This window comes from Diabrotica virgifera, chromosome 6 (assembly GCF_917563875.1).
Source record: "Diabrotica virgifera virgifera chromosome 6, PGI_DIABVI_V3a".
In the NCBI taxonomy this organism is placed as follows: Eukaryota; Metazoa; Arthropoda; class Insecta; order Coleoptera; family Chrysomelidae; genus Diabrotica; species Diabrotica virgifera.
Genome location: NC_065448.1, coordinates 15,479,605 through 16,633,037, shown reverse-complemented (window position 1 = coordinate 16,633,037; position 1,153,433 = coordinate 15,479,605). Strand labels below are relative to the sequence as shown.

General features: G+C 33.2%; 10 protein-coding genes and 1 long non-coding RNA gene across 13 annotated transcripts; 4 read left to right on the top strand and 7 right to left on the bottom strand.

The window, feature by feature from the left end:
* Window positions 1-356,101: 356,101 nt before the first annotated feature.
* On the bottom strand, window positions 356,102-356,908 carry LOC114330745 (uncharacterized). The gene has a single exon (XM_028280157.2). It carries the CDS (start codon window positions 356,906-356,908, stop codon window positions 356,102-356,104), a length of 807 nt encoding a protein of 268 aa, XP_028135958.2.
* Window positions 356,909-516,864: 159,956 nt separating this feature from the next.
* LOC114325370 (potassium/sodium hyperpolarization-activated cyclic nucleotide-gated channel 2) lies at window positions 516,865-1,088,393 on the top strand. Of its 2 annotated transcripts, XM_050653525.1 has the most exons (11): window positions 516,865-517,120; window positions 538,504-538,742; window positions 836,701-836,864; window positions 839,050-839,186; window positions 857,978-858,115; window positions 917,819-917,917; window positions 944,602-944,751; window positions 946,873-947,091; window positions 977,409-977,673; window positions 1,038,939-1,039,215; window positions 1,079,397-1,088,393. In XM_050653525.1, exons 1-11 carry the CDS (start codon window positions 517,097-517,099, stop codon window positions 1,079,725-1,079,727), a joined length of 2,043 nt encoding a protein of 680 aa, XP_050509482.1. In that variant the 5' UTR covers window positions 516,865-517,096; the 3' UTR covers window positions 1,079,728-1,088,393. The 2 variants fall into 2 exon arrangements, with proteins under 2 accessions (XP_050509482.1, XP_050509483.1); XM_050653526.1 differs by lacking the exon at window positions 917,819-917,917.
* Window positions 615,527-620,098, top strand: LOC114325366 (uncharacterized). 2 transcript variants are annotated; one of them, XM_028273422.2, is made up of 4 exons: window positions 615,533-615,773; window positions 618,004-618,249; window positions 618,601-618,738; window positions 619,724-620,098. In XM_028273422.2, exons 1-4 carry the CDS (start codon window positions 615,713-615,715, stop codon window positions 620,068-620,070), a joined length of 792 nt encoding a protein of 263 aa, XP_028129223.1. In that variant the 5' UTR covers window positions 615,533-615,712; the 3' UTR covers window positions 620,071-620,098. The 2 variants fall into 2 exon arrangements, with proteins under 2 accessions (XP_028129224.1, XP_028129223.1); XM_028273423.1 differs by lacking the exon at window positions 618,601-618,738 and having other exon boundaries at window positions 615,527-615,773.
* Window positions 684,243-700,151, bottom strand: LOC114325367 (uncharacterized). The gene is made up of 6 exons (XM_050653528.1): window positions 699,967-700,151; window positions 694,607-694,823; window positions 694,431-694,557; window positions 692,764-692,870; window positions 686,305-686,573; window positions 684,243-684,461 (listed from the first exon to the last, which is right to left on the bottom strand). Exons 1-6 carry the CDS (start codon window positions 700,020-700,022, stop codon window positions 684,380-684,382), a joined length of 858 nt encoding a protein of 285 aa, XP_050509485.1. The 5' UTR covers window positions 700,023-700,151; the 3' UTR covers window positions 684,243-684,379.
* On the bottom strand, window positions 704,295-723,123 carry LOC114325363 (lens epithelium-derived growth factor). Its single transcript, XM_028273419.2, has 7 exons — window positions 722,959-723,123; window positions 720,224-720,374; window positions 715,070-715,196; window positions 714,648-714,754; window positions 713,217-713,548; window positions 710,147-711,456; window positions 704,295-704,885 (listed from the first exon to the last, which is right to left on the bottom strand). The coding sequence occupies exons 1-7, from the start codon at window positions 723,051-723,053 to the stop codon at window positions 704,398-704,400; spliced, it is 2,610 nt and encodes an 869-aa protein (XP_028129220.2). The 5' UTR covers window positions 723,054-723,123; the 3' UTR covers window positions 704,295-704,397.
* On the bottom strand, window positions 724,208-760,616 carry LOC114325368 (15-hydroxyprostaglandin dehydrogenase [NAD(+)]-like). Its single transcript, XM_028273425.2, has 6 exons — window positions 760,485-760,616; window positions 741,917-742,030; window positions 735,837-735,963; window positions 730,771-730,877; window positions 728,451-728,785; window positions 724,208-724,459 (listed from the first exon to the last, which is right to left on the bottom strand). The coding sequence occupies exons 2-6, from the start codon at window positions 742,013-742,015 to the stop codon at window positions 724,330-724,332; spliced, it is 798 nt and encodes a 265-aa protein (XP_028129226.2). The 5' UTR covers window positions 742,016-742,030; window positions 760,485-760,616; the 3' UTR covers window positions 724,208-724,329.
* On the bottom strand, window positions 770,189-807,856 carry LOC126886577 (15-hydroxyprostaglandin dehydrogenase [NAD(+)]-like). The gene is made up of 6 exons (XM_050653530.1): window positions 807,684-807,856; window positions 791,332-791,458; window positions 790,637-790,743; window positions 788,683-788,881; window positions 781,780-781,915; window positions 770,189-770,410 (listed from the first exon to the last, which is right to left on the bottom strand). The coding sequence occupies exons 1-6, from the start codon at window positions 807,780-807,782 to the stop codon at window positions 770,278-770,280; spliced, it is 801 nt and encodes a 266-aa protein (XP_050509487.1). The 5' UTR covers window positions 807,783-807,856; the 3' UTR covers window positions 770,189-770,277.
* On the top strand, window positions 992,376-1,010,271 carry LOC126886576 (zinc finger protein 227-like). The gene is made up of 2 exons (XM_050653527.1): window positions 992,376-992,706; window positions 1,006,465-1,010,271. Exons 1-2 carry the CDS (start codon window positions 992,532-992,534, stop codon window positions 1,008,156-1,008,158), a joined length of 1,869 nt encoding a protein of 622 aa, XP_050509484.1. The 5' UTR covers window positions 992,376-992,531; the 3' UTR covers window positions 1,008,159-1,010,271.
* Window positions 1,088,394-1,126,122: 37,729 nt separating the features above from the next.
* LOC114325372 (uncharacterized) lies at window positions 1,126,123-1,134,597 on the bottom strand. Its single transcript, XR_003651665.2, has 2 exons — window positions 1,134,314-1,134,597; window positions 1,126,123-1,134,218 (listed from the first exon to the last, which is right to left on the bottom strand). It is a non-coding gene; the product is annotated as an uncharacterized LOC114325372 (long non-coding RNA).
* A 373-nt stretch (window positions 1,134,598-1,134,970) lies between these two features.
* Window positions 1,134,971-1,153,022, top strand: LOC114325374 (probable nuclear transport factor 2). The gene is made up of 4 exons (XM_028273436.2): window positions 1,134,971-1,135,244; window positions 1,135,503-1,135,574; window positions 1,145,924-1,146,022; window positions 1,152,780-1,153,022. The coding sequence occupies exons 1-4, from the start codon at window positions 1,135,137-1,135,139 to the stop codon at window positions 1,152,891-1,152,893; spliced, it is 393 nt and encodes a 130-aa protein (XP_028129237.1). The 5' UTR covers window positions 1,134,971-1,135,136; the 3' UTR covers window positions 1,152,894-1,153,022.
* On the bottom strand, window positions 1,141,210-1,142,244 carry LOC126886573 (uncharacterized). The gene is made up of 2 exons (XM_050653524.1): window positions 1,141,676-1,142,244; window positions 1,141,210-1,141,611 (listed from the first exon to the last, which is right to left on the bottom strand). The coding sequence occupies exons 1-2, from the start codon at window positions 1,141,934-1,141,936 to the stop codon at window positions 1,141,435-1,141,437; spliced, it is 438 nt and encodes a 145-aa protein (XP_050509481.1). The 5' UTR covers window positions 1,141,937-1,142,244; the 3' UTR covers window positions 1,141,210-1,141,434.
* Window positions 1,153,023-1,153,433: the final 411 nt, after the last annotated feature.

Genomic DNA, 1,153,433 nt, shown 5'->3' with positions numbered 1-1,153,433 from the left:
AATAAATTGATATCTACAAATTGATGGTGGGTCAGTGGCATTAGACTGCAGATCGAGAGTTCCCTAGTTCGAACACGGCTGTTGCGTATCTTTTTTTAATTTTTTTAATAAATAATTAAAAGTTGATATACTTAAAATTCATATTTTATAAGCTAATTATTATACAGGGTGTCTGCGTAACTTGGAACCATATGGGAAACTTTTTTAATATCAATTTTACGAAAAAAAGTAATTCTTTATAAAGTGCTCTGCATAGTCTAAAACCTAAGATGCAATCATCAGATATCAAATTTTGTCAACAGTATACGAGGTATGTCAAAAAATATGAATTTCGCTCAAGAGCAAACTACCTTTATATTTCAAAATATCAAAAAATTTTATAAAGAAAATTTATTTGTAATTAAAAATCATATTCAAATATTCAATAACAGCCTTCTACTTGAAAAAAAAAATTCTGAAATTTTCCTAAATTACCGATTCCGAAGATCATTTTTATTTATTAGACATGTAATAACTCTTTTATTAATAATTTTAGGAAAAAAAGTTATTCTTCATAAAAATCTATGCATGGTCTAAACCTTAAGATGCAACCATCAGTTGTCCAAGTTTGTTAATTTTATACGAGGTGTGTCAAATAATATGAATTTAGACAGACTTTCTAAATTCTTTCTAAATTCATATTATTCGACACACCTCGTATAAAATTAACAAACTTGGATAACTGATGGTTGCATCTTGAGGTTTAGACCATGCACAGATTTTTATGAAGAATAACTTTTTTTCCTAAAATTATTAATAAAAGAGTTATTACATGTCTAATAAATAAAAATGATGTTCGGAATCGGTAATTTAGGAAAATTTCCGAAATTTGTTTTTTCAAGTAGAAGACTGTTATTGCATATTTGGATATGGTTTTTAATTACAAATAACTTTTCATAATAAATTTTTTTGATATTTTGAAATATAAAGGTAGTTTGCTCTTGAGCGAAATTCATATTGTTTGACATACCTCGTATACTGTTGACAAAATTTGATATCTGATGATTGCATCTTAGGTTTTAGACTATGCAGAACACTTTATAAGGAATGACTTTTTTTCGTAAAATTGATATTAAAAAAGTTTCCCATATGGTTCCAAGTTACGCAGACACCCTGTACATATATAAATATTATATATACCATTTTAAACAACTGTGATATTATCAAAAGTACTTTTTTATTTCCGTGATATTATTTTTCATCGAAAAAGCTCTAGAATGGATCAAAGAGAATAATATTGAAAAAGCTGTGATAATAACAGACTCCAGATCTGCAATGTATGCAATTGAAAACACTGATTTTAGTTCATACAAATCAAAAATTTTATGTAATATAAAAAATAATTTGTCTAAAGTGGAAGTAGTATTTATATGGGCAAAAGGGCATGCTGGTATACTGGGTAATGAGAAAGTGGATGAGTTGGCCAAAGATGCAATAAAAATTAAGAGATCCTAACTCAGATCTTATCGACAGATGCAATAAATGACGTCAAAGCTAGAATAAATAAAACATGGAAAAAACAATGGAAAAATATTTCAAGCATATCAAAAAATTTATATTTTCCTTTACATCAAGAACTTCCTCCGCCACCTGAATACATATTTAAGTATAACCTGCCAAAGCAAGGTATTTCTACTATCGTCAGATTAAAAACTCGACACGGAAAATATGAGGCACATCGGCACAAATTAGGAATAGTTAATTCATCAGTCTGTTTTTGTGATCATGTTTCGATTAGAGATTTGAACCATATTTTCTTTGAATGCAAAATTAACGAGAGATATATAAATCAATTATATTACAATTTACGACAAACACAAGTTCATTTTCCAATTAGTATAGAATATCTACCAAGTTGTAATAAAATGGAAATATTTAAATTACTCATAAACTACTTGAAAGAAACAAATATAGTTATTTAAGTGAAATAGGTATAAATATAACAAAACTAATAAATTGAGGTAAAAACAAAATAAAATTCTGTAGCTAACGGACTCGCATCTAAGCCATTTTTTTTCACACACACACATACTTTTTTATAATGGTGTAATTTTTGGAATTATAATCATTTTATATCGTCAAATTATTTTATATTCTCTCCTATAAAGATAATAAAAAACGTTTTATTATAAAAAAGTTATTTTTTATAAAAGTGTAATTATTATAGTTAATATGATACTTTCCAAAAAAATAACGGATAAAATAGGTTTCTTTAGAGTTTAAGTCATCCGTTATATTCACAAATCCATATTTATTATTTTAATCCCCATTGAGCCCATTCAGTTTGCTTAGCTCTTCCAGAAATGGCTTTCATAAGTGGGAGTAAACGATTCCTGTAGAACTTCCCGTAGGATTGTGTAGGTAAGAAGTAGATCGCCCACATTTCAACCCTTAATTACTCCTCATCATTTATCCAAGTGTCTAGAACGCCGTTAAGGGCGGAATCCTCCCTCAGGCTCGTATTTGTATCCGACACTAAGTTTATTAAACCTTAATTACCTCCTTCTTGTAATATACATAAATAGTCTGTAGGGGCACCCTTTTTTAATTTAGAAATAAATCGGAAGGATTTCATTTAGAAGAGAGCTGTATTTATTTACAGGCTTTTGGAAACGAATTTGTTTAAATTAATATAAAAATAAACAAAAATTACATTATTTCTTCTCCTTCTTTTTGTATATACATGACTCTGTTTTTTAAGTTGTCGACGCTACTTCGCAAGAAGAGAACAAATATATACTTCCGGTTTCATGACTGTCTGTTCATCTATCTTTCCGTCCGCGAATACAACTCCTCCATTATTAATACAGATATAATGACAAATGAGGTGTCGAATGAAAGCATATAACCCAAGGATGGTATTAAAGATGAGACATTTGACATCGGACTTCCGGTTTTAGAATTGCCACCGTATGAACTGTTCTAAAGTCACCAAAATAGTATAAGCGATATATTATTCGACGTGCCTTAGCAAGATGAGAAAAAATTTTGGTTTTTGTTTTTATATCATTTCTGCTTAAAAAGTTCTAACCAGAAGTGCCGTCATAGTCGCAGAAATAGTACATGTAACACATCAATCGAATCGTTGAAAAGTTGACTTTTAATCTTTAGTTCCTGTTTTGAAGTCATTTCTGTTTAAACAATGATGACCCAAAGTTTAGTTAAAATAACTCAGAATTAGTAAAATCGTATATCGATCGACGCAAAGTTACACGAAGCGTTCAAATATCGACTTCCAATTCTACTTTCGATTACTTTGGGTGAAAACCTAGGACTTACGAAGTCAAATTACTTGTTTGTTTTCCTTTTTTTTCATTCCATTCTACTCTTCTGTTTATTAGCCAGTTATTAACGTTCTTCACCTTGCATCTCCGTCGTATATCTGTACTTCTAGCTCTGTCCCATAGTTCCTACCATTTATTTTCGAAGGATTTTCATCTCCACTGTTTCGAGCAAGCTTTTTTCCTTTTTTGTGTCAGGTCGTGTTTCTGTCGCGTATGTCATTATTGGTCAGATGACCCTTTTCCTGTCATTTATTTTCCGATATTTTTATATCTCCATATTTTGTCATTCAGGCAATCTGCGGCTATGTTTGCTCTATTCACTTGATGTTCCACTTCTGTTTCTAGCTTTCCGTGGTTAGGTAGTGTGATACACCTAATAGATATTTAAACTCCATAACTTGTTCTATTATCTGACCCTCCAAGTCCAATTTACATCTTATTGGATTCGCTGTTATAACCATGCAATTTTTTCTGTTTAAGGAAGATTATGTTAAATTTCTGGCGGTTATAACATTGCATCGTCTGCATAGCAGATTATTTTAAATTGGTTTTCTCTCATTTGGTATCCTTTTTTAGTTCTTACTTTTTCTGTTATTTTATTCATGATCAGGTTGAACAATAAAGAACTCGGGGAATTCCCTGTCTTATTCCACTGCCAGCTTCAATTGGGTCAGTTAGTTCATCTTCTATTTTTCTTTTATTGTGTTGTTCTTTTTAGATGTTTCCGAAAGTTTTAATTATTCACTAAAAAGGGGGTAGTTCCCTGGATTGGCTGTATACCTTATAGTTAAACAAACTGGAACATGAAGTAAAAACCACTTCTATGTAAAAGGTATATTTACTAAAAATTTTTAGAATCCCAATGGATTCAATAAAATGAGTTCATCAGAACGTTTTCAAACCTATCGGTCCATCATTAGTGATTTGAATACTTGCAAAATAGCCCCAGAACCAAACAATGGTTGTGATTATAAATAAATCTACATTATGTTGAAATAAATTTAAAATGGCTAAACGCCGATGTTCAAGGATTAAACCTCTGGGAACATGGTGAAACTCTACCCGAGGAGTAGTCACTTAGTAGTCATCGTTGACCGAAGATGGTTGATTGGGTCCTCGGGTAGAGTTTCACCATGTTCCCAGAGGTTTAATCCTTGAACATCGGCGTTTAGCCATTTTAAATTTATTTCAACATAATGTAGATTTATTTATAATCACAACCATTGTTTGGTTCTGGGGCTATTTTGCAAGTATTCAAATCACTGATGATGGACCGATAGGTTTGAAAACGTTCTGATGAACTCATTTTATTGAATCCATTGGGATTCTAAAAATTTTTAGTAAATATACCTTTTACATAGAAGTGGTTTTTACTTCATGTTCCAGTTTGTTTTAATTATTCCTGGAGGTGCCTGTCTTGAGTATAACAAATGGATAACGTCCGTTAATTTGACCTTGTCTTAATGCTTTCTTAAGGTCCACGAAACATAAACAAGCCGGTTTGTTGAAACTGAAAATTAATGAAATCATTAAAAAAATTTTTAAAGGAAACATTAGGATTTTTAAGAACTTAGATGAGTGGCGTTATAATTAAAAAATAAGAAAAAATCGGAGAAAGCCAGAAAAACTTGGAGAATGTCAGAAAAAGTTAGAGGAGGATACGATAAAAGAAAAGGAAGTCCTATTTGAGTATATGGGGGTCCATTTTTCGTTGGAATTTTTCCGCGCTGGACAAGTGAGATGTGAATTGCAAATTTTAAAATTCCCTCATTTTCTTTTGCTCCAGCATCCGTTTGAAGGATGCTAGAAGCCACGGAGGTGTAAGCAGAAAATGGTCTCCATAAGAGTTTTAATTTAATGTTATTTGATATTTTATTAGATTGAAAACTTTGACTTTTTTGTAGCAGATGTCGCTAAGACACTCATGCCATTTCGTTAGTTACAATTCGAGGCTGGTGTTCTGAATTATTTTAGTTTGTTTAGAGATAGCTATATATGCATTCTCTGATAATAAACTAACCTCTTTTGATTCAATGAACCTCTTTTTCATTAGCTAGAACTTTGTTTTTACTGGGTCTAGAAATTTCACGCTTACACCGTTTTTTTCAATTTTTAATTTGCTATTATTTGTTAAAACTCTTTTTTTTTTCAATAAAATACTTACTTTTTGAGTTATTTGTCAAAAACCGCCTAAAAACGTGTCTTTTTTGTTGTTGAAAAATGAAGGTATTTACTCGAAAATAACTCAAAAGGTATTAACTTGGTGAAAAAATGCTATAGAACAAAAAGTGCTTATTTTTTTCACCCCTTTTAAGGGGTGAAATTCACCCCTAGGACAAAAGCACACAGAGGCCCAATATCATTTTTATTCTTTAACATATTATCTATGTGTTTGCCAAATTTCATGTCAATCCAAGCGGTGCTTTAAAATTTAAAGCGAAAATCGTGATTCAATGTATTATAAGTTGCTAGCCGACACAATAAATCACAGTCGAAACGAAAAATAAATCTCCACTACATTTTAAAAATTATTTTTAATAATTAAATGGAACTTTCGGACAAAATAATTTTTATTTTAAGATAATATCAGTCGTTCTTTAGTCAATAACTGTGAAATAATTTCTTAATTGTTATAAATAAAGTCACTACGAATTAAGAAAACAAAAACAATTATCTCGGCTTCAGTTGGTCGTAGAATATTTTTATTTAGTTTGAATCTTTATTTTGCTTTAGCAACAATAATCTGCAAGTTAGAAACTCATAGGATGTACAGGGGCGGCTTCAGTTCTACATGTTTATAACGAAATTTGCCCCCTTATTTTCAAACCCGAAATAAGAGGTTGAAAAATGTTATACGCATTTATTTACATCACAATATGAAAATATAAGTCTTTAGAAGGAGAGTGGATCTTGGATTAACTCTGTACGATTTTTTTTCAAAAAGTTATAACCTTGGACATTTGACCCCTTGGGATAAACAAATTATAATATCTAAACAACAAGTTCACAAATCGGGCACTACAAATTTTTTTTATGTTTAGTATTGAAAGATCTTCATTTTAAAGCCTTAAAAAATATATAAAAAATATTTTTACAATAAATAACGCAATTGAAAAAACGGCCATTTTGGACATTTCGCAGGCTGTTTTGCAATAACTTATTAACGAAATTACACTTGCCATAGCTCAGATTGTAGGTTTTTTAATTTACTACAATTTTCTCTTTAAAACTTTCTCTCTAAAATGAATATCCTAAGCTGCAAAATTAAAAATCTTTAAAAATTGCACAATTAAAAAATGAAAATCGTCATAAATAAAAAACCGCACAAAATTTTTAGTTATATTTTAGTATAAGTTATTCCTGGCATCGTCCTTTACAACACCTGATAGGTTTCAAAAATTCCTGAATTATATCCTGAAATCGACCTATTTTTCACCCACAGCTTGGACTACAATTAAAGACATTAATACGAAGAACCAAACCAGAATAAAATTCGAGAATGAACTAACATCGGAAGTAGAAATCAACTTTGGAATCAGACAAGAGGATAGCTTGAGCCAATTAAAAGATTAAAGGTAATGGAAAAGGATACTGTCATCGCCAGTTAACTTGGCGAGACGCACAAACCCAAAATTGCAGAGTTGCTTAGGGGATGGTCATCAGTCTCTGTGACGTTGTGCGTATTCTGTCGCCCAGTTAACTGACGATTGCAGTATAAGATGGCAGAAAAACAAATAAAAAACCTCTGTTATGCTGACGACGCAATCTTAATCTCCGATAACGAGGATAATCTACAGCGAATGGCACAAACTTTCAATACAGTGGCGAAGAACTACAGCATGAAAATATCAACAGCTAAGACCAAATCTCTGGTAGTGTCAAGGGAACCCATAAGATGCAAATTAGTAATTAACAACGAACTAATTGAACAACTCTCGAGATTTCAATATCTGGGAGTCGAAATATGTAGTTATGGAGATGTTAAAGAGAGCGTCCGAAAGCAAGCAAACAAAGCCAATTACGTGTCGGGATGTTTGAGGGATGTCATCTGGAGAAACAAAGATATGAGGCTGGAAAGGAAAGTACGCATATGCAAATCATGTGTAAGACCAATCATGACGTACGCGATAGAAACAAGATGTGACACAGCAGAAACCAAGAGGATACGGAGAATATCGGAAATGAAAACGTTGAGTTCAATAACTGGGAAAACACTGAGAGACAGAATACCGAACGACAGAATAAGAGATTTCTGTAAGATACAATATATAGTACGGTGGGGAAGACGAGAGTGGAATCAGTATGTGATGACAATGGATAGCGAGAGAATAGCCGTATAGCTAGGGATTCGAAGCCAACAGGCAAGAGACCAATAGGAAGACCCTTTAAAAAGTGGCGAGATAGCTGGCAATCAACATCACAGCTACGAATACAACCTCAAAATCGGTTAAGAATAGGCCAAGAGGCCTAATATAAGAAGAAGAAGAAGAAGAAGAAGAAGACTAAATTTATCGATTTCAATATTTCGAACTGTTCTTTTCCAATTCTGATAATACATGAAAAACTTTTGATTTGCATAATTTTGTAACCGAAGATTTATGTATTTTTGAAAACATCGGCTTTAGAAAGCCCCCTATCCAATGTTTATTTGATTTAAAGCGGGTACAGCAACAATATTATTATGTATAAGTTATATTCACTTGATTCGAAATTCTAATCGCAATGTACACGACAAAATGACCTGATTTTCTACACGCGTACATTCAGCGTTCTTGAATGCCACAAAGTTAAACAAGGATGATGCTCCTTGTGTTGTAACTCACATTCTAACAATGATTAAATTATCTAAAGTTCGCTTGACATCAACAGAGAATCTCCTCTTCATTCAGGAATGCCTCAAAATGTGTGTAACTAACCTAACCTAGCTGGAACCGTAACATCGTTAGGGCAGCTCTAGCTGTAGTCTGCCTCGACATGGCAATGGCATTGTGTCATCATTAAATTAATTTCTGTTCGTTCGTCTTAAGTATGTAACGTGGAAATGTGATATTGTTTAAAGACAAGATGTTCAAAAGCGTTTCTATTATACAAGTTGTATTTGCTGGTATAATTGGATTTTTTTTGTATTTTATTAAGCTTTTGTCCAAAATACAAGATAGTTTAATCTTTTAAATGAAAATTGTTAGAACGAACACAAATATCGATATTAATTGTACCTGAGAAAGTGCATTTGACATTAAGTGTACAAGAACAACAATCTAAGCTAAATAAAATCGATGATTAGCAGGCCCGGGTTTACCCCTACTAGCGCCCTAGGCCCAACTGTTTTTACCGCCCTGCCTCCCTCATCCACTCCTCTCCCTGTAGCTGGCCCCCTGCCCAGTGATGAAACACTCATTTAAAAAAAATAAAGGAAGGGATGACTCAAGTTAAAGAGGAATCGTCGAAAGCTTTTATTTTCAATCTTACAAAATTAAGGCCATTTCCGGCATAATTTGAGTATTAATATAATATCAAGGAAACAAAAATAGAATAAAACACCATTATTTCACCAATCACCAAGGTTACATTGCTTTACGCCTAGCTTTTTGACGGGCAAAATCATCAATGAGGTCTCCATATGCAATTCTTTTGGTGATGCGCTGCTCAATCTTTCATTTCCCATTGTTGACCGAAGGTAATTCTTGACGCGTCACAAGGTCGAAAATGAGCGTTCTCCGGAACAGTTTGAGACAGGTGCGGAGAGAATCATACGGAGTGCTATGTCAATGTTCGGGCACATTTCTAGAGCACCATTTTCATAAAGGAATTTATAGAGTCCGGAAATACTTGAGGTTTTTTTTACTTTTTGGTCACCTGTTATCTCCCAAAGTGATGACTCACATTGGCCCAAATAAGCTTGCAGATAAAAACATTCATCAGTTAATGATATTTCGAGATCATTTGGGTATAAGGTCACTAGGTGATTAGCCTTTTCTGTAATGACATCGGAGCTTGTAAGTTAATGTCCTCAAAAAACCCAAAAATGGAATGAATGTCACTATATTTATCAGCGCGTTTACGTAGCTCAGTGCTTAACTTGTCCAAAATTACATTGAACGTATTGATTTTGAAGTCATCCCGTCCATTAAATGATATTTCACCATCTCGAGACTCATCAAATGCTAATTTTCGTTTCTTATCTCTCCTTTCATCATATTTGTAAGCAATCTTGCTAGATTTTTCCTTCGCTAAATTTTCTAATCGGTCAATCGGTTTTCTAATCGCTTTCTGAATCTGCGTACTTCCCGAACAACATACAGGGAGCGCAGTAAACGCAGCCTTTAACTTTGGAATAAACCAACCAAGATCTATTTTGAGTTTCGCCATTGAGCATTTTTCTCACGAACATACTTTTAGAGGCATAACGCACTTTATCTGAGTACTGTCTTTTTGATGTACTGAAGTCCGCGTCACAGTTTCGTAAAACACCGTGAACAGCGACATGATCACGCAGTTCATCATTTATTTTCCACAATGATGGATCAGAAGAAAAAACGACTCCACCAGTGCAATCAAAAGAGGAAATCTCAGAATTTTCCACACTCTTAACAGTCTCACCTTTTTCCACTTTGATTGCCATCTGAAATGGAAACACTAGAACTAGTAGACGGCAACGGCAACAAGATAGCATCACTATCATCATCATCGGTTGATACCTCCGTTATGGTCTTACTTTTATCGATACTAACAAAGGATGAAATTTTGGGAATTTTTCGTAATAAATCAGTCTCTTTTTCTTCCTTAGCCGCCCTCTTTAGTTTAAATTGATAGCCAGTAGGTTTTCCAGGTTTACGAGGATCACTATTCGTACACATTTCACTAAACTATACAAAACCGAGAAGGAAATATCGAATCGACGGTCAAACATCAAAAGTAACGCGGCGATCACTACTCCTATACATTTGACCTTCATACCCCACCAAACGCGATTGCTTCAATTCCATGCAACGCAAGGCGACTCCTACCGATGGGTAGCGTGCGTAAGTGTAACAGTGTAAGTACAGGAATCATCGTGGTATTGACGTATTGTTTATGTTTTCTCGCGTCTCGGCATTCCTTCCTTCCCCCGCGTTTTCATTAGTCAACCTCAAATTTCTGTCCCATTGAATTGAAAACATCTGAAATTTTGCGCCCCTCAAAATCTTGCGCTCTAGGCCCGGGCCTAGTGGGCCTTATGGGAAACCTGGCCCTGATGATCAGGCAGGATTTCCTGCAGGAAGGTCCTGCATAGTTGAAAGTAAAGGAAAATGGACATGAAGATAAAGAAATAGAATCCAGAATTACAAAAGGCAACCAGAAATACGGAATGCTGAGATCCTTAATGAAGCCGAAGTTTGTTTCAAGAAAAACAAAAGAAAGAATTTACAAGACAGTGATTAGAGCTACGGTTGTATATGGAGCTGAATTATGGGTTTTAAGAAAGGCAGATGAAGAAAGATTAGAAAGATGGGAGAGGAAAATTCTCCGATCAATTTACGGCGGCATAAATACACAAATGGGATGGAGAAGAAGGACAAATAAAGAGTTGGAAGAGCTGTATACGGAACCAAAAATCACCGCAATAATAAAGGCGCATAGAATAAGATGGCTGGGACATGTGCAAAGATTGGAAAACCATAGAATGACCAGGATGATATTGAACAGGAAACCAGTAGGGAAAAAAATGAAAGGAAGACCCCGTAAAAGATGGTTTGACAGCGTCCAAGCAAATTTACGAGAATTAAAAATAGATAACTGGAGAGACAAGGTATTAGACCGAAAAGAATGGAGAGGAGTGGTAAGAAGAGCGCAAGAGAAGTTGTAACAGAAGAATGTGCCATGAATTGTAAAATGAGAGCTATATATATGTATATATTTATATGATGTATTTTTTAAATAGACAATTTAATATTGTATATTTTAGATACCTATGTATAGTAAAAAAAAAATGTAATTGTGTTTTTCACGCCCAGGGCCTACATGGCCTGTTGAGCAAAATAAATAAATAAGGTCCTGCATAGATCACACATATACAATCCAATAAATAAACCAGGGAACATGGAATTCATCGATTTAAAAAAGGCATATGACAAAGTTCTCAGAAAACAATAATGGAAAACGATGAAAGAATTTGGGATAAAACAGTGGTTAATAGAAGCCGCAACAAACTTATACAACGTACAACAATAACAGGGTAAGAGTTAAGACCATCAATGAATAGTCAAACGAAATGACCTCAAAAGGCTTACTGCAGGGATGATATAAATCTACCACATTGTTTAAGATATCTTAGATCAAATATTGACGCCTTGGAAAAGGAAATGTGAAGGTATAAAAATTCCAATCCAAGACGAACATTATTTGAAGTCGCAAGATGGAAAGCATACAAGATATGTAGAAAGAAAAAGAGAGCCTATGAAAATAGACAAATAGAAAAAATGGAAGAAAATTTCAAAAACAACGAAATTAAAGGGCCGTACGAATACCTAAAAAAGATAAGAAGTGGGTATAAACCTCAAACAAGTCTATGTAAAGATGAAAGTGGGCAAATAATCAGTGACCAACAGAAAGTCACAGAAACCTGGAAGCATTATTTTCAGACACTACTTGGAACACAAGTAGACATGGAAGATGAAATGGGTATGAACTACGTAGAAGAGAATGAAGCTCCAACTATAGAGGAAGTTCTCGAAGCTATTAAGGCCCAGAAAAACAAATAAAGCTCCGGGAGTTGACGAAATACCAGCAGAAATGTGTAAAGTAGGTGGCGACCACCTAGCAAGTCACATCCACGCGCTCATCAAAGACATATGACAAGAAGAGAAAATACCCGACGACTGGAAGAAAAGTATAGTATGCCGGATCTATAAAAAAGGAGACAAACTCCAGTGCAAAAACTACCGTGGAATCTCTCTACTATGTACAGCATATTATAAAGTCCTCACGTATATTATAAACCAACTACTAGCAAACAATATTATTGGAAAGCATCAGACGTGCTTCCGACGGGGAAGATCGACACTGGATCAAATATTTAGAGTCAAACAGATCTTGAGCAAATCATGGGAACACGATATTGATGTTCACAACGTGTTTGTAGACTTCAAACAGGCATACGACTCAATCAAAAGGAACAAACTATACTATATATTGACTGCATTGGCAATAACACATAAGCTAATAAGACTCATTAAAACCACAATGAATGAAACTCAGGCATGTGTACGAATACAAAACCACCGGACAGACTTTTTCAAATTTCGCAGGGACTAAAGCAGGGAGATGGGCTGTCCCCAACATTGTTTAACCTGGCACTGGAGTATGCGGTTAGGCAAATGCAAACTGGACTAGTAAACCTACTGACCAACCGAACGGTTCAACTGGGCGCTTATGCCGATGATATTAATATTACGAGTAGAACATCAACAGGAGCACAGGAAACATACGCAGAGTTAAAAACACAAATAAAAATGCTGGGTCTGGAAATTAACAAATAAAAAACAAAAATAATGACTCAGACGAGAAGAAATATAGTCCCACAAAACATTATACATGAAGGTGACATTGAAACGGTTAGAAAGTTTACTTACCTGGGAGTAGAAATATATTCCGACGGATCAGAAGATGGAGAAATACGGAAGAGAACAACGCAAGCAAACAGAGCTTATTTTGCCCTCTCCCATATATTTCGGTATAAAAGTGAGGACCTGTGAGGGAAAACGGAATCTTCAGAAGTCGATACAACAACGAACTTTGTCAACTTTTTAGGAAGCACACCTGTCAGATTTCATTAGAATACAAAGATTGCAATGGGCCGGACATGTGATAAGAATGGGGGAGGATAGACTACCAAAAAGAGCACTGCATGCTAGAATGCAGGGAAAGAGACCGGTTGGAAAGCCAAGAAAGCTTTGGGAAGACAGTAAACAGCGACGCACAAGCCCTTTTATGAGTCCGTGTATGGAGAAGAGCAGCCACAGACAAGGAAGGGTGGAGGCAAAAAATAAAGGAGGCCAAGGCTTAATTTGGCTGTAGTGCCGTAGAAGAAGAAGAAGAAGAAGAAGAAGAAGAAGCAGAAGAAGAAGAAGAAGAAGAAGAAGAATCCAAGACGACTTCTTGTACACACTAAGTTTTCCAAATCTAATCAATCGTATCCAGTTTTCGGCTAAAACTAAAACCAAGGTAGGTCATATCGAGAGATTAGCTCCATACCATGAAACTGAACCACCCTGTTAGCTTCTCTCGAACCCTGATATGATAGACTTCGATAGTTATTCGAGGCAAAAAGGAGCAGTGTTACTGAAGTTCCTTAAGGTGTATTCCATAAAGAAAAATTCTCTCGACGAAAAGGAAGTATTAATAATGAAGAAGAAAGGAGTTGATTTCTTTATCTTCGTTGCAATGCCTATATTATAACACTTGATTTTCAACATTTGTGAGTCATTTAACATTTAGTAGTCTATTTGGTAGGTTAAGATATTGACGTCTCGACGTTGAACATGGCCAAACCATCTTAACCTATGTTCCCTCATTTTGGAATCAATTGGTGTCACTCCTAAACTTCCCCTAATATTCTCATTTTTAATTTTATCCTTTTTTGTCACTCCACTCGTCCATCTAATCATTCTGATTTTCGCCACATGAATTCGTTGTTCTTCTTTTTTTTTAGCTGAATGTATTCTTTTTCTCATAGGTATCTTTCAATGCGTCAGTTTTTCGATTCCTTTCTAACGCATTAAATTGTATGTGACAGAAAAAAGGCACGTCGGTGATTACAGACATTTATAACATTTATTCTAGTTGTCGATAGATGGCGCTATAATCGAAAAAAATTATTTACGAATTATATAATATATCTACGAATATAATCTGTACAATTTATAAGACTATACAAATCGAAGAAAATACCATTTTATAAATGCAATAAACACAATTGATTTGTTTTTATGCCAAATTGCAAATAAAATGTGACAACTATCAGAATTTAACTAAAATGTCATGTTAGAATAAATGTTATAAATGTGTATTATCACGGACTTACCTTTTTTTCTATCATTTGTGAGGTACTGAAAAATGCCTATGAAAAGGACCATAGGCATTGTTATGCCACTAATTCTTGATATATTTCCACATTCTGTTGTTCTTAACTCCAAGACATTTTCAATTTTGCTTTTGTTGAATTTTTTTTAACGATGGTCACGTTTTTTACTGCTATGATATGGTTAACAAATATACTTCATACACTTTAAACAGTCCTAATATTCTAGATTTCTTACAGTGGGTAGCCAAATCATTAGGGACACTACACATATTTTTGTATTTTTATGTATTAAACCGGATTTATAGCATTCTACGCATTTCCGTTCCCAATAGCCACTCCTTTCTATTGTGACAGTTTTCTTCTCTTAAATTTCTTTCTGACATTTAGTCCAGGGCGCATCTGTTTTGAGATGGACGTTGAGAGGTGACTCAAATTTTTTTGCAGAAATTGCTTGAAAACAACCTAAATAATAATATTTGAGTTATACTCCCACTCAAAATGGTCCGGAACATTGTTTAAATTATCAAAATATCAAAATATGAAGGAAAAATTCGATTTTTTATTGGTTTTTTGATCATAACTTTAAAACTATCTATTCATTTTTGAAACAAGTTGTGCTAACATGAAAGTTGTGTAATTAAATTTCCTACAATACAAAATTGGTTAAAAATTTAAAAAATAGTCACCCTTGTTGCAAGATAGCAATAATTAGCGAAAAAATCCATACAAAAAGAAGTATTCGCACTTTACGTTTTTCAACCATTTATCCTACACTTAGGACCTTAATATTTTACTCAAAAAAACTTTATGATCTAGTAAAGCAACACTGTAAATTTCATTAAGATCGGTTTAACAGATTTTGCAGAATAAATTTTAAAATCCAGCTTTCGCAAAAAAAATTAATTTTTTTTAATATTGCAGGACTGAAAATAAAGCAGATAGCACGTTGAATTTTTTTTGCTTATAGAAATGTACAGTACCTTTCATTTGCAATTTGCAAAATTAAAATCGATTAGATAAAGGCATTATTTTTATTTTCAATTGAGAGATCATTACCCTCTTTCTATGGCCATTTCGAACCCCTTAGTTCTCATCAGGAAAGCTACCGTAATGATGCTCTGAAAAGAAAATAAAAATATTTGCCATTTCTGTCAATTATAAAATATAATTAACATTCAGACGCTATAGCGACATCTATTAACAACTTGTCGAAACCAAAAGACTCCATTTTCAAACAAATAAATGTTTAAAAATAATAAAATCTTTGGATTTCTTAGTTCGGAAACAGATTCTTTCTTATACCTATTCCCCATCCTTCTAAAATTTGCAAGGAATAAAGGGTGATGAATGCAGAGACGTGGGGGTCTATATAGTTGCACTCCACAACACATCTTTTCATCGAGGCAAAAATCAACGAAACTGTCTCCTTGTACTCAATACGTGAGTAAGAACGTAGGTAGATAAAGGCATTATTTTTATTTTCAATTCAGAGATCATTACCCTCTTTCTATGGCCATTTCGAACCCTCCATTTTCAAACAAATAAATGTTTAAAAATAATAAAATCTTTGGATTTCTTAGTTCGGAAACAGATTCTCTCTTATACCTATTCCCCATCCTTCTAAAATTTGCAAGGAATAAAGGGTGATGAATGCAGAGACGTGGGGGTCTATATAGTTGCACTCCACAACACATCTTTTGATCGAGGCAAAGATCAAAGAAACTGTCTCCTTGTACTCAATACGTGAGTAAGAACGTAGGTGGATAAAGGCATTATTTTTATTTTCAATTCAGAGATCATTACCCTCTTTCTATGGCCATTTCGAACCCCTTAGTTCTCATCAGGAAAGCTACCGTAATGATGCTCTGAAAAGAAAATAAAAATATTTGCCATTTCTGTCAATTATAAAATATAATTAACATTCAGACGCTATAGCGACATCTATTAACAACTTGTCGAAACCAAAAGACTCCAGCTTTTCTGATGAGAACTAAGGGGTTCGAAATGGCCATAGAAAGAGGGTAATGATCTCTGAATTGAAAATAAAAATAATGCCTTTATCTACCTACGTTCTTACTCACGTATTGAGTACAAGGAGACAGTTTCGTTGATCTTTGCCTCGATGAAAAGATGTGTTGTGGAGTGCAACTATATAGACCCCCACGTCTCTGCATTCATCACCCTTTATTCCTTGAAAATTTTAGAAGGATGGGGAATAGGTATAAGAGAGAATCTGTTTCCGAACTAAGAAATCCAAAGATTTTATTATTTTTAAACATTTATTTGTTTGAAAATGGAGTCTTTTGGTTTCGACAAGTTGTTAAAATTGATTAATTACCACGTCGTCAGGAAATTTTTTAAATAAACATTAATTTTTGGTGCTACGCGCAGGACAGCGGTGTTCGATTCGCACAAGTTGATTTCCACCAAAATTTCTTCCAATATTTATCTAATATATTATTTTCTTACTCTATATTTTGTTGTATTTTAATATTTTAATTCCACAAAAATCAAACTAAACTCATTATTGTTTGTGAAATATTGTTTAAACAATTGAATATGTTTAAAAATAATTGAATATGTTTTATTCTCTAAGTTAAAGTATATGAACAAAGAAAGTTTTTGCTAAAAAAAGTCTTATTTCAAAGGATAGAGTATGTGTTTTTATTTGGCAATAATCAAGTTTATTTATTTATATCGAAATGTAATAAAAATTAAAATGTATCAATCATTATCAAAGGTCATTGGAATGCCCAATCAGAGCAAACTATCCGCTGTCCTGCACGTAGCACCAATAATTAATGTTTATTTAAAAAAATTCCTGACGCCGTGGTAGTTAATCGATTTTAGTTTTGCAAATTGCAGATGAAAGATAAAATACAGTTCTATAAGCAAGAAAAAATTCAACTTGCTATCTGCTTTATTTTAAGTCCTGTAACATTTTTAAAAAATGAATTTTTTTGCGAAAGCTGGATTTCAAAATTTATTTTGCAAAATCTGTTAAACCGATCTTAATGAAATTTATGGTATTGTTTTATGTATCATAAAGTTTTCCTGGGTGAAATATGAAGGTCTTAAGTGTAGCATAAATGGTTGAAAAACGTAAAATGCCAATACTTGTTTTTGTATGTTTTTTTCGCAAATATTGCTATTTTGCAACAAGGGTGATTATTTTTAAAAAATTTTACAAAATCTATATTGTAGGAAAGTTAATTACGCAACTTTTAATTAGTACAACTTTTCGGGGAAATAAATACTTTTAAAGTTATAATCAAAAAACGAAGAAAAAAATCGAATTTTTCCTTCATTTTTTGACATTTTGATTATTTAAGCAATGTTCCGGACCTTTTTGAGAGGGAGGATAACTCAAATATTATTATCTGAGTTATTTTCAAGCAATTTCTGCAAAAAAATTTGAGTCACCTCTCAACGTCCAAATATACTAATATTTTTACAGATGCGCCCTGGTCTAATTGCCTTGGAGATGCCGTTTATCCATGTAATTGCTTGTGCTCCTCATTTTTGTTTATCTTTCGGGGGTTCAAACAGATGTTATCCCCAGTTGATTATCACCTCATTAAAGAATGGCGTCATAACCCAAACTTAAAAATAACGCAGAAGTTTGTAATCAGAACGTGCCATGACGCATAGAAGTTATAATTGCAGCAAAGGCTGGCATCACTAAATATTAAAATTAGTAATTAGTTGTTAAACATTTTTTTTGCAAAGAATAAATGGTTTTATTAAGAAAACTCATTGTAGTCTGGGCTGATTATCGGAGAACAGGCCATTTTTGGGAAAAGTTACTTACCAGCAATTTTATTGCTGGAATCGAGTCTTATGATTGTATATATTAATAATATAGGTATGCAAAGGCCGCAGATAGTGTGCTACTTTTTTTATAAACAAAATGGCGCCCGAAAATCGTGTTTTTTTTCAATTTTTGCTCTACAACTCCAAAGATTTTAACTTTACACCAAAAACAGTCAAATAAAAATTCACCGCAATTAAATTCTGCATAGAGACCTGTCATTTCCGATTTACTTCGACGAATACTTTCCCCGAAAAAAGCGGGTTTTCCAACAAAACCTTTAATTTTCAACTAAACTTTTAGATAAGTAATTGTTAATCAATAATTAAATAACTTGGTAATGTAAAAGCCCTTTTTGTATAGATTATAATTCCAGAAGCTGATGGAAATTGATTAAAGAGTTTAGCAACAATTGAATTGTTAATTAAAAATTTACGGTCGCTATAATAAGAACAATAATTATGATGCATAAGAATAACTATGATTTTCTTTATAAAAACACAATATACCTATCTAATGTACTTTACAGAATTGAAATTGGACTATTTAAGCGGCCTCAGGAATATTTTAAAATTATAAAGAATTTTTTGGCTTATAAACAAATATCTCGGGAAATATTAAACTAAATTAAATCATAAAAACGGTATTGGAAAACAGCAGCAGGACGCTTCTTTTAAAAGAAAAAATATTTAATTATGATGAGCAGTTCCTGAGATAGAACCGGTCAAAGTTGAGCGGAATTTGCGGCAAAGATATAAACAATAGGATCATCATTTTCAAACCATCACCTTTTTATTTTTGTCCTCTTTCTCCACACCAATTTTCATATCCTTAAAATACTCATAACATATATTATTATAATAAAAAATATCGATATATCGTTAATACGTGTGAAAATTGCCAAAAATAGCAAAATTCCAATCAAAAATTAGGTTGGAGAAAATGTAACCCTCAAAGTTCAAAATCGGTATACGTTAAAACAATGCATTTTCTCGGCTTCCATGGAGCAATTTCCTTCATTCTTTGTTTGTTCTTAAGTAACTCGAGTAGAGCCATCGAACTAACGCATTATTAAATGTCAGACTTGCTTTTGTTTTGTTATAATACATTTAATTATTTATTTATTATAACACAAAATTTTAATTTGTTTAAATAAAAATTGTTTAAATAATTATACAGCTTTCAAGTGAGAATATTTATGTTTTTAACTTTAAAAGGTACACTTGTAGTAAGTTTATCTAAAAAAAAGCCTACAACTGGAAAAAATATGTAGTTTTGTTCTTATAAATAAATTAATCTATTATAACAAAACAAAAGCAAGTTTGAGATTTAATAAAGCGTTAGTTCGATGGCTCTACTAGAGTTATTAGGGAACAAAAAAAGAATGAAGGAAATTGCTCCATGGGAAGCCGAGCAAATGCATTTTTTTAACGTATACCGATTTTGAACTTTGAGGGTTACATTTTCTCCAACCTAATTTTTGATTGGAATTTTGCTATTTTTGGCAATTTTCACACGTATTATCGATAGTTTTTATTATAATAATATATGTTATGAGTATTTTAAAGATATGAAAATTGGTGTGCAGAAACAGGACAAAAATAAAAAGGTGATGGTTTGAAAATTATGATCCCATTGTTTATTTCTTTGCCATATATTCCGGCCAACTTTCACCGGTTGTATCTCTGGAACCACCCATCGTAGTTAAACGTTTTTCTTTTAGAAGAAGCGTCCTGCCGCTGTTTTTCGAATACCGTTTTCACAATTTAATTTAGTTTAATATTTCCTGAGATATTCTATTTGTTTATAAGCCAAAAAATTGTTTATAATTTTAAAATATTCCTGATGCCGCTTAAATAGTCCAATGTTAATTCTGTAAAGTACATTAGATAGGTATAGTGTCTTTTTATGAAAAAATGATAGTTATTCTTATGCATCAGAATTATTGTCGTTATTATAGCGACCGTAAATTTGTATTAACAATTTAATTGTTGCTAAACTGTTCATTCATTTTCCATCGGCTTCTGGAATTATAATCTATACGAAAAGGGCTTTTACATTGCCAAGTTATTTAATTATTGCGGATTTATTTGCGGTGAATTTTTATTTGGGTGTTTTTGGTGTAAAGTTAAAATCTTTGGAGTTATAGAGCAAAAATTGAAAAAAACACAATTTTCGGGCGCCATTTTGTTTATAAAAAAAGTAGCACACTATCTGCGGAATTTGCATACCTATACTTATTATTAATACACACAATAATAAGATTTGATTCCAGCAATAAAATTGCTGGTAAATAACTTTTCCTTGTATTTTGCTAATTAGCCCAGAGTATTGGTTTTGTGACCTGAATACCTCACAAGTCAATTACTTGCCAGAAGAAATTCAAAAAATTAAAAATTATTTTACTGTCTCTAATAATTTGGCCACCCACTGTATACTTTATTTATGCACTTAATGAAGATATCTTAGAGTCCGAGCTTGGATGGCACTCTCCGGTATTAAACTCCGATAATATTCTTGCAAATTCAACAAATCCCCTTTAAAGTTAAACAACCGTTCACTCCAGTGAGCTATGTATATCCGACCATGTAGGTCGTGTTTAATTAAGAAGCCATTCCATCAATTAATCATTTCGCTGTCGTGTAACGGTTTGCAGAACAAAAATAAATGCCAAAAGCACGCCATGTCTTCGCTATTCATCATTGAAATCCTCAAAGATTCCATTCAAGTTAAGTAACTCCCCCAAGAAAGTTGTGTAAGGGTCACGTCAACATTTTTTACCGCAAGCGAAAAGCGAAAGTTTGTTTTTAAACGGAAGATTATTAGCTTAAAATTCATTATTTTCAGCGTCAAATTTGCAAACATGCAGGGCAACCGGAAGCAGGTTTACAACTTGATTTGTGTTTTGATTATGTGTAAAAAGCTGTGAGCATAAATTAGCTGGCAAATTACTAAAAATACGCTAAAAATAAGCAATAATTCAATAAGTGTTTAAAATGCTTACCATCCACGTCAATACACTTTAAATAACGTTTTTCGATCTAAATGAAATAAAAAACAGACCTACTCGCAATCATTTATTGTTTAATTTCCGACGACCGGTTTCGCTCTCTACAATTTGCAGAGCATTATCAGGTCAACGGTTACAAGTAAACTCAGGCCCGGCCCCAGGGGTGGGCGAACTGGGCGGCTACCCAGGACGGCAAATTTTGGGGCGGCAAATTTTGGAGGACTTTTTGAAATCAGCAAAGTATTATATATAGCGTAATTTTAGATTGTAGACCTGATATTTCTGGGGTGGAACAAATGACTATTGTTGTACGTTTTGTCGATTTAGGTTCCTGTTCACAAAGTGTTAAAATTGCAGAAAATTTTCTTGTATTTGTGCCTGTACTGGAACCACTGGCTTGGGACTTACAGCAGATATTTTAAAAAAACTGAATGAACTGGGAATACGTTTGGAAGATATGAGAGGACAAGGGTATTATAATGGGGAAACATGAAATGGAAGAACTTGGGAGTTAAAAACAGAATTTTGAAAATGAATCCTAGATCAGTTTTTGTCCCATGTTCTAGCCATTCACTCAACTTAGTCGTGAACGATGCTGCTAAAGCCTCACAATTTTATGACTTTACCTCAAAATTTACGACTTTTTCTCAGCATCTATTCGTCGTTGGGCTATAGTGAAAAATAAAATTTCTAGCCTAACATTGAAACCTTTGCCCGAAACTAGATGGGAAAGTAGAATTGGTGCAATTACTCCCATCAGATACCAAATTGAAGAAATCTACGATGCTCTTGTAGAAATTACTGTCAATAAAAACAACGATAAAATGGTTGCTCATGGTCATGAGGCAAGCTGTTTGGCAAATCAAAGTCGTGATTTTACTTTTTTTTGCTTTGTGGTAATATTGCATGACATTTTACTTCACATCAATGTAGTCAACAAATCACTGCAAAATATTGATATGGTGTTGTATCAAGCTGAGAGTTTATTAGAAAAAACCGAGATCCATTTTAAGTCTCTCAGAAGTGATTTAAAATTCTAGGGCTATTGAACAGACGTAAAAGAATCCATCAAGAAAACCATCAAAGTTAGAAATTGAGAACCCGAAAATCGGGGGCACAGTAACAGCAATAAAGAGGAAAGTGAAAAGACAATTTTGCTATGAGGCTGAAGATAAAAATATTGACGCATTAATTATTATATTAACGTTATATTTAAAAATTATAGACATAACCGTTAATACGTTAAGTGATAGATTTCAGCAAATTAAGAGCCAGAGTAAAATGTTTGAGCTTTTGTACGACATAAACCAAATTAAGGATATGGCTGCTAGTGATTTATCAGATAGATGTTTTAGGCTATGCGATGCTTTAACTTTTGATGAGTCAAAAGATTTAAATTATGCTGATCTAAAACATGAACTTAAAGTAATTTCCATGATTGTGAAGCCCAACAGTACACCTGTAGAGACCCTGAAAATGATTAAAGAGTTTGATTTTGATTTCGCACTCAATCTTAGTGTTGCTTTGAGGATTTTATTAACCCTACCAGTGACAGTGGTTTCTGAAGCAAGAAGCTTTTCAAAGCTAAATCTAATAAAAAATTACTAGGATCAACTCAGGAACTTTTGAGTGCTCTAGCGACAATCTCTATTGAACACAAAATAGCTGAGTCACTGAATCTTGGAGAATTATTATTAAAATACTTTTCCCGTGCCAAGGCAAGACGAGTGCTACTTACTTAGCATTTAGTTTAGCACAAAGCACATATGAATAAAAATACAATATTGATTTAAGTTGGCGATTGTTGAAACAAGGTGGTAAATCAAGGGGGGCGGCGATAGCCGAGCTTGCTCAGGGCGGCAAAATCCCTAGGGCCGGGCCTGAGTAAACTGAATGCTACAAATAAAAACCAAAGTTAGAACATTGTCTCGGGTTTCACTCGGGGTTTTGACTATGCTAATATTTTTATTTATCACAATAACTTGTACTTAGCGTTACCATTTGTATTTATTTCAGATATGTCCATCTCGCAAACAAAAACAAATAAAAATAAACATCTGGCAGTGAGTCACGCATCCCACGACCCAAGAAAACTGTACGCCGATGACGAACGTTCCCAAGCTTGACCTGCGAACGAATGAACTGATAATAGGATGCACAGAACTGTCTACGCAGTTCGCCGGCGCAGGTTGTGTCTGGCTTAGGTTCAATTTGCGGCGGGCCTAAGCGGAGAACGAACTAACCGAGGCCGAACTTACGGGAGTCTACTGTATCGGCATGTAAAGAATAACCATATATGTGAAACCGGTCTTCTTAGGTAGAATTAATTGATTGTGTCCTTTAGATTATTTCATTGACCTAAAAAGAAAAATTTTTAGTTCTTGTTAATTATTAAAATTATTGTTCTGTTGTACCGCTAATTATTGTTCTTTGTTTCAGAAACGGAGAAAAAACTTTGCTTATCACAAAGGCTAGGTCAGCAGAGCAGTCGGTCATATGGAGGTAAGAGTTTACATTTTTATATTTATTATTGAAAAATTACTTCTATCGGTTTTCTTCATTATTTAATATACTTAACTACGTTGGTTCTATATAACTAAATGGTTCATAAAAAATTCACAAGGAAAAAGATTTCCTGTGGTTGGCTGTATACCATGTAATACAAAAAACAGTAAAATCCTGTACAAAAGGTATATTTAAAAACCCTCAAAAGGGCCACATCAAAATCACATAACTAGTTTTCGACTGGTTTACCAGTCATCATCAGTGCTTACCTAAAATGAATATAACCTGGTAAAATAATGCAAAGATATTTAAATTTTGACTAGGGTTAAGAAAAGTTATAAGTTATACTCACGTGCAATGTACATGCTAACCACCAAGATATTATTTAACAAAAATATATGGGTCAAAGCCCAGTAAAAGTAGTCCGTCAAGGAAACATTGGTTTAAAATACTAGTAAGCAAGCAATTTGATTCAACCCGACCTGTGGGAGATGTCCACCCTATCGAAAAAGTACATTCGGGTGTAACAATTCATTGGGGCGAGGTGTTTTGATCCGAGTAAAAACAGGGATCACCCCACCTCGCTCCAATGCCCCAGGCCATCCCTTTCCCCACATAGCACGCTGTTACGCGATGGGGGCGCAACTATCAGCCAAATGCTCTTTACAATGGAATCCTGGGTAATAAGATTCCAATGTGGCGCCCTAATCGAATTCAAAACTAGGCCAGCGTGAAACGCTCTATGCCTTTATCTTCTAATTACTTATCCGCGGAACTAAAATTGCTTGCTTGGGCCCCAAGTCATTGTACCAAGCCCCACTGAGCTCAGTCCAATGGCTTGGTGCTCAAGTATTTTTTTGTTTTTTATGCTTTTTGTGTTTTTTTTGCTACATTAAACGTGGATGTTTAAAATAATTTGCTAATCTGCCCCAGGTAACATCTGAGCTGTGGATTTGACCTGTTTACATGTTGAAAATATGACGGCAAGTGACAATGAGATGGATAGGACCTTCGAACGATGACAAGACAGAAATGACAGTTCCACAGGAAGTTAAAAATTAACCTGTCATATTTAAAGACTAAGGTGTACAGCTTGCTAAAATTAGAAATGATGTAACAACACACTCCATTGTGAAAATTGTCATTTAAAATTTATTAAGCTAGTTGTTATAGTTAAAAATGTATTCACGTATACTGTAAGTGCAGTTAGGCATACCACCTCACACAAAAGCTTTGTATTCGATAACTAAATTCAGTAAACAAATATTATTATCAAGAGATCTAAGATTTAAAAAAGCAATTTTGTGTTGATTTAAAGTTATCGAATTTATTTAACTTATTGGTAGCTGTTGGAATTTGTGTGGGTAAGTGTGTAAGAAATCACAATGGGGGTGACTGAGGTGTAAAAATGTCTTAAATAATCTGGGGGATGTATCATTAAGAAAGCACAAGCTCAAACTTAGGCGACTAATTCTTAAAGACCTCGCAGGATGCCCGGATCCCTAAGGGTCCAAAAACCAAAACCGTAAAAGGATGATGACAGTAGGGGCTGGGGGGTCATACCCCACATATTTTTGTTAAATAAGATCTTGGTGGTTAGCATGTACATTGCACGTGAGTATAACTGATAAATTTTTAACCGTAGTCAAAATTTCAATATCTTTGCATTATTTTATCAGGTTATATTCATTTTAGGTAAGCAGTGATGGTGACTGGTAAACCAGTCGAAAACTAGTTATGTGATTTTGATGTGGCCCTTTTGAGGGTTTTTAAATATACCTTTTATACAGGATTTTACTGTTTTTTAAATGGTTCATATTTATGATAGATGCAGTATGATGGATTCGACCGTTACTTGATTAACAATGAAATGCTGAAAAGTTTTGTATTCTACACTGCTACAAAAAATTCAGCATATTGATATTTTTTATATCCTTGCTTTTCAGATTTTCAAAATTATCATGTCTGTGGATGCCAGCAACAAATTATTTTTCCCGTAGGTCTTTAATAACTGTATCTAATATTATCAAATTATCAAAACAAGTTTTCAAATATCAAACAAACACTTAATTTCTAATTATTCAAATCATTTGCAAAGGCGGCAAATCGACCAAAAACCCTCTCCCTTAAAAACGAGAAACCTCACATCAAACACTTTTTTGTACCAATCGAATAAATGTGATAACCCGGCGTGTGAGCAAATAGATGAACTCTCGTAGACATGATTACCAAGATACTTCCACGGCTTTTTATGACCTGAGGTGGGCCGCCATTGCCTTTATTTTATTATTTGTACATTCCGTCATGCCTGCTCTTTTATAGAGCCATCATCCGATATAATGAGAACGAAGGGCGGAAGTCAGAGAGGCATAAAATAAATCATCAAAATGAAATTAATATTATACGCTTCAATAGGATGCATGCTTTTTATTTATAGGTTGATTAGAAAAGTTTTAATATTTGTTTATATTATTATAAGTTTTATGTATTTATATTAAACATTATCCCAATAGACCAGGGTGGATGTGTTTTGAGGTGGATTTGAGAGGTGACATTCGGATTTTTGCAGATAAAGTTAGGTGACAACTTTAATAATTATAATTGACTTATGCTCCTTTTCAAATATGCCCGGAACATTAGTAAAAACATTTAAATATTTAAAAATTTCGAATAGTATCGATTTTTTTCTGCTTTCATTGCTTAATAATTTTAAAACGTCCTCAAAACGTTTAAGTCAATTATTATTGTTGAAGTTATCACCTAACTTTATCTGCAAAAATCCGAATGCCACCTCGCACATCCAAAAATAGACATTTTTTCACAGATCCGCCCTGGTCTATAATAATGTATGATGATGATGATATAATTTAAAATTTTGTAGTAAGAAAACCAAATTGTGCACTAGCTTGGAAAACACACAATAACTAATAAGTAAATTAATATATTAATGACTGATTGCACCAACAGATCTTAAGCTCCAGCTTAGCCCAGTTCAGCTTATAGATTATGACTATGACTGTCTAGATTCTGTAAACTTATACAGCAACTTAAGCTGAGAATAACGGTAACTTCAAATTAATATTAGCTCAAGCTGAAAATTGATCTAAAACTCAAGCAATACCTTTTTTTATTAAATAGACTAACTAGGTATTATAAAATCTCTAGTGACAACAAAAAAATCCAAATTAAACTTTATTAAAAAATAAGATTATAAAATAGGAAACTCTAGTGGCACTCGAAAAGTGCCCCTAGAGAAAGTCATATATTTCTGCAACACTGACTCAACACAAAATGTGCCACTCTTGATGACAATAAAGTGCCCTTATCCTATCGAGCGTTGGACACAGACTGAGTAGTGTCTGTAATGCAGCCAATATTTGGGACTAATCACATAATACAATAGCCACACTTCTGCCATCTTACGGCGTAATATTGAAATATGAGTTGTACAGGTAGTGATACTAAAAAGAAGGTGTAGTTTAACATTTAGGTACACCTATTTCTACCCAAAAAAATTTTCGATAGGAAGTGACCACAGATTAATCCGAGCAAGGATAAAATTAAATGTCAACTTGGAAAGAACAAAGATGATCTTCAAAACACGAAAGAAGAAATGGATTCCCCCAGAAACCAACGACAACAACGATCTCTATGAAGATATACTAACCAGACCTATACATGACTTAGAAAACGAAATAGAAGACATCGAACTAGCAAATAATCTCATAACGAAGGCACTAAAAGAGACCGAAAGGGAGTGCTGCCCGACGGTCGTGACCCATAACGAAAAATTAACCCAAAATCCCAAAGAGTTAATAAGTAAAAGAAGACAACTGACTGAAAAATACGACTCCAACTACACAACATTGAAGATATTAAATAAAGATATCTACCGATCAATCCGAAAAGATATAAGAGAAACAATACAAGAGAAAAACTCAAATAATTCAAGAAAACAAAGGTTTAAAAGTTTTACGGCGAAATACGAATAACATTGGCAACAAAAAAACATGTACAGAATAAGAAAAAAAGACAAAAACATTGCTACGGATAGAGCCGAAATCCTTAACGTTGTCGAATCGTTTTATCGCGAACTGCATGAGAGCACCAACTCAAGGCAAGATCAGCCCCTACCCAAAATCACAAACCAGGGATCAGAATTATTGCCAGAAGTAACACCATACGAAGTTAAAAAGACACTTTCAGAAATGAAAAATAATAAATCCCTGGTAATGACGGAGTAGTGATCGAGGCAATCAAACAAGGTGGAAATAAAATTATCCAGGTTTCGGCAAAACTTTTCACCGAATGCATTTACCAAGGAAAACCCCTTCTCAATGGAACAATGCAGTCATTGTTTTATTGCACAAGAAAGGTGACGTAACAGATCTAAAAAACTACCGTTCTATCAGTCTGCTATCACGCATATATAAACTTTTCACAAAATTATGAAAAAAAGACTGGAGGCTAAGTTAGACTTCTATCAGCCTAGAGAACAAGCTGGGTTTAGATCCGGATATAGCACTAACGACCACTTACTGGTAATAAAAAACTTGATAGAGAAGTCGGAGGAATACAACAAACCATTGGCACTGATATTCGTGGACTACGAGAAAGCGTTCGATACCATAAACTAGCAGAAAATGCTAAAAGCATTGAGAGAATGCCGAATAGACTATCGCTACACTAACATGATAAAATATATCTACCACAATGCAACGGCTAGCGTAAGACTCTCCGATCAACAAACTAATAAATTCTGTATGCAGCAAGGAGTACAATCTCACCAAAGCTGTTCACAACCCTTTTAGAGCACACTTTTAAGAAGGCAGATCTGAACGAATATTGTATCAATATAAATGGAGAGAAGCTGTCATTTGAGATTCGCAGATGACATCGTCCTTATAGCCGATCGTATGGATGATGCAATAATAATGTTGAACAAGTTATATCACGCTTCCTTGGAGGTCGGACTAAAGATTAACATCAACAAGATGCAAATAATGACTAATCTGGTGCTAAATCGTAATATTGTTGTTGATGGAATGGATATTGAGCAGACTGCATCTTATAAGTACTTGGGATATGAAATTCGGTTGGAAAGAGATAACCAGACGTGCGAGCTCCCAAATCGTATAGGATTAGCCTGGGCAACGTTTGGTAAACTGAGCTATGTATTTACATCGGACTTAAGTACCCATATGCCTGAAAAGGAAAATCTTTGACCAGTGTGTATTGCCTCTACTCACTTATAGAGCGAAAACATTAACACTCACAAAAAAAAACAAAAAAGGTAGTGAACAAGATTCGCATAACTCAGAGGGCTATGGAGCGCCAGATGTTGGGTGTCTCCCTGAGGGACCGAATCCCAAACGAAGAAATACGTCGTAGAACAAAAACAACGGACGCCGTCGAAAGAATCGAGTCGCTCAAGTTGAATTGGGCAGGACACGTCGCCAGATTGTCAGACAACCGATGGACGAAATGTCAGATGGGCTGACGATTTGAAGCGTATTGTCAGCAACTGGATGCAAGCCGCACAAAACAGAGAAAGATGGAAAGAGCTAAGGGAGACCTATGTCCAGCAGTGGACGAGTACGGGTTGATAATGATGATTTCTAGCTCAAAACACGTGGTTTTTGAGTATTGTCATTATTGGCACAACTCAAAAAATCATTCTAAGGCATTTGAACGTTCGGCTGTATTTTAGAAAAGCTAATCGTTTCGTGTAGTTTATAAAATAGAACACTTTTTAAAGCAAATTGAAATGTCACACATACATTTATTTCTGGTTTATATTTAATAAGCCCTATTATGCCCAAAGCTCTCCCAACTGAGAACGCCAATTCCCCAACTAATTACTTTTAGTAGTGAAAACACCGATGTCAGCAGTAAAGAGAATCTTGAAGTGGTTGTTTTTTTCATTATTTCTAGTAGAGCAGTCGCTTTTTATGACTGGCTCCGAAACGAGCATCCTTGCCATTCACTTTCCGGAGAACATGTAGTGCTTATTTAGTAAAGATGAATGAGGGTTTTGAATAAAGTATGCGAAAGAGTATAGAAAAGAACGCACCGGCGCGAATAACTGGAAAAATGGCACTATAGCAATAAGAAAATAAAAGAACTTGGAATGCTACTGCAGGTAAATAGCTGTTTACACTTAAGGGCTTTCTAGGATCCTAATGTTACTGTTTTCTAAATATTTCATAAATGTTTCATCAAAGCAAAAATTATGAAGTTATTAAAAATGGATATTGTTAAAATTTCGATAAAAAAAAGGTCTCTGCTTAAACGCACAAAATAAAAGAGTAGAATGTCTTTCGGCAGAAGATTGGATAGTTTTCTAGCTTTTTAGATAAAAGAAATACCCAATAAATAGTTATAACGACTCAATAGACTCCTGCAATCATGAAACTAAAAAACCGACATGTATAATGTTAACACTAAGCGACTAGGCTCCTACAACTAGAAAATCGCGATTAGACATGGTTAAATTAACCAAAAAAGGTATCTGCAAAAAGATATCCATAAATAAAACAAGCATAAAAACAATGAAGATTAATGACGATCCCGCTAGAAGGACCAATATGTTACTTTCTCCATATACGATGACCTCTATAGTATAACATATGAGACCATAAGAAAGGGAGTCTAGATATGTGTGTCTCGGTGATGATCACGGTGATGGCAAGGCTGACGAAACGAGCATCCTTGCCATTCAATTTCCGGAGAACATGTAGTGCTTATTTAGTAAAGATAAATGAGACAAATGCGAAAGAGTATAGAAAGGCACTGGCTTGTAAAAAGGCACTATGACAATAGGAAAATAAAACAACTTGGAATGATACTACAGGCCCTTTACTGAAATAGCGCTTGACATTTAAGGCCTTTCTATAATCCTAATATTACTTACTATTATTTATTAAAAATGGATATTATTAAAATTTCGATAAAAAAAGATCTCTGCATAAACGCACAAAACAAAAAAGTAGAATGTCTTTCGGCAGACGATTGGGTAGCTTTTCAGATAAAAGAAATACCCAATAAATAGTTATAACGACTCAATAGACTCCTGCAATCATGAAACTAAAAAACCGACATGTAGAATGGTTACACTAAGCGACTAGGTTCCTACAACTAGAAAATCGCGATTAAACATGGTTAAATTAACCAAAAAATGTATCTGCAAGAAGATATCCATAAACACGCATAAAAACAGTGAAGATTGAGGATGATTCGGCTCGAAGGACCAATATATTACTTTCTGCATATACGATGACCTCTATATAACAAATGAGATTATCAGAAAAGGAGTCTAGATATTGTGTCGGTGATGATCACTTGGTAATGGCAAGGCTGACGAAACGAGCATCCTTGCCATTCAATTTCCGGAGAACATGTAGTGCTTATTTAGTAAAGACAAATGAGGGTTGAAACGAAATAAACAATAGACTACCCCAGCTAATTGAAACAACATCCGAAAATAATATTTCAACCAACCAAGATAGCTATCGTTCACCTCAGTCTCTCAAGGTGCGTGTTCGTCTTGTCCTAATTTTAGATATGAACTATGAAAATTCAGAATGGAAGCAAACAAAACAGTATTTTTAACTAATCATGTTTATTGTTCAGTAAAGCAGTGGCGGCTCGTACCACTTTAAGAAGGTAGTGCCACAACTCGGGCAGCCGCCAAAATTTTTAGTGACGGATTCACGATATTGTCAAAAAAAGGTACACTGACAACAAAAACTAAAAAAAAATATGCGCGGATACTTTTATCTTATGTACATATCTTAAGTTTATTGATCTGAGGTGCCAAGCAATTGTCCAACATTGATCAAAACATTTCCGTAAATTAATTAATAATAAAAACCTCTTAACCTACCACCAGCATTTACTGCTGATAGTGCTTGAAAATTGTTATTACGATTTAGTCTTTATTTACCAATTTATAAAAATAATACTATTTCATTATTCACACACATGCACAAATTTTTGTAATGTCACTTTTAAAGTTTACGATATATGAAGTTCATTCTTCTATCTTTTGGTTGCAAAGTTTTCAATGACTTTATAATTAAAATTATCAATACAATTTACAAAATGCTTTTCTGCATAAAGCATACCTAAAGCACTAGGTTTCGATGTAAACATCGAAAAACAGCGTTCTGCTTCAGATGTTGATATAGGAATGGTAACTAAAATACTTAAAAGTTTAATAGTTTCTTCAAATGTGCCTTTTAAACCTTCCCTCTACAATAAAACCGATAGCGAAACAGCCCCAGAGGTAGTACTTAATTCGTCTCGCTAATACAGTACCTACTTCTAATTCAGTTTAAACCGAGTTTTTCTTAAAAATTAAAATTGTCTCCATGTTTCATTAAGAAATGATTCGGAGAACTGATGCTTATAAGCAGAAAACTTCTCCGACATAAATAAATTAGAAGCAACTAAATGTCCGGAGAAGGTAGACCTTTGAAAGATCTGGTACTTTGAATAATATGAACCTTTAAGTCGTTGTCTAATTCGGCGCTAAAATTGACCAGCTCCTTAAATATGCCTCTATTTTCTGAATTTTTTTTTTCGTCGTGACCTCTTGAAGCTAACTCGAAAGCTCCACAACACCTTATAACATTTGTAGTTTTTTTTTCTAGGGAAAAACCACCAAAATAATTTTTAAAATACTAATCTTTATTGTCAATTAATAAATTAAACTTAAGAAATAATCAAAATATTATCAAAATACCCACGATCATGATGCACTAAAAGTTTAATTATAAATACAAAAACTTTTTAACAGAAAATATACATAATAAAAGCGACAAACCAGCACCTAAAGAAACTCAAAATAAATAGACCTGGCTTCATACCCTCGTGCCTGGCACAGAGATTCTAATGTTAAGGTATACTAATAGTCCAATATAGCTCTTTCTCTGTCACTTACATAGAATGCTCGTAAAATCTTTCTCTCTTTAGTCGTGCCAATACTGACTTCGGCGCGAAGGAGATTCTCCTGTCGAATACTCTCTGCTGTCGGCAGGGATTGTATTGCGCCCATAGTTGCCATATTTTATATAAAATTTATGAAGATCAAAAGAAATACACACACAAAAAATTAACAGGAATTAAAAAGTTTTGAAGATAAAAAATATGTTTATGGATAGTTAGCAAGGTAGTGCCATGGCGCTATGGCACTACCTCACGGGCCGCCACTGCAGTAAAGATATAATAAAAATATGACCTATTAAATGCATTAACAATTATATTCAAATTCTTGCCAGAACTAACAATTCTGGGTTATACTTATGTATGGCTTGTGGAACTGGTTCGATGGTAACTTCTTGATGTCGAATGATACTTCTGTTGGTTCTGCAACTGGCTCTGGTGTTGTAGGTGTTCAGGGCCACCAGGCCTACATGTGTTGGTCGTTGCAGTCTGGATGATTTGGTTGCAGTCTAGATTTCATGTTCCTCGTTCTTTTATCGCCGGCCATTGAGGATTCTTGAAGCTCCCAAAGGGAGGACGGTGATCTTTATCCCAAAAACTAGAAGAATAATGCGTATAAGTGACAATAAAGAAGTTAAAAAACCAAATTGCACCTTTGCCAAATATTATTCAAAAACTAGTAGATGGCAAGGGTAAATCAAATGGAATTAAGATTGATACTAGTCAAAATTTGATTTACACGTGCATATACATAAATTAGAAAGAAATAGGTATTTAAAACTGACCATGTGCTCGTAGACATGGAAGGTTAGATTTAAAAAATATTAGAAATACTGTTAGATGTAGAAATGTAATTAAAATATGATATGTAATATTCTTACCCCAAGAGGGATGATTGTTGAAATAGAAATGTTTTAATTTTGAAGCTTCTTTGGCTTTTATACCGAAATTAACTATTCACCACCATATTGAGGATTGAGAGACAAAGTGTCACTGCCATGACAGTGGGACGTAAGAAGTGGCAGGCATGTTCCGTATTAAAAGACAGATATCTAGAGTGTAAGGATATACAGGGTACGTTCAGTATGTTCAGTTGATGATTTAAATGAAAAGAGATATATTAAATAGAAGATAATAAAAGAGGGCGCCAACGAGATTTTAACGAAGAAAACTGGTAAAACAAATACAGAAGATAATTATTTATGAAATATTAAAGAAAATAAAGTAAAATAATTATTTAAAAATAAAATATCAAAGATGTGACGTTTGCAACGTTACAGGGTTTTGAATAAAGTATGCGAAAGAGTATAGAAAGAAGGTACCGCCTTGTAAAAATGGCACTACGGCAATAAGAAAATAAAACAACTTGGAATGATACTGCAGGCTCTTTAGCTCTTTATATTTAAGGGCTTTCTATAATCCTAATATTACCTACTATTATTTATTAAAAATGAATATTGTTAAAATTTCGATAAAAAAGGTCTCTGCATAAAAGCACAAAGTAAAAAAGTAGAAGGTCTTTCGGCAGACGACTGGGCAGCTTCTAAGATAAAAAATACCCAAATAAATGGATATCACGACTCAATAGATTCTTGTAATCATGAAACTATAAGCAGCGACATGTAGAATGGTTACACTAACCGATTAGGCTCCCACAACTAGAAAACCGCAATTATACACAATTAAATTAACCGAAAAAAGGTATTTGCAAGAAGATATCCCTAAACACATAAAAATCAGGGAAGAAAAAATACGATCCGGCTCGAAGGACCATTACTTTCTGCACATACGATGATCTGTACATAACATATGAGGCGATGAGAAAGGGAGCCTAGATATGTGTGTTTTAGTAATGATCACTTAAGAAAGATAAAATTTGAAATTGAAATTGAAAATTGTTATTCATTTTTCATAAAATTTTTTGTTGTTGCTCCTGTTGGTCTTCCTTTTTCGTCAACTTCTAGTGCTATTTCTCCTGCTTTTCTTTTTCTTATCGGTCAAAGTTAAGAACTCTAAATTTGTCTGTTTGAACTCCATTTCTATTTATTTCTCTTTAGCTACTGTATAATGTTTTAACTGAAGTAAAACTTTACAAATTTTCAAACTATTTGTAAATTTTTTTCTTTTGCTTATACAAATAGTAAATATACACTGTAAAAACCACTCTTGTCTCCATAACACTTTTTCATATTTATTTACGGCAACCAGAATATAATATCTACGTTATTTTTAGTATCATCTTACCAAAAAATTCATGTTTTATACAGAAAATTAGTTAAATGGCCTTCAGAATTTGCATTTTTCTATGATGAAAATCCCGTAATATTAACACAATACCTCCACATAAGAGCTGTATTCACATATAAAATGTGAATTATATCTCCACAAGCTAGCCCTATCTTTCTCCTTTGTATCTACGAAAGATAAAAATTTTGTTGTGGAGGCTTTTCGTCGATGCTATCTAGCGTTGAGCGTGTTCTGTTTGATTTATGCAAGTTTTTAGGCCAAGGTTAATTAATGCCTCTACACGCTCGACTTTAAAGCAATCTAGTTCACAACAACAGCGCCAATCTAAATGAGTGGTCACGAAAAATAAATGCCGAGTTGCCGAGTGCAAGACATAGAGTCGATAGAGCAGAGGGAAAAAAATAAATGAACCTAAAAACCGATGTGTCTAGCGCAAAAATAAAAACATCTGGCGTTGGGGGATCTAATGAATGAGAATGTGGAAGCATTTTAAATAAAAACAATAGATGTTACCAATTCAATTGAGTTTCTCAGGTTTAGAAAAACAACTGCTACCCGAATTAAATATACAAGATGAGGCACTAGGCATGGACATTTTGACATTTCACTCGCTTAAAATTGAAGGGGTCGGGGCAATAAGGGACCTAAGCCTCATTTGAAAATTTTTGAGTAAATCACATTTAAAATTTTTGACGAAATCCTGAAATCATATTTTTACATTTTATAATGTTTACCTAAATTCCTTACATGCATAATAAATTATTAAATACATGTTTTCAAAGAAAGATACAAAATAAAACTGCATTTTTTAAGAAAAAATTTATTAAACAAATAAATGTGGCTTATGACCTTTTTGAAAATAACAAAATTCTAAATTCTAAAATCAAGAATATACCTACAATATTATTTTTTTATTAAAAAAAAGGTTTCATCATCCCTGTCTACTTCCTCTGCCTCATCAACTTGGGTATATTCTTGTCAATGTTACTTGTACTTATTCCAATAATACTGAGATAAAACTGCTGGTTTATGAGAGGAAAATATTGTAAAAGCTCCTTTATATCCCGAATTTTTTTGATGTCCAGTACCATTGGTCTTCCATCTTATATATTTTAAGCTCTTTGTTGTCACCAAACTTTACAACCCTCTTACCAACATTTACTTCATCAAACGCTCCATTTAGGATGTGTTTAATGAATATGGAGTTTGGGTGCTCGCTATCGAACCAAGAAGGGACTAAGCCACCTACTAAATAAAATACTTTTTTGGTCTTAAAACGTGTTATTGACAAAAGAATTTAAATATGATATTAGTATTAATGGCTCTTTATCAATAAAAAAATTTAAAATAGGTTATTTATGGCTTCTTTTTACTAAAAAAGTAAATTTAATGTTGTTATAACTTATTAAGACACAAGCCACATATCCTACAGCAAGAAGGTCTCAAGCCACTAAAATGTTTACTTACCTTTTTCGGAGAAGATTCATCACTTTCACTGGAACTCGTGTGCGGAGAATATTCTCGATCCTTTACAGAATCGTCAGAGTCAAAATCCGAACCAGAATTACTGTATTTTTCCTTATAAAATAATTGTTTTTCTTTCAACACTCTTCGATCATGTGTCGCCATGTTGATTTTACTGTGGCTTATGACGTTCTTGCTTAAAAATTTTCCATGATTCTGCAAGTCGGCAACAAGGTCGTTATAGCCTGGTGGCCACATATATTGCCCAATAGCCGTAAAACTTCGCTGGTGGCTTGAGACCATTGTTACAGAGCCCGTTTTACTAAAATCATCAAATTTCAAAAAATGTGGCTTAGGTCCCTTATTCCCCCGAACCCTTCAATTTTAGTATAATTAGTATAATTATATTCAATTAGTATAAAACATTAAATATTCAATTAGTATAATTACCCTTAATGTAATTGATATCTTTATAACCTGATCCAAAGCCACGAAGCATAAGTAAACGTGACATATACTTAGAAAAATTTTCTAAGTATTTTTCGTTCTAAACATCTGAACTTTTCTTCGGTTGCTTTGGTCATGGTCCACGTTTCGCATCGATATGTTACTACAGATCTGACGATGGATTTATAGATTTTGATCTTTGAACTTCTTTTAAGATTTCTTGATTTTATAATATTATCCAGTGCGAATAGACAGCGATTTGCCGATTAGATTCTAGCTTTTATTTCTTTAGTAACATCATTGTTACCTGTGATTACGGCCCCCAGATACTTAAAACGTTGTGCTCTTTCAAAATTAAAGATGTTGACCGTCACATTTTGTCATATCCTGTCTCTTCGTGTAGTTCTATTTATACACATATATTTCGTCTTCTCTTCATTAATCTTCAGTCCTACTTCACTTGTGGCTCCTTCCACCTTGTTGAAAATACCTTTTATAGATAGGATGGAGTCTCCAATGAGATAAATGTGATCTGCATAATGCTAGTAATAGCTTGAGGCCTTGAACCGATAACAATTCTGTTTTTATTTCGGCCGACCTCATGGCTATCTCTAATACAAAGTTAAAAAGTAGTGAAGATAACGCATCACCCTGTTTGAGTCTACTGGTGATTTTAAAGCTGCTAGGGAGTTTATTATGTACACATACTTTAGATATTCCACCCTCCATACGGACTTTGGTCATCCGAATGAGTTTCTTTGGTGTTGAGAACTATCATATGCCTGTCATATGCCTGTAATACGCTATCATATGCCTGTCGAAAGTCTATGAAGAGATTGTGTATGGGTCTGCTATACTCATATCCCTTTTCTAGTCCTTATCAATCATCATCATGATTATCAGTCAGTCCTATCCATTGCCAACCGTTGCCAGTTTACTGCGCCTATTTTTCTCCCATCCTCATCCACACCATTCTTCCATCTGAGTTTTGGAAATTTTCTAGTCCTTGTCACCAAAAATAAAATTCGCGATAAGAGCCTTGTCATTGATTATTCTCAGACAATTAATCGATTCACTCAACTTAATGCTTACCCACTACCAAATATCGTGGAACTATCCTCGATGTTCAAACTATTACATTTCACTCTCTCTAGTGCAATAGATTTCCAAAGTTCATATCACCAGGTTCCTATACCTCCAAATGAAAAGCTGTACCCAGCCTTTCAAGTACCAGAAAACTGTACCAATTTTGTCGTATCCCGTTTCGTGTTACCAATGGTGTAGCCAGTTTCCAAAGAAAAATCGACTGGCTCATACGCACAGAATACCTCGAAGTACCATACGCCTAACTTGATGACATATCTGTTTGTGGTAAGACAAAGGTCATCCGTCAGTCAACTCTGATTTATGATGAGGATGATCGATTGTTGAACATAGACCTCCATATATTACCTTCTTCTTATATTCAGGGTTTCTGCTATCCAATTGGTCACAATTTTTTTGAGGTCTTCGGTCCATATCTTTGGAAATCTTCTCCAGCTTCATTTTTCTATCCGTGGTCTCGACTCAAATTAACTCCTTATCCTGTTGACGTCTTTTATTCTTGCCTCTTTAAAAAATTGTATGTTCGTTTTATCACGTAGTTATTAATAACCCTGTAGAACTAGACATACTTTCCAAGACTGGACATTTTTTCTAAATTACTTTTAGGACATTCTGTATAGTCAAATTTATCGACATAGGTCGCATTGAAAATTATAAATTAAATTATTTTTTTGAGATTGTATTTGTTTTTTTATTTTCTAGATAAAATGTTTTTTGGTAACACAAAATATTGATTGTCGTAGATATGACATCCGACTAGATATTTTTATCTATCATAGAAAATGTTTTTTGGTACCGAAATATTGAATTTAGTAGATAGAATATCCTTCCTGTACAGTGACCTCAATCGATAATCAGTATTGTCCGGGAAGTGTTATCTTTATTATTCAACCTATTTAATACAAAAACGGCGCCATAGATAATAGTAAAAGATTTACAGCAAAATTTTGCATGTTTTAACGACGAACATAAAAATTTATAACCGATAGTTTGATACAGCATGAAGAAAAAAGAGAAAGAATAAAAGGAACCTAGTTATTTGTGTAGGCATATTTTAAAATTAGCATTGTTTTTGGGTTTCGGACCATAGTCTTCAGATACTGTTAAATAGGGTTACTGAGAGTTGTGAAAAAATGGGGATGAAGATCAATACTGCGAAAACCAAAGTGATGAAAATATCAAGAATCAAAAATTTACCCCTTCCAATATATTATGTCAACCATCAACAGCTTAAATACGTAAACCAATACAAATATCTTGGTTGCTGGTTCAACAATCAATTTGGTTATAAACAAGAAGTAAGAGCGAGAATAAAGGTAGCCCGACAAGGGTTTATCAAAATGAAAAGTTTATTCTGTAACAGTAGCATTAATATCAGCCTTTAGTATGTGCTTTAAAGGTAAAATATTGCAAAACCCCTAAATTTTAAAGAACGGCTTGGATTGACATGAAATTTGGCATACACAAGACTAACAAGTCAAAGAAAAAAAGTGATATTGTGTCGATGTGTGCTTTTGCCCTAGGGGTCACTTTCACCCCCTTCTGGGGGTAAAAAATATATGTTCGAAATAAGTCCGGAAATGGATAAAACGACTAATTCTAAGAAACTTTTGTTCTATAAAGTTTTTTCACCAAGTTAATACTTTTCGAGTTATGTGCGAGTGAATATGTTAATTTTTCTACAAAATTACCACGTTTTCAGACGGTTTTTCGCAAATAACTCAAAAGGTAAGTATTTTGTCGAAAAAGAATTCCTATCAAAAATATAGCACGTAAGAAGTGAAAAACATGGTGTCTATATCGGGTCACTATACCTAGTAGAAGCAGAGTTATAGCTAATGAAAAATAGGTTCATATTCGTCAAATTCCAAATCGAATATTTTAACGTGCCATAACCAAAGAACGAAGCACTTTTTTGGGAAAAACTCATTTTAACTTTTTAAAGTGTTTAAAAAATGCTTATTTTTGTTAAAAAAAAATTTTGGCGTCAAAAAAACAAGTTACGCTCAAAATAAAGTTGGTTCCTTTTTTTTGGTAAGAAATCGGGAAAATCACCCCCTAATTAGCATTTCAACTGAACTTAATTGTTACCACTTCACAAGTTTTTTACTCGCGTATGTATTGATCATAATATGATCTGTAAGTTTCATTGGTTTAAAGTCCTTATTTTTGAACGAGCTGTAGTTAAAAGGGCTTGAACGAGTCACTTATCACGAGTGTATGCAAATTTAGAAACACCGAATCTTAACCAATTTTTGTCTTACAGAAAAACAAAAAATACAAAATATTCAGAAAAGTAAAGGCGGCTTTTTTTATTGTATAAAATTTTTAGTATTTGTAACAATGTTTAAGTTATTTTGAAAAAAAATTTTATTCAAAATTAAATTTTTTAAACATTTTACTTTAAAACCAAATTTTTTCAAAAATAAGCACTTTGAATCGATGAAACTTACAGATCATATAAACACAACATAAGTAAAGTAACTTGTGAAGCGGTAACGATTAATTTCATTTAAGGTGCTAATTGAGGGGTGATCTTCCTGATTTTTTTTTTACCAAAACAAAAGGGACCAACTTTATTTTGAGCGTAACTTGCGTACATTTGATGTTAAAAATTTTTTTTATAAAAACAGAAATAAAGCTTTTTTTAAACACTTTAAATAAGTTGGAACGTGTTTTTCCCAAGAATGCTTCATTATTTGGATATTTCACATTGAATTATTCTATTTGGAATTTTTCGAATATGAACCTATTTTTCATTAGCTATAACTCTACTTTTGCTAGGTTTAGAGACCTAATAGTCGGAGAGATAGAAGCGGATTTTGTGCGTGATAAGTAATATGGAAAAACTATACGGGGATATGTTGAATTAGTTGTGTACATGACTTTCACCAACGACCGGAAACCAGAGTTGGGGCCGAGGGTAGTTATAAGGGGTCAAAGTCGCGGATTTTATTATTTTTTTATGACGCTCATGATCGAGATAGTGCACCAAAATTTGGGAATAAGTAGATCATGACATTACTAAGTTATATCCCCAGAGCCGGAAACCAGAGTTGGGAATGAGGGTAGTTATAAGGGGTCAAAGTCGACGTTTTTATTATTTTTTTTTGTGACGCTCATGATCGAGAGAGTGCACCAAAATTTGGGAATAAGTAGGTCATGACGTAACTAATAAAATCTCCAGGGGTGGCACGCTGCGTGGCCGACAAAGGGGTGGGGCAGGGGTGAATACAAAAAATATAAGGGGTTTTTTTTGCGACGTTCGTGATTGAGAGAGTGCACCAAAATTTGGGAATAAGTAGACCATGACATAACTAAGTAAAATCCTCAGAGCCGGAAACCAGAGTTGGGCATGAGGGTAGTTATAAGGGGTCAAAATCGCCGATTTTATTATTTTTTTTGTCACGCTCATGATCGAGATAGTGCACCAAAATTTGAGAATAAGTAGGTCATGAGGTAACTAAGTAGAATCTCCAGGGGTGGAACGCTGCGTGGCCGAAAAAGGGTTGCGGGTAGGTGTGAATATAAAAAATATAAGGGGTTTTCTGCGACGTGCTAGATTGAGGTAGTACACCAAAATTTGGGAATAAGTAGACCATGACTTAGCTAAGTAAAATCCCCAGAGCCGGAAACCAGAGTTGGGGATGAGGGTAGTTTTAAGGGGTCAAAGTCGCAGTGTGTATTATTTTTTTTGTGACCCGGCACAACATTTGTCCCCCACGCGACGTTCCGCCCCTGGAGATTTTACTTAGTAATGTCATGATCTACTTATTCCCAAATTTTGGTGCACTATCTCGATCATGGACGGCAAAAAAAAACCCATATATTTTTATACTCACCCCTGCCTACCACCCCTTTGTACCCCAAGCAGAGTTCCGCCCCTGAAGATTTTACTTAGTTACGTCATAACCTACTTACTCCCAAATTTTGGTGCACTATCTTCATCATGAGCGCCACAAAAAAAAATAATAAAAACCGCGACTTTTACCCCTTATAACTACCCTCGTCCGCCACTCTGGTTTCCGCCTCTGGGGATATTACTTAGTTATGTCATGACCTACTTATTCCCAAATTTTGGCGCGCTATCTCGATCATGATCGTCACAAAAAAAAATAATAAAAAACGGAACTTTGACCCCTTATAACTACCTTCCTTCCCCACTCTGGTTTCCGGCTCTGCGGATTTTAATTATTTCTGTCATGGTCTACTTATACACAAATTTTGGTGCACTATCTCAGTCACGAACGTCGCAAAAGACCCCTAATATTTATATATTCACCCCTACCCCCACCCCTTTGTCGTCCAAGCAGCGTTGAGTCCCTAGAGATTTTACTTAGGTACATCATGACCTACTTATTCCCAAATTTTGGTGAACTATCTCGATCATGAGCGTCATAAAAAAAATAATAAAATCCGCGATTTTGACCCCTTATAACTACCCTCGGCCCCAACTCTGGTTTCCGGCCATTGGTGAAAGTCGTGTCCACAACTAATTCAACATATCCCCGTATAGTTTTTCCATATTACTTATCACGCACAAAATCCGCTCCCAGCTCTTAGACTATAATATATACTCCGATTTTTTTACTTTTTTATAGGCTATAGTTTTGCTAATAATATTTTTTTCGACAAAATGCTTACGTTTTGAGTTATTTGCGAAAAACCGTCTAAAAACGTGGTTATTTTGTTGAAAAATGAACATATTCACTTGCAAATAACTTGAAAAGTATTGATTTGGCGAAAAAACTCTATAGAACAAAAGTTGCTTAAAATTAGTCAGTTTATCCATTTCGGGACTTATCTTGGACATATATTTTTTCACCCGCGAGATGGGGTGAAAGTCACCCCCAGGGCAAAAGCACAAATCAGCACCATATCACTTTTTTTCATTGACATGTTAGCTATGCGTCCAAATTTCATGTCAATCCAAGCGGTTCTTTAACATTTACAGCAAAAACCGTAAAAGAATGTACTACTTAGCTGTCGTTTTCAGCTTTGCTATGCATGATCAATACTTTTGTTTGGAACGGAGGCCTGGCCACTCAATATAACACTGATGAACAAGTTAGAAGCCTTTGAACTCTGGCTTTATAGAAGAATCTTCAAAATACCTTGGACAACCCAAACCACTAACGAAAAGAATTCTGCGAGTTCTGAGAAGAATAGGTACAGATACGGAACTGCTAAAAATCATTAAAATCAGAAAAGTTGGCTACCTGGGCCACATAATGAGAAACGAAAAGTAACGCCTCGCGCAACTGATGATCCAGGGTAAGATTGAAGGAGAACGAGGTACCGGTAGGCACCAGATTTCATGGCTTAAAAATATCTAAAACTGGACCGGCCTTGATTCAACATCTCTGTTTAGAGCCGCATTTGACAGAGACATATTTGACAGTATAGTCGCTAACCTCCCTAAAGGAGAAAGCACCACAAGAAGAGGAAGCATTGTTTTTGGAGCTTCTAGGCTATATATTTAAACAAAGTTAGTTGTTCTCGAGAGTTAATGATCAAGTTCCTTTAAGAATTCTTCCTCTTCTTCTTCTTCTTCTTCTTTTTGTATAGACATGACTCTGTCTGTTTTTTCAATGTGCCTCTAGTAAGTTGTCTTTCCATCGTTTTCGTGGTCTTCCCACTGATCGTCTTCCTATTGGGGAACCGTCTCTCGCTGTCCTGACTACCCTATTTGTTGTCATTCGGCTTATGTGGTCATTCCATTCTATTCTTCTGTTTCTTACCCAGTTATTAATGTTATACACCTTGCATCTCCGTTGTATCCTTTAAGAATTCGATGTTGTTTTTTATTATTAACCATAGGTTGCAAAACAATAATAGTGAATACAAAACTCCATGGTATGACGAAAGGGTGAAAGCACTAGCAAATCAAAAGAAACAAGATTTCCTAACATAAAAAAGAGTGAAGACACCGGAGGCACGAGACGACTACGTGACAATCAGAAATAGAGTAAACCAAGAAATAGATAATAACAAAAAAGAACACTGGGAGAAATTTACCAAGTATATGGAATACGACCTCTATGCATCCCAGAAAAAGGTGTGGAAGATGATAAGGAGACAAAAAACAGAAATGAATGCATTTGTACGGATAGATAACATTACGGAGACACAATGGACTGAGCATTTCACGAGATTATATGGAGAAGGAGAAGAAGAGAACAGAGAAATAAACATTAATGAAACCCACGAAAGAGTACTAATATCAGAAGAAGAGCTACAAGAACGAATACAAAAATTAAAAAATAGAAAAGCACCTGGTCCTGATAAGATAAATAATGAACTGCTAAAATATGGAGGAGGAACACTTTTCAAATGGCTTATTTGTCGATATAATAAATATCGGAGTAGTACCAGCGGAATGGAAGGAAGGTCTCCTGCTACCGATACTCAAAAAGGGAGACTCGAAAAATCCTGAAAATTATAAAGGCATTAGTCTGATGAACAGTACATTAAAATTGTTGACGGCACTCATAAGAGATAAAATCGAGGAAAAAGCGAACATGGCAGATGAACAACAAGGCTTCCAGAAGAACCGCAGCACAATAGATGCAATTTTTATTATCAGGCAAATAGTAGAAAATTCTATTGAATATGGAAAACCAGCATACATGTGTTTTGTAGATTTAAAAAGTGCTTTTGACAGGGTGAGGCAAAATGATATCTTAAATTTATTACAAGCTGAACAAATAGACCTCCAGATAATAAGTCTAATTAATGAAATTAACAAGAACAACACGACCAGAGTTATAATGTCAACAGGAGAAACAGAACGCATAGATCTAAAAGGAGGAATCCGCCAAGGAGACTCGCTCAGCCCATTGTTATTCAATATGGTGTTGAATTAAATAATTCACGAAGTAAGAAAACGACATGGATAACACATGGGAGCGCATAAAATCACGATACTATGCTATGCCGATGATGCAGTACTAATTGCTGATAACGAGGATGACCTACAAAGGCAGCTCCACACTTTCCATATCACAGCAAATAAACTTAATATGAGAATATCAGTAGAAAAAACTAAATGTATAGTGATAAGTAAAGAGCCGAGTAGATGCAAGTTAGAAATAGACGGCAAAATTGTAGAACAAGTAATGAAATTCAATAACCTAGGAGTAGAGATCACTAGTGTCAGGAATATAAGAACAGAGACCACAACACAAGCAACAAAAGCGGCAACAATAAGTGGTTGCCTCCGAGAAACCATATGGAGAAATAAATATCTGACCACGGAAAACACAATAAAAGTATACAAGACAACAGTAAGACCTATCCTAACATACGCAGTGGAGACAAGGACCGATACAAGAAAGACGAAATAACAAATCAACAATATCGAAATGAAAGTATTAAGATCAATAGCGGGCATCTCATTAAGAGACACACAAAGCAACAGAAGTAGGTATTCGAGAACGAAGCAAAATTCAAAATATTAACAGGTGGATAAAAACAAGAAAAAAAAACTGGAACGAACATGTAAACCGAATGGGACCAGATAGATTAGCGAACATCTGTAAAAAAATCAAGCCGTATAGCAGAAGACCCGTTGGAAGGCCGCCGAAAACGTGGAAAGACAATGTACAGTCAACAACAACTGAAATAGAATAAGAGGCAGACAAACAGGAGTAATCCTAGTCGCGCGAAGAAGAAGAAGAATAAGGTTGCAAAACATGCCATTTTTAGAATTTTTAGTTATTATTAAAAAGGTAAGAACTTGAAATCCACACAGGTTTGGAGGGGAACGAGCCACTCTGCCGGTGGGATCCGAACCTGTGATTGGGGTGCCCTTCAGTATCGGTCGGGGAAATCTCAAGGTGATTCTTCTGTGGAGGTTCCATGACTCCTGAGCCAGTTGTGGTGGTATGAGACTCCACATAGTAAGACCTCCCAAAATCTTACAGCCCAACTTCTTCTAGACCGTAGAAGATGCTCCCTGGTGGTCAGTATGACTGTAGACTCTGGATGTGCCGTCTGTCTGATGAGGAGGAGTAAACCTCCTCGCATGTCCTCTGCAAGTGTCAAGCATTGTTGCACTTGAAGAGGCTTGGAGCTTTCTGCGAGATCATATAGTTACTGAACGATTAGAGGTTCAGGGCGGCAGGAGGAGGTCTGATTTTCAGCCCCTGCTGATTCCGACACACATGGGAGCCCGATGCAGCCTGGTCCCCGAAAACGCCGAAGGCCAGGTTCTTATGGACCTAGTTCGTAAATAGGAGTGATACAATGGCCGCCGTAGGAGGTCTAAGTATCTTAAAATCTCATAAGTGGGACCTGCCCTGATATACCACTAGACCAGGGCGCACCTGCAAAAATATTAGTACATTTGGATGTTGACAGGTGACTCATATTTTTTTGCAGAAATTGCTTGAAAATAATTCATTTAATAATATTTGAGATGACTTCCCACTCAATAGGCCCGGAACATTGTTTAAATAATCAAAATATCAAAAAATTAAGGAAAAATTCGATTTTTTTCTTCGTTTTTTGATTATAACTTTAAAAGTATTCATTTGCCAGAAAAGTTGTACTGACATAAAAGTTGTGTAATTAAATTTTCTACAATTTAAGATTGGTTAAAAATTTTAAAAAATAGCACCCTTAAAAAAAGCACCAATAAAAAAAACAAGCATTCCCATTTTACATTTTTCAACCATTTATGCTACACTTAGAAACTTCATATTTTACCCAGAAAAACTTTATAATATAATAAAACAATAGTGTAAATTTTATTAAGATCGGTTCCACAGATTTTGCAAAATAAATTTTGCAATCCAGTTTTGGCAAAAAAAATTCATTTTTTCAAAATATTCCAGAACTGAAAGTAAAGCAGATAGCAAGTTGATTTTTTTTACATATAAAAGAATACTGTACTTTTCATTTGTAATCTGCAAAAGTATTCGCATTTTACATTTTTCAACCATTTATGCTACACTTAGAAACTTCATATTTTACCCAGAAAAACATTATAATATAATAAAACAATACTGTAAATTTTATTAAGATCGGTTCAACAGATTTTGCAAAATAAATTTTGCAATCCAGCTTTCACAAAAAAAAAATTCATTTTTTCAAAATGTTCCAGAACTGAAAGTAAAACAGATAGCAAGTTGATTTTTTTTACATATAAAATAATACTGTACCTTTCATTTGTAATCTGCAAAATTAAAATCGGTTAACCACCACGGCTTCCGGATTTTTTTTAAATAAACATTAATTTTTGGTGCTACGCGCAGGACAGCGGATACGTTTGCTCTGGTTGGGCATTTCAATGGCCTTTGATAATGATTGATAAATTTTAATTTTTAGTAAATTTCGATATAGATAAATAAATATCTTTATTGCAAAATAAAAACACATACTCTGTCCTTTGAAATAACACTTTTTTAGCAAAAACTTTCTTTGTTGATATATTTTAACTTAGAGAACAAAAATTTATTATTTTTAAACATACGCAATTGTTTAAACAATACTTAACAAACAATAATCAAATTAGTTTGATTTTTGTGGAATTAAAATATTAAAATACAACAAAATATAGAGCAAGAAAATAATATATAATTAGATAAATATTGGAAGAAATTTTGGTGGAAATCAACTTTTGTGAGTCGAATACCGCTGTCCTGCGCTTAGCACCAAAAATGATTGTTTATTAAAAAAATTCCTGAAGCTGTGATAGTTACTCGATTTTAATTTTGCAAATTGCAAATGAAAGGCACAGTACTCCACTATATGTAAAAAAATTTTCAATTTGCTATCTGCTTTATTTTCAGTCCTGCAATATTTTGAAAAAATGAATTTTTTTGGGAAAGCTGGATGGCAAAATTTATGTTGTTTGTAAAATCTATTGAACCGATCTTAATGAAATTTACAGTATTGTTTTATTATAAAGTTTTTTTGGGTGAAATATGAAGGTCCTAAGTGTAGCATAAATTGTTGAAAAACGTAAAATGCGAATACTTGTTTTTTTATGTTTTTTCTTCGCAATTATTGCTATTTTGCAACAAGGGTGACAATTTTTAAAGTTTTTAACCAATCCTATGTTGTAGGAAATTTAGTTAAGCAACTTTTATGTTAGCGCAACTTTTCTCGGAAGTGAATAAAACTAAGAAAAAATCGAAATTTTCCTTCATTTTTTGACATTTTGATTATTTAAACAATGTTCTGGACCCTTTTCAGTGGGAGCATAACACAATTATTACTATATGAGTTAATTCCAAGCAATTTCTGCAAAACTATGAGTCACCTCTCAGCGTCCATCTCAAAACAGATGCGCCCTGGACTACATACCATACCAAATATTCAACATAGGTATAGTAAAATAAAAAAGATATAGTGAAAATTTTAGACTTTTCAATTTTTTTCCATTTACCTATGTTTAGTGTGTGTGTGTGGAAAGATAATGGCATGGAATCAAGTCCATTTGCCACAGAAAGTTGTAAAAGGAATTTTCTTATAGTATAACTACAGAGATGTGGGTTATGCCGTTTTAAATTTGTATTTTATTTTCTTTAATAAAATTTACTAAAAGTTCCAAGGTGTTTTTATTGGCAGCTAACAAAATGTGTGTGAGATTTAATGGAAGAAAATATTTCATTTCAATAAGTGTACGAATTAAATCATTGGATTTTTTTAAATGTTTTTTGCAACCGAAAAATATATGATTTAGATCTCCGTAAGAGTTCTGATCACAACTACAGGCCGAGGACTGTATAATGCCCAGCTTAGCAAGGTGTGATGGAAATCGCCCATGATTTGTTTTAAGTCGAAAAACACTTGCCGAAAAGAATTTTGAAGTAGGGTAGTTGAAAATATATAGAGGTGGGGATGGTAGGGTAGGATGTATTTTAAAGTAGGTATTTTGTGAGTTTTCTACAGTATTTTCCCACTGTCGTTCCCATTTTAATCTTATTTTATTTTTTATCAAATGAAAGACGTCTGGTAATGTATAAATATTACAAAGAACTCCGTTAAGTACTGCTTCCTTAGCCAAACTATCAGCTTTTTCATTACCTAGTATACCTGTATGACCTTTGACCCATACAAATGTTATATTTAAATCTGCTATCAAATTTTTTAAATTGCATAATATAGGACATTTCATTCTTTCAAATTTTATGCTTTTTATTGACTCCAATGCAGACTTAGAATCAGTTAGTATTACTCCATCTCGTAAATTATTTGATGTTAACCAAGTAATGCCCTTCCAAATTGCTATAAGTTCAGCAGTATATATGCTACATATTGATGGTAATTTAAACATAAATGATTGTTTTGTATTTTGGAAAAAAACTCCACAACCAACTCCGTGTTTTGTTTTTGATCCATCTGTATATATAAATGGCTTATTGACTAATCCACCTAATATGGATTTTAGAAGGGTGTGATTTATATGATGGTATTCTGTATAATTGGGTATTATGACTCTGTGTGGTTTTATTAGTGATCTATAGGGTATGGTATACATAAACAATGTTTTATTTTTACCAAAAGAAATGTGATCAGCATTGGTCTCAACGAAAGCTTTTGCCAGTGGAGGAGAATTCTTTATTTTCCAAAAGCGGTTTGTTAAATCTTCTTTTGCAATATCACTTAATTTGTTGATCATGTTTGACTCTAAGGATTTTAGTTTTAAGAGATATTTTTGTGATAATAGCTGCCGACGCAAATCCAAAGGCAATTCATTACATTCTGCCAGTATTGCTTTCACCGGTGATGATATCATTCCACCTATGCAAGTTCTAAGACATTTATATTGAACTCTGTTTATTTTGTTTAGATTGGTGTTACAAGCAGATCCGTATAGACAACATCTGTTTAGTAATTCAGAAAAATACTTCTTTAGAACAAAAATTTTAATTCCTCTGTTTCTTTTTAATGATTTAGAAAAACTTTTGTTTTTGTTGGTAATTTTTTTTAGTTGTTTTGAAATAATTTCATTACCATTTCTAATAATATCTCTAGCAACTGCAGATAATCACAAGCCACGCCAGTGACCAACTTTTTTCCTAGCAATATACTTAATATATTTTCATGGAAAACTACAAGGAGAAAATTTCTTTCAAGTTTAAATTAAAATAAAACGTCCTTTGTTATTTTTCTCGGAAAATTAGAACCACTAAATTAATCCTTAGCTGGTGAGTTAAAAACAATGTAGGAATTTTTAGACAAAGGTTTGACTTCCATTGTGGCTTTCTGTGAAAACTGGGAATTCGTGCTTTTCCACTTTATTAAGATAACTCGTCCAGATGAAAGGAAGTCGTAGAAACTCATAGAAAATGGTAACATTTATCTCACTGCACTTAGGGCAAAGCGTATGAAAATAATTGGATCTGAGTTTTTCTATTTTCAGTTGTGCCGTTATATACACTGGGAGATGATGTGTTTACGAGTTAAGATTCTATTAAGAGGAATGAAGTGTGTATAGTCTATGATGTATAAAGACATAAAACAAATGGTTAATGCGCTAAGGCGTTAAGTGTTTCTTGGTCCGATTAACATCATTTTAGTTTAGCTGTATATAGAGCTATTATAATTTCTTTAAATTGATTTTTAATGAAAGACAACCAACTTATTATTTTATTATTTAATAAGGGGTAGCTCCAATAGACATCAGACTCAGTAAAACACAAGTTTAATTTAAATAAAAATACAATTAAATAAATAACAACAAAATACATGTTAGAGGGTTTCAGATGGGTAGGCCGAAAGACGATCTTTAGTCAATAGCCAAGGACCGTGGTAGTAGTCGATCAATAGTCGACCCAGGCGAGTTGTAGCCGTCGAATTATGCTCGATGGCAACTGAAAGGACAATTAGTATTCAAAGACCGAAGTATAAGCTCATGTCACATAAATCGAACTAAGTTCTCATTGTTTTTCGAGGCATTTTATATTTTGGCTGGTATTCCATCGCCAGTGCGCATTGATGGTAGTGGTATCTTGTGGTGGCAAATTCTTTTCGCAATTCGTAAATGACACACTGGTATAACACCTGCGGTATTATCGTTGCAAGTTTGCTAAATGAAAAGATTCAGGCGCGTGCAGTATTTATACGAGTTAGAAAGTTCAATTTGTGCATGTGTTACATATAATATTTTTTCTACAGCTTTATACAAACATCTAATAAAATAAAAATCAATATTTGTTGATGGTTTTTAGCTATTTTTAGCATTTATTATGTTTAAGATATTTTGAGTAAAATCTGTATATGTTTCAGAATCGTCGCCATTACATAGTCTTAAGTAAGTGAAGTAGTGGTACCGAAGATTTTTTACCTTTTCTTCTTAGGTATCTTTCTACTACTCTATACTTAACTTTTACTTACTTTAATTACACTCAGTATCACAGAAACGTCGATTATAGTGTAATATTCAAAATATACGAGTATAAGTAGCCAAGCTAATATATAATGGCAAGTTCTTCTTAATATGTACGCTTAAACAAAGTAAAGCTTTCTAGTAATATGGGAAAACAAAACATGTAGACAAGGTGTAAATGTTAACGTAGTACACCAATGCAGACGGACTCCAAATGTAGAGCTTTTCTGGAAGTCCAAAACCATGAAATATAACAAAAGCAGCAATTTAAACGGATTGTGTCCTGAAGCCTACATGGTATTAGGTCTGGTGAGTAAAGTACCTTGTGATAATAAGCGACTCGAGGTTTACTTGGAATCATAACATGGAACGAATAACCAAGAATATGCTGAATACGTTAATGGAAACTAGACATACTCAATTTGCAATTCAAAACGAGACATAACATATTAGATTTAAGGTGGTAATAAAATCAACAATTACATATGCATCAGTGGTATGGTGGCTAAAGTTTCAGCAAAAAAGTTTCATCTTCAAATTAAGCAAGATACAAAATTTTGCTTGTCTTTGAATCACAGGGTTCCTGAGAAGCACACCAAAAGCAGCTATAGAGTCGGCTCTATTGGGCGAAAATGGGGTGGATACTATGGACTATGGCAACCTAAGTAACGCAGTGATTATTTTTAACCATATATTACCCAGATAGAGGTTTAAACTATCTTTAGAAGTAAATATTCCGACAAGCGATTGGCATATTATAACAGTGTCACATGTATTTTCAGTTACTGAGGAATACATGGAAATGAAAGAGCTGATAAGCCGAAGAAAAGGATTTTGTGCAAAATATCTTCGTCCAGAGCCAGTCATAGGAGTACAAAAAAGCACTCAGAGGAGGAGCCAGTCAATCAGAAAAAATCTGAATTCGAACACAAGCAGGAATTAGCTCAGAATCACAACATGCTTCCTTCCTGAACGCATGCATATAATGGGGCTGCTTTATGAAGATTTAAACTGCTAATAGTCCGTTCTTTAATGGTAAAATATTGCAAAATCTCTAAATTTTAAAGAACCGCTTGGATTGACATGAAATTTGGCATACACATAGCTAACATGTCAAAGAAAAAAAGTGATATTGTGCCGATATGTGCTTTTGCCCTGGGGGTGATTTTCACCCCCTCTCGGGGGTGAAAAAATATTCGTCCAAATAAAGTCAGGAAATGGGTAAACTGGCTAATTTTAAGTAACTTTTGTTCTATAGAGTTTTTTCACTAAGTCAATACTTTTCGAGTTATTTGGCAGTGAATATGTTCATTTTTTCAACAAAATAACAACGCTCTTAGACGGTTTTTCGCAAATAACTCAAATAGTAAGTATTTTGTCGAAAAAACATTCTTAGCAAAAATAAAGCCTGTAAAAATTTTAAAAAAATGGTGTATATATCACGTCTCTACACCTAGCAGAAGCAGAGTTATAGCTAATGAAAAATAGGTTCATATTCGTCAAATTCCAAATGGAATATTTTACCGTGAAATAAACAAAAATGAAGCACATTTCGGGGAAAACTCATTACAACTTATCTAAAGTGTTTAAAAAAAGCTTCATTTTTGTTCTATAAAAAAAATTTCTAGCATCAACATTAAACAAGTTACGCTCAAAATAAAGTTAGTCCCTTTTGGTTTTGGTAAAAAAATCGAGAAAATCACCCCCTAATTAGTATCTTAAATGAACTTAATCGTTACGACTTCACAAGTTTCTTGACTCGTGTATATATTGTTTATATGATCTGTAAGTTTCATTAGTTCAAAGTCCTTATTATTGCAAGAGCTGTAGTTAAAAGGAGTTGAACGAGTCACTGATCACAAATGTATGCAAATTTAGAAACACCAAATCTTAATCAATTTTTGTCTAACAGAAAAACAAAAAAATATATGATATTTAGAAAAACAAATCTCACTTTTTTTTGTTTTTCGAGATTTTTGGTATCTCTAAAAATTTTTAAGTTATTTTGAAAAAGAGCATATTTTTCAAAATTTTAATTTTTAAAAATTTTACTTTGAAACCAAATTTTTTCAAAAATAAACACTTTGGATCGATGAAACTTACAGATCATATAAACACAACATAAGTAAAATAAATTGTGGAGCGGTAACGAGTAATTTCATTTAAGTTGCTAATTAGGGGTTGGTCTTCCCGATTTTTTTATTTTGCAAAAACAAAAGGGATCAACTTTATTTTGAGCGTATCTTGCTTAAATTTAATGCTAGGAACTTTTTGTAAAACCAGAAATAAAGCTTTTTTGAAATGCTTTAAAAAAGTTTAAATGAGTTTTCCCCAAAAAGTGCTTAATTTTTTGGATATTTTAGGTCGAAATATTCTATTTGAAATTTGGTGAATATGAATCTATTTTTCATTGGCTATAACTCTGGTTCTACGAGATCCAGAGACTAAACGCGTAGACCATTTTTTTACTTTTTTATAAGCTATATTTTTGCTAAGAACGTTTTTTTCGACAAAATACTTACTTTTTGAGTTATTTGCGAAAAACCGTCTAAAAATGTGATTATTTTGTTGAAAAATGAACATATTCACTCGCAAATAACTCGAAAAGTGTTGACTTGGCGAAAAAGCTCTATAGAACAAAAGTTACTTAAAATTAGTTAGTTTACCCATTTCCGGATTTATTTTGGACATATATTTTTTCACCCCCAAGAGGGGTTGAAAGTCATCCCCAGGGCAAAAGCACACATATTCACAATATCACTTTTTCTTTGACATGTAAGCTATACGCATGCCAAATTTCATGTCAATCCAAGCGGTTCTTTAAAATTTAGAGCAAAAACCGTGAAAGAATGGACTATAACTTTATGAAGACTTAAGTGTCAGAGAACCATAGCCTAAAACAGTCAACCATATTTTAGTCCAGAGTAATAAGGATTTTCTCGGGACACTCAAAGATCCAGGTAGCTGACTACTTTTTTAGTTATTGTAGACCTATAGGAAGAAAACCTACCTGTTTCCTGCCTAGAGTTCGCGTCCGTTTTTTAATTATTAACAATTTAGTGCAAAAATCGCGATTTTTTAGATTTTTTGCACTCCATTCAAAAGCTAAATAGTTGACATAAAATTACAAAATTCAGTTTTTTATAACTTTGAACAACCTTCAAAATGCCGATTTTTGAAAATTAATTTTTTGCTACGCAAACTGCAAAATAAATGAATATCGTTATTTGTTAATAACTTTTACTAAAACTATCTTAGAACTTTAGTATTTTACCCAAAGTTGGATATTGGCGTACTTAACAAACCTTTAAAATTTGAGACCGATCCATTAATTAGTTTGAGAGTTATTATATTTGTTTATCTCAGAGACCTTTATTTTGCAATAAGATAAGACAGAAAATAATGAAGATAGGGCAATTCTGAGTATGCCAAATGAAAGTAGAAGAGTGATAGTATCAAAATGTATTAAAAAAAGATAAAAAAAATAATTAATATAGTCAAAAATCCTAATGCCAAATTTTTGAAATTTTGTAGTTTATAAACATTTAGAATAACTTTAAAAATGTTGTCCGTAGAAACAATCTTTTTATATATTCGAAAAGATATGATTTTAACACGACTTTTCAAATAAAAAAAATTAGCCTGGGTTCATTGGGGATAAAGTTAGCCATATTATGTTTTTTTTTTAATTCACTGCTAATTTGTTTATAATAATTAAGGAATCTCATTATTGCCATTTTAAAGAATGGGATTTTAAAAAATTTGCACAAACATTTTACCTTCAGAGCACCCTCTACGATTTTTCAAAAATGTAGTTCAAACGATTACTAGGGGAAACCTGCAAGTCCACCAAGTTAAAATATCACGAGTCTAATTTGTTTAAACAATTCCTGAAAAAATATTTTTTTTACAAAAATATATTTTTTTAATCATAGTATCATTAATGATCATAGAAAAAGTTAAAGTACACTTTGATAAATAAATGATTTTTATTAGATAATTATTTATTGAAGATAATTTATTTATATACCTTTATCTGTATACCTTAACTTTTTCTATGATTAATAACGATAGTATCATTAAAATCATTGATTTTTGGGAAAAAATATTTTTTCAAAAATTGTTTAAACAAATTAGACTGTTTATTAATTAATAAATGTTTAGACAAGTTGCATATTTGTCATGTACAGAAAAATTACATACGCATTAAAAAAAGAACCATCAAAATATATTCAGTAGATCCCGAGACATAGAAAATGATAGTAGTTTTAAGTTGCCTTTTTTAGTTTTTGAACTCGTGCATTTGTCGGCTCCCAGGTCCCTCTTCACTTACCACGACTTGTCACCAATTGAACTACATTTTTTGCAATTCGTGTAAAATACCAGCTTTTCTAATATGTAAAATAATTTTTTCTACGGACAATATTTTTAAAGTTATTCTAAATGTTTATAAACTACAAAATTTCACAAATTTGGCATTAGGATTTTTGACTATATTAGAAAATTTTTTTTCTTTGTTTAGTACATTTTGATAGTATTAGTTTTCTACTTTCATTTGGCATACGTAGAATTGCCCGATCTTCATTATTTTCTGTCTTATGTTATTGCAAAATAGAGGTCTCTAGGAAAAACAATTAGATTACCTCCTAAACTAATTAATGGATTGGTCTCAAATTTTGAGAGTATATTAAGTACCCCAATACCCAACTTTGGGTAAAACAGTAAAGTTCTAAGCTAGTTTTAGTAAAAGTTGTTAACAAATAATAATTTTAATTTATTTTGAAGTTTGCGTAGCAACAAATTAACTTTTTTACTATCAATAATCGGCATTTTGAAAGTTTTTTAATGTTCTAAAAAATTAAATTTATAATTTTATTCTATTTAGCTTTTGAATGGGGTGCAAAAAATAGAAAAAATCGCGATTTTTGCACTAAATAGTTAATACTTAAAAAACGGACGCGAAGTCTAGGCAGGAAACAGGTAGGTTTTCTTCCTATAGGTCTACAATAACTAAAAAGTAGTTATCTACCTGGATCTTTGAGTGACCCTAACATGGTCTATTTTTAGCTTATTACCCTGGAGTATTTTCCATGGCTGCTACATGGAGCATTAGATCGCAGCTAGCAAATATTTTTTGGAGACCAAGTGACTCCAAAAATATATGATATTCCGAAATTCTGGAAGAATGGATGTCGGTATATCACAAAAGGCTTCCGACAAAAACCTCAGTACAAAGAAAAATTGTAGATATATATTATAAACCAGGTACATAAGTTTTGTAGGTCTATAAGTAAAAATTTGAAATGTGGACATATAGAAGAATTATGAGGGTTTTCTGGGTACATAGAGTTACGAACAACGAAGTAATAAGAATAATAGGTAAAGAGAAGGAGGTTGAAATTACAATTAAAGAAAGAAAACTACAGTATCTCGGACATCTGATGCGGGGCGAGAAGTATGGCATCCTGCGACTCATAATGCAAGGAAAGATAGATGGCAGAAGAAGCATCGAAAGAAGACGAATTTTATGGCTGAAGAACCTGCGAGAATAGTTTGGATGCAGCTCAAAACAACTATTTAGAGCTACTGCCTCAAAAATTAAAATAGCTATGATGATTACCAACCTCTGTAGCAGAGATGGCACCTGAAGAAGAAGAAGAATAAAAATTCTCAAGAAGGTACCGAGATATTATAGAAGAATATAATATAAGACTGTATTTTGACTTGCTAAAATGTAGCATAATTTTTATTTAATTAATTTTGATCTGTTTGTCCTTTGTCCAGTGTGTGTTTTATGTCTTCTTCTTCTTCAGCCTGTGTTCGTCCACTGCTGGACATAGGCCTCTTCCATTTGCTTCCATCGATTTCTACTCTTGGCAATTCTCATCCACTGCTTGCCCGCGACTTGTTTGATATCATCTGCCCATCTCTTCTGCGGTCTGCCTACTCATCGCCTGTTCTCTCTTGGTCTCCAGTTTGTTTGTCTCTGTGTCCATTTTTCGGGATTATCTCGGGCAACATGTCCGACCCATTGCCACTTGAGCCTTGCTATACGTTCTGCGACATCAGTAATCTTTGTTATTTCACGAATGTCGATATTTCGAATTTTGTCTCTCAAAATAATCCCTAGCATGGCCCTCTCCATCGCTCTTTGAGTTGTACTGAGCTGTTCCAAGGTTTTCTTTGTAAAGGCCATGGTCTCCAGTCCATATGTAGTTACAGGCAAGATACATTTGTCATAAACTCTACGTTTTAGACACATTGGTATATCTCTATTCTTCAAGATAAAGCTTAACTTGCCGAAATGTATGTGTTTGTGTTTGCTTGTGTTTTATGTATTTATTATTAAGTATTTTCTATGGGAAATAAGCCACAATTTTACTAAAAAATGAATTTATTAACGTTTCGAAGCCCAAATCGGGTTTCGTTGTCAAAATACAAAATACTATTAAAATAAACAAAAATGTTGCTGCTAAGTAAAAAAATTCTTCTAATAATTTATTTAATCTGACTCATTTATATTGGCAATTCAGACGTATATTATACATTTTAAAGTAGAAGACTTTAAAATGATATCGCCAATATTTATGAGTTATATTTATTAATAAATTCATTTTTTAATAAAATTGTGGCTTATTTCCCATAGAAAATACTTAATTATAAAAATTCCACATGGAAATAGCTTCAGAACAACAATGTATTTATTAGTTTAAAAATTTTTAAAATTTCTTGCCAATGTTGCACTTTGCTGGGATATCTTCCTAATTTGACGAAATGCCCCTGATGATGCCAAGTTAGCGAAAGTATACTGGGCCAGATTTAATAAACTAGATGCTCGAAACCTGCCTTTTATTCCTATAGATTAATAATAAGACTGGTAAAACTCATAAATAAAATTATTATTTCTAATTACTACACATTTATTATCAACTTTTTATTAGACGTTCTGTTCATGTGATACTGAGGTTAAATGACTAAAATTTATTAAGCATGAGGATTGTTTATTTAGAGACTTTCTTAGACTATCTAGAATCTAGACCGTTCATGGCTCCAAACCACGCTAATGTTATAGCTGGAGTGCACTTTCCTTTTTTTTTCCTAACAATTTTTCAAACAAATTTTTTTATTGAAAAATTTAAGAGCCTGAGAACTAGCTACAACTTTTTTAAAATTTATGTCATAAGCGTATATTCGTAGAGTTACATATAGTGATTAAGTTATGTCTTATTTTTTGATCGAATTTGTATACATTTCAAGTTAAATATTTGTAAAATTAAGAAACGCAGCAAGATGCTAAAATAGAAATAATATCAGGGAAGAGCAAATTAACATATCACAACACATGCATCTACACGTATTATGTATAGATATCTAACGATTTAGCTACATAAGAAAAATGAAAGCGAAAATAACAAAATAAGATATAAAACAATATTAGTAAATGGAAGAGAATGGTGGTTTAATGAAGGGAAGGGAATTGTGCGAAATTAAATCGAAGAAAGGTTTTAAAGATGATATAATATCTAAAATATCCAGATACTTGGAAACACACATGGCTGTTGAGCAAGCATATAAAGCATTATAAGTGGCAGAACGGGATATGGGACAAGTGATAACACTATAAAATCAAGTATATGCGGACGATGCAACCAATGCACAGTAGAGTGCTCCAATTACAACAAGCACAAATATAGTTCGTCAATGATTTCGTTTACCTGGAATCACTCATCAACAATCAAAACGATATGGAATAAAACGCCACATATTCCTTGCCCATAGATGGTATTATGGTCTGCTCTCTCAAGAGAGGGAGAGAGAAACCTGTCTAGCAAGCAAAATGTAAATTAAAATAAGAAAATATACGGTTTCGTTTTGATTTAAATCTGTCTCCCTCCATCCTTCGATAGTACTATTTCTAGGTCTACCTGTTGTCAAGGAGGCTCTAAGGAAGACAAATTTACACCAAAACGATCGTAGTTTCTCGATATAAATTAAAACTATTTATATCGCAGTATGGTTAGAACGCCCTCTAACGGGAAAGACGTGAAATGAATTTTGACTCGATTCAAGCTCTCTGTTTAACCAGGTATGACAATACCAAAAGACACCGTTAGGAAAATATTCCAATTTACAGTTCAGACAACCTGTATGAAACGAGTCTGTGTACTCTAATACAGAGTATGGTATTAGTAAAATAAGAAAATCTACGGTTTCGTTTTAATTTAAATCTGTCTCTCTCCATCCTCCGATAGTACTATTTCTAGGTATACCTGTTGTCAAGGAGGATCTGGAGGATCGGAGGATGGATGGAGACAGATTTAAATCAAAACGAAACCGTAGATTTTCTTATTTTACTAATTCCATACTCTGTATTAGAGTACACAGACTCGTTTCATACAGGTTCTCTGAACTGTAAATTGAAATATTTTCCTAACGGTGCTTTTTTGTATTGTCATACCTGGGTTAAACGGAGAACTTGAATCGAGTCCAAACTCATTTCACTTATTCCCCGTTAGAGGACGTTCTAACCGTATTGCGATATAAAGAGTTTTAATTTATATCGAGAAACTACGGTCGTGTTGGTGTAAATTTGTCTTCCTTAGAGCCTACTTGACAACAGATAGTCCTAGAAATAGTACTATCGGAGGATGGAGGGAGACAGATTTAAATCAAAACGAAACCGTAGTTTGTCTTTTTTTTTACTAATGCCATACTCTGTAATTAGAGTACACAGACTCGTTTCATACAGGTTCTCTGAACTGTAAATTGGAATATTTTCCTAACGGTGCCTTTTGGTATGGCCACACCTGGGTTAAACAGAGAACTTGAATCGAGTCGAAATTCATTTCACAAATTGTAAATTGTAAAAAATCTGCTACCCCGGTGTTCACATAATAGCTCCGAAATCTGTACACAAAGTATAGTGAGGAATTACTAGGATGGTTCAAGTGTAAAGTACTACGCAAAATATACGGTGAGATAGTAGACCTGGATCCTGCGTACCAAAAAAAGTTGATTAATAACAAGCTGAAAATTTGTTAATAGCTTAACGGTTGTACAAACGTTGATGTATGGGAACACCGGAATAGGGAAAGTTTTAATTGTGGAACAGGTTAAAAATTTGGAACGTCAGACTACGAAAACGTCCAATGTATTTTGTCGGACAGAACTTCCAATTGATTTGTTACTCTTTCATTAAACTCTCATGCAAAAATCAGACTGATATTTATCACCAACTGGGCATTTTAATAAGTCCGAAACGTAGAACATGTCAAATGACAGGAATTATGACAGGTGATAAATAACAGTCTGATTTTTGCATGACAGTTTAATGAAAGGGTAACAAATCAATTGAAAGTTCTGTCCGACAAAATACATGTGACGCTTTCATAGTCTGACGTTCAAAATTTTTAACCCGTTCCACAATTAAAACTTTCCCTGTTCCAGTATTCCTGTACATCAAAGTTTGTCCGACTAGACACCATTAAGCTATTAACAAATTTTCGGCTTTGACAAATCTTTTTGATTTGACAAATCATTGCCACATTTTTAGTCTTCGTCATGTTAGCATTTTCTTATTCCTGGACGTCTTCACTCTTTTACTTCGAGGATCTCTACATATATTTTTTATATACATATCTTCCCTGTCATGCATAGGTTAAAGGTATTCTACATACCTATAAGTTTTTTACGCTTTTTGATTTGAATTTTCCACTTCTGTATGGCTCCTCCTCGCGGAGATTTTTAGTTCTGCTTAGATTTTTCTTCACCATCAAAGACCTGCGCAGAGCAGGAGCGATCGTATTGTTTGTCCTCGTCGTGATTGCTTGTTCTAGAAAGTAATAGTGTAATGGTTTCTTCATGCGCCGCTTGTTGTCCGCTTAATCACCATTTTGATCCATTTGATCTCTGTTTGTTTTGGGTAATGGAACTAGATGCTAGATGTTTGGTACACCCTGAGTATTCCATTTCCTTGCTACCACTTATACGTTAGGATTCATTACTTTGCTGCTAATGTTTAAATTTAGCGGTCTATATGTGTATATCATAAAGATCGGGATCGGTATTACAGCGTAATGGAGAAATAGGTGGAGATGCATGCAGTAGAATTAGGGCTGGATGGATAAAGTGGAAAGAAGCGAGTGGTGTGTTGTGTGACAGAAAAATTCCAATGAAGCTGAAGGGAAAATTCTATAAAACAGCCATAAGACCGGCTATGATGTACGGAACTGAATCTTGGGCAGTGAAAAAGAAAGAGGAACAACGAATGCATGTGGCGGAAATGAGGATGCTTAGATGGATGAGTGGGGTGACAAAGAAGGATAAAATTAGAAATGAGTATATTAGGGGAAGTCTAGGTGTGGCACCAATTGATGCCAAAATGAGGGAGCATAGGTTAAGATGGTTTGGTCATGTTCAACGTCGAGACCCCAATACGAAGAATAGCTGAAGTGCAAATTCCTGGAAGGAGTAGGAGAGGAAGACCAAAGAAGACCTGGGGGAGACGATAAGGCAGGACATGTTGGTAAAGGGGATTAACATTGATATAACCCAAGATAGAATTGTGAGGAGAAATGCAATTAGGGAAGCCAACTTCGCATAGGGATAAGGCAAAGAGAATGATGATGATGTTTATATCATAAAAAATATTATTCTACAAATCCTTTAGATAATTTTTAATTTTCAATATTGACTTGATGAATATTTATTTTTGTAATTCGTTTTTTGCCACGCCATACATTTATTTTATTAAATAATATGTCGTTATAGCTTTGTACAAGATATTCTATTGAGTTTTCAATTATTAAAAATTACAACAGATACATCCCGGATGGAAAGGAGATGTAATATCTTCCGTAGTCTCTATCCGCAATCAACTAATTTCTAATTTATGAAAACCCAGCAGAATGCCAATCAATCTCGATGACATAGATATTATGAAGGTCGGTTCCCAAACTTCGGGTTTTCATTAATTTGATCTTGAAAAAACCGTCCACTCATTCTTTGAAATAATAGTCCAGGGCTTTGGAGAAAAAGTAAAACCTCAAGAAATTAATTTGAAAATTTTGATCCACATGTATCTTTTAAGTTACATTTATTTATCTGTCATATTACTTTTATATTACTTGAAAGTATTTTACTATCAACTAGAATTAGTACTTCTATATTTAATTACAGCGCAGTGGTAAGTGCATTAACTTCTGAGAGTAAAAACTCCTTGGGTCATATATTTATGTAAAGTAATCTCTTCTTTGTTACGAAAATTAAATTAACTTTACTTAGTACCGAGACATATGCTAATTTGCTACAGAATTATAAAAAACATATGAGCGGCTCATTCATTTCTTATTTTGCATATCAAAAGCAATGGAAATGAAACGGATGTTTTGTGAAAAATATCCTCAGAAGGATCTTTGGACCATATCATACGAATACTTACCAATGCCAAAGGAAAATAAATGCCGAGGTCAAACAGATGTATAGGTATAGGGCTAGATACGTAGTCCAAGAGATTAAATCCTAACATCTAAGATGGGCTGGCCATGTCCATAGGCTCCCTAATCATCGCCCTTATCTTGGTCCTGGGGTTGTTACCCCCGATGATGGGGTTGATTTTTTAAAACACTATTTACCAGAATATATTTATTTAGAACACTAAATACGACAGTAACTAGTTGGTGGACAACGTCTCTGATCTAACCACGTCGATGTCTGAATAATGAATAATCTCTTCTTTACTTTCTCCGTATCTATAAATAGATCGTAATTGTTTTGTTATGATTGACTACACCTGAATGTGACCGTGAAAATACTAATAGTAACATAATTGCTGACTTCGTTGTTTTCAAAACGAGTGGCCTACACTGCAAAACCAACGTCACCCATTTACGTCATGTAAACATGACATGTAAATAATATTTGTTTAAGACTTTAAAAATTAAATCGATATGGATTACTCTTATTTTTTGGATGGTAATGTAAATCTTGTACACCCTGTCAAGTTAATATGGTAATGTAAATCTTGTACACCCTGTCAAGTTAATATGGGAGGAATACCTGACAGAACGAACGCTCTTAAGACGTCCACAAATGCTTTGGACAGGTAACGTGTGGTTAGATTTCAGAACAATGGCTCTCCCGACCAAACGACCGTTCTTGATAGAAGCAGATTGTGCCACCAGCCAACATTTACCCCGGGTTATAGTGCTACGAAAAGAAGAGGAAGAAGCACTAAAGTATCTTGCTGTTTTTATTTTTGTTTCCAAGCTTGACTTAATTTTGTACGCTGTACAGGTGCATTAGTGATATGGCCAGTTTTACAATTGATTGCAGTTTTTGCTTCAAAGAAAGGTCTTCTCGATATTTCTTTCTTTCTTTCTCTCCATTGCCTTCCCTCCTTATGGAGTATTGGACAATCTTGCGTTTCCTAGCCAAGAATGAAAGTAGGCTGATTGTCTAGATCAGCGCATCCTTTCTGTTTTATCAACAGGTCAATAAAAAGTACCTGAGGTGTTGGATCGACAGCAGCCTAAATAGTCCATGTGGTGAGACCGCCGTTATCTGAAAAAATTTCTGATTCGGTTTCTTTGTGGATTTCTATTCAAAAATGTCCCCTTTAAACAAATCTGCAGGGTGCCGGGCGGAATTTTTGGGCAGAAATTGTTTAAACAATTTTTTTGAACAAATAAAAAAGATCACGTTTTTTTGCTCTGGAACATACACTTTTAGGGTTTTTCGATCATTCTAAACAAGAAAGATATCTTGTAATTTTTGTCTTGCAATAGTTGTCGAGTTATAGGCGATTTAAAACCTGAAAAATGCGAAAATACGCATTTTCGAGGATTAAAAACTCATATTTAAATTAGTATTTTTAAAGTTTCCACAAACTTCAATTCAAGATTAAACATTCAGCTTCAAGATTCCGAAGAGCAATCCGTTCTAACCTTAATTTATACCGTGCGTTGTTTTTTAATTGTTAAATATGCGTGTTTATCCGATTTTTTTGCCGGTGCGGCGCGCTCTATTTCAAAAGTCTATTTTCTTCGGAAAAATATTTTTTCTATATTCTTTGGGATATTCTAAATAAAATAAATTTCTTGACATTTTTCTCAAAAGTTAATAGTCTTAAAGTTATAAGCGATTTAAAATCCTAAAAATGACAAAAAACGCATTTTTGGATTTTAAATCGCTTATAACTTTAAAACTGTTAATTTTTGAGAAAAATGCCAAAAAACTTATTTTATTTAGAATATCCCAAAGAATCTAGAAAAAAATATTTTTCCGAGGAAAATAGTAGATTTTTGATGTTGTTCTGAAGCTATTTCCTTGTGGCATTTTTATGATTAATTATTTATATGGGAAATAAGCCACAATTAAAATGAAAAAAATAATTTTATTAACGTTTCGACACCCAAATCGGGTGCCGTTGTCAAAATACAAAATATTACTAAATAAACAAAAATGTTGTTGCTAAGCAAAAAAAATTCTTCTAATAATTTATTTAATCTGACTCATTTATATTGGCAATTTAGAGTTTTTTTTTCTGGTTTTTTTTTTTTTTTTTTTTTTTTTTTTTTTTTTTTTTTTCAATTTCAGTTTTTTCCTGGTTTTCCCTTGTGATTTACTATGAAGTCTCTAACGCGAGAATTTTACTGTCGTTGCATTTGATTGTCTTTTTAAAGACAGATCACATGCTCTAATTTTTTTGTGACGGATATTCTTGAGTTGGGGTGGATTTCATGTAATCGAATGAACTATCTTTCAGTAAGTCGTCCCAGGAACGCAACTCATAAATATTGGCAATATCATTTTAGTCTTCTACTTTAAAATGTATAATATATGTCTAAATTGCCAATATAAATGAGTCAGATTAAATAAATTATTAGAAGAATTTTTTTTGCTTAGCAACAACATTTTTGTTTATTTAGTAATATTTTGTATTTTGACAACGGCACCCGATTTGGGCGTCGAAACGTTAATAAAATTATTTTTTTCATTTTAATTGTGGCTTATTTCCCATATAAATAATTAATCAGTAGATTTTTGAAATAGATCGCCCCGCACCGGCAAAAAAATCGGATAAACACGCATATTTAACAATTAAAAAACAACGGTACAAATTAAGGTTAGACGCGATTACTCTTCAGAATCTTTTTAGCTGAATGTTTAATCTTAAATTAAAGTATCTGGCCACCTCAAAAATACTAATTTAAATATGAGTTTTTAAGCCTCGAAAATGCGCATTTTCGCATTTTTCAGATTTTAAATCGCCTATAACTCGACTATCAATTTTTAAGAAAAATTACAAGATACTTTTCTTGTTTAGAATGATCAAAAAACCTAAAAATATATGTTCCAGAGCAAAAAAGGTGATCATTTGTATTTGTCTAAAAAATTCTTTAAACAATTTCTGCCAAAAATTCCGCCCGGCACCCTTCAGATTTGTTTAAAGGGGACATTTTTGAATAGGAATCCACAAAGAAAGCGAATCAGAAATTTTTCCAGACGGGAGCGGTCTCACCACATGGACTAAAATATTGATCTAGAAATAAGATCGAGAATAGAATAAATAATCCAGAAAATCGTTCGAAATCATCAAAAGACTTTATAATAAAAATATAATAATAAAAAAATGTGAATAAAACATTCAAACAATAATACAAGTCTATTCCATTCCTCTCTATTCCTCGCTCTCTGTTTGACCTCTCTCTCCATCTCAGGCCAATTTTTTCGTGATCTCTTGTTACATTTCTTTTCCAGTTATTATCGGGATTTCTTCATCTCCTTCTTTCGTTGGTTTGCTAAAAGTGCCTGTCTGGTTATATTTTTTGGTCTTTCCCTAGCCTAGAGTATGTCCAATCAATTTCCATTTCCTTCTTTTAATCGTGACTCTTATTTTTTCTTGTGTTGTTCTTTTTCATAGTTCTACGTTTGTTATTTTATCTAGCCAGTAGTATATTTTTAGATTTTTCTCAATGATTTACATATTCATAAAGGTTTGTTATTTTTTGGTAGTGGTTTTCTGTACGATTCTGCGCCATAAAATAATAAACCCTTAATGCAACTGTTAAATATTTTGATTTTGGTTAATTCTGATATATCGCGTGTGTTCCAGATTTTCTTTAAGAAGTGATCTTTACTATTATTTTTCCCACATCTGATCTATTACCGCCTTTTTTACAAACTTGATCTCAAATAATATATAAAGTTATCTACTTCCTCTATTTGTCTTTTGTTTATTTCAATTTTAGTTTCATGGTTGCTGTTTTTGAAGAGTTTCGTTTTTCCTGTATTCATTACGTTGGAGTATTATGTTGGAGTATTTTAAAAGCTTGTCGATCTTCTTTTGTATGTGGTTGTTATGTTCGATTAGGACATTAGGAGACAAATGTCATCTGTGAACTCCAAGTCCTCCATACTTGTTTATTTATCACTTACTTTCTTCATGACCAATCCATTATTATTAGAAATAATTTCGGGGATAGTACGCATCCTTTTTTAACTCCGCTTTGTGTAGCTATTCTTTTACCATTTCTCCCACAAGTTCCATACTCTATACTATATATCTCTTGTAGAATAGTCTGATCAGGTTAATGTATTGTATTTCATCGGTAGTCCATATAATTTTAGAATCTTCCTTTTTTGTTATCTGTTTAGAATATCGAATGCCTTTTTATAGTCAATAAACATTACTTTTATATTTTTTTGCCATTCACTAGCTTGTGCCTAGATAAAAATAATTCTTAAAGTAAAAATGTCGATTAAAATCGACGATTACGTCAAGTAAAAAGATAAAAATCGTCGATTACGTCATTACGCATACACGGATAAAAGTGTATCCAACACATAATTAGCAATTTTTTGGCCATTCAAAAATTAAACTTGACGTGTTTTAATATTTTTGAAAAGTCGTCTGTTTCTAAAAATAATGAATGTATTCCATACTTTTGCATCATACTGTATATAAATTCTTATTAATGTATGTAACCACAATGACCTTTAGCGTTCTTATATTTTTACATTAGCTTGAGTTAAAATAGAACTCCAGGTCTATAGGAAAACACCATCTGGAGATCCGATCAACAACAAAAGAAGTGTGTCGCGACGACGATTCGATCAATACCCCAGGAAAAGCCCTTCTCTTTCCCTCAAAGTAGAATCGCTCTCTCGCGGTACATACACATACTCAATATTCCAAACTTTGTTCTAGACCAAGGTCTTCCCGATATGTCGTAATATTCGAGAATTCCTCGCTAGCTGGCACTAGTTACTTTCTAACTAGACTTGGAAGCATGTGTTGTTGTCTTATCGGACTTTTCTATTATATTTTTTTGTTAAAAAAATTTTGGGAAACGTGTTAATATAACAAAAAGTTTAATATGATATTTTAATGAGAAATTTTGATTGTATATCGATATTTATTTAATTAAGACAATAGACCTTTGATACTGTTTAAATTACCACCCTAAATCATCCACATACTAAACACATAAGTAATTATTTTAGAAAGTCAATATACTTTATAGTTTACAAAGGATCCCGCAGAAACCTTATGGGAAATGGCTCTCTGTCGAATGCTCTGAAACTTTGGGTTCTGGTAGTCCTTGATGTGTAGAACAAAAGACTCAATGGGCGCATAGCTCCAAAAAATCATGGTTTTAAGATATAAGCCTCTGAAGTTATAGGTACAGTGATTACGTTTGAGTTGGAATAAATTAATTTTCTCGAGAATGGGCAACTCTGGAGGTAAATTACAAATCACGCCAATTTTTATTTTTAAATTATAATTTTTTAGCATATATATCATACTAGTGACGTCATCCATCTAGGCGTGATGGCGCAATCGATGATTTTTTTAAATAAGAATAGGGGTCGTGTGATCGCTCATTTGAAAGGTTATTCAATTTTATATTCAATAATATAAACATTAACATAATTAATTATACAGGGTGCCCAAATTTTTTTTAATTAAATTAATTGAGGCAAAAAGAAGAATTTATATAATTTATTTAATTCGAAATACATTTTACTGTTGTCCGAAAGCAGGAAAAATGTTTGCAAATATTGTTTTTCGCTTAAATTCAATATTAAACCTGCCACCCACCTGTCTCTTAGCAGTTTGAACATTTAACTTAAGCGAAAAGCAATGTTTATTTTTCAAATTAACATTTTTTCTTACAAACAATATTTACTTATAAACATTTTTTCTGTTTTCTGACAGCAGTAAAATGTATTTCGAATTAAATAAATTATATACATTCTTATTTTTGTCTCAATTAATTTAAAAAAGGTCAAACCGGCAAACAGGTGTATGTTCTCAAAGAAATTGAAAGTGTGTAAAAAACTTTTAATAATCAGCTAAGTACTTTCAGCACATAACGTGCCATCATCAGAGCTTCGTCCTCTTATAAATCCTTCATAGAAGAGTAATTGTTAAAACTCACATGATAAATCATGTATACCGGGCAATAGCCACAGACACCGGGTATAAAACCCCCAAAACCAAAAGCTATCACATCTAAATTCCTTTTTTAATCCTAAAACTACAACAGAGCTGTTCACGTGAGCTCACAACGGTTTGACGCAGCCATGTTGTAGTTTTAGGATTAAAAAAAAAAAAAAAAAAAAAAAAAAAAAAAAAGGAATTTAGATGTGATAGCTTTTGGTTTTGGGGGTTTTATACCCGGTGTCTGTGGCTATTGCCCGGTATACATGATTTATCATGTTTGTTTTAACAATTACTCTTCTATGAAGGATTTATAAGAGGACGAAGCTCTGATGATGGCACGTTATGTGCTGAAAGTACTTAGCTGATTATTAAAAGTTTTTTACACACTTTCAATTTCTTTGAGAACATACACCTGTTTGCCGGTTTGACCTTTTTTAGAAGTGTGTACAAGTCATACAGTCTGTTTCAATTCAATTAATTTAATTCAAAAAAAATTTTTGGGTACCCTGTATAAATAAATATGTTAATAATAAATTAACAGTTTTGCTTGTTTTCGATTCAGTGGGTTGCACACCCGCTAGACAGGCTGTTTCTACCACTTCGGGCGTCATCAGTAGCTTTTGTAAGCGTGCACACCTCTGAATCGAAAAATCTCCACCATCATTTTAAAGGGAATCTGAAAAATAATTCAAATTTCCCATTAGACGCGATACAGCGACATCTCATAACAAATTGAAGAGTCTCAGATGCAGAATCCACCAATTTAATAAAATTAAAATGGTAAATAGTCATTTAAACCTGAGACTTTTCGCGTTGAAAGTTTTTACTGGTACATCCTTTTTCTGCGACTTTTTCAATTAATAAGACAGAAGACGACGAATATAGAAAACGAAAGGGAAACGATCACATTCCGCCTTCATTCGTCTAGGAAAAAGAGAGCAGAGGAACTTTCAGTACTCAAACCGAGTAAAGGAAATAAAATAATAAATGATGGTTTTGCTTGTTTTCGATTCAGAGGGTTGCACACCCGCTAGACAGGCTGTTTCTACCATTTCAGGCGTCATCATTAGCTTTTGTAAGCGTGCACACTGCTGTCTTATTAAATGAAAAAGTTGCAGAAAAAGGATGTACCAGTAAGAACTTTCAACGCGAAAAGTCTCAGGTTTAAATGACTATTTACCATTTTAATTTTATTAAATTGGTGGATTCTACATCTGAGACTCTTCAATTTGTTATGAGATTTTTCAGATTCCCTTTAAAATGATGGTGGAGCTATTTTTCGATTCAGAGGTGTGCACGCTTACAAAAGCTACTGATGACGCCTGAAATGGTAGAAACAGCCTGTCTAGCGGGTGTGCAACCCTCTAAATCGAAAACAAACCATCATTTATTATTTTATTTCCTATACTCGGTTTGAGTACTGAAAATTCCTCTGCTGTCTTTTTCCTAGACGAATGAAGGCGGAATGTGATCGTTTCCCTTTCGTTTTCTATATTCGTCGTCTGTTGTCTTATTAATTGAAAAAGTCGCAGAAAAAGGATGTACCAGTAAGAACTTTCAACGCGAAAAGTCTCAGGTTTAAATGACTATTTACCATTTTAATTTTATTAAATTGTTGGATTCTGCATCTGAGACTCTTCAATTTGTTATGAGATGTCGCTGTATCGCGTCTAATGGGAAATTTAAATTATTTTTCAGATTCCCTTTAAAATGATGGTGGAGCTATTTTTCGATTCAGAGGTGTGCACGCTTACAAAAGCTACTGATGACGCCTGAAATGATAGAAACAGCCTGTCTAGCGGGTGTGCAACCCTCTGAATCGAAAACAAGCAAAACCATCATTTATTATTTTATTTCCTTTACTCGGTTTGAGTACTGAAAGTTCCTCTGCTATCTTTTTCCTAGACGAATGAAGGCGGAATGTGATCGTTTCCCTTTAGTTTTCTATATTCGTCGTCTGCTGTCTTATTAATTGAAAAAGTCGCAGAAAGAGGATGTACTAGTAAGAACTTTCAACGCGAAAAGTCTCAGGTTTAAATGACTGTTTACCATTTTAATTTTATTAAATTATGAGAGACTCTTCAACTTAAATATGTTAATGTTTATATTAGTGAATAGAGAATTTAATAACCTTACAAATGAGCTATCACACGACCCCATTCGCTTAAATTAAATGTTCAACTGCTAAGAGGCAGGTGGGTGGCAGCTTTAATATTGAATTCAAGCGAAAAACAATATTTATTTATCAAATAAACATTTTTTCCTGGTTTCGTACAACAGTAAAATGTATTTCGAATTAAATAAATTATATAATTTTTTCTCAATTAATTTAATTCAAAAAATTTTTTTGGGCACCCTGTATAAATAATATTGTTAATGTTCATATTATTGAATAGAGAATTTAATAACCTTTCAAATTGAGCTATCACACGACCCCTATTCTTATTTAAAAAAATCATCGATTGCGTCATCACGCCCAGATGGATGACGTCACTAGTATGATATATACGCCAAAAAATTATAATTTAAAAATAAAAATCGACCTGATTTGTAATTTATCTTCAGAGTCACCCATTCTCGAGGAAATGAATTTATTCCAACTCAAACTTCCTCATTGTACCTATAACTTCAGAGGCTTATATCTTAAAACCATGATTTTTTGGAGCTACGCGCCCATTGAGTCTTTTGTTCTACACACCAAGGACTACCAGAACCCAAATTTTCAGAGCATTTGACGGAGAGCGATTTCCCGTAAGGTTTCTGCGGGGTCCTTTATAAAAATTATTTTTCTACTTAAGCTAACTCTTCTTCGTCGATAACATGATGAAGTTATTAGCTAATTTTTCCAACGCACCGCATTTCTCTCCATCTTTCTTGACTTTCTTGTCTTTTACCTTTCCCTGGATGGTAAGTTCTTAAAGACCATTTCTTCGAAGGACGTGTCCAAAATAGCCTATTATTTGTTCTGATATTTGTGTAATTTTCTTTTCTTTAGCAGATTCAGTATAAATTCATTTGTTCTTTGGGTCACCCATGGTATTCTCGGCATTCGTCTCCAGCGGTACATTTAAAATAAATCTATAATCTTTTTGTCGTTCTCCATAAAGATCCAGTATCCCAATGTATAAGTGAAAACTGAAAAAACTAGACTTCTTACCAGTCTTATTATTTGTGTATCAATAGTTATTTCATGGCTTTTTCAAATTTTTGTTAATTTTGCCATATAGTTTTTTGTCACTGCTGGTTGGCGCTTTATTCCTTCAGTACAGCACTTCTTGTTAGTTATTAAATATACCACGTACACCGATTTATCTGCAACAGCGATGTTGTTTATCATCGTTAGATGAATTTGATTGTTGTTAGCTTCGTCAGTTATCATGATTCTCGTTTTGTCTCTGTTCATTTTAAGACCCATCGTTAGGATTACTTCTTCAATCAGTTGTAGCAGGTAAATCAGTTTAACCTCTGAACTAGCTAGGATGGTGTTATCATCTGCATACCTTAAGTTCCAAATTTTCTTCCCGTCGAACGTGACGCCACCATTCCAGTTCTCAGTACCTTTAGACATTATGTATTCACCATATATTTTGAATAGAATTGGGCTTAGTATGCATCTTTTTCTCACGACCTTAGTGACCCTGAATCTTTCAGTTAGTTCCCCATTTACTCTAACTCTGGCATAATTGTTTTTAGACTAGGAAGGATCTGTTTTTAGGTGGATGTGAGAGGTGGCATTCGGATTTTTGCGGACAAACTTAGGTGATAACTTCGTTAATAATAATTGACTTATGCTCCTTCTCAAATATGCCCGGAACATTAATAAAAAAAATAAAATATTTAAAAATTTCAAAAAATTTCGTTTTTTTTTTCTATTTTCTTTGCTTATAACTTTAAAACGATTAATTTTGGAACAAAGGCGTATAGGAATAAAACAAAGATAATTAAATTTTCTATCAGATACGATTGGTTAAAAATATCTTAATTTAACACCCTTGCTTCAAAATAGCAATAAATATAAAATAAGGGGACAAAACAAGCCTGTCTATATTTAATGTTTTTCCATCACTTAGGTTACACTTGGAACCTTCCTGATTCGCTTAGAAAATTTTTGTAATGTGCTAAAACCGTCCACCAAATTTCATTAAAATTGACTTACTAGATTTTGCATAATAATTTTGCAATCTAAATTTTTTTAAAAAATTAAATTTTTTTAAAATCTTGCACAACAAAAACTAGAACATACAAAGATTTGTAAATTTTTTACATATAAAGAAGCACTAATATATCTAATGCACTTTATAGAATTGAAATCGGATTGTTTAAGCAGCGTCAGCAATATTTTAAAGTTATAAACAATTTTTTGGCTTATAAACAAATTAGTGCTGTGTCCAGGAGGGGGTGCTACGGGCTCCTTTATTTAGATGGACTTACCCAAGTTTTTTATGTATTTTGACCCGTAGAACACGAATTTTTTGGCTAACAGTTGATCCGGATGTCGATAAGGTTGTTATAAACAAAGAACTTGAGGAATTACATAACATCGATTTTTCGAAAAATAAAACATTTTTTTTATATTTCTTGGGTAAGCAAAAAATGTTCTTACAAGTTTTTCGTAGGATGTATACTTTTCGAGATAAACGCGGTGTAACATTAAAAAAATCGAAAAATTGCAATTTTTGAACGAGAATAACTTTTGATTAAAAAATAAAATAGCATTTCTGCTGACAGCATTTGAAAGTTCACGTCAAATTATACCGGTTTTAATTATTTGCATTGCTAAAAATTAATTTTTTTATTATTAAACAAAGCTATTTTTTATAAGCCCAAAAATTGTGTGTAATTTTAAAACATTGCTGAGGCCCCTTAAATAATCCGGTTTTAATTCTGTAAAATGTATTAGATAGGTAGAGCACCTCTTTATATGTAAAAAGAATTAGCCGACTTCTAAATGGTCTACGTTTTGTTCAGAAAGATTTAAAAAAATTTGAACGTTTTTTAAAAACATTTATATTGCAAATTTATTATGCAAAATCTATTAAGTCGATTTTAATGAAATTTGGTAGACCATTTAAGTAAGTTATAAGAATTTTCTAAGCGAATTACTAAGGTTCTAAGTTCTACTAAAATGTTAAGAAACATTGAATAACAACAGGCTTATTTTGCCCCCTTATTTTGTATTTATCGCTATATTGCAGAAAAGGTAATACCTTAAGACATTTTTGACCAGTCGTATATCATACAAAATTCAATTATCTTTATTTTATTAAGTCAATGACTGAAGGTCAATTATTACTGAAGGTGTCACCTAACTTTATCTGCAAAAATCCGACTGCCACCTCTCGCATCCAAAAATACACGTTTTTTACAGATTAGTCCTGGTCTATATTGTATGGGCTTTTATTTATTAGCAGTATCGAATGGTTCAGGACTCCCATTTTAGATAAAACCTGCTACATGTTACATCAGTTGTCTAGGTCAAAAGCTTTACTATGTTCAACTCTCTGATTTTTTCTATAATCTATCTTACGTTTAAAATTTTTAACTCAATAAATAAATAGATAAATTAGCTTATAAGAAAAATTTCAACACCCCTTATATAGGAAAACGAAACATTGGCGGACATACGTGAGTAGAGCAAACTGTAATTATTATTTCATGCAGAATTACTCCCTGAAGTTTGTTGTAGCACTTGTAGCTATTCACTAACACTCTATACGCTATAATATTATACATATATTATGTATTATTTAGATAGACTAAAATCCGACAATGTAAACCTCTGCAACTTAGAGACAATTGACTTCTGAGTATTGTATTCTAAGTATCTACTCGATTAAACGAGTTCTTGTGCTTCTGAGGAAAGAGATTTTGCTGGCATAACCTAAAAAAATTCAAAAAATGTTTTCTTTTTGTCAATTATTTAACTTTTGCGGAATCTTAAACAAAAACCATTCCTTCCCCAAGGTTAATTTTGTATGTAAATTAATGGCAAAATAAAATACACTTGCCACAAAATTTCAAACTCCAATATAAGATTAGTTTTGAAAACAACTGTTTGTGTAATATATAAATAACTTCTAAATGCAAACAAGACAAAAAACAGCAAAAAAACCAACAAACTGACCGCCACAAGTAGACAAACCAGAAACGTCACAAATTGTTCTTAAAATGTGAAAACATCCCCAATCGTCTTTTTTTAGCTATCTCTCTTGCGCGGAAGGCAATGCTGCTAGATAAAAAGTATATGTTTTATCTCGCTAGATATTAATGACGCACGGGTAAAGAACCATGGACTCAACAACTGTATATTAAAACAGATAATGAACTACAACAATTTTGGAGACTACCTCAAATTTTGGTTATTTTGTTTTTCTAAATTAGAATTTTCGGAAAATGAAAAATAACAAACTGCAGTTCCATGAAAATTTTTTTCAGCTGATTAATTTACTCTCTAGTAAACTGTCATGTTCAAATGAAAACACTAAATTTAAACAGTGTTTCGCAAATTCCTGTATATAGTTAGTTTTCACGTGAAAATGACATGAAATGAAATTGGTCTGGATTAGTTGCTAGTTTTCTGTGTACTTTGAGATTAAAATTACACAAAACAATAGGATATGTTTATATAATGAATCTAATTTTGAAAGTAGGAATACCCTACATAAACAAGAATTAAAATCTGAAATGTACAAACAATAAATGGTGTTTAATAATGGTTTTTTGATGATGTACGATATAGTCTAGGCGCCAAATAGAGGTCACCGTGTCCTTTTCAATTCTGATGGACAAACTCGAGTGTTTCTTATCGATTTTTGGCTGCTGATTACGAATTTCGAGGGCGGAAAAAAATTGTTATAAACAATTTAATTGTTTGTAAGGCTCTGGCTTATAAACTAAAAGAGATAAATAAATGTTTCAAATAAAATTTGCTCCTTAATAAAAAACGAAGAAAAAACCGTTTACTAAACTTGAATCCAAAAAATTAGTGTACAATGCAAATTTCAAATTGTAAAATAAGTATTTTTCGAAGCTTTATCGACCTTAACTCGGCTTCTGCACATGCAAATGAGCCTTTGAAGACCTCATTTTAAAGTTTAATTAATAGGCTTCCAAACAAAGTTTGTTAAATTACTTTATCTTCATTTGTTTAAAAGTTATACCCGTTTAAAGTTATAATTTTCTTAAAGAAAATTACATTAATTTGTTTACTAGTGCTTCAAGCAAACTTAAGCTATAAACATTTATACTTTAATTAATAATAATGATAGAAGAACTCAAAGGGAACATTTTGAGCTTACGAAAATGTTCGTAAGTTTTACTACGATATTTTGACTACGAATTTCGTCACTTATTTGACTGTGAGCCGATCTTCCGCCTCATATCGTGCCATTAAAATGTCGATATCTTGGCCAAAAATAAACTTACGAACATTTTCGTAAGCTCAAATTGTTTATTTTGTGTTCTTCTATCATTATTATTAATTAAAGTATAAATGTTTATAACTCAAATTTGCTTGAACTCTTATAAATAAATGAATGTACAATTTTTTTGGAAAATTATAACTTCACACGGGTATAACTTTAAAATAAATATAGATAAATAACTAAACTTACGAACATTTTTGTAAGCTCAAAATGTTCCTTTTGAGTTCTCCTATCATTATTGTTAATTAAAGTATAAATGTTTATAGCTTAAATTTGCTTGAAACCCTAGTAAACAAATTAAACTAAATTTTTTTAAGAAAATTATAATTTTAAACGGGTATAACTTTAAAACAAATAAAGATAAAATAATTTAACAAGCTTTGTTTGGAAGCCTATTAATAAACCTTTAAAATGAATCCTTCTAAGGATCATTTGCATGCGTTGAAGCCGAGCTACGATCGATAAAGCTTCAAAAAATACTTATTTTGCAATTTTCAATTTGCATTGTGCACTAATTTTACAATATCTTGAGTTTTAATACGCATATATCTGCATGTATCATTTGCATTCTATTTCATCATGTATATTGTACAGTGTTTTTAAAGGTTTCCTTACATTATTTCACTCATCTCATCTATTATATTTATAATAGGAACTGGGTTTAAACTACCTTCTTGTCTAACTCCTTGCGTTGTTTTAAATTGCTGTCTCTGATATACTTTACTATTAACTTTAGATTTGTTTTCATTGTTTAGTAGTATCTTTCTTGTGACAATAAATATAAGTTTTTATTTAAAAAATTTACCAAAAACAGTTTTTACTTATGATAAGATTTAACATTGATAACTAATCGAAGCACGAAGTAATGGTAAATGCCGAAACCTTCATAAATTTCTCCACGCCTACGCATAAAAGCTGAAAACTTGAGTTGTAAAAACCTTAAAGACTTATTACCAAAACTCGAGCGCTAAAACCCCTTTTTGACCTTTTGGTGCTCTGAAGTCAATATATTGATAAAAAGATATCGCCTTATCACTCTATGTCAAAATCACTCGGCAGAGAGCTCAGATATAATGAAATATTTCTTAGAAAATGGCCATTGTCTAAAATCCAGGATTATTGCGAACCTACGCAGGGATGGGCTGGAGATTTCACTGGAAATACGGTTCTAGATACTTTAAGATCCAGTTTTTTCTAGTTTCATTATTGCTCTAATTTGGACTTTTTCTAGTAATTTTATACAGCGTGGAGCAATATCTGCGGAAGTGGAAATAAGACCATCAGAATTCTGATTTAGATCAAAAGTGGAATAAGAAAAATTGGAACATGGTTCAATAACTGAACAATGGCTCATAATACTTAAGAAGAATAATTAAGAATAAAGCCTTGTTTTAATGAGGAATTTAAGCAAATTATTAAAGCCAAAAGAAATAAAGTAAGCTGCAGACCAGAAGAACGACAATATTGAAAGAATTCTTAGTGAAACGAAAGGAAGGAACAAACTAGATTATACCGATCAAAAAAGAAAGAATATTTCGAAAGTTGGCTACAAGATAACAAAAAACTCAATAGGGAAATAATATGTAAACATTCTTTACTAAAGTCAATCTAACAAAAACAAAGTACTGTATAGTCTCACTTACCTCGGACCTAAATAAGATGGGATATCTCGACCGCATGTGACAAATAATTAAAAAGTGCAAAGGCAGGATTGAGTCTCTTACATATTGCTACTTAAGATCAATGCACGTTCAGTGAATACCTTCGTGGGGAGTTATTTCCCCCTCCCGAAGCCACTCACTATATTCCTGAGTAAGTTTCACATCTCACATCATTCGATCATTCCCCGTTTAGTACAAGTCAATATACAGGGTGAGGCAGATAAAGGGCCTATTAAAAATATCTCGAGAACTAAAGGTAAGAGAATAATGAAAATTGGAATACAGGGGTTTTGAAGTATGAACTATTTAATGAAAATATTTTGGTCTCTTTGTTACTTCCGGTTATACCGGAAGTTGATTGTAACTTCGTTTTTTCAAAAGGGACACCCTGTATATTTTTACATTTTTGGATTCTGCTCGATGTCTTCTTTCTTAAAATATGAGGTTTTGTAATATTATACAGGGTAGTTTAAAAGATAATTACGGTTTTTTATAAATTTTGTAGTAAACTTCACACCCTGTAGAATTGTACTGCTTTGATATCAAAAACTCCATTTATGTTCAAGTGATTTATAATATAGTCTATTATTTTTAAAAATTACTAACATAGCGAAATGTTTCATTTTAGTATACAGGGTTGGTTGAAACTCGGAATGAGTATTATCTGAGTTTTCTTAAATGGAACACCCTGTATTTTAGAATTGTAATGAAATGATATTTTATAGCACTTTTTTATTTCTTAAGCATTCCCTATACCTAACTGCTTTAATTTGTAAGTTATTCCTAGTTCTTTAAGCCTAACATTAATTGAAACAAAAATTACGTAAAATTTTATTAGGTTTGCCGTGAAAATATTCAATCAAAAATAATTTTTCGAAAATAAACACATAATAATCTCGACTGACCCATAATTTATTAATACTGGTTGGTATATCAAAATACCTACGTAGTTCAGATTTGTTGGTGTGTTTAATATTAATAAAAACATACACTATTCTATCTAGTTGGCTATTACACACTAAATATGCTTAAACATTTGCTTTGCTTAAACATTCTACCATTTTTTAAGTTCCAGTTGCTTTGCTACCATTGCTAATATGAATTTTTCTAATGAGGAACTGATTCAGATGTTTTTTTGTTCAAGGAGAGTATAAGAAATAAAAATGTGCTACTAGCAATAAGAGTTTATCATCAGTAATTTCATGATAGATGACAACCAAAAAAAAAGAGAAACTCTTCAAAATTTACTAGAGTGGTTTCAACGAACTGGAAATTTAGATTACGAGAAGTCTGATCGAAGAAAAATTATTTTAAATGATTAAAATGAATTAAATGTTAGTGTCACTGAGAATCTGCATATTAGTATGAATGTTCTCGTAATCTAAGTGTCTAGTACGTCGAAACTGTTCTAGTAAACTTTGAAAGTTTCTCTTCTAAACTTTGAAAAGTTTTTCTTCTTGGCTGTCGTCTATCATGGAGTTGCAGATGATAAATTCTTATTGCTAGTAGTACATTTTTGTTATACTAACTCTCCTAGAACAAAACTTTACTAATCAGTTCCCCATCACAAAAATTTTTATTAGTAATAGTAACACAGCAATTGGAACTATAAAAATAATATAATGTCTAATGTTTAATCAAGTTTAGTGTCAAAGCCATAGCCAACAGGGTAGAATATGGTTTGTTTTTATTAATATTTTATGCACCAACAATCCTAACAACCTAGACATTTTGGTATCTCATCCAATATTCATAAATTAAGGATCATTCTAGATTAACATGTACTTATTTTCAAAAAATTATTTATGATCGAATATTTTCAGGGCAAACCTTATAAAATTTTACGTAATTTTTGTTGAAATTAATGTTTGGCTTAAAGAACTACGAATACCATACAAATTAAAGCAGTTAGGTATAGGGAATGCTTAAGAAATAAAAAAGTACTATAAAATATCATTTCATTACAATACTAAAATACAGGGTATTCTATTTAAGAAAACTCAGATAATACTCATTCCGAGTTTCGACCAACCCTGTATACTAAAATTAAACCTTTCGCTATATTAATAATTTTAATAATAATAGACTATATTTATTAAAAATCACTTGAACATAAATGGAGTTTTGATATCATATCAGTACAATTCTACAGGGTGTGAAGTTTGCTATAAAATTTATAAAAAACCGTAATTATCTTTTAAACTACCCTGTATAATATTACAAAACCTCATATTTTAAGAAATAAGACATCGAGCAGAATTCAAAAATGTAAAAATATACAGGGTGTCCCATTTGAAAAAACGAAATTACAATCAACTTCCGGTATACCCGGAAGTAGCAAAGAGCCCAAAATATTTTCATTAAATAGTTCATACCTCAAAACCCCTGTATTCCAATTTTCATGATTCTCTTATCTTTAGTTCTCGAGATATTTCTAATAGGCCCTTTATCTGCCTCACCCTATACAGAGTGTTCCATTAATAATTGTCCATGTAGTAACTGAAGAAACCTTAGCTCAAAATACGAAGATTTAACCTAAAACACTTAAATAAAATGTGGTTCCTTACGGAGTTACAGAGTGTTTTATCTAAAAATTTAAAAACTATTTTTGCTCAGCATTTTTAATCTGTTCGACGTATCCTTTTCATACTTGGCAGGTAGTATAGGTACTGTACAAACTACTAAATTATGTTAAACAAACATTTCTGGCTATTACCAGAGGCGTACGACGGGGAAAGTGAATGGTTGACCCTTTCCAAATTCTACGCCACTGGCGAAATTTCTATTTTAGTTCAATTTTTGGATTCTCCAATACTTTATATGAAAATAATATTTTCTTCATTCGTAACGATAAAGTCATTAGTTTTCGAGATCTTTGAAGTTAAAAATGAAACGACACGGTTATTTTGATTGATGTATTGTGTCGCTTCATTTTTAATTTCAAATATCTCGAAAACTAATCATTTTATCGTTACGAATGAAGAGTGTATTATTTACATAAAAGTATTGCAAAATCAAAAAATTACACTAAAATAGCAAATTCGTCAGTGGCGTAGAATTTGGGAAGGGTCAACCAGCCACTATCCCCTGTTTTACGCCTCTGGTAGTAGCTAGAAACGTTTATTTTTCTTAATTTATTAGGGTGTACAGTACCTACACTTTCTACAAAGTATGATAAGGATACGCCAAATAATTTTGAAGTACTGGGTACAAACAATTTTTAAATTTTAATCATATGAATCATATCATAAATTAATCAAAATAACTGTGCCGTTTCATATTTAACTTCAAATACCTCCAAAAATAATGACTTTATCGTTACCAATAAAGAGTATATTATTTACGTAGAATGTATTGGAAAATCTAAAAATGGCACTAAAATAGTCATTCCTCCAGTGGCGTAGAATTTGAGAAGGGTCAACGATTCACCATTCCCTGTCGTACGCCTCTGGTAGTAACTAGAAACGTTTGTTTATCATAGTTTAGTAGGGTGTCAAGTAATCGCACTTTCTGTCAAGTCTGAAAAGGATATGTCTAGTAGTTTTAAAACGCTAAGCAAAAATAGTTTTTAAATTTTTAGATAAAACACCCTGTAACTCAGTAAGGAACCACATTTTATTTAAGTGTTTTAGGTTAAATCTTCGTATTTTGTGCTAAAGTTTCTCCAGTTACTAATATGGACAATTATTAATGAAACACCCTGTATACTACATGTCAGTGATCTTTTGCAGTGTATAATGTAGTCAGTGCTTATTACGACGTATACGTAAAAATCTACGAAAGAAAGTGAATGCAATGAAGTAAGTGGTAATTTCTTTCATCAGTCTAGTGAAAGAGGAATACTAATTTCAGACCCCATATTACAGAAGAAAGCATTACAGTTCTACAATCATCTTTAAAAAGAAAGATGAGTCAGATTTAGTAAAAAGTCTCAGTTGGCTTGACCGGTGGAGAAAAGGATATGGGGTCATAAAACTTACTATAGGTATGTAGTGAAAAACTTTTTAAGGATATGATTAGTCTTTTACCCTCTAAAGAAAAATGTCGATCAGGTTTACAGTTACGATGAAACCAGATTTTAAAAGCTTGAGAAAGCGTGGTGGAAGACAGGAATAGAGTATGCCACCGATGTTGTTTAATGCCTACACTCAACCAGGTTTTGGGATAGCGAGGGTGTTACAATCGGTAGTGAAATTATTAATAACATCAGGTACGTAGATTAGTGATGTAACGAATGTCATTTTTTGAACATTCGCGAATACGAATGCGAATGCGAATATCTGCTACCTACATTCGCGAGTGCGGATGCGAATGCGAATATTCAGTTTTTTTTTAATTTGTTTCTATTTTTGTAATGTTTTCTAAACTTATAATGAAAAGTTAATTGATATTTAGTGTAAATCAATCTGAATCTTAAGCTTTATTACATAATACCAAGTAATAAAAAAGTGACGGCTGATAATGTGATTATACAAGGTTAAGTTCTATCTATCCATTGCCCTTCATTTGTCCAAAGTTGAACGTAAGCCTCCTCCTCCCCCTTATTTTTCCACTCTACTCGGTTTAGTGCTAATGCTCTCCATCTGGTCTCTGTGGTCTGCCCCTTCCTCTTTTGTAGTCCCAAGGCCTCCAGTGAGTTATCGCTTCATTCCATCTTCCGTCTCTTTGTCTGCTGTTGTGTCCTGCATATTTCCATTTGAGAGTAGCTGCATGTTTGAGGTTAAGTTATCTTTTCTTCATAAAAAAAGATGAGAAGTGAATAGATTTTAATTTTATTAACCTAATATTATCTTAAAATTATTTTTTTTCTGTTTTCCATATTCGCAAAACGTTCGCACAAATTTCGCGAATGCGGATACGAATGCGAATATGCAAAAACATGCGAATATTCGCAAATGCGAATATTCGCGAATGCGAATGCGAAACGAATATTCGTTACATCACTAACGTAGATGATATTGCCATAATGACAGATTCTAGAAGGCCTTTAAATCCTGTTGATCGCTGTAAACAACGAATGCACTAAAAAGGGCTTAACAATCGACGCAGAGAAAAAAATGGATATGTGGTCGGAAAAATTAGTATCGATGTAGGTAGGTACTAAAATTGGATAACAAAATCCTGGAAAGGGTGAAATACTTTATATATCTGGATAGCTGGATTGATTACACGGTTGAAAGTGACAAGGAAATTTCGACCAGAATAGAACTTGCACGAAAAAGCTTTATTAATTGGTGTAACACTATTACAGAGCGCAAACTAGGATATCTTGGCCATGTTATGAGGAATGAACAGAGATATGGTTTGTTGCAACTTATTCTTCAGGGCAAGGTATTTTGAAAGAGAGGACTAGGTAGAAGAAGAATATCTTGGCTTTAAAACCTGAAAAGTGGTTCAATACATCGGCAACCTGACTATTACGAATAGCAGCAAGCAAAGTTAGGATAGCCATGCTGATCGTCAACATCCAGAATGGCTAGGCACCGCAAGAAGAAGAAGAAGAAGAAGAACTGGCGTTCTGTATTGTGTAGTAGAAGTCTGTCATTGAACACACGTCTAAAAGTATTAAAGTGTTATACTTGTTCCGCTGTGTTTTATGGATGTAAAACCTGGACAACAAAAATAAAAAATCTTAATAAATTAGAAGCTTTCGAGTTGTGGTGTTACTGTCGCATGCTCACAATCCCATGGACAGCACACAAACATCTAATACCCGCTTTACATCAACAATAAAGTAAGCAAAAATTGGAATAAATCCTTTGTAAAAGGTATAAAATTTATTAAAATCCCTAAAGGGCTACATCAGAACAAAACGTTTTCGATTTTATTACAAAATCATCATCAGTGTAAGACAGTCTGAATGCTAGCTGAGCCACCAAAGAAATATAGGGGTAATAACCCTTCAAATATAAAGTGTATGCTTTACAGATGCATATTTACTTAAAATGCCTTGTGATGGGCAAAAGGCAACAGGAATAATGCCCTAAGGTAAGGTATTTAAATTCCCAACATGTGGGATGCAAAAAATTGAGTTTACATTTCGATGACTTTATGGGAATTTAAATACCTTACCTTAGGGCATTATTCCTGTTGCCTTTTGCCCATCACAAGGCATTTTAAGTAAATATGCATCTGTAAAGCATACATTTTATATTTGAAGGGTTATTACCCCTATATTTCTTTGGTGGCTCAGCTAGCATCCAGACTGTCTTACACTGATGATGATTTTGTAATAAAATCGAAAACGTTTTGTTCTGATGTAGCCCTTTAGGGATTTTAATAAATTTTATACCTTTTACAAAGGATTTATTCCAATTTTTTTGATTGATGGTATACAGCCAACTACAGAAAAACTTTTCTTTCCTTGTGGATAAAGTAAACAAGAAATTGACAAAGTTATTCAAGGCCAAATTTGACGTGTACAAAATGTATGGTTTGTGGTACAAAACACAATTTGACATCCAATTTTACCCACAGATCACCTAAAGTGTTCTGTAACTTTAATGTGAATCAAAAGAAAATGAAGGAATTTGATGAAATACAACAATTGGACATGTTTTATTTTGTCAAATTTCTTTATTTTCTTTTTATTCACGGCAAAATTGGATCTAGAATTGTGTTTTGTATAAGTCAGATTCGGTCGCTGACCAGCGAATAGAACACACGTGTTTAGCTCGTATCTTAACTCGATTCTCGGGCAGATATAGCAATAAAACAATTGTGTTATACAAAAGTGCAGTGTAACTATAAACCAATATATGTAGGTACATAAATAAACAACCTAATTAGTAAACTAATTATACAGTGAAAAAATCGGAAAAAAGTAATTCCAACGATAAGGAATTAAATTCTTGTGTAAAGTGATAAAAACTTGTGTGATATCGAATATAAACAAAGCAGGTTTTTGCAGTAGGTGGAAACAAAACAATATTGTGAATGGTGTATTTCTACAGGAAAATAAAGCATATTAATAAACAGAATCAGCTGTAAGTAGAAAACTTTATTATAATATAATTAATTTTATTATAAACAGATAACCAGGGCCGGATTTTGATTTTGATTTTTACCTAGGAATAAAAGTGCTGGAAAATTAGTAACGGCTAGCGCGGGTGCGGGTGGGAATTTGAACTGTGAGTAGAGTTCTCCACGAAACTTCACCCGTGACGCATTGACTAATAACTCAAGCACGAAAAATAACTAGGAATTAAGAACAATGAGTTCAGATAGCGAATTAGATGATGAAATGAAAAGGAGAAGGGAAGAGGAGGAACATCCCAGCAAAAAATCAAAAATAACAGCTAGAACATCACAAAAAACAGATGAAGATAACATAAGTGGAATGGAACAAATGATGAAAATGATGAGGGAATTAGCAATGGATATAAAAGACATAAAAAAAGAACAATATAGATCTGGAGACGAAATCACACAACTAAAGAATGAAATTAAAGAACTGAAAGATCAACAAAGCGGCTACAAAGATGAAATAAAAAAGCTGCGAGAAACAAACGAAAAAGCTATAAAACAAATAGGTCAATTAGAAAAAGAAATTAGTATAGCAAATGAAAAAATAGAGAAATTGGAAAGAGAAAGAAAGAGAAAAAATGTAATAATACAAGGAATAAAAATTGATACAAATGATCAGAAAGTTTTACGAGGGGCTATGGAGAATTTTATGGAAAAAGAGCTACAAGTTTCAGTAGATGTAAATGGAGCAAGGAAAATAGGAGAAAATACTGTCATAGTGGAACTCAACAGCGTGAAAAACAAAATAGAAGTAATGAAAAATAAAAGTAAATTAAAAACCAAAAAGGACGAAAGAATCTATATTAATGATGATATGTCAAAAGAAGAAAGAATTATTCAGAAAGAAATTAGAAGCAAGGCTATGGTAGAGAGGCATAATGGAAAAAATGTAAAAATAGGATACCAGAAGCTAATCATTAATGGTGAAATATGGACATGGAATAACAACCAACAACAACTCATAAAAGAGAAAAATATACAACCAAAAAACTAGCAATACAACGAAAGCAGACTGAAATAACGGAGATGACATGGCAAAGTACAGGTACACGAAATAGACAAAATGTACAGATTATTAATGAAAAGCAGCCCATAAAAGAACATATATTAGTAGGAACATGGAATGTAAGAGGAACATACGAAGAAGGAAAACTGAAACACCTAGTAGATGAATGTAAAAAATATAAATTCGAAATAGTAGCACTACAAGAAACGAAACAACTAGGCCAAAACTCAATGGAAATAAATGACTATTTATTTTTCAATAGCGGAGGCGAAAATAGAATGTTAGGCACAGGATTTGTAGTAAACAAAAAGCTGAAAGATCTAATCGTTGACTTTAAACCAATTTCAGAGAGAATATGCATACTAAGAATAAGAGGAAAATACCAAAAAATAACATTTATAAACATACATGCACCGACTGAAGAGAAAAACATAGAGATAAAGGAAGACTTCTACAGTCAAATAGATACAGTATTCGAAAATATTCCCAAATACGATATAAAAATAGTACTAGGTGATGCTAATGCCAAAATAGGAAAAGAAGAAATATACACACCCACCATAGGAAAATATAGTCTGCATGAAACAACGAATGAAAATGGTCACCTCTTAATAGATTTTGCAAAAGAAAAAAACATGATCGTTATGAGCACGTACTTTCAACACAAAAGAATATATCAAGGAACATGGAGATCACCAGATGGAAAAACCATAAATCAAATAGATCATGTGCTCATCGAAAAAGACATGGAAAAATGTATAAAGAACATAAGAACATATAGAGGACCGGATGCAGACACAGATCACTTTATAGTCGGAATACAACTTAAACAGGTTATACCAGTTCTTAGAAATCAACAGAAAAAAAGGTACAAAGTAACTAAACCTATTAGACTACTGTCAGAAGAAGAACAAAGTAAATATGAAAGACTAGTCACTAGAGAACTGGAAAATATTGCAGAAAATGAAAACATCGAACAAAAATGGACGCAAATAAAAGTATGTATGACCAAAGCAGCGCAAGTCAGTAATAGAAATATAAAAGATGGATTCAAAGAATGGTTTGATGAAGAATGTAAAATAGAACTGGATGAAAGAAATAAGTTAAGACTCAAAATGATGCAAGTGAAAACACCAGAGATGGAGATACAATACAACGAACAAAGAAAACGAACTAAAAGAATCATAAGAGTAAAGAAAAGAAAGTACAACGAAGATAAATTGAAATGCATAGAAGAAAACTATAAAAATGGAGAAGTCAGGAACTTATATCAAGGAGTAAAAAATGAGAAAAAGGGGTTCCAAAGAAAACCTGTACACTACAAAAGCAAAAATGGAAGGAATTTAGTAAGCGACGAAGAAATACTGAGCAGATGGAGAGAATACTTCGAAGAGCTTCTAAATGAAATTCCCACAACAGAATATGCAGAAGAAGAAGAAGAAGGACCGAATGAAAATATTGATCAAGAAGAAATGCAGGAAAGACCGCCTAATGAAAAAGAAATAAAAGAAATAATAGAAAAACTAAAGAAAAACAAGAGCCCAGGTAAGGATGAAATAACAGCTGAAATGTTTAAATATGGAGGACCAGTACTAATTAAGCATTTGGAAAAGCTGATAAAAGAAATTTGGGAACAAGAACACATACCAAAAGAATGGACTGAAGCCACACTGTGTCCAATTCACAAAAAAGGCGACAAAAGTTTATGCCATAATTACAGGGGAGTAGCCCTACTAAACGTTGCATATAAAATACTTGCAGTACATATAAAAGACAAGATAACACAAAAGATAGATAATGACATAGGAGAATATCAATGTGGATTCAGAAGAGGACGCAGCACGGTGGATCAAATTTTCCTGCTGCGTGAGATACAAGCGGAAAGCTACGAATACGGAAAATCTACAATGGCCCTATTCATTGACTTTAAACAAGCTTTTGACAGAGTTAAGCGAAAAGAAATATACAAAGCACTATGTGAAATTGGAATTAGTAAAAAATTAATAAAGATGGTAAAAGTTACACTCAGAGAAACAGAGAACAGGGTTAAAATAAATGGAAAGGAAACAGATAAGTTTAGGGTCGGTGAAGGGGTACGACAAGGAGACCCACTGTCATCACTGTTGTTTAGTATCCTTCTTGAAATAGTCATCAGAGAAGCCGAAATTAACAGGACAGGACTTGTATACCAACGAAAACACCAATGCTTGGCATTCGCTGATGACATAGTAATGATAGCCAGAAGCAAACAAGAATTACAAGAAATACTAAAAAGACTAGAGGCGATAGGAAGAAAGAAAGGGATATACATAAACGAAGAAAAGACTAAATATATGGAATGGACAAAACGAGAATACACACAAGGACAATACCTGACAATAAACACAGAGGCAAAAATATATAAATTCGAGGAAGTAGAGAGATTCCAATATCTAGGAGCGACATTCACTAGGAGACCAAATATAAAAGAAGAAATCCAAGCGAGAATTATGGCTGGTAATCGTTGTATCTTTGCTCTAAACAACTTATTGAGAAATAAGAACATATCTAGAGGGGCTAAGATAAGAATATACAAGACAGTGATAAGACCTATAGTCTTGTATGCCAGTGAAACATGGACGATGAACAAATCCGAGCAAGTCATGCTTAAAGTATGGGAAAGAAAAGTCCTAAGAAAAATATTTGGCGGAAAGATATGGAATGGAATGTGGATAAGAAGACCAAATGTGGAATTGGAGAGGATGTATGGTGAACCAAACATAGTAGGGATCGTAAAATCACAAAGACTGAGATGGTTGGGACATATCCAAAGGATGCCAAACACGAGACTTCCCAAAAAAATACTAACGGGAGGAATAGGAGGAAAGAAGAAGAAAGGTAGACCGAAAACCAGATGGAAGAAAGATGTTGAAAAAGACATAGAAGAACTGAAAATCACAAATTGGAAAAATAAAGCAGCAAATAGGAGAGATTGGAAAGGAATAGTAAACCAAGCCATGGGCCTTCTAGGCCTGGAGAGCTAAACTATATATATATATAAGTCAAATTTGACCTTGAAGAAGTTGGTAAATTTCTTGTTCAATTTAGTGTTGATGTAAAGCGGGTATAACAAACGTGTGCTAGACCATGCACGAAGAGCGAGAGTTAATCAACACTCAACATCATCAAAATGAGAAAGGTCCAATACTTCGGTCATATTTTTATAATCTTCTTCTTTGAGTGCCTCTTCTATCGGAGATTGGATATCATTAGGGCGATTCTAATTTTATTTACTGCTGTTTTGAACAATTCATTAGTGGTACAGCCAAACCGCTCTCTCAAATTTCTCATCCAGGACATTCTTCTACGGCCTGGATTTCTTCGTCCTTGGATTTTTCCTTGCATTATGTTTTGTAGGAATGTGTACTTTTGTCCCCTCATCAGGTGGCCTAAGTATTCAAATTTTCTCTTATTTATATTTAGTACAACTTCTGGCTTGTTATTTATTCTGCGTATTACTTCTTCATTTGTAATTTTATCCACCCAACTTATTCTTAGTATACGGCGGTAGCACCACATCTCAAAGCTTTCAAGATTTTTAATATTCCTCTGTTTAAGAGTCCATGACTCAACACCGTAGAGCAAAGTACTGAATACATAGCATTTTAACATTCTAGTTCGTACATGAATACTAATATCACGATTACAAAATAATTTTTTCATTTTTATAAAAGTAGACCTGGCAATTTCAATACGTCTTTTTATCTCGTGATTTTGGTCACCTGTTTCATTGATAAGGGTTCCCAAGTATTTGTATTCGTTTACTTTTTCAAGTTGGGTACCGTTTATTGTGATACTGTGATATTGTGATATTGTGATTTTTATAATAAGAGGACCTAAATCAAGGGCGGATCCAGAAAGGGGGCCATGGCCATGGCGGATCCGAGAATTAAAAAAAATATAAATTTAAATATTTGCAGTTCAAAAGTTTTTAGTTTCAAACACATATTTATATATGAGGATAAATATGTCTTCTTGACTAAAACTGAACAAAATCAGTAATGGTAGCTTCAAGAATGACATAGGATGATTTTTAAATCAAAATGTTGATAATTTTACAGAGTGCGAATTGTAAGAACGATCTCGGCAGCCATTAAAATCGTGTAAATTTCCACATTCTGTACACACACAGAATTAAAAAGAAATGAAGCGTTGCTTGCGTCACCAGCGCTTAGAACAAAGGAGTTGGTTGGTACTTTCGCATATTCTAAGGATTTCGTTTTATTTTTCTAATGAAAAATATGGTCACAATAAAGGGATTATAGCCCAAAAGCTTGTCACTAAACCTTTATCATCTTTCGCCAAACTCATGAGCAAAGACGGAGGCATACAAACTCATGAAAAACATCATACCACAAGAAATTCGTTCAGGTTGGGATGAATTTTCTACAAAGTTATCGCAACCCGCAAAAGTCAGTCATTAACCAGATAGACTCTCTGAGATCTAAAGAGATACAAGAAAATTGAGAAAGACTACGACCAAAAGTAGAGTCTATAGGGTTTTTAGGTCGACAAAATATTCCTCTAAGTGGCAATCGTGATGATGGCCTTTTGCTTCTGGACGAAGATGCTGGACCTAGCAATGAGGAGAATTATTAAGGTTTAAAGTCGCATCAGGAGATAAGACTCTTAAACAACACCTATCCACAGCATCTTCCTGAGCAACATACATTAGTAGAATCATTCAAAATAAATTGATAACATGTTGTGGAGAAATAATTGAACAAATTATGAATCAGGTTCAGAGTGCAAATTATTACTCTGTCGTATTTGACGAAACTATCGACGACGTATCCCACGTGGAACAGCTTTCTCTAAATTTGAGATACATACACAATAACAACATTCGTGAAGGTTGTCAGGTTCATTGACGCTTATGAGAACATAAAAATAATTAGTGAAAATCAAGGAAGATGGGAAAAGAAGGCCTGCCAGGAGAAGCATTGGAAAAATAGTATTAAAGTTATTAAAAGAACTGCACTTGGATCTGAAGAAATGTGTAGGAATCCGTACTGACTTTAATAAAGATTACTTTTTCAATGTCTTTATGGCACTCAAAAGTGTATGAAAAGTGCCTTAAAACTCGCCATTGTAACCCTAATTTTTAAAAATTACTCCCAGACCCCCTGGCACTCCTCCCCAAAAAACGTTCATGGCCCCTCCCGAAAATCGGTGCTGGATCCGCCTTTGACCTAAATATCGCTTACTCCGGATTATTATTCAACTTATTGTGACAAGTGTACTTAATTCATGGTTGCGAAGGGCAGATGGCTAAAAATAATATCACTTTAACAAACATTAGGAAATAAAAGCTCCTTATTATATGTTTATAACGTATTTTGTATAAAATTAAGTATGATCCCTACTGAATATTCGCAAAGATTAAATCCATCCAGTATACGAGTATTACTTATTACGGCGAACCTACCATATTTCCATTTGAACTTTCAGTATCAGTGTTAAATCTGTTCCTATCATATAAACGACATAATACACTATAAACTGGATATAAACACCCCGTTCCTAGAAGACCCTGTCGTTTCGTGGTGTCTGTTTAAGATAGGTCCTATGTGGGGGCGTCTTCGTCGATTTTGTCGATTAGGAGAACATGATTCCGAGAAGTTTTGAGATGATGGGCGTCAGCAAGAAGTGTTTCTTGGTGGCTGGTCGGTGAAACCTATTGATCATTTTCAACAACGGACGTGAGTTGTTTAAAATCCTGTTTTTAGCGACTCCTGAATGGAATGTTTAATGGAACGACGCAGGATTGGATCGAGTCACATCGTTTTCTTATTACGTGTGTAATCATTTTGTATGTACTGTTGTGGAGTTGTTTTTTTAAGGAAATTCAAAAAAATTAAATTTATATCAACGACCATGAAATGATAGTTTTTCATCACCCTCTATATGGCCAAATTTGTTTAGAATTTAATTTCACTAGTAAACAAGTGTTTCGAAAAAATTAAAACGATTAGTGATAATTATTCAACGAAATGGACGGGACATTAACAAAACATTTCGGTGATTAGAAAGTGGAGAGAGCGTTGACGGGATAATAACGTTTTTCGGATCCTTCCGGGAAGGTATTTTAATGTGTTATACAATTTGTATTATTTTTAGTTGTAAAAGTAGAGAGTAGAAAATAACTAATTATGATTTTCCTTGAAATTTGACAAATTGGAAAAAGTTATGTGGAACAATATTGGGTTTCTTAAGAAATAAATGGTTTGAGAGAGGTTGTTGTTTAGTGGACGAAAAATATCGGGAGAAGGGATAATGGATGTGAGAGTATGGATTTGAGAGAAAAATAAAGTCAGTGTGTAATGAACATCGAGAGAAGGCAGTCGAGTTTTTCAAAAGTGTAGAATCAGTGTAGAGTTGGTGTGATCAGCCTTTGTGAGCAGAGTCAAGTTGAAACCAAATCGTCGACCGATTGAAGAGTTAATTCTCCTGGTCCGAGGGAGATTCCTTTGTTTTGTCTAGAACGAGTAGCTGATTATTATCCGTTTGTGCACAAGATATTCGAGCAAGTCGTGTGTGCTTTTCTTGGAAGCAGTTTTGACGAGGGGGATTTTTTCGCAACAACCAGAGAGTACGTGTTAAGATAATCAAGGACAGCGCAGTCCAGAAAACGAGGGAGTGAAGAATAAAAGGTTAGTCAAATCATTTGTCTGAATGGAGAAAAGTTATTTATATCAAGACCATATTTGTTTAATTGTTTATTGAACAATTTTTTTGTAACGCAGTTAGTCATTTCAAATTTGAGAAATCAATTCAAAAGAAGAAAAGTAAAATTCATTCAATTTATTATGAGTAAATAAGAAATTAATTAAATAAATAATTTTGTCAAACCAAGGAGATATCAGAGTTAGAGTTTTAATTTATTAAGTTAGAGATTGTTGCAACAAAGTTAAATTTTAATATTTTTGAATCATATGTACACGGCATTTGATAAAAACAATAGATTACATTTATATGAATTTGAGTGTTGTCAATTTCCCTATTTCTACCCTGGAAGAAGTAAGCAACTAGAAATACTAGAAGCCACAGATTACAGGTATTGTATCAAATACAAAATTAGCCCTGATAATAAAATTGATTGGAAAATTTAATTGGAATTTAGTGATGTCTTTACGGGCCGGTTGTTCGAACGCTAATCAAAAATGATCATTATCAAATATTTAATTACTGTCACAACTGTCAATGTCAACTTTGTTTGGGTTGCTGAAAACATAATTATTGATTACAATTATGAAATTAGTTAATCAATTATGTTAATAATTGTTATGTTAATTGATTAACTAATCTCATAATTATAATCAATTACGTTTTCAGCAACCCAACCAAAGTTGACATTGACAGTTGTGACAGTAATTAAATATTTGATAGTGATCATTTTTGATTAGCGTTCGAACAACCGGCCCTACATAGGCAATAAATAAAATAATTGGATAATCAATAAAATTAAGATTTTGCTAATTAATCTAAATAAATAGAAAAGGTAGAGCATGACAAATGGCGTCCCAACTGATGGTGCAGTAAGAAAGTATTTCTGGTTGCAACTTTGAAAGGGAAGACAGAGGAAAAGTAGGTTTTTGAAAATCTATATTGAGTGGTCAAAATTTATATATTTGAATTACGACATATAAAATCCCTTTAGGTACAATTTTAATGATTGATTTTATTTATTTGATATTTGCATTTGATGAATTTTGAAATATTCGTATTACATTGGGTAAGAGAAAATTTTCGTGGCTGCAACAGATAGGGTATTTTCGAATTTCGTATCAGGCGGGGATAAATCTTAACTACATGTCGATCACCAGAAGCAAAAGCAAAGAAAACAAAAAACAAGAAGATCATTTGGAACAAGAACATTCAGATCAAGAAGACAGTTTAGACACAACAATCATGGAAACAGGAAAAAAGGAACTGTCAGATATAGAAAAATTATTACAACTGATGCAAATAAAATCACAAAAAATGGATGAATCAAAAAGGACAATGGATAAAAATCAGGAAGAAAATGGATAAAAATCAGGAAGAAACATCAAAGAAAATGGATAAAATGGATAAAAATCAGGAAGAAGCAAAACGAGTCATGGAAGAAACACAACAAAAAATGGATGACAATCAACAGGAAACAAAACAAGCAATAGAGGAAAATAACAGAAACATAGAGACTATCAAGAAGGAAATGGTGAAAAAAATAATCAATCAAATTAAGATTTTGCTAATTAATCTAAATAAATAGAAAAGGTAGAGCATAACAATACATTTAAGACGAACATAGTGTCCACCAGAAGGTTGTAAATCTGTATAGTAATAAAGATTCACCAGACTCAATATCTAGTACATGAATTATAGGATGACATCGAATAATTTGGTATTTAGTACAATATATTTCAGCGTTCTTTATGTTATCATGTCAATTGAAATCAAGACCCATACACAAAGGGTATTCACGCAAAAATACAGTTGCCCGTCAACTGAAAAATAGACGATGGTGCCAGATTGCTTCATGATTTTCTGTTTGCGAATATTTCCCTTATTTCTCAGAAAAAAACGAAACCTGTAAACAATTGTAAAAAAAATGTTGAATGGGTTGCATGTGAGAGTTCATTTTGAATGAAGTAAAAGACAGACGTACTCTCAATCATTTATTGTAACTTCCGATGACCGGTTTCGCTCTCTACAGTATGCATAGCATCTTCAGGTCAACGGTTACAAGTCACTAAATTATTCCGCTACAAGGGGCTTTTCTTCGTGGACGACTTCCGGAGTGGAAATGGAAACTTCGGTAATTTTTAGATTCTTCTTCTTAACGTGCCCTATCAAGTCCCCTTGACGTTGGCGATTAACATGGCGAAACTGTCTCTGTCTCGAGCTATTCTAAATAGGTGTTCTGCTTTCTTTATTCCTGTCCACTCCCGGATATTCTTCAACCAAGAGGCCTGCTTTTTACCAATTGCTCTGCGTCCTTCGATTTTACCCATCATAATAAGTTGAAGAATATTATACAGGTCTCCCCTTACTACGTGTCCAAAATAGGTCATCTTTCTATATTTGATGTTATCAAGCAGCTCGCGAGTAGCATTTGCTCTCTTAAGGACTGCCATATTTGTCAGCATAGCCGTTCATGGTATTTTCAGAATACGTCTGTGCAGCCACATTTCAAAGGCCTCCAAACGGTTCAAGGTTGATATTTTTATTGTCCATGATTCGACACCATACAAGAGGACTGACCAAATGTAGCATTTAATCATGCGCTTTCGAAGTTGAAGTTGCAAGGTATCATTACAGAAGAATGACCTCATTTTTAAAAATGTCGTGCGGGCTATCTCGGTTCTACATTTTATCTCTTTATTTGGATCTAGTTGTTCAGTAATATGGCAACCAAGATATTTAAAACTGGGTACTCTTTGAATACTCTCTTCCCACTATGTCAATGGCATTTAAAAGGTGTTGTAATCCATTCATATCATCACTTAAAATAACTGTATCGTCTGCATATCTGATTGTATTTATCAGAATTCCATTAACTTTCACACCCCATTCCAAATTATGCAGCGCTTCCTTAAATATTATATCTGAATATAAATTGAATAACAGTGGGGACAGTATACAACCTCTTTGTATTTTACATATTTCTGTTGATTTTCCATTTATGCAAGCTGTCGCTGTTTGACGCCAGTATAATTGTTCTATGATTCTTACATTTTGACTATCAACTCCTTTTTCCTTTAACATTTTAATTAATTTGTGATGTTGTACTCGATCAAAGGCCTTCTCATAGTCAATAAATACAGCAAAGACGTCTAAAATTTTTAGATAATAAGGTAATTTTCATTATAATCAACCTGTGGCTAATCCCATATACACATAATCTTATTTTTCATGTGCCATATCAGAATTATCTGATCTTGGAGATCACCATTGCGAAGGCTTCTCGATCTTCTGCAATATGGAATAGTTATTGTCCTGCATCTCTACTGTCCTCTATTTTTCCTTTAAGGACCAGTTGTAATATTTTATATCGACTTCCCCTCACTATATGTCCCAGATAAAACATTTTCCTGTGTTTAACAGTTTTTAGAAGTTCTCTATCTTTGTTGACCCTCCTTAGTATTTCTTAATTAGTTTTTCTTACTGTCCAAGGTATCTTCAGTATCCGTTAAGAATCCACATTTCCAATGCTTCAGTTCTGTTCATGATCGATACTTTAAGCGTCCACATTTCTGCACTATACAAAAGTACGGACCAAACATAGCGCTTAACCATTATTTGTCTTAGTTCTAAACTGAGATGATTATTGCAAAGAAATTACTTTATTCTCATAAAAGTAGTTTTAGTCATTGCTATTCTACGTTATATTTCTATGTCTGGATCTAGCTGGTCCGTTCTCACAGTTCTCAAATATGTCATTTTGTGAACTCTCTCAACTTGGACTCCATTTACTTGAAGCTCGGCATCTGGATGTGAGTTACGACTAAAAACTAAAAATTTGGTTTTATTTGAGATTATTTTAATGCCCATTTCCTCTCCTACCTCGTGACTACGTTCATGCAGAATTTGGAGACCTTCAATATTATCTGACTGAATTTTTTCGTCTGTATCGTCTGCGTATTATCACATTAGTTCCCCGTTGGATTTTATTCCATATAGATGTCTCTCAAGTTCCTTTTTAAATAACTAGTCCGAATAAATATTCAACAATGTTGGCGACAAAATACAACCTCGTATGACTCCTCGTTGTGTGGACATTTCATCGGTGTAGTTATATTCAATTTCTACGATAGTACACACAACGCAAAAGTCTAAGGATATTTTAATAATTTGACAATACCAATGACAGAAATTTCATGCCCATATAAATTTGCTTGTACTATAATTGTTGATACAGACACTCACTTCTTATCAAAAAAAAATGTAAAACTGATAGCAATACGTGTTTCAGAATGTTTTTTATAATGGACAAAAAAAATCGACATTTTTATGTTTCGTTTATATTTAATTTTAGTCACTTTATACCATTCTTGCTTAATAGGTGAGTTAAAGATATTGTCATTTTACCATGCAACGATAACATTTAACGTTGGACGAGATGAATAGAGCCGTGGGCCTCCTTCAAGCTGGTATGCGACAAACTCAAGTTGCTGACCAGCTGGGTGTCTCCAAAAGCGTCGTAAGTCGTTTGTGGCGTCGGTTTAGAGACGCTGGGAGTCCAGCCGAGCAACATCGAGGACGTGGTCGCTATACAACCGTGGCTCAAGACCGATATTTAATTTTAAATGCCAGAAGGCAGCCAACAATCACAGCACCCGAGCTGGTTAATGAATTACAGCTTGCACATAATGTAACAATTAGCCGCAGTACTGTGAGGAATCGTCTCCATGAAGCCAATCTTCGTAGTCGGCGACCACTGAGATGTCCACCTCTATCTAGAGGCAATCGCGCTGCAAGATTAACCTGGTGTCAAATGTTTCAGAATTGGACTGACAATGACCGGACCACAGTTTTGTTTAGTGACGAGTCTAGATATGGATTTCATCCAGATTCTCGTCGGACAAGAGTTTGGAGAAGAACCGGAAATGGAGAACGATTACGACATCTTCAAGAAGTGTATGCATACAGAGGTGGTACATTAATGGTATGGGGCGGAATCATGATTGAGTGAAGAACTGACCGCATTTTCCCACGTGGTTTTCTCAGAAGTCAGCAATATTTGGACACTATTCTTGAACCTGTTGTGCGCCCGTTTGCTGCTGCTGTTGGAGAAAATTTTTACTTTATGCATGATAACGCTCGATCACATGTTGCGCATATTGTAACAAACTGGTTGGATAACGAGGGTATTGATGTATTGCCGTGGCCAGCACAATCACCGGACTTGAATCCTATTGAGCATGTATGGGACATGCTCCAACGAAGAATTACTCCACATGTGGGCAATATCTACAATGAGTTTCAATTAAAAGAGCTTCTGAGAGAACAATGGACACCACTACCTCAAGCAGACATTAACAATGTGATTCGGAGCATGAACAGTAGATGTAGAGCTGTGATAAACCAACGTGGTGGCCATACTTTATTGTAAGTTTATATTTCGTATTTTTGACATTTTATGGTGGTATGTGAAATATGGGTGATTTGCAATATATTTTTTTTTGCTCCAATTTTCTGTTTTTTTGCAATTTATGGTTTTTGACATATTAAACAACAATTTAAACTACAAATTTTGTATTACTTTTTTTAAGTTGATTACAGATAAACAAAATACGTCTATTTATAAAAATATCCCTAGACTTTTGCGTTGTGTGTAGTTTGATTCCAGCACAAATGTTTAATGATACGAATATCTTTGTCATATATTACTATATTTTCTAGTATCTGCATCAATTTTACATGATTTACTTTATCGAATGCCTCTTCGAAGTCCACGAAACATGCAAGTACATCTTTTCTTTGGTCACGACATTTTTGTAATAGGACATTTAGCGTAGAAAGTACCTCCCTGGTTCCCATAGCATTTCTAAAACCAAATTGGGTATCTTCGAGATCTTCTTCGCCTTTGCGTCTAATTCCGTGGTACAGTATACACATAATAATGAACCAAATAAAGCATTTTCCCAAATATAGGCATTTACCAATCTACAAATCCTGTCTTATCCGAAGATTATGATTATGAAGCTGTATTAGTATGGCATTTTAATTTATTTACTGTTTTTGTTGAATGTTAACCACAAATTAATTAAGTTTTAAATTAAATTTATTTGACACGATTTTTTTTGTTTCGATTTCATTTTCGGAAATCGTTATATCAAATCTAAATAGACGTCAAAATAATCGAAATTATGGTTAAATTCCAATAAAAAATAATAGAAAATGCGAAAATTCGTTAAGGTACCTATTTCTAGTGCGGCAGATTCGTGCAAATATTATAAGAATTGTGCATTTAATGATAGAAGCATATAATTTGGACCACATATACTACACATATAAAGGTTAAAAATTAGATATGAGACCACCTCAGATTTTGCCTTTTACAAAAATGGCGGGCATTCAAATTGGCGACGATACATATGTGACTAATAGCACGATAACTTTTGAACGAAAAGTCCAATTTAAACCAAATTTGGTAAATAGGTTCTTTTTTGACGTATAAGGTAGAGCTCTTGAACCGGAAGTATCGGTTGACCAGAAGTTGGGTTTTTCCTTAATTTTTTGTAAAAATATGTTGTTTATTTTTCAATTCTTTCACCCCGTATATATTAATTTTTCTTCTTCTTCTTTCTCATAATCCTTAGTGCCCTTCAAGGCGTCGGATATATTAATTTTTCAAAAAGTTAATACCGGCGTTGAAAAGAGCGTAAAAATATTTTTAGGAAATATTTTGAACTCTTCAGTTATATTCATTACCATTTAATAAATGCATAACGTATCTTCACATGTTGGTACCTATTTTCGACAGATTCGTGCAATTAATAATATAAGAATTATTGTGCATTTAATGGTAGAAGCATATAATTTGGACCACACATACTCATAATAAGATTCAAATTTAGATATGAGGCCATCTCAGATTTAGTCTTTTACAAAAATGGCGGGCATTCAAGATTATTAAGCTGCCGCCCATAGGTACATGTGAATATACGTTATGCATTTATTAAATGGTAGTTAACATAACTAAAATGTTCAAAATACTTCCTAAAAAATATTCTTATGCTCTTTTCAATGGCGGTAATCACTTTTGGTAAAAAAAAATACATACAGGGTGAAATAATTGAAAAAAAACAACATATTTTTACATAAAAACCAGGAAAAACGCAACTTATGGTAAACGGATTCTTCCGGTTCAAGACCCTAATATTATACATCAAAAAAATAACCTATATACCAAATTTGGTTGAAATCTGACATTTCGTTCAAAAGTTATCGTGCTATTAGTCCCATATGGATAGTCGCCATTTTGAATGTCCCCATTTTTGTAAAAGGCAAAGTCTGATATGGCCTCGTATCTAAATTTTAACTTATGTGTAGTATATGTGGTCCAAATTACATACTTCTATCATTAAATGCACAATTTTTTCCCATATCGGCTGCACTATTAGTTTATTTTTTAAATTTAAGATTTTCTCTAATTAATAGATACAATCTGGATTAATTTATTAATCCAATACAAATGGATATTGGCTGGATAATAAAGCTATTATTATTTTATATTCCTTTTGTACTTACTGAATTTATGACTCTTTGCCTTCTTTCTTCTCTTTTCTACTAGTTTTAGTCTCTGATTAGTCTTCCACTGCTTTGGTCTGTTTCCTACCATAGAGCGTCTCATGTTAAGAATAGAATATTACGGAGTTAGCCCCATGTATTTCTTATAAACGATAGAAGCGCGCCGATGCCATGCCGTACTCGATTTAATTAATCGTATATCGGCAGCCGAGTATCCTCCCGTGTGCGAGAGGTTTGGCAACACTGATCTCCAAAAGAGTATCGTTCTATTCTTAACGTGAAACAAAGTATAGATCAGTGTCTGTATGTATGTGTAAATATCCATATTCAATGTTTCTTTGTTATAAGTTTTATTTTACTAATTTTACCTTTTTTATAGTTATTCAGTCTCTGTGAAGTTTATGTGATTGTATATTATTATATACTTCCAAGACACGAAACAGAATCCACATTTCCAGGTTTTCGGCTAGGATATTCTGCTCAGTTTAAATAATAAAGCAAGCTGCACAAACAGGATCTCTTTTAATCAAAACAAACACCAACACTAAATATGTTCTGCTCTTTTCTCGTAGATGTGAAAACAAAAGAGAATAAAACCCCGAGCTGGCACCACATATTTTCATCTCTAAGTAATTGCCAACATTGAAAAAGCATTACGGCTTTCTCTTTACACCCCTCACCCCTTGGCTTCCTTAGTCCGAGAACAAAACAAAGCCATCTGTTGCAAAAGTGAATGAGTTCCCAGCGTAAAGGCAAAAACACCGATCATTTTCTGGCGTTTTCTAAGGAAACCCATGCATATTAGGAGACTTATTGACGTAAAAAATAGCAGGATTAAGGAACAAAGTTAGTTGTTCGGAATATACAGTAAAGTGCAAAATTATGTAATAAATTAATTTTTTTGAGGATGTGAGATTTTGGAGAGAAATCCCGACACAACTCGGTTTTTATTTTTCAATTAAGATTTTTTGGCATATATATAGGTATCATACTAGTAATGTTACCCATCTAGGCGTGATAATATAATCGATTATTTTTTAAAGGAGAATAAGGGTCATGCGCTAGCTCATTTGACAGGTTATTCAATTCTGTATTCAGTAATATTAGGTAACATTTACATTATTATTTTTACAGGGTGATCAATATAATCGATTATTCGCAAAAGCATTACAAAGTATGGCATGAAGGCCCGTTAATTGAAGTTAAAGGAAATATTTTCTATGCAACTCGTTGAAATATTGCAGTCATACATACCCCAGTGAACATTTAGAGTTAAATGTAAAACGAGTACTCTGAGTCAAAGCCAATAAACGCAGCTGTTCCACAATGTAGCGTTCTTAGACCAGTACTATACCTTTTGGATATATCTGACATTGCGGAGACAGAAAATATTCGATTAGTCATATTTGCTGATGATCCAACAGTCCTAACCATAAATCATAAGAGAAACTATAGAAGAATCTACGGTAAACCTACAAAATGCAATTAATGGCAGAACGCTGGTAAAGAAATGGCAATTCTGTTATGACAATACCACTACAGTTCAGCATTTAAAACACTCTTCTCATGGTACTGGCTCCTTTAGTGGAAGTTAACGATTTCACTGGCAAATCTGTCTCTGTCCAATGCGGCTCTAAACAAAGATGGTGAATCAAGACTGATTCAGTCTTGGATGATCAATGGATGATCAGTTGCGCGAGGCGGCACTTTTCGTTTATCTTAGTATGTCCTAAGGTATCTAAGTTTCCTAAATTTGATGATCTTAACAGCTCCCTACTGTTCCTACCTACATGAAGTTCACCCATTTTCGGCGTTTTGACTGCTTCCCTGTATAAAAACGTAGGTTGGGACTTAAAATAGCAAAAAAATCTAATATCATTTCAGTGAAAGACTAATATTTTCTTTGTACTGATATTGACGGTTGGATTCCCACGCTCATATTAAAACGGGAAATCGATATATCGACAATATTCATATTTAACGAATGTGCAGTCAGATAAAATAATACCGCAAGATTTTACTAAATATTAGTCTGCCTAATGTCTTAAGGTAATAAGAGAAGGTTCAAAATTTAAGAGAATCTAAAAAATTGTTCTTATTATAATATAATAATCAATATCTTTCTTCTTATGATTTTATTGATACGATTGTACGTTCGGTGTGATGTGGCCTTATTTGATGGTTTTGCTATCATAGCTATTTCCGCTACCGTCCGCGTCCGCTACCGTTCTTGGGAAGTATTTAAATCTAATCGACGCAATGAAGATATTTGATGGCTTAACTATTACTTTTCTGGGCAGCTTTTTCAAGATTTCTCATGGATACCTCAGTGACTTTTTAAGATAGATGATTTATCTCTCTAATATTTTCATCTATTGGTGGAAAGTTTTCAATTTCAAATTGAATATCATGCGGTTTTAAAGTATTTTCCAAATGATCAGCAAATATGTCCGAGTTAACTAAAAACTATAGTTATAAAAATAAAAAAACTTATTTTCTGATTATATCAGTAGGTATCTATACTTAATTCAACATTTTGAACTAAGCTGTTTCCATCTTAATAACGGAAAACCAATTGTGAAAATTTCTTGGGAAGTTGTAAATTAATTTTAAGAAGCCCATCCGTTTTGTAATAACCCCAGGAAAAAATTGGGGGAGCCAAATTGAAGTTAAAATTTACATAACATCGACATCAAGTTTCTTATTTAATAAGAATTTGAAGATCGTTTAGAGTTAGGGTTTTAGCAAGTATTATAATTAAAAGTATGAGGCGGAGTAATATCCTAATCGTTGGGATGTATACCGTAAAAAGCAAATTTAATAAATTAATTGCCCCTAAAGGATACGCAGGAGAAAATACAACAAAGGGTTGGATCTTTGTTTGGAAAAACAAACGGGAACGTCTAAAAAAGAAAATAAATTAATACAAAATTGGGAGAAGGTATAAAACCAATATTTATTATTAATTAAGTATTTTCTATGGGAAATAGGCCACAATTTTACTAAAAAATGAATTTATTAACGTTTCGAAGCCCAAATCGGGTTTCGTTGTCAAAATACAAAATACTATTAAAATAAACAAAAATGTTGTTGCTAAGTAAAAAAAATTCTTGTTTATGAGTTGCGTTCCTGGGACGACTTTAATAAAAGATAGTTCATTCGATTACATGAAATCAATCCCAACTCAAGAATATCCGTCGTAAAAAAATCATAGCATGTGATCTGTCTTTAAAAAGACAACCAAATGCAACGATGACAGTAAAATTCTCGCGTTAGAGATTCCATAGTAAATCACGAGGGAAAACCTGGAAAAAACTCAACTTGAGTTGGGATTGATTTCATGTAATCGAATGAACCATTTTTATTAAAGTCGTCCCAGGAACGCAACTCATAAATATTGGCGATATCATTTTAAAGTCTTCTACTTTAAAATTTATAATATACGTCTGAATTGCCAATATAAATGAGTCAGATTAAATAAATTATTAGAAGAATTTTTTTTACTTAGCAACAACATTTTTGTTTATTTTAATAGTATTTTGTATTTTGACGACGAAACCCGATTTGGGCTTCGAAACGTTAATAAATTCATTTTTTATTAAAACTGTGGCTTATTTCCCATAGAAAATACTTAATTATAAAAATGCCACAAGGAAATAGCTTCAGAACAACATTTATTATTAATAGTATATTTATCATCCTTTAGTAGAAAAAATTAAATGTAAGATTAAAAATATTTAGACATGTAAAAACTTGAAAAATCACAACAAATTTTATAGATTTTACAAATATAAATACATTTATACATACAGTCTCTTCCAACGAAAATTTGACACCCCCCCCCCCAAACTCACAAGAGCTTCTTCAAAATAAAAAAAAAGAATGTGTGTGTACTTTGTACGCACGTAAGAAGTTATATTTCTATTATATAATTTTAACTAAATAAATATACTTAACAGTTTATTTGTATTTTATTTAAATATTAAATTAACTTTCTTACCTACCACTTTCAAAAATTTTTTATTTAAACCATACCAAAAATAAAAAAAGAATATGGATCGTCTGGGATTTGAACCCGGGACCCTCGATCTCTGGTCCAATGCTCTACTAACCAAGCTATCAAGCCCCGTCTACGTGACGTCTCGGATATAATTACACATCACGGTGACAAATAGATTAAGTTAAGTATAAAAATGTTGTAATAGATATTTTATTATCTCACTCCAGAGGAAGACAAATCCAAAGACACAAAAACTATAATAAATAATACATTTATTAAAAACACTAATATATTCTTTAATGACTTATTTGCGCTGATACATACATAACTTGAAAGATTAGCAACGAACTACATACTGTCTGTGTGCGCATGCGCCCAGAATTATAAAATTTCACTCTTAACCCTTAAGCTCCTAGCGTTACATATATGTAACGCAGAAACCGCTAAAATCTTAAGCCTTAAATTCGGGAAGTGATTAAAATTTTAACTAGATCATGATGCAAGACTTTCAGGGGACACTTGTTTACTAGTTTTCAGCAGTTAGTTCGAGGATTTGATCTAACCTGTTTATTTAGTTGAGTGTTTTATGTGACGGTGTTTATTATTTATGATAAAATGGATCTCAAGTTTGAGTAAGTATATTTTTACTATTCTTTTGTTATTATATTTTGTTTAAAGTGTTTTCAATTGAGAATAAATTAATGTCTTCTCTTATTGATAATATAAATTTTTAGAAATTTTATCCTGGTTTTGTAAGAAATGCCTTTAATTTTTGGTGTTACATAATATGTAACGCTAGGAACATATGGGAGCAAAAATCGGAACTTTTGGAAGTGTAATATATTGTTTGTTCCAGTAAAGGGTTTTCTCTTTAAAAAGCGCTGGAGATGATTGATGCCGTTGAAACTTTAGAGGTTGATGCTATAATATATTGGTACTGACACTCCAGAATTGAATGTGCTTACAGACGAGGAGTTTGGTGTTAAGGAATATAATGATTTTAACAGCTGTCCGAGAGAATTCTAAGAGCACCTGTTGAACGTGTTTTACGAAATAGTGAAAGAGATTTCGAAAGATATGATGATATTGACAAGGCTTAGCCTTCCAGATCATTAGCAAAAGCTAAAAAACTAGTGAAAGGAAAGGTGAAGTTGATCTTATGGACCCGAATGTAGCTAGATACCAAGTAGGAATTTGCTCTAGGAAATGATGGTGGTGTCTATTTACATTGATTCTGGACATAACTATGGACATTATGGTCTATTTACATTGATGCTGGACATAACTGTACATAATAGATCCTATGATGCTATGCCACAACTAGAATTTCGAAGGTATCTAGTAACATCGTATCTTACGAAATATGGTACCAAACCAAAAGATCCAGGCAGGCCATCTTCGTCCAAGTAGTCGTAGATATAAGATATGATTGATTATCTCCTGACCTATATTCCTGATAAGAAAAGGAGACGTTTTGCAGATGAATGCTGTAGTTGATATGTGCTTACCATGGGTTGCAAGTGCAATGTGGGAGTGTGCATCAAGTGCAACATAGATTTTCATCTACAATAACTTGTTTATGATTTTTCATTTATCTAGTTTTGTATTTGTTTTTTATTTTGAAATTTATTATCGGAAATATTTTAAATGTGTTTGCTCCTATATCTTCCTAGCGTTACATATATTTAACGGCAATTTTCTAAAAAATCAAAAATAATTACCTTACCTTAATAAAACCTTCTCCCTAAATATATCAAAATTTAAAAAAAAATAAAATTTTCTAAATAAATTAATTGAGGATCTTAAGGGTTAATCGTAAAGAAGTATAACTTCAAAAAACACGTCAATTTATATGGGAAGGGGGACGAATTTTCATGCAAAATTCATGCCCCAAATGTAACCCCCTACCGCCCCGCATTAACCACCAGTCTGTTTTAAATAGCAAGTGTGATCGAGTGGCACATCATTTGAAAGATATTTTTTTCTCTGCACGACACTCTATTTTTTTTTAAATTTATGTAATAGGTTTGAAGATAATTTTGGACAAATTTATTATAAATTACTTGAATCCAAAATTATCTTTAAGGGTATTCCGCAAATTAAAAAAAATGAGAGGGTCATGTAGAGAAAAAATTTAACTTTTAAATGATGTGCCACTCGACTACACTTGCAATTAAAAAAACTGGCGGTTGATGTGGGGCAGCAGGGGGTTACATTTGAGGACATGGATTTTGCAAGTATATTCGTCCCCCTTTCAATAAAAGTTGACGGGTTTTTTTAACTAGTGAAGAAACTTTCGGTTTCTGAGTTTCTGGGGGCGGGGGTCAAAATTTCGTTGGAACACACTGTATACATGGACTCTATCTGCACTCCATCAAAAATCAATAATCGACTACATTATATTCAGACAGACTTCCCGGATACATATGTACCGTACCATATCAGAGTTTACAGACGGACACAATGTGGAACGGACCATCATCTTGTAAAGGCACAAATTTGTAAGAAAGGTTTAATACAGTTGAGTCCACGAGTCTTTACCCGTGCGTCATCCATACCTGGCGAGATAAAACACATATTTAATAACTCAAATTTTAACCCGTAATAGGAGCTGTAGCTACTTACTCTCACTAGTTGTTGCGTTTAGTAAATTTCAATTTCCGACTTATCATCGACTTATTTCGTATGCTTTAAATGATGACGCACGGGTAAAGACTCGTGGACTCAAATGTATAAATAGTTTAAAAGATAAGTTCCACGTTGGGCGCCAATTTGTAAGTTACTAATCGCGTGGGTTGTACCATTTTGTACCACAACTGACTTAATGAAGGTACTACTTGAAGAGTATAATTGTGGAGGTGTGACTAGGGGGAAATATGATTGCGATCTTTGTTTATTAAATGAAAATTTAATTTTTGTATATTTGTTAGATATCTCGTTAATATTGCAATACAATCATAAACTGTTTTCGAACATGTTTGTATACTTCTAATTCAATAATAGAAATCACAACTACAATCGTGATTTTTAGTCCCGTAAATAATGCTGCTGACAAATAGTTTCCTTTCAATGTAATAATTATTATGTAACGAACTTATTTAACCCTTGTAGGGCGGTACTTAGATTCTTACGTAAACAACGGTGCGGGGTGCATTTGCACCCCATCCGTATATCCATTTTTTTATAATGAACGTTGGTGAAATTGATTTGAAAGATAATTAGGACTTGTTTTTCATATTATGAAACATAATTCTACAAACAAAGTACTCATTTCTTCTTAAAAACAATATTATCGCTGCAAGACAAACACATGAAATTGTTCACAGTGTGATTAACACAAAGTTTTTACACACAATACAGTTATGCCGGGACTTTCGGTCTTTTTCTGTGACATAAATAACACCGACATTGTCCCATAGCTCTGTTAGTTCCAGCAGAAACGTTTAATTCAGGATGAAATTTTCATCATTTAATGCACCTTACAATTATTTTTCAAAAAAAAAACATGTAAACGCAAAGAGTTTTAAATGCTGTAATTTGTGGAATGCGTTTAGAATTGAATTTAATGCGAATAACAAAATTAACAAAAATCAAAAAAGATTATTAAAAAAGATAGATAAGAAAAACGAGGTCTGGGGTGCAGCTGCACCCCTCACCGCCTTACGAGGGTTAACATTGAAATTTTCTTACATTATATCTAGGTCACTTCATTTCAAAAGCTTTACGCTAATGCTGGCAGTTCTTCATATACCAACTCATTTTAGTTAAAGTATACATATTACAAGTATGAATGTTTTTTCGCCAGCAGTGTATTTCAACAAGTTAACAAATTCTTCATATCGTCCAGCTACGCAACTTCATATTTACATGAACTTACAAAATCCTTCCTGCATTTATTTTGGAATGCTTTTTCTACATACCCGCTATTTAATTAAAAAGAGAGGCAGGCGTGTGGGTGTACATCCCACGCCGAGCGCTATGTCAACATTAACGCGTCTTTAATGAGGTGGTTAATAATTATCACGACATTGGCCTACAACCGCATACCACTTTTTGGTGACAGAGACAGTCTAATGACAAGCACGCGTTTACTAGACAGCTTTACCCCTAGAGATCCTACAAGCTTTAACATGTTTTTAGGCGAAATAAAATAGGTGAATATGCATATACAGTGAAGACGTAAGGGTTGGAGTAAATTCATTTTTTCGCGAATGGGCGATTTTGGAAATAAATCCCGAAACAGGTCGATTTTTATTTTTAAATTATGACTTTTTTGCGTATATACCATACTATAACCTCATTCATCTGGGCGTGATGACGTAATCGATGATTTTCTTATGTAAAAATAGATAATGTGGTAGCTCATTTGAAAGGTTCTTCAATTTTCTATTCTCTCTTTTTTTCTTTCTTTCTTCCATTCCTTATACCCTTTTAGGTGTCGGATTTGGGTTTAGTTTAGCTACATATTTTATTGTTATTACTACTATTTATACTACCTATACTACCAATATTTCCACCACCCATCCTATTTCTATTATCACGTTTAACATTTGAATTTCTAAACCTAATCTTATCACTAATCAAGTCTATACTTTTATTTTAATTGTCCAGTGTATTCGTCATTTCATTGTTTTCTGATCCTTGTCTGGCATCTACTTCATCTCTTCTCTGTCACTCTGCTAGTTTTCATTTTTTTCTCTCTCTTTTTTTGTAATGTCCTCTGTTATCCATATTTTCTTGGTTTCAACATATTTTAGTTTGTTCCTATTTCGTAGAATGGCTGTTTTTTTCTTCTCCGTTTCCTAGTTTTATTAAGCATGTTCTAATTCCAATCTTACGTGCTCTTTTACTATTAATGTTTATTCTTAAATGCTTTCCAATCATATTTGTTGCTCTTTTTTTCAGTGCTGCTGAAACGTCAGTATCTATTTCGAATTCACTAATAATTAAATTATTTTTCCTTTTGTCTTTATCCATTATTTCTATTGTTCGTTGTAGTTCTTTTATATCTTCTGTTTTTTTTTATTTTCTTTTCTAATCAATTCATTTTCTTCTATCAATTCCTGTCTTTCCTTAGTCCATTCATTTTTAATTTTTTGGATTTCTAGTTTTATATTATTTATTTCTTCATTATTTTGTTTTATCTCTTTTTTTAGTTCTTTTATATCAAGTCTGGTCTTCTTATTTTCTTCCTTCATTTCTGTTTTTAAGTTATTTATTTCTGTTTTAATCTCCTGCTTCAGTTCTGCTAATATTTTTTCTATTTCATCCATTTCTTGTTTTTCTTTGTCGTCTTTTTGGGGTGGTGTTCCTATTGTTGACTTACTTTTCTTAAATGCTTCCTCTTCGTCAAACGAATTATCAGGCTCCGGTTTGCTCCTATTATTGCTCATTCGAGTGGGATTCGAGTTGAATTTTCTATTCAATAATATAAATATTAACCCTGACCCTTTGCCCTTTGAGCATTTATATAACAATTCAATCCATTAACATCGACTTGGATTCAATATATTCTGTTAATTAATACTATGTAAACCATATATTTTGAGGTTACCACTTTAAATAGTGTGCTAGTTTCAACTACTCAGCAGAATGTAAGTATCATCCACAAGTTTTTTCTTATTAACTGTCACAATTTTAAAATTTTGCTTTAGTCTAATGTGGAAATACTTCATTCTAGGCACTGAAGATGATCTAATTAGGTCGAAAACGTTTTGCAATCCATTTGGATCACTTTTTAAGAAGTTTTTTAATAAACTATTTGATACCAATATACAAATTGGAGTTTTTTACTTCTGCAAGAGTTTTTAAACTATGGTATAGAGCCAGCTACTGGGATTTTCCCATTGATTTTATAAATATTAATATCATTTTTTCATCCAAACACATCCAACTCAAAATAGATCCGCACAGATCTATCATCATCATCATCATTCAACCAATCGCGTCCACTGCTGGACATAGGCCTCCCCCATTTCTATCCAGTGTTCTCTACACTGGGCCGCTTGTAGCCAGTTTCCCGCTACTCTTTTTATGTCGTTGCTCCATCTAGTCGGTGGTCGTCCTCGGCTTCTTTTATAGTTCCGGCTCCTCCATTCCATGATTCATCTTGTACACATTTTGTGTTCTACCTAAGTGCCCTGCCCAGTTCCACTTAAGCGTCGTGATTCTTTCGATGACGTCTTGAACTACTGATCTTTGCCTGATTTGTTGGATTGTTTTGTGGTCTCAAAGGCTCACTTTCAGCATTGCACGTTCCATGGCTCGTTGTGTAACTCTGAGTTTATTCGCGGATTTTTGCGTCAATGTTCTCTGCTCTGCTCCATAAATTTGTAAGGGCAAAACAAATTGGTTATAAACCTTTCGCTTGAGGCACATGGAAATTGAACTTTTTAGAATATGGCTTAGCTTGCCATGTACCCATGTCCTAGATATTTGTAAATGTCTGTTTGTTGTATGGTGTTATTGTCAATAGTTATATTTCCACTTAATACGAGATTTGTCATAAATTTAGTCAGACAGAGTTTTAAGCGAATGTATCATAGAAACTGCATCTTGCAAGTTGTCTGCGATTAATACAACATCATAAGCAAACCTCAGACGATTTAATCTTTCTCCATCTATATTGATACCTATATCTTGCCACTGAGTCCCAGGCAACCAAGTGACGTCAATATCGTCGAGGAAACGTCAGCTTTTGGTTGAATATATACACGTGTTTCAACATTACGTCGTATAAACGTCTTTTGTAGGTGATTTTAAATACGTAAGATTAATGACGTTAAAAAACGTTTAAAAACACGTTTTCATTTCAGACAGCCCAAATCTGACGTCACAAAAATGGGAGGAGCTTAACGAGTTAATGCTTATAATGTTCAGGGTTACCAAGGCTACTCATTTTTCAGTAGACCTACTGATTTTAACTCCAATTACTAACCTACTGAAATCTATCAACATTATTGGCCGTTATTAACAGGTAAATTTTTATGGAACGTGCTTTAAAAATACGAGATTATTAATGGAAATTATTCTGCAAAGCATGTAATAGAATGGTGAGATTAAGATTGCTTACTTCCTCTTTTTTCTTTACTAAATGATATTTGGCTGATTCCTCAACATTTTAATTTTAAACAGTTTGAAAAAGTATGTGTTGTTGCCGTAGATACCACCTTAGTGAAAATTTTCGGTTACACAACACGTCGGGACAGAACTAAGTAAGTCAAAATGCAAGAAGATGAGCAAATCGAAAGTAGTTTTGATCAGTTACCCATTGACAGTAGACAATCGTTGATGACTTCATCCAATGAACAATATAAATTTAAGTCGGATTTAAAAAAAATGGAAAATCGAATGATTAAAGGTTTTTTGGAAATATATTGCAAGAAAAGGGTGCCCGATGAAAGTTCATTGAAAAAAATTAAGTACCAGAAATTTACAACGATACCATAAAAAAATCAGGAAGATAGTGGAAAATCGATACATTCATTTTATTGTAGTTAAATATTTGGTTTCTCAAAATGCGTATTTTTTTTTAATTTTCGTGCATATCTTGCGCATATGTCGTAATTTTTTACTGCAAATGTATGCGCATATTTATTAGTTTATAGGTTGTTTCAGTTTTGACACAGTAAGTATACCTATATCCTTTTCTATAATATTGCATTGAGGGTACCTATTGTATTTCTATGCATTTTATAGTCTCCCATTTGGTTTTACTTTTAGCCTATAAGCTAAATTTAAAACAGTTAAATGAAAAATTGCAAAACCATAAAATGAAAAATAATCTAAAAAAACGACATAAAAACTACGTTTTTTATATCACGTATTTAAAACGTGAAAAATGACGTCGGTTATAGTGGAACATATTCACGTGACTTTCGACGTCGAAAAAACGTGACAAACTGACGTGGTTTGGTGATAATTATGACGTCTTTTCAACGTTTTGTAAACGTTATTTGGTTGCCTGGGGTATTCTTAAATACTGACTCTAGAGCTGCTGTGAACACTTTTGATGAAATAATATCTCCTTGTCTTACTCCTCGACCTAAGGTGAATTTTTCTATGTCTTCGTGTAGCCGTATAGCTGATGTAGCGTTCTCATAATATATTATGTTTTTGAGTAGTGATGTGTACCTGTAATCTATTCGGCTTTGCTTCGGGGCTTCGAGTACCATTTCAAACTCTACAGAATCAAAAGCTTTCTCGTAATCGACAAATGCAAGAACCAGTGGTATGTTGTACTCTATGCATTTTTCAATTAATATCTTTATGGTATGCAAAGGGTCATTTGTGCCATATCCTGCCCTGAAACCTGCCTGTTCTTTGGGTTGATAGAAATCAAGTTTAGGTTTTAGTCTCTTCATTAACATAGTTGGTCTATGTTATCGAACTAATTGAAGACCTAAGTGGAAGAAGTGGGTATGTCACATTTTCTAAAATTTTGAGTTTCCTAGTGAATAAAGGTGGTATGTAACTTCACTATCATATGGCACTTACACTGTACCTCTAAAAAGCTTAATAAGAGATATTCTAGTGGATGAAGTTAGTATGTAACATGTAAAATACGATTCTTGAATGGAAGAAGGAGGTATGAAACATTTTTCGCTTTTTTCAGGTGTGCATTGTTTAGAACTTGAAAACGATTAACTTTAGAGAAATATTACCAAAAGCCTTTTTGTTTCCAACGATCAAAATAATCTAAAATAATGACTACCCGGGCCGAAAACATTGATTTTTATAATTTGTTTAATTTTTTTTTTAAATAAATGTAGCAATAACTCCGAAATTATGGCATTTAGGTATAGGGAATATAACACGAAAAATAATCAGCATTTCTTAAAGACTTCAAAACGCAAAAAAATATATAGGGAGTTTCCTATACCAAAATGCCATAATTTAGGGGTATTGCTACATTTATTTAAAAAAAAAAACATTTAAACCGACTATTAGAATTAATTTTTTCGGCCCGGGTAGACATTATTTTAGTTTCTTTTTTTCATTGGAAACAAAAAATGACTTTTGTAATTTTTGTCTAAAGTTATTCGTTTTGGAGTTATAAACAATTTAAACCTGAAAAAAATGAAAAATATTTCATACCTCCTTCCATTCAAGAATCGTATTTTACATGTTGCATACCACCTTCATCCACTAGAATATCTCTTGTTAAGCTTTTTAGAGGTACAGTATAAGTATCATAATATGATAGTAAGTTACATACCACCTTAATTCATTAGAAAACTCAAAATTTTAGAAAATGTGACATGCCCCCTTCTTTCACTTAAGTCTTCAATTAATTGGTCTATAACCTTTAAAAAAAATTCTTTCGGTTTATTTTCGCACTATTTCCATATTATAAAAATAAAAATCAATGTGATAAGCTAAATTTGGAGATTAAAGTAAAACTAAACTTTGCTACTAAACGATTTAATTTAAAAAAATTGACTTGCTAATTTAACTGCATCTAATAATTATTAAATTCAAATATTCTTTGTCATACTTTTAGTTTTGTACTTGTTGCCAACAACTATTACCATAATCAATATTCTGGGAGATTATAAAACTCAACATCTCCGTTGTTTTTCTACGGTCCTTAATTTCCAAATCTGCTTAAATTTCATTTTACAGTTTGATCTTTACACTCATTACCATAATTAAGACTCATCTTTCACTTTACACTGTGGTCTCATTATCTTTTAATGGAAGAGAAGGATTTAAGTATTTCACTTCCAGGATATTTCATCCTTATCCGTCCACTCGCCTTATACTCCAGGGGAATAAAGCAAAAAATACCATGTTCGGGACACTGTCCCAGCCAAGTTGCAAATGAGCTTTTTTGGGTACCATATGAGTACCTAATAAAGACAGAATTGTCGTTCGCAGTTCGTAGGCATATATAATAGTTTTTAACAAGTAAGGGTCAAAAATGGCAATTTTTGAAGTTACACTTCTTTACGATCGAGGGTGAAATTTTATACTTCCCTCGCGCATGCGCAGACAGACAGTATGTAGTTCGTTGCTTATCTTTCAAATTATGTATGTATCAGCGCAAATAAGTCATTAAAAGAATATATTAGTGTTTTTAGTAAATGTATTACATATTTATTATAATTTTTGTGTCATTGGATTTGTCTTCCTCGCGAATAAAATATTTTATAATAATAGTAAGTATATTTACTTTAAATTTTAAAGTATTTTTATACCTCACTTGGTCTATTAAATTTGTCAGTATGTATGAGAAATCTTGTAAGCTGTCAAAGCAAAGGGAGTTTAGCTTGGTGGTAGCGCGTTCGACCGGAGATCGAGAGGTCCCTGGTTCGAATCCGTGTGTTATCTAACTTTTTTTATTATTTTAGTATTATTTTAATAAAAAATTTTGGAAAGGAGTAAGTAAAAATTAGTTTAATCTTTAAATACAAATAACATGTTGAACGTATATTTATTTCGCTGAAATCATATAATAGAATTATAACTTCTTACGTGCGTACAAAGTACACACACATTTTTTTTTTCTTTAAATCGCTACAGGTAAAAATAGGGCAATTAAATATATTATTTAGAGTTTAGAGTATTCATCTTTTAGTAGATGGTAAAGGTTTAAAATAGCAGTATTTTAATTTTGGTCCGATCATTTGTTGCTTTAGAAATTTCATGATAGGGATAAAATTTTAAAAATCAAAAATTTACTAGGTATTAACTTTTGCATAAAATTAATTAAGAGCTTTTGTATTGCATGAAAAGTTGAGTCAGGTAGTTCTTATACTGCACAAAAAAATTTCAAGAATATTCGTCAATCAGTTTAAATTTTATTCAATTTGTTTTTCCCCGCAAAGCTTTTTTGTGCAATGTAAACTTATTAAGCAAATAATAACGGTACAGCGATTCTGCGGAATCTACATAAAAGAAGAAGACTTAAATTTTCAGTATATTTAAAAAAATCAATTAAAGTCGTTTTTACCACAGAAAAAACATTTTACTACAGCAGTTTAATTTTTAGCTTAAAAATAATTTGAATAACTTTGTTAATATTGATTGTAAATAGACTATATCCACTATGATATTTGAAAAGCCGGTATCTTACAGGAATTTTAACACAAAAAAATTCGCCTAGATTAATTATTAAGATCAAATTTAGCCACTTTTTTATTTAATTCACAGCTACTTTGTTTGTAATAATTAAACAACCTAACTAGAGCCATTTTGAAGTTTCAGGTTTCCAGTTTACGTGTAAAAGTTTAATTAACTTTTAACTTCAACAGAGTGGTCAGTAAAGCTTTAAAAATGAAGTCCTAACGAAATCGACTCGGGGCCGGTGGAGGGGTAATTATAAAATCAGTGCACTCAAAAAATGAAATTGATTCTTCAAAGACATGCTGCGTTTAATTTATCCGGAAATTGTTGATGGTTTGATCATTGTTTTTTAAATTTGTATGTACTTGTAGAGGTATATTATGTACATATTATGTCCTCTTACACTAAATTTATGTCCAGTTCTCTCACCTACCGAATATACATAATGTCATAAAAATCGGTCAAGCCGTCTCGGAGGAGTATGGCAACTAACACTGTGACGGCAGAATTTTATATAAACAAAGTAGCTATAAATTAAATAAAAAAAAGAAGAATGTGTGTACTTTGTACGCACGTAAGAAGCTATACTTCTATTATATGATTTCAACGAAATCAATATACTTTAAACAGTTTCTCTACTACTGTCCAAAAATTTTTATTAAAACAATACCAAAAATTAAAAAAATAAAAGAATAAAACACACACAAACACATTGAAAAATGCCACAAATGATTTCTGAAAAATAATTGTTGCCAAAAATTTTAATTAAATACCTACGTATTTTCTGAAAAAAATTATATAATAATATACTTACAATCATAAAATCTATAAAAAAATAAAAAGATGATATAACTTGCATTGGGCTTGAACCTACTTCCCGTGTATCCCGCCGTACGAGAGTCGAAGCGATTTCAAGCTGCACCACCTTCGCGTATACGTCATGTGGGAATATACACAAACTGAACCACTTTTTGACATTTTGTTTATATGAATTTTTATTAGTTTGATTTTTGTCGAATTAAAATACAACAATATATAGAGTAAGAAAACGATACATTAGATGAAAATTTGTAGAAAGTTTGTTCGTAATCAGATTATGTAAATTTAAGCATTGCCTACTAGGGGTATAGCATAGCAAGTACTAGGTAAGTACCGTAAAATGGGGTGTAGTTAACCGCTGGGGTGAATTTGACTGAAAAATTCGAAAATGATTCCAACATACTTATTTTTTTTTGTTATTAATATTAGTAAATTTTATGCTAATTCTGTTCGTTGTAAATGTATGTTGAACATATTTTATGTAAACATTAAGAGCTTTTTTCTTGTATATACCAAAAACGCGGCCTCGACATTATTAACTTAATTTGTAAGAAAATGAATATTCTTAAACTTTGTTATAAAAATCATTATACTAAAAATATTATTGGCAACTGTTGGTAATATTTCAACGAATCATTAACTGTAGATAAAAATACCAGTTACTAATTTTGAATGAATTTTTAAGTTTCGTTACAATCTTCAAAGGACATCGCACACATCTTATGGAAAATATAATGTCACTCAAATTCAATAAAATTTATATGAATATATTCGTTTCAATTTAACGATCAATTCTTATCATTGCGCCAACTCTTAATTTTCAATAATAAGAGCAGAAATTGATATAAATCAATCTGAAATCAAATGGGTAGGTACATAAGTTAGAGAGAGAAAAAATATTTTAAAATACCCAAATTATAGTTAGTTCATAAATCTTCTCGAGCTCTTAAGCATCTTATTATAATAGTTTCACTAATCCGCTTAGGCCCAGCGGGGTTTAAGCTGTTTTGAATAGCACCCAGAGCAATAGTGATTATAACTGACACGTTTATAGACTCCAAAAATGTGATTTCGATAAACTTTAATTGCAATTTGCGCCGTAATTAATCATAATTAAGAGTTGGCGCAATGATAAGAATTGACAGTAAATTTAAAACGAATCTATTCGTATAAATTTTATTGAATTTGAGTGACATTATATTTTCCATAAGATGTGTGCGATGTCCTTTGTCAACTTATGCACTTTTCGCTTAAATTTGGGGCGAAGTTGACTGCCGTAGTGAAGATGTCCATCAGGTCAAAACTTGCAGGACCTACATTGAATCGACGCTGCTTTATTGAATTCGTAGTTTGAAATGCGGACGGGAGCTGACGCGTAAAATATTTTTAAAAATAATTACCTACTTATCGACAATAAATTTGTAAAATGCCGAGGGTGTATAAGCATAAGGATAAGAAGATCATAAACTTGCAGACATTCAAAGTAATATTGCTGAGGAGACAGAATATTTTCTCATTAATAATATAGAATATAGAAACAAATTCATGGGTTGTAATAGAATATCAAACTAAGAAGAATATTAAACATTTTGTAGGACAAATTTCAGCGATTAAATATGATGAAGCTAATGTTAAGTTTCTAAAACCAGTCCCGGCGCTAGGGTATAAAGTACCCGCCTGCAAAACTTGCACAGGCGCCCTTCGGGTTTTTTAAATTAGTTATTTTGTGTAACACCAATAGACAAAAAGATCATTTTGGCGCCCCCCAAACAGGGACGCCCGCCTGTAGTGCATCCCTTGCAGGCCCGTTATCGCCGGCCCTGCCTAAAACTCTCAAAATTGGGAAAATTTATATGGCCTGATATTCTTGACGAAGAAAATGTTCCTCTAGGTAACATAAAAAGGTATTAAATGCGCCAAAAATTTGCCAAAGTGGCGAACTGTGTTTTGTTTTGGACTTGTCTGCATATAATTTTAAACAAGTAACTTTCTTTATGCAATAAAAAGTTGATTAAAATGTTTATTATAATTTAAAATCTTTTTAGTGTGTTTATCTTCACCCCAGTTAACTAAAAATTATTTTTATTAAGTAAAACCATCAGTGATGAAGTCAACTGGAGTCAACTCAGTGATGAAGTCGGGGTGAAGTCAACTTCACCCCGTTCGGGGTGAAGTTGACCAAAGAACCAATTTATTTTTTCCAAGTTTGGTTTTTTAAAATACCCGTTGTTTTTTCTACTAAAATTAAAGTTAAGACTTATACACATATTATGCAAAAATGTATGATACATTTTATTTTGTTATCTAGAAAATATCTTTAGTTGAAGTTGAAAACCGGTCAACTACACCCCATTTTACGGTACATTATTTTTTTACATTTTCCAAATAGGTATGAAGATAATTTTTTATTGGAATACAACTGAAACATTTAGAATTACGTACATGTGGCTTTTCAAAACTATTTAAAAAGTCACTATAATTATAAATTTGATTTTATTTCTGTCCTCACAACAATAAAAACTAATATATTATACAACATTTTTGTTTACCGATAACCTCCATATTGAACAATTATTGACAGATCATTTCAACACCCAATCAGAGCCCGTATAAAGACCAATACCAAATTGCGCCTAAAGAAGTATAACTTCAAAAAGTAGCTAAATTTGATCCTAATTAATTTAGGCGATTTTTTTAACATTCGCTAAAAATACTAGCTTTTCTATCTACATACTAGCTTAAAGTTATTCAAATTATTTATAAGTCAAAAAAGACTATATGAATAAAATGTTTTTGCAGTGGTGAATATGACCTCTATTATTTATATATTGAAAACCTAAGTCTTCTTCTTTCATGCGATTCCCGCAGAATTGCTGTATCATTATTGTCTTCTGAGCAATAACATTTCAAAAAAGCTCTGTGGCATCTTCTTCTTGATGTGAATATCCGTGACGAATGTTGGCGATCATCATGGCAGTCTTTATTTTATCAGCTGCAACCCAAAAAAGCTGCACAGATGTTGTGTTGAACGAGGTTCTAAGGTTATTTAACCAGGTTCTTTTTCTTCTTCTTGGACCTCGCTTTCCAAAGATTTTTCCTTGCAGGATGGCTTATATCCATGGCTTGGCCTTGGATGATCTGGATTCATTTCGCATTATATTATGTTCAAAGTGTTTAACTGTCGAGATTTTTATAGTGGTTAGAACCTCTCGGTTCTTCCCCATTCGTCCAGGGACCTCCTCATTTGTGACCCGGTGGCGTCAACAAATTGAATATTTAAACTAATTGACGAATCGTCTTGACATTGTTTGTGCATTGTAAGGACTATTTGACTTAGCTGTTCATGTAATATCAAGGCTATAGGTTCATTTTTGCAAAAGTTATAGTAAATTTTTTGGATTTTAGAAATGTTAGCCTTATTTTGCAATTTCCGAAGCTACAAATGATTTTGTGGCTTCTGATCTGCTGCTGGCATTTTCAACCTTTGCTCATTTACAAAAAGATGAACACTTAAAATAATATATGAGATTGGCGGAGTAACCTAGTTGAGTCCCAGAATTTATAATCCGTCTTTCCAATAGCCGAGTTGAGTCCCGAAGATGGGTAAATTGAGTCCCGTGTCTACCTGGGGCTTAGTCGGGTACGTAATGATTTCTAGGAATGAGAAAACAATAATTTATTTTATAACATATAATTTTATTACAAAAATGTATACCTAAAATATTTACAGTAAACAATATAACATACATTTACATGCTAAGTAAGGTATTTAAATGCCAATCTATGTACATGTATGTTTTTGTTTTCAAATAAATGTGTAATTTAATATTCAAAAGTTCCATCTAAGTATATAAATGGTGTCCAAACCTGCTAAAAATTGTAAATTGTTGTTGCAGGAAAACATAATAATTTGGTTTTCTATGTCGTTTAGGGGAGACTGTTGTACCTAGAGCCACTTTTTTTAAATTTTCGTCTAGAAAAAAAGTGGATATTTTTTTCAGGGATTTTACGTATTTGGTAAATTCTATACATATTTGTCCAATATAGGAAGAGATTAGATAAAAAAATACAAAAAAATAAAGTGCATATTTAAACAAAAATGACAGGCTTACATGGCGGCCCAAGGTGCACGAGGTCATGTACCTTGAGACAAGCCTCCTGTACCTTGGGCCGCCAGTAAAAAAAGAGAACAAAACTGAAAGTTGTAACGGTTTGAGTTGGCCCCATATTTTCCATTTCACGATCGGTTACATATAGGAGCCCAAAAATCTTGATCTGAAAATTTTTCGCTGTCTAAGGGATATATTCCAGAAGCTCTAAAGCCGCTAATAATATCGCTGGGGGTGAAAGCTCCAGGATAAGCTTTTCCAATGACTTCGGCCACTGAGTAGATATCAAAGGTTTTTCCACCATTACTAAACAACCAAGAATCACCTCCTTGGCTATAAAAGGTTTTGAGGGGCCCATATACTGTCAAATCAAGTGGTTGAAGTTTGTTCGAAGTGTAAGGAGGAAAGGTAATCATTAAAGTTCCCGCATTGGATGATTTTTCTACTGCTTCGATAGACAGGTGAGATTCGTGATTATCTAAAAATAATATCACCCGTTCGTCCTTTGAACACTTGACATGCTGGATGAAGTGGTCCAGAAATTTCAGAAACAGTTGATCATTTGACCACCCTGAGGCCGTTGCAACTCCGACGGTTCCTGGAGGAGCCCCAAAAATTATTCTATCTTTCAAAAACACCCTAGGAAAAATCAACATAGGTGGGATGTATTTTCCTGTAGCACTTATCGCTGCTACTCTCGGCCGATGTAGCACTACCAAGTTGTTTAATTCCTTTGAAAGCAACTATTTTTGACTGCGATTGAACAGTGCTTACACCGGTCTTATCTAAGTTCCAAATTCTGTTAGGAGGAATTACTATAAATAGACTGTGGACGGTTTTGATGTTGTCAAAAAATTTTTTGACATTGACCCTGTTGAAAATGGTTGACCTACTGAGACTTGTTGCTTCGGGTTTTCGAATTGACAATACGTCCTTATGCCTTTTCAAAAAGCCTCTCATCCACTCTTCACCGGCAATTTTTTTGGGTGCCAAGAATCTGGAAATTTCTTATTATTGGCGACAGCATATTTGTAAGCTAGCTGTCTTACGCCTTTCTTAGATAAACCGTACTGCATTAAAGCAATCTTTTTTATATATTCAACTAAGCAAGTTTCCTCTGTCAGTAAACACTTGGCGTACAGCATAATTTACAGAATAGTGATATTCTCCTCCTTCTGGTTCTTGAAATTGTCTGGCCTCTCTAGCAAGTGTAGCACGGCTAATCTTAAAAACTTTGGAAGCCTGTCTACAGCTAATACGTTTTGTTGGATCCTCATGGAATATAGACTCCAAAGCCCCCTTTAACAATTCAGGATTAATCGCTTCTCGCTTTTTTCCAGTCTTGCTACGTGGCATAATAAGAGGTTATATCCTGCAAGTAAAAAAAAACGAAATAAATACCTAGCTATAATTTAAATTTTAAAAAACATTAATGTCCGACTGGTGTATTATTTAATAAATAATGACATGATTTGACGTGAGTTAAAAACGCAAGTTTCACCAAACTATTTAATTATCTATACGAAAACCAAAGGCTCGTGTACCTTCGGCCATGGGTCGTGTACCTTGGGCCATGGCCCACGGTACAGGATGTGTTTCTGGCCCAAGGTACAAGAGGGTACACTTTTTTAGAAAAACAAATTTCTAACTTAGAGGTTATGTTTAAAACAAACAACAACAATAAATAAATACTTACCAGTAAACTGTTGATATAACTATACACTCAAATTATTAAAAACACAATCTTGTATTACAATACTGGCACTCAAATTTTTCAAAAATATTTACTTTTAAGTCTCAAAACTAACTTTTGTTGCGCAAAACCTCAGTTTGCCGCGGATTTACACCAGACTAAAATTTTGACGTAGCGGCAACCATAAGCAAATGATTTAGTTTGTTCTGGTGTTAGTACTTGGAGACACTGGTTTTAAATTTGAAGTGACCCAACGTACAACGGCCTAAAGGTACAACAGTCTCCCCTACCATTAGAAAATCCTCGTTTTTGTTGGTTTTCACTGGAAATGTTTTAATGTTCATGAGCTTCTTCCATACTTTTTGGTAATTTAAACAGAAGAGATCGTCGGGCGTTATACACATATTTTTCGGACCAATTTCAGATCTTTGGTAGTCAACGTACTAATATCGCGATTTCGTAATTCCTCATGCAAAATTTTCATATCACCCATTTTTATAGGTCGTTCACTGATATCTTTTACGGTCTTTCGCTTCAAGAAGTTACTTAACATTTGACAATTGAGTACATCTTCGTTTAATTCACTATGATTGTGGTCATTTATAATTTCCGTCACTAAGTTGTCCCCTTGGGTTTTAAAAATGCTTTACATTTTTCTTTAGTCTGCGCACAACAAATCCAACGCTTGTCGTCATTTTTTAAAGATTTGTGAAAACGATATTTGAAGCCAACCCATTCAACATAATCAATTGTTGTTTTCCTTTTTCACTAAGAACAATAATTATCACATAACTCATTTTGACAATCAACTTAACACCGTATCGTATATGTACAGATACATCGCACTCTAATAAATATTTTGTGGTGTACATATTACTTTTTGTATTTGATTACCATAAATGCAGAACCAATAAAATACTTACAAATTAAAAAGCTATTAAAAGGTAATTAGAACGATTACAATGGCCGGGACTCAATTCGACCATCTAAATATTTTGACCCTTCTTAATTCAGGTATACGGGACTCAATTTACCTATGCCCGAGATTGGGTATCCTATTTTTACCTGTGGGGATTTAATGGAAAAAATACCATTTGTTAATAATTATTATATACCTCCGAACTGTGACGGGCATTTTAGTATTATGTATCAAAAAACCCATTTGCAACCTTGCTGGGTCAGTGTTCTGATAAAACACTTGTTTTCCTGGACTATTAATATTTAGATTTAAAATCGAGATTTTTAATTTAATGCGCCTGTTATATGCAGAGTTTATGGCACTGTCCCGGTGATTGTTAAAAATTACAAGGAGGTTAATAGGGGCCGCTGTGCGCTATAATTAAAAAGTGTTTATAATTCATCCTGAACGTACTCAAGTGAGATTAATGAAATATGCAATTTTCATTCTTTAGCAAGAGATCGACGGGAATGAGTAAGTAGGTAAAGAGGTAGGTAGGTAGATACAGGAAGGGTTTTAGAACAGAATTTGCTCTTGGAAAAAAATACATGATTGAGTTTTTTAATATCATGGGCATGAGCTATGTTTAATATATAACAGTTAAAGTTTTGCAGAATGTATTTTAACAAATGTGTTGGTCAGATAGCCAATCGAGACCGGCGACAGACTCACTTCGCCTCACTGCGAGATATGTGAGTTCAAACCCCCGCCCGGTGAACAAAAAGGCTAACGCAGCAGTTTAAAATTTTACTTATATTTGCCATTCCTTAGGTAACCCAGTCTAGTACTTAATTCTTGAACTTCTTTTTTTGTCTGTTCACTTTCATTTCTAATAGCTTCATTTTTTTCTTTAGGGAAGGACATTCCTCATGGCTTCATTTTTTCCTTTAGCTTCTGATTTTCAGCTCTTAACTCTTTTAGCTCCTTTGTATAAACTATTTACTCACTTTTAATATACTTCACGTCCAGGAACAATTGTTTTTATGTCTCCATCATCTCGTGTTTTCTTTAGACTTCATTTCCCTTTCTTGGATCTACTTATCTATCGACTATCTACCTATCTGGTTTTCTTAAAGAACCTTTCTCTCCCTCTTCATCTTCTTCTTGTCTTCTCTTGCCCTTGTCTGTCAGTTCGTTGGAAGACATTTTTATTTTAGTTCCACCCTTCACCAGTAATAAGTCGTTTATCGAAGATTGCGTAAAAAGTGTTTTTCACTTCGTCCGCTCAGAGATATAACTCTTATCTAGTTCTTTCTAAATTGTGTCTTATACATACACAGCCAGCCACGTCCAGGTCAATCCTTCAGAGATCTGACCTTTGTCAGTGTTGTTGAGATTTATCGTATTTTAAAACTTTAAATTTTTTTAAATTTTTTAATTATTTTGGAACCTTAGGTCCCACCTCTTCCTCTAAAAAAAAATAATTTTTTAGATTTTAACCATTTAGATTATAGCATATTATGATATTTTAAGCATACCTACAGTAATACACATTTATATGCACTACGGTCAACTATTTTCACTAGAAATCACTGTATTTAGAAATTTTGCTCGTGATAGCCCAAAAATTGAGTGATATTTCAAAATACTTATACCTTTAGCACTGTTGATAGGGATAAAGAGCTTCTTATTTAGTCGTCGAAAAACTCTGAATCGTTTTTTCTGCTGTAAGTCGTTATTAATAGTAAGTTCCCAATTTGTAGCTAGCAGTGTTGAAATTCCAATGTCTTTATGGAATATAAACTTACTTATGTTGTAAGGACAGGCGTAGCTCAGGCGGCAGTATGCTTGACTCGCGTGCTGGTATGTCGGGGTTCAAGTCCCAGCGCCCGCAAGAACAACTAGACATTTTTAAAAATATCTATTTTATAGGCCCCAGGTCGACTCAGCCTGAATAAAATGAGTACTTTGGGTAAAACCAGGGGTAATAATAGGCGGTTGAAGTGTAGCACTGGCCCTGTTACTTTTCCTTGTATACCGTAGGCCCTAAATATAGCACACTACCCTGATATAATCCCATGTCAGCAATAGCTACATTATAAAGCAAAGTGCTCAATAAAATATACTAAACAAGTCATATTTTTGATATCAAAAAAGTAAATGTCAATATTATAGATAAATTGGTTAGTAAAAAAGAGTCAAACCATTTTAAACCCTGTATATCGTGAAACGTCCCTACGTCCCACTGGATTTTATTTAAATCCTTGCCATTATTTTCATTTCCCGTCATATATTATTGAATGCGTGATATTATTTCGAAACAAATATCCTTAATGAGGTTTATTTAATCCAAAACGCAAATGTTAACTGATGGAATTGCCGTGTTGTGAATTTAACTGGCTTTGAACACAAAATATCGATGACAAATGCACTCACTGTACAGGAACGTATTACATAAATTAGTAAAATTTCATTTTCGATATTTTCATGAATCAATACTAGGCCTGGATCCCGCGTACCAAAAAAAGTTTATTAATAGCAAGCTGAAAATTTGTTAATAGCGTAACGGTGTCTAGTCGGACAAACTTTGATGTACGGGAACTGAAACAGGGGAAGTTTTAATTGTAGAACCGGTTACAGGTTTCAAACGTCAGACTACGAAAACGACCGATGTATTTTGTCGGACAGAACTTCCTATTGATTTGTGTTACCCTTTCATTATAGACATGGATCATGCGTACCAAAAAAAAAGTTGATTAATAGCAAGCTGAAAATTTGTTAATAGCTTAACGGTGTCTAGTCAGACAAACTTTGATGTATGGGAACACTGGAACAGGGGAAGTTTTAATTGTGGAACAAGTTAAAAATTTGGAGTCAGACTACGAAAACGTTCCATATATTTTTTCGGACAGAAATTCCAATTGATTTGTTACCATTTCATTAAACTCTCATGCAAAAATCAGACTGGTGTTTATCACCAACTGGGCATTTTAATGAGTGGAACACAAAGAACATGTCAAATGACAGGAATCATGTTGGTTAGTAATAGCAGTCTGATTTTTGCATGAGAGTTTAATGAAAGGGTAACAAATCAATTGGATGTTCTGTCCGACAAAATACATAAGACGTTTTCGTAATCTGAAATTCCAAATTTTTAAACTGTTCCACAATTAAAACTTCCCCTGTTCCAGTGTTCCCGTACATCAAAGTTTGTCCGACTAGACACCGTTAATCTATGTACGAATTTTCAGATTGCTATTAAACAACTTTTTGGTACGCGGGATCCAGCTCTATTAAACTCTCATGCAAAAATCAGACAGCTATTTACTGCCAACATGATTCCTGTCATGATTTGTGTGGAACAAGTTAAAAATTTGGAACGTCAGACTACGAAAACGTTCCATGTATTTTGTCGGACAGAACTTCCAATTGATTTGTTACCATTTCATTAAACTCTCATGCAAAAAATCAGACTGGTGTTTATCACCAACTGGGCATTTTAATGAGTGGAACACGAAGAACATGTCAAATGACAGGAATCATGTTGGTTAGTAATAGTAGCCTGAATTTTGCATGAGAGTTTAATGAAAGGGTAACAAATCAATTAGATGTTCTGTTCGATAAAATACATAAGATGTTCTCGTAATCTGAAATTCCAAATTTTTAAACTGTTCCACAATTAAAACTTCCCCTGTTCCAGTATTCCTATACATCAAAGTTTGTCCCACTGGACACCGTTACGCTATTAACAAATTTTCAGCTTGCTATTAATCAACTTTTTTTGGTACGCGGGGTCCAGGCCTATACAGTCAGTATGTTTCTAATAAATTTCTAATATTAAACTAAAAATTATCTTCATCTAATTATCGGCACAAATTTTTTCCCACAATTTCTTTTCCTGTGATTTTTCATTTAGACAAGACTTGGGTAATGTAGGGACTCACTTCGTCCGGGAACGAAGTGAGATACTTTAGGATAATAATTGATCTGCCCTGATATACGGTTTTTGTAACTTCTTCAATTACATCTAGGACAAAATGTAATTTCTGATAGCTAGACTAGAATAAGAGTTTCCTTAACGAAATTACTTAATTTGCTATGAAAAAGACGAAATAATCTCTTTCATGGAAGAAAAGGGAAAGATAAGTGTGAACATTTGAACAACAACTATCGGTATTGTTTACTGCATAACTTCTGGTAACGTAAACATTTTATTTTCCAATTTTATTACTTAATTAATGGATTATTTTAAAGAATTTTTTTCATCTAGTTGTGAATAATTTTGACTCCGACATATGTAAATTTGATACTGTTTTTTATCTCAACATATTAAAATAATATTTTAACGTTGTGGCTGATATAATAATACAACTATGTTACATTGACAGTTCTGAACGTCATTCTGGGTTGCTCTTGAATCAGTTGTCAGTTGGCCATTGAAATTGAATATGTGAGGTTTTCTCCAAAAAAAAATCCAACCACGTGGGAAGAGTCCTGTGTTGCCCTGGGTAACATCCAGGCATATCTAGAACATCATTAACATTTTATATAACTATGTAACATAATATAATCTTTTACATTTAAAGGATTTTTACCCAACACATTTTGGTGGCTCAAGCATGCTATTTTTTGTAAGTATGACCTCTTGTTTTGTAAAACCTCTGTCAATTTTTTAACTTTTCTCGATTAATTAGGTTATACTTAATTTTAGGGCTTTTAGAACATTGATGATGGATTTATTAGTCCAAAAACGTTTTGTCTTGTGACCCTTTTTTAGGGTATTTTAAAATATACCTTTTACAACAAATGTAGTATTTTTATTTGACAGATAATGTATGGCTTTCCGACTTTACATTTTTAAACTGAACCTTAAAGCTTAAGGAAGAACTCGGATTAGTCGATTGATATAGATAGGGCCGATATTATTATTTTTATTACTGAGACGAGATTTAAGATGCAATCCATGTGGAAATCCATTTTGGCAAGCTGAAAATTGATCTAAGACTCGATGATGCAACGCGTATCTTTAGTAAGCTGAGCTTAAGGCACGTCTTAAGCTTAAGATATGTTCGTGCAAGCAGGCATTAATCACTCAAAAGAAGGAAATATCTCGATGAAGAATTTAAAAGAAAATGCCAAGCCTTCAAAGTAATCGAACAGGAGCTGGATGTTTCTAGCAAACCATTTAATTTGGATTGTGAATCAGTCGAACTAGAATTGTAAATTGAACTGATTGAATTACAATGTATTACTAAATTGATGCGACTATTTCTCAGCGTTTCAAAAATTGAGTTGTACCTATCAAAATTAAGATTCCAAAACCTGACATCTCGCTTAGAAAATAATCACAAGATTAACATAATTTTGGATCTGAAAAACAGCATTGGAAACTGATGAGGTCCTTAACTGACATCTCGCTTAGAAAATAATTACAAGATTAACATAATTTTGGATCTGAAAAACAGCATTGGAAATTGATGAGGTCCTTATCATATAAATTCTTTGCTGCGAATCAGCTCACCCTATTTGCTATTTTAGAATCTCAGTGACAGTTTCTAGATGATGCAAGCTGGTGACGAGTCTGGACTTAAAGCAGGTGCACCTGAAGGTTGATTCGGATTCTCGGTAACGATCCCAACCGCCCCGGAGGTCAACATAACAGAATTCACACTCGATCATAGAGTCCACCGTCTCCTTGCAAAGAAGGTGAGAGTCCCAAAAATTTTGACGAAGAAAGGGATGTCCTAGATACCTCCTTTTATCTGAGGGAAATGAGAGGCACGATTCACTTAATAAAAAATAATGAATCTGCTAGCCTGGACAAAATACGAACAGAGCAAATGCAGATCTTTAGACCAATAACCGTAGAGTTGCTTGTATGCAATTACTGCATTCATATATTACAAATATCCAAAACCTGGTAGAAAGTCAGAGGGGTAGCTCTCTTAAAACCAAGGTAAAAAGTTTTTGAGACTGTTTCTCTTTTGTGTCGCCTTTTCAAGGAGATTGAAAGAAAGATGCTAAACTGGGTCGCTAAATTTATAGAGACTAAAACTATTCCATCTTCTATCCTGATATATTTCGTTATGCTTAGCAAGATGGAAGATGGAATAAATAAATTGGTCGCTGGAGACCATATCGTCCCTGTCATTTCCAACTATCGAATGTGAAAAGTGGTACTTTTCAGGAGAGCAAAATAACTCTGTGTTAGAGACTCCTAAATCAGCGCATTGACAAATGAGAAGATGTTTATATTTTTTATATGTAATGTTTAATCCTTGTTAGATTGATAACAAATTTGAACTGCTTATCATTTTTTTCTTTCCAAAAAATCAGATATCAAAGATTTGTTTCGGTCCGATGATTCAAAGTAGCGAATGTATAATAGCGATTAACTGTATAATCAAATAATGAAAATCCGTTAAAATGAAATCATAAACTGCCTCACAAGAATTTCTTGGAAACGATACTGAAACAAAATTCGCACAAATTGTAAACACGTGCATTTTATTCTTCTTAGCAGTATAGCATTTTCGACAGTTTATATATATGTATCGGTTTTAAAACGGCTTTCGACGTTGTCCGATGCCTAACTTCCTCGTCCTTCTATCATCCCATTGGCCATCTCTAAGATCCCTTGCACTCATTGCTTTGGTTACCCCTTCTTTCCATGTCTTTTTGGGTCTTCCTCGTTTTTTGCGGTTTGGTGGTACCCACTGCATGATCTTTTTGGGCAATCTTGTGTCTTCCATTCTTTGAACATGACCATACCAAATCAACTGTTTCCTCTCAATGTCTGTTGTTAAGTAGCCTTCTATTCCAATTCGTCGTCTTACTTCCTCATTTCGAACTCTTTCCCTACGGGATATACCTAACGATCTTCTAAACACATCCATTTCTACAGCTTCTAATTTTTTCTGTTGTTCTCGGTTATTCTCCAAGTTTCTGCTCCGTAAAGTAGGCTGCTTTTAATAAGTGTTTCATAGATATTGTATTTTCGCTGTATTCCTATTTCGGAGCTCCAAAGTATTCCATTTAGGCAGCCAATTGTTCTTCTAGCTTGTGTTACCCTTTTCTTTATTTCCTCATCGTCTTTTCCCGTTCTATCGAATATTACTCCCAGGTACGTGTATTTACTACAGGATGTGATTTGTTCATTATCCTCTAGTTCGATATTGGATAACTCAGCTTCTATGGGTAGGTATTTAGTTTTTTCCACATTAATTTCCAAGCCCCACTGTTCATATCCCTCCTTTAGTTTTCTTGCCATATACTGTAGGTCGTCTTTATCATTAGCTATGATCACTTGGTCATCAGCAAATTGTAAGGTATATAAACAAACCTCTCCGAGGTCTATACCCGTACCATTTTCGACAGTTTACAGATTATAATTAAATAGCTGTTGAATAAATTATAACACAAATTAACGAATGCGACACATTCGACATTAAAAGTTGTACAAATATACCTTTAGTTATATTTATACAAAACAAAGTATCGAATATAGCCATTTTCGTCAGTTTGCAGTCAACCAAATGAAAAAATGTTCATATTCGATGGTTTAAACAGCATATTTCCCGCGCTCCTAATCAAGCTACAATAACGAGAATTTGCCACAAGATGTATCACGTATAATGCGAGGGCAAGGTATCGAATCTGAAAAACCCGATTTTTCACATTCGATAGTTAGAAATGGTAGGGACGATATACTGTAAAAAGGTCAAGAGGTCGACCGCAAATGAGATGGAAAGATGACATTGAGCAAAGCGCAGGTCCAATGTGTAAAAGGCAAACAGAAGACAGAGGCAAATGGAGACAAATGGGAGAGACCTATAATAAGCACATGAATAGATTTTGGGCTATAGATAGATAGATAGATATATCAAATTATTCCAGAACAACCAGGGTTCCGACCCGAAAAGTCCTGCTGCAGCTAAACCCTTAACGTCATTCAAGACATTGAAGATGGTTTTGAACGTAAAAAAATAACAGGGCATTCATAGACATAACTGTCCTATGACACAGTTAACCATCAACTTTACCAAATTACAAAAGATTTTCGACTCACAATGTTGGCGTAATACCTTCTCCAGATGGAGAATAATTTCCCAAAAGGAAGTGTCCTCGTGCCGATTATATACAACATATTTTTATTCACTGTATTTTCTCTCTACTATGAGATTGATCAGCATCTTATTAGTTCAATTAATTAATCAATTATTTTAATTTATGCTCATGAAAACAAAACCAAAATTTAATAAAAACTTTTCAATAAAAAATATTCTCAGTGCTAATTGATTTTAATGTATCACCTTTAGTTTGTAGCTTCTATGGAGAAAATAAATGTGTTCAAAATCATATAAATTTTATAAGTATTATTTATTCATATACTATATAGTCCATGTGGCGAGACCGCTCCCGTCTGAAAAAAAATTCTGATTCGGTTTCTTTGTGGATTCCTATTAAAAAATGTTCCCTTTAAACAAATCTGAAGGGTGCCGGGCGGAACTTTTGGGCAGAAATTGTTTAAACAATTTTTTTAAACAAATACAAAAGGTCATGTTTTTTGCTCTGGAACATATATTTTTAGATTTTTTGGGTCAATATAAACAAGATATCTTGTAAATTTTCTCAGAAATTGATAGTTTTCGAGTTATAAACGATTTAAAATCTGAAAAATGCGAAAATACGCATTTTTAAGGCTTAAAAACTCATATTCAAATTAGTATTTTTGACGTTGCCAGCCACTTAAATTGAAGACTAAATATTCAGCTTCAAGATTCTGAAGAGTGATCGCGTCTAACTTTAATGTATACCGTTGTTTTTTAATTGTTAAATATGCGTGTTTATCCGATTTTTTTGCCGGTGCGGCGTGCCCCATTCCAAAAATCTCCTATTTTCCTCCGAAAAATATTTTTTCTAGATTATTTGTGATATTCTAAATAAAATAAGTTTCTTGCCATTTTTCTCAAGAGTTAATAGTTTTTAAGTTATAAGCGATTTAAGTCAAGCGTCCACAGACCCGCATCGTACGCATCGTACGCAACGGATTTTAGTTTGACAATCGATAATGCGATCCGTACGATGCGGATCAGTGGACGCGGTTACATAAGTTTCTGTACAAGGCAAACTAAAATCCGTTGCGTACGATGCGTCCGATGCGTACGATGCGGGTCTGTGGACGCTTGCCTTTAACATCCGAAAAATGACAAAAAACGCATTTTCGGATTTTAAATCGCTTATAACTTTAAAACTATTAACTTTTGAGAAAAATGTCAAGAAACTTATTTTATTTAGAATATCACAAAGAATTTAGAAAAAATATTTTTCGGAGGAAAATAGGAGATTTTTGAAACGGAGCGCGCCGCACCGGCAGAAAAATCGGATAAACACGCATATTTAACAATTAAAAAACACGGTATACATTAAAGTTAGACACGATCACTCTTCAGAATCTTGAAGCTGAATATTTAGTCTTCAATTTAAGTATCTGACAACGTCAAAAATACTAATTTGAATATGAGTCTTTAAGCCTCGAAAATGCGTATTTTCGCATTTTTCAGATTTTAAATCGTTTATAACTCGAAAACTATCAATTTCTGCGAAAATTTACAAGATACCTTTCTTGTTCAGAATGAATTCAAAAATATATGTTCCGGAGCAAAAAAACGTGATCTTTTGTATTTGTTTAAAAAAATTGTTTAAACAATTTCTGCCCAAAAATTCTGCCCGGCACCCTTCAGATTTGTTTAAAGGGGACATTTTTGAATAGGAATCCACAAAGAAACCGAATCAGAAATTTTTCCAGACGGGAGCGGTCTCACCACATGGACTAATACTATAAATATAAGTTTCAAAATATATGCTAAAACTTTATTCTGTTGTAAAATTGTCTTATCTAGTAAATTAATCTTTAATTCTACTATCTCCTTTTTTATTAACAAAATTTCATTTAAATGATTCGTTAAACTGTTCTTATTATTGTAAAAAAAATCAATATTTAATTTTCCTTTTAAATTGACTATTTATCTCTTCTATGAATTTATGAATGAATAAATTATGCTGTAAAACTGTTAAATTGACAAAAAACAAATATGGTATGTAATATGCAACAACTCTCTCCTTTTCACAAATAAACTGACCAACCTTTTTATCTACTTTACTTCTTCTTATAGATTGTGTTGTCCTCGGTTCTCCCACACGTGCTCCTCGGATGCTGCTACGGCCTTTCTCTTCCAAACTGTTTCACAAACAAAAAACAGCACTCGCTCGAAATATCTCCTCTATTTAGTCTCCGACTCGATACAAACATCAATCTTTATAATTCCAAGATTTTTCCTCTCAGCTCGATATCTCGTTCAAAATTGATACACACCGGCTACTCGTTCTAGACAGAAAACTAGAATCTCTTCGGACACGAGGATATTGTAATTCTCGACTCGATCACGATTTCGTCTCAACAGGAATCTGCTTACACGGCCATCAAATTCACCACTTTACACCAGTTACTATTTTTCGAACTGGACTGCTCCCTTCCGATCTTAATTACACAGTCCATATTTTTCCTTCATCAATCTGAGACTCAAACACTCTGTTCTCCCTCCATCAAACTCTTCGCCAATCAAAAGCATTCTCTCTACACATTACATCCCTACTTTCATTTCTTAAGAACAAATAGTGTTGTATACAAATTTTCTGTCTTGTCAAATTTCCAGGAGATATTGAAATTAAATATTTTCTTATATCCTAGAAAAACCGTATATTCTAAAACTAAATAAAATTGTTTACCGTCGATTTCTTTCTAGCAAATCATTTATACACATTCTATTGTCTATTCCAAAGCGGCACATTAACTTTCTAAAACCGACCGTAATTTAGTTGATTGTTTGAATTGCATAAATCCGTATGTAGAATCTTTATCACTAACGTTTTTCTCTTTCCACGAAAACACTGCTTACGGCTAAATCATATTACAGTGGAACCTCGATAAGTCGGCCCCCGATAACCCGGAAGTCCGGCTAACCCGGACCGATTTTCATCAGACAAACATTTCAACAATAAAAATGTATGTATTATGTTAAAACATTTTATCAGTAGCCTCTTCTGGAATGTCTTAAAAATATCGAGTTTCATTGATAAAACTTCGCTTCGACCATAAAAGAGATAATGGGTATTTGTGTAATTTGAACTATACGATAGTAAAAATGACTCATGGCACACAGCGGCGGCGGCAGAGCGATGTTCATTATCTCGGGCTATCGTAAACAACAGGCACCTGTTATTCCTTTTAACAACAGGCACCTGTTATGTCTTTTAAAAAATTATTTTTTAAACAATGGTCTTTTAAACAATGAAAGAGCCACTGTTCTAAAATATCATAACATTGTTCCGATGGCAGACGAAATTGACACAACCGAAACTGACTGAATTTTTTTACCTAGAAATAAACAATACTCTATCTATAGTGTCTATACAGCGTTTCCCAACCGGTGGGTCGCGACTCACTAGTGGGTCGCGGGCAGATTTCAGATGGGTCGCGGTGTTGCTCTTACAGTAGCTGAGTAGCGTACAGCGACCGTATTCTTTATTTTATTCTATCATCATGGGTCAGGGATTGATCGCTAATATGAAAAAATATCAGAAGGTGGGTCGCCAGTCATAAAAGGTTGGGAACCACTGGTCTATACTATACTCTATACAACTATAGGTAAGTTAGATGTGTACTGTGCATATATATTTTATGTTATTTTAATTATAACGGACTTTATCTATAAGTATACCGTATTTTATTAATTTTTACCATGCTCTCCGGCTAACCCGGATTTTCGATAACCCGGATCGGCCGCGGTCCCGAATAATCCGAGTTATCGAGGTTCCACTGTATTTTCAAATTTTGGCTATATACAGGGCGATGAAATTTTATGATCTCGTGGTCCCTGACATAAAATTAATTTAAAAAAAAATACAGGATCCTTTGTAAAAGGTATATTAAAAAGACCCTAATAAGGGTTACATCACAAAACAAAATGTTTTCGGATTAACAAGTAATCCATCATCAGTGTTAAACCAATAGCATGCATGCGTGAGCCACCAAAAAGTTATGGGTAAAAACCCTTTAAAAGCTATAAGATCTTATATTATACTACATATTATGTTTGACATGGTTGGATGTTGCAAATATTCCTGGATATTACCCAGGGCAACACAGGACTCTAACCCACGTGGATGTGATGTGAGAGGGATGAACCTCACATATTGAAGATTGAGTGTCAACTGTTGGCTTAACACTGATGATGGATTACTTGTTAATCCGAAAACGTTTTGTTTTGTGATGTTACTTTTATTAGGGTCTTTTAAATATACCTTTTACAAAGGATCCTGTATTTTTGTGATTTATGGTATACAGCCAGCTACAGGAATTTTATTTTCCTCGTGGATTTTTATAAAATTAATTTTATATTTCCCCATAAAAATTATTTAACAGTATACACCAACGACCAAAAACAACAAAAAAAAAATTTATTTATGGTAATGATACAAATACGGCACCTCACGGAAGAATTGTTATTTTATAAACAGCTATGAACTACTCTTTTACTTGTTTGTAAGTGTTTTTATCTTACCTACATACATATGTTGAAAATATGCCGAAGTTTAAATCCAGTTCTGTCTCATATACCTAGAAACTATAAATAATAAAGTACTCTTTCGATTTCCAGTATATATCAATACTTATTTTTCTATCATAGTTATAGTTAACTTTCTTTTTAAACAATAACTGCACTAAGTTTTAAAAACATTGACAAGTTAAACATTTAATACATAATGTAAATAATTTCGAACTGTTAATAAAAGTCCGCAAGTAAGTAATAACTTGAGAAATAAATATTTCAACTAAAAATGGTAGCAGAAGTTGGAAGATTATAAATAAAACTCACTCATGATCACAATTTCCAGAGATTTTTCTACGAACTAAATAATTGACGACACAGGTGCATTGGCGGTTTTTGACAAAACACCGGTTTTCGGTTATACCGGTTTTTTTTGCTTACGGTTTAACCTGGCGGTTATAACCGGCCAAAAAAAACGGTTTTTGGAAAAACCGGTTTTCGGTTTTTTTTAATCCAATAGGTTACAAAGTTACATTTACAATACACTTTAGTTTGCGATGCTCCATTCGACTCGATATCAACATGACTAAAATTAGTACTTTTGAAAGAACATACATATATTGAATAGTTCATACATTTTAACTCATTTAATACTTCCTGTATGAGTGTATCGTTTTGAAAACGTAGCGACATTCTTGGAGATTCGTATTCGTAATCAGTAATTCGATATTCATATTCAGAGCATTATTTTTGGTAATCTGAAAAAGTCATTCACCCACTTTCAATGTCAAGAGTTAAGTGTGAAAAATAGATGATGTTTGCGTCTAATTCAACCAGATCACATCTTATGTAAATATTATGATTACAAATACCTTTTCAAGGAAATATTATAATAAAACTTAATAATTGTTTCTGGCTGATGTGAGATTGCACTTTCAGTTTGCTTCTATATTTTATAAAATAAAATAAAATTTGAATTATGGTTTTGTTTGGAATAATTACTTGAGAATAATAATTATGATTGGGATCCGAAATAATACCTAACCTAATCCTAATCACCGTAAAAACCTAATAACCGGCTTTTACTTTAAAAAGAAAAAACCGGTTATAACCTGGACAAAAAAACATCCGGTAAAACCGGTCATTGCGAAGTAAAAAAACCGATTTTAGGTTTAAACCGGTAGGTTTTTCCCATCCCTAGCATGAATGATATTGAAGTCTTGAAGTTTATTTACTTAATATATATATATAATTTAATACTTTTTAGTGCACTTACTTTTTCACGTAAAACTAAGTTATAAAAATATAAACGAAAACCAATTCCAAAACGGTTAAAATTCCAATAATGAGGATAAATCTTACTTAGAACTTTCTTTTTGGAACTCCCGAAAAATTCCAAAGAATACAAATTAGAGACAGAGACACAATATGTCTTCGCCTTGAAGCAACCTAATCTACAATTAATTTTATTTAAGGAACGAACGAAAAAATACGGAAAGAAATAAAGAAATTCTTTTTGTTCGACTGTACAGGCTCAAACAGCTAAGCCTGAATTTTTAAAAGCTCCGGAGTTATGAGAAACCGTTCGATACGAAGAAGGAAAAAGAGAATTAATGAAAATTGGGAATCGGATTAAAGACACAAGAACAAGAAATGTCTGAAGTTATTTTTCTTTAAAATTTCGACACGCCGAGATAAATAGCTTTTTAAAACCTGTCAGCGCTAACAAAGTAATTACAAAACATTTTTTTTTTGTAAAAATGATCCCAGTAAAAAGGTTAGTTTATTTTTTTATTAAATATTAGCGGCAAAATATAAGTATTATTATGCTCTGTAGTTTCTCCTTGTTATGAGATTGACAAGGATCTTAATCTCTAATTAGATTAATTAATTAATTATTTTTATTGCTACTCATGAAAAAAAAAACTAAAATTTAATAATTTTTTTTAATAAAAATATTCTCAGGCCTAATTTATTGAATGTATTACCTTTATTTTGTGGCTTCTAGTATTTCTCGTTGCTTTCTTTATCCAGGACAAAACACGGAAAATAAATGTAGGCACTCAAACTCATATAAATTTTATAACTACTATTTATTTATATACTATACCATAAATATAAAAAATTTTCAAATTTATGCTAAACTTTATTCTGTTGTAAACTCTCTTATAATCAAAAAAAAACTTTAATTCTATTATCTCTTTTTGTGAACCAAAATTCATTCAATCGAATCGGTAGACTGTTCTTATTATTATAAAAAAAAACCAAAATTTAATTTCCACTTTTTAAATAGATTAATTGAATCGTTTATTTCAGAAAGGGGTCAAGTGACAAAACTTGACAAAATGAGTGCAACAAAATTTTTTTTTTCTTAAACAAATTAACAAGATACATTTTTAAAAAATACAACACTTTTTGAAAAATACTCCAGGTTGTTAGGTAAAATTTTTATTTAATATAAAGTGATTGTTTGTTGAATGTAAACAGTGTGTAAACTTGATTTTCTCAAAAGTAGATACTTGTGACTTGACCCCTTTCTGAAATAAACGATTCAATTATATCTTCTATGAATTTGTGAATAAATAATTTATGCTGTAATACTATTAAGTTGACAAAAACAAATATGGTATGTAATTTAAAACAACTCTCTCTTTTCACAAATAATCTGACTAACCTTTTCTAACGTCCTTATTTCTTCTGCTGGATTGTATTGTTCCTAGTTCTCCCACAACGTGTTCCTCGGATTCTGCAAACTGTCCTTCTCCTTTAAACTGTTTCAAAAAAACGGCACTTGTTCGAATTCTCTCCTTAAATTAAAATCTCTGACTCGATAAAAACAATATCAATTTTTAGAATTCCAAGATTTTTTTTCTCAGCTCGGTATCTCGTGCAAAATTTATATAATACGGCTACTCGTTCCAGACAGAAACTGGAATATATTCGAACACAAGGAGTTTGTACTTCTCGATTTGATCACGATGTCGTCTCACACGAATCTGCTTCCACGGCCACCAAATTAACACATTTTACACAAAAATACTACTTTCAAACTGGACTGAGTGCTTTCGATGGTAATTACACAATGAATTCCTTTTTCTCTCATCAATTTGAAACTCACCACTCCATTCTCCTTCCATCGGTCTCCTAGCCAATCACTCTCCAAGCCAAGCATTCTCCACACACCATATCCCTACTTTTTTCTTAAGAACAAATAATATTGTATACAAAATTAATTTCTTTCTTGTCAATGTCCAGGAGATATTAAAATTAATTTTACTTACAATCTAGAAAAGCCCTCTATTCTAAACTAAACAAAATTGTTTACTATCCCTTTCTTTCTGGGAAACCATTTAGAATACACTGTCTATTGCTCAATTAAACTGCGGTATACATTAACTTTCTAAACAACCGTTTGTTTTCCGTTCTGTTGAAATGTATAAATTGTTCGTAGAAACTTTACCACTAAAAGTTTTCTCTTCCACGAAAACTTCTTACGGCTAAATTATTTTATTTACAAAATTTGACCATATACAGGGTCATGAAAATTTACGGTCTCGTGGTTTTTGACATAAAATTAATTTTTTAGATTCTCCCCATAAAAATTATTTAACAGTATGTATAATATTATCTAGTTTTCAAGACAATTTCTTCTTCTTAGCCTTCTATCGTCCATTTATGGACATTTGTCTCTCCTAACTCCTTCCATCGATCTTTATCCTGAGCAACATACTTCCAACTTATTCTGGCTACTCTTTTATTATCATCTACCTATCTCATCGGTGGTCTTCCTCTTTGTCTCCTACCTTCGTAAGGTCTCCAATGTTGTATTGTGACGTTCCAACGTTGGTTTTTATGTTAAGCAGTATGGCCTGCGAAGCTCCATTTGAGTTTTTGTGCAATTGCGCCTCCATTTGACAATTTTTCTTGTGATATCCTCGACTTCTCTTTTTGACCTTACCCAGTCGTGCCCCTTTTTATCTGGTAGTCGTATATCTAGCATTGCCCTTTCTATTGCCCTTTACGTTGTTGCTAGCCTATTCATATTGACCTTGGTTCGGGTTCATGTTTGACATCCATATGTCATGATACGAAGGATGCACTGATTGAACACTTGGCTCCGCGAGCATTAAGGTATTTTGCGGTTCTAAAGTATCCAACTAAGTTTACCAAATCCTGTCCATGCCATCTTGCTCTTCTGATTTCCGCACTTTGGTTTTCTTTGTGAAGGTTCAGAATTTTCCTAGGTAGATATGTTCCTGGGCTTGTTCTATCTCCCTGTTAAAATTTTGTATGTTCTACGCAGGAGATATAATCTTCCATAGCTGTTAGAGCCTGTTACTTCTCCTTTCTTAAGTCTTGGTATAATTCTACCTTCTGTCCAATCCACGAGCATTTTCTTATTTTTTTCTTCTTGTAGTATGGTCTTCATCACTACCAGCAATCTTAACTTTGTTGGCTGCAGTTCTGAACAACTGTATTGAACTGAACCCGTATCACTCCCTTAAATTTCGCAAGCAGGAAATCCTTCTACGTCCCACATTTCTCTTTCTCGAGATTTTTCCTTGGATTATAAGTCTTAGCAGGGAGTACTTTTCCTCTCATATTATGTAGCCTAGATATTTTCCACATTTTCCTGTAGCACCACATCTCGAATGCCTCCATGTTTTTTTTTTTTAATTCCCATATACTTACTATTAAGTTTTAGATGTTTTTTAATAATTTCCCCCCTTTTTATTCGTATTCATATATCGTATAAAAGATTTTCAAAGTGTGGCTCATAAGGCTTATGCCATATCCATAAGAATTAAATCCATCACTCGGATTTATTAATAATAATGTTACTCTAACATATTTTTAAGACATTTAAAGGGTTTTTACCCATGTATTTTTGGTGGTTTAGCATGTGATTAGCCTGAATCAGCACCGATGATGATCTATGTAGATCTAAAACGTTCTGTGATTTAGGTATAGTCCTTTGAGGTTTTTTAATAAATACAGTCGGAAAAATGAAAGAATACTCATGAACGAACATATAAAACACGCTGTATTTTCCTGTCACCGTGTCACAAAGAAAATTGTCCAGTGCAAGTAGATGTAACAATAATTATTACATGTACTTGCGCTGGCCAATTTTTTGGGTGACACGGTGACAGGAAAATACAGCGTGTTTTATATGTTCGTTCATGGGTATTCTTTCATTTTTCCTACTGTATATACCTTTTATAAAGAATTTTTAATAAATATTTTCCTTTTAAATATAATAATAATTTTGCTACTTTTTTTGCTTGAAAAATGGCTTTGGCAGAGCCAATTAGCCAGACTTGTTTTTGATTGATTGCAGATTAATAGTCATAACTTTCTTATTTCATTACGTAAGTACTACAATATTATTTTTTTGATACAACATACAGGGTGATTGATTAGTAGGGTAAAGCTCAATAGCTCCGCTATAGTAATAGATAGCAATAAAAGTTAATAACAAAAATTTTAGCCACCTTTGAGCTTCACATTACAAAATTAGTTAGAATGTTACAGGGTGTTCGATAACACAGTGGCAGACCAAACTTATGTTTTTTTTTAAATGGAACACCCTATATTTTATTTTAAATTCGAATTCCTGTTAACTACTCCATCACAAAAATATAAAGGTTTGTTATGTTATACAGGGTATTTACAAAGTTATAACCAATTTTATATGAAAATCGTAACAAGTTCAACTCCCTGTATAAATAAAAATAAGCAAAACAACAATGGTTTATTAATGCCATATTTTTTAACGTATTGTCAAAATTTTCAAGAATGGTCGATATTGCTAATTTTCTTTATACCAAAAACAGGGCGAATCAAAACGCAAGTACATTATTTTCTCAGTAATTTTAAATGGAACACCCTGTATTTTATATCACTATTGAAAAGTACCATTACCGTACTTTAATTTTTAGATAACATTCCCTATGTCTAAATTTATTAGTTTTCGAGATATTTTCATTTTTCAATGGACCAGTAGCGTGGCCACCCAAATCACCAGAATTTAATAAACTGGACTGATTTTTTTGGGGTTATGTTAATAATTAAGTTTATAAAATACCTCCAACAACAAGGGATGAGATGAAAAATAGAATACAAAGTGTATTTCGATGTGTTAATTTACAAATGCTCCGTAGAGTAAGTAGCTCATTCAATGATCGTTTTTAGGCGTACATAAATGTGTTAGGAGATAATTTTGAACACCTGTAATTAAATATTAAAAATATTTTACTAAAAGTAGCTTCTATTTTTTCAAACATGTTTTTTTACAAAATGTATTACTCATAAATTATGTTTCGTTTTTTATTTTTTACATTGTTACATTTACATACAAAAGTAGTGTTTAATTGTCTCCACAAAATATTGTATTTTGTGTTTGTGTGTGTTTTTTTTGTAAAATTTATTACTAATTTTCTTTATTTGTTGCATTTACATAAAAAGATAGTTTTTAATGGTTTCAAAAATGTTGCATGTAGTGGTTGTGTTTTTGTTTGTACAATGTATTACTAATAAATTATTTTTATTTCTTTATTTGCTACAGTGTTACATTGATTACCGGATTGATAATCGGTAATCTTCAATTGTCAATTCAGTCATGGCTTACTTAAAATTTAGATAAATTTAGACACCAAAAATAATTTGCTCTGAAAAATAAAAATATCTCGAAAACTAATAAATTTGGGCATAGGGAATGTTACATAAAAAATTAAAGTACGTTAATGTTACTTTTCAGTAATGATATAAAATACAGGGTGTTCCATTTAACATTACTGAGAAAATAATGTACTAGCGTTTTGATTAACCCTGTATTTGATATAAAGAAAATTAGCAATATCAATAATTCTTAAAAATTTTGACAATAAATAAAAAAATATGGCATTAATAAACCATTGCTGTTGTGCTTATTTTTATTTATACAGGGAGTTGAACTTGTTATGATTTTCATACAAAATTTGTTATAACTTTGTAAATACCCTGTATAACATTAAAAACCTTTATATTTTTGTGATGGAGAAGTTAACAGGATTTCGAATATAAAATAAATTATAGGGTGTTCCATTTAAAAAACATAAGTTAGCTCTGCCAATGTGTAATCGAACACCCTGTAACATTCTAACTAATTTTGTAATGTGAAGCTCAAAGGTGGCTAAAATTTTTGTTATTAACTTTTATTGCTATTACCATAGCGGAGCTATTGAGCTTTACCCTACTAATCAATCGCCCTGTATATTATTATATTATATTTTTTTATTATATATTTTAATTTGTGGTAATCACTTTTTTTACTTCTATTTTTTTTGTTTTATTTTGTTTTTTATTTTTCTTTTCATTTTTTTGTTTCTTTTATTTGTTTTTTTTGTTATTATTAATTTATTATGTGTTCTTTTTTATATATTTTTTTCTTTTTAATTTTTTTAAACCAAATTAACAAATTGTTCCTAGTTTACAACTTGTATTTACATAATTTAACATGTTTAATAAATGAGATGAAGAATTTCCATATCATTTGTAAATATTAAATACTTGTTTCAAATTACCGACTATAGACCAGGGCGCATCGGTAAAAATATTAGTACATTTGGACGTTGAGAGGTGACTCAAATTTTTTTGCAGAAATTGTTTAAAAATAACTCAAATAATAATATTTGAGTTATCCTCCCTCTCAAAAAGGTCCGGAACATTGTTTAAATAATCAAAATGTCAAAAAATGAAGGAAAATTTCGATTTTTTTCTTCGTTTTTTGATTATAACTTTGAAAGTATTCATTTCCGAGAAAACTTGTACTAACATAAAAGTTGCATAATTAAATTTCCAACAATATAGAATTGGTTAAAAATTGAAAATATAGTCACCCTTGTTGCAAAATAGCAATTATTGCGAAAAAAACATACAAAAACAAGTATTCGCATTTTACGTTTTTCAACCATTTATGCTACACTTAGGACGTTCATATTTTACCCAGAAAAACGTTATGATATAGTAAAACAGCACTGTAAATTTCATTAAGATCGGTTTAATAGATTTTGCAAAATAAATTTTGCAATACAGCTTTCGCAAAAAAAATTCATTTTTTTTAAATGTTGCAGGACTGAAAATAAAGCAGATAGCAAGTTGAAATTTTTTTTACTTATAGAAGTGTACTGTACCTTTCATTTGCAATTTGCAAAACTAAAATCGATTAACTACCACGGCGTCAGGAATTTTTTTAAATAAACATTAATTATTGGTGTTACGCGCAGGACAGCGGATAGTTTGCTCTGATTGGGCATTCCAATGACCTTTGATAATGATTGATACATTTTAATTTTTATTATATTTCGATATAAATAAATAAATTTGTTTATTGCAAAATAAAAACACATACTCTATCCTTTGAAATAACACTTTTTTAGCAAAAACTTTCTTTGTTGATATATTTTAACTTAGAGAATAAAAGTTTATTATTTTTAAACATATGCAATTGTTTAAACAATATTTCACAAACAATAATAAAATTAGTTTGATTTTTGTGGAATTAAAATATTAAAATGCAACAAAATATAGAGTAAGAAAATAATATATTAGATAAAGATTGGAAGAAATTTTGGTGGAAATCAACTTGTGTGAATTCTACACCGCTGTCCTGCGCGTAGCACCAAAAATTAATGTTTATTTAAAAAATTTCCTGACGCCGTGGTAATTAATCGATTTTAATTTTGCAAATTGCAAAGGAAAGGTACAGCACACTTCTATAAGCAAAAAAAAATTCAACTTGCTATCTGCTTTATTTTCAGTCCTGCAACATTTAAAAAAAATGAATTTTTTTTGCGAAAGCTGTATTGCAAAATTTATTTTGCAAAATCTATTAAACCGATCTTAATGAAATTTACAGTGCTGTTTTACTATATCATAACATTTTTCTGGGTAAAATATGAACGTCCTAAGTGTAGCATAAATGGTTGAAAAACGTAAAATGCGAATACTTGTTTTTGTATGTTTTTTTTTCGGAATTATTGCTATTTTGCAACAAGGGTGACTATTTTTTAAATTTTCAACCAATTGTATATTGTAGGAAATTTAATTACGCAACTTTTATGTCAGTACAACTTTTCTCAGAAATGAATAGTTTTAAAGTTATAATCAAAAAACCAATAAAAAAATCGAATTTTTCCTTTCATATTTTGACATTTTGATTATTTAAACAATGTTCCGGACCATTTTGAGTGGGAGGATAACTTAAATATTATTATTTGAGCTATTTTCAAGCAATTTCTACAAAAAAATTTGAGTCACCTCTCAAGGTCCATCTCAAAACAGATCCGCTCTGGACTACTATTCTTTTCATATAGTATATTATTGCTACGCAACGTTACAAACTCATTATCGTCTTTCCACTCCGTTATAAATGAATAATATAAACATTTCGGAGTTTATTAAATTAACGTCTGTACAAAGAATGGAGTATAGACGAATTTTTTATCGGATTTGCCGGCTTTCATATTATTATCTGGATATCCATTCATTTCCGCTTTGAGTCGGTTTTTGTACACAAGTTGTCGACATTAATTCGCAAAGCCGTTTAAATTTTCCCCTGCAGTCATTCGCTCAAGTTAAAATCCTGTTGATAAAATGTTTCACAAACTTTTACCAATGTCGCTTGTTCATTAATATACACACAACCAAATTTATATGGAATCCTCTGATATTTTTTATTATTTTAATCGAATTAAAGCTATATTAATTTTTTTTCTACGGCCGTGCTAAAATAGCCACTTTCACGCACGCATTTCGTTTCCGAAAGTTGCACTTTCCCGCACGGCGTGCGTGAAAGTAAATTTTTCCACACGGCGTGCGGGAAAGTAAAATACCTTGTAATATGGCATTATAATATATTATAATTAAAGACCGGATTATATGTTTTTTGCATATCGATAACCATCAAAGATACAATCAAACGCTTCAGGATGTGGACGAATTATGATAATTAAAAGCGTTTGACATTAATTTAATTTTACATATTTAGCATATTTTCGTTTTTTTAACATATTTGGATGGTTTAAACATATTTTCGACCGTTTGACATATTTTGGCATATTTTTAACAAATTTTAGCGAAATTTTTGTTGATGTCACAAGAATCGTCGCAGACGCAGGCAATTCGTATTATAGTTTCATTTATTTTACGACTATGATTTATCATAATTTATGTTATGACGGTTATTCAAGCGTCAAGAAATATTTCCCATTCAAAAATTTTGTCATTATTCAGAAACATACAACAAAAATGGGGTGCTAGTTGTATTATCGAGTGATTCTTAAAAATGCCTAAAGTGAAAAACTATTTGGTGGCCTCTTGGATCAAACCCGTTCCAGAATTAGTTTTGAACGAAGAAAAAGTGTTCTGAAAAGCATGTGCTAAAATAGTAAGTTGATAATGATAATTTTAGAATTTTATTTGATATTTATTTTGCGAATTCGATTAAACAAGCTATTTAAATTGCTATAGTTTATGGGGCACATATTATTTTTATTGTCAATGAATAAGATGCTGAATTTATATTAAGGTTAAAAACCTTATTTATCTACACTAAAAATCATATATTTTGTGGCGGATACAGTTTACCTTATATAGTTTTCTTGTGTAGATTTCATGTGAGAAAAAATCCCAATTAATATCTTTCAACTGACTTCATAAAGGAAGATGGCAAAAAATGAAACAGTCAAATTTGGTGCAAATATCTTTAGGTCAGGCACTAATGGCAACACCTTCATCTACAAAAAGGCAGAATGAACAACAAGTATTCAATTCCGATTTAACCAAAGCTTTGCTTGCTGCTAATATTCCACTTAATAAATTACAAAATCCGTGTTTTAAAACGTTTTTGCAAACATATTGCAAACATACTATACCTGACGAAAGTACTTTAAGAAAAAATTATGTTACTAATGTTAATGTGGACATAATTAAAAAAATTAGGCAAACTATAAATAACAATTATATATATTTTATAGTAGTGAAATAGTAGTGAATATAAAATAAAATACAAATATAGTAAAAATACAGATAAATACAAATACCTAGGAACCTGGATTTTAGAGAAAAATATCAAACAACAGAAATAAGGACCAGGATAGAAATAGCAAGAAATGCGTTTGTAAAAATGAAAACAGTTCTCTGCAACAAAGACCTTAGCTTAGAACTGAGAGCAAGAGCTTTGAGATGCTACGTGTTCTCGATACTACAATATGGACTTGAAAGCTGGACATTAAAGCAAGAACACATAAATAAGCTACAGTCATTTGAAATGTGGTGTTACAGAAGAATGCTTAGAATAGCATGGACACAGAGGAAAACGAACACGGAAGTACTGCGAGAAAAGGGTAAAGAATGCGAAATAATAAACACAATAAAAATAAGAAAGTTACAATATCTGGGACACGTAATTAGGGGACCGCGATATGAAATGCTAAGACTGATAATACAGAGAAAGATAAGAGGCGGAAGGAGTATAGGAAGAAGGAGAGTTAGATGCAGTTCTATAGAACTCTTTAGAGCAGCGGTGGATAGAGTAAAGATAGTGATGATGATATCCAACCTCCGATTAGGAGACGGCACTTGAAGAAGAAGAAGATAGAATAAAAATGTATTCACGTCAATTGCAATGGGGGGACTAATAAATGTCGAAAAGTTTTTCCTGGAGTAGAGATATCAGCCTATGCATTCTCTGAAGAGCCTCTAACAAGAGGTGAAATCGTCGATAAGAGTGCTGGTTGCGCTCCCTAAACTAAGTAAAAATTAAGGCAGTTTTAGCTTCGCATTGCAGCTGAATAAAAATGGTATACATTTTTATAACTGATTTTAAATTTTGAAGAAACAAATATTGGTGCGATTTCAAAATGCAAATAAATTTTAGAAAACAAGTCACTGCAAAATGAGCGTTGTTTTATTAAATCGAATTATGAATTTGCTTATAAAACCGTCCTCAATCTTGAAACTGAATCGCTTCCACTACAAGAGTCTCTTAATTTAATTCAGAAATTTAAGGAAAACGTTGGGAAAGTTTCTGGAAAAATTGGACAATCAATAAATAAAAAATGTATTAAAACTTTACAGAAAAATAGTAATTAAAAATAATTATAGGAAGCAAACTAATTTCTTTGTTGCGATTTTGATGTTAATACCAATTTAAATGCGGAGATTGTTAATGTTTTAAAATTTGCACCAATCACATCAGTTGATGTTGAACGAAGCTTTTCAACATACAACAAATTGCTACTAACGGATAGGCGACATATTTTTTCTATTGAAAATATTGAAAAACATTTGATTGTGAATTGTTTTTACAAGAAGAAATAAAATGTAGAAACGTAAGTAATAGTAATAGGTACTATGTAGATAGGTAATATATATTGGTATATTATGTATGTTAATTTTGTCAATATATGTACTTATCGTTATTTAATAAAACTTTTATATATTTTTTAATACATATTTTCTTGTTACTTTAAAATGTTTTTCACATATTCCACATATTTGGAACATATTTTAAAATTTTAGGGAATATTTTCAACACATTTTACTCATATTTCAGACATATATTATATGCACATATTTCAGTCAAAACAGGAACATATAATCCGGTATCTAATTATAATACATGCACTAAACTAATATTTACTTATTATTTACTAATTTATTTCAAATTTATCTTATTGTGTTCGTTTAAATGAAATTAGCGCGATTATTTCATTCATAGGAGATTCTGACCAATAGAAAGCTACAGAAATCTGAATTAAATTGATAATTTTTGATAATTGCCCGTCGTTAAGTATATTACGTTAGATGCCCTTCGTTGCTACGAAAAAATACATTCAGTGACACTAAGGTGAAACAGTAGCGATCAACAGGTAGCGAAAACGCGTTCCAAGATTGCGGCTGTAATTTTGAATATTTTTTCGAGATATTTGGCACACGTATTCGTAATATAATAAAGAATGGCGGTACAGAGCCCAATTTGAAAAATATATTAATATGTGGAAATTACTCTGTAATTAAATACAATATTAAAAAAACGAGCCTGTACCGCCATTAAGAAGAACAAAAAAATACACTTTCTTCAAAAAAACTTTTTTATCCGATGCCTAGATTTTGTGTCATTTTGGAACTACTAATGAAATAAAAAATTTTAGTAGTTCCAAAATGACACAAAATCTAGGCATCGGATAAAAAAGTTTATTTGAAGAAAGTGTATTTTCTCGTTTTTCTTAATGGGGGTACAGGCTCGTTTTTTAATATTGTATTTAATTACAGAGTAATTTCCACATATTAATATATTTTTAAAATTGGGCTCTGTACCGCCATTCTTTATTATATTACGAATACGTGTGCCAAATATCTCGAAAAAATATTCAAAATTACAGCCGCAATCTTGGAACACGTTTTTGCTACCTGTTGACCGCTACTGTTTCCTCTTAATGAAAATTAATGTTTTAAAAATGATAAAAGTGATGACTTTCAATCGTCAAATATTTATAAAAACTTTGTGTTTAATTGTACTAATTTGTACTTACATAAATAAATTACAATAAAATTTTGGTTTTGAACAGTTTTATTTTTACGGGCTTTGGCTCGTGAAATTAAAACTGTCAAAGTGTCACTCGGGAAAATTTCAATAATTTTAGAGCTCTTGTGCAATTACTACTGATAATTCGATGAAATAAAATTATTTTGACATAATATTTAAAAGTCAGATCAGTAGAAAATTACAATGGTTTTGAATCGTCGTCATGGAAACCAATATCGTCGTCGTGGTAACCCATTATATTGAAAGTTTGGTTTTGAAAACCTTGCTAAAGAATTAATTTGTATATTTTCACTTCTAATAAAAATTGATATAACTCTATTTTTTGTGACTTTTTTCTAAACGTTCGGCCCTAGAAAAAATATTATTCCTAACTCATGCGGAAAGTGTCTTCCCCGCACTCGACTGCTTCGGGTCAACTGCAGTCTCGTGCGTGAAAGTATCACTTTCCGCACTAGTTAGGAAAATAACTAATTCCATTGTACCTCTCCGGAGCCTAACTGCAGGTTATAGAACCAAATAATTTATACCTACCTTCAAGCTATTAAAGTTTGTTGATTGAAAATTAGAGAATTTTTTACTGATCATAATAATGCCTCCCCAGAACATGGCATACACCTGTAGCTTTCAAAATCTGCAGGTTTGAAATACATGGTGATTCCATTTGTTGTGTATATACTCTTGGACAAAAATATGGAATACAGTCGAACCCGCTTATTAGAATACCGGTTATAAGAATATCCCGGTTTATGGAATATAAATTTGAGGTTCCTAAACGTTTCCATAATAAATCCATTTATAGAAATCTCTGTTAATAAAATAATACCGCTTAATAGAATATTTTTCAGGTAAACGAATAAATTTTTATGTACAATATCCTAAAAATTTAAGTGATGGTTGGTTTATTAGGGTCTCGGTCTGTCAGATAATAAATACTTTATTACTTTTGTTATGAGTACCAAGTCGACCCGAGACATCCACAGGTCATAAAGTAGATATTGTTCATTTATTTAAAAATTTCTATTGCTACCCACTTCGTTGCCAGTTTATAATTTTTTAGAAACAGTTAGAACTGTTTACAAACAGTTCTTATTTATAATTCAGCTAGAAACTAATTCAGTATTTAGTTTGCAAGAAGTTAATTATGGTATTGTTAAATTTCAAGAAAAAAGGACTTGCTTTAAAATAAAAAGTTAACACAATAGACTACGCCCAACAAAGTGCAGTCAAATGAAAACTGTTGAGAAGAAAGAAATCCAGGAAAGAAATAAATGGATATCAATTAAATAAGGACATCATCGAAATGAATACAAAGAAAAAGTTAAAGTAGAAGACTAAAACCAAAAAAACTCTGTAGATGAAAGAGTTACTAGAGGACCTCCAATAGAATAGTGTCTAATAACAGCGCTAAACTATTTGGATACCTAAATGCTTAACAAATAAAATGCAGATCAGTGGTTAGAACTGAAATCTAATAATGATGATGGGAGACATGAGAGATAATGAAATAACGATCCGAACATATGAACATATAGATATCATTAAAAAAATTAAACAGAAAAATGGGGCGATTAAAATAAGAGGAGAAAATTTCAACAAGACTCCGAAACAAAATAGTAATAATATGGTAAGCAGAAAGAATGCCAAAAAAATTCCCAGCAAAATTCGTAACGAACTTATAGAGGCGACTTGGATGACCGCACTTTGAACCGAAGGTTAAAATCTATAAAAATTCGGCGACAACTTCAATCTCCACAAGGAAATTAAGGAAATTTCTGATATCTTCAAAAAAAACTTAAGTCACTGGTATACATAATGGCCAAGATGAACTTATTAATGGACTCTCGAGATGTATTTAATACTTGGAAAATCTGGACCTAGACATTATTGTGAAGCTCTTTAACGATGAGAAAGGAAAAAGAAAGAAAATAATCGTTTGGTTTTGATTCAATTCGTGTCTCTTGCCATCATCTGACACCTGATGTTTCGGAATCTATTCCTTGTCAAAGAGGCTTTGCAAGAAGACTAAACTGGACCATAACGAAACGAAGAAGATGCTGCAAATATTAAAATATTTGCTCCAGAGTATGGTTAGACTGTCCTCTAACGGGGAACGATGAAATGAGTGAAAAATAATTTCGACCACGAATCAAGTAATCTGTTAACCAAGGTACACAGTACCAAGCGGCGCCGCTAGGAGAACACTCCAATTATGTGTCGCAGATTACTAATATAAAACGTTTTCATTTTGTACTCTAATACAGAGTATGGTATGACAAGAAAAAAATAATCGTTTCGTTTTGATTCAATTCGAGTCTTTTGCCATCCTCTGACACATTCGTGGTCGAAATTATTTTTCACTCATTTCATCTTTAACGATGTCTAAGATACGGGCCAGTTTCCAAAAGATTAGCTTAGCTCTACATTTATTGCCCTAACCAAAAATCAAGTCCAAAATTCTGCAAGGACCACCAGCCAATCAGCCTAAACTAATGAGTTACTTTTTAAAAGTTTTCTAGAGAATACTAAACACAAGATTATTTAATAAATCTGAATAGATAAATGGCTAGAGTCAATTTGGTTTCAGACGTGAACTTGGCACGAGAGAGGAGAGAGGCAATCATCAGTATGCATACATTAAGAGAGAATTGTACAGATCAAAGTTCAAACGCAAAGATATTTACTTACTTACTTACTTACTTACTTACTTACTTACTTACTTACTTACTACTTACTAGCCAACGCCCACCCTTGGCATGTTAGCCATTTGGCGGCGCGCTGACCAGTATAGACGAGCCGTTTCTCGTAGGCGATCTTCATCCTCCTCAGGTGGGTCTGTTATCAGGGCTGGGCACTCTGGGAGGTGAGCAGCATCCATCTGGGGCTGATTACATAGTGGGCAGTTGTCATTTTCACGGACACCGATGCGGTGTAGATGGGAGGCCAGGTAGTCATGCCCCGTAGTTGTTCTGAACGCGGCTACACTCATGGGTCTCGGCAAGTTGTGAGGGATTGGTGACTCTATTAGGTGGGCCCAAGATTTTCCAGCACCGGCTTGTATTTGCTGGTCTTTTATCTTCGCTTTGATTCCTCTTTTAATGGGGACTTTGCTGATGTGTACGATTGGAAGCTAGGGGGCTGTGGAAAAGTAGTGCCTTCTTTTGCAAGTTCATCCTCCGCTTCATTCCCTTCAACACCGACATGACTAGGGATCCATTGTAAAGTAATCAGCCACCCTTTTTCCAGCAAGTTCGATAGTTGGACGCGGCAAGATATTGTTTGGGCACAGTCGGTATATCGATTTGTCGACAGGGCGAGGATTGCGACTTGGCAGTCGATGAAGAAGGCAACTTTTTGGGGGTGTTGGAGATTCTCGAGACTTTTAGCAAAGATATTTGTACCTAGAAAAGAATTCGAACAACTCAGGCAGTTTAAATACATGGGTTGTCTGCTAAACGAGAGTTGGGATTCTGAGACTGAAATAAAAGGCATAGTCAGAAAAGCTTTTTCGAACCTTTGTAAATATCTGACTGTTGGCAAGTCGGATTTCAACCTGAAATACAAGATCCTAAAGTTGTATGTTTGGCCTATTCTCTTATATGTAATGGAAGCATGGACGTTAAAGGCGAGAGCCATTAACAAACTTGAAGTTTTTGAAATGTGGCGCCTGCGCTGAATGGTTAGAATATCATAGAAGGACAGAGTCAGATATAGATAGTATTTTGTTTATGGGATTGAGCTACGTAACAATAATTGTTGGTGTAATGAAAATAACATTCCTTAAATGAAACTTTTTTTGGCGTTTCGATTTTTACACCGGAAATCGTCCTCAGAAAATTAAAAAAGAACATATAGGTGTGAAAAATTCTGAGAAAATTCTCACATCCTGATCTTTTTAGGTTATGTCTGTGTATCTTCCTATCCTTTTTGGTTTTTCTAATAAGCCATTTACATGGTATTGTTGTCATCTTTGGATCCGATCTTTTGGTTGTGTCTGGACTGCTTGTGGTGTTTGTAGGTGTGGTTGAAAAGAAACAACATTAAAAATGATTAACCATTTTCAATTTCGTTGCAACACGAAACTACAGCCGCATCATTATTCCAGCTCAATCAGAGAGTGCACCAAGCACCTCTACCGGTTTCGAAACTTATTAGTCTCCCATCAGGAGGCACATATGCTGCTCTCTCTGACCCAACTAGGAAAAACCCCGGCGTGCAGTCACGGATTGCAACGAACGAAATGGCAGGGATGCCCTAGCGGTAACGGCTAGCAAAAAACTAAGTTTTCAATCTAATAGCACATAAAACTACACCCAAAAATGTTAATCTGTTATGTTACCGCGCTGAGCAGATGGGATGTGAATTATAAATTGTAAAATTCCCTCATCTTCCTCAGTGACAGCATCCGTTATGGCATGCAAATTGTAGAAGTCTCGTAGGTGTTACCAGAGAAGGTTCCCATTGTTTTCAGTCAGTGGTAGAATGTAGAGTAACATTTTTGGGTGTTGTTTTATGTGCTATTAGATTGAAAACTTAGTTTTTTTTAGAAACAATATTCTTTTCGTCAATCTTGCGAAATTCCTTGTTTATAAATGACAATGGGTAGTCATTTTTTATCAAGACCTTTGTAGCAGATTTTTGTCTTCCTGGAATGCATTTTCATTGGAGCAAATGCTTATGGCTCTATCACATAGAGATTATTATTCCTTTCTTGATGTTTAAGTTGTTGAATTGGTAGTTTAAATATCTGTTGGTTTGTGTTGGTTTTCTCTGTAGATTTTGGTTGCATATCCTGTGTCTTCTTTTATGACTAACACATCCAGAAAGGGAAGGGTGCTCTTTTTTCCTGTTCCCACGGTGAATTTGATGGATTCTTCTTTGTTTGTGATGTCCATTGTTGATGTAACAGTTTTAGAACTTTGACAGGGTCAGAAATAAGGAAGTATGAAGAAGAGTAGGCTTCCAGGAGAGGGAACTTTCTGATTACCTATGTAAAAAGTAAGAATACTCCATACTTAGGACACATATTACGAGAAGAACGATACACTTTACTAGAAGGAAACATAAAAGGTAAGAGAGGTCTAAGGCAAGCCGCACACCAAAGAAACATGAAACGAAAAACATGAAACATGAAACGTGAAACATGTTTCATGAAAATAAAACACTGCTAAACAAATCTCAAAGTCCGCCTACCAATGAAACGAGTGTGATTCATGCTCATGACACATTTTTATTTTCGAAGAGTTTCATAAATGGCCGGACGTATATTTGTTTAGCAGTGTTTTATTTCCATGAAACGTAATTCTAGGGTGCTCGGTAAAAGAAGTATAAGTCAATTTAGTCAACTTTTCAGGAGAAGCAAAAAACGAAAAATAATTTTGTTCTGAAGCTAATTAATTGTCATATGTCCTAAATCGTAGTACACAGAATTGTTATATTTACCTATTTTACTTTGTAAACATTAATCTTGAAGATGGTATATCTTTTTTTTTAATAAATGGAAATTACAAAAAAAATGTGACTTCTATTATTTGGACCACAGGTACCAGATGACTTATACTATTTTGTTCAGCCTAAAAAAGCTGTTGTTTATTAAAAAATAAATAAAAAAAACATATTTATGCAATATTTATTAAAAAAAACAATACAAAAACATAGGAATAATGGTAACGGAGAAAAGTATTACTCTGCGTCAGATGAATCTTCATCATCTGGAATCACATCAGCAGCATAAGTTGTCTTTAAATTTTTATAAAAGTCGTGAAATACTGGACTTATCAGAGGAAAAAGATTCAATATCCTTTTTCTTCTGCACTGCTATAGCAAGAGTGCTTTTATACAAATTGCTGGGTACCAACCTAGCATTAGTTTGTCCTCTACGTAGTACACTTAGCGTCAGAAATTTCTCTTTTTCATCAAGTGATGTTTTATAAACAATAATTCCATTTTCTCTTGTATAACGAAATTATTTCACATCAAACCAGTTGAAAGGATTTCCTCTTGTATCTTTTTTACGCATGAGACAGCTACTTTTCAAAAGATCTGAAAAATTTAAGAAATCACCATGGTAAAGTTCTAAAACATTGAATTTCTTCTTTTTTCCTGTAGTTCTCACAAGCTGATACCAGTCGTGAGGATGGCTTATTGGAACACTTAACCGTTTTTTTTTTTGCTTTTCGATCAATCCATGATCAATATCACACTCCATATGACTGTGCCCACCCACCATGAATTTATGGTCAATAACTTCTAAGATATTTTGCATTGCTACTAAAAATATCATAGCAACATGTGAATTTTTGTTCTGACCACCGCATGTGTCCGAGTACAGGGTTACTTTGGAAACATGTGGTGTTAGTGATATTAATTCTTTATAAATACATGTAGCTATATTGTTACCTCCCCGGCCTCCTTCACCTTCGTGCAACATGTAACATGCCACACTTCCTTCTCCATTCTCATGAATATGTAGGTAGGTTGTATGTCCATAACTGTCTTTTGTAAGAGGCAACAGAGGAATTTACATATGGAGTTGGGAGACAAGTTTGCAAGTCAAAAGTGAGGCATCTAAAAGTACTACCACATTCTGCTTTTTCTGTATCGTTGCTCTTCATAACATATGCATTGTCTGCAGCAGTGTGATGAATACTTATCTCATCTTTTATTTTAGTTTTATCATCTTCGCTTTCAGTAACTTTGAGTTTATTACTCAGCACATCACATTTATGGCACGTATCTACTTCAGCTTTTTTAAATGAAATGTTCATTTTATGGAACTCTCTTTCATAGATAGGTCTACAGGCAGGTGATTCATTTTCTTCACAGTATAATTTGTACATTATCTTAAGATTAAGATGGCATGGCAAATACAATCTACTACTTTCTCGTCGAGTATAATGAGATTCATATAGGGGAAAAGAATTTATGTGGGACTTCACTGCATTAATTTTTTCTTCATTATGCTTGTAGCAGAAGGATCACGACCACGTTGGTCATCAGTTATTCTCCCTGAAATATTGGAATCCCTATTTGCAAGAGCCAGTGTAATAAACATATTTGTCTCGTCAAATGTGTTCATAAAACATTTTTTACAAACTTGAATTCTAGCGCCATTCACCTTTAAATGAAAACCAATAGCCACTTTGCGAACTTTTTCTTTAGTCGGATCCAAGGTCCTTTTTCTAGTAGTTTTAGGTGGTTCGGAGCCTATAAGGCTAACAATATATGCAACACGTTTGTTACGATCACCCATATTGCACAGTGGTCCAGAAAATAAACCACTTACTCATCTATTTTTATCAAATTAAACCTACGTAAGAAGTTAGTATTACTTATTCTCGCTGTCCCTATTAGGTGTAATCTTTAATTGGTAAAATTCCCACGGTTTAGTTATCAGCCAAACGCGAATAATTATCAGTTGTTTCTTGAAAATCTCGTACAGAAAAGAGTAATATTTTCTTAGTAAGCTTGACACACGTATCTGAAAGCGATCGTCTTAGTATAAGTCGACCGCCTTACGTGGATATTATTCAGTATCAATGGTCAAAACAGTACATATGTCGACATGTACTATTAGAGCCAAGAATAGTTCACAAACTCGAAGTGTATAAACAGTATAAGTTGACATAAACTGTTCAAATTAACTGTTGACAAATTAAAAGTTCATTTAAGTAGTTGTACTAAAAAGACCAATTAATTTTATTTAATTTATATTAGCATATTGACATGTTCTATTGATACCAAGGAAAATATATAGTCCTTTATAGTCTTATTCTGCAAAAATAATATTTTGACCATTTTTGACTTATACTCTTTTTACCGAGCACCCTATAATTTACGTTTCATGTTTCTTTGATGTGCGGCCTGCCTATGGCTTAAAAGGATGTGATGGCTGCGTAATATTCGCTAATGGATAGAAATTCACAGTTAAAATATAAAAAGAAATGCTTCACAGCTGCTAAATATAGAATAAATTGAGTCCGACTACCTAAAGTCTCACCTGACAAGACAATTTACAGTGGACGCCTACACAGAAATGCACGACAGCTTAAGAAGTAGACGACAGACACATCGCTAATATCGAACGCAAATTTATCTTTAAATAAAAAAGGACCATCAAAATGATACAAACTGACAAATTGATTGTTACTTTTTAATCAACACGAATACATTTATAGCACATAACGACTCATAAACGTTGATTAGGGTAGTTTTACGATTGACATTGTATTTTAAATCATAAAACTTTTCACCACCGGCACCGCCGTCATGTCATTCTTCCCGCGCTTTCACAGAACAACACCGGCATCCGCGAGACTGCGCTCCTCTCGCGATTTTTGACACAGCCTCGCCGGAGTTTCCTTCCGCCGTCACGACGGCAGTCAGTGCGTCGTCGGGAGCAGACGTCGAGCGTCCAAAACGGCGTCGTCAATTCGACACAGTGGCGCGTTACAACCTCGCCCGCCTGGTGGCGGCTCGCCACGCCATCTGGCGGCTCAGAAGATCAGGATCGCAACCTTGTCCCAACGACCCGCACACCGATACGGACTCGTATGTAGTTTCAAACAACCTCGTATATTGAGATGAAAATTTTGGAAATTATTGTTGTACTTAGTGTCTAGCTTCAGTTAATTGGGCTGTTTGATTGGTTTAATGTTTATCATGTGACATAATAGTAAAACAGTGCAAATTTTATATCTTTTATGATATATCTGTCATGTTATTATTTTGTAATTAGAAATATGTTGTTAAATAACTACTATCAGTTAAACCATACTACACTTAAGCTAGTTTAGACACAGGGTATTTGATGAATTTTAGCCGGTTAAAACCACGTACGTAAAACCACTCATTTCTTTTGTAAAAAAACGCTTGAGGTGTGAGTAAACATTATTTGTAGGGGAGTGCAATTAGAACGAAAATATTCATTGTTTCGGAAAAATTCAAACAAGCTTATATTGTTTTAAAACTTTTTTGTTAGTTTATATACATGTTAACGTAAAAAGTTCTACTTGCAGATTTGGCCGCTAATTGTTTATTAATTGTTTAAACAATAACAATTTTTTTGTATAAATAATTTTAAAAATATCGTTAAATTCATCATTTTGCTGTGATCAAATATGTTTCTATTTTGTTTTTGATTATGCTGAATCTGAATATGGCATTGCAATTTGAAAATTCTTATACAGAAGTTCTTAAAGTGTGTCTGCGTAGCTAGGAACCACATGGAAAACTTTTTTATTATCAATTTTACGAAAAAAATTTATACATCATAAAATGCTCTGGATCGTCAAAAATCTAGAATTCAACCATCGGATATCAAATTTTATCAATTTTATACAAGTTATGTCAAAAATATGAATTTCGTTTAAGAGTAAAGTACCTTTATATTCCAGAATATCAAAAAATGCTATTATGAAAAGTTGTTTGAAATTAAAAACTATGTTTAAATATACAACTACATCATTCTAATCGAAAAAATTTTTTCAATTTTTTCTCAAATTAGGGATACCCATCATCATTTTATTACAATTACGATAACTATTTTATTATCACTTCTACGAAAAAAAGTTATTCTTCATAAAATACTCTCCCTGGTCTAAAATCTAAGATACAACTATCAGATATCAAACTTTTTTAATTTTATGCGAGGTATGTAAAAAATATTAATTTTTCTTAAGAGTTAAGTGCCTTTATTATTCACAATATTTTAATTAGAAGGATTTAATTGAACACTAAAACAAATTTTTTAATTTCAAACAACTTTTCTTAATAACAATTTTCGATATTGTGAAATGTAACGGTACTTTACTCTTGAGTGAAATTCATATTTTTTTACATAACTCGTATAAAATTAATTAAATTTGATACTTGATTGTATCTTAGAATATATACGATGCAGAGTATTTTATAAAGAAAAACTTTTTTCCGTAAAACTGATAATAAAAAAAGTTATCATTAGGTTCCAAGTTGCGCAGACATACTGTATAAGAGCTAAAAAAATTTTTTTGCTGAACATTTATTATTGTTGAAGCTTATTATTAAATGTATTTTTGTTAAGTTTTACAAAAAAAGTTTTGATCACTTTGTATAAACATTTTTTTAGATGGTAATTTTCGGTTTTTGTATTACATTTTTGTTATCTTTCTTAATTTTCTCAAAAAGAAATAGTCTACTTCATTTCTAAAGAAAAATAATTTAGTGTATTTTAAAGATTACATCCTAAGCTTCAAAAGAACACTTATAAAACTGTAATAGATCTATTCAAACTTGAATAATACCGTCTTAAATTGGTGGTAATTCTGTAAAACTACGAAGATTTCAAAAATTACATTTTTTTGAGACGGGATATCATTTGAATTAAATTTTTTACATTTATTTTTGAATGAAACATCCTTAGTAAGATGCTTGAAAGGTTAGTTGTGCAAAATTGAGGGTCTTATAAGAAAAATTGTATTAGTTACACATTATTTTTAAATCATTTTTAAACACAATTCATGTAAGGCTCATTTTCCACCCCCACCGTACTTATGCCCATACATTTTATTTCTTTTTATTATAACAATAAGATAGCTTAATTATTTTTCTTTCATGTTTAATTTGTAAAATTTCATTTGATCCGTTAGTTAAAGAATTACATTAAAATAACTCAACCGTGCTCTTCGCCGTACGCTAGTTTACAGTGCGCCAATGTTTGTGAGAAGGGTGACTTTAGCGTTATAAATAAAAAGTTACAGCTACATATTTAATTTAAGAAAAATCTTTATATAAGGTATTTTTTTGTAAAATTGTCTGAATTTTTCAATGGCCAAGTCAGTTTTTTTCTATTTTTTTTTTTTATTTTCGGAGTTATTTAAAAATACATCTAATTTCGCAATTCATTTGTTTAATAAAAAATTAAGCACTCACTTCTCGAGTAGAACTTTTTGATATGTTGTTTACTAAACATTTCTTAATGAAATTACAAAAAGTTCTATCTTGTTTGATTTTTTCCGAAGTGGAAATCTATATGCACTCCCCTAAAGGTGGTTTTCAAAATTTGGCATTTTATATCGCACTTTAATCAATCGGGTAAGCTTCCTTTAGTAATGACAACTTTAGTGATGAAAATTAAAGTCATTCTACAAGGGGACTCATTCCAGTAAAGAGGACCTAATAATTAGTCTTCCAATCAGCTACATATCTTAAACCTTCTTAACATGTGGGTAATTGATGGTTGTAGTAAAGATTTTTAGAAGTGTATTGGTGAAGTTTCCATTTTTCCGTGGTATTTGGTGTCTTTATTAAATATTCACAAGGAAAAAGTTTCCCTGTAGTTGGCTGTATACCATATAATTCAAAAAATGTATACCTCTTATAAAGGATCTTAGTCGTTTTTTGTTCTTTATTAAATATCATCTTTCAAACTACGAAAATTTATTTTTGGACCTCGGAGGTAAACTACACTATGTCGACATGGAGTTATTTTGAGGAAGTTACTTTAATCCACTTATTTTATTAGTTAGATTATACAAATTGGTTATATATTATCATTAAAATATGGTAATATTGTCTTTCAAACACAGGCTCAAACACAGTTGCTCGAAATGACATAGTGTACTTTACCTCCGAGGTCCAGATTTGTAATCACTTGAAATGGTTTTGACAGGTTAATTTGACATTAATTATAGTGTTGTAAATTTATAATTTTGATTTTCATTTTAGTTTTTATCCAATTATTCTCTAAACGTAGTTTACCCGCTAGAGTGTTAGATTTGTTTTTGTGTTGATATCTATTCCTTTTTTCCATCCTTCTTCATTTCTCGATCATTTTCATTTTTGTGCAGCTCATCCCTCTGACTTTACCTGCTCCAATAAGTTCCTTTATCTAGGTTTTTCTTGGACGTCCTCTCATTGGTTTCTTTGCTCATTTAGTTTCTAATAGTCTATTTGCTAATCTTTCGTCTCTTATCCCCTGTATGGGCCCAAACTATTCCAATTATTTTTTGGATACTTTACTTATTATGGACTCTTGGTCCATTATAGATGTCTTTCTATTTAATAATTTCTGATTCTGTCTTTTCTGATGTTGTGTGTTATTTTTATCAACAGTTTCATTTCATTAGCATTTAAGTTACTTTTCTTATTCTTCCTTTCATATTCTCATGTTTTTTTGTAATTATTTATTTCCTTCTTTCTGTATATTGTTTTATTTAGCCAATAGTAGATTTTGTTGTCTTTCTTTTGTTTATCAGCTATCTCCAAATCGAATTCTCCATCAGTTGAAAATATTCTTCCTATTTTTTGTCCTTTGTGTGTTATTGTCTTTGCATTTGTTCCACTAAACTTTACTTATTGGCATCACTCAGATTTCATAACCTAAAGTTATAAAATCTTCCCAGAATTTTTCAGAATAAATTTCTTTTTCTATTTGGAAAATATTTATAGAGTGGAAATGGAAACGTCAAAACGTTAGTATGTAAACATAAAACTATTACTTTTATTTTATTTTGGTAGAGGTCCTCTATTTTGGTTGTAGTTTTCTTATATTTATCTTCCTATACTCTATGTTGTTTATTCTATAATTCTAAATCGGTTGTTTCTATTTTTCCTCTCCTAATCTATATTGTGTGGTCATTGTGCTTAATTGGTTATTTTTACTTCTTTTATTGTCGTTTATATCTCTTGTGAATATGTTTTCTCTGCATTCTCCTCTGTTTGCATTATTTCCTATCCTAGCGTTCCAATCTCCTCTTATTAATACTCCTTGATGTTTTCTCTAATTGTATCTGCGTATCCTTGAACAGAGAGTAGCTCTCTATTTGTCAGAATATAGTCGTTCATTAATCTTTGTCCTTTGATATTTTAAAAAGATATTCTTGTGTTGTTCTATGTTAAGGAAAAAAGTATTATACGTAATTATTTTGTGCAGAAATCCATCAGAAGATCATCGTTTTCATTTCTGACATCCTCGATTCTGACATCATGTTGCTGTTTTATTCTTGGTACATTTTCATCAACAACACGGCCGTTAGCCACCCGATAATTAACATATTATTACATTCATTATTAGTCCATTCTTTCACGGTTTTTGCTCTAAATTTTAAAGAACCGCTTGGATTGACATGAAATTTGGCATACGTATAGCTTACATGTCAAAAAAAAGTGATATTGTGCCGATGTGTGCTTTTGCCCTGGGGGTGACTTTCACCCCTCTTTAGGGTGAAAAAATATATGTCCAAAATAAGTCCGGAAATGGGTAAGCCGACTAATTTTAAGTAATTTTTGCTCTATAGAGCTTTTTCGCCAAGTCAACACTTTTCGAGTTATTTGCGAGTGAATATGTTCATTTTTCAACAAAATAACCACATTTTTAGACGGTTTTTCGCAAATAACTCAAAAAGTAAGTATTTTGTCGAAAAAAACGTTCTTAGCAAAAATATAGCCTATAAAAAAGTAAAAAATGGTGTACGGGTTAGGTCTCTGGATCTCGTAGAACCAGAGTTATAGCCAATGAAAAATATATTCATATTCACCAAATTTCAAATAGAATATTTCGACGAGAAATATCCAAAAAATTAAGCAGTTTTTGGGGAAAATCCATTATAACTTTTTTAAAGTGTTTAAAAAAAGCTTTATTTCTGTTTTTACAACAATTTTCTAACATTAAATATAAGCAAGTTACGCTCAAAAGAAAGTTGGTCCCTTTTGTTTCTGCAAAAAAAAATCGGGAAGACCACCCCCTAATTAGCAACTTAAATGAAATTAATCGCTACCGCTCCACAAATTATTTTACTTATGTTGTGTTTATATGATCTGTACGTTTCATCGACTTCAAGTGCTTATTTTTGAAAAAAATTGGTCTCAAAATAAAATTTTTAAAGATTTAAATTTTGAAAAATATGTTTTTTTTAATAACTTAAAAATTGTTAGAGATACCAAACATCTCGAAAAACAAAAATAGTCAGATTTCCTTATCTGAATATAAGATTTGGTGTTTCAAAATTTGCATACATTCGTGATCAGTGACTAGTTCAACCCATTTTAACTACAGCCCTTTCAATAATAATGACTTTGAACCGATGAAACTTACAGATCATATAAACAATATATACATGAGTCAAGAAACTTGTGAAGTCGTAACGATTAAGGTCATTTAAGATACTAATTAGGGGGTGATTTTCTCGATTTTTTTACCAAAACCAAAAGGGACTATCTTTATTTTGAGCGTAACTTGTTTAATTTTGATGCTAGAATTTTTTTTATAAAACAAAAATGAAGCTTTTTTTAAACACTTTAAATAAGTTGTATGTAATGAGTTTTCCCCGAAATGTGCTTCATTTTTGGTTATTTCACGTTAAAGTATTCCATTTGGAATTTGAAGAATATGAACCTATTTTTCATTAGCTATAACTCTGCTTCTGCTAGGTGTAGAGACGTGATATATACACCATTTTCTAAAAATTTTTACAGGCTATATTTTGGCTAAGAATGTTTTTTCGACAAAATACTTACTATTTAAGTTATTTTCGAAAAACCGTCTAATTATTTTGTTGAAAAAATGAACATATTCACTGCCGACTAACTCGAAAAGTATTGACTTAGTGAAAAAACTCTATAGAACAAAAATTACTTAAAATAACCAGTTTATCCATTTCCTAACTTTCTTTGGACGAATATTTTTTCATCCACAAGAGGGGGTGAAAACCACCCCCCAGGGCAAAAGCACATATCGGCACAATATCACTTTTTTTCTTTGACTTGTTAGCTATTTGTATGCCAAATTTTATGTCAATCCAAGCGGTTCTTTCAAATTTAGAGGTTTTGCAATATTTTACCGTTAAAGAACGGACTATATGTGGAATTTCGTCTACTATGCTCTGGAGCAGTTCGTAGAAACTGTGATCTTGTATTTAGATCTCTGTTATTCCAAGGTCCATAAATTGCTATAATTGAAGGCCTTGGCGTCTTTAGTCTTCATGCGAAATATTCTTTTTAAGAAATATTCACAGTCTTCTACTTGTATTACAAGTTTCTGCTGTACTAATGTGGCAAATCCTTCTTTAGCTTTGGATTCTTTTGCAGCACTACTGTAGAACATTAACTAGTTATCTAACATAACGTGACCCTTTTTTTGTCTGTTGAAGTGCATAGATATCAATATTGTTCTCTTTAAATTTTTTGGTTACTTCTTTTTCTCTTGTGATTAGTGATTTTACGTTCCAAGTAGCGATTCGAAGAATAGTTTTCCTTTTTCTCGCACAGGTCATCATCGTTTAATCCGTCGCTTCGTGGTCTGAGGCATAACCATGTGTCTAAGTGCAAAGTATTTGTAGTCCATCAGTAGGGTGCTAACATTGGTTAAGACTCCCTCCTCCTTTATCCCGGAACATTCTCGGTCCAATCAACAGCACTGCCGGCAGAATTTTATTTATTAAATATTTAGATATAATTAAAAGTATTCATACATACTCTGGGCTAATTAACAAAGTACAAGGAAAAGTTATTTTCCAGCAATTTTATTGCTGGAATCGAATCTTATGATTGTAGTATATATTAAGAATATAGGTATTCAAAGTCCGCAGATAGTGTGGTACTTTTTTTATAAACAAAATGGCGCCTTAAAATCGTGTTTTTTCAATTTTTGCTCTATAACTCCAAAGATTTTAACTTTACTCCAAAAACACCCAAATAAAAATTCACCGTAATTAACTTCTCTACTCAAGTTACTTGGGAACAAAAAAAGAATGAAGAAAATTGCTCCATGGGAAGGCGAGAAAATGCATTTTTTTAACGTACACCGATTTTGAACTTTGAGATTACATTTTCTCCAACCTAATTTTTGATTTGAATTTTACTATTTTGGCAATTTTCACTCGTAATATCGATAGTTTTTATTTTAATAATATATGTTATGAGTATTTTAAAGATATGAAAATTGGTGTGGAGAAATAGGACAAAAGTAAAAAGGTGATGATTTAAAAATTATGACATTATTTTTAATATCTTAGCCGTAAATTGAGGTCAAATTTGACCGATTGTATCTCCGGAACCACTCATCACAATTAAACGTTTTTTCTTTTAAAAGAAGCGTCCTGCCATTTTTCTCCAATACCGTTTTCATGATTTAATTTAATTTAATATTTCCTGAGATATTCTATTAGTTTATAAGCCAGAAAATTGTTTATAATTTTAAAATATTCCTGAGGCCGCTTAAATAGACCAATTTTAATTCTGTAAAGTACTTTAGATAGGTACAGTGTCTTTTTATACAAAAATCATAGTTATTCTCATGTATCATAATTATTGTGGTTATTATATTGACCTGAAATTTTGAATTAACAATTCAATTGTTGTTAAACTGTTTATTCAATTTCGATCGGCTTCTGGAACTATAATCTTTTCAAAAAGAGCTTTTATATAACCAAGTTATTTAATTATTGATAAACAATTACTTATCTAAAATTTTAGTTGAAAATTAAAGATTTTGTTGGAAAAACCGGCATCGTCCGGGGAAAATTTTCGTCGAAGTAAATCGGGAAAAACACGTCTCTGTGCAGAATTTAATTACGGTGAATTTTTATTTCGGTGTTTTTGGCGTTAAGTTAAAATCTTTGGGAGTTATAGAGCAAAAATTGAAAAAAAACACAACTTTAGGGCGCCATTTTGTTTATAAAAAAGTAGGACACTATCTGCGGACTTTGCGTACCTATATTATTAATATATAAAATCATAAGATTCGATTCCAGCAATAAAATTGGTGGTAAATAACTTTTCCCAAAAACGGCCTATTCTCGGATAATCTGCCCAGACTAACATAAATAGAAGTTCGTACAAACTTTTAGTATTTAATAATAAATTGATTTTCCAATTGATTTCTGCTTCCTCCTTTTATATAATACTTATTTCTTGAGTCTTTTGATATGTTGCCTTTTATCTTTTATTTTTCTCTTATATCATTCATTAATCTATTAATCCCTTGTAAGATCACTTTTTTAATTTCTTTTATTGTTCTCTCTCACTTTTGCAAGCATTAACATATTTTTTTGTATACAATTTACTTTTTAGGTCATAACTTATCAAGTTCAGTCATTTTCAGCGCACTCGAGCCTCATTTCCAGCTCCAAAATCGTTACCAACTTAGAGCCGTCGCTTTTGATTCAATATAATATTTCCACCCACGTGCATTTTTCGCGATGGCTATGGGTAAGCATATCGATTACAAAAGTTGCCTTGTAATACCCTTGACAATATCGCGGTGGTTCATCCGTCAAAACGAATCGAAATAGGGAGGGTTTTTACAAATTTGGGTCATTAAAAACTTTCAGGGAATCGAATTTAGCTAACAAAGTTCGTGGGTTTTGGTCGATCGGGACTAATCAGTTTATCTTTTTGGGTCTTGCCTTCACAGGGGTTAATTAAGTGTGTATTTCATTGATAAAATGAAGTGGTCATAATTTAATTCTGCGGTGATCCTCATATTTTCTGTAGTTTTATCCAGCAATGTTATCACTATAATAATTCTTAACAATACACACCATCTCATCCGGAATCCTCCTATTCCTTCCTGATCTATCTACTATCTGCTATCTTTAAGATATAGGGCTTTTCATTCACAGTCATTTGTTTCGAGCTTCTGTCATGTGTCACATAATATTAATATATCTACGTCATACGTTATTGATATATACCAATGATACAAACCAAAGACGTATGGCGTAGATATATTAATATTATGTGACACGACAGAAGCTCGAAACAAATGACAGTCGATGAAAAGCCCTATTCATTCCACCTTATACAGGGTGTAACAAAAATACAGGTCATAAATTTAATCACATATTTTGGGACCAAAAATAATTCGATTGAACCTACCTTACCTTAGTACAAATATGCACACAAAAAAAGTTACAGCCCTTTTAAGTTACAAAATTAAAATCGATTTTTTCGAATGTATCGAAAACTATTGGAGATTTTTTATTGAAAATGGACATGTGGCAGTCTTATAGAAGTGGCATTTTAAGAAAAAATTATAGTGAAATTTGGACACCCCATAAAAATTTGATGGGGGTTTTGTTCTTTTAAACCCCCCCAAACTTTTGTGTACGTTCCAATTAAATTATTATTGTAGTACCATTAGTTAAACACAATATTTTTAAAACTATTTTGCCTCTTAGTACTTTTTCGAAAAGTCAGTTTTTATCGAGATATTTCGAATATTTATCAAATCCACCACATATTTGTATATGTGTGTGTGTGTGTGAAAAAATGGCTTGGATGCGAGTCCGTTAGCCACAGATTTTTATTTTATTTTTACCTGAATTTATTAGTTTTGTTATATTTATACGTATTTCACTTAAATGATTATATTTGTTTCTTTCAAGTAGTTTATGAGTAATTTAAATATTTCCATTTTATGACAACTTAGTAGATATTCTATACTAATTGGAAAATGAACTTGTGTTTGTCGTAAATTGTAATATAATTGATTTATATATCTCTCGTTAATTTTGCATTCCAAGAAAATATGGTTTAAATCTCTAATCGAAACATTATCACAAAAACATACTGATGAATTAATTATTCCTAATTTGTGCAGATGTGCCTCATATTTCCCGTGTCGAGTTTTTAATCTGACGATAGTAGAAATATCTTGCCTTGGCAGGTTATATTTAAATATGTATTCAGGTGGCGGAGGAAGTTCTTGATGTAAAGAAAAATATAAATTTTTTGACATGCTTGTAATATTTTTCCATTCTTTTTTCCATATTTTATTTATTCTAACTTTGACGTCATTTATTGCATCTGTCGATAAGATGTGAGTTAGTATCTCACCTTTTTTTATTGCATCTTTGGCCAACTCATCCACTTTCTCATTACCCAGTATACCGGCATGCCCTTTTGCCCAATATATTTGTATATGGTTAACAACATACACAAACATTTGGGGGGTTTAAAAGAACAAAACCCCCATAAAATTTTTATGTAAACATATTGAAAAATAAGCCTCAACTCGATAAAAACTGCCTTATCAAAAAAATACTAAGAGGCAAAAAAGTTTTAATAATATTGAATTTAACTAATGGTACCACAATAATAATTTAATTGAGACGTACACAAAAGTTTGGGGGGGTTTAAGGGAACAAAATACCCATAAGATTTTTATGGGGTGCACAAATTTCACTATAATTTTTCTTTAAGATGTTCCTGCCACAAGAATGCCACATGTTCATTTTCAATAAAAAATCTCCAATAGTTTTCGATATATTCGAAAAAATCGATTTTCATTTTGTAACTTCAAAGGGCTGTAACTTTTTTTATGTGCATATTTGTACAAAAGTAAGTTAGGTTGATTCGAACTACACACACCGGCAAAATTAGCCGAACACGTTAAAAATGGGACATGTTTGATGTCTCGTATTTCATAAACCAGTGGTCCGACTTGAGTGATTCTTTTAGTATGTTATAGCCTTATTATTTAAGAATATCGTTGTAATAAAATTGTTGCTATACAGGTAAATACCATTTTATACCGGGTGTACCAATCATACTGTGTTTTTTTCTTAAAGTTTGGAACACCCTGTGGAATATTCTAGCATATGTAAAATACTAGAATTAATACTCGATTGTAGACTTCGGCTTGCTTAACATTTTCCTTTTCGATTCATTTACTTATGTGAGATAATAAAAAAGTTATGTGCGTTAACAACTATCCTTGTTTCTCATCAATAAATCCTCATAGTAGGGGAGGAAAGTATACTAAATTTACAGTTACTCGAGCGTTATGGGGACCTATTGGATTGTGAAGAGTATGTGCTAAAATCAGAAAAAGTTAGGTTAAGTTTTCCATAAAGTGGGGACTTTTCATTTTTTAATTTAATTTTCCATTTGAAATAATCATTTTTCTCCGATTATAGCGCTATCTATTCATAATTCGAAAAAATATGTCGAATAAAATTTGCTTATTTTTACGTAAAGCATCCAAATCTGCAATAAAAATTGGGGGCTCCTATTTAAGATTTTAAATTAAATCCCCAACCCCACCTCCGCGGGGGCTCGTGACACCCCAAGGAGAGGGGTGGGGGGTAAATTAAAAATTATAAATACGAACCCTGCGATATTTTGCGAAATGAACATCAGATCGTAAAACTGCAAAATACACCTATTCAATATTTTTCAAAAATCTACCGAATGGCACCAAACGCCACCCCCCACGGAGGTGGGGGTTACATTAAAATATTAAATAGGAGCCCCCAATTTTTATTGCAGATTTGGATTCTTGACGTAAAAATAAGCAACTTTTATTCGCAACATTTTTTCCTATTATGGAAAAATGGTGCTATAATCGGAAAAAACGATTGGTGGAAATGGAAAATTAAATTGAAAAATGGAGAGTCACACACTTTATGAAAAACTTAACTTAACTTTTTTTGGTTGTACCACCAATTCTTTACAATCCACTCCAGGTCCCAAGAACGCTCGAGTAATTCCAAATTTAGCATATTTTCTCCCCTACTATGAGGATTTATTGATAAAAAACATGGCTAGTTGTTAAAGCACATAACTTTTTTATTTTCCAACATAAGCAAATGAATCAAAAAGGAAAATGTTAAGAAAGCATAATTCTACAATCGAGTTTTAATTTTAATATTTTATATATGCCGGAATATTCCACAGGGTGTTCCGAACTTTAAGAAAAAAACACAGTATGCTTGTTACACCCGGTATAAAATGGCATTTACCTGTCTAGCAACAATATTATTACACCGATATTCTTAAATAATAAGGCTATAACATACTAAAAGAATCACTCAAATCGGATCAGTGGTTTAGAAAACTCGAGACATCAAACATGTCCCATTTTTAACGTGTTCGGTTAATTTTGCCGGTGTGTGTATTTTTGGTCCTAGAATATGTGATTTAATTTATGACCTGTATTTTTGTTACACCCTGTATACATGCAATACTTATTCTGTAACATTTCTATTCTCCGTTTGAAAGTTATTAATTACATTTTGTATTTTATGTTTCATTGTATTCGAAATTTATTCTTTATTCAGGTCGTATTTTTACCGCATATGTCATTATTGTAGCCCGATCAGGTAACACAAAATTTAATGAAAGCCTCCACAAAAATGAAGAAAGGATGAAAATTTGGAAATAGGTAGTTGAAATTGTCTATTACTATATAAGAAAAAGTTTACAATTCTACATCCGCTCCATTTTACAAAAATTGGGAAATACGGGGTGAAAAATATTTTCTCGTGAGTGAAAAAATATACGTTCAAAATAGGTCCGGAATTGGATAAAATGACTAATTCTAAGCAAATTTTGTTCCATAGAGTTTTTTCACTAAGTCAATACTTTTCGAGTTATTTGCGAGTGAATATGTTCAGTTTTAACAAAAAAAAAACATGTTTATGGACGGTTTTTCGCAGATAACTAAAAAAGTAAGTACTCTAGCGAAAAAAATATTCTTAGTAAAGAGATAGCTTATAAGAAACTGAAAAAATGGTGTAAGCGTGAGGTCTGCAAACCCAGTATAAGCAGAGTTGTAGCTAATGAAAAGTAGGTTCTTCTTCGTCAAATTCCAAATCGAATATTTCAATGTAAAATAACCAAAAAAACAGAGCACTTTTCGGGGAAAATTCATTACAACTTTTTTAAAGTGTTTTAAAAAAGGTTTATTATTGTTTTTTAAAAAAATTCTAACATTAATAATAAGTGAGTTACGCTCAAAATATTGTTGGTCCCTTTTATTTTTTGGTACAAAAATCGCGAAAATCACCTCCTAATTAGCTTCTCAAATAAAATTAATCGTAACCCCTTCACAAGTTACTTTACTTATGTATTATTTATATTATCTATAAGTTTCATTGGCTCAGTTTTGAAAAAATTGGGTTTTTTTTTTTCTTTGGAGTTGTATGACTACGGGCCCTTCAAGGCTCATTCGCCGATTCACCAATTTTGCTCATTTATTTTACAATAATATTTTCCTATACTTATCTACTCAACATTTTCTATCCTACTTATTCTACATACTTTATAAGAAATGACCACTGATCAGTGGGAATACCACATCAGCCAAAAACACAGTTTTACTTATATATTATAATAGATTTTAATTTCGGTCTTTACGTTAGTTAGTTTATAATTTGATTTTTATATTTTTAATATGTTCTATAAATAATTGCATTAATTCTGTATTATTAATTTGTGATAATATATATGTTAAATTTATTGGGTGTGTTATATTTTTACAACTGTATAATTTACTTATAAACATATTTATTTTTATTTGTATTAGAGGGCAATTTAAAATCATATGTTCAGCATCACCTATTTCTCCACATTGACAATATGGATTGTCTCTTAAATGAATTTTATGTAGATATGTTGGAATCAATGCATGGTTAAATCTTAACCGGCATATTTGTCTCACTGCGTATTGGGTTTAAAATAAAACATTTTTTTAATTTTGAAAAAAATGGAAATATTCATGGAATTAACTTAAAAATTATTAGTAATAACAACAATCTTAAAGAGTAATAAAATGTACGTTTTGCTTTTTTGAATATTTTTCCTTTTTTGTTTTCTTGTTATACTAAAATTGATTATGCTATAGCTGTTCAAAATTTGCCTAAACTCGTGATTAGTTACTCGTTCAAGCCATTTTAACTAAAGCTTTTTCAAAAATAAGCACTTTGAACCGATAAAACTTACAGATCATATAAATAATACATAAGCAAAGTAACTTGTGAAGTGGTAATGATAAAATTTATTTGTGATGCTAGTTAGAGGGTGATTTTAGAGTTTTTTTTACCAAAAAATTTAAGGGACCAACAATACTTTTAGCGTAACTCACTTACTTTTAATGTTACAAGTTTTTTTTAACAAAAATAATCATTTCTTTAAACACTTTAAAAAAATTGAAATGAATTTCCCCGAGAAATGCTCCGTTTTTGGTTATTTCACATTGAAATATTCAATTTGGAATTTTATGAAGAAGAACCTACGTTTCGTTAGCTACAACTCTGCTTATACTGGGTCTGTACACCTCACGCGTACACCAGTTTTTTATAAGCTATATTTTTGCTAGGAATATTTTTTCGCCGAAATACTTACTTTTTGAGTTATCTCCGAAAAACCGTCCAAAAACATGTTCTCTTCTGTTAAAAATGAACATATTCACTTGCAAATAACTCGAAAAGTATTGACTTATGGAAAAAAATCTAGAGAACCAAAGTTGCTTAGAATTAGTCATTTTATCCCATTCCGGACTTATTTTGAATGTATATTTTTCACCTTCGAGAGGGGGGTATTCCCCTGTATTTTTGAAAAATGGAAAGGATGTAGAATTGTAAACTTTTTCTTATATAATAGTAGACAATTTCAACTAACTATTCCCAAATTTTTATCCTTCCTTTATTTTTTTTCTGGTCAGATTGTCCTTTGATCGGGCTATGATATAATTACTGTTTTGTAAAGTCTGCCTTTCATTTATTTTCCGATATTTTTGCTCTATTTGCTCAGAACATATACTTGTAGCTGTAAATAAGACGCGGAAAATCAGAGCACATATGGACTTGCAGTCAGAAAAAACATGTAGAAAAAAATCGTAATTATTACTGTAATAGTCTAATCTACTGTAACGTTGCATTTTATTGAGCATCTGAGTGCTACTCAGACGATCGGCTCTTGTGTGACTTATTTTCTTGCATATATGACATTGAAAAGCAAAATTTAACTGTGAACCATTTTGTGGCCAATTTCCATGTTCTCATCTACTGTCTATACCCGTAAAAACAACATCAATGGCCCTTGAAGTTGTTGTCTCTTGGTTTCTGTTTTGGCTCGCCTCTTGTACCTACTGACAGTTCTCCTTCAACAAAATCCTGAATGATTTAATCTCGGTTTTGACAAAACATTACGTCAATTGTTGTATTTACCGACTGATATACTTCTGGCACTGGTGAGAGAAGTTACAGAATAACTTCTTGTTTCTCCTGCTGTTTTTAACTTACATAAAGTATAATCAAACTAATTAAGAAAAAGGGACATAGTATCAGCATTAAATTTTAAACCAACCCCCTCCGTGGCTCAGTGGTAAGGGCACCTACCTTTGGATCGAAAGGTCCGAATGGTCGTGAGTTCGAATCTCACCAGGGTCAGAAATTTTTCGTTTATTATAAATTATTAATAAATGAAGATAGTTTCTGTCCTTGTGAGATCGGTACTCACCGGAGGGACCGCAGACGTTTGACTTCGACGTGGATTTCGACAATGACGTCGACTTTGCAAAGTAACAAGACACTTACTCAACACACACACTACACATGACACTAGGTACCTAACTGTAAAAAATTGATGGATTCGACCGTTACTTGATGGAAGTTCATTTTATCTAACAATAAAACACTGAAAACGTTTGTTTTCTATACTTCCACAAAATTTATTATAACTAAGTGACTACAGCTGTTTCGGCAGAGTGCCTTTCTCAAGTGATATAGTTTACAATGTGTTTGCCTTTTTAAGTGGCCTACACAAGGGTCAGGTTTGTGCCTACACAAACCTGACCACCCAATAAGACCTGTAGTTTCTTTTTATACAGCTCCGTCATATAAACTTTCAAAAAAACTGTCAGACATTATTACAGAATACACTAAATTTTCACCTAAATTCACCGTAAAAAATACACTAGAACTAGTTAATAAAACACAACATTTTCAATTGCCCAACAACTCCAGACTAATTTCATTTGACGTAAAAAATCTTTTTCCTTGTGTTCCTCCTACACAAACTTTTGTTTTAGTTAAGAATCTTTTAGACCATAATAGTACAAATCCGATCATTGCATCTGAAATTTTACACCTTCTTGAAATTTGCATGAATCAAGACTATTTTGAATTCAATAATCAAATATACACAAACAACAGTGCAGGACTTATTATGGCTAATCCTCTAAGCCCATTTCTATCAGATATATTTATGAACCAACTTGAAACAACAATCTCTAAACATCCCGTATTTAAACAGTTCTTATATTGGTGGAGATACGTGGATGATATACTAGTATGCTTTACAGGAACTAACAGACAACTTGACCAATTTCTATCATATATTAATTCACTTCATAATAATATTGAGTTTACAATAGAAACAGAACAGAATAACTCCATAAACTTTCTAGATGTAACGATTTCCAGACTACACAACAAACATGAGTTCTCCGTATATCATAAACCTACCCATACTGACACAACTATACACAATTCATCATTCCATCCTACACAACACAAATTAGCAGCCTACCATAGCATGATACATAGACTGACAGAAATTCCCATGACAAGAAATAACTTCGAGATAGAACTAAACATCATTAAACAAATAGCAGTAAACAACGGCTATAACGAACAAACAGTTAACAAAATTTTAAACCAAAAACTCCATAAGAAAGCCCTGAAATTAGTGTATCCACTACCACAGAAAGAACCCAGTAACTTCTGCTCTCTCACATATACTGGCAAGATAACAACAAAAATAGCCAGATACATAAAACAGAAAGGAATAACACTAGCTTTCAGAACTAACAACAACTTAAGCAAATATATTAAGAACAATAAAAGCCGAAAGAGAAAGCAACTACAGAGTGGTGTGTACAAACTAAATTGTGGTGACTGTCCGAAAAAGTACATCGGTCAAACTGGCAGAACTTTTGACAAACGGATAGCAGAACACAAAAGGGCATTTAACAATAGAAAAACAGACACTTCTACATACGCACTTCACCTTCTAGATCATAATCATTCTTTCAATGAAGAGTTTCAAATTCTGCATATTCAAAATAAAGGCCTTCAGCTATCTTTTTTAGAATCTATGGAAATTAATAAACTTAAAAATACAGATATAATTCTGAATGACCAACTCGAGACAAACAGCTCGCCACTCCTCAACCTCTTCAGTTGAAGACTTAAAAAGGCAAACACATTGTAAACTATACCACTTGAGAAAGGCACTCTGCCGAAACAGCTGTAGTCACTTAGTTATAATAAATTTTGTGGAAGTATAGAAAACAAACGTTTTCAGTGTTTTATTGTTAGACTAACTGTAAAAATTTACCGTACCTACCATGCCAATGGCCATTATTTGTCAAGGCATTAGCTAAATAAAAAGAAAAAATTTTAAACCTCTGAATTCCCTTTGTAATATTACTTAAGTGGAAATACGTTTCTTTGAGTAGATAAAGCGTAGGGCTTAGCAGTGCCTTTTGATTTTATTGACTCCAGTATGTTGTCTGCTATACCCTGTATTATAATCTTATAAGCCTTTACATTACTTTCATTAAATCTCGCCAATTCTTCTTCGTAAGTAAGGAGTTTCTTTGTCAAACCATGATCAAGCAGTTGTAAATAGTAATATATTTAACCTTATTCTTCATTCCACTGAATTATGGTGTAACACGTTAAAAATACATTTTGTTTTGATTATAAACGGTAGAAAATATAAATTTGATAAACTATAAAAATGTAAGCGCGACACTGCATTATATTTTCCACTTTTCATCTCAATATGCGTTACGTTACAGTTTTACTGATTCGACTTAGCACCTAATTTTTGGAAAATGCTTCAGCACTAGCCTCAGGACGCTTGGAGACATTTTTTCTGGCGCGAAGAGAGCACGTTTCTTCTATCAACAGTGCACGTTCTTCTCAGCTATAGTTTCTCTCTTTAACGCCTCAGAGCCGGACATGCACGAATATTTTGGGCCTACATGAATGATACGTTAGTTTATTTTTACTATAATAATCTTTTGCTTGCTATATTTTACCTCTAGGGATTTATTTTAGGCCTGGATCCCGCGTGCCAAAAAAAGTTGATTAATAGCAGGCTGAAAATTTGTTAATAGCTTAACGGTGTCTAGTCGGACAAACTTTGACGTATGGGAACACTGAAACAGGGGAAGTTATAATTGTGGAACGTGATTTTAATTGTGGATCCTGCCAAGTTTATGATTTTGAAAACTAACAGGTTGTTTTTAAGTTTATTTAATAGCAAACTTTATATAAGGGTCATTCCATTTCAAATCGCTCAATTTTGGAGCAAAAAAAATTTTGGACCTCCGATTTGTCTGAAAATTGGTATATAGCTTCTGCGGGACGTAAAAATAAGATATTTAAGGTCAAAAAATCTTCTTCTTTTTTTTTCTCAAAATGTTATTTTATGCGATTTTACAGTGATTTGGTGTTAATTTATACAAATTTGCATTTTATATTGTAAAGTATCAATGGAAAACATAATATTTTAATAGAAGGGACTCGAAAATAGAAGTTTCGAAACCGGTAGAGGTGCTTGCGGCACTCTCTTATTGGACTAGAATACTAGAATATGGTTCGGCTGTATTTTCGTTTTGCAACGAAATTGCAAATGGTTATTAATTTTTGATTTACATTTACTCTGTGTGGAGTATGAAGGGAACCATTCTCGTTGGAACTTTACCGCGCTGAGCAGATGGGACGTGAATTGTAAATTGTAGAATTCCCTCATCTTCCTTAGTCTCAGCATCCGTATGGCTTGCAAATTGTAGAAGCCTCGGAGGTGTAACCAGAGAAGGTTCCCATTGTTTTCATTCTGGTGGGATGTTCTATATGCCATTAGAGTGAAAACTTAGTCTTTTTATATGGAATCCTCTGATATTTTTTATTATTTTAAGCTATAATCTAGCTATATTCATTTTTTTTTCTACGGCCGTGCTAAAATAGCCACTTTCACGCACGCATTTCTTTTCCGAAAGTTGCACTTTCCCGCACGGCGTGCGTGAAGGTAAATTTTTCCACACGGCGTGCGGGAAAGTAAAATACCTTGCAATATGGCATTATAACATATTATAATCGGTCATTCCATTTCAAATCACTCAATTTTGGAGCAAAGAAAATTTGGGACCTCCGATTTGTCTGAAAATTGGTTTATAGCTTTGCGGGACGTAAAAATAAGATATTTAAGGTCAAAAAATCTTCTTCTTCTTTTTTTTCTCAAGATGTTATTTTATGCGATTTTACAGTGATTTGGTGTTTATTTATATAAATTTGTATTTTCTATCATAAAGTATCAATGGAAAACATAATATTTTAATAGAAGGGACTCAAAAATGTCATTATATGGCATTATAACAAGTTACTTTGATTCAAAACAAGCTTTTGATTAAATTTTATAGTGTAGAAAACGTTAAAATACCGTTTTTTACATTTTTCTCCATTCCAAAAATACATCATAATCGATTTGGCTGAAAATTTGCCCACAGATAGACAAAACGTAGGACTTTAAGTGGTGAGAAGGATTTGAATTATATTGCAATACAAAAAAATTTACATGCAATATTATAGTCAAAAATATAGGCGTCTACTGTAAGTAAAATTAACTCGAAAATATCGACCTCACGACAAAAATTGTTAAAAAGAAATTGTAATAGTTGTAAATAGGATTTATTTGGAACAATTTCAGTTCCTACCATTTTTGTCGAAAAGTTAAAAATGGCGGAGATATTGAGCAAAACAGGTTCTGCTTTAAAATCAAGATGGCGGCTAACGTAACGGAGGAATTCATTCGTAATTTTAAATTTAGGCTACTACTGACTCCCCTAAAGATCAGAAAAATAAAATTTTGGGCAGCTCGGCATTCAAGGTCAAATGCTATCCCGACTGGACTAATATATACTTTTGAGTCTGATATTACTGCATGTAACTTTTTTGGTATTGTAATATAATTAAAATCCTTCTAACCACTTAAAGTCCTATCTTTTGGCTATCTGTGGGCGAATTTTAAGCCAAATCGATGATGATGTATTTTGGGAATGGAGGAAAATGTAAAAAACGGTATTTTAACGTTTTTTACACTATAAAATTTGATCAAAAACTTGTTTTGATTCAAAATAACTTGTTATAATGCCATATAATGACATTTTTGAGTCCTTTCTATTAAAATATTATGTTTTTCATTGATACTTTACGACAGAAAATGCAAATTTGTTTAAATAAACACCAAATTACTGTAAAATCGCATAAAATAACATTTTGAGAAAAAAAGAAGAAGAAGATTTTTTGGCCTTAAATATCTTATTTTTACGTCCCGTAGAAGCGGTATACCAATTTTCAGACAAATCGGAGATCCACAATTTTTTGCCTGAGTGATTTGACATGGAATGTACCATAATATATGAAAAAATGTTTGTCCGACAAATATGTTGAGTATTTTAATTATAAATATATAGTCAGGGTATAATTTGAAGTCCGACACGTAGAACATATCAAATGACAAAAATTATGTTGGTGGTAAATAGCAGTCTGATTTTGGCATGAGAATTAAATGAAATGGTAACAAATCAATTGGAAGTTCTGTCCGACAAAAACATGGGTCGTTTTCGTAGTCTGACGTTCGAAACTTGTAACCTGTTCCACAATTAAAACTTCCCCTGTTCCATTGTTCCCGTACATCAAAGTTTGTGCGGCTAGACACTAGACACCGTTAAGCTATTAACAAATTTCGGCTTGCTATTAATGAACTTTTTTTTGTACGCGGCATCCAGGCCTATTGGTGGATTGAATTGTGAATGACACCTGATTATCATTGCACTTGGTAATTTAGGTGAATTATAGATATATAACTGATTAATGTGGGTATTGCTGCTAAAGAAATTTATCATAAATGTAGTAATGAAACAAAGACTTACTCACAATCATTAATTATACTTTGACGACCGGTTTCGATCTCTACATTATTCAGATCATCTTCAGGTCGGCATTACAAGTAGTTAAATGATGCCGTTACAAGGGATGCGTTGCCACTTAGTTGTTAACATGTTAATACGTCCAACTTATGCTAATAGGTTAGCTGGGAGAGGAATAGGGCAAACAGACATGTTACGTAGGTCAAAACACAGTAAATTTTTTGAAATTTGAATGGAGCCTGAAGGAAGATGCGTGCTGTGAAACAAAGGATGTTGTGTTAGACAGGAGAAAGACAATGCTCGAGTGGATGTGTTTTAAATGTAGCTAAGTTTGAAATCACTTTATTGTAGACTCTTGTACTAATGTGATGGTCTTTGCTCGTTGATGTTTTGCGATATGGGCAGAGGTCAAAGTATGGGAAATGACAAACAGGAAAGTATTTAATTAAATTAAATTAACATGTCTTGTTCCCGGTCAAAGGACTAAGGGATGTCACAAATTTAATAAAATTGTAGGTGCCAAACACTTTGAAATCTATGAAATGTATAGAAATTATAAGAAGGCTAATTAGATGAAAAAATAGTAAAAAAACTGTCAATATTCCCTCTCAGTAACAGAAAAACCAGACTTTAATTAAAAAATAAAAATTAGTTATTTACTGAATTGGGGAAATGTAGTGCTACCTCCATTCTAAAAATTTTTTACCAATTATTGTTATATCTGTGTGTTTTTAAAATCCTATATGTTATGTGTTAATTTATTTATTTATTTTTTAAAACTATTCTCAAGTAGGTGCCTACACCCTACCATTAACTTTCTCTCTGAACATATTCCATCATACAATAACTCAAACAAAATAACCCTTGCCTTTTTCTGATCTTTTTACAATTTTTTACTTTTTACAGTTTCTTAACCACTCTCTTTTGACAACTTTTTTACTATTTTTTCATCTAATTAGCCTTTTTATAATTTCTATACATTTCATAGATTTCAAAGTGTTTGGCACCTACAATTTTATTAAATTTGTGACATTCCTTAGTCCTTTGACCGGGAACAAGACTTGTTAATTTAATTTAATTAAATACTTTCCTATTTGTCATTTCCCATACTTTGACCTCTGCCCATATCGCAAAACATCAACGAGCAAAAACCATCACAATTGTACATTAGTACAAGAGGCTACAATAAAGTGATTTCAAACTTAGCTACATTTAAAACACATCCACTCGAGCATTGTCTTTCTCCTGTCTAACACAACATCCTTTGTTTCACAGCACGCATCTTCCTTCAGGATCCATTCAAATTTCAAAAAATTTACTGTGTTTTGACCAACGTAACATGTCTGTTTGCCATATTCCTCTCCCAGCTAACCTATTAGCATAAGTTGGACGTATTAACATGTTAACAACTAAGTGGCAACGCATCCCTTGTAACGGCATCATTTAACTACTTGTAACGCCGACCTGAAGATGATCTGAATAATGTAGAGATCGAAACCGGTCGTCAAAGTATAATTAAATGATTGTGAGTAAGTCTTTGTTTCATTACTACATTTAATATGGACTCACATATGCAACCCATTCAATATTTAAATTTATCATAATTTATTTAATCTTTTTAAACCTTAATGATGACACACTTATTATGAGAGTGAATATGACCTTCAGAGATTTTTATATCAATTTCATATAACAGCAAGAGAGTTCAACATGATAATATCACCAAATAAAACAAAAAGTATGGTAATCTCTGAAGATCCAATATGGTGCAAGCTAGAAGTGAACAGCAAAATAATCCAGCAAAAAAGAAGTATCAGCTACCTGGGAGTACTAACGCTCAGTTATGGAGATAGAGAAGCGGAAGTTGCCCAATCAATAAACAAAGCCAACAGAATAGCAGGATGTCAGATGACAGAAACAAAGGCCAAGATTTATAGGGTAGTAGTTAAGCCAATTATGACTTACACTGCGGAAACAAGACCTGACACCCCAAGGACAAAAACACTGATGGAAACGTGTGAAATGAAAATAGTCCGAGATATCACAGGAAAATCATTATGTGACAGACAAGTAGCACAGGCCTCATAGGTCTGGATCCTGCGTATGAAAAAAAAGTTGATTAATAGCAAGCTGAAAATTTGTTAATAGCTTAAGGGTGTCTAGTCGGATAAACTTTGATATATGGGAACACTGGAACAGGGGCAGTTTTAATTGTGGAACAGGTTAAAAATTTGGAACGGTCAGACCACGAAAACGGCACATTTATTTTGTCCGACAGAACAGACTTAAACTTTCCGAACAGAGATTAATGTCTCATGCAAAAATCAGACTGCTATTTATCACCAAATGGGCGTTTTAATGAGTGGAACATGTAGAATATGTCAAATTACAGGAATTATGACAGGTGATAAATAGCAGTCTGATTTTTGCATGAGAGTTTAATCTGTTAGGAGAGTTTAAGTCTATTCTGTCGGACAAAATAAATGTGCCGTTTTCTTGGTGTGACAGTTCCAAATTTTTAACCTGTTCCACAATTAAAACTGCCCCTGTTTCAGTATTCCCATATATCAAAGTTTATCCGACTAGACACCCTTAAGCTATTAACAAATTTTCACCTTGCTATTAATCAACTTTGTTTTCATACGCGGGATCCAGACCTATCAGGCAAAGCTGTAATATAGAGAACATAAATTTAATGTAACAGCACAAGACAGATCACCAAACGGCCGAAGAAGGATAGGAAGGTCAAGGAAGAGATGGAGTGATAACCTGGATATCTGATGAAGAGGCATTCAAAGACGAAACAGGCGCGAACTATAGCAAGAAGAAGAAGAAGAAGAAGAAGAAGAAGAAACAATCTTACTTATTGATCTTATTGACAGGATTTTAATATTTCTTATAAACATATTGCCAATTAAACTTTTTAAAAAATCCACGAGGGAAAAGTTTTCCTGTAGTTGGCTCTATACTATATTTTACAAAAACGATAAAATCCTTTATAAAAAGGTATATTTGTTAAAATCCCTAAAAAGGGCTACATCACAGAACAGAACTAGTTTTCGATCGGATGACCGATCATCATCAGTGTTTACGTGAATCTAACATGCTAACAAACAAATATGTGGGTAAAAACCTTTTACAATTGATCCGTCATAGGAACATAGATGAAAAATGAGAAATTAAACATGGATGTTAAAAATATCCAATGTTTTACGCTCTAGGTACCATTTAACTCGAATTTGACTTGTCCACATCATGACTATATGGTAGCCAGTGGCAGCATTCCCACTTGCTAGTCATGATTGCATAGTCATGATGTGAACGAGTCAAATTCGAGCTCAATGGTACCTAGAGGATAAAATATTAGATATTTTAAACATCGTCGTCATTCTCTTTGCCTTATCCCTATGCGGGGTCGGCTTCCCTAATTGCATTTTTCCACACAATTCTATCTTGGGTCATATCAATGTTAATCCCCTTTACCAACATGTCCTGCCTTATCGTCTCCCCCCTGGTCTTCTTTGGTCTTCCTCTCCTACTCCTTCCAGGAATCTGCACTTCAGCTATTCTTCATATTGGGTGATTAACGTCTCGACGTTGAACATGACCAAACCATCTTAACCTATGCTCTCTCATTTTGGCATCAATTGTGCCACACCTAGACTTCCCCTAATATACTCATTTCTAATTTTATCCTTCTTTGTCACTCCACTCATCCATCTAAGCATTCTCATCTTCGCCACATGCATTCGTTGTTCCTCTTTCTTTTTCACTGCCCAACATTCAGTTCCGTACATCATAGCCGGTCTTATGGCTGTTTTATAGAATTTTCCATTCAGCTTCATTGGCATTTTTCTGTCACACAACACACCACTCGCTTCTTTCCACTTCATCCATCCAGCCCTAATTCTACTGCATGCATCTCCATCTGTTTCTCCATTACTCTGTAATACCGATCCTAGGTACTTAGAACTATTGCTTTTCACAATCATTTCACCATCCAAAGATACCATTTTATTTGTAGTAGCTCCATCTTTAAATGAACATTCCAAATACTCTGTTTTTGTCCTACTAAGTTTTAAACCTTTTTCCTTCGGAGCTTGTCTCCACTGTTCCAGTTCTTGTTCTAAGTCTCTTTCACTATTTCCTACTAACACGACATCATCAGCATACATTAAGCACCATGGAATGTTACCCTGTAGTTTCGCTGTTATCTGGTCCAAAACTAATGAGAATAAATACGGACTAAGCACAAAGCCTTGGTGCAATCCTACTTTCACATGAAATTTATCAGTCTCTCTGAAATTTATCTATTTTCAGTACCTGTCCTAGCACTAGTCGTTACTCCCTCATACATATCCCTCACAATCTTTACATATTCACCAGTGACTCCTTTCTTATTGAGTGCCCACCACAGAATCTCTCGAGGAACTCTATCATATGCTTTCTCAAGATCAATGAATACCATATGAGCGTTTGTTTCTTTACTCCTCTATTTTTCCATCAACTGCCTTATAATGAAAATTGCATCTGTTGTTGATCTACCCTGCATAGAGCCAAATTGATTCTCGGATATTTCGGTCTCTTCACGTATCCGTCTATCAATTACTCTTTCCCATATTTTTATGGTGTGGCTAAGCAGTTTTATAGTTCTGTAGTTTGTACATTGTTGTTTATCGCCCTTGTTTTTGTAAACAGGTACCAGTATACTGCTTCTCCATTCGTCTGGCATTTGTCCAACTTCCATAATTCTATTAAATAGACCTGCTAGCCACCTTGTTCCTGTCTCTCCCAATGCTATCCATACTTCCCCAGGAATATCATCTGGTCCTACCGCTTTTCCTTTCTTTATTTTTTGAAGCGCTTGAGCCACTTCCTCGTTGGTTATTTTGGTGACCATTGCTGCTACTGTCTCCGTTGACTCTACAGGCTGTCTGTCAAATTCTTCATTTAATAAGCAAACATTAGATATTTTAAACATCAATGTTTAATTTCACATTTTTCATCTATACTCCTATGATGGATCAATTGTAAAAGGTTTTTACCCATATATTTTTTTGGTTAGCATGTTAGATTCACGTAAACACTGATGATGATCGGTCATCCGATCGAAAACTAGTTCTGTTCTGGGATGTAGCTCTTTTTAGGGATTTTAACAAATATACCTTTTATAAAGGATTTTATCGTTTTTTTAAATGTTCAAATTGAATATGTATGTACATCATATATATTTCAAAATTCAATTAAGTATATTTATGGTGAAGACTCCGCCGTTCTTATTTATTTAATTCTCTTCAGTTGTTCTTTTTCGCGTTCGACTCAGAAACAGAGCAGAAATTTCACACCGTTTCCAACATTATCAACTCAAAGAAAACCGTGTTTAATATTTGATAGCTTTGGGTCGGATGCTGTATAACAGAACGGGAGTTTTTATCACTCCAATATCTACGAATGTGTTTGTTAACAACCCTGTTAGCTTATACAGTAGACATTTGGCGGGAGAACATATGAGGTAAATAAAATTTTGATTTAGTCTTTTTCCTTTGTAGTCTGACAGCGAAACAAATTGCTAATTCAATAGGTGTTGCGTTTGAAAACGAAGAGAGTCCTGATTTTATAATAAATTAGAATCACTCATAGTCCATTAAAATATTACATTTTTTAGGCCGTACCTTGCATTTCTTAGAGGAGTCAATTTTATTTCTTTAATGTGTAGGGGGCATCAGTAGAAGCTTAAGTTCAAGTTTTTGGGGTCGCCATCCTTGTCCCCCGGTCGCCATCTTGGAAACGGAGTGCAAAGGGGTTTCGCGCTATATTTCGTAAACTACCAACCTCACGGAAAATCTATTAAAACATAAAATGTAGCAAATTAAATTTTCCACAATTTTGCTTCTATTACTTTTTATCGTCAAGTGACCAACAAAAAAGATATAACCAAAAATATGTAAATTTGTTTTAATAAGTTTCCTTTTGGATGTTATAACTTTTTTTCAGTTCATTTTAAAATAAAATAACATAATAGCAATTTTGTAGAGGGTTTTTCAGCGAACAATTTCCACTATAAATTTGTTTAATTCTATTTATTTATATAGGTTTTATAGCGCTCCAAACTTGACTAGATTCTCGAATGCTCATAGGGATACAATAAAAACAAAATTTAGGCTTACTTTTCTATCTATATATATTTTTTATTCATACAATTTATTATGATTTTAACATTCCTATGCTATTATTAATCTGTTTTTAACCTTTCTTCCCACTATAAAACTTATAACTCTAAGCATATATAGAAAAGGTCCAAGAAGTTGTTTCGAGGACAAATTCGCCGCTTCAGAAGACGAATGACGCAACCGCAAAATGCAAAATTCTTAAGCAGAGCAAAAAAACGATTTTTAATATCAAAATCATAAAGTATGATAAAAATTAGCCATTCACCACACCGTGGTCAGGATCTCGAGATATAAGCGTTTTTTGGGGTGTGCCGCTTGTATATGAAGTATATAACTTTTTTCCTATTATATTTTTTGACTTAAAATTTTCCAAAAAACTTCTTCATGAACTATATTTTATTGTTGTGTTGGTTAAAATTATAAACTAAAAAGTTTGTCACTCAACTTTTTTAAGTAAACATGAAACTAACGAAATATGATGACAAAATGTTAATAAATTAACAACTCTTTTTTTAATGTGTTTAAACATTTTGGACAAATTTCATTGTTATCTACATACTTCAAAGATGACACAGTAAAATTTTTAAAAGGAAATATTTACAGCGACCAAAGATACAGCGACGTAAATTTGAAAAATCATCAAAATTGATTTTTGGCATTTTTGTATAAAATTAATTTTTTTAACATGTTCCACCAACTCTAGATAAAAATAAACTTAATATTCGGATTCAGAGACCTCGAAAACATAAAAATAGACCAAAATTGATCATTCACCTTAAATTTGATTTTCGTGGTTGGCATAACGGTTAATGCCGCTCGTTAATATATACATAGATAGAAAAGCATTATTTTTCTAGGAGAATTCGAGAATCTGTCCAAGTTTGGAGCGCTGTAAAACCTAGATAATAAATAAAGTTAAACAACTTTATAGTGAAAATTTTTTATTGAAAAATCCTCTACAAAATCGCTATGATGTTATTTTATTGTGAAATGAACGTAAAAAAAGTTATAACCTCCAATAGGAAATTTCTTACAAAATTTTCTCTTATTTTTGTTTATAACTTTTTTGTTGGTCCCTTTACGATAAAAAGCAATAAACATAAAATTGTAGAAAATTTAATTTGCTTAATTTTATGTAAAATTAAATTTTCTGTAGGGTAACTAGTTTACGAGATACAGCGCGAAAGCCCTTTGCACCTCTTTTTCCAAGATGGCGGCCGGGGGACAAGGGCCTCAACCCCAAAAACTTGAACTTAAGCTTCTACTGAACCCCCTACACATTAAAAAAATAAAATTGACTCCTCTAAGAAATGCACACTGAATGTAACATTTCAATGGACTATAACTGTAGTTTTCTTTTATATCGTGTACGTTGTATTATGTATTATAAGATTATAACGATTTGACAGATTTGATTTTAATTATTCGTTGTAATCGTGTCCCTCTGGAAGACCGATTTCCAAACGAAAAATATGTCGTAGAACAAAAACAACAGACTATCGAAAAAATTTGCTTCCCTACAGTGGAATGTAGTCCTAGTCGCTAGGTTCAAGATCCGGACTATACGGCGGCTGAGGAAACACATTCCACTTGAATTGAAGAGACAAGTTCATCAGACACAGTGCTTAGCCGTCCACTTCGTTCTTCATCGTGCACATTGGTTCGGTCATTTTTGAATTCAATGCATTATTGACGCACTCCACCTTTAGTGATCACATTGTTCCCATAAACAGCACAAATTTTGCGATAAATTTCAATTGATTTAAAAATCCACGAGGAAAATAAAATTCCTGTAGCTGGCTGTATACCATAAATCACAAAAAATACAGGGTAATGTAAGATACAGGATTTGTAAAAGGTATATTTAAAAGACTGCAATAGGGTTACATCACAAAACAAAACGTTTTCGGATTAACAGGTAATCCATCGTCAGTGTTAAGCCCTAAAATGGTAAGTATAAGCTAATTAATAAAAGACAATGTTGTAAAAGATAAATAAGGTTAAGAATTGACAGAGGCCATACTTACAATAGCATGCATGCGTGAGCCACCAAAAAGTTATGGGTAAAAACCCTTTAAAAGTTGCAAGATCTTAAATGATACTACATATTATTATTAAAATAGATGGAGTTGCAAATATTCCTGGATATTACCCAGGGCAACACAGGACTCTAACCCACGTGGATGTGATAAGAAAGGAATGAACCTCACATATTGAAAATTGAGTGTCAACTGAACTGAAAGGTGAAAGAGTATGTCAGTGACAGATTGTCAATGCGACGTTGTGATATATTTTGTTACTTCAGCCAACGAATTTAAAGTTTGTGTTGATGTTGAAAATAAAACATTATTAAATATCCATATATTGGAGTTAGAAATATTTGAACCTAAATAAAAAATTGTGAAATATGTGATGATTAAATATATGAACATGACAAATGAGAAATAGGTACTAGGAGTTATGCAGTCAGCAACACATTAGGATCTTACAGATGTGGTAATAGACTTAGAATTATTAAAACGGCCTTTTACGAAACACGTCTAGGATATCAGAATTTGTTTAATGTGTACATAAATGTACAATTCTAAGTTATTGATTAATGTGTGAGTGTTTTGATGACTGATAATTTGATCTAATTTGTTGAGTAGAGATAAACCTGACAAAATTGGAAAGTGATGGTATATTTCATTTGGCTGAAGAAATATTGTTGTTATGTGCGAATGAGAATGAGACTAAAAACACTTGATAAGACCGATAACCCAAGAGACTCAACCCCAAACCGCCCGAAAATGAATGGATGAATAAGGAAGAAGGGTGTAGGATCAGGGTGGAAGGATGTGGAGAAAATCAGTAATGTAGAAAATAAAACGGATAATGTAGAAGTATGTCTAAATTGCTGTAGAAATGAAATAATAACAATGTGGAGCAATGAAATGTGAATAAAATGTATTGTAGTATGATATAGTTGATCCAAATAATGGCATAACCCAGACATCCAAAGTGAAAGTTATCCTTCAACACCAAATTGTTCTATGTGGTCCACATAATGTTCAGAAAAAATTCACACCATTTAGAGCGTCGGGTTTGGATGGAGAGGGGGGAGAAATCGGTAAATTCGTAGTTTTTTAGGTTTTTCGTCAATATTTCTAAAACTATTCGGTTTAGCATGAACAATCTTTTATACAAAAATGTTCTACATTAAATTAGCAATAAAAAAGTACCTATGCATAATCCTTCTAAAATAAACGTTTCCAAAGTTACGGAGGTAGTATAGTATAATTAGTCCAAAAAAAGCCTAACCCAGACATCTAAAGAAAAGTTTTCCTCCAATACCAAAGTCCACATATTGTTCAGTAAAAAGTTACACCATTTTGATCGTCCGGTTTGGGGGGGAGATGGGGAGAAGTCGGTAAATTAGTAGTTTTTTTAAGTTTTTCGTCAATAGTTCTAAAACTATGCTTTAGCGTAAACAATGGTCTATACAAAAATGTTCTACATAAAATTTAGAACAAAAAAGGTCCTATACATATCTTTTATAAAATCAACGGTTCAAAAGTTACGGAGGGTGAAAATTGGAGGTTTTCGATACTTTTTATAGTTTTAGGAATATTGACGAAAAACTTAAAAAACTACTAATTTACCGACTTTTCCCCCATCTCCTCTCAAACTGGACGCTCATAATGGTGTAACTTTTTACTGAACAATATGTGGACCATATAGAACAATTTGGTGTTGAAGGAAAACTTTTACTTTGGATGTCTGGGTTAGGCCTTTTTTGGACCAATTATATTATACTACCTCCGTAACTTTTGAACCGTTGATTTTAGAAAGATTATGCATAGAATCTTTTTATTTCAAATTTAATGTAGAACATTTTTGTATAGAAGGTTGTTCATGCTAAACCACATAGTTTTAGAAATATTAACGAAAAACGTAAATAACTATGAATTTACCGATTTCTTCCCCCTCTCCCCCCCAAACCCGACGCTCAAAATGGTGTGGCTTTTTTATGAACATTATGTGGACCATATAGAACAATTTGGTGTTGGAGAATAACTTTCACTTTGGATGTCTGGGTTTGGGTCTAGTTAAACCATACTATTGAGAGTTTGACGTAGGATGTTGCTTATAGAAAATTTGTATAGACATGAAAACGTAGATGATAGTCAAAGTATGATTATACACATAAGATGAGAGGATATACATAGATGATATGTGTTATGAAAAAAATTGTCGGTGTAGGGGTTGAAAATCTCTATCAAAAGAAACATGGCGATTAACACAATTAGGACTTTTCTGCTTCTCTTTAACTATTTCTAAGTCCTCATACAGGTTCAATTTTAGGAAGTTTTTTGAGGGATGTTATGTAACAATGAGACGTCTTCTGGGATGTTGAGAGTATGTTTGTTTTTTATGAGATGTGAGAAAGTTGAAGTGTTCTCTCTTTTGATATGTTCTAAGGAACAAGAAGCTATTGATCTACAGGTTCTTCCTATATATGTAGCATCACAATTGGACCATTGTAATCTATAGACTCCACTACGATTCATATAGTTAATAGGGTCTTTAAAATTGGTAAGACACTGTCCTAGATTATTTGGTACGTTAAAAGAAATGTGAGGGTTATCAATTGCTCTTTTAAGAAGGTATCTGATATCACCGGAAAGACGTTCATGATGATACGGTAAGCAAGCATAGAGGGGTTTAATGGTCAAGTATCTGGGGAAATCAGTCTCTCTCAAGACTCTAAGGTGTCTCTTTTGGATGAGTTTGTTTATTAGATTAGGATCGTAACCGTTGTTAAATGTTATTTGACGGAGAATATTGAGTTCTTTATTATCAATTGCTTTGTTATTTTTAGACAACAAGAACCGTATTATCGCACCTCACAACTGGCACTATAAAACTACTCTCAAAGCTCGCACTCAAATAACGAGAAGAGACAGTGACTTCGCGCTAGCACTGCTGGATACCCAAGTAGCACGATAAAAACATTTTAGTTTTATTTAAGGTTTATAAAGGTTTTATTGTGGTAAATAAGAAGATAATGGTTTTAAAGTTACCTTGTAGATATACTGCCAGAACTTTAAAACTGTTTTGCATTTGTCACTAGTTTTAAAGTATCTAATAAGAGTATCAAATAAGACTAATTAATCTTAATAGAAAATTTTTCTTATTGTAGTTTTAAAATGGTATATTCTCAGTTCACTTTAAAACTAATCAGTTTTATGAAGAACTTCCGGACGGTTTGGTTTGATTAGATTCTTGTTTGTTAATTTTTAGTTTTATTGCAGTTTTAAAGATTCTCCTAATATAACTAATAAAACCTATTATTAAAACTACTTGATCTCAAGACTATTATGTCAGTAAAACATATGCCTTAAAACTATTTTTTAGTTGTCTTTAAAGTTGCTTTCTTAAAAGCAATTAGTAGGCTATATTAAAACCAAACGCTCTTAACTGAATCAATTTTATTATCGTTAAGACTAAACTATGCTTCTTGTTAGAAACAATAAAACTAATCTCATCCCCTCTTCTTTCATGTCCCAAATAGTCGGCCATTTATTTTAGAGCGAGACAGTGGTTGTAGTGTGTTGTAAAAAGTGGAAGTACAGTTAGTATGGAAGAAATAACCCGCAAGTACTTAAAATATAAACGAACTGGTCATTTAAAAAGAAAAATACAACACACGCAGCACTATGACGACTCGATTTTAGGTTAGATTCACATTAAAATCGAGTGGCATTATTGACAGCAGCATTAAAACTAAACGGTTTTAATTCCAAGGCAACCTTGCTTTTATGTAGAATATATGCTCTTGGAAAGGTATAAAATAAAACCATTTGATCTTAACAATTCTCTGTCGATAGACCAAATAGTTTTATTTGGATTTTGGCCATATTGCTTTCTAGATATGCTGAAAGCCATGATAGATTACAATATAAGGCTTACATAAAAATTATAAATAAGCGAATTAAAGACACAAATTCGATTTATTTTAACATTAAAACATTAAAATTGTAGATAAAATTACTTTTCTTTCAAATTAATATTTTTTGGATTTAAGTTTTTTTTATTAATTTTAGTTTTTAATCGCCAAAAGTCAGAAATTTTAGGGCGCGTGTGTTATTGAGATCTATTTTTGTTAACATTATCAATAAAGTTGGGTGCGCAAGTATTTTTCTACCTTGGCAGTCCGAAATAACCAAGTACTTTTTATTATTTTATGGTTACAAATACGTATCTACCTCTTATAACACGTAAAAATTTGTTAGCCTATATGGAGTATATGGGTTTAAAGAATAGTTTAATAGGGTAAATTGTCTTTAAAAGTCTCCATTTAAGAAACCTTTTTAAGTTTGCTATAAAACCGTCTGCACTTAAAGTGTCTTTTAACATGGTTTTAAAAGCACCTTCATAGCAGCTTTAAAACCAGTTCCTTAAGATAACAAAGTTTTAAGAAGGTTTTTATTTTTGGTTTTATTGACCTCTTTCAGTGTGGGTCCTTTTATGCTGAAAGCGATTTTATTGCAATCTTAAGGTTTACTTAAAAACCAAATGGTTTTAATTTTAGTTTTATTCTACAGTTTTAAAGCATACTTAAAAGACTTAATAAACCCGTTCGGTGCTACTTGGGTAGCTACTGAAGGAATTCCATGATACTAAATTGGCTGCGCTAGCCCCGCCCTTAGCGACTACAGATCAAAAATCAAAACATAACAAAGTTTCTGGATAGCCCTCGTATGTCGAATAATGAAGCAAATTTGAGAACTGAATTTGCCCGAATCAAAACTATTGTGCTACATCTGGCTCCCGTATTTACCAACCCTCTCGCCATACCAATTTTATCAACAGAATTGTAAAGTAAGTTGATATAGTTCACACACTGGATCGATAGCAGGGAAACAATAGGCAATTGACGGTAGGTCAGTATCTCTGACCCAGAGTGCATTGATACGAAATTCCTGGTATTGATGTAATAAGTACATTACCAGATGCACAATGAAATTTTTAACGGGAGTCAATCACACGATTCGTGAATTTTTCAAGGCGGAATTAATCGATTTTAAACGTACAATCGATGTAACCCGGATAAATGTAACTTTTTTATTACTACTAGGTTTATTAAAATCTGGTATATTAAACAGTAAGGCCAGAAGGGTAACGATCTACAAATAGTTCAGGGAAATAAGTCAAGAAGCCCATGCTTGGAATTTTGGAATGTTCCAGGAATCTATACTTCATCTAATTTACTAACCGTTGCACGTCATCCGCGTCATAGCCCGAGACGTCACATGATACCAACACGAAATGTTTAGGCGGTAGGTGTGTTCTTTTTTAGAATCACGTTGCCGAATACACTGGAATTACAGCCACTAGACATATTTTATTATATACGCGTAGAAATAATATTTGAAGATTTCTATTAATGTTAACCTAAAGAAATACATAATAATATGTTTCATTTAATTTGTATAAATGGATTATAAAGCGTTTTTATGAAGCACATTTACTCGAATCACACTGTAAATGTAATCGAACGAAGGTGACATTTTAGAATAAATTGGTAACATTTATTTGACAGTTGCCGTGATGACACTTCATATTGGTTTATATTCTTTACCATAAGTATCTGTTTTATTATATTTACTGTTTTTATTATTTACTTTACTATAAAAAGTTCCTTTACTATAAAAATATAAATTTCACCTAATTTTATCACGACTTGGAATAATCGAGGTATCTGACAACTTTTTTAGTTGTTATTGTAGACATATACACAAAGAAACCTATAGTATTTTTACTGCAAAAGCGATATTACGTAAACCAAAGTCAGAATGGGATGATCCCCCACAAAAAGGATCTTCAAGTGAAAACAGCTTCAGCTTCCTCGGGAGCGTACAGCTTGTATATATATATATATATATATATATATATATATATATATATATATATATATATATATATAGTGCTGTTTTTGTGACGGTACGCGCCGGTACGCCGTACCGGGACCTTTTGGGAAAAAGATAAAAAAACAACAAAATTATAGACAAATTAATTAATTTTTGCCGTGATTCCAAACAGCTTTAAAACGCCCCCTTATTGAGGCTAGACTTAAAAAGTTTTCCCGGGGGTGGACCCCCTATATGAACACTCCCCAGACCCCCCGGAACATTGCGTACCGGAACCTATATTGTTACAAAAACAGCACTGTATATATATATATATATATATATATATATATATATATATATATATATATATATATATATATATATATCATATTATAATATTATAATATTATATATAATTATTATATTATAATAATATAATAACCATGACAATAATGAAAAGTCACATTCTAATGTTTTGACAGTTCTCTTACGTCAAAAATTTTAACCTACGTAATATCGCTTTTGTAGTAAAAATACTATACCCGCTTCATGCCAAGAGTTCGGAGCCGTTTTTTAGTTATTAACAATGCAGTACAAAAACGCTTGCACTGCAAATCTTAAAAGATTATAACTTAATTCTTGTTCTCTATTTCTTAAGTTTTTACTTATTTACATTGAATATTAATTTGTTTTGTTGTATAATCCACGTTTACAATAATTATGTGATCTATTTGATTTAAAATGGATTCAGGATTTTTTTATACTTTGGCAACCATGTCAACTTAGATCACTGGCGTAGATAATGACGTGCAACGGTAAGTAAATTAGACGGACGTTATACAGGGTGAGACAAATAAAGGGCCTATTAGAAATATCTCGAGAACTAAAGGCAACAGAATCATGAAAATTGGAATAAAGAGGTTTTGAAGGATGATCTATTAAATGAAAATATTTTCATCTCTTTCCAACTTCCGGTTATACCGAAAGTTGCTTATAACTTCGTTTTTTTTAAATAGGACACCCTGTATATTTTCAGATTTTTGGGTTCTCTTCGATGTCTTCTTTCTTAAAATATGAGTTTTGTAATATTATACAGGGTATTTTAAGAGATAATTACGTTTTTTTATTAATTTCGTAGCAACATTCACACCTTGTAGAATTGTAGTAATTTGACATCTAAAACTCTACTTACGTTCAAATGATTTTTAATATACTGTACTATTGTTAAGAATCATTAGTATAGCTAAATTTTTAATTTTAGTATACAGGGTTGGTCGAAACTCGGAATGAGTATTTTCTGAGTTTTCTTAAATGGAACACCCTGTATTTTAGTATTGTAATGAAATGATATTTTACGGTACTTTTTTATTTCTTAAGCATTCCCTATACCTAACTGCTTTAATTTGTGCGTAATTGTTAATCGCACCAACAATCTTAACTACGTAGGTATTTTGGTAGCTAAACCGTAATTTTAAGGATCAGTCTGGATTAACATGTATTTATTTCTGAAAAATTATTTGGGATTGAGTATTTTCACGGCCAACCTAATAAAATTTTACGTATTTTTTGTTGCAATTAATGTTTAGCTTGAATCACCAATAACTCACAAATTAAAGCAGTTAGGTATAGGTAATAAGGAATAAAAAAGTACTATAAAATATCATTTCATTACAATACAAAAATACAGGGTGTTCCATTTAAGAAAACTCAGAAAATACTTATTCCGAGTTTCGACCAACCCTGTATACTAAAATTAAAAATTTAGCTATACTAATGATTGCTAACAATAGTAGAGTATATTAAAAATCATTTGAACGTAAGTAAAGTTTTAGATGTCAAACTACTACAATTCTACAGGGTGTGAATATTGCTACGAAATTAATAAAAAACGTAATTATCTTTTAAAATACTCTGTATAATATTACAAAACCTCATATTTTAAGAAAGAAGACATCGAAGAGAATCCAAAAATGTAAAAATATACTGGGTGTCCCATTAAAAAAAAACGAAGTTATAAGCAACTTCCGGTATAACCGGAAGTTGCAAAGAGATGAAAATATTTTCATTAAATAGATCAACCTTCAAAATCCCTTTATTTCAATTTTCTTGATTCTGTTGCCTTTAGTTCTCGAGATATTTCTAATAGGCCAGTTATCTGCCTCACCCTATATAGTAATTATTTTAGTTAATACGACGCCGACGTGGGTGAATAAATCGGTTTAAAATGTTTTATTTTTACATTGTACAGATGACCTCTGAGTACGTATCAAATGTGTCAAGTGTTCTTTTAATGGATATTTTGATTCGCTATGTATGCTTATGGTATTGTTCTTAATGCGCATTAAGTCCAATTTTACAAATTTTTATCTCACAATAAAACACTGAAAAACGTTTGTTTTCTATACTTCCACAAAATTTATTACAACTATGTTATTACTACAGCTGTTTCGGCAAAGTGCCTTTCTCAAGTGATATATTTTACAATGTGTTTGCCTTTTTAAGTCTTTAACTGAAGAGGTTGAGGAGTGGGGAGCTGTTTGTCTCGAGTTGGTCATTCAGAATTATATCTGTATTTTTCAATTTATTAATTTCCATTGATTCTAAAAGTGATAGCTTAAGGCCTTTATTTTGAATATGTAGAATTTGAAACTCTTCATTGAAAGAATGATTATGATCTAGAATCTAGAAGGTGAAGTGCGTATGTAGAAGTGTCTGTTTTTCTATTGTTGAAATCCCTTTTGTGTTCTGCTATCCGTTTGTCAAAAGTTCTGCCAGTTTGACCGATGTAAGTTTTCGGACAGTCACCACAAGTTAGTTTGTACACACCACTCTGTAGTTGCTTTCTCTTTCGGCTTTTATTGTTTTTAATATGCTTGCTTAAGTTGTTGTTAGTTCTGAAAGCTGGTGTTATTCCTTTCTTTTTTATGTATCTGGCTATTTTTGTTGTTATTTTGCCAGTATATGTGAGAGAGCAGAAGGTACTGGGTTCTTTCTGTGGTGGAGGATACACTAATTTCAAGGCTTTCTTATGGAGTTTTTGGTTTAAAATGTTGTTAACTGTTTATTCGTAAGAAAGCCTTGAAATTAGTGTATCCTCCACCACAGAAAGAACCCAGTACCTTCTGCTCTCTCACATATACTGGAAAAATAACAACAAAAATAGCCAGATACATAAAAAAGAAAGAAATAACACCAGTTTTCAGAACTAACAACAACTTAAGCAAACATATTAAAAACAATAAAAGCCGAAAGAGAAAGCAGCTACAGAGTGGTGTGTACAAACTAACTTGTGGTGACTGTCCGAAAACTTACATCGGTCAAACTGGCAGAACTTTTGACAAACGGATAGCAGAACACAAAAGGGCTTTCAACTTTCAACTTATAAATGTTTAAATTGAGAAAATTACTGTAAAAATGAATAAAACACCTTAAAAGTCATGACAATTCTCATATAAAACGAAGTCCCGCCAGAAGAATCCCATCTGAAGTATTTCGCAATCCTTTGTTGAATTTTATTAGAGATTTTCGTAGGTCCGATAAACAAAATTTAACGTTAACTGAATTAGTGAGTAGAGGAGCCCAAATTTGAAGACAGATGAGTGAAACAGACCTTTAATAATGACCTTTAATATAGACCTTTATGTAATACCTTTTTGTAAACTAAGATAAATTAATGTTGTTTTATAATCAAAATTTAACCCTCACGCACAAGTTGTAGTCCATGTGACTAACAACTTCAGTGAGAACTTGGGTTTATTATTATGTACTAATTGTTACAAATAAACTCTATTATTATTATTATTATATTATAACAATAGAAAAACAGACACTTCTACATACGCACTTCACCTTCTAGATCATAATCATTCTTTCAATGAAGAGTTTCAAATTCTACATATTCAAAATAAAGGCCTTAAGCTATCACTTTTAGAATCAATGGAAATTAATAAATTGAAAAATACAGATATAATTCTGAATCACCAACTCGAGACAAGCAGCTCCCCACTCCTCAACCTCTTCAGTTAAAGACTTAAAAAGGCAAACACATTGTAAAATATATCACTTGAGAAAGGCACTTTGCCGAAACAGCTGTAGTAATAACATAGTTGTAATAAATTTTGTGGAAGTATAGAAAACAAACGTTTTTCAGTGTTTTATTGTGAGATAAAATGAACTTCCATCAAGTAACGGTCGAATCCATCAATTACAAATTTTTGTTACATATTTTTGCGTCTCAGAGAGTTTTTATGCATCTAAGCACATACCCGAACTAATATACTCCATAAAACGACACTCTGTCCTAACTGCAATACGCAAGAGTCTCGCAGGGTTAGTCTTGTTCTTGCTCAAATCTTGCAGGGTCAGTTTTGGTCTTGGTCTTGGTCTTGCGAAAATGTAAGAACAAGACCAAGACTGCAAGACCAAGACCGATTTTGGGCAACACTAGTTTACCTACATAATTAGAAATTCAGTAGACCGTCCTAGAGATGAAATAATGATGTTGAAACTGATTTATCTAGAATTGAGGTACAACAATGTGCAATGGAAGCACAAGATCGTAGAATATGGAGGGCTATGGTGTATTGCGATCACCCCAAGTTGCAAAGCCAGTCAAGAAGAAGAAAATATCGTACATAAAGGAAACTTATATTTCCTGTAGATAAATTTGGTGGCTTTTTTTCCTATTATTTCTGGCTCTGAAAATCCTGGTTTACAATCAAGACACTAGCCATAAATGGAATTTGATGGAAACCCTTCGTGGAAACTCTATGTTCCTCTTAGGAATATCGGCACTATATATAGCGTGTCCCCTTAAAGGCAAACGCTCCCAAATATGCAGAAGAAATAGTGTTGTTTCTCCAAGATAATGCACCGACTCACGAGAGTAGTATGAGTATGGCAAAAATTCATGAGTTGGGATTCGAATTACTTTCTAACGCGGCTTTTTCTCCTGATTTGGTCCCCTCCGATTATTACGTGTTATCAAATCTGAAAAGATGGTACAGTTACGGTCACTGAATAGTTTACACCTTAATTTTTATATTGTAATACTGTAAAATTGCAGTGTCGTACGGATTTGATAAATGTCAAAGTCAAAAAATTTTAAACAGTCAGTGCTTGTCAGAAGTTTCGCGAGTGTTGAAAAATAAAATAAAACGATATCAAATTCCTCCAAAATAGTTAGAATGCATTTAAATGATGCGCAAAAAGCAACAGCAATTACCAAACACGAAGAAGTTTTGGTCTAGGGTTACCGATGAAAAAGATTTCAGTCATATAGCAATGGCCGAGTAAGAGTTTATAAGATGGGAAGCAATTGAGCAGGCATGTGAAGAGTTTGGTGACTATAATATGAGGGAATTGGTGTTATCTATCTATGAACAGAAGACTGCAAAGTTGTATTGCAATAATGGGGCTTCCACCAAAAATTAATTATTGTTTATTATTTATCATCGTTTGTCATTATTTAATGTAAAATAGATGTAGAATGAAATGGTTATTTTAAAACCAGACTTCCTTATTTTCGTTATTAACAGGTTCACTGTCCACAGACCACATATGGTCTGTGGACTAAAAGCACTACCAGTTCACAGACCATATGTGGTCTGTTCGTAGATACAATTTTCAGGTTGTTTATAAAAGTGGACGTGAGGAGAATGGCCTTTATTAGACGTGAACTTGGCAGAACATATCCCATATATTATAAATAGTGTTGGGACAAAGAGAAAAAATGTGTAATTTTATTGTAATTGCGATAAATGTAATATCGAAACTAAACACCCATATTTTATTGCGTTTTCACTTTTAGCGAACTAAAAATGGATATGTAAGATAAAATAATAATATACAATATAATGAAAAGTAAATATTTATTGAAAAAAAAAGTATTGAAAAAAGTTATATGTTCAATGTACTTTCTGGAAACATTGTAGACAATTCATGTTGCATATTTGTGAAACTTTTTGGCTTTATTAGTGGCAGCTGATGATGTTTCTCCTTTTTGACGAAATTCATTATAGCATCCAGCACACCTACGTCTAGTAATTTTTCCATCTTTTCTATCCAGCAGTTTAAGAAAATGCTGTACTTTTGACGAGGTATTGCAGGTGTCTGAACAACGTTTATACCCAAAAGATTTTTCGCAATAGTCATTTGGGCCTGCAATATTGTACATTTATTTTTCTGGTTCAATTTATTGAACAAATAAACTGTATTTATGATACCCACTCCAAACAGAACATCGAAAGAAACTTTTTTGTACCAGGTCAAGGTCTTGCGAATTGGTAGCTAATTTCACGTATTTTGTTGTCTTAGAACATAAATACGACCTAAGTTTATCGTAATTGATAAGTTTTCTATAGTGTAGGAAACAGAGGTTGAACCTTGCAAAATGGACACAAGTCCGGTTTTATTTTTTTTCTTGCATATCAAGGGGTGCTTATTATAAGACTAACTTTTTCTGAAAAAATTTCGCCCCGGAACCCCCCTTTCCACCCCTTTAAAGGGGGTAATTTATGGTTTTGCAGAACGTAGCCCTTCCTGTACCTTTTACAAAAAATTTCGTTTATAGAAATATGAAGAGGACTATATTTTCTACGATTTATTTTCGACAGCATCTCTCTATCATCCACCGTTTAGCATGGGTGGCGCCCCAAAGTTGACAAGTTTTTAAAAAAGATGTTTTTAAAAAAAATATATTTTTCCCCAACTGTAACGGAAATTAAAAAGAAATGCTGCGGAAATTATTCACAAATAGATGATCGATTTTTTGGTATAGGTTTCACTTAAGGGTAATTGCCCTTTTTTTAATTACAGGGTGTTACATTTTAAAAAACCCCTTTTTATACCACGTGAACCGTTTATGCTAGAGTAAAAAGACTTTTAGCGATTACCCATGTACTGGTGTTATTTACAAATTTGTATAATGCACCCCCATTTTTTCCCCGGGACCACCCAAAAAAAAAGAAGAATTAATAAATAAAGTGATTTTCTTGGAATCCTTCACACACAATGCCCTTCATTAATATGCTTCATATATCATTTTGTGTAAGTTATTATTACCCATGCATGGACACTAAAAGCGATTTCCTAGTGCAACCCCTGTAGCCAAAAACAATAAATAAAATGGGGGGTTGAAAATTTTTTTTTGTTTTTTGCTTTTTGATCCACATGGGCATATGCTTCATCAATAGTGCTTTTCAAAAATATATATGGTTATTACAACATCCCTGCGCAAACCACCCCTATCCTTGAAAATATACTGCAGAAACTACCCCTATACTTTATCCAGCATGTTTTTACGATTTTCTCATTACCTATTCATTTTTTTTTAAACAAATTTATTCAAGGTTAAAGACCACTATTTACTCTAAAAATTAGGTCGTATTCATTTTTTTCGTTTAAGCAACCGTTACGGCACAGTGGCGCCGTAAACCTCATATATGCTTTGACGGGCTCCAGTTTTTGTTTATTTTTTCGTCATCTGTTTGTTTTATTGATAAAGTACTTATGTAAAATAAAACAACACAGTGTAACCTACAAATTATGACCTATGCACATTTTACACTCTTTGCTCCCCAAAGCTACAGTGGTGGCCCAAAATAAATTTTTTCATATTTTCGTCACCTACACGCATTTTATTGCGTTAATGCTACCTTAATAGCACAATATTCACCCCTAAGTGGTCGCTAAGCAGTGGCGGATCCAGGGAGGGGTGATGGGGACGATCACCCCCACCCCTCTCAAACCAAGTGATATTATATTTGAAGATTATAAAAATATTCATTTATTTTTATAGAAATACTTATATTATATTGATATTATTTTTATAAGAATGACTTTTTATGCTTTAGCGACAGTGGCGGATCCAGCATCGTTAAGATGGGGGTGCCAATTGGTTAAATTTCTATAAAAATAAATGAATATTTTTATAATCTTTGAATATAATATCACTTGGTTTGGGAGGGGGGGGGGAGATGATCACCCCATCAACCCTCCCTGGATCCGCCACTGCGTAGCGACCACCTAAGGGTAAATATTGTGCTGTTAAGGTAGCATTAATGCAATAAAATGCATGTAGGTGGCGAAAATATGCAAAAATTTATTTTGGGCCACCACTGTGGCTTTGGGGAGCAAAGAATGTAAAATGTGCATAAGTCATAATTTGTAGATTACACTGTGTTGTTTTATTTTGCATACGTACTTTATCAATAAAACGAACAGATGACGAAAAAAAAAAACAAAAACTGGAGCCCGCCAAAGCATATATGAGGTTTACGGCGCCACTGTGCCGTAACGGTTGCTTATAGGAAAAAATGAATACGGCATAATTTTTAGAGTAAATAGTGGTCTTTAACCTTGTATAAGTTTTGTTTAAAAAGAATACATAGGTAATGAGAAAATCGTAAAAACATGCTCGCCAAGGGATAGGGGTAGTTTCTGCAGTATATTTTCAAGGATAGGGGTGGTTTTCGCAGAGATGTTGCAATAACCATATATATTTTTGAAAAGCACTATTGATGAAGCATATGCCCATATGGATCAAAAAGCAAAAAACAAAAAAAAATTTTCAACCCCCCATTTTATTTATTTTTTTTTGCTACAGGGGTTGCACTAGAAAATTGCTTTTGGTGTCCATGCATGGGTAAGAATAACGTGCAAAAATGATATATAAAGCATATTAATAAAGGGCATTGTGTGTGAAGGATTCCAAGAAAATCAATTTATTTATTAATTCTTCTTTTTTTTGGGTGGTTCCGGGGAAAAAATGGGGGTGCATTATACAAATTTGTAAATAGCACCAGTATATGGGTAATCGCTGAAAGTTTTTTTACTCTAGCATAAACGGTTCAGATGGTATAAAAAGAGGTTTTTTAAAATGTAACACCCTGTAATTAAAAAAAGGGCAATTACCCTTAAGTGAAACCTATACCAAAAAATCAGTCAATTATTTGTGAATAATTGCCGCAGGATTTTTTCTTAATTTCCGTTACAGTTAGGGAAAAATATATTTTTTTTAAAAACATCTTTTTTAAAAACTTGTCAATTTTAGGGCGCCACCCCCGCTAAACGGTGGATGATAGAGAGATGGTGTCGGAAATAAATCGTAGAAAATATAATCCTCTTCATATTTCTATAAAAGAAATTTTTCGTAAAAGTTACAGGAAGGGCTAGGTTCCGCAAAAACCACAAATTGCCCCCTTTAAAGGGTTGAAAAGGGAGGTTCCGGGGCGAAATTTTTTCAGAAAAAGTTAGTGTGATAATAAGCACCCCTTGATATACCAGAAAAAAAATAAAACCGGACTTGTGTCCATTTTGCAAGGTTCAACCTTTGTTTCCTACACTACTATGTCATTTCTTATTTGATACAGGGAAAAATGAATAAAATGAGGAAAGTACGCACATACCACATATGGTCTGTGGACTCACGAGACAACTTTTGGTCATTTTTGTTCTATAGAGTCCACAGTCCATATGTGGTATGCTGTAAAACAAATATTTTTTAATTATATATTTATATATTTTACAACATTATTTGTTTATTTAAAGCCAGAAGATATCAATTTTTACAAAAACATAACTGGACTTATGAGCAATTTCCACTCTAAAACCTGGACAGTGAACCTGTTAAGACCATAATCTATTTTAGTCAAAAAAACCTCTTTCTATACTTTCCATTTTGTTAAGTTTTGTAAAATATATTTACGAGTATAATATTTAGGTTTTTTAATTCTAATCAATCTATTCTAGGTACACCACTGGCAACGTCACTTTGACGTAAAAGGTGCGTTTAAACGAGGTAAAAATTTAAAAAAATCGGCTCCTATTTAGATACGTGAGCCTGTAAACTATTCAATGACCGTAACTGTACATAAATAAAAAATTCAGCTTGAACGAAGAGATAATTGAAGAAACAAACAGCTGTTTTGCAGAGCTTCCAGAATCGTATTATTCGCACGGCACAGAAAAGTGGATCGTTGGAATCGTATTGAGCTAAAAAGAGACTATATTGAATAAAATAAAAGAATTTTTAGGACAAACATATTTTTTATTTCAAGAGATTACTTTTTTTATGGCATCGACATTAGTCATTCAGCCAAAGATATTACTTATCTCAAGGGCGGATCCAGGACCGATCTTCGGGAGGGGCCATGAACTTTTTTGGAGAGGAGTCAGAGCCAGGGCGTCTGGGGGAAATTTTTAAAAATTAGGGTTACAATGACGAGTTTTAAGGCACTTTTGAGGGCCATAAAGACATTCAAAACTTAACGATATTAAAGCATTATTAAAGTCAGTACTGATTCCTACACATTTTTTCGGATCCAAGTGCAGATCTTTCAATAAGTTTAATACTATTTTTTTCAATGCTTCTCCTGTCAGGCTTCTTTTTCCCCTTCTTGATTTTCACTAATTATTTTTATGTTCTCATAAGCATCAATGAACTTGACAAATAGTCCAGGGCGGATCTGTTTTGAGATGGACGTTGAGAGGTGACTCAAATTTTTTTGCAGAAATTGCTTGAAAATAAATCAAATAATAATATTTGAGTTATCCTCCCTCTCAAAAAGGTCCGGAACATTGTTTAAATAGTCAAAATGTCAAAAATTGAAGGAAAAATTCGATTTTTTTCTTCGTTTTTTTGATTATAACTTGAAAAGTATTCATTTCCGAGAAAAGTTGTACTGACATAAAAGTTGCGTATTTAAATTTCCTACAATATAAAATTAGCTAAAATTTAAAAAATAGTCACCCTAGTTGCAAAATGGCAATAATTGCGAAAAAAACATACAAAAACAAGTATTCGCATTTTACGTATTTCAACCATTTATGCTACACTTAGGACCTTCATATCTCACCCAGAAAAACTTTATGATACAGTAAAACAATACTGTAAATTTCTTTAAGATCGGTTTAATAGATTTTGCAAAATAAATTTTGCAGTCCAGCTTTCGCAAAAAAAATTCATTTTTTCAAAATGTTACAGGACTGAAAATAAAGCAGATAGCAAGTTAAATTTTTTTTTGCTTATAGAAGTGTACTGTATCTTTCATATGCAATTTTTAAAATTAAAATCGATTAATTACCACGGCGTCAGAAAATTTTTGAAATAAACAATAATTTTTGGTGCTACGCGCAGGACAGCGGTGTTCGATTCACACAAGTTGATTTCCACCAAAATGTCTTCCAATCTTTATCTAATATATTATTTTCTTACTCTATATTTTGTTGTATTTTAATATTTTAATTCCACAAAAATCAAAATAATTTTATTATTGTTTGTGAAATATTGTTTAAACAATTGCATATGTTTAAAAATAATAAACTTTTATCATTTAAGCTAAAATATATGAACAAATAAAGTTTTTGCTAATAAAAGTGTTATTTCAAAGGATAGAGTATGTGTTTTTATTTTGCAATAAACAAATTTATTTATTTATGTCGAAATGTAATAAAAATTAAAATGTATCAATCATTATCAAAGGTCATTGCAATGCCCAATTAGAGCAAACTATCCGCTGTCCTGCGCGTAGCACCAATAATTAATGTTTATTTAAAAAAAATTCCTGACGCCGTGGTGTCAATCGATTTTAATTTTGCAAAATTGCGAATGAAAGGTACAGTACACTTCTATATGCAAAAAAATTTTCAACTTGCTATCTGCTTTATTTTCAGTCCTGTAACATTTTGAAAAAATGAATATTTTTTACGAAAGCTGGATTGCAAAATTTATTTTGCAAAATCTATTTAACCGATCTTAATAAAATTTACAGTGTTATTTTATTATGTCATAAGGTTTTTCTGGGTCAAATATGAAGGTCGAAAGTACAGCATAAATGGTTGAAAAACGTAAAATGCGAATACTTGTTTTTGTATGGTTTTTTTCGCAATTATTGCTATTTTGCAACAAGGGTAACTATTTTTTAAATTTTTAACCAATTCTAGATTATAGTAAATTTAATTACGCAACTTTTATGTCAGTAGAACTTTTCTCGGAAATGAATACTTTTAAAGTTATAATCAAAAAACCAAGAAAAAAATCGAATTTTTCCTTAATTTTTTGACATTTTGATTATTTAAACAATGTTCCGGACCTTTTTGAGAGGGAGTATAAATCAAATATTATTACTTGATTTATTTTCAAACAATTTCTGCAAAAAAATTTGAGTCACCTCTCAACGTGCAAATGTACAAATATTTTTACAGATGCGCCCTGGTCTAAAAGTCTTGACGAATGTTATTATTGTGTATTTACCTCAAATGTAGAGAAAGCTGTTCCATATGTGATAGGTACGTCGGTCGTTTCATCAAATATGGCAGAGTAATAATTTGCACTTTGAACCTGATTCATTATTTGTTTAATTATTTCTTCACAATTTGTTATCAATTGATTTTGAATGGTGCCACTAATGTATGTTACTCGGGAAGACGCTGTGGATAGGTGTTGTTTAAGAGTCTTATCTCCTGATGCTATTTTAAACTTTAACAATTTCCCTCATTGCTAGGTCCAGCATCTTCGTCCAGGAGCAGAAGGCCATTATCACGATGGCCTCTTAGAGAGAGCAATATTTTGTCGACCTAAGAACCCTATAGACTCTACTATTGGTCATAGTCTTTCTCAATTTTCTTGTATCTCTTTAGACCTCTGAGAGTCTATCTGGTTAATGACTGACTTTTGCGGGTTGCGATAACTTTGTACAAAATCCAGCCAAACCTGAACGAACTCCTTGTGGTATGATGTTTTTTCATGGGTTTGTATTCCTCCGTCTTTGCCCATGAGTTTGGCGAAAGATGATAAAGGTTTATTGACAAGGCTTTGGGCTGCCATCCTTTTATTGTGACCACATTTTTATCATTAGAAAAATAAAAAGCAGTACTTGCGAAAGTAACAACCAACTCATTTTTCGCTTCATTTCATTTTATTCTGTATGTGTACAGAATGTGGAAATTGATACGATTTTAATGGCTGCCAAGATCGTTCTAACAATCGGTGCTCTGTAAAATTATCAACATTTTGATTTACAAAACATCCTACGTCATTCTTCTGAAGCTTCCGTACTGCTTTTGTTCAATTCTAGTCTAGAAGACATATTTATCCTCTGTTTTATACATATACAAGTCGGAAAAATGAAAGAATACCCATGAACGAACATATAAAACACGCTGTATTTTCCTGTCACCATATCACAAAGAAAATTGTCCAGTGCAAGTACATGTAACAATAATTAATACATGTACTTGCGCTGGCCAATTTTTTGTGTGACACGGTGACAGGAAAATACAGCGTGTTTTATATGTTCGTTCATGGGTATTCTTTGATTTTTCCTACTGTATGTGTGTTTGAAACTAAAAACATTTGAACTGCAAATATTTAAATTTATATTTTTTTAATTTATCGGAGGGGGCCATGGCCCCCATGGCCTCCTCCCTGGATCCGCCCTTGACTTATCTATCAGCCCATCTAGTATACCATATAGAAAATATTGATTTCTTCCTTAAATTGGCTTATAGATGCTTTACGATATCCAAAAAATAATCCAATAACAATTTTCGTGAATATTTCATTATTTTTATTTGAAATTACCCTGGTTCGGATGGTTAAAGTTAACAATTCCTGTTTACTACGATGTTTGAAAAGTAAAGATAACCGTTATCGATTTTGTGATTAAGGAATATTTTTGTAAAGTGCTATCAACCATATTACTCGAGCTGTATACAATGATATACAATTTCAGAGATAGGATTTGCACCCACACAAATAAAATACAGTGTCAGAAGGTCGTTCATGTGGGCTTATGTTTTCAGGGAGCTTATCTGTTCGGTTTACGCGTTAATAATAAAAGTGGAGATTTTATTTTAACTTTTTGTGAATATATCGTAGCTATACTTTATACTTGAATTTATATGAATAGAATAGCCTTTCACAAACATTTTTCATCCAAGAGAAAATATAAATAAAAATTTTGTGACATTCAATGATTTCAATAAAATTATTTTACAGCCTCATATAAATCAGTTAGAAAAACGAAAAAGTATTCAAGTTTCCTACCTGGGGGTACATAATATATCATCTGCAACTAAGGCATGCATATAAAAGGCAGAGGACCTATTAGTATATGAAAAAAAAGAGCAGAAATACAACGTCTTATTAAAAAACAAGAACACAAACGTTTTTCATATCTAAGTATGTTTAATATATTTTTTAACCTTCTAGATTATATAATTTTTTTATTTTATAAAAATATTTTTTATTTAATATAAATACTAAATACTTAAAGGTCTTACAACTCATAATAATCTCTTCTTCTAAACTTAATTCAAATCTGCAACCATGGATTCAGTGCATAATTATTATTCGTAGTCCAAGTAATGAAGCTTAAAATAGGACAAAACCTCGCAAATTTACATAATGGATCGATTTGCTTGAAAATTTGAGAATAAGCAGTGGATAGTCCAAGAATCAAAATCTATATGAGGCCGAAAGGCGCTTTTACCGTGGGGGTGGTTGCCACCCCATGTCGAGGGTGGAAATTTTTTATTTAATTTTGACCGTAAAAGTTGGTAAAAACGTTCATTCTAAGCAAAAAACATTCTATAAATTTTTTATGATAAAATTAATAGTTTTAGATTTACATATTCGATATCGAATGTGTTAATTTTATATAGAGAAAAATAATGATTTTAATCAGTTTTCTGCTAATAACTCAAAAAGTTTTCGTTTTATCAAATCAACTTTACAACAAAAATGTACCTTTTTAAAAAATAAACAAAACTGTTTTTTTTAATTTCTTTAAGACCAATAGTAATCGAGATATACTTTATTATAATGTAAGCTCTTCTTCAAGTGCTAAATATTGTAGTTTCAAAGTCAAAAGACGGGAAAACTATGCATTTTTCGAGGATAACTTGTTCAAACTAATTTAAAGTAATTAAAAAGATCTATCTCCAGATATATAAAAATAGTCTCCAGCTTAAAAGTTAAGTGACTTATAATAAAAAGAATGTCAGTCACAATGTTTTCAGCGAAAAAGTGATCGGAAACTTACCCCTACTCACCACCCTGATTAATATTAGTCATTGATCTTGTTTGGTCTTCTTAATTTATGTATTATTAATATGTTCTAGATGTTTTACCGGCTTAGAAAGATAGTTTTTAGAAAAATGGAGTTAAATGCGAATAGCGAATTTTAAAAAAAGTTTAAATATAAAATTGTAGCTTATTTAATTCCCAAAAACGTGGTTTGCAAAATTTTTTCTACGGCACAAATTGAGTGAGCTATTGACAATTAAAACTTATAATAACATGCAAAAACCACCTTTAACAACCCTTTCAAAGTCACCTCTTTTTGCGACTGAGGATTTTAAAAGGATTTAATATTAAGAGCCTTATAGCGCTTGTAAAAACCTACAAAATTCTTTTTTACCAAACTTTCTACAATAAAAAATAAAAAAGTTACGGTTATAAAATCAATATCTTTTTTTGAAAAAAAAAGGAGAAATCCAATTGGAAGTTGTAATGTAAGTTACAATTGGAAGTAATGTAAGTTGTCGGTGTTTTTAGTCATTGGTCTTATTTATTCTTTTTTATTTATATATTGTTAATAGATTCCAGATTCCTTTCCTTTAATGTTCCAACATATTTTTTCTACTATTCTTCTCCTGAATAGACCTTCTTTCTCATCTTTCAGCAGCCACCACTTGATTTTTTGTGGTCCTCTCCGATATTTTTGTTTAGTTTCGCTTTTTACTTCGATGTCCAGAACAAGCAGCTTATGTTGTTGGCTTACTGTCTCACTAGCAAGGTAATAGTTAGTGAGACAGTAAGCCAGCAACATAAGCTGCTTGTTGAAGTAAAAAAGCGAAACTAAACAAAAATATCGGAGAGGACCACAAAAAATCAAGTGGTGGCTGCTGAAAGATGAGAAAGAAGGTCTATTCAGGAGAAGAATAGTAGAAAAAATATGTTGGAACATGAAAGGAAGCCCTAATACAATTTGGAGAAAAATGGCCAGTAGCAACCACCCCCATGGTAAAAGTGCATTATATAGATTTTGATCCTTGGACTATCCACTACTTATTTTCAAATTTTCAAGCAAATCGATCCATTATGTAAAAATTGCGAGGTGAAAAGCTTCGGTTCCTGTGCTACAGGCCTTACACATATATTTGTTTTGAGTCTTTATGGAAACGAAAATAACATGTAGCATATATAAGCTTAAAATGCCGATATATTGATTAGAGTATTGCAACAATTAAGCTGGTCTATTTCATTTATTATTTAGTAATAAAATTGGAAGTTAATACACTAAGTTTAGTAAAGAATAATACATGCATACATAGAAATTAGTATTTACTTGTTTCAATTTTAATACTGGAATATATACCTACTAGTTAAACAAGGAAGTCGATAAACTGTTTAGTATAACAATGATATTATGTAGGTGCAGCTGAATTTTATTTTTATATAGCCACTTTGCTACTTTAGCGCTAAACAATGTGAAATGTGCCATTTGTGTAAAAATAGGATAGCAAAGTTACAAAATAGAAGGGATCTACTTGACACAGGCGTTTAACAAGACATATTCGTCATTACAAATACATTTTTTCTTGGAGGTGAATAAATTTTAGCCCTTAAGATCCTGAATTAATTTATTTAGCAAATTTTATTTTTTGTTTATTTTGATGTATTCAGGAGAAGGTTTTAACATAAAATACATACATTTTTTTTTCTTAATTATTTTTGATTTTTTAGAAAATTGCCGTTACATATATAACGCTAGGAAGATATAGGAGCAAAAATATTTAAAATATTTCCGATTATAAATTTCAAAATAACAAACAAATTCAAAACTAGATAAATGAAAAATTATAATCAAGTTATTGTAGATGAAAATCTATGTTGCACTTGATGTACACTCCCACATTGCACTTGCAACCCATGGTACGCACATATGAACTACAGCATTCATTTGGAATGACCCCGTGTGGGATGCGGGCCGCCCAAGTAGAATTCACCCACAGTATCTCCTGGCTTGATCGTAGAAGGCGACTAATAGGAGCAGCATTCCGCTGTCCTCTTCCTTGAAATCCTGTCGACACCTAACCCTCAACGACCAAACCCCGATACCCACCTCCAACTCACCCCGCGTGAGATTGGATTCCTTTTGCCCGTGGGTGAATGGCAAGGGCCGTCTGGACGTGGGGGAAGCGGGGCATGTATATGTCGCGCAACCTATCAAACTGCGTTCAGAACGTCCAAACCAGACACGCACTCCTATAATAAACACGCACTCGCACGAAGGAAATGTCGTTGCCACCTCCAGGACCACTCCCCCCTGAGGCTTGTCTGGAAGCTACAGTCGGCAGCCCCGGCACCAGACTCGGGTGCGGAAGGCCAATAACCTACCCATCTTAAATTTTATATTATTACTGAAACTTTGGTAGAAACAAACCGGACGGATCAAATGTTGACGACTTTGGCATCACCGAAAACACGGACACGATTTGGTTGCTGGAATGTAAAAACACTGTATGAGATTTCTAAACTGGCTCAAGCAGTAAAAGAATTAAACAGATATAAATTAAGCTTTGTTGGTCTATCGGAAGTAAGATGGTTGGGCAATGGTGAACACCATACCCAAACAGGAGAACTTCTATTATATAGTGGTAAAGAAAATGGAAGTCACGAGAGCGGAGTGGGTCTTCTACTCAGCAAACAAGCCAAAAAAAGCCTCATTTCATGGAAACCCATTAATGACAGAATTATGACTGTCAGATTTTATACCAGATACCGTAAGATAACAGTTATTCAGTGATATGCTCCTACGAACACATCTCTCCTCGAAGATAAAGACATTTTCTACGAACAACTAGAACAAACAACCCAAGAAGTAAACAAAGGCGATATCCTAATAGTGATGGGCGATATGAACGCCAAAGTTGGAGAAGATAATATTAATTTAGAAACCGTAATGGGCAAACATGGCCTGGGAGTGATGAATGAAAATGGGGAGCTCTTTACAAATTTTTGCTCCAATCACCGTTTAGTTATTGGTGGAACCATCTTCCCACATAAAAATATTCACAAGGTAACATGGACTGCCCCTGGTCATACCAGAGAAAACCAAATAGATCACATCGCCATATCAAAAAGATGGAGATCATCTCTTCTTGATGTACGAAATAAAAGAGGAGCAGACATCGCAAGTGACCACCATCTGTTAATTGGTACCATTAAAATCAAGATGGCAAAAAACAAAAACAAAATCACAAGAAACACCAACAGACCCACATATAACTTGAACAAATTAAAAACTCTTCCAGGAAAACACATGTTTAGGGAGGAGCTTCAAGTAAAAACAAGAGAACGTGAAGTAAATAGCTGGGAAGATTTGGCAACTGTTCTGACAGAAATAGCTGAAGACAAACTGGGTAAAAAAGAGAAAGATAGAAAGGAATGGATATCAGATGAAACTTGGAATCTTATCGAGGAAAGAAAACAACGAAAAAAAGATATCTTGCAAGCAAGAACTGTAGAAGAAAGAACGAACCGACAACAAGAATACGAAACACTAAATAAAGCAGTTAAAAGGAATGCAAGAAGAGACAAAAGAAGGTGGGCTGAAGAACTGGCAAAACAAGCAGAAACAGCTGCACAACACAACAGGACTAGAGAGCTGTACCAAATTACCAGACGATTAACAAAAAATGGGCCCAACTGTTCGAACATTGTAAGATCCAAGACAGGTGAATTACTTACTACAACGGATGATCAAGTAGAGAGATGGAAAGAGCACTTTCAGGAGATGCTAGGCACGCCCAGGGATAACGCGGATGAAATTGTCGAAAACCCGCAGAATGTAGACTTGCATATATCTTGCGAGTCCCCTTCCAAAATGGAGATAATAACAGCTATCAAATCTCTGAGAAATAACAGGTCCCCGGGAATCGATAACATTGCTGCCGAACTACTTAAAACTGACCCGCATCTAACCGCTGAACTTTTGCTCCCCATAATCCGAGAGGTGTGGGAAACAAACCGCATTCCAGCGGGCTGGAAAAAAGGTAATATTATTAAGCTTCCAAAAAAGGGCAACCTCACACTGTGCAAAAATTGGAGAGGAATAACCTTGCTTACCGTCATAAATAAAATTTTTACGATCATCATACATAAAAGATTAACAAACAAGGTTGAATTTCGAGCGAATCAAGCAGGTTTTAGACCAGAATCTTCCTGCATAGATCACATTAATACAGTGAGGGTAATAATGGAACAATCGGTTGAATGGAACACACCTCTATACATGGTCTTTGTCGATTTCGAACGTGCCTTTGACAGCCTGTCTCATGCTGCTATATGGAAAATTTTAGAGCTAAGAAACATTCCTCATAAAATAATTTCCATTATAAAGTCACTGTACACTGAGGCGACGTGCAGCGTGACACACAATGGGGTCAACAGTGACGAATTTGACGTACTTACTGGAGTCAGACAGGGATGTGTGCTTTCTCCGTTTCTGTTTAACATAGCTCTGGACTATGTTCTCTCCAAACTAGACTTCGGCACAAAAGGGATACAATGGACGTTAACCACACGCCTAAGTGATCTGGAATACGCCGACGATATCTGCCTGTTAGGACAAAGGTTCCAGGATGTGGCCGACCAATTGGAAACACTATCCACTGAGGCCAATAAAATAGGTTTAAAAATCAATATCGGTAAAACCAAGTCGATGAGAATAAATGCAAGGAGCAACACGCTATTTAATATCGACAACAAGCAGATTGAAAATGTGGAGAACTTCACGTACCTTGGAAGTGTCATAACAGAAAGCGGAGGTACAGAAGACGATATTCGTATGAGGATACGAAAAGCTCAACAAGCTTTCAGCATGCTTAACCCTGTTTGGAGGTCTGGGGAATATACTACAAGGACAAAGATCCGAATATTCCAGTCAAATGTTATGTCTGTTCTACTCTACGGATGTGAAACCTGGAAAGTGACAAAATACCTTACAGACAAATTGCAGGTCTTTGTTAACAAATGTCTACGAAGAATTGTTCGTATTTTCTGGCCAAACACCATCAGAAACGAAGATCTGCTACACCTGACCCAACAAAAGAGGGTAGAAAATGAAATAAAATACAGAAAGTGGGGGTGGATAGGTCACACACTCCGAAAAGACAGTTCCAGTATTGCAAAAAATGCCCTAGAGTGGAATCCCCAAGGAAAGAGAAAAAGAGGTCGCCCAGCACAAACTTGGAGAAGATCCATCATGGACGAGATAAGAAGTCAACGAAAGTCTTGGAATGAGGTGAAGGCCCTAGCGCAAAATAGAACCCGATGGCGCGTTTTCACTGAAGCTCTATGCTCCACTTAGGAGTTCAAGAACATTATATATATAAAAGTTGGTAAAAACGTTCATTCTAAGCAAAAAACATTCTATAAATTTTTTATGATAAAATTAATAGTTTTAGATTTACATATTCGATATCGAATGTGTTATGATTAATTATTTATATGGGAAATAAGCCACAATTAAAATGAAAAAAATAATTTTATTAACGTTTATAATAATTAGTCCTGTCGCCAGGGGGGGTACAACGGCCTCCTTAATTCAGATGGACTTACCCAAGTTTTTTTTATAAATTTTGACCCGTAGAATACGAATTTTTTGGGTAACAGTTGATCCGGATGTCGATAAGATTGTTATAGACAAAGAACTTGAGGAATTACATAACAGTGATTTCTCGCAAAACAAAACATATTTTTGTATTTTTTGGGTCATTTTAAGCAAAAAATATTCCTACAAGTTTTTTCGTAGAATGCATAGTTTTCGAGATAATCGCGGTTGAACTTTCAAAAAATCGAAAAATTGCAATTTTTGAACCCGAATAACTTTTGATTAAAAAATAAAGTAGCAATTCTGCTTACCGCATTTGAAAGTTTAAGTCAAATTATATCGGTTTTGATTATTTGCATTGCTAAAAATTAATTTTTTTATTGTTAAACTAATCTATAAACACATAGGTTTCCCGTGCCTAATACATGCGTTTTACCGCATGCTACGTAGAAATTGCCTCGCTTGCACTTGTAGCTACTCTACGTACTCGTTCGATTTTAAATGAGAAATCATAGAAAACATCACTCACATACTAGGTGTTTACTACAGTTTACAGCTTTGTTTAACAATAAAATAATAAATTTTTAGCAATGCAAATAATCAAAACCGATATAATTTGACTTAAACTTTCAAATGCGGTAAGCAGAATTGCTACTTTATTTTTTAATCAAAAGTTATTCGGGTTTAAAATTTACAATTTTTCGATTTTTTGAAAGTTTAACCGCGGTTATCTCGAAAACTATGCATTCTACGAAAAAACTTGTAGGAATATTTTTTGCTTAAAATGACCCAAAAAATACAAAAAGATGTTTTGTTTTGCGAGAAATCGCTGTTATGTAATTCCTCAAGTTCTTTGTCTATAACAATCTTATCGACATCCGGATCAACTGTTACCCAAAAAATTCGTATTCTGCGGGTCAAAATATATAAAAAAAACTTGGGTAAGTCCATCTGAATTAAGGAGGCCGTTGTACCCCCCCTGGCGACAGGACTAAATTTTATAATCATAAAAATGCCACAAGGAAATAGCTTCGAATGTGTTAATTTTATATCGAGAAAAATAATGATTTTAATCAGTTTTCTGCTAATAACTCAAAAAGTTTTCGTTTTATCAAATCAACTTTACAACAAAAATGTACCTTTTTAAAAAATAAACAAAACTGTTTTTTTTAATTTCTTTAAGACCAATAGTAATCGAGATATACTTTATTATAATGTAAGCTCTTCTTCAAGTGCTAAATATTGTAGTTTCAAAGTCAAAAGACGGGAAAACTGTGCGTTTTTCGAGGATAACTTGTTCAAACTAATTTAAAGTAATTAAAAAGATCTATCTCCAGATATATAAAAATAGTCTCCAGCTTAAAAGTTAAGTGACTTATAATAAAAAGAATGTCAGTCACAATGTTTTCAGCGAAAAAGTGATCGGAAACTTACCCCTACTCACCACCCTGATTAATATTAGTCATTGATCTTGTTTGGTCTTCTTAATTTATGTATTATTAATATGTTCTAGATGTTTTACCGGCTTAGAAAGATAGTTTTTAGAAAAATGGAATTAAATGCGAATAGCGAATTTTAAAAAAATGTTTAAATATAAAATTGTAGCTTATTTAATTCCCAAAAACGTGGTTTGCAAAATTTTTTCTACGGCACAAATTGAGTGAGCTATTGACAATTAAAACTTATAATAACATGCAAAAACCACCTTTAACAACCCTTTCAAAGTCACCTCTTTTTGCGACTGAGGCTTTTAAAAGGATTTAATATTAAGAGCCTTATAGCGCTTGTAAAAACCTACAAAATTCTTTTTTAACAAACTTTCTACAATAAAAAATAAAAAAGTTACGGTTATAAAATCAATATCTTTTTTTGAAAAAAAAGGAGAAATCCAATTGGAAGCATAGTAATGTAAGTTGTCGGTGTTTTTAGTCATTGGTCTTATTTATTCTTTTTTATTTATATATTGTTAATAGATTCCAGATTCCTTTCCTTTAATGTTCCAACATATTTTTTCTACTATTCTTCTCCTGAATAGACCTTCTTTCTCATCTTTCAGCAGCCACCACTTGATTTTTTGTGGTCCTCTCCGATATTTTTGTTTAGTTTCGCTTTTTACTCCGATGTCCAGAACAAGCAGCTTATGTTGTTGGCTTACTGTCTCACTAGCAAGGTAATAGTTAGTAAGACAGTAAGCCAGCAACATAAGCTGCTTGTTGAAGTAAAAAAGCCAAACTAAACAAAAATATCGGAGAGGACCACAAAAAATCAAGTGGTGGCTGCTGAAAGATGAGAAAGAAGGTCTAATCAGGAGAAGAATAGTAGAAAAAATATGTTGGAACATGAAAGGAAGCCCTAATACAATTTGGAGAAAAATGGCCAGTAGCAACCACCCCCATGGTAAAAGTGCATTATATAGATTTTGATCCTTGGACTATCCACTACTTATTTTCAAATTTTCAAGCAAATCGATCCATTATGTAAAAATTGCGAGGTGAAAAGCTTCGGTTCCTGTGCTACAGGCCTTACCCATATTATGTGTTTTGAGTCTTTATGGAAACGAAAATAACATGTAGCATATATAAGCTTAAAATGCCGATATATTGATATATTGATTAGAGTATTGCAACAATTAAGCTGGTCTATTTCATTTATTATTTAGTAATAAAATTGGAAGTTAATACACTAAGTTTAGTAAAGAATAATACATGCATACATAGAAATTAGTATTTACTTGTTTCAATTTTAATAGTGGAATATATACCTACTAGTTAAACAAGGAAGTCGATAAACTGTTTAGTTTAACAATGATATTATGTAGGTGCAGCTGAATTTTATTTTTATATAGCCACTTTGCTACTTTAGTGCTAAACAATGTAAAATGTGCCATTTGTATAAAGATAGGATAGCAAAGTTACAAAATAGAAGGGATCTACTTGACACAGGCGTTTAACAAGACATATTCGTCATTATAAATACATTTTTTCTTGGAGGTGACTAAATTTTAACCCTTAAGATCCTGAATTAATTTATTTAGCAAATTTTATTTTTTGTTTATTTTGATGTATTCAGGAGAAGGTTTTAACATAAAATACATACATTTTTTTTTCTTAATTATTTTTGATTTTTTAGAAAATTGCCGTTACATATATGTAACGCTAGGAAGATATAGGAGCAAAAATATTTAAAATATTTCCGATTATAAATTTCAAAATAACAAACAAATTCAAAACTAGATAAATGAAAAATTATAATCAAGTTATTGTAGATGAAAATCTATGTTGCACTTGATGTACACTCCCACATTGCACTTGCAACCCATGGTACGCACATATGAACTAGAGAATTCATTTGGAATTGAGGTCAGGAGATGATAAATCTTATCATATCTTGTATCTACGACTACTTTGAACGAAGATGGCCTGCCTGCATCTTTTGATTTGGTACCATACTTCGTAAGATACGATGTTACTAGATACCTTCGAAATTCTAGTTGTGGCATAGGATCATAGCATCTATTATGTCTATAGTTATGTCTAGCATCAATGTAAATAGACACCACTACCATTTTTTAGAGCAAATTCCTACTTGGTATGTAGCTACATTCTGGTCCATAAGATCAACTTCAACTTTTATTTCACTAGTTTTTTAGCTTTTGTTGATGATCTGGAATGCTGAGCCTCGGTAATATCATCATATATTTCGGAAGCTCTTTCACTATTTCGTAAAACAAGTTCAACAGGTGCTCTAAGAATTTTTTCGGACAGCCTGTTAAAATCATTATGTTCCTCTTCACCAGACTTCTCGTCCGTAAGCATATTCAATTCTGGGGGTTCAGTACCTATATGTATGTATATAGGCATCAACGTCTAAAGTTTCAACGCCATCAAGCATCTCCAGCGCTTCTTGAAGAGAAACCCCTTTTCTGAAACAAAAAATACGTTACAATTCTAAAAGTTCCGATTTTTGCTCCCATATATTCCTAGCGTTACATATATGTAACACCAAAAATTAAAGCCATTTTTTACAAAACCAGGATCAAATTTCTAAAAATTTATATTATCAATAAGAAAAGACATTAATTGATTCTTAATTGAAAACACTTTAAACAAAATATAATAACAAAATAATAGTAAAAATATACTTACTGAAACTTGAGATCCATTTTTACCATAAATAATAAACACCGTCACATAAAACACTCAACTAAATAAACAGGTTATATCAAATCCTCGAACCAACTGCTGAAAACTAGTAAACAAGTGTCCCTTGAAAGTCTTGCATCACCATCTAGTTAAAATTAGAATCATTTCCCGAATTTAAGGCTTAAGATTTTAGCGGTATCTGCGTTACATATATGTAACACCAGGAGCTTAAGGGTTAACATCGGCTTAAACTAATTTTTATCGAAAGATAATGAATCCTAAAAACATTGGGCGAATCTAATTTCATAATGAATTGCGCGACAGGGTCCGATCTGCACCCTGATATTTTCAGTAATGTCGGATTCCATAGTTTCTTTCGTGATTGACTTCACCAAATCAGTCAGTCAGGTTCATGAGTATGTAGTTTCTATTCTTGAAAATGTCTTGAAAATGTTCTTTAGTATTCTACATTGAAAATGTCATGCTTACGACAAAACAATGAATCATTAGATTGTATACAATGCATGCAACTAATGAGAGAGAGAGTACAAAGGCAAGTTTCCAACACCTTTAAAATAACTGATGCTGAGAAGGTCTATGTTGCCAACTGGAAAATCCAAGCAATGGATATAGAAGATTGCCACAGAGAGCTGGAGAGGGTCTAGGCTCTTTAATTGCTGTAGCACCGTGATGATCATGATAAAGTAACTGGAATAGATCAGCTAACTTAAAATTCCTGCAGAATACAAGACAAAACGGAAGGCGGCATCGAGGTGACATCTTAACCATTCTATAAAATAGCTACAAATTGGTTATCTGTATTGGTGCGATTCTATTTACTCAGAAACGTCACAACAAAGGCAGAACCAGACAAGTTATACAAACGAGCTGGAATAACGGACATAATAAAGATAGCTGGGATAGGTAGGATATCATCCAGAAGTGCATATACCTGGGACTTCCACATGACAAGCATCTTGACGATTGAATCATTTATAGCGTATGAGCGTGCTATGGGGTTGGACAATGATCATTTGAGCGGGATGGAGTGGTTCCTGATTCACTCCATAGATCAAACCTCTTCGCCCCAATGAGTTGTATTCCCAAATGTCATTTTTAGGGAAAGTCTTATCCAACTGGTTTCATCCCTATTGCTTGCTTGGCGAAATGCGTACTTCACTGTATTCTTAAGCCAATGGCACGGACTGACCCTTCATGGCAGTGTGCCGTTTGTTAGTTTCGCAGATTGATTTGATTCGAGGACAATGCCAGATGGGTAGTTTAATTGAGGCTGTACATATACAAAATAGAAGTTCAGTAAGCCTGGAGACTACGAAAGTAGATCCAATCAATTTTTTAGATTGAATAATTTATTTGTTTTGTGTTATGATGTGAAATTTGGATGTTTTAATATGAAATACTTTCATTCACTCTATTTAAATGTCAAAAAATTTTGCTTGCGAAAAGTTATCGTTTCCAATTATTTTTTTACACAACAATATTTTCCCATTTAAAAAATTATATTTCCGCGATTCAGAGAGGAGTGTTATACTCTCTAAAGAGCAGCCATCCAATTAGCTAACTGATAAAACGATTTCTTGAAATTTTCAATATTCAAAATATTCACCCTAACGATATGGCTTACGGACTACGGCTTATGGCTACGAGCACATTTATGAATGAAGTGCAATTACCACAATTTTTCCCAATAGCCTGCTCCAAATTAATTGAAATTGTCATTTAGAATATCTCTAGCGAGAAATATTGAAACGAGAATAGGGCACAACAAGGCTTTTTAGAGTATTAAACGAATAATTTTCGTACTTTCATTGAAATTCATATAATAATAATCTTATTCATTATATTGGTCAAATTAAATAATAAAAAAAATAATGGATCATTTGTAAAAGGTATATTTAAAATACCCCAATAAGGGTTACATCACATAAACAAAACGTTTTCGGATTAACAAATAATCCATCATCAATGTTAAAAGCCAATAGCATGCATGCGTGAACCACCAAAAAGGTATGGGTTCTTCTTAGGGTGCCTGTCCGTTCCGAATGTTGGCGATCATTCTGGCTATGATGACTTTGTTACTTGCTATACAGAATAGTTTTGTTGAGGTCTTTCTATACCATGCTCTCAGGTTAGCAAGCCAGGATATTCTTCTTCGTCCTGGGGCCCTTTTTCCTTCAATTTTACCTTGCAAAATGCACTGGAGTAGCTCGTATCTGCCTTGATTTCTCATTATATGCCCCAAGTACTGCAGCTTACAGCCCTTCACGATGTTGACTAAATCTGCGGTTGTGTTCATCCTCCGTAGTACTCCTTCATTGGTGAATTTGTCTGTCCATGGTATCTTCAGGATCCTTCTGTACAACCATAGCTCAAAAGCTTGAAGTTTCGATAGAGTTTCCGCCTTCAATGTCCACGTTTCTACTCCGTATAGAAGCACTGAGTACACGTAACATTTGAAGAGCTTTATTTTTGTTTTTAGAGTGATGTCATGGCTCTTGAACACAGAGCTCATAGTCAAGAATGCACTCTTTGACTTTCCGATGCGACATTTAATCTCTTGAGTATTGTCCCACGACTCATTGATTATAGTTCCCAAATAGTATTATTGTGAGACACGTTGAATTCTCATTTGGTTCACACACAGATTTACTCCAGGTATGTTTTGCTTGCTGATGATCGTTAGCTTGGTTTTGATTGTGTTTATATCTAGTCCATATGTTCTACTGGTTTCAGTTATTTTATTCATTAAGTTCTATTCTATGCTATTGGAAAACACTATTGTATCATCTGCATATCAGAGGTTACTGAGCTTGACTCCATTTATTGAGATGCCTTCATCAATATCTTTTAGAGCCTTTTAAAAATGTGCTCTGAGTACAGATTGAATATCAGCGGTGAAATTATGCATCCCTGTCTCACTCCCCTTAAGATTTTGACCTTATCTGTATATTCTCCATCTATTCGGAGCATTGCTGATTGATTCCAATACAGGTTAGCTATTATTTTCAGGTCTCTTCCGTCAATCCCTGTCCTCTTCAACACTTCCATCATTTGTTCATGTCGGACTCTATCGAAAGTCCCTTTGTAGTCAATCAGGCATACAAAAACATCACAGCTGACATCTCTACATTTCTGAAACAACACCTGCACGCTAAATAAAGCCTCATTCGTACCAACGGCGTTCACAAATCCAAACTGATTGGGCGCAATTTGTTCTTCGCATTTTCGGTAAATTCTATTATGGATGACTTTTAAAAACAGCTTGAGAAGATGGCTCATTAGGCTTGTGGTCCTATAGTCTTCACAAACCTTTGCTCCTGGTTTTTTGGGCAACGGTACAAACTCAGATTTGAGCCATTTTGCTGGTATTTTTCCTGCCTTGTATATGTCGTTAAATATTTCAGCTATTATTTTTATTTGTGCTCCATCTAATAGCTTTAGCAGTTCTGCAGGTATTTCATCAAGTCCCGGTGCCTTTCCATCCTTCATTTATCTGATGGCTGTGGGTACTTCTTCTGGTAGGATTTCGGGACCTGAATTATCTCCAATGATGGGTTCTTTTTCTGTTCTAAGGTCGTGGAAAAAATTCCCCAAGTATTCTTCCCATACTTTCTTTTTAAGTTATGGGTAGAAACCCTTTAAATGTTACAAGATCTTAAAAGATACTACATATTGTAAATAAAATTAATGGATGTTGCAAATATTCCTGGATATTACCCAGGGCAACACAGGACTCTAACCCATCCATCCATCCATCCAATGGGACTACAGCCCAAATCGAGCCTTGGCCTCCTTCAACAAGCTTCTCCAATCATTTCGATTTACCGCTGTTCTTTTTCATGAACGCGTTCCCAGGACTCTAACCCACGTGGATGTAATGTGAAAGGGATCAACCTCACATAACTCTGTCGACTCTGTCTGTTGAATGTCAACTCTATGTCTCAATGTGGGTTACGTCTCACGTGGGTTAGTCCTGCGTTGCCCTGGGTAATATCTAGGGATATTTGCAACATCCATTAATTTTATTTGCAATAGGTAGTATCATTTAAGATCTTGTAATATTTAAAGGGTTTTTACTCATAACTTTTTGGTGGCTCACGCATGCATGTTATTGGCTTTTAACATTGATGATGGACTATTTGTTAATCCGAAAACGTTTTGTTAATGTGACGTACCCCCTTATTGGGGTCTTTTAAATATACCCTTTACAAAAGATCAAGTATTTTTGTGGTTTATGGTATACAGCCAGCTACAGGAATTTTAATTTCCTCTTGGATTTTTTTTAATAAAATAATAGTTCTGAATAAAATCTGTTCTATTTAACTATCATACCAATCACAAATAGCTTCATCCTCTTATGTGTTACAGAAAAGAGCTATAATGAGTAGTATAAGAATGGTTAATATTAAATCGTGTATAGTATGTAACAGTGAGAATTAATTTAGAAATGTAAGATTTTTCAAGTAGGTACTTAAAAATATTGCCTCAGTAAAGATCTAAGATTTAGATGACTCCAACAACCAGATCTTTTATAGTATTTGCCTAGAGAAATGAGAAGAAATAAAATATTTTTTGACAGTCACTGCATCATCAGGCCTTCAGCGTAATAGCTCTTCAAGTATAACGTAAACAGAGCTATTTTTGAATCTTTAGAGGGGCATATCTCAGGCCCAAGGTCATCAAGAGGGCTAAAAAATAGGCATAGGCTACTTTTTTATTGTACAATAATATAGCGATAACCTCAGTAAAATTTTCATCTCACTTACTTTGTGTGTGAGATATAAACAATCGTACTCCTCGCTATATATACATGCATCCTACAATTTTATTTAATTCGTTGGAATTTTCTGGACCCCCACCTCACAATTTACAATTAAAAGTAGGATCAGTTGTCATTATGTTGGGTAACATTAATCAACCCCGACTGTGCAATGAAACGAGACTGATTGTGGAAAGCCTAATGAATAATGTCAATGGGCAACAATCACCAAGGAAAAATACAAAGAAGAGAATTTCTTGATTAAACATATACCGATAATTTCAACGGAATTACCACCTGAATTAACACGTAGGCTGCTATGAGACACAAATAATATGTCTCATACTGTTTTAGATGACAGCCTCATTTTCGAGCCTCGTGGACATAAAGACTCATTTTTTTAAGATTAAGGCACTCAACGTGTTAAGCATCTACAGTTTGCCGTGCGCCTTTTGCAATGACGATAAACAAATCGCAAGAACAATCGTTGACGGTTTTCGGAATCATCTTGGAGTGTTCACGTTTTGCGTTTGAAGAATAATCAATCATATGTCGCGTTCTGCGCTTTGAAAATCGTCATCGTTATATTTCAGCACATAAAAAAGACCAAAAATTAGAAATCATTAAATTGGTTATTTTTTTTTTCGTACAGAAGGTTTTGACTATTTTTTTGGTTGTCTATTAATTTTTAGTTATTGAACTTTAACATATTATTTAGTTCTAAGACGATACGAAGTTATTTAGGAATATTTAGTATATTAATAAAGTTTAAGGTTAAAAATATTTAAAATGAAATAAATTTTTAATAATTTTTGCAAAATTGATTTTACAACTTTCAAATACGCGTCAAAAGAATGCACATAGCTTAAAAATACAGCAATTTTACAACTGACTATAATTAACATTGTTCAAAATCACACTTATAGTCTAAGATACGATATAAGGTCGATTTGCACCGATCTGTTTAATAGATAAAAAATATTTAATATGTAATTCAGCATGTTAACAATTACAAAAAAGAACAAGGGTTGCCCAATCTAGTCTTGCTCTAACTACAATTAATTAATATTTAAAAATTTTATTTTTTTTTATAAATTTAAAAATTTTTGCGGTCAGGCCATGGAATTTGGGTGTCTACATTGTAAAAATGGCGTGCACCCATACTCCATGCTATGGCATGCTGGACGAGCCATACAGTCTGTAGTCAACACCCCGATGTATGAGCGGGACCACAAAGTGTATCAATACTCATACCCTTATGGAACGCACCTGGCGGATCATAAGGGCCTTCACATTTTACTCTTCTTCAACTTGTCTTGAGTGAAATGTCTTTAATCTTTCCTATCAGCCTCTCTTGGCTAACTCTTGTTTTTTCCGACCCCGAATGGCTATTAGGTTTCCGAGGGCAGACGGGTCACTATATTTCTTTCTGTTACATACTCTTGACTAAGGGAGTAAACCCTAACAGAAAATCCTGGTCCTCCTGGTAGGGGGTTAGGGCGTAGGGCCTGCTCCTCTACACCTGTAAAAAACTAACTGCAAAAAATTCTAAAACTCAGCCTCGGAATACGGAAGGAAAAAAACGAAGACGACGTAGCAAACGAACAAGGACTCTGAATATAAACACATGGAATATCCAAGGGTGGAGAACTAAGTCAGACGAAGTCATGGCAGAAGTAAAGAAAATAAAATCAGATATCACAGTTCTCACCGAAACAAAGAAAAAAGGCCAAGGAAGTGAAGATATAGGAGGTTTTATCCATATTTATAGTGGAGTAGAAAAAGACAAGAGAGCACAAGCAGGGGTATTAATATTGATAAAAAAAGACTTAAAAGGAAACCTGAAAAGCTGGGAACAGATCAATAAGAGAATTATTAGAGTATCTATTACGTGGAAAGGGCACGACCTCGAAATCATTGGAATATATGCTCCGTCAGAAAATGCATCAAAAACAGATAAACAAATATTCTACGAGACCTTATCAGAACTTATAGAAAATATAAATAGCCGCAAAGAAATTGTGCTGTTGGGAGATTTTAATGCTTGGACAGGAAAAAAAATAAATGACAAAGTTGTGGGAAAATACGGTGACTCTAAAACAAATGAAAATGGGGAACATTAATTTAATCGAATTCTGCGAACAGCACTCTCTGAAAATTCTAAACGGATTCTACCAACATAAAAACATACATAAGTATACCTGGGTCCAACCAACGAGAAATACAAAGTCAATTATAGATTATGTTATCACCAAACAAGAAACACACATACAAGTTAAAGACGTAAGAGTATTAAGAGGACCGGAGTGTGGAACTGACCACTATATGGTAAGATCAAAATGTTTTCTACAGTATCGACCGCGACTACTACATCAAAATGACAACCAACCAGCTCAATCAAAATCACTCGAGACGGATCTACGTAAATACAATATTGATGCACTGCAAAACGGCTCAACATCATTTTTATATAAGCAGCGGCTTAGCCAAAAATTGTCGAACCTGACCTACTCCTCAGCCCAGAATACCTATAACGAGATATTAAATAAAATCAATGAAGCAGCTTATGAAGCGCTCGGCACAGTGAAAAGGAACAAAAAGAATACTCAATTGTGGTAGACAGATGACATTGCTAATGCAGTACATAACAAGAAACAAGCGTATCAAAAATGGCTGCAAACAAATGACCCAGATGATAGACGAACGTATGCAAGATCAAACAGAGAAGTAAAAAATCTAGTAACGAAAGCAAAAAATAATTCCTGGGAAAGTAAATGCGAAGAGCTCAACAAATTTATGGGGTCAACAAGATCAAGAGAAGCATGGAAAACGATAAAAAATCTGAGAACAAACAGAAAAGAGACTAGTAGAATAGATTTAATAGAAGAAAGATCTTGGATCGAACATTACTCGCAACTTTTGACTGAAACAAGACCGCAATTCACGAATATCAGTACAACAACATATGAAGTAGAATACGATGAAGACGATGAAATAACAGTACAGGAAGTCGAGAATGCAATACGAATTCTAAAAAATCGAAAGTCATGCGGACCACAAGGAATACCGAACGAATTACTAAAACACAGCCCACAAGTATTACGAGAATTACTTGCGTATGTTTTCACCTTAGTCTATAAAGGTCATGATTTACCACATGAGTGGACAAAAGCACATATTAACAATATATGCAAAAAAGATAATAGAAAAAATTGTTCAAACTACAGGGGGCTTAGTGTCATAAACTCACTCTCAAGACTCTATGGAAAAATAATAAAAAATAAAATTGAAAAAGAGATGACAGATGTAGAAGAACAAAATGGCTTTCGTGCAGGCAGATCCTGTATGGACAGCATATTTTCTCTAAAGCAAGTTATTGAGAAAAGATTAGCCCACAACCTTTCCACCCATATAGTTTTTATTGATCTGACAAAGGCATACGATAATGTACCACTTTCAATGCTCTGGATAGCAATGGAAAAACAAGGAATAAGCAAAAAATATATACAAGCAGTACAACAGCTTTACAAAAATATGACGGTAAACATTAAAACTGGAAACAAATTAACGTGAGAAATTCCTATTAGTAAGGGCCTAAAGCAAGCTGCTGCATAGCACCTACACTCTTTAAAATATATTTAAATGAGGCACTCTCACTGTGGAGAAGAAAGTGCTGCAATATGGGCATTAGGGTGGAACGAAAAAGATCAAAAAAATAAAAGAAAAGAAAAATTCTTGTGGCTATCGTTTAAAAGTTGTGTCAGGTGATGAAAACAATTGGTGCGAGAGAATTTTTAAATAAAAAAATATGTTGAGGTTCCATATTGGATTTGAAAAATTAAAAAACAAAAAAATTATATTTTTCGAAAAAATCAATATTGCTCTGATCAAATTTCAATGATCGTGTGTTACCAACTAAGTATGACATTCTAAAGTGCTTTCTCTTTATTCATAATGAACTTAAGTTAACAAATAATAATAAAAATTATTTATTTTGTATTTTGACAACGGCACCCGATTTGGGCGTCGAAACGTTAATAAAATAATAATAAATATCCATCTATCGCCGACGCGCAACGTCTTGAATGCCGTTGCAACGAAAGTAGAGCAAATATGAATAAAAGCTTATATTCCAACATTATCGCATAAGTGCATTCAAGATATGGTTAAAAATATTTATACAGAGTATCAAAATCTTAAGCGATAGGTACACAAAAACTCAGTAAGCATCTTATTCATAAATATAAAAGATTTGCCAGTTTCGAAAGGAGTGTAAAAAGTTATTGAATATCGCGGCTTGCAAGTGCAACATGACTGGAACTGTGTTTGTTTACTTGTGATAAAATCAAGAAAGTACCACAAAATGAGCGAATTTTTCTTCAAGATCAACGATCCTGTCGAAAAATGGCAATTGGACCAGTGGATATTGCAGCATCTGCAGCAATAAGGAAGAAAATGGAAAGAACCATGAAAGCAAAGTCAAGTTCTCAAAAATATAATACTGACGAAATTGTTTTTAAAGCATGTACCGTTGATTCCTCTAATCCTTCCATAAGTAGCAGCTTATCTGACTCAAATTCTCCTGATGCAGATGATCATGAAGAAGAATTCATTGCTCCTTTGTCAACAGTTGCAGTCCAACCATCTACGTCACAAATACTGCGGCACTTCACTTAAATGGCTCGTATGCTTATTTCATTGCAATGAGCTACCTCTACGTCATTTAATTCAACAGTTAGATGGACGTACCAGTGGACCACTTGGTTTTTCAGGGCCAATAGGGAAACTTCTGGAACGCTGTGAAAAGAAGGCTGTTGTCGAGTTTGTCGCAATAGAAAACAACCTAGCAGTATTATTAGAAACAACACACCTTATCCAAAGGAATGCTTATTTTGCTCATGAAAATGTATTACTCGGTATAATGAAAGATAAACGAAAACATATACGGGAGCTAGGACTACGCAGAGTGTCGAAAGCTAGAGAAAGTCAGAAAGAAAAAAAGATCCGGAGATCCAAAATACCAACATTAAATTTTAATGCTGCAGATTATAATGACTTAATTTTGATTTCTGGATTCAAAGTTATGGCTCCTCCTTTGCTAAAACATATTTCCAATTAAGATGTAAGGGATATGATTGATTCTTAAAATTACAACAACATAGAGGTCTTAAACTGCCCTTGTCATACAAAATCTGTGGAAAGAACTGTTAGTAACTGAAGCATCAGCTGCTGTTTGTGGACCAGAATCAAGGGATGGCTTTATTCGTTCAAGGTGGCAGTCTAGAAATATTATGCCGTTTTTTAACACAAAATCAGACTACCAATCTTAAAATGTATATTGTATCATAAAACAATTATTTAGATTCAAAGAACTGATAAAAACATTGATTTTTAAAATTTTATTTTTTTTTTTGTTATTCCCAAAAATTTAAATTTAATATGGAACCTGAAGATAGGATCTAATAAAAAAAAGATTTCTTACAGTTTTATTATACATCAAAACACAACTTTTTCGCACTAGCCCCATAAAAAATAATGACTTCGAATTTTTCGTTCCACCCTAATGGGCATCCCAATCGATGACGATAGATTGTACACAATACACTTCGCTGACGACCAAGCCATTCTAGCTGAAGACGAGAGTGATATAGACTATATGCTCAGAAAACTGGAAAAGGAGTACACTAAGTGGGGCCTTACAATTAATATACAAAAAACCGAGTACTTAGTTGTAGGAAAAACACCAGAACGCCTACAAATTGAAATGGGAACTTTTTATTTATTTATTTATTTATTTATTTATTTATTTATAGTACTATACAAATGACCTGGCCTCTTGTGACTAATCCAGGTCGTTTCCTGATGGGATTACAGTAGTTTATCTTTACATTATTATTATTTTAAGAATTTTCTATATTTGACCAATTAACAATAGCCCTAATCTACTACTAATTATGAAAACTACAAATTGTAAACAATTCTAATAAATAATTCTAATGAACAAATAATAACAAATAAACAAAAACCAATAAACAAAATATAAATTATTAATTTTTTTTTGAACATATAATTTTTATAAAAGTGCTCCCATTTCTCATTCTCAGATGAGAAATGCCAGCATTCTTCATCTAAAAATAGTCACGAATAATTTTAAGTGCAGGTCTAATCGACTTTATGATATTCTTAATGGTATTTCGGTGAGCCTCAGACCATTGAGTTTTAAAATTTCAGGCTTTTAGTTTATTTTTTTTTGTTTGATTAATAATTTTTTTATTTTTGATTTATTTTATTTTATATTTGATATTAATTTTTAATTTTTTATTATATAAATATTTATTTAATTATTCCAATATTTTATTTTATATTTTTATAGGTAATTTTAATTTTTTTTTGTATAATTTCTTATTTAAATTCAAAGAGGTTGGATATTATTTACTTGATTTCTTCTTCGTCTAATATTATATAATTCTAATTGTTTCTTTGATATTATGTCCGCTAAATTGTTTAATGTATTAAATAATTCTTCATTTTGTATTATATTTTCTATATTTATGCCAAGAAGGTCTCTTCTCATTCTTTGTAGTTCTTGTGTATTTGTTTGTCTTTCGCAATGTGTTCTGGTGTGCCTATTTCTCCACATTCACAATATTCATTGTCTTTTAAGTTAAATCTATGTAGGTATGTAGGGTACGGACCGTGCCCTGTAAGAAAATGTATTAATCCTTTTTTTGGGTTAAAATAATTTGGTATATTATTTAAATTTGGAATGAAATTATAGAGACGTCTTGCTTTAGGTGAATTATTCCATTCGTTTTGCCATTTTTTGAAATGGGAACTATAAATCCAACAGAAGTCTTCAAATACTTAGGAGTCCAAATATCTTCAAAAGCAGGGAGTAACGACGAAATACATTCCAGGATTGGCCAAGCAAGATCAGCCACCAGACTACACGGACTATTGTGGAATAATAAAATAACAAAAGAAAATAAAAGAAGAATGTATAAAACAATAATAGAAAGTATTGGGTTGTACTGCGCTGAACTATGGGAAATCAACCAAAGAAACAAGTCAAAAATCAAGGCGATGGAAATGAACTATTGGAGACGATGTTGCCGACTCACTAGACTTGATAGGGTGAGAAACGAAGATATTAGGAGACAAATGGAAATCGATCTAGATGTAATAGACACAATCGAAGCCAAAAGACTTAACTGGTATGGACACCTTCAGAGAATGCCTGAAAATAGATGGCCGAAAAAAATAGAAAAATGGACTCCACCCACAAGAAGAAAACGAGGTAGGCCAAGACGATCCTGGAGAGAAGATGTCGAAGATGCAATGACCGCTAGAGACTTAAAAACTGAAGATTGCTTCGACAGAAATCGCTGGAAATTAGGATGCGAGAAGCGGCGACAGCTGTAGAAGACTCGCTTATTATATAATATATATTATATATAAAAAAATTCGACCCGGGCAGATATTATATCACATTTTTTGGATCATACTAAACAAAAAAGGTCTTTTGTAATTTTTCTCTAAAGTTGATCGTTTTCTAGTTATAAACAATTTAAAACTGAAAAAAGAATGAAAGATGACGATTTTCAAGGCTCAAAAACATAAGTATAAAATATCATTTTTGAAATTACGAAGTACATAAATTCAAGTTCTAACCTTATTCTATTAGTTCTTGATAAGTCTTTTTGGACTTATTTCATTCTGAAACATCGTTTTTTAGTTGCTAATGCCCATCTCTCCATAAGAAAATTCCTCATTAACAATTAAAAAAATATGTTTTAGAATAAAACATGGCTAAAATTCTTATCGAGACCTGATAGATAAAAGTAATTTTACTTGGTTTTTAAGCCTTGAAAATTATCATCTTTCGTTCTTTTTCACTTTTAAATTGTTTATAACTCGAAAACGATTAACTTTGGAGAAAAATTACAATATACCTTTTTTGCCTAATATATCTGCCCGGGTCGAAATTTTGTTAATTCATAAAAAAATGTAATTTTTTAATTATTAATTAATTATAGTCAGAACAAGATTAGATCAGGCAACCCTTGTTTTTTGTAATTGTTAACATGCTAAATTACATGTCCAATAATTTTTATCCATTAAATTGATCGGTGCAAATCGATCTTATATCGGACCCTATACTATTATTTTTACGATACCATTTCATACAACAACTCATTGTTTAAAAACAAACCAATTGAATTGTTCAAAAAATATTCAACTCATCAATTTTTTAACATTATATTGTCAATCACAAAAGCCTATTTTTGACGTAAAATCGAATGCTGTAATCATTTTACAAAAGTTATCACCTATTTATTCCGTTTTAAAATTTTTACCACTTTTAATGTTTATTAAAAAACTCACTAAAAACTTTTATATAGGTTTTCATTGAATTTTTATAGTTTTCAATAAACTAGTCGACTGTTTTTTCAGTTTTTATGATGATTTTAATTTGAAAATGAAGTTTAGATACTTAAAAATCAGCCATATATTTTCCATAATTTTTTTATTCAACTCATATCGAGTCTAAACCGATTGTTGGACAGTAGTTACAGGAATTGTCGTGATGCATTCTTATTTATAATAATTTCAATTCCCCTTATGAGAAAGATTCAAGGAAAAAGAAGCATAGGGAGACGCAGAATATCGTGGCTGCGCAACCTGAGAGAATGGTACGGATGTACATCAAACGAACTTTTCAGAGCAGCCGTCTCGAAAGTCCGAATAGCTATGACGATTGCCGACATCCGTCGCGGAGATGGCACTTAAAGAAGAAGATTCTTATTTATCTGTTCCTTAGGTCTTCTTATTTCTCTGCCCAGTAATATCAAGGAAAGCCACCTTAAAAAATTTAAATTCAGGATAAGCTCAATCAATTAATTCAGCTCAATCGTTATCATTGTAAAAATAAAAAACCGCCTATAACCGGGACAAAAAACAACCTGAAAAGCCGATAATGTATTTCTAAATAAAAACCTAATTTAGGTTATAATCGGTAGTTTTTTCCCATCCCTAGTAAAAAATATATGAAATAATAGTATATTACTTTATGAGGCGGAGAAGCATGACTTTTCTTGACGCGCCCGATATTACGCGCCGAACGAAGTGAGGCGCGTAATAGAGGGCAAGTCAAGAAAAGTCGCTTCTTTGCCGAATAAAGTATACTATTTTTTCTTCAAACGTAGCAATTTTCAACCATAAATAGTACAATTCATACGCTATTTTTACTCGAAATTAACTGTGACAACTATCAAAGTCGTCTAGATGTTAGAAATTAAAATAATTAAGTCGTCGGTGGGATTTGCGTCTCCCTGGTTACAGTTGTTTGACAGTTGTTTGCAATTATTATTACGACGAACTTCAGCAACACTTTTAATTGATGGAGGCGGAAATCTAGAATGCCTCAAACGACATGGGGGCTGGAAATCAAGCACGGTTGCCGAAGGATATATAGAGGATTCAATAAGAAATAAGAACGATAATGCTCAAAAAATTTTAAACCCTCATGATTCGCCAACATCGGGAATGATTGCTGAAAGTTGTTCGACCATCAGTATCATCAACAATTACCAATGCGTATCAAGAATCGGGAACATTTTTGCACGGTTTCAATTTTGAAAATGCCTCATTAACTAATTGTACTTTTAATATTACTATAAATAAAAATGATGTTTAATTGTTGTTAATGGCATTTGTATTGTTGCTTTGTGACATGTTTCATATTGTTGCCATGACAACATTTTTCCCTCCGCCGTAAAGAAATGGAAAAAAAACTGCTGCCGGCGGAGACATCAAACTTTGACAGGATCAAGTTAGATAAGTAATGTCATCATTATTTGACGTTTGAAGAAAAAAAAAATATAAATAATTTTGTTAAAAAATATTCGAAAAGTTTACGGCCATTGATAATCTGCCAAAACAACAATACAAAACATTTCAACTACTTTCATAAGAGTAGTATAGAACTAAAGCACCATTTTCCCACAAATATTTCATCCCACTGCATTCCAAATTAATGTTTACATGACTAGCTTCCATTGTTGTCCTCTCGGCATACGAGTATATCCTCAGATTATTCCTAGTGAGTCCCTTTATTTCTGTGCAGTTGTTTTGACCGGGAAAACAGAATTAATCGTCGGGTGATTCTTCGACCTTGGCCCAATTTTCTAGTAAAAAACATTTCTGGGCTGTAAGAAGATCCACTCTTCAAAGCAATTGCGGATTCCTTTGAAATATGATATAGAGCGGTAAAACAAGGTAGAGAAACTTATTTGGTTTTGCGGGTGATCGTTTTAAATGAAACATTTTTATTTTCCTGGAAAATAGTCGATTTAAAGAAAATATTTAAAATATAGAATAGGTGTTATTTGTATGCTCTAAATAACAACTTCAATATATTAAAGGGAAATCGGGAAAATTAAAACTTGTTGAGCTATTTTATAAATTAACCTTATACAAGATACATGCTTAGGTAATTTACTTCTGAAATATTGAACAATACCAGAAACGTAAATAACAGGTGGTATCCTTGGCGCCCAACGAGATTATGAGCCGGTTGTTCGAACGCTAATCAAAAATTTAATCAACTGATCATTATCAAATATTTAATTACTGTCACCAACTGTCAATGTCAACTTTGACTGGGTTGCTGAAAACATAATTGATTACAATTATGAGATTAATTGATTACCTAGTTAATCAATTATGTTAATAATTGTTATGTTAATTAATAAATAATATTTAATAATTAAATAATCAACCAATTATGTTAATTATTATAATCATAATTAACATAATTGGTTACAATCAACTGATTGGCGTACGAACAACGGATTTTCTTATTTGATGGTTGTTAAGGGGACTTGATTATAATTAACTTCTTGATTAGCGTTCGAACAACCGGCCCTATGTATTATTGTTATACGCCAATATTGAATGGGCTGCATGTGTGAGTCCATACTAAATAAGTAATGAAATAACAAACGTTCTTACAATTATTTATTTATATGGGACGACCGGTTTCGCTGTCTACAATGAGCAGAGCATCTTCAGGTCCCCGGTGAAAGCAAATTACATTCTACTCTTCTTCTTCTTCTTCTTCTTCTTCTTCTTCTTCTTCTGCTTCTTCTTCTTCTTCTTTTTATGTAGACATGACTCTGCCTGTTTTTCAATGTGCCTCCAGTAAGTTGTCATTCCTTATTTTTCGTGGTCTTCCCCCATTGATTGTCTTCCTATTGGGAAACCGTCTCTCGCCGTCCTTACTACTCTATTTGTTGTCATTCGGCTTATGTGGTCGTTGCATTCTACTCTTCTGTTTTTCACCCAGTGAAAAACAGGAGAAATAAAATAATGTAAAACAACGACGTGAATAAAAATTTGAGTGTTAAAGAATCCATTGGAATAAGAGCCGAAGGGCGTGAACAGAAACCCTAAGAGATCAACTAGTCCAATCAACAGCCATTTTCTCGTGGAATTTTGAGAACCAAGGTCGATTTCCTTGAAAATGTGGATTTATGTATTAATTACAACCTTTGTCAAAATATACCCTATGCCGAACTGCAATTTTGCCCTAGGGGTAAAAACAACCCCATCTAGGAGATGAACATTTTTTAATCAAAATAACTATGGAAATCGATAAAGTGACCAATTCTAAGTATATTTTGCTCTATAATTTTTTTTTTTTAATTGACACTTTCCAAGATATTTGCGATTGAAACTATGCATTTTTCATTAAAAAAACTCACGTTTTATAACCGTTTTTCATGAATAACTTAAAAAAATTAATTTTATAGAAAAATCATTAAGAACAAAATTGTATCTAATAAAAAAACAAATAGATTTGCGTTTAAAAGACCTACGTAAATCCAATAACGACTGAGCTATTGCTCTTTAAAGGATGGTAGTTTTCGGAAAACATCGAAATGGAGAACTTTAGTCTCAAATAACTCGAATATAGTGCAATTTTTTCGGATAACTTAACAGACATCTTTTAAAAATCATTAAAATACCTTTCAAATAAGCTCTGACAAAGTTTTTTTACCTAAGAACTGACTGACGTATGACGAAAATAAAGTCGCTCTCTTTTTTTTTCCTTTTAAAATGTAAAAATTACACCCTCGTCGTTACAATCCTAATTGAAATGAATAGCTTCCCAGTTTAAATTAACTTTATTTAACGACGTTCTACAGCTTCGGCAAAGAATTAAGGATTTGCATGAAATTTTAGTATGTTATAGTTTAAGTCAGAAAACTAAGACTTAATTTTTTAAAAATTGTTTTACCGTGCCGTTTAATTACTATTAAGGGTCAAAATTAAGATTTAATATGGGCTCTTACGGGAATTCTTAAAAAGTTAATAACTTTTAACCCAAATTTACGATTTTTAATCATTTGTGCTTAAATTAAAGGTTTTTTGTAAGGAATAACATATTAAAAAATGAGGATTGTTTACCGTACCATTTATTTTTAATTTATTTATTATAATTAATTCCGTAATTCATTCCGTAATTTCCGTAATTTATTATAATTTATTTTTATAAAGTATTCAATACTGAAACATATGATTTGTGTATTCTGCTATAAATGCATTGTTACCAACTTTCGCTTGCATATAGGTTTCCCCCCCTTTCCTCTGAGAGGCGTACCCCGCAACGAAGGTGTAGAACGTCGTTAAGTATAATTGATCCACGTAATTTGGTCAGTTTGGAATGCTTGGTTTAGAAAAAATAGCTGATTAAATCGAAAACGACATTTTTAAAATTAAAAAAAAAAGTGTATTCTTCTTCAATAAATCTAAAAGTATTCATAATATGAAAACATGTTTCAAATATTAATTGTAGAATTTCTTTTACTGAAAATTTTGATATTTTTTGTTTTTGTATAATGAATACTTTTAGGTTTATTTAAGAAAAATTCACTTTTTTTTAATTATAATAATGTCATTTTCGAGTTAATCAACTATTTTTTCTAAACTAAGCATTCCAAACCGGTCGAATAACATGGATCGTATCAATTATACCTAAATAAAGTTAATTTCAAGTGTGAAACTATTCATTTCTATTTAGACCAGGGCGCATCTGTAAAAATATTAGTACATTTGGACGTTGAGAGGTGACTCAAATTTTTTTGCAGAAATTGCTTGAAAATAAATCAAATAATAATATTTGAGTTATCCTCCCTCTCAAAAAGGTCCGGAACATTGTTTAAATAATTAAAATGTCAAAAAATAAGGAAAAATTCGATTATTTTCTTGGTTTTTTGATTATAACTTTAAAAGTATTCATTTCCGAGAAAAGCTGTACTGACATAAAAGTTGCGTAATTAAATTTTCTACAATATAGAATTGGCTAAAAATTTAAAAAATAGTCACCCTTGTTGCAAAATAGCAATAATTGTGAAAAAAACTTACAAAAACAAGTATTTGCATTTTACGTTTTTCAACCATTTATGCTACACTAAGGACCTTCATATTTCACCCTGAAAAACTGTATGATACAGTTAAACAATACTTTAAATTTCATTAAGATCGGTTCAATAGATTTTGCAAAATAAATTTTGCAATCCAGCTTTCGTAAAAAAAATTCATTTTTTCAAAATGTTACAGGACTGAAAATAAAGCAGATAGCAAGTTGAAATTTTTTTGCGTATAGAAGTGTACTGTACCTTTCATTTGCAATTTTGCAAAATTAAAATCGATTAACACCACGGCGTCAGGAATTTTTTTAAATATACCTTAATTATTGGTGCTACGCGCAGGACAGCGGATAGTTTGCTCTGATTGGGCATTGCAATGACCTTTGACAATGATTGATACATTTTAATTTTTATTACATTTCAATATAAATAAATAAATTTGTTTATTGCAAAATAAAAACACATACTCTATCCCTTGAAATAACACTTTTATTAGCAAAAACTTTCTTTGTTCATATATTTTAACTTAAATAATAAAAGTTTATTATTTTTAAAGATATGCAATTGTTTAAACAATATTTCACAAACAATAATAAAATTAGTTTGATTTTTGTGGAATTAAAAGATTAAAATACAACAAAATATAGAGTAAGATAATAATATATTAGATAATGATTGGAAGAAATTTCGGTGGAAATCAACTTGTGTGAATCGAACACCGCTGTCCTGCGCGTAGCACCAAAAATTATTTTTTATTTAAAAAATTTTCTGACGCCGTGGTAATTAATCGATTTTAATTTTGAAAATTACAAATAAAAGGTACAGTACACTTCTATAAGCAAAAAAAAATTCAACTTGCTATCTGCTTTATTTTCAGTCCTGTAACATTTTGAAAAAATGAATTTTTTTTGCGAAAGCTGGATTGCAAAATTTATTTTGCAAAAATTGAACCGATCTTAGTGAAATTTACAGTATTGTTTTAATGTATCATGAAGTTTTTCTGGGTGAAATATGAAGGTCCTAAGTGTAGCACAAATGGTTGAAAAACGTAAAATGCGAATACTTGATTTTGTATGGTTTTTTCGCAATTATTGCTATTTTGCAACTAGGGTGACTATTTTTTAAATTTTTAACCAATTCTATGTTGTAGGAAACTTAATTACGCAACTTTTACGTCAGTACAACTTTTCTCGGAAATGAATACTTTTAAAGTTATAATCAAAAAACGAAGAAAAAAATCGAATTTTTCCTTAAATTTTTGACATTTTGATTATTTAAACAATGTTCTGGACCTTTTTGAGAGGGAGGATAACTCAAATATTATTATTTGCTTTATTTTCAAGCAATTTCTGCAAAAAAATTTGGGTCGCCTCTCAACGTCCATCTCAAAACAGATGCGCCCTGGACTAATTAGGATTGTAACGACGAAGGTTTAATTTTTACCTTTCAAAAAAAAGCAGAGAGCGACTTTATTTTCGTAATAAGTCAGTCAGTTCTTATGCAAAAAACTTTTGTCAGGACTTATTTGAAAGATTTTTAATGAGCTTTACAAGATGTCTCTTAAGTTTCCCCAGAAAATTGCACCACGTTCGAGTTATTTGAGATTGAAGGTTCTCCATTTTGAGGTTCTTCGAAAATAACCCTCCTAGAGCAATAACTCAGTCGTTATTTGGTTTACCTAGTTCTTTCTGACGCGAATATCTTTTTTTTATTAGCCACAATTTTCTTCTTAATGATTTTTTCTATTCAATTTTTTTAAGTTATTCTGAGAAACGGTTATAAAACATGAGTTCTTTTAATGAAAAATGCATAGTTTCAATCGTAAATATCCATGTTATTAGTGTCATATATGCATAAGTGTCAATTTTGCAAAAAAAATTTATAGGACAAAATTTACTCAGATTTGGTCACCCTATCGATTTCCATAGTTATTTTGATTAAAAAATTTTCATCCCCTAGATGGGGTTGTTTTGACCCCCAGGGTAAACAGTTTTACAGTTTTTTACCGCTGATGAGTGGTCTAAACCTTTATTTTTGCGTTTTAATAGAAAACTACAAATTCAAATAAGCTAAATTTCTCTGAATTTAAAAAGTTCTTATTGATTACTAATGAACCATGGCCATTTTCCTGTAATCGAAGAATCCATTAACAAACAGAAAAACTATTAAAATAATTATAGGTTGTCTTCAGCTTGTAAAAAATAAATATTTTCACGACCTAAAAAATAAGATTAATAGTCAGTTCGCATGCTTTAACTACAGTCTAAAGAAAATTGGAATATTTTGAACATAATCGATTAAAGTAAATACAGTATAGGTAGTGGATTTTGACAAGAGCTGTGACCTTGAAAATTTCACATAAAGTTGTGTGCTAAATCAGCATAATTCATAGCTCTTGTCAAAATCAAATACCTTAATAATATAAATATTTTCGTTCTAAAATACTTTTTTGCACGATTGATCATTTTTGAATGTTTACCGTGACAGATTTTACGTCAGTAGGTGACATTTACTAGCAACTCGACGGTAAGTAATCCAACTCGACGGTAAGTACTCCAACTCGACGGTAAGTAATTCACTTACCGTCGAGTTGAAAAATCTCTTAATTTTAATTTATTTTTTGAAAGAATAAAGAAAACTAACGAATTATTTATTAATATTGAAACTTATGGTACAATTTGTTAAATTATTTAATGAAATCCCACTTGTTTGGGCTGTGGTTTCACTTCTAACAGAAACTCCTGCAGAATCGCATACATTAGTAGTATTACTAGTATTGCACAATATTTTTTCGGCAAAATCTATTTTATTTTGAAGAGAATCTTCTACATAGCTTTCTGCCACTGTCGATGAACGCCAACCTCCATGACGCTTTAATCCGAGGATATCAACACCTTTATTAGCCAAAAGCGTTGATGATGTCCTCCTGAACGAATGGCCAGTATAGCTCTCGGGATTAGGCAAATTTAAGAATTTGGCAATTTGAGAAGGCGAGCCCCCGATTGTCCCTTTCCCTATTACTTGAGCACAACATTTTCCTTTGGCGTATCTTAAGAACAAATGATTTGATTTTAAAAGACTAAGTTTTCACTCTAATGGCATATAACATATCCCACCAGAATGAAAACAATGGGAACCTTCTCTGGTTACACCTCCGAGGCTTCTACAATTTGCAAGCCATACGGATGCTGAGACTAAGGAAGATGAGGGAATTCTACAATTTACAATTCACGTCACATCTGCTCAGCGCGGTAAAGTTCCAACGAGACTGGTTCCCTTCATACTCCACACAGAGTAAATGTAAATCAAAAATGAATAACCATTTTCAATTTCGTTGCAAAACGAAAATACAGCCGAACCATATTCCAGTCCAATCAGAGAGTGCTGCAAGCACCTCTACCGGTTTCGAAACTTATTAGTCTCTCATCAGGAGGCACATATGCTGCTCTCCCCGATCCAACCAAAACAAACCCCAGCGTGCAGTCCCGAATTGCAACGAACGAAATGGCATAGATGCCCTAGCGGCAACTGCTAGCAAAAGACTAAGTTTTCACTCTAATGGCATATAACATATCCCACCAGAATGAAAACAATGGGAACCTTCTCTGGTTACACCTCCGAGGCTTCTACAATTTGCAAGCCATACGGATGCTGAGACTAAGGAAGATGAGGGAATTCTACAATTTACAATTCACGTCACATCTGCTCAGCGCGGTAAAGTTCCAACGAGACTGGTTCCCTTCATACTCCACACAGAGTAAATGTAAATCAAAAATGAATAACCATTTTCAATTTCGTTGCAAAACGAAAATACAGCCGAACCATATTCCAGTCCAATCAGAGAGTGCTGCAAGCACCTCTACCGGTTTCGAAACTTATTAGTCTCTCATCAGGAGGCACATATGCTGCTCTCCCCGATCCAACCAAAACAAACCCCAGCGTGCAGTCCCGAATTGCAACGAACGAAATGGCATAGATGCCCTAGCGGCAACTGCTAGCAAAAGACTAAGTTTTCACTCTAATGGCATATAACATATCCCACCAGAATGAAAACAATGGGAACCTTCTCTGGTTACACCTCCGAGGCTTCTACAATTTGCAAGCCATACGGATGCTGAGACTAAGGAAGATGAGGGAATTCTACAATTTACAATTCACGTCACATCTGCTCAGCGCGGTAAAGTTCCAACGAGACTGGTTCCCTTCATACTCCACACAGAGTAAATGTAAATCAAAAATGAATAACCATTTTCAATTTCGTTGCAAAACGAAAATACAGCCGAACCATATTCCAGTCCAATCAGAGAGTGCTGCAAGCACCTCTACCGGTTTCGAAACTTATTAGTCTCTCATCAGGAGGCACATATGCTGCTCTCCCCGATCCAACCAAAACAAACCCCAGCGTGCAGTCCCGAATTGCAACGAACGAAATGGCATAGATGCCCTAGCGGCAACTGCTAGCAAAAGACTAAGTTTTCACTCTAATGGCATATAACATATCCCACCAGAATGAAAACAATGGGAACCTTCTCTGGTTACACCTCCGAGGCTTCTACAATTTGCAAGCCATACGGATGCTGAGACTAAGGAAGATGAGGGATCTCTCGTTGGAACTTTACCGCGCTGAGCAGATGTGACGTGAATTGTAAATTGTAGAATTCCCTCATCTTCCTTAGTCTCAGCATCCGTATGGCTTGCAAATTGTAGAAGCCTCGGAGGTGTAACCAGAGAAGGTTCCCATTGTTTTCATTCTGGTGGGATATGTTATATGCCATTAGAGTGAAAACTTAGTCTTTTGCTAGCAGTTGCCGCTAGGGCATCTATGCCATTTCGTTCGTTGCAATTCGGGACTGCACGCTGGGGTTTGTTTTGGTTGGATCGGGGAGAGCAGCATATGTGCCTCCTGATGAGAGACTAATAAGTTTCGAAACCGGTAGAGGTGCTTGCAGCACTCTCTGATTGGACTGGAATATGGTTCGGCTGTATTTTCGTTTTGCAACGAAATTGAAAATGGTTATTCATTTTTGATTTACATTTACTCTGTGTGGAGTATGAAGGGAACCAGTCTCGTTGGAACTTTACCGCGCTGAGCAGATGTGACGTGAATTGTAAATTGTAGAATTCCCTCATCTTCCTTAGTCTCAGCATCCGTATGGCTTGCAAATTGTAGAAGCCTCGGAGGTGTAACCAGAGAAGGTTCCCATTGTTTTCATTCTGGTGGGATATGTTATATGCCATTAGAGTGAAAACTTAGTCTTTTGCTAGCAGTTGCCGCTAGGGCATCTATGCCATTTCGTTCGTTGCAATTCGGGACTGCACGCTGGGGTTTGTTTTGGTTGGATCGGGGAGAGCAGCATATGTGCCTCCTGATGAGAGACTAATAAGTTTCGAAACCGGTAGAGGTGCTTGCAGCACTCTCTGATTGGACTGGAATATGGTTCGGCTGTATTTTCGTTTTGCAACGAAATTGAAAATGGTTATTCATTTTTGATTTACATTTACTCTGTGTGGAGTATGAAGGGAACCAGTCTCGTTGGAACTTTACCGCGCTGAGCAGATGTGACGTGAATTGTAAATTGTAGAATTCCCTCATCTTCCTTAGTCTCAGCATCCGTATGGCTTGCAAATTGTAGAAGCCTCGGAGGTGTAACCAGAGAAGGTTCCCATTGTTTTCATTCTGGTGGGATATGTTATATGCCATTAGAGTGAAAACTTAGTCTTTTGCTAGCAGTTGCCGCTAGGGCATCTATGCCATTTCGTTCGTTGCAATTCGGGACTGCACGCTGGGGTTTGTTTTGGTTGGATCGGGGAGAGCAGCATATGTGCCTCCTGATGAGAGACTAATAAGTTTCGAAACCGGTAGAGGTGCTTGCAGCACTCTCTGATTGGACTGGAATATGGTTCGGCTGTATTTTCGTTTTGCAACGAAATTGAAAATGGTTATTCATTTTTGATTTACATTTACTCTGTGTGGAGTATGAAGGGAACCAGTCTCGTTGGAACTTTACCGCGCTGAGCAGATGTGACGTGAATTGTAAATTGTAGAATTCCCTCATCTTCCTTAGTCTCAGCATCCGTATGGCTTGCAAATTGTAGAAGCCTCGGAGGTGTAACCAGAGAAGGTTCCCATTGTTTTCATTCTGGTGGGATATGTTATATGCCATTAGAGTGAAAACTTAGTCTTTTGCTAGCAGTTGCCGCTAGGGCATCTATGCCATTTCGTTCGTTGCAATTCGGGACTGCACGCTGGGGTTTGTTTTGGTTGGATCGGGGAGAGCAGCATATGTGCCTCCTGATGAGAGACTAATAAGTTTCGAAACCGGTAGAGGTGCTTGCAGCACTCTCTGATTGGACTGGAATATGGTTCGGCTGTATTTTCGTTTTGCAACGAAATTGAAAATGGTTATTCATTTTTGATTTACATTTACTCTGTGTGGAGTATGAAGGGAACCAGTCTCGTTGGAACTTTACCGCGCTGAGCAGATGTGACGTGAATTGTAAATTGTAGAATTCCCTCATCTTCCTTAGTCTCAGCATCCGTATGGCTTGCAAATTGTAGAAGCCTCGGAGGTGTAACCAGAGAAGGTTCCCATTGTTTTCATTCTGGTGGGATATGTTATATGCCATTAGAGTGAAAACTTAGTCTTTTGCTAGCAGTTGCCGCTAGGGCATCTATGCCATTTCGTTCGTTGCAATTCGGGACTGCACGCTGGGGTTTGTTTTGGTTGGATCGGGGAGAGCAGCATATGTGCCTCCTGATGAGAGACTAATAAGTTTCGAAACCGGTAGAGGTGCTTGCAGCACTCTCTGATTGGACTGGAATATGGTTCGGCTGTATTTTCGTTTTGCAACGAAATTGAAAATGGTTATTCATTTTTGATTTACATTTACTCTGTGTGGAGTATGAAGGGAACCAGTCTCGTTGGAACTTTACCGCGCTGAGCAGATGTGACGTGAATTGTAAATTGTAGAATTCCCTCATCTTCCTTAGTCTCAGCATCCGTATGGCTTGCAAATTGTAGAAGCCTCGGAGGTGTAACCAGAGAAGGTTCCCATTGTTTTCATTCTGGTGGGATATGTTATATGCCATTAGAGTGAAAACTTAGTCTTTTGCTAGCAGTTGCCGCTAGGGCATCTATGCCATTTCGTTCGTTGCAATTCGGGACTGCACGCTGGGGTTTGTTTTGGTTGGATCGGGGAGAGCAGCATATGTGCCTCCTGATGAGAGACTAATAAGTTTCGAAACCGGTAGAGGTGCTTGCAGCACTCTCTGATTGGACTGGAATATGGTTCGGCTGTATTTTCGTTTTGCAACGAAATTGAAAATGGTTATTCATTTTTGATTTACATTTACTCTGTGTGGAGTATGAAGGGAACCAGTCTCGTTGGAACTTTACCGCGCTGAGCAGATGTGACGTGAATTGTAAATTGTAGAATTCCCTCATCTTCCTTAGTCTCAGCATCCGTATGGCTTGCAAATTGTAGAAGCCTCGGAGGTGTAACCAGAGAAGGTTCCCATTGTTTTCATTCTGGTGGGATATGTTATATGCCATTAGAGTGAAAACTTAGTCTTTTGCTAGCAGTTGCCGCTAGGGCATCTATGCCATTTCGTTCGTTGCAATTCGGGACTGCACGCTGGGGTTTGTTTTGGTTGGATCGGGGAGAGCAGCATATGTGCCTCCTGATGAGAGACTAATAAGTTTCGAAACCGGTAGAGGTGCTTGCAGCACTCTCTGATTGGACTGGAATATGGTTCGGCTGTATTTTCGTTTTGCAACGAAATTGAAAATGGTTATTCATTTTTGATTTACATTTACTCTGTGTGGAGTATGAAGGGAACCAGTCTCGTTGGAACTTTACCGCGCTGAGCAGATGTGACGTGAATTGTAAATTGTAGAATTCCCTCATCTTCCTTAGTCTCAGCATCCGTATGGCTTGCAAATTGTAGAAGCCTCGGAGGTGTAACCAGAGAAGGTTCCCATTGTTTTCATTCTGGTGGGATATGTTATATGCCATTAGAGTGAAAACTTAGTCTTTTGCTAGCAGTTGCCGCTAGGGCATCTATGCCATTTCGTTCGTTGCAATTCGGGACTGCACGCTGGGGTTTGTTTTGGTTGGATCGGGGAGAGCAGCATATGTGCCTCCTGATGAGAGACTAATAAGTTTCGAAACCGGTAGAGGTGCTTGCAGCACTCTCTGATTGGACTGGAATATGGTTCGGCTGTATTTTCGTTTTGCAACGAAATTGAAAATGGTTATTCATTTTTGATTTGATTTTACTTGTAATGGACGAAGTTTTATATACTTTTGGTAGGTATTTTGATAACGGATTTTGGATTTTTCGGGAATAATTGCGGAACACCCTTCTTCCCAAGCCCGTTCAATTTCTTCAAATTCACTTTCGCTCATATTTTAATTTATATTAATCAAAATTGTACTTAAAATTATTGACAACTAAATAAAAACTCAATTCTCCATTGTTGTTATGCACCCTAGTTGCTACCTAACAACCAAAGTATCTATCTTGATAAAATGAATGAAACTAGTCAATATGACGAAAATGTTTAATTTTATAATTTATAATGGTATCAATCGTGCAAAAAACGTTATAAGCATGTCGCACGTTAAGGATAACCGATCTCAGACAATAATTGGAGTCGTCGCTCCGCTGCTCCTCCAAACAATTGTCTTCGATCGGTATAAAACTCTTACCGTTCTCCATACTTAATATACTATAAAGCCTCTGTGTAGGTCTGAGTAACAAAGAACAGTACTTAAAACCCTTGGATGTTTATAAATAAAAATTTCAACTTGTATCTCTCGATGTGATTTTCGTATAATTTTTAAAATTTCATTACCCTTCTATTTTTAAATTATTAGCTTTCTTTTTCGTTTTTATTATTGTTTTAATTTTATCAAAAACGTGTTTTTAATTGTTATCTTAGGTCTATTTTAAAATCTTTTTATATACTTGGCTTGGTTGGTGTCACGGACTCCGCAAATTTTGTAATCCATTTTAAAAATAGTTCTAGGCTACCTAGACACCTGAAATTTTCAGGATCGCTTAGAACTAGCTAACAATTCAATATTTAACTGCTATTATACAGGGTGATTAATTATTAGTGGGGTGAAGCTCCGTAGATCCGTTATAGTAATAGATAGCGATAATACTTAATAACAAAAATTGTAGCGAACTTTGAGCTTCACATTACAAAATTAGCTAGAATGTTACAGGGTGTTCGATAAAATAGTGGCAGACCAAACGTATGTTTTTTTTAAATAGAACACCCTGTATTTTATTTTATATTCGAAATCCTCATAACTTTTCGATTACAAAAATATAAAGGTTTGGTATGTTATACGGGGTATTTATAAAGTTATAACCAATTTTATATGAAAATCGTAACAAGTTTAACTACCTGTATAAATAAAAGCAAGCACAAGGTCAATGGTTTATTGACGTCATATTTTTTTATTTGTCAAAATTTTCGTAAATGTTTGTTTTGCTAATTTTGTTTATATTGAATACAGGGTGAGACAAAACGCAAGTACATTATTTTCTCAGTAATTTTAAATAGAATACCCTGTATTTTATATAATTATCGAAAAGTACTATTACCATACTATAATTTTTGTATAATATTCCCTATGTGTAAATTTATTAGTTTTCGAGATATTTTCAATTTTCAGAGCAAAATTATTAATAATTACGGGTCTAAATCTTTCCAAATTTTAAGTAAGCCATGACTGAATAATTGTCTAAAACTTACAATTTACGATTATTGATTATCAATATGTAATTAAAGTTGGCTACAATTTTTGTTATTAACTTTTATTACTATCTATTACTTATAATGGATCTACAAAGCTTTACTGACCAATCACGCTGTATGGATAAATCATTTTTTTTTTAATTTCAAACTATTTTAAAAATGTGACTACTGCAATGATATTTTAAAGTACGTTAATAAATCGATATCTACAAATTGATGGTGCCTAAGTGGCATTAGACTGCAGATCGGGAGGTCCCCAGTTGGAACCCGGCTGTTGCGTATCTTTTTTTACTTGTTTTAATAAATAATTAAAACTTTATATACTTAAAATTATACATACCGTTTTAAACAACAGTGGTATTTGGTATTTTAAAAAAATACTATTTTATACTAGTGTAATTTTTGGAATCATAATTATAAATAACAGTTCATACATCTACTAAAAATTTATATTTTATATGTTAATTATTCTTTTCAAATATGTTGTGCCCTACATAAATATGTACATGTACAATAACAAAACCGTGATATTATAAAAAGTACTTTTTCTATTCTATGTCGTATTATGTATAAGTTTTTAGTTTGTGAAAACTGTCATTATAGATAGCAGTGCGTGAAGGATTTAAAGTGTGCGTGAAGTAACAATGTATTTTAAATGGGATTTACTTTTTCGCACTGTTTTTAACTTTCGCGTTGTCATGGTCGCAATCCTTATCTTTCGCGTTGTCATGGTAATGACAGTATGACCAATGAATTACAACAAAAGTTTTGACAGTTTTGTGGTTTGAAAGTAGTTAGAATTTTTAAATGTCAAAGTTCTAAAAATTGTAGAATAGAAATGAATTCCAGTGACGAAGAGTTACAGTTTTTATACTTGTTTATGGTAGATAAAATATTGTATGAAACTGTACGTGAAGTACTTTTTGCGAACTTACGCGATTTATAGCACTCACTCCGTTGTCGCTCGTACTCTAAATATCGCGTGCGTTCGCAAAAAGCATACTTAACGAACTGTTTCATAAAATAACTATTTTTATTAGAGTATAATTTTTGGAATTTTAAGCATTTTATCGTTAAATCGTTTACCGTTAAATAATTTTATATTCTTTCCTGTAAATAATAAAAAGGTTTTATTATAAAAAAGTTCTTTTTTATAAAAGTGTAATTATTTTTGATAATTTTGTGCTGCTTTATATTCGATATTAAATTTGATTTATTAAATTAATAAAATGCCGCACAAGGTCCTGGGACAATCTGAAGCAGCGTTCTACGTTAAATATTCACTTGATTTCTTCCTAAAAACAAATCAAAACATAAACCTAACCTTACAATCCTTAACATAACAGAGTTATCTCATAACTTGAGGTTGAACGTCGCGTTATAAAGTGACAGTTGATATATCAGATAACTCAAAACTGTCAAGAAATATCGCAAGTAGTTAAGTTAAATATGACACATCACACCAATTCGAGGATTACAACTTAACTACAGGTTAACTTTACGTTAAAGATAACTTCGGTCATCCACCACAGGGCTGAATACTGAGAGCTTTGGAAGGCCAAATGTTGCAGTTATTCAAGAAAACATTCCAAACGTTTATTTTTTTTCTCTCTTGTAGTGGTATTTTTTAAAATTTGACCATAGTCCTGAAGATGGCTTTATAAGCCGAAAGCATTCAGGTAAAATTAAATATTTTACACACCTTTTCTTTTCAATTCATGAATTTGTTCAATATGTTGTTGAAAACATATCAGTGTTTTGCAATATGGCTAATTTACTATAAACAAAAAGAAGCTTTAATTAAACATTACGAACACAACAAACACAATCAATGTTTCCTTAAATTTTTTTTCACCATTATCCAGGAAATATTTTTATAAGCCACAAAAATTTATAATAAAAAGACAAAGACCTAATTTCTTAGCAACCAGTGTTTTTTTACTAAACAAACAATTGGGTCGTTGCGTTTAACTATAGCTAAAAAATAATCGACATAATAGCAGATTTTGAATTTCATGACCCTATTAGCTAGATAATAACCACGGCAGGTTATGTTATTAAGGCTGAGAGACAAAATAAATGTTTGTATTTGACATATAAATCATAGTATAAAGGCTTATACGGGGTTTATTTTGATAAGCAGCAATTTTTGAATACGATAGCATTATATAGCAATACTGACAACTTCTTTTCACGTTCTGTGTAATTTATACGTGAGTGATAAAAAACTTAAAATCTACATACTGCACAGACACATACTATACAGACTCTGTGAAGGCTGTAGCAAATTCAAGAACCTGGAACCTATCATTTCCCAAACATATTCAATTTTAGACAAATCAGGCGATCGTGGTGGCTAGGGTAATTATTATTATTGGTTAATCCAGATTTAGCCATACGGCTCATACTCCCTCTAAGGGGAAAATTGACTCATCCCAGATACCTACGGTATCAAAAGGATTGAGCTCTGGTGGGACTCTTTCCGTGTTATCGAGCCCTAGGTGACTTGGTATGCAGGTGTATCTCCCAAAAAAGTTCGTACACATCTGGTAGTTGCGAGTAGCACAGCTTTCTGCATGGTCTTGTAAAGATGTTCATTTAGACCCAGCTTTTTTATGCTTTCGAGGAGGGTCTTCAAAATGACTCCAGTAGTAGACATAATAATCGGTATTGTCTGGGTGCTTTACATTCTTCATTTTTCTCTGTATTTGAATTTCCAGATCTCTGTACTTGGCGATCTTTTCAGTGAACTACGCAGATTATTGTTGTTAGGTATCGCCACATCAATTAGTGTTGTTTGTTTTGTTAATTGATTAACTGGTACGAGATCTGGTCTATTATGTGCCACTGTTTGTTCTGTGAGCACAGTGCGGTCCCAGTATAGCTTGTAGTTGCCATCCTCAAGCATACTCTCAGGAACGTATTGATAATATGGGATATAATATGGGTCCCAGTATAGCTTGTAGTTGCCATCCTCAAGCATACTCTCAGGAACGTATTGATAATATGGGAGATGGTCCATTTGGAGAAGTCCCAGTTTGATAGCTATCTCTTGGTGAATGATCTTTCCAACTGAGTCATGCCGTTCCTTATATTCAGTTGCAGCAAGTGCCTGGCAGCCCCCTGTAATATGTTGGATGGTTTCTTGGGCTTGACATCCATATCGGCATCTATCTTTTGAACCTGAGCTTCTTTGACGATATATTTCAGGTAATTTCTGGTTGGAATAACCTGATCCTGAATGGCCAGTAATGAACCCTCCGTTTCAGGGAACACCTTTCCTGATGTCAACCAATAGTTCGATGCTGTATTGTCGACATAGTCTTGGCTGACCTCATTGGGATGTCGCCCGTGCAGAGGTTTACCCATCCAGGTGCGCATTTTTTCGTCTTTAGTGAGGTGGTTTATGCGCATTTCTGGTTCCCTCGGTTTAATCGGTGTTGTGTCATCTACTGCGCAGATAGCGCTATGTAGAGTAGATGTCTCAGCCTGCATCTGAAAATAAGTTCTTAAGTTAGCAATTTGTTTCTCTAATTGCTCTCCTATACCCATAAGTCGTCTTCCTCCTAAATTCCGTGGTAATTGGTTAATTATTATTATTTATGGCCAATTATTATTGGTTGATGTGACGTTGATCCATGAAAGATATTGATTCTCTGGCAACATGCGTTCTTGCATTATCTTGCTAAAAAATTGGGTTTTGGATGGTGTTTAGGCAGGCTCCACTACTTCCTGAATATAGCGTCGGGCTGCAAGCAAATTACCAAGTGGTAGAAGAAGTATCAATCGGACGCGCAAGGGATGGAGTAACAATCTTCCGTAGTAGAAGATTGGTCTATGATTGTTTTCTACTACACAATTTTAGTTTTTAAGTTTCAGGGTGGTATTTAGCAAATTGATACTTGTATAGTTTTTTGGTTGTTTCTTATCGGCCTTTCTGAATAATAAGATTAGCTCGCTTGTCCTCCATTTCTTCTGGTAATTTATTGTTTCTTCTTAATATTGTTAATTAATTAATGTTGTCAGTTGATTTGTCATTGCCGCTCCACCATATTTCAACAATTCATTTCGTATCTCATCTCTGCCTAAGTTTTTCTCCTAAGTTTTTCCGATGGTTTTTATTCTTCATGATTGTTTATGTGGACATCTTATTTTATGGTAATTTATGGTGTTTGCACAAGAGATCTAAAGCTAGAGCTAAGAATAAGGTTGGTTAGGTGCTACGTTTTCTCGACTAGGTGTTTTACGGAATGGAAGCTTGGACCTTGAATGCGGCATCAATGAAAAAACTGGAATCATTCGAGTTGTGGGTATATAGAAGGATTCTGAAAATATCATGGACAGAACACGTCACAAACAAAGAGGTTCTGAGAAAGATGAATAAAAAAATGGAAGTGTTAAATACAATCAAAACCAGAAAATTCGAATATCTCGGGCATACTACACGTGGAGAGAGATACAACTTGCTCCAATTGATTATCCAGGGAAAGATTCAAGGAAAGGGAAGCATAGGAAGACGCAGAATATCGTGGCAGCGCAACCTGAGAGAATGGTACGGATGTACATCAAATGAACTTTTCAGAGCAGCCGTCTCCAAAGTTCGAATAGCTATGACGATTGCCCACCTCCGTCGCGGAGATGGCACTTGAAGAAAAAGACGGTGTTTGTGGTTCCAACTGTTCATGTACATAAGAAACCGTATGAAGAGTGCATATTGCCGGTAATAACATACGGAGCAGAGACCTTAACATTAACGAAAACATCAGCAGAAAATCTAAGAGTGCCCCAGAGGGCCATAGAGAGAGCCATGCTAGAAATCACACGGAGAGACAGAATACCAAATAATATCAAAACATAGTAGAACATGTAGCAAAAAGAAATGGAGATGGCAGGTCATGTGGAAAGAACACCGAACAACAGGTGGGCTAGAAGAGATTATTGGAATCACGACCGTGGGCAGACAAACGAAGCAGAGGTCGACGACCAACGTGTTGGACTGACGATGTAAAGAAAACTGCCAGGAACTGGATGATGGTAGCTCAAGATAGGGAGACATGGAGAAACTTAGGATGCTTATGTTCAGCAGTGATTGTTTGAGTCTTTGATTATTAATTCTTTGAGAAGTCTTTGACCTCTTATCAAATCTGCTTGTCTTGTATTACTCTTAGGTATTTATCTTTAAATACTTAAGAATCCTTACGTATTTCTTTAATGTTTGGCCAACGTTTCATTTTATAAACCATAAAAATCATTAAGTTCTTTTGAGAAACGTTGAGCTAGAGTCAACAATATGTGAAACAATATGCCAAGAAGCGCTCCTAGAGCAAAACATTGATATGAACATTAACGGAAAGTTAATTAACAATATACGATACGCTGATGATACGCTAATAGTAACAAATAACCTAGAAAATTTACAGTATTTGCTGGAAAACATAAACACTCATACCAACAAATAATGTCTAAAATTGAGCATCAAAAAACTAAATTTATGATAGTAACGCAGAAGATATACACCGATGTAAATTTAATCATTCATAATAAGCAAGTGGAAAGAGTTACGTCCTACAAATATTTAGGGGTTTGGTTCACTGATACTAGTGACCAGACAAGAGAAATTAAGAGGCGAATAGAAAAAGCGAGACAATCGTTTATCAAAATGAAAAAGTTCCTATGCTGCCGGGACATGAATTTGAAATTAAGAACGAGAATGTTAAGGTGCTATGTTTTCTCCGTACTGTTGTACGGCATGGAAGTTTGGACTCTGAAAAAGATAAACATCAAAATCATTGAGGCATTCGAGATGTGGTGCTACAGAGAAATGTGGAAAATACCATGGACCGATAGAGTGGCAAATCAAGATGTTTTGCTGAAGATGGGGAAGGAATGTGAAGTCGTAAAAACAATACAAACGAGAAAACTGGAATATCTAGGCCACATAATGAGAGGCAGAAAGTACTCCCTGCTAAGGCTCAGCATCCAAGGAAAAATTTTGGGAAAAAGAAATGTGGGACGTATAGGGAAGAAGGATTTCCTGGCTGTGAAATTTAAGGGAATGGTACGGGTGCAGTTCAATACAATTGTTCAGAGCTGCAGCCAACAAAGTTAAAATTGCTGTGATGGTAGCCAACCTCCGATAGGAGACGGTACTGCAAGAAGAAGAAGAGCTATAGTCTTAAGGTAAATCAACAGAAAACAAAAATTCTGATAGTCGATTATCTCTTGGTTGAGAGAAAAATAGAGAGAGAGCCTTAATTTTTTTATATTCTCTTTTGGACGATATGAAGTTTTGGACGTATTATGGACGATAGCAAAAGAATTGGCGTCTTCGAGATATAGTGCTGGAAGAGAATATTTTGTATCTCACGGACAGAACACAGAACAAATCACTCAATCCTCCAAGAAAGGGCTTAAAATTCAGATTTGAGTCTCATCCATTTTTTCCGCTGCTATTCGGATATATTGCACAAATAAGTATGTAATGCTAATCGGTCACGACGCGACGGCTCAGTTGGCAGAGGCGCAGTCGATCGACAGGTTTAGTGGATTTGCGATCGACATTTCGAGCCTCAGCCAGGTCATGAAATTAATAAAAGGCCAACATCGGTAGTATAAAATTCAATAGAATCTACGACTTGGTCTAGAATAAGCTGGTGTCTGATCGGCCTATGGAGGAGCGGTACGGCAAGGGATAAGGGCTTGCGGCTTGGTAATACTTCTCCATAGATCCCTACCGAAGGGCGTTGACGCCTAATAATGATGTAAATATATAGTAATGCTAATTTTGAGAGACTAATCTTTCGTGAAACGTTGCATATCCAGTGACGAGAGATCTTCTGAGTCCATGAAAGCAGCTCAGGATAGAAATCCATTGAAAGAGAAGGTTGCTTGTAGTGTAGTAGCTCGGATATGATTGCTGGTAGGGTCGGAAACCACGACACTGAGTAGTGAGGAAACGACAAAAGATGTTTTTTGTGCATCATCTCATGCTTAAATAGGATGAGTCCTACTATTTGTTCACACATTGCTAGCAGCCGTTGATTTTTCGTTTTATTGGTAAACACTCTATTTTATCCCCTTTTCTCCTCTTTGAAATAGTAGAGTTAAATTTCTCCTCTAATTTAGAGATGTTTGAGATGTTTGAATAAAATGTTTAAGCATCTCTCAAACAAAACGATCGAATTGTAGTTGATTAAATAAACTTGTCTGTTTTCACCATTTAAAAAGTTTAACCAAAATTAAAAACACGCAAGCAATGAAGCTTTAGACTCGAAAGCAGCAGTAATTGTGTAGAGTTTGAATAAAACCGTGTAACCATTACAAAGCGTTTCCCTCCTGCTTTTATGTTTATCTCTAAAGGAAAATATTTGAACAATGCTCTTTGTGTTCCGTTCTATACCTACGTTTAATTGCTCGCAAGAAATGTCTGCCGAGTAGCGTTTTCCTCTTACACCTACATAGAAAACTTTAAGAAACCGTTCAATTTTTCGTCGTGCACCTTGCGAGAATTATGTCTTCACACGAAATTCTAACTCGTTTAAAGTTTTTATCACAAAGAAACTTTTTAAGAGTGCTTTCAAGTGCCCTCGCGTTTACAATAAACAAAACGCGTGGCCTACACGCACCTTAGTGAGTTTTTATTCAACTGTGTATAAAAATACTTTACTGATCAAGGACCGGAGTTAATTTTTACAACACACTTAGTTAAAACTTCTTTATAGTACGTTCTTTAAAGGAAAAATATTGCAAAACCTCTAAATTTTAAAGGACCGCTTGGATTGACATGAAATTTGGCATACAAATAGCTAACAAGTAAAAAAAAGATATATTGTGACGATGTGTGCTTTTGCCCTAGGGGTGAGTTTCACCCCCTTTTGGGGGTAAAAAATATATGTTCGAAATAAGTCCGTAAATGGATAAAATGACTAATTCTAAGCAACTTTTGTTCTATAAAGTTTTTCACCAAGTTAATACTTTTCGAGTTATTTGCGAGTGAATATGTTAATTTTTCTACAAAATAACCAAGTTTTCAGACGGTTTTTCGCAAATAACTCAAAACGTAAGTGTTTGGTCGAAAAACGTGCCATAACCAAAAAACGAAGCACTTTTTTGGGGAAAACTCATTTTAACTTTTTTAAACTGTTTAAAAGATGCTTATCTTTGTTTTTTAAAAAAAATTTTTTGGCATCAAAAGTAAACAAGTTACGCTCAGAATAAAGCTGGTCACTTTTTTTTGGTAATCAATCAGGAAAATCAGCCCCTAATTATCATTTCAAATAAACTTAATTGTTACCACTTCACAAGTTTTTTACTCGCGCATATATTGATCATATGATTTTTAAGTTTCATCGGTTCAAAGTGTTTATTTTTGAAAGAACTGTAGTTAAAATGGCTTGAACCAGTCACTTATCACGAGTGTATGCATATTTAGAAACACCGAATCTAAACCAATTTTTGTCTTACAGAAAAACAAAAAAATACAAAATATTCAGAAAAGTAAAGCCGACTATTTTATTTTTTAAGATTTTTGGTATCTCTAATAATTTTTAAGTTATTTTGAAAAAAATCATTTTTTTTCAAAATTAAAATTCTTAAAAATTTTACTTTAAAACCAAATTTTTTCAAAAAGAAACACTTTGAATCGATAAAACTTACAGATCATAAAAACATAATATAAGTAAAGCAACTTTTGAAGCGGTAACGATTAATTTAATTTATGTTGCTAATTGGGGGGTTATCTTCCTGATTTTTTTTGCCAAATCAAAAGGGACCAACTTTATTTTGAGCGTAACTTGCTTACATTTGAAGCTAGAAATTTTTTTATAAAAACAGAAATAAATATTTTTTTAAACACTTTAAAAAAGTTTTAATGTGTTTTCCCCAAGAATGCTTCATTATTTGGATATTTCACATTGAATTCTTCTATTTGGAATTTTTCGAATATGAAGCTATTTTTCATTAGGTATATCTCTGCTTTTGCTAGGTACAGAGACCTAATATATACACCGTTTTTTCAATTTCTATAGGCTATAGTTTGCTAAGAATATTTTTTTCGACAAAATACTTACGTTTTGAGTTATTTGCGAGAAACCGTCTAAAAACGTGGTTATTTTGTTGAAAAATGAACATAATATTCACTTTCAAATAACTCTAAAAGTATTGATTTGGTGAAAAAACTCTATGGAACAAAAGTTGCTTAAAATTAGTCATTTAATCCATTGCGGGGTTTATCTTGGTTATATATTTTTTCACTCCCGAGATGAGGTGAAACTCACCCCAGGGTAAAAGCCCACATCGGTACCATATCACTTTTTTTCTTTGACATGTTAGTTATGCGTATGACAAATTTCATGTCAATCTAAGCGGTTTTTTAAAATTTACAGCAAAAACCGTGAAAGAATGTAGGTACTATTTTATTACCATCCTTTTACAGTTGTGTTGCTTTCTAAATTTATTCACCGTTGACAATAATATTGGCATAACTCAAAATTTGAAAATTTATGTGTAGAATTTACTGATTTAAATCGTGTTTTAAGAACGCTTTTTGTTGTTTAAATCATTCGAATGTTGATATTACAATTGTTGATAATTTTATGTTAAATTATTAGAATAATATAAGAGGTTTTGAACTATTTTTTGTCGCATTCAGTATTTCATGTACCATTTGGTTATCTTTTTGCTGCAATTTCCCCACTAGTACCAAAACTGAATCTAATTAGATGTTGAAAGAGTCTATCAACAACTATCGGTACAATAAAACGAAGAATGCAAAATAAGAAACGAACTAACTAAGCTACCGAACAAGAAACAATCAAGAACTGTAAGGAATATGTATATTTGGGAACAACAATCAACAAGAGTGGGCGCAACGAAAAAGAGATAGAGCAAAGGATCTTAAAAGGAAAAAGGTTGATTGGATGCCTAAACCCGATGCTATGGTCAAAAGAACTATCTAATCAAAGAAAACATCTCATCTTTAACTCCATGGGAGTCAAGTCAACCATCATAGATGAAATTCAAAGGAGACAACTGATCTGGTATGGTCATGTAGAATGAATGGACGACGACAGACTGCCAAAACAAATTCTAAAATGGACGCTAAGGGAAAAAAGGAAGGGAGGAAGGCCGAAACAATCCTGGCTAGGCGGCATTCAAAAGGCAATGTCGGAAAGGAATCTTCACCCTGACGAATGGAACGACCGGCCAAGCTGAAAACTGGGAATCAGAAGGCGAAGAACGCTATAAATAACCAGGATAATAAAAAAATGCAAACTATTGTACAAGATCATCCAAGACCAAATATTGCAGGTTTACATACAGGGTAGCGAGAAAGTATGGAAACACGGTAATTTCTCGGAAACCGCTTGAACGATTGTTATAAATTTTGGTCGGTAAGGGTATTCTAATACGGCCGATATTATAGTAGTAATTACATTGTTGTCAAATCTTTCGTTTTTTTTTGGAAATCTAATGAACATTCTTATTTTAAATGAAAACGCTGTATATTTTCTGCGTTTTGTAGTCCTTAAGAAATACTGATTATTCCTGCCGTTTCGTCCCCAGCCGTTTCGCCCCCGAACCGTTTCGCCCCCGACCGTTTCGCCCCCGCCGTTTCTCCCCCGCCGTTTCGCCCCCGCCGTTTCGCCCCCAGCTGTTTCGCCCCCGAACCGTTTCGCCCCCGACCGTTTCGCCCCCGACCGTTTCGCCCCCGACCGTTTCGCCCCCGGGATTTTACCTAACATTTTTAACTAGTTGCATTGAATTACAAATACAATCAGGGCCGTCTCAACCCGGGGGTGCAAGGGGTGCGAGGAACCCGGACGAAAAAGTCCAAGAGACGCAAGCCGAACTTTTGCTAGGCTCAAACTTACGCTTTTTGTCCTTTTAAAATTTTCAAAATTCTTTAAAAAAAAACTACAATTAACAAAAATATACAAGTGCGTTTTCGGTATTTTTTACAAAGGCTATTAATGCTTACTATACCTACGATATGCAAATGAAATAAGAAAATCATTTGGATTATTCCAAAAATAATTTCAAAAAGGTGACTCGTAATTTTGACCAATATTGAATGTCGAATTTCACACAACAGGAACAACTTACTATAGGGCTTTTCATCGATTGTCATTTGTTTCGAGCTTCTGTCAAATGTCGTATAATCCGTGTATAACATGAATATACACGGATTATACGACATATGACAGAAGCTCGAAACAAATGACTGTGAATGAAAAGCCCTATTGTTGTTACGTTCGTTTATCTCAATTCGTCAACCTCAAGAACCTCAGCATGATCGTTCTTCTCCATTCATCTGGTATTCTGTTCGTGGTGATTATTTTATGAATAAGAAGTTGCAGTTGTTGTAGACCACCATATTTTAAGAGCTAATTTGGTATTTGATTATATTTGGCGTTTCTGGTAAAGATTTTTCGTTTTCTTTTATAAACATTTCTGTCAGGAAGGCCACCCATGTATCCTCTTTTATGTGTTCTATTTCAACTAGTTCTTTCATTTCGCTTCTTTGTTGTCTTATAAAGAGCCTTACTTGTTTCTGTTGTCCAGAGAAATCCATCCTCTAGTCTTTTTGTGAATCTTTCCCAGTAATCTGTTATTGTTTTTCTTACCAATTGATGAGTTTCAGTTCTTACCCTATAGTCTTCATATGATTCATTCGTTTTTTTCTGACCTATATTTTAGCAAAGTTTTCTTTTTTTTTTGGTGACATTTCTTTTAACCTCAAGTGTAAACCATGGTGTTTTCGTAGACCACTTTTGGTTCTTGTTTATTTTTTCGTTCCAGGGGCATCTCCGGTAGCGTCCAGAATATTTACAGAATTGACAGGACGGAATTTTGACAGAATTATTAAAAATAATTAGTAATAAAATATGTCGCCAAGATTGGCCCTGTACCCTTTTTCCTTGCCAAGATGTAGCTTTTACCGTAAAGCTAGCAGCACCCACTGTTTCTTGGAAACGGCTACAGCAATAATTTTTTTTCTTTCGGTAATAAATTAGCAATAAATTATAGTCTTAGTCGGAATTCGGTCTTTGAAATGGTGCTGCTAACTTTACCGACATGTAAAATGAAGTACAAATAAATATCGTATATAAATCGAACCGTTAGTTTTATTTAACTATAAGTTAAAGGTAGTTACAGTAAAACAAACAAAAAAAATGATCAATAGGTATATGTATTATTAACATTGTATCTATAACTCAATGCAACTAGTTAAAAATGTAAGGTAAAATCCCGGGGGCGAAACGGTTCGGGGGCGAAACGGCTGGGGACGAAACGGCGGGGGCGAAACGGTCGGGGGCGAAACGGTCGGGGGCAAAACGGTCGGGGGCGAAACGGCTGGGGACGAAACGGCGGGGGCGAAACGGTCGGGGGCGAAACGGTTCGGGGGCGAAACGGCTGGGGACGAAACGGCGGGGGCGAAACGGTCGGGGGCGAAACGGCGGGGGCGAAACGTCCGTATCCCATAATTTCGGAGTTATTGCTACATTTATTTAAAAAAAAATTAACAAATTTTACAAATTTATTTTTTTAAACCGGGTAGATATTATTTTAGGTTCTTTGAGTTATTGGGAACAAAAAAAGTCTTTTGTAATTTTCCTCAAAAGTTAATCCTTTCCGAGTTATAAACAATTTAAAACTGAAAAAAATCGAAAAATGACGATTTTCTGGGTTTAAAAACATAAGTAAAAAATATTATTTTTGAAATTATTAATTGCCTATATTCAAGTTCAAACCTTATTTTATCAGATGCCGATAAGTGATTTGGTCTTATTTCGTTCTAAAACATTATTTTTTAGTTGTTAATGATGCGCGATAGCCCGTCCTCTCATATGAGCTTTATTAACAATTAAAAAAAAACAATGTTTTGGAATAAAATATGCCAAAAATTCTTATAGGGATCTGATAGAAAAAGGTTTGAGCTTCAATTTAGGTTCTTCGTAATTTTAAAAATGATTTTTTACTTGTGTTTTTGAACCTTGAAAATCGTCATTTGTCGATTTTTTTCAGTTTCAAATTGTTTATAACTCGGAAACGATTAACTTTTGAGGAAAATTACAAAAAACGTTTTTGTTCCCAATGATCCAAAGAACCTAAAATAATGTCTACTTGGGCCGAAAAAATTGATTTTTATAAATTGTTAATTTTTTTTTAATAAATGTAGCAATAACTCCGAAATTATGGCATTTAAGTATAGGGAACATAGCACGAAAAATAATCAGTATTTCTTAAGGACTTCAAAACGTAAAAAACATACAGAGTGTTCTATTTAAAATAAGAAAGTTCATAAGATTTTCAGAAAAACGGAAGATTTGACAACAATGTAATTACAACTATAATATCGGCCGCATTAGGACACCACTACCCACCAAAATTTATAAAAATCGTTTGAGCGGTTTCCGAGAAATCACCGTATTTCCATACTTTCTCGCTACCCTGTATAGTGCGACACGTGTATACATATTTTCCCAAGTAAAATCTCCCCGAAAAAATTTTCCTCCCGAAAATTTTCCCAAATAAAAAAGTTGTCCGACTCGACATGAATAACTGAAGAAACAAAATCTCATGAGGGAGGTAATCTTATATTTTTTTTAAATGTGGGCCCAAGGTCTACAATGTAAAATTTATAGATTACAAATTAAATGGTATGTTTATTAAAAAAAAATATCAAATTTCGGTACATCCTGTTAACTAGATATAAAAAAAATTATCCTTCAAAACAAGCGCTTTATCGCTGGCATGTTTAGCACATTCTTGGTGAATAATTATCACGATTTTGATAGAAGCTTCCTGGGCAGTGTGAAAAACATCAGCAGCTCCATTTTACCTAATAGCTTAATTGGCGTAATCTCTTTAATATATTTAACTAACAATTTGGATTCATTCGGACGATTTCGCGCAAATGACTGAAATAATTAACTAATTTGAAGACCAACATCCGGCGGTCTTGATATTGAAAAGGTCAATGATATACGGCTGCATTTACATGATAAAAACATTCCCTAAATGCATTTAAGGAGACTTTTACTTTCTAAATTGAAAAAAAATTCTAAATACTTGAAAAAGCATTTATGGTTATAATTTGTTGTATACATTGTTAAGGTTTCGAGGTATACAAAATTTATTTTGGCACTTTTAGTTGTTTGTCGCCAAAGCAGAGGGTGTCTCCCAAATTTAAATGCATCTTCCAAACTTGGGCGTCTTCCAAAAGATGCATTTTAATTTGGGAGACACTTTTCTCTTAAACTGAAAATAAATCCATTTTATAAAGCTCAATTGTACTAGAAATGGATTAAGGAATAAAATATTCGGAATTTTTGAGTTTTTGGAATCATGCCTAGTAATAGGTATAAAAGAGCTTTTAGAAACATACTAGTGCACAAGAGCAATAAAGGAAGTTTTGAAAATATATCAAGGGGGAGAAAATTGCTCAAATAGTTTAAACAACCTAATCAATACTATTTAAACTGAGGTAATTCAGTTTTTCTCCACAAAAATTTATCGGTGTTAAAAATAATATGGCTAAATAGAAGTAGATAGTTATTAAGGAATAAAACAGTATTTTCATGTTTCTACTAAGGAAACATAATATTGTACAAATAGTAAACTTTTTGTAGATGTTCATATTCCAATAATTTTCTATTTTTTTTAGGTAAGTACCATCAATAAACTTATAAACCTACAAAAGTTTGGTAAGTTTTATGCATGCGATAAAATAGTACACGACTCAATTAAAATATGCTGATGGTGCTTTTTGGTAATTATAAAGCTGGTCTGAACCAAATTATTTTGTAGCTGATCGTCTTTTGGAAAATTTATTAGGTCTGTCAATGTCTTGTATTCCCCGATGCCAGTGTTTCCATAGGTGCGGTGGGCTACCATTAAGTTAATAATCATTCTCGTGATTACTCCTTCTATCTTCTTATTTCAAATAAGCCTCGAGCCTAGTATTATACCAAGATTTCTTAGTCTGGATATCAAACAATGTATGACTAGATTCCATAAGGGCGCAAATCCTGTTTCGTGATATACCACGGCTATTCAGGAGTTGCTCAAAGAAATAAAGGAAAAGAGATGTGCTACTTGGACACTTAGACACCTCACACTTAGGGCCTAGAAACGAAGAAGCACCGTAAAATGGGGTGAATAAGAACGGTTTTCAACTTTCAACTGAAAACAATGGCACTAACACATGTTGCAAACATAAAACTTATGCAATGTTATTTGGGTCTTACCTTCCTCTTTTGATATTTAGATGTTAAAATTTTTTAAAGTTAATACTACACCCCACCAAGCGGGGTGTAGCATACAAATATAAAGTTTGTATTGTTGGAAAAATATATTGTTGAAAAAAAAATATTTTTTAAACTCTGATTTGGCATTTTTCTCTGAAAGACTATTAACCAGTTTCTTTAATAGTCTAAGAAACTTGTTTTTAGCTATTGTGGATTCATTCCTGCCCGGTCGTGTTTTCCATTCCTCAACTATTTTGCGCCACATAATCTTCATGGGCCTTGTTGCGTCTTGACATACATTTAAAGTTTTTGGACAGCAGTTCTGATGATTGCAGAAAACCGTATCAATATTTATTTCAAATTTGCGGAATCCACATTTGGTTCTTCGAGCCGGAAGCTGATAATTAGTGTCCATAATAATTGTAAAAATTGTGTTCATTAATACCACGCGTGGTTGAGAACCCTGTTTGAAGCTTGTTTTGGATTGGAGAGGATAGCCGCTAGAAACACATTTTGCAAGGTATTGTTCTTTCTATTCTCTTTGTGTGGATCAATATAATATGTATAATTTGTCTTTAGATCAGATAATGTTTCATTTGGTCCTACTCTATGGAGATATTAGATAAAAAAAAATAACTTCTAATGTGTGAGGTGAATGGAAACACGGTAAATATTATGTTCCTATTCACCCCACATATCTCAAATTCATGACGTGAACAGTAATACTTATTGCTAACAAAAAAAGTTAGCAGATAAATCAAAATACAATAATGTTATATTGTTGTAAAGGTTAGAATAAACAAAAAAAGAGTACTCTTCAATCTATTTTGACAGATTTTGTACTTACTGAGAAAGTTTTATAGGATGAGAAATTTCCTTAAAATTAACGACTTTGTTTCCACGCTGAGAACATAGGAACCAGTGACGCCAACAATACAAACCTAAATTTCCTAAAGCCATATCACGTTAGCCAACTTGAAAAAAATTAAATAGCCCAACGAATTTAACATATATGTTTAGAAAGATTATTGTTATTGGTTAGTGAAGTTTTGTTCCTATTCACCCCACTGTTCCTATTCATCCCATTTTACGGCACTCTTTACTCGACAAGACGTGCTATTATGAGCTAGAGTGAGGGAGAGAGGGAAAGGGAGTGATAGAGTTATATAGAGTACGGGTAAGAGAGTCGGGAAAAAGAAAATAGAGTGGAATGAGAAAGAGGGGTTTAGAATCTTTCTATGTTCTTTAAAGTATCGACTGCTTATTTATATACCATTTCTATAAACTAGAATATAAGCACACATTTCTTCTTCTTTTTGTTCCGTCTTCTAACGAAGGTTAGAGGCAACATTGAGTTTTGTTCAATATCTGATATTCCTCAGCACAGATTTCTTCTTTCTTCTCAAGTCTTGCATGATAATGTGTAGCAGAGAGTATTTATCGTTTGGAAGTATATATGTGACCCAGATAGGATGTTTTTCTTATTTTAATGGTGCTCATAAGCTTTGCCACGTCTAATTCATCTTCTTCGGTTGAGACTATTGCACCCATTTACCTATAGATTTTCCAAGAAAACCACAACCTTTATTTGACGATTCCTTAGATATTTTATTTATATATAGGACTCGAAAATGTTTGTTAATAATTCTCTATCTGTATTCCGGTTTTTTAAACGCACACCCTCTTCCGGTAGAGATCAATAAAGTGAGTAACACGGAGCCGAAAGCTCCCATCTCTTGCCCTACTGCTACATATATAGTTCGATTTGATACACCAACGTGTTCGCGTCTAAGTAGCATATCCATTTATATTTTACACTACTACGTTGGTCTTTTTGTTTTCTGGCGGGCCATCGACGTGCTATTCGATAACCTGGTTCGTTTCTATATCTGACAATATTTTCCTAATTAAACAAGCAGCTGAACTTCGTAAGTCCTAGAGTTTCACCTAACGTGACCGGAAGTGGAACTGGAAGTCGATATTTGAACTCTTCGTGTAACTTTGCTTCAATTGATGTCCGATTTCACTAATTTTATGTCATTTTTACCAAACTTCCGGTCATTTTTACCAAACTTTTTAACCGGAAATGACATTAAAACTGGAACTAAATAATCGAGCTCCTCTTTTACTCTCGTCTTGCTAAGTCGCTTCGAATAATATATCGCCTTTACTATTTCGGAGATTTTAAAAGAATACTTCCGATTGCAACACTTAAACCGGAAGTTCGAGGGCAAATTTCTCACCTCTAATACCTATAAGCTCTCATTCGACACTTCATTTGTCTCGACAGCTTATTTGTCATTATATCTGTTTTAATAACGGAGGAGTTATATTTGCGGACAGACAGACGGACGAACAAGCAGGCATGAAACCGGAAATATATATTTGTTCTCGTATTGCTAAGGCTCGTCAAATAATATATCGCTTGGACTATTTCGGTGACTTTAAAGCAATACTTTCAGTTGCAACTCTAAACCAGAAATCCTAGGTAAAATTTCTCAATTATAATACCATCCTTGGGTTATAAGCTTTCATTCGATACCTCATTTTGTCATTCTATCTGGTCTATTGACGGAGGAGTTGTGTTAACAAAGGTCCCTGAGACAGAGAGATATGAATCATTCAAAGTTTTCCTATTTTTCAAAACGGATGAAAACAAAATTAAGATGCCTAAAGTAAATACCTTTGGAACAATATCGATTACGCTTAAACCAATAATTCATGTTCAGTATTTTCATCACTTACCAACAGACAGGTACATATTGAAACACTAGATTTTTAATTAATTTGTAATATGTTCCGAGCAATGGATGTAAAAAGGCCTCGAAGCTAAATTTTAAATGCAAGTGAAACGTGTTTTAAATCGCTGAAGCCTATGATCCTGTGATGGTTTGAGTGTAGTTGAAATAAATTAATATTTAACTTTCGAGTTAAAATAAACCGAAAAGTGCTTGTATAAGCTTTAAGCCGGAATTTTGACGAATTTTAACGAGGTACCAACTATTTTATGCAAATTTTTTTGCTGTATGTATATAGTCTTTTAAATCCTGATTAAAATGATGTTGAAACTATGTTCCTGTGAATACTTAGTGTTTTATTACTTCTTAGACAAGTGAAAATAACACACAATTAGAAAATTAGAACAACACTATACGAGGTTTCGATTTAGATCAACAAATGTTTTCAAAATACAATAATTATTTTATTCTGTAATTTTCTCTATTTTACACTCTCTATGAGTTTTCATTTCTGTATTGTGTCTTATTTTATATCTTGAACCATTTTTTTGTATTCTATCGTTTTCCCGTACCCCAATCATCCAAACTCTATCTAATATATCTAATGGTAGGGGTGTCCAAGCGAGGATTTTTGCAGTTACTCGAGCGCGTCAGAAAATCACATGGTGAGAAATCTTGTACCCTGTAAATGTACCCTTACAGGGGAGTTTGTGAAAGGAAGTCCGAAAAAAAAATCTTTAGAAAAACTCGAAATCGTCAGATTAAGATGAGGTAAGTACATGCAGAACAGTATGTATTTAAAAAATCTAACGATTTTAGCGGGGCGTAGGGAAATGAGCGAGTCACAAAATTTCACAAAAATAGCGAATATTTCACGAAACGAACGTCAGATCGAAATAATAAAAAATACGTGTTTAATGTTTTTCAAAAATATATCGAATGATACCAACCACGACCCCTTCCTCCCCGGAGAGGGGTGGGGGTAAATTAAAAATTTTAAATAGGAACCCCGCGATATTTCGCGAAATGAACATCAGATCGAAAAACTGAAAAATACACTTATACAATATTTTTGAAAAATCTATCGAATGGCACCAAACACGACCCCTCACGGAGGTGGGGTGAGGTTACTTTAAAAATCTTAAATAGGAGTCCCATTTTTATTGTAGATTTGGATTCCTTGCGTAAAAATATGTAACTTTTATTCGAGACACATTTTTTCGAAATTAAATTAAAAAATGGAAAATTCCCACTAAATCCTAAAAATATCCTCATTAATACCAAATCTTCACAACCCAATAGGTCCACATGACGCCTTAGTAACTGCAACTTTAGCATCCATGGCTCCCCTACTATAGTTATCCTTCATTACCGTTATCCTAACTTAAAAAAGTGTGCAACCGTAAGTTCATTGAGCTAATGGTAATTAGTGGTACGAATCTTTATGTTTTATGGTTCCAACAATCGTACTGTCAAAACACCACGCGCAGTGAATCGACTATTGGGACCGTGCAAGTTCGGAAGAGCAAGACCTGGTTTCATAGCTCAGCAACATTTTTAGCACTTTTAATAAATTATATTGGCCAATTACAGGGTGTAACAAAAATGCAGGTCATAAATTAAATCACATATTCTGAGACCTAAAATTGAATTGAACTTAACTTACCTTAGCACAAATAATGTGTACATAAAAAAAGTTACAGCCCTTTGAAGTTACAAAATGAAAATCGCTTTTTTCCAACATATCGAAGATTATTATAGATTTTTTATTGAAAATGCACCTGTGGCATTCTTATGGTAGGAAGATCTTAAAAAAATTATAGTGTTATTTGTGCAGCCCATAAAAATTTTAGGGGGTTTTGTTCCCTTAAACCCCCCAAAATTTTGTGTACGTTTCAATTAAATTATTTTTGTGGTACCATTAGTTAAAAAAAATGTTTTTAAATCTTTTTTGCCACCTACTACTTTTCCGATAAGCCAGTGTTTATCGAGATATTTTGAATATTTGTCGAATCCACCACATATTTGTATATGGATAAGTATGATTGTAGAGATCTCTTAATAATCTGAAAATTTATTTATAATTTACATTTTTAGGTATATTTTGAAAAAGAAGACGCATCTCGATAAAGGGTTGCTTATCGGAAAAATACTAAATTATTACCGAGGGCCGAAAGTCCCTTAGAAAAAATAAATTTTTTATTTTGAATGAGATATTTTAAATTAAAAATCACACTAAATTTCCTCTTAGTTTTTTACCCCTGTAACTTATTAAAATTAAACATTATATATAGAAATTCTTAGTAGTGTTGCCCAAATGCAAGACCAAGACGAGACTTAGACAGTCTTGGTCTTGGTCTTGCGCCAGTACACCTGGTCTTGGTCTTGGTATTGCGCTCCCGGTCTTGGTCTTGGTCTTGGTCTTGCAGCAAGAGTCTTGCAAGTCTCGCAGTTGCATATTAGCCTATTGCATATCTTTGAACAACGTGACAGAGATGTACATTTTAAGCTAGAATATCATAGCCATAGTAAAGACCAGCCAAATTAATAAATATCTAGACCAGCGGTTCTCAATTTGGGGTGCATGTACCACTGGTGGTACATATCATTATTTGCTGTGGTACACAAAACTCAAACATAGCTAAAATCAGCACCACAATTATTATTATACTTAATTAGATTACCTAGCTAGATACCTATTTCAGTTAGTTGGTAACAAAAATAATAAAAAGTATTTTGTGGTTCATGACTCAAAAAGACTGAGAATTACTGATCTAGACAACTGATACCGGGTGGAGTTTGAACCCATGATCTAAGTGATCCGTGCCTATGTTCTAACTAACTAAAGTTTATTAGAAACTTATATATTTTATTATATTAATACAGGGTATAAAAGCCATATTCATGATAAATGGCATTCTGTGGGACCAGACAATATCTAAAGCGAACAAACAGCTCATATACAATAGCATACTTAAAAGTATAATCACATATGGCAGTGAAGTTTGGCCACTGAAACAAAGAACGGAGAAAATGCTACTATTAACAGAAATGGACTTCTGGAGAAGAGCAGCAGGCAAATCAAGAAGAGATCGGATACCAAATGAGAGAATACGAGAAATGAGGGGAGTCACACATACAATAATTGATGACATAAAAACAAAGCAACTAGTATGGTACGGCCATGTACAGAGAATGCCAGATGACAAGATCCCTAAGCAGATTTTGGCATGGACACCACAAGGGAGAAGAAAAAGAGAAAGGCCGAGAAGAAGCTGGAGGGAGGGAATTGAAAAAGAACTAGAGGAGAGAGAAATCCCTCCAGGTCTATGGTTAAACAGAGAAGAATGGCGGTTAGGAGTCGGAAGGCGTCGAAGAACGCTGTAAGCCGATAGTAATAGTAGTAGTAGTGTATTTTATTATCCAATATAAGCGAATGTAATGTCTAATATAAGCGAAAATATGAGGTTATCGTTGTAATTTCAGTATTTCATAAATGCTAGATTATTCCACAGAGTGATGCTAGCTCTGTGGAAAAACATACTTTTATTGGTACACAGTGACAATAATAATTGACCTGTATAGCAACAATAATATTACAGCGATATTTATAAAAATAAAACAACATATTAAAAAATCACTTAAATCGAACAACAGGCTTAGGAAATTCAAGACATTAACAATGACCTGTTTTTAAGGTGGTGAGTAAATTTTTTGGAGAAGTGTATATCGTTAAATTTGGTATTTTATTTACACTGTTCATTTGTCTCCTTATCATACTTTTAAATAATAGCCGCGCTGTTTCGGCAAATTTTCTGTTAACCCAGTCATCTCATAGCATAGGTCATAGCACATTCAGCAAAAACAATACATAATAGTCTTACTATTCTATATACCGATAAGATTAAATTTGTGGTGTTTAAATTCGGAATTTGCGACGGCGTCACAAAGCAAGAATGTTATGTTATGATTAGAAGGCGACATAGTAGCAAGCTGAAAATTTGTTAAGAGCTTAAGGGTGTCTAGTCGGACAAACTTTGATATATGGGAACACTGGAACAGGGGAAGTTTTAATTGTGTAACAGGTTAAAAGTTTGGAACAGTCAGACCACGAAAACGTCACATGTATTTTGTCCGACAGAACTTCCAATTGATTTGTTACCCTTTCATTAAACTCTCATGCAAAAATTAGTCTGCTATTTATCACCTGTCATAATTTCTGTCATTTGACATGTTCTACATGTTCCACTCATTATAATGCCCATTTGGTGATAAATAGCAGCCTGATTTTTTCATGAGAGTTTAATGAAAGGGTAACAAATCAATTGGAAGTTCTGTCGGAAAAAATACATGTGACGTTTTCATGGTCTGACCGTTCCAAATTTTTAAACTGTTCCACAATTAAAACTTCCCCTGTTCCAGTGTTCCCATATATTAAAGTTTGTCTGACTAGACACCCTTAAGCTATTAACAAATTTTCAGCTTGCTATCAATCAATTTTTTTTTTTCATACGCGTGGTCTAGACCTATAACCCGGACAACTAATTTCAGAGAAGTCGTCTGATGGGAAGGAAAGTACAAAATATTTTATTTTTAAATTGTAATAATGACCTGAGTACGTGTCAAATGTGTCAAGTGTTCTTTAAATGGATATTTTGACTCGCTATGTATGTTTATGGTATTGTTCGTAGTGAACATAGGTCCAATTTTCAAAATTTTTGTTACAAATTTTTTTTTGTTTCTCATAAAGTAGGTATGTAAGAACATAGCCAAACTAATATACATACTCCCTAAAACCACCCTCAGTTCTAACTGCAAGACGCAAGAGTCTCGCAGGCTAAGTCTTGTTCTTGCTTAAGTCTTGCACAATAAGTCTTGGTCTTGGTCTTGCTAAAATTAGGCGGTCTTGGTCTTGGTCTTGGTCTTGCGAAAACGCAAGAACAAGACCAATACTTCAAGACCAAGACCGATTTTGAGCAACACTAATTCTTAGGGACTTTCGGCTCTCGCTAATAACGTAATTTTTCATTCTGCGTTTAAATTTTTCAAAAATATTTATTAATTTTCTCAGGATTCGAAAAAAATTAATCCCACTTGAATAGCATTGGAGCAGAAACTATGTACCTATGCCCTTAATGGTAGGGGAGCAAAGTATGCTAAATGTGCAATCAGTCGAGCGTTATGGGGACCTATTGGGTTGTGAAGACTAGGTCCTAAAACCAAAAAAAGTTAAGTAAAGTATTCCATTTTAATGGGGACTTTCCATTTTTAGTTTAATTTTTCCATTTCCAACAATCAATTTTTTAGGTTATAGCGCCATCTATCCATAATTCGAAAAAATATCTAGAATAAAAGTTACTTATTTTTACGTAAGGAATCCAAATCCGCAATCAAAAGTGAAGGCTCCCATTTAAGATTTTAAAGTACCCCCACCCCACCTCCGTGGGTGGTCGTGTTTGGTGCCATTCGATAGATTTTTCAAAATACTGAATAAGTGTATTTTCAGTTTTTCAATCTGATGTTTATTTCACGAAATATCGCGGGATTCGTATTTAAAATTTTAAATTTACCCCCCACCACTCTCCGTGTGTGTGTGTGTGTTCACAAAGAGGGGATGGCATTAGATAAACTTTTTGCCACAGATATTTGAAAGTTGAAGATTGAAGATGTCATATTAAATTTTTATTTTAGAATCTTTAAGAAATTATAAAAAAAAAAAAAAAAATAAACCACTCTCCGTGATTAGATAGATTTTTGAAAAATATTGAACACGTATTTTTTAATTTTCCGATCTGTCATTCATTTCGCGGAATATTCGTTTTTTTCTTGTGAAACTTTGGGACACCCATTTCCTTACGCCCCTCTCAAATCGTCAATTTTTGAAATATACACTGTTTTGCATGTACTTAACTTACCTTATCTTAATCTGACAATTTCGAGATTTTCTAAGGATAGATTTGTTTTTTCGGCCCCCCTTAAGGAACTCTCCTGCATTAAGAGCCCATATATGGTAAAGGTACATTTTCTGGGTACAAGGTTTCTCCCCATTATTAATTTGACGCGCTCGAGTAACTGCAAAAATCCACGCTTGGGCTTTCCTGCCATAAGTAATATGCTAAAAAAAGTAATAAAACTTCTCCGCTATTCGCGCACGATCGTTTCTCGTATCCCCTCCAAGTACTTACACATTAGGGTGGGCCGTTGAGTAATGTGTTTTTATTTTGTTTTTTTAATTAAGTTTCCTGACCCCAGAAAAGATGTATGATAAGGTAACTTACTTCACAGTGTTTTGTTTTATAATTAATTTTATTTTTTTCCACTGCCACAGAGCTGTATAAGAATGAGATTTTTTCGAAAAAAATCTAATCATCTAATAAATGTCAAATTCGTTTTTTTTTTAATTATTATGGTCGCCTGAGCCAAAATACGTGTTTGATAAGATAACTGCCATCGTAGTATGTTCTTTATCCGACAAATAATTTTTTCCACTACCACAAAGCTATATAAAACTAAGGATTTTTCAAAAAAAAACTATATTTTTTGTATGGTAGATTTTTTTGCATACAAAAAAAAATAAATTGAGCTAAAGCTGACTTTGGTTTGAACACAAAAAGTAAACGAAAATACGCCCTCTTAACCGCTTGTGTGTGACAATAGTATGCTGTTACATATGCCAAAAGACTGGTGTCGGGATTTTCAGCAACTTCCCTTAGTTGGTCTTTTGATAGCTTCATAGCTACACGAGGCTCTGTTCATAAAACTTTCTGACATTCGATAATCTCAAAGTATTCCTTAGCGCATAAAAAAATAATTCTGCTACTATGAAATATCGCTTATCTTTGTAATTTAATTATTTCCTCTTAAAAACTGTTTAAAATCCCAGTTGTCTTATGTTTTTACGTTCACCAAATAATAGCATAATCAAAATAATATTCTCTGGACTGTCAAAGTATCCCTTTCCTTAAATATTTTTTTAGGGATGGCGGTTTTTGACAAAACACCGGTTTTCGGTTATACCGGTTTTTTTGCTTACGGTTTAACCTGGCGGTTATAACCGGCCAAAAAAACCGGACTTTGGAAAAACCGGTTTTCGATTTTTTTAATCCAATAGGTTACAAAGTTACATTTACAATACACTTTAGTTTGCAATACTCTATTAGACTCGATATCAATATGATCATAATTAGTACTATCGAAAGTCGAAAGAACATGTAGAATTTTAACTCATTTAATACTTCCTGTATGAGTATATCGTTTTGAAAACGTAGCGAAATTCTTAGAGATTCATATTCGTAATCAGTAATTCGATATTCATAGTCAGAGCATTATTTTTGGTAATCAGAAAAAGTCATTCTTCCACTTTCAATGTCAAGAGTTAAGTGTGAAAAATAGATGATGTTTGCGTCTAATTCAACCAGATCACTTCTTATGTAAATATTATGATTACAAATACCTTTTCAAGGAAATATTATAATAAAACTTAATAATTGTTTCTGGCTGATGTGAGATTGCACTTTCAGTTTGCTTCTGTATTTTATAAAATAAAATTTAAATTATGGTTTTTTTGGAATAATTACTTGGGAATAATATTTATGATTGGGATCTAAAATAATACCTAACCTAATCCTAATCACCGTAAAAACCTAATAACCGGTTTTTACTTTAAAAAGAAAAAACCGGTTATAACTGGGACAAAAAAACAACTGGTAAAACCGGTTATTGCGAAGTAAAAAAACCGGTTTAAGGTTTAAACCGGTAGGTTTTTCCCATCCCTACTATATCTTTTAATTCTGGTATTAAGAAGAGGTCTGCTCGCAGAGTCATATTGTCTTCAATAGATGTCTTGCACCATAAAGTCATGATGGTTGAGTCTTTATGCAAAACCACATGGGCGCATACACTTTTATTCTAAAATGGCTTAGTATTTGTAAATTTTCCGAAGGGTTTCCGATTGCTACATATAACCGAAAGATGCGGGAAGCAGTGGTAAGCTAGCAAGAATGAACCATTTTCCCAGGCTGTCTCTGAGAAAGTTGTTCTGAACAAACACCACTTTCTGTTTTGTCAAATATCGTACAGAAATTCTTGATCTGTACTAAGATCGTCACTACGGAAATCGTCAGCTGATGATTATACTTTTGAAAATGAAGCTAAGATAGAGTTTCGCAAACAGACAGTCGTTCTCCAAGAGGCCCGAAAATGCAAGTGGTCCACTGGTACTGCTATCCAGTTGTTCAAATAGATGTATTATAGGCAACTTGTTGACAGACAAACGACTGCAGGGACCTTTCGATTTTATTCTCCAGTAGGTAACAATATAATGCCTCCTTTACGCCTATATTAAATTTATGACAGTACCGTTCAGTACAGAAGCGTTGACGTCCAAGGTTACGTTATTTTAGAAGTGAAATAACGATTGGTAATGTTAACTTTTTTACACTATCGTATATTTTATTTGAGTATATCATCACATTTTTTTAAGTAGATTTCTAAATTAATTTTTGTCTATTTATTATTTAGTGGCGACATAGCCAAATAAAGTATACGTTAGTATATAACGTATACACATGAACCAGCCACAAAAATACAGATTTTATTTAAACTTTTTTTGGGGTACAAAATAAATAACCCTGATGTTTCAAGAATTAGATAATAAAAAGATATGAAGATCTGTGTTTGAAAAAGTTTATTTTTTTTATTTTTTCCACTGCCACAATGACATTTTATATTAAAATAATATAGAGCCTTTGTGGCAGTGGAAAAAAATATTTTTAGCTACTCATTTTGGGCTTAAAATTTGTGTTTTAGTACAACGCAACTTTTTTGACTTCAGGTGTTGTTATTTTACAGAAAAAAATTTTTCGGCCCCCCCTATTACACATAGCGAATACCTAGCAACATCTTTGGGACTAGAGACAGAGCTCGTTAAACTTCAAATAAATTTTTTTCTGCAGAGCATAAATATTCGGACTTCGAGATGTAAATGTATTTCAACTTTCTTTTCACAGCCATTCTAGAAGCGAACAAGTCGAAAGGAACGTTTCTGAGACTCTCGCGAAACTTTTTAATTAGTTTGGTTTCCTAAGAAGTTTTCCGCGCCAGAACGGGTACAAAAGAATATGGGGAATTGTCACTTATTAATTTATTTTTTAATTGTACCGGTTTTTGTGAAATTCTCCTCGCTAAAGATGAAATAACATTTTTAAGTTGTTGTCAGTTACAACGCGGAGTTTTAAATTAAAAATTCAACTTTAATGTCACGGTTATTTAAGTTTCAAAAGTTATTTTGGTAGGCAATCGTCTAAAAGTATGAATAAATTAGTTAAATAAAGTATTCTAATATGGTTCTGAAACTACTTAGTGTCGGAAATGACACGTCTTCTCACGTGTGTACAAATGTTGACCATTGTTTCTTGTTACATATATGCTAATCTGATTGCTTCTGCTACTGTTTCCCTTCCTTTGAAGGATTTTCGCGACTGCTGTATCCCAATCTTCTCTAGCTTTTCCTCTATTTATTTTCTTTTGTATCCTGGTTTCCCATATATTCTTTACCGGTAGGTTTTCTGCCATTCTTTTCATGTGTCCACACCAACTTAGTTGTTTTCCTTCAATATACTCACGTACTGATTTCGTCTTAAGGTCTGTTCGTATTATCTGTGTTTCTTATTATGCCTCTCATTGACACTCCTCTAATTTCTCTTGAATATTTCATCTCTAGGGCTTGCATCTTACACTTTAGTTTTCGTGTTAATATCCATGATTCGCAGTCGTATGTAATTATTGGTCTATATATGCATTTAATTACAGTTAATTTGGTTTTCCTTGTAATTTATTTGGTATTTATTTGCTCTACCAAAACGGGTACAAAAGAATATGGGGAAGTGTCACTTATTAATTTATTTTTTAATTGTACCGGTTTTTGTGAAATTCTCCTCGCTAAAGATGAAATAACATTTTTAAGTTGTTGTCAGTTACAACGCGGAGTTTTAAATTAAAAATTTAACTTTAATGTCACGGTTATTTAAGTTTCAAAAGTTATTTTGGTAGGCAATCGTCTAAAAGTATGAATAAATTAGTTAAATAAAGTATTCTAATATGGTTCTGAAACTATTCAGTGTCGGAAATGACACGTCTTCTCACGTGTGTACAAATGTTGACCATTGTTTCTTGTTACATATATGCTAATCTGATTGCTTCTGCTACTGTTTCCCTTCCTTTGAATGATTTTCTCGACTGCTGTATCCCAATCTTCTCTAGGTCTTCCTCTATTTATTTTCTGTTGTATCCTGGCCTCCCATAAATTCTTTACCGGTATGTTTTCTTTCATCCTTTTCATGTATCCCCACCAACTTAGTTGTTTTTCGTCAATATACTCACGTACTGATTTCGTCTTAAGGTCTGTTCGTATTATCTGTGTTTCTTATTATGCCTCTCATTGACACTCCTCTAATTTCTCTTGAATATTTCATCTCTAGGGCTTGTATGTTACTCTTTAGTTTTCGTGTTAATATCCATGATTCGCAGTCGTCTGTAATTATTGGTCTATACAGTGATGAGCGCGCTAATAACCGGCAAAATAGCTCAGAAGATGGAGAAACAGAGATGAAACTAGTAGAGATGGAAATGATCGTTAAAACGTATAAATCAACATTACATTACATAGTTTCCCAGCTTTAGACGTCTGTGACAGGAGTATTTTATAAAATTCTACTGTCACAGTGACAGTTGTCATACTGCTCTGATACGTCTAAAGGTGGGAAGCTTGTAGGAAACTAAAAAAAAAGATAAAAACACATGCAACGGTGGAAAATAGTGTCGCGCACGCGTGATTAGAAATTAAAACAAAGAAGTTTTGAATATTATATTGCAAAAAACTCTTGGGGATTTCATCAATCGATGCTTAAAGGATATCTATCTACCTTGGCAACATTCAAATTTTCAGTTTTTCACATAGTTTTTGAGGATTAAAAATGGCCAATTTCGCAATTTTTCAATTTTTAATCGCTTATATGTCAAAAACTATCAACTTTAAAGAAATGTCACTAAAGATCTTTTCTGTTTGGAATGATCCAAAAAACCTAAAAAAAATTTGTTCCATGCAAAAAAACTAATTTTAGGAAAAAAACAAAAAAAAAACGTTTAAAAAATTTTTGACCACCTTTTGGTCCTGGCAACATGCAAATTTGTTAAAAAGAGTCCTTTTTGAGTAAGATTGTGCAAAAAATCCGAATCAGAATATTTTCCTAGCGCATGCGCAGTGGCTTTCTGGACTATATGCTGATTTTTAATTGAAAGCGCGTTGTTTAATATAAAATATGGAAAAATAAAATTTGGTTTGAGACATTCGAAAAAATTTAGCATTATCTTTTAACAAATGCGGGAAAAGATGATAAATCCGCCATATTTTCTTCTTTTTTTTTAATATTTCGTGCAACCAAAGCCGATGTATGCATCGTAATTTTGCATTTTCGTCTGTTTCAATCTCAGCACAAATTGCACTTACTATTAGTATAACCTTTTCTTCCGACGAGCTCTCCATGGCAAATGATCATTTTTCCGATGCCGTGCCGGCCGTTACAAATGGGTTTTTGGACGCGCGGGCCTATCCTGTGCCGTGCTGGGCTGTAATGGGTTTCCTGCTTAAGAAGAAGATTGTTCTATCAGTGAACATTATTGTAATGTTAGAGACCGTTCAAGTATTACGTAACGCAGGCTGTGGGTGGGTCAAAAATCTTCAAAAATTGCATTACGCAATAGTTAACCTCTCATAAGAGTACGTTACGTAGGGGGGGGGTGGCTTAAAAATCTTCAAAAATCGCGTTACGTAATACTTGAACGCTCCCTTACTCCGACAGGAACATTAAAAAATACAAATTAAACTCCTAGGATGTCTCAGAACCAAACGTAGAACTTATTGCAACTGTCTTTTATGTAATTTGGGTTTATCTTTTTTATGTCTTTTGGTTGGTGTTTCATTGAAAGTTCCTCCCTTCTCCCCATCCCAAAGAAAATTTCTAGATCCGCCACTGACTGAAAAACTATATATCATCACCTTCCAAATTTATTAATAAATCTGCTAAAAGACTAAATATATGAATAGCTAATATAATGGCATTTTTTAAATAATAATTTTAATGGTTAAAACAAAATAATTTTTAAAAACTGCTGACTTTATAGTAATATAGTATAACAAAACTTTATAGATAAGTATAACAGTTTTTGTGGGTAAATTTTAAACCGACTAAATATATTTCAGCAGCATTAACTTTTTTTAGCGGAACTTTCCAGTGTACAAACATGTCATCGATTCATCAAAATGTTATTTTAACACAATAGAACACAACATAACATAGAGTGAGGCCATTGCAAACATGCAACTTCGAGGGTTGCGACCTTGGACTTTCTTCGAGGCAAAAATTAAGCCCAGGCTATAGCCCAGTTTGCTATAAGAAATAAAATGATTAATGGACGATAAGATCAATTTTAGGTACTTAAGTGTAAAAATGGGTGAAATATTAGAAAATAAAATTGCAGGAGGTTCATTCCTGATTATCAAAATTCTAAAAAAAGCTAATTATGATACATGGCATATTTAAACGGTAGTTTCAAGGCAAGTTGATACACTGAAAAGAAGCTTACATGACAATACAATTGAGGGGGCCAGACGTAAAAGGGTTTAAGTGCAGTTTTGGTAGTTATGAGATAATCAGCTTCAAAGTTGTTTTGAGTTTTATAAATTCTAGGAGTCATTAAACTAAAATCTGTCTAGTGTACAATGTACAATAAAGTGATAAAAATATAAGGGTATATTATTACCCTTATTATATCCTTTCTTTTTTCAATTAATAAAAAAAGTACTTGAATCGGTACATGGCGTTGATAAATGTTACTGGTAAAACGGTTCAAGTGCAGATGTTAACTACATATTACTAATCATTTTTGTTCCAGCTGTTATCCACAGTGTAACTACAACGTGCACGTTGCAAAATACTTAATAAGTCTTCAAAATTGGTCACAAATCTAATATTTATTTACTTGAAATTAATACTGTATTAACATGTGTTTACACATTACAAAATACTAAAAATAGTTTTGTGGTAAAACGGTTTATAGGCTATTGATTATGTACTATAGAAAGGAACTACAACGTTAACGAGGTTTTATTATTTCATATGGTCAATGAATCTCTATATATGAAAAAACCGGGGAGTGCTACCATTTAAAGGGCTGCGTTTTTGAGAAATGGGTGAATTAGTCCCTGGGCACAGGTTACATTAGGGTGAATTCTATGCACTTTTGGTACAAACACGTCTACGTAAAAATTGTTCCTGGTTAAATTTCCTATCTAAATATAACTTTTTAATGTCAAAGTTACTTTTTTTACAAAAATATATTCAAAAGAAAAAGTACAAAGGAACCCAAAAGAAAGAAATTTTGTTTTTTGTCCCATAACTTTTGTCCACGGGGATATAGGTATAGACATTTCTTCACAGAAAAAAAAACTTACATATTTTCTTTTTAAAATGATGTTTGGTAGAGGTCATTAAGATTTGTAGTTTTCGAAATATAATTTTTCAAAGTTCGCCACTCACAGCAATTTTGGGCAATTTTCCTTGTTATTTCGCAAATATTGCTCTGTAATTTTTTCTACGTAACTTTAGGCATATGCAATGGTACATGAAAGAGGAATAGAAATCAATTATCTTTCAAATGTTCTACTGTATAATGTTGTAGGACTTCTTTTAAAGAAGATATCTTTTTCAAGATTTGATACTTTTAACGAGTTTTTATATTTTTTACGATTATTTTATAAATTTCCCATTATAACTTTTTTTCTATAATTAGGTATATGTTATATAATAAAAAAGAAAGCTTATTCTGTTTACTTTAAAATGATGTGTTCCAAAAAATTCTAGGATTATTTTTGAATAAGATATGCTTTTTCAAAATGTAATAAGTACTTGCAAGAATTTTTGATTTTAGGATTATTTTTTAAATTTCTCATTATAGCTTTTTTATGTGATTGTGTGTTATGATTGAATCTTATTTTTTATAGGTAATACTTTGGACCCACTTGACTCGGCCGGCCAAACTTCAATATATGGATTAATTCCAATATTTACTGGCAAAGCTCCTGCACCACAAAAATAGCTTTGCTTGAAAAAATAGCATGTAAATGTACCAAAGGATGTACAAAAAAACTGCGGTTATAGGAAGATAGGAATTAGTTGTTCAATATTTTGCAAAGGGTGCATGTGCATGGGTACTAATTGTAAAAACTCTAAGATAACTGAGGTATCAGAGGAAGATGTTGAAGCTAATGCTAACGAAGAGATGGGCTTTAATTTTGAAAAAATTTTAAATGTCAACGTTTAAATAATTTTAACTTAAGTGATGTTTTCTAAGCCTAATGTTTATATAATTTTTGTAAAAGAAATAATTTTAAGTAATACAGGTAAAAAAATATCAAAGAATCACTCGGTTTCCATTATTTAAAACTAGATAATACACCATTTTAAAGAACAGAAAGTAAGCCTTTTTTATTGAACAATATATAGTACATTCATGTACAAGAAAAAAAGTTATAATGGGAAATTTAAAAAATAATCCGAAAATCAAAAATCGTTGCAAGTACTTCTTACATTTTGAAAAATAGTATCTTATTCAAAAATAATCCTACAATTTTTTGTAATAGACCATTTTAAAGTAAACAGAATAAGCTTTTTTTATTATATAATATAATATATACCTAAATGTAGAAGAAAAAAAGTTATAATGAGAAATGTCAAAAATAATCGTAAAAAATTTTAAAAATAATATTTATATTACGTATTATATAATATATAATATAATATTATATTATATATACTATATATTATAAAATATAATATTATATAATAATATTATTTTATTTTTATAATATATTATAAAAAATCGAAAAGTATAAAATCTTGAAAAACCATAATCTCTTTTAAAAAAAAGTCGTACAACGTAGTGCAGTAGACCATTTTAAAGGTAATTGATTTTATTCCAATTAGATGTACCATTCCATATACCTAAAGTTACGTAGAAAAAATTACAGAACAATATTTGCGAAATAACAAGGAAAATTGCCCAAAATTGCTGTGAGTGGCGAATTTTGAAAAATCATATTTCGAAAACTGTAATTCCTAATTACCTCTAATAGACAACATTTTAAAGAAGAAATATGTAGGTTTTTTTTCCGTAAAGCAATATCTATACCTATATCCTCGTGGACAAAAGTTATGGGACAAAAAACAAAATTTCTTTCTTTTGGGTATTTGTGCTTTTTCTTTTGAATATATTTTTGTAAAAAAAAAGTATCATTTACTTAAAAAAGTGATATTTAGATAGGAAATTTAACCAGGAACAATTTTTATGTAGATATCTTTGTACCAAAAGTGCATAGAACTCACCCTAATGTAACCTGTGCCCAGGGACTAATTCACCCATTTCTCAAAAACGCACCCATTTAAATGGTAGCACTCCGCGGTTTTTTCATATATAGATGCCCATTGACCATATGAAATAATAAAACCCCGTTAACGTTGTAGTTCCTTTTAGCTATCTTATTTTGAATATAATCAAAAGCCTATTAAGAGCACGGATAAACCTGTTTACTACCAAAACAAACTGCAATTGTTTTCATTGAACAAAATGTAATGGCGATAGATGGCGCCTGTAGGGCGAAATATGCTTAGATTAATTTACCACCAAGTTATAATACCATTTAGGTATGCGAATCTGTACTTAAATCAGAACTTGAAAAAAGTGCACTTAAACCCTTTTAATTCCAAGCCCCTCAATTAATGAAAATCTTCTTTATTTGTTCAATTTTCTTTGTTTTTAATACGTTTTCTTGGAGTCTGCGAAGTAAACCACCATGACGGCGACGACTTCCTCATTATACTTAAATTTTTAGCTGGCAAGTGACTTTTTCAAGTTTGGAAACAGAAAGAAGTCGCACAGGGCCAAAACTGGAGAATACGGTGGATGTGGCAGCAGATCATAGCCCAATTTGGCCATGGCCACGTCGTAGGCATAAGTCGGTGTGTTGTCATGGTGAAAGATCACTGCTTTTCTGTAATTCGACGTCGAATTGGCCTAATAACTCGACACAGTAGAGCCTTGTGACCGTTTTGTTACCCCTCTTCAGGTAGTCGACGTAGATCATACATTGTGAATCCCAGAAAAAAGTGGTCATTACCTTTCTGGTCAATACGACAATCTTCGCCTTCTTCGGAGTAAGTTCGCCAGGTGAAATCTACTGTTTTGATTATTTCTTGGTGTATGGTGTACACTGAAGGCGATTTTACATATTTTGTCGATGTAAAACTAATAGTCATAGAATACATGGAACAACATCGATGGAAATAAACGAAATCATCTCCAATATGCCAATGACATTGTTCTCATAATAGAAGACTTGATAGAAGTCAGAGTTATGCTACAAAAAATATAGCAAATAACATAGAGAGTCGGTTTAAAAATGAACTATCGGAAAATAAGATGATGAGTAAGTTAATAGAAATCGCCGATAGAATTTGTAGAAAGATTATGTATATTTGGGTCACGAAATATGGTTAACGCGAGACAACTAAACATGCGAGCTACTCAGAATTGTAAGTTTAGATTGGGCTACCTTTGAAAGAATGAGAGAAATGTTTAAAACAAGTGTCCCAATCCATTTAAAAGGGAAAGCTTTTAACCAGTGCGTTCTACCAGTCCTCACATACAAAGCAAGTGACTTGCTGATACACTTCCACCATGTGAACAAGTCAAATCACAGCTCAGATGTTACCTGGGGCATATTAGTAAAAATATTTCAAACATCCACGCTTAAGTTAGCATTTTCAACCGATGTTTCCTTGACGGATTACTTATACAGGGCTTTGACTCTCATATTTTTTTTAAATTATATCTTGGTGGTTAGCATGTAAACTTCACGTACCTAAGCACTGATGATGACTGGTAAACCAGTCGAAAACTAGTTATGTGATTGTGATGTAGCCCTTTTTAGGGATTTTAAATATATAGCTTTTATAAAAGATATTACTGTTTTTTGTATTACATGGTATACAGCCAACTACACGAAAACTTTTCCTTGTGGATTTTTAATTTATTTTAAATAACTTTCAAACATAAATTGTGGCTTGCTTCGCAAATAAAATAATAATAAATTGCATAAGATAACACAAGGAAATACCTTTAGAGTATTATAGATAATGAAAAGAGCAAATTTATTATATATTTTTTTAATTTCTTATTTTTGGATTGTTAACGCGCTACAGAAAAGCTTAGTACACTCTGCTTGAAGTAAAATAGATAGGGATACCCACTATTTCCAAAACTGTTTACAAAAGTTTACAAAACTATAAGAAGGCAAAAAGGTGCTGTAAAATCACATTAAACTGATTAGACCGGGCAGTATCGTCGCCCACGCTAGCGAAATTATTCCGATTCGATTTTTTTGCACAAACTTACTCAAAAATAGGTCCTTATAATATATCCACAGGGTGCCGGGCGGTGCCGTGGTCGAAAAATTGTTTAAAATTTTTTTTAAACAAATTCACAAAAATAATTTTTTCATTTCCATCATCAATTTCTGAGCAAAAAAGGTCTCTTTTCATTTTTCTCTAAAATTGATCGTTGTCGAGTTATATGCGATTAAAAATTTGAAAAATGCGAAAATGGCCATTTTCAAGTCTTAATAACTCGATTTAAAATTATTATTATGAAATTCAAAAAGTGACCAAATAAGTTTCAGACCCCTTCTTCAAGGTCCTGAAGAGATTTTTGTCATTATTTTATTACAAACCTGCTATTTTTAATTATTAACAATTAGCGCTATAGTCCAACTGTATCGTCGCCCCCGTTAGCGAAAGTATTTCGATTAGATTTTTTTGCACAAACTTACTCAAAAAGAGGTCCTTATAACACATCTATAATGTGCCGGGCGGTGTCGTGGTCAAAAAATTGTTTAAACAATTTTTTTAAACAAATTCACAAAAATAATTTTTTTATTGCGAACGATTTTTTTTAGATAATTTGGATTATTCTGAGCAAAAAAGGTCTCTTGTGATTTTTGAAATGAAAAAATTATTTTGTGAATTTGTTTAAAAAAATTGTTTAAACAATTTTTCGACCACGGCACCGCCCGGCAGCCTGTGGATATGTTATAAGAACCTTTTTTTGAGTAAATTTGTGCAAAAAAATCGAATTGAAATAATTTCACTAACCGGGGGCGACTATAGCGCTATACATCCTCGACTATAGCGCTAATGGTTAATAATTAAAATTAGCAGCTTTGTAATAAAATAATGACAAAAATCTCTTCAGGACCTTAAGAAGGGGGTTGAAACTTGATTTGGTTACTTACTGAATTTTATAATAATAATTTTTAATTGAGCTATTAAGCCATGAACATGGCCATTTTCGCATTTTTCAAATTTTTAATCGCATATAACTCGACAACAATAAATTTTAGAGAAAAATGACAAGAGCTCTTTTTTGCTCAGAATGACCCAAATTATATAAAAAAAATTGTTCGAAATGAAAAAATGATTTTCGTTAAGTTTAAAAAAATTGTTTAAACAATTTTTCGACCACGGCACCGCCCGGCACCCTGTGGATATGTTATAAGGACCTCTTTTTGGGTAAGTTTGTGCAAAAAAATCGAATCGGAATAATTTCGCCAGCGGGGGCGACGATACTGCCCGGTCTATATACTATTTTTTCAAACATATTATTCATATTCATTATTAAGACAGATTTAAAAGTAAACACCAGTAGACGTAGTAAACGTCAAATACTTTTTGTTGTCTAACGTACCGGTCTATTTCTGCGGAGCCCGTAGTGTTCTGTATCGCCTATATTTAGCCGTGAGATGTCCAACAAACGGGGGTTTATCGATCAGAAGAAAGTTCGGCGACAATTAAGAGTCAAAGGGGTTGAACTAAAAGGAATGCGGTCTAATTCGGGCAGAGATCACGTAAGTTTTCAGGAGAGAGAATTTCGGTTCTTTTGTTTTTTCAGGCTTTCGCAAAGATCAGTTTGGTTTGATCGGTTTCGGTTTTAGGACGGGTGTGGATAAAATACGGTCACGCTGAAGTTCTATTTTGTATTTTTGCGTAGGCGGTAAGTCAGAGATAGCTAAAAGTCATTTTTTTCTTAATTTTCCTATATTTTTATTATTTATTTTAGCAATTTCACTTTGCATTTTTTTCTATGTAAAAGATAGTAAACATACAGTAATTTATACATAAAGCGGCATTTTTAAAGAATGGAAGACCTGAGGGGCGACAGAAACCATCTCCTTGTCATCATTTAATTTTTTTGCATAACAATTTATCTTTGGACTGAAAATATGTGCATTTTCTTAATAACCTCCTAGTCAATACCAATTTTTTCACCTGGAATATCCTTTTGTAGTCTACAAAAATATACACTAGTCACTAGGGGTCAGATCCGAAGCATATGGTGGGTGTAGAAGCAATTCTACGTTGAATTTATGTAATTTTTTAACGTTACAATATGTATACATGTGATACGTTGCATTGTCTTGGTCTAAAAAGAGTTTTCCGTTGTAATATGTTTTCTCGTTTACACTACAGCTAATTCAGCAATCTTATAATCCTGTCCTGCTAGATATATACATCATTCCTATAAAGAATATAATAGATCTATAAAGAGAAACATGAAATAAGGATAGTTTCCTTGTTACATTATTCAGTTATCATCATCATCAGTGTCATTCAGAACAATGCTCCAGTCAACCCTGTCTCTGGCAACTCTTCTTCTTGCTGTAACTCAAGTAGATTTTAAATAGATTTTAGATTTTTCATTGTTTGGCAATTAGGATTATATTTAAAGTGGAAAATTACTTTCCTATGAGAAGGTTTACTCAATTACGCGTATAGAGTGTTGTTGAGAGATGTTTGCTCGGTTCAGCTATCCTCTTCAATTGCTCTAAGAGGAGATTTATCTTTTGATGTAAACCTGGTGGTTTCTTCAAGTATTTGACTTTTATTCTCCTGCATCAACGTCAAACTTTCTTCAGGGTTATGATATTTGCATTGAAGGACCGATAGAAGATTGGGTTAAGCTGGAGCAACAAGTTATTAATGTAAGTTTGGTGGTTTCTGTTTCCTAACTATCTAAGTGGGTTTAGATTGTTCCAGTATTGTAAGGTTTTTGATTCTTGCGAAGTCTGGTTATCATTTAGATTACTAGCGTTTTTGTTCTTTTGGATGAAGTTTCTTGAAGAGTATGTAACAAAAATAAGAAAACTTCTGTTGGAGTGAAAGTAAAAAGGAAGATATACTCCAACAGAAGTAAGGAAAAAAAAGAATGATTAAATAACTAAATAGTTATATAGTTGGGGCTCTTATGAAAATAAAAATGAAGGAGCTTCAGTGTTGAAGCCGAAGTAAGAAAAAATAAAAAATACTACTTTGCAGTAGTACTGAAGAAAGGGGGATTAGAAGGGATAGAAGTAGAAGTGGGAAGAGACAGAGGCAAACTGAATAGAGTTGGCTAGCAAGAGATGCAAGAAAACCACTTGACACTCAAGGATGGATACGGCTCGTTTGCATGCCTGTCGAAGAACAGTAGCTCTAAGTAAATAGTAATGATGATTAAAGGTGAAATAATAAAATAAGAATCATATACTGAAACTGAATGAAGATGAATAATTTCTAAAGACGAACAAGATAAATAAATCTAACAAATCATGGGCGCCATGAAAATGATCTTCGATCATTTTCCCAGGTATCTTACACTGCTGTCGAATATTACATATATTAAACCTGTAATAATGAACATAAAGGAATAATAAAATTCATGATATACAAAATAAATAAACATTTATTAAAATAACTACTAGATTTTTGATAATCTCTGAGTTACACAAAGTGCATATCCTGTGACTCTAACATGACAAAAGTTATACAAAAGTTATATTTGTGCTAACTACAATAACTAATCTGTTACAAAACTTAAAGGTATAAGTACCTCTTACTAACATATAGGGTACAACTCACATGAGTCCTCTTTACCAAATGGTTATAGTAGGCTTGCTACGTACAACTAAATGAAACCGACAAAGATGAAAATAATACAAATAAATAGGCCCAAGCCTCACTAAGGGAAAATACAATAATAAAGTAAGTAAGTTAAGTATAAATAGAAATGAAGTTGAGATAAATACCGACGATGACCTAAATTAACCGAACAAATGGAATAAAGCGAATAACAATAAAATATTTGGGAAACAAGCAAGTAATATTACAAAATAAATTTACCCGAATTACATAAACCAATATCAAAGCAATAATAAAGTATTAAAACCTAATTTTCTCTAGGCTTATTCCTGTGCACAAGAAGTTACCGTAGGTACAAAGTTTGGGAACCAAATACAATAATATACAAATATGCCATATTAAAAAAAAACCAGAGGTAAACTAAATCTGGAAAAAAAATTAATTAATATAGTGCATAAACCGAGAGTCTGAAATGTAAAAAAAAAACAATAGTTACTAAAACACACTAATTGTTCCCAAACGAATCCCAATGATTCCTAAAAAGGTTGCGGTTGCATCCTAGAAAATGATGCACCAGGATGGTGCGACCCCATGCCTCCTGTAGGCCCAGGTGCCAAGACGAAAACTGAGCTGGAACGCTCCCATAGCTTGCTCCCCATTAGACATACTCCCATGATGACTTGGCTGTGGCTGTCTCAGGGCTTCTCAAGATGTTATAAGGGCTATGACTTAGTATATTTCTTCCAAATGGCGAGTGATTCTGATTCCATTTGTGTTTTCCACTTATCTCCGTTCTCCAAAGCAACAATTGGTAATAATTACTTTTCACTTGAAAATTGAACAGGAGATGTTAAATATAAATAATTTAGTAGAAAATATCAACCCGCCATTTCTTTCAGACAGCCAGCAACCAAGTGACGAACGAGAGACGTTTCTCCGCCAAGGTGAACGTCAAATTCTCTCAGAACACGAAATAATTCTCGATAGGTGGAGTACGTTCCATCACCGAGGTATGACGTCACCTCAGTAGTCCTATACGAGAAATTAGAGAAGTTAAATGAGAGACCCAGGGAAAATAATTATAATAATAATTAAAGAGCTAATTTTGTAACGTGACCGTTACAAGGACTGATTTTTTGGTCTGGATCAAGGATGTGGATTTCAAAAAACCTATATCCAGAGAAATCGAAACTAAAATCTCGGGAAACTAGATACTTTTGAAACCAGGGATGCGAATTTCAAAAAAACCTTTATTCAGAGACATCGAAACTAAAATCCCGGGGAACCTTTTTCAATATGCAGATTAATGCTTTGGAAAATAGAATGCAGATGAAGATGACTGTGTAAATAAAATGAATCACAATCGAATAAAGAAAAAAGTAAAGTAAAGTAAAAACAATTTTCTTGGCCTCTTTAAGACTGGAGCAAAGTCTGATATCAGAACATGTGTAAGAAATGCCTGGAACTCTGGTTTAAAGAGGAAGACAATATTTGGGGAATTTTTCTTGAGTTGTTTACTTTTCTTAAATTACTGCTTCTTGTTCTTTCTCATAATCGTTAGTGCCCTTCTGGGCGTCGGATCTGAAATTACTCAATAAGCTTCTATTGCTTTGATTGTACTTTTTCTTTTGTTTTTATTCATTCATTTCTTACTTTCATACCTATTTATAAGAAAGGCTCACCAACTGATTGTAATAACTACCGCACTATAGCCCTGATCTCCCACGCAAGTAAAGTCCTTCTAACTATAATTAACGAGAGACTAAAATCAATACTTTTACCACAGATCCCACAAGAAAAATGTGGATTTGTCCCTGAAAGAGGCACACGAGAACAAATTCTTAATCTCAGACAAATTATAGAAAAATCTAGAGAATTTCATCTAGAAACATATTTGTGCTTCGTCGACTACTCGAAAGCGTTCGATAATGTAAAGTGGCATAAAATGTGGGGAATATTGAGAGACATGGGTACCCCCGAACACCTAATATACCTGCTGAAACAACTGTATATCAACAACACAGCAAACGTAAGAGTCAACAACACATACTCCGATAATTTTAAACTAAAAGCCGGTGTTCGTCAAGGATGTATTATCTCTCCCACTTTATTCAATATATATAGCGAACACAGTATGCGCATTGTATTCGACGGATGGCTAGGAGGAATATCAGTCGGAGGCCGAAAAATCAGCAATCTCCGCTATGCTGACGACATTTTAGTACTAGCATCATTAACAAATGAACTTAAATACATCATGTACAGACTAGATACTATTAGTCGTGAATTTGGACTTAAAATTAATGTACAGATGACCAAGGTAATGATAATCAATCGAATTAGAAATAACCAGCCGGAAATACGAAATGTAGCGGGGTTTGAAATGGTAAGCCGTTTCAATTACTTAGGTTCTGTCATCACAAACAATGGTGGATGCGAAGAAGAAATACGCCGACGCCTTACAATGGCCAGATCAGCAACGGTCAAACTCACTAAAATATGGAAAGATACGGCCATAACCAGGAACACGAAACTGCGCCTGGTACGGACGCTTATCTTTCCTATCGCTACCTATGCTTCAGAAATTTGGACCATTAAAAAGTCCGACTCACGACGTATAATGGCCTTTGAAATGTGGGTATACCGTAGAATGATGCGCATACCCTGGACAGCACATCGCACAAATATCTCAATATTATCAGAACTCGACATCAACACTAGGCTTACCACCATCATCAACCAAAATATATTGAGGTACTTTGGACACATTACCAGACGAAGAGAAGGCATGGAGAGGTTGGTGGTTAAAGGCAAGGTAGAGGGTAAAAGAACTCGAGGAAGATCGCCACTCCGATGGTCAGACCAAATAAAATGCGCCACCGGTTACTCTCTGTCTGAGGCAGCACACCGCGCCCAGGAGAGAGAAGAATGGATAGCAACCATTCGTCGAATACCATAACGTCACCACATCTTTACGAAGGATAAAGGATAGAGGAGGAGGACCTCCATTTACATTTCCATTTTTTATGTGTTTAGTAAACATCGAAGTAAAGATAAAAAAAGCGATAGAGTCAACTTGGTCTTTTAAAAATCCAACACGCACGGTGGCTGTCCACTTCACACAGTCATTGACCAGAACAACTATCGAAGATTCGATTAATAATTGCGAACAATGTTGGCGGTGGAATGTTTTTTGTTATTCTATGTTTGTCATACTTAATTAAAAATTGCATAACTTCAAAATCTTCCTTATTTTAAAAATGAAAGTTACCTAACTCCTTTTTTAAAGTAGTAATATTTAAAAATAGATCTATCTTTATGAGAAGGCTGAAGTACTCTTTTCTAAGCAGCTATATCAAATAAGACTACGAGAATAGAGGAGTACGACAGGGATGCATTCGGTCACCACTGCTATTTAATTTATATAGTGAAAGCATCAGCCAGGAAGCCCTTTTGCAAGGAAACGAAGGAATCGTTACGCGGACGACACTGTACTAGTTGCAAGAACAGTAGAAGAATTACAACGATTACTTACAAACATAAATATTGCTTGCAACATAAATATCAATATCAAAAAAACCAAGTAGTCTTCAGTAAAAACATGTTACAACCAGCACATAATAGTATAAACGGCATTTAAATTGAAAAAGTATCAAATTACCAGTGCTTGGGAACTTAAATAAACGAAACTGGAGACCAAAACGATGAAATAAAAAGACGTATCGAAATTGCCAGGGCCGCCTTCATAAAGATGAGAAAATTCTTCTGCAACAGAGATATAAGAATCCCTCTACGGTTAAGATTGCTAAGAGGCTACGTATTTAACATCCTATTATACGGTGTAGAGACCTGGACTCTCAAACAGAACAACATAATAAATATTGAAAATTTCGAGATGTGGAGCTACCGTCGAATGCTGAAGATAAGTTGGGTTGAAAGAGTAACAAATTTTGAAGTAATACGACGAAAAGGAAAATAGCGAGATATTTACGATAAAACGAAGAAAAGTCGAATATTTGGGTCACCTAATGAGAGGACATAAATATGCATTATTTCAAAATATAATTCAAGGAAAATACAAGGAAAACGGAATCCAGACCGTAGAAGAATGTCATGGTTGCGAAATTTGAGAGACTGGTTTGGCTGCACCTATAATGAACTCTTTAGGTCAGCTGTAAACGAGATCAGGAGAGCGTTAATGATTTCCAATCTCCGAAGAGAGCACAAGAAGAAGAAGTATCAAATAAGACCCATCCTAAATCAAAATCATTTTTTTTTAATCCGTTTTTTTGTCTGCTGTAATATTTGTTAATTTAGACTTAGGCACTTTTCATATGATGCCGACGTTATGGAGTACACTGGAAATTCATTTTTTTATTAAGTGTCTCCGTTTACGTTTCCATTTTTTATGTGTTCAGTAAACATCGAAGTAAAGCGGTAGTAAAAAGTAAGCGATAAAGTAAAAAGGCGATAGAGTCAACTTGGTCTTTTAAAAATCCAACACGAACGCTGGCTGTCCACTGTCCACTTCACACAGTCATTGACCAGAACAACTATCGAAGATTCGATTAATAATTGCGAGCAATGTTGGCGGTGTCCCCGGAGTGCGATTTCAATTGTTTATTCATCATTTTGAGTATTTTCGCTGCCCCCGAGAATATATTAAATACGGCTCTTGGGTTACATAAAACCGTTTCTGAATTCCCCGGTTTCTTCGTTATTTCCCATTCTAAAAATGCTTTATTTGCCGTTTTCAGGCGGGTTATATCAAAATAGGGATCGAAAAAAATATCTAGATGTTCATTAAATATTTCTAAATAACGAACGAGTTACGGTTGCATGAAATATCAAGTAAGAATGAAACTGCTACTATAATATGGGGCGTAATACAGGATATACTGGGTGGTGATTCTTCAAAAACCACTTCCTTTACTCAGAAGGACTTACCCAAGTTTTTTTTTATGTATTTTGGCCCGTAGAACATGAATTTTTTGGGTAACAGTTGATCCCGATGTCGATAAGATTGTTATAAACAAAGAAGTTGAGGAATTATATAACAGCGGTTTTTCGCAAAACAAAATATTTTTTGTATTTCTTGGGTCATTCTAAGCAAAAAATTGTTCTACAAGTTTTATCGTAGGATGCATAGTTTTCGAAATAAACAAGGTTGAACTTTCAAAAAATCAAAAAATTGCAATTTTTGAACCCGACTAACTTTTGATTAAAAAAATCAAATAGCAATTCTGCTTACCGCATTTGAAAGTTCAAGTCAAATTATACCGGTTTTGATTATTTGCATTCCTAAAAATTAATTTTTTATTGAGAAACAAAGCTATAAACAAATGCGTTTTAATGCATGCTACGTAGAAATTGCCTGTTTGTAGTCGCGCCTACTCGTTCGATTTTAAATGAGAGATGCATTGAAAACGTCACTCAAGCACATTCGGTAAGCAGAATTGCTATTTTATTTTTTAATCAGAAGTTATTCGGGTTAAAAATTGCAATATTTTCTTTTTTTTTTAAGTTCCACCGCGTTTATTACGAAAACTATGCATCCTACGAAAAAACTTGTAAGAAGATTTTTTGCTTAGAATTACCTATAAAATACAAAAAAGTTTTGGTTTTCGAAAAATCGCTGTTATGTAATTCCTCAAGCTCTTTGTTTATAACAATAATATAGACGTCCGTATCAACTGTTATCCAAAAAATTCGTGTTCTACGTGTCAAAATACATAAAAAAAACTTGTGTAAGTCTATCTGAATTAAGGAGGCCCTTGTAGCCCCCTTCTGGCGACAGGACTAAATGGGCTATAGAAAATTTAATGGGAAATTTTAAACTGTTGAGATTCTGATTCTATAGTTATTATTTTGTATCAAAATTCATGAGAAACTGAAAGTGAGAGACATTTTATATTTCAATTCGTTAATAGAGATCGAAAAAATATGTGGATTTTCATTAAATCTTTCTAAATGACGAAGGAGTTATGGCTGCATGAAATATCAGGTAAGAACGAAACTGTTACTATATGCGGTATAATACAGAATATACTGAATTATATAGTGAATGGTCACATGGGCCATAGAAAATTGAATGGGAAATTTTAAGTTGCTGAGATTCTGATTCTATAAAATTATTATTTTTTATCAAAATTCATGAGAAACTGAAAATGAGAGACATCTTATATTTCAATTCGTTCAGAAAGGACCATAAACCCCTTACGTACATTTCATCCTCATTAGGAGGGGTATATATGGTTACCTCTGGTAAGGTAACTTACCCTAGAGAGAGTATTTCCTAGAGATGGTATTCCCTCTATGGTGGTACGGGGGTTGCAACCCTCGATGATGGGGTTGATTAAGTTGAAACACTAATTACTGGAATATATTTATTTAAGTCACCATGAACGAGAGTAAATAGTTGGTAAAAGGAATGGAAACGTCTATACTCTAACCACGTCGGTTTCTGAATAATGAATAATCTCTTTCTTTACTTTCTACGTATCTATAAATAAATCCCAATTGTTTTTCATCATTGACCATACTTGAATGTGACCGTGAATTACTAATAGCAATATAATTGCTGACTTCGGTGTTTTAAAAATGTGTGGCCTAGATTACAAAACCAATGTCACCCATTTACGAAATCCAAACAATGCATGTAAATAATATTTGTTTAAGACTTTTAAAAATTAAATCGATATTGATTAACTCTTATCTTTTAGATGCTAATATAAATCCTTTACCCCTCCAATGATCCTTAATGAGGGTGAAACGTACGTAAGGGGTTTATGGTCCTCTCTGAACGAACTGAAATATAAGACGCCTCTTATTTTCATTTTATATTAGTCTACTCCTATCTGAGTATAGTGATCAAGAATTCGGTGGAGTTTTTACTTTGATGGATAGACAGGTAGAGGATTGTTGTAAAAGGTAGGCAGTTATGTAAAAACACAGTACGTGTGGTATTGTGCTTGTTTGGCTTACTAACATCAATTTGGTTTTTGTGAAACCTCCATGTTGCTCGCTAGAATCACAGTGTCATCAGCATACCTTATGTTATTAGTTATTTCTCCATTTACTTTTATGCATTCTGTGCTTTCCTCCAGCGTTGTCTTACATACTTCTTCTGAGTATATATTAAAGAGAATAGGAGACAAGATGCAGCCCTGTCGTACTTCTTTCTTGATCTCAATTTTTTTGGTCAATGTAGATCCTACTTTTACTTCAGCTGTTTGATCCCAATAGAGACTCGCTATTTTTCGAATGTCTCTGTAGTCGACTCCGATTTTATGGAGTACTTCAATTATATTTTCGTGAGAGGTATTCTATACTAATTGGAAAATACACATTTGCACAATAGAAGCAACCATAGAAAAATCTACGGTAAATCTACAAAATGCAATTAATGGAATAGAACGCTGGTCAAAAAAATGGCGAATAAAGCTTAATGAACAGAAATCAGACCATATTAACGTTACTAAAGAGAAAATCAATGATCTTCCAATCATCTTAAACAACAGCATTGATCCTGGTAATAAAACAGCGAAATACCTAGGTTTAAATCTGGAGGTCAAACTCAAATGGAAGGAGCATGGTAAAAAGAAAACTGAACAGTTGAAGATAAAGTACAAAAATATGTATTGGCTGGTAGGTAGGTATCCTCAACTTTCCATCTAGATTAAAGTACTGATTTACAAACAGATATTGAAACGGGTGTGGATCTATGACCTACAATTATGGACTGTACCAAAAAAAAATTATAAAAATCTAGAAATGCTCCAGAAACGAATATTAACGAATATTTTAGATGCTCCTTGGTATGTTCGAAATGACGATTTACATAGAGACCTTAAAGTCAAGTCAAATCCATTCCAAATCAACTTAAGAAAGTCGCCAGGACACATGAAGAGAGGCTCCATAAGCATCCCAACCACGAAGTACTTCAGCTTTCTGTCAGAAAGCGAAAGGTCAAGAGAACTAAATCTTACAAGCTTGTGTAGTGTGTGAAGTTGTGCAAGGCTTAGTTATTGTTGTGCATTGTAGCAGTTACGTAACAAAGACGTGAGCAGTTAGTGAAAATCAGGGTAAGTGCTGTGCTGTGTAGCCACAACAAAGAAGTGGAGATTTCACGTTAAAAAAATCTATGATGGACCAGATGACATTTAGATTACAAACATTTTTAGGAAAATTAGGTTAAAGAAAAAATACTCATTAATCTGGTAGATTAGGTGTACTGTTATCGTTTAAAATAAAAAAACCGACAATTTAATAAAAAAAAATCAAAACAAACATTTAACGACATCTCAGATTTTTGGTAACATCGTTACATTCATTTTTCACCAGTAGTTTCCATAAAACATTTCGTCAAAGAGATGTTGTGTCGGTTTACTTTTATCCCATAAAAAATCATCTGAAATATTCAAAAGTTAATTTGAAAAGTTTGAGAGGCATTTTGCTCAAAGCAAATGTTACGGTGGAAAAGAACTCCATGATGCGAGAAATGGCTTAAAGCGTTTTAAGATATTTATATCGATATTCAGAGTTTTGTATGATGCGATTTTCTTTTAGGATTTTGGGTCTCAATGTATTTTCCGTTTAAAAACGTTTTTTCAAAGTTGACAAATATTTTTGTGGTATATTTTTTGTATACATGTACAGGTTGTATTTTCAGCAATATATATAGTATTTAGCTAGTTCAAGTGAGTAAGATACGAATAGTTCAGAGAAATAAGAAAAAAAATATCCTATTGGTAACACAACTCCCTCCAGGCCGAAACCAAATTTTTTGAGTAGAATGGACATCTTTATTAATAACCTATATATTTCCTGCAGCCGATTTTGATGAATTACATAGTTATAAACAAATGAATATCAAAAAACTTGAGAGTAAGAAACTCATAAATCGTATAAAAAACTTCAATATGGCGTCCGCGGAATATGTCTATCCTTATTGGCTGCTTAGAAAATTGCAAAATAAATGATAAATTTTGAGTTTTTATAAATATTCATAACATATGTAAAAATTAACTTAGAACCTTCTTATTAGACGGAATGCTGAGACTTCTGGTGCTTAAATCATACCCTAAATTTCAAAGCGATTGGTCAAATAGTTTAAAAGTTACTTAATTTGTCTATCCCAAATTAATTTTTTGCAACACTATAAGTCAGAAAATGGTTAAGTTACAGTAATGCTTTGGATAGTTTACGAAAGAAGAAGATTTACACTACCTATTTAATTAAAAAAATGACAAAAAATAATTCTAAATATTGCAAAATAATTTTGCAAGAACATGTGAATTAAAAAAAGGGGGGGAGCTAACTTCGTCCCTAATTGAATTGTTTTTCTTTCTAAATGTGTATAAAAATTCAGTCTTTCTAAATATGAAAAAATAATTTTTCTACGGGTAACGGTTCAAAAGTTATTCTAAGCGCTGTTTCACATTACAAGAATTTTGATCGTGCGATGGTTAAAATCTACATAGTGGCTCGAGCAATCATATGGAATCTTTCTCACTTCTCCGAACGTTTCAAGCGGTGAACGGAGAAAGATTCCATGTGATTGCTCAAGCCACTATGTAGATTTTAACCATCGCACGATCAAAATTCTTATAATGTGAATAAGCGCTAGTTGTTTCTAAGTAAGCAAAAAATCGACATGTTTTGGCAAAATTATTTTACAGTGTTTAAAATTACTTTTGTCATTTTTTTAATTACGTTAATAGTAAAAATGTTCTTCTTTCATAAACTGTCCGAATTATTACTGTATCCTCATAATTTTCTGACTCATAGTGTTGCAAAAAAAAATGAATTTGGGATAAACAAATTAAATAACTTTTAAACTATTTGACCAATTTCTTTCGAAATTCAAAATATAATTTAAGCACAAGAAGTCTCAGCATTCCGTGTAATAAGAAGGTTCTAACTTAATTTTTACATAAGTTATGAAAATTTATAAAATATCAAAATTTATGACTTATTTTGCAATTTTCTTAGCAAAAAATAAGGATAGACATATTCAGCGAACGCTAAATTGAAGTTTTTTTATATGATTTATGAATTTCTTATTCTCAAATTTGTTTAGAATGCTTCACTTTTTAGTAATAGACGAAAAAAGCGAAAATTTACCATTTTCTGATCTTCATTTGTTTATAACTATGTATATCATCAAAATCGGCTGCAGGAAACATATAGGTTATTAATATACAGGGTGTAACAAAAATACAGGTCATAAATTAAACCACATATTTTGGGTCCAAAAATAGTTCGATTGAACCTAACTTACCTTAGTACAAATAGGCCTACAAAAAAAAGTTATAGCCCTTTGAAGTTACAAAATGAAAATTGATTTTTTCCAATATATCGAAAACTATTATAGATTTTTTATCGAAAATGGCCATGCAGCATTTTTATGGCAGGAACATCTTAAAAAAAAATTATAGTAAAATTTGTGCACCCCATAAAAAATTTATGGGGGTTTTGTTCCATTAAACCCCCCAAACTTTTATGTACGCTCCAATTAAATTATTGCTGTGGTACGATTAGTTAAACACAATGTTTTTAAAACTTTTTTGCCTCTTAGTATTTTTTTGATAAACCAGTTTTAATCGAGTTGCGGCTTCTTTTTTAATATATTTACATAAAAATTTTAGTGGGGTTTTGTGCCTTAAGTCCCCCAAATGTTTGTGTACGTTCCAATTAAACTATTATTGCGGTACCCTTAGTTAAACACAATGTTTTTAAAACTTTTTTGCCTCTTAGTCTTTTTTCGATAAGACACCTCTTATCGAGATATGGCTTCTTTTCTAATATAGTTCAAAATATATCTCAAACTGTAATTTATAAATAAATTTTCATATTACTACCAGGTCTCTTTTGTCAGTATACAAAATGAGGTGATTTGAAAAATATTCAAAATATCTCGATAAAAACTAGCTTTTCGAAAAAGTACTAAGAGGAAAAAAGTTTTAAAAATATTGTGTTTAGCTAATGGTGCCACAATAATAATTTAATTGGAACGTACGCAAAAGTTTGGGGGGTTCAAGGGAACAAAACCCCCATAAAAATTTTATGGGGTTCACGAATTTCACTATAATTTCTTTTTAAGATGTTCCTGCCATAAGAATACCACATGTCTATTTTCAATAAAAAATCTGTAATAGTTTTCGATATATCGGAAAAAATCGATTTTAATTTTGTAAGTTCAAAGGGCTATAACTTTTTTTGTATGAATATTTGTACTAAAGTAAGTTAGGTTGAATCGAACTATTATTGGTCCCAGAATATGTGATTTAATTTATGACCTGTATTTTTGTTACACCCTGTAGATGTTCATACTACTCAAAAAATTTAGTTTCGGCCTGGAGGAGGATGTGTCACGAGAAAAATCTTATTTCTCTGGACTAGAAGCAGTCAGAAGCATTTACTGAACTAGCTTTATATTTTTTTTAACTTTTAATCGGACTTTAGGTGTGGGAAAAATAATACATTGTTTTAAAGATGGGTCTTCTTCAGGTAGAATATAATATCATTTCACCAAAGCTACGTTTTGGTTGATTAATTATGTGCTTGTACGTATTTGATACATTTGTTTTGTTCCATATCTCTGGGTCATTATAAATGTTTGTTCACATTGAGAAGGGTTTGTATTATTGCATTTTTGCAAAGATGTATTTGTTGTGCTAGATAACTATTTTCATTGCTTTGGTTAGGGGTTAATTGAGCTAGTGGTTCGAAGCACTGTAATGTTATGTGATCTGACTTCTTGTAGTTATATAACATACTAAACTCTCTTTAGAAATGAATATTTTATATAACATGTTACCGAAAAAAAGCGTAAATAACTCTGGTAGTGTTAGACTACGGAGACTGCTATGTATTTGTCTTCTAAAACTAAGAACGTGATTGTAATCCGGCATAGAAGTACTAATTATTGTTGGAATTGTCATGGAAAAAACAGATATTTTAGAAAACCTTAATCTTAAGCTTATTACAAAGTCATTTGTATTTGAATGGTGTGGTTAACTTTTCGGTCAAGGTAGAAATTAATAAATTTTATTACTTTCAATTATAATATCTGTTATTCAGTATTTTCACCTCTCGAAATGTAGCGATACTTCCTCTAGTTCCTTCTCCTATCAGATGTTGTCTATCATCACAGCTATCCGTACCTTATTGGCGGCTGCTCTAAAAATATTTACTGAGCTGCAACTATACCACTCCCTTAAGTTCCTCAGCCAGGAAATTCTTCTTCTACCTATGGATCTCTTAACCTTAATTTTACCTTGCATTATGAGCCTTAATGTTTCATATTTCGCACCTCTGGTAACATGGCCTAAATATTCCAGTTTTCTTGTTTCGGTTCATGGCCTAAATATTCCAGTTTTCTTGTTTCTTTTCTTTATCAACTTGAAATACTTTTGAAACCTTCTTAATACTTCTGCCTTTGTAGCTCGTTGGATCTATGGTATTTTCAAAATCCTTCTATAGTACCACATCTCAAATGCTTACTTACACTTACTTACACTTAAACTTAACGATGCTACTCAAATACAAATGATTTTGTAATATGATTAAGATACGGTTTTCTAAAATATCTTGATAGGTACTATCATAATACATTTCTAACAGACATACTGTCTCTAACTCTTTTGTATTTGCACCGATTACAAGTGATGAAATAAAAAATATAATATTCGGATTAAAAAATGGTAAAGCAGTCGGTATTGACAATATCAAAGCAGAAACAATTAAAAGTATTTCTGATTATATCACTGAACCTTTGACATACATACTGAATAAATGTGTGGACAGTTCTATTTATCCTTCAGCTTTTAAGCATGCTATTGTGACTCCAGTATATAAAAAAGGAAACTCGACTGATATGAATAACTATCGACCTATATCTCTCATTACCCACATTTCAAAAATATTTGAAAATGTAATCAAAACTAGATTAGTATCTTACCTAGGAAAGTACAAAATACTTTCAGAAAAACAATTTGGTTTTAGGGAAAATACATCCACACAAGACGCCATTCTTTCACTAACCTCAAAAATAAATAAATCTCTTAATGAAAGTAAGCCGTGTTTGTGCATATTTATAGATCTATCAAAAGCTTTTGACACAGTTAGTCATCATTTACTTTTGCAAGCTATGGAAGATATTGGTATACGAAATAAATCACTAAAACTGTTTGATAGTTATCTAACTAACAGACAACAAACTGTAAAAATAAGCGATGTAGAGAGTAGTCCACGTATTATTGATTATGGAGTTCCACAAGGTTCAATACTTGGACCTATCCTGTTTAATATATATATAAATGGTTTATTTTCATTGGAATCTACTGGAAGCATTATCGGCTTTGCAGATGACACCGTAATATTCTATAATGCTACCAATTGGGAAGAACTAAAACATACAGCTGAAATTGACTTTCTAAAAATTAAAAAATGGTTGGACTATAAATTATTAACAGTCAACCTGAGTAAAACCAATTATCTACCATTTAGTTGCTATTCTTCGGGTGCTCCTCAATTTAACCACTTATGTATTACACAATCAATGTCCATTGCACCTGAAAAGAAAATGAAATATTTGGGGATTATTATAGACCCCCACATGAAATGGGATCTACATATAAAGTATTTAATAAATAAATTAAGAGTAATACTGTACAAATTTAGAAAACTAAAACAACTGGTACCTACCAATCACTTGAAAACTTTATATTTTGCATTGGTTGAAACTCATCTGCGATATGGAATTTTAGTATGGGGTTCAACTTATAAAACACATATCACCTCCCTAGAAATTATGCAAAGAAAATTTCTTAAATTAATCTTGTCCAGAAGTACAGTGTATGCATCTGATAGTCTATATACTGAAATGAAAATTTTGGATGTAAGGCAGTTATACTATCTGTGTTCGGGCATCAGGTATTATTCAAATAAAAGTTTAGATGCACTACCAACACACCAATATAATACTCGTCAAAGAGACCATTTTATTGTTCCTCTTATGAATAAAACTAGTACACAAAAATCGTATACCTACATGGCTCCCAAACTATATAATACTATTCCGGACTATATTAGGTACATTGTTAATTTATATAGTTTTAAACACCAATTGAAAATATTTCTTTTGAATACAGACAGATCAATTATACACAACTACTTTGATATATTATAATGATCCATTGGTAGATTGAATTGTTAGATTTAAATGTTTTTGTTGCCTTTTATTATATTATTAGACATTAATATTTTTAACTTAAATTGATTTTTATAAATTTTATATTGTACATATTGTTGAATTTATATTTCCCTCGAATTAAATAATCTATATTATTTTAATTTCAAATTTTTATACATAGTTTTATAGATTATAAATTATACCTATTTATATTATTATGTAACCGAAACAAGTGTATAGACACTTATCGGTATATGTACTACTTTATTCAAATATTTTATTTATATATGTATACAAAGCTGTAATTTTTTTTTTAATAAAGTTCATTCAACTTCAACTATACACCGAGTTTTCTAACCCATTCATTAGCAAATCGTGCAGTATTGTAGGGCATACGTCGAAGAGAACAAGTTCTGCTTGTGTAACTAATTTTCTTGCTCTGACAATTTCACCTTTTACTTCTATTTGGCAATGAGTATTCATACAATCATCCACAATTTGTTTATTGGATCAGTACATATATGTTGGATTATTCGATTATCGAGAATAACAGATTATATTTTTCGGTTGAATTTTATATCACAGTGGAAGAAAGTAGTTTGGAGGGAAATTGCAGTTTCGACGCTGATGAAGAATATCTTTGTGAGGAGTTTATTTGACTTAGATGTTTTCGCGTTATAGAACTGTTTCTTAATTCCATGTTTGATTTCATTTCGATATATGTTATGTAAAAAGTAAATACCAACCTGCACACCTGCTAAAACAGTTATATGGGCCTTTGCTAAGTGGTGATTCTGCTAATAAAACTGGATTTGTTTATTGACATAAATAACACATAATTTCAATCTAGTTGACTTATCTAGTGAACTCTATCTAGCTATGATATCACCATGAACGGGGTGTTTTTAAAGATAACATTTTCAATCTTTGATTCTAATGTTTATTACAATGGCAAATCGAGAATATATATTCCAAAAGAAATTTAGAACTACAATTTATTTCTTTAAGTTTTTTTGTTTCAAGACAACTTTTTATAACCCATATATACATAATGCTCAGCTGTGATCCAATAGTGGGGCCGATATGTGAAACAATTGCACATTTAATGATACAAGCATATAATTTGCACCACATATACTACACATACAAAGGTTCAAATTTAGATATGAGGCCATCTCAGATTTTGTCTTTTACAAAAATGGCGGGCGTTCAAAATGGCAGCTGTACTTATGTGTTTAATAGTACCATAACTTTTGAACGAAAAGTCCGATTTCAACCAAATTTGGTATATAGGTTTTCTTTTTGATTTACAAGAGGGATATGGTGAACCGGAAGAATCGGTTTACCAGAAGTTGTGTTTTTACTGGTTGTTTATGTAAAAATATGTTTTGTTTTCCAATTTTTTCCCTCTGTATATATTAATTTTTCAAAAAGTTAATACCGCAATTGAAAAGAGCGTAAACATATTTTGTAGAAAATATTTTGAACTTTTTAGTTATGTTAATTTATCATTTAATAAATGCATAACGTATCATCACAAGTACCTATTTGTGGCAAATTCGTGCAAACATTATAAGAATTATTGTGCATTTAATGGTAGAGGCATATAATTTGGACCACATATACTACACACATCAAGGTTTAAATTTAGATATAAGGCCATCTCAGATTTTACCTTTTACAAAAATGGCGGGCATTCAAAATGGCGACTATACATATGTAAATTATAGCACGATAACTTTTGAACGAAAAGTCCGATTTCAACCAAATCTGTTATATAGATTCTTATTTTGATGTGTTGAACCGGAAGAATCGATTTAGCAGAAGTTGTGTTTTTCCTGATTTTTATGTAAAAACATGTTGTTTTTTTACCAATTCTTTCACCCTGTATATATTAATTTTTCAAAAAGTTAATACCGACGTTGAAAAGAGCGTAAAAATATTTTCTAGGAAATATTTTGAACTCTTTAGTTATATTAATTACCAATTAATAAATGCATAACTTATCTTAACATGTACCTATGAACCTATGTGTGGCGCATTCGTGCAAATAATATAAGAATTATTGTACATTTAATGGTAAAAGCATATAATTTGGACCACACACTACACATACAAAGATTCAAATTTAGATATGAGGCCATCTCAAATTTCGTCTTTTACAAAAATGGCAGGCATTCAAAATGAATCTACCGCACATAGGTACATGTGAAGATACGTTATGCATTTATTAAATGGTAATTAACATAACTAAAAAGTTCAAAATCTTTCCTAAAACATATTTTTTTTTATTTACATAAAGTACCTCGACAACTATGGCCATTGGTACAAGAACACTAACATTAAATACATAATTAAATAACGAAAACATATAACAATTATATAACTTTAACTAATGACTATGGTATTAAATCTTCTTGTATTGCTGAGTAGTTTTTAAAAACGATATAGTTTTCATGATCTCTGTAGGGCTGTTGAGCATTTCTTTAACAGTAGGTTTCATATCAAGTGATGTATACAGGTTGGTGAAAGAGTTACATTCGGTGAGGACGTGTTTTACAGTCAGGAAAACATTGCAATGGAGGCAAGTTGGACGAGTTTCTGAGGACATCAAGAAACCATGGGTAAGTTTGCTGTGGTTAATTCGGAGTCTTCTAATAATCGATGCTTCTCTTCTAGTTAGAAAGTCCAAGGAGAAATGACCAATATATGGTTGGAGTTCATGTAGAGTTGTTTTACTCTGTTGCCATAAGTTTTGCCAGGCATCATTTACTGACTTTTTGAAAACGAGTTTGAGATCGCTAGCTAGTTGAATTGTAGTGATTCCGGTATTGAGGTTGGTAGCTTCTTTGGCAAAATGATCTGCTGTTTCATTACCAGTAATTCCAGTATGAGAAGGTAGCCAGATGAGAGAGACTGTTACATCTTGAGCAGAGAGATTTTGGAAGATGTCATGAATGTTTTGAACCAATGGATGGTCAGTAAAAATTGTATTGATTGAATGGATAGATGAAAGGGAATCGGTACAAATGGCAACATGTCTGTTTTGATGGGAGATGCATTGAAATGCTAGCAGAATACTATATAGTTCACCTGTGTAAACGCTACATGTTGAAGGTAGCCGAGAAGCTCTTACAAGTTCATGTTTAGTGGTGACAGCACAGCCAACACCAGTGGTAGTTTTAGAAGCATCGGTAAACAGAATTAAATCATATGATTTTTTTTGTATGATTTCTAAAAATGCTTTCCTTACAAGACTGTTGGGTGATTCATATTTGTTAAAGATGGTGAGGGAGATGTCTATTGAAGGAAGATTTTTAGTCCAGGGGGGAAGAGAAGGAATAGGAAATGAACTAGTCAACCGGAGGTCAATATTTTTAAGTAGTGGAGTAATTAATTGAGGTATAGGTTTTATGGTAACATGTTGAACATTATTAGTAGAAGAAGAGGTATTGGATGTGGTAATTAGGGAATGGACGGGATTAAAGGGATTTGCGGATGTTGATGCAGTATATGAAAGAAGAAGAGATTGCCGTCTTAGGGTGAGAGGAGGTTCATTGGATTCACGGTATATACTGTCGATAGGACTGGAGCGAAATGCACCAAGGCATAGACGAAGTGCGCTATTATGAACAGAGTTTAATAAATCTATGTCAGATTTAGAGGCTGAGCAGTAGATAAAGCTTCCGTAGTCGAGCTTAGATCGGATGAGAGCTTTATAGACTCTTAATAAAGTAGTTTCATCGGCACCCCAATGAAGATGACTAATGCCCGGTTGCACCAACAGATCTTATTCTTAAGTCGAGAATATCATAAGAATTAATATAATATAATTATAATATATCACAATAAGAATATCATAATATAATAATAGATATAATTGATCATAAGGTAAGAATCTAAAATTATGGTGCAACGTAAGTGATACTCAAGGAGGCCCTATCTATAAGTAGAGCTTACCTAAGCTGGAGCTTAAGATCTGTTGGTGCAACCAGGCATTAGGGTTTTTAGAACGTTCAATCTTTTAAAACAATTAGTTTTAAGTTCTGTTATGGGCATTAAAGTCACCAACAAGAAGGTACGGATGGGGAAGTTGAAATATTAAGTCGACTAACTCTTCTTCGTTGAGGGGATGGTCAGGAGGAATGTAAATGCTGCAAATAGTAATTTTGTTTGGACACCAAGCAGTAACCGCCACTGCTTCTAAATTTGTAGTTAAAGGCAGGAGGGAGGACTTTAAATCACTAGATACAAATATTGAGGTACCACCGCTAGCTCTTTTACAGTTTGTGCGAATATGATGATATCCTTCAAAGTTTTTAAGTTTGCCTTGATGGTCGGTTTTAAAATTTGTTTCCTGGAGACAAAATATGTCGGGGTTATGAGAGGAAATAATCTTTTGAATTCTTTCTAGGCGAGGATAAAATCCATCGCAATTCCATTGTATCACACTGAATGTAACTAATTTTGAGAAGGAATGGAAGAGTCAGTTGTGTTACCATCGTCATTGAGCAGTTCAGTGAAATCAAGTTGATCGGAATAGAGTTGTTGCTTTATTTTCTTCACAAGGCGAGTTATACGATTTTTTAAAGATCTTTCTTTGACATTGTTATGGATTAGGACGAGGTCTTTCATTAAGGACGGTACATCAGTGGTAAATTTAATGGCTTCAGAAAGAGGGCCGTTGGTGCCAAAGGAGTTTTCAAGAAATGCACTAAGTTGGGTTACATTAAGTGAAAAGGATTCTGGGTTATCTTCATATAGTTTAATAATAATAGAGAGAGATTCTTGGTTAATTTTGTAACAGTCATGATCAGTTGATTTGGATTTTTTTGCTTTCTTTTTGGCAGGTTTTTGTATAGAAGTTAATGAGGTCTCAGGTGGAAGTATTGAGTTAGGAATTGGAGGTGAAGTAGAAGTGGGTGATAGGAGTTGAGGTGAAACAAAGTTACTGTCAGTAGAACGTAGTCTTTTTTCGCCAATTTTTTGATTACTTAGCTCAAGATAGGAGGAAGGTGAAGGTATTTGTTCGGAAGATAAGTTAGAAATATTCGGAAGGGTGTTACAAGTAGTTAAAATGGCATGTGATGGTTGTTCAATATCTGATGAGTTAATTGGTATCGGAGGGGGCTCAAGGGAAGCAGAACTGTCTTGAATATTGGGACATGACTCTGCATTGTGTCCAACTTGTTTGCAAAGAAAGCATTCTAGTTTATCGGTTGATATAAATATTCTGTGAATTAAGTTATCAAAAATAACGGTAGTCGATGTTTGCAGAGAAAAATCATCACTGCTAGGTAAGATATAAGTTATGCGTCGGAAACTTAAAACATGGGCGTATTCATCATCAGGTGATCCACATTTAACGTAAGAAATAGGAGAGGTAAGTGTTAACCCTAGATCCTGAAGCGCTTTTTCAATTAAGGCGTGAGGAATGGACGGACTTACATTAGAAATTAATAACCTTTTGGTAGGTGAAACCAGTCTGCGTATTGGAATAACTGTTGAATTAACTGAAATATTTTGATGAGTACTAAGAAGACTATCAACTTGCAATGAAGAAGACAGGTAAATACATATACGACCATGGGAGATTCTAGATGCGAAGTGTACGTTTTTGGGTTTAACAATAGTACCGACAGCTTTAATATAATCAAATAGTACAGTATTGGGCAGAGAAGGCATGAGGATCGCTTGGTCTCGAGAAGGCACAGACAATGGAGGCAAGGGAAGCGGTTTTGTAGAGGTAGCAGCTGCATAAGATTTGGGAACAGAAGTATTATTTGAATTATCGATATTGGATTGTATAATAGAAGTTGATGGGTCGGAAATTTGTGTGTGAGGTGAGTTTGAAGTTGGGTTTGACATGTTGCTGTGATCCTGGTTACCAAAACCACAAACAACTAGTTATATTTAAAAAAAAAAAGGTAAATTTAAGCTCAGATTACAGTCTGTAACTCAGTGATAGGCTTAATAATTTCTCAAATAATTGGTAAATCAAATAATATTCACCTAACTTCCAGTCAGCAGTCAAATCATGGTACTTTCCACTATAACATTTCAAATATGTTAAAAACTCGTGTTAATCCGCTATTATCTAACGATCTGCACTCTGTGAATACCAAAACGTTAATGGAAATACTTTATTTCCTATCGAAAATCGATAAAAAATAATAATTTTTCGGAGCAACTCTTAAAACTTGACTAGTAAGTTTGACGTTTATTTGACGTATGAAAACATATTTTTACACTATTTTCAATGGCGGTATTACCTTTTTGAAAAATTAATATATACAGGGTGAAAGAATTGAAAAAAAAACAACAACATATTTTTACATAAAAAACACTAAAAACACAACTTCTGGTAAACCGATTCTTCCGGTTCAAGACCTCGATCTTATTCATCAAAAAAAGAAACTTGATACCAAATTTGGCTAAAATCGGACTTTTCGTTCAAAAGTTATCGTGCTATTAGTCACATATGTATAGCCGCCATTTTGAATGCTCGCCATTTTTGTAAAAGGCAAAATCTGAGATGGCCTCATATCTAAATTTGAACTTTTGTATGTTTAGTATATGTTGTCCAAATTATATGACTCTATCATTAAACTTACAATAATTCTTATAATATTTGCACGAATCTGCCACATATAGGTACATGTGAAGATACGTTATGCATTTATTAAATGGTAATTATAATTAATATAACTACAAAGTTCAAAATATTTCCTAAAACATATTCTTACGCTCTTTTCAATAGTGGTAATTCCATTTCGAAAAATTAATATATACAGGGTGAAAAAATTGAAAATAAATTATTTACATAATATAAAATAGTTTTACATAAAAAACCAGGAAAAACAAAACTTCTGGTAAAACGATTCTTCCAGTTTATGGCATCGATCTTGTAAATCACAAAACGAACCTACGTACCAAATTTGGTTGAAATCGGACTTTTCATTAAAAAGATATCGTGCTACTAGTCATATATGTATAGTCGCCCATTTTGAATGACCGCCATTTTTGTAAAAGGCAAAATCTGAGGTGGCCTCATATCTAAATTTGAACCTTTATATGTGTAGTATATGTGGACCAAATTATACGCTTGTATCATTAAATGTGCAATTCTTATAATATATTGCACGAATCTGCCGCACCACAAGCAATATTAGATGTGGGACAAATGTGATGTATGATGATCCTTGCTAAATACATAAGGCTTTTACGGTCTAAATCAACCTGGACTGCCCTGTTCACAAATCCGGTATCTACTTGTCGTAATCTAGAGCCCCTGTTTGGGTCTGCTAGTTGTATTCTATAATACAAAATCAGCGAGAACAAATGGTTTTCGAGAAAATAGGGTTTGAGGATTATTCAGGTTGGAGTTGGGAACCATATATTTTACAAACTAAACAGCCGGTTATGTAATGTGTATTACAAAGAATTTCGACGTTAAAAGAGAATTTATTGAACAGAAAATTAAGTTCAGTATTAGTAATTTAAAGGAAATTACATTTTCAACTGGATTTGCTTCTATTATACATCTTTGGTGTTTTAAGGAATCTTATTTCAAGGGATTATTATTAGAGGACTTTGGATTCTCATACATATTTATTATAATTAACAAAATTTACTTTTACCATTGCTTTTTCTTGAAGTGTTATTTATTTTGTGCAATTCTAAATGATGAAAAAGTGTCTACACTTATTAGATTTCTTTTTCTTTCAACCATCGTTTCCATTATAAATTGTAGGGAACTTTATTTTTATAAATCTGCCCCTACTTACTTCGTCCAAGATATTCTCAGTGTTACTCAAAATATCTTCGTTACCATGTACGCCCTCCTTATTGGAAATTGGAGACCGTAAACTGGAATCCTTCTCCTTCTTGGGATAATATGCACAGATGGTTGCCAATACTAAAAGATGAAGTGAACAACAAGAATATACCAACAGTAGAGGATAGAAAAATGTAAAACACAAATCATACATTTACAATCTAGGTCTATTCCAATAGTTGATAACTTAGAAATATCCACAAATATAGAATCACATAACACATATACCTACAATTATTACACAAACACACAGAATAATCTGAATTTGATATCATATATGGCATAAAACATCCATCCTTACATATTTTCACCTAAAGTTGGCTGTTAACTATAACAACATAGGTAGTACTTAAACCTGAAAGTAGAATTTTATGTGACATAACCTCAAACAATATCTAGCTTTTTTCAACGCATGTTTTCATTAATCTTTTGAGAACGATTTCTGGAGTGGAAATTGAAACGTTAAGTATTTTTTAGATATTACAAGTAGGTAAGATAGTTTTTTTTTAAGTTATACTTCTTTAGGCAGGAGGGTAAATTTTTATTTTACTGGGCGGATGCGCACACCGACAGTATGGTATAAACGTTATACGGGATCTGATTTGGTGTTAAAAGCATCTGTCAATAATTGTTCAATATGGAGATTTTGGATAAACAAATTAATGTTGTGTATATTAGTTTTTATTGTTGTGATGGCAGAGAAAAAGTTTAATAGTTTTTAAAAGCGACAGTTAAATAGTTCTTAAAAGCGACAGGTACGTAATAATAATTGTAAATGTTTCAGTATCCTAATAAAAAATTTCATAGGTACTATTGAGAAAATTTAAAAAGAACCTACCAAAATAGTATGTACTGCTTTAATTTACATAATTTGATTACCATCAAAATTTCTATCAATATTCGCCTAATATATTGTTTTCTTACTCTATGTTTTGTAATATTTTAATGTTTCAATTCTAAATGATTTCAATTCAAAATCAAAATAATTTGATTAAATTAAGAACTGTCAAAAGTTTAATCCGTTTAGTTAGTTGATCTTCGCACATGATGACGCATGATTTCCGTGGGTAAAAGTTTAAGGTGAATGAATTTCAATATTAACTGCGCTGATAAGCGGGTTCGAACCCCAATAGAAACTTTTGTTTTTATATTTTTTTTATACATTTTATGATTGTAAGTATATTTATTATATAATTTTTTTTTTCAGAAAACACGTATTTAATTAAAATTGTTTCCTACAATTATTGTTCAAAAAAGATTTGTGGCATTTTTCAATGTGTTTGTGTGTGTTTTACTCTTTTATTATTTTAATTTTTGGCACTGTTTTAAAAAAATTTGAGAAGTAGTAAGTATAAATTATTTTAATATTTAAATAAAATGTAAATAAACTGTTTAAAGTATATTAATTTCGTTGAAATCATAATATAATAGAAGTATAATTTCTTACGTGCGTACAAAGTACACACACATTCTTTTTTTAATCTCATTTTTAAATCTTTTAAAAATATTTACCGAAACAGATATTTTTCATTAACTTTAATTAGTGCCCAACCAAATAATTAAAGACACTGCAGCCTTGTATCGACCCTTAAGACGGTCTTTAGTTGACCACCGGCTCTGTAATTGCTACACTATTGTTCATCTGTCACTTGTAAAGACCTTCAACGTTAATCGTCTCCACTCTGCTCTAAACGAATGGGAAGACACTGCACGATGAATAGGGAACAATATTGTTGTGAGGACTATAGAGGGCTTTGAGAGGTTAAAGGACAGGAAATATGGCTGGTGATAAGGATTAAAAGTTCTTGCTTTTTATACTTAATTAAAAAGATACGATCTTATACAGTGTGGCCCAATAAATAACAAATTATTGAAATAACTAGTTTGTTTCATTATCAGTAGATCAAAACCGCACATTTTTAACTATATAATGTATTTTGAAATGGGCTGAAGTATAAAAGGAAATCCTAATTCACATTTAACAATAATTCTTTGTTCAAATCATAAAAACCCCCAAAAAAATCTAACGGTCTAAGGTCCGGGAAACGAGAAGGCCACTTTATGAATCACCTGCGTCTAATACGTCCAATACGCTATTGTTCAGTTGTCTCTTGTAAATATCGTCCACGTTAATCGTCTCCACTCTGCTCTAAACGAATGGGAAGACGCTTCACGATGAATAGAGAACAATATTGTTGTGAGGACTATATAGAGTAGAGGGCTTTGAAAGGTTAAAACACAGAAAATATGGCTGTGGTGATAAGGATTAAAGTTCTCGTTTTTTATACTTATTAAAATCAAGCTAAAAATTCGAGTATTATTATAAGGAAAACTTTGTTTATTTCAGTATTTAAATTCATAATATTATGGAAAATTGCTATTATGAAAAGTTGTTTAGAATTAAAAACTATGTTTTAATGTGCAATTGTATCCTTCTAATTTAAATATTGTGAACAACTGTGTGTGGATATTGTGAACGCCCTTACTTGATGAAGAAATATGTGTAGCAGATCCATTAAAAGAATGTAGCATGCACTGGTTCCCAATAGTAAAAGAAGTCAGCAATAAGAATATGTACATCAATATTAATGGATTAACAGAAGGAAAGAGACATATAATCTACAATTAACTATATAAACACACAAAAATAGGAATTTGATAAAAATTCGAGGGTAAAAAACCACCCTAAAAACTTTAAGATGGCCGGCACCGGCACAAAATTCCTCCACTAAAAATTTTTGATTAAGTTTGAAAATTTATAACTTTATTATTATTGTACTTCGATTTTCAAGATTGTTGCATCAGTCTGTAGGTACCTACATGTAGGATTTTTTAGATCATTCTCAACAAAAAAGATCTTTTGTAATTTTTCGCTAAAGTTGATCGTTTTTGAGTTTAGTATGGTATAACTAGACCCAAACCCAGACACCCAGGATTATGAATAAGGCCCTTTTTATTTTAAATTTAATCTAGAACATTTTTGTGTAGAAGGTTGTTCATGCTAAACTGCATAGTTGTAGAAATATTGACGAAAAACGTAAAAAACTACAAATTTACCGATTTCTCCCCCCTCAAAATGGGGTGACTTTTTTTGAACATTATGTGGACCATATAGAACAATTTGATGTTGGAGGATAACTTTCACTTTGGATGTCTGGGTTATGCCATCTTTTGGATCAATTGTATCATACTAGTTATAAAAAATTTAAAACTGAAAAAATAACGAAGGATGACGATTTTCAAGGCCAAAAAACACAAGTAAAACATATCATTTTTTAATCATCAAGTACAAAAATTCAAGTTCAAATGTTTTTCTATCTGGTCTCGATAAGAATTTTAGCTATTAGTAGGTACGTTCTTCAAAGGTAAAATATTGCAAAACCTCTAAATTTTGAAGAACCGCTTGGATTGACATGAAATTTGGCATACACATAGCTAACAAGTCAAAGAAAAAAGTGATATTGTGCCGATGTGTGTTTTTGCCCTAGGGGTGAGTTTCACCCCCTTTTGAGGGTGAAAAATATATGTTCGAAATAAGTCCGGAAATGGATAAAATGACTAATTCTAAGCAACTTTTGTTCTATAAAGTTTTTTCACCAAGTTAATACTTTTCGAGTTATTTGCGAATGAATATGTTAATTTTTCTACAATATTACCACGTTTTCGGACGGTTTTTCGCAAATAACTCAAAAAGTAAGTATTTGGTCGAAAAATAATTCTTATCAAAAATATAGCACGTAAAAAAGTGAAAAGCATGGTTTATAGATTAGGTCACTATACCTAGTATAAGCAGAGTTATAGCTAATGAAAAATAGGTTCATATTCGTCAAATTCCAAATCGAATATTTTATCGTGCCATAACCAAAAAATAAAGCACTTTTTTGGGGAAAAATCATTTTAGCTTTTTAAAGGGTTTAAAAAATGCTTATCTTTGTTTTTTAAAAAAAATTTTTAGCATCAAAAGTAAACAAGTTACTCTCAAGATAAAGTTTGTCCCTTTGGTAAGAAATCGGGAAAATCACCCCCTAATTGCATTTCAAATGAACTTAATTGTTACCATTTTACAAGTTTTTTACTTGCGTATGTATTGATCATATGATCTGTAAGTTTCATCGGTTCAAAGTCCTTATTTTTGAAAGAGCTGTAGTTCAAAGGGCTTGAACGATTTACTTATCACGGGTGTATGCAAATTTTGAAACACCGAATCATAACCAATTTTTGTCTTACAGAAAAACATAAAATAAAAAATATTCAGAAAAGTAAAGCTGACTTTTTTTTGTTGTATAAGATTTTTGGTATCTCTAACAAATTTTAAGTTATTTTGAAATAAATGCATTTTTTTCAAAATTAAAATTTTTTAAAATTTTATTTAAAACCAATTTTTTTCAAAAATAAGCACTTTAAATCGATGAAACTTATAGATCATATAAACAAAACGTAAGTAAAGTAACTTGTCAAGCGGTAACGATTAATTTCATTTAAGTTGCTAATTGAGGGGTGATCTTACTGATTTTTTTTTTGCCAAAACAAAACGGACCAACTTTATTTTGAGCGTAACTTGCTTACATTTGATACTAGAATTTTTTTTATAAACACTTTAAAAAAGTTGTAATGTGTTTTCCCCAAGAATGCTTCATTATTTGAATATTTCACATTAAATTATTCTATTTGGAATTTTTCGAATATGAACCTATTTTTCATTAGCTATAACACTGCTCTTGATAGGTATATAGACCTAATATATACACCATTCTTTCACTTTTTTATAGGCTATAGTTTTGCTAAGAATACTTTTTTCGACAAAATGCTTATCTTTTGGGTTATTTGCGAAAAGCCGTCTAAAAACGTGGTTATTTTGTTGAAAAATGAACATATTCACTTGCAAATAACTCGAAAAGTATTGATTTGGTGAAAAAGCTCTATAAAACAAAAGTTGCTTAAAATTAGTCAGTTTATCCATTTCGGGACTTATCTTTAACATATATTCTTTCACCCCCGAGGTGGGCTGAAACTCACCCCCTGGGCAAAAGCACACATCGGCACCATATCAGTTTTTTTCTTTGATATGTTAGCTATGCTTATTCCAAATTTCATGTCAATCCAAGCGGTTCTTTAAAATTTACAGCAAAAGCCGTGAAAAAATGTACCAAAAATGATATTTTATACTCCTGTTTTTTAGCATTGAAAATTGTCATCTTTCGTTCTTTTTCAGTTTTAAATTGTTTATAACTAGAAAACGATCAACTTTGGAGAAAAATTACAAAAGACCTTTTTTGTTTAGAATGATCCAAAAAATCTGAAATAATATCTGCCCGGGTCGGATTTTTTTTAATTTATAAAAAAGGTATAAAAAAAGTAATTTTTTAATTATTATTAATTAATTATAGTTAGAACAAAATTAGATCGGGCAATCCGTGTCTTTTGTAATTGTTAACATGCTAAATTACATATCCAATAATTTTTATCCATTAAACAGATAGGTGCAGATCGATCTTATATCGTATCTTAGACTATTAAGTAGATAGGTTCGCACACAATCAGTGCCTCCCGTCATAAAGCAAATACAGCACACTTAAAAATAGGAAAGTGAAGAGTTCCTCTGACGGCGACGGGCGCTAGTTGTAGCAAGCATCCTGCCTTCGGAGGCGGCACCTAGGCGGCATGGCACTGAGAAATATCGATCTTCCAAAGGTCACCTTATGTACGTCAGTCCCATTCACTATTGCCTTCCAGTTTGGTTTACCTGCCCTAAAACTTCATCCGCTACCGACTCCGATTTTTATTGTGAAACTCTGAACAAGCCGCCGCACTCGTGGGGGCGGCAAAGGAGGTAGAAAACCTTGGAAACGCCGATTGTCTATTGTTATTGATATGGTTTACTGACCCTTTCGCAGTGGATTTAGGAATTAGGAGGATTGATGAGCGGAAATAGGAAAAGAGTCTCCTTTTATGCCGGTGTTTAATCTCTACCAAATCCTATAATTTTGAGAGCTAATTGACGATCAAGATGGAAGGCGTAAAAAAAATATAAGCAGGTCATTTATTTATGCCCGCTTAACAGTGTATCTACTGTGAGTATAGTTTAGCAAGGTTCTGAAATAGTCCAGGGTAATAAGTATTTTCTCGGGGCACTCAAAGATCCAGGTAGCTGATTACTTTTTTAGTTATTGTAGACCTATAGGAAGAAAACCTACCTGTTTCCTGCCTAAAGTTCGGGTCCGTTTTTTAATTATTAACAATTTAGTACAAAAATCGCGATTTTTTCGATTTTTTGCACCCCATTTAAAAGCTAAATAGTTGACATAAAATTACAAAATTCAATTTTTTAGAACATTGAAAACCTTCAAAATGCCGATTTTTGAAAGTTAAAAAGTTAATTTGTTGCCACGCAAATTGCAAAATAACTGCAAATTGTTATTTGTTAATAACTATTACTAAAACTACCTTAGAACTTTAGTGTTTCACCCAAAGTTAAGTATTGGGGTACTTAACAAACTTTTAAAATTTGAGACCGATCCATTAATTAGTTTAAGGGTTATTCTATTTGTTTATCCCAGAGACTTTTAATTTGCAATAACATAAGACAGAAAATAATGAAGATGGGGCAATTCTGATTATGCCAAATGAAAGTAGAAGAGTGATAGTATACCCTATTCCACGAACATAGGCCTGTTTTGGATTAGTTCGACAACGAATATTTTACTGTGCAAAATAAGAAGAACGAAAGTAAATTGCAAATTACATTGTTGTTTATTGAAATAATTATTAGCGCCATTTAGTTTCGTACTTCTTATGTTGCACAGTAAAATATTCGTTGTCGAAGTAATCCAAAACAGGCGTATGTTCGTGGAATGGCCCATATCAAAATTTATTAAAAAAAGATAAAAAAATTAAATCAATATAATCAAAAATCTTAATGTAAAATTTTTGAATTTTCCTAATGTCAAATTTTCGAAATTTTGTAGTTTATAAACATTTAGAATAACTTTACAAATATTGTCCGTAGAAAAAATCTTTTTATATATTAGAAAAGATAGTAATTTAAAACGAACTTTCAAATAAAAAAAATAGCCTAGGTTCATTAGGGATAAAGTTAGCCACGTGTTTTTTTTTAATTCACGGCTAATTTGTTTATAATAATTAAGGAATTTCATTGATGCCATTTTAAATAATGGGATTTGTATTTTTTGTTAAAAAATTTGCATAAACATTGTATCTTTACAGCACCCTCTACGATTGTTCAAAATTGTAGTTCAAACGGTTACTAGGGGGACCTACGAATCTATCGAGTTAAAATACCTAAAAAGCAATTTCAAACTAATACAATTTTCTGTATCCCCGGATCAACTCAATGGATTTTCATCTTTCTTTTTTAATTTGTATGTAATTTCTACGTACATTACAAATATGTAATTTTTTTATAAATTGAATAATTAATAATCAGTCTAATTTGTTTAAACAATTCTTGAAAAAATATTTTTTTACAAAACTCTATTTTTTATTCATAGTATCATTAATGATCATACAAAAAGTTAAAGTTCATTTTAATAAATAAATTATTTTTATTAGATAATTATTTATTGAAGATAATTTATTTACTAAAGTATACCTTAACTGTTTGTATGATTAATAATGATGATAGTCTGATTAAAAACATGGATTTTTAGGAAAAAATTATTTTTTCAAAAATTGTTTAAACAGATTAAACTTTTTATTAATTAATAAATGTCAAATTGCAAATAGACAAGTTATATATTTGTAATGTACAGAAAAATTACATACAAATTAAAAAAAGAAAGATCAAAATTAATTCAGTAGATCCCGAGATATAGAAAATGATAGTAGTTTTAAGTTGCCTTTTTTAGTTTTTGAGCTCGTTCATTTGTCGGCTCCCAGCTCCCCCTTCACTTATTACGACTAGTCATCAATTAAACTACATTTTTCCACGATTGATCATTTTTGACTGTTTATCGTGACAGATTTTAGGTCAGTAGGTGACATTTACTAGCAACTCGACGGTAAATAATCCAACTCGACGGTAAGTACTCCAACTCGACGGTAAGTAATTCACTTACCGTCGAGTTAAAAAATCACTTAATTTTAATTTATTTTTTGAAAGAATAAAGAAAACTAACGAATTATTTATTAATATTGAAACTTATGGTACAATTTGTTAAATTATTTAATGAAATCCCACTTGTTTGGGCTGTGGTTTCACTTCTAACAGAAACTCCTGCAGAATCGCATACATTAGTAGTATCCAACATTTTTTCTCTTCAAATACGCGATCAAAGTTGAAAACTTGGAAATATCAATGCCATCATAAAGAAAAACGGTGGATTTAATCATTGAATATTCTGCCCAGAGGCTTCCAGGAGCTTTCAACTGCATATGTCTTTGAACGAAATATGCCAATAGAGTCTTTTCTTCGATTCTTAAATTCTTGCCTTCGCACCATTTTTTTAAACTTTGGTAGGTATTTTGATAACGGATTTTGGATTTTTCGGGAATAATTGCGGAACACCCTTCTTCCCAAGCCCGTTCAATTTCTTCAAATTCACTTTCGCTCATATTTTAATTTATAATAACCAAATTGTTGTTATGCACCCTAGTTACTACCTAACAACCAAAGTATCTATCTTGATAAAATGAATGAAACTAGTCAATATGACGAAATTGTTTAATTGTATAATTTATAATGGTATCAATCGTGCAAAACACGTTATAAGCATGTCGAACGTTAAGGGTAACCGATCTCAGACAATAATTGTCAGACAAACCATTGTCTTCGATCGGTATAAAACCCTTACCGTTCTCCATACTTAATATACTATTTTTAAAATTCGTGTAAAATACCAACTTTTCGAATATGTAGAATGATTTTTTCTACGGGCAATATTTTTAAAGTTGTTCTAAATGTTTATAAACTATAAAATTTAAAAAATTTGGCTTTAGTATTTTTGACTATATTAGATAATTTTTATCTTTTTTTAGTACATTTTGAGAGTATCACTTTTCTACTTTCATTTGAGATACGCAGAATTGCCTTATCTTCATTATTTTGTATCTTATGTTATTGCAAAATAAAGATTGCTGGGATAAACAAATAGAATAACTCTTAAATTAATTAATGGATCGGTCTCAAATTTTGGAGGTTTGTTAAATACCCCAGTACACAACTTTGGGAAAAAAACTAAAGCTCTAAAGTAGTTTTATTAAAAGTTATTACCAAATAACGATTTTCAATTATTTTGCAGTTTGCGTAGCAACAAATTAACTTTTTAACTTTCAAAAACCGGAATTTTGAAGGTTTGTCAATGTTCTAAAAAATTTTATTTTGTAGTTTTATATCAATTGTTTAACTTTTGAGTGGGGTGCAAAAAATCGAAAAAATCGCGATTTTTGCACTAAATTGTTAATAATTAAAAATCGGACGCGAACTCTAGGCAGGAAACAGGTAGGTTTTCTTCCTATAGGTCTACAATAACTAAAAAAGTAGTCAGCTATCTGGATGTTTGAGTGTCCCGAACATGGTCTATTTTTAGCTTATTACCCTGGAGTAAAACTATTTTCTTGAGGCATGTCTAATTTAAGTATTATGTTTATTTGGGATTGAGCACATTTATTTTTGTAACGAAAATTACATTTTTAATTAATTAATGTTTGACGTTTCGATTTCCACTCTGGAAATCATTCTCAAAAAAAGGAAATTTTTCTAAAAAATTCTGGGAAGATTTTATAACCTGATTATTTAGATTATGTATTTCTTTTCAACTAATGGCAAACTTGGCCTAGAATTTGTGGACCACAACAATGTGTGGTTAACAGAATTGTTTGAAAGAGATATTATTGCCCTAAGGATATCAAATTCTGACTATTATTTTTGTGTTTTGTTTTGTGTTAATTTGTTTGTGTAATCTGTATCGTAGTTTTTTTTTTAATTTTTATCCATGTTTGTATATCCGTGTATTATGTGTTGCATATGTATTGTGTATGAGATTTTCAATTATTTGTTCTTCGGACAATAACTAAGTTTGTTATTGTTTGATTATTGCCATTAAAACCTGAAATTGACATAGAAGTAGAGGCAGAAATGTTGACCAAGATTATACAGGATGAGCCCTGGCTTGCTACCCTACACTATGAAACGCGTCAAGAAAAAAAATTGGCGCAAAAAGACACTTGAGGAAACAATGGCAACAAAAAAAAATTGAACAAAGCCACCAAAGAATTGAAAGACCTAATCATAGCAGAACAAAATCAGGGAATCCAGTGTTACCTGGAAAGCCTTACACCTACAGAGGCCACAGATTATTCGCTGTGGAATAGGGTGGTGCGAAAAAAGTCAAGTCGATAATTCCGTGTCGCTATAGTGCGGAAAAGTTGCGATTGGTAATTACAAGAAAAACAAAAAAAGAATTATTCAAATCGGACTTTATCTTCCGATCCCGCAACAGGCCTAAAGATTATGAAAAAAAAATGAAATTTTACCTTTTTTCCAAATTTTTTTATTTATTCTTCTTGTACGTTTTATTTATTGCTATAGTAAAATTTATTTACAGTTTGCATGGTAGAGTAGTAGAAAATAGTATATTACTTTATGAGGCGGAGAAGCATGACTTTTCTTGACGCGCCCGATATTACGCGCCGAACGAAGTGAAGCGCGTAATAGAGGGCAAGTCAAGAAAAGTCCTTCTTTGCCGAATAAAGTATACTATTTTTTCTTCAAACGTAGCAATTTTCAACCATAAATAGTACAATTCATACGCTATTTTTACTCGAAATTAACTGTGACAACTATCAAAGTCGTCTAGATGTTAGAAATTAAAATAATTATGTCGTCGGTGGGATTTGCGTCTCCCTGTTTACAGTTTTGAAAATGCCTCATTAACTAATTGTACTTTTAATATTACTATAAATAAAAATGATGTTTAATTGTTGTTAATGACATTTGTATTGTTGCTTTGTGACATGTTTCATATTGTTGCCATGACAACATTTTTCCCTCCGCCGTAAAGAAATGGGAAAAAAAACTGCTGCCGGCGGAGACATCAAACTTTGACAGGATCAAGTTAGATAAGTAATGTCATCATTATTTGACGTTTGAAGAAAAAATTGATTTACGCATTTAACGAATATTTTCCGACCCCGCAAGGTCAATCAAAATCTATAAAAATTTGAAATTTTTGATGATTTTGATAAAATAAAAACATTTAGTTATCTCATTTTTCTGTTACATTGTGAAGCTCTTCGCTTGTTTAGATATTGTATGACAATATTTAAACAACCCAGGACTCAAAACGAGCGGGTGGTTGCATTTCTAGCTCCACACGCACCCCTCTATCCAACCATAAGTACATTTCTTTTTTATCTGTTTGTGTCCAGTTCTTAAACATCAACTTTGTAGTGTGATTTCTTAGTAAAATCTGGCAGCATGGACCTTGATTTAAATGTTTTCCTGGTGAATCCATCTTTTGATTGGGGCCCACATACATTAGCATTAGACGATGCTTCCGTGGGCAACTTTAGACACCGCTCGTCAGCTTGCATGTGGCAGGGATAGTTTTGTACATTCCAGTCTGACATGTCTCCCGATGTAATGCAAGAAGTTATATCTTCATTTGAAACTCTTCGAAGAGCTGGTGGAGAAGATAGTTTTGTAACATTCCAGTCTATTATTTTAGTCCTGTGCTTGAAAATTTAAAGTAGGAGGGATGAATAAATTTCTAATACTTTTGCCCTTGGCTTTAGTCTGTCAGGCTTTTAACACTCTCTCTGGCCCTAGCACTCTGTGTTTCCTTTCTCCCTACTACTTGAAATTTTAAAGCACAGGACTAAACTAAAATAATATACTGAAATGTTGCAAAACTATCTTCTCCACCACTTCCTCGAAGAGTTTCAAATGAAGATCTAACTCATTGTATTACATCGGGCGACATGTCAGACTTTAATGTACAAAACTATCCCAGCCACAAGCCGGCTGATGAGCGGTGTCTAAAGTTGGCCACGGAAGCATCGTCTAATGCTAATGTATGTGGGCCTCAATCAAGAGAGATGCATCAGAAAAACACTTAAATCAAGGTCCATGCTGCCAGATTTTACCAAGAAATCACAATGCAAAGTTGGTGTTTGTGAGCAGGACACAAACAGATGAAAACGAAATGTACATTATGTAAATAATGTAAAAAGCACACACTCATTGGTTGGTTGGAGAGAAGGGAGCGTGTGGAGCGAGAAGTGCAACCACCCCCTCGTTTTGAGTTCTGGGTTGTTTAAATATTGTCATACAATATCTGAACAAGCGAAGAGCTTCACAATGTAACAGAAAAATGAGATAACTAAATGCTTTTTAATTTATCAAAATCATCAAAAATGTCAAATTTTTATAGATTTTGCTTGACCTTGCGGGATCGGAAGATATTCATTAAATACGTAAATCTATTTTTTTTTTATTACTCTACCATGCAAACTGTAAATAAATTTTACTATAGCGATAAATAAAACGTACACGAAGAATACATAAAAAATTTTTGAAAAAAGGTAAAATTTCATTTTTTTTTTCATAATTTTTAGGCCTGTTGCGGGATCGTAAGATAAAGTCTGATTTGAATAATTATTTTTTTGTTTTTCTTCTAATTACCAATCGCAACTTTTCCGCACTATAGCGATACGGAATTATCTACTTGACTTTTTTCGCACCACCCTACTGTGGAAAGCAACGAATAAATTAAAAAGGTCTTACTTGCCTAATCCGCCAATCAGAAATGATAACACCTTGGCCAGAAATGATAAAGAAAAATCTGAAGCTTTTGTCAAATATCTGAAAAAAGTCTTCATGCCCTTTCCTTCAGAATTATCTGCTGAAGAATAACACGAAATTACCGACTATCTAAATGAACCCCTCCAAATGGACCTGCCTCATAACAATTTCACTATTAGGGAAGTCAAACAAACAATTATGGAAGAAATTGACATAAAAAATCTCCTGGTTTCGATTTGGTATCTGAAAAAATCCTTCAAGAACTATTCGAACTAAATTATTTCACTAGCATCTGGAAAGTCGCCCAGATCGTTATGATAGCCAAGGCCGGGAAGAAAACAGAAGAATTGTCTTCCTACAGACCGATAAGTCTACTGCCAATTCTTTCCAAGGTTTTTGAGAAGCGATATGTTAAAAGGCTAAAAACTATAATAGATGAAAAGAAGATAATTCCAGATCACCAATTCGGATTCCGCAATAAACACGGGACAATAGAACAAGTTCATGGAGGGGTAAATCAAATCAATAAGGACCTGAATAGTAAAAGATATTGTTCAGCAGCTATCCTCGATATATCTCAGGCTTTCGACAAGGTGTGGCATAAGGGATTGCAAGTTAAACTAAAGAAGCTACTGCCCCATCCCCACTTGCAACTTCTAAAATCATACCTGACAGATAGGCACTTCCAAATAAAACATGGAAGTGAATATACAGAGCTGCATCCAATAAATTCAGGAGTTCCACAAGGTAGCGTACTTGGACCGATTCTGTATTTATTGTATACTGCAGACGTGTCATCAACACGACTTACCACTGTTGCGACATTTGCCGATGATACAGCCATTTTGGCGTCTCACACTGACCCAACATCAGCCTCTAGGAACCTGAAAACTAGTCTAAACAAGGTCCAATACTAGCTAAAAAGATGGTGTATTAAAGCAAATGGATTTAAATCAACACATGTGACGTTTCCCCTCCACAGAGAAACGTGCCCACCTGTTCAATTTATTGATTGTCAACTTCCACAATCTGATAGCGCCAAATACCTCGAAAATCTACCCTATACGATCTGGAGTCCCTCAAGGTAGTGTTCTGGGTCCTATATTATATTTAATATTTACACACGACATACCAACAAACGAAAATGTAACGACTACAAGTCAGAGATAAAAATCCCGCAACAGCTACCGAATCTCTTCAAAGGCATATTAGGAACATTGAAAAGTGGACAAAGAAATGGCGAATAAAGATCAATGAATCAAAATCACAACATATAATATTTACAAAATGTCGTAAAATATCGCCTAATATAGAAATAAATAACAAAGCAATTCCACAAGCCGAAAGCGTTAAATACCTTGGTATGCACCTGGACAAAACTTTGACATGGAGAACACATATATGGAAAAAGCGCCAACAGTTAAATTTAAAATTTCGTAAACATTATTGGATACTGGGCAGAACATCGAAGTTGTCTATACGTAACAAACTGTTGGTATACAATACAATACTCAAACCGGTCTGGACCTATGGGATCCAGCTATGGGGTACAGCAGCAAAATCCAACATATCCATAATGGAAAGATTGCAATCCAAAGTGTTACGCTCTATAACAGACGCCCCATGGTTCGTGTCAAACAAAGACATTTATTGTGATCTAGAAGTACCTACGATCAGTGAAGTGATAGTTCAGTGCAGTGTTCGGTACATAAAACGCCTAGAAAGCCATCCAAATGCCCTGGCAATAAACTTGCTTGATAATAGTCAACAAACTCACAGACTAAAACGTAAAAATCCACTGGACCTTATTTATAAATAAGTTTTATACCTCACCGTAATTGTGTTTATATTTTAGATATATGTATTGTTTGTAAATGTAAAATGTATGTTTGTATGTAGCATATTATCGGAATGTCATGTTTGTTCCATACTAGAGGTCCAGTCATTGGACTGACCTCTCTAACGTCAATTCTTTTTTATTTCAAACCCCAAAGACGCTTATTGTTAGAATTTTTATAACTAACAGATTGCTGAATAAACGTTTCAAAAAAAAAAAATACCTCGGAATGCACCTGGATCGGCGATTGACTTGGACAAAACACATATTCACTAAGCGCAAGCAACTTGGCCTCAAATTAAGAAACATGTATTGGCTCATCGGTCGCAGATCAAAACTCTCCATAGACAATAAAATATTATTATATAAGACAATCTTAAAACCTGTGTGGACCTACGGCATCCAGCTGTGGGGAACTGCTAGCAACTCCAACATATCCATCTTGCAGAGGTTCCAAAATAAAATACTACGAACTATTGTTGATGCTCCCTACTACGTCAGTAACGAAATCATTCAGCATGATATACCTTTAGAATCCATCAAAGATGCCATACATCGTTTTAGTGTCAACTATAGTGAAAAAGTGTCAGTGCACCCGAATCGGTTAGCGGCCCAACTAAACGTGCGCGATGCCAATGAAATCCGTATGCTAAAACGTCTACTGCCATCCGATCTATCTGTATCACACAGACTTTAGTTTAGTTTTTTTAAGACAAATTATTGTAAAATCATACCAACAATGTTTAACTTAGGTTTAGATATATTTAAAAGAGATTATTCAATGGAATAATACTCTACATGTCATCAGTCATGTTTGTCAGAAAAAACGCTTATTGCCTAATAGGCAGATTGCAGATATTCTCTTGATGAGTTATTAAAAAAAAATTGTTTGAAAAGCTGTGATAAGGAAGAGAGGGGATATGACCTACGGTGAAGTAGATGGGCTCGATTCCACTGATAAGAAGTACTTCACAATATGACCGAACGCCTCTTTGTTAGTAGATATATTCTGTTCCATATAAAATATATAATTGTAAAATTATATTAATATTATAAAAATATATAAATAATAAATAATTTTAATAATTAATTAATAACATATATTCCATGTATAGCATATAAAAACCTGCCCATCGCCATATTGTGTATGACGGTCTCTAATTAATAAGAATTTTGTTCTATCTATCTTCATCTTGTCTTATATTGTGTCCGGCAAATCTCCATTTCAATTTTGCAACTTCTTGTCTAACATTCCTAACTTTTGTTTTCTCTCTTATCTACTCGTTTCTCTTTTTATCTATTAGTTTTATGTGCAACATTTGTCTTTCCATTGCTCTTTGCGTTTTTATTATTTTGTCCATGTTTGCTTTTGTAAACGTCCACATTTGAGTTTATTAGTTATTTAGATTCTTAGTAATTTCATCTTTTATAAATGCGAGTAAAGCGTGGAGATTATACTATAAGAAACATGAAGAAAAATAACTGAAATGGATGGGCAATAAATAATACAATAAACAATCCGGTGGTAAAAGGTATACTGATTCACGCTAAGAAGAAGGTATTACTCGACAAGACTAGTATTGACTTTCGAAATTTTGTCCATGTGTACAGGCAGAGAGCAAACCGGGAAAGTATTCGGACAGAAAGAGATGGATGAACGCCGGGACTCAACTACGTGATTGTTAAACGTAATTTACAGCTCGAGTTTACTTCTTCTACTAACATAATTTTCAATAGTGTTGCTAGGATTTTCAATCAATTCTTTTTAATCTTTTTTCTCCTTATTTAATTCTTGTCACGTACCTTTAAGTTTTTCTTCATAGGTGCCTATTAAGACTCTGTCGTCAGTGTCTCTGAAAAATCTTTACAATGCTTAAAAAATGGACTGAACATATTCGATGACGAAGGCGAAACAACTGGTTTGCGAAATCTATAAACGCTGCCCTTCGGTCCCTTCAGTGACCTATTCACTTTAACGATAGCTCCCTTGACTGCACGTCTAAAGAACAATATATTATTTCGGGAAATCTTTTTTCATGTTCCATTTTAGAGCTATTGTGTGTGTTTCCCTTAAGCTATTGTTAACCTTCAAGATGAATGGAAGGGAAGCCGGTTCAGATATGTTTTTATCTGTAGCGATCGGTTAACGAAAATTTCCATCGCCTGTAACAATGCCAATGGAGTATTTAAGATGAAGATGAAAGCAAATTTGAATGAGTATGATAGACATGAGAAATGACATTATTTTAGTCATTACGGCTTTATACAAAAAAAGTACGTGAGTTATTAATTCTCAGAGACAATCAACAGCATCATTCACATACAGGGTGATCAACTTCTGTGACAAAGTCCAATATATCTGTTATTATACAATATATGAAAAAAAGTTATTAATAAAAGTTATAGACACCTTTAATGTACACATTTTAAAATTAGTGAGAAATATACAGGGTCCTCCATAACACGGTGCCAAACCAAAGTTATGTTTTTTTTTAAATGGGACACCCTGTATTTTATTCAAAATCTGGTTTCTCTACATTTTTCTGATTCTAGTGATATAACACTTGTCTAGGGTTATACTGAGTGTTTCAAAGTTACGAGCACTTTTATTATAAAATCATACTGATTTGATCGCCCTGTATGTTTCTAACAGTGTAATATAAACTTATTTTTTTAATGCTTTTGACTGTCAATATTAAAGTAGTTTTGCAACAATGTACAATTTTTTTATAACTACACAAATTGTATACAGGGTAAGTCAAAATGTAAATACAAGATTTTCTTCATAATTTTAAATGGAATACCCTGTATTTTATATTATTATCGAAAAGTTCTACCACTATACTTACATACCTTTTAAATATTACCTATACCTAAAGTTATTAGTTTTCGAGATATTTTAGTTTTATTGTTGATAACAACATGAATTACTTAGTTATTAATAACAATACTTTAATTTATTAAAATTTATTAAAAAAACTAAATTAAATAAAAAAATATTCAACGTACTTCATATGTTGTAAAAGGTGTTCAAAATGACCTTCCATAACGTCTACGCAAGCCTGGAGACGAGTTTCGAAACACATACTGATGTTTGTAAGCATTTGTTGTGTGACATTTTGAAAGGCGTTTTGAATCCTTATTTTCATATCGTTAACTATTGTTGGAGGTGTCCTATATGCTACGTCTTTAATATAACCCCAAAAAAAGAAGTCAACTTCGTTTAATTCTGGTGATCTGGGTGGCCAGTGAACTGGCCCATCTCTTCCTATCCATCTTTCAGGAAATAGTTCATCGAGTTCACCGTTGACAAGTGCGTTGTGGTGAGCAGGGGCTCCGTCGTGAAAGTACCACATATGTTGGCGGATGTTTAATGGTACATTTTCAAGTAGAATAGGTAAATGATTCACTAGAAAATTTAAATAAACCTCACCATTTACCGATTCCTCAAAGAAAAAAGGACCTATGACGTAATTACCTATGATTCCACCCCAAATATTTAAGGACCATCTCGTTTGACTATGTGTCTGAGCACAATATGGATTGGTTGTAAAATAATAAGGAAAATTGTGTCTGTTTACACTACCATTTGTGTGGAATGTTGCCTCGTCTCAAAAAAAAAGAACAAACTCAAAAAAATCTGTTTGTGTAACTATTTGTTGTTGTGACCATTGACAAAATTGTACTCTTCGTTCGAAATCATCCCCAACAAGTTCCTGACGTAATTGTATATGGCATGGGTGTAATATTCTGAATACTTGTAATATTCACTCTCTTGTAATATCTTGAATACTTGTATGAGTATTTTCTGTAAAAGGCAGTAAAACATTTAATTCATTTTCATCCGTAATAATGATTTTTGTTTTCTCCTTTGCTTCATAGACAGAACCAGTACGATTAAACCTGTCTAGTAAGTTGTCAAATGCTCTCTTATTTGGTTGTTGACGCTATGGACACCGTTCCTTATAAATTCTTGTGGCAACTAATGAGTTTTTGAAACACTCTCCTAAAATCCATATCATGTCTGTCATTTCTTCACGACTTAAATTCATTGTTACATAACAATTATAACAATATGGCAAACAATTATAATCAATAACAAAAATAAAAACGTACAGGTAATTAAAATCTTACATCTGACAGTTCTTGTGTCAATTATTTCAAAGCCACCTTAAACAAGAACTTGCAGAAATTTATAGTTGCCATTTCTTCGCGGAAAATTAATATCATTTAAAAAAAATGAATGGGTTGCATGTGTGAGTCCATACTATTGTAGTAAAGAAAAGAGAGACGTTCTCACAAACAATTTATTTTACAACTGACGACCGGTTTCGCTGTCTACAATATTCACAGCATCTTCAGGTCACGGTAAAAGTAAAATTAAATGCTACAAATAACAAAAAACCAGAGTTAGTTAAGTGGTCTGGTTGAAATCAAAGGGTAATGATCAAGCCAATATTAAAGTATATATATTTATGCATACATATAAATACTAACATGTACGTAAATATGGTTTACAACCCTCACACTCACATACATGCACGCATTCAAATGTAGTGGCAACAAAAGTATGTTAAGTATAAGTATAAAATATACACTTACTTTCCGGTATAAGGGAAGAATATAGTAGTATTCAATATCATATTTTTCTCTATATTATGCTAAAGGGAAAGATGGTAGAGGGACAGATTTGAGTGTAATGCATTAACAAAACAAAATAATTGGCAGGATCTTGAGGGGATTAGTAAGGAAACACGACATTAAACCGTGAAACCAAAAAAATTGTTAGTTATATATAAAGTGATGTTATTTTTATATTTTTAATTAATAGTGTATATTTTAATTTAGTTGGGATTATTAGATGTTGTTCTGAATGTTCAAGAACTAATAGATGTAAGATTGGTTGTGCAATTTTCTTAAACCAGAATATTGGTCAGTTGTGTATTAGTTGTGGTGTGATTGTGAAAATGTTTTAATTTGATTTGTTGGAGATATTGAAATTAAATTGAACAATAGTAATTAGGTAAAAATTTGCTAAAATTTTTTAATATTAAAAGTGTCAAACAATAAAATCATTAATAAATAATTCAGAATTAAAGTCAAGTGTAAAGGTAACTGTACATGAAATTAAATTTATAGTAATATAAAGTTATGATTATTTTTGTGCAGCAATGGGATTTTATGAGATATTACTAAAAAAGTTAGAAAAACGTAGAAAAGGGCAAATATGAAAAAATTATAATAATAGATGAAAAAATCATTCATTTATGTTAATATCTGTTGAATGTAATAAATAGTTGAGTAGATTGAAAATTAATCTCAAAAGATCTTTGAAAAAGTTACCTGGTTGAGCTGAATTATATGGTTTCTTTGTAAAGTTAAAAAAATTTTTGAAATATTTTTTTGCTTTAAAGTCGATAAATAACACATAACAGATTCTCGAACGCACACAAAGGAGATGGACATAACAGGAGTTTTTTTTTTGTGATGAGGAAAGCAATCTGTGTACTACTACATCTTATTTCTTTTTGATTTTTAAGAATTGTAAAAATTCCTCTACTTTGGGTTTATTTACAAAGAAAACTCAAATGTCACTGAGAGTGAGAGGTTAAGTCAAAGTCAAATTCTTCTTCTGTTTTGAATTTTGTGGGGGTTTTGTTCTTTTAAACCTCCCAAATCTTTGTGTACGTTCCAATTAAAATATTACTGCGGCGCATTAGTTAAACACAGTGTTTTTAAAACTTTTTTGGCTTTTTGGATTTTTTCGAGAAGGCACTTTTTATCGAGATGTGACCTCTTTTTTAATATGGTGCAAAATATACCTAAAAATTTAAATCATACATAAATTTTCATATTATTACAAAGTCTCCATAATTGTACTTTACCATATACAAATATGTGGTGGATTTGAAAAATATTCAAAATATCTTGATAAAAACTGATTTTTCGAAAAAGTACTAAGAGCCAAAAAAGTTTTAGAAACATTGTGTTTAACTAATGGTACTACAATAATAATTTAATTGGAACGTACACAAAAGTTTGGGGGGTTTAAAGGAACAAAACCCCCCTAAAATTTTTATGGGGTGTCCAAATTTCACTATAATTTTTTCTTAAGATGCTACTGCCATAAGAAAGCCACATGTCCATTTTCAATATAAAATCTCATAACAGTTTTCGATATATTGAAAAAAATCGATTTTCATTTTGTAACTTCAAAGCAGTGTAACTATTTTTATGTGCATATTTGTACTAAAGTAAGTTAGGTTTAATCGAACTATTTTTGGTCCCAGAATATGTGATTAAATTTATGACCTGTATTTTTATTACACCCCGTATATCAGTTCGGTTGCGTGTATAATGTGTATATTAATATACATATTTAGAGGGCATATTTACGCAGATATATTACGGTTGGTTGGATATGTAGAATACGCTCACTCTCTAACTAATCGGATCATGCGAATTGAGCACTATCTATCAATGCCAACGATCTTATCATGACGTCTAGACATGATATATCAAGTGTTCTTCCCAGGCGTATTGATCTTAGCATTAAATAACATACATATTTTGTAGAAATATTTTTGAATATTTTTGTTTTTTTAAATACGTACAATGTTATAATAAAGTATTTTCAAAAATAAAAAGAACTAAAAGTTGCTGAATTAGTTTCAGTGAGAAATACTTTTAGATAGTAGTTGAATTATAATATCTCATACATATCTGTATGAAAAATGAAAAAACTATCTCAGGCATGTGAACATTATGAATGGTATCTTCAGAATTAGTCCAGGGCGCATCTGTTTTGGGATGGACGTTGAGAGGTGACTCAAATTTTTTTGCAGAAGTTGCTTGAAAATAACTCAAATAATAATATTTGAGTTATCCTCCCACTCAAAATGGTCCGGAACATTGTTTAAATAATCAAAATGTCAAAATATGAAGGAAAAATTCTATTTTTCTATTGGTTTTTTGATTATAACTTTAAAACTATTCATTTATAAGAAAAGTTTTACTAACATAAAAGTTGAGTAATTAAATTTCCTACAATACAGAATTGGTTAAACATTTAAAAAATAGTCACCCTTGTTGCAAAATAGCAATAATTGCGAAAAAAACCATACAAAAACAAGTATTCGCATTTTACGTTTTTCAACCATTTATGCTAAACTTAGGACATTCATATTTTACCCAGAAAAACTTTATGATATAGTAAAACAACACTGTAAATTTCATTAAAATCGATTTAATAAATTTTGCAAAATAAATTTTGAAATCCAGCTTTCGCAAAAAAAATTCATTTTTTTTAAATGTTGCAGGGCTGAAAATAAAGCAGATACCAAGTTGAATTTTTTTTTGCTTTTAGAAGTGTACAGTACCTTTCATTTGCAATTCGCAAAATTAAAATCGATTAATTACCACGGCGCGGCGTCAGGAAATTTTTTAAATAAACATTAATTTTTGGTGCTACGCGCAGGACAGCGGTGTTCGATTCACACAAGTTGATTTCCACCAAAATTTCTTTCAAACTTTATCTAATATATTATTTTCTTACTCTATATTTTGTTGTATTTTAATATTTTAACTCCACAAAAATCAAACTAATTTTATCATTGCTTGTGAAATATTGTTTAAACAATTGCATATGTTTAAAAATAATAAACTTTTATTCTCTTAGTTAAAATATATGAACAAACAAAGTTTTTGCTAAAAAAAGTGTTATTTCTAAGGATAGAGTATGTGTTTATATTTTGCAATAAACAAATTTATTTATTGATATCGAAATGTAATAAAAATTAAAATGTATCAATCATTGCCAAAGGTCATTGGAATGCCCAATCAGAGCAAACTATCCGCTGCCTGCGCGTAGAACCAATAATTAATGTTTATTTAAAAAAATTCCTGGCGCCGTGGTACTTAATCAATTTTAGTTTTGTAAATTGCAAATGAAAGGTACAGTACACTTCTATAAGCAAAACAAAATTTAACTTGCTATCTGCTTTATTTTCAGTCCTGTAACATTTTGAAAAAATGAATTTGTTTTGCGAAAGCTGGATTGTAAAATTTATTTTGCAAAATCTATTAGACTGATCTTAATGAAATTTACAGTATTGTTTAACTGTATCATAAAGTTTTTCTGGGTGAAATATGAAGGTTGAAAAAATGGTTCAAAAACGTAAAATGCGAATACTTGTTTTTGTATGGTTTTTTCGCAATTATTGCTATATTGCAACAAGGGTGACTATTTTTTAAATTTTCAGCTAATTCTATATTATAGGAAATTTAATTTCGCAACTTTTATGTCAGTACAACTTTTCTCTAAAATAATTACTTTTAAAGTTATAATCAAAAAACGAAGAAAAACATCGAATTTTTCCTTCATTTTTTGACATTTTGATTATTTAAACAATGTTCCGGACCTTTTTGAGAGGAAGGATAACTCAAATATTATTGCATGAGTTATTTTCAAGCAATTTCTGCAAAAAAATTTGAGTCACCTCTCAACGTCCAAATGTACTAATATTTTTACAGATGCGCCCTGGTCTAAATACATATCATGTTTTTTTTTCTTTCAAATTCGTTTACTTTTCATATTTCTTCCATGTATTGTGTATCATGTTGTGGTATGTACAACTCCTCCTTCGTTGCTAAATTTAACAACGAAATAACTCCTTTAGGAGTATTAAGATAAAAATGGGATAAAGTCTCATAGTTTTTTCGAATTGTACGGATTTTCTTGAAAACTAATATACTAGCTTATTCGTCCTTACACTTTCAAAGTTATATTGTCTCGATATATGATTTTTGCCAATTGGCGATAAAAACTATTCTTTTATGAAACAAAAATTGAAAAGTCCAGATTTACGTAGTTATTTTAAGGAAAGACAGCTTTCGATTTAATTTGATTCAGGGGTCACCACCATCAGTTGACATAGGTTTCTTCTTTTTAGAGTCATCAAAACTAACATAGGCTATAGCACAGGCAGTTGTGATGACCCTAAAAAGAAGAAACATGCCAAGCTGTCTTTGCTTATTTAATTTTATTCATATTTGAGTACTAAGGAAGCAAAATGCTGTTTAATTTTTATCTAGATAAGCGGGCAGGTGATGAATGCAAATTGTAGATTCTACCATGTCCGCTATTTGTCGGTCTGTTTGCTTTATAAATTTTAATAAGCTCAGATTATAGATTGTCAGATTGTCTTATTTTACATATTTCAGTTGATGGTCAAATACGTTGGATAAAGTTCCTTTTTACAGTTTTTAACGTAAATCTATCAACTGGTGCTAGGACAGGTGTGGGAGAGACCGATAAACATGTGAACGTAGAATTGCAATAGGATCGGTGTGTATGGAGCGTTTTACATGTCTGTTCAAATGGGAACAGGGATAGAACCATTTATAAAAATACTTTGGGTTGTAATGGGGCTAGTAGAAGGAACAGACACATAAAGCTTCTTGCGAGACGGCAGCTCATTTGTTGTGCGGTGGCAGGTTGTGGAATCGTTAGGGGGGGGGGGTAAGAGGGTTTAAAGAAGACTAACTACCATAACCAAATAAGCAAAGTATACTTACACAGACTTGAGGACTTTCCTACTATTTAAATAAATTTGGACGCGGTTTGAAAAATCCTCAAATTCACATATCGAGTACTTACTAGACATATTCCGTACTTATGGGAACCAATTTAGGGACATTCACCTTAGATTCCTCGTTGGGTCAAACTGGGCTATTATTTACTATCCTATGGCTTCTATGCCATTTTTTTTTCTTTACTCTAAAACTTATTTCGTTTGTATTAGACATCTGGTTAATAACTTTCCAAAAAAAGGTTACAGAAATAAAAATAGGTACATTTTATAATGTTTATTTAAACCTTTAGACTTTACCATGGACAATAAAGATTTTACAATCTTTCCTATTTCCAAAAATACACAAAGTTTATTATTTATTTATTATTTTTACATACATAATAACTTTTTAGAGCAGTGTACTAAAACAAAGTTTGACTTATGCTGTCAAGTCAAACGTCACTGCCATTTTATCTAATTTACATAAAACTTTCCGAGAGTCCATGTTGAAAACAAACTATTAAAATATTTAAACCTTAACAAATTAATATCCACTTGTGAATTTAATTAAAACAAATATTATTTCATATCTTTTTTAAAACAAAATACATCGTTACACGTCACACTTGGAACTTAACCAAAATTTTCCATCCAAGATTGGGGAAGACATTCAATCCTAACCAAACAGGAAACAGGATAAGTTGATACCAAATAAAAAATCTCATCATGGAATCAGGAATTGAATACAGGAAAATTACCATAACATCATAAAAACAGCAAAAATTTCTCAATACCATAGAATTGCACACTACTTTACAGGTATTACTACGACACAATACTGTACTCGATTTTCACATAAATATATCCAACGTAATGCTGTGAAATTCAGTAGCAGTATTCCTTAATATTTATAGGACAAATTGCAAGTCCTTCAATTCGTTTACCATAACGAAAAAAGCCATTTCCAAGCCGGAAAGTGCGATTCTCTGCGAGTCTGTTGAGTTCTACCCAAAAAGATATTCAACCTTCAAACATACTTTTAGAACTAACTATTTTTCTTTCTAAACCTTCCTATCCATGTCGTACCAACTTCGGGTTTTCGTTCGTCATAGCCAATCATGACTAACGATTTTTACTTGACATTTGAATAGGCCAATGACTGCTTTCTGATTCTGTCACACTAGAATATTCTAATAACAAAAACGCAATCTTCGCTACAAGAAGAACGCATGGAAAATTACCTCTATTTCCAAAACACGCATTTCTTCTTAGAATGTAACGGCGTATTTAATAGTGTGAAACAGTTTAGGGACGGGTTAGAAATTTTAATGATATATAAATTCACAAAATAAATTAGAAAAATAGATATTTTTCTTGGGATAGGATATAAAATTAATGGATACTATTTACAAAACATTGTAGCGGATATCCATCTGCTACATGTAGTCCTTTTTTTCTCATTTGTTGTAGATCAAATAAAAGCAAAACTAGAAGGTAACATTTCTTGGTGCTTAATGATATAGTGTTAGTGAGAAATATTGAAGGCTACTTGGAATAAAACTGGAAGAGTGGAGAGAGACAAGCTCTTGAGGAAAAAGGTTTAAAACTTGGTAGAAAAAAACAGTGTACATATTTGAAATGCTCATTTAAAGATAGAGTTAGTATAAATAAAATAATAGCTTTCATTATCAATATTGCGATTGTCAAGTGTATTTCTGCTTCTTCCTGATGTTTTTGATGTCCTCAAATACGTTACTGCTCTTTTTATGATCGGTCCTATGCGCACACGATTACTCGTTTTCTTTTTTTGCCAATTTAACTTCTACGTATTTCTATAAAACTAGTTTCCATGCAATTGGGAGTGTTCTTTTTTCTTTTGATGGCACTTCGGTGTTCTTGTCATCTAACCTGTATTTTCCGATTGGTGTGTCTGATGTCGCAGTCCACACAAGAGACCTTTTATACTCCTTGATTTTCCAATGCAATTTTTGCTTTTTCAGATGCTGATATGGTTGGGATTTTCCTTCCTCTTCTTCCTTTACATCATCTATTGTCAATTCAATAATATGTATATTTCGTAGAGCTTCTCGCCATTACATTGAAACAAGCTGTTTGTGTATTAAAAATACCAGTAAGAAATTTATCTCAGAAAAGGGTACTAGGTTTTCTTAGGAGCTCTAGATTGGTTTACTGAATAGAGATGAAAAGTATTCTCAAAAGATATTTTACGTTGCAATCGGGAAAGACTAATTTCCTAGCCTCACCAACAATTAGCCCTTTTTTGTTTGGTAGTCTCCTTAACGATTTCGTCATTAAATCTGCAGATATTATGAGTACATAAATCAGTCTAAAATATATTCGCATTGTTGCATTGGTTACAAACTTCTTGGATACTAACAGATGTCCTTCAGCAATAATATAGGAGGAAAGTTTATAAAGGTACAAGTAAAACCATCATTTCAACTCCCATAAAATGAGCAAATTTAATCCCACAGCCCCTGGATTATATTGTTAAACTCAAATTACACACCTAACAATATTATTGGGAATATTATAGCATGTCGGGTTTCAAAATAACGCTACAATAATATTAAAGAGCCAATAAATCGGCAATGAAACAACCAGATGAAGAGAAATTAAAGCAGGCTGTGACGCCTGAATGGCATGTTCTTGATTAGTTGCTAATCAGAAACACAAATTTACCGACCCTGTGAATGCCTCCCTAATTGTACCCTAATAATTCATGTAGCGGACTACAAAGCTATTGTATAATGGCATGTTTCGAGTGTTTGCGATATATTCACAAGTGACAATTGGACGTGACATTCTGTTATAATATTTGAATGTATAAGTGAATATTGAAATGTCATAGACCGATAGAATAAGGTCGGATTGCTATTAGGGTTTTAGTTTATGTTCACCTTTATTCGTAAAGTTTTTAAATTTGTTTTAAGCATGTATGAGACGGCAATTCATTTTTTTTTCTTCTTCTTTTTCCTCTCTAATGTAATTGTGCTTATTCTGTAGCGGACTGATATCTCTAGAGAAGGTTCTCTACTCTTCTACCGTTGAAGAAGTAGAAGAGCTAGAAGGTACTCTTCTACCATTTGGTGATTAATCCAGCTATACCATTCCCGTAGATTCTTTAGCCAGGAGTTTCGTCTTCTTCCTATGGACCTTTTTCCTGCTATCTTCCCCTGCATAATTATTCGAAGCAGTTCATATCTTTCGCCTCTTGTAATGTGTCCCAAATATTGCAGTTTTCGTTTTTTGATCGTAAATATGACTTCCTTTTCTTTATTCATTCTTCTCAAGACCTCGACGTTTGTGACTCTTTAATATACAGCGTGTCCCAAAAGTAGCGGAACGGTCGAATATTTTCCGAACTAAACATCGGAGCGAAAAATTGAAAAAAACGTTTTCAATAATTTTTAAAAATCTATCCAATAACACCAAACGCAATCCCCCACTCCACCCCCTGGAAGTGGGGTGGGGGAGTAACTTTAAAATCTTAAATAGTAATTGCGAGTTTTTATTTCATATTTGGATTCCATAAGCAACTTTTATTTCAGACATTTTTTCAAATTCTGGATAGATGGCGCTATAATCGAAAGAAACAACTTATTGTAATACCACAGGTAAATTATAAAAACGCTCTAATATCTCGAGAAATACACTTTTAAATGAAAAACCAAAAACATGTGTTTATTTTTTTTCAAAAACCTATCGAATAACACCAAACATGACCCTCTACCCCACCCTCTACAGGTGGGGTGGGGGTTAACTTTAAAATGTTAAATAGCAACCTATATTTTTCATTGAAGATTTGGATTAATTATGAAAAATTGAGCAACATTTATTTAAAACATTTTTTAGAATTGTTGATAGAATAATTGGAAAAGGACTATTTATTAGCGCCATGTATCAACAATTCTAAAAATTGTTTCGAACAAATGTTGCTTAATTTTTCATAACGAATCCAAATCTGAAATAAAAAAAATGGGGGTTGCTATTTAAGATTTTAGAGTTACCCCCACCCCACCTCCAAGTTGTGGAGTGGGGGTCGTGTTTGGTACCATTCGATAGGTTTTTAAAAAATAGTAAACACGTTTTCTTTGTTTTTTCCTTTTGAAGTGTATTTCTTGAGATATTAGACCGTTTCTATTATTTACCTAGGACATCAGGATAAATGATTTTTTTTTCGATTATAGCGCCATCTATCCCTGGTTCAAAAAAATGTCTCGAATAAAAGTTACTTACTTTTACGTAAGGAATCAAAATCTTAAATAAAAACTTGGGGTCCCCATTTAAGATTTTAAAGTTACCCCCCGCCCCACCTCTAGGGGGTGGATTGGGGGGTCGTGTATTTTGTCATTCGATAGATGTTTCACGTATTTTTTAGTTTTTCGATAACATGTTTATTTCGAGAAATATTAGACCTTTCCGCTACTTTTGGGACACCCTATAGTATAACACAGACCCAAAAACGTATCAATCTTACCTAACTTGAAATCACGAGATACCCGACTTGATTCTTAGCATACTTTTACGTTTTTCCGAGTATATGAAACCTTTGAATATATAATTTTCTTTCTGCAGTCACTCAGAAGAGGGTTATTATTTTCAAGAAACTTCATCTCTCTTTAAAAAACGGACGTATTTCCCGAAACAGCCAAGATCTTCGGGGATTTAATGGAAATTTTTATTCACATCATTCCAAGTTTTCACGAAATATTCCTCACTCAATTCGCAAATCTACTCTAAAACTTGAGAATTAGCTTCTTTTGGAAATTTCCGTAAGGGAGTTGTATTCACGTCCATGAAATGTATATATTGATTTCCTCCAGGCAACTTTATGTGATTACTAGGATGCTGACGATTACAATACGGCATTTAGGGGAATTGGATTTAAATACCATTGTGGGGGAATATTTAGAAAGACTATATTCTCCAAATATATATTTTCTGAATGTATCTCAAAGTCCCTTTAACTTAAAACTCAAATGAAAAACAAAAATAATAATTACATAATCCGAAAACTGAATTACATCGAGATAGATAGACAGATAGACAAATTTATTAGTTATTGACCACTTAGACCGGGCAGTATCGTCGCCCCCGCTAGCGCAATTATTCCGATTCGATTTTTTTGCACAAACTTACTCAAAAAGAGGTCCTTATAACATATCCACAGGGTGCCGGGCGGTGCCGTGGTCGAAAATGTTTTTAACAACTTTTTTTAAACAAATTCACAAAAATAATTTTTTTATTTCCAAAAATTTTTTTTAGATAATTTGGGTCATTCTGAGCAAAAAAGGTCTCCAGTCATTTTTCTCTAAAATTGACTGTTGTCGAGTTATACGCGATTAAATATTTGAAAAATGCGAAAATGGCTATTTTCAAGGCTTCATAACTCGATAAAAAATGATTATTATGAAATTCAAAAAGAGACAAAATCAAGACACAAATACTTTCTTCAGCGTTCTTAAAAGATTTTTGTCATTAATTTATTACAAAGCTGTTATTTCTAGTTATTAACAATTAGTGCTATAGTCCAACTGTATCGTCGCCCCCGTTAACGGAACTATTTCGATTAGATTTTTTTGCAGAAACTTACTCAAAACGAGGTCCTTATAACATATCAATAGGGTGCCGGGCGGTGCCGTGGCCGAAAAATTGTTTAAACAATTTTTTTTAAACAAATTCACAAAAATATTTTTTTTATTTCCAACAATTTTTTTTAGATAATTTTGGTCATTCCGAGCAAAAAAGGTATCTCGTCATTTTTCTCCAAAATTGACTGTTGTCGAGTTATACGTGATTAAAAATTTGAAAAATGCGAAAATGGCCATTTTCAAGGCTTCATAACTCGATCAAAAATGATTATTATGAAATTCAAAAAATCAAAAAATCAAGATTCAAATACCTTCTTCAGCGTTATGAAGAGATTTTTGTTATTAATTTATTACAAAGCTGTTATTTTTAGTTATTAACAATTAGCGCTATAGTCTAACTGTATCGTCGCCCCCGTTAGCGGAACAATTTCGATCAGATTTTTTTGCACAAACTTACTCAAAAAGGGGTCCTCATAACATATCCACAGGGTGCCTTGCGGTGCCGTGGTGGAAAAATTTTTTAAAGAATTTTTTTGAAACAAATTCACAAAAATAATTTTTTCATTTCCAACAATTTTTTTTAGATAACTTGGGCAATTCTGAGCAAACAAGGTCTTTTCTCTAAAATTGATTGTTGTCGAGTTATATGCGATTAAAAATTTGAAAAATGCGAAAATGGCCATTTCAAGGCTTCATAACTCGATTAAAAATGATTATTATGAAATTCAAAAAGTGACAAAATCAAGATTGAAATACCTTCTTCAGCGTCCTCAAGAGATTTTTGTCATTATTTTATTACAAAGCTGTTATTTCTAGTTATTAACAATTAGTGCTATAGTCCAACTGTATCGTCGCCCCCGTTAACGGAACTATTTCGATTAGATTTTTTCGCACAAACTTACTCAAAAAGAGGTCCTTATAACATATCAATAGGGTGCCGGGCGGTGCCGTGGCCGAAAAATTGTTTAAACAATTTTTTTTAAACAAATTCACAAAAATATTTTTTTTATTTCCAACAATTTTTTTTAGATAATTTGGTAACAGCTTTGTAATAAAATAATGCCAAAAATCTCTTCAAGACGTTGAAGAAGATATTTGAATCTTGATTTTGTCACTTTTTGAATTTCATAATAATAATTTTTAATCAAGTTATGAAGACTTGAAAATGGCCATTTTCGCATTTTTCAAATTTTTAATCGCGTATAACTCGACAACAGTCAAGTTTAGAGAAAAATGACTAGAGACCTTTTTTACTCACAATGACCCAAATTATCTAAAAAAAATTGTGGGAAATTTTCGGAAATGAAAAAATTATTTTTTTGTTTAAAAATGTGAATTTGTTTAAAAAAAATTGTTTAAAATATTTTTCGACCACGGCACCGCCCGGCACCCTATGGATATATTATAAAGACCTCTTTTTGAGTAAGTTTGTGCAAAAAAATTTAATCGAAATAGTTCCGCTAACGGGGGCGACAATACAGTTGGACTATACCGCTAATTGTTAATAACTAAAAATAACAGCTTTGTAATAAAATAGTGACAAAAATCTCTTCAGGACGCTGAAGAAGGTATTTGAATCTTGATCTTGTCACTTTTTTAATTTCATAATAATAATTTTTAATCGAGTTATGAAGCCTTGAAAATGGCCATTTTCGCATTTTTCAAATTTTCAATCGCGTATAACTCGACAACAGTCAAGTTTAGAGAAAAATGACCAAAGACTTTTTTACTCTTTTTACTCACAATGATCCAAGTTATCTAAAAAAAATTGTGGGAAATGAAAAAATTATTTTTGTGAATTTGTTTAAAAATAATTGTTTAAAAAATTTTTCGAACACGGCACCGCCCGGCACCCTGTGGATATGTTATAAAGACCTCTTTTTGAGTAAGTTTGTGCAAAAAAATCGAATTGAAATAGTTCCGCTAACGGGGGCGACGATACAGTTGGACTATACCGCTAATTGTTAATAACTAAAAATAACAGCTTTGTAATAAAATAGTGACAAAAATCTCTTCAGGACGTTGAAAAAGGTATTTGAAGATTGATTTTGTCACTTTTTGAATTTCATAATAATAATTTTTAATCGAGTTATGAAGCCTTGAAAATGGCCATTTTCGCATTTTTCAAATTTTTAATCGCGTATAACTCGACAACAGTCAATTTTAGAGAAAAATGACAGGAGACCTTTTTTGCTCAGAATGACCCAAATTATCTAAAAAAAATTTTTGGAAATAAAAAAATTATTTTTGTCAATTTGTTTAAAAAAAATTGTTTAAAAAATTTTTCGACCACGGCACCGCCCGGCACCTTGTGGATATGTTATAAGGACCTCTTTTTGAGTAAGTTTGTGCAAAAAAAATCGAATCGGAATAATTGCGCTAGCGGGGGCGATGATACTGCCCGGTCTAACTAAAAAACATCGCATAAAAAATAATCCGCGTACAAAATACCATAAAAAATATGATTTAATCGAAAATATAAGTAAGTACCTTAACAAATATTGATAAAACAAGTAACTTATGGATATAATCTTCGTTATAATCCAGTATTTAGAGATTGGATCACTAAAAATAGCTAGTGGCGGGATACGGGCAACAATACATTGGCTTATAGGGCAGTCCTTACAGTAGGGATCCTGGCCTATACAGAAAAATGCAGGCGGGTGTGGGGTACTACTGCACTTTAGTTGCATTGGTGGTGTATTGGCTAAACGTGCAGGGCAGGGTATGGTGCTGATAGAAAAGGCATTCAGGCATCAAATATCCAAAAATCTTTTCAGGCCATAATAATGAAAAGACCTTCTCCAAACGCAATAAAAACTTATACTGAAGTGATGGCATCTCCTGAGGTAAAATGTTCTGGAAGTAAAATGAGCCTGCGTTCAGATCTCCGGGTGAGGACTATCTCAGGGGGAACACCACTACAGGTTAGAAAAATCAGGATAGGGTCTTGGAATCTTGGTAGTCTTACAGGTAAGACTCTGGAGTTAGTGGATGCGCTCAAACGAAGAAGAGTTCAAATTGCTTGTATTCAAGAAACTAGGTGGAAAGGAGAAAGGGCGAAAGAACTAGGTGATGGATATAAATTGTGGTATGTAGGGAGTAGTAACACTAGAAATGGAGTTGGTATAATTGCTGATAGTGAAATGAAAGATAACGTAGTAGAAGTTGTAAGAACGAGTGATAGAATGATGTCAGTGACATTTGTAATTGATAAAGAGGTATTGAATGTTGTGTGTGTGTATGCTCTTCAAACAGGTCTTGGTGAGAATGAAAGAAGACCTTTCTATGACCAATTAGGAGACGTACTGAGTGATATTCCAGAAGAGGAGAAAGTTATAATAGGAGGTGATTTCAATGCACATGTGGGCCAAGCCAAGACACGATATGAAACAATACATGGGGAATTAGGCTTTGAAACTAGAAATTAAGCTGGAGATGACATGCTTGAATTAGCAACAGCATTGGATATGGCGATTGTTAACACATTCTTTAAATAGAGAGGAACTCAACTTATTACCTACAAAAGTGGACAACATCAATCCCAAATAGACTACTTCATGGTAAGGAAAGAAGACATATACGTGAATGCAAGGACTGCAAGGTAATAGTTAGTGAGACAGTAAGCCAACAACATAAGCTGCTTGTTCTGGACATCGAAGTAAAAAGCGAAACTAAACAAAAATATCGGAGAGGACCACAAAAAATCAAGCGGTGGATGCTAAAAGATGAGAAGGAAGGTCTATTCAGGGAAAGAATGGTAGAAAAAATATGTTGGAACATGAAAGGAAGCCCTAACACAATTTGGAGAAAAATGGCCAATATTATTAGAAAGACAACTATTGAAATACTTGGGAAAACGTCAGGAAAGAAGTTTGAGGATAAAGTGACTTGGTGGTGATCAAATGAAGTACAAGAAAAAATAAAAGATAAGGGAAAATTATATAAAATGTTGCAAGAAACCAGATTGGACATAGATCTTCAAAACTATATGGTCGCCAAAAAGGAAGCGAAAGTAGCAGTAGCAAAAGCTAAAGCAGAAGCGTATTCAAACCTATACGATCAACTTGATACCAGGGAAAGCAAAGCAAAGATATATAAAATAACCAAACAGAGAGCAAAGAAAGCAAGAGATGAAAATAATAAAATACTAATTCACGAAAATGATGTCAAAAAGAGATGGAGAAAGTATTTTGACAGTTAATTAAATGAAGAATTTGACAGACAGCCTGTGGAGTTAACGGAGACTGTAACAGCAATGGTTACCAGAATAACAAACGAGGAAGTGGCTCAAGCGCTTCAAAAAATAAAGAAAGGAAAAGCAGTCGGACCAGATGATATTCCTGGGGAAGTATGGAGAGCATTGGGAGAGACAAGTATAAGTTGGCTAGCAGGTCTATTTAATAGAATTATGGAAGTTGGACAAATGCCAGACGAATGGAGAAGCAGTATATTAGTACCTGTCTACAAAAACAAGGGAGACATACAACAATGCACAAACGGCATGGCTATAAAACTACTTAACCACACCATGAAAATATGGGAGAGAATAATTGATAGACGGATACGTGAAGTAACCGAAATATCCGATAATCAATTTGGCTTTATGCAGGGCAGATCAACAAGAGATTCAATTTTCATTGTAAGGCAACTGATGTAAAAATACAGGAATAAAGAGACCAACGCTTATATGGTATTCATTGATCTTGAGAAAGCATATGATCGAGTTCCTCGACAGACTCTGTAGTGGGCACTCAATAAGAAAGAAGTCCCTGGCGAATATGTAAATATTGTGAGAGATATGTATGAGGGAGTAACGACTAGTGTTAGAACAGGTGTGGGAGAGACTGATAAATTTCAGGTGAAAGTAGGATTGCACCAAGGCTCGGTGCCTAGTCCTTATTTATTCTCATTAGTTTTTTACCAGACAACAGCGAAACTATAGGGTAGCATTCCATGGTGTCTAATGTATGCTGATGATGTAGTGTTAATAGGAAATAGTGAAAGAGACTTAGAACAAAAACTGGAACAGTATAGACAAGCTCTGGAAGAAGAAGGTTTAAAACTTAGTAGGACAAAAACAGAGTATTTGGAATGTTCATTTAAAGTTGGAGTTACTACAAATAAAATGGTATCTTTGGATGGTGAAATGATTGTGAAAAGCAATAGTTTTATGTATCTAGGATCGGTATTACAGAGTAATGGAGAAGTAGATGGAGATGCATGCAGTAGAATTAGGGCTGGATGGATGAAGTGGAAAGAAGCGAGTGGTGTGTTGTGTGACAGAAAAATTCCAATGAAGCTGAAGGGAAAATTCTATAAAACAACCATAAGACCGGCTATGATGTACGGAACTGAATGTTGGGCAGTGAAAAAGAAAGAGGAACAACGAATGCATGTGGCGGAAATGATAATGCTTAGATGGATGAGTGGAGTGACAAAGAAGGATAAAATTAGAAATGAGTATATTAGGGGAAGTCTAGGTGTGGCACCAATTGATGCCAAAATGAGAGAGCATAGGTTAAGATGGTTTGGTCATGTTCAACGTCGAGACGTTAATCACCCAATACGAAGAATAGCTGAAGTGCAGATTCCTGGAAGGAGTAGGAGAGGAAGACCAAAGAAGACCTGGGGGAGACGATAAGGCAGGACATGTTGGTAAATGGGATTAACATTGATATGACCCAAGATAAAATTGTGTGGAGAAATGCAATTAGGGAAGCCGACCCCGCATAGGGATAAGACAAAGAGAATGATGAGCGCTAAAAACAATATGAAGCTATTTTGCTATTTTGCGGTAGATGTTAATTTTGGAATCCCAAAAAAGATGTAAAAAAAGTGTGCCACCCAAAAGACTGTTTTATAAATGAGTAGTTTATTCTCAATTAATAGTCGAGATCTTCAACTTATAAAGCCAATCAATTTCTTTCACTTTCGGTTCAATTTGTTTCTTCTTTATTAAAATGTGTTGTTTCCAGTTTAATTTAGAATCAAGGGGTATGTTGACTTGATTGGATCTCCTCAATGTGAAAGTTATATGTGTTGACTTAGTTTCATTAGCTTTCATCTTCCATTTCTTTAACCATTGCCCGATTTGCTCTAGATATTCTTGAAGTTTTAATACTGCAACTATTGGATCATCTTCAGTTGCAAATACTGCCTGTGACTGCCTCGCTGTGTCATAAGTGAGAATTCTATGGTGAACTATTTTCAATGGAAAATAAGCCACAATTTTACCAAAAAAATGATTTTTTTAACGTTGCGACGCCCAAGTCGAAATTCATGTTCAGCGACCCCCAAAACTCCCCTAGTAATGGTTTAAAATGATTTGTAATAATTATAACATAAAACTCCAGACGACGAGTTCCACTTTGGGCACCAGGTACCTTGGAGACCATCCAACACATGAAATTATTGTTCAGCCACCCCCAAAATCCTCAGAGTAATGGTTATTGACTGATTTTGAATGATTATAACATAAAACTCCAGGCGACGAGTTCCACCCTGGGCACCAGGTACACAGGAGACCATCGCCGTCATGAAATTCGTGCTCAGCGACCCCCAAAACCTTCCGCGTAATGGTTTTAAATGATTTGAAATAATTATAACATAATACTTCAGACGACGAGCTCCACCCTGGGCACCAGGTATCTTGGAGACCATCGACCACATGAAACTCTTGTTCAGCGACCCCCAAGACCCTCAGAGTAATGGTTATTGACTGATTTTGAATGATTATAACATAAAACTACAGGCGACGAGTTCCACCGTGGGCACTAGGTATCTTGGAGACCATCGCCAATACTAAATTCGTGGCCGGCGACCCCAAAAACCCCCCAACTAATGGATATTGACTGATTTTTAATGATTATGACATAAAACTCTAGGCGACGAGTTCCACCGTGGGCACCAGGTACCTTGGAGACCATCGCAGATGAAATTCGTGCTCAGCGATCCTCAAAACCCCCGATTATAAGAATTCAACTCATTTCAACAACTGTCGTTGTCAAAATACAAAATAATAGTCATAATATTGCGTAAACGTTAATAAAATCATTTTTTTGGTAAAATTGTGGCTTATTGCCCATTGAAAATAGTTGATTATAAAAATGCCATAAGCAAATAGCTTCAGAACAACATTCTTTTGGTGGCTTGTGAAGAGGCTGGTAAATCTAATGTATACAGTATATAGAGTAATGGACCCAGTACACTACCTTGTAGGACTCCTGATTGAATTTGGTTACAGTTTAATAGTTCGACGTCCACTTTAGTTTTAAATTCTCTTTGATTTGGAATAATAAGCAAAAATTATTATTGTGCGGAGATTTGTTGATTCTATAGAGCAATTCTGGGTGCCATACCTTATCAAATTTCTGGCTAATATCCAGTGATACTTAGTTGATACTGTTATTAGTGCCCTGCGTGTAAAATAGACTGTATATTTTTTTACGTTAAGAATGAAATGATATCATTCTAGTAACTTTTAAATGTCCAACCATACAGCACTACCTAGGCATAGATTCTGATATAATTTAGTGACTTTTAATGAATTATCAGTTCGCAAAATACTGCAGTATTTCCAGTGCATTTCTCGCGGATTTTTGTTATTGTCTTTGTGTGAATTGGAGTTAGGTCGTGTTAGTTATCTACTTTGTCATTTAAATTTTTTCTGCAAATTAAACTAAAAAAGGTATTTTGAATACTAATAAACCTTTATAAATTTTCAAAAATGCCCACAGCTTTAGGAAGTTGTGCCCAGGAAAAGGAAATTGTTTTTAAAAGAAGAAAACGTTAGGTTATGTGTGTAAGAAGAATATGGGGAATGGGAAAATAGTTTGACAACGACGCACTTTACCACTGTGTGACGTCATTTCATTCTTATCGTAAAAAACTGTATTATATTACTCACTGAAAACATTCATAACTATTTAATTGCAATCCTATATCAAACCTGAAACTATCCTTCAAATGTAGCTGAAGCAGCGCCTCTAAGTAAATCACCCTTTTCATATAAATTCCTCGAGAGTGAAAATTAAAACAAAGTGCTTCTGCCTCTATAACCACTTTCCAAACTAATTATCTCCGAAAATCAAGCTTATCACGCATATCACAAATTACGGCAGAAGCTAAAAGAGCAAAAACCCTCTTCATAGTCACATGTTCTCACATGTTGACGACTGATTTTATTTAATATTGTTTCCTGGTGCGTGCGTCTGAATGGTCGTGTAATTGGTGCGGAAAATGGGGGTTGTGCGGAACGAATAAATTCGGCTATAAAAAATTTGTGTATCTATAATTTGAGTATATGTTTAGAAATAAAGGTCATAAATCAATAAGTGAAAAATAAAATACGTACAGGTCAGAAGAAAAACTTTACACCTTATTAGATTTGCTGTTATAACTATGCATTTAGTCTTTTTTTACGTTAAACACCAAAAAGAAAATTTTTCTCACTATATACTGAATACATATTATGAAAACTCTTAGCCAAGCCGCACACCAAAGAAACATGAAGCGAAAAACATGAAACATGAAACGAAAAACATGTTTCATGAAAAGAAGACACTGCTAAACAAATCTCAAAGTCCGCCTACCAATGAAACGAGTATGATTCATGCTCATGACACATTTTTATTTTCGGAGAGTATAATAAATGGCCGGACATATATTTGTTTAGCAGTGGTTTATTTCCATGAAACGTAATTTACGTTTCATGTTTCTTTGATGTGCGGCCTGCCTTAGGCTGCACATTAGGCCGCACATCAAAGAAACATGAAACGTAAATTACGTTTCATGGAAATAGAACAGTGCTAAACAAATCTACGTCCGGCCATTTATGAAACTCTCCGAAGATAAAAATGTGTCATGAGCATGAATCACACTCGTGTCATTGGTAGGCGGACTTTGAGATTTGTTTAGCAGTGTTTTAGTTTCATGAAACATGTTTTTCGTTTCATGTTTCATGTTTTTCGTTTCAAGTTTCTTTGGTGTGCGACTTGGCTTAGAGATTACTGATTGACTCAAAGTTATAAATGCAGGTTACGGTCGGTGTTCCTAAATATTCTACAACTACTGTCAATCTCGAATCCGAATTATTATGCTTATCTGGATAATGATAGAAGGATAAGTTAGATAAGAAAGATAAGTATTACGAATCATAAAACAGCAAAACGATAAGAGGAGAAAATTATATTTGTGCATGTAATTTGCACTACCAAAGCAAACGGTTTCATTTATTAGCAATTTAGCGAAACTTCGTTGGGTTTCACTGGATTTATGAAGTATGTGCCATTACGATCGGGCACGTCATAGGGGGCTGTCACATCAACAATTGGGAATATGGTCATTTTGCCGAATGGCCGGGACGTTTAATGTTATTTTGGTATACACAAGTGACACTTTCTATAAAGCCATTATTGCGGTGTTGTTTTACTCTCGTAGTCTATTGATTTTTTAATCGCTTAATTCGAACAAAGAGACGATAATTTTGTTTTGACAGCGGCCTTTGTATGTATTTTTGATGTTTCGACGTGGAGAAAATGATATTATTTTTGGGATGTTGCGTTTAAAGCTAATATTAATATGCCGAAAATGAATTAAAATCGTTAAGTGAAAAAAGAAGTAGGTATTTTACTTAACATACCGGCTTTTGTTCATAATTTTTGCTCTTATTAGTTTAAATATTGTGCTTATTTTTATTGTTAAAGGAACTTCTGTCAGTTTCTTTATCGAAGTAAGAAAAAATTTCTCTCATAAAAACTTTTCCCTTTATCATATATAGACGATAACTAAATAGTGCTAAATTTAAAACCATTGTAAGTAGTGTAGTGTAGATTAATTATCTCAAGGCATCTTCCCCCGATGTTCTATATTTTTTTCATATTTTTGAGAGCATGTTGAATTTCCTCCCGTGATATATTTGGTATATCTGTTATAGTCAAAGCCCGAATTTCAGGCACTCCTAGGTTTGACTAGGCAAGCCTCAGGTCTGACTGGCGGCATTAGTCAAAGCCCGAAATAAATTACTGTTTCGGCCTTTGACTAGTCAAACCTAGGAGAGACTACGTTGGTCGGGCAAAGGTCGAAATTTAATTTTATGAAATCGGGGTTTGACTAGTCAAACCCCGATCAGCTACTAAAATGTCGTAATTTGTTAGATTAGGTTTAATAAAACGTCATTTTTAATTTTAATGTTTATTATTTTTATATTGTCGTAATTAAAATAAAAAAATTTTGTTTATTCTCACATGTTGAGGCATTTAGAGTTTCACAATACGTTATACCTTTTACACTTACGTAATTTAAAAGAGCATTTCTTATTGCCGTAGCATTTTATAAATCCTTGTCCTCCAAATTTAGAATCTTTTGTGCTAATTTCTCTTAGAGACAGCTTAACGTCTGGAACATCTTCGAAATTAGGGAAATTCTCTTTGCATTCTCTTATTTGATTTATTGAAAAAAATGTGTTTATTGTTCCGTATGTCGTACCAACTCTATATAAACCGTCAATTGTTTTATCTTGTATGCTACTCAAAATATTTCGAGCATCCTCTTTGGCTCTATCAAAGTTGGGGATATGTATTGTTACAGTTTATTGTACTTTTTTTTCACTTAATTGGTTCATAGCATTAGCCTGGGCATGAAGACCTTCAATCGCATTTCCTTTATTTATTTTAATCTTTTCTGTATGTGCATAACGCATGCTCGAACGCGTACCAAGGAAATGCTCGAAATATTTTGGGTATCATACAAGATAAAACAGTAATTGACGGTTTATATAGAGGTGGTACTAAATACGGAACAATAAACACACTTTTTCAAGAAATGAAATAAGAGAATGCAAAGAGAATTTCCTTAATTTCGAAGATGTTCCAGACGTTAAGCTGTCTCTAAGAGGCGTTAAGCTGTCTCTAAGAGAAATTAGTACAAAAGATTCTAAATTTGGAGGACAAGGATTTATAAAATACCACTGCAATAAGAAGTGCACTTCAAAACCATGTAAGTGTAAAAGGTCTAACGTATTGTGCAACTCTAAATGCCATAATGCCTCAACATGCGAGAATAAACACTAATTTTTTTATTTTAATTACCACAATATAAAAATCATAAACATTACAATTAAAAATGACATTCTTAAACTTAATCTAACAAATTACGACATTTTAATAGCTGATCGGGGTTTGACTAGTCAAACCCCGTTTTCATAAAATTAAATTTCGACCTTTGCCCGACCAACGTAGTCTCTCCTAGGTTTGACTAGTCAAAGGCCGAAACAGAAATTTATTTCGGGCTTTGACTAAGGCCGTCAGTCAGACCTGAGGATTGCCTAGTCAAACCTAGGAGTGCCTAAAATTCGGGCTTTGACTATAACATATCGTCCGCTCCTATATTCTGTACCTTTCGTATTGTCTGTTGGATGAGCTATGGAATAACTTTCCTTTGATGTAATGTTTCATAGAAACTCTCCACGATATGTAATATGCATGGTCTGTCTGAGACTATATTTCCAAAAAATAATAAAATCCTTTATAAAAGGTATACATTTTAAATCCCTAAAAAGGGCTACATCACAGAACTAGTTTTCGATTGGTTGACCAATCATCATCAGTGCTTACGTGAAGTTTACATGCTAACCACCAAGACATAGTTTTACAAAAATATTTGGGTCAAAGCCCTTTACAAGTAATCCGTCAAGGAAACATCGGTTAAAAATGCTATCTTAAGCATGGACGTTAAAATATTTATTAATATGCCCCAGGTAACATCTGAGCTATGGTTTTAACATGGAGCCAGGTAACATCGAAAACTAGTTTTGTGATGTGGCTCTTTTTAGGGATTTTAAATATATACCTTTTATAAAGGATTTTATTGTTTTTTGTATTACATGGTATACAGCCAACTACAGGAAAACTTGTTCCTTGTGGATTATTACTATATAATGTTCTTGAACTCCTAGGTGGAGCATAGAGCTTCAGTGAAAACGCGCCATCGGGTTCTATTTTGCGCTAGGACCTTCACCTCATTCCAAGACTTTCCTTGACTTCTTATCTCGTCCATGATGGATCTTCTCCAAGTTTGTGCTGGGCGACCTCTTTTTCTTTTTCCTTAGGGATTCCACTCTAGGGTAGTTTTTGCAATACTGGAACTATCTTTTCTAAGTGTGTGACCTATCCATCCCCACTTTCTTCGTTCGAAATCAACAAAAACCATGTATAGAGGTGTGTTCCATTCAACCGATTGTTCCATTATTACTTTCATAGTATTAATGTGATCTATGCAGGAAGATTCTGGTCTAAAACCTGCTTGATTTGCTCGAAATTCAACCTTGTTTGTTAATCTTTTATGTATGATGGTCATAAAAATTTTATTTATGACGGTAAGCAAGGTTATTCCTCTCCAATTTTTGCATAATGTGAGGTTGCCCTTTTTTGGAAGCTTAATAATGTTACCTTTTTTCCATCCCGCTGGAATGCGGTTTGTTTCCCACACCTCTCGGATTATGGGGAGCAAAAGTTCAGCGGTTAGATGCGGGTCAGTTTTAAGTAGTTCGGCAGCAATGTTATCGATTCCCGGGGACCTGTTATTTCTCAGAAATTTGATAGCTGTTATTATCTCCGTTTTGGAAGGGGACTCGCAAGATATATGCAAGTCTATATTCTGCGGGTGTTCAACAATTTCATCTTCTGCGTTATCTCTGGGGGTGCCTAGCATCTCCTGAAAGTGCTCTTTCCATCTCTCTACTTGGTCATCCGTTGTAGTAAGTAATTCACCTGTCTTGGATCTTAAAAATGTTCGAACAGTTGGGCCCATTTTTTGGTAATCGTCTAGTAATTTGATACAGCTCTCTATTCATGTTGTGTTGTGCAGCTGTTTCTGCTTGCTTTGTCAGTTCTTCAGCCCACTTTCTTTTGTCTCTTCTTGCATTCCTTTTAACTGCTTTATTTAGTGTTTCATATTCTTGTTGTCGGTTCGTTCTTCCTTCTACAGTTCTTGCTTGCAAGATATCTTTTTTTCGTTGTTCTCTTTTCTTGATGATATTTCAAGTTTCATCTGATATCCATTCTTATCTATCTTTCTCTTTTTTACCCAGTTTGTCTTCAGCTATTTCTGTCAGAATATTTGCCAAATCTTCCCAGCTATTTACTTCACGTTCTCTTGTTTTTACTTGAAGCTCTTCCCTAAACATGTGTTTTCCTGGGAGCGTTTTTAATTTGTTTAGATTATATGTGGGTCTGTTGTGAATATTTTTATGTGGGAAGATGGTTCCAATTTGTAAAGCGCTCTCCATTCTCATTCATCACTCCCAGGCCATGTTTGCCCATTACGGTTTCTAAATTAATATTGTCTTCTCCAACTTTAGCGTTTATATCGCCCATCACTATTAGGATATCGCGTTTGTTTACTTGTTGGGTCGTTTGTTCGAGTTGTTCGTAGAAAATGTCTTTATCTTCGTGGAGAGATGTGTTCGTAGGAGCATAGCACTGAGTAACTGTTATCTTAAGGTATCTGGTATAAAATCTGGCAGTCATAATTCTGTTATTAATGGGTTTCCGTGAAATAAGGCTTTTTTGACTTGTTTACTGAGTAGAAGACCCGCTCCGCTCTCGTGACTTCCATTTTCTTTACCACTATATAATAGAAGTTCTCCTGTTTGGGTATGGTGTTTACCATTGCCCAACCATCTTACTTCTGATAGACCAACAAAGCTTATTTTATATCTGTTTAATTCTTTTACTGTTTGAGCCTGTATTTATTACTATATTTCCATTTTTGTCTCCATTTTTATGAAACTTGAAAGATTTCCTTTTTACCATAGTTTCCATAATCTTTTCGTTCTTTCATTCTTGTATTTCTTAATGTCTCGTCTGATAGCTTTAAACATTTTTCTATTGGTATTTTATAAGTAAGTAGATGGTATTTATTATTTCTTTTGTCTCAGCGAGGATTTAAATGCTTTACACTTTTCAGAGTACTTTCCTTTTTAATTAATTAATTTACTAATTTTGTGTTATCAAGAAATTTTGTGATATCATAATATGGACCTTCTTTGATTGTCTGCATTTTATTCCAAATTGAAGATATATGTGTCCATGTAGCAAGCATAAATCATAGGAAATTGAGGAGGAATATAATAAAATGGTAACCAAGAAATGACAACATTTAAAAAAAACTGAAGATATAGACCATTCTATTCTTTCTTTGAGTACTTTATTCATTCGGATATATTCAGCGAATATCGCCTTATAAGTTTAATGCGTCAAACCCTTAAAGTATTCTTGCGTATTATCCATTCCAGAATACGAGCAAAATTAGAACACAGCATAAGTAAAACACAGTTCGGTTTTAGATGCGGTTTTGGAACTCGAGAGCCCCTATTTGCAATACAAGTCTTGATTCAAAAATGCCTGGATCAACAGAAAGATGTTTACGCCTGTTTTATCGACTATGAGAAAGCATTTGATACTATCAAACATGACAAACTCATAGAACTATTACATCTTTCAGGACTTGACACTAAGGACATCCAGATTATAAAAAATCTATATTGGAATCAAACAGCCCACATAAAGCCCACATGGAATCAAACAGCCCACTGCTTTTCAACGTGTACACGGAACAAATATTTCTAGAGGCACTACAATAGAATAGAATAGAAATATGCTTTATTGTCATGAAAAATTTAACAATTTTATAGACAAAGCTTACAAGAATCATAAAAATAAGAACAATAACAAATAACAAATACAATTTACTAAAATGATATAAATCGTCTACATAAATAAAAATAATGAAGATAAACAAAAAAAACAGTAACAACCTATTGCAAAATTTAAAAAAAAAATTTGCAAATTGCATAATCTACCTTAAGAAATTTAATAAGTTAAGTTAAGCTGCTGCATATGACACTCAAATATAGATTAAGATTATACTTATAAATAAGAATACTGTACTTTCTTAGTTATTGGTTAAGAAACTCTGCTGTTGAATAATATGGTCTTTCAGATAAATAGGCTTTAGTCATTTTACGGAACTTGGAGAAAGATGTTGCAGATTTAAGTTGTAGAGGGAGATGGTTGTAAAGTTTTTTCGCAGAATATAATATAGATTTCTTTACTAACTCACTGGACGGGATCGGTAAATAGATGTCAAAGGTAGAATTTCTGGTGGAATAGTCATGTCTAGGTCTTGCTGGAAAGACATGTAGATGTTTACGAATTAAGCAAACAGTTTCTAAAATATATAAAGAAGGTAGTGTTAGAATCCTGTGATCTTTGAAGTAGCTTCTGCAATGTGTTGTTCTTCTGAGGCCAAACAGATATCTTATTGCTCTTTTTTGTAATTTAAAAATAACATCAGATTGGGCAGCCGTACCAGAACCCCAAAAAGGGAGACCATATCGAAGATGTGACTCGAACAAAGAAAAATATGTTATTTTGGAAGAGGCTAAATTCATTTCCTTTGAAACAGATCTTATTGCAAAGCAAGCTGAGGATAGTTTCTTGCTTAACACATCAATATGAAGGGACCATTTCAGATTGCTATCTAAAAAAATACCAAGAAACTTTACAGAATCAACGATACTGATCTGGCTGTTATGAAGAGGTAAGGGTTGAAGAGCTCCTTTATAGGACAATGCTACTGTTTTATCTACATTAAAAGAGAGTAAATTTGAATCGGACCAAGATTTTATTGTAAGTAGATCAGAAGTTATAGTAGCATGAAGAGTTGCGATATTTGAGTTGCTCCAAGTGATACTGGTATCATCAGCAAAAAGAAAAACTTTGCCATCGATTTTTAAGCTAGTGATGTCATTAATAAAGATAAGGAAAAGTAGAGGACCCAATACTGAACCTTGTGGTACCCCACATACAACATTTTTGAGACTAGAGTCTGTATCATTTGCTCTAACCAGTTGTTTCCTATTATCCAAGTAAGATTGAAACCAGTTCGAAGAAATACCTCGAATTCCGTAGAAATCTAGTTTTTTTTATCAAAATGTCGTGATTCACACAATCAAAAGCTTTGGCATAATCACAAAAACAGTGGCAGTGTGCAGATTATTGTTTAATGCTTGATAAACCTCATGTAGTACAGAAAACATGGCATCTGTGGTACATTTATTATTTAAAAAGCCGAACTGATTTTGTGATAAAATATTGTTATCAACGAGAAAGGACATAAGTCGGGCTTTTATGAGTCTCTCAATAATTTTGGAGAGTACCGGTAGTAATGCAATAGGTCTATAATTGCAGGCATTTGATTTTTCACCACCCTTATGAAGAGGAATAATGATGGCCGTCTTTAGGCACTCTGGAAATTTACCTTTCTCAAAAGAATCATTAATTAGAGAGATGAGGACTCCCAACACACTGTCTGGGAGATTTGAGAAAATTTTTATGGATAGTCCATCGGTACTACACGAAGATTTGCTTTTGATATTATTGATTGTCTGAATCAGTTCAGATTTATCAACCGGTCTTATAAAGAATGAATTCGAACTAGAAGAGTACAATGAGGGCATCAAGATTAATGGCGTACCAATAAGTAATTTTCGATATGCAGATGATACTGTTATACTAGCCGATAACATCGAAGATTTACAGATGATGCTAAATAGAGTAAATACAACTGGCAACCAATTTGGACTGAAGATCAATAGAAAGAAAACTAAATTTATGGTGATCAGTAAAAAGAACATTCAACATATCGACCTGAATATTGAAGCCGAACGTATTGAAAGAGTACACCGATTTAAATATCTGGGATATACAGTAAATGATAAGTGGGACCCAGACGTAGAGATTAGGATCCGAATTGAAATAGCAAGATCCAAATTCATAAAAATGAGAAAGCTCTTAAGCAACCGCAACCTAAGCGTTAACCTCCGATGGCGCGCCACAAAATGCTATGTACTCTCTACGCTACTTTACGGAGTAGAAGGGTGGACGTTAACAGCAGCAACTATAAAGAAGTTAGCGGCTCTAGAAATGTGGCTGTATCGACGCATACTGAGAATTCCTTGGACAGACAGAGTGACCAACACAGAGGTATTGAGACGAATGGGTAAAGAGTTGGAATTGTTAACAACTGTTAAAAGGAGGAAAGCGTCATACCTGGGCCATGTGTTCCGTAATGATAAGTACAGTCTGCTACAGCTTATCGTCGAAGGCAAGATTGAAGGTAGAAGAGGTTTGGGCAGGAAGAAGAAATCCTGGCTGAGAAACTTGAGAGAATGGTTTCAAATACCAGAAGCTGCGAACATAATACATGCGGCACAAAACAGAGAAACCTATCGTTTGATGGTCGCCAACCTTCGGTAGAAGACGGCACATAAAGAAGAAGATTCATTCGGAACTTTGGCAATAATGGCAATAATAGAATTTCATATATACGATACGAATTTCCTTCTGTATGGATACGGATTTTGTTTCTAATTACTTTCGCAGGAGATTCTGCTTTCTCCAAGATCTATCGTGCCGTCAATTCTCCGTAAGTAATAACCTTGAGTTATTCAAACTCATCGCTGATTCTCATTAATGTGGTACGACAACTTCACTTCAAACATGCCGTAAAACTTAACGGTTGGATAACAATTCTCGGAATTGTTAAATGAAACCTAAACCTAAATGAGAATAATTATTCCATTGGTACTAGTTACTAGCTAGTTCCATTTACGTTATAATAAATATTGTCAACACTATCCAGTTACACTGTTGATTATGTTAACGGGATAGTTTAAAACTTCAGAATATGGGTGAATAGGTAGAGTGATCCCTCTGAATGTAGATAAAACTTCAGATTTATCTATACTCGACGATTTTCTCGGAATTATCTTGTTTTAAGGAAAAGGAGTTGAAAAACTTGCAAAAGGTGACGCCCTTGTTCTTTCCCAGTCTCTTTATTAACCTACCGATGTAGAGTAGCGCATTCTAGCTTGAATGCTTGAAAGTACATTGATACAGGAGAGTTTAAATAAAAATTATCAGTAGTAATTGCACAAGAGCTCTAAAATTATCGAATTTTTCCCGAGTGACACTTTGACAGTTTTAAATTCATGACCCGAAGGGGTGTGAAATTATGTCAAAGTGTCACGAAGGCAAAAATTCGATAATAATTTTAGAGATCGAGTGCAATTTGTTGCGATTATTTCATGAATAAAACTGTTCAAAACCAAAATTTTTTGGTAATTTATTTATGTAAGTACAAATTAGTACAATTAAACAAACAGTTGATATAAATATTTGACGGTTGAAAGTCATCACTTTTATAATTTTTAAAACATTAATTGTTATTAATGTCACTGAATGTATTTTTTCGTAGCAACGAAGGGCATCTGACGTAATATACTTGACGACTGGATATTATCAAAAATTATCAGTTTAATTTTTATTCATGTAGCTTTCTGTTAGTCAGAATCTCCTATGAATGAAATAATCGTGATAATTGCCCAGAATATCTCCTTTTGATAGAACAAAGTTTAATACAAACTAAAACTTTGTCTTAACATAAAAAAACTTTGTCTTAACCCAAAACAGTCTATATTATCCTAAAGTTTTTTCTGTTGGTTTAAACCAGAAGACGGTGTAACTAAGATTATGTTAAGTTTCTAGTTACATCCGTTATAGAGAATTTCCCGTCTTGGCAAACTTTTAATTGGTATACGGAGAATAATATCGCACACAGAACGTTGAATAATAATTGTGGAAGAGACTCTGTTCGAAATTTTATGTTCGCTGAAGTTTACTTAATTAGTCTCTAAATTATAGCCCCAGTGCTAGAAGAGAGTTTCCACTAAATGTCTAAACATTTGTATAAATACAGAAGTTTAAGCTTTCAAATGTACAGGATTTACAGGTATCTAGTTTTTATATCGTGTTATTTTAAATATTGTACTTTTCTTTGGTTGTTGGTACCTTTATTCTTCTCGCATTTCTTTATCTTTAAGGCTATTCTTCCAAGAAATTGAAATAGGTTCAAATAATATCACTACCTGCTTATTGGATGCGATGAGAATCTTCTTCCGTGTGCCTCTTCTTCTATAATTGCCGAATTGACAGCATTTATTTTCCGTTTAGAAACAACAGCTACTTTTGCCTTCCTGCCTTCTGTTAATAACTGTACCACTTGAAAGGTCCCAACCAGGTGGGTTATACCATTTTGAAATTGAAGATTGACTTAGGATCGTGAGGAGGTCAACCTAGGTACTTTCCTCATACAGTTCACCAAAAATAGCTGAAAGTCTGAAATTCTAACTGCCTGCGCGAACAATGAAGTGAGAACGCACTCGGAAGGAAAAAGATAGCCTGTACGCGCGGGTGAACTTTAAAATATAGGTACAATCGGAGACACAAATATAGAAACGTAAAGTTTGAATAGTTTCTAATAGGTCCCGTACACAATTATTATTACTGTCATTACTTTTCTTCAGTATATTTGTAGTATTTTTTTACAAAGTGATATGTAATAAAATAGATCCAACAAAAACCGCTTGGGTTGCTATAAATTATGGCATTATAAACCAAAAATTATATTTTTATATTGACTATTTATACTTTATATTACCATTATATTGACCAAAAGGTTTCGGAGAAAAAGGGCGTAAGCAGTAGGGTAATAAAGTAGTAATAAAATCGTCTATTGCAATACTAAATAGAAATTAGATGTTCGGTCCCGGTGAAGCATAAATATGGTGTCTTTGTACCAGTACCTTTTGTTAAAAGAGATATTTATAACCTTTCTCGTATCGATTTCCATAGCATTTGTCGTCATCCTTTTATTCAGTCCACACAAACTTTTCACTAATTTAAAATCAAAACTGACATTTTTTTCAGCGACATATTGCTTCATAGAAGCCCATACTAACTCTATAGGATTCAAATCCGGATATCTTGGGTAACCGTAAAACTGAATGTCCTTTATCCTCGAGTATTTTGTCAATTTCATAGGCTTTAAACAGAGGTTTGTGTAATTTTATAATGTCGTATAATTCAAATTTCAACATGTCATCTGTAAAGGAAATATTTCGCGTTGTCAGCCACTGCTGCATTTCTGCTTTCCTGGAAGACATAGTTGGACATTTCTCAGTTTGTACGTTGTGATACGGTGCATTATCAATCACTAAAACGCTGTTCGGGGGCAAATTTGGTATCAGTTTTTCCTGAAGCCACTTTTTGTAAATGTCGTAGTTCATTGCATCATGATAATCTCCTGTTTTTATAGTAGGTTTGTAACGCAGATAAGCGTTTTTAACAAAACCACTTTCACCTCCAGCATGCACTATCACAAGCATCTGTCCTTTAGATACTGGTTTTTGTATGCCCTTGTTTGAACTATCAGACCAGCTCTTTTGGTAGGTATGAGATGAATGGACGTATGTTTCATCCATGTATATAATTGGGCGATTTGCGTTCCTGTAACGTTTCATACTACGTAAGAAATTCAGTCTAAGATGTTGAATACTGGGCTTTTCCATTAATAATTTTCTATTAGTTCTGGTTTTTCGCCAACGAAATCCCATCTTTCTAATTACTGTTCGTAGGCTTTCTATGGAACCTGAGTAGTTGTACTCCTCTGCAAATGTTCTGTGTATGCGTTTCACAGTTGGGACTTGTTTTTGTGTTATACAAAAATCCATTATATAACGTCGAAGACGCCCTATATCAAAATCGTCCAAGCACGTTTTTGAAGCGCTTTTTTTTTCTCTTTTTGTTTGGAGTTACAAATGAGGAATATTCGCCATCTTCAATTAATTGCATTTCCCGAGCAATTTTTTGAACGCTGCTTAAACTAACACCTGTTGCCAATACCATACGTTCCTGCACTTTTTTCAAATCTCTACACGGTTCATTGTTTTTCGCTTCATTTATCATAAAATGAATCACGTTTGCCATCACTTCCCGTGTCTGATTATTTAAAACTTTTCCCTTCAGATTCGATTTAAACAAAATTTGCAAATTTTAAATTGATTCTCCTTTGCGGTTCGTACTTACAAAAAATGTTTCGCAGACTGTACCGACTTGTTCACGTTACAAACGGTAGATTAAGTGAACGCTCAGTGCGAGATCCGTCGGATGACGAATGCGCATCATGGGCGTGGTTATTTTCAGACTTTCAGCTATTCTTGGTGAACTGTAGGTAAAAAGGTACCTAGGTACCTAGGTCAAACTAGGTACATCGTCTAATCCCTAAGACAAATAATGGTAACACGAACGATAACAAGTGAGATCAAAGCGAACCACAAAAATTTAAACAAACTGTTTATTCAATCAATAGGTATAGGTATACTTGTGTCTATGATACAGGAGCTCAGCAAGTCCTGTACAGGGTGGCCGAAGGCCTAAAATGACTGAAGATCTAAACAAATGTAAATGGCTGAAGATCCAAAGGAAAAAGGTAGCTGAAGGTTAGTGTCAGCCAATAGTAGAGAAATAGGATTAATATCTTATAATAATTGTGAGGTAGAGAAAAATGTGACGTGGTAAAGAAAAACCAATTACAGTTTTGAAACCAGCATGCCTAAATACCTATATAACACCTTACAAATCAATCTCAACAAAAAATTTGTTTAATTATTCCCCAGTGAATCAGTGAATCAATCAATGCATTATAAAATCTTTATCATATATAGAGTTACGTATTAAATAATTCCCAGTTTGTTCAGATTTTATGACAAAAGTGGCATACAGAACAAACAAACGGAATTAAATAGATATCAGAAATATATTTGATGATTAAAACTTTACCCTACTTATACTGTTATACCCATACTATTTCCATGTAATATTTAACCAATAATCTAATTTATTAAACTGTTACGAGTTAAATTATTGAAAGGTCATCAATTTCTGCAAAACTGTATGTCATAATATTCGTGCTCTAGCAAATGCTGTTCATTATTGAAATTGATTATTTGGTTTTTGTTCTAAAATTATTATATTATTATACGCACTGCGACAAGAAATTAAAAAAATATGTGTATTGCGTGGCTAACGTTTTTGTTTTTGTGTACGGCTAATACACCGTGTCTATAAATATCTCCATAGACTGAGTTTTAAGGATTAGTCGTTAAAATAATTGTACGTTTTAACAAGTCAATAAATGTACCTATACAGGGTGTTTCATTAATAATTGTCCATATAGTAACTGGAGAAACCTTAGTACAAAATACGAAGATTTATCCTAAAACACTTAAATAAAATGTGGTCCATTACTGAGTTACAGGGTGTTTTATCTAAAAATTTAAAATATTTCTGCTCAGCATTTTAAAACTATTTAACGTATCCTTTTCCTACTTGTCAGAAAGTGCGACTACTATACACCCTACTAAACTATGATCAAAAAACGTTTCTAACTGCTACCAGTGGCGTATGACAGGGGATAGTGAATGGTTGACCCTTCTCAAATTCTACGCCACTGGAAGAATTACTATTTTAGTGCCGTTTTTAGATTGTCCAATACTTTGTACGTAAATAATATACTCTTCATTGGTAACGATAAAGTCATTAGTTTTCGAGATATTTGAAGTTAAATATGAAACGGCACAGTTATTTTGATTAATTTATAAATATGATTCATATTATGATTAAAGTTAAAAAATTATTTGTACCCAGTACTTGAAAACTATTTGGCGTATCCTTATCATACTTGGCAGAAAGTGTAGGTATTGTACACCCTACTAAATTAAGATAAATAAATGTTTCTAGCTACTACCAGAGGCGTACGACAGAGGATAGTGGCTGGTTGACCCTTCCCAAATTCTACGCCACTGACGAAATTGCTATTTTAGTGTAATTTTTTGATTTTCCAGTACTTTTTATGTAAATAACATACTCTTCATTCGGAACGATAAATGATTAGTTTTCGAGATATTTGAAATTAAAAATGAAGCGACACAATACATTAATCAAAATAACCGTGTCGTTTCATTTTTAACTTCAAAGATCTCGAAAACTAATGACTTTATCGTTACGAATGAAGAGAATTATATTTTCATAGAATGTATTGAAGAATCCAATAATTGAACTAAAATAGCAATTCCGCCAGTGGCGTATAATTCGGAAAGGGTCAACCATTTACTTCCCCCTCGTACGCCTCTGGTAATAGCCAGAAACGTTGGTTTAAGATAAATTCATAGTTTGTACTGTACCTATACTTTCTGCGAAGTATGAAAATGATACGTCGAATAGTTTTAAAATGCTGAGCAAAAATAGTTTTTAAATTTTTAGATAAAACATCCTATTACTCAGTAAGGAGCCACATTTTATTTAAGAGTATTAGGTTAAATCTTTGTATTTTGTGCTAAGGTTTCTCCAGTAATTATATGGACAATTATTAATGAAACACCCTGTATACAAGGTGTCCCGAAAAGATTGGTCGTAAATTATACGACACATTCTGGAGTCAAAAACAGTTCGATTGAACCTAACTTACCTTAGTAAAAATGTGCGCATATAAAAAGTTAGAGCCCTTTGAAGTTACAGATTGAACCTAACTTACCTTAGTAAAAATGTGCGCATATAAAAAGTTAGAGCCCTTTGAAGTTACAAAATGAAAATCGATTTTTTTCAATATATCGAAAACTATTAAAGATTTTTTATTTAAAATGGACATGTATCATTCTTATGGCAGGATCATCTTAAAACAAAATTATAGTGAGATTTGTCCACTCCATAAAAATTTTGTGGGGGTTTTGATCCCTTAAACCCCCCAAACTTTTGTGTATGTTCCAAATAATTTATTATTGTGGCATCATTAGTTAAACACGTTTTCAAAACTTTTTTGCCTCTTAGTATTTTTTCAATAAGCGAGTTTTTATCGAGATGTTGCTTATTTTTTAATGATTAACTATTTAGTGGGAAATAAACCACAATTAAATTGAAAAAATAATTTTATTAACGTTTCGAAGCCCAAATCGGGTTTCGTTGTCAAAATACAAAATACTACTAAAATAAACAAAAATGTTGTTGATAAGTAAAAAAATTCTTCTAATAATTTATTTAATCTGACTCATTTATATTGGCAATTCAGACGTATATTATACATTTTAAAGTAGAAGACTTTAAAATGATATCGCCAATATTTATGAGTTGCGTTCCTGGGACGACTTTATTAAAAGATAGTTCATTCGATTACATGAAATCAATCCCAACTCAAGAATATCCATCACAAAAAAATCATAGCCTGTGAAATGTCTTTAAAAAGATAAACAAATGCAACGACGACAGTAAAATGCTCTATTGTATATATATGTATTATTAATATTATTTATAATTTAAACATATTAAAGTCAGAATTTGGTATCAGTTTTTTAACAGTAAATTAAATGTAAGACCAAATACTTACGATGTCGGGATAGTATCACGAGGTTTTTTCCTGGTTTTCCCTCGTGATTTACTATGGAATCTCTAACGCGAGAATTTTATTGTCGTCGTTGCATTTGTTTGTCTTTTTAAAGACAAATCACATGCTATGATTTTTTTGTGACGGATATTCTTGAGTTGGGATTGATTTTATGTAATCGAATGAACTCTCTTTTAGTAAAGTCGTCCCAGGAACGCAACTCATAAATATCGGCGATATTATTTTAATGCCTTCTACTTTAAAATGTATAATATACGTCTGAATTGCCAATATAAATGAGTCAGATTAAATAAATTATTAGAAGAATTTTTTTACTTAGCAACAACATTTTTGTTTATTTTAGTATTATTTTGTATTTTGACAACGAAACCCGATTTGAGCTTCGAAACGTTAATAAAATTATTTTTTCAATTTAATTGTGACTTATTTCCCACTAAATAGTTAATGATAAAAATGCCACAAGGAAATAGCTTCAGAACAACATTATTTTTTAATATATTCACATAAAGATTTTATGGGAATTTTGTTCCTTTGAACCTCCCAAATGCTTGTGTACGTTCCAATTAAACTATTATTGTGGTACCATTTTGTGGTACACCACAAAATGTAACAACTATAGAGGAGTAACACTGTTAAACAGCTGCTACAAAATATTGACATCATTAATCAGACAAAAACTCTCAAAACACATTGAAACTAAAATAGGAGACTACCAGCACGGATTTAGGGAGGGAAGGTCAAAAATAGACGCAGTTCACATAATAACACAGTCAATTGAGAAATGCTACGAACATGTTATCGACTTACACATCCTTTTCATATTCTTCAAGCAAGCCTTTAACAGCTTAACAAGACCCGACCTAATAGAAGACATGAAAAACCTAGATATACCAATGAAACTTATAAAGCTTACGAAAATGACAATGAAAGGATCGACTGCAGCAATAATTACAGATAACGGAATCACCAAAAATATAGAAATAGCAAGTGGAGTACGACAAGGAGAATCTGTATCAACGTCACTATTTAATGTCGCTATAGAAGGAAAAATAAGAGCTACAGAAATAAAAGGTACGATTATAACATCGACGTCGCAACTTGTGGTGTATGCTGACGACATAACATTAATTAGCAGAAACCTAAACAGTTTAAAGGAAGAATTTACGAAGTTATGCAAAGAAGCATCCAAAAGGGGTTTAGAAATAAATCAAAACAAAACAAAATACCTAATATGCTCAAGAAAAAACCCAGTTAATATAATATACTTAAATATCGGTGAATATGAATTTGAAAAGGTAGAACATTTTAAATATATTGGAGTCTCAGTTAATGGAACTAATGATAGAAGTATCGAAATTAATGAAAAAATCCAGCCAGGAAACAGAACCTACTGGAAATACAGTAACTTCCTCAAAGATAAGAAGCTTACTCAGAATACAAAACTGAAAATTTACAAAGCAGCAATTAGACCAGTAATCACATATGGTGCTGAAGTAATGTGTCTGACACAGAAAGAGGAAGAAAGATTGAGGATCCTAGAAAGGAAAATAATTCGGGGGATAGCAGGACCACTAAATTTAGGTAATAATGAATTTAGAAAACTCATGAACCACGAAGTAAGAGAACTTCTGAAAGGAGAAGACATCGTCAGATTTATCAAGGCACAGAGACTCAGATGGATGGGACATATAGAAAGGAGGAATACAGAAGCCGTTATCAAGAAAATTGCCAAATGGAGACCTGTATCAGGCAGACCACGAGGAAGACCCAAAACTAGATGGGAGGATCAGATAGTGGAGGACCTTAAGAAGCTGGGAGTCAGAGAATGGGTAAACAGAAGCAAAAACAGGAACGAATGGAGGAAAATTGTAGAAGATGCCAAGTCACACAACCAATTGTAAAACAAAAATGTTAATGCGGATTGATTCACCGCGACAAACGAATCGGAAGAGCCCAAAGAGGGCGGCAATCACTTCGCTAGGAGTGTAGATGCCATAATGATGATGATGATGTGGTACCATTAGTTAAACACAGTGTTTTTAAAACTTTTTTGCCCTTAGTCTTTTTTTGATAAGTCACCTTTTATCGAGATGTGGCTTATTTTTCAAAATATTCCTAAAAATGTAAATTATAAATACATTTTCAGATTAATAACAGGTACTATAATCATACTTAACCATATATAAATGGACAAACGATGGACAAAACGTATTGTCGAGTAGAGGCCACGACAAGAAGCACTACGGAGCAAAGGACGCCCACCAACCAGATGGACGATCTGCAGCATGACTGTGTCAATAAATGGATGCAAGCCTCACAGGAGAGAGACAGATATAAATAACTCGGCCAGATTCAGCAGTGGACGTGTACGTACAGGTTGATGATGACATCGTAACTACATCATCGTAGAAAATTTTATAACTCGCACATATAATATTCAGTTTTATAAACCTCTATTAGAATACCTCCAGGCCCGGACTGGCCCGCCGGCCCACCGGCCATCGGGCCGGTGCGCCTTTTGCCTTGGTTACTATCTATCCATTAAAAAAATTAAACGCTGAAAAAAAATTTTTTTTTGAACTGTTACACAAATATGATGCAGCTACCATTCCCCTAAAAAATGTTTCTACTTGCTTGTGATTTCGCCGTCTGGCACCAGAAACCTACATAATGAAGCCAGTGGGTACAACAAAATACCAGATATCAGATAATCAAATAACGTAGGCTATGCGGGCGCCTTTCGTGGATATCAATATCCGCTCCGAGAACGCGCAGCGCCCTCAAAGACCATTTTTACGATTCGGGCGCCTTTTGTAGGTATTAATGTCCGCTGTTTCTGTTATAATAAATTGCTTAGATGCGACGAACGGCGCCCTCGAAGACCATTTTTACGATTCGAACGCCTTTGTGTGTATCAACATCTGCTCTGAGGACGCGCGCGCCCTCGAAGACAATTTTTACGATTCGGGCGCCTTTCGTAGGTATCAACATCCACTGTTTCTATTATAATAAATTGCTTGTATGCAACGCACGGCGCCCTCGAAGACTATTTCTACGATTTGAGCGCCTTTCGTGGGTATCAATTTCCGCTGTTTCTATTATAATAAAAAGCTTATATGCAACGCGCGGCGCCCTCGAAGACCTTTTGTTGGTATCAATATCTGCTCCGAGGACGCGCGGCGCCCTCGAAGACCATTTTTAAGATTCGGGCGCCTTTCGTATCCACGGTTTCTGTTATAATAAATAGCTTAGATGAGTCGCGCGGCTATTTTACGATTCAGGAGCCTTTCGTAGGTATCAATGTCATCTGTTTATATTATATTACAATAGTGTTACATCCCACAATTGACCTAATGAGTGCAGTTTTCTGCGCGCCATAACTAAATCATACATACAGGATTTTTGCACCCTAGAATCATACATCATAATGAAGCCAGTGGGTACAACAAAATTCAACTCGTATCAGGTAATCAAAGGCCAACACACATAGCTCGAAAATGGCACCCAGGTTTTCTGACCTCTTTTGGTTCAGTTGTGCGGCGAGCCTTAGCTTCTCCGGTATGACTCCGTCTACGCCAGGTACCTTTCGGATCTTAATCTATCCAACGGGCTCGCCGAGTTCCAACTCAGTAAAGGGTACCGCCTCTATGAAACAAGTAACACTTAAACGTCTGTTCTCCACTTGAGGAAAGCGCTCCCGTATTAAACAGTCTCTTCTCCTCGGGCAGGGGATAGTGTGTCTTTTCCCCTTCTGTTAGATACACACCATCTTGAAACACTGTCCCCAGATACCTCTTTTGAGATCCTGAAGCAGGTTACTCCACTTTTCTCTCTTCAATCATGTAATCTCATTTCTGTACTGGTTCTGCATTCGCTTTAATTCATTGATTCTCTTTTTCCTGCTTGAAATTTTAATAACCTCTTCCACTCCATTCTTACTCTCATACAATTCGTTCTCTGATATTCAAGCCCCTCATTCTACCAGTACGGTTATTTTTTTTTCATACCACCCATTTGACCTAACACAAGCCAACTCCGGTGCCCCACTCAGATCCTCGATCAACTCACTCACATCCTCGCATCTCAGACTAATCAAGCTAAAAGCACCCTCAAAGACTTACTCATTTAAAAATCTCTAGATCGATATCTTCATCTTTCCGTTTCTTTCTTTTGCTCGCTAGTTCAAAACTCATATATTTATGTAAGCTGAGTGATTCTTCTTTTAAAACAGTCCAGCTTACGACCCTGTTTAGAAGTAACGTTGAAACCAGCGAGATGTCCGGAAAGTATTTACTATTACCTACGAACGTAGGTGCATGGATCCATTATCATAGGTATTTCCCTCTCCCATCTTGAACTCTTTGGTTCCATGGACGATCGTTCACATTCAGGTTACCGGCGCATCCCCTTGTCCATCCTTTATTTCAAAAGTTCTAGAATTATATTTCTCTATACTTACGCACTCTTTTAAGTCAGACATTGTCATTCTAGTTGGTCGGAGTTGGTCATTCTAGTTATTCTGGTGTAACAAACTCATGTATTGATTGGTATAGTACTGTTCTCTTAGCATTGTCGTACGCGGCTTTGAAGTCAACAAATACACGATGGGTTTTACCATCGGTAACCGGAGATCGGTACACTTTCCGTCCCAGCCTCTTGGATAATCGAGTCAATATACTCTTCATATACTCAAAGCGGGACATTTGGTGAAACATAGCAATTGCACACCATCAGCTATCAAACTTGTACTTCAACATACCGATTCTTAACAAAGTGTCTGGTGATGCCAACTCCTCGGTTCATCACGTATATGGTCACGTTAGAACTCTTATCTTTAATGATTCTTTGTTGAGAGACTAAATGTGATAACATTCCCTTCGTGTGAGTACCTCTGCAACGTCGTGAGCGGCCCTCGCCCTTCCCATATTTATTTAAAGGAACTTCGAATTAGATGGTTCTTATCTCTCTAACATACCTATAGGCTGTCTGAGTTCTGGTCCTAGGTGCTTTCATCCATCCTTTCCTCATCCTTGTGACCAGGTGTCTCTTAAGCCCCTGCTTTTCGAGGATGAGTTTTTTATACTGCGGGCACTGTAAGCTGTCGGCTCTGTGACCGGATTCTTTACAAGTGAGGCAAAAAGTCGCCTTACTACTACACTATCGTGCCTGGTGCCCCCTTTGCCACATCTGTAGTAGGAGTCGGTCATGTTTTCTCCCTTGCAGTCGGTTTTACTATGCCCGAACTGCAGGCATCTAAAGCAGCGCTGGGCATGCAGTCTCTCTCGAATCTTGCACGAGTTCCAGTCAATTGGTATATGTTTTCTTTCCAGGGGCTTCTTGGCTGTGATGCGTGTCAGTCCGACCATGACGTTTGTGTTCCCTTCTCTATTTTCCCTTCCTCCGTGCGGGCCACGATATTCTTCTTCAGGCACTTGGCCTGTTCTTTCCCTGCCACTTTGAGGGTGAAGTCCTCGTCCGTAGTATTCTTAGCGCTTGTTATGCTAATCGCCTCCTTCTTTGTGTCTAGGCTACCCTTGATTTGCTTGAGCAATTCGGCATGGGATTTTCTACCTTCCTTCATGATCACCTTCTGCGTCTACATCGTACTTTCCCCGCATTCATACTCCACCTGCGCGAGGTGAAAGTCCATACCCATAAATGTAACTTCCAGGAGCTTCCTGAAGTTCCTACCTTTGTAGCCCCCACTACTCTTAGGGACGCCTCTCTGGTCCCCAGTATCTCCATGTCTTTCCTCAATTTAGAAATAATTGCCAGTAGTCTCTTGTCCCCGTCGATTTCCGTCACCCCTTTCTCTACAGGGACCATGAAAATATTCTGACGGTTTTCCCGGTTCTCTTCCTTCTGACCCGTCCTTGTCATCGTGCTCATAGTACTAAGTTGGAAGTACTCCACCTTTCCTGGTCTGTATGTACCTCCTGCACATACTCCCAGTTCCTGTTTTTCCTTGTCAGGTCGTGGAACCTTTCCCCCTCACTGAATCCATGACCACTACTAAGTCGCATGTAGGTTTATCCTATCTTCCCGGTTTGGTGACCCTATAGTGAGCTTCTTCGCATCTTTATGCTGTCCTTTATTTTTTAAAGCCTCTTTCTCCTGAGTTCAGAATCGTTGCGATCATTTCTATCTCTTCTTCACTAAGTTTTTCGGGAAAGAACTCTTCGAAGCCGATCTGTGTGGACACCAATGAACTGTCAACACGAATGGAATGGCCCCATCCCATTCAAACAGTGAAGCGAGATTGCGGCCAACATACAAGTGAGAGGTCCTAGAGGGAGACAGAGCTTGTCAGGGAAAATTTGACTTCTTCATTGGTTGGATATTATCATAATGACCAGAGTTGCCAGATGTGATTTTATAAATCCCCCACTTAGAAACTGAAATTCCCTCAAATTGAAGCTCAAACCCCTTAAATTTAATTTTTTGCCGCATTTTAATAAATTAGTAGTCAAATGTAGAGAACAGTAAACCAAAATTATACTACTTATCAACAGAAGGCCCTGGAAATAATTCATAGGTCCTATCGTCTTCGATTATATGAGAGTATAATTATAGAGTTCTACGTATATACGCAAATTTATTTTACCATGACCCTTTAAAATATCTCATAATTGTCCCACCCCAACCATTTCTGCTTAGAAAAATTCCTCTAGACGCTTTCAAATTACTCCAAAATTATGGAAAGATACCCCAAGCTGGCAACGCTGACTAGCACTATAAATTTTTTGTTTACGAAAGATGGCCATTATCTTCCTTCCTTCCCTGACTAGCGGTATCTCATCCTGGCGTCACTAAATTCACTTCTTGCCCATTCCATGGGTGTTGACAGTTCATTGGTGGACACTCCTGCCGTTTCCTTAGTCGTTCCTTCCTCACCGGTTTGCTCTACTATTCTATTTCGTTTCTCAATGCTGCCGAGGGCGACTTGTCTGAGATTGCTCTTCATGTCTTTGGTGACTATCTTTAAGTTTTTTACCTCATTCTTGATCTCGACCTTCGTGTTTGTAAGGTCGGACATTAGTTTCACTAAATTATTTGAAACTCCGGTAAGTTTATCCATTGTTCTTACCATGACTGTTATGTCGGAGCTCTCCTCCTTCTCTCTAGGTCTTTTCTCCTTAAGTGAGGAGCTCCTTTGCAAGGTTGTCTCCCCTGGGAGATCCGTCTTGGTCAGGTCCCTACCACTGACCGGAGATCTTCGAACAGATCCCATTCTTCCGAAGATCATAGTCTCTTTCTTCCTCTTTTCCTCTTCGCTTAGAATTTTTCCTTTGTTCCCTTTACTAGAATGAACACCTTATCATCTCATTCATACCTTGTTAAAGCTGCACCACCACCGGTGACACGCTCCATTCTCACTTCGTTTTGTTTTATTTTTTCCTAAGTGATTAAATACTTATCCATATAGTTCCCGCGATTAGGAGAGAATTATACTGTCCGGCGAGGCAGTGAGCCCTTGCCCACGGTAAGGCTTGAATTACAAAGGACTTTCGCCAGTTCTCCGAGGGCTCCGTTTGCGAGCGACTGACATTAGGCCATTCACTGCTCATTTACGGATCACCTGAAACAGCGTGATTGCGGCTTTTTTATCGCGGTTTACTCTGCTATTTTAGAGCGCTCTAAGAATTCGAAATAATTTTAAAAGTACCTTCTGTTGAACACCAATGATCATGATTGTTGATCAATGTTTTTGAACCAGTAGATTCTTCTGTAGAAGCAGTTGAAAAATGGTAAATTACTTTATTGTTTTAAATTAATATTAAACTTAAAAAAATTCACAAGTAATATTAATTTACTTTACATGTAGGCCTGGATCTTGCGTACCAAAAAAGTTGTATAATAGCAAGCTGAAAATTTGTTAATAAGTTAACAGTGTCTAATTGGACAAACTTTGATGTACTTGTGTTTGGAAACACTGGAACAGGGGAAGTTTTAATTGTACAACAGGTTAAAAATTTGGAACGTCAGACTACGAAAACGTCCCATGTATTTTGTCGGACAGAACTTACAATTAATTTGTTTCCCTTTCATTCAACTCTTATGCAAAAATCAGACTGCTATTTATCACCAACATAATTTCTGTCATTTAACATGTTCTACGTGTCTGACTTATTAAAATGCTCAGTTGGTACCAGTCTGATTTTTCCATGAGAGTTTAATGAGTGAGTAAAAAATAAATTGGAAGTTCTGTCCGACAAAATACATGTGACAGTTTTCGTAGTCTGACGTTTCAAATTTTTAACTTGTTACCACAATTAAAACTTCACATATTCCAGTGTTCCCATATATCCAAGTTTATCCGACTAGACATCGTTAACCTATTAACAAATTTTCAGCTTGCTATTATACAACTTTTTTTGGTACGCGGGATCCAGGCCTAATGCACTAGGATTTCAAAAAAGTTTGATGCAAAAGCTTAGAAGGGGGTCTGGCGCCTTTGTTTAGAGATTGGGTTGGCGCCTTTTTTAGAATTTGGGTTGGCGCCTTTTTTAGGAGCCAGTCCGGCCCTGAATACCTCTAATTAGAATTAGAAAAATTTCTTATCTAAAAAAATCCCAATTTCTTAAACATTGGGATTTTTACATTGTTTTGCATAAACCCATACTAGAGCAGTCACTGGAGGTGGATATTAGTCCAGAAAGCCACTGCGCATCCGCTAGGAAAAATATTCTAATTCGGATTTTTTGCACAATCTTATTCAAAAAGGACCCCTTTTAACAAATTTGCATGTTGCCAGGACCAAAAGTTGGTCAAAAATTTTTTAAACGTTTTTTTTTGTTTTTTTCCTAAAATTATTTTTTTTGCATGGAACAAAATTTTTTTAAGTTTTTTGGATCATTCCAAACAGAAAAGGTCTGTAGTGACTTTTCTCTAAAGTTGATAGTTTTTGACATATAAGCGATTAAAAATTGAAAAATTGCGAAATCGGCCATTTTTAACACTCAAAAACTATGTGAAAAACTGAAAATTTTAATGTTGCCAAGGTAGGTAGATATTCTTTAAACATCGATTGATGAAATCCCGAAGAGTTTTTTGCAATACAGTATTCAAAACTCCTTTGTTTTTTAATTGCTAATCAAGCGTGCGCGACACTATTTTCCACCGACAGTATGGTGCAAATGAAAGGAATAAATTCGTTATTTCATAAACCGGCAACTTTAAGGAAAAATCCCAAAACAGGTCGGTTTTTATTTTTAAGTTATGATATTGTGGCATATATAGTATACTAGTGACGTCATCCATCTGGGCGTGATGACGTAATCGATGATTTTTTTAAATGAGAATACGGGTCGTGTGCTGGCTCATTTGAAAGGTTCTTCAATTTTCTATTCAGTAATATAAACATTTACATAATTATTTATACATGGTGTCCAAAAATTTTTTATTAATTTAAATCATTTGGCAAATTGAAAAAAAAATTAAATTATTGGACACCCTGTATAAATAATTAGGTAATTGTTTATATTACTGAATAGAGAATTGAAGAACCTTTCAAATGAGCTAGCACACGACCCCTATTCTCATTTAAAAAAATCATCGATTACGTCATCACGCCCAGATGGATGACGTCACTAGTATACCATATATGCCAGAATATCATAACTTAAAAATAAAAATCGACCTGTTTAGGGATTTTTCCTTAAAGTCGCTGGTTTACGAAATAACGAATTTATTCCTTTCATTTGCACCATACTGTCGGTGGAAAATAGTGTCGCGCACGCTTGATTAGCAATTAAAAAACAAAGGAATTTTGAATATTGTATTACAGAAAACTCTTCGGGATTTCATCAACCGATGTTTAAAGAATATCTACCTACCTTGGTAACATTCAACTTCTCAGTTTTTCACATAGTTTTCGAGGGTTAAAAATGGCCGATTTCGCAATTTTTCAATTTTTAATCGCTTATATGTCAAAAACTATCAACTTTAGAGAAAAGTCACTAAAGACCTTTTCTGTTTGGAATGATCCAAAAAACCTAAAAAAATTGTTTTATGCAAAAAAAATATTTTTAGGAAAGAAACAAAAAAAAACGTTTAAAAAATTTTTGACCAACTTTTGGTCCTGGCAACATGCAAATTTGTTAAAAGGGGTCCTTTTTGAGTAAGATTGTGGAAAAAATCCGAATTAGAATATTTTTCCTAGCGGATGCGCAGTGGCTTTCTGGACTAATATGAGCTATTACCTCCGATTTCGTTGAACCTCCATCGATTTCCATGAAAATTGGTAAGTGGTTAGAGGATATCTTAAGGAACAAAGGTGACATGGTGCCAACTTGCGCTTTTACCCTGGGGGTGGATGCCACCCCTCCTCGGGAGTAAAAATTACTTTATTAAAAATAACCCCACAATTCGATAGAGGGACAACTTATAAGCAAAATTTGTTATATAAAGTTATTAAAATAAATCAAAACTTTTACAGTTATTAAAGATCAACGATTTTAATTTTTCGTGAGAAAAATGCATATTTTTAACCGATTTTTCATAAATAACTCAAAAACTATAAGTTTTTACAAAAAAGTTAGAGTTATTAAAATTGAGGCTAATAAAAAATCAAATAAACTTCTTACTAGAAAAACCTTTTAATGTTAACGAAAAGTGAGTTATAGGTAATTTAATGTATATTTCTTTCGTCGAGTACGCAAATCTAATTATTCAAGCCTTAATACCGGGAAAATGATGCATTTTATAACATAAACTTATAAAATATTTGTCAAAGTTCATAGAAATATCTATCAAATAAGCCTTCGAACAACTTGATAGCATTAAAAATTATGCACCAAAAACGTTTCAAAACGTATCTTTTAAAAAAATTTCCAAAAAATATTAGGGTTTTTTTGTAAATAACTCCGGTAGTTTTTAAGATATTAGGTTCACCTAAAAACTAATTAAAAGATGATTCTAAGGGCTATTAAAAACGTCAAAATTAGTCTTTTAAACCTCTTACTTTTTTAAAAATAAAAGGTTAAATGGCCCTTGTTACATGGTTCTCGCAGTAAAATTTAAATTTTAAACGTTTCTATCTCGGTTATTTTTTATTCTACGGAAATATTAAAATAGGTAAAGTATTTGGAACTGAAAAAACTAAAATTTAGTTATATATCATTTTTTACGTATATTGAGTATTTTTGGAGTATTATCTAAAGAAAATGAAAAGTAGGTACGATAATTTTAAAAATTCCGATTTTTTTAAATTATATCTTCTTTTTCAAAAATATGCATTCTAAACCGGTCAAAATTGTTGAAATCATTAACTATGTTAATCTAAAAAAATTCTTGTAAGGATTACTACAAATTTTAATTTTTGTGGAAATGGCGTATGTTTTATTATTCACTTTGTCCTAAAAAAATCGAAAGCGTTCTCTTATTTTCATAGCAACTTGCTTAATTTTGATGCTATTAACTTATACTGGAGCTCATTTGATAGGTATTCCGAAGTACTTTGACAAGTACTTAACAAATATATTCTATAAAATGCATCGTGTTCCCGTTATGTAAGCTTGAATACTAAAAAAATATACATTCAATTACCCATAACTCACTTTGAAATAACATTAGTTTAGTTCTTTAAGTGGGGAGTGTATTAGATTTTTTATTATCTTTAATTTTGGTAATTATAGCTTTTTTACAAAAGCTTATAGTTTTTGATTAATACGTGAAAAACACCTTTAAAACATGCATTTTTTTAAGAAAAAATAAAATCTTAGATATTTAATAACTCAAAAAGTATTAATTTATGTTAATAACTTTATATAACAAATTTTGCTTAGAAGTTGCCCCTCTATCGATTTCTGGTATTATTTTAAATAAAAAAAATTTCACCCCCGAGAAGGGGTGGCATCCACCCCCAGAGTAAAAGCGCAAGTTGGCATCATGTCACCTTTGTTCCTTGAAGTATCTTCTAACTACTCACCAATTTTCATGAAAATCGATGAAGGTTCAACGAAATCGGAGGTGAAAACCTTCAGTGACTCCACTATACAACAAAGACTATAACGAGAATTCCAATGAATTAAATGTAAAGAAAACACAAACTATGAATATCTGTAATATTTATCATTGTAGTAATTGTGCAGATTTTGTAATTGGTAAATAATGTTCCCTTTTAAAATAATGTTTTTGTTTTATTGGTTGACAATATTTTAGTATTAGTCCTGTCGCCAGTGGGGGTACAACGGCATCCTTAATTCAGATGGACTTACCCAAGGTTTTTATGTATTTTAACCCGTAGAACACGAATTTTTTGGGTAACAGTCGATCCGGATGTCGATAAGATTATTATAAACAAAGAACTTGAGGAATCACATAACAGCGATTTTTTGCAAAAAAAAACATTGTTTTGTATTTTTTGGGTCATTCTAAGCAAAAAATGTTTTTTCCACCTACCTCTACCGAAAGTATACTTTTCCGGACCTAATTGTAGGGAGCAAAGTTGTACTTTTCCTCCCTAGGGAGGAAAATATTTTTCCTCCCTAGGGAGGAAAAGTAAAAGTGACATCATGGTATGTCATTCATGAAATATAACTTATTGACGCCCTGTACAATATCTATTTTCTATTACGTAAGTATCTATACATTTTAACGTTTATTTAAAAACACTCTGTATTTTGCAGAATGGTAAAAAACAGTAAATTGTTATTCTGATTTAACAATGTTTACATTAATAATTTGACTTATATTTGACAGTTGACAGTTATATTGTACCTACTTGTTAGTTTTAGTTCTAATAAATTTTGTTGGTTAGTTACATAAATAAATTAAGTAAAAAATGATAAAATGACTTGATATTTGAGGAAGGTGGAAAAACCATATGTATAACATGGGAGTAAAGTGCCTTTTCCTCCCTTGAATGATTACTGCCCTCCGCTACGCGTCGGGCAGTAAACTTCATTCTCGGGAGGAAAAGAAGCACTTTCCTCCCTTGTTATACAAATAGCTATTACAAGTTTTTTCGTAGGATGCATAGTTTTCGACATAAACGTGGTTAAACTTTCAAAAAAACGAAAAATTGCAATTTTTGAACCCGAATATCTTTTGATTGAAAAATAAAATAGCAATTCTGCTTACTGAATTTGAAAATTCAAGTCAAAGTCTATCGGTTTTGATTACCTTCATTGCTAAAAATTAATTTTTTTGTTGCTAAACAAAGCTATAATCACATAGTGATTGAATGATGTTTTCAATGCATTTCCCATTTGAAATCGAACGAGTAGGCGCGCATACAGGGAATTTCTACGTAGATTATGTACATTAAAACGCATGCATTGGGCACAGGAAACACTATGTGTTTATGGCTTTGTTTAACAAATAAAGACTTAATTTTTTAGCAATGCAAATAATCAAAACCGATAGAATTTGACTTGAACTTTCAAATGCAGTAAGCAGAATTGTTATTTTATTTTTTAATCAAAAGATATTCGAGTTCAAAAATTGCAATTTTTCGATTTTTTGAAAGTTTATCCACGTTTATGTCGAAAACTATGCATCCTACGAAAAAACTTGTAAAAACATTTTTTGCTTAGAGTTACCCAAAAAATAAAAAACAATGTTAGTGATTCCTCAAGTTCTTTGTTTATAACAATCTTATCGACATGCGGATCGACTGTTACCCAAAAAATTCGTGTTCTACGGGTCAAAATATATAAAAAAAAAACTTGGATAAGTCCATTTGAATTAAGGAGGCCGTTGTACCCCCCTGGCGACAGGACTATATTACTAAATAACCTTTCCGTAATAAATTGCAGCTGAACTAAACCTATATGTACTGATCAATTATAAATTACCCCGTTCAAGGAAAATACTCTTGAAATATAAGAAAAGCAATTTAGAACAGTTGGATTACAAAAGTTTGGCTGGCGTAACCTACTTGTAAGGCCCTTGTTGATGCACGTCTCTAAACAAGGACGCCTTCAGAAATGACGAAGCAATTCTGAGGTGCTTCCAGACAAAAATAAATGAAGCTGTAAATGAGGGTAGGGAACGGCGGTAATAAAACTGAACAAGCTGTTTAATGATCCACGTATAATAAAAAATCATCAATAGAAAACAGATTTTTCTTTTTAAGGGAGAGAATAAAACAGCATCGTATTGATTTTACGACACTTTTTAATACGTTGATTCATAGTTTTATATATATTTTATACAGGTTGAAAACTATTTGAATTTAGAAAAGATAAAAGTTGTAAATAAATAAATACTAAATACCACAATGGGATAGTGATTTAAAATGCCGAAAAAAGAGATAGATAGATAGTCCTATTGGACTATTTCACTGCGACCTGTTCCGATCTATTGTGTAGTGATGTTGAAAAAGTAACTATTCGTTACAAAGTACTCGTTACTTACGATACCAAAAGTAACGATTACTATACAGAGAGGCAAATCGTTACTTTGACTACTCTGATTACTTCGATACTTCGTACCAATCGTATCAGAGCGAGTAACGACTATTGTATTTACTTTGATTATTTTGATTACTCTGATTACTTCGTTACTTCGTATCAGAGCGAATAACTACGACTATTGTAGTTGTTATATCGGAATACTTATACAAAATACCTTCTTCTAAAAGTGCCTATCTTCTAGAGATGTTGGCGACCACATTGACCCATCTTATTCTATTCACGGCAGCTCGAAATAGATCAGTTGACGTTAGACCAGTCCACTTCTTAAGATTGGCCAGCCAGGATGTACGTCTACGTCCAGGGCCTCTCCTGCCCTCAATCTTACTTTGTAGAATCAACTGCAGCAGTCGGTATTTTTCATTACGCATAATGTGGCCGAAGTAAGCCAATTTTCTGTTCTTTACGGTGTTAATTTTTGCTTTGTCTTTTCCTAGCCTCTGGAGAATAGTTATATTAGTTGTGTGGTGTATATATGACACCCTAAACATACGTCGGTAGCACCACATTTCAAACGCCTCTAACCGTTTTATGGCATCTTCTGTCAGGCTCCAGCTTTCAACTCCGTATAGGAGGACACTAAAGACGTAACATCTAAGAATTCTTATGCGTATATTGATACTTAAAGACAAGTTGCAGAGAATTTTCTTCAGACTTTTAAAAGAGCTTCTGGCTTTTTCAATACGAGTTTTTATTTCGTAGCTTTGATCCCAAGTATCCTTAATGTTGCAGCCCAGGTAGCATATTTTCTGTACTCTCTCTAGAGGTGTATTGTTTACTGTAATTTGGGCGTTTATGTTGGTGTTTTTACTAATGATCATTATTTTTGTCTTCTTACAGTTTAGTTTTAGGCCGTATTTGTTACATGCTTCTACAACATTATCCATGATCCTTTGGAGCCCCTGCGCACTATCCGCCAGCAATATTGTATCGTCTGCATATCTAATATTATTTATAAGTTGTCCATTTACTGCAATACCATCTTCTGATTCGTCCAAGGCCTCTCTAAAGATGTTTTCAGAGTATATGTTAAATAATGTTGGTGACAGTATGCAACCCTGTCTGACTCCTTTTTCAACCGTGAAGATTTCGGACAGCTCATTTTCGAATCGAAGTGTTGCTTTTTGTTGGAGATATAAGTTTGAAACGAGTCTTATATCCTTACCATCGGGTCCTGATGTTTTTAGGATATCGATTAGTTTTCCATGTGGGACTTTATCAAATGCCTTCTCGAAATCTATGAAACATGCATACACATCGCAATTGACATCCCTGGCTCTCTGTATTAGAACTTGCAAGCTAAAAAGTGCTTCCCTCGTTCCAAGTCCTGATCTGAATCCAAATTGAACTTCACTCAGCTGTTCTTCTAATTTGGTGTATATGCGCAAAATACCTACCTACTGAGAAATACGATTCTCGATATGATTACCGGTACTCAAATACAAAAGTAATCATAGTAATCAAAGTAACGAATACTGTAAATGATTACTTTATACAAAAGTAACGATTTGTAACGAATACTCGAAAGTAACTATAATCAACATTAATACTATTGTGGTCCTCTAGTCCTAGATTACATTTTCTAGCCTGACCCTTTTTAAAAGGTCTAATGGCTTCGAGACTGAACCTTCCAGGTAGATCTTTACCATTAGATTTTCTTCTCCCAATGCAAAGAACCGCATACTTGCCAGACTGTCACTGAAATAGAATGTGCTCTGCTGTCTCTTCTTCCAGGTGACAGAATCTGCACAGGTCACTTTCTGACAATCCTATCGACTTTAACTGCCTGCTCAGCTTACAGTGCCCTGTTAGCAGACCTACTATGGCTTTGGCTGCTTTCCTGTCTTTGCTTATTAGGTCTGTCATAAATATTGGCAAATGTTCTGTAGCGAACTGTTTCACTTATCTTTGTCCTGGTGAATTCCTCCACCATTTTAAAGATTTGTGAGGTACATACTTTCTTGTAGCCGTTCTTGGTACTGCCTTTGTAACGCCGTAGAAGGGTTCCGGTCCAACGAATGGCATTGATGGGCCTTGTTTGGCCATTTTTTCTGCTTTTTCATTACCCTTGTGACCCTCGTGCTTCGGTATCTATGCTACCGTAACCTTGCTACGGTCTCCTAGTTTATTCAGGGTACCTACACAATCCCATACTAGCTTAGAATTGACCTGTACAGAATTGAGTACCGTAAGGGCTCCTGGCTGTCTGTGAAGATGGCAATTGAGCTTTTTTTATTATTCCCAACAACATTCGTGGAAGATTTTGAACAAAACATTGTCCACAAATAGCCCTCAGTCTTGTGGAGTTGATGTGTTATCTATTTGGCCTCTTATCAATACACTCGGACTATATATGTTGTTCATTGACTTTAAACAGGCTTACGACTCAGTTGACTGAGATATGTTATATGAAGCAATAAGATCCTTGGGTATTTAAGGAAAGCTGGTGAAATTAGTGGGAATGACGCTCAACAATACAAAAAATAGGATAACAATGGAAGGAAATTTTTCAAAACAATTCACAGTGAATAAAGGACTGAAACAGGGTGACCCTCTATCCACAGATTTATTTAACTTGGTACTAGAGCACATAGTAAGAAGGATAAAAATTAGTACAAGCGGTACCATATTTAACAACACACAGCAGTTTATAGCTTACGCTGATGATCTAGTCATCCTAACAAGAACAAAGGAACATCTCCAAAAAATATTCCAAAAGCTCGAAGCGGAAGCAAAAAAGTATGGATTAAGAATCAACCAAGGAAAAACACAATACATGGTAATGAAAGGAGATATAAATAAAGAGGACAACTATACAAAAATGAAAGGAGAAGGAGATGAATATAAATTTAAGGAAGTATCAGAATTCGAATACCTGGGAGTGACTGTAACCAGTACTGGAAGGAAGAAACAGAAATAGATAAAAGATTATTGAAGGGAAGTCGAGTTGTGGGTGCCTTAAACACGATATTAAAAGCAAAAAATGTATCAATAAACGCGAAAATCAGAATGTATGAAACGATAATACGGCCCACAGTGTTGTATGCGAGCGAAACGTGGGTAATGAATCAACAAGAGGAGAAGAAGATACAGATATGGGAAAGGAAGGTCCTGAGAAAGATTTTTGGAGGTATACAGATAGCGGAGAAAACCTGGAGGAGACGAACAAATGAAGAAGTAATGAGGATGTATGGGAGACCAAAAATAATAACAAAAATACGAGCCCAAAGAGTTAGATGACTGGGACATATTATTCGAATGCCAGAAAGTAGAAACGTCAAATGAATATTGAATGACAGAGCATTGGGAAAAAGGAGACGAGGTCGCCCAAGGAAGAGATGGTTAGAGGCTGCAGAGAGGGATTTAGAAGAAATCGGGGTGAAGGACTGGAGAAAGAGTGCAGAGGACCGAAAATAATGGAGAAATATTATCCAGAATTTAGAAGCCGTAGGCCTATAAGGCCTGTTAGCGCTGTTGTATATTTCATTATGTATTTTGTTCGTAGCTGTTGTTCTGTATTAGTTTTAATAAACATATTTAATCTGTTGTTGATCTTCCTGGTCTAAAACCTCCTTCGTATTCTCCAATGTATTCTCCTTCGTATTCTCCTTATTTACCTCGTTTTGCAATCTATTTCGGATGATTTTTGCAAGTATTTTATAGGCCACCTCTAATAGCGATATTCCTCTAAAATTTTCGCAACTTGTTTCATCCCTTTTTTGTAGATTGGACAGATGAGTGCATTGTTCCATTGTTGCGGCATTTCCTCTTTTTGCCAGACTGTTAATATTAGTCGGAAAATTTTTTCTTGCAGCTTTTCTCCTCCTGCTTTAAAAATCTCTGCCGGAATTCCGCTTTCTCCTGCGCTTTTGTTATTTTTTTGCTTCAATATTGCTTCTTTTACTTCTTGTAGTGTAGGTTCTTCTTCACGTTGTTGTTCTGTGTTATCCTGTTGATGTTGTTTTATTTCCTGGGGTTCTGCTTGTTTATTCTGCTGTTCAATTTTTTTGTTGTTTCTCTTGTTTTACTTGTTTTACTCTTTGAAGTTACTCGGGATTTTTTACTTCTTAAATTTCTTATTTCCTTGTTTATGTATGATTCTTCTATTGTTTTCAACTGTTTGTCAAGATGTTCTCTTTTCTTTTTTCTGCAGATTTGTTTTACTTCTCTTCTTGCCATTTTATATTTTTCTGTAGTATCCTGTTTATTATTTTTGTCTTTTTCTATTTTTGCTTTATTTGTACGTATCAATGCTATTTTACAATCCTCGTCAAACCAGTCTCTTCGTTTCTCTGCTTGTACTTCTCCTAGACATAGTTCCGTTGCTTCTGTCATAGCTATCTGTATATTCTTCCATTCTCTTATCAATACACTGAGATAATATCTTAATATTCTGTCCAAAAACAAACCTAACAACACACCACAAGAAAGATCAATGAAATGCGTTTATAAATACAACAAAAATTGCCTTGAATACAACAATTTTTATGTGGGAAAAACATCAAGATCACTAATTGCCAGGATAAATGAACATGAAACCTACATCAAAAACATATTTTTCGAAAATTTACAAATATATGCAGACGTGCCACGAAAAAGAGAAAAATCAAAGCAGTTCTCATCCTACTTAATGAAGAAAAATATATATATTATGGCTATGGCAAATCCATCAGCAGAATATAGTAGACTCTAGGCTCTTGTTGCAAACCCAGGCTGCAGATCCAGAACTCTTTTAAGGTACCAAGCTAATTTCATATTTTACTTCATTCCTTCTCTTTATTTTGTATTTTCTGTGCATATTTCACTGTCCTAAGCTTCCAATTATTGCAATGGAAAGTTTTACTTTAATAAGATTAAAAATAATATCAAAAATAAGACTTTTATTGAGACCAATTTTCCGGTAACGCCCTCGCGATTTCTACAATTTACAAACCAAACGAATGTTGGAAACAAAGAAGGCCAGGGGAGATCTATGAATTGCATCTCACTTCCTGCCTATCCGGCGTGGCAAAAATTCCAACGAAAAATTCGTCCCGCATACTCAGTTAGGAATAAAACTAATTAGTCGAAGCAAGAAAGCACTGAACCTCCGACAAAAAAAGGACAAGACGGATCTTAATAATTCTTTTTGCATTCGATTCGTGAATGCGCCAGGAACCTTTGTTACCCCGAGCCATGATATAATATTGAAAATCTGCATACAAAAAATGCATTCTTAAAGTGCATCTCAAACAGGCAATAAAACGAATTCAAATCTCGTCAATTATCGGCGCAAATGAGTTCAATTTTGTTACTCGGGGGTTTTTGGGATCGCTGAAAACGAATATGCGTCAAAAGTGATCTCCAGAGTACCTGGTGCCCAGGGTACCTACTGTTTACCTCGTCTTGTGGAGTTTTCGGCAAAAAATTTATTAAAAAATGAATGTGTGTGTACTTTGTACGCACGTAAGAAGTTATACTTCTACTACATATTATGTGATTTTTAAGACAATACCAAAAATTTAAAAAAATAAAAGAATAAAACGCACACAAACACATTGAAAAATGCCACAAAGAAAAAGTGATTTCTGAACGATAATAATTGTTGGCAAAAATTTTAAATACGCATTTTCCGAAAAAAAAATTATATAAAAAATATACATACAATCATAAAATGCATAAAAAAATAAAAAAATAAAAACTTGCATCGGGAATCGAACCCGTGAATTTCTGGGCGCTTTGATTCGTAATCGAAGCCTAGACTCACTCGTCCAATTCCACATTATTTGTCATGTGGAAAAATAGGGTAACTGAACGTTTTACTGTTTGACAGTTGTTTTGAATATAATTAAATTATGTAGTTTAAATTTTGTGGAAGAAAATATTAAAATATAACAAAACAGTAAAAAAACAATATATTAGATGAAGATTGGTAGAACTTTTGTTGGTAATCAAATTAAGTATGTAAAAAATCATAATTTAAAAATAAAAATCGGACCTAATTTGGGATTTCTCTCTAAAATCCCCATTCTTGAGAAAATAAATGTACAGTAGAGCGTCGATTATCCGAGCAAGCGTTAGTAATTGACGCTTAAAATATCTTCAATTTTCTTTAATATTGTATCCAAAAATAATTATGTTGTTGCAAAGACTGCACGTTTTTCTTTAGTTGCTAGTTGTCATTATGAAGATATAAATAAATATGTGGGTATATAAATATGGCTTTTATTCACTTGTGGATAAATATGTATGACTATAAATATGTATCAATATATTGTAGTTCGATTATCCGAACAAATCGGTTTTCCGAACATATATTTCCCCAAATTAGTTCGGATAATCGACGCTCTACTGTATTTCAACCTAATCCAAATGTATAATTACAATATGATTATAATAAAAACTACTTACCAAATTAGAATGAGTTTTCCTTGTCCAAAATAGTCCAAAAGTCCAAAAATATAGGTATATGAAAACTATTTAAAAAGGCAGTATAACTATTAACTAACTTTTGTTTGTTGTTTCTTTTCACACAAATTTTAAAACGCAACAACCATAAATATTCTAACTACAGCTGTGCCACAGCCGCCATATTGAATAATTTTTGACATGTCATTTGAACATCCAATCAGAACAAAGTTATAATGCGCATGCGCCGGGATCATAGGTTTTAACATATAAAAATTCACCCTCATATCGCCGGTAAAGAAGTATAACTTCAAAAATTAGTCAATAATATTTACTCGGGTGTTTTTGGGGTCGCTAACGACGAATATGACATCGGAAGTGATCTCCGGAATACCTGGTGCCCAGGGTACCTACTTCTTATGGAGTTTTCGGCAAATTCATTAAAAAATTAGTCAAAAATCATTACTCGGGTTTTTTGGATCGGTGACGACGAATATGAGATCGGAAGTGCTCTACAGAGTACTTGGTACCCAGTGTACCTACTGTTTACCTCGTTTTCTGAAGTTTTTGGCAAATTCATTAGTAAATTAGTTAAAATGCATTACTTAGGGGGTTTTTGGGGTCTCTGACGACGAATATGACATCGGAAGTGTTTGTACTGTTTATCTCGTAACTAATGATATTCGACTAATTTTTTAATGAATTTGCCGAAAACTTCAGAAAACGAGGTAAACAGTAGGTACCGTGGGTACCAGTTACTCCGTAGATCACTTCCGATGTCATATTCGTCGTTAGCGACCCAAAACCCCCGAGTAATGATTTTTGGCTAATTTTTTAATGAATTTTCCGAAAACTCCATAAGAAGTAGTTACCCTGGCCACCAGCTATTCCAAAGATCGCTTTCGATGTTATATTCGTCGTTAGCGACCCCAAAAATTCCCGAGTAATTATTTTTGACTAATTTTTTAATACATTTTTTGCCGAAAACTCCACAAGAGAGCTAAACAGTAGGTACCCTGCGAATCAAGTACTCCGAAAATCACTTCCGATGTCATATTCGTCGTTGGCGTTCCCAAAAATCCCCGAGTAATGATTTTTGACTAATTTTTTAATGAATTTTAATGACGAGATAACCAGTTGATACCCTTGGCAACAGGTACTCAGGAGTTCACTTTTGACGTCATATTCGTTGTCAGCGACCTCAAAAATCCCCGAGTAACAAAATTGAACTCATTTCCGCCGATAATTGACGAGTTCTGATATTTTTTTTATTGTCTGTTTGAGATGCACTTTAAGAATGCATTTTTTGTATGCAGTTTTTCAATGTTATATCATGGCTCCGGTTCATAAAGTTTTCTGGCGCATTCACGCATCGAATGCAAAAAGAATTATTAAGATCCGTCATGTCCTTTTTTTTTTTCGGAGGTAAGGCCGATTTTAGTGCTTTTTTGCTTCGTATAAATAGAAAATAACAATTTTGTTGTTTTACAACGAAATGTCTTCCAATTATTTGTTTTAGTTTTATTGTTCTTATAGAATTATCTACATTGTTTTCTTTCGTATATAATAATACTTAATATTTTAAATCGAAACTAATCTTTATCAAGTTTCTAATTAATATTCTTCTCCTAGTTATTCTCCAAAGGTCTATTTTGTTTTGAAATTCTTTATTTCATCTTGTTTCCCGAATCAGGTCGTCAACATAAACTACACAAAAAACTTGTTTTGGAAAAAGTCCAACATTAACAAGCAATAATATTAATCCTATTAAAGATAATCTTTTGATCTGGATTACCTTACCCCAACCTTAATCTTTCCTAAATCCAATTAAATTCGTTCATCTTATAGAAGCTTTTTTGAGAGTCTGTCATCGTTAATTTTCTGGATTAGTGGTATACATTTTCAAGGAAATGGGATTACAATGTACACTATGTGCTATTGAAAATATAATAGCCATTAAATATTAAGCGATTTTCCATTTTTTTGACAAATAAAAATTTTTTGTAGTATGTATGTAAATATAAAAGAATAATCAAAGATTCAAACGAATGCCATTTTTGAATGAAAATGATTTGATTTACAGCTTTTATGATTACATTCCCGTTCAAGTCACAAGTATACTTTAAATCAATATGATCAACGTTTTTTTAATAAACTTATTCTCAAGCAATATGTAATTATTTTTTGAGCGACATCTAATTAAGGATGGGAAAAACCTACCGGTTTAAACCTAAAACCTGGTTGTTTTTTGTCCCGGGTATAACCGGTTTTTCTTTTTAAAGTAAAAACCGGTTATTAGATTTTTACGCTGATTAGGATTAGGTTAGGTATTATTTTGGATCCCAATCATAATTATTATTCTCAAGTAATTATTCCAAACAAAACCGTAATTCAAATTTTATTTTATTTTATAAAATACAGAAGCAAACTGAAAGTGCAATCTCACATCAGCCAGAAACAATTATTAAGTTTTATTATAATATATAATATTTCCTTGAAAAGGTATTTGTAATCATAATATTTACATAAGAAATGATCTGGTTGAATTAGACGAAAAACATCATCTATTTTTCACACTTAACTCTTGACATTGAAAGTGGGTGAATGACTTTTTCTGATTACCAAAAATAATGCTCTGACTATGAATATCGAATTATTGATTACGAATACGAATCTCCAAGAATTTCGCTACGTTTTCAAAACGATACACTCATACAGCAAGTATTAAATGAGTTAAAATGTACCTATTCTACAAATACACAAACGTGTTAAAAGTAATACATGTTCTTTCGATAGTATTACTAATTTTGATCATATTGATATCGAGTCGAATGGAGTATCGCAAACTTAAGTGTATTGTAAATGTAACTTTGTAACCTATTGGACTAAAAAAACCGAAAAGCGGTTTTTCCAAAAACCGGTTTTTTTTTGGCCGGTTATAACCGCCAGGTTAAACCGTAAGCAAAAAAAAAACGGTATAACCGAAAACCGGTGTTTGTAATTTTGGAAAATTCGAACCAGCGCATTCGCCATAATTTTAACAGTCAAAAGCACCGCCAAAATTTTAACTGTCGTTTTTGTAAATTTAACAAAATTGAAATCTCGAACCTGTTTTCCTGAGTTTTCGGATATTTCATTATGTTTTAAGCCTCAGTAAGCTTTAATCTATGCTAGATTTATAAGTTTACCACTGTTCTTTAGTTTCTATAATTTTCTTTGCAATATTTAGTTCAATTTCATTTATTTTATTCTTTTTGTTGAGTTCTTATAATTTTATTATTTAGGACGCATGTTCTGTCTGAAAAATACTGAAATTTTCTTAAGAGCAGTTATGTTCTATATATTATAATAATGCCTCCAATATATCTATCAATTATGCTTATTGAGTATATTGAGTACATTCTAATATGTTTGTCTTTTCTTTCAGGTAAGTTTCATTATCTACGTAAAGTTATACATACTGATAAATGAGGCCTATTTTAGGTAAGCTGATATTATTAAATATATAAATATTTTTTGTAGTCAGATCACCACAGAAAATAAATGAAAATATCTCCTTAAAACGTAATGTATCAAAAAATGCTACAATCTCTCACTAGAAATAAAGTTTGCTTTCGATGAAAACGTAATCAAAGTTGGTTTTGTTTTAAAAACTTGACTGAAATATTGAAAGAAACTTTCATGGAATATAAAATGCTTTTGTGTTTCTATCGCAGAAGTTCAAGCGATAATCACAGGTTTGCTTCTCCTGTTCAGGTGTTCAGTGCACGTGTAGTTCTAAAGGATAAAATTCTATCAAGGGTCACTCCCAGTTCTTTTGGTATTTTATATTGTCAATAAATGCAGTTGAGGTTTTGAGTTTTCTTTGAATTCCATCCTCGATGTATGTGTTGAGAGATAGTACTTGGTCTAGACCAGCGGTGCTCAAAGAGTCGATCGCGATCTCGCGGTACTCTTCGCTGATTTTAAAAAACTGACAGATATCGTAACATTCATGTCTAATCCATTTTCTTGTGAATACGTGGAAAAATTTGTCACTGAAATATCCATTAATTTCAATAGGGAGACCATTTCCGTCCAAAATGAGATATTGAAAATAATTTCGGATATATACCTTAAGTCCAGAGCGACCAATACGATATTTTGATCTTTTATATCGTCTGACATATTCATCTTTGAGGCAAGTATATCTGCAGCTCACAGCATTCTTTACATCAACGTACTTGTGTGAGTCTGCAGTTTCCCAAATATAGGTAGTGAAATTAATGTATCGTAACCGGCTGACTGGTAGAAGGTACAGTCAAGGCCAGCAAAATTAAATGAACTATAGCCCACTCCTCAACACAAATAGTTGCATAATGCAGATGATATAGTTCTTATGGGAAGAGACAAGGAAAGATTAAAAGAAGCAGTAACAATCCTGGCAAGGGAAGCACGGAAAATAGGTCTAGAACTTAACGAAGGAAAAACAAAATATCTACTCTTCTCCTGAAGAGAAGATAACAGGACGAGATAAATCAAAATATAAAAATACACTTTTGAAAGAATCCAAAAATTCCAATATTTGGGAGTAGTAGTAAATGGCCAAAATAAGAGAAGTGAAGAAGTAACGGAGAGAATACTAGCAGGCAACAAAACATACTAGAGATATCGTAGGCACGTAGGCTAATGAAGGACAAGAACTTATCCAGAAATTCAAAACTGAAAATATACAGAGTTGCAATCAGACCAGTAGTTACGTACGCAGCTGAGACAATGTGCCTCACGGAAAGAGATGAAGAAAAATTGAGAATATTCGAAAGGAAAATCCTCAGACGGATTATGAGTCCGATAAGAATGGACAACGGATAAATGAAAAGAAGAATGAATCATAAACTAAGAGACATAATGAAGGAAGAAGATATAGTTAGATTTATTAAAGCGCTGAGACTGAGATGGCTGGAACACATAGAGAGAAGGAAAAACGACCTACTGATTAAGAAGATCACCACATGGAAACCAGAAACTGAAAGACTAAGGGGAAAACCCAGAGAGAGATGGGAGGACCAGGTCATGAGAGATATCAAAATTCTATAAGTGAGAAACTGGAGGGAACTATGCACATATCGAAATGAGTGGAAGAAAATTGTAACGAAAGCCAAGTCATACAACAAACTTTGACAACACACAAGTGGAATGCGGAGTGATTCACCGCAATGAGCGAATCGGAGGTCTCTTAGTAAGAGCGGCAAACATTCCATCCGGAATGAAAAGCCCTTGTGATGAATCGGCTGACGAACATCTCTCCTCATGCTTACATTTGGCTCTCGGTAATTATGTACCATCATATGAAAAAACTTGTGGAAGATATGCAGTACCATGCTGCCATGCATCAACATTCAAATAAAATTAAGATGAAAAATATGACTTTAATTATAACTATCTGTAGTTACAACTTTTTATTAAATTGAAACGTACAATAAAGTTTTTTATTTTCAATTTTTTTTTACTGGCAGTCGATCGCTGGACGCTTGCAGTTTATGTGGTAGATCCCACGCAGTGTAAGTCTGAGCACCACTGGTCTAGACAGATCCTTTTGGGTCTAAACCGAATTTGTTCAGCAGGAATGATCTCGATGAGTCACGTACTGATTCTGTTATAGTTCAATTGCTCTAGTGGATTGTACGTTACAGACCTCAGAGCTATTGGAATGTAGCTGTTGCATAGGTTGGCTAGATATCTGGCTATTGTATTGTTTATCAGGATTTATCATAGCATTTATTTTTAAAATGTTTAAATTCCTGTCGCGTAACCAATTTCTATAATGGCTGTAAAGAATCGAGACAACCAGACTTTTAAATACTTGCTACAGTAAACTAAGTGGATACTATCGAAACGTGGGGCTTTTCTTGATCGGAAGATCTTTGAAAGCATTTGAAGTACAGTACAACCTGCCATATCCAGACCTGTCATATCCGGACCTCCCAATATCTGAACGATTCTGCGCCGTCCGGATCTACCTAAATCTACCGAAAAAGGCAGTCCTGCTGTTGGACAACGCACTAAAAGAAGAACTAAAAGATGGCGAAATAATTTAATATAGAATCTATAAAACGTGTCTATCGACGAAAGTTATTGACGGCGTTGATTACTGGAATGTGTGAAGGAGAAAACGTTTCAGAGACTGTAAAAGAAGTCGTGGTTTTGATATCCGGATTTTTTCATATCCAGATCGGTCTGTCGCCACATTGATCCGGATATGGCAGGTTTGATTGTATTAGAATACTTGAAATCCGCTCAAGGTATGTGAAAGTTCTGGTGCATTCTGTTTCCGTGACTCTAGTTTTAAAGGATTTAAGACAAGTTTGAGCTTCGTCTTTTGATGTTGTGGATATAGAAATATGCATTACAGCTAAAGTTTTATTATAATTTATAACAGTTGTTGGTCTACCTTTTTGAATTTCATCTTTTACTTTCCTCAAAGCGCTTTACATTTTTTGTATCTTCGCCTTATAAATAGGAGAATAGTTTGGGAAAATATCGTTGAACAATTTGGGTACTTTATACACTATAGGATCTTTTTCTATCACCGGGGCCCTTCATAATTAAAATAGAAATTCGCTCTTTTTCATTAAAAACTATTTTTTTGATCAAGTAATTTATCAATCGAAGTAGCACAGAAAACGACAATAAATGTCGTTCCCATACCACCAAATTGACAACAGTTGGAATACTTTCTTTGGTTACAACCTCCCGAGATTTTCAAAAATTATAAATCATACAGGATGCCGAGGAAATTAAGATGAGAGAATTTTAAATAATTCACAACCCATCTGCTCAGCGTGGTAAAAGTTCCAACAAGAAAGATTCCTTAGTACCCAACAAAAGAGTAAATGAATTAAAATGTATAAACATTTTCAATTTCTCTGCAACACGAAAATTCAGCAGCTGCATAATACTCTAGTTAAATCGGAGAGTGCAGGAAGGGTCTATACCGGTTTCGGAGGTTCTTTCTTCCTCATAAGTAGTCCCCTATCTTCTTCTTTGTTTTTCGGTAGATGGCTCTAATACATCCGTGACATTTCGTTCTTTGCAATTCGGAAAGGCCCAAAGTATGATGGCTGGGGAAATCGGAGAGAAGAGGATATGAGACTACTGATGAGGAGGAAAAAACCTCCGAAACCGGTATAGACTCTTTCTGCACTCTCCGATTTAACCAGAGTATTATGCAGCTGCTGCATTTTCGTGTTGCAAAGAAATTGAAAATCTTTATACATTTTACTATTTTTTGAGTAAATATTTATTGTAGCACTTTTAAAACACACATAAAACCACTGTCATCTTTAATTATTAATACAATTTACTGAATTTACTTTTTATAATTTATAATTCTAATTATAATAATTTATAATTTATAATTATTTTAAGACTATTTGGCACTGAGAAGCTTTATTTATTTAAGACTTTCGTGACTAAATACAATACCAAGTGTTACACATTGTTGAATGGTTACCTATGGTTGAACTCGTATTGAAGTGAGGATTTCCATAATACTGTACAATACAGTATGTTGTATTCAAAAAACCAAATTGACTAATGATAGCAGAAAAGTTGTAAATCTGTTAACATTACAAGCATCAAAATTAAAATCTCCGTAGTGCATAATAATCATAATATGGTTTTTGTAAAATTCAGATCATCCATTTAAGGGATAATTAGGTGATTGTAGCGTGACCAGACACCTCGTAACGCGACAGTTCGTAACCGGACAGTTGGTAACGGACAACTCGTAACAGCGACAGTTCGTAGCGGCGACACTTGGTAACGGCGACACTTGGTAACGGCGACAGTTCGTAACTATACAAATTCGTAACGGACAATTCGTAACGTCCAAACTGAATTATTCTGTTTATTTTTGTTAACGTGGAAACTAACTGTTATTACAGTTATAATTGAAACTATGTTTATGGATTTAACGGATCAATACGGGGATAAACATGTTTTAACACATTTTATATTTCGTGTTTCAGTGTATATTAAAAGTCTTTAAACACAAACAAATATTTAAATACATACAAACTTTTAACAATATTCTTAAAAGTTTATTCCTTTTACTGTTCCTTAAATTTGCATATGCCTAGACAAAGGTATAATAAAGTACTTAATTCCTGAAATCTTTAATCTGACAACTGTCTTAGACATTTCAAACTTTTTAAATAAACATTTTGTATAGAAAAGATTATAATTACCTGTTATTATAATAAACCTTGTGATTCGTAATAGCTTTGGGGCATTCAATCAACGGTTATAGTTGATAAGAAGGATGGCGTGTAATACTTTAATCCTTGGTTTAAATACTTTTTTGTTATATTCTGAAACACGAAATATGAAATGCCTTAAAAATGTTTATCCTGATACTGATTCGTTAAATTGATAAACATAATTCAATTTATAACTGTAATAAAAGTTAATTCAATTTGGACGTTACGATCTGTCCGTTACGAATTTGTATAGTTACGAACTGTCGCCGTTACGAAGTGTCGCCGTTACGAACTGTCGCTGTTACGAGTTGTCCGTTACCAACTGTCCGGTTACGAACTGTCGCGTTACGGGATGTCATGGAACCGTTTGTAGACTTTTGGTTTACTCTGTATATAGGTCTATTATAATAGAAAGAAATCGATGTTCTGCAGCAGCCATCTTTAACATTTAAAAGGTCTATACTTTAAAATATATAAATAATCATAGATTAATGGTATTATCATTTTTTTACTTAGTGCACGATACATGAAAATAACTAACCGATCTTAATGTGACAATATAGTATTACTTTGTACACAATATTTATTAGACCTGGATCCCGCGTACCAAAAAAAACTTGATTAACAGCAAGCTGAAAATTTGTTAATAGCTTAATGGTATCTAGTCGAACAAACTTTAATGCATGGGAACACTGGAACAGGGGAAGTTTTAATTGTGGAACAGGTTAAAAATTTGGAACGTCAGTCTACGAAAACGTTGCATGTATTTTGTCGGACAGAACTTCCAACTGATTTGTTACCAATTCATTAAACTCTCATGCAAAAATCAGACTGGTATTTATCACCAACTGGGCATTTCAATGAGTGGAACACGAAGAATATGTCAAATGACAGGAATCATGTTGGCTAGTAGTAGCAGTCTGATTTTTGCATGAGAGTTTAATGAAAGGGTAACAAATCAATTGGATGTTCTTTCCGACAAAATACATGAGGCGTTTTCGTAATCTGACGTTCCAAATTTTTAAACTGTTCCACAATTAAAACTTCCCCTGTTCCAGTGTTCCCGTACATCAAAGTTTGTCCGACTAGACACCCTTAAGCTATTAACAAATTTTCAGCTTGCTATTTATCAACTTTTTTTGGTATGCGGGATCCTGGCCTATATATAAAAATCCTTTAAACTTGGCTTTCGCATTGAGCGATTGAGCTTCTAAATTTAACCGTAAAAGTTTTATTGTCTGGTACCAGCCTGTAATATTGTGATTGCCCCGATTATTTACCTCCCAATGAGAAATTCATTACCCATGTACAAAATAAAAATTATAGATTACCTAGTACTATATTAAGTTAAGACCGTATTGGTTTTCTCTATTAAAATAAATTATTTATGAGTAGTTGTTGTACCATGTTAGAATGAAATTAAGGATAGTTCATTTAGTTAAGATTTATTTTTGTGAAATATTTCATATGAAATTATGTGTTCTAAGAAACTATACACTTTTTTCCGAATTTATATGCCGTGTCTAATTTTTTCGTAATGTAAAAAAGAATGGCCAAAAATAGATCCGTCCATCTGGTTTTTGTAGATCTTAAGAAGGCGTATAACTCGATACCTAGAACCAAGCTACGGGAAGCAATGGAAGATATGGAAGTCCCACAAAGAGTAATAACAGCAGTAAGAGCACTCTACAAGAATAACACAGTAGCTATTAAAATGGGCAATCGAATATGCAGTCCATTTAAGACGACAAAGGGACTACTACAAGGCTGCCCATATCCCCTACCCTGTTCAAAATATTCCTGAAAAAGAACCTGAAACCATGGTAAAGAAAGTGCGAAGGAATGGGTATACCAGTAAGGAACCAATATCTATATACCTTAAGTTTTGCCGACGACCAAATACTGATCGCACAAGGCGAGGATGACCTTAGTTTTATGATGAGCAAACTTGAACAGGAATATACAAAGAATGGGATGGAAATAAACCTAAAGAAAACTAAATATCTAACAACGGAGAATACAGAAATAAAACAACTGGAAATAGACGAAGGAAAACAAATTAGAGGAACAGATAAGTACAAGTATTTAGGTTTTATAATATCAAACAGTCTTTGGTGCGCTAATGGTGTGTTATTGATGTGTATTTATCGCTCCGATATCAATTGAAACAGTACTAGAAATAATGAATAAAGTTTGGAAAGATGAAATATTACCAGAAGACTGGAAAGCAGCATTGATAGTTCCCATACATAAGAAAGGTGACAAAAGAGAATGTAATAACTACAGAGGATTGACGCTGCTATATGTATCAATGAAAATATTAGAGAAAATTATAGATAAACGAATAAGAATAATCGCGGAAGATACACTAGACGAGTCACAAAGCGGTTTCAAAAGGAGCATACATGATCATATTATATTCACGCTAAAACAAATAAGCGAAAAAGCGCTTCAAGAGAAAAATAACATATACTTAGCCTTCTTAGACCTAGAAAAGGCCTTTGACAAAGTACCCAGACAGAGAGTGTGGAAAGTGCTAAGAGAGAAAGGTGTATGACCTAAAATTATACGAGTCATCCAGAAAATATATAGCCAGAATATGAACTCGGTGATTAGTAACAACAATAGATCAAACACTTTTACAGTAACAGGAGGACTAAGACAAGGCGGAGCACTTAGCCCAACGCTGTTTATATTGTTTATGGAAAAAATAATTAAAAAATGCACAATAGAAAGCAAAACATTAAATGTTGGACACAGATATCTACGTAGAGTAGAATTATCAGAAGGAGTGTTTGCAGACGACTTGGTGTTAATTTCAAGAAGTGAAAACGATTTACAACACAACATTGAAATATGGAATAGAGTATTCCTCGAAAATGGAATGGTAATAAATAAAAGCAAGACCAAAGTACTACAGATCGGTGAAGAGAGGCAGGAGCTAATAATAGAAATTGAAGGAACACAAATTGAACAAGTGAAAAGTTTCTCTTATCTAGGTGTAATAATTGACCAGGCAGGCACTCAAGATGCTGAAGTTAATAATAGAATAGATAAAACAATACAGCTGTACCACGCAATGAATAAAAAATTTATCAGTAGAAAAGAAATCTCAATAGAAACAAAAATAAAAGTGTTCAAATCAATCTATAGACCAGTACTAATCTTCGCAGCGAATCTTGGGTCTTAACAAACAGACAAAATAGCAAGATCCAAGCGATGGAGATGAAGTTCCTGAGAATAGTAAAAGGCTTCACAAAATTGGACCTACTGCGAAATGAAGACATAAGAAGTGAGTTAAAAATATCATCTATCTTGGAGTATATAGAGCAAAGACAATTATGTTGGTGGGGACATCTACAACGAATGAAAGAAACTAGACCAGTTCGAAGAGTATGGGAAGCCAAAATATCAAAAAACAGGAAGAGAGGAAGACCCAGACAAACATGGGATAAAGCAATAGGAGCCATTCTGTAAAAGAAAAGATCAAACTGGATAGATGCCAAAGCGATAGCACAAGACAGAAAAGAGTGGAAAAAATTTGTATAGATAACTGAAAGCAGTCTCACTTTTGCATGAGAGTTTAATGGAAGGGTAACAAATCAATTGAAAGTTCTGTCGGACAAAATGCATGTGACGTTTTCGTGGTCTGACCGTTCCAAATTTTTAACCTGTTCCGCAATTAAAACTTCCCCTGTTCCAGTGTTCCCATATATCAAAGTTTGTCCGACTAGACACCCTTAAACTATTAAAACATTTTCAGCTTGCTATTAATCAACTTTTTTCATACGCGGGATCCAGACCTATATGTATAGAACGAATTTTACTCATATTTACAATTAGGCCCGATACCTGGCGTTTGTTGGAACGAAAATTTTAACGTAAGTACCTAGTTTAATCATTCATACTCCATCCCAATCGATTTTAATATCAATTTCCTGGCTGTTCACGGTCCGTTTTACAATTGCGTATTAGTGTATAATATTAATGAAAATGGCATGCAATCTCTACGCTACACCAGGGTTGATTGTTCTATTAAACTTCCGTTGCAACTAATGCATAGGTTTAGGTTGCAATATACTTTGCGATTCCATTAAACATACACTTGGATCTAATTCGATACAGTGAAACATACATATAAAGAAACTACCTACACATTATACAGTGAGGAGCAAAATTACGAATGAAGTTCTTTTCTTTTCGAGAATGGGCGACAAATTCCGAAACAAGTCAAGTTTTATTTTTAAATTAGGTATGATTTTTAGGTATTTAAACAATAAATCACCGGGATCGGATCAAGTAGTATCGGAATTACTGAAGGAAGGAGGAGACGCACTACAGAAACAATACATGTATTGATAACAAAGATATGGTCAAATAAACAGCTACCAGCGGAGTGGAATAGTGGTATTATTGTACCATTACATAAAAAAGGGAATCAGTTAGAATGTGGAAACTACCGTGGAATCACGCTGCTGAATGCAGCATACAAAATAATGTCCAACGTCATTTATGAAAGACTTAGACCACACGCTGAAAAAATAGTTGGCAGGTACCAAAGTGGCTTCTGTAGACAGAAGTCAACAATAGACCAGATATTTGTTCTGCGACAGATCCTTGAAAAAACAAGTGAACATAACATCGACACACATCATCTCTTCATAGACTTCGAAAGCGCATATGACAATATAAACCGAGAATTCTTAATAAAAGCAATGAAAGAATTTAATATACCAACACAACTAATAGAACTGATAAAAGAATCTCTAAAAGTAGAAAGTAAAATCCGGATACAAAACGAACTAACGGAAACAATAGATGTGAAAAAGGGACTACGCCAGGGAGACGCTCTATCATGCATCTTGTTCAACATTGTACTCGAGAAAATAATGAGGGACACAACAGTCAATACTCGAGGAACAATAATTAATAAAAGCGTGCAAATACTAGCATTTGCAGATGATGGTGACATAATCGCAAGATCAAGAAGAGAAATGATAGAGGCATTCAATCAAATAGAACGAGCTGCACAAAATAGTGGCCTGAAAATCAACCAGAACAAAACAAAATATATGCAGGTAACTAAAAACACAGAAATAAGGCAGCCACAAAATATAACAATAGGAGAATACAACATTGAGGGGGTAAAAAACTTTACATACTTGGGATCCCTAGTCACATCTGATAATAACGTAGCAGAGGAAGTGAAGAGACGAATATTTATTGCCAATAAAAGTTACCATGGCTTAATTCGGCAACTAAGATCAGACAACATCGCAAGGAAAACAAAATGCCAAATATACAAAACCCTAATAAGACCGGTACTCACATACGGCTCAGAAACCTGGACACTCACTAAAAGAGAGGAAACATTGCTAGCCACCTTTGAAAGAAAAATCTTGCGACACATATATAAGGGCACAAAAGAAAATGGAATTTGGCGAAGAAGGTACAACTTTGAACTATACGAAATATACCAGGATCCAGATATCATAACATTCATTAAAATAGGACGGCTGCGTTGGATGGGACATGTAGAAAGAATGGAAGAAAGCGAAATACCAAACAAAATATTCAAACAGATGCCAGTAGGAAAAAGAACAAGAGGAAGACCGAAGCTGAGATATTTAGAACAAATAGAAAATGATATAAAAACCTTAAAAATAAAAAACTGGAGAAAAAAAGCAGGAAGCAGATCAGAGTGGAGAAGAATCCTGGAACAGGCCAAGACCCAGAAAGGGCTGTCGAGCCAATGATGATGATGATGATTTTTTGGCATATAATATATCATATTATTGATTTTATCCATATAGTCCGTTCTTTAACGGTAAAATATTGCAAAATCTCTAAATTTTAAAGAACCGCTTGGATTGACATGAAATTTGGCATACACATAGCTAACAAGTAAAAAAAAAGTGATACTTACTTACTTAAGCCGTCCTCTTGTACCTTACGGTGTCGAGGTAAGTGGAGAAATGAGACGTCTCCATGCCTTTCGGTCGGTAGCTAGTCTTTCTGCTTCTCTCCACCCAATATTTCTTTTTCCGCAAGCCTTTCCAATATTTGCATTCCACGTTCTTGCTGGCCTGCCTCTTCTTCGTTTGTTGTCAGATGCCGCTTTCCATACCCTCTTTACAGTTCTACCTTCACTCATTCTCGCCATATGTCCGAACCACGATAACTGTTTCGTTTCAAGTATGTCTAAGGTCCTTCCAACACCGCACCTTTCACGTATGTCTTCATTTCTTATACGATCACGTCTGGTCACCCCGGATACCGCACGTAAATATCGCATTTCGCATGCTTGGATTTTACTACGGATGTTGTCGTTCACTGTCCACGTTTCACTACCGTAGAGTAGCACCGGCTCGTATACGGTTTGAAATACTTTCATTTTTGTTTTCAGGCTTACTTCTTTCTTCCTAATAAAACTTTTATTTAGTGCATAGTATAATTTTGTTGCACTCATTACCCTGCTGTTTATTTCTGGTTCTATATTTCCTTGCCCATTCATTGTTGATCCTAGATACTTGAAGTCCTCAACTTGTGTAATGGTCTCATTATTCAACTTAACATTTATATTTTCTTGTGTTTTCGATATTACTAAAGCTTCTGTTTTTTCAATATTTATTCTCATCCCAAATTTCTTAAAGGCTTCATTCCAAACATTCACATTTACTTGCAAGTCTTTTTCTGATTTTGCCACAATAACCAGGTCATCGGCATATATCAACTCTGACACGCAAACTTGTCGAAGTTTATACACCCCAACCCTAGTTCTTTTTACCTTACCCCTGCATTCTTTTGCAATTTCGTCCATTAGAGTGATAAATAACAAAGGACTCAGAGCACCACCTTGTCTTACACCTGTCCTTGTGTAGAATTCAAGAGATGAGCAATTGTTCGTTCTTACATTATTACGTGTACATTTATATATACTCTTTATTGCTTGGATTAACTTCGGTTTCACATTTCTACGGTTTAATATTTCCCAGATCTTGTTACGTGGCGCCCGATCAAATGCTTTTTCCAAGTCCACAAAACAGAGATACAACTTACTGTTATGCTCTAGGGCTTTTTCTGACAACTGTCTCACCGTGAATATGAGATCGGTTGTACCTCGCCCTGGCCTAAAGCCGCATTGGCTGTCATCCAGTGTGGCCTCGATCTTTTCTCGCAGCTTTTTCTCTAGTATTATTTCGTAGATTTTACTAGCAACTACCAACAATGATATTCCTCTATAGTTAGAACACTTATGTTTATCGCCTTTTTTGTGTAATGGTAGAATAGTTGCAAGCGTCCAATCTCTAGGTATGCATCCGGTACGCCAACAGCTCCTTATGATCCTCCATAGTAATTGTAATCCTTCTCCTTCCATATATTTAATTAGCTCAGCCTTAATATTATCGTGTCCTGCAGCCTTGCCATTTTTTAATTTTAAAATTGCTTCCCTGTATTCTTCGTATGTTATGTCATCATCATCTTGTTGTTCATTTAAATTGTACTCCTCCCTGTCATTCTCTATTTCGTTGTTGTCTCCCATTAATAACTCCATAAAATGTTCTCGCCATCTTTCGGTAATCTCTTCATTTTTTTAATAATATGTTACCATCTTTGTCCTCTAAACCTGTTAATCCGTTTGATTTTTTTTGTCTTAGATTTTTTAAAGTCCTATAAAGCAACTTCGCATTCCCCTTACTATCACTTTCCATTTTATTTCCAAATTCTTCCCATTGTCGATTCTTAGCTTCTTTAATTTTATTTTTAACCAGTATTCTCTGTTCCTTATATTCTTGATAATTACTTTCACTTTTATTGCTTATATACTTTTTCCACAATTTTTTCTTCTTCGAAACTTCCAATTTTATGTCATTATTCCACCAAGCTGTACCTTTCAGATATCTTCCTTTCGTTACCCCACATACTTTACTCCCAGTTGCGTACACCAGCTCCTTAAAAATGTTCCATAATATTTCTATATCCTCCTCATTTTTCCAATTTGTTTTTCGTATTTCTTCATTTAATTTACGACAGTATTCTTTCCTAATATTTTCAGACTGAAGTTTGTATACTTTAATACTTGGTTGTTCGTAGCGATTTTCTTCATTTTTAATATTAAATGCCTGTTCTCTCCTTGTCTTTACTTTAGTTTCAACGAGAAAATGATCCGAGCTGATCTCATAGCCTCTTTTAACACGCACGTCCGCTATTTCATTTTTGTATCTGTTCTGTACTAATACTAGGTCAATAACGGACTTTTCGTTCCGCGAATCCATCACTCGTGTGTATTTATGAATCTCCTTGTGTTGAAAAAATGTGTTACTAACTTGCATATCATTCATGATGCAAAACTCGATCACTCTTTGTCCATTATTATTTCTGACCATTTCTCCATATGGTCCTATAGGGTAGTCATATTCATTGCTTGACCCCACTCGCCCATTAAAATCGCCTACTATTATGACCTTATGATTTATTTGGTCCATTTCGTCCTGCAATTGTTCCCAGAAGCTATCTTTGAGTTCCTTGGCTTCATTTTCCGATGGTCCATACCCAACAATAATTGTTGTCTTCTCGTTTTTACTCATATCTATTCTAAGGAGTCTTTCCGAAATATTTTTCCATCTAGTGATATTTTTATGCTCATTTCTGTGAACCATTAGGGCAACTCCTGCCCTCGCACGTTCTGACTCATTAACACCTCCAAAAATCATGTAGTGCTCATTTCTCATTTTAATACATCCACTACCTTTTCTCTTTGTTTCAGTTAATGCTAAAAAATCCATTTTTGTGTTTTCAAACTCATCAATAAGTTCCTCTTCTTTACCATTTAGACTTTGTATATTCCACAACCCAATTTTCCAATACTTATTTTGTTTTTCATTTTTTGCATTCATAGTTCTTTCATTGTCTGTATTTTTACGGTTTAGTTTTTGCATATTTTTGTCAAGACTCGCATCGATTTTGTTATATTCTCTCATGTCCATAATCTGTGCCATGTTCGTATCCATATCCATCCTCGAATTTGCATTAACTAGTAGTTTTTTAAACCAGTTGCTGCTACATTATCTCTGACTATTTCTATATTATTCGTACTATGGTTCCATCTCCATTTGGTGTCTTCAATAACGATAAAACCATAACCCATTTTTATTCTTTTGCCATTTGCCTTTTCTTTTGCTGCTATATGTCTAAGATTTTTCTGCATATCAATCTCTTTAAGTGTTAAATCGCATTCAATGTATACGCGGTGTTGTCTATAACTTCTAAGATTACTTTTTGCTTTTAGTACTCTTAGTTTGTCTTCAAACTTACTAAACTCAATAATGCACATATTGTCGTTGATCTTTTGTACCTTATTTAACTCTGCCATTATTCGTAGCTCTTTATTTAAAAAGTTTCCTATTTCATTCTTAAGCTGTTCCATATCAGACGTACTTATTGGCAAACCCTTCATTATTAAATTATTTTTCTTTCTTTCTTTTTGGCAGATTTCTAAAGTTAGCTCTAATTTATCCATTTTTTGTTTCATACTCATCATTTCCTTTTTTAAATTTTCATTTTCTTGAATTATTTGTTTAATCTTTTCTTTGTACTCGCTATTCTCTTTTCTGAGTTCTTTCATTTCTCCTACCAACTCACCTACCATGTTTTTTATATCCTCTAGTTCCTTATCTTTCTTTTTATTATCAGTTATTAACGTTTTCATCAAAAAAAGTGATATTGTGCCGATATGTGCTTTTGCCCTGGGGGTGGTTTTCACCCCCTCTTGGGGGTGAAAAAATATTCGTCCAAAGAAAGTCAGGAAATGGATAAAATGGCTAATTTTAAGTATCTTTTGTTCTGTAGAGTTTTTTCACTAAGTCAATACTTTTCGAGATATTTGGCAGTGAATATGTTCATTTTTTCAACAAAATAACCACGTTTTTAGACGGTTTTTCGCAAATAACTCAAATAGTAAGTATTTTGTCGAAAAATTGTTCATAGCAAAAATATAGCCTGTAAATTTTTTTAAAAAATGGTGTATATATCACGTCTCTACACCTAGTAGAAGCAGAGTTATAGCTAATAAAAAATATGTTCATATTCGTCAAATTCCAAATGGAATATTTTAACGTGAAATAACCAAAAATGAAGCACATTTCGGGGAAAACTCATTACAACTTATTTAAAGTGTTTAAAAAAAGCTTTATTTTTGTTTTATAAAAAAAATGTTTAGCATCAAAATTAAACAAGTTACGCTCAAAATAAAGTTAGTCCCTTTTGGTTTTGGTAAAAAGATCGAGAAAATCACCCCCTAATTAATATCTTAAATGAACTTAATCGTTACGACTTCACAAGTTTCTTGACTCGTGTATATATTGTTTATATGATCTGTAAATTTCATCGGTTCAAAGTCCTTATTATTGAAAGGGTTGTAGTTAAAAGGGGTTGAACGAGTCACTGATGACGAATGTATGCAAATTTAGAAACACCAAATCTTAATCAATTTTTGTCTAACAGAAAAACAATAAAATACATGATGTTCAGAAAAGCAAATCTGACTTTTTTTTGTTTCTAGAGATTTTTGGTATCTCTAACAATTTTTAAGTTATTTTGAAAAAAGCATATTTTTCAAAATTTAAATTTTTAAAAATTTTACTTTGAAACCAATGTTTTTCAAAATAAGCACTTTGAATCGACGAAACTTACAGATCATATGAACACAACATAAGTAAAATAATTTGTGGAGCGGTAACGATTAATTTCATTTAAGTTGCTAACTAGAGGATGGTCTTCCCGATTTTTTTTTGAAAAAACAAAAGGGGCCAGCTTTATTTTGAGCGTAGCCAACTTTATTTTGAGCGTAACTTGGTTAACTTTAATGCTAGAAACTTTTTGATGAAACAAAAATAAAGCTTTTTTTAAACACTATAAAAAAGTTATAAAGGGTTTTCTCCAAAAAGTGCTTAATTTTTTGGATATTGCACGTCGAAATGTTCTATTTGAAATTTGGTGAATATGAATCTATTTTTCATTGGCTATAACTCCGGTTCTACGAGATCCAGAGACCTAACGCGTACACCATTTTTTTTACTTTTTTATAAGCTATATTTTTGTTAAGAACGTTTTTTTCGACAAAATACTTACTTTTTGAGTTATTTGCGAAAAAGCGTCTAAAAATGTGGTTATTTTGTTGAAAAATGAACATATTCACTCGCAAATAACTCGAAAAGTGTTGACTTGGCGAAAAAGCTCTATAGAACAAAAGTTACTTAAAATTAGTCAGTTTACCCATTTCCGGACTTATTTTGGACATATATTTTTTCACCCCCAGGGCAAAAACACACATCGGCACAATATCACTTTTTTTCTTTGACATGTAAGCTATACGTATGCCAAATTTCATGTCAATCCAAGCGGTTCTTTAAAATTTAGAGCAAAAACCGTGAAAGAATGGACTAATAGCTATGCGATGGAGGATCCATTCAATTACTATCTACTCTACAGTCACACTCCACTCAATTTTTTCAAAATTTCAAGAAAAACAACCTTTCGCAAGAATTAAACATTAACTTTTTAAAATTATAAACGTGTTATATCTATGTAAACCAAGTAAAAAAAATTAATTACTGATGAAGTATAGTAAATATTTCGAGAAAGGATATTTATATCGTCAACGTAAAACGACTTACTACCAGAGGCGTGCGCTCCATGGAAGCGGGGGAAACGCCGCTTCCCTATTTATACTTCGATATAAAAAAATATATTATTAATTAATATTTAATAATCAAATTTTTTCCCTAATCCAAGTAATCTACATATTACCTAGGCAATAGGCATTGAAAAATATTAAAAATTAATCGCGTACGAACGAACTCAATATGCACACAATTCAACTATTCGGTCCACTCCTGACAGAAGCGCATCTCAAAATCGCCGCTTGTCATGCAGTTGTCCCGTTTAAAAATTGGTCAGGGTTCAATGACCGCACCCACTAGTCGCGCGAATTTTGGTACCCTCTGGAAGCGATCGTCCTATCGCCTTCCAAAAGTGAGATGCTCGGACTGCTAAGGGGTGCTCAGGTCAACATACATTCGCTTAAAGAATATTTCGATTTAAATTTTTTGCAGAGATTTTTCCTTTTATTTATCTTTTATTTAACATTTTACAGAAGTCAAATGACATTGCATTTTGTATAAGACAAATTGATGATTTTATTAATACGATAATTAAAAAAACGAGAGCAGTTTAAAAATATTTGGGATAAAACTGAAAATATGGGGTTTGAACAAGAAAGAAAAATAATGAAGATTGATAATGTCGGAGACAGAGAGAACAGAGGAAACAGAGAGACCTTTTGATAATATTCTACAACAAATGAATTCTAGCTTTCAACATTTTAACGATTTAAAATTTGTAGAATTATAATATATAATCTTAATATTTCTAATTATAACTCATCAAAATTTCCCACAGAGGAATTTATTTCACTATACGATTAATATAAATAATGATTTTTTTTTTCATATCCCAGCTTTGCATTCTCAGTTAAGTGTCATTTATGAAACAACTGACATTAGTAATAATTATAACTACTGGTTTAAACAAGTCACTGTATGAAGTGGTCAAGTTGTGTGAATTAGTACTATTATAACTATCCCAGCCACACGTGCATCCAGTTGAACGAAGTTTTTCAGTATTAAGATGCATTAAAAGTTTCAAATTAAGAGTTTAAAAGAAATTCAACAAGCGAAGACAGACTTTGAAAGTTAGCCCTATTTGGACTGCATTCAACAATTATCAGAAATTGATAGGAGAATAGACCTAAAGTATAAATAAGTGTCATATTATTGAAAGTTGTGTGTTGTGGAAAATGCCTCGGAATATAAATTTTTTAAATAGAATTCTTCTTTAGGAAGCCAAGGCCGGCGAGAGGACTCAAGGCCCGAGCTAGCAATACAGATCAATAATAGGCTACTAGTCACTAATAGAAATAGCGGAAATAGAGTGCCTCACGCATTGATCGGTGTAGGATTTAGTGTGTGAGTCCTTGTACCCAGGACGCCTCACATAAGCACTTTGCTGATAGAGAGCCCCTGCGCATCAGAGTGTTATCAGGTGGGAAGTGTCTCGACCCTCGACCCTTAAGAAAATAATTTTATATCCTTATTGAATCGCTTCCCCTTTCGAAAAAGTCACCGCACGCCACTGCTTACTACGCCTATGAAATCGACACGTGAAATAGATGGAAGAGTCCATTTACTATTTAAAATAAATATTAAATTTGTTTGTAAAAGGTATATTTAAAAAACTCCCTAAATAGTACCCTTTAAAGTAGTTAATGTTTACAAAAATTGTAGATAGTGTTGATTTAAAGTTAGGATTTTTTAAATTTTCCTAGCTTTAAGATATAATTCTGCCCCATGTGGGTTGCAATATCTAGAGGCAAATGTGTGCAGGCTAGTGTTGTCGTTTAAACTATTTCCATCTTTCTACACTTTCTTTTTCAGTTAACTAACATTTTTTAAGATCCTATAAAGTGTGGGAGACATCCTTGTTTTATTTCTTTTGTTATCGAAGAACTTTCCGATACTTTTATTTACAATTTTTATACAAAATGCTGTTCGGTCACAAATATTTTGAATACTTTTGATTACTTTTAAGTATATTGAAAATTAAACGAAGTCATTTTATATCAATAAATATATTATTAAGTAGGTATGGACTATTAGCTGAAAAGCTTAAGATGTCTATATTTTATTTGTGTCCATAAAACACGATCAATTTTAGTGTTAACATAATGTAATTGTCGTATGTCGTCAGCAATAAAATCGCTTTTTGTTAAGTGAAACTACCCCATAAATATATCACCGGCCTCGAACCTCGAATTGACAGCCATTCAATGTTACCCGCAGCGCTACCTGGTGTTTGAAAGCCTAACCACACGATTTATTGATTACAAAACACTCGAAATCGGAGCAGACGGCAGAGCCCCATCTGCTTGACGTATCCCGCAATAAACTAGTGAGGTAACTTTATCAAATCAGTGACCTGTAAAGGAACACCTCATGCTTTCCACTCGGTTAGAGTAATTGCAATGTGTCCGACACAGGCGGAGCACTTTGGAGGGTTTTAAATGCTGGAGTTAGTAGTTTTCTTTGCTGTTTATCGGCCGTAAAATTCGTGGTAGGAATGAACGTTTTATGCGACAAAGTTTACATTTATTTCGCTGCACATGCTTCAAATTTATTGAAGGAAATAGCAATGCATTTTCATATCGACATGTTTTTGACAAAGCATCGTAATCATCAATTTTCCGAAAATGGGATTTTTATCTTAAATGGTTCCTTACGGTAGTTTACAGCTATTCAAAATTATTTTTCTCATAATAAAGTCCTAAGTGTCTATAATTGAATTGAATTTTTATCGTAACCACCGCATTTTAAGCTCATTTTGTGCCTTTGGTATCGTAAACGACAAGGTAGTACCGACAGACAGATGATAGTAAGCGCCATAAATCTTGTCGGTTACGTTTGCATATTTTGCCGCTTACGATAAGATTAAATGACCAAAATGACCGTTAGGATTATTCAGTGTTATCTTAACTGTGTTAGAACTCAGTGCAAATTTTATTTCGCTAGAACAATTTAAAACGAAAATAGTGGTAGTTTTGATAAATCCTCTTATTCAATAGATGCGGTAAGTTTTTAATACTTGTATTTATGGTTTATTGTTTTTTAATAGAATTTTAAAAATAATTTACTAATTTGGTATGGACATTACCTATGTTTTTTAGTTGTGCTTGTGCAAATATCGTAAATATTATATTTGCAACAAAAATATATCAACTTGTAGTAAGTTCACTGAAACCTGAAACAAATGTAGGGAAGTCAATATACAACGAATATTGAAACATAGTTTTTAATTCCAAACAACTTTTTTTATTAACAATTTTCGATATTGATAAAGCTACTTTACTCTTGAATAAGATTCGTATTTTATGACATACCTCATATGAAATTAATAAAATTTAATATCTGATATTTTTTTTTAAACTGATAATAAAAAGTTATCAATAGGTTCCAGTTACGCAGACATACTGTATAAGAGCTCAAAAAAATTACATTTATAATTTTTTAAGCTTGTTAATAAATGTATTTTAGGTAAGTTGTACAGAAAAAGGTTTTGATGATTTTGTACCGGGTGTCCCAATAAGAATGGCTCTCGGCCATATCTCAGGAACCGTTTATAGTAGAGCTTTAAAATAAAAATTTTTATAACAAAAGTTGCCTCAGGAAAAGCCTGGAAATTATTTTCATAATTGTGGGTTCACCGCTAGAGGGCGTAATTGAATATCAAAAATAAAAAAATCTAAATTTTACAAAATTTTCCTAATGAAGGGGCACTGGAAATCCGATTATTGTATTCTTCATCAAATTCTGCGCACATTTTATTTAACAAGTTTAACTCTACCTTTGCAAATAAGAGGTGGGGGTGAGTGGGAACCTTGTTATGAAAAAATGGCTGTAAGTCCGGTTCTGCTAAATCAAATTTTGAAAACTGGGTCTTGTTGAAGACAGATCTTTTTCTTCAATGTAAACGTGATAATTTTGAACCATCCTATTAAGTAATAAGCCAGCTGGGAGGCGTTATTTAATTTTTTTCAGAAATCTAGTTTTCTTTGGAAAATATTAAATACAAGTATGAATTTCTAATCATACTTTATAAAATTAGATTAAATTAGCAATAGAATAGCGAAAACCGTATGTCGATACCTTTTTTCTATCTCAAGATATTTCGAGAAACGTGTAAATTTTATACATAACTGTTACTATCACCGGTAAACTAAGTTAATGAAAAGTAGTGTGCTGTGAAAAAAACAAAATAACATTTTCCAGATGTCAACGTATAAAAATATAATTAATTAAAACAACAATATAAAGAGAAACAATACTATTAAAATTAAATAAAACACAGAACAAAAAGAACTACTTAGTGACGACCTAAATATTCAAATTGTTGCCCATCATACACTACTCTAGAATACATTATCCAGAGAATACTAAACGCCATTCAAAGCATATCGAGAGCAGAAATTGAGACTGCTGTTCAATCTACTCTTGAAAGAGTAAATGTTTGCAACGAAAATGATGGGCAAAAATTTGAACGTTTATGTCATCACTAAATAGTTGTTTTTATTTCTTTGTAATAGGGCTTTTCAACGCTTCTCATTTGTTTCGAGCCTCTGTCATATGCCGTATAATCCGTGTATAGTGTATAATATTAATATACGAGATATGAACGAGGCTCGAAACAAATGAGAAGCGTTGAAAAGACCTAATATACGTTGACAACTGGAAAATGTTTCTTTGTTGTTTCCATAGCACACTACTTTTAATGAATTTCGTTTACCGGTGACAGTAACAGTTAAGTTTTTAAATTTACACGTTTTGTAAGATATCTCGAGATAGAAAAAAGGTATTAACATGTGGTTTTCGCTATTCTGTTGCTAATTTTGTCTAATTTTGTAATATGGTATTAAAAATGCATGTTTGTATTTAATAGTTTCCAAGGAACACTAGATTTCTGAAAAAAATTAAATAACGCCTTCTAGCTGGCATATTACTCAGTAAGTTGGTTCGAAATCATAACTTTTACATTGACGAAAAAGATCTGTCTTCAACAAGACCAAGTTTGCAAAATTCGATTAAGCAGAACCGGACTCACAGCCAGTTTTTCATAACAAGGTTCCCACTCACCCCCACCTCTTATTTCCAAAGGTAGACCTAAACTTGTCAAATCAAATATGCGTAAAATTTTATGTAGAATACGACGATCGGATTTCCAGTGCCCCTTCATTAGGAAAATTTTGTAAAATTTAGATTTTTTAATTTTTGATATTCAATTACGCCCTCTAGCGTTGGTCCCCCAATTATGAAAATAATTTCCAGGCTTTTCCTGAGGCAACTTTTGTTATACAATTTTTTATTTCAAAGCTCTACTATAAACGGTTCCTGAGATATGGCCGAGAGCCATTCTTATTGGGACACCCGGTACAAACATTTTTTTTACTGATATTTTTGGGTTATTGTATTACATTTTTTTCTTCTTTCTAAATTTTCTCAAAAAGAAGTTGTTTATTTCATGTCTAAAGCAAAATAGTTTAGTGCATTTTAAAGAATGCATCTTAAGCTTTAAAAAACACCTACAAAATTGTAATATCTGTTCAAACTTGAGTAATACCCTCTTAAAGTGATAGTAATTCTATAAAACTTATAGAAAATTTAAAATTTATATTTATTTTAAATTTAAAATTTAAAATTTAAAAATTATAGAAAACCAAGTGGTCTAACTTCAAACGCCTAGTGAGCATAGGAATTGGAAACATTCCTACAATTGACAATCCACAAGAAATAGAGGAAAAAGTCCTAGAGCTCGAAAACATCATAAAAGAAGCACTAAGAAATAGCACTACTGAAGAAGAATATGAAATTCATATGGGAAGATTTAGAGACATAAATCAGGAAATAAAAGAAATGATAAGGGAAAAGAACAGAGCCAAAAAGAGAGCCAGAAGAACAAGAAACCAGGAAGATAAAAATAGGGCAAATCGACTGAATCGACAAGTCAAACAGGCACTAATAGACCATAGAAGCCAAAAGTGGGAAAACTACATAAAAGAAATGGAGGAAAGGAGCCAAAATATGCAAGAAATATGGAGGCTCCAAAGAACTTTAAGAAACGATAGAAAACCCATTCCCCCACTACATGGAGAAAATGGGATCGTCTACACAGAAGAAGATAAAGCCGAGGTGATGAGAAGGACACTTTAAAGAGAGTGTACACTGAATTATCACCAAGACGAAGATATAGACTTTATCGAAGAAGTCGAAGAAACAGAACTAGAAACGCCCGAAGAACAAGAAGAAATAATAAATCCCACATCACCAAGAGAAATAAGTGAACTGATTCGAAAAAGTTCACCAAAGAAAGCACCTGGTCCAGACGAAATCACTAACAGAGCTCTGAAGTATCTTCCCTCGAAAGCAGTTGTGTATTTGACAAATATAACAAACGCAATACTAAGATACAGGCTCTTCCCAAATCGATGGAAGGAAGCCCATGTAATTATGATACCCAAGCCAGGAAAGAACCACATATTTCCTCAAAATTACAGGCCGATTAGCTTACTTCCAGCAGTCAGTAAGATAGTGGAGCGGGTCATCCAAACCAGGCTCCAATCAGAGACAGACAGGCTAGGCATAATCCCAGAATCACAGTTTGGATTCAGAGCTCAACATTCCAGCGAACTTCAAATATTAAGACTTACCGAATATATAGTAGCTGGATTCAATGACCAACAATATACGGGAGCAGCCTTTCTGGATGTAAGCAAAGCCTTTGATAGAGTGTGGCATGAAGGACTGACATACAAAATGAGAGATTATGGATACAGCGGGGCCATGACGAAACTCATCTCCTCGTACCTAAGCGACCGGAAGTTCAGGGTCCGGATAGGACCAGTTCTATCAGAACACGGAATGCCGGAAGCTGGAGTACCACAGGGGGCAGTTTTATCACCCCTTCTGTATACCATATATACAGCAGATGTTCCAAGAACACCCGGAACATTGATCAGCCTTTATGCAGACGACACTGCAATTGCTGCAAAACACATGAACCTAGATATAGCTGTAAGAAATCTACAGACGGCATTGGATACAATAGAAGAATGGAGTATCCAATGGAAAATAGCAATAAATCCAGATAAGACCCAAGCGGTTATCTTCAAAAAGAGAAGAGATAACCCAGAAGAACAGCTAACATTGCAAGACAGACCCATCGAATGGCAAAACGAAGTTAAATATTTAGGAGTCACAATGGACCAAGGTCTTACATTCACATCACATGTCAACGCAACAGTCCAGAAAACAGCAGCGGCCAGATCGGCAATAAGAGGACTCACAGGAAGAAGAAGCAAATTAGCTATGAAAACAAAATTAAGACTGATAAATAGCATTATACTGCCAATAATTACATACGCATCTCTTGCATGGGGTCACATAAGTCAAAGTAACAAAAAGAAGATACAAGCGGCACACAACAACTGCCTCAGAGAAGCTGCAAACGTGCCCAGATACGTCGCCGAACGGTTCTTATTTAGAGACCTAAAACAAATAAGAGTACTGGATATTATGGAGGAAAAAGCCAGAACAAAATTTGCTGAGCTAGAAGACCACCCAAACCGGATATTGCAAGAGATATTAAGGTATGATGTGTACCATAGATGGAAACATAGGAGACCCAAACAACAAATATTAGTAAATATATAATAAAGGCTAGATAATCGTAGCTCTATCAAAAGAAGACAACCTGCTCACCTTTGGCATCTCATTATATTTATTAATGTTGATTTTTATAATTTTCAGACATCCCTCAAAAAAAAATATACAAAAAACTTCAAAACGGCTTCAGCCACTAAACAAATCAATAAAATATTAACAATAGGCGAAAGCCACAAAAAAAAATATTAGTAACAAAACCCAAAAAAGGGCATGAGGGGCCCTCATCCTCGAGCGCCGAGTCGCCGAACTGGACATAGCCCAGAGCGGGGACTCGGCGCCCGAGCAAGCAAAACAGATCGAAGATAAGTCACTAGAGATAGCGGGAATAGAGCGCCTCACGCTGGCCTGCATTGATCGGGGTAGGATTTCATATGGGAGTCCGTGTACCCAAGACTCCCATATGATAAGCACTTTGCTGATTGAGAGCCCCTATAGCGCATCAGAGTGCTATCGGGGGGTAAGTGGATGGTCTGGAGCATTGAAGCGGGGTGGAGTGATTCCTACTTACGGGAGTTAATCCTCCTCGCCCCAATGAATTGTATCACCCGAATGTCATTCTTTAGGGGTGAGCAAGTCTCTCAGGCTGGGTTAAATCACTATGCTTGCTTGCTTGCTAATTCTATAAAACTACGAAGTTTTTAATAATTACATTTTTGGGACGGCGCGGTCGTATCATTTGAATTAAATTTTTGAGATTTTTTTGAATAGAACATGAACAAGTTTTGAATAGTAGAGTGTCACAGATTAATATACGTAATAAATTTTACTTACGTTATTTATGAATATTCATTTATAGATTGATACCTTGAAACTGTCGTAAGTATGTTTATCTTAAGCGACAAACTGCAACTAAAATTTTCACAGACAAGGTCTAACAAAGTATCGTATGTTACGTAATTTAATAAAATAATGTTATACTAAAGTTTCTTTTCTTCTTAAATTAATATTTTTTTTATGTACTAATTTATCATATCAAAAGTCGGTACAAGAAAAAGTCGTCTCCTGTAAAATGTGCGTTTTGTCGGTTACGATGTTTTGTCAAAAACCCATCGAATCAACAATTTGTATCGTGGAGGACAGACACAATAGAACAACTGAGACAATTAATTCAGAAAATCCACTACCAACAAAAATTCCGAAAAAATGGTGAGAACCACCATACTCATTATAATAATGTATGAAAGTGCCATCTTATAAGTGCTAGGGACAAAAAATTCGGTTGGGAAGAGATAACCAGACGTGCGAGCTCCCACATTAGATAGGATTAGCCGAGGCAACGATTGATAAACTGAACTACCTATGTATTTAAATCGGCCATATGTCTCAAAAGGAAAACCTTTGACCAGTGTGTGTTGCCTGTACTCACGTATAGAGCCGAAACATTATTATTATTATTATTATACATAAGCAAGGGCAGAAGGACAAGTCCCTATTATGCCCAAAAACAAAGAAATTACATAACTAACCTACTAGTAGATACAATATAAAACAAAAACAAAAAAGATATAATTTTTGTTTACATAAAAAAAAATAAAATAGTTCAGCTATAATAAGAAACGGTCAAGTCTGTTTTTAAACGTGTTAGTAGAGGGGGCCGTAACAATGTTATCACTAAGGTTATTCCAACTCTCAAACACTCTATTTGGTAGGAAGTTCTGCCTTGATCTCGTAGAAAAGTTCTCTTTTTTAAGTTTGAACTGGTGACCTCTGAGGCGTTCATCTTGGTTTATAGTAAACATTTCGTAGAGATTTCCGAAACTGAATTTTAATATTTTAAAAGTGGTTATTAAGTCTCCACGTTGTCGACGAAGTTCGAAGGAAGTTAGATTGGCCATACTAAGTCTCTCTGCATAGGAGGGTCTTCTCAGTCCCAATGGAATTCGAGTTGCTTTTCTTTGGACGTTTTCCAACAATGTTTTGTCTCGAACCAAATCAGGATGCCACGTTGGACCAGCGTATTTAAGAATCGGTCTTACGTAAATAGTGTAAAGTTTACAGAATGACTGCATTGAAACTCTCGCAAAACACCTCCGAATAAGATATAGTCTGGAGTTCGCACGTTTACAAATGGAAGTAATGTGGTCGGACCACGTTAGACTGCTGTTTACGATAACACCAAGGTCGTTATACGAGAACACTGAATCTAATGGTCGCCCGTTAACAAAATACGGCACAAGTGGGTTATTTTTACCAATTCTAAGCACTACACATTTTTCCGCGTTTAAGGGTAGTAACCATTGGGAACACCAAGTAAAGATAGAGTCCAAGTCCCTTTGGAGGGTTAACTGGTTTGTCATAGGATTGGCATATATTTTTGTGTCATCAGCATAGAACGATATTTTACTGGAAACATAATAAGGAACATTGCTGGTATAAACCGTAAAAAGCAGAGGTCCGAGGACAGAACCCTGAGGCACTCCACTTTCCACTAACCTGTCCTGTGAGAAAGATTCGCCAACTCTAACTTTGTAATGTCGATCTGTCAGGAAATCATCTATCCAACGAAGTAAAGTACCGCGAACTCCGAAATGTTCTAGCTTATGTAGAAGTCTGCGCTTAGGGACACGGTCAAAGGCTTTAGAGAAGTCTAGATAAACAACGTCGACCGGCTTCAAACTGTTAAGGGATAGCGTCCAGTCGTTAACACAATGTAGGAGATTGGTTAGAGTAGAGCGGCCAGACACAAATCCATGTTCTTGTGTTGGAATGACATGTTCCTGGAGAAGGAATTTAGTCATCTCCTCGGAAATAATGGCTTCCATGACCTTACCAACTACTGACAGCAAGCTAATCGGACGATAATTGTTGGGATCGAGTTTGTTACCTTTTTTAAAAATAGGGGTGACGGATGCTAATTTCCAACTAGGGGGTAAGGAATTCTGGATAAAAGAAGTCTGGATAATTAACGTTAAAGGTATTGCAAGCGTGTCTGCGCATCTTTTTAACATTTTTGGTTTTAAACCATCTAAACCAGGTGAAGCGACTGTGCGAAGTTTCATTAAATGTTGTTTGACATGATCCACTGTAAATTCGACTTGCTCTAAGGATGAGCCGACACGGTTACACCTAATAGGAGGTAGATTGCCATCATTCGATTCTTTAGTAAAAACCTGTGAAAATGCTAAGGAGAGGGTTTCGGAAGAATCTGTGTCAGAAGAGCATAAAATCTGATTAGGTTTTTGTAGTAAATGTATGGACACTTTAGATGTCAATGAGGATCTTATGTATTTGTAAACTTTTTTAATGTTACCGCTTTCAATAACACTTGTTTCAAAATTACGTCTTAAAGTTTTTAGAAATGTTTGTAAGTTATTTGAGAATCTGCGGTGGTTTTGAAAATCGCTGTAAAGCCCGGTCTGTTTAAATTTCCGCCAGAGATGTCGTTTGTGATTAATTTTTTCTGTTGCCGTTTGATTAATCCACGGTTTAAGACTGTTTTATAAGTCTTACGGATGTTAGTATTTTTAGAAATTATATTGTGGACGGTATCGAGAAATGCAGTCCACATTGATGAAGGGTCGTTTAAGTCAGCAAAAAACAAATTCCAGTTGATTTGAGAGAATTCAGCGTCGACTTCAGACAAATCTGTTGCGGTGTATGTTACAATATTATTTTTGCGGGGTAGAATTTGATTGAATTGGATGTGAGCCGTTATAACTGCATGATCTGACTTTCCTATAGGAGAGCTGATTTCGAGAGATGAAATCAGCTGTTCGTCGTTAATAAGCACCAGATCTAAAGTAGATGGTTGGTTATTAGTTCTAAATCTGGTAGGTTCTGTAATGAGCTGTATTAAGTTCGAATTTACTACAAAACTTTTAAATAAATTATGGTAGTTTTCGGTGTCAGATAACGAAGTTATTGGCCAGGTGATCTCCGGAAAATTAAAATCTCCAGTAATAATGAGATTATCGAGAGATGATAGTTCTTCAAGTTTAGTAAACATAATATTATCGTGTGCAAGTACTGTAAGAGGTGGACGGTATATACAGACTAAATTAAGGCAAAATGGATGTTTAGTAATAGACACGTGAATAGCATCTATTCCAGGAATATCTAATGGGTTAATGTTAATTTTGAAAGTTGTGGTAATAATATAAGATAAATAAATGCATACACCACCACCGATACGATTTTATCTGTCTTTACGATAAATTGTATATCCATTGATGTTAACAGAAGAATCAGGAATTGAGGGTTTAAGCCAGAATTCAGCAATACAAATAATGTGTGGTTGAAGAAGTTGCACTGTGCATACAAATTCATCAAATTTTGCGGAAAGTGAATCTAAATTCGTATATAGAAATAGCCAATCATTAAATCTATCGGTAGAAAAATTATGAACGAAATTTCGTGATTCTGGGAGTGCCATTAATGTATTTAATTGTTAAGTCATGTTCACCGTTATTTTTGCGAATTTCTAGTTCATTTCGGAGTTCTTTTAAGCGTGTTTGTTGGATGGGCGTCTTATCGTCAATTATTGAGAATTTTTCCGTGGCTTTGTTTTCCAAAAGTTTTGCTTTATTTCTCAAAATATCTTTAACGTGGTATTCCGAACTCATTACTACCTTTATCATTCGGGCAAAACGTTGGTTCGCTTTGCCGACTCTGTAGAAAGTGATTTGTTTTTCCTGACAGCCAACAGTTTCCAAGACAAGGTTAATCTTATTTGCGTCGTCATCTTTTCTGCGTTGTGCATCCCCAGAGGAAGATTCTGGAACGCCTCTGATTAGAATATTCTTCGCACGTGTCATGCGATCTACAGCTTCGTTTGCAATATTATCCGTGAATTCGGTAGACTTAAACAAATCAATTTGGCTGAGCTTATTATTTAACTCAGTTATTTTACTTTCAAAATCATTAATTTTCGTACGAATTTCCATTTTAAAGTCCAGCAAAAGATCTTTTATTTCCGAAAAATTAGAGATATTTGAGCTGCAAGAATTACATAGGATACTTATCCCACGAATTTTCTGTCGAGTAACGCGATCGTCGGAAGAAAGATCCGTGCATGTGATATGTATTTGTCGCTTACAACCATCGCACTGAAGTTTACGGTCAGCTGTTGCTATGTTTTTGGAGCAGTTAGAACAAACTGAGGTAGAAGGCATGATCGGGTTTTTTACTGGTATGTAATTAGTATAGTTTGTTTTATTATTAATAAATTGTGAAATGGTACTCACAGTTGTTTATGTTCACTGTAATTGCACTTTTTTTACACAAAATTTTTTACAACCACTAATGACTATTGGTATATGGAACTGGTATGCAAGATTTCTTTACGAAATTGTTATTATTTACAGCGTAATCTTGAAAATTACTAGGAGCACAAAAATGTACGTGTGTCGTTAATCTACTGGCGATAGATAATTAACACTAACAAAAAAGGTAGTGAACAAAATTCGCGTAACTCAAAGGGCTATGGAGCGCCAGATGTTGGGGTGTCTCCCTGAGAGACCGAATCCCAAACGAAGAAATACGCCGTAGGACAAAAACAACAGACGCTGCGCTGTCGAAAGAATAGCGTCGCTAAATTGGAATTGAGCAGGACACGTCGCTAGATTGTCAGACAACCGATGGACAAAACGTATTCTCGAGTGGAGGCCACGAGAAGAAGCACTACGGAGCAGAGGACGCCCACCAACCAGATGGGTCGATTATCTGAAGCATGATATCGGTTACTGGATGCAAGCCGTATAAAACAGAGATAGATGGAAAGAGCTGAGAGAGACCTATATCCAGCAGTGGACGCGTACGATTTGATGATGTATTCTAACTATATCTCACGGCTGGATCTTATTTAACTTCAGGGGGCAGGAATAACTATAAATATACTTACTTACGTGGGTTTATTTAATCACTACATATTTCCCAGTTATACTATACAGGATATAACGTACTCAGACGGCCTACACCTTTAGTGCAGAATTAATTATATACCATGCAATAATTAAGAGTATCAAAATAACTTCAAGCACTAGGACCAGGCCGTAACTACGATGTTGGTGGTCCCGGGGCAAATGTGATCTGGGGGCCCCCTACCGGAAGGTCTGGGGACTTTACCCCCACGCAAGGGGGGTCCGGAAAAATGTTTGATATTTAACCCCTTGAAAGTGCATTTTCCCTCCTATGTGAACACCACACTCTCTTCTTTCTTTTTTTCAGCATGTGCTGCAATAACTATAAAATTAGCAGCTCTAATGATTACAGCTTCATCTGTATCTGACATTGCGAATGGGTTATCAACGAACGGATTATCAACGATTGCGTTCGTTCGCTACAATGTAAATGGTCTTACTTTGTACCGAACGAATATCCAAGCGAACACCTACGAATTCGTTCCTTCGTTCGTGTTCACTTTGATTTAAAAGCACCTTGAGGTGCCTTAAGCTACTGCAGTGTGAGCCAAGCACATTCAGTGAAGCTGGTCAGTGTACTGGTGGGACTGATCCTAATGTGCTCATTTTATCTTATGTATACCTTTCTTTTCAATATGTGGTTCCTTTCACGCACCAAGATGTGGCCTGGGGTAAATTGATTAAGACAAAGTCGCTGAGACCTGGGGTCCCTATTCCGGTTGCATTTTAGTTTTTATTTCGCCAAAATAACTAATTTCCCCAGTCACAATTTATATGTTTACGAAAGGTCTCGGAAGCTCGAGCTTAGCCCGGGGCCCCCTCTTCCAATGGCATTTTAGGTTTTATTACGCCGAAATAACTAATTGTGTAAGTAATAATTTAAATTTTTATGTTAAGGTCTCGGGGGCCCCAGCTTAGCTCAGGCCTCAGGGGCCCTGCTCTGTTCCAATTGCATTTTAGTCCAAAAGACTAATTTCCCCAGTGAAAAATTAAAACTATGTTGCGGTCTTTTTAAAATTGTGTCATTTGAAAATATTTCGTTGGGATCGGCTTTTAAATTACATATTTTTATTTTCCTCGTTAAAATCTATGCACAGGGCCCCCCTTGGTCGGGGCCCCGGGGCACTGCCCCAGTTGCCCCGGTTGCCCCAATGGTAGTTACGGCCCTGACTAGGACTCCTTCACCGGAAGGAATCCCTTCACGCCAATGAGGAGCCCAGTTCCCAAGTCAACACTAACTTATAGAATGTATAATATTGTGATTGTTAAATAAAGTACGATTAAAAAAACTCGCAGCCTGGACCGAAATAAATATTTCTACCCCTGTGCCTTCTTTAAACGTAAAATTGCATTTATCTCGAAGTAGTCTCTCCACCACTGCACATAATATCATGTCCTTGACGACTATCAAGAAATGATATCATCAAATATAAAAATAAGATTAAGCAATAATTCCGCGTGGGTTTCGGTCATTTTTATCAAAACGTGAAAATTGTTGGTTGTCGGAATTTCAAGCGGTCAATTAAGCTTAAGTTTTATTTGTGTCTCCTTTAATTTAGGCCGCCAACTGCATGTAATGTCTCACTTTAATACACGCTTAACTCAAATAAATCGATCCAATAAGATGATGTGAAATTACTTAATGACATCAAATGATTACCTAAAATGTACAAGTTCATTCTTTCCGGTTGTGTTGCTGAACTTAGGCGCCATTTAAACTGTATCAAGGATTCCTTTTGGCTTCTTTGATCTCTTCTTTCATTTCCATGCGCTCTATCGTCACATTCTCGTTGAATATAAAACTCTTTTTATTTAAAACCGTATTAGACTACCGTAATAAAAGAAATCAAACTAAAACAGTTGACATCACATGAATTCGGCATTTACCATACACAGATAGAAGTTAAACACTTTGAACAAAAGGTTCCCTATCAGGATTGTAACACTCCAAATAAGACAATAGTTATGCTAAAAAAGAAGTTGTAGGCCTAAGAGCAATAAAAGTAATAAATAATGAATTACCTCTTATTTTTGCTAAGAATACAATATTGTAGTAACAAATACTATAAGCTACATTCTCTCAGGGTATATACTTGTAGAGCCCCTAGATATAATCCAACGCGTATCATAAGAAATTATTTTTCTTCTTCTTTTACTTCTTGGAGATCTGTTGAATTCTGAAGCTGCCTCTGGTTAATTTCCTGGGAGGTAGATTGCCAACTATCCCTCCATCTTTTAGGTGGTCTTCCGGAGGGTCTTGAACCGGGCGGGTTGTTTTCTAGGGCAATTTTTGTGAGTCTATTCTCATCCATTCGTCTTACATGGTTGTAACACATCCTCCTGCGCTGCCTTCCTCATCTTACAATATCTTGAATTTTGCATTGCTCTCTAATGTCTGTTTTTCTCACTCTGTCTCTTCTTGTTTTCCCCACTATTGTTCTTAGGGTTTTGATTTCGGCAACTCTTAGCATCTGTTTCGTTTTGTTGGTGTCTTCGCTCACTTCCGTGCCATATGTCATGATCGGTCGTATGCAAGTCTTGTAGATTCTTGATCAGTCGCATGCAAGTCTTATAGATCTCATCATTCTCTCAATAAGAAATTAGATACATTAATTAAATTTTTATCAACAAAAGATTTAGGAACTCCATCAGTAGAGTTACGACATACCCTGTCAGCAAATATTGGATCTGATTACAACTCTGTAATCTCATTTATATACTCTGTAAACTGCGGGCTTTAAGCCCGCAGCTCATTCTCGCCGAAGTCAATCGAGGTTCAACAAGTAAATACGAGAGTGTAGAATGCCACCTTGTTTAACCTTGCCTGACTTCGTTCTACTTCCGAAATCTGTCGGTCTGGTCAAAGGGATCTTTGTCGGTATCGCACCGCTCTTTGTCGGTATCGCACTTCCTCGCGAAGTAGAACGAGTGTGTAGAGATGGTACTTCGGACTTCGGTCAACTTTGGCGAAGTAACTTCGCCGAGAGTGTAAGCCCGTTTAAGAGTCATGCTAAAATGAATAAAAAAAACATCTGCAAAGGAATTTTTCTATTTTAAATGTCAACAAAAATAAAATCGAAAGTGATGCAAAAGGATAACAGAAGAAATACTAGAGACCTTATGGAACACAGAAGACAATATAAGGACAATGCACACAGATACAGAAGAAAACCAAGGGAATTAAAACAAAAAATTCGGGCGGTTAAAGCAAAAGTAGATGGCAGATATGGATGTTCAGAAATGGAAGAACCCAGCACACCCAGTAAAATATATGTTCTACGAGTATGTCTTTCTCTGTAATTTTTATGACTACGTGCTCATATTTCGGTCATTAGTACCTATATTTACATTATTTCTAAAAAATGTTTGTTTTTTTATTTATTTTTTGTAAATTTTCCTACATTTTTTTACGTCGCAACTACTTGAAAAGTGTAAAAATTATGTGATGAAAGTATTTTTGAATTATTCAATAGTTCGTAGTCTTCTCTGAAACTATAGCCTTAGGATGTTAAATTAATCAAGAATTCCAAAGATTAAAAGTGAATCCCAAAGTGGAAATATACGAGATGTAGAAAAAAACGTGTAGTTGAATTAACACCATTTATACGGCAGGAAGATATTCTGTGTAATGTAAAATAATCTTTTTACATAAAGATATCACATAAAGTTCAATCACATTAACAACAATAAAAATGTATCATTTAGAAATTTGATTTTTTACCCCAGTCTTGGCAATTAGGGAGACTACACTAAAACGGAAATATCACATGAGAAATAGGGTAATGATTAATAGCGGTCTTAAAACAGAGGAAATGTGATACTTTTCTAATGTGATATAACATAATGTGATCTAAATATGAAAATGTAAAAAAGCAGTAGTCTACCAAAGATTGAGGTTGATAAATCAAGTTAACTAGGTTGCTAAATCAAGGCCAACCGTGTGGTTTAGTGGTTAACCAGCCGAACTGAACTTATATGACTGCAAGCCTGCTAAGGAGTTAGATGCACGTGATAGTAGGATGGGCTCAGAATCTAGGTTCCTGCTGATACAAATAGACTGTAGGAGTCTCGAAACGGTGAGGCATTCAGACGTACAAAAGGCCAAGTCATTCAAAAAGTCAAAATTAGATAAAACTAAAAAAACTTTGACAGCGTTACCTCGAAAAACTCTAATAAGCTAATAAAAACTTTTTGAATTTTTTGCTTACCATGATTCAATGATGAGTTCTGATGTCCACCGCAAAATTCATTATATTTTCAGGTGTCTTTTAAAAATTTGCCACCATTGGCTTATTTTTCAGTATTTTTCCTTGAAATTTTTCTTGAGTAATCTATGAATTGTACTGAATATGCCTATTTAATTTAAAAATAAAATAATTTTACCATACTTTCAAAAAAAATATGTTTGGAATATTGATTTCAACCCCTTCGGCCCCCTATGACACGATTTTGATAGGCAACCCATGCTAGAAATATTTGTCTATGTATGAAATTTAATAAAAAAAAATGTTTCATCCGGCAAGCAGATCGGTACATTTTGACCTCCTATTCGGATCTCGTACTAATAGAAATCAATGAATAAAGAACTGAAAAATTATGCAGAAATAATTTGTTTTTTTGAAATTGTCAGTTTGATAATCTTCGGTTCACATTCGAGTCATTCTATATTGCTAGTCACTATTTTTGTCTACTTTACTTACTATTTTGTTATTGCTTTTTCTTTCGGTAATAACAATGAACTCTTCAAACCAAATCAATTTCCTATGGCTTTTTATACCCATTATGTGGTTTCTCATTAAGGGCAAAATGTGTGAAGAACTCTATCATAGCAAAAACTCATTTATTTTCAATAATATAACCACTGGAATGTAAAGTATTTTTCACTATATGCGTCCTTAAGATAATTCTTGGTAATAAATAAAAAATAATAATAATGAATATAATGATTACCGAATAAATCAAACCTCTGTATTTTTTTTGTATGAAATTGTTTTTTGTTATTTAAATTGTATAATTGATTTATTCAGTTATGCAACACAGATGATGAATGGACATTTTTTAACAACCACTTGGAAACAATAATAATTTTTGTCAAAGATTAATATGTTGTACCTACGAATGCATAATTGGGCCTTGTTATGCAAAAAGCAACCAACCCACATTTTTGAGGAAAACAAGATAATGTCACATATCGATTTAAAAATGTGTATTCTACACTGTGTAAAAAGCAACCAAGCTATTCTAAATATTAAACCATGAAAAATACTATTCCAAATTATTTCTGTTTAATAATAGTTCATTTAAGATTTCGCATAAGACAACCAACCCACTTGGATTGTTTGTGTGACTGAACATATTATTACATTGCACTGTCGAAAAGTACCAGCCAAGTGGGTTGATATTGTTATGCCGATTACGGTTCCTGGAATGTTGCATCTTTTTGTTTTTACGTTGAGGTACTGACCAATATTAGTTAGTGCTTAAATATTAAAATATTTGTTGTGTTATATCTATTATATTATGAAGAAATCTTTGAATCTTTAATGCGAAAAATATGTTTAAATCAAGAACTGTTAAAATAATTAAAGCGGCTCGCGAAATTGCAGAAAATGGTAAGTTTTAGGATTAAGGCTATGTTTATCTTACTTTTTAAATATTATGGTTTGTTGTTTTGACTGATTATCGCATATTTTTTATTTGTATTGATATTATGTTTAATAGTAGAAATTCTACTGTATGGTATTACTGAGTTGACTGAAATTATTCGGTTTTATTCATGGATTTTGTGGGTTGGTTGGATTTTGCAGATTGTATTTTATTAGATATATTTCCAACAGCAAATAGAAACCAACCCTCAATATGGCTATTTTTTTTGTAAAAATTTATTAAGATAATTTTGATACTACTATGATAAAATTGCTCTAAAATTAAACTATTGATCAGTGAAGTTATCATTTAAAAAAATACGACGAAAAATTAAATATTTAGAAAAACATAAAAAGTTAATTTTCTCTTAATTTACAAATTGAGGGTTGGTTGCTTTTTGTTTAACATGGCCCAATTATATTTAGACCAATTTTTTGCTTCCTCCGTATTTATTATTTTTTGATAATTACATAATGACAATGAGGTGTTACGTACACGCAAAACATGCCACTAAACACTTATTTTGAAGTAATTTTTTTTATAAAGTAATGATTGTTCCCTCAGTTGCGCCAATAGGGCTTTTCATCGATTGTCATTTGTTTCGAGCTTCTGTCATAAATTGTATAACCTGTGTATAATATTAATATACAAGGATTACACGACATATGACAGAAGCTCGAAACAAATGACTGTGAATGAAAAGCCCTATTGATAGCACCCAGAATGGGTTCCAAGCTGATGGAGGGTCAACTATCTGGCGGTATATTGACCAACAAAGTTAACTTGATATGAGTATCCGGTACACGATTGTAAAGATCAACGCTTCTTGTAAAACGGGGCTCATCCATTCTGCCTGAAACTCCAATCTGTGATTAGAATCTCATTCGATCCAGAAGCTGGACAAAATGAAGCTTTTCAAGAATTTTCTTTAGGTTTAAGATCTCTTGGGCATGTGGTGTAGGTATGAAATCTTCCTATTTAATCGTAGGAGATGATCTTTGTCGGTCTTTATGCTCACTGGTCACTGCACACTTAGACAGCATCTACATTTACTTAGATTGGTAGATTTATATTATGACAAGTAAAAAACCTACTCTCATATCCTCTGCTGGAAAGCAGCAGTGGTCTACGAAAGACTGAGTTTGCTAAACCTAGGTTAGCTAGGTTGCTAACTACTGTGATCATAGCGTGGTAAATCAAGGTCTACCGTGGTTTAGCGTTTAACCAGCCTAACTGAACTTTGGCTTTCTATGAGACCACAAGTCTGCTAAGGGGCTAGATACATCTGATAGTAGGATGGACTCATACTCTAGGTTTCTACTGAATAGACATCGAAACGGCTAGATCTTCAGACGTACTAAAGACCGACTCATCATAGACCCAGCTCCAATGATAAAAGGCAATATAGTGGACCCATAGATACAAGAGGCATAAATTTCTGAAAAGTACTTCCAGTCCGCCATAAGCATGAATGTATATCTGACTGCAAAAATATGGGGAAAGATAAATGTTTAAAATCCAATGAACAAATTCGAAATTTAAGACAAAAAACACAATTAATCAAAAGTATAAAGAATTCAAAAATTATGCAGAAATAGTTTATTATTTTGAAATTGTCAGTTTTATAATCTTCGATTCATTTTGTTCAAATTCGAGTCGTTCTACATTGCTAGTCACTATTTCTTGTTTACTTTGCTTACTATTTTGTGGTTGCTTTTTCTCCGGTTATAACATTGCCCGGTTCTTCAATCTTAATCAATTCCTTGTGACTTCTGATATCCATTATTTGTTTGTTTAATTAATTGTTAGTAAAATATGTAGAAATCTATCATAGCAAAACCTCGATTATTTTGAACAATGTAACCACAGGCACAGGAATGTAAAGTACAGTCGGGAAATGAAAGAATATCCATGAACGAACATATAAAACACGCTCTATTTTCCTGTCACCGTGTCACAAAGAAAATTGCCGAGCGCAATACATGTAATAATAATTATTACATGTACTTGCACTGGCCAATTTTTGTGTGACACGGTGACAGGAAAATACAGCTTGTTTTATATGTTCGTTCATGGGTATTCTTTAATTTTTCCTACTGTATTTTCCACTACGTGTCTCTTGATATTAAAATAAAAAATATTAATTTCAGTGAATAATTACAGAATATATCAAACCTCAGTATTTTTTCTTTATATAAATTTGTTTTTTGTTATTTAAATTGTATAATTTATTTATTCAGTTATGCAACACAGATGATAGATGGATATTTTTTTAACAACCACTTGGAAACAATAACAGTTTTTGTAAAAGATTAATATGTTGTACCTACGAATGCATAATTATATTTAGACCAATTTTTTGCATACACGTATTTATTATTTTTTGATAATTACATAATAAGGTGTTACGTAACGCAAAACATGCCACTAAACACTTATTTGAAGTAATTTTTTATAAAGTAATGATTGTTTCTTCATTTGCGGCAATTGTTATTAAATTTATTCTTAAACATTTTTAATGTGTGTATTTATCTAACACTTAAAACTTTTTGTGTTGATGTAATTGTTTGTAGATTTAATGGAAAAAACTTACAGCATCTTTTACAATGTCTGCGATAGAATAGTAGGTGTAAGCGGTGCTGGTTTTGAAATTATAAAGAAAAGAAACCAATTATTATTATAAAGAATTGAGAAATATTATAAATAATTGAGAATATTTCGCCACAAGATGTATACTACAGGAGGACGATGTTGCCCCCCACGCTACTAGGTACTTACATAAATATTGTCGGAATTCCCGTTTTGGATTGACCCGCTTGTAGTCCTGACATAAATCCATTAAAACATATTACTGCAAGATCAGACCCAGCAGGTTATGGCAAGTATGCCTAGGCATATTGAAATCCTCCGCAGATATTGGGAAGGCAATACCCGCTACTAAACCTAAAGAACAGTCAACTGTGGTCAATTAAAATTTTATTTTGTTTAATTTTTCGAACAATGTTAATCTTTTTGCCTTACGTATTATATATTGATGTCACTGATGCAGAGCCAGTGTCATTGTTTGTTATTAGGCGCTAACTCAGTGGCTAGATTTTCAATTTGAAGAAGTCGTACAACAACAGGATGAGAAAACGGAGAAGAAAGTGCAATTACAGAGTGGATTGAAGCTGACGACAATGGACACCGAGAATTTACGGATGAAGATATTGTAGACTTGGTTCAACTTCAAGGCAACCCTAATGAAGATGAAGAAAGCGAGGAAGTTGTTTCCCTCCATATCGAGTGTGACACGCAGGACGCAGATGCTACTAAAGCTCTGGGTGCGGCTCTACTTTATTTGGAGCAGAACTCTGCTGCGTTACCGGTTGATGTAATGTTTATGCGTAAATGGTTTAACATTGCTGCGTCAATTGGCTACACCACCATGCGTTCAAAAGAGAATAACTGACTTCTTTAAGAATGCTCCTTAAGACTACGGCTGCACGGGCGACAAATTTACCCTAGCAGTAGCCGTAAAACGAACTTAAGGTTCCGCGGAACGCAATAGGAATAGCCGAACTGTACCGACTACAGGATTTGTGCGTAGTCGGTTCAGTTCGGCTATTCCTATTCCATTTCGCTGAACCTTAAGTCCGTTTTACGGCTACTGCTAGCGTAAATTTGTCGCCCGTGAAGCCGTAGCCTAAGACTACAAACGTTCTCGCAAGAGTATAGACAATATTTTTGGAATCAAGTTTTGAATACAAGAGAACCGACGTTAAGTATATGTTTATGTTTAACCTTTATAAGCACTACGTATCAAGTATCTACGTATTCATTTTTAAGAAATTATAAATGTTTAAAACCTATTAATCCTTGTTTGTTAAATTTTCTGGTTTTACTCTGTATAATAAATATGTTTTTAAGTTTTTATCTTGAATTTTTTAATTTTTTTACTTTCCGTTGATTCGGATTTGCCGAACGTTCGGATTAGCGGGGTTCGGATTTGCGGGACTCTACTGTACTTTCTTTTTGGTTACTTATTTTTCCTATTACATATTACTTTTTTAATGTTTCTACTCATCGGCACAAAATTCCACAACTCAAAATTGTATAAGTTTGGCAATAATTTATAACTTTATTATTTATACTCCAATTTTCAAGATTCTTGCATAAGTTTGTAGGTGCATGTATTGATATCGATTGTTATTATTCCGGTAACAAAAAAATTGCTTACGTGACATTATACTGGGATGAATGGAAAGGTTGTATTTTATCCTAACTTTAAAAAATTCGGTGGAAAAATTGAAGAGCTGATTTTGTTTCATAGTCCTGTCATATTATCCCGGAGGCAGAACTATTTTTTTTTAATTATCCAAATATCTCTTTTCTTGTAAGAGTTGTACAATTTTTTGTAAATAAAAACACTGATTGACTCATAAACATAAATATCTTAAATAGAGGTTGGATTAATAAGATTAGAATGGCCCGCATGCAGCCCAGATCTCAATCCTATTGAGTATTTATGGGATAAATTAAATAGCTATTCGTCGTCATCCTAGGCCTACAGAAAATTTGGTACAGTTATGGCCGTGGTAGAGGAATGTCGGGCAGATACCCAGGCAACGAAGACACACCTTTATTCGATGCCAAACAGATTACGAGCAGTCGTTGCTACGCTATTGAATTGTTACCCGCTATTGAACTGTTTTATTTTGTTGTTAATTTTGATCTTTGTTGTTAATTTTAGTGCTTTTTAGATTTTTAATAAAATAATCTTTTAAAGCCGTGTTTTTATTTACAACTTTTACAAGAAAAGAGATATTCCGATAATTCAAAAAACAAAATCTTAGGGATACCTCCAAGCTAATACAAAAGGAGTATGAAACAAAATCAGCCCTCCAATTTTTCCATAGAATTTTTTAAATTTAGGAGAAAATACAACGCTTCCATTCACCCCCGTATAATTCCATGTAAGCAACAATTTTTAAGAGAGGTTGTTGGGGGCAGAACGTAGAATCTTGCGTAGATGCAACTATGAGCACTGGCGATACCCCTCAAACGAAATCCATAACATCTCAAACATCCCCAAAATCACCGTGAGAATAAACTCTCTGAACAGGAACTTCACAATCAAAGTAATCAACGGGCCCCCCTCCGACACACAAGAATCTCTCAAATGTTCCTGTTCATCTTCCGGCCACGTACTCTGCCGAACGCCCAAACACAAGAAAAAACATTTACCGTCTGCTCTAATGCAAACATGCATTGACGAACTCCCGGCAGAGTACGAAAACATCCTTGAGGCTACTCTGTTAGCCTTCCGTACCCACCTATAACTTATCCTCTTCCCTACCCCGAACAGGGAGAAGTTGGTTTTTTGCGGTTTTCCAACTTCATTGCACAATTATACCTGTTCGTCCCAAGAAAATACCCGCAACTATTTTCTCCACTCGAACGCTCACTGTCCACGCTACGCTCAAAAGCCACCTCCTGATCGCCCACGAGGGACGCAGGTTCGCCTGTCGTTTTACAATGGTTTCTAGGGAGACTGGTCGAGAGCAAAGCACGGACAGTACACGTAAATGTCTATGGAACCAACAACAATCCATAAAACTTTCTTCTCTGTTGACTTTTAGCCTTCTGGACACCACCGTCCGGCATAACCAAGGAAAAACACCAGGATACGATACTTGCCCCAGTGTGTTCTTCGGACTGTTTGCTTTTACTGCCACACAATACATTCACGACAAACCATGAAGAGGACAAAATCCTAAACGGGGACGCACATTGAACGCATTTCTTCTTAGCAATTATCTAGACAAGCAAATCAAACAATGTTGGACTGGCAAAAATTTTTTGCTAACGGAATAATAACAAATGACATCAATACATATATGGTTTGTTCGACAGTAAATGGTTTGAGTTCAATTAGTGCGGTCGTAAATATCATTAAATTTATCTGACCTGGCCCATTGTTAAGACCCACCCGGAGCGATAAGCCACCGAGGTAGACAGAGTTGGTCTTTTGCAATTAACACTGACTAGACGGTACTCCCATAATAAAGCCTAAAATAAATTGTACCTGAAACCGGGCCTTTTATACTATTATCGGTTAATCCGGGCTGTTTATAGTGGTAACTAATTGAATTTAACCATTTACTGTTTAACATACCATACCTACAAACTAATGAAAGAATCTTGAAAATCGGAGTACAAAAAATAATGAAGTTGTCAAACTTAATCAAAAATTTTGAGTGGCGGAATAAACCACATAATACCTACAGAATTAAAAAAAAAAAGAATGTGTGTGTACTTTGTACGCACGTAAGAAGTTATACTTCTAGTATATATATAATTTTAAAGAAATAAATATACTTTTAAAATTTTTTTATTAAAACGATACCAAAAATTAAAATAAAAAAAAAAGAATATGAATCGTCCGGGATTTGAACCCGGGACCTCTCGATCTCCGGTCACACGCTCGACCACTGAGCTATATTAGCTTTTCTTTGACAGGTTACAAGATTTCTCATACATACTGACAAATTTAATACTAGAAGCACCAACATTTTTGCATACCTAGAAGCACCGGAGCGATCAAGATGACGGGTATTAGAATTTTCTATCGCCAGTCGTTGTCGTATCGTTTTTTAATTGAAAAAAAAAACCTATATTGAGTTAATACCTACTAACAAAAGACATTTAGTTAATTTAAATAAATTATTTAATTATTTAAGCACAATTTATGTAGTAACAAATTTTTTTAATTTTGCTTGTACCGGGTGTCCCAGTAAGAATGGCTCTCGGCCATATCTCAGGAACCGTTTATACGGTTTGGGAAAAAAAATTATAACAAAAGTTACCTCGAGAAAAGCCTGGAAATTATTTTCATATTTGTAAGTCCACCGCTAGAGGGCGTAATTGAATGTCAAAAATTTAAAAATCAAAATTTTACAAAATTTACATACTGAAAGGGCACTGAAAATCCGATCATCGTATTCTTCGCAAAATTCTGCGAATATTAGATTTCACAAGTGTAACTCTACCTTTGCAAATAAGAGGTGGGGGTGAGTGGGAACCTTGTTATGAAAAATGGCTGTAAGTCCGGTTCTACTTAATCGATTTTTGCAAACTTAATCTCGTTGAAAACATATCTATTTCCTTAATGTAAGAGTTATAATTACGAAACATCCTAGTAAGTATAATGCCAGCTAGGGGGCGCTATTTTATGTTTTTCAGAAATCTAGTTTTCTTTGGAAAATATTAAATACAAGTATGCACTTTTAACCCTGCATTACAAAATTAGACCAAATTTTCAACAGAATATCGAAAACTGCATGTCGATACCTTTTTTCTATCTTGAGACATCTTAAGAAACGTATAAATTGTAAACAAACTGATAATGTCACCGGTAAACGAAGTTAAGGAAAACAAAGTGAAAACAGTTAGTGTGCTATGGAAACAAATTAGAGCGGGACACTTGCGGAGTGCCGACAGAAGTGAATATTTCTCATAGATTCAATTATATTCGGTTCGATTAAATTCGATTGCATTTAATTGGATTTAATTTTATTTATTATAATTATGCTTATAATTTAATATATTTAAAATATACCCAATTTAATACATAATATATATGGTTTGTCAACCGTAGGAAAGAGTTTGAAAATCTTACAATCGCCGAAATTTTTAAACATTTTGCTACGTTTGACAAACTGTACTAGCGATTTTACCCATTAATTTTAGAATTAACAAACTTTCAAAAGAAGTTTTACTTCAAATTTGATAGTGAATTTAATTATTATTATATAAAATGAATAGGATGTTTAAAAACACAATTTGAGGATAAGTAGGTTGAAAGGAATAATGTAATCAGCAAATTTAAAAAAGTCACTTTTGTATAACGACCTTCCCTTTAATGACAGTATCTAAAAATAAATGAACTCTTCCATGCATTATTTACGATTAAAATTTACACGAAGTATTTACTATACTTCATCAGTAATTAAATTTTTAAATTAAAAAATATCGATTACATTATTAAGAAAAATAATAATTTAAAGCTTTGTGTATCTTTATATCTTATTAATCCTAATTTTAACGGGTAAAATCACTAGTATATAATATTATGTATTAAATTAGGTATATATTATTTAAATATTTATATTAAATTATAGATATAATATGTATCAAATAAAATTAAATCTAATCGAATGGAATCTAATTGAATCAAACGAATATAATCGAATCTATAATAAGTGTTCGCTTCTGTCGGCATTCCGCAAGTGTCACGCTTTAATTTTTTTCCACAGCACACTACTTGTTTCCACTTTAATTTCCGTAACTTCGTTTACAGGAGACATCATCAGTTATGTTTAAAAATTAACACGTTTCTTAAGATATCTTGAGATAGAAAAAAGGTATCGACATGCGGTTTTCGATATTCTGCTGATAATTTGGTCTAATTTTGTAATACAGGGTTAAAAGTGCATACTTGTATTTAATATTTTCCAAAGAAAACTAGATTTCTGAAAAACATAAAATAGCGCCCCCTAGTTGGCATATTACTTATTAGGCTGTTTCGTAATTATAGCTCTTACATTAACGAAAAAGATCTGTTTTCAACGAGACCAAGTTTGCAAAAATCGATTAAGCAGAACCGGACTTACAGCCATTTTTCATAACAAGGTTCCCACTCACCCCCACCTCTTATTTGCAAAGGTAGAGTTACACTTGTGAAATCAAATATTCGCAGAATTTTGCGAAGAATACGATGATTGGATTTTCAGTGCCCTTTCATTATGTAAATTTGTAAAATTTTGATTTTTAAATTTTTGACATTCAATTACGCCCTTTAGCGGTGGACTTACAAATATGAAAATAATTTCTAGGCTTTTCTCGAGGTAACTTTTGTTATAAATTTTTTTTCCCAAACTGTATAAACGGTTCCTGAGATATGGCCGAGAGCCATTCTTATTGGGACACCCGGTACAATACCTACACACAAATTTTTTACATAGGTATATGACTTTCACATGTTTTATTTTAGTTTTAGTTCCCAGTTTTCCACTTCTTCTTCAGGTCCTATCTCTGCTACGGAGGTTGGCAATCATCATAGCTATTTTAATTTTTGAGTCAGTAGCTCTGAATAGTTGTTTTGAGCTGCATCCAAACCTCAGCCATGAAATTCGTCTTCTTCCGATGCTCCTTCTGCTATCTACCCCTTCTTTCATTATGAGTCATATGATGCCATACTTCTCGCTCCGCATCACATGTCCGAGATATTGTAGCTTTTGTCACTGCCTATGTTGATTATTTGATTGAGGTGTTCTATCTCTGATTTGTTTCCGTTGATATTGTCCTGCCCTAAGGAAATCCATGCAATAAATATTTGGACTAGACATTAGCTGTAAGCCAGAATTTGATTCCAAACTTATCGGGTTTATACGCCATGTACTGGGTGAAGTAACATCTTGCCTTTGTGGGAAAAAGCTGTTCGTCGATAGATATATTTTAGCCAGTTGTAGGTGTAGCAAAATATACAATTTTCTATAAATAAGTTCCATATTTCCGACGCAAGTGCAAATTTATCTGTTGATCATCGCTTAGATCTGCGACTTCTCTTCCGTAATAAGGACCGCATTTTTTCTAGGTAGGCATCAACATATTCAACAAGTAATTACACTAAATACCTACCTGCAAACAGAACTTGTAATTCTTAAATAGATGTAGCAAAGTCCTAAATTTTTAAGTTTCTAGAATAACTATGAATAAGTAGTAATACAGAGGGTCAAAACTAGAAAGCAGTCAAAATGACCGCCCTGGTGCTTCTAGGTATATATTAACACGTCTCAAAAAGTAATTACACTAAGGAGTAAGTCTAGTGCCGACCACTGGACTGGTAACACGCGTGCGAGCGGAGCGGAGCAGAGAAGCAGCGAAGAGAAGCCAACGAGTAGTGGGGATTGTTCGGCTGGGGACTTATTAGTCCTACCTTGAATGTAAGCAAGGTAACAGTTGAGCGTTTTCACTCTCCGAGGCAAGAAGACGCGGACGACAAGAAGCCAGACGGTGAAAAGGTTGTTTTCGGCTAGCAGGAATTTTCATTCCATCACGAATGTAAGCGTGATAGCGAAACCGTAACACTTTTTCGCCTTAGGCAAGAAGGTGAGGCAAAAGCCGTTCGTCTGGATGTGGTGAAACTTAGGGAATTTCTATTGAGTTCTCTGAGACGCCACAGCTAGAGATCGGCTAGCGGAAAAAGAAATAGCGGGCTCGACGAGAGCCCGCTACGGGATATCTACTGTGCCTCCGTAAGGGAAGGGTGTAGTTTAAAACACTGCACCTCGACACTGCAGGGTGTAGCTTTTGAGAATCTACATTGATGCAGCCCCGGCCCCTAGGTCAGTAGATTGAGAAATTCAAGTGGAACCCGTACACAGTTCTGTCTGGGTACGTGAACAACCGCGCTTGGTGCAGGGAGCCAACCCTGAAGTCGAGCTGGCGTCGGGCCAGTCGACAGAAAAAAAGGCTTCGTCCAAAATTAGGACCGTTCGCCCTCAACCCCAGACGATTGATCGAGCTAGGTCTCGATCACACCCCCGATTCATGGCGCAATCCCCGCCAATCTATGAGGGCTCACGCAAAGTGGGCTCTAACCTGTTTCAGGAATTAAGTTCCGACACCGATGACTGCTCATCCATGGATGAAAATGGGTTCAAGAAACCTAGAAGCGAGAGGAAGAAGGAGAAATCCAAAAAGAAAAAAGAGGAGAAACCGAAGAAGGACGGTGAAAATCCAACAGCAGAGCCCATGGATGATGAGGCAGAGCAGGCAGTCAGCGGCACCACCAAACGAACGAAGCCGAAAGAGAGTGAAGCCGAAGAAAACAAGAAAGAGAAGGTACTCAAGACAAACGAGCAAGAAGAGATGAGGAAGATGCTAGAGGCGATGACGGCAGAGAGAGACCATCAAAAGGCCGAAAACGAGAAATTGTTAATCAAAATCTCTCAACAACAAGAAACGATGCTAAAACTGCAAGCCCAATTGGATTATCTGTTAGAACAACAAAAAACAATGACAGAACAACAAATAAAGATGAACGGACTCCTACAGAATCTCCAACAGATGCCAGTCTCTGAAGTCGAGAAATCGCAGCCAATCCCTGAAGCCAAAAGGTCACCCGCAGAGGAGAGACTAAGAAAAATATGAGAGAATCCAAAAAATAAAGAAGACTTCCCAAAACTGAAGTCACCCATCTCAAAAGACGAGACGACATCATGGGAAAATCAAGCTAGAAACGCCATGAGAGCTGCTTCACCCCCACCAGAAGATTCCTTCAACCTACCCCGAGGAAATGCCCCACCAATACATCCATCTACGAGCACGGGTGGAAATGCGCCTGCCGCACGGCATCCCAAGGATTCAGAGTCGAACCAAATGGAGACCAACCAGCAAGAAGAAGCTGCCGCGTTACCTGAACAACAGGTAACCCGTCAACGTAAGCCGCCTGTAATTAAATTACAGAGCGTGAGCGAGACAGGGGCTATCCTCAGTATAGCCCAGAAACAAGGCGTAATCACGACAAATAAGATCTCCAGAAGCGGAAGGGAAACCCTCATCCAGGCGAAAAGCCCGGAAGATTATCGAAAGATGACACACATTATTGAGGATTACGCAAAGAACATGACCCTAAAAGACCCCAAGAAGAGACTACAATGGATAGCCTTCCCATTCGAGGAAGAAGTAAAACCTAAAATGGTAATAAGAGGGCTACCAACGAATACCAAAGAGGAAGAGATCAAGAATGACATGGCAGATCAATATAACATTGACTGCCAAGCAGCAAAGAATATGTCGACAAGAGCCGGCCCAAGAAGACAGCTACCTATGTTCGTCATAACTCTGGATCAGGGGGACGTCGAGGCGGCGAGACGCATAACCAACCTGTGCCACATGAAGGTCGTGGTAGAGGATCTCCGAAAAGCGACAGGACCCACGCAGTGTTTCAACTGCCAAGGCTACCACCACGCCCAGAACGCGTGCCACAAGGACCCCAGGTGTGTCAAATGCGGTGAGGATCACCCCACTAAGATGTGCAAAAGGGCCAAAGAAGTTAAAGCTACATGTGCCAACTGTAAAGGCAGCCATCCAGCCAGCTACAGAGGATGCCCAAGATGCCCTACGTGGGGAAGACCCCCACCAAGGAGGCCGCAACAACAACAACCACAGGCAAGAAGACCACAAGCCACCGGCACCACCTACGCCCAGGCCACGCAAAACAACCAACACCAAACAGCGATCCCTGATGAAGACTACATAGTCAGAATAGTGACTAGGGTAGTTAGAGAAGTTATACAAGGCACCAGGGAAGCGCAGAAGTAATGCTGACAGACAGGGGATACTTGAGGATAGGCTCCTGGAATCCAGGAGGAATATCAACAAACCAGAACATCATGGATGAAATCGCAAGTAGATACGAGATGGACATCGTAGCAATCCAGGAAACCAAGTTAACTAACAACTTTAACTTAAAATTCCCTGGATACGATGTATACAGGAACGACCACACCAGAAGATCAGGAGGAACGGCCATCCTAGTAAAAAAGGGAATCAGACACACCAGATTCACGACTCCACCACTGGTCAACATGGAGGCTACAACAGTAGAAGTGAAAATGAGGCAAGGAGCAGTAAGAATCACATCAGCTTACGTAAGACCACAAGACCCTTTAATGGACGATGACCTAAATGCGTTCCTAAACATCGCCGAACCATCCATCATAATAGGAGACCTGAATGCAAGATCCCCCATCTGGAACGACAGAGCTACGAACCGAAACGGACGACTACTAAATAGATACATAGAAAACAATGAAGACACAATAGCAATGGGCCCAGAAGAACCTACCCACTACCCAGGAAATGGACTTCCAACCCATATCGACATAGTTGTGGCCAAAAACCTAGGACTGCAATCAGAATTAATTACGCTGAACGAAGGATCAACTGACCACCACCCCATCCTACTAGAGATCGGAACATGGGAAGAGACAAACCCACCAAAAAGAACAAAAAAGAAAATAAAGTGGACAAACTACAAAAGTCTAGTAAGTGAAGGAATAAATATAGTGCCAGTGATAAACAATCCAGAAGAAATAGAAGGAAAAGTCCTAGAGCTCGAAAACATCATACAAGAGGCAATCAGAAGCAGCACAACAGAGGAAGAAGTCGAGATTTACATGGGAAGGTTCAAAGATATTCCACAAGAAACACAAGATTTGATAAGGGAAAAAAATAGAGCAAAACAAACAGCAAGAAGAACAAGAAATCGAGTAGACAAATCCTGGGCAAATATTCTAAACAGAGAGGTCAAAACGGCCCTACAACTCCACCGTAGTAAAAAATGGGACAACTTTGTACAAGAGACGGAAGAACAAGACTCAAACATGAAAAATGTGTGGAAACTACAGAAAATGTTGAGAAGCGACAGAAAACCCATCCCCCCACTACATGGAAGACACGGTATGGTATACACCATAGTGGATAAAGCAGAAGCGATGAGGGCTACACTCGAAAGGGAATGCGACCTAAACTACCACCAAGACGAAGACGACGACTTCCTGGAAGAAGTTGAAGAACAAGAAGAAGGACCAGAAGACCCAGAGGACTTCATTCCCCCAACATCACCGGAAGAAATCAACGAACACATCAAAAACAGTTCGCCGAGAAAAGCGCCTGGCTTAGACGAAATAACAAACAGAGCCCTAAAATATTTGCCCAGAAAAGCTATAGTGTACTTCACAAATATAGTGAACGCAATACTAAGATACAAGATATTCCCAAACAGATGGAAAGAGGCCCATGTCATCATGATCCCAAAACCTGGCAAGAACCACACATTCCCGCAGAACTACAGGCCAATCAGCTTACTTCCAGCGATCAGCAAGATAGTGGAAAGAATCATTCTAAGCAGACTGCAAGCGGAAACGAACAGACTAAATATCATCCCAGAAGCTCAATTCGGATTCAGAGCAGAGCACTCCAGCGAGCTACAAGTACTCAGACTAACCGAGTACATAGCAGCTGGTTTCAACGACAAGCAGTACACTGGAGCAGCGTTCCTGGACGTAAGTAAAGCGTTCGATAGAGTCTGGCACAAGGGGCTCTTATACAAAATGCGTGATTACGGGTACAGCGGGGCGATGACGAGACTAATCTCGTCGTACTTGGGCGGCCGGACTTTCAGGATTCGGATAGGACAAGTCCTGTCCGAGCTCGGAAACCCGGAAGCTGGGGTACCCCAGGGAGCGGTCCTGTCACCCCTGCTGTACACGATATACACCGCTGATGTACCTAGAACACCAGGTACCCTCATGAGCCTCTACGCCGACGACACAGCGATAGCGGCCAAACATAGAAATGTAGATATAGCAGTGACCAACCTGCAAACAGCGTTAGAAGAAATAGAAGAATGGAGTATAAAATGGAAGATAGCCATCAACTCAGATAAAACGCAAGCGGTTCTATACAAGAAAGGAAGACAACAGCCAGAGGAACAGCTGACGGTGCAGAACAGACCCATCGAGTGGAAAAACGAAGCTAAATACCTAGGAGTCATCATGGACAAAGGATTAACCTTCCAACAACACATAGAAGCCACAGTCCGGAAGGCCAACATAGCAAAAGCAACACTAAGAGGACTCACAGGCAGGAAAAGCAAACTAAGACTGAAAACAAGGTTAAGACTGATCAATAGTATAATCCTACCGGTATTAACATACGCGTCTCTCGCATGGGGACATGTAAGTAACACACACAAAAAGAAGATCCAAGCAGCCCACAACAACAGCTTGAGGGAGGCCGCCAGAGTCCCAAGATATGTAGCTGAAAGATTCCTGTTCAGAGAACTCCAACAGGTGAGAGTCACCGAAATCATGACAGATAAGGCAAGGACCAAATTCGCGGAACTGGAGCACCACCCAAATTACATACTGCGAGAGACGCTAAGGTATGATGAGTTCCACCGATGGAAGCACAGACGTCCGAAGCAACAAATAGTGGGATAAGAGTATAAAAGTGATAAGTGATAGTAGTGAGTTCGTAGCTCGAAAACAAGTGCCGAAGACAGCGTTACATACGAAGATCAAGTACCACGATCGCCTCTAAGGTAAGTGAATTTTAGAAAATTACAGAAGGGCATAAGCCCCCAAAAAAATATAAATAAAATAAAAAAATGGCGAAAGCCCCCAAAAAAATTATAAAAAACCATAAAACACATACAAACTCGAGCAACGAGTCATCGGGCGGAGCCCACTAGGGCTCAGCACGATGACTCGGGGCCCAAGCAAGCAATTTTTAGTTCCGCGGATAAGTAAGAAAGAAGATAAAGGCATAGAGCGCATCACGCTGGCCTAGTTTTTGCATTCGATTAGGGTACCACATTGGAATCTTATTACCCAGGATTCCATTGTGAAGAGCATTTGGCTACGATAGTTGTGCCCCCATCGCGCATCAGCGTGCTATGGGGGGAAAGGGATGGCCTGGGGCATTTGAGCGAGGTGGGGTGATCCATGTATATACTCGGGTCAAAACACCTCGCCCCAATGAATTGTTACACCCGAATGTACTCTTTCGAGAGGGTGGACATTCCCACAGGTCGGGTTAAATCAAATTGCTTGCTTGCTTGTAATTACACTAAGTACCTGTAAAGGAGAAATTATAATCCTCAAGTAGATCTAGGAAAAGTCCTAAATTATCAACTTTCTAAAACAACTAGGAATAGGTAATACAGAGGGTCAAAAATAGAAAGCAGTCAAAATGACCGCTCTGGTGCTTCTAGTGTTAATAGACCAAGTGATGTATACAAAAATACTTTAAATATACTTACTATTATTATAAAATATCTTATTCCCGAGGAAGACAAATCCAAAGACACAAAAATTATAATAAATAATACATTTACTAAAAACATTAATAAATATCCTTTTAATGACTTATTTGCGCTGATCCATAGGTACATATCTTGAAATATTAGCAACGCCCGGCATTATAAAATTTCACTCCCGATCGTAAAGAAGTATAACTTCAAAAAAACATAAAAAAATGCAAGTGTCTGGATTCTTTTGATCAGAAGTGTATAATTAGAGTGTATAACTAGAATAAATTTGTATGCTTTTTACTGTTAGCTTTTAAAATTTTCCTCGATATTGCACAAGTTTATTCTGTGAATTTTTTTCGATGCATTAAATTCCCGGTAGCTGTTCTGTTTTCCATATTTTCCGATTCTCATTAAAATATTATTCCATGAATATTCCATCATAATCTTCATCCGAGAAGTCAATACGAAATGTGACCTACCGAAAACTAATGCAAAAATCCATTTATTATGGAGAAACATCCTTCATAATTTCTATATTTTCCGTACATGCTAACCCGAATAGAGCATGAGGAATTGCTGGTTGAATTTCAAGGAAAACACGGACGAGTCCTTTTTTATATCAGTATTTACACGGAAATTGTTTGGAAAACTTTTAATAAAACATTTCGAGTTGTTCATTTAGTTAGAGGAGCAAAACATTTCGTAGTAGAATTTACTATTATTGCAAGTTGTTTTATGTTTAATAGTTATTTATGTACCAAGGGCATTAAGTAGATGTTTACGCCTTAGGGTGACTATCCTCAATAAGTCGCCCGATTGTATACACATATGTATACAGGGTGTTCCAGACTAATTTATTCAGGCTATATCTCTTAAACGAATAGAGATTTTCGAATGGGACAAAAATTGATCTATTCCATTTGTAATACTCTTTAATATGGTGTATACAAAATCATCCGCTAAATATTCGTCCCTTAGTTATAACCCCTAACTTAATTTTTGTTAATAGCACCCTGTATATTTTTTATAGTTTTGGATGTGATCTTCTGTCGTCTGTTCAACAGATTTTTTAAAAATAAAATCGGTTCGTAAGTAATCAAGAAAATATCAGTTTATTAAAGTTATACTTCTTTACGATCGAGAGTGAAATTTTATCACATGCCGGGCGCATGCGCACACAGACAGTATGTATTTCGTTGCTAATCTTTCAAGATGTACGTATCAGCGCTGTCAGCGCAATTAAGTCATATTATATCATATAAAAGGATATATTAGTGTTAAGTAAATGTATTATTTATTATAATTTTTGTGTCTTTGGGTTTGTCTTCTTCGGGAAGAAGATATTTTATAATAATAGTAAGTATATTTAAAGTATTTTTGGATACTTCACTTGGTGAGTATATGAGAAATCTTGTAACATGTCAAAGCAAAAGGGATATAGCTCAGTGGTAGAGCGTGTGACCGGAGATAAAGAGGTCCCGGGTTCAAATCCCGGACGATTCATATTCTATTTTTTTTTTAATTTTTGGTGTCGTTTTACTAAAAAATTTTTTTAAAAGTGGTAGGTAAAGAAAGTTAGTTTAATATTTAAATAAAATACAAATAACCTGTTAAGTATATTAATTTCGTTGAAATCATAATAATAGAAGTATAACTTCATACGTGCGTACAAAAGTACACACACATTTTTTTTTTTTTTGTTAATTATCTGTCCCAGACTAATTTATCCAGGCTATATTTCTTAAACGAATAGAGATTTTCGAATGGGACAAAAACTTTTCTATTCCATTTGTAGTACACTTTAATATGGCGTAGAAAAAATTCATCCCTTATTTACAGGGTGCTGTTAAAAAATTAAAGTTAGGGATTAAATTTAATTGTATCTAAGGGATGAATATTCAGGGGATGATTTTTTTTTCTACGTCATATTAAAGTGTATTACAAATGGAATAGGTCAGTTTTTGTCCCATTCGAAAATCTCTATTCGTTTAAAAAATATAGCCTTGATAAATTAGTCTGGGACACATAATTAACAAAAATAAACTGATATTTTCTTGATTACTTGCGAATCGATTTTATTTTTAAAAAATCTGTTGAATAGACGATAGAAGATCACATCAAAAACTATAAAAAATATACAGGATGCTATTAAAAAAATTAAAGTTAGGGGTTGTAACTAAGGGATGAATATTGAGGGGATGATATTTTCTACGCCATAATAAAGAGTACTATAAATGAAATAGATAGGTTTTTGTCCAATTCGAAAATCTTTATTGGTTTAAGAGATATAGTCTGGATAAATTAGTCTGGGACTAATTTGACCCTGTATTATTAATGCCCACGCACAGTGCATACAAACTTTTATGTCATACTAAAAAATTTAGAAAATTTATTATAGTAGAGTAAGAAATTATCGTCGGAATGGCAATGATGTCAAACATAAATAAACATTTGCTCCTGTCAAATCTAAAAAGTTAAAATGCTGGAAAGTTTTGATATTCCCGACGAAATCTGAAGAAAGGCGGAAAAAGTAGCACAAAAGCTACCGAAAATATAGAAAAATGCATATACGATAAACACTAAACTGAATTTTTTCTGACCTACAGATAAGGTTACTGTACTGTACAACCAGTTGAAAAAAAAAACATTTGGAAAATCCCCTTCAGAATTACAAAATTTTGGATTTGAGCGATCCTGACAAGTATTAACAGGTCGTCACTCTGCATCGAATGTAAATCGGCAACTCTTCTGACAGACACTGCAGTCAGTATGGCAACGTTGAAGCGGCATGGTGGATGGAAGAGTACGGCAATTACTGAATCGTATATACAGGGTAGTATGTCTTCAAACAAATCGCTAGAATGAAAGATAGTAGGTGGACCTAAAACATCTTGGATTGGAGACCGAGAGCTGACAGACAAAACCCGGGAAGACCACCCACAAGATAGACTGACGACATAAAGAGGATTTGTACCAACTGGATTGCAGATTGCAGCATCGCAAGATAAATCTGAATGGAAGTTTTTCGAGGAGACCTATGTTCAGCAGTGGATGACTATGGGCTGAAAATGATGATGATGATGTCTTCAAAAATTAGGTTTTAGGGATGCTGTCAGGCATACCAGCTGGCTTTTCCTTACATAACCTGACACGCAGAAAATAAATTGGGAATTCATGTGGATTTATTGTTTAATATCGTCCGGCCATATTGTCCGTAACAGGGATGTTACATCATCATCATCATCATGTAGCGCTACATCCCTGGGTGGATCTTGGCTCACTGTACAACTTTTTTCCAATTTGTTCCATACCAGTCTTGCAAGTCACCCGTTTTGAATTCTGTGCAAGTGGCCTTTCCATCTTAGTCGCTGTGATTTAATAATATCGGTGTCATTGTAGAGTGCTTTTAATTCGATATTAGTTCTGCTTATATACTGGTTTGTGATGATGTCGTGGTGAGATCCGAAAATTTTTAGTCAAATAAGTATTTTTTGTTCAAAATTTCTGAGCTTTCTTCGTTTGCTTTGGTCATGGTCAACGATTTGCCTCCATATGTTAGTACAGGTCTGACGATGGATTTATAGATTTTGATCTTTGAACTTCTTGTAAGATTTTTTGATTTCATAAGCTTATCCAGTGCGAATAGACATCGATTTTCCGATTGAATTCTCTCTTTTATTTCTTCGGTAACATCGTTATCAGCTGTGATTACGGCCCCTAGATACTTAAAACGTTGTACTCTTTAGAAATTGAAGGTGTTGACTGTCACATTTTGTCCTGTGCTGTCTCTTTGAGTCGTTCTATTTATACACATATATTTCGTCTTCTCTTCAGCCCTACTTTACTTGTTGCTCCTTACACCTTATTTTAAAATGTCTTTTATGGACAGGATGTAGTCTCCAACGAAATCAATGTCATCTGCTATATGCTAGTAAGCTTGGGACCTTGAACCGATAGCAATTCTGTTATTATTTCGGCCGAGCTCATGGTTTTCTCTAATACAAGTTCACCCTTGAGTCCACTGTTGATTTCAAAGCTGCCAGACAGTTTATTATTTACAGGTACTTTAGATATTTCACCGGATGTTACAGGTATATAATAAAGTATGGATCTAGGAACACTGCCCCATGGGATCCTTCTTTTTTAGTCATAGTTCTGAATATTTGCATCCTAACTTAAGTTTAACGTTTCGATTTCCAAAAAAGATCGTTTTAAAAAATTCTGTGGTTTCCCTAAAACTTTCTAATTAATAAATAAATAAATTTAGAGTCAATAAAACCAATGTTAAAACAATTTTTCCATTTAGTTAAATGGAACCAAAATGGGAGCTAATTATAAAAAAATTAATATTATAAAACAAAAAACAAGAGAAACAAAACTAAAACAAGACGATAATAATAGATAAAATAAAAAAATCAGTTCATCCAACATGCAGAAATATAACTTCCATGTATATTCACCTCGTTTTACAGTCATAAAATAAGTTTGAGTAAATCCTGTATGTTGCCGAGTCTTTCCTGCTATCCTGCGATGAAAAATATTTCTTATTTGGACGTAAATTTCCCTAAACATTGATAAACCAATAAAAATCCATAGCCGTACAAGCAAATGGTAACGGAAAATGACTTTTCTGAGCTCTATTACCAAATAAAGGTAACTCACAAACTTTTGCAATGTCAAAGTTCGAGATGAAGAATAAGAGGGTTGTCTTTTTAGATTTGCATATAGTCATAAAGACAAAAAGTATAATAAACTTTAAAGTACTTTATTTCTTTTCAAAATATGTCCCACCAATATCGATAAACAATTCTCGTTCAGTCCACTCGTTCAAACCAATTGGTAAAACAGTTATTATTCCCGTCTTCAGTTGACACCTGTAAAATCGCTGTTTTATAGGCACCGATGGCTTCTTCTGGCGACTGAAATCACTGCCCACGCATTGAATTCTTGATCTTTGGGAACTTGAAGGAGTCATTGGCACTAAGGTCGGGGCTATACGCTGGATGGTTTAACAATTCGAAGTTTTAAAGGTCCAAAACCTCTATTGTCTTGAGCATTCTGAGCACTTTTATTGTCCTGATGTTGGATGAATCGCCGTTATATGTTGCTTTGTCTGAGTTTCTCAATAACATCTAGTAAACAAACGGTTATGTATCAATCAGGAGTAACCGTTCTTCGATCTTCTAAAGCAATTGTCACATAAGAAGATTTTGACACAAAAGTTGCTACAATTTTCTCTGACACACTTCGAGAACGGATCACGTTTGTTGGTTTTTCCTCATCGTGAAACACCAACACAGCTGATTGGCGTTTATTCGCAGGTTCGTAGGAGTAAATCCAATATTCATCCCCACTAACAATAAACGTTATTTAAGCTTCCTTTGTTGAACCGTTCCAATGTTTTTCGACACCAATTGACGCGAATCGCTTTTTGTTCTTCTGTGAGGAAATGAGGGATCCAACTGGAAACCAACTTCGTAACACCCCGTTCTTCATGTAGCATCTTTTAGATCGAGATGCCCTCTATCTCCCGGTATCTTACGTACATGGCGGTCTCAATATTTTGTTGTTTGAGTGCTGTTTTGGGTGGACCTGAGTTGGATTCGTCGCTAAAACTGGAGCAGCCACGTTGAAATCCGCAATACCAGCGGGAAATAGTTGACTGGTGTGATTCTTCATTCCTAAACACAGAAACCATTTCCGCGACACATTGCTGTTGGGATAATCCTTGGAAAAAATTGTAAAAAATTATTGCTCGAAAATATTAATTTTGTCCATTTTGCGACCGACTTGCTAATTTAAAAAATGCACTGTATGTGCACGACCTGTTGTATCGCAGTGAAACTCTGGATTTATGCCAACAAAAGATTGAGGTTACATTTGTATCTGAAGGTTTTATTGGTTGCGCCCTCTAAGCGGTTATATGCAAAACTAAAAAAACAAATCTCGTAGTTTATAAATTTTCATAAATTCGTTCAATATCCGCCAATAACCTTTCATGTTTAATTCGGCTTTATGTAAATAAAAAAACTTTTGACTATATTTATCTTGTTCTACTGCCATAAAATAAGTTTGAGTAAATTCTGTATGTTGCCGAGTCTTTCCTGCTATCCTGCGATGAAAAATATTTCTTATTTGGACGTAAATTTCCGTAAACATTGATAAGCCAATAAAATCCACAAGCGTGCATGCCAATGGTAACGGAAAATGACTTCTCTGAGCGCTATTACCAAATAAAGGTAACTCACAAACTTTAGCAATGTCAAAGTTCGAGAAGAAGAATAAGAGATCGGTGGGAAAACCAGTAAATTAGGGTTAGTCGAATAACCTTTGAGTTCAATAAGAAAGTTGTGTAATGTAATAAATAAACTCTGCGAAATCAACTGGAATTCTATTCGGTTTTACGGAAGGATATTTTTTGAAAAAAAAAACAGAAATAAAATGCGAATGCGAATTAGGTCTGGATCCCGCGTATGAAAAAAAAGTTGATTAATAGCAAGCTGAAAATTTGTTAATAGCTTAAGGGTGTCTAATCGGGCAAACGTTTGATGTATGGGAACACTGGAACAGGGAAATTTTTAATTGTGGAACAATTTAAAAATTTGGAACGTCAGCCCAGGAAAACGTCCCATGTATTTTGTCGGACAGAACTTTCAATTGATTTGTTACCCTTTCATTAAACTCTCATGCAAAAATTAGACTTGTATTTATCACCTGTCATAATTCCTGTCATTTGACATATTCTACATGTTCCACTCATTAAAACGCCCATTTGGTGATAATAGCAGTCTGATTTTTGCATGAGAGTTTAATCTCTGTTCGGAGAGTTGCCAGTATGCTGTTTTCTGCCTGGACCCTTTCCCTGATTACGATGCTTCTATCATTAGTCATTAGTTTCATTAACTGAGACTCCAAGATATTTAAGTGTTCTACCTTTTCAAACTCATATTCACCAATATTTAAAACTGGATTTTTTCTTGAGCATATTAGGTATTTTGTTTTGTTTTGATTTATTTCTAAACCCCTTTTGGATGCTTCCTTGCATAACTTCATAAATTGTTCCTTTAAACTGTTCAGGTTTCTTCTAAACCTCAGATTATAGAAGATATAAAAATATCTTACAAATGGTGTAATTTGCTTATTCCATAATCGTGTGAATAACTTGTTTTAAAGTATCGTTTACTTTTTCTCTTTTCAAAGAAACTCATTCAAATGTATAGATATACGCTCATCTATGACTAAATAAATTTTACCCAGTAAATTATTCTCTGTATAACCGGAATATCCGATTCTAGCAATAATTTTATTTCACTGTCATAGTTAAAATTCACCGTTGGGATTAAAATGTTGCCGAATTCACCTACCTCCCAAACATAATATTCCCATTAGACCATTACTGAAACTTGATTATCTACGTTATTCCATGGGCTGCATTCGCTGAAACTATTTTTAACTCTCATTGGTTTATCCATCGGTACACGGCTATTGTTAGGCATTGCAAAAAAATGTAATTAAGGTAATACTGCTCTTTTTGTTATTTTTCAGAGTTCGCTGATATTAGGTAGTATATTGTATGTTGAAACGAAAACGACAATAGACTATTCCAGCTAATTGAGTCAGCTATTTAGTCAGGCCATGTTGTCACGAAATGTGTGGGCTCCAAAATTATATGGGAGTGCATGCATTTCGTTACATCATGCTATGGTACGCTGGACAAGCCATACAGTCTGTAGTCAACACCCCGATGTATGAGCGGGAACAAAAGGTGAAAAATACTCATACTCTCATGAGTCGCATCTGGCGAGTCATGAGGGCCTTCACATTTTACTCTCTTTCAACTTGTCTTGAGTAAAATATCTTTAATCTTTCCTATCGGCCTCACTTGGCCAATTCTTACTTTTTCCGACCCCGAATGGCTATTAGGTTTCCGAGGGCAGACGGGTCACTATTTTCTACTTCTATCACTTCTTCTATCAATACTTCTCACCGAATGATTGCCGGTATAAGCAATCCCCCACTTACTGACCAACGGCTTCGGGCGGATAAGTTGGTGAGTGGTAGGGCACTCTGTTGTCCTGAGACCGAGAAATCGGTCTCAAAGGCGGAGGAACCAGGAAATGGTCAACGGCATCAGGATGTAGAAGGCCAGGAGAAACCACTACATTAAAGATCCTTGTGGATATCTCTAGTACAGCTTCCCATGACAGATAAGGAAACTATAGATACATTTAATGATCATGGACTTCGGAATCCAAGATCCGGCAGGGGAGGAAGATCAAAACCAGACCACGGAGCCTCTCAGGTCGTCAACACACGAAAACCCCGTGTCGTGGAAATCCACAAGATAGCTACGTGGAACGTAACAACTATGTTTGAAGGTGCGAAATTACAAAATATTCAGCTAGAAATGGCCAGACTAGACATTCCTATCCTAGGTATATGCGAGACGAAATGGCTAGGGTCAAACATATTTGAGAGTAATGGATACATTGTATACCACTCGGGAAAGGCAGAAGGACCCAGACGTAACGGAGTCGCAATCATTGTCAAAGAAGAAATTCGTAACTGTATCCGAAATTTCGTCCCTTTCAATGATCGTATTATGATGATTCAGCTGCAAAATAAACTACTGAATATTAATATAATACAAGTCTATGCGCCAACAGCTGACAAACCAGATGAAGAAATTGAGCAATTCTACAGCCAAATTAAACAAATTCTCCGGAGTACAAAAAACATGAAGCTACAATTATTATGGGAGACTTCAACTCAAAAGTTGGTGCCGAAATCACACAAGATATAACCGGAAAGTATGGACTTAGAGAAAGGAACGAAAGAGGGCAAAGACTAATACAGTTCTGCCAAGAAGAGAAATGCATTATAGCAAATACTTTCTTTCAGCAACCTAAAAGACGACTATATACCTGGAAATCTCCAGCTTATCAAGAGGGAAAGGTAGTCAGCAATCAAATTGACTACATTATCATTAATAAAAGGTTTAGAAACAGTATTACATCTGCAAAAACATACCCAAGTGCAGACGCAGCAACTAACCATAATCTGCCCTGTGCTGGATTCAAACTAAAACTAAAAAGAATAAAAGCCCCCACAACGCAGAAGAAACCTAATACTCGACTCCTAAGAAATGCCGTAATATCAGATGAGTTCGGAAATAAGATAAATCGTGAGATTAAAAAACAGTTAGAAAGATCTGGACAAGAAAATATCGGTCAAAATCTAGATATCATGAATTCCTCCATGGTCACCATAGCAAACGAAGTTTTGAAACCAGAAAAAGACCCAATAAAGAAAAAGGATTGGATGACCGATAAAATACTAGACCTTATTCAACAAAGAAGAAATTGGAAAAACAAAGACGAGATTCGGTATAGAGAGATAATATATCGACAAATAAGATACGAGGTTAAGCGAGCAAAAGAGGACTGGATGGAACAAAGATGTCGTGAAATGGAAGAACTACAAAGAAAACATGACGAGTTTAATATACATAAAAAGCTTAAAGAAATTACCTACACTCAGAGAAAAAGAACTCCTCACTTTATGAGAAACTCCAAAGGTAAAATAATTCTCGACTTGGATGAAAAAAAGGAAGAATGGACTAACTATATAAAAGAGCTCTTCCTGGATACGAGACCACCACTTAACACCACAAAGTATACCACTGGTCCTAGTATTTTAAAAGCGGAAGTAGAGAAAGCCATCAAACAGAGCAAAAATGGGAAATCTCCAGGCCCTGACCAAATACCATCAGACTGGCTCAAACTTCTGGATGACGACAATGTCTCACAACTAACAAACATTTATAACCATATATACGAGACTGGTATGATGCCACAGATATGGTTAGAGTCTGCATTTATTCCACTCCCAAAAAAGCCTAATATCAAGCAGAAATGTGAAGAGACAATGGGAAACAAACAATTCGGTTTCAGAGAAGGATTGGGAACAAGGGAAGCTTTGTTCTCAATGTTAACATTACTTCAAAGGTCATGGGAAGTACAGAAACCAATTTACGTCTGCTTTATAGATTTTGAGAAGGCGTTTGATAGAGTTCAACATGATAGGTTGTTTGAATATCTAGAAATGATTGGAATAGACGATAAAGATCTGAGACTTTTACAACATCTATATTGGAATCAAGAAGCTTCTATTCTGGTAGACGGCAAAGAAACAGACAAAATTTGCATTCAAAAAGGTGTCAGACAGGGTTGTGTGTTATCCCCAACTTTGTTTAACGTATACTCAGAAATAATTTTTAATGAAGCCTTGGAAGGACAATGTGGAGTTTGAATCGGGGGAGAAACTATTAACAACATCAGATATGCAGACGACACCGCGATCATGGCTGAAAATATCGAAGATCTTCAATTCCTTATAGATCGAGTCACTAGAGAATGCTCCAATAACGGACTTAACATAAATGCAACAAAGACAAAGTTACTTGTGGTTAGTAAACAAGACGTCGGCCCTATGCAACTAATTGTCAATGATGAATCAATAACAAGAGTTAACCATTTTAAATACCTAGGATGTTGGATAAACGAGACACTAAATCCGGATGAAGAAATTAAAACTCGTATAGAAATTGCAAGAGGAGCATTTATGAAACTTAGATCTATTCTGAGCAACTCTCAGCTGAACTTACAACTAAGAATCAAGTTCTTAAAATGTTATGTGTATCGTGTATTACTATATGGATGTGAAACCTGGATCATGAAGGTTAACATGATGAACAAATTAGAAGCCTTTGAGATGTGGTCGTATCGTAGAATGCTCAGAATATCTTGGGTTCAACGCATTTCAAACAGAGAAGTCTTAAACAGAGTAGGTCAAGGCGAAGGTGACTTAATGAAGATGATAAAAAAGAGAAAACTTGAATATCTGGGGCATATAATGAGAGGTAGCAGATACAGGATGCTGCAGTTAATACTCAATGGAAAGATCGACGGAAAAAGAGGAATTGGTCGAAAGAAAGAAAGAAAGAAAAGAAATATTCATGGCTCCGAAACCTTCGTCAGTGGACTGGCTTATCAGCAGATCAATTGTTACATGCCGCACAAGATCGAGAACGATATCGGCAAATTGTTATGGAAGCTACCTACGCCTAAAAATTTGGGCACGGTACTTAAAGAAGAAGAAGCTAATTGAAATACTATTCGAAAATAATATCTCAACCAACTAAGATAGTTATCGCCTACCCCAGACTAGCTCAATCTCCCAAGTTATGAGTCCACCTTGTCCTAATCAAAAACATGAACAATGAAAATCCAGAATAGAGCAAACAAAACAGTAATATTTAACCAATCATGTTTATTGTTCATAAAGATATAATAAAAATGTGACTTATTAAATGCATTAACAAATATATTCAAATTCATGCCAAAAACTAACAATTCTGGATTATACTTATGGCTTTTGGTATCTGGTTCGATGGTAACTTCTTGATGTATGTCGAATGGTACTTTGGTACTGCGGTTGGATCAGGGCCACCAGGCCTACAGATGTTGGTCGTTGCAGTCTAGATGATTTGGTTGCAGTCTAGATGCCATGTTCCTCGTTCTTTTATCGCCGGCGATTTGAGGATGCTTAAAGCTCTCGGAGGGAGAAGAGTGGTTTTATTCCCAAAAACTATAAGATAAAAACACATATCAAAAATCAAGAAGTGAAAACCAAAATAGTATCTTTGCCAAATAGTATTCAGAAAATAGTAGATGGTAAGGGTAAATTAAATGGAATCAATTACTAATAGTAAAACTATCTGATTACTAAAAGCATATCAATAGATGAGATGAAATATAGAAACCAAACACATGGTTGAACATTTGGAGGTTAGAGAAAAAAAATTATAAAAACTGTTAGATGTAGAAATGTAATTATTAGAAAAAAAAATGAATGTTCTTACCCCAAGAGAGAATATGTGTTGATGGATTAAAATGAAGCTAATATCCAAATTGCATGCCTTTAAATAAATTAATTCTTCCCTTCCATTTTCAGTTTGTGTCAGGGAGTAGGGATGAAGTGTCACTGTCATATCAGCGAAACACAAAGCACAGAACATGAAATTTGAAATAACGACTATGGAACACAAGATTAGATCAGATGCTAGAATGTAAGATTATGAAATATGTTCAGTATGACTTAGATGAAAAGAGAGTTGCCTATAGCGGCGGTTCTCAAACTTTTTTAGTCGCGGCACCCTTGTAGGGATAAAATTATTTCGAGGCACACCAAGCCTTGAAGGGATTTGGAAAACGACAAAAAATGAAAAAAAAAATGCAATTCTGAGGCTCATTTGATTTCAGTATAAACTTTATTTCAGATCAATAAAATACAGTACGTTTGATATTCAAATATCCTTACTTAATGTGATGAACGAACTGGACGATGTTTTCGTTCTATCCTTTATAATAATGGGAATATTTGTAAGTTTGACCCTCAAATCCCTTGATGCTTGAAGTTTGCTTCTGTATTTGTTTTTAATGTAAGCATATGCAAAGAAAGAAGACTCACAGAGATAAGTCGATGTGAAACACACAAGTTTTTTCATTGCAACCTTGCCAACAATATTATTTTCTGAATATACCTGCATCCAGAACTCTTCTTGGCTCCCTTCACGGTATTTGAGTTTTAAACTGCTATCTTCGCTGATCTCAAGTAGATTTTGAAAAACTTCTGAAAAACATTTGTCATTCCGGCTGGTTTTTTTTGGGTCGCACGAAAACGGGTCCATCATCCAGTTATATAAGTCATCTGAGTCAATGTCAGGAAAATAGTTTACAATACTTTCTTCCAATCCTAGCAAATGAGCAATAACAATTTCAAAGAAGTTCGTGTAAGGATTGATTTTATTTGTCATAACAAATTTCTGTAATGGAGAGAAATTTGTCAAATAAAATTTTTTTCGGTTTACTGACAGTAGTAAAATTTATTTTGACTTAAATAATTACATTATATTCTTCTTTTTGTCTCACTTATTTTAATTAAAAAAATGTTTTTTGAACACACTGTATAAATAATTATGTTAATGTTTATATTATTGGATAGAGAATTGAATAACCTTTCAAATGAGCTATCATATAACCCCTATTCTCATTTAAAAAAAAATCATCGATTACGTCATCACGTCCAGATGGATGACGTCCCTAGTATGATATATATGCCAAAAAACCGTAATTTAAAAATAAAAATCGCCTGTTTCGGGAACTTTCTTTAAAGTAACCGGTTTACGAAATAACGAATTTATGCGTTACTTTATGGACGCACTGTATAAGAGCAAATTTTGTAAATAGGGTTAGTTTTAAGCGAGAGTCTGTTAAATAAATTCGTCTGTAACTTGTATAAATAAATTCGTATAAACGAACCGAGAGTATTATTTTAACCGTAAGCACGCTACAATATACAGGGTGCGCCAAACCTCTGGTCTTCTTTGATTACGGCTAAACTATGAGATATACAAAAAAATGTTTATAACAAAACTAATGTGTATCAAAGAGGTCTATAATTTAAAATTATTTTCAATTATACAGGGTGAGTCAGAACGACGGTATGAACCAAAGTTGTATTTTTTAAATGGAACACCCTGTATATTAAATCATTTTTGAATATATTATTTAAAAATATGAAAAATTTGTATAAGGTCTTATAGGTCTAAAGTTAATAATTTTCGAAATATTTACATTTTTATTGAGAAAAATGGTAATATTTATAGGGTTGTGGATTATGTTTCCAAGGAAATAAAAATTTAGGTGATAGGTCAAAGTTTTTAAAATATAGTGTTATTTTTAAATAATTTAATATTTTTTACTTTTAGCCATAAAATATACAGTGTGATCACTATTTGCAAATACAAAATTTTCTCATTTTTTTTAATGGGACACCCTGTATGTTAGTTTTGCGTTTTGTAGTAAATATTACAACCTTTCTTTTGGTATAAGGTTGTATGTACCTAGCATGTTTCGTTTTGTAGATATTTTAAAAAAACTATAGATTTTACGTGTTTGCGGATTTTTTATTTAAAATTTTTTTTGCAAAAAAAAAATAATAAAACGTAATTAAAGATTAAAATAAATAGTATGCTAGTACAACTCAATTGAATTTAATAACTTTAAATTATTTTACAAAAAATATTTTACCATATTAATGAATGCATAAATTAGTTACTAAATTAAATAAACAACCAAATTTTAAATCAACCGTAGTAATTTTTCTACTACAGCAACTTTCCTGTACCAAATTAATTGTTAGTTAAATTGTATTTAGTTAAACTTTTAATTTACCTTTTAAATTTACTTACATACATCTTGAGAATATAAAAATTATTATAAAGTATGCTTTGAAACAAATGAATGTTAAATGTATCATCCAAATTATTTATTAATATAAATAGTATTTACTGGTGTCACAAAAACTGGTAATACTTTTGTAGTTGAAATTTTTGTAACAATTTTTTATATTTTAAATTTTAATTTTTTAACCGAAAAATTTTTGGATATGACATTTGTTTTGGGCGAAACCATTAGAAATTATTACCAGCTTTTGTGACACGAGTAGGTACATAGATACTATTTACTTCTTAATATACTTCCATAACGTTCATTTGTTTCAAAGCATACTTTATACGTTCTCAAGGTGTAGGTAAATTAAAAAGTTATTAACTGATCTTACTCGTAAATACAATATAACTAACAATTAATTTCGTACAGGAAAGTTGCTGCGGTAGAAGAATTACTACGATTGATTTAAAATTTGGTTGTTTATATAATTTAGTAACTAATTTATGTATTCATTAATAAGGTAAAATATTTTTTGTAAAATAATTTAAAGTTATTAAATTCAATTGAATTGTACTAGCATACGATTTATTTTAATCTTTAATTACGTTTTTATTTTCATATTTTATATTTTAGTGTATGTTTCTAAAACCAGATTATAATTATTTTTTTTGCAAAAAAAATTTTAAATAAAAAATCCGCAAAAACGTAAAATCTATAGTTTTTTTTTAAAATATCTACAAAACGAAACATGCTAGGTACATACAATCTATACCAAAAGAAAGGTTGTAATATTTACTACCAAACGCAAAACTAATATACAGGGTGTCCCATTTAAAAAAAATGAGAAAATTTTGTATTTGCAAATAGTGATCACACTGTATATTTTATGGCTAAAAGTAAAAAATATTAAATTATTTAAAAATAACACTGTATTTTAAAAACTTTTACCTATCACCTAAATTTTTATTTCCTTGGAAACATAATCCACAACCCTATAAATATTACCATTTTTCTCAATAAAAATGTAAATATTTTGAAAATTATTAACTTTAGGCCTATAAGACTTTATACAAATTTTTCATATTTTTAAATAATATATTCAAAAATGATTTAATATACAGGGTGTTCCATTTAAAAAAATAAAACTTTGGTTCATACCGTCGTTCTGACTCACCCTGTATAATTGAAAATAATTTTAAATTATAGACCTCTTTGATACACATTAGTTTTGTTATAAACATGTTTTTGTATATCTCATAGTTTAGCCGTAATCAAAGAAGACCAGAGGTTTAGCGCACCCTGTATTAAGCACCAGGAAATGTTACCGTGTAGTTTTTCTGTTATTTAATTCAACACTAATGATGATAAATAAGGACTAAGTACCTAGCGTTGGAGCAATCCTAGTTTCATATAAAATCTTTCCTAATACTAGTTACTACTCCCTCATACATGGCTCTAACAATCTTTATATATTCACCTGGGACTCCTTTCTTATTGAAGCATCCACTACAGAATCTCTCAAAAAACTCTATCATATGCTTTCTTAACATCAATAAATACCATATGAGCCTTTGCTTCTTTATTCCTGTATTTTTCCATCAACTGCCTTATCGTAATGACGATTGCATCTTGATCTGCCTTGCATAAACCCAAACTTATTATCGGATATTTCGGTTTCATCACGTATCCGCCTATCAATTATTACTCCCTCTCATATTTTCATGGCCAGACCAAGTAGTTTTATGGCCCTATAATTTGTACCTAGTATTTCGCTCTTGTTTTTGTAAACAGGTACTAAGAGGTAATATACTGCTTCTACATTCATTCGTCTGGTATTTTTCCCACTCCCATAATTCTGTTAAATAAAACTGTTTGCCAACTTGTTCCTGTCTTTTCTAATACTGTTCACATGTCCCCAAGAATATCATCTGGTTCAACTGCTTTTTTTGCTTTCTTTATTTTGTGCTTAAAGTGCTGTTAAAGTGCTTGAACAACTTCTTCATTGTTATTTTGGTGACAATTACTGTTACTGCCTCCGTTAGCTCAATTGTTTTTCTGTTAAATTATTCACTTATTCAACTGTCAAAGTACTTTTTCCATCTCTTTGTGATATCCTGTTCGTGGATTCTTATTTTAATATGTTCATCTCGAATTCATCTAATCTGATCAAAATATTTTGCTTTCTTGACTCTATGTTTTGTTATTTTATAATTATTTTATAAATTTGTGATTCCGCTTCCGTTGTGTCAAGTTAATCGTATAGACTTGTATACACTTTTGCTTTACTTTTGCTACTGTTTCATATTCGCTTCCTTTTTGGCGACCATATAGTTTATATAATTTTCTCCTCTTCTTTATTTTTTCTTGCACTTCGTTTGACCACCTCTTGGTCTCTTTATTCTCACACTTTTTTTAGTTAGGTACTACAAACTTTACAGAAAAATAGCAAAGAAAAATGAGGAAATATTATAGTGACAGTATGCGTTTTTTTCTTCTGTGGATAAAAATTCAATTTAGTCATTAATTTTTCAAGAAAATTCAAAAAGCAGCAGACCCTAAATTTCATGCGAAAATGGTCCAGTACACCGACGGCAATAATTATTTTTAAATTTTCTCATTCTCTTGCGATATGATGTAAAAGGCTTCTTCCTATTTAACAAAATTATATGGTTGGCTAATCGTTTTCTCGACTTTGTCTCACACGGTAGGTAGCAATTTTGTAAAAAATTAAGTTTCTAGAAATCGTTTGCAACAACGCAAGAATCGGTTTGACCGTCAAAGGTTTATTAACATTTCCAATGACGCTTAATGATTTGGGGATTTTTATAAAACCGATATAACTTTAGGCTATACTATTTTAATGTTGCAAATAAACTTATGTTTAAACATGCCACATGCTTATAAATTTCTTAATATATAATTGGAACTAACTGCTAAGAAAAGAAGAGTAATTACTGAAAATAGAGCATTATACTCTTTCAGAATTATTGAGATCTACGCTATTAAAAGCGCTATTAAAAGACAATCTAAACTAAGACTGTACAAGTCAATTATTCTCCCAGTTGTTACTTATATCAGTGAAATCTGGACCCTCAATCAACGGGAACTAAATAAGCTGCTGGTATTTAAAAGAAAAGTTCTTAGAATGATTCAAAGTTCATTCGCACTTTTTTCCAAGCTATCCGAGATTTCTCTGAATATTTTGAGTAAAGTATGTACATGGTTAGAATATGTACATACATATAGCGATACGCTTTAATTACTATTTTTGCTAATTTAATTTTAATAATTTTGCTCAAAACGAAATAATATGGGCCATATAAAAGTCACAGTTAATATACAAACCAGATCCTAAGAAAGACATGGTTTTACAAACGAAATGCATCCCTAATATGTTTTTGGTGTGTTCAGTGTAACAAACTGAATTCCCCATAAATTAAATATCATATCAGACCATTATGTCAACAGTTCACTTTGGACATGCAATCGTTAAAACTGCAGAAGTGTTTCTGTTTTTATATGCCAGATCTAAATAATTTATTGCCCATCTGGTCAGAGGGTAGAAACACAAACAGATTAGCGTCTGTGGCTTTCTTTCAGTCTCTTCACAGCATGCGAACAAAAGGCACTCTCGCTAACAATCGACCCACTCCGAGACCTAAGCAAAACACCTTTTTTGTTACCAAAATAAATAAATATTTTACTGTTCGTCGTTAACTTATTACAGTGTTAATATTTTACACTAAATTTGTTCCGCAAGGATAGTAAATTCTCGTTAAAACTTTTTTCCATAAAAACAAATATGTATGTTGTGCTATGAGACTCGTAAACAAACGAATACAAAAAGCTCACTAACCAATTTTCATGTAATGTGACTGCCGCAATAAATAAAATTTTCAACAGAAATGATAATTATTCAAAATAAACGAAATATTCCAGCCTAAACCTGGGTTTTCACCTCGTTTAATTCAGTGGCATTAAAACTATACAAACAAAATCATGTTAACGGGAAAATTGGGTAAAACGAATAAACTATATTTTTTATTTATATTGTTATTTATACTTATTTTTTCCATTATTATCTATATTGGTGTTATAGTATTTTTTATTTTCATCAATTTGGCTTGTAGCAAATCACGCATTCATGACAATTTATATACTTTTTGAAGTACAGAATAGCTATATTTGTATAACAAGGTAGGAAAGTGCTACTTTTGCTCCCGAGAATGAAGTTTACTGCCTGACGCATAGCGGAGAGCAGTAATCATTTAATGGAGGAAAAGTAGCACTTTATATATTATTACCCCATATTATATGTTATGATTTTTCCACCCTCCTCAAATAACAAGTCATTTTTTCATTTTTAAATAATTTATTTATGTAACTAATTAACAAAATTTATTAGAGAACTAAAACTAACAAGTAGGTACAGTAGAACTGTCAGCTGTCAAATATAAATCAAATTATTAATGTAAACATTGTTAAATCATAATAACAATTTACTTTTTCTGCAAAAGACAGGGTGTTCTACAAATAAACGTTAAAATATATAGATACTTACGTAATAGATAATAGAATATTGTATAGGGCGTCAATAAGTTATTTCATCAATGACATACCATGACGTCACTTTTACTTTTACTCCCTATGGAGGAAAAGTACTTTTACTCCCTAGGGAGGAAAAGTGCGACTTTGCTCCCTGCAATCAGGTCAGGAAAAGTATACTTTCGATAGAGTTAGGTGGAAAAATATTTAACCTGTAGATTCATCAGCTCAAAATATTAAGGTTTATTTCAAATCACCTAGTTCGAAAATGTTTTCTAAGGGAGCTAGAGCTCTTTGAAGATGGTGTCTTGTGATTAGTTTGTTTTTAAGTATCTCCAGAACGTTTCTATTTAGAAACGAAAACTGGTACAGCCATTTAACTTCCAGAGATAAATCGATTCCATCAATTGCGAATTTCTAGTACCGGTTATATGCGTCCGTACCCAAGTAGGTCAACGGTTATTTTATCGCATAACTTTTTTGTCTTTGATTTTTAAGCATTTTTGACACTTGGTTATTAAATTATGAGGTGTTTTAGTACTAAAAGTTACTCTTGCTTTAATTCGGTAAAAAACACAGTTTTTTTTTGAATTTTTTTTTTCAAGTTTTCAAATTCAAAAAACGAAAAATTTTCAAATCGATTTTTTTAGAACACGATATGTCCTACCGACTTACAACAAGAGTACTTTTTAGTACTAGAACACCTCACAATTTAATAATCCTGTGTCAAAAATGCTTAAAAGTTAAACACAAAAAAGTTTGCGGTAAAATAACCGTTGTCCTGCCCAAAAGGGACGCCTATGGGACGGCACTAGAAATTAGCAATTGATGGAATCGATTTATTCCTGAAACATAAATAGGCGTACCAGTATTTGTTTTTCTAAATAGAAGCATTCTGGGGGTATTTTAAAAAACTAATTACAAGACACCATTTTCAGAGAGCTCTAGCTCACTTAGGAAGAATTTTCGGACTAGGTAATTTGGGTTAAAACTTAATATTTTGAGCCCAGGAATCTACAGTTAAAATATTTCCAATTATTAATGAAACAAGCTGCCATGTATACAGAAAGTACCAATAATTACAAGATACATTTTCAGTCTTCAAACATTTCTTGTCAAAATTGGAGCTCAATGGGACCATTACTTTACAAGTTACAGTGGTTTAAGTGCGGCTACTTTTGTAATTTTTAAAAAGATGGGAATATCTGAATACTCTGTGTGCTGTTGGAAGAAACATTGTTTGTAAATAAGAACTTTTATTCGCATTTTGCTTTTCTATGGAAGAAAATTTAAATATCTTATCAAAAACTGTGGACTACAACAATAAAACAAAATTAACCCCGTTTGAACTGTATTTTTAGAAAAACTAATTAAATTATTATTAGAGTTAGTTCAAATATGCAAAAAATAAAGAAAGTTATAGGAAATAGATAAGCAGTATAAAGTCCTGCATATTTATGCGCATATACTTTATTATTTATTTTATTATTGTGCAACAGTTAATGTACCATAACTTATTTTCAATTATTAAATTTTATCAATATATTTTGAAGTTTTTCCCCATAAAACACAATCTGTAACTATACACGTTCCTAACAAAGATAGTAAATATCATAATCATGAATGACCTAACGTTCAACAAATTGAATCGTTTTGTTCATTTACGTATTCACTATTTGCGGTTTATTCTTAGATTGAAACGTGTATTATCAAATACAGATTAAGCAGTTATATTATATTTGGTGTAATTAAATTAACAATTTAAATTTATAACTAAACTAGACATGGTAAAACATGAGTATGATTCTATATTTCCTGCGAGATCCAAAAATGAAAATATTTAACTGATATATTCCAAAATCCTAAATATGAATAAAAAACCTTTTTACACAATGCTGAAGTAATTCTATTGTACAAAAAGGGAGATTCTCACGAATTAGAAAACTACAGACCTATAAGCCTTCTTAGTCACTTATACAAACTCCTTACAAGAATAGTAACGAATCGTCTTGAGAAAAAACTTGATTTCTACCAGCCAATAGAGCAAGCAGAATTTCGCACGGCAAATGATCACCCACAGAGCCTTAAAACGGTAATAGAAAAGACTATCGAATATAATCGACCACTCGTTTTGGCTTTTGTAGATTTCCATAAAGCCTTTGACACGGTAGAATTTGACAAAATTCTGGAAGCACTACAAACATGCCGCATTGACTACCGATACAGAAGGTTAATTTACAATACATACAAGAACGCTACTATGTCGTTGAAACTACAAAAAAACAGGGATCATATCCCAATCGGCAGAGGAGTCCGACAATGCAATACCTTATCGCCTACACTGTTTACGGCAGTACTAGAGTATGCTTGTAAAAAACTTAAATGGGAAGAGAGAGACCTGAATATTGACGGTAGAAGATTAACAAACTTGAAATTCGCAGACGAGATAGTTTTGTTCTCTGACAACCTCAAGGAGATAATGTACCGGGTGTCCCAATAAGAATGGCTCTCGGCCATATCTCAGGAACCGTTTATAGTAGAGCTTTGAAATAAAAAATTTTATAACAAAAGTTGCCTCAGGAAAAGCCTGGAAATTATTTTCATAATTGTGGGACCACCACTAGAGGGCGTAATTGAATATCAAAAATTAGAAAATCTAAATTTTACAAAATTTTCGTAATGAAGGGGCACTGGAAATCCGATCGTCGTATTCTTCATACAATTCTACGCATATTTGATTTGACAAGTTTAGGTCTACCTTTGGAAATAAGAGGTGGGGGTGAGTGGGAACTTTGTTATGAAAAACTGGCTGTGAGTCCGGTTCTGCTTAATCAAATTTTGCAAACTTGGTCTGGTTGAAGACAGATCTTTTTCGTCAATGTAAAAGTTATGATTTCCAACCAACTTACTGAGTAATATGCCAGCTAGAAGGCGTTATTTAATTTTTTTCAGAAATCTAGTGTTCCTTGGAAAATATTAAATACAGACATGCATTTTTAATACCATATTACAAAATTAGACAAAATTAGCAACAGAATAGCGAAAACCGCATGTTAATAGCTTTTTTCTATCTCGAGATATCTTACAAAACGTGTAAATTTAAAAACATAACTGTTACTGTCACCGGTAAACGAAATTAATTAAAAGTAGTGTGCTATGGAAACAACAAAGAAACATTTTCCAGCTGTCAACGTATATTAGGTCTTTTCAACGCTTCTCATTTGTTTCGAGCCTCGTTCATATCTCGTATATTAATATTATACACGGATTATACGGCATATGACAGAGGCTCGAAACAAATGAGAAGCGTTGAAAAGCCCTATTACAAAGAAATAAAAACAACTATTTAGTGATGACAAACGTTCAAATTTTTGCCCATCATTTTCGTTGCAAACATTTACTCTTTCAAGAGTAGATTGAACAGCAGTCTCAATTTCTGCTTTCGATATGCTTTGAATGGCGTTTAGTATTCTCTGGATAATGTATCCTAGAGTAGTGTATGATGGGCAACAATTTGAATATTTAGGTCGTCACTAAGTAGTTCTTTTTGTTCTGTGTTACATTTAATTTTAATAGTATTGTCTCTCTTTATATTGTTGTTTTAATTAATTATATTTTTATACGTTGACATCTGGAAAATGCTATTTTGTTTTTTTTCCACAGCACACTACTTTTCATTAACTTAGCTTACCGGTGATAGTAATAGTTATGTATAAAATTTACACGTTTCTCGAGATATCTTGAGATAGGAAAAAGGTATCGACATGCGGTTTTCGCTATTCTATTGCTAATTTAATCTAATTTTATAAAGTATGATTAAAAATGCATACTTGTATTTAATATTTTCCAAAGAAAACTAGATTTCTGAAAAAAATTAAATAACGCCTCCCAGCTGGCTTATTAGTTATTAGGATGGTTCAAAATTATCACGCTTACATTGAAGAAAATGATCTGTCTTCAACAAGACCCAGTTTTCAAAATTTGATTTAGCAGAACCGGACTTACAGCCATTTTTTCATAACAAGGTTCCCACTCACCCCACCTCTTATTTGCAAAGGTAGAGTTAAACTTGTTAAATTAAATATGCGAAGAATTTGATGAAGAATACAATCATCGGATTTCCAGTGCCCCTTCATTAGGAAAATTTTGTAAAATTTTGATTTTTTTATTTTTGATATTCAATTACGCCCTCTAGCGGTGGACCCACAATTATGAAAATAATTTCCAGGCTTTTCCTGAGGCAACTTTTGTTATAAAATTTTTTATTTCAAAGCTCTACTATAAACGGTTCCTGAGATATGGCCGAGAGCCATTCTTATTGGGACACCCGGTACAATGCTACATGAACTTTAGTTAGTGTGTGCCAGTGCAGGTCTTAAAATGAACATCTCCAAAACAGAATTCATGACAAATCTAGTACCTAGCGGAACTATCAATATTGGACACGAAATAAAGATCACAAGAGACAACCAAACATGCGAACTACGAAGAAGAATAAACCTAACATGGACAGCCTATGGAAAACTCATTTTAAAAGCGATATACCAATTTTTTTAAAACGTAAAACATTTGACCAATGCGTGTTGCCTGTGATGACTTATGGTACCGAAATTTTGACCTTGACAGCTATAACTTCTAAAATTCTCTAAATAGCTCAGAGGAAAATGGAAAGGTCAATGCTGAGTATATCGCTTCGTGACCGAGTTAAAAATGAAGACTTAAGACGAAGAACAGGAGTTACCGATGTAATTTCCCGAATTGCCACCCTGAAATGGAACTGAGGCAAAAATGAGGGAGGCCTGTGTCCAGCGGTGGACGCAAAGGGCTGGAGGATGATAATGAGTCCAAAATCCACAAAGAAAAGAATTTTCTGTAGTCGGCTGTAGATCATAAATCACAAGAGTTTATTAAAAATCCTTTATAAAAGGTATATTTATATTAAAAAAGACCCTTTCGGTCTAAATTACAGAACGTTTTCAGAATGAGAATTCCATCATCAGTGCTGTTTACGAGGTATTCATTCTTGAGCCACAAAAAATATCTGACAACTGGGGGTTTAAAAGAGGGTCCAGCATCGAGTTCCAATCCCGACAAGGTTCCTCTAGGAGTCATCTCTTAAGGAGAGAGGCGAACAAAAAATACTAGGCGTTCGATAGAAAACTACAGCTTTTCTGACGTCACGAGAATTGTAGTTACTGAATTCTAGAAATATTGCAAAGAATGATTAATGATTATTTAACTAGAGAAGATCTTTTTATCAGAAATCAGTCGATGTTAGCCATCCAGTTGAATATTGCCAATTTTACATAAAAACCAAAAAACGGCAAATTTTCGCTTTTTTCGTCTACTACCAAGAAGTTAAGAATTTTAAACAAATTTTAGAGTTAGAACCTCATAAATCCTACCTTCTTCTTCTTGTGCCACTCCTATCGGAGATTGGAAATCATCAAGACTACCCTGACCGGTACCCCGTCAAAATAGCCCCGTCAAAAAAGCTCCGACAAAATAGCCCCGACATAATATCCCGCACACAAAATAGCTCCGACAAAATAGCCTGCAGACAAAATCGCCGCGGAATAATAGCCCGCCGACAAAATAGCCCCGACAAAATAGCCCCGACAAAATAGCCCCGAAAAAAAAGCTCCCTTCAGAATTCATCATGAAATAATTCATATAAAAATATAAAATGGGTTGTACTCACATATTATAGAAAGTCTCGTAAACCAATTTTTTTTTATTAATTTAACAAAACAAAATTAAAAATAATATAGATCAAAAGCAAGTTTTCTTAATTTTCAATTTCAGCAAGTCACTGAAGAAATTAACGTTCTTTACGCGAATTCATTTGACTAAAAATACAAATTAAGATTAAAAACTGTTCTGAAGTTATTTCTTTGTGGCATTTATGTAACTAACTCTTAATATTTTGTATTTTGATAACGACGTCTGAGGTGAAATTCGAAACGTCAATAAAATCAATTTTTCAAATTAAATTGTGGCTTATTTCCCAATTAGAATAGGTAAATTTAAAAATGGGTTCTTAACCAGTGGCGCACCTAGAATTTTCCTCTGGGGGGGGGGGGTTTGCTTGGGCACCGAAAGTTTTTTGTATTATTTGTGAAAGACAAGTTACATTTTCCTACTTTCTTTTATATATATTTCTATATGCTCTGGGTGGGAGTTTAACCCCCAAACCCCCCCTCGGTGTGCCACTGTTCCTAACCTAATCCAAACAATAATATTTTAATTAAACCTACCTAAATATTAAATAAAAACCTAAAAGTTTCTTTGAGATAATAGAAACGTGATTTCACTGTGATTGCACGCGCAGTGAGGGATTCCCTCACTTGAAGAGGGATGTCTCTTCTTTCAACTATCACACAGCACACTGGCCGCCTGAAATATTCTATAACTTTTTCATACCCTCTCATAAACCATGCTAAAGGCATTCCTGGGTGCTTAAGGTTATCGTATTAGTTTACACAATTTCATTGGTTATAAACAAATATGGTGAGGGATTTCCTCATAGCGCGTGTAATGGCGGGTTAAATAAATTAAATACATTCTTCCTTTTTGTCAAATAATTTAAATTAAAAAATAGTTTTTAGACACCTTGTATAAATAATTATGTAATTGTTTATAAGAGGCTGTTTTAGCCGGGGCTATTTTAGCCGGGGCTATTTTGACCGGGGCTATTTTGTGTGCGGGCTATTTTGTCGGGGCTATTTTGTGTGCGGGCTATTTTGTCGAGGCTATTTTGTGTTGAGGCTATTTTGACGGGGCTTTTTTGACGGGGCTGTTTTGACCGGGCTATTTTGACGGGTCACGACCCTGACCTTGTCGTATAAAAAACTTCAATATGGCGTTTGCTGAATATCTAATCTATCCTTATTGGTTGCTTGGAAAATTACAAAATAAATCATAAATTTTGAGTTTTTATAAATATTCATAACTTATGTAAAAATTAACTTAGAACCTTCTTATTACACGGAATGCTGAGACTTCTGGTGATTAAATCATACCCTAAATTCCAAAGCAATTGGTCAAATAGTTTAAAAGTTATTTAATTTGTTTATCCCAAATTAACTTTTTTTGCAACACCGTAAGTCAGAAAATGATGAAGTTACAGTAATACAGAAAGAAGATTTACACTATTAATTTAATTAAAAAAAAATGACAAAAAATAATTCTAAATATTGCAAAAATATTTTGCAAGAACATGTGAATTAAGAAAACGGGGGGGGGGGCTAACTTCGTCCCTAATTGTCCTGGGACAATTGTTTTTCTTTCTAAATGTGTATAAAAATTCAGTATTTCTAAATGTGAAAAAATAATTTTTCTACGGGTAACGGTTAAAAAGTTATTCTAATTGTTTATGAGTAAGCAAAAAATCGACATGTTTTTGCAAAATAATTTTACACTGTTTAAAATTACTTTTTGTTATTTTTTTTAATTGAATTAATAGTATGAATGTTCTTCTTTCATAAACTGTCCGAAGTATTACTGTAACCTCATAATTTTCTAACTTATAGTGTTGCAAAAAAAATTAATTTGGGATAAACAAGTTAAATAACTTTTAAACTATTTTTGACCAATTGCTTTAAAATTTAAAATATAATTTAAGCACAAGAAGTCTCAGCATTCCGTGTAATAAGAAGGTGCTAACTTAATTTTTACATAAGTTATATGAACATTTATAAAATCTCAAAATGTATGAATTATTTTGCAATTTTCTAAACAACAAATAAGGATAGACATATTCAGCGAACGCCATATTGAAGTTTTTTATACGATTTATGAGTTTCTTACTCTCAAAGTTTAAAATGCTTAATTTTTTGGTAAAAGACGAAAAAATCGAAAATTTACCGTTTTTTGATCTTCATTTGTTTATAACTATGTATATCATCAAAATCGGCTGCAGGAAACGTAATATAGGTTATTAATATATAGAGAGCGGAATATATGCAACACAACATTACCAAAATATGCGCATATATATGCATTACTTTTACTACAAACATGCAGGTATTTTTTCTAAATTTGTCTAAATATGCAAATGCATATTAAAAATACTCAAAAATAAAACAATATATTAAGTCGTAAGATCTTCAGAAAACTTGCCTTCAAAAATACGTACAACTTTCCTCAAACAATCGAAGCCCTCATTTTTTTCTAAAACATTTTTTAATTTATTTCTAATTGTAATCCCTGTATTTCCAGGAATTTTTTGACAATGAGCAGAAAAAGTGTTAACAAGATTAACCGAATCACTTAATTGTAAATTCCTTTGTTCTAATGACTTTATTAGATCTGGTAAAAAACTAAAATTAACTTTTATGAACATAAGTTCTTTAGCAATGTGTACGTTACTTAAAGAACAAAGTACGTTACTTAAGCTGAAGAACAAAAGCGGAATTGTCTACAATTTGATGGATTTTTGTATTTTGATGCTTCTCTCTATGTCCGTCTTTATAGAAGTAAAAGCAAATTTGTCGAATAAAAACACTCATTCCAGAAAAATTTCTTTTGTGGGACATGATGCTCTTGTTTGTCAGTTCCTCATTTAAAAAATGAAATGTGAAAATGAATGTAACTTACGATTTTGGAACAGGCCTTGCAAAATACTTTGTCTCCACTTAGCTTTAACTCGGGAAAACACTTTATCCAAGCACTTTTTTGAGTGGTAGATATATTTAAATTTAATATATACCAAACACTTCAAAAACACTAAATACAATACAACGTTTACTTTAAACAAATGTTGGCCGGAAACTGACAAAATAATTATTAGACCCTTAAAAGCAGGTAGGTACCTACGACTTGCTACGCTAATAAAATAATATTTTTCTGGGAACACCCATAATTGTTAAATTCAGGTAGTAATGGGAAAGTCCAGATGAGCGATAGATAGATAAATAACGAGCTCGTTCATATCGAAGTTATAAAATTCCAACTAAGAGAGGAAAATTTTAAACTTTTATATAATTTATTTTTAAAATATGCAAAATAAATCGTGTTTAGCTTAAATATGCAATATTGTGTTTGTTGTCTGAAAATATGCAATATATGCATCTATATGCACTTTGCATATATTCCGCTCTCTATTAATATAGATGTCCATACTATTCAAAAAATTTGGTTTCGGCCTGGAGGGGGATGTGTCACGAGAAAAATATTATTTCTCTGGACTACATAGACAAACTGCAGGTCTTTGTTAACAAAAAATATCTACGAATAACTGTTCGTATTTCTTGGCTTAACACCATCAGAAACGAAAAAGGATACTGCAGAGATGAGATTAGAGAATACTGAGAAATACGCTGAGTTTTCAAAAGAGGAGTGAAGATATTAGAAGAAAATGTAATGTACAGTGTATAAACGAATGGACACTAAATTGAAAAGATAATGGAGTAACCACATAAGCAGGATGGGGTGGACCATGTGGTCAAAATAGCAAGCGATAAATCACCAATAAGCAGAAGAAGTATCGGCCAACTGCTCAAAAATTGGAATTACAACCTTCCATAGAGAGGTATCAATCCACCAATGAACAAGCAGAGTTGCTTATAAAGAGGAATAAGAAGAAGAAGAAACTTTCTGCTACACCTGACAGAACAGAAGAGATGGAGAATGAAAAAATAAAGTCCAATAATGGGATTGAATGAACCACACACTTCATTAAAATAGCTTCTGTATTGTAAACACCGCCCTAGAGTGGAATCCCCATGGAAAAAAGTGGATACCCAGCACAATCTTAGAGAAAATCATTGATGGACGAGAAGAAATTTAGTGCTCCATGTTAGTCCAGAGTAGTAAGGATTTTCTCGGGACACTCAAAGATCCAGGTAGCTGACTACTTTTTAGTTATTGTAGACCTACAAGAAGGAAACCTACCTGTTTCCTGCCTAGACATTTTTAATTATTAACAATTTAGTGCAAAAATCGCGATTTTTTGGATTTTTTGCACTCCATTCAAAAGCTAAATAGTTAGAACATTGAAAAACCTTCAAAATGACAAATTTTGAAAGTTAAAAGGTTAATTTGATGCTACGCAAACTGCAAAATAAGTGAAAATCCTTATTTGTTAATAACTTTTACTAAAACTACCTTAGAACTTTAGTGTTTCACCCAAAGTTGGGTATTGACGTACTTAACAAACCGTTAAAATTTGAGACCGATCCATTAATAAATTAGTTTAAGACTTATTTGTTTATCCCAGAGACCTTTATTTTGCAATAAGATAAGACTGAAAATAATGAAGATAAGGCAATTTTGAATATGCCAAATGAAAGTAGAAAAGTGATAGTATCAAAATGTTTAAAAAAAAAGATAAAAAAAATAATTAATATACAGTAGACGCCCTCTTAACCGACCATGACGGGACCTGCCCATAGGTCGGATAATCAAAAAGTCGGTTAAACCGAAAATCTTTAAAACCACCCTCAGAAAGACATTACATATGTAACTCTATTAAAAATATATATATTTTATGATCTATAAACAAAAAAGTAGTATGTACATATAGTCCGTCCGCTATAACTTTTCCCATGGGTCACGATTCATTTTCAAACAAATTAAGTCAAAACATAAAGTGAAACAAACGTCGATGTGTATATACATATGTGATTAACAATATCACTCACAAGGCAAATTATGAAACTTGTATGACCTCTAATCTAAAAATAGTATCATCCAAAAAGGAGTAGGGTCGGTTAAAGGTCGGTTAAAGGGAGGTCGGTTAAGAGGGCGTCTACTGTAGTCAAAAACCCTAATGCCAAATTTTTGAAATTGTGTAGTTTATAAACATTTAGAATAACTTTAAAAATGTTGTCCGTAGAAAAAATATTTTTATATATTCGAAAAGATACTATTTTAAGACGAATTTTCAAATAAAAAAATTTAGCCTGGGTTCATTTGGGACAAAGTTAGCCATATGTTTTTTTTAAATTCACAGCTGATTTGTTTATAAAAATTAAGGAATCTCAGTAATGCCATTTTAAAGAATGGGATTTGTATTTTGTCTTAAAAAATTTGCACAAACATTGTACCTTCACAGCACCCTCTACGATTTTTCAAAAACGTAGTTCAAACGATTACTAGGGGGAACCTACAAATCCACCGAGTTAAAATACCGAAAAGGCAATTTCAAACGAATATAATTTTCTGCATCTCCGGATCAACTCAATGGATTTGATCCAAGGGCGGATTCAAGTAGGGAGCTATAGGGGCCATGGCCCCCTCCGAGAATTAAAAAAAAATAAATTTAAAAATTGGTAGAGTGAGCTAGAAACATAAAAATACTTTGATAACGATAAGTTTTGAATGCCTTTATTGCACTCAAAAGTGTGTGAAAAATGCCTTAAAACACCATTTTAAACCCAATTTTTAAAAATTGTCCTCAGACCCACGGTATCCCAAAAAAGTTCATGGCCCCTCCCGAAAATCTGTCCTAGATCCGCCCTTGATTTGATCTTTCTTTTTTTAATTTGTATGTGTAATGTCTACGTACATTACAAATATGCAATTTGTTTATAAATTTATTAATTAATAAACAGTCTAATTCAGCGGTTCTCAAACTTTTTGAGTCATGTACCGATGTACCACCTACAGTTCTTTTTATTATTAAACGCTTTTTTTTAGTTCAATAGTTTGCGTCAAATCTTTAGACGTTAATTTAACTGCCTTTTCTCCAATGCAAATTAATGAAAATTTGCAGACATATGCATTCGAGGGAACAATTCACGAATAGTCAATAAAAAAAATTGTTTCTATGTTTGTTAATTGTTTAAATAAAAAAAAACGATTATAATGGAAAGTGCTGAAATTCTCTCGTTTTTTACAATGTAAAAACTTGGAACTTTTACGGATTATAGCTAATGATATGAACTATACAAAATTTCACTTTTAACGTTAATTGTTTACGTTATGCTTCATAAATAAACAATAAAGTTTCAAATTTTTTGCCGATTCCGACTACTTTTCATGTTAGTACATCATATGTTTTATACATATTTTAATAAACATGACGATATATTTTAATGTGTGAAAAGTGTAAGACTAAAAAGTAAAAAATAAAAAAATATAAAAAAAAATTTTTAGAAACGTTTTTCTTTAGTTACGAGTGACTAAAATTAAAAATAGTATAAAAAAATCAACCAAAAAGCAAAAAATAAAAAAAATTGAAAAAATCTAACACATTCGTTAAAGAAAAGTGTGGGGCGAAAACCGTTTATTCGATGAAGACGCGCCACGCTTTTCTTTGACGAATGTGTTAGATTTTTTCAATTTTTTTATTTTTTGATTTTTAGTTGATTTTTTTATACTATTTTTAATTTTAGTCACTCGTAACTAAAGAAAAGCGTTTCTTAAAAGATTTTTTTTTATATTTTTTTATTTTTGGTTTTGGTACCACCTATATTTTTAGACTGTATTATCTAGACTTACTAAGTACTACTATTTTAATTTTTTATTTCGTGTTTTGTGTACCACCGCAAATGATGATATATACCACCAGTGGTACATGTACCACAGATTGAGAACCGTTGGTCTAATTTGTTTAAAAATTCTGGAAAAAATATTTTTTTTACAAAAATCTATTTTTTTGAATCATAATATCATTAATGATCATAGAAAAAGTTAAAGTACACTTTAATAAATAAATGATTTTTATTAGATAATTATTTGTTGAAGATAATATATTTATTAAAGTGTACCTTTATAAACTATACCTTTATAAACTTTTTCTATAATTTATAACGATAGTATAATTAAAATCATTTTTTCAAAAATTGTTTAAACAAATTAGACTGTTTATGAATTAATAAATATCTAGACAAATTACATATTTGTAATGTACAGAAAAATTACATACAAACTAGAAAAATAACAATCAAAATATTAAAATATATTCAGTAGATCCCGAGATATAGAAAATGATAGTAGTTTTAATTTGCCTTTTTTAATTTTTGAGCTCGTGCATTTGTCGGCTCCCAGCTCCCCCTTCACTTACCACGACTAGTCACCAATTAAACTACATTTTTAAAAATTCGTGTAAAATGCCTTTTCTAATATGTATAATGATTTTTTCTACGGACAATATTTTTAAAGTTATTCTAAATGTTTATAAACTACAAAATTTCACAAATTTGACATTAGGATTTTTGACTATATGAGATAATCTTTTTTTCGTACATTTTGATAGCATCAGTTTTTTACTTTCATTTGGCACCTGCAGAATTGCCCTACCTTCATTATTTTCTGTCTTATGTTATTGCAAAATAAAGGTCTCTGGGATAAAAAATTAGAATAACCCTTAAACTAATTAATTAATGGATCGGTTTCAAATTTTGAGGGTTTGTTAAGTACCCCAATAGCCAGCTTTGGGTAAAAGACTAAAGTTCTAAGGTAGTTTTAATAAAAGTTATTAACAAATAACAATTTTTATTTATTTTACAGTTTGCGTAGCAACAAATTAACTTTTTAGCTTTCAAAAATCGGCATTTTGAAGGTTTTTAATGTTCTAAAAAATTAAATTTTGTAGTTTTTTGTCAACTATTTAGCTTTTGAATGCACTTTTTGAACTAAATTGTTAATAATTAAAAAACGGACGCGAACTCTAGGCAGGAAACAGGTAGGTTTTCTTCCTATAGTTCTGTATTCTGGATCTAGTCTAGGCATTGAAGCAAAAAAAAGGCCTTACTGTCGATTTTTGGCGCAGTAAGACGGATTTTAATGCAGTTTGGTGCGTTTGATTCGTGAGAATGTCAGGAAATTTTGTGAACTAATGTAATGAATAAGAAATGTCAAATTGCATTTGTGCATAAGAAAAATGCATTTCAAAAGTGCAGTCGGTAAATAGTGGGAAAAAATGACTCAATTTTCTTACTCTGGGGTTTTTGGGGTCGCTGAAAACGAATATGAGGTCGGCGAGAGTGTGCAAACCACCTGGTGCCTGCAGCAGGTGTAATAAACGTCTTCCTCTGGAGTATTGTGGTAATTTATCATATAATTGGCTTAAACACATTACTCGGGAGTTTTGGGGTCGCTGAAAATGAATATGAGGTCGGCTAGAGTGTGCAAACTATCTGGTACCTGCAGCAGGTGTAATAAACGTCTTCCTCTGGACTATTATGGTAATTTGTTAAATAATTGGCCCAAACTTGTTACTCGGGGGTATAATATTCTGTAGTTGTAAGTCAGGCTGCGGCAACTCATGCGGTTGCAGGAAGCATGGGTTAGTTTGTAATTTAGCCTACAAAATTGTGCAGGCTCTGATTGCACAAATATTGCATTGGACTAGAGAAAGGAAGGCAATAATGAAGAAGATGATAATGATGAAGAAAATGAATTTTAAAGATAAATTACGATAAATTTTGTATAATGAACTTTTTGAAGTTATACTTCTGTGAAGAGAGTGAAATTTTATAATTCCCTGGAGCATGCGCACACAGACAGTATGTAGTTCGTTGTTAATCTTTCAAGATAGGTATGTATATATCAACGCAAATAAGTCATTAAAAGAATATATTAGTGTTTTTAGTAAATGTATTATTTATTATAACTTTTGTGTCTTTGGATTTTTCTTCCTCTTTAGTAAGATAATAAAATATCTAGGTATAACATTTTTATACTTCACTTGATCTATTTGTCACCGTGTTGTGTAATTATATCCGAGACGTTACTCGTTACTTACAAGGGGCACGATAGCTTGGTTAGTAGAGCATTGGACCAGAGATCGAAAGGTCCCGGGTTCCAATCCCGGATGATTCATATTTTTTTTATTTTTGATTGTTTCATTAAAAAATTTTTGAAAGTGGTAGGTAAGAAAGTTAGTTTAATACTTAAATAAAATACAACTAACCTGTTAAGTATATTATTTATTTCGTTGAAATTATATAATAGAAGTATAACTTCTTACCTGCGTACAAGTACACACACACATTCTTTTTTTAACCATAAATATATTATAATAATAAAAATTTATGTTTATTTATAATAAAAATACCACCCTTTTCGATCACTATAGTTACATCGAAGAAAATAGATTACCCCAAAAACCCCCGAGTAACGAGTTTAAACTAACTATATGATAAATTACCATAATACTCCAGAGGAAGACGTTTATTACACCCGCTGCAGGCACCAGGTATTTTGCGCACTCTCGCCGACCTCATGTTCATTTTCAGCGACCACAAAACCCCCCGAGTAATGAGTTTAAGCCAGTTATATGATAAATTACCACAATACTCCAGAGGAAGACGTTTATTACACCCGCTCAGGCACCAGGTACTTTGTACACTCTCGCCAACCTCATATTCATTTTCAGCGACCCCAAAAACCCCCGAGTAAGAAAATTTATTCAATTTTTCCCACTACTTACCGAGTGCACTTTTGAAATGCATTTTTCTTATGCACAAATGCAATTTGAGATTTCTTATTCATTACATTAGTTCACAAAATTTCCTGACATTCTCACGAATCCTACGCACCAATCCGCATTAAAATCCGTCTTACTGCAAAAAAATCGACACTTCAATCCTTCAATGCCTCGACTAATCTATTCTCGGAGTCTCCCGAACATGGTCTATTTCTAGCTTATTATCCTGGAGTATGTTAGGAGAACAGATATCACCATAAATATAACGCAAACAATATAAATTTTAAAATAACCTGCAAAAAGAGACTAATTTATAGGATTCTTATTTTTTTTTCGATAAAAAGAAGATAGGCAAGAAGAAAAACAAGAAGTGTTGAAAAACATAAAAGACAGAATATCAAATACTCAAATAATAATAATATATAAAATACAGGATATTTTAGCATGAGAACTAGATACTAGACCACCAGGATGAAAATCGGAAAATAACTGGTATATAAGGCCTAATATAAGAACCAGAAAAATAATAGGCAGAGATACATTGCGATTACTGAACTCTGTCTGGCAAACCGTAGTGTATTTATGGTTTGGTAAGTGGTCCCTGCCTCTGGTAATGTCTTCGACTTCTCTAATTATAATATAAAATTTGTGCTAATCTTTTATCTTATGTCTTTCGTCTTTCATAAAAACATTTTACAAAACCTCATCAATCACCAATCGAAAACGTGCGCAATCAGCCTACCATCAGAACATTATCACTGCTCCCCATCTCTTCATGTGTCCCCATCACAGCAGGAAACTTATCAAGTCCAATTGAATTTCTTGTTCTGTTTAGTGTTGTCAGCCAGGCAGGCAGTCAGCGAATCACAGCGAAACAATCGACAACGACAATCGGTCGTCCGCACTTACATCGTGTTGAACACGCCACATCAAAGTTGTTGAAAGACGAAGTCTTTATTGTTGTTAGTTGATTTTGACGGGATTCTGTGACAGACTATCGTGTATACGTTGTTTGATACTGTATATTTTTGTTGTATTGTTGGTTTGAGTGTTTTCGGTTTAAATTTAACAGTGTATGTGTCTTAGTGCCGCTGAAAAAGTTGGATTTATTTAAAAACGTCAACAAAAATTATAACAACCGTCACTAAAGGTAAACTGGATATTAATTATTTTATGTATTTCATTAAAAGTTTTTGAAAATATTATTTAAAAATTATAAAAAAATGTTTAAATATAAATATGTTATTCCAGCGCGGACAGAAACAATCGTAAACTGATATTGGTAACTGAATAGAATTGGCAAAAATTACAAGTAAAGAGAAACAATAATTTTTCTCCGTTTCTATCATATTTTTTGTTAGATTTTTAATTTATTTCTTGAGGTTGTTACGTGCCGATATCCACGTGTTCTATTTTCCTTTGATACTGTTCGTACACTATTTGTTTACACTCTCTTCCACTATATCTAGCCACACTTTCCGAGCTGTGGCATTACTGGCACTGGCCTATTGTATACATTTGTATTACATCCTAGTTAGCCCTTGATGCGCAGTGAACGAAGGACTTCCTTGTTTTCCAATGGGAATTTGAACATAAACACCGACTAATTTACCTACATTTATAGATTGACGAATTTAAACAAAAAGTTCAATCACGATTTTATCCCCTATGTCTTTGTCTTCTGCTTCTTTTTGTGTAGATATAACACTGATTGTTTTTTCAATATGCCATTAAGTTGTCATTCCATCGTTTTCATGGTCTTCCCACTGATCGTCTTCCTGTTGGGGAACCGTCTTATTCCGTCCTTACTACTCTATTTTTTGTCATTAGGCTTATGCGGTCGTTCCATTCTACTCTTGTATACACCTTGCATCTCTGTCGTATATTTGCACTTCTAGCTCTGTCCCATAATAGGGTCTTATACAGGGTGTTAGTAAATAAGTATAAAAAACTTTAAGGGGTAATTCTACATCAGCGTTTCTCGTTTCTCAACCTTTTACCCTTTGCGACCCAATCTTCCATAATTATTTTCACCGCCCCCCCCCCCGTTCGATAATTTTGACAAAAAACAGTAAAATCTTACTTTTTAGTGTTGAGTGCTCTTTATGATTATAACTCCTATTCAGTGATCATATGTATTTTATTTTTTATTTTGTCAGAATTTTGTTTTGCTTTGATTTTAGTAAATTAGTTAATGATGTTGGTGTATTTATTTATATGCTCACCCCCCCCCCATTATTAAAAGCGCGCCCCCCTAGGGGGGCGCGCCCCACAGGTTGAGAATCACTGTTCTACATGAAAAAATAATGACAGTTTGCTCTATAAACGTATGTCCGTTGGGGACATCTTCGTTTCCAAGATTTGGGGTGTTGATTTTTTTTTCAAACTGCGAATTATTTTATTGCTCTAAGACCTTTTAAGCTATGAAAATTAAATTTGGTGAGTTTCAAGAGGTAGTTATTGCGCATTTTTTGGCAAACAAATAACAATTTTATATTCATCATTGGCGCCCCTACGGTTAATGGTCTGAATTTTTTTAAAGAAAAAAACAGTACGCCATTGAGATACCTATTTAAAATTAAAATAAAAATTATGTTTGTATTCCACGTTTAATTTATGATAAAGAACCTTTCTTGTTTTTTTTTTTCATATTGTGCACCTTTTTATGCAAAAAAAATAAAACATCTTCGCGCGTATTTTTCATTTCGTAATACATTATCAAGAACTCTCCAATATAATAATGCCAAACTAGAACAACAACTAAAAATATTTTTAAACACATTTTAACTATGTGCAAGGCTACAACAAATGTTCAAAATTACCTCCTTTAAAGGTGACAGAGTAATTTTATATTCACTATTGGCGCGCGTACGGGTAATGGCCCGAATTTCTTAAATAAAAAAATATTACGTCACTGAGATATGTCAAATTAAAAATAAAAATTAAAAAATTTTTAATTCCTCGTTCAATTTACAACAAAAAATCGTTTTTGTCTTTTTTTTTCATATGAGGCGCCGTTTTTATGCAAAAAATTAAAATATCTTAACGTTTACAAAGTATTTGAAATAAGTTTCTATGCATATGGAATCTACCTCGAATAATTTGTAAGAGTTAATGTTTTATTTTTTTGTATAAAAACGGCGCCGCATATGAAAAAAGACAAGAATGATTTTTGTCCTAAATTAAACGAGGAATTCAAAAATGATTTTTAATTTGACGTTTCTCAGTGGCGTACTATATTCTTTCTTTAAAAAATTCAGACCATTACCTGTATGGGCGCCAGTGGTGAATATAAAATTATTCTATCACCTTTAAAGGAGGCAATTTTGAACATTTGTTGTAGCTTTGCACCTAGTTAAAATCTTTTTAGTAATATTTTTTGTTATTGTTCTACTCTGGTATTATTATATTGGAGAGTTCTTGTTAATGTATTAGTTCAGAGAAATAAGGAAAAAAAATATCGTGTTGGTGACACATCCCCCTCCAGGCTGAAACCACATTTTTCGAGTAATATGGTCATCTATAATAATAACCTATATGTTTCCTGCAGCCGATTTTGATGATATACATAGTTATAAACAAATGAAGATCAAAAAACGGTAAATTTTCGCTTTTTTCGTCTCTTACTAAAAAATTGGGCATTTTAAACAAATTTGAGAGTAATAAACTCATAAACCGTATAAAAAACTTCAATATGGCGTTCGCTGAATATGTCTATCCTTATTGGTTACTTAGAAAATTGCCAAATAAATCATAAATTTTGAGTTTTTATAAATATTCATAACTTATGTAAAAATTAACTTAGAACCTTCTTATTACATGGAATGCTGAGACTTATAGTGCTTAATTTACACCCTAAATTCCAAAGCAATTGGTCAAATAGTTTAAAAGTTATTTAATTTGTTTATCCAAAATTAATTTTTTTTGCAACACTGTAAGTCAGAAAATGATGAAGTTAAAGTAATATTTTGGATAGTTTATGAAAGAAGAAAATTTACAGTATTAATTTAATTTAAAAAAAATGACAAAAAATAATTATAGATATTGCAAAATAATTTTGCAAAAACATGTGAATTAAAAAAATGGGGGGGCTAACTTTGTCCCTAAATGTCCTATAACAGTTGTTTTTCTTTCTAAATGTGTATAAAAATTCAGTCTTTCTAAATATGAAAAAATAATTTTTCTACGGGTAACGGTTAAAAAGTTATTCTAATTGTTTATAAGTAAGCAAAAAATGGACATGTTTTTGCAAAATAATTTTACACTGTTTAAAATTATTTTTTGTCATTTATTTTTAATTAAGGTAATAGTATAAATGTTCTTCTTTCATAAACTGTCCGAAGTATTATTGTAACCTCATAATTTTCTGACTTGTAGTGTTGCAAAAAAAATGAATTTGGGAAAAATAAATTAAATAACTTTTAAACTATTTGACCAATTGCTTTGAAATTTAAAATATAATTTAAGTACAAGGATTCTCGGCATTCCGCGTAATAAGAAGATTCTAAGTTAATTTTTACCTAAGTTACGAATATTTATAAAAACTCAATATTTATGATTTATTTTGCAATTTTCTAAGCAACCAATAAGGTTGGACATATTCAGCGAATGCCATATTGAAGTTTTTTATACGATTTATGAGTTTCTTACTCTCAAATTTGTTTAAAGTGCTTAACTTTTTGGTAATAGACGAAAAAAGCGATAATTTACCGTTTTTCGATCTTCATTTGTTTATAACTATGTATATCATCAAAATCGGCTGCAGGAAACATATAGGTTAATAATATAGATGTCCATACTACTCAAAAAATTTGGTTTCGGCCTGGAGGGGGATGTGTCACGAGAAAAACCTTATTTCTCTGGACTATATTCAGAAATGAAAAATACGCTCGAAGATGTTTTATTTTTTCGCATAAAAACGGTGCACCATAGGAAAAAAAATACAAGAAAGGTTCTTTTTCACAAATTAAACGTGGAATACAAAAATAATTTTTAATTTGATATATCTCAGTGGCGTACCATTCTTTTCTTTAAAAAAATTCAGACCATTACCCGTAGATGCGCCAATTATGAATATAAAATTGTTATTTGTTTGCCAAAAAATGCGCAATAGCTACCTCTTAAAACCCACCAATGTAAATTTCATATCTCAACCAACTTGTATAATATTCCCAATGGTATTTCGGTAAGCCTCAGACCCTTAGCCGAAAATATCCATTGAATTTTAAAATTATAAGATTTTAGCTCATTTTTGTTTTGTTTGATTAATAATTTGTTTATTTTTTATTTATTTTATTTTATTTTATATTTAATATTAATTTTTAATTTTTTATTATATAAATATTTATTTAGTTAGGTTAAATACTTATTAAACGCATTTATTTAGTTCAATATAGTTTGCGTCAAATCTTTAGACGTTAATTTGACCGCATTTTCTTCAATGTAAAGGAATGAAAATTTGCAGACATATGCATTCGCGGGAGCAATACACGAATAGTCGATAAAACATTTTTTTCTGTGTTTATTTTGTGTTTTAATAGTGTTCTAGTGTTTTAATATGTGTAAATGTTGTAAAGTGTTTTAATAAAAAAAAAACGATTTTAAAGGAAAACGCTTAAATTCTCTTGTTTTTTACAATGTAAAAACTTGAAACTTTTCCGGACTGTGTAGCTAATGATATGAACAATACATAATTTCATTTTTACGTTAATTGTTTACGTTATGCTTCATTAATAAACAATAAAGTTTCAAATTTTTTGCCGATTTCGAGTACTTTTCATGTTAGTACATCATATGTTTTATACATATTTTAATAAACATGACGATATATTTTAATGTTTGAAAATTGTAAGACTGAAATATGTAATATGAAAAAAAAAAATTTTAAGAAACGATTTTCTTTAGTTTTGAGTGACTAAAATTAAAAATATTATAAAAAAAATCAACTAAAAAACAAGAAAAATAAAAAAAAATGAAAAAATCTAACACATTCGTTAAAGAAAAGCGTGGGGCGAAAACCGTTTATTCGATCAACACCCGCCACGCTTTTCTTTGACGGATGTGTTAGAGTTTTTCAATTTTTTTTTATTTTTGGCTTTTTAGTTGATTTTTTTATAATATTTTTAATTTTAGTCACTCGTAACTAAAGAAAAGCGTTTCTTAAAAATTTTGGTTTTCATATTTTTTTTATTTTAATCCATATTTTTATATATAATTTTAATTTTTTATTTTATAATTTCTTATTCAATTTCAAATAGGTTGGATATTTACTTGATTTCTTCTTCGTCTGATATTATATAATTCTAATTGTTTATTTCATATTATGTCCGCTAAATTATTTATAGTATTATATAATTCTTTATTTTGTATTATGTTTTCTATATTTATGTCAATAAGGTCTCTTCTCATTCTTTGTAATTCATGTGTATTTGTTTGGCTTTCGCAATTAAATAATATGTGTTCTGGTGTGCCTATTTCTCTACATTCATAGTATTCATATTCATCATCTTTTAAATTAAATCTATGCAGATATGTAGGGTACGGACCGTGCCCTGCAAGGAAATGTATTAATCCTTTTTTTGGGTTAAAATAATTTGGTATATTATTTAAATTTGGAATAAAGAATAATAAATAAAAAAATAAAAAATAAAATAAAGCTTCAGAACAACATTGGTTCATTGTTTTCAAAATTTCGAATTTTCCTTATATCCCGCAACTTTTCCAAGGTAAAATTTTTCGTTTTCACGACATGCTGTTATGCCTTTTTTGCACGTTCCTTATCGTGAAAACTAACATCAGTAGCCCTTATGCCAAAATATACTCTATCGATTCGTAAAATGACATAAGGGAGAAATTTTAACAAAATAAATTCAATTTTTCAATAACAAAGGTACTTTGTGCAAGAGAACTGAAATTAGACTTGAGAGTTAGGCTGGCAAGATGTTATATTTTCTCGACTCTGCTTTACGGGATAGAAGCATGGACAATTAACGCGTCGACTGTTATAATGTTGGAAGCATTTGAACTGTTGGTGTATAGAAGAATCCTGAAGATGTCATGGACCGAGCATGTAACAAACAACGAGGTCATGAGAAGAGTCAAAAAAAGAATGGAAATATTGGAAACCATCAAGACAAGAAAGCTGCAATACCTGGGGTATATTATGCGTAATGAGAGATACAACATACTTCAATTAATTATACAAGGGAAAATCCAGGGCAAGAGAAGTATAGGAAGGAGAAGAATCTCATGGTTGCGTAACTTGAGGTAATGGTACGGATGCACATCAATCGAACTATTCAGAGTAGCAGCATCTAAGATCAGAATAGCCATGATGATTACCAACCTCCGTCGCGGAGATGGCACGTAAAGAAGAAGACAGAGCTCGAAGCAAATGACTGTTGTTGTAAAGCCCTATAAAGGACTCATTAATATTCAGCTCAGAGGGATGCTATTGTTGGAGGTGTGAAATTCCATAAACAAGGGAGCATCCTGTCTTATGAAATGATCACTTGTTTATATAATTTCACACCTCACACAAATGGACCTCGCAGAGGTGCGGGTATAATAATTTTGCCACCTTTGTTTTATACGGTGGTCTTAAGTCTAGCAAAATTAAAGCGATTCCAAATTCTCGATCCATTACGTAATTAGCTAATGACCAGACTTAGGTAAATATGCATATTCAAAATAGGTACCTATATGAGCGCATAAATATGCACGACTTTTATCAATAATATGCAAAAAAGTTTATTTTTGTCAATACTTTACAGAAAAACTTCAATAGAACATTCAACAAAACACACACATGAATTTTAAAGTATATTTATCCTGTTATAAATAATAGTTCAGAGAAATAGGAAAAAAAATCTTGTTAGTGACACAACCCCCTCCAGGCCGAAACCAAATTTTTTGGGTAGTATGGACATCTATAATAATAGCCTATATGTTTCCTGCAGCCGATTTTGATGATATACATAGTTATAAACAAATGAAGATCAAAAAACGGTAAAATTTCGCTTTTTCGGTCTATTACCAAAAAGTTAAACATTTTAAACAAATTTGAGAGTAAAAAACTCATAAATCATATACAAAAAATTCAATATGGCGTTCGCTGAATATGTCTATTCTTATTGGTTGCTTAGAAAATTATAAAAGAAATAATAAATTTTGAGTTTTTATAAGTATTCATAACTTTTGTAAAAATTAACTTAAAACCTTTTGTTACACGGACTTCTGAGACTTCTGGTGCTTAAATCATACCCTAAATGTCAAAGCAATTGCTCAATTAGTTTAAAAGTTCTTTAATTTGTTTATCCCAAATTAATTTTTTTTGCAACACTATAGTGTAATACAGTAATACGTAATAAGTTACAGTAATACTTTGGATAGTTTATGAAAGAAGAAGATTTACACTATTAATTTAATTAAAAAAAAAATGACAAAAAATATTTCTAAATATTGCAAAATTATTTTATAAGGACTTAAAAAAAAAGGGGGCTAACTTCGTCCCTAATTGTCCTAGGACAATTGTTTTTCTTTCTAAATGTATATAAAATTCAATCTTTCTAAATATGAAAAAATAGTTTTTCTACGGGTAACGGTTAAAAAGTTATTCTAATTGTTTATAAGTAAGTAATCAAAAAACCGACATGTTTTGAAAAATAATTTTACACTGTTTAAAATTACATTTTGTCATTTTTTTTAATTAAGTTAATAGTGTAAATGTTCTTCTTTCACAAACTGTCTTAGTGTTTTACTGTATTAGTGTAACCTCATAATTTTCTGACTTATAGTGTTGCAAAAAAAAATAAATTTGAGATAAACAAATTAAATAACTTTAAATATTTGACCAATTGTTTTGAAATTTAAAATATAATTTAAGCACAAGAAGTATCAGCATTTCGTGTAATAAGAATCCAACTTAATTTTTACATAAGTTATGGACATTTATAAAATCTCAAAATTTATGACTTATTTTGCAATTTTCTAAGCAACAAATAAGGATAGACATAGGGAAAGCCATATTGAAGTTTTTTTATATAATTTATGAGTTTCTTATTCTCAAATTTGTTTAGAATAATTCAGTTTTTAGTAATAGACGATAAAAGCGAAAATTTACCGTTCTTTGATTTTTATTTGTTTATAACTATGTATATCATCAAAATCGGCTGCTGGAAACATAATATAGGTTATTAATATAGATGTTCATACTACTCAAAAAATTTGTTTTCGGCCTGGAGGGGATGTGTCATGAGAAAAATCTTATTTCTCTGGACTATAAAAGTATATCCCGAATTCCCGAGAAAAACTGATTACCCTGGAGTAGATATAATATTCCGCTTTTATTTCTATTATTTCTTTTATGTAGGTAATTTGTTTCTCTCCTATGTTTTTTCTATCTGTGGGTGTGATAGTCCACAGTACATCGTCCTTTTTGGAAGATGGTTACAAAAGTCTTAAAAATGGTTCAACTGCTTCGTTTGAACGAGTCTACCACTTTCTGAAAAATTCCAGAGTGCAAGTTGGACGCGTTTCCGCACGCCCCACGCCTAAACCTGTAGCTCTAGCGCGGTTAGGTTTTGTTATTGCAAAACTACAAAAATTTTAATTTTAATCAAACAGATTATACGTTAAAATAAATTATTTTTGTCGGACAAAAAATAGGGCGCAAGTAGGGCGTAGAGTCCGACACCCGAAAGATGTCACTCTAGCACGGTAGTTTTGTTATTACAAAACTCTTAATTTTCAATTGAAAGTACTTATATATTTAATTAATGAAAGTTCTCGATCTCTGGTCCGACAAATTTACAGCCTCGTTTCGTTAGTCCCACAAAGTAAATATGTTAATGACGCGGAAACATGTCCAACCTGCACTCTGAAATTTTTCAAAAAGTGGTAAAATCCTCAAACAAAGCAGTTAAAACCATTTTTAAGACTTTTGCAATCATCTTCCAAAAAGGAAGTATCCTATATATTATGGTATCCAATTTTTTTCATATTGTACCTTTAATTTGTTTTATATGAGAATTTTTATGTTTATATTTTTCTCTTTAAGTTCTGCGATTTGCCTTCTTCACTAATTAGAGGAAACTTCTTTAGTTTAAATTGCCTTGACTTAAATTCATTCTGTGTGACTTTTTTTATCTCTATCCTTATTTGTATTAACTGAGATATTTATATTTCTTAATATTAAATAATTCTGTTGTAAATGGACTGATTTTAAATGTAGTTTTCTATAATATTTTTGCACAAATGTCTTGATTCATTTGCAAGCAAGTTATCAAAACATTAAGGCCATCGGTTCATAATTCGCAAATATTTTACGGCTATCCCTATTTTTCTGTCTTTACACGGCAAATTACGTGTAGTAAAATTCTCACTGGTGTGGATATATATTATATAATAATAAAACATTACTACTTGACAATGTCATCATTAACTTTAAAGAGATGGCTTTTGAATGTTCTTGGATAACTGTTACTTGTATAATTGCAAATTATTAATTCAGTTAATAAATATGATAATTTTTTCACTAATTATGTATTCAGTAATTGTAATAATTTATGTACTGTACAACAAAAACTAAAAGTGATAAAGTGATTTTTTAATAATATATTGTTATTATGGAACTCTTAAAACCTTGAACATCTTTAACAACAAAACACTTGGATCACAAAATATATTCTGGTGTATTCTCTGCTTGGATCTTCCATAAATAAATAAACAATAAATAACTTTTTATTAAGTTCACGTCTTAAATCAATTATTTATCAAATACACTGTCAATATTATTTAATCAACAACTCAAAATATTCCTGATGCCATCAAATATTTAAAATTGTCACTGTATTGTCATCATATTCTATTTGACTCAGCGCGTTGTATGACAAAGATAGCAAATGTTCGACTTGGAAAATATCACCACCAACATGGTGTCCATTGTTTTCAAATCCGGAAAAAACTAATAAATATTTTTTTTAATTTAAACGCAGAATGAAAGTCTAAATTATTATCGAGGGTTGAAAGTCCCTTAAAATAAATGAAAAGTTTCTTTTGAACGAGATATTTGAAATTAAAAATCACACTACATTTTCTCTTTTTTTTTCTTCCCTGTAACTTATTAAAATAAACATTACAGAAGTTTTCAGGGACTTTCGGCCCTCGGTAAGAACGTAATCTTTCATTCTGGTTTAAATTTTTCAAAAATACTTATTAGTTTTCTCAGGATTTGAATAAAATGAATCCCATTTAAATAGCATTAGAGCCTAAACTACGTACTCATCCCCTTAAGTGAAACGTACGTCGATATTTAATATCATTGAAAAAACAGCAAAAAATTACAGACCGGCAGCCACAAAAGTAAACAAACCAGAAACGTCACAAATTGTACATCTGAAAACATTCCTAGGCGTCGTTTTTTGTACCTATCTCCTTTCAATATACTGAGTCTAGAGCGTTCATAAAATAACATGTGTTTTTACTTAATAACAGGCGGTAGCTGGTTTGTCTTTAGTTTCATGCGTGGAAGAGAATGATGCTAGATAAAAAGTATCTCGCGTGTGTTTCAAAAAAGTGTGTTTTATCTCGCCAGGTATTAATGACGCGCGGGTAAAGAACCCTGGGCTCAGGTGTACAAAAAATTCACTAATTTCACTGTCACTGAAAATGAAGGTATCAAAGACATGCCGTATTGTTCATCCTTTTTTAACTTATTGTGATTTATATCACTAAATATCACTAGTGACTAAAAAAGTGACTTAGTATAAAAAGTAATTCGTGAATAATTTCATGCATGTGCAAAGATACAATGGAAGAACTATAACTCTCCCACTACCGAATAACAAAACCAAATTCCTGCATAATCACAAAATATCAGTAAGCTGGGATAAAATATTTACCTTTCACCAGAAAAATGTTGTGGTATATTAAATAGATTAGCCCCCAGACTAGATTTTCAATAATGGTCTAGTCATGTCCACAAATACCTCAATAAACTTTCGGGGCCTTTATGATAAGCAAACTGCCGAGTTTCAATAGATTTTGATTTATAAAGGGCGCCAGGCCAAAAATTGAATGGATATAAATCATTAAAGGTTACATTTTTAAAAAGCGATATTAGGACACTTTGGACCGACATGATTGATGATACTGAACAGACCAAAATTAAAAGTTCCAACAATTTTTGATGGTTTTAGAGTTATTTTTTAATAGCATTTGTATTTATGTCCTCTTTGTCGACTATAATTCAAAACGTCAATTAAAGAAAGAAAAATCTCTACAATTTAAAAAATTTCCCAAGTAGCACAATAAAAACATTTTAGTTTTATTTGAGGTTTATAAAGGTTTTATTGTGGTAAATAAGAAGATAATGGTTTTAAAGTTACCTTGTAGATATGCTGCCAGAACTTTAAAACTGTTAAGCATTTGTCACTAGTTTTAAAGTATCTAATAAGAGTATCAAATAAGACTAATTAATCTTAATAGATAATTTGTCTTATTGTAGTTTTAAAATGGTTTATTCTTAGTTTACTTTAAAACTAATCAGAATTTCCGGACTGTTTGGTTTTATTAGGATTCCAGTTTGTTACCTTTTAGTTTTATTGCGGTTTTAAACATTTTCCTAATATGACTAAAAAAACCTATTATTAAAACTACTTGATCTCAAGACTATTATGTCAGTTAAACATATGCCTTAAAAATATTTGTTTAGTTTTCTTTAAAGCTGCTTCCTTAAAAGCAATTATCAGGCTATATTAAAACCAAACGCTCTTAACTGAATCAATTTGGTTATCGTAAAGACTAAACTATGCTTCTTGTTGGAAGCAATAAAACTAAACTCATCCGCTCCTCTTACTTTCATGTCCAAAATGGTCTGGCTATTGGTTTTAGACCGAAACAGTGGTGTAGTGTGTTGTAAAAATTGGAAGTATGTACAGTTAGTATGGAAGAAATAAGTCGTAACTTAAAATATAAACGACCTGGTCAAGTTAAAAGAAAAATACAACACACAGCACTACGAAGCCTCGATTTTAGGTTAGATTCACATTAAAACCGAGTGCATTATGACAGCAGCATTAAAACTAAACGGTTTTAATTCCAAGGCAACCTTGCTTTTATGTAGGATATATGCTCTTGGAAAGGTATAAAATAAAACCATTTGATCTTAACAATTCTCTGTCGATAGACCAAATAGTTTTATTTGGATTTCGGCCATATTGCTTTCTGGAGATGCTGAAAGCCAGGATAGATTACAATATAAGGCTTATATAAAAATTATAAATAAGCGTCTTAAAGATAAAAATTCGATTTATTTTAACATTAAACATTTTTTTTATTGTTTTTATTTTTTAATCATAGTATTTTTTATCATTTAGTACATGGTTTATTATAAAGTACATGGCCAAGAACATACATATCTATTAGAGAGTAGCTCTCTAAGACTTTTAGAAAAAAAAAAGGATCTTTGTTTTTTTCTACAGAATACTTCCCCTTTTTCTTATATTTTATTGTTGCATCTAAAAGCTATAAACAACGTGTACATTTATTGATTGCTTCACATCTTACTTTACCCATTAACTCAAATTAATTATTAACATGATCCTACGTAATATTTTCTTTACGATCACATTTCCCTTAACGAAATTGGGTGCTACTGTAGTATGCGGTCTACCTGCCCTATTTATATAGTGTGCAAAATAAGATAATTTTGTGGCTGATTCCCAACTAAAATACTAAATTGATTGAGTGCCTTTTATTCATTTTGTAAAGATTTTTGTTGCTGTAGGTGACTGTAGGTATATACCTATCAACCTATATTGTGTGGCTAAAGAATACCAAAATCTTTTTATTATTTTCTGAGAAGGGTTTGCACATTATAATGAAAATCTTTACAAAGTGAATAAATCAGAAGAATTTTAATTTTACAAATTAATAGGTACTTTGTCATTTCAATGTATTATTTTAATTGGAAATAAGCCACAAAATTGGCATATTACCAACTAAAACAGTAAATAGAGATTATAACAATGGATTATTTTTAAGATTAAAATAATAATAAAGAAAAGACCAAGTTCTCTGTTATAGGTATAATCTGGTATAATCTGGTAGGATGTAGAATAATATTTTAAATATTCTTTTATATGCTATTAGATTGAATACTTAGTTTTTGTTCTAGCAGATGTCGCTAGGGCATCCCTGCCATTTCGTTCGTTGCAATCCGTGACTGCACGCGGAGTTTTATCCTGGACCAGTCAGAGAGAATAGCATATGTATTGCTATATAATTTTATGGGAAAATTTTAGAAAATTAATTTATGCCAAAGACCACGAGATCATAGATTTTCATCGCCCTGTATAATATGGCCAAAAAATTGTAAATAGTATTAGTTAGTCATAAGCAGTGTTTCGTTGAAAGTGTCTGAGTTGAGTTGAGAGTCTGAATTGGGGAAGAAAACATATTCACTGTGTAATGAACATCTGAAGAGAGCAGTCCAGTTTTTGAAAAGTAAGAAGTCTGTAAAGTGGTGAAGTTGGTGGCCGTGTAAGCAGAATCGTGTTGAAACGAAATCGTTGATCGAGTTGAGAAGTTAAATTTCCTTGTATCCGGAGAGATTCCTGTTTCTGTATGGAACGAGTAGTCGGTTGGTATCAATTTGCACAAGATATCGAGCAGAGAGAAAACTGAGGAAAGATTTCGAGCGCGTGCTGTTGTTTGTTTGTGAAGCAGTTTGGACGAGAAAGATCGTTCGCAGCATCCTAGGAGCACGTGTGGGAGAATCGAGGACTACAAAATCCATGAGAAGAAGTAAAGAAGAGAAAAAAAGGTTAGTCAGATTATTTGTGAAACGGAGAGAGTTGTTTTATATCACATACTATATTTGTTTATTTTTTATTGAAAAGTTCTACAGCATAATTTAGTCATTCATAAATTCAAAGAAGAAATAAGTAATCTATTCAAAAGGTGAAAAGTAAATTTTGTTTTTTTTATAATATTAAGAACCGTCTAACGAATTATTTAAATGAAAATTTTGTTAAAAAAAGGAGATAGCAGAATTAAAGATTATTTTATTAGATAAGAAATAGTTGCAACAAAATTGAGTTTTAGCATACATTTAAATCTTATATTTATGGTATATTGGATAAATAAATAATATTTATACAATTTATATATGATATTGAGTATATTTATTTTCCCTGTTTTTTCCTGGATGGAGTAAGCAACTAGAGATACTAGAAGCCACAAACCAAAGGCAATACATTAAAATAAATTAGCCCTGAGAATAAATTTTATTGGAAAGTTTTATTTAATTTTGGTTTTGTTTTTCCATAAGTAGTAATTAAAGTAATTAATTAATTAATCAAAAAAAGAATATGCTGATCAATTTCTTGACAGAGAGAAAATAGAGAGAATAACAGTATATCCTGATGAGGGGCTAAAAAGCCCCGAAACCGGTAGATATATTTGCTGTATTACTCTCTGATTGAACTAGAATATAATACGACTGCAGTTTTTAATTGCAACGAAATTCAAAATATTTATTCATTTTTAAAATAATAATAACTCTTCAATGCGATTATAAACGTGACGGTAGACCGTATACTTTGTACAGAAGCACCTGAAATTGCATTACCGATGTTACTTAAGTTACAACTTGATATTTATATAGCAAACACTAATAGCAGATAACGAAAACCTTTGTTATTTGATTATTCTTTCTTCAAATACGCGGTTAAAGAACTGTCGGAGGACACCTATAAACAAAACAAATCGTCAAACAAATAGTTCTATAGTCTATTCTTATCTGTGACGGTGAAAATATTTTACTATCTAAATTTAACCTACAGGTATTCCATTCATCGTTTTTTACTAATGGCGTCTAATGGTATAGAGGTAATAGTTTGCCATCGTTCTTCGCGGTTCTTCGCGTCGATTTTTGCGTACTGTCAGTTCCTATAAATAAAGAAGTAGCTCTTATTCTTTAAATTTTTCAGGATTTATTTTATGCCACATTTTTCTTTTGCATATTTTCCCCCATTCGTCTTACGTGTCCTTCCCATATTAGCTGATGTTTTTCGATGTTATCTATAATTGTTCTTTCTGTTCCCATTAGTTGTCTAATGTCGTCGTTTTTTATGTGTTTTAGTGTAACGTGAAATTCACACCGGGATTGCAGTACGGTTAAGATAGGAATGCGCATTCAGTTTGCCACAGTTCCTGTGCGCCGCTCTTGAGAGAGCAATCAACAACTGGTGAAGACCGACAACCCTGTGCGTTTATTCCCCGTTAGAAATGTATTGCCCGATCTTAGCCGTACTGCATTCTCGGTGTAAATTTCTCAATATATAATATTCTAATGGATCTTCTTGCTGACCTCTTCCAAAAATCCATGTCAGTGGTTAATAATTTATCGTCGTACTTTTTAGTTAATTGCCAGCTCCGTATGTTAACACTGGTTATAATGTGTTGTAAATTCGTTTTTATTTTCTGTTCTTACATTTTTTGCCGCTTAGTTTCCTTGTCATAATTATATTCAAGATCTTCCTTGTCCTGTGCAATTACAATTTGGTCATCTGCATCATAGTGCAACATATAGAGAATGGTGTCTCCTATCGATAGTCCCATTCCATTGCACTTCTCCTGCAACTGTCTCAGTGCTTCATCAATACCTATATCACTTAATAATTACCTAACAGGAAAGCTGCAAGTAAAGATTGTATTCTAAATGAATTGTTGAAATATGGTGAAATAAAATACTTTTAGCATTACAAACTCTGCATTCAAACATTGCAGTACAACAAGCCAGTGAATTTCACGAAAGAAGAGGAACTTTTACTCATTGAGGGAGTATCCAAATACAAATCAGTTATAGAATGTAAAACCACTAACCAATTAAATTTAAATGAAAGTTAGTTTATATTTTTTATGTTTGACATCAAAACAACGGTTGCAGGAAAATGTTTGAAAAAATTTATGGCCAATTTTAACTAAAAATTTTCATACCAGGACACTGGAGCAAATATAAGAGCCAAGTACGACAATATGAAAAGAAATGCAAGAAGAGAAGTTACCAAATTAAAATAGTATCAAGGGGGGATTGGTGGTGATCCATGCACCCGTTTTAGTTTGGATACAAGTACAGATGTTTTACTGGCTTGTTGTACTGCAATGTTTGAATGCAGAGTTTGTAATGCTAAAAGTATTTTATTTCACCATATTTCAACAATTCATTTGGAATACAATCTTTACCTGCAGCTTTCCTGTTAGGTACTTATTAAGTGATATAGGTATTGATGAAGCACTGAGACAGTTGCAGGAGAAGTGCAATGGAATGGGACTATCGATAGTAGACACCATTCTCTATACGTTGCACTATGATGCAGATGACCAAATTGTAATTGCACAGGACAAGGAAGATCTTGAATATAATTATGACAAGGAAACTAAGCGGCAAAAAAATATAAGAACAGAAAATAAAAACGAATTTACAACACATTATAACCAGTGTTAACATACGGAGCTGGCAATTAACTAAACAGTACGACGATAAATTATTAACCACTGAGTTGGATTTTTGGAAGTCAGCAAGAAGATCTATTAGAATATTATATATTGAGAAATTCACACCGAGAATGCAGTACGGCTAAGATCGGGCAATACATTTTTAATGGGGAATAAACGCACAGGGTTGTCGGTCTTCACCAATTGTTGATTGCTCTCTCAAGAGCGGCGCACAGGAACTGTGGCAACACTGAATGCGCATTCCTATCTTAACCGTACTGCAATCCCAGTGTGAATTTCACGTTAGACTAAAACACATAAGAAACGGCGACATTAGACAACTAATGGGAATAGAAAGAACAATAATAGATGACATCGAAAAACATCAGCTAATATAAGAAGGACACGTAAGACGAATGGGGGAAAATATGCAAAGGACAAATATGGCATAAAATAAATCCTGAAAATTTTAAAGAACAAGAGCTACTTCTTTATTGATAGGAACTGACAGTACGCTAAAATCGACGCGAAGAACCGCGAAGAACGATGGAAAACTATTACCTCTATACTATTAGACGCCATTAGTAAAAAACGATGAATGGAATACCTGTAGGTTAAATTTAGATAGTAAAATATTTTCACCGTCACAGATAAGAATAGACTATAGAACTATTTGTTTGACGGTTTGTTTTGTTTATAGGTGTCCTCCGACAGTTCTTTAACCGCGTATTTGAAGAAAGAATAATCAAATAACAAAGGTTTTCGTTATCTGCTATTAGTGTTTGCTATATAAATATCAAGTTGTAAGACCTGCGATGCCTGATGTTATATCTAGGAGTATTTTAAATATAAAATAATAATATAAACATAGTATAAGTTTATAACATTTAAAGGGTATTTCACCCACATACTATCTTGGTGGGTCAAGCATGTCAAAAACCTGTAAAAACACTGATGATGAACTTTTTAGTTCGAAAACGTTCTGCGATGTAACCCTTTAAGGGATTTTCAATAAATATTACCGTTTATAAAGGATTTTAGTAATTTTTTTAAATACAATTCGTAAAAGAAATAAAGGTTTATTAAAAATTATGTAAGACCTCAATGATTTAATACATATACATATTTAGTTTACATTCCACAAAGGATATTATTTGGTTAGATTAAATCAGTAAGATTATAGGAAAAACCTCAATAATAAATTATTGGAACGTGCAACAAGATACTACGTTACATTTAAAAAAGTGACTGACAGATGCAATAGGTACTCGTGTAGTAGTTTAATATTATACGCAAAACATTAAATCAAAATGATTCTATTATAGTAGTCGAGGAGAATATGCTAAATTTGCAGTTACTCGAGCGTTATGGGGACCTATTGGGTTGTGAAGATTAGGTCCTAAAACCAAAAAAAGTTACTTCCATAAAGTGGGGGACTTTCCATTTTTTAATTTAATTTTTCATTTGCAATAATCGTTTTTTCCGATTATAACGCCATCTATCCATAATTTGAAAAAATGCCTTGAATAAAAGTTGCTTATTTTTACGTAAAGAATCCAAATCTGCAACACAAATTGGGGGCTCCTATTTAAGATTTTAAAATAACCCCTCACTCCACCTCCGTGGGTGTTCGTGTTTGGTGCCATTCGATAGATTTTTCAAAAATATTGAATACGTGTGTTTTGCAGTTTTTCGATCTGATGTTCATTTCGCGAGTGGTTCGTATTTAAAATTTTAAATTTATCCCCCACCCCTCTCCTTGGGGGGTCATGTTTGGTATCATTCGATAGATTTTTGAAAAATATTGAACGCGTATTTTTTAGTTTTTCGATCTGACGTTCATTTCACGAAATATTCGCTTTTTTTTTGTGGAACTTTGTGACTTGTCCATTTCCATACCGACGCCCTGCTCGAATCGTTAGATTTTTGAAATATACACTCTTTTGCATGTACTTAACTTACCTTATCTTAATCTGACGATTTCGAGTGCTTCTAAGGATAGATTTTTTTTCGGACCCCCCTTAACGAAGTCCCCTGTATTAAGATCCAATATATGGTAGAGGTACATTTACAGAGTACAAGATTTCTCCCCATGTGTTAATCTGACGCGCTCGAGTAACTGCAAAAATCCCCGCTTGGGCTCCCCTACCATTAGTAAAGAGGAATACAATTTTATTGCCAAGCTGTTTATGTAATCGTACAATTGTAGCGGATCTTAACCGGTTGATAATATGTCAATATTCAATGTATAGCCAACATAAAAAATTTTTGTGAATGAAATCCTACTGAGGATTGCAATATCAGAAATCGGATCCCCCATATTTCAACAATTCTGCCGAAACTCCGTCCGTTCCTGGTGCTTTACTGTTTTGTAGTTTCTTATGCCATGGTCCAATTTTCATAAATGTCGCATAATAAGTAGTTTCCAATCTATAGGTAGTGTAAGCGCGTCAACACGCTGTATGGGACAGTTGCGAGTAGAAAAATGATAAATTACGAAACATTCTTGCCTCAGTTGTGTAAAAGAATTTAGAAAATTAATATGGGCACGGGCACCCCTACAAATATGAATACAGAACCTAAAATGCAAAGGAGCTTTGTTGTAAAAGCTGTGCTATCAGTTATTTTCAAACAGAGTATACTACTTATTATTCCGCTTCCTTTGGTTAAATGGGACTTCGAACACCACAAATCTTACAAATTCGAATTATTGGATTAACATTTTTATGTGACACTTATTTATATCCTTTTTTAAAAAAACAATGTAATCCATTCTTGGAAGTGATCTGAGATATAAATTCTATTTGATTGTCCTTGAAAACAATAACATTTAGTCATTTAGCGGTCATGTTTACTACTAATAATTCCGACTTACATATTTTAGTGACAACTATCGTCGACAACACAAATAATACAATCCGAACAATAATCCTCATTAAGATTACCACCAAACAAACCATTTAAATACTATTAAGTGGGTATCCACAGCCATTAATACTACCTGATAATAATTACACTAATGTACATGATAATTTGTAGACTAATTGGAAAAGCAATTAGTTTCTACAGGTCACTTTTCTTAGAAGCAGGCGAACCATTGGAAAAATAAATTATTGCACCTAATCCTATGATTAACCAACCTTTTATATTTAACCTAATCTGCTACATTGTTTCTGGAAACGTTCCGGGAAGAAGATCAAGAGGGCGATCAACAAATAGATGGTCCGACCAAATAAAGAATTCAGCTGGAAACTCATTCTGCGAAGCTCTTAGAGCAGCTGAAGATAGAGACCAATGGAGAAAACATTGTTAGGAATATTGGAAGAAATCACGATCCTCAGTAATGGGGAAACGACAAGAGAGAGATAGAGAGAGAATCTGCTACATTACTGTCCTAGGTATTTCCATTGGTTCACCTTAGAATCTAATGATTATTGTTGCTCACTTCACTGTTGCGGCTAGATTCACTGCTCGAATTTAAACTGAAATTATTTATACGTGATCACTATCACACAAGTTCGGAAGGTTTCGTGCGTTTGAGCATGTGGACATGTGGACTAAGTCTTGATTATCTAGCAGTTCTAGTACATACTTCCCTGTTTGTAGGATTATTGAATTTGTTTTAGTGATCTTTGGAAATCTTCTTTATTTCTTCTTTTATTGTTACTATACTGAGTTCACGATGTTGGTCTTTGTTGCGGATATACCAAGGAGCGTTGACATGTTCCTTAGTACTCGGTTTTGGACTCTTTGAATGCAAGCATAGTTCCTTTCACTAGTACAGCCCCATATCTCGTGAACGTGTTGAGAAACTGGAGGAAATTTTCTCTTTTTTTTTTAGTTGTGGTGGAAAATATGCAGCTGCTATTTTTACGTCATATTTTTTTACTCTTTACTAGCTGCCTGGATGGTTCAATCTCTCTTTATCTTTCGAAAAAGAAAGAGTCTCTCTTCCTCTTTTGATATAAAATTTGCACTTCATAACAATGAAGTATGATAGGAGAAAGGTATTAGGCCTATCCAGCAAGGTTAGCAATCCCTGGTTGTATATAATAGATTATCAGCATCATCATCATCATACAGTTTCTGTTTGCGTCTACAGTTGGACATAGCCCTCCTCAAGATTTTTTAAATTTATTTCCTTGTGCTGTTGCAATCCTTCTTCTTCTTCTTGTAATAGGACTATGTCCTGTTTCTTCTGTTACAGTCTTTGCTGCGATCCGGAGCTCCAACTCTCGTACCATCGTTTTTTGGGTCTTCCTATGGGTCGCTTGGTGTTGGGCTTCTGTGTTTTCGCCCAATGCGCCATACGTTCAGGGTCCATCCGATCTACGTGGTCTCTCCACATGCGTCGTCGCGCTCTTGTCTCACTACGTCTTGAACGCCTAGCTCTCTCAATGTGTCTTCGTTTCGTATTCTATCTCTGAGTGTGATACCTCTTATGGATCTTAGGGTTTTCATCTCTGTTGTTCTCATTATTTGTTTGGTCTTTGTTGTCTCGGCCCTTGTCTCAGCTGCGTATGTCAGTACGGGTCTAACACATGTCTTATAAATGCGGACTTTGCTTTCGGTGCTCATATATTTATTCCGCCAGATTATATCCCTCAGGAAACCAGATATTCTCGCTGCTTTCGTTGCCTGCTGTTTTGATTCTTGCCACAGATGCCTTTCGCTAGATATTTCCACACCTAAGTATCTGCAATCCATTACCTGTTCGATTATATGTTGCAATCCAATTATCCAATTTATTTTCTTCAAGTCATTTGACCAGTGAGTAGGTGTTTTGGTGACGTTTATCACTCCTTTGCCTCCATTACGCTGTCTTTCAGAGGCAAAGCATTGCGTGCCATGTTTCTTTGGGTAATTTGTAACTGTCTGACGGTTTTTGGACAAAGGTAAGAGTTTTGGCTTTGTATGCAGCAAAACTTGGGTGTTAAATCAGAAAAATACACAGTGGAACGATGAGAAAGAAACATATTACGCAAGATATAGGTACAGAGGAGCAAAGGAGAATGACGGCGTATGGAAAGAAAAAAATGAGGTAATTAAAAGTAATGGAGCTTTACAATCAACCAAGAATAATACAAAAAGTAAAAGCACAAAGAGCACATTGTATAGGACATGTTAATAGAATGCCCACAAACAGACATGCAAAAAAAGGATTAACAGTAGGAGCGGGCGGAAAGCGCAGAAGACCAAAAAAGAAGTGGTTATAAGAAGTAAAACAGATATAAGAAAACTAATAATACCGGACTGGAAATAAAATACGAAAAACAGAAATTGGTGGAAAAAATAGTGAGGAAAATAGAGAAGCCATGGAACTCCAGACCTGAAGAGCTGTTGGCTCCGTACGTATGGACTGGTAAGACACACTGATTCAGCGCTAGTGTTGTCCAAATGCAAGGCCAAGATGAGACTTAGACAGTCTTGGTCTTGCGCCAGTGCACCTGGTCTTGGTCTTGGCGAAAACGCAAGAACAAGACCAAGACTGCAAGACCAAGACCGATTTTGGGCAACACTATTCAGCGCCATTCTTTTGATTCCCATTGGCGCTTCCGAGTTAAAAATGTATCATATTTTGCCATATTGGCATAGGTAGCCCAGCTCCTGGCTTCTTTGTAACTATATAATATATCGAATTTTATGACGACCTATAATCTAAAACTTTGAATAAAAACACACTTCACTCTCATAAGTGGAGATTTCACAATGCAAAAATTACACAAAAAAAAAACAGAACCATCAGAGACTGTACTGGCTAATTATGGCACTTCAGGCAGAAATGAAAGAAATATAAGTACCAAATAAACAACTTCTTTTCTTCTCTTTCACTACAAAGACAATGAGTTCGACTCATAAAAGATATATTGTCACTGTATTGAATAAATTTGCCACTTATTTCTATATTGCTAAAGTTAAAATGAAATACTGCAAGTAAACTACAACGTAGAAGTCATTTTTATTGACGTCATATTAGGACTTTTTCTAACCAGTATTTGAAAGCGTTTGGCTTACAAATTTATTCGCGAAATGTTCTAAGAATCGTCAACATACGGGTTTTTTTAATTCAGAACGATGTCAAGGAGAAAGTTATTTTGCATCTGGTGAATGTATGTAAGCTATCTGGATTATTTAAGGCGCAACTAGACAAGTCTAACTAGTTTTTGGGGTTATAGTAAACATGAGGAAAATCCTCTCTCGTTGAAATACTAAAAAGAAAAACACATCTTCTAAGTGTATTCAAATATATTGTTATGATCTGCTTTTTATTAATTTTATATTAATTATTATTTATTTGATTAATTATTTAATTGTCGCAAATCATACATAAAAAATGAATAAAATAATCTCAGGGTGCCTTTTTATAATATTAAAAAATGTCTAAATTATCTTACGTTATACTTATCTTCTCTCGTGGGTTCAGTATATCTTAGTTGATCCTAATCAGGGTAAAATAGGTAAAAGAAATAAAGCCAAATATAAAATAAACATACAGAATTGTCTTTTATTTATCAAAACCAATACTCTAAAAATCTATCAAATCTAAAACCTGTGGACACAGATGTCCGAATGAAATTCCTACCACTTAAATTTATTCTAGTAAAAAAAAAACAATTTATCGGTTTGTTCCCGATGACTTTGGTACAACAAAATAAACAAAACCAAATTATGTATTCGCAAGATTAGCTTCCTATTTACTTTCTGAAATATTGGAATTTTAATTCCTATGCTTTTTACTCAAAATTTTAGTTTCCGATCATAAAAATATCTTTCACATAAGTTGACTGACCTTTTGCTTCACTCACTCTGATGTCTTCTCTTGACCCAAAACAGCTCTCCCTCGTTGACTATGTTAAAGGCTACTCATCAAAGGCCTCTCCGTTCTCCAGCTTCAAAACTATCAGCATACCAGCACCAATTCTCCAACAAGCCAGGCCTCTTTTGACCAGTACTCGATTCAAACAGAACTCCAAAAATTCTCTGCTCTCCTTTTCACAATAATACAGAATCAAAGAGGTATTTCGTCTCAATTTGATCTGTCTCTCGTTCCACTTTTCAGCACTATTCTCCACTATCAAACAACCACTGGTACTTGCTAACTATCTATCCACGAAAACGTCGAACTGCTCCTCAGCGATGCCCATAACATACTGCCTTCTTTTTCAAACTCACTCAACATTCAAACCACTTTTCCCCTTCCAAATTGCCAAGAATCAGAAACATTTCTCTTTTCCATTCGACAAACAAACAGTCATTTTCAAAATTATTCCGACCATCCTAATTACTTTCGGGGAACCCTACAACATTTACTCGGGGTGAAACAAAGATATTAAAATTCCAAACTTTCTTTTAAACCATTTTTCTAGAAAATGATAATTACCTCTACCTGTGGATTCTATAGTTCCCGTAATAAACAATATTTTTCCATTTTAAACCTAAATACATCATCGTTTTCACTTTAATTATTTACAAAAGTCTTTAATGCTTCATCGGAAAGCTCATTAAAAAAGAAATCCACTTACATCCAAACTAAATTCTAATAAATATTTACAGATCAATATACAGGGTGTATCAAATTTATGTGCCCTCGTTATTTAAAAAAAAATTTAATTTAATTTTCATTTTGCCTTTGATTGATAAATTGAAAACACAATAATATGTACTTAGTATTTTTTTAATGTTAAGGTATTTCTGGAAAGATCTCTTTACATAACTACCTAATTCGTTTAATTCGAGTCATAGCAAAAAATATACGTGCAAATTTTGTCACTATTGTTGTGTCTTATTATGTCTTTGTTATCTCAATTGGCAAAGCATTTTATATGTGTGGAATGTTCACAAATATATTGCCTTCGTTATCATGACAGTCTTGTAAAAATCGTAGTAAAGTAATAAAAATATTTCCTCATTCTTCTTCTAGTGAGCTCTCCGCAATGTAGGTTAGCTACTATAATTACAAACTCTTCTTCATCTTCAGCTGTTCTTATTAGTTGTTTAGCCTTAATTTATCCCTGTTCGTTTTCGGATGTTTCTTAGCCACGACAGTCTTTTTCTTTCTAGTCCTACCCTTCTCTCGATCTTTCCTTTCATTCTTAGTTGAGCATATTAGTAGATAACGAGCGATCCACAATTATTGGTATCAAAGCTATCCATGCAAAAAATTAAGTATGTCTTGTTTTAATTTGAAAGACCGCCGGAGAGTGACGTCACGGCCAACTGCGGCTATATTCAGTGTTGTTATGATCACTTTTCTAAACAAAGAATACAGATTGAAAACACGTTGAAAAGATACCCAATCTCAAGACCTTTTAATTCGTATAAAGTTAAAATTTTGCTTCCTCTGCTACTTTTTCTGTTCAATTATAGTGTTTTTTATGTTGACGTACGTACACTGACAAGTATCTGTCAAAGTTGACGTAAACTGGAAAGAATATCTGAATTAATAATAGACATGCTCTGTATAGCTATCTCTGTCGTTCAGAGCCACCTAGGGTGACAATAATTTTGGATCGCACGTTACCTACTATTTCTTAGTATGTGACCTAGATATGATGTCTTTCTGACTTTTACTGTGTTGAACAGCAAACATTGTTAAAAAAAACACCGTAGGAACCCCATGTGGTACCGCATAACAGTTGCAAAATAATATCTGAGTTTTGTAGTCATCTTCGTACGATGTTTTTTACTTCTTCGTAAGATGATGAAAAATGGGCTTGAGTTTCACAAACTTCCATAAAGATATTGGCCATTGTTTGAGTATCTTTATTTTCGAATGTCGTATTTTCCAGTTATTGACATATCAATTCGTTCTTGAAATCTTCCTCAAAGATATTTATTATCTTTGACTGAACTTTATTTGGGTTAGCTAATTTTCCGTTTTTTATGGATATTATGACTCTTTAACTACCTTCGAATTGAAGAAATGGACACAATTCAAAGAATGACGACGATTTCATACACAAGAACAATAATAATGAGTACAAAGCAACATCCAGAAAAACTAAAATGGGCTAGAATTTTGTTATACACAAAATAAAACAGAATCTCTAAAACAAGAAAAAAAAAATGAATGCATTAATTAGTAATACAGACTTAAAAAAACAATATTGTTTTTTAATGAAATATAAAGATTTTATGTCTAATCATGTGGCACTAAGTAAATATTTGTTAGAAGAATCAATAAAATTTTAATAAACTCCAAGAAATTGCCCATTTACATATTATTAAGCGTTTGTTTTCCAATAAAATATTATATTTATATTTATATTTGCGTGCAAAATTACAGATGGCCGAAGTATAATATAATTATACCATTAAAAAACAGTAAACTGCTATTAATTTATGAGAAGTATTCATAAATAGGTACCATTTAGTTCTAAATCACCTATTTAGTCCTGTCGCCAGGGTGTTACAACGGCCTCGTTTATTCAGATGGACTTACCTAAGTTTTTTTTTTATGTATTTTGACCCGTAGAACACGAATTTTTTTGGGTAACTGTTGATCCAGATGTCGATAAGATTGTTATAAACAAAGAAGTTGAGGAGTTGCATAACAGCGATTTTTCGCAAAACAAAGCATTTTTTGTCTTTTTTAGGTAATTCTAAGCAAAATATGTTCTTACAAGTTTTTTGGTAGGATGGACAGTTTTCGAGATAAACGTGGTTAAACTTTCAAAAAATCGAAAAATTGCAATTTTTGAACTCGAATCACTTTTGATTAAAAAATAAAATAGCAATGCTGCTTACCGCATTTGAAAGTTCAAGTCAAATTCTATCGGTTTTGATTATTTGCATTGATAATAATTACTTTTTTTATTGTTAAACAAAGCTATAAACACATAGTGCTTGAGTGATGTTTTCAATGCATCTCTCATTATTTAAAATCGAACGATAGGCGCACCTACAAACAGACAATTTCTACGTAGGAATTAAAACGCATGCATTAGGCACGTTAAACACTACTTGTTTGACAATAAAAAAAATTAATTTTAGCAATGCAAATAATCAAAACCGATAGAATTTGACTTGAACTTTCAAATGCGGTAAGCAGAATTGCTATTTTATTTTTTAGTCAAAAGTTATTCGGGTTCAAAAATTGCAATTTTTCGATTTTTTGAAAGTTCAACCGCGTTTATCTCGAAAACTATGCATCCTACGAAAAAACTTGTAAGAACATTCTTTGCTTAGAATGACCCAAAGAATACAAAAAATGTTTTGTTTTGCGAAAAATCGCTGTTATGTAATTCCTCAAGTTCTTCGTTTATAACAATCTTATCGACATCCGGATCAACTGTTACCCAAAAAATTTGTGTTCTACTAGTGACTAGTCAAAATATAAATCTAGTCAAAAGACTAGATAAAGTCAAAAAACTTAAGTAAGTTAATCTTAATAAAGGACGACGTTGTACCCCCCCTTGCGACAGGACTAATTGTTTTGTATAATTTGTATACATATTTGAACCTTCAAAGTAATATCAAATTATGATATGTCTGTAAAACACTTCTGTAGTCAATTATGTATATTATATGGCCAAACTATTATTTGACACAAGGTGTAACAAATGTTTAATACAAAGGACTGATTCTTTTCGCGTATTTATAAAGTTTAAAACGTGTTACATGACAAAATATAAATAAATATACATAGGTACTCGTCGTTTATGTGATCTATTTTATTTTTTTCCGTGTCTATAACCAAATTGTCGTTTTGCCATGCTACTCATATAATTATAATTATGTCACGTACTCTAGTTTGAAAATTAGTAGAGGCAATGACTTCTTATTCATGGTAGAAAAAAAATTTATTTACAAGCACTAAACATTTGAAAAAAAAGGATTTTAAAGGAAAGATGACAATAATAATTAACAAAAAATGCACCCTAACTATTTACAAAAAAATATATTACTCATATATATTACTCATATATATTACTAAATATATATTACTAATATATATAACTCTTTACTACAAAAAAATATATATTTAACCTAATTATTTACGTAATAAAGATGGTATGTTGCTGGGAAACAAGACAGAAAAAATGAATAGATGGGCAGAATACTTCGGAGAATTATAAACGATAAAGACCAAACAGAAACAGACCTGCAACAGAGCGAGGGCAAGAAATCGAATAACAACAAATACAAGAAGCGGAACCACAACAAACACAATCACCGACAGAAATGGATATAATAACAGTAATAAAAGACCTAAAAAATAATAAAAGTGCTGGAGAAAGCGGAGTGCCAGCAGAGATATTAAAGGTAGGAGGAAATGTACTGCAGCAAAAGGTTGAAAAAGACAAATAAATGAAGAGCTTCCCGTGTGACGCTAAGATACACTTTGAAATATTTTAACCAAAATGAAGGTTTGTCCATTATAACAAAGTATTTGGCAGAGGAATCATGCAAAAAATCATTTGGATTTATTTGCAAAGCATATTATTGAAGTGATTCAGGCAGGGAGTAGGGAGTCTATGTTGGCATGGAATGGATCAGTTGACATTCTGGAAATAAAATTGTCACAAGTGTTTGGGAAGTATTTCTGGAATTCTTCAATTATATATATATATATATATATATATATATATATATATATATATATATATATATATATATATATATATAACAGCGCTAACAGGCCTTATAGGCCTACGGCTTCTAAATTCTGGATAATATTTCTCCATTCTGTTCGGTCCTCTGCACTCTTTCTCCAGTCCTTCACCCCGATTTCTTCCAAATCCCTCTCTGCAGCCTCTAACCATCTCTTCCTTTAGGCTCTTCTTAATTCTTCAATTAGGCTCTTCAAATGGTTTGATATTTGGATTTTCATACTTGATCCTTCATAAATGTCCTTCAAGCGTGTTTCTTCTGATATTTTACGCCTCTAAAGTTGAGTAACTAAGCCTACATCACAATGAGTAACTACTATATTTGAGTCTCCACCCTGCAGTTTTAGGTTAAGGCTGTTCAACGAATCTCAAAGATGTCTGACAAATAAGAAAATATTACTTGGGTATGGCCATGTTTAGCTCATTTTGCTTTTGATGATCCAAGGTGATTACTTCATCTCAAAGGTCAAATAATCTTGCCAACATGTTTCCTCAATGTTTCCTTTTGAGATCCATCGTACTTCTGTATGAAGTAGCAGTGTTTTGTGATCACTTCCTAAATCTTCACAAAGAGTTTTAAACAGTCGAGTATTCAACGCACTGTTTTTTTATGTACTTCACTACTTTAATACACAACATTAAGACAGCCATAAGTTCATTTGGAAGGGTTTTTGCTGCCAAGGCTTGTCGATGTATAAAACAATGTATCCCAATCACATCAGCATTTTTCTCTATTACTAATTGCAAATAGCCTGAGCGAAAACCAAGCATTCAATCCATCTGTACATAAAATGATCAGTTTTTGCCAAGAGGGTTCATGTTTGTCAAAAAACTCTCACACTGTTTTCATAACATAATAGCAATAGCTTTTGTCGTGGTCTCCAGTCTCCAACTCTGTAGAAAAGAGTAGCTCGTCTTTCATTCTTTCGTTTTGAATATACCGAACATAAACAATTAACTGATAACATTGTGCTATGTCAGTACTCTCGTCTAGCTGAATAGCAAAAAATGGCGATTATTTTACTGCATCAACTACCTGGTTTTGTATGTCTTCGTTCATATCATCAATGCGGCGTTTCAGAGTGTTGTCAAAAAGAGGTATTTGAGATAACTTTTACTTACTCTGCGTTACCAGACACAGTTTAACAAGCGGTTAATTTTGAATTTTAGAAAAATAACTAAATTTAATTTAATGTTCAACTTGTCTCGCGCCCCCCGGGGGGAGGGGCGCCCCCAGTTTGGTAATCCCTGCCTAGATAGATGTAGCTAACCGAATCTAATTAAATCTAAAGCCTAAAGCTGTCCTTGGTCTTCTTCTTCTTCTTGTGCCACTCCTATCGGAGATTGGAAATCATCAAGGCTACCCTGACTTTGTTTACAGCTGACCTAAAAAGTTCATTAGTGGTGCAGCCAAACCACTCTCTCAAATTCCGCATCCACGACATTCTTCTACGGCCTGGATTCCGTTTTCCTTCTATTTTTCCTTGCATTATATTTTGAAGTAATGCGTATTTATGACCTCTCATCAGGTGACCCAAATACTCGAGTTTTCTTCGTTTTATCGTTAATAAAATTTCTGGGTCTCTTCCATTACGGAGATTCCCATTTCTTCTTCGTATTACTTCAAGATTTGTGATTCTTTCAACCCAACTTATCTTCAGCATTCGACGGTAGCACCACATCTCGAAACTTTCAATATTTTTTATGTTGTTCTGTTTGAGAGTCCAGGCCTCTACACCGTATAATATCGTGTTAAATACGTAGCCACTTAGCATTCTTAATCGTAGAGGGATGCTTATATCTCTGTTGCAGAAGAATTTTCTCATCTTTATGAAGGTGGCCCTGGCAATTTCGATACGTCTTTTTATTTCATTGTTTTGGTCTCCAGTTTCGTTTATTAAAATCCCCAAGTATTTATAACTTGATACTTTTTCAATTTGAATGCCGTTTATACTAATATGTGCTGGTTGTGTCATGATTTTACTGAAGACCATATACTTGGTTTTTTTGATATTAATGTTTATGCCATAATTGTTGCAAGCAATATTTATGTTTGTAAGTAATCGTTGTAATTCTTCTACTGTTTTTGCAACTAGTGCAGTGTCGTCTGCGTATCGAATATTATTTACAACCTCTCCATTGATTACGATTCCTTCATTTGCTTGCAAAAGGGCTTCCTGACCATAGGCGTAACCAGGATGATCCTAAGGGGGGGGGTTACAACTACCTGAAAGGGGGGTTACAACTACTGGAAGGTCTCTGAGGGCTATGGTGTTAAGCGTATAGAGCTCAAAGTACATCCCAATGGGGGGGGGGTTACAACCCCCAAAACCCCCCCCTGGTTACGCCTATGTTCCTGACAGATGCTTTCACTATATACATTAAATAGCAGTGGTGACAAAATGCATCCCTGTCTTACTCCTCTACGTATTTCTATTGCTTTTGATATCTCGTTTTCTATTTTGATGTTAGCTTTCTGATTCCAATATAAGTTGAGAATTATTCGCAGATCTTTATTATCTATGTCTTTTCTTTCAAGAATGTCTCTTAGCCTATCGTGGCGTACTCTGTCAAAAGCTTTTTCAAAATCGATAAAACATGCATCTACTTCTTGATTAACGTCTAGGCATCTTTGTGTAAGAACATTCAAACCGAAGAGAGCTTCTCGAGTACCTAGTCCTTTTCTGAACCCCATCTGTGTATTACTAATATCTGACTCCAACTTTTGATAAACTCGGTTGTGGATGATTTTTAGAAATATCTTTAGTAGATGGCTCATTAAAGATATTGTTCGATGTTCTGAACATTCTTTTGCATTGGATTTCTTTGGCAGTGTAACGAATGTAGACAGCAGCCACTCTTGAGGTATAATACCAGTATTGTATACTGTGTTAAATAAGTGCAATATTATACCTATTGATTCATCATTCAAGAGCTTTAGTAATTCAGTAGGAACCTCATCGGGTCCATTTGACTTTCCAGTTTTGGAATTTCTAAGTGCCATTTCTACTTCACATTTTAGGATTTCAGGTCCCGTTTCACCATTTACCTTGTCAATGTCACCTGTCCTTGGTGTCCTTCCTTAAAAAAGTGGAGTTACATTGTTACTAAAATAGATATCCATATTGACTATAAATTAAAAACCAATTTTCAATTTTTGTAATAAATGATTTATAACTATTAATTATGTAATTTAAATTAATAATATTTACGGATAATCAATTTTTTATCTTATTAAATAATCTTTATCAGTCCGGTTATCTCGCTGACACCGCTTGGCGAACATTACGTAATCTCCGAGCGTATGGTGTATGGTGGCCTTCTAGCATTACGGGACACTGACACCTTCGACACTGACCTCTAGCAACTTTCTATGCTGAGCTCATTTTTTGTCCGATCTCAAATTGCAGGCAATATCTTTCAGTTCATTTCTTTTCTCTTGTTGTGGTTGTATATCACGGTCAATGTCTAGCTTGTAGCTTGATAATTTAGTGTGGTGAGTTAGTGGTATCATTGGCGTGCACATTAATTGGTTGTTTTTTTTGTTTATTGCAATATTTACTATAGAAGGTTTTTAGTATAATCCTCTTATTGTGTTTTATGCTTTTCTAAAATTACACTAAACATTCAGAAAAATTAAGTAACAATGATTATAGAACAACCATTTTTTATTAATCAGACACACTGCACCTAATCGTACCTAATCATATGATTAACCAGCATTTTATATACAGGGTGAGTGGGGAGGAACGCGCCAAACTTTAAGACTGTATAATATACGTAAAAATAATCAAAAATAACTCATATGTTGTTATTCGATTTTCATTTGTTTTCGAGATACGGGGTGTTAAAATTTTTATTACAAACTGACGACTTATTTATTGCTCTAAAACCGGTTGAGGTGTGCAAATGAAATTTGGTGGCTTTTAAGACATAGTTATTAGGCTATTGATTATGTTCAAAATAAGAGGACTAAAAGGAACTACAACGTTAACGGGATTTTATTGTCTCATATGGTCAATGGACCCTTAAATTTGAAAAAACCGCGGAGTGCTACCATTTAAATTGGTGCGTACTGAGAAAGGAGTGAATTAGTCCCTAGGCACAGGGTGAATTAAGGTGAGTTCTATTGACTTTTGGTACAAACACTTCTACAGGAAAATTGTTCCAGGTTAAATTTACTATCGAAATATCATATTTTAAAGTCAAAGGTATTTTCTTACAAAAATATATTCAAAAGAAAAGCACGAAAAAACACGAAAGAAACCAATTTCGTTATTTGCCCCATAACTTTTTTCCACAGGGATATAGGTATATAGGCATTGCTTAAGCGAAAAATAACTTCCAGCCTTTCTCTTTAAAATGACGTTTGGTAGAAATCTCTAGGATTTATAGTTTCCGAAATAGGATTTTTGAGTCATTTTTCCCATTATTTCGCAAACATTGTTCTGTAACTTTCTTCTACGCATTTCTAGATATATGCAATGGTACATTTGGTAGAAAGAGAAGTCAAAATTTCTCATTATGACTTTTTTCTTGTACATTTAGGTATATACACTGTGGAATAAAAAATAGCTTATTTTTCTAACTTTAAAATGGTGTATTGCAAACACCTCTAGGACTATTTTTAAACAAGATATCCGTAGAATATCTAAAGGTATCCGTAATTTGGGAAAAATTTTAAAAATTTAAATTTTTTCTATTTAAAGAATATACTTGCATATTGTAACATAATTTTTAATTCCAAACAACTTATCGATATTGTGAAATATAAAGGTACTTTACTCTTGAGCAAAATTCATATTTTTTAACATACCTCGTATATTATTGATAACATTTTATATCTGATGATTAAGTACATCTTAGGTTTTAGACTATGCAGAGCATTCTATAAAGAATAATTTTTTAAAGGTTAATAATAAAAAGTTTTCCATATGGTTCCAACTTAGTAGCACCTATTGCATGTGTATATGTCAAACTTTGAAGAGGCATATCTTGTTTAAAAATAGACCTCAATTTTTTTACAATACACCATTTTAAAGTAAAGAAAAGACGCTTTTTTTATTGCACAATGTATATGTACATACCTAAATATACAATAAAAAAAGTTATAATGAGGAATTTAAAAATAATCATAAAATACATATATCAAAAACCATTAAAAGTAAAAATTTTGAAAAACCATACCTTGCTTAATAATAGTCATACAGCCTTCTACGATAGACCATTTTAAAGGTAATTGACTGTTCTTCCTATTAAATGTAACATTGTATACATATACCTAAAAGTTACAGCACAATGTTTGCGAAGTAACAAGGAAAATGGCCCAAAATCGCTGTAAGTGGCAAAATTTGAAAAATCATATTTTAAAAACTACAAACCACAGAGACTCATACCAAACGTCATTTTAAAGAGGAAGGATGAATTTTTTTTTCTGTGAAGCAATGCCTATACCAATAACCCCGTGGAAAAAAGTTATGGAGCAAGAAACAAAAATTCTACTTTTCGTGTTTTTTTCTTGCTTTCCTTTGGAATATATTTTTGTAAAAAAAATAATTGTGACTTTAAAATGTGATATTTTGATAGTAAATTTAACCTGGAAAATTTTTCCTGTAGACGTGTTTGTATTAAACGTGCATATAACTCACCCTAATTCGCCCTGTGCCTAGGAAATAATTCACCCCTTTCTCAAAAAACGCACCCCCTTAAATGGTAGCACTCCGCGGTTTTTTTATATTTAGAAGTCCATTGACTATATGAAACAATAAAACCCCGTTAACGTTGTAGTTCCTTTCTAAAATACATAATCAATACCCTATATTGCGTATGTTTTGACACACAATTAAGAATTTTGTATTCACCATTGGCGCGCGTATTGGTAATAGTCTGAAATTTTTTAAAGATAAAAACGGTACGCCACTGAAATATTTCAAATTAAAAATCTTTCAATTTGTGACAAAAAATCTTTCTTTCCTTTTTTTCACGTGACGCTTAGTTTTCATGCAAAAAATAAAATATCCTAACGCTTACAAAGGTTTCGGCGAAGTTTCTAATATGAATGTTAGACCAGGGCGGATCTGTAAAAATATTAGTACATTTGGACGTTGAGAGGTGACTCAATTTTTTTTTGCAGAAATTGCTTGAAAATAACTCAAATAATAATATTTGAGTTATCCTTCCTCTCAAAAAGGTCCGAAACATTGTTTAAATAATCAAAATGTCAAAAAATGAAGGAAAAATTCGATTTTTTTCTTCGTTTTTTGATTATAACTTTAAAAGTATTCATTTCCGAGAAAACTTGTAGTGACATAAAAGTTGCATAATTAAATTTTGTACAATATAGAATAGGTTAAAAATTTAAAAAATAGTCACCCTTGTTGCAAAATAGCAATAATTGCGAAAAAACTATACAAAAACAAGTTTTCGCATTTTACGTTTTTTCAACCATTTATGCTACACTTAGGACCTTCATATTTCACTCAGAAAAACTTTATGATACAGTAAAACAATACTGTAAATTTCATTGAGATCGGTTCAATAGATTTTGCAAAATAAATTTTGCAATCCAGCTTTCGCAAAAAAATTCGTTTTTTTTAATTGTTACAGGACTGAAAATAAAGCAGATAGCAAGTTGAAATTTTTTTTTGCATATAGAAGTGTACTGTACCTTTTATTTGCAATTTGCAGGATTAAAATCGATTAACTGCCACGGCGTCAGGAATTTTTTAAATAAACATTAATTATTGGTGCTACGCGCAGGACAGCGGATAGTTTGCTCTGATTGGGCATTTCAATGGCCTTTGATAATGATTGATACATTTTAATTTTTATTACATTTCGATATAAATAAATAAATTTGTTTATTGCAAAATAAAAACACATACTCTATCCTTTGAAATAACACTTTTTTTAGCAAAAACTTTCTTTGTTCATATATTTTAACTTAGAGAATAAAAGTTTATTATTTTTAAACATATGCAATTGTTTAAACAATATTTCACAAACAATAATAAAATTAGTTTGATTTTTGTGGAATTAAAATATTAAAATACAACAAAATAGAGAGTAAGAAAATAATATATTAAATAAAGATTAGAAGAAATTTTGATGGAAATCAACTTGTGTGAATCGAACACCGCTGTACTGCACGCAGCACCAAAAATTAATGTTTATTTAAAAAATTTCCTGACGCCGTGGTAAATATTCGATTTTAATTTTGTAAATTGCAAATGAAAGGTACAGTACACTTCCATAAGAAAAAAAACATTGGACCCGATTTGGGCGTCGAAACGTTAATAAAATTATTTTTTTCAATTTAATTGTGGCTTTTTTCCCATATAAATAGTTAATCATAAAAATGCCACAAGGAAATAGCTTCAGAACAACATTAAGTAAACATGAAACTCACGAAATCTGACATCAAAATATTTAAAAATCAACTACTCCTCTTTTAAATTATTTTAACATTTCGGGCAAAGCTAGTTGTTATCTAAATACTTCAAGGATGACACAGTAAAATTTTCAAAAGGAAATATTTACAGCGACCAAAGATGCATCTAGGTAAATATGAAAAATCATCAAAATTCATTTCTCGCATTTTTGCATAAAATTTGATTTTTGAACATGTTCCACCAATTCTAGATAAAAATAAACTTCATATTCGGATTCAGCGACCTCGAAAATATAAAAAAATGGCCAAAATTTGCCATTCACCTATCATGGCCGCTTTTTCGATTTCTAAGCCTCAAATTAGGGGTGTGCCGCTCGCCTATTTTGTGTTGTATTTTGTCGAAGGCTTTCTCAAAGTCAATTACACCTATACATACGTGACATTTGACATCTCGACAACGTTCTATGACTGTTTGTATATAGGAAATAATTCCTGTCTAGTGTCAAAGCCCTTTCTAAATCCCAGTTGATTTCTGGTTAGCCTATCGTCTAGTTTTTATGTAAGTCCATATCTCGTTCGTAGTATATTTCCAGTATTTCTCCCATTACAAATATATTTTCCAGCAATCCTTCTTAAGATCTTCATTTCGATGGTTTCCTCCTAGGAAAAGGACTACAGGATAGGGTAAGAAGTGAAAAAATCAGACGCATATAGTGGGATAGACAATATAAATACCTGGGTAAAGAACAGAAAAGAATAGTGGAATGAGCACATAAGCAGGATGGCAGGATAATCAAGGATAGTAAGAATAGCCAGGGACAAGTCACCGTTAGGCAGGAGAAGTATAGGACGCCCAAGGAAAAGATGGAATGACAACTTAGGGGCAGGATGAAAGGCACCGTTGAAAAAAAAACAGGCAGTACTGCCTATATAAAAGAAGAAGAAGAAGACAAATATATTTGTGGTGGATTCAATAAAGTATCGTTATTTTGTTTCTGATCCTCTTTGAAAAGTTGAAGAACGTTTAAATACAACATCTCAATAGTTCTTATTTTAATTTTGATGTGGTAAATTTTATAATCCATGACTGATGGTCCATGTCTGATTAAATCAATGATTGTTACTGGTTTGAACTGCTTTTCTGTGTGTCAAGTTTATTGTAAAAACAAATAATATTTTATGGCCCCGTAGATATTAGTTATGCAAAACTCACTTTATTTTTTAATCGATTTAATGTAGTTATAGCGCATTAACTGCTGATAGTGGCCGTTTTTTGCGTTGTAGCTCACAAAAAAGACGGCGAAAGCCATATTTGCTATAAAAATGCACTAACATTTCTTAAGAGGGTTGGAGAAGAGCTATTGATGAAGAAGAACTTTATCAGCAGTCATAGAGGATATTACACTTTTACAGTGACCAGCATAATCGCCAGATTTTAATCCCATCAAGCATATATGGGATATGCTTCAAGAACCAATTGCTCCTCATCTGAATCATGTTCATACTAGATAAAATCTCCCAAGATCTTCTTGCACAAGAATGGATGCTATTGTGTCAATACGAAATTGATAGTTTAATTTTAAGCATGCCAAGGTGGTGTCAAAATGTAATTAATACTGCTGGAGGACGAATAACACAATAACATTTAAATAAAGAATAAACCAAAGGTAGTCTTAATCAGTAAACCTAACCATTTAAACTTATGTAGTTCTAAACCATTTTAACCACTGTTCCTGCATGACAAAAGTGTCTGGGTTTCAAGGAAGATCAAGCATAAAATTGAATATCCAGATACATAATACCTCAGCAATAAAACCGGTTTTTCATGGAGAAGATTTACCAGTTCTAGGACCTCGGCAAATTGGGAGAAAGATTTGGAAATGTATGTTGACAAAACTGAACCGGATGTATCAGAATATAATGATTCTTATTTTCCAGAAAGCGACGAAAATGCGCCTTATTGCATCCAACAAGCCGAATTACATGATTTAGTTCAAGACCTTCACTTGTTCAAAGGACATGCTTAACCCTTAGGTTCTAGATTACAATAATGGATTTTTTTTTTAAATGGAATTTACTAGCCAGGAGCTATCCTCTTTGTTTTTTACTATGCAGGATAAAACGTGTGTTTGTGTTAATCCAAATAGTGTTATGAAAATTGGGATATGCACAAAATTGTGTACAAAAGACTTAATATAGTTTTTGTTTCTAGTTCTAAACTTATGTGTATATAGTATACCGGGTGGTGAATTGGAAAACGGGCCATCGGAAACTCAATGTAAAATTCTAAATTGTTGAATTCCTGCTTCCCTAATTATTTTATATCAAGTCATGAAAAATTATTTGTAGAGGATTAAAATCTGTATTAAAAACAAAAGTTAAAATTGTTCTACGATTTAAACAGAGTCCTAAATTTTGAAAAATAGAATATATTTATTTGCCATACCTAAGTAAGTGCGTAAGGGTAAGGCCACACGTTACTATTTCTGACAGTACGCAAACTATAGACTGAGTAAACATCTTTATTATTACTACTTTCTCCTCAACTGAGGACATCTTTTCGACTTTATTGTTTTTTAAACAATAAAAACGATAAAATTAAAATACTGACAGTTCAAAATATTGTTATACCCTATTCCACGAACATACGCCTGTTTTGGATTACTTCGACAACGAATATTTTACTATGCAAAATAAGAAGAACGAAGGTAGATTGCAAATTACATTGTTGTTTATTGGAATAATTATTAGCGCCATTTACTTTCGTACTCCTTATGTTGCACAGTAAAATATTCGTTGTCGAAGTAATCCAAAACAGGCGTATGTTCGTGGAATGGCCCATAATTATAATCATTTCATTATGACCGAAAGCAACCTTATACACATTCTTGCACTGTGTGTGGCCTAAATTTGGCAAATACTTTAATAATATTTATTATATTTTACAAAATTTTGGAATGTGTTTAATTCGTAGAACAATTTTAACAATTGTTTTCAATAAAGATTTCAATCCTCTACAAATAGTTTCTCATGTCTTTTGATGTAGAATAATTAGGGAAGCAGGAATTCAACAGTTTAAAATTTTACATTGAGTTTCCTATGGCCCGTTTTCCAATTCACCACCCTGTATAAGAATTTTTATAATAAACAGCCACATTTGATGCATTCTATAACTCCAAATCTAACATTTCACCTGACCAGACAATGTACGGTGGACGCCTACGCAGAAATACGCGGCACTTTAAGAAGAAGATAACTTAAAATTCATACGTGGTGGAATATTTTGGTGTTTGAATTCGCATTCAGGACGCTTTAAACTCCCCGATACTAGTGTTATTGGGTTAACTATTGTTTTGATTTCTTTAGATGTTTAAGTCAGATTCATATTCTTGAAAGTCTACATCAACAGTCAAGTCTTCTTCCATTTCTTCTTCTTCATCTTCCTCTTCCCAGATAGCACAAGTACGTTTTATGGACATCCAATGGACGTACATCTGTGTACATTGGAACGTCCAATGGACGTCCCGCTAAGGTACAATGGACATCCGATGGACGTTCAACGAATGTCCAGAGTTCACAAAATTAGACGTCCATAGAACGTCCGCTACAAACGTACATTGTACGTTGTTGGAGCTTTCAGTGTACACCTTATGTACATTCAATGTACGTCTTATGGACATTTGTAGAGCACTTTTCAGAAAGCAATCTAGTATCCATAATTTTGTGAATACATAGCAAAAAGCCTTTATAGGAAATAGTTCTTTATAATACTAAACTTAATATACTTATAATACTTAAAAATATTACACAAAGGACCTTTTTTATTCTCTTTACTATAACTTTATTATATATACTTTATTATAGGAACTACGGAACTAGGAACGTCATTAATGCACGACTGCACTTGCACGATAAACAGAAAACACAAATATATCACAGGATGTATTTTAATAAAGACGAGATTCAGATAATGGCGCCCTATGAAGCATGCACATTAAAAGAGGTTTATTCATTCTCTGTTCTGTTTCTGTTCCAAACTATTTTTAGAGTCAGTACGGTTGTTGTATATTACAAGCGGGTTTGCCATTCTGTGAATTATCATAAATAAATCCTCCTTCAGTATTCCACAAAAATTAACAGCGATAATCGCCTAAAAGTACCTGCCTAATACTACCTTTCACGACCGATAGCGCGAAGAGCGACAACGTTGTCAAGAAGATTCTCATTTAGTTTGTATTCGGACTTATAATAATAGTCGCGTTTTGTGTAAAATACCCATGGACCACAAATGGATGTCCAATGTACGTTGAAATCAAACGTCCAATGGACGTCGCGTAATGTACGTACATAGTACGTCCAGTTTTGGTCCATGGGCGTTTGGACTTTAAATGTACGTTATATGGACGTCCATCGGACGTTGTGTGCTATATGGGTTGCTGGATGTTCAAAAGTAGACGCTTGTAGTAAGTACTTACATTCACTTGAATTGAACCTTTAGCACTAAAAGAAACAGGAATATGAACAAGACCTACGGACAATACTGTAGACATTGTTTAGAATAGACAATCTGTTCTTTTTTAAACAATGGTATAGCCAAATGTGTTTCAAGGCCACGTGGATAGAGGAAATTCAGTTTGGGACTGATTATCTTTTCAAGAAATATTTTCAGAATAGTATAATATATTATATAAAAGAGACACAAATACATAGGTATTTATACTTGTCTTAAATGCCTGATATGTATATACGTGGCTTATATGTGCATAATATCATGTATAATGTAACTTTTAAAATCGCGATATCTCAGGAATGGTAACTATTAGGAAAAAATCGGACTATTCTTGCAGAGAATATTAAGATCTACAACTTTGGTTTGAGGTTTTTTTTTGATAAAACTTACCGTTTTCGAGAAAAATCCAAAAAATCTCAAATTTTGACTTTTGACCCCGAATAATTTTTGTTGCACACATGGGATCGATGGGGATTTTTAAAACTTTATTTGCTATGGTAAACCCTAGCTCTCCACCAAAATTTGGCTTTCCGGCAATTTTTGTTATTTGCCAACTATATTGATGTCTAAGTTGACCGGATTATAAAAAATAATTCAAGATCATGGACCACGAACTACAAAACCCGAAAACAATGTAAATGACCATGAAAACTAACACTCCTTTAAAAAGTCATTTAAAAGTGATATAATGGTTTATGTGTATTGGAGACTAAAATGTGCTTTGAAATTTATTTTTAATTTTTTTTTGATCATTTTTTGTTAAGGTCCAGGAAATTAATTTAATTTTTTTTATGCTCATTTTTTGTTAAGGTCCGGGATATACCATTTCCTAGAAATGACCGGTCGACACCCTCGATGAATCACTTTATGTAAATGTATTCACAGTTACACCGTAATGGTGTTGATTTATTGCTTACTGTTTATGACTACCAATTATTATCGCAAAATAATCATTCGTTTAATGAATTTAATAGGACAACTATCGTCTGGCTAAAACAGATAATTAAAAAAATTAAATCTGGTTAAGTATAGGTTACAGCTCCTTCAACGTGCTGACACAGAGATGTTTGGATGTTAACCCTCCTCTTTACGTCTGTTTTATAGACTACAATAAAGCGTTTGATAAAGAAAAACATGATCGACTCATGGAAATTCTGAAAACCTAGATGAAAGAGATTTAAGACTAATAACACACCTCTATTACAATCAGCGAGCAATAGTAAGAATTGAAAAAGAAACATCTGAAGAAATGGAAATAAAGAAAGGAGTCCGGCAAGGCTGCATACTATCACCTTTATTATTTAACGCTTATTCTGAAGAGGTAATGCGAGAAACTCTGGAAGATGAAACAGTCGGCATAAGAGTAAATGGAGTCTTAGTTAACAACATCAGATATGCAGATGATACAGTAATAATTAGGGATGGCGGTTTTTGACAAAACACCGGTTTTCGGTTACACCGGTTTTTTTGCTTACGGTTTAATCTGGCGGTTATAACCGACCAAGAAAAAAATCGGTTTTTGGAAAAACCGGGTTTTGGTTTTTTTTTAATCCAATAGGTTACAAAGTTACATTAACAATACACTTTAGTTTGCGGTACTCCATTCGACTCGATATCAACATGATCAAAATTAGTAATACTATCGAAAGAACATGTATTACTTTTAACACGTTTGTATATTTGTAGAATAGGTACATTTTAACTTATTTAATACTTTCTGTAAGTATAAGTGTATCATTTTGAAAACGTAGCGAAATTCTTGGAGATTCGTATTCGTAATCAGTAATTCGATATTCCTAGTCAGAGCATTATTTTTGGTAATCAGAAAAAGTCATTCACCCACTTTCAATGTCAAGAGTTAAGTGTAAAAAATAGATGATGTTTGCGTCTAATTCAACCAGATCGCTTCTTATGTAAATATTATGATTACAAATACCTTTTCAAGGAAATATTATAATACAACTTAATAATTGTTTCTGGATGATGTGAGATTGCACTTTCAGTTTGCTTCTGTATTTTATAAAATAAAATAAAATTGGAATTATGGTTTTTTTTGGAATAATTACTTGAGAATAATAATTATGATTGGGATCCAAAATAATACCTAACCTAATCCTAATCGCCGTAAAAACCTAATAACCGGTTTTTACTTTAAAAAGAAAAAACCGGTTATAACCGGGACAAAAAAACAACCGGTAAAACTGGTTATTGCGAAATAAAAAACCGGTTTTAGGTTTAAACCGGTAGGTTTTTCCCATCCCTAGTAATAATAGCCGATAGTTTACGAGACCTGCAAAGACTCATGAGTAAAATAATAAGGTGTAGTAATGACTCTCAATATCAAAAATACGAAGTTTATGAAAATTAGTAAAAACAACCATAATACTAACGAAATCTTGATAGCAGAGGGCCATCAGATCGAAAGAGTAAAAAAGTACACTTACCTAGGAACACTTATAACAGAAAATAATGACTACACTGCAGAAATCAAAGTCAGAATCGAAAAAGCACGTTCTAGTTTTATGAAAATGAAAAAGGTCCTATGTAGCAAAGATTTAACATTAGCTCTTAAAGTACGCCTAACAAAATGTTACGTATACAGTGTACTATACTATAGAGTGGAATCATGGACGTTAAATGTAGAGACAATGAGACGACTTAACGCCTTTGAAATGTGGACCTATAGAAGAATTATGAGGGTTTCCTGGGTAGATAGAGTTACGAACAACGAAGTACTAAGAATAATAGGTAAAGAGAAGGAAGTTGAACTTACAATTCAAGAAAGAAAACTACAGTATCTCGGACATGTGATGCGGGGCGTGAAGTATGGCATCCTGCGACTCATAATGCAAGGAAAGATAGATGGCAGGAGAAGCATAGGAAGAAGACGAATTTCATGGCTGAAGAACCTGCGAGAATGGTTTTGATGCAGCTCAAAACAACTGTTTAGAGCTACTGCCTCAAAAATTAAAACAGCTATGATGATTGCCAACCTCCGTAGCGGAGATGGCACCTGAAGAAGAAAAAGAAGTATAGGTTACGTAGGTATATAATATAATATTTCATAGTTAGGCGCTTCCTACCTTTAAATTTTCTAGAAATCCCTAAGCTTGAGAAATGAGGAAGTTCGTAGACGAACTGGACTGGAAGACATTATCGAACGTATTTCAAGGCAAAAATGGAGATAGTACGGACATATTGCAAAAATGAGAGAATGGTAGACAAAAAAATTGGTAGATTGGTTACCACAGGCAGACAAACAAAGCAGGAGAAGAGATCTAACGCTTCGACGACCTCAAAAGAGCTGTGACCAACTCTGTGTGGATAGCAGAGGCGCAGAAAAGAAATAAGTGAAAATATCTAGAGGACTATAACGCTCAACAATGTACAAATCAGGGCTGATTGATGATGATTTATGCATTTAAATAAATTGTAAAATTCCCTCATCTTCTTTAGTCTCAGCATCCGTTATGGCTTGCAAATTTTAGAAGCCTCGGAGGTGTAACCTAAGAAGGTTCCCATTGTTTTCAATCTGGTTAATATTTTTCATTAGATTGAAAATTTAGTCTTTTGCTATCAGTTGCCGCTAGGGCATCCCTGCTATTTCGTTCGTTGCAATCCGTAACTGCACGCCGGGGTTTGTCCTGTTGGGTCAGAGAGAGCAGCATATGTGCCTCCTGATAAGAGACTAATAAGTTTTGAAACCGGTAGAGGTGCTTGCTGCACTCGCTGATTAAACTAGAGTATAATGCGGCTGTAGTTTCGTGTTGCAACGAAATTGAAAATGGTTTCTGTATGTTTATGAAATATAACATCGTTCAAATGTCTGTCGAGGCTTTTGACGGAAATGTCCGTTTTACGATGACTTTGGTGCATAAACCAGGTTACATTTGACCGGGTTATGTCGGTTTTGAGGGCCTCTGGGTTTGTGGCTTCGTGGATTCACATCGATCTGCGACTTAAGAAAACACCACAAGAAAGAGCCTCAACAGGGTTAAATCACACGATCTCCGTAGCGAGGTCATACCACCTCCAGGAGAAATGACTATGCCCTCAAATCGCTCATGCATATTGTCCAATGTGGAATAAGCCGTGGCTCACGTAGCGTCATTATGTTGAAATCGTATGTCGTTGGTATCTACATAATCCAACTTAGGCCAAGTGAAGTTGGTATTCATTGACCTATAGATCTTGCAGTTGACAATGGTGGCCTGGCCAACGAAGTTCTGAAAGAAACATGCACCAATGACGTCACCAATCCAAAATCCAAACAAAACAGTGATTTTTCGGTATATATTGGACTCTCGTGGATCTTCATCTGGATTGGTATCGTCCTAAATTCATCATAAAATGGCCTTGATTGCTGAAGAGTATTATTCGATGAAAATTAGGGTCAGATTTCAGCTGATCCAGAGCTTACTCAAAAATTACACATCGTTGTCTACGGTCGTTTACCATATTTAGTCCATATTGTTGACTGTAATACTCGTACGCGATTTTGTTCATAAGGACGTGATGTTGTATAGTCGGTACTCATTTCAATGTATACATCGGCTGTTAAAAACTAAGAAAAACGTATTTATTAAATAAGATGAACGCCATCAGATGGACAGCAGGCAAATAATCACCTATTTTGCAGCGACAGGCTGGTACTTTTTGCGCCTAGCATACAGCTTTGCAAATGTTATTATTTTCGCGGTATCGTAGAGGGAGCTCAGATTGATAGTGCAACAAAGGGTATTTGATATAATAATACTGTTCGATTTTTGAAGAATTTGTAATATTGTAATAAATAACATTATTACAATATTTCCTTTTTTTATTAGTTTTTTTTATGAAGGACTCAATTTTACTCAACAAAAACTTTATTACTGTCAAGTCTGTAAAGTTTTTGTTCCGAAAGTAATGAATTTGCAAACAAATCCATTAAAATATATTTTAATACAGTGTAACAATTTTAAGTGAAGAGAACACTTCAACGACCGTCCATATTTAGCAATAACAGTTTTCTCACGACAAAACATTGTATTAGATAATATACGACTGTTTTCGTTACCTGCTTTTCCCCTCTCGTTATTTTTGTATTCCCCTCACCAATATTTTTAAATGCTGACAAATGGCATCAAAGCGAAACACGTGCTTGTCCCCCCTTATACTAACTCCATCTCTTTTTGTTTCAGGGACGGTGGCGGTGCGGACAACAGCGCAGGCGTCGGCGTCGTCGGGGCCGTCGAAAGACGTGGAGGTGGCGGTGGAGGCGGCGGCGGTGGGGGTGGGGAGAGGGGGAGACGCGCGCCTAGTCTGCGCCTAGCCAACGGACGCGTAGCGGCCGCTTCGCAGTCCGAAGAAGAGATTCGAACGCCGCCGCCGCATTGCCGCCTCGCCAAGGATGACTCGATTAAGATCAGCATCGAGAATACGAACACGTGCACCGATTCGCTGGTGACGGCCATCGACGACGAAACGTTGTTAATTACGGATTACCTTTCCAACGACATGAATTACAAAGGCAGCGGGAAGGTAGGTTATAGCTTCAAGTAGCGTTTCCTCTTCTTAGAGTTTGACAAAAGATCTATTAGTCCACTTAGAAATACCTTTAAATAACGTTTTTATCAAGTAATTTTTATTCTTATAACAAAAACAATCCATTTTTTCGAGAAAAATTATTTTTTTATCTTGTAGCTCTTAGAGATGCTGCATTTCATATCTAGTCACCCATGACGTACTGTTAGATGTTAAAATTGCTTGTACTGTTAATGTCATTACAGTTTATATTTATTTTATTGCTTCTTCTCTGAGCTCTCTTCAGTCCCCATAAGAGAATGCAGTGGTCACCGTGATATCATGTATTCTCCGTCTCCAAAGATCTCTGTCTGGTCATTTCGTTCAACTCATGCATACGCCTTTCCATATTTTCTGTGTCTGCTTGGCTTGTAATTTTAATACCATTATGGTTTTCATTTATTTTATTGTTTCTTCTACGCTAACCATTAAGTTTTGCAAATATTGTTGCACTATATGTTAAATACGGGGTGTAACAAAAATAGAGGTCATAAATTAAATCACATATTCTGGGACCAAAAATACTTCAGTTGAACCTAACTTACCTTAGTACAAATGTGCACATAAAAACGTTACAGCCCTTTGAAGTTATAAAATAAAAATTGATTTTTTCCATTATATCGAAAACTATTTGAGGTTTCTTATTGAAAACGGACATGTGGAATTCTTAGAACAGGAACATCTTAAAACAAATATATACTGAAATTTGTACACCCCATAAAAATTTTATGGGGGTTTTGTTTATTTAAACCCCCCAAACTTTTTGTACGTTCCAATTAAATTATCATTGTGACACCATTAGTTAAACACAATGTTTTTAAAGCTTTTTTGTGTCTTAGTACTTTTTTGAAAAGCTAGTTTTTATCGAGATATTTTGAATATTTTTCAAATTCACCACATATTTATATACGGTTAAGTACGATTATAGAGACCTGATAATAATATGAAAATTTATTTATAAATTACATCGGAAAAATACTAAGAGAAAAAAAGTTTTAAAAACACTGTGATGTCTAATGATACCGCAATAATAGTTTTAATGAAACGTACACAAAAATTTGGGGGGTTTAAAAGCACAAAACCCCCATAAAATTTTTATGTAAACATATTAAAAAAGAAGCTGCATTTCGATTAAAACTGGTTTATCGAAAAAATACTAAGAGGCAAACAAGTTTTAGAGACATTGTGTTTAACTAATGGTGCCACAATAATAATTTAATTGGAACGTACATAAAAGTTTTGGGGGGGTTTAAGGGAACTAAATCCACATAAAATTTTTATGAGCTGCACAAATGTCACTATAATTTCTTTTTAAAATGTTCCTGCCATGATAATGTCACATGTCCATTTTCATTAAAAAATCTCTAATAGTTTTCGATATATCGGACAAAATATATTTTAATTTTGTAACTTCAAAGGACTAACTGTTTTTGTGTGCATATTTTTTGTACTAAGGTAAGTTAGGTTCAGCGTAACTAGTTTTGTCCTAGAATATGTGATTTTATTTATGACCTGTATTTTTGCTACACCCTGTATATGTGCTTATCTTGACCATGATCAAGACCTTTGATTTTTGATGGAATGTTTGTCACTCTTAGAGCACTTTGAACAGTTTGAACCGCTTGCTGCGGTGAATCACTCCGATTTTTTCTTGTGTATTGTAAAATTTTGTTGTATGACTACGTTTCGTCACAATTTTCTTCCATTCATTTCTATCTGTGCATAGATCCCTACAGTTTCTTACTTACAGGATTTTGATATCACTCATGACCGGGTTCCCTTTCTGGGTCTCATAAGCCCATGGCATCTCCAATATGTTGTGATTCCTGCTAGTATTTGCTCCGTTACCTCTTCACTTCTCTTATTTTGCAATTCAAAAATTACTCATAAGTATTTAACATGTTGACCTCTTTCAAAAGTGAAGTTTTTTATTTTGATTAATCTCGTCGTCTTGTTATCTTCTATTCTAGAGCAGATTAGATATTTTGTTTTAAATTTGCCGACCTTGACTCTTCCTTTATTTCATTAAACTTTGTTCATTTGGTTCCAATACTGTCACATGCTTGTCTGAACCCTATGAAGATGATGTGACATTTCTCGATTGTTTGTGTAATTTTGTGGACCTATAGTGGAACTGCCTTCCCTGAATTCTTACTGGTAGATGTGCTTATCATAATCACTTTTCTATAACCCTAAAATACGGTCTTCCTTAAATCTTTGCAATTCAGTCCTATAAATTTACAATGGTTGCCCGTTTGTAGCATCTATTTTCCTAACGTTCCGATCCATAGCATCCTTTCATCTTAATTTTGGCGTGTCTGTCTTTACTTCCCCTCTTTGTGACATTTTCCGTCCACATGTGGAGTAACCTCTCCAACTCTCTTCAAACTTTCCCAGCTACTTTTCATAATACCGAATACATTCCAGGTCGTCTTGCCAGTCGTTGGTTTTCATTTAGAAGTCCTTTTTGTCAATCCTAGCTACATGCCGTATCTATATCTAGTTATTTTCATTTTACTTTTTACTATTTTTCATTCATAGTGTATGTCTGTTTCACTGTGTGTCTACTTCCACTGTTTGTGGCATAAGACTTCATCTGCGAGATTTACCCTGTTTAAATCTCCTAGCCACGTAGGTCTCTCCCTCTATTTACATTCAGCATTTTCCGTCCATATCTAGAGTTCTTTCTTCCAATTCTTTTCGAATGTCATCGGTACATAGCATTAAAGAACTTCCAGGTCCTCTTTGCAGTGTATACTTCCCATTCAGTTGTTCTTTTTTAACATCAAAGCTACATGCCATAACCATCTATATTTTGATTTTATTACTGTTTGTCTATGTTCATCTGTCGCAAAGCGTCATTGCTTTATTTTTTTTCCGGCACGGTTATCCTAAGAATACTTCTCTTTCCATTTTCCATGCGTAGTTTAGTTCCTTCTTAGTTACCCGTTTGTAGCATCTATTTTCAAGCATCTATTTTTGTGTGACTGTTCAAATCTATAATTGAAATAACGGATTGTGTTGGTGCCCTGGTTCATATTGATCTGCGTATAGCTGATATAATTCAAAGTCTGCGGTACTCACCGGAGGGACCGCAGACGTTCGGATACAATTAGCGTCTCTTTGCAAAGACAATGACGTCGACTTTGCAAAGTAACAAGACACTTACTCAACACACACACACACTACACATTACACCTGAGTTAGTGATAAGCTATACAATTACGTGGCTAAAGGTTCTAGTTCTAAACCAAGGCCAGAATCAGAGAAAAAAAATAATTCAAAGTTATCTCTTCGATGCTATAGAGTAGGTATTATAGACTATTTTCATTTACGATCCCAAAAATCTTTTGTAAATCGTAGAACAATAAACATTACTCAAAATAGTGACAAATTTTATCTTGTAAAATTTCCTTATTTACTATAATGTATTGATCATTGAATACGGTACGGAATATGATTCATATCCCTTTGAATACGGTACTTTTAGTGCAGTCACTGAAGGTTTTCACCTCCGATTTCGTTGAACCTCCATCGATTTTCATGAAAATTTATGAGTAGTTAGAGGATACCTCTAGGAACAAAGGTGACATGATCTCAACTTGCGCTTTTACCCTTGGGGTGGATGCCACCCCTTCTCGGGGGTGAACATAATTTTATTATAAATACGATAAATCGATTTTATTATAAATCGATAGAGGGACAAATTCTAAGCAAAATTTGTTATATAAAGTTATTAACATAAATCAATGCTTTTTAAGTTATAAAATATTAAAAATTTCATTTTTTCGTAAAAAAATTGCATGCTGTTTTCACGTATAACTCAAGCTTTTACAAAAAAGTTATTAATTTAAAAGTTAGTTAATAACTCCAAAAATACTCAATATACGTAAAAAATGATATCCACTGGCGAGCAAAAAATTTAGGTCACTAGATGAATTATTTGATGCCTCGGATTTCCTAAACCTGTTGTCCGATTTGAATGATTTTTTTAGTATGTTATAGCTTTATTATTTAAGAATCTTAATGTGTTAATATTGTTGCTAGACAGGTAAATGTCATTTTATACCGGGTGTAACAATCATACTGTGTTTTTCCTTAAAGTTCGGAACACTCTGTGGAATATTATAGCATAGATAAAATATTGAAATTAGAACTCAATTGTAGCCTTAGGCTTTCTTAACATTTTCTTTTTTGATTGATTTGCTTATGTTGGATAATAAAAAAGTTAGGTACTTTAACAACTAGCCATGTTCTTCATCAATACAGGGTGTTTCTAAATAAGGGCGACAAACTTTAATGGGTAATTCTGCATGAAAAATTAATGACCGATTGCTTTATAAAGATATGTCCACAAATGCTTAATTTCCGTGACACGGGATGTTGAATTTTTTATTAAAAACTGACGGTTTATTTGTTGCTCTAAAACCGATTGAGACATGCAACTGAAATAAGCAAATGAATCAAAAAGAAAATGTTAAGAAAGCCTAAGGCTACAATTGAGTTATAATTTCAATATTTTGTCTATGCTATAGTATTCCACAGAGTGTTCCGAACTTTAAGAAAAACACAGTATGATTGTTACACCCGGTATAAAATGACATTTACCTGTCTAGCAACAATATTAACACATTAAGATTCTTAAAAAATAAAGCTATAACATACTAAAAAAATCATTCAAGTCGGGCAACAGGTTTAGGAAATCCGAGGCATCAAATAATTCATCTAGTGACCTAAATTTTTTGCTCGCCAGTGTATAACCAAATTTTAGTTTTGTCTGTATCAAATATTTTACCTGTTTTACTATTTCTGTAGGGTAAAAAATAAGCGAGATAGAAACGTTTAAAGCTTAAATTTTGCTGCGAAAACCATGTAATCGGGGCCGTTTACACTTTTATTTTTAAAAAAGTCAGGGGTTTAAAAGGTTAAATTCAACGTGGTTTAATAGCCCTTGGAATTAGTTTCCAAATGATTTTTAGTTGAACCTGATATCGTAAAAATTAACGGAGTTATTAAAAAAAAAACAATAACATTTTCTGGAAAAATTTTTAAAAGATAAATTTTAAAAAATTTTTGGAACATAAATTTTGAAAACTATCAACTTGTTTGGGGGCTCATTTGATATATATTTCTGAGTATTTTGACAGATGTTTAATTTAATAAGTAGACAAGTAATATGGAAAAACTATACGGAGATATGTTGAATTAGTTGGGTACATGACTTTCCCTAACGGCCGGAAACCAGAGTGGAGGACGAGGGTAGTTATAAGGGGTCAAAGTCGTGGTTTTTATTATTTTTTTGTGACGCTCATGATCGAGATAGTGCACCAAAATTTGGGAATAAGTTTGTCATGACGTAACTAAGTAAAATATCTAGGGGCGGAACGCTGCATTACCGACAAAGGGGTGGGGTAGGGGTGAATATAAAAAATAGAAGGGTTTTTTTGCGACGTTCGTGATTGAGATAGTGCTCCAAAATTTGGGAATAAGTAGATCATGACATTACTAAGTAAAATCTCCAGGGCGGAATGCTGCGTGGGGGACAAATGTTGTGCTGCGTCACAAAAAAAAATAATACAAACTGCGACTTTGATCCCTTAAAATTACCCTCATCCCCAACTTTGGTTTCCGCCACTGGAGGTTTTGCTTAGTTACGTTATAATCTACTTACTCCCAAATTTTGGTTTACTATCTCGATCACGAACGTCACAAAAAATCCCTTATAATTTTTATATTCACCCCTGCCCATACCCCTTTGTCGGCCACGCAGCGTTCTTCCCCTGGGGATTTTATTTTGTTACGTCATGACCTACTTATTCCCAAGTTTTGATGTACTATTTCGATCATGAGCGTCACAAAAAAAAATAATAAAAACCGCGACTTTGCCCCCTTATAACTACCCTCGTCCCTCACTATGGTTTCCGGCTTTGGGGATTTTAGTTATGTCATGGCCTACTTATTCCCAAATTTTGGTGCACTATCTAAATCACCAACGTCGCAAAAAACCCTTATATTTTTTATGTTCACCCCTACCCCCACCCGTTTGTCGGCCACGCAGCGTACCACCCCTGGAGATTTCAGCGTTCACAAGATCACAGCGTCCTGGCAGCGTCACAAAAAAATAATAAAAACCTCGACTTTGACCCCTTATAACTACCCTCGTCCCCCACTCTGGTTTCCGGTCGTTGGGGAAAGTCATGTAGACAACTAATTCAACATATCCCCGTATAGTTTTTCCATATTACTTATCACGCACAAAATCCGCTTCTATCTATTCGACTATAATTTTCCCATTATTAAGCCTGAATACTCACCGAAAAAATATACATTTATGCCTGGTTGCAGCAACAGATCTTAGGTTTAAGTCGAGAATATCATAAGAATTAATGTAATATAATTACAATAAAATATAATAGGAATATCATAATATAATAATAGATATACTTGATAACAAGGTAAGAATCCAAAATTATGGTGCAAAGTAGCTGATACTTCCGGTGGTCCTATCTATAAGCAGAGCTTAGCTAAGCTGGAGCTTAAGATCTGTTGGTGCAACCAGGCATTAATTACCTATAACTCACTTTTAGTTACCACTAAAAGGTTTTTCTAATAAGTAGTTTGTTTAATATTTTATTAGCTTTAATTGTGGTAATAATAACTTTTTTGTAAAAACTTACAGTTTTTGAGTTATTTATGAAAAATTGGTTAAAAACATGCATTTTTTTCAAGAAAAATTAAAATCTTTGATCTTTAATAACTCAAAGCATTTTGATTTATTTTAATAACTTTATATAGCAAATTTTGCTTAGAATTTGTTCCCCTATCGTATTATGGGGTTATTTTTAATAAAATAATTTTCACCCCCGAGAAGGGGTGGCATCCATCCCCAGGGTAAAAGCGCAAGATGGCACCATGTCACCTTTATCCCTTGAGATATCCTCTAATCACTCACCAATTTTCATGCAAATCATGGAGGCTCAACGAAATCGGAGGTAATAGCTCATATCCATCTTCAGTGACTGCACTATTTGGAGGATACCATTTTCTTTCATAATGTTGTTCTGAAGCTATTTTCTTGTGGCATTTTTATAATCAAGTATATTCAAATGGGAAATAAGCCACAATTTTACCTAAAAATGATTTTATTAACGTTTCGACGCCCAAGTCGGGTGTCGTTGTCAAAATACAAAATAATACTAAATAAACAAAAATGTTGTTGCTTAGTAAAAAATTCTTCTAATAATTTATTTAATCTGACTCATTTATACCGGCAATTCAGACACGTATTATACATTTTAAAGTAGACGACTTTAAAATGATATTGCCAATATTGATGAGTTGCGTTCCTGGGACGACTTTACTAAAAGATAGTTCATTCGATTACATGAAATCAATCCAAACTCAAGAATATCTGCCACAAAAAATCATAGCATGTGATCTGTCTTTAAAAAACAACCAAATGCAACGGTGGCACTGAAATTCTCGCGTTAGAGATTCCATAGTAAATCACGAGGGAAAACCAGGAAAAACCTCGTGATACTATCCCGACATCGTAAGTATTTGGGTTTACATTTAGTTTACTCTCAAAACTAATACCAAATTCTGACTTGATATTTTAAATTTTAAATAATACTAAAATACTAAATATGTACTAACTCGATATGTTACTGATTTACTAATTGTGGTATTTTCTTTCTATTGACTTCCTCCTTTAATATGGGTAACCACATCCTACTGCATTCTACCGAGGAATTTGCGACACAATTGGTTTCATTTAGCATAATTAGAGCCGCTTCTTTATTTTTCTCTTTTTACTATCTGCTTCTTTTAGGACTATACTTGAATCTCTCCACTGAATTCTATGTTCATTATCCCATGCGTGTTGACATATTTGAGATCTATCAAATTCTCTATTTTTTATATAAGACTGATGTTCATTTACTCTAACGTCTAATGGTCTTGACGTTTCACCTATATAAAATTGTTCGCATTCACAAGGTATTTTATAAATACAATTCTTTGTTCTTTCTTGTTCACTGTTAGGTTTAGTTTTAGATAGAATAGATCTCAATGTGTTTGTTGTTTTGAATGTTGTTGATATGTTGAATTTATTTCCTATTGTTCTAAGTTTCTCGGATAGTCCTTTTACATATAGTATTGATATTTTCCTCGTATTATTTCTTGTGAATGTTGTAGGATCCCGTTCTAAGTTGTTCTGTTCCATTCGATCCAATCTTGACAATTTCTTATTTATAAACGATATGGGATAATCATTTTTTAATAAAACAGATGTTATTTATGTTATTTAATAAAACATTGAGATATATTCTATCTAAAACTAAACCTAACAGTGAACAAGAAAGAACAAAGAATTGTATTTAAAAAATACCTTGTGAATGCGAACAATTTTATATAGGTGAAACGTCAAGACCATTAGACGTTAGAGTAAATGAACATCAGTCTTATATAAAAAATAGAGAATTTGATAGATCTCAAATATGTCAACACGCATGGGATAATGAACATAGAGTTCAGTGGAGAGATTCAAGTATAGTCCTAAAAGAAGCAGAGAGTAAAAAGAGAAAAATCAAAGAAGCGGCTCTAATTATGCTAAATGAAACCAATTGTGTCGCAAATTCCTCGGTAGAATGCAGTAGGATGTGGTTACCCATATTAAAGGAGGAAGTCAATAGAAAGAAAATACCACAATTAGTAAATCAGTAACATATCGAGTTAGTACATATTTAGTATTTTAGTATTATTTAAAATTTAAAATATCAAGTCAGAATTTGGTATTAGTTTTGAGAGTAAACTAAATGTAAACCCAAATACTTATGATGTCGGGATAGTATCACGAGGTTTTTCCTGGTTTTCCCTCGTGATTTACTATGGAATCTCTAACGCGAGAATTTCAGTGCCACCGTTGCATTTGGTTGTCTTTTTAAAGACAGATCACATGCTATTATTTTTTGTGGCGGATATTATTGAGTTGGGATTGATTTCATGTAATCGAATGAACTATCTTTTAGTAAAGTCGTCCCAGGAACGCAGCTCATCAATATTGGCAATATCATTTTAAAGTCGTCTACTTTAAAATGTATAATACGTGTCTGAATTGCCGGTATAAATAAGTGAGATTAAATAAATTAGAAGAATTTTTTACTAAGCAACAACATTTTTGTTTATTTAGTATTATTTTGTATTTTGACAACGACACCCGACTTGGGCGTCGAAACGTTAATAAAATGATTTTTAGGTAAAACTGTGGCTTATTTCCCATTTGAATATACTTGATTTTCTTTCATATTTCCAATTTCTAGTTAAATTGAGTGGTCCAAACTGAAGAATGTTTTTTGGAAAATCTAAAAAGATTCTTGGTTAAAGATCTCTATTTTCATAACTTCTACAAAACTGTTTGCCAACACCTGAGCGGAAATAAAAGTGAAAATAGCATCTCAGTTGCAATGCAAGTAATAGGTACGTTGAATATAGGCCGTAGAAGTCGAAAGCAATAAATTAATTTTTAATGCTAAATATCTATTTGTCTCAAAGTCTTGTCTTTATCAAAGTTTAAATTCACCTACTAGGCCAGGGTAATAAGACAAAAATATACCCTGTTCGTGACACTCGAGCAGCCAGGGTACTGAAGCGTTTTTTCAACAGGTAATACCTATAAGAGCAAATTGTAACTATTTACTACGTAGGATCTGGCGGCCATTTTTATTTATAAACAATTAACTGCCAAAAAATGGCAGTTTTCCCTTTTTTTTCAAATCAATGGAAAACAGTGGAACTTATGATTTTTTAGGTCAACTATCTTTGAGATTATGAAAAAAGCTTTAAAATGACATATTACAAAGTTTGATATACTCATTTATTGTTAATATAATTGCGAAAAAAGGTCGGAATTGCAAAAAAAAATTATTTTCGCAATAACTGCTATAAAAATTAGTGTACAGATTTGAAATTTTTGTCAAATGAGGGTTCTTTGGTGCTTAATATGTGATAAAAATTTCAAAGCGATTCATTCAATTGTTTAAATTTTATTCAAATTGTTTTTCCCAGAGAGCATTTTTTTTGCAATAACATGTCAGAAAAAAATGATGTTAGAACCATTCCACAGGTGTCAAATGAAAGAGCATAAGCTATATTTTCAACTTGGTTTAAGGAAAGCAAATAAAAAATGCATTTATTAGTAATAAATAATTATGCAAAAGTATCGTAAATCTTTCCTTATAAAGTTTTTGAATAACTTTTACCAAAAAAATTAACTTTTTCACCCTGTTTTAAGTGCACAACTACCAAGTAATGTTATCTATATCATAATTGATAAAAAATTGTAATAAATATATATAATTTCTCATATAACAAAATAAAAAGTTTATAAGGAAAGATTTACGATACTCTTGCATAATTATTTATTACTAATAAATGCATTTTTTATTCGCTTTTTTTAAACCAAGTTGAAAATATAGCTCATGCTCTTTCATTTGACACCTGTGGAATGGTTCTAACGTCATTTTTTTACGACTTATGTTATTGCAAAAAAAATGCTCTCTGGGAAAAACAATTTGAATAAAATTTAAACAACTGAATAAACCGCTTTGAAATTTTTATCACATATTAAGCACTAAAGAACCCTTACATGACAAAAATTTCAAGGCTGTACACTAATTTTTACAATAGATATTGCGAAATTAATTTTTTTTGCAATTCCGACATTTTTTCGCAATTATATTAACAATAAATGAGCATATCAAACTTTGTAATACTTCATTTTAAAGCTTTTTCCATAATCTCAAAGATATTTATACTAAAAAAACCACAAGTGTCACTGTTTTCCATTGATTTGAAAAAAAAAGGAAAAAAGAATGTGTGTGTACTTTGTACGCACGTAAGAAGTTATACTTCTACTACATATTATGTGATTTTTAAGACAATACCAAAAATTTAAAAAAAATAAAAGAATAAAACGCACACAAATCATTGAAAAATGCCACAAAGAAAAAATTATTTCTGAACGATAATAATTGTTGTCAAAAATTTTAAATACGCATTTTCTGAAAAAAAAAAAAATTATATAACAAATATACTTACAATCATAAAATGCATAAAAAAATAAAAACTTGCATCGGGAATCGAACCCGTGAATTTCGGATCGCTTTGATTCGTAATCGAAGCCTAGACTCACTCGTCCAATTCCACATCATTTGTCATGTGGAAAAATAGGGTAACTGGACGTTTTACTGTTTGTCAGTTGTTTTGAATATAATTAAATTATGTAGTTTAAATTTTGTGGAAGAAAATATTAAAATATAACAAAACAGTAAGAAAACAATATATTAGATGAAGATTGGTAGAACTTTTGTTGGTAATCAAATTAAGTATGTAAATCAAAGCATTACATACCTACTAGATAAATAAATCTACTCCAAAAAATCATAATTTAAAAATAAAAATCGGACCTAATTTGGGATTTCTCTCTAAAATCCCCATCCTTGAGAAAGTAAATGTATGTATTTCAACCTAATCCAAATGTATAATTACAATATGATTATAATAAAAACTACTTACCAAATTAGAATGAGTTTTCCTTGTCCAAAATAGTCCAAAAGTCCAAAAATATAGGTATATGAAAACTATTTAAAAAGGCAGTATAACTATTAACTAACTTTTGTTTGTTGTTTCTTTTCACACAAATTTTAAAACGCAACAACCATAAATAATCTAACTACAGCTGTGCCACAGCCGCCATATTGAATAATTTTTGACATGTCATTTGAACATCTAATCAGAACAAAGTTATAATGCGCATACGCCGGGATCATAGGTTTTAACATATAAAAATTCACCCTCATATCGCCGGTAAAGAAGTATAACTTCAAAAATGCCATTTTTTGACACTAAATTGTTTATAAATAAAAATGGCCGCCAGATCCTACGCAGGAAATAGTTACAATTTGCTCTTATAGGTATTACCTGTTGAAAAAACGCTTCAGTACCCTGGCTGCTCGAGTGTCATGGAAAAAACCTTATTACCCTGGACTATACCTTGTTATCTTTCGATTTAAAAAGTTTATAAAAGCTTATCTCTTATTGTAAAGATTCTACAAAGCGAAGATGAACACAAAGGAATAAAACTATACTCCTATAGTATATTTTTGTTAAATTTGTGGTAGAAGGTATATTATTGCACTCGACGTTTCTTAATAATTTATTCATTTGTATAAGTCCAATACCAAACGTTATTGTACTTTTCTAATCTAAAAGTTCAAAGGCGAGTTACGTACTTTACTGCTTCGGGGTATTTTTATTGTTTCAATTTTATGTTTATAGGGAATATCTACACTGTAGTTTCCAGTAAAGTCAGTTTATTGCTTGTATTCTCCTTTTCAAGGCTTCCAACTTTACATTGAGTATATACTGCACTCTGAAATTTATTACAGTTCGTTGTATTGACCGCCTATTTGGGGGAAATAGGGTACAAACCGGTCAACAAGTCTTTTAAAACATATTTTTTATTTACGATTAAATTGTTAGCTAAAAGAACACTATATTAGGTATGACATAAAATAGATACTCGAAATTATGATGGTATACAGCAGAATACGAAAAGAAATAAGAGCTAAGGAAGAAGACTCTACGATTCTGTAAGTAACTATAAAAATAATACAAAGAAATAAAAATACATAATACTAATTCACGAAAAGAATGTCAAAAAGAGATCGAGAAAGTATTTTGACAGTTTATTAAATGAAGAATTTGACAGACAGCCTGTGGAGTTAACGGAGACAGTAACAGCAATGGTTACCAGAATAACAAACGAGGAAGTGACTCAAGCGCTTAAAAAAATAAAGAAAGGAAAAGGAGTCGGACCAGATGATATTCCTGGGAAAGTATGGAGAGCATTGGGAGAGACAGGAATAAGTAGGCTAGCAGGTCTATTTAATAGAATTATGGAAGTTGGGCAAATACCAGACGAATGGAGAAGCAGTATATTAGTACCTATCTACAAAAATAAGGGAGACATACAACAATGTACAATGGCGAATGGATTTAGTGTCCGCAGTCATATAAACTCAAATAAACAACAACAATGTACAAAATACAGGGCTATAAAACTACTTAGCCACACCATGAAAGTATGGGAGAGAGTAATTGATAGACGGATACGCGAAGAAACACCGAAATATCCGATAATCAATTTGGCTTTATGCAGGGTTGATCAACAACAGATGCAATTTTCATTGTAAAGCAACTGATGAAAAAATACAGGAATAAAGAGACCAACGCTCATAATATGGTATTCATTGATCTTGAGAAAGCATAATATGATAGAGTTCCTCGAGAGATTCTGTGGTGGGCACTCAATAAGAAAGGAGTCCCTGGCGAATATGTAAACATTGTGAGAGATATTTATGAGGGAGTAACGACTAGTGTTAGGACAGGTGTGGGAGAGACTGACAAATTTCAGGTGAAAGTAATAAAGCTCGGTGCCTAGTCCTTATTTATTCTCATTAGTTTTGGACCAGATAACAGCGAAACTACAGGGTAGCATTCCATGGTGCCTAATGTATGCTGATGATATAGTGTTAACAGGAAATAGTGAAAGAGACTTAGAACAAAAACTGGAACAGTGGAGACAAGCTCTGGAGAAAAAAGGTTTAAAACTTAGTAGGACAAAAACAGAGTATTTGGAATGTTCAGTTAAAGATGGAGATACTACAAATAAAATGGTATCTTTGGTTGGTAAAATGATTGTGAAAAGCAATAGTTTTAAGTACGTAGGATCGGTATTACAGAGTAATGGAGAAATATATGCAGATGCATGCAGTAGAATTAGGGCTGGATGGATGAAGTGGAAAGAAGCGAGTGGTGTGTTGTGTGACAGAAAAATTCCAATGAAGCTGAAGGGAAAATTCTATAAAACAGCCATAAAACCGGCTATGATGTACGGAACTCAATGTTGGGCAGTGAAAAAGAAAGAGGAACAACGAATGCATATGGCGGAAATGAGAATGCTTAGACGGATGAGTGGAGTGACAAAGAAGGATAAAATTAGAAATGAGTATATTAGGGGAAGTCTAGGTGTGGCACCAATTGATGCCAAAATGAGAGAGCATAGGTTACGATGGTTTGGTCGTGTTCAGCGTCGAGACGTTAATCACCCAATACGAAGAATAGCTGAAGTGCAGATCCTTGGAAGGAGCAGGAGAGGAAGACCAAAGAAGACCTGGGGGAGACGATGAGGCAGGCCATGTTGGTAAAGGGGATTAACATTGATATGACCCAAGATAGAATTGTGTGGAGAAATGCAATTAGGGATGCCGACAATTCTACCAAGGCTTGGTAGAAACACATAAAAAAAACACTGAGAACGCTTCTCAAAAGATCTGAAACATGCCTTCTACGGATTACAAAAGGAAATGTGAAGATTAATAAGCAAAGAGAGACAGGAAATGAGGAAAATTGTAGAAGTTAAAGACATAGAGACAAACACGTGGATATATTACTTAAGAAGACTGTACTCAGAAGAACAACCGACCCCATCAGAACCAAAAGGACCGGAAATTATATCTAAAGAAAAAACCAAAATAAGCACAGTCGAAGGGGGGGAAGCATGAAGAAAATAAAAAAAACAGAAGAGCTACAGGAAGGACGGAATATTAAATGAGTTATTAATTTATTGTGGGACAATGATGATAGATCAATTAGCACAGATCATAAACTAAATATTACACTACAACGTACCCATGGTGGATCCAAAATTGAATATATTATGGAAATTACCTATTTAGGTATCACTCTATCCAGCTCAGTTAAAATTATGTAGAAGCAGAAGTTAAAAAACAAAATACAAAAACCAATATAGCACCAGAATGGCTAAACAATACAATATGGAAAAACAAAACCATCGATTCATAAAAAGGGCAATAAACTAAAATGTAGCAATTATCGCGGAATATCAGTAACAAATACAATAAGCAGGGTATATACAAAAATTTTAAGAGAACTGATTGAACAAGAATACTCAGGATACGAAGAAGAAGAACAATGCGGGTTTAGAGCTGGAAGGTCCTGTACGGATAATGTATTTTCGTTAAAACAAATTATCGAAAAAAAATTAGAACGGAATAGACCAATACACCTAGTTTTTCCTGATTTGCAAAAAGCATATGACAACATACCGATACCAAAATTTGGGAAGTACTGCAAAACTCAAACATTAACTTTACTCTCATAAAAGCTGTCCAAAATTTATACAGTGACATGAAATTTGCAGTAAAATTAGGAAACAAAATAACAGATTTGTTTACAGTCAACAAAGGTCTACGACAAGGATGTTGCATATCACCGACTCTGTTTAAGATTTATGTCGCCAAAGCCCTTACAATATGGAAACGAAAATGCACTGGAATGGGCATCCAAATCGACGACAACACCTGCATGTACACCCTTCAGTTTGCAGACGATCAGGTAATATGTGCAAACGATAAAGAAGATTTGGAATATATGACTCGCAAATTGAAGGAATAATACGAAAGTGAGGATTGCAGATGAATGTAGAAAAAACACAATATTTATGCCTAGGTGAGGATTCAACTGATATGATATTGGACAATAATCAGAAAATAACTAGCTGTGATCAATATAATTATTTGGGCATTAATTTCAACAAGGACGGTACTGACGATGCAGAAATTAAGAGCAGAATAAATAAAGCAAGAACGATAATTAAATCATTGAACGGAATTTTGTGGAGTACCGAGATAGGGAAACAAAGAAAAATGCGAATATACAACACCATGATTAAGAGCACATTGGTATAAGGATCCGAAACATGGAGAATAAAGGAACACCAAAAACGAAAAATAGAAGCTACTGAGATGGACGCCCTAAGAAGAGCAAGTAGAACATCGAGATTGGACCGGGTTAGAAATGAGGAAGTAAAACGAAGAATGAATTTACAGGAAACGGTTGTAGAATGCATTGAGAAGAAACAATTAACGTGGTACGGACATGTTCAGAGAATGGGGGAAGAAAAACTGCCAAAGAAAATTATGAAATGGATACCTACAGAAAACAGAAAAAGAGGAAGGCCAAGAACGAAATGGATACAGGGAGTAAGACGATCAATGAGTGTACGAGGATTAGAAGATGAAAACTGCAATGATAGAAGATATTGGCAACAAGGCATCGGACAACGTCGGAGGACGTTTTGAACCCGAATTTATATATATAAAAACAAAACCATTTGGATATAAACTAAGATAAGAATTTACAACGTCTATAAAGTCAATAATGACATCAAAGACTGAAACGAGATCTGATGTATTATATCCAAAACAAAAAAGGCTACCAGAGACAACCGGAATGCAAAGACTGAAAAGAATCACAGGAAATACACTGAGAGATCGAAAAATAAGTGACGAAATGAGGACAACAGTATACAAAGTTGAGAAAATAGGCGACTGGATACTATATAGGAAGAGGCAATTAAACAATAATATGAGCGAAATGACAGAAGATAGGGTAGTCAAGATAGCAAGAGAACAATTGCTGTCGGGTAGAAGAAGTGTGGTCAAATCACGGAAAAGAGGGAATGACAATATAACATGAAGACGCATTCCAAGGAAGCAGAAACACAGAGACAGGCAGAATTACCTAATAAGAAAGTAGAAGAAGAAGATATGTAGTAAAGAATCCAAATATCCAAATTCAAAAATCTTCATCCAAATATGGATTTTATTGCATCTAACCTAAGGTCCTTGCTTGCTATTTCTATCATGGCCCTTATTTTTGTTTGGTTTTTAATATTTTCTGAATATCTCCGAATCTGAATATTCTAAATATTTTAAAAATATTTAGATAAATTGTCATTATTAGCCCAATAAATGACCGTTTTGGAGTGTAATTTCCCGGGGCAACTCCGAATTACATGAAAATTTGGATTTAGGTTCTACTTACCCTCCACTTCAAAGTTGAATTTGTGCCGTTGGTTGCTTTTACTTGGGGGTGACATTTACCCCTTCTCGGGGGTTGAAAAACGCGTGTTTAAAATAAGGCCGGAAATGGATAAATTGACTTATTTTGAGCACCTTTTGTTCTATAAAGTTTTTTACGTAAGTCAATATTTTTCGAGTTATTCGCGATTTAAAATGTTGATTTTTCGACAAAAAAACTACGTTTTTAGACCGTTTTCCCCAAATAACTCAAAAAGTAGATATTTTATCGAAATAAATATTTTTATCAAAAGTGTAGCCTATAAAAAAACGAAAAAAATGGTGTACTAGTAAAGTCTACAAATTGAGCAGAAGCAAATCTGTAGCTCATGAAAAATACGTTCTTATTCGTCTAATTCCAAATCGAATAATTCAACGCGAAATCACCGAAGAAAGAAGCGTTTTTCGGGAAAACCTTATTAACATTTTTAAATTATCGAAAAAAGGTTAACTGAAATTAATCGTTTGGCTTTACCATCTATTTTAACTGTATGTGTATTGTTTATATGATCTGTAAATTTAATTGGTTTAAAGTGCCTATTTTTGAAGAAAACATTTGGTTTTATAGTAAAAAAAAAATTTCTAAAAATTTTTGAAAAATTTCATTTTTTTCAAAATAACTTAAAAAGTATTAGTGATAAGAAAAATCTTAAAGAGTAAAAAAATGTAGGTTTTGCTATTATAAATATGCTAGTTTCATTTTGTTTCTTTGTAAGACAAAAATTGGTTAAGATATCGCTGTTCAAAATTTGCATACACTCGTGATTAGTGACCCATTCAAGCTTTCTCAATTATAACCCTTTCAAAAATAAACACTTTAAACCGGTGAGACTGACAGATCATATAAAAAATAGATAGGTAAGTAAATTGTTTGTAAAGCGGTAGCGATTAATTTCATTTCAATATTTACAAAAAAAAAGAGGGCCAACTTTATTTTGAGCGTAACTCGCTTATTTTTAATGCTAAAACTTTTATTAGCATAAAACAAAGCTTTTTATAAACACTTTAAAAAAGTTTAAATGGGCTTTTCCCGAAAAGTGCTTAATTTTTCGGTGATTTCACCTTGGAAATATTCGATTTGGAATAAGACGAATAAGAACGTATTTTTCATGAGCTACAACTATGTTTTTATTTGATTGATAGACTTTACTGATACACCATTTTTTTGGGTTTTTTATAAGCTACATTCTTGCTAAGATTATTTTTTTCGATAAAATATTTACTTTTTGAGTTATTTGCGAAAAACCTTCTGAAAACGTAGTTTTTTTTTTTGTCGAAAAATCAACATTTTCAATGGCAAATAACTCGAAAAGTATTGACTTACGTAAAAAACTCTATAGAACAAAAGTTGCTTAAAATCAGTCAATTTATCCATTTTCGATCTTATCTTGAACGTATGTTTTTCACCCCCGAGGAGGGGTGACTGTCACCCCCCAAGTGAAAGCAACCAACGGCACAATTTCAACTTTGAAGTGGATGGTAAGTAGAACCTAAATCCAAATTTTCATGCAATTCGAAGTTGCCCCTGAAAATTACACGGTATCGCCGAATTTCCTGTTCATTTACTGGGCTATATTGCCTTCAGTATTGAATGCCTTCAGTAATCAGTCAAAAAGGCAAAAGGCATATCTACGTTGATTACGATATTTCTGTAGAAACATATTCAGTGCAAAAAATGCTTATCTAGTTCCCAATCCTTTTTTAAATCCAAATTACGTTTCATCTTGATCTTGTTCACACTCACACTTATTCCTTAGTTTAATATTGATTAATTATATATAGTCCGTCCACTATAACTTTTCCCATGCGATACGATTTATTTTCAATCAAATTAAGTCAAAACAGAAAGTGAAACGTACGCCGATGTGTGTAGTATATTATAGTATACAGTATACAAAATGTATTGTTATGATCTACTTTTTACTACTTTTATATCAATTAGTCTTTATTTGATTACTCCAATTAATTATTTAATCAATTATCTAATTGTCACAAATCATACAAAAAAAAAATTAAAAAAAAATCTCAGGGTGCCTTTTTATAATACAAAAAAAATATCTAAATTATCTTATGTTATACTTATCTTCTCTCGTGATTTCAGTATCTCTTAGTTGGTTCTAATCGGGAAAAAATATTAGGAAAAAGAATTAAATAGAAACATAAAATAAGCATACAGAATTGTCTTTTATTATCAAAATCAATACTCTAAAAATTGATCAAATTAAAACCTGTGGACACAGCTGTCCGAATGAAATTTTTACCACTTAAATTTATTCTAGTTCAAATAACAATTTATCGGTTTGTTCCCGATGACTTTGATAAAACAAGCTAAACAAACAAATTTAGGTATTCGCAAAATTACTTATACTTCCTATTTAAGTTTTGAAATATTGAAATCTTAATTCATATGCTTTTACTCAAAATTTTAGTTTCCGAACATGAAAATATCTTTCACATAAATTGACTGACCTTTTGCTTCACTCACTCTGACGTCTTCTCTTGACCCAAAACAGCTCTCCCTTGTTGACTATGTTAGGCTACCCATCAAAGCCCTCTCCGTTCTCAAGTTTCAATCTAGCAGCACACCAGCACCAATTCTCCAACAAAAACAACGAGCCAGGCCTCTTTTAACCAGTACTCGATTCAAACAACTCCAAAAATTCTCTCCTCTCCTTCTCAAAATAATACAGAATCAAAGAGGTATTTCGTCTCAATTTGATCTGTCTCTCGTTCCACTTTTCAGCTCTATCCTCCACTATCAAACAACCACTGGTACTTGCTTTCTAACTATCCACGAAAACGTTTACTGCTCTTCAGCGATGCCAATCACATAATGCCTTCCTCTTTCCAAAACTATCTCAACATTCAAAACAAAACTTTCCCCATTCCAAATTTCCAAGCCAATCAGAAACATTTCTCTTCCCCATTCTTTTTTTCATTCGAAAACCCACTCATACTTTCCAAAACATATTCCTACCATCATAATAAATTACTTTCGGGAAATTCTACAAAATTTACTCGGGGTTAAACAAAAAAGAGATTAAAATTCCAAACTTTCTTTACCTTAATTTTCTAGGAACTAATAATTACCGCTACCTGTAGATTCTACCTTTCCCGTAATAAACAATCTTTTTACATTATAATCCTAAATAAACCTTTCTTTCACTTTAATTATTCACAAAAGTCTTTAAATCTTCATCGAAAAACTCATTAAAAGAGAAACCCACTTACATGCTCGCTAACTTCTAATTAATATTTACAAATCAATATACAGGGTGGATCAAATTTATGTGCCCGTGTTATATAAAAAATAATTTTTTTTTCTATCTTTGATTGATAATTTGAAACACAATAGTATATACACATCGACGTTCGTTTCAATTTATGTTTTGACTTAATTTGATTGAAAATGAATCATACCGCATGGGAAAAGTTATAGCGGACGGACTATATGTAGAAATAAGTTATAGAATATAATACAAATAAGAAATAAGTCGTTACAGTGTTGCGGACTTAGTTATTTTGGTAATGGTTGCCTAAGTTATGCATTCACCACTTAAGTACACATGATTGAAAAGCTTGAACAATATTATTTTAAAATTTTCTTCGTTAATAGGTTTTAATATATCTGCCCTGTCGGTATCCTATCAGAGCTAACAGCTTTCCTGTTCTTTGCCAACTTTATAGCATGCAGCATTCTACATTGAATGTTTATAGTCCTTCTTCTGCACGTTTCTGGCACTCAATCCAAAGTGAGTAACGTAACTCTCACCATGAACGCTTTTTCTTACCTTCTTACGACCTCATGTGCCCCCCGATTAGCGACCCGATTAGCGACTTCCAATCGCCACTTTGCCCAGTCGTTCTATGGTTATCTTCTATCTCACCTCTTTGTCTATTCTTTCTCTTCAACTTGTTCTCGATCTACCTCGTATTCTTTTACTTTATTGCTATTACTAAATCTTCGTCAAATATCTCTGTTTCTTTGCCATTAGAGTTTCCTGCCAATTCATATATTTGTATATGGATGCTGTATCTTATGTTCATAGAGATTACGTGGTATATGAGTGTTTTATATTGGGCAGTATTTTATTTTGTCGAAAATTCTTGTTCCAATTTATCAAGATCTTCATGATTTACCTTCATATTTTGAAATTGATGTTTTATTAGACTTATCTTTTTTAGTTTTAGTCAAATAATTGCCTCCCTCAGTATCCATGGCATTGACTATTATTTTGGGTAGTTCATGTTGATACTCGATATCTTAAAACAATAATCTTGACATTTGTTTTTAAGTTGTTTAGGAAAGTACGATATCAGTGACTTTTATGTTTGCAGGTGCACTTCGACGATGTGTCCCTTTATGGCACTCCGAAAGAGGAGCCCGGACCCACACCACTGGGCTCCGCAGAAGCGGGCAAACAAAGTTTTATCAAGAACCAACTGCAGGCCCTCTTTCAACCCACCGACAACAAGTTAGCTATGAAATTGTTCGGCTCAAAAAAGGCTTTAATGAAGGAACGGATCAGGCAAAAGGCTGCAGGTCATTGGGTCATACATCCTTGTTCCAGTTTTCGGTGAGTAACATCAACCATATATTTATTATTATAGTGGTAATATTTGTTGAAACTGTACCATTATTTATATTATCAGCGTTAATAGTAAGTCATTGGTTGGGAAGTTCTTTTACATATTTTTTACAATTTTTTATATTAAGGCCTTACCTTAATCCAGATCATTTTTACATTTGAAAAAGTAAAACTAAAGAAAATTTTACTTTTAAAATCCCAAACATGACAATTTATACTTAAATTATAATCTTATAAGATAATATTTATATGTACATTGTACGTAATTCATGGTCTTTAAACGTCATCATTGGCATCACAGCTAGTCATGAGCCAAAACCTTGTGCCTTCTTTATAATAATTGTCTATTCACTCCTACCTCTGGCAACTATTCTTCATGCTCTGACTCCCATTAGATTTTAAATCGTCACCTAATTAGTCTTGATACCTAAGTCTGGGTCTCCTTTTATGAATGTTGCACCTTCTTTCTTAATGATTTTTACGTCAGGTTCCCCAAAACTACTATACAACTCAAAGTTGCAACAAATGCGCCAGAAACCTAGCTTTTTTTATATCTCCATATTTTTCTTATATAAACGCAATGCAAAATTGTAGAATTATATATTAACTTATTAAAAGAAACTATGAACCAAGCTACAACTACATACTACCTAGATGAAAATGAATACACGAACCCTGTAGCATTAAACAGAGGAGTCAAACATGGAGACACTCTATCACCCAAACTGTTCACCTTAGTTTTGGAGGACGTTTTTAAAAATCTAAATTGGAAATATAAGGGAATAAACATCAATGGCCGCTACCTCAGTAATCTACGATTTGCGAATGACATAATCCTGATAGCTACTGACCGACAAAAACTGCAAACCATGCTTTCAGAACTACACACAGAATCTTCTAAAATAGGACTGAAATGAATTTAAACAAAACAAAAGTGATGCACTCAGAAGAAACCGTGACAATAATAATCGACAAAGTTATAGAAAAAGTTGAAGAATATATTATACTTAGGCCAAAAAGATACTAAATAGGGAAATTCAAACGGAAGAAATAAAAAGAAGAAGAAGAAACTTAGCATGGACAGCATTTGGCAAACTGAACTATATACTCAGAAATCAGCACATTCAACTACATCTTAGATCTAAAGTTTTTGATGCATGCGTTATTCCGATATTAACATACGTGGCACAAACATGGACAATCACAAAAAAAATATGAACATGCTCAGAGTCACTCAACACGCGATGGAAAGAGCAATGCTTGGCATATCACTTAAGAACAGGAAGACATGGATAAGACAGAAAACCAGTGTCACCGATGTGGTACAAAAATCATTAAAATTGAAATGAGAATACGCTGGACATGTAGCTAGGAGCGATCTAGACAAATGGTACAGAAGAATTCTACCCTGGAGACCATACCAACACAAAAGACCCAGAGGCAGACCTCCTATGAGATGGACAGATGATCTGAAACGAACTGCCGGGAAAAATTGGCGTACAACAAAAAGCAATGGAAAGGAAGAATTGAAGAGGCTTATGTTCAGATGTGGAAGTGAATGGCTAGACGAAGAAGAAGAAGAAGATGTTTTTCTTAGGGTTTTTCGCTCAAAGCGCTTAAGCAGTTCTCGGTCCTTCTGTGTACGTGACCACGTTTCTACTCCATAAGTTATTAATGATCTTATTAGATATTTACAGACGGTTAGTTTAATTTTGAGGCTAGATGATGTCTTCTCTAGCCAAAGTAACACTGGCAAGAACCGTTTTTTTGGGGCTTTCAAAAAGCTGAGGTCTAAATCGTTTGCAGTAATAACAAGGTCAGTTGGAAACAACGTTCTAAAATTAATTAGCGTAGATTTTACACAATTATATATAGAGATATCGAAATAAAATTAAAACAATTATATCACACCTTGGAATGGGCACTTCTTCTTTTGGATATTTAGTTACTCTCACACGAGAACAACGCCAGTTGTCTTCATAATGGTCCCAAGAGAATGGACCAACACCATCTCAGGAATTCAAAAGCAGAATTTGGCAAGCCATGACGTCATTTAATAAGATGCAAAAGGTATTAACCAACATAGCTCTAAGAATTCCCTTAAGAATACGGTTATTACGATATAATGCCTTCATAATTCGCAGACCAAGAAATTACTGAATAGAGCAGCATGGAATCAAGATGTTGAAAAGACCAAAAATTGTCAGGACCTGTAAGCAGATAGGACCTGTATAGGATAGCAAACTAGTAGTCTGAAACCAGTAGAATGTGAAGAGTTGTCAAAACTCTTTATATAAAGCTTGGCCTCATGAAAAATTGTGTCAAAGCAATTCCCAAAGAAAGTAGAGCTTTTGCTTTTCTGAGAGCGAAATTCCCACGTACTTGTTAGTGAAGCCAAGCTTGTTTTTTTTTTCGTCTTTAAAGAGGGGAGGTCTGGAATCTTCAAAAGACACCTTAGTCCAGAACGCCGCCTGACTGACCTTAGTGCAGGATTCATTCTTCGTAGTACCAGCGATAGTTCCCGAGGTGCTTTAAAACGCTCTCTCGTCGCCGAGGCTACGCCGAATGCCTACCTGCTAAACCAGCCCCTTCTCTGTCATCCAGCGCTCCGAAAACGGAATGGCCGCTGCAAGGTCGACATCGCTTCCGAAGCACTTTACCTTCATTTATCCACAGACTGTAAGCAAGGAGGCCCTTCATTTTCCCCGTTCCCCCTTTTTTTGGTCCCAAGATTGGGCTTTTTTTTATTAGAGCTTCTTTCCCACAGTCTGTCTCATACAATATATCTCACTTATTCGCCTCTCGTCAAAACTTATTCCCTCTGCCTTCTACTCGCCATATATTTCCCTCTCACTCCTATCGTTGGTACAGCTGTTTTTCCTCCTCTTCTTTCTTGTTGATCACTACACGGATATAGTTGTGTATGCTAGTCCAACCAGTTTTATTTTCAATCATTCTCTCAATCATTTCTCGCACAGTCAAAAAATTCACACCTGTCTCTCTTTCCATTCTATTTCTTTCTACTATCCATCTGTTGCACTCTAGCATGGTATGTGTAACAGTGTCCGGGTGTCTGCAGTATAGACATTCGTCAGTGTCAGCCTTTCCAAACCTAGAGAGGTAGGCTCTAAAACACCCGTGTCCTGTGAGCACCTGCGTCAGGAAATAGTCCAGTCGCCTGTGATCACAGTCCATCCAATCTTTTAAGTTAGGAAGCAAGATCTTTGTCCACTGTGCCACATGCTCCATGTTGTTCCATTCTTGCTGCCATCTTTCAATTGACCTTTCTCTTTCCTGTCTTCTCTCGGCCATAGTAAGCTCAAGGTCTCTTCTCTCATACAGTTCTTTTCTTTCTACTACCAACACATGCAGCGGAACACATCCAGTGATGGCCCACAAGGCTGCGGCAGACACAGTCCTGTAGGCGCATGCCACTCGCAGCAGACTTGTTTTGTCCACTCGTGTAATGAGCCCCCTGTAGGCCCGTATCCCTACCGCCTCACTCCAGACTGGGGCTGCATAGAGGACGATCGACTGCACAACACCGTGCAAGGCCCTCCTCCTCTCGGATTTGGGTCCTCCAATGTTGGGCATCACCCTCGAAGCCAGGCTAGTCAAGTGAAGCCAAGCTAAAGACAGGCATTTTTGATGGTCTCTGAATTACATGAATGTATGCAGACAAAAAAAAAGAAAAGAGAAATGATTGGCTTTCATTGAAGTTTATTATTAAAAACTTGCTGAGCACCTGTAGGAACCAGGACTATGAGTATACTTGAGAAGAACTCCTTCAGAACTTCAATGCACTTGGTGCACGTATGTACAGGGTGAGTTATGAGGAACTGTACATACTCCTACCTCGTATAGAGGCCCCTATGGGGAATAACAAATGACCATTAAAAAGTGTCTGCTCCCATTGTTTAATAATATACAGGGCGAGTTTCGCATTTTGACAGAAGTTTGTATTCGTCATAATTTTTGAACGGTCAGATCGATGTGTCTCTTATTTTGGTCAATCGTTAGACTATTGCCACCTAATCAACTGATTTATTCAACTAGAAAAAAATCAGGTCCGGCTTCAAAAAAATTAGTCCGTTTGGGTCTTACAAAAAATTTCACCCTGTATACGCTTTTTGAAAACTATAATATGAATTTTACAAATTAGACAAATAGGCAATTAAAATGACATATTTATTTTTTCCCCACGCGATTACTTAATTTTTTATAAAAAAATCAAATTTGATTATGAATTAAAAGTTTGGTAAAGTGAACCATAGATTTAACAAAATTAACTTTTATTACCAAAATTATTACCAAAATTTTTGAACAAATATTTAATTTATGTTGCCACCAATCAACTGATTTATTCAAACAAGAAAAAAATCAGAGCCGGATTTAAAAAATAAGTTTGTTTTGGTCTTAGAAAAAATTTCACCCTGTATACGCTTTTTGAAAACTCTAATATGATTTTTACAAATTAGACAAATAGGCAATTAAAATGGCATATTTATTTTTTCCCCACACGATTACTTAATTTTTTATAAAAGAAAATCAAATTTGACTATGAATAATTAAAAGTTTGGTAAAGTGAACCATAGATTTAAAAAAAAATAACTTTTATTACAGAAATGAATTTTTTTTGAACAAATATTTAATTTATGTTATCACCCAATCAACTGATTTATTCAAATTGGAAAAAAATCAGGCCCGGATTTAAAAAATTAGTTTGTTTGGGTCTTAGAAAAAATTTCACCTTGTATACGTTTTTTGAAAACTCTAATATGAATTTTACAAATAAGACAAATAGGCAATTAAAATGGCATATTCATTTTTTCCCCACACGATTACTTATTTTTTTATTAAAAAAATCAAATTTGACTATGCATAAAAAGTTTGGCAAAGTTTTTGCATAGATTTAAAAAAATTAACTTTTTTTACAAAAGTTAATTTACAAAAACAACGTTTTTCTTAAAATTAAAAGTTTTACCATTTTTTTTTATAACACGTCTAGATCTAAAACTTCCCACACTTTCAACTTCCAACACTTCTTTTGGACTCTACAGTTTAACATAGACGTGATCAAATTGATAAATTTTAAATTTTTCCACCTAATTTTTGCGATTTACAAGTTTGCAACTTTTACAAGAAGAAGACTGAAAGTCTACAACAATTTTCATAGTCTTCACAATGGTAAGAGGTATGTGCTGTAAAAATTTCAGAAAAAAAATATTAAAATGGAACAGAGTTGTAGCGAGTTAAACCGTGAGTTCATTTTTTTTTCATTTTTGGGTTAAAATTCCGATTTTGACAAATTTGATTTTTTAATAAAAAATTAAGTAATTGTGTGGGGAAAAAATATATATGCCATTTTAATTGCCTGTTTGTCTTATTTGTAAAATTCATATTAGAGTTTTCAAAAAGCGTATACCGGGTGAAATATTTTTCTAAGACCAAAACGAAATAATTTTTTAAATCCGGACCTGATTTTTCTCTAGTTTGAATAAATCAGTTGATTGGATGGTAACATAAATTACTTACTTGTGCAAAAAAATTAATTTTTGTAATAAAAGTTATTTTTTTTAATCTATGGTTCACTTTAACAAACTTTTAATTCATAGTGAAGTTTGATTTTTTTATAAAAAAATTAAGTAATTGTGCGCGGAAAAAATAAATATGCCATTTTAATTGCCTATTTGTCTAATTTGTAAAATTCATATTAGAGTTTTCAAAAAGCCTATACAGGGTGAAATTTTTTCTAAGACCCAAACGAACTAATTTTCTTAAAGCCGGACCTGATTTTTTTCTAGTTTAAATAAATTAGTTCATTAGGTGGTAATAGTGTAACGATTGGCCAAAATAAGAGACACATCGATCTGACCGTTCAAAAATTATGACGAATACAGATTTCTGTCAAAATGCGAAACTCGCCCTGTATATTATTAAACAATGGGAGCAGACACTTTTTAATGGTCATTTGTTATTCCCCATAGGAGCCTCTATACGAGGTAGGAGTATGTACAGTTCCTCATGACTCACCCTGTATATAAAGATGCACTTTCATCTCACTCATGCTCATATTTGGACTACTTCTCTGAACAGTTCGAGGATTATAGTGAAGAGCAGGCGGTACGAATATGCTTGCAGACTATTGCTGGTGTCTTAAGATGGACGTTACAAGTGAAAACCACGTCACAAAGTGTTTGCAACAATAATTTTTGTTAACGAATAAAAACAAATAGAAAGGTAACTTTGAAATGAATAGCGAATTTGTATATTATTTTAAAATCTAATAGTCTAAGAGCTAGAGCCGAAAAATTATCGTCATAAGTAATATGGAGTTTGGCATGTGAAATGTGTCTATTGTATATTGATAATTATGACCCCTTTCAGGCTGACACCTCAGTGGATACAGGAAGTAGCAATAAGGGATGAAGGGGGAAAGTTAGTGTAATCTTTAAAGGTTTTCATCTCCTATTTTGTTAAACCTCCATAGCTTTGCATGAAAATTGGTGACTAGTTAGAACATACATCAGGAAATAAAAATGATTTGGTGCCAACTTGCACTTTTACCCTGGGGGTGGATACCACCCCTTCTCGTGGGTGAAAAGGATTTTATTAAAAATAACCCCACAAATCGATAGAGGGACAAATTATACGTAAAATTTGTTATATCATGTTATTAAAATAAATCAATATTTTTTGTGTTATTAAAGATCAAAGATTTGTCTGCTTAAGAGCACATGCGTGAAGTTACGGATGATAAAACGAACATATTAGTTAATTGTATGTTACTAAAATATTATTTTTATATTATTTCGATATTATAAATTTAGCAAAAGTGTATTCGAATATGTCAAATGTACCCATTATTGGACACCCCCAGTTTCTGGACATATTCAGTTTATAACGAAAGAAAAAAAATTCAATTAAATATCGAAATAATATTTTACTAACATACAATTAATTAACATGTTTTTTTATCATCCGTAACTTCACGCATATGCTATTAAATAGTCAAATCTTTGATCTTTAATAACTCAAAAAGTATTGATTTATTTTAATAACATGATATAACAAATTTTACTTAAACTTTGTCCCTCTATCGATTTGTGGGGTTATTTTTAATAAAATAGTTTTCACTCGCGGGAAAGGGTGGTATTCACCACCAGGGTAAAAGTGCAAGTGGCACCAAATCAGTTTTGTTTCTTGAGGTATGCTCTAACTAGTCACCAATTTTCATGCAAATCGATGGAGGTTTAACAAAATAGGAGGTGAAAACCTTTAATGACTGCACTAACTTTCCCCTTTCATCCCTTATTGCTACTTCCTGTATCCACTGAGGTGTCAGCCTGAAAGGGGTCATAATTGTCAATATAAAATAGACACATTTCACAGGAAAAACTCCATATTACTTATGACGATGATTTTTCGGCTCTATCTCTCCGTCTATAAGTCTATTTTCAAAAAACTACCACAATGATACTTCTTATGCTGTTTAATTTATTTCGATGATTTGACTTTTCTAAACTTAAAATAGTAGATAAATTTGATCTGATGAGAAAAATGAGTTGCAATTTTTAAATTCAGCAGGAATGAAATATGAAATATCACCTATAAATGAACATCAAAATGACGCAGGTCAGGGTAAGCTACCCCTTTATAGTAGTTGTTCATTAATATTTAACAAACTTATTCTCCATCGAGTAAAGTATTAGTACAAACATGGTTCCGTTTTTATTAGTACATACATACACTCTGACCGCTTTATGACTATGATGCTTTAGAGGCTTAACCCTTGAAAAAGAGTAATAAAAATATATGATGCAGGTACGTATAACCGCCATGCCAGACATTTGTAGTTTGCGCCGCCCTTGAACTGAGGTTACCTTGGCCCACAAAAACCTCCGTGAATGCGAATGTACAAATGAAGAGGAAAATACCGCGAATCCGCTTTTCTGCATAAAATATTCAAATTTACGGCATGCTGGACCGGTTAGAAATGCTCTGGATTTGTAATTATGTTAGATTCAATATAGTGCAGTGTCTCGCATTCAACCTTTAGCCGGAAAATAATTGAATTTCGTTTTAAATTTGATGTGGAATGACTTACAACGTAAGTTTCAAGTTGTATGTGAAAGGAAATGGCACGGAATCAAATCAATTTGCCACAGAAAGTTGTATACAATAATTTTCTTACAATATGAATACGAAGTTCGAGATTACTCTATTTTAAATTTCTATTTTTACTTATTCATCATATTTTTCAGTAAATCTTTTCCTTTATTATCAGTCTAAGCATTTCATATCGCTGTCCCGACATTACGTGTCCCAGATATTGTAACTTTCTTATTTTTATTTTGTTTATCGCAATACTTCCCTGTTCGTTTTGTTCTGTGTCCATGCTGATCTAAGCATCCTCCTGTAACATCACATTTCAAATGACTAGCTTATATTGATGTGTTCTTCAATGCCAGCTTTTAAGTTTATATTGCGTATCGAAAACACGTAGCACCTTAGCACATACTGAATGTTTTTACTTAGTATACCACTAAGTCAATTTAATCTTGTCTTAATATATCTTTCCTTTTTAAAAGTGGTTGGTAAATGTTAAGCCTTTTCCCATTACAACTCACAGATATTTGGCTTCGTTGCTCCACTCGATCTCTGTATTGAAGATTTATGGCCTAGTGTTCGATGCTTCCTTCTATCGATAAAAGTGGGACAAATGCCAGACGAATGGAAAATCGGCATATTAGAACCTGTTTTAAAAAAAAAGAATGTGTGTGTACTATGTACGCACGTAAGAAGATATTCTTCTATTATATAATAGGTAATTTAAACGAAGTAAATATACTTAAAAGGTTATTTGTATTTTATTTAAAAATCAAACTAACTTTCTTATCTACCACTTTCAAAAAATTTTTATTAAAACAACCAAAAATAAAAAAAAATATGAAACGCCCGGGAATTGAACCCGCAACCTTCCAATCTCAGTGCTAACGCATTTCTAACTACTTCATCGAGGCACTAGAAATAAAAATGTAAGTTTCGGATATAATTACACAACACGGCGATATATAGTGTAAAAATGTTATGCTTACATAATATTTTATTAATCCAAAAACACAAGAATTATAATAAATAATACATTTCCTAAAACCATTAATATATTCTTTTAATGACTTATTTGCACGGTTACAGATACATACATACCTATCTTGAAAAATTAGCAATGAACGTCAGAACTACATCCTGTCAGTGTGCGCAGGCGCGCGGTAAATGTACAATTTTACCCTCAATCGATTCGCCGCTAAAGAAGAATATCTTCAAAAACTAGTAAGATATACTACTAAACTACGATAAACTATAGGACCATAATGGCATAAAACTACTTAGTATGGTGGTGCTGTGTACCTACGTTTATGTGAATTGCGATATATTTTCATTTAATAGTAATTTATCGTACCCTGCCCCTTCTAACATATTTTTAAGTTTTAGACGATTTTTATTCAATCTGCTTTTCTCTGTGCTTCACCCTCTGTACTCTCTTTGTTCCCACCTCCTATCTGTATATATTATACCTCCTTATTAAAAATATGTTCACTAAAAAGTACTTATATACTTATATATAAACTGAAAACATTTAATTCGTCATAACTATTATACAATTACATAAAAACTGCAATTTAATTTACCATGTCCCTGAAATTGAAAAGGAGTGTACCTACTGCAATAAACTTTTAATGGTTTCTTTTGTTGCACTGCATTATTTAAATAAAAATCACACGGTTTTAGTAATCACTTTAAAATACAGATGTAGTAAAAAAACCTTTTTCATAAAATTCGTAAGAATTTTCCACAGAGATTATTCGTAAACTAATGAGTGAAACGCAAAATTCAAATGAACCTCAACATGTGTACATTTGCGTTGTGTATTATACTGTTACACTTCTTTATAATCACTTTTATTGAAAAAATCAAACAATATTTGAATATACAAATTTGAAAACAGTATAATACACAACGCAAATGTACACATGTTGAGGTTCATTTGAATTTTGCGTTTCACTCGTTAGTTTACGAATAATCACTATGGAAAATTCTTACGAATTTTATGAAAAAGGTTTTTTACTACATACAATCTGTATTTTAAAGTGATTACCAAAACCGTGTGATTTTTATTTAAATAATGCAGTGCAACAAAAGAAACCATTAAAAGTTTATTGCAGTAGGTCACTCCTTTTCAATTTCAGGGACATGGTAAATTAAATTGCAGTTTTTATGTAATTGTATAATAGTTATGACGAATTAAATGTTTTCAGTTTATATATAAGTATATAAGTACTTTTTAGTGAACATATTTTTAATAAGGAGGTATAATATATACAGATAGGAGGTGGGAACAAAGAGAGTACAGAGGGTGAAGCACAGAGAAAAGCAGATTGAATAAAAATCGTCTAAAACTTAAAAATATGTTAGAAGGGACAGGGTACGATAAATTACTATTAAATGAAAATATATCGCAATTCACATAAACGTAGGTACACAGCACCACCATACTAAGTAGTTTTATGCCATTATGGTCCTATAGTTTATCGTAGTTTAGTAGTATATCTTTCTAGTTTTTGAAGATATTCTTCTTTAGCGGCGAATCGATTGAGGGTAAAATTGTACATTTACCGCGCGCCTGCGCACACTGACAGGATGTAGTTCTGACGTTCATTGCTAATTTTTCAAGATAGGTATGTATGTATCTGTAACCGTGCAAATAAGTCATTAAAAGAATATATTAATGGTTTTAGGAAATGTATTATTTATTATAATTCTTGTGTTTTTGGATTAATAAAATATTATGTAAGCATAACATTTTTACACTATATATCGCCGTGTTGTGTAATTATATCCGAAACTTACATTTTTATTTCTAGTGCCTCGATGAAGTAGTTAGAAATGCGTTAGCACTGAGATTGGAAGGTTGCGGGTTCAATTCCCGGGCGTTTCATATTTTTTTTTATTTTTGGTTGTTTTAATAAAAATTTTTTGAAAGTGGTAGATAAGAAAGTTAGTTTGATTTTTAAATAAAATACAAATAACCTTTTAAGTATATTTACTTCGTTTAAATTACCTATTATATAATAGAAGAATATCTTCTTACGTGCGTACATAGTACACACACATTCTTTTTTTTTAAAACAGGTTCTAATATGCCGATTTTCCATTCGTCTGGCATTTGTCCCACTTTTATCGATAGAAGGAAGCATCGAACACTAGGCCATAAATCTTCAATACAGAGATCGAGTGGAGCAACGAAGCCAAATATCTGTGAGTTGTAATGGGAAAAGGCTTAACATTTACCAACCACTTTTAAAAAGGAAAGATATATCCTGATCCTGACATGGCTGATCCTGACATATCCTGGCTGTAAAACATTCGCGACTGAACCGGGTTAAACATGCAAGCGCTCTTAAGAAAAGCAGAAGATAGAGACGAATTTGCAATGGCTATAGCCAACCTTCATTATTAGAGTCAGTCGGCACTAGAAGAAGAAGAAGACGGTTAAAAACGGTAATTCCAATTAAAACAACTTTTCCATAACTTGTAAATTTCTAAAACTAAGAATTTATTATACCTTAATAAAAAAATTCTGAACTTTTACTAACTTAATTGCAACATGTGATTAAGAATACAGACGGACGTTCCTAAATAATCATATAAATTTTGTTACTATAGTTTCCTTGACATCATACTGAAGTCATTAATCACGTGAGAAAAAATTAGTTCATTTTACAAGTAGTGGAACATTTTGCTACGCTACGTCATTATTGTCTACGATTTAAATCTAACGACAAATTTCTCGTTTTGGAGACTGAAGGCTATAAAATTAATTAATGTGATTAGAGTAAATGCTTTCTAATTTTTTTGGTAATTATGGCTAGCTGTTTTAAGATAAGCTACTGATTAAGATTCCCTAATACAGTAATTACGTGTTTGGACAATTTAACTAAATAGTTTAGGTGTTTAAGTGATTTTTTTAATTATGTAATATAGATGTTGTTCTGAAGCTATTTCCTTGTGGCATTTTTATGATTAATAATTTATATGGGAAATAAGCCACAATTAAAATGAAAAAAATAATTTTATTAACGTTTCGACGCCCAAATCGGGTGCCGTTGTCAAAATACAAAATATTACTAAAATAAACTAAAGTGTTGTTGCTAAGCAAAAAAATTCTTCTAATAATTTATTTAATCTCACTCATTTATATTGGTAATTCAGACATATATTATACATTTTAAAGTAGAAGACTTTAAAATGATATTGCCAATATTTATGAGTTGCGTTCCTGGGACGACTTACTCCTCAATTACAAGTCAAATCACAACATCAACGTTAAAAAGGGAATCATTAAATCCTTATATGATAGAGCCAAAATTACTTGTTCTAACGAAAATTCCTTTTTAGCAGAAAAACAATTGTTAACATGTGTTTTATTAAAAAATGATTATCCTTTATCGTTTATAAATAAGGAATTGTCAAGATTGGATCGAATGGAACAGAACAACTTAGAACGGGATCCTACAACATTCACCAGAAATAATACGAGGAAAATATCAATACCATATATAAAAGGACTATCCGAGAAACTTAAAACAATAGGAAATAAATTCAACATTTCAACAACATTCAAAACAACAAACACATTGAGATCTATTCTATCTAAAACTAAACCTAACAATGATCAAGAAAGAACAAAGAATTGCATTTATAAAATACCTTGTGAATGCGAACAATTTTATTTAGGTAAGACATCAAGACCATTAGACGTTAGAATAAATGAACATCAATCTTATATTAAAAATAGAGAATTTGAGAGATCTCAAATATGTCAACACGCGTGGGATAATGAACATAGAGTTCAGTGGAGAGATTCAAGTATAGTCCTGAAAGAATCAGATAGTAAAAAGAGAAAAATCAAAGAAGCGGCTCTAATTATGCTAAATGAAACCAATTGTGTCGCAAATTCCTCGGTAGAATGCAGTAGGATGTGGTTACCCATACTGAAAGAGGAAGTCAATAGAAAGAAAATACCAAGATTAGTAAGTCAATAATATCGAGCTAGTACATATTTTATATTTTAGTATTACTTATATATCTAGTATTATTAATATTATTTATAATTTAAACATGTTACAAGTCAGAATTTGGTATTATTTTTTGAGAGTAAATTAATGTAAGACCAAATACTTACGATGTCGGGATAGTATCACAGGGTTTTTCCTGGTTTTCCCTTGTGATTTACTATAAAGTCTCTAACGCGAGAATTTTACTGTCGTTGCATTTGGTTGTCTTTTTAAAGACATATCACATGCTATATTTTTTTATGACGGATATTCTTGAGTTGGGGTTAATTTCATGTAATCGAATGAACTATCTTTCAGTAAGTCGTCCCAGGAACGCAACTCATAAATATTGGCAATATCATTTTAAAGTCTTCTACTTTAAAATGTATAATATATGTCTGAATTACCAATATAAATGAGTGAGATTAAATAAATTATTAGAAGAATTTTTTTGCTTAGCAACAACACTTTAGTTTATTTTAGTAATATTTTGTATTTTGACAACGGCACCCGATTTGGGCGTCGAAACGTTAATAAAATTATTTTTTTCATTTTAATTGTGGCTTATTTCCCATATAAATTATTAATCATGTAATATAGAAGTGGATACGATGTAAAAAATTAAAGTTATTAAAAGTTGCGAACGAGTAGGAACAATAAAAAAATTAAAGGGAGGGTTCTTATCATGTGTATCCCTCTTTATCAAATGGTGCTATAGCCCAAGTTAGGCCCTGGAGTCCCCCAGCATTATCTTTCAAGCACCTCTTTCGTTGACTGCTTTTATTCAGTTATTCCCCCTCAATGTTTCCTTAGCATCGGTTCTCACTACGTCTATCCACGTCTTCATTTTACTAGGTGTTATTATCCACTTTTATAAGATGATTTTCCCATCGAAACCTTTGGCCTATCTGCATTCAAGAAATGTGACACACCAGCAAAAATCTTCAATCAGAAATTATTAAAGATATTAAGTGATTTTAATAATCACATCCATATTTTTACCGATGTATCCAGATCTGCAAATGGAGTAGGAGCTGATTTAACGACAGATAACTATAACAGTTCCTACCAGCTCCCTCCCAAACCTCCATATTCTCAGCTGAACTCTTTGCTATCCTCCAGTCATTAACGTTTGTTAACACACATGACATCAAATTCTCAATAATCATTAGCGATTCCCTAAGTGCATTAACAGCGTTAAAGCAAGTATACCCCAAACATCTTGTCCTGCTTTTAATTAAGGCGGAACTCTTGATATGCCAACAAAATCAAAGATTAGTTCAGTTCCTCTGGGTACCTTCACATTGCGAGATAAGTGGAAATGATAAAGCTGACACATTAGCAAAAAATGCGAGTGAGAATCCGTTAACAGACATCATAACTACTTGCGTTCATACTGATCTAAAGCAATATTTTAAGAACAAGATCATGTCAAAATGGCAAACAAATTAGAACAAATCAAACTCTACATTAAGAACAATCAAATAAAGTGTATTGCCGTCGAAACATCCTACTAAGAGAAGAGATCAAGTGCTCATGTCCAGATTGCGACTTGGTCATACGAAGATCACCCACGACTTTATATTAAAGAAAGAAGCCCTTCCGATGTGTTATGTGTGTGAGAGTGAACTAAAAGTGCAACATATAATAATAGACTGTCCCCTCTACGTTATAGAACGACAACATCAACAGTTACCAACTATATTTTTAAAGATTGTTTAAGTGAAAATAATGCATCTATACTCTCAATTTTTTACGTACTAGAGAACTCATTAACTAAATTTGATATAAACTTTTTAATTTGATGTCAATACAGTTCATTGCTAATAACCCTTTGTGGTTGAAGCAAATTGTAAATAAAAAAAAATCTTTGTATTTTTGTATGATTTGTTACACATGGTTTTTGGTAATATTGATATAACTCGTGGTTGAATATAAAAGCTCCACATACCATTGTCCCATTATCCCAATAGCCTTTTCGCTCTATCAAATTCTTTCTTTAAGTCAATCAGCCATAGAAATGCTGGTCTATTATACTCTCGTGATTTCTCAGTAATTTGCTTTATGACGAATATTGCATCTGTACACAATCTTCCAGTGCGAAACCCTGTTGTTCATCTGCTAAACTTAAGTTTTTAAATAATGAGAGGGTTGCTGGTGTGAGCATATATTCATGTATGTTAGGGAAATAAGTCCTCTATTCACAATATTTTAAATTGGTTGTATTACAATAAAAGTTAGATAGGCAGTGGCGGATCCCGAAATTTTGGGAGGGGGGTCATGGCTCTTGAGGTTGATTTAATTAATTACTTTTCTCTGATGCAAGGTCACTTAGTCGTACCACCCCTCGGATTTCAATTATTTTTTGGATGGACCTAAATTTTTTGAAGTTATACTTCTTTAGGCGCGATTGAGAGTAAAATTTCATAATACTGCGCGCATGCGCACACAGACAGTATGGTATAAACGTTATACGGGATCTGATTGGGTATTAAAATCATCTGTCAATAATTATTTTTCAATATGGAGATTTTGGATAAACAAATTAATATTGTGTATATTAGTTTTTATTGTGATGGTAGAGAAAAATGCAAGTTTATAATATTGTAGTGACTTTTTAAATAGTTTTTAAAAGCGACAGGTACGTAATAATTGTAAATGTCTCAGTATCCTAATAAAAAATGTCATAGGTAGGACCTAGGGGTAAGACCCCATTTTAACAGTCCCCGTTTCAGCGGTTCTCGATTCCACCGACCGTTTTCAGCAGTCCCCGGTTCAGCGGTACCCATTTCAGCAGTCCCCGTTTCGGCGGTTCTCGATTCCACCGACCCGTTTCAGCGGCGTTTGGTTCTGCAGCATGCCGTTTGAGAGGCATCGTTCAGGAAAATGAGTAAAAACAGGACCCTCTTGGGGACAGTAGTTTTAACAATAAAAAAGGAACATATAAAATTATTTTTTCTTTTTTATATGCATTTTTTTATCAGCTTTTCGTTGAGCCTACATACAAGCACGGAACATAAAAAGTTATTCTAATTGTTTATAAGCTAAAAAGTCAGGTCTTTTTCAAACAGTTTTTTTAATAACAATTTCAATAAAATGTTAAAATTTTTTTAATAAGTCTTAAAATTAAAGTCTCAAATAATCGACTGCGATCTGCTAAATATCTCACAGAGTCACTGTAGGGCAAGAACAGTTGTATAAACAATTGCTCTCTGGGATAAACAAATTGAATAACTTATAAACTATTTGGTCGATCTAGTTGAAATTTAGCACACTTAAATAACTCATTAATTGACATAATTTAAAGTCATTAAATTTTACGTCATTGTGCAAAAAATAAAGTTATTAATATTTATAATTTACTGCAAAAATGAGGGTTTTTTGCAATTATCTGTACAAGAAACGTTTTATAGTCAAAAACTGCTTTTTTCATTCTTTGCAATTGTTTAAAAAAAAGCAAAAACGCAGCTGTACGTCTTCACGGAATTATCATCAGTTATCCCTCATCTAACGTTTAAAACTTTGAAAACCCTGTAGAACATTTTTACCTGAAATCGATGATTTTTTTCCCTATAACCTGGGGTATATACCAGATACTTAGATATTACCTGTATATTTTCAAACAAGAATAGGCTAAAATAATATCCTACAATAAAACCAATTACTTATCATTGTCATATTATTATTTTCTTATTGAGACCGCTCTAGTGGGGACCGCGTTTATGGGGACCGCTTAATCGGGCACCGCTGAATCGGGGTACCGCTGAAACGGGGACCGCTGTATTGAGACCGCTCAATCGGGGACCGCGCTTATGGGGACCGCTGAATAGGGGTGAAACCGACCTAGGCTATTTGGAAAATTTAAAAAGGACCTACTAAAATAGTATGTAATGCTTTGATTTACATAATTTGATTACCATCAAAATTTCTATCAATATTCACCTAATATATTGTTTTCTTACTCTATGTTTTGTTGTATTCTAATATTTCTTTCAATTCTAAATAATTTCAATTCAAAATCAAAATAATTTGGTTAAATTCAGAACCGTCAGAAGTTTAATCTGTTTAGTTAGTTGATCTTCGCACATGATGACACATTATGGTCTCCGTGAATAAATGTTTAAGGTGAATGAATTTCAATACTAATTGCGCTGATAAGCGGCTTCGAACCCCAATGGAAACTTATTTTTTTTTAATTTTTTTTATACATTTTATGATTGTAAGTTTATTATAAAATTTTTTTTCAGAAAATACTTATTTAATGTTGTTCTGAAGTTTTTTTTTTTTTTTTTCTAAAATTTTCCCATTCTAAATAGTTAAAATACTTATTTAGTTAAAAAATTTTCCTACGTTATTCAGAAATCATTTGTGGCATTTTTCAATGTGTTTGTTTGTGTGTGTTTTATTCGTTTATTATTTTAATTTTTTCCACTGTTTTAGAAAAAAAATTTGAGAAGTAGTAAGTATTAAAATCAGTTTAATATTTAAATAAAATATAAATAAACTATTTAAAGTATATTAATTTCGTTGAAATCATATAATAGAAGTATAACTTCTTACGTGCGTACAAAGTACACACAAATTCTTTTTTGTTTGGCAGCTCTCTGTTTTTCCTTTATTGAATTGATATTTATTTTTGTTTGGGGGGGTCATGACCCCGTAATCCCACTTCTGGATCCGCCACTGAAGATAGGACGACCGGTTTCGCTATTTACAAGTTATATAGCGTCGTCAGACCCACAAGAACTAGGGCCTAAATTATACAGTATGGTGCAAATGAAAGGAATAAATTCGTTATTTCGTAAACCGGCGACTTTTAGGAAAAATCCCAAAATGGGTCAATTTTTATTTTTGAATTATGATATTTTAGCATATATGTCATACTAGTGACGTCATCCATCTGGGCGTGATGAGGTAATCGATAATTTTTTCAAATGAGAATAGAGGTCGTGTGCTAGCTCATTTAAAAGGGTATTCAATTCTCTATTTAGTAATATAAACATTTACATAATTATTTGTACAGGGTGTCCAAAAAAAATTTCTTAAATTAAATTATTTGACAAAAAAAGAAGAATGTATGTAATTTATTTAATTCAAAATACATTTGACTGCTGTCAGAAATCAGAGAAAAATGTTGATATCACAAATAAACATTGCTTTTCGCTTAAATAAAATATTCAAACTTCCAAGAGGTAGGTGGCTGGTGGGAGCTGGCTTGAACATTGAATTTAATCGAATAGCAATGTTTATTTGTGATATGAACATTTTATTCTAATTACATACATTTTTTTTGTCAAATAGTTAAATAAAAAAATGTTTTTGGACACCCTGCACAAATAATTATGTAAATGTTTATATTACTAAATAGAGAATTAAATGGCCTTGCAAATGAGCTAGCACACGACCCCTATGTCCATTTAAAAAATCATCGATTACGTCGTCACGCCCAGATATATGACGTAGTATGACATATGCCAAAATATCATAATTTAAAAATAAAAATCGACCTGTTTCGGTATTTTTCCTTAAAGTCACCGGTTTACGAAATATCGAATTTATTCCTTTCATTTGCACCATACTGTATAGATTAACAGAGTGAACCTGGACTTTAGTAATCACAAAAAATATTAAAAAAAATTCCCCACTTCTATTTTAAAAAGACATTAAGTTGATTGGAAGACAACTTGTCATTGAAATGAATTGTGATACAGAGGTACAGAAAATTAATATGCTTTTGATTGAATTAGCTATCTTTTAAATAAAACAGAATATTAAAAACAGTAAAACTATATTAAAAATATACAGTAAAACCAAAACAGAAGGTTAAGAAAGTAATAAATTCCATAGAAATTGGAATAAAATAATTGTTTAAATATAAATTAATAAAGATGTGACGAGTAAAAAGTTACAAATGTATTTAATAGTATGTAACTGTATGTTTTTGCCCCCCCCCCCCAGCCCCTACTATCGTCGTCTACATACAACCTACCATCTTATTTCAACATATGACTATCCTCACCCTACCTACTCATTCTGTCATTACCAACATATAACACTCATCTATAGCAAAACCATATCAAAAGTTAATTTTCTTTCTGGGTCCCGTTCATGTTCTTCTCTCATTTATTCCCTGACAGACACTCCATACCCCCCAGCCCCTACTATCATCATCTTACGACGGTTTTGGTTTTTGGACCCTTAGGGATCCGGGCAGCCTGCAGGGTCTTTAAGAATTGGTCGCCTAGGTTTGAGCTTGTACTTTCTTAACGACACATACTCCTAGATTATTTAAGACATTTTTACACCTCAGTCACCCCCATTGTGAGTTCCTTTTTTAAACTTATACAAATTCTAACAGCTGTCAATACATCTGTGTAATGTGGTTTGCCTAACTCCACTGACAGTATACGTAAACACAATTTCTAACTACAAAATCTAGTTTACCGAATTTTAAATGATAATTCTCACAATGGAGTGTGTTGTTACATCATTTCTAATTTCAACAATCTGTACACCACAGTCTTTAAATATGACATGCTAATTTTTCAACTTCCTGTGGAACTGTCATTTCTGTCCTGTCAACGTTCCGAGGTATACATCCAACTCATTGTCATTGTCACTTGCTGCCTGTATATAAGGCTTTGACCCTCATATTTTTGTAAAATTATATCTTGGTGGTTAGCATGTAAACTTCACGTGTATATAACCGACAGCTTTTTAACCCTAGTCAAAATTTCAATCTTTGCATTATTTTATCAGGTTATATTCATTTTAGGTAAGCACTGATGATGACTGGTAAACCAGTCGAAAACTAGTTCTGTGATTGTGATGTAGCCCTTTTTAGGGATTTTAAATATAACTTTTATAAAGGATTTACTGTTTTTTGTATTACATGGTATACAGACAACTACAGGAAAACTTTTTCCTTGTGGATTTTTGTATGTTTTTGTGTTTTTTGTCTTTATAATTTGTAATTTTTTCAAATTTAGCAGTACCTATGTAATTTTTACTTTGTGTACAATAATTGTTAGCTCGTAATTTATTTTATTCTTCATCGTGTTTGAAAATCATCTATATCATAGTGTTTGGAAAATAAAATTCATTCTGGAATTTCAGTTTTGGCACTGCAGAATCATTTATCTCCCTATCCTATATTATACCTTAACTGTACGATACAAGAGAATCAATCATTGTTCACGTCACGTACGGCGTCTGAGAGCTGAATAATTTTTGTTTTATTATTTGTTAAAAACATGAGTTTTTTTAAATTCTGTAAGCCGAGAATTTAATGAGAGTATCAATATTATTCCAAAAAGTTATTTTGAAACAAAAATTTAAAGATATCTAAATAAACACGGAGACTAATAAATGGTCTAATTGAAAATGCAAAAATATCGAATAAATAATAATAAAATGCAAATAAAGAGAAAGGTAGCATCGAACATTATAGTCTAAGAGCTAGTGAACCTTTTGACTAACGGTCGTCCTGTAAGGCTAGAAATTTGTAGAGTGATAATTCATAGCACACCAAAGCTAAAAACCATGACCTGGCAGGCCTCAGCGGTGCACGTGTATCTACCAGGTGAATCGAAAAGTGCAAATTTAGGGGGTAAAATAAACTTTCTCCTGTAAGGTTTAAATTTAAGTATGTGTTTGAGTAAGTCATTTAAAAGAAATGTGTAAAATGACAGGCGATTCTGAAGAGCATAAGACCTTGCCAGGCGAGGGGAAAGATTAGGGGTTTTTCCTAAATTTATTTTTTTTGCATCGAACAAACTTTTTTTAAGTTTTTTGAATCATTCCAAACAGAAAAGGTCTTTGGTGATTTTTCTCTTAAGTTAATAGTTTTTGTTATATAAGCGATTGAAAATTTTGAAAATTGCGAAATCGACCATTTTTAACCCCAAATCGGATATTTATCTAAAAATCTCAAAGTTGCCAAGGTAGGTAGATATTCTTTAAACATTGATTGATGAAATCCCAAAGAGTTTTTTGCAATACAATATCGGAAAGCCCTTTGTTTTTTAATTGCTAATCAAGCGGACGCTTCACTGTAGTATAAGTGAGGACGTTTGAGTTGGCATAAATTCACTATCTCGAGAATTGGCAAATTTCAAGAGCAATCTTCAGACAGGTCGATTTTTATTTTTAAATTAGGACTTTTTGGCATATATATAATACTAGTGACGTCATCCATCTGAGCGTGATGACGTAATCGATGATTTTTTTAAATGAGAGTAGGGGTTCTGTGATAGCTCATTTGAAAGGTTATTTAATTCTCTATTCACTAATATAAACAATAACATAATTATTTATACAGGGTGTACAAAAAAATTTTTTTTATTAAATTAACTTTGATTAAATTTGACAAATAGAAGAAAAAATTTTTTTTGTACACCCTGTATAAATAATTATGTTAATGTTTATATTACTGAATAGAGAATTAAATAACCTTTCAAATGAGCTATCACACAACACCTACTCTTATTTAAAAAAATAATCGATTACGTCATCACGCCCAGATGGATGACGTCACTAGTATTATATATATACCAAAAAGTCCTAATTCAAAAATAAAAATCGACCTGTCTGAGGATTTCTCTTCAAATTTGCCCATTCTCGAGATAATGAATTTATGCAAGCTCAAACGTCCTCAATTATACTACAGTGTAGCGCCCGCTTGATTAGCAATTAAAAAAACCAAGCGGTTTTCGTTATTTTATTGCAAAAAACTCTTCGGGATTTCATTAATCAATGTTTAAGGAATATCTGCGTACCTTGCCAATATTGAAATTTTTAGATAAATGTCCGATTTGGGTTAAAAATGGCCGATTTCGCAATTTTCAAAATTTTCAATCGCTTATATAACAAAAACTATTAACTTAAGAGAAAAATAACTAAGGACCTTTTCTGTTTGGAATGATTCAAAAAGCCTAAAAAAAATTTGTTCGATGCAAAAAGAATAATTTTAATAAAAACCCCTAATCTTTCCCCTCGCCTGGCAAGGTCTTATGCTCTTCAGAATCGCCTGTCATTGTACACATTTCTTCTAAGTGACTTACTCAAACACATACTTAAATTTAAACCTTACAGGAGAAAGTTTATTTTACCCCCTAAATTTGCACTTTTCGATTCACCTGGTAGATACACGTGCACCGCTGAGGCCTGCCAGGTCATGGTTTTTAGCTTTGGTGTGCTATGAATTATCACTCTACAAATTTTTAGCCTTACAGGACGACCGTTAGTCAAAAGGTTCACTAGCTCTTAGACTATTAGGCCAAAAATCTTCAATACAGATACAGAGATCGAGAGGAGCAATGAAGCCAAATATCTCGGAGTTGTAATGGGCAAAGGCTTAACATTTACCAACCACTTTAACTGCGGCAAGAACATCGAGCTAAAGTGTCCAAGACGAAGATGAGACCGGCGGACGAACTTCCGACACCAACTTGTGTATGCATGTATCTGGAGTAATCGAAAGGTCAAATTTTATTACAGGAAATTTCGACACCGCGCCGTAAAGCAGGTACCAGTTACTTGGGGTTTCTCAATATTTATTATCATTTACTGATTTTGACGCGATGTTTGGTTTCGAAGATTGTATATAACACTTGATATAAATATATCCTTCGATAAGATAAGCTGGCTATGAGTGATACAAGTAACAAGTATGTGAAAAGAAAATGAATTTATTGGCTCTAAAGACACATGATTAACAGTAAGATATAAGGAGTTCCGTTACACTTCACTGTCTATTTTTGATAAAATCCGACACAGAAAAGCACTAATAATGTTTGTATGAGAAGATGTTTCACTCCCTGTCCGCTATATGACTGAACTAGATGGCGATGTGATGACGACTGCCCTTCTTTCGTATAAGGATATGTAAATATATCGGTATAAGAATACCACGTTGCCACGTCATCAGGAAAAGCATTAAAATTAAAATAAGCGATAAGAAGGCATAAACATGGCCCCCGCCTTGGCAAACACTGCCAACAAATACCGCTAAAACAACTGTTCAAATGCCTTAACTAACTTAGTCCGAAACGGCCAATGGACACACTTTAGCGAAGGAACGAGTAATAATACCATTGTCTGTCTTTATCTTGAAAACTCTTGCTACACCATCGCTGCCGCGTATCAGTTCAATCACGCGACGTTACTTCCGCCTTAATGGAGACAAATTGTCCTCTTTAATAAGCACTAACGCATTTTCTGTCACTTCGCCATGAGTCCACTTGGTACGCTTCAGTAGTTCGCATATGTATTCCTTGTTCCAGAGCGCTCCCATATGAGCTGAGAAACCTGCTGGATATGCTGGAATTTCGAGATACGATTGACTGGAATATGACGAAGATCTGGATCTGCATTGGCAGTACGTGGTCTTTCGATGAGAAAATGTGCAGGAGTCAATGAGGAAAGATCATTAGGATCGCACGATAAAGGATGAATGGCTCGGGAATTTATTATGGCATCAATTTACAGATGCAACGAATAAATTTCCTCGAACGTTAGGTGGGTATTTCCCAAGACTATATAAATGAGTCTTTAACTGTTCTTATACCCAGCTTCCCCACAATCCGCCAAAATGAGCAGAATACAGAGATATGAAAGACCACGAAATATTATCCTTTAGCAAGGATTCTCTTATCGCTGAAGTATGCTGCTCTAAAAACACTTTCAGAGCTCTCAATTCCGAACTGGTTCCATTATCGGAAATCATCCGTTTAGGCTTGCTTCTGCGCGCAATAAATTTCTTACAGGCCACCTGAAATGATTCCTCAGATAACTCTGTAACTAATTCTAACTTCTGTAACTAATTGACCTGTCATTCTAGCCTTTTATTAGATAAGAAGCTTATAACCTTATAAGCTATGAGCTTTGTTCATCTTCAAAAAATATCTGATCTTATCTTAAAGTTTAAAGATTGTTCCATTTTCAATATCACACTGATTATTCGTATAAAACTGCATCGTTGATAAATAAACAATAATCTTCGATTAACTCCATTCAATATTAAACGAACCTGAATGGCGGTGTTATGGAAAATTGGAACACAGCTACATAATTGGTAAAATAGAACGACCAATATTTATTATTTATCCAACGCAGTCATTGAAAATATAACAGAAATAGAAATAAACAATGTATGCAAATTGTACCAGCCAATTTCCACACAAAAGCAATTTAGTTTAAATCCCTCATCGAAATATTTATATTTACCATCAGAGCAGACACTCCAATTATCCAGCAATTATTTTACTGAACAAATTATTATTGGCAGTTAGTGAGGTAAAAATAATAGGTCTGGATCCCGCGTATGAAAAAAAAGTTGATTAATAGCAAGCTGAAAATTTGTTAATAGCTTAAGGGTGTCTAGTCGGATAAACTTTGATATATGGGAACACTGAAACAGGGGCAGTTTTAATTGTGGAACAGGTTAAAAATTTGGAACGGTCACACCACGAAAACGGCACATTTATTTTGTCCGACAGAACAGACTTAAACTCTTCAAACAGAGATTAAACTCTCATGCAAAAATCAGACTGCTATTTATCACCAAATGGGCGTTTTAATGAGTGGAACATGTAGAATATGTCAAATGACAGGAATTATGACAGGTGATAAATAGCAGTCTGATTTTTGCATAAGAGTTTAATCTCTGTTCGGAGAGTGTAAGTCTGTTCTGTCGGACAAAATAAATGTGCCGTTTTCGTGGTGTGACCGTTCCAAATTTTTAACCTGTTCCACAATTAAAACTGCCCCTGTTCCAGTGTTGCCATATATCAAAGTTTATCCGACTAGACACCCTTAAGCTATTAACAAATTTTCAGCTTGCTATTAATCAACTTTTTTTTCATATGCGGGATCCAGACCTATAAAGTTTGGCTCCAGAGGTAACAATTATGATTTTTGTTTATAAATCGTATAATCTTTTTCAAGGTTTACTGCAAAAATGTGTGGTATTAGGTTTGTTACAGTTCTGATTGTCCTTGATGGGATATAAAAAGTATGGGTACTTCAGTATATACTTAAAGATACAGAACTAATAATACTATTCATTATTTCGATAAAAGTTTAGCCAAATATGACCATTTTTAATCTCTATACTTAACAATAAACACAGGATGCCAATATTTTGCCTTGGATAATATTTTTTTTGTTTTACACTTGAGTGCAAAACAATCGAGCCAAAAGCAATATTACACCTCATGTTTCGATGTAAGAAGTATTAGATTAAAAATATTAAGTGCAATCAAAATTTTATTATCGAACTTACAAAAACTACTTTTTCATTATTTTGAGGATAAAAAGTACTGGATTATAAAAACAATACGAACAGAGTTTCCTTAATATTAATCATTGGAACGAACGAAGGAAAGACGTTATCAATATAACAAAATTTGGTATTAACATCCCTACTCCTAAGTACACTTTTCAATCGATTTTGCGTCGATCCAATGACTTTTCTAATTAGCTCTTGAGGCATGTAACGTTACAATGTTCCATTTCCTTTCTATAATTTATCCAATTGTCTTTCTTTGTGTTTTACTTCTCATATATAGATTTTCTCTTTATTTTGTTTATTTGAGTTAATTTTCGTTCCAAGCCTTTTCGTTTTAGTTAACATTTCATTCTGTAGTCTTTCCATTCAAATTAAGTTCCCATTCGCTATTCAAAAATTAAGTTCAGCACTTCATTTGTTCTAGCTCCTGTCCAATTCCCTTAACGTACTTCAAATAATAATTTTCTGAAACCCGAAATATTTATTGTAATTAGCGAGCATCAAATATTCGTCAGTACTAGTTTTTCTCCAATATGTTAACCACTTGAGTGCCTTCATATAATTTGTTCTCTTCCGAATAAAACTTGAAAGAAGCAAAACCCATGAAATAATATTATCTACAACAAGAAGTTTTTCCCAACTTATTTGGGTCGCTGGGGAGAACCTTTTCCCATGCTGTATGAAACAAGTACCATCTAGCCGCGGTTCTGCACGGTGCCCATGCAACTACAATAAGGGCCTGCATCCGAACACCTCCACCTCCAGTCAACAGAGGCTACGTGGCGCCGAAGTCCCTCCAAAACTTGAGGACGGCAACGGAGATTCCTCGACGGACGCAAAAGATAAGTAGCCCTCTTGCAGTCAGGTGTTAGCAAAGTGCTACTGAACAAATTAGTTTCCTTGGCAATTTTCTTTTTGTTAATAATCTTCAATTTCCTTTCTTTGGTATTTTAAATAGCAATAATGTGTATCTGATTGATTTAATAGAGTCAATAAATGAAAATGTAAATCTTTCGAATTTTATTGATTAATCTCCCTTAGATCCTTGGAAAAGTGATTTATTGTTGCACAGCACAGGACCTACGCCAGGCTGAGCTAGCCAATAACCTTTGTAAGGTTTACAGGCATTGCTTCCTATTCATTATTAAGCGCAACTTTCAATATTATTATGCTCCCTGGTGCATGATTTCTGTCCCGGGCTCTTCGTTTAATCTCATCCCAAACATGCTCTACCGGACTCAACGCAGGCCAATTTATTGTAGGTATGTTAATCTCAGTCATATAGGTGGTGGTGAATCGTACGGTGTGGCATCGTGCATTCTTCTTTTTCTTCTTCTTCTTCTTTTGGCATCATAACCCTGGATGGGTCTTTACCTGTCTGGCTATGTCCTTCCATTCAGATCTGTCTTGTGCTTTTCTCCTCCATTGTCTTATATTCATGGTTTTCAGGTCGTCTTTCACGTCATCCAACCATATCTGGGTCTGGGTCTTCTTTTTTTCGCCATCCTATCGGCTTCCACTGTAATATCTTCTTTGTCGCTTTCGTATCTTCTTGTCACTGAACATGACCCAGCCATGACAGTCTTTGACGTTTCACAAATCTTACAATATTCCCTTCTTTAAAATATTCCCTTCATTCAGTTCATTCAGTGCGTTACCGTGCATTACCGTGCATTAAAATAAAGACATCATCAATTTATCCCGTGCAAGGGACAGCGTGTTTCTCCAAAATATCTCTGATGTAACGATCTGCCTTTAAAACTCATTCACGTCCTCCACCAGGTACGAAATCCAGCTCGGCTTTTCCATCCATGGAAATGCCTGCCCAAAATATACCAGAACCGCCTCCATATGACACAGTTTCTACACTGTGGGCCGAAATAAAGGAGTACATTTTTTAGTTGAAAATAACTTTTTTGTTTTTTTGGGCGATTTAATTTATTTTTGCAGGGCTAATAGCCTAACATATAAAACAATAATCAGGCCCATAGCAAGTTATGGCTGCGAAACATGGGTGGTGACACAGAAATCTGTCAATGCATTAGATGTGTTTGAAAGAAAAGTGTTACGTAGGATACCGGGCCCAATAAGTGAAAATAACAACTGGCGAATTAGGTATAATAGAGAAATATACGAGCAATATAGCGAACCAACTCTAGCACAATACACTAAACTGCAGAGATTACGGTGGGCAGGGCACGTGGTCCGCATGCATGAGAATAGAATCCCCAGAAAATTTCTGAATGCAAGAATGCAGGGAAGAAGACCTGTTGGAAGACCTAAAAAGAGATGGGAAGACGAAGTCGATGAGGATGCCAGGAACTTCCTGGGAACGCGTTCATGGAAAAGAACAGCGGTAAATCGAAATGATTGGAGAAGCTTGTTGAAGGAAACCAAGGCTCGATTTGGGCTGTAGTGCCATTGGATGGATGGAATAGCCTAACATATCCTCAACATGACTGCAAATTTGAACGCAAAATCAAGATACAGGGTCGGACTTATAAAAAAATGTATGTAACGGTGCATTTGAGCTCGTTGCAAATGAAAACTGTCTTAGCTAAAATTGAACTGATATGCTCTTTTGGTAGGTTAACTATCCAGAACAGTTTAGTAAAAAGGAAATTTTTGAAAATTACCGGATTCGCAAAATATCATTCTTTTATTAAATTAGGAAAATATACCATTTTAACAAATAACACATTTATGAAAACAGTTTAACAATTTTAAATCTTAGACTAAAATATTATGAATGTGGCCACCATTATTGTTTGCAACTTCTTCAAGTCGTCTGTACCATAAATTAATAGCCCCATTTATTACACCCTGTTCAAAATTGTTCCAAACAAACTGCATTCTTTCTTTGAGCTGTTCGATGGTTTCAAATTGTTGTCCGTCATACAAATTATGTTCGAAAATTTCCCAAATTGAATAGTCAACTGGATTTAATTCTGGGCTGTTAGGTGGCCACATCTCTGGCTTAATGTAGTCCGGACAATTTTCACTCCAGAATATCCTTGTATTGTGGGAAGTGTGCGAAGGAGTACCATCTTGCTGGATAATGTAATCATTGCATACTTCTTCAATTTTAGGTAATAATAGGTGCTACAAGATTTTTTCCTAATATCATCATTATCCAGCCTCAAAAGTCCACTGCTGAACATAGGCCTCCTCCCCTCGTTTCCAACCCCATCTATCCTGCGTCGCTCTCATCCAGTTTTTATTTAGCTTTCTTAAGTCGTCAGTCCATCTTGTAGGCGGTCGACCGAAGCATCAGTTCTTAAAATGTTTCTGAATAATTAAGTTTTATCTCGGCATCAACAAAAATCAGACGAGATTTTTCCAACAAGGATATTGCAACAGAGACCATTACACCTTTTTAGAAATGAATTTTTTCAATATGCTCTAGAGTAGAGGAATTTCTCTCTTAAATTGTAAATACAAATACACCCTATATTATAATACTATTATTTTGGATATTTTTAGGAGGCAGTAAATAAAACATTTTTTCATTTCAAACCCATATTTTTCCAATGTCTTTACGAGAACGGAATCTTCTTAGTAGCAAATTACATATTTCTAATCATTTTCCTCTTACATTGACAGTAAGTCTTTGATCGTAAACTTTATAAATACTTTAAGATGGCAATCTTCTTTAATGATTCTTCGAACTGATGTACGGGAAATCCTAGTTTCTTTTGAGATTTTCCTTGTTTCAACAGATTGACAGGTTGCAAATTTCCTAAAACAACCCTTACTCTAGCAATATTTTCTTCAGTTCTTGAGCTTCACTTCCTTCCTCTTCCATTTTTATGTTCAATAGACCCATGGATTTCCCTTAGATGTCTTAAGAACTTCTCTATCGTTCCAATACGCCAATTTTTCTCAGGAAATGCGTTTACAATTTTTCTTGCACCATAATTAATTATATTTTTCACGGTAATATTTAATTAATAATATTTTGTCCTCTTTGCTTAAAGGTGGCATTTTGAACTGACCAATTAGTATAGTATAGTTGATCCAAAAGATGGCATAACCCAGACATCCAAAGTGAAAGTTATCCTTCAACACCAAATTGTTCTATATGTTCCACACAATGTCCAGAAAAAAGTCACACCATTTTGAGCGTCTGGTTTGGGGGGTGAGGGGGGAGAAATCGGTAAATTCGTAGTTTTTTAAGCTTTTCGCCATTTCTAAAACTATGCGGTTTAGCATGAACAACCTTCTATACAAAATTGTTCTACAATAAATTTGAAATAAAAAAGGCTGCATAATCTTTCTAAAATGAATGGTTCCAAAGTTACGGAGGTAGTATAGTGTAACTGGTTTAAAAAAAGGCCTAACTCAAACATCCAAAGTAAAAGTTTTCTTCCAACACCAAAATATTCTATATGGTCCACATATTGTTCAGTAGAAAGTTACACCATTTTGAGCGTCCGGTTTGGGAGGGAGATGGGAGAGAAGCCGGTAAATTAGTAGTTTTTTTAAGTTTTTCGTCAATATTTCTAAAACTATGCTTTAGCGTAAACAATTTTATATACAGAAATGTTCTACATGAAATTTAAAACAAAAAATGTTCTATACATAATTGTTATAAAATCAACGGTTCCAGAGTTACGGAGGGTGAAAAGTTGAGGTTTTCGATACTTTTTATATTTTTTGGGCATTATTTATGATATAACTATACCAAAAACCCAGACATCCAAAGTGAAAGTTATCCTCCAACACCAAATTGTTCTATATGATCCACATAATGTTCAGAAAAAAGTCACACCATTTTGAGCGTCGGGTTTAGGGGGGAGAGGGGGGAGAAGTCGGTAAATATAAAAAGTATCGAAAACCTCCACATTTCACCTTCCGTAACTCTGGAACCGTTGATTTTATAACAATTATGTATAGAACCTTTTTTGTTTTAAATTTTATGTAGACCATTTTTCTATAGAACATTCCTTACCCTAAAGCATAGTTTTAGAAATATTGACGAAAAGCTTAAAAAAAAAACTACTAATTTACCGACTTCTCCCCCATCTCCCCCCCAAACCGGACGCTCAAAATGGTTTAACTTCTTACTGAACAATATGTCAACCATATAGAACAATTTGGTGTTGAAGGAAAACTTTTACTTTGGATGTCTGGGTTAGGCCTTTTTTTGGACCAATTATACTATACTACCTCCGTAACTTTGGAACCGTTCATTTTAGAAGGGTTATGTATAGGGCCTTTTTTATTTCAAATTTAATGTAGAACAATTTTGTGTAGAAGGTTGTTCATGCTAAACCGCTTGGTTTTAGAAATATTGACGAAAAACTTAAAAAACTACTAATTTGCAGATTTCTCCCCCCTCTCCCCCCCCAAACCCGACGCTCAAAATGGTGTGACTTTTTTCTGAACATTATATGGACCGTATAGAACAATTTGGTGTTGGAGGATAACTTTCACTTTGGATGTCTGGGTTTGGGTCTAACTATACCATACTAAATTTACTTATTTAACTATGAATGTCAAACAAATTTTATGGCAATCTAAGCAGTCATGGTTTACTAAGTAAAATTGACATATTTGAGAGTTTGAGAAATGCTTAAGACATTTAACAAAAATTGCTGCTAATACAGTATAGCCCGAAATAAACAGTACTGAAACTGAAACATAGGTTTCTCTTTCTGCACTCTGCTGTCATGCCCAAATTAACTTGTATAGACCTGCCAAGTAATTCTTAACAAATTTTAATTATTAATAAGAGAAATCTGTGTTTCAGTTGCAGTACTGTTCGGGCTATACTGTATGAAGCAAAAACTATAGAAAAGATTTAATTTAGTGTTAGAAGGCTTTCGTTTTGGCGAACATATTAGAAAAGTACTCGAATAAGATTTCCTAATTTAAGTAAAAAATGATATTTTACAAATTCGGGTTTTTTTTTAAATTTCATGGCGAAGGCGTGCTCTGAACATTATTTAAATAAAAAAATGATATTTTGCGAATCGGTAATTTTGAAAAATTTCCTTTTTACTAAAGTGTTCTGGATAGTTAACCTACCAAAAGAGCATATTAGTTCAATTTTAGCTCATACGGTTTTCATTTGCAACGAGCTCAAATGCACCGTTACATAAATTTTTTTAAAAGTCCGACCCTGTACGTTGTTTTTGCTTCTAAATTTGCAGTCATATTGAGGATATGTTAGACTATTAGCCCACCTTCTTTTGGTGCCTATCCGTTTCGAATATTAGCGATAATTCTGGCTATAATTATTTTATTAACTGATGCTTTAAATATGAACCATTTCCTCAGGTTCTTTAACCATATTCTTCTCCCTATTCCTCGCTTTCCGAATACTTTGCCTAAGGAATATTTTCAGTAACCTGTATTTAGTGCCGTTTCTCATTATGTGTCCGAGATATTCTATCTTTCTCCTTTTAATCGTAAACCTCACTTCTCTTCACTCAACGAAAAAGGTACGTAATATCAATAAAAATGTTAATTCAGACAACAAACGCAATACTTAAAATTTGTCCAATTCTTGGTTTTATTGGGATAACAAAACGATGTTCATCAATTCATTATTTTGGTTCGTTGAGCCAATGTATGACGTTTATTGAATGGATGAACATTCATTATGTATACCATAATATCACTTTATTGGTATTACGAACTCTGTTCACTGAGTCAACGAACACTATTTATTGATATTACGAATTCTGTTCACTGAGTCAACGAACACTATTTATTGAAACAACAACGTCGTTAATTGACCGAAAAGACTATTCGTTGTGCCAATAACAGTGTTATTTCTCCTAACGTATTTCGTTTATTTCTACAATTATTTCCGTTTATTGTTACAATTAATTCCGTTCATTCCCACAATAAATACGGTTTTTCTTACAATCAATTCTATTTATTCTTACAACCAGTTTCGTTCATTCCTACTATGAACGTATTTTATATTAATAATAATTACTAAATGCAATAGCCCAATGTATGATATTAATTCATTAATAATAATTCTTTGAATCCCCCTTTTTTGTCCTTAACCTAAAGGACTTTACACTGTGTGATTTTTCATATGATTTCAATTATACAGTGTACTGGAATAAGTGTTACACTCCCCCGCCCCCTTATTAACTTATTTATTTTTAGCACATAAGCAAAACGCTCGGACAGGTCGATTTTTAAAATAATAAAAGTATATTATAACATCAATGTTTCGAACTTTACACGATCCCTCTTCAGGTGACAGGCGCGGCGTAACTTTGATTTTTTTTAATGGGAAAGTACGTCAGGTGACAGCTTATTTAAAAGCGTTTGAAATAGTGATTCCAAAAATGTATAACACTTTAATCCTTTTTGAGAGCGCAGGTGCAAAATTTCGATAGAATTCTTTTTAAACGCATTCCTTTTTTGAGAATTCTGAGAAAACTAATAAGTATTTTTGAAAAATTTAAACGCAGAATAAAATATTACATTATTACCGAGGGCAGAAAGTCCCTTAGAATAAACAAAAAGTTTCCGTTGAATGGTATGCCTATTTGAAATTAAAAATCATACTAAATTTTCTTATCTTCTTTCTTTTTCACCCCTGTGACTTATTAAAATAATCTTTATAGAGGTTCTCAGAGACTTCAGACCCTCAATAATACTGTAATATTTTATTTTGCATTTAAATTTTCAAAAATAATAATTAGTTTTCTCAGGATTCGAAAAAAATTAATACATTTAAAAAGAATTCGACCGAAATTTCACGATAATAGACACACAAAAACTTCCATCTACTACGGACTACACTTGAAAACGAAATGCAATTATTATTCGGCACTTCGGTAACACAGAGGAGCTAGGGGTATCACGATAAGGAAAAGCCGTTAACTTTCAAATGGCAAAACATTTATTGTCTCAACAACTACGATTATTGTCACAATGAACGCATTAATTGTGGGTATTAAATGCAGTAGTAGATTGATTAATGCATTCGTACATTTGTACATTGTTTTAATGAAATCTGTACGTTGTCACGATAAACCAAGGTAATTGCTTGTCATCTACGAAATCAAGAACGTGAGTTGCTGCCAGAATTAACAGTATTTATTAAATATACGAAACTAAGTTATTGGCTGAATAAATTGAGTGTTATTGATTAATGTACTCTAGTTATTCTCACAATTATTATCAATCATTGTGACAATAACCAAATACATTCGTCAATGTCTAAAAGTTCGTTGAAACAACAAATTAAATTGTTGTGACAACGAAATACTATTCAGTAATCACTGTTAATCAATATTACGAACTAAATTTTTTTGAGTGTTTCTTACCCCACTCTTCGTAGTACGGTCTCGTTGGTTATCTTGTCCGTCCATGATATCCTTAGGATTCGCGTGTATAGCCACATCTCGAAGGCTTCAAATTTTTTCTCCATCGCTTCAGTGAGTGTCCATGATTCAACTCTGTAGTATAATCTTAAAAAGACATCGTAGGAGCCTTACTTTTATCTCCAGATTATAGTTGTGGCTTTTAAAAAGTTTGCCATGTTGTTGAATGCACTCCTAGCCTTCTCTATTGTACATTTTATTTCTTGTGAGTGATCAGTGATCCCATCATTTCAATTGACGAATTGACGGATGTGGTAGCCATTAATTGTATTAGTGGGATGCAATGGAAATTTATGTGCATGATGTTAATTTGAATGAATCAAATTCGGACTCCCTCTCTACGTTGCATTCTTTAATAATAAATACGTCATCGGATTCATCCAAAAACAAAACTTTGTTAAAAGTAAATAATGAGGTTAATGATTGGGACATCTTGGATATTAAAGCACCCTAATATTATGTCTGTGTAGATTTTGGCGTTCGATCCGACCAACACTTGTGACATTGTTGCCGTATCTTCTATTTTTTCATATCACGTTACAATTTTTGTGATATTATACACGAGCGTGACACCCTCAAAAAAGCGCTTAGTTTTCGAGATACTGACCACAGAGGGATGAATGGCTAATTTTATTCATACTTTATATTTTCGAGGGTGCTGAAAACGAAAATGAAGTTTATTTTGAATTTTATGTGGGGGAACATTGTCAAAATCGCAATTTTAACAAAAGAAATCACGTTTTTTTGCGTTTACCTCGCTACAACTCTGTTCCATTTTAATACTTTTTCTGAAATTTTTATACTATATAGCTGTAGCATTTCTGAAGAGAAAGGTATCTGCCTCAAGTTTTTATTCTTATCATGATAAAGGTTATGAATTTTTCAAAGAAAAAGGTGCGAATTTGTGCATTGCAAAGTTTAATTGCAAAAGTTGGCGACGAAGTTTAAAATTTAGCTTCTCAATCATGTTTATTTTAAAGTAAAGAGTACAAAGAAGTTTTCTGGTAAGATTTAGATCAAAATGTTTGATAGAAAAAAAATAGTGCAACTTTTAATGTCAACATTAGAAATCCCCAATATAACGCTTATTTTTTGAGGGACAGACAATCTAGGTCTAATTTATCACATTTAGTACTATCTTTGGATTATAAGCTTTCATTTGACACATCATTTGTCATTTTCCCTAGTATATTGACGGAGAAGTAAACGTTATTATTCTATTATTCTTGTGGGTACATTTAACATTAATTGAAATTATGAAAGAAATATATAGAAAACAGCATGGCAACACTGTGACGCTCAAACATAAAAATTCAGCCACATTCAGCTGTGCGTTACATAGGGTGCTTTAATATCCAAGATGTACAATGATTGTACATTAAATATTTTTAAATTTACACTTTTTAGATTGAAACAGGAGACTTACTTTCGCAAAATAATTTTGGGTCGATTATTTCGCACTCAAGTGTATTTGTCTTCAGAATCAAACACAAGAAAACTATTTTAAAGAAATTTCATCATTTGGAAACATTATAAACACACTTTGGAGTATTAACACTCAGCATGCTGGTTACTGATATTATTGATTTATTATTGAATATCAGCCTTCGAGAAAACATAAAAATCCTCACAAACCACATTACTATCATAATACAGTTTCCAGTATATTGCCTACTCGAAATATTCCACCTAAAGTCGTCATCACATCCGCCCTTGAACCTAGCGTTGACTGTGTGTTCCCTTGGGATGCTGGGGACTGTAACTTGATTAAATTCGTGCTTTTGATCCAAAAACGGGATATGCACCGAAAAGAGTAACATGCTAGCTGTGTTCTCTTCGTGTTTCAACGAGAATTGGTATAAGTTGTTTCTGTTTTATGACAGTTTAAAGTTTAAATTTTGAGCCAGATATCGCGACCAATAAAAAATTACTAAGCTAAAAATAGAATTCAACAAGATATATTTATCGACAATTGGAAAAAATGTGGCGTTTCATTTTTCGGATAATAAAAAAGCGAAAAGGATTCGGTCAAATGTATTGCAATAAAAGAAACTCTTTCTCGTTCTTTTTAAAATAGGAATTTTTAAAATACAGGAAAATGTACACGGAAACTATAGAAACCAAATTGATTACATCCTCACTAATATTCGCTGGAGATAATTAATCCAAAGGGTCAGATCTAAAATCATCTCAGTCATTAGCTAATATGTATAAAGCTTAACTCAAAGCACCCACCAAATGGAGAGACCCAAAAAGGGTAATAAAAGACTACTAGTAGTAATAGTATTTGTTTGGCTATTCATACATAATTCAGCTATTGTTGGCTTTGAGTCTCATGTTAGTCATAAAGGCTACCACCGAAATCTATAATTCCAGTGGAAGAAGACCTGTGATAGCCTCTAATGAAGCCGTTCCTGTATTATTCAAGGCTCCTGTTATATTTAGAAGCGCCTGTCTTTGTATGATGGTGAGTGAGGTCACACAAGATTACAACGTCGTCTTTCTCCACCAAAGTACTGGACAATAGGTAACTATCGATTTTATCACTGATGTGTATAAACAACAGATTACCTTTTACCTACAACTCGTTTGCAGTTCCAGAAGAGTCACTTAGAGCTATATTGGTTACATTGTTAATATGAGTCTTCCAATTGAGTTTGGAATCCAGGTTACCCCTAGATACTTGACCTCATTGGTTTTTTTCAGTACCTTTCCAAACAAATTCAGCTCATTCAGTCCAGTAAGCTTTTACTTATTTGTAAAGGCTACCAGTTCTGGAAAGGTTCTCGGAGAGGTTGTCTTTCAGACACCAGGTCTTTATGTAATGAAGGGCATATTGAATCTGATCCACAACAGTGCTGAGAAATGTTGTTATATCGATCTGCGAAATCCTGGACTCAGATTTCTTGTGCGCTTAACCTAAAATCAGATCATCAACAACTATGTTCCATAATGACGGTGACAGTACACTCCTTGAGGGCACCCCTAAGTTGCCCTTAGGTTTATGGCACCTTTATACGTACCTGTGGATATTGTTCTGCTCTAAATTATCTGAGTGATTCACTTGCATGTTGTGTTGTTAATTTTCTTCCTCATCAGTGCACACGGTATAATCAAATGCACCCTCTATTTTTAATAATGCAACAAAGGCGACTTCTTTCTTGTGCAAACTTTTCCGAGTTCCGACACTAGATTGTGCAGGGCAGCTTCACCTGATTCCCCCGCTTGATACGCCCATTGCCGTTGGTGCAATGGGTTTTTATTTAAAAAAATCCACGAGGAAAATAAAATTCCTGTAGCTGGCTGTATACCATAAATCACAAAAAATACAGGATTCTTTGTACAAGGGATATTTCAAAGACCCTAATAAGGATTACCTCACAAAACAAAACATTTTCGGATTAACAAGTAATCCATCATCAGTGTTAAGTATAACCTAATTAATAAGAGACAATGTTATAAAAGTTGACTAAGGTTAAAAATTGACTAAGGTCACACTTACAATAGCATGCATGCACTCACATTGACATCCGCCTCAATACGCTCCTAGCGCTCATTGTTAATAATTAAAAATAACAGCTTAGTAATACAATAATGACAAATAGTCTAGTAAAATAAAGTTACACTACATGTAAATCAAAATGTAAATTCGTACAGGTTGAAACAAATTTTATATCAAAGTTTAGGTGGGTACAAAAGATATTTTCAAAAAAGTATCCAAATCATACAAGGGGATCATTGTTTAAATAATTAATAAGTGGTAATTTTTGCAAAAAAAATACTTTTTTAACTGCTGAGGTCATTCAATTACTAATGAAGGTCTATAGTAATATTTTCTGCAAAGTTGAAGGGTAAATCTGTCACATAAGACTTACTAAATTAAATTTGACACCCTATTTATTTAAATAATTATACATAAATCTTTAAAAACAAATTTGCAAAAAAATATTTTTAGCATTTTAAATAAGCACTATAAAATATCTTATTTTTTACATGAGAAGTTGCGCTATGTTATCGATATTAATAAAAAAAATTGGTCCAAAAATATTTAATATTTTTTAAGATATGGAATTTGTTTATCAAATGTTACTCTATTTTCAATCGCAAAAACGCGGTTGTTTCCAAAGAAATATTCACCTGCTGAAGATCTCATTATTTTTATTTTTATGTATATTTTCGATAAATGTATTGATAAGTTCAAATTTCAATTAAACTTCCCCCTAAAATGGCATTTGAAAATTATTCAAATTTGTTTATAATTTGGTTTTTTAATAACGTCACGGGTATTAAATATTTTGAAACGCTGTTTCGATAATTGGGTTCCTGGGAATTTTTCACTAATTAACAAATTTTTTTGTCTTTTTTTCCTCTTCTTTTTTTTTCTTGGAGTTATATTACTATGGGCCCTTTTAGGGTTAAGTTTCATTAAAAATGTCGAATCTCTAAGTTGTAGATTCTAAACCTAAAAATATTAAGATTGGTCTAAAATCACTTAAATAAAATGACCACTTACTGAGTTACAGGGTGTTTTATTTAAAAATTTAAAAATTATTTTTACCAAGTACTTTCAAACTATTTGACGTATTCTTATCATACTTGGCAGAAAGTGTGGGTACTATACTGTCTACTAAATTGTGATAAATAAAAGTTTCTAGCTACTACCAGAGGCGTACGACATGGGATAGTAAATGGTTGACCCTTCCCAAATTCTACGCCACTGAAGGTAATTACTATTTTAGCGAAATTTTTCGATTCTCCAATACTTTTTAAGTAAATAATATACTCTTTACTGGTAACGCTTAAGTCATTAGTTTTCGAGATATTGGACGTTAAAAATGAAACGGCATAGTTATTTTGATTCATTCATTCATTCACTTTAAACTTCCAATATCTCTCAAACTGATGACTTTATCGATACCATTAAAGCTATTTACATACAAAGTATTGGAGAATCGAAAAATTTTGCTAAAATAGTAATTCACTCAGTGGCGTAGAATTTGGGAAGGGTCAATCATTCACTATCCCCTGTCGTACGCCTCTGGAACTAGCTAGAAACGTTTATTAATCACAATTTAGTAGGGTGTATAATAGCCACACTTTCTGCCAAGTATGATCAGGATACGTCAAATAGTTTTAAAGTACTTGGTAACAATAATTTTTAAATTTTTAAATAAAATACCCTGTAACTCAGTAAGTAGCCACATTTTATTTAACAGATTTTAGTTAAATCTTAATATTTTTAGGTCTAGAATCTACAACTTAGAGATTCGATATTCTTAATAAAATTTAGCCCTAAAAGGGCCCGTAGTAATATAACTACAAGAAAAAAAAAGAAGAAGAAAAAACGACAAAAAAATTTTGTTAATTAGTAAAAAATTCCCAGGAACCCAATTATCGAAACGGAATTTCAAAATACTTAATCCCCGCGACGTTATTAAAAAACAAATTATAAACAAATTTGAATAATTTTCAAATGCCATTTTAGGGGGGAGTTTAATTGAAATTTAAATTTATCAATACATTTATCGAAAATATACATAAAAATAAAAATAATGAGATCTTCAGCAGGTGAATATTTCTTTGGCAACAACCGCGTTTTTGCAATTGAAAATATAGTAACATTTAATAAACAAATTCAATATCTCAAAAAACATTAAATATTTTCCGACCAATTTTTTTTGCTTAATACTGGTAACATAGCGGAACTTAATCTGTAAAACAAGATATTTTATAGTGCTTATTTAAAACGCTAAAAATAATTTTTGGCAAATTGGTTTTTAAAGTTTTATATACAATTATTTAAATAAATAGGGGGTCAAATTTAATATAGTAAGTCTTATGTGAAATATTTACCCTTCAACCTTGCAGAAAAAAATCCCATAGACCTTCATTAATAAGTGAATTACCTCAGCAGTTAAAAAAGTATTTTTTTTTTTGAAAAAATGACCACTTTCTAATTATTTAAACAATGATCCCCTTGTATGATTTGGATACTTTCTTGAAAATATATTTTGTACCCACCTAAACTTTGATATAAAATTTGTTTTAACCTGTACGAATTTACATTTTGACTTTTTTTTATTTTATTATGCTAAAATATTTCTTCAGTACCTTGTAGGGGGGGTCGTTAAAATTTGATTTGGTAACTTTCTGACTTTCATAATAATAATTTTATTAGAACTGCGTTATTAAGCCTTGAAAATGGTCATTTTAGCATTTTTCAAATTTTAAATCGCGTATAACTCGAGAACAATAAATTTTACAGAAAAATCACAAAAGACCTCTTTTGCTCCGAATGACCCAAATTAATGATGTAAAAAAAACGTCCGAAGCGAATTTTCTTTTGTGAATTTGTTTAAAAAAAATTGTTTAAACAATTTTTCGATTACGGTACCACCTGACACCCTGTGGATTCGTTATAAAGACCTCTTTTTGAGTAAGTTTGTGCAAAAAAATCGAACTGGAATAATTTACCTAACGGGGGCGACGATACAGCCTGGACTATAAATATCACGATTTGAACATTTCTAGAATCGGTTGTTTGTGTGAATCAACTTTTACTAAATGGCATTGGGAGGAGTATACTTTAACTAACTGGAGTCTACTTTTACTAGTAAATGTTAAATAAAAATCTTCATTTTATATTTATAATCAACTTTTACTAAAGCCAGCCGTTTGAGTCGACTCGAACTAGGAAAAGTCAACTCCAACTGGATAATCAACTTGAACTGTAACATATCTATTAAAAAGAATGGCTGCGAGCGGACAATAAGAAAAAAACTGTAATTGAGGTTTCGTAAACGCGCTTAATCAATTTGAGGTAATTTTTCGATCCATTGCTTGTTTAAACACAAATGTGACATAAACCTCACGTGCGAAATTGCGTCAATTTCCACGGTTTCCAGAAACTCGTAAATAAATACCTACCGCTCTCTGATTCAAAATTAACGTTTCCATTAAAGCATCATTTGCAGTGCTGCCAACAAATACGAGTGGGTAGCAAACGAACGGGATGCGGTTATTAAGATATTAAGTATACATATTTACACTACAGATATACGGATCATTTCTAAATGTAACACATTGTTCGAGAGGCTTCTCTAATGGTTTCGCTAATGATACCTACGAATATACAGACCTATGTATTCATTAATCAAAATTTATTTAATTTGTAATTTGTAATTTGTTTGGATATAAATGACAAATTTTATATTAATGGGATGGTTACGTAGTTTCTGCTCCAAAGCTATTCAAATTTGGATTAATTTTTTTCGAATCCTGAGAAAACTAATAAGTATGTATTTTTGAAAAATTTAAACGCAGAATAAAATATTACGTTATTAGTGAGGGCCGAAAGTCCCTGAGAACTTCTATAATGTTTATTTTAATAAGTTACAGGGGTGAAAAACTAAGAGAAAATTTATTGTGATTTTTAATTTCAAAAATCTCATTCAAAATAAACTTTTTATTTATTCTAAGGAACTTTCGGCCCTCGGTAATAATTTAGTCTTCATTCTGAGATTAAATTTTTCAAAAATATTTATTGGTTTTTTCAGGATTCGAAAAAAAATGTCGGTGGTAATATTTTCCAAATCTTTGTCATACAACACACTCAGTTGAATAGAATATTTTCAGCATATTGTCAGTCAGACAGTGACAATTTTAAATATTTGACATGGCATCGGGAATATTTTGAGTTGTTGATTAAATAATTATGATTATTGATTATTCTCGTTTTTGTTGTACAGTAGATAAATTATTACAATCACTGAATACATAGTTAGTGAAAAAAAAAACATATTAAATAACTGAATTAATAATTAAGGCAATTAATTATACAAGTAACAGTTATCCAAGAACATTCAAAAGCCATTCATCAAAAAGTAAAGTTTACATATCCATACCAGTGAGAATTGATACCGTAAAATATTTGGGAACTATGTACCGATGGCCTTAAATAAAACATTAATTTTGTTTTGAACAAAAAAGTATTCTAAGCAATGTTAGGGTTAGTTTACTTTTATCTTTATAGTACTCTAAAATCTCCTTTATATTTTAGCTTTAAAATGAGCAACATGGAATTAAAATTTTAATTTTAGCTTTACTAAATAAATTTTTATTTTTCTTTTGTTTGATAAGCTTGGCTTTATAAAAACTTAATTAAAGTAGAGGTATGTTGTTGTTTACGACAAATACATTAAAAGAAGTCTAACTGACATCATAAAAAAAGACAAGAAAATAAAATTTTCAAGGTCAAAAAACCAAATTAAAAGAAGTATTGCCGCCTTTTCTGGCATTTATTACTGCTTGAAAACGATCTCTTTTACTAAGAATTACTTTTTTTTTTATTTCATCTTGATCAAGTTTATCCCAAGTTTCAACCAATCGTAGATTTCGTCGGGACTTCTTGCAGGAGAAATTATTGCAGGAATTTCAACCTACTGACGATATCGCTGCACAATCGTTGCAATCTGTGGCCTGGAATTATTACCTGGCACAATAAATAGTGCAAATGAAAAGATAGTTTGTGCATAAGCCGTCCTCTATCTATTCAAAACTAATGCCTCCAACTTAATCCCACGCTACAACATTACTGAGTTGCCACCATACTGTACAGTGTACAATTTCTAAAATGTTACACTGTGCGTAGCGTTCCCGAGGTCTCCTGTATACTCTATCTCGTCTGTCATCATAAAAAAGGCAATATCTGGACTCATCGGGGAATAACATCTTTTCCCTATTCTTCATTATTCCAAACATTCGAAACAACATGCTCATATTATGCTCTCTATTTGACTTATATTTTCTGTTGCAATATAATAGAATAGCTAAATAAATAAATTTTGGTCACAGTCAACTATAATACTTACAGATACCAATTATGTAGATTTATAGCAAGAACCTTCATCCTCAACACAGCTGACAAGGGCAGAATTATTTACCTCTATTATTGATATAGAGATAGTAATGTAACGGAATATTCATATATTTGGAGAACTAAACCAGGTAGAGTTGTTAAACCGACTATATGACTAAATTTGTAAAAAAAAAGATGTAATAAATATACTGATATGTGTTGCATAACTGTGCAATATTAAGATGGATGAAGTGATGAATGGTAATGGCAATGACAGTAACCAGTCGGCATGTGCTGACCGGCCGCACGTGCTAATGACAAGATCTCTTGCGGTTGTGCGATCTACCCTAATAACACCAAACATTCCATGTATGTTCCTAGAATGTACACACAGGATATTGAAAACATTCCTGGAATATCCTCAAAAGCACAAGAATGTCCCCTAAATTTTCCAGGAGAGTCCTCTGTCAGCATTTTAAACATTTCTTGAATGTCTTGTTGGTACATTCCATGAATGTCTACTAATATTCTGTGGACATTCACAGTATATTTTTTATACATTCCCTGGATATAGTCGCTGATGTGACATAATACCTCCGATTTTTTTTTCATGAGTTTTGTAAGAGACACTAAAAAATTTTTTACAGTCACCTCCTATTTTCATATGATATTTTTTGACATGTTTTGTAGTAAATTCAACTATCTATTTACTACAAAACATGTCAAAATTTACATGTGAAAACAGGAGATGAGCATAAAAATGGTTTTTCGTCTCCTACAAAATTTATGAAAAAGCAGATAGGAGGTATTGTCACATCGCCGACGATATACCATAGAAGTATATGTGGCCATACCAAATAATACATCCTTGATAAATATAAACATTTTTATTGCACAAAATCTTGTCATATATTTTTTCCATAATCATCACTACGATGATGATTCATTGTATTGAATTGTACATTACAATAAATTACAATCTGGTCATAACTGATCAATGAGCAATTTTAGTTTAACCTCAATTACTACTGTTTCTTAAAATGAAGAGCTTACCCCATAGCGTCTCTTATCTAATCTAACAGGCACACAAGCAATATGCTCTGCTTTTCACTATCACCTATCACTCAAACTAGTTCAAAAGGCTTTGCCCTCTTCAATCTTCTAGTTTGCCTAGTAGTATCGAGGAGCTGGATTTCCTCAATATTCTTGTAGGTAATTATGAAGTTGTTGCTCCTGACTTTCAACTTTAAAAACAAATCCAGCTGTAAAATATTTATATGCCTGAAGGCTTTTGTATGCTTTCATCGGCTGCTTATAGAGTAGTAACTGTGAGACTCCACCAGATATGTATAAATATCTATAATAGTAATTTGGTGGAATGCGCTTTACTGTAAAATCCAATTCTGACTGAATTGTATATGGATCTAAATCCCCAATTATTTTCAGCTTCAATAAATATCTAAAACAATCAAAGAAATAATGTTAATGCTTGCAAAATTCATCAATATTGATAAATATCAGAGAAAAATGAACAGAAAATAAAAATTGTTTCCCCTACCTTTCTCCAAACATCTGGAGTTTCCAATAATAATTCCTTAAATAATCACTTTGCATTGTGGTAAAGTTTATAAAGTTCACAAAATACAGCAAACGAAATCCAAATGAATCCAAAATAGACAAAATACGACTATAAACAATTGAAAAATAGATATTACAAATACAACCTCTGTAACTTTTTGTATGCCAAAAATAAAATTGTCACGTGATTTGGATTGCCTAATACATAGATACACGCGCGGCAAATTTGAAAATGAACGCAAATTGAATAGTAAATGGCCTCTCTTAAAATACAGGACATTGGTAGTATGTTCATAGAGTGTCTTGTGGTAACATTTCACCAATAATTTAATCAGATGTTCACCTAATGTTCCTTGAATGTCCAGGATATTCAAACATTAATAGAACTTTGACAGTGCATTCTTGGAATATTTTGTGTTGTTAGGGTATCTCTTTCTAGCGCATTGGAACTCGTCTTTCCCTCTCTTTCTCCTATCAAAACAGAACACGCTGCTATACTGACTTGAAGTAAGACAGTGATACAACGAATAACGAAAAAAAGATAATGTAACTTAGTTCGGCAGACTGCACAGTCTATGTTTATTATATCTACGTCCTCGTTAGCCACTTGACAAAAGCTATAATTATTGGTTATAAGGCTAGGTTTACATTTTAATAAACCATTTTAAGTCAAGATTTATAGTTTTATTTAACTCAATATATATCTTACAAAATGTGTCTCGAATATGGATTCACTCATCATATCAGACAAAATCCGGGAAATGATCTTCTATATACATGCGTATAAGTTTGCTAATATAGACCGATTGTCGTAGTACAATATAAAAATGACAAATCGAGGTAATATGACCGACAATAATGTCTAAGTTACCAAACTTTTTGCCTTTATAGCCAAAGTTGAAAACTATTCGATATTGGTAAAGCAGATTCAATATTTATAGTGGTGAGGTCAAATGCCCCGTTAAGTCGATGACCACACTATTCTGTCGATACCGATTTTAATAAAAGTTTAGTACTCACAAAAACATTTTTTTATTCTACGAGTTCCTTTCTAAGTTCCTTTCGAAACAATATTATATTTTATATAGAATACAAAAATGTTTAATTGCTTCAAGAATAACATATGGAGCTCTTAAAACGTATTTTTTACACGATTGATCATTTTTGACGGTTTACCGTGACAGATTTTACGTCAATAGGTGACATTTACTAGCAACTCGACGGTAAGTAATCCAACTCGACGGTAAGTACTCCAACTCGACGGTAAGTAATTCACTTACCGTCGAGTTAAAAAATCTCTTAATTTTAATTTATTTTTTGAAAGAATAAAGAAAACTAACGAATTATTTATTAATATTGAAACTTATGGTACAATTTGTTATATCTTTTTAACGAAATATGCCAATAGAGACTTTTCTTCGATTCTTAAATTCTTGCCTTCGCACCATTTTTTAAAACTTTGGTAGGTATTTTGATAACGGATTTTGGATTTTTCGGGAATAATTGCGGAACACCCTTCTTCCCAAGCCCGTTCAATTTCTTCAAATTCACTTTCGCTCATATTTTAATTTATAATAATCAAAATTGTACTTAAAATTATTGACAACTAAATAAAAACTCAATTTTCCATTGTTGTTATGCACCCCATAGTCTGTTCGCTAAACTCAGACGCAACTGGCTAGATATTTTAGTCGATAATTTTTTTGTTTTTTGCCAATTTTGCAAAAATTGGCAAAATTACTAACTATTTAGTGATTATTAACTGTTTAGTAATTATTTTTTGCCAATTTTACTAAAATTGGCAAAATTAACGACTAAAATATCTAGAAAGTCGCGTCTGAGTTTAGCGAACAGACTATAGTTACTACCTAACAACCAAAGTATCTATCTTGATAAAATGAATGAAACTAGTCAATATGACGAAAATGTTTAATTTTATAATTTATAATGGTATCAATCGTGCAAAAAACGTTATAAGCATGTCGAACGTTAAGGCTAACCGATCTCAGACAATAATTGGAGTCGTCGCTCCGCTCCTCCTCCAAACAATTGTCTTTGATCGGTATAAAACCCTTACCGTTCTCCATAATTAATATACCATAAAGCGTATGATCAGTGTGTTTTGACCTACCTACGCACGGTGTGAAAACGCTGTTTCTAACAAAAACAATGCTTCAAAACTAAGAATAGCAGATGTTATGGAGAACGCTTACAGATTTAAATGGTGATGGGCTGGCCACTAGGCAAGGATGGAGGATGCAAGGTGGACATGACAGTTAACCGAATCGAGACCATGAACAGATAAACGAAACAGAGGATGGAAACAAACTTCTATGATGGCAAAATGATCTGCGAAATGTGATGAAAAACGAGAAACAGGGGAGACCTATGTCCTGCAGTGGACTTAAAATGGGCTGATTATGATGACGATGACTTTCATCAAAAAGCAACAGAAGAGAGACGATGGAGAGAATTCCAATGTATGGTATGAAAATAATAGCAGCCGATTTCAACGCGAAAGTAGACAGAAAAAAATTCTAAAATATCACGTATACCTGAAAGGCAAATCAAAAATATAGAATAGATTATATTAAAATAACATTGACATTAATAAAATTGATATTTTATTTATTTTTTATAGCTGCCTTTCACAATTAGAAACGAATTTGTTAGTCAATGGAAACCTATGAATTAATATAGAACTAATCAATAAATTAACAATAATCGTTATTCAAGAAATGGCACGTTATACGGACTTCAGATAAGAGAATATATTATTTTTCAAAAAAATCTAAAGTTGCTAATTGTTGTGTCAAAAAGATAAGGTTTTAAAAGACAAAATGTTATGAAAAAAAATGTCCAATCTTCACTCAACGAAAAAGGTACGTAATATCAATAAAAATGTTAATTCAGACAACAAACGCAATATTTAAAATTTGTCCAATTCTTGGTTTTATTGGGACAACAAAACGATGTTCATCAATTCATTATTTTCGTTCGTTGAGCCAATGTATTACGTTTATTGAATGGATGAACATTCATTATGTATACCATAAAATCACTTTATTGGTATTACGAAATCTGTTCACTGAGTCAACGAACACTATTTATTGATATTACCTCTGTTCACTGAGTCAACGAACACTATTTATTGAAACAACAACGTCGTTAATTGACCGAAAAGACTATTCGTTGTGCCAATAACAGTGTTATTCCTCCTAACGTATTTCGTTTATTTCTACAATTATTTCCGTTTATTGTTACAATTAATTCCGTTGATTCCGACAATAAATACGGTTTTTCTTACAAGCAATTCTATTCATTCTTACAATCAGTTTCGTTCATAGTGGTCTGGATCCCGCGTATGAAAAAAAAGTTGATTAATAGCAAGCTGAAAATTTGTTAATAGCTTAAGGGTGTCTAGTCGGATAAACTTTGATATATGGGAACACTCGAACAGGGGCAGTTTTAATTGTGGAACAGGTTAATAATTTGGAACGGTCACACTACGAAAACGGCACATTTATTTTGTCCGACAGAACAGACTTAAACTCTCCGAAGAGAGATTAAACTCTTATGCAAAAATCAGATTGCTATTTATCACCTGTCATAATTCCTGTCATTTGACATATTCTACATGTTCCACTCATTAAAACGCCCATTTGCTGATAAATAGCAGTCTGATTTTTGCATGAGAGTATAATCCCTGTTCGGAGAGTTTAAGTCTGTTCTGTCGGACAAAATAAATGTGCCGTTTTCGTAGTGTGACTGTTCCAAATTTTTAACCTGTTCCACAATTAAAACTTCCCCTGTTCCAGTGCTCCCATATATCAAAGTTTGTCCGACTAGACACCCTTAAGCTATTAACAAATTTTCAGCTTGCTATTAATCAACTTTTTTTTCATACACTCCCCCCACCCCCTTATTAACTTACTTATTTTTAGAACATAAGCAAAACGCTCGGACAGGTCGATTTTTAAAATAATCAAAGTATATTATAACATCAATGTTTCGAACTTTACACGATTCCTCTTTAGGTGACAGGCGCGGCGTAACTTTGATTTTTTTAATGGGAAAGTACGTCATGTGACAGCTTATTTAAAAGCGTTTGAAATAGTGATTCCAAAAATGTATAACACTTTAATCCTTTTTGAGAGCGCAGGTGCAAAATTTCGATCGAATTCTTTTTAAACGCATTCATTTTGAGAATTCCGAGAAAACTAATAAGTATTTTTGAAAAATTTAAAAGCAGAATAAAATATTACATCATTACCGAGGGCAGAAAGTCCCTTAAAATAAACAAAAAGTTTCTGTTGAATGGTATGCCTATTTGAAATTAAAAATCATACTAAATTTTCTCTTTTTCACCCCTGTGACTTATTAAAATAATCATTATACAGGTTCTCAGGGACTTCAGACCCTCGATAATACTGTAATATTTTATTTTGCATTTAAATTTTCAAAAATAATTAGTTTTCTCAGGATTAGAAAAAAATGAATACATTTAAAAAGAATTCGACCGAAATTTCACGATAGTAGACACAAAAACTTCCTTCTACTACGGACTACGCTTGAAAACGAAATGCAATTATTATTCGGCACTTCGGTAACACAGAGAAGCTAGGGGTATCACGATAAGGAAAAGCCGTTAACTTTCAAATGGTCAAGCAAAACATTTATTGTCTCAACAACTACGATTATTGTCACAATGAACGCATTGATTGTGGGTATTAAATGCAGTAGTATATTGATTAATGCATTCGTTGTCACAACAATCAATTTACATCTATTCAATAATCATATATTATTTTATATTAACAACATTTGTAAATTGTTTTAATGAAATCTGTACGTTGTCACAATAAACCAAGGTAATTGCTTGTCATCTACGAAATCAAGAACGTGAGTTGCTGCCAGAATTAATAGTATTTATTAAATATACGAAACTAAGTTATTGGCTGAATAAATTGAGTGTTATTGATTAATGTACTCTAGTTATTCTCACAATTATTATTCAATCATTGTGACAATAACCAAATACATTCGTCAATGTCTAAAAGTTCGTTGAAACAACAAATTAAATTGTTGTGACAACGAAATACTATTCTTCTTCACATGCCATATCAGAATTATCCGACTGTTGACGATCAGCATTGCAAATGCTTCTGGATCTTCTGCCAAATATGGAATAATTGCCCTGGATTTGATATCTAAGTCCATTCACGAATGTTTCTTAACCAAGAAACTTATTTTCTTTCTACACATCTAAATACCGCCCTCTATTTTGTATTTTGCCTCCTAGAAGAATCCTTATGTCACAACCTAAATGTGGGAAGTAGAAACAGGGGTAGGCTAAAACTCAGATGGAAGGATGGTGTAGATGAGGATGGGAGAAAAATAGGCGCAGCAAACTGGCAACGGTTGGCAATGGATAGGACTGACTGACGTAATAGACTTGGGAAGGTCGAGGCTCTTTCATAGGGCTGTAGCACCATTGATGATGATGATTTTGCCTTTAAGGATCAGTTATAATATTTTATATGGATTTCCCTTCACTATAAATGTCCTAGATAAAATATTTTCAGGTATTTAACAGTCTTTAGCAGTTCTCTATATTTGTTGAATCCTTAGTACTGCTTCATTAGTTTTTCTTGCTCTCCAAAGTATCGTTAGCGTCCATCTATGAATCCACATTTCCAATGCTTCAATTCTGTTCATGATCGATACTTTAACGTCCACCCTTCTGCACCATATAAAAGTACAGATCAAACATAGCGTTTGACCATTCTTTGTCTCAGTTCTAAACTGAGATGATTATTGCAAAGACTTGAAGTCAAAGAAATGACTTCATTTGTCTCAAAAATGCTCAATACGAATACCTCTCTTAAAAGACACGCTTATGACTGTAATTAAAAAAATGTCTTCACGCAAAACGATTGCGTAAATTCTACCAAATAAATATACAGAATTTTATCCCTAAAAGATTAACCGTTTTCATTAAACCGATGTTAGGGGGGCGCTAAGAGCTGTAGCTCTCTTTGAAGCATTTTTTGATGAGGTGATTTACATGAAATCAACATAAAAGAAAAACCAGATTTTGTAATTTTCTTTATGACGAGCATTTATGAACACCCTGTATAATGGGAAAGTACGTACTGTAACAATTATCTACCTTGGATAGAAAATTTTATTTATAATATATTGTTTAAACTAAATATTAGTCCAATATTGTCTAATATTTGAACTAATATTGGACTTGAGTCACTTTACAGCCTAATCTTTCCTACTACATTGACTTTAACTGTCTTAAATTAGATTGAATCAAATTGTGTGTACATATAATGATACTTATAATACAGGGGCAATATTTCAATAAACGGATGTTGTTATAGCCTATTAAATTAAACAAAGATACGTTTACAGTGGACAGAAGAATTAGTCGATTGTAAGCCATATAGTAGGGGACCAGACGCAACTATGCTAAATTTGCAGTTACTCGAGCGTTATGGGAATCTTTTTATTTATAAAGATAATCCCTAAACCCAAAAAAAGTTCAGTTTTCCATTTCAGTGGAAACTTTCCATTTTTTTAAATTTAATTTTCCATTTCCAACAATCGTTTTTTCCGCTTATAGCCCCATTTGTCCATAATTAGAAAAAATGTCTCGAATAAAAGTTACCTATTCTTACGTAAGGAATCCAAATTTGCAATAAAAATGGGGCCTGATATTTAAGATTTTAATGTAACCCCCCACCCACCACCGTAGGTGGTCGTACTTGATGTCATTCGATAGATTTTTAAAGAATATTAAACACGTGTTTGTCAGTTTTTTGATCTGATGTTCATTTCGCGAAATATCGCCGGGTTTTTATTTAAAATTTTAAAGTTATCCCTACCCCTCTCCGTGGGAGTCGTGATTGGTATTATTCGATAGATTTTTGATAAATATTGAACATGTATTTTTCAATTTTTCGATCTGACGTTCATTTTGCGAAATATTCGCTTTTTTGTGAAATTTTGTGAATAACCCTCCCAGCTAACAAGATAACGTTACCTTAACGTTAAATTTAGGTTTTTTTTGTATTGTTACGTAACATCTATCAAAAAATGACGTTACTCATACGAAATTTTAATGCGTATATTACACGTTTGAATTTATTCGTTTCTGAAACGTGGCTCTTTGGTAGATATTGTATTTAATACGTATGAATTTATTCGTCCCTAAAACGTGGCTTTTTGGTAGGTATTTTTGATGAATAATTTTGACAATTTTTTTTATACAAAAATTTCACTAATACTGAGAGCCTTTCTGGATCGTTTTTAGTGTTTTGTTGTTTCTTTTCTTCAGTGTTGTGAAAGTCCTAGTCTATAAATAGCAATGCTATAATAATATAAATAATATATTATATTATAATCATTTCAAGTAAAGATCTTTGTTAGCAGGTTTTTCTTTCTGAAATGCAAATATATGTATATCGGTTGGTAAATCGTCAAACGGGCTATAGGAAACTCAATTACAAATTCGAAACTAAGTAGTGAATGTCTACTTCCCCAATTATTTTACATCAATAGTCATGATATACTACTATTTGTAAAGGACTGAAATTTGAATTGAAAACAAAAATGTTAAAATTGTTCTACGAATTAAACACATTCCAAAATTTTGCAGAAATATATTCCATTTGCAGAGTATTGTTGCAAAAGTTAGGCCACACGTAGTGCAGAATGTGTATAATGGGTTGCGTTTTGTAGCATCTCGTCCATCATAGTAGTGTGAGTTGTAAAGTAATTGTTTTAGTAATGTGTGTGGATAACTGTTAATAAATATTTCAAACAATTTTCTGATTTTTGAGGTGTTTCTAACTTTGAACTTTTGATTTTCTTTCGTGCGTATTACTTTAATGTCCAAAAATGGTACGCTGTTTTTCAGCTATCAGTTCTGAATCATATCACAATTGCATCTTATCATTAAAAATCTTCGGACATATTTCCATCTTCTCTGTTTCGATTAGTTCCATAGTAAATCTGATAGTCTTTTTGAAACGTTTTTCACTTCAGGTACAAGTAAAGCACCAACAAAAATAACTTATCAGGCCCGATCCTAGTGATTTTACCACCCTGGGCAAGATCGGCGACCGCGCCCCCTTCCTTACTCTGAAAATTTGTTACCCTGGGCAGCCGTCCAGTTCGCACACACCTGGGCCGGCCCTGCCAATAATATTTGAACCATAAACGTTCTAATTTTGCCTAACTATAATATATTATATGCCTACTAAAATTTCTTAGCATCTTTATGGAAGAATTTACATATTCTCAAATAACTGTTTTACTACTTTTGTGAAGCAGTCTGTATCAACGTTGATTACTAGAAATTTTCAAAAAACTCATCCTTTCTTAATGAATGTCCAAGCAAATAATAAAAACTGCATGAACAAATGATTCCCACGTCAGTTGAATTATTGTCTCCTAGCAGACAATGGACACGATCATTTGACTCGGACGTAACATATTCCATAACAATATTTAAATTAATTCTTCTTAAACAATGAATTCATGACCGCTACATTCGATCAGGATCGTAAAACTTGAACTATTTGTGCAGTGAAAGGTCACAATATTTCTCGTTACGATAATCATCAAATAAATTGGTTTATAATGGTATGAGTTTGTAAATAAGTAAACAACACTTGAATGGACGAGTGACAAAGTAATGTATGGATTTGATGATTTACTTTTACATTAATACATCTCTTTTCAATTTAAGTTCCACTATTCTTCTACACTTGTTTCGAGTCAGCTCTCATCAGGAACATTTGTGGTAGCTTGAACTGAAATAACAATAATAATAAACAATAAAAACACAAACATTTATTGTCCTAATAATACATACATTTCATTCCTTAAGGTACTTCAGCCTTCTTGTGATATTTCGCTGCTACACCATATCACCATCTTTAGAACTGCTTCCTTTTCAGTACATTATTCTTTATGTCGTGGACTTCTAGACGTGTTTCTCTGTAGGTAGGTACTTTTTGGCATCGTTCCAACTTTCCTTACCGGTTGTTGCAACCACCAGGCTATTACCTGATCAGATGGTCGATCAGTTTATGTTTTTCTCTGTACATCCTCTGTATTTTATTTCTGTTGCGACACGATTCAATTACTAGTTTACTATTTTTTTAAATGCTAATTTTAATTTTAATTTTTAATAACTTTTTCAAAATGAAATAATATGGGCTATTTAAAATTCACCTCTTTCTATACTAAACCAGATGTAATGACCTGTTCAGTCTCAGTTTATTTATGGGAAACAAAATTCCCCATTAAATAGTTACCTTATCAAAACTTATGTCAATAAATCACTTTTTAAATGAATTCGAAGACGCTTCCTAAAATTACAGAAATGTTTTCAGCTTTTAAAACACCAGATAAAGGGCCAGCCTCTTTATATCAATAAATTAGTCTTCAACGTAAAACCACAGACATGTGTTTTTAGTTCAGCCACAGCAGTCTGATACAAACCCTCGTCCCGCAAAGAATAACAAACCCTCTTACGAGATATAAGCACGCCTTTTAAATCAAAAATAAATAAATATATTATTGTTCGTTGTCTTACACTTATTGTAATTTCATTTAATTGTTTCCGTAAACCACCAACGGAACATTTCTGGCGAGGATGTCTTTTTTTTAGGAGTCTTCTTGTGGCTTGGTGAAACGAGTATCTGGTCCTTCTCAGCCACCTCCATCAGTGGTGTGTAATGGAGACTTTCTCGGATAGTTACATTTGTCACTCTGTCCTGCCACGTTGCTCCGTCTATTAACCTGTAATACGCTGTTTCACGTATGTTATGTATACGACTGTCAGATAAAAAAAGGAATACTGCGTAAGATCAAAAAAAAAGTCGAGGACATAACAACAAAAGTTGCCAAACTTAAATAGAGCTTCGCAGGCTACACTGCTAGATCAAAAAGCAACGTTGGAATGCAACAATACAACACTGGAGACCTGACGGAAGTAAAAGACCGAGAGGAAAACCACAGATTGGATGGATAGATGACATAAAAAGAACAGCCCGAACAAATCGGAAATATGTTGCTCATGATAGAGATATATGGAAGGAGTTGGGAGAAGCCTATGTCTCAACGTGGACGATAAAAGCTAAGAGGAAGAAGACGCTGTTTAACTCTAGGTTAATCCAGTTTGTTTCTGCTGCTAAAGTCCTACAATACAGTGCGTACAATATCACTGACCTAACGTAGGCCTGGAACAGCTGGATTTTCTGGGCCTTCATTAGGGGACTGGTCCTAAAAATATAAGGTTGAATTAGTCTTTTTACTAACATAGCTTTTACCTTGGTGTGTTTCGTATGCATCGTGAAGTTCAGCTTCCTGTCGAGTAGTTTTACTCCTAGTCATTTGACTCAGGGTTCGGTTCTGATTACATTTCCTCTCATCGTGAGTACTACAGGTCAATTTTGTTGCTGCGTAAAAATGATAAACTGCGTCTTTTCCGCGTTGATTTTGATCTTCCATTTTTCCGTGAATTCTGAAATTCTTCCTAAGTGATTCTCCAGTCTTAGGACAATTCTTAATACAAAATTGTTGTTTCAGACTTGCCAACAGATGCCAGAACAAACACTGCCTGTAATGCCTGATGCATTTTGTTACAGCAAGTGTTTTGGGTTTATCTAAATATAATAATTAAAAAATAATAAAGACCTTATCTTGGTATATTAAAGGTATATTTAAAATCCCTAAAAAGGGCTGTATCACAACAAAACGTTTTCGGAATCAACATTCCATCATCAGTGTTATCACAGGTTTACATGCTTTAAGCCACCAAAATGTACGGGTAAAAACCCTTAAATTGATTTTAAACAGTTGGGGTTACATTGTATAATCCGATTTTAAAGGATGTTAAAAATATTTCTAGATTAACCCCTGGCATCACATGACATCAAACATATTGGTTGGGAAATTGTAGGTAGAACCTTACATGGCAGAGTTTAGGTGACAACAGTTGTCAACTACAACTGTTGTCACCTAAACTCTGCCATGTAAGGTTCTACCTACAATTTCCCAACCAATATGGTTGATGTCATGTGATGCCAGGGGTTAATCTGGAAATGTTTTTAACATCCTTTAAAATCGAATAATATTTAACAATAACAACAGTTGTCACCTAAACTCTGCCATGTAAGGTTATACCTACAATTTCCCAACCAACATGGTTGATGTCATGTGATGCCAGGGGTTAGTCTGGAAATATTTTTTACATCCTTTAAAATCGGATAATATAATGTAACCCCAACTGTTTAAAATCAATTTAAGGGTTTTTACCCGTACATTTTGGGGGCTTAAAGCATGTCAACCTGTGATAACACGGATGATGGAATATTTATTCCGAAAACGTTTTGTTGTGATACAGCTCTTTTTAGGGATTTTAAATATACCTTTTATAACAAGATAAGGTTTTTATTTTTTGTGATTTATGGTATACAGCCAGTACAGGAATTTTTCCTTGTGATATATTTATAATAATTTAGTAATTTCCTTTTCAATATTTAAGTAGTAGTTTGAGTAATAATTTAAATATCTGTTGACGTGGGTTCGTTTTGTGTATACTTTAGTTACGATTACATTATCATACTTCCACCTTTGTGATCAACACATGCAGAAATGGTTTTCTTCTTAAATGGTGAATTTGATTGATTCTTCTATACTCTTGATGCCCGTCAAAAATTTATTCAGCGCTTCTGTTCCATGAGAATAACTGGAAAACACACGATATACATAACTCTGTCATACTGTGGGTTCAAGGTTTTCCTTGCAGCTGCGAATAAGATTCTGAATCATAGCATTTCGAGAGCCTCCTATAAGATTTCTGAACATCTATGCTTATTCTATTGGGTTGTAAATGCAAATTACCATAAAAAAATAACCTGTTAAAGTGGAGTGCTATGTTTTCGTACTATAAACATAAACATAAACATAAAGCGTTAATAAATTTGATATTTTAGTCCTTCTATTAAAATGATTTTCGTGATTCTAGATCAGATATAGATAATAGCGGTGTATAGTAATCGACTACAAATCGATGGAAACTGCTTGGTACAGATTTATACAGAATTTGATATAAATGCGGGTGAAAACAACAACTAGTAATTAACAGAAAAGCTCGTTAAATCATAAGGCACTTCGTGAAACACGCGAATTTATATTTAGTGACCTTGACTGAGATATTACAATTTTCGCTGAAATTAATTTAGACCAATCAACTGGCACTATCCACACGAAAAATTACGTCAAGAATTATCTTTCATTTGCTCCTTAAGTTTATCTCGAATTAAGAGATTGGGTTTAATTTAATTTTGATGTTAATGTTACAAGAACAATAAAAACATATATGTACCTAGATATTCACGTCAAAGTGATGACATTCGAAATGGATCTATACCTACATATTATTATTAGTTCATATCATGCATACTTTGCAACGGGGGAAGCAACGATTGCAGTCCCCTTCAATGCACCTTTTTCTTTAATAAACACTAATAAAATGCTTAAGAAAATTGCAATCATCAATGAGCAACTTTTTGTCGGCTGAATTATTACTAAGAACTTGATACTAAGGACAAACTTACTAGTATTCCTTGGGTTCAATTATTTTATGGCACAAAAAATATTAACCTATGCCATCACTTGCATTATACCCTACTTTTCACTTAACTAACTCGAAGGTTCCTTTCTCTTGAGTCTTCTAGCCAGGTCCGTGTTTTCAAGGAGCTAAATGGCCTTAACATTGATGTGTCAAAGAAGCAAACATTTGTTCGTGACTGTTGGCAAATTTTCCAATCGTCTTGTTAACAGTATCCATTTCCAAATCCCTATGGAGGTCACTGTTCCCATAGTACCAAGCAGCGTTGACAATGTTCCTTACTTTCCTTTGGAATCGTTGGATTATACACTCTTACTATCTTCTTCTTCTCGTGCCCTATCAGAATTATCCAACGTTGGCGATCACCATTGCGAAGGCTTCTCGATCTTCTGCAATATGGAATAAAAGTTTCCTGCATTTGATATCTGAGTCCATTCTCGAATGTTTTTTAACCAAGAAACTTGTTTTCTTCCTACACCTCTACGGCTCTCTATTTTACCTCTAAGGATCAATTGTAATATTTTATAGCGATTTCCCCTCACTGTGTGTCCCAGATAAGACACTTTCCAGTGTTTACAGTCTTTAGTAGTTCTCTATCTTTGTTGACATTCCTTATATATATATATATATATATATATATATATATATATATATATATATATATATATATATATATATATATATATATATAAAATGATGTTGGATAATCGAGTACAAATATAATATATATATATAATGTTCTTGAACTCCTAAGTGGAGCATAGAGCTTCAGTGAAAACGCGCCATCGGGTTCTATTTTGCGCTAGGGCCTTCACCTCATTCCAAGACTTTCCTTGACTTCTTATCTCGTCCATGATGGATCTTCTCCAAGTTTGTGCTGGGCGACCTCTTTTTCTCTTTCCTTGGGGATTCCACTCTAGGGCATTTTTTGCAATAATGGAACTATCTTTTCGGAGTGTGTGACCTATCCACCCCCACTTTCTGTATTTTATTTCATTTTCTACCCTCTTTTGTTGGGTCAGGTGTAGCAGATCTTCGTTTCTGATGGTGTTTGGCCAGAAAATACGAACAATTCTTCGTAGACATTTGTTAACAAAGACCTGCAATTTGTCTGTAAGGTATTTTGTTACTTTCCAGGTTTCACATCCATAGAGTAGAACAGACATAACATTTGACTGGAATATTCGGATCTTTGTCCTTGTAGTATATTCTCCAGACCTCCAAACAGGGTTAAGCATGCTGAAAGCTTGTTGAGCTTTTCGTATCCTCATACGAATATCGTCTTCTGTACCTCCGCTTTCTGTTATGACACTTCCAAGGTACGTGAAGTTCTCCACATTTTCAATCTGCTTGTTGTCGATATTAAATAGCGTGTTGTTCCTTGCATTTATTCGCATCGACTTGGTTTTACCAATATTGATTTTTAAACCTATTTTATTGGCCTCAGTGGATAGTGTTTCCAATTGGTCGGCCACATCCTGGAACCTTTGTCCTAACAGGCAGATATCGTCGGCGTATTCCAGATCACTTAGGCGTGTGGTTAACGTCCATTGTATCCCTTTTGTGTCGAAGTCTAGTTTGGAGAGAACATAGTCCAGAGCTATGTTAAACAGAAACGGCGAAAGCACACATCCCTGTCAGACTCCAGTAAGTACGTCAAATTCGTCACTGTTGACCCCATTGTGTGTCACGCTGCACGTCGCCTCAGTGTACAGTGACTTTATAATGGAAATTATTTTATGAGGAATGTTTCTTAGCTCTAAAATTTTCCATAGAGCAGCATGAGACAGGCTGTCAAAGGCACGTTCGAAATCGACAAAGACCATGTATAGAGGCGTGTTCCATTCAACCGATTGTTCCATTATTACCCTCACTGTATTAATGTGATCTATGCATAGTGTGACCAACTCCAATTCAGTCGAATTCGGGACAATGCTGAAAAAAATACCTAAAATCCGGGACTTTTCCTTGAAAATCGGGCCATTTGTTTTACATAAGTATGGTACTTATTGATATCATCATTTTATTGATTATTTAACATTTTTATAATTATTATTTTTAAACAACATTAAAATTTTTAAAACAGGATGACAGGATGGGTTTAAATGATTATTTCATTCATAGGAGATTCTGACCAGAGAAAGCTGCAGAAATCTAAATTAAATCGATAATTTTTGATAATTTCCCGTCGTCAAGTATATTACGTCAGATGCCCTTCGTTGCTACGAAAAAATACATTCAGTGACATTAATGACAATAAATGTTTTAAAAATTATAATAGTGATGACTTTCAACCGTCAAATTAATATTTATAAAAACTGTTTGTTTAATTGTACTAATTTGTACTTACATAAGTAAATTACAATAAAATTTTGGTTTTGAACAGTTTTATTCATGAAATAATCGCAACAAATTGCACTCGATCTCTAAAATTAATATAGAATTTTAGCCCTCGTGACACTTTGACATAATTTCACTCGCCTTCGGCTCGTGAAATTAAAACTGTCAAAGTGTCACTCGGGAAAAATTCAATAACTTTAGAGCTCTTGTGCAATTACTACTGATAATTACATTTTTGTTAATTTTTGACGTTTCGACTCCAACACGGAAATTGTTCTCATAAAGGACAAATTAAAAAATCAACTGATGTTGAATTTCCATGTAAATAGAACCTTAGGTTAATATAAAAATATAATTATCATTATTTGATATTCATGTTTTTGAATCTTCTTTTCAGAAGACGATAATTAAAATACAGAAACGGGAAAAAGTCCAGAGTTTGAGTTTTCGTAGAACTATAGTACCACGATATAAAATGCATGCGTTTTGAATATGGTATTTACCGTGTATTACACTCTAGAAATTGTCAACTTTTTTTTGTCCAACCAATTCAATTTGATGTGAATTCTTAGAAGAATAATGTATTCAAAATTTCAAAACAGAATTTTACCAAAACGTTGAAAATTCGGATGGCCCGGAAGCTTTGTCCGGGACGCCAGGACACGACTTCGTAATTCGGGCCATGTCCCGGATTTTTCGGGTTAGTTGGTCACACTATCTATGCAGGAAGATTCTGGTCTAAAACCTGCTTGATTCGCTCGAAATTCAACCTTGTTTGTTAATCTTTTATGTATGATGATCGTAAAAATTTTATTTATGACGGTAAGCAAGGTTATTCCTCTCCAATTTTTGCACAGTGTGAGGTTGCCCTTTTTTGGAAGCTTAATAATATTGTTGACATTCCTTAGTACTTCTTTATTAGTTTTTCTTGCTGTCCAATATATTTTCAGCATCTGTCTAGGAATCCACATTTCCAATCCTTCAATTTTGTTCATGATCGATACTTGTAGCGTCCACACTTCTGCACCATACAAAAGTACAGACCAAACATAGCACTTAACCATTATTTGTCTTAGTTCTAAACTGAGATGGTTATTGCAAAGAAATGATTTCTTTTTAATCAATGTTACTTTATCCAAATTCTTTGTAAAACTTCATTTTCCGTTTCATATTATGTTCCCAGTTTCTATGGACCAACATCGTTTTTGAGGGATAAAATTTATTTTACTTTATAAATAGTTGAATTTTTTCAGCTCATAAAATATGGATTTATCGTATTGCATCTAAGGAATTTCAAAGAGATGTTTACTTTTCAGCGACCTTAATGCACAGTTTTCCCGATGAGAAATGGCAGTCCTTGTACTTATATTATTACTTCAAATTTTCGTTTCTTGGGTTTTGATTTGCGTATCATTTGTTATCTTTTACACAATAGTTGAGAAAGTGTAACAATACTTGGTATAAAAATGTGTTTAATAAATAAGAAAGTTGAAACTTTTATAAAGGTTCTTGCAAAACTTTTATGAATTTTAGAAGGTCTGTCCGGAAATAGTTTCGATTTTAATTTTTTTCAAGCATTAATCAAAGACGGCTAAAAGTTAACTGTTGCTGTTGAAATATTTGTATACAGGGTGAGGCAAATAAAGGGCCTATTAGAAATATCTCGAGAACTAAAGGCAACAGAATCATGAAAATTGGAATAAAGGGGTTTTGAGAGATGATCTATTAAATGAAAATATTTTAATCTCTTTGAAACTTCCGGTTATACCGGAAGTTGCTTATAACTTCGTTTTTTTTAATGGGACACCCTGTATGTTTTTACATTTTTGGATTCTTTTCGATGTCTTCTTTCTTAAAATATGAGGTTTTGTAATATTATACAGGGTATTTTAAAAGATAATTACGTTTTTTTATTAATTTCGTAGCAAAATTAACACCCTGTAGAATTGTAGTAGTTTGACATCTAAAACTCTACTTACGTTCAAATAATTTTTAATATACTCTACTATTATTAAGAATCATTAGTATAGCTAAATTTTGAATTTTTAGTGTACAGGGTTGGTCGAAACTCGGAATGAGTATTTTCTGAGTTTTCTTAAATGGAACACCCTGTATTTTAGTATTGTAATGAAATGATATTTTATGGTACTTTTTTATTTCTTAAGTATTCCCTATACCTAACTGCTTTAATTTGTGCTTAATTGTTAGTTGCACCAACAATCTTAACTACGTAGGTATTTTGATAGCTAAATTATTATTGGTAATTTTAAGGACCAGTCTGGATTAATATGTATTTATTTCTGAAAAATTATTTGGGATTGAGTATTTTCACGGCCAACCTAATAAAATTTTACGTATTTTGTGTTGCAATTAATGTTTAGTTTGAATCACCAATAACTCACAAATTAAAGCAGTTAGGTATAGGGAATGCTTAAGAAATAAAAAAGTACTACAAAATATCATTTCACTACAATACAAAAATACAGGGTGTTCCATTTAAGAAAACTCAGAAAATACTCATTCTGGGTTTCGACCAACCCTGTATACTAAAATTAAAAATTTAGCTATACTAATGATTCTTAACAATAGTAGAGTATATTAGAAATCATTTGAACGTAAGTAGAGTTTTAGATGTCACACTACTACAATTCTACAGAGTGTGAATATTTCTACGAAATTAATAAAAAACGCAATTATCTTTTAAAATACTCTGCATAATATTACAAAACCTCATATTTTAAGAAAGAAGACATCGAAGAGAATCCAAAAATGTAAAAATATACAGGGTGTCCCATTTAAAAAAACGAAGTTATAAGCAACTTCCGGTATAACCTGAAGCTGCAAAGAGATGAAAATATTTTCGTTTAATAGATCATCCTTCAAAACCTCTTTATTCCGATTTTCATGATTCTGTTGCCTTTAGTTCTCGAGATATTTCTAATAGGCCAGTTATCTATCTGCCTCACCCTATATACACTGCGCGTCAGAGAAAACGGGCACCCCAAAAAATGGGTCATTTTTGATGTCTCGTATCTCCCAAAGCTGTTGTCCGATTTAAGTAGTTTTTTTAATATTTTTAATAGTCTTATTCTTTAACAATATCGCTGTAATAATATTGTTGCTAAACTGGTAAATTTTCATTGTATACCGGGTGTACGAATCGAACTCTGTTTTTTATTAAAGTCCGCAACACCCTGTGGAATATTCTAGCATATATAAAATACTGAAATTAAAACCCAACTCCAAGCCAAGACAGGATATGAAACAATACATTGGGGATTAGGCTTTGGAACTAGAATTGAAGCTGGAGATGACATGCTTGAATTAGCAACAGCATTGGATATGGCGATTGTTAACACATTCTTTAAAAAGAAAGAAACTCAAATTATTACCTACAAAACTGGACAACAACAATCCCAAATAGACTACTTTATGATAAGGAAAGAAGACATACGTGAATTCAAGGACTGCAAGGTAATAGTTAGTGAGACAGTAAGCTAACAACATAAGCTGCTTTTTCTGGACATCGAAGTAAAAAGCGAAACTAAACAAAAATATCGGAGAGGACCACAAAAAATCAAGTGGTGGATGCTAAAAGATGAGAAAGAATGTCTATTCAGGGAAAGAATAGTAGAAAAAATATGTTGGAACATGAAAGAAAGCCCTAACGCAATTTGGAGAAAAATGGCCAATATTAATAGAGAGACAGCTATTGAAATACTTGGGAAAACGTTAGGAAGGAAGTTTGAGGATAAAGAGACTTGGTGGTGGTCAAATGAAGTACAAGGAAAAATAAAAGAGAAGGGAAAATTATATAAAAAGTGGCAAGAAACCAGATCGGACATAGATTTTCAAAACTATATGGTCGCCAAAAAGGAAGCGAAAGTAGCAGTAGCAAAAGCTAAAGCAGAAGCGTATTCAAACCTATACGATCAACTTGATACCAGGGAAGGCGAAGCAAAGATATATAAAATAGCCAAACAGAGAGCAAAGAAAGCAAGAAATTTTAATCAGATTCGATGTATCCGAGATAAAAATAATAAAATACTAATTCACGAAAAGGATATCAAAAAGAGATGGAGAAAGTATTTTGACAGTGGACAATGAAGAATTTGACAGACAGAGTTTGGAGTTAACGGAGACAGTAACAGCAATAGTTACCAGAATAACAAACAAGTAAGTGGCTCAAGCGCTTCAAAAAATAAAGAAAGGAAATAGGAAATAGTGAAAGAGACAGAACAAAAACTGAAACAGTGGAGAGAAGCTCTGGAGGAAAAAGGTTTAAAACTTAGTAGGACAAAAACAGAGTATTTGGAATGTTCATTTAAAGATGGAGTTACTACAAATAAAATGGTATCTTTGGATGGTGAAATGATTGTGAAAAGCAAAGTTTTAAGTACCTGAGATCGGTATTACCGAGTAATGGAGAAATAGATGGAGATGCATGCAGTAGAATTAGGCCTTCATGGATGAAGTGGAAAGAAGCGAGTGGTGTGTTGTGTGACAGAAAAATTCCAATGAAGCTGAAGGGAAAATTCTATAAAACAGCCATAAGACCGGCTATGATGTACGGAACTGAATGTTGGGCAGTGAAAAAGAAAGAGGAACAACGAATGCATGTGGCAGAAATCAGAATGCTTAGATGGATGAGTGGAGTTACAAAGAAGGATAAACTTAGAAATGAGTATATTAGGGGAAGTCTAGGTGTAGCACCAATTTATGCCAAAATGAGAGAGCATAGGTAAGGATGGTTTGGTCATGTTCAACGTCGAGACGGTAATCACCCAATACAACGAACAGCTGAAGTGCAGATTCCTGAAAGGAGTAGGAGAGGAAGACCTGGGGGGAGACGATAAGGCAGGACATGTTGGTAAAGGGGATTAACATTGATATGACCCAAGATAGAATTGTGTGGAGAAATGTAATTAGGGAAGCCGACCCCGCATAGGGATAAGGCAAAGAGAATGATGATGATTACATGTTCTGTATTATATGTTCTTCCCTGATGTTGTTAAATGTTTCACAGGTATTCTGAAGCTATTTTTCTGCGTTATATGTTTGCTCCTAACTACTTAGCTTCCCTGGAAGAACCCTTGCGACGGTCTATTTTGTTTCCTTACCTTTTAGTCTTCTCATATCGTATTTTTTATTACTAGTCTTTTTTGTAACCATCTTAAAGCTAAACCTAAATTTACCATCAACAGGAACATGATCTGACCGGGATATGTCAGCACTCGATTAACTTTTAACTAATGAGCAACAATTACATTACGTTAAAGTTTTGGGTAGGATTATTTACTGTATATTCTACTGTCTCTTTTATAAAATATATTGCTTTTATGATTTCCTTCATTTATATCTACCAAGACCAATTTATTGCTTGTTTCCAGCAAAACTAAATTGAGATACCATTGACTTAGATTACAAGATAAATAAATTTAATTTATCGCACCCAATTGACATTCTTTAATAATTATATCGCTCGTTTTGCATAAAACTGTTAAAATTAGTTACTGGCACGCCATCTTAAATGATTTAACTAACAAAATATGTCCATGCAATTGGATGGGTTTTCAGTAAACGCTACAAACAACAAATGTACACTTGTACACTTATTGTTGTTTGCAATGTCAAGGTATAATTTTTATTAAACGCACTCTAACATTAAACATTTGTTTGCATAATTGGATAATTGAAACTATTAAAAAAGTATTCCTGGTAGAATGTAATCTACATTATCTTTAATAATAACTTTATGTTTAAGATCGTCATTGTTTTATTTTTCATTTAATAAACTCGTGACGCAAAACATATCAAAACTCCTTCCATTGTCTAACACTGACAATAGAAGGAATTAATAGAAAAATTTGAAATTATTTCTAGAATTGTATAGCAGGAAGTATAGCAAAAGGGGGTAAAGCTGCAGGACCACATGAAATTCCTGTAGAATTGTTGAAACTTATAGACGACGACACAATTGAAATAATGGTGAACCTCTTTAACACAATTTATAGAAGAGGCATCATACCAAAGAAATGGCTCTCCTCTACTTTTGTCACAATTCCGAAGACGAATAACGCCAGAGAGTGTTCAGACCACAGAACTATAGCATTGATGAGCCACACACTAAAAGTATTTTTAAAAATAATTCACAAAAGAATATTTCATAAATTAGAAAAGGACATAAGCGCCACATAGTTTCGATCCAGAAGTGGACTGGGAACACGGGAAGCTTTGTTTGGTCTGAGTGTATTAATGCAAAGATGTTTGGATGTAAACCAAGACCTCTACGTAGGTTTCATAGATTTTGAGAAGGCCTTCGATAAAGTCATACATCAAAAGCTGTATGAAATACTAAGAAGCAAAAACATTGACAGTCGCGACATTAACACCATATCCAGGTTATACTGGGGACAAACAGCAAAAATCAAGGTTGATAATGAGTTAACCGAAGAAATTGAGATTCGTCGAGGTGTACGTCAGGGTTGTGTGCTTTCTCCACTACTATTCAATATATATAGCGAAACAATATGTCAGGAAGCGCTCCTAGAGCAAAACATTGGTATGAACATTAACGGAGAGTTAATTAACAATATACGATACGCTGATGACACGCTAATAGTAACAGATAACCTAGCAAATTTACAGTAAGTATTTGATGGAAAACATAATGGGAGGGGAGCAAAGCTAAATGTGCAGTCACTCGAGCGCTTTGGGGACCTATTGGGTTGTGATTATTAGGTCCTAAAACCAAAAAAAGTTAAGTAAAATTTTCCATTTTAGCGGGTGCTTGCCATTTTTTAATTTAATTTTCCATTTCCATTAATCGTTTTTTCCGAATATAGCGCCATCTATCCATAATTCGAAAAAATGTTTCGAATAAAAGTTGCTTATTTTTATGCAGAGAATTCAAATCTGCAATAAAAAATGGGGGCTCCCATTTAAGATTTTAAAGTAACGCGTTTGGTACCATTCGATATATTTTTCAAAAATATTAAATAAGTGTATTTTGCAGTTTTTCGATCTGGTGTTTATTTTGCTAAATATCGCGGGATTTGTATTTAAATTTTAAAATTTACCCCCCATCCCTCTCTGTGAGGGGTCGTGTTTGGTATCTATCGATAGATTTTTGAAAAATATTGAACGTGTAGTTTTTAGTTTTTCGATCTGACGTTCATTTCGCGAAATATTCGCCTTTTTCTTGTGAAACTTTGTGACTCACCAGTTCCCTTACGCCCCGCTCAAATCGTCAGATTTTTTAAATATACACTGTTTTGCATGTATGTACTTAACTTACCTTATCTTAATCTGACAATTTCGAGTATTTTTAAGGGTAGATTTTTTTTTCGGGCCCCCCTAAACGAACTCCCCTGTGTTAAGAGCCAATATATGGCAGAGGTACATCTGCAGGGTACCACGTTTCTCCTCATATGATAATCTGACGCGCTCGAGTAACTGCAAAATCCCCGCTTGGGCTCCCCTACTACCAATAAGTATGGTCAAAAACTGAACATCAAAATGTCTAAATTTATGATTGTAACAAAGAGGCTATACACCAATGTGAATTTAACCATAAATAATCAGCCAGTTAAAAGAGTTGCGTCCTACAAATATTTAGGGGTTTGCTTCACTGATAATAATGATCAGACAAGAGAAATCAAGAGGCGAATTGAGATAGCGAGACAATCGTTTGTCAAAATGAAAAAGTTCCTATGATGCCGGGACATAAATATAAACTTAAGAAGGAGAATGTTAAGATGCTATGTTTTCTCCGTTCTGCTGTACGGCATGGAAGCTTGGACATTGAAAAAGATAAACATCAAAAACATTGAGGCATTCGAGATGTGGTGTTACAGGAGAATGTGGAAAATACCATGGACAGAAAGAGTAAAAAATCAATTTTGCTGAAGATGGGGAAGGAATGCGAAGTCATAAAAACCATACAAACGAAAAAACTGGAGTATCTAGGCCACATAATGAGAGGAGAAAAGTACTCTCTGTTAAGACTCATAATCCAAGGAAAAATCTCGGGAAAGAGAAATGTGGGACGTAGGAGGATTTCCTGGTTGCGAAATTTAAGGAAGTGGTATGGGTACAGTTCAATACAGTTGTTCAGAGCTGCAGCCAACAAACTTAAGATTTCTGTGATGGTAGCCAACCTCCGATAGGAAACGGTACTGCAAGAAGAAGAATAGCAGGAAGTATTCTTTATCATCATCATTCTGTCTTTATCAGTGCCGGTTTATCCACTGGGCGCTTGGGGCGGGCGCCCAGGGGCCCGGGCCCCGGAGGGGCCCGAAAGGACCTGTTTCTTTTAATAATAAGAAAAAATAAAGTTTGCTAAATAATCTAGGTACATATTTTCCGTAATAGAGAAAACGACGACAAAATGCCTGTGATTTCAAAATAGTCTGATTTTAAGACTGATGATTTTATAAGAACTGTGATAACTTTTAATCCAAAAAGTAATTCCTTAGAAAATTGGAAAAAATGCATGAAGCTGGAGACAAAGCTTATTATAGAAGATTATATAGAGCTAAATGAAAGCAACTTTTATAGAATAAAACCCAATGAAGGTAAAGAGAAGAGTTGAAAGGCTGATATAATATGACGCAAGTGTTAAAGCTGTTTATTGTTAACGATGCAAATTATTTTGTATTGAAAAAAATAGTTTAGATGATTTTGGATGAACCCACTGGCAACATTTAAATAGATTACTCAAATCTCACGAAGAAAGTAAATTCATCTGAACTGTATGGGTATATTAATAACAATAAATTAATGTCATCAATAATTGGAGTTATAGACGCTGGCTTGAAAGAGAAAATAGAACGCGAAGCTTACTATTGGGTAAAGGTCCTAAGAAAAGTTGTTGTCACCATTAAATTATTTGGTTTTCAAGGACAAGCTCTCCGTTGATCCCATGAGGATTTAACGAGTCGTCATAAAGGAAATTACTTAAGTTTTCTTTTGGCCTAATGCCCATTGGCATGGTGATGGTACTGTATGGATTTTTCCAGTTAGGTACCTAGTGTAGTGTGTGTTGAGTAAGTGTCTTGTTACTTTTCCAAAGTCGACGTCACTGTCTTTGCAAAGAGACGCTAATTGTATCCGAACGTCTGCGGTCCCTCCGGTGAGTACCGATTCCACAAGGATAGAAACTATTTTCGTTCATTAATTTATAATAAAAGAACAATTCTCTATCCTGGTGAGATTCGAGCTCACGACCATTTGAACTTTCGATCCAAAGGTAGGCTCTCTTACCACTGAGCCACAGTACTTTTGACATCTTCTTATCTGAACATTTACAGAGGAATGCGATTAAAGGAAAAGATTCAGTTAGCTGTCTGACCAAATTTGCAATGAATTCCAGTTAAGCAATAATAAAGACAAAAAATTAGCAGTTAAAATTGAAGCCAAGTCAGTGCAGAATAAAATGGATACTTTTGAGACAGCTCTATTGACATTGATTTGGGCAAGAATTTTAAAACCAGTGAATGCAACAAAATTAAATTGACTGTCTACAAAACACTAATAAGACCAATGCTAACATATGGCTCAGAAACTTGGTCACTTACTCAGAATGATCAAGAACTGCTCAAACGTTTTGAGCGAAAAATTTTAATACGAATATATGGTGGCATAAAAGAACACGGTTTGTGGCGCAGGCGTTACAACTCTGAGTTGTTTAGAAATTTTGGAGAACCTGACATTGTACAATTAATTAAGGTAACACGCCTTAGATGGATAGGTCATGTAATCAGGCGAGAGAAAGATGCCATAGTCAGAAAAGTTTTTACCGAAGAGGGCTGATAGGACAACGAGCAAGAGGAAGACCGAGACTTAGGTACCAAGAAAACATAGAAAATGATTTGAAATCTATTGGAATTAGAGCATGGAGAAGAGTTGCCAGAGACAGGGGCGAATGGAGGATTGTTCTGAAGAAGGCTTTGACTCATAAAGGGCTGTAACGCCACTTATGATGATGATGATGAATGCAACAAGTAAAACGTTAAAAACTGTGGACTTAACGTGTCAATTGGAGTAGAATTAATGGCATTTGTTTTGAGCTTTGTTGGAGACGTAAGAAATAAGTTAAGCAAAATTGAACTAGAAGCCAAAAAAATTTTGGCAAGGATATCTCAAACATATCCATTAGAATTAACCTTCAGAGAACAAAGAAAAGAGAAACATTTTTCAATGAAGCAGGTGAAAGTAAAACATTTTTAAAGGGGCAAGAGAGATTCAGAATTGAAGTATTTAATGTTATATGCGACAATATTACTCAAGATATTTTAAAGAGAAATGAATGATACAAAGGTGTTACATCAGCTGTTAGATGTTTTTTGAGCTAAATAAGTAAAGAAGGAGTCAAGACGTCAATTGATTCTTTATGCGAGAAATATAAAAAAGATGTTGATAAAACCAAAGAGAACTTGCATAATGAAATTGCTCATTTTTATAACGTAATGTCAAAATTTAAATAAACATTTGAATCATTTGGTTTGGTGTCATACAGGATGTAAAAACAATTTTTCCCTATATTTTAACTTTATTGAAAGTTTATTTTAAGATACCAATTTCTAATGCATTAGTCGAGCAGTCTTTTTCGGCCCTAAAAAGAATAAAGATATATTTAAGGTCAAATTTGGGTCAAGAAAACCTAGACGCATTATCATTATGGTAGTATAGAAAATGACGGACTGGAGCAACTGAACGTTGATAGTATTATATAGCAGTTGGATAATCTCAAGTCATGAAAAAAAGTGATCTAATTTTTATCTTATGTATTTTTTAGAATATGTTTGTTTGTTTGTCATGTGCTGTTTTGTGGAACTTTCTTTTTTTATATATTTTTAAATGATTTTTTGGAATATTTTTTGCTATTCTTTGCTTTTCAAAATGTATTGTACAGATTTTACAATAAACATTTATAGATAATGCATGTGTTTTCTTGTTAAAAACTGATAACGAATAGCAATGAAGGGGGCCCCTAAATATCCAGCGCCCAGGGCCCGAAGTTAGGTTAATCCGGCACTGGTCTTTATATTCCCATATGGGATGTAAAGACAGAATGCATGACGAGGAAATTCTTGAGGAATTTCTTTCGTCATTGCTCATCACTTTCCTTCATCAAGCATGTTTTCTCTGACCAGTTGGTTTATCAAAGAGCGTATTTCTAGCTGGGCTATTTTGTTCCATCAACATTAATGCCCTACCCACTTCAGACGTCCTATCTTAATAACCAACCCAGTGGAAGGCAGGATAAGGCTCGACGAGGAAGTGAGACATGGTCCTCCGAAAGCTACGGACAAAGGATATTTTATTAGGAACAAGGAACGTATTAAGTTGGTACTGACCTGCAATCGTCACCAGAGCCATAAAACAACTAGAAGGTCTGAGCCATTCAGAAACAGGGTTTGGAACAATATGCTAGAGAAGTCGTTCCTATTGTGGTTTGGACATGAAACTCGACATAAAAGGATAGGGCTTTGTAACAAATAAAAGACTTCAATCAGAGCTACAGTCGGAAAAATGAAAGAATACCCGTGAACGATCACATCAATCACATATTTTGTATTTGCTCTCTGTTTCTATAAATATTAAACGTTTGCTATAGAAAAAGACAGCAAATACAAAATAAGTGATTGATGTGATCGTCCATGGGTATTCTTTCATTTTTCCGACTGTATTAGACTTTAAACCAGTCATTTTTTTTGTAAAAATAGTCTTTGAATAAATATTCAAAATCAATAAATATTTAAAATATTGTTTATTGTATTTTTATTTCAATTATTCTAATTGTTTAAAAAGTGGTAAACTTTGTATCTGGGGCTTTTCGTTGTTTTCCTCGTAATACGAGAGATGTCGCTGATTTGCGTCTCAAAAGGTGGGTTTATTGCATCGCGATGTTTTGCCTTAAAAGAGGCAGAATGTTTATATTCCCTTCAGAGTTGTGACTGCATAATCTTCACTGATGATGCATAAGGATGCTGAAATAGTTGCTATATGGAAATGGTAGTCCAACTCTGAATCGAATATAAACAAAACCTGCCTTGAACCCTTTTTAATCTTTTTCATTTTACTCAGTTTTTGAGTATTTAGAAACTGTCTTTCGGTCCTTTTCCTAGACGAAGAGAAGGTAAATGCGTGGCCTAAGTGTCCTCTATTTGCTTTCTCCTATTTTCGTCGTCTCTACGTGATTATATATTGTAAAATCCGGAGATATGGGATGCAGCCAGAAAGCAGTTTATTAACGAAAAGTCTTAGATTTAAAATATTGTTTATTGTATTTTTATTTCAATTATTCTAATTGTTTAAAAAGTGGTAAACTTTGTATCTGGGGCTTTTCGTTGTTTTCCTCGTAATACGAGAGATGTCGCTGATTTGCGTCTCAAAAGGTGGGTTTATTGCATCGCGATGTTTTGCCTTAAAAGAGGCAGAATGTTTATATTCCCTTCAGAGTTGTGACTGCATAATCTTCACTGATGATGCATAAGGATGCTGAAATAGTTGCTATATGGAAATGGTAGTCCAACTCTGAATCGAATATAAACAAAACCTGCCTTGAACCCTTTTTAATCTTTTTCATTTTACTCAGTTTTTGAGTATTTAGAAACTGTCTTTCGGTCCTTTTCCTAGACGAAGAGAAGGTAAATGCGTGGCCTAAGTGTCCTCTATTTGCTTTCTCCTATTTTCGTCGTCTCTACGTGATTATATATTGTAAAATCCGGAGATATGGGATGCAGCCAGAAAGCAGTTTATTAACGAAAAGTCTTAGATTTAAAATATTGTTTATTGTATTTTTATTTCAATTATTCTAATTGTTTAAAAAGTGGTAAACTTTGTATCTGGGGCTTTTCGTTGTTTTCCTCGTAATACGAGAGATGTCGCTGATTTGCGTCTCAAAAGGTGGGTTTATTGCATCGCGATGTTTTGCCTTAAAAGAGGCAGAATGTTTATATTCCCTTCAGAGTTGTGACTGCATAATCTTCACTGATGATGCATAAGGATGCTGAAATAGTTGCTATATGGAAATGGTAGTCCAACTCTGAATCGAATATAAACAAAACCTGCCTTGAACCCTTTTTAATCTTTTTCATTTTACTCAGTTTTTGAGTATTTAGAAACTGTCTTTCGGTCCTTTTCCTAGACGAAGAGAAGGTAAATGCGTGGCCTAAGTGTCCTCTATTTGCTTTCTCCTATTTTCGTCGTCTCTACGTGATTATATATTGTAAAATCCGGAGATATGGGATGCAGCCAGAAAGCAGTTTATTAACGAAAAGTCTTAGATTTAAAATATTGTTTATTGTATTTTTATTTCAATTATTCTAATTGTTTAAAAAGTGGTAAACTTTGTATCTGGGGCTTTTCGTTGTTTTCCTCGTAATACGAGAGATGTCGCTGATTTGCGTCTCAAAAGGTGGGTTTATTGCATCGCGATGTTTTGCCTTAAAAGAGGCAGAATGTTTATATTCCCTTCAGAGTTGTGACTGCATAATCTTCACTGATGATGCATAAGGATGCTGAAATAGTTGCTATATGGAAATGGTAGTCCAACTCTGAATCGAATATAAACAAAACCTGCCTTAAACCCTTTTTAATCTTTTTCATTTTACTCAGTTTTTGAGTATTTAGAAACTGTCTTTCGGTCCTTTTCCTAGACGAAGAGAAGGTAAATGCGTGGCCTAAGTGTCCTCTATTTGCTTTCTCCTATTTTCGTCGTCTCTACGTGATTATATATTGTAAAATCCGGAGATATGGGATGCAGCCAGAAAGCAGTTTATTAACGAAAAGTCTTAGATTTAAAATATTGTTTATTGTATTTTTATTTCAATTATTCTAATTGTTTAAAAAGTGGTAAACTTTGTATCTGGGGCTTTTCGTTGTTTTCCTCGTAATACGAGAGATGTCGCTGATTTGCGTCTCAAAAGGTGGGTTTATTGCATCGCGATGTTTTGCCTTAAAAGAGGCAGAATGTTTATATTCCCTTCAGAGTTGTGACTGCATAATCTTCACTGATGATGCATAAGGATGCTGAAATAGTTGCTATATGGAAATGGTAGTCCAACTCTGAATCGAATATAAACAAAACCTGCCTTGAACCCTTTTTAATCTTTTTCATTTTACTCAGTTTTTGAGTATTTAGAAACTGTCTTTCGGTCCTTTTCCTAGACGAAGAGAAGGTAAATGCGTGGCCTAAGTGTCCTCTATTTGCTTTCTCCTATTTTCGTCGTCTCTACGTGATTATATATTGTAAAATCCGGAGATATGGGATGCAGCCAGAAAGCAGTTTATTAACGAAAAGTCTTAGATTTAAAATATTGTTTATTGTATTTTTATTTCAATTATTCTAATTGTTTAAAAAGTGGTAAACTTTGTATCTGGGGCTTTTCGTTGTTTTCCTCGTAATACGAGAGATGTCGCTGATTTGCGTCTCAAAAGGTGGGTTTATTGCATCGCGATGTTTTGCCTTAAAAGAGGCAGAATGTTTATATTCCCTTCAGAGTTGTGACTGCATAATCTTCACTGATGATGCATAAGGATGCTGAAATAGTTGCTATATGGAAATGGTAGTCCAACTCTGAATCGAATATAAACAAAACCTGCCTTGAACCCTTTTTAAATATTTTTACCTTTGGTTCCTATGTGGGATCGGCTTCTCTAATTACATTTCTCTATAATTTACTCAAGTGGTACCATGAATAAAGATATTATGGAACCAAATTGACAAATTCGCTTTTTGGTCGAAACTCCGTTTGCTCAGGATTCAATAGGTGTACTCAAGTCTATGCCTACTTAATCCGTAATAGTTGTTTTTTAAGATTTTCTCTTTTTCCCTCTATATTTTATTTTTATGTACTATTTTACCAGAAATACAATTATTTTCTTTTTTTCCAGGTAAGTTGGCTGAATTAATAGAATAAAATATCAGTCAGGTATGTACTGTTATAGTTATTAAGGTACCAAGGGTATTATAAGGATAATCAGCCCTATAAAGTCGAATCGTAATTACCCAAAATCGGAATGTTTGATATCTATCGCGTCATTTTTGTGTTTGGATTGGTATTCTGTAACTCATATCGTAATCGAAATCTCTGACTTCTATTTCACGCGGTTCTGAGGAGGCGGCAACCGCGCATTAACCAGTGTTCTGTGACCTGGTTGTTACTCGAAATATGACACCGTTGCCATCTCCTCAACGTTTTCATACTTTTTTCATACTATCCTTAAGTTTTGAAAAGTAAATAAAATATTAGTGTAAATACTGGATGCAAAAAGCTCAAAAGAGGATAAATGGTTTTAAATTAGAGTTAATTAAAATTGATATAAAAAAAAGATAAACTGATAAATAAAAAGATAAGTGAAAGTGAATATAAGAAGTATAAATGCTTTTAACGCTTGGTTTTATAATCAGTTAAAGTGAACTTTAAATTTTAAGTTGGTACCTTTATCAATGCAATTCATACGGGTAAATGTCAACTTTAAAGTGAACTTTAGTTAATGTTCACTTTAAGTTGATTATGAAACCGGGCGTTTTAAATCAAAGATATTTAAGTTGATGTTATTAATTCATAATTATTAATAAATTATTTAAAATTGATATTACTAATAATATGCAATCTTTAAGATACGACTCCAGCTGAAATAACTGCTAAACAACTTTTCCCAAAAATGGCATCTTTTCTATAATTTGTTGAGACTATGAGCGTTGACTGATACATATACAAGTAGGTATACTGGTATAATATACAAATATATATTATATATTTATCAATCAACGCATAAGAAGTCTATTGTATGCTATTCTCGTACATTATACCATTGATTAAAATTGTACAAGAAATAAAAGCGAAAACAGTATGGTAACACTGCGAGCGGCAAACATTCAGATGTCACATAGCAAATAAATAAGGTTAGGTCCTACAACATGTCTAAATTAAATCTAAATCTACCCTCATCTCGACAGGGTAAATGCTGTCGAAGTGATTTCTGTTCACTATTACGATTGTAGAGATTCCGAAGTAGTTATGGAATGCGGATTTGGACTATTTCTATTCGACTTAGCCACTTCTATTCGATTTTACTGATTTCTATCATCGAAATGAGTTACAGAATAGGCTTGATTAACGCTTGAGGTCAATGGTGTATATACTGAGCGCCTTTGACCCGAGGGATGGTGCCAATTGGCTAAATTTTTATAAAAATAAATCAATATTTTTATAATCTTTAAATATAATATCACTTGGTTTAAGAGGGGGGTGATCGCCCCCATCACCCCTCCCTGGATCCGCCACTACTTAGTGACCACTTAAGGGTGAATATTGTGCTATTAAAGTAGCATTAATGCAATAAAATGCGTGTAGGTGGCGAAAATATGCAAAAATTGATTTTGGGCCGCCACTGTAGCTTTGGGGCGCAAAGAATGTAAGTAAAATGTGCATAGGCCATAATTTGTAGGTTACACTGTGTTGTTTTATTTTACATAAGTACTTTATCAATAAAACGAAGAGATGACAAAATAAAAATCAAAAACTGGAGCCCGCCAAAGCATATATGAGGTTTACGGCGCCATTGTGCCGTAACGGTTGCTTATACGAAAAAAATGAGTAGGACCTAATTTTTAGAGTAAATAGTGGTCTTTAACCTTGTATAAGTTTTGTTTAAAAAGAATGCATATGTAATGAGAGAATCGTAAAAACATGCTCGCCAAGGGCTAGGGGTAGTTTCTGCAGTATATTTTCAAGGATAGGGGTGGTTTCCGCAGGGATGTTGCAACAACCATATATATTTTTGAAAAGCACTATTGATAAAGCATATGCCCATATGGATCAAAAAGCAAAAAACAAAAAAAAATTTCAACCCCCCATTTTATTTATTTTTTTTGGTTACAGGGGTTGCACTAGGAAATCGCTTTTGGTGTCCATGCGTGGGTAATAATAACGTGCACAAAGTGATATATGAAGCATATTAATAAACGGCATTGTATGTGAAGGATTCCAAGAAAATCACTTTATTTATTAATTCTTCTTTTTTTTGGGGTGGTTTCGGGAAAAAAAATGGGGGTGCATTATACAAATTTGTAAATAGCACCAGTACATGGGTTTTCGTTGAAAGTTTTTTTTACTCTAGCGTAAACGGTTCAGATGGTATAAAAAGGGGTTTTTTAAAATGTAACACCCTGTAATTAAAAAAAGGGCTATTACCCTTAAGTGAAACCTATACCAAAAAATCAATCAATTATTTGTGAATAATTTTCGCAGGATTTCTTCTTAATTTCTGTTACAGTTAAGGAAAAATATATTTTTTTTAAAAACATCTTTTTTAAAAGCTTTTGGGAAATAAATCGTAGAAAATATAGTCTTTATCATATTTCTATAAAAGAAATTTTTTGTAAATGGTACAGGAATGGCTACGTTCCGCAAAAACCACAAATTACCCCCTTTATAGGGGTGAAAATGGAGGGTTCCGGGGCGAAATTTTTTCAGAAAAAGTTAGTCTTATAATAAGCACCCCTTGATATACTAGAAAAAAAAATAAAACCGGACTTGTGTCCATTTTGCAAGGTTCAACCTTTGTTTCCTACACTACTACACAAGTGACAGAAACACTGTCAATATTCGTTATTATTATCAGTTTATAAACAACATCTTGTCACAAGTTTACAAAACGTCAATATTTTTTTATTTTAATTAAAAAATATTTATTTATACCTAACAGCTAGTTAATCCAAAGAAAATTGTTTATCGCTTATTTAGTTATGTCTGATAGAACGTCAGGCAATTCTGTATCGACAGTAAAAAATCTAATAACTATTAAAGGTTTGTGTTAATTATATTAAAATCCTAAGACAACAAAAACTTAAATCAGTATTTTTGTGATAATATCAACAACTTGAATGATTTAGTACTTTCTTCGTTGCATTTCTTCCTCAATGTGTTTGCTTCTTTAATTAAGTTTTGCACAGGTATTGGTCAAAAAATCATCCTCATTTTTGTACATTCATGGTTCATTACGCATTATTCAGCCTTTATTCATACAGTCAACATGTAGATTCATTGTAAAATTATTACCAATAAATTAGTGTGAGAGGTAACATTATTCACGTATATTACTCTCCCAAGCCAGGTGCAAAGAATAAACTCTGTATATTTGGTGTCGGACTTTCATTACATCCATTCCGCTCCTACAACGATTCCAGGCTCAGCTTGCTGATCCTTATCATTGAGCTTTCAAAGCTCCAGTCGCTTTGAGGTCTGGACAAAAACTTGGCAAAATAAGGAAAAATAGACCACGATGACGTAAACTGTGACTGAGGACAAAAACATAACATGAACCATATTCTTAAATGCAAGCACTGTCCTCATAGGTGTAACCTCGAAGACTTCTTTAATACGTTTTCATTTCCATCCATCCAATGGCACTACAGCCCAAACCGGACCTTGGCCTCCTTCAGCAAGCTGACGTCATCATCATCATCACCATAAGTGGCTCGACAATCCGTTGTGGATCTTGGCCTGCTCACAAAGAAGTCGCCACTCCTGTCGATTCCTGGCTACTTCCATCCATCTTCTGACCCCTAGAATCTTCTTCCACATCATCAATCCATCTTCTCCGTGGTCGTCCTCTACTTTTTGTGCCCCCTGGTTTTGAAAATGTTAATCTCTTAGCGTATTCGTGGTCTGACATCCTAGCAATGTGTCCGGCCCATCTAAGTCTCTGCACTTTAACGAATTTCACAATATCAAAAATACCAATAAGTCTTTCATCACTTTGAGATAGGGTCCACGTTTCAGCTCCATATATTAAAACTGGTCTTATTAAGGTCTTGTATATATTGAGCTTTACTGCACGTTTTATATTTTTATTTTTTAAATGTTTATGGAGACCGTGAAGAGTTCTGTTTGCTATTGCAATGCGTCTTTTTATTTCATCGCTTGTCGTGTTTATTAAGTTTACTAGCGATCCAAGATATGTGAATTCCTTGACTTGCTCAAAGGTGTGATTGTTAATTTGAATTCTCTGTTGGATATTTCGGGAGTTTTAGAAACCAACATATATTTGGTTTTTTTCCTCGTTTATCACAAGTCCTAATTCACTTGCCGCGTCCGCAAGCCTTGCAAAACACTGCACCATGTCTCTCAAACTTCTGTCCACTTTAACTATATCGTCAGCGAATGCGAGAATTTGCGTCGATCTATTAAAAACAGTTCCATTCATTCTAATATTTAATTTTCTGACTGCCTTTTCTAAGGCAATATTAAAGAGGAGACACGCCAGCGCGTCTCCCTGTCTTAAACCATTATTAACATCAAAGAACGTAGAGTTTTCTCCTTGAATTCTAACGCACGAGCTTACGTTTTGAATTGTTAGTTGGATCAACTTAACTAACTTAGGTGGGATCCCAAAGTCTATCATTGCATTATATAATGCGCTTCTTTTAACACTGTCATAGGCTGCTTTGAAGTCGACGAAGAGATGGTGAGTGTCTATGTTATATTCTAGTGACTTTTCTAGAATCTGCTTATATGCTTGAATTTGATGTATAGTTGACTTTCCAGCAGTAAATCCGCATTGGTATTGACCTACAATATCCTTTGTAAAATGTTAAGTCTTTCAAACAATACATTGCCGAAGATTTTATATGCAAACGCTAGCAAAGTAATGCCTTTATAGTTCTTACAATCCAGTTGATCACCTTATTTAAGCTTCTCCAATCATATCGATTTATTGCTGTTCTTTTCCAAGAAGGCGTTTTTAGAAGGTCTATGGCATCCTCATCTACTTCGTCCTCCCATCCTTTTTTTTTCGGTCTTCCAATATGTCTTTTTCATTGCAACGTTTCCACTTCGTCCTTCCCTTTTCTAACTCCACTTCTAAGTTTCCCATTTTTTTCATCATCTTTCGTGGGTCTGTTTTATTGTTATTAATTTTAAAACGATTTTCTAATATTTGAACATTCTATCGATCTTCTTTCTACTATATTCAACGGTTTTGTGGCATTACTATATTGTCAAAAGCTGAATATTTATAGCACAAATTTGTATTTAGGTTTAGACTTCAGTATAATGCCGGATGCTACACGACATGCTTCGATATTCCAACCTGAACCGAAAATGGCAATACCCACTGAAGTTCCCAGTAGTACTCGATCTGCAGAGGTTGATGATTTTGGTACTTGTCCGATCAGCGGCTATGGTACTACGATAGTTAGAAGTGAATATTATTCAAAACTGCAAAAGGAACAGAAGTGTGATTTGTATGATAGCTATGAGAATTTTAGCAAGATATTTATAGGTAAATTTTAAAATTATTATTATGCTGCTAGTATTACCGCTACATCTGTAACTTGCCAGATGTTCGAATACCTTATGTTGTCAAAGGCCATAATATCTCCCTGACATTCTTATAATATCCGGCTCAAAGGACCATAAAGAAAAAAGCGGGTGTCCATCCACAAATTTCCTGATATCCTATAATCCAAGCTTTAATTATTAGGATACATTGGGTTACAATATTTGTTGTTTTTTTTTGACAATGTTTTCCGTGTTGCAAAAAAATCCAGCAAGAAAAATTTTAAACTTTGGTACATAAACCCTGAAAACGAAATATTTCTTGTCCTTTTTTGTTAATCGTAAGCATTTCTAGACGACATACTCGATGGAGCTGCAGAACATATTCGATTAACTCAAAAAAGAGATGTAATATTCGGCCCAAAAAAATTTTCGGTGTCCCAGAAACCTTTTGTCTGGCCAACAATAAAAGAATTCGGCGAAAAAAGGATAGGTCAGTAGAATCAATGATATAACTTCCGATTAAGACTATCAATATTATATTTAATTTTTCTTTTCTCTTATGTTTGCTGTAAAGACACTGCATATTATATGTATACGTCATCCTTCACCGATACTTTTAGATACTGTGAGCTGTGTTAATATATCATCATCATTATCAATCAGTGCTGATTGTTCTACTGTTCAACATAGGCCTCCTCCAGATATTTCTATCTTTTTCTGTTTTGTGCCTCTGATATTCAATTGGTCACCATTGGGGTCTTCTTCGGTTTCGCCTTTTTACCCATAGTCTCCACACAAGCAATTATTTTTGTTCACCTGTCACCTTTCGTTCCTGCAACATATTCCGCCCGTCTCCATTATTACCTTGTAATACGGTCGATAATGTCTTCCTCTCTGATTCGTCTATGAACTTCCTCGTTTCTTTCCATTTTGATCTTTTTACATTTTAAATTGCATCCTCAATTTTTCAATGGCTGTTTTTGTGAGAGATAAGGATTCTGCTTCGTATCTGATGACTGGTAGAACTCACCGGTTGAAAGCTTTTCTTTTTAACTGGATTGGGATATTTGTTTTAAACAGACCCCTCATTTTTCTGAATGAAGTCCAACCTACACTTACTCTTCTAAGTACAAAACTTCTATGATAATTATCTCGATTTATATTAACTAATATTTGGTGACTAGATTCGTTATTATTTTTGTTAAACTTTAAACCTAGTGTCTGTGTTACTTGCTGTAGTTGTTGTAGCATAACTCCGGCTTCTCCTAAGTCCTCTATTATAAGAACAATGTCATCGGCATATCGGAGATGATTTAGTATTTTTCCATCGTTGTGAATACCCTTTGAGTCTCACTTGCATCTCCTTCATATAGCTGTACTTCTAGCTCTGTCCCACATTTTTCAACACCAACTTATCGTGTCAAATATACACAGAATATTATCTTTACTAAATACTAACAAGTTTTATTTGAAAGGATTCAAGATTGTGCAATGGATTGACTCAACGGCCGATGTTACAGAAAACTGGCTATACTCAGTCATGATGGTATCTAAAACTGCTAATCACGTAAGTGACTTTTACAAATACGAAGCCATATTTTCCCTACCCACCAAATGTTACCCAATATCTCAAGCAACTGCAAGCGTTTTCTTTCTGATCGAGGTTTCTAGAGTCATGTCAGAAGTATGCCCAGTCCACGTAACTTTTCAGTTAGAGTCCTTTTCCACTCAGCTGAGTCCTAAAACACACGTTATAACGGATGCTCTGCTCTTTAGGGTAATTGATGCGAAGATAAAAGTATTTAAAAGCTTTTATTTTTAAATATATATTCTTATAAATAAAAAATAAATATTTGCGAGTATCGAATATGTAGTTTTGGTTCTATTTGCTACGATGTCCAACCGCACGTGGATCAGACCGGCCCTGACTATATCTAGCCACTATCGAAGCATTTCGATGGTAGAATCACAGTATAAAGAGGGAACCTCTATATTACTCCAGGGAAATAAGGTTTTTGTCGGGACACTTGAGCAGCTAGGTTGCAAATGGGTTTTTGGGTACTATATACATAATACATTATACATACAAAAATGCCCGTCACAGTTCGGACGAGAATTTTAGTTATTAACAAATAAGGGTCAAAAATGGCAGTTTTTTCGTTTAAATCGCTACAGGTAAAAATAGGATAATTAAATATCTTATTTATAGTATTCTTCTTTTAATATATGAGCCAATATTTAAAACGGCAGTTTTTTAATTTTGTTCGGATTGTTGTTTAATAAATGATCGGATCATTTGTTGCTTCGAAAATTGCAAAATAAAACTAAAAAAATTGCTATAACTTTCGCGAAAGTGACCTTACGACTTTTATATTTCACAAAAAGTTGAGTCAAAGAGTCCATATACTGCACAAAAAATTATAAGACGATTCGTCAATTAGTTTAAATTTTATTCAATTTGATTATCCCAAAGAGCTTTTTTTGTAATGTTATTGTTCAGAAAATAATAATTATATAGAAATTCTGTGAAAACCACATGAAAGAACAATAGTCTTGTTTTCAAATTATTGAAGAAAATCATTAAAAAGTAATTTTTGTCACTACGAAAACATTTTACTAAGGTAGAGTCATTTTTGGCTTGAAAACAATTTAAAGAGCTTTGTTAATATTGACTGTAGAGTAAATTTACCTTGGAATTTCAAAAGCTGGTATTTTTACACAAATTTTCAAAAAAAACTTTTCGCCTATGTTAATTACGGTCAAAGTTAGCCACTTTTATTATTTAATTCACAGTTACTTCAATATACATAAAATTCTCCTGTAACAGTGTTAGTTAACATACTACTCCGAAACGGCTTGGCCGATTTTTATGAAATTTTACAATATGGGAGTGAGAATAGGTTTTAATCTATTTTTCATATCCATAAGTTATAAGGGCGGTTGCCCCCCTGACATTTTTTTTATTTTTGTGGACAAAATTATCTATATTAATTTTGTATGATGTAGGATTAAAAAATACATACAACCCTTAATTTACACTTTTCCATCACCAACCCATTTTTTAAAGCTTTTTCCATTCTCTCGAAGATGTTTGTACTAAGAAAACCATAAATCTTACTGTTTTCCATTAATTAGCAAAAAAAATGAAAAAATACCGTTTTTGGCACTAAATTGTTTATAAATAAAAATGGCCGTCAAATCCTACGCATAAAATAGTTACAATTTGTTCTTATAGGTATTAGCTATCGAAAAAACGCTTCAGTACCCTGGCTGTTGAAGTGTCACGGAAAAAACCTTACTACCCTAGACTACATTGAGTCTTTGGTTATACACATCAAGGACTACCAGAACCCAAAGTTTCAGAGCATTTGACAGAGAGCCATTTCCCATAAGGTTTCTGCGGGGTCCTTTGCAATAAAGATAAAAAAAGAGAGAGAACTAAGACGGGCTATTCATGTGATGCATGAAAAAATTACCCGTGTTGAGCTGGCCCCCCCACTTGCAAAAATTTAAAAACAAATAGCCCTGATTTATGAGCTATTTATGAGCTTTCATATTCCGCAAACTAAAAATTTTGAGCTCGTTCCACTGAGCAGGAATTTAATATTTTAGTGGGGGGGGGGGGGCTACTTAAAAATAGGAATATTGAATCGGTTTTTGCGGCAGAATTACGAGCTATTTATGAGCTCTTGAAATTATATAGTTTCGATTTTTGAGCTCATCCCCTTCACCCCTAAACAACCCTTTAATTGATTTAACTTAGGAGAAAAATGCTGAGAAAACTTAAAATATATCTTTTTGCGGATATAATTCCTATAGCTTATATACTCTAAGAATAATCTATTAAATCACGTGCATTTCGATTATTGAGCTACAACCCCTTCGCAAGAAAACCACCCTATCTTCCCGGCTTAAGAGAAAGTTGTACTTAAATGCATTAAATTAAATTTTTTGGCGACTACATATCATTTAATAATTTATAAACTTTCAAATTACGCGCATTTAGATCAGTAAATTGCAATTTATTTTGTATAGTGCAGTCACTGAAGGTAAAAATCAACGATTACCTTCAATTTCGGTGGAGTTTCATCGATTTTCACGAAAATTGGTCAGTGGTTAGAGGATACCTCAAGAAACAAAGGTGACATGGTACCACCTTGCGCCTTTCCCCTGAGGGTGGATACCGCCCCTTCTCGGGGGTGAAAATTATTTTATAAAAAATAACTGCACAAATCTATAAAAGAACAAATTATAAGCAAAATTTATTATATAAAGTTATTAAAAGAAGTCAATACTTTTTAAGTTATTAAAGATAAAAAAATTTCATTATTCGTGAAAGAAATGCATGTTTTGAAGCGGTTTTTCGTAAATCACTGAAAAACTGTAAGTTTTTACAAAAAAGTAAATAGTAGTTTAATTCGTATAGCTTATATTCTAAGAATAAACTCTTAAATCACGCCGCTTTTGATTATTTATCTACAACCCTTTCGCAAGAAAACCATCCCATATTCCCGGCTTAAGAGAGAGTTGTACTTAAAATAATTTAAATTAATTATTTGGCGATTAGATATCGTTTAATAATTTATGAGCTCGCAAAATATACGTATCTCAATTATTGAATTGCCAGTTTCTTTCTATAGTGCAGTCACTGAAGGTAAAAATCAACTATGACCTTCAATTTCGGTAAATCTCCATTCATTTTCACGAAAATTGGTGAGCGGATTTTGATGCTATCAACTTTTTCTGGAGCTCATTTTTGATAGGTATTTCTAAGTACTTTGACAAGTATTTAGTACCTAAGTGTTATAAAATTCATCTCTTTCCAGTTATTTAAGCTTGAATCCTTAGATTTGAACACTTTAAATTAACATTAAAGGGTTTTTCAAGTAAGCAATTTATTATACTTTTTATTAGTTTCAATTTTAGTGATGAAAACTTTTTTGTAAAAACTTAAAGTTTTTGAGTTATTTATGAACAATCGCTTTAAAGCATGCATTTTCTTTCACAAAAATTAAAATATTTGATCTGTAATTACTCAAAAAGTATTGATTTATTAATAACATTATATAACAAATTTTGCTTACAATTTGTCCCTCTCTCGATTTGTGGGGTTATTTTTAATAAAGTAATTTTCACCCCCGAGAAGGGGTGACATATACACCAGGCTAAAACCGCAAGTTGTTATTGTCAATTCGTGAAAATGAATGGAGATTTACCGAAATCGAAGGTCATAGTTGATTTTTACCTTCAGTGACTGCACTATAGAAAGAAAATGGCAATTCAATAATTGAGATGCGTATATTTTGCGAGCTCATAAATTATTAAACGATATGTAGTCGCCAAATAATTAATTTAAATTATTTTAAGTACAACTCTCTCTTAAGTCGGGAATATGGGATGGTTTTCTTGCGAAGGGGTTGTAGCTCTATAATCGAAAGGTGCGTGATTTAAGAGTTTATTCTTAGAATATAAGCTATACGATTTAAGCTACTGTAAACTTTTTTGTAAAAACTTACAGTTTTTCAGTGATTTACGAAAAACCGCTTCAAAACATGCATTTTTTTTCACGAATAATTAAAATCTTTGATCTTTAATAACTTAAAAAGTATTGACTTATTTTAATAACTGTATATAATAAATTTTGCTTTTAATTTATTCTTTTATTGATTTGTGCAGTTTTTTTATAAAATATTTTTCACCCCCGAGAAGGGGCGGTATCCACCCTCAGGGTAAAGGCGCAAGGTGGTACCATGTCACCTTTGTTTCTTGACGTATTTTCACCACTGACTGACTTGACCACTGACCAATTTTCGTGAAAATCGATGAAGGTTCACCGAAATTGAAGGTAATCGTTGATTTTTACCTTCAGTGACTGCACTATACAAAATGAATTGCAATTTACTGATCTAAATGCGCGTAATTTGGAAGCTTATAAATTATTAAATGATATGTAGTCGCCAAATGATTAATTTAAAGCATTTTAAGTACAACTTTCTCTTGAGCCGGGAAGATAGGGTGGTTTTCTTGCGAAGGGGTTGTAGCTCAATAATCGAAATGCACGTGATTTAATAGTTTATTCTTAGAGTATATAAGCTATGGGAATTATATCCGCAATACGATATATTTTAAGTTTTCACAGCATTTTTCTCTTAAGTTAAATCAATTAAAGGGTTGTTTGGGGGTGAAGGGGATGAGCTCAAAAATCGAAACTCTATAATTTCAAGAGCTCATAGATAGCTCGTAATTCTGCCGCAAACACCGATTCAATATTCCTATTTTTAAGTAGTGGGGGGGCCGACTCAGCCCCCCCCCCCACTAAAGTATTAAATTCCTGCTCAGTGGAACGAGCTCAAAATTTTTAGTTTGCGGAATATGAAAGCTCATAAATAGCTCATAAATCAGGGCTATTTGTTTTTTGCAAGTGGGGGGGGGGGGCAGCACAACACGGGTGAAAAAATTATTATTTTATCTTTGTTGTAAAACTTAAATGCAACAGACACTATTCATCCATAAATATCGTATAGATATATAAAAACGGTTATTTCCTTTCAAATTTTTTATTCTTTTGTTACATAGATAAATAGATAGCACAGCACATCAGTTTTTCGGTTCAGCGATTTCACAGTCTATTCATCTATATCTATACCATTCTAATGTGCTGTCATCGCAACAGCGGCATTTATAATGGTTTTATTTTCACGTGTATACGACAATGTATGTATTTTTTATGAATAGACTGTAATTTCTTTCATTTTTATATTTTTGCGGTTCGTAATTTGTGCTAGTAGATTCTGTTATCAATATAAAATCCAACTCCAACGACGCGTTGAAGCGCGTGTTGATGCGCGCTTCACCAGTTTACCAATTTAAACGTACAGTGGAACCTCGATATCTCGGATTAATCGGGACCGCGGCCGATCCGGGTTACCGAAAATCCGGGTTAGCCGGAGAATATGGTAAAAATTAATAAAACACGGTATAATTAGAGATAAACTCCGTTATAATTGAAATAACATGAAATATATATGCACAGTACACATCTAATTTACGTATAGTTATATAGGTATAAAGTATTGTTCATTTATTGGTAAAAAACTCATGCGTAGACAAAAAAATCCGCAAACACAAACCTATTTGAAGCACGATTACAGAACGGAAGCGAAAAATACGACTGTACTACACACAATACGGTCACAATCGGAACAATGTTATGTTATTTAAGAACAGTGGAGACTAAGACCATTGTTTAAAAAAGAATTGTTTAAATAGTCTTTTAGTCTTTTAGTCTTTTTTGAACAATGCTAAGACAGTTTGAAATAAATAAAGGAATACAGGTGCCTATTGTTTCCGATAATCCGAGACAATGAACGTCGCACTTCCGCCGTGTGCCATGAGTCATTTTTACTATCGTATAATACAAATTACACAAATACACATTATCTCTCAAATATTATATTACCTAAATTTTTATTGTTGAAATGTTTCTCTGATGAAAACCGGTCCGGGTTAGCCGGACTTCCGGGTTATCGGGGGCCGACTTATCGGGGTTCCACTGTAGTACGGAAGTGCAATTAGAACGAAAATATGCATTGTTTCGGAAAAATTCAAACAAGCTTATATTTTTCTAAAACTCTTTTGTTAGTTTATATACATGTTAAAGTAAAAAGTTCTACTCGAGGATTTGGCCGCTAATTGTTTATTAATTGTTTAAACAATAAAATTGTTTTGTATAAATAATTTAAAAATATCGTTAAATTCATCATTTTACTTTGATCAAATATGTTTCTATTTTGTTTTTGATTATGCTGAATCCGAATATGGTATTGCAATTTGAAAATTATTATACAGAAGCTATGGAAAACTTTTTTATTATCAATCTTACGAAAAAAAGGTATTCTTAATAAAATGCTCTGGATATTCAAAAATCTAAAACTAAACCATCAGATATCAAATTTTATCAATTTTATACGAGTTATGTCAAAAATATGAATTTCGTTAAAGAGTAAAGTACCTTTATATTCCAGAATATCAAAAAATTATATTATTAAAAGTTGTTTGAAATTAGAAACTATGTCTAAATGTACAATTACATCATTCTAATCGAAAAAAAAAATTTCAATTTTTTCACAAATTACGGATACTCCATCATTTTATTACAATTATGATAACTATTTTATTATCACTTTTACGAAAAAAAGTTATTCTTCATAAAATGCTCTCCCTGGTCTAGAATCTAAGATACAACCATCAGATATCAAACTTTTTAAATTTTATACGAGGTAAGTAAAAATATGATTTTTTTCTTAAGAGTTAATTAAGTGCCTATATTATTCACAATATTTTAATTAGAAGGATGTAATTGAACACTAAAACAAGTTTTTTAATTCCAAACAACTTTTCTTAATAACAATTTTCGATATTGTGAAATGTAAAGGTATTTTACTCTTGAGTGAAATTCATATTTTTTGACACACCTCGTATAACATTAATTAAATTTGATATTTGATGATTGCATCTGAGATTATATACGATGCAGAGTATTTTATAAAGAATACATTTTTTTACGTAAAACTGATAATAAAAAAGTTATCAAGAGGTTCCAAATTACGCAGACATACTGTATAAAAGCTAAAAAAATTTTTTTTTGCCGAACATTTATTATTGTTGAAGCTTATTATTAAATGTTTTTTAGGTAAGTTTTACAGAAAAAAGTATTGATCACTTTGTATAAACATATTTTAGCTCGTAATTTTCGGTTTTTGTATTACATTTTTGTTATCTTTCTTAATTTTCTTAAAAACAAATAGTTTATTTCGTTTCTAAAGTAAAATAATTTAATGCATTTTAAAGATTACATCCTAAGCTTTAAAAAAGCACTTATAAAACTGTAATAGATCTGTTCAAACTTGAGTAATACCGTCTTAAAATGGTGGTAATTCTATAAAACTACGAAGATTTCAAAAATTACATTTTTTGAGACGTCTTATCGTTTGCATTAAATTTTTGAGATTTTTTTTGAATGAAACATCATTTATTAAAATGCTTGAAAGGTAAATTGTGCAAAATTGAGGGTTATATAAGAAAAATTGTATTAGTTACACATTTTTAAATCATTTTTAAACAACATTCATGTAAGGCTCACTTTCCGCCCACACCGTACTTATGCCCATAAATTTTATTTATTTCTATTATAACCATAAGATAGCTTAATTATTCTTCTTTCATGTTCAGTTTGTAAAATTTCATTTGATCCATTAGTTAAATAATTACATTAAAATAACTCAATGTTCACTTCGCCGTACGTTAGTTTACAGTGTTGCCATTTAAGAAAATCAACGATGACGTCATATCTCTAAATTGGGACACCTTGTATACATTATTATTGTATGTCAAAAAGGACAATTTGAAATACTAATCGACGGATCTGAGCAATTTTCGAAAAAACAATTAGTATTTGAGATATTGAATTTATTCCAAATTACAGACTCACTCTGTATATAATGACCTGTGTAAGATACGATACGTCACCACAGAGGACAAGTATGGATTATAATATGACAGGGGAGGCAATATACATATAGTTGTATTTTATTGAAAATAATTTTTTTTTTCAAACTTTTCGTTTTTTTTTTGTTTAACCTTTTTACATTTTTCTACTATTCCGTCGACTACATAGTGCTGTACAGTAGGGTGGAGCGTCGGTATACGTGTAAAAATTTTTTTTTAGGAAAATGCAGACGCCTGATTGCGGGAAAGTTGTAATATAGAATATATAATTTTTCATGTTTTTTGTTTTTTTTTTGCTGGCATCCCCTCCACCGCCACAACGCCGGTATATATGTGGTATATAGGTAAAAAAAAATTTTGTGAAAATGATGACGCCTGACTGCGGGGAAGTTGTAATTTAGAATATAGATCTTTTAAAGTTTTTTGTTTTGCTGTGACAAGATTTCTGAAAATGATTTCTGAACCATTTTAGTTAAGAAACGTACTTTATTTTGAAGTGATGTTAAATTCTTTAATTACATCTCCTTTGTGATACCCTCCAGTACTTCTCACAACAATTCCAGTCATCAATAAATTAAAATGCTAAACTAGACCAAAGTATTTATTATTTTTTTAATTATTACTACAATAAATTTAAACTAACGTATGTGAACAATTTACAGGTTTGAAATAAAATCTTTCTTGCTTTCAAATGTCGGCATGATAGATCTTGAAGCTAGTTGGTTTCTAATGAGTCCATCTCGTCTTTCATATCCACAAACTTTAAGAGATGCTTCTGTTACCATTTTAACTGCTCTTTCCACGGCCTGTGTGTGACAAGGATACTGTTTTATATGAGAAATTTCGGATTTCTCTGGGTCTTCTACTATTTCTTTCAACTGGGCATCCGTCAATCGAGCAGTTATGGGTGGTTCAGTCCATAGGATGGTTTGACAATCCACTAGTTCATAGTAGTTTTTAGCCTTAAAGTTGAATTCTGGAACTGCGAAGCTACGAATATTTGATTTACCGGCGCTTGCGGTCCTACACTTTAAAATTCTGCGATAGGCCAGCAGTCTTATATGTTTGCGCTCATCCCAAAACATAGAAAGTAGTATATTTTCAGGGTGTCCAAAAAACCCGTTTCTATTAATTACTTTGTAAACAACATTTTTTAAATCTTCGGGCAAATAATGGCATAATTCAATATACTTGAATATATGTTGTGCGCCATAAATGCAGGAAGATTTTGTTTTGATCAAAAACCACATTGGAGCGTAAACTTTAGTTATAAACGTTGTCAATGTAACTAAATTCTTAGTCGGTTTTTTAGTACTAACGTACAAGCGAAGGATTCGGTTAGCAGTAGTTAACCAACGGGAATGAACTAGTTTTCCAGGGTCACGTTTGGAAAGAGCTTCGGAGCAACTGCCGCTTATTACTGATGAACATATTTGATGTAAATAGTTTTGATCCGTACTCAACTCAAAATCAGATATATGTAATATCAGGTAGTTCTGATTCTATACTAGAAAACTTAACAATCGGAAGCTTTTCGCAGTTATGTAAAAGCACTCCAATAGGCCCTCGAAATGCACGAGGGCCATTTGTTTCACCATCAAGATGCTGTAGCAAATGTCTCAAAGGAAGTTCATTCGCGTGCAATTGGCAAATAAACCATTGCAAGGGCCGCCCAATTGTTTTTTCCAACAACGAAATAATTCCGCCTTTACTTCCTACATTGGTATTTGTTCCGTCACATCCAATTACCTCTAAACTGTCTAATGAAATCGAAGAGATTTGAAAAAAATTATTGAATGCATCTAAAATATTTGCTGCCGTTCCAGAGATAGGAGATACATGGCCCAGATATTTTGAATCAGGTTCTTGTATTAAACTGATGTGTTCTTCTACTATTGTTGTTTTCCTATTCTCGTCAAAAGTTAATGTTTTATCTTTACAACCGTCGAAGTACAAACCAAGCAAAATTGTTGATTTTGAGAATCTTTGAAGATCTACTCTATTTTGTTGTCTTGCGCGTCTAACTTTGTGACGGTCAATAATATTTTGAGTGTCTTCGTTGTTGACAATGCCATAATCTTGTAATACTGCCGAAGCTATTGCAGCACCTGCTCTGTCTGATACCGCGTATCTATCTAGCGTTTTAGCTAACTCAGAGAGATTCCTGGTGTTACGTTTGGTCGGTTGTAATATAGTTTGTTCATCAGAAATAACGGCAGATTGCTCCTTTTTCTCTTCAGGTTGGCTTACCTCATATTCGTCGATATTGTTAAATACCGGTTCAACTTCTAGTTCCATACCATCTACTTGTCTGTTATAAGAGGATGTGCTAGGTTTTGCGTCATCAATTATATTGTTTCTTTTGTCACACTTACTTCTCATTTCCCGTTTTTGTTGTTGTCGAACAGCTTCAAAATCTACAGATGCAATCATCATTTGCCGACATGACCTCTGATCTTGGAGAAATGGGCATTCCTTTATCGGCACCTAAAACAATATTGAAGTTTATATATTCCTTTAACGACTCGTTTAAATAACAGTTACATATTAAATTAATTATCAACTTATTAATTTCCTTACCTTGTTCTGCTTTATACACGAACATGAATTAAAATTCTCGCATTTACACGCAGCAATGTCAAACAATCGTAAACTGTCTTTCTTAAACACATCTAATTTTGATTTGTAAGAAGCGACGTCTTTTCTTTTTAAATATGGCTTCAGAAGATCTTTTCTCTTTTTCTGGTATTCTTTAATTAATGATACAATTCTTTGATGGCTTACAATTGGAATTGAAGCAGATTTCCAAATTCCTTCAACCTTTTGAGCAACAATTTCTGAAGCCTCCGACACAAGAAGATTTCGGTTAGTACCATTATTTTCTAAATTATATCGAACCCATAAAAAGTATTTTATCACATCACAAAACGTGGGTAAAATGGAACATGGTAACTCTCTTGGTACACCAAAAAGAGGGCACTCTATTGCACTTCTTGTATTTTTTAGACATTTTAAGTTTTAAATAACTCGTTAACGTGCAACTCTCTTCGCTGTATCTAGGCGATGACTAATGGTGTACGGTGTTAGCAGGGTTGCCAGGTCAGTTTTTAATTTTTCAGTAGTTTTGCTTTCAAAAATCAGTAGATTCTTTTTAGGCCATGTAAATACAGTAAAACCTGTGTTATCGGTCACCTGTCAAAATCGGCCACCTGTACTAACGGCCAGTTTCAAAATTCTCCAAACCAATTATATGAAGAATTCCTTATTTAAATAATCCAATAATACCAGGTCATATTTATGACCTAGTATTTATGGCCATCTTTATAATACGGACGCGGCCAAATAATCTCGTATGTTTAAAGCCCATTTCATAGAAATTTACCTGTTAACAACGGCCAATATAATGTTGATAGATTTCAGTAGTTTTTCAGTAGGTCAGTAATTGGAGTTAAAATCAGTAGGTCTACTGAAAAATCAGTAGACTTGGACCGTCTGTCTATTATTTCGTCTTCGTCATGCATGTCACACGTTTCAGTGATACAGGCCCGGACTCATATTAAAGGTCTACTACCATATTTTGGCTCGTAATTATCACTTATAAAATTTCAAGAAAATTTTTTTTTTAATTTGGGAAAAAAGGAACCGCTGACCTCTAAAAATATTTATTATAATAAATAAAACAATAACCTTTAATAAAAAAAATCAATCCAACCTCTTCTTCCACCGCCACATCAGTCTCCAAATGAAAATATATTGAAAGTGGTGGGGGCGGTGGAAGCACTTGACATATATTTTTGTAATTTTCTGAAAATTTTCGTTTTGTACTTCCACAACTTTCTGTAACTCAGGCATAATAGTCCAAGTAATGAAGCTTAAAATAGGAGAAAACCTCGCAATTTTTACAGAATGGATCGATTTGCTTGAAAATTTGAGAATAAGTAGTGGATAGTCCAAGGATCAAAATCTATATGATGCCAAAAGGCGCTTTTACCATGGGGGTGGTTGCCACCCCATGTCGGGGGTGAAAAATTTTTATTATATTTTGACCGCAAAAGTTGGTAAAAACATTCATTCTAAGCAAAAAATGTTCTATACATGTTTTTGATAAAATTAATAGTTTTCTATTTATTCGCTAGCGAAAATGTTAATTTTATATTAAAAAAAATTAATGTTTTTAATCAGTTTTCTGCAAATTACTTAAAAATTTTTTGTTTTATCAAAACAACTTTGCTTAACAAAAATGTAAATTTTAAAAAAATCTACAAAACCGTTTTTTTTTAATTTTCTTTAAGACCAATAGTAATCGAGCTATACTTTATTATATGTTAGGTCCTCTTCGGAAAATGCTAAATATTGTAGTCTCAAAGTTAAAAGACGGGAAAACTATGCATTTTTCGAGGATCACTTGTTTAAACTAATTTGAAGTATCTAAAAATATCTATCTTCAGAAATAAAAAAAAGTCTTTAGCTCAAAATTTAGGTGGCTTATAATGAAAAGAATGTCAGACCCTATATTTTTCAGCGAAAAAGTGATCGAAAGCAAACCCCTAATCACCACCCTGATTAAAATTAGTTATTGACCTTATTTCGTCTTCTTTTTTTATGTATTATTAATAGGTTCTAGAAGTGTTTAACTGGTTTAGAATGATTAGTTTTTAAAAAAATGGAGTCAAAAGCAAATATCGAATTTTTGAAGTTTGGTAAAAAATTCCCTTTTCTTCAGAATAGAAAGATTATCATCAGAGATACAAAAAAATATTTTAATATAAAATTGTAGCTTATTTAATTCCCAAGAACATAGTTTGCAAAAAATTTCTCTACGGTAAAAATTGAGTGAGCTATTGACAATTAAAACTTGTAATAACATGCAAAAATCACCTTTACCAACCCATTCAGTCACCACTTTTTGCGACTGAGGATTTTAAAAGGATTTGGTATTAATAATCTTATATATCTTGTAAAAACCTACAAAATTATTTTTTAACAAACTTTCTAAGATAAAAATTAAAAAGGTTACGGTAAAAAATCAATATATTTAAACAAAAAAAAAAGAAATCCAATTGGAAGCATAATAATGTAAGTTAGCTTTGCTTTTAGTCATTGGCCTTATTAATTCTTCTTTATTTATGTATTATTAATAGATTTTAAAAGTTTGACTGGCTTAGAATGATTAGTTTTTAAAAAACTAGAGTTAAAAGCGAATAAAGACTTTTTGTAGTTTGGTAAAAAATGCCATTTTCTTCAAAATAGAAAGATTAGCATCAGATATACCAAAAAATGTTTTTATATGAAATTGTAGGTTATTTAATTCCCAAGAACTTGGTTTGAAAAAAATTTTTCTACGGCAAAAATTGAGTGAATAGTAAATGAGTATATATCGAAAAACATTGATTTTTTCTATATAAAACTAACACTTTCGATAGCGAATAAATCGAAAAGTATTAATTTTATCAAAAAAATGTATAGAACATTTTTTGCTTAGAATGAATGTTTTTATCAACTTTTGCAGTCAAAATATAATAAAAAATTTCCACCCCTAAGATGGGGTGGCAACCGACCCCATGGTAAAAGCGCCTTTCGACATCATATAGATTTTGATCCTTGAATTATCCACTACTTATTCTCAAATTTTCAAGCAAATCGATCCATTCTGTAAAAATTGCGAGGTGAAATGCTTCGGTTCCTGGACTATAACTAATTTCAGAAAAAAAAATTTTTCGCTCCACCCTACTGTACAGCCCTCAGATATAGCTGTTGTTCGATTTAAAGAAATGCTTAATATGATAATAATAATTATGTATATTTATGTAAGCATCAAACAATATATTTGTTTGTCTATTACCACTGGATATTTTCACAAGCTCTGTAGCTGTGAGGCATATAATTGCTAATCTTCACAAAAGTAATTAAATAAATAGAGTACGTGTGAGGATTATAATACAAAATGTGTTTGCAGCCTAGTCACAACAAAGTCTAATTAACTGATGGAATACACAAACAACCTCTGCTCTAAAATTCATATACCTACACCGTTATGGATACTAATAAAGACTATGGGAAACTAGTGTCATTTTTGTACCTCACAGTGATAAATAATGTTTACCACTTTACATCAAACTCTTTTTAAAAAAAGGCCAAACAACATTCACCAGAAATGAAATCCGTGTGATATGCGCAAAATTCTATTATGACTCCATGACGTATAGCAGCGATTCTCAACCTGTGGGGCGCGCCCCCCTATGGGGGCGCGCTTTTAGTAATGGGGGGACGTGAGCATATAAAAAATACACCAACATCATTAACTAATTTACTAAAATCAAAGCAAAACAAAATTCTGACAAAATAAAAAATAAAATACACATGAACACTGAATAGGAGTTATAATCATAAAGAGAACTCGATACTAAAAAGTAAGATTTTAATGTTTTTTGTCAAAATTATTGAACGAGGGCGGGCGCGGTGAAAATAATTATAGAAGATTGGGTCGCAAAGGGTAAAAGGTTGAGAAACGCTGACGTATAGAAAAACCAACAGAAAACAGCCAAAGGGAGAAAAGAAAAAGTAGGACGTGTTAGCGAGGTTAACAAGACACAAGACAGACAGGCATTACGAAATTAATATTGCGCTCAAAAAATATATAGTAAAACTAAAGCTTTCGTTGATATACAATAGTCAATGATAAGTGTGCACTTCTATTTAAAAAAGCAATAAGCTTTTCACAACAAAACATTGTAGTGCGACAGATTCGTGCAAATATTATAAGAGTTGTGCATTTAATGATAGAAGCATATAATTTGAAACACATAAACTACACATATCGATACATCAGTATCAGAGTGCACCAAGTCAAAAAACATAGTTCTTCACAAATCAACTTTAACTTATTTTTTCTGGAAGCAGATATTTTTAATCTGTTGTAAATGGTCCGTTTGTTTTTCAAATAGAACAAAATTTTGGAATCAGATCATTATTTTATTGTTCTTTTAGATGATAATTTTTTATTATTTTTTTTTAAGAATTCAGTTTTTTTTTTTGAGTTGGTGCACTATGAAACCTCCGACACGTGATTTTTTAACAGTTAGTGCATTTTGTATAGGGTATTTTTATGGAAATTAAATAAAATTATTTAAGTATTTTTTTCTTATAAAATCATTATTGTTTCCTTGTTATGAAAAAATATAATAAAATCAAAATAATTCTGAATTGTCACTTTCTTCAGCAGTGGCAGCTGTGGCAGAAAATGATAAGTTCTGGAAAAACTGGAGGTTTATTGGAGAGGATAAGAGATGGTTCTTCATAAGCCACGCTCGTTGTTTTATCGAATATTTATGACATTATAATTTTCGTCAAAATAAGACTTCTTTTACATTATTTTGTGTGGCTGGTCTTTCTCAACTTTTAGAATTTGTATTTCGCTCCATTTTATTTTGTCTCCGGCTTCATTTATATTCAAAATTTTCCCAATTTTTTGTAAATTTTTACTTCATACACTTCGGTAATTTCTTCTGTAGCGTACCAGGCCGTCCAGTTTTCTTCTTCTCTTCTTCTTCTTTTTGTATAAGCATGGTTCTCTCTGTTTTTTTTTTCAATGTGTCTCTAGTAAGTTGTCGTTTTCCATCGTTTTCGTGGTGTTCCCACTGATCGTCTTCCTATTGGGGAACCGTCTCTCGCTGTCCTGACTACTATATTTGTTGCCATTCGGCTTATGTGTTCATTACATTCTATTCTTCCGTTTCTTACTCAGTTATTAACGTTATCTACCTTGCATCTCCGTCTCCGTCGTATATCTGAATTTCTAGCTCTGTCCCATAGAGTCTTACCATCGATTTTTCGAAGGGTTTTCATCTCCGCTGTTTCGAGCAATCCTTTTGTCCTCTCTGTGTCGGGTCGTGTTTCTGCTGCATATGTCATTATTGGTCTGATGACTGTTTTGTAAATTCTGCCTTTCATTTCTTTTCCGATATTTTTATTGGAAGTTTTCTTAGCCAGGCTAATAATTATCGGTACCATTTGCGATATAATATAGAGCGGGTTTTCTTTTAGGTATCTTTTTTTTTTCTTTTTATATGAGGGCACGCATCGCATCACCCTCATTTTGAGTATGTCCAACTACTAAGCATTTGTGGGTTATGCTTTTTATTGTCCAGTTTTCACAGCAATATAAAAACAACCAAGCAATGAACTTGTTTTTGTTTTGGCCCAGGCAATTATCGGAGTAAAATATGTGCTAATATTGAGGTCCCATGGTTCTTTAGATACTGTCAAAGACATGTACTTATTTCATTAACACCTCTGCTTGCGATACGTTCGTGCCACAAAAAACTATAGCATTGTTTGTGAGTAATATCAAATATAGTGAAGCTGTAACATGATAGGCGTCTCATGTAAAAAGAAAATCACTCCGATCTCCATTTGGTAGTGATAATACAACTTGGAGATGAAAGCAACAAACTACAGTAATGTCATCTTCCTTTGAATCCTTGATATCCAACTCCTTCTCTAACCGAATCTGATTTTTCTCTCTGATATGTGCATCATACTTAAGTTGTTGTAATACTTTTTACAACACTGGTCATTTTTGGCTGAAAAAAGGCAATATTAAATTCCCTGTTGAAAATTTTGGTGTAATAATGGAGTTTTACGGGAATTTTCAGTTCTCCTCTACATTTTTCTTGGTACAGTCTGTACATGGTGGCTAAGTTTAGAGATTTGTTTTTTCTTGCTCCGCAATAGTGAGAGTCAATTACTGGAGAAGATTTGACATGGTACCTAACGAATTTTTTTCATCATCTAGCACCCTTGGTCGCCCCGCATTTTTTCCTCCTCGATTGTCATTCTGTGCAAACCTAGCTCTGTTTTTTTTTAAATTGCTGTGCATGCTTTTTCCTATTATTATCCGTTCCATTATTATCCTATTCGAAATGTTTAAAGTGTTCATAAAGAAAACTTTACATACTTAACAAGTTTTTCATTTCTCATCTCAAAGTAATTAATAAGCTATATGTTCGCTTCTATGAGTCCCTTCTTTCTTATATTGATATTTTGGCTTAACCTTCATTACATTGTTGACTATAAAATCCCGCTGCCTATTTAAATAGCCAAGACCCCAGTAGTTATTTAACAGTTCTTCTCTTTCTGTATCACTAAATTTTTCCGAATATTTAATTTAGCAACGGTCAATGCAAGCAGCTTTCACAGACCATTTTGATTTTGAGTTAGTAGCTGATAACAGTTCTACCGATCAAGTTTCATTATGCACTAACTCAAAGTGATGCGGTATGAAACTACGACGTTGTAAGAAAAATATTCGATTTTGCATGTTGACAAGTCAAAATTTTTACAATGGGGTTGGAATTTTGAAATGGTGTAATTTGAAACTGATAAATAAACATATTTTAACCATTTCCTCATACTTACCTCAATATTGAAAAATTTTGAGTTGGTGCAGTCTGATACTGATGTATCGATATAAAGGTTCAAAATTAGATATGAAGCCATCTCAGATTTTACCTTTTACAAAATGGCGGGCATTCAAAATGGCGACGATACATATGTGACTAATAGCACGATAACTTTTAAACCAAAAGTCCGACTTCGACCAGATTTGGTATATGGGTTCTTTTTTTGGTGTATAAGATCGAGTTCCTGAACCGGAAGAATCAGTTTACCAGAAGTTAAGTTTTCCTGATTTTTTATATAAAAATATTTTGTTTTTTTTTTTAATTCTTTTACCCTGTATATATTAATTTTTCAAACAGGTGATACCGGCATTGAAAAGAGCGTAAAAATATTTTTTAGGAAATATTTTGAACTTTTTAGTTATGTTAATTACCATGTAATAAATCATGACTTACTTATCTTCACATGTACCTATGTGCGGCAGATTCGTGCAAATATTATAAGAATTATTGTGCATTTAATGGTAGAAGCATATAATTTGGAGCACATGTACTACACATACAAAGGTTCAAATTTAGATATGAGGCCATCTCAGATTTTGCTTTTTACAAAAATGGAGGGCATTTAAAATGGCGACTATACATGTGTGACTAATAGCACGATAACTTTTGAACGAAAAGTCCGATTTCAACCAAATTTGATATACAGGGTGTCCCAGACTAATTTATCCACGCTATATCTTTTAAACGAATAGAGATTTTCGAATAGGACAAAAAGTGTTCTATTCTGCTTGTAATACACTTTAATGTGACGTAGAAAAAATCATCCCCTAAATATTCATCCCTTAGTTACAACCCTTAACTTTAATTTTTTAAATAGCACCCTGTTTATGTTTTTATAGTTTTGGATGTGGTCTTCTATCGTCTATTTAACACATTTTTTGAAAATAAAATCGGTTTGTAAATAACCAAGAAAATGTCAGTTTAGTTTTGTTAATTATGTGTCCCAGACCAATTTATCAAGGCTATATTTCATAAACGAATAGAGATTTTCAAATGGGACAAAAACTGATCTATTACATTTGTAATACACTTTAATATGGCGTAGAAAAAAATATCCCCTAAATATTCATCCCTTAGTTACAACCCCTAACTTTATTTTTTTTAATAGCACCCTGTACGTTAGGGATGAATATTTAGGGGATGAATTTTTTCTACGCCATATGAAAGTGTATTACAAATGGAATAGTTCAGTTTTTGTGCCATTCGAGAATCTCTATTCGTTTAAGAAATATAACCTGGATAAATTAGCCTGGGACACAAAATTTAACAAAAATAAACTGATAGTTTCTAGGTTATTTACGAACCGATTTTATTTTCAAAAAATGTGTTGAATAGACGATAAAATACCACATCCAAAACTATAAAAAAATATACAGGGTGCTATTAAAAAATTAAAGTTAGGTGTTGTAACTAAGGGATGATTATTTAGGAGATTTTTTTTGTACGCCATATTAAAGTGTATTACAAGTAGAATATATCACCTTTTGTCCCATTCGAAAATCTCTATTCGTTTAAGAGATATAGCGTGGGTAAATTAGTCTGGGACACCCTGTATAGGTTTTTTTTATGTATAAGATCGAGCTCTTGAACCGGAAGCATCGGTTTACCAGAAGTTGTGTTTTTCCTGATTTTTTTTGTAAAAATATGTTGTTTATTTTTTCAATTATTTCACCCTGTATACAGGGTGATTGATTAGTAGGGTAAAGCTCAATAGCTCCGCTATAGTAATAGATAGCAATAAAAGTTAATAACAAAAATTTTAGCCACCTTTGAGCTTCATATTACAAAATTAGTTAGAATGTTACAGGGTGTTCGATAATACAGTGGCTGACCAAACTTTTGTTTTCTTAAATGGAACACCCTATATTTTATTTTAAATTCGAAATCCTGTTAACTTCTCCATCACAAAAATATAAAGATTTGTTATGTTATACAGGGTATTTACAAAGTTATAACCAATTTTATATGAAAATCGTAATAAGTTCAACTTCCTGTATAAATAAAAATAAGCAAAACAACAATGGTTTATTAATGCCATATTTTTTAACGTATTGTCAAAATTTTCAAGAATGGTCGATATTGCTAATTTTCTTTATATCAAACACAGGGTGAGTCAAAACGCAAGTAGGTACATTATTTTCTCAGTAATTTTAAATGGAACACCCTGTATTTTATATCACTATTGAAAAGTACCATTACCGTACTTTAATTTTTAGATAATATTCCCTATGTCTAAATTTATTAGTTTTCGAGATATTTTCATTTTTCAATGGACCAGTAGCGTGGCCACTCAAATCACCAGAATTTAATAAACTGGACTGATTTTTCTGGGGTTACGTTAATAATGAAGTTTATAAAATACCTCCATCAACAAGGGATAAGATAGAAAAATAGAATACAAAGTGTATTTCGATGTGTTAATTTACAAATGCTCCGTAGAGTAAGTAGCTCATTCAATGATCGTTTTTAGGCGTACATAAATGTGTTAGGAGATAATTTTGAACACCTTATGTAATTAAATATTAAAAATATTTTATTAAAAGTAGCTTCTAATTTTTTCAACCATGTTTTTTTGCAAGTATTACTGATAAATTATGTTTCGTTCTTTATTTGTTACATTGTTACATTTACATACAAAAGTAGTGTTTAATTGTCTTCACAAAATATTTTATTTTGTGTTTTTGTTTTTTTTGTAAAATTTATTACTAATTTCCTTTGTTTATTTTTTGCATTTACATAAAAAGATAGTTTTTAATTGTTTCAAAAATGTTGCATGTACTGGTTGTGTTTTTGTTTGTAAAATGTATTACTAATAAATTATTTTTATTTCTTTATTTGCTACAGTGTTACATTGATTACCGGATTGATAATCGGTAATCTTCAATTGTCAATTCAGTCATGGCTTACTTAAAATTTAGATAAATATAAACACCTAAAATAATTTGCTCTGAAAAATGAAAATATCTCGAAAACTAATAAATTTGGGCATAGAGAATGTTATATAAAAATTAAATTACGTTAATGTTACTTTTCTATAATGATATAAAATACAGGGTGTTCCATTTAACATTACTGAGAAAATAATGTACTTGCGTTTTGACTCACCCTGTATTTGATATAAAGAAAATTGGCAATATCAATAATTCTTAAAAATTTTGACAATAAATAAAAAAATATGGCATTAATAAACCATTTCTGTTGTGCTTATTTTGATTTATACAGGGAGTTGAACTTGTTACGATTTTCATAAAAAATTGGTTATAACTTTGTAAATACCCTGTATAACACTACAAACCTTATATTTTTGTGATGCAGAAGTTGACAGTATTTCGAATATAAAATACAGTATAGGATGTTCCATTTAAAAAAACAAAAGTTAGGTCTGCCACTGTGTTATCGAACACCCTGTAACATTCTAACTAATTTTGTAATGTGAAGCTCAAAGGTGGCTAAAATATTTGTTATTAACTTTTATTGCTATCTATTAGTATAGCGGAGCTATTGAGCTTTACCCTACTAATCAATCAGTATATTAATTTTTCAAAAAGGTAATACCGGCGTTGAAAACAGCGTAAAAAAATTTTTTAGGAAATGTTTTAAACTCGTTAGTTATATTAATTACCATTTAATAAATGCATAACGTATCTTCACATGTAGGTACCTATGTAAGGCAGATTCGTGCAAGTAATAATATAAGAATTATTGTGCATTTAACGGTAGAAGCATATAATTTGGACCACACATACTACACATACAACGATTCAAATTTAGATATGAGGCCATCTCAGATTTTGTCTTTTACAAATATGGCGGGTATTCAAAATGAATCTGCCGCCCATAGGTACATGTGAACATACGTTATGCATTTATTAAATTTTAATTTACATAACTAAAATGTTCAAAATATTTGCTAAGAAAATTTTTACACTCTTTTCAATGGCGATATTACCGTTTTGGAAAATTTATATATACAGGTTGAAAGAATTGAAAAAGAAACAACATATTTTTGCATAAAAAAAAACAGTAAAAACACAACTTCTGGTAAACCGATTCTTCCGGTTCAAGACCTCGATCTTATTCATCAAAAATATATATCTAACTATATACCAAACTATATACCAAATTTGGTTGAAATCTGACGTATTAGTCACATATGTATAGTCGCCATTTTGAATGCCCGCCATTTTTGTAAAAGGAACAAAACCTGAGATGGCCTCATATCTAAATTTGAATCTTTATATGTGTAGTATATGTAGTCCAAATTATATGCTTCTACCATTAAATGAACAATAATTCTTATATAATTTTCACCAATCTGCCGCACATAGGTACATGTGAAGATACGTTTTACATTTATTTAATGGTAATTAACATAACTAAAGAGTTCAAAGTATTTCCTAAAAAGTATTTTTACGCTCTTTCCAATGGCGGTATTAACTTTTTGAAAAATTAATTCATACAGGCTGAAAGAATTGAAAAAAAAACAACATATTTTTACATAAAAACCAGGAAAAACACAACTTATGGTAAACCGATTCTTCCGGTTTAAGATCTCGATCTTATACATCAAAAAAGGAGTCTATATACCAAATTTGGTTGAAATCTGACGTCTCGTTCAAAAGTTATCGTGCTATGCTATTAGTCACATATGTATAGTCGCCATTTTGAATGCCCGTAATTTTTGTAAAAGGCAAAATCTGAGATGGCCTCGTATCTAAATCTGATCCTTTGTATGTGTAGTATATGTGGTCAAAATTATATACATATATCATTAAATGCACAATTATTGTTTCACATATCGGCTGCACTATTGCTGGAATTCATTCATTAGTACAAAATCTAGGAAGCAAAGAGTGGGATGCCTACAGCCAAGTAAGAACATATTGAAGAGTGAATAATTATGAGGAATAATCGTGGTGCATGCAATGTCTGATATGCGGAAAGACTTAGTAGACAATTTAAAGCTACTTTAAAAAGATTATTTGAAAAGTACCTGTATGTGTCTGACTAAAGATTATCTTAGAAGAAAGTTAAAATAGTTGCGTAAACAACTAGAAGAATGGGAGGAATATGTCAGCGGGTCCAAGAAAATCCTTTAAGCACGACTGAGCGATGTTGACCAAGCGCCAAGAAAAATGTTACCAGCCCTTGTTCACTCCTCTGGAAAAACGCTATGGAGATGCCTTTCTAAAACAAGTAGTATACAAGTATACATGAAGTATACAAAGCTATAAAAGGAAGTATCCATAGTTCACAAATGTGGTCTAGAGGTATTAACATAGTACTCAACTTTAAGAATATACCATAAGGTTTTGTGGTAAATTCCTTTTATGGTAAACCTTGTGGTAAATACATTCTTAGAGTCGAGTACTTTGTTAAGTATACAAAGCACAACTGCGAAGTTGTTATATCTAATTCTCTAATTCGATCTCTTGTGTTTCTATTACTCTTTTTTTGAAGGATTATCCTTTACAATCAGGTCAGATCAATTTATTCTATTGATCTTTATAAGTAGTTACGTTTAAATTGGATTATGGATACATGCTAGATACGGAGATAAATTATATCAACGGTGTAAATATTTTAAAATCTGAACATGCTTTCATATCCCAAAACGTGACCTCGGCTTTAACTTGGAGCACGTATTTTAGCAAAATTCATAGTTATATAATACACAGGAATTCCAGAACCTCCATTCGCGTTTTATTATTCCCCGCTGGATTGAATTTCACTTGAAAAGGAAAATTAAATTCTATTCATCGTAATTCCAAATCTGGATCAAATTTTTACATGCTGTAACGATTTTAATAATACGAATCAAATGGAAGTCTGGAGTACATGTCAAAAAATTATAAAATTTTAATTTAAAATGTTACTATAATGTTCTGAAACATCCTACTCAAATTTTCGTCTTTTGATAGTTAGTATTATTTCCGGTTTATTTCCTATCATTCTAGTTACTTCCACGTTCGACATTCTTTGAATTTATGATATTTGTAGGATTCTTCTGTAACACCAAAATTCAAAGGCGGCCAACTTATTCAAATGGACTTGTTTCAATGTCCACGCTTCCAAGCCATAAAGAAGAGTGGATAACACGTAACACTGAAGCATCCTTAGGCGTAGTTTAACCTTATATCCCGACAACTAAGTGTAGAGCTGCATACCTCAATCTATATGCGAACCAGAAAACTCCATTCTTTAACTTAAGGCCGGATCGCCATGTGACGTTGGGGGTTGCAAGACGAAGACACTACCCCGAACAAACAAACTTAAACTTTCTCCAGAAACTTTATTTTTATATAATTAAATGTACAATTAAATTACGTAGAACTTGAGATAGGTCGTGGATAACCCCTTGCCCCGGTAACTAGATCCCCTGACTACGCTCGTGAGAGTTTAACAACAACCACAACGTATCAGGTACACGACTTTGCTATTTATATATGTTAAACGCCGTCCACATTCTCGCCGAAGTCGATCGAGGTTCAACAAGTACGAGAGTGTAGACGGCCACCTTATGTAACTTTGCCTAACTTCGTTCTACTTCTGAAATCAGTCGGTCTGGCGCGTGTGAGTCAAAGGGATCTTTGTCAGTATCGCACCTCTTGAATGTGTTCCTCGCGAAGTAGAACGAGTGTGTAGAGAGGCAATTCGGACAACTTTGGCGAGAGTGTGGAGCCCGTTTTATACTTAAAAACAGTGCCAATATGTATTACCATTTATGGTGAGGTACTATAAGTGTAGTAAGAATGACGTGTGCTTTCTTTGCAGTCTTTCAAATGAGTTCAGTACTTTGAACTTTGCTACTGTCGTAATAAATTATACAAATTGCAATTATAATATTATGACCTAATTTTTATAACAAAGGAATTAGGAAAATTCCGTGAGGGTTGTCGTGTACCATCACATCACAAAATTTCTCTTATTATGGGATCATGTTCTAATGCTTTTTAGAGGTTTATGTTGATTTGTATTTCTCTAGCTACTCCATTGGGTATTACTATGAATGAACTATGACTTTGCAAAGTAACAAGACACTTACTCAACACACACACTACACATTACTCCCCTGACTTAGTGATAAGTTATACAATTACGTGGCTAAAGGTTCTAGTTCTAAACCAAAGCCAGAATCAGAGAAAAAAAAAACTATGACTTTTCAACTTTTAATTTCAAAGTGAATAATCAGTTTATTTGTTGGTTAATTTCAGTAGGTATTTGTTAATATATTGGCCGGATAGTTCAGGTGGTAAGATATCTAACTTCCAAGCAGAAGGTCGGGGATACAATTTCAGCGCGCCGGCGAGAACATCTAGACATTTTTAAAAAATGTCTATAGGCCCCAAGTCGTCTAAGCCTGAATAAAATGAGTACCTTGGGTAAATCCAGGGGTAATAATAACCCTGTTACCTTCCTTGTATACGTGTGTGTGCCTCTATTTAGTCTGTTGTCATCAGATCTTGTCAACTGCCTTTCCTTTCTCAATTTTTGCTTTTTATTTACCAGTGGTATTACCACAGTCTAGTAGTCTAGTTGTTTACAACTGTTAATCCTTTCATTTTGGGCATATTTCTTCATCTGATTGCTATATTCCCACTAGGAGTTATTTTTTAAGATACGTGTAATTATGATTGGTAACAATATACTGTAGACAAAAAAAGATCTTGTATAAATACATTGTAATAATTCAAGTATTGCCTTGATTACTGCTAGACCATGATCCTATCTTTCATATATATCAACCAAAACAACTTAAACCTAAACGAACAAAAAACCCCGCAAAAATAGACAACTCTTACAAATACTTTACTAGTTATTTACAAAGTTTCAATGCAGGTACTTACCCATGGGGAAGTTTTCTAATATATACCTGCATTTAAGACAGGAAACTCTAAGTGTATCTAAAGTTTGTCGTAAAATCTTGTAATAACTGCGAACTAATCCGCAACAAAACGGTAAGACGATATGAAAAATGCTTTCGATATTTTACCGTACTAAACCTATCTCTAAAAAAGTTTAAAAAGTTATGTAGAACTCCGTAGAAGTTATATATGAACTTTATTTTTACCAAGTTTGATATAAGTACAAAGTTAAATCATATACAGGGTGTTTCATTAATAATTGAAAATATTTTAATTGTAGATTCCGTAGCTCAAATTATTAGGGTTTTTTTAACCCAAATCACTTAAATAAAATATGGCCCCTTACTGAATTACAGAATATTTCATTTAAAAATTTAAAAACTATTTGTACTCAATACTTTGGGCCCCACGGTGAGTGTAGTGGATGGCCAGACTGAGCTGTAAATATCGCTGTAGACCCATTTTCGAGCTTAATTTACAGCGCTGTAATTGTTGCTCGTTTGGCCGTAGGCCTAAACTATTTAACACATCCATTTCATATTTGGCAGGAAATGTGGTACTCTACACCCTACTAAATTGTGTTAACTAAACGTTTCTTGCTACTACCAGAGGCATCCGAATTTCTGGAAAGGATTGCTGAAAGATGTTGAGAAATATGTGAAGAAATGCGACAATTGCCAAAGGTATAAGTTATAAATACTCGATCATGACCAAAGAACCCTGAATATCGTATCGACAGCCACCAACGCATTTGACACAATATATCATCTGCAAATAAACAGGCTTCGATTTTTATTTGTTGTGGGTTTGTATATTCTATGGCATATTTTTTTGTTTTTGGCCAGCACTTTTTAATTACTTCGTCAATTGCACAGATAAACAGTAGTGGGCTCAATACCCTTCCTTGTCTGACTCCGTCGATATTCGTAAATTTGCAGGAAATAAGATTACCTGTTCTTACCTAATTTATGCTGTTGCAATACAAACTCTGGATTGTGATTATCAGTTTTATATCTACTCGCTTATTTGTCAAGCTTTGCCATATTTCCTCTCTGCTCACCATATCAAAAGCTTTTTTCATATCTATGAATCCCAAATATTTATGCTGTTTCATATTTTAGTATGGCCTTTTCGATGATCTGCTGTAGAGTGAAGATATGGTCCTGGACGCTATGTGCTGGCCTAAAACCACTTTGAATACCTGCTAATCTAGGCTCGACTAAATTCCGGAACTTCCGTTCTAGGATAAATTCATAGACTTTTAATGTTAAACAGAGCAGCGATATACCTCTATAATATCCACATTCTCTCAAATCTCCTTTTTTTGTGTATAGGCAGTATTATAACCGTGTTTCAGTCACTCGGTATATTTTTAGTTTTTCATGTTAAGTTTAACAGTTCATAAAGTTCCTTTTTGCTCAAGTCTCGCAGATATTTTAATAGAGGCCATCTATACCTGCAGCTTTACCTATTTTTAGTTCGGCTAAGGCATCTTCCACTTCATTCTTTTGTATATTATTGTCCCCAATTACATCTTGTTCTTCTGTGGTTGTACTGTTTAACTTTGCTTTTTTGCCTTCTGCTGTTGTCTTGTCTTTGCTTAAAAGTCCCATAAAATATTTTTTCATCTTTCTATAATGTGGTATTCTTAAGTTATTATATTCCCATACCGACATTTAACCTGCTGTAGCTTAATTTGTGGTTCCTTTCTCAAATTTTTTAGGACTCGGTGAAATAATTTATTATTATAGGTTTTATTTTCTTCCATACTTTTCCCAAAATTTTCCTATGTATTTTGTTGTTTTTCTTGTTTAACCGTTCTTTTAACTTTGTTTCTTTGCTCTTTATATTTATCGTAGACCCACTGATTTCTGTTTTGTACATACATTTTCCATAAACGTTTGTTTTCCTTCACTTCTTTTTTAATGTCCGTATTCCACCAGCTCGACTATTTTTTCTTGTTGTTTCTTCTGTACATCCACAAACGTTTTCTGCCGTTTTTAAAAGTATTTCTTTAAATCCAGTCCATTCAAACTCCACATTGTTTATATGCTCACTTTTATCAATCTTTTCAAACTCTTTTTCTGTTTCTTTTACATACTTATTCCTGGTTTCGATATTCCTTACGGTTCCTGACGATTATGCCATGGAACTAAAATACAGATTATAAGTAGCCACTAAACAGGCCAGAGAAACGTTAACATGGTCAAAACACGTTAGAAAGAAAGCATAAGATGCCACAGCGCTCAAAAGAACATAAACCAGGAGACAAGGTATCAGTTAAGAATGAGTCTAAGTCGATACTAAAACGTTTGCTTTCAGGTCCATATAGCGTTGTTGAAGAAAAAGACACCTAACATTATCTTAAATAATGTACAGTGGAGCCTCGATTATCCGAACTAATTGGGGGACAGAGGTGTTCGGAAAATCGACTTTTTCGGATAATCGAACTGTATTGATATAGCAATATTATTTATCCATATTCGAATGAAAGCCTTATTTACATATCTTTAGTGACAAATAGGATAGAAATTAAACAAAAAAGTGCTGTATTTGCAACAAAATGAAGATTTTTAAGCATTAAAAAATTTCATAGAAATGACAATACGCTTTCGTTTAGGCATTTTCAATCGAGTTTTTACACTACAAATCGGGAGTTCGGATAAGCGGTCGTTCGGTTGATCAACGTTCGGATAATCGACGTTCTACTGTATTTAAAGCGAATCGATAGATGTAGTAGGTACGCAACTTTGCACGACCCAACCTAGGTTAGTTTTGTACTTGTTAAGTTATCCAAATTTTAAAAGTACAATCTATATTTTTTTGAAAAATGAAACATAGATGTTGTTGTGAAGCTATTTCCTTGTGGCATTTTTATAATCAATTATTTTCAATGGGAAATAAGCCACAATTTTACCAAAAAAATTATTTTATTAACGTTTCGAAGCCCAAATCGGGTTTCGTTGTCAAAATACAAAATACTACTAAAATAAACAAAAATGCTGTTATTTTTAATTTTTAATCAACAACATTTTTGTTTATTTTAGTAGTATTTTGTATTTTGACAACGAAACCCGATTTGGGCTTCGAAATGTTAATAAAATCATTTTTTTGGTAAAATTGTGGCTTATTTCCCATTCAAAATAGTTGATTATGAAACATAGATAATCAGTTGAGTGGGAACCCAACGACACAAAAGAGTGAACTTCATAATACAGGGTGTCCCGAAAAGATTGGTCATAAATTATACCAGACATTCTGAAGTTAAAAATAGTTCGATTGAACCTAACTTACCTTAGTACAAATGTGTTCATAAAAAAAGTTACAGCCCTTTGAAATTACAAAATAAAAATCGATTTTTTTTCATATATCGAAAACTCTTAGAAATTTTTTATTGAAAATGGACGTGTGTAATTCTTATGGCAGCAATATCTTAAAAAAAAATTAACGTGAAATTTGTGCACCCCATAAGAATTTTATGGGGGTTTTGTTCCTTTAAACCCCCCCAAACTTTTGTGTACGTTACAATTAAATTATTATTGTGGCACCATTAGTTAAACACAATATTTTAAAACTTTTTTGCCTCCTAATACTTTTTCGATAAGCCAGTGTTTATCGACATATTTTGAATATTTTCGAATCCACCACATATTTTTATATGGCTTAGTACGATTATAGAGCCCTGTTAATAATCTGAAAATTTATTTATAATTTACATTTTTAGGTATATTTTGAAAAAGAAGCCACATCTGGATAAAAGGTCACTTGTCAAAAAAAGACCAAGAGGCAAAAAAGTTTTAAAAACACTGTGTTTAACTAATGGTACCACAATAATGAATTAATTGGAACGTACACAAAAGTTTGGGGGAGTTTAAGGGAACAAAACCCCCATAAAATTTTTATGGGGTGGACAAACTTCACTATAATTTTGTTTTAAGATGTTCCTACCATGTGAATGATACATATCCATTTTCAATAAAAAATCTCTAATAGTTTTCGATATATTGAAAAAAATCGAATTTCATTTTGTAATTTCAAAGGGCTGTAACTTTTTTTATGAGCACATTTTTGTACTAAGGTAAGTTAGGTTCAATCGAACTATTTTTGACCCCAGAATGTGTGGTATAATTTATGACCAATCTTTTCGGGACACCCTGTATATTAAATATTTTTCTAGAGCTATAATAAATTCAACGAAAAAAGTGTAGCTGTAATAACATTTCTTCAATTTTTCACGCTCAAAAATAATAAACGGCGTCAGAATATATTCCAAACTGTTCTGAAAGTGCTCGAATAAATAAGTATGTGACTAAAAAGTAAAATAACAGCGCTGCAGCAATATATTAGCTTCATTATTAAAGTTAAAAAGCGTCTAGAGGTTTTAAATATCTGCTTAAAAAAGATAAATGGAAAAATATGAATGATAGGATGTAACTGACATGAAAAATAGTAGAATTATACAAATTATATCGTTCTTTTTTGATAAATTGCGTGCTGCAACCGCGTATCCGCTTAATTCTCAGATTGAATGGCTTCCAACCATTATTTATATTATTTTGAGCTTTACTTCCTAGCTGGCTGGTTAATTGTTTCAATTACTTCGGAGATTATAAAACAAAAACGATCATAAATTAAAAACCGCTAAAAAGTTTAATCTATGTTAAGGAGATTTTATAATTTTAAGAAAAATGAGGTTTCCTTCAACTAATCTCTTAAGTGAATAAGACTATCTTTTATTAAGTAATTAAATAAAAAATTCGGCCCAGACAAACTCAGTTTTAGAAAGCTTTTAGTGTTGACAATCAAGACAAGAGATTAAATCAGCATATCGCGAAAGTCGTAAGGCAAATTTCATTATCGTAACATTAACAATAATTGCTGTTTACAATGCTAAAACATCTAGAGATCAAGCTACAAAAAAATTATAAAAAGTATGATAACCTGTGTTACAATGGTTTTTAAGTTAATTGCTTCGTTTAACTAAATGGGTCGATTGACATCGTAGAATTTTCCCACTGTTACCTGTCATCTTTTGTATGTAGGTGTTCTAAATCTGTTTGGTCCAACAGATCTGCTTTCCAAGAAAGTCAGGTCTATCAGACGTAGTTTTATTAGTATACAGCGTGTAACAAAAATACAGATCATAAATTTAATCACATAGTCTGGGACCCAAAATAGTTCCACTGAACCTAAATGTGCACATAAAAAAAGTTACAGCCCTTTGAAGTTACAAAATGAAAATCTATTTTTTCCAATATATCAATAACTATTAGAGATATTTTAATAAAAATGGACATGTGGCATTCCTATGGCAGTAGTATCTTAAGAAAAAAATTATAGTTAAATTTAGACACCCCATAAAAATTTTATGGGGGTTTTGTTCTTTTAAACCCCCCAAACTTTTATGTGCGTTCCAATTTAATTATTATTGTAGTACCATTAGTTAAACACAATTATTTAAAAACTTTTTTGCCTCTTAGTACTTTTTCGAAAAGTCGAGTTTTTATCGAGATATTTTGAATACTTGTCAAATCCACCACATATTTGTATATGGTTAAGAGTAGAGGATGGGTACGTATTTTCGGCTGCAATGCTATTCAAATGGGGATTAATTTTTTTCGAATCCTGAGAAAACTAATGAGTATTTTTGAAAAATTTAAACGCAGAATGAAAGATTACGTTATTAGCGAGGGCCGAAAGTCCCTAAGAACTTCTATAGTGTTTATTTTAATAAGTTACAGGGGTGAAAAACTAAGAGAAAATTTAGTGTGATTTTTTATTTCACATATCTCATTCAAAATAAACATTATAGGGCAGTCAATGAGGTTATTTGGCTCCGAATTCCATCCTACTACATCGATTTACTTGATATTTTCAAAATAAGTAGAAATAGCTCAAGAAACAAAGTCTACCCTGTGTTGATGTGCGCTTTTATCTTAGGGGTGGTTCCCACCCCTTCTCGTGGGTGTAAAATTTTTTGGTTAAAATAACCACGGAACTGGCTAGAGAACCTAATTCTAAACAAAAACTGTTCAATAATTTTTTTTTGAAAATTCAATAATTTTTGAGTTATTCGTTGTTGAAAATTGGCGGTTTTCATTGAAAAATGACAGCTTTTCGGGCGGTTTTTTGCGAATACCATAAAATCTATGCATCTAACGAAAAAAACTATACAAAACATTTTTGTAGCTTATAAAAAAACAAAGAGATTCGTTCACTCATGTATCTTCTAGTTATATTACAATAAGAGATATGGTAGGTGAGAAGAGTTTGTTTTTTTTTTGTGCATGCTGAAATCGGTGTATTCAACTTGAAATAAAAGAGAACCGGTCGATTTTAGTTGTATAATGCTACCCATACCTTTTGTAGTGATTGGAAAGTCCTTTATAATGAGCCACATTAAATGTCGAGTACATTCAAAGTAAGCGAGATATGCTGCAAAAAAAATGATGACTAATGGAATTTAAAAAAAAATCAGAATTTAAATGCATCGTTATCTTTCTACCAGTGGTGTCATGGTGCGGGAACGCCGTTCCGGCACTGGTTAAGAAAAGAAAAAAAAATAGAGAATTTAGGTTTTGTAAACAAAAATTAGCAGTGCGTTCCGGGACTGCTAATTTTGCCATGACACCACTGCTTTCTACAATAATTTTTATTATATTATAGTGTTATTTCTCTGTTCAAAAAGTTGGACGGGTTTAAAAAGGATAGTTTTTGAAAAAAATAAGATCAAATTATAGAGCGCATTTTTAAATTTTCTTAAGAATCTTCCTTTTTCTCCATGTAACTCGAAAATGATAAGAGATACGAAAAAAGGGTACCACACAAAAATGTAGGATTTTGTTTTATGTTTCATTATTGTATCTCTTATCATTTTGAAGTTACATGGAGAAAAAGAAGATTTTTAAGGAAATCTAAAAATGCGCTCTATAAATTGATCTTATTTTTTTTTTAAACCATTCATTTTAAACCCGTCCAACTTTTTGAACCCGTCTATAATACTATAAAAAAGGTATTGTAGATAAATGATGAAGATATTGTAAATTGATGCATTAAAATTTTGTTGGATGGGAGGTTAAATATACTTCTCATTTTTTCTTAAAATACATTAATCATCAATTTTTTTGCAGCATATCTCGCTTAGTTTGAATGCAAGATACCTTTAATATTGCTCATTTTAAAGATCTTTTTAAGCACTACAAAAGGTGTTGGTAACATTATACACCTAAAATCAACCGTTTGTCTGTTATTTAAAGTTTAATACAACGATCTGAGCATGCACCAAAAAAACAAACTATTTTCACCTACCATATCTCTTCTTATATTATAACTAGAAGATTTATGAAGAAACTAGTCTCTTTGGTTTTTTATAAGCTACAAAAATGTTTTATATAGTTTTTTTAGTTAGATGCATAGTTTTTAAGATATTTGCAAAAAACCGCTCGAAAAGGTGTTATGTTTCAATGAAAATGGCCAATTTTCAACCACGAATAACTCAAAAAATATTGAGTTTTCAAAAAAAAAAATTATAGAACAGTTTTTGCTTACAATTAAGTTCTCTAGCCACTTCCGTGGTTATTTTAACCAAGAAATTTTCTACCCCCGAGAAGGGATGCGAACCACCCCCAAAATAAAAGCACACATCGGCATGGGGTAGACTTTGAATTAGGAGATAAGTAGAGGCTATTCCCAAAATAGAGGCAGATTAAAATCCATGCAGTAGGATAGAATTCGGAGGTAATATCCTATTTTTGCTCCCATTGACTGGCGTATTACACATGTTAGGATACTTTACCTAGTGTTAAAAGATAGTTTTCCGCTGTTACCAGAGGCGTGCTGTAGGGATATATACTTCATTTTCGCCCCTTTTCCCCTTACAATCTACGCCACTGTCGTAATAATCATTTAAGCAGATTTTTTTTGATTTTTCGTTACTTTTTACGTAAATATTATCTTTTTGTCTCAATGCGATAGAGTAAGTAGTTTTCAAGTTATTTGCGTGTTAATGTAATTGATTCAACAAGGTTATGTATTTTAAACACATAGTACATAATCTTATTGAATGTAGTTTTATTTGAAATACATAGGGTCTATTGAATAAAAAAAAGTATTTGCTTATACTTCCTCGTATGTAAGTATTTACTTAATATTAATTAAATAAAGCATTAAAGAAATGACTTTATTTAATTACTATTAAGTAAATACTTAAATATTTGTAAGTAAACGCAAATACTTCTTTTTATTCAATAGACCATTTGTCTTATGGAATCCATTATCTTTAAACGCAAATAACTTGAAAACTACTTACTCTATCGCAACGAGACAAAAGGATGATATTTATGTAAAAAGTAACAAGGAATCAAAAAAACATGCTAAAATGATTATTACGATAGGGCGTAGATTATGAGGGGAAAAAGGGGGAATGTTTTTTTTGATTCCTTGGTACTTTTTACATAAATATCATCCTTTTGTCTCATTGCGATAGAGTAAGTATTTTTCAAGTTATTTGCGTTTAAAGATAATGGATTCCATAAGACTATGTATTTCAAATAAAACTACATTCAATAAGATTATTATGTGTTTACAATACATAACCTTGTTGAATCCATTACATTAATGCGCAAATAACTTGAAAACTACTTACGCTATCGCATTGAGACAAAAGGATTTTACGTAAAAAGTAACGAAAAGTCAAAAAAATCTGCTAAAATGATTATTACGACAGTGGCGTAAATTGTAAGGGGGAAAGGGGCGAAAATTAAGTATATATCCCTACAGCACGCCTCTGGCAACAACGGAAAACTATCTTTCAACACTAGTTAAAGTGTCCTAATATGTGTAAGCTGTTTGTCAAGTTTGAACAAAATATATTGGAAGATGTTAAAACAATGCACTAAAAGCATTTTAGAATATTTGTAATAAAACACTCTGTATCTCGGTAAGGAAAAATATTTTATTAAGTGTTTTGGGTTAAATCTTCGTATTTTGTGCTACGGTTTCTTCAGTTATGATATGGACAATTCTTAATGAAACACCCTGTATAGGGTGAAACGTCCGTAAGGGCCTTTATGTTCCTCTCTGAACGAACTAAAATGTAAGATGTCTCTCATTTTTGTTTTGCAGCGAAATATTTATTTTTATATGTATATGAATAAAAAAATATAATAAGTCAAACGGTTTATAATATATCATTATCACTGTTTTTTAATTTACAGGACTATTTAGATGACACGCACATTAATTTTTAATCGAAAAAAAAATTAAAACCCACGTTATAAAAACTTTATTATTGTTTATGCAATTCGATAATATACCTCTGCGGTTGATTGTTATGTTGATAAAACAACAATCACATTTAATGAATTGAATAATAGCAATAAGTGGGCCCCCGCTGCGAATAACTGGGTATATAGGTCAATTTATCAATTCGTTTAGCACATGAATTCTTGTTTAATTTAAAACAGTTGCATACTGACATTTTAACAATAAATATCTGCAATGTTTCAAATGTTTTTGGTATATCGCACGTAGCTAAAACTAATGTATGTAGTTTACCATACACAAGAAGTGTTTATAAACATTCTTACAACCACTACAATGCAACCACTACATACTTCTAACAATATATCTACAAATGTATTTATTTGAAAATGCCTGAATTTTAATAGACAAGTATTTTTTACAACTAAAACATTTACATATTTGGCAGATGCTCTAGAAATCAGTGAATTAATCAATCAATAATGCCATTTTTTTCATTCTCAAAAAATACAATATTTTCTTTGAATTACCATTTGTTCTCCTTAACACGTTGACGGACAGAAAGTCTATAGACGTCTAATTCGGATTGATGTAATGTGACACAACGTCTATAGACGTTGAATTTTTCCTATTCTACTTTGCAAAATACATAAAGTGTCACAACACTTGCTTAAAACATTTAACGCACTGTCTGGGTTTGGCAAACAAATCTTATTCTCTATATACAAAAAAATTACAAATAAGGCTAATTCTATAGATATAACCAGTCCTTAAAATTAATAAATAATAAATTTAATAAATACTCATATAAATAATATAGCAATAAACTAAATGTGTACACAGGGTGTTTCATTAAGAATTGTCAATATAGTAACTGAAGAAACCTTAGCACAAACTACGAAGATTTAACCTAAAACACCTAAATAAAATATTCCTCCTTACCGGGATGCATCTAAACATTCCGTATATGTATTTGGACCATAGGAGTTTTCTATTGGTTCGTTGCAGCACGCGGTAATATTTTAACCAATAGACGGCGAGGTTCCAGATGCATATACGGAATGTCAGTCGGTCCCAAATTCATATACGGAATGTTAAATATCGTACACCGAAAAAGATAAGTTTTTTTAGAGTCTTTTAAAAGGAGATTGATTTTAAAATACTTGTTACTGTATTATTAAATAAAAATAAAACAATTATAGTATTTCGAATGTTATTTGGTGCGAAATTCATATGCGGAATGTTAATTATTCGTAGACCAAAAAATGGGACTTTTTATTAATCAGTTAAAGGAGACTGATTTTAGAATACCTATTTTATTAATGTATTATTAAAGAAAAATAAAACAATGATTAGGTACCTATTTGGTGCGAAATTCATAAATGGGAGGGTATAGATTTGAGAGACATATTTCTTTATTTGACTAAGGTTAAGCTTTCTCAGAATTTTTAATGACTTGCACGTGTTTCATTCACAGTCATTTGTTTCGAGTTTCTGTCATGTGTCACATAATATTAATATGTACGACATACGTTATTGGTATATACAATAATACCGAAAAAGATAAGTTTTTTTAGAGTCTTTTAAAAGGAGATTGATTTTAAAATACTTGTTACTGTATTATTAAATAAAAATAAAACAATTATAGTATTTCGAATGTTATTTGGTGCGAAATTCATATGCGGAATGTTAATTATTCGTAGACCAAAAAATGGGACTTTTTATTAATCAGTTAAAGGAGACTGATTTTAGAATACCTATTTTATTAATGTATTATTAAAGAAAAATAAAACAATGATTAGGTACCTATTTGGTGCGAAATTCATAAATGGGAGGGTATAGATTTGAGAGACATATTTCTTTATTTGACTAAGGTTTCGCTTTCTCAGAATTTTTAATGACTTGCACGTGTTTCATTCACAGTCATTTGTTTCGAGTTTCTGTCATGTGTCACATAATATTAATATGTACGACATACGTTATTGGTATATACAATAATTCAAAACAAAAACGTATGACGTAGATATATTAATATTATGTGACACATGACAGAAGCTCGAAACAAATGACAATCGATGAAAAGCCCTATATATATATCAATTATGATGTCACTACCTGTATCATAATGAACTTTATCATGATACAGATTTCCATTAAGACACAGATTTTTAACTAATAGGGCTTTTCATCGATTGTCATTTGTTTCGAGCTTCTGTCATATGTTTTATAATCTTTGTAATATAATAAATATACACGGATTATACGACATATGACAGAAGCTCGAAACAACTGACTGAATGAAAAGCCCTATAGAATCGCGATATGACATTCGCGATAAAGGTGGCACACGCGCAGTAACCAATGGCGAGTCAAATACATACGCTTTGACAGTTCTCAATATGTAAACAAACTGTCAGACTGACAAACTACTTAATTTGTTTGCGTTACAAAATTAATAAATTTGAATATATTTTTTTTTTGAATGATCATAGAACAAAAATCGTGTATACAACTTGCATTTAATTATCATTATGACGCTCGTACTCTATACGAAACTCGTTTCGTATCCTTTATACTCGCTTCATAATGACCATCATTAAATGCTCGTTGCATAATATACTATTAAAAACTAGTCTCATTTTAACTGGGTTTAATAAAAATCGCCTTTTTGTTCTACGGCTAAATATTCGTGGAACAAAAAGACGATTTTTATTAAACCCAGTTAAAATGAGACTGGTTTTTAATAGTATATTATGCAACGAGCATTTAGTGATGGTCATTATGAAGCGAGTATAAAGGATACGAAACGAGTTTCGTATAGAGTACGAGCGTCATAATGATAATTAAATGCAAGTTGTATACACGATTTTTGTTCTATGATCATTCACAAAAAAAATATATTCAAATTTATTAATTTTGTAACGCAAACAAATTAAGTAGTTTGTCAGTCTGACAGTTTGTTTACATATTGAGAACTGTCAAAGCGTATGTATTTGACTCGCCATTGGTTACTGCGCGTGTGCCACCTTTATCGCGAATGTCATATCGCGATTCTATAGGGCTTTCCATTCACAGTCAGTTGTTTCGAGCTTCTGTCATATGTCGTATAATCCGTGTATATTTATTATATTACAAAGATTATAAAACATATGACAGAAGCTCGAAACAAATGACAATCGATGAAAAGCCCTATTAGTTAAAAATCTGTATCTTAATGGAAATCTGTATCATAATAAAGTTCATTATGATACAGGTAGTGACATCATAATTGATATATAGGGCTTTTCATCGATTGTCATTTGTTTCGAACTTCTGTCATGTGTCACATAATATTAATATATCTACGTCATACGTTTTTGTTTTGTATTATTGTATATACCAATAACGTATGTCGTACATATTAATATTATGTGACACATGACAGAAACTCGAAACAAATGACTGTGAATGAAACACGTGCAAGTCATTAAAAATTCTGAGAAAGCGAAACCTTAGTCAAATAAAGAAATATGTCTCTCAAATCTATACCCTCCCATTTATGAATTTCGCACCAAATAGGTACCTAATCATTGTTTTATTTTTCTTTAATAATACATTAATAAAATAGGTATTCTAAAATCAGTCTCCTTTAACTGATTAATAAAAAGTCCCATTTTTTGGTCTACGAATAATTAACATTCCGCATATGAATTTCGCACCAAATAACATTCGACATACTATAATTGTTTTATTTTTATTTAATAATACAGTAACAAGTATTTTAAAATCAATCTCCTTTTAAAAGACTCTAAAAAAACTTATCTTTTTCGGTGTACGATATTTAACATTCCGTATATGAATTTGGGACCGGCCAACATTTCGTATATGCATCTGTAACCTCGCCGCCTATTGGTTAAAATATTACCGCGTGCTGCAACGAACCAATAGAAAACTCCTATGGTCCAAATACATATACGGAATGTTTAGATGCTACCGGCATACAGGGTGTTTACTACATATATTCTAAAATAATTTTGGCCCATTTTTTTACCACCTTCCAATATTTTGTGTTTAAAATTGACAAACAGTTTACACATGTTAAAGTGCTTTCACTAGTGTTAAAAGATAGTTTTCCGCTGTTACCAGAGGCGTGCTGTAGTGATATATACTTCATTTTTCACTTTTTTCCGCCTCCCAATCTACGCCACTGTCGTAATAATCATTTCAGCATGTTTTTTTGATTCGTCGTAACTCTACGTAAATATCATCCTTTTGTGTCAATCTAGAGATGGTACAAAATAGCATATTTCGGTAATAGGTTGGAACTGAACCTATTCCAAACAAATACCTATTCCAGAAACTTAATGCGAGTTTCTGATTCCGGCGTGAAAAGACGATATACCGATCGTCCTAGCTTGTTCCTAGTTGTGCCACTATTATCTTGTGCTGCATCAAATTCAAACTATGAAACTAGTGGGTACCTATAATGTTGTATTTTGAATCTATAATCTAGCTAGAGGATGCATTTAATTTGATTTTTAAATATATTTATATTTCTTACCCTGTTTGTCCTACAATTCGTAAATCAATATGCAGTCGGAAAAATTAAAGAATAGGGCTTTTCATCGATTGTCATTTGTTTCGAGCTTCTGTCATATGTTGTATAATCTGTGTATAATATTAATATACATGGATTATACGACATATGACAGAAGCTCGAAACAAATGACTGCAAATGAAAAGCCGTATACCCATGAACGATCACATCAATCACTTATTTTGTATTTGCTGCCTTTTTCTATAAATAACAAACGTTTGTTATAGAAAAAGACAACAAATACAAAATAAGTAACAAAGTATAAATAACAAACGTTTGTTATAGAAAAAGAGAGCAAATACAAAAAAAGTGATTGATGTGACCTATTAAGACAAATTTTTATTACATGAAATTATGGGTTTTTAATGTACCTAACGTCGAGGTTTATTCATAATTCATAAAGTTATTACAGAAGATAGGATCGATTAGGATTATAGTCATATAAATAAAAACATAATGGGAAAGAGTCAAAATTTTAACAGTTTTAAATGACACCTATAATACCCGCCATAAATTAGAAATCTGTTACAGCAGTGTGGACCTGAAATTCTTTTGAACCCATCACATTAAACAGATGTGAGATGTTGGAATCGAAACAGACGCCGCCGATGCTAGGTACCTATTCCGAGAGATCAGTTCAAGTTTCATTTCAAATCTCTTGGCCGGTCGTTCCGGAAAGTGTACTCAACTACGGCCGGCGCTGGAATCGAAACCGATGCCGTCAAAGTTGTGTCACTTGTAATACGTGAAATAGTCGATTGAAACATATTCCGACGTACCCGCTCCAGTTCCATCATGCCATCCCTAATCGAAATGAATGTCACCGAAGCGTTCCCTACTTACCCTTCGGTGGCTCTTTCGATGTCTAAATGGCTGTGCTAAAACCTATTCCGAGCGAGAATCCAGTTCGAGTTTATTGTAAATTGCGGATTGCGGTCGATACGGCGCCGTTGGAATCGAAACCGATGCCGTCGACTTTTTGTCACTGGTGTGTGGAATAGCCGATTGGAACCTAATCCGAGGTACCTGCTCCAATTCTATCATGCCATCTCTATTCCAATGCGATAGCGTAGGTAGTTTTCAAGTTATTTGCGTTTAAATGTAATGGATTCAATAAGAGTATGTATTTTAAACAACATTCAATAAGATTACGTATTTAAACTCAACCATAACAGTACACACAAAATTAAAATTAGTAAGAGCACTTATTTTTTCCATAGTATGCATCTGAAATGTAGACCCTGAAGAAAGCGGATAAGAATAAAATACAGTCTTTTGAGATGTGGGTATCTCGCCGTATGTTGAAAATATCCTGGGGTAAACATCGTGCAAGTGTCTCCATAATACAACAAATCATATAAAAGAGAGGTCGCTTAAGCAAATACAACTAAGAGACTTGGACTGAGACAGTATTTTGGACATATTGTCAGAAGGATAGGTACGATGAAAATAAAGTTTATCATCCAGGTCAAAGTTGAAGGAAAACGACTGACAGGAAGATCTCCAAACCGTTGGGTGGATCAAACAAAAACACTGATCAACCGAAGAATTCAAGAAGCCGAACAACTAGCCTGAACAGAGAACGATGGAAACCAATTAGTTCAGTCACTGAAGGTTTTCACCTCCGATTTCGTTGAACCTCCACCGATTTTCATGAAAATTGGTGATTAATTAGAGGATACCTCAAGTAACAAAGATGACAAGATGACAACTTGCGCTTTTACCCGGGGGGTGGATGCCACCCCTTCTCGGGGGTGTAAATTATTTTATTAAAAATAATACCACAAATTGACAGAGGGACAAATTATAAAGATTTTATTTCTTCGTAAAAAAATGCGTGTTTTAAATCGGTTTTTCAAGTATAAATCAAAAACTATAAGCTTCTGCAAAAAAAGGTATTATTACTGATATTAAAGGTAATAAAAAATTTAATACATACCTTACTTAAAAAATGTTAGATCAAAGTGTATATATTTTTTTCGACGAGTACTCAAATCTAAGTATTCAAGCTTAAATAACGGGAAAACGATGCACTGTATAAAATATATTTGCTAAACACTTGTCAAAGTACTTCGGAGTACCTATCAAATGAGCTTCGGAACAAGTTAATAGCGTCAAATTAAGCAAGTTATGATGAAAATAAAAGAACCCTTTGGAATTTTTTAGGAAAAAGTGAAAAATCAAACATACGCCACTTCCACAAAAAATAAAATTTATAATAATCCTTACAAGAACTTCTTTATATTAGCATAAGTAATGATTTCAATAATTTTGACCGGTTTAGAATGCATATTTTTGAAAAAAAAGATATAATTTAAAAAAATCATAATTTTTAAAATTATTGTTAATGGAGTCACTGAAGGTGGATATGAGCTATTACCTCCGATTTCGTTGAACCTCCATCGATTTGCATGAAAATTGGTGAGTGGTTAGAGGATATCTCAAGGAGCAAAGGTGATATGGTGCCAACTTACGCTTTTACCCTGGGGGTGGATGCCACCCCTTCTCGTGGGTGAAAATTATTTTATTAAAAATAACCCCTAACTCGATAGAGGGACAAATTTCAAGCAAAATTTGTTTTATAAAGTTATTAAAATAAATCAAAACTTTTTGAGTTATTAAAGATCAAAGATTTTAATTTTTCTTGAGAAAAGTGTATGTTTTTAACCAATTTTTCATCAATAACTTAAAAAGTGTAAGTTTTTACAAAAAAGATATTCTTAGCAAAATTGAAGCTAATAAAAAATGAAATAAATCCCTTACCAGAAAAACCTTTTAATGTTAACTAAAAGTGAGTTATAGATAATTGAATGTATATTTTTTTCGGCGAGTAAAAAAACTCTAAGTATTCAAGCTGAAATAACGGGAAATTGATGCATTTTATAACATAAACTTATTAAACATTTGTCAAAGCAAATAAAAATATATATCAAATGAGCCCCCGAACATGTTGATAGCGTTAAAATTTATGCTCCAAATTTTTTTCAAAATTTATCTTTTAAAAATTTTTCCAAAAAATGTTATTGTTTTTTTTTTAATAACTCCGTTCGTGTTTATGATATCAAGTTCATCTAAAAACTTTTTGAAAGTTAATTCCAAGTGATATTTAATCACGGTAAACCTAATCTTATAAACCCCTTACTTTTTAAAAAAATAAAAGGTTAAATGACCCCTGTTGCATGGTTCCCACAGTAAAATTTAAGATTTAAACGTTTCTATCTCGGTTATTTTTTAGCCTATAGAAATAGTAAAACAGATAAATTATTTGGCACAGAAAAAACTAAAATTTGGTTGTATATAATTTTTTTCGTATATTGAGTATTTTTGGAGTTATTATCAAAAGAATATTAGAATTACAATAATTTTAAAAATTATGATTTTTTAAATTATATCTTTTTTTCAAAAATATGCAATCTAAACCGGTTAAAATTATCGAAAACATTACTTATGCTAATATAAAGAAGTTCTTGTATAAATTTTAATTTTTGTGGAAATGGCGTATGTTTTATTTTTCACTTTTTCCTAAAAAATTCGAAACGGTTTTTTTATTTTCATTATAACTTGCTTAATTTTGACGCTATTACCTTGTTCTTATCTCATTTGATAGGTATTCCGAAGTACTTTGACAAATGTTTAGCAGAAATATTTTATACATTGCATCGTTTTCCCGTTATTTCTTCTTCTTCAGGTGCCATCTCCGCTACGGAGGTTGGCAATCATCATAGCTATTTTAATTTTTGAGGCAGTAACTCTAAATAGTTGTTTTGAGCTGCATCCAAACCATTCTCTCAGGTTCTTCAGCCATGAAATTCGTCTTCTGCCGATGCTTCTTCTGCCTTCTATCTTTCCCTGCATTATGAGTCGCAGGATGCCATACTTCTCGCCCCGCATCACATGTCCGAGGTACTGTAGTTTATTCTAATCCCGTTATTTAAGCTTGTATATTTGAGTACTCGTCGAAAAAAATACACATTCAATTGCCAATAACTCACCTTGAAATAACATTAGTTTAGTTCTTTATGTGAGGACTGTATTCAATTTTTTATTATCTTCAATTTCAATAATAATAACTTTTTTATAAAAGCTTATAGTTTTTGATTTATACGTGAAAAACCGATTTAAAACATGCATTTTCTTAATAATTTTCACCCATGAGAAGGGGTGGCATACACCCGCAGGGTAAAAGCGCAAGTTGGCATCATGTCACCTTTGTTCCTTGAAGTATTCTCTAATTGCTCACCAATTTTCATGAAAATCGATGGAGGTTCAACGAAATCGGAGGTGAAATCCTTCAGTGACTGCACTATGTAATTTTCATATTCTTTTGATAATAACACCAAAAATATTTAATACACGTAAAAAATTATATACTTATAACCAAATTTTAGTTTTTTCTGTGTCAAATACTTTACCTGTTTTATTATTTCTATGGGGTAAAAAATAACCGAGATAGAAACATTTAAATCTTAAGTTTTGATGTGAGAACCATGCAAACGGGGCCATTTAACCTTTTATTTTTAAAAAAGTAAGGAGTTTAAAAGATTAATTTTAACGTGGTGAAATAGCCCTTGAAATTAAATTTCAAACGGTTTTAAGATGAACCTGACATCGTAAAAATGAACGGAGGTTTAAAAAAAAACAATACCATTTTTTGGAAACATTTTTAAAAGATAAATTTTGAAAAAAATTTGGAGCCTAAATTTTAATGTTCGGGGGCTCATTTGATAGATATTTTTAAGTACTTTGACAAATATTTAATAAGTTTATGTTATAAAATGCATCATTTTCCCGTTATTTCAGGTTGAATAATTAGATTTTTTTACTCGCCGAAACAAATATACATTCAATTACCTATAACTCACTTTTAGTTCACACTAAAAGGTTTTTCTAGTAAGGGGTTTATTTCATTTTTTATTAGCATCAATTTTGGTCATATTAACTTTTTTGTAAAACTTATAGTTTTTGAGTTATTGATGAAAAATCGGTTAAAAACATGCATTTTTCTCAATAAAAATTAAAATCTTTGATCGTTATAAACTCAAAAAGTTTTGATTTATTTTAATAACTTTGTATAACAAATTTTGCTTAGAATTTAAAATTCCTCTATCGAATTATGGGGTTATTTTCAATAAAATAATTTTTACCCGCGAGAAGGGGTGGCATCCACCCCAGGGTAAAAGCGCAAGTTGGCACCATGTCACCTTTGTTCCTTGAAAAATTCTCTAACCATTCACCAATTTTCATGCAAATCGATGGAGGTTCAACGAAATCGGAGGTAATACCTCATATGCACCTTCAGTGGCTGCACTAAATTATAAAGGTCTCCTTCTTCCCGCAGTTCTTTGTAGTGTCTACGTATTTTACAAGGTCCATGTCACCAGCCCCCCCTTTTTCGATTTGAGGGTCAAAAAAAAGCTCATTCGTTTGTATTGCGTTAGTACTGGATTGTATCACCCTTCATTCGTTTGTACTGCCCCCACCCTTTTAAATCTGCCTGGAGGGGCTGGTGACATGCCACCCCCCCTTTTTCGATCTGGGGGTCCGCGATGGGTACGTTCGTTTGTACTGCGTTAGTATCGGATTGTATCGCCCTTATTTTGTTTGTACTGCCCCCACTCGTCTAGATTGGCCTGGGAGGGCCAGTGACATGCTACCCTCTACTCTGCACTTTTTGCCTTCTGAATGTCGAAAATAGGCTATTTCGTTTGTACTGCGTTAGTATTGGATTGTATCACCCTTCATTCGTTTGTACTGCCCCCACCCTTTTAAATCTGCCTGGAGGGGCTGGTGACATGCCATCCCCCCTTTTTCGATCTGGGGGTCCGGGATGGGTATGTTCGTTTTTACTGCGTTAGTATCGGATTGTATCGCCCTTATTTTGTTTGTACTGCCCCCACCCGTCTAGATTGGCCTGGGGGGCCAGTGACATGCTACCCTCTACTCTGCACTTTTTGCCTTCTGAATGTCGAAAATAGGCTATTTCGTTTGTACTGCCTTAATACTGGATTTTACCGCCCTTATTTTGTTTTTACTACCCCTACCCTTCTACATTTTAAACAGAGAAGGATTAGTGCTAGGAGTAAGGACACAAAATCAGCCAAACCTTGCACATAGTAACACCGCGGGTGTAAAATTTGGTAAATTAGTCAAAAATGAAACGAATTAAATTTTGAAACTGAAAAACAGGCTTGCAAGCCACTCTCCACTCTCCATGGGGAATGGAAATTTACCCCCTCAGATGGATCTCGGAGTAGTAGCGATTTGAAAAATGGTACATGTATTTGTTGGAAATATTTTGAACACCATTTTTAATCAGAAATCAGAGCAGCGACCTTGTCTTTTCCTACTAGGAAGAAATTTATCCATCCCCTCAATAAATTTTACAGTTTCAGACGCTGTCGATATGAAAATCAAAGATCTTATGCGGCGCATTCCGAAATGCACTCTTCGTTGTACAATTTCAACTTCTCTGGATAACTGATTAACTGAAACATACATACGGCAGAATTCATTGGAATCGAAAATTATTAAAAGTATTTGGAACATTAAATGAAAAATTCCCACAATCAATATCTTTCTTACCATCTAATGTCAGAGACCAGATAACAATAATTGCCGCTGCTATGTTATGGTAATTTGTTTTCTAGAAAGGTTTGTATTGTTCATTTATGACTGCAATAAGATTCAGAATTTCCGTATTTCATTTGTAAAATAAATATAGTGTCAAAACCTTGCTTATACATTTGACGCACTGTCCGACAACGTGTTAATTGACTCTACAGATTCAGTGCCAAAACGAGACATTTTTATAGAAAAATATTTGCAACTATATTAAATGCCAAACTGACCTATTAAATAAACTTAATAGAATATTAATAAAATTGCAATTTTCGATTTCTACTATGGAATTATCGCTGTATAGACCAGGGCGGATCTGTTTTGAGGTGGATGTGAGAGGTGGCATTCCGATTTTTGCAGATAAAATTAGGTGACAACTTCAGTAATTATAATTGATTTATGCTCCTTCTCAAATATGTTTGGAACATTATTAAAAAAATTTATATATTTAAAAATTTCGAAAAACATCGATTTTTTTCAACTTTCATTGCTTGTAACTTAAAAACGATTCATTTTGGGACAAAGTCATAGGGAAATAAAATAAAGATAATTGAATTTTGTATGATATAAGACACGACTGGTATAAAATATCTTAAATGATTATCCTTTCTGCAAAATAGCAATAAATACAAAATAAGAGGGCAAAATAAGCCTCTTTTTATTCAATGTTTTTCAACCACTTTGGTTGCACTTAGAACCTTCGTATTTTACTTAGAAAATTCTTACAACATACTCAATCCGTCCACCAAATTTCATTAAAATCGACATAATAGATTTTGCGTAATAATTTTGCAATCTAAATTTTTTTAGAAAAAGTTAAAATTTTTTAAAAACTTTCTGAACAAAAAGTAGACCTGTTAGAAGTTTGCTAATTTTTTTACAAATCGAGAGGTACTTTACCAATCCAATACAATTTACAAAATTAAAATCGGATTATTTAAGCGGCCTCAGCACTGTTTTAAGGATATAAACAATTTGTTTGCTCATAAACAAATATAGTCAGGACGTTTGAGTTGGAATAAATTCATTTTCTCGAGAATGGGCAACTCTGGAGATAAATCCCTAAGCAGGTCGATTTTTATATTTAAATTATAATTTTTGGCATATCTATCATACTACTAACGTCATCCAGCTGGGTGTGATGACGTAATCGATGATTTTTTGAAATGAAAATGTGGGTCGTGTGCTAGCTTATTTGAAAGATTATTCAATTCTCTATTTATTACATAATTATTTGTACAGGGTGCCCAAATTTTTTTTAATTAATTGAGACAAACAGAAGAAAGTATTTAATTTAGTTAATTCGAGATACATTTTACTGTTGTCCTAAAACAGAAAAAAATGTTTATTTGATAAATAACAGAAAAATGAATTTATTCGTATTGATTAACTCAAACGTCCTCACTGTATTTGTTTATAAGCCAAAAAATTGTGTATAACTTTAAAACATTGCTGAGGCCGATTAAATAAACCAACTTAGGTTCTGTAAAGTGTATTAGATAGGTAGGGCGTATCTTTATATGTAAAAAAATTAGCAAACTTCTAAATAATGGTCTACTTTTTGTTCAGAAAGTTTATAAAAAATTTTAACTTTTTTAAAAAATTTAGATTACAAAATTATTATGCAAAATCTATTAAGTGTATTTTATAGTCGTATATCATAAAAAATTCAATTATCTATATTTTATTTCCCTACGACTTTGTTCCAAAATGAATCGTTTTAAAAACGATTAAAAAGTTGAAAAAAATCGATGTTTTCCGAAATTTTTAAATATTTGAATGTTTTTATTAATGTTCTGGACATATTTGAGAAGGAACATAAGCCAATTATAATTATTGAAGTTGTCACCTAATTTTATCTGCAAAAATCGGAATGCCACCTCTCACATCCACTTCAAAACAGATCCGCCCTCGTCTATACAGCGATAATTCCATAGTAAAAAAATCGAAAATTGCACTGTCATTGTTTATTTAATAGGTCAGTTTGGCATTTCATATATTTGCAAATATTTTTCTATAAAAATGTCTCTTTTTGGCACTGAAGCTGTAGAGTCAATTAACACGTTGACGGACAGTGCGTCAAATGCATAAGCAAGTTTTTGACACTATATTTATTTTGCAAATGGAATACGGAAATTCTGAATCTCATTGCAGTCATAAATGAACAATATAGTCGGTTCGCTAAACTCAGACACAACTAGCTAGTGATTTTAGTAGGTAATTTTTTTTGTTTTTTGCCAATTTTGCCAAAATTGGCAAAATTACTAACTGTTTAGTAATTATTAACTATTTAGTAATTATTTTTTTGCCAATTTTAACAAATTGGCAAAATTACTTACTAAAATCACTAGCCAATTGTGTCTGAGTTTAGCGAACCGACTATACAAACCTTTCTAGAAAACAAATTACCATAACATAGCAACGGCAATTATTGTTATCTGGTCTCTCGCATTAGATGGTAGGAAAGACATTGATTGTGGAAATTTTTCATTTAATGTTCCAAATACTTTTAATAATTTTCGATTCCAATGAATTCTGCCGTATGTATGTTTCAGTTAATCAGTTATCCAGAGAAGTTGAAATTGTACAACGAAGAGTGCATTTCGGAATGCGCCGCATGAGATCTTTGATTTTCATATCGATAGCGTGTAAAACTGTAAAATTTATTGAGGGGATGGATAAATTTTTTCCTAGTAGGAAAAGCCAAGGTCGCTCCTCTGATTTCTGATCGAAAATGGTGTTCAAAATATCTCCAACAAATACATGTACCATTTTTCAAATCGGTAGCGTAGAACTACTCCGAGATCCATCTGAGGGTGTAACTTTCCATTCCCCATGGAGAGTGGCTTGCAAGCCTGTTTTTCAGTTTCAAAATGTAATTCGTTACATTTTTGACGAATTTACCAAATTTTACACCCGCGGTGTTACTATAATAGTTTTGGCTAATTTTGTGTCCTTACTCCTAGCATTAATCCTCCCCTGTTTTAAATGTAGAAGGGTAGCATGTCACTGGCCCCCCAGGCCAATCTAGACGGGTGGGGGCGGTACAAACAAAATAAGGGCGATACAATCCGATACTAACGCAGTACAAACGAATATATCCATCCCAGACCACCATATCGAAAAAGGGGGGATGGCATGTCACCAGCTCCTCCAGACAGATTTAAAAGGGTGGAGGCAGTACAAACGAATGAAGAGTGATACAATCCAGTACTAACGCAGTACAAACGAAATAGCCTATTTTCGGCGTTCAGAAGGCAAAGAGTGCAGAGTAGAGGGTAGCATGTCGCTGGCCCCCCCAGTCCAATCTAGACGGGTGGGGGCGGTACAAACAAAATAAGGACGATACAATCCGATACTAATACAGTACAAACGAACATACCCATCCCGGACGCCAAGATCGAAAAAGGGGGGGATGGCATGTCACCAGCCCCTCCAGGCAGATTTAAAAGGTTGGGGGCAGTACAAACGAATGAAGGGTGATACAATCCAGTACTAACGCAATACAAACGAATGAGCTTTTTTTGACCCTCAAATCGAAAAAGGGGGGGATGGCATGTCACCAGCCCCTCCAGGCCGATTTAAAAGGGTGGGGGCAGTACAAACGAATGAAGGGTGATACAATCCAGTACTAACGCAATACAAACGAATGAGCTTTTTTTTTACCCTCAAATTGAAAAAGGGGGGGCTGGTGACATGGACCTTATTTTACATGGAATATCCTGTAAATAACTTAAATTACAGAAAAAAAAAACATGAAAACTCTTGCTTTTTTTTAATGTTATTCTAATAAAATCAATTCTCTTCTCATATGCGCTCTCAATTGCTATTATTAGGTTGACCAGGCAGTATAAATTAGGCTTAAAAAGATTTACCATAAAATTTTGAAAGTCCATGTATAACTAGCTCTCATTAAGACCAAGAGTTACCTGACCGATACTAAAGAAGTAATCTACACCCTCCGCTTAGTAAAAGATTTATGCTTTAATCACCATCCTAAACATAGCAAATATCAATTTACATAGTTTAAATTTGTAGACTGTAGGAGAAGCCTTTAAAACGGGATGAGACCTGATAAAATATAAATTTTCTACGACTATTTGTAACAGGAATGAACGTTTACTACCTGTGGGAAAAGTTGCGATAGCTCACGAGATTTCCCGTGCAGAAGCACGAATTCCTCGATATAGAGACCATCAATATTTAATAGCAGAGCCTAGGATTAGATTACCCCCATTTTGGAGAAAGAGTGAGAAAACTTAGGATGAGATTCGATTTCTTTCCTTTATGACCTTATACATTCACTCGAGTAAAAAATAAATCGAATTGTTCAAATTGGTTGGTCTATTTACGGCTATTGGGGTGGACAGATACCACACAAACGATATAGAAAAATAGTTTTACCGTGTTCTACTGTTAAACACAGTTAAAAACTCACACATTTTTGGTAAATAATAAAATTAAATAAAAATATGAAAAAAAAAGAATGTGTGTGTTCTTTGTACACACGTAAGAAGTTATACTTCTATTATATGATTTAAACGAAATTAATATACTTTTAATTTATATTTTATTTAAATATTAAACTAATTTATACTTACTACTTCTCAAACATTTTTATTAAAACAGTGCCAAAAATTAAAATAATAAAAGAATAAAACACACACAAACACATTAAAAATGCCACAAATGATTTCTGAACATTAATTGTCGGAAATTTTTTTAACTAAATACGTATTTTCTGAAAATAAAATTATATAATAAATATACTTACAATCATAAAATGTATAAAAAAATAAAAAAATAAAAGTTTTTATTGGGATTCGAACCAGCTATCAGCGCGGTTGGTATATTGGGGTTCATTCGCCTTACACGCTTCGCCAAGGAGGCAATGTGTCATTATGTGCGAAGATCGACTAACTAAACGGATTAAGCTTTTGACATTTTTGAATTAAAATAAATTATTTTGATTTTGAATTGAAATGATTTAGAATTGAAAAAATACAACAAAACATAGAGTAAGAAAACAATATATTAGGTGAACATTGATAGAAATTTTGATGGTAATCAAATTATGTAAATAAAAGTATTACATACTACGTATTTTGGTAGGTTCAAATAGGTAGGTACCTATGATACATTTACAATTATTACGTACCTGTTGCTTTTAAAAACTATTTAAATGTCACTACAATTATAAACTTCTTTGTTTCTGTGCTCACAACAATAAAACTAATATATTACACATTTGTTTACCTTCATATTGAACAATTATTTATTATTGACAGATCATTTCAACACCCATTCACAGCCCGTATAACGACTAATACCATACTGTCGGTGTGCGCAAGCTCGCAGATCAATATAAATTCACCCTCAATCTCAATCGCGCCTAAAGAAGTATAACTTCAAAAATTTTTAAGAAACGCTTTTCTTTAGTTACGAGTGACTAAAATTAAAAATATTATAAAAAAATCAACTAAAAAGCATAAAAAAATTAAAGCACTCATTGGAATGCCGACAGAACTAAAAACTTCATATAGTATATAAATTACAAGCTCAATGCTTTTCCACATCCAAAAAGAAGTGCTATACCTATATTATATAAGCGTTGCATACGTTCTATGCTATTTATGTATACATACACATAATATATATTATGTACGTACGAAATTTATTTCGGCAAAGTGATGACGGTCGCAAACTCAATACTTTTTTCCTATCTAAAAAGTGCACAACATCCCTACAGAAGTTTTCACTTTAAAAATTTATTTCGTCAAACAATATCGGTCGCTAATTTAAAACTTTTTCCCCATCTAAAAAGTGCACAACGTCCCTAAGAAGTTTTCATTTGAAAAATTTAATTCGCCGAAGCGATGACGGTCGCTAATACAACACTTATTCCCCATCTAAAAAGTGTATAACGTCCCTAACAAAGTTTTCGCTTCAAAAATTTATTTCGTCGAAGCAATAACGGTCGCTAATTCAATACCTCTTTCCCATCCAAAAAGTGCATAACGTCCGTAAGGAAGTTTTCATTTGAAAAATTTATTTCGCCGAAGCGATGACGGTGGCTAATTCAATACTTTTTCTTCATCTAAAAAGTGTATAACGTCCCTAAAAAAGGTTTCGCTTCAAAAATTTATTTCGTCAAAGCAATGACGGTGGCGATGGCGGTCGATAATTCAATATTTTTCTCCATATAAAAAGGTCACAACGTCCATAAAGAAGATTTCACTTCAAAAATTTATTTCGTCGAAACAATGACGGTCCCTAATGTAATACTTTTTTCCCATCGAAAAAGTGCAAAACGTTCCTAAAGACGTTTTCACTTCAAAAATTTATTTCGTCGAAGCGATGACGGTCGCTAATTCAACACTTTTTCCCCATCTTAAAAGTGCACGACGTCCCTAAAAAAGTTTTCACTTCAAAAATTTATTTCGTCGAACAAATACCGGTCGCTAATTTAATACTTTTTCCCCATCTAAAAACTGCGCAACGTCCCTAAAGAACTTTTCATTTCAAAAATGTATTTCGCTGAAGTGATGGCGGTCGCTAATTCAATACTTTTTCCCCATCTAAAAAGACCAAAACGTCCCTAAAGAAGTTTTCACTTCACAACATTATTTCGTCGAAGCAATGACGGTCGCGATGACGGTCGCTAATTCAATATTTTTGCCTATTTAAAAAGTGCACAACGTCGCTAAAGAAGTTTTCACTTCAAAAATTAAAAAATTGAAAAAATTTATTGTGTCGGTTGCCCTTAGCAACGGTTAGCAACTTATTGCACATTGAATCACGGTTTTTGCTCCCAATTTTAAAGGACCTCTGGGATTGACTTGAAATTTGGCAAATACATAGATAACATGTCAAAGAATAAAAATTGTATTGGGCCTCTGTTTGTATTTGCCCTGGGGGTGACCTTCACTTCTTAGAAAGGGTGAAAAAATATATGTTCAAAATAAGTTAGGAAATGGATAAAATGTCTAATTCTAAGCATCTTTTGTTTTGGCCAATAACTCAAAAAGTATTTTATTGAAAAAAAAAACATTCTTAGTAGTCCAGAAAGCCACTGCGCATCCGCTAGGAAAAATATTCTAATTCGGATTTTTTGCACAATCTTACTCAAAAAGGACCCCTTTTAACAAATTTGCATGTTGCCAGGACCAAAAGTTGGTCAAAAATTTTTTAAACGTTTTTTTTTGTTTTTTTCCTAAAATTATTTTTTTTTGCATGGAACAAATTTTTTTAGGTTTTTTGGATCATTCCAAACAGAAAAGGTCTTTAGTGACTTTTCTCTAAAGTTGATAGTTTTTGAGATATAAGCCATTAAAAATTGAAAAATTGTGAAATCGGCCATTTTTAACCCTCAAAAACTATGTGAAAAACTGAAAATTTGAATGTTGACAAGGTAGGTAGATATTCTTTAAACATCGAATGATGAAATCCCGAAGAGTTTTTTGCAATACAGTATCAAAAACCCCTTTGTTTTTTAATTGCCAATCAAGCGTGCGCGACACTATTTTCCACCGTTGCATGTGTATTGTGTATGCAGTATGGTGAAAATGAAAGGAATAAATTCGTTATTTCGTAAACCGGCGACTTTAAGGAAAAATCTCGAAACAGGTCGATTTTTATTTTTGTTATGATATTGTGACATATATGGTATACTAGTGACGTCATCCATCTGGGCGTGATGACGTAATCGATGATTTTTTTAAATGAGAATAGGGGTCGTGTGCTAGCTCATTTGAAAGGTTCTTCAATTATCTATTCAGTAATATAAACATTTAAATAATTATTTATACAGGGTACAATTTTCCAAATGATTTAATTTAATAAAAATTTTTTGGACACCCTGTATAAATAATTATGTACATGTTTACATTACTGAATAGAGAATTCAAGAACCTTTCAAATGAGCCACCATACGACCTGTATTCTCACTTAAAAAAATCATCGAAAACTTCATCACGCCCAGATGGATGACGTCACTAGTATACTATATATGCCACAATATCATAACTTAAAAATAAAAACCGACCTGTTTTGGGATTTTTCCTTAAAATCACCGGTTTACGAAATAACGAATTTATTCCTTTCATTTTCACCATACTGTATGCACATGCAACGGTGGAAAATATTGTCGCGCACGCTTGATTGGGAATTAAAAAACAAAGGGGTTTTTGATATTGTATTGCAAAAAACTCTTCGGGATTTCATCAAACGATATTTAAAGAATATCTACCTTCCTTGGAAACATTCAAATTTTCAGTTTTTCACATAGTTTTTGAGGGTTAAAAATGGCCGATTTCGCAATTTTTCAATTTTTAATCGCTTATATGTCAAAAACTATCAACTTTAGAGAAAAGTTACTAAAGACCTTTTTTGTTTGGAATGATCCAAAAAACCTAAAAAAAATTTATTCCATGCAAAAAAAATAATTTTAGGAAATAAACAAAAAAAACGTTTAAAAAATTTTTGACCAACTTTTGGTCCTGGCAACATACAAATTTGTTAAAAGGGGTCCTTTTTGAGTAAGATTGTGCAAAAAATCCGAATTAGAATATTTTTCCTAGCGGATGCGCAGTGGCTTTCTGGACTATAGCACAAATATAGCCCATTAAAAACTAAAAACAAAAATGGTGTATGTATGAGCTCACTAGACCTAGCAGAAGCAAAGTTCTTGCTAATGAAAAATAGGTTCATATCCGTCAAATTTTAAAGTGAATATTTCAAAGTGAAATAACCAAAAAATGATGCATTTTTTGGAGAACACTCATTACAACTTTTTTAAAGTGTTTAAAAAATATGTGTATCTGTTTTTTAAAAAAGTTTGTAGCATCAATAGTAAGCAAGTTACGCTCAAAACAAAGTTGGTCTCTTTTTCTTTTGGTCAAAAAAACTCGGGAAAGTCATCCCCTAATTAGCATCAAAAATGAAATTAATCCTTTTTACTTCATAAGTTGTTTTACTCGTGTATGTGTCGTTTACGTCTGCAAGTTTCATTGGTTCAAAGTACATACTTATTTTTGAAGGGACTGTAGTTAAAAGGACTTGAACTAGTCAATAATCACGAGTGTATGCAAATTTAGAACAGCCATATCTTATCCAATTTTTGCCTTACAAAAAAACAAAAAATCCAAAATACTCAGAAAAGCAAAAACTACATTTTTTTACTCTTTGTGATTTTTGGTCACACTAATAAATTTTAAGTTACTTTGAAAAAAAATTTTTTTTTCAAAATTAATAATTAAAACAGATTTACTTTAAAACCATTTTTTTAAATAAGCCCTTTGAACCGATGATGCTGACTTACAGATCATATAAATAATACATGAGCAAAGTAACTTGTGAAGCGGTAACAATTAATTTGATTTAAGATGGTAATTGGGTGATTTTCCCGAGTTTTTTTGATAAAAAAAAGAGATCAACTTTATTTTGAGCGTAACTTGCTTACTTTTGATACTAGAAACTTTTTAAAATACAAAAAATAATATTTTGTTAAAAACTTTAAAAAAGTTCTAATGAGTATTCTCCAAAAAGTGCATCATTTTTTGGTTATTTCACTTTGAAATTTGACGGTTATGAACCTATTTTTCATTAGCTAGAACTTTGCTTCTGCTGGGTCTAGTGAGCTCGTACATACACCAGTTTTTTTTAATTTTTAGTGGGCTATATTTTTTATAAGAATGTTTTTTTTTCAATAAAGTATTTACTTTTTGAGTTATTTGCCAAAAACCGCTTATAAAACGTGTTTTTTCTTGTTGAAAAATGATCGTATTTACTCGGAAATAATTCGAAAAGTATTAACTTATTAAGAAAATGTTGTAGAACAAAAGTTGCTTAGAATTAGACGTTATATCTATTTTATACCTTATTTTGAACGTATATTTTTTCACCCCTTCTAAGGGTGAAGGTCACCCCCAGCCCCAGGCAAAAGCACACAGAGGCCCAATACCATTTTTATTCTTTGACATTTTATCTATGTGTTTACCAAATTTCAAGTCAATCCAAGCAATGCTTTAAAATTTAAAGCAAAAACCGTGATTCAATGTACTATAAGTTGCTGCGTTGCTAAGGGCAACCGACACAATAAATCACTTTCGTACAGAATAATAAATCTCCACCACACTTTAACCTTCCGATGATCAACCTTTTTTTGTTACACGGATGACCAAGGGGGGAAAAATGACCCCGGGTCAAAAATGTCAAAAATGACAATTAACAAATTTTTTTTTTATTTTTTTTATGGCATGGACTTTATGACATTTAGCCAGTCACAACATGAGTATTAGTGTCATGTGTAGTGTGTATGTTGAGTAAGTGTCTTGTTAATTTGCAAAGTCGACGTCGACATAATAGACGGTATTTTACTAAACATCAACTTCGGAATATATTTTTTATTTGTAAAATATAGGGAATTTTTTTTATTTCAAAATATGAGGATATCTAGAATGATATTAAAGTCAAATAAAAAAATAATGAGTTAAAAATTGAAAATACTTTTGAATTTATTAAAGAAAAACATACGCTGGGGTCACAATTTCCCCCGCTTGGTCATCCGAAGGTTAAAAATCATTTTTAATTATATTGTTTAACTAAATGTAATTTTCGTTTAAAGTAATTTTTATTTTAAGATAATATAAGTCTTTCTTTAGTCAATGTCAAACAATGTCTTTGTTTAGTAGTCACTACGATTTAAGAAAACAAAACCAATTATCTCGGCTTCAGTTGGTCGTATAAAATTTTTATTTTATTTTTAATATTTATTTCTTCTTCAGCAACAATAATCTGCAAGTTATAAACTCGAAGGATGTACAGGGGCGGCTTCAGTTCTAAATGTTTATAACGAAATTTCCCCCTTATTTTCAAACCCGAATTAAGAGGTTGAAAAATGTTTTACGCATTTATTTACATTAGAATATGAAAATATAAGTCTTTAGAAGGAGAGTGGATCTTGGATTAACTCTCTACGATTTTTTTTCAAAACGTTATAGCCTTCGACATTTGACCCCATGGGATAAACAAGTTATAATATCTAAACAACAAGTTTACCAATCGGACTCTATAAATTTTTTTATGTTTGGTATTGAAATATCTTTATTTTAAAGCCTTAAAAAATAAATAAAAGTTATTTTTACAATAGATAATTCAATTGCAAAAACGGTCATTTTGGACCTTACGCAGGCTGTTTTGCAATAACGTATTAACAAAATTAAACTTGTTATAGTTCAAATTGTAGGTTTTTTAACTTGCTACAATTTTCTATTTAAAAGTTTTTTCTAAAATGAATCCTAATCTGCAAAATTAAAATCTTTAAAAATTGCAAATTTAACAAATTAAAAACGTCATAAATAAAAAAGCTCCTGAAATTTTTGGTTGCATTTTAGTATAAGATATCCATGCCATCGTCCTTTACAACACCTGATAGGTTTCAAAAGTTCCTGAATTATATCCTGAAATCGACCTATTTTTCACCCACAGCTTGGACTATATATAACATTTACAAGATGGAGAGCGATTAATGAATTTAAGAGAGGCTTACATCAAGTAGTGTACCAACTTAACGGCTAAGCTAAATGATGATGATGAAGTTCTAAAGAATTCATATTTTTTGTCTGATTTATTAGATATTAAGAAACTGTGTAAGAGTTTTTGTTGGCTGTAGTTATCAATAACTCTGTACAGTTGCTCAATTGTTATCGCTTGAAAGCAAGTTAATATATTAATTAAATCATATAATGAACGTTTGACGCCATTTTTATACTTATAATTTGAAAATTTTGAACCCGCGTAGCTTATTTATATTTACAAACTGGTACACCGCAGCATTGCTGGTTGCATAAACTGTAGGTGAAATTTTGTTATTTATTCATACCGCTCCGCTAGTTTTTGTGTGTGGGCGCCAAATTATTTAATTAATTTGAACAGCATACATTATTATTGCACATACGAACATTAATTATTATTACATTGAAAAGTTGAAAGGAAATATTTAAAATGCAGCAACTTTATGTAAATAATATTGACATTACATAGTTAAAAATTGCACAGTTTGAAAAAGCAAAGTAAATGCTTTGTGAAATATTCAATTTAGTCGATGCGCCTACAAATCTCAACGTAGGTATATGTATAATCAATATTCGTGTTACATAAGTACATGTTGGGTTCAGGATACAAGGAGGTTCAAACAGGACACATACGAAAACAAATATTAAAATAAACGAGAGCTTAAGAATTGTCATAGAAGATAGTGCGGACACTGTTGACCATAAATGGGAAAAATTGAGAGACATTCAATGTCTCTTTTCCAAAAAGAAAGCCTGAAATCACTTGAAAAGAAAAGGGATGAGAGCAGAAATTCTGGAGCTTAAAAAACGTCAGAAAGATCATCCAGGAGGCAAAAAGATCCGGATAAAAAGTATAATATCTGTAATTTATAAAAAATAAATCAAGGAAATGATAGTTTCTATAAATCTCACAATAAAACACTGAAAATTTTTGTTTTCTATACTTCCACAAAATTTATTATTTACAACTATGTGACTACAGCTGTTTCGGCAGAGTGCCTTTCTCAAGTGATATAATTTACAATGTGTTTGCCTTTTTAAGTCTCTAACTGAAGAGGTTGAGTGGGGAGCTGTTTGTCTCGAGTTCGTCATTCAGAATTATATCTGTATTTTTCAGTTTATTAATTTCCATAGATTCTAAAAAAGATAGCTTAAGGCCTTTATTTTGGATATGCAGAATTTGAAACTCTTCATTGAAAGAATGATTATGATCTAGAAGGTGAAGTGTGTATGTAGAAGTGTCTGTTTTTCTATTGTTGAAAGCTCTTTTGTGTTCTGCTATCCGTTTGTCAAAAGTTCTGCCAGTTTGACCGATGTACGTTTTCGGACAGTCACCACAAGTTAGTTTGTACACCCCACTCTGTAGTTGCTTTCTCTTTCGGCTTTTATTGTTCTTCTATAAATTTCTAGTTTCTATAAATATCACAAGAACCAATATTATTTGTGGTATAGCTTAGCTGAATGGTTTTTCCACCATTTCTCCCACTAAGATCAGTTGAATGTCGTATATCTAAGCTCACAAATCAACCAAAGTAATACAGTGATTGCAGAAATTAACAGACGTATATATCTAGCAAATAGAGTGTACTATGAAATAAAGAAACTTTTAACTTAACATCAAACATAATCACAAAAAGAACAAGATATTTAAAATTAAAAATGACACTAAATTTTTTCTTAGTTTTTCACCCCTGTAACTTATTAAAATAAACGTTATAGAAGTTCTCAGGGACTTTCGGCCCTCGCTAATAACGTAATCTTTCATCCTGCGTTTAAATTTTTCAAAATACTTACCTATTAGTTTTCTCAGGAATCGAAAAAAAATGAATCCCATTTGAATAGCATTGGAGCAGAAACTATGTACCCATCCCCTTAACACATTTATATAAAAACAATAATAATAATATGACCGATAATATAACCCTAATGATTTTAACCCGTTTTCTCAGGTTACGTACATGATTTGACTTCGCTCAACATATCTATGTATTCTGAGCTTCTGGTCGGTAGGTATTATCTGCATCAATTAAAAATTTACGAAAATACGATGGAAGCTGCTTCATATTCGTTTATCCAGTGGTGTCCGACTATAATTTACAACTAGAAGATTAAATTTAATTTAGTATAAAGAAGCGTACTTGTAAAAGTAACATTTTGTAATTTTCTTCCAAAAATAAATCACAAATTCCTTAGTAATCAATTGGTTTCTTTTATCAATATCGAGAATTCTCACATAAATGCCAATGTTCTTCAATTCCTTTATTTGAATTAGGTAATATCTTGTTCCGTAATGATTTATTAATATTAGTAAAGAAAAATAAATATTTTCTTGAAAAATTCGAACTATAGAAATGTCGAATAAAATTTTTTCCAAAAAAAAAGAATGTGCGTGTAATTTGTACGCACGTAAGAAGTTATACTTCTATTATATGATTTCAACGAAATAAATATACTTTCGAACAGTATTTATATTTTATTTAAAGACTAAACTAATTTTTACCTAGTACTTTCCAAAAAATTTTATTAAAACAATACCAAAAATTAAAACAAAAATAGAAAACACTCGGATTCGAACCGGGGACCGCTTGATCTCCAGTCGAACGCTCTACCACTGAGTATACTCCTTTTGTTTGTGCGGGTGCGGACTACAAGATTTCTGAGACATAGTGTAAAATAGACCAAGTGAAGTATAAAAATACTTTAAATATTACTTATTATCTTATTCCCGCGGTAGACAAATCCAAGGATACAAAAATTATAATAAATATATTTGCTAAAAACACTAATATATTCTTTCCACACCTTTTTTAGACTAATACATACATAACTAACTCCATACTGTCTGTGTGCGCATGCGCGCAGAATAATAAAATTGGAAAGAAATCCTTTGTAAAAGGTATAAAATTTTTTTTATTAAAAATCCCTTAAAAGGGCTACATTACAACAAAACGTTTTCGATTTTTATAAAAAATCATCATCAGTGTTCGATAAACTGGATGCTAGCTGAGCCACAAAAGAAAAATATCTGGGTAAAAACCCTTTACATAAAATATAGATGCCTTAAAAGTGCATACTTCAATAAAAAGGCCTGTGATGGTCACATGGCAAACAGGATAATGCCCTTTACCTTAGGGTAATCGGAAGATTACCTGGGGGAATCGGAGAGAAGAAGATATGGGACTACTGATGAGGGGGAAAAGACCTCCGAAACTAGTGTAGACTCTTTCTGCACTCTCCGATTTAACCAGAGCATTATGCAGCTGCTGCATTTTCGTGTTGCAAAGAAATTGAAAATGTTTATACATTTTTTTTATTGTTATTTTACTTCCAATTCCCGTTTTTCTTCCGTTAGTAAACCTTTATTATCTGAAAAGATTGAATTGGACGACAATGGCCTAACCGCATAGCTCATCATGGTCGGTTATAACAAGAGCAGGCTATAATTAACGTGGCGTATTTGCAGTCGGCATTGTGGCAGAAATCTACATTATCGTCAGACCGACCAATTCGAGTTGATGTGCTTCCGGCTTAATTCGCTTCATTTATTAAATATTAATCCGATCATAATGAATAGCCTGCAGAAATGAAGAAAAAATCTGCTGAATTTATTTAAGTGGTAGGTACGTCTATAACGGGATTAAAGTATTCGAGAACGAGTTTTTTCTACCTACATATTACACTAAGGTGCAAAAAAATCGATCCACTAATAATTTGGTCATTTTTGATGTCTCGAATTTCCTAAATCTGTTGTCCGATTTAAGTGATTTCTTTTACCATATTCAATAACAATATTGCTGTAATAATATTGTTGCTAGACAGGTAAACTGTCATTGTATACCGGGTGTACGAATCAAACTGAGTTTTTTTCTCGAAGTTCGCATCATCCTGTGAACTATTCTAGCATTTATAAAATACTGAAATTAAAATCCAACTATAGCCTCAGGTTTTCTAAACATTCTGTTTTTAGATTCATTCGCTTGTGTTTGATAATAAAAAAGTTAGGTGCTCTAACAACTGGCCATGTTCGTCATCAGTACAAGGTGTTTCGAAATATAGTCCGTTCGCTAAACTCTAGACACAATTGGCTAGTAATTTTAGAAAATAATTTTGCCAATTTGATAAAATTGGCAAAAAAAATAATTACTAAATATTTAATAATTACTAAATAGTTAGTAATTTTGCCATATTTGGCAAAATTGGCCAAAACCAAAAAAATTACCCACTAAAATCACTAGCCAGTTGTGTCTGAGTTTAGCGAACAGACTATAAGTGCGGCAAACTTTAAGGGGTAATTTTACATGAGAAAATAATGACAGTTTGCTTTATAATCATATGTCCGCAAACGCTTCGTTTCCGAGATACGGGATGTTCAATTTTTTTACAAATTGACGATTTATTTATTGCTTTAAAACCAGTTAAGATATGCAAATCAAATTTGGTGGGTTTTAAGACGTAGTTATTGCACACTTTTTGACATACAATTAAAAATTTTATATTCACCATTGGCGTGCATACGGGTAATATGATCGGTCTAATACCCGTTTGCGCGCTAATGGTGAATAGTAAATTGTTAATTGTATATCAAAAATGTGCAATAACTACGTCTTAAAACCCTCCAAATTTGGTTTGCATATCTTAACTGGTTTTAAGACAATAAATAAATCGTCAGTTTGTAAAAAAAACTGACGTATCTCCCGTATCTCGGAAACGAAGCTTTTGCGGACATATAAAGCAAACTGTCATTATTTTCATTTGTAAAATTACTCCTTAAAGTTTGCCGCACTTATTTCAAAACACCCTGTACTGATGACGAACATGGCCAGTTGTTAAAGCACCTAACTTTTTTATTATTCAACACAAGCAAATAAATCTAAAAACAGAATGTTAAGAAAACCTGAGGCTATAGTTAGGTTTTAATTTCAGTATTTTATAAATGCTAGAATAGTCCACAGGGTTATGCGAACTTTGAGAAAAAAACACAGTTTGATTCGTACACCCGGTGTACAATGACAGTTTACCTGTCGAGCAACAATATTATTACGGCGATAACATGGTAAAATGAATAAGGCTATGCCATGGTAAACAAAATACTTAAATCGGACAACACGTTTAGGAAATTCGAAACATCAAAAATGACCAAATTTTCAGTGGATCGATTTTTTTACACCCGAGTGTATTTGCTATTTATTCATCCTATATTATGTACGCAAATCTTTATTGCTGCACAAAGAGCTGTTAACCATAATAAAAACAGCCAAAATCGAATATTTCAGTCTCATCATGAGGAGCAGCGTAATATATGGATTGCTGCAACTAATTTTACAGGTAAAAGTAGAAGGTGAGGAGAACCAGGAAGACGAAGGATTTCCTGGTTGAAAAATCTACGTACGTGATTCAACACAACAACCACAAATCTTTTCAGAACAGCAGTGTGCAAAATACAGATTGCCATGATGGTCGCCAACATCCGAAACGGATAGGCACTATAAGAAGAAGAAAAGTTGCTGACAAAATCCCCGTATCCAATTCTTCTTCTTCTTTAGTTTACTGGCCTCTACCTAATTGGATATTTGGCCAGGTCATCTGCGCGGAATAAAGGAAAAATCCTTTATTTACCTACCTATTACTTGGAGGTAGTATGGGGCAATTAGAATATCTAAAATTTAAAGACTAACGAGAATCTTCTCGTAAACGGAACCAATGTCGAACGAGTATACCAATATGCATATCTTCTAAAATAAAACTCACACATTTACAGATTTCTTATCTTTTAAATCAAAATAACAAAAAATATGAAAAAAATATTTTTAAGAAACGTTTTTCTTTAGTTATGAGTGACTAAAATTAAACATATCAAACATAACTTCATCGAATAAATGGTTTTCGCACCACGTTTTTCTTTAACGAATGTGTTAGATTTTTTAAATTTTGTTCATTTTTTGCTTTTTAGTTGATTTTTTATAATATGTTTAATTTTAGTCACTCGTAACTAAAGAAAAGCGTTTCTTAAAAATATTTTTTTCATATTTTTTTACTTTTTACTTTTTAGTCTTACACTTTTCAAACATTAAAATTAGTCAGAATCGGCAAAAAATTTGAAACTTTACTGTTTATTTATGAAACATAACGTAAAGAAATAACGTAAAGAATTAACGTAAAAAGTAAAATTATGTATAGTTCATATAATTAGCTACAATCTGTCAAAGTTTCAAGTTTCTTCATTGTAAAAAACAAGAGAATTTAAGCATTTTGCGTTAAAATCGTTTTTTTATTTAAACAATTAATAAACAAAGAAAATGTTTATTGACTATTCGTGTATTGTTCCCGCGAATGCATATGTCTGCAAATTTTTAGTCATTTGCATTGAAGAAAAGGCAGTCAAATTAACGTCCAAAGATTTGACCCAAACGATTGAACTAAAGAAAAGCATTTAATTAATTAATACGACAAAACGAATTCTAATGTTAATTGTTGCACAAAACGTCTCTACCGGTGGTTTTTCTAAGATTACGATAAAAACACGAATTTTTTGAATTCGAGTTTTGGTTGAAGTTTTGTTTCGTATCGTATTGAAATTTGACACGAATAAACGCCGATTTATATAAAATATAAACAAATATATGAGCGTTCAAAATTTGAAACTTTATTGTTTATTTATGATGCGTAACTTAAACAATTAACGTAAAAAGTGAAATTATTAGAAATTATTAACCGTAAAGGTTAGAGCAAATTTTAACAAAATGAGAAGAGTGCTCCGCATAAGAGATTTGAAATTAGAGCTAAGAGTTAGATTGGCTAAGTGATACGTTTTCTTTACTTTGTTTCGTAGAATGGAAGCTTGGACCTTGAATGCGGTATCAATGAAAAAAATGGAATCATTCGAGCTGTGGGTGTGCAGAAGAATTCTGAAAATATCGTGTCAGAACACGTCACAAACAAAAAAGTCACAAACAAAGTATGTTTTAGTAACAGAAGACAATGGAGAAAACATAACAAGTCTTGTAATTTAGAAAAGTATATGATTGTAACACGTACAAAAACAACGCTTTAAAGAAATTGATAAAAATTCCCTACAACTCCGATAAATTTTTAGTACAAGTCTGCAAATTTAGTACAAAACAAAACACTATATGTTAATTAAATTACTGGTTTTATTAAGATAATATTCACACTTTTTACAAAATAAAAACGATACTTTAGTATCAGAACAATTTTAATTTTGATTAGTGATCAATCAGAATAATTTTGTGGTTAATTTTCCATTTTCTTGTTATTTCTTGTTATTTGTCAAAAATTGTAAAGTCCAAGCTGATCCAGGAGCAGCGTTTTCTAACATAGTCGTCAAAGTTTCTCTAAAAATGTGATTGTACAGATTAGGTTTCTATTTTTAGTTAATTTGTTACTAACAAAAACTAGTGTCTACATGATTTGGAGCTGCATCATCCATGAGTAGTTAATAGTAGCGTTATATCAAAATCGTTTTGTATTACATTGTATTCGATAGAATTACTCTAGGAATTATACTCCAAGGAATATGCCATAGGAAAGATACCCCAAGACTCGCTAGAAGAATCAGTATTCATCTAATACCGAAAAAGCCAAACCACAACACTGCAATTACTTTCGTCTGGTAAGCTTTATGACACATGCAGTAAAAGTCCGAATAACAGGTGTACATAACCGAATCTATTAAAAGTACGAAACAATCATCGGAGACGATTAGTTTTGGTTGAGAGCCATCATGACAACGAGAGAAGCCCTATTAAGTTTACTAGTTCTGGCTCAAAAATACTACAACTAAAAGAAAGATAGATATGCTTTCTCAGACTTCGAAAAAGCATTTGATACAGTAAGACACGACCTACTATTAGAACGATTGCAAGAAGTCGGTTTAGATGAAAAAGACATCAAACTACTAAAAAACTTATACTGGAACCAAAACGCCAGAATTAGGATCGAAATTTCCACGTCCGAAAAAGTTGAAATTAGTAGCGCAAATGGTTGTTAGACAAGGATGTGTTCTGTTACCCCTGCTATTTAATCTTTACTCAGAGTTTCTATTTAAACAGGCACTGAAAATTCCAAAGATGGAGTCGAGGAGAATGGCCTAAATATCAATAGCATCAGATACGCCGACGATACGGTGTTGATTGCGGATTGCTATTTGGGTCTACAACGATTCATCGACAGGAACAACTCGGTTTGTGAGCAATTTGGTATGAAAATAAAAATTAAGAAAACCAAAGTGATGTCAACCCAAAAAAATATGCCTCAACCGTGCACAATAAACGGACACATTGTAGAACTGGTCACTAAATTTAATCTGGGATGTTAGATCGATCGCAGCCTAAATCCTGATCTAAAAATAATATCTAGAATAGAACAGGCTAGAGAATTTTTCGAAAAAATTAAAAGAATATAACTCGAAATTCGATTAGGTTTCTCTTCTATATAAAGTTGAGACGTGGACCCTTAAAACCAACCATAACTAATTGGAGGACTTTGAAATGTAGATCTACCGAAGAATCCTCAAAGGTACCACACTAGGAGAGTGTACCCGGTCAAACACATGCTAAGATGTATATCGGACGGAAATGTGCTAGTAGGGATGAGTTACTGCTAAAAATAAGCAGGAATCAGATCAGATTCATAACAGGTTTCCTCACTGGACATGCACCAGTTAAGGGTCACCTGCATATAATGGGGCTGTTTCATGGAGACTTGAGCTGCAGACTCTGTAACAGAAAACCTGAAACAGTCAACATATTTTGCATAACTGTGAGGCATTGGATCGGAGGCGGTAAACACTTTTCGGAGACATTGAAGTGACTCCAAATATATATGGCACCCACCCACTAGACCTGTACAAGCTGGTACAGGGTTCCAGAATTCTGAAATGGGTTTCATAAGTACAATAAGCCAAGTGGCTGCAGTACAACCGGTTCACAACAGACGGCTTCCAGGGAAAAAAAAGAAATATCTGACAATAGATATGGCTAAATTTTGAACAGCTGAAGACAGAAAAGAGTGTGCAATTGTAGTATCCAACTTTCATTGGGAAAAGGGCACTTTAAGAAAAAGAAGAATTTCAAGAAAATACACAATGAACCAGATAATTAAATAAGTAACTAAAGAAAGTCATATGTTAATTGTTTTTGAAAAAATCGTTATCTAAAATATAATTTTAAGACTTACGATGCAACTGCCTGTCCTTTTGCTGATTTTAAAGCCTTTTTGTCATCATCCGCAAAGCCAGTAATAATTTTAACTCCAGTGCCTTTATTAAACTTCGAAGACATCGATTGACCAAAACTCATTAAGTAGCTTCGGGTGGCCACTAAAACGGGAGATAAGTTCTCTTCCTCACAGGGTGAAACTATAAGATTGCAGATAGTTCCTCCTTTTCCCCCTTTCTGGGTACTAAGGAGTTCGTAGCCAATTAGTGTACTTCTCACTATGCCTGTCTGAAAATTAAAAAAAGTGATCGGTTACTAATCGAGCAATTTTTGACAAAGTTTTGTTTCTATTTTTCGGCGTAGGATCATTAAGTCATTTTTCTTTCTTCCTTTTAATAAGTCCCCATCCAGTGATATCAGAATACCTACTGCTTCTTTTACTATTGTATTTTCTGCATCATTTCGTGCTTTAAGAATTTGTTTTCTGTGATAGTTTCTTTGTTTTTTTTAAATCTATTAATTATATTGCTTGCTTTTTTAACCAGTTTTATAACTAAGAATAAAATACTGAAAACTTTTGTTTTTGAATACTTCTACACAATTTATTACAATTTATTTTGACCACAGCTATTTCAGCAGATTACCTTTCTCAACTGATGTATTTTTAAAATAAAAATGTATACCATTTTGTATGTAATATAATAAAAATGTATACCATGTATTTTTACTATGCGTTTACAAAATTATAAATTAACTTCCCAAAAACTTACATCGGTTAAAATGATACAACAACAACACAATGTACAAATGAACAAACGTATATAGCAGAACACCAATCTTTTATTAATATAAACACATATTCGACCTACGTATTTCATCTTCTAGATCAGTGATTTCCAAAATGGTCCAAAGGTCTAAAGGTGGACCCCCAGGGGTCCACAAGGGACTCAACGGGGTCTACGTTGGGTGAAATAAAAATGGGGGATCACAAGTTGTAAGTGGAGTTCCACGAAAATTTTATAGTGATTTGGTATTTATTTAAACAAATTTCCATTTTTTTCGTAATATATCGATAGAAATCAATGCAAAAAATAATGATTTAATAGTAGGGACACAAAAATGTCATCACAATGCATTATAATAAGTTATTTTGATTAAAAATGTTATTTTTGTGTAGAAAACCTTAAAATACCGTTTTTTATATTTTGCTCCATTCCCAAAAAAACATGTCCTTCGATTTGACTGAAAATTTGCCCACATATAGCGAAAACACAGGATTTTAAGTGGTTAAAATTTTTTTTTATAGTTTTACAATATAAAAAAAACATGTGGAATAATATCAGTGTCAAAAATATAGGCGTCTACTTTAAGTACAATTAACTTGGGAAATATCGACCGAACGAAAAAAATGGTTAAAAAAATTGTAATAAATATTGTAAACACGATTTATTTGCAACAATATCACTTCGTAAAATGTTTGCCGAAAAGTTGAAAATGGCGGAGATATTAAACAAAAACCACTGCTATCAAACCAATCAGGTCTTATGCTCGCGCCTTTACCGCATACGTAGGTACTACTACCTGAAATATTGATTTTAGCAAAAAAATGAAAGAGATTAAAAGTGTATAAAATTTAATTGTGTACATTTTTTATAGGCACATTTTTGTTATAAAACTAATAAAAAACGAGATAATTCAATAACTCGGAAAATATCGACGAAACAAAAAATTTATAATAAAAGAAATTACTTAATAGAAAATAGGAAATCATATTTTCAACAATTTCAGTCGTTACACTTTTTGTCGGAAAATTAAAAATAACGGAGATATTGAGCAAAAACGGTTCTCCTTTAAAATCAAGATGGCGGCTAACGCAGCAGCAGAATTCATTCGAGAGTTTAAATTTACACTACTATTGACCCCCTAAAGCTTAGAAAAATAGAATCTGGCTTGGGTAGCTGGGCATGCAAGATCAAATGCTAACCCGACTGGACTATATAATTTTGACTCTGATATTAGTGCATGTAACTTTTCTTTTATTGTAAAACTATACAAATTCTTTTAACAACTTAAAGTCCTATGTTATGACTATCTCTGGGCAAATTTTCAGCCAAATAGAAGAACATGTATTTGGGAATGGAGGTAAATGTAAAAAACAGTATTCTACAGGTTTTCTACCCTAAAATTTGATCAAAAACATGTTTTAAATAAAGAATCTTGTTATAATGCCTAATAATCACATTTTTACGATAAAAAATGCAAAGTTTAAATAAATTCCAGATCACTGTAAAATCCATTGGAATGATATTTTGAGGAGAAAAAAAGAAGAAAAAACGGTTCGACCTTCACTAATGTCTTATTTTTTTCCACCAAAGTTCCCCCGCCCCAGGCAATTTTCTAGACCCGCTACTGACGTGCACAGCTACGAAATACCACTTCTGCTGGGGGTCCACCGAAACCAGTAAATTTTTTAAAGTGGTCTACGAGTAAAAGTAGTTTGGGAACCTCTGTTCTAGGTTATAATCATTCTTTTGATGATTAATTTCAAATTCTCCATATTCAAAGTAAAGGTCCATATTCATAAGCCATAAACAGTTCAGATAAACAGTTCTTCCCTCAACTTATTCATTTAAAAACTATAATGTATGGATGCATGATAAAAAATATCCAAAAACAAGTAAAATCCTTTATAAAAGGTATATTTATTAACATTCCCTTAAAAGGTCTACATCACAGAGCTAGTTTTCGATCGGATAACCGATCATCATCAGTGCTGACATGCTAACCACCAAAATACAAAAATATTCGGGTAAAAACTCTTTAAACTTGATCCGTCGTGGAAACATAGATTATAATTGTGAAATTGAACATGAACATGGATGCACAAAATATCACATGTATTCTGTCCAAGGTACCATTTGAGCCCAAATTGAGTTGTTCACATGTTGAATAGATGGTGGCAAATGATGGTGGTCTTGCACTGATGATGATCGGTTATCCGATCGAAAACTAGTTCTGTGATGTAGCCCTTTTTATGGAATTTTAATAAATATACTCTTTATAAAGGATTTTACTTATTTTTTGTAATATATGGTGTACAGCCAACTACAGGAAAACTTTTTCCTCGTGGATTTTTAAAAATATATCACTTGTGAAAGGTGCTCTATTACTCTTTTACCTCTTTCACAATAACTTTTTTTATTTCCTCGGCCTGTTTTATGTTCTTTTAAACATCATTATCCTTTAATTTTCTTTAGTTATCTAATTTTTTGCCTTATCTGCTAACGTTTTTACGGGTACTATTAACATTTAACTTCTTTTATTCAGTTATTATTGATAAATTAAAGTATAGATTTTCAATAAGTAACAGCATTAAATATCTGTCAAAGATGATGAAAAACAAATACTTTTATGTATACACAAAATATTTTCAGATCTGTTCTTTTTTCCTTCGTTATCCAAACTCACAATTCAAATTTTACAGCTAACCTACATTCTTTCTGCCAAACAAATTCGCGTTTTTTCGCGAAGCACGTCTTTATTTTATTGATAATTGAATATGTCTTTCCACCCTTTTTATTGACATGAGTTTTTGAGATGTGAAAATATTCGTACATAACTCTAAACAGTCTGTTTTTTTATAATAAGCCTAGAACCAAAAAAAAATGTGAAAAACCATCAGTACGGGGAGTTGACACTTGAGAGTTTAGTTAAAAATATTATTAGATGTAAGTGGATGCAAGAATATAAACATAAAAAGAGGACGGTTATTATCGTTAGCGTAAAAATTTAAAACAAAAGCAACAGTATTCCGCCAAACGAAGTGTATAAATTAGTGAAAAAACTAAAAAATTTAGCAAAACGAAAAATTTAGCAATACAGACAAGAGTGATCAAAATATTTAACATAGTGAAATGCCATTGTCATTTTCTTTGCCTATGAGAGTTTATATTAGATCATACCACTATAAACTCCCTTTACAGAAATGTCTTGCCTAAGTCTGCCATCATGTTTCCTACTTCTTCGAGGAGCCAACAACTCGGCAATTCTGTGACTCGGGTGACTACTATATCGACATTGAAAATTTTCATCAAGAAGTTTAGAATCTTAGCTGGCAGGAATAAAACCTTGGTTTTCGAGTGCATGCCCTTGGTTGTGTTGTTTAAGAATGAGTTTTTTATTAAGAGTTTCGATCCAGTATAGATGCTGGACTGGCGATATTGGCTAATTCTTGGATTAATTCTGAAGGATATTAACGTCTTCTTCCTATGATTCTCCTCAGGATTTTCCTTTAGGTTGCCATGATTTGATTAATTTGTCTTTTGTTGAGGGCTGGGTATATTCTGGCTCTGTATTCGATGATTGGTTTGATATACATATATTTTGTATAGTATGTATGTGTCTATTTTTTTAATGTGTTCTCCGGTAAGTTGTCGTTTGCATCTCCGTCGTATGTCTAGCTATTTAGTATGGTATAACTAGACCCAAACCCAGACATCCAAAGTGAAAGTTATCCTCCAACACCAAATTGTTCTCTATGGTCCACATAACGTTTAGAAAAAAGTCACACCATTTTGAGCGTCGGGTTTGGGAGGGGGGGAGAGGGGGAGAAATCGGTAAATTCGTTGTTTATTATGTTTTTCGTCAATATTTCTAAAACTATGCGGTTTAGCATGAACAAGCTTCTATAGAAAAATGTTCTACATTAAATTTTAAATAAAAAAGGTCCTTTGCATAATCCTTCTAAAATGAACGGTTCAAAAGTTACGTAGGTAATTTTAGGTAGGTAGGTATCATAGTATAGTATAATTGGTCCAAAAAAAGGCCTAACCCAGACATCCAAAGTAAAAGTTTTCCTTCAACACCAAATTGTTCTATATGGTCCATATATTGTTCAGTAAAAAGTTACACCATTTTGAGCGTCCGGTTTGGGGGGGGGGAGATGGGGGAAAAGTCGGTAAATTAGTAGTTTTTTACGTTTTTCGTCAATATTTCTAAAACTATGCTTTAGCAAGACCAATGTTCTACGTGAAATTTAAAACAAAAAATGTTCTATACATAATTGTTATAAAATCAACGGTTCCAGAGTTACGGAGGGTAAAATTGGAGGTTTTCGATACTTTTTATATTCTTTGGGAAATTTATAGAAATTTTCTTTTACAGGATTGTGTTTTGTAAATAAAATTTGCTATTCCAGTGGCCGATGATATGTTAGTGATATGTTAGTGAAACGTCAACCTCACCAGCCAAAATCATCATCAATTGCCCAGATAATATAAAAAGTATCGAAAACATCCACTTTTCACCCTCCGTAACTCTGGAACCGTTGATTTTATAGCAATTATGTATAGAACCTTTTTTGTTTTAAATTTTATGTAGAATGTAGAACATTTTTGTTTAGACCATTCTTTACGCTAAAGCATAGTTTTAGAAATATTGACGAAAAACCTAAAAAAACTACTATTTTACCGGCTTCTCCCCCATCTCCCCCCAAACCGGACGCTCAAAATGATGTAACTATTTACTGAGCAATATGTGGACCATATAGAACAATTTGGTGTTGGAGGAAAACTTTTACTTTAGATGCCGGAGTTAGGCCTTTTTTGGACCAATTATACTATACTACCTCCGTAACTTTGGAACCGTTCATTTTAGAAGGATTATGCATAGGACCTTTTTTATTGCAAATTTAATGTAGAATATTTTTGTATAGAAGGTTGTTCATGCTAAACCGCATAGTTTTAGAAATATTGAAGAAAAACCTAAGAAACTACGAATTTACCGATTTCTCCCCCCTCTCCCCACAAACCCGACGCTCAAAATGGTGTGACTTTTTTCTGAATATTATGTGGACCATAATATACAACAATTTGGTGTTGGAGGATAACTTTCACTTTGGATGTCTGGGTTATGCCATTACATATTTGGATCAATTACAGTCGGAAAAATTAAAGAGTACCCATGAACTAACATATAAAACACGCTGTATTTTCCTGTCAACGTCTCACAAAGAAAATTGTCCAGTGCAAGTACATGTAACAATAATTATTACATGTACTTGCGCTGGCCAATTTTTTGTGTGACACGGTGACAGGAAAATACAGCGCGTTTTATATGTTCGTTCATGGGTATTCTTTAATTTTTCCTACTGTATATCATACTAATTCTAGCTCTGTCTGATAGTGTCTTACCATCGATGTTTTTAAGGGTTTTTATCTCTGCTGTTTCTAGCATTCTTTCTTCGTTTGGCATTCTGTCCTCTCCTGGTGATTTTCTATTTATATATAGCGTTTAAACAGAATATTGTATACTATGTCATATTTATACTACCTATAATAATTTACTTACACAAAATGACCCTAAGAAAGAAAAAATACTACAAAATTTCAAAGGAATTTTAACACCCTGTAAGAAAATGGCATAAATAAAATGGAAAACAAATACTGAATATAAAACTACTAAAACCAAACTGACTTACCAAATTTCTGTCTATTTCCTCCGTCCACTTATATTTTTCTGATTGTTCAATAATATTAACAATTATGTCCAGACTGCAAAAATGCTTTTTGGAACTTAAAAATGCATCTAAAATAAAATATTGATTTAAGTACAAAATAAAATAAAATACTGTTTCTGTCTTGCTTGTTTTCAAAAGCTATTTCTAATCCCTTTATAGTTGGCAGTACTTCTGAGCCCACGATTTTTATTTTTATTTTGACTTTCTCCTTTGTTGATTCATCAGGCTGGCTTTGCGAGCTGTACGGTTTTGTTGAAGTCTTTAACTATCGTTGTTATTGTATATTTGTCCTTCCCTTCCTTATTATTGGTGTCTTTAATTTTGATAATTTTCTAAACACTTAGTGTTGATCTTAGATATTTTATGCTTGTTATTTTTATTTTCCAATTACTTTTTTTACTTCTCCGTTTTTCTTGAGTATGACGTTGGCACAGTGTAAAGAGCGACAGTAAAACCACTCCTCTGTCGGCACTTTGATCTCAAGAAGTAATACCGGCAGTACGCAATTGATAATTCACCAGTGGTGGATGCGGGTTTTCCCTGTTAAAACCCGTACGTTTCTATGCGACTAGCAATACGAGAGTGGGGCAAAAGCGACTAAGAACATTGCGCGGTCGCCATCTGCGACTACAGATTTTACTTCCAATTTTTCGGAGAGTGGTTCCACTGTCCCTCTTTATACTGTGACGTTGGTTTTTCATTAGTAGTTGTCTTCTTTCCTTCATTATGTGCTTAGTTTCGTTACTTTTGTCTTCGTTAGTTCCAAAAAAAACCGAAACCTTCGAAAAGGTATTATTTATATTTTTGTTAACGTCGTGCCGTCAATTTGGTCGTGATTATGTGGGTGATCTGATTCGAACCTACTCACTTAGTTTGAAGGTTTCGCGCTAATATTTATTTTCGCCCTAACTATGCAATGGTCGCTACCTTTTTTTATTTGTATTGTTGTGACGTCTTTAAATATTCTTTTATTGTTTTGGGCTTCTGTGTGGGCGGAGTGTTGGGCTTCTGTGTCTTGGCCCATTTCGCTATACGTTCTGGGTCCATCCGATCTACGTGGTCTCCCCATATGCGTCGTCGTGCTCTTGTCCATCTCACTACGTGTTGAACGCATAGCTCTTTCAATGTGCCTTCGTTTCGTATTCTATCTCTGAGTGTGATACCTCTTATGGATCTTAGTGTTTTCATCTCTGTTGTTATCATTATTTGTTTGGTCTTTGTTGTCTCGGCCGTTGTCTCAGCTGCGTATACGGGTCTAAGACATGTCTTATAAATGCGGAATTTGCTTTCGGTGCTCATATATTTATTCCGTCAGATTATATCCCTCAGGAAACCAGATATTCTCGCTGCTTTCGTTGCCTGCTGTTTTGTTTCTTGCCACAGATGCCTGTCGCTAGATATTTCCACACCCAAGTATCTACAATCCATTACCTGTTCGATTATAAGTGAACGACCATAATATAATCGAACAGGTCTCTTTTTGTAAAAGAGCAAAGTATTGATAGCATACACGTAGCAATAATTATATAAATTTTGCTCCTCTTGTATTGGTTATGATGAATCCGAAAATATGAAAACCTACTGCATAGCATATTTTGGATACACAATATAAAAGATTATTTACTTACTTCTTAACAACAGGGCATCTCTTAAGTCAGACCGAATGAATGCAGCTCTATTTGGATCAAAACACTGACAGAGTTCGTCTAGCTTTTTTCGCCCTAAATTTTCATCGGTATCTGTAAACATAACACCCTGTAATTACTTTTTTAGTTAATTGTGGTCTTTTTATAATAAACCTTACCTTAGCGCCACATCTTAACAGCTCTTGAACACAAATTAAGCCACATGGTGTCGATCCGCCTGTTACAAGGGCAACTTTCTTGGATAGTGGTCCTGATTCTGAAGGGGCTGATTCTAAAGAAGCCTTGAGTTTGATTGAAGCGGAAGTATCCGTGTGTTTTGCGGAGGCGAAGACAGTAGTAGTAGCTTGACGATACAATGAATTCAGTTTGAAAGCTCTTTAACAATAATATTTTAAATTATGACTTGGCATTGACTTTTATAACAAAACAATATGTAAAAATGAACATGATAAGTTCCACTATTAAGACTATCTATCGATTTAATGTTCAAGAACATCCCTCTTTTGACACAGGCTTCTCCGTATTTCCCAATGTTATGCTGAGTGCTGTTGAAGAACTTCATGCCTTAGTTTTCCCTTTAGGTTACAATTTTGGATTGTGAAATTCTGCAGTTCACCGAACTCTCAAAAAGACAATTGGTATCCCTCCAAATTCACGATTATACAAGAACTGTGGGCAGATAATACAGATAGAAGACTGGAGTTTTTTTAAACTATTGCAAATTTGCTTGGAAGAGATCTCAACGTAAAAAACTTTAACTTGTTTTGTGACAAGTCAACACTTTGTTTAAACGAAACCAGTAATAAACAAAATACATTCTTTTGGAGTCCACATTGGTTTCAAGAAGATAATATTCTAACACCTGGTTTTAACAATGCTGGATAGCGCCCGCCCTTTTTAGGAATGATCTGCCTAATTATCTTCAAGAAATATTACCAAACCCTCAGATGGGAAAATGAAGGTTTATTGACTAAGCACGTTGTCCTCCGATGAAAGTAATACCCGAAAAACAAAAATAATGATCGTAGACAGGGAAAATAATAATCTAGCGGGCACACACCACAATAGATCAATCAAGTTAGTAAAAAATAAGCCGTTTTTCGACATAATGGAAAAGACGAGTTTTGACAGTTGAAATGTGTAGTATGAGATATTACAAAAAGACTACCATCTTGGGATTCATCAATTTTTTAGTGGAACAATTTTTAAATAAACAATCAAAACGTCAAACTTAGTTTTGTGCTCATAACTTAAAAACTTGTTTATTTAGAGATTTGACGTCCACAGGTACCTTTTTCCGAAAAAAAAGATATATCGAATGAGATACGCTACATGAAAATCGGTTAATAAACAAAAAAGTTATTGCAAAACGGACGACAAAATCGCTGTTTTTGAATATTGTTAATAACAATTTTATTTTTTATTATAATATGTTTAAATATACCCAAACTTGAGGGCATTATGGTGTGTGAATGGTGTGCAAAAAATGGTCCAGATCTGTTTAATAGTTTTTGCAAAATTGAATTTGTTTATAAAATTTTTTGAAAAACGAGCTTATTTCTGAGGCTGGTCCAGTTAATTTGGCTGAATGTATCTCAATAATCTGGGGCTCATTTCCTTCGTTAAGATGTATACTAACAGCCTATGAAAAAGAAAGTAAAAAAAATACATGTACATACACAAAATTATTTGTTAATAAATAGCAGTTTTTAAGCTTATAAACAATTACAATAATTTCGTAGAAATTAGATAAAATTAAATGGCAATAAAAATACGGAAAGCTGGTTAAAATAATTAACTTCTAAAAAAAATTTTTAGGTCCTACGACCCTTGGGGTCTGAGATGGTCCCTTTTTTTGGAAAAATCACTGTTACGTTAATTAACAACACTAAGAGCTGAAATTAACCAATCTTTTACAAGAAAAGTCAAAGTTTTTAGCAAGAAAAAATGTTAAAAATTGTTTAAACAGGACTGTTATAAACAAAGAGTATTTTGCATTCCGACTAAAGTAAAAAAAAATAGTGGGCGTAGCCGAATGAGAATAAATTCGCGCACTACCATTCGCTAGACCGTTGCAGCTCATTTTTAACATTGACAGTATACCGGATTTGAAGCTTAATATTATAATATATTATATTTTGGTAGAAACTTGAATTTTATGAATATTATTCTGTTGCACATTTATTTAGTAGAATTATATTTTAAATAAATAAATTTAAAAAATAACAATAAAAAGGCCACTTCAAAAAAGTTTTATACATCCCATTAGCTGATTTGTTTTGGATAATTTTGCAATGAAAATAAGATAAATGTTATTATTTTAATGTGGTACCATAGATAAAAAAAATTAGTAAACTTGGTACAGTAGAACCCGATAGGTATAGGCCATTTTTTCCGGACGCTCTATTTTGAATCTGTGTGTAGTCCACGCTGTATCGTCGATCCCGTTAGGTTAATTATTCCGATTCGTATTTTTTGCACAAACATACTCAAAAAAAAGTTCCTTATAACAAATCCAGAGGGTACCAAGAGGTACCGCGGTTGGTAAATTGTTTAAACAATTTTTGTCAGATTTCATTAGTTTCATGTTTACTTATAAAAGTTGGGTGACAAACTGTCTAGTTTATAATTTTAACCAACGCAGCATTAAAACATAGGTCATAAAGAAGTTTTCTGGAAAATTTCAAGTCAAAATATGCAACACGAAAAAAGTTACGCGACCTTACAGACGAGTGGCACTCCCCCAAAAAACGCTCATTTCTCGAGATACTAACTACGGTGTGGTGAATACTTTTGGTCTTACTTTATGTTTTTTATGGTGCTGAAAACGAAAATGGAATTATTTTGAATTTTAGATGGGGAAACATTGTCAAAATCGCAATTTTACACTAAATATAAAAAAAATGAAATCACGTTTTTCTTAAAATTTAAAGTTACACCATTTTTTTTTTCTATAAAACATTTTGTTTTATAGAACTCTGTGTGAACATTGTACTCTATGTAGATTTTAACATAAACTTGATGAAACAGCTAAATTTCAAAATTTTGTCACTCAACTTTTGCGATTAAACTTTTGCAATTCAAGAATCTACACCTTTTACTTCCAACAATTTATAACTTTTTTTATAGTAAGGCAGAAAGATTGAAGCAGGTCCCATTGTCTTCAGAAAGGTGAGAAATATATACTATAAAAATTTCAGAAAAAATATTAAAATGAAACTGAGTTGTAGCGAGTTAAACGCAAAAAAACGAGATTTTATTTTTTTTTTATTTATAGTGTAAAATTGCGATTTTGCCAATGTTCCCCCACGCAAAATTCAAAACAATCCCAATTTTCGTTTTCAGCACCATCAAATATAATATAAAGTATGACCAAAATTAGCCATTCACCACACCGTGGTCAGTATCTCGAGAAATACGCTTTTTTTGAAGTGTGCCGCTCGTCTATAAAGTCACATAACATTTTTCCTATTGCATATTTTGAATTAAATTTTTTTGGAAAACTTCTTAATGGGTCATATTTTATTTTATTGCTGTGTTGGTTAAAATTAAAAACTAAAAAGTTTGTCACTCAACTTTTTTAAGTAAACATGAAACTAACGAAATCTGACGACAAAATGTTTAAAAATTAGCAACTTCTCTTTTAATGTGTTTAATCATTTTGGACAAATTGCATTGTTATCTAACTGCTTCAAAGATGACACAGTAAAATTTTCAAACGGAAATATTTACAGCGACCAAAAATACAGCGAGGTAAAATTGAAAAATCATCAAAATTGATTTTTCGCATTTTTGCATAAAATTTGATTTTTGAACATGCTCCACTAATTCTGGAAAAAAATATACTCCATATTCGGATTCAGAGACCCCGAAAACATAAGGAATGACCACAATTTGTCATTTAACTTAAAGTTGATTTTTGTGGTCGGTATAACGTAATTTTAGGGGTTGCTGGCGCTCGCAAGCCGTGCCCACGATTCAGTCAGTCGACTACGCCCGCTATTTTTACTTTAGTTGGAACGCAAAATACTCTTTGTTTATAACACTCTTGTTTAAACAATTTTTAACATTTTTTCTTGCTAAAAACTTTATTAAAAACTTTGACTTTTCTTATAAAAGATTGGTTAATTTCATCTCTTAGTGTTGTTAATTAAAGTAACAGTGATTTTTTCAAAAAAAGGGGCCATCTCAGCCCCCAAGGGTCGTAGGACTTAAAATGTTTTTTAGAAGATATGTATTTTAACCAGCTTTCTGTATTTTTATTGCCATTTAATTTGATCTAATTTCTACGGAATTATTGTAATTGTTTATAAGCTTAAAAACGGCCATTTATTAACAAATAATTTTGTGTACGTACATGTAATTTTTTTTACTTTTTTTTTCATAGGCTATTAGTATACATCTTCACGAAGGAAATGAGCCCCGGATTATTGAGATCCATTCAGCCAAATTAACTGGACCAGCCTCAGAAATTAGCTCGTTTTTAAAAAATTTTTAAAACAAATTCAATTTTGCACAAACTATTCAACAGATCTGGACAATTTTTTGCACACCATTCAAACACCACAATGATCTCAAATTGAGGTATATTTAAACATATTTTAATAAACAATAAAATTGTTATTAACAATATTCAAAAACAGCGATTTTGTCGTCCGTTTTGCAATAACTTCGTTGTTTATTAACCGATTTTTATTTAGCTTTTCTCATTCGATGTATCTTTTTTTTCTGAAAAAGTTACCTGTGGACGTGAAATCTCTAAATAAACAAGTTTTTAAGTTATGAGCAAAAAACTAAGTTTGACGTTTTGATTGTTTATTTAAAAATTGTTCCACTAAAAAATTGGTGAATCCCAAGATGGTAGCCTTTTTGTAATATCTTGTACCTACTACACATTTCAACTGTCAAACCTAGTCTTTTCCGTTACGTAAAGTAAAAACCTAACTTGATTGGCCTACAAGGAGAATTTCGAAGAAGTAGACAGATTCGTATATTTGGGCTCCCTGATAACTAACAGTGGTGATTGCTCCTCAGGAATCAAGCGTAGACTACTAATGGCTCGAATTTCGAATCAAAGCAACTAATTACATATATATTAATTAAAATATGGAAAGATCGAACAAGAAAAAGGAATACTAAGCCCAAGTTGGTCAATGTTCTTATTTTTCCCATTGCTAGGTACGTACCCCAATTTGTCAATTCTGGAGGAGCCTCACATAAAAAAGGCTATAAAAAAAGTAAACTGAGCATACCTAAATTAGTCCGGCTTAGCCAGAAGAATGGGGAACATGGAATTATTGGTAGTAAAAAGAAAAGTTGAAAGCCCAAGATCAAGAGAAAGATCCCCAATATGATGGACAGACCAAATGAAGACTCTGGTGGGAAAATATCTGCATGAAGCAGTCCACAGGATCGCGGCCAATGGAGGCAGCAAGCTAACAATATAACCACGGTCTAACAAGGGCTCAATCAATAAAGAAGAGGATATTAAAACTTAGTTAGCTGAATAAGTACTTACATTTTTTCTTTAAATTGATGGATTGAAGTTACTAATAATTTTGGAAATGTCAGCATTTTATATCACTTTTATATTTCTACATTCTAAATTTCGCTAGCACATTTTATAATTTTGGTGATGACAGACATGGTTTAATAAATTTGACATTTATGCGCCTTTGGCAGCCCTAATACACTCATATGACGTTGAAATAATAATGCCATTTAAATCTATGTTCTGTTATTCTAAAACGTCAATTATTATTCAATAATTTAAAATATTTATCTAATAAAAAAGCCTGTTAAATCAACCACTTTTTAACTCGTTTACTCCTTATTTTACATTAAAGAAACTTATAATATCAGATTAAATTACGAAAGACATTAACAATAATGGCATAATGACAAAACACAAAAAGTAAATCCGAACTGTTTAGATTTTGGGCTCTTTCTGAAACCACAAACAAAACTTTAAACAAAGAATTTGATCAACAATAATTAATTGCTTTCTGCGGCAGTAATCGTGTCAATATTTGCTTACTGTGTTGCGTTGTGTGGATGTTACCGGTAGATTTACTTTGTATAGTTTACACATTGATGCGAGTTCACACGAGTCAACAAACATACTCAAATGACATATTACAAATGAATAAACCTGTTAAACAGTTTATTCAGATGATTTATTAGAACACTAGTGAGATTCTACATAATAAGCTCATTGGAGTATGTTAAGACATCACAGTAATAATAGTGGACATCTGATTGTATAATACAATAATTTCATGTATTTACGTCTTTATTCTTTACTATAATTTTTTATCTCTGTTTTTCTTTTACAGGTAAGTGAAACAAATCAATTTCATGTAAGTACATCTACTTCTTATGTACAGTTTTGCTACTTTGACGAAGCCAAAATACTACACATAGAAATATTGTACAGTATTTAAAAATAATTGCCAGGTGCACGATTTGTTTTTTTTTATTCGAGTCTGAGAAGATCCTCCTGATGAAGGGCCTTAACTCTGCAACACTTGCTGATTTAGTTTTATACACTCACCGGCAGAGAAAACGGGCACCCCAAAAAATGGGTCATTTTTAATGTCTTGTATTTCCTAAACCTGATGTCCGATTTAAGTAATTTTTTAATATGTTATAGCCTTATTCTTTATCAATATCGCTGTAATAATATTGTTGCTAGACAGGTACATTGTCATTGTATACAGGGTGTACGAATCAAACTGTGTTTTTTTCTCAAACTTTGGAACACCCTGTGGAATGTTCTAGCTTTTATAAAATACTGAAATTATAACGAAACTATAGCCTCAGGTTTTCTTAACATTCTGTTTTTTGATTCATTCGCTTATGTTGGATAATAAAAAAGTTAAGCACTTTAACAACTACCCCTGTTTTTCGTTAATACAGGGTGTTTTTAAATAAGTACGCCAAACTTTAAGGGGTAATTCTGCATGATAAAATAATGACAGTTTGCTTTATAAACGTATGCCTGCAAATGCTTCGTTTCCGAGATAGGGGTTGTTGAAATAATTGTTCTTACAAACTGACGATTTATTTATTTCTCTAAAACGGTTTGTGATATGCAAATGAAATTTGTAGATTTTAAGAGGTAGTTATTGCGCATTTTTTGGCATACAATTAAGAATTTTATATTCACCATTGGCGTGCATACGGGTATAAATATTTTAGACATATTCCGTATGCAAGCCAATGGTGAATATAAAATTCTCAATTGTATGCCAAAAAATGCGCAATAACTAGCTCCTAAAATCTACCAAATTTCATTTGCATATCACAAACTGTTTTAGAGCAATAAATAAACCGTCAGTTTGTAAGAAAAATTTCAACACCCCCTATCTCAGAAACGAAGTATTTGCGGGCATAAGTTTATAAAGCAAACTGTCATTATTTTATCATGCAGAATTACCCCTTAAAGCTTGCCGTACTTATTGAAAAACACCCTGTATTGACGAAAAACAGGGGTAGTTGTTAAAGTACCTAACTTTTTTATTATCCAACATAAGCGAATGAATAAAAAAGCAAAATATTAAGAAAATCTGTGGCTATAGTTGGGTTTTAATTTTATTATTTTATAAAAGCTAGAACATTCCACAGGGTGTTCCAAAATTAGAGAAAAAAACACAGTTTGATTCGTACACCCTGTATACAATGACAATGTACCTGTCTAGCAACAATATTATTACAGCGATATTGATAAACAATAAGGCTATAACATATTAAAAAAATTACTTAAATCGGACATCAGGTTTAGGAAATACAAGACATTAAAAATGACCCATTTTTTGGGGTGCCCGTTTTCTCTGCCGGTGAGTGTATATTCTACTTTTCAAGTATCCCCAATAAAAATATTCTTTAGGATTCAAATCAGGTGAACTAGGAGGCCATTCAATACTACCTAATGTACCTACCAATTCATCGTGCGGAAAATATCTGATCTAAATAACGACACACGGTAGCGAATGAACTCCAAAATGAGTTGGAGCTCCAAAACAATATCTCATTAAAATTGGCTGCAAACTTAAGGGCAGTTAGAATTTAATTTATAAATGGTCCAATTAACTGAGTACCTATTAGTACCGACCATACATTTAGTTTTTGTGGTCTTTGAGTATGGTTTTCACGTATCCAGTAAGTGTCATTTCAAAACCTTAATTTTTAGCGACTTACCTTCTAAACTGTAGTATAAGGTCTCGTCGTAGTCATCTTCATTTAATTCTTGCAAGGCAAGATTTTGTAGGGTGTAAATGAACAATTCTTATGTAATATGCGCAAGACTGAAGAATTACCTACCTATATTTGTACAGCTCAGTGTGTGTGAGGATGTATGTGGATTTTCAAGGAAACTCTGCATTAAATATAAACTTTTATTGTAAATTATGACAGTTTTTATTATACCTGTTCGAATGCCATCTTTTTTTTACTCGTCCAGTTTCCTCAAAGCGGTTTACAATTTTTAGGTCGCCTTATGGAAAAGAGAATAGTTTGGGAAATTATTGTTAAACAAGTTGGCTACTTCACTATAAGATTTATTTTATCGCCGTAGCTCCCCGTCATTAAAACAGTAATTCGCTCTTCTTCATGAAATTTTCAAAAATCAAACAACTTATAAGACACTTTTGTGCGATAAACCCTAGAATGTGTATCCTGACAGTAGAAGGAACTTTTTTAATTGTAGCTTCATGCATGCCCCAACCCATAGGGAAGAAAAGGAAAGCTTCAACAATTCTACTACTATTTCAACTTCTCCTGCATACTTATCATTTTTTCTCTATTTATTTCTTTTGGTAGTACTATTTCACTTGACATTTTAACACATATTTTGACACCTGTTTTTTTATAGACCTTGTTTTATTTTAGTTCTTTCTTATCGTTTGCCAGATGTTTCCCAGATTTTACCTATTGGGCTATATCCCCCTGACAAATTTCTCTTATCTCTATGGATTGTGATTTGGTAATACATCAAAAATGAATAACCATTTTCAAACATGATTTACATGTTTACTCTAATTGGAGTACGAAGGGAACCATTTTCGTTGGAACTTTACCGCGCTGAGCAGATGGCACGTGAATTATAAATTGTAAAATTCCCTCATCTTCCTTAGTCTCACCATCCGTATGGCTTGCAAATTGTAGAAGCCTTGGAGGTGTAACCAGAGAAGGCCATTGTTTTCAGTCTGGTCGGATGTAGAGTAACATTATGTTGTTTTATTTGCCATCAGAGTGAAAACTTAGTCTTTTGCTAGCAGTTGCCATTAGGGCATCTATGCCATTAGGGCATCTATGCCATTTCGTTCGTTACAATCCGTGACTGCAAGCCGGGCTTTGTTTTGGTTGGATCAGAGAGAGCAGCATATGTGCCTCCTGATGAGAGACTAATAAGTTTCGAAACCGGTAGAGGTGCTTGCTGCACTCTCTGATTGGACTAAAATATGGTGCGGCTGTATTTTGGAGTACGAAGGGCCCATTGGAGTACGAAGGGAATCATTCTCGTTGGAACTTTACCGCGCTGAACAGATGGGACGTGAATTATAAATTGTAAAATTCCCTCATCTTCCTTAGTCTTAGCATCCGTTATGGCTTGCAAATTGTAGAAGCCTCGGAGATGTTACCAGAGAAGGTTCCCATTGTTTTCAGTCTGTTAGGATGTAGAATGACATTTTTGGATGTTGTTTTATGTGCTATTAGATTGAAAATTTAGTTTTTTTTAATAATATTTTTCTTTTGACACTCCAATATCATGGGCAAGAAATTTTAATTGTTCATTTTCACTAATAATTTTAGACATTTTTAGAGAAGATTTGGAAAAAGTACACATTTTATTTAACAAAATTTTATATTTTCAGTTCGTTTTAACGTAGCACATGTTTTCTTTAACAAAATAAATATACCAGACTTATTCGAATAAACAAAAACGGACCTACTCAAGTTTCTTTACAATATGCTTTAGATCTTCACCACTCACAAAAATAGTTTTGTTCTTTTTCTTTTCGGTCTTTTTTTTATCTTCTATCTTTACTTGTGGAACATCAGCAGCACTAGACTCTTCTTTTTTGCTGTTTGATGTTTGCTTGCTTGAGACATTTTTGCTAATTTGTATATTTTCCGGAGTTTCTGTTGCGAGTGCTAATGTTGGGATCAGTCCAATTGTTTCTCCAACATCGATGTGGTTCACTAATGTTACCTTAGGTACGTCCGCTGATTTGGTGTCTACAAGGATTTGTGATTTACTTGTTTCATTTAAAGAAGAATTTAAGCCAGTGTCTTTAATGTTACTTAAAACTGTTGACATTATTGGTTCTTTTTGAAGCTCTGGATTTATTTCCGTATCCGCAGCAGTTTTGTTAATGTTTGCCAAGTTTGCTGTGCTTTCCAAATTGGATTTCTCAGTTTGATTTTGACAGTTTTCTAGAAATAATAAAGTACATAATTATCAAAATGGTACCTGAATTCATGCGAAAATTAAAATTATCCAGAAAAAACATCATGCACAAATCTACAATATGCAGAAACTATATTGTGAGCTATTATTAGAACCTTTATATTAAAAATAACCTCAAGAATAGAAAAATATATTCTAACCAAAAAAAAATTTTTATAGAGTTTCTTCGAAAATCAATACTTTAAGGGCCGGTTGTTCGAACGCTAATCAACAATGATCATTATCAAATAATTAATTACTGTCAATGTCAACTTTGTTTGGGTTGTTAAAAAGTCTGTGGAGTATATAATCAATTAATAAAACAATAATTATTAACATAATTAATAATAAATCTGATAATTGTAATTAATTATGTTTTCAGCAACCCAAACAAAGTTGACATTGACAGTTTTGGTGACAGTAATTAAATATTTGATAATGATCATTGTTGATTAGCGTTCGAGCAACCGGCCCGTAGACTTTCAAATTGAAATTAATTGAAAACTTCAAAAATTTTCTTATGTTTCCAACTTATTTTTCACGAACGACTGAAAAACATTACATTGTATCAAAAAAACTGTAGTAAAAAAGATAAAATGAAGGTTATAAGAAATCAGAGAGATTGCTTTCTCTATTTTTTATGCATGCCTCATAAAAACCTGGGAGCATGACATAGATATCTATAATAATTTTCTTCGAATTTAACAAGCTTATGACAACAAATAGGGCACATTAATACAAAATATTAAGTGAATTAAAAATATTATCCAAGCTAGTTAGGCTCATCTCTACTGGGTACAACATATAAAATTCTAACAGCCCTCATCAAACCAAAACTCACTCAATTCACAGAGAAAAAAATTGGGGAATACCAGCAAGGATTCAGAGAAGGCAGATCCACTACAGATGCGATCTACATAGTTACACAAACAATCGAAAAATGCCACGAACACAACATAGAACTCCACATCCTCTTCGTAAACTTCAGGCAAGCCTTTGACTGTATTGGAAGAAATAAATTAATTATTGAAATGAAAAATCAAGATATACCAGCAAAATTAATCAGATTAACAAAAATGACCATGGATGGATCTCGAGCTAAAGTAACAACAGAAGAAGGTAGCACAAAATCAATTGCAATAGAAGCAGTAGTGCGACAAGGCGATTACCTGTCAATCACGTTGTTCAACATAGCAGTAGAATTAACAGTCAATGCTAGCAAAATTAAAGGAACTATAGCCCACTCCTCAACACAAATAGTTGCATATGCGGATGATTTAGTTATTATGGGAAGAGACAAGGTAAGATTAAAAGAAGCAGTAACAATCCTGGCAAAAGAAGCACGGAAAAGAGGTCTAGAAATTAACGAACGAAAAACAAAATATCTACTTTGCTCTAGAAGAGAAGATAACAGGACAGGAAAAATCAAAATAGAAAACTGCACTTTTGAAAGAGTCCAACAATTAAATATTTGGGAGTAATAGTGAATGGCCAAAACAAGAGAAGTGAAGAAGTAACGGAACGAATACTAGCAGGCAACAAAACATACTGGAGATATCATAGGCTTATGAAGGATAAGAACTTATAAATATACAGAGTTGCAATCAGACCAGTAGTTACGTACGCAGCTGAGACAATGTGCCTCACGGAAAAAGATGAAGAAAAAATGAGAATATTCGAAAGGAAAATTCTCAGACGGATTATGGGCCCGATAAGAATGGACAACGGAGAATTGAGAAGAAGAATGAAGCATGAACTAAGAGACATAATGAAGGGAGAAGATATAGTTAGATTTATTAAAGCACAGAGGCTGAGATGGCTGGGACACATATAGAGAAGGAAAAACGACCTACTGATTAAGAAGATCACTAGATGGAAACCAGAAACTGAAAGACCAAGGGGAAGACCAAGAGAGAGATGGGAGGACCAGGTCATGAGAGATATCAAAATTCTATAAGTGAGAAACTGGAGGGAACTGTGCACATATCGAAATGAGTCGAAGAAAATTGTAACGAAAGCCAAGTCATACAACAAAATTTGACAACATACAAGTGGAATGCGGAGTAATTCACCGCAATATGCGAATCAGAGAGCTCTAAGTAAGAGTGGCAAACATTCCACCCGGAATGAAAAGCCCTGATGATGAGTTAGGCTAATCTGAATGATGATGGCAGAAACAGGACCTCAAATAGAGATACAGACGCAAGGATTAAAACAAGGCTTAGTACTGGAATACGTAGTTAGCAAAATATCAGAACGTCCAACTGGCAGCATGGACAGATTACATAATAGTCTAGTAAAATAAAATTTAACTACATGTAAATCACAATGTAAATTCGTACAGGTTGAAACTAATTTTATATCAAAGTTTAGGTGGATACAAAAGATATTTTCAAGAAAGTATCCAAATCATACAAGGGGATCATTGTTTAAATAATTAAAAAGGGGTCATTTTTGTAAAAAAATTACTTTTTTAACTGCTGAGGTCATTCAATTACTAATAAAATTCTATATGATTTTTTTCTGCATAGTTGAAGGGTAAATCTTTCACATAAGACTTACTAAATTAAATTTGACCCCCTATTTATTTAAATAATTATATATAAATCTTTAAAAACAAATTTGAAAAAACTATTTTTAGCGTTTTAAATAAACACTATAAAATATCTTATTTTACAGGAGAAGTTGGGTTATGTTATCAGTATTAACAAGAAAAAAATCGGTCTAAAAATATTAAATATTTTTTGAGATATTGAATTTGTTTATTAAATGTTATTCTATTTTCAATTGCAAAAACGCGGTTGTTGCCAAAGAAATATTCACCTGTATTAGATCTCATTATTTTTATTTTTATGTATGTTTTCGATAAATGTATTGATAAATTAAAATTTCAATTAAACTTCCCCCTAAAATGGCATTTGAAAATTATTCAAATTTGTTGATAATTTTTTTTTAATAACATCGCGTAGTTTAAATATTTTAAAATGCCGTTTCGATAATTGGGTTCCTGGGAATTTTTCACTGATTATCAAATTTTTTTGTCTTTTTTTACTTCTTCTTTTTTTTCTTGGAGTTATATGTATTAAGGGCCCTTTTAGGGTTAAGTTTCATTAAGAATGTCGAATCTCTAAGTTGTAGATTTTAGACCTAAAAATGTTAAGATTGTATTAAAATCACTTAAATAAAATGTGGCTACTTACTGAGTTACAGGGTGTTTTATTTAAAAATTTAAAAATTATTTTTGCCAAGTACTTTTAAACTAATTGGTGTATCCTTATCATACTTAGCAGAAAATGTGGCTACTATACATTGTACGATCTACTAAATTGTGATAAACAAAAGTTTCTATCTACTACCAGAGGCGTACGACAGGGGATAGTGAATGGTTGACCCTTCCCAAATTCTACGCCACTGAGGGTATTACTATTTTAGCGAAATTTTTCGATTCTCCAATACTTTCTCTGCAAATAATATACTCTTTATTAGTAACGATTAAGTCATTAGTTTTCGAGATATTGGACGTTCAAAATGAAACGGCATAGTTATTTTGATTCATTAATGCATTCATTTTAAACTTCCAATATCTCGCAAACTGATGACTTTATCGATACCAATAAAGTTATTTACATACAAAGTATTGAAGAATCGAAAAATTTCGCTAAAATAGTAATTCACTCAGTGGCGTAGAATTTGGGAAGGGTCAATCATTCACTATCCCCTGTCATACGCCTCTGGCAGTAACTAGGAACGTATATTAATCACAATTTAGTAGGGTGTATAATAGCCACACTTTCTGCCAAGCATGATAAGGATACGTCAAATAGTTTTAAAGTACTTGGTAACAATAATTTTTAAATAAAACACCCTGTAACTCAGTAAGTAGCCACATTTTATTTAAGAGATTTTAGTTAAATCTTAATATTTTTAGGTCTAGAATTTACAACCCAGAGATTCGACATTCTTAATGAAATTTAACCCTAATAGGGCCCGTAGTAATATAACTCCAAGAAAAAAAGAAGAAAAAAAAAACGACAAAAAATTTTTTAATTAGTTAAAAATTCCCAGAAACCCAATTATCGAAACGGCATTTTAAAATACCTAATCCCCGCGACCTTATTAAAAAAACAAATTATAAACAAATTTGAATAATTTTCAAATTCCATTTTAGGGGGGAGTTTAATTGAAATTTGAATTTATCAATACATTTATCGAAAATATACATAAAAATAAAAATAATTGGATCTTACGCAGGTGAATATTTCTTTGGCAACAACCGCGTTTTTGCAATTGAAAATATAGTAACATTTAATAAACAAATTCAATATCTCAAAAAATATTAAATATTTTTCGACCACTTTTTTTTGCTTAATACTGGTAACATAGCTGTAAAATAAGATATTTTATAATGCTTATTTAAAACGCTAAAAATAGTTTTTTGCAAATTTGTTTTTAAAGTTTTATATACAATTATTTAAATAAATAGGAGGTCAAATTTAATTTAGTAAGTCTTATGTGAAAGATTTACCCTTAAAATTTGCAGAAAAAAATCCTATAGACCTTCGTTAATAAATGAATTACCTCAGCAGTTAAAAAAGTATTTTTTTTTTTTTGCAAAAATGACCACTTTTTAATTATTTAAACAATGATCCCCTTGTATGATTTGGATACTTTTTTAAAAATATCTTTTGTAGCCACCTAAACTTTGATATAAAATTTGTTTCAACCTGTACGAATTTACATTTTGACTTTTTTTTATTTTATTAGGCTATAAATCAGATGACAGATTGAGCAAAACCAAAGCAACAGGCAAGAATACGTATATGGAACTTACATCACATTCTAAACAAATAGGTGTGTCAATAAACCCAAAAAAGGACTATTATCCTAGTACTAGTACAAAGCCGATCGGAACGGAGCAACATGAGTCTACCTGTCAGTTGACAGCTTAGAAAAAGCGGATAGCTTGGAGTCAACATCACAAAGGACAACATTGACCGTACAGACCTTAGCAGAATAATCATCATAGCCAATACAGCATACTTGGCAGTAACACCGACTGTGACTTCCATCTTCGAAGGCTGCTATGCCGACACTGAGCAATGCAGCGAAGCCAAAGTGGTGGGGTAAGAGAAAGGGGGAGTTTATGTGTAAGGCAGTCTTGCCAGATTTCTCCCAGAATATCGCACTCTTTCTCAGCGGTATAGGGAACCTTATTTTACGAACAACCCTTGTATATTTTACGACTTACCTTTAACGATTTCAGTAGATTCCGTCTTTATACCCCATTTAATATTGCTCCCATCTGCCTTACTACATACATTGTCACATTTAAACTGTGTTACCCTTTTCTGGTAGTTACTTTCTTTTAACGAACAAAACGGCTTTAAATCGACTGATACTTTTGGTTTCTCATTTTGTTGCTCATTATCCCCACACTTATCACTTTTTTTGCACACGCTATAATTTCTTTTCGCTTCCCATATTTCTGTCTCTGGTGCACACATTTTCCTTCTATGTTTCTCATTAGTGCCTTTACTGTCGTTTTTACACTTCGTATCTGATTTATCTTTGCTTTTATCATCTTTTTCCTTCTCACCTTTCTTCTTTTTCTTCGATTTACACGGATCCACATTTTCACATTTGTCTTTGCTTTTATCACCTTTTTCCTTCTCACCTTCCTTCTTTTTCTTTGATTTACACGGATCCAAGTTTTCACATTTGTCTTTGCTTTTATCACCTTTTTCCTTCTCACCTTTCTTCTTTTTCTTCGATTTACACGGATCCAAATTCTCACATTTGTCTTTTTTATATTTTTTTGATGGTTTTTTCTCGGATCCTTTCTGTTTCTTATTAGCTGCTGAACATTTTGGTGCTTCAGCTTTGTCCTGAGAAGCTGGTGGACATGAATTTAGTACACAGGGTAATTTATTATTGTCTTTTTTTCTTTCTTTTAGCTTTTCACACATATGTTTATTCTTTTTACATATTATTTTTCTTTTTTTGGGATCTCCGAACTTTATACAAACTTTTTTAGTACTTTTTTTAGTATTCTTTTCTGAATCACTTTTACATTGTGATCCTCCTCCCGGATTTGGTTTACTTTTATTAATATTCTTTTGTGAATCACTTTTGCATTGTGATCCTCCTCCCGGATTTGGTTTACCTTTATTAGTATTCTTTTTTGAATCACTTTTGCATTGTGATCCTCCTTCAGGTTTTGCATTGCTTTTATTAGTATTCTTTTGTGAATCACTTTTGCCTTGTGATCCTCCTCCAGATCCTCCTGTTGAAGATTTGCAATCAAGGCTTTTGTTTGGATTGCTAGGGGTATCTGTTTTACTTGTATTTGAGCTAAAGTTTCTAGTTTGAGATTTTGGTGCCGTCGCAGATAAGATTTCTTTAGTTGATGATTTTTGAGATGTTTTAATTTCAGCCGGTGTCAAATTTTTGAAATCTGGTACTTGTATTTTGTTAAACTTGCAATTTTTCGATATCCAAATGCTTCCGTTTTCACCGTCATGCAACATCGAAATAACTCCTTTTGCTACAGTTTCTGACCTGAAAGTAATACAAAAATTATGTATTAATTAACTTAATATTCTAAAAATTTATAAAAAATACTTTTATTTATTTTCTTTAAGAGCAGACAGTAGCGATCAACAGGTAGCAACAAACGCGGTCCAAGATTGCGAAAGTTCTGCGAGCTTCCAAAAGTGAGGCAACAGTGCGTCGGTAATTCAACACTGACAGTGACGTTTATACTATCAAAACAATAATTTTTATACACATAGGCGCGAAATGTTGCCAATTCAGTGACGTTCGATTTCTTGTTATAAGAAAATCGATTTTTAGTAGTTCCAATGTGACACAAAATCTAGACACGGGATAAAAAAGTTTATTTGAAGAAAGTGTATTTTTTTGTCTTTCTTAATGGCGGTACAGGCTCCTTTTTTCCGTATTTTATTTAGTTGTAGAGAAATTTCCACATACTAACATATTTCTGAAATTGGGCTCTGTACCGCCATTCTTTATTATATTACGTATATGTGTGCCAAATATCTCGACAAAATATTCAAAATTAGAGCCGCAATCTTGGAACGCGTTTGTTGCTAGCTGGTGATCGCTACTGTTTGCTCTTAAAATCAAAGAGGAAAACTAGGAAAACAAAGAATAAAAGTAAAATTTTATATAAATAAATTCATTCGTAAGATGCTACATTGTATAAACTGGCGTTCTTCTTCTTCTTCTTCTTCTTCAGATGCAAATCCATTAATGGATGTTAGCGATAAAATTTTCCATTAATTCTCAGTTTCTTGCAATATGTATCAGAGATTGTATGTCGTTAATCCCTGTCCATTGCCGTATATTTCGAAGCCAGGACATTTTCTTGTGTGTCATTCTGCTCTTGCTTTCAATTTTACCCTTGATTATAAGTTGGAGGAACTGGCATTTATTGTTTCGCATTGTGGCCCAGATAAGCCGCTTTTCTTTTCTTGATGGTTTCGAAGAGTTGGCGTTTTTGTTTGATTCTTTTAAGGACATCTACATTTGTGACTTTCGCCGTCCATGATATCTTTAATATACGGCGACACAGCCACATTTCTAAAGCTTCTAATCTGCTTATATCGCTCGTTTTGAGTGTCCAGCCTTCTACGCCATATAGCAGCACCGACCATATGTAGTACTTAGTAAACCTAGTCTCAGTTGATGATCGAACTCTGAACAGCAAGCTTGTCGAGCTTGCTCAATGCGACATTTTCCAGCCACGTTCCCAGGTCTTTAAATTTGCTTACTATTTCAATTGACTTGCTATTCAGCGTTATGGTGGAGTTTTCAAGTGCATCCAAGTTTCCGGAGATGATCATGTGAATTTGGTCTTTTGGTCTTGGTCTTTTTGGTAAGGGCGTTGCTAGCTTAGATTTGAGTGTATCCGCCTTTGGTGTCGAAAGATGCGGGTTAGATTCTCTCTCTCTCTCTCTCTCTCTCTCTCTCTCTCTCTCTCTCTCTCTCTCTCTCTCTCTCTGTGTCTGTCTGTCTGTATCCATACAAAATTAAAAAAATTGAAAATGGCACATAAGGCACCATAAGAAAAATTACTGAATGACTTTCATGCAGAAAGTGAAACAAAAATATATGATTTTTAAAGGAAAAAGCAGATTCTGTTTTTACTTGATTCAGAGTTGGACCACCATCTCCAGATAGCTATTTCTGCATCTCATGCGTCCTCGGTGGAGCTATGCAGTCACAACTTTAAACCAAATATCAACAGCCTCCTATTTAAGGGAAATCAAATAATTTTTAACTTATGGTTTACTTACATTGGGATAAAGTCTTCTGTGGAGATAATTTCTAGCTTATTTCTCAGATTATAAAACATTAGTTCATTGATGTTGTTATCAATACCAATATCAGATAACATCGGAGTTTCTCTTGGTCCTGGACAAAAGGCCATAACTTTTACACCAGTTGCATTATAAAAATAGTTGTGACTCATAGATCGTGTAAATCCAATTATGAAATGGCTAGCTCCGGAGTAGAAGGGGCTTGTATACATTGGTTGTAGAGCTTCGAGTGATGCGTTATTTATTATGATTCCTCCTTTTCCAGACATATATTGAAATGCCAATAACGTTCCATTAACCAAACTTTTCTATAAAATAATAACGAGGTTAATAACGTTATTAATTAAAGTGATTCCAAGCATAATAAAAATCAAATTTTTGGCCAATTCCAAGCAGATAGGTATAGCTAGATTTAATTTTTCGTGAACGTATGATTAGTACACAAAGTATAATAAAATGGCTCCCTCGGTCACCAGACTTAGCTCCCCTAGATTTTTATTTTTAGGGAATGCTAAAGACCAATTTGTAAGGCATGAATTCGAGCAAACTATTAACTTGGAGCAACTGAATCAAAGGTAGTCGAACTTAGCCAAAACATTTCAGCAAATGAATTCAACATCATGAGAAATGCATTGGGTTTGGCAAATCGGCATTGGGATTGAAGGTGGTTGTTTATTTGAACATTTAATTCGGTAAAAATGTTATTGGTTTATAGTTTTTAATTGTTAGCGATTTTTTAATTTAGGTCGTATTTTTGGCAATTATTGTTTAGTTTATTTAATTTTTATAGAACTAATTTTATTTTCACACCCCCTTTTCTTAAATTAAAAGAATTTTTAAACGTTAATTTTTCGCCCATTTTAATCTTAAAAATCTACAAAATAAATTATTAAGACTATCTATCTATCTTCATCTATCTCCTATAGATGAAGTCTCAGGTTGATACATGGTAAAAGTATCTAGTACCTACTAAACGAATGTGCCACATGTGATATTGATGCGACGTTGCCATTTAATATTTCTTTGAAGCTATTTTCTTCTGGCATCTTAATACAATTCACTATTTTGGCGAATGGATTTGTATCCGCAGTCATATAAAATTCACTGTATTTATTTGGAACAAGCTACAATTTTACTTTAAAATGAGTTTATTTTGATGTTTTAGTTCCCTTTTCGGAAGTCGTTCTCAAAATACAAAACATCAATTTGACCACAAATTGTGTGGATCATGAGGTAAAGGCTTATCCCATGAGACTTTTAATTTCGAAAGTTTTTGGAAAATAATTTTGGAGATAATAGTGGTTACGGGACATATTAGACCCAATGGATCAAATATCTTTACAATGAGGCATAAAATTCGTCTCTTAATATTAAAGCCTTATAAAACGTTTTTTTGTATATACTTACTATATTATCATCAACAATCTGCTCTTGGTTTTGGTTACTTAAAACTCCAGCATTATTTACTACAATACCAATGTTGCCGAATCTCTTGTTGGTAAAGTTAAAAAGTTCTAAAAATATAAATTATTATTTAATATATGTACCAGCATAAGGGATAAAAGTTCTTGTAAATATTGTAACAGATTTTAGAAAAATACATAATGTATAATTGTTTAGGGTTGTCTATATATAAAAATTTAAACGACTATTGCAGCTGTGATGATTTGAATAGAAGAAAAAAAATAAAGGTAATACGAGAAAAATGTTATCCTCAAACATTAAGATTTGATTTAAAATACTTTTACCAAGCAACCTATTAACCGAAAAAGCACATTATGAAACAATTTTGATATACCTGTCATGAAGCAACTACACCACATACTTACTCTCCATATGCTTAGGATTGGTCACATCAGTAGGCTCAAACAGAACCTTGTGCTCACCATATTTCTCATTTAGCCAAAAAGTTTCATTTTCAGTTGCTTGCGTGAGAACGTCACCAATGACTACTGCCTAAAATAATGATAATAATTTTAAAATGTGGTTGGTAATTATTTTGGATTTATTCCAATTTAGCCATTGCTAGACCTCCATTTTTTTGCCATATTTCAAATGCAAGACGAATGAATGAATATGGGCCATTCCACGAACATACGCCTGTTTTGGATTACTTCGACAACGAATATTTTACTGTGCAACATAAGAAGTACGAAAGTAAATGGCGCTAATAATTATTCCAATAAACAACAATGTAATTAGCAATTTACTTTCGTTCTTCTTATTTTGCACAGTAAAAGATTCGTTGTCGAAGTAATCCAAAACAGGCGTATGTTCGTGGAATAGGGTTATATCATATTACATACTGCCTATTTACAAAAACAAGGGATGTATTCTTCAATGCTCATACTAGATGGTCATAAAACTAGTTAGTCATAGAAAACTTGAGAGAGAGTAATAATTGATAGACAGATACGTGAAAAAATCGTAGTTTCTTATAATTAGTTTGGATTTATCAAGGTAGATGATCAAAAACATATTATACAGTTTTCATTATAAGACAGCTGATGGAAAAATATGTCTTGACCAACAATGGTTGGAAAATAAAACGTTGCAGGTGATCTTAAGAAAACGTATGAGAGATTTTCGAGAGGTTCTACGGTGGGCGTTTAATAAGAAAGGAGAAAGGCTATTGCTGAGCCCTTATGTATCCTCATTTTTTCCTGGTGCTTAATGGATACCAATGGTGTACTATTGGTAAAAAATTATGAAACGGATTAGAGTTAAGACTGGAACAATAGAGACAACCACTTGGAGAGAAAGATTTAAAACTCACCTAGTAGGAAAAAGTGTATTTACATATTTATTTAAGGATGGATGGGTACTACAACAAGGCAACAGGTCCTGACCAAATACCTGTAGACATAATACGGTTAATAGAGGACCAGCAAATTGGAATATTGGTCGACTTATTTAATACAATATACAGTACAGGAATCATTCCCAGAGATTGGCTGCTGTCAACGTTCATAACACTGCCAAAAAAACCAAATGCAAAAGAATGCCAAGACCACCGGATAATAAGTTTAATGAGTCATACACTCAAAATATTTTTAAAAATTATACACTGGAGAATACATAACAAACTTGAGCAGGACATAAGCGACACGCAATTTGGATTTAGAAATGCAATGGGAACGAGGGAAGCCCTGTTCGCTGTACATGTACTTGTGCAAAGGTGCATGGATGTTAATCAGCCAGTATATATGTGTTTCTTGGATTACAACAAAGCCTTCGATAAGGTCAGACATAACCGCCTTATCGAATTACTTGAAAAGAAAAACTTAGATATGAGGGACATCAGGATCATTAGTGCTATCTATTATAATCAGATCGCTGTGGTAAAAGAGAACAACGCCTTTTCAAATGAAATACGTATTGAGAGGGGCGTCAGACAGGGCTGTGTCCTGTCTCCTACTTTGTTCAATTTGTATTCAGAGGAAATAATCCAGGAAGCACTAGAAGACCTAACCACGGGAATAAAAGTAAATGGTCGACCAATCAATAATATACGGTTTGCCGACGACACTATTTTATTAGCCGAATGTCTTGAGGATTTACAACAAATGGTTGACAGAGTGGTAGAAGTCAGCCAAGAAAACGGACTGTCCCTAAACACAAAAAAGACACAATTTATGGTAATCACAAAAGTTCAACAGCGCCAAGAAAGCATAACAATACATGGAGAACAAATTAAAAAGGTTGAAAAATATAAATATTTGGGTACAATAATTAATGAAACTAATGAGTACACAGAAGAGATTAAAGCAAGAATAGGACAGGCAAGAAATGCTTTCAACAAACTAAAAAAAGTACTCTGTAGCAGGGACATTACAATTTCTTTAAAGATAAGACTTCTGAGATGCTACGTCAGTCATGTCAAAGATACGGCCCGCGGGCCGCATCCGGCCCCCGGGCCATACCAATACGGCCCGCGATCGCAATGTGTCACAGAAAGAAGAATCATGTTTTTTAGAGCTTTTAGACTTCACTCGATTGCTCTACGGAAGTTTTAAAATGCGTACACTACACTACATTTATAAGTAATTTCAAAGGCAGCGCGTGCCTAGACAAGCGAGAGAGATAGACAGTAACACCATCTCTTAGCGGAAACACCCTATTATTTTTGTTGAGAACAATAGAATCTTCCATGCGCTTCGAGTCTAGACTAGAACCTTCCTTATCGATATAAAAGAAGTGCGTCGACGTGTCACGTGAGTCAGTTGCGAAGTAGTGGTTGAGAAGGTATTGTACATTTGTTTGTGTCGTGCGTGTGCGATATCCATAATTGTGTCGAGTTCCATATTTGTTACGATTTCGGCATAATGTCACAAAAACGTAAAGTTGATAGTGAACGTAGAGTTTTTCAGTCTAAATGGGAAAATGCATATTTTTTCATAGAATGGAAAGGTAAACCACTGTGTTTGATTTGCAATCAAACAGTTGCTGTTTGTAAGGAGTTTAACTTGAAAAGACACTATGATACGAATCATAAATCAAAATTCGATTGTTACACTGAAAAAATAAGAATGGACAGATTGTCATCTTTAAAATCTAAACTTCAAGGTCAACAATCGATGTTTACTAAAGCTAATACTGAGAGCGAAGATGCCCTGAAATCAAGTTTTATTATTGCATTAGAAATCGCGAAGAGATCAAAACCTTTCACTGATGGTGATTTTATTAAAGACTGTATGTTGAAAGTTGCCGATGTTTCATTTCCATTTCAAAAGTCAATAATTCAAAATATTTCGCTGTCAAGAAACACTGTTGCTTCAAGAATAAATGATTTATCTCAAAATTTGGTTCTTCAACTGAAGGAGAAAATTAAGGAATTTACAAACTTTTCACTGGCTGTTGATGAGAGCACTGATACTGTTGATACAGCTCAACTTGCTGTTTTTATACGAGGTATTAACAGTAACTTTGAAATAACTGAAGAACTATTAAAGTGCGTTCCATTGACAGGTACTACAACAGCAAATGATATTTATTCTGCATTGGAGCATTTGATGGCAGAATATGGACTCGATTGGAATATACTTAGCAGCACAACTACGGATGGCGCTCCTGCCATGGTTGGCCAACATTCGGGCGTTGTAACTAAATTAAAACAGAAAACATCAGGAAATTTTGTGGGATTTCACTGTATAATTCACCAGGAATCATTGGCATCCAAACATTTAAAAATGGACCATGTCATGCAACCTATAATTAAAATAGTAAATTTTATAAGGAGCAGAGGACTAAATCACCGACAGTTCAGGCAGTTTTTACAAGATTTGGACGAAAAGTTTTCTGATGTCCCTTATTTCACCGAAGTTCGTTGGCTCAGTCGAGGAGTAGTTTTAGAAAGATTTTTTGCATTACGTGACCCTATTCAAGCTTTCATGTTAGAAAAAGGCAACCCAATTGATTATGACAATGACTGGTGGGTTGATTGTGCCTTTTTGGTAGATATGAATAAACACTTGACTGATCTGAATGTAAAGTTACAGGGTAAAAATCTGATTGTCACTCAAATGTACTCATGTATTCAAGCCTTTGAAACAAAGTTGAGGCTGTGGGAAAATCAGGTAAAAAATCAAACTTTGGATCATTTCCCTCATTTAAAATCATTTGGCACAGTGGATCAAAAAAAATTGGATCAATATTCTCAACTTCTGCAAAATCTTATCACGGAATTCAACAATCGTTTTGAAGACTTCCACAAAATGAATGAAATGGAATTCCCAATTTTCAACAATCCATTCAATTTTGAAGCTTCACAGGCACCAGTTCATTTGCAAATGGAGTTGATAGATCTTCAATCGGACAGTATTTTGAAAGAAAAATTTAAAGAGGTTAACGCACTTACATTTTATACACAATATTTCAAGAGTTTGGATAACTACCCGGAATTAAAAAAGCATGCAGCACGCATTCTGTGCATGTTTGGTAGCACCTATTTATGTGAGCAGATGTTTTCCGTCATGAAAATAAATAAGAACAAACATCGCACAAGACTTACAAATGAACATCTCCAATCAATTCTTAAAATAAATACAACGAATATGATACCTGACATCAATGAGCTTGTCAAAAACAAGAGAAGTCAGGTATCTGGATCCTCGAGCTCAAAATAATTACCCTCTTTTATAACTTTGATATGATTTTTAACAACCGTATATTATAAGTATACTATTAAATAAAATGTTATAATAATTCAGTACATTTTTTTTTATTTGAATCTGGCCCGCCGACACATTCTGAATTTAATATATGGCCCTCTGCAAAATTGAGTTTGACACCCCTGTGCTACGTGTTCTCCGTATTATTCTATGGGTTGGAGGCTTGGACATTAAAGAAGGATGTTTCGGACAGATTAGAATCCTTCGAGTTATGGGCCTACAGAAGAATATTAAGAATAAGTTGGGTGGATGGAGTCACGAATATCGAGGTGTTGAGAAGAATGGGAAAAGATAAAGAGGTTTTAAATACAATTAAAGTCAGAAAACTGCAATATCTGGGACATGTTATGAGGGGCGAGCGTTATAACTTGTTACAATTAATAATGCAAGGAAGAATACAGGGTAGAGAGAGTCGCGGAAGAAGACGCATCTCCTGGTTAAACAATTTGAGAGCTTGGTTTAATTGCACTTCTGCTGATCTCTTTAGAGCAGCGGTATCGAAAGTGCGAATTACCGTGATGGTTGCCAACCTTCTTAGAGGAGATGGCACATGAAGAAGAAGAAGGGTACTACAAATAAGATAAGATTCTGCGAGGAATCGGAGAAAAAGTCTAAAAAAGATCTGATGTGAGACGCTTAGGTATGACATGAGGGGGATAGTTCTTGATATGAGCAAAGATAAAGAACCTCACGCGAATATATAGAATATATATTTGTACATGTACAATAATTTCTATGATACCAAATAATTTAATTTTTTTAAAATATAGAAATTCACAATTTAATTATATTAGAGAAGAAATAAATTAATACCTCTGCTTCAGCTTTTAGCAGTTGTTCTGCTATAGATAAACCAATTCCTCTTGCATCTCCAGTTATGATAGCAATTTTTCCCTTAGTTGGTGAGGCGTCTTCTTTGGAATAGTTTCTGTAATGATGGCTACTGTTTTTACAAGTGATAGAACTAGAATGGAAAATAATTCATACAATTAAATGAGTTAAAAAAGTATTGTATTTATATAGGATTAAACCAAAATTAAGGTTGGCTACACCCATTGAAAATTCGTCTCTATATTCTGCTTGTCTTAAAAGCGTCCGAGTCTTTAACCCGGTCCAGTCGCGAATGTTTTTCAGATAGAATATTATTTGTCGTCTACCACCAGGATCCCTCTTTCCTTCATAGTCAGCTATGATTTTACTCGATTTTACCCTTCATAGTCAGCTGTAACAACTCGTACTTATCAGTGAGTATGTGCCCCATATATGCTATGTTTCTCCCTTTAATGTAGTCAAAAGTTCTCTGTCTCTACCCATTTAGTCCAAGTAATGAAGCTTCAAATAGGACAATACCTCGCAATTTTTACAGAATAGATCGATTTGCTTGAAAATGTGAGAATAAGTAGTAGATAGTCCAAGGATCAAAATCTATATGAGGCTGAAAGGCGCTTTTACCATGGGGGTGGTTGCCATCCAATCTCGGGGTGGAAATTTTTTATTTTGACCGCAAAAGTTGGTAAAAACATTCATTCTAAGCAAGAAACGTTTTATACATTTTTGGATAAAATTAATAGTTTTCGATTTATTCGCTATGGAAACTTTATTTTTATATCGAAAAAATCAATGTTTTTAATTAGTTTTCTACTAATAACTCAAAAAGTTTTCGTTTTATCAAAACAACTTTGCTTAACAAAAATATACTTTTTGAAAAAATAAACAAAACAGTTTTTTTTATTTTCTTCAAGACCAACAGTAATCGAGCTATACTTTATTATATGTTAGCTCTTCTTCGTCAAATGCTAAATATTTCAGTTTTAAACTCAAAGGGCGGGAAAACTGTGCATTTTTCGAGGATAACTTGTTCAAACTAATTTAAAGTATTTAAAAATGTCTATTTATAAAAATAAAAAAAAGTCTCCAGCTCAAAAATTAAGTGACTTATAATGAAAAGAATGTCATTTCCTATTTTTTTCAGCGAAAAAGTGATCGGAAACTTCTCCTTACTTGCCACCCTAATTAAAATTAGTCATTTACCTTATTTGGTCCTCTATATTTAAGTAATATTAATAGGTAGTAGAGGTTTGAGCGGCTTAGAATGATTAGTTTTTAAAAAAAGTGAGTTAAAAGCGAATAACGAATTTTTGAAGTTTGGTAAAAAATGCCTTTCTCTTCAGAATAGAAAGATTACCATAAGAGATACGAAAAAATATGTAAATCTAAAATTGTCGCTTATTTAATTCTCAAGAACGGGGTGAGCAAAAATTTTTTCGGTGGCAAAAACTAAGTGAGCTATTGATAATTAAAACTTGTAGTAACATACAAAAACCACCTTGACCAACTATTTTACAGTCACCTCTCTTTGCGACTTAGACTTTTAAAAGGATTTAATATTAATAACCTTATAGATCTTGTAGAGACCTACAAAATTCTTTTTACCAAACTTTCTAGGATAAAAAATAATAAAGTTACTGTTAAAAAATCAATATATTTTTTTGAAAAAAAAAAGGAGAATTCCAATTGGAAGCTTAATAATGTAAGTGAGCGGTGTTTTTAGCCATTGGCCTTATTCATACTTCTTTATTTATGTATTAGTAATAGATTTCAGAAATTTGACTGGCTTAGATTGATCAGTTTAAAAAAAAACTGGAGTTAAAAGCGAATAACGAATTTTTGTAGTTTGGTAAAAAATGCCATTTTCTTTAGAATAGAAAGATTAGCATCAGAGATATGAAAAAATGTTTATATATGAAATTGTAGGCTATTCAAATCCCAAGAACTTGGTTTGAAAACAATTTTTCCACGGCAAAAATTGAGTGAATCGTAAATGAGTATAATATCCAAAAACATTGATTTTTTCCTTATAAAACTAACACTTTCGATAGCGAATAAATCGAAAAATATTTTATCAAAAAAATGTATATAACATTTTTTGCTTAGAATGAATGTTTTTATCCACTTTTGCGGTCAAAATATAATAAAAAATTTCCACCCCCGAGGTGGGGTGGCAATCACTCCCATGGTAAAAGTGCCTTTTGGAATCATATAGATTTTGATCCTTGGACTATCCACTACTTATTCTCAAATTTTCAAGCAAATCCATCCATTCTGTAAAAATTGCGAGCTGAAAAGATTCGTTTCCTGGACTAATTATGTGCAACACCATGTCGTTCGTAATATGATCGGTCCATGGTATTTTTAAAATTCTCCTAAAAAGTCACATCTCAAAAGCTTGCAGCTTTCTCATTAAGTCAACATTAAAGTTCCAAGCTTCGGCACCATAGAGAAGAATAGAGTGGATATAACATTTTACCATCCGATATCGAATTTGCAGATTGAGTCTTTGGTTACTCAGAAATGTCTTCATCTTCAAAAAGGCTGCATTTGATTGCTCTATTCTTGACCTAATTTCTGATTGCGAATTTATGTACATATAAAAAACTTTAATAGTCATAATATGTACCATGAGGTACCTTGTAAATACAGACACTATTAGTCCCTAAAGGGACTATAAAATAAAAAAACTACTTATATTAAAGATATTATTGACTTACGTATGAGGCGAGTTCCATATTCCATTATGACTATTGTTTAAAGTTACAACATACAACAATTTATTAGTTTTTGACCGATTTACCGAAAAAAGCATGTTGGAAAATTTACTACTCAGAATTTTACATGACAAATGTTGACTTTAATTATTATTAATTTATATTTTGATATAAAAGTCATTAAAATTGACATACAAGTATAAGGGGAAAATTTCTTGAAGTAGCCTTTAGATGACACTGCTAAAATTGCTTAGTGGTTTGCATTGCGATGGCATAGGTATTAGTGGACTCAAGTGATATGACTCTAGTGATCCGGCTGCTCAAATGAGAACGACTATAGGTCATAGCTTGGGATTTTTTTTTGCTTGGACGTTAGTCATTAATCGAGTATAGGACGCTAAGATGATGCAAATACTAAATGAAGGAGTAATTAACAACCAAAATCTGAAATTAATTAGAAACCTAGCAGATTTATTAAATAATTTGTCAATTAGTGAAACATGGCTATCATAATAATATTACAATTTCATACTTATTCTACTCTACTTATTACAGTTATATTTCGTGAATTAATAATAAAGCATGCCAACAACTACTTACATCCTAATAAACTAATAAATGTGACCACTCTGGGTACCTTAATTAACTATAACTTGGCTTGCTTACAAGAGAACTCAACGTTTTTCCTGTAGAAAGTGCGTCTAGCTAATAAATTTAACAATGTAACCTTTCATTATGCTTCAGGCATGTACCAAGAAATCTTCAATTGTTGATTGTGTATTCAATCAACGCTTAAATAAAATAAATGAAGCAGCCTTTGTAGCTTTGTAACCTCGGCGAAAACACCTTCCTCTATGGTGGACTCCAAGTATTAGTGGAATATAAATATTGCTAGCATAACTTGCATTGCTGAAAAGCTTGGTTAAGCTTTGGTTTGCAGTTTACGTTAATCATTATTGACACTCTCTTCATCTTTCCTCGTTAGAGACCTCTCAATGCATACCCATTTACCCAGTAAAACCCATTTATCTGCAACCGCGAAGAGAAGACACGACAGACGTTCGTTGATGCGGTGCAAGTGACCTTGAGAGTTTCAGTTAAATCGGTTAGACTATATATTATTTTACTATAGTTGCCAACTAGCCGTTACGTTTTGATTCAGTTTAGTCTTTTTACAAGTCTCTCTGATGACGGGTAAACCCAAAAACACGTGTAAGGGAATGATGAGTAGACGAGACGTAAGATGAAGAAGTATAACTGCAATAATTATATTTAACAAGAATTAACTAACATTTAAAAAATATATAATCTCTATTTTGAATGATTTTTGTACAAAAATGTATCGCTTTTATTCTTAAAATTTTGCCTAAATGTTCATTTTTTTCGTAAAGAAAATCTGTCTGGAAATTCTATCTCATATATTTCATTATCTTCGGGGTTCCATACACTTCCATTTCCTCCTTCAGTTACGGCTATTATCATACAATTGGCTACAACATCGACCCTAAAATTAAAATAAAACATCACATAAATGTAGAATAGCTTTTAATTATTAACAAAACATTTTTAAAACAAACAAACAAATATTGGTGGCACTTTTGTAGCTCCCGACTTCAAGTGGAGAGCTACAAAAGTGTCATCGATTCTGTTGGCAATAAACGAAACACGATTCGACAAAATCTTTTTGTGTTATTTTGAGCTGTAGATATGATATTTTATTTATTATCGCTTTCATACACTGCTTTCAAAAGCACAATTAATCAAACCTTCCGTGTATGAATCAGTATCAATAGAGTCTTACAGCGTCGTTTCAGCAATCACTGCATCATCAGAGACTCGGGCTCATACAAATTCACACAGACTGCCGAAGTATGTCTCTTGCTTATATCCCACTTCAAGTGGATAGCTGCAAAAGTGGCTACGCTAAAGGTCATACTTGGTTGTGCTCCGTAAGACAAGTAATATGTATGCAAGAAAATTATTGAAGAGTATCCAATTAGTCTTCTTCGGTCCATCTTTGGGCATAGGCCTCCCCAATCCTTTTCCATTCTTCTCTGCCTGTCGCTACAGTTATCCACTTAGAGCCCACGTGTTTCTTGACATCATCTGCCCATCTCATTTGGTGCCTTCCTCTGCTTCGTTTATATTCTCACGGTCATTTTGTGTCCGGCAAATCTTCATTTCAATTTTGCAACTTCTTGTCTAACATCCCCAAATTTTCTTTTCTCTCTTATCCACTCGTTTCTCTTCTTATCCATTAGTCTTATGTGCAACATTTGTCTTTCCATTACTCTGTGTGTTTTTATGATTTTGTCCATGTTTGCTTTTGTAAACGTCCACGTTTGGGAACCATAAGTGAGAACAGAGAGTATGTATTGATTGTATACCTAGATGTTGTGGATATCTTTGTTTTTTAAGGATGTAACAGTTTGCCAAATGACGCCCATGCTAATCTAACTCGTCTTTTGATCTCCGATGTTTGTTTTTTCTTGTTAAGGTTTATAATTTGACCCAGATGTAATATAATCGTGAACTTGTTCTATTTCATCTTGTCCGAACCTCATTGTGATGTCCTCATCTGTATTTATTTATATGATTTTGGTCTTGCTTCGTAAGGCTTATCTTTCTCAGAGGCGGATTTGAAGATTTGCCACTCTCTTATCCGCAACTTTTTACTTTTTTACCAAAATTTGCCACCCCCTGAATTCTGACGCCCTGGGCTATATAGTCCATTCAGCCCATATGTAAATCCAGCACTAATCTTTCCAGCTTCTGTGTCCGGTACTCTCATCATTTCAAACAATTCTTCTTTTTATCGGTTATCAATACGATGTCATTAGTTTACCTTATATCAGCGGTGCTCAAAGGGTCGATCGTCAAAGGTTTTGAAGTCGATCGCGATTTTGGATCGACATACTTGCGTGACTCTGCATTTTCTCAAATGAAGATAGTGAAATCAAAGTCTCGTGATCGGCTAACTGACGAACATCTCTCATTATGCTTGCATTTGGCCCTCAGTAATTACGTACTATCATAATATCAAACTTGTGGATGATAATTATGCAGTGACATGCATCAACATCCAAATAAAATTAAGATGAAAAACATGACTTTAATTACAACTCCCTGTAGTTAGAACTTTTTATCAAATAGAAATGTGTAATATAAAGTTTTTTATTTTCAAAATTGACTTTACTAGCAGTCGATCGCTGGACTCTTGTAGTTTATGTGCACCGCTGTCTTAGATGGTTCAAGCGTTGTCCAAAATTTTTTATATACTTTTCCTCCCATTCTAATATTTTATAAATATCTTCCAAAGCCTGATAGAAAATTTTCGGTGATATTGTGTCACCCTGTCTCACACCTCTATTTATTTGTATTGATTTTGTTCCTTCAATCAATTTGTATTGATTGTGGTAGGGGAGTCCAAGCGGGGATTTTTGCATTTACTTGAGCGCGTCAGATTATCAAATGGGAAAAAGCCTTGTACGCTGTAAATGTACCTCTAACATATCTATCTCTATCTAATTAGCCTTCTTCGGTCCATCTTTGGACATAGGCCTCCCCAATCCTTTTCCATTCTTCTCTGTCTGTCGCTACAGTTATCCACCTAGAACCCACGTGCTTCTTGACATCATCTGCCCATCGCATTTGTGGTCTTCCTCTGCTTCGTTTATATTGCCACGGTCTCCAATTTATGAGAATTTTGTTCCATCGGTCTTCCTTTTGTCTTATAGTGTGTCCGGCAAATCTCCATTTCAACTTTGCAACTTCTTGTCTAACATCCCTAACTTTGGTTTTCTCTCTTATCCACTCGTTTCTCTTTTTATCCAATAGTTTTATGTGCAACATTTGCCTTTCCATTGCTCTTTGCGTCTTTATGATCTTGTCCATGTTTGCTTTTGTAAACGTCCACGTTTGGGAACCGTAAGTGAGAACAGGGAGTACGCATTGATTGTATACCTTGGTCTTAAGATGTTGTGGATATCTTTTGTTTTTAAGGATGTAGCTTAGTTTTCCAAATGCCGCCCATGCCAGTCTAACTCGTCTTTTGATCTCTGCTGTTTGGTGGTTTTCCTTGTTAAGTTTTATAATTTGACCCAGATATATATAATCGTGAACTTGTTCTATTTCATCTTGTCCGATCCTCATTGTGATGTCCTCATCTGTATTTGTTATGATTTTGGTCTTGCTGTAATTCATATTAAGGCCTATCTTTCCGGCTTCTATGTCCAGTTCTTTCATCATTTCAAACAATTCTTCTTTTTTATCGGTTATCAATACGATGTCATCGGCGTACCTTAGATGGTTCAAGCGTTGTCCACAAAGGTGTGTCAAAGCGGTGTCACCCTGTCTTACGCCTCTATTTATTTGAATTGATTGTGTTCCTTCGTATACTTTAATTGTTGTTGTGGCATCTTTATATATATTGGCTATTAGGTCTGTATATCTGTGGTCAATTCTGCTGTTAATCAAAGAACTTTTCACTGCCCAATGTTCGACACTGTCAAAAGCCTTTTCGAAATCTATGAACGCTACATATAGAGGGATGTTGTATTCATTTGCTCGTTCTATAAGGATTTTCATACTTAATAAATGACCACTTGTGCTAAATCCCTTTCTAAAACCAGCTTGTTCTTTCGATTGGTATCCGTCGAATTTTGTCGTCAATCTGTTGGTTAAAATTTTTGTTAGGAGTTTATACATTACATTGAGGAGTGTTATAGGACGGTAGTTTTTTATATCTGCTTTGTCCCCTTTCTTGTGTAAGATAATGGTTACCTCTAACATATATTGGCTCTTAATACAGGGGAGTTCGTTAAGGGGGGTCCGAAAAAAATTCTATCGAAAAAATCGAAATCATCAGATTAGGTAAGTTAAGTATATACATACAGAACAGTGTATATTTAAAAAATCTGACGATTTAGGCGTCCAAATGATACCAAATACGATCAGCCAAGGAGAGGGGTGGGGATAAATTTAAAATTTTAAATACGAACCCCACGATATTTTGCGAAAAGAACATCTGGTCGAAAAATTGCAAAATTCACGTATTCAATATTTTTGAAAAATATCGAATAGCACCAAACACGACCACCCACGGAGGTGGGGTGGGGGTTACTTTAAAATGTTAAATAGTGGCCCCCAATTTTTATTGCAGACTTGGATTCTTTACGTAAAAATAAGCAACTTTTATTCGAGACATTTTTTCGAATTATGTTACTATAATCGGAAAAAACGATTGTTGGAAATGGAAAATTATTTAAAAAAATAGAAAGTCCCCCACTTTATGGAAAATTTAACTTAACTTTTTTTGGTTTTAGAACCTACTCTTCACAACCCAATAGGTCCCCATAACGCTCGAGTTACTGCAAATTTAGCATTCTGTCCTACCATATTATTGTAGAATATAGTCCTAATTTTTACGTTTCCTAGGTCTACTATTTCCAAAAAACCAAATAAATTTCATAGACAGTACATTTTTTTCTACTTACGATTGGCCCTTCAGCGTACTGAACCCTGCTTGCACATATTCTTTATAACCAGGAAAATCTTCTAACGTATTTTCTAGGCCAATATCGATCAATCGAGTATGGGTGAGACCAGGACATATAACTCTAAATGATACTCCCGTCAGATCGTTGAAGAAAGGAGTAGAAAATGATCCTGTGAAACCAATAACAAAATGTTTGGTTCCTGAATAAACTGGTACAATATCCATGGGAGTAAGGCCAGCGATTGATGATACATTAACGACCACTCCTCCTCGTCCACCGTTGTGTTTTCCCATGTACTTTAAGGCAAAAAAGGTACTTCTGGTTGTGGCAATCTAAAAACAAAAGTATACAGTCAAATAATTTGGAAACAGTAATAGAATTATTGTTTCTTTTGTGTCATATTTTTGTTTTTAGTTTAGTTAAATTCGTTACTATACACACCGGCAAAAGTAACGGAACACCTTAATAATGGGACATGTTAGATGTCTCGAATTTTCTAAACCTTTTGTTCGATTTTAGTGATTTTTTTAATATATTATAGCCTTATTATCTAAGAATATCAGTGTAATAATATTGTTGCTAGACAGGTAAATGTCATTTTATACCGGGTGTAACAATCATACTGTGTTTTTTTTCTTAAAGTTCGGAACACTCTGTGGAATATAGCATATATAAAATATTGATATTCAAACTTTAATTGTAGCCTTAGGCTTTCTTAACATTTTCTTTTTTGATTCATTTGATTATGTTGGATAATAAAAAAGTTGCGTTAACAACTAGCCATGTTCTTCATCAATACAGGATGTTTCTAAATAAGTGCGACAAACTTTAAGGGGTAATTCTGCATGAAAAAATAATGACCGTTTGCTTTATAAATATATGTCCGCAAATGCTTCGTTTTCGAGATACGGGATGTTGAATTTTTTCTTACAAACTGACGATTTATTTATTGCTCTAAAACCGGTTGAGATATGCAAATGAAATTTGGTAAGTTTTAAGGGGTAGTTATTGCACATTTTTTGACATACAATTAAGAATTTTATATTCACTATTGGCGTGCATACGGGTATAAACATTTTAGATATATCCCGTCTGCACGCCAATGGTGAATATAAAATTCTTAATTGTATGTCAAAAAATGCGCAATAACTACCCCTTAAAACCTACTAAATTTAATTTGCATATCTCAACCGGTTTTCAAGCAATAAATATCGTCAGATGGTAGGAAAAAATTCAACATCCCTTATTTCGGAAACGAAGCATTTAGTCTAGCTATCATCAGACATCCTGAGGATGTCTGATGTCTTGTCTACTCTTATTACGTCTATGAGACTGATATACATTTTTTCTACGAGCGCGAGCGTGCAAAAATGTTAACTTTCGCGCACGCGTTTTAATTTAGGAAGTTTCACTTTTCCGCACGCGTTTTACTTTTCCGCACGCGTGTAGATATTTTAATATGGCCTTAAAATAATTATAATACACGCAATAAACTAATATTTACATATATTTACTATTTTATTTCAAATGTATCTTATGTTTTAACGAAATTAACGCGATTATTTCATTCATAGGAGATTCTGACCAATAGAAAGCTACAGAAATGCAAATTAAGGTGATAATTTTTGATAATATCCCGTCGTTAAGTATATTACGTCAGATGCCCTTCGTTGCTACGAAAAAATACATTCAGTGACATTAATGACAAATGTTTTAAAAATTATAAAAGTGATGACTTTTAACCGTCAAATACATATTTATAACAACTGTGTGTTTAAATGCACTAATTTGTACTTACATAAATAAATTACAATAAAATTTTGGTTTTGAACAGTTTTATTCATGAAGTAATCGCAACAAATTGCACTCTAACTCTAAAATTAATATAGAATTTTAGAGCTCTTGTGCAATTACTACTGACAATTCGATGAAATAAAATTATTTTGACATGATATTCGAAAGTCAAATCGGTAGACAATAACAGTCGTTTTGAATCATCGTCATGGAATCCAAGATCGTCGTCATGCTAACTAATTATATTGAAAGTTTGGTTTTGACAACCTTGTCAAAGAATTAATTTGTGTATGTATTTTCATATTAATTAAATTAATTGATTAAGATTTGGTCATTTTTTAAAGACTCGTAGAAAAAATATTGTTCCTAACTCTTGCAGAAAATCTCTTTTCCGCACTCGACTGCTTGCCGAACTCCCGCTTCGCGTCGTTCGGCAAACTGCAGTCGCGTGTGGAAAAGTATGACTTTTTGCACTTGCTAGGAAAATAACTATTTATTACCATTTTTTGTCAAATTCACTTACCGCATTAATACTAATTTCTAGCTCCCATTGGCTATCCCTCCATATCCCTGCATTATTTATTACTAGGTCTAATCCACCAAACTTGGTCATTGCGTATTTATAAGCACCTAAAATCAAATGACACCGAAAAATATTATGAAATTTTAAACAATATGGTTAATAGTGTATCATGTATAGATAACATCTTTTGTCTTAAACAAAATATAGAGAAAAAAGTTGTGACAAATAGAGAGTTACATATGACTTTTGTAGATCTTGAGAAGGCATATGACACAGTCCCCCTAAATAAACTATGGTAAGTCCTGGGCACATCAAACATACATCAAACATTAGTTAGTGCTCTCAAATATCTAAATTATGATTCAAACTCCGAAAATTAAATTCTAAGACCTCGTAGCTGAAAAATTTGCAATTGTGTAGGTACTAAGGGTCTCAGACAGGGATTTTGTATCTCTCCGACCCTGATTAAGATTTATTTTTCTGCAGCTCTGGAACAATGGAAACGAAAAGTCAAAGGAATGGGTACACAATTGAATGATCAAGATTGCATATATACTTTACAGTTTTCAGATGATGAGGTGGTAATCTCGGATGACAAAGACGACATGGAATATTTGCTTAGAAAACTAATTGAAGAATACCAGAAATGGGTATTAAATATCAATTTAGAAAAGACAAAATACCTCTCAATTGACGCTGAAGCAGAACAACTTGATATCGACGACAATCAAAAAATAAATCCATGTGATGAATACAAATACCTTTGCGTCATCTTCGACCGTAGTTGAAAGGATGAATGAGAAATAGAACATCGAATCATAACAGCATGAAGAGCTATAGCATGCCTAAACGGAGTTCTATGGAGTAAAGAAATATCAAAGAAAAGAAAATGGAACATATATGAGACAATTGTTAAAACTAGCTTACTGTACGGAGCTAAAACATGGGGAATAACTAAGAAATATAAGAAAAAGGTCGAAGCCACGAAAGTGGATGCCATCAGAAGGTCGATGAGAATATCAAGAGCCGAAAGAATAAGGAATGAAGTAATAAAACAACAAATGGATATAGAGGGCACTATAGTGGAGAATATTGAGAGAGAAAACAGGTCATATGGTATGGGCATGTGTGCCGAATGGGTGACGAAAGATTGACTAACAAAAATAAAATGTGGCAACCCCCAGAGAAGAAAAGAAAAACGAGGGAAGCCAGCACATAGCTGGAATATGGGAGTTAAAAACTAACTCAGGACAGAATACAGTGGCGTTTGGGAGTTGGAAAACGTCGTAAAACTTTCTGAAACCGAATATAAAAATATAATAGTGTATCATATAGTTATAAATTGAACAAACATTGCTATTAGTTCATATCTTTTTCTTCTTTTGGTGCCGTGTCTGTATTCAGACGTTGGCCGTCATCATGTTTACAATTTCCTGAAAGCTTTCTCTATCTGCTGCTGCGCGGAATAATTCTTCTATTGTGGAGCCACACCATTGTCTAATATTACGCACCCATGAAAGTTTCTTTCGACCAATCCATCTCTTTCCCTCCACTTTTCCTTGTATTATAAGGCGAAGCAGATGGTACTTAGGTCCTCGAATTAAATGGCCGAAGTATTCTGTTTTTCTCCTCTTTATGATGCTTATGAGCAGACGTTCTGAATTCATCATTTGAAGAACATCTTCATTAGAAGCGTGCGAAACCCACGATATCTTTAGGATTCGTCGATAGCATCACAATTCAAATGCTTCTAATTTGTTTAGCACTGTGATTTTTAACGTCCATGTCTCACAACCATACAATAGGATAGACCACACATAACTTTTTAGGACATATCAAGAATCCTCAAAAGTCTGAAGTATATTTATTAAGGTACCAAGGGTATTATAAGAATAATAACGCTTGAGGTCAATGGTATATACACCGAGGGCCTTTGGCCCGAGAGATATACATTACACCGATACACGTCATGTCCGGTAACGGTAATTCAAAGTTCATTCAAATTATTTGCATATAAAGAATAATTTTGTCGGGCAATAAACGTTGAAGGCACCACGGATATTATAGATAATAACGCTTTCGGTCAACACCATTGACCTCAAGCGTTATTATCCTTATAATACCCTTGGTACCTTAATAACTATTAGAGCCTTATTTAGATCAAACAAAACTTCCTTGATTTCGAACAATATCCAATATAATGACAACTCTCAATATAAGTGAGAATAAAGGCTTGAACATCATCTGCAAATCAAGTGAGATGTAAATTGGAGCTGGAGAGTAAGATAACGTGGGCGTAATGGGAAAATCCACTAACTCACAAAAGTAAAATTTTGAGAAAAACGCGTTACTTTTAAAACATTATTATACCTTATGGCTTACTTCTTAAAAATCGGGTACACTGGCTGTTCCAGTTTTGGTATCTGGATATTATTTTGAAGGATGTTAACCACAGGTGGTGTGCACATACATGTACAAAAAAAAAATTGGAAAAACATTTTATTCATGAAAACTTAGAAAAAGATGGAGTTAGTTAATTTTCTTTGTCATTGAATGTACCGATTTAAGCACGGTGGATGAGGAATTTGGAGATACACGATTTTTCCTGTTAACATATTGATGTTTGTGGATTTAATGGTATTAAAATGTTAAATTTGTAAAAAAATGGAGTTAGTGGATTTTTCCAGTACGCCCACGATAAGAGAAAAAGTGACTGAGTTTAAATATCTAGACCAGTGATTCTCAACCTGTGGGGCGCGCCTTTAGCAATGGGGGGCGTGAAAATATAAAAAAAAAAACACCTAAAACATTGACTAATTTACTAAAATCAAAGCAAAACAAAATTCTGACAAACAAAAAAATAAAATACCCATGAACAAGGAGCTATACATAGTTATGAGCACTGAATACTAAATGAACAACTTTAATGTAAATTAGTGACTTCCTTGGGCCTGTTTTGCAGAGCAAAGCTTATCGAAACAGGGTGTAATATTAAAAATAGACGCTTTCAGTTCTTTCTCTATATTTAGCTGCGATCTATATTTGGTCTTTAAAGCAGCCATCGCGGAAAATCCTGTTTCGCAAAGGTAGGATGGTGAAAACGATAATAGTATACGGAACGCTCTGATTTTCAGTGCAGAAAACTCATCATTTACCCCTGCCCAAAATTCAAAGAAGGCTCTAATATTAAACTGTTTCTTGATTTGGTCATTTGCTGTGAAGGTTTCTTCTTCTGTAGTAGAGAGCTCTTCGGGTGTAATTTGAAACGGATTCCCGACCCACTCATAACTATTAGGTACGTATTAATTGGTCGTCGGCAAAAAAATATATTTTAAAATTTTTTGTCAGCATTGCTAAATGATTTTCAATGGTTACAAAAACAACTTTCACGTGTTGTTCTTCAGCCTGGTAAGTTTTAAAACATTCATCCACATTTTCAAATATTTCTAAGTTTTTTGCTTTAAAATTCTGCTCCACAATTTCAATTTTCTACAGAAAGCGGTAACTTTATCATTCGTATAAAATATATGTGTATTGGCCCCTTGAAGTTGTAAGTTCAAAATATTTAGTTTCTCGAATATATCAACCAAGTAACTCAATTTCATCAAAAATAAACCATCGTAAAACATCTAGGCTTGCGGCCTCTTTTCTTCTTCTAGAAAAATTGGCGATTTCATGTCTTAATTCAAAACACGTTGTAAAAATTTCCCACGTAATAAACAGCTTGCCTCACAATAAAATAATAATGCTGAATGTACTGCATCCATGTCTTTGCAAAGTACAGAAAAAATTATAGTTTTCAAAGGTCTCATTTTTATGTAGATATTTAACTATTGTTACAACCGTAGTTAGCACAATATTCAAGCCAGAGCTTCTCTGTTGATCATACAATGTCTCTATTTTTGCTTCATTTATATAATCATTTAACATAGCAAATAATTCAAGCGACTTTGCTATCAATTCTATTGGTTTGCAGAAAAGTAGTTCTACTACTGATCTGCCATCACAAAATCGAACGTAGGCAATAAAATGAGCATATTTATTGCTACTGTTGCCTCATCAAGCTGAATCGAAAACAGCTTTTCACGCAACTTCCTGATTAGCTGATCCTGTACATATTCAGCTATATCACCAATTCGGCGGGCAACAGTATCATTTGATAGAGGTATACACCCCAATTTTTTAGCAAAATTATCTCCAAACACAGTTTCTACAATTTTGATTGCAGTTGGTAATATGAGATCTTCACCAATAGTGTTAGACTTTTTAGATCTGGCTATTTAATATCAGACTTTATAAGAGGCAAGTAAAGCTATTTCATTCACAGTCAAAGTTTTTATTAAAACTAATTTTTGCTTTTCACACCATTTTAATTTTAACTCGAAGAATTCTCGGGGTTTGTTAATGTACTCACTACTAAGCATTTCCCAATGTCTTTTTAGTTTATTAGGTTTCATGCTGCTCAAGATATATTATTATTGCATAGATATATTGTTATTGAACGAGGGGGGGGGGGGCGGTAAAAATAATTATGGAAAATTGGGGCGCAAATGGTAAAACGTTGAGAAACGCTAATCTAGACGATACTCTATCTAGCTACGAAAGTTCGAAACAGGAGTGGAAGAAACACGACCCAACACAGAGAGTACAAAAAGGATCCTACTAAGGACAGATATAAAAACCTTTAAAAAAATCGATACTAAGAAACTATGAAACAGAGCTACAGATATACGATGGAGCTTTTCTTCTTCTTAAATTGCCTATCCCTTTCGGATGTTGGCGATCATCATGGCTATCTTGACTTTGTTTACCCCAGCGCGGAACAGTTCAGTGGTAGTCCTCAGCTTGGAACAATAGAGCTGCAGAGTGGATAACAAGAACTGGGTAAGAAAGAGAAGAGTAGAATACAACGATCATATACGCCGAATCCTAAGAAGACCGTTCCCTAAGAGGAAGACGATCAATGGGAAGAACCAGAAAACCATGGAATCAAAAACTTCTGGAGACACATAGAAAAACAGAGTTATGCCTTCACAAAAAGAAAAAAATAAACTAAAAAAACTTACTTTCAAGTTCCTCTGGATCAGTAACATTCACTCTCAGAAAATGTGCTTTGTTTTGACCATATTGACTGTTGAGTTCATCTGCAGATGACTCTCCTTTTTCTGCATTGATATCTACTATAATAACGGCCTAAAAATAAATAATTTCAATTAAAATTATGTAGATATAATCCAGGACAGATTTGTAAAAAAACGTGTATTTTTGGATGTGAGAGGTGGCATTAGGATTCTTGCAGATAAAGTTAGGTGACACCTTCAGTAATAATAATTGACTTATGCTCCTTCTCAAGTATGCCCGGAACATTAATAAAAAAATTAAAATATTTAAAAATTTCGAAAAACATTTTTTTTTCTACTTTCTTTGCTTATAACTTTAAAAAGATTCATTTTAGAACAAAGTAGATAAATAAAATAAAGATAATTGAATTTTGTACGATATACGACTGGTCAAAAATGTCTTGAGGTATTACCTTTTCTGCAATATAGCAATAAATACAAAATAAGGGGGCAAATTACGCCTGTTGTTATTCAATGGCAAGTGTTTCTTAAACACTTTGGTGGCACTTAGAACCTTAGTAATTCGCTTAGAAAATTCTTATAACTTCTTAAATGGTCTACCAAATTTCACTAAAATCGACTTAATAGATTTTGCATAATAAATTTGCAATATAAATGTTTTTAAAAAAGTTCAAATTTTTAAAATCTTTCTGAACAAAAAGTAGACCATTTAGAAGTTGGCTAATTTTTTTACATGTGCTCTATCTATCTAATACACTTTACAGAATTAAAATCGGATTATTTAAGGGGCCTCAGCAATGTTTTAAAATTATTAACAATTTTTTGGCTTATAAACAAATAGCTTTGTTTAATAATAAAAAAAATTAATTTTTAGCAATTCAAATAATTAAAGCCGGTATAATTTGACTTAAACTTTCAAATGCTGTCAGCAGAATTGCTATTTTATTTTTTAATCAAAAGTTATTCTCGTTCAAAAATTGCAATTTTTCGATTTTTTGAATGTGCCACCGCGTTTATCTCGAAAACTATGCATCCCACGAAAAAACGTGTAAAAACATTTTTTGCTTAGAATTACCCAAGAAATACAGAAAAGTATTTTATTTTGCAAAAAATCGATGTTATGTAATTCCTCAAGTTATTTGTTTATAACAATCTTATCGACATCCGGATCAACTGTTACCCAAAAAATTCGTGTTCTACGGGTCAAAATACATAAAAAACTTGGTAAGTCCATCTAAATAAAGGAGCCCGTAGCACCCCCTCCTGGACGGGTCTAGGACGTTTCATCGCCGCCGTTTCGATGCCGCCAGTTCGATGCCGATGCCGGCCGATTCATCGCCAGTCAATTAATCGCTATCTGATATATTTCCGAATTTTCGGCAGTTACATTTATTAGTTATTTTTAGTATTAATTAGGAATTCTAGGAAATGCGAATGAACCGGCGGCATCGAAACGTCCCATTCCGTCCTGGACACAACACTAATTTGTTTATAAGCCAAAAAATTGTTTGTAACTTTAAAACATTGCTGTGGCTGCTTAAATAATCCGATTTCAATTCTGTAAATCGCATTAGATAGGTGTAATGCTTCTTTATATGTAAAAAAATTGACAAATCTTTGTATGTTCTACTTTTTGTTCAGAAAGTTTTTAAAAAATTTAAACTTTTTAAAAAAAGTTTAGATTGCAAAATTATTATGCAAAATCTATTAAGTCAATTTTAATGAAATTTGGTGGACGGTTTTAGCATATTACAAGAATTTTCTAAGCGAATTAGGAAGGTTCCAAGTTTAACCTAAGTGATGGAAAAACATTGAATAAAGACAGGCTTGTTTTGCCTCCTTATTTTATATTTATTGCTATTTTGCAGCAAGGGTGTTAAATTAAGACATTTTTAACCAATCGTGTCTAATAGAAAATTTAATTATCTTTGTTGTATTTCTATACGACCTTGTTGCACAATTAATCGTTTAAAGTTTAAAGCAACAAAAATAAAAAAAAAACGAAATTTTTTGAAATTTTTATTTTTTTTTATTAATGTTTCGGGCACATTTGAAAAGGAGCATAAGTCAGTTATTATTAACCAAGTTATCACCTAACTTTATCCGCAAAAATCCGATTGCCACCTCTCACATCCACCTAAATACAGATCCTTCCTGGTCTATATCGATATTAGTTCATATACATATATTGAAATAATAATTATAAATATTATTAATGTTATCCACATTTAGCCATACGGCTCACACTCCCTCTAAGGCAGCGGTTCTCAATCTGTGGTACATGTACCACTGGTGGTACATTTCATTTTTTGAGGTGGTACACAAAACGCAAAAACAGCCAAAATCAGCACCACTGTTAATTAGATCACCTAGTTAGATATGTATTTCAGTTAGGTGGTTCCAAAAATATTAAAAAGTATACATGACTCAAAAAGATTGAAAACCGCTGCTCTAAGGGAACTGACTCATCTCAGATACCTACAAAGGATTGAGCTCTGGTAGGACTCTTTCCGTGTTATCGAGCCCTATACTTTATTTCACGTTAAGAATAGAACGTTACGCCAATGGAGATCAGTGTTGACAAACCTCTCGGGCACGGGTGGCTACTCGACTACCGATATACGATTCATTTTAAACAGTACGGCGTGGCATCGGCGCTCTTCTATCGTTCATAAGAAATACATGGGGCTATCTTCGCAATGTTCTATTTTTAACGTGAAATAAATAGGTGACTTGGTATGCTGGAGTATCTTATAAAAAGTTTCGTACACACCTGGCCGTCGAGAGTAGTACAGCTTTCTGCGTGGTCTTATAAAAGTACTCATTTAGACCCAGCTTTTTTATATTTTCGATGAGGTTCTTCGGAATGACTCCAGTAGTACACATAACAATAGGTATTGTCTGGATACTTTGCATTGTCCATTGTCTTCGTATCTGAATTTCCAGATCACTTTACTCGGCGATTTATTTTTTCAGTAAATTTAGTACGTAGATGATTGTTGTTAGGTATCGCCATATCGATTAGTGCTGTTTGTCTTGTCAATTTATTAACTGGTACGAGATCTGGTCTATTATGTTCCACTGTTTGATCTGTGAGTACAGTGCGATCCCAGTATAGCTTGTAGTTGTTATTCTCAAGCATAGCTTGATAGCTGTCTCTTGATGAAGGTTCTTTCGTACCAAGTCCTGCAGCAGGATTTGCCGGAGCAAATGCCTGGCAGCCCCCTGTAAGGTGTTTGACGATATATTTGAGATAATTTTTAGTTGATATAACCTGATCTTGAAGGGTCAGTAATGAACCTTCTGTTTCAGGGAACATTTTTTCTGATGTCAACCAATAGTTCGACGCTGTATTGTCGACTTATTCTTTTCTGACCTCATTGGGATGTCGCCCGTGCAGAGGTATACCCATCCAGGTGCGCATTTTTTCGTCCTCACTAAGGTGGTATATACTCATTTCTAGTTCCCTCAGTTTGATCGGTGTTGTGTCATCTACTGCTCAATTAGCACGATATTATTATTACTGTTATTAAAATAAAAAGTAAATAGTAAAATATTAGTTTTCGACTGCCGTGCTAAAAGAGCCACTTTCACGCACGCATTTCGTTTCCGAAAGTTGCACTTTCCCGCACGGCGTGCGTGAAAAAAAATTCCTTGAAGTTAAAGGAAAGTAAAATACCTTGTAATATGGCATTATAATATATTATAATACATGCAATAAACTAATATTTAGATTAATTATTTATATGGGAAATAAGCCACAATTAAAATGAAAAAAAAATAATTTTATTAACGTTTCGACGCCCAAATCGGGTGCCGTTGTCAAAATACAAAATATTACTAAAATAAACTAAAGTGTTGTTGCTAAGCAAAAAAATTCTTCTAATAATTTATTTAATCTCACTCATTTATATTGGCAATTCAGACATATATTATACATTTTAAAGTAGAAGACTTTAAAATGATATTGCCAATATTTATGAGTTGCGTTCCTGGGACGACTTACTGAAAGATAGTTCATTCGATTACATGAAATTAACCCCAACTCAAGAATATCCGTCATAAAAAATTATAGCATGTGATATGTCTTTAAAAAGACAACCAAATGCAACGACAGTAAAATTCTCGCGTTAGAGACTTCATAGTAAATCACAAGGGAAAACCAGGAAAAACCCTGTGATACTATCCCGACATCGTAAGTATTTGGTCTTACATTAATTTACTCTCAAAAAATAATACCAAATTCTGACTTGTAACATGTTTAAATTATAAATATTATTAATAATACTAGATATATAAGTAATACTAAAATATGTACTAGCTCGATATTATTGACTTACTAATCTTGGTATTTTCTTTCTATTGACTTCCTCTTTCAGTATGGGTAACCACATCCTACTGCATTCTACCGAGGAATTTGCGACACAATTGGTTTCATTTAGCATAATTAGAGCCGCTTCTTTGATTTTTCTCTTTTTACTATCTGATTCTTTCAGGACTATACTTGAATCTCTCCACTGAATTCTATGTTCATTATCCCATGCGTGTTGACATATTTGAGATCTCTCAAATTCTCTATTTTTAATATAAGATTGATGTTCACTTATTCTAACGTCTAATGGTCTTGACGTCTCACCTAAATAAAATTGTTCGCATTCACAAGGTATTTTATAAATGCAATTTTTTGTTCTTTCTTGATCATTGTTAGGTTTAGTTTTAGATAGAATAGATCTCAATGTGTTTGTTGTTTTGAATGTTGTTGAAATGTTGAATTTATTTCCTATTGTTTTAAGTTTCTCGGATAGTCCTTTTATATATGGTATTGATATTTTCCTCGTATTATTTCTGGTGAATGTTGTAGGATCCCGTTCTAAGTTGTTCTGTTCCATTCTGTTACCCATACTGAAAGAGGAAGTCAATAGAAAGAAAATACCAAGATTAGTAAGTCAATAATATCGAGCTAGTACATATTTTAGTATTACTTATATATCTAGTATTATTAATAATATTTATAATTTAAACATGTTACAAGTCAGAATTTGGTATTATTTTTTGAGAGTAAATTAATGTAAGACCAAATACTTACGATGTCGGGATAGTATCACAGGGTTTTTCCTGGTTTTCCCTTGTGATTTACTATGAAGTCTCTAACGCGAGAATTTTACTGTCGTTGCATTTGGTTGTCTTTTTAAAGACATATCACATGCTATAATTTTTTATGACGGATATTCTTGAGTTGGGGTTAATTTCATGTAATCGAATGAACTATCTTTCAGTAAGTCGTCCCAGGAACGCAACTCATAAATATTGGCAATATCATTTTAAAGTATTCTACTTTAAAATGTATAATATATGTCTGAATTGCCAATATAAATGAGTGAGATTAAATAAATTATTAGAAGAATTTTTTTGCTTAGCAACAACACTTTAGTTTATTTTAGTAATATTTTGTATTTTGACAACGGCACCCGATTTGGGCGTCGAAACGTTAATAAAATTATTTTTTTCATTTTAATTGTGGCTTATTTCCCATATAAATAATTAATCATAAAAATGCCACAAGGAAATAGCTTCAGAATAATATTTAGATACTATTTACTAATTTATTTCAAATTTATCTTATTGTGTTCATGTTTAAATGAAATTAGCGCGATAATTGGATGAAATAAAATTATTTTGACATATTATTTAAAAGTCAGATCAGTAGACAATTACAATGGTTTTGAATCGTCGTCATGGAAACCAATATCGTCGTCGTGGTAACCCATTATACTGAAAGTTTGGTTTTGACAACCTTGTCAAAGAATTAATTTGGGCATTTTCACTTCTAAATAAAAATTGATATAACTCTATTTTTTGTGGCTTTTTTCCAAACGTACGTCCCTAGAAAAAATATTGTTCCTAACTCATGCGGAAAGTGTCTTCCCCGCACTGGACTGCTTGCCCGAACTCCACTATCGCGTCGTTCAGGTCAACGGCAGTCTCGTGCGTGAAAGTATCACTTTCCGCACTAGTTAGGAAAATAACTATATTACTGTTATAAAAAAACCTATAAAAAAACTCACTTTTACGCCATTTTCTAACAAATGCTTCGCGAAAGCTAACCCAATACCCTCAGCTCCTCCAGTGACAAGGCTCACCTTGTCTTTGAGTTCATAAACCATTCTGAACCAAACTAGCTAAAATATGAATAATTATATATTATGATCTTTTTATCTTTTATCTTTTTTATCTTTATATATTACAGTGGGGAACACATTTTTTGTTGAGTTAGATCTGACACTTGTTTTTTACTAATTTTTGGCGTCTGAATCTGAGAATGACCTCAGATTTTCTCTATCACGTCAACTTTTTAAACTACAGAATATCCTCAAAAATCATGCATATAAAGGAACGTAAAATAAAAATCAGTTTACAATACAGTTTACAAATCATTTAATTTAAGTTAAATCGAGTTCATACAAATAAAATTGTTTAATAATGAACATTACTTACAAATTAAGAAAAAAAATTGCGTTTATGGCTTTTTCTGGAGTGTTCAGTTTGTGTACATTCGCGCTTGATGCTCCAAAAATAGTCAGCCATCATATGTACATCCCATCTACCTTGGTACCGTGCTTTCATGATGCAACAGAACCAAATAAATTTTCATTATGGACGAGAACACATTTCAAGCTCCACTTTGAGCTATCTATAAACAGTCTCGAATCAGATACGTTATACATAGTTTGAAATTCCCAATTCTTTCATTAAACCACTTACATTATGGCAAAACACAAATCCACCTTCACTTTGAAAATATTGCAGACATGCCCTTTCTCGTGTTCGAAAATAGGATACCTTGGCTCCCTTTTCAAGCAAGTTTTTCTCATTGAGTCGTGATGCTAAGAGCTCTCAAGCTTTTTTGGATAGTCCCAAATCTCGCACCAAATCATTTAGCTCTTGCTGTTCGAATCCCTTACGTGCGGAGTCGTCTTCAATTTCGAAATCTTCATCGTTGGAGTCGCTTTCAACTGCACCATATGCGTATTCCTCTTCTTCCAAAGAGAGAAATTCATTGAAAACTGGCACGGGGTTTTCGGCTGAATACGGCACTGGGCGTGTAGCTGACAGTAAACTAGGATACTCTATTTTACATTGGTTTTTCTTGTTTATATCCTGATGTTTTCACTATACAAAAGTAACAATCACTTGAATGATCTTTGGGCTCACGCCAAATCATAGGTATACCAAATGGAAGTTTAGCACGTTCTCCCTTGGTCCACATCCGTAAACCCGGAAATGCACTTTATGAGGTGCCCATACTTTATCTTGATCACCAAGTTTCACTTTAAAATAGGCAAAATATGCTTGTCTGACAAATGTACTAATGTTTGTCCTTTGAAAGGGAATGGTAAAACTGCCACATATGTAACAAAACGAATCGGGGCTGTTTTCGCACTTACGACGTATAGGAGCAGAGGTAACCATGAGGAAACGTTTCAGTTCAAACACACTAAGCAGTTCTATATACTTCAGTAACAAAATACTAAATACTGCTAACCGAAACACAACGTTTCACCACAATATAACAGACATAACTGAATTTAACAGGCAAGTCTAGACAAATTGCAGTTATCAGAGCGCCATTACTCCCACCAGGCGCCCCATCCCCATAGAAAAAGAACGTGACGTGATAGAAGAAAACTAAAAACAGTTTTGAAATCAGCATGCCTAATTCTATAGAAAACAGCTAAAACATCTAACTCAACAGAAATTAAGTTTCAAATTGTTCCCCAGTATAATAGTTTACATAGTGATATTATACAGCGTGAGTTTTATGTATGGAAACCCTCAATTATCTCAGAAAAGGTTTGCACGATTTTTATAGATTTTGGTGGGTAAGGGTTTTCTAATACGGCCGATATTATAGTGGTAATTAAATTGTTGTCACATTTTCCGTTTTTCTGGGAATCAAATGAATTTTCTTATTTTAAATAGAATACCCTGTATATTTTTTGCGTTTTGAAGTCCTTAAGAAATACTGATTATTTTTCGTGTTATATTCCCTATACCTAAATGCCATAATTACGGAGTTATTACTACATTTATCAAAAAAAAACAAATTATAAAAATCAATTTTTCGGCCCGGGTAAACATTATATTAGGTTCATTGGATCAATAAGAACACAAAAGTTTTTTTTTGTAATTTTTCTCTATAATTAATTGTTTCCGAGTTATAAAACCTTTAAAACCGGAAAAAATCGAATAATGACGATTTTCAAGGTTCAAAAACAGAAATAAAAAATATTATGTTTAAAACTGCGAAGTACCCAAATTCAAGTTCAAGCCTTATTTTATCAGTTACCGATATAAATTTGAGCTTGTTTCGTTTAGAATTTAGAACATTGTTTTTAGCTGTTAATGCAGCCCGATCGTCCGTCCTCTCATTCATTGACCAGATGAGGACGTGTGCTTATTATTTCCAGTTGCATTTCTGGGAATACGTAAATTCGGTCTCAAGAAAGATTACGCCAAAAATAACGAATAAATTGGGTCCCAAACTTTGTTTCTACGTGACACTGCATATGTAAATTCGGTCCCCAGTAAATTATTTTATGAGAACTTCAGTAATTAATAACATCTTGTTAGGTATTGAATTTCTGATATATTACATAAAGTTAAAATTAGTGTATCTGTACATATAGGGCCGGTTGTTCGAACGCTAATCAACAATGATCACTATCAAATATTTAATTACTGTCACCAACTGTCAATGTCAACTTTGATTGGATTGCTGAAATCATAATTATTGATTACAATTATGAGATTAGTTAATCAATTAACATAACAATTATTAATATAATTAATTAACTAGTTTCATAATTGTAATCAATAATTATGTTTTCAGCAACCCAATCAAAGTTGACATTGACAGTTGTGACAGTAATTAAATATTTGATAATGATCATTTTTGATTAGCGTTCGAACAACCGTAATATCTCCACATTCTCAAAAGACACAAAAAAGTCATAATGAAACCGCACAGTAAAATGAGACACATTTAATGAAATGCAAACGACTTATTTTGTTCTTAACATATGAATCGATCATTTTTGTAAAATTTTTTTTACGATTTCTAACTTTGCTGTTAATAATTGTGGCATTCAAATGTACAGGGGGATTCACTATATTTTGACCCCCTGTAAACTGCTTTATTTGCAGAGTTAGAAAAAAATGTAAAAGACAAAAGTTATTCGATTTTTAAATTATGATGTTTTGACATATATACCATACCAGTGACGTCATCCATCTGGGCGTAATGACGTAATCGACTATTTTTTAAATGAGAATAGGGGTCGTGTGCTAGCTCATTTGAAAGGTTATTCAATTCTCTATTCAGTAATATAAACATACAGATAATTATTTATACAGGGTGTCCAAAAAATTTACCTTTTGAATTAAATGAATTGACACAAAAAGAAGAATGTATGTAATTTATTTAATTCAAAATATCGTCTACTGCTGTATAGTCCAGAAAGCCACTGCGCATCCGCTAGGAAAAATATTCTAATTCGGATTTTTTGCATAATCTTACTCAAAAAGGACTCCTTTTAACAAATTTGCATGTTGCCAGGACCAAAAGGTGGTCAAAAAATTTTTAAACGTTTTTTTTTTGTTTTTTTCCTAAAATAATTTTTTTGCATGGAAAAATTCTTTTTTAGGTTTTTTGGATCATTCCAAACAGAAAAGGTATTTAGTGACTTTTCTCTAAAAATGATAGTTTTTGACATATAAGCGATTAAAAATTGAAAAATTGCGAAATCGGCCATTTTTAACCCTCAAAAACTATATGAAAAACGGAAAATTTGAATGTTGCCAAGGCAGTTAGATATTCTTTAAACATCGTTTGATGAAATCCCGAAGAGTTTTTTGCAATACAATATTCAAAACTCCTTTGTTTTTTAATTGCTAATCAAGCGTGCGCGACACTATTTTCCACCGACAGTATGGTGCAAATGAAAGGAATAAATTCGTTATTTCGTAAACCGGCGACTTTAAGGAAAAATCCCGAAACAGGTCGATTTTTATTTTTAAGTTATGATATTGTGGCATATACGGTGTACTAGTGGCGTCATCCGTATGGGCGTGATGACGTAATCGATGATTTTTTTAAATGAGAATAGGGGTCGTGTGGTAGCTCATTTGAAATGTTCTTCAATTTTATATTCAGTAATGTAAATATTTACATAATTATTTATACAGGGTGTCGTTCTACTTCTTTTGTGTCAAATAATTTAATTTAATAAAAAAATTTAGGACACTCTGTATAAATAATTATGTAAATGTTTATATTACTCAATAGAGAATTAAAGAACCTTTCAAATGAGCTAGCACACGACCCCTATTCTCATTTAAAAAAATAATCGATTACATCATCACGCCCATACGGATGACGTCACTAGTACACCATATATGCCACAATATCATAACTTAAAAATAAAAATCGACCTGTTTCGGGATTTAAAGTCGCCGGTTTACGAAATAACGAATTTATTCCTTTCATTTGCACCATAATGTGGGTGGAAAATAGTGTCGCGCACGCTTGATTAGCAATTAAAAAACAAAGGAGTTTTGAATATTGTATTGCAAAAAACTCTTCGGGATTTCATCAATCGATGCTTAAAGAATATCTAATTGCCTTGGCAACATTCAAATTTTCCGTTTTTCATATAGTTTTTGAGGGTTAAAAATGGCCGATTTCGCAATTTTTAAATTTTTAATCGCTTATATGTCAAAAACTATCATTTTTAGAGAAAAGTCACTAAAGACCTTTTCTGTTTGGAATGATCCAAAAAACCTAAAAAAAAAATTTTCCATGCAAAAAAAATTATTTTATGAAAAAAACAAAAAAAAAAATTTAAAAAAATTTTTGACTACCTTTTGGTCCTGGCAACATGCAAATTTGTTAAAAGGACTCCTTTTTTAGTAAGATTGTGCAAAAAATCCGAATTAGAATATTTTTCCTAGCGGATGCGCAGTGGCTTTCTGGACTAGTAAGGAAACAGAAATAAAAGTATATTCATTTGCTAAATAAACATTGCTTTTTCCTTAAATTCAATGTTCAAACTGTCAAGAGGCAGATGGGTGGCAGCTTGAACATTGAATTTAAGTGAAAAATAATGTTTATTTGTTCAATAAACATTTATTTCTGTTTTCTGACAGCAGTAGAATGTATTTTGAATTAAATAAATTACATACATTCTTCTTTTTGTGTCAATTAATTTAATTCAAACTAATTTTTTGGGCACCCTATATAAATAATGACGTTAATGTTTATATTACTGAATAGGGAATTGAATAACCTTTCAAATAAGCTAGCACACGACTTCTATTCTTATTTAAAAAAATAGTCGATTACGTCATCACGCCCAGATGGATGACGTCACTAGTACGATCTATATTATGCCAAAAAATCATAATTTAGAAATCGAATAACTTTTGTATTTTACATTTTTTTTCTAATTCCGTAAATAAAGGTTTACAGGGGGGTCAAAATATAGTGAATAACCCTGTACACTCTGTATTTGTACATACATATTTATGTTTCAATCTGAAACTCTTTCAAGTTTATCAACAAAAACAAAAATGTTTGGATGAGACTTGTAAAACGAATCGTTAAAGTGTCTATGAAAAGATTCACAAGTATTGGTAGTCCTTGTATGTAAGTTCTGCTGACTTTTCAGCCCAAACTGTAGGAAGGAATAGTAAATAGTGACAAGGGTAAAATTTGTAAACAGTCTATCGAGAATATAATTTAAGATTTACCCCGAACACTCTCGAAAATTTGGAAACGCAAATGTAAAATTGCAAAAATATGGGATTGCCTTTAAACAACAATAATATATTATGTATATTATTATTTGCAGATGACCAACTAGTTATAGCACAAGGGTACGAAGATATTGAATATATGACAAGGAAATTAATCGAGGAATATAAAAAATGGGGGTTCGAAAAAAACATAAGAACGACCGAATATATGTTTTCTTTTTTTTCCTTAAAATTTGCAGAGTAATGCTCCTATTATTATTATTTACCTCATAAAACAATTAATTGAGTAAGAGGTGGAAAATCCCAAGTTAAATTAAAAGTAATGAAATGGTAATAACAAAAGGAAATTGGTTGTTAGTTTAATTATAACATTTAAATTAAAAGGTCTCATAAGTGATTTTAAATAAGACACTGGTAATCACTACTCTTCGATTTTTGATTTATGTTCAAGGTAATATTTAGTGAGGCTACCTAATTAATTAAATTAAACAAAGTAGCCTTATATAATTTATGTACCATTACGAATATATAATTAATTAGTTAGTGCAACCACAGAAAAATCAACACAATCATCAATCACAAGATCTGACCAAACAACTATTAAAATGACGACAAAAATAATAGAACAAAACAGAATACCACGAGAATGGATATTAAACATCCTCTAATACCTCTCTTAAAAAAAGGAGACAAATGCGACTCAGAGAATTCTGAAATTTAACTTATTAAACACAACATTTAAATTAACAACCAAAGTGATAACAAACAAACTGAATGAAATTATTACTCCGGTCAATTTACGTATCCGAGGCTACAAAAATTACCATCAAGCTGAAAATTGGCAGGATTGTTCAAAATACCATCATAAATGAAATCTAAAAAGTCCTCATAAATCCGACCCCTGCTAAAAATTTTACGCGGGGTCAAATGTCACCAAATATGGTTTTTAGCGATTTTCAGCGAAACAGTAAATTTTATCGTAAAATTAGTTCTAACAAAAAATGTAGATTAGATAATTTTCTATAAAAAATGTCTTATTACTTTTTTTCCTGAGAGCCACCTTTTTTGAGATATAACGATTCAAAAAGTGGTAATCGTCATAATATGCGCACACGTTTCCACACCACCTTTGAGGTAGTGTACTTAGCTCGTTTTTTTAACGTGGTTTCCCCAGTAGGCCTATTCCACGGATCTGTTATGATTCTGTTTAATTTAAAGCTATTTAATAATCGATATTGGCAAGGGTTAAAAATGATAAAAGGTATATAAAGCGGTATAAATTAAAAAAAAAGGGAAATTTATCAAACTGGTTCATAATTTTCTAATACTTCTGCTTCCCTTGTTCTTCTTCTCATTGTTCTTCTTCCTCTTTTTCATCTTCTAGTTCTTCTTCTTCTTCTTGTTGTTCTTCTTCTTCTTCTTCTTGTTCATCCTGGGTGCAAGTAAATTGTCCCAATAATAACACATCGCATGGCTCCTCGATAGAATCAAATGAATCCTCAATTGTTGGTGATTCACCATTGGAGCACGACCGGTTTTGACAATTAGTGCATGCTACCGAACAAAACAGGCCAACTTTTTTGCAACCACAATTAGCGCTACATCTCTTTTTACAGTTGCAAAAAATTGTGTTCAGGAATTTTTCCGGCGCAGGGGGGAGTAAAGTTTGAATTGGTACTAATGAACTGTCGACTAATTTCCATCCCCAGTCTTTTGGATCTAGCTGATAACAAAGCCACACTTGAACTTGGTAATATACCCGAAAAAGATGTTGATGAGCAGCCGCTGAGGTTGGAGGAAGAGAAGATAACTGCACTTGTTTTTTGTTTCGAGTACTTTTAAAAAAACATGCATATCGAAACTTATTTAAGCACGTAGTTTTCTTAGGTGCTCCATGCATAGAGAGAAGAAATCTAATTCCGTTGGAAATAACTTCTTGTGGAGTTGAATTAGTTTTTTTTTTAAACTTCAGCACATTCAAGTAAATCTTGTTTTTCAAACATTTTAAAAACCGTCGTTTTACTCCTCCTGAAAATGCAGATGTCGTATCACAGCCAGTTATTGCGTCTAAAAATAGTATATGATTTTGACATTTTGCAAAAGTAGATAAACTTTTCGATGAATATATTTCCGTAGGTGTTGAGCTTTTCCAGGTTTAAAAGAAATATAGTTTTTTCGATTGGAGTTCTACCAGTGAGTAATACTAGTAAGTCTACATTCTACATCTTCACCTACAACAATAGTTGTATTTGTTAAATTGAATTGCTCTATGGCTGTTTCAATTATCATTACGTCAGCATCATTATTAGCTTGTTTTCCGATATATTTTCAGCAATAAACTTATCTTTCAGCATTGAAATGAACCGAGATTTGTTGTAAGTATTTGCAAGAAATTTCTGTTGAGTGGTAGATACTGTCATAGATTGATCAAATAAAATATTAAAAGATGAAGATGTTGCTGAAGTTCTACGACGTTGTTCTGCAGCTTTAATATTTCTCGTACAATCATTATAGCCATCAAATACGACAGTAACTCTGGGACCAAAATGACGCCGTACATATCAATTTACTATTTTTGTTGGGATTAAGCCGTAAAATTCAAATAATTCTTATTATTTTCGCGTTACATTAACTTTGTAAATATTTTTTTGTTGGCACTGTAATATAATACAGCTTATACAGTGCATCCCTCGGTAGACCGCAAGATGTATAGTAGAAACATTATCATATTTATAATCTTATATTATTATGTGTAATATAAGTTAAGTTGACCGATAGAATATTATGTTTTCAGTGATGTTTATACCTGGTGTACTAATAATATATTATGACGATTAGAAGTCTTTCAACTTTTTGAATCGTTGTATCTCAAAAACAGTGGCTCTCAGGAAAAAAACAATTAAAATATTTTTTATAGATAATTATCTAACTTACATTTTTTGTTAGAGCTAATTTTACGATAAAACTTACCGTTTCGCTGAAAATCGCTAAAAACCATATTTGGTGACCTTTGACCCCGCGTAAATTTTTTAGCACGGGTCGGATTTATGAGGACTTTTTAGATTTCATTTATGATGGTATTTTGAACAATCCTGCCAATTTTCAGCTTGATGGTAATTATTGTAGCCTCACTCCTATTTTTGAGTCTAACTAGACCGGTCTATTATAACATTAGCAAAAGACCAACAAGATCTTAGGTCGGGAATATCTTCCACATTTACTTCATATTTAACGTAGCCTGTACCATAACATTGCACAGATTATTATCCCTGTATAGCAACGATATACCATGACTGTGAATTCATACTTGAGATATGTCCTATATCCAGTCTCACAAAAAAAGGATTCCTCAAACATAATATATATTATGCAGACAAAATCAGCCAAAGTGATTTAAGATATCTAATGAAAGGTATGTTCCGTTTGTTTGTAGAATTATATTTAATTAGATTTGCTTTAATTACTAAAATAAATAAATTTTCAATTATATTTTATGTATTTGTGGAAAAGGAAACCTAGCATTAGCGGCCACATTTCTATAACGGCCAATTGTTTTCTATTTTTAGTGGTCGTTATTGACAGGTTTTACTGTACCAATAATGTTTTATTAAATTATGCATAAACATTATTTAAATAAAAAATTTATAAACTTGATAAAAGAAAGTTTGCTTAGAATTTACTCCTCTATCTAATTATGGGGTTATTTTTAATAAAATAGTGTTCACCCATGAGAAGGGGTAACATCCACCCCCAGGATAGAAGCGCAAGTGGGTACCACATCATTTTTGTTTCTTGGGGTATCCTCTAACTACTTAACAATTTTCATGAAAATTAATGGAGGTTCAACGAAATCAGGGGTGGAAACCTTCAGTGACTGCCTTTTTGGAAATATAAAAGAATAATTTTTTTAAAAAATTAATAAAAATTATAAATCATGCACATAAATGTAAAAAAAATATTTATTTTACTTAATTAAACGAGATTGCTTGAGCCAGAATGCCGAAATCTGCATTTTTATCATTAAAAAAAAAATGTGGATTTCACCCCTAAAATGCAGAAAGCGCAACTTGGTGCCATATCACTTTTGTTTTTTGAGGTATCCTCTAACTACTCAACAATTTTCATGAAAATCGATGAAGGTTCAAAGAAATCGTGGGTGAAAACATTCAGTGACTACACTTTCAGAAATATAGAAGAATAAGGTTTTCGTGATTTTCGACTTGTTAATTTTCGGATTTTTGGTTGCTATAAGGTTTGAAAAATTAAAAAAAAATGTAATTCATGCACATAAATATAAAAAAAATATTTATTTTTCTTAATTAAACGAGATTACTTGCGCCATAATGCGGAAATCTGCATTTTTTACGATTTAAAAAGTAGGGGTGTATTGCACCCCTAAAATGCAAAAGCGCAAATTGATGCTACATAACTTTTATTTCTTGAGGTATCTTCTAACTACCTACCGATTTTCATGAAAATCGATGAAGGTTCAACGAAATAGGAAGTGAAAACTTACAGTGACTGCACTTTCAGAAATCTAAAAAATAATTTTTAAAAAAGGGGTGTATTTCACCCCTAAAATGCAAAAGCGCAAGTTGGCACTATGTCACCTTTGTTCCTTGAGGTATTCTCTAACCACTCACCAATTTTTATGAAAATCGATGGAGGTTCAACGAAATCTGAGGTAATAACTCATATCCACCTTCTTTGACTCCACTATTTAATATAATAGTAAATTTAATATAATATATAATTTAATATAATAGTAAATACTCACTTTTGTTAATTAATTATTATTTTCAAAAAAATTATAGATTATATTATTTACCAATATAAATATTATTTGGAATTTGCATAGGTATACTAAAGAAATAGATATAAAATTATTTTTCAGTGTTTATTTTATGTTCAATTATATATTGACCCCCCTTTGTGGCTCAGTGGTAAGAGCGCCTACCTTTGGATCGAAAGGTCCGAATGGTCGTGAGTTCGAATCTCACCAGGGTCAGCAATTCATTTATTATAAATTAATAAATAAAAATACATAGTTTCTGTCCTTGTGGGATCGGTACTCACCGGAGAGACAGCAGACGTTCGGATACAATTAGCGTCTCTTTGCAAAGACAATGACGTCGACTTTGCAAAGTAACAAGACACTTACTCAACACACACACTACACTTGACACTAGGTACCTAACTGCAAAAATTAACCGTACCTACCATGCCAATGGCCATTAGTTGTCTAGGCATTGGATAAATAAAAAAAATTATATATTGTTTTTTGACCGGTGAATATTGTATACCGGGTGGTGAATTGGAAAGCGGGCCATAGGAAACTCAATGTAAAATTCTAAGCTGTTAAATTCCTGCTTCCCTAATTATTTTACATCAAAAGTCATCAGAAACTATTTGTAGAGAATTGAATTCTCTATTGAAAACAACTGTTAATATTGTTCTATGAACAATAATTATTCAAAATTTTGTAAAAATATAATACAATTTTCAGAGTAATACGCCAAAGCTAGGCCACACACAATACAATAATGTGTATAAGATTGCATTTGTTGACAATGAATTTATTATATTAACAATTAGAACCAGACCGCGTATTTTAAATTTAAGAAATATTTTCCAAAAATTTAATATTTCTAAACTAGACATTACGCTTGCGAGGTGTGAACAGTTTCTGTTTTGCAACAGTTAAAGTTTGCCACTAGTTTAGGGTCTTAACCTAGCTAACAACCGCCGGTGTTGTTGCTTAAGTGTTTGCATATAGGTAAGTTGAGCATTTTTGCTTATATTTTTTTTCAAGCGGCTTTCTTTTATGCTATTTTGCTTGCTCTTTTTATTTCTTTTTGCTTTCTAGTTATTAATACTTCATTGACTGGTTTTTTCTTACAATGAGTGAGGAAAAGGGGGGCTCAGTCCCCCCTTATCCTGATACTTCTTCTCCGGCTAAAATTGCAATGACTAATAATTCCGAAAAAAATCAAAATCAGACTTCCGACAATAATTCTCAGGAAGAAAAAAAGGTTAATACATACTCCGAAAAAGATCATGGACCTTTTGTAGTATATCTTGAATCTACAAATATACCGAATATAAAAATTGGCACATTCAATACAATTAAAATAGCTCGAGATATATTCAACCTCAAACTTAATGACGTTAAAAAAATAGATAGTAAAGGGCTCAATAGAGTTTCAGTTGAATTTGCCAATTTGCACTCGGCTAACATGCTACTTAAGAACACTCAACTTCTAAATCAGGGATACAAGATATATATACCTTTTAACTTCGTAACCTGCAAAGGTATCGTCAGACAGATTGATACAGATATTGATGAAAAAGAACTTCTTCGGTGTTGCGATACAGGAAATGACATTGAAATTTTACATATAAAAAGATTAAATAGAAGAGTAATTAAAGATGGAGTAACTTCTTATGAACCCACAGGTACGACACTATTTACATTTCGAGGCGTTCTTATGCCCAAAACTGTGTTTTTTTATGGCATACCAAGACTAGTGGACACATATATTGCCCCAGTGACACAGTGCTATAACTGTCTTAGATTTGGCCACACAAAAACAAACTGTAAAGGGAAAGAAAGATGTTTTAATTGCGGGGAAAACAAACATGAAGACGTATGCATGACAAAATGTTTTTACTGCAAGGACTCTCACAAATCTATTGACAAGAGCTGCCCAGAATATACAAGACAAAAGAATATTAAAGAACTGATGGCGTATGAAAATTTGACATTTTTTGAGGCAAGTGAAGCTATTCCAAAATCATACATCTCAAATAATAAATTTATTTATAACCCGAGAGATTTTCCAAATTTTAAAAATAACAGCAGGCCATTAGAAAATACTCCAAGTACCAGTACAAATAATTCTAACACCATAGAACCATCGCAACGAAGAACAAACAATTTTAGATCATCTACAGTAAAACGTTCCTTTCAACAGGTGGTTCTGAATTCCGACAACAAACGGAGAGTCGTGCAAAAACGTCAAGATAAGCAACCAAATGAAAAGAGTATATATACACAGCAATTAAGACCAGAAAAGCCAACCTCTTCCCCCACTAGCTCATTTTCTCGTTCAGAACCTTTCAAATCAAGAACCTCAGCTAATTTATCACAAAACTCCAATCAAGCCTGGCAATCCAGTGCATCGCAAAACTTTCAAAATATTGATACCTTTTCTTCAAATGACTTTTTAAACTCATGCCTAAATTTTATTAGTAATACATCATCAGAAAACTTAAATTTACTTAAAAACCATTTATTTTCCCGATTAAACGTAGAGTCCTATATGGACCAAGAGGATAAATCTGATTCTGATTTTAATTAATTAAACATATATCAAATCACATAATCATGAATTCAAAAAAGAAATTAAAAATTATTCAGTGGAATATTAGAAGTATTAAATCAAACAGGGAAAACATAACGAACTTAATTTTCAAAGAAGACCCTGACATAATTGCTATTAATGAAACTTGGCTTAAACAAGATTTTAATTTTTCTTTGAAGTATTATAATGTTGTCAGACAGGACAGAGATGACGGATATGGTGGAGTAGCTACTTGTATCAAGAAATCTATTATTTTTTCTACAATTCAGAAATACAACTCAGACCAAATCCAATACATAACAACAAAAATTGGTAACTTATACATAATAAACATTTACTCCAATACAAATAATGCCATAACTCTTCCTTTCTTGAGCTCAACAATAGAAAACATACCTACAGAAAACTTAATTATACTAGGTGATCTAAACTCTCACCATCCCCTATGGGATAAATGTCCTACCAATAAGGGAGGAAAAAATATTTATGATTTTATTTTTGATAAAGAATTAATTATCCTAAATGATGGGTCAGCAACATTGTTTCAACCTCCTAATAATAATCGTAGCGCTGTAGATCTAGCCATAGCAAGTAATAATATGGCTCTATGTTCTACTTGGGGTGTCATACAAGATTGTGGAAATAGCAACCATTTCCCCACCTTTGTCATAATAAACAACTGTGAGTTTAACAAAAATGATAGCATCTATACACAAACATACAAAATGAGAAATATTAAAAGAGCAGACTGGTATACATTCCACACTGGGATGATAACAGGAATGCTTGATTTACCGGTAAACTCTAATTACAATGAGTTTTTGGAGGTAGTTAATCAAGTAGCAGATAACTCAATTCCCTATAAAAACTGTAGAACACAGGGTAAACCTTCAAATCCGTGGTGGGATGAAGAATGTTCACTTTGGATTAAAAGCCGCAAACAGGCAATTCAAAACTTTAAACAATCTGTTTCCTTAGAGAACTATATAAACGCTAAACGTATAATCGCCCAAACTAAACGAAACCTCAGAATTAAAAAAAGAAATAAATTCATAAACTTCTGTGAATCATTAAATAAGGAATCTAACACTACCTATGTCTGGAATAAAGTTAAAAAATTCTCAAATAACAAAAATTACGGCCAGACATTTCATAACCCAGCAGATAACATTAAAACAGAAATTCTACAGAACATGTCTGCAGTTTTTATTGATCCAAATTTTGAGCTTGACGATATAAACGAGCAAGTTTCCCCTTTTACAATCTGGGAACTTAACAATGCTGTAAATAATAAAAAAAATTCGGCACCAGGTATGGACGACATTCCTTACCTTATGATAAAACATCTACCACTACAAGCTAAACATTTTCTGTTGAATATCTACAATAATTGTCTAAATGGTGACAACCTTCCTGAAGATTGGAAAAACCATAATGTTATAAATATCTTAAAGCCACACAAAAATCCACTCTTGGCCAGTAGTTTCAGACCAATAGTTTTATCCTCTTGTGTGCTTAAAACATTAGAAATATTAATCAAGAATCGCCTAGATTGGTCCTTAGAACATAACTGTTCATTCACCAACCATCAGACAGGTTTTAGAAAAGGAAGAGGCACTGCTGACAACTTGACCCTCCTTCATTCCACAATTGTGGAAGCCTTTGAATCCTCCCAATCGGTTTTGGCCATCTTTCTTGATATCAAAGCAGCATATGATAATGTCAATATATACAAACTTTATAGTAAACTAAAACTTCGAAATATTCCATCTGCAATAAATAATATTGTGTTCAAAATTTTACAGAACAGACTTTTATATTCAAGATCTAATGATGGTGACTTTTTGGGACCTTTCATGGCAACTAAGGGGCTACCTCAAGGTTCTCCCTTAAGTACCATTTTGTTTAATATTTATATAGCAGAATTGTTTTGTATTAGCAATAATGAAGTTAAAATATGTGGATATGCAGACGACTTGGTTTTGTATATTAAGGGATATGATATCCAAAGCATGGTAAGTAAAATAAACAAAGAATTGGAAAACACATTACACTGGCTTGCAGAACATGACTTGTCCTTATCCAAAGACAAATGTGAAGCTGTATGGTTCACAAAGGGTAGGCGAAGAGATAATCTAACAGAAATCAAAATCAACAACACAGCCATTCCTCTAAAAAATGAAGTGAAATTTCTAGGCATAATTTTTCATAAGCATCTATCATGGGACTTACATGTTGACAATATTATACTCAAGGCAAAGAAAAATATTAACATCCTACGTGCAATATGTAGAGTCTGGTGGGGAGCTGACCCACGAACACTCCTAATGGTTTTTAATGCCTTGATCAGATCTCATCTCGATTATGGTTCCTTCCTATTCAACCCAATATCACAAAAATGCAACAACAAACTCAATGCAGTATTTTTTGAGGGACTTAAGATATGTTTGGGGTGCATGAAGTCTACACCAAATTTGGCAATCTTGGCAGAGTCTGCCCAAATGGACCTAGAACATAGAAGATTATTGTTAGCCTCTAAATTTTTAAGTAAAATCATCATTATTGAGAATCATCCCATAATATTACTCCTAATTGAAATACGTAAAAGACTTATAAACAAACCTAATTTTTATACAAGGCATAATGTACCATACTTGGTTTCGGCATTAGAATATTTTTTTCCATATTTTAAAAAAATATACAAAAGCCCAAATTTTCCATGCTATGAATTAGACTATGATACACTAATGAATCCACTTCCAATTCTAAATTGTAATATCAAAAAATATGACCCGATGATTAAAGAAAAATTCCTTATGACTACTGAACAATATGGAAAAGACCATACCTTTATATATACTGATGCCTCAAAAAACAAAGAAAGGGTAGGTTTTGGGATATGCATCCCGAGTATTGAATATAATTTCTCCTCAAGACTTCCTGGAGCTCTAAGCATAAGCAAAGCAGAGAGTATAGCAATACATCAAGCGGTGGAAGTCGCAACTACAAAACATCTAAAGAAAGCTATAATATTTTCTGATTCGCTCAATGCAATAACCAATATTAAAACATGTAACATATCTGCTTCAGCAGATATAAGGGCCCTAAAAACAAAGAAACTTATATCTTCAGCCAATGAGAATGGTACCAAAATTCTCCTTTCCTGGATACCTGGACACTCTAATATATTTGGTAACACCCAGGCTGATATACTGGCAAAAATAGGAAGAGACCTGAATGTACCCATGGAAGTACAACTGAATTCCCAGGATGCCCTATCAGTCATCAGAGGAAAAATTACAAAAGAGTACCAAGAAAATTGGAAATCTTTAGTCCAGAAGAAGACTTCGCAATACAAAACAATTCAAGACTTCTTTCCTACAAAACCTTGGTATTCAAATTTTCCAAATAGAAATAGAAGACACACTACCACCATCATTAGAATGCGCACAGGCCATTGTTTAACAAAACAACATCTGTATAAAATGAATATAAAAGATAATCCTTTTTGTGAATGTGGTCGTCTCGAGGATCTAAACCACATCTTTTTTGAATGCCCGATTAATGTGATTCCTAATTTTGATATATACACAAAATTTATTTCCATGAACTTCAAAACACCGCTCTCTATATACAATATTCTAAGTTCCTTAACGGAAGAATCAGTCAATGTAATTATGCGTTTTCTTGCAATTAACCAAATAAGCTTATAAACTGCAATGCGTTTTCTAGCAATTAACAAAATAAGCTTACAAATTGCAAAGCTCAACTGTTTATATGTATCCGTGTTATATTATGTTGCTATTTGTCATTTAATTTATGTTTTAATTTTTAATCATACTTAACATGACCCAATTAATCTCATTTAATTATAATCATCACACCTCATCAAAAGCTTCCTTACAAGAACATAGTCAGCGATTTTGGTATGGCTTAGAACCAGACTACGTCAAGATCGCTAATAAATCGTGCTGGTAATCGCCTTGCAGCGAAACCAAAAACAAAAAAGAAGAAGAAGAACAATTAGAACTGTCAATTTTTTTAATTATTTTATCATTTTTTGTTTAAAACACAATAAAGTTGATAAGATACCCTTAGTTAAGGAGAAAATATTAATAATAAAGATATTTTCTTCAGTCAATAATGTGCTCACTGTCAGTTAAATAGTAACGTGTGGCCTAACATACCCACACATACCTACTGCGGTAAATACATTATATTTTTCAAAATTTTGGAATGTGTTTAAATCGTAGAACAATTGTAACTTCTGTTTTTAATACAGATTTCAATCCTCTACAAATAACTTCTCATGACTTTTGATGTAACATAATTAGGGAAGCAGGAATTCAACAGTTTAGAATTTTACATTGAGTTTCCTATGGCCCGTTTTCCGATTCACCACCCGGTATAAACACTCTGCACCCACTTTCTTCTGCATTTTCATAAAACTGAGGGTCTTTTGGAGAGGTGTGTATTGTAACCAGCTGTTTAGCCATAAATTTTACATAAATTTGAATTCGATCTCCAGTGAATAATTGTAGGGGAGCCCAAGCGGGGATTTTTGCAGTTACTCGAGAGCGTCAGATTATCATATGGGGAGAAACCTGATGCCCTGCAGATGTACCTCTACCATATATTAGCTCTTAACAAAGGGGAGTTCGTTAAGGGGGGCCCGAAAAAAAATATATCCTTAAAAATACTCGAAATTGTCAGATTAAGATAAGGTCAGTTAAGGACATGCAAATCAGTGTATATTTAAAAAATTTGACGATTTGAGAGGGGCTTAAGGAAATGGGTAAGTTAAAAAGTTTCACAAAAAAAACGAATAATTCGCGAAATGAACGTTAGATCGAAAAACTAAAAAATACGTGTTCAATATTTTTCAAAAATCTATCGAATGTTACCAAACATGACCCCCACGGAGAGGGGTGGGGGTAAATTTAAAATTTTAAATACAAATCCCACGATATTTCGCAAAATAAACTGCAAAATACACTTAATCAATATTTTTGAAAAATCTGTCGAATGGTACCAAACACTACCCCCCACAGAAGTGGGGGAGGGTTACTTTAAAATCTTAAATAGCAGCCCCAAATTTTTTGTTCCATATTTGGATTCTTTACGTAAAAATAAGCAACTTTTATTCGAAACATTTTTTCGAATTATGGATAGATGGCGCTATAATCTAAAAAAAAAACGATTGTTGGAAATGGAAAATTGAATTAAAAATGGAAAGTACCCACTAAAATGGAAAACTTTACTTAACTTTTTTTGGTTTTACTACCTACTCTTCACAACCCAATAGATCCCCAAAGCGCTCGAGTGACTACACATTTAGCATACTTCGCTCCCCTACTATATTGTAAATTAAAATTTTTTTAAAATTAATAAGTGTCTAATAACCATATTGCTTATCCTAAACTTACATCAAAATACGTAAGATAATGGTACTTACCCACTTTTACTTTGACACTTTGACTGTAAGGTAGACACTATCGATAGCTATTTATGAAAACTTCAACGACAATCTTAGCACAAAATCAAGTTATGTAAATCCGTTAACAAGGAAGTTTCCACTAATGTAAAATCGAACAAGCCAGTCTTAAATATCAATTAGCTCTTGTACTTTTTTTTGTCGCTCGTTATTTATTGTTGTTTATCAATGGGAGTCCTCTAAAATTAAACATGTGTGATTGATATTTAATTTATTTTTCATCCAACATTAGATGAGTAGTGGTAATTATTTTAAGATGTGGTACTTTCAGATTAAAGGAAGTCAATAATTTTTTTTAATATAATTTAGTGGCAATTAGAGAATTGAGTTTTAAAAGGGTGGTTCAAGGTTGTGTTGTGGTGGCTGAGGACTATGGATTCTGAGCGAGCGGATTTTCAAATCATTACACAATTACTCATTACACATTGCAAAAAAATGATAATATGCTCCCAGCACATCATTTTTTTATCTACAAACTATTTTTCATTCAGGACATTGATTCATTTTTCAATGGCAGAATTAATTTAAATTGATTAAAAGTTTCACGTAAATTGACCATTAGACACACTTTAACTACATTATACAATTCATTCATAATTACATAACATATCCCAAGAGAACGGCAGTTCTCGCCAGTGGCGCACAATCCCCCTACACGCGACACTATATATCCACGAAATTTTCGATTTTATAACTCTGACTGAATTGAAAATTAGGCCAAATCCCACCTTAAAGTTCAGGAAAAGACTCACCCATCCATATGTCAACCATCCATTTTGGTTCAAGGGTGTGGATTTTACGGCCCTTCCTATTTAGGGTCTGTTTTTCGTTCTCGTCCCCAAAACTCCCAAAAATTTCGAAAATTTAAGTCCGACCTTTGCAGCTTATGATAGTACTGATCATTACGTTTCCAACGCATACCTAATTTTAAAAATCGGTTATACCATTCAAAAGTTACGAAGCTCAGAAATATGACTCAATTTCTATTTAAAAAAGGGAAAATGTTTGTGAATATGCATATATTAATATATGTATGTGGAAAAGTTAAACCGATCTGAATTTTTTTTTCTGTGTTTGAAGAGGGGGTCAGGGCCGATTCAGAATCGGTGTAGTTTGTGTAGTTTATGACTTTTGACCACCCATAAGCCAGCTATAGGACTTGGTAGGTACAAACCGGCATATATTTTGGGGGTATATATCTTCGGTTTAAGAAGAGACAGGAGACCCGCACATATACTAAATTAATAGTGTTGAGGTAAGCTTTCAAATGGTGTCTTAGCCGTCAGGATCAGATATACAAACCGCTCAGTATAGCCGAATAACTGAAAAACTAAATTTGAAAATTTTGGTTTTTCGACAATTACTCAAAATTTCAACGTACGAATTGCGCCAATAACTGAGCGTTTGTAGAAGGGCTCTAGGCGTATCTAACGGTGTATACCTCATATAAGGGAAAATTCGAATTTTTAACTTATAGGTTTCATAAGTATGATCAAATATATTTTGAGAAAAAACAGTTTTTCAAGCTCAATAATTCCTGTAATACCTTCAGTTATCATACTTGACCTTTGATGCATCAGATAGTACTTGTGAATACGTTTCAAACTCATGTTTAGTGATCAAAATCGGTTAAGGCGTTTAGAAGTTATTAAGCTACAAAAGAATAATCCAATTAACCATTATCCCCAAAATGGTTTATGTAGTTGTAGTGGTTACGACGCTAAATTTGATCGGGCAACGGGCAATCCAAATTCATTTACCGGTCATTCCAATATTTTTTTTTCAAATCCACGAGGAAAAATTTCCTGTAGTTGGCTGTATACCATTACAAAAACATAAAATCCTTTATAAAAGGTATATTTGTTAAAATCCCTATACAGGGCTACATCAAAGACAGAACTAGTTTTCGATCGGTTGACCGATCATCATCAGTGCAATCTTAGAATCTACATGCAAGCCACCAAAGTAAAAATAACAGGGTAAAAACCCTTTACAATTGATCCGTCATCGGAACATATGACAAAGATGTGAATTATAACATGGATGATTAAGATATCCAATGTTTTTCGCCCGAGGTACCAATGAGCTCTATCTGACAAGTTCACATCATGACTGTATGGAAGCAAGTGAAAAAATGACCCTGACCCCCTATGGAAGCAAGTTCACTTGCTTCCATAGGGGGTCAGGGTCGCACTGATGATGATCGGTCAACCGATCAAAAACTAGTTCTGTCTTTGATGTAGCCCTGTATAGGGATTTTAACAAATATACCTTTTATAAAGGATTTTATGTTTATGATTTTTTTTTCAATCTATTGCGAATAGAAAAAAAATCTAGTGTACATTCGATGTACACTATATCATTTTTGGGAGATAATGCCACAAAGGCGACCATTTATAAAGCTTAACGTGTAATCAAGAAACATTACATTGAACTTAATACATTTTATTTGTAAATAACTTTGAAAAACTCCTGATACAAGAATAGAAAAAAACCGCTAAACGCCGTAAGAATGAGTGGCGCATACAATATTTCAGCTAAAAAAGATCTGATATGAATATTACGTGGCGCAAAAATGTATTTTCATTTGATTCAAAATAAAGTTCTAGTTTTATTTTAAAAGATTTTTTCATAATATTTGCTAAATTTGAAATAAATGCGCCACAAAAGAGCTTCAAAATTTAAACTGTATCAAAGTTACTCTTTTGTGGCGCGTTTTACTTCAAATTGAGCAAATATTATGGAAAAATCTTTTAAAATAAAACTGGAATTTTATTTTGCATCAAAATGAAAATACATTTTCTCTCTACGTAATATTCATATCAGATCTTTTGTAGTTGGAGTATTGTATGCGCCACTCATTACGGCGTTTAACGGTTTTTTTATTCTTGTACAATATACATTCATAATACATTCATTATTACGTTAATACCAAAGAGACAGGGAGCGAAAAATTGCGGAGAGTATAGGCTAATAAGTTTAATGAGCCATACATTAATAGTACGTTCTTTAACGGTAAAATATTGCAAAACCTCTAAATTTTAATGAACCGCTTGGATTGACATGAAATTTGGCATACACATAGCTAACAAGTCAAAGAGAAAAAGTGATACTCTACCGATATGTGCTTTGGCCCTGGGGGGTGGTTTTCACCCCCTTTTGGGTGTGAAAAAATATTCGTCCAAAGTAAGTCCGGAAATGGATAAACTTACTAATTTTACGTAACTTTTGTTCTATAAAGTTTTTTCACCAAGTCAATACTTTTAGAGTTATTTGCCAGTGAATATGTTCATTTTTTCAACAAAATAACCACGCTTTTAGGCGGTTTTTCGCAAATAACTCAAATAGTTAGTATTTTGTCGAAAAAACATTCGTAGCAAAAATATAGCCTGTAAAAAATTTAAAAAAATGGTGTATACATATATCACGTCTCTATACCTAGCAGAAGCACAGTTATAGCTAATGAAAAATAGGTTCACATTCGTCAAATTCCAAATGGAATAATTTAATGTGAAATAACCAAAAATGAAATGACCAAATTTCATGTCAATCCAAGCGGTTCTTTAAAATTTAGAGCAAAAACCGTGAAAGAATGTACTATAGAACTGTTTCTTAAAATTATACATCGCAGAATATACAAACTATGCGAAGAGAGAATACAAGACACACAGTTTGGATTCATGAAAGGCGTAGGTACAAGAGATGCACTGTTTAGTCTACAGGTATTATTCCAAAGATGCAGAGATATAACTTGCGATATTTACACCTGCTTTGTGGACTACCAAAAAGCATTTGATACAGTTCAACACCGAAAATTTATGGATGTTCTAACAAAAGCCCAAATGGATGATAAAGATCGGAGTAAAATACAAAATGTATACTGGAACCAATCAGCTAAATATTGGAGATGAGATGAACTGACAGAAGCGATCCAGATTTTGGATGTATACTTTCACCTATATTATTTAACCTATATTATTTCAGAGGAGATATTTAGTGAAGCCTTAGAAAATTGCGAACATGGAATACTCATAAATGGAGAACACCTAAACAACATCCGCTATGCAGACGACACCGTTATTTTTGCAGACAGTTTGAACAGTTTGCAGCAACTCATAAACAAAGTAAATGAAGTAAGTGAAAGATTTGTACTACAAGTCAACATATCAAAAACTAAATTTATGATCATCAGCAAAAATAAAATTAGAGACGTCCAACTGCTTATCAAGAATACACCAGTGGACCGAGTTAAACAGTATACCTATCTTGGAACCATAGTAAACGAACAATGGGATCACTAACAAGAAGTAAAATATAGAATAGAGAAGGCATTCAACAACATGGCCAAACTCTTTAAAAGTCACAACCTTAATCTGGAGATAAAAGTAAGGCTCCTACGATGTTATATCTTCTCAATATTGTACTACGGAGTTGAATCCTGGACATTCACTGAAGCGATGGAGAAAAACTTAAAGCGTTCGCGATGTGGCTATACAGGCGAATCCTAAAGATATCATGGACGGACACGATAACCAACGAGACCGTACTGCGAAGAATGGGGAAAGAAAGAGAGGTGATGTTTACAATTAAAAAGAGAAACTTAGAATATTTCGGACACATAATGAGAAACGGCACTAAATACAGATTAATGAAAATAATCCTTCAAGGCAAAGTATTCTGAAAGCGAGGTATAGCGAGAACAAGAATATTATGGTTAAATATTCTGAGAAAAGGGTTCTCCACGACAAATAATCTATTTAAAGCATCAGTTAATAAAATAATTATAGCCAAAATGATCGCCAATATTCGAAACGAATATTCGTGGCAACATGATATTTATAATATAATTTATTAGTATACATACTAGATTTATATTGAATGTTTTCTTATTCTTATTGTTGTGTTGTTTCTCTTACCCAGCTACCCTTGTCTTATGGTAAACGATCTCTTTTCTACTAGTTTTTTATAGTACATTTGAAGTTTTTTTATCAACCCTAACATAATTTTTAAAGCTTGACCTTTTATTCTATTAAGTTTTCGTAAATTAGCTATGCTAGCTGATCCTACACATTACACTAAAATCTGATTTCGACTGCAGAACGAAAAGTTTGAAAAATCCGTTTAAAGGGAGGATAAAAATATCTGGATAACATATAAAAGAACCTTGCAGTGGTGACAATATTATGCCTATAAAAACAGAAGAAGAGGAATGACGGCATGATAAAGTTATTAAATGATAAAAAATAAAAAATGTATAAACATTTACAATTTCTTTGCAACACGAAAATTCAGCAGCTGCATAATACTCTGGTTAAATCGGAGAGTACAGGAAGAGTCTATACCGGTTTTGGAGGTCTTTTTTCCATCATCAGTAGTCCCATATCCTCTTTTCTCCGCTTTCTCCAGGCATCACACTTTGAGCCTTTCCGAATTGCAAAGAAGGAAATGTCACGGGTGAGCTAGAGCCATCTATCGAAAAACAAAGTAAGTTATCAATCGGAGTAGCACAGAAAACGACAGTAAATATCGTTCTCATACCATCAGATTGGCAACAGGTGGAATACTTTCTTTGGTTACAACCTTCCGAGATTTTCAAAAGTTATAAATCATATAGGATGCCGAGGAAATTAGGATGAGAGAATTTTAAATAATTCACAACCCATCTGCTCAGCGTGGTAAAAGTTCCAACAAGAAAGATTCCTTAGTACTCCCCCTAGATGTCATAAAACTATTGGAAACATGTGCTAAAACAACAAAATGGAAGTCAGAATAGATGGAAAACTTACAAAAACTATGGACATAGACAGCGGATTAAGGGAAGGGGACTCGTTAAGCCCTATTATCTTCAATTTTCATGTATGAAATCATCAAAGAAGAAAACATATTCTGTTGCTCATAGGACGCAATATTGATAGCCCAAGATGGTATGTAAAGATTTGTCCATCGATTTAACATAAGAGCAAAAGAATGCAGTACGACAATCTCATCGCAGAAAACTAAAACAATAGTAATCAGCTATTTGCTGATATAAAACACCTGGAAATTACACTGTCCAGCTACGTAGATATAGACAAAGAAGTGAGAAATCAAGTTCAAAAAGCAAAGAGACTGACAGGATGCCTAATAACACTATAGGGCCGGCCCACACATTAACACTGAAATAAATTAAACAATTCATAAAGCCAGTGTAAGACCAATAATTTATTTATTTATTTATTTATTTATACGGGCAAGCCCAATTCGGTAATACACTAATAAGATATTGATAATTACAGTGTTGAATATATAAGAATAACATGAGAGAGTACAAAACATTTAAAAAGACATGACAAAGTAAAATAATTACAAAACATTAATTACTAACAAATAACAAGGTTATGACATTGCTAAATATTTAATTTGGTTAAATGGTTCTTAAAAACATCAACAGAGTTACCAAAAAGTAAAAGGTCACCTAGGGAGTTAGCAAGTCTTAGTGTTCTAGGAACAAAAGTAAAATATGAGTAATTATATCTATGAAAAGAAATATGAAAGGTTTGAATTTGTCTTGTTGATCGTGGTGGAACAAACAACAATATTTTAGCAAGGAGTTCAGGGCAGTAATATATGCCATTGATAATATTAAACAATACTGTAAGATCTTTACGCTTCCTACGGACATCCAGAGAAGAGATATTCAAAAATCGTTCCATATCTGTATAATTATAATTGATGTGTTTTTTGAACCCAATATATCTAAGAAAATTATGTTGAACACTATCAAGTTTGTTCTTGAAGTGTAAATAATGTGGGGACCAAACTGGAGAACAGTAGTCAAGGTGCGTCCTGACTAAAGAACAATAGAGCATTTTAATAGCGAACACGTTCGTGAAATCACGAGTTGTCCTTTTAACAAAGCCAAGCATTTTCATGGATCTTTGAGTAATATTGTTGATGTGATGGTTAAAGCTCAGAGAGGAATCAAGAACAACACCTAATCTTTAATTGAGTCTACCGTATCCAATAATTGATCATTTATGGTATAATTAAATACTGATAAATGATGATTCCGACAAAACCGGATAATGTGACAATTGTTGACATTCAAATCCATCCCATTATCAAGACACCAGTTGGCTAAATTATCTAAATCTGATTGCAATGATATTGCATCATCTTGATTATTAATGATTTGATAATATTTAAGATCATCAGCGAATAAGAGAGCAGAAGTGTTAGAGAAGCAGGTGACGATGTCGTTAATATACAGGTTAAACAAAAGTGGACCCAAATTAGAGCCCTGAGGTACACCAGAGGTTACTAGAAAAGTGTTGGAGTAATGATGATTAACCCTAACCTGCTGTGTTCTATTTGTTAGGTAACTGCCCAACCACTTCAACACAGAACCTTCTATGCCATATAATTTGAGCTTATGTAACAAAAGATCATGGTTCACCCTATCAAAAGCCTTGAAGAAGTCAGTATACACTGAATCAATCTGCAACCCCCTCTCCAAAGCTTCAGACAAGGTATCAACATAAAGCAACAAACTAAGTTCTGCTGATTTACCACAAGAAAATCCGAACTGTTGAGAATTTAGTATCCAAGAGCAGTCATAATTAAGGTAATCAGTAACAATACTCTCAAATACCTTGGGAATTGTGCCGAGAATAGAAATAGGACGATAATTCGTTATGTCAGCTTTATTACCTGCTTTGTAAATTGGAGTGACATAGGATAGTTTCCAAAAGTCAGGAAATTCCCCCAACTGAAGGGATTTATTAAAAATATGATAAAGCGGCCGAGACAGAATAAAAGAGAATCGTTTAAGAAAAATGGGAGAAATACCATCTGGCCCAGGTCCCTTATTGACATTAAGAGTTGAAAGTTTTTCGTATATTTTTGAAATTGGTATAATATAGGAAGATACACAGACCTTAGACTGTATTAAATTGTCATTATGCTTAAGAGTTTTATTACTAAAAACTGAAGAGAAATGGCTAGCAAATAAATTTGCAATATCGTTGCCATTAGAGGCTAGTGTATTGTTGAGTGACATTGAGACAGGCATACTATTATTTTCTTTCTTACTGTTTACAAATTTCCAAAAATTTTTTGGATTAGCTTGGATCGAAATCTCAGTTGAATGTATATAATTAGCATAACAATTTTTTGATAAAATTTTGCACTGAGCTTTAAGTTAACTATAGCCTGCATAATTCTCAAGAGACCTGTTACATTTGTAAATTAAATGGGCACTTTTTGTCACGTATTAATTGTGTAAGTTCACTAGAATACCAACCAGGAAATTTCTTTGTACAAACTTTTTTCAATGGAACATACATATTAAGCACACAGTAAAGAATATCATAGAAAGTACCTATCATCTCGGAAAGTTCTTTATCACTTATAAGACTGTCCCAATCAATTGCTTCTAAGTATTGATAAATGCAAGGTTATTTGATTGGAATAGATTATGAAGAGCACACATATTTGAGATAACACCAATCGCCTCCGTTTCTGCAAACGATGTATTAGGTTTAGCAGTTGCCGATGAGCAAAAGTCTTCAAGTTCCCAATCAGCTGATGGCAAGTTGTAGTCACCAAAGAGGTATAATTTAGAATTTGAATATTGTTCACCTATACTAATAAGCTGATCGAAGTGCACTTGGTACTTGTTAAGTGTAGACTTTGGTGGAATATACAATGCTCCCAAGATAAACTTACCACACAAGTGAAATAAGACTTATGCATAATGGCATATGCATCGGAAACAAGACCCAATACAGCCACAACACAAAGACTACTGAAAGCTGTAGAGATGAGAATACTGAGCAGAATTACTGGAAATACGCTAAGAGATCGAAAGAGGAGTGAAGTTATTAGAATAAAATGTAATGTACAGTGTATAAACGAACGGGCAGTAAAAAAAGAATGGAACAACCACATAAGCAGACTAGGGGAGACACGGGTGGTCAAAATAGCAAGAGATAAATCACCAATCGGTAGAAGAAGTATCGACCAACCGCGCAAAAGATGGAGTTACAACCTTCCATAGAGGTATCAATCCGCGAATGAACAAGCAGTGTTCTTAGTGTCCTCCTCTACGGAGTTGAAAGCTGGAGCCTGACAGAAGATGCCATAAAACGGTTAGAGGCGTTTGAAATGTGGTGCTACCGACGTATGTTGAGGGTCTCATATATACACCATACAACTAATATAACTATTTTCCAGAGGCTAAGAAAAGACAAAGAAATAATTAACACCGTAAAGAACAGAAAATTGGCTTAATTCGGCCACATTATGCGTAATGAAAAATACCGACTGCTGCAGTTGATTCTACAAGGCAAGATTGAGAGCAGGAGAGGCCCTGGACGTAGACGTATATCCTGGCTGGCCAATCTTAGGAAGTGGACTGGTCTAACGTCAACAGATCTATTTCGAGCTGCCGTATATAGAATAAGATGGGTCAATGTGGTCGCCAACATCTCCAGAAGATAGGCACTTTTAGAAGAAGAATGAACAAGCAGCATTGCTTATAAAGAGAAAGAAGAAGACGGTGTTTTTTTAACGTGAAATTGTCATTCATCTTGTCAGACTTATCTGCTAGCCCAAAACTTTTAAAACTTTCTTTTGGATTTATTTAAATCGCTTCTATTATAAGTACAAATACAAAAACGCCGGACTAAGAACTATATTGTTTATTAACTATTTACAACAATAGAATAAATGTAGAATCACGTTTTTGGTAGTATATGTATGTCCTAAATATCAATTAATGCTTTCTCATTGTCCTCCGATCAGGAACGTCGAGTTCGTAGGCAGGTTCCTTTCCTTCTGAGACCCAAATGCTACCATGCTCTCCTTTGGTAATGGCAGTCACCGTCCCCTGTCCAACATATTCTGGCCTAAAAGATAGATTATACAATGTTAATAGATATATTATACGTATAACAAGAAATTTAAAAATAGAAATTATAAATAATGAAATGACTGAGAGCTGTCATTCTTGTATTCTTTCAAAATCAGTATGTACAGAGCTTTTGGTGGTAACTAACTTTTCAATAAAGTCTTTCGAACATATTTCATATTCCCCGTTAGAGTGCAGTCTAACCATACTCCGGTGCAAATATTTTAATATTTGCACCATATTCTCGTTTTGTTCTGGTCCAATTCAGTCTTCGTGCGAAGCCTCTTTGAAAAGGAGTATATTCCGAAACATCAGGTGTCAGAGGATGGCAAGAGACTCGAATTGAATGAAAACTAAACGATTATTTTCATTTTTTTTATATACCATACTCTGTATTGTTCGTCAGCTATAAGTTTTCCCATGCGTCACGATTCATTTTCAAACAAATTAAGTCAAAACATAAATTGAAACGTACGCCGATGTGTGTAGTATATAGTATACAGTATAAAAAATGTATATGCACATCGACGTTCGTTTCACTTTATGTTTTGACTTAATGTGTTTGAAAATGAATCGTGACGCATGGGAAAAGTTAAAGCGGACGAACAATATTAGAGTACAAAAGACACGTTTCATAATGGGTAATCTGTGACGCATTATTGGAATATTTTCATTTTTCTAGCGGCGCCGTTTGGTACTGTGTACAAAGCGACAAGCGAGAAGTGGCGGCTGACCTTCTCGTATTCTGCATTTGTCGCTTTGTATTTTCGCTCAAGGTCACGCGCCAGCACTGGCTTGTCGGATTGTACCTCGGTTAATAGATTACTTGATTCGCTGTCGACATTCTTTTTCACTCATTTCATCGTTCCCCGTTAGAGGACAGTCTGACCATACTCCGGTGTAGATATTTTAATATTTGCACCATCTTCTCGTTTCGTTTTGATCCAAGTCGGTCTTCTTGCGAAGCCTCTTTGAAAAGGAATAGATTCCGAAACATCAGGTGTCAGAGGATGGCAAGTGACTCGAATTGAATCAAAACGAAACGATTATTTTCGTATTTAATATTATTATTTCATCTACTTTATGGAGTTTAAGTTAATACCTTTAAATATGCAGTCTTCAATTATTTAAACCCATGCACTGTTTGGTTTTGCGATTAGTGCAAGTACTCCAAACAAAAAAAATTACAACAATAATAAAACTAAATAAAATAAATTTCGACCAAGAGTCAGGATTCTGTTAACCGAGATACCATAGTATCAAGCGGCGCCGCTAGGAGGAGCTTCTCCAACAATGCGTCTCAGAATACCTTAAGAACACTTGGTCATTTTGTACTCTAAACCGAGTAAAGCATGAAAAAGAAAAATAAAATAATCGTTTTCGTTTTGATTCAATTCGAGTCTCTTGCCATCCTCTGACTCTACTTGCAATGAGTAGACTCTACTTGCAATAGCCTCTTCGACAAAGGGTAGAGACCCAGAAACACTGTGTCAGAGGATGGCAAGAGACTCGAATTGAATCAAAACGAAAACGATTATTTTATTTTTCAATAATAAAACTACTTAGTCATACCAAGAAAATATAGAAGAGACTAATTAAGGTATTGATAGATGGATACGTTAAGAAACCGAAATAGCCTATATAGGGGAGTGCAATTAGAACGAAAACATGCATTGTTTCGGAAAAATTCAAACAAGCTTATATTTTTCTAAAACTTTTTTTGTTAGTTTATATACATGTTGAAGTAAAAAGTTCTACTCGCGGATTTGGCCGCTAATTGTTTAAACACAATAAAAATTGTTTTGTATTAATAATTTTAAAAATATCGTTAAATTCATTATTTTACTTTGATCAAATATATTTCTATTTTGTTTTTGATTATACTGAATCCGAATATGGCATTGCAATTTGAAAATTCTTATACAGAAGCTCATATACAGTATGTCTGCGTAGCTAGGAACCACATAGAAAACTTTTTTATTATCAATTTTACGAAAAAAATTATTCTTCATAAAATGCTCTGGATAGTCAAAAATCTAAAAGTCAACAATCAAATATCAAATTTTATCAATTTTATACGAGTTATGTCAAAAATATGAATTTCGTTAAAGAGTAAAGTACCTTTATATTTCAGAATATCAAAAAATGCTATTATGAAAAGTTGCTTGAAATTAAAAACTATGTTTAAATATACAATTACATTATTCTAATTGAAAAAAAATTTTAAATTTTTTATCAAATTGCGGATAATCATCATCATTTTATTACAATTATGATAACTATTTTTCCACCTACCTCTACCGAAAGTATACTTTTCTGGGCCTGATTGTAGGGAGCAAAGTTGTACTTTTCCTCCCTAGGGAGGAAAATATTTTTCCTCCCTAGGGAGGAAAAGTAAAAGTGATGTCATGGTATTTCATTTATGAAATATAACTTATTGAAGCCCTGTATAATATCTAATTTCTATTACGTAAGTATCTATACATTTTAACGTTTATTTATAAAACACCCTGTATTTTGCAGAATGGTAAAAAACAGTAAATTGTTATTTTGATTTAACAATGTTTACATTAATAATTTGACTTATATTTGACAGTTGACAGTTATATGGTACCTACTTGTTAGTTTTAGTTCTAATAAATTTTGTTGGTAAGTTACATAAATAAATTAAGTAAAAATGAAAAAATGACTTGTTATTTGAGGAAGGTGGAAAAACCATATGTATAACATGAGAGTAACGTGCCTTTTCCTCCCTTGAATGATTACTGCCCTCCGCTACGCATCGGGCAGTAAACTTCATTCTCGGGAGGAAAAGTAGCACTTTCCTCCCTTGTTATACAAAGAGCTATTATTATCACTTTTACGAAAAAAAATTATTCTTCATAAAATGCTCTCCCTGGTATCAGATATTATTTTTTAATTTTATACGAGGTATGTGAAAAATATGAATTTTTCTTAAGAGTTAAGTGCCTGTATTATTCACAATATTTTAATTAGAAGGATGTAATTGAACACTAAAACAAATTTTTTAATTCCAAACAACTTTTCATTATAACAATTTTCGATATTGTGAAATTTAACGATACTTTACTCTTGGGTGAAATTCATATTTTTTGACATACCTCGTATAAAATTCATTAAATTTGATATTTGATGATTGCGTCTTAGATTATATACGATGCAGAGTATTTTATACAGAATAGCTTTTTTTCGTAAAGCTGATAATAAAAAAGTTATCAATAGGTTCCAAGTTACGCAGACATACTGTATAAGAGCTAAAAAAAAAATTTTGCTGAACATTTATTATTGTTGAAGTTTGTTATTAAATGTATTTTAGGTAAGTTTTACAGAAAAAAGTTTTGATCACTTTATATAAACAAAATAAAATTAACATGAAGTAAAACTCCCTAGTGTAGTTGGTATATTTAATAAAAATTCTAAAAAATTTTAAAAATCCAAACGGATTACGTTCAAAACGTTTTCGGACTTATCAGTCCATCATCAGTGAACTCTCTGTCCTTGCTAAATAGCCACAATGCCAAACACTGGTCAAGATGTATGTTCTAACTACATGGTGAAATCTGTTAAACAATTTGGCTTACATTGAATGCCAACGGATTAGTACTAGGTACATGATGCTCTACTCCATTAATTAAGAGATTTTTTATTATGAATAGGTCTACATTGAACTACGTTGAGTCTGTCAATCTACATTGACAGACTAAACGTAGTTCAATGTAGACCTATTCATAATAAAAAATCTCTTAATTAATGGAGTAGAGCATCATGTACCTAGTACTAATCCGTTGTCATCCAATGTAAGCTAAATTGTTTAACAGATTTCACCATGTAGTTAGAACATACATCTTGACCAGTGTTTGGCATTGTGGCTATTTAGTAAGGACAGAGAGTTCACTGATGATGGACTGATAAGTCCGAAAACGTTTTGAACGTAATCCGTTTGGATTTTTAAAAAATTTTTAGAATTTTTATTAAATATACCAACTACACTAGGGAGTTTTACTTCATGTTAATTTTATTTAACTAGATGGTATACAGCCAACCTTCGGGTATTATCCCGTTTTATTTTTTTATATAAACATTTTTTTAGCTGGTAATTTTCGGTTTTTGTATTACATTTTTGTTATCTTTCTTAATTTTCTCAAAAAGAAATAGTCGTATTTCATTTCTAAAATAAAATAATTTAGTGCATTTTAAAGATTACATCCTAAGCTTTAAAAAAGCACTTATAAAACTGTAATAGATCTGTTCAAACTTGAGTAATACCGCCTTAAATTGGTGGTAATTCTATAAAACTACGATGATTTCAAAAATTACATTTTTTTAAGACGTCATCTCATTTGAATTAAATTTTTGAGATTTTTTTTGAATGAAACATCATTTAGTACGATGCTTAAAAGGTAAATTGAGGGTTATATAAGAAAAATTGTATTAGTTACACATTTTTAAATCATTTTTAAACAAAATTCATGTAAGGCTCATTTTCCGCCCCCACCGTACTTATGCCCATACACTTTATTTCTTTTTATTATAACCATAAGATAGCTTAATTATTCTTCTTTTAGGTTCAATTTGTAAAATTTCATTTGATCCATTAGTTAAAGAATTACATTAAAATAACTCAACCGTGCACTTCGCCGTACGCTAGTTTACAGTGCACCAATGTTTGTGAGAAGGGTGACTTTAGCGTTATAAATAAAAAATTATAGAAGATACAGATTTAATTTTAGAAAATTCTTTATATAAGGCTTTTTTTTGTAAAATTTTCTGAATTTTTCAATGGTTAAGTCCGTTTTGTTCTAAAATTTATATTTCGGAGTTATTTAAAAAAATATCACACTTCGTAGTTCATTTGTTTAATAAAAAATGAAGCACCCACTTCTCGAGTAGAACTTTGTGATATGTTGTTTATTAAACATTTCTTAATGAAATTACAAAAAGTTCTATCTTGTTTGATTTTTTCCGAAGTGAAAATCTATATTGTCTCCCCTAAAATTTATTTTGGTTTTTTATAAGGTGATAAATAGATAGAGGAATAAATAAACAAACCTTCATTGACCTTGAGAAAGCATATGATTGAATTCCTAGAGAGATTATTTGGTGGGTGCTCAAAAAGAGAAGAGTCCCTCGCTAGTAATAAGATTGTGAGAGACATGTAAGCAATAGACTGATACATTTCCTGTGGAAGTAGAATTAATAGGTTAGGATAGAACAAATAGGACCATGTCCTACAAAAAGAAGAAAAATTTGAAGAGGATATGTCGTAGGTGCATTAATTGTCAGTGTTTTTGTTTCAATTCGGTAACAGCGTCATAGTATGACGTCATTTCGATCAAGTTTTGATATCGTCAGGTAACAGATAGCTGAATACGAATTCCAACACAAATCTAATAAACGTCTTTAGAATGTTGCCCAGCTAAGTGGCAGCGAACAAAGGTGCCATCTACTTTAATGGCCATGAAAGAAAACATATTAATTCTCGTTTTCTGTCCTTTGCTCTACATGATATGTGCAAATATTTACATCTTCTAGAAAAGCTTTCTATTACTTCAATGTATTTATGACAATATATTTAGGATTTGCGATTTGTTTATTATGTATATCCGCGAAAACTATATTTTCTAAAAATAAGCGTCTCATATTATTATAGTAACATGTAGTAAAAACTAGCACGCCATTTATCAAATAGTTATTGCTTTAGCTAAAAATGTATTAGGAGTTATTTTCTCCAAATAAAAATAATTTCTTCAGTCTCCAAAAAATTATTAAAAGTTACTTTCTGAGATGTACCAGTGACATATTATTATATAAACTATATATATATATATATATATATATATATATATATATATATATATATATATATATATATATATATATATATATATATATTGTTATATTTCTATGTGATATGAAAATTAAAATTTGATAATTATAAACAGAATTCAATTTAATATAAAATATTTTCAATTTTCTCAACCACGGGCATATAAATTTAGAACAACCTGTATACAACAAATTGTTATATTTAATTTTAAGAAGTGATTAAATAAGACTCAAGTGAAATCGTTAAAAGGTCATTAAAATTTGTATATAGTAGAAAGTAATTTTAGAATGGGAATTAACTATTTTCTTTGAAATCCATTAAGCATATTTAGAAAGTTTAAAAATTGGTTTTGAGGAATACTGCGAATGAGAGTTGGTGGTGGAATTTTGGTTTGTGAATCTGGAAGGGATATTTAGAAAGTAGGGGAATGAATGACAAATAGAGATCAGAATGTTTTGAGCTGTCGAGAAGTGAAGTCGAGTAGTAGACGGTAGTGTACGGAGAGTGAGAAAGCCTGTGTAGTTCCGTGAGTGTGAAGTATCTATCGTAGAACGAGAGGTAGGCCAGGTTGAGAGTAAAAGAACCTCCTTGAGCCAAGAGTTCCCGGTAGCTGATTGCAGTTTCGAAAAAGGTAGAACACAGCATCACGACAGAAGCAGGAAACGAGAGCTATACGAGCTAGTTTCAGAGGAGAACATTACTGGAAGCCAGGACGAGGTTTGGATTGCAGCCAAGGATAGCAGGAAACGGGTCTTGTGTGAAGACATTCTCAGTGCACCAGAAAAAGGTCAGTCTCATTTGTTTGGACATGAATGTATGGGTTTTTCGTAGTAAATACCACATTTAAAATTGAAGAAACATAATCAATAATATCAGAAAAGCTTCATCAAACTTAAATAGAATTGTTGCTAATAAATCATAATAGTTAAATGTTAATAAAAACTTTCAATTGGAAATCAAAAGAAAATAAGATTCCCATGTGTAAATGTTATGTTTAAGAAAAATAAGATATAGCAAATATTAAGCAGTGATTGCCATTTAAATAAAATAAACAATATTTTGATTACAATTGTAACCCATATGTGTTATTATTTTACTCTTTTCTTTCCTATCCCGATTAGGAACCATTAAGAAATACTTAGAAGCCACGTATGTAAGTAATTAATTTTATAAAAAGCCCTGAGATTGAAAACATATTGATATGTGATCTGGTAAATTAATTAGATTAGTATTAAAGCATTGATTAAATTAAATGACATATAAAAATATTATCTCACATCAATAATCAAGATCACAACAACTGTCGTCCAACGTGGAAAGCATTGTTAAGTATTTCTAGTGGCAAATTTGAAGGATAGAAAGAGTAAAGCCGGTATTTGAAAATCTATATGCCTGTGGTAAAAAGTGAGATACTTACATTTGATAACATAAAATTTTAGATCTCTTTAGGTACAAATTTTACATAACTGATTTAATATTTTATTTTTACGATATTTACATTTGATATATTTATTGACAATTTATAATATTTGGGTGAGAAAAAGTCGTCTTGGTAACATACTAGTAAAATTTCATATTTGGCGGGGACAGTACTTCTTGAAAACAAATGTCTGTGACAAGAAGCCAAAGCAAAGACAACAAAAAACAAAAAGAACATTCAAATCAAGAGAATAATTCAGACCAAGAAGATATTTTAGACACGACAATCATGGCATCAGAACAGCAAGAATTATCAGGAATAGATAAATTATTACAAATGATGCAACTCCAGTCACAAAGAATAGAACAAAAAATGGATAAAAATCAGGAAGAAACATCAAAGAAAATGGATAAAGTGGATCAAAAAATGGATGAATCACAACAAAAAATGGATCAAAAAATGGAGGAAACACAACGAAAAATGGATGAAACACAACAAAAATTGGATCAAAAAATGGATGAAACACAACAGAAAATGGATGAAACACAACAAAAAATGGATGAAACACAACAAAAATTGGATAAAAAAATGGATGAAACACAACAAAAAATGAAACAAGCAATAGAAGAGAACAACAAGAAAATGGAGGAACGCATAGAAAAGGAAGTAAAAGGATGTTTAACAACAATGAAAAACGAGATGAAAGAACAAGAAATGAAAATTCAAGATAAAATAAAGGAGTTAACGAATGGCCAGAAAAAGGAAATAGAAAATTTGGAAAACAAGTTTGAAAACGCTATTCAAGCAATCAGAGAAGAAATGGAAAGAAAGATTGCGGAAATCAATATTCAACAAAATGTAGGAGAAAGAAGAGAAATGGTTATACATAGCACAGATGACGTGAAGATAAGGTTTGGCGGGGATGTAAGAAGATTACACCCAGTGCCGTTCATAAATAGCCTGAAAAAGAAAATACAACACATCGGAAATTTCGAAACAGCAAAAGAAACTATCAGAAACCATCTAAAATATGAAGCAAGCCTATGGTTCGATTGCAAAGAAGAAGAATTTGACAGTTGGCAACAATTTGAACAAAAATTTTTGAATTATTTCTGGGGAAAAGTCCAACAATTGGAAATTAACAAGGAATTGCAAAATGGGAAATACAATGATAGGATGGGTATATCAGAAAGGACATATGCATTACAAATTTACTATAACGCAAAACATTTACAATATAATTACTCATCGGAACAATTAGTCGAACTGATTGCAAGACATTTCGAAGAAACGCTGGAAGACCATATCACATTGCAAAACTACAAAGACATAGATAGTTTATGCCAATTCCTACAAATAAGAGAATCACGTTTAAGGGAAAGAAAATCAAGAAGGTCGCGAGAAGATTACAGGCCCCGAGAAACACAGGATTACAGAGATAGAAATCAAAATAGGAGGGACTATACAAGACGAGATTTTAATCCCAGAAGGGAAAACGAAAATAGAGACAACGGAAGAGGAAATTATGAACAAAGAAATAGGCAATGGAATGAGAACAGAAATCGAGAATACCAGAATAGAAACACCACACGCTCAAATCAAGAAAACAGAAATAATGGTAGACAAAATGAACAGGGATATCGAGAAAACCGAAACAGATCCGACAGACCAAGAGAAAATAGAAGAGAAGTAAATAATACCCAGACAGATGAATATGACGGAGAGAGACATTATGACGAAAATATAAACTACGATGAGCAACCGGCGTTTTTTCACGACGGCGCTCACTAAAAACCAAAAATCAAACAGGAATCTTTTGTAACCCCAAGGAGTTTATTAAATTGGCAAGGAACAACGAAAAGAAAAATGGAGTTAATTTAAAATTTGTGGATGGATTTATCAACGAGAAACCAATTAAAATTATGATAGACACTGGATCTGAAATAACATTGGTCAACAGAAAACTAATAGAAGAAGTTAACTTAACAAATTTAATTTACAAAATACCTAGGGTAAATTTAGTGGGCGCAAACAAACGGACATTGGCAACTATAAATGAAGGCATACGAGTAATGGTACGACTGGGTAAGAAGATGTATGCACTACAATGTGTAATAATGCCAAACATGTCACATGACATGATAGTAGGAGTTGACGAATTGGCAGAAAAACATGTAGTGATAGATTTTAAAAATAATACGATGAATCTAACAGAAGAAAAAGAAGAAGAACAGGACAAGGAACAGGAGAAACAAAATACGGACGAATCAGGTAAAGACCAAACAGTGGAAATGAATTTGGCAACGAAGCAAGGACAAAGAAGAAAAGGGAGAAAAAGTCAGAAAAAGACAAAAGAAAATGAAACCTGTGGCTCCTCAAAAGAAGAGTTGAGCCCAGAAGAAGAAAAATTGAGAGTATCAAAAGCAAAAGAAAACTGGGATTCCTCAAAAGAAGAGATGAGCTCAGGAGAAGGAGAAATAAAGCTAACAAATGAAAGCGAAAAAGATATAATCGAAACAGTGGCATTTGAAGAGGAGGCATATGAAAACGAGGATGCAGAATGCACGGTAAAAGTATGTGAAAAATCTGAGGAAAAAGACAGAAGATTGATATGGGAAAAAGGGAAAGACAACATAATAGCCGACACTCTAACACAGGATGAGGACACTGAAAATAAGGAAACAATTACTCTACAGGTGGGACTAATTAGAGTAATACAAGAAGAAGGGGTATAAGAGGTAGATTAAAGTAAGGAAATATACAGGGAGTTGGTTTTGCCTCGAGAAAATTTATTTAAAAAGGCAGATAAATTTTATCGAATACAAGGCGGGGATTTGTTATATTTCTATGTGATATGAAAATTAAAATTTGATAATTATAAACAGAATTCAATTTAATATAAAATATTTTCAATTTTCTCAACCACGGGCATATAAATTTAGAACAACCTGTATACAACAAATTGTTATATTTAATTTTAAGAAGTGATTAAATAAGACTCAAGTGAAATCGTTAAAAGGTCATTAAAATTTGTATATAGTAGAAAGTAATTTTAGAATGGGAATTAACTATTTTCTTTGAAATCCATTAAGCATATTTAGAAAGTTTAAAAATTGGTTTTGAGGAATACTGCGAATGAGAGTTGGTGGTGGAATTTTGGTTTGTGAATCTGGAAGGGATATTTAGAAAGTAGGGGAATGAATGACAAATAGAGATCAGAATGTTTTGAGCTGTCGAGAAGTGAAGTCGAGTAGTAGACGGTAGTGTACGGAGAGTGAGAAAGCCTGTGTAGTTCCGTGAGTGTGAAGTATCTATCGTAGAACGAGAGGTAGGCCAGGTTGAGAGTAAAAGAACCTCCTTGAGCCAAGAGTTCCCGGTAGCTGATTGCAGTTTCGAAAAAGGTAGAACACAGCATCACGACAGAAGCAGGAAACGAGAGCTATACGAGCTAGTTTCAGAGGAGAACATTACTGGAAGCCAGGACGAGGTTTGGATTGCAGCCAAGGATAGCAGGAAACGGGTCTTGTGTGAAGACATTCTCAGTGCACCAGAAAAAGGTCAGTCTCATTTGTTTGGACATGAATGTATGGGTTTTTCGTAGTAAATACCACATTTAAAATTGAAGAAACATAATCAATAATATCAGAAAAGCTTCATCAAACTTAAATAGAATTGTTGCTAATAAATCATAATAGTTAAATGTTAATAAAAACTTTCAATTGGAAATCAAAAGAAAATAAGATTCCCATGTGTAAATGTTATGTTTAAGAAAAATAAGATATAGCAAATATTAAGCAGTGATTGCCATTTAAATAAAATAAACAATATTTTGATTACAATTGTAACCCATATGTGTTATTATTTTACTCTTTTCTTTCCTATCCCGATTAGGAACCATTAAGAAATACTTAGAAGCCACGTATGTAAGTAATTAATTTTATAAAAAGCCCTGAGATTGAAAACATATTGATATGTGATCTGGTAAATTAATTAGATTAGTATTAAAGCATTGATTAAATTAAATGACATATAAAAATATTATCTCACATCAATAATCAAGATCACAACAATATATATATATATATATATATTGGCTTACGTTTGTTGGGGCATTGATGCTAAACCTTCGCTTAACATTTTTCCCAAATTGGGAAATCCTTGGAAAGTAAATCCTGCTGATTCGTTCACTAGTGTTGTATCAGTTATTCCAGGACACATAGTTAGAAATTTAATACCTACAAATAAAACATAAATAATTTAATCGTCTGTTTAATTTTGTTTTGTTTATATAAGGGCTGTGTATTAAAGACAAAACTGTATTACAGAAATTACAGAGAGGGAGAAAACATTTCATGAAAATATAAGAACCAAAAACAAAACTTCTTCAGAAAAGTAGAGAGGAACATCTATAAAACAGAGAAATGGTGATAGTATACACAGTCCGTTCTTTTATAAAGGTAAAATATTGCAAAACCTCTAAATTTTAAAGAACCTCTTGGATTGACATGAAATTTGGCATACTCATAGCTAACAAGTCAAAGAAAAAAGTGATAGTGTGCCGATGTGTGCTTTTGCCCTAGGGGTGACTTTCACCCCCTTTTGGGGGTGAAAAATATATCTTCGAAATAAGTCCGGAAATGGATAAAATGACTAATTGTAAGCAACTTCACCAAGTTAATACTTTTCGAGTTATTTGCGAGTAAATATGTTAATTTTTCTACAAAATAACCACGTTTCAGAGGGTTTTTCGCAAATAACTCAAAAAGTAAGTATTTAATCAAAAAAAAATTCTTATCAAAAATATAGCACGTAAAAAAGTAAAACACATGATGTATATATTAGGTCACTATACCTAGTAGAAGCAGAGTTAAAGCTAATGAAAAATAGGTTATATTCGTCAAATTCCAAATCGAATATTTTAACGTGCCATAACCAAAAAATGAAGCACTTTTTTGGGGAAACTCATTTTAACTTTTTAAATGTGTTTAAAAAATGCTTATTTTTGTTTTTTAAAAAAAATTTTAGCATCAAAAGTATACAAGTTACGCTCAAAATAAAGTTGGTCCCTTTTTTGGTAAGAAATCGGGAAAATCGCCCCCTAATTAGCATTTCAAATGAACTTAATTGTTACTACTTCACAAGTTTTTTACTCGCGTATGTATTGATCATATGGTCTGTAAATTTCATCGGTTCAAAGTCCTTATTTTTGAAAGAGCTGTAGTTAAAAGGGCTTAAACGAGTCACTGATCACAAGTGTATACAAATTTAGAAACACCGAATCTTAACCAATTTTTGTCTTACGGAAAAACAAAAAAATACAAAATATTCAGAAAAGTAAAGCCGACTTTTTTTATTGTTCAAGATTTTTGGTATCTCTAATAGTTTTTAAGTTATTTTGAAAAAAAGCATTTTTTTCAAAATTAAAATTTTTAAAAATTTTATTTTAAAACCAAATTTTTTCAAAAATAAGCACTTTGAATCGATGAAACTTACAGATTATATAAACGCAACATAAATAAAGTAACTTGTGAAGCGGCAACGATTAATTTCATTTAAGTTGCTAATTGGGGGGGTGATCTTCCTGATTTCTTTTGCCAAAACAAAAGGGACCAATTTTATTTTGAGCGTAAGTTGCTTACATTTGATGCTAGAAATTTTTTTATAAAAACAGAAATAAAGCTTTTTTTAAACACTTTAAAAAGTTGTAATGTGTTTTCCCCAATAATGCTTCATTTTTTGGATATTTCACATTGAATTATTCTATTTGGAATTTTTCGAATATCAAGCTATTTTTCATTAGCTATAACTCTGCTTTTGTCAGGTATAGAGACCTAATATATACACCGTTTTTTTACTTTTTTATAGGCTATAGTTTTGCTAAAAATATTTTTTTCGGCAAAATGCTACGTTTTGAATTATTTGCGAAAAACCGTCTAAAAACTTGATTATTTGGTTGAAAAATGAACATATTCACTTGCAAATAACTCGAAAAGTATTGAGTCGGTGAAAAAACTCTAGAGAACAAAAGTTGCTTAAAATTAGTCAGTTTATCCATTTCGGGACTTAACTTGAACATATATTTTTTCACTCCCGAGATGGGGTGAAACTCACCCCCAGGGCAAAAGCACATCTAGGCACCATATCACTTTTTTTCTTTGACATGTTACCTATGCGTATGGAAAATTTCATGTCAATCCAAGCGGTTCTTTAAAATTTACAGCAAAAACCGTGAAAGAATGTACTAACGTATGTATATCATTACGAATGAATTGAATAAAGGGATATTGTAAGATTTGTGAAAAGTCAAAGACTGTCATAGCTGGGACATAAGCAGAAACAAGAAGATACAAAAGCAACAAAGAAAATATTACAATGGAAGCCGGTAGGATGGCGAAAAAATGGAAGACCCAGAATGAGATGGTTGGATGACTTGGAAGACGACCTGAAAACCATGAATATAAGACAATGGAGGAGAAGGATACAAGAGACATCTGAATAAAATGACATAGCGAGACAGGCAAAGGCCCATCCAAGATTATGATGCCAAAAGAAGGAGAAGAAGTATAAATTCCCAAATTGTAACATAACATTCGCTTCATTTTGTTGCCGAAAAATTTTTAAGTTATATGTTTTTAACACCAGATGATGTGAATCTAGTTGCCCGCACAACACGCAAGCTAGAAGAAATGTATACTATCTTCTCAAATGCCTCAAAAAATATGAGCATGCAAGTAAATGAGGAGAATACTAAGATGATGGCATCAACACCCAACAATAGAGCCAAAGACAGCAGCAACTCAAGGTTGATAACTCTACCTTTGAAATGGTGGACAAATTCACATACTTAGGCTCCCTGATCACCAAGGAGAATGTCATGACGGAAGAAATCAAGCGAAGGATAATCCCAGCAAACAAATGCTATTTTGGACTGGGTAGACACAGCAGAAACTTAAGCCAAAAAACAAAAATAACTATTTTCTTCTTCTTCTTCTTTTTGCATAGACATAACTCTGTCTGTTTTTTCAATGTGCCTCTAGTAAGTTGTCGTTCCATCGTTTTCGTGGTCTTCCCACTGATCATCTTCCTATTGAGGAACCGTCTCTCGCTCTCCTGACTACCCTATTTGTTTTCATTCGGCTTATGTGGTCATTCCATTCTATTCTTCTGTTTTTAACCCAGTTATTAATGTTATCCACCTTGCATCTCTGTCGTATATCTGTACTTCTAGCTCTGTCCCATAGAGTCTTACCATCGATTTTTCGAAGGGTTTTCATCTATACTGTTTCGAGCAATCTTTTTGTGCTCTCTGTGTCGGGTCGTTTTTCTGCCGCGTATGTCATTATTGGTCTGATGACTGTTTTGTAAATTCTGCCTTTCATTTCTTTTCCGATATTTTTATTTCTCCATATTGTGTCATTCAGGCAACCTGCGGCTCTGTTTGCTCTATTCACTTGATCTTCCACTTCTGTTTCGAGCCTTCCGTAGCTAGATAATGTGATGCCTACGTATTTAAACTCCATCACTTGTTCTATTATCTGACCTTCCAGCTCCAATTTACATATTATTGGATCTGCTGTTATAACCATGCATTTGGTCTTTTTTGAGGAAATTAACATGTTAAATTTTCTGGCGATTATGTTGAATTGGTGCAGCATACGTTGTAAATCATCTTCACTTTGGGAGATTAGTATTGCATCGTCCGCATAGCAGATTATTTTAAGTTGTTTTTCTCCCATTTGGTATCCTTTTTTAGTTCTTACTTTTTTTATTATTTCCTCCATGATCAGGTTGAACAATAAAGGACTCAAGGAATCCCCCTGTCTTATCCCATCGCCGGCTTTAATTGGGTCAGTTAGTTCATCTTCCACTTTTACTTTTATTGTGTTGTCCTGGTAGATGTTTTCTATCGTTTTAATTATTCCCAGAGGTACCTCTCTCGAGTATAACAAGTGGATAACGTCCTTTAATGTGACCCTGTCAAATGCTTTCTTAAGGTCCACGAAACATAAATATGCCGGTTTGTTGTATTCCAACGATTTCTCTTGAACTTGCCTCATTATAGATATAGCGTCAGTGCATGACCTTCCCGACCTAAAACCTTGTTTTTCTTCTTCTAATGTTATAATTTCATTCAATTTGTTTGTTATCACTTTTGTTGTTAATTTGAATGTTGTGTTTAATAAGTTAATCCCTCTGTAATTCTCGGGGTCTGATTTGTCTCCTTTTTGAAGAGAGGTATTAGGATGTTTGATCTCCATTTTTGTAGTATTCTGTTTTGTTCTTTTATTTGGTGTGTTAGTTTTAATAGTTGTTTAGTTAGATCTTGTCCTCCGTACTTTAGGAGTTCGTTCGATATTCAGTCCTCTCCTGGAGATTTTCTATTTTTTAATTTTCTTAATGCTTCCTTTACCTCTCCCTCCTCGATGTTTATTTCTTCGTTTGTCGTAACTTCAGGTGTTGGTGGTTAATTATCGTCGCCTTTAGCAAATAGAGATCGAAAGTAGTCTGCCCATGTTGCCTTCTGAATGTGTTTCGCTTTTATTAATTCGTTCATCTCCTTTCTTTGCCCTCTGATCATTCTCCATACTTCTTTTTGTGTTCCGTAGAAGTCGTGTTCCATCTGTTTTGAGAAACTCTGAGAAAAATAACTATGTATATGTTATAGTCAAAGCCCGAATTTCAGGCACTCCTAGGTTTAACTAGGCAATCCTCAGGTCTGACTGACGATCTTAGTCAAAGCCCGAAATAAAGTTACAGTTTCGGCCTTTGACTAGTCAAACCTAGGAGAGACTAAGTTGGTCAGGCAAAGGTCGAAATTTAATTTTATGAAATCGGGGTTTGACTAGTCAAACCCCGATCAGCTATTAAAATGTCGTAATTTGTTAGATTAGGTTTAATAAAACGTCATTTTTTAATTTTAATGTTTATTATTTTTATATTGTCGTAATTAAAATTAAAAAATAATGTTTATTCTCACATGTTGAGGCATTATGGCATTTAAAGTTGCACAATACGTTAGACTGTTAGACATTTTACACTTTTGAAGAGCATTTCTTATTGCAGTAGCATTTTAAAAAGCCTTGTCCTCCAAATTTACAATCTTTTGTACTCATTTCTCTTAGAGACAGCTTAACGTCTGGAACATCTTCGAAATTAAGAAAATTCTCTTTGCATTCTCTTATTTGATTTATTGAAGTAAGTTTGTTTATTGTTCCGTATCTCGTACCAACTCTATATAAACCGTCAATTGTTTTATCTTGTGTGATACTCAAAATATTTCGAGCATCTCCTTTGGCTCTATCAAAGCTGGGGATAGGTAATGTTACAGTTATTCCGATCGAAATTGGAGTACATTTTTTTTCACTTAATTGTTTAGTATTAGCCTGGGCATTTAAAACCTTCAATCGCCTTTCCTATATTTATTTTAATCTTTTCTGTCTGTGTAACAATACCTATCCCCAGCTTTGATATAGCCAAAGGAGATGCTCGAAATATTTTGGGTATCATAAAAGCTAAAACAATTGACGGTTTATATACAGTTGGTACGAAATAGGGAACAATAAACATTATTTTTTCAAGAAATCAAATAAAAGAGAATTTTATTAATTTCGAAGATGTTCCAGACGTTAAGATGTCTCTAAGAGAAATTAGTACAAAAGATTCAAAATTTGGAAGACAAGGCTAATAAAATAAACACTCATTATTTTATTTTAATTACGAAAATATAAAAATAATGAACATTAAATTTAAAAAATGACGTTTTGTTAAACCTAATCTAACAAATTACGACATTTTAATAGCTGATCGGGGTTTGACCAGTCAAACCCCGATTTCATAAAATAAAATTTCGACCTTTGCCTGACCAACTTAGTCTCTCCTAGGTTTGACTAGTCAAAGGCCGAAACTGTAATTTATTTCGGGCTTTGACTAAGATCGTCAGTCAGACCTGAGGATTGCCTAGTCAAACCTAGGAGTGCCTGAAATTCGGGATTTGACTATAACATATATACAAAACCCTTATACAACCAGTTTTGACATATGGATCGGAGACATGGACCATCTCCTTTTTCTAAAGGTGCCCATGTTCTAGAGATGTTGGCGACCGCATTGACACATCTTATTCCATTCACAGCAGTTCGAAATAGATTAGTTGACGTTAGGCCAGTCCAGTTCCTAAGAGTGGCCAGCCAGGATATGCGTCTACGTCCAGGGCCTCTTTTGCCCTCAATCTTGCCTTGTAGAATCAACTTTAGAAGTCGATATTTATTATTACGCATAATGTGGCCAAAGAAAGCCACTTTCTTGTTCTTTACGGTGTTAATTATCTCTTTGTCTTTTCTTAGTCTCTGGAGAATAGTTATGTTATGTGGTGTATATATAAGACCCTCAACATACGTCGGTAGCACCACGTTCCAAACACCTTTAATCGTTTTATGGCATCTTCTATAAGATTCCAGCTTTCTACTCCATAACGGACCTAACATCTAAGAACTCTTCTTAGATGATCTAAGAAATCTTCTTAAAGATAAGTTGCAGAGAAGTTTCATCTGCCTTGGACCATCTTTAAGGCAGATAAAAACCTTTTGCTTATATTTGAACAAAGGATACTGAGAGGAATATTCTGTGGCATCTGTGAAAATGGTGTTTGTAGGAGGATGTACAACTACGAGATATACCACAGATACAAACATATATTTGGTGGTAAAGACTTGGTATCTCTTACAAAAATAGGAAGACTAAGATGGGCAAGACATCTAGCAAGATCACAGCATAACAACCCTCCTAGAAGAATCCTTATGTCACAACCTGTAGGAAGTAGAAATAGGGGTAGGCCAAAACTCAGATGGAAGGATGGTGTAGATGAGCATGGTAGAAAAATAGGTGCAGCAATAGTTGGCAATGGATAGAACTGACTGGCTCAATAGACTTAGGTCTTTTGGAAGGTCGAGGACTTAGGTCTTTTATAGGGCTGTAGCACCATTGATGATGATGTTTTTAATACCTGTCAGATCGTAATAGTATTTTGCACCAAAGCATTTGTTCAAACCAACAACAAAGTGTTTGGTGGCACCGTATACCGGAGCAGCTTCCACTTCTTGAAAACCATAAATCGATGCAACATTTACTATGACTCCTCCTTTGTGTCCATTATTTTTTCCCATATATTTGATTCCCAGTAATGATCCTTGGACAACGGCGTTCTAAAAAATAGTTGTATTAACTTTATTACACTTATACTTTAATTATTACATGTGAGTCAGTTTCAACAAGGTTAAATAAATAAGTATTAGACTTAGTTCAGTTTCTTGTACATTTGGACGATTGGTTTCGAATTTTCGAACACTAAACTTCGCTGTTCATCGTCAGTCTCCGGAAAAGTTACTTAAATGATGCCTATACAAGGAACTAAATAAAGCCGATGATACTCAGACAACAGATTAGCATAAATGAGCGTTTTAGTATCTAACTATATGTAACTATATTCCTTGTATTGGCCTTACTTAATTAACTTTTCCGGAGATCTGACGATGAACAGCAAAGCTTAGTCGTCGAAAACGGTCGACCAAGGTATAATAAATTGATTGTAAATAAGTCTTATATTTATTTAAAATAAAACTAGTCGGTTTCGTTTTATTCAATTCGAGTTTCTTACCATCCTCTGACACGTGTTTAACGGGTTTAACCGTTATCAAAGGGGCTTTGCAAAAGAATTAATTGAACCAAAACGTACCGACTGGTTGGTAAATATATTTAAATATTATACCGGAGTATGCTTTTAGCGACCTCTAATGAAGAAAGATGACGCGAGTGTAGATAACGCTTCAAGTAACTTATATGGAAGAACAATGTAATTTTGTTCTTGGAAACGGTTAGAAACTTTAGAAAAAAATGTTATAGGACTTTTTTGTTCTAAATTGTGTATTATATCCATAACTTAAAGGAACGCACTATTTTCGGGGACACCCTGTATATATATTTCTTTAACCTTGTTTATATTCACATTTATTTTGCATAAAATAACCATCATGGCACGTATCCACTATGTTCGTAAACCTCTTCCGCTCTGCTCTCCCTGCAACTGCTCCAATGGATATGGCTTGCGCTCCTTTACATATAAACCGCCACCGATTGGAGCACTGAGGCCGAGCACGCAATATTGCACGGTCCGGGAGCGCGAAGGTATCCACCATACGGTGTTGCAGGAGCGCGGAGCGCAAGAGGAGTGCGAACATAGTGGATACGTGCCTTTGCATAACTCAATCTTCTAAATACAAGGTTTGTATTTTCACAATCACTCAAGTACCGGGTGTCCCAATAAGAATGGCTCTCGGCCGTGCCTCAGGAACCGTTTATGGTACAGCTTTGAGAAAAAAATATTTAGAACAAAAGTTGCCTCGGGAAAAGCCTGGAAAATATTTTCATAATTGTAGGTCCACCGCTAGAGGGCGTAATTAAATATCAAAAATAAAAAAATTTAAATTTTACAAAATTTACCTAATGAACGGGCACTGAAAATCCGATCATCGTATTCTTCATAAAACTTTGCGCATATTTGATTTCACAAGTTTAAGTCTACCTTTGTAAATAAGAAGTGGGGATGAGTGGGAACCTTCTTATGAAAAAATGGCTGTAAGTCCGGTTCTGCTAAATCGAATTTTGCATACTTGGTCGTGTTAAAAACAGCTCTTTTTCGTCAATGTAAGAGTCTTATTTTCGAAATAGCCTAATAAGTAATATGCCAGCTAGTAAGAGTTATTTAACTATTTTCGGAAATCTAGTTTTCTTTGGTTAATATTAAATACAAGTATGCATTTTTAATCCAATCGAGGCAACTTTTGTTATAAATATTTTTTCTCAAAGCTGTACTATAAACGGTTCCTGAGATATGGCCGAGGGCCATTCTTATTGGGACACCCGGTACATACTCAATTATCGGGTGCACAATCTGTACTTACACAATTAACTGCAATTTCTAGCTCCCATTGAGAATCTTTGAGCATACCGGCATTGTTGACTACTATATCAACTGCTCCAAATGTCGATACTGCTAGTTTAAAGGCAGCTGCAACAAACTGTAAAAATTAGTAAAAATGATAAAATACTAGTTAACAAAAACTGATGAAAATGGAAGAATAATAATAAAATATTAGCACTTCGAGGCAAGCAGACTTATGACTTGGTTTACAATCGTCCTCCATTCCTGTTTTTTCTTCGCTTTTTCTTTCCAACGGCTTTCATTGAGATACCTCAGGTCGTTATTAACTTCATGACTCCATCTGGTCCTAGGCATTCTCTGTTTTAACACCTAATATAGCGCGTAACAAGATTTTTGGCAATCTAACTTGGGTAATTATTTGGACATGTCCTAACCATCTAAGTCTTTGTGCTCGTATTACTGCAGTTATATTGGTCTCCTTATATAATTCTTCTGACTCTTTCTCCTAACTATAACTCGTCTAATTTTTATATATATATATTATTTTAACTATTATTTTTGATAACGAAACTAATTCTATTTTCAGAAATCTATTTCCAGACCGACAGAACCTGATTATCAAGAAGATTATGTATTTTAAAAATATCCGATCGATATCAAAAAAACAAAAAAACGTTACGTCATAAGTATTATAACATGCAATTATGTATATACCTTCTAGTTGATCGGCTTTTGTTACATCTGTTTTTAGGAATACTGCTTTGTTACTTCCAAATTGATTCGACAATTTAGTGATTGCTTCATTTCCAAGCTGGCTTTCTATGTCTGCTAAAACAACTCCCTAAAATAAATTAAAATGAATTATACCTTATACACAGTAAATGTTAAACACGTAAAAAGTTGTACTTGGGAAGCTTTTGAACAGTACAGAAAATCGGTTCGAGGAAAAAACCAACTGAAAAAATAAAAAGGGGTTCCTTGGACAAATTTTGGAAATTGGGTTTCATTTCTAAGCAATTTAAATGAAATACTTTAATCATCAATCAGTGTATTTTATCTACGTCAATATATTATGTTTTATAATCCCCAAATATTATATAACCCCATAATACCTACGATCGCTGTATGATAGACTTAAGACGTACTTTTGACAGGTTACAAAATTGGTTCGACGATATGGGTTTTAGTGTTTCACCAGAAAAGACAGCTGTGATGTGTTTCACAAGGCACAGATATCAGTTAGTCGATAATTTCTCTATAGGTAAATACACTATTACTATCGTAAAAGAATATCAATATTTAGGTATAATTATAGATAGTAAACTTCTATGGACCAGTCACATTAAGTATGTCAAACAAAGATGTGAAAAGGGAATTAATCTTCTGCGCTTCCTCTCCAAACAGAGCTGGGGCGCGGATCAACAAATTTCCTTAATGTTCTACAAGTCTTATATTCGCTCGATTTTGGATTATGGGTGTACTCTCTATGGTTCTACCTCCAATACGAACCAACTTACTCTTGATCGAATACAATATAGAGCTCTGAAAATCTGTTTGGGAGCCATGGCATCTTCACCAAATCATGCCATTCTGGCAGAGTCTCAAGAACTTCCTCTTAGTTTTCGAAGACAGTTTATGGCAAATAAAAGTATATTAAAATATAGATGTTACAACAGTGATCTGATCGCACAAATTAACTTTCTTGTAATCCAGAATTTGACAAATCATTATTGGAAAAAGAAAAACTCTCCTCCTTTGGCAGATGCATTTATTGATACAAACTTATTTCAAAATGATATTGTTAAACTTAATGAAATACCATTGTATGCACACTGTTTCGTTTCTATAATTGACAAACCTATCACCATATTAACTCGGTATTCAGATTGTAATATCTTAAACCAAGCCATAATAAAATCCATTGTAAATGGTCTCGGGTCGAATTTAACTAAAATATATACAGATGGGTCAAAAACGGAGATAAATACAGGTTCGGCATTTTTTGTTTCAAACATAAATCATATTGAAAAGTACAGAATCTCAAATTATTGTTCCATTTTTACCGCCGAGTCTTTTGCTATTGAAAAGGCACTAAAATGGTGTGCAACTCAAACATGCACGAATATGGCAATAATTTCAGACTCAAAATCAGCATTACAAGCTATTAGCGGTCACCCAATAAACCAATTCCGAAATGCCTTAATTTTAAACATTAAAAAATTAATTGTGGATCTTAAACAAAATAATGTAACTGTTTCGTTTATTTGGACGAAAGGACATTGCGGAGTCGAAGGTAATGAAATTGCGGATATAGCCGCAAAAAGTACTCACAGTTGCCACCATATTGACAAAGTATTTAATTTAAAAGATTTGAATAATGCTTTCAAACCTAATATCAGAAGGAAATGGGAAACTGATTACAAAAGAATTGTAAATAAATCTACAAACCATTATTTCAGTATTCACCCTACACTTCCAAAAAACATTCCTCATTTCACCTTTAATTATAATAGAGCACAAATGTCAGTATTGACTCGTTTAAAATTGAACCATGGTCGCTTTCCATCTCACTTATATAAAATTGGAATACTTAACTCTCCTGTCTGTAGTTGTGACAATGTATCCATTTGGTGATCTAAATCATATATTTCTAGAATGTTCTCTGAACTCTCAATCTTCTTCAATTCTGTATCAAGAACTAATTCATCATGAGTATCCATTGCCGCTAAATATTACAGCTCACCTTTCTTCCTCAGATAAATCGGTACTAGATTCCATCATTAATTTTATCAGATATTCGAAAATAGCGGTATAGTTTAGAAATAGACAACATGAAAACATTTAACGTAATTAAGAATTTACATGTTTTGTGGCAAATAGATTTTGTCTGTTGCCAGGATCTCTTTCACACACACACATCATCATCATCATCATCAACTAGCCTATATTTGTCCACTGCTGAACGTAGGCCTCCCGTAAAAATTTCCACCTATTTCTATCTTGAGCTTCTTGCATCCAATTTGTGGTGATGCGCTTGATATCATCCGTCCATCTAGTCGGTGGTCGTCCTCTGCTTCGATATGCCTCCTGCCTTGGTCGCCATTCCAGAATCTTTTTGGTCCATCTGTCATCCGTCAGTCTGGCAACATGTCCTGCCCAAGCCCATTTAGCCATGGCTATTCTTTCAACTGCCTCCGTGACTCCTGTTCTTCTTCTTATTTCTAGGTTTGGTACTTTATCTCTGATGGTAATACCTAACATTGATCTTTCCATAGCGCGTTGTGTAACTCTTATTTTATTTATTGTTCTTTTTGTCAGAGTTAGTGTTTCTGCACCATATGTAAGAACCGGCAAAACACACTGGTCAAAGACCTTTCTTTTTAAACAAACTGGAATATTAGACTTGAAAATGTTATTTAATCTACCGAAGGCAGCCCATGTAAGACCTATCCTTCTTTGTATTTCAGTTGTCTGGTTATCTCGGCCTAAGCGAATCTCATGTCCTAGATATTTGTAAGCTATTACTTGGTCGATGCTATGACTCCCAATCTGAATTTTATCGCTGACTACAAGGTTGGTCATAAATTTTGTCTTTGAGGTGTTAATTTTAAGACCAATTGTTTTTGACACTTTATAGAGCGTGTGCAGCATTTTTGTAGCTTTATCAACTCTATCAGATATTAAAACGATGTCATCGGCAAATCTTAGGTGGTTCAGATCCTCCCCGTTTATATTGATTCCCATATTATCCTCTCCTTCCATTTGCTTGAACATATATTCAAGAACAGCTGTAAACAATTTCGGGGAGATAGTATCACCCTGTCTAATTCCACGTTCTATTCTAAATTTCTTGGTATCTTCATGAAGTCGAACACAAGCTGTACCAGTTTCGTAGATACTTTTAATCAAGATAGATACTTTCGTAGATACTTGTCACACACACACAACCCCCAAATATTGTTTGAGGTCGTCCACCAACACGTTAGACAGATGATCTAAAACGTTGTCATTGGAATGGCATGCAAAAGACACAAGATCGAAACAGATGGAAAATTATGAGGGAGATCTATGTCCAGCAGTGGACAAGCGAAGATCTAATGATGAAATATTGTTTAAATCTTCTCTTCTACTTCTTATAACGGGAATTTAAAGCAACGTAAAATGGAGAGCTGAATGCTTGGAATAAACTAAAAGGAAATTCGTGAACAAACAGGAGTGAAGACATTATCGAACGTATTATAAGACAAAAATGGAAATGGGTGTAACATGTTGCGAGAATGAAAGATGGCGAAGCCGTGGAAGAGTCCCAATGCAATGTCTCATAAGAAGTGTGACCAATTGGATAGCAGAGGTGAAAAAGAGAATAAAATGGAAATATCTGGAGGAAGCCTATGTTCAACAATGGACAAATTGAATTAATGGATGATGATAACAGGGCTTTGGATCTGTCATTATGGAATCTTAAGCATGTAGTCATATTTGTGATTGGTGTCTGATGGTTCTAAAACCATTGCTATTCGGGCTAGTCTTTTACTATCCATGTGTGCAACAGATTCAAGTCCTGTCTTTCTTTTACTTCTCATAATACAATTCTCAAAGCTCAATTATAGGTTGAGGAGTGGATGGGCTTACATTAGAAAGTAATATTCTTTTGATAGGTGAAATTAGTCTACGTATTGGAATATTATTTGAATTAATAGTAATGTTTTGATGAGTGCTGAGAATATTGTCAACTTGCGATGAAGAAGACAAGTAAATACAGATACGAGCATGGGAGTTGTAGATGCGAAGTGTACATTTTTGGGAGCCACAATACAGTATTGGGTAGAGCAGGCATGGTGATCGCTTGATCTAGGTATACATGGAGGACCAAGGTTATGGGGGGAAGATAATTTTGCAGAGGGAGCAGCTATACAAAAGATTTGGGAGTACAAGTTTTATTGGTATTTTTGAAGTTATACTTCTTTAGGCACGGGGGTGAATTTTTACATTTCCCGGCGCATGCGCACACGAACAGTATGGTATTAAATAGTCGCTACATCATTTTAGTTATGTAGCGCAAATAAGGTGTGCGTGAAAAGAATATATTATTAGTGTTGTTAGTAAATATATTTATTATAATTTTTTATGTCTCTGGATTTGTCTTCCTCCTAAGTATTATTGAAAATGTTTATTTTCATTTAAAGTATCTGTCACCAAGATTGTAATTATGTCCGAGAAATGATCCACTGAATACAAAAGCCGTGGTAGCTGATCGGTAGAGCATTCGCCTAGGGATCGAGAGGTCCCCTGTTCAAATCCTGACAAAGTCATATCCTTTTTCTTTTCTTTTTATTTTTTTTTATTTTAATTTTTGGTATTTTTTTTGTTCTTTCTAAAATTAGTTTAATATTTAAATACAATACAAAAAAAATGTTAAAGTAGATAGGTATATTGATTTCGTTGAAATCATAATATGAAGTTAGATTATATTTTAATAGAAGTATAAATTCTTACGTGCGTACAAAGTACACACACACACATTCTTTTTTTTTTATATTGGTTTGATTATCGAGAGTTGATGGGAATAAAGTTGTGTTTCACATGTCGTTGCGATCCTTGTTACCAAAAACAACTACTAGTTAAATCAAGAAAATGTTCAATAAAAAGTATCACACTCTGCAACTCATTGACAGGCCTATTAATATCTTAAATAAATAACAAATACAAATAATAATATTCACATTCATTTGTACTTAACAGCCAATTTATCGTACTTTTTGCTATCACATTTTTAAAAACGATAAGAATTTATATTAATTTGCTATTAAGTTAACGACCTGTACCTAATCAATGACAAACACCAACACATAGAAAACATTTGTTAACATTTTTGTTTAATTAAAAAATGATTATCGTTTGTAGTTTATAAATGAGGAATTTTCAAGAATAAACCTAATGGAACAGAATAACTTAGAACGGGATCCTATAACATTCATAATATAAGAAATGATACGAGGAGAAAAAACAATACCATATATAAAAGGATTATTGGAAAAATTTAAAAAACGATAGGAAATAAAGTCAACATGTCACAAACGTTCAAAACAACAACAGACACTTTAAAATCTATTTTATCTAAAACTAAACCTAACAATGAACAAGCCAGAACAAAGATTTGAGTACCAGGACCAGAGAACATAAAAATGGAACTACCGAAATATGACCGCAAGGATCGTGTTCTGTATACGAGTATTATTGTTCAATAAAATTGACCCAGGAAAAAATATTCCAGATAAGTAGAATCTATCTTACAAAAAATTTCATTTAAACATTTTCAAAATAGGTGACAAAACGTCTAATTCTATTTTCTATATCTCGGGATCTACTGAATATATTTTGATCGTTCTTTTTTAATTTGCATATAATTTTTCTGTACATTACAAATATGCAATTTGTCTAGACATTTGTTAATTAATAAACAGTCTAATTTGTTTAACAATTTTTGAAAAAATAATTTTTTCCCAAAAATCCATGATTTTAAGCATACTATCGTTATTAATATAATCATAGAAAAATTTAAGGTATACTTTAATAAATAAATTACCTTCAATAAATAATTATCTAATAAAAATCATTTATTTATTTAAGTGAACTTTAACTTTTTCTATGATCATTAATGATACTATGATTAAAAAAATAGATTTTTGTAAAAAAAATATTTTTTCAAGAATTGTTTAAACAAATTAGACTGTTTATTAATTAATCAATTTATAAACAAATTGCATATTTTTAATGTACGTATAAATTACATACAAATTAAAAAGAGAAAGATCAAAATCCATTGAGTTAATCCGGATATACAGAAAATTATATTCGTTTGAAATTGCTTTTTCGGTATTTTAACTCGGTGGATTTGTAGGTTCCCCCTAGTAATTGTTTGACCTACATTTTTGAAAAATCGTAGAGGGTGCTGTGAAGGTGCAATGTTTGTGCAATTTTTTTAAGAAAAAATACAAATCCCATTCTTTATAATGGCATTAATGAGATTCCTTAATTATTATAAACAAATTAGTTGTGAATTAAAAAAACATATGGCTAATATTGTCCCAAATGAAGCCAGGCTAATTTTTTTTTAAATTCGTGTTAAAATACTATCTTTTCGAATATATAAAAAGATTTTTTCTACGGACAACATTTTTAAAGTTATTCTAAATGTTTATAAACTAGAAAATTTAAAAAATTTGGCATTAGGATTTTTGACTATATTAATTATTTTTTTATATCTATATAACATCGGTTTACAACGTTCTTCGACGTCTTCCGATTTCCAATCTCCGTCTCGTTCTGTCATTCCATAGATCGTCCTCCAGTTCTCTGTCCCTGATTTCTCTATCAACTCCTTCTCTCCAACTTCTTCTAGGCCTTCCTGGTCTGCACCTTCCTCTTGGTTGCCATTCGAGGATTTGTCTTGGTATTCTATACTTCGGCATTCTCCTTACGTGTCCGTACCAGCTGAGTTGTTTCGTCCTGATGTCGTCAACAATAGTATGTGTAACCCCCATGATTTCTCGGACTCTCTCGTTTGTTATTCTGTCGCGTCTACATATTCCCGCCGAAAGGCGCCAGAAGTCCATTTCTGTTGCTGTAAGCATTTTCTTAATGCCAAGGTCGGTCAAGGTAAGGTAGGAGAACATGTAGGAGACTATGGACTTGGAAACAGAAACGACAGAGGAGATCGATTGATTCAATTTTGCCAGAGCGAAGACTTCGTAATAACAAACACCCTTTTTAAATTTCCTCCTCGGCGATTATATACATAGACATCTCCACAACATACCAAAGAATAAATAGTGAGAAATCAAATAGACTACATTCTGATAGCAAGGAGGTATCGTAATGCTGTTAAATGTACTAAGACGTACCCAGGAGCTGATATAGGCTCAGATCATAATCCGGTAGTTACTGTGATAGAGGCGAGACCAAAAAAGATAAGGAGACCACAAAGAAAGACACTAGATTTAGTTAAACTTAGAAACAAAAATATACAACAAGAAACAGGAGAAGAAATAAATGAAAACCTCAGTTCAGTGCAACAACAAATTAACGATACAGATAACGTTAACCAAAAATTAAAGTACATAAATACAGCTATACAAACAGCAGGAAAGAAACATCTGACAAAAACGACAACAAAGAACAATGGGTGGATGACACAGGATATACTAGACTTGATGGAACAAAGAAGAAATATGAAGAATTACCTAGACAAATACAAAGAAATAAACAAATACATAAAAAAGAGAATAAAAGAAGCCAAAGAGGCGTGGATTAAAGAACAGTGTGAAGAAATGGAAACCTATGAGAAAAAGTACGATGCGTTCAATATGCACAAAAAAGTAAAAGAGATAACAGGAAGCATAAAGAAATGCCAAATAGGTAAACTTAAAGACAAAGATGGAAACCTTATTGTAGATCTAGAGAATAAAATAAAAAGATGGACAGAATACCTGAATGAATTATTTGAAGACGATAGAAACAACTTAACTCAGATAATCAATGCAACTGTGCCAGACATATTGAAAGAAGAAGTGGAATACGCAATAAGAAACGCTAAAAATGGAAAAGCAAATGGACCTGATGAAATCCCTACAGAACTGCTGAAGCTTTTGAATGTTCAATCCGTAACCATAATATTGCATATATTCAATACAATATACAGTACTGGTATAATACCACAAGAATGGTTGCTGTCTACGTTTGTCACCATACCGAAAAAAACTAAGGCAGTGCAATGTTCAGATCATCGAACAATCTCCTTGATGAGTCACCTGCTTAAAATATTTCTTAGAGTCATCCACAACCGAATCTATCAAAAACTAGACATCGATATTAACGATACACAGATGGGATTCAGAAAAGGATTAGGTACCAGGGATGCTCTCTTTGCCCTGAACGTTCTAACACAGAGATGCCTAGATGTTAAGCAAGAGGTACACGCCTGCTTTATAGACTTTGAAAAGGCCCTTGACAAAGTACGCCACAGTAAACTCAAAGACCCGTGTTGAGCTGGCCCCCCCACTTGCAAAAATTAAAAAACAAATAGCCCTGATTTATGAGCTATTTATGAGCTCTCATATTCCGCAAACTAAAAATTTTGAGCTCGTTCCACTGAGCAGGAATTTAATACCCTAGTGGGGGGGGGCTGACTCAGCCCCCCCCCACTACTTAAAAATAGGAATATTGAATCGGTTTTTGCGGCAGAATTACGAGCTATTTATGAGCTCTTGAAATTATATACTTTCGATTTTTGAGCTCATCCCCTTCACCCCCAAACAACCCTTTAATCGATTTAACTTAAGAGAAAAATGCTGAGAAAACTTAAAATATATCGTATTGCGGATATAATTCATATAGCTTATATACTCTAAGAATAAACTATTAAATCAAGAGCATTTCGATTATTGAGCTACAACCCCTTCGCAAGAAAACCATCCTATCTTCCCGGCTTAAGAGAAAGTTGTACTTAAAATGCATTAAACTAATTATTTGGCGACAACATATCATTTAATAATTTATAACCTTCCAAATTACGCGCACTTAGATCAGTAAATTGCAATTTATTTTGTATAGTGCAGTCACTGAAGGTAAAAATCAACGATTACCTTCAATTTCGGTGAACCTTCATCGATTTTCACGAAAATTGGTCAGTAGTTAGAGGATACGTCAAGAAACAAAGGTGACATGGTACCACCTTGCGCCTTTACCCTGAGGGTGGATACCGCCCCTTCTCGGGGGTGAAAATTATTTTATAAAAAATAAATGCACAAATCAATAAAAGAACAAATTAAAAGCAAAATTTATTATATAAAGTTAATAAAATAAGTCAATACTTTTTAAGTTATTAAAGATCAAAGATTTTAATTATTTGTGAAAAAAATGCATGTTTTGAAGAGGTTTTTTGTAAATCACTGAAAAACTTTAAGTTTTTACAAAAAAGTTAATAGTAGTTTAATTCGTATAGCTTATATTCTAAGAATAAACTCTTAAATCACGCGTCTTTCGATTATAGAGCTACAACCGCTTCGGAAGAAAACGACCCCATATTCCCGGCTTAAGAGAGAGTTGTTCTTAAAATAATTTAAATTAATTATTTGGCGACTACATATCGTTTAATAATTTATGAGCTTGCAAAATATACGCATCTCAATTATTGAATTGCCATTTTCTTTCTATAGTGCAGTCACTGAAGGTAAAAATCAACTATTACCTTCGATTTCGGTAAATCGCCATTTATTTTCACGAATTGATAATAAGAACTTGGGGTTTTAGCCAGGGGTATATGTCACCCCTTCTCGGGAGTGAAAATTACTTTATTAAAAATAACCCCACAAATCGAGAGAGGGACAAATTGTAAGCAAAATTTGTTATATAATGTGATTAAAATAAATCAATACTTTTTGAGTTATTAAAGATAAATATTTTAATTTTTGGAAAGAAAATGCATGCTTTAGAGCGATTTTTCATAAATGACTCAAAAACTGTAAGTTTTTACAAAAAAGTTTTCATCACTAAAATTGAAGCTAATAAAAAATATAATAAATGGCTTACTTGAAAAACCCTTTAATGTTAATTTAAAGTAAGTTATTGGTAATTAAATGTATATTTTTTCCGCGACTGTTCAAATCTAAGGGTTCAAGCTTAAATAACGGGAAAGAGATGCATTTTATAACACTTAGGTACTAAATATTTGTCAAAGTACTTAGAAATACCTATGAAAAATAAGATCCAGAAAAAGTTGATAGTATCAAAATCCGCTCACCAATTTTCGTGAAAATGAATGGAGATTTACCGAAATCGAAGGTCATAGTTGATTTTTACCTTCAGTGACTGCACTATAGAAAGAAAATGGCAATTCAATAATTGAGATGCGTATATTTTGCGAGCTCATAAATTATTAAACAATATATAGTCGACAAATAATTAATTTAAATTATTTTAAGTACAACCCTCTCTTAAACCGGGAATATGGGATGGTTTTCTTGCGAAGGGGTTGTAGTTCAATAATCGAAAGGCGCGTGATTTTAGAGTTTATTCTTAGAATATAAGCTATACGAATTAAACTACTATTAACTTTTTTGTAAAAACTTACAGTTTTTCAGTGATTTACAAAAAACCTCTTCAAAACATGCATTTTTTTCACAAATAATTAAAATCTTTGATCTTTAATAACTTAAAAAGTATTTACTTATTTTATTAACTTTATATAATCAATTTTGCTTTTAATTTGTTCTTTTATTGATTTGTGCAGTTATTTTTTATAAAATAATTTTCACCCCCGAGAAGGGGCGGTATCCACCCTCAGGGTAAAGGCGCAAGGTGGTACCATGTCACCTTTGTTTCTTGACGTATCCTCTAACCACTGACCAATTTTCGTGAAAATCGATGAAGGTTCACCGAAATTGAAGGTAATCGTTGATTTTTACCTTCAGTGACTGCACTATACAAAATAAATTGCAATTTACTGATCTAAATGCGCGTAATTTGGAAGGTTATAAATTATTAAATGATATGTAGTCGCCAAATAATTAGTTTAACGCATTTTAAGTACAACTTTCTCTTAAGCCGGGAAGATAGGGTGGTTTTCTGGCGAAGGGGTTGTAGCTCAATAATCGAAATGCTCTTGATTTAATAGTTTATTCTTAGAGTATATAAGCAATAGGAATTATATTCGCAATACGATATATTTTAAGTTTTCTCAGCATCTTTCTCTTAAGTTAAATCAATTAAAGGGTTGTTTGGGGGTGAAGGGGATGAGCTCAAAAATCGAAACTATATAATTTCAAGAGCTCATAAATAGCTCGTAATTCTGCCGCAAAAACCGATTCAATATTCCTATTTTTAAGTGACTCAGCCCCCCCCCCCCCCCACTAGGGTATTAAATTCCTGCTCAGTGGAACGAGCTCAAAATTTTTAGTTTGCGGAATATGAGAGCTCATAAATAGCTCATAAATCGGGGCTATTTGTTTTTTGATTTTTGCAAGTGGGGGGGGGGCAGCTCAACACGGGTAACTCAAAGAAATCCTGGAGATTAAGAACATTGACACCAGAGACATACAAATAATATTAAATCTGTACTGGAATCAGCGAGCTAATATAAAAATAGAAGACCAAACATCGGACGAAATAGAAATACGTAGAGGGGTACGACAGAGTCGTATATTGTCACCGCTCTTGTTTAATATCTACAGCGAACAAATATGCCAAGAAGCTCTCTCATATGCAAACGAAGGGATAATAGTCAATGGAGAAGTTATCAATAACATTCGATATGCTGACGATACTGTGATAATGGCAAGAACAGCGGAAGATCTACAACATCTAGTTGAAAGTATGAATGAGATATGTAATAACTACGGCATAAGGATGAACGTCAAGAAAACCAAATATATGACCTTCAGTAAGAATCCAATAAATGACACTAGTATCACAATAAACGGTACCCAACTTGAAAAAGTAAACGAATACAAATACTTGGGAACCCTTATCAATGAAACAGGTGACCAAAATCACGAGATAAAAAGACGTATTGAAATTGCCAGGTCTACTTTTATAAAAATGAAAAAATTATTTTGTAATCGTGATATTAGTATTCATCTACGAACTAGAATGTTAAAATGCTATGTATTCAGTACTTTGCTCTACGGTGTTGAGTCATGGACTCTTAAACAGAGGAATATTAAAAATCTTGAAAGCTTTGAGATGTGGTGCTACCGCCGTATACTAAGAATAAGTTGGGTGGATAAAATTACAAATGAAGAAGTACTACGCAGAATAAATAACAAGCCAGAAGTTCTACTGAATATAAAAAAGAGAAAACTTGAATACTTAGGCCACCTGATGAGGGGACAAAAGTACACATTCCTACAAAACGTAATGCAAGGAAAAATCCAAGGACGAAGAAATCCAGGCCGTAGAAGAATGTCTTGGATGAGAAATTTGAGAGAGTGGTTTGGCTGTACCACTAACGAATTGTTCAAAACAGCAGTAAATAAAATTAGAATCGCCCTAATGATATCCAATCTCCGATAGGAGAGGCACTGAAAGAAGAAGAAGAAGCATTTTCTCTGTTCTGTCTTTTAGGGGCCAAACTTCGCATCCATAATAATATGTTGTGATGCTTTTAAGAAAAAAAGAATATATATATATATTCTTTTTTTATTTTCCTTAGAAATATTTTTATCCCATTTATTATTTTTTTTATCTTCTTTTAATACATCTTGATACCGTCACTCTTCTACTTTCATTTGGCATACTCAGAATTGCCCTATCTTCATTATTTTCTGTCTTATCTTATTGCAAAATAACTCTGGGATAAACAAATAGAATAACTGTTAAACTAATTAAGAACGCCAGTACCCAACTTTGGGTAAAATACTAAAGTTCTAAGGTAGTTTTAGTAAAAGTTATTAACAAATAACGATTTTCATTTATTTTGCAGTTTGCGTAGCAACAAATTAACGTTTTAACTTTCAAAAATCGGCAATTTGAAGGTTTTTCAATGTTCGAAAAAACTGAATTTTTTAATTTTATGTCAACTATTTAGCTTTTGAATGGAGTGCAAAAAATCGAAAAAATCCAGATTTTTGCACTAAATTGTTAATAATTAAAACAGGGACGCGAACTCTAGGCAGGAAACAGGTAGGTTTTCTTCCTATAGGTCTACAATAACTAAAAAAAGTAGGCAGCTTTTGGGTAGTAGTCAGGATCTTTGAGTGTCCCGAGAAAATCCTTATTACTCTGGACTAACACAAGAGTAAAGGAAAACTATTGAAGCACATACGAGCTTTGTGAACTTGGAGAAAGCATACGATAGGGTGCCCAGGAGACAACTGTGGGAAGCAATGAGAAGAATGCATGTTAGGGAGATATGAGTGAATATAAAACAAAGACTATAGGCACAGGTGGAAATAAAGTTAGGCAATTAAATAACAAAAAAAATCATCGCAATAAAAAGCTTCAAATAGGGATGTGGTATATCACCAACACTTTTTAACATATACATAGATCAGGCTTTGAAAAGATGTAAATGAAAAGAGGAAATGTGGAACAATGGGCATACCAGTAGGAGAAAAACATTACATTCACTACTTCTCGCCCATTACCAAGAAATTTTTGGACAAGACAAGAAAGACGTGGTATATATGAAAAGGAAATTAAAGGTGGAGTATGAGCTATGTGAACTCAAAATAAATACATGCAAGATCGAATACTTATGTCATAATATTATGACAGATCATCAGAGAAGGTGACTGGGAGAATAGAATGATATGAAGGACGATAATGGCGAACTCATATTGGGAAAAAGCCGAAGAAGTGGAATATGAAGTCGAAACGTTAAACAAACTTATTTTAAAGTAAAATTGTGACGTATTCAAGCAGTTTTATATAGAGTTCTATAGTTCTGACCTGTATTTATACAGGGTGTAACAAAAATACAGGTCATAAATATAATCACATATTCTGGGACCAAAAATAGTTCGATTAAACCTAACTTACCTTAGTACAAATATGCACACAAAAAAAGTTACAGCTCTTTGAAGTTACAAAATGAAAATCGATTTTTCCGATATATCGAAAACTATTAGAGATTTTTTAATGAAAATGGACATGTGGCATTCTTATGGCATGACCATCCTAAAAAGAAATTATAGTGAAATTCGTACAGCCAATAAAAATTTTATGGGGGTTTTGTTCCCTTAAACCCGCCCAAACTTTTATGTACGTTCCAATTAAATTATTATTGTAGTACCATTAGTTAAACACAATGTTTTTAAAACTTTTTTGCCTCTTAGTACTTTTTGGAAAACCAGTCTTAATCGAAATGCGGCAGGAGCGTCATTTGAAATTTTGATAGGGGGGGGCAAGCATTATATATACAATACATTTATATGCAAACATAATACGAAATTGATCTATTTTTTGTAAATTTCAGCCATTTTCAGGGTCGGGGGGGCAAATGCCCCCACCTGAGATGTGGCTTCTTTATTAATATGTTTACATAAAAATTTTATGGGGGGTTTGTGCCTTTAAAGCCCCCAAATGTTTGTGTACGTTCCAATTAAACTATTACTGCTGTACCATCAGTTAAACACAGTGTTTTTAAAACTTTTTTACCTCTTAGTATTTTTCACATAAGGCACCTTTTATCGAGATGTAGCTTCTTTTTGAATATTTTTCAAAGTATACCTCAAACTGTAATTTATAAATAAATTTTCATATTATTACCAAGTCTCTAAAATCGTACTTAACAGTACACAAATATTGGTGGATTTGACAAAATATTCAAAATATCTCAAAAAAAAAACTAACTTTTCGAAAAAGTACTAAGAGGCAAAAAAGTTTTAAAAACATTGTGTTTAACTAATTGTGCCAAAATGATCATTTAATTGGAACGTACACAAAAGTTTGGGGGGGTTTAAGGGAACAAAACCCCCATAAAAATTTTATGGGGTGCACAAATTTCACTATAATTTTTTTTAAGATGTTCCTATCATAAGAATGTCACATGTCCGTTTTCAATAAGAAACCTCAAACAGTTTTCGATATATTGAAAAAAATATATTTTTATTTTGTAACTTCAAAGGGCTGTAACTTTTTTTAGGTGCAGATTTGGACAGAGGTAAGTTAGGTTCAAGCGAACTATTTTGGGTCCCAGGATATGTGATTTAATTTATGACCTGTATTTTGTTACACCCTGTATAGTTTATACAGGGTGTTTCATTAATAATTGTCCATATAGTAACTGGAGAAACCTTAGCACAAAATACGAAGATTTAACCTAAAACACTTAAATAAAATGTGGTTCCTTACTGAGTTACAGGGTGCTTTATCTAAAAATTTAAAAACTATTTTTGCTCAGCATTTTAAAACTATTCAACGTATCCTTTTCATACTTGGCAGAAAGTGCGACTACTAGACACCCTACTAAATTATGATAAACAAATGTTTCTAGCTACTACCAGAGGCATACGACAGGGGATGGTGAATGGTTGACCCTTCTCAAATTCTACGCCACTGGAGGAATTACTATTTTAGTACTATTTTTAGATTCTCCAATACTTTCTTCGTAAATAATATACTCTTCATTGGTAACGATAAAGTCATTCGTTTTCGAGATATTTGAAGTTAAATATGAAACGGCACAGTTATTTTGATTAATTTATGATATGATTCATATGATTATAATTTAAAAATTATTTGTACCCAGTACTTTAAAACTATTTGGCGTATCCTTATCATACTTGGCAGAAAGTGTAGGTACTATGCACCCTACTAAATTAAGATAAATAAACGTTTCTAGCTACAACCAGAGGCGTACGACAGGGGATAGCGGCTGGTTGACCCTTCCCAAATTCTACGCCACTGACGAAATTGCCATTTTAGTGTAATTTTTTGATTTTGCAATACTTTTTATGTAAATAATATACTCTTTATTCGTAACGATAAAATGATTAGTTTTCGAGGTATTTGAAATTAAAAATGAAGCGACACAATACATTAATCAAAATAACCGTGTCGTTTCATTTTTAACTTCAAAGATCTCAAAAACTAATGCCTTTATCGTTACGAATGAAGAGTATATTATTTTCATAGAATGTATTGGAGAATCCAAAAATTGAACTAAAATAGCAATTTCGCCAGTGGCGTAGAATTTGGAAAGGGTCAACCATTCACTTTCCCCCGTCGTACGCCTCTGGTAATAGCCAGAAACGTTTGTTTAACATAATTTAGTAGCTTGTACAGTACTTATACTAACTGCCAAGTATGAAAAGGATACGTCGAATAGTTTGAAAATGCTGAGCAAAAATAGTTTTTAAATTTTTAGATAAAACACCCTGTAACTCAGTAAGGAACCACATTTTATTTAAGTGTTTTAGGTTAAATCTTTGTATTTTGTGCTAAGGTTTCTCCAGTTACTACATGGACAATTATTAATGAAACACCCTGTATAAAGATACGTCAGGAAATACCTAATAGAAAGAATAATGTAGTAAATATTCGTTATTTAGTAGTAAATATCTTACCTTTAATCCACTTTTAAGTAACTCCACTGCTATACTAAGACCGATACCTTGAGCTCCTCCAGTGATAACGGCACTTCTTCCTTGAACGTCGAATACCATCTTTGCTCTTTGCTCTATCAATAACAAATGCGGGATATGTGAGGTCTGGAACGTACAGCGGCTATATACTTTCCGCGTAACTAAATAGGCCAATCCTAGCGCGACGATTAATCAAAAAGACTACAAACGGTATTTTTTATTTTGTTGCATTCCTTAAGTAGGAAATAGTTAAGGGGCTATCCTAGTGTAAAAATACGAAATTCATATACTTTTTTAGGAATTTCTAAAATATAAAGTTCTGTACCAATTGTTTTAAAAATTTGCATAAGCATTTACTATAAAAAGTAGTCAAGTATATTCAAATGGGAAATAACCCACAATTTTACCTAAAAATGATTTTATTAACGTTTCGACGCCCAAGTCGGGTGTCGTTGTCAAAATACAAAATAATACTAAATAAACAAAAATGTTGTTGCTTAGTAAAAAATTCTTCTAATAATTTATTTAATCTGACTCATTTATATCGGCAATTCAGACACGTATTATAAATTTTAAAGTAGACGACTTTAAAATGATTTTGCCAATATTGATGAGTTGCGTTCCTGGGACGACTTTACTAAAAGATAGTTCATTCGATTACATGAAATCAATCCCAACTCAAGAATATCCGCCACAAAAAATCATAGCATGTGATCTGTCTTTAAAAAGACAACCAAATGCAACGGTGGCACTGAAATTCTCGCGTTAGAGATTCCATAGTAAATCACGAGGGAAAACCAGGAAAAACCTCGTGATACTATCCCGACATCGTAAGTATTTGGGTTTACATTTAGTTTACTCTCAAAACTAATACCAAATTCTGACTTGATATTTTAAATTTTAAATAATACTAAAATACTAAATATGTACTAACTCGATATGTTACTGATTTACTAATTGTGGTATTTTCTTTCTATTGACTTCCTCCTTTAATATGGGTAACCACATCCTACTGCATTCTACCGAGGAATTTGTGACACAATTGGTTTCATTTAGCATAATTAGAGCCGCTTCTTTGATTTCTCTCTTTTTACTATCTGCTTCTTTTAGGACTATACTTGAATCTCTCCACTGAACTCTATGTTCATTATTCCATGCATGTTGACATATTTGAGATCTATCAAATTCTCTATTTTTTATATAAGACTGATGTTCATTTACTCTAACGTCTAATGGTCTTGACGTTTCACCTATATAAAATTGTTCGCATTCACAAGGTATTTTATAAATACAATTCTTTGTTCTTTCTTGTTCACTGTTAGGTTTAGTTTTAGATGGAATAGCAATGTGTTTGTTGTTTTGAATGTTATTGGTATGTTGAATTTATTTCCTATTGTTCTAAGTTTCTCGGATAGTCCTTTTACATATGGTATTGATATTTTCCTCGTATTATTTCTTGTGAATGTTGTAGGATCCCGTTCTAAGTTGTTCTGTTCCATTCGATCCAATCCGTTTATAAATAAGGAATTGTGAAGATTGGATCGAATGGAACAGAACAACTTAGAACGGGATCCTACAACATTCACAAGAAATAATACGAGGAAAATATCAATACCATATGTAAAAGGACTATCCGAGAAACTTAAAACAATAGGAAATAAATTCAACATATCAACAACATTCAAAACAACAAACACATTGAGATCTATTCTATCTAAAACTAAACCTAACAGTGAACAAGAAAGAACAAAGAATTGTATTTATAAAATACCTTGTGAATGCGAACAATTTTATATAGGTGAAACGTCAAGACCATTAGACGTTAGAGTAAATGAACATCAGTCTTATATAAAAAATAGAGAATTTGATAGATCTCAAATATGTCAACACGCATGGGATAATGAACATAGAGTTCAGTGGAGAGATTCAAGTATAGTCCTAAAAGAAGCAGATAGTAAAAAGAGAACAATCAAAGAAGCGGCTCTAATTATGCTAAATGAAACCAATTGTGTCGCAAATTCCTCGGTAGAATGCAGTAGGATGTGGTTACCCATATTAAAGGAGGAAGTCAATAGAAAGAAAATACCACAATTAGTAAATCAGTAACATATCGAGTTAGTACATATTTAGTATTTTAGTATTATTTAAAATTTAAAATATCAAGTCAGAATTTGGTATTAGTTTTGAGAGTAAACTAAATGTAAACCCAAATACTTACGATGTCGGGATAGTATCACGAGGTTTTTCCTGGTTTTCCCTCGTGATTTACTATGGAATCTCTAACGCGAGAATTTCAGTGCCACCGTTGCATTTGGTTGTCTTTTTAAAGCCAGATCACATGCTATGATTTTTTGTGGCGGATATTCTTGAGTTGGGATTGATTTCATGTAATCGAATGAACTATCTTTTAGTAAAGTCGTCCCAGGAACGCAACTCATCAATATTGGCAATATCATTTTAAAGTCGTCTACTTTAAAATGTATAATACGTGTCTGAATTGCCGATATAAATGAGTCAGATTAAATAAATTATTAGAAGAATTTTTTACTAAGCAACAACATTTTTGTTTATTTAGTATTATTTTGTATTTTGACAACGACACCCGACTTGGGCGTCGAAACGTTAATAAAATCATTTTTAGGTAAAATTGTGGCTTATTTTCCATTTGAATATACTTGATTATAAAAATGCCACAAGAAAATAGCTTCAGAACAATAAAAAGTAGTACATGTAAAACAATTTTCATTAAAAAATATTGAAAATTAAATTATTTATGCGCCATCTACTGGCACCGTGAAAATAAAACCATAGCTCCACTGCTGCAGTGATTGGGACTAATAGAGATCCTGAAACATACAATTTCAAAGTTATTATTGAAATATAAATTATTTTCTATACTATCAACTAGGTCTTTTGAAAAATATTAAAATTTGGAAAAATGACGAAGTGTAGAAATTTTTTTTTAAATTTAGCTAAAACATTTTCAGTTTCGAAAACCGCCAAATTGACATTTGTTATCCGATCAAAAAACCCCTAGTTGATGGTATAGAAAATACCTTATGTTTCAATAATATCTTTGAAATTTTAGGTTTCAGGGTCTCTCTTAGTCCCAATCACTGCAGCGGTGGGGGACATGAAAGGAGCCTCCACGTAGATTGTGATCACTTGTGAATACAATCGGGCGTCCCCTGGAAACGAGTAATGTCGGCTAATCCTTTCAACACCGGTGCACCAACAACACAGATGCAATCAAAATCAAAACGGTCTTTATCAAGGCCATTTTTGATGACGACCTCAATTAATATTGAAGGACTATCAGCAGATAAAGAAGACCTATTGTCTAATATGTGCAGAGAACATGGTGTCGATGTTCTACTGGTTCAAGAAACCCATAGAGGTACTGCAAGCCGCAGACCAAGGATTCGGGGTATGAAGCTCATACTGGAGAGACCACACGACCAATATGGTAGCGCAGTCTTCGTCAGACCAGATATCGACGTAGCATCCACATCTCTAACAGATCAAAATGACATCGAGATCCTCACAGTGGAGATAAACTCCTGTACAGTAACGTCAATGTACAAACCACCAAACGCTGACTTTGCTTTTGAGGAACCGAATAACTTTCAATCACAGCAAATCAAATTCGTACTGGGTGACTTCAACTGTCACAGTGTCGCGTGGGGTTACAACGAAACAGATTCCAATGGCGAAGAACTAGAAAAATGGGCTGAAAGCATGAACCTAAAACTTATTCACGATCCAAAGCAGCCTGCGTCGTTCAACAGCGGAAGATGGCGCAGAGGTTACAACCCAGACAATATATTTGTCAGCGACAGAATTGGAGACCAGGTGACAAAAATCGTTGGAAGCGCTCTCCCAAAGACACAGCACAGACCAATAATTTGTCTTTCCAACGCGGCAATCAGATACGAAATTGTTCCTTTCAAGAGAAGGTTCAACTTTACTAAAGCAAAATGGGAAAAATTCTCTGAAACATTGGATCAAGAAGTTTCCCAGCTAGAACCTTGCCCTGATTCATACGATAAATTTGTAGAAATCGTAAAGCAAGTATCACGGAAATTTATCCCTAGAGGTTGTCGAACTGAGTACATAGCGGGGCTCAATGAAGAATCTAAACCCCTACTTAAAAGATACGAACAGCTATATGAAGAAGACCCTTTCTCGGAAGCGACAATACAGGCTGGGGAGGAAATGTTACATGCGATATCCGCCAACAGAACGGAAAGGTGGTGCAAGCTGGTCACGAGTCTGGACATGAAACAAAACAGCAGACGTGCCTGGAAGCTGATTCGGAATCTTGGCAACGATCCCGCTGCTCCGGCAGTCAACATGACAGAAGTCACACCCGATCAGATAGCCCATCATCTTCTAATGAACGGTAAGACGACATCAAGAAAGAACAAGGTGAGAGCTCAACGGAATATCGACGAAGAAAGAGATGTTCTAGGTACCTCTTTTTGTCTAGAGGAGATGAGAGGCGCGATCCATCAAATGAAAGATAATAAAGCGGCTGGCCTGGACGACATACGAACAGAGCAAATAAAGAACTTTGGACTAAAAACCGTAGAGTGGCTCGTAAAAATGATGAATTGCTGCATCCGTACATTACAAATCCCCAAAATCTGGAGAAAAGCTAGAGTGGTAGCCCTCTTAAAACCAGGGAAGGATCCGGCGGATACAAAGAGTTTTAGACCTGTATCTCTCTTGTGCCACCTTTTCAAGGCCTTTGAAAGAATGATACTGAACCGGATCGCAGAATATGTGGAGACTAAAATTATTCCAGAACAAGCAGGATTCAGACCCGGAAAGTGCTGCTGCAGTCAAATTCTTAATCTCACCCAACATATTGAAGATGGTTTTGAACGGAAGGAAATAACAGGAGTAGCGTTCATAGACCTAACTGCCGCCTATGATACAGTTAACCATCAACGGCTACTCGCAAAACTCTACGAAACTACAAAGGACTTCCGACTAACAAGGTTAGTGAAATGTCTCCTCCAGAATAGACGCTTCTACGTAACGCTCCAGTCCAAGAACAGTCGGTGGAGGGACCAAAAAAATGGGCTACCACAGGGAAGTGTCCTCGCGCCGTTTCTATACAACATATACACCAACGACCAACCCATACACCAACAAACAAGGCAATTTATTTACGCTGATGATACAGCGGTGGCAGCTCAGGGAAGAACCTTCAATGAAGTCGAAGTGAAGCTGACAGATGCCCTGGGAGACTTAGCTCTATATTATGATAAAAACCATCTGAAACCCAATCCCACAAAAACCCAGGTATGTGCTTTCCACCTGAGAAACAAGCATGCCCGAAGGTCGCTGGAGGTGGAATGGCGTGGTCAGATGCTGGAACACAACAAGACGCCAAAATACCTTGGCGTCCGTCTGGATAGAACTCTGTCTTACCGATACCACTGTCAAGATGTTAAGAAGAAAGTAAGTGCCAGAAATAATATCATCCGCAAGCTAACTAATACAAAATGGGGAGCACAACCACACACTCTCCGCACTTCTGCCTTGGCATTATGTTTTTCGGCCGCGGAGTTTGGAGCACCAGTATGGGCAAACTCTGCTCACGCAAAGAACGTCGACGTGGCTCTAAATGAAACGGTCCGTATAATATCGGGTTGCCTGAAACCGACACCTATCGAAGAGGTATACCCCATTGCTGGAATTGCTCCACCACCAATCAGGAGAAAGGTCACGTCAGAGGTAGAACGGAAAAAGCAGGAGACGGACCGAAGACACCCCTTATATGACCACCAAACTCAGCCAAGCAGACTAAGATCTCGGAAAAGCTTCCTGAAAACATCAAGATCCATCCCCGAAGCGCCAGAGACGCGCCGAATACACCTATGGCAAGCGTCAACTACTGCGACACATTTTCCTCCCTCGGAGGAAATGGCTGCTGGACACAATTTACCGTATCCGACTTGGAAAGCGCTAAACAGACTAAGAACCGGCGTTTCACGTTGTGCTAGTAACCTGAAAAAATGGGGATACCAGGAGGACGATACCTGCGACTGTGGCGCGGTTCAGACCAGCCGGCATCTACTATCATGCACAGAGATGAGAGAGACCTGCACAGAACAAGACTTAATTATAGCAAATGACAGGGCCATCTATGTGGCCAACCATTGGAAATACAGAATTTAAAGTTGTTGGTGTTCCGGACACGGAAAGTAAGTAAGTACTGCAGCGGTGGAGCTGTTTTTATTTTCACGGTGCCAGTAGATGGCGCATAAATCGTTTAATTTTCAATATTCTTTTATGAAAATTGTTTTACATATACTTCTTTTTATAGTAAATCTAATGTAAAATTTCAAAACAATTGGACAGTACTTTTAATTTTAGAAATTCCCAAAAAAGTATATTAATTTCGTACTTTTACACTAGGATAGCCCCTTAAATTTTTTATCGGGGAACTATTTCGCAAATTTCTCGGCAAAATTTTGATTGATTTTTCAGAATCTTTTGATGTTATTACATTTAATGCGAATAAACCCTTTGCTCTTTGCTATATCAATAACAAATGCGGGATAAGTGAGGTCTGGAAGGTACAACGGCTATACAGGGTGAGGCAGATAAAGGGCCTATTAGAAATATCTCGAGAACTAAATGTAAGAAAATCATGAAAATTGTTACACAGGGGTTTTGAGGTGTGAGCTATTTAATGAAAATATCTTGGTGTCTTTGCTACTTCCGGTTATACCGGAAGTTGATTGTAACTTCGTTTTTTTTAATGGGACACCCTGTATATTTTTACATTTTTGGATTCTCCTCGATTTCTTCTTTCTTTAAATATAAGGTTTTGTAATATTATACAGGGTAGGTTAAAAGATAATTACGTTTTCTTATTAATTTCGTAGCAACATTCACACCCTGTAGGCTTGAAGTAGTTTGACATAATAACCTCTATTTATCTTCAAATCATTTTTAATATAGTCTTCTATTGTTAACAATTATTAGTATAGCTAGATTTTTCGTTTTAGTGTACAGGGTTGGTCGAAACCCTTGGACACAGTAATCGTTAACTTTATACAGAAGACAAATGTATACAGCAGTAGCAATATGCATGGTGATTAACATGGCAAAGCACATGTGACGTACGGTATCCAACTAAAGTTGTAAATCACATTAAATGACATTACACACCATACAAAAATTGTTTATAAAACAGTCTCAATGCCATTTGATCGCAATTATATAGGCTCTATTATAACAAAGTTGACTGCAAACGTATAAAATATACAGGGTGTCCCGAAAAGATTGGTCATAAATTATACCACACATTCTGGAGTCAAAAATAGTTCGATTGAACCTAACTTACCTTAGTGCAAATGTGCTCATAAAAAAGTTACAGCCCTTTGAAGTTACAAAATGAAAATCGATTTTTTTCAATATATCAAAAACTATAAGAGATTTTTTATTGAAAATGGACATGTGGCATTCTTATAGTAGCAACATCTTAAAACAAAATTATAGTGAAATTTGTCCACCCCATAAAAATTTTATGGGGGTTTTGTTCCCTTAAACCCCCCAAACTTTTGTGTACGTTTCAATTAACTCATTATTGTGGTACCATTAATTAAACACAACGTTTCTAAAACTTTTTTGCCTCTTGGTATTTTTTAGATAAGCTAGTTTTTATCGGGATGCGGCTTCTTTTTTTAATATGTTTACATAAAAATTTTATGGGGGTTTTGTTCATTTAAACCCAATGTTTGTGTACGTTCCAATTAAACTATTATTGTGGTATATTAGGTAAACACAGTGTTTTTAAAACTTTTTGCCTCTGAGTCTTTTTTGATAAGTCGCCTTTTATCGAGATGTGGTGTCTTTTTCAAAATATATACCTAATAATGTAAATTATATGTAAATAAATTTTCAGATTATTAACAGCTCTCTATAATCGTAGTTAATCACATTATACAAATATGTGGTGGATTCGACAAATATTCAAAATATCTCGATAACCACTGGCTTATCGAAAAAGTGCTAATTGGCAAAATAGTTTTAAAAATATTGTGTTTACCTAATAGTGCAACAATAATAATTTAATTGGAACGTACACAAAAGTTTGGGGGGGGGGGTTTAAGGGAACAAAACCCCCATAAAATTTTTATGGGGTGCACAAATTTCACTTTAATTTTTTTTTACGATGTTACTACTATAAGAATGCCACATGTCCATTTTCAATAAAAAATCTCTAAGAGTTTTCGATATATGAAAAAAAATCGATTTTCAGTTTGTAACTTCAAAGGGCTGTAACTTTTTTTGTGTGCACTATTGTATATAGGTAAGTGAGGTTCAATAAACCTATTTTTGACCCCAGAATCTGTGGTATAATTTATGACCAATGATTTCGGGACACCCTGTATATCAATAAAATTATACAAAAAGGAATCTTATGCTAGGCCTAAATCCTCACAAGTTTTTCAATTAACGAACACAGTAGTTGTTATCATAGTATCGACTTGTTATTCCTAGAGATTGGTCTATTTCTAAATTTAACAAACTAATTAGCCAGATAAGGGACTTCATGTTAAGTTCATAAAGCGGTGGACACATATTGGTGTATTTTTAAGTTTTTATTGTACAAACAATATCCAATTTGCTGTTTACTTATTCGGATATTTATTATGGTTTTATAATATTTACAGAGTTTTGTTGCAAAATTAATGCTAAAATGTATAGGCGCGTATTCCTAGTATCAAATTATTGTACGATAAAGTACATCAATTAAATTGATTATACAGGGTGAGGCAAATAAATGACCTATTAGAAATATCTCGAGAACTAAAGGCAACAGAATCATGAAAATTGGAATAAAGGGGTTTTGAAGGATGATCTATTAAATGAAAATATTTTCATCTCTTTGTAACTTCCGGTTATACCGGAAGTTGCTTATAACTTCCGGTTATACCGGAAGTTGCTTATAACTTCGTTTTTTTAATGGGATACCCTGTATATTTTTACATTTTTGGATTCTCTTCGATGTCTTCTTTCTTAAAATATGAGGTTTTGTAATATTATACAGGGTATTTTAAAAGATAATTACGTTTTTTTATTGATTTCGTAGCAAAATTAATACCCTGTAGAATTGTAGCAGTTTGACATCTAAAGCTCTACTTACGTTCAAATGATTTTTAATATACTCTACTATTGTTAAGAATCATTAGTATAGCTAAATTTTTAATTTTAGTATACAGGGTTGGTCGAAACTCGGAATGAGTATTTTCTGAGTTTTCTTAAATGGAACACCCTGTATTTTAGTATTGTAATGAAATGATATTTTATGGTATTTTTTATTTCTTAAGCATTCCCTATACCTAACTGCTTTAATTTGTGTTTAATTGTTAATCGCACCAACAATCTTAACTAAGTAGGTATTTCGATAGCTAAACCATTATTGGTAATTTTAAGGGCCAGTCTGGATTAATATGTATTTATTTCTGAAAAATTATTTGGGATTGAGTAATTTCACGGCCAACCTAATAAAATTTTACGTATTTTTTGTTGCAATTAATGTTTAGCTTGAATCACCAATAACTCACAAATTAAAGCAGTTAGGTATAGGGAATGCTTAAGAAAATACTCATTCCGAGTTTCGACCAACCCTGTATACTAAAATTAAAAATTTAGCTATACTAATGATTCTTAACAATAGTAGAGTATATTAAAAATCATTTGAACGTAAGTAGAGTTTTAGATGTAAAACTACTACAATTCTACAGGGTGTGAATGTTGCTACGAAATTAATAAAAAAACGTAATTATCTTTTAAATTACCCTGTGTAATATTACAAAACCTTATATTTTAAGAAAGAAGACATCGAAGAGAATCCAAAAATGTAAAAATATACAGGGTGTCCCATTTAAAAAAACGAAGTTATACGCAACTTCCGGTATAACCGGAAGTTGCAAAGAGATGAAAATATTTTCATTTAATAGATCATCCTTCAAAACCCCTTTATTCCAATTTTCATGATTCTGTTGCCTTTAGTTCTCGAGATATTTCTAATAGGCCAGTTATCTGCCTCACCCTATATAGTAGTTTTATCCCTCACTTTTAACTCCTCATTAATTATTGTTGTTTATGGGTACATTTTTTCATTCACTGATTATAACAACTGTCTCTCACTGGCTTGTGCAGTTGAAACCCATCTTTGGTCCTAAAAAATTTTTGACAAATAACACCGAAAATAATTCTGGCACTATAATTAACAGACATATCCTATTGTTTTACAAATCAATGTACTTACTTCACTGCTTGAAGAAGAATTATTTTACACTTTCGTCCGACTGAAAATGATTACCTTTTTAGGTCGCCAAAGATGTGAATATCAAAAGGCGATAAATCTGGACTATAGGTGGGATGTTACAATATCCTCCACCCTAATAACACCAAACATTTTATGTATGTTCCTAGAATGTACACACAGCATATTGAAAACATTCCTGGAATGTCCTCAAAAGCACAAGAATGTCCCCTAAATGTCCGAGGAAAGTCCTCTGTCAGCATTTTAAACATTCCTTGAATGTCTTGTTGGAACATTTCATGAATGTCTACGAATGTTATTTGGACATTCACAGTATATTTTTTATACATTCCCTGGATATAGTCGCTGATGTGACATAATACCTCCGATTTGTTTCTTCATGAGTTTTGTAAGAGAGACTAAAAACTTTTTTATAGTCACCTCCTATTTTCGTATAATATTTTATGACATGTTTTGTAGTAAATTCAACTATCTATGTATTTACTAAAAAACATGTCAAAATTTACATGTGAAAACAGGAGATGACCCTAAAAATGGTTTTTCCTCTCCTACAAAATTCATGAAAAAGCAGATAGGAGGTATTGTCACATCACCGACGATATACCAGAAGTATATGTGGCCATACCAAATAATACATCCTTGATAAATATAACCATTTTTAAAAATAAAAATGTATACCATTTTTATTCATTCAGTTGCGGTGCGAAACCAAAACTGTCTTAATTTTTACTCAGATCAGAGAGTGCAGCCAGCACTCTTATCGACGATTTCACCTCTTGTTAGAGGTTCATCAGAGACTGCATAGGCTGCTTTTCTCTGGCCCAGGTAAAAATCTTCGACATATCCATCTCCCACCGCAACTGACGAGATGGTAGTAGGTGCCTAGCGGCATCTGCTAAATAAGTTTTTCAATTAAAAATCTTTTAAAAATATTTAATTTACAAATATTTTTATTAGGTTGAAAAACTTAGTCTTTTATAACCATTTTTATTGCACAAAATCTTGTCATATATTTTTTTCCATAATCATCACTACGATGATGATTCATTGTATTGAATTGTACATTACAATTACAATCTGGTCATAACTGACCAATGAGCAATTTTAATTTAACCAAAATTACTACTGTTCCTTAAAATGAAGAGCTTACCCCATAGCGTCTCTTATCTAATCTAACAAGATCGTGCACTATTCTAACATACACAGGCACACAAGCACTATGCTCTGCTTTTCACTATCACTCAAACTAGTTTAAAAGGCTTTGTCCTCTTCAATCTTCTAGTTTGCCGAGTAGTATCGAGGAGCTGGATTTCCTCAATATTCTTGTACGTACTTATGAAGTTGTTATTCATGACTTTCAACTTTACTCCAACTTTAAAAACAAATCCAGCTGTTAAATATTTATGTGCCTGAAGGCTTTTGTATGCTTTCATCTGCTGCTTAGAGTAGTAACTATGAGAATCCACCAGATCTATGTATAATATAGCTCAGATCTCTCTATCCACCAGATCTAGAATATGTATAAATATCTATAATAGTAATTTGGTGGAATGCACTTTACTGTAAAATCCACTTCTGACTGAATTGTATATGGATTTAAATCCCCAATTATTTTCAGCTTCAATAAATATCTAAAACAATAAAAGAAATAATGTTATTGCTTGCAAAATCCATCAATATTGATAAATATCAGGGAAAGATTAACAGTAAATAAAAATTGTTTCCTCTACCTTTGTCGAACATCTAGAGTTTCCAATAATAATTTCCTTAAATAATCACTTTGTATTGTGGTAAAGTTTATAAAGTTCACAAAATGCCGCAAACGAAATCCAAAATAGACAAAATACGACGATAACCAATGAAAAATAGTTATTACAAACATAACCTCTGTAACTTTTTGTATGCCAACCAGAAGTCACCTGGTTTGGATTGCCTAATATACGCGCGGCAAATTTGAAAATGAACGCAAATTGAATAGTAAACGGCATCTCTTAAAATATAGGACATTGGTAGTATGTTCATAGAATGTCTTGTGGTAACATTCCACCAATAATTTAATCAGATGTTCACCGAATGTTCCTTCAATGTCCAGGACATTCAAACATTAATATAACTTTAATAGTACATTCCTGGAATGTTTTGTGTTGTTAGGGCATTTCTTCGTTGTCGATTTTCTTTAACTACTTACTTTGACAACATAGAATCTTGTTCAGAAGAATGGCACCACGTAAGAACTTCCCTGGACTTTTTGGCTTATTACTTTATGGAGCTTGTTCAACTGTTCATTATATAGGTTTGCATTGATATGAACAACTATGTATAGGTTCTGAAAACTCTAAAGCCAAAGTCATCTTAAGTTCATAAAGCGGCAGACATATGGTGGTGCGATTTTATTTGCTGTTTACTTATTCGGATATACTATATCTGTTTTTGTTGCAAAGTATGTATAGACGCGTATTTCTAGTATCAAATTACGGTTGTATGGTAAAGTAAATCAATTGAATTGATTGAATACCGCCGTTTTACCCATCACGTCTAACTCCTCGGTAATTGTTGTTTATGGGTACATTTTTTCCTTCGCTAATAATACCATAGTGCCTATCATACGAGGTTTGTTCAATTGAAATCTATCTATCTGGTCCAAAAAGTATTTATTGGCAATTATATCTACAAAAAATTACTACTACAATTAACACATATATCCCATGTTTCACCAATCGCTGTATACACTGCTTAAGAAGAAGAACTAAGGATTATTTTACTTCTTGGTCCCACTAAATATGTTTATTTATACGATTACCGTTTAATACATTTTTCGGTGGCCCAAAAATGTGAAAATCTCAAGGCGATAAATCGGGACTAAAGGGTGACTACTCTAATATGCTTCATTTGTTTCGTTGTAGATTTTCTTTCACTACTTCAGTTTGAAACCGCGACCTCTTATGGTATGTATAGATATGCGCGCCGCGCACGGCGCATCACGATCCAACTTCTGTCGGCGCCACAAACGCGCTGGGAATACACGTCAACTTTATTGACTAGAAAAATGCATTTGATAGAGTAGGTATACTAGAGCATGATAAACGTAGAACCATCTTGAAAAAAGCCGGCTTAGAAGATAGAAACTTACGGATCATAATATATAATTTATATTACAGCAAAATTGTCAACATTAAAGTGGATCACCAGTTAACAGATGCAATATCCATAGACAGACGAGTGAGATAAAGATGCCTTAGATCTCCGGTGTTATTTAATATATTAAGTATAAGTAGTAGACAAGGCGTAACCGGCAAGTCCGTTGGGAAAAATATTCCCATGAGATTTTTTTGCATAATCACATTCGTGAGACATCCCAGAATAAGGTTCAAAAAGTCGCCCACGTTAAAAGTGGTTCAATTTTTTTTAACATTTTTTTTTACTCAAATTGCAAAAAAAAAATCAATATTTTTGGCTGGAACAACATTTTTTAGGTTTTTTGGACCATTCTGGAAAAAAAGGTCTCTTATAATTTTTCTCTAAAGTTGATCTTTTTCGAGTTATAAGCAATTTAAAATTTGAAAATCGCGAAAATGACTCCTTTTAAGACCTAATAACTCGCTTTAAACTTATTATTATGAAAGTTAGAAAGTGACTAAATCAAAATTTAAAGCCTCCGCTACATGATCCTGAAGAAATCTGTGTTATAAATTTATTACTAAGCTGTTATTTTTAATTAATAACAATGGGCGGTTAGATCGTATTGACGCGGCTGTAAATGTGAGTGTAAGTAAGATGCACAATTGGACTGCCGGAATGGCATCTCTCTCGCACTCAGCATTTACGGCCGCCTAACACGTGCATGGCACTCATTATTATTACTTAAAAATAACAGCTTACTAATAAAAAAATGACAAAAATTCCTTCAGGATCTTGTAGGGGGGGCATTAAACTTTGATTTAGTCACTTTCTGACTTTCATAATAATAACTTTTAACCGAAATATTAAGCCTTGAAAATCGCCATTTTCCATTTTTTTCAATTTTAAATTGCTTATAACTCGAAAACAATCAACTTTAGAGACCTTTTTTTATCCAGAATGGTCCAAAAAACCTACAAAAAAATTGTCCGGGCCAAAAATATTGATTTTTACAATTTGATTAAAAAAAATTGGACCACTTTTCACGTGGGCGACTTCTTGAACCTTATTCTGGGATGTCTCACGAATGTGATTATGCAAAAAAAATTCATGGGAATATTTTTCCCAACGAACCCACCGTTTTCGCCTTGTCTATAATAAAGAATATATTCAGGATCTCAATATGAAAAAACAAGGATATGAAACAATAGTAAAACACAAAGTACACGGTTATCAGTAAGCGTGAAATATTGAACACACGAGTTTTGCTTAACCAACAGCCAATTGACAGAGTAAACAGCTACAAATACCTTGGTACCAACACAAACAGCCAATGGGACCACTCTACTGAAATGAAACAATGCATTGGTATGCGATGCATGATATGTGATGTGAAAGAACGTATGGTATACGATTTACCACTTGGTACCAAAATCTCTACCATCAGATGATATGTGTTTTCTACGTTATTACAGGGAGTAGAGGCTTGAAAACTTTCTGAAGCTTCATGAGGAAAGCTCGAGGGCTTAGAGATGTGGTGTTAACAAAATGCATCTTAAGACATGTATGGGTGGATTGTGTGACCAATGTTGAAGGTTTATGTAAAATGGACAAGAAATGCAAGGAATGCAAGGTTATTAACACAATCAAAGAACGTAAATTAGAATATCTTGGCCATATTATAATAAATACAAACAGAGATAGGACCAAGAAGAAGAATATCTTAGTTTTAAAACCTGAGAAAGTTGTTCAATACTAAAAGGGAAATAAGCCACAATTTACCTTAAAAGTTTAGAATACTTGATTACAAAAATGCCACAGGGAAATAGCTTCAGAGCAATATTGTTCAATACATCTCTCTCTCTCTCTCTCTCTCTCTCTCTCTCTCTCTCTCTCTCTCTCTCTTGTCGTTTCTCCATTACTGAGGATCGTGATTTCTTCCAATATTCCTAACAATATTTCTCCATCGGTCTCTATCTTTAGCTGCTCTAAGATCTTCGCAGAATGAGTTTCCAGCTGAATTATTTATTTGGTCGGACCATCTAGTCTCTTGATCCTCTTGATCTTCTCCCCGGAACGTTTCCAGAAACAATTAATCTCTCCAAACTGTCGTCACCTCTGCGAACCACGTGACCAAAGAACTGCAGAATTCGTTGCAGACATATTGTGGACAGCCTTTTTTTAATATTGAGTTGCTTTAGAATGGAAGCGTTTGTCTTATGAGCTGTCCAAGGTATGCGCAGCATTCTTCTCCAGCACCACATCTCAAAGGCATCAATTTTTTGGCGCTCGCATGCACGAAGAGTCCAAGTCTCTGTTCCGTATGGAAATATTGAGAATACAAGGGCATTCACCAGTCTCATCTTGATATTTTGAGAGATAGATCTGTCTTTCCAAACTTTAGTTAGGCGACTCATCGCATTTTTTTGCCATACCAATACGTCTCCGAACTTCTGCTTCACAGTTGCCATCGTTAGTTATACTAGACTCGAGATAGACAAAGGTGTTTACTATCTGGTATTCCTGTAACATGTTAGTCAGTTGAATCTGTCGATCACCATTATTTTTGTCTTAGCTTTGTTGATTTTCAGACCCATTTTATTGCTTTCGTACTCAACTCTTCGCAGAAGATCAAACATTTCTTGCTCATTTGCTGCTATAAGTGTAGTGACATCAGCAAAGCTTAAATTGGAGATTTTCCTACCAGCTACTGTTACTCCACCGGCCCATCCTTCTAAAACCATCCTCATGACATGTTCACCATCAATACATCTACAACCGGACTATTCCAAATAACTGCAAGCAAAGTTATGATAACCATGCTGACCGCCAACATCCGTAACGGAAGGTAGGTACCGTAAGAAGAAGAACTATTTCCATTGCAAATTTTTCTTGTTGACAGAGTTATATTATCATCATCATCATTTGGCTCTACAACTCTATGTGAGTCTTGGCCGCGTTTACTATTTCCCTCCATTGTTGTCGGTCCTGAGCAGCTATTTCCCATTGCTGTACTCCCATTTTGCGTAGATCGCTAGCTACTGCGTCCTTCCATCTCTTTCTTGGGCGACCAACTGACCTTTTTCCATCGGGCCTTTCCCAGAATGTGGCGTTTAGAAGTCTTTCGTCACTTGATCTTAGTACGTGACCCGCCCATCGTATTCTGTTTGATTTAATGTAGCGTACTATGTTTTCATCTCCGTATATTGTCTGGAGTTCATCATTGTGTCTTCTTCTCCATTCTCCTGTTGTCTCTTCTCTGCAAGGCCCATAGATAGTCCACAGTATCTTTCTTTCAAGTACCAGTAATTTTGTTGTTTCCCGCTGATTCAGAGTCCAGGTTTCGGTTCCATACGTTATTGTGGGACGAATTATTGTCTTATATACTCTTATTCTTGCTGGTCTTGAGAGTATTTTTGATTTAAATAGGGTCCTTAACGAGTAATATGCCCTGTTTCCTGCAATAATCCTGGCTGCCACGTCCTTTTCATAGTTATTTTCAGATGTTATGATCACTCCCAAGTACTTAAATTCTTTGACGACTTCAAAATTGTATTCATTAATTGTTACGTTTTGTCTAACCCTTGGTTTTGGGTTCTTCGTAACCACCATGTACTTGGTCTTGTCCTCGTTGACCTTAAGACCAACTTCCTTGGCTCCGTTCTCGAATAGGGTGAAAACTTCTTTTGCATCTCTGGTGGATTGTGCAATTGTGTCCACGTCATCCGCAAAGGCTAATAGCATTTTTGATCCTTGGGCGGCAAATCCGTTTGTCAGTTGTAGCTATTGTATTGTATATTAGCGTATCATCAACTAACTACCAACTCGGTGTCATGTACTCTTCGTTTACCACCTTTAGCATTTAAACCACCAATAATTTACTCAACCCACATAATAGATAATACTGGCTTATTTCGCATATTTATTTTAATAATTTGTATGATCGGCTGCCACAAATGAATAATTGTATAATCATTTGGGACCGCTATCATTGTTTCCTTATTTTTATGTTATTTTTATGTATCATTTCACAACTTTCTCGAATATACTTATTTTTATCTAATAATTTTGTTATTTTGTTTACAAAAAACTTGAAGAAATTAACATTGATTAATAATGTTTACAATTGACTTGAAATTAATATGGGATTAATGTATATACTGATTCATTTTATCTACAACTTTTTAAAGGGTGCAAAGGTTTAAATAAGTATCAAGCTCATTGGAATTACCTTTGAAGTGCTGATCAGCAGCTGATAATAGGCACCATAGCAATCTAGTACCGCAACAATGTAATTCAGCTATTTTTTAAAATGCGATTAAACCACTTCTTCTTCTTTCAGTAGCCTGTTCAATTATCGAACGTTGGCGACCATATTGGCAATAATAACTTTGTTTACGGTAGCTCTATACATATTAGGGGTGGTTTCTTGATACCACTCTAGGAAATTTCCGAGCCAGGATGTTCTTCTTCGGCCTGGGCCTCTTCTTCCGCCAATTTGGCCTTCTATTTTGAGTTGTAGAAGATTTAATCACAAATATTACAATTAAAAGGAAATTCTTAATACAGGGTGTTAGTAAATAAGTATGAAAAATTTTAAGGGCTAATTCTACATGAAAAATTAATACCAGTTTGCTCCATAAACATATGTCCGCAAATGCTTAGTTTCGGAGATACGGGGTGTTGAAATTTTTATTTCAAACTGCCAATTTATTTATTGCTCTAAGACCAGTTGAGCTATGAAAATGAAATTTGGTGAGTTTTAGAAGGTAGTTATTACGAATTTTTTGACATACAATTTAGAATTTTTTATTCATCATTGGCGCGCCTACGGGAAATGGTCTGAATTATTTTAAAGAAAAAAATAGTATGCCACTGAGATATTTCGAATTAGAAATTATTTTTAAATTCCACGTCTAATTTACGATAAAAAAACCTCTCTTGCCTTTTTTTCATATGATGCACCGTTTTTATGCAGAAAAATAAAACATCTGGCGCGTATTTTTCATTTCTTAATACATCGTCAAGAACTATCCAATATAATAATACTAAACTAGAACAATAACAGAAAATATTACTAATATGATTTCAACTAGGTGCAAAGCTGCAAGAAATGTTTAAAATGATCTCCTTTACAGATAACAGAAAAATTTTATATTCATCATCGGCGCGCATACGGGTAATGGTCTGAATTTTTTGAAGAAAAAAATACGCCACTGAGATATGTCAAACTAAAAATCATTTTTGAATTTCTTGTTCAATTTACGATAAAAAATCTTTCTTTCCTTTTTTTCATACGAGGCGCCGTTTTTATACAAAAAAGTAAAACATCTTAACGCTTACCAAGTATTTGAGGTAGTTTCCATATGCATAGAAACTAAGTTCAAATACTTTGTAAACGTTAAGATGTTTAATTTTTTTGCATAAAAACGGCGCCGCATATGAAAAAAAGGGAAGAAAGATTTTTTGTCATCAATTGAACGAGGAATTCAAAAATGATTTTTAGTTTGACATATCTCAGTGGCGTTCTATTTTTTTCTTCAAAAAATTCAGACCATTACCCGTACGCGCGCCAATGATGAATATAAAATTCTTCTGTTACCTGTAAAGGAGATCATTTCAAACATTTCTTGCAGCTTTGCACCTAGTTGAAATGGTATTAGTAATATTTTCTGTTATTGTTCTAGTTTAGTGTTATTATATTGGATAGTTCTTGATGATGTATTAAGAAATGAAAAATATGCGCCAAGATGTTTTATTTTTCTGCATAAAAACGGTGCATCATATGAAAAAAAGACAAGAGAGGTTTTTTATCATAAATTAGACGTGGAATTTAAAAATAATTTCTAATTCGAAATATCTCAGTGGCGTACTATTTTTTTCTTTAAAATAATTCAGACCATTGCCCGTAGGCGCGCCAATGATGAATACAAAATTCTTAATTGTATGTCGTAAAATTCGTAATAACTACCTCCTAAAACTCACCAAATTTCATTTTCATAGCTCAACTGGTCTTAGAGCAATAATTAAATTGGCAGTTTGAAATAAAAATTTCAACACCCCGTATCTCCGAAACTAAGCATTTGCGGACATATGTTTATGGAGCAAACTGGTATTAATTTTTCATGTAGAATTAGTCATTAAAATTTTTCATACTTATTTACTAACACCCTGTATTTGACGATAATACAGTTTGTCCAGAAACTCTACCGACAAACGAAGACAGGAGATTCTTCAGATAATTTTAAGATAATTTAACCCAATTCACTTAGTCCGAAAATGCTTCCTAAGGGAGCTAGAGCTCTTTGAAGATGGCGTCTTGTAATTAGTTTTTCTTAAATACCTTCAGAACGCTTCTATTTAGAAAAACAAAAATTGGTACGCGTATTTATCTTCAAGATATAAATCTAATCCATCCATTGCAAATTTCTAGTACCGATCATAGGCGTCCGTTTTGGGTAGGGCAACGGTTATTTTATCGCATAACTTTTTTATCTTTAACTTTTATGCATTTCTGACACTGGATTATTAAATTGTAAAGTATTCTAGTACTAAAAGGTACTCTTGTTTTAAATCGGTAGTACACACCGTTTTCTAGAAAAATCGATTTGAAAATTTTTCGCTTTCTGAATTAAAAAAAAATTCAAAAAAAAAACTGTTTAGAAAGACGAAAACTGGTACATTTATTTATATTCCAGAGATAAATCGATTTCATTAATTGCTAATTTCTAGTACTGGTCATAGGCGTCCGTTTTGGGTAGGTCAACAGTTATTTTATAGCATAAATTTTTTGTCTTGAATTTTCGAGGTATTCGAGTACTAAAAGTTACTCTTACTTTATGTTGGTAAAATACTTCGTTTTTTGTTGAAAAGTTCTTCTAATTTTTTTTCAAATTCCAAAAACAAAAAACTTTAAAATCGATTTTTCTAGAAAACGGTGTGTCCTACCGATTTAAAGCAAGAGTACCTTTTAGTACTAGAATACCTCACAATTAATTAATCCGGTGTCAAAAATGCATAAAAGTTAAGGACAAAAAAGTTATGCGATAAAATACTCGTTGCTCTACCCAAAACGGACGCCTATGACCGGTACTAGAAATTTGCAATGGATGGAATCGATTCATCTCTGAAAAGTAAATGGGCATACCAATTTTCGTTTTTCCAAATAGAAGCCTTCTGGAGGTATTTAAGAAAACTAATTTCATGACGCCATCTTCAAAGAGCTCTAGCTCCCTTAAGTCTTCGTTTGTCGGTAGAGTTTCTGGACACCCTGTATATCTCCAATGCCAATATTCATATTAAGGCAGATAGTTGAAAAAACCGTTGAAAGAAATGGACAGGTATTTATGGGATTTATCGACCTCGAAAGTGCTTTTGATCGAGTCCCAAGGCAAATCATTTGGAATTCCTTAATCAGGAAAAATGTTCCGGATAATCTAACTAATGCAATTAAAAGTTTCTTATGCCGAAAATGCGAAGGGACACGTAAGACAAGGAAATCAGATCTCAGAAGCTTTCAGGACAAGAGTTGGAGCACGTCAAGGAGGCATAATAAGCCCATTGTTATTTATAGCTGTCATGGATGAAATAATGAAAGCATGCAAACAAATGCAAAAGCCATGTATCACATAGGATACAGACTCATGCAAAAGGTATCAATACACGCAATGGCGTACGCGGATGACCTCGTTATTATGGCAACTACAGCAAAACAACTGAAAGACAATTTGGCTATATGGAATAAAGCATTCCGAGACAGAGAACTAATAATAAATGCCAGAAAAACACAAGTAATGAGTATACCGCACCAACAAGATTTCCAAATCAGAATAGACGATGAAACAATTGAACAAGTGTCATGGTTCAAATACTTAGGAGGGTTCATTAACGAAAATGGAAATATTGTAACAGAAGTAGACAGCAGAATAAGAAACACCGAAAAACTTTTTCATTCTTTAGGGGAGGCTCTGCTCAATAAAAATGAAATCACCAGACAGACGAAGTTGAAGGTCTAATTCCATATACGTGCCGACACTAACCTATAGCAGCGAATCATGGATAATAAACCAACGGAATGCTTCGAGAATACAGGCTGTGGAGATGAAATACCTAAGTAGAGTACTTGGAGTCTCCAGGAGGGATTGTATCAGAAATGAGGATATCAGAAAGCGCTTGCAAACAAAAGCAGTTCTGGATGGAGTTAAAGAAAATCAGCTGCGATGGTTTGGCCACCTGAATCGAATGCCAAATGAGAGACTTCCCAAAATAGTCTGGGAGTGTAAGGCGCAAGGCAAAAGAAAAAGAGAGAGACCTCAGCTAACATGGAACAATACCATACAGAAGAAAACGAAAACAAATATAGACTTAAGGCAAGCAAAAACTTTGACAAACAACAGAAGAGAATGGAGAAGAACTTATACTGGAGCCCCATGATAAAAGAGTCATAATTTATTTTTAGATTTTAATTAGGGTATGTGTAGATATTATATAAGTTTAAGTATATTTATTTCTGAAATGTAAAATTTGATATTCGACACTGGCGTCAGCCGGTAAAAGAAATAAAGATTATGTATGTATCTCCAATGCCGTCCGTTTATTTCCATTTAAATAAAATATTTGTGTTAAACTTGGCACAGGAATATAGTTTCAGAGCCATGTTAAACAATCGTTTTTCTAAACTGTCGAATCTCTTGACGTCATATAAATTCAATCATCATGTGCAAAACATTAAGTTGCAAATACATATGTCTATGGTAAACGTAATCCCTGTGTGTATTAGCAATGCAGATTTTTTTCTATTTAAAGCATTCCCAGCTATAAATTTTTAAATATGGACCACTTTTAACGTTTTCGTGTAACTAAAAAACACCTTTTTAAGTAACTATATATTTGAACTTTTAATTTTTTATCTCGGTTGTATCCCAAAGACACAAAAATTATAATAAATAGATAATATATTTACTAAAAACACTAATATGTATATCCTTTTAATGACTTATTTGCGCTGACAGCGCTGATACATACATATCTTGAAAGATTAGCAACGAACTACATACTGTCTGTGTGCGCATGCGGCCGGGATTATAAAATTCCACTCTCGATCGTAAAGAAGTATAACTTCAAAAAGGAAGAAGATATATAAGACTATATAACTTCTCAACCCAGTTTGTCATGTGCAAAGTAGTGGAGGGTTCAGACTTATAATTTGGGACCTGCTTGACCAGTACAAAATTTGTAACAATTCGTTTTAAGACTGGTACTATATCTACCTATACTACACCTGTTTGACATAGGTTTGGGCCCGGTATACTTTTACTGTTGTTGCTGTCCTCTTAGTCCACTTTCAGCCATTTTTTTGGTCCAAGCTTCCTGACAGCATAAAGGTGAAATAAGTCAATTTTTTCTAGATATGTTTTAAGATTTCTCAGAAATTATCAAACATAACCACTTACCGTTAAGTGGTATGAACAGTAAGTCAATTTTTTCTAGATATTTTCTAGGATTCCTTAGAAGTTATGAAACATAACTATTTACTTAACATTCCTGTACATTTGTTTGAATATATAGCAGAATATTTACACAAGTAGAGATTATATCGGCACATGTACAATGTACATACACCAATATACAAATACGGTAGCATATGGTTTGCATTTATTGTTGAATAAATATTATTATTATTATAGAGAAATACACATTTGCCAATCATGATTAGTTTGCCAACACTCTTTGATATGAATAGTAATTATTGATGTTCATGTCAAATGAATAGAATATATTATTGAACTGGCTATATACAGGCTGTAACAAAAATAGAGCTCATAAATTGAATCACATATTCTGGGATCAAAAACAGTTCGATTGAACCTAACTTACCTTAGTACAAAAATGTGCACATAAAAAAAGTTACAGCCCTTTGAAGTTTTTCTTAAAAAAAATCATGGTGAACTTTGGACACCCCATAAAAATTGTATGGGGTTTTGTTCCTTTGAACCCTCTAAACTTTTGTGTACGTTCCGATTGAATTGTTATTGTGGTACCATTAGTTCAACACAATATTTTTAAAGCATTTTTGCCTCTTATTACTTTTTCGAAAAGTCAGTTTTATCGAGATATTTTGAATATTTGTCAAATCCACCATATATTTGTATATGGTTAAATACGATTAAAGAGACAGTAATAATATGAAAAATTTACATTTTTAGGTATATTTTGAACCATATTAAAAAAGAAGCCACATCTCGATAAAAGGTGCCTTATCGAAAAAATACTAAGAGACAAAAAGTTTTAAAACACTGTGTTTAACTGATGGTACCGCAGTAGCGGTTTAATTGGAACGTACACAAACATTTGGGTGGCTTAAAGGAACAAAAGCCCCATAAAATTTTTATGTAAACATATTAAAAAAGAAGCTGCAACTCGATAAAAACTGCCTTATCGAAAAAATACTAGGAGATAAAAAAGTTTTAAAAACATTGAGTTTAACTAATGTTACCACATCATAATTTAATGGGAACGTACAAAAAAGTTTGGGAGGGTCTAAGGGGATAATTTTTCTTTAAGATGTTGCTGCCATAAGAATGCAACATGTCCATTTCCAATAAAAAATCTCCAAAAGTTATCGATAAAGGCTCCAAAGGGCTGTAAATTTTTTTATGAGCACATTTCTACTAAGTTTCACAAGTTATGTGATTTAATTTATGACCTGTATTTTTGTTACACCCTGTATATTTCGATGAAAGTTTTTGATCTCTCAAAATTGAGAGGAAAACTCGAGGTAATATATATACAGGGTGTTTTATTGGGAAAGTAACATACGTTAACTGTAGAAAGAGGACACTTAGGCGGTCTAAAAAATACCATACTTAATGGGTCTTACTCCATTAATAACAGAGCTACTGGGTGTTTTATCTATTTTGCCATTTTCTTATTTGGTTCATAACTTGTTAACCACACCGTATATTTATTTTATATTTGGTATGAAAATATCCCTTAAGGTGTACAATAAATTAATTAATTTACAAATGTAAAAAATCCAGGCCCGGATTAAAAAATATTAGGAAAATATTCCGACCCAAAAACAACACCCTGTACATTAAATTTTTTTAAAATTGATTTGTTGGTTGAAAAGAGGATGAAAAACTAAATTTACTGGTATACTTTGAATTTTCGGCAAAATGATTTTTCTGGTCAAATTTTGAATTTGAATTCTGAAATTATGTGAATTGCGAGGGCTGTAAGTAGAAAAAAAAAATTAAATACAACTTACGCCTTGTTAACCGCACTGTATATTTATTTTATATTTAACAGGCGAATATTCTTTTTGGTGTCCAATCAATTATTTTATTTACAATTATAAAAAATCCAGGTCTGGATTAAAAAATATTGTAAAAATGTTCCGACCCCAAAAAACACCCTGTATATTAAATTTTTTTAAAATGGATTTTTTTGTTAAAAAGGGGATGAAAAACTAAATCTAGTGGTATACTTTGAATTTTCGGCAAAATGATTTTTCTGGTCAAATTTTGAATTTGAATTCTGAAATTATGTATGTGAATTGCGAGAGCTCTAAGTAGAAAAAAATTAAATACAACTTACAACTTGTTAACCGCACTATATATTTATTTTATATTTAACACGCTAATATTCTTTTAGTTGTCCTATCAATTATTTTATTTACAATTATAAAAAATCCAGGTCTGGATTAAAAAATATTGTAAAAATGTTCCGACCCAAAAGAACACCCTGTATATTAATTTTTTTAAAATGGATTTTGCATTTGAAAAGAGGATGAAAAACTAAATTTAGTGGTATACTTTGAATTTTCGGCAAAATGATTTTTCTGATAAAATTTTGAATTTGAATTCTGAAATTATGTCAATTGCGAGTGCTCTAAGTATTCTTGTTCTCATGATCATTTTTCAGTGCGTCATTAATTATGACGTCATATACTGTATTGGGTGTGTCGAGACTTATTTCATGTAATTATTGACGAATCTGACAGATGCCAGAATCGTACTTAGCCATAGGTGAAAAGCTTGTGGAATTAAACTAATTAGTAATTTAGTAGATTTGATTTTTACACAATATGTTAACATGTAGGTATTTTTTATAAAGGGGAATAAAATTAAAAAGTAAACAATATTGTTAATTAAATTTATAAATATGGAAACATTAAAAAATGACACAAAACTATCCATAAACTGTGTTTTTATCTTCTTCTCTAGGTGCTGTCTCCGCTTAAACAGTTGGTAATCATCAGAGCGATCTTTATTTCTGAAACCGCGGATCTAAATAATTCATTGTTATTACATCCAAACCAGTTCCTAAGGTTCTTCAGCCATGAGTTACGTCTCCTTACTATGGATATTTTTCTTGCATAATGACCTGGAGTATAAACTAACTTCTAACGAATTAAATTTTAAACCAAAATACAAAACTAACTTTTAACGAACTAAATTCTAAACCAAAACACACAATAATGTACAAAAAAGTTGTGAAACACAAGGGAAGTCGAATTCGAAATTTCAAAATGACAGGTACACAAAATACTGACCTGAATAATAACCATCACTTGACTCTTTGACACTTCTAAAAAATGGCCAAAATGGACGAAGTTTTCGTCAAATGTTCGTAATACGTGTATTTGATTGGCTAGAAAAAACGCGCATTCTAAATATCAACGAATCAAACGTAGGTTAGGAATAGACATCTTATGTATATAACCATTGTAATGCTGCATTATTTTTGTGTTTAATCACGGAGCTACCGCTTTTTCCGTCTCATCAAACTTAATGCATTAGAGAGAAATCGAAAAACTGTGACGCACTGAAAAATGATCATGAGAACAAGAATAGAAACAATTAAAATGCGATTTAATTTTAATTAATACCATTATTTAATCTAAACTGGTAAAATGTTAAAACATTTCAGTGTTTTTTATTATCTGTGACAAATAGTTTATGGCGAATATTCATCTTTAAATAATGAATAAATAATAAATAGTCAATAAAGAATACATCACTTTAATCAACAAAGTATCTAAAAATTATAACAAAACAGAGAAAATGTGCAGCATAACTATTCAAAACTAAAGTACTTATTCAAAATTACTACCATCAAAAATTATTGTTGTGTCAAAATGTTATTATTTTACCAATTTAGATTAAATAATGGTATTAATTAAAATTAAATAATATTTTAATTTTTTTACTTTGAGCTTCGCAATTCACATAATTTCAGAAATCAAATTCAAAATTTTACAAGAAAAATTATTTTGCTGAAAATTTAAAGTATACCATTAAATTTAGTTTTTCATCCTCTTTTTAAATGTAAAATCCATTTAAAAAAAATTTAATATACAGGGTGTTTTTTTTGGGTCGGAAATTCGGTTGCTAATCCTTCTTCTTCTCTTAACTTCTTTTACCCCTATCCGTAATTTTTATTACAAATAGTAGACGGTTCAGGCTGTCTCCTTGTTTCAATCCTCTTTCTAGGAGAAAATCTTTCTACTCTGATTTGTATTGTTGCCCTATAGTCTGGGCTGATTATCGGAGAATAAATCATTTTTGGGAAAAGTTATTTACCAGCAATTTTATTGCTGAAATCGAATCTTATGATTGTATATATTAATAATATAGATATGCAAAGTCCGCAGATAGTGTGCTACTTTTTTTTTAAACAAAATGGCGCCCTAAAATCGTGTTTTTTTCAATTTTTGCTCTATAACTCCAAAGATTTTAACTTTACACCAAAAACACCCAAATAAAAATTCACCCCAAATTAAATTCTGCATAGAGCCGTGTTTTTTCCGATTTACTTCGACGAAAACTTTCCCCGGAAAAAGCGGGTTTTTCCAACAAAATCTTTAATTTTCAACTAAACTTTTAGATAAGTAATTGTTTATCAATAATTAAATAACTTGGTTACGTAAAAGCCCTTTCCGTATATATTATAATTCAAGAAGCCGATGGAAATTGAATAAACAGTTTAGCAACAATTGAAATGTTAATTAAAAATTTACGGTCGCTATAATAACGACAATAATTATGATGCATAAGAATAGCTATGATTTTTTCATAAAAAGACACTATACCTATCTAATGTACTTTACAGAATTGAAATTGGGCTATTTAAGCGGCCTCAGGAATATTTTAAAATTATAAACAATTTTTTGGCTTATAAACAAATCGAATATCTCGGGAAATATTAAACTAAATTAAATTGTGAAAACGGTAATCGAAAGACAGTGGCAGGACGCTTCTTTTAAAAGAAAAAACGTTTAATTATGGTGAGTGGTTCCTGAGATACAACCGGTCAAAGTTGACCGAAACTTACGGCAAAGATATAAACAATAGGATCATAATTTTCAAACCATCACCTTTTTATTTTTGTCCTCTTTCTCCACACCAATTTTTATATCTTTAAAATCCTCATAACATATATTATTATAATAAAAACTATCGATAATACGTGTGGAAATTGCCAAAAATAGCAAAATTCCAATCAAAAATTAGGTTGGAGAAAATGTAACCCTCAAAGTTCAAAATCGGTATACGTTAAAAAAATGCATTTTCTCGGCTTCCCATGGAGCAATATCCTTCATTCTTTTTTTGTTCCCAAGTAACTCGAGTAGAGCCATCGCACTAACGCATTATTAAATGTCAAACTTGCTTTTGTTTTGTTATAATAAATTAATTTATTTATTATAACACAATATTTTAATTTGTTTAAATAAAAATTGTTTAAATAATTATACAGCTTTCAAATGAGAATATTTATGTTTTTAACTTTAAAAGGTACACTTGTAGTGAGTTTATCTAAAAAAAGCCTACAACTGGAAAAAATATGTAATTTTCTGTTCTTATAAATAAATTAATCTATTATAACAAAACAAAAGCAGGTTTGACATTTAATAATGCGTTAGTTCGATGACTCTACTCGACTTATTAGGGAACAAAAAAAGAATGAAGGAAATTGCTCCATGGGAAGCCGAGAAAATGCATTTTGTTAACGTATACCGATTTTGAACTTTGAGGGTTACATTTTCTCCAACCTAATTTTTGATTCGAATTTTGCTATTTTTGGCAATTTTCACACGTATTATCGATAGTTTTTATTATAATAATATATGTTATGAGGATTTTAAAGATATGAAAATTGGTGTGGAGAAAGAGGACAAAAATAAAAAGGTGACGGTTTGAAAATTATGATCCTATTGTTTATATCTTTGCCGTAAGTTTCGGTAAGTTTGCCGTAAGTTTATAAAAAAAGTAGCACACTATCTGCGGACTTTGCATATCTATATTATTAATACATACAATAATAAGATTCGATTTCAGCAATAAATTTGCTGGTAAATAACTTTTCCTTGTATTTTGCTAATTAGCCCAGAGTACTAGTATTTTCATTGTATTTTGTATTAGATTACTCGGGATTTTTAGCTATTTCAAACATTTATGAAGTATTGTGTTCTATCTATTGTGTCAAATGTAGATGACGTGTAACGAATTTTGTAGAAATAGACCAATATAAACATAGATGTATTAAGATAAATTTTTGTTTCAGGTTTTACTGGGACTTGTGTATGCTGTTACTGTTGGTGGCGAATTTGATAATATTACCAGTCGCAATAAGTTTCTTTAACGATGACCTTAGTACCCGCTGGATTGCCTTCAATTGTCTGTCCGATACCATTTTTTTAATCGATATTGTTGTAAATTTTAGAACAGGTGAGTACATTTAACATATATTTGTAATGTAAACAATATACATAATATTTAGGCGACAGTAATATTTCTTTCACTATTTTTTGTTGTTAGATAAGTTTTAAAAACATTTAAAAAAAAAGAACAAAGAAATATGCCTTATTTTCTTTTGTGAAATTACATCACGCGTGAGAACTACCTTAAGATTAGCTAAAATCGATTTTCATTACAAAGCCGGAAAATTTTAAAGCTAACAAATATGTAAATATTTTCGGCTGACAAGTCGATTTTGGCGCATAAATCAGGCTATATTTGATCGATATCATGGGTTATATTGACTTTGAAGACCTCTGTATTTTGAAAACTTGGCAAGAAAGAGTCTAACAGGGACAAATCGCGCGATTTTGGTGGCCAGTTTATATCACATCCACGAGGGATGACTATGTTCTCAAATCAGTCCAATTTCAACAGAAAATCACCCATACCTTTGATCAAATTGAAAGTTTGAGGAAATAAGAACAAGATGTGGAATACAGAAGATAAACCTGTGACGATTAATGGAAAACTGAACAGAAATAATGGCAAGAGAAAGGTCGCCAATAGGAAGAAGAGCAATGGAACATGCGAGAAAAAAGTTGGGCGACAACATTAGTTGCTGGACTGAAAACAGAAGTAAAACATGAGCTTTTCAATAAAATAGAAAGATGAAGAAGAAAATGTACATATCTAATTTTCTTAAATTACCATTATGAGTAAGGGGAATGAATTCAATTATTATTAGAAAAGTTTTGTTTCTACGTAACAAACCAGAAAATAACTTGCTGTTTAAAAAAAATGCAATCAAACATAAGTTCCATATTTAAACATGTAGTACTTACCTAAAAGGTTTTTTTATAGGCAAAAATGACAAAATGGAAGAATACATAAAATTGGAACATGGATTTTATATTCTACATTTATATAAATCTTTATGTTTATTTTATAAAATGAATAAAATAACATAAACAATATCTTTGTGAAAAACTTTTGAAATTACATAGTTATCAATATAGTGTTTTTGTTAGTTAAATTATTTACTAGAAATATTTTAGATTAAAAATAGCATCGTAGTTATCACAATATTTTTATCATTATCTATTATGTTATATGTATAACGTAATATTGCATATTGTGTTAAATATAATCAGCAATATAGTATAGTATAGTTGATCCAAAAGATGGCATAACCCAGACATCCAAAGTGAAAGTTATCCTTCAACACCAAATTGTTCTATATGGTCCACACAATGTTCAGAAAAAAGTCACACCATTTTGAGCGTCGGGTTTGGGGGGAGAAATCGGTAAATTCGTAGTTTTTTAAGTTTTTCGCTAATATTTCTAAAACTATGCAGTTTAGCATGAACAACCTTCTATATAAAAATGTTCTACATTAAATTTTAAATAAAAAAGGCCCTATGCACAATCTTTCTAAAATGAATGGTTCCAAAGTTACGGAGGTAGTATAGTATAACTGGTCCAAAAAAAGGCCTAACCCAAACATCCAAAGTAAAAGTTTTCCTCCAATACCAAAATGTTCTATATGGTCCACATAGTGTTCAGTAAAAAGTTACACCATTTTGAGCGTCCTGTTTGGGAGTGAGATGGGGAGAGAAGCCGGTAAATTAGAAGTTTTTTTTTTAAGTTTTTCGTCAATATTTCTAAAACTATGCTTTAGCGTAAACAATGTTATATACAAAAATGTTCTACATAAAATTTAAAACAAAAAATGTTCGATACATAATTGTTATAAAATCAACGGTTCCAGAGTTACGGAGGGTGAAATGTCGAGGTTTCGATACTTTTTATATTTTTGGGCAATATTTATGATATAACTATACCAAAAACCCAGACATCCAAAGTGAAAGTTATCCTCTAACACCAAATTGTTCTATATGGTCCACATAATGTTCAGAAAAAAGTCACACCATTTTGAGTCCACTTTTCACCCTCCGTAACTCTGGAACCGTTGATTTTATAACAATTATGTATAGAACCTTTTTTGTTTTAAATTTTATGTAGAACATTTTTCTATAGAACGTTCCTTACGCTAAAGCATAGTTTTAGAAATATTGACGAAAAACTTAAAAAAACTACTAATTTACCGACTTCTCCCCCATCTCCCCCCCAAACCGGACGATTTGCTTATTTTAATAATTTTTTTTGTTTTTAGGTATAATGCAACAAGACAATGCCGAGCAAGTCATATTAGATCCAAAATTGATAGCCAAGCACTATTTGAGGACATGGTTTTTCCTCGATCTAATTTCGTCCATTCCCTTAGATTATATATTTTTAATATTTAACCAAGTAAGTAGAGTTTAACTTTATATTTATAATAATGACCTTAAATAATAGCTTATTACATCATATACATTGTCTTTATTTACTTTAATGCTTATAATGCTTTAATTATAATGCTTTAAATATATTAAGCTTTTTTGGTCCTGTTACGGCATATAAGAACGTTAGGTACATTGAATCATGCTTAGGTTTTGGTACGCCGCTTTTTGCTTATACAGTATATAGAAAGAACATATTAATTTTAAACCAAACACAAACTGACTGTAGACGGAATATATTATATAGACTAAATAGGTACCACCTACTCCGACGGAACATATTATAGACACCTATTCCGTCGTGCGGCTAAGCTGTATGTGGGCCTCTTGCCGCACTGTGAAGAGAAGAAATTCCAGTAAAACTATCTACCCTGTTCCTGTCTCACTCTTTCTAGCGTCTTCTTATTTTTAACGATTTCCGTTATTAGGTCGACTGTCGACTATCTTTATTCTGCATAGCTTCTTATATAAAATTATGCGAACATCTCTCCTATCCTTGATATTAAACTAGTGCCTAGTGCCGGCTAAAATGCAATGTTCTGAGCCATCTCGCATAGTGCAGTCTATGCATATATCATCGGAGGTCTTCTTTATACCGTATGCGTACGAGCGTTAAGGAGCTAAGTATAAAAATAATTTAACCATCTAATCATACATGTAGACCAGTGATTCAATTTTTGATTCATTTAGCCTTCGTTGTTTATGCATCCCTTTCGTTTTGCCACAATTGGAGTATCTGGAGTATGCGTAAGTCTTTAGCACAATTTCAGGTCTTTTAGTTGGCCACTTGGACGTACTTGTCCCTGCGGTATTTCTTTATGATGTTTATCAGATATAGAGATGCTGTAGCATTTTCTATAGCAAATGCATCTTCATATTCTTCACGTCAAACACGATGAGGAGGGTCAATGTTTTCCTCGTACTTTTTACTGTATCATGTATACTTTTTACCACATCTCTGGATGATCTACATTTTCTAAATTCTTACTATCTACGAAAAATGCTCATGTCCCCTTGTAGTTTATTTTATAGGCGATTTTTGATTAAGTTTTCATAGAACTTCCTGAAGCAGTCTAACAGATAAATCGGCCTGGAGAACTTGGCATTCTTGAGATCTTCACCAGGTTTTAAAATTAAAGTTAATCTAGTCTCTTTAATCTCTGCTTAATCTTAATCTCTCCTAGAAACTCTTCTTTCTGGAGGAGAACTTTGAGAATCCTCCTGGTCATCTCAGGATTTTTCTCTATGATGATTTTAATCGCATCACGTGTAGTACCAACCATGAGGAACAGCTGTTTTTCCTATTCTTTTGGATGAGATATTGCTATTTCTTTAGCAGAAAAGTCATCAGGTCAAACGTTTACGGGGTTTTGGGTGAAATTTTCGGAAGGCATGAAAGGAAATAATATGTTAACTATTTCCATTCTTTGTTTGTACAAATGCTGTACGGAGTCCCTGTCCTTAGGGTCATGTCCTTTTAACGATTCTGTAATCTTCACCTGATACATCATATTTGAGTACTGAGCATAAATTTTGCCAGAAAATTTATTTAACTTCTCTGTCCAGTATTGAGCGCATGACTAATTGTTACATTTGGTCAGTCCTCTTGTGTGGTGTCGAAGCATGGACATTAAAAATATCCACCATTAATCGTAGGGACGCCTTTGAAATGTGGCTGCACTGTCGTACACTGAAAATACCATGGACGGCTATGCTGACAAATGTGGCAGTCCTTAAGAGAGCAAATGCTGTCCGCGAGCTGCTTAATAACATCAAATATAGAAAGATGGCCTATTTTGGATACGTAGTAAGAGGAGACTGGTATAATATTCTTCAACTTATTATGATGGGTAAAATCGAAGGACGCAGAGGAATTAGTAGAAAGCAGGCCTCTTGGTTGAAGAATATCCGGGAGTGGACAGGAATAAAGAAAGCAGGACACCTATTTAGAATAGCTCGAGACAGAGACAGTTTCGCCATGTTAATCGCCAACGTCAAGGGGACTTGATAGATCACGTTAAGAAGAAGAAGTCTAGTATTTAACTTCTCTGTCCAATTCTTTCTTTGAGCGTTTATAACTTTCGAAGTTTTGTAAGGTCCTATGCTCTTTTACTCTTAATCTCGCTCAACAAATCATATCAAGTCACCTATGGCTCGATAAACTTAAAAGAGCGCCACCAGAGAACAAAACATTTTTCGATTCAATTAAAATGTATACATAAATACAGTTATAAGCATGTGTAATACTTTGTTAAGGTAGCTTTTTATCGCTTTTCATAAATGCTTAATATTAACATCAAATTTCTAATATGTTACTTTATTTAAGGTCATTATAAACTTGTATTCACAATAACCGTATTGTAAACGAAATATATTTATTGCATATAAGTTTTTATTAAATATGTCATGGACATCATAGTAAGAACTAGCAAAAAGACGAAATTCTAGATATCTCTTTATTAAACAAATTATAAAAGAAAATTCAATTAGAATTACAATATTGTCGGATATTAGAGGAACTATTCCTTAAGAGTAATCCCTGCCTCTGCTTTCGAATTGAACTGACCCTCTTTTAACCCTTTCACTGCATTCAAATGAGAGAATGACGCATACATATCATCATCATCATCACTGGCTCGACAACCCTTTCTGGGTCTTGGCCTGTTCCAGGATTCTTCTCCATTCTGATCTGTTTCGTGCTTTTTTCTCCAGTTTTTTATTTTTAAGGTTATTGTATCATTTTCTATTTGTTCTAACCTCTTGTTCTTTTTCCTACTGGCATCTGTTTGAATACTTTGTTTGGTATTTCGCCTTCTTCCATGCTTTCTACATGTCCCATCCGACGAAGCCGTCCTATTTTAATGAATGTTATGATATCCGGATCCTGGTATATATTATATAGTTCAAAGTTGTTCAATGTTTCCTCTCTTTTAGTGAGTGTCCAGGTTTCTGAGCGGTATGTGAGTACCGATCTTATTAAGGTTTTGTATATTTGGCATTTTGTTTTTCTGCGACGTTATCTGATCTTAGTTGCCGAATTAAGCCATGGTAATTTTTATTGACAATAAATATTCGCCTCTTCACTTCCTCCGCAACATTATTATCAGACGTGACTAGGGATCCCAAGTATGTAAAGTTTTTTACCCCCTCAATGTTGTATTCTCCTACTGTTATATGTTGTGTCTGCCTTATTTCTGCGTTTTTACTTACCTGCATTTATTTTGTTTTGTTCTGGTTGATTTTAAGGCCACTATTTTGTGCAGCTCGTTCTATTTGATTGAATGCCTCTATCATTTCTCTTCTTGATCTTGCGATTATGTCAACATCATCTGCAAATGCTAGTATTTGCACGCTTTTATTAATGATTGTTCCTCGAGTATTGACTGTTGTGTCCCTCATTATTCTCTCGAGTACGATGTTGAACAAGATGCATGATAGAGCATCTCCCTGGCGTAGTACCTTTTTCACATCTATTGTTTCCGTTAGTTCGTTTTGTATCCGGATTTTACTTTCTACTTTTAGAGATTCTTTTATCAGTTCTATTAGTTGTGTTGGTATATTAAATTCTTTCATTGCTTCCATTAAGAATTCTCGGTTTATATTGTCATATGCGCTTTCGAAGTCTATGAAGAGATGATGTGTGTCGATGTTATGTTCACTTGTTTTTTCGAGGATCTGTCGCAGAACAAATATCTGGTCTATTGTTGACTTCTGTCTACAGAAGCCACTTTGGTATTTGCCAACTATTTTTTCAGCGTGTGGTCCAAGTCTTTCATAAATGACATTGGACATTATTTTGTATGCTGCATTCAGCAGCAGCGTGATTCTACGGTAGTTTCTACATTCTAACTGATTTCCTTTTTTATGTAATGGTACAATAATACCGCTATTCCACTCCGCTGGTAGCTGTTTATTTGACCATATCTTTGTTATTAATGCATGTATTATTTTCTCTAGTGCGTCTCCTACTTCCTTCAGTAATTCCGATGCTACTTGATCCGATCCCGGTGATTTATTGTTTTTAATTTGTCTGCTGCTGTTCTAATCTTGGCTATTGTTGGTGGACTCTTTTCTCTGTTGTCTGCTTGGTCTAATGCTAATGGTATATCAGGGTTCGTCTCACTCCCATCTCCTTCAAGCTTTTCCGTAAAATGTTCTGTCCATCTTCTTGGTATCTGTTGCTGATCTGTCAATATATTACCTTTCTTATCTCTACACATCGTTGTTCTCGGTTTGAAGTCTTTTCCGCTTTTGTTCAGTTTCTGATAAAATTTTCTTGTCTCTGTTGATCTACTTAGTTCTTGCAGTTATTGAAGTTCTTTTTTCATATATTCTCTCTTTTTTCTTCGGTGAGTTTTATTTTCTTCTTTGCGTAGTTGTTTATATTCTTCCTCTGCTTGTCGGGTTCTGTGCCCCTGTTGCATCAGTAAATATGCTCATATCTACATAAGCGGTATGAACTAAAAGGGTTAAGAGGTGCCAAATAATGATACAACTTTTCATTTTTCGGATCTCTAATATTGCTGCCGACATCTAAAGTTTTATAATTAGTTCATCGATAATCTCTCTCTATTTCTTCCACGTGAATCCAAAATTGGCATTTTTTTATTCTCCTCTATGCTGTGTTTCTTTAACTAATTTAGTCCAGAAGTTTCTTGCAACGAAGCTTCTAGACTGGCGTTATCTTAGTTTTTCTCCGGAGTAAAATGCTGAGGCGAGCATCACGGAAGTATCGTCACGAAATACGAAATAACGGATCGTTGTTCGCAGTCATAATAAACAGCTGAATAAGTTCATTTACGCTACGAGGGGAGTCCGTTAAATAACGTAATGCATAGGTAAAACATCTTAGTATTTTCCAACGCACAATGAAATTAAGAAAATATCAAATAATCAAGTGTAAAAGAGCCGACTTATGATAAAAGTAGGTGTTATTGAATAATGTGCATATACGAATTATATAAATACTCATATTGTGAATAGAAGTTTGGTATTAGGTGTGTATAAATAACTGTTGGATGTATCCACTTGCTAGATAAGTATAAGATTGTTATTCTTGCTTTACATAAATTTTTTATCTAATTCTCACCAGTAACTAACCGTGTAACAATATAAATATCATTTAACAAAAAATTGCTTTTGCTTATTATTAAACGACTTAGAAATAACATTTTCACTATTATTAAATTCTGTCAAGTTCTGTGTAATATTCTTCAATACATGACGGCCAATATTTTTCTACACAAACATATTTAGATTATATTAGTTAGATAGTAGTTTGTTTGTCCAACGTATTGGTAATATTCCACTCAATAATTTTCTTTGATTATAAGTTTTTCTTAACAATCAACGCAAAGACAACAAAATGGATGGTGTTCGGAAAAATTAATATCGAAGACTCAGTACTAAAATTAGATAACAAAATCCTGGACAGGGTGGGAAACTTTAGATATCTGGCTAGCTGGATTGACTGCAGGGTTAAAAGTGATGACGAAAATTCGACCAGAGCAGAACTTGTGCACGAAAAAGCTTTATTAGTTTTCGTTCTGTATTGTGCTGTAGAAGTCTGTCATTGACCACACGTCTAAGTGTAGGGTAAAGGAGGGTAAGAGTACGCGGTCGGCTAAAAGTACGCAGGGAATTTTTAAACACTCCTTTTAAATCCCTGCAGGAATTTCTTGATATCACGTTTTAGTGTGCTTTCAACTGGAGAAGAACCCGCCATATTGTCATCTACCTGACACTCTATCTTTGGATTTTTAAAGGAACTCTTTCACCTTCGGAATGTAATATTTTACTCTAAAACGTAAGAGTTTAAGGTTACTTAACAATGGTAGGCATATGTTGTATTAATATTAAGGCAAAGACCATACGATTAGCTATCTAATGAGTGGAGTTAAAGAGAAGAGTCTGTTTAGTACAGGCACGTAGCGGCCATTTTTGAATCATGTCACATGAGTCTAAAAGTACACTGACTAAATATTTCAATGATGGAAAAGCGGATCAAAAGGAAAAATATGAAAGATAGTGATAAAGAAACCAAAAAGAAAGCTTCAAACATCAAAACTAAACTAACTTTTGATGTTGAGCAACTCAAACTATCTACCAGCTCAAATTCAGAATCAGAAGAGACTGTTAAGTGCCCAGCATGTGGACAGTTATTTAATGACAATTGGATTTAATGTGGAATATGTGCGGAATGGTGACATGAGGCCTGTTCGGCGTATGAAGGAAACGGACGTTTCGTTTGCGACCATTGTAAGACTCTTAGCTAGTGCGTACTTTTACCCTAATTCAGTCGTACTTTTAGCTTCTCTGGAGCTCAGGAGTACGTAAATGACACTTTTTTAAAATATCATTTTTACAAGGATGTTTTTTTGTTTAAACATAATAGAATATGATTTCATTGTTACGCAATAAATAAATATCGATATTCAACAAATATGGTATTGTCACAGTATATAGAGGTTCCACAGTAAAATCACTCTTCTGTCGGCGCTTTGATCTCAGGAAGTAATACCGGCAGTACGAAATTGGTAATTCACCAGTGGTGGATGCGGGTTTTCCCCCATTAAAAGCCGTACGTTTCTATGCGAATAGCAATGCGAGAGTGGGGCAAAAGCGACTGCCAACATTGCGCGGTCGCTATGCGCGACTGCAGATTTTACTTCCAATTTTTCCGAGAGTGGTTCTACTGTCTCTCTTTATACTGTGGTATTGTTATGTCTTTCTTCCCCCAAGTTACACCCCAAAATAAACTAAGTGCGTACTCTTACCCTCCTTTACCATATTTATGTACTACGTCCGGTCCGTTTTGTTCTATGGATGTGAAACTGGGACAACAAAAGTGAAAAATCAACAAATTCGAAGCATTCGAGTTGTGGTGTTACCGTCGCATGCTCAGAATCCCATCGAGAGCACACATATCCAACGAACGTGTGCTGGAGACCATGCACAAAGAGCGAGAATTGATCAACGTCATAAAAATGAGAAAGGTTTAATACTTCGGTCATATAATGAGAAAACCTAAATATCTCTTACTGCGGTTGATCATTCAAGGCAAAATCGAAGGAAAACGCTGGGTTGGAAGAGAACAACTGTGCTGGCTGCGTAACGTTAGACAATGGACAGGTCGAACGGTCGAGGAATTGTTTCATATAGCTGCCGACCGAGAAATATGTTATCATCAGCTTGTTAATATGACGATAGCCAACGCTTGAAAACAAAGACGGCACACAAAGAAGAAGAAGTTAAGTTTTTCTATGGTAGAAAAATCTAATAGAAGATTTTATGTGTTTTACCTTATATAACTAGGAGATCGCAATCCAGTATTATTTACTAGAATATTAGACTCAAAATGAAAATAATAAAACGAACAACAACATATGCACGAATCGACATACCTAAATAAATTATTAAGAAATAACTCATAAGACAACACCTGACAGATGAAATAAATAATCGATTAATGAATGTTAAAGAACAAATTCTCCAGACAGATTAAATGAAGAATTTGACAGACAGCCTGTAGAATCAACGGAGACAGTAGCAGCAATGGTCACCAAAATAACAAACGAGGAAGTGGCTCAAGCGCTTCAAAAAATAAAGAAAGGAAAAGCGGTAGGACCAGATGATATTCCTGGGGAAGTATGGAGAGCATTGGCAGAGACAGGAACAAGGTGGCTAGAAGGCCTATTTAATAGAATTATAGAAGTTGGACAATTGCCAGACGAATGGAGAAGCAGTATACTGGTACCTGTTTACAAAAACAAGGGAGATATACAACAATGTACAAACTACAGGGCTATAAAACTGCTTAGCCATACCATGAAAATATGGGAGAGAGTAATTGATAGACCGATACGTGAAGAGACCGAAATATCCGAGAATCAATTTGGCTTTATGCAGGGCAGATCAAAAACAGATGCAATTTTCATTATAAGGCAGTGGATGGAAAAATGCAGGAGTAAAGAAACAAACGCTCATATGGTATTCATTGATCTTGTGAAAGCATATGATAGAGTTTCTCGAAAGATTATGTGGTGGGCGCTCAATAAGAAAGAAGTCCCTAGTGAATATGTAAAGATTGTGAGGGATATGTATGAGGGAGTAACGACTAGTGTTAGGACAGGTGTGGGAGAGACTGATAAATTTCATTTGAAAGTAGGATTGCACCAAGGCTCTGTGCTTAGTCCGTATTTATTCTCATTAGTTTTGGACCAGATAACAGCGAAACTATAGGGTAACATTCCATGGTGCTTAATGTATGCTGATGATGTCGTGTTAAAAGGAAATAGTGAAAGAGACTTAGCACAAAAACTGAAACAGTGGAGGCAAGCTCTGGAGGAAAAAGGTTTAAAACTTAGTAGGACAAAAACAGAGTATTTGGAATGTTCATTTAACGATAGAATTACTACAAATAAAATGGTATCTTTGGATGATGAACTGATTGTAAAAAGCAATAGTTTTAAGTACCTGGGATCGGTATTACAGAGTAATGGAGAAATAGATGGAGATGCATGCAGTAGAATTAGAGCTAGATATATGAAGTGGAAAGAAGCGAGTGGTGTGTTGTGTGAACGAAAAATTCCAATGAAGCTGAAGGGAAAATTCTATAAAGCAGCCATAAGACCGGCTATGATGTACGGAACTGAATGTTGGGGAGTGAAGAAGAAAGAGGAACAACGAATGCATGTGGCGGAAATGAGAATGCTTAGATGGATGAGTGGAGTGACACAGAAGGATAAAATTAGAAATGAGTATATTAGGGGAAGTCTAGGTGTGGCACCAATTGATGCCAAAATGAGAGAGCATAGGTTAAGATGGTTTGGTCATGTCCAACGTCGAGACGTTAATCACCCAATACGAAGAATAGGTGAAGTGCAGATTCCTGAAAGGAGTAGGAGAGGAAGACCAAAGAAGACCTGGGGGGAGACGATAAGGCAGGACATGTTGGTAAAGGGGATTAACATTGATATGACCCAAGATAGAATTGTGTGAAGAAATGCAATTAGGGAAGGCGACTCCGCATAGGGATAAGGCAAAGAGAATGATGAAAGAACAAATTCTCCAAACAACTGAATTAGATTTTAAATGGTTTTCATAACGACAAAAGTAGACCAAAGTCGAGAAGAAGTTCTGACACTAACCAGATTACCAGATACGTCAACTAAGAAAGAAGTCAACTCAAAAACAAAGGTAATTGATAGCCTATACATAGAAGAAATGGGGTTAAGGAAAGGAGTAAGACAGGGTTGTAGGTATTCTATCCCCACTACTGTTCAACATTTATGTATAAAGGATATTTCAGATTACTCAACAGAATGAAAAAAACATCAAAATTAATGGTCGTCCTATTAATAACCTAATATATGGCGACGACATGGCCATAATAGCGAACAATGTAGAAGAACTGAAATATTTAGTAAATATCGTAAATGGAAAGGGAGAGTAGTGCGGGCAAAAACCATTACCATAGCAAAAACCAAATATATGATAATCAACAGACATCCCATATAGAATCTCAGTTTAATATGATATAATAGAGCTATTAAACAGGTTTGAATACACTAAGAACGGGTTCAAACACGAGACATGCAGATGGAGCTGTAATTATGACAAGCACTGCTGAACAACTCAAACTATTACCAAACAAGACAACTGCAGTGCTATCAATCTTTACGAAGACAAAGATTATAGATCCACAAATGCCTTATTACGGTACCATCTGCATATCTTATATTGTTGATAGTTCTTTACACAAGGTACAGTGCACAGATTCTAACGGTGCCGGTGGGGGATGGCGTCTATGCGTAGTATTATAGTCGGTGTATGAGAAAGTATTCGAAATAGGTATTGAAATAACAAGTTTTATATTATTTTTTGTTATTTCATCATTTCGAATACTTTATCTCTCATACATCGGCTATAATACTGCGCAAAGACGTCATCCCCCACCGGAACCTTTAGAATATGTGCACTTTACCTTTTGTAAAAAACTATCAACAATATAAGATATGCAGATGATATCGTAAAAAAGCATTTTTGTGGATCTATAAGCTTTGTCTTGTAAGGATTGTTTTAAAGTAACTAAAATCCAGTGGAACATTAAGATGTTGCTTTACACAATTTTAAAATTGGATTTGAATTAAGAGAAGAATAACACGTGTCTTAAAACAAAGACTATGAGAAATTAAAATTTTGAATTTGACTTTGAACAAAAAACTTGATTACTATTTTAATTTTTTGAAACGAGATATTTTTCATAAACCGATAACATTGAAACGGTTGCAATAAAAATATTTTAAAATACCTTCTTTATTACGTAAACAAAATTTAATAATCACAATAATCCTACTCTTATAAATAGACAGATTAATAATAATTTATTGATTAGAAGCAAGAATAATAATCTTGAATGTACATATACCCAAAGCAATATTTGGATGTGGTCTAAAGGTTTGTCCAGAATGTAGGTGTCTGTTAGAATAATATTGTCTTAAAATACCTTTAATTGATATACTTTAGTAGTGATAGAGCTTCAAGTAGTAAAATTAGGAATTCACAGAATTAGGAAAATATATAGAGACTGGAAGAGATTAGAAAATGAAGGGCATCTATTTTCTTAAATTTTTAATGGAGAAAATAATATAATGAGGAATTACTCTGATAATGGGATGTATAATGAATAACAAACTTGTCAGCACGGTGCGATTTGGAAATACATAATTATAGCCGAAATCGAGAAAACCTATCTATAATGACAAATAAATCAATTTAATCAAGCAAGTAGATAGAGCATACAACATGAAAGTATTTTGTATCAGGGACAATTTCTTTAAAGATAAGACTTCTGAGATGCTACGTGTTCTCTGTATTATTTTATGGGTTGGAGGTTTGGACATTAAAAAATGTTTTGGACAGATTAGAAGCCTTCGAGTTATTAGCCTAGAAAAGGATATTAAGAATAAGTTGGGTCGATAGAGTCGCGAATCTCGAGGTGTTGAGAAGAATGGGAGAATATAAAAAAATTAAATACAATTATAGTTAGAAAACTGCAATATCTGGGACATGTCATGATGGGCGCGACTTATAACTTGTTACAATTAATAATACAAGGAAGAATACAGGGTAGAAGGAGTCGCGGAAGAAGACGCATCTCCTGGTTAAACAATTTGAGAGCTTTGTTTAACTGCACTTCTGCTGATCTCTTTAGATCAGCGGTATCGAAAGTGCGAATTGCCATGATGGTTGCCAACCTTCTTAGAGGAGATAGCACATGAAGAAAAAGAAGAATCATCTATTTAGTTTTATTAACGTTGAATTTTCATACTGATCATCTAAAAATTTCAAACAACAAAGGAAGAAGAGGGAAGAATGAAATAAAGATATAAAACTCCAGTATTTGGTTAAATAATTAATGACAAAATGACAATATACCAGCTTCTCACACATATGGTTATCTTAAGAAAGAAGCCAGCACTTGGAAGAAGAACAACTAATCACCGTCAAACTAATCAATGTCTAAGAGTAAAAAATGAACTATGAATCTGTATATCCCTCATCCATTAATTAAATGTATATATCCCCGTCATATAATATGCATGTGGAGTCCTAATAAAGACTAAAATAAACGATAAGAAACATCTATCAATATAATATATGTCTTTAGGGGGTAGGCGCAAAATTTCGGCTCAAATGCTTTTAAAATGCATTTTTTTTCGAATTCTAAGAAAACTAATAAGTATTTTTGAAATTTTTTAACAAAGAATGAAATATTACGGTATTACCGAGGTCTGAAAGTCCCTGAAAACTTCTATAATATTTATTTTAATATTTATAGGGGTGAAAAGAAAAGAGAAAATTTAGTGTGATTTCTAATTTCAAATGTCTGCTTTACAAAAAAATGTTGTTTATTATAAGGGACTTTCGGCCCTCGGTAATAATGTAATCTTTCATTCCGCACTTAAATTTTTCAAAAATGCTTATTAGTTTCATCAGGATTCGAAAAATTCGAATAATTCCATTTAAAAAACATTTGAGCCGAAATTTTGCGCCTGCGACCTTAAGGGTTTTTAGTGGTAATATTTAAAATGTATATTTATGTAAAATAACACTATTTTTTAGTAGTTTTAGTCTTCCTAGCATGTTATGTATGTTAACTAAGGTTTGTGTTTTTAATAAGAAACTGTTTACTGTTTGTGTTTATAATAACAATACTGTAAATATTGCAAATTGTCTTACATGTCACATCTTTAGCAATATTATATATACCTATCGGAATGTGGTGATGGTGTTAGAGCACTAAGACCTGAATTTAGTTCTCCTAGAACTTATTTCTTCTAGATATAGACTCTTTCTAGATATAGTTTCTCTGAGAGCATTTATATACATGATCTAAATATACATGGGCTAAAAAATCACCCCTAGACTGAAAATAGAAGTGAAGTTTGTGATACACTTTAATCCAGCACGACACTGCATGTACAAATTACCCAATTAAATAATAAAATTAATAAATTTGAGTAAGACAAAATAAATATAACAAAAAATACATAATATCCCAGTGGTGTGTTGGTATAACTTGGTCTATAACTAAAAGTAGGAATATTACGCTCATATGTGTTTTCCTTGATGCTTTACAGAATAGAGGATTGGACCTTAAAGAAGATGATGCGAATCTACAGAAAAATAAGAAAAATAATCTGCATAAAACGTGAGGCATGTTATAGTGCTGATAAGAATGAAAAAAGTAAAGAAAGTACTTACTTCAAAAGATGTGTCAGTCTCAGAACACAAGAAACATGCAATCAAAGAGGCAGAACCAATCATTTTACGAGCAGAAGTAGAGAAGGCTCTCAGCCAAACAAGAAACAAAGAAAACAGGAATAGATGGCATACCAGCGAATACTTGCTTGAGAAAGCAATGGGCAAAGGCATATATTTAATACTAGATTATGTGCAACATGGTATGGATCGCAGACTAACCTTATTCCTCATGGAAGCAAAATCCTGCTATATGATAGAAATTTCATGATAAAAACTCAGAGAAAGGTAAAGTACACGGAATGTATTCAAATGCAATCAAAACAAAAAAGAGAACTAGATAGGGGTGCTACGCCAGGGAAATAAGGCAAAATTATACCATGTTCGGGACACTTGAGCAACCAGGTTGCAAATGGGTTTTTGGGTACTATATACCTAATACATTATAAATACAAAAATGCCCGTCACAGTTCGGACTAGAATTTTAGTTACACATGAGAACACATAAGGGACAAAAATGGCAGTTTTTTCGTTTAAATTGCTACAAGTAAAAATAGGGAAACTAAATATCTTATTTATAAAATTTTTCCTTTAGCAGATGAGCCAAGGTTTAAAACAGCAGTTTTTAAATTTTGGTCCGATCATTTGTTGCTTCGGAAATTGCAAAATAAAACTAAAATTTTGAAAATAAAAAATTTGCTATAACTTTTCCGAAGATGACCTTAAGACTTTCATGTTGCATGAAAAGTTGAGTCAAACAGTACTTATAATGTACAAAAATTTTTAAGACGATTTGTCAATTAGTTTAAATTTTATTCAATTTGTTTATCCCAAAGAGCATTTTTTTCGCAATATTATTGTTCAGAAAATAATAACGATATAGCAATTCTGTGGAAACCTCATGACAGAAAAATATTCATATTTTCAATGTATGTATTTAAAAAAATCATTAAAAAGTCATTTTTATCACTCCGAAAACATTTTCAAAAAGCAGAGTTATTTTTGGCTTATAAACAATTTGAATAACTTTGTTAATTTTGAATGTAGGTAAAACTACAATGTGATTTACACGAAATGGTATTATTACACGAATTTAAAAAAAAAACTTCCTGCCTAAGTTAATTATGGTCAAAGTTAGCCAACTTTTTTATTTAATTGACGGCTACTTTGTTTATAAAAACTAAGCAACCTAACTAGCGCAATTTTGAAGTTGAAGGTTTATAGTTTATGTGTAAAAGTTTGAGTAAACTTCGAACCTCAGCAGAGTGGTTAATAAAGCTTTAAAAATGACGTCCTAATGAAATCGATTCGTGGTCGGAGGAGGGGAATTATTAAAATCCGTGGACTTAAAAAATGAAACTGATTCCTCAAACACATGCTGTGATTAATATCTCCAGAGCTTGTTGATGGATTTTGATCATAATTTTTTAAATTTGTATATACTCGTAGTCTGATAGAGTAAGTTATGTACACATATCCCCACCTAACATTACAAAATGTTAGGGGGAACCCCCCTTATCACTCAGGGATATGAAAAATAGATTACGACCGATTCTAAGACCTTCCGAATATACATACATATATAATTTCATAAAAATCGGTCAAGCGGTCTCGGAGGAGTATGGCAACTAACACTGTGACAGGAGAATTTTATATAGATGTAAATATATAAATGGCTATTAACAATCAGGGGTTAGTGATAGAAGAGTGAAAATTAAGGGTTGTATGTATTTTTTAATTCTACATCATATAAAATTAGGGTAGACAATTTTGTCCGAAAAAATAAAAAAAAATGTCAGGGGGCAACCCCCTTATAACTTTTGGCTATGAAAAATAGTAGTTTCGGAGTAGTATGGTAACTAACACTGTTACAGGAGAATTTTATGTATATAGAAGTAACTGTGAATTAAATAATAAAAGAAGCTAACTTTGACCCTAAATAACCTGGGCATTTGTTTTTGTTTTGAAAATTCGTGTAGAAATACCAGCTTTTGAAATTTCAAAGTAGATTTACTCTACAGTCAATATTAACAAAGCTATTCAAATTGTTTATAAGACAAAAATGACTCTACTTTAGTAAAATGTTTTCGGAGTGAAAAAAAAAAACGACTTTGTAATGATTTTTTTTTCAATACTTTGAAACTATAACTATTCTTCTTTTATGTGGTTTCCACACAATTGCTATATCATTATTATTTTCTGAACAATAACATTGCCAAAAAAAGCTCTTTGGGATAAACAAATTGAATAAAATTTAGACTAACTGACGAATCGCCCTAAAATTTTGTGTGCATTATATGGAGTATTTGAGTCAACTTTTCATGCAATATAAAAGTCTTAAGATCATTTTCGCAAAAGTTGCAGCAATTTTTTTATTTTCGAAATTTTAGTTTTATTTTGCAATTTCCGAAGCAACAAATGATCCGAACAAAATTCAAAAAGTATCATTTTAAACCTTGGATCATCTACTAAAAGAACAATATTATAGATAAGATATTTGATTATCCTATTTTTACCTGTAGCGATTTAAACGAAAGAATTGCCATTTCTGGCCCTTATTAGTTATTAACTAAATTTCTCGTCCGAACTCTGACGGGCATTTTTGTATTTATAATGTATTAGGTATATAGTACCCAAAAAAACCCATTTGCAACCTGGCTGCTCAAGTGTCTCGACAAAAACCTTATTTCTCTGGACGGTGCATACTGTCACCATTATTATACAAATACCCAGCTGAACTCTCAAAAAAATCGATAGAAGTAAAATGTAAGCTGATGAAAATAAAAGAGAGTTAATATTTCTTTCCGCTACTACTCTCTTACCAACCTTAGGCTACCAACTACTATCCTCTTACGAACATTTCACCCATTTGGGATCTTCAGGGAGGCCTTGGTCTGCTCTGAATTGTAGCAAGTCTTACTAAGCAAAATCATATAAAATATTTTTTAAATGGGTTTACAAAAGTGTTCTTCGCGCATTCTGGACAAAACATAAAATCAACTAACGCTGACTATGGAGCTATTGATAGTAGAAGGAATAAAGGTAGAAGGCTAAAGACTAAGAAGATCTCTAACACTTTAGACAGACCATATGAAGCTCTGGTAAGGAAATCCCTACATGCAGCCGTACCTCTGGCATAAGATTGCAACCAATTGAGAGAGCAGCAACAATATTTAGAATGTCACCACCGCGCCCTAGCAAGGGCTCAAGGACTGAGGAAAATGAGGATCATAGGAAATATCGTGGCTCATTGGAAGACGGACACATCTATAGACGTATATATTTACCGCACATCGGTAAATATAGTCTGCGTAATAATACCAATTCGAATGGACACCGAGCAAGCCATCAAAGAACATGATAGTAGGAAACACATGTTTTCTACACAAAAAAAATACATATGGGAACTTTTACCTCGCCTGATGGATTAACGAACAACCAAATTGATCATGTGATCATAGATGCTAGACACTTCTCAAACTTGATGGATGTCCGGACCTATCGAGGCGCCAATATTGATTCAGATCACTTTCTAGTTGGCACAAGAATTCGAGCTAGAATCTCAAACGCGAAGAAGGAGAGAAGTACCAAAACAACGCACCTTAATATTGAAAATCCGCAAACGGTAGAAAGGTTTCAAAACTATATCGAAACTAACTACATAATTAATGAGAATCTAACAATCAGCGAACAATGGGAAATGTGTAAAAGCAATATTAAAGACGCAGCAAATAATATTCTAGGGCCAGAAAAACCACCATCACGCAATGACTCGTTCAATGCTGAGTGTGAGGACATTACAAGAAGAAAGAACGATGCATATAAACAGATGCAGCAAAGAAGAACCCGAGAAAAACAACAAAAATATAAAGGCCTTAGAAGAGAAGAGAAGTGCATTCATAGAAGAAAAAAGAGAATTTTAAGAAAATAGAATACTGGAAGAACTTGTGGCATTTAAACAGGAAAATCAAACAAGAAAATTCTATAAAACTCTGAATAATGCAAGAAAGGCATTCAAACCAAGGCTAAGACTATGTAAAGATAGGGAGGGGCACATACTTAATACAAAAGAAAAAATATTGAAAAGGTGGGTGGAACACTATAAAGAACTACTTACCATCGAAGTTGCTTACAAAATATTTTCGAGTATCTTATATGGTCGCCTAAATGCACATTCAGAGGAGCTTCTTGGAGAATATCAAAGTGGTTTTAGGCCTGGTCGATCAACAACAGACCAGGTCTTTATGCTAAGGCAAATACTGGAAAAAACCAATGAATTCAATATCGACACATGCCATCTTTTCGTAGATTTTAAATCGGCCTATGATAGGGTCCTAAGAAATAAATTGTATGAAGCCATGGATGAATTCCACATCCCTGATAAACTGATAAGATTGGTTAAGGCTACAATGCGTAAAGTCGTTTGCAAAGTCGAAATACAGGGAGAACAATCACAGGCGTTGGAAACGAAGGCGACAGGGAAATGTGCTGGCGTGTCTCCTCTTCAACATAGCTCTGAAAAAGGCGGTCAGAGATGCCCGAATAGACAACAGAGGCAATATTTTTAATAAATCATCTCAAATTTTGGCACATGCAGATGACGTGGACCTAGTTGCCCGCACAACACGCAAACTAGAAGAAATGTATACCACCTTCTCAAATGCCTCAAAAAATATGGGCCTGAAAGTAAACGATGAGAAAACTAAGATGATGGCATCAACACCCAACAATAGAGCCAGAAACATCGGTCACCAATTCTCTGTTGATAACTCTACCTTTGAAGTGGTGGACAAATTCACATACTTAGGCTCCCTGATCACCAAGGAGAACGTCATGACGGAAGAAATCAAGCGAAGAATAATCCTAGCGAACAAATGCTATTTTGGACATATGAGAAGCAGAAATTTAAGCTAAAAAACAAAAATAACCATATACAAAACTCTTATACAACCAGTGTTGATATATGGATCGGAGACATGGACCATCTCCAAGGCAGATGAAAACCTGCTTATATTTGAATAAAGGATCCTGAGATGAATATTCGGTGGCATCTGTGAAAATGGTATTTGGAGAAGGAGATACAACTACGAGGTATACCACAGATATAAACATATATATTTGGTGGTAAAGACGTAGTATCTCTTATAAGAATAGGAAGACTAAGATGAGCAGGACATCTAGCAAGATCACAGCATAACAACCCTCCTAGAAGAATCCTTATATCACAACCTGTGGGAAGTAGAAATAGGGGTAGGCCAAAACTATGATGGAAGGATGGTGTAGATGAGAATGGGAGAAAATAGGCGCAACAAACTGGCAATGGATAGGACTGACTGGCGTAATAGACTTGGGAAGGTCGAGGCTCTTTCATAGGGCTGTATTACCATTGATGATGATGATAAAGAATACAAGAGCATAAATGTACTTTCGTTGGTCTATTCATAACAACAGCAGCAAGAGATAAAATAGCTTTAATTGTTAAAATACTCCTAAAAGTAGAGGAAAAGTAGTGCCTGGAAAAAAAAGTAGTAATCAAAAAATAAAATTTAACGATCATTAATTTAACTAACATTAGCAGTAGTCTCCACGAAGATCTACTAAAATAATAATTAATAGATATAATAATTAATACTAAAAAACTAACCTAAGGATTACCAAAAACCTAATAAACAGGCATAAGATCCGTTGTGGAAGCTACATAGTTAACAGAATCAATGCGTTTCAATGTAACGTACCAGATGAGTGTTAGGATCTCGATCATCTATTACCTCACCATGAAATGCATAATGTTCTATTTACTAAGTGGATTCTGGTGTGTAGCTTTCGCAAAGAATCCTTTGACCGTTTATTACCCCCTTAACACATCCATCAAAACACTAACACGATAGCAAGAGACCCCTATGGGAATGTGACATGTGTGTTTAAATGTTTAGATATCTGTTGGGCATTCGTAGTTCGTTGCAATTACCCGCACTTTTAAAACCTCTGTTCCAGGATTATGGTGACAGTTTTCAAATCCTGCACGCGGGACGCGCGCTGCGCATCCTGCGTTTGGCCAAGCTGCTGTCGCTGGTACGCCTGCTCCGACTGTCCAGGCTCGTGCGATACGTCAGCCAATGGGAGGAAGTATACGTAAGTACAGAAATCGTTATTGCCTTAGTAGTTAATGCGCTATTAGGCTTTCACGCATTGTGAACAGTGACACACAGTTGAGATTCAGACAGTTATATAGCAATATCCTGTGACTTAACCCTTTCTGTCAATGAAAGTGAGAATGTGCATGTGTCAAGGATCCGTGTCACCCGCAATGTCTGAAGACTCGGCCTGACACGGATCCGGGCCATGCGCAGCGAAAGGGTTAAACACGAATTGAAAGACTTTATTTTAAAATTTTTGAAAATATTTACCCAAAAACTAAGTTTTATTGACTTTCAGTCATCAATAACGATATCTTTATTAGGCACAATATTGTCGTATTGTTGTCAATGCTAATTGGCAATAATTTAATAGAAAATATTATGAGAATGTAATTCTAATGAGTAATACAAAATAAAATATCTTAAACGTTCCATCAAAAAGCTATTTAACAACTTTTTAAAGTATTTGAGTAGGTACATAATAAAAATACACAATATAAATAAGTCACTACAATACTAGACGCTATAATTTTGCTGCCTACACGACCTCAAGAATACAGTTTCCCTAGATCTTCTGAAAAACGGTGAATTTTACGAAAACTGGCAACAGCGCTTTTCTTAAGAGCCTATGAGTTAGAGTGAGAGAAAAAATTACCTTTTTCCTAGATTGTAACGAAATTTTGAGAAAATTGTAGGTTCACCCACAGTGTTTTCGATAAACGATATAAAATTATACCCTCATGAATAACCTTATAACCTCTTGAATTGAGAAAAGAAGAATTTTTAGTTTCTATTTTTTTTCAGAGCAATTTTGCTTTAAAAAATTTGAAAAAATTCAAGAAGATGTATGTTTTGAATACAAAACAGCCTGATCTTTTTTGGATTTTTATATTAAAAATTGAGCCCAGGAACATTTTTGGAAATTTTCAAAAAAATTTTAGGTTATGATAATATAATTTGGCCAACTTTTAAATGGTATTTTTTGTGTATTTTTTGTCGTTCTTTTGAATGGCAGAGGCAGAATTTTTAATATGTGAGCGGAAAGAACGAAAAAATCGAAAAAAACCGTTTTTTGGCTGTCTCGAGATGCATCTCGGGACAGCCAATTTTAGGATTTAGGATCCTGACTACAACAACTGAAAAAAAACTAAAAGTGCGAAACAACCTGTATGACTGCAAAATTTCAAATCTTTATATATTTTGACAGCCGAAATATAGGGGTGTCTTCATCTTAAATGCGACACACTGTATATTATCAATTTGATAATTTATTACAACTAATATATTCGTATTTTTAATAGATTCAAACAAATTCAAACAAATAAATCTAATGATAGAGCGCCCGCCTACATTTATTTGTATAATTTAAATAATGATCAGTTTACATTAATATTATTTTCAAACAATTATATTATATTATCAATTTGATAATTTATTGCCACAAATATAGTCGTATTTTTAATAGATTCAAATAAATTCAAACAAATTAATATAATGATAGAGCGCCCGCCTACCGTTAGGAAACGAGTCTTCCGAGAGTGACCAAGTGCGAATTATCGTTAAGCCCTAGGAACTTGGAAATTATTTCAATGACATTATATTATTACACATTAATTGATTCAATACTTCAATGTAATCAATTTTAACTTTGTATGATAAAATTAGTGAATTAATCAGTTTTTTTAATGTATATTTTGAATCTATAAAAATAGTTGAAATAAATGATCAAATTGATAATATACAGTGTGTCGCATTTATGACGAAGACACCCCTATATTTCGGCTATCAAAATATATACAGATTTGAAATTTTGCACAGTCATACAGGTTTGATGAATCACATTTTTTAAGATTGTCAACTCAAATTTAAATTTGAAACGCGGCCTACTGCGAATCCACAAACAGGTTGAATTTTCGATATGCGATTCGATTTGCTTCGCGTTAGAGATATCGAAAAGTTATTTGGAAAAGTTGTTCCAAATATTATTATATCCCCACATACCAAATTGTATGACAAAATTTACATCACTTTTAGTTTTTTTTTTCAGTTGTTATAGTCAGGATCCTAAATCCTAAAATCGGCTCAAAAAACGGTTTTTTCGATTGTTTCGTCCCTTTCGCTCAGATATTAAAAATTCTGCCTCTGCCATTCAAAAGAACGACAAAAAATACACAAAAAAATACTATTTAAAAGTTGGCCAAATCATATTATCATTAACCTAAAAATGTTTTGAAAATTTCAAAAAATTTTTCCTGGGCTCAATTTTTAATATAGAAATCTGAAAAAAATCAGTTTTGTATTCAAAAGATACATCTTCTTGAATTTTTTCAGGTTTTTTGGAACAAAATTGTGCCCAAAAAAATTAAACCTAGAAATTCTTCTTTTCTCGATTCAAGACGTTCTAGGACCTCTGGGAAGCTAAAAATTTGCATAAGGGCATAATTTTATATCCTTTATCGAAAACACAAGTAACAGGTCTGATCTTGCATCTTATCCCGCTATTTATAGCCTTTAAATGGTTTTTATGCTCCAGTATGCGTTTTTATAGATTCTCTTCCTTTGTCCGATATCAGCTCTCTATTCGTCTTGGTAAGGTGCCGTGCATCGTGTATGGAGGAAACTGGGAAAGCCCATTGGGTGAATTAAAGGGCAAAAAAGAAGAAGAAGGAATAGGTGTTAATCTAGGACTCTCGAATTACCTTTTCAAGAGCAAGGTTAAATCAAAGGCAGGAAAGCCCATCACCCTGTCCTAGTCTGTTTTTGCAATGGAAGTGTCTTGAATGTTGGAAAACTAACACCTGCTTTTCCTTCATGGTCCTTCGAGTCGGATTTGAACCAGCAAACTATGAATATACGTTTGTATAATTAATAAATCGGTAAAGAAAATTGCATTGTTTAATTTTATACTCACAAGAGATGAAAAGATACAGAACCATCCCATTTCATCCCCCAGAAGAGACGACAGATACATAACTATCTTTATCTTTACATGCTATTATTCTGGCTCTGAATTCCTTTCTACAACTGTATCTATTGGCAGAATCTTCGTGAGTTTTTTCTGCTATGGTGGTTAACAATCTCATTTTTGCATTTTCTTTTTCCTTCTAAACGTTCTTTTTTCTTCTGGTCGAAGGTTTTCATAATCTTCCAGAGTTAATCTGGTTCCGCGCTGCTGGAGTCTCTTATATGCTTCATTTTTTGTTGGTTGATAAATCTATATTCTTCGTCGAACCAATCTTCGTTTCTTCTGGATTTGTTATATTTTAAAGCGCCTTTGGCTGCTGAGTATTTAGTCCAGTGTTCATCTATGCTTAAATTTTCTTCGATTTTTGATAAAGCTTCCCGTAAAATGTGTAAGTAGCTATCCCTAGCGGTTTCAGATTTTAGCACCTCAGTATTATATTTCATAGATTTTGTGATGCGGCCTTTGTTAGCGTTAGTATACTCAACATTCATTAGAAGAAAAACTATAGTCAGTGGCTTTAAAAATAACACACACAACTGAATTTATTTGATATGGTATATAAATTTTCCTGGCAGACTTTAATATCCAACATTTAATTTGAGCATATTTTCGTATATCATAAATTTTTTTAATTTCACCGAATATGAAGCTCCAATGGAACGTTTGAGATTAAATGCATCTGTGTTTTAATCCGCCAAGAAAAAAGACAATTTTTTGGATGAGAACGCAATACAAAACAATAAATAAAACATGCTGCATTCGTAAAATACTTAATTTAAACTCTAGTAAGGAATATGAATGTAACTGTATACTTTCTAGTAAAAGTCACAAGATATTGCTGTTATTTAATATTGTTACAAAGAAGTTCAAATTTATAGACATTTGAAATATCATTAAAATCTGTTTTGATTGGACTATTTGAGTCTAGTATTTTTGAGCTTCTTTTATCAGTCAATAAGGTAATAAAGTACATATATAATTTCATAAAACAACAACAGTTCTTTGGAAAATTGTAAACTGATGCCTAACGGTAATGATATTAAAATGGCACAAAGGAAGTTAACAATATATCACTGTTTGCATAAATTAGGATGTTGATGGTAAATCTTTACCTCTAGTCAACATCAATTAACTTTTTTTAATAGGCATTGTGAATTAGCTGGCTAATTAATTAAAACCGTTAAAGGATGAAATGTATATAGGAGTGAAAATACGAACAGTCAATTGGGACAACTCCAACAAAGATAATTTTACCAGGTATTCTTTTCTGCCTTCTTCCAGCCACTCTACCATTGCTGGGTCAATCTCATCAGCACCACAGGCCTTTTCTTGTTTATTTTTTTATACTTCTTTCATGTTTATCTCTTCAGGTTCTTGGACCTTTTTGTCCATTATTTCTTTGATTCACACTATGAAATTTCCCCAATTGTTTTTGTTTTCCATATGAATTTGACTGTCTGTCGTCACCCACTCTAATCTTCTTGTTTTTCCTTAGAATTTCCATTTTCAGTAGTAGCTACTCCTTACTCTTTTTCGCCACTCATTTCTGTCAATCAATTCTTCTTCATTTAAGTACTTTTTTAGTACTTCTAAATATTTTTCTTAGTTGGACCATGCTATTTGTGTGTTGAACAACCTCAGTTGGCAGCCGGACTTCTGAATCCTTTTTGGAACATGACTGCCTGTGATTTTTTTAAGTTGACTGCCATTTTCCATTGAATGCACCAATCTTCCAGCTGAGTCAGCCTATGGTGTAGGCATCTGCTCGCTAGGTTTGGCTTCACACATCTTCCTGCTATTGCTGTGTCATCCACATATATATTGAGCATGGTTTGCGGGGTGGATGGTGTGTTCGCGCTGTATATGGTATATAGAAATGGTGACAGTACTTCCCCCTGTGGCACTCCAGTCTCAATCATTCCGATTTTAGAGAGGACATATCGTCGGTGATGTGACAATAGGTACCTCCTATCTGCTTTTCCATGAATTTTGTAAGAGATATTTCAAACTTTTTTTAGGGTCACCTCCTGTTTTCATATGTAAATTTTGAGTAGTAAATAAATAGTTGAATTTACTACAAAACAAGTCAAAAATATCATATGAAAACAGGAGATGACCCTAAAAAAAGTTTGAAGGAGGTATTGTCACATCACCGACGATATCCTATCTGAACCGTGAACTTTCTGTTGGCTAGGTAGGACAAAAGAATGCACGTCATTGCCTTGCTGTATCCAAGTTAGCTTATTTTGTGAATAAGCCTTCACTGTCACACTTTGTCAAAGGCCTTACTGACGTCTAGGAATGCAGTAGCAGTGTTGAATCCCTATGTGATGTATTTGGTCAACATTAACATTTGTAGCTCGCTAGAGTGTTCAGTTCTGAAACCAAATTGCACTTCCGGTATCGTGCCTATTGTTTCAGACTCTCTTTTTACCTAGCTAGTATTAGCCTCTCTGCAACCTTGCTTATTGATTGATAATAGGCTGACTGGTCTATAGTTTTGAGGGAATGTTCAACTGTTTCCCGCTGTCCGAGGAATTATCACTGTTAATATGTTAGTGTAAAAGATCTGTCCACTAGATGAAGTCCAGTTATCTTCTTTTAACATCTTCTACATACATTTATTGATACCTATCATAGGTTGGTAATCTTTCTCAGAGCTGTTTCATCGATTTCGTTTACTGTAATCATCAACATCGGTAATTCCTTTTTATCCTCCCATTTTGAGATCATTTTCGTAACTTTTATTGCTTCGATGTTCTTTTCCCCAAAGCGTTTCGAATTTTGTTTGGGTCTGCATCTGCTTGCAATCCCCTTAATACTAATCTTTTAGTATTCTCGCCATCGATGTCGAAGGCAACCTACTCTATTTTGTGCCTTTCATTGTAATTTTCTAGCATTACCTACATGTTTCTGTAATCTTCTATCATTTTGGTCTACAGTCGAATGGAATTTTTGGCCATTTCGTTTTCAGTTATTATAGTTTTATTCATGGCTACCTACCTCGACAATTTCTTGGCTTCTAGTGACTATTTTGCGTACGATTCTTGCTGGTCTTCTTTCGAGCTTTTTGACATCTTTTGTTGATGGTGTGTGTCTCGTTTTCATCCTAATTGCGGGTGAAAAGTCTTCCTCCCTGCTTGTATGAATTTCCACCATTTGGAGCTCTCCTGTCCTTTGGGTTGTACTAAACCGAAATAACAACTGGAAACCAATCTTTCTTAAAACCGGACCTTATCTTGCTGGATGTTGCGCAGAACCACTAAAATATCTTGTGCTTTAGTCTTTTGAAGATACTACATACATATACATATAAGGATACCAAAACATTAAGTATGTTCTTAACTAAGTTAATCTTAAACCAAACAAAAACGGACTTACAAAGTTAATACAGTGTATCGGAACTACATTTGAAATGGTCGACCAATATAAAAGTTCGACACACATAAATTCTAGATTATCTACCTATCTCCTTTTAAAGCGAGCCGCGACCGGTTACTTTCACTCGTAAAAAGGAGACAAGTAGTTGAACAACATTTTATACATGCCGATCTTTAGGTTGCTATGATTTATGTGTGTTTAACTTTTATATTGGTCGACTATTTCAAATGTAGTCCAGATACACTGTATTAACTAAGTATGTTTCATTTTTATTTGGCTTATTCGGTATATTATTCGGAGATCCCAGGCCTATTTTCCCCATTTACTGCTAACAAGCTAATTTTTCGTGAGTAGCTTCATTTTCACGAGACGCCCAACTTTTTTCCTTACAGCAGTTTCCGTATGTGGTAGATAACAAACATAGCAGGGATGTTCCAGTCGGGTTAGACAAATAACAGGCCTAACCTTGCATGCCGGGCTGCCCCAAATTTTATTTTGCTAATCTTTAGGGAGGGTCAATAGTAGTGTAATTTTAAAATCTCGACTGAATTTTGCCGTTGCGTTAGCAATTTTAATTTTAAACGGGAACCGTTTTTACTCAATATCTCTGCCATTTCAACTTCTCGACAAAAAGTATGACAACTAAAATTGTTGAAGATGTGATTTTCTATAATTTCTTTCATTACAATTTTTTCGTGTGGTCGATATTTTCAGTTATGGGGAAAATAATAACTGTCATTATTTTCCCCCATACCTCTGAAAATGTCGACCGCACGAAAAAAATTGTAATGAAAAAAATTATAGATGATCACATTTTCAACAATTTTATTGTCATACTTTTTACCGAGAAGTTGAAAATGACGGAGATACTAAGCAAAAACGGTTTAAAATCAAAATGACGGCTAACGCAACGGCAGAATTCAGTCGAGGTTTTAAATTTACGCTACTATTGACCCTCCCTAAAAATTAGAAAAATAAAATTTGGGGCACCTCAGCATGCAAGGTTAGGCCTGTTATTCGTCTAACCCGACTAGACTATCCCCACTGGCGGATCCAGGGGGGTGTCACGGGGTCATGACTCCCATAATTGTAAACCCACGTATCCTAGGGTTGGTAAGACTAAGTGACCTTGCATCAGAGAAAGGTAACTAAATCACCTTCAAGACCCATGACCGCCCCAAACAAAATTTCTGGATCCGCCACTGACTATCCCTGCTATCTTTGTTATCTACCACATATGGAAATTGTTGTAAGCAAAAAAGTTGGGCGTCTCGTCAAAATGACGAGTTGTTAGTAGTAAATGGTAAAAATACGCCTGGAATCCCTGACTATATTGTGTACCTATGGGTGTGTAGGTAGTATAGTAAGGCCTCACTCAAAATGCAGCAATAAAAATTGTGAATTTATAGCAATTTTGAACAGTCACACATTACACAGCGATATATTGTTAGCTTCGATAAATCCCACGTTTGAAACTTTAAAACTGAAGCACAAAAGACCCGACCCACAACATGATATTTTGAGCTTTGAGCTTTTCGCTTATAACGAGCTCAGCGTAGCTTTGGGAATGTAAAGGCTAAGTTTGCAATTTTAAAGCACAATATTCATTTATTATCGTCTGCACATTTCAGCTATTTTGCCCTTAATCCGAAAATCGACGGTAAAATTCGGTATCGAACTCTGTACAGGCCAGTATTTGAACGATGTTTCTTTGTACAAATTTTTCCAGTTCGGTTTTAATATTTTTGAAAAAAAAAGTGTCTTATCTGACGACAATTAAAAATATATAAAATTTAAGATGTGTATTAAAACAACAAACTCGATTTAATTGTTATAATTGTTTTAGAAGTTTAAAAGCAGTTTTTTAGTCAACAAACATGAAGTCAATAATTTTAAAAAGTTAATATCTATTATTGTTAAAGTACCCTCTAAAGTGTTGGTATTTTGTTGCAGAAATGCATATATTTTTCTACTTTATACCGACAAGTCAGGTATGAGATGCAACCAAAAACGTACACTCGATAAAGAAGAAAATGTGTATGCAAATGTTCATCAATCGTTTTGCATATATTTCCTTATGCAGAGTTGGCTTCCCTAATTGCGTGTTTCCACAAGTTGCTGTGTTGGGATATACCACTGTGCATGCCCTTCAGATGGAGATCCTACTAAAGTCTCCCATCAGGTCTTCTTTGGTCTTGCTCTTCTAGTTGTTCCTGGAACTAGCAGAATTAGATGATTAGTATTAGATGATTAGTATCTCGTCATTGGTTATGGCCTATCTCCCTACTAACCAAGTTGTCGTTAACGTTACCGCCCATTTGGTGATAGTTTTTACTATTTCTATCTTTACTTCATACGATTTGTAATTCACTGGTTGTAACTCCATTTTGCTGACATCCATAAAATTTGTCTTAGAAGTATTAAGTTTTAGCCCATGTTCAGCACATGTTGTGGTCATCTATGTTATAGTTTTTTCTACTTTCTTTCATTGGAAGCAATCAGTACCGTGTCGTCTGCGTATCTGCCGTTGATTTTAATTCCCTCTTCTTCATCTAAGGTTTCTTTGAGGATAATAAAATTAAAGGCGATAAACTACATCCTTGCCTTACTCCACGTCATATCTCCACGGGTTCCGTTGTGTTCAGACAAACTCGTATGTTTGCATACTGACTCCAATACAATTTTTTGTCAATACGGAGTTCTTGGTCATCAGCTCTCACCTGTTACAAAACACCTGTGAGTTTATCGTAGGTGACCTCGTCAAAGACCTTTTCGAAGTCGTGTTAAAACATATATACTTATTTCATTACATTTTTAAACCTTGTTCTGTAAATTTAATAATTAATTTCTGGTTCCAAGGTTGTTTGTGAAACCAAACTATGTATCGCTTAATTATTATTGTACTTCATTCTGCTTTATTGTAAACGCTTGAGTGTAGTATTCTTAAGATAATTTTCAGTAGAGGGCTTTTCAAACTGATGGTGCAATGATTTAGCGATTTTTGCGATATTGGATATACGATGTAAGTGGATAAATGCCATGCTTATAAATGGAAGAGAGTAAGATAACTTATTTTACATTGGCAAATGCTCCACATATTATTTACGAACATTTATAAACAAGTCCGTATACCATTAGGTTCTTGAGAACTAGGTTCTAAAGAAATTTATAATAAAAATGGATTTGTAAAAAAAACTGAAAGAGTTTAAAGCAGGAAGATTATTTGTGTGGGTAGGCAGCAAAGTCGTTTTCGTTGTTTCTCTCCCTCTCCATTTTCTTCTCTTCTAAATTATTTTATGTACGTTCTTTGAGCTCATTTAACTTTGAATCGTTTGCAATATTTCTCTAATCTAGCAAAAATATCATTATGTAGGTCTTAACGCATATTGTTGCTTTTACTTGCTGGTTTTTATATAATCTTGCTAGTGTTTGCATGTTTGTGCTGTTTTATGCATTGATCAACCGTTGATCTTGCTGATGATGAACTATTATTTATAATTATCGGTATCAGTAAAGTATTATGTGGCATTTTACTAAAATGCGCCAATTTTTTCTTAAACTGTCGATTAGTACCTGATGTAATTATGCTAGAAAGGAAATAGGATCAAAAAATTGGAGAATGTAATTATGAAGAATATTAACTGGCACCAGCAGTAGTGAAGCACCTAGCTATCCAGTTATATAGTTCTCAGGGAGCTAGATAGGTATATTGTCATCCAACAGTTTGAACAATTCAATCCCATTATATTTATATGGCTTTACTAAAAACTCTTTTAAAAATGTCTCTTTACCTATTTTGCTTTATTGTACTTTACTTTTCATCTAATAGGATACTACTGTCGTTTGTTTTTCTGATGCTGGCCAGTTCTTTCACCTTTCTGTGTAAATCGAAGCCCTCAGGTCTTTTCAGTAGTACTTCCATTTCCTCACACTTGTTTCCCTGCCATTTTTTCTTAGCTTCTCTTATTTTCTCGCTAATTATATTATAAATTCTCTTGATCTTTGACCCCCTAGGGGTTGGGTGCAGGGTCGTGTTTGATGCCATTCGGTAGATTTTTGAAAAATAAAAGTGGAAGTGTATTTCTTGAGATATTAAACAGTTTCCATAATTTTTCTAGGGTACCACGATCAATCTTTTTTTTTTTCAAAAGACTAAGTTTTCAATCTAATGACATATAAAACAACATAATGTTAATCTACATCCCACCAGACTGAAAACAATGGGAACCTTCTCTGGTTACACCTCCGAGGCTTCTACAATTTGCAAGCCATAACGGATGCTGAGACTAAGGAAGATGGGGGAATTTTACAATTTATAATTCACGTCCCATCTGCTCAGCGCGGTAAAGTTCCAACGAGAATGGTTCCCTTCGTATTCCAATCAGAGTAAACATGTAAATCACAAATGAATAACCATTTTCAATTTCGTTGGAAAACGAAAATACATCCGCATCATATTCTAGTCCAATCAGAGAGTGCAGCAAGCACCTCTACCGGTTTCGAAACTTATTAGTCTCTCATCATTTTTTTTCGATTATAACGCCATCTATCAACAATTCAAAAAAGTATTTCTTATAAAAGTTACTTATTTTTTTATGAGAAATCCAAATCTGCAATAAAAAATGGGAGTTACCATTTAAGATTTCAAAGTTACCCCCTCCCCGCTACTCCCCGCTCCTCCTTCAATAGATCTTTAAAAAATGTTGAACATGTATTTCTCAGTTTTTCGATCCGATGTAAATTTCGCGAAATATTCAACTGCCACGCTTCTTTTATCCTTACGCTTACTCTGTGGCGTTACAATAATTAAATCCTTTCGTGGGTTTTAGCCAACTTGACAGTATGACTCCATTCCTCTCTGTCTTCAGTAATCTCCATCCAATTCTCCACGCCCATAGCTTTATAGCGGTGGAAGGTCATCCACGTGGACTTCTTCTAGTTGAGACTTCTTCCCATACTAGCCTTACTATTCTTTCGTTATAATATCTTCTGAGGTGTCCTGCCCATTGGAGTCTTCTGGACTTTATTTCTTTTATTCTGTTAGCGCCTCGATATAGTTCTTCGAGCTCTTTGTTTGTTCTTATCCTACATTATCCTCCTGCTTCATCAAGCACAGCAAACATCTTCCTTATGATGTGTTATGTTTTTCTTCCCCAAACACGCAGTCGCTCTTCGTTTGCCTTCTTTTATCACACCCTATATATGTATTTAACTCATTTCTTAGTTTATCATTTTTCATATGATTGATCGGGTATGGTATAACTTCTATAACAACCTTTTTTCATTTAAGAAAGTCTGTTTCTTGTTCCTATAGTCTGGTTTCTTCTAGTTCTGCTCTACCACCCTTTTTGTACAACTGTATTATCACTGTATAATTTTGGTTATACATTGTATTAAACATTCAAGAATCTTAGCAAAATAGAATTATTACAGAATTGTTGATATACTAGTTACCTCTTTAGTTAAACATTTTTTAAAAATCTCACCAATTTACGTAACTTCACTGCATCTAGCAACCCTAAAAATGAGCAAATCCAACCTAAATTCCCGCTAAATAAAATTCGTCCTTGAAACTCGTTCAAAAACTAACCTAGATCGGCTTTTCACCGCAATAAGCTGAAATCTGTTATACTCTGGAGAATAATTCGTTCAGCGACTCAGGAATTTCAGCAATCTGAAATTATTGTCGGATTTATATGAAGCGCTTTGTCTTCATAACGAACGTGAAAGAAAATAAATGGTGTAGGGAGATAATCCGCCGCTTTAGGTCTACCGATTATCAAGTTGGGAAGGTATCAAGTTTCATTTTTGAGGAAAATACTGAAATGATGATTTAAGATAAAATATTCCAGGTGTACCTAATTATGTTAAGAAAATTATTGATCTAAAACACTTTACTGCCTATAGCTATACTAATGAATTAGCAATAGCCGATGTAGGCCCATGAATTCATTGTATTATATTGACAGTGAAGTTCTCTTGTTTAAATATCTTTCTCAATAATTTCTTTTCCAATATTTATAGTATATCCTACTCTTTTCAGGCTCTTAATTTTGCACTTTTTGACAAATTTTTGGTTTCTATCCAGCCACTATTCTGGGATTAAACCACAATTAAAAAAAATTATCAATCCAAGTAGCGCAGAAAACGACAATAAATATCGTTCCCATATCACCAGATTGACAACAGGTGGAATACTTTATTTGGTTACAACCTCCCGAGATTTTCAAAAATTATAAATCATACAGGGTGCCGAGGAAATTAAGATGAGGGAATTTTAAATAATTCACGTCCCATCTGCTCAGCGTGGTGAAAGTTCTAACAAGAAAGATTCCTTAGTACTCAACAAAAGAGTAAATGAATTAAAAATGTATAAACATTTTCAATTTCTTTACAATCCGAAAATGCAGCAGCATTATACTCTAATGAAAGCGGAGAATGCAGGAAGAGTCTATACCGGTTTCGGGTATTTTTTTTATGTTTATACATTTTAAATTCATTTACTCTTTTGTTGAGTACTAAGGAATCTTTCTTGTTGGAACTTTTACCACGCTGAGCAGATGGGACTTGAATAATTTAAAATTCCCTCATCTTAATTTCCTCGGCACCCGGTATGATTTATAATTTTTGAAAATCACGGGAGGTTGTAACCAAAGAAACTATTCCACCTGTTGTCAATCTGGTGGTATGGAAACGATATTTATTGTCGTTTTCTGTGCTACATCGATTGATAACTTATTTTGTTTTTCGGTAGATGTCTCTAGTAGTCTAGTACATCCGCGGCATTTCGTTCTTTGCAATTCGGAAATGTCCAAAGCAGGGTACCTGGTGAAATCGGAGAGAAGAGGATATGGGACTACTGATGAGGGTAAAAAAATACCCGAAACCGGTATAGACTCTTCCTGTACTCTCCGATTTAACTAGAGTATAATGCTGCTGCATTTTCAGATTGCAAAGAAATTGAAAAGGTTTATACATTTTTAAACCACAATTGACTGTAGTTCTTTCCTGCTTGATGCATTATATTTCCAATTTGGAATTTAAAGTTCTTCTAAGTCCTTTTCAACATCCTTCTTTCACCTGGATTTCGGCCTACCTTTCTTCTTCTTTCCTCCTATTCCTCCCGGTAGTATTCTTCTGGATAATCTCGTTTTTGGCATCCTCTGGATATATCTCAACCATCTTAGTCTTTATGATTTTATGATCCCTACAGTATTCGGTTCTCCATTTATTTCCTCTAGTTGTATATTTGACCTTTTTATCCACATTCCATTCCATAACTTTCCTCCAAACATTTCCTAAGGACTTCCTTTTCAACACTTGGAGTATGACTTGTTCGGATTTGTTCATTCACCATGTTTCCCGACATATAAAGCTATAGGTATTCCCGTTCTGTCCATTTCATATATTTGGTCTCTTCTTCTTTTATGTATATCCCTTTCTTTCTCGCTTTAGCTTCTAATCTTTTTATTATTTCTTTTAATTCTTGTTTACTTCTGGTTATCAGTACCATATCATAGCGGAATGCTAGGCATTAGTATTTTCGTTGATATTTAAGTGCTGTCCTGTTGACTACCGCTTCTTTGACGGCAATTTCAAGAAGGATACTGAACAACAGTGATGACAGTAGATAACCTTGTCGCACCCACCCACCTTTTGTGATATCTTTTATATATTACTGCAAGTATTTTATATGCAAGATTTAATAGCGTCATTTTTTCGCCATTCTTGTGAATTGGGCACAGTGTGGCTTCAGTCCATTCATTCGGTATATATGTTGTTGTTCCCATATTTCTTTCAGCCACTTTTCCAAATGCTGGCTTATACTGATCCTCTATATTTTAATATTTCAGCTGTTACTTCATCTTTCCTTGGGTTATTATTTTTCTTTAGTTTCTTTATTTCTTTTTCATTGGGAAGTCTTTCCTCTATTCGTCCTTGGTCGATATTTTCGGTATGCTCGATTTTTTTCTTCATATTCTCTTGCGGGTATTCCATTTAGAAGCTCTTCGAAGTATTCTGTCTATCTGTTCAGTATTTCCTCGTCACTTACTAAGTTTCTCCCAATTTTGCTTTTATAGTGTACAGGTTTTTTTTGTAACCTTTTATTTTCATTTTTTACCGTTGATATAAGTCCGTAATTCCTCTGTTTTTATAACTTTCTTTTACGAATTTCAATCTACGTTCATTGTACAGTAGAGCGTCGATAATCCGAACCCTGTTAATCCGAACGTTCGCTAATCCGAACGCAAAAAAAATTATAAAATTAAAAAATATGATCGCGGACCAAATTTTTGGATTTAATATGACAATATAGGCAAAATATGACCGCGGATTTTCGTTTTGTTTATGCAGAAATACATACAATATATTTGTTTATTATGCAGGTGTTTTATTCCTTGTAACTAAAACGTATGTACATATTATGTATTATTACGTTTATGAGCTTTGTATGTATTTTGAACATATGTTCGATAATCCGAACTACCCCTATACCAATTAGTTCGGATTATCGACGCTCTTCTGTATTTTCTTTTCTTTGATATTATGTTTCTTTTTGCTCGTCTGGCTCGTCACTAATTTCTCTATTTTCTCTATTTTAAAGCTATTTAAAAGCTCTAAAGGCTCTTATTTCTCTTAAAGGCTCTAATTTCTCTATTTTTAAAGCTTTCTTCTATGAATTTCAATTTACGTTCATTGTATTTTCTTTTCTTTGATATTATGTTTCTGTTTGCTCGTTTTCTACGGATCTCTCTGGCTCTTCACTATTCTTTCATGTTTACTTTGTTTTTCGTCTGATATTAGTCTAACAGGTTTAGTTTGCTTTATACTTTTTTCATGTCATTTCTAAGAACTGGCATAAGCTGCTTCCTTTGTATTCCGACTATAAGTGGTCTTATGGCCTCTACATATGTCCTCTACATACATAGCCTCTGTATGCTCTTATGTTCGTTATACATTTTTCCACGTATTTTTCGACGACCACATGATCGATCTGGTTAATGGTTTTTGCATCTAGAAATCTCCATATTCTTTTGTGTTGGAAGTACGTGCTCATACTGATCGTATTTCTTTCGTTTGCGCAATCTATTAAGGACTGACGTTAATTTTCGTTCATTACTTCATGTATACTATATTTTCCTATGGTGGCCTACGTTTATTTCTTCTTTTTCTACTTTTGATTATACAATCAGTTTTAAACAATACTTTAAAATGTCAGTATACTAAATAAAATTAAACTAGAAGACCTGAAATAGCTTTATTGTTTCAATATAATAAAGACTACATGTTTTTGTTATCAAAATTGTATTTTGAATCATGAATAGGTAATTTATTTTAGAATTTATCAGATAATTTTCCTCAAAAACATGAAAACTGAAGAAAATAGGAATGAATGACTAATTTTTTAAAAATAGCCTATTCAATTAGCTAGATCAAAGTGTCATATGGCAGCAAGATATTTAAGTAAGGTTGACGAATTTCTAGATTAGTCTATATCTTACATCACGTTTTTCATAAACAATAAAAAAACAAAAGGTTATTTAAAACTGAACGAATTATTTTCCAAAACATTAAAAATCATATTTTTTTAAATTGTAGTTTTTTTTTGCTTACTTCTATTGAATCGGCCTTGCAGAATATTCTTTTCTTTTTATCTCTGATCACTTTTAAATTTCCGAACATAGCAACACCTTTACAGACATGAGTTCATGATAATTATTGCTTTTTGGTGACAGACATTGTATACGATGTTGTTTTGTTGTTTGTTTGTAATAAATCCGTCAAAAACGTGTAATATACGAATATAAACTAAAATCATTTTTGAAATTCAAAATGCCACACAGCATACTCGATTATGTTTAAATATATGCAACAATAAATAAACAGATTTTTCAGTATTTATGTAAAAAAGGATGAGATTTATTTTTTTTATAGGCCAAGAGTTGGCGATAGGGATTTATTTAAGTGTTGTAAAACAATAAGAGCCTTTCATAAAACAATCATAGTGTCAATTCGTATTCATATGGCGTTGCTCTAAAAACACTAGTTAAACCATATTCTGAAGTTAGTTAACCAGTAAACGAATCTTATTCCTCTACATTATCTTCTTGTACCCGGTATTATTTGTTTGTTTATTCTTCAGGTTCCTTTTTCTATGATATATTGACTTTGAAACCTATGGTTTCATTCGCCTGACCATATATTTGTCGTTTATCCTGAGCACAAAAAGATAAAATTCTACATTATACAGTTGGTAAACTTAAAAATCACATATTACACTTTTCGTATATTATTCAGTGGTTATATTTTTCCGGTATTATCCAGTGTTGTTTATTTTTTTTATAATTTTTCTAGAACTATATTTTTCTGCCAGGTACAGGTACTAGGTATAATCCTGCAGCCTGAAGGGAAGGTTTTCTATTCTCTATCTACGTGGCAAATTTATACTTGGAAAGGTATTTTAAGCCTGTATCTGGGTACCATATGGTTCAAAATCATGATCCATTCAGTGTAGCTCATTTCATTTATGATGTTACTGATCTAATCGTGACATTTACATTACGTGACATAACATCAGTCCTTGACAACCCATTCTCGCATTCCTCTTATGTGTGAAGGCTGAAGGTTCAGAAGGGTTTCTATAGCTACCGTTTGTGTCCCTTTCACAGCCCCTGTGATTCTAAGACAAGGAAGCTTTTTCCCCTTACTTAGAATTTCCCCTTACTTACATTTTTAAGAAAGTTATTAATAATTTTACAATTTAATTTTAAAACTATTATTTTTGCAATACTTAAGCAAAAAATTAACAAAAATACCTTTACAAACTCTCATTTTAAAGGATTTTCTAGGCTTTCTCAAAAAAGGGTGTCACTTTTCCATATAATGTTTGTCGGTCTTTTGCCTATTTTGTTTATTACATACTGTTATCACCAAATTTATCAAAAGCAGGGGTTAGATACCTGTTTCAAACAGTGTCAGGAAAAAGATTTCTTTGCTAATTTTTCTACTATCCTATTTAAAAGAGGAACCTAACAATATAATTTTAAACCAAACGTAATCAGAGGTGTTGTGTGGCATAATACCAATTCAGTCTTTTGAAAAATTAAGTGTTTGGGCTGCGCAGATACCTATGTACCAGCACCCAGCTGGGAGGCAAGCAGAGGGTACTCATGACGGTACTACTATACTCCCACCCAGGGACTGGACGACCGAGGTGCTTTTTTAACCTTTCATTTTCTGTCTGTCTGCCGTTTAATGGTGTTTTTTGGTGGTTTTGTATGATACATAGGTTACATTATGGCAGTGGCGCTTGGTTTTTTGTTGGTATATTGTTAAACTGTTGGAATGTTCGTGTTATAGAGGATAGATCGTGAATAGATGAACAACTTATTTGTGTTGTACGTTGCTGTGGATTTATTAAAGATAGTAATACTTGGTATTACAGTAGCTGATCATTCTTTGACATTTGTACAGAAATCTGAACACTTTCACCAACACAATTTGTACAACACATTTACCTTGAATGTAATCGATTCATCAAAGCGATAGCAAGCTTTTGCTGAATTATGTAAACTTTTACACATTTTGTATAGCGCAAAAGATGGAAAACGATATTATTATTAAATCGTTTTCGTTTATGGCCATCACAGTCGATGGTACCTTTGTGCTCAACCACTTGAAATGGAAAATAATCAGGACCTTCGTTGGCCGTTCCGTGAATGAATTTGTATCAGTCCGAGTGTCTGACGAAGCAGATATGGTGAAATGACGTCATAACACTATATTGATATCGATTCAAACGTGGAAGGTTTGAAGAATTGTGGTTGACCACCCTGTATGTGGACAACCAAAAATACCGATACTTGGGTGTTACAAAAACAAAAAGAGGGCGCCGTCGAAGAAAAGGGATGTGTCTAAAGTAACTGAAAGACGATCTGAAATTGTTGAGCGAACAAAATACTTTCACAATACACATAACACAGGACAGAAAGAGTGAAACAAAAATAATTTGTTTTTTCTTACTCAAAGCTTTTTGAGTTATTAGATTTCCTTTTATTATACTTACACTAACTATTGATTGAAAAAAATTTGAAACTAAGGGCAAACTCACTAGTATCACCTAGTTTCTGTTAATTTCTTTCGCAAATGTCAACCTGTAACATCATTTGCACTATACTCTACAATAGGGTGGGTCGAAAAAAAAAATAATGTTTTATTTTTTAATCGCTATACCGCGGAAAACTTGTCTTTGGAGTACATAAGTAAAATTCAAAGTAAAATAAAGTAAAAAATGAAAAAAAAAATGAATAACCATTTTTAATTTCGTTGCAACACGAAACTACAGCTGCATTATCATTCCAGTTCAATCAGAGAGTGCAGCAAGCACCTCTACCGGTTTCGGAACTTATTAGTCTCTCATCAGGAGGCACATATGCTGCTCTTTCTGACCCAACTAGGACAAACCCCGGCGTGCAGTCACGGATTGCAACGAACGAAATGGCAGAGATGCCCTAGCGACAACTGCTAGCAAAAAACTAAGTTTTCAATCTAATAGCATATAAAACAACATCCAAAATGTTACTCTACATCCTACCAGATTGAAAACAATGGGAACCTTCTCTGGTAACACCTCCGAGGCTTCTACAATTTGCAAGCCATAACGGATACTGAGACTAAGGAAGATGAGGGAATTTTACAATTTATAATTCACATCCCATCTGCTCAGCGCGGTAAAGTTCCAACGAGAAAGGTTCCCTTCGTACTCCAATCAGAGTAAACATGTAAATCAAAAATGAATAACCATTTTCAATTTCGTTGCAACACGAAACTACAGCCGCATCATCATTCCAGTTCAATCAGAGAGTGCAGCAAGCACCTCTACCGGTTTCGGAACTTATTAGTCTCTCATCAGGAAGCAGGTTTTTTTTTAAATAAAGTTATATATTGAACCCCCAGCTAGCGCATCCTTCCTAAAAATTTAGTTTTTTCAGTAATCAAGATTGAACGTGCTATAGTGAAAACGGTTTAGTTAATAGTGTAAAACATAGGAAATAAATTTGAAACAGGCAATAATTTTTAATTTGCGGTAGCGCAAAATACTCAAAAATTGATAAAATTCACATATTAGCACCTTAAAAGAAGGTGTGGTCTAGTATGTTGTATTGGGTGTTAATAGCACAATCGATTTTTTGTTCTTTTACTTTACACTCCATTTAATTGGAATAGAATTATTATAGTGTGTTTAAAGTTATAAAATAAAACAACAATTTTAATAACATGTTTAATTAAAACAAAAAAGAAACCAAATTGTAGCCAAAAAATGTCAACAAATTAAATGAAATTTTGACTTTAGAAAGAGTTTTTTAATCACTACTTCTGAGTGGGTACGTTGAAGCTGCGCTTGCTGTCAAACTTGACGTAATGGGGTGACTTGACGTAACGAATATAGCTTGACGTAATAAACTTGACGTAATGGGGTGTGACGGTACCGTTACTAACACGGGTTGGAAAAATGGTGTGATTCGTTCTATTGAAGAAAACGTAAAAAGACCGCTGCAGTGGGCAGCAGTGGGCAATATGCCTTTTGCATTTCAACGAGTTGCCGTTCCGGCATTTATTTCAAACCCTGTAAGTGTTGATTGTGAATTACCAGACATTAATCGCAATCTTTTAAGTAAAGATCAACAGTATCTTCTAGACATAAGTTGTTCGATAAAATCAGGCAACTGCCCTGTGGACTTATCTGTTCGAGAACCGGGTCCACTTTCCTACTCTCGATGGTTGACTACAGCTAACAGAGTTTTTGGAATATATGTAAGTGTGTAAACGCCTTCAGTTGAACATAAATTGTTAGTATCCTTCATTCAATCATACATGCCTGTATGGTTTAAAATAAAGAACAGCAAATACATAACAGATGGACCTGAACACGTTTTTGAGTCTATCAAATCAACCAGATTTCTACCAGAGAATTTGATTAAAGTAGTTGATCCTGTAATCGAAAGAAATTCATTTTTTTCCACCCAGAAAATTTGCTACTGAGGATCATAGTTGATGAAAGGAAGCACATAAGAGAATTAGGATTCCGAAGAATAATCAACGCAAGGATGTTAGCTACAAAAACAGAAACAATTAGGGTTTTTCGACCTCCAAAAGTCAACTTTCATGCGACTGACTTTATTGAATTAATTGATTGGAACACCTCTGAAATTAAACTACCATTGTTACGGAGAATCTCTGATGATAAAGACTAGGCTAAAATCACTGCTGGTGAAACACCCGAGGATTGGAACTTTGGAAAATTTCCATGTCATACTCAAGCCGTGGAACGCTGCGTAAAGTTAGTGACTGAAGCATCTAAAGAAGTCGTCGGTGCTAAGGAACGAGATGGTTTCATAAGATCTGCCGTAGCATCCAGAGCTTCGATGCCAAAGTTTGACATCAAGCGCAGCTTCAACGTACCCACTCAGAAATAGTGAGTAAAAGACGCTTTCTAAAGTCAAAATTTCATTTAATTTATTGACATTGTTTGGCTACAATTTGGTTTCTTTTTTTGGTTTAATTAAACATGTTAATAAAATTATTTATATCCTTTATAACTTTAAACACACTATAGTAATCATATTCCAATTAAATGGAGTGTTAAGTAAAAGAACAAAAAATGGATTGTACTATTAACACCCAACACAACATACCAGACCACACCTTCTTTTAAGGTGCTAATATGTGAATTTTACCAATTTTTGAGTATTTTGCGCTATCGCAAATTAAAAGATATTGTCTGTTTCAAATTTATTTCATATTTTTTAAACTATTAACTAAAGAGTTTTCACTATAGCACGTTCAAATATTATTGGCTAAAGATTGTAAAACAAATTTGAAAAAGTCTTGATTTCTGAAAAAAACTAAATTTTAAGTATGATGCGCTAGCTGGAGGTTCAATATATAACTTTATTCTACTTTGCATTTTACTTATATACCCTAAAGGCAAGTTTTCCGCGGTATAGCGATTAAAAAATTTAACATTATTTTTTTTCGACCCACCCTACTCTACAAGTCGTTGTTCGTGACTATTGGCAATTTTTTAATAGCCTTGTTTAACAGTTGTTGGGCAATTTTTTAATAGCCTTGTTTAACAGTTGTTGTTTCCATTTCTAGATCCCTTTGAAGGCCACTATTCTTCTAGTATCAAGAAGCATTCATAATGCTTCTTAGCACTTTGTAGAACAGCTGAATGCTGTGTAAATTACTCTAATAGCACAACCCCACAGCTAAATGTCATATGTCCATATAGGTTTTAGAATGTGTTTATTTAAAAGAATTTCGTTGTAAATTTACAGAGTGGATTCCAGTTGCATTTTTTATACTTGACGTTGGTATACTGTTCTTTTTAACATTTCAACATACCGTAAATATTTTTCGTTATGTATTGTGTTATGATCTAATTCAGGGATATCACTAGTGGGTATATCATAGTTACAGGACTGGTTCTACCGGGTGTCCACTTATATTTTTCCCCATTTTAACTGCCTATAACTTCTAAACGGCTCAAGATAGAAATATGCGGTTTTCGATGAAATGTTTTATTTTAGTAAAAGTTTTGTCTGAATGGACTGAATTTTTTATATCGCTTTCAAATACGAAAAGAAAAATGGCGGATTTTTGAAAGAAACATTGTTGTTTTTTTTTAATGGAACACCCAGTATATTTTTTGTAAATTGAAAGAAAGGTCATTTACCTATCCAGCGGTATAAAGTTTTTTAAAATCGGTTGTAAAATCACTGAGTAATTAATTTTTAAAATGAAAGGTGCAACGTGGATATCGTGATTTTCACATTGCATCTCTCATTTTAAAAATTAATTGCTCAGTCATTTGATCACTGATTTTAAAAAAATTTATATCTTTGGATAGGGAAATGACCGTTTTTTCAAGTTTTTAGGTAAATTACCATTTTTTATGTCGCTTTTAAATAAAAAATGGCGGATTTTTGAAAAAAAAATCGTTGTTGACTTTTTTTATTGAAACACCCAGTATATTTTTTTGTAGCTTGAAAAAACGGTCATTTACCTATCCAGCGATATTCATTTTTTTAAAATCGATTGTCAAATGCTTGAGCAAATAATTTTTAAAATGAGAGATGCAATGTGGAAATCACATGTTATGTTATTTAGGTATGTGATATCCACGTTGCACCGCTCATTTTAAAAATTAATTACTCAGTGATTTGACAACCGATTTTGAAAAACTTTATATCGCTGGATAGGTGAATGACCTTTCTTCTTTCAAATTACAAAAAAAAATACTGGGTGTTCCATTAAAAAAAAGTCAACGTTTTTTTCAAAAATCCGCCATTTTTCTTTTCGTATTTAAAAGCGATATAAAAAATTTAATTCATTCAGACAAAACTTTTACTAAAATAAAACATTTCATCGAAAACCGCATATTTCTATCTTTAGCCATTTAGAAGTTATAGGCAGTTAAAATGGGGGAAAATATAAGTGGACACCCGGTATAACACTATCATGTGATACAGTCAATCAATGCGGATTGATTTATTTTAATTCCGAGCGTGCTTCTTCTTGCTTAACTCTAAACACTTTATATGATTCCAATAATTATTGTGTATTTACTTGGCAAAATCCTGCTTAATTTATATTTAAGTCATTCGTGCCATTTTTATCAAAAGCTTTTGCCGACGTCGAGAAAGACAGAGAACTATCGTTTCTGATCAATTACTGTACCTTAGAGATTGTCAAAACCTAGGCCTAGCCTGAATCTTTAAATCTCCATTAAATAGAGCCATTTGTTCCCTAATCTGGCCTAATATTAATACATTTTTAATACTAATCGTTATAAACAAATTTTGTGTATACGTTTTTCCTTGAAAGTTTGTTACACATACTTACTACATACCTATTACAGATCTACACACTATAAATATATCCTTTTCAACTTAAAAATTTTATTCTTCACAAACATTCTGTCTCTTAAATAAAAAAAATTCACAGCAACGTTGTTGAAAATTCCACAATGAACTTTTCGCACGTGGTATTCATATTTAGAAGCGTATTTCGGAAGTCAAGAAATTTGTAGTTCATGACTGATAGATACATTTTTCATTGAGACTCATCAGCGCATATTCAGTAAGTTATTCATGTTTGATGTTAGAATTTTAGTAGTTGTCACAGTAAATACACTAAAAACTACGCGGAGTAATCTCTCTCATAGATAGGATGAGTTCTCTTAAATAAGAAATAAGAACTTTTAGAAATCAAGAGAAATATACAGCATTTCCTTTATAAGATTTTTTGTAGGAACAGCTCCACGATCTTTGAAAACAATCAATATTTTCGATTTTACCCTAAAAAAGTTGTTTAGCAACTCTATAGATTGGTACAGAGTGGTCACATCTATTGTTATTATTGATTCCTGCCATTTTTCAAGTATATCACAGGATTTACAGATTTAGCGGAAGTATCCTTATTTTCAAAAACTAATAATCGTATCAGTGCTGGACATAGGCCTCCCTCAGTATCTTCCAATATTCTCTACATTGAGTCAGTTTCCCGCTAGTCTTTTTACGTCGTCGGTTCACTTTGTTCGTTTGTTAGGTAGTCACGAAGACTCACGCCCAAAATTGCACGTTGTATTCCATATTTGCATCAGCGTTAAAGTCTTTGCTCCATAAGTTTATACAGGCAAAACACATTGGATATAAACCTTTCATTTGAAACACATAGAAATTGATCTTCTTCGAATATGGCTTAGTTTATCAAATTCTGCCCATGATAGGCTTATTCTTTTTTGGATTCTATGTATTTCTCGCTGGTTATTTTGTTCTCGTGTCTTAGATATTTGTAAGTGTATTTTTGTTGCGTGTTATTATTGTCAATCGTTATTATTCCGCCTTATTACAAGATTTGTCATAAGTTTAGTTTTCTCAAAGGTTATCTTTAATGCTGCTACCGCTAAAATATTACCCGCAAACATCACGTTACTCTTTCTTCATCTATGTTGATGCAGATATCTGGTCACTAACAAGATATAAGCTGAATTTTTCGGTGTGTTTTTATACTTGATATAGTGTTTTTTGATTCGTGACGTATACCTGTAATCTATTCGGATTTGCTTTAGGACTTCTAGTACTGTTTCAAACTCTACAGAACCAAAAGCCTTCTCGCAGTCGACAAATCCAAGGACCAATAGTATCTTGTTGTTTGATGAAGTACCTAGGTAGGTAGTAAGTAGGTTTGATGATCTCTACCTGTACTACTGCAACGGACTTGGAACAAGAGAGGCATTGTTTGCGTTTAATGTCCTCTCTCAAAGATGCTTAGATATGAACCTGGATATTTATTCCTGTTTCATCGACTTTGAAACAGGGTCCGACATGAAAAACTAATAGAATTATTGAAAAACAGAGATATAGACAGACGAGATTTACGAATTATCATAAATCTGTATTGGAATCAAAAGGCCAATATAAAGATAGAACAACAAGAATCCGAGAATATTGATATAGAGAGGGATAAGACTTAGAGAATGGTTTAACTGTAGTTCATTACAACTGTTCAGAGCAGCAGCCAACAAAGTGACCATAGCCATTATGATATCCAACCTCCGATAGGAGAAGGAACTTTAAGAAGAAGAAGAAGGTCATGGCTGATAGCTATATAATTTTCTAATTATTTAGTAATATCACCTTTTTTGTCAGAACTATCACAGCATTGCTCCAGTCTTTTGGAGTCGTACCCTTGTGTGAGCATTTATTAAACAATTCGCTTTCTGATTTTAATAGGATTTCCTCTTCTGCTCTTATTGCATCAATAACGAGTCCATCGTCACCAGGCGATCGGTGGTTATTCATTTTCTTTAAAACTGAATATTCTTGGACACCTTTTCTAATTTCTTCTGAAATTCTTATATTTAGTTATCTATATTATTCTTTGTTTCCCTTCCCGCACGGATTTCGTCGTATTTCCATTGCAGCGTTTGTACCTTTGTTAATCTTATCGCTTTTGGTGTCATTTTTCTTGCAAAATTTGAGTTGTACGTTTTTAACTGAGTCTTTTATTACTTTATTGTGATCGTCGATACTTAGGTATCGACGATTACAATAAATCACAAAGAGGTTTGGGACAAGGGAGATCTACAATTAACCAATTATTCCCATTGAAAAAAAATTCCAACCGAATCGTGGGAATACGAAACTGATATCCACAACATACTCATTGATTCTAAGCAGGCCTATGACTCAATTAATAGACACAAGTTATTTCAAATATTGCATCTCCTAAAAATATATTCGACTATTAAAAGCAGAATGGACTCATCAATAGCAGAATGGACCCAACTCATTGGGAGGTTTTCAATAGTCAATGTTGAATAAGACAATTCAATATATAGTCCAAGAGGCAGCCCTGAAAAATTTCTCTGAATTTACTAAAGCTCAATTTCACAGTTGATTACTGTGATTGTGTAGAGAAACAGAAACAGAGAAACAGATCGTACTGACAGCTTGTCAAAGTTGCTCACCTGCGGAGGTAATTAAATCCATTTACTAAGGCTGAAAATCAGTACACACATTCTAAATTGAATATAAATAAAAGTTATTATAGTCGGTCAGCTATATGACGGGACAGAGCCGGTCGGTGGGCTCCAATGAATGTACAGGGTTATTCACTATATTTTGACCCCTCTAAACTGCTTTATTTACAGAATTAGAAAAAAAATGTAAAATACAAAACTTATTCAATTTTTAAATTTTAATATTTTACATATATATCGTACTAGTGACGTCATCCATCTGGGCGTGATGACGTAATCGACTATTTTTTTAAATGAGAATAGGGGTCGAGTGCTAACTCATTTGAAAGGCTATTCAATTCCCTATTCAGTAATAACATTAACATGATTGCTTATACAGGGTGTCCAAAAAAATTTTTAAATTAAATTAATTGTTTAATTAATAATTCAAAAAAATTTTTGGACACTCTGTATAAATAATGATATTAATATTTATATTACTCCATAGAGAATTGAATAACCTTTCAAATGAGCTAGCATACGACCGATATTAATTCTCATTTAAAAAAATAGTCAATTACGTCATCAAGCCCAGATGGATGACGTCACTAATACGATATATATGTCAAAAAATCATAATTAAAAAATCGAATAACTTTTGTATTTTACATTTTTTTCTAATTCTGTAAATAAAGCAGTTTACAAGTTGGTCAAAATATAGTGAATAACCCTGTACATTCATTAGGGCCGACCGACCGGCTCTGTCCCGTCATACAGCTCACCGACTATAATACCTTTTATTTATATTTAATTTAGAATGTGTGTACTGATTTTCAGCCTTAGTAAATGGATTTAATTACCTCCGCAGGTAAGCAACTTTGACAAGCTGTCAGTACCACCTGTTCTACATTTCGCTTGACCGACCGCAGTATGTTTTCCTACACAATCACGGTAATAAACTGTGAAAAACTAGCTTTAGTAAATTCAGAGAGATTTTTCGGCGCTGCCTCTCCTTCTAGGAAGAGCTAATTTAATAAATAAATCGATTGCCGCCCATGCCGATGGCATCAGCATTGTGTCTCGTAGAACGAAACAGGCGGCAGAAATATATTCACAATTGAAAACATAGACAACAGAGTTCAAACTAGAAATAAATATTCAAAGGATAAAAAACCTAACACATGCAAGATCTAGGGAAATAAACGCAGTATTAAATTGAGGACGATATTGAAACAATAGAAACTTTCACATATTTGTAAGTTAAATTAAGCAGGGATAGAATAAAAGAACCAGCAATTCAATGAAGAATAATAACGGAAACGAATCCTATTTTCCACTCGCCGAAGATATTTTTAAATATTAATGAAAACTGAATATTGAGATACAAATACAAGCATGAACTCTAGCATCTGTTCAAAGAGACATCGATCTCAGAATTCGTTAAACTTGTCTTGACCGGCTGATTGGCAAAAAAATCCTAGATAGTAAAGTGTAGGGCACAAAATATCTTGGACAGCAAGGATCACGAACAAGGAAGTTCTAGAAAGAATAAAGAAGGAAAAATAATAAAGGCAGTTTTTGTTTTTTATTCGATTCAGAGTTGCACCACCATCTCCATATAGCTATTTCAGCATCCCATGGATCTTCAGTGAAGCTATGCAGTCACAACTCTGAAGCGGATATTAACAACCCTGCCTATTTAAGGGAAACCATCGCGATACAATGATTCCACCTTTTGAGACGCAATCTAGCGACATCTCTCGCAAAGCGAAGAAAACAACGAAAAGCCCTAGATACAAAGTTTACTACTTTTAAACAATTAGAATAATTGAAATAAAAATATTATAAACAATATTTTAAATCCAAGACTTTTCGTTAATAAACTGCTTTCTGGCTGCATCCTGTATCTCTGGCTTTTACAATATATAAGCACAAGAGACGACGAAAATAGGAGAAAGCAAATAGAGGACACTTTGGCCACGCATTTACCTTCTCTCCGTCTAGGAAAAGGACCGAAAGACAGTTTCTAAATACTTAAATCTGAGTAAAGATGAAAAATAATAAAGGCAGTTTTTGTTTTTATTCGATTCAGAGTTGGACCACCATCTCCATATAGCTATTTCAGCATCCCATGCATCTTCAGTGAAGCTATTCAGTCACAATTCTGAAGCGAATATTAACAACCCTGCCTATTTAAGGGAAACCATCGCGATATAATGATTCCACCTTTTGAGACGCAATCTAGCGACATCTCTCGCAAAGCGAAGAAAACAACGAAAAGCCCTAGATACAAAGTTTACTACTTTTTAAACAATTACAATAATTGAAATAAAAATATTATAAACAATATTTTAAATCCAGACTTTTCGTTAATAAACTGCTTTCTGGCTGCATCCTGTATCTCTGGCTTTTACAATATATAAGCACAAGAGACGACGAAAATAGGAGAAAGCAAATAGAGGACACTTTGGCCACGCATTTACCTTCTCTCCGTCTAGGAAAAGGACCGAAAGACAGTTTCTAAATACTTAAATCTGAGTAAAGATGAAAAATAATAAAGGCAGTTTTTGTTTTTATTCGATTCAGAGTTGGACCACCATCTCCATATAGCTATTTCAGCATCCCATGCATCTTCAGTGAAGCTATTCAGTCACAATTCTGAAGCGAATATTAACAACCCTGCCTATTTAAGGGAAACCATCGCGATATAATGATTCCACCTTTTGAGACGCAATCTAGCGACATCTCTCGTAATACGAGGAAAACGACAAGAAGCCCTAGATACAAAGTTTACTACTTTTTAAACAATTAGAATAATTGAAATAAAAATATAATAAACAATATTTTAAATCCAAGACTTTTCGTTAATAAACTGCTTTCTGGCTGCATCCTGTATCTCTGGCTTTTACAATATATAAGCACAAGAGATAATAAAGAAGGAATGGGAGATTGTGTTTACCATCAAACGCATAAAACTGCAGTATCTGGGACACGTTATGAAAAATCAGCAACATTACTCCCTGCTGCAGTCCATACTGCAAGGTAAAGTCAAAGGTAAGCGACGCCCCGGTAGAAGGAGAATATCATGGCTAAGGAATTTGAGAACATGGTTTAAGAAAACTTCAACGGAACTGTTTCGAGCCGCAGCGAGCAAGGTTATGATTGCCAATATGATTTCCAACATCCGAAACCGATAGGCACCAGAAGAAGAAGAAGAAGGGCGCAAAATCAAAAGGGAGGCCACTGAAAAGGTGGGAGGATAAGGAGACAGGTCGCGCAAAATTTGCCTGAAGTGAGAACTTGGAGAAAAGCTACGAAGGATCGGCAATGTTGGAGGCACAGTTGTTGAAGGGGGGTCCGGACAAATAATCCCCGGACTAATAATCCCGGACAAAAATCCCCACAAATTATCCCTGGACAAAAAATCCCCAAAAAAGTCCCCGGACAAAAAATCCCAACAAAAAACCCCGGACAAATAATCCCCACAAATTTTTTTGGACAAAATATCCCCACAAAATATCCCGGACAGAAAATCCCCAAGAAATATGTGCTGCCGAATAGTTCTCCCAAAATTCTACCCAATTTCGAATTCCAATTCCATGCCGAAACAAATTTTACATGACAAAAAATATGAGTTTTTTCAAGTCTTTCATAGCTACCCGCGGAGAGGCAAGATGGGAAAATGTCTGTAGGACGGCCTAGAAGAAGGTGGAAAGATGCAGTCAGAAAAGATCTGGAGAAAATGGGAGTGAGACAATGATAAATAGTGACAGCACCGACAAACATGGAAAGCAATAGTAAACGGGGCAAAGACTGTCGAAGAGTTATAACGACATTGATGATGATGATGACTAAATATTCTTGACGTTAAATTTACAAAAAGGAACAGGTTCTTTTGCATTACTATCAAGATTATCGTTTTCAAGACGAGCAGTTATCATCACGAATACGCAATGTTTTGAACATAGTTATTCAAAGCAGAGTGAGCAAAAGATTTAAGCGAATAATTACAACATGATTGTGAAAAAGTGGACTGCGAAAAGTGGTTTCATGGCGATTGCTATCTATAAGTCTCAGGCACTCAGGCTGAAAAACATTTTCGTCGATTGCATTCACGGGAAAACTTATTATTCGGCAGCAAATATTTCTGGGTGACATTTTGTCCGGGATTTTTTTGTGGGGATATTTTGTCCAAAAAAATTTGTAGGGATTATTTGTCCGGGATGTTTTGTGGGGATTTTTGTCCGGGGAATATTTGTCCGCGGATTTTTTGTCCGGTGATTTTTTGTCCAGCGATAATTTGTGGGGATTTTTTGCCCGGGATTATTTGTCCGGGGATATTTTGCCCGGATTGTCCAAAAAAATTTGTGAGGATTATTTGTCCGGGATGTTTTGTGGGGATTTTTGTCCGGGGATTTTTTGTCCAGGGATAATTTGTGGAAATTTTTTGTCCGGGATTATTTGTCCGAGGATATTTTGTCCGGAATTTTTTTGTGGGGATAATATGTCCAAAAAAATTTGTGGGGATTATTTGTCCGGGATGTTTTGTGGGAATTTTTTGTCCGGGGATTTTTTTCCAGGCATAATTTGAGGGGATTTTTTGTCCGGGATTATTTGTCCGGGGATTATTTGTCCTAGCTTCGTTGGATGCCAAGGCTCGATTTGGGCTGTAGCGCCATTGAAGAGAAATAGATGAAGCGATATAAAATTTACATTTTTTTTTCTATTGTTTTGTTTTTGTGACCACTCTGTACCTGACATCCGTATTTGACCTCGCCACCTACATATTGATTCGCAATAATTTGTTTAATTATTTAGCGCACATTGATTATTTGAATCAGTTTAAAAAAGCCCTTTATTGTATCATAAATTCGCTTAACTATTGATGCATTGTTTAATGTTTATTATGTGACATTTATTGTTTGGTCATACGGTCATAAAATCAATATTAAAATCGAGGAGAGTTTAGTCCCACGCTAATAGTCCATGTTGTAAGGCCGTTCCCGTATGAAAACTTTTCTGATTTGGTTTCTTTGTGGACACTTGTATTCAGAAATATCCCTTTTAGACCGGAAGATATTATATAGAGTTCAGCCACGATTTTCTGAGTTCTGTCCTTTCCAGGACTGTAAGGTTAGAGTAGGTACTTACAACATGTGGAAAATCCACTGGTTTCCTGTAACATTTTCCTGTAAAAATTAGATTTTCCATGAAAAAAAAAATGGGTTGCAATGAATTCCTGGTTCCTGCCATGTCCATAGAATGACAGGATCCTATCGATTTGATGAAGAAGGTTTTTGGGTAAGAGGACAAAGCGAGTATATACAGTGCGCTGGAATAAGTGTTATCCCCCCTTATTAACTTATTTATTTTTAGCAGATAAGCAAAGCGCTCGGACAGGTCGATTTTTAAAATAATCGTAGTATATTATAGCATCAATGTTTCGAACTTTACGCGAAGCCTCTTCAGGTGACAGGAATAACTTTGATTTTTTTAAATAGGAAATTAAATAGGACTTTAATCTTTTTGAGAACGTAGGCGCAAAATCTTGGTCGATTTATTTATAAATGCATTCATTTTTTTCGAACCCTAAGAAAACTAATACGTATTTTAAAAAAATTTAAACGTAAAATGATATATAACAAGTCACAGGGGTGAAAAAAATATATCATTCAAAAGATACTTTTTGTTTATTCTTCAAAAGAGACTTTCTGTCCTCGGCAATAATGTAATCTTTCATTTTGCGTTTAAAGTTTTCAAAAATACTTATTAGTTTTCTCAGGATTCGAAAAAAATAAGTGCGTTTAAAAAGAATTCGACCGAACTTTTGCGCCTACGCTCTCAAAAAAGATTAAAGTATTATACATTTTTGTAATCTGTATTTCAAAAGCTTTTAAATGGGTGTCACATGATGTACTTTCCCATTTAAAAAAATCAAAGTTGTGCCTGTCACCTGAAGAGGGATCGCGTAAAGTTCTAAACATTGATGCTATAATATACTATGATTATTTTAAAAGTCGACCTGTCCGAGCGTTTTGCTTATATTCTAAAAATAAATAAGTTAATAAGGGGGGGTAACACTTATTTCAGCGCACTGTATATACAAAGACGTAATGAAAATAATGAAATTTTCGAGAAATTTAAGTATGTTCTTCATAAAATTAGTAGTATCCTGTCATTCTATGAATATGGCAGGACTCACAAATTAATTGGAGCCCCCCATTTTTTTTTTCATGGAAAATCTAAGTTTCACAGGAAAATGTCACAGGAAAATTGTGAATTTTTCCACAAATTGTAAGTACCTCCTCTAACCTTCCGGTATTGCAAAGGGCAGGACTCAAAAAATCGTGGCTGAACTTCTGTCTAATATTTCCTAGAACATGGACTATTAATGATTTATAGTCACTGCAATATTTGCAATATTTATACATACGTCGCACATTGTTTAATAGAAATTGTCATGTATTTCATTTTTAACTATATTTTCAATATTTTCATCGACCCTCTATTTTCAGCTATCATTGTGAAACAAAACAAACGAATATTTTCAAATTATTATCAAACGATTATTTGAAACATGGACTTGATGTAGGTAACAAAGTTTACATAAAATATATTATTTACATACTGCATTAAATGCCATATATTTGTTTCAAAATAGATATAATCGATTTTTAAATAATATATTGCGTCTACTTCTCCTTTAGCTTCTCGTGCATCGAGAATTATAACATGTGCTCCCTTCGTGACTGTATTTATTTCGCCCCTCTGATTTTTTTATCAAATGTTATCTGACCATCTTCTTCTTCTGCTTATCCCATAAGCCTTATGGTGCCTATATTTTATCTATTATCTGCTATTCTTATTAGTTTTCCATAATGTAAATCCGTCTGATGTATATTTCGGGTCCAAGAAAGTTTTTCCCTCGCAACTCCGCGTTTTTCTTTAATTTTGCCTCTTGTTACTAGTTGGGAGCGGAATTACTTCTGATTTCTTAATAGGTATCTAAAGTATGAGGTTTGGTAAATTTGAGAGTGTGTTACTTTCTGAGAGTGAGCTCAGAGAGAGGCTCACTGAGAGTGAGCTTTATGTATGGAAACCCTCAATTATGTTGGAAACGACTTACACGATTTTTACAGATTTTGGTATGTAGGGGTTTTCTAATGTGGTCGATATTATAGTGATAACTACATTGTTGTCAGAACTTCCGTTTTTCTGAAAATCTAATTAACTTTCTTATTTCAAATGGAATACCCTGTGGATTTTTTGCGTTTTGAAGTCCTTAAGAAATACCGATTATTTTTAATGTTATATTCCCTATACCTAAAGGCCACAATTTCGGAGTTATTGCTACTTTTATTAAAAAAAATTTAACAAATTTTAAAAATCAATTTTTTCGGCCCGGGTAGACATTATTTTACGTTCTTGGACCATTAGGAACAAAAAAGTTTTTTTGTAATTTTTCTCTAAAGTTAATCGTTTTCGAGTTATAAACAATTTAAAACTGAAAAAATCGAATAATGATGATTTTCAAGGTTCAAAAACACAAATCAAAAATATTGTTTTTGAAACTGCGAAGCACACAAATTCAAGTTCAACCCTTATTTTATCAGTTACCAATAAGTAATTTGAGCTTGTTTCATTTTAAAATATTGTTTTTTAGTTGTTAATTCAGCCCGATCGCCCGTCCTCTAATATGCGCTTCATTAACAATTATTAAAAAGCAATGTTTTAGAATAAAATGTGCCAAAATTTTATAGCGAGCCCCTAGAAGAAGGCTTTAGTTTGAATTTTTGTACTCCGCAGTTTCAAAAATAATATTTTTTATTTGTGTTTTTGAACCTTGAAAATCGTCATTATTTGATTTTTTTTAGTTTTAAATTGTTTATAACTCGAAAACGATAAACTTTAGAGAAAAATTACAAAAGACCTTTTTTCAAAATATACAGGGTGTTCTATTTGAAATAAGAAAGTTCATTAGATTTACAGAAAAACGAAAGATCTGACAACAATGTAATTACCACTATAATATCTATTGCATTATAAAACCTCTACCCACCAAAATCTATAAAAATCGTACAAGCCGTTTCCGATATAATTAAGGGTTGTTATACATAAAACTCGCTCTGTATGGTCCCTGTCTATATATTATATCTATATGGGAATTTTCAATATTGGAGGAAACATTAATGTTGGAATTTTAAGCGTCCATGATTCTGTTCCTTACAGCAAAACATACCATTTAAATGGTCGTATTCTAAGTTGTAAGTTGATAAATACTACAGTCCTGTCGTACTTCTCTATTAATAAATATTTATTTTGACAACTTATATACCCCCAATATATTCTTCTGTACCCCAATATACTTCTTCTTCTTCTAAAAGATGACTTTTAACTCCTTTATCCTTCTAATATCTTAGATTTTTTGTGAAGGAAAAAATATTCTCGTATTTAACAATTAGTACGATTTTTATTAAAGTAGAAGTAGAGTCAAAATGTTTGTGTGCCATCAATATACCTAGCGTGATGTATAGGTAAAACAATTACCAAGTTACCATCTAGTTTTTTTTAGTTAAAATGAAATACATGATTTTTCGAAATAATACAAAAAAAATCGCCACGCGATCATCTAACATACTCACATAATTGACCCTTTCTTACATCTTCTCTGAGTATTCTTATCTATCGCACTTTTAGAGAATTAGCTAGCTCAACATCGTTAGTATGCCAAATATAGATACTGTAGCAAAACCTCATTAGTGAACATTTGCGACACATTTAATATTGATAATATATTCGAAAATACAAAAAGAAATTTTCTTAATTAAACCTTGCACATCAGCACTGATGTTGGCTATGTCGAGATTTCGAATTGATATTGGAATCATTTGCAGAACTTGTCTTGTTATGAAGTTTCAATCTGCTAACTAATTAATGAAGTAATCATTGATGTTATGCTTAGAAGTTAAAAGTTAGTAAAGTTAGTGCAAGCACTGAATATTACTCCAAAAAGATAGTCAAAACGGCAACACGATTTATTGAGATATATATTCTCATTAACAATATAATTTTTTTACTAATTCCGTATGTGTAGATAATAAGCAAACTGGTAGAAATAGTACCATTGAGAGTTTATTTATTTATATCTTGTATTATGTTTAATATTTTTTTATTCATGTCATCTCCCTCACATATTTAATTAAACAAATTTAATTTTTATGTATCATTTATTCTTGATAAATATCAGTCAGTTCCTCAAGATCATCTCCCTCGTTTGGTTGGAATGAGTTTTTTAAATGTTTTGGTAACTCTTTGTTTATTACTTCTCGCCCTACTACCATCTTCATTTCTTCCATCTTCCTTGGATTCTTTGACCATCTACTTTGCATACAACCACTGATCTTTATATACATACCTTCTTTTCTTCTGCCTCTTCTTCTTTGTCTTCTTCTTTTTGTATAGACATGACTCTGTTTTTTCAATGTGCCTCTAGTAATTTGTCGTTCCATTGTTTTCGTCGTCTTCTCACTGATCGTCTTCTATTGGGGAACCGTCTCTCGCTGTCCTGACTATCCTATTTGCTGTCATTCGGCTTATGTGGTCATTCTGTTCTATTCTTCTGTTTCTAACCCAGTTATTAATGTAATACCTTGCATCTCCGTCGTATATCTGTACTTCTAGCTCTGTCCCATAGAGTCTTACCATCGATTTTTCGAAGGTTTTTCTTCTCTGCTGTTTCGAGCAATCTTTTTGTCCTCTCTGTGTCGGATCGTGTTTCTGCCGCGTATGTCATTATTGGTTTGATGACTATTTTGTAAATTCTGCCTTTCATTTCTTTTCCGATATTTTTATTTCTCCATGTCTTCTTGTTCTTCTGCCTATATGTCTAAAATAACTTTGCTGATTTTTCGACTTCCGACCACTATTCCTTCTGCTTCTCTAAGTATATTGAATACCGTGGGAGAGATAACATATCCTTGTTGAACGCCGGCTTTTAGTTTGAAGATATCGGAGTATGTGTTGTTGACTCTTACGTTTGCTGTGTTGTTGACATACAGTAGTTTTAATAGGTATATTAGATATTCGGAAGTGTTTACTTTTGTTAGTACTCGCCACAGTTTATACCGCTTTACATTATTGAACGCTTTCGAATAGCCCACGAAGCACAAATATGCTTCTATACTAAAATCACTATAAAGATGCAGTAGAAATAAACAAACCAAGACACGGTAAATGTTACGAGCAGAACTCCCGGATCATGATTTACAAAGTTTATACATTGTAAATAATGATTCGGGAGTGCTCCTCCTTGATTTGTTTATTTTTAGTGCATCTTTATTGTGATTTTAGTGTAGATTAAATCCTCTATTTTTTTATAATTTGTCTGCGATGATTGAGAATATGTTATAGTGTTCCTTTTCAGGGACAAATTCACATTGGTCTTGTGGGATCTATGCTATGCTCTCTGGATTGGTGATAATGTTAAGGTTATCTTTAATAATTTGCGTTTGTGGTTTGAACCCTTTGGTTAAGTATTTTACTTTGGCAAACAGTTCTCTAGATTCTGGATGATCGGTGTGCTCTTCTAGTCGTTTACATATTTCTTTAATGTTATTTTTCACTCTTCTGCTAGATCGCTAGATGATTTTATTTGTCTCTTTACGTCTGCTACCTTGTTTCAGTTTCTGTTAGATTTAAAGCATTGTTTCTAAGTTTTCTCCATTCTTCTACTAGATTCAGTGTCTCGCCTGTTATCCAATGATTTTCCTTCCTTGGATATATTGCGGCATAATCTACGTCTTCATATATTTCCATGTTTGATTAAGATCGCCAGTAGTTTTTGATGTATTACTATGTCATGGTTTCTTCGTCTTCTTCGGACTATTTGGGTATATATTTGATTCTTCTATTTGTTTCTATTTTATTACGAAATCTGATACGGAATTCGGCTGGTTTTGTCCTTATGTTGACTACTGAACTTTTTATTTTCATCGTTTTCTGACAAGGATATTATAATCTTCCTTACGGCGAAGTCCAAGTTGGCTGTCTTCGCGGGTGATGTTTGAACAACTTGTTTATAATATTAAGTTCACTTCTTCTTCTTATGCAATTCACTAATGGATGTTCGCGATCACGTTTGACCATTTTTCTCTATCCCTTACAGTACGTATTAGGTCTCCTATGTTTCTTAGTCCTATCCATTGTTTGACATTACGGAGCCATGACATTTTCTTCCTGCCCACTCCCCTTCTTCCTTCGATCTTTCCTTCAATTAAGGTTTGCAGAAACTGGTATCTTTCGTTTCTAATTAGGTGCCCCAGGTATGCCGTTTTCTCTGTTTAATTGTGCATAGCAGTTGTCGTTCAGTACCAATTCTTCTCAGAATTTCTTCATTTGTTATTCGTGCGGTCCAGGGAACTTTAAGGATTCGTAGATAAATCCATATCTCAAATGCCTCTAGCTTATTCATTGTGTTTATTTTTTAAGTCCATCCTTCCATGCCATATAGGAGCTCCGACCATATACAGCATTTCGTGAATTTTAGTCTTAGGTTCAGGTCAAAGTCAGAGTTCTTAAAGACGTTTTTAAATTTCATGAATACACTTCTGGCCCTTTCTATCCGACATTTAATTTTTATATCCGACATCCAGTCTTCACATAGCCAGGTTCCCAGGTACTTAAATTTTCTTACGCGCTCTACATCTTGGTTGTTATATGCTAGTCTTGCATTTTGATGTTGACATAATTGACGGCTGATTATAAGGAACTTCGTCTTTTTTATGTTGATGCTAAGTCCCATGTTCTCGCTATGTTCTCCAATTTTATTAAGAAGGTTTTGGAGGTCTTCTATATTGTCTGCTATTAAGACCGAATCATCCACATATCGTATAATTATTGACCCAGGTACCCTTTACTTTGATGCCGCTTCCGCATTCCTCAAGAGCTTCCTAAAAGATACTTTCTGAATATAAATTGAACAGTAGTGGGGAGAGAATGCATCGCTGTCTTACACCTCTGAGAATTTTTTGAGCTTGCGTTGTTTCATTAAGTCCACTATCCATGACAAATTGAGTAGTCTTTCTCCTCTCTCATTTCGTTCGCCTATTTCAAAACCATCAAACGTTCCTCCGAGCTGATTTTCTGTGGTTGTTTTTTCCTAATTGATTACTGATTCTTTTTTGAGCATATTAGCTATGTCGTTGTATATTAACTAGTATATCTCTTTTACTTTTTCATCTACTCCACCGCATGTTGGCATATTATATACCTGTAGTACATGATTTTTATAATAATTTCAATTAATTTAACACGTCCGCTATTTTTTGTTGATCGTTGACAAAAATTTGCATAAAACATGCATTTTCAATTGCTCTTACCTACTACAATTAATTAAAAATTACACCTAAATATTTATTGATTTTTTCATTGTTGATTATATAATCTATCAACAAACAGTAATAGTCATTAATTTTTGTTAATCTTAATTGACTTTTCATGTTAAATCTTTGTCGTCAAGGATTTAAGAATAATTATAACTCACGTGAAAATTTAAAAAAAATAAACTTCACTTTTTTAAAAACTTGGTAAGTCGATTTTGTTGTTTGCATAAAGGAAAACAAGGGTTACGACCCCTTCCTATTCTCACAGTAACTATACGATAGCACTTTTTTAAAGTACAAATACCCCAGGAAATGAAGCAATCAAAAACTTGTCCGAACGATTATTTTTTAACTGGAATAATCTGGGGGAAGTCAATTGAAAAGTTACCATTTCGTACGAACCGAAATTTTTTCCGCGTCGTGTTTTTTTATTAACATTTTATCAAAAAACTTTCAAAATACTGATTTTTGAAAATATGCTCTTTAGAATAAGATTTCCTATATTAAAAAATGTTTATAAACAAAAGAGTTACTGCAAATTATAAACAAAAGAGTTACCCGAAAATGAGCATTTTTTTAAATTGTTTATAATTATTAAAATAAATAATAAAAATATTCAAAATATATTACACAATATGAGTAGTTCCCGTTTTTATGTACATACATGCAAAATATGAACCCGACCGATCGAGTTTTTTTACACAATTCTATTTGTTTATCCCATTATTTGAGACAAAAAAGGTCCTTTTCAAATTAGTTCAGAGAAATAAGGAAAAAAATATCCTGTTGGTGACACAACCCCCTCCAGGCCGAAACCAAATTTTTTGAGTAGTATGGACATCTATATTAATAACCGATATGTCCCCTGCAGCCGATTTTGATGATATACTGTTAAGATATGTAAAATTTGAATTAATATGGTTTCGATCTTAATATTTTAGAAAAGTTAAAACATATAATAAAAATATACCAAAATTCATTTCGAAGAAATGAAAGTCAATTATCTTTGGATGGCCGTAGGTAAACAAAATTTAAATAGGGATTAAGTATTTTCTTTGTACAGTTAGTATGATAAGAAAGTGGTTATGTGTTTGGACAATGAGACCGGGTTTCCCAAATGGACTTTTGCGGCGAGGGAATAATTGTATTTAGAAATTTAAATGAATGTAATCTTTGTTTAGATATTAAGAAAGGAAAAAAAAACCGATTGGCATGTAATTAGTTTTAGGAAATTTCTAATGGTAGGGAAAATTGGTGTTTGTTATCTGAAAGGTAGATGGGGATAAAATTGAGGAACTCGGATTGGTGAAGAAGGAAAAAGGAGGGGCTAGGTATGAAGAATGGGAGTTTAGCGAAATGTTAGAGGGTGGAAGAAGAGTCAGTTGTTAAATGATCGTTAAGTCGACTAGTGGTGATCTCTAAGAGTCTCCTGAAGTAGTAAGGCAGATAAGTGAATAGTTGTGAGTTTGTTGAAATAAGTGTCCTGACGGAAGCTCATCACGTAAAGCATTGTAAGTTATATTGTTCTACTTATATTCCAAGAGTCACCGTTGCATGCCGGAACGAGAAATAGATTCAGTTTATCGAGAGGAGAAAAGGCTAGCATTGTTTTTTGAAAGATACGTGCATATGTAGGGGGTCATTAATGACAATAGGCTTGCAATAATTTGTTGCGAGATTGCTGACTACATAGGGGGCTGCTAAGAGTAAATTGTAGGCGACCAGAGACAAGAATTTGGACAACTCATCATCCGAGAGACAGTTTTATTTTTTTTTTGTAGAATTATTCATAACGCAAATTTCAATAAGTACTTTAGATAGTGGTAGGGTTATTTCAATAATCAGAATAGGAGATATTATTTTTAGAGGATATTTTGAGGGTGAATTTATTTCAATAGATGCTTTTGTACCATATATGTGTTTTATTCCGTTAATCTTTGACCTTATTTATCATATGTAAAGCAAAGGAGATATTGAAGCACGAGAATATAAAACCCTGAGATTAGAGCATTAAATAGTGTGATTAAATCATAAGTGCATCATTAAAATTAAATTTAATTAATTAGTTAATTATCTAATCAAGTGCTTTGAGCACACCGATCTTTGAATATCACATTAATACATAGTTATAAACAAATGAAGATCAAAAAACGGTAAATTTTCGCTTTTTTCGTCTATTACCAAAAAGTTAAGCATTTTAAACAAATTTGAGAGTAAGAATCTGATAAATCGTATAAAAAACTTCAATATGGCGTTCGCTAAATATATCTATTCTTATTGGTTGCTTAGAAAATTGCAAAATAAATCATAAATTTTGAATTTTTATAAATATTCATAACTTATGTAAAAATTAACTTAGAACCTTCTTATTACACGGAATGCTAAGACTTCTAGTGATTAAATCATAACCTAAATTTCAAAGTAATTGGTCAAATAGTTTAAAAGTTATTTAATTTGTTTATCCCAAATTAATTTTTTTGCAACACTATAAGTTAGAAAATGATGAAGTTACAGTAATACTTTGGATAGTTTATGAAAGAAGAAGATTCACACTATTAATTGAATTAAAAAAATGACAAAAAAGAATTCTAAATATTGCAAAATTATTTTGCAAGAACATATTTTGAATTAAAAAACTTCGCCCCTAATTGTCCTAGGACAATTATTGTTTTTCTTTCTAAATGTGTATAAAAATTCAGTGTTTCTAAATATGAAAAATAATTTTTCTACCGGTAACGGTTAAAAAGTTATTCTAATTGTTTATAAGTAAGCAAAAATCGTTATTTTGTTTATGTCAAAAAAATTTGTCATTTTTTGAAGTTATACTTCTTTAGACGCGATTGAGATTGAGGGTGAATTTATATTGATCTGCGCGCATGCGCACACCGACAGTATGGTATTAGTCGTTATACGGGCTCTGATTGGGTGTTGAAATGATCTGTCAATAATAAATAATTGTTCAATATGAAGGTAAACAAATGTATACTATATTAGTTTTATTGTTGTGAGGACAGAAACAAAAAAGTTTATAATTGTAGTGAGATTTAAATAGTTTTTAAAAGCAACAGGTACGTAATAATTGTAAATGTATCATAGGTACCTATTTGAACCTACCAAAATACATAGTATGTAATACTTTTATTTACATAATTTGATTACCATCAAAATTTCTATCAATGTTCACCTAATATATTGTTTTCTTACTCTATGTTTTGTTGTATTGTTTCAATTCTAAATCATTTCAATTCAAAATCAAAATAATTTAATTTAATTCAATAATGTCAAAAGCTTAATCCGTTTAGTTAGTCGATCTTCGCACATAATGACACATTGCCTCCGTGGCGAAGCGTTTAAGGCAAATGAACCCCAATATACCAACCGCGCTGATAGCTGGTTCGAATCCCAATAAAAACTTTTATTTTTTTTATACATTTTATGATTTTATGTATATTTATTATATAATTTTATTCTCAGAAAATACGTATTTAGTTAAAAAAGTTTTGGACAATTAATGTTCAGAAATCATTTGTAGCATTTTTAATGTGTTTGTGTGTGTTTTATTCTTTTATTATTTTAATTTTTGGCACTGTTTTAATAAAAATGTTTGAGAAGTAGTAAGTATAAATTAGTTTAATATTTAAATAAAATATAAATAAAAAGTATATTAATTTCGTTTAAATCATATAATAGAAGTATAACTTCTTACGTGCGTACAAAGTACACACACATTCTTTTTTTAATTAAGTTAATAGTATAGATGTTCTTCTTTCATAAACTGTCCGAAGTTTTACTGTAACCTCATAATTTTCTGATTTATAGTGTTGCAAAAAAATGATTTTGGGATAAACAAATTAAATAACGTTTAAACTATTTAAACAATTGCTTTGAAATTTAAAATATAATGTAAGCACAAGAAGTCTCAGCATTCCGTGTAATAAGAAGGTTCCAACTTAATTTTTACATAAGTTATGAACATTTATAAAATCTCAAAATTTATGACTTATTTTGCCATTTTCTAAGCAACAAATAAGGATAAACATATTCAGCGAACGTCATATTGAAGTTTTTTATATGATTTATGAGTTTCTTATTCTCAAATTTGTTTAGAATGCTTCACTTTTTAGTAATAGACGAAAAAATCGAAAATTTACTGTTTTTTGATCTTACTCTGTTTATAACTATGTATAATATCATCAAAATCGGCTGCAGGAAACATATAGATTATTAATACAGATGTCCATACTACTCAAAAAATTTGGTTTCGGCCTAGAGGGGGATGTGTCACGAGAACAATCTTATTTCTCTGGACTAAATGGCTGTACAGGTGCTTTGTCAATATTTAGAAGTGCTTTTTGATCTTATTCCCTTCGTAAGGTCTCATTTTTTCATATTTTTAAAAAAGTATATTAATTTTTAATTGTTTACTTACAAATGATTAATGCAAAATGAAAAACTATTTTTCGCATAATAAACAATTACCATCTGAAAGGTTATGAATAAATCATTAAAAAAACATAAAACCTCACATTGTGAAATGGGCTTTAAATAATTATAAACAATTAAAAACCTGCTTACTTTCGGGTTTAGTTTGTAAGAACTTTTTTGTTTATAAACATTTTTTAATTTAGGAAATCTCATTTTAAAGAGTAAGTATTTTCAAGAAAGTCATGTGTTGAACATTTTCGTCTACAATGTGTAGTTTTTTCACAATATTGAAATTAATTGAATAAGTTGCTTTTTTGCTTAAATGTTAATAAAAAACCATGACACATTAAAAATTTCAATACCAACGAGATGGTGCCCCTTTTCTATTGACTTCCTCCAGATTTTCCAGTTGAAAAATAACGGCCAGTAATTTTTCGGGTTTTCAGGTGCGTTTTTGGTTTCGCTTCCTGGGGTGAAACCTTTTTGATACTCTTTGATACTACTGAGTGTGATACTCTTTTTACGCCCCTTAAGATATAATAAATGTCGAAATAACATTTGCTAAAAGGATTTCCGTAATATCTATAGTAGATATTATAGTTGCCGGACTCATCGGATCGTCATTACCAACAAAAGTATTATTCGCAAAAAAATCATCGAAGCAACAACCATCCATTGTAGCAATTCATTCAGATCCATTGTAAGTTATAGTTATAGTTATAGTTTTAGTAAGTATAATTTTCCGGATTGCATCTTTAGACTTATTCAAAAACTACATCTAAATGAATAACATTTTTAGTGAGGTTTGTCGAAGTACTTTAAGAAATAGCACTAAAATTTTGGGTATACCTAAAAGTTTTTGTATTCCCTAAGTCAAGCAAAATACATAGTCCAGGGAAATAAATGAAATTTTGGGATTTTTTTGAAATCATAATCATTAAAAGCAATCACAAAAATTTATAAACAATTAACGATTTTGCATTATTTTGCTCTTTTGGTAACACAAAGCCCACAGGTAATCCAAAGATTTAAAAAAATCGCATTTTTCGCACTAAATTGCTAATAACTGAAGAACCACGTAGAAATTTCTGAATAAACGGAAAAAGTCGTGCCAGAATAGCTACATAGAAATGACCTGGCTATTGTGATGTTCTGAATACGATGAAACTTTGTTTATATCTCTGGAGTACAAGTAATGTATGAGTTTTAAACTATTTATGGAAAACAACGCTCTTTAATATTTCACAGAGTATAATCAACTTATATAATTAATTATATGTTTTACTAAATCATCAGCTTCGTCAGAATACAGAAGTAAGAAAGTACAGGCGATTTTCCATATCACTGTGTTCAGTAAGAATAGGTCGATATTCTTAAGGTTGATCTGAACCCCCCCAAAAATAAACTACACATTCAAAAAATTTGAAAAAAATTGAGAAGGTATATGTGATCACTAGAAGTATTTTGACAAATTTTGAGCAAACTTCATGTTTTCGTTTTCGAAAAAACTCAAAAAAACTCATTTTTTTCAAGTATAAAGCGGGAAAACTAAACATACAATTTTGTTAATTTTCTTACAGCATAAAGATATAATCCTAGGAAATACTTATGAATTTTTTTAAAATTTTTGAATGTACAGTTTTGCCACAGTAGGAAAAAATAATATGTTTCGGCTTATAATAAAGCTACCGGTAAGAAATTGGATAAAATTTCAATAACAACATATATAAAACTGTAACAATGGAAAATATTTCCAATAAAATGTTGAATATTTTTTCCTAAACATATGAAAAATCTCGTTAAACAAGAATTATATCTTGAATTGCCGCTAAGAATTTGTGCCGCCATGACATTGCGCCATCTACACCATCGGTAATATTTATGTTCGATAGATAGCAGTGCCTTCTGCTTCAATCGCGTCACACAGAACTTTATCCTAACAGCGTTGCCATATCAATTACTTTGTACAACAAAATGTTTTAATGTTAGTAGGTAATATAAGCCTACTACTATAACGTCTATTTATAACGCATCAACGTGACCTTCTGAAATTAATTTAACTACTTTTGTTGAAATATTTTCAGTCCCCTTGGCCGTATTAGATTTTGATATATAAACCCTAGTTGGCAATTGGCATTTTAATGTTTTTAAGTACCATAAAGTTGTCTTTTTTTATTTGCATTTTTTCATGTATCTCTGAAGCTTTGTATTTGACTAGGTATATTTTGAATTGGAATTGGAGCATAGTCTTCATTTGTCAAATAGTGTTTCTAATAATACCATCCATGGTATTTCTCTTTTGTCGCACTTTTATGTTTATTAAAGATTTTAATTGAAATTATTACTTTATCTTTAAAATTTTCATTGTCCATTACTTTTTGCATTTGTGGTGAGCTAAATTTAAGGGAAAACAATTGGACGATATGTAAATAGATATGGAGTAAGAGCAGTAAATAACCACTTCTAAAATTAATTGAGGAGAGGTTAAAAATATTTTCACCTTCATATTAAAAATAAAAAAGGATCAATATACAAGGAATAATAGGTAACAATCAATTTTAAAAATCTTACCTTACATCTATATTGATTTCTTCTCTGTACGAAAACAACAGAAATAAATAAGACAAAAGAAAAATGTGTTGTCACTTAATAATACGTATGTTAAATAAACGTATTGATTAGTCTGATGGAAGTAGAACTTAAAACTGTTATATGGAGCTAATCTGGATCGGTATAAATTAAATGAGAAAGAAAAAAATCTAATAAACAGTTTCTTTAAGAGCAGGAATAGAAAGATTATGGAATATTAGAAAATGAAAACGGCGCGGCAGAATAATCATCGATAAAGAAGTAAAAAGAGGAAACGCGATAACGATATCTGGAACAATTGTTTTATCTGATAAGAAACGAAGAACAGCCAGAAATTGCTATCAAAATAAAAAATATAGTAAAGCAGTGTGGATTGTTTCTGTGTTTGAAAAAGGTTATGGGTTTTTACGACCTTGTCCGGACGGGTCAGTAAGTGACAATAATATTGTGGAAGTTACGTGACTGTATTCATCCCGAGAATATACATCTCTAGAGGCAGCCGAATCCATAAAAACATGTAGCTTGTTAAGTGAATGTCCCTAAAGAAAACAATAACTTCTTCTTTAGCCTGGTTGCATCCACTCCTATACAAAGGCCTCCCATGAGTTCTCCACTCTTCTCTGTTTTGTGCTATTTGGTACCAGTTTCTCCCCGCTTTTGATTTGAAGTCATCTAGCCATCGTCTTTGTGGTCTTCCTCTGCTACGACTATGCTCGCGTGGTCTCCAATGTAAAATGTTTCTCGTCCACCTTTCGTTGTTTTGCCGAGGCACGTGTACTGTCCTATCCAGTTCCATTTCATTTGCGCAATTCTTCCAATAACATATTCCACCTTCGTCCTGTTTCGTACGTCCCATTTCGAATATGTTCTCTCAGAGATACTCTTAAGATAGCTCGTTCGATGGCCCTCTGTGTTGTTCTTAATATATTGGCTGATAACCCTGTAAGTGTCACGGTCTCCACTCCATAAGTCTTATCTGGTAGAATACAACTGTTGAGTACCCTTTTTTCTAGATTTATTGGTATCTTTTTGTTTTTCAACACATCACTGAGTCTTGCAACTGCTGCCCAAGTAATTCAGATTCTTATAGCTATCTCGTCCGTTTGATTTTGTTTGTCTAGTTTGATCATGTGACTCTTCGACACTTTCGATCTCACTTCCAACTAAGTCGATTCTGATATTTTGATTTGTCATCACTTTTGTTTTATTTAAATTCATTTTTAAACCGCCTTCCTCAGATTCATGTTTAAGCATCTTTAGTATGTAGATTGGTTCTTCTGTATTGTTGCTTATGAGCACTATGTCATCGGCAAATCTTAGATGACTTCCTTGCGTTATTCATTCCGTTTAATACGGTCCAGAGTTCTATGGAATCGAATGCCCCATTGTACAGCAAAAACAACAATACAAATGAAATATTAACGGTAGGCGGCCAGCAGTCTGAGAGAGTAAAAAATATATTTACTGGGAACGATAATCACAGAAAATAACGATTATACTCCAGAAATAAGAGAGAGAATTGAAAAAGCACGTGCCAACTTCGTGAAAATGAAAAAGATTTTATGCAGCAAAGATCTGATATTGGCCCTCAGAATAAGGCTAATTATAATATGTTATGTATATGGTATGTTAAACAGTAAATGGTTAAGTTTAATTAGTTACCACTATAAACAGACCGGATTAACCGATAATAGTATAAAAGGCCCGGTTTCAGGTAAAATTTATTTTAGGCTTTATTATGGGAGTACCGTCTAGTCAGTGTTAATTGCAAAAGACCAACTCTGTCTACCTCGGTGGCTTATCGCTCCGGGTGGGTCTTAACAATGGGCCAGGTCAGATAAATTTAATAATATTTACGACCGCACTAATTGAACTCAAACCATTTACTGTTGAACAAACCATACACAGTGTGCTTTAATACTAAGGAGCTGAATCATGGACATTAAATCGAAATGCAATAAATCGACGAGCAAGACAGAGAAGAACTAGTTTTGGTGTTAGTGAAATAGTTTTGAGTATTTTTTTCTGTTAACAATCATTTTTAATATCTTTATTATAACGTTTTTGGACCTTATTCTGCGGTATCTCATGAAACTGATTACGCAAAAAGATCTCATGGGAATATTTTTCTCAAGAAACACGATGTTTTCGCCTTGCTTAAACATATTTTGCCGAATTTAAAATCAAAATCCTATTCTTTTCTTCTATTCTTTTTCTATCATACATTGACTTTATTCTCTCAGATATTTTTAGTTCTTAACACGTTGATGAACAGAACGTCTATAGACGACATTTTTAAAATAACGAGTTATGACAAAAAATCGGTAGATTTTTGTAGATTTTTTGTCACATTACATCTACAGATGCATATGAAATATAATACGACATCCATGGTCGTCGTCCACATGTTTACAAAAAACATATTGTTTCCATAAAACAAATTTAGCAATTTGGCTATTACACTGGCGGACAAAAAATTTAGGTCACTAGATGAATTATTTGATGCCTTGGATTTCCTAAACCTGTTGTCCGATTTGAATGATTTTTTTAGTATGTTATAGCTTTATTATTTAAGAATCTTAATGTGTTAATATTGTTGCTAGACAGGTAAATGTCATTTTATACCGGGTGTAACAATCATACAGTGTTTTTCCTTAAAGTTCGGAACACTCTGTGGAATATTATAGTATAGATAAAATATTGAGATTAGAACTCAATTGTAGCCTTAGGCTTTCTTAACATTTTCTTTTCTGATTCATTTGCTTATGTTGGATAATAAAAAAAGTTAGGTACTTTAATAACTAGCCATGTTCTTCATCAATACAGGGTGTTTCTAAATAAGGGCGACAAACTTTAAGGGGTAATTCTACATGAAAAATAATGACAATTTGCTTTATAAACATATGTCCACAAATGCTTAATTTCCGTGATACGGGATGTTAAATTTTTTCTTACCAACTGACGGTTTATTTCTTGCTCTAAAACCGATTGAGATATGCAACTGAAATTTGGCATTTTTTAAGAGGTAGTTATTGCGCATTGTTTGACATACCATTAAGAATTTTATATTCACCATTGGCGTGCATACGGGTTTAAATATTTTAGATACATCCCGTATGCACGCCAATGGCGAATATAAAATTCTTAATTGTATGCCAAACAATGCGCAATAACTACCTCTTAAAACCTACCAAATTTCAGTTGCATATCTCAATCGGTTTTAGAGCAACAAATAAACCGTCAGTTGGTAAGAAAAAATTCAACATCCCGTATCACGGAAATTAAACATTTGTGGACAATGTTTATAAAGCAAACGGTCATTATTTTTTCATGTAGAATTACCACTTAAAGTTTGTCGCCCTTATTTAGAAACACCCTGTATTGATGAAGAACATGGCTAGTTGTTAAAGTACCTAACTTTTTTATTATCCAACATAAGCAAATGAATAAAAAAAGAAAGTGTTAAGAAAGCCTAAGGCTACAATTGAGTTCTAATTTCAATATTTGAGGCGTCCAGAGCAACAGTGGCCTAACCCACATCCCACAATTTTACCAAAATGCTTTTAATACATTAAAGTTATGCATTACTTCAGTGTTTTCAGATGCAGGGTGGCTGAAGCAACCATTGCTTGAACTAGTCTGCATCTGAAAACACTTAAATAATGAATAACTTTAATGTAATAATATCGTTTTGGTAAAATTGTGGGATGTTTGTTAGGCCACTGTTGCTCTGAGCGCCTCATTTTATCTATGCTATAATATTCCACAGCGTGTTCCGAACTTTAAGGAAAAACACAGTATGATTGTTACACCCGGTATGAAATGACATTTACCTGTCTAGCAAACAATATTAACACATTAAGATTCTTAAATAATAAAGCTATAACATACTAAAAAAATTATTCAAATCGGACAACAGGTTTAGGAAATCCGAGGCATCAAATAATTCATCTAGTGACCTAAATTTTTTGCGCGCCAGTGTATATTCTACTTTGCAAAATTCATATAGTGTCACAACACTTGCTTATACATTTGACGCACTGTTCGTCAACGTGTTAAAAGTTTATGTATAAACAAAATTTGTCCTAATACATTTTTACAAGATTGCAAGCGGTCATAAAATTTTATTACCATTTTTCAGTGTGAGATAAGAGATGACTAACAACTGGAATATTTAGTTACCGAGAAACATAATATGCAATTAGTCTATGATGTGAGGCCGCTCTCGTCTGAAAAAAATTCTGATTTGGTTTCTTTGCGGATTCCTATTCAAAAATGTCCCCTTTAAATAAATCAGAAGGGTGCCGGCGAAATTTTTGGGCAGAAATTGTCTAAACAATGTTTCTAAACAAATTCACAAGATTGGTAATTGGTATTTAGTGTAACTCAATCTGAATATTTCTGAATCTATTTCGATTATGACTGGTCGATGTTGGCTGAGGGGGGGAAACTATGGAGTACGGTTCGGAAGCTTGGGAGTAGTTGCAACTGTGAGTTACTCGAAACCCAGCATAGATCGAGGTTGCGCCTTTGCGCCATCTCCTATCAAAGAAAGTAGTTTTATCTTTTAGACTATGAATAAGGTGAATATTGATTTCTTCGGCCAACTCCAGGAGTTTCCCTCATTTACATATGGTGACTGCTTAAGTCCTGTAAACTGTAGGTTGGTTGTTGGTTTTCCACAGTTTTGTCGTGCGATATGATTGGCGTATGTAATTGGTACATTGTAAATAATTAAATAAATAAATAAATTGTTTAAAAAACTATGGTAATAATAATATACAAAATTTAAAGAGAAGTAGTCCCGGTTGTGTGGTAGCTCCCGCATGAAAAATGCTTCCCATTCAGTTTCTCTGGAATTCCTGCTCAAAAATGTCTCCTTTAAACTTTATGAGAAGGGTGCCGGACGGCATTTTTGGGCAGAAATTGTTTAAATAACTTTTTTCTACAACCGTGTTAAAAATGCAATTTTTAGCACTCCATACGAGCGTTAAGAATGCTACTTTAAGGCACTAGTGCTTTAAAATTTTTAAGGCACTGCAGTTAAAAGTGAATTGTCAAATTGTGAAACGTAAAAATATTTATATTTCATATTTCATTTATTAACATTAATATTAATAGTACAACTTGCTCAATTTGAAAAAGGTAGTTTAAAACGTTTTGTAAAATTTAAATTAAACTGTATTATTGCATTTTTAACACGTTTGTAGAAAAAACTATTAAAATTTGTTAGAATATACTTACAACAATAAAAGTAGATGTTATTCTATAGTTGTTATGTTATGATTTACGTATTGACAATATAGACGGTTTTGATGTAATGTCAAGAAAAATATAAAAATGGAATGTCAGTCAAGTTCAAGTAAAAGTTTTTGTAGGTATTGTCATTGAATAATTATCAGTTTTCAAGCCTCTAACTCGAATATGCGTATGTTCGCATTTTTCAGATTTTAAATCGCTTATAACTCAAAAACTGTGAACTTGTCAGAAAAATGAAAACAAACTTTTTTATTTAGTATTACCCTAAAAACCTGAAAAAATATTTTCCCGTGCAAAATAGAAGATTGTTGAAATAGAACCTGCCGCATCGGCATTAAAATTGGATGGACGCATAATAATATCAACGAATTGAACGAATATGATATAGCTCATAAGCCGATGCCGCACTGCAGGATGCTAGATGGTGGCTTGGAGGGTGGATTTTAAAGGTGGATGGTGGAGGGTCGCTGCATCCTGGACGCAGTGAAAGAGTGAAATGAAGTCAGAAGTCAGTATCCAACTGACTGCTGAGGAATCGTTTGTTTCATTTGTTACGTTACATTTGGTTTGTTTTTTTAGCATATCGTCATATTAGAGGTAAAACTCACTTACAAAACTTTTCAGAAAGTGGAGAAAAATTGACTTAAAGGCAAAAATTGTTTTTTAAATTCACCTGACTTGAATATTGGATTTTTTTAATGCAACTGCAAAGAATAAATAAAACAGATATTTTAAGCCATGTTTCGTCACATAGTGGTCTGCTGGGTCCCAAATTGCCCTTCTTTTATACACAGCACTTATTACGCTTTCATCCATAGCGAAGCTACCCGGATGGATTATCAAACACGACTGATATGGGTGGATAGACGCCTGGCGGATCACCGGGTGGGTAGATGGTAGTGGGAGGCCACTGCGGCTACCGTCGTTGTATTATTCGTGGTATAAGTAGCTGGATGGTCGCCAGGCGGGTATCTACCTTCGTAGCTCAAAACAAGTGCCGAAGATAGCGTCACATACGGAGACCCAACACCACGATCACCTCCAAGATAAGACAATTTTAGAAAATTATAGAAGGGCGCAGGCCCCCAAAAAAATATATATAAAAAAATAAAAAGGCGTAAGCCCCCAAAAAAATATAAAAAACCATAAAAAACACATAAAAACTCGAGCAACAAGTCACTGGGCGGAGCCCAATAGGGCTCAGCACGATAAAGGCATAGAGCGCATCACGCTGAGCCTAAGATTTTTGCATTCGATTAGGGTACCACATGGAATCTTATTACCCAGGATTCCATTGTGAAGAGCATTTGGCTACGATAGTTGTGCCCTCATCGCGCATCAGCGTGCTATGGGGGGAAAGGGATGGCCTGGGGCATTGGAGCGAGGTGGGGTGATCCCTGTTTACACTCGGGTCAAAACACCTCGCCCCAATGAATTGTTACACCCGAATGTACTCTTTCGAGAGGGTGGACATTCCCACAGGTCGGGTTAAATCAAATTGCTTGCTTGCTTGGCGGGTATCTACCATCCACCATCCTAGCAAACTTCCTGCACTGCGGCATCGGCCATAGAGAAAGCTTTTATATGAAACAGATGGTCACGTTTATAAGGAGGCTTGTTGACGAGGGATGTTACGGCCGCAGAGCGGGCGGTGGTGAGATGACGGTGACTACGGACGTTGTCAGATCTATGCACCTCCATAGCACCTACTCAGTTGGAACGCAAAATCCTATGCTAAAACGTTACAGGGCCGTAAACTTCTACTCACTATATATTCTTTGATACATTTTAAAAAGAACGGTCTAAATTTAAGACAGAACCGACTACTCTTCATAATTTTGAAAAAAAAATGTTTAAACTTTAATACAAGCACTTGGCTATTTCAGATATATTAATATACATAAATCTAAGTTTTTAAACTTCGAAAATGCGTATTATCGCATTTTTCAGATTTTAAATCGCCCTTAACTCGAAATCTATCAACTTTTGAGAAAAATGGCAACATACCTTTCTTGTTAGAATGGCCCAAAAAACCTAAAAAAATATGTTCCGGAGCAAAAAGGGTGATCTTTTGAATTTCTTAAAAAAAAATTTTTAAACAATTTCTGGCCAAAAATTTCGCCCTGCGCACTTCATATTTCCTTAAAGAGAACATTTCTGAATAGGAATCCGCAGAGAAACCGAACCATAATTTTTTTTAGACGGGAGCGGCATCACGTCATGGACTAAATGTTTCTTGCCAACATTACATTTTGTTATTAGGCCTTGATAAAATTACTGTCTTAAACAATTTGGCAACAGGGCCAATTGAGCCAATGGGTGTAAGGACAGAATAGTGTTCAGGTTTCTACATTATTACAGAGTCATCATGTAGAAATCTACAATTAAGTTGAAAATGTTACCACAGTAACATGCTACAGTACAGCCATCTCTAGGATCAGAAACAAATTAATTAAGGGTTCATATCAACCTTAAGGTGCATATTTTTTAATTTTCTGTTAATTTACATACCACATAAAATTCTAATTAAATTTATAATTTTCTTAATTAAATGATTTTTCAACAGTATGCTCAGGTATAAGTTTTCTGAATTGTGTACATACCTCTCTATCTTTTTTAAAGAAAGAAAAATAGAAGTCGAAATTCAGGTAATATAATATAAGATCATATTAAGCACATAACTAAAAGCATACATGGGTCAAACAGGTCGATCTTTCAAAATGAGAATAAATGAATATATAGGTATTTTCTCGTGGAGAAACCAATTCCACTAACATCTTAGAGGTATAAGCATATTTTTGTAATGTCCTCTTTTTTCTTATATTTTATTTTCACTATTTTTTAATAATGACATTTTATTATGATTGAGGAGAGGTATCTAGGTTGAAGGCAACTGGGTGCTGTCATATCTTTGATTAAGTCCATTCCATCGTCTTTCTATCTCTATGGCTTCTTGGATAATTCTTGATTTTTGACCTGTAATTTTCAGAATCAATTTTTTGATCTGTATGAAGACGATATTGGTCTAGGGCGGAAACAAATAGAAACCGTCAGAAATGGCATGTTCATAAATCCTATTTTAGATTCTTCGATTGGTTTGCTCTATGTAAGATCTTGGGCAGTATGTACAAGAAATTTCATAAACTCCATGTTGTTTATTTGGAATGTTATCTTAGACGGATAGGAAAAGAGATGACATTTTCTTTTTGAGATCAATATTATCTTTATTCTCTTTGATTTGGAAATTTTCTCAGTTGCACATTTGACACCTTTTCAACATGTAAAAAAGTAATTTAAAGCTTAAAATAAGTATTCTTCTGATGAAGCTGATGTCAAAAAATAATATTTTTCATTAACACTTTTTGGCTAAAATTTTAATATAATTTATTTATTGTGTCCAGTGGTGAATTTATGTCTTTTTTATGAAAATTATGTTACTATTTTCAAAATTGTTAGAAATTTCGTAAAACGAAAATGGAAATTTTTTTTATTCTGTGTAGAAAAAAATGATCGTAATACCTTAATACTTCTTATATGTTAACTCAATTAAAACATTTCTTAGAATAAGTTTTTGGTACTTATGACATTATGCATGTATCGTATTTATTTACTTTTTTTCATGTTAACATAAGTACATAGTTAGAAATAAAAGATGTATTGAATAAGTTTAAAAATGTAGCTTGCCTTAGACGAATGCTTCATTCTTCCGCCTACACATTGTTTCATCTTCTGTTGCATGTACAAAAGCTCTGTCTATGTTGCTTTGCACTGCACTTCTTCTTTTAACCATTAACAAAATATTAACCAATACACTTCTATATAGGGCGGCAAAATTATTCGATTGGTTTTTGGTGAGTTATTTAAAGGGGATGTGTAAATACCACAGTTTTTTATATCAAAATTAAAATTACTCTTACATTATATCCATTAAAGTAGATGCTGATAGTTATCTGATATTTTGGTTACTATACTAAAATCACAATGAAGATGCACTAGAAATAAACAAACCAAGACACTTGAATATTACGAGGAGCACTCCTAAATCATGACTTACAATGTATATGTGTCTTGGTTTGTTTATTTCTAGTGCATCTTTAGCGTGATTTTAGTATAACTGAAGTAGTGTTTAATTTTCCATTTGTTAATAAAGTACATACAAAACAAGAATAAATAAAATGGTTATAGAAAATTACTATAACATTGAGTGCATTATTTAAACGAAATTGGTATGGTAATATTTATAGTAAATGATTTTAAGACTTAAATATTTTAATACGCCTAGCGATTATATAAAATATAAGCTTCTGGACAATTCTGGAAAGGTAGGGTCAGTTTCCAACTACTCCAGAGGCCATTCAAGGAATACACATCGTTGTCTATGGTCGTTTACCTTCAACTCCTGAATCAGTTGAATTTTTTATGGTGAAGGCCTAAGTTACGATGCAAAATTCACCAGGTTGTAGTCTGTGTACATTCGTGTGAGCGACGTGAAATTGACTCGAATTCTGCTCATGTTTAGAGGTGATGTTTTCGGCAGATCTTGCGTTTCTTCGACGTAAGTGTATTGGTTGATTGTTTACTGAGCCAGTGGATTTAAATTTATCCGTTGCACTGCGACTAGTCTGCTCAGTAAGACGAAATCAAATGTAAAATAGTTGCCAAAACGGGTTGAATCAACAACAGCTCATTTGAGAGTATGGCGGCTACAAACTCTCAAAGTTGGTAAGCCTATAAGGAAGACCCATTGTGTGTTTCGAATATACATTGAACATTATTTTTGTAGTGATGGCACACACCCCTGCCCACTCCTACTTTTATTGGAGTGTTTCTAAAGCAGATACGGTTCACTTTTAAGACCTCGGTTTGAGGATAATAGAATAAGTTTAAGAGCAGCCATACCTGTCAAGTTTAGCTATTTTTTATAAAGCAATCTTATTGACTTCTCGCAATTTTTCTGTAACGGAATACGCATGAAGAACAAAGCAAATTTTAATTCAATAAGGGTGTCTTCTAGTTTATCCTAGAATTCCCTTCTCTGACTGAAGATGAGGAGAAGAAGTGAAAAAAAAATTATTCAATCGATTTTTTTGTAACCTCTCAAAGAATAATATATTTACACAAAGATGCTTTATTTTGAAAAAAATTCTGATGCTATTGCATCAGTTCCATCTACTGCTTAAAAAATATTTTTTTGTGCATTTGTCCTATAATACACATAAAATATAAGACATTTTTGTAATAATTTAGTTTTTTTAATGATTACATTTTTCCGTCAAGAACTTTACATTAGTCTACTTTTTTGTATAACTGTTACCACAATAAAAGCACTTATCATATTATAAAACTATTTTCTGTTCTCATTCTTAGATGTTTATTATCTGATTCTATAAATCCTTTAATAAGGACTTTTTTATCTCATAATCTCATCGCTATTATCAATTGTATCATGCTCGTTTCACATTATTCTAGTAGCACTGCAGTCCAGGAACCAAAGACAGCAATGAATTGTAACAAAAATAATGTGAATTAGCAATGTAAGTCATTGTATGTACTAAGAGTTAGGGAGAAATAAACTCTAATACCTGGATTGGCATTTATTTTTGAATCTAGATCGCGATTTCATTGTAATCATGTAGACTGCCAGTCCAGTAGAAATACCAAATATCCAATACCACACCAGTGCTGAAGAAATTTGATAACTACCACTTCAGTACTTTTTATAATTTTGAATGTTATTTAAAAAATTCTACAAAAAGATACATAATGTACAGAACAATTATATTAATTATTAAAATTATATTATTTTTATTTATATTTATTTCCAGTCTGGAAATCTTTTTCAAAAAAAATTCTAAAATAAAAATTGGTTAAATAACAAAAATTGTAATTTTGATTTCTGGATTGGAAGTCGAAACGTCAAACTAAATTAAAAATATAATTTTAATTACAATTAATTATGCATTAATCCCATTATAAAAGTATTAATGTGAACAAAACATTTAAGTTTTGTCATTAGTGACATACGAAGTATTAAATTAAGTAGTAAAAAATATTTTCCAGTAACTTCATTCTTTAAGTTGGAATCCGGTAGGTACTTATCAAATCCATATAATACTTTTACACACTTTTAAATTTCTCATCAAAACCAATATACACCCACAACTTTCTGCAACAAGATTAAAGATCTATTTCTGGCTCATCTAAATCCTAATTGAATAGTATAAATAAGTGTTTACAGAATTTGTTCGCTTACTTTACAATACGTTTTCGCTTGCAATTTCAAGAGTTTATTTCATGATTCAAAACGCATTGTATAATAAGTGAATCTAATAAAAAAAAGTACAAATTTGAACCAATTCTACTGTAATAATTTTTGTAGAGTCTGGAAGTATTCGCTATAAGACTTTCACTAGTCTGTGGAGTTCTTCTCGGTATTCATACACCAATCTAGAGTCTACCTTATGGCTTCTAAGAGCACTCATGTCCGATTGACTATAATATCTGATTATATCGATCCTCTTGAGTTCGAAAGCTCATCGTAATTCTCCAGAATAATAAAATGTTGCATAAATATGTGCCTGGAATACAGAGGTAGCTCCTCCTAGTGGAATAAAAATGTTTAAATTTCCACGAATACTGAATATTCCTACACCTGAAGTCCTTCTACAGTTTTAGACCCGTCTTTGCACCACGGACAACACTGCAGCCTGGTTTGTGAGTTTCCTCTGCCCCATCCATCTCGTGGGCAGATATTTACTTGGAAAGGTATTTTACGACTGAATATGGGTGTCATATAGCCAGAATTTGTAATACATTCGGTATCCCTTATTTTATTTATGATATTACTATGTTCTGATCTAAACATTACTTTGCTTATATTAGGTTTTCTCTCATTCTATAATATCCCATTCTGATAACTGCTATTGGTGTACCCATCAGAAAGTCGATGATTCCAAGGATTCTTGCATAGTTTAAGGATGATACTTTTTTCTACACCTTTGGCCGTCATACCACTGGTGCGTAGGCAATTTTTGGTTTTACAATCGTGTTAAAAATCCAATAAAATATGTTTGGATTTAAACTCCACAGTTTCCATAAGTTATTTCACATAAGGAAGCTCTTTCAGTTCTTTCAAATAAGCCGCCAACTAAATGTGAACATTTCTAGAAACAAAACTTAATGTATGACAACAGCAAAAGATCCGCTCAGATGTAAGTTAGTGGTTGAGAACAACCCCATAGAACAGGTGATGCAATTCAGATATCTGGGCATAGATATATCAAGCACCCACGACCCAGTAAAGGACCTGAGGAGTCAGATCAACAAAGCATCTGCATTGTCCGGATGTCTGCGGGAGATAGTCTGGTCAAATCCGTATATGCGCACAGATAGTAAAATTAGAATCTGCAAGACTTGCATAAGACCGATCATGACATATGGCACAGAAGTGCGCGAAGACACCAACAAAACGAAACAGATGCTAAGGGTTGCAGAAATCAGGGATAAGAACAATAGTGGGGAAAACAATAGGGTGAGAAATACAAACATTAGAGTGCAATGCAAAATTCAAGATATTGTAAGATGGGGAACACCCATTCTTTAACCAGTTCTTTTTCCAAATAGGTGTCCTTGAAGGATGGCTTGTAGTAGGATATGATACCGCAGATACAATGAAGAGTTATCTAAAGACCAGCTAAATTCCATTTTCTTTATAGATTTTAGTCCTTAGTAATTAAATTCTATTTTTGTGGTACATCTCCAAAAGACCGTACTAGGCTGTGTTTCTTTAAGGATGACCTGGCGTATGTTGAATTCAAGGTGGAAAGGTCCACCTTCATGCAGTCTACACGAAGGAATCGTACTCAAAGATGCACCCATTGGCAGGCAGCTTCCTACCAATCAACTAATGTCCACCCCTCAACCGCACAACTCTTAGGTCTTCACCAGACCGATTCATTACAAGATTACCCGTTTTATCTCTATCTCTCTTTCTCAGCTTTACTGCAGATTCCTCTCTAAAATTTCCTCCTTTTTAATAATTCGAGTTACTGCCTCGAGTATTGCCTTGTATTCAATCTTTTCACTCATTGTTACCTACGTTAAGGTAGTTGCATCCGTACTTACCTTCCTATGTAATTTGTTTCCGTACTCATTGAACATTATGCACTCGGCATAATACACAGTGCTTGGCCGTGTCAGCCTCTCCACAATCTGAGCAGTTTCAACCTTCCTTATCCTTTGTATTAGGAACTGAATACAAAATAATTATTGTCTCTGTCACCGCACTTCATCCAATCTGCGATGTTTGGATTTCATACCCTCGTTCAAGCCGTCTTATGCTCATTTGTCCATTCCTGCCACTCCTCTATGCTGCTATTCCTAGCTACTCTCTTCTCCTGCTCACCCTTCTCGTAGATTTCCGCCCTTTTCTTCACCGTAGGTTCACCACCTGGTGTGGCCACCATTGATGTTGTTCTGTTAGTAGTGCTTTTTTTTGACTTTTCTAGCATTCTCCCATATTTTTTCGTGTTAAGCACTTGTTTCCATACTGGTGCCGCGTAGAGTAGGGTAGAATGGACCTGGATTTGTCTCTATCTGAGGACGTACAGTAAAGCATGAATATTCAAATCAAAGTTCGTTCAATTCATTGATTTAGTGAGATAAGTGATTACTTTCCATCTTGGAAACAGCTCACTACCAAAATTGGAGAATATTTCTACTCCATGCTTCTTGACTTGGAGGCTTCCGTTTGTCACATACATTGTTGACCTTGGGTGAAAACTATATTTATTTAACCATATGTATTATAAAATATTTTTCATAAAGAATCTGAATATTGTTTTTAGTCTTTAGTATTAATTTCATTCTTCTACCATTTAAAAAAATTGATTATAATTTTGTACAGAATTTGTAAATTTGGAATGTGACAGATAACCAGCTCTTACAAAATTGTATTAAGTTTAGTTTTGTATCTTTTATAATTTTGAAAAAAAATGTCCGGTTCAGATTTGTAGACATAACTAAAAGCAAAAATAAAAACACCTTTACAGCCAGTAATAGACTTTTAAACCGCCTTATGTTACTAACTTTCTCTATTTAAGTACGTTCTTCTGGAATATCTAGCGTGCCACGCTTTCTTCTACTACCTTGTTGTCTCCTTGCTTTTTCTAGATCTTGCAGAATCTCCAAAAAAAGCGAACAGAACGGAGGGGCCGCCTCAGTTCGGATATCAGCAAGTTTAATACCACCAAAAGCAATCTCATCTTTAAGGTAACCTGCTGCTTCGGACATTGCTTTTTGGCATCAGTTTTGCGCATGACCGTTACGCGGCGCAGCTTTGCTTTGCGCATTTAACGTCACATATCAGGTAGAATGGAACAAATAGTATAAATAATAACAAATAATGATTTTTAATTATTTTTAAAAATAATGGCCAATATGATGACAGATTTAAAACTTGTAAACCCTGCAGTTGGCTGTATACCTTCGATAAGACAACTTAGCGAATGAAGTAAACACTTCTGTTGTATTTAGGTATACATATATATAAATTTATTAAAAATTCTTTAAAATTCATCGACAAGGTAGTGGAAAATTACAAAACACAAAAAGTTTTCGGTCTAAACTGAGCATCATCAGTGTGAACGTCCGGTGTACGAGTATTTGGAAGTAGCCACTTCATTAGGTGTAAAAACCTCTAAATTATATTGTTGGTATATTTAGCATTATAAAGTAAGAGACATTAAGTCGATGTAGGTATTAAGATTATATAAAAACCATGTGGATTCTTCATCCTTGCTCGAAAGATGCATGCACCAACTGGTTGGTCGTTACCTCTCACCTGAGCACTGCGTGCATCTTTCGAGCAAAGATGAAGTACGTCCACATGGATTTTAAATTATATTAATACATGGACTTAATGTCGCTTACTTTATAATTCTAAATACAGTGATAAGCGCGCTAATAACCGGCAAAAAAACGCAAAAGATGGAAAACATATAATGCATTGCGAAACAAAAAGAGATGAAACTAGTGGAGGTGGAATTTATCGTTATAAACGTAATAATTAACATTACATTACATAGTTTCCCACCTTTAGACATCTATGACAGGAGTATTTTATAAAATTCTACTGGCACAGTGACAGTTGTCATACTCCTCTGATACGTTTAAAGGTGAGAAACTACCTAATTTAATGTGAATTTATACGTTTATAACGATAATTTCCACATCCCACTAGTTTCATCTCTTTTTGTTTCGCAATGTATTATGTTTTCCATCTTTTGCGTTATTTTGCCGGTTATTAGCGCGCTCATTACTGTATACAAAAAATTCATTTAGAGCTTTTACACCTAATGAACTAGCTAGTTGTGTTTTTTAACCATTAAAACCATTTGTGTTTTTTAATTTTCCACTACTTCGTGAATAAATTTTAAATTTTTTTTAATAAATTCATATATGCCTACATAAAACAGAAGTGTTTACTTCGTTCTACTGTGACAGATTTTGTTTTAACAAGAGAGCTTATTACAAGTTCGCCCTAAGGAGTCCATAGGGATGAAATACGTATAACCGAATGGTAGTGCTCTGTGTTAAAATTAAATCTTAATTGTTTTTCGTAATATTTTATGTATTTTATAAGATTGTACCTAAGCTAATTTTAGGAAGACAAAGCAACTTCAAAATTTGAAGGTAACGTTTTTTATATCTAAATCACAATTTTTATGGTTAAAATAAATGGTATATACTAGGTATAAATGTATCTTTCAATATCAAGGTGTAAATACTTTCAGTATCAATATGATTTCAACAAATATAATAGTCTAATCATTTGGTAGTTTTACCTGGAACGTTTTCCGGGAGTTTTGAAAATTGGTAAGTTTATGTATTTCGGTATGCTCTTTTCGAATTTCAACTTTGCTACCTCGTATCTCCGCCGCTTGCCCCCCATATTGAAAAAATGGGGCTCAATATCAGTTTTTTTGGGAATATCTCCTTTCCGACGCATTTTACGAGAAAATCATTAATGTACAAAATTAAACTAGAAAAAATTTCCTACAATTTGTGTGTTTATATATTTTTTTTTTCATAAAATCAATCGTTTTTTGCGTACGAGCGCCGCAAAGTTCATTTCAATAGACGTTTTGAAAAAAACTCATTTCCACACCAACTGGATGTAGAGAAAGCGGCGCGTTTTTTTTTATTGTGGTTTCCCCTATAGGTCTAATCCACATGTTATGTATTTATTAGCGTAGTCTCCTTCGCTTTGCTGTTCCTGATGGACCAGGTGTTACGATTTCGTCCTGAGCATCGATCGAGACATCGCAGATCAAAATTTCTTCCACATAATCTATGATATAACTATCAGACTCATCACACGCTTTTTCGTTTTTGATTTCATCAAAATCTTTTTCAAAAATAGTCGCTGTTTCTTTCTCTTCTTCATCGTAATTGTATAATGGAATTTGCGAATACATAATTGCAAGCACCACTACAATTTTTGCATATAACGGAGCATTTTAATCCAGCTGTTCTGCATCCACAAGCTTTCTGACATCATTTTTTACACTTACAAGAAATAAGTTTAAATGACGATTCTGAAGCGGGGAGTTGGAGCATCGTAACTAGGGCTTACAATACCGAGCCAAAATCTCAATACCGGTATTTGGTATTTAAAATTTCAAATACCGGGATCCCGATATTAAAACCGGTATTATGAATAAAAAATATATACGTTATGTTTATACTATCCACAGTTGGTATATTGACTTGTTATTAAATAATATTTATGAAACCTATTAAATTTTGTTTTGAAATGAGTAAATGTTGTTTACAAGATTACATAGAGAGTAGGAATAGATAGATACAAAAAAATGTGCAAATAGAAAAACTATATATTTGATTCTAGGATGAATTTAGCATATAATAGGGTAGTACTTTTACTAATAAAATTTGCTCTTTGTAAATTAATTTAACTTTAAAATATATTAATTACAAAGATTAACTTACTGTGACATACAGTATGTGTATATTTAATATAGATTACTATGTATTTAGACCGCTATATATTTTCAATTATTATAAATAATTCAGAAAATAAGTGAGCATAATTTATGCACCACAATATACAAAAAATAAATGAAAAATAGATTTGAAAATGTAAAAACCATTCTGATTAATAAATCTTACAGCTTTTATAAAATAAAGTAGTCTAATTTTAAATATTTAAGAATTTTTATGTAACTCATTTGTTGACGAGATTTAATAATTTGGTTGTAAAACTGATATAACCCTTCGCCTTAAATTAACGACATTAACACTTTTAGAAAGCGCTATACGCTCTGAGCTTCGCTGGTGGCGCTCCTAGCGGATTACTAATTCAACTTTCACCGGTAATTTTTAAATGTATTATTTAATTGTTAGCGCTTAATATTTACAACGCAAAAAAGTAATTAAATTATAATCGATTTTTTTAAGAATTTGCTAATCATTTTGACGTTCTATTGATGAAATATTAATTTCTTACTTCGGATACTTTCACAATTATCGTGTAGATGGCGCTAAATTACATATTACGGAACATTAGAAAAACTTAAATTCAGTATTTAAAACGTAAGTATATTTAAGGTAAAAATATATACCACAGCTTTGACCAACTAATATTTTTTATAATTAATGTTTTTACTTTTAATTTTAAATTAATCACTTTGACATTTATGTCAAATTTCCGGTAAACGTTTACAGACTTGCCACTACTGGCGCTCGCGAATTTGTAAATATCCCCTCTACGTACGAGCTAACAGCGTATACTTGACTTGTATGTGTAATAAACGTGTTTAATAAATATTTTTTACAATGATATTGTTTGTTAATCTTCAAAAATAATTTCTTGTAATAGCAAAAAATATTTTAGAAGAAAGTTTATTGTGCATCAATTCACTTTTTATAAATTAAGCTAATACCGAAATACCGGTATTTTTATTTTAAATACCGGTATCGAATACCGGACAAAAATCGTCCGGGATCCCGGTATTCGGGATCCCGGAATCCCGGAATCCCGGTATTCGGGATCCCGGTATTGTAAGCCCTAATCGTAACAGGAATTAGTCCATTTTTGTTTCTGTTCCATCCCCATTGTTCTGCACTTTTTTCATTCTCGTATTACAACTGCTGAACCTGGTTTGGAAAGAATGTTGTCATGCTGCTGCTTCTGTTGGTGGTAGCGACGCAATATTAAATTTACTTTTATATTATGCTGATTTTGTGACATATTATCTAATTTGTTTAAAGACATGTTTTTCTTACTTTTCACTCTGGATATCTCTGTATCCTGGGTATCTTTGGATACACGTTTAGATTTTTAAATATCTCAATAACCTCGATCAAATAAAGATTTTTTCGGGGCACATTAATGAATTTTTATTTTTCCTTGGTTAAAGAGTGAACATGTTGTATCCCAGCCACTGAAGGCTTGCAAAAATAAAATATGATCTTCAGCTGTTTTATCTGATACTTTCAATCTATTATTTGTTGGGAAATTTTTCCTTTTCCTGGTTTGGGTATCAAATTCTGGTGAAACATTTATTGCGGTATTGATGATTAGCGTATCCGTATCCAGGGCCTATTTTACCACTAGGCCCGTGAGGCACCTGCCTCCGGCCCGCATTTTAGTAGAGCCCGGAAAGTTTACCAAAAAAATTTTTGTTGCAATAAAATGAATTTTTAAAATTCTTTCATTTTACGAACAGGAACTGATAAATGATAAACCTACGGTTGATATTCAAGCGACTTCACCTGTCGCAACGCAAATACGTCTCCGTCATCTCCTTAGAAGACGACAATGTCAATACCTCTTTTCCTAGCGGTGTAAGAGATTGGCCAAAACATTAAAATCTGAAATTTCAACAATATTTTATAAATAATCGAGCGAATCAGTATATTGATAAAATTAATGAATGTGTTACACAACTGGATAATAATAAAACCAGACATCTGCAAAGTGCGATTTGAATGAGCGATCTCCTGAACATATTTCATCAATTGGTACGTTAGTCAAGAGAAGTAGTACAGCAGGACAAATTGTAACATTAATTGAAAAAAGATATTTAAAAGAAAAGGAACATTGGAGAAACGTTCTTCAACAAATAATAGCAGCCATTAAATTTTTGTCCAAGAACGGTCTGTCCTTGTATGGTTCAACAACCAAATTATTTACAAAAAGAAATGACATAGACAGTATGTCGCATTTAAGATAAAGACAGTCCTATATTTTGGCTATCAAAATAAATACAGATTTGAAGTTTTGCACAGTCATACATTTTGAATGTTCACATTTTTTAAGATACCCAGCTGAAATTTAAATTTTAAACGCAGCCTACTGTGACTCCACAAACAGGGTAAATTTTTGATATTTTGCTTCGCGTTAGAGATATCGAAAAAAGTTATTTGAAAAAGATGTTCCAAATATTATCCTAACCCCACATACAAAATTTCATGACACAATTCGCACTTTAAGTGTTTTCATTATTTTGTAGTCAGGATCCTAAAAGTTAAAATTGGCTGGCCCGAGATGCATCTCGAGATGCATCACGAATTTTAGGGTCCTGACTACAAATGCTGAAAAAACTAAAAGTGCGAATTTTGTCATGCAATTTGGTATGTGTCAGTAGACCGCGATTGAAATTTAAATTTTTGTTGAGTATCTTAAAAAATGTCAACCTTCAATGACTGCTCAAAACTTCAAATTCTGTATTTATTTTGATAGCCGAAATATAGAGCTGTCTTTCTGTCTGAAATATAGAAATTCATCTTAAATGCGACACACTGTATTTAAACAATGTTTAATTGTTTAAATATTAATTTTGTATATTGTTAATAAAAATTTAAATTTCTAGTGCAACTATATTTCTATTAAATAATTAATTCATTTAAAAAAGGTATTTTTATTATTATTAAATCATATTTAGTGGCTCGAAAATTGTGTATTGGCTCGGGTCTGATTTGAAGTAAAATAGGCTCTGTCCGTATCTTCCTTCGGTGTCGGAAAATTGGTCGAGAACACTTCGTCGACGGAAAATTAGTCGACAACATTTGGTCGACAAACAGTTAATCGAATGCACAATTCATCAAATGTACAATTCGTCGACAAAGACCCAAGTTTATTTCTTTTTACTATATCAAAAAAAAAGAATGTGTGTGTACTTTGTACGCACGTAAGAAGTTATACTTCTATTATATGATTTAAACGAAATTAATATACTTTTTATTTATATTTTGTTTAAATAATAAACTAATTTATACTTACTACTTCTCAAACATTTTTATTAGAACAGTGCCAAAAATTAAAATAATAAAAGAATAAAACACACACAAACACATTAAACAAGCCACAAATAATGTCTGAACATTAATTGTCGAAAATTTTTTTAACTAAATACGTATTTTCTGAAAATAAAATTATATAATAAATAAACTTCATATAATAAACAAACAATCATAAAATGTATTAAAAAAAACAAAAAAGAAAGTTTCTATTGAGACTCGAACCAGCGCTGATAAGCGCGGTTGGTATTGGAATTCATTCGCCTTCAACGCTTAGCCACGGACATTATGTATCATTATTTACGAAGATCGACTAACTAAACGGATTAAACTTGTGATATTTTGATATTTTGAAAATTGATCAAATTATTTTAATTTTGAATTGAAATGATTTAGAATTGAAAAAATACAACAAAACATAGAGTAAGAAAACAATATATTATGTGAATATTGATAGAAATTTTGATGGTAATCAAATTATATAAATAAAAGTATTACATACTATGTATTTTGGCAGATCAAATAGGTAGGTTTATACCCATGATACATTAACAATTATTACGTACCTGTTGCTTTTAAAAACTATTTAAAAGTCACTACAATATTATTAGTCCAGAAAGCCACTGCGCATCCGCTAGGAAAAATATTCTAATTCGGATTTTTTGCACAATCTTACTCAAAAAGGACCCCTTTTAACAAATTTGCATGTTGCCAGAACCAAAAGTTGGTCAAAAATTTTTTAAACGTTTTTTTTTTGTTTTTTTTCTAAAATTATATTTTTTGCATGGAACAATTTTTTTTAGGTTTTTTGGATCATTCCAAACAGAAAAGGTCTTTAGTGACTTTTCTCTAAAGTTGATAGTTTTTGACATATAAGCGATTAAAAATTGAAAAATTGCGAAATCGGCCATTTTTAACCCTCAAAAACTATGTGAAAAACTGAAAATTTGAATGTTGCCAAGGTAGGTAGATATTCTTTAAACATCGATTGATGAAATCCCGAAGAGTTTTTTGCAATACAATATCAAAAACCCCTTTGTTTTTTAATTGCCAATTAAGCGTGCGCGACACTATTTTCCGTATTAAATATAAATGACTAAATTCGTTATTTCGTAAACCGGTGACTTTAACGAAAAATCCCAAAACAGGTCGGTTTTTATTTTTAAGTTATGATATTGTGGCATATATAGTATACTAGTGACGTCATCCATCTCGGCGTGATGACGTAATCGATGATTTTTTTAAATGAGAATACGGGTCGTGTGCTAGCTCATTTGAAAGGTTCTTCAATTCTCTATTCAGTAATATAAACATGTACATAATTATTTATACAGGGTGTCCAAAAAATTTTTATTAAATTAAATCATTTGGCAAATTGACAAAAAAATTAAATTATTGGACACCCTGTATAAATAATTATGTAAATGTTTATATTACTGAATAGAGAATTGAAGAACCTTTCAAATGAGCTAGCACACGACCCCTATTCTTATTTAAAAAAATCATCGATTACGTCATCACGCCCAGATGGATGACGTCACTGGTATACCATATATGTCACAATATCACTACTTAAAAATAAAAATCGACCTGTTTCGGGATTTTCCCTTAAAGTCGCCGGTTTACGAAATAACGAATTTATTCCTTTCATTTGCACCATACTGCATACACATGCAACGGTGGAAAATAGTGTCGCGCACGCTTGATTAACAATTAAGAAACAAAGGAGTTTTGAATATTGTATTGCAAAAAACTCTTCGGGATTTCATCAATCGATGTTTAAAGAATATCTACCTACCTTGGCAACATTAAAATTTTCAGTTTTTCACATAGTTTTGAAGGGTTAAAAATGGTCGATTTCGCAATTTTTCAATTTTTAATCGCTTATATGTCAAAAACTGTCAACTTTAGAGAAAAGTCACTAAAAACCTTTTCTGTTTGGAATGATCCAAAAAACCTAAAAAAATTTTGTTCCATGCAAAAAAAATAATTTTAGGAAAAAAACAAAAAAAAAAACGTTTAAAAAATTTTTGACCAACTTTTGGTCCTGGCAACATGCAAATTTGTTAAAAGGGGTCCTTTTTGAGTAAGATTGTGCAAAAAATCCGAATTAGAATATTTTTCCTAGCGGATGCGCAGTGGCTTTCTGGACTATATAAACTTTTTTGTTTCTGTCCTCACAACAATAAAACTAATATATTATACATTTGTTTACCTTTACCTTTACCTCCAAACCACAGCTGTCCTACAGCTGCCATATTGGATAATTTTTGACATGTCATTTGAACATCCAATCAGAACAAAGTTATAATGCGCATGCGCCGGGCTGATAGGTTTTAACATATAAAATTTCACCCTCTATCGCCGGTAAAGAAGTATAACTTCAAAAATATTTTATATATTGCCAGTCCTAAGCCTTGGATAAAGTGTGAAGGAAAGTTTATTCTCACGATTTCTTTACTTTTTTATTGATATTGACTTATTATTGCAGTCGAAAACATTGTACGGAAATGCCTCGTTTCCCTAACCATTTATTTACCTCAGCATCTCGCATATTTCGTCTTGTCCGCAAGTGCCCCCAAATTTGCCTTGTCCGGAAATGCTCCGTTCGCAAGTGCGCCGACACTAAAAAGAAGAACCGTACATCACTAATTAAAATATCGGTTTATATTATTGCTGCCTACTCTCCCACCGCAGTCAATTTTTTGATTAAATTTAAAAATAATTAAGATTTAGAAAAAAAAATTAACAAAACCTCCAAAAAAAATAAATTCAGAAATGTATAATACAATATTCCAGTTAACAAAATAAAAACCAATAATTGTCGTTTGTCAGCATTAATATCTTTATCCTAAAGATAAATAACAGTTTGTCGACGAAAAATCCATTCGATCAAATGTTCGTCGACGAATTGTCCATTCGATGAATTGTGCATTCGACCAACTGTTTGTCGACCAAATGTTGTCGACTAATTTTCCGTCGACGAAGTGTTCTCGACCAACTTTCCTAGACCCATCTTCCTTGGCTTGTGAGAACATGAAATTTTTCCCTTCAAATTTTGTCTTCAACATTAAAATGAGGTGATTCTTGTTCACATCATTCCCCAGGAATTGGGGAATTCCAACTTGTGACACAGTTGGAATAATTTTCTCGTTAAAAGTATGTCTACTGAAGCAGCTATTCGTTATCGTCGGGATCGCTCCACGTGGTTGGTACTACAGTTTGCTACATCTTCAGGATATCTCTATATTCTAAATTTTTATATTCGCGTACATAAAGTACGTAAAAAATCCGTCTAAAGATCTACGTATTCGCCTACTACCTACTATTACGGTATCGAATGCTGGGGAAACATTTATTACGGTATTGATGATTAGCGTATCCGTATCTTCCTTGGCTTGTGAGAAAATGAAATTGTTCCCTTCAAATTTTGTCTTCAACATTCTAATGAGGTAGTTCTTGTCCGCATCATTTTCCAGGAATTAGGGTATTTCAAATTCCAACTTGTGACATAGGTAGTTGGAATTGTCTGGTTAAAAGTAGGTCTACTGAAGCAGCCATTCGTGATCGTCGGGATCGCTCCACGTATTTGGTACTACTGTTTGCTACATCTTCAGGATATTTCTTCTATAAATAGATGAGGTTCACCTCGATGCCAAATGACTCGGTTTAATTAGGCGGCAACAGTAGAATATTTTAGAAAAATCTACGAAAAACACGTGGTGGTGTAGATGAATAATATTTTGCGACGCTAGTACGCGAATACCGTTGATTTTACAGAAAACATTATAAATACATAAATTGTACGAAATTTTTTTTATTTTAATTTTGTACATAAATGTTTTTTTCACAAAATGCGTCAGATAGGAGATATTCCCAAAAATCTCCTATTGGGCACCATTTTTTCAGTATGGTGACGCAAGCGGCGGAGATACGAGGTAGCAAAGTTGAAATTCGAAAAGAGCATATCGAAATCCATAAAACAACCTAGTTTCAAAACTTCCGTGCAACTTTTCAGGTAACCCCCTTTTTGGCTAAATGACTGAACTATAACCAATTTTTCCGTGGCAAGCTGTTACATATAACAATTTTTAAACAAATTATAAAAAATTACTTTTTTCGCTTCATAACCACTTTTTACTAATTTCGATTATTTTAAGACTAAATTTATTCCAGTTCCATACAGTTGCTTGCCATAGATCTAGACTAGCTTTAAGATTTTTTACAAATTATTCAAGCATATAATTTATCATTATAATCTTTGCCTTTATCATTTTGCCAAACCGTATCTCTGCATTTCTCCATAAGTTTCTATAATATTGTGTGTCTTATCAATATCAATACCCTTTACCTACATATTCTGCCTAAGCATCACCACCCAGGTCTTTTTTGGTATTCCTGTACTACAGCTCCTCCTCTTACAGATCAGCAATATTCTTTGTATTGGGTAATCAACGTGTAGACATTGGACATACCCTAACCATCTTAACGTATGCCCTCTTATTTTGACCACCTCTACACTTCCTGCGATAATTGTATTTCTAGTGTTTACTGATATCAAGTTGATTCTTTGCTTCCTTTTTGGCAACCATATAATTTTGAAGATCTGTCTCGGATCTACTTTCTTACCACTAATATTCTCTTTTCCTTTATTTTTGCTTGAACTTCGTTTGACCACCACAAGGTCACTTTATTGTCAAACCTCTTTGCAGCGGGTTTTCAAATATTTCAATAGCAATGCCTCTAAAAATAACAGTGGCCATATTTTTCCAAATTGTATTAGGACTTCTTTTTATGTCCGGCACATTTGTTCTACTAATTTGCCCTGAATACTTATACCCGAACACCCACCATTTGATTTTTTGTAGGTTTCGAAAATTGTGCTTCAGTTTCTCTTTTTACTTCGATGTTCAGCACAGGAGAAGTCCTAGATGATTGAAAAGAAAGTTTTACAATAATTCTCTTCAAAAAAGGAGACAGGAAAGATCTGAAGAACTATAGGCCAATCTCCCTGCTGTCCCAAATGTACAAACTGTTTATGAGAGTAATAACTAATTACTAATTATTACTAATAGGTTAACGTCGAAGCTTGATAGCTATCAACCGGTGCAGCAAGCGGGATTCCGAAAGGGTTACAGTACAGCGGATCATCTTCTCAGTCAGAACGTTAATAGAGACAGCCAATGAATATCACTTGAACTTTTAGATTGGATTCGTTGACTATGAAAAGGCATTAGACTCCATAGAACTTTGGGCAATAGAGAGAGCTATGAACAACTGCAAGATAGGTTTCGATATAGATGCTCCTACATAATATTTACAAGAAAGCTACAATGAAAATGCAAATAGATGACAAAACCAAGGCTATACCAATCGACAGAGGAGTTCGCCAGGGAGACGTTAGCTCACCAAAGCTATTCACATTGGGACTGGAAGACGTGTTCAAAGACATTATCTGGGCAGATAAATGAATAAATGTTAATGGAAGAAAGCTGAGTCATTTGAGATATGCTGACGACATTATAATATTCGCAACAAGTTTCGAAGAATTACAGACCATGATGACGCAACTATTTCAAGCTTCAGAAAAAGTAGGTCTTGATGAACTTGAAAAAAAAAAGAATGTGTGTGTACTTTGTACGCGCGTAAGAAGTTATACTTCTATTATATAATTTCAACGAAATAAATAATATACTTAACAGGTTAGTTGTATTTTATTTAAATATTAAACTAACTTTCTTACCTACCACTTTTAAAAAAATTTTATTAAAACAACCAAAAATTAAAAAAAAATATGAATCATCCGGGATTGGAACCTGGGACCTCTCGATCTCTGGTCCAATGCTCTACTAACCAAGCTATTGAGCCCCTTCTAAGTGACGTCTCGGATATAATTACACAACACGGTGACAAATAGATCAAGTGAAGTATAAAAATGTTATACCTAGATATTTTATTATCTTAGGTACTACCGAGGAAGACAAATCCATAGACACAAAAATTATAATAAATAATACATTTACTAAAAACATTAATATATTATTTTAATGACTTATTTGCGCTGATATATACATACCTATCTTGAAAGATTAGCAACGAACTACATACTGTCTGTGTGCTCATGCGCAAGGGAATTATAAAATTTCACTCTCGATCGTAAAGAAGTATAACTTTAAAAACAAAAATAATGACAAATACACTGAGCATTAGAAAAATAACTTTGAACGATGTAAATTTAGAAACAGTACGCGAACCTGGGACAGATAATGAAAGATAATCAAAGAAAATCAAACTGCCAGAAATTACCAGAAGATTAAGGTTAGCGTGGGCAGGATTTGGAAAACTGAGTTGGATTTTGAAAAACACTAAAATAGAACAATATTTGAAAATCAGAGTTTACGATCAGTGTATCCTCCCTATACTCACGTATGGTTCACCGACGTACACCACTTACCAATGCCAATACGGATAAAATAGTAAAGGCACAAAGAGCAATGGAAAGATCAATACTCGGGGTGAGGCTTAGAGACAAAAAACAAACAAATGGATTAGAAGCAAAACCAAAGAAAAAGACGAAGGAGAACATGCTGCTAAATTAAAATGGAGCTTCGCAAGACAGAATGCCCGACTGAAGGTTAAAAGATGGAACCACGAAATATTGCCTACATTTTTTCTCAATAACTTTTGTATATTCAGTCTTCTTCTTCTGGTTCCTATCATATTGGCAATCATAACCTTGCTCGCTGCGGCTCGAAACAGTTCCATTGAGGCTTTCTTAAACCATGTTCTCAAATATATTCAGTACCATAATAGAATTATCGACCAATGTCGTACCAGAAACTCACCCCCTCTTATTTTTACATGCATGTAAAATACATAAAATATGTCGAATTGTGTCGATTGCAATAAAATTTATAAATCTAATTAAATATTCAAATGGTTAATTAGAGGAAATTAATATTAAAATGTATTAATCATTATAGTCATTACAATTCTGTTACATAATTTAACGTTTTGGCATATGAGGTTTTCAATGAAAATAAAATCAAACACGTCAGTTCTCTTTGTACACAATATAAAATTAAATAATACCAAAAGGACCTCACGAACAAACTTTGTTTTAGCAGTATATTCGCAATAAATAAAAATAATGTTTCGTTCTACCTGTTTATACAGGGTGTCCAGGGAGTTTTTGGACACCCTGTATATAAGAAAAGGAAGTATCTCTTAGGCCATCCGAAGTTCACTTTAAAATGCCACCCAGACTTTGAAAAACAGCTAAAACTGTGCTTTTTCGCATGAAACAACATCTTAACACTTTTAGACACCTGCATACTATCACACCTCTTTTCTTTCTTTTGCCGTAGAACACCTAGCCACATTGCATATTTATAGAGATTTAGAGAGATTGCTCAGAGATCAGCTTACAGATCAGTTCTTCCCCTAATCTCTGAGATTGCTCCTTTATTAGCCACAGGAAAACCAATGCTTTCGCTACGAGTTGTGAACTGATTTTCATCTTAAAATCTGACTTAAACTTTGTATTTTAATATTTACGATAAAGTGTAACTTACGATATACCCCATTCCACGAATATACGTCTATTTTGGATTATCGCGACAATGAATATTTTACTGTGCAAAATATGAAGAACGAAAGTAAATTGCAAATTCTATTGTTGTTTATTGGAGTAATTATTAGAGCAAAATACTTTCGTACTTCTTATGTTGCACACTAAAATATTCGTTGTCGCGATAATCTAAAACAGACGTATATTCGTGGAATACACCATATCGAATTATTTATAATTCCATAATGTTTATTCTACTTCTTCATGTGACTAATGGCCGTCCCACGCAATGATAGTTTTTAGCGCGGAGATGCCGGTTTGGTTAAAAATAATTTGTAATCGAACATTAGTGAGATTAAATTAAACCTGTTTTAGAAAGACAATCTACTGTTTTAGGATTCATATGTTTAATAACTATAGTATATCAAATAAACTTAAACGCATACGAATCCTAAAATTGTAGATTGTCTTTCTAAAACAGTTTTAATTTAATCTCTCTAATGTTCGATTACAAATTCTTTTTAATAAAATCGACATCACCGCGCTAAATACTCTGATCAGGACTGCATTGGCTATATTCCCTATACTGTAAAGTCAAGGTGGGACGGACTAATAGTGCTTTTCAACGCTTCTAATTTGTTTCAAGCTTCAGTCATATGTCGTATATTAATTAATATTATACACGGATTATACGAGATATGACAGAAGCTCAAAATACGTGACAAGCTTTGAAATGTACTCTGTTCCGTTCCGAACGTTGGCAATTTACATGGCTATTCTGACTGTGTTTACGGCAGATTTGAATAGTTTTGCAGATGACAATCCGAATCATTGCCGCAAGTTTTCGAGCTACGACTGCCATTAGTATATCCTCCTCCCTGCACCCCGTCTGCTGTCTATTTTCCCTTGGATAATCAGCTGAAGTACTCTATATTTATTGTGTCCCATAAGGGGAACCAAATATTCCAACTTTAATGTAATGATACAAGTATAGTAAATATAATAATAAAAGTGATGTTTATTACTTTTTATTAATATTTGTTAAAAAACAAATAATTGTTAAACTTTTGTTTTTTATTATTTTATGTTTAACGATACATCATCATCATCATCATTTGGCTCTACAACTCTATGTGAGTCTTGGCCGCGTTTACTATTTTCCTCCATTATTGTTGGTCCTGAGCAGCTATTTCCCATTGCTGTACTACCATTTTGCGTAGATCGCTGGCTACTGCGTCCTTCCATCTCTTTCTTGGGCGTCCAACTGACCTTTTTCCATCGGGCCTTTCCCAGAATGTGGCGTTCAGAAGTCTTTCGTTACTTGATTTTAGCACATGACCCGCCCATCGTATTCTGTTTGTATTTTACGATACAGCAGGCTATTATTTTATTTTCTTTGTTTAAAAAACAGTGTTGGAAAATATTTCTCTATTTTCTATATTATCTGTAAAGTAAACTTATACACAAGCAGATAATATTTATTAGCTCTGGGTCTAGAAATGGATGAAATTAAGATGTGATCAAATAAAGGAGTTACGCTATATTATGGAACCGTGCAACAATCCTTCAATGACTATCATCTATAGTACCACAGCGTTCCTTTAATGACTATCATCAATAGTACCACAGCCTAATTTGAGTATCGACCTTCCTACTCTTATTCCTTCATTCGTTTTCTTCTTTGTAGCTTGATGCCATTTAGCAACATAGGTATCTTAATCTACTTCATCTTTCTATCTTAACCTTGGTCTACCTCTACATTTATTTGTCTCGGGTTTCGCCAATAGGATACATCGTGCAAGCTAGCTCACAACAATCCTTCAATAACAATTATTCAAATAAGATCCAGATAGTTAGATAGTTTATTACCACCACTGTGCTATAGCCCTTAAAACTCATCGAGCTTATTCGAGAATTCTTTTCTTTTCCTTGCTTGGATTTTCCACTTGGCAACGTCGATCTTTTCAGCACCTGTGTTATCCCGTCTATCCGGTCTACAGCACAGTAAAGAGGTCGTCTTGATCAATTTGGCTTGTGCAATTTCGATCCTTTCGATTTCTTCAGTGGAATCTGAAAATCCAAATGATGTTTGGACCTTATCACAACCTTAAAATAGCAAGCAATACCTAATAAAAACAAATGCCGAGGCCAAGCAGATGTATACAGGGTGATTGATTAGTGGAGTAAAGCTCAATAGATCCGCTATAGTAATAGATAGCAATAAAAGTTAATAACAAAAATTGTAGCCAACTTTGAGTTTCACATAAAATTAATTAGAATGTTACAGGGTGTTCGATAACATCGTGACAGACCAAACTTATGTTTTTTTTAAATTGAACACCCTATATTTTATCTTATATTCGAAATCTTCTTAACTTACTCATTACAAAAATATAAAGGTCTGTTATATTATACAGGGTATTTATAAAGTTATAGTCAATTTTCCATGAAAATCATAACAAGTTCAGCTCCCTGTATAAATAAAAATAAGCACAACGACAATAGTTTATTGATGCCATATTTTTTACTTATTATCAAAATTTTTAAAAAATATTGACATTGCTAATTTTCTTTATATCGAATACAGGGTGAGTCCAAATGCAAGTACATTATTTTCTCAGTATTTTTAAATGGAACACCCTATATTTTATATCACTATTAAAAAGTACCATTATCGTACTTTAATTGTTATACAACATTCCCTAAGTCTAAATTTATTAGTTTTCGAGATATTTTCATTTTTCAATGAACCAGTAGCGTGGCCACCCAAATCACCAAAATTTAATAAACGGGACTGATTTTTTTGGGGGTTACGTTAAGAATGAAGGTTCTAAAATGCCTCCAACAACAAGAGATGGGATGAAAAATAGAATACAAAGTGTATTTGGAAATGTTAATTTACAAATGCTTCGTAGTGTAAGTATCTCATTCACTCAACTCATTTTGAACACCTTATATAATTAAATATAATTATAACATATTTTACTAAAAGTAGCTTTTAATTTTTTCAAAAATGTTGTATTTTGTGTTCATGTTTTTTTTGTAAAATTTTTTACTGATAAATGATTTTTCGTTCTTTATTTGTTACATTTACATACAAAAGTAGTTTTTAATTGTTTTCACAAAATGTGCTATTTTGTGTTTGTGTTTTTTTTGTAAAATTTATAACTAATAAATTGTTTTTCTTTCTTTATTTATTACATTTACATACAACAGTAGTTTTTAATTGTTTCAAAAATGTTATATGTTGTGGTTGTGATTTTTTTTTGTAAAATTTATTACTAATAAATTATTTTTCTTTCTTTATTTGATATATTTTTACATTGTTTAGCGGATTGATAATCCGTAATCTTAAATTATCAGTTTTAAAAAATTCAGTCATGGCTTACGTCTGAAAAGATTTAGATTCCTAATTAATAATTTGCTCTGAAAAATGAAAATATCTCGAAAACTAATAAATTTAGACATGGGGAAAAAATTTACAAAAATTAAAGTGCGGTAATGGTACTTTTCGATAGTGACGTAAAATACAGGGTGTTCCATTTAAAATTACTGAGAAAATAATATACTTGCGTTTTGACTCACCCTGTATTCAATATAAAGAAAATTAGCAATATCAACCATTCTTAAAAATTTTCACAATCAAGAAAAAAATATGGCACCAATAAACCATTGCTGTTGTGCTTATTTTTATTTATACAGGGATTTTAACTGTCACGATTTTCATAGAAAATTGGCTATAACTTTGTAAATGTGTACATAACAATATAACATAACAGACTTTTATATTTTTGTAATGGGAAAGTTAAGAATATTTCGAATATAAGGTAAAATATAGGGTATTCCATTAAAAAAAAAATAAGTTTGGTCTGCCACGATGTTATCGAACACCCTGTAACATTCTAATTAATTTTAAAATGTGAAGCTCAAAGTTGGCTACAATTTTTGTTATTACCTTTTATTGCTATCTATTACTATAGCGGATCTATTAAGCTTTACCCCACTAATCAATCACCTTGTAGAGTGAGTAACTTAGTCCAAGAGATTATATCATAACGTCTAAGATGGCCATGTCCATAGGCTACCTAATAATCGCCTTGCCAAGCTAATCTGGAAAGAAGCCCCACAGGAAGTAGGTCCTTAAGGTGCCAATGAATGCGATGGAGAGATAATATATGGTCTGATTTATGAACAATTGGGCTACCCACTGACCCAACTATCACGGACGACCATTCGAGATGTTCGAGATGGAAGCGAGCTGTGCAGTCAGCCAAGACTCATCCCGGGCTGCAGTTCTATGAGAAGAAGATTTCTTCACTGTTGTTCCATTGAAAGCTAAGAATAGTTCCGAGGTAGCTGAATCTGTCGGCTCTCTCGATTTCTTAACTCTCTGCCATTAGCGCCCCTGGATCTCAATTTACATGGATGATAACTATGAATTTGGTTTTCCTAATATTGAGGTTTAGTCTGTAATTTATTCTTACACTTCTCGCGTAGTCCAGTACAGTCTGTAGATTATTTAGGCTGTTTAGACCGCGTATGTGAAAATATTTGATATATTTTTATAACAACTCTACTTTCGTGTTTACCAATATCTTTCCTAATATCACGTTTTGGCATTGGTAAAAATAGAAATTAACGTGAATATTTCAAAATCTCTTTATAGAATACGCCAAAGCTTTCTCTGTAAAGTTGCAGATTATAGTACCAAAGGTAAACAGTTTCAGAATCACAATATGTTGAAGAAGCATTGGTTTGCCTACAAAGCATTTTCTCAGTTCTCGCTCGTTAATAAAACTATAAGGTAAGTTTACTAATAGTCTGAAGTTATCAATTCGAAAACATTGGACATTTTCTAACTTTTAATATTTTTAAAAACCTTTTTATATTTTTCTAAAATTTTCTCTTATTTGGTCTTTCTTCTTTTACGAAAAGTAAACTTCTTAAAGCTTTACATACACTGTTTTGAAAGCTAAAGCATGCTTTTTGCTGTTTTTAAAATTTTTATGGTTTTTTTTGTATCCAGCACTTCTTTTATACATGAAATAAATGAATTGTTGGACTATATGTACACACTAGTTTGATTGTCAAATGGTATGTATTATATTATTTAATATTTTTAAAAATAACTGATGGTTCAATTAAAAGTTTTCGAATTTAAACGCTAGTATTTTTAAGTTAGTACCAAGGGTAATCGCGAAGAAAAGTTTTGAATGTTGTGGAAGATTCAGTAAAATTTTATACTTCATTTAGTCCAGAAAGCCACTGCGCATCCGCTAAGAAAAATATTCTAATTCGGATTTTTTGCACAATCTTACTCAAAAAGGACTCCTTTTAACAAATTTGCATGTTGCCAGGACCAAAAGGTGGTCAAAAATTTTTTAAACGTTTTTTTTTTGTTTTTTTCCTAAAATAATTTTTTTGCATGGAAAAAAGTTTTTTTTAGATTTTTTGGATCATTCCAAACAGAAGAGCTCTTTAGTGACTTTTCTCTAAAAATGACAGTTTTTGACATATAAGCGATTAAAAATTGAAAAATTGCGAAATCGGCCATTTTTAACCCTCAAAAACTAGGTGAAAAACTGAAAATTTGAATGTTGCCAAGATAGGTAGATATTCTTTAAACATCGATTGATGAAACTCCGAAGAGTTTTTTGCAATACAATATTCAAAACTCCTTTGTTTTTTAATTGCTAATCAAGCGTGCGCGACACTATTTTCCACCGACAGTATGGTGCAAATGAAAGGAATAAATTCGTTATTTCGTAAACCGGCGACTTTAAGGAAAAATCCCGAAACCGGTCGATTTTTATTTTTAAGTTATGATATTGTGGCATATATGGTATACTAGTGACGTCATCCATCTGGACGTGATGACGTAATCGATGATTATTTTAAATGAGAATAGCGGTCGTGTGCTAGCTCATTTGAAGGGTTATTCAATTCTCTATTTAGAAATATAAACACTTACATAATTATTTATACAGGGTGTCCAAAAAATTTTTATTAAATTAAATTATTTGACAAAAAACGAAGTAGAAGGACACACTGTATAAATAATTATGTAAATGTTTACATTATTGAATAGAGAATTGAAGAACCTTTCAAATGAGCCACCACACGATTCCTATTCTCATTTAAAAAAATCATCGATTACGTCATCACGCCCAGACGGATGACGTCACTAGTATACCATATATGCCACAATATCATAACCTAAAAATAAAAATCGACCTGTTTCGGGATTTTTCATTAAAGTCGCCGGTTTACGAAATAACGAATTTATTCCTTTCATTTGCACCATACTGTCGGTAGAAAATAGTGTCGCGCACGCTTGATTAGCAATTAAAAAACAAAGGAGTTTTGAATATTGTAGTGCAAAAAACTCTTTGAGATTTCATCAATCGATGTTTAAAGAATATCTACCTACCTTGGCAACATTCAAATTTTCAGTTTTTCACCTAGTTTTTGAGGGTTAAAAATGGCCGATATCGCAATTTTTCAATTTTTAATCGCTTATATGTCAAAAACTGTCATTTTTAGAGAAAAGTCACTAAAGACCTTTTCTGTTTGGAATGATCCAAAAAACCTAAAAAAACTTTTTTCCATGCAAAAAAACAATTTTAGGAAAAAAACAAAAAAAAAGTTTAAAAAATTTTTGACCACCTTTAGGTCCTGGCAACATACAAATTTGTTAAAAGGAGTCCTTTTTAAGTAAGATTGTGCAAAAAATCCGAATTAGAATATTTTTCCTAGCGGATGCGCAGTGGCTTTCTGGACTAATTTGATTTTTATATTGAATCAAATTATGAATCAAATATACTAAGCCGATCCTGCTTCTGCGAGGTGGAATGTTATCGAAATTAAACAAATTTTAAACTATTGATAGATGATGCTAGGGATCGTATTTGTGAACTTTATTTGTAGGAAAGACGTATTTTTATAACACAGTATAAGCAACAAAAATGTAGATATAAGCTATGAGTGACTGGAAAAGTAAATTTTCATCGACGTCATAAAACATTTTTACACACTTTAAAGGCCCGTTTTCACGCTACGTCTAACTGTACGTTTTGTGTGATAGGACAAATCCTATACAATAAAATGTGGCGTGTAAACAGCAAACCGTACGTTTTGTCGAATCGAAAAATGTATAGGATTTGTCCTATCACACAAAACGTACAATAAGACGTAGCGTAAACACAGCAAAGCGTACGTCTTGTCGAATCGAAATGAAATCCAAGGTCAGATCGAAGATATAAGTATACACTGGACAAAACGTACGTTTTGTCGTACGTTTTGTATGACCCACAAAACGTACAAGAAAACGTATTGTGAAAACGGGCCTATACACATATCTTCGATCTGACCTTGCATTCCATTTCGATTCGACTAGACGTACGTTTTGCTGTTCACACGCCACATTTTATTGTATAGGATTTGTCCTATCACACAAAACGTATAATAAGACGTAGCGTGAAAACGGGCCTTATTGTACGTTTGGATGATGGGACAAATCCTATACAATAAAATGTGGCGTGTAAACAGCAAAACGTACGTCTTGTCGAATCGAAATAAAATCCAGTATACACTGGACAAAACGTACGTTTTGTCGTACGTTGTGTATGACCCATAAAACGTACAATAAGACGTAGCGTAAAAACGGGCCTTTAAACTTTAGCATTTTCAATGTGTTGCAATTACGGCATATTTTTTATCCTCCGCACCGATAACGATGCGGATTGCAATAGACCTAGACTTCGGTGTCTTCGGAGAATAAAGAGTTCCTCCATTATATTTCTGACAACCCTCCAATCCAATTAGCCATGCCAAAGTGAGATTCTAGTTTTAGCATGAGCAGTGTCTTTTGTTACTAGATAGAAGAGGTAACGCTATTTACCTTGGAGTTTCAAAGCTTTTTTGGGAACTGGCAGTTGGCTGACAGTTCTGCAATTCGACCAAACTTTATTCGAAAGATGGATGCTAATTTTTGTGCGTCTTTCATACTCTTTGATATGGTATGGACCAGTAAGTAGTCATATGTAACTGTGAATAGATCGTGCTTTTCTTCTGTAGTAACACATGTTTTGCTTTACTGGTACCTCGATATGCGCCCATGAATTCCTCAAACGTAAGGTCAGTCACTCCTTGAACATTTTTTACTTCCAGTTTTTTAACTACATCGTTGCCTCCTTCGAATGGCGCCAGCCCGTTATTTGTACTGTTATCGATTCTCTCCTCGAAATCTTACTTATTCAGTAGATAACATCGTCAATCTTCTCCTTAATAAGTTACGGACCATACCAGAACTGCTGCAACTTGGGAGAACAACACTTCGCTTCTTTGCTTTGTCACTGGTCTTAGAAAATCAATTTTTAGCATGAATATCGTGCAGTTTCTTCATTCTGTCGCTTGCGATCTAAAGATGAGGACGAACCAACTTGTGTATATCGTCCATTCTTGTTCGTAATTCGTTCACCAGCTACATATTTCCCAGATTCTCCAGATTTGGCAGGATAACAGCGAATCTGTAGGTCATTACAAACAACGGAAAGTACTGGTCTCAGTCTCGCTGGTGATTGGACACTATTTTTGCCAAAAACTTGCTAACTGTTTTATTCATTCGCCCTAAATTTCTAAAATCCGATTTCTTCATACCTATTCTATCGCAAATTATCTGGAATAGATCACTCTCGGAAGAAGTATCTTCCGTGGCACTATGTACCTCCAAAGCCACCCTAAATCTTAATCATCATCACGTAGCGCTACAACCCTGGGTGGGTCCTGGCTGACTGAATAACTTTTTTCCAATTTGTTCGGTCTTCCATCAACCTAGGGACAAATGGAATGTTAATTTTACGGAGATCTGCTTTAATATTATCTCTCCATCGCATTCTGGGATGTCCGAGTGGTCTTTTACCTGTAGGAATCTCGTCAAATACCAGTCTTACAAGGCTGAACCTAGATCGGCTTTTGATCAACACATTTGTAATAGTAGCGACCTTCTGATCTAGAATTACGTAGAACTTGACTTAAAGTAATCCATCACGACCAACATCTACTTGCAACTATTTTCACTTTCTTCCTCAAGTGCCATCTCCGCGACGGAGGTCGACAATCATCATAGCTATTCCGACTTTGGAGACGGCTGCTCTGAAAAGTTCATTTGATGTACATCCGTACCATTCTCTCAGGTTGCGTAGCCACGGTATTCCGCGTCTCCCAATGCTTCTTTTTCCTTGAATCTTTCCCTGCATAATGAGTTGGAGCAAGTTGTATCTCTTTCCGCATGTAATATGTCCGAAATATTCCAATTTTCTGGTTTTGATTGTATTTAAGACTTCTATTTCTTTATTCGTCTTTCTCAGAACCTCTTTGTTTGTTACGTGTTCTGTCCATGATATTTTTAGAATTCTTCTGATCTCCCTACACCCACAACTCAAATTATTCTAGTTTTTTCATTGATGCAGCATTCAATTTCCAAGCTTCCATTCCGTAAAATAGAGTCGAGAAAACGTAGCACCTAGCCAACCTTACTCTTAGCTCTAACTTCAGATCTCGTATGCAGAGCATTTTTCTCATTTTGTTAAAATTCGCTCTAGCCTTTTCTTTCTGGATATGAACTGGCAATGTACCAAGCTATTTTTTAAAACGGACTTTAAACATTGTATTGTCTAGTAGGAGCCATTTCTTCTCAGTAAGATCCGTTACTAGTGGCACTGGCAGTATAATTATTAGATCTGTCCTTTACATCGTCGAAACTATTCATCAAATAAAATCGTTCTCGAATTCTCTGAAGGGTTTTCTTTGCAACGATATGCCCTCCTGATGGAGTGTCTTGTAACTGACGGACTAATTCGATTATTCTGCTCTTTATTACCGAATTGCCAACTGTGTTCTCTTTTCGGAACCATCATTATTTTCGAGTACTCGTTTAAGCAAGCCGTTTCCCATGATAAAGAAGGCCCACTGGGCTCGATATGTTTTAACTACTGAACATAGGTTTGATGTTTCATACCAAGAATGTTTTCTTTGTTCTATTTTCAAACTGTCTGTAAAACTGAACCTTTCTCTTGCTACTTCCTTGAATCCTGTTTTGTTGCAGTATCAAAAAAGTAAATCTACAATTGCTCATGTTAGTGTTAATAATTCTAATACATATTTAGTTTTATAAGGCTTTCTATTTTGTACAAAAGCTGGAAGACATGTTGGAATTGTGGTGAAATGGAACACATACAAAGTTCATGCAACCACCCTGGGTACAACGTAAATCAAGAAACCAACCAGCAGTTTAAGAATCTAAAGGGTGAGATAGATATGATTGAACGACTCGAAGAATACGCGAATTACCTATCTAGAAGGCCGCGCCCAGCACATACACTTTATAGTATACATTTTATATACACTTTTATCACATATAGAATACATTTTATAGTAGAAAATATATGTTTCCCTTAAACTCATATACGTATCTTATCTGAACATTATGTTGAAATATGTTGACAAATTAAAATAAATAAACGGTTAATAAAATATTTCGTATTATGAAAACTGTAAAGTTCATATATTCGTATTTGCCTTTAAAGTGACGATTCTATTCTAGAAAATAAAATATCTGAATGCTTTGACAAGACGCAAAAATATCTCCTTTTTATATTCCGCTTCAAAACATATTTTATCTCGCCTGAATAAAGCAACTACAAGACATTTCTCAGCGATCTACCTCTAGGTGTATTGTAAAAAATGCTTAATATGCTTCAGTTATGAGGACTTTGCTTTTACTGCTTATAGCTCCCTATCGGACAAAGGAGATTCTGCTTTTTGGTGTTTTATTTTGCGGACGAGACACTATACTATACTTCTTTTGTTTTATTGTTGTTGTTTTATAATTATATGGCAGACAACATAAAAATATCTCGCATATTATTTTGGTTTGTGAATACAGTTTCCATTAAAGATCTCGCTTGAGATACTTTTGAAATAAATCTTAATGATAAGACAGTAAAAAACTAATCGGCTAACCTTAACTCATTTTTTGATTATTTTAATTAATTTTAGGTTATGTTAGATGTCATTTTACGTGACATGCGACATATGTCTTTTATTTAGGTTATGTTAAATGTCATATGTTACATGACAAGTGACACATGACATTTTGTTCCCTTTAAACTTGTTGGTCGCGTTTACATGGCAATGGCTAATTTTTTATGTCATTTTAAGACGTCAATGGTTCAGCAGGTTCGTTGATTACTACTTTTCGAAATTTAAATGGAAACGGTATGCTAAACAAATATTTTAAACAGTAACCAAACACATATATTACACGAATTACAAACTGATTTTGGAAATCGAAATATATTATTTTTTGTTGCAGCTTGAAGAGTTCTGATTTAATTTAAAAAATATGAGTTTAATATAAAGCTAAGGGAAATTATATTTTGAATTGAATTGATTTATAATAAACGATTTGGAACAGATTTTTCAAGAAAATTCGTTTTTTGGATATTGATCTGTTTTATCTTTTATTGTTTGTCGTTTTAGATTATTATGATATATGCTAGTACGGTATTTAAATATTTCTGTTAAATTATATTATGTTTCAGTAACAGTATTAGTTACAGTTAATTGTAATGACAATTACAATTTTACCTAAAAAGATATAACGTCCATTTCGAGAATCGCTTTCAAAAAAATATTAAGAAAATTGTGTTGAAAGAGTGTATAACCGCCAAGAAGTTACTGGGGTTATGATTGAGATTGATATACCTACTTGCCATGTTGTTGCATGCAACAGCTATGCTTTGACTAAAAAGATCTGAGGGTGTGTTTTATGCCCTATGGTACATCAAATTCTGCTTATTCTATTGTCCCTGCATCATTTCTTGTACTTTATGCGGTTATGTGTATGGAAGTATTCGTAGTGTGTTCGTGTATTATGTGTTGCATATGTATTGTGTAAGATTGAAGACGTGTGTTTCAAATTTTCTCATCCGCTATTATTGGTATGTTCGTGTTACTCACTTCTTCTTTAAGTATTGGCAACCACTTCGTACCATTTTTCTTCGTGCAGTAGGATGAGTGCTACTTTTTTAATTTTTCTCTTTATCATGTCTATCTTGTTCATGATTATTGATGCAACTTTCCATTGTATCTACTCTATGTTCATGTTCATCGTCCCTGGCAAGTTTTCATATTGGTGATATGTCAAAATCCCTGTTTTGGTAAATATGTTTTATGCTGATTTATCCTGCCACTCAGTGGCCTTTCAGTTTCTCCCACATAGAAATTTTTGAATTCATAGTATATTTTGTAGATGCAGTTCTTTGATCTCTCTTTTGTGTTGTTGGGTTTAGTTTTAGATAGGATGGATGTGAGTATGTTTTTTGTTTTAAATATTGTTGTGATTAGCACATCCAAAAAAGGAAGTGAATTGTTTTTTTTTTTTTTCTTTTTCCATGATAAAATTGATTTATTCTCCGTTATTGTCATCTTTATACTTCTTTATGTCAAGTATATGTATGATGATAAGTATTATATAAGTATTATTGCTTGGTCTGGGAATCATAATAGTTTTACTGAATATATAATAAATTAGACGTATTTTCCCGAATTTCCCCAGATACAAATCCATTTTGTTATTCTGTTGCTATACAAAATAATTAAATTATAATAATATGTAGTCTTTTATTTTATATCATAATTTATATCAGTGATTTAGATATAAACTTATATTATTATTTTAAAGAAAAATGTAACAAATCGACCTCTATATAAAATTTGTAAGGCCTGAAAACGAATTTTTCTGTACTAATCGCGAAAGCATACAACATATTTTTATTAGGATGTTCAAATATAATTTTCACTAGTGCTTTCTCTTTAGATCTTAATTTCGGCAAAGGATATAATAGTGACTGATCCATTTTTTTCTATTTTATCGATTTTTTAATACACACTTACCTCTTTAACATTCAATTTCCCATTAACGTTCCATTGCCAACTTAAGATCAATAGAAGAGTTACTCCAGTCAAAAATGGTTCATTTAACTTGATATTGTTTTTCCAGTTTTTGAACATGGCCAGCGTGTTTATGAGGATATTCAACTTAATTTGTATGATGCTGCTAATCGGACATTGGTCGGGATGTTTACAATTTTTAGTCCCCATGCTGCAAGGATTCCCCCCGAATTCGTGGGTGGCCATCAATGAATTACAGGTAATTTTTTTTGATATTTGCATAAAAATTGTAAGTGGATATATCATCATGTTTTTATAAGTCAACTAGTATTGTGTAAGTAAGTAACTACTGTAAGTACACAACAGGCCTTGTTGGACTAGGGAAAAAGTTACACTAAAATTATTGACAATATTCTTTCATCTCTTCTTCTGTATTCTGCTTCTCTTTTCCAGTCAAAGTTATTTACTACACTCTCAACCTTTTCTATCCACCTTGCCCTCGATCTTCCTCTCTTTATACTTTCCATGGGCATTCCACGTAAGAATAACTTTGGTATTCTTCCCACTGACACTCTTTGTTTAAATATCCCAGCCATCTCATTCTACAAATTATGAGTAGAAGAATTTAGTAAAATACTAAAAGATTGCATAAAGATAGTTCTGGGGGATCGTATTGCGAAAATAGGAAGAAATCTATGTATCAGTATCAGTTTCAGAAACTAGTGAAAATGGGCAAAGGTTTATAGGGTTCGCATTAGAAAACAGCTAAGTAATAAAAAGCATTCATTTGTAGAGAAAAAAGATCTGCAAAGGAATCTGGTCGTCCCCTGACGGTGAAACTATACGAATCAAATAGATCATGTCCGTATTGATCGAACAAAAACATCAAAAGATAGTTACAAAAGCAAGAGTACGAAAGGAGCGGAATGTGACTCTGACAATATCTTGGTAAGAACAGATTTTGCAGTAAGAGGGAAAAAAGAAAAACGAGCCAGGCATTAAGTAAAAGCACTTTGATATATGACAACAGCAAAAAATGAATAAAGACATAAGAAGAGAATATGAACAGCATACATAATTGGAGTTACAAGAAGATGAGTTAAAGGCAAAAGTAGAAACAAATTGGGTAATGATGAAATATAGTAGATTAAGTAGTTGGAAGGATGACAGTCAATGTTATCCAATCATAGTGAAGCCAATGAACAGAACTACGAAACAACTAATAGAGTTACAGAGGAGAAAAAATGCAGAGCATTAAAAAGATAATGCAATGAATGAAAAATCCAAGATTTTTCAAGATAATCTAAGACAAAAAAAGATTTTCATGGTAAAAGTACGTATATGAGATCAAAATTGGTGACTGGTGACACTTATATTAAAAATCTGTACCAGTCCAATATAGCAACAGTACGACTAGATCAGAAGTTTTCAAACCAATTCAAGACTGGGAGAGGTGTTAGATGCGTGTTGTCAACTGACTTATTTAACATTTATGGTGAACATGTCATGAGGATGGCTTTAGAAGGATGGGCCGGTACAGTAACAGTATCTGGTAGGAAAATGTCCAATTTAAGATTTGCTTATGACACTACACTTATAGCAGCAAATGAGCAAGAAATGTTTGATCTCCTGCATACGAAAGCAATAAAGTTGGTCTGAAAATCAATAAAACTAAGACAAAAATAATGGTGATCGACAGATTCCACACATTCAACTGACTAACATATTACAGCAATACCAGATAGTAAACACCTTTATCTATCTCGGGTCTAGTATAACTAACGATGGTAACTGTGAAGCAGAAGTTCGGAGACGTATTGGTATGGCAAAAAATGCGTTGAGTCGCCTAACTAAAGTTTGAAAAGACATGTATATCTCTCAAAATATCAAGATGAGACTACTGAATGCCCTTGTATTCTCAATATTTCTATACGGGGCAGAGACTTGGAATCTTCGCGCACGCGAGCGCCAAAAAATTTGATGCCTTTGAGATGTGGTGCTGGAGAAGAATGTTGCGCATACCCTGGACAGCTCATAATACAAACTTTTCCATTCTAAACTACAAACTCTAGATTAAAAAAAGGCTATCCACAATATGTCTGCAACGAATTCTGCAATTCTTCAGTCACGTGGTTTACAGAGGTGAGGATAGTTTGGAGAGATTGTTTCTGGAAACGTTCCGGGTAGAAGATCAAGAGGACGATCACCAACTAGACGGTTCGACCAAATCAAGAATTCATGTGCTAGTTTTACTGGTTTTTGTCAAATTATTACTGGTTACTGGTTATTTTTTTTATTTTGAGTGTATTTCAATTTTTAAGTTTATCTAGAAGTACAGTAGATATCACTTTTACTAAAATATTTCTGTTTACTTTTATAGGAAGTGTCCTGGTTAGAGCAATACTCCTGGGCCCTCTTCAAAGCGATGTCCCACATGCTCTGCATCGGTTACGGTAGGTTCCCACCCCAGTCGCTCACCGACATGTGGCTCACGATGCTCTCGATGATCTCCGGAGCGACGTGCTACGCTCTATTCTTAGGCCACGCGACCAACTTGATCCAGAGCTTGGACTCGTCGAGAAGACAATACAGAGAAAAGGTAACAGAGGGCTCTAAAATGGCTGCGGTTTCCTGTTTTGGTCAAACGTCAATCTTAAAACCTAAAAATGTGTTTATGGTTATGACAAAGCTAATAGCATGATATTTTGAATAATGGAGTTAATTCTTTAATCAAAGAATGAAATTTTGGTTTGTTTTAATGGAGTGGGGGACTTTGATTTATTGGCTCGGACCGACTGGTTTTTGCTAGGTTTGGAAAAGTTTTGCAACGTACTGATATAATTTATGATACATTTTTATTAAAAAAAAATTAAATTATATTGCAGTGAAAATATCTTTAACTACAAAAAAACTGCGATTATATTTTATCAAATAGTGTATAGAACTTAGTACCGTTCACTTTTACAAACCGAAATGTATTGTAACAACTTTCTGATGATTTTCTGTTGGAGTGAATGAAAAGGGAGTGGTAAACTCCAACAGAAGTAGTAAAAAGAAGAAGATCTACTTAATGTAGCCAAAGGACAAAAATGTGTGGCTTCTCCGTTGAAGAAGCTGGAGTAACTAAAATACAACTTTGTAGTAGTATTTGTATGGAAGGATGCCAAGACAAAGAATATCGAATTGATACAGGACTAGAGATGAGAAATCATTAATAGATAGATATAACTTGAATGGCTAGCTAAATATGTATGAGAAGGGCCACTTGACACTCAAGGAAGGATTCGGCCAATTTGCACGGCTATTTTTGGCCAGACAATAGATTAAAGGAAGTGACAATGATGGCTCGAAAAGAAGATATGAAGATAATGTTCAGAAAATAGATAGAGTAAATATAATAATATACTGAAAATAGAATGAATTTTTGGGCGCCAGAAGAAGGATAACTAGGTTAACGCTCTTCCAGGTATTCTACGCTGCTATAGAGTATGTTAAATTTGTAGTACAAGTATGTGAAAAGTTATTAAAGATTATTAAATTATAAAATATACTACTAAAAATAAAGGATTAATAAGAAAAAAAAAATCACAATAAATGTATATTTATTGAATGTAACTACTAGATCTTTTTAACAATCTCTGAGTTAGGACAAGTAACTAGTGTGTAACTCTAACATGACAGGAAAAAGTGATACTAGTGAAAGTCAATTACAAAATCATCATACAACTATGATCTAAGAATACTCTTTATAAGGTTAGAAAAACTGACTACGGGTACCTCTAATACAGGAAGTACAACTTACAACTAGGTTAGTAGAACCCTCACCAAATAATAATTGTACGTTTATAATACGTACACCTTAATTAAATACTACCTGATACTATATATAACATATAAATACCTCACTGTGAGTGGGACAGGCACAAGCCTTATTGAATAAATAAACCTACGAGTGGATACACAGATCCTTTTCCTAACTCGTGGTTTATAATAGTAATAATAACAAGTGAAACCAAAAACTAATCTGAGGGATTAGAATCCAGAAGTTCATATGAATTTAATAAATTAAAGTTAAAGTTAAATAAAGTTAATAAGTTAAAGTTAAGTAAAGTTAATAAGTTCAAGTTAAATAAAGTTAATAATTACAATTTTGACTAATATGTGAAGTTAATTTTTAAAAATTTAATTAAACATATACTAAAATAATGGAATGAGTTTAAATAATTATACAAAAGTGGAACACAGCCTAAAAATAATCAAGATAAGAGTACCGACTACTATTATCAGGGAAAATATCTGAGCTCAGAAATTTATACCTTTATAGATTGCAGAGTGTTGGGGAACGCTATCAATTAAATATTATGTTGTAAAGAAAAAAAAACCTATAAAAAATATAAAGCAGGAAAAATGTGTGTGCAATTGAACTATAAAAAAAAATGTACTAAATATCACAAAACCAGTCTGTCTTTAATAAGAGCACAGTAAATGTTCCCAAACAAACCACTCTTTCCTAATCTTGAAGTTGATGTAATGAGCACCCAAGGGTGCTAACTCTCGCTAGCAGCTGTCCTGCTGGAGGTACAGGAGAGGAAGACTGGTAGAAAGCAGCTGAAGGTACTCAAAACTGTTGGAAAGCAGCTGGAGGTACTCAAAAAAAGAAAATGTGGAAATAATCCAGGCTGGTCGCCTATTGATTGTTTCTCTCTGTGTGGTCTGGCCTTGGTGTTGTTGTAGGGTGGCTTTAAGATTTCATGGTAGGTGCTAAAAAAAACACAGTGTGGTGTTACTACCAATCTACCAATGTCAAAAAAAAGAAGCAAGAGATACGAGGAGGTGTTTTTATTCCTATGGGAATAAGAAGAAATAGGTCATTAAGTCCAAAACTTGAATGACTAGACAGCTTGACCTTTTATCAGGTTGCTATCAGATGACCTTGGTCAAATAACACAAGTAATTTCCAATTGAAATACAAAATATAATTACTGTGAAAGAATATTTTATTATAATATATACACCGGTATATAGATATATTATACAAGGATGAAATATAGTAAGACTAAGCGATGGATACTTATTTGATCATCGTTCAAAAGATAGGAGTTCTGTAGACTTGAAAGGAATATAAAAAATGGAGTTTAAATTAGCTCTATTTTCCAACTGGAAGCACAAATTAACAACGAATATTGAATTATCTCTAGATGAGTTTGATCCATGAAAATAAAACATAAAAACCATGAAAATAGACTATGTGAAACTTAGTTAGCAAATGTCAAGGACTTCCAAAATGGCTGAATAAAATACTTAATAAAATGTGTATTTACCGGGGTAGAACTCATTGGATATAGTATGCTCTAAAATTCTTCAAATCCACTGCTGCTGGATAACTTCACTATACTTTTATTGTAATATTTAATCAATTTGGAACTGAGAATTAGAGGTGAATAATTGAGTCTAATGACCCCGCACACTACGATTCAGACCGAACACTCGAGAAACAATGGCAATCCAAGGCTCACGTTCACAGCTGAATCCTTCGTACCCCTCTACTAAGCATTGGCTGTCAAAGTGGGGAAACCAATGTTGCCACGTTTTAAATGTGACGTCATCAAGCATTTAAAAATTCTGAGATGGGTTTAAGTTCTATTTGAATAAACATTGAAAGAAAATAATTCTGAAAATAATTAAATAATATTTTGGATAGTTAAATAATATCTTCCCATCAATAATCGATTCTATAAGGGGCGGAACGTCACATTCCCTTTCAACCACCAGAAAAAAAATTTTATTTAAAAAAAATTTTTTTTTTTTTTTTTTTTTTCAAAATATTAAACTAGAGTAGTAGTGCTTAGTGTATCATTCCCCGTTGATTCGCAAGATTACAAATAATCACCACTAATAATCAAGGGAAAGTAGGATGGTCACTGCAGCAAATAACGGAAATTGCAAAATATGACCCGAAGTCCTAGTAAAAGTGCTAAAGATGAGACATAATTTATAATGACAAATAAGTGTCGAATTGGCAGTAAATCCAAAGTTGAACTATCCATGGACATCAGATTTATAAGGAGTATATCCAAGGACGAACAACCAGGCAAAGGTGAGAGCCAATTCATACCATAACGCACGTACATATACTAAAGTCACCAATGAAATCAATAACTATAATAAGTGAAGAATCAAACACTCAATCCTAAATTGGACTAGCAATGGACACCAGATTCGTAATAGCATATCCAGAGAAGAACAACTAGGAATATTTATAGAATAATTTTCACCAATACCAACTAATATAAATAGTGAACATACCAAAGGAATGCAAACACATTAACCAAAATAAATGTGGAATCAGACACTCAATCCAAAGTCAGACTATCAATGGACAACAGATTCACAAAAGCATATCCAATGAAGAACGACCAGGAAGATTTATGGACCAATTCACATCCATACTAAATCATATAAATAAATTAGGTCTACGTACACCCACATCCGGTAATACGAACCTATACAACCAAATAAACAAAATAAGTGAAGAATCGGACACTTAATCCAAAATCGGACTAGCAATGGACACCAGATTTATAGGAGCATATCCAAAGAAGAACGATCAGGAAGATTTATGGACCAATTCTCACTAATACTAAATAACTAACTAAATTAGCTCTAGATCTACCCTCATCCGGTAATATGAGCCTATCGAAACTAAATAGTAAAAATAAAGGATGAACTTATAAGTTCTATGACTCCATGGTAAATACAAAATATGACGGGAACGAGCTCCCAATCTTTCATAAGACTGTATATTCATGTGAACATACATAGGATTATCCAGGAGATATTCCTGAATCTAAGCAACAATTAATGCCTAAGGAAAGAAGAGGGAATCTACTAAAAAGAAAATCAATAATTTGTCCCAGTGGGTTAATCACTAACATTACGACTCTACGTCTATGGAAAGTCAAGCATCAATATACTATGAACTAAGAGACATAAAATAAGCAAACTAGACTTCCCTATTATCGTGTGAAAATGTGCCTGGAATATTTGGAACAATTGCACAAGAATGGTTAGGAAGTGTTGTACACCATTTCCCAACCAGAAATATTATCATGGATAAACATCTGCCTACTCTGACAAGAAAGACATGGATTACGAAATCGGATAGCAGTGATCAGTTGCTGAACTTCGAACCCACGTATTCACCAACTTTGAGCATTAACAGACTAGTTCATAAGAAGAAATATGAAGGACTCAAGAATTCATTTATAAATCAAAATTCCAAATTCATTCCAGAATCATCCTGTGGAGGAAGTAAGAATCCGAATTAATATAAAGTATTTAAGGTACCTGTGACAAATATCAATAAAGTAACCCAATAACAAATTAACAACCACAACTTCTTTCCAATATGGCAAATCCAATGACATGATATAAAAACAATAAAAAAAAATAATAGGTATGTAATCAAATATCCAAGATATAACACATAATCTAAGATATGGTAGTGTAACATAGCTCCATCTATATTAAGCAAGAATACTTGTATGAGCCCACACATCCAAATATCTTAATATATAATAATCAACAGCCCTTTTATTCTGAGAGGTTGAGTACAAAACTAAGAGTACAAGTGGAGGTTATTAACTTGGTAATACTACTGGCTGGATTAGTATTTGAGAATATTTGTCGATAATGACTCAAATGCAATCTATAATACAAAAAAATAATAATAAACTCATACAAGCGGTATTACACAAGAATTCGGTACCTAATAACTAATACGTGAGAAATCATCAAGCCATGCCGAAGGATAAAAATTGCTATGGTCAGGCATTATCTGGTGATTAACAATTTAAACTAAAATACTATACCATAATAAAACTAATTAAAGGCAAACACAGGAAGATATTAGCTTAAACAACCCTGTTAAGCTAATCTTCTTCCGATGAAGTTGAAGAATCCACATCGTCCATGGTGTTGTCAGGCAGTAAATCCTTTACATGAAATTGACCAATTCGCTTATTAGTCGAATTGTCCTTTAATTCATAAATCAAAGGAGATATTACCCTTGAGACAGTACATGGGACATATTTCTGGCAAAACTTTGCAGAAATGGCATCACCCTTATTGGATTTGACAAAATTGCGCTTTAAGACTCGATCACCAACAAAGAATCGCAGATCTCGTTTCCTCAAATTATAGTGCTGCTGGTTCCTTAGGTAAGAAGTTTTTAACTTCTTCCTAATGTCTGCGAAAATATGAGGTAACGTCTGGAGATCATCTAAGCGATGAAGTTTCTCAGATATTTGAGGAAGATTTTCGGAATTGTCTGAAATTACACCAAAATAATCACCTGATAAAGCCACATTCCTACCAAAATTCAAATATGCTGGAGAGCACTGGGTAACTTCATGGACAGAAGTCCTTATGGCTTGAGCTATGGAATGAATATATTGATCCCAAGCTCTGTGATCAGGGTAAGTATAGGACCTTAGAGCTGTGACAATACTGCGATTTACTCTCTCAGTATGATTTGCTTGTGGATGGTAGGCAGCATTATAAAAGGTCTTTTGAACCTTATATTTAGCTAGAAGATCTTTAAAGGCCTTCGATACAAACTGAGGACCGTTGTCACATGACACAATTTGAGGAACACCATACACCAAAAAGACTTGTTCCTCCAAATATTTTAAAATTGCTGGAGTTGTGGCCTGGCGAAGGGGACAAACTAAAGGAAATTTAGTGAAATAATCCACAACTACCAGGCAATAGGTATTACCCTTGTAACTCCGAGGATAAGGTCCAATGAGATCCATTGAGATCATCTGCCAAGGAAAATTTATGTTCCTGAAGGAACCCATAAGTCCAGCCTGTGGTAGGTTACTTGGTTTACAAGTAGCACAAACCATGCATTTAGAAATGTACCTTTTTATAGACTTCCGCATACCAGGCCAATAATATAATTCGGCAATACGGTGATAAGTCTTATAAAAACCAAAATGACCTGCCGTAACTTCATCATGAAACATATGCAGAATATTTTCCCTATTTGGCGTAGGTACAACTATTTTCCACTCCGACATATTGGATAAGGACTCTATCGGACTTAAGATGTGTTTGTACAGAATATTATTCTCTACCTTAAAATCAGGATATTTTTGTGGGTCTTGAGTGACCCTATCAATCATATTCTGATACCACATATCAGGACTTAAAGAGGACAGATCTAGGACATTAATATCATGGACACGTGAAAGAGCATCTGCGACCACTACCCCGTTTGCCTTTCTATGGACAATCTTATATGAATAGGCAGCCAGTTTGCATATCCATCGAGAAAGCCTCTGTGAAGGGTTTTTCATACTATGAAGCCATACTAAGGAACTATGATCAGTAATTATAGTGAAATTACGACCTTCCAGATAATAACGAAAAGCTTCTAACCCATGGATGATAGCTAAGAGTTCTTTCTCCGTAGTTGAATAGTTTTTCTGGGCCTTGTTCAACTTCTTACTAGTGTACGCTATGGGGTGTTCGGAGCCATCTTTCAACTGAAATAATACGCCTCCAGAAGCTGTATTAGAGCAATCTGTCATTAGATAAAAATGCTCATCAAAATTAGGTGACATCATAACCGGAGCGCTCGTTAAAGCATCTTTAACGCGCCTAAAAGCTTCGTCAGCCTCAGGAGTCCAAGTAATGGTCTGTCCCTTTTTCCTGTTCTTCAAAAGATCAGTAAGAGGTGACAACAAAGTAGAGTAGGACGGTACAAATCGCCGATAATAGCCACACATTCCCAATATCCTACGGACTTGGGTGGTGGTCTTTGGTATAGGAAAATTTTTGATAGCAACTATTTTCTCAGGATCAGTCCTCAGCCCCTGGTTATCCACAACATAACCCAAGAACTTAAGACTAGGGCGACAAAACTGACATTTATCCAGATTGACCGTTAGATTAGCTTCCTTAAGACGTAAAAATAACTTATCTAAAATTTCCATATGAAGGGAAAAATCAGGAGTGACAACCAAAATATCGTCTAAATAATAGAAAACATAGGGCTCTAACGGTGGACCAATGACTAAATCCATCAGACGACACATTGTCTGAGGAGCAGAAACAAGACCGAAAGGCATGGTGACAAACTGGAATAATCCTTTACCACTGACAGCAAAAGCAGTATACTTCTTGCTCTCTTCACTCAGTGGGATCTGTAGGAAGGCCTTAGACAAATCAATAGAAGAGATGTATTTGGCATTCTGAAGTTTGCTCAAAATCACATCTATTCTGGGGATAGGATAAGCATCCCTGTTAGTTGTGATACTGTTTAGTTTTCGACCGTCAAAGCAGATCCTGAAGGATCCATCCTTCTTCTTCGTTAACCAGAGCGGAGAACAGTAGGACGATGTTGAAGGTTCTATGATATTTAAAGCAAGCATCGAATCTACTTCCTTTTCTAAATCTGCCTGCCAGGCTTGAGGTATGGGGTACTGATATAATCTGAAAGGAGTGGGATTTCCCACTTCGATAGTGTGAGAGATTAACGACGTACGACCTAGTTTGTCTTTTGAAGAAAGAGTAGTAAATTTAGAGATCATACTCTCTAATTGCCTTTGTTCAGAGCTTGATAAACTAGCAAAATCGTGAATAGCACTAAGGGTAGATAAATTAAATTCAGATATGGAAAAAGAAAAATCAGAACAACTTAAGGTACTATTGAAAGCATTGAAAAAGTCCATACCTAAAATTATAGAATTCTGCACGGAAGGAATAACATAAAATGTAATTTCCCTACATAAATCTGCCACTGTGATTTTAATTTGGAGTTTGCCCGTAATGGACTGAACTGTACCATCTGCAGTAGATACTTGCAAAGATGAAATGGGCATAATGGGAATACTAGAATTTTTCAATAAATTTAACGAATGTGCCCCTATCAATGAAATATTAGAGCCACTATCTAACAAAGCTAAACACGATTGTCCTAAAATTTGAATAGGAAGATATGGCCTATTATCATTTTGTTTCCTAACTAATAACGAATTAATATCTAGATCTAAAGTATTTGGTTGTCTACAACCGTTATATGGAACTAACCCAGACGTATCATCATCATTAACAAAACTAGAATCTAATATAGATAATGGAACCACATTACTATCACAATTATTATTGTTACGTTGAACACTACCAATCAAAGAAGCGTTTGTAAATGACCATCTGTGATCATTTGAATCAAGCGAATCTAACGTATTATCTATAGAAATAAATTTCTGGTTTAATTTTGTTTTGTGGTGTGTGCTGCTTTCTTGAACGACACCCCTTTCCCTTTTCGTGAAGATGGGTTTGGGTTGCTGGATGTGCTTGGTCCAGCAGTTTCGTTTGACGATGGGGTTTGATTCCCTGATTGGATGTTGGACGGAGAAACGTTCAGGGGACGGACCTCCGACGTGTCGTTTCCCGAACACTTAGAACAGTTTCTTTTAAGGGTGTTCTCTCGGCCACAACCATGGCAGAAAATACGATTTTGAGGAATCCCACAATTGTAAAATGGGTGACCAGGCTGATCACAATTCCAGCAGACAAGAGAACTAACAACCGAAACATTATGTTCATGACCCTTATTTAGCCAAGAACGTTGCCTAAAGGAAGTTGGCTGAGAAGAAGAGTTAGAAGAGGATCGAGATGTGGATGGAGGTTGAGAAGACCAGGATAACGTTTCCTCCAAACGTTTGCATTTTATAGTAAGGTCATCAATGTTCTGAATGTCCATAAGAGCTAATTGTTGATGATAAAAGGGCAATAGACATTTAAGGATGATTTTAATTTTAGCTAAATCTGACAAAGGAGTGTCTAAACGACTACACATACCTAATATAGTATTAATAAACATAGTAACAGATTCCCCAGGTTTCTGCTTATGATTCTTAATTTGATCTAATAAATCATCCTGGAATGAATACGGAAGAAAATCCGACTTCAACTTTTTAATCAGATCAGACCAACAAGAAAAATTACCCCTGTTATTCATAAACCATGTAAAAGCGGTCCCGGTGAACAACTCAGCAGAAGCAGCAAACAAATCCTCTTCAGAAACACCTCTAGATATTCGAAGACATTCAACCCTGTCTAAAAATGACATCACATCAGTGTGCTGTTTTTCACCTGAAAATGAAATACCCCATTTGTGTACTTGAACAGGTTTGGAGTACGTAAAGCTAGGTACATTGACTGAAGCATTAGGAGTAGAGGTAGCAATGGGGTTAACTCTAGAATCAAGTTCACCCTCTAGTGTTAATATTTTAAGAGAAACAGACCTCTTGAACGGTTCCTGTTCTTCAGAAGGACAGTGTAGCAAGTGTACACGGGCAGAAATATGGCCTAGACGAGATGTTAATCGCGCATACTCTGTATCCTTTACAGTTCCCCTAAACTTTTCGATTTTTTTAGACAAGCTGTCCAATGTTTCAGTGATTCCTTTTTGTTGTTCCTCAAAAGGAAGGGATACAGCTGAAATTTGGAGAAAACTTCTATTGCCAGCTTCTTGTTTCAAAGCACCTCTCAAAAGATTGCGTTTTTTATCGACAGTTGTCGACTCCTCTGGCATTATGTCCCGAATCTTTAATTCATAATCCAATTCATCCACCAGAAGATGTTCAGCTTTAAAAGCACACATGATGAGAGCAAAGTTATTGACAAATAGTCCAAAGAACAGAAATATGAAAAATATGAAAATATGAAAGTTTGCACGCAAAATATATATATATAAACCGAGAAAATATCAGCAACACACCAACAAAATCAAAATAGCCAGCAAAAAAAAACATATATATAATGCAGTATATAATCTAATAAATAAGATCAAATAAATATATAAGATCAAATAAATGGATAAATAATCCAATAAATATTGTATACTCAAGTAAACCTACTACCTAAATACTGGAAGTAAATTTTTTTTATTTATATGTAACTTACCACCACTCTAGAAAAAATATATATCTATAATAATAATAATAATAATCAACACTTAGTTGTACCTCCAACTATACCACTATTGACTGAAGAAATAAAATTGTTATATGAATTATATTATTAATAGCAATATTAAATATAAGTTCCCAATAAAAATTCAAAATCTAACCCAGAATGTAAGCTGCACAAACATATACTATAATGAGGTCCCAAAATATAAACAAAAATCAAAACAGCGTTTAAGAATACCTGATATGTATCAGAAATTAAAAATAAAATAAATAAGTAACAATATGTGTATAGGATACCAAACGGAAATAACAAAGAGATTTCAGATAAAAGAGAAGAATTGACCTAAATGAATACTGTCTCAGACCAAAAATAAAGCCACCACGTTGGAAAGCCGATGTAACAACTTTCTGATGATTTTCTGTTGGAGTGAATGAAAAGGGAGTGGTAAACTCCAACAGAAGTAGTAAAAAGAAGAAGATCTACTTAATGTAGCCAAAGGACAAAAATGTGTGGCTTCTCCGTTGAAGAAGCTGGAGTAACTAAAATACAACTTTGTAGTAGTATTTGTATGGAAGGATGCCAAGACAAAGAATATCGAATTGATACAGGACTAGAGATGAGAAATCATTAATAGATAGATATAACTTGAATGGCTAGCTAAATATGTATGAGAAGGGCCACTTGACACTCAAGGAAGGATTCGGCCAATTTGCACGGCTATTTTTGGCCAGACAATAGATTAAAGGAAGTGACAATGATGGCTCGAAAAGAAGATATGAAGATAATGTTCAGAAAATAGATAGAGTAAATATAATAATATACTGAAAATAGAATGAATTTTTGGGCGCCAGAAGAAGGATAACTAGGTTAACGCTCTTCCAGGTATTCTACGCTGCTATAGAGTATGTTAAATTTGTAGTACAAGTATGTGAAAAGTTATTAAAGATTATTAAATTATAAAATATACTACTAAAAATAAAGGATTAATAAGAAAAAAAAAATCACAATAAATGTATATTTATTGAATGTAACTACTAGATCTTTTTAACAATCTCTGAGTTAGGACAAGTAACTAGTGTGTAACTCTAACATGACAGGAAAAAGTGATACTAGTGAAAGTCAATTACAAAATCATCATACAACTATGATCTAAGAATACTCTTTATAAGGTTAGAAAAACTGACTACGGGTACCTCTAATACAGGAAGTACAACTTACAACTAGGTTAGTAGAACCCTCACCAAATAATAATTGTACGTTTATAATACGTACACCTTAATTAAATACTACCTGATACTATATATAACATATAAATACCTCACTGTGAGTGGGACAGGCACAAGCCTTATTGAATAAATAAACCTACGAGTGGATACACAGATCCTTTTCCTAACTCGTGGTTTATAATAGTAATAATAACAAGTGAAACCAAAAACTAATCTGAGGGATTAGAATCCAGAAGTTCATATGAATTTAATAAATTAAAGTTAAAGTTAAATAAAGTTAATAAGTTAAAGTTAAGTAAAGTTAATAAGTTCAAGTTAAATAAAGTTAATAATTACAATTTTGACTAATATGTGAAGTTAATTTTTAAAAATTTAATTAAACATATACTAAAATAATGGAATGAGTTTAAATAATTATACAAAAGTGGAACACAGCCTAAAAATAATCAAGATAAGAGTACCGACTACTATTATCAGGGAAAATATCTGAGCTCAGAAATTTATACCTTTATAGATTGCAGAGTGTTGGGGAACGCTATCAATTAAATATTATGTTGTAAAGAAAAAAAAACCTATAAAAAATATAAAGCAGGAAAAATGTGTGTGCAATTGAACTATAAAAAAAAATGTACTAAATATCACAAAACCAGTCTGTCTTTAATAAGAGCACAGTAAATGTTCCCAAACAAACCACTCTTTCCTAATCTTGAAGTTGATGTAATGAGCACCCAAGGGTGCTAACTCTCGCTAGCAGCTGTCCTGCTGGAGGTACAGGAGAGGAAGACTGGTAGAAAGCAGCTGAAGGTACTCAAAACTGTTGGAAAGCAGCTGGAGGTACTCAAAAAAAGAAAATGTGGAAATAATCCAGGCTGGTCGCCTATTGATTGTTTCTCTCTGTGTGGTCTGGCCTTGGTGTTGTTGTAGGGTGGCTTTAAGATTTCATGGTAGGTGCTAAAAAAAACACAGTGTGGTGTTACTACCAATCTACCAATGTCAAAAAAAAGAAGCAAGAGATACGAGGAGGTGTTTTTATTCCTATGGGAATAAGAAGAAATAGGTCATTAAGTCCAAAACTTGAATGACTAGACAGCTTGACCTTTTATCAGGTTGCTATCAGATGACCTTGGTCAAATAACACAAGTAATTTCCAATTGAAATACAAAATATAATTACTGTGAAAGAATATTTTATTATAATATATACACCGGTATATAGATATATTATACAAGGATGAAATATAGTAAGACTAAGCGATGGATACTTATTTGATCATCGTTCAAAAGATAGGAGTTCTGTAGACTTGAAAGGAATATAAAAAATGGAGTTTAAATTAGCTCTATTTTCCAACTGGAAGCACAAATTAACAACGAATATTGAATTATCTCTAGATGAGTTTGATCCATGAAAATAAAACATAAAAACCATGAAAATAGACTATGTGAAACTTAGTTAGCAAATGTCAAGGACTTCCAAAATGGCTGAATAAAATACTTAATAAAATGTGTATTTACCGGGGTAGAACTCATTGGATATAGTATGCTCTAAAATTCTTCAAATCCACTGCTGCTGGATAACTTCACTATACTTTTATTGTAATATTTAATCAATTTGGAACTGAGAATTAGAGGTGAATAATTGAGTCTAATGACCCCGCACACTACGATTCAGACCGAACACTCGAGAAACAATGGCAATCCAAGGCTCACGTTCACAGCTGAATCCTTCGTACCCCTCTACTAAGCATTGGCTGTCAAAGTGGGGAAACCAATGTTGCCACGTTTTAAATGTGACGTCATCAAGCATTTAAAAATTCTGAGATGGGTTTAAGTTCTATTTGAATAAACATTGAAAGAAAATAATTCTGAAAATAATTAAATAATATTTTGGATAGTTAAATAATATCTTCCCATCAATAATCGATTCTATAAGGGGCGGAACGTCACAGTATGCTCAATAAGCTTTGTCTACAATACTTATTTTAGTTAAAAAAATCGATAAACGTGCATTTATTCATATTTTGCAGCATTGAAAAACTTCTGAACCTCTAAAGATCATAAGCTGAATTTTGTCGAGAGTGTCAATGTTGGGACTCCAAAAAAGGTGCAATAAACTTTGACCCCTGGCTTCCCACCTAACCCTCCCCTCTTATGGAGTGGGAGGAACAACATCGATTTACCATGAATCTGTACGCCGTAGATAAAAATGTTTCAAACTAGATACGTGGCTGATATAATTTTGAACAAAGATGTTTAGTAGCACTTTTTGTGTAGAATGAACCATTCTATCAGAAAAAACGCTTGAAGAGACTGGCGATTTCTATCGACTCGATGGTAAAAATTCGATATATTTTGATCAGAATACCTTATCGATAAAAATGCGTTTTAAAGGTGAAGAGTGCAGCTTTCGAATGCAATATTTGTATCTTGCCGCAAATGAAGTCAGTTTCGATAACTTTTAGCGATTTTTGCCATTTTTTACAATAATTTTATAGTGAGATCAATATAATTTGTCACTTATATTGACTGGTCACTATGGAATTTCCATTGCTAGAGCCTAGTTTTCAAAACCTATGAAATTTCGATTTTAAGTTTTGGCAGCAAATATAAGGCATGCGAAATATGTCTAAAAAACGCTGATCCCATTACCAACAATCTAAAATATTTTAAACTGCTTCTTTTTTATTTCACACGTACTTTTTAAAACTACATAACTTCAGCTACAAATTCCACTCAATGCCGTCTTTGTTGAAGCATGTTCCATGAGGAGAAATCGTTTGTAATATGAAAGAAAAAAAAAGAATCTGCTTAAAAAACTAACCATCCTTTATGTGAACGTAAAACATAATAATGATAGAGACAGAAGCCACAGTTATTATAACATCACTTTTGATAAATGTCAAAAGTATACATAGGCCAAACAAGTATACGTTTTTAAAAACGGATGATTAAACATAGAATAGCTTCGTCATAGAAAAAATTAATTTCTGTTTTAGCGCTGATGTCTTAGGGAAATATGTCAAGTTAAATAATATATTTTGTGAAACCTAAAACCAGTGGTTTTATTGTATAATAATATTGCCCATATGGTTTTATTTCTAATGTAATCTTGTAAATAATGCATCGTATGAAATTAACCAATGTATAGCTAGATTTTGTAGGTAATAACAGTATTCTACTCTGCTTTATCCTGCTTAAGGATTTTGTATTATTTTACAGTTCTTCCTGTAAGTAGCTGAGTAAATAAGGGAAAAAACAAAATAAATATTGCTGGGAGCTTATTAGAGATTTGTCTCATTAAAAAAATAAAAACACAATGAAAAAGTATAGTGCATTTCATGTATTGTTTGTTACTGAAGATTTCAAGTAAAATTTTTTCTTACGTTTAATAGTTAGTTTATATCTATCTATTAAAGTGATTTGCTTGTAAATCTTCTTCCTCTTTTTATTTATTTCAGGGTTTAGACTTGTTGGCATCAAACTCTATACAATATACCTACATACTTAGTTTTATACATCTTTTCCACCGCTGTGTAATGTAATATTGGTTTAATTAACCAGTTTTTGTAGACTTTCTAATGGGTTGGGACAGCCACGGTGAGCAGACCTAGTATCACTATTCGGTGTAGGTATCTGCTCGTTTGGGGTAGATTAAAATGCTGGCTAAATATTATGCCGTTTAATGACAAGCGAAGACATGATATCCATTAAATTAAATCTCACAGCGTCGGCCAAGGTTTTGTTTGTATTGAGCGTTGCCATGGGACTAAAGCCGCGTTCGCTCAGCATGTAGGGACAACGCATTAACCATACCGCCACCCTTTAAATAATCTAGGATTATTTAAATACATTAAGTTATTAAAATGATTAAAACCTGATCTCTTCATTTCATTCCTTTCTACTAACCAATTTCATAATGTGTGCACATTTTATTGTGTTTTTCGATATATTTATTCTTAGAAATGCAGCTACAGCTACTTTTGTATTTTTGTAAGTGGGCATCTAATGCTGAGCTACTTTAGGAGTACATTATTAGTCAAAGCGTACGAAATCTAGCTAAACAAGTGAGTAAATAATATCAGTACTTGCAAAACGCTACATGATGCATGATGATCTCTATTTCTAACTAACTCTCTTATGCATTCTTCTCTTTCTGATGTACACTGTAGTATATCAATAAATATAATTAACAAACTTATTTCTAAATATACACAACAAAATTTATATTCGAGTATGACATTTACTTCACAAAAGCGAATAAAAGTATAGTAAAAAATATATAAAATGTAAATGATCTATAAATTTAGTTGTGTTATCTTCGGTATAGAGCTATATTTATTACAAGCATTTCTTTTTTACTTAAATAAACCTTTGATTTATTATAAAACAAATTTTAATTATATTCTATGCCATGGGATTTTCTCTTGTTTTATATATTTATTGTTACATTTGTTTTTAGTAAAAAATATTTATTGTACGGCATATATATCCTAATGCACAAAAAGGTAGTAAGTATCTTAATTATAGAACTTGTAGTATGATACAATTGATCCAAAAGATGGCATAACCCAGACATCCAAAGTAAAAGTTATCCTCCAACACCAAATTGTTCTATATGGTCCACATAATGTTCAAAAAAAAGTCACACCATTTTGAGCGTCGGTTTTGGGGGAGAGGGGGGAGAAATCGGTAAATTCGTAGTTTTTTACGTTTTTCGTCAATATTTCTAAAACTATGCGGTTTAGCATGAACAAACATCTATACAAAAATGTTCTACATTAAATCTGAAATAAAAAAGGCCCTATGCATAATCCTTCTAAAATGAATGGTTACAAAGTTACGGAGGTAGTATAGTATAATTGGCCCAAAAAAGGCCTAACCCAGACATCCAAAGTAAAAGTTTTCCTCCAACACCAAATTTTTCTATATAGTCCACATATTATTCAGTAAAAAGTTAAACCAATTTGAGCGTCCGGTTTGGGGGGGAGATGGGGGAAAATTCGGTAAATTAGTAGTTTTTTAAAGTTTTTCGTCAATATTTTTAAAACTATACTTTAGCGTAAATAATGTTCTATACAATAATGTTCTACATAAAATTTAAATCAAAAAAGGTCCTATACATATTTGTTATAAAATCAACGGTTCCAGAGTTACGGAGGGTGAAAAGTGGAGGTTTTCGATACTTTTTATATTTTTTGGGCAATTGATGATGATTTTGGGTGGTGAGGTTGCACCTCACCACCGAGTACAATCGGCCACTGAAATAGCAACTTTTATTTACAAAACACAATCCTGTTAAAGACAATTTTTTTCATTAGTAATAATATTATAAATTGCCCAAATAACATAAAAAGTGTCGAAAATCTCCACTTTTCACCATCCGTTACTCTGGAACCGTTGATTTTATAACAATTATGTATTGGACCTTTTTTGTTTTAAATTTTATGTAGAACATTTTTGTATAGAACATTGTTTACGCTAAAACATTGTTTTAGAAATATTGACGAAAAACTTAAAAACACTACTAATTTACCGACTTCTCCCACATCTCCCTCCCAAACCGGACGCTCAAAACGGTGTAACTTTTTACTGAACAATATGTGGAGGATATAGAACAATTTGGTGTTGGAGGGAAACTTTTACTTTGAATGTTTGTGTTAGGCCTTTTTTGGACCAATTATACTATACTACCTCCGTAACTTTGGAACCATTCATTTTAGAAGAATTATGCATAGGACCTTTTTTATTTCAAATTTAATGTAGAACATTTTTCTATAGAAGGTTGTTCATGCTAAACCGCATAGTTTTAGAAATATTGAAGAAAAACCTAAAAAAACTACCGATTTCTCCCCCCTTCCCCCTTCCCCCTTCCCCCTTCCCCCTTCCCCCTTCCCCCTTCCCCCTTCCCCCTTCCCCCCCCCCCCCTTCCCCCCCCCTTCCCCCCCCCAAACTGTGACTTTTTTCTGAGCATTATGTGGACCATAAAAAACAATTTGGTGTTGGAGGATAACTTTCACTTTGGATGTCTGGGTTTGGGTCTAGTTATACCATACTATTGTGTAACTTCATTAAAAATAATCTTTTATTCATCATAACATCATCATCATTATATATCCCTATGCGGGATCGGCTTCCCTAATTACATTTCTTTTCTCCCATCTTGGGTCATATCACTATCAACCCCGTTTACCGACATATCGTGTCTAAGCTTCTTCCCCCGTCTTCTTTGGTCTTTCTCTCCTAGTCCCTCTAGGAATCTGTAGATCAACAATTCTTCGTATTGGGTGATAAACGTCTCGGCTAGTGTTTAACGTCTTAACCTATGTTCTCATTTTGGCATTATTTGGTGCCACCATTACACTTCCCCTAAGATATTGATGCTTAATGTTATCCTTTTTTGTCACTCCACTCATCCATCTAAGCATTCTCATTTCCGTCACATGCATTCGTTGTTCCTCTTTCTTCTTAACTGTCCAACATTGAGTTTTATCCATCATAACTGATCTTTTGGTTGTTTTATAAAATTTTCCGTTCAGCTCTATTGGAGCAGTTTCAGCACAGCGGGTGGTGTGTCAGAAAACACACCATTCGCTTCCTTCCACTTCATCCATCCAAACCTAATTCTACTGCATGTAAAGACACATTGTACTGGGTGTAAAATGCAACAAGGAAGTACCAACACCAAATCCATGAGGGATGCTGTTATTTTAGCAAAATTTTCTGTAGTTCCTGTATAAAGAGAATACTGCGCTAACCAGATTGGTGATACTGATACTGTACCTTTCAAGATTACTGAAAAATGTGGTTCTGTTACTGCGTTTGATCCCAGCTCCACGTGGTATCTGAATTGTTTCTGCTCCTCTTTCTATCAGCTAGAGGTTCCACTACTAGTTTCCGCTACTTAGGAATTACAACAAATGGTTGACAGAGACACAATTTACGATGATTACCAAAGTTTAACAGTACCTACCAACAAAACTTAACAATACATGGGGAACAAATTAAAAAAGTTAAAAAATATAAATATCTGGGAAAAATACTGAATGAAAATAATGCATACACAGAAGAAATTAAAGCAAGAATACGACAGGTAGGAATTGCGTTCAACAAACTAGAAAAGTATTCTGTAACAGGGATATTACAATTTATTTGAAGATAAGACTTCTGAGATGCAATGTGTTCTCCGTATTATTTTATAGGCTGAAGGCTTGGATATTAAAGAAAGACATTTGAAACAGATTAGAATCCCTCGAATTATGGACTTACAGAAGAGTATTACGAATACGAGTAAGTTGGGTGGATAGAGTCACGAATGCCGAGGTGATGACGAAAAAGAGAAAAGAGAAAGAGGTTTTAAATACTATTAAAATTAAAAAATTGTAATATCTGGAACATAATATCATGACGAGCGAGCACTATAACTTACTGCAATTAATAATACTAGGAATAGTATACGGTATAAGTAATGGTAGAAGTAATGGTAAAAGTCGCATCTCCTTGTTGAACAGTTTGTTAGCTTCGTTTAACTCTACTTCTGCTGATCTATTTAGAGCAGAGGTATCAAAGGTACGAATATCCCTGAGGATTTTCATGACATGAAGAAGAATAAGTATGTTTACTAAATAGGGCTTTAGTTAAGACGCCACATAAAGAATTTGCTGACTACTTGGCTAAGCTACTTATGACAAAGCTTCTAGAGAATTGAAAGAGCTTATAAACAATATAAAGAATGCATCATTTAACGAATACTTAGAAAATCTGACAAGTACAGAAGATACAGACTATTCGTTATGGAAAGAGGTTAGGAACTTAAAAAGACAAAATGAGCAAATTCCACCAATTCGTAAAAGAGACCGAACATGGGCACGCAGTGATGAGGAAAAAGCAAATACCTTCCGAGAATATCTGGAGGAAGTCTTTCAACCTCTTCCATCGCAAAATACGCCTGAAATAGAAGCTAAAATCAAAGAAACTCTTGAAGCTCCAAATCAAATGTCCCAAATTCCAAAACTCTTCAAAGTCAAAGAGGTACACGAGACAATCAGAAGAAACTTAAATCCAGATAAGGCTCCAGGGTTTGATCTGATCAAAGGTTGTCTTATTAAAGAGCTCCCAAGAAAAGGGATCGTGCTATTAACAACAATATTCAACGCAGTGCTACGATTAGGACACTTTCCTGCCCAGTGGAAAGTTGCCGAGCTTATACTTATTCCGAAACCTGGAAAACCAATAACTGAAGTGAATTCATACAGACCAATCAGCCTGCTGCCAGTTCTTGGTAAACTCCTAGAAAAGCTACTCATAACCCGACTGACTCCCATAATAGAAGAAAACCACCTGATTCCTGAACATCAATTCGGATTCAGAAAGGATCATAGCACAATTGAACAGATACACAGAGTAGTGGACGAAATAAATTAAGCATTTGAGCAAAAATGTTACTGCACGACTGCTTTCTTAGATGTGAGTCAAGCCTTTGATAAAGTTTGGCATGATGGACTAATGTTTAAATTAAAAAAATCACTCCCCCACACACTGTACATTATTATGGAATCCTACCCAAAAGAAAGATATTTTACTGTAAGGTGCGGACAGACAACATCAGAAATCACATTGATAAAGGCAGGGGTACCACAGGGTCCACTTCTCTATCTTATGTACACAGCTGATCTTCCAGTAAGCAACCAAACAATCACAGCTTCTTTTGCAGACGATAAAGCGATAATGGTTAAACACAAAGACCCAGTCATAGCCGCAAGAATTCTCCAACAACATCTAGTGAAAATTCAGGACTGGACAAGAAACTGGAGAATTAAAGTCAACGAAGTAAAATCAGTGCAGGTTACATTTACCAAATGCAGAGGTACAGTGCCACCTGTTACACTAAATGGACAAGATCTGCCTCAATCTGACAGCGTCAAGTATTTAGGGATGCACTTGGACAAAGGACTGACTTGGAGAAAGCACATTTTTAACAAAAGAAAACAACTTGGCTTGAAACTCAGCAAATACTACTGGCTATTGGGAAGACAGTCAAAACTTAGTTTAAAAAACAAATTATTGGTGTATAAAGTAGCCTTTAAACCAATATGGACATATGGTGTACAACTATGGGATACGGCTGCAAACTCAAACAGAGATATTGGAACGCTTCCAGTCGAAGGTACTACGGACCATAACAAATTCACCTTGGTTTGTGCCAAACAGAGAAATCCGAGACGATCTCCAAGTAGCCACAGTTAAGGAGATAGTGAGTGAATACAGCAGCCGCTATTTGGTAAAATTAGAAAACCACCCAAATAATCTTGCACTGTACCTGCTAGATAACAGTGAGCAGACTCGGAGACTGAAGAGGCACAAACTATTGGAGCTACCATATAGGTTCTAAGCAGCAGTGTAGTGAAGTGTAGTGCAGTGCAGTTCAATAATTTAAGAGACTAGTGGAGCCTTTGTTATCACTGGATAACAAATCCAAACTTATACATACACCCCTTTGAACGAACAACAAACATGCTTATAATTTTTATGTATTGATTGCATGTAGTAAATATCCTATAATAAAAAAAAACTTGGCTAAGACTTAGCTCTCATCTGTATACTGTAGGTTGTAAATTGAGACGTCATTGTTTCGCAGAAATGTTTCTGAAAATCTCTGATAATACTTTTTCGATTTTTACTACAAGTTTAAGAAAATCTCATGGCATATTTTTGTACATAAAAATTCCATTGGACTGCATGGGTTTGAATATACTAATCTACATAACATAAACAGCACAAAAACGTTCTTCAGCACGTTTGATTACAGCACGAATTTCTGCAGTCATTTGACATTGAAACATATCTCATGGGGTGTTATACTAACAACTAACAATTCTATTGATTTGGAAATATTAATAAACATTGGTCAATAATACACATGTGCATATCATTAACGAATTAACAAATATACTACTTATTTCTTTATATTTTATATTATACAATCTCTAAAATATAAATCTATTTTTTAGTGATTTTAGAAAATAGTGAAGGTAGATACGTGAACAAAAATCTGCTATTCCAATCTAATTACAAAAAGAACAAGATTAACAGGTGTAAATAGGTCGTTGTAGTGCTTTTTTTAACATTTTCATCTTTCTATACGCACATCTCCTCAGAGGAGGTTGACTACCATCTACCATTACAGATATTCTTACAATATTTACAATATTTTTATTTATGGCTCATTAAATTTATATTGGCCCATTTCAGTTCAAGTGGATTTTTCCCCTTGGTCCCTAAGATCTTCCCCTTTAATCCATTGAACACGTCAGGACATTATGTGACGATTTCTCCGTGTGTTGCATCCTTACAGACTTTAGCAGCGATTTGGAATGAGCTACAAGTAAACCTGGAATGAGAGACCTCAAGAGGAAATCGACCTAAGGAGCATCTAGCAAATGACGAATGGGAAACAGTCACAGTCTTTAGCAATCATATTTTTGAAGATGTTAACAGCTAAAGGCTTCACATACCTTGGCTCGCTGATGACTACTACCAACAAAGCAAGCGAAGAAATTAAAAGACAAATAAACCTTACAAATAGTGCTTACCAGGACTTCAAAAACAATTCAATTTAAGAAATGTTCAGAGAAGAACTAAAATTTCATATATAGAATACTGGTGGTGCCGATCCTCACATAAGGGGGAGAAATATGAACCCTAACGCAGAAGAATGAAATACTATTAGGAATATTCGTGCCTAAAATACTCTGCAAGATATTTGGAGCTATAATCGACCAAGGACAGAGGCGCAAAAGATATAACTTTGAATTATACCAAAAGATATCTCTTTCGTGAACCAGATGTCGTAAGTTCATTAAAATACAGCGGCTTAGATAGGCTGGACACATAATTCGAATGTCATACAATAAGATTGCTGAAAGGCTAACCACAGTAACATATGTAGAAAGCAGAAGCAGAGGACGACCGCGAATTAGGTGGTAAGATGGAGTTGACACTGACTTAGGGATATTAAAAATCAAAAGCTGGCAACAGATCCCCAGAAAAAGAACAGAATATGATGATTTGTTGCCTTGGTCCCTTATATCTTCCCCTTTCATCCATTGGACACGTCAGGGATATTATCCTTACTCTTTTTCTTATCCTTAGAATATGCTAGTCTCCAGTAGATATTAGCAGCATTTCAGCATGAGGTACAAGTAGCCTGGGATGAGATACCTCAAGAGGAAATCATGTCATACTTCATACTACATGAGGAAAGATTAGATTAGAAGAGGCATTCGTGCTTCGCTGATTAAAAGAGGAATTTAACAGAGTCCGACTATCGGACGCTATACATTTACTATGTATGACAAGTACCATTTGGTATGAAAAGGAAAAATATAAAAGAGTGTGATGGTGATGAGACCTGCGTTGGTATATGTCGGTGAACTTTGGCCTATAAAGAAACTGTGGCCTATTCAGGAAAAGACGATGGAGGTAGCTGAAGTGAAACTGTTAAAGTGAATGTTGGGTAAGACTAAAAGGGGTAAGATCAGGAACGACTTGATTAGGAAACGAGCCTACACTACTTTCTTGTCACTGTAGTACCTATCAAAAAAAGATTCAAGAACAAAGACTGCAATAATTTTGTCACATTAGAAGTAGAAATGAAAACTATGTGGGTCGAAGGATAGAGTTCTTAGAAGTTAATGGAAAAGAGGTAGAGGAAACTCGAGGAGAAGATGGAAGGACTGTATGGAAGAGGACTTAAGAGAGAAAGGTTTACGTGATGAAGACGCGATGAAGAGAAATAAGTGGTGAAGAATCGTATGGAACAGCGACCACTGAAAATGGAAAAGCTTAGAAAGAAGAAGAAGAAGGAGACAAGTACCATTAGATCGCGTAAAACTGATAGAAAATATATACACCTGTAGACTAAAATAAATGAAAATGGGCTATGGAGTCGAAGATACAACTTTAAACTGTATCAGTTATACACCGATCCAGATATTGTGAAATTCGTTAACGTGCAAAGACTTAGATGGGCTGGACACAGTGCTAGAATGCAAGATGACGAATACACTAAGAAATTAACTTTTTCAAAACCAAAGGGCACAAGAAGTAGAGGACGATCACGAAGAAGAAATATTGATGATGTGGAAGAAGACTTAAACTTTCTAGGGGTCAGAAGATGAAGAGTAGTTCCCAGGAATCGACAGGAGTGGCGACTTCTTTACGAGCAGGCCAAGATCCACAACGGATTGTCGAGCCACTTATGATGATGATATAGACTAAAGTGAAGTAAAGATTCAGACAGAAATAAAAGAAACTAGCAAAATAACAACTGGAATCAGATCGGGCACTAATGAAGTCCAATAATATTTAACTCTATATTGGATAAGGTGATAAACAAGAAAACAAAGTAAAGAGGATATATCCCCTTTGGCCAATATATTATTTATAAGCCAACAGCGTTTACATCGTCTTCACCTTTATGTATAGTTGATTTCTGTTGTTTTTTATTGTTAATATTACCAAAACATAGATAAAGTTAGAACTAGATTATGTCAGGAAAATAGCAATCAAGTTGATAAAATGGGTCTTAGTGTTTATTTATAATAAAGTATGAACATAAAAATGCTCATATATATTTTTTAAATTTAGGATTATGCAGATTTTTGTTGATGTATGTGTTTTTATTAATGGAAAATATTTAACTTTCATTTTCTTGTTACTAATGGTGGCTGGAATCATCAAAATCAAACTGTAAATATTATAGTCCAGGAACCAAAGCTTTTCACCTCGCAATTTTTACAAAATGGATCAATTTGCTTGAAAATTAGAGAACAAGTAGTGGATAGTCCATGGATCAAAATCTATATGATGCCGACAGGCGCTTTTACCATGGAGGTGGTTGCCACCCCAGCTCGGGGGGTGGAAATTTTTTATTATATTTTGATTGCAAAAGTTAATAAAAACATTCATTCTAAGCAAAAAATGTTCTATACATTTTTTTGATAAAATTAATAGATTTTGATTTATTCGCTATCGAAAGTGTTAATTTTATATCTAAAAAATCAATGTTTTTCGATGGTATACTCATTTACGATTCACTCAATTTTTGCCGCAGAACAAATTTTATCAAACTAAGTTCTTGGGAATTAAATTACCTACAATTTCATATTTAAACATTTGTTCGTATCTCTGATGTTTATCTTTCTATTCTGAAGGAAATGGCATTTTTTACCACATGCAAACATTCGTTATTCGCTTTAAACCTGTTTTTTTAAAAATAATCATTCTAAGCCAGTCAAACTTCTAGAATCTATTAATAATACACAAATAAAGAAAAATCAATAAGGCCAATGACTAAAAACACAGCTAACTTACATTATTATGCTTACAATTGGATTTCTCCTTTTTTTTTTCAAAAAAATATATTTATTTTTTAACCGTAACTTTTTTATTTTTTATCTTAGAAAGTTCGTTAAAAAAGAATTGTGTAGGTTTTTGAAAGATCTATAAGGCTGTTCATATTAAACCCTTTTAGAATTCTGTCACAAAAAGAGGTGGCATTGAAAGGGTTGGTAAAGGTGGTTTTTGCATGATATTATAAGTTTAAATTGTCAATATCTCACTAAATTTTTGCCGTAAAAAAATTTTGCAAACCAAGTTCTTGAGAATTAAATAAGCTACAATTTCATATTTAAATATTTTTTCTTATCTCTGATGCTAATCTTTCTATTCTGAAGAAAACGGCATTTTTTACCAAACTACAAAAACTCGTTATTCGCTTTTAACTCCACTTTTTTTAAAAACTAATCATTCTAAGCCGATCAAACTTCTAGAACCTATTAACAATACATAAATCAAGAAAACCAAATCAGGTCAATGACAAATTTTAATTAAGGCGGTGATTAGGGGGTGGTTTACGATCACTTTTTTGCTGAAAAAAAAAATAGGGACTGACATTCTTTTCATTATGTCGCTTAATTTTTTTAGCTAGAGATTTTTTTTTATTTTTGGAGATACATATTTTTAAATATATACTTTAAATTAGTTTCAACAAGTTATCCCCAAAAAATGCATAGCTTTCCCGTCCTTTGACTTTGAAACTACAATATTTAGCATTTGACGAAGAAGAGCCAACATATATAATAAAGTATAGCTCGATTATTATTGGTCTTAAAGAAAATAAAAAAAACTGTTTTGTTTATTTTTTCAGAAGGTACGTTTTTGTTAAGTAAAGTTGTTTTGATGAAACGAAAACTTTTTTTGAGTTATTAGCAGAAAACTTTGATTTTTTCGATATAAAACTAACACTTTCGATAGCGAATAAATCGAAAACTATCAATTTTATAAAAAAAAATGTATAGAGTTTTTTGCTTATAACGAACGTTTTTATCAACTTTTGTGATTAAAATATAATAAAAAATTTCCACCCCCAAGATGGGGTGGCAACCACCCCCATGGTAAAAGCGCCTTTCGGCATGATATAGATTTTGATCCTTGGACTATCCACTACTTATTTTCAAATTTTCAAGTAAATCGATCCATTCTGTAAAAATTGCGAGGTTTTGTTCTATTTTAAGCTTCATTACTTGGACTATTAAAAACAAAGAAGTCGAAATATTTTCTATTAGTAACGAATTTTTATGACCTATTTTTGATTTGAATTATTGAAGAAAATCTGTTTTGCAAAAAACCGGACAGTACACAGGGTAATCAAATTTTATTACATATCTGTTTGACAAAAATCGAAGGTAGCTGTAAGCTTCGTATTTTAAAATTAGATACAAATATACAATGTCTTCAAATCCAAATTCTATAACAAATTTTTGGTAAATTCGTCTGTGAATGATCTTTAAGAACATATTAAATGTGTGAGATATCTGACTTATAGTGCGGTGGTCCCTCTATTATCTAGCGTTTTTGTTTTTTGAAGGACAAATACCATCCAGTATTACATATATGGCAATCTCGCCCTTTACGTTTAAGGATTTTGCTGGTATACCATCTGCTATATATCCCTGGGGTTTTTTAATTCTTAATTGGTTAAGTCTCTACTACTCGTAAAATGATTGGTTCTGTCTCTTTGATTGCATGTTTTGTGTGTTTTGAGGCTTATACATCTTTTGATGTATCTTGATAATATAATTATGAGCACTAATGTTTCCAGGTTTCTGCAATGCTCTCTATGTCGGTTTTCACGTATCCATTATGGTCTTGAATGGTTTGAAATTGTCGCTTGAACTTTCGGGCCAAATATTTAACTTTTTTTTAAATAGTTCATGATTTTCATGGTGATTTGCATGTTGCACCAGTTCGGGATTCACATTATTTATATGGTTGTTTTTATCTCTGATGCATGTATAGTATATTTTACTCCTTAGCACCGCTATTTCTTGAGTATTGCTTCTTATTTTTATGGTATGTTGTAGCAGACCTCTTCCTTTTGCCACTAATTCTAAGGTTTAACCTGATATCCAATATTTGTTCTTTTGGCTGTTACGCGATATGCTCTCTTTTTCCGGAGAACGTATCCAGATTTTTATTCCATTTCTGTTTTTTATGTCTCCTAATATATGTGGTCTTTCCTATTTTATCAGTTTCTTCTAGAATTATTCCGCACTATTTATCCTTAGCTCTTTTGTCTAATGTATTTTTCTAGTTGTGTATTACTGTGTCGTAGATTGTATCTACTTGTCTCTAAATTTGTCGACATAAAATGAGTAAGTACTCATATCAGCCACTTTTCCGTCAGTTAAAACAACATTCGTTTTCTAAAGTCATGCCACTGTACCTTCTCGTTATAACTCTTAAAACAATTTAACACGTTGTAGGTTTTTCCACAGCAACTTTTTATTTGAGTACAATATGACCAGCATATTGAGCATACATTATATGATCCAATGGGCATATTTTTTGATCCAAATTACCTAATATTATCTTATGTCAAAACAGTTACAACACCATGCATCTGGGTTCTTCTATTTTTTACAGCTAGGTTACAAATTAAATCTTTGTAGTTATAAGATCTGACAACAAATCTAGAAATCGAAATTATAAATAGTTTCCCCAAGGAGATGTATGTAATGGTTTTCTGCAAAACAAATTTTATATTTAAACTAGCTTTTTTCCTCTTTGTCGACATAAAAAACCACGCTACTCTCACACATTCCACACCACCAACTACATTTCTGAACTGCTTTTTACATGCTCAGTACATCAAGATTCATAGAAACTTTTTTTGTGTTATAAGTTGTGTAACCCAAGTAATGTAATAGTACAGCTAATTAAAATTAGCCACTTTATAGTTTGACTCAGCTATGTGTAAATGTTGTACCATTCTGTTCGCTTCCCCTTTAATTGTGTTTTGAGGTACATTTTTTCTGCGTTCGATAAATGGTTATTTTCATGAATCAAATTTGTAAATAAATCGTGGAACGTTGTCCAAGTCTCATATTTTCCGTGAAATACAAGTAATTTTACCTGTGGCAGTGTTAGGATGTATCTCCTCTGTGTATTCTCAGGCTGTTCAGTTTCTGGCCGTATTTTCTTCAATGTTTTCTTATTTTTTTTGTAAATATATTATTCCCTCTAATTCTCCATTCTCCAACGAGTCTTGTTCCTCATTTAGGGTTGTTTCCATTATTAATGTATTTATTTCTCCATATGTTCCTTTAACTATGACTGCAGTTCTTCGTCCCCCTATATCTCTTGTGCATTTTCTTGTAGTATTTCCCCAATTTTCTGTTTTCTAATTTACATTTCCTTTATTTTCGGAGATTTTCCTCTCTTTAGAGTTCTTCCATATTCTTCGAGCAACGTTTTACTGTCAATGTACACTTTATAAACCTGTTCGTGATATTTTGATTCTTTATAGTAATAAAGCCTTTTGTAAATCTCAGTTGGTTTCAAAAATTTTAATGAAAAAAAGGTTTAAAATAGATTTCTATTGAACAGAGTCGTCTACAATGCTTTAAAATGTGAAGCTCCAATTCGGTCAGTTCGGAGTATTGGAGGAGAAAACTCGAGTTATAAACTATATCTCCGGTTCTAGTTGATGGATTGTGACGTTTCTTTTTTAATTTGTCGCCGTATATACACAATTAATTGTACAATTTTTTATATTTTGGTTACATAACTAACAGAGAAAAATTTCTAGAATCTTACAGTTTAGCTAAATTTTTAAATCTAATAACTTTGGCATCAATTTCCTATAATTTACACTTACAATTAATAATTGGAAGTAACTTTCTTAATACAGACTGTTTAGTATGAGTTAGGTATAGCTCACTGAAGGAAGCGCGAAAATAGGCAACATTGCATATTATAATGAGTTGCGTTGCTACTGTAGAATGACGAATGACTGATGTCGTATTCGTGCCCCGAACTTACCCAGAGGGAGAACGCATGCGCATTACAAAATTGGACGTTAAATAAGGTTGAATTTTTTCCTTTGAACACCTAATGCGCAGGCGATCTTCCTCTGGGTAAGTTCAGGATACGTTCGAGGCATGCTGAGCGAATAGGACTTGTGAATAAATCGGCGCAAATCAGGTGTGGGAAGCGAGGAACCATTGTTCATGCCCCGGAATCTCATATGGAAAAATTGGGGAATTTCCCCCACCACTTCCACACCGCTCAGCTAAAGAAAGAGAAACGACAGCCTTTCTCGCTCACGAAGACTTTAACCAATCATTTATGTTAAAACACCATAACACCATACCTGAATGTCACAAATAAAATAATCAAACGAGGCTTAACTCGACGATGTCAAAAGTAATGACAGTTAGAGTTAGTAGTGCAAATACAAATAATTTTCTATTAGTTTACAGTTTTTATTGTTTTATTCTTAGTAATTTCAATTTCAGTTGGTTCCTTATCCTTCGTTTATAAAGTGTAGTGTGTAGTTTTGTTTTAGTTGCGAAAGAACTTTGGTATTGTGTTAAAAAAAATAAACATGGTTTATTATTGTTGTGTACAAATCATAGAAAAGTTAGAAAATGCATAGGTAAATAGTAATTAGTTTATAACTGTTTTATCTGAAACAACAAATAAATACACGTACCTATATTTAGAAAAAAAATTGTCTAACTTTTTTATATCCCTTTTCCTTACTAAATTTGACAGCAAAAATAACATATTTTGCAACTTGAGAATTCCGAATAATTTATGAGTATTACTTAGATATTATTTAAATAAAATACTTTAACAAGCTTAGTAAGTTTTGGTATTTTATTTTAATAATATAGGTGAGATTATTTCTTGTAAAATAACAAGATATTTTAATTAGTAACGAAATTGCCCGCAAGAGGCGCTAAACGGATAAAATTAATGCTTGTCCATTTGAATTTCCCGCCAAATGGTGATTAGTTAACACATCGCTCGCAAATGGCGTAAGGAACCAAATTTTTACAGTGAGTTGCCTATCTATCTGGTAATACTATATATTATTTATCTATGCCATTGTTGCCATGTACAGGGTGTACTCAAATATGTATCTAATTTAAAACTAAACAGTTTGTATGTGGAACAGTTTTAAGGTATTGGTTTAAATTGTTTGCTACACCATGTATTCTGAGCGTGTACTATCTACCTTTCCTTTCTTCCCCAGTCCATTACAGTAATTATCCGATAAAAAAAACAAAAAAATTGTTAAAAACTGCAGCCCGAGCCTGACTAATTCTCAAATCGCACTTTTCCCTTACTGCACCGATCAGGTAAAGCAAGTCGAGGAGTACATGGCGTACCGCAAGCTGCCCAGGGAGATGCGCCAGCGCATCACCGAGTACTTCGAGCACCGCTACCAGGGCAAGTTCTTCGACGAGGAGTGCATCCTGGGAGAGCTGTCGGAGAAGCTGCGAGAGGACGTCATCAACTACAACTGCAGATCGCTAGTGGCCTCTGTTCCGTTCTTCGCGAACGCCGACTCGAATTTTGTATCCGATGTTGTTACTAAGTTGAAATATGAAGTCTTCCAACCTGGTAAGTAGACGTTTAAGATTATTTTTATGGCTACAATTGATTAGTTCCGACAGTTAACATTAGGTTTGTTCCAACTTGATGTCTTGTAGCGTTCTTGCATCAGGCGTGAATTGGTACATAAACGATGAATTGCGCATATCCAGTTCTGAATAGTTTTGGAATTGGATACCAGTTGGAACGCTTGTAACGCTCGTCATTGCTAAAATCACTGTCGCCTTCGATATCACTCATTCTATAAAATTAACAAAAGCCGTTATCTTAATCTAAAATTAGTTAAAACTTTGATATTTACAGCAACAATGTTAGAATATATTTATATAAACATAACCTACAAACGGAAATTGTTTGTTTTGCGCATGTCAGAACTATCAGTTCCACAAAAATTCTTGACTTGATTTGACCGTACATGATCGGTTCCGGAATCACCAATTTTCTAGTTGGAACGTATTTTGGATCATTCTGCGCATCCTACAAATCTAGTTGGAACGTATAGGATGCAGTGCGAATGCGTTAAACGGTTACTGCATGGTTTTGTATCGAGTTGGAACAAACCTATTAACATTAAAAAAATACGAAAACGATCATCATTCTTCGTTCTATACTCATTTATCGATCTTGTCCTATTAAACACACATTGTCATATAATATACAGGGTATAACAAGAAGGTGGGTCGTAAATTAAATCACATAAAATAGTTCGATTGAACCGGAATAAGTGAAATTTGCTAATCATTTTAGGCACCATAAGAATCAACAGTGGCACATCAAACTTTCCACTTATGAATGGGATAAATAAACTAAATGGTACCTTTCCTAACTCACAGAATTCAATTTTTTTATTTCTTAAATTTCTCGTGATTAAAAAATAAGATTCAGTGCAATTTTAACCCACCACCCTCTTTCCCCTCCCTCCACCAACAAAAACGTAATTTCTCGTTTTTATTTTTTATTAGGTGTGATGCAATAAATTTTAAAATTCCAAAAAAATCACACGCATTGTTGAGGCTTTTACAAAACATGTCTATTTTTTGTAGACCCGTAGCTTGAGTGTCTACAAAGATAATCTCCAAAAAAATTTTATTTCTTTTGGAAAAAAGCGTAGAACATTATTTTGGGTATTTTATCAAACACTATAAATTCGCCACCTTCAAAAATCCGAAAAACTGCTTTTTAATGAGTTTTGTTGGGGGATTTTATTTATATTAGAGACTTCAAAATAGATTAAATCAAGGTTTTATATCTTATATGTTCCTAAACACTTTCAAACACCGAAAAAACCCCTAAAACAAATTTTGGTATTTTTGAAAGTGACGAACACTTCGGAAAAATCTGAAAAAAAAACTAGAAATTAAGGTGATACAGTAGAGATCAACAGGTAGCAAAAACGCGTTCCAAGATTGCGGCTGCGGCTGTAATTTTGAATACTTGTTCGAGATATTCACACGTATTCGTAATATAATAAAGAATGGCGGTGCAGAGCCCAATTTGAAAAATATATTAATATGTGGAAATTACTCTGTAATTAAATACAATATTAAAAAAACGAGCCTGTACCGCCTTAAGAAGAACAAAAATTTTTTGTGTCATTTTGGAACTACTAAAATTTTTTATTTCATTAGTAGTTCCAAAATGACACAACAAAATCTAGGCATCGGATAAAAAAGTTTATTTGAAAGAAAGTGTATTTTTTTTGTTCTTCTTAATGGCGGTACAGGCTCGTTTTTTTAATATTGTATTTAATTACAGAGTAATTTCCACATATTAATATATTTTTCAAATTGAGCTCTGTACCGCCATTCTTTATTATATTACGAATACCTGTGCCAAATATCTCGAAAAAATATTCAAAATTACAGCCGCAATCTTGGAACGCGTTTTCGCTACCTGTTGATCGCTACTGTTTCCTCTTAAGAGTTTGACATAAATACACAAATAAAATTTAAAAAAAGACCAACCAACAGCCATCTCCAAAAAAAGTTAGACGTACGCATTTTCCAAAAAAAAAATTTTTTTTTTGATATTATGAACCTACACTCAACTAATGGGTTTATGAGAAATACAGTGCTAGTCAAAAGTCCGTACCCCCCTCTTATCTTTTGAACGGTTATACCTATAATAGTGAAATTTGGAGGGATGAAATAAACGGACGTAAGCTTCTTAACTAGTCATGACAGCTGACGTAATAGTGACAGATGACGTTACAGAGCCACTGTGACCGATAATTTTAAATGGGACCTTATGGCAAGTGATACTTTGTTTGAAAGGTATTCAAAATACCTATTCAGTCATACTATTTTTTTTTTGGTTTATGTTGATTTTGGTTTTGGTGAATAAATTAAATACCTAAATATAATATTGTAGTTTCGCATTTAATTAATAAAAATTCAAATGTCCGCCTATGGTTTTTTTATATAATTTTTTTATTTCCCATATAAATAATTAATTATGGTTTTTTTGTCAAAAAAGTTGATGTTTTTCAATTCTCTAGTAGTTTTTACGTCAACGTCAACCTTTTTGACAAGTAATCATAGGTGGGATTTTGAATTTTAATTAATTAAGTTCGAAACTACAATTTTGTATTTATTCATCAAAATTAGCTTTAACTCAAACAAAATTAGTATGACTGAATAGGTATTTTCAATACCTTTCAAACGAGGTATCACTTGCCATAAGGTCCCATTTAAAATTATCTGTCACAGTGACGCTGTAAAGTCAACTGTCACTATTACGTCACCTGTCATGACTTGTTAAGAAGTTTATGTCCGTTTATTTCCTTCCTCCGAATTTCACTATTATTCGCGGTGTGCAAGTACTTGGAAAGGGAAACGAGAAACGACCGTGCGCGAGTCGCGGAGAAATATTGCAACCATCTTAAATAATTCATATTGTCAATTGAAATTGTCAAATTGACGTATATTTCATACCTTCTGTCATTGACTCAGAAAAATTATATATTGCTCCACAATATTGATATGATATGCAATTATTATATAAAGGTAAATTTAATTAATTGTATTTTGCTTGCAGTACTGCATTTTAATAACTGATTTTATTTACTACATACAATTGTTTACGTTTGCTAAACATAACCTGCATCTTATTTTTTCTTCTTATTATTTTTTTGGACTATGGTCTTGACAATTATCCAGCAACCAGGACTAATATAATTGGCCAATATAATTAAAAGTGCGAATTAAAGTACAGAGCGTAGAAATAGAGGTCGCTTTGCCGAACTTGCACGGTCCCAATATGTATAACCGTACAAAAGATACGAGGGGGGGTACGGACTTTTGACTAGCACTGTATACGTGTTTTGTAAAAGTCTTAACAATGCGTGTGAACTTTTTAAAATCTTCAAATTGATTGCATCTGACCTAAAAAAAATGAAAACGAAAAATGGCGTTTGTGTTGGTGGGGTAAAGGGAAGGTTTGGTGGGTTAAAATTGCGGTGAGTCTTATTTTTTAAGCACATATAAGTTAACAAAATGAAAAAAATTAAATTCTGGGAGTTATGTAGGGTACCCTTAATTTATTTAATCCTGTCAGACCATAACTGAAAAATTTGATGCGCCACTGTCGACGCGTGTGCCACTAAAAAGTGACGTCAGAGTGCTCATATGTCTTCTTTTAGGTTCTACCAAAGAACGATTTAAGTTATACACCATTTATAGCCTCTTGTAGTGCCTAAAATGATTAGCAAATTTCACCTATACCGGCTCTTAGTCTATACAGGGTGTTCCATTGGGAAAGTAACATACGTTGTAGGACACTTAAGGGTTTCAAAAATACCATACTTAATGGGACTTACTCCATTAATAACCAAGACACTTGGTGTTTTATCTATTTTGCCATTTTCTTATTTGGTTCATAACTTCTTAACCACACTGTATATTCCTTTTATATTTGGCACACAAATATTCTTTAAGGTGTATAATAAATTAATTTATTTACAATTGTAAAAAATCCAGGTCCGGATTAAAAAATATTGGAAAAATTTTCCGACCCAAAAACAACACCCTGTACATTAATTTTTTTAAAATGGATTATGCATTTGAAAAAAGGATGAAAAACTAAATTTAGTGGTATACTTTGAATTTTTGGCAAAATGATTTTTTGGGTAAAATTTTGAATTTGAATTCTGAAATTATGTAAATCGCGAGAGTTCTAAGTAGAAAAAAATTGAAATACAACTTAGAAATTGTTAACCACACTGTATATTTATTTTATATTCACCACGGGAATATTCTCTAATGTGTCCAATCAATTAATTTATTTACAATTATAAAAAATCTAGGTCCGGATTAAATTGGAAAAATGTTGCTACCCAAAAAAACACCCTGTACATTAAATTAAAAAAAAAATGGATTTTGCATTTGAAAAGAGGATGAAAAACTAAATTTAGTGGTATACTTTCAATTTTCGGCAAAATGTTTTTCTGGTAAAATTTCAAATTTGAATTCTGAAATTATGTAAATTGCGAGAGCTCTAAGTAGAAAAAAATTAAAACGCGCTTAATTAACACCATTATTTAATCTAAACTGGCAAAATGTTAACATTTCATTGTTTTTTTATTATGTGTGACAAATAGTTTATAGCGAATATTTATCTTTAAATAATGAATAAATAATAAAGAGTCAATAAAACATAGTATGCACATCACTTTAATCAACAAAGTATCTAAAGATTAAAACAAAACAGCAAAAATTGGCAGGATAATAACTAGGCAAAACTAAAGTACTTATTACCACCATTAAATATTATTGTTATGTGTCGAAATGTTAATATTTTACCAATTTAGATGAAATAATGGTATTAATTAATATTAAGTCATATTTTAATTTTTTTTACTTCGAGCTTCGCAATTCACATAATTTCACAATTCAAGTTCAAAATTTTACCATAAAAATCATTTTGCCGAAAATTCAAAGTATACCACTAAATTTAGTTTTTCATCTCCTTTTTAAATGCAAAATTCATTTTAAAAAAATATAATATACAGGGTGTTTTTTAAGTCGAAACATTTTTCCAATATTTTTTAATCCGGCCCTGGATTTTTTATAATTGTAAATAAATTAATTGATTGGACACCTTAAAGAATATTCGCGTGTTAAATATAAATAAATATACAGTGTTTTTAACAAGTTGAACATTTTTTTTTCTACTTCAAGCTCTTGCAATTCACATAATTTCAGAATTCAAATTCAAAGAACCTTCTTCTTCTTTATGTGCCGTCTTCTACCGAAGGTTGGCGACCATCAAACGATAGGTTTCTCTGTTTTGTGCCGCATGTATTATGTTCGCAGCTTCTGGTATTTGAAACCATTCTCTCAAGTTTCTCAGCCAGGATTTCTTCTTCCTGCCCAAACCTCTTCTACCTTCAATCTTGCCTTCGACGATAAGCTGTAGCAGACTGTACTTATTATTACGGAACACATGGCCCAGGTATGACGCTTTCCTCCTTTTAACAGTTGTTAACAATTCCAACTCTTTACCCATTCGTCTCAATACCTCTGTGTTGGTCACTCTGTCTGTCCAAGGAATTCTCAGTATGCGTCGATACAGCCACATTTCTAGAGCCGCTAACTTCTTTATAGTTGCTGCTGTTAACGTCCACCCTTCTACTCCGTAAAGTAGCGTAGAGAGTACATAGCATTTTGTGGCGCGCCATCGGAGGTTAACGCTTAGGTTGCGGTTGCTTAAGAGCTTTCTCATTTTTATGAATTTGGATCTTGCTATTTCAATTCGGATCCTAATCTCTACGTCTGGGTCCCACTTATCATTTACTGTATATCCCAGATATTTAAATCGGTGTACTCTTTCAATACGTTCGGCTTCAATATTCAGGTCGATATGTTGAATGTTCTTTTTACTGATCACCATAAATTTAGTTTTCTTTCTATTGATCTTCAGTCCAAATTGGTTGCCAGTTGTATTTACTCTATTTAGCATCATCTGTAAATCTTCGATGTTATCGGCTAGTATAACAGTATCATCTGCATATCGAAAATTACTTATTGGTACGCCATTAATCTTGATGCCCTCATTGTACTCTTCTAGTGCCTCTAGAAATATGTGTTCCGTGTACACGTTGAAAAGCAGTGGCGAAAGAATACAGCCCTGTCTAACCCCTCTAGAAATGGTTATGTTTTCACTCACCATATGTCCATTCTTTCAATGGTAAAGAACCATTCAATGGTAAATCCAATTTACCAGAAAAATCATTTTGCCGAAAATTCAAAGTGTACCATTAAATTTAGTTTTTCATCTTCATTTCAAATGCAAAATCCATTTGAAAAAAATTTAATGTACAGGGTGTTGTTTTTGGGTCGGAATATTTTTCCAATATTTTTTAATTCGGACCTGGATTTTTTAAAATTGTAAATAAATTAATTTATTGCACACCTTAAAGACTATTTGCGTGCCAAATATAAAATGAATATATAGAGTGGTTACAAAGTTATGAACCAAATAAAAAAAATGGCAAAATAGATAAAACACCCAGTATCTTTGTTATTAATGAAGTAAGACCCATGAAGTATTGTATTTTTAAGATCGCCTAAGTGTCCTCGTTTTACAGTTAATGTATGTTACTTTCCTAATGAAACACCCTGTATTCTATATTATCTTTTGAAAAGAATGACAAGATACTTTTCTTGTTTAGAATAACTCAGTAAACCTAAAAAAAATATTTTCCGTAAAGAAGGTGATGTTTTGAATTTGTTTAAAAGAAATTGTTTAAACAATTTCTGCCCAAAAATTTCGCCCGGTACCCTTCAGATTTGTTTAAAGGGGACATGTTTGAATAGGAATCCGCAAAGAATCCGAATCGGAAATTTTTTCATAAGAGAGCGGCCTTACAAGATGAATAAATTTTAAATTAAGAGGCATCCACCGACCAATCACAGCAAACGTAGGCAGCCGGTTTCTCGGTTTTACCGTTTTGCTCAGGTCACACTCTCACAGTTTAATAGTCCAGGCTCTATGCTCGCCCCCGTTAGGTCAATTCAGATTCGTTTTTTATGTACAAACTTACTAGATCAGGGCGGATCTGTGAAAAAACGTCTATTTTTGGATGTGCGAGATGGCATTCGGATTTTTGCATATAAAGTTAGGTGACAACTTCAATAATAATAATTTACTTATGCTCCTTCTCAAATATGCCCGGAACATTATTAAAAAAATTAAAATATTTAAAAATTTCGAAAAATATCGATTTTTTCTACTTTCTTGGCTTATAGCTTTAAAACGATTAATTTTGGAACAAAGTCGTACAGAAATAAAATAAAGATAACTGAATTTTGTATGATAAACGACTGGTTAAAAACGTCTTAAATTATTACCCTTGCAAAATAGCAATAAATATAAAATAAGGGGGCAAAATAAGCCTGTTTTTATTCAATGTTTTTCAACCACTTTGGTTGCACTTAGAACTTTCGTAATTCGCTTAGAATATTCTTATAACATACTTAAATCGCTCACCAAATTTCATTAAAATCGACCTGATAGATTTTGCAGAATAATTTTGCAATCTAATTTTTTTTTAAAGTTCAAATTTTTTAAAAACTTCCTGAAGAAAAAGTAGACCATTTAGAAACTTGCTAATTTTTTTATATATAATGGCGTTCTCTATCTATCTAATACACTTTACAGAATTAAAATTGGATTATTTAAGCAACCTTAACACTATTTTAGTTATAAGCAATTTTTTGGCTTATAAACAAATACAGTGAGGACGTTTAAGTTGGCATAAATTCATTTTCTCAAGAATAGGCGTCTCTGGAGATAAATCCCGAAACATACATAACAGGTCGATTTTTATTTTTAAATTCTAATTTTTTGGTATACAGTGCGTCCATAAAGTAATGCATAAATTCGTGATTTCGTAAACCGGCTACTTTAAAGAAAATTCCCGAAACAGGTCGATTTTTATTTTTAAATTGCGATTTTTTGGCATATATATATCATACTAGTGACGTCATCCTTCTGGGCGTGATGACGTTATCGATGATTTTTTTTAATGAGAATAGGAGTCATGTGATAGCTCATTTGAAAGGGTATTCAATTCTCTATCCAATAATATAAACATTAACATAATTATTTATACAGGGTGTTCAAAAAACATTTTTGAAGTTATACTTCTTTACCGGCGATAGAGGGTGATTTTTTTATATGTTAAAACCTATCAGCCCGGCGCATGCGCATTATAACTTTGTGCTGATTGGATGTTCAAATGACATGTCAAAAATTATCCGATATGGCAGCTGTGGTTTGGAGGTAAAGGTAAAGGTAAACAAATGTATAATATATTAGTTTTATTGTTGTGAGGACAGAAACAAAAAAGTTTATAATATTGTAGTGACTTTTAAATAGTTTTTAAAAGCAACAGGTACGTAATAATTGTTAATGTATCATGGGTATAAACCTACCTATTTGATCTGCCAAAATACATAGTATGTAATACTTTTATTTATATAATTTGATTACCATCAAAATTTCTATCAATATTCACCTAATATATTGTTTTTTTACTCTATGTTTTGTTGTATTTTTTCAATTCTAAATCATTTCAATTCAAAATTAAAATAATTTGATCAATTTTCAAAATATCAAAATATCACAAGTTTAATCCGTTTAGTTAGTCGATCTTCGTAAATAATGACACATAGTGTCCGTGGCTAAGCGGAGGAGGCGAAGGAATTCCAATACCAACCGCTCTTATCAGCGCTGGTTCGAGTCCCAATAGAAACTTTCTTTTTTGTTTTTTTAATACATTTTATGATTGTAAGTATATTTATTATATAATTGTATTTTCAGAAAATACGTATTTAGTTAAAAAAAATTTCGACAATTAATGTTCAGACATCATTTGTGGCTTGTTTAATGTGTTTGTGTGTGTTTTATTCTTTTATTATTTTAATTTTTGGCACTGTTCTAATAAAAATGTTTGAGAAGTAGTAAGTATAAATTAGTTTAATATTTAAACAAAATATAAATAAAAAGTATATTAATTTCGTTTAAATCATATAATAGAAGTATAACTTCTTACGTGCGTACAAAGTACACACACATTCTTTTTTTTTAATTAAAATAAGTGAGACAAAAAGAAGAATATAATGTAATTATTTAATTCAAAATACATTTTACTACTGTCAGTAAACAGAAAAAAAAATATTTGACAAATAAACATTGATTTTCGCTTAAACGAAAGGTTCAAACTGCCAAGCAACAGGTGGGTGGCAGCTTTAACATTGAATTTAAGCAAAAAACAATATTTATTTCTCAAATAAACATTTTTTTCCTGTTTTCTGACAACAGTAAAACGAATTTTGAATTAAATAAATTACATACATTCTTTTTTTTGTCTCAATTATTTTAATTTAAAAAATGTTTTTTAACACCTTGTATAAATAATTAGGTTAATGTTTATATTAGTGAATAGAGAATTAAATACCCTGTCAAATGAGCTATCACATGACCCATATTCTCATTTAAAAAATCATCGATTACGTCATCACGCCCAGATGGATGACGTCACTAGTATGATATATATGTCAAAAAATCTGAATCTAAAAATAAAAATCGACCTGTTTCGGGATTTTTCATTAATGTCGCTGGTTTACGAAATAATGAATTTATGCGTTACTTTATGGATGCACTGTATATATCATAGTAGTGACGTCATCCATCGGGGCGTGATGACGTAATCGATGATGGAAATGGAAATGGAAAGGCTATTCAATTTTGTATTCAGTAATATAAACATTAACATAATTATTTATACAGAGATTGAATTAAAAAAAAATTTTTGAATTAAATTAATTCCAATATTTAGATTACGTCATCACACCCAGATGGATGACATCACTAGTATGATATTTATGCGAAAAAATTATAATTTAAAAATAAAAATGGATCTGTTTAGGGATTTATCTCCAGAGTCGCCCATTCTCAAGAAAATGAATTTATTCCAACTCAAACGTCCTCACTGTATTTGTTTATAAGCCAAAACATTGTTCATAACTTTAAAACAGTGCTGAGGCCGCTTAAATAATCCAATTTTAATTCTGTAAAGTGTATTAAAAAGGTAGAGAACCTCTTTATATGTAAAAAAATTAGAAAACTTCTAAATGGTCTACTTTCTGTTCTGAAAGTTTTTAAAAAATTTAAACTTTTTTAAAAAAATTTAGATTGCAAAATTATTATGCAAAATCTATCAGGTCAATTTTAATAAAATATGGTGAGCGATTTAAGTATGTTGTAAAAATTTTCTAAGCGAATTACGAAAGTTCTAAGTGCAACCAAAGTGGTTGAAAAACATTGAATAAAAGTAGGCTTATTTTGCCCCCTAATTTTGTATTTATTGCTATTTTGCAGAAAGGGTAATAATTTAAGACATTTTTAGCCAGTCGTATATTATACAAAATTCAATTATCTTTATTTTCTTTCCCTACGACTTTGTTCCAAAATGAATCGTTTTAAAGTTATAAGCAATGAAAGTAGAAAAAAATGGATATTTTTCGAAATTTTTAAATATTTAAATTTTTTTATTAATGTTCGGGCATATTTCAGAAGGAGCATAAATCAATTATAATTATTGAAGTTGTCACCTAACTTTATCTGCAAAAATCCGAATGCCACCTCTTACATCCACCTCAAAACAGATCCGCACTGATCTATACTTAAAAAGAGGTCCTTATAACAAATCCATAGGGTACCAGGAGGTAACGTGGTCGGAAAATTGTTTAAACAATTTTTTTAAACAAATTAAAACAATCAATTCTTTCAATTCGGATTTTTTTTAGATTCTTTGGGTCATTCTGAGCAAAAAAAGTCTTTTGTGATTTTTCTCTAAAATTGATTGTTGTCGAGTTATATGCGATTTAAAATTTTAAATACGCAAAAATGGCCATTTTGAATGCTTAATAACTCGGTTAAAAATTATAGTAGGGGAGAGAAGTATGCTAAATTAACAGTTACTCGAGTGTTATGAGGAACTATTGGGTTGTGAAGATTAGGTCCTAAAATCAAAAAAAGTTAAGTAAACTTTTCCATTTAAGTGGAGACTTTCCATTTTTTAATTTAATTTTCCATTTTACCATTCACCAATCGTTTTTTTCCGATTATAGCGCCATCTATTGGAAAAAAAGTCTCCAATAAATGTTTCTTATTTTTACGCAAGGAATCCAAATCTGCAATAAAAAAATCCGAGCTCATATTTAAGATTTTAACGTAACCCTCACCCCAAGTCCGTGTGGGGTCGTGTTTGATGTCATTCGATAAATTTTTCAAAAATATTAAATACGTGTATTTTGCAGTTTTTCGGTCTAATGTCCATTTCGCGAAATATCGCGGTGTTCTTATCTAAAGTTTTAAATTTACCCCCCGCCCCTACCCATGGGGGTCGTGTTTAGTATCAAACCGTCAGATTTTTGAAATGTACACCGTTATGCATGTTATATGTTAACTTACCTTATCTTAATATGACGATTTCGAATTTTTTTAAGGATAGTAATTTTTTTTTAACTTTTAAACGTAATAGAAATGTATAGACACAATTCACTAAGGATCATGAATGGGTATTTCAAACATAAGGCAATACATACATATTATACATGGACTCAGCCTACAAGAAACTTGAGATCAGTAATTGATTACCTAATAATGAAACAAAAATCTAAAATAAAAGTGCATGACGTAAGAGTGTTTCGAGGAGCCGAATGTGGAAGTGACCACTACTTAGTAAAAGCCAAAATGATACTACATACATACCTCTAAGCGGAAATTGTAAACACCAACAAAATCAAAACATAAACGAAAATCACTCAGTAGAAGTTGAACAACTGCAGTACAATCTGCAAGTTTAGACAACGATAGTACTAGAGAATTGTATAAACAAAGATTAGAGCAACAACTACCACAAGAATTTAAACATAAAACAACAGAAGAGCTACATAGAATAATAAAAAAATGAATACATCAAGCCGCCAAAGAAGCCTTAGGTATAAGAGAAAATAAACCCAGAAAGACAAATAATTGGTGGAATGATGAACTACGGGAAATGAAAGAACAAAAGCAAAAATTATATCACAGATGGCTGAGAACAAAAGATCAAGAACATAAAAGAGAATATTGAGAAATGGTAAATAAATTTAAATCAACGATAATAGAGTCAAAAAATCAAAGCTGGGAAAGAAAATGTCAGGAATTAGATACGTACATCGGCGGCCGCAAATCAAGAGAATCCTGGAGGTTTATAAAAAACATCAGATCCAACAAAACAGAACAAATAGCCATACACTCCATAGAACCTGAAAAATGGGAAAAACACTATAAAACACTGTTAGTAGAAGAAAGACCGGAATACAAAAACATAGAACAACATGAAGTCCTGATTCAAGGGGAGCCATCAACAATCAACATCGAAGACACTAAAAAAGCTGTATCAACAAACTATTCGAGATACTAACAGAAGTTTTCAATAGGCACTTGCATGGAGAACCAGTGCCACAAAGTTGGAAAGAAGGATGGATTACATCTATCCATAAGAAAGGAAATAAGGAAAATTGCAATGACTATCGGAGTATAACTGTTACGAGTACGCTTAGCACATTATATGGAAGAATTATAAAAGAACGCATATGCGAAGAATACCGCCCTTTTGAGTCAGAAGAACAAAACGGATTCAGAGCAGGACGATCCACAATAGATAGTATTTTCTGCTTATCCCAAATACTCGAGAAAAGAACACCGAGATCTCGAGAAGTGCATTTACTTTTAGTCGATTTAACAAAAGCATATGACACCGTGCCTGTTGCGAAGTTGTGGAAAGTATTGGAGAAAACCAGTATCAGCGTTACACTAATCGATGCTATTAAAGAGCTATATAAGAACACAATAGCAAAAGTTAAAATAGGAAAAGAGGTGTCTAATGGTTTTCAGGTAACAAAAGGACTGAAGCAAGGTTGTTGTTTATCTCCCATACTGTTCAACAGATATATCGATGAAGCACTCAGGCACTGGAAGAAGAAGTGTAAAGGGATGGGGCTATCTATTGGGGATGAAACGTTATATACGTTGCACTATGCAGATGACCAGGTAGTTATTGCCCAAGACAAAGAAGACCTGGAGTATATGGCTAGAAAACTAATGGAAGAGTACAAAAAATAAGGCCTCGAAGTAAATGTCCAAAAAACACAATATCTTTGCGTAGGAGGAGAAAATACTGCAGATGACCTCGACTTAGAAGATGAAACTATTAAGAAATGTGACCAATGTACATATTTGTGCGTTGAATTCAGTATTATGGCAAAAAAATATAAGACCGGAAACGAAAAAACGAATATATAATACCATATTAAAACCAGTAATCGTCTATGGCTCAGAAGTGTGGCAGTTATCACAAAAACTTAAAGGTAACCTATTGGCAGTTGAAATGGATTTTTGGAGGAGAGCAGCGGGAAAGTCTAGATTAGAACATGTGAAAAATGAGGACATCAGGAGATAAATGAAAGTACAAAGATCAATTATAGAAGACATCGAAAAACAACAACTAATATGGTACGGACATGTTAGACGTATGGGGGAAGAAAGACTACCCAAAAAGATATTAGAATGGGTACCACCAGAGAAAAGAAAACGAGGACGACCACCAACAAAATGGATCCAAGGAATCTCAAAAGCAATGTCAGCAAGAAATCTATCTGAAGAAGACTGGCAGAATAGACAGGCTTGGCGAACGGGAACCCAAAGGCGTATTACGCTGTGAACGGGATATATATATAATTTTTTTTCAGGCCCCCCTTAGGTAACGAACTCTCCTGTATTGAGATCCAAAATATGGTAGGGGTACACTTACAGGGTATAAGGTTTCTCCCCATGTGATAATCTGACGCGCGCGAGTAACTGCAAAAATCCCCGCGTGGGCTCCTCTGCCATTATTATTATGACAGAAAGAACCTAAATCAAAGTTTAAAGCCCTCCCTACAAGATCCTAAAGAAATGTGTGTCATTAATTGATTACTAAGCTGTTATTGTTAATTATTAACAATGAGTGCTAAACGCATATTGAGGCGACCGTCAACGTGAGTGCGAGTGAGATACACCATTGGACGGCCGGAATAATGCATATCTTTCTCACTCATTATTGACGACCGCCTAATACGCGCTTAGCGCTCATTGTGAATATTTAAAAGAACAGTTGAGTAATAAAATAATGACAAAAATTTCTTCAGGATCTTGTAGGTGGGCTTTAAACTTTGATTTGGTCACTTTCTGGCTTTCATAATAATAATTTTTAACCGAGTTGTTATGCATTGAAAATGGCCATTTTCGCGTTTTTCAAATTTTAAATCGCGTATAACTCGACAACAATCAATTTTCGAAAAAAATCACAACAGACCTTTTTTGCTCACAATGGCCCAAGAAATCTAAAAAAATTGTTCGAAGTGAAAAAAAAAATATTTTTTGAATTGGTTTAAAACACATTGTTTAAACAATTTTCCGAAGGTGGTACCTCATGGCGCCCTGTGGATTTGTTATAAGAACCTCTTTTTGAGTAAGTTTGTACAAAAAAACGAATCGGAATAATTTACCTAATGGGGGTGAACATACAGCCTGGACTATAATGTGATTTAATGCTAAAGCATTCAGGTAGATCGGTGATTTGGTGCGTTGGCACTAGTTGGCAGGTGGCATATACATTTTACATTTTAGTTTGGTTATTATATTTTAATATACGTACAGTTAGGTACTGCTTAAAAGTGTATGTTTCCTCATACAATTTTTATAGTGATTTCACTTTTTGGGTGCAAAGTTATTATTGGTGTATTTATAATATATAAAATCGAGTTTGATCAAATATGGAAGCACAACAAGAAATTGACGAGGACACGTGTAAAATAGAAATAGTGGATAATCACCTAGATGATGCTCTTTTGGAAGGCTTTAAATGTGAAATTCAGGAAGAATCAAATACTGAAGAACAACATGGGAATAAAACTAATCCATTCAAAGAAAACCAAGAAACTGAAAAAGGTTAGTAACAAAATATGTAAATCCTGTATTTTAAGGGAATACTTATAATAGTCCTGTCGCCAGGGGGGGTACAACGGCATCCTTAATTCAGATGGACTTACCCAAGTTTTTTTTATATATTTTGACCCGTAGAATACGAATTTTTTGGGTAACAGTTGATCCGGATGTCGATAAGATTGTTATAGACAAAGAACTTGAGGAATTACATAACAGCGATTTCTCGCAAAACAAAACATATTTTTGTATTTTTTGGGTCATTTTAAGCAAAAAATATTCCTACAAGTTTTTTCGTAGAATGCATAGTTTTCGAGATAACCGCGGTTGAACTTTCAAAAAATCGAAAAATTGCAATTTTTGAACCCGAATAACTTTTGATTAAAAAATAAAGTAGCAATTCTGCTTACCACCTTTGAAAGTTTAAGTCAAATTATATCGGTTTTGATTATTTGCATTGCTAAAAATTAATTTGTTTACTGCTGAACCAAGCTATAAACACATAGTGTTTCCCGTGCCTAATACATGCGTTTTAACGCATGCTACGTAGAAATTGCCTCGCTTGCACTTGCAGCTACTCTACCTACTCGTTCGATTTTAAATGAGAAATCATTGAAAACATCACTCACGCACTAGGTGTTTATAGCTTTGTTTACCAATAAAATAATAAATTTTTAGCAATGAAAATAATCAAAACCGATATAATTTGACTTAAACTTTCAAATGCGGTAAGCAGAATTGCTACATTATTTTTTCAAAATCAAAAGTTATTCGGGTTCAAAAATTGCAATTTTTCGATTTTTTGAAAGTTCAACCGCGGTTATCTCGAAAACTATGCATCATACGACAAAACTTGTCAGAGCATTTTTTGCCGAGAATGACCCAAAAAATACAAAAAAATGTTTTGTTTTGCGAGAAATCACTGTTATGTAATTCCTCAAGTTCTTTGTCTATAACAATCTTATCGACATCCGGATCAACTGTTACCCAAAAAATTCGTATTCTACGGGTCAAAATAAATAAAAAAAACTTGGGTAAGTCCATCTGAATTAAGGAGGCCGTTGTACCCCCCCTGGCGACAGGACTATAACACAGAATTTCAAATTAAATACTTGTTAATTAAGACTAATCTAATTTACAGTCAACAGTCATCATTCTCTTTTCTTTTCTCCCTATGCGGGCCAGGCTTCATTAATTACATTTTTTCGTTTGTTTCTATCTTGGGCCTTGGGTCCTATCAATATCAATCTCCTTTACCGTCTTGTCCTGCCTGGTGTTTCCCAAGGTCTTCTTTGATCTTGCTCTACTACTTTTCCCAGGAACTCACATATCTGCAATTCTTCGTATAAGGTAGAATTTATACTTATATTTAAACTTTACAAAATTTTCTCTTCAGCTTCATTGGAATTGTTATGTCACACAACACACCATTCGTTTCCTCCCACTTCATCCATCCAGCCCTAATGCTATTGCATGCATCTCCATATATTTCTCTATTACTCTGTAATGCCGATCCTAGGTACATACTTGATTTATTTTAATAACCTAGTTATTAAAGATTAAAAATTTAAATTTTTCGTGAAAAAAATGTACATGTTTTATTTAAAAAAAAAAGAATTTTTCAAATTTTCGTAAATTTTATTTTCTTTGTTAATAACCCCAAAAATACTCGATATACGTAAAAAATCATGCAGGATATGGAAATTTTGTTTTATTAGCAAATATTTTACTTGTTTTTATTTGTGTAAGATAAAAAAAATATGAAAAAAAAAATTTTAAGAAACGCTTTTCTTTAGTTACGAGTGACTAAAATTAAAAATATTATAAAAAAATCAACTAAAAAGCAAAAAATAAAAAAAAAATTGAAAAAATCTACCACATCCGTCAAAGAAAAGCGTGGCGCGTGTTCATCGAATAAACGGTTTTCGCCCCACGCTTTTCTTTAACGAATGTGTTAGATTTTTTCAATTTTTTTTATTTTTTGCTTTTTAGTTGATTTTTTTATAATATTTTTAATTTTAGTCACTCGTAACTAAAGAAAAGCGTTTCTTAAAAATTTTTTTTCATATTTTTTTATTTTTTACTTTTTAGTCTTACACTTTTCAAACATTAAAATATATCGTCATGTTTATTAAAATATGTATATAAAACATATGATGTACAAACATAAAAAGTAGTCGGAATCGGCAAAAAATTTGAAACTTTATTGTTTATTTATGAAGCATAACGTAAACAATTAACGTAAAAAGTGAAATTATGTATTGTTCATATCATTAGCTATACAATCCGTAAAAGTTTCAAGTTTTTACATTGTAAAAAACAAGAGAATTTACGCGTTTTCCATTAAGATCGTTTTTTTTTATTTAAACAATTAACAAACAGAAACAATTTTTTTATTGACTATTCGTGTATTGTTCCCGCGAATGCATATGTCTGCAAATTTTCATTCATTTGCATTGAAGAAAAGGCAGTCAAATTAACGTCTAAAAATTTGACGCAAACTATTGAACTAAATAAAAGCGTTTAAAAAAGCCGAGATAGCAACGTTTAAAGCAGGGGTGGGCAAAAGCCGGCCCGCGGGCCGGATCCGGCCCTTTTGCTTACTTTATCCGGCCCGTTGAGAAATCGCGCAAGCAATTTTTTAAGAGCATAGGCGCAATACTTTTTAAATGCATTCATTTTTTTCGAATCCTGAGAAAACTAATAAGTATTTTTGAAAAATTTAAACGCTGAATGAAATATTACATTATTGCCGAGGGCCGAAAGTCCCTGAAAACTTCTCTGTTTATTTTAATAAGTCACAAGGATGAAAAAAAAAGAGAAAATTTAATGTGTTTTTTAATTTCAAATATCTCATTCAAAAGAAACTGTTTGTTTATTCTAAGGAATTTTCGGTCCTCGGTAATCTTTCCTTCTGCGTTTAAATTTTTCAAAAATCTTTTTTCATTTTCTCAGGATTTGAAAAAAGGAATGCATTTAAAAAGCGTTGGTCCGCAATTTTGCGCATACGCTCTTCATCTCTTTTATGCGATTTTGTTGAAATTAATAGTATTAGTGTTCGTAGTGATCAATGAAATGAATCTCTATCTTCAGCTTTTCTTAAAAGCGTCTGTGTGTTTTAACCCGGTCCAGGCGCGAATATTTTTCGGCCATGGTATTTGTCGTCTACCAGGACCCTTTTCCTTCGATTTTACCCTTCATAATCAGCTGCTGCAACAACTTACAACAACGTACTTATCATTTCTAAGTTTGTGCCCTTTCTTCTTGCTGTCTTTCTCCTTTTAACGATATCTCGCCATTTCGTTCGTAATATGATCGGTCCATAGTATTTTCAAAATTCTCCTAAAAAGCCACATCTCAAAAGCTTCCAGCTTTCTCATAAGTCAGGATTAACAATCCAATAAACGAAAATAGAGTGGACATACCATTTTTATTATTATCCCGGTTTTTTATAATGTTCTCTGCCTTCCGGTTCCTAGTTTCCAGCTCCGTTCTGAATGCCACAGAGCTAGGATTATTTCGGCCCTCCTCTTTAAAGTTTGTTTTGGCAGCCTGTCGTCGTCCATTCTTTCTACATGACCATACCAGACCAGTTGTCTCCTTTGAATTTCGTCGACGATGGTTGACTTGACATAACGCTTTACCATTCGATATCAGATTTGCAGATTGAAGCTTTGGTTACTCAGAAATTTCCTTATCTTCATAAAGGTTGCTCTTGAATTTCTGAAATTCATTTTTTATCTGGATCCTTGTTATGGCTTAATATAATGGACCACATTAAAAATTTCGTAATTTTACTGGGAACAAATGGCTCACATATACACCCATACCCAACTATGACAATTTATATTATTATCTATTATTAACAGTCAAAATGTCTTTGTCCAAATTCTTTAAAATGATACTTATAGTATTGTTGTCAAAAAATTCCCTGTGCAGAGAAAAACATCCACCAAAAACATTAGCGTGTGCGCCGCGTACATATTGGATATGGCATAGGTTTCCGGCCCGGGAGACATTTTGAAAATTTCATTTTGGCCCACGTTTAAAAGTATTTGCCCACCCCTGGTTTAAAGCCTAAATTTTACTGCGAGAACCATGTAAGCGGGGCCCTTTAACATTTTATCTTAAAAAAATAAAGGATTTAAATTATTAAATTTAATACGATCTTATAGTCCTTAAAATTACATTTCAAATGGTTTTTAAATAAACCTTAGATATTAAAAATTTACTGAGTTATTTAACAAAAATAATGCCATTTTTTTGTAAAAATTTTTGGAGCATAAATTTTGATGCGATCATCTAATCTGGAGCTCATTTGATAGGTATTTCTAAGTACTTTGACAAGTGTGTAGTACGTATATGTTATAAAATGCATCGTTTTCCCGTTATTTAAGCTTGAATACTTAGAGTTGAGTACTCGTCGAGAAAAATCTACAGTGCGTCCATAAAGTAATGCATAAATTCATTATTTCGTAAACCGGCAATTTTATGAAAAAATCCTGAAACAGATCGATTTTTATTTTTAAATTATAATTTTTTGGCATATATATCATACTAGTGACGTCATCCATCTGGGCGTGATGACGTAATCGATGATTTCTTTAAATAAGAATAGGTGTCATGTAATAGCTCATTTAATAGGGTATTCAATTATCTATTCAGTAGTGTAAACCATAATTATACAGCGTGTTCAATTGGGAAAAAAGAAGAATTTATGTAATTTATTTCATTTAAAATACGTTCTACTGTTGTTAAATGTTAAAGCTGCCACCCACCGGCCTCTTGGCATTTTGAACACTTCGTTTAAGCGAAAATCAATGTTTATTTGTCAAATAAAATTGTTTTTTATTTTCTGACAGCAGTAAAATGTATTTAGAATTAAACAAATTACATACATTCATCTTTTTGTGTCAATTAATTTAATTAAAAAAAATATGTTGGCCACCCTGTATAAATAATTATGGCAATGTTTATATTATTGAATAGAGAATTGAATAATCTTTCAAATGAGCTATCACATGACCCCTATTCTTATTTAAAAAATCATCAATTACGTCATCACGCCCAGATGGATAACGTCACTAGTATTATATGTATGCCAAAAAATCATAATTTAAAAATAAAAATCGACCTGTTTTGGGACTTTTCCTTAAAGTCGCCGGTTTACAAAATAACGAATTTATGCGTTACTTTATGGACGCACTGTATAATTTCAATTGCCTATAACTTTGACTTCATATTAAAAGGTTTTTCGAGTAAAGAATTTATTCGATTTTTTATTAGCTTCAATTTTTATTATTATAACTTTTTTTGTAAAAACTTCGAGTTTTGAGTTATTTATGAAAAAATTCTTTAAACATGCATTTGTTTCACGAAAAATTAAAATCTTTGATGTTTAATAACTTAAAAAGTATTGATTTATTTTCATAACTTGATAAAACTAATTTTGCCTATAATTTTTCCTTCTATCGATTTATGGGGATATTTTTAATAAAATAATTTTCACCCCCGAGACAGGGGGGCATCCAAACCCAGGGTAAAAGCGCAAGTAGGCACCATGTCACTTTTGTTTCTTGAGGTATCGTCTAACTACTCACCAATTTCCATGCAAATCGATGGAGGTTCAACGAATTTGAAGGTAATAGCTCATCTCGTCGGCCTAATATGAAAAATGCAGAAGTCCACAATATTCAATTTTAGACTTTTGATATCATCTGCTGTTAGCATTATCCAAAAGCTACCTCCGGCTCTGTTTTCTATTAATATAGTTTACTAGATTTTGCTAAAATTGTGATAATGAAATTTGCATAATAAGTCCATTAATGTTTTAAACCATATGAAATCTGCATAAGTTCCTCAAGTTCGCTCGTGTAGTGGCCAAACCGTTCAAACATATCAGTGCTTTTCTGATGTTCATACAATAAAAAGTCCTTTTATTGTAAACGGGTGAGTATCTACAGGGTACAGATTAAAATGATAAACAAATTGATTACTAAAAACGCGAATTTCAATTATTTAGGGACTTATGCAATTTTCACATTATATTTAGTTTATTTTATATTTGATATATTTTTTATATTTTATATTAGTTTATTTTATATATATGACTTATGCAATTTTCACATTATATCTCACATTGTATTTAGTTGTATACTGTATTGTTAGATACTAGTTGTATCTCCAATTTTAAAATTTTCTAGTTTGCTCTTTTATATGGGTTCGGGTTCTTATACAATTATTAATGTACCGAACGAAGTTAGAAAGCAGTAAGCGTTCATTCCTTGGTCTGGTAGACTATTAAAATTGCAGTAACTCAACTTGTTGTGAGGCATTCCTTAGTTAAAAGGCAGTAAGTACCTTATACAGTCAAACCCGCTTATTAGAATACCTTTTAAAGGAATATCCCGGTTTAAGGAATAGAAACTTGAGGTACCGAAACGTTTCTACTAGCGACCAATAATCAGTTATTAGAATATCCTGGTTAGAGGAATATTTTGATTGGCACGAAGGCTATTCCAATAAGCGGGTTCAACTGTACTAGTAAACTTACATTTTTGTGAAAATAAACTTACGTGCATAGAAATCGGCCCGCCTAAAAATTTGGTCATTTTTGAAGTCTCGTATTTCCTAAACCTGTTAACCGATTTAAGTGATTTTTTTAATATGTTATAGCCTTATTCTTCAACAATATCGCTGTAATAATATTATTGTTAAGCAGGTAAGTGTTATTTTATACCGGGTGTAATAATGATAGTGTGTTTTTTCCTCAAAGTTCGGAACACCCTGTGGAATATTCTAGCATATAATATAAAATATTGAAATTAAAACTCAACTGTAGCCTTAGATTTTCTTAACATTTTGCTTTTTGACTCATTCGCTTATGTTGGATAATAAAAAAGTTAGGTATTTTAACAACTAGCAACGTTCTTCATCGATACAGGGTGTTTCTAAATAAGTGCGACAAACTTTAAGGGGTAATTCTGCATGAAAAAATAATGACCGTTAGGTTTATAATCATATGTTCGCATATGCTTCGTTTCAGAAATACGGGATGTTGAATTTGTTCGTATAATATGACGATTTATTTATTGCTCTAAAACCGATGAGATATACAAATGAAATTGGGTAGGTTTTAAGAGGTAATTATTTCGCATTTTTTGGCATACAGTTAAGAATTTTATATTCACCATTGGCGTGCATACGGGTAATATGACCGGGTAATATGACCTTAAAATATAAAATAAACAGGAAGGAATCTGTCATATATCAACAACACCTTAAATTTCTAGCGGAACCGGCCATCTTGAACGTCTGTGGATGACTCATAAGTTTTTGTCAACAAGGTAGAAGGTGTTTGTGTATTGGATCAGTTGTGTGCATAGGCGTACCATCTGGTAAAGCTCCTGTATATGCAATCAATTAACTGAAGTTATTAGTATAATAATATGTCATTTAACTGACTTTTCAACAAAATATTATATTAATACGTATTTTCTCTTGATCTATAGCTGTTTGTTTAACACCAAAGATGTAATAAAATCGTTAAGAATTTCTTTTCTTCTCTCTTTCAAAGGTACGTCACTGGAGATAGAAAGCAAATCTGACAGCTGATCGCCGTTTGCAACCTCCTTTCTGGCTCGAAGTCATTTCGCATTGTACTCCTTCCTGGTTTATTTATATTCTAAGAATATGACCCGTACGCACGCCAATGGTGAATATAAAATTCTTAATTGTATGTCAAATATGCGCAATAACTACCTCTTAAAACCCACCAAATTTCATTTGCATATCTCAACCGGTTTTAGAGCAGTAAATAAATCGTCAGTTTGTAAAAAAAAATTCAACATCCCGTATCTCGAAAACGAAGCATTTGCGGACATATGTTTATAAATGAAACGGTCATTATTTTTCATGCAAAATTTCCTCTTAAAGTTTGTCGCACTTATTCTGAAACACCCTGTATTGATGAAGAATGTTGCTGGTTGTTAAAATACCTAACTTATTTATTATCCAACATAATCGAATTAATCAAAAAGCAATATGTTAAGAAAGCCTAAGGCTACAGTTGAGTTTTAATTTCAGTATTTTATATACGCTAGAATATTCCACAGGGTGTTCCGAACTTTGAGGAAAAACCACACTATCATTGTTACACCCGGTATAAAATAACACTTACCTGTTTAGCAATAATATTATTACAGCGATATTGTTGAAGAATAAGGCTATAACATATTAAAAAAATCACTTAAATCAGCCAACAAGTTTAGGAAATACGAGACTTCAAAAATGAACAAATTTTTAGGTGGGCCGATTTCTATGCACGTAAGTTTACTTCCTTCTTGCTTAGGATGGCAGTATACGAGTTATGCCAAGTTAGTTTTCTCTCTCTCTCTCTCTCTCTCTCCTGTAAAATCAGGTGTTTTGGACTTCATTTTTCACATTAGGTTGACGATATCAACCTTCAGTGACACAATATTTTTTGGTGCTCATATGCCAGTATTGAATGCATTGAGATACACATTAAAAAACAGAAACACGGGTTTGTAAATCTTCTTCTGTTCCTTATACTTGTTGATGGAGCTGTCTCTCCATCTTTTTGGTGGTCTTTCCGGTGGACACTTGCCTGCTGGTTTTCCTTCTAGCGCAATTCTTGGTAGTGTGTGCTCCTCCATTCTCTTCGTCTTTGCTTACCCCATCTTACTACATCTTGCACGCCACATTGTTCCCTGATTATGTTGTTTCGTATTCTATTTCTTCTTGTCTTCCCTGCTATTGCTTTTAGTGTCTTCATTTCGGCTGTTCGTTTTTTTTTATTTATTAAACACCAATAAGATGCTTAAGGACATTACAATCTGATCAAATAATGTGATCAATGAGCAACTTATGTCTAACCTAAATTACTACTAAAAAACTTAAGACTAAGGACAAACTCGATAGTACCCCCTAGGTTCTGTTAATATATTGCACAAATTTTAACTTGTACCATCACTTGCACCGTGCACTATTTTTCACTTAACTAACTCGAAGGGTTTCTTCCTCTTGAGTCTTCTAGCTAGATCCGTGTTGTCGAGGAGCTGGATGGCCTCAACATTGACGTGTTGAAGAAGTCGTTGTTCGTGACTCTTGGCAATTTTTTCTATAGTCTTGTTAACAGTATCCATGTCTAGGTCCCTATGGAAATCACTGTTCCTATAGTATCATGGAGCGTTGACAATGCTCCTTAGCACTTTGTTTTGGAATCGTTGAATGATAATTAAATTTGTATTACTAGCGCAGCCCCATAGTTGGATGCCATATGGCCATATAGGTTTTATAATCTGTTTATACAAAAGTATTTTATTGTAGATCAAGAGAGTGGATTGTCTTCCCAATAGCCAATACATTTTTTTATACTTCATGTTAAGCTGTTCTCGTTTCTTTTTAACATGGACCTTCCAGCGTAGCCTAGCGTCTAGTGTAATACCAAATACTTTGCGGTGTCGGCATATGGTATCTGAGTATTATTTAAGTTAACAGGAATGTATTGATGTTTCTTGTTTGTAAAATTTATATGCACTGACTTCATTTCGTTTAATTTAATTCGCCAGCGTTTAGTCCACTCGTTAAGTCTGTTAAGAGATATTTGTAATTTTCTTGCTGCTTCTTCATGGTCTTCACCTACGGCTAAGACAGCAGTGTCATCAGCAAAGGTAGCTATTGTATTATGTTTTACTTCAGGGATATCACTAGTGTATAATAGGTATAGGACCGGTCCTATCACACTACCTTGTGGTACCCCTGCATTGATTTCCTTTAGTTCCGAGTAGGCTTCTTCTTGCTTAACTCTAAAAACTCTCTCTGATATATAAGATTCCAATAATTCTGTGTATTGTCTTGGCAAAATCCTGCTTAATTTGTACTTAAGTCCTTCGTGCCATACCTTATCAAAAGCTTGCGCCACGTCGAGGAAGACAGCGGAGCAAACTTTCTTTCCTTCTAGCGACCTCTCTTTTATATCCGTTATTCTATGGACTTGGTCGATAGTTGAATGACTTTCTCGAAACCCAAACTGGTGTGATGGAATTAGAGCCTTAGCATCTATGAGAGGTTTCAACCTTTTCAGCAAAAGCTTCTCGTACAGCTTTGAAATTACGGGTAGCAATGAAATCGGTCTGTACGATGATACTGTATTTGGTTGTTTTCCAGGTTTAAGGATCATTATGACCTCAGCCACTCTCCATATCTTGGGAATATATCTTAATCTGAACGAGGCATTTATGAGATATGTCAGTTTTACTATGGCTTTTCTAGGAAGTTGTTTTAAGATTACCCCAGTAATTAAGTCAAACCAAGGTGCTTTCCTGGGATTGATGTTTGATTTAATTTCGTCGGCCACTTCTTTTGGGGTGACTAGTTTAATTTCACCTTCTTCCTGTGTGGCATTTTCCCATTGCAGTGTGTTATCACCTTCATTTGGCTGGAATGTTTCCTCGAGATATTCAGCAAATTTATTAGCCTTCTCTAAATTGCTTTTTGCCCAGCTTCCATCTGTATTTCTTAGTGAGGAATTTTGCATTATCGGTCGTTTTAATTTCTTAGTGGCTCTCCAGAGGGAATAATCAGTTGTGCTATCATTTGTCAATTCTCTTAGATAGTTACTAATTGATTCGTTTTTATTTTTTTTTTATTTCTCTTTTAAGCTGTTGTGTAGCAATATTTAGTTTTGTTTTATCAGATGGAGCTCTAGAGCGTTGCCAGATCCTTCTGAGTTTTCTTTTCTCTTCGATTAGCTTTCTAATTTCTTTAGGGTAATTATTACCTTTAACTCTATGAATCAGTTCAGGTGAGTTATTCCAAGCGGCTTGTTGAACTTGTTTAACAAAACATTCCGTTTCTTCATCAAGTTCATATCTAGTTTTTAGTGAAACTTTGAGATTTATTGTTTCTTCTAAGTGAAGCTGAAAACTCCGCCAATCTGTTAGCCTATTAGTCAGTTTAGGAGGTGGCTGGCTTTGAATAACAGTATCGCTAACTTTGAGAAGGATGGGTGAATGATCGGAGTTCATGTCCCAAGCTTCTTCAATATGTAAATAATTAACAGAAATATTTCTAGTTATAAAAAAATCAATCAGGTCTGGAATTTTGTTGGAATCAGTATGCCAATAAGTCGGTTTACCTGTTGAAAGTGTTTCACATTTTAATTGCTTAACTGCCTGCAGAGTTCCTTCCCCTTTGTTGTAATTATCCTAGAACCCCAATGGGTGTGCTTGGCATTAAAATCACCACCAATTATAAATCTTTTGCCATGTCTATTCAAAAATTCTAGATATTGATCTTTTTTGAGGTTATGTTTTGGTGGAGAGTAGACAGCGGTAACGATAAGCTCAAAAGATTTTGTTTTAACACATACTGAAGTAACTTGGAACATTTCTGTTTTGTAGCATATTTCTTGATGATGTCTAATTGTTTCTTTTATTATGATATAGCACTACCACCTCTGGCTGTATTATCCGGATGTAAGGTATGGTATACTTTAAATCCTTTAAAATGAATGTAGGTTTCATTTGTAAAGTGTGTTTCAGAAATGAGACAAATGTCTATTTTTTCAATGTCTAGGACAGTCTGCAGTTCTTGTTGATGCTGCAGTAGTCCATTTGCATTCCATTCCATTATCCTCAGACTATCTGGCATTAAAATTCTTAGGAATAGCTCCTTTGGTGCTATATTCTAATCTAGTAATGCGCTCATCCATTTTGGTCAATGTTTCCAGTATTTGTTGGAGAGTGTTCTCAATGTTAGAGCTGTGTTTTGGGTTAGTACTTTCAATTTCTATATTACCTCTAGCAGCTTGGCTGTAGGTTTTTTTGTTTTCGTTGGTTTTGTATATCGGATTCTGCTGCTGCACCCTTTGTGGTTGTTTAGGTATTGTAGTTCTCTTATTTCGATTGTCTTTTAACTTCTGCATTTCTTTTGCTACCATGCATCCTCTGTAGTTTGCAGGATGACTTTCTCCACAGTGGACACATTTTGGTTGGGCATTTTTAGGTTTATCACAATCGATAGTCAGGTGCTTTCCGGTACATCTAACACATCGTGGTTGCTTTGCACAATATTTTTACGTATGACCAAAAGCTTGGCATTTTTTGCATTGACGCACGAGTCTGGATTTTCTTAACGGCAAAATCTGAACTGTAACTTGTAATATATCAGAAATTCCGAATATTTTATCGATATTTTCATCGTGTCTGAATGATAACATGAACATATTAAGAGGTTGTTTAGTATTATACTTTAGCTTGGGTGTAGCTTCGATGAGCTTATAGCCACGTCTCCTCATTTCATCGGCTGTTCGTAGCATGCTTTTTCTAACTTTGCTGTGCATTCTCATATATGGGTTATTCCAGACTACATCTCTCAAACATCCGGACATGACTGCGGCCTTATTTTTAATGCATTTTGCTTTCTGCGTGGATATGTTCATATTGAGTCGTCGACATGCTTGGTAGAATTGATAAAGTTGTCTTTGTAAGGTCATCCTCATTCTCTGCAATCAGGGATGTATCATCCGCATAGCACACTATACTGATTCTACTGTGACCGAACCTGTATCCTAGTTGTAGAGATTCCACATCTTCTATTATTTCATCCATTAGCATATTGAATAGAAATCTACTGATGATGCCTCCCTGCCTGATTCCCCCTAGTGTTGGTATGTTGGCCGTAGTGGTGTTGTTGGTTTTAATTTTTGTCTTGTTGTTATTGTTCATTTGTTTTATGACTTCAACAGTGTTTTCTGGTATCCTTTTTTGTTTCATTTTCTTTAATATATCGCTAAGTCTGTCTCTGTCAAATGCTCTCGTTAGGTCTACAAAGCAAATATATGCGGATTTGTTATATTCTATCGACTTCTCTTTCACTTGTTTCATGACAAATATTGCGTCCGTCGTCGACCTGTCTTTTCTGAATCCTTGCTGTTCTTCCCTGTTCTTTATCTGTGATTCCCATTTATCCTTGAGTATCCCTGTGAATAACTTCATTGTCGTATTTAAGAGTGTTATTCCTCTGTAGTTGTCCGGACATGATCTTTGTCCTTTCTTAAAAATCGGTATTGTGATACTGGTGTGCCAATCTTGTGGTATCTCTGCTCTGTCTAAGATTTTGTTAAGCAATGTTGTGAGACAATGAGTGAGTTTCTGACCGCCGTATTTCAGCAGTTCGTTCGGTATTCCATCAGTACATGGAGATCGTCTATTCTTTAGGATCTTCATTCTCGATTCTACTTCAGTTACTTTAGTGATATGCCTGTCTTCTGTTTTGTAATCGTGTTCGTCATTGGCTTCTACACCTTTGTAGAGTTCTCTGAAATATTTTTCCCATGCCTCAGTCGGTATCCCCTTTGTCTGTACAAATTCATTTACTGGTTTTTTTCTGTTTTTTAGCATTTTCCAAACTTTCCTCTGTGCGCCATAGATGAAGTGATCCATGTCACTTTTGAACTTGATCAAATGCTTTCTGTTTATTGCTTTTATTCGCGAATTTATTCTGTTTCTGGTTTCTATATAGATGGCGCGTTGTTCCTGCATTCCGGTGCTTTTGTAACACAGCATTATTTCTTTTTTTGTTCTGCGAGTTCCTAGACTTCTCGACAAAACCATGGTTTGTTGTTTCTTAATGCGCTAGTGTTGGTTTTTCTGGTTTCTAAATCATTACATATATTATATTATATTATATTATAGTATATTATATTATAGTATATTATATTATAGTGAGTTTAATTTTTAGATTGTCCCCAAGAGAATAACATGGAAATTATGGAGACACTAGATGAACATTCATTTCTGGAAGAAAATGACGTGAATGCACATGCCGAAAGAAAAACATTAAACAAAAGTGTGAAAGTTGTGACTGCAAAAAAACTTCACAAGTGTGAAATTTGTTTTAAGCAATTTAGTCAGGAAGGTAATTTGAAGAGACATTTGAGGGTGCACACTGGGGAAAAACCTCACAAGTGTGAAATTTGTTTTAAGCAATTTAGTCAGGAAGGTAATTTGAAGAATCATTTGAGAGTGCACACTGGAGAAAAACCTCACAAGTGTGAAATTTGTTTGAAGCAGTTCACTAAGGCAAATAATTTGAAAGTACATCGGAGAGTGCACACTGGAGAAAAACCTTTCAAGTGTGAAATTTGTATAAAACAGTTTATATCTATTCAGAATTTGAAAGAACATTTGAGACTGCACACTGGAGAAAAAAATCACAAGTGTGAAATATGTTTTAAACAGTTTTCTCGAAAACCTGATTTGAATGGACACATGAAAATTCACACTGGAGAAAAACCTCACAAGTGTAAAATTTGTTTTAAGAAATTTATTACCGCAAGTCATTTGAAATCACATTTGAATGTGCATACTGGAGCAAAAGCTCACAAGTGTGAAATCTGTTTTAAGAAATTTAATCACGGAAGTAATTTAAAAAGACATTTGAGAGTGCACACTGGAGAAAAACCTCACAAGTGTGAAATTTGTTATAAGAAATTTAGTGAAGCAAGTAGTTTGAAACCACATTTAAGAGTACATACTGGACAAAAACCTCACAAGTGTGAAATCTGTTTTAAGCAATTTAGGGAAGCAGGTAATTTGAAAGCACATTTGAGAGTGCACACTGGAGGAAAACCTCACAAGTGTGAAATTTGTGATAAGCAATTTAGTAAAGCAAGTAGGTTGAAACTACATTTGAGAATACATACTGGAGAAAAACCTCACAAGTGTGAAATTTGTTTTAAGCAGTTTAGGGAAGCAGGTACTTTGAAACTACATTTGAGAGTGCACACTGGGGAAAAACCTTATAAGTGTGAAATTTGTTTTAAGCAATTTAGGCAAGCAAGTGATTTGAAAGGACATTTGAGAGTGCATACTGGAGAAAAACCTCACAAGTGTGAAATTTGTTTTAAGCAATTTTCTAAAACAGGTGATTTAAAAAGACATTTGAGAGTGCACACTGGAGAAACATCATACAAGTGTGAAATTTGTTTTAAAGAATTTAGTGAAGCATATACTTTGAAAAAACATTTGAGAGTGCACACTGGAGAAAAACCTCACAAGTGTCAAATTTGTTTTAAACAATTTAGTGAAGCAGGTAGTTTAAAACTACATTTGAGAGTGCACACTGGAGAAAAACCTCACAAGTGTGAAATTTGTTTTAAGCAATTTAGTCAAGCAGGCAATTTGAAAACACATTTGAGAGTGCACACTGGAAAATCAACTTACAAGTGTGAGATTTGTTTTAAGCAATTTTCTAAAACAAGTACTTTAAAAAATCATTTGAAAATACACGCTAAAGAAAAAGTGTATGAATGTGAAATTTGTTTGGAGGAATTTACTGAAAGACGTAATTTGAAAACACATTTGAAAGTGCACTCTAAAGCGTCGTTTAAACACAACGACAAGTCACAGCAACTAGTTGTGATGACAAGTTGAAACGCTGTTTAGACGCTGCGATTCAATGCGATACCACCTTCAACCCAACTCCAACTTTGATAAGTTGTGCGATGCACCGTTTACACACAATGATAAGTTGCAACAACTCGATTGACCTTGATAAGTTGTTTGATTTATCGCTGTGTTTAAACGATCCTTATAGAAAAGTATTGACATTTGTTCTAAGCGGTTCTATGACACCTCGTAACGCGGCAGTTCGTAGCGGCGACACTTCGTAACGGCGACAGTTTGTAACTATACATATTCCTAACGGAACAATTCATAACGCCGGCGCAGTCATTTATTTATTTTTTTCAAATTTAGTATTATTGAATTTATACAAAAATTTATTTTGCATACATCCCTACTATATTAAAAGTAATGGTACTGTTTTTAAGACCACTTCTTGTTAAATATATTTCACACATTTTTAATATAGGTATTCTTTTTAATATGACAACTAAAGATTTTTTTTAATTTTTTTAATTTTAATAATTATCACTTTAAAGTAGTAAAACTAAAGGCGCAAAAAGAATGACACAAAATAAAGACAGTTTAATAATGATAATACTGTATTTACTCTAATAATTTACATTACTAGATTATGTTTATTTTAAGACATAATATTAAAAATATAATTATTAACTATTTAGATGGGAAATAAGCCACAATTAAATTGAAAAAACTAATTTTATTAACGTTTCGATCCAAAAATCGGGTATCGTTGTCAAAATACAAAATACTGTATTTTGGTATTTTGACAACGATACCCGATTTGGGCATCGAAACGTTAATAAGATTAGTTTTTTTCAATATAATTGTGGCTTATTTCCCATCTAAATAGTTAACAATTAAAAAATGTCACAAGGAAATAGCTTCAGAACAACATTAAAAATATAATGTCTCCACGAAATTTGAAATGTGTCAAAAATGTTTATCCTGATAATGGTTCGTTAAATTTATGATTGTATTTAACTAATTTCAATTGTATTTAACTGTAATAAAAGTTAGTTTTCAGTAGTAATAACCCAAGGACATTGATAATTGTTCGAAAAATTTTTATAACAGATTTCGAAAGCTTGTTGCTTGGAAACAGACCGACGCCGTAGGCGGAGGTCTGTTGCCTGTAAGCAACAAGCTTGAGAAAGTTGTTAAAAAATTTTTGAGCATTTATCAATGTTCGAAGGTTATTCGGATAGAAAATTTTTTGCTGGTTATGAAAAAAAAATACTGAGCAATTTTTGTGTAAATTTTTTTAAATAAAAGCTTACTTGTTAGGTTCCACATGGTTTTGACAGTAGCTTCTTTAAACTCTGTACCATCTTTTCTTCTCATGTTCACAGCCCAATCCTTTAAAATCGACGCCAATTCTTCCACCGTCCGATTTCCATCTAATTCATATTTTCTATCATTGCAAAAGTCCATAAACGCTTTCCATACAAATTTTTTACTGTAAACAGTATTCTTTGGTATATTTGATTCGATAATTTCATTAATATTCTCATCAGTATTACAACCAAATCGTGACATTTTAAAATATTGAATATTTGAAATGTCAAAATCGAAATGAAACGAAATGTAGGTATCCATAGCTACATGATTGAGTGAAAACAGCCCATGGGATCTGTTTTCAGTATAATGTTGGTTTTATTGGTTGTATTCAATCAGATGACCACAAATTAATTGATTTCATTGGATTTCTAATTGAGCAAAAAATTTTCACGTTAACAAAACTAAACAGGATAATTAAATTTTGTCGTTACGAATTGAACCGTTACGAATATGTATGTACATGTACAGTTACGAACTGTTGCCATTACGTTCTGTCGCGTTACGATCTGTCGCCGCTACGAATTGTCCGTTACGATTTGTTGGGTTACGAGATGTCTTGTCACGGTGCAGTTTAGTGAGGCAAAAACCTTAAAAAAATATTTTGGAAAAATAGATTTACTATTATTATTAAAACTGTAAGATTTAGAAACATCTTTATACTTTAAGTAATATGTTCGCTATACTTTTTAGTTTTAAGTTCATGGGCACTGTGTGACACGTTTTTGTCAAGCTTTTAGCGCCATGTTGTATCTTTTAGTTTTTATTAAACTCCTCAAAAAATTGTTTGTGATTTTATTTACACTAAATTAAAATCCTAATCAAAGACATTCAAACAGTGCACACTGTAGAAAAATACCCCACGAAATAAAGCCGAAAAAGCCCTTGAAACATCAAAGGATTACTGCGCCCTATTTTTCAACTGGAATATCTTCATGGAAGTCAACAGAAAAGGTTCACCATCTTCAGGTGTACACTTTTATCTACAAACATTTTAAAATTGATTTGATGAGAATTTTTCCCCATTATTTTTTTCTCCATCTCAAGTAGGGTTGACAACTGACCCAGCTATATCTGAATGAATTTTCTTTTGTAAAAAATCCTTTGTAAAAGGTATAAAATTTTATTAAAATCCCTTTAAGGGCTACATCACACAACGTTTTCGATTTTATTAAAAATCATCATCAGTTTTATTTTTAAACAGGTTGCCAGCTGAGCCACCAAACAAATACTAGGGTAAAAACCCTTTAAATGTTATGTAGTTGCATTAAAGCTGCATACTTGATTAAAACTCCATAGGATCTTCTTCAGGTGCCATCTCCGCTACGGATGTTGGCAAGCATCATAGTTATTTTAATTTTTGAGGCAGTAGCTCTAAATAGTTGTTTTGAGCTGCATCCAAACCATTCTCTCAGTTTCTTCAGCCATGAAATTCGTCTTTTGCCGATGCTTCTTCTGCCATCTATCTTTCCTTGCATTATGAGTCGCAGGATGCCATACTTCTCGCCCCGCATCACATGTCCGAGACACTGTAGTTTCCTTTCTATAATTGTAAGTTCAACTGCCTCCTCTTTACCTATTCTTCTCATCTATTCTCTTCCATAGGATGGATATAGATAAAAAAGAATAATGCTCTTAGGTAAGGTAAGGTACCTTCCAATTAATGTAACCAACTCAATTTACATCCCACGTGTTGGAAAGGTCCATACCTTACCTAAGGGCATTATACTTTTTTATCTATATCCATCCTATGTAGTTTTAATCAAGTATGCACCTTTAATGCAACCACATTACATTTAAAGGGTTTTTACCCTAGTATTTCTTTGGTAGCCCAGCTGGCATCCAACCTGTTTAAAAATAACACTGATGATGATTTTTAATAAAATCGAAAACGATCTGTGATGTAGCCCTTAAAAGGATTTTAATAAAGTTGTATACCTTTTACAAAGGACTTTTTTCCAATTTTTGTGATTGATAGTATGCAGCCAACTACAGGAGAAAAATGTTTTCTTTTCCTTCTGGATTTTTTAATTTTCTTTTCTTTACAATGAAAACTTCGTCTTGTACTTTTAGACAAGGCGAAAACGGCGGGTTCGTTGGAAAAAATATTCCCATGAAATATAATGTCAATATATAAGTTGCTATCGCTAAATTTGACACCTCCTCTAGGTGCATCTCGTTTTATCTTACAATTTAATATGTATTCCATTTTTTGCGCTATTTTGCCGGTAATTAGCGCGCTCATCACTGTATATCAACAATTATAATTTATTCATTCTCAATTACAGGACAATACCTACAAAAACTTTTACTTGAACTTGACTGACATTCCATTTTTATGTTTTTCTTGACATTACATCAAAACTGCCTATACTGTCAATACGTAAATCATAACAACTATAGAATATCATCTAGTACTTTTATTGTTGTATATTCTAACAATTTTAATAGTTTTTTCTACAAACGTGTTAAAAATGCAATAATACAGTTTAAATTAAATTTTAAAAAAACCTTTTAAACCACCTTTTTCAAATTGCGCAAGTTGTACTATTAATATTAAGGTGATACAGTAGCGATCAACAGGTAGCAACAAACGCGGTCCAAGATTGCGAAAGTTCTGCGAACTTTCAAAAATGAGGCAACAGTGCATCGGTAATTCGACACTGACAGTGATGTTTATACTATCAAAAACAATAATTTTTATACACATAGGCGCGAAATGTTACCAAGTCAGTGACGTTCGATTTCTTGTTATAAAAAAATCGATTTTTAGTAGTTCCAAGATTACACAAAATCTAGGCATGGGGTAAAAAAGTTTATTTGAAGAAAGTGTATTTTTTTGTCTTTCTTAATGGCGGTACAGGCTCCTTTTTTCAATATTTTATTTAGTTATAGAGTAATTTCCACATACTAACACATTTCTAAAATTGGGCTCTGTACCGCCATTCTTTATTATATTACGAATATGTGTGCCAAATATCTCGATAAAATATTCAGAATTACAGCCGCAATCTTAAACCGCGTTTGTTGCTACCTGTTGATCGCTACTGTTGCCTCTTAAAAATAAAGCTTATGGACAATGTTAGGCTTGTGTCGAATCACCCTGTACATTTAAATTTGCATTTAAAAAAATGCCATTTGTATATAAAAATCGAGGAGTCTCATCGTTTTTTATTAATTTTTTAAAACAATTAAAAATTAAAAAACATCGGTCTAAATTGAAATAAGACCCGACTACGCTTCAGAATCTTGAAACTGAATAGGTACTTAGTTCAAGTTAAGCACTTGGCTAAATCAAAAATAATAATTTACATTAAGTTCTTAAACTTCAAAAATGCGTATTTTCGCATTTTTCAGATTTTAAATCGCCTATTACTCTAAAATTATCAGCTTTTGAAAAAATGACAAGCTACTTTTCTTGTCTAGAATAGCCCAAAAAACCTAATATAAAAAAATGTTTTCAGGGCAAAAAAGGTGATCTTTTGAATTTGTTTAAATCGCCTATTACTCTAAAATTATCAGCTTTTGAAAAAATGACAAGCTACTTTTCTTGTTTAGAATAGCCCAAAAAACCTAATATAAAAAAATGTTTTCAGGGCAAAAAAGGCGATCTTTTGAATTTGTTTAAATCGCCTATTACTCTAAAATTATCTGCTTTTGAAAAAATGACAAGCTACTTTTCTTGTTTAGAATAGCCCAAAAAACCTAATATAAAAAAATGTTTTCAGGGCAAAAAAGGTGATCTTTTGAATTTGTTTAAATCGCCTATTACTCTAAAATTATCAGCTTTTGAAAAAATGACAAGCTACTTTTCTTGTTTAGAATAGCCCAAAAAACCTAAAATAAAAAAATGTTTTACGAGGCAAAAAAGGTGATCTTTTGAATTTGTTTAATTTTTTTTTTATTTCTGCCCAAAAATTTTCACGGCACCCTTCAGATTTGTTTTAAGTAATCGCGTGGCTTAAGTGACGTAAATAAATGAAAAAAAAGATAAAAAAAAAATGAATGTGTGTGTACTTTGTACGCACGTAAGAAGTTATACTTCTATTATAATATAATTTCAACGAAATAAATATACCTACTTAACAGTTACAATACAAAAAATTAACAATAATTACCAAAAATGAACCAAAACATAACAATGCCAAATATTAAAAAAAAAAATATGAATCGTCCGGGATTTGAACCCGCAATCTCGCGATTTTATGATCTCTGGTCTAATGCTCTACCCACAACAAGGCCATCAAGCCGTATGCACTTACCTTTTAGATATACATAATTATACATCACGGTGAGAAGTGAAATATAAAAATAGATGTTTTATTATTTTACGCCCAAGGAAGACAAATCCAAAGACACAAAATTATAATAAAAAACCTTTTAAACCACCTTTTTCAAATTGCGCAAGTTGTATTATTAATATTAATGTTAATAAATGAAATATAAATATTTTGACGTTTCACAATTTGACAATTCACTTTTAACTGCAGTGCCTTAAAAATTTTAAAGCACTAGTGCCTTAAAGTAGCATTTTTAACGCTCCTATGGAGTCCTAAAAATTGCATTTTTAACACGTTTGTAGAAAAATATATTTAAAAACACTAATATATTCTTTCCACACCTTTTCTGGACTAATACATACATAAATTAAAACATTTTGAAGTATAACTTCAAAAATATAATATGAAAACTATTTAAAAAGGCAGTATAACTATTAACTAACCTTTGTTGTTTCTCTTCCCACAAATTTTAAAACGCAACAACCATACATAAACAAACCGTCAACCGTCCAAACCACAACTGCGCTACAGCTGCCATATTGGATAATTTTTGACATGTCATTTGAACATTCAATCAGAACAAAGTTATAATGCGCATGCGTCGGGATCGTAGGTTTTAACATATAAAAATTCACCCTCCTATCGCTCGTAAAGAAGTATAACTTCAAAAATTGAATAGGAATCCGCAAAGAAACCGAATCACAAATTTTTTCGGACGGGAGCGGCCTCGTATATGAATAAATTTTAAATTAAGACACAGTAATCGACCAATCACAGCAAACGTAGTCATTCGGTTCCTCGGTTTTATCGTTTTACCGTTGTTTTACTCAGGCCACAGTTTAATAATGTGATTTAATGCTAATGGTCCGAGAGCTGTTGACATTTTTGGGTAGGTATCTCAAGCAATCTGAAAATTTTTCAGGTGACTCTTCCATGATAGCCTAATAGAATAGAATAGAATAGAATAGAATAGAATAGAAATATGCTTTATTGCCATGAAAAAATTTACAATTTTATCGACAAAGCTTATAAATAGTCAAAAAAACAAAACAGTAACAATCCAATTTACTAAAATTACATAAATCGTCAATATATTTAAATAATAATAATGAAGTTAAAACAGAAATAATCAATTGCAAAAATTTAAATAAATTGCAAATGCATAGTCTACCTGATTATCAATAAAAAAGGTTTAAAAGTTAAAAAGGTAAAAAGTTAAGCTGCTGCATATGACACCCAAATATAGATAAAAAATAATAAAAATACTACTTGTGCAAAGGGTACTGTAATTTCTTAGTTATTGACTAAAAAAATCTTCTACTGAATAATATGGTCTTTCAGACAGGTAGGCTTTTGTCAGTTTACGGAATTTGGGGAAAGATGGTGCAGATTTTAGTTGTAGGGGGAGATGGTTGTAGATTTTTTTTGCTGAATATAATATCGATTTCGTTACTAACTCCGAGGACGGGGTCGGCAAATAGACGTCAAACGTAGAATTTCTCGTGAAGTAGTCATGATTAGGTCTTGGTGGAAAGACATGTAGATGTTTACGAATTAAACAAACAAATTCTAAAATTTACAAAGACGGAAGGGTTAAAATTCTGTGATCTTTGAAGTAACTTCTGCAATGTGTTGTTCTTCTGAGGCCAAACAGATATCTTATTGCTCTTTTTTGTAATTTGAAAATAACATCGAATTGGGCAGCTGTACCAGAACCCCAAAAAGGAAGACCATAACGAAGATGTGACTCGAACAAAGAAAAATATGTTATTTTGGAAGATGCTAAATTGAGTTCATTCGAAACAGATCTTATAGCATAGCAAGCTGAAGAGAGTTTCTTCCGTAACAAATCGATATGGAGGGACCATTTAAGGTTGCTGTCTAAAAAAATACCAAGAAATTTTACAGAATCAACGGTACTGATCTGGCTGTTATTAAGAGGTAAGGGTTGAAGAGCTCCTTTATAAGACAATGCTTCTGTTTTATCTACGTTAAACGAGAGTAAATTTGAGTCAGACCAGGTTTTTATTGTAAGTAGATCAGAAGTTATAGTAGCATGAAGAGTTGCAATATTTGAGTTGCTCCAAGTGATACTGGTATCATCAGCAAAAAGAAAGATTTTTCCATCGATTTTTAAATTAGTGATGTCTTAATAAAGATAAGGAAAAGTAGAGGACCCAATACTGAACCTTGAGGTACCCCACATACAATGATTTTGAGACTAGAGTATGCATCATTTACTCTAACCAGTTGTTTCCTATCATCCAAGTAAGATTGGAACCAATCTAAAGAAATGCCTCGAATTCCATAGAAATTTAGTTTTTTTATCAAAATGTTGTGATTTACACAATCAAAAGCTTTGGCGTAGTCACAAAAAACGGTGGCAGTGTGAAGATTATTGTTCAGTGCTTGATAAACCTCATGTAGTACAGAAAACATGGCATCAGTGGTGCATTTATTATTTAAAAAGCCGAACTGATTTTGTGATAAAATGTTGTTTTCAACTAGAAAGGACATAAGTCGGGCTTTTATGAGTCTCTCAATAATTTTGGAGAGTACCGGTAGTAGTGCAATAGGTCTATAATTGCAGGTATTAGATATTTCACCACCCTTATGAAGAGGAATAATGATGGCTGTCTTCAGGCACTCTGGAAATTTACCTTTCTCAAAAGAATCATTAATTAGTGAGATGAGGACTTCTAACACATTTTCTGGAAGATTAGAAAAAAATTTTATCGATAGACCATCAGTACTACAGGAAGATTTGCTTTTGATACTATTGATTGTTTGGATCAGTTCAGATTTATCGACTGGTTTTATAAATAATGAATTTGAGACCTTTCTTGAATTAGGGAGATAGGAAATGGGATTTTGTTGTGGCAAAATAGTTTATGTAATATTTTTACTCACATTAACAAAGTATTCATTTAGATTTTCAGGGTCTGGAAGGGAAAATGTTTGAGCAGTGTGGGTTTTATTTCGAAGATCGTTTATTATGGACCGAGTTTCTTTTGCAACACTTTTGGAGCTTCCCAGACGGTTCTGGTAGTAGACTTTTTTAGGTGATTTTATAAGTTTAAGATAGGTTGCCCTGTACTTGGTGATATATTCAGTGATAGAGACGTTGGTAGTAAATTTCTTGATATAGAGAAGAGAACGCATATTCTTGGAAGATATTCGGATACCTTTAGTAGTCCAGGGTTTGTGATGTTTTGGCTTAACTTCAATTAAAGGAAATGCTTTATTGAAGATACAGATAAGCTTATCTAAGAATTCACTGAAATTATTATCCACGTCCATGGCAGGAAAGCGCCACTCAGAGGTTAAGCATAAATGTTGGAATTTACGAAAGTTCCGGGTGGAAAAAATCCCTAAACGTCGGGTTTTCGAGGAGGGTTTGCTGGAGATATTAAACCTCGTATAAACTGCTTCATCATTAGATAGTCCAGCATTAATAATTATTGTAGAGTGGACATCAAGGGGTGAGAAATCTGAGACTGTATAATCAATTATGGTATAATCAATTATGGCAATACAAAAATGCCGGTATGGCTGGAGGGTAGCGGTCCCCAAAAGTCCCCTCCCCCACCCAATGTTACAAAAAGGTAAAAAAAATTGTTATTACAAAAAATATCTTTGAGGTGACTTTAAAGTAAATTTAAATATTCAATATTCAGTATTTTTCATATTAAAAATGAATATTCTTTTTTAGTATATATATTTTATTTATAATATGTATAATATTAATATATTTTAATAACATTTTTTAACTTTGGGGGGATTTTTGGGGAAAATGACCGTTACCCTCCAGCCACACGGGCATTTTTGTATTAGACTATCATGAAAGAGTCAGTTACGGATCTTCATCATCATAATTCAACCCGGATCTATCCACTGCTGGATATAGGTCTCCCTCGGTCTTTTCCATGTATTTCTGTTTTGTGCTGTTTGCATCCAATTTTTGTCGATCCATTTTATGTCATCAGACCATCTTGCTGGCGGACGACCTCTGGTCCGATATGCTTCTTGTCTTCGTCTCCAGTATATTATTCACTATGTCCATCTGATATCCCACATTCTAGTTATGTGCCCTGCCCAGTTCCACTTAAGGGTCATATTTCTTTCTATTGCATCTGTCACTCCTGTTCTCGGTCTTATTTCCTTGTTCGTAATCCGATCCCTACGCGAAATGACAAATATCGAGCGTTCCATGGCTCTTTGTGTACCGCAAATTTTATTTCTTACTTTCTTGGTTATTGTTAAAGTTTTTGCCCCATATGTAAGTAGCGGCAACACGTACTGATTAAAGACTTTTCTTTTGAGACACGTAGGCCGTTCTGACTTAAGGACGTAGCTCAGCTTGCCGAATACCACCCAAGTAATTCCTATGTGGCTGCTTAGTTCGCACGTTTGATTATCTCTTCCTATACGTATCTCATGTCTCAAGTACTTATAAGAGGTGGTTTCTTCGATGTGCATGCCATTTACAGAAATCTTTTCGCTTAATACAAGATTTGTCATGATTTGTGTTTTTGTGTGGTTGATTATTATTCCAACTTGTAGCGAGGGTAGGTATAGTTTCTCCAGTTGCGATACTGCATCATCGATGCTGTCAATCAATCAAGACATGTTGTTTATATCCCCGTTTAGGCTTAAGCCTCTTCAGGGTACTGGAACTCCCTTTTTTTTTTTTTTCCGGGAGTGTGTGGAACATGGTTGTTTCCGAAAGAGTAACGTGTTGTAATGAAGTGTGGGGTTAGACAGAGGTTTTTGCTAGTGCTGGGTTAGCTGGAGTAGCTGGAGCGAGCGAGAAGAAGTATGCTATGTTCTGTATTGCTAATCTCTGCGTTAGGTACCTGCCAAGCAGCGAAGGTAGCTGTCACTAGTGGAACGGCTCTTGGATTCAGCGTTTGGGATGCAGTTTGGTTACCTGCGATATAGTAGGGGAGTATTTTCTAGTATTTCGTGGAACTCATCGGGAAGTTCGTTTCTAGCTAATTGAAGAAGTTTAGCCGGAGGGAACGGAACTTTGTTTTTGGGAATCCCGGTGAGTCTAAAACCGCGCCTATTGCAAGGTGTTTTTAGGATATTTTTGGCTCTAATGTTAGAGCCGTTGATGACGCGCATTGTGTACTTGCTGCCGAGAGAACTGATTCTGTCGACAATTTTGGGGACTTTAGCGAGTGGATGTACTAGCACAGATGGATACATCCTTCCCTTCCTCAGGCACTTCCTCAGAACCCTGCGTTCTGTGGCAGCTATTCTTTTGTTGGCTCGTGGTTTTAGCAGCGTATAGAGGCACGATCTGTAATCGATTATAGGTCTTATGAATGTTTTGTACGTGTGTACAAGTGTTTTTCTGGACGTACCTCCAAACCTTCCCGAAAGTGCTCCCAGGAGACGAGCTCTCTTCCTTACCTTGTTTAAGGTGTTTGTAACGTCGGTGTTCCAGTTGAGAGTCCAGTCGAAATGAACTCCCAAATAGACCACCGAAGGACGATATTCGAGTCTCTCTCCCTGGAGAACTATCCTAGCCTCCACGAAGGAGTTTCGGCTATTAGGATGTCTGAAGGCGATCATCTGGGTTTTCGTGGCGTTGAGCGTTACTCTCCACCTGTTACACCATCTGACCATTTTGTCCAGCAATGTTTGTGCTTTTTCGAATACAGAGGGCTCTACACGAGTGCCCCTTGAAGAGCCTGCGGTGAGAAGGGCAGTATCATCTGCAAATAGTAGGACTGACTCGGATTGTCTAGCTGGTTTGGGAACGTCACTATTGTAGACTGTGTATAATATTGGGGCTAGTACTGAGCCTTGTGGCACTCCCGCTTGTGGAGTGAAAGAGGTGGATAATACTTCTGCGACTTTGACGCGAACTGTTCGATCTGAGAGATAGGAGTGTATGATTTTGATAAAAGTTATTGGCAGTCCAAAACGGCGTAATTTTTCAATCAGTCCGGCATGCCAGACCGGACTGATCGATGCTGTCAGCAACATAGAGTTATATATTAGCATAGAGAGAGTGTCATTCAGAGCGAAGTGACGACACCATCTTTTTTATTTGGATTAGTGCTGTTTCACTCTTACGCATAGTAAAGCTGCTACAGTTGTCCTCCTCTTCCGTGCCTATATTCACACTGAATGTCATCATAGAATTTCGATACAATGTGTTAGAAAGAGTTGCAGCAAACCAGTCCATGAGATCTTGTCGTCAGGAAGCGCGGAAGGTAGGCTCCCTCTATGTTAATATATACCTCTATGGTCAGCAAAAACAACAATATCGTCAGCTAACCTCAAATCACTAAGTACTTCTCAATTGACATAAATTCCTATTTCACTCAGATTTGCGTTCTTAAACATAATTGTTCTAATCATGTTGTAAACAATTTTGGCGAAATTGTGTCTCCCTGTCGCACTCCCCGTTTTATTTTAAATGCTTTGTTATTTTTATCTGCCAGTTAGATGCTTGCTGTCGCATTTTGATAGGTGTACGGGACGACTCTACGGGAGAGAAAAGGGGGAAATTTCTCTCCTCCCTCCCAAAAAGGTCCAAAATTAAAGAAAAAAATTGTTAAAATATAAAAATATATTAGCTGACATGAAACTCAAACCACAGACAGACAAATTCAACCCAACTATCATAGTCCTGTCGCCAGGGGGGGTACAACGGCCTCGTTAATTCAGATGGACTTACCCAAGTTTTTTTTATGTATTTTGACCCGTAGAACACGAATTTTTTGGGTAACAGTTGATCCGGATGTCGATAAGATTGTTATAGACCAAGAACTTGAGAAATCAAATAACAGCGATTTTTGGCAAAACAAAACAATGTTTTGTATTTTTTGGGTCATTTTAAGCAAAAAATATTTCTACAAGTTTTTTAGTAGGATGCACAGTTTTCGAGATAAACGCGGTTGAACTTTCAAAAAATCGAAAAACTGCAATTTTTAAACCCGAATAACTTTTGATTAAAAAATAAAATAGCAATTCTGCTTAGCGCCTTTGAAAGTTCAAGTCAAATTATGTCGGTTTTGATTATTTGCATTGCTAAAAATTTATTGTGTTATTGTTAAACAAAGCTACAAACAACTAGTGCGTGAGTGATGTTTCTATGATTTCTCATTTAAAATCGAACGAGTAGGTAGAATAGGTACTAGTGCAATCAAGACTATTTCTACGTTACATGCGGTAAAACGCATGTAAAAGCACGGGAAACCCTACGTGTTTATAGCTTTGTTAAACAATAAAAAAATAAATTTTTACCAATGCAAATAATCAAAACCGATATAATTTGACTTAAACTTTCAAATGCGGTAAGCAGACTTGCTATTTTATTTTTTAATCAAAAGTTATTCGGGTTCAGAAATTGCAATTTTTCGATTTTTTTAAAGTTCAACCGCGTTTATCTCGAAAACTGTGCATCCTACGAAAAAACTTGTAGAAATATTTTTTACTTAAAATGGCCCAAAAAATACAAAATATTGTTTTGTTTTGCCAAAAATCGCTGTTATTTGATTCCTCAAGTTCTTGGTCTATAACAATCTTATCGACATCCGGATCAACTGTTACCCAAAAAATTCGTGTTCTACGGGTCAAAATACATAAAAAAAACTTGAGTAAGTCCATCTGAATTAACGAGGCCGTTGTACCCCCCCTGGCGACAGGACTATCACGCTAGTTAGAAAAATTAACGGAACTTAATACATATAATAGTTATTATTTATGTATTTTATGTAGTTTGGGTTTTAGACCAGTAAGGATCTGTTTTTAGGTGGATGTGAGAGGTGGCATTCGGATTCTTGCGGATAAAGTTAGGTGATAACTTCGTTAATAATAATTAATTTATGCTCCTTCTCAAATATGCTCGGAACATTAATAAAAAAAATAAAATATTTAAAAATTTCAAAAAATTTCGTTTTTTTTTCTACTTTTTTTGCTTGTAACTTAAAAACTATTCATTTTAGAACAAAGTCCTATAGGAATAAAACAAAGATATTTAAATTTTAAAAGATAGATGGCGCTAATAAATCATATTTTTCCAATTAAAGCGCTATCTATCAACAATTCTAAAAAATGTTTCGAATAAATGTTGCTTAATTTTTCATGACGAATCCGAATCTGTAATAAAAAGTGGGGATTGCTATTTAAGATTTTAAAGTTACCCCCCACCCCACCTCCAGGGGGTGGGTTGGAGGGTCATGTTTAGTGTTATTCGATAGGTTTTCGAAAAGTATTAAAAACCTTTTTTTTTGGTTTCTCATTTGGAAGTGTATTTCTCGAGATATTAGACCGTTTCTATAATTTACCTATGGTATCAGGATAAATGGTTTTTCTCAATTATAGCGCCATCTATCCACAGTTCGAAAAAAGTCTTGAATAAAAGTTGCTTACTTTTACGCAACGAATTCAAATCTGCAATAAAAACTAGGGGTTTCTATTTGAGATTTTAAAGTTACGCTCCACCCCACCCCACCTCCAGGGGGTGTACTGGGGGTTGGTGTTTGGTGTCATTGGATAGATTTTTGAAAATGATTGAACACTTATTTTTCAGTTTTTCGATCCGATGTTTAGTTCGTGAAATATTCGACCGTTCCCCTACTTTTGGGACACCCTGTATATAAAAGTATATATTTAGGTTAGCAAAATAATTATATGTATTTAGTTGACATGACATGTAGGTACAAAATATTGTTAAAATAATTTTTATACGTAAGTGAATTATTATAATCAACTATTCTAAATGCAAAATAGGCCACAATTTAACTAAAAAAAAATATTTTATTAACGTTTCGACGTCCAAATCGGATGTCATTGTCAAAATACAAAAATTAGTCAGATTAAATAAATTATTAGAAAAAATTTTTTACCAAGCAACAACATTTTTGTTTAATTTAATAATATTTTGTATTTTGACAACGACATCCGGTTTAGACGTCTAAACCTTAATAAAATCATTTTTTTAGTTAAATTGTGTCATAGTTTCCATTTAGAATAGTTGATTACAAAAATGCCACAAGGATTCAGAACAGGTTAATTATTATTGTGAAAGCTTTAGGTCTTCCTTTTATTTTAATCTTGGACGGTAATACTATTTCATTTATAACTAAAAAAATATATATTAATTTATAGTCTCTTATCTTTTTCGTACTATTTTAAAATGTTCTTAAACTCATTAAGAGAACTAAGTAATTGTCCACACTCCATAGTTAATTTAAAAACAAACACTAAACAAATAAAAAATAAGAAATCACTGACACTCTAACTTTTTTATTTTCGTACACGTTAGCGTATACCTAGACACAACCTTATATTTAGGTATATTCTTCTTCTCCTTCTTTAGTTTATTGGCCTCCACCTACTTGGTTATTTGGCCAGCTCATCGTCGTGGAATAAGTCAAAAATATTTATATTCTAATGACATTTATCGTATGTCATTGTAATAATATATACCAGTTTGTTAAAATTGGAGTTTTATACTGTTTTTGAAGGAAAGGAATGAAGGTTTACTATTGAAAATAAAACCATTTTGTAAAAGTACAAATATTCTATGAATAGTTCAAACGATCAAAAACATTTGTAACGTCACATAAATGTATTTTCTACTGACGTTTAGAACGTCTAATTTAAAATTCTGTTTACTTTATTGGAAAAATGTAACGTACAACCGAGTGACGTCACGACGCGTTTTGAGCCACCTGTTTTAATTTGAATTTTTAATCGTCTTTAGGGGCCAAACGATAGACAAACAAAACTTTTTTATCTTTGATACATGTTTTAAATTATGTTCTGTTGCGATTTATAACATTTTTTTTCGAATTTAAAAATGTATGCAAGTTCCCTATTAATTTAATTAATATGAAAATACATACACAAATTAATTCTTTGACAAGGTTGTCAAAACCAAACTTTCAATATAATTAGTTAGCATGACGACGATCTTGGTTTCCATGACGATGATTCAAAACGACTCTTATTATCTACCGATTTGACTTTCGAATATTATTTTAAAATAATTTTATTTCATCGAATTGTCAGTAGTAATTGCACAAGAGCTCTGAAATTATTGAATTTTTCCCGAGTGACATTTTGACAGTTTTAATTTCACGAGCCGAAGGCGAGTGAAATTATGTCAAAGTGTCACGAGAGCAAAAATTCTATATTAATTTCAGAGGTCGAGTGCAATTTGTTGCGATTATTTCATGAATAAAACTGTTCAAAACCAAAATTTTATTGTAATTTATTTATGTAAGTACCATTAAACACACAGTTTTTATAAATATTTGACGATTGAAAGTGATCACTTTTATAATTTTTAAAACATTAATTGTCATTAATGTCACTGAATGTATTTTTTCGTAGCAACGAAGGGCACCTGACGTAATATACTTAACGACGGGAGATTATCAAAAATTATCAATTTAATTCAGATTTCTGTAGCTTTCTATTGGTCAGAATCTCCTATGAATGAAATAATCGCGTTAATTTCATTAAAACAGGAACACAATAAGATATATTTGAAATAAATTAGTAAATAATATCTAAATATTAGTTTATTGCATGTATTATAATTACTTTAAGGCCATATTTACATATCTAAATTAACACGCTTGCGGAAAAGTAAAAACCGCGTGCGGAAAAGTAACACGCGTGCGGAAAAGTGAAACTTTCTAAAATGCATGCGCGAAAGTAGACATTTTTGCACGCTCGTAGAAAAAAATAATTTTAGGAAAAAACAAAAAAAAAACGTTTAAAAAATTTTTGAACACCTTTTTTTTGACCACCTTTTTTGACCACCTTTTTACATGCAAAAAAAATAATTTTAGGAAAAAAACAAAAAAAAAACGTTTAAAAAATTTTTGACCACCTTTTGGTCCTGGTAACATGCAAATTTGTTAAAAGGAGTCCTTTTTGAGTAAGATTGTGCAAAAATCCGAATCAGAATATTTTTCCTAGCGGATGCGCAATGGCTTTCTGGACTAAATAAAACTCTCCGCATAAAAGTGTTTTAGGTTAAATGTATTTTGTGGTAAAATTTCTCCAGTTATTATATGGACAATTCTTAATAAAACACCCTGTATAATTATTCATTTTTCCATTTGTGCATTGGATCTTCCTGTACCTGTCAACGTGTACTAATCTTTCGAATTTCGTCGAATTAATTTGCCAAATATCTCTAGTATCACGATCCTCCGCCTACCCGTAAAATCCCTATACAATATAATGCGGCCTACGTTGTATATTAATGTTATCCTGAGGGATGTTCGTAAGCTTATTACACGTTTGTCCTTAACATTGTTAACTATGACAGGACATTGGAGGATACATATTAGTTACTCAATTTCAGTTTAATTATCAATATACATTAATGTGTTCAGATAAATATTGACAAGTTTTGACGACTTATTAAACAGGTAAACTGATACTGTTACAGGTAATATGACTCGTATTAAATAGCTACCTATTAAAACCCACCAAATTTCATTTACATATCTCAACCGGTTGTAGAGCAATAAATAAATCGTCAGTTTGTAAGAAAAATGTCAACATCCCTTATCTCGGAAACGAAGCATTTGCAGACTTATGTTTATAAGGCAAACTGTCATTATTTTGTCATGCAGAATTACCCCTTAAAGTTTCTCATCATTCTCTTTGCCTTATCCCTATGCGGGGTCGGCTTCCCTAATTGCATTTCTCCACACAATTCTATCCTGGGTCATATCAATATTAATCCCCTTTACCAACATGTCCTGTCTAATCGTCTCCCCCCACGTCTTCTTTGGTCTTCCTCTCCTACTCCTTCCAGGAATCTGCACTTCAGCTATTCTTCGTATTGGGTGATTAACGTCTCGAAGTTGAACATGACCAAACCATCTTAACCTATGCTCTCTCATTTTGGCATCAATTGGTGCCACACCTAGACTTCCCCTAATATACTCATTTTTAATTTTATCCTTTCTTGTCACTCCACTCATCCATCTAAGCATTCTCATCTCCGCCACATGCATTCGTTGTTCCTCTTTCTTTTTCACTGCCCAACATTCAGTTCCGTACATCATAGCCGGTCTTATGGCTGTTTTATAAAATTTTCCTTTCAGCTTCATTGGAAGTTTTCTGTCACACAACACACCACTCGCTTCCTTCCACTTCATCCATCCAGCCCTAATTCTGCTGCATGCATCTCCATCTATTTCCCCATTACTCTGTAATACCGATCCCAGGTACTTAAAACTATTGCTTTTTACAATCAGTTCACCATCCAAAGATACCATTTTATTTGTAGTAACTCCATCTTTAAATGAACAGTCCAAATACTCTGTCTTTGTCCTACTAAGTTTTAAACCTTTTTCCTCCAGAGCTCGTGTTCACTGTTCCAGTGTTTGTTCTAAGTCTCTTTCACTATTTCCTACTAACATGACATCATCAGCATACATTAAGCACCATGGAATGTTACCCTGTAGTTTCGCTGTTATCTGGTCCAAAACTAATGAGTATAAATACGGACTAAGCACCGAGCCTTGGTGCAATCGTACTTTCACATGAAATTTATCAGTCTCTCCCACACCTGTCCTAACACTAGTCGTTACTCCCTCATACATATCCCTCACAATCTTGACATATGCACCAGGGACTCCTTTCTTATTGAGTGCCCACCACAGAATCTCTCGAGGAACTCTATCATATGCTTTCTCAAGATCAATGAATACCATATGAGCGTCTGTTTCTTTACTCCTGTATTTTTCCATATCAACTGCCTTATAATGAAAATTGCGTCTGTTGTTGATCTGCCCTGCATAAAGCCAAATTGATTCTCGGATATGTCGCTCTCTTCAGGTATCCGCCTATCAATTACTCTCTCCCATATTTTCATGGTGTGGCTAAGCAGTTTTATAGCCCTGTAGTTTGTACACTGCTGTATATCTCCCTTGTTTTTGTAGACAAGTACTAGTATACTGCTTTTCCATTCGTCTGGCATTTGTCCAACTTCCATAATTCTATAAAATAAACCTGCTAGCCACCTTGTTCCTGTCTCTCCCAATGCTTTCCATACTTCCCCAGGAATATCATCTGGTCCTACCGCTTTTCCTTTCTTTATTTTTTGAAGCGCTTGAGCCACTTCCTCGTTTGTTATTTTGGTGACCATTGCTGCTACTGTCTCCGTTGACTCCACAGGCTGTCCGTCAAATTCTTCATTTAATAAGCTGTAAAAGTACTTTCTTCATCTCTTTTTGACATCCTTTTCGTGAACTAGTATTTTATTATTTTCATCTCGGATACATCTAATCTGATTAAAATCTTTTGCTTTCTTTGCTCTCTATTTGGCTATTTTATATATCTTCGTTTCGCCTTCCCTGGTATCAAGTTGATCGTATAGGTTTGAATACGCTTCTGCTTTAGCTTTTGCTACTGCTGCTTTCGCTTCCTTGTTCGCGACCATATAGTTTTGAAGATCTGTGCTGGATCTGGTTTCTTGCCACTTTTTATATAATTTTCCCTTCTCTTTTATTTTTCCTTGAACTTCGGTTGACCACCACCAAGTCTCTTTATCCTCAAACTTTTTTCCTGACGTTTACCCCTTAAGGTTTGTCGCACTTATTTAAGAAAGAAACACCCTGTATTGGTGAAGAACATGGCTAGTTGTTAAAGTACCTAACAGGGCCCATCTGTAAAAATATTAGTACATTTGGACGTTGAGAGGTGACTCAAATTTTTTTGCAGAAATTGCTTGAAAATAAATCAAATAATAATATTTGAGTTATCCTCCCTCTCAAAAAGGTCCGGAACATTGTTTAAATAATCAAAATGTCAAAAAATTAAGGAAAAATTCGATTTTTTTCTTGGTTTTTTGATTATAACTTTAAAAGTATTCATTTCCGAGAAAAGTTGTACTAACATAAAAGTTGCTTAATTAAATTTCCTACAATATTGAATTGGTTAAAAATTTAAAAAATAGTCACCCTTGTTGCAAAATAGCAATAATTGTGAAAAAAACATACAAAAACAAGTATTTGTATTTTACGTTTTTCAAACCATTTATGCTACACTTAGGACCTTCATATTTCACCCAGAAAAACTTTATGATACAGTAAAACAACACTGTAAATTTCTTTAAGATCAGTTTAACAGATTTTGCAAAATAAATTTTACAATCCAGCTTTCGCAAAAAAAATTCATTTTTTCAAAATGTTACAGGACTGAAAATAAAGCAGATAGCAAGTTGAAAATTTTTTTGCATATAGAAGTGTACTGTACTTTTCATTTGCAATTTTGAAAAATTAAAATCGATTAACACCACGGCTGTCAGGAATTTTTTTTAAATAAACATTAATTATTGGTGCTACGCGCAGGACAGCGGATAGTTTGCTCTGATTGGGCATTGCAATGACCTTTGATAATGATTGATACATTTTAATTTTTATTACATTTCGATATAAATAAATAAATTTGTTTATTGCAAAATAAAAACACCTACTCTATCCTTTGAAATAACACTTTTATTAGCAAAAACTTTCTTTGTTCATATATTTTAACTTAAATAATAAAAGTTTATTATTTTTAAACATATGCAATTGTTTAAACAATATTTCACAAACAATAATAAAATTAGTTTGTTTTGTGGAATTAAAATATTAAAATACAACAAAATATAGAGTAAGAAAATAATATATTACTTATATAAAGATTGGAGAAAATTGGAAGAAATCAACTTGTGTGAATCGAACACCGCTGTCCTGCGCGTAGCACCAAAATTATTTTTATTTCAAAAATTTTCTGACGCCGTGATAATTAATCGATTTTAATTTTGAAAATTGCAAATAAAAGTTACAGTAAATTTCTATAAGCAAAAAAAAATCAACTTGCTATCTGCTTTATTTTCAGTCCTGTAACATTTTGAAAAAATGAATTTTTTTTGCGAAAGCTGGATTGCAAAATTTATTTTGCAAAATCTATTAAACCGATCTTAAAGAAATTTAGTATTGTTTTATTGTATCATAAAGTTTTTCTGGGTGAAATATGAAGGTCCTTAGTGTAGCATAAATGGTTTGAAAAACGTAAAATGCGAATACTTGTTTTTGTATTGTTTTTTCGCAAATATTGCTATTTTGCAACTAGGGTGACTATTTTTTAAATTTTATAACCAATTCTATATTGTAGGAAATTTAGTTACGCAACTTTTATGTTAGTACAACTTTTCTCGGAAATGAATACTTTTAAAGTTATAATCAAAAAAAGTAGAAAAAAATCGAATTTTTCCTTCAATTTTTGACATTTTGATTATTTAAACAATGTTCCGGACCTTTTTGAGAGGGAGGATAACTCAAATATTATTATTTGATTTATTTTCAAGCAATTTCTGCAAAAAAATTTGAGTCACCTCTCAACGTCCATCTCAAAACAGATGCGCCCTGGACTAATAAGCGAATGAACCAAAAAACACAATGTTGAGAAAACCTGAGCCGATCGTTGGGTTTTAATTTCGGTAATTTATAAATGCTAGAATATTCCACAGGGTGTGGTAAACATTGAGAAAAAAACATAGTTTGATTGGTGCACACGTTATACAATGACAATTTACTTGTCAGCAACAATATAATTACAGCTATATTAACAGGTTTAGGAAATTCGAGGCATCAAAAATGACTCATTTTTTAAGTCATGCATTAATTTCTTGGTAGTGTATTTAACTTAACTACTTGCTTTAATACTTGAGTTATCTGATCTATCAACTGTCACTTTATAACGCGACGTTATATGTGAAGTTACCGTTTTTGAATTTCAACGATGCTTCAGGTTGTCCCAGGATCTTGCGCGGTATTTTATTAATTTAGTAAATCAAATTTATTATCAAATATAGAATAGCACAAAATTAGAAATATCAAAAACATAGACCTAAAATAACAATTAAAAACACGTAGGTAATAATAACAATAAGGGGATGGGTACGTATTTTCGGCTGCAATGCTATTCAAATGGGGATTCATTTTTTTCGAATCCTGAGAAAACTAATAAGTATTTTTGAAAAATTTAAACGCAGAATGAAAGATTACGTTCTTACAGAGGGCCGAAAGTCCCTGAAAGCTTTTATAATGTTTATTTTAATAAATTACAGCTACAGGGGTGAAAACTAAGAGAAAATGTAGTGTGATTTTTAATTTTAAATATCTTATTCAAAAGAAACTTTTTATTTATTCTATGGAACTTTCGGCCCTCGATAATAATTTAGTCTTTCATTCTGCGTTTAAATTTTTTAAGAGTTATTTATGTAGAGGTACCGCTCGACTCGTAGCGGAGAGCGGTAATTACTCGAAAGCAATTATGTCACTTTGCGCTTGTAATACGAGTACATACAACGTTTTTTAAACAAACTACGTTTACAAACTATTTTTAAATCATTAACTTTATTGTAACTATTTTTTATCTGTCATTATAATGTCATAACATTAACTTTTATATCTTTCAGTTTGAATGTTCAATGTGTTTGTATTTTATGGTTGTACGGTTGCTACGAACAACGAGCGTAAAATCAAACTATACGCGCTAGAGCGATAAAGTGACGGTACTCAGTAAACATCAACTTTTCGTTGCCATTGACAAGCGAAAAAGTCTTCTTTATCAAGTGATTGTAGAAAAAAGTATTTATTAGTTTTTCCAGGATTCGAAAAAAAAATGGACACCATGTCCGTGATGATATTTTCCTAATTGAACATTCGCTATCTTTGTCATACAACGCACTGAGTCAAATAGAATATGATGACAAGACAGTGACAGTTTTAAATATTTGACAAGGCATCGGGAATATTTTGAGTTGTTGATTAAGTATGGAGAACGGTAAGGGTTTTATACCGATCGAAGACAATTGTTTGGAGGAGGAGCGGAGCGACGACTCCAATTATTGTCTGAGATCGGTTACCCTTAACGTTCGACATGCTTATAACGTTTTTTGCACGATTGATACCATTATAAATTATAAAATTAAACATTTTTGTCATATTGACTAGTTTCATTCATTTTATCAAGATAGATACTTTGGTTGTTAGGTAGTAACTAGGGTGCATAACAACAATGGAGAATTGAGTTTTTATTTAGTTGTCAATAATTTTAAGTACAATTTGTACTTAAATCCAAAATCCGTTATCAAAATACCTACCAAAGTTTTAAAAAATGGTGCGAAGGCAAGAATTTAAGAATCGAAGAAAAGACTCTATTGGCATATTTCGTTCAAAGACATATGCAGTTGAAAGCTCCTGGAAGCCTCTGGGCAGAATATTCAATGATTAAATCCACTGTTTTTCTTTATGATGGCATTGATATTTCCAAGTTTTCAACTTTGATCGCGTATTTGAAGAGAAAAAATGTTGGCTATAGGCCTAAGAAAGCGAGCATTTTTACACGGGAGCAATTGAAAAATTTCTGATGGAAGCACCGGATGAAGAATTTCTTGTTCACAAGGTAATATAAGCTAGTTTAGGTAAAAGAAATACTCTAATGAAGATTTTTTCATAATTTGTAGGTCGCAATGATATTGGGAATATCTGGTGCCTGTAGAAGAGAAGAATTATATAATATTACTATGAATGACATCCAACAAACCGATGGTTTAATGATTGTAAAAGTACCCAATACAAAAACGAACATCCAGCGTACTTTTACAGTCGTTAATAAACCAGACGATAAAATTCCATATTTAGAAATTCTGCAAAAGTATATAAAACTTCGTCCATTACAAGTAAAATCAAATCATTTGTTCTTAAGATACGCCAAAGGAAAATGTTGTGCTCAAGTAATAGGGAAAGGGACAATCGGGGGCTGGCCTTCTCAAATTGCCAAATTCTTAAATTTGCCTAATCCCGAGAACTATACTGATCATTCGTTCAGGAGGACATCAGCAAAGCTTTTGGCTAATAAAGGTGTTGATGTCCTCGGATTAAAGCGTCATGGAGGTTGGCATTCATCGACAGTGGCAGAAAGCTCTGTAGAAGATTCTCTTCAAAATAAAATAGATTTTGCCGAAAAAATATTGTGCAATACTAGTAATACTACTAATGTATGCGATTCTGCAGGAGTTTCTGTTAGAAGTGAAACCACAGCCCAAACAAGTGGGATTTCATTAAATAATTTAACAAATCGTACCATAAGTTTCAATATTAATAAATAATTCGTTAGTTTTCTTTATTCTTTCAAAAAATAAATTAAAATTAAGAGATTTTTTAACTCGACGGTAAGGGAATTGCTTACCGTCGAGTTGGAGTACTTACCGTCGAGTTGGATTACTTACCGTCGAGTTGCTAGTAAATGTCACCTACTGACGTAAAATCTGTCACGGTAAACAGTCAAAAATTATCAATCGTGCAAAAAATAATATATTGATAATGTATTTGATAAATAATTGATTTAAAACGTGAACTTAATAAAAAGTTATTTATTGTTTATTATTTATGGAAGATCGAAGGAGAGAATACATCAGGATATATTCTATGATCCAAGTATTTTTTTGTTAAAGATGTTCAAAATTGTAAGCGTTGCATAATAACAATATATTATTAAAAAATCACTTTAACACTTTTCCCCTTTTCTCGATTGAGTATTAGGTAGTTTTTGTTATACATATAAATTATTACAATCACTGAAGACACAGTTAGTGAAAAAATTATCAGATTTATTAACTGAATTAATACTTTGCAATTATACAAATAACAGTTATCCAAGAACATTCAAAAGCCATCTCTTTAAAGTTAATAATGACATTATCAAGTAGAATGACATTCTAGTAATGTTTATACCAGTGTGAATTTTATTACACGTAATTTGCCGTGTAAAGGCAGAAAAAGTATGGAAAGCAGTAAAATATTTGCGAACTATGTACCGATTGCAGAGCTAATTTAAAAATAGAACAGTAACACACTTTTAAAACTTATACAAAAGACAAATTAATGTCGAAGATAAAATCAAGAGATACTAAGTTTAAATCTATAAACATCCAGGGATTTTAAGTACTGTTTTTTCTACAGCTCCCAGAGCAAACCATGGCCGGTGAGTGAGGGAAACCCTGTCTGCGTAAAGATTAGATGGGTGTACAACAGAAGACAGCATTTGTCACCGGCCATGGTTCGCTCCCGGAGCTTTATCTCTTTCTTTTTAACGTACCATATCAAGTCCCCTTGACGTTGGCGATTAACATGACAAAACTGTCCCCTTACTACGTGTCCAAAATAGGCCATATGTTTACATTTGATGTTATCAAGCAGCTCGCGAGCAGCATTTGCTCTCTTAAGAACTGCTACATTTGTCAACATAGCCGTCCATGGTATTTTTAGTGTACGTTTGTGCAACCACATTTCAAAAGCCTCCAAACGATTAATGGTGGAAACTTTTAATGTCTATGCTTCGACATTGTATAAGAGGACTGACCAAATGTAACATTTAATCATGCGCTTTCGAAGTTGCAGTTGCAAGTTATCATTACAGAAGAATGACCTCATTTTTTAAAATATGCGGGCCATCTCGATTCTACATTTTATCTCTTTATCTGGATCTAGTTGTTCAGTAATATGGCAACCAAGATATTTAAAACTGGGTACTCTTTGAATTACAAGACTGTGCAGGACGCTTCACCAATGGTAAAAGGATCTGGTGAATATCTCTTGTCCTTCACACAAGATGGGAACCAGATTCGATAGTGGTTGATATAATAATTAGACTCTGATATTCTTTGTCAAGTCGAAGCAAGGTGTAAATCGGTGTTGAAATGATTCAAATACGTGTGGCATAATTATTTTATTTAACACAATCACTATTATTTACAAGAACTATACAATATAATTATTATTGTGTTTGCTACAACAAAACACATACAACATACATACATTTGCTGTGTATATAGAATTGATAGTAAATTAAATCTTGATTTAAGAGTCAATCAAGCATCTGATTTAAAGAGTGAAAGAAATCATTCGCGTGAATAGCCGTGTAATGTAATACGAAGATGAGAGCCGCAAGAATACTTTCAGAGTTGACCGATAAACGCGACCGATTAGCTTGGTGGTTTACGAATAAATCCAAATTATGTGCAGGATGCTTCACCAGTGGTTAAATGGACCTGGTGAATATCAATCCTCTTGTCCTTCACACAAGATGGGAACCAGCTTCTATAGTGGTTGATATAATTAGACTCTGATAATCTTTGTCGAGTCGAAGCAAGGTGTAAATCGGTGTTGAAATGATTCAAATACGTGTGGGATAATTATTTTATTTAACACAATCACTATTATTAAATAATAATTGTAAATTTTACAAGTTCTACACAATATAATTATTATTGGGATTACTACAACAAAAAACAAACAACATACATACATTTGCTATGTACATAAAATTGATAGTAAAGTAAACCGCGATTTAACCTTCCGATTACAAACCATTTTTTGTTACACGGATGACCAAGGGGGGGAAAATGACCCCAGGTCAAAAATGTCAAAAATGATAATTAACAAAAAAATGAAGTTTTTTTTCTTTTTTGCTTTTTTTTATGGCATGGACTTTATGTCATTCAGCCAGTCACAACATGAGTATTAGTGTCATGTGTAGTGTGTATGTTGAGTAAGTGTCTTGTTACTTTGCAAAGTCGACGTCATTAGCGTAAAACTACTTGGAATTACACAATATAGACGGTATTTTACTAAACATCAACTTCAGAATATATTTTTTATTCATAAAATATAGGGATTTTTTTTATTTCAAAATATGAGGATATCTAGAATGATATAAGTCAAATAAAAAAATAATGAGTTAAAAATTGAAAATACTTTTGAATTTATTAAAGAAAAACATACGCTGTGGTCACAATTTCCCCCGCTTGGTCATCCGAAGGTTAAGAGCCGAGTATGTGATTAATAAAGAGTGAGATAATTAATTCGCGTGAAAAACCGAGTAATGATAATGAGAAAATGCGAGCCGTGAAGTGAGAATGTAATCATTCGAGAGAAATTCTGAGTAGAGTTAAAAACGCGAACGTCTAGCCATCAGGGTGGCTAAAAAGTTACTGAGAGACTGAAATACTGAAAACCGACTAAAACATAAGGATTCTTCTTTCCTTCGGGTTTCTCAAAAAGAAGGGGAACTCATTTATCAAAGTCCTATGCGTGTCTAATTTACGTTTCAGAAATAAACAGAAGCTCGAATTCTGTCCTGTAGGGAACAAAGGCTTTTATTGATTTTAGGAAACATAAATCCAGTCGAGACAGCTTAAATCACACATGGTCATGTTAAGGATATAGATATTGTTCTTAATTTCGACCGAGCTTGTGGGAAACAGGATGTATAGAATCGAATGTTTTCATAGTGTAAAGGTCCTTGTATCGCCGACTAAAAGGGAGGCCACCAGCGAGAAGCAGTGTTTTCTCGGAATTAGTTAAATTACATAAGGCAGATGTGTTTTAAGGCGACGAATTTTATTAATATTATTATATAAGTAGAAATAATAATTATCATTTCTACTTATATAATAATATTAATAAAATTCGTCGAATCCTTGATTATTTCAAAACAAACACATCTGCCTTATGTAATTTAACTAATTCCGAGAAAACACTGCTTCTCGCTGGTGGCCTCTCGCTGGTAGCAAATGATAATTATCATTTCTACTTATATATATATATATATATATATATATACGGGGTATCATATCGGCTGACGCCGCATCCCCACACCTAACCGCCATCTATTTCTATCCTGGGCGTCTTCCTCTTCCAAATCTCGGTGTTCCATGGCCTTCCTTATCGTGTCATTCCAGGATAGTCTTGGTCTTCCCCTTTTCTTCCTACCTGGGGGTTTCCATTTCAGGAGTCTCTTTGGCCATCGTTGGTCGTCCATTCTAAGTAAGTGACCGAACCATTTTAGGCTTCTCCTCTCGAGCCTGTCTACCGCTGTATCGTGTGCCTGCATCCTTCTTCTTATTTCTTCGTTACGTATTCTGTCCAATCGGGAGATTCCAGCACTTCTACGTATGTAGTCCATTTCCACAGCATTGATCCTTCTTCTGGACTCTGCTGTTAATGTCCAGACTTCGCTTCCATACATGAGTACCGATTCCACAAATGTCTTCCCTATTCTTAATTTTGTATTTCTGGATATATTTTTATCCCACCACACGGAATTCAAGCAACCTACTACCTTCCTACTTTGTTCAACTCGCCTTTGAATTTCTTTGTTGCCTAGGCCTTCTTTGGTTATTACAGCTCCCAGATATTTGAATTCTTCAACCTGTTTAATTGATGTATTCTCTGTTATTAGGATTTCAAATTGGGCGTCAGAATTCACGACTAGATATTCTGTTTTTTCTATATTTATATTTAAGCCCCATTTTTTGTAGGTTGAATACAGGCGAGTTAACATGAATTCCATGTCATACGAATCTTGTGCCAGTACTGCTTGATCGTCAGCAAAGTGGATGTTAAACAGGCAGTCATCTCCGATCATGATCCCCATTAGTCCACAACTTCTTTTCCATTCTTTTAAAGCGACTTCCAAGTATATGTTAAATAGCAACGGTGATAAGCTACACCCTTGCTTCAGTCCTTTTTCTATTTTTATTCCTTCAGATAGTTGTGTGCCAATCTTGACATATCCCACATTATCGCTGTACAATGATTTGATAATATGTATAATAGCCGGACTAACTTTCATTTCAACAAGGGCATGCCACAACTTGTTTCTCGGGACGGAGTCATATGCCTTTTCCAAGTCTATGAAGGCAATGTGGGTTTCTTCATTTACGCTCGTCCTTTTCTCTATAAGTTGTTGGATGACGAAAAGGTTGTCCACACATGATCGTCCCGCAGTAAAACCACTTTGATCTTCACTTATTCTCCCTCTTGTCTCTACGTCTAATCTGTTCTTTATTATTCTGCTAAATAGTCTACTAATAGTACTGTTAACACTAAGGCCTCTGTAATTAGACGGATTACTATGTTTCCCCTTTTTGTAGATGCTCGAAATGTAGGATATTTTCCATTCTCGAGGAAAATAATTAGTTGCAACACATCTATTCATTAACTTAGTTAAGCGTTCTATAAGCATTTTCCCTCCATATTTAATCATCTCTGTCATGATTCCTCCTGGGCCTGGAGCCCTGCCGTTTTTCATCGAATTAAGTGCTTTAACTAGTTCTGCCTCAGTTATTATAAGGCTATCTTCTTCTCTACGTACAACCTGTGTCGCCTGCTTTATAAATTCTTGTCGATCTTCACTAAATAAGGCCTGATAGTATTCTTTCCAGTCTTGAGTTCGGATTGTGGATGGGCGTCTATCTGTTTTATTAGTTTTCATCGTTCGTAATAGTCTCCAGGCTTCTGTCGATTGGGTGCCACCTAATTTGCTTTCTACTTCAGCACACTTCCTAGACCACATTTCATTCTTGCATTTCTTTATTTCATTTCGAACTTGCCTTTGGATGGTTTTGTATTTTATTCGATTTTCTTGTGTACTATTTGATAGCCAAGTATTATAAAGCTTGTTCTTTTCTTTTATTTTATCTTCTATTTCAGGACACATCCAGAGCGGATTGTATTTCGTTTTACTTTTTTGTCCAAAGGCTTCATTGGCGGCTTGATGTAACGCTGTTAACAAACTATTATATTCTTCTTCTACGTCGTCCACCACTTCACGATTCTCCAGCTGCTGTTGAAGTCTATTTTCATATAGCTTTTTAGTAGTCTCGTCTCTAGTGAGGTGAATATTGTATTGTGGGATATTTATATCATTACTTTTTCCTTGAGCATTGCAAGGGTGTTGTTGCCTAAAGAAAGGAAAAACTATTTCTGACCGTACTAAAAGATGATCAGACCCGCAATTAGCCCCTCTTCTTACCACTGTGTCTTTGACCACTTCCTTCGATACTTGTCTCGTAATAACAAAGTCAATTATAGACTTCTGATTAAGTGATGGCCGTGTCCACGTATATTGATGTATACGCTTATGTGGGAAGAATGTATTGCTAACCTTTAAATTGTACTGCTTACATACATTTATTATTCGTTCATTTCGAACATTTCTACTTATATAATAATATTAATAAAATTCGTCGAATCCTTGATTATTTCAAAACAAACACATCTGCCTTATGTAATTTAACTAATTCCGAGAAAACACTGCTTCTCGCTGGTGGCCTCCCTTTTAGTCGGCGATACAAGGACCTTTGCACTATGAAAACATTCGATTCTAAGATACATCCTGTTTCCCACAAGCTCGGTCGAAATTAAGAACAATATCTATATCCTTAACATGACCATGTGTGATTTAAGCTGTCTCGACTGGATTTATGTTTCCTAAAATCAATAAAAGCCTTTGTTCCCTACAGGACAGAATTCGAGCTTCTGTTTATTTAATTAGCGTTATGTTAGAACATTTTCTAACAATGACTATCAACATATAACTCTTTCTCGCTACAATTTGTACTGTGTCTACAAAAGTTCCTCTTTGTCAGACAATACAATACTTACTTCCTTTTTGACTCCTGAGAAATAACTCATCTCATAACGGTGAGCGATAGATCATACGGAATTTATGTTAAAAGATATTGAGAGAGTAGTTGTCTGTCAGAGTTATATTAACTTAGTGCAAAACGTTAAAAATAATGTTATGCTAGAGTGACTTTTGTGATTTATTTTTTAGGCACACAAGAACCGCAGCTTTAGTAGACTACCGTAAACATACATTTTTGCTCCCATAAATACTAAAATACAATGTTCTGGAAATCATTCGAATAAGAAAACAACATATCGATTAATCTCGAAAAAAAAAGGTTAAACAATATGTTTACAAAACAGGTCAAAGAATTCTCCAGAGCGTCTGAAAAAAAAGATATTTAGAGGTAATAAAAGAAAGGTTTGTTTACAATATTCGAATTATAATAAATAGGCCAGAATCTACGGCGGCCTAAGAGCGTCTAATAGCGTCACAATAACTTCAGTGAGACATCACAGGGCTGATTGTTAGATTTGGGGTAGGTAATAAGATAATTCCGAACTGTGAATTCGAACCACCAAATTTATTTAAAGAAAGTTACAGTATAATATCATAATGCTGATGATCGTTTTCAGATAGGGGACATATGATTTGAAAGTTGTGATCGGATTTTGTTGTGTAGTGATTTTAATGATGTATTTGTTTGTTCTAGGTGATATTATAATAAAAGAAGGAACGATCGGTTCCAAGATGTACTTCATACAGGAGGGAATCGTCGACATCGTGATGGCGAACGGTGAGGTAGCAACCAGCTTAAGTGACGGTTCCTATTTCGGTGAAATTTGCCTGTTGACAAACGCCAGGAGAGTGGCGTCCGTCAGGGCGGAGACTTATTGTAATTTATTTTCGTTATCCGTGGATCATTTCAACGCAGTACTCGATCAGTACCCCCTGATGCGACGCACAATGGAGTCAGTGGCGGCGGAGAGGTCAGTGCGTTGGTTGGTATACAGGAACCTGGAGAGGTTTTGTTTAAATTATGTTTGTTTTATATATCGCTTGCTTGCTGTGTGCTCTCATCTATACTTTTAAGTGGTGGGTATCGTGTTCAATCAATTTTTAATACGCACTTACGGAATAAAGCCTATTTTAATGGTATTATAAGTAAAACTAAGAAAAAGGTCAGGATAGAAGTGTTTTAAATGGCAGAGCTTACAACAAGGTATATACAATGTTTTTAAAACATAAGAAAGTCTTAAAAACTGAACTAAAACATTTTTTACTTGGAATTGTATCAAATGAAGTCATAAATACTGTTCAATAAGAAAAAATTGTTAATGGTAAGAACTCACTTAATTACTACTTAAGTACGACCCCTCTGAGGAGCCAGCATCGTTTATATCTCCTAAATTTATGTTTCTGGGATATTCGGATGATAACTTATATGTAGGAATATTCGGATGATCTTATATGAGCATCTCCATCACATTGCCACTCTTCTCAAATCTGTTCGTCTCGAGCAGAATTATCATCTGTTATCAGCTAAACATGTTGGTGGTCAAGGTGAGCAACCTTTGTTTTTGATTTTGACCAGGGCTTTCTTGGGAAAATATTCGACCATCATTTACCAAGATATCAATGACAATCCTTTCAAGAGCAGCTCCAACGTAATATTGCTTCATATCAGGTTTCTTGCTTGCTACGTACTACGCACACTTGAGACACCAAAATATCACATTTTATGGTGTTCGACCTAGTAAAAACATTACCATAGCTTCTTCAAGATCTGAGTTACTTCAAAATGAGCTTATGTGGTTCTGGCATATTTGACATATTTTTTTTATTATCTCCCTTTATTGACAATCAGATATAAAACAAACATCTATAAGTCAATTTGTTGGTCTTACATTAAATTAAATTATTGTAAGTGTGGTAACGTGGAGAGGTAAACATCCAGCGATGTTTCCTCAGTTACCTCTTAGGTCGGAGGGTCAGCTTCTTCTGAGTCTTCTATTGTGGACAGGTTGCAGTAGTGGATGAAGTAGTGGATTAGGATGGTCTTCTAGTTTGTTGTGGTGTTTTCTGTTGTTTTCTCGGATGACTTCGGTTACATATGGAATTTTTAGATCTGTGTGTAGAGTTTGGTTTGATACATACCATGGTGCATTAACTATTGCTCGAAGTATCTTGGATTGCGCTCTCTGGATAATCACAGTATTGGATTTGCTAGCACAGCCCCACAGTTCAATGCCATATGTCCAGATTGGCTTTATCACTGCTTTATATATTAGCAATTTGTTTTCTATTGAAAGGTGGGATTTTCTTCCAATGAGCCAGTAAAGTTCTTTGGTTTTTAGGTCAAGTTGCATTCTTTTCTTTGTTATATGGTGTTTCCAGTTGAGTTTATTGTCAAAGTGTAGCCCTAGATATTTGACTTGATTACTTTGTGGTATTTTTATTTGATGGATGGTTACTGGTGGGCAGGTTCCAGTCCGGAGAGTGAATGTTATATGGGATGATTTTGTTTCGTTTACCTTAAACTTCCACTTCTTTAGCCATATTTCAAGTGAGTTTAGATGCTCTTGGAGATTTTGTGTTGCTGCAATAGGATCGTCATGCTTGGCAAAAATAGCAGTGTCGTCTGCAAATGTCCCGATGGTTGTTTTATCATTTGTAGGCAAGTCATATGTATATAGTATGTACAATAATGGCCCTAGTATGCTCCCTTGTGGTACGCCAGAATGAATAGGCTTGTATTCCGAGACTTCTTCATTAACTTTTACTTTAAACTGCCGTTCGTGTAGGTAGGCTTTCAGTAGGTTGTAGTAACTTGCTGGGAGAATTCTTTTTATTTTGCATAACAAGCCTGAATGCCAGACTTTGTCAAAAGCCTGACTGATGTCTATAAAGGCTGCTGTGCAGTACTGCTGATTTTCAAGTGACTGGTTGATGGCGTTGACTATGCGATGGCATTGTTGTATCGTTGAATGGCTTTGTCGAAATCCGAACTGATGATCTGGGATCCAATTTTGTGGATTTATTTCTGCATTTATTCTGTTTAGGATAAGTCTTTCAAGCAACTTGGAGATTGTTGGTAATAAGCTGATAGGCCTATATGATGAGACATCTAGAGGGTTTTTGCCAGGCTTTGGTATCATAATTATTTGTCCAATTTCGAGTGCTTTGGGCCAGTAGTCACATCTAAGTATTGCATTGAATATGTGCAGCAGTTTAACTATGCCCTTTTTGGGTATTTCTTTTAACATTTTTGCGGTTATCAGATCTTCGCCTGGTGCCTTCTTTGTGTTTAGGGTGGCAATTACGTCTCTAATTTCTTTTGGAGTAAATAGTTTTATTCGGTCCTGTATCTGTAGTGGTTCTTCTAATATTTGGTTCGCTTCTGGTACTTGGTCGTCATTTAGTGGAGTAAAAACTTCTGCTAAATACTCGGCAAATAGGTCAGCCTTTTCTTTATCACTTTTTGCCCATGGTCCTGGTGGTGTTGAATTTTTACGTATTGGAGGTAATGCTGTTATTGGCTTTCTCTTACTTTTTATGGGCTTCCATATAGAGTTGTTTGACATATTTGAAAGAAAAGTAGGTACTGAGACTAATACTAGGCCCTATAAATCAGAACAATAGGTGGCGAATCAGATACAATTGTAAAATGTATACTATCTACAAAGAACCACCTTAGTCTCAAGTCTCAACACTTCCACCTACAACTTCAAGAGACCTATGGGAAGACCAAGAAAGTGATGATGGGAGGATGCGGAATGGGACGTTTCGGCGTCGCCGTTTCGGCGTGGCCATTTCGGCGTGGCCGTTTGGGCGTAGAGCCGTTTCGGCGTAGGCCGTTTCGGCGTAGGCCGTTTCGGCGTCGGCCATTTCGGCGCCTGCCGGTTCGGCGCCCGCCGATTCGGCGCCGGCTGATTCGGCGACAGATACTTTGGCAAAGTGAGAGAGAAAAAAAATAGTTGTTAATGTATGATAGTCTGAAATTTTCTTTAACAAAAAATGTAGAGTCAGGAGAACAATTTTCGACATTTTAATTTTAGAAGATGTAAAATAATACCCGAAAGTTAGGTTTGGACCGAAGGGTTAGGTCTTCCTCCTTTGAAAATTGTACTGTATAATATATAATATATATAATATATTAATTTTTTAATTAATTATGTGCAATTAAATAGCTTACATTTACAAAAGTTGGAAAAAATAACATTTAATATATTTTTTTAGTGTGGTATAGATATAAATCAAGAGCCTCTTAAATTTCTAAAAAAGTAACGTAGGTATAATCTAATGTCTTACTAATAGACTCCAATGTAGGTATTTAGTCAACTAAAATAAAATCTCTGACGCCGAAATGGCCGACGCCGAAACGGCCTACGCCGAAACGGCTCTACGCCCAAACGGCCACGCCGAAATGGCCACGCCGAAACGGCGACGCCGAAATGTCCTAGACCCTGGGAGGATGATGTGGATACGGACACAAGAACTCTTTTGGCAGTCGCTTGTGGAGGAGAAAAGCTGCAGACCGTAAGGAATGGAGAGGTTGTAGAGCCATAGGATAGATGAACCTTCCTATTGATATTCACCAACAAATTTCTTTAAAATTATAAGCTGTAGCCTCGATAGATTGTTCTTTTAAATAAATTATGACTCCATCTAAAGCGATCCATCAGCCAATAAATTTTGGTAATAAAAATAGAATATAATAATTAGAATATAACAGAATACAAATAATCAAGAATTTCTGATTTATGAAATCAGGATTCTTATAAATTTATGACTTATAGAAAATACTGTTTCATACTATAAGAGTAGAGTTTGTCTAGGTATTTTTCTTATTTATATTTATATACTCTTAAGGTTTATTTTATTCCATAAGTACTTGCCCCACTTTTTAAGGCTTCTCAAGATATTAAGTAACTAAGTAAAACTTTACTTGAAAAATTAGTTGATTACAGAGTGTCATAGTATCGAACGGCACAATATCGAATGATCATATTGACAATAATAACTTGTTTACGTTACCTCGAAATAGATTAGTAATGGTCTCTTGATACCACTCTCGGAAATTTCGGAGCCAAGATGTTCTTCCTCGGCCTGGGCCTCTTCTTCCAATAGCCCTGTAAATGAACGGAAAATACGGCGATACCGTGTAATTTTCAGGGGAAACTCCTAATTGCATGGAAATTTGGATTTAGGTTCTATTTACCCTCCACTTCAAAGCTGAAATTGTGCGGTTGGTTGCTTTTACTTGGGGGCTGACAGTCACCCCTTCTCGGGGGTGAAAAAACATACGTTCAAGATAAGACCGGAAATGGATAAACTGACTGATTTTAAGCAACTTTTGCTCTATAGAGTTTTTTATGTAAGTCAATACTTTTCGAGTTATTTGCGATTGAAAATGTTTATGTTTCGACAAAAACACTACGTTTTCAGACGGTTTTTCGCAAATAATTCAAAAAGTAAATATTTGTTCGAAGAAAATATCCGTAGTAAAAGTGTAGCTCATAAAAATCCGAAAAAAATGGTGTATCAGTAAAGTCTATCGATGGAGTAAAAACAAAGTTGTATCTTATGAAAAATACGTTCTTATTCGTCTAATTCCAAATCGAATATTTCAAGATGAAATCACCGAAAAATTAAGCACTTTTCGGGAAAATCGTATTCAAACTTTTTTAAAGTGTTTATAAAAAGCTTTATTTTAATTGTTTTTAAAAGTTTTTAGCATAAAAATAAGCGAGTTACGCTCAAAATAAAGTTGGCCCTCTTTTTTTTTTGGTAAAAAAATCATGAAAATCTCCCCGTGTTTAGCTCCCCAAATGAAATTAATCGTTGCCGCTTTACAAACAACTTACTTACTTATCTATTTTTTATATGATCTGTCAGTCTTACCGGTTTAAAGTGCTTATTTTTGAAAGGGTTATAGTTGAAAAATATTGAACGAGTGTATGCAAATTTTGAACAGCCATATCTTAACCAATTTTTGTCTTACGGAAAACCAAATGAAACTAGCATATTTAATAGCAAAACTTACATTTTTTTACTCTTAAAGATTTTTCTTGTCACTAATACTTTTTAAGTTATTTTGAAAAAAGGAAATTTTTCAAAAATTTTTAGAAAATTTTTTTTACTATAAAACCAAATTTTTTCAAAAATAAGCCCTTCAAACCATTCAAACTTACAGATCATATAAACAATGCACATACAGTTAAAATAAATGGTAAAGCGGTATCGATTAATTTTATTTAGGGTGCTAAATAGAGGGAGGTTTTCACGATTTTTTTTTACCAAAAAAAGGGACCAACTTTTTTTTTCAGTGTAACTCGTTTATTTTTGTTGCTAGAAACTTTTGTAAAAAAACAAATATAAAGCTTTTTTTTAGATACTTTAAAAATGTTAACAAGGTTTTCCCGAAAAGTGCTTAATTTTTTGGTGATTTCGCTTTGAATTATTCGATTTGGAATTAGACGAATAAGAACGTATTTTTCATGAGCTACAACGTTGCTTTTACTCAATCTATAGACTTTACTGATACACCTTTTCCTTTTCGTCTTTTTATACGCTACACTTTTGCTAAGAATATTTTTTTCGATAAAATATTTACTTTTAGAATTATTTGCGAAAAACGGTCTGAAAACGTAGTTTTTTTGTCGAAAAATCAACATTTTTAATCGCGAATAACTCGAAAAGTATTGACTTACGTAAAAAACTTTATAGAACGAAAGTTGCCTATAATCTGTCAATTTATCCATTTCCGGGCTTATTTTAAACATGCGTTATTCACCCCCGAGAAGGGGTGACTGTCACCCCCCAAGTAAAAGCAACCAACGGCACAAATTCAACTTTGAAGTGGAGTGTAAGTAGAACCTAAATCCAAATTTTCATGCAATTCGGAGTTGCCCCTGAAAATTACACACCAAAACGGTCATTTATTGGGCTACAATGATCTTGCCCTGTATTATAAGGTATAGATGGTTAATACCTCTCTGGACGTCCCATTACATAGCTGAAATATTGTAACTTTGGACTTTTTATTATTTTCGTTATTTTTGTGCTCTTTTTCATTCGTTGTAAAACTGTTTCATTTCTTATTCAACTAACTCAACTTATCCGTAGTATTCGTCGGTAGATCCACATCTTGAAGGTCTCCAATTTTTTCATTAGTGTCTGTGTAAGGGTCCAGCTCTCCATGCCATACAGCAATGTGGTGTATATCCAGCAGTGCATTAATCTGATTTTAAGGTTTAATGTAATATCTCTAATAATGAGAATTTTCTTTCGTTTGTAGAAGGCGGGTCTGGCTTTTTCAATGCATATTCTTATTTCTTTCTTTACATATGTATAAATATATTACCTAACTCAAAAATTTCTAATATAAATTGAGGTGCTATTAGGTTTTGTTAAACGTTCGTAGATAAAAAGATAAAATTTATCTTGCAAAATCTGGAGTAAAATACCCCAAATTTTACAAAAGAGTTATTTTCCCTTTGTCATTATTTTTTAAAGTGAATTCACTGACTTGTATCCCCGTCGCAACATGCTCTAGTAATTTTTTTTTTCAGTTCGAGTCCTATCATAGTTTCTCAATACCTTCTTTTTCCCAATCATCATGGCTTGGCCAACTATCTGCCTTTAAGTAAAGGCCATGGATACAACAAAAATGGATCTTCTTTGATTGCTACTATTTGTAAAGATTTTGCACCCAACGATAAGCTTTTAAATACATTTTTTTACAGAATGACAGTATTTTTTAGTCATGATCAATAGTCAGTTCTTTCCTTCGCTCCCCAAAAGAAGTTGTACAAAAATAAGAGAAACGTTAAACAGCATTCTTACTGAATATCTTTTGAGAAGCCTTTGCAGTTATCGGAAATTTTGTTACTAATATGTAAAGTATAAATGAACTTTATTTGGTTGTTAATACTGATAATATCGGTTTGAAAATTTTAATACTTATATGATAAAAATTTAACATTTTTGCTGTTAACTGCAATAATATTTAAGAAATTGGTTAAAACAATCAGGATTTTTATGGAGATTTGAAGGTTATACCTAACTGTATATAACAATTTTTTATAGCGTTTATTTTTAAACAACAGAATTTTGTACTTTCATTTTATATCAAAGAGTGTTTTTTAGTTTTCCTAGAAATAAATACACAAATACAATTTGTTCCTTCGGTTAAATCCACTTTAAATAACGTACGTTCAATGACCATAGTCTATCTATCCATCTAATTAGCCTTCTTCGGCCCATCTTTGGACATAGGCCTCCCCCAATCCTATTCCATTCTTCTCTGTCTGTCGCTAGAGTTATCCACCTAGAGCCCACGTGCTTCTTGACATCATCTGCCCATCTCATTTGTGGCCTTCCTCTGCTTCGTTTATATTCCCACGATCTCCAATTTATAAGAATTTTGTTCCATCTTCTTCTTCACGTGCCATCTCCGCGGCGGAGGTTGGCAATCATCATGGCTATTCTGATCTTAGATGCTGCTGCTCTGAATAGTTCGGTTGATGTGCATCCGTACCATTCCCTCAAGTTACGCAACCATGAGATTCGTCTCCTTCCTACACTTCTCTTGCCCTGGATTTTCCCCTGTATAATCAACTGAAGTACGTTGTATCTCTTATTATGCATAACATGCCCCAGGTACTGCAGCTTTAGTGTCTTGATGGTTTCCACTATTTCCAGTCTTTTGTTGACTCTTCTCATGACTTCGTTGTTTGTTATATGTTCGGTCCATGATATCTTCAGGATTCTTCTATACACCCACAGTTCAAATGCTTCCAATTTTTTAGTAGTCGACGCGGTAAGTGTCCATGCTTTTATCCCGTAAAGCAGAGTCGAGAAAATATAACACCTTGCCAACCTAACTCTCAAGTCTAATTTCAGTTCTCTTGCACAGAGTACCTTTCTCATTTTATTGAAGTTTGTTCTTGCTTTCTCTATTCGAACTTTGATTTCTTTGGAGTAATCGTTTGTGTGATTAATTATTGTGCCAAGATAGTTGTAGTTTTCTACTTGTTCTAAAGTTTTATCTTTAATTGTCAGGCTTTCATCATTATTTTGGGTTTTTGATATCCTCATAAATTTAGTTTTCTTGATGTTTATTGATAATCCATATTCTTCTCCATACTCAACTATCTTGTTCATTAGCTTTTGGAGGTCTTTAAGGTTGTCTGCTATCATGATAGTATAGTAGTGGTGACAATACACACCCCTGTCGCACTCCTCTTTTAATTTCGAACTCTTCTGATGTGTGTTCGTTAATGCGTATGTGTGCTTGGTGTTTATAATATAGATTTGTTATAATTCGAAGGTCATTGTGTTGTAATTGTTTTGCTTTGAGAATGTCCATTAGCTGTTTGTGGCGGACTTTATCGAAAGCCTTGTTGTCATATATGAAAGGAGCCTCCACGTAGATTGTGATCATTTGTGAATACAATCGGGCGTCCCCTGGAAACGAGTAATGTCGGCTAATCCTTTCAACACCGGTGCACCAACAACACAGATGCAATCAAAATCAAAACGGTCTTTATCAAGGCCATTTTTGATGACGACCTCAATTAATATTGAAGGACTATCAGCAGATAAAGAAGACCTATTGTCTAATATGTGCAGAGAACATGGTGTCGATGTTCTACTGGTTCAAGAAACCCATAGAGGTACTGCAAGCCGCAGACCAAGGATTCGGGGTATGAAGCTCATACTGGAGAGACCACACGACCAATATGGTAGCGCAGTCTTCGTCAGACCAGATATCGACGTAGCATCCACATCTCTAACAGATCAAAATGACATCGAGATCCTCACAGTGGAGATAAACTCCTGTACAGTAACGTCAATCTACAAACCACCAAACGCTGACTTTGCTTTTGAGGAACCGAATAACTTTCAATCACAGCAAATCAAATTCGTACTGGGTGACTTCAACTGTCACAGTGTCGCGTGGGGTTACAACGAAACAGATTCCAATGGCGAAGAACTAGAAAAATGGGCTGAAAGCATGAACCTAAAACTTATTCACGAACCAAAGCAGCCTGCGTCGTTCAACAGCGGAAGATGGTGCAGAGGTTACAACCCAGACAATATATTTGTCAGCGACAGAATTGGAGACCAGGTGACAAAAATCGTTGGAAGCGCCCTCCCAAAGACACAGCACAGACCAATAATTTGTCTTTCCAACGCGGCAATCAGATACGAAATTGTTCCTTTCAAGAGAAGGTTCAACTTTACTAAAGCAAAATGGGAAAAATTCTCTGAAACATTGGATCAAGAAGTTTCCCAGCTAGAACCTTGCCCTGATTCATACGATAAATTTGTAGAAATCGTAAAGCAAGTATCACGGAAATTTATCCCTAGAGGTTGTCGAACTGAGTACATAGCGGGGCTCAATGAAGAATCTAAACCCCTACTTAAAAGATACGAACAGCTATATGAAGAAGACCCTTTCTCGGAAGCGACAATACAGGCTGGGGAGGAAATGTTACATGCGATATCCGCCAACAGAACGGAAAGGTGGTGCAAGCTGGTCACGAGTCTGGACATGAAACAAAATAGCAGACGTGCCTGGAAGCTGATTCGGAATCTTGGCAACGATCCCGCTGCTCCGGCAGTCAACATGACAGAAATCACACCCGATCAGATAGCCCATCATCTGCTAATGAACGGTAAGACGACATCAAGAAAGAACAAGGTGAGAGCTCAACGGAATATCGACGAAGAAAGAGATGTTCTAGGTACCTCTTTTTGTCTAGAGGAGATGAGAGGCGCGATCCATCAAATGAAAGATAATAAAGCGGCTGGCCTGGACGACATACGAACAGAGCAAATAAAGAACTTTGGACTAAAAACCGTAGAGTGGCTCGTAAAAATGATAAATTGCTGCATCCGTACATTACAAATCCCCAAAATCTGGAGAAAAGCTAGAGTGGTAGCCCTCTTAAAACCAGGAAAGGATCGGGCGGATACAAAGAGTTTTAGACCTGTATCTCTCTTGTGCCACCTTTTCAAGGCCTTTGAAAGAATGATACTGAACCGGATCGCAGAATATGTGGAGACTAAAATTATTCCAGAACAAGCAGGATTCAGGCCCGGAAAGTGCTGCTGCAGTCAAATTCTTAATCTCACCCAACATATTGAAGATGGTTTTGAACGGAAGAAAATAACAGGAGTAGCGTTCATAGACCTAACTGCCGTCTATGATACAGTTAACCATCAACGGCTACTCGCAAAACTCTACGAAACTACAAAGGATTTCCGACTAACAAGGTTAGTGAAATGTCTCCTCCAGAATAGACGCTTCTACGTAACGCTCCAGTCCAAGAACAGTCGGTGGAGGGACCAAAAAAATGGGCTACCACAGGGAAGTGTCCTCGCGCCGATTCTATACAACATATACACCAACGACCAACCCATACACCAACAAACAAGGCAATTTATTTACGCTGATGATACAGCGGTGGCAGCTCAGGGAAGAACCTTTAATGAAGTCGAAGTGAAACTGACAGATGCCCTGGGAGACTTAGCTCTATACTATGATAAAAACCATCTGAAACCCAATCCCACAAAAACCCAGGTATGTGCTTTCCACCTGAGAAACAAGCATGACCGAAGGTCGCTGGAGGTGGAATGGCGTGGTCAGATGCTGGAACACAACAAGACGCCAAAATACCTTGGCGTCCGTCTGGATAGAACTCTGTCTTACCGATACCACTGTCAAGATGTCAAGAAGAAAGTAAGTGCCAGAAATAATATCATCCGCAAGCTAACTAATACAAAATGGGGAGCACAACCACACACTCTCCACACTTCTGCCTTGGCATTATGTTTTTCGGCCGCGGAGTTTGGAGCACCAGTATGGGCAAACTCTGCTCACGCAAAGAACGTCGACGTGGCTCTAAATGAAACGGTCCGTATAATATCGGGTTGTCTGAAACCGACACCTATCGAAGAGGTATACCCCATTGCTGGAATTGCTCCACCACCTATCAGGAGGAAGGTCACGTCAGAGGTAGAACGGAAAAAGCAGGAGACGGACCGAAGACACCCCTTATATGACCACCAAACTCAGCCAAGCAGACTAAGATCTCGGAAAAGCTTCCTGAAAACATCAAGATCCATCCCCGAAGCGCCAGAGACGCGCCGAATACACCTATGGCAAGCGTCAGCTACCGCGACACATTTTCCTCCCTCGGAGGAAATGGCTGCTGGACACAATTTACCGTATCCGACTTGGAAAGCGCTAAACAGACTAAGAACCGGCGTTTCACGTTGTGCTAGTAACCTGAAAAAATGGGGATACCAGGAGGACGATACCTGCGACTGTGGCGCGGTTCAGACCAGCCGGCATCTACTATCATGCACAGAGATGAGAGAGACCTGCACAGAACAAGACTTAATTATAGCAAATGACAGGGCCATCTATGTGGCCAACCATTGGAAATACAGAATTTAAAGTTGTTGGTGTTCCGGACACGGAAAGTAAGTAAGTATCTATGAAACAGACGTACATATCCTGGTTCACATCCAAGCATCTCTGGATTAGTACGTTGAATGCAAAGAGAGCTTCACGGGTACCTACGCCTCTACGGAATCCAAATTGAGTTTCTTAAATATCCATATCAAGTGTTTGGTAAATGCGTTTATGAATGATCTTGAAAAACATTTTAAGTATGTGAGACATCAGGCTTATGGTGCGGTGGTCGGTGCATTCTCTAGCATTTTTCTTTTTTGGGAGACAAATAAATGTTGAGGTCAACTATTCATTGGGTATGTCACCCGACTGATAAATTTCATTAAAGAGCTTTAAGAGGACATCTATGTACTCACTTTGTTCCATAGGTCTTGTTTTTGTTTTATATTGTGTCCGGCAAATCTCCATTTCAATTTTTCAACTTCTTGTCTAACATCCCTCACTTTTGTTTTCTGTCTTATCCACTTGTTTCTCTTTTTATCTATTAGTCTTATGTGCAACATTTGTTTCTCCATTGCTCTTTGTGTTTTTATGATTTTGTTCATGTTTGTTTTTGTAAACGTCCTCGTTTGGGAACTATAAGTGAGAACAGGAACATTTGGAAAAGTCTTCAAAGTGTCAGTTTACCTTTTCATCTTTAGGCTAATTCAAATATGCAGTAAGATGTTAAACTGTTATAGTCGAGTTTTCTCTTATATCTTTTCTTTGTGTGCAATGTTTTACTGCTGTAAGGAATTATATTTATAACATTATAGTGGTTTGTCGCATCCTGGTTTTTACCGCTTTCTATCTTGCCAGTCATCATCTTGTAGTGCATTTTGGCCATGGCTTATCTGATGCCCACCTACCATGTCTTTCCCGGGCGTCCTCTTCGTCTTCTCTACAATGGTCTCCGCTCCATCATTTTCTTTGGTCACCTGTCTCCATTTATACGTCTTACATGTCAGTATAATCTTAAACTCTTGGCTTCGATGGTTTAAATTATTGTTGTTTTAATGTTGTTGTGTAGTGTTAGCCTACAACAACGTCTTCAAAACCCCATTTCGATTGACAGTTGCTTCATTTTTAAACATTCTTTCATTTGCCAGACGTCAGCTCTGTGAGTTGCGATGCGTTCGCAATGTATAGATATATTAATAGAAAAAGATTGATCAGAAAATTTTAAATCAAATAAAAAAGTCAAAAGACAGCTTTAAAGTAATTGAATATTAAAATATTGCAATTTATATAATAAAATCCTGATATTTAACCAAATTCATTAAACCTGGTCGTCTTGGGTTGGTGAAAGACGCGACATACCTACCTATCATCTCACCCTAATCCAGTAGTAGATGTTTATAGTAATTGTGTTTACCATATTATTACTAATATACCTAACCAATTTTTTTAACTAAACCGTTTTTTTTTCTGTTTCCGGGGTGTATGTTCGAAACCAAATTAACATTTCTTTGGTCAGTGGTGACTCTATTTGGTCTCTATAATCAAATATAATTAGTATTTTCCAGGCTGATAAAATAATTTATTTTTTATATAAATATTATTAATATTGCCTTATTGCAAGAAATGCATTATGTAAAAGAAAATGTAAATAGATAAAAGAACCTTTAAAAATTATATAAAATATTGAATTTAGACAATTTTGGTTGATATTTTCTTTATTTTTAAGAAAATTTACAATATATTCGATTGTTAAAGATTTCTTTTGTTTTATGTTTACATAATAATAGTTTTTCAAACGTTCTGTATGATCATTGGATATTAATTTCACACTTAATTCTTTCTATACAGTTTTATCTTGGTCGTCCTCGTTTTCTGCATATTTTAGGTGTCTCTTAGTAAGAGTACATACTCTTATTTGTCATAATCATTCTCTTTGCGTGTATCTAATTTAGATGAAGGCCGTCCGTCTATTTACATTTCTCCATAAGTTTATATCTTGCATCATACCAATCATGCCTAAACTCCCCAGGTCTGTGGTCTTCCTCTCCTACGCATTCAAGCAATCCTCAGATCAGTAATTCTTCGTATTGCGTGATTCACGTTTCGAGCCATCTTAACCCACGGTCTCTCATTTTGGCATCAATCGGTGACACCCCTAGACCTTTCCTAAATTACTCATTCTTAATTTTTGATCTATTTATGTCACTCCACTCATCCATAGAAGCATTCTCATTTCCGTCACATGCGTGCGTTATTCCTCTTTCTTTTGAACCGCCCAATATTCAGTTCCTCACATCATAGCTAGCCTAATAAAATAAAAAAAAATCAAAATGTAATTCCGTACAGGTTGGAATAAATTTTATATCAAAGTTTAGGTGAATACAAAAGATATTTTCAAAAAAGTATCCAAATCATATTAGGGGATAATTGTTTAAATAATTAAAAAGGGTCATTCTTGCACAATATTTACTTTTTTAATTGCCGAGGTAATTTACATCTTAATGAAAGTCTTTAGGGTTTTTTTCTACAAAGCTAAAGGACCAATTTTTCACCTAAGCCTTAATAAATTAAATTTGACCCCCTATTTATTTAAATAATTATATATAAAATTTAAAAATCAAATTTGCAAAAAAATATTTTTGGGTTTTAAATAAGCACCATAATTTTATTTTATTTGATAGGAGAAGTTGCGCTATGTTACCAGTATTAAGCAAAAAAAATTGGTTAAAAAATATTTAATAATTTATGAGATATTTTATTTGTTTATCAATTGTTACTATATTTTCAATTGCGAAAACGCGGTTGTTACCAAAAGAATATAAACCTGCTTAAAACCTCATTACATTTATTATTATGTATGATTTCGATAAATGTATTGATAAATTAAAATTTCAATTTAACTCCCCTCTAAAATGACATTTGAAAATTGTTCTAATTTGTTTATAAGTTGTTTTTTTAATAACGTCGCGGGGATTAAACATTTTGAAATGCTGTTCCGATAATCGGGTTCCTGGGAATTTTTCACTAATTAACAATTTTTTATTGTCGTTTTTTCTTCTTCTTTTTTTCCTTACAATAAAAGATATAGTTTTGCTTATATAGGGGGTTTCATTAAGAACGTCCAATCTCTGAGTTGTCGATTCTAGACCTCAAAATATTAAGATTTAACCAAAATCACTTCAATAAAATATGGCTCCTTATTGAGTTACAGGGCGTTTTATTAAAAAATTGTTTTTGCTCAGTATTTTAAAACTATTCGACATATCCTTTTCATACTTGGTAGAAAGTGTAGGTACTATATACACCCCATGAAGATGTGTTAAATACAGGTTTCCAGCTATTACCAGAGGCGTACGACAGGCGGACAGGTGAAAGCAAATGGTTGACCCTTCCCAAATTCAACGTCACTGGTGAAATTGACATTTTAGCACAATTTTTAAATTCTCCAATACTGTCTATGTAAATAACATCCTCTGTACTCGTAACGATAAAGTCATTAGTTTTCGAGATATTTGAAGTTAAACATGTAAGGGCACAGTTATTTAGTTATTTTGATTAATATATTGTGCCGTTTAATTTTTAGTTACAAATATCTCAAAAACTAATGACTTTATCGTTAAGAATGAATAATATACTCTGCAGTCTTAACGATAAAATCATTAGCTTTCGAGATATTTGAAATTAAAAATTAAGCGCCACAAAACCTTAATCAAAATAAAATAACTGTGCCGCTACATGTTTAACTGCAAATATCTCGAAAACTAACGACCTTATCGTTACGAGTGAAAAGTAAGTTATTTACATTGGGAGTATAGCAGAATCTAAAAATTGCGCTAAAATGGCAATTTCGCCAGTGACGTAGAATTTGGGAAGGGTCAACCATTTGCTTTCCCCTGTCCGCCTGTCGTACGCCTCTGGTAATAGCCGGAAACCTGTATTTAACATAATTTCATAGGGTGTATGTAGGTACTATACATTCTACTAAGTATGAAAAGGATATGTCGAATAGTTTTAAAATACTGAGCAAAAATAATTTTTAAATTTTTAAATAAAACACCCTGTAACTCAATAAGGAGCCATATTTTATTAAAATGATTTTGGTTAAATGTTAATATTTTGAGATCTAGAATCGACAACTCAGAGATTGGACATTCTTAATGAAACCCCCTCTATAAGCAAAACTATATCTTTTACTATAAGGAACAAAAAAGAAGAAGAAAAAACAACAACAACAATTTGTTAATTAGTGAAAAATTCCCAGAAACCGGTTTAGGGGAACAGCATTTCAAAATGTTTAATCCCCGTGACGTTATTAAAAAAACAATTTATAAACAAATTAGAACAATTTTCAAATGTCATTTTAGAGTGGAGTTAAATTGAAATTTTAATTTATCAGTACATTTATGGAAAATATACATAAAAATAAAAGTAACGAGTTTAAAAAGGGTTCAAGGCAGGTTTTGTTTATATTCGATTCAGAGTTGGACTACCATCTCCATATAGCAACTATTTCAGCATCCTTATGCATCATCAGTGAAGATTATGCAGTCACAACTCTGAAGGGGTTTGTAAACGAGGCATTGTAAAAACGAGGTTTTACACAGTTTCATATTCTTTTGGTAACAACCGCGTTTTTGCAATTGAAAATATAGTAACATTTGATAAACAAATGAAATATCTCATAAATTATCAAATATTTTTTAACCAATTTTTTTTTGTTTAATACTGGTAATATAGCGAAACTTGTCTTATTAAATAAAATAATTTGTAGTGCTTATTTAAAACGCAAAAAATACTTTTTTGCAAATTTGATTTTTAAATTTTATATATAATTATTTAAATAAATTGGGGGTCAAATTTAATTTAGTAAGTCTTAGGTGAAAGATTTGTCCTTCAGCTTTGTAGAAAAAAAAACCTAAAGACCTTCATTGAAATGTAAATTACCTCAGCAGTTAAAAAAGTAAATATTGTGCAAAAATGACCCCTTCTTAATTATTTAAACAATGATCCCCTTATATGATTTGGATACTTTCTTGAAAATATCTTTTGTACTCACCTAATCTTTCATATAAAATTTGTTCCAACCTGTACGAATTTACATTTTGATTTACATGTAGTGTAATCTTATTTTACTAGACTAAGCTGCTCTTATAGCAGTTTTATATAAATTTCCTTTCAGCTTCATTGGAATTTTTCTGTCACATGATACACCACTCGTTTCTTTCCACTTCATCTTACTTACTTACTTACTTACTCCATGTCGTTACAACCCTCCATATTCTTTGTCTTTTCTGTCTTGAGCAACCAATCCATCTAATCATAACCATATAACCATAATTATACTGCATGTGTCTCCATCTGCTCTGGATCACTCTGTAATACCGATCCTAGATACTTAAATTCACCATCCAAAGATATAATTTTATTTGTACTAACTCCATTTTTAAATGAACATTCCAAATACTCTCTTTTAGAACATCTCTGTTTGTATTTTACTGTGAGTTGTTCAATGTTCTGTCTTAACATCCAAATATCAGTTCTTTAAGTCCTAACCTCCAAACTCCTACATCGTCGAAACATTGCTCTGTAGGCAACATTTTCAATTTTGGTAACACGAAAAAGTCGATGGGATATTACATATGTCGTGACTATACGAAGACTGGAAGATGTTGCACAAGGTTTGATGAGTGTGCTGAAGCATTATTGTGATGAAGAAACTAGTCGGTTTTTCTTCTTCTTCTCTTTTTGGCTTTATAAATCTAAGTGGAATCTTTGCTTATTTTGTTATTTAACTGCATTCACATCTCATGTGTCTATCTCCTTCATTTTCTTTCATTTATCGTTACATACATTTAAATAATCAATTTTATTCCTCCATTTTTAATAACTCGCCTGTAATTCTCCTATCATATCAGTTGTTACTAAGACAATAAGCGCATACATGACTTTTCTTAAGTTTTGGTTTTCGCGAATTTTTGTTTGTAGGACGCTGTTAGTTCCTCTACTGCAGTCAAAAATTAGAATATGCAGCCTACTTTCTCAAAACCTTTTCCTTGAGTCTAGGTTCGGCATAATGTGAAATTTCTATCCTAGATTATCGCTATACTATATCTGAAGAATATAAATAGAATTGTAACTAACGTTTAGAACTGTATCCTGTCAAAGTAAAAGGTCCAAACAAGACACGTTTTTAATCCGGAAAACAAATGGTCATGTTTACCAATTATATTTCTAATATCACGTTTGGCATTGAACTATTGAACTAAATTGAAATCGAACACATGCAAAACAACTTTAATTTGAATTTTTAAAATTTCTGTGTGTTCTTATGACTCAAACTTTGGTGTGTCATGCTAATATCAATATTTTTGTGTGATGATATTTTGTTAAGAAGGTATTACTAGCTTTTAATATAATGAGTCGCTGAATGACCCCATCTTTTTTACTACAGACTCCCCTTTTTTATTACCTTGCCGATAAAACATAATATGGTAGCAGTTTCAAAGCACGTTTTAAAACGTTATAAAGACTAGCATAAAAGTAAATTATCCCTAGTTTTTAAGGATATTTATATTCCAGACATTTTAAAACATTTTCTTTGACGGTGCATGTGCTTTTTTTATAAGAACCCACTGTATATTTATCTAAATCAATAAAAATGTTGATTATAACTAAAGTACATTGTTTAAAATAAGAAAGAAATCCTACTAAGTTGTTTGAGATTTGCATGAATTGGTAATGATGTTTTTTCGGGCAACCACAGTGGAGGATCTAAATTCATTTGTTGGCAAAACGAGGAACAGAATGAGCAAAGAGTCTCAAAATATACAATATGTTTAGTTTTCGATTAGAGATACGCGACTGAAGGAAACACTAAAATCGGCAACATTGCTTATGACAATGGCCACTGTAGAATCGACGAATGACTGAAGAAACCAGCGCTACTCAGGTGTGGGTGTGGGAAGCGAGGTAGCAGTGTTGCCATGTATTGGGTGTACTCCTATATCTAATTTAAAAGCAACCACACGGTATTATGTGTGTTCATCTAGGACTTATTTTGTTTCTCTAAATGCCACTACTTACTTTTAAGACCTAATTATTTCTTCTTATTTTAAACATATTTTTAAAAATTGTGGGTTTAAATAAAATGTCTACTTTGACAGTTTAATTAACAGATTATTTTTCAGGCTGGAAAATCTGTTCTTTGGTTTAGAGACCAACAATTTTTATTTTTTTACAGATTGGCCCACTACCAAAGTTGTTAACTCCGTTTTGAACATTTTTATTTGTAGTTTAGTTTCATAGGTTTCCATATAATCGTAGCATAATGAACAAGATGAAGTCGTTAGATTGTAAGTAAGTATTTTGATGAGTTATTTGTTAAGAATATCAAAAATATGGTAAACGCAAATATATTTTTTCATGGAATGATTATTGGCTTATGCCAAATTGGGTCAACACATTTTTCGGTGGTTAACCAAGACTTATCCTTCCTTTTCTTAGCTTTTCAGGCGTATTTTTGATCTATCTTTTAGCCAAAGTGCAGAAACTACTAGCTCTATTTTTATTTGTCTCTTTCCCAAGTGAGGTTTTGTTAGATTCGATTTTTTTCTCTGGAAAACCTGTGTTCTACCAGCCAAACTACGGTAAATTTGGGCATCGTTTATTACCCATCAGTTACCTATAATACAAGTACTCGGGACTTCAGAAGATCTGCAGTACGTAAGCCATCCATCAACATCCAATAGAACTTTATTTGATCCTGATCCTGCTATACATATGGCTCTGGTAGATGCTCTTAAAAGAGTGACAGTACAAAGGACAAAAGAACTGGGTGAATAAAAAGTTGTGGTGTGTAGAGAAAAGTAACACGAGGAATGAATTCGGCGCAAAAATCTGTACAATACATGGGCATCTGTGAAAAAAGTACTGAGTCGAATACTAGGCAATATAAATGAGAACAATAGGTGGCGAATCAGATACAATTATGAAATATATAATATAAAAAGAGAACCACTTTTATCTCAGTATGTCCACCTATAACGTCTTCAATGGGCAGGTCATGTATTTATAAGAAGGCTTATTCAGAAAACAGGCTTCCAAAAAACTGTAGAATGCAAGAATTCAAGGAAAGGGGCCTATGGGAAGACCAATAAAGAGATGAGAGGATGATGTAGATGAGGACGCAAGAAATCTTGGCATTCTGTCGTGGAGGAGAATGGCTACACCGTAACAAATGGCTGTAACGAATGGACTGTAGAGCCATAGGTGAATAAAGGAATGAACTTGAATATAATTACTGATAAAGATATACAGAGAAATAAGCGTTGGAATAAAAAAATATGCTGGAGCTGATATGTTGGAATTAGCAACAGTATTAGATATGGCATTTGTGGCGCATCCCTTTGAAAGTAAGAAAGTGAACATATGACATACAAAAGTGGATCAATTTGTTTCGAAATAAATTATTTTAAACAAGAAAGACAATCCACGTGATTCTAAGGACTGCAAGCGGGACTGCAATGGTTACAGGGACTGGAAGTTAACAATAGAAGTTTAGCTTGTGCTGGAAGTCCAAATGTTAAATGTTACAATATGATAAAGAAGGTTTATCACAGCAAAAATAGTAGAAAAAATGAGACGAACACAGACAAAAAAGTTAATACATTTAGAAAATCTTAGAAAGTCTTAATTCTTTTTTATGGGGTCGAAATATCTCAAATGAAAATAAGAAAAGGGAGGACAACCTCATTTTTAGGAGATTGATCAAAAGCGTGTACTCTTAATATTGTTCTGAAGCTATTTTTTTGTGGCATTTTTGTAATTAACTATTCTAATTGTGGACTCTAAATGCAGAAGAAGGATGGGGGTTTAAATATAAATACAAATGTTGAAAATAAGAAAAAATTCTTATTTGATATTACACTATGAATATGTGTTGACCCAAAAGTTGTTATATTACCATAATTCATTCTATGCACACCACAAATACACAGAGACACACAAGTAGCGATTTGACACATAATTTACAAAACACTTTCAGATTCATTGATTGTTATTTATTATATTTGCACAAAATACCCAAGTTTGTTATTTTATATCAACTTTTACTGCTTTGATAAACGAAAAAACTCAATTATACACTTTCGTCAAATTAAAAGTAAAGCTTTGGCAAGAATGTAACTATATTAGATATTTTTAACATATTATTTTTAATGCAGAAATATATTGTAGAAAAGCGCTCATACTAACAGAATGTTATTATAAAATATGCGGTTCACCATGTCTTGACGTATTTATCGGTTAGTATGGGCGCTTCTCTAGAATATTATTTTTTCATATTATCGATAAACTGTTTGTTTCGTGTATAATCGATATAAAGGTAATCACAAAAATCGATAACTGTAAATTAAGTGAGCCACCCGTCTTGGTAACATTTCTTCTTATCTTCTTCTTCTCTATATACAATTATACTTATTTATTGGCGGAGTGATACCTCTATGGAAGTTTGTCAGGATATCTTTTATTCCATAGTCAATCTTTGTATCACTTTTTATATATTTCGGATCTATTAGTTCCGTCAATTCTGTTCAAAGTCGTTACCACTTGGTCATCTGCCAAACTTATCGTTTGGTATCATAAAAAAACAAAAATTCCGATGTTATGGGTCCTTTTCTGTATACTTCATTGAAGAGAATTGAAAAATAATAATTACCTTCACAATTCGGTAGCTTGAAGATGCCTGATTATTTAGCAGGGTATTTGATCTGGTCATAACATGTCCTAACCTTTGTGGTTCTTATCGCTAGTTCTGTCTTAAGCTTACGTTTAATCCAGTGGTTGTATTATACATTTGAGTTTCTGCACATTCGCCTTCAAATACTTCAAATTTTTAATAGGATCTTTCCATGTCTTGAGTTTTTCATTTTCATTATTGAGAACGTGAAATTGTTTAATTATTTATATGGGAAATAAGCCACAATTAAATGGAAAAAATAATTTTATTAACGTTTCGACGCCCAAATCGGGTGTCGTTGTCAAAATACAAAATACTACTAAAATAAACAAAAATGTTGTTGCTAAGTAAAAAATTCTTCTAATAATTTATTTAATCTGACTTATTTATATTGGCAATTCAGATAAATAAATAAATTATTAGAAGAATTTTTTACTTAGCAACAACATTTTTGTTTATTTTAGTAGTATTTTGTATTTTGACAACGATACCCGATTTGGGCGTCGAAACGTTAATAAAATTATTTTTTCAATTTAATTGTGGCTTATTTCCCATATAAATAATTAATCATAAAAATGCCACAAGGAAATAGCTTCAGAACAACATTAAGTGACCATGTTGATCAACCAAACTGTTTGAAGCTAATCTGTATGTTCGAATTATCTTTTTTGTCACTCTTATTATGTATACAGAGAGAGTCTGTAAAGTGGAATAAATTCAATATCTCAAATACTAATTGTTTTTTTGGAAAATGCTCAGACCCGTCGATTAGTATTTCAAATTGTCCTTTTTGACATTCAATAAAAATGTATACAGGGTGTCCCAATTTAGAGATATGACGTCATCGTCGATTTTCTTAAATGGCAACACTGTCATTTTGATAGCTAATTTGATAGGGTTTGTAAAGTTATACATAACTGCAAAATATCAAATTTTTATTCTCTTCCATTTACAAGATAAGAGAAAATAACAAAGTTATATCTGTAATTTGGAATATATTCAATAATTAAAATACTAACTGTTTTTTTGAAAAATGCTCAGACCCGTCGATTAGTATATCAAATTGTCATTTTTGACATATAATAATAATGTATACAGGGTGTCCCAATTTAGAGATATGACGTCATCGTTTATTTTCTTAAATGGCAACACTATCATTTTGATAGCTATTTTGATAGCGTGTGTAAAGTTATACACATCTGAAAAATTTCAAATTTTTATTCCCTACCATTTACAAGATAATAAAAAATAACAAAGTTATGAAGAACAAAAAGTAATCAAATAATAATTTAATTTATTTATTTCAATTAAGAAAATGCTCATAACGTTGCCCATTGACAATTTGACAATAATTGAGGGCAACATTATGAGTTTTTGCTTAATTTATTGAAATAATTAAATTCAATTATTAGTCGATTACTTCCTTCTTTTTCATAACTTTGTTATTTTTTATTATCATCTAAATGGTAGAGAATACAAATTTGAAATTTTGCAGTTGTGTATAACTTTACACACCCTATCAAAATAGCTATCAAAATGACAGTGTTGCCATTTAAGAAAATCAACGATGACGTCATATCTCTAAATTGGGACACCCTGTATACATTATTATTATATGTCAAAAATGACAATTTGATATACTAATCGACGGGTCTGAGCATTTTTCAAAAAAACAGTTAGTATTTTAATTATTGAATATATTCCAAATTACAGATATAACTTTGTTATTTTCTCTTATCTTGTAAATGGTAGAGAATAAAAAAGAATGTGTGTGTACTTTGTACGCACGTAAGAAGTTATACTTCTATTATATGGTTATATGATTATAAACGAAATTAATATACTTTTTATTTATATTTTATTTAAATATTAAATTAATTTATACTTAATACTTCTCAAACATTTTTATTAAAACAGTGCCAAAAATTAAAATAATAAAAAAATAAAACACACACTAACACATTAAAAATGCCACAAATGATTTCTGAACATTAATTGTCGGAAAAATTTTTAACTAAATACGTATTTTCTGAAAATAAAATTATATAATAAATATACTTACAATCATAAAATGTATAAAAAAAATAAAAAAATAAAAGTTTCTATTGGGATTCGAACCAACTTACCACGCGGCTGGTATTTGCGTTGTATTGGGATTCACTCGCATTAAAACTGCGCCACAGAGACAGCTTGTCATTATGTGCGAAGATCGTCTAACTAAACAGATTAACCTTTTGACATTTTTAACTTATGTAAATCAAATTATTTTGATTTTGAATTGAAATGATTTAGAATTGAAAAAATACAACAAAACATAGGGTAAGAAGACAATATATTAGGTGAATATTGATAGAAATTTTGATGGTAATCAAATTATGTAAAAAAAAGTATTACATACTACTTATGTATTTTGGTAGGTTCAAGGTAGGTATCGGAGCCCGTATAACGACTAATAAATTTCGCAATCACTTGCGTCGTGCAAAGTGGCTATGTTCAAATATCATAACAAAATTTGATCAACTATTTATAAAACACTTACCAGTGAAAGATTCTTTAGCTTTGAATAAGCGAGATCTGCGGCACTCATACTAGGCACAGTTTGATGAGCTTTCACATTGGCATGCAACAATCATCTCTTCTATGTAAATAAGTCCAAAAATATAATATGAAAACTATTTAAAAAGGCAGTATAACCATTAACTAACATTTTGTTTGTTGTTTCTCTTCCTACAAATTTTAAAACGCAACAAGCATACATTATAACCAAACACAGTCCCACAGCTGTGCCACAGCTGCCATATTGGATAATTTTTGTCATGTCATTTGAACATCCAATCAGAACAAAGTTATAATGCGCATGCGCCCGGTCGCTAGGTTTTCCCATATAAAATTTCACCGTCATTACGCCCGTAAAGAAGTATAACTTCAAAAATTTGATATTTTGCAGTTATGTATAACTTTACAAACCCTATCAAATTAGCTATCAAAATGACAGTGTTGCCATTTAAGAAAATCGACGATGACGTCATATCTCTAAATTGGGACACCCTGTATACATTATTATTGAATGTCAAAAAGGACAATTTGAAATACTAATCGACGGGTCTGAGCATTTTCCAAAAAAACAAATAGTATTTGAGATATTGAATTTATTCCACTTTACAGACTCTCTCTGTATATTACACGTATTAATATACCTCTGACACTCTTTTGTTTTCATGCGTTTTTTATAATGCCTTCCTTTTATTATTATATCTGCAACCTGCTTTCCTTATCGATGTTTTGCTATACCTGGGCTTTCTTATTTTTCTGTTTTTATCTGTGATCCATCAATCTTATTATTTCGTTGGATGTCCATTATTATTTTCATCTGTTAATAGACTTTGATCTGATTTCTGAAATGTTTCTTCTAACTTCTTTGTCCATTGACTATTACTTACAATGTATTCGATATTCAGCTATTGAATCTTATGGTGACAATTTGGTATGTTGATAATAATTTTCATAAAAATATCATTTCAATAGTAATTGTAGATCTTAATGCAAAAGTGAGAAAAGGCAAAAGTTGAAAACATCATTTTTGAAAATAGACTGGGACTACGGAATGAGAGAGGTGACAGACTAGTCGGTTCTGTCAAGAATAGAATATAATTGTTTTTTATGTTATTATAACATTATAATTTTAACATTTATAATTATAAAAAGACTCATTTGGGTTACATCACAGAACTTATTCAGAATAACAATTCCACCATCACTGCTGCTTACGGTATACATGCTTTGAGCAGTATAGGTATGTAAGCTGCACTGATAATGCAATTGTTATTCCTAAAACCTTCTGTGATGTAACTCGAAAGGGTCATTTTAATATATGTAAATATGGCCGACTACAGAGAATTCTTTTTCCTTGTGGATTTTATTATAAGTTAACTTTTGTTGTTATATATTTACTGATATTTTATTTGCAAACTTCAGAGTAGATAATTGTTTTTGTAAAATATAACAAATATTGGGAAATTTGTGCTCTACAATTACCTATTGTTTATATTTTTGTAGTCCAAAGTTGTACCCAACAGATCGAATATTCTTGTTTAAAATAATTTTATTTGTTGATTTTTGTGATGCGGATTGTTAAGTTTACAGAGGCGATACAAAAACACACAAAAGCAGATGATGAAAAATTTAAATTTTAGGCTTTAGAAAATCCTTTAAGTCAAAAAAATTTTAAATTTAGAAATTTATTGAAATTTGAAGCGATCAGCGACTTAAAAAAATTAAGTTCAGGCTGGGTCTATTTAATAAAAAGAAGTATTTGCTTTTACTTACAAGTATTTAAGTATTTACTTAATAGTAATTGAATAAAGTCATTTCTTTAATGTTTTATTTAATTATTATTAAGTAAATACTTAAATACAAGGAAGTATAAGCAAATACTTTTTTTTATTCAACAGACCCAAAATAACTGATTTATATTATTTTGAAACAGAAAGAAATGTTCAACAAGCATTTCTGTCTTATTTATCTACAACAGTTTTTATCATTTGCATAAATATATTATTATCTGGCTTTCTTCTTATTAACCTAATTCAACAATTATTTGAGCAATAATGTCAATATATGTGTGTGTGAAAGAATGGCTTGGGTGCAGGTCCGTTAGCCACAGATTTTTATTTTATTTTTAACTTAATTTATTAGTTTTGTTATATTTATACCTATTTCACTTAAATGACTATATTTGTTTCTTTCAAGTAGTTTATGAGTAATTTCAATATTTCCATTTTATGACAACTTAGTAGATATTCTATACTAATTGGAAAATTAATGTCAATATATTATGTATCTGCAATTATATTAATAATTGATGGATTCGACCGTTACTTGATGGAAGTTCATTTTATCTAACAATAAAACACTGAAAACGTTTGTTTTCTATACTTCCACAAAATTTATTATAACTAAGTGACTACAGCTGTTTCGGCGGAGTGCCTTTCTCAAGTGATATAGTTTACAATGTGTTTGCCTTTTTAAGTCTTCAACTGAAGAGGTTGAGGAGTGGGGAGCTGTTTGTCTCGAGTTGGTCATTCAGAATTATATCTGTATTTTTCAGTTTATTAATTTCCATAGATTCTAAAAAAGATAGCTTAAGGCCTTTATTTTGAATATGTAGAATTTGAAACTCTTCATTGAAAGAATGATTATGATCTAGAAGGTGAAGTGCGTATATAGAAGTGTCTGTTTTTCTATTGTTGAATGCCCTTTTGTGTTCTGCTATCCGTTTGTCAAAAGTTCTGCCAGTTTGACCGATGTACGTTTTCGGACAGTCACCACAAGTTAGTTTGTACACACCACTCTGTAGTTGCTTTCTCTTTCGACTTTTATTGTTCTTAATATATTTGCTTAAGTTGTTGTTAGTTCTGAAAGCTGGTGTTATTCCTTTCTTTTTTATGTATCTGGCTATTTTTGTTGTTATCTTGCCAGTATATGTGAGAGAACAGAAGGTACTGGGTTCTTTCTGTGGTGGTGGATACACTAATTTCAGGGCTTTCTTATGGAGTTTTTGGTTTAAAATTTTGTTAACTGTTTGTTCGTTATAGCCGTTGTTTACTGCTATTTGTTTAATGATGTTTAGTTCTATCTCGAAGTTATTTTTTGTCATGGGAATTTCTGTCAGTCTATGTATCATGCTATGGTAGGCTGCTAATTTGTGTTGTGTAGGATGGGATGATGAATTGTGTATAGTTGTGTCAGTATGGGTAGGTTTATGATATACGGAGAACTCATGTTTGTTGTGTAGTCTGGAAATCGTTACATCTAGAAAGTTTATGGAGTTATTCTGTTCTGTTTCTATTGTAAACTCAATATTATTATGAAGTGAATTAATATATGATAGAAATTGGTCAAGTTGTCTGTTAGTTCCTGTAAAGCATACTAGTATATCATCCACGTATCTCTATACTAGTATGCTTTACAGGAACTAACAGACAACTTGACCAATTTCTATCATATATTAATTCACTTCATAATAATATTGAGTTTACAATAGAAACAGAACAGAATAACTCCATAAACTTTCTAGATGTAACGATTTCCAGACTACACAACAAACATGAGTTCTCCGTATATCATAAACCTACCCATACTGACACAACTATACACAATTCATCATCCCATCCTACACAACACAAATTAGCAGCCTACCATAGCATGATACATAGACTGGCAGAAATTCCCATGACAAAAAATAACTTCGAGATAGAACTAAACATCATTAAACAAATAGCAGTAAACAACGGCTATAACGAACAAACAGTTAACAAAATTTTAAACCAAAAACTCCATAAGAAAGCCCTGAAATTAGTGTATCCACCACCACAGAAAGAACCCAGTACCTTCTGTTCTCTCACATATACTGGCAAGATAACAACAAAAATAGCCAGATACATAAAAAAGAAAGGAATAACACCAGCTTTCAGAACTAACAACAACTTAAGCAAATATATTAAGAACAATAAAAGTCGAAAGAGAAAGCAACTACAGAGTGGTGTGTACAAACTAACTTGTGGTGACTGTCCGAAAACGTACATCGGTCAAACTGGCAGAACTTTTGACAAACGGATAGCAGAACACAAAAGGGCATTCAACAATAGAAAAACAGACACTTCTACATACGCACTTCACCTTCTAGATCATAATCATTCTTTCAATGAAGAGTTTCAAATTCTACATATTCAAAATAAAGGCCTTAAGCTATCTTTTTTAGAATCTATGGAAATTAATAAACTGAAAAATACAGATATAATTCTGAATGACCAACTCGAGACAAACAGCTCCCCACTCCTCAACCTCTTCAGTTGAAGACTTAAAAAGGCAAACACATTGTAAACTATATCACTTGAGAAAGGCACTCCGCCGAAACAGCTGTAGTCACTTAGTTATAATAAATTTTGTGGAAGTATAGGAAACAAACGTTTTCAGTGTTTTATTGTTAGAATTATATTAATTTTATTATCAAGCGGACGTAAAGGTAGTGACGAATATCTGAGCATACCTGTCTCCCCATGAGTCTCTCCAAATGTCTCCCCATGAGTTCTCTACTCTTCTCTGTTTTGTGCTATTTGGTGCTAGTTTCTTCTCCTCTAGTCATCGTTTTGTGGTCTTCTTCTACTACAACTGTGCTCGCGTGGTCTTCAATGTACAATGTTTCTCGTCCATCTTTCGTTGTTTTGTCATGCCATGTGTCATATCCAGTTCCGTTTAATTTGCGCAATTCTTTCCATTACATATTCGCCTTCGTCCTGCTCCGTACGTCCCATTTCGTACATGTTCTCCCAGAAAAACTCTTAAAATAGTTCGTTCCATGGTCGTCTGCAGGGCCGCCGAGAGGGCAGTACAGCCGGTACATTTTACCGGGGCCCGGCGATGTAAGAGCCCCTTACATCGGAATTATGGAATAAATCCAGAATTTACATCAAATAAATAAAAACGGCGCAAAAAGCCTGTGAGATTTTTGGATGATTTGCCGGGCCTAGTAGTGATGCGACTGAAAATTTTGAGCCCGGCGCAATATTTCGCTGTGAAATATTTTTTAATATTGTCATATAATAAGCAATTTAACCAGAAGATTTAATGCGGAAAATAAAATTCATTCACTATTTAATATTTTATGGATATTCCGATATAAAGATGAGGACAATATTAAGAAAAAAATTAATATATGTATTGCGGGAGTGTTATAAAGAAGACATCAGTGAAGAATTGTTAGATGAAATTTTTCATTTGAGAGTGATATACAAGGATAATATTGGTGAATCTCAACTTTCTCCAATAGATTTGCTTAATAAAATTAAACATCTCAAATTTGAATTCATTGCGTTAATAATATTACCGGTGACAGTCGCAGAAGAAGAAAAATCATTTAGTTTTCTTTTTCGCATAAAAAATGCTATGGGGTAATGATAGCTACAATGAAACAGGATCGGTTAGCTACCTATCAAGTTTGTGAATTGAAAATTATTTGGCAATATCATGCGATTTTTCGAAAATTAGAGACATTTTTGCCAATCAAAAAATTCCAAAAGCACCTGTATTATAAATATTTTCACCGTTATAAATATAATCAAAATTTGATAAAATTTATATTGGAAATGTTTATTATTATTAATAATTTCATTTCTGTAAAAATTAAACAATTTTTTTCGCTCTTCACTTTTTGCCGGGGGCCCGCCATTCACTTTTTACCAGCGCCCGCTTATCCCTCTCGGCGGCCCTGGTCGTCTGTGTTGTTCTTAATCTATTACCTGATAGCTCTGTAAGTGTCATCGTCTCCATTCTATACGTCATAATGGGAAGAATTGGTAGAATACAATTGTTGAATAGCCTTTTTTTAGATTTATTGGTATCTTTTTGGTTTTCAGCAAAACGCTGAGTCTTGCTACTGATGCCCAAGTCATTTGGATTCTTCTGGTTATCTCTGACGTTTGATTCTGTTTGAACGTATGACCTAGGTATACACATAATATGAGTATATTATACTCTTCGACACTTTCTATCTCACTTTCATGTATTCAAATATTGTTAATGAAAGAAAATAGACCAGTAAGGATCTGTTTTTGGGTGGATGTGAGAGGTGGCATTCAGATTTTTGCGGATAAAGTTAGGTGACACCTTCAGTAATAATAATTGACTTATGCTCCTTCTCAAATATGCCCGGAACATTAATAAAAAAAATAAAATATTTAAAAATTTCAAAAAATTTCGTTTTTTTTTTCTACTTTTTTTGCTTATAACTTTAAAACGATTCATTTTGGAACAAAGTCGTGTAGGAATAAAACAAAGATAATTAAATTTTCTATCAGATGAGATTGGTTAAAAATGTCTTAATTTATCACCCTTGCTGCAAAATAGCAATAAATATAAAATAAGGGGGCAAAACAAGCCTGTCCTTATTCAATGATTTTCCATCACTTAGGTTACACTTGGAACCTTCCTAATTCGCTTAGAAAATTTTTGTAATGTGCTAAAACCGTACACCAAATTTCATTAAAATTGACTTACTAGATTTTGAATAATAATTTTGCAATCTAAACTTTTTTTAAATAATTAAAATTTTTTAAAATCTTGCACAACAAAAACTAGAACATACAAAGATTTGTCAATTTTTTTACATATAAAGAAGCACTTCACATATCTAATGCACTTTACAGAATTAAAATCGGATTGTTTAATCAGCCTCAGCAATGTTTTAAATTTATAAACAATTTTTTGGCTTATAAACAAATTAGTCCTGTGGCCAGGAGGGTATGCTACGGGCTCCTTTATTTAGATGGACTTACCCAAGATTTTTATGTATTTTTTGACCCGTAGAACACGATTTTTTTGGGTAACAGTTGATCCGGATGTCGATAAGATTGTTATAAACAAAGAACTTGAGGAATTACATAACATCGATTTTTCGAAAAATAAAATATTTTTTTGTATTTCTTGGGTAATTCTAAGCAAAAAATGTTCTTACAAGTTTTTTCGTAGGGTGCATAGTTTTCGAGATAAACGCAGTGGAACTTTCAAAAATTCGAAAAATTGCAATTTTTGAACGCGAATAACTTTTGATTAAAAAATAAAATAGCAATTCTGCTGACATCATTTGAAAGTTTAAGTCAAATTATACCGGTTTTAATTATTTGCATTGCTAAAAATTAATTTTTTTATTATTAAACAAAGCTATTTGTTTATAAGCCAAAAAATTGTTTATAAGTTTAAAACATTTCTGAGGCCCCTTAAATAATCCGATTTTAATTATGTAAAGTGTATTAGATAGGTAGAGCACCTCTTTATATGTAAAAAAATTAGACAACTTCTAAATGGTCTACTTTTTGTTCAGAAAGATTTTAAAAAATTTGAACTTTTTTAAAAACATTTAGATTGCAAATTTATTATGCAAAATCTATTAGGTCGATTTTAATGAAATTTGGTACACGGTTTAAGTATGTTATAAAGAATTTCCTAAGTGAATTACTAAGCTTCTAAGTGCCACCAAAGTGGTTAAAATCATTGAATAACAACAGGCGTAATTTGCACCCTTATTTTGTATTTATTGCTATATTGCAGAAAAGGTAATGCGTTAAGACATTTTTGCCCAGTCGTATATCATACAAAATTCAATTATCTTTATTTTATTTCTATACGACTTTGTTCCAAAACGAATCGTTTTAAAGTTATAAGCAAAGAAAGCAGAAAAAAATCGACGTTTTTCGAAATTTTTAAATATTTTAATTTTTTTATTAATGTTCCGGGAATATTTGAGAAGGAGCATAAGTCAATTATTATTACTGAAGGTGTCACCTAACTTTATCTGCAAAAATCCGAATGCCACCTCTCACATCCAAAATTAGACGTTTTTTCACAGATCCTTACTTGTCTAAAAAGACTAAAGAAAAAAAAACTAGTGAAGTAGGTTAGATAGACTGCCGTAGGCCAGAACAGATAAACGAGACAGAATTGTTTGTTGCACTATAAAAATAATTTCTGATCAATTTTTCAAATCTGTTAACACACACACTTACACAGAATCATTTTCTCAAGCACATCAAATGCTTATTGGTTTATTTGCGGTTTATATGATTTTCTTGAACTATGATCAAATTGTATAGGTAGACATTAATATATAACATACCTAAAGAAACAGTATGAATGTTGACTGTAACTGTATTAATATTTACAAAAATTTTCAATTTTTTTATTAGATTTGTAGATTTGGGCCGTGTCTTTTTTGTTCATCGTAATGTTGCTTCTTGGGAACTGTAATGAAAAAGAAGAAGGGTTGATAATTTAATTACACGTCAATGTATCGTGAATTACCTTATCAATAACACTACTGAAGAAGCTGGATATAAATGATTAGAAAAACGGCATCGTCCAAGACCAAAAAACTTTGGCTGCGGCCAAGAAAAGGATATATTTGCATAATATTTATTTATAATTTTCATATTGAATATAGAGTGTGGTTCAACATTATTTACTTAGTTAGAAAAACAAAATGTACCTTCTCTAAAAATGTTAGAAGAATTATGCAGATAAGGCTCGAAAATCTTAAACTACTTATATAATAGTACCTAGTTGGTTTTAGGATTTTTTTTATTTAGAATGCCTCGAAAACTAATTTCCATTGGCATGGTACAGTGGATTTTTCCAATTAGGTATCTAGTGTAATTTGTAGTGTGTGTGTGTGTGTGTGTTGTTGAGTATATGTCTTGTTACTTTGCAAAGTCGACGTCATGGTCTTTGCAAAGAGACGCTAATTGTATCCGAACGACTGCGGTCCCTCCGGAGAATACCGATCCCACAAGGACAGAAATTATTTTCATTTATTAATTTATAATAAACGAAAAATTCTCTACCCAGGTGGGATTCGAACTCACGACCATTCGGACCTTTCGATCCAAGGGTAGGCGCTCTTACCACTAAGCCACAGAGGGGGTTGGTTTTTGGATTAATTTGCAGTAGACTGTATCTTTATATATTCTAGATTTCGTCAATTAGTTCAACATTATATACATAAACCTTTTCCATTGTAATCACAAAATCTACAATCCAGGCTTCGTAAAGACAAAGGTACTATCAACCCCTTACAGAAATGTTTCGAACCCATACATTTATAAATGGAGGAGTCCTTGCGCAACAACCCGTAACCAGGAGTGTACTTTTGAGGGTCTCATTTTACAGAAACATCTCTCCCTAAACCGCAAGTACTCAAATCACAAATCAATTTCTTCATTGTGGTTAAGCCGTTTATTTTTTAAAGTATCGTGAAGCTCTTTTCTCTGCTTCTGTATTTTTGTATTTTGTATACGCTCTTCGGTCCATAGTTCGTCCAGACTATACAGAGGCCAAGATCAAGCTGGGCTTCCGTTAAATTAATGCCCCCTTGGATCTTTTCTGAAAAAAAATTTGTATTTTTTTTTTAGTTGATCATCATCATGATTCCATTTAACAGCTATTCAATATAGCAGTGGCTCGAGATAGACAAAGATGGATTAGCAAAGGAGAGGCCTTAATATTGGATATCTCAGTCTAAAGAGAAATTCACACCGAGAATGCAGTACGGCTAAGATAGGGCAATACATTTCTAATGGGAATAAACGCACAGGGTTGTCGGTCTTCACCAGTTGTTGATTGCTCTCTCAAGAGCGTCGCATAGGAACTGTGGCAACACTGAATGCGCATTTCTATCTTAACCGTACTGCAATCCCAGTGTGAATTTCACGTTAAGAGGAAACAGTAGCGATCAACAGGTAGCGAAAATGCGTTCCAAGATTGCGGCTGTAATTTTGAATATTTTTTTGAGATATTTGGCACACGTATTCGTAATATAATAAAGAATGGCGGTACAGAGCCCAATTTGAAAAATATATTATGTGGAAATTACTCTGTAATTAAATACAATATTAAAAAAACGATCCTGTACCGCCATTAAGAAGAACAAAAAATACACTTTCTTCAAATAAACTTTTTTATCCGATGCCTAGAGTTTGTGTCATTTTGGAACTAAGTACTAATGAAATAAAAAATTTTAGTAGTTCCAAAATGACACAAAATCTAGGCATCGGATAAAAAAGTTTATTTGAAGAAAGTGTATTTTTTTGTTCTTCTTAATGGCGGTACAGGCTCGTTTTTTAATATTTTATTTAATTACAGAGTAATTTCCACATATTAATATATTTTTCAAATTGGGCTCTGTACCGCCATTCTTTATTACGTGTGCCAAATATCTCGAAAAAATATTCAAAATTATAGCCGCAATCTTGGAACGCGTTTTGGCTACCTGTTGATCGCTACTGTGTCACCTTAATAAACAGATGGATAGATCGTGATTATTCAGCCAGGTTCCTCAAGTGCTAACCGTATCGTAGACTTAAGTATCCCAATCTCTTTAACTTACATATAAATTTTTTTAAATATTTTATTTGTTGATCCACACTCTGGATTCTACTTCTATAATATTATTTATTTAAAACGGTATATTGACTATTCTCCTTTTCATGAACATTTTTCAGTGCGTCACAAATTATAGAAAAAAAGGTAAGTCCGTGATAATACACATTTATGACATTTATTCTAACGTGACATTTTAGTTAAATCTGACAGTTGTCAAATTTTATTTTCAATTTGGAATAAAACCAAATCAATTGTGTCTATTGCATTTATAAAATGGTATTTTCTTTCATTTGTATAGTCTTATAAATTGTACAGATTATATTGATAATATTATTATTTTATTTAATAAATAATTCTTTTTTGATTATGGCGCCATCTATCGACAACTAGAATAATCACCGAACTAGAATAATTACCGAAGTATTCCCAGACGTGCCTTTTTTTCTGTCACATACAATTTAATGCGTTAGAGAGAAATCGAAAAACTGTGACGCACTGAAAGATGATCATGAGAAAAAGAATACAAGAACTTTTTTCTTGATATCAATATAATTTTTTATGATTTTGTGGAACGATTGTTGTTACCAGTAAAGTAGTACCTACCTACCTTTTGTAGAGAAAATAATTTTTGTGTTATTATCTCATTTAATTTTCTTTTCAAAATTAGATTTAATTCTTAGTATTCATATATTTTATATCATTTAAACATAATAAATTTAGTTGGATAATATTAAAACACTGAATTACAATTTCACAATGTTCACATTTGTTTGCTTTTTTAGGGCAGTAGTGTCAGCGGTAACGCATGTTTCTGTATCTATATATTTCTATGTATTTACTGGTTTTATAAGTTGCCACAAAAACTAAATGTATGATCGGGTATAGTGGATACTCCGTTAATTGGGCCGTTATAAAAATGCAACTTAGAAACGGAATGGTACCTGCCCTGAAAAACAAGTAGAGAAAATTTTAATGAAATATGGTTTCAGTAAGACGGTGCTGTTTAGATTTAGATTTAGATCAGACATTTCCCCAATGATGAATTGGTAATTTAGGTAGTATTGAATGGCCTCCTCGTTTACCCGATTTGAAACCTGAAGATTAATTTTGTTGAGGATACTTCAAAAGCAGAATTTATAAAACTAAACCAGCAAGTTTTGCGGCAACATATGGATGCGAAACGAGGACCATGACCAAAGCAAACGACGAAGAGCACAGACGTTTTGAACGAAAAATACTTAAAAAAAATTTTCGGACCTCACTACGACATTACCACAAACCAGTATAGGATCAGAGCCAATATCGAATGAAAAGCACTCTACAATAACGCTGATATTGTCCTAGAAATTAAATCACAGCAATTAAGATGGGCAGGCCACGTGCACAGACATCATAACGAAAGACTTGTAAGACTGGTATGGGAGGAGGTTCCTACAGGCAAAAGATCACTCGGACGTCTCTGAATGCGATGGAGAGATAACATCCAACGACGAAATCCGGAAAATGAAGATTCCATTTGACCCTTGGTTGATGGAAGACAGAACAAATTGGAAAAAAGTTGTACAGTCAGCCAAGACACAACCAGGGTTGTAGCGCTATGTGATGATGAAGTTTTGCAGAGCTGAGAGAATTAGACGTTTCTAGGCTTTGGTTTTATCATTTTAAGATATTTCTAACTACATAAAATCGAAAGTATTGTATACGGCTGAACTGGTATTAGTCCATTCTTTCAAGGTTTTTGCTCTAAATAAAGAACCGCTTGGATTGACATGAAATTTGGCATACGTATAGCTTACATGTCAAAGAAAAAAAGTGATATTGTGCCGATGTGTGCTTTTGCCTTGGGGGTGACTTTCACCCCCTCTTGGGTGTGAAAAAATATATGTCCAAAATAAGTCCGGAAATGGGTAAGCTGACTAATTTTAAGTAACTTTTGTTCTATAGAGCTTTTTCACCAAGTCAACACTTTTTGAGTTATTTGCGAGTGAATATTTTCATTTTTCAAAAAAATAACCACATTTTTAGACGGTTTCTCGCAAATATCTCAAAAAGTTAGTATTTTGTCAAAAAAACGTTCTTAGCAAAAATATAGCCTATAAAAAAGTAAAAAAAAATGGTGTACGCGTTAGGTCTCTGGATCTCGCAGAACCAGAGTTATAGCCAATGAAAAATAGATTCATGTTCACCAAATTTCAAGTAGAATATTTCGACGTAAAATATCCAAAAAATTAAGCACTTTTTGGGAAAAACCCATTATAACTTTTTTAAAGTTTTTAAAAAAAGCTTTATTTCTGTTTTTACAAAAAGTTTCTAGCTTTAAATTTAAGCAAGTTACGCTCAAAATAAAGTTGGTCCCTTTTGTTTTTGCAAAAAAAAAATCGAGAAGACCACCCCCTAATTAGCAACTTAATGAAATTAATCGTTACCGCTCCACAAATTATTTTACTTATGTTGTGTTTATGTGATCTGTAAGTTTCATCGATTTAAAGTGCTTATTTTTGAAAAAATTTGGTTTCAAATTTTCAATTTTCAAAAATATGCTTTTTTTCAGAATAACTTAAAAATTGTTAGAGATACCAAAAATCTCGAAAAACAAAAAAAGTCAGATTTGCTTTTCTGAATATCATGTATTTTTGTTTTTCTGTTAGACAAAAATTGATTGAGATTTGGTGTTTCGAAATTTGCATACATTCGTGATCAGTGACTCGTTCAACCCCTTTTAACTACAGCCCTTTCAATAATAAGGACTTTGAACCGATGAAACTTACAGATCATATAAACAATATATAGACTACAGGCCCATGTCCAAAATGGATGGGTCATATGAACCACCAGGTAACGTATATAGGACGATATAAGAGCATAAAATAATAAGATTCAGCACTATGCCGTCACTTGTAAGCAGTCCAACTGAGTGCTGGTAAGAATTCAAAAGTGCAGGTAGAGTGGGTACATTTTGGTCATATATTTTTGTACGGCATTTTTACCATCGATAGATCCATGAAAAATAATAAGAAAGCGCGCAGTGCCGTCCAAAAATGGCGAGCCACAAAGTTTGTCAATTTTTTTGATTTTCTGAAAATTTCCTGGGTAAATTTGGTCATTTGATCCTGTACGGCATCAGTTTCATGCTGTTTTAATACAACTTCTAATCCATTATTCCGCAACGCCGTACAAAAATCATGCGACAAGGGAAAAAAATCGAGGGTTGCAATCCCCTCTCTTTCCGTGGTCCGGGGAGTGATTTGAAAAAGTACGGCTTCGGTTCCAAAACATTATCTAGCACTCAAAAGTACTATTAAAAATAATGCCGTCAAAAAATTATTGTTCATTTGAATGTATATTAATGCTTATGTTAATTTCATGGTATACTTGATTTATAAAGCTAAAAAAATCATTTGACTCTGTACGGCAACTTTTTCTTTAACAATATATTGTAAAATACAATTGTTATGTAGTATTGCCGTTCAAAAGAAACTGTTCTAAAAAAAATTATAGAGAAATACAAAAACAGAATTTTTTTAAAATATTGCCAAAGTTTAAATATTCATAGATTAATAAAATATAGCAATTTTATACATTTATCCTTTGTTTTAAATATTATTAAGATAAATAAATTAGGAAAAAATGATGCCGTACATTTTAATGCATACCATATCTTTTAGGTTGATGATAATGACGCTACCATTTTAAAGGTAGTACTTTGTGGTCATTTGATACTGTACGGTATTAACATAACTATTTTTGAAGAGAACAATTTATTGATAATATGATAAAATCATTATGACGTCTAACAGAAGTGAAAGGGTGTGTAGGTATATAATATCCTAGAATTGAAACTGTAAATCCCAGTATCAACAGTTTTGTATACTTTTAATATATACTTCAAACATTATTGTTACATGTATATAATTGATTTGTTTCATTGTAATGATGTGAATAAATAAAACAACTACTATTTTTTAGAAAAATTACTACTAGAAAACGACTACTTAGCACACAGGTGTAGATATATGCCTACAAATGCTACACGTCGTAACATAACGTTGCTCCTTAAGCGATATATACGTAAACTATATTTATTTAATATTTTTATTACTTTTTTATCAATATGAACTTTCAGATTTGTACGGCGTTAACTTTTTATAAATTATTGCATTAAGTACAAACGAACTATCTAAATGCCGTATAAAAAAATATCGTCATAAATTTCACCTTACATTTCGTTATATGGATTTTTCGTACATTTCATTCTGTGGATTTTTCCTTGAGCTTTTTTTTCCTACAAACCTTTGGACCAACGAAAATGTACGGCATGTAAAATAATGTTATCTATGCATAAAATACTTTCAAAATAAATTAATTTTATGTTGTCTCAAATCACCCCCCAGACCACGGAAAGAGAGGGGATTGCAACCCTCGATTTTTTCCACTTGTCACGTGATTTTTGTACGGCGTTTCGGAATAATGGATTAAAAGTTGTATTGAAACAGTATGAAACTGATGCCGTACAGAATCAAATGACCAAATTTACCCTGGAAATTGTCAGAAAATCAAAAAAATTTACCAACTTTGTGGCTCGCCATTTTTGTACGGCACTGCGCGCTTTCTTATTATTTTTCATGGATCTATCGATGGTAAAAATGCCGTACAAAAATATATGACCAAAATGTACCCACTCTACCTGCACTTTTGAATTCTCACCAGGACTCAGTTGGACTGCTTACAAGTGACGGCATAGTGCTGAATCTTATTATTTTATGCTCTTATATCGTCCTATATACGTCACCTTGTGGTTCATATGACCCATCCATTTTGGACATGGGCCTGTAGTCTAATATACACGAGTCAAGAAACTTGTGAAGTCGTAACGATTAAGTTCATTTAAGATACTAATTAGGGGGTGATTTTCTCGATTTTTTTACCAAAACCAAAAGGGACTAACTTTATTTTGAGCGTAACTTGTTTAATTTTGATGCTAGAATTTTTTTTTTTAACAAAAATAAGCTTTTTTAAACACTTTAAATAAGTTGTAATAAGTTTTCCCCGAAATGTGCTTCATTTTTGGTTATTTCACGTTAAAGTATTCCATTTGGAATTTGACGAATATGAACCTATTTTTCATTAGCTATAACTCTGCTTCTACTAGGTGTAGAGACGTGATATATACACCATTTTTTTAAAAATTTTCACAGGCTATATTTTTGCTACGAATGTTTTTTCGACAAAATACTTTTGAGTGATTTGCGATTAACCGTCTAAAAGCGTGGTTATTTTGTTGAAAAAATGAACATATTCACTGCCAAATAACTTGAAAAGTATTGACTTAGTGAAAAAACTCTATAGAACAAAAGTTACTTAAAATTAGCCAGTTTATCGATTTCCTGACTTTCTTTGGACGAATATTTTTCACCCACAAGAAGGGGTGAAAAGCACCCCCAGGGCAAAAGCACATATCGGCACAATATCACTTTTTTTCTTTGACTTGTTAGCTATGTGTATGCCAAATTTCATGTCAATCCAAGCGGTTCTTTAAAATTTAGAGGTTTTGCAATATTTTACCGTTAAAGAACGGACTATATTGAAGCGGAGATTTTAATAAAGGTACAGTATACAGGATGCTGTATTTAAAAAATCAAAGTGACCAATGCTATCAGGAAAATGATAAATCTAGTAACATCACAAACATCAAAAATTTCAATTAAGTTTCCAAACACTTGGTTCACACTGTATAATTATATTTCCTATATTATATAACCATGTTTTATATTGTAGATTAATATTCGATGTGCTTTTGTGTGGAATGTGCCAATTGTATCCGCTTTTGTAATCATTTCAGTGACATTATCTTCAGTATAGTAATCTAGCCATTTATAAATGTACGACAAACGTAAATAACTACAAGAAAAAAGTACTTGTAGATTCTTAACACAATGATTTTATTTCTATACGTAAAAACAATAGTCTAAATAAGTTTTATGTTTTAAAAAATCTACGTATTCACTTACTACCTAAGTTTGATACTAGTTCTCCAACATCTACCATATATTCGTAATAAATTTTTCTGTGTGCAGGCTGAACAAAATAGGCAAAAACCCAAACCTCCTCGCCCATCGAGAAGAAGACTTAGGTAGCGAAAGTAAGACCATAAACGCCGTTGTCAACGCTCTAGCTGCGGAAGCAGACCATGTAAATATGTCAAACGAATCTGTAGCGCGCCTCCACTCCAGCGACCGAGACCTCCGAGAGCTAGGATGGAACCTGCAGAAACTATCCCTACCAAGACCCAAATCAGAGAACAACTTCGCCTCGCAGGACATGTCGTTGTTCAGGAGCAGCGAAAACAACGGAAGGATATCTTTCCATAAATCTGACACTTTCCACAAGGAATCCAGCCTACAATGACGGCACTCCACGCACTAGTGTTCAGTGTTGTCAGATCAACTGTGCCAGATGCCGGTGCTCACTGTTGCCACAGCTGCACTCATTCTGCGCACGGACCACCATTGAACTGGCCATACACTGCATTAGTGCGTGCGAGATTGGACAGCAACTGTTCAGGGACTCGATCAAATTCGTGTGATAACTGAACGAATGACATGTTTTTATTTTTAGCAATAAACTCTTTGAACTGAGCACATTATTAATAGGAAAACATACAGGAAATAACAGTACTCTTCTACAGTTCTGTAATACAGCTAACTAAAGAATGTATATAATAATTTTTTACATAATATACATATTTCATACTGAGCGACCCAGTTGTTTACAGCATTTAACTAGGAAACTTTTGAACGTATTTGAATTATTGTTGAGAAATCAGTGTGGTTCGTTCTTATCGCTAAGTTTCTCTTCCCAGTAAAAATTTTTAAAGAAAAGATTGATTTTTTCGTCGTCTCCTTCATTTAAGAATATAGTCATCAACATGTCTTTGTATTAGGCTGTTCTGATGAGTTATTCAAAGCCTAGTTCTATCTAATGTTATACGACCAGGACATATCTTGATTTTTCCATTAAATGTAATAAGTACTGTGGTCTTAAAGAAGACCAACAGTTTCCTTATTGGTAGTTTTAGGCTCTCTTTTGATTCAATCCTCAGTTGACCAGTGAATTCGTGCCTTATATCACTTGGCATATTGTAATGGCATAGGATGTGTATGGCAGTATCTTCTTCCATTTCGCATTTTCTGCAACATGGTTCATTCACTTACATATATGGCATAGAATCTGTATGGCAGTCTCTTTTTCCATTTAGCATTTTCTGTACCATGGTTCATTCGCTTATATGGCAGAGTATGTGTATGGCACTCTCTTCTTCCATTTAGCACTTTCTGCACCATGGTTCATTTACCTTACCTAGTTTGTATAAGTGTGTTCTAAAACAACAATGTCTAGTCACCATTTCAGTGACCCTGTCATCTGCCGCTTGGCTAGCTGTATAAATGATTCTTTTTGTTTTGGGGTCTTCATGATTTCATCAATACGGGCCACCAAAGCAAAATCATTAGCCTGAAACAGTTGTTTATTGACTTAGGCTGTAAGATTTGTTATAATTATAAATCTGCCCAGACTCCGGATACAGTACCATGAGCAGTTTTGATTTTAATCTTAGTCAGTAGTTGTTTCTCTACGTTTAATCTATTTAGGGCTTCTTTATTTTCTTCTTTATCTCTTTGTTGCGCTTTTCAGGTAATTTTCAAAATTCACCGATACACCCACATTTTTTCACAATGGCTTTAACTTATTCAGACTTCTGATTTTTTTGAGTCCATGTTTTAACTCCTTAGAGTAAAACAGACCAAACGTAACATTTAGCAAGGTTTTACAAGGTATTTTGCTTGTTTTGGGTTACCCTTACATTGGCTTTGTCTTGTCAATGTTTACCTATTTCGAATTATTGACAAGTCCATCTAAGGCTTCCTGTAAGCATCTGTCTGTATAACTAGCAAAAGGGTAGGTATGTGCGTGGGTTATACTAGGACTTTTTACTTCATTCATTTTTAGAGCTGTAAAAATTTTTTCAGGGCTTTCTTGAACAGCAGTTTCAACTAGTGGTTAAACAGCATGGGGATGAACACAAACACATGTGTGACTCCTTTACATAGGAATCCATTTCTGGATGTTTGTTCATGGATTATATTTTTGGCATTATATTTTAGTCTGAGATTTTTATCATACAAGTTAATATACAATAGAGAATCTAACATACACTATAGAAGCTCTTTCTAATAGATATACGGCTTCGCGAGGTTACACTATCTGTCTCCAAAGAGGTCTATCCAGAGCCACTGTTCGCCACCTTCTGACTCCAACTTCCTCGCATATTCTCCAACGCCTTCGATCCAAAGAAAAGGGGATTTTTCTCGACGTCATTTATCTCCTCGGTGGAGGTTTTCACTCTATATTACCCATACAGGTCCAGTGTGTATCTGACTCCCTCGTCTCATGACAGTTACATAAAATAATAAAGATAATTGTTTGATTTGGTCAATAAATTGGTAGTGTAGACATTTCTTAGGTTATGTGAGGTTAGAAGTATTTTCTTCAAGTCTTCGTTTATCTGTCATATGTCACATCAACTATTTTTGTTCTTGTATAGCTGTTTTGGTTTGATGAAGCTGAAAACGTTGATGTTGTTGTTCAGTGGATATGTCCTGAGCTTTTAAATGTATTTTTCTTCTTCTTTCGCCGTTATTTATGCAGAGTTTACTTTAATTTCATTGGCCATACTTTTGGATTATCTTTACTTAATACAAAATGTTGACATTTTCTTGGAAAGCGCTGTAAAAACGTTTGGGGCACTATGTATATAACTTGAAACTTATCTAAATTTTGTTTTGTATAAATACAATTACATAAAAAACTTCTCAAGCCTTAACGGTACAAATTATCATACGAAATGCATCGAATTCTTGTCAGGTTGCTGTAATCTGTTTTTTATTTTGTTAAAGCAATAAGTGAAATGGACACTTCGCTAGAATGTGCAATATTAGGACTAATATTAAGTTTAGCTTTAATCATTTAGGTGCTCAACAAATTTGTAATGGATACTAGAGACTTCACAAACCCGGTTTTTGGGTACTCCCGTCACTGTTTTTGCGCTGCATCGTTTCTAGGTGACGACAACTTATTATTATATTTGGTAATGTAAAAAAAATCGACTGCGGTTATACAGAGGAAGAATATAAATATATCTATTGATTAGGAGGAATTCAAATATATATTGCATAAGAAAAAATCGATATCGATTAAGAATTTAAAGGTTACTAATAGAAGTTTAATAAAAATATCTTTTGTGTTTGTAAAAATCGACTGCTAAAGTCCGACGTCACCAAAATAGTAATAACAAACAAACAAAATTGTAATAACAGCTAAAAACCCATGACATATTATTTCAACTTTATTCCTATACTACACATTTTGTAAATATTAAGTCTACAATCCTAACCTCAAACGTTTTTATGCTTAAAAAATTACTAAAAGGTACTTCACTTGTCAACAACTCAGCAATAACATAAACAAATCGTACTTGTTTATAGGGCTATTTATCGCGGCCATTTTTCTGGTACTCTTGACATATGACGTACACTATACGTCATATTTCATTGGTATATACCAATTATACATACCAAAGACGTATGACGTATAAATATTATACGACATATGCCAAGAAGACGAGGAAAATAACTAAAAGAAACTAATAGCGCTATTGATACGTCTTTGCTATGGTTATTTTATAGAAAATGAGCACGAACGCCCACATTAACAACAAATTTAAGAAATAAATATATTAAAACACGTGTTGTGGGTTACGGCAGTTTATTTGAAATAATTTCTAAACTCAAACTTCTACTATGACGTCACGGCTGTAGTAGTCGATTTTTTGCAAATAATCCTTCATAGCAATTTTGTGATTACATATTTTTTAACTTATTTATTAGTGATATTAGATTTTGAATCCTAATTCCTGTTACTTTTACGAATTAAATCATTGACAACCTACCATTAGGTAAATATATTTAAACAAATCGTTGATTTAGAATATTCTTAGTATTTGTAGGTAATTATTACTTTTATCTTCTTAGGTTTAGATTTCTATTTCTTCTGGCCTTATTTGAAAATATCTGCGCAGTATTTTTCTCTAATTTTTTACAATGTTGAGTGTTAGTTAAAATATTTTGGATGAAATTTTAGAGCAAGAGAAGGTCCTAAATGCCAACTATATTGCTCGTGCTATAATCTTCGGGATGATTTGTTTGTGAACATCGAAAACTTCATCTACAACTTACTTTTTTATTTTTGTTTTGCTCTAAGTCGATCTTATTTTGAGATACGCTCGGGGGGTCATTTATAATTTCTTTCTCGCATGGTGCTTTTTCCTCTACGACTATCTTTACAATTTTTCGTAAAACTATGTCGAGTCCAGGTGCTCTCCAGGCCTTTAGTGGTTTACCCATCTCCATCAGCTCCTCTGTAGAGTAGTCTCTTCGAACTTCTTTATCTCTCTCTGTCGGAATAGCTCTTCTTCTGCAGAATATTGATAACTATCTGGTAAGCAACACCCCAGATTATCATTTTCAAGCTGGGTAAAGCACATTTCTTTCCAGTACCTTTTCATTGCTTAATCTTCTCCTTTGCAAAAATTTTGACCTCTCTGCCTCTTCGTATACCGTTTGGTTCTTTTTTTTTGCTCTAGTGACGTATCTTCTCAGTTCAATGTATCCTCTTCTTATTTCCTCTATGTTGACTGTCCACCATTTATTCGCCACCTAATGTTTTGACACACACTTCTTCTTCCAACATACTGATATGTTCTGAACAGTGAGATCTCTTCTGTCTATCTAATTTTTGCTCTATCGAAGAATTGTGCTAGTCTTTTTGGACAGTATCTTGTTTTTGGTTATGTATTTACCTTTTTGTTGCTATATTTGTATATTTACCTTCTTTAAATTATTGAGAATAGGTACAAGTTTTGTATTGGTTCTTTAATATCCTAACATATTTATTTTCTTTTCATTAGTTTGTATCATAGATTATAACGTAGAAAAATGGCTGGTATTTTAGGATCTTCTTTACTCAATGAATAAACTATTTATTCCAACTTAGTAATTTTAAAAGAATTATGTTGCATCAATTAAAAACATCCTAGTTGTTTACTTTAGATAAATATTTTCCTGAAACAACAAGGAATTGAATCGATTATTTTGTATTTAAATAATTAAACGGGTTGACTACGTTAAAAAAAATTCTTCTTTGTACCATACATATAAACAAAAGGTAGGTGCTTTGTACTCAAACCCCAATGCAGTAACCAGAATTGCACAAATACTGTACCAGTTGAAGCTGGTACAATACTGTACCAGTTCCTCGAAACTGGCACAATACTGTACCAGTTGCTCGAAGCTGGTGCAAATTAGAGGAATATATACGACACGACCCTGTCATCACAACTGTTTCCTTCCTACAGACGATTCTTATTCCCTGATCAATTGTATATACGAAAATACCTTCATTTTATAATAAAATTGAAAACGTATTAAAAATTATATTAGGAAACTTGCACACATTGTAAAGGTATTAGCTTACTACGGTCGGGTCAGGCAAATGAGACAACACGAGTGATTCAAAAGATCTCTCTATCATTTTCTACACAAAGAGAGCAATTCGATAGTAATTTATTAACTACTTGACTTGCGTGAATAGATCAACTCTTGTAACTGTAGGTAGACAACTACAAGGCAACCTTTAAAATACTCGGTACATTAGATTGATCTTTAGCACTAATTTTTGAGTACTGTATAACACTTTGTATTTCTTTAACAATCCTCACTCAACTTCATGTACAACTCTACGTTTTGTTGAATGAGAAAACAACTTATTAAAAGCTCCATAATAATAATAGCCCCATAATAATAATAATAATAAAATCATATAGCTCCATAGTGGAGCAAAGGGTACATCAGTGTTTCAGTAGCAAAAGCAAAAGATTTGATGGCAAGGTTGCTAGCCTCACGCATTATTGCTTGAGTCCCGTCAAATATTATTGATTAATTTTCTCCACTCTCTTCTGTTCCTTGCAATATTTTTTGCTTCGTTCCATGTTAAATTAATTAACTTATCTAAGTTTTTTTTCTATCATTCTCTTCCATGTGGCTAATGGTCTTTCTTGTTTTCTTTTACCTGGTAGTCTGTGCTTCCGTAACCTCTCCATCTCATGTAATTTCTATTTTTTCCTCGTTCGTTATTCACCACAGTTCTTCGTTTGTGATTTTATTTGGTCAAAATGCTTTCAATATTATTCGTCGGAAATTCATCTGTTCACAAAGGATTGCATCTTTTGAAAAAGTTTCTTGCTATATTTCCATGTATCGGCTCCATATACTAAGACTGGTTTCACATTTGTCTGGAAAAGGCGCAGTTTCGTTTTTTTTTTACTAACACTTGTCGAGGCACCTTGCGTAATGTGTTGAAAGCGGTATGTCTTTTTCTATGCCACCTGTTGCATTTACTAGACTACCCAGATAGCATAACTCTTCTACTTCTTCCATTTTGTTTATCCTCCAGGTATGTATATCCGTCATTGGTTTTTTTGCTTGAGAGTACCTATATGCGTTTCCTTAGTGTTTATTTTTAATCCAACAGTTTTTGCTATGTTTTTTAATCTGGTTGTTTTATTTTGCATTATGTTGTTTATTTGATGTTATGAGGCATATGTCGTCAGCAAATTGTAGGTCCTCTAAGTTGTTTAATATTCGCCATTGTAGTCCTGTTTTTATTTTTGGTCTGCTTCATTATCCAATCTATTATTACTATGAACAGCGTAGGTGACAGAACGTATCCCTGTGTTACTCCTTTATTAAAATTAATTTGTTTGGATAGTTCACCTTCGTGCTCAACTCTAGCAGTATATTGGTCGTAAAGGAGCCTTATTATCCTAATATATTCCTTTGTCTGATAATCCGTAGTGTTTCAGTATATTCCACATCATGTTGCGGTTAATCGAATCAGGTTTTTTCAAAGTCTATAAAATTTAAAAAATTTCCCACATTTTTTCCGTTGCCTATTCCAAAATTATTGTTAAAGTGTTCACATGATCTATAAAAGAGTTGTTAGGCCGAAATCCTGCGAAAATCCTTGAGACAGGACAGAGGCAGGAAGACAGGAAGTGAGAGATGAAATCAATGCGTCACGCTGATTAAGAAATTGTTAAAGAAACATAATAAGTGTCTATTCGCTATGAGCCGATGAGTAGAAGGTATTTGACAGCTTTCGCCAGCGCTGTTAGTGGCAGTTTTGTGTATTGAATTTGAACAATTTTATCAGAAAAGTATAAGGTTCAAACCGCGAGAGAGCGCTACCGACGAAATCCACAGCCAATAAAAACAGAGGTAACCTCTAAATTTCACATAAACTTCTTCTTTTTCTAAATGGCCTCTTGCGTAAGCAGTCATCCAGTCGCACGAATTTATATATTAAATATTAAAATTATAATAAAATAAAAAAAAACATAATTACTTTTACTATTAATTCTGTGTATTCGTTCAGTAATCAGGTTACAATAATATTTCAGTTCATAATTTGTGTTTTTATAGATAAATATCTGTTTTTCTCGTTTTGTGTATTTCACATATACCAATGTTATCAGAAAAATACAAGTTTCAAACCGTGAGGAGCGCTACCGTCGAAACTCACAGCCAATTGACTCGGCACAATGTATAGTAGAGGGAATTTGATACCTCATTCGTACTTTTGGTCTGTATATCTTCTAAAATCTTTAAAGAAACCATATATTCAGTATGCACGAACTTGCTCAATTCACCAATGTCTTAATTAGCACTATTATCCTGTAACGATTTAAACTGACTACGTGTTTTCTCATATGCAGTCGACCTTAACAATTTATAGGCAATCGACTCAAAACTACAGCTATAATTTGTTGCTTCGTTATTTTTTGGAACGTATACATGAAGTATCTGGCTACAAAAACTGAGATCAAAGACATAGCGGTGGTGTTTGTCTTTGTCCTGCGTTTTGCAATCTACTCTTATCCTCTCTATCAAGTAATGTTTGAAGAGTTAATTGCTTGCACGTAATAAAGCATATATTTATTAAGGTGCGTGCAGAAAATGCAACAATTTATTGAACCAAGACTAATGTGTAATTTGGCAATGTATTATAACGTCGTAAGAACAGACCGTATCGTTGATTGTTTGTTTTCTATTAAACTTTGCTTTAAAGCAAAAAAATTTTAATGTTGCTTCAAAGCAACATTAAAATTAAGATGCCGTAAGAACAGAGAGTATCGTTTATTGTTGGTTTTCTGTTGAACAGTGTCAAAACTTTGCTTTCAAGCAGAAAACTTTTAATGTTGCCTCAAAGCAACATAAAAATTAGGACACCGTAAGAACAAATCGTATTGTTGCTTGTCGATTTTCTGTTGAACAGTGGCAACACATTGGTTTAAAGCACCGAACTTTCACTGTTGCTTTAAAGCAACATTAAAAGTCCGACAGTAAATACAACGCACAAATTGTTTATTTGGCAACGATATCGCATTGCTCTGTTACACAATGGTATTCGTTTCTAAGTATTGTCACATATATGTATACTCGTACCTTAATATTTTGTATAGTTATGGCACATTTTTTGGATTACATGCAGACTTTAGAAAGCAAAAATTATTACCAACAACTTTTGGATCTTCAAAATTATGTACTTCATGTATACTTCTTTGCTGAATTCTCGTAACTTCCCATTTTTGGCGCAATATTTGGATATAATGTAAAAAACATATCTCTTTACATAAAGATATTTTTCTTCTCAATGTAGACAAAAAAATAAGCAATATTTTTAAAAGGCAGAAAGCAGACAATATTTTCTAGCGATGTTCAAATGTATATGACGGAATTGTAATTGAGAAAAAAATAAATGCGAAAATAGGGTAAAGTGGAACTGACTAAAGGGATGTAATATTTTTATTTTGACATTAGAAATTACATATTTTTTGTGTTATTTTTTTACTTTGTAGATAAATAAAACAAGTTTAGTAATAAATAAAGCATGACATTTTATTTTGTTTTTTTTTTTTCTTGGTGTGTTTATCAATATGAGATGAATTTATTCGTTTTTTTATTATTTGATTATTTTTTATTTATCATTTATGTCGTTGTTGTTTATATATACTGGTGGGTACGAAGTAATTATTATATGAAAAAAAATATCAAAAACTATAGCAATAATTTACAACAGAATTATTGTTCATAAGCCACTTTTTGGTTCAACTAATTTTTGAGGTTTCTTACGAAGGTGGGTTGACGTTAGACTCAATTATTAATGTCTTTCTCATTTACTTTTTAAATCTTATATTGTGTCTTAATACATTTAATAAGACGCTTCTTTAACGTTATTTTCCTCTCCGAAAAGTAATGTTGCTCGAACTTCTCAAAATGTTGCCGATGGCATCAGCATTATGTATCGCTGATCAGAAGAGGTGGCCAAAATATATTCACAATTACAAACAGGGGCAAAAGAGACCGGACTATAAATAAATATTCAAAAGACAGAAAGCTAGCACAGGCAAGAGCTAGGGAAAACAGATGCACAGTTAAATAAGAGGAACATATTGATACAGTAGAAAGTTTCACGTGTCTGGGAGTTGCATTAAGCACAAGAAAAACTATATTTAAATGGTATTGTGACAGATTCGTGACAAAATAAACTGACATAGAATGGCTCACATTTTGAGATACAAATGAAAAGAAATATAGCCAAGTTAAAAAAATGATTTTAACCCATGACGGAGATCGAGGTAAGTGGTTCAGAAATGTCTAGAAGTAGACGAATATGCTTTAAAAGAAGGAAAACGAACGAAGAAATTACCACCCAAATATTTATTTTCATATCATTATAAGATATTATCAATAACAATGGCATATTCTTATTACCTAACTGATCAAAAGCGTCCTAGGGAGGAAGAAACTTAGCAAATAGGGAAGCAAACTACTCTAACGTTGTAGCTACTGCTTAAGAAGGATAGGTCCCTAAAGCTCTATACAGAGTTGGAAAACCCGACGGGTTTAGAAGGTTATACAGAAATGCCAAGTCATCAAAGGACTTGATTCCGTGATCCGATGTTGAAATAAAGCAAAGATGGTATAAGTACTTCAGAAAGTTTCTAAATGAAGAAGACCAGAGGAGAGACACAAGATGCGGGACCACAAATGAGAATATAATACCAGTGGTAACGAGAGAAGAGATTGTCGAAGCTTTAAATAGGATGAAGAATGGTAAGGTAGTAGGACTTGATGGAATATTTGAGGAGATTTGGAAGGCTCTATTAGAGGAAAGAGTGACTGTTTTGTCCCAAATGATGAGTAAAATATATGAGGAAGAAAGGGTGCCCAATGCATGGGGGAAAAGCGTGATGGTATCACTGCGTATAAAGATAAAGGGGGCATTCAGGACCCAGAGAATTATAGGGGGTTAAAGGTAACATCGCAACCAATGAAAATTTGGAAGAGACCTGTAGAATGAAGGTTAAGGAGAGACACATTGATAGGAGAAGAAGAGTTTGGGTTTATATAGCAAAAGGGACAACGGATGCCTCGTTTGCTTTGAGACAGTTGATAAACAGATACGGTGAGAAGAAAAGAGAGCTACATTTGGTATTTATAAATCTTGAGAAGAGATACGACGCAGTTCCTAGACAAGAGCTATAGAGATGTATGAGAGAGAAAGGATATGTATGAGAAAGCGTACACGAAAGTGAAGACTTGTGTCAGATTGGCCGAAAGTTTTTCAGTGACGGTAGGTTTGTATCCAGGCTCTTTACTAATTCCGTACATGTTTAATTTTGTTATGAATGTACTGATAAAGAACAGCGACCACTGAAATGGAATAAGTATAGGAAGAAGAAGATTCTTGTTTTATATGTTTATGTTGTCACGTAGAATATGCATAGCTAACGATGTATTTATTGTCTGGTGTGACTGCAAAGGTTTCAATGGTTTATTGGTAGTTTTTCCTCATTTTAGCTGGTCTTAATATTTTTACCTCAAATACAACCTACTAATCTGAGTCTAGAAAATCTTGTTAGAATAACGAAGAAGCGACTTGAAGATAATGTGATTCAAGTATTTTCTACGATAAGAAAGTTACAAGATAATAAATTTTCAGAAGACCTTGCAATAAAACAAATGTGACCAGTATTATGTATTTAAAAAAACACGTATATGCAGTTGTAGCTGTGTGTAGACTGTTATTCTTGGATATACGCTACATAAGAGAGATTAAAAGATACTGTTGCCTATTTCTACCCCAGTTTTTATTCAAATATACATTTTTTTAAGTGGCTTTTTGTACTATATTGTAACACATCCAAGGTTCTTGCCAGTATTAGAAATTAGAATTAGAACCCTAAGTATTTCGATTGATAGTCAAACCCCCACTATTTCCAAACAACTGCGTATAATACGTCTAAAGCCGGAATCCAATGGAATGTAAAGCGACGCTCTTCATCGATTTACAGTTGGCGGAAGAGATTATGTATAAAATAGGTAATAGCAAAAGACAAAATCTAAAGACGGGAATCAAAGCAACGTGTAATGCCGTTCTCGCCCCTCAATATTTGTAATTTACGATCCGTGGGCTAGGGCAGAAATATGGATTTATTTAGTCCCACCATTTGCCGCTAAATCAAAATGGTTGAAAGAAAGTTAGAAGCTGATACAGACCAGGTTCTTACCCCTACCGACACTTTCGACGTGGCTAGGGGCTAGTATGGTCAGTGCCGTGGTAATTTTACTATGGAGTGGTCTAACGACATTGTGTTGGAATTTTTAGATATCATTATATATGAATTAACCAACTTGCTAAATGATCCGACCGAATTTATCACAAAGTAAATATTTATTAATTCCACAGTAACATGGCGCATCCATCTGGCTCTCTTTTCACTAAGATCCGTTTTCTATTTCTCTTTGCTGACGTGAACTGCTGAAGAGCGCCTCTACACATTCCGTCGGATCCCGGCTTTACAAAAATTGCAATAATGCCAATAGAGCAGTAGATATTTCTCTTAGAAAGCGAATTCTGCAAAGATTGTGATATGAACATATGAAATTTAAATAAATATATAAATATTGATATTTATATATTTCTATATTTGTTAAATCGAGTATTTTTCTAATTTCTTGCGCAAAAATGGGAAATCCGAGACTTCGAACTTTTTTGAAACCAAGAACCGAGGTTTTAGGAAAAACAGGTAATGGCTCTATGTTAAGAGAAAAGATACATTCCTGCTGGTGATGTACATCGGACCTTTAGAAAAGTAAGGAAAAGTAGGTTAGGCCTAAGGATTTCGTTTTTAAGCACCTCTGGTGTACGAACCTGCAGGAAGACGTGCTGACGTGTGCTTTCTTCTTTGACAAAATAGAGAAATATGGAATGGGGATAGAGAAAAATAATAATGTTCATATCATATAGGTATTTAAATTTCGAATTTTGTTGATATTAAATAAAAAATATACGTTAAAAGGTATAATCTATACTTCACAGATGTTATACAAAGTTTAAAATATGTTGTGCATATTTTAAGTCCTATATTATAAAATGTGCTCCAAATTAAGGTATCAGTCATTTAATTATCAAATTACCGGAAACCGACTGTAACGGGTAATCAGTATAAATTGTCGGTTACGCAGATGACATATACATTATAGGTAGGTCCACAGAATCTCTGACTGAAACATTTCGGTCGTTAAAAGCATCTGCACAGATAATGAGACTAAATGTAAATGTTCAAAAGACGAAATATATGCGTTGTACTAGGTCAAGCAACCCGACACCTACATGAATAATAATTGACGACCTAGAACTGTAAGGTGTTGACACCCCCATATACTTAGACTCGCTGCTAACTAAAGATAACAATGTCAGTGAAGAAATTGAAAGAAGAATAGTGCTCGCCAATAAGTCAATGGCTTAAGAAGACAGATGGTCTCAAAAATACCTAGAAAAAATAAATTGACTGTGTAACGGGTAGTTCTTTTAAGGACGACAGACTCAGTAAAACACAAGTTAAAAATAATGCAAATATATTAGAGATAATTATATACAGTTTAAAACAAATAAAATAAAATATATTTCCATCTTCTGCAAAGGAAAAACAAAATTAAACTTTATTATCTACAGTTATCCGATTATAATAGCAACATTGAAATAATAGGATAAACAATATATACAATAATAATCTCACTACGTTAAATCAACATAGCCTGGAGACCACATTTCACTTCAATGCAGTCACTCGTTCCTCGCTACTACCGCCTACTGCGATAACGGTCATGGCAAGACTCCACGTCACTACGGTGGCGTCTACCTAGACATAGTTCCACCTCACAAACGGTGCATCTTTGCCAAGCCAGCTAAAGCTCGTTCAATACGCGAGCATCAGCTGTTGAGCCGTAGTTAGTTCAATACACTAACCATGACTGATTTTCTCATTCTCCTAGCTCGTCTTAAATATGCTCTCGATGCCCTCTCCTTCGGTTTTCCCCAGCGGTGCTATGAAGAAGGAATGCGCAAACACGGGCACTCCATCGGTCGTCTCTGGTAATAGCAGCTCATCGCTTGCCGAGGTATCATATCGTTACAACTGTCTACAAAACACTAATAAGACCAGTGCTAACATATGGTTCAGAAACTGGTCACTCACACAGAATGACCAAGAACTGCTCAAACGTTTTGAGCGAAAAATCCTAAGAAGAATATATAGAGGGATAAAAGAACAAGGTTTGTGACGCAGGCGTTACAACTTTCAGTTGTACTTATAGAAGTTGTGGAGAACCTGACGTAAAATTCATTAAAGTAGCACGCCTTAGATAGATAGGGTATGTAATCAGGCGAGATGAGAGGAAGATGCCATAGGCAGAAAAGTTTTTGACCGAAGAGGGCCGATAGGACAACGAGCAAGAGGAAGACCGAGACTTAGGTGCCAAGACAACTTAGAGAATGGTTTAAAATCTATTGGAATTAGAGCATGGAGAAGAGTTGACAGAGACAGAGCGAATGGAGGATTGTTCAGAAGAAGGCTTTGGCTCATAAAGAGCTGTAAAGCTACTGATGATGATGACTGCAAAAGATAGCTCCGTTAGACAACAGTTTCAGTAAAACACAAGCTGAATTTAAAAAAAAATGTAAACATTTACCTCTAAATAAAAAATGTGTTCTACTTAAATAAGTAAAAAAAATAGAATTATCTTTTTCGTATAATAAAAAGAAACATTCAATCCTGGCTACGCAACGCTACGATTTGAATACCTGCGAACAATAAATACAGTTAATTGAAGTGATAATACGATACACTAGTTAGTACACATACACACATCAAGAAGAAAGAATAATCGGTTCAGTTATATGATTAGAGATGGGACGGATCAATCAATACTCGACCCGGTAAGGAACGGGAAGGCAACCAATCAATACTTGGTCGCCGCGGCAGAACGCTTTGGCCTTAAATCAACACTTTAAGAGCCCGGTTTGGGAACCGTTACTTAATAAATCCTTTATCAGAGATGACTGACCTCCAGTCAATATCCTTTGGCCAATGGAATTGTTGCCACATCAATTCTCCGGTAGAGCATCTCTCTCTATTGTGGCGAACATTGTTTTATGTCGTTGCCGCGCACTGAATGGAAGTGGTATCTAGGTAGTATAAGCGAGTGCAATAGCAAGCTGCTCCTAACCCCATACGTGTATTTCAAAAACTTAAGAAAAATTGCCCTGTATTTGGTCTTTGCATCCATTCACTCCTTGTGTCCAGAAAAAAAGGTAAGTCCGTGATAATACACATTTATAACATGTATTCTAACATGACATTTTAGTTAAATCTGACAGTTGTCACATTTTATTTGCAATTTGGCAAAAAACAAATCAATTATGTTTATGGCATTTATAAAATGGTATTTTCTTTGATTTGTATAGTCTTATAAATTGTACAGATTATATTCGTAGATATATAATTATTATATATTATATAATTCGTAAATAATTTTTTTCCCATTATAGCGCCATCTATCGACAACTAGAATAAATGTTATAAATGTCTCTAATCACAGACGTGCCTTTTTTCTGTCACATACAATTTAATGCGTTAGAAAGAAATCAAAAAACTGACGGACGCACTGAAAGATGCTCATGAGAAAAAGAATACCCTGAAACTTGCAAGAACGAATAAATCAGCTCATAAATTTAGCAGAGGAGCAACAATATTTCCGAATATTCCGAAGACTCGTATTCCTATGTTTAATCGACTTGAAGAAGGCATTTGACAGAATAAAACTTCAAAATATGTAATACGTACATCTTTTGTAGAATGTAGAGAATGTAGAATGTAAAAAACGTCTGTCGAAACAAGAAGATGGAAGTCAGAATAGATGGAAAATACGTAAATATAAGCAATAGTATAAGACAAAAATTCTCTAAGCCCTATACTATTCAACTTGAAGTCATAAAGAGCATCCATAAAGGAAGAGGATACAGAATGTGAAACAATGAAATTAAATTATCTGTTAAAATATTGACAGCCCAAAATGAAGATAGTCTTTAAAGACTAGTTCACAGATTTATTACAAGAACAAAAGAATTTAGCATAACGATTTCAACTTTGCTAAAAACATAATAAGTTAGAACAATAGTACAGTAAAGAACCAATAAGATGTATACTGAAAGTCGAAGGAGTTTGCATTGAACAAGCAATGGAATAAAAATACAAAGGGATCACGCTGTCCGGCTATGAAGAAGTTAGAAAAGAAGTAAGCGATCAAGTACAAAGAGCAAATAGGTTAGTAGGATGCCTTAATAACACTAGATGGCGTTACCGATACATTAAGTATGAGATGAAATCAAGGAGTATAGATCCTTGATTTCGTCTCATAAGTACAGGCCAGTAAGTACAAGACCAGTAATGACGTACGCATCGGACACAAAACTCGGCACAACCAAAATACAAAGAGTATTGGAATCAGCAGAAATGAGAATTCTCAGAAGAATTACAGGAAACACTAAGAGACTGTTTAAGGAATGGCAAGACTAGAAAAAACTAATGTACAGGGTATAAATGAGTGGACACTTAATAGAAAATAATAATGGAACCATCACATCAATAGAATGGCGGACACAAGAGTCGTTAACATAGCAAGGGACAAATTAGCAAGTGGTGGAGAAGTATCGATTAACTGCGCAAACGATGGAGTGACAATCTTCCATGGAGGCAACAACCTGCCAATGAACAAGCAAAATTACTTAAATAAAGGAAGAAGAAGAAGAAGGAGATCAATGAATTCTTTCTTTTACGCACTGAATATGAGTTTATAGCCATGCAATGATTATATGACCTTGAGATTCTCTTTCCATTGAAAGATGTGATGTTTTTTTATATATATTTTGAATAATACAGAAATGGACACAAATACCTATTTTGGAGAACATCGTATACCTAATAGAAAATATGTAAAATGTGTACTTATATAAACTTTAAATTTTCTTAAATTGTGAAAATTATAGCTTTTTCTACGTTCATAAAGTTATGGGAGACTATTCTGTGTCGTAAATACTTAATAGATAAAGGTAAAATATATTTTAATAATCGTTCCTTAGAACAATTTCACTTTTTTTCCTACACATTTACTACACATTTTTCTCTAATTCCATTATATTTCTCTACTTGCTTTTCATGGAGACTAGCGAACAGTCATACCAATCACCCGGATGATAACATTCAGTTCGTTTGTATGTAATACGTTTCATATAATTTAAAAAGATTAATTTAAAGTACAGTATTCAGGTGGTTGAGATGATAACTAGATAAGAAAAATATATTTAAAGAAGGGGACTCTTCACAATAGCTGTGATCTACAATATGGACGTCTGAACATGGTCTACTTTTCATTTAGGTTTCTGAAATAAGATGTAATAGTACAACCTTAACTTAACAACCAATTTTTAAAGCTAATTGTGTGCTTGCAATGTTTTTGTTCGGTTCTGATACTTTGTCGATGTTCGAGAAGCTTGGAAATGTTATCTGGATGACTTCTTATAACGGCTTGCAGCATTTATACAGTGCCATAAGAATCTACAATAGCGAAGACGTTAGTAATAAGCTTGAAGAACAATTCTGTTAGATCTACGATTAAATCTTTGTAATATATTCGGTGTTTTGAAGAATATACTGTTGAATAGCTGTTTTTACTAACTATTTTGCTATTTTAGCTTGATGGACAAAAATATAGATTCTAAGCTTCCAGGTGACTAAAAATATCGTACGATGGAAGGTGATCAAGACAATATCTAACGAATATTATCAAAAATTTTAAATTTAATTACCGGGATAATAAATTTACCTTGTAGCAAGAAGAGTATATGTGAACGGGCATTTAAACTACTATCTAACTCAATATAAAAGAATACAATAACAATGTGGTCATTTCAATGACTGCTTTTGTTTATTTTACCCCTTGTTCGGCTGTTGTTCTATGTATATTTTCTTTTATTGTCAGTCCTCATTTGTTAATTACAATCTCATAAAATATATTTTAATTGAAGTAGACTCTTGTTTAGTTTATTTCCTATCAATATTACAAATGGCGCCCAACGTGGAGCCTTCTCAACACAAGAATCAGTACCTTTTTTAAGAAGTAAAAGAATTCTCCAATTTTGTGAGACTATTTTTAACTATATTTCCCATCTATCCTTACAACCTTGTTTTTGGTTAGTTTATTACGTTTGGATAACAAAACCTTCAAAATTGTTTGACATGAAGCAGTTACACCGAATAAGGTCAAGTATGAACATCGGGAAATGAATTTGAATGCAAAAATAAACTAACTCACAAAAATGCAATTCATGAACATTTTAGTTACCTATAAAATAGCGAGGAAAAGAATTATTTCTTCTTCTAAACGTGACTTCTTCTTTTTGATTCCCAGTGCCGTTTATTTTCAATATTGTATATAATAACATATATGATGATTCCTGCCAATGCTTCCACTCATCTCTTTTTTGCTATTCTTCTTGTCTAATGTTTCCTTCACTTCGTCCTCAGTGCCTTCGTGATTTTTGTGGTTTATTTCACCTTCCTTTTAGTACCTAACATATTAAATTAAACATTTTTCTTCTAAGTATCTTGGCATGTCTTATTCCAATACGTTTCTTCTTTTTGTTTCTTCATTTTTAATATGATCCGGCCTTGTTACTTTGCAGATTCTCTGGAAATCTGTTGTAATTTTGTTCTTGTTTGGTTTGTTCATTATCCAGTTCTCTACTACATATATGTCATTATACTCTGTACTATACAGTGATGAGCGCGTTAATAACCGGCAGAATAACGCCAAAGGTGGAAAACACATTAAGTTGTGAGATAAAAAGAAATGAAACTAGTGGAGGTGGGAAATTTAACGATAAAAACCTGTAAATTTACATTCTACTTATTGTTTCCCACCTTTAGACGTATCGGATGAGTTCGGCAACTGCCACTGTGACAGTAACAGTTGTAGTTGACATACTCCTCTGATACGTCTTAAGGTGGGAAACAATAAATAGAATGTAAGTTTATAGGTTTTTATCGCTAAATCTCCCACCTCCACTAGTTTCATTTCTTTTTATCTCACAACTTAATATGTTTTCCATCTTTTGTGTTATTTTGCCGGTAATTAGCGAGCTCATCACTGTATAGTAGGTATTATAAAAATTATCTCTTTTTGTTTTTGGGCAACTATCTATCTTATAGTAGGCCGTCCATTTGTTTGAGTGTTTTGTCTACGTCAATCTACTGATAATTTCTTCCTCGGTGTTTCCCTCTTATTTTAAATAAGTTTTTCGTTTTATTGGTTCTTGTTCTGTTGTTAGATATTAGGTCTTGCCTAGGAATATTTCGAGTCCCTTTTTGTATATTTTTGTTCAATTTTTTAATTTTTTTATTCGATTTAAACCGCACTAGAAGCTTTGGGAGAAATTGAAAAAAAATTTACCTAGCACTACGTAAAAGTCAAAAAAGTAGTACAGTAGGTGGTATTGTAGCCTAACGCGAAGACTCATTATATGGTTGTTTTCTGTATTTTTTTTTATAAATTTTAACAAAATAGTAAAAGTTTACATGTTTCATAACGAACTCCCCTTGTTGCATAAACGGACTCTGCCAATCTAAAATAGATTCATTATGTTTATTGTCTTGGTCGCCTTAAATCTATTCAAAGAAACACATTTTCTTTGTAAAGACCTTTTCTATGTTAACCTCCATCTTTTAGTCACCCGTCACGGACAAACCCTTGACTTCAGTAAAAAATCAAAATCATCTAAACTTAAAATCATTGTAGTGCAATTATTAAAAGATAGTTGAAATTCTGAGATTATCATAATCTTGGATTTGATGAGTGATACTTGTTTTAAATACTGTACAGTGATTTTTTAAAAGTAGATGACTGAAGTATCATAAGTATAATGTATGTGTCGTTTTAGTTACATCAGATATAGTGGAGTAAAATGAAGTTTTATTTGCCTTTAATACGCCACATTGGTGTGAAGCCATGACGATTTTTGCCAAGGAAGGTGCACTCTGTCAAAACTAGGAATGACATTGAAGATCCTACAATCAGCACGCCCACTGGATGCGCAGCAAAAACACCAGAAATTATCTTAGTTAAGAGAAGTAGAGTCTCTTAAGAGAAATAAATTAGACCTATAAACTACGTTTAAAAATCACGTAGTCATGTCTCGGCGTTCATCCATCTCTTTTTCTCCGAATACTTTCTCTGTCTGCTCTCTGCGTAGAATTTTAATAGTCATTCCTAGTCTTGACGAGTAATATTCATCTTGTTTTTAAATTGCCAAAGACCTAAGTGTAATATTTCAATTCTGTTTCAAGTCTAGTTTTGATTTTATTTCTAATATTTAACTGCAATAAGTCATTATGAATTTCTAGGAAATTATATCAGCGAGAGGAACAAATTTTTGAAGAACATGTCAAAGAAAACTTGTTTGTAGTGAACCAATAAGAATCTTTATTACGAGCTTTACATGATCTGCTGTATTTTACAAACTACAGGCAATTATGATGTGGGCATATTAACAGATCTTGAGAATCTCCTGGAAGGATAAAATAAGTAACCACGAAGTATTTCAACGGGTGAACAAATAAAAAGAGATAGTGTGAAGAATTAACACTAAAAACCCATAATATCTGGAACAGTTTTCACGTGAAGATAAATTCCAATTGGTAGAAGAAGAATGTCAATAGACAAAAGCAATAAACTATAGGTGCAGTAGACTCGTGCAAAGACGAACACGAGAAAGGCGCAAAAATTTTGAAGAAGGACGAGGGAAGGCAGACAAAATATACAGAATAAAAAAGAGGAGATACGAAAACGGCCAAATACTAAAAACGAAGGAAGATTTCAATCAGGGTAACCTGGTAAAAAGAACTAATCTTTTTAGAAGGGGCGAAGAACAAATTATCAGTGATGATGCATCAATAAAAGCAGATTGGGAAAAATATTTCGATGGTTTGCTAACAGTGCAAATACAAACAAATACATCCCTTGGAACCAGAGTAATGAATTAACATACCCATCCAGAAGATAGGAAATAATGGATGGCATTAAAGCACTGAAGAATAATAGAGTCCAAGTATTAACAACACATACTAGCTGAAATTCTCAAAATTGATAGATAGATAACTGAGAGATTTCATACGTGTGGAACACAGAAAAAATTCCAGGAGACTGAAAAAAAAAAACATTATATGTCCAATCCACAAGAAAGGAGGCAAACTCAGCTACAAAAACTGCAGAAGCATATCATTACTCTGTGTGATCATAAACAGGAGATTGAGTCACTTCACAAAGCAAGTCTTAGGAGAATACATGGCCGGATTTAGACCAGGATGGTCTACTATTAACCAACTATTCAACGTAAAACAAAAATTAGCTAAAACCTGGGAGCACGATATAAATATCTACAAAATATTTGTAGATTTTAGATAAGCCTATGACAAGATAGCATAAATAGAGATAAAATATACTTAATTATGCAACAATTTGGTATACCAAGCAAATTGATAGAATTAGTTCAAGCCACCAGGACTCGTACAGATAAACAAAGATATTAGAAGAGAAGTAGAAATTGATCTAGACACTATAGACAAAATCGAAGCCAAAAGGCTTAACTGGTATGGACATCTTTAGAAAATGGAAAGGAAGAGGTGGATAGACGAGGTGAGATCCGATACCTAAGAGATATTGAGGGTGGATAATTGGAGGAGAGTAGCCAAGGAAAGTGATGCTTGAAAGAGGATGCTGGGGAAAGCCAGGGCCCGACTTAGACTATAGCGCTATTGGAAAGAAAGGGAAAAAAAGTATGTCTTGGTTAAGAAACCTAAGGAGAATGATTCGGTTGCAGTTATATTTAAGTCTTTCGAGCAATTGCTTGGAGAGTTCAAATTTTTATGATGGTATCCACGAAGACAGTTAAAAGAATGAGATAGCTAATTCCTTGCAAGCAAGTTTTACTGACATAACCTCTAATTTTTTCAAAATCTTGATTGTTTATTACACTTTTGAAAAAAATTAACAATATATAAATTATATCGGTTTTATAGCGTTCTACGCATTTCCGTTCCTAATCGCTACTCCTTTCTATTGTGGCAGTCTTCCTCTCTTAGATTTCTTTCAGACATCGCCTTGGAGATGCCCTTTATCCATGTAGTTGCTGGACTTCCTCGTTTTCGTTTTTCTCTGGGGGTCCATTCTAACACTTTTTTGGGGATTCTCCTTTCGTCCATTCGTCTTACGTGTCCGTAACAAACTAGCTGTTGTCTTTCGATGTCATCTACTTATGATTGTTCTTTCTATTTCCATTTGTTGTCTAATGTCGTCGTTTCTTACGTGTTCTAGTCTAGACTAGAGAGAAGTTAATAAAATAGTAAAAAACGAATCAACTTTTGTTTAAAAATAAGATAAATGCTTGTCTAAACGCACTTACGTCAAACGTCACACTAATGAGGCATATTTTAAAAACGAACCAACTGAAGAACACCGCTACGTTATAGTTAAATCGTACAGGATCGCACGACAAAAGCTTAAGTTGGTATCACTGTTAAAATAATATTTAGGAATATTTTTCTAGAAAAGTGTCTTATAATTTCGAGTTAGGCCTTCGTCGTATTTTCGTTTGCGATTTGAATACGACGTTTGCGATTGTTCGTAAAAGGTTTTTCGAAGTAGATCTCCAATTTGATTCCGCTAATATACAGGATGTTGCAACTGTGAAAAGGATGAAATGTTTCATTTTGTACATTTTATGTAGATACCTATGTAATTATCGAATAGAGGTTTAGATACAAACATAATATATGCTATATTTACAGAGTATTGACAGAGCGCTCTATTATCTAAAAAAAAAATAAAACATTGATTAACTTTTGAATATGACCGATGTGGTAAGGACCGATGAATATCTTTCACATTTACGGACTTGGGAGCCAATGAAATAAGAAATCCGGCTCGAAGAACCACACACAATTTCATGAATATAGGTGCATTTAATATTCTTGTAGATTCATTCAGACTAGAGGAATTATTTTTATTAGACAAAATGTTAATAAATATTACTCTTGACTCAACCTAACACATATAATTGAGAATTTACGTTACTTAGACCATAGCTAGAAGATTTAACGTATTCATTTGAGTTTTTGCTGTCATCTGTCATATTTCGTATTTGTTTTTAAGGTAGGTTATTTCAAACTTGTTTAGTTCTACCAAATACTATTGAATGTAATACATCCAACTACCACAGAAATCTGGAAGCACGTTGCCACTAGCGCCACTGTCGGCTTGCGGTGAAACTACGTTGTGACAACGTAAAATTTGACGTAAACATTCAAATTTAATTTTATAAATTTTTGAATAACGAGCTAATTTTTCAAAATTTAATTAAAATAAAAATAATTCAAACACTTATACAAAAACAATAATAAAGAAATTTTATAAATGTAAGGTTAGATTGCTCTGGTTATCACCGCGGACCACTAGATGGCGCTATTTTTTTGCTTCCTCAAATGTAATGGGAAATGTCAAGAGTTGTATGTATTACAGTCAATAGTATTTGGTTCTACATATTCCTGTGGCATTTGTATTTCTTTGTTTATATTGCTATTATAGCACACTCCTTTCAAAAAAATCTTTGGTAGATATATCTAATACACATCCTTCATCATTTTATTAGCATTCATGGCTTAATTTTTAGTATACACTTATGGATCTAGTTCATTTTGAGTTATTGGCAATATTGGGAAACATTTCTGCTACCTATCAGTATATTTATATGATTTCAATTCTCTTTTGTTAGAAAGTGAGACTATTTTCTTTGTGTATACCAAGATTTGTTCAGAGAGCGTTTAAAATCAACCTATAGATCATAAATTACTTGGTGGATCTATTTGAGGACTTGACTTTTCGTAACCCTTGGCAATATTCTTTAGTTCTTCTTTAATTGTTACTATACGGAGTTCTCGGAGTTCTATACGGAGTTGCCGATATACCACGTAGCGTTGGAATACGTTCCTTGGTATTCGGTTTTGGACTCTTTTGAAAGCAAGCATAGTTACTCCCACTAGGACAGCCCCATATCTGTAGACTACAGGACCATACTGGTTTGAGCATTTGTTTGTAAATTAATACCTTGTTTTTGTTTGTAAGCTTCTGGCGAATAACCAGTTCTTTTACTTTAGTTTCAGTTCTTCAGTTTTCTTTGTGATATGTTCCTGTGACTTTAATTTATTATTCAAATGTAGTATTTAACTGTTTTCTTGTACGGGACGATTTTATTGTTTAGTGTTAGTGATAACTTGATTTTTGATGGGTGATGCTTTTTGGAGGTGTCTAGTTGTTTCTTCGAATTTTTCACCAACTGTTAGTATTACAGTGTTGTCTACAAATGGGGTCAGCTTAATATTTTTTGTAACAGAGATGTCACAGGTGTGTAATAAACAATACAAGTCAAAGAACACTGCCTCGTGTGATTCCTGCTTCGAATGGTCGTAATTCTGAATATTATTCCTATTTAACTCTAAAAGGTCTATCTTCCAAATATCCTATCTATCCTATCCAAAGGTTATTATTAGCTGTACTTACATAGTATATGGAAAGATATCTTTTGAGTTTTAGTTACAAGCCTTTGTGCCACACTTTATGGAATGCTTTTGATATGATTAGGAAGACAGGTGAGTAAATTTTGTTCTCTTCTAGAGATCTCTCTATAATGTTTGTTATGCAATGTATTTTATATATTGTTGAGTGTTTATTACGGAATCCAAATTGATAAGAAGGAACAATTTCTTTGTGGTCAAGTATAGGTTGTATTCTTATTAGTTGTTAGAAATATCTTCTGAAACAATTTGGAGATAATTGGTAGCAACGATATTGGTAAGTGCTTGGTTCTACTTTATTTACTGGTTTTCCTGATTTGGGAATCATGATTTGTTCAGCTGTTTTTCACGTCATTGGTAACATATTGTAATCTGAATTCTGAATTTAGAAAGGTTTGTCAATCAAGCCGGGTGTTTTAATTTTATCAGTAGGTCAATAAGTGGGTTTTCCAGTTGAGTGCTATTTTCCATTTACCTATATTTTCTATTGCTGCATGTAATTCTCTACCCTTTGTATTGGTTAACCTTAAATCTCCTATGATGGTTTTAGCATTAAAGTCTGCTCCAATGACAAATTTTTCTCATCACTACTACCCCAGTAATAGGGTAATGATATAAGAGAAAAAAGAGAAAGTATTTATTCGAAATTTTAAATTAAAAAAAAATGTTTGTTAGTAGTATTTTCTTGTTGGTATTTCACAAGAATTGTATATATAATAGGAGGGACTATTAGTACATATAATTTATAAATATTCTACTTTATCGCTACCTCTCCCTTAAAAAAAAAATTGTACGCCACTGGACGACCATTTCCTGTAACTTAGTGTCTACATTTTTTTAAACTTAACTATACAAGTAATATAATTTTGTTTTCTTCTCTTTAGATGTGATAGAGCGCTCTGTGCTTCATAGTTTATTCTACAGATTGTTATGTTGGCTTGATATAAATCTTTATCTTTGATATTACCAGAGAAATATTAAGTATTTTCTAACACTTGTTAACGAAATATCAGTGATGCACAAAACTATTTTTGAAAAGACAGTAAAGGTGGCTGTGGGGTGGCCAAATACTGATATCAACACCTAGATGGTGTGTGTAAAATATTTTGTCTATGCAATAAATGTTAAGGTCACCGCAAAGCTACAGGTCTTGTTCACGCAGAAGTAAAATCGAAGAAAAGGATAGTTACCTCCGTTCAAAAAATCAGTGGGATCTCACAGTGCAACATTGTAGTACCTATTTAAAAGTTAGGAACGTAAAAACAATATCAATTATATCAGTCTTTTCATTTCATAGGTTTCACAATTCTTGCCATGATGAAATCCTAGCATAGACTGAAAAACTAATTATGAAATGCTTTATAACAATATGACAAGTAGAGTAAAAGAAATATATGAAAGTTATAGAAATTATAAAGGTTCTCTGGAGATAAATACTTTTTAGCTCCAAACTCACTAACAATCAAATCATCAATCATGAAAAAATAATAATTATAGCAATTGTTAAAAATAACAGATTTTATTGTTTTTGTTTATCCTTGCCTAAATATTTTATATTGTTAGGGTGGTATATGCTTCCTTTGTATACCACCCTATGTGTGTGTGGTCATATTTCACATCACACACACACATAGGGTGGTATATAAATGATCCGTGCCAAATTTGATAAAATATTTCTGTTACTCGTGTTTTTTAAGTCTGTTACTTTTGAAATAATTTATGTATGCGACAAAAGGCCTATTAGCTCAAGCACTTGATGTATGGTTACCATTGAAAGAGCAGACTCGATTTCTGGAACCGTTAAAAACCCTGTTAGCAAGCATAAAATAAGTATAAACATCTGTGACAATAGGCAGTTAAAGCACATTCTTGGTTACAAGAGGTCTAAGCAATACTATACTACCTTAATATAATCCTAAGTTGCTTTGACGGTGTTAAAAGAAGCCAAGATTTAAAATAAATACTGCTATTTCTTATTTTTATAGGTCCTGTAGCTAATGAAGCTAACCATCGGATGGTTCCAGTCGTTTTAAATGCCATGGTACCTAATAGGTCTGGATCCCGCGTATGAAAAAAAAGTTTATTAATAGCAAGCTGAAAATTTGTTAATAGCTTAAGGGTGTCTAGTCGGATAAACTTTGATATATGGGAACACTGGAACAGGGGCAGTTTTAATTGTGGAAAAGGTTAAAAATTTGGAACGGTCAGACCACGAAAACGGCACATCTATTTTGTCCGACAGAACAGACTTAAACTCTCCGAACAGAGATTAAACTCTCATGGAAAAATCAGACTGCTATTTATCACCAAATGAGCGTTTTAATGAGTGGAACATGTAGAATATGTCAAATGACAGGAATTATGACAGGTGATAAATAGCAGTCTGATTCTTGCATGAGAGTTTAATCTCTGTTCGGAGAGTTTAAGTCTGTTCTGTCGGACAAAATAAATGTGCCGTTTTCGTGGTCTGACCGTTCCAAATTTTTAACCTGTTCCACAATTAAAACTGCCCCTGTTCCAGTGTTCCCATATATCAAAGTTTATACGACTAGACATCCTTAAGCTATTAACAAATTTTCAGCTTGCTATTAATCAACTTTTTTTTCATACGCGGGATCCAGATCTATAAACCAATTCCCGGAATATGAGAAACAGATACAAAGTACATCAATAAAGACAATATGGACTACAACTAGAAAGAATCAACAACAATGACATTATTTATTGTTATGGATAATGTAGATAATAGAACAACTAACAATTGGTATAGAGAACTCGTTTGGAACTCCATGGTACCTAACCAATAGCTGGAACTACGTTGATGACAAGTGTGAACCTAAATGAAGCGATCAATAAGATATCAACTTATTCTATAAGTCACTTATCTCTGATCCATCGACTCTTCTTCTTCTTCTTTTATATAGGCAGTACTGCCTGTTTCTCTTCAACGGTGCCTTTCATTCTGCCCCTAAGTTGTCATTCCATCTTTTCCTTGGGCGTCCTATACTTCTCCTGCCTAACGGTGACTTGTCCCTGGCTATTCTTACTATCCTTGATTCAGACATCCTGCTTATGTGCTCATTCCACTCTTCTTTTCTGTTCTTTACCCAGGTATTTATATTGTCTACCCCACATATGCGTCTGATTTCCTCACTTCTTACCCTATCCTGTAGTCCTTTTCCAGCAATCCTTAAGATCTTCATTTCGTTGGTTTCCAGATGTCTTCGTGTTTTGCTTGTATCTGGTCTTGTTTCGGCCGTGTAAGTCATAACTGGCCTAATAACTGACTTATATATTCGGGCCTTTGTTTCCAATCTTAGGTGTTTGTTTTTCCAAATTGTGTCGTTTAGGCATCCGGTCGTTCTACTGGCTTTAATTATTTGGTCTTTTACCTCTTCTTCGATATTGTTGTCGGCTGAGAGATTAATTCCCAGATATTTGAAAGTCATTGCTTGTTGTATAATTTGATTGTCTAACTCCAATTTGCAGCTTATTGGTTATTTGGCAATTACTAAGCTTTTTGTTTTTTGGGCTGATATTTTCATATTCATTTCTTTTGCGTTAATGTTGAATTCGTGCAATAATCTTTGTAGGTCGTCTTCGCACTCTGCTACTAAAACTGGCCCGAGAAAATATTCGTCAGCAAACTCAGACTGATAGAAAACTCAATTGTTTGTAAATTAAAATACGGCTATGAATTTAAAACTGGCAGTAGGCTAATAACATCTTTAGCTATGAAAATTGTATTTTGGTTTTAGCTAATGCATTGTTAAATGTTCTCTTTTAGACTAATTTAAAAATACATAAATTTAGTTCATTATATAACTTCGAATGAGAAGAGGAGATACCATTTGCCCCAAACTATTTACCTTTGCTCTCAAAGATACCTAGTTAAACCATTTGAGATTTGCAGATAACATAGTTTTAATAACAAATAATATCCAAGAACTAAATGAAAAATTACAACAACGGTTTGGAGACCATACCCCTTACCAGAAAAGCTAAAAATCTAGAAACCAACCAAGAGCAATGCAGCGAAACGATATCATGGATTAAATAACAAAACTGAAATGGCGTAGTCACATAGACCGATATATGTATAATAATATGATGATAACAGATGAACACGGAGAATTCTAGAATGAAGACCAAGGGGGACGAAAAGAAGCATGAGAAGAGCTCAAAAGAGGAAGATGGAAGCAATTGTGAAAGACCCACATTCAGAAGTGGATGTAAAATGGTTAACGAAAAGAAATATATTAAACATTTGACCACTTAGTCTAAATTTTTTGAATATCGTGTAAAACACTTAACATTTCTAAAACCAAAAATGTGCAAATTACTCTGTAATTTTTAGCTGTATTTCCTCATCCATTAACTACCAAACAATAGAATTAGGTGAATAATATCAATATGTTAGGAATATATGATATAAAAGGAGAAAGCACTTAGAAGATAAAGTAAACTAGGGTAGGGAGGACATAAATGAAGAAAGACCGCCAAAAATATATTATGTGATATATGCAACAACACATTATATACCTACATGAAAAATAAAGATAAAATAAAAAAAAAATTAAGTTTTTAATATAAAATATTATTTAAAATACAATTTTGTATCCTACCAGATTTCATCAGTCATCCATTGAAAACAACAATGGATGACAAAGAAAAGCAGAAACTAATTAAACAAAAAATAAAGGTAGCTAACGAAAAATGGATGGAGGATAAATGCAAGGAATTAGAAAAGTTGAATGAAAAACATGATACGTTTAATATGTTTAAAAAAGTTAGATAAATAGCTGGTCTTTATCATAAGAAAACTCCACATACTATAACGGATTCGTCGGAAAAAATGATAATAGACGAACACGAAATTCGAACTACCTGGTATAATTATATAAATGAACTTTATAATGAAGAACTGGAGACTTTAGATGAAGGTGAAGGACCAGAAATACTAAAATCAGAAATACTACATGCTATAAAATTGGCAAAAAACAAGAAAGCCGTTGGTCCTGACAACATACCTACAGAAATGTTAAAGCTCATAAATGAGGAAAACATTGGAATACTAGTCAAACTTTTCAATGATGTTTATTCGACTGGTGATATCCCTGAAGATTGGTTAAAGTCCGAATTCATAACCCTACCAAAAAAACAACGTCCGAAAAACTTTAGCGATTATAGAATGATAAGCCTTATGAGCCACACTTTGAAAATCTTTCTACGTATCATCCACAGTAGAATCAGAGATAAATGTGAAGAAGATCAGGATGAAACACAATTTGGCTTCAGAAATGGACTGGGAACCCGGGACGCACTCTTTGCACTAAATGTATTATTGCAGAAATGCCGAGATCAAAGGAAAGACGTCTTTGCTGTATTTTTTGACTATGAGAAGACCTTTGATCGAGTACAACATCACAAATTAATTAAAATATTAAAGGATAAAGGAGTTGATAGTCAAGATGTACGAATCATAGAAAAATTATACTGGCGTCAAACAGCGACAGCTTGCATAAATGGAAAATCAACAGAAATATGCAAAATACAAAGAGGTGTCAGAGAGGGTTGTATACTGTCCCCACTGTTATTCAATTTATATTCAGATAGAATATTTAAGGAAGCGTTGCATAATTTGGAATGGGGTGTGAAAGTTAATAGAATTCTGATAAATACAATCAGATATGCAGACGATACAGTTATTTTAAGTGATGATATGAATGGATTACAACACCTTTTAAATGCTATGGACACAGTGGAAAGAGAGTTTGGCCTAAACATAAACTGTTCAAAAACAAAATACATGGTATTTAGCCGTTTGGCCCATCAAGATTCACGGTTATATGTTGATGATCTTGGTTGCCATATTACTGAACAACTAGATCCAGATAAAGAGATAAAATGTAGAATCGAGATAGCCCGCACATTTTTAAAAATGAGGTCATTCTTCTGTAATGATAACTTGCAACTTCAACTTCGAAAGCGCATGATTAAATGTTACATTTGGTCAGTCCTCTTGTATGGTGTCGAAGCATGGACATTAAAAATATCCACCATTAATCGTTTGGAGGCCTTTGAAATGTGGCTGCACAGACGTACACTGAAAATACCATGGACGGCTATGCTGGCAAATGTGGCAGTCCTTAAAAGAGCAAATGCTGCCCGCGAGCTACTTAATAACATCAAATATAGAAAGATGGCCTATTTTGGACACGTAGTAAGGGGAGACCGGTATAATATTCTTCAATTTATTATGATAGGTAAAAACGAAGGACGCAGAGGAATTGGTAGAAAGCAAGCCTCTTGGTTGAAGAATATACGGGAGTGGACAGGAATAAAGAAAGCAGAACAACTACATATTTAGAATAGCTCGAGACAGAGACAGTTTCGCCATGTTAATCGCCAACGTCAAGGAAACTTGATAGGGCACGTTAAGAAGAAGAATCCTACCAGATTAAAAACATTGGGACCATTCTCTGGTGACACCTCGAGGCTTCTAAAAATGCAAGCCAAACGAATGCTGAGAAAAGGAAAATGAGGAAATTTTACAATTTATAATTCACGTCTCATCCGCTCAGTGCGATAAAGTTCCAACGAAAATAGATCCCCCGTACTCCTAATAGAGTAAAAATTAAAATTAAAAATGAACATTTTCAATTTCGTTGCACCACGAAACTACAGCCGCATTATATTTTAGTTCAATCAGAGAGCGCGGCAAGTGCCCCTACCAGTTTCAAGACTTATTAGTCTTTCATCAGGAGGCACATAAGCAGCTCTTTCTGACTAAACCAGAATAATCCCCTGCGTGCAGTCACGAATTGCAACGAACGAAATGGCAGGAATGCTCTAGCGACATTGGCTAGAAAAAATTTAAGTTTTTAATCTAATAGCACATAAAATAATACCATTTTATATCCTACCAGATTAAAAACAATGGAAAACCTTCTCTGATTACACCTCCGACTCTTCCAAAAATGCAAGCCAAACGGATGCTGAAAAAAGGAAGATGAGGGAACTATAAATTGTAAAATTATAAGAGCGAAAGATAAAAAAGAAATATTGACTATATTGACAGAATTTTGAGGATATTTTGATTTTGTTAGTAATATTTACCATTTTTTGTTAATAACATTAGTTAAAAAATCAGCACCACAATCACTGCTAACAATATTAGACCGATTACGTCATCTACTGATCCCTTTATCTTAGGAGAACCTTGAATTTAGTTGTAAAAGTATAGTTACATTCACATAGAGTATAAAAACTTGCATTGAATTGTTTTGTTATATTTTTACCGAAAGTGCTCATGCTGTTATCATGTCTAGAGTATGTTTAAATAGAGAGAGCTAATTCAATAACAAGAGTCTTTAAATTGTTTCAAAGCACGGATTGTTAATTTATTGGAAAATAATCTTTAACAGGTAATAATTCTGATAGGAGAACATTACAGAATCTATATCTGATTCCATTTATTCATTAAACGCTTTTTATTTAATACGTTCTTGTATTTGAAAACGTTTTGGGATTTTCAGTGAAACTTGGCTGTGTGTCTAAAGGAAAGAGGGCATAGGAAAGCACAGAAGAAAGATAGTGGCCAACTCTACTACACAAATATAAAGCTACGGGATCCCCTGCCTCACACGTCTCATAAAGTTTATGACTCAGGCTAACATCTTCAGTTCTTCGTTTAATCAAAAAAGTGTTACATATTTTATAGGTATCCGAAAAAATAATCAAAAAGCAAATCATCTTGTGTTGAGCAATTTTGTGCTGTTTTTTTTTTGTGGGTAGAGATCCTCATGGACCACAAAGGAACATATCCATGGAGACAGAGAATTTTTAAGTATTTCGCGAGGGTTCATCTTGGTCATTATGTATGCCAGTGAATTGTTTTTTATTGAAGGTCCCAGCAATTTGCTTAATATTATTGTGGACTTTGAAGCTGTCAAAGTCCACAAAGCTTTGTGAGAAAAAAAAGAAAAAGCAAGAAAATAAGTTAAGCACGCTGTTATATTTAAATTAATATTGGACGAAATATTAGAGAGTAAAGAAGGCGAACAAAAGGTCTACAAACAACCATATTGTATAATAGAATGAAACAATTAAAGCTAGTTCTTTTAGCAGACACCTACGAAAAATTGTAGACTGATAAAGTGGACTTTAAACGGAAGAGAAGAGCAATATAATGCTAATAAATAATAAAATAAAATTTAGAATAAAACAAAATCAAAGAGAACGAATTAAAGAAATTAAATATTTTTAAGAATTGTTGGAAACACTACAGAATAGTGGATAGATACAGAAATCAAGAAATCGGAGAACAGATAAATATGAGAGAGGACAGTTGAACTGGTACGGCCATCTAGTGAGGAAAAATCAAAATAATTTAACTCCGGTGATAATACAAGCAAAGTGAGCAAAGACAGGAAAAAAGGCAGACCGAGGATAGATAGAATAAGCGAAATTGGACAAAAACGGGGAAAGACTTGAAAAAATGGGAGCAATAAGTGCAGATAGGAAAACTGAAAGAAAGGGATAAGCACCACAAACATAAACACTATACAAGGGATCATATTTTGCATACATTATGTTTATATTTTTTAACAATGTTATTAAACTATTTTCCATTTAGAGTATTCTGTAATGTACCTACTCCTAACTGTTATTGTTACTTTAAAAGATTATTTTCGAATTTTTAAATCTGTCGATGTGTCAATAATCTTGTTATCTACACTTTAGATCAGAATATTGCGTAGAATATCATTGCAATTTTAAATATGTTCAAGAGGACTACTTTCTTACTAAAATAAGAAAATTATTTATAACTCTTATAATCGATTGAAAGTATTTTTTAAACTAAAATCGACACTCAGTTTTTTTGACACCTGGACAGATTTCTTTTACCTGCGCAAATTACAAGAATCTTATCTGTGACTACATTCAATAGTTGATTAACAGAAATTTGTTCATTATATGTATTAATCATCTGTGGTTTATAAAAAATGACTAAAAAGTAATAACTTAACAAATTATTATTAGAGTTTTGTCTCTCAGTTACTTATAGGCCTGCAAATAATTACCTTCTGCATATTTACTATTTAAAAGAAATAAAAATAGTTGATTATAATAATTTAAAAAAAGGTTAAAATTTTGTATTCAGTTGATAATAATCAACAGCAATAATCAGCAATCCTAATAATATCAATAAGAAAACCGTAAAAAGTACCAAATTGAAATCCTAAATTTGGTTAATTTTAACAATGTATTGAATAGTTATTATGTACCAATTCCAAACAACTTAAAAAATAAGGCTCCAGGCAGTGATGATATATTCACATAGTATTTTAAAACACAGAAAAGCACAGATCTACATATCTACAGCCTAGTTCAAGGCATTTGACAAGAAGAAACAATGCCCGATGAAGGGAAAGAAGTTATTGTTCTTCTCCGACTTCTTCCTTGAGCCCTTGTCATGGCGTGGTAACAGATAGACGGGTTCAAGTAGCCACCAGTCTTCATTTGGTCTGTTCATTGTGTTGAAGATTTTCCTCTTGGTCTTAGGAATTCTACCTTTCTATTACCAATAGTTCCATTGCTTCCGTTCTTCTGACTATGTGGCCGAAGTAATTTGGGTATGCTGGGAAAAATAAAAGCATTGACCAACTTTAGCTTAGTATTCTATGATGCTTAGCTATGTTGATAATTAGCTCTTACGGTTCGAGCCATTGCTTTGAAGTTATTGTACCAATCCACAAGAAAAGGAAACAATAAGCAATGTATTAAAACGCTTTCCTAAATATCAACTACAAAGTCCTTGCAACATCCTTCTAGAAAGAACCAAAACATACACCGTAGAAGTCATTCTTCTTCAAGTGTCATCTTCGTTCCGAAGGTTGGCGATCATCAGGGCTATACGTATTTTCGAAACTGCTGACTGAAACAATTTGTTGTTGCTACAGCTATACCATTCCCGTAGATTCTTTAGCCAGGAGTTCCGTCTTCTTCCTATGGACCTTTTTCCTGCTATCTTCCCCTGCATAATTATTCGAAGCAGTTCGTATCTTTCGCCTCTTGTAATGTGTCCCAAGTATTGCAGTTTTCGTTTTTTGATCGTAAATATGACTGAGTAGAAGTCACTGGGAATTATAAATATGGATTCAGGCCAGGTCGCTCTACTATTGACCAGGTATTCACTATAAAAAAGATAGTGGCAAAATGCTGTGAGTTTGATCGTGAGCATCATCATAAAGTTCATTCATACATTTTAAAACAAGCAGTTGATAGAATATGCAGGGTGAAACTGTGGACAGTTATGCAAGAACTTGGCTTTTCAAAAAAAAAACTAATCAATTTGATACGGATGTCTATGGAAGGGCGACTATGTAAGGTAAGAGCTGGATAACAATACTCAGAGACATTTTAAATAAACAATGGGCTAAAACAGAGAGATATACTCTCAGCATAACTCTTCAACATAGCTCTGAAATACATAATCAGAAATGCAGAAATCGAAAAACAAACTTCAGTATTTCATCAAGGACCAAACTTCTTATTGTTGACATTTGCAGACGATACCGATCTAATAGGAAACTCCAGATTAAAAATAAAGGGAACTTTTATCAGATTCAAGAAAGAGGCACAAGTAGATGGAACTCCTAATCAATGAAAACAAATTTAAATCTTAGGAAATCAAATTTAATTTAAACAATATCAGACAAATAAATATTTAGGTCAAATCAAAATTATCCTTATTTATAAATTTTCTCCATTTTTATTATATTTATATAATATCCCATTTTTTAATTCTACGGAGACAACATAGATATGAGATATTTTTGAAGAAATTTCTGTTAATCAACTGTCAAGATAAATATGATTTTTACTCTGAATCATGATCGGTTGTTTTAAAAAAGATGAAACTGTAAATAAATGTAGAGAAGTGCCTACTTTGATTGCGCATTGCTACTCTCTTGGTCAACTATTAGAAATAATATCAATTATTTAATGTTTCAACTGTTGTTAAAATTTGGTTTTATTATGAAATAAAGCTGCATTTTTACAAATTTCTGTATTCCTTTTCTTGATATCCCTACACGAAATACAAAAATTAAGCAAGGTATGTGTTAATTGCAGTGGCGTATACCTATTGCGCGCGAAGAAAGAAAACAAGTAGTCTAGAAAACACAGACACACAAAAAGAATACCTACTAATCTTAAAATTTAAAGAGCAGCAATTAGACCAGCAAGCTTATAAATGATAACAATGTTTTAGAGGCTATAACTTCGTTTTTCAATACCATTTATACCAGCGAACAACTACCTAATGGTTGGTCCAATTCACTGTTTATAGCCCTACCTAAGAAGACAACAGCAAAAACCTGTGCTTATTATAGGACCATCAGTTTGTTGAACCATTTATTAAAAATTTTTCTGAAGGTAATACATGGTCGTATCTACAATAAATGCGAGGAATACCTAAGTGACGCACAGTTTGGTTTCCGTAACGGGTTTGGAACGAAAAAGGCATTATTTGGGACGAATGTACTTGCTCAAATATGTCGAGATATATCTGTAGACATATACTGTTGTTTTATTGACTTGCAAAAGGCATTTGATCGTGTTAAGCACTCTATATTGATCGAAGCTCTAAAAGACATTGGCTTGGATGGCAGAGACGTTCGCATAATTGCGTATTGGAATCAAACAACATCAGTTTTAGTAGATGGTGTAGAATCACAGGCTCTTAATATTAAAAGATGGGTACGACAGGGATGCCTCTTGTCACCCCTGTTTTTCAACGTTTACTCCGAAAGAATTTTCAGAAATGCACTTTCTGAAAAAGAAGAAGGAATAAGTGTGAACGGTGAAGTCATCAATAATTTGCGATATGCGGAGGATACAGTACTCGTAGCTTCTAGTCAAGAAGATCAGCAAACACTACTTGACAGTGTCGTTGAGAGCAGTGTTGCCAATCGGCGGATAATTATCCGATTTGCGTACCTTTTTGAGAGTTGTCGTATCTTCTTCGTACCTTTAAATAAATCGGATATTTGCGGATATTTTTCAGTGTATCTACCATCGACTAAAACTTTCTCATCCATATATTCCCAACACCAACAACACATTAATTTTGTTTGGTTCCACCCAAATTTTTATAAATAGCCTATACTGGATGAATGTTAGTGAGATCCCATACTTTTCATCTTTTGACAAAAGGGTTATGTACCGATTCTTTTGTTTAGAATTTCAATGCACAAGTGCATCCACTTAAGCCATACTAATCCAATTCAAATTTCAAAAACCGTCTGCCGTCCGATGTTATTTATGAGTTTTTAGTTTTTAGTCTTTAAACTTATGAAAGCTAATTCCTAATTCACGCACGATTTAGTTTTATTTTCATTTTATGTAGTGCAGTGCTTAAGTAAACGTCTCGTCTGTTGAAATAAGTTTTGGTTTGTGAAAATACTTTTTTATAATGGATAAATAGATAATAAAAAACGTTAAGGTGGGTAAGGTACTATGCAGAAAAGAACTTTCCGGCACAGAAACGTCACTTTTCTGCACAATACTATCAGTTATTCATATTCTGTGAGAAAATATTGTTTGTTTACATAAAATTGTGCAAAAAAATGCATTTGGAATAGTGGTTGTAGAAAAATCTACTTATTTGAAACTAGTAATATCTAGATATCTACTAATTAACTAATTAAAAAATCCTTCAAATTTTTTGCCTATAAAAATTATTTAGTCGGGCATTAACGTTGAACGCACCACGGGTATTATGGATAATAACTTTGATACCTTAATAACTACAAGGCTGTCAAATACATTTCTATTGTTTTAGTTGTAATAAATCTTTAATTGTTAAAAGAGCAATAATCTTTAAACGTATTCATTTTTTTCGAATCCTGAGAAAACTAATAAATATTTTTAAAAAATTTGAACGCTGAATGAAAGATTACATTATTACCGAGGGCTGAAAGTCCCTTAGAATAAACAAAATGTTTCTTTTGGATGAGATATTTGAAATTAAAAATCACACTCAATATTCTCTTTTCCTTTAACCCCTGTAATATATTAGAATAAAAATTATAGAAGTCTTCAGGGACTTTCGGCCCTCGGTAACAATTTTTCATTCTGCGTTTAAATATTTAAATAATACTTATTAGCTTTCTCAGGACTCGAAAAAAATAATGCATTTTAAAAGCATTGACCAGAAATTTTGCGCCTATGCTATTAATGTAGCTGTAGTTTATTTTGTATTGATTTATTTATTATCTATTTTCCAGTATCTAGTTTTAGGTAGTTATTACGTTTTAATAAAATATTATTTAAAAGTGTTTTTTTACTTAAATAATTATAATAAATTTTTATAACGATCCAAATAATGAAATAATTAGATTTATTTATTTATTTAGAATTTAACACTTACGATAATACAAAATACGAATAATATAATAATAGTAAGTAAATAGTATTTACATACATGAATTAGGTAATAATCAGCTAGGATACGAGATTTTCATCTATAAACGAAAATTTTTAAACTGTGAAATAGAGAATCCAGTAGATTAAAGGGCCGGTTGTTCGAACGCTAATCAGAAAAGGAAGCAACTGATCATTATCAAATATTTATTTACTGTCAATGTCAACTTTGATTGGGTTGGTGAAAACATAATTGATTACAATTATGAGATTAATTGATTAATTAATCAATTATGTTAATACTTGTTACGTTAATTGATAATTAATAATTAATTAATCAATCAATTATGTTAATTATCATAATGATAATTGATTACAATCAACTGATTGGCGTACGAACAACGGATTTTGTTATTTGATGGTTGTTAAGGGGACTAAAAGAATAACATTGGCAACACTGATTTTAATAACAGAATAATTTTTGACCTAGCGTACCTTTTCGTGACAAATCGGATATTTTTCAAGCGATCATCGGATAATCTAGAGAAATGCGATTGGCAACACTGGTTGAGAGGGAAGCAGGTCGGGATCTGAACATATGGAAAACCTAAATACTCGTAATAAGTAAACAACAGTATATAAAACCGTCTATACAGGGTAGCGAGAAAGTATGGAAACACGGTAATTTCTTGGAAACTGCTTGAACGATTGTTATAAATTTTGGTGAGTAAGGGTATTCTAATACAGCCGATATCATAGTGGTAATTACATTGTTGTCAAATCTTCCGTTTTTTTGGAAATCTAATGAACTTTCTTATTTTAAATTGAACACCCTGTATATTTTTTGCGTTTTAAAGTCTTTAAGAAATACTGATTATTTTTTATGTTCTGTTCCCTATACCTAAATGCCATAATTTCGGAGTTATTGCTACATTTATTTAAACAAAAAGTTTTAACAAATTATACAAATTTATTTTTTTGAACCGGGTAGATATTATTTTAGGTTCTTTGAGTTATTGGGAACAAAAAAGGTATTTTGTAATTTTCCTCAAAAGTTAATAATTTTCGAGTTACAAACAATTTAAAACTGAAAAAAATCGAAAAATGACGATTTTTTGGGTTCAAAAACATAAGTAAAAAATATTATTTTTGAAACTATTATGCCTGGTTGCACCAACAGATCTCAAGCTCCAGCTTAGCTAAGCTCTACTTATAGATAGGGCCTCCTTGAGTATCACTTACGTTGTACCATAATTTTAGATTCTTACATTATTATCAATTACATCTACTATTATATTATGGTATTCTTATTGTAATATATTATAACTATATTATATTAATTCTTATGATATTCTCGACTTAAGCTTAAGATCTGTTGGTGCAACCGGACATTAATTGCCTAAATTAAGTTCAAACCTTATTTTGTTAGATGCTGATAAGTGATTTGGTCTTATTTTATTCTAAAACATGATTTTTTTAGTTGTTATTGATGCGCGATAGCCCGTCCTCTCATATAAGCTTTATTAACAATTAAAAAAAATGTTTTAGAATAAAATATTCCAAAAATTCTTATAAGGATCTAATAGCAAAAGGTTTGAGCTTGAACTTAGATACTTCGTAATTTTAAAAATGATTTTTTTACTTGTGTTTTTGAACCTTTAAAATCGTCATTTTTCGATTTTTTTCAGTTTTAAATTGTTTATAACTCTGAAACGATTAACTTTTGAGAAAAATTGCAAAAGACCTTTTTTGTTCCCAATGATCCAAATAACCTAAAATAATATCTACTTGATCCGAAAAAATTGATTTTTATAAATTGTTAAATTTTTTTTAATAAATAGTAGCAGTAACTCCGAAATTATGGCATTTAGGTATAGGGAACATAACATGAAAAATAATCAGTATTTCTTAAGGACTTCAAAACGCAAAAAATATACAGGGTGTTCCATTTAAAACAAGAAAGTTCATTAGATTTCCAGAAAAACGGAAGATTTGACAACAATGTAATTACCACTGTAATATCGGCCGCATTAGAACACCCCTACCGACCAAAATTTATAAAAATCGTTCGAGCGGTTTCCGAGAAATCACCGAGTTTCCATAGTTTCTCGCTACCCTGTATATTATGTAAATAATACCAAACTTGAGCAAGTTGATAAAATCGTTTACCTTGGACAGCAATTAAATTGTAACGCAGAAAGTCACGGCGAAATTAGATCTAGGATAGAGCAGGCCAGAGCCGCTTTTAGAAGAATGTCCAAGGTGTTATGTATCAGAGACCTAAAATTGGCATTGAGGATCCGCCTACTTCGCTGCTACGTGTTCTCGGTCTTACTTTATGATGTCGAGTCCTGGACTGTGAATAAAATCCAGCTAAATCGCCTTGAGGCTTTCGAAATGTGGTGCTATAGAAAAATTTTAAAAGTTTCCTGGGTGGAGAAAATTCGAAACTCCACAATACTAGAACGTCTCAGCAAGACTACTGAGATAATAAAAACCATCAAGCAGAGAAAGCTGAAGTATTTCGGACATGTAATGAGAGGTCCCAAATATAGGTTGCTGCAAAATATTATGCAGGGAAAAATATCAGGCAAACGCAGTCCAGGACGAAGAAGAACCTCATGGTTGAAGAACTTGTGAGATTGGTATGGTGTTGATACAAGCATGCTATTTAGGGTGCTATGATGGTAACTAACGTTCTGAAAGGACATGGTACATGAAGAAGAAGAATTAGACCAGTAATTACATATTATGGTGCTGAAGTAATTTGTCTGACACAGAAAGATAAAGAGAGATTAAGGATCATCAAGAGAAAAATCATTCAGAGAATAGCAGGCTGACTAAACTTGGGTAATAATGAATTTATTTTTTTGAAGTTATACTTCTATAGGCGCGATTGAGATTGAGGGTGAATTTATATTGATCCGCGCGCATGCGCACACCGACAGTTTGGTATTAGTCTTTATACGGGCTCTGATTGGGTGTTGAAATGATCTGTCAATAATTGTTCAATATGGAGGTTATCAGTAAACAAAAATGTTGTATAATATATTAGTTTTTATTGTTGTGAGGACAGAAATAAAATCAAATTTATAATTATAGTGACTTTTTAAATAGTTTTAAAAGCCACAGGTACGTAATTCTAAATGTTTCAGTTGTATTCCAATAAAAAATTATCTTCATACCTAGGTTGGAAAATGTAAAAAAAAAATAATGTACTTACCTAGTACTTGCTATGCTATACCCCTAGTAGGCAATGCTTTAATTTACATAATCTGATTACGAACAAACTTTCTACAAATTTTCATCTAATGTATCGTTTTCTTACTCTATATATTGTTGTATTTGAATTCGACAAAAATCAAACTAATAAAAATTCATATAAACAAAGTGTCAGAAAGTTGTTCAGTTTGTGTATATTCCCACATGACGTATGCGCGAAGGTAGTGCAGTTTGAAATCGCTCAGACTCTCGTACGGCGGGATACACGGGAAGTAGGTTCAAGCCCAATGCAAGTTATATCATTTTTTTTATTTTTTTATAGATTTTATGATTGTAAGTATATTATTATATAATTTTTTTCAGAAAATACATATTTAATTAAAATTTTTGGCAACAATTATTGTTCAGAAATATTTGTGGCATTTTTCAATGTGTTTGTGTGTGTTTTATTCTTTTATTATTTTAATTTTTCAACGAAAACATTTCGTTTATAAATTTGCAAAAGTCTGTGTGTTATTGCGTTGCCGCTCCTGCAATACTTAGAGCAGATGTATCGATGAATTCTTATGTAGTTTTGTCTTCTGAATCCAAATCTGAAAACGGCATTTCGATATCTCTAACCGTCTTCGAGATAATCGACCTCAAAATCTAAAATGTGACGTCACAATCCGGTTATTTGCTACCACGCACTTAACGTCAGCTGAAATCTTTGATTAGGAAGTAGGCTACTTTTTAATCTGAATTTGTTAAGCAAAGCAAATGTTATTATTTACATTTGAGTTTGACACTTCGTGAATGTCAAACTAAATTTTAAATTATTTAGCTATTAATAAAATATAAATGACATTTTATAGTTAATTTAATTATTATATAAAATAATATGTGTAATAAATGTATAAAAATACAATTTGAGTATATTTTGAAAGCAATAATACATATTACACAATATTAATATTGAATCAGTAGAAACGATTATATTTAAATTCGGTAAATTATAACTCCACTCGACCAGCGTACGATCACACAACTCAAAACACAAGTACGCAAATACGGTTGCGTGAAGCGTGGCGCAAAGCCGTGGAATTTACGAGACTCGCTCGGTCTGTAGATCCAAGTAAAGTTCATCAGTAAAAAGTATCTTTATCATGTATGTATTATTTATTTTACAATATTGGAAAATTGTTATTTAAAATGTGGTTTGGAATAAAAAAGAAATTACATCTTTCTAATGGAAAAAAATATTTGACGAATTTTATCAAATTATTGATACCAACATCATTTTCATTTATAACTCTTGTATTTTTAATTTGACGAAGAAAAGTTATTCTTCACAAAAATCTCTTCTTGGTCTAAGATTTATGATGCAACCATCATGAATCAAATTTTATTAATTTTATACGAGATATGTAAAAAAATATGAATTTCGAGTAAAGTATCTTTATAGTTCACAACATTTAAATTAGAATGATATACTTGCACATTAAAACATAATTTTTAATTCTAAACAGCTTTTCGTAATAGCAATTTTCTATATTATGAATTTAAATACGTATATAAACAAAGTTTTCGTTATGATAATGCTCGCATTTTCAGCTTGTTTTAGTATTGTTTTAATAAAAAATTTTGGAAAGTAGTAGAGTAGAGAAACTGTTTAAAGTATATTGATTTCGTTGAAACCATATAATAGAAGTATAACTTCTTACGTGCGTACAAAGTACACACATTCTTTTTTTGTGTATTTGATGGCCTTGGCCGAGCCAATTAGCCAGACATTTTGTTATTTTAAAAAAAAACAAATTTGTTTTTTCAATCAGAGGAATTTTTTCTGTATTTCTAACTCTAAATACATAACAAACTAACATATTACAATTATTATCTAAATAATACACTGTTTTGTTTGTAAATATTTTTTTTTTGTAAATTTTTATTTTTTTGTATTTTTTTTATATTTCTAATTTTTTATTATTTTTTATTAATTGTTTTTTTTTACTACGCTAAGACATAAACCCGATTCAACATCTCGGAGGTTTACATCTCCTTAGTTTTTTTTTCTTTTTCTTTTTTTTTGCTTTTTTTTTCTTTTTTTGCTTTTTCTTTTCTTTTTTTTCTTGTTCTTTTCTTTTTTCAATTATAATATACATTAATTACTTAAATCTACAGGGTTTAAAAAGAACAACAAAACAAACATGTTTGTTTTGTTTTAATAAACATGTCTGCTTTGTTTTAACAAAATTTCTTAAATACAGGGTAAATTTTATTGCTACAATCTATATTAACAGTTTTTGATATGTGCGTAAATTGTTTTTAATATCTTCAGAAAATATCAAATTGTTCAAGTAGACGGGAAGTGGAATTTTTAATATACACTCACCGGCACAAAAAACGGGCACCCCAAAAAAGGGGCTTTTTTAAATGTTTTGTATATCCTAAACCTGATGTCCGATTTAAGTAATTTTTTAATATGTTATAGCCTTATTTTTAACAATATCGCTGTAATAATATTGTTGCTAGACAGGTACATTGTCATTGTATACAGGGTGTACGAATAAAACTGTTTTTTTCTCAAACTTTGGAACACCCTGTGGAATGTTCTAGCTTTTATAAAATACTGAACTTAAAACCCAACTATAGCCTCAGGTTTTCTTAACATTCTGTTTCTTGATTCATTCGCTTATGTTGGATAATAAAAAAGTTAGGCACTTTAACAACTACCCCTGTTTTTCGTTAATACAGGGTGTTTTTAAATAAGTACAGCAAACTTTAAGGCGTAATTCTGTATGATAAAATAATGACAGTTTGCTTTATAAACGTATGCCCGCAAATGCTTCGTTTCCGTGATAGGGGGTGTTGAAATTGTTCTTACAAACTGACGATTTATTTATTGCTCTAAAACGGTTTGTGATATGCAAATGAAATTTGGTAGATTTTAAGAGGTAGGTATTGCGCATTTTTTGGCATACAATTAAGAATTTTATATTCACCATTGGAGTGCATACGGGTATAAACATTTTAGATATATCCAGTATTCACGCCAATGGTGAATATAAAATTCTTAATTGTATGCCAAAAAATGCGCAATAACTACCTCTTAAAATCTACCAAATTCCATTTGCATATCACAAACCGTTTTAGGGCAATCAATAAATCGTCAGTTTGTAAGAACAATTTCAACACACCCTATCTCGGAAACGAAGCATTTACGGGCATACGTTTATAAAGCAAACTGTTATTATTTTATCATGCAGAATTATCCCTTAAAGTTTGCCGTACTTATTTAAAAATACCCTGTATTGCCGCAAAAACAGGGGTAGTTGTTAAAGTGCCTAACTTTTTCATTATCCAACATAAGCGAATGGATCAAAAAACAGAATGATAAGAAAACCTGAGGCTATAGTTGGGTTTTAATTTCAGTATTTTATAAAAGCTAGAACATTCCACAGGGTGTTCCAAAATTTGAGAAAAAAACACAGTTTGATTCGTACACCCTGTATACAATGACAAGGTACCTGTCTAGCAACAATATTATTACAGCGATATTGTTAAAGAATAAGGCTAGAACATATTAAAAAAATTACTTAAATCGGACATCAGGTTTAGGAAATACAAGACATTAAAAATTACCCATTTTTTGGGGTGCCCGTTTTTTGTGCCGGTGAGTGTATTAAGATTATCATAAAATTTGTTTATATTTACTGATTGATGTGAACATTCGAGGAGAATATGTAGTAGATCACCTTCTTTTCCACACTCACAGTTAGGTGACTCTGTGAGACCCAAACTGTACATAATATGAAGGGGGGTAAGAGCATGATTACATCTCAATCTATTTATAACTCTTACAAAATGGCGATTTGATACAGAATGAAACCATCTTTTAATGGGAATTTCAGGCTGCATTTCTTTGTAATTACTATCAGTTCTCGTGTTTCGATAATACCTTTGCCAATTTTCTTTTTGGTGTCGTCTACTAATAATATCAATATCCGAAATGGGTAGTAAGTTCATGGTAAGTTCTTCGCCTATTTCTAGGGCGGATTTAGCTAGTCTGTCTACTATTTCGTTACCAGTAATGCCTGCTTGTCCCTTTATCCATGATATAATGATGTTTTTTCCTAAATTTGCAATTTTATTATAAAGAGTCATAATTTCCAGTTCTATATAATTATATAATTTTAGATATAATAATGAATTTAGAAATGTATTGAACTATGAAGTAAGAGAACTTTTGAAAGGAGAATACATTGTCACATTTATAAAGGCAAAGAGACTTTGGTGGATGGAACATCTAGAAAAGGAGAAAGCCAGAAGCAGTTAACAAGAAAATCACCAAATGGAGGTCATTATCAGGTAGACCACGAGAAAGATCGTAAATGAGATGGGAGAACCAGATAATTGTGGAACTTAAGAAGATGGAAGTTAGATAATGGAAGGCCATAAACAAAAACAGGAACGAAAGGAGATATATTTCTTCTTCTTCTTCAGGTGCCATCTCCGCTACGGAGGTTGGCAATCATCATAGCTATTTTAATTTTTGAGGCAGTAGCTCTAAATAGTTGTTTTGAGTTGCATCCAAACCATTCTCTCAGGTTCTTCAGCCATGAAATTCGTCTTCTTTCGATGCTTCTTCTGCCATCTATCTTTCCTTGCATTATGAGTCGCAGGATGCCATACTTCTCGCCCGGCATCACATGTCCGAGATACTGTAGTTTTATTTCTTTAATTGTAAGTTCAACTTCCTTCTCTTTACCTATTCTTCTCAGTACTTCGTTGTTCGTAACTGTATCTACCCAGGAAACCCTCATAATTCTTCTATAGGTCCACATTTCAAAGGCGTTAAGTCGTCTCATTGTCTCTACATTTAACGTCCATGATTCCACTCCATAGTATAGTACACTGTATACGTAAGATTTTGTTAGGCATACTTTAAGAGCTAATGTTAAATCTTTGCTACATAGGACCTTTTTCATTTTCATAAAATTAGAACGTGCTTTTTCGATTCTGACTTTGATTTCTGCAGTGTAGTCATTATTTTCTGTTATAAGTGTTCCTAGGTAAGTGTACTTTTTTACTCTTTCGATCTGTTGGCCCTCTACTATTAAGATTTCGTTAGTATTATGGTTGTTTTTACTAATTTTCATAAACTTCGTTTTTTTGATATTAAGATAGAGTCTGTACTCCCTAATACACCTTACTATTTTACTCATGAGTCTTTGCAGGTCTTGTAAACTATCGGCTATTATTACTGTATCATCTGCATATCTGATGTTGTTAACTAAGACTCCATTTACTCTTATTGTCGACTGTTTCATATTCCAAAGTTCCTCGCATTACCTCTTCAGAATAAGCGTTAAATAATAGAGGTGATAGTATGCAGCCTTGCCTGACTCCTCTCTTTATTTCCATTTCTTCAGATGTTTCTTTTTCAATTCTTACTATTGCTCGCTGATTGTAATAGAGGTGTGTTATTATGAGTCGATCATGTTTTACTTTATTAAACGCTTTATTGTAGTCTATAAAACAGACGTAAGAGGACGGTTAACGTCCAAACATCTCTGTGACAGCACGTTGAAGAAGAATATTGCCTCTCTTCTCTGGTACCCATACCATTGCGGAACCCATATTGAGTGTCACTAATAAGCAGCTCCAGTTTAGAGTGTATTCTGGCGTAGATAATTTTCAGCAGAATTTTCAAGGTATGTGACATTAAGCTTATGGTTCGGTAGTCACTGCATTCTTTGGCATTCATTTTCTTTGGCAAACACACAAATGCTGATGTCAACAGATATATTGTAGAAGATGCCAAGTCACCAACCAATTATTGTAAAACCAAAATGTTAATGCAGACTGATTGCCTATGACAAATGAATTCGAAGAGAACAAAAAAGGGGGCAATCACTCTGCTAATAGTATAGATGCCATGGTATTAGGGGCTAAAGAGTTCAATAAACTTTTGCTTTTTATGTTACACTGTTTTATTATAAAACATAAATACATTAAAGCAATACATAGTCCCATACAATTCTTAAAAATCTATTATCACAAGAAAAACTGCATGCAGATTGAATATCCTGCAATGCAGTGTAAACAATTTAAATAACTATATAACTGATTAACAAGAATGAGCAAAAGTATACCTAATAATTAATGTTCAATATGTTTATGAACCACTTTGAAGTACACTGAGAAGTTGTGAAAATAACAACATTATATGCTGTTAAAATATACTGCAATTAATTATACTATTTAAAATAGTTAAAATTTTCAAATCAGGGGCAACATATTTTTATAAATAACCAGAAGATGGGTGTACAATAGGGTGACCAAATCATAAACTTGACAAAACGCGACACATCCAAGGAGCAGTAGCGCACCAAAAATTTTCCTCACGAGGAAAATAGCTTGGGCACCGAAATTTCTTTTGTATTGCTTGTGAAAGACAAGTTACTTTTTTCTATTCTTTTTTATACAGTGTGTCTGCGTAACTTGGAACCATATGGGAAACATTTTTAATATCAATTTTACGAAAAAAAGTTTTTCGTCATAAAGTGCTCTGCATACTCTAAAACCTAAGATGCAATCATCAGATATCAAATTTTATCAATAATATACGAGGTATGTCCAAAAATATGAATTTTGCTCAAGAGTAAAGTGCCTTTATATTTCACAATATCAAAAATTGTTATTAAGTTGTTTGTAATTAAAAATTATGTTATAATATGCATTTACACGCTTCTAATTGAAAAACAAAAAATTTTGAAAATTTTCGTGAAATTATGGATACCCAACATCATTTTTATTTAAGATAACTCCATTATTAATTTTACGAAAAAAAGTTATTCTTTATAAAAATGTCTGAATAGTCAAAAAATCAAGATGCAATCATAAGATATCATTTTTTTTTAAATTTTATACGAGGTATGTCAAAAAATATGAATTTCGCTCAAGAGTAAAATACCTTTATAGTTGACAATATTTCAACTGGAAGGATGCAATTGCATATTGAAACATAGATTTTAATTCTGAACAACTTTCTATAAAAACAAATTTCAATATTGTGAAAAATAAAGATACTTTACTCTTCAGCGAAATTCATATTTTTTGACATATCTCGTACAAAATTGACAAAATTTAATATCTTATAATTTTATCTTAGTTGTTAGGCTATGCAGAACGTTTTATGAAGAATAACTTTTTTTCGTAAAATTACTAATACCGGAGCTATCATAAATAAAAATGACGTTGGGTGTACGTGATTTGAGGAAGATTTTCAAAAAAAAAATTTTTTAATTAGAAGAGTGTAAATGCAGATTATAACATAATTTTTAATTAAAAGCAACTTTTCTCAATGAAAATTTTCGATATTGTGAAATATAAAGGCACTTTACTCTTGAGCGAAATTCATATTTTTTGACATACCTCGTATACTGTTGATAAAATTTGATATCTGATGATTGAGTCTTAGGTTTTAGACTATGCAGAGCACTTTATAAAGAATAACTTTTCTTCGTAAAATTGATATTAAAAAAGTTTCCCATATAGTTCCAAGTTACGCAGACACACTGTATATTTTTCATATACCTTGAGGAGGGAGGGGTAAACCCCAAAACCCCATATTTACGTACCTACTATTTAGAGGATGAAGACTGCGAAACAGACAGAACGCTAAAAAAACTCCGCCAGAATGACGGAATGAACAAAACTGGGAAGAATACCAAATAGCGAGAAACAAGGCCAACGTAATAAATAAAAAGAAGAAAAATGAATGATTTCCCTGGAGGAAATTGAAAAAGACAGAAAAAACCATAAAATAAAACAATTTTACAAAAAAGTCAGAGCAACCAAAAATACGCCCAGCATTAAAACCAGAGGACTCAAAAACCAAAAAGGAGAAACCGTATTTGAAGACAAACGGATCACCAGAATATGGGAAGAATATTACGAAAAAATGCTATTCACTATATACGAAGGAAACACACTGTGATGAAGAAGTATGGCAGTACAACGACGAGGTAGAAATTCCCACAGAAGAAGTACAAAAACAAATTAAAACCTAGGAAACCAAAAAACTAGCAGGAAACTAAAAACTAAAGACTAACAAAGACTACCAGACAAGCAAACATACATAACATGAGACAAGTCATGCGCTGAACGAATATTAAAAGAATACCAGAACGGATTCAGACCGTGGAGGTTGATGATTAATCCATATATACAGTGGAGCAAATAATTAAAAAATCGAGAGAATAGAACAGAGAAATGCGCCTAATATTCATAGACTTCAAAAACGCTTTTGATACAATAAATCGGACGAAAATCATGGAGGAACTAGAGAATGTTGGAATCCCAGAAAAATGAATGAACATATGCTAACAGTGAGTCTAAAAAACTACACAACTTCTACGGAACAACTTCTAAGGAGATCAATATAAAGAAAGACGTGAAATAAGGTGAGTCTATCTACCCGACACTATTTAACCTGATACTGGAAATAATCAAAAGAAGGAAAAACTTTGCAAACAAAAACATTATTAGAAATCAACTTCAACTAGTAGCATATGCAGATGATCTGGCCATCATAGTGAACACGAAGATGACACTTATAAAAGCGGTTGGAAAATTAGATAGAGAAGAAGACTAGAGATAAACCAGCACAAAGCAAAGTACATGACGATAGGGAAGGACGACAGAACAACTCAGAAATATCTATTAACACAAAACCATACATTTGAAATTGTATCCACCTTTACCTAGTTGGGAGTAACAATAGGGAAAACCGAAAAAGAGGGAACAGAGGAAAGAATTTTGAAAGGCAAAAAACATATGGAATGAATAGAAATCTGCTGAGAAGCAAGACTCTAAGTAGAGAACAAAGATGAACCTATATAAGACCTGTTGTTACATATGGGATGGAAACAACGACGATTAACAAGAAAAAGGAGTAGCCCTCTGAAATTTGAAAGAAAAATAATGAGAACAATGCTGGGCCTCAATGTAAAAAGAGAGGGAGAAATAAGAGTGAAAACAAATGCCGAAATTGAAGAAGAATTAAAGAGAGAAAATATAATCAGATACATAAAATCAACCCAACGTAAATACGGGACATTTAGGCGTCCCGAAAAACGGGACAATCCCGTTTTTACGGGACGTTTGGTCACCCTAGTGTACAATATTCCCAATCTGTACGTCTTATCAATTAAACCTCTTAATATCCATTAAGAAGTTCATTTTTTGAAATATTTACAATGACCATAGTACTATGTAGCAGTAAAATCTGCATTCAAAAAATTATGTAACGAAAAAGCAACATTGCAAGTTTATAGCAAGTTTTTTTCTGTTTATTATGATAATCTGCCAAATTCAGAAAGGACCCCGCAACACTCCTTATGGAAAAGTGGTCCCGGTCAAATTTAACGAAAGTTTGGTCAATGATACTTCTCGATGTGTAGATTAAAAAAGTCCATGGGACCTGGGTCTGAATAACTATTATTCTCAAGCTACAGCCTTCTGAAGTTGTTGGATTCGAGTGCTCGGTTTACGTTAAGTGCACAAATTCACGGCCAAATGAACGAAAATATTTATTATTGGAAGAAGAAAGAGTCATTTTCTTCATGCATACTTGCGTGTTGTATATGAATTTGTGGTCAAAAATAAATGCATCATATTTTAGTCTTCAGAAAACCTCCGAAAATTCCTCAGAAAGCTAAAGAAGTGCGATATAAAATGTGCTACTGAACGATGTAAGAATTATCATGTTTTCATGAATGCTTCACAGTTATGCAATACTAGCAAAGCTGCAGTTCCGCCTTATCTTTAGAATACTACTTAACAGTGGCAGGTATAGGGGGAAATGGGATAATTCCACCCGTAACATGCTCCAGAATTAAAGAAAACAAATGTTCTTCATTTAACGAGAATGAGCGAGATGGAGCCGTCAAAACATATTTATAACCAAAGACCGGATGGTGTGAGGAAAAGACGTAGGCCCAGAGTACATTTAAGGACCAGGTGGAAGACGAGTGACGGGTGTTAAGAGTACGAGATTAGAAAACCAAGGCGAAGGATATGAAGGAATGGAAGCTGATTCTTGAACAGGCCGAGGTCCACCAGGGGTTCTAGAGCCAGTGATGATGAACTTTTTAATACAAAATATTGTACTATGGAAGGTGCTACAGCTGAAGCTGCTCAAAAATTATTACAGATGATCTTTTTTATAATTATTACAGAGGTTATTAATTCCCAATGTTGTACAAGCTAGAGTTGAGACTGATAATCTGATTAGAAGAAATGGTCAATGGCTTCATAGGTAGAAGGCTTCATAATCATGATTTTGCCAACTTTCCTGTTTTCGACTTAGAATACCTAAAAGACCTTACGATTGAGATATATCAAGTTCAACTGACACCTTCACATACAAGATAAAATAATTAGAGACAATGATCAAGAGTTTCAAATTGATGAGAATATGGATGAACCGGGAGTTCAAAAAATATTTTCTAGATTTCGGCAAGCTACAAAACACCAAATATTCATTTTCTACACGGTTGATGAAGATGAGCCAGCAGAAGAACCGATTAGCAGGTACTATTGTACCTGTCAATCTGGTGCGAGAACTGTCGGTGCTTGTGCTCATCCAGTGTGTTACTGTTTTTAGGCTTTGCAAGACGTCAACCCAATGTTAAGTATCATAGGCTGTTAGTTAACACGACATATGACGCATCTAACTGAAATCAGCAAATAGTAATGTACAGATAGTCGAAAATGACTTAAACCCGATCTTTCCATAGGCAATTGTAATTAATATTTAGCAATTAAAATTAACTATTATAAATGGAAAATAAGCCACAATTTAACTAAAAATTGATTTTATTAACGTTTCGACGTCCACATCGGACGTCATTGTCAAAATAAAATCATTTTCTTAGTTAAATTGTGGCTTATTTCCCATTTAGAATAGTTAATTACAAAAATTCCCCAAAGAAATAGCTTCAGAACAACATTAATAATTAGTGTTTACTCACTACCAGGTACCTACTTTGTTTATTTCATATTGAGATCAAGTCCATGTTCTCTACTTGTCTTATCTGATATACGGGACAAGTTACATGTCAGCTAATGTATTTTTTATGTTCCGACAACTTTTTCTTTAGTTCTGGACCGTGTTACAGGGGAATTCCCCCATCCCCCCCTAGATCCGCCACTGTTCAGTAGTACTCTAAAGATAAGGTGGAACTGCAGCTTTGCTGGTATTGCATAACTGTGAAGCATTCATGAAAACATGATTATTCTTACATCGCTCTAGTAGCACATTTTATATCGCACTTCTTTAGTTTTCTGAGGACTTTTCTGAAGACTAAAATACAATGCATCTCTATTTTTGACCACATATTCATATACAATAGGCAAGTATGCATGAAGAAAATGAGTCCTCTTCTTCCAATAATAAATATTTTCGTTCACTTGACTGTGAATTAGTGCACGTAACATAAACTGAGCACTCAAATCCAATAAATGCAGAAGGCTGTAGCTCGAGAATAGTAGTTATTCAGACCCAGGTCCAATGGACTTTTTTAATCTACACATCAAGAAGTATCATTGACCAAACTTTCGTTAAATTTGGCCAGGACCACTTTTCCATAAGGAGTCCTTTTTTGTGACAACTGGTTTTCTGATCTGGAACTTTTTATTCATCTGAAGAAAAAATATATGGTATACTAAGTTTGAAAACAATTAGTTCAAAGATAATCAGGGGATAAATATTGAAAAGCAACAAGGTAAGCGACTTTCAATAAAGTTATACTTTTATTGAGTACCGTCAGATTTATGAGCTTATGTACAAATATTCTATAAAACTGAAAAAAGAAAAGTAAATGTACCCTGTTCCACTCTAATTAGCCAATATAAGAGGCAGATGTAAGGGGTTGATCAGGCAGACTCTATGCTTGGATTGTATAGAAATTGAAGTAGAGCCAAGAGATGGTATTTTCCCATTCTGATTTGGATATTGAATATATCTGTAAACATTGCATTATAATGCTCTACAAAATGACTGCATTGCTCAAATTTAGCCTTTGAAAACATTTAGACTAATAATAAATTCACAATAAAGATGCACTAGAAATAAACAAACCAAAACACGTTGAATACTACGAGGAGCACTCCCGAATAATGATTTACAATGTATAAACTTTGTAAATCATGACTTGAGAGTGCTCCTCGTAACATTTAAGTGTATTGGTTTTTTTTATTTCTAGTGCATCCTTATTGTGATTTTAGTATAGAGCTAACAAGTTTCCTTTCACACACAAAAAAGAAAGTAAAAAAGGTTGACTGTCTCTGCAGACTAAAATTAAAATTAAATCTCTTGTAAGTACAGTTGTGATACACCCCCAATCTCTTGTGTTTAAATAATATCCTCAATAATACCCTTTAATATCAAGTGGCCAATTTTTTGAATTTTTATTCCGTTTAAACGCACCTATTACATCAAAGTGATGTTACCAGTGGCAGATCCAGAATAGGTTGATTAAAATTAAAAAATCAAAATAAAAAATCAAAATAAAATCAAAAATACTTTACAAAATGTAACAAAACGGAAATTGTAGAAAGAAGTTTTTTTGAATAAAATTGTGTTAAAATTATTGAGTTTGGCAATTGCTCTTGGTTTTGTGCATGATTTAACCCTTAAATGCCCAACCTTTTTCAGGTTCCATGTACGCCCAAGGGTGGGTAAAAAATGTCCACCTCGAAAATAGCTAATATATTTATTGAGAGTTGTTGGAAACGGATTAAACTTAAGATTCTTATGCTTAATAAACACAGCATCTTCTAAAATATTAATATAAACAATTTACAAACCTTACAACAAAATTACAATATACATCAAAATTAACATACCAGTAAAAGCCAGTAATTCAGACCTGTCGATTTTCTCCACATTCTTCCTTTCAACCTCCTGATTGGCGGATAATTATGTAGGTTATGTAGTTATACATCGATAATTATATGGATTATCTTCCTACCAACGAGAAATTATATAGAAACCTTTAGTAACAAGTTTTAGCAATGGTGCACTTTTTATGCCCACCCATATTTAACTCAAGATGCTACTTTTATTTTCAAAAATATTGGTAGAACCAAATTAACATTCGATAAAGGGCTGTCTATTTAACAATAAATATTTTTTTAAAAATTTTTAAACATGTAATAAATATGTTACAAGGGAATACGCATTAGGTGGACATTTTTTACCCACCCTTGGACGTTTAAGGGTTAAATGGCATTTTGCACGTGTTTATTAGTTTTTTATTTTATTTTTCAATACGCATGAAATTTTTGAGAAGCAATTTGACGTTTAATAAATTGTACAACGCTGTGATTTTACAGTTTTACAATATAAAAATGAAGGTGTAAACTATTCAGTAACCGTGACTGTACCACAAGTCACAGGATTCAGTTGCTCATTGAGCCAAACACATTACCAAGGGTAGGTGTAGATATTGTATATTTAGATTTGCTTTTATAGTATGCAGTAAAAGCCGTGAGTTTTATTGTTATTGCATATTGTTTGCAATGCCAAACTAACACCAAAAACCAAATTTCATATTTTTTAATATACTCTGAAATACCTAAATACCTTGTCAGTTAACAGTTAAGCAGTGATTATCCAGAGTGAAGAAAAATTACCAGTGGTGTGCTCCATCAATATCTTTTGTACCATTAACTCAGCAAAATTCAAGTTGCCACTATTCTAGTCACAAAGCAATACACAGTATTAACGTAGCAAAACCTAATCGCTCATAGTGGTTCATAATCAGAGCTGCTACTCCAAAACGAAGAGCAGCCCTCATCACTTTAAAATTCCAAAACATAAGTATAAGTCGCAGCCAGGTAGATGATACCTCAGGTTTGTCAGGCTCAGCTTTCAGTAGTTTCTTTGGGTGATTTACATATTGTTTTTGCTGGAGGATTCTGTGAAACACGCCAAACCTCTGGACACAATAACTTATACCAGATTCTGAATGCATTTTTGAACTCTTTGTTGGTTCTAAAAAAATTGAGGATGTCAGATCTGATTTATCAGGTATTAGTGATAAAAACAAATAATAATTGCAAAAACTACTGTAAAAAAAGCTAGTGTACCTTGTCCATGGAGAATCGTTTAAAATTTCTTGTTTAACATTACACAAATCGTTAAATTCAATAAATAAAACGTAAAAATAAATTTTTATTCTATTTTGTTTGATTTGAAATTTCTTATTTTGACTTTGACGTTGATTTAACAAACCTCCTAATAAACAATGTGGCTAAAGATATTAATAAACAAGATCGATTAAATAGAAGAGGAGGATATCTTTCGGCATGATCATAGGCGCCGTAAGTTCAAATTTGCCATTGATCACCTTTCCTTCCTTTAAAAATATTTTTATTATTACACTTAAACGAAGTGTATGTTATTTACTAATAACTGTGTCTATTATGTAAGTACAATAATTGTACTCGTTAATTATTAATAATATTCTGTGTTAATTTAACCAAAAATATATAGGCCCTCTATTTGACAGCTCAGCGGTGGTGCCACATCTAATATGACAAACTATTCAAATAAAGACCGCCATGGTTTGTTTATGTTTGTAAAATAATTAAAAATTACATTTTAATTGATTATTTTCGAATCTAGATAAAATAACTTGCATTTTATATATGCAAATCCCAATTATAAAAGTAATTTATTCTGAATTTTAATCGGTATAACGGCGTTTATTCAAATGTTGATTCAAATGCTTCTAACTTTGACTTGACAACTTTGACAAGTGACAATATCTCCTAACTCCGAACACTTTAAATGAACGAACATTTTTGATCGGCGCTCGACTAGTAGTCGGAGTAGGGCAGCCAAAGTAATTTTTTGATTATTATAGTTAATTGGTTTATTTTAAATTAGGTATTAAGAAAAAATCAAAATATGGCTATTAATCTACAATATGACGCCATAGGCAAAAGTTTTGTCCAACAATATTATATGCTTTTCGATGATCCAAACCAAAGGCCTAATTTGGTAAACATGTATAATGTGAGTACCACACTTATTACAGATAATTGTAAATCTCTTTACTAACACGCATTTTGCTTAATTTCTAAATATCGCATGGTAAATGATCTAGAAAGTAGGACTTTTGATAAGCCCCATGCAGTAGGTCATAAATAGATTGTGTACTATTAGATTGACCAGATAACCCTAAACATTGTTGAATTTGTGATAAGAAGTACCGGTCTTTTTTATTTTTGAACTCATGAGACCTTATTAACCTTTTTTACTTTTATTGTACAGGTAGAACATTCATTTATGACCTTTGAAGGCAAGCAATTACAAGGATCTGCAAAGATAATGGAGAAATTAAATGTGAGTATAAGATATTTTGTCAAATCTTATATATAGTTAGCTAATGAATTCTTCTGCTTATAGTGCCCTCTCCTCAATGGATGTTGGTTATCAGGGCCTATTTTACCACTAGGCCCGTGAGGCACCTGCCTCGGGCCCGTATTTGAATGGGGCCCGGAAAGATCACCAAACAAAACATGTTTATTACAGTAACAAAACAAATTTTCAAAATTCTTTCATTTTACGAACATGCAATGATAAATGTAAACCATAAGGTTTATAATTAAGTGAATAGGCGCAAACTTTCGGCTTCAATGCTCTTTAAATGCATTTACTTTTTCGAATCATCAAAAAACTAATAAATATTTTAAAAAAATTTAGATGCAGAATGAAAGATTACATTACTACCGAGGGTCGAATGTCCCTTAGAATAAATAAAACGTTTCTTTTGAATAAGATATGTATTTAAAATTAAAAATCACACTCAATTTTCTCTTTTTTTCACCCCTGTAACTTATTAAAATAAACATTATCGAAGATTTCAGGGACTTTCTGCCCTCGGTAGTAACGTAATCTTTCATTCTGCGTTTAAATTTTTCAAAAATACTTATTAGTTTTCTCAGGCTTCGAAAAAATACGAATGCATTTAAATAGCTTTATTTAGATGCATTTAAATAGGAATACTTATCAAATAGATATTTCTCTGTAAAATTCAAAGACCAACAATCCAGCCTCTGTCCTATTAACTCCGGAGTTCCGCAAGGTAGTGTTCTCGGGCAGCTGCTTTTCTCACTCTACACAACCGATATACCAGAGTCTCATAATACTACGATCGCTTCTTTTGCTGATGACGTAGCAATACTAGCTGTAAATGAAGATCCTATACAAGCCTCACAAGACCTGCAACACCATCTGGACATACTCAGTGAATGGTACAAAAAATTGCGAACAAAAGTAAACAAAACAAAATCATCTCAAATAACGTTTACCAACCGCCACAACACATGCCCACCTGTAAGAATGGAAAATGTACGAATACCAACAGTAACAGACGCTAAATACCTTGGCCTCCATCTTGACCAACGTTTTAGTTAGAAGAAACATATCCAGACCAACAGAAGACAGCTAGACTTGAAATTCCGGCAAATGTATTGGCTCCTTGGGCGCAGATCAAACCTCAACATCCAAAACAAAATGCTTCTGTACAAAGCAATACTCAAACCTATTTGGTACTACAGACTACACCTCTGGGGCTGTGCAAAGTCAACAACATCACTGAATATCATCCAAAGATTTCAGTCTAAAGTTCTAAGATCAATAGTGGATGCACCATGGTACGTAAGTAATCAAACACTTCACGAAGACTTAAATATACCTTTCATCAGAGAAGAAATCCATGGAGCCACGGAATCACAAAATGAGCGTACCATTCACCATGAAAATGAGTTAGTAAGGGAATTTATTCCATAATGGCCCTGCCACAAGAAGACTAGATAGAACCTGGCCTCAGGACCTATTTTAAAACTTAAACATAAATAGAATAAGATGAGACATCATTGGAAGTCTCTTCTTCATGCCCAAAAACATGGAACAAATTTACTTAATACTCTTTTAATGATGTAGATTGTAAATAAACATAATTACATAAAAAAAATTAAATAGCATTGGAGCCGAAAGTTTGCGCCTATCCCCTTAAACAATGTTTAATTGTTTAAATATAAATTTTATTTATTGTTAATAAAAATTTTAGTTTCTTTTGCAACTAGGTTTCTATTAAATAATTAATACATTTAAAAAAGTTAATATTATTATTAAATTATATTTAGGGGCCCGAAAATTGTGTAGTGCCTCGGGTCTGATTTGAAGTAAAATAGGCTCTGTTGGTTATTACAGTTGCAAACTATTCTCTTTCTTCAGCTGTTCAAAATTTGTCCATTGTCCGATGTTTCTTTGCCACAATTGTCTTTTCCCTCCTTGTCTTCTCTTTCCCTCAACATTTAGGACAAAATAATCAGGATGGAAGCAATGCTTTCAGAGTTCTAGAAACTGTCCTCCTTTACATGCCTGGTTTGCTTTGTGTGAATATATTATTTAGTGAAGAATGCCTTCTCTGTCTTTTTCAACAAATACATATTTTCCATTGTAAGTGTAGTCTATGAATCGGTCTTTGAGAAACCCAACATGTTCAAAAAAATTGATTTTAATTTTTTTTGCATTTATACTAACCTTAGATAAAGACTCAAATGTTTCAAAAGAAACCCAACCCTGTTTAAGATTCTAAATCGACCTAGAGAGTTGGCAAATTTTTCTGACTGAATCAAGAGAAACCCAGCAATCCTGAGATGTTTTTTGTACTTTTCCACAACTTTGCTTTTATGGACATGTCGGGTTTCTCAAACGACTGATTCAATTGCATTACAAACACTTTATGACTCATGTTCAATATTTTTGTATTTTTATTTAATCTAGAACAAAGTAATTGGTAATAATCCATCATCTCATGCTTCTAAAATTTGTTTTATAGTTGTTTATAGATTAAAGGTATTTGCAAGTAAAAAGTTTTTATGAAACACTCCTATTCCTTTTTGATTTTTCTTGATGAAACAAGAAGTGAGTAAGTCTAAGTATTTGAGCTATTAATAGTGATGGTATAGTTCAGGGGTGGCCAAGCTGCGCCTCGTGAGCCACATGCGGCTCTTTGAAGAATTACTTGTGGCTCTCGATAAATGTACCCGAGATCCTTTTCACTTCTGTGTTACTATTTAAAAAAAATATATTATCGTTCCTTATATGTGTTTCAGAATGTCTTTTAAATTGCTGACAACAAATATGAAAGACCAAATGCAACTCTGTAACAAATTACATTTCCATCCAAGCTAAGAGTGATACGAAAACTGCGCTAAAGAACATTAAGAGTGGCGCGACATAAAAGTCAGTAATCAACCCACTCCACAGTGATTTGTATAGACTTAAAATGTTGTTACAATATTAAACTAGAAAAACTTAACGAGTAAATAATAAAATCAGAAGGAATATTGACCGAACTCCAAAATGGATTTCAAAACTTAAAATAATTTAAATCGTTTCTTCATTTTTTTCTGAATTCATTTGAAATAAACATAGTCGATAAGGTGACTTTTATTACCAATATATGACCCAAACAACATTTGGAGAATTAAAATTAATAGAGACGCAAGAAGATCAAGCTCGAAAATAAAATTATAATTCGACGCCGATTACCGAATTTTGGAAATTTGTACCAAAATCGAAATACATACCCTAAGTTAAAAAAGGATGCTTGTATTTCCATACAAGGAACAACGTACTTGTGTGGACCATTTAATTCCATTTTAAAATTCGTGAAATCCTAACACATATCAATATTAACTAACAAGCATCTGAAAGAATTACTGAGAAGTGCTATCACAAATTATTCACCAAATTTTAAAGAATTACCAAAAGAAGGAAAACAAATTTTAAACAGGGAAAGGAACGAAAACATTACAAACGTGTTAAGACAGGGACCAATAGAGAAAAAAAATGAAAAAAGAAACTTGAATTGGTTTCGACATATAACTAGAATGATCGAGAATAGACTAGTAAAGAAGGTGACAGATGCCAAGAGACAGGGGAAAAGAAGAAGGAGCAGACCTAGAAAGGGGTGGATGGAACAAATCCAGGAAATCGGGACCAAGAGACGGAAAACAGTGCAACAGGTGAAGGACATGGCAGGAGACCAGAAGGCGTGGATGAAATGGGTAAAAGATGGATAGGTGATAGCAAAGTTCGACTCTCTTATTGGGCATAAGGACAACGAGAAGAAGAATAAGGAAAACAAATGTAATTAAGTTTTAATATTTCATAATTTTATTTCTGTTTTCAATAAATAAGGGATCTGTTAAAAAACATTGTACATATTTTCTTTACATACTTTTTGAATATGTTTTTAATTGTGGCTCGCGAAAAATTTTACCTTGTGAAAAGTGGCTCTGACTATCATGGAGCTTGGCCACCCCTGGTATAGTTCATTCACTCAGCTTGGGGCATTGGCGTAACCAGGGGGCGGTTTTAAGGGTTATAACCAGGGTTGGCAGGTTAATCCAACATGCTGAAAACATTGATTTAAACCAACTGGTTTTTTTCAGAAAAAAACCTGGTTTTTTTATTGAGCCTCCAATTGGTGTTTTTACAAGTTTTTAATACAGCTGGCAAAAATGAAGGATATTAAGATAAATAAATTTTATTTTTTTTTTACTTTCGAACTTAGTTATTTTGAATATTATTACATTTGAAGATGCTTTTTTGTTATATTAATTTTTTGTGTGCAAATAAAAAAAAATAAAAGTTGTCTTAATAATTTTTTCATTGTTAATTACTATTATTTTATAAAATGATTTATTTATTTTTAAAGTATTTAGACTTATTATACTTTGTATTATTATTTATTTATTTATCAACGGGTAATCACCCAATTAAAATACAGTATAAACATTAATCACAGGAGATTTATAACCTAACCTAAAGTAAATTTAAAAACTTTAATCATACAAACTAGGAACATTAAATAAATAACAAACATTAACAAAAAATGTACAAAACACAAGGATATCAAGTCATCACGCACAGTTTTTAAGCTGAGCTTTAAATTTATTTGGAAAACTGTAACAATCTAAACCTTCCGAATATTGGTTAGCAAATCTAGGTGTTCTGGACATGAAGGAGTTGTGTCCGTAGTTATTGCGATGCGGTCTAATGTAAAAAGGTTGAATTAGCCTCGTTTGTCTACTGGGAACATGGAGGCTAATTTTCTCCAATAGTTGAGGACTAAAATTATTGGAGTGTAGTATATTATAAAACATTGTGAGATCCTTATGCATGCGTCGGATTTGGAGAGAGGTTATGTTGAGTGACTTTTCTATATTAGAATAGTTAATTTCATCAACCCTCTGATTTTGTTTAAATGCAACAAATCTTAAGAACTTGTGCTGAACTCTCTCAATAGCTAGAATATGGGTGTTATAGTGTGGAGACCAAACACATGAACAGTAATCTAGGTGAGGTCTCACAAGTGAACAATACAATACTTTTATGGATGGGATATTTAGAAAGTCTTTTGCACAACGTTTGATAAACCCTAAAAGTTGAAGCGATTTTGAGACAATAGATGAGATATGGGGGATGTAGGATAAGCTGGAATCAAGCACAACACCTAGGTCTTTTATCTGAGATACAGAGTCTAAAGGACAATCCTTAATAGTATAGATATGATTTGCAGGAGTTCTATTTCGACCAAAAACCATTTTTTTGACACTTTTTAACATTAAGTTCCATTCCGTTGTTATCACACCAATAGCTCAACCGATCCAAGTAGTGATGTAACCAATAAAAAACGGTACCGTTTTTTTTTTAAAAAAACCGTTTTTTATTGCAAAAAAAACGAAGCCTTCGTTTTTTTTGTTTTTTTTTCGTTTTTTTTTATTTTGATTTTTTAAGTGGGTACAATTTATTTAATGACAAAAACATATAATAAATATAATATTCTGTATAATTTTATAACAAAATAAGTATTATTTCGTTTCATAATTAATTTCGTATAAATCCTTTAAATAAAAAGACCATGGGTATAAACAGAATAAGAAGAGTTTATTCGTTAACTTGCAAAATCAAAGCAAAAATAAGTAATAAAAATTTATCAAATAAAAAAAACAACGTCTTAATGATTGAAAAGGTTCAATTAATTAACCGAATCCCTTAAATGAACACTGATCCGTCCCGTCGCTATCTGCATTTTCTTCAGACTCTGAAGCTTCCTCTTCATCACTTTCAAAGACAGACTCCGACTGATCTGAATTGGATATTATCATTGGTTCCGGTTCAGATTCTAATGCAGGATTGACTGTGAAGCTAGGATAGCTGCAATTGTGTCCTCATTCCATAGAAAAGCCTTTTTGAATAGTCCTTCTTTTGCAATAAAATTGACAACGTCAGCTAAGACGGCTGCTTCATCGACATCTGGCATCTTCTGTGCTACCTTGTATATGACTTCTGTCGCATCAGTCTACATTAAATAAAAAAATTAATAGAAATATAACTAAAACCCACTATAACCTAAAAAAAATTACCATCTCATCTGAGCTAAGTTCGCAGCCACGATATTTTGGATCCAAAAGGTTAGCTACAAAATGAACACTATAAATAGCAAACTTCTTCCGATTTTCAAAAATTGCCCTTGTATCTGCTTCCTCTTTGGATAACAATGGACTTTTAGTGACATTTTCTAATGAGGTGTTAACCATTTTTTTAAATAAATGCAGACATTTTGAAATCGTTGGTGTGTCACCTTCTACAGAGGTAATTGTGTTAGCAATTGGTTCCAGAAGCATAATGTATCCTTGTACCCGGTCCCAAAATATATCGCTTAGAGCATTTTTTTTAAAGATGGGTGTTTGCTTACTGTCTTTTCAACTTCTTCATTGATAGCCATCCTTTTTATTATTTGTTTGTTAGCAAGCAATGATTGTAGACAAAGAACTAATGATCCCCATCTGGTAGGCACTGGGAGTTTAAGACTGCAACTTATTTTTAATTCGTTTTTTTTTCCTTTACCCACGCAGATAATATGTGGCTTTGTCGGATGGCCTTTGTAAGGGCAACAGCCTCGGCAGTAAACGATTTCAGACTTGTTAAATTTAGCACTAAATATTATTATATATATATAGTTATTTAAATAAGCACTAAACACAAATATTTCCGGCACAAGGCAAGTAAATCACAAAATAACAACAGAACACCTGCAAAAGCTAATCGGTAATTCCCCGGTTTTCTCAGCGCCAACGAATACGAGCGTCCTGCTAAATTTCGGTGATTCCCCAAAAGCAAGGACGTAAAAAAATAATAGATAAAGGCAGTAAGGGTTTAATGTTTCAATATTTTTTAAAAAGGAACGTCAAACACTGAGTTTCTAGATGTTTTGGATATAATATTGAAATATTGGGTGATTTTTAGGCTTACAAACAACTCCTAATATTGATATTGTTAATATTACGTTGAGAAACTAATAAAAAACAATTAAAAACAAAAAAAACACGTTTTTTATTGTTTTTTTTTTTCGTTTTTTTTAGAATTAAAAAAAAAACACGTTTTTTTACATCACTAGATCCAAGTCAGATTGTAATTTTTGACAGTCACCATCATTCTCGATTTTCAAATATAATTTTAAATCGTCAGCAAACATTAGGAAAAAAGCAAAGTGGAAACAGGAGGCAATATCATTAACATAGATATTGAATAGAAGGGGTCCAAGGTGTGACCCTTGTGGCACTCCCGAAGGTACCTTAATTTCAAACGATTGAAAACCCTGAACACGCACTATTTGTATTCTTTCAGATAGGTAGGATAACAACCATTCTAAAAGTTCACCCTGGATACCCAGACCTCTCAACTTATTGATTAAAATCTTGTGATTTACCCGGTCAAACGCCTTTGTAAAGTCTGTGTATACAGCATGAACCTGGAAGCCACCTTCAAGAGATTCCACAAGGAAGTCGGTAAATGACAATAAATTAAGTTCAGTGGAGCGGCTAGAGAGAAATCCAAATTGCTGGTCGATAAAACAGCATTTTAAACTTGCTGACAAATAGTCACAAACAAGACTCTCAAAAACTTTGGGAATACAACTCAGAATGCTAATCGGACGATAATTGTTCACTTGAGACTTATCTCCAGATTTTAGTATTGGGGTAATAAAGCTAGTTTTCCAGTAGTCTGGGAACATCCCGGTCTTTAATGACAGGTTAAAAATGTGAAAAAGAGATCTCGAAAGTAAAAAGCTTAAGTGTTTAAGAAAAGAAGGTGGAAGACCATCTGGACCTGGGCCCTTGTTGCTATCCAAAATGGAAAGTTTTTCATATATAGACGAAATAGAAATGACAAATTGAGATATAGTAAATTGTGATAAGTTGATGTCACCAGAATCTAAAATATTATCCTGCAAATCACAATCTCTATCACTATAAGTTTTTGAAAAGTATTCAGCAAACAAATTAACAATTTCTGTACCACTAGAACCAGTGATATTATTATAGTGTACAACTGATGGTATATTAGGTTTGCTATTTTTATTACTAACAAATTTCCAAAAATTTCTAATATTATCCCTGAGAGATGATTCAGTTAATGCAATGTAATCACGATAACATTGTTGTTTTAAGCTTTTACATTGAGCCCTTAATGCAGAAAACTCATTAAAGAGAGTGGGGGATTTAGTTCTTAGATATTCTTTGTGAACTTTCTTTTTCTGAATAATCGTAACTTTGAGATCAGGAGAAAACCACACCGGAAATTTCTTTGCTGAATACTTTTTAACAGGAACATAAAGATCAATTGTTAAGTATATAATATCGTAAAAAATACTGATCATGTCATCAAGAGACTTATTTTTAAACAAATTATCCCAATTAAATTGAGAAAGAAAACTTGTAACATCTAGGACGTTCATCGCATGGAAATCTCTATAAAAAGCATCACCAGTCAGTCCAGGGTTGTTAACACATGATTCACACTTAAATTCAAAAGATATAGGTGGATGATGAATATCCCAAGGAAGTAGGACTATCTCTGCTGTTGATATCTTAGCTTCGCCATCGTCCATGAAAATCAGATCCAGCAAATTGTTGTGTGCATTTTTAATGGAGTTGACTTGATAAAGGTTATGGTATGAACATGAAGCTGAGAGAATCTGTATGGATTCAACTTCACGAGGTGAAGCTCCTATCAAAAGGGTACCCACTGAAGACATTCCATCCTTGGACCAGTTACAGTAAGGAAGGTTAAAGTCCCCAAGGATACAAAGCTTGTGATCCGGATTTTCATCCGATAGTTTCTCCACATTCTCCGTAAACTCCCAATATTTCTCTGGTTCACTTCGTGGTGGGAAATAAGCAGTAGCAATGATGATTTTATTGCTTCCAACTTCAATTTTAACAAACAAATGTTCAACACTGTTACTTGCTATTAAATCTGGTATTAAATAAATCTGGTTTAAACCAAAAAAAAACCTGGTTTTTTTTGAAAAAACCTTGGTTTTTGCCAACCCTGGTTATAACCCTCCCCCCATTTGGATGTACTTTGAGGTCTATATGCTTAACACCATTACTATTTCAAACTCCCCAGAGACCATCACATAGTTGTAACCCCCCTTAGGGTCATCCTAGTTACACCTCTGGCTTGGGGAATATTTTTAGTCATTGTTAGAAATATACTACACAAAAATTCCTACCACACCTTTATTAATAGCAGAAATATATTTCCTATTACAGATTTCTTTAATTTAAAAGTGGAATAATCATTAATAATTGAGGTGTGTTCATTAATTTTCAACACACTGAGAACTTGTTAACACAGTTCACAGTTAGAAAAACATCATACCTAGGCCACACTGAGAAATAATAAGTACCAATACGCTCAACTTATAGTGAAAGGAAAAATCGAGGGCAAGAGATGACTAGGAAGGAAAGGACTATCTGCTAAGAAACATTCTACAATGTACAGGGCTAAATTTTGAACAGCTAATAAATACAGCTGAAGACAGAGAAGAGTTTGCAATTGTAGTAGCCAACCTTCATTGAGGAGAGGGCACTTTGAGAAGAAGAATTCATTAATTTTGATTAAAAATTAAAATCTTTTGCTCTCAGTTTGTCTATTTTATATGTCTTTGTTCCTCTTTCCCTGGTATCAAGTTGGTTGTATACACTTTTGCTACTTCACTCATCTGGTCACTCATTCCATCACCTGTTCACTCATTCAATCATTTGGTTCCACTTAATATGAACAGTTATTCTCTTCCAATATCGTTATTAGTACTTTCCTAAAAAATTCTCTCTGTCTCTCTCTCTCTCTCTCTCTCTCTTTCTCTCTCTCTGTCTGTCTCTCTCTCTCCACATCACTATAAATTTGTACATTTCTCCTCTGCCTTTTCAAGAATTAGAAAATGCATAAAAATAGAAGAAGACCTATCTATTGCCCCAAATTCAATATAGTTTTTTCTTACATAATGGAACTGCATTAAAATGGCAAAGATAATTGCAAAAATGTTATAGTTCAAATCAACAAAATCTTAGTAAACTGCGATGACAAGTCCATCTTCAAAATATGATTGGTATATGAGAGTTTTGCACATCAACTGTGATAGTATTTATCCCAGTTGTTGGCAAAACTTCAGGAAGGAACATAAATTTCAGATCACGGCTCATAAACATCAAATATAATGTTCTATTACAAAAAACTGGATGCAAAAACTTACACTACTTAATAATAACTACATGTTTTTACAGTGTACTATTTTACTCGGAATACTAACATGTTTTTTTTAGTCCTTAGGATTCCAAAATATAAATAGACAACTTACTGAAGTAGACTCTCAACCTATGTTTGATGGTGGTGTACTGATAAATGTATTAGGTAGATTGCAAGTGAGTATTTTTGATTATTCAGTATTAACCATTTAACGCACTGATTTATTTGCAAAAGTATGTCAAAAATTATCTATTTATTTTATTACAGTAAAATAAACTATGGACAAGACTATTGTCACTAGATAATCTATCTAAAGTAAAAAAACGCATATCCTACTGGAAAACTATAAAATAACAAATACCCTCATGCGCTCACCTGAGTTAACACGGTTATGCAAAAATAGAAAAGTAGTTTATTACCGAGTTGATTCGGGTGAGTGCGTTAGCGGTTAACTAAGCCACATGATTTCAAATATAAAGGAATATTTCTTTATATCCTTCCATTTCTCCTTGGTTTTCCTGAACTCTCCCTCAACTTCTAACAGCTCTATCCTTCATCCCACATAGTCTAACATTTCTATGTTCAACATCCGACATTTCTATGTTTGAAGTGACCAAACCATTGCAGTCTTTGTTCTTCAAACTTTTTTGAGACTGTAGTCATCCTGGCTATTTCCCTAATCATATCTCTCTTAACAGGCCACACTTCACTGCTATACACCAATGCAGGCCTTACCACACTCTTGTTCCTTTCAGCCCCTCTCTCCGATTTTTTGATCACGGATTACACTGCTCATTAGCTTCCAGTTAAACAAACCAGAAGCCAAGGTATTTAAATTCTCCTAATTGTCGTAGTTTTTCCCAAAGCATCTCTACATTTTTTTTCCTCCACTAACTCGATATCATCCGCGAAAAGCATTAACCATAGAGCTCCCTTCCTTACTTTCTCTGTTCATACATGCATATCATGATTAAACAGGTATGGACTCAGTGAAGAGCTTTTATGTACACTTTTTCCAACGTGAATTTGCCAACTGTGGGCTTTTAGTTTCTTTGATGACATTGCCGACCATTGGCGTGGAAATGAAGAAAAAGGGTCAGTTCAACAAACGTATATTTCGAGAAAAATCATATTATTTTTAGGTTTTATTAATTTTTGTTTTAAATTTAAAAAGAAACACACAGCTTCTGCATATCTGTATATTGTATATCAATTAAGACAATTTTTTTAAACAAATTCAAAAGATCACCCTTTTTACTATAGAAAATATTTTTTAGGTTTTCTGGATCATTCTAAACAAGAAAGTTATTTTGATATTTTTCTCAGAAGTTGATAGCTTTCGAGATATAGGCGATTTAAAATCGGAAAAAGCGAAAATCGTTATTCTAAAGGGTTAAAAACTCATATTTAAATTATTATTTTTAAGGTTGCCAAGTACTTAAATTCAACTTTTTAACATTTATTTTCAAGATTCTGAAGAGTAGTCGGGTCTAACTTCAATTTAGACCTTTGTCTTTTAATTGTTAATAATGCGCGTCCATCCGATTTTTACGCCGGTGCGATTGCGGCGGCGCTCTATTTCCACAATCTCCTATTTTGCCCCTGAAAATATTTTGATTTTTTGGGTGATTACAAAAAAAAGTATTCTGTCATTTTTCTGAGCAGTTAATAGTTTTCAAGTTATAGGAGATTTAAAATCCGAAAAATGCCATACCTAATATGCATTTTCAGGCTTGAAAAATATGTAAATGATTATTTTTGATATTCAAGAGTAGTCTAAACATTGAGTCTTAAGATTTTGGTGAGAAATCAATATAAACTGTTCTTTATTTGTAAATTATGCGCTGCCACTCGAATGTTTAGCAGCCACGGGTGCGCCGCACAAGGTCGCGTATAATTAACAAATAAAAACGATGTTCTACATTGCAATAAGATCCCACTACTCTACAGGATCTTGAAACTAAATGTTTAAACTTCAATTTAGGCATTTGGCAACCTGAAAAATTATATGCAAATGCCTGCTGCAAATGGTGTCAATGACGTATTCGTTTTTAAAATTCCGACTTTTGACCATTCTAATTAATTCCTTCTTTACTGGAATCTTTTTAGGATATATTTTTTGAGAATATTTTCATATTATTTTTTTAAGAGTGTCGTTGACTAGCAATTGAATAATAAAGAATAGAGAATATTTTTTTAATATAAACTTAGGAATTTTAGGAAATATATCTGACAACCTTGATTCGAAAGCGGGTCTCTTTGATGCCAAAGTGTGGCATTTTTATGTTGGAAAATTATTAGTGGATACAGGATAATGGATATAAGTTCAACGATACGCCGAGATTCCATTATTACCATTCGATTATCTAGTTTCTTATATTTAAATCCACAACTTATCAAAATCTCGCGCAGTGTTTCCACAGATGTAGGTACCTATAATTATATTCAGGAAAATCTCTCAATTTTTCACGAATCAGTTCTAAAGTAGGCACTCTATTTTCTTTGTAAAAATTGTAAACTGTTCGTTGAATAACGTCTTTTGCAGCAGTGTCAATCCTATCCAATTTTTTATTTGGTGCCTAATTTAATAATAATTGTATATATCGTCTTATACCCGATTTTTTTTAATACATGAATTCTCGAAACAATTACATTATCAGTCATGCCATTATTTTCTTTTTTTAAACACTCATACATATAGAACAATTCTTTGGGATTGTACGTGCAAATCTTTATTTTTTAATTCGGGGCTGTCAGAAAATGATCCGCCTCTGATAGCTGCTAAAGAATTTTATTGTTCTCGCATAACCAGAGGTGACCAGACACACTTGTTCTATGATTTATCGTTTTGCAGTTAGCGCTGTTGCCACAATGCACGATGTCGGTCGCTTGTTATATAATTATTTGCTTAGTTTTAGGTCATTGAATAAAAACTACCCAAGCTGTGTAGTTATTAATCAATGCTTAGGTGGTAATATATTTTTCTCTTTACACGTTTCACGTTGTACAATGTATGTCCATACTTAAAAAAAAATACTGTACCTATATTTTACTTATACACTCACCGACACAAAATTCCGCCATCCAAAATTTTTGATTAAGTTTGACAATTTATAACTTTATCATTTGTACTCTGATTTTCAAGATTCTTGCATCAGTTTTTAGGTACATGTTTTCATGTGTTTGTTATTATTCCGGTAACAAAAAATTTGCCTAGATGGCATTATACGGGGGTGAATGGAAGCATATTTTCTCCTAATTTTAAAAAATTCTGTGGAAAAAATTGGTGGGCTGATTTTGTTACATACTCCTTTTTTATTATTTTGGAGGTATCCCTAAGATTTTGTTTTTTGAATTATCCGAATATCGCTTTTCTTTTAAAATATATAAATAAAAACCCTGTTTTGAAGGTTTACTTAAGAGGATGAGTACGTATTTTCGGCTGCAATGCTATTCAAATGGGGATTCATTTTTTTTTTCGAATCCTGAGAAAATTTATACGTATTTTTGAAAAATTTAAACGCAGAATAAAAGATTACGTTATTAGCGAGCGCCGAAAGGCCCTGAGAACTTCTATAATGTTTATTTTATTAAGGTACAGAAGTGAAAAACTAAGAGAAAATTTAGTGTGATTTTTAATTTCAAATATCTCATTAAAAATAAACTTTTTATTTATTCTAAGGGACTTTCGGCCCTCGGTAATAATTTAGTCTTTCAGTCTGCGTTTAAATTTTTTAAAAGTATTTATTAGTTTTTTCAGGATTTGAAAAAAATGGACGCCATGTCCGTGGTAATATTTTCCAAATCTATCTTTGTCTTACAATGCACTCGGTCGAATAGAATATTGTCAGTCAGACTGTGACAAATCAGTGACAATTTTAAATATTTGACATGGCATCGGGAATATTTTGAGTTGTTGATTAAATAATATTGAAATATAGTGTATTTGATAAATAATTGATTTGAGACGTAAACTTAATAAAAAGTTATTTATTGTGTATTATTTGTGGAAGATCCAAGCAGAGAATACATCAGGATAGTTGTATTCTGTGATCCAAGTATTTTGTTGTTAAAGATGTTCAAAATTGTAACCGTTCCATAGTAACAATATATTATTAAAAAATCATTTTAACACTTTTCCTCTTTTCTTGATTGAGTATTAGTTTTTGTTGTACATATAATTTATTACAATCACTAAATACATAGTTAGTGAAAAAATTATCACATTTATTAATTGAATTAATAATTTGCAATTACACAAAAAACAGTTATCCAAGAACATTCAAAAGCCATCTCTTTAAGTTATTCATGACATTTTCAAGTAGAATGACATTCTAGTAATGTTTACATATCCATACCAGTGTGAATTTTCACGTGTACACGTAATTTGCCGTGTAAAGACAGAAAAAGTAGGGATAGCCGTAAAATATTTGCGAATTATGTACCCATGGCCTTTATTAAAAATATCAAACACACTAAAATTAACAACACAAAACAAAATTAAAAACAAAACAATTAAATAACGGCTATTAGACGAGGGCATTTAGCACAAAATAAATAAATTTTTAAATACAGCACCTAGAGACTTGCAGTTTTTTGCATTATGTTCAGGATGACGTCAGAAAAAAAGTCTACTATTCAAAGATGGGTGGAAATGCATAATTGCACTGTAAAGTGCATAAAATGCTTCCAATTGCATAAATATAAAAATAAAGTCAAAATCAGTATACTAAGGAACAAAATTTATTATTTGGGGGGTTTTTGTGGTCACTGAATACGATTACACAATCAGAACAGACCCCCGGATCACCTGATGCCCAAGGTCAGTGCAAGAGACGTCATCTTCTGGAGTTTCGATGGTTTTCGGCATTAAATCGATGCAAACGGATTACTCAGGGGTTTTTTGGGGTCGGCAAACACGAATATGATATCAGTACTGAACTTCGGATTACCTGGTGCCCAGGGTCGCTACTAGGGCACGCCATCTTCTGGGGTTTCGAGGGTTTTCGGCATTTAATTGATGCAGATGGATTACTGGAGGGTTTTTGGGGTCTCTAGACACGAATATGTCATCAGAAGTGACCTCCGGAGTACCTGGTGCCCAGGGTCGCTACTAAGGCACGTCATCTTCTAGGGTTTCGAGGCTTTTCGGCATTTAATAGATGCAAATGGATTACTGGAGGGTTTTTGAGGTCGCCTCAATTTAATGCCGAGATTTCTCGAAACTCCAGATTACGTCCCTTGTAGTCACCCTGGGCACCAGGTGCTCCGTGGTCTGTTCTAATGGCATATTCGTGTTTAGCTTTTTCAAAAAACCCCCCGAGTAATCCATTTGCATCCATTTTATGCTGAAAACATTCGAAACTCCAGAAGATAAAGTGCCCTAGTAGCGATCCTGGTCACCAGATACTTCGGAGTTCAATTCTGATATCATATTCGTGTTTAGCAACTCCAAAAACACGTAAGTAATCCGTTTGTCATAGATTTAATACCGAAAGCCCTCGTAACTCCAGAAGATGACGTCCCTTGCAGTGACTTTGGGCACCAGGTGATCGAAAGGTCTGTTCTGATGGCATATTCGTGTTTAGCTACCTCAAAAATCCGTAAGTAATCCGTTTGCATTAATTTGATACCGAAAGCCCTGGACACTCCAGAAGATGACGTCCCTTACAGTGGCCTTGGGCACCAGGTGATTCTAAGGTCTGTCCTGATGGCATCTTCGTGTTTAACCAACTCAAAAACCCCCCAGTAGTCCAGTTACATCAATATAGTGCCGAAATCCCTCGAAACTCCAGAAGATGACATGCCTTAGTAGCTACCCTGGGCACCAGGTACTCCGTAGGTCAATTCTGAAATGGTATTCGTGTTTAGCGACCCCTAAAACTCGTGAGTAATCCGTTTGCATCGATTTAATGCCGAAAACCATAGAAACTCTAGAAGATGACGTCTCTTGCACTCACCTTGGGCACCAGGTGATCCGGGGATCAGTTCTGATGGCGTAATCGTATTCAGTGACCCCAAAATCCCCCCAAATAATAAATTTTGTTTCTTAGTATACTGATTTTGACTTTATTTTTATATTTATGCAATTTTGGATGCATTTTATGCACTTTACAGAGCAATTATGCATTTCCACCCATTTTTGAATAGTAGACTTTTTTCCTGACGTCATCCTGAACATAATGAAAAAACTGCAAGCCTCTAGGTGCTGTATTTAAAAATTTATTTATTTGGGTGTTTTTAGTGCTAAATGCCCTGGTCTATATGTCCACCTCTCGCGACAACGACTGCTCGCAATCTGTTTGGCACGAATAAAGATGTGTTATCCTTGCCTGTGGAATAACCCGATATTTCTCTACCAGGGCCATAATTGTACCAAATTTTTTTGAAGGCCTAGGAGACGGCGAATAGCTATTTTTAATTTATCACATAAATGCTCAATAGGATTGAGATCTGGGCTGCATGCGGGCCATTCTAATCTTATCAATCCAACCACTATTTAAGATATTTATGTTTATGAGTCAATCAGTGTTTTTATTAACAAAAAAATTGTACAGCTCTTACAAGAAAATAGATATTCATATAATTCAAAAACCAAAGTCTTAGGAATATCTCCAGGATAATACAAAAGAAGTATGTAACAAATTCAGCCGATCAGCCCTCCAATGTTTTCCATAGAACTTTTTAAAGTTAGGAGAAAATACAACGCTTCCATTCACCCCCATATAATACCATGTAAGCAAAATTTTTTTGTTACTGGAATATTAACAAACAATATCAATAGATGTACCTACAAACTGATGCAAAAATCTTGAAAATCGGAGTACAAATAATAAAGCTATAACTTGTCAAGCTTAATCAAAAATTTTGTGTGGCGGAAGTTTGTGCCGGTGAGTGTACTTATTTATGCCTATTTTTTTTTTTTTGTTTCAGGTTGATAATGATCCACCACACGCTTATACACAAGTTTTTGTTTTAAAACCATTAAATGGATCATTTTTTGTTCAACATGACATTTTTAGGCTGAACATACACAATAGTGCCTGATTTTATTACATTTCCTCTCCTTCTTTATGTTGTATGTTCGAATCAACTGAAAATATGCAATTTTTAAAATCTCCTGTATCTGTTTCTGCTTAATATGAATTCACAATAATAAACTTATTTTCTAAAACATTTGGTGTTTTTATTACATTTTCTTCCTTACAGTCCGCTAAGTACTTAGCCTCTCCGCCCGATGGCGGCACTATCGCAAATGAAGTGTACTGTCATTTAATGCGTTCTTGCAGACGGCTAATGTCAAAATTTCAGCCAAATCGAAATTATAGTATTGTCACAGCATAGAAAACGCAACAGCAGTGACACACTAGTAGGCGGGAAAAGTTCGCGCACTATTACTGCGCAGATCGTCGGCCATTTTGTGCGTAGTACCAGACAATGTAGAAAATCGACAGTGTTGCCGATTTGTACATAATTATCAGATTTACTCAACTTTTATGACATTCATATTTTTTAACATAATTTTATACGTATGCCTGTGGGAATTATGGCAATAATTGGGACATAACACAAAATATTGACGATGAG

What these genes read in the sequence shown, in the direction of transcription:
- LOC114330745 (XM_028280157.2), bottom strand. Translation starts at nt 356,908, where the DNA reads ATGGATTTTTGTATAACACAAAAACAAGTCCCAACTGTGAAACGCATA.
- LOC114325370 (XM_050653525.1), top strand. Translation starts at nt 517,097, where the DNA reads ATGAATTACAAAGGCAGCGGGAAG. An exon ending in AAAGCAATCTCATCTTTAAG is followed by an intron (nt 917,918 to 944,601) that starts GTAACCTGCTGC and finishes TTGTTTTTCCAG; the next exon opens with TTTTTGAACATGGCCAGCGT. An exon ending in TGGCCATCAATGAATTACAG is followed by an intron (nt 944,752 to 946,872) that starts GTAATTTTTTTT and finishes TTACTTTTATAG; the next exon opens with GAAGTGTCCTGGTTAGAGCA.
- LOC114325366 (XM_028273422.2), top strand. Translation starts at nt 615,713, where the DNA reads ATGTCTGATAGAACGTCAGGCAATTCTGTATCGACAGTAAAAAATCTA. An exon ending in AAATCTAATAACTATTAAAG is followed by an intron (nt 615,774 to 618,003) that starts GTTTGTGTTAAT and finishes ATTTGTATTTAG; the next exon opens with GTTTAGACTTCAGTATAATG. An exon ending in TTTTAGCAAGATATTTATAG is followed by an intron (nt 618,250 to 618,600) that starts GTAAATTTTAAA and finishes AAGCATTTCTAG; the next exon opens with ACGACATACTCGATGGAGCT.
- LOC114325367 (XM_050653528.1), bottom strand. Translation starts at nt 700,022, where the DNA reads ATGCTGACATTTCCAAAATTATTAGTAACTTCAATCCATCAATTTAAA. An exon ending in TGTTAAGATGTGGCGCTAAG is followed by an intron (nt 694,558 to 694,606) that starts GTAAGGTTTATT and finishes AAGTAATTACAG; the next exon opens with GGTGTTATGTTTACAGATAC. An exon ending in AGATGCCCTGTTGTTAAGAA is followed by an intron (nt 692,871 to 694,430) that starts GTAAGTAAATAA and finishes ATTTTATTTTAG; the next exon opens with ATGCATTTTTAAGTTCCAAA.
- LOC114325363 (XM_028273419.2), bottom strand. Translation starts at nt 723,053, where the DNA reads ATGCTTTTTTCGGTAAATCGGTCAAAAACTAATAAATTGTTGTATGTT. An exon ending in ATATGGAACTCGCCTCATAC is followed by an intron (nt 720,375 to 722,958) that starts GTAAGTCAATAA and finishes TTTCCATTCTAG; the next exon opens with TTCTATCACTTGTAAAAACA. An exon ending in CAATCCTAAGCATATGGAGA is followed by an intron (nt 714,755 to 715,069) that starts GTAAGTATGTGG and finishes TTATATTTTTAG; the next exon opens with AACTTTTTAACTTTACCAAC.
- LOC114325368 (XM_028273425.2), bottom strand. Translation starts at nt 742,015, where the DNA reads ATGGTTTATGAACTCAAAGACAAGGTGAGCCTTGTCACTGGAGGAGCT. An exon ending in TAGAAATTAGTATTAATGCG is followed by an intron (nt 728,786 to 730,770) that starts GTAAGTGAATTT and finishes TTTTGTTTTTAG; the next exon opens with ATTGCCACAACCAGAAGTAC. An exon ending in AGTACGCTGAAGGGCCAATC is followed by an intron (nt 724,460 to 728,450) that starts GTAAGTAGAAAA and finishes TTTTAATTTTAG; the next exon opens with GGTCGATGTTGTAGCCAATT.
- LOC126886577 (XM_050653530.1), bottom strand. Translation starts at nt 807,782, where the DNA reads ATGGTATTCGACGTTCAAGGAAGAAGTGCCGTTATCACTGGAGGAGCT. An exon ending in TAGAAATTGCAGTTAATTGT is followed by an intron (nt 788,882 to 790,636) that starts GTAAGTACAGAT and finishes ACTATTTTTTAG; the next exon opens with AACGCCGTTGTCCAAGGATC. An exon ending in ATACTATTACGATCTGACAG is followed by an intron (nt 781,916 to 788,682) that starts GTATTAAAAACA and finishes TTTTATTTGTAG; the next exon opens with GTATTAAATTTCTAACTATG.
- LOC126886576 (XM_050653527.1), top strand. Translation starts at nt 992,532, where the DNA reads ATGGAAGCACAACAAGAAATTGACGAGGACACGTGTAAAATAGAAATA. An exon ending in AAACCAAGAAACTGAAAAAG is followed by an intron (nt 992,707 to 1,006,464) that starts GTTAGTAACAAA and finishes TTTAATTTTTAG; the next exon opens with ATTGTCCCCAAGAGAATAAC.
- LOC114325374 (XM_028273436.2), top strand. Translation starts at nt 1,135,137, where the DNA reads ATGGCTATTAATCTACAATATGACGCCATAGGCAAAAGTTTTGTCCAA. An exon ending in ATTTGGTAAACATGTATAAT is followed by an intron (nt 1,135,245 to 1,135,502) that starts GTGAGTACCACA and finishes TTTATTGTACAG; the next exon opens with GTAGAACATTCATTTATGAC. An exon ending in ATGTATTAGGTAGATTGCAA is followed by an intron (nt 1,146,023 to 1,152,779) that starts GTGAGTATTTTT and finishes TTTTTGTTTCAG; the next exon opens with GTTGATAATGATCCACCACA.
- LOC126886573 (XM_050653524.1), bottom strand. Translation starts at nt 1,141,936, where the DNA reads ATGCTTCTGGAACCAATTGCTAACACAATTACCTCTGTAGAAGGTGAC. An exon ending in AACTTAGCTCAGATGAGATG is followed by an intron (nt 1,141,612 to 1,141,675) that starts GTAATTTTTTTT and finishes TATTTAATGTAG; the next exon opens with ACTGATGCGACAGAAGTCAT.